The 933992-nt window shown below is 47.3% G+C and overlaps 327 protein-coding genes across 327 annotated transcripts; 162 read left to right on the plus strand and 165 right to left on the minus strand.

Annotated features, from left to right (window-relative positions):
* Window positions 1-16420: 16420 nt before the first annotated feature.
* Window positions 16421-16918, minus strand: N7520_000016 (uncharacterized protein; the record flags this gene model as incomplete). Its single annotated transcript, XM_057133951.1, has 1 exon — window positions 16421-16918. The coding sequence occupies one exon, from the start codon at window positions 16916-16918 to the stop codon at window positions 16421-16423; it is 498 nt and encodes a 165-aa protein (XP_056999887.1).
* Window positions 16919-17218: 300 nt separating this feature from the next.
* N7520_000017 (uncharacterized protein) lies at window positions 17219-17868 on the minus strand (the record flags this gene model as incomplete). The annotated part of the gene is made up of 4 exons (XM_057133952.1): window positions 17219-17318; window positions 17345-17424; window positions 17484-17588; window positions 17677-17868. The coding sequence occupies 4 exons, from the start codon at window positions 17866-17868 to the stop codon at window positions 17219-17221; spliced, it is 477 nt and encodes a 158-aa protein (XP_056999888.1).
* An 864-nt stretch (window positions 17869-18732) lies between these two features.
* Window positions 18733-19774, minus strand: N7520_000018 (arylamine N-acetyltransferase family protein; the record flags this gene model as incomplete). Its single annotated transcript, XM_057133953.1, has 2 exons — window positions 18733-19282; window positions 19338-19774. The coding sequence occupies 2 exons, from the start codon at window positions 19772-19774 to the stop codon at window positions 18733-18735; spliced, it is 987 nt and encodes a 328-aa protein (XP_056999889.1).
* An 887-nt stretch (window positions 19775-20661) lies between these two features.
* N7520_000019 (Amino acid/polyamine transporter I) lies at window positions 20662-22525 on the plus strand (the record flags this gene model as incomplete). The annotated part of the gene is made up of 7 exons (XM_057133954.1): window positions 20662-20769; window positions 20823-20893; window positions 20951-21064; window positions 21114-21574; window positions 21628-21651; window positions 21704-22029; window positions 22091-22525. The coding sequence occupies 7 exons, from the start codon at window positions 20662-20664 to the stop codon at window positions 22523-22525; spliced, it is 1539 nt and encodes a 512-aa protein (XP_056999890.1).
* A 3753-nt stretch (window positions 22526-26278) lies between these two features.
* On the minus strand, window positions 26279-26857 carry N7520_000020 (Zn(II)2Cys6 transcription factor domain-containing protein; the record flags this gene model as incomplete). The annotated part of the gene is made up of 2 exons (XM_057133955.1): window positions 26279-26592; window positions 26665-26857. 2 exons carry the CDS (start codon window positions 26855-26857, stop codon window positions 26279-26281), a joined length of 507 nt encoding a protein of 168 aa, XP_056999891.1.
* Window positions 26858-27996: 1139 nt separating this feature from the next.
* N7520_000021 (uncharacterized protein) lies at window positions 27997-29506 on the plus strand (the record flags this gene model as incomplete). The annotated part of the gene is made up of 5 exons (XM_057133956.1): window positions 27997-28065; window positions 28124-28229; window positions 28293-28745; window positions 28871-29091; window positions 29234-29506. Coding segments are annotated over 5 exons (1122 nt in total), but the record flags the coding sequence as incomplete, so codon positions are not given.
* Window positions 29507-32488: 2982 nt separating this feature from the next.
* N7520_000022 (uncharacterized protein) lies at window positions 32489-33813 on the minus strand (the record flags this gene model as incomplete). The annotated part of the gene is made up of 3 exons (XM_057133957.1): window positions 32489-33120; window positions 33170-33448; window positions 33519-33813. 3 exons carry the CDS (start codon window positions 33811-33813, stop codon window positions 32489-32491), a joined length of 1206 nt encoding a protein of 401 aa, XP_056999893.1.
* A 1278-nt stretch (window positions 33814-35091) lies between these two features.
* N7520_000023 (alpha/beta fold hydrolase) lies at window positions 35092-35922 on the plus strand (the record flags this gene model as incomplete). The annotated part of the gene is made up of 1 exon (XM_057133958.1): window positions 35092-35922. The coding sequence occupies one exon, from the start codon at window positions 35092-35094 to the stop codon at window positions 35920-35922; it is 831 nt and encodes a 276-aa protein (XP_056999894.1).
* Window positions 35923-37186: 1264 nt separating this feature from the next.
* On the minus strand, window positions 37187-37441 carry N7520_000024 (phenylacetyl-CoA ligase; the record flags this gene model as incomplete). The annotated part of the gene is made up of 1 exon (XM_057133959.1): window positions 37187-37441. One exon carries the CDS (start codon window positions 37439-37441, stop codon window positions 37187-37189), a length of 255 nt encoding a protein of 84 aa, XP_056999895.1.
* A 406-nt stretch (window positions 37442-37847) lies between these two features.
* N7520_000025 (phenylacetyl-CoA ligase) lies at window positions 37848-39005 on the minus strand (the record flags this gene model as incomplete). The annotated part of the gene is made up of 4 exons (XM_057133960.1): window positions 37848-37991; window positions 38149-38542; window positions 38593-38936; window positions 38967-39005. The coding sequence occupies 4 exons, from the start codon at window positions 39003-39005 to the stop codon at window positions 37848-37850; spliced, it is 921 nt and encodes a 306-aa protein (XP_056999896.1).
* Window positions 39006-39598: 593 nt separating this feature from the next.
* N7520_000026 (Acetoacetate decarboxylase) lies at window positions 39599-40619 on the plus strand (the record flags this gene model as incomplete). The annotated part of the gene is made up of 2 exons (XM_057133961.1): window positions 39599-39633; window positions 39698-40619. 2 exons carry the CDS (start codon window positions 39599-39601, stop codon window positions 40617-40619), a joined length of 957 nt encoding a protein of 318 aa, XP_056999897.1.
* A 525-nt stretch (window positions 40620-41144) lies between these two features.
* Window positions 41145-41837, minus strand: N7520_000027 (type 1 glutamine amidotransferase domain-containing protein; the record flags this gene model as incomplete). Its single annotated transcript, XM_057133962.1, has 1 exon — window positions 41145-41837. One exon carries the CDS (start codon window positions 41835-41837, stop codon window positions 41145-41147), a length of 693 nt encoding a protein of 230 aa, XP_056999898.1.
* Window positions 41838-42589: 752 nt separating this feature from the next.
* Window positions 42590-44334, plus strand: N7520_000028 (aldehyde dehydrogenase family protein; the record flags this gene model as incomplete). The annotated part of the gene is made up of 3 exons (XM_057133963.1): window positions 42590-42732; window positions 42811-43041; window positions 43107-44334. 3 exons carry the CDS (start codon window positions 42590-42592, stop codon window positions 44332-44334), a joined length of 1602 nt encoding a protein of 533 aa, XP_056999899.1.
* Window positions 44335-45119: 785 nt separating this feature from the next.
* On the minus strand, window positions 45120-45422 carry N7520_000029 (uncharacterized protein; the record flags this gene model as incomplete). The annotated part of the gene is made up of 1 exon (XM_057133964.1): window positions 45120-45422. One exon carries the CDS (start codon window positions 45420-45422, stop codon window positions 45120-45122), a length of 303 nt encoding a protein of 100 aa, XP_056999900.1.
* Window positions 45423-46721: 1299 nt separating this feature from the next.
* On the plus strand, window positions 46722-47120 carry N7520_000030 (uncharacterized protein; the record flags this gene model as incomplete). Its single annotated transcript, XM_057133965.1, has 1 exon — window positions 46722-47120. The coding sequence occupies one exon, from the start codon at window positions 46722-46724 to the stop codon at window positions 47118-47120; it is 399 nt and encodes a 132-aa protein (XP_056999901.1).
* Window positions 47121-49429: 2309 nt separating this feature from the next.
* On the minus strand, window positions 49430-49864 carry N7520_000031 (MARVEL domain-containing protein; the record flags this gene model as incomplete). Its single annotated transcript, XM_057133966.1, has 2 exons — window positions 49430-49716; window positions 49780-49864. 2 exons carry the CDS (start codon window positions 49862-49864, stop codon window positions 49430-49432), a joined length of 372 nt encoding a protein of 123 aa, XP_056999902.1.
* Window positions 49865-50815: 951 nt separating this feature from the next.
* N7520_000032 (uncharacterized protein) lies at window positions 50816-51280 on the plus strand (the record flags this gene model as incomplete). The annotated part of the gene is made up of 2 exons (XM_057133967.1): window positions 50816-51022; window positions 51113-51280. The coding sequence occupies 2 exons, from the start codon at window positions 50816-50818 to the stop codon at window positions 51278-51280; spliced, it is 375 nt and encodes a 124-aa protein (XP_056999903.1).
* Window positions 51281-52383: 1103 nt separating this feature from the next.
* N7520_000033 (glycosyltransferase) lies at window positions 52384-55680 on the minus strand (the record flags this gene model as incomplete). Its single annotated transcript, XM_057133968.1, has 1 exon — window positions 52384-55680. The coding sequence occupies one exon, from the start codon at window positions 55678-55680 to the stop codon at window positions 52384-52386; it is 3297 nt and encodes a 1098-aa protein (XP_056999904.1).
* A 5423-nt stretch (window positions 55681-61103) lies between these two features.
* On the plus strand, window positions 61104-63847 carry N7520_000034 (uncharacterized protein; the record flags this gene model as incomplete). The annotated part of the gene is made up of 3 exons (XM_057133969.1): window positions 61104-61637; window positions 61702-62421; window positions 62474-63847. 3 exons carry the CDS (start codon window positions 61104-61106, stop codon window positions 63845-63847), a joined length of 2628 nt encoding a protein of 875 aa, XP_056999905.1.
* A 5790-nt stretch (window positions 63848-69637) lies between these two features.
* On the plus strand, window positions 69638-70686 carry N7520_000035 (intradiol ring-cleavage dioxygenase; the record flags this gene model as incomplete). The annotated part of the gene is made up of 4 exons (XM_057133970.1): window positions 69638-69885; window positions 69951-70315; window positions 70371-70438; window positions 70489-70686. 4 exons carry the CDS (start codon window positions 69638-69640, stop codon window positions 70684-70686), a joined length of 879 nt encoding a protein of 292 aa, XP_056999906.1.
* A 4302-nt stretch (window positions 70687-74988) lies between these two features.
* Window positions 74989-76053, minus strand: N7520_000036 (amidohydrolase family protein; the record flags this gene model as incomplete). Its single annotated transcript, XM_057133971.1, has 1 exon — window positions 74989-76053. One exon carries the CDS (start codon window positions 76051-76053, stop codon window positions 74989-74991), a length of 1065 nt encoding a protein of 354 aa, XP_056999907.1.
* A 4845-nt stretch (window positions 76054-80898) lies between these two features.
* N7520_000037 (amidohydrolase family protein) lies at window positions 80899-81960 on the minus strand (the record flags this gene model as incomplete). The annotated part of the gene is made up of 1 exon (XM_057133972.1): window positions 80899-81960. One exon carries the CDS (start codon window positions 81958-81960, stop codon window positions 80899-80901), a length of 1062 nt encoding a protein of 353 aa, XP_056999908.1.
* A 5715-nt stretch (window positions 81961-87675) lies between these two features.
* Window positions 87676-87888, minus strand: N7520_000038 (uncharacterized protein; the record flags this gene model as incomplete). The annotated part of the gene is made up of 1 exon (XM_057133973.1): window positions 87676-87888. One exon carries the CDS (start codon window positions 87886-87888, stop codon window positions 87676-87678), a length of 213 nt encoding a protein of 70 aa, XP_056999909.1.
* Window positions 87889-89594: 1706 nt separating this feature from the next.
* On the minus strand, window positions 89595-90240 carry N7520_000039 (uncharacterized protein; the record flags this gene model as incomplete). Its single annotated transcript, XM_057133974.1, has 2 exons — window positions 89595-90146; window positions 90205-90240. The coding sequence occupies 2 exons, from the start codon at window positions 90238-90240 to the stop codon at window positions 89595-89597; spliced, it is 588 nt and encodes a 195-aa protein (XP_056999910.1).
* A 3766-nt stretch (window positions 90241-94006) lies between these two features.
* Window positions 94007-96452, minus strand: N7520_000040 (Zn(II)2Cys6 transcription factor; the record flags this gene model as incomplete). The annotated part of the gene is given in 8 exon segments (XM_057133975.1): window positions 94007-94552; window positions 94610-94827; window positions 94876-95128; window positions 95175-95685; window positions 95705-96067; window positions 96109-96206; window positions 96230-96305; window positions 96355-96452. The coding sequence occupies 8 exon segments, from the start codon at window positions 96450-96452 to the stop codon at window positions 94007-94009; spliced, it is 2163 nt and encodes a 720-aa protein (XP_056999911.1).
* Window positions 96453-97028: 576 nt separating this feature from the next.
* N7520_000041 (amidohydrolase family protein) lies at window positions 97029-98093 on the plus strand (the record flags this gene model as incomplete). The annotated part of the gene is made up of 1 exon (XM_057133976.1): window positions 97029-98093. One exon carries the CDS (start codon window positions 97029-97031, stop codon window positions 98091-98093), a length of 1065 nt encoding a protein of 354 aa, XP_056999912.1.
* A 1870-nt stretch (window positions 98094-99963) lies between these two features.
* On the plus strand, window positions 99964-100203 carry N7520_000042 (uncharacterized protein; the record flags this gene model as incomplete). The annotated part of the gene is made up of 2 exons (XM_057133977.1): window positions 99964-99988; window positions 100010-100203. The coding sequence occupies 2 exons, from the start codon at window positions 99964-99966 to the stop codon at window positions 100201-100203; spliced, it is 219 nt and encodes a 72-aa protein (XP_056999913.1).
* Window positions 100204-100259: 56 nt separating this feature from the next.
* Window positions 100260-101580, minus strand: N7520_000043 (M20 family metallopeptidase; the record flags this gene model as incomplete). The annotated part of the gene is made up of 2 exons (XM_057133978.1): window positions 100260-101518; window positions 101568-101580. 2 exons carry the CDS (start codon window positions 101578-101580, stop codon window positions 100260-100262), a joined length of 1272 nt encoding a protein of 423 aa, XP_056999914.1.
* A 509-nt stretch (window positions 101581-102089) lies between these two features.
* On the plus strand, window positions 102090-103652 carry N7520_000044 (threonine/serine exporter family protein; the record flags this gene model as incomplete). Its single annotated transcript, XM_057133979.1, has 1 exon — window positions 102090-103652. One exon carries the CDS (start codon window positions 102090-102092, stop codon window positions 103650-103652), a length of 1563 nt encoding a protein of 520 aa, XP_056999915.1.
* Window positions 103653-105408: 1756 nt separating this feature from the next.
* On the minus strand, window positions 105409-106026 carry N7520_000045 (uncharacterized protein; the record flags this gene model as incomplete). The annotated part of the gene is made up of 1 exon (XM_057133980.1): window positions 105409-106026. The coding sequence occupies one exon, from the start codon at window positions 106024-106026 to the stop codon at window positions 105409-105411; it is 618 nt and encodes a 205-aa protein (XP_056999916.1).
* Window positions 106027-109009: 2983 nt separating this feature from the next.
* Window positions 109010-110428, plus strand: N7520_000046 (AAR2 splicing factor family protein; the record flags this gene model as incomplete). Its single annotated transcript, XM_057133981.1, has 1 exon — window positions 109010-110428. The coding sequence occupies one exon, from the start codon at window positions 109010-109012 to the stop codon at window positions 110426-110428; it is 1419 nt and encodes a 472-aa protein (XP_056999917.1).
* Window positions 110429-110950: 522 nt separating this feature from the next.
* On the minus strand, window positions 110951-112078 carry N7520_000047 (arginase; the record flags this gene model as incomplete). The annotated part of the gene is made up of 3 exons (XM_057133982.1): window positions 110951-111254; window positions 111328-111911; window positions 111992-112078. 3 exons carry the CDS (start codon window positions 112076-112078, stop codon window positions 110951-110953), a joined length of 975 nt encoding a protein of 324 aa, XP_056999918.1.
* Window positions 112079-112605: 527 nt separating this feature from the next.
* Window positions 112606-113133, plus strand: N7520_000048 (uncharacterized protein; the record flags this gene model as incomplete). The annotated part of the gene is made up of 1 exon (XM_057133983.1): window positions 112606-113133. One exon carries the CDS (start codon window positions 112606-112608, stop codon window positions 113131-113133), a length of 528 nt encoding a protein of 175 aa, XP_056999919.1.
* Window positions 113134-113642: 509 nt separating this feature from the next.
* N7520_000049 (uncharacterized protein) lies at window positions 113643-114216 on the plus strand (the record flags this gene model as incomplete). The annotated part of the gene is made up of 2 exons (XM_057133984.1): window positions 113643-113921; window positions 113992-114216. 2 exons carry the CDS (start codon window positions 113643-113645, stop codon window positions 114214-114216), a joined length of 504 nt encoding a protein of 167 aa, XP_056999920.1.
* Window positions 114217-115924: 1708 nt separating this feature from the next.
* N7520_000050 (uncharacterized protein) lies at window positions 115925-117811 on the minus strand (the record flags this gene model as incomplete). Its single annotated transcript, XM_057133985.1, has 1 exon — window positions 115925-117811. One exon carries the CDS (start codon window positions 117809-117811, stop codon window positions 115925-115927), a length of 1887 nt encoding a protein of 628 aa, XP_056999921.1.
* A 3607-nt stretch (window positions 117812-121418) lies between these two features.
* N7520_000051 (beta-glucosidase) lies at window positions 121419-123782 on the plus strand (the record flags this gene model as incomplete). The annotated part of the gene is made up of 4 exons (XM_057133986.1): window positions 121419-121937; window positions 121988-122704; window positions 122757-122911; window positions 122969-123782. 4 exons carry the CDS (start codon window positions 121419-121421, stop codon window positions 123780-123782), a joined length of 2205 nt encoding a protein of 734 aa, XP_056999922.1.
* Window positions 123783-124800: 1018 nt separating this feature from the next.
* Window positions 124801-125035, minus strand: N7520_000052 (exo-1-3-beta-D-glucanase; the record flags this gene model as incomplete). Its single annotated transcript, XM_057133987.1, has 2 exons — window positions 124801-124854; window positions 124880-125035. The coding sequence occupies 2 exons, from the start codon at window positions 125033-125035 to the stop codon at window positions 124801-124803; spliced, it is 210 nt and encodes a 69-aa protein (XP_056999923.1).
* A 470-nt stretch (window positions 125036-125505) lies between these two features.
* Window positions 125506-125896, minus strand: N7520_000053 (uncharacterized protein; the record flags this gene model as incomplete). The annotated part of the gene is made up of 2 exons (XM_057133988.1): window positions 125506-125817; window positions 125840-125896. 2 exons carry the CDS (start codon window positions 125894-125896, stop codon window positions 125506-125508), a joined length of 369 nt encoding a protein of 122 aa, XP_056999924.1.
* A 1703-nt stretch (window positions 125897-127599) lies between these two features.
* N7520_000054 (uncharacterized protein) lies at window positions 127600-128715 on the minus strand (the record flags this gene model as incomplete). Its single annotated transcript, XM_057133989.1, has 2 exons — window positions 127600-128598; window positions 128656-128715. The coding sequence occupies 2 exons, from the start codon at window positions 128713-128715 to the stop codon at window positions 127600-127602; spliced, it is 1059 nt and encodes a 352-aa protein (XP_056999925.1).
* A 1388-nt stretch (window positions 128716-130103) lies between these two features.
* Window positions 130104-132433, plus strand: N7520_000055 (M3 family metallopeptidase; the record flags this gene model as incomplete). Its single annotated transcript, XM_057133990.1, has 5 exons — window positions 130104-131378; window positions 131431-131569; window positions 131620-131920; window positions 131980-132180; window positions 132226-132433. 5 exons carry the CDS (start codon window positions 130104-130106, stop codon window positions 132431-132433), a joined length of 2124 nt encoding a protein of 707 aa, XP_056999926.1.
* A 2733-nt stretch (window positions 132434-135166) lies between these two features.
* N7520_000056 (GNAT family N-acetyltransferase) lies at window positions 135167-135920 on the plus strand (the record flags this gene model as incomplete). Its single annotated transcript, XM_057133991.1, has 2 exons — window positions 135167-135596; window positions 135664-135920. The coding sequence occupies 2 exons, from the start codon at window positions 135167-135169 to the stop codon at window positions 135918-135920; spliced, it is 687 nt and encodes a 228-aa protein (XP_056999927.1).
* Window positions 135921-136053: 133 nt separating this feature from the next.
* Window positions 136054-136524, minus strand: N7520_000057 (uncharacterized protein; the record flags this gene model as incomplete). Its single annotated transcript, XM_057133992.1, has 3 exons — window positions 136054-136169; window positions 136238-136414; window positions 136482-136524. 3 exons carry the CDS (start codon window positions 136522-136524, stop codon window positions 136054-136056), a joined length of 336 nt encoding a protein of 111 aa, XP_056999928.1.
* Window positions 136525-136526: 2 nt separating this feature from the next.
* N7520_000058 (amidase) lies at window positions 136527-137916 on the minus strand (the record flags this gene model as incomplete). The annotated part of the gene is made up of 5 exons (XM_057133993.1): window positions 136527-136838; window positions 136936-137087; window positions 137165-137239; window positions 137276-137576; window positions 137644-137916. 5 exons carry the CDS (start codon window positions 137914-137916, stop codon window positions 136527-136529), a joined length of 1113 nt encoding a protein of 370 aa, XP_056999929.1.
* A 2474-nt stretch (window positions 137917-140390) lies between these two features.
* Window positions 140391-140576, plus strand: N7520_000059 (uncharacterized protein; the record flags this gene model as incomplete). The annotated part of the gene is made up of 1 exon (XM_057133994.1): window positions 140391-140576. One exon carries the CDS (start codon window positions 140391-140393, stop codon window positions 140574-140576), a length of 186 nt encoding a protein of 61 aa, XP_056999930.1.
* Window positions 140577-140633: 57 nt separating this feature from the next.
* Window positions 140634-141099, plus strand: N7520_000060 (allantoate permease; the record flags this gene model as incomplete). Its single annotated transcript, XM_057133995.1, has 2 exons — window positions 140634-140963; window positions 141019-141099. The coding sequence occupies 2 exons, from the start codon at window positions 140634-140636 to the stop codon at window positions 141097-141099; spliced, it is 411 nt and encodes a 136-aa protein (XP_056999931.1).
* Window positions 141100-141240: 141 nt separating this feature from the next.
* On the plus strand, window positions 141241-141606 carry N7520_000061 (MFS general substrate transporter; the record flags this gene model as incomplete). The annotated part of the gene is made up of 2 exons (XM_057133996.1): window positions 141241-141426; window positions 141478-141606. 2 exons carry the CDS (start codon window positions 141241-141243, stop codon window positions 141604-141606), a joined length of 315 nt encoding a protein of 104 aa, XP_056999932.1.
* An 807-nt stretch (window positions 141607-142413) lies between these two features.
* N7520_000062 (uncharacterized protein) lies at window positions 142414-144057 on the minus strand (the record flags this gene model as incomplete). Its single annotated transcript, XM_057133997.1, has 1 exon — window positions 142414-144057. The coding sequence occupies one exon, from the start codon at window positions 144055-144057 to the stop codon at window positions 142414-142416; it is 1644 nt and encodes a 547-aa protein (XP_056999933.1).
* Window positions 144058-146301: 2244 nt separating this feature from the next.
* N7520_000063 (DSD1 family PLP-dependent enzyme) lies at window positions 146302-147405 on the plus strand (the record flags this gene model as incomplete). The annotated part of the gene is made up of 1 exon (XM_057133998.1): window positions 146302-147405. The coding sequence occupies one exon, from the start codon at window positions 146302-146304 to the stop codon at window positions 147403-147405; it is 1104 nt and encodes a 367-aa protein (XP_056999934.1).
* A 576-nt stretch (window positions 147406-147981) lies between these two features.
* Window positions 147982-149466, plus strand: N7520_000064 (C2HC5-type zinc finger protein; the record flags this gene model as incomplete). The annotated part of the gene is made up of 1 exon (XM_057133999.1): window positions 147982-149466. One exon carries the CDS (start codon window positions 147982-147984, stop codon window positions 149464-149466), a length of 1485 nt encoding a protein of 494 aa, XP_056999935.1.
* Window positions 149467-149814: 348 nt separating this feature from the next.
* On the plus strand, window positions 149815-152151 carry N7520_000065 (pentatricopeptide repeat-containing protein; the record flags this gene model as incomplete). The annotated part of the gene is made up of 2 exons (XM_057134000.1): window positions 149815-150366; window positions 150439-152151. The coding sequence occupies 2 exons, from the start codon at window positions 149815-149817 to the stop codon at window positions 152149-152151; spliced, it is 2265 nt and encodes a 754-aa protein (XP_056999936.1).
* Window positions 152152-153354: 1203 nt separating this feature from the next.
* Window positions 153355-153868, plus strand: N7520_000066 (uncharacterized protein; the record flags this gene model as incomplete). Its single annotated transcript, XM_057134001.1, has 2 exons — window positions 153355-153418; window positions 153534-153868. 2 exons carry the CDS (start codon window positions 153355-153357, stop codon window positions 153866-153868), a joined length of 399 nt encoding a protein of 132 aa, XP_056999937.1.
* Window positions 153869-155041: 1173 nt separating this feature from the next.
* Window positions 155042-156667, plus strand: N7520_000067 (xenobiotic compound monooxygenase, DszA family; the record flags this gene model as incomplete). The annotated part of the gene is made up of 4 exons (XM_057134002.1): window positions 155042-155140; window positions 155186-155374; window positions 155429-155676; window positions 155752-156667. The coding sequence occupies 4 exons, from the start codon at window positions 155042-155044 to the stop codon at window positions 156665-156667; spliced, it is 1452 nt and encodes a 483-aa protein (XP_056999938.1).
* Window positions 156668-157108: 441 nt separating this feature from the next.
* N7520_000068 (uncharacterized protein) lies at window positions 157109-158494 on the minus strand (the record flags this gene model as incomplete). The annotated part of the gene is made up of 1 exon (XM_057134003.1): window positions 157109-158494. One exon carries the CDS (start codon window positions 158492-158494, stop codon window positions 157109-157111), a length of 1386 nt encoding a protein of 461 aa, XP_056999939.1.
* Window positions 158495-159149: 655 nt separating this feature from the next.
* On the plus strand, window positions 159150-160254 carry N7520_000069 (Yip1 domain protein; the record flags this gene model as incomplete). Its single annotated transcript, XM_057134004.1, has 4 exons — window positions 159150-159234; window positions 159307-159718; window positions 159787-159936; window positions 160005-160254. The coding sequence occupies 4 exons, from the start codon at window positions 159150-159152 to the stop codon at window positions 160252-160254; spliced, it is 897 nt and encodes a 298-aa protein (XP_056999940.1).
* An 840-nt stretch (window positions 160255-161094) lies between these two features.
* Window positions 161095-163713, plus strand: N7520_000070 (uncharacterized protein; the record flags this gene model as incomplete). Its single annotated transcript, XM_057134005.1, has 3 exons — window positions 161095-162651; window positions 162710-163235; window positions 163289-163713. Coding segments are annotated over 3 exons (2508 nt in total), but the record flags the coding sequence as incomplete, so codon positions are not given.
* A 445-nt stretch (window positions 163714-164158) lies between these two features.
* On the minus strand, window positions 164159-164950 carry N7520_000071 (Trans-aconitate 2-methyltransferase; the record flags this gene model as incomplete). The annotated part of the gene is made up of 1 exon (XM_057134006.1): window positions 164159-164950. One exon carries the CDS (start codon window positions 164948-164950, stop codon window positions 164159-164161), a length of 792 nt encoding a protein of 263 aa, XP_056999942.1.
* Window positions 164951-165980: 1030 nt separating this feature from the next.
* Window positions 165981-169493, plus strand: N7520_000072 (ATP-dependent 3'-5' DNA helicase; the record flags this gene model as incomplete). Its single annotated transcript, XM_057134007.1, has 1 exon — window positions 165981-169493. One exon carries the CDS (start codon window positions 165981-165983, stop codon window positions 169491-169493), a length of 3513 nt encoding a protein of 1170 aa, XP_056999943.1.
* An 817-nt stretch (window positions 169494-170310) lies between these two features.
* Window positions 170311-172555, minus strand: N7520_000073 (Zn(II)2Cys6 transcription factor; the record flags this gene model as incomplete). Its single annotated transcript, XM_057134008.1, has 3 exons — window positions 170311-170584; window positions 170649-171445; window positions 171518-172555. 3 exons carry the CDS (start codon window positions 172553-172555, stop codon window positions 170311-170313), a joined length of 2109 nt encoding a protein of 702 aa, XP_056999944.1.
* Window positions 172556-176303: 3748 nt separating this feature from the next.
* On the minus strand, window positions 176304-177027 carry N7520_000074 (phosphoribosylglycinamide formyltransferase; the record flags this gene model as incomplete). The annotated part of the gene is made up of 2 exons (XM_057134009.1): window positions 176304-176552; window positions 176617-177027. 2 exons carry the CDS (start codon window positions 177025-177027, stop codon window positions 176304-176306), a joined length of 660 nt encoding a protein of 219 aa, XP_056999945.1.
* A 752-nt stretch (window positions 177028-177779) lies between these two features.
* Window positions 177780-180426, minus strand: N7520_000075 (RING-H2 finger protein; the record flags this gene model as incomplete). Its single annotated transcript, XM_057134010.1, has 3 exons — window positions 177780-177902; window positions 177952-178233; window positions 178294-180426. 3 exons carry the CDS (start codon window positions 180424-180426, stop codon window positions 177780-177782), a joined length of 2538 nt encoding a protein of 845 aa, XP_056999946.1.
* An 813-nt stretch (window positions 180427-181239) lies between these two features.
* Window positions 181240-182499, plus strand: N7520_000076 (uncharacterized protein; the record flags this gene model as incomplete). The annotated part of the gene is made up of 1 exon (XM_057134011.1): window positions 181240-182499. The coding sequence occupies one exon, from the start codon at window positions 181240-181242 to the stop codon at window positions 182497-182499; it is 1260 nt and encodes a 419-aa protein (XP_056999947.1).
* Window positions 182500-182840: 341 nt separating this feature from the next.
* N7520_000077 (uncharacterized protein) lies at window positions 182841-184439 on the plus strand (the record flags this gene model as incomplete). The annotated part of the gene is made up of 1 exon (XM_057134012.1): window positions 182841-184439. The coding sequence occupies one exon, from the start codon at window positions 182841-182843 to the stop codon at window positions 184437-184439; it is 1599 nt and encodes a 532-aa protein (XP_056999948.1).
* A 617-nt stretch (window positions 184440-185056) lies between these two features.
* On the minus strand, window positions 185057-187275 carry N7520_000078 (VPS9 domain-containing protein; the record flags this gene model as incomplete). The annotated part of the gene is made up of 2 exons (XM_057134013.1): window positions 185057-186917; window positions 186977-187275. The coding sequence occupies 2 exons, from the start codon at window positions 187273-187275 to the stop codon at window positions 185057-185059; spliced, it is 2160 nt and encodes a 719-aa protein (XP_056999949.1).
* Window positions 187276-187521: 246 nt separating this feature from the next.
* Window positions 187522-189191, minus strand: fgaCat (catalase easC; the record flags this gene model as incomplete). The annotated part of the gene is made up of 4 exons (XM_057134014.1): window positions 187522-188766; window positions 188824-189003; window positions 189065-189117; window positions 189170-189191. 4 exons carry the CDS (start codon window positions 189189-189191, stop codon window positions 187522-187524), a joined length of 1500 nt encoding a protein of 499 aa, XP_056999950.1.
* Window positions 189192-191251: 2060 nt separating this feature from the next.
* Window positions 191252-192708, plus strand: N7520_000080 (uncharacterized protein; the record flags this gene model as incomplete). The annotated part of the gene is made up of 2 exons (XM_057134015.1): window positions 191252-191799; window positions 192009-192708. 2 exons carry the CDS (start codon window positions 191252-191254, stop codon window positions 192706-192708), a joined length of 1248 nt encoding a protein of 415 aa, XP_056999951.1.
* Window positions 192709-193023: 315 nt separating this feature from the next.
* N7520_000081 (uncharacterized protein) lies at window positions 193024-193293 on the plus strand (the record flags this gene model as incomplete). The annotated part of the gene is made up of 2 exons (XM_057134016.1): window positions 193024-193166; window positions 193218-193293. 2 exons carry the CDS (start codon window positions 193024-193026, stop codon window positions 193291-193293), a joined length of 219 nt encoding a protein of 72 aa, XP_056999952.1.
* A 66-nt stretch (window positions 193294-193359) lies between these two features.
* Window positions 193360-194213, plus strand: N7520_000082 (uncharacterized protein; the record flags this gene model as incomplete). Its single annotated transcript, XM_057134017.1, has 3 exons — window positions 193360-193567; window positions 193622-193795; window positions 193849-194213. 3 exons carry the CDS (start codon window positions 193360-193362, stop codon window positions 194211-194213), a joined length of 747 nt encoding a protein of 248 aa, XP_056999953.1.
* Window positions 194214-198358: 4145 nt separating this feature from the next.
* Window positions 198359-200109, plus strand: N7520_000083 (uncharacterized protein; the record flags this gene model as incomplete). The annotated part of the gene is made up of 5 exons (XM_057134018.1): window positions 198359-198472; window positions 198538-199105; window positions 199168-199865; window positions 199917-200030; window positions 200083-200109. The coding sequence occupies 5 exons, from the start codon at window positions 198359-198361 to the stop codon at window positions 200107-200109; spliced, it is 1521 nt and encodes a 506-aa protein (XP_056999954.1).
* Window positions 200110-200158: 49 nt separating this feature from the next.
* On the minus strand, window positions 200159-201436 carry N7520_000084 (RCC1 domain-containing protein; the record flags this gene model as incomplete). The annotated part of the gene is made up of 1 exon (XM_057134019.1): window positions 200159-201436. One exon carries the CDS (start codon window positions 201434-201436, stop codon window positions 200159-200161), a length of 1278 nt encoding a protein of 425 aa, XP_056999955.1.
* Window positions 201437-201928: 492 nt separating this feature from the next.
* On the minus strand, window positions 201929-204162 carry N7520_000085 (putative MFS phosphate transporter; the record flags this gene model as incomplete). Its single annotated transcript, XM_057134020.1, has 3 exons — window positions 201929-203421; window positions 203477-203619; window positions 203678-204162. The coding sequence occupies 3 exons, from the start codon at window positions 204160-204162 to the stop codon at window positions 201929-201931; spliced, it is 2121 nt and encodes a 706-aa protein (XP_056999956.1).
* Window positions 204163-209879: 5717 nt separating this feature from the next.
* N7520_000086 (SUR7/PalI family protein) lies at window positions 209880-210773 on the plus strand (the record flags this gene model as incomplete). The annotated part of the gene is made up of 3 exons (XM_057134021.1): window positions 209880-210005; window positions 210059-210439; window positions 210525-210773. 3 exons carry the CDS (start codon window positions 209880-209882, stop codon window positions 210771-210773), a joined length of 756 nt encoding a protein of 251 aa, XP_056999957.1.
* Window positions 210774-212073: 1300 nt separating this feature from the next.
* N7520_000087 (mannitol-1-phosphate 5-dehydrogenase) lies at window positions 212074-213320 on the plus strand (the record flags this gene model as incomplete). Its single annotated transcript, XM_057134022.1, has 2 exons — window positions 212074-213236; window positions 213296-213320. 2 exons carry the CDS (start codon window positions 212074-212076, stop codon window positions 213318-213320), a joined length of 1188 nt encoding a protein of 395 aa, XP_056999958.1.
* Window positions 213321-214230: 910 nt separating this feature from the next.
* Window positions 214231-214918, minus strand: N7520_000088 (glyoxalase family protein; the record flags this gene model as incomplete). Its single annotated transcript, XM_057134023.1, has 3 exons — window positions 214231-214298; window positions 214349-214397; window positions 214484-214918. 3 exons carry the CDS (start codon window positions 214916-214918, stop codon window positions 214231-214233), a joined length of 552 nt encoding a protein of 183 aa, XP_056999959.1.
* A 1506-nt stretch (window positions 214919-216424) lies between these two features.
* On the minus strand, window positions 216425-217053 carry N7520_000089 (GNAT family N-acetyltransferase; the record flags this gene model as incomplete). The annotated part of the gene is made up of 3 exons (XM_057134024.1): window positions 216425-216559; window positions 216606-216989; window positions 217048-217053. 3 exons carry the CDS (start codon window positions 217051-217053, stop codon window positions 216425-216427), a joined length of 525 nt encoding a protein of 174 aa, XP_056999960.1.
* Window positions 217054-217427: 374 nt separating this feature from the next.
* N7520_000090 (enoyl-CoA hydratase/isomerase family protein) lies at window positions 217428-218324 on the minus strand (the record flags this gene model as incomplete). Its single annotated transcript, XM_057134025.1, has 2 exons — window positions 217428-218047; window positions 218093-218324. The coding sequence occupies 2 exons, from the start codon at window positions 218322-218324 to the stop codon at window positions 217428-217430; spliced, it is 852 nt and encodes a 283-aa protein (XP_056999961.1).
* A 415-nt stretch (window positions 218325-218739) lies between these two features.
* On the minus strand, window positions 218740-220396 carry adaB (chromatin-binding transcription regulator ADA2; the record flags this gene model as incomplete). Its single annotated transcript, XM_057134026.1, has 3 exons — window positions 218740-218808; window positions 218858-220243; window positions 220304-220396. 3 exons carry the CDS (start codon window positions 220394-220396, stop codon window positions 218740-218742), a joined length of 1548 nt encoding a protein of 515 aa, XP_056999962.1.
* Window positions 220397-221184: 788 nt separating this feature from the next.
* Window positions 221185-223483, plus strand: N7520_000092 (serine/threonine-protein kinase; the record flags this gene model as incomplete). Its single annotated transcript, XM_057134027.1, has 6 exons — window positions 221185-221206; window positions 221335-221490; window positions 221557-222334; window positions 222397-222812; window positions 222865-223229; window positions 223286-223483. The coding sequence occupies 6 exons, from the start codon at window positions 221185-221187 to the stop codon at window positions 223481-223483; spliced, it is 1935 nt and encodes a 644-aa protein (XP_056999963.1).
* A 937-nt stretch (window positions 223484-224420) lies between these two features.
* N7520_000093 (coatomer subunit beta') lies at window positions 224421-227462 on the minus strand (the record flags this gene model as incomplete). Its single annotated transcript, XM_057134028.1, has 7 exons — window positions 224421-225665; window positions 225723-226665; window positions 226721-227046; window positions 227105-227136; window positions 227197-227218; window positions 227273-227335; window positions 227445-227462. 7 exons carry the CDS (start codon window positions 227460-227462, stop codon window positions 224421-224423), a joined length of 2649 nt encoding a protein of 882 aa, XP_056999964.1.
* Window positions 227463-228391: 929 nt separating this feature from the next.
* N7520_000094 (complex I NDUFA5 subunit family protein) lies at window positions 228392-229222 on the minus strand (the record flags this gene model as incomplete). The annotated part of the gene is made up of 3 exons (XM_057134029.1): window positions 228392-228455; window positions 228509-228613; window positions 228675-229222. The coding sequence occupies 3 exons, from the start codon at window positions 229220-229222 to the stop codon at window positions 228392-228394; spliced, it is 717 nt and encodes a 238-aa protein (XP_056999965.1).
* A 431-nt stretch (window positions 229223-229653) lies between these two features.
* Window positions 229654-232010, plus strand: N7520_000095 (putative disulfide isomerase; the record flags this gene model as incomplete). The annotated part of the gene is made up of 4 exons (XM_057134030.1): window positions 229654-229874; window positions 229924-230005; window positions 230062-231585; window positions 231639-232010. The coding sequence occupies 4 exons, from the start codon at window positions 229654-229656 to the stop codon at window positions 232008-232010; spliced, it is 2199 nt and encodes a 732-aa protein (XP_056999966.1).
* A 416-nt stretch (window positions 232011-232426) lies between these two features.
* On the plus strand, window positions 232427-233288 carry N7520_000096 (cytochrome b-c1 complex subunit 10; the record flags this gene model as incomplete). The annotated part of the gene is made up of 5 exons (XM_057134031.1): window positions 232427-232429; window positions 232623-232684; window positions 232953-233006; window positions 233067-233214; window positions 233280-233288. 5 exons carry the CDS (start codon window positions 232427-232429, stop codon window positions 233286-233288), a joined length of 276 nt encoding a protein of 91 aa, XP_056999967.1.
* A 915-nt stretch (window positions 233289-234203) lies between these two features.
* N7520_000097 (amino acid permease) lies at window positions 234204-236024 on the plus strand (the record flags this gene model as incomplete). Its single annotated transcript, XM_057134032.1, has 3 exons — window positions 234204-234462; window positions 234513-234624; window positions 234683-236024. 3 exons carry the CDS (start codon window positions 234204-234206, stop codon window positions 236022-236024), a joined length of 1713 nt encoding a protein of 570 aa, XP_056999968.1.
* A 6264-nt stretch (window positions 236025-242288) lies between these two features.
* On the plus strand, window positions 242289-243976 carry N7520_000098 (C2H2-type zinc finger protein; the record flags this gene model as incomplete). Its single annotated transcript, XM_057134033.1, has 3 exons — window positions 242289-243057; window positions 243120-243890; window positions 243951-243976. The coding sequence occupies 3 exons, from the start codon at window positions 242289-242291 to the stop codon at window positions 243974-243976; spliced, it is 1566 nt and encodes a 521-aa protein (XP_056999969.1).
* A 1294-nt stretch (window positions 243977-245270) lies between these two features.
* N7520_000099 (uncharacterized protein) lies at window positions 245271-245858 on the plus strand (the record flags this gene model as incomplete). The annotated part of the gene is made up of 1 exon (XM_057134034.1): window positions 245271-245858. The coding sequence occupies one exon, from the start codon at window positions 245271-245273 to the stop codon at window positions 245856-245858; it is 588 nt and encodes a 195-aa protein (XP_056999970.1).
* A 295-nt stretch (window positions 245859-246153) lies between these two features.
* N7520_000100 (agmatine deiminase family protein) lies at window positions 246154-247338 on the minus strand (the record flags this gene model as incomplete). The annotated part of the gene is made up of 1 exon (XM_057134035.1): window positions 246154-247338. The coding sequence occupies one exon, from the start codon at window positions 247336-247338 to the stop codon at window positions 246154-246156; it is 1185 nt and encodes a 394-aa protein (XP_056999971.1).
* Window positions 247339-249399: 2061 nt separating this feature from the next.
* Window positions 249400-250424, plus strand: N7520_000101 (urate oxidase; the record flags this gene model as incomplete). The annotated part of the gene is made up of 3 exons (XM_057134036.1): window positions 249400-249536; window positions 249601-250247; window positions 250300-250424. 3 exons carry the CDS (start codon window positions 249400-249402, stop codon window positions 250422-250424), a joined length of 909 nt encoding a protein of 302 aa, XP_056999972.1.
* A 326-nt stretch (window positions 250425-250750) lies between these two features.
* On the minus strand, window positions 250751-251407 carry N7520_000102 (mitochondrial 54S ribosomal protein uL13m; the record flags this gene model as incomplete). Its single annotated transcript, XM_057134037.1, has 3 exons — window positions 250751-250878; window positions 250936-251296; window positions 251387-251407. 3 exons carry the CDS (start codon window positions 251405-251407, stop codon window positions 250751-250753), a joined length of 510 nt encoding a protein of 169 aa, XP_056999973.1.
* Window positions 251408-251725: 318 nt separating this feature from the next.
* Window positions 251726-252547, plus strand: N7520_000103 (40S ribosomal protein uS9; the record flags this gene model as incomplete). The annotated part of the gene is made up of 4 exons (XM_057134038.1): window positions 251726-251771; window positions 251838-251860; window positions 252072-252143; window positions 252257-252547. 4 exons carry the CDS (start codon window positions 251726-251728, stop codon window positions 252545-252547), a joined length of 432 nt encoding a protein of 143 aa, XP_056999974.1.
* A 675-nt stretch (window positions 252548-253222) lies between these two features.
* On the minus strand, window positions 253223-253648 carry N7520_000104 (uncharacterized protein; the record flags this gene model as incomplete). Its single annotated transcript, XM_057134039.1, has 1 exon — window positions 253223-253648. One exon carries the CDS (start codon window positions 253646-253648, stop codon window positions 253223-253225), a length of 426 nt encoding a protein of 141 aa, XP_056999975.1.
* Window positions 253649-254371: 723 nt separating this feature from the next.
* Window positions 254372-258975, plus strand: N7520_000105 (DNA-directed DNA polymerase alpha catalytic subunit POL1; the record flags this gene model as incomplete). Its single annotated transcript, XM_057134040.1, has 5 exons — window positions 254372-254761; window positions 254813-256537; window positions 256591-257145; window positions 257196-257936; window positions 257995-258975. The coding sequence occupies 5 exons, from the start codon at window positions 254372-254374 to the stop codon at window positions 258973-258975; spliced, it is 4392 nt and encodes a 1463-aa protein (XP_056999976.1).
* A 250-nt stretch (window positions 258976-259225) lies between these two features.
* N7520_000106 (uncharacterized protein) lies at window positions 259226-261257 on the plus strand (the record flags this gene model as incomplete). The annotated part of the gene is made up of 8 exons (XM_057134041.1): window positions 259226-259278; window positions 259429-259610; window positions 259663-260296; window positions 260353-260503; window positions 260559-260624; window positions 260681-260789; window positions 260845-261060; window positions 261130-261257. The coding sequence occupies 8 exons, from the start codon at window positions 259226-259228 to the stop codon at window positions 261255-261257; spliced, it is 1539 nt and encodes a 512-aa protein (XP_056999977.1).
* A 395-nt stretch (window positions 261258-261652) lies between these two features.
* On the plus strand, window positions 261653-264298 carry N7520_000107 (DEAD-box ATP-dependent RNA helicase DBP2; the record flags this gene model as incomplete). Its single annotated transcript, XM_057134042.1, has 6 exons — window positions 261653-261714; window positions 261957-262147; window positions 262216-263184; window positions 263240-263347; window positions 263892-264020; window positions 264078-264298. The coding sequence occupies 6 exons, from the start codon at window positions 261653-261655 to the stop codon at window positions 264296-264298; spliced, it is 1680 nt and encodes a 559-aa protein (XP_056999978.1).
* A 361-nt stretch (window positions 264299-264659) lies between these two features.
* N7520_000108 (SGNH/GDSL hydrolase family protein) lies at window positions 264660-265790 on the minus strand (the record flags this gene model as incomplete). The annotated part of the gene is made up of 4 exons (XM_057134043.1): window positions 264660-265293; window positions 265339-265478; window positions 265530-265673; window positions 265725-265790. The coding sequence occupies 4 exons, from the start codon at window positions 265788-265790 to the stop codon at window positions 264660-264662; spliced, it is 984 nt and encodes a 327-aa protein (XP_056999979.1).
* A 5013-nt stretch (window positions 265791-270803) lies between these two features.
* On the plus strand, window positions 270804-272517 carry N7520_000109 (putative C2H2 transcription factor (Con7); the record flags this gene model as incomplete). The annotated part of the gene is made up of 4 exons (XM_057134044.1): window positions 270804-270840; window positions 270931-271490; window positions 271711-271891; window positions 272174-272517. The coding sequence occupies 4 exons, from the start codon at window positions 270804-270806 to the stop codon at window positions 272515-272517; spliced, it is 1122 nt and encodes a 373-aa protein (XP_056999980.1).
* Window positions 272518-276644: 4127 nt separating this feature from the next.
* N7520_000110 (ankyrin repeat domain-containing protein) lies at window positions 276645-277571 on the plus strand (the record flags this gene model as incomplete). The annotated part of the gene is made up of 1 exon (XM_057134045.1): window positions 276645-277571. One exon carries the CDS (start codon window positions 276645-276647, stop codon window positions 277569-277571), a length of 927 nt encoding a protein of 308 aa, XP_056999981.1.
* Window positions 277572-278047: 476 nt separating this feature from the next.
* Window positions 278048-279874, minus strand: N7520_000111 (multicopper oxidase; the record flags this gene model as incomplete). The annotated part of the gene is made up of 1 exon (XM_057134046.1): window positions 278048-279874. One exon carries the CDS (start codon window positions 279872-279874, stop codon window positions 278048-278050), a length of 1827 nt encoding a protein of 608 aa, XP_056999982.1.
* A 558-nt stretch (window positions 279875-280432) lies between these two features.
* N7520_000112 (FTR1 family protein) lies at window positions 280433-281695 on the minus strand (the record flags this gene model as incomplete). Its single annotated transcript, XM_057134047.1, has 4 exons — window positions 280433-280943; window positions 280993-281438; window positions 281486-281607; window positions 281665-281695. 4 exons carry the CDS (start codon window positions 281693-281695, stop codon window positions 280433-280435), a joined length of 1110 nt encoding a protein of 369 aa, XP_056999983.1.
* Window positions 281696-282872: 1177 nt separating this feature from the next.
* Window positions 282873-284873, plus strand: N7520_000113 (ferric reductase family protein; the record flags this gene model as incomplete). Its single annotated transcript, XM_057134048.1, has 7 exons — window positions 282873-283090; window positions 283144-283273; window positions 283339-283358; window positions 283416-283708; window positions 283758-284336; window positions 284390-284808; window positions 284859-284873. The coding sequence occupies 7 exons, from the start codon at window positions 282873-282875 to the stop codon at window positions 284871-284873; spliced, it is 1674 nt and encodes a 557-aa protein (XP_056999984.1).
* Window positions 284874-285311: 438 nt separating this feature from the next.
* N7520_000114 (hybrid sensor histidine kinase/response regulator) lies at window positions 285312-288347 on the minus strand (the record flags this gene model as incomplete). The annotated part of the gene is made up of 2 exons (XM_057134049.1): window positions 285312-287786; window positions 287841-288347. 2 exons carry the CDS (start codon window positions 288345-288347, stop codon window positions 285312-285314), a joined length of 2982 nt encoding a protein of 993 aa, XP_056999985.1.
* A 2603-nt stretch (window positions 288348-290950) lies between these two features.
* Window positions 290951-292218, plus strand: N7520_000115 (NACHT nucleoside triphosphatase; the record flags this gene model as incomplete). The annotated part of the gene is made up of 4 exons (XM_057134050.1): window positions 290951-291028; window positions 291168-291614; window positions 291676-291862; window positions 291887-292218. The coding sequence occupies 4 exons, from the start codon at window positions 290951-290953 to the stop codon at window positions 292216-292218; spliced, it is 1044 nt and encodes a 347-aa protein (XP_056999986.1).
* Window positions 292219-292584: 366 nt separating this feature from the next.
* Window positions 292585-293495, plus strand: N7520_000116 (WD40 repeat domain-containing protein; the record flags this gene model as incomplete). Its single annotated transcript, XM_057134051.1, is given in 3 exon segments — window positions 292585-292611; window positions 292665-292764; window positions 292777-293495. 3 exon segments carry the CDS (start codon window positions 292585-292587, stop codon window positions 293493-293495), a joined length of 846 nt encoding a protein of 281 aa, XP_056999987.1.
* Window positions 293496-295118: 1623 nt separating this feature from the next.
* Window positions 295119-297126, plus strand: N7520_000117 (cytochrome P450; the record flags this gene model as incomplete). Its single annotated transcript, XM_057134052.1, has 9 exons — window positions 295119-295387; window positions 295458-295495; window positions 295566-295820; window positions 295880-296502; window positions 296566-296680; window positions 296733-296783; window positions 296843-296868; window positions 296934-297007; window positions 297063-297126. 9 exons carry the CDS (start codon window positions 295119-295121, stop codon window positions 297124-297126), a joined length of 1515 nt encoding a protein of 504 aa, XP_056999988.1.
* Window positions 297127-300427: 3301 nt separating this feature from the next.
* Window positions 300428-302280, minus strand: N7520_000118 (pyridoxal phosphate-dependent aminotransferase; the record flags this gene model as incomplete). Its single annotated transcript, XM_057134053.1, has 3 exons — window positions 300428-300763; window positions 301063-301446; window positions 301609-302280. The coding sequence occupies 3 exons, from the start codon at window positions 302278-302280 to the stop codon at window positions 300428-300430; spliced, it is 1392 nt and encodes a 463-aa protein (XP_056999989.1).
* A 604-nt stretch (window positions 302281-302884) lies between these two features.
* On the plus strand, window positions 302885-303699 carry N7520_000119 (SDR family NAD(P)-dependent oxidoreductase; the record flags this gene model as incomplete). Its single annotated transcript, XM_057134054.1, has 2 exons — window positions 302885-303456; window positions 303510-303699. 2 exons carry the CDS (start codon window positions 302885-302887, stop codon window positions 303697-303699), a joined length of 762 nt encoding a protein of 253 aa, XP_056999990.1.
* Window positions 303700-303947: 248 nt separating this feature from the next.
* Window positions 303948-305120, minus strand: N7520_000120 (N-acyl homoserine lactonase family protein; the record flags this gene model as incomplete). Its single annotated transcript, XM_057134055.1, has 4 exons — window positions 303948-304384; window positions 304449-304796; window positions 304872-304997; window positions 305048-305120. The coding sequence occupies 4 exons, from the start codon at window positions 305118-305120 to the stop codon at window positions 303948-303950; spliced, it is 984 nt and encodes a 327-aa protein (XP_056999991.1).
* Window positions 305121-305318: 198 nt separating this feature from the next.
* On the plus strand, window positions 305319-306275 carry N7520_000121 (bZIP transcription factor; the record flags this gene model as incomplete). The annotated part of the gene is made up of 2 exons (XM_057134056.1): window positions 305319-305460; window positions 305542-306275. 2 exons carry the CDS (start codon window positions 305319-305321, stop codon window positions 306273-306275), a joined length of 876 nt encoding a protein of 291 aa, XP_056999992.1.
* A 266-nt stretch (window positions 306276-306541) lies between these two features.
* N7520_000122 (uncharacterized protein) lies at window positions 306542-306842 on the plus strand (the record flags this gene model as incomplete). The annotated part of the gene is made up of 2 exons (XM_057134057.1): window positions 306542-306576; window positions 306674-306842. 2 exons carry the CDS (start codon window positions 306542-306544, stop codon window positions 306840-306842), a joined length of 204 nt encoding a protein of 67 aa, XP_056999993.1.
* A 519-nt stretch (window positions 306843-307361) lies between these two features.
* On the minus strand, window positions 307362-308248 carry N7520_000123 (uncharacterized protein; the record flags this gene model as incomplete). The annotated part of the gene is made up of 2 exons (XM_057134058.1): window positions 307362-307592; window positions 307640-308248. The coding sequence occupies 2 exons, from the start codon at window positions 308246-308248 to the stop codon at window positions 307362-307364; spliced, it is 840 nt and encodes a 279-aa protein (XP_056999994.1).
* Window positions 308249-309112: 864 nt separating this feature from the next.
* On the minus strand, window positions 309113-310876 carry N7520_000124 (FAD-binding oxidoreductase; the record flags this gene model as incomplete). The annotated part of the gene is made up of 1 exon (XM_057134059.1): window positions 309113-310876. One exon carries the CDS (start codon window positions 310874-310876, stop codon window positions 309113-309115), a length of 1764 nt encoding a protein of 587 aa, XP_056999995.1.
* Window positions 310877-311609: 733 nt separating this feature from the next.
* Window positions 311610-312706, plus strand: N7520_000125 (uncharacterized protein; the record flags this gene model as incomplete). The annotated part of the gene is made up of 3 exons (XM_057134060.1): window positions 311610-311887; window positions 311952-312047; window positions 312097-312706. The coding sequence occupies 3 exons, from the start codon at window positions 311610-311612 to the stop codon at window positions 312704-312706; spliced, it is 984 nt and encodes a 327-aa protein (XP_056999996.1).
* A 511-nt stretch (window positions 312707-313217) lies between these two features.
* N7520_000126 (uncharacterized protein) lies at window positions 313218-314381 on the minus strand (the record flags this gene model as incomplete). The annotated part of the gene is made up of 3 exons (XM_057134061.1): window positions 313218-314078; window positions 314134-314204; window positions 314297-314381. 3 exons carry the CDS (start codon window positions 314379-314381, stop codon window positions 313218-313220), a joined length of 1017 nt encoding a protein of 338 aa, XP_056999997.1.
* Window positions 314382-316432: 2051 nt separating this feature from the next.
* Window positions 316433-318601, minus strand: N7520_000127 (uncharacterized protein; the record flags this gene model as incomplete). Its single annotated transcript, XM_057134062.1, has 2 exons — window positions 316433-316737; window positions 316966-318601. The coding sequence occupies 2 exons, from the start codon at window positions 318599-318601 to the stop codon at window positions 316433-316435; spliced, it is 1941 nt and encodes a 646-aa protein (XP_056999998.1).
* A 549-nt stretch (window positions 318602-319150) lies between these two features.
* On the minus strand, window positions 319151-323231 carry N7520_000128 (putative cytosolic regulator Pianissimo; the record flags this gene model as incomplete). Its single annotated transcript, XM_057134063.1, has 4 exons — window positions 319151-319337; window positions 319392-319552; window positions 319601-321439; window positions 321492-323231. 4 exons carry the CDS (start codon window positions 323229-323231, stop codon window positions 319151-319153), a joined length of 3927 nt encoding a protein of 1308 aa, XP_056999999.1.
* Window positions 323232-324137: 906 nt separating this feature from the next.
* On the minus strand, window positions 324138-326144 carry N7520_000129 (prephenate dehydrogenase (NADP(+)); the record flags this gene model as incomplete). The annotated part of the gene is made up of 7 exons (XM_057134064.1): window positions 324138-324293; window positions 324355-324486; window positions 324541-325140; window positions 325204-325352; window positions 325419-325530; window positions 325579-325639; window positions 326050-326144. 7 exons carry the CDS (start codon window positions 326142-326144, stop codon window positions 324138-324140), a joined length of 1305 nt encoding a protein of 434 aa, XP_057000000.1.
* Window positions 326145-326569: 425 nt separating this feature from the next.
* Window positions 326570-327200, plus strand: N7520_000130 (40S ribosomal protein uS11; the record flags this gene model as incomplete). Its single annotated transcript, XM_057134065.1, has 3 exons — window positions 326570-326639; window positions 326696-326768; window positions 326888-327200. The coding sequence occupies 3 exons, from the start codon at window positions 326570-326572 to the stop codon at window positions 327198-327200; spliced, it is 456 nt and encodes a 151-aa protein (XP_057000001.1).
* A 442-nt stretch (window positions 327201-327642) lies between these two features.
* On the minus strand, window positions 327643-328959 carry N7520_000131 (branched-chain amino acid aminotransferase, cytosolic; the record flags this gene model as incomplete). The annotated part of the gene is made up of 3 exons (XM_057134066.1): window positions 327643-327828; window positions 327883-328493; window positions 328545-328959. The coding sequence occupies 3 exons, from the start codon at window positions 328957-328959 to the stop codon at window positions 327643-327645; spliced, it is 1212 nt and encodes a 403-aa protein (XP_057000002.1).
* A 1063-nt stretch (window positions 328960-330022) lies between these two features.
* On the minus strand, window positions 330023-331024 carry N7520_000132 (BTB/POZ domain-containing protein; the record flags this gene model as incomplete). Its single annotated transcript, XM_057134067.1, has 3 exons — window positions 330023-330694; window positions 330744-330870; window positions 330927-331024. The coding sequence occupies 3 exons, from the start codon at window positions 331022-331024 to the stop codon at window positions 330023-330025; spliced, it is 897 nt and encodes a 298-aa protein (XP_057000003.1).
* A 4224-nt stretch (window positions 331025-335248) lies between these two features.
* Window positions 335249-337507, plus strand: N7520_000133 (putative C6 transcription factor; the record flags this gene model as incomplete). The annotated part of the gene is made up of 6 exons (XM_057134068.1): window positions 335249-335392; window positions 335469-336146; window positions 336214-336365; window positions 336431-336607; window positions 336660-337013; window positions 337069-337507. The coding sequence occupies 6 exons, from the start codon at window positions 335249-335251 to the stop codon at window positions 337505-337507; spliced, it is 1944 nt and encodes a 647-aa protein (XP_057000004.1).
* A 951-nt stretch (window positions 337508-338458) lies between these two features.
* Window positions 338459-339991, plus strand: N7520_000134 (putative eukaryotic translation initiation factor 3 subunit EifCl; the record flags this gene model as incomplete). The annotated part of the gene is made up of 2 exons (XM_057134069.1): window positions 338459-338764; window positions 338870-339991. 2 exons carry the CDS (start codon window positions 338459-338461, stop codon window positions 339989-339991), a joined length of 1428 nt encoding a protein of 475 aa, XP_057000005.1.
* Window positions 339992-340627: 636 nt separating this feature from the next.
* N7520_000135 (HesB/IscA family protein) lies at window positions 340628-341644 on the minus strand (the record flags this gene model as incomplete). Its single annotated transcript, XM_057134070.1, has 2 exons — window positions 340628-340993; window positions 341321-341644. 2 exons carry the CDS (start codon window positions 341642-341644, stop codon window positions 340628-340630), a joined length of 690 nt encoding a protein of 229 aa, XP_057000006.1.
* Window positions 341645-343154: 1510 nt separating this feature from the next.
* On the plus strand, window positions 343155-346707 carry bna5-1 (kynureninase; the record flags this gene model as incomplete). The annotated part of the gene is made up of 6 exons (XM_057134071.1): window positions 343155-343344; window positions 343399-343745; window positions 343811-344291; window positions 344345-344769; window positions 345107-345346; window positions 345415-346707. The coding sequence occupies 6 exons, from the start codon at window positions 343155-343157 to the stop codon at window positions 346705-346707; spliced, it is 2976 nt and encodes a 991-aa protein (XP_057000007.1).
* Window positions 346708-346906: 199 nt separating this feature from the next.
* Window positions 346907-347581, minus strand: N7520_000137 (ER membrane protein complex subunit 4; the record flags this gene model as incomplete). The annotated part of the gene is made up of 3 exons (XM_057134072.1): window positions 346907-346982; window positions 347033-347379; window positions 347447-347581. The coding sequence occupies 3 exons, from the start codon at window positions 347579-347581 to the stop codon at window positions 346907-346909; spliced, it is 558 nt and encodes a 185-aa protein (XP_057000008.1).
* Window positions 347582-348299: 718 nt separating this feature from the next.
* Window positions 348300-350751, plus strand: N7520_000138 (putative AP-2 adaptor complex subunit beta; the record flags this gene model as incomplete). The annotated part of the gene is made up of 5 exons (XM_057134073.1): window positions 348300-348547; window positions 348605-348680; window positions 348734-349098; window positions 349152-349580; window positions 349635-350751. The coding sequence occupies 5 exons, from the start codon at window positions 348300-348302 to the stop codon at window positions 350749-350751; spliced, it is 2235 nt and encodes a 744-aa protein (XP_057000009.1).
* Window positions 350752-351088: 337 nt separating this feature from the next.
* Window positions 351089-352619, minus strand: cwc25 (U2-type spliceosomal complex subunit CWC25; the record flags this gene model as incomplete). Its single annotated transcript, XM_057134074.1, has 2 exons — window positions 351089-352508; window positions 352594-352619. The coding sequence occupies 2 exons, from the start codon at window positions 352617-352619 to the stop codon at window positions 351089-351091; spliced, it is 1446 nt and encodes a 481-aa protein (XP_057000010.1).
* An 856-nt stretch (window positions 352620-353475) lies between these two features.
* Window positions 353476-357236, minus strand: N7520_000140 (SH3 domain protein; the record flags this gene model as incomplete). The annotated part of the gene is made up of 3 exons (XM_057134075.1): window positions 353476-355298; window positions 355362-355454; window positions 355508-357236. 3 exons carry the CDS (start codon window positions 357234-357236, stop codon window positions 353476-353478), a joined length of 3645 nt encoding a protein of 1214 aa, XP_057000011.1.
* Window positions 357237-358163: 927 nt separating this feature from the next.
* N7520_000141 (Rtr1/RPAP2 family protein phosphatase) lies at window positions 358164-359147 on the plus strand (the record flags this gene model as incomplete). Its single annotated transcript, XM_057134076.1, has 1 exon — window positions 358164-359147. One exon carries the CDS (start codon window positions 358164-358166, stop codon window positions 359145-359147), a length of 984 nt encoding a protein of 327 aa, XP_057000012.1.
* A 404-nt stretch (window positions 359148-359551) lies between these two features.
* Window positions 359552-360164, minus strand: N7520_000142 (40S ribosomal protein eS17). The gene is made up of 3 exons (XM_057134077.1): window positions 360031-360164; window positions 359749-359978; window positions 359552-359694 (listed from the first exon to the last, which is right to left on the minus strand). Exons 1-3 carry the CDS (start codon window positions 360143-360145, stop codon window positions 359614-359616), a joined length of 426 nt encoding a protein of 141 aa, XP_057000013.1. The 5' UTR covers window positions 360146-360164; the 3' UTR covers window positions 359552-359613.
* Window positions 360165-360999: 835 nt separating this feature from the next.
* N7520_000143 (tetratricopeptide repeat protein) lies at window positions 361000-362736 on the minus strand (the record flags this gene model as incomplete). The annotated part of the gene is made up of 1 exon (XM_057134078.1): window positions 361000-362736. One exon carries the CDS (start codon window positions 362734-362736, stop codon window positions 361000-361002), a length of 1737 nt encoding a protein of 578 aa, XP_057000014.1.
* A 487-nt stretch (window positions 362737-363223) lies between these two features.
* Window positions 363224-364642, minus strand: N7520_000144 (mitochondrial 37S ribosomal protein bS1m; the record flags this gene model as incomplete). The annotated part of the gene is made up of 1 exon (XM_057134079.1): window positions 363224-364642. One exon carries the CDS (start codon window positions 364640-364642, stop codon window positions 363224-363226), a length of 1419 nt encoding a protein of 472 aa, XP_057000015.1.
* Window positions 364643-364882: 240 nt separating this feature from the next.
* Window positions 364883-366124, minus strand: N7520_000145 (SDR family oxidoreductase; the record flags this gene model as incomplete). The annotated part of the gene is made up of 5 exons (XM_057134080.1): window positions 364883-365410; window positions 365453-365743; window positions 365802-365934; window positions 365990-366041; window positions 366103-366124. 5 exons carry the CDS (start codon window positions 366122-366124, stop codon window positions 364883-364885), a joined length of 1026 nt encoding a protein of 341 aa, XP_057000016.1.
* Window positions 366125-367247: 1123 nt separating this feature from the next.
* tor (putative TOR pathway phosphatidylinositol 3-kinase TorA) lies at window positions 367248-374519 on the plus strand (the record flags this gene model as incomplete). Its single annotated transcript, XM_057134081.1, has 3 exons — window positions 367248-367374; window positions 367440-374074; window positions 374130-374519. 3 exons carry the CDS (start codon window positions 367248-367250, stop codon window positions 374517-374519), a joined length of 7152 nt encoding a protein of 2383 aa, XP_057000017.1.
* Window positions 374520-374978: 459 nt separating this feature from the next.
* On the plus strand, window positions 374979-376734 carry N7520_000147 (uncharacterized protein; the record flags this gene model as incomplete). The annotated part of the gene is made up of 3 exons (XM_057134082.1): window positions 374979-375295; window positions 375353-375779; window positions 375862-376734. The coding sequence occupies 3 exons, from the start codon at window positions 374979-374981 to the stop codon at window positions 376732-376734; spliced, it is 1617 nt and encodes a 538-aa protein (XP_057000018.1).
* A 607-nt stretch (window positions 376735-377341) lies between these two features.
* On the plus strand, window positions 377342-378031 carry N7520_000148 (putative NAD binding Rossmann fold oxidoreductase; the record flags this gene model as incomplete). The annotated part of the gene is made up of 1 exon (XM_057134083.1): window positions 377342-378031. One exon carries the CDS (start codon window positions 377342-377344, stop codon window positions 378029-378031), a length of 690 nt encoding a protein of 229 aa, XP_057000019.1.
* An 857-nt stretch (window positions 378032-378888) lies between these two features.
* N7520_000149 (inositol oxygenase) lies at window positions 378889-379839 on the minus strand (the record flags this gene model as incomplete). Its single annotated transcript, XM_057134084.1, has 1 exon — window positions 378889-379839. The coding sequence occupies one exon, from the start codon at window positions 379837-379839 to the stop codon at window positions 378889-378891; it is 951 nt and encodes a 316-aa protein (XP_057000020.1).
* A 746-nt stretch (window positions 379840-380585) lies between these two features.
* Window positions 380586-381631, plus strand: N7520_000150 (putative glycerol dehydrogenase; the record flags this gene model as incomplete). The annotated part of the gene is made up of 3 exons (XM_057134085.1): window positions 380586-380946; window positions 380996-381376; window positions 381432-381631. The coding sequence occupies 3 exons, from the start codon at window positions 380586-380588 to the stop codon at window positions 381629-381631; spliced, it is 942 nt and encodes a 313-aa protein (XP_057000021.1).
* Window positions 381632-381788: 157 nt separating this feature from the next.
* Window positions 381789-382355, minus strand: N7520_000151 (uncharacterized protein; the record flags this gene model as incomplete). The annotated part of the gene is made up of 3 exons (XM_057134086.1): window positions 381789-381973; window positions 382022-382166; window positions 382227-382355. 3 exons carry the CDS (start codon window positions 382353-382355, stop codon window positions 381789-381791), a joined length of 459 nt encoding a protein of 152 aa, XP_057000022.1.
* Window positions 382356-384179: 1824 nt separating this feature from the next.
* N7520_000152 (hydrophobin family protein) lies at window positions 384180-384634 on the plus strand (the record flags this gene model as incomplete). Its single annotated transcript, XM_057134087.1, has 3 exons — window positions 384180-384378; window positions 384445-384521; window positions 384557-384634. The coding sequence occupies 3 exons, from the start codon at window positions 384180-384182 to the stop codon at window positions 384632-384634; spliced, it is 354 nt and encodes a 117-aa protein (XP_057000023.1).
* Window positions 384635-385410: 776 nt separating this feature from the next.
* N7520_000153 (uncharacterized protein) lies at window positions 385411-387512 on the minus strand (the record flags this gene model as incomplete). Its single annotated transcript, XM_057134088.1, has 5 exons — window positions 385411-386409; window positions 386469-386570; window positions 386629-386736; window positions 386794-387441; window positions 387495-387512. The coding sequence occupies 5 exons, from the start codon at window positions 387510-387512 to the stop codon at window positions 385411-385413; spliced, it is 1875 nt and encodes a 624-aa protein (XP_057000024.1).
* Window positions 387513-388635: 1123 nt separating this feature from the next.
* N7520_000154 (uncharacterized protein) lies at window positions 388636-392112 on the minus strand (the record flags this gene model as incomplete). The annotated part of the gene is made up of 1 exon (XM_057134089.1): window positions 388636-392112. One exon carries the CDS (start codon window positions 392110-392112, stop codon window positions 388636-388638), a length of 3477 nt encoding a protein of 1158 aa, XP_057000025.1.
* Window positions 392113-395872: 3760 nt separating this feature from the next.
* On the plus strand, window positions 395873-397869 carry N7520_000155 (DUF4246 domain-containing protein; the record flags this gene model as incomplete). The annotated part of the gene is made up of 5 exons (XM_057134090.1): window positions 395873-396010; window positions 396064-396140; window positions 396193-396271; window positions 396320-397282; window positions 397330-397869. The coding sequence occupies 5 exons, from the start codon at window positions 395873-395875 to the stop codon at window positions 397867-397869; spliced, it is 1797 nt and encodes a 598-aa protein (XP_057000026.1).
* Window positions 397870-398432: 563 nt separating this feature from the next.
* Window positions 398433-399366, plus strand: N7520_000156 (uncharacterized protein; the record flags this gene model as incomplete). The annotated part of the gene is made up of 2 exons (XM_057134091.1): window positions 398433-398682; window positions 398807-399366. 2 exons carry the CDS (start codon window positions 398433-398435, stop codon window positions 399364-399366), a joined length of 810 nt encoding a protein of 269 aa, XP_057000027.1.
* Window positions 399367-399514: 148 nt separating this feature from the next.
* On the minus strand, window positions 399515-401324 carry N7520_000157 (acyl--CoA ligase; the record flags this gene model as incomplete). Its single annotated transcript, XM_057134092.1, has 3 exons — window positions 399515-400467; window positions 400528-401163; window positions 401225-401324. The coding sequence occupies 3 exons, from the start codon at window positions 401322-401324 to the stop codon at window positions 399515-399517; spliced, it is 1689 nt and encodes a 562-aa protein (XP_057000028.1).
* Window positions 401325-402432: 1108 nt separating this feature from the next.
* On the minus strand, window positions 402433-403390 carry N7520_000158 (40S ribosomal protein uS19; the record flags this gene model as incomplete). Its single annotated transcript, XM_057134093.1, has 5 exons — window positions 402433-402502; window positions 402562-402858; window positions 403039-403096; window positions 403294-403312; window positions 403373-403390. 5 exons carry the CDS (start codon window positions 403388-403390, stop codon window positions 402433-402435), a joined length of 462 nt encoding a protein of 153 aa, XP_057000029.1.
* Window positions 403391-404161: 771 nt separating this feature from the next.
* On the minus strand, window positions 404162-404550 carry aspf8 (ribosomal protein P2; the record flags this gene model as incomplete). Its single annotated transcript, XM_057134094.1, has 2 exons — window positions 404162-404332; window positions 404392-404550. The coding sequence occupies 2 exons, from the start codon at window positions 404548-404550 to the stop codon at window positions 404162-404164; spliced, it is 330 nt and encodes a 109-aa protein (XP_057000030.1).
* Window positions 404551-405414: 864 nt separating this feature from the next.
* Window positions 405415-406290, plus strand: N7520_000160 (uncharacterized protein; the record flags this gene model as incomplete). Its single annotated transcript, XM_057134095.1, has 1 exon — window positions 405415-406290. One exon carries the CDS (start codon window positions 405415-405417, stop codon window positions 406288-406290), a length of 876 nt encoding a protein of 291 aa, XP_057000031.1.
* A 397-nt stretch (window positions 406291-406687) lies between these two features.
* Window positions 406688-408047, plus strand: N7520_000161 (ATP-dependent (S)-NAD(P)H-hydrate dehydratase; the record flags this gene model as incomplete). The annotated part of the gene is made up of 3 exons (XM_057134096.1): window positions 406688-406878; window positions 407093-407123; window positions 407172-408047. 3 exons carry the CDS (start codon window positions 406688-406690, stop codon window positions 408045-408047), a joined length of 1098 nt encoding a protein of 365 aa, XP_057000032.1.
* A 424-nt stretch (window positions 408048-408471) lies between these two features.
* On the minus strand, window positions 408472-410744 carry N7520_000162 (Zn(II)2Cys6 transcription factor; the record flags this gene model as incomplete). Its single annotated transcript, XM_057134097.1, has 2 exons — window positions 408472-410518; window positions 410572-410744. The coding sequence occupies 2 exons, from the start codon at window positions 410742-410744 to the stop codon at window positions 408472-408474; spliced, it is 2220 nt and encodes a 739-aa protein (XP_057000033.1).
* Window positions 410745-411133: 389 nt separating this feature from the next.
* N7520_000163 (alkene reductase) lies at window positions 411134-412309 on the minus strand (the record flags this gene model as incomplete). The annotated part of the gene is made up of 1 exon (XM_057134098.1): window positions 411134-412309. One exon carries the CDS (start codon window positions 412307-412309, stop codon window positions 411134-411136), a length of 1176 nt encoding a protein of 391 aa, XP_057000034.1.
* A 539-nt stretch (window positions 412310-412848) lies between these two features.
* N7520_000164 (ThiJ/PfpI) lies at window positions 412849-413607 on the plus strand (the record flags this gene model as incomplete). Its single annotated transcript, XM_057134099.1, has 2 exons — window positions 412849-413437; window positions 413483-413607. The coding sequence occupies 2 exons, from the start codon at window positions 412849-412851 to the stop codon at window positions 413605-413607; spliced, it is 714 nt and encodes a 237-aa protein (XP_057000035.1).
* A 730-nt stretch (window positions 413608-414337) lies between these two features.
* N7520_000165 (putative adhesin) lies at window positions 414338-414685 on the plus strand (the record flags this gene model as incomplete). The annotated part of the gene is made up of 1 exon (XM_057134100.1): window positions 414338-414685. The coding sequence occupies one exon, from the start codon at window positions 414338-414340 to the stop codon at window positions 414683-414685; it is 348 nt and encodes a 115-aa protein (XP_057000036.1).
* A 302-nt stretch (window positions 414686-414987) lies between these two features.
* On the minus strand, window positions 414988-417569 carry N7520_000166 (DNA replication licensing factor MCM7; the record flags this gene model as incomplete). The annotated part of the gene is made up of 4 exons (XM_057134101.1): window positions 414988-415056; window positions 415109-417020; window positions 417073-417206; window positions 417258-417569. The coding sequence occupies 4 exons, from the start codon at window positions 417567-417569 to the stop codon at window positions 414988-414990; spliced, it is 2427 nt and encodes an 808-aa protein (XP_057000037.1).
* A 728-nt stretch (window positions 417570-418297) lies between these two features.
* Window positions 418298-419587, plus strand: N7520_000167 (uncharacterized protein; the record flags this gene model as incomplete). The annotated part of the gene is made up of 1 exon (XM_057134102.1): window positions 418298-419587. The coding sequence occupies one exon, from the start codon at window positions 418298-418300 to the stop codon at window positions 419585-419587; it is 1290 nt and encodes a 429-aa protein (XP_057000038.1).
* Window positions 419588-419705: 118 nt separating this feature from the next.
* Window positions 419706-422116, minus strand: N7520_000168 (vWA domain-containing protein; the record flags this gene model as incomplete). The annotated part of the gene is made up of 2 exons (XM_057134103.1): window positions 419706-420574; window positions 420628-422116. The coding sequence occupies 2 exons, from the start codon at window positions 422114-422116 to the stop codon at window positions 419706-419708; spliced, it is 2358 nt and encodes a 785-aa protein (XP_057000039.1).
* Window positions 422117-423279: 1163 nt separating this feature from the next.
* On the plus strand, window positions 423280-427089 carry pex1 (AAA family ATPase peroxin 1; the record flags this gene model as incomplete). The annotated part of the gene is made up of 4 exons (XM_057134104.1): window positions 423280-423390; window positions 423445-423684; window positions 423731-423809; window positions 423866-427089. 4 exons carry the CDS (start codon window positions 423280-423282, stop codon window positions 427087-427089), a joined length of 3654 nt encoding a protein of 1217 aa, XP_057000040.1.
* A 1299-nt stretch (window positions 427090-428388) lies between these two features.
* N7520_000170 (TolB family protein) lies at window positions 428389-430552 on the plus strand (the record flags this gene model as incomplete). The annotated part of the gene is made up of 3 exons (XM_057134105.1): window positions 428389-428596; window positions 428646-430299; window positions 430348-430552. The coding sequence occupies 3 exons, from the start codon at window positions 428389-428391 to the stop codon at window positions 430550-430552; spliced, it is 2067 nt and encodes a 688-aa protein (XP_057000041.1).
* Window positions 430553-430760: 208 nt separating this feature from the next.
* On the minus strand, window positions 430761-432390 carry N7520_000171 (S-adenosylmethionine-dependent methyltransferase; the record flags this gene model as incomplete). The annotated part of the gene is made up of 3 exons (XM_057134106.1): window positions 430761-431684; window positions 431730-432026; window positions 432127-432390. 3 exons carry the CDS (start codon window positions 432388-432390, stop codon window positions 430761-430763), a joined length of 1485 nt encoding a protein of 494 aa, XP_057000042.1.
* Window positions 432391-432880: 490 nt separating this feature from the next.
* Window positions 432881-436624, minus strand: N7520_000172 (carbamoyl-phosphate synthase (glutamine-hydrolyzing) CPA2; the record flags this gene model as incomplete). The annotated part of the gene is made up of 3 exons (XM_057134107.1): window positions 432881-432988; window positions 433045-436097; window positions 436282-436624. 3 exons carry the CDS (start codon window positions 436622-436624, stop codon window positions 432881-432883), a joined length of 3504 nt encoding a protein of 1167 aa, XP_057000043.1.
* An 873-nt stretch (window positions 436625-437497) lies between these two features.
* On the minus strand, window positions 437498-439063 carry N7520_000173 (uncharacterized protein; the record flags this gene model as incomplete). Its single annotated transcript, XM_057134108.1, has 1 exon — window positions 437498-439063. The coding sequence occupies one exon, from the start codon at window positions 439061-439063 to the stop codon at window positions 437498-437500; it is 1566 nt and encodes a 521-aa protein (XP_057000044.1).
* Window positions 439064-439874: 811 nt separating this feature from the next.
* Window positions 439875-440843, plus strand: N7520_000174 (uncharacterized protein; the record flags this gene model as incomplete). The annotated part of the gene is made up of 3 exons (XM_057134109.1): window positions 439875-440100; window positions 440158-440231; window positions 440277-440843. 3 exons carry the CDS (start codon window positions 439875-439877, stop codon window positions 440841-440843), a joined length of 867 nt encoding a protein of 288 aa, XP_057000045.1.
* A 560-nt stretch (window positions 440844-441403) lies between these two features.
* Window positions 441404-442304, plus strand: vip1 (putative actin cytoskeleton protein (VIP1); the record flags this gene model as incomplete). Its single annotated transcript, XM_057134110.1, has 3 exons — window positions 441404-441483; window positions 441565-441651; window positions 441713-442304. The coding sequence occupies 3 exons, from the start codon at window positions 441404-441406 to the stop codon at window positions 442302-442304; spliced, it is 759 nt and encodes a 252-aa protein (XP_057000046.1).
* Window positions 442305-442673: 369 nt separating this feature from the next.
* Window positions 442674-442910, minus strand: N7520_000176 (uncharacterized protein; the record flags this gene model as incomplete). The annotated part of the gene is made up of 1 exon (XM_057134111.1): window positions 442674-442910. One exon carries the CDS (start codon window positions 442908-442910, stop codon window positions 442674-442676), a length of 237 nt encoding a protein of 78 aa, XP_057000047.1.
* Window positions 442911-443725: 815 nt separating this feature from the next.
* Window positions 443726-447264, minus strand: N7520_000177 (putative nonsense-mediated mRNA decay protein (Nmd5); the record flags this gene model as incomplete). The annotated part of the gene is made up of 7 exons (XM_057134112.1): window positions 443726-443904; window positions 443958-444251; window positions 444304-446177; window positions 446237-446421; window positions 446478-446938; window positions 447019-447097; window positions 447175-447264. 7 exons carry the CDS (start codon window positions 447262-447264, stop codon window positions 443726-443728), a joined length of 3162 nt encoding a protein of 1053 aa, XP_057000048.1.
* Window positions 447265-447813: 549 nt separating this feature from the next.
* Window positions 447814-451953, minus strand: N7520_000178 (SKI complex RNA helicase subunit SKI2; the record flags this gene model as incomplete). The annotated part of the gene is made up of 5 exons (XM_057134113.1): window positions 447814-448494; window positions 448552-448768; window positions 448822-449081; window positions 449130-451650; window positions 451724-451953. 5 exons carry the CDS (start codon window positions 451951-451953, stop codon window positions 447814-447816), a joined length of 3909 nt encoding a protein of 1302 aa, XP_057000049.1.
* A 2548-nt stretch (window positions 451954-454501) lies between these two features.
* N7520_000179 (elongation of very long chain fatty acids protein) lies at window positions 454502-455614 on the plus strand (the record flags this gene model as incomplete). The annotated part of the gene is made up of 3 exons (XM_057134114.1): window positions 454502-454909; window positions 454968-455250; window positions 455310-455614. The coding sequence occupies 3 exons, from the start codon at window positions 454502-454504 to the stop codon at window positions 455612-455614; spliced, it is 996 nt and encodes a 331-aa protein (XP_057000050.1).
* Window positions 455615-459109: 3495 nt separating this feature from the next.
* Window positions 459110-460597, plus strand: N7520_000180 (uncharacterized protein; the record flags this gene model as incomplete). Its single annotated transcript, XM_057134115.1, has 1 exon — window positions 459110-460597. The coding sequence occupies one exon, from the start codon at window positions 459110-459112 to the stop codon at window positions 460595-460597; it is 1488 nt and encodes a 495-aa protein (XP_057000051.1).
* Window positions 460598-461234: 637 nt separating this feature from the next.
* On the minus strand, window positions 461235-464724 carry N7520_000181 (putative nicotinamide nucleotide transhydrogenase; the record flags this gene model as incomplete). The annotated part of the gene is made up of 5 exons (XM_057134116.1): window positions 461235-461266; window positions 461317-461391; window positions 461441-461629; window positions 461677-464562; window positions 464628-464724. The coding sequence occupies 5 exons, from the start codon at window positions 464722-464724 to the stop codon at window positions 461235-461237; spliced, it is 3279 nt and encodes a 1092-aa protein (XP_057000052.1).
* A 971-nt stretch (window positions 464725-465695) lies between these two features.
* On the minus strand, window positions 465696-466604 carry N7520_000182 (HpcH/HpaI aldolase family protein; the record flags this gene model as incomplete). Its single annotated transcript, XM_057134117.1, has 3 exons — window positions 465696-466258; window positions 466309-466401; window positions 466448-466604. The coding sequence occupies 3 exons, from the start codon at window positions 466602-466604 to the stop codon at window positions 465696-465698; spliced, it is 813 nt and encodes a 270-aa protein (XP_057000053.1).
* A 246-nt stretch (window positions 466605-466850) lies between these two features.
* On the minus strand, window positions 466851-468906 carry N7520_000183 (putative general amidase; the record flags this gene model as incomplete). Its single annotated transcript, XM_057134118.1, has 6 exons — window positions 466851-467002; window positions 467060-467150; window positions 467199-467935; window positions 467988-468129; window positions 468180-468449; window positions 468499-468906. 6 exons carry the CDS (start codon window positions 468904-468906, stop codon window positions 466851-466853), a joined length of 1800 nt encoding a protein of 599 aa, XP_057000054.1.
* Window positions 468907-469515: 609 nt separating this feature from the next.
* N7520_000184 (uncharacterized protein) lies at window positions 469516-469947 on the minus strand (the record flags this gene model as incomplete). Its single annotated transcript, XM_057134119.1, has 1 exon — window positions 469516-469947. One exon carries the CDS (start codon window positions 469945-469947, stop codon window positions 469516-469518), a length of 432 nt encoding a protein of 143 aa, XP_057000055.1.
* A 1171-nt stretch (window positions 469948-471118) lies between these two features.
* Window positions 471119-472886, plus strand: N7520_000185 (Zn(II)2Cys6 transcription factor; the record flags this gene model as incomplete). The annotated part of the gene is made up of 2 exons (XM_057134120.1): window positions 471119-471913; window positions 471963-472886. 2 exons carry the CDS (start codon window positions 471119-471121, stop codon window positions 472884-472886), a joined length of 1719 nt encoding a protein of 572 aa, XP_057000056.1.
* Window positions 472887-473801: 915 nt separating this feature from the next.
* On the plus strand, window positions 473802-475876 carry N7520_000186 (putative amino acid permease; the record flags this gene model as incomplete). The annotated part of the gene is made up of 9 exons (XM_057134121.1): window positions 473802-473903; window positions 473972-473992; window positions 474059-474107; window positions 474155-474456; window positions 474504-474624; window positions 474675-475018; window positions 475071-475193; window positions 475243-475645; window positions 475695-475876. 9 exons carry the CDS (start codon window positions 473802-473804, stop codon window positions 475874-475876), a joined length of 1647 nt encoding a protein of 548 aa, XP_057000057.1.
* A 554-nt stretch (window positions 475877-476430) lies between these two features.
* N7520_000187 (SDR family oxidoreductase) lies at window positions 476431-477498 on the plus strand (the record flags this gene model as incomplete). The annotated part of the gene is made up of 4 exons (XM_057134122.1): window positions 476431-476602; window positions 476671-476918; window positions 476978-477181; window positions 477232-477498. The coding sequence occupies 4 exons, from the start codon at window positions 476431-476433 to the stop codon at window positions 477496-477498; spliced, it is 891 nt and encodes a 296-aa protein (XP_057000058.1).
* Window positions 477499-477898: 400 nt separating this feature from the next.
* On the plus strand, window positions 477899-481811 carry N7520_000188 (Pfs NACHT and WD domain protein; the record flags this gene model as incomplete). Its single annotated transcript, XM_057134123.1, has 3 exons — window positions 477899-477947; window positions 478871-480573; window positions 480846-481811. The coding sequence occupies 3 exons, from the start codon at window positions 477899-477901 to the stop codon at window positions 481809-481811; spliced, it is 2718 nt and encodes a 905-aa protein (XP_057000059.1).
* A 452-nt stretch (window positions 481812-482263) lies between these two features.
* Window positions 482264-483412, minus strand: N7520_000189 (uncharacterized protein; the record flags this gene model as incomplete). The annotated part of the gene is made up of 3 exons (XM_057134124.1): window positions 482264-483046; window positions 483103-483257; window positions 483304-483412. The coding sequence occupies 3 exons, from the start codon at window positions 483410-483412 to the stop codon at window positions 482264-482266; spliced, it is 1047 nt and encodes a 348-aa protein (XP_057000060.1).
* Window positions 483413-484144: 732 nt separating this feature from the next.
* On the minus strand, window positions 484145-484985 carry N7520_000190 (uncharacterized protein; the record flags this gene model as incomplete). Its single annotated transcript, XM_057134125.1, has 2 exons — window positions 484145-484410; window positions 484475-484985. 2 exons carry the CDS (start codon window positions 484983-484985, stop codon window positions 484145-484147), a joined length of 777 nt encoding a protein of 258 aa, XP_057000061.1.
* A 1043-nt stretch (window positions 484986-486028) lies between these two features.
* N7520_000191 (DUF1996 domain-containing protein) lies at window positions 486029-487690 on the minus strand (the record flags this gene model as incomplete). The annotated part of the gene is made up of 3 exons (XM_057134126.1): window positions 486029-487259; window positions 487313-487469; window positions 487516-487690. 3 exons carry the CDS (start codon window positions 487688-487690, stop codon window positions 486029-486031), a joined length of 1563 nt encoding a protein of 520 aa, XP_057000062.1.
* A 1512-nt stretch (window positions 487691-489202) lies between these two features.
* On the minus strand, window positions 489203-491177 carry N7520_000192 (uncharacterized protein; the record flags this gene model as incomplete). The annotated part of the gene is made up of 3 exons (XM_057134127.1): window positions 489203-490571; window positions 490627-490762; window positions 490832-491177. The coding sequence occupies 3 exons, from the start codon at window positions 491175-491177 to the stop codon at window positions 489203-489205; spliced, it is 1851 nt and encodes a 616-aa protein (XP_057000063.1).
* A 454-nt stretch (window positions 491178-491631) lies between these two features.
* On the minus strand, window positions 491632-493563 carry N7520_000193 (serine/threonine-protein phosphatase 2B catalytic subunit; the record flags this gene model as incomplete). The annotated part of the gene is made up of 5 exons (XM_057134128.1): window positions 491632-491692; window positions 491756-492681; window positions 492732-492989; window positions 493045-493376; window positions 493446-493563. The coding sequence occupies 5 exons, from the start codon at window positions 493561-493563 to the stop codon at window positions 491632-491634; spliced, it is 1695 nt and encodes a 564-aa protein (XP_057000064.1).
* Window positions 493564-496091: 2528 nt separating this feature from the next.
* On the minus strand, window positions 496092-496472 carry N7520_000194 (uncharacterized protein; the record flags this gene model as incomplete). Its single annotated transcript, XM_057134129.1, has 2 exons — window positions 496092-496350; window positions 496399-496472. The coding sequence occupies 2 exons, from the start codon at window positions 496470-496472 to the stop codon at window positions 496092-496094; spliced, it is 333 nt and encodes a 110-aa protein (XP_057000065.1).
* Window positions 496473-497299: 827 nt separating this feature from the next.
* Window positions 497300-498764, minus strand: N7520_000195 (class I SAM-dependent methyltransferase; the record flags this gene model as incomplete). The annotated part of the gene is made up of 10 exons (XM_057134130.1): window positions 497300-497732; window positions 497787-497973; window positions 498029-498054; window positions 498108-498148; window positions 498208-498280; window positions 498337-498378; window positions 498432-498461; window positions 498518-498574; window positions 498632-498684; window positions 498741-498764. 10 exons carry the CDS (start codon window positions 498762-498764, stop codon window positions 497300-497302), a joined length of 966 nt encoding a protein of 321 aa, XP_057000066.1.
* Window positions 498765-499508: 744 nt separating this feature from the next.
* N7520_000196 (uncharacterized protein) lies at window positions 499509-500100 on the plus strand (the record flags this gene model as incomplete). The annotated part of the gene is made up of 2 exons (XM_057134131.1): window positions 499509-499524; window positions 499571-500100. 2 exons carry the CDS (start codon window positions 499509-499511, stop codon window positions 500098-500100), a joined length of 546 nt encoding a protein of 181 aa, XP_057000067.1.
* A 968-nt stretch (window positions 500101-501068) lies between these two features.
* On the plus strand, window positions 501069-502133 carry N7520_000197 (Voldacs domain-containing protein; the record flags this gene model as incomplete). Its single annotated transcript, XM_057134132.1, has 2 exons — window positions 501069-501340; window positions 501491-502133. The coding sequence occupies 2 exons, from the start codon at window positions 501069-501071 to the stop codon at window positions 502131-502133; spliced, it is 915 nt and encodes a 304-aa protein (XP_057000068.1).
* Window positions 502134-502420: 287 nt separating this feature from the next.
* N7520_000198 (uncharacterized protein) lies at window positions 502421-505048 on the minus strand (the record flags this gene model as incomplete). Its single annotated transcript, XM_057134133.1, has 1 exon — window positions 502421-505048. The coding sequence occupies one exon, from the start codon at window positions 505046-505048 to the stop codon at window positions 502421-502423; it is 2628 nt and encodes an 875-aa protein (XP_057000069.1).
* A 1958-nt stretch (window positions 505049-507006) lies between these two features.
* Window positions 507007-507609, minus strand: N7520_000199 (uncharacterized protein; the record flags this gene model as incomplete). The annotated part of the gene is made up of 1 exon (XM_057134134.1): window positions 507007-507609. The coding sequence occupies one exon, from the start codon at window positions 507607-507609 to the stop codon at window positions 507007-507009; it is 603 nt and encodes a 200-aa protein (XP_057000070.1).
* A 1193-nt stretch (window positions 507610-508802) lies between these two features.
* Window positions 508803-509703, plus strand: N7520_000200 (uncharacterized protein; the record flags this gene model as incomplete). The annotated part of the gene is made up of 2 exons (XM_057134135.1): window positions 508803-508889; window positions 508945-509703. 2 exons carry the CDS (start codon window positions 508803-508805, stop codon window positions 509701-509703), a joined length of 846 nt encoding a protein of 281 aa, XP_057000071.1.
* A 2756-nt stretch (window positions 509704-512459) lies between these two features.
* N7520_000201 (aromatic alcohol reductase) lies at window positions 512460-513728 on the plus strand (the record flags this gene model as incomplete). Its single annotated transcript, XM_057134136.1, has 4 exons — window positions 512460-512546; window positions 512603-512887; window positions 512953-513279; window positions 513351-513728. The coding sequence occupies 4 exons, from the start codon at window positions 512460-512462 to the stop codon at window positions 513726-513728; spliced, it is 1077 nt and encodes a 358-aa protein (XP_057000072.1).
* A 453-nt stretch (window positions 513729-514181) lies between these two features.
* N7520_000202 (putative amino acid permease) lies at window positions 514182-516021 on the plus strand (the record flags this gene model as incomplete). The annotated part of the gene is made up of 4 exons (XM_057134137.1): window positions 514182-514383; window positions 514430-514487; window positions 514536-514542; window positions 514738-516021. The coding sequence occupies 4 exons, from the start codon at window positions 514182-514184 to the stop codon at window positions 516019-516021; spliced, it is 1551 nt and encodes a 516-aa protein (XP_057000073.1).
* Window positions 516022-516647: 626 nt separating this feature from the next.
* N7520_000203 (uncharacterized protein) lies at window positions 516648-519391 on the minus strand (the record flags this gene model as incomplete). Its single annotated transcript, XM_057134138.1, has 3 exons — window positions 516648-518021; window positions 518074-518793; window positions 518858-519391. The coding sequence occupies 3 exons, from the start codon at window positions 519389-519391 to the stop codon at window positions 516648-516650; spliced, it is 2628 nt and encodes an 875-aa protein (XP_057000074.1).
* Window positions 519392-520513: 1122 nt separating this feature from the next.
* N7520_000204 (RNA dependent RNA polymerase) lies at window positions 520514-524302 on the plus strand (the record flags this gene model as incomplete). Its single annotated transcript, XM_057134139.1, has 1 exon — window positions 520514-524302. One exon carries the CDS (start codon window positions 520514-520516, stop codon window positions 524300-524302), a length of 3789 nt encoding a protein of 1262 aa, XP_057000075.1.
* Window positions 524303-525075: 773 nt separating this feature from the next.
* N7520_000205 (putative clock controled protein (Ccg-8)) lies at window positions 525076-526491 on the plus strand (the record flags this gene model as incomplete). The annotated part of the gene is made up of 2 exons (XM_057134140.1): window positions 525076-525172; window positions 525281-526491. 2 exons carry the CDS (start codon window positions 525076-525078, stop codon window positions 526489-526491), a joined length of 1308 nt encoding a protein of 435 aa, XP_057000076.1.
* Window positions 526492-526911: 420 nt separating this feature from the next.
* On the minus strand, window positions 526912-527814 carry N7520_000206 (alpha/beta fold hydrolase; the record flags this gene model as incomplete). The annotated part of the gene is made up of 1 exon (XM_057134141.1): window positions 526912-527814. One exon carries the CDS (start codon window positions 527812-527814, stop codon window positions 526912-526914), a length of 903 nt encoding a protein of 300 aa, XP_057000077.1.
* A 384-nt stretch (window positions 527815-528198) lies between these two features.
* On the minus strand, window positions 528199-529711 carry N7520_000207 (uncharacterized protein; the record flags this gene model as incomplete). Its single annotated transcript, XM_057134142.1, has 4 exons — window positions 528199-528662; window positions 528715-528817; window positions 528874-529532; window positions 529582-529711. The coding sequence occupies 4 exons, from the start codon at window positions 529709-529711 to the stop codon at window positions 528199-528201; spliced, it is 1356 nt and encodes a 451-aa protein (XP_057000078.1).
* Window positions 529712-530577: 866 nt separating this feature from the next.
* N7520_000208 (uncharacterized protein) lies at window positions 530578-532113 on the plus strand (the record flags this gene model as incomplete). Its single annotated transcript, XM_057134143.1, has 2 exons — window positions 530578-531313; window positions 531371-532113. 2 exons carry the CDS (start codon window positions 530578-530580, stop codon window positions 532111-532113), a joined length of 1479 nt encoding a protein of 492 aa, XP_057000079.1.
* A 964-nt stretch (window positions 532114-533077) lies between these two features.
* N7520_000209 (serine/threonine protein kinase) lies at window positions 533078-534087 on the minus strand (the record flags this gene model as incomplete). The annotated part of the gene is given in 6 exon segments (XM_057134144.1): window positions 533078-533236; window positions 533308-533472; window positions 533527-533793; window positions 533808-533826; window positions 533890-534021; window positions 534038-534087. The coding sequence occupies 6 exon segments, from the start codon at window positions 534085-534087 to the stop codon at window positions 533078-533080; spliced, it is 792 nt and encodes a 263-aa protein (XP_057000080.1).
* A 1589-nt stretch (window positions 534088-535676) lies between these two features.
* Window positions 535677-536198, minus strand: N7520_000210 (uncharacterized protein; the record flags this gene model as incomplete). The annotated part of the gene is made up of 1 exon (XM_057134145.1): window positions 535677-536198. The coding sequence occupies one exon, from the start codon at window positions 536196-536198 to the stop codon at window positions 535677-535679; it is 522 nt and encodes a 173-aa protein (XP_057000081.1).
* A 2282-nt stretch (window positions 536199-538480) lies between these two features.
* On the plus strand, window positions 538481-539608 carry N7520_000211 (uncharacterized protein; the record flags this gene model as incomplete). The annotated part of the gene is made up of 4 exons (XM_057134146.1): window positions 538481-538588; window positions 538666-538898; window positions 538952-539298; window positions 539358-539608. The coding sequence occupies 4 exons, from the start codon at window positions 538481-538483 to the stop codon at window positions 539606-539608; spliced, it is 939 nt and encodes a 312-aa protein (XP_057000082.1).
* An 897-nt stretch (window positions 539609-540505) lies between these two features.
* N7520_000212 (GIY-YIG nuclease family protein) lies at window positions 540506-542008 on the minus strand (the record flags this gene model as incomplete). The annotated part of the gene is made up of 1 exon (XM_057134147.1): window positions 540506-542008. One exon carries the CDS (start codon window positions 542006-542008, stop codon window positions 540506-540508), a length of 1503 nt encoding a protein of 500 aa, XP_057000083.1.
* A 1424-nt stretch (window positions 542009-543432) lies between these two features.
* Window positions 543433-545352, plus strand: N7520_000213 (putative flavin-containing amine oxidase; the record flags this gene model as incomplete). Its single annotated transcript, XM_057134148.1, has 2 exons — window positions 543433-544188; window positions 544288-545352. 2 exons carry the CDS (start codon window positions 543433-543435, stop codon window positions 545350-545352), a joined length of 1821 nt encoding a protein of 606 aa, XP_057000084.1.
* Window positions 545353-546377: 1025 nt separating this feature from the next.
* On the plus strand, window positions 546378-550996 carry N7520_000214 (putative ABC transporter; the record flags this gene model as incomplete). Its single annotated transcript, XM_057134149.1, has 4 exons — window positions 546378-546759; window positions 546812-548767; window positions 548839-550910; window positions 550967-550996. Coding segments are annotated over 4 exons (4440 nt in total), but the record flags the coding sequence as incomplete, so codon positions are not given.
* Window positions 550997-551751: 755 nt separating this feature from the next.
* Window positions 551752-553821, plus strand: N7520_000215 (putative MFS allantoate transporter; the record flags this gene model as incomplete). The annotated part of the gene is made up of 10 exons (XM_057134150.1): window positions 551752-552021; window positions 552068-552215; window positions 552265-552295; window positions 552344-552610; window positions 552663-552880; window positions 552933-553021; window positions 553077-553317; window positions 553389-553482; window positions 553535-553732; window positions 553803-553821. The coding sequence occupies 10 exons, from the start codon at window positions 551752-551754 to the stop codon at window positions 553819-553821; spliced, it is 1575 nt and encodes a 524-aa protein (XP_057000086.1).
* A 2441-nt stretch (window positions 553822-556262) lies between these two features.
* Window positions 556263-557470, plus strand: N7520_000216 (Zn(II)2Cys6 transcription factor domain-containing protein; the record flags this gene model as incomplete). Its single annotated transcript, XM_057134151.1, has 2 exons — window positions 556263-556331; window positions 556388-557470. 2 exons carry the CDS (start codon window positions 556263-556265, stop codon window positions 557468-557470), a joined length of 1152 nt encoding a protein of 383 aa, XP_057000087.1.
* A 3039-nt stretch (window positions 557471-560509) lies between these two features.
* On the plus strand, window positions 560510-560832 carry N7520_000217 (uncharacterized protein; the record flags this gene model as incomplete). Its single annotated transcript, XM_057134152.1, has 2 exons — window positions 560510-560526; window positions 560577-560832. 2 exons carry the CDS (start codon window positions 560510-560512, stop codon window positions 560830-560832), a joined length of 273 nt encoding a protein of 90 aa, XP_057000088.1.
* Window positions 560833-560965: 133 nt separating this feature from the next.
* N7520_000218 (uncharacterized protein) lies at window positions 560966-562306 on the minus strand (the record flags this gene model as incomplete). Its single annotated transcript, XM_057134153.1, has 1 exon — window positions 560966-562306. One exon carries the CDS (start codon window positions 562304-562306, stop codon window positions 560966-560968), a length of 1341 nt encoding a protein of 446 aa, XP_057000089.1.
* A 1386-nt stretch (window positions 562307-563692) lies between these two features.
* Window positions 563693-568017, minus strand: N7520_000219 (Nuclear pore complex component; the record flags this gene model as incomplete). Its single annotated transcript, XM_057134154.1, has 10 exons — window positions 563693-564208; window positions 564259-564767; window positions 564817-565060; window positions 565110-565463; window positions 565514-565756; window positions 565807-565904; window positions 565959-566580; window positions 566654-566770; window positions 567205-567745; window positions 567803-568017. The coding sequence occupies 10 exons, from the start codon at window positions 568015-568017 to the stop codon at window positions 563693-563695; spliced, it is 3459 nt and encodes a 1152-aa protein (XP_057000090.1).
* A 460-nt stretch (window positions 568018-568477) lies between these two features.
* On the plus strand, window positions 568478-570335 carry N7520_000220 (uncharacterized protein; the record flags this gene model as incomplete). Its single annotated transcript, XM_057134155.1, has 4 exons — window positions 568478-569012; window positions 569068-569456; window positions 569512-570186; window positions 570240-570335. The coding sequence occupies 4 exons, from the start codon at window positions 568478-568480 to the stop codon at window positions 570333-570335; spliced, it is 1695 nt and encodes a 564-aa protein (XP_057000091.1).
* A 407-nt stretch (window positions 570336-570742) lies between these two features.
* N7520_000221 (uncharacterized protein) lies at window positions 570743-571887 on the minus strand (the record flags this gene model as incomplete). Its single annotated transcript, XM_057134156.1, has 2 exons — window positions 570743-571725; window positions 571794-571887. 2 exons carry the CDS (start codon window positions 571885-571887, stop codon window positions 570743-570745), a joined length of 1077 nt encoding a protein of 358 aa, XP_057000092.1.
* Window positions 571888-572116: 229 nt separating this feature from the next.
* On the plus strand, window positions 572117-572921 carry N7520_000222 (mitochondrial 54S ribosomal protein bL19m; the record flags this gene model as incomplete). The annotated part of the gene is made up of 3 exons (XM_057134157.1): window positions 572117-572312; window positions 572381-572762; window positions 572828-572921. 3 exons carry the CDS (start codon window positions 572117-572119, stop codon window positions 572919-572921), a joined length of 672 nt encoding a protein of 223 aa, XP_057000093.1.
* Window positions 572922-575282: 2361 nt separating this feature from the next.
* Window positions 575283-576556, plus strand: N7520_000223 (uncharacterized protein; the record flags this gene model as incomplete). The annotated part of the gene is made up of 6 exons (XM_057134158.1): window positions 575283-575447; window positions 575542-575561; window positions 575635-575666; window positions 575718-575779; window positions 575833-575957; window positions 576010-576556. The coding sequence occupies 6 exons, from the start codon at window positions 575283-575285 to the stop codon at window positions 576554-576556; spliced, it is 951 nt and encodes a 316-aa protein (XP_057000094.1).
* Window positions 576557-577581: 1025 nt separating this feature from the next.
* N7520_000224 (H3 histone acetyltransferase RTT109) lies at window positions 577582-579222 on the plus strand (the record flags this gene model as incomplete). Its single annotated transcript, XM_057134159.1, has 1 exon — window positions 577582-579222. The coding sequence occupies one exon, from the start codon at window positions 577582-577584 to the stop codon at window positions 579220-579222; it is 1641 nt and encodes a 546-aa protein (XP_057000095.1).
* Window positions 579223-581014: 1792 nt separating this feature from the next.
* On the plus strand, window positions 581015-582839 carry N7520_000225 (putative ceramide glucosyltransferase; the record flags this gene model as incomplete). Its single annotated transcript, XM_057134160.1, has 2 exons — window positions 581015-581151; window positions 581264-582839. The coding sequence occupies 2 exons, from the start codon at window positions 581015-581017 to the stop codon at window positions 582837-582839; spliced, it is 1713 nt and encodes a 570-aa protein (XP_057000096.1).
* A 210-nt stretch (window positions 582840-583049) lies between these two features.
* Window positions 583050-583767, minus strand: N7520_000226 (ankyrin repeat domain-containing protein; the record flags this gene model as incomplete). Its single annotated transcript, XM_057134161.1, has 2 exons — window positions 583050-583477; window positions 583530-583767. 2 exons carry the CDS (start codon window positions 583765-583767, stop codon window positions 583050-583052), a joined length of 666 nt encoding a protein of 221 aa, XP_057000097.1.
* A 775-nt stretch (window positions 583768-584542) lies between these two features.
* N7520_000227 (WW domain-containing protein) lies at window positions 584543-585337 on the minus strand (the record flags this gene model as incomplete). Its single annotated transcript, XM_057134162.1, has 1 exon — window positions 584543-585337. One exon carries the CDS (start codon window positions 585335-585337, stop codon window positions 584543-584545), a length of 795 nt encoding a protein of 264 aa, XP_057000098.1.
* A 1668-nt stretch (window positions 585338-587005) lies between these two features.
* On the plus strand, window positions 587006-588225 carry N7520_000228 (class I SAM-dependent methyltransferase; the record flags this gene model as incomplete). The annotated part of the gene is made up of 2 exons (XM_057134163.1): window positions 587006-587781; window positions 587847-588225. The coding sequence occupies 2 exons, from the start codon at window positions 587006-587008 to the stop codon at window positions 588223-588225; spliced, it is 1155 nt and encodes a 384-aa protein (XP_057000099.1).
* A 3006-nt stretch (window positions 588226-591231) lies between these two features.
* N7520_000229 (hydrophobin family protein) lies at window positions 591232-591775 on the plus strand (the record flags this gene model as incomplete). The annotated part of the gene is made up of 2 exons (XM_057134164.1): window positions 591232-591669; window positions 591719-591775. The coding sequence occupies 2 exons, from the start codon at window positions 591232-591234 to the stop codon at window positions 591773-591775; spliced, it is 495 nt and encodes a 164-aa protein (XP_057000100.1).
* A 2352-nt stretch (window positions 591776-594127) lies between these two features.
* N7520_000230 (ankyrin repeat domain-containing protein) lies at window positions 594128-594615 on the minus strand (the record flags this gene model as incomplete). The annotated part of the gene is given in 2 exon segments (XM_057134165.1): window positions 594128-594396; window positions 594408-594615. Coding segments are annotated over 2 exon segments (477 nt in total), but the record flags the coding sequence as incomplete, so codon positions are not given.
* A 540-nt stretch (window positions 594616-595155) lies between these two features.
* Window positions 595156-596329, minus strand: N7520_000231 (NAD(P)H-dependent flavin oxidoreductase; the record flags this gene model as incomplete). The annotated part of the gene is made up of 4 exons (XM_057134166.1): window positions 595156-595299; window positions 595352-596080; window positions 596152-596234; window positions 596287-596329. 4 exons carry the CDS (start codon window positions 596327-596329, stop codon window positions 595156-595158), a joined length of 999 nt encoding a protein of 332 aa, XP_057000102.1.
* A 1107-nt stretch (window positions 596330-597436) lies between these two features.
* N7520_000232 (uncharacterized protein) lies at window positions 597437-598199 on the plus strand (the record flags this gene model as incomplete). The annotated part of the gene is made up of 3 exons (XM_057134167.1): window positions 597437-597476; window positions 597550-597634; window positions 597770-598199. The coding sequence occupies 3 exons, from the start codon at window positions 597437-597439 to the stop codon at window positions 598197-598199; spliced, it is 555 nt and encodes a 184-aa protein (XP_057000103.1).
* Window positions 598200-602635: 4436 nt separating this feature from the next.
* Window positions 602636-603527, plus strand: N7520_000233 (mitochondrial 54S ribosomal protein mL57; the record flags this gene model as incomplete). Its single annotated transcript, XM_057134168.1, has 3 exons — window positions 602636-603017; window positions 603086-603315; window positions 603372-603527. The coding sequence occupies 3 exons, from the start codon at window positions 602636-602638 to the stop codon at window positions 603525-603527; spliced, it is 768 nt and encodes a 255-aa protein (XP_057000104.1).
* Window positions 603528-604214: 687 nt separating this feature from the next.
* On the plus strand, window positions 604215-605874 carry N7520_000234 (AP-1 complex subunit mu; the record flags this gene model as incomplete). The annotated part of the gene is made up of 5 exons (XM_057134169.1): window positions 604215-604253; window positions 604355-604483; window positions 604590-604819; window positions 604877-605366; window positions 605419-605874. The coding sequence occupies 5 exons, from the start codon at window positions 604215-604217 to the stop codon at window positions 605872-605874; spliced, it is 1344 nt and encodes a 447-aa protein (XP_057000105.1).
* A 1008-nt stretch (window positions 605875-606882) lies between these two features.
* N7520_000235 (Rag GTPase GTR1) lies at window positions 606883-607948 on the minus strand (the record flags this gene model as incomplete). Its single annotated transcript, XM_057134170.1, has 2 exons — window positions 606883-607693; window positions 607755-607948. The coding sequence occupies 2 exons, from the start codon at window positions 607946-607948 to the stop codon at window positions 606883-606885; spliced, it is 1005 nt and encodes a 334-aa protein (XP_057000106.1).
* Window positions 607949-608874: 926 nt separating this feature from the next.
* Window positions 608875-610573, minus strand: N7520_000236 (URC4/urg3 family protein; the record flags this gene model as incomplete). Its single annotated transcript, XM_057134171.1, has 3 exons — window positions 608875-608958; window positions 609006-609601; window positions 609691-610573. 3 exons carry the CDS (start codon window positions 610571-610573, stop codon window positions 608875-608877), a joined length of 1563 nt encoding a protein of 520 aa, XP_057000107.1.
* A 2140-nt stretch (window positions 610574-612713) lies between these two features.
* N7520_000237 (short-chain dehydrogenase) lies at window positions 612714-612985 on the minus strand (the record flags this gene model as incomplete). Its single annotated transcript, XM_057134172.1, has 2 exons — window positions 612714-612899; window positions 612968-612985. 2 exons carry the CDS (start codon window positions 612983-612985, stop codon window positions 612714-612716), a joined length of 204 nt encoding a protein of 67 aa, XP_057000108.1.
* A 589-nt stretch (window positions 612986-613574) lies between these two features.
* On the plus strand, window positions 613575-614027 carry N7520_000238 (single-stranded DNA-binding protein; the record flags this gene model as incomplete). The annotated part of the gene is made up of 2 exons (XM_057134173.1): window positions 613575-613849; window positions 613919-614027. 2 exons carry the CDS (start codon window positions 613575-613577, stop codon window positions 614025-614027), a joined length of 384 nt encoding a protein of 127 aa, XP_057000109.1.
* A 510-nt stretch (window positions 614028-614537) lies between these two features.
* On the minus strand, window positions 614538-615956 carry N7520_000239 (pheromone receptor; the record flags this gene model as incomplete). The annotated part of the gene is made up of 2 exons (XM_057134174.1): window positions 614538-615352; window positions 615401-615956. 2 exons carry the CDS (start codon window positions 615954-615956, stop codon window positions 614538-614540), a joined length of 1371 nt encoding a protein of 456 aa, XP_057000110.1.
* Window positions 615957-616807: 851 nt separating this feature from the next.
* On the plus strand, window positions 616808-618258 carry N7520_000240 (uncharacterized protein; the record flags this gene model as incomplete). The annotated part of the gene is made up of 2 exons (XM_057134175.1): window positions 616808-617181; window positions 617232-618258. The coding sequence occupies 2 exons, from the start codon at window positions 616808-616810 to the stop codon at window positions 618256-618258; spliced, it is 1401 nt and encodes a 466-aa protein (XP_057000111.1).
* Window positions 618259-618563: 305 nt separating this feature from the next.
* On the minus strand, window positions 618564-621806 carry N7520_000241 (phosphatase family protein; the record flags this gene model as incomplete). The annotated part of the gene is made up of 1 exon (XM_057134176.1): window positions 618564-621806. The coding sequence occupies one exon, from the start codon at window positions 621804-621806 to the stop codon at window positions 618564-618566; it is 3243 nt and encodes a 1080-aa protein (XP_057000112.1).
* A 584-nt stretch (window positions 621807-622390) lies between these two features.
* N7520_000242 (Dcp1 family protein) lies at window positions 622391-623353 on the plus strand (the record flags this gene model as incomplete). The annotated part of the gene is made up of 1 exon (XM_057134177.1): window positions 622391-623353. One exon carries the CDS (start codon window positions 622391-622393, stop codon window positions 623351-623353), a length of 963 nt encoding a protein of 320 aa, XP_057000113.1.
* A 460-nt stretch (window positions 623354-623813) lies between these two features.
* On the minus strand, window positions 623814-625143 carry N7520_000243 (bifunctional triacylglycerol lipase/ester hydrolase; the record flags this gene model as incomplete). Its single annotated transcript, XM_057134178.1, has 4 exons — window positions 623814-623875; window positions 623932-624167; window positions 624227-624411; window positions 624472-625143. Coding segments are annotated over 4 exons (1155 nt in total), but the record flags the coding sequence as incomplete, so codon positions are not given.
* Window positions 625144-625851: 708 nt separating this feature from the next.
* N7520_000244 (SMEK family protein) lies at window positions 625852-629020 on the minus strand (the record flags this gene model as incomplete). Its single annotated transcript, XM_057134179.1, has 8 exons — window positions 625852-626421; window positions 626474-626907; window positions 626973-627140; window positions 627191-628318; window positions 628375-628421; window positions 628472-628553; window positions 628598-628712; window positions 628907-629020. The coding sequence occupies 8 exons, from the start codon at window positions 629018-629020 to the stop codon at window positions 625852-625854; spliced, it is 2658 nt and encodes an 885-aa protein (XP_057000115.1).
* Window positions 629021-630098: 1078 nt separating this feature from the next.
* On the plus strand, window positions 630099-631507 carry N7520_000245 (DUF914 domain membrane protein; the record flags this gene model as incomplete). Its single annotated transcript, XM_057134180.1, has 3 exons — window positions 630099-630304; window positions 630394-630584; window positions 630636-631507. The coding sequence occupies 3 exons, from the start codon at window positions 630099-630101 to the stop codon at window positions 631505-631507; spliced, it is 1269 nt and encodes a 422-aa protein (XP_057000116.1).
* An 800-nt stretch (window positions 631508-632307) lies between these two features.
* On the minus strand, window positions 632308-634171 carry N7520_000246 (DUF3176 domain-containing protein; the record flags this gene model as incomplete). Its single annotated transcript, XM_057134181.1, has 2 exons — window positions 632308-632761; window positions 632808-634171. 2 exons carry the CDS (start codon window positions 634169-634171, stop codon window positions 632308-632310), a joined length of 1818 nt encoding a protein of 605 aa, XP_057000117.1.
* Window positions 634172-635503: 1332 nt separating this feature from the next.
* On the minus strand, window positions 635504-637276 carry N7520_000247 (uncharacterized protein; the record flags this gene model as incomplete). Its single annotated transcript, XM_057134182.1, has 5 exons — window positions 635504-636192; window positions 636371-636595; window positions 636653-636781; window positions 636977-637033; window positions 637102-637276. Coding segments are annotated over 5 exons (1275 nt in total), but the record flags the coding sequence as incomplete, so codon positions are not given.
* A 3033-nt stretch (window positions 637277-640309) lies between these two features.
* N7520_000248 (uncharacterized protein) lies at window positions 640310-643763 on the plus strand (the record flags this gene model as incomplete). Its single annotated transcript, XM_057134183.1, has 3 exons — window positions 640310-640907; window positions 640970-641041; window positions 641095-643763. The coding sequence occupies 3 exons, from the start codon at window positions 640310-640312 to the stop codon at window positions 643761-643763; spliced, it is 3339 nt and encodes a 1112-aa protein (XP_057000119.1).
* Window positions 643764-645034: 1271 nt separating this feature from the next.
* erg1 (squalene monooxygenase erg1) lies at window positions 645035-646459 on the minus strand (the record flags this gene model as incomplete). Its single annotated transcript, XM_057134184.1, has 1 exon — window positions 645035-646459. The coding sequence occupies one exon, from the start codon at window positions 646457-646459 to the stop codon at window positions 645035-645037; it is 1425 nt and encodes a 474-aa protein (XP_057000120.1).
* Window positions 646460-646807: 348 nt separating this feature from the next.
* N7520_000250 (SDR family oxidoreductase) lies at window positions 646808-648203 on the minus strand (the record flags this gene model as incomplete). The annotated part of the gene is made up of 4 exons (XM_057134185.1): window positions 646808-647449; window positions 647501-647677; window positions 647733-647860; window positions 647912-648203. 4 exons carry the CDS (start codon window positions 648201-648203, stop codon window positions 646808-646810), a joined length of 1239 nt encoding a protein of 412 aa, XP_057000121.1.
* Window positions 648204-648626: 423 nt separating this feature from the next.
* N7520_000251 (pentatricopeptide repeat protein) lies at window positions 648627-651434 on the minus strand (the record flags this gene model as incomplete). Its single annotated transcript, XM_057134186.1, has 1 exon — window positions 648627-651434. The coding sequence occupies one exon, from the start codon at window positions 651432-651434 to the stop codon at window positions 648627-648629; it is 2808 nt and encodes a 935-aa protein (XP_057000122.1).
* A 380-nt stretch (window positions 651435-651814) lies between these two features.
* On the minus strand, window positions 651815-653689 carry N7520_000252 (putative tetracycline-efflux transporter; the record flags this gene model as incomplete). The annotated part of the gene is made up of 3 exons (XM_057134187.1): window positions 651815-651900; window positions 651948-653397; window positions 653477-653689. The coding sequence occupies 3 exons, from the start codon at window positions 653687-653689 to the stop codon at window positions 651815-651817; spliced, it is 1749 nt and encodes a 582-aa protein (XP_057000123.1).
* A 484-nt stretch (window positions 653690-654173) lies between these two features.
* Window positions 654174-655576, minus strand: N7520_000253 (ferrochelatase HEM15; the record flags this gene model as incomplete). Its single annotated transcript, XM_057134188.1, has 3 exons — window positions 654174-654631; window positions 654693-655275; window positions 655337-655576. 3 exons carry the CDS (start codon window positions 655574-655576, stop codon window positions 654174-654176), a joined length of 1281 nt encoding a protein of 426 aa, XP_057000124.1.
* Window positions 655577-655940: 364 nt separating this feature from the next.
* akuA (uncharacterized protein) lies at window positions 655941-660750 on the plus strand (the record flags this gene model as incomplete). Its single annotated transcript, XM_057134189.1, has 7 exons — window positions 655941-656003; window positions 656059-656670; window positions 656720-657566; window positions 657620-657723; window positions 657773-657994; window positions 658051-658139; window positions 658707-660750. The coding sequence occupies 7 exons, from the start codon at window positions 655941-655943 to the stop codon at window positions 660748-660750; spliced, it is 3981 nt and encodes a 1326-aa protein (XP_057000125.1).
* Window positions 660751-661754: 1004 nt separating this feature from the next.
* Window positions 661755-663928, plus strand: N7520_000255 (Phenol hydroxylase C-terminal dimerization; the record flags this gene model as incomplete). Its single annotated transcript, XM_057134190.1, has 5 exons — window positions 661755-661889; window positions 661951-662896; window positions 662951-662973; window positions 663026-663470; window positions 663543-663928. 5 exons carry the CDS (start codon window positions 661755-661757, stop codon window positions 663926-663928), a joined length of 1935 nt encoding a protein of 644 aa, XP_057000126.1.
* Window positions 663929-664279: 351 nt separating this feature from the next.
* Window positions 664280-665263, minus strand: N7520_000256 (DUF3431 domain-containing protein; the record flags this gene model as incomplete). Its single annotated transcript, XM_057134191.1, has 2 exons — window positions 664280-664949; window positions 665019-665263. The coding sequence occupies 2 exons, from the start codon at window positions 665261-665263 to the stop codon at window positions 664280-664282; spliced, it is 915 nt and encodes a 304-aa protein (XP_057000127.1).
* A 1793-nt stretch (window positions 665264-667056) lies between these two features.
* N7520_000257 (U2-type spliceosomal complex subunit CWC24) lies at window positions 667057-668040 on the minus strand (the record flags this gene model as incomplete). Its single annotated transcript, XM_057134192.1, has 1 exon — window positions 667057-668040. The coding sequence occupies one exon, from the start codon at window positions 668038-668040 to the stop codon at window positions 667057-667059; it is 984 nt and encodes a 327-aa protein (XP_057000128.1).
* A 1135-nt stretch (window positions 668041-669175) lies between these two features.
* Window positions 669176-674376, plus strand: N7520_000258 (putative nuclear migration protein (ApsA); the record flags this gene model as incomplete). The annotated part of the gene is made up of 2 exons (XM_057134193.1): window positions 669176-669631; window positions 669685-674376. The coding sequence occupies 2 exons, from the start codon at window positions 669176-669178 to the stop codon at window positions 674374-674376; spliced, it is 5148 nt and encodes a 1715-aa protein (XP_057000129.1).
* An 868-nt stretch (window positions 674377-675244) lies between these two features.
* N7520_000259 (class I SAM-dependent methyltransferase) lies at window positions 675245-676476 on the plus strand (the record flags this gene model as incomplete). Its single annotated transcript, XM_057134194.1, has 3 exons — window positions 675245-675329; window positions 675613-675729; window positions 675794-676476. 3 exons carry the CDS (start codon window positions 675245-675247, stop codon window positions 676474-676476), a joined length of 885 nt encoding a protein of 294 aa, XP_057000130.1.
* A 166-nt stretch (window positions 676477-676642) lies between these two features.
* On the minus strand, window positions 676643-678148 carry N7520_000260 (DNA helicase ZGRF1-like domain-containing protein; the record flags this gene model as incomplete). Its single annotated transcript, XM_057134195.1, has 1 exon — window positions 676643-678148. The coding sequence occupies one exon, from the start codon at window positions 678146-678148 to the stop codon at window positions 676643-676645; it is 1506 nt and encodes a 501-aa protein (XP_057000131.1).
* Window positions 678149-679382: 1234 nt separating this feature from the next.
* N7520_000261 (BAR and SH3 domain-containing protein) lies at window positions 679383-681045 on the plus strand (the record flags this gene model as incomplete). Its single annotated transcript, XM_057134196.1, has 4 exons — window positions 679383-679496; window positions 679558-679875; window positions 679933-680049; window positions 680098-681045. 4 exons carry the CDS (start codon window positions 679383-679385, stop codon window positions 681043-681045), a joined length of 1497 nt encoding a protein of 498 aa, XP_057000132.1.
* A 241-nt stretch (window positions 681046-681286) lies between these two features.
* On the minus strand, window positions 681287-681578 carry N7520_000262 (uncharacterized protein; the record flags this gene model as incomplete). The annotated part of the gene is made up of 2 exons (XM_057134197.1): window positions 681287-681428; window positions 681484-681578. 2 exons carry the CDS (start codon window positions 681576-681578, stop codon window positions 681287-681289), a joined length of 237 nt encoding a protein of 78 aa, XP_057000133.1.
* Window positions 681579-681777: 199 nt separating this feature from the next.
* N7520_000263 (uncharacterized protein) lies at window positions 681778-684471 on the minus strand (the record flags this gene model as incomplete). Its single annotated transcript, XM_057134198.1, has 1 exon — window positions 681778-684471. One exon carries the CDS (start codon window positions 684469-684471, stop codon window positions 681778-681780), a length of 2694 nt encoding a protein of 897 aa, XP_057000134.1.
* Window positions 684472-684793: 322 nt separating this feature from the next.
* Window positions 684794-686185, plus strand: N7520_000264 (putative RNA 3'-terminal phosphate cyclase; the record flags this gene model as incomplete). The annotated part of the gene is made up of 1 exon (XM_057134199.1): window positions 684794-686185. The coding sequence occupies one exon, from the start codon at window positions 684794-684796 to the stop codon at window positions 686183-686185; it is 1392 nt and encodes a 463-aa protein (XP_057000135.1).
* Window positions 686186-688886: 2701 nt separating this feature from the next.
* Window positions 688887-689185, minus strand: N7520_000265 (uncharacterized protein; the record flags this gene model as incomplete). Its single annotated transcript, XM_057134200.1, has 2 exons — window positions 688887-689015; window positions 689108-689185. 2 exons carry the CDS (start codon window positions 689183-689185, stop codon window positions 688887-688889), a joined length of 207 nt encoding a protein of 68 aa, XP_057000136.1.
* Window positions 689186-692212: 3027 nt separating this feature from the next.
* On the minus strand, window positions 692213-693559 carry N7520_000266 (putative inositol 5-phosphatase; the record flags this gene model as incomplete). The annotated part of the gene is made up of 1 exon (XM_057134201.1): window positions 692213-693559. The coding sequence occupies one exon, from the start codon at window positions 693557-693559 to the stop codon at window positions 692213-692215; it is 1347 nt and encodes a 448-aa protein (XP_057000137.1).
* Window positions 693560-693993: 434 nt separating this feature from the next.
* On the minus strand, window positions 693994-696067 carry N7520_000267 (putative pyruvate carboxylase; the record flags this gene model as incomplete). The annotated part of the gene is made up of 2 exons (XM_057134202.1): window positions 693994-695932; window positions 695979-696067. Coding segments are annotated over 2 exons (2028 nt in total), but the record flags the coding sequence as incomplete, so codon positions are not given.
* Window positions 696068-696273: 206 nt separating this feature from the next.
* N7520_000268 (acyl-CoA carboxylase subunit beta) lies at window positions 696274-698096 on the plus strand (the record flags this gene model as incomplete). Its single annotated transcript, XM_057134203.1, has 3 exons — window positions 696274-696936; window positions 696985-697567; window positions 697618-698096. 3 exons carry the CDS (start codon window positions 696274-696276, stop codon window positions 698094-698096), a joined length of 1725 nt encoding a protein of 574 aa, XP_057000139.1.
* A 289-nt stretch (window positions 698097-698385) lies between these two features.
* Window positions 698386-699468, plus strand: N7520_000269 (homocysteine S-methyltransferase family protein; the record flags this gene model as incomplete). Its single annotated transcript, XM_057134204.1, has 2 exons — window positions 698386-699282; window positions 699337-699468. 2 exons carry the CDS (start codon window positions 698386-698388, stop codon window positions 699466-699468), a joined length of 1029 nt encoding a protein of 342 aa, XP_057000140.1.
* Window positions 699469-699585: 117 nt separating this feature from the next.
* N7520_000270 (putative amino acid permease) lies at window positions 699586-701272 on the minus strand (the record flags this gene model as incomplete). Its single annotated transcript, XM_057134205.1, has 2 exons — window positions 699586-700043; window positions 700096-701272. The coding sequence occupies 2 exons, from the start codon at window positions 701270-701272 to the stop codon at window positions 699586-699588; spliced, it is 1635 nt and encodes a 544-aa protein (XP_057000141.1).
* A 3119-nt stretch (window positions 701273-704391) lies between these two features.
* N7520_000271 (uncharacterized protein) lies at window positions 704392-708570 on the plus strand (the record flags this gene model as incomplete). The annotated part of the gene is made up of 7 exons (XM_057134206.1): window positions 704392-704630; window positions 704678-704990; window positions 705049-706733; window positions 706791-707526; window positions 707874-707967; window positions 707996-708039; window positions 708091-708570. The coding sequence occupies 7 exons, from the start codon at window positions 704392-704394 to the stop codon at window positions 708568-708570; spliced, it is 3591 nt and encodes a 1196-aa protein (XP_057000142.1).
* Window positions 708571-708807: 237 nt separating this feature from the next.
* N7520_000272 (uncharacterized protein) lies at window positions 708808-710055 on the minus strand (the record flags this gene model as incomplete). Its single annotated transcript, XM_057134207.1, has 1 exon — window positions 708808-710055. One exon carries the CDS (start codon window positions 710053-710055, stop codon window positions 708808-708810), a length of 1248 nt encoding a protein of 415 aa, XP_057000143.1.
* Window positions 710056-710786: 731 nt separating this feature from the next.
* Window positions 710787-713152, minus strand: N7520_000273 (glycosyltransferase family 69 protein; the record flags this gene model as incomplete). The annotated part of the gene is made up of 4 exons (XM_057134208.1): window positions 710787-711202; window positions 711251-711476; window positions 711528-712060; window positions 712705-713152. 4 exons carry the CDS (start codon window positions 713150-713152, stop codon window positions 710787-710789), a joined length of 1623 nt encoding a protein of 540 aa, XP_057000144.1.
* Window positions 713153-713605: 453 nt separating this feature from the next.
* Window positions 713606-715713, plus strand: N7520_000274 (transcription factor domain-containing protein; the record flags this gene model as incomplete). Its single annotated transcript, XM_057134209.1, has 5 exons — window positions 713606-713620; window positions 713726-714811; window positions 714858-714964; window positions 715024-715319; window positions 715367-715713. 5 exons carry the CDS (start codon window positions 713606-713608, stop codon window positions 715711-715713), a joined length of 1851 nt encoding a protein of 616 aa, XP_057000145.1.
* Window positions 715714-716106: 393 nt separating this feature from the next.
* On the plus strand, window positions 716107-716993 carry N7520_000275 (glutathione S-transferase family protein; the record flags this gene model as incomplete). The annotated part of the gene is made up of 3 exons (XM_057134210.1): window positions 716107-716451; window positions 716517-716839; window positions 716891-716993. The coding sequence occupies 3 exons, from the start codon at window positions 716107-716109 to the stop codon at window positions 716991-716993; spliced, it is 771 nt and encodes a 256-aa protein (XP_057000146.1).
* Window positions 716994-717803: 810 nt separating this feature from the next.
* Window positions 717804-719885, plus strand: N7520_000276 (uncharacterized protein; the record flags this gene model as incomplete). Its single annotated transcript, XM_057134211.1, has 1 exon — window positions 717804-719885. The coding sequence occupies one exon, from the start codon at window positions 717804-717806 to the stop codon at window positions 719883-719885; it is 2082 nt and encodes a 693-aa protein (XP_057000147.1).
* A 363-nt stretch (window positions 719886-720248) lies between these two features.
* On the plus strand, window positions 720249-721705 carry N7520_000277 (uncharacterized protein; the record flags this gene model as incomplete). The annotated part of the gene is made up of 2 exons (XM_057134212.1): window positions 720249-720500; window positions 720551-721705. The coding sequence occupies 2 exons, from the start codon at window positions 720249-720251 to the stop codon at window positions 721703-721705; spliced, it is 1407 nt and encodes a 468-aa protein (XP_057000148.1).
* Window positions 721706-722377: 672 nt separating this feature from the next.
* On the plus strand, window positions 722378-725837 carry N7520_000278 (GTPase-activating protein; the record flags this gene model as incomplete). The annotated part of the gene is made up of 3 exons (XM_057134213.1): window positions 722378-723179; window positions 723229-723580; window positions 723629-725837. The coding sequence occupies 3 exons, from the start codon at window positions 722378-722380 to the stop codon at window positions 725835-725837; spliced, it is 3363 nt and encodes a 1120-aa protein (XP_057000149.1).
* Window positions 725838-726518: 681 nt separating this feature from the next.
* N7520_000279 (putative Rho guanyl nucleotide exchange factor) lies at window positions 726519-731907 on the minus strand (the record flags this gene model as incomplete). Its single annotated transcript, XM_057134214.1, has 2 exons — window positions 726519-727508; window positions 727561-731907. The coding sequence occupies 2 exons, from the start codon at window positions 731905-731907 to the stop codon at window positions 726519-726521; spliced, it is 5337 nt and encodes a 1778-aa protein (XP_057000150.1).
* Window positions 731908-735207: 3300 nt separating this feature from the next.
* On the plus strand, window positions 735208-735712 carry N7520_000280 (EthD domain-containing protein; the record flags this gene model as incomplete). The annotated part of the gene is made up of 2 exons (XM_057134215.1): window positions 735208-735366; window positions 735428-735712. 2 exons carry the CDS (start codon window positions 735208-735210, stop codon window positions 735710-735712), a joined length of 444 nt encoding a protein of 147 aa, XP_057000151.1.
* Window positions 735713-737170: 1458 nt separating this feature from the next.
* N7520_000281 (uncharacterized protein) lies at window positions 737171-737478 on the plus strand (the record flags this gene model as incomplete). Its single annotated transcript, XM_057134216.1, has 2 exons — window positions 737171-737176; window positions 737209-737478. The coding sequence occupies 2 exons, from the start codon at window positions 737171-737173 to the stop codon at window positions 737476-737478; spliced, it is 276 nt and encodes a 91-aa protein (XP_057000152.1).
* An 85-nt stretch (window positions 737479-737563) lies between these two features.
* On the plus strand, window positions 737564-738333 carry N7520_000282 (uncharacterized protein; the record flags this gene model as incomplete). The annotated part of the gene is made up of 4 exons (XM_057134217.1): window positions 737564-737759; window positions 737889-737976; window positions 738043-738138; window positions 738255-738333. 4 exons carry the CDS (start codon window positions 737564-737566, stop codon window positions 738331-738333), a joined length of 459 nt encoding a protein of 152 aa, XP_057000153.1.
* Window positions 738334-739231: 898 nt separating this feature from the next.
* N7520_000283 (uncharacterized protein) lies at window positions 739232-740804 on the plus strand (the record flags this gene model as incomplete). The annotated part of the gene is made up of 3 exons (XM_057134218.1): window positions 739232-739359; window positions 739417-740322; window positions 740372-740804. 3 exons carry the CDS (start codon window positions 739232-739234, stop codon window positions 740802-740804), a joined length of 1467 nt encoding a protein of 488 aa, XP_057000154.1.
* Window positions 740805-744291: 3487 nt separating this feature from the next.
* Window positions 744292-746556, minus strand: N7520_000284 (HET domain-containing protein; the record flags this gene model as incomplete). The annotated part of the gene is made up of 1 exon (XM_057134219.1): window positions 744292-746556. One exon carries the CDS (start codon window positions 746554-746556, stop codon window positions 744292-744294), a length of 2265 nt encoding a protein of 754 aa, XP_057000155.1.
* A 467-nt stretch (window positions 746557-747023) lies between these two features.
* N7520_000285 (uncharacterized protein) lies at window positions 747024-747482 on the plus strand (the record flags this gene model as incomplete). Its single annotated transcript, XM_057134220.1, has 1 exon — window positions 747024-747482. One exon carries the CDS (start codon window positions 747024-747026, stop codon window positions 747480-747482), a length of 459 nt encoding a protein of 152 aa, XP_057000156.1.
* Window positions 747483-747513: 31 nt separating this feature from the next.
* On the plus strand, window positions 747514-748071 carry N7520_000286 (uncharacterized protein; the record flags this gene model as incomplete). The annotated part of the gene is made up of 1 exon (XM_057134221.1): window positions 747514-748071. The coding sequence occupies one exon, from the start codon at window positions 747514-747516 to the stop codon at window positions 748069-748071; it is 558 nt and encodes a 185-aa protein (XP_057000157.1).
* Window positions 748072-749171: 1100 nt separating this feature from the next.
* N7520_000287 (uncharacterized protein) lies at window positions 749172-749492 on the plus strand (the record flags this gene model as incomplete). Its single annotated transcript, XM_057134222.1, has 1 exon — window positions 749172-749492. One exon carries the CDS (start codon window positions 749172-749174, stop codon window positions 749490-749492), a length of 321 nt encoding a protein of 106 aa, XP_057000158.1.
* Window positions 749493-750878: 1386 nt separating this feature from the next.
* On the minus strand, window positions 750879-752684 carry N7520_000288 (MFS sugar transporter-like protein; the record flags this gene model as incomplete). The annotated part of the gene is made up of 6 exons (XM_057134223.1): window positions 750879-751149; window positions 751204-751606; window positions 751665-752039; window positions 752104-752459; window positions 752517-752587; window positions 752634-752684. 6 exons carry the CDS (start codon window positions 752682-752684, stop codon window positions 750879-750881), a joined length of 1527 nt encoding a protein of 508 aa, XP_057000159.1.
* A 548-nt stretch (window positions 752685-753232) lies between these two features.
* On the plus strand, window positions 753233-754643 carry N7520_000289 (uncharacterized protein; the record flags this gene model as incomplete). The annotated part of the gene is made up of 3 exons (XM_057134224.1): window positions 753233-753602; window positions 753659-754341; window positions 754401-754643. 3 exons carry the CDS (start codon window positions 753233-753235, stop codon window positions 754641-754643), a joined length of 1296 nt encoding a protein of 431 aa, XP_057000160.1.
* An 808-nt stretch (window positions 754644-755451) lies between these two features.
* N7520_000290 (ankyrin repeat domain-containing protein) lies at window positions 755452-755997 on the minus strand (the record flags this gene model as incomplete). The annotated part of the gene is made up of 1 exon (XM_057134225.1): window positions 755452-755997. The coding sequence occupies one exon, from the start codon at window positions 755995-755997 to the stop codon at window positions 755452-755454; it is 546 nt and encodes a 181-aa protein (XP_057000161.1).
* A 533-nt stretch (window positions 755998-756530) lies between these two features.
* On the minus strand, window positions 756531-758495 carry N7520_000291 (T6SS phospholipase effector Tle1-like catalytic domain-containing protein; the record flags this gene model as incomplete). The annotated part of the gene is made up of 2 exons (XM_057134226.1): window positions 756531-757621; window positions 757694-758495. 2 exons carry the CDS (start codon window positions 758493-758495, stop codon window positions 756531-756533), a joined length of 1893 nt encoding a protein of 630 aa, XP_057000162.1.
* Window positions 758496-760652: 2157 nt separating this feature from the next.
* Window positions 760653-761312, minus strand: N7520_000292 (uncharacterized protein; the record flags this gene model as incomplete). Its single annotated transcript, XM_057134227.1, has 1 exon — window positions 760653-761312. One exon carries the CDS (start codon window positions 761310-761312, stop codon window positions 760653-760655), a length of 660 nt encoding a protein of 219 aa, XP_057000163.1.
* A 324-nt stretch (window positions 761313-761636) lies between these two features.
* On the plus strand, window positions 761637-764074 carry N7520_000293 (ankyrin repeat domain-containing protein; the record flags this gene model as incomplete). Its single annotated transcript, XM_057134228.1, has 4 exons — window positions 761637-761995; window positions 762052-762931; window positions 762988-763064; window positions 763126-764074. Coding segments are annotated over 4 exons (2265 nt in total), but the record flags the coding sequence as incomplete, so codon positions are not given.
* Window positions 764075-765195: 1121 nt separating this feature from the next.
* Window positions 765196-767251, plus strand: N7520_000294 (uncharacterized protein; the record flags this gene model as incomplete). Its single annotated transcript, XM_057134229.1, has 2 exons — window positions 765196-766673; window positions 766726-767251. 2 exons carry the CDS (start codon window positions 765196-765198, stop codon window positions 767249-767251), a joined length of 2004 nt encoding a protein of 667 aa, XP_057000165.1.
* A 592-nt stretch (window positions 767252-767843) lies between these two features.
* On the minus strand, window positions 767844-768828 carry N7520_000295 (Tim17/Tim22/Tim23/Pmp24 family protein; the record flags this gene model as incomplete). The annotated part of the gene is made up of 6 exons (XM_057134230.1): window positions 767844-767901; window positions 767972-768195; window positions 768256-768469; window positions 768537-768563; window positions 768639-768754; window positions 768814-768828. 6 exons carry the CDS (start codon window positions 768826-768828, stop codon window positions 767844-767846), a joined length of 654 nt encoding a protein of 217 aa, XP_057000166.1.
* Window positions 768829-769277: 449 nt separating this feature from the next.
* On the minus strand, window positions 769278-770329 carry N7520_000296 (rRNA-binding ribosome biosynthesis protein RPF2; the record flags this gene model as incomplete). The annotated part of the gene is made up of 2 exons (XM_057134231.1): window positions 769278-770259; window positions 770316-770329. The coding sequence occupies 2 exons, from the start codon at window positions 770327-770329 to the stop codon at window positions 769278-769280; spliced, it is 996 nt and encodes a 331-aa protein (XP_057000167.1).
* Window positions 770330-771028: 699 nt separating this feature from the next.
* On the minus strand, window positions 771029-774569 carry N7520_000297 (valine--tRNA ligase; the record flags this gene model as incomplete). Its single annotated transcript, XM_057134232.1, has 4 exons — window positions 774352-774569; window positions 774201-774293; window positions 772089-774098; window positions 771029-772035 (listed from the first exon to the last, which is right to left on the minus strand). The coding sequence occupies exons 1-4, from the start codon at window positions 774377-774379 to the stop codon at window positions 771029-771031; spliced, it is 3138 nt and encodes a 1045-aa protein (XP_057000168.1). The 5' UTR covers window positions 774380-774569.
* An 890-nt stretch (window positions 774570-775459) lies between these two features.
* On the minus strand, window positions 775460-776678 carry N7520_000298 (casein kinase II subunit alpha/alpha'; the record flags this gene model as incomplete). The annotated part of the gene is made up of 4 exons (XM_057134233.1): window positions 775460-775546; window positions 775600-776019; window positions 776075-776448; window positions 776564-776678. 4 exons carry the CDS (start codon window positions 776676-776678, stop codon window positions 775460-775462), a joined length of 996 nt encoding a protein of 331 aa, XP_057000169.1.
* A 437-nt stretch (window positions 776679-777115) lies between these two features.
* On the plus strand, window positions 777116-778096 carry N7520_000299 (ribonuclease P subunit p30 family protein; the record flags this gene model as incomplete). The annotated part of the gene is made up of 2 exons (XM_057134234.1): window positions 777116-777191; window positions 777267-778096. 2 exons carry the CDS (start codon window positions 777116-777118, stop codon window positions 778094-778096), a joined length of 906 nt encoding a protein of 301 aa, XP_057000170.1.
* Window positions 778097-779494: 1398 nt separating this feature from the next.
* On the minus strand, window positions 779495-782595 carry N7520_000300 (mismatch repair ATPase MSH1; the record flags this gene model as incomplete). Its single annotated transcript, XM_057134235.1, has 3 exons — window positions 779495-781203; window positions 781256-782177; window positions 782230-782595. The coding sequence occupies 3 exons, from the start codon at window positions 782593-782595 to the stop codon at window positions 779495-779497; spliced, it is 2997 nt and encodes a 998-aa protein (XP_057000171.1).
* A 350-nt stretch (window positions 782596-782945) lies between these two features.
* On the plus strand, window positions 782946-789635 carry N7520_000301 (ATP-dependent RNA helicase BRR2; the record flags this gene model as incomplete). Its single annotated transcript, XM_057134236.1, has 1 exon — window positions 782946-789635. One exon carries the CDS (start codon window positions 782946-782948, stop codon window positions 789633-789635), a length of 6690 nt encoding a protein of 2229 aa, XP_057000172.1.
* Window positions 789636-790106: 471 nt separating this feature from the next.
* On the plus strand, window positions 790107-792331 carry N7520_000302 (oligopeptidase family protein; the record flags this gene model as incomplete). The annotated part of the gene is made up of 2 exons (XM_057134237.1): window positions 790107-790138; window positions 790210-792331. The coding sequence occupies 2 exons, from the start codon at window positions 790107-790109 to the stop codon at window positions 792329-792331; spliced, it is 2154 nt and encodes a 717-aa protein (XP_057000173.1).
* A 371-nt stretch (window positions 792332-792702) lies between these two features.
* Window positions 792703-793272, plus strand: N7520_000303 (uncharacterized protein; the record flags this gene model as incomplete). Its single annotated transcript, XM_057134238.1, has 1 exon — window positions 792703-793272. One exon carries the CDS (start codon window positions 792703-792705, stop codon window positions 793270-793272), a length of 570 nt encoding a protein of 189 aa, XP_057000174.1.
* A 354-nt stretch (window positions 793273-793626) lies between these two features.
* On the plus strand, window positions 793627-794601 carry N7520_000304 (glycoside hydrolase family 43 protein; the record flags this gene model as incomplete). The annotated part of the gene is made up of 1 exon (XM_057134239.1): window positions 793627-794601. One exon carries the CDS (start codon window positions 793627-793629, stop codon window positions 794599-794601), a length of 975 nt encoding a protein of 324 aa, XP_057000175.1.
* Window positions 794602-794630: 29 nt separating this feature from the next.
* On the minus strand, window positions 794631-796676 carry N7520_000305 (putative MFS transporter; the record flags this gene model as incomplete). Its single annotated transcript, XM_057134240.1, has 9 exons — window positions 794631-794814; window positions 794865-795194; window positions 795244-795297; window positions 795351-795437; window positions 795497-795948; window positions 795999-796101; window positions 796154-796170; window positions 796220-796427; window positions 796483-796676. The coding sequence occupies 9 exons, from the start codon at window positions 796674-796676 to the stop codon at window positions 794631-794633; spliced, it is 1629 nt and encodes a 542-aa protein (XP_057000176.1).
* Window positions 796677-797330: 654 nt separating this feature from the next.
* N7520_000306 (putative serine/threonine protein kinase ENV7) lies at window positions 797331-798737 on the minus strand (the record flags this gene model as incomplete). The annotated part of the gene is made up of 3 exons (XM_057134241.1): window positions 797331-797878; window positions 797929-798547; window positions 798618-798737. The coding sequence occupies 3 exons, from the start codon at window positions 798735-798737 to the stop codon at window positions 797331-797333; spliced, it is 1287 nt and encodes a 428-aa protein (XP_057000177.1).
* Window positions 798738-799209: 472 nt separating this feature from the next.
* N7520_000307 (CAP-Gly domain containing linker protein BIK1) lies at window positions 799210-801189 on the plus strand (the record flags this gene model as incomplete). The annotated part of the gene is made up of 1 exon (XM_057134242.1): window positions 799210-801189. One exon carries the CDS (start codon window positions 799210-799212, stop codon window positions 801187-801189), a length of 1980 nt encoding a protein of 659 aa, XP_057000178.1.
* A 620-nt stretch (window positions 801190-801809) lies between these two features.
* On the minus strand, window positions 801810-802515 carry N7520_000308 (3-hydroxyanthranilate 3,4-dioxygenase; the record flags this gene model as incomplete). The annotated part of the gene is made up of 2 exons (XM_057134243.1): window positions 801810-802356; window positions 802484-802515. The coding sequence occupies 2 exons, from the start codon at window positions 802513-802515 to the stop codon at window positions 801810-801812; spliced, it is 579 nt and encodes a 192-aa protein (XP_057000179.1).
* Window positions 802516-802767: 252 nt separating this feature from the next.
* N7520_000309 (RNA 3'-terminal phosphate cyclase-like protein) lies at window positions 802768-803976 on the plus strand (the record flags this gene model as incomplete). The annotated part of the gene is made up of 1 exon (XM_057134244.1): window positions 802768-803976. The coding sequence occupies one exon, from the start codon at window positions 802768-802770 to the stop codon at window positions 803974-803976; it is 1209 nt and encodes a 402-aa protein (XP_057000180.1).
* Window positions 803977-805829: 1853 nt separating this feature from the next.
* N7520_000310 (tellurite-resistance/dicarboxylate transporter family protein) lies at window positions 805830-807035 on the minus strand (the record flags this gene model as incomplete). The annotated part of the gene is made up of 1 exon (XM_057134245.1): window positions 805830-807035. One exon carries the CDS (start codon window positions 807033-807035, stop codon window positions 805830-805832), a length of 1206 nt encoding a protein of 401 aa, XP_057000181.1.
* A 1437-nt stretch (window positions 807036-808472) lies between these two features.
* Window positions 808473-810232, minus strand: N7520_000311 (uncharacterized protein; the record flags this gene model as incomplete). The annotated part of the gene is made up of 3 exons (XM_057134246.1): window positions 808473-809735; window positions 809764-810148; window positions 810210-810232. The coding sequence occupies 3 exons, from the start codon at window positions 810230-810232 to the stop codon at window positions 808473-808475; spliced, it is 1671 nt and encodes a 556-aa protein (XP_057000182.1).
* A 1415-nt stretch (window positions 810233-811647) lies between these two features.
* Window positions 811648-812672, plus strand: N7520_000312 (sulfotransferase family protein; the record flags this gene model as incomplete). The annotated part of the gene is made up of 4 exons (XM_057134247.1): window positions 811648-811724; window positions 811783-811978; window positions 812025-812326; window positions 812375-812672. 4 exons carry the CDS (start codon window positions 811648-811650, stop codon window positions 812670-812672), a joined length of 873 nt encoding a protein of 290 aa, XP_057000183.1.
* A 144-nt stretch (window positions 812673-812816) lies between these two features.
* On the minus strand, window positions 812817-813647 carry N7520_000313 (J-type chaperone JAC1; the record flags this gene model as incomplete). The annotated part of the gene is made up of 1 exon (XM_057134248.1): window positions 812817-813647. The coding sequence occupies one exon, from the start codon at window positions 813645-813647 to the stop codon at window positions 812817-812819; it is 831 nt and encodes a 276-aa protein (XP_057000184.1).
* Window positions 813648-813809: 162 nt separating this feature from the next.
* N7520_000314 (putative pre-mRNA splicing factor) lies at window positions 813810-815569 on the minus strand (the record flags this gene model as incomplete). Its single annotated transcript, XM_057134249.1, has 3 exons — window positions 813810-815302; window positions 815355-815388; window positions 815528-815569. 3 exons carry the CDS (start codon window positions 815567-815569, stop codon window positions 813810-813812), a joined length of 1569 nt encoding a protein of 522 aa, XP_057000185.1.
* Window positions 815570-816177: 608 nt separating this feature from the next.
* On the plus strand, window positions 816178-817518 carry ppmA (type 2C protein phosphatase PTC7; the record flags this gene model as incomplete). The annotated part of the gene is made up of 1 exon (XM_057134250.1): window positions 816178-817518. The coding sequence occupies one exon, from the start codon at window positions 816178-816180 to the stop codon at window positions 817516-817518; it is 1341 nt and encodes a 446-aa protein (XP_057000186.1).
* A 1249-nt stretch (window positions 817519-818767) lies between these two features.
* Window positions 818768-820679, minus strand: N7520_000316 (uncharacterized protein; the record flags this gene model as incomplete). The annotated part of the gene is made up of 5 exons (XM_057134251.1): window positions 818768-819225; window positions 819291-819498; window positions 819556-819907; window positions 819987-820440; window positions 820571-820679. The coding sequence occupies 5 exons, from the start codon at window positions 820677-820679 to the stop codon at window positions 818768-818770; spliced, it is 1581 nt and encodes a 526-aa protein (XP_057000187.1).
* Window positions 820680-822159: 1480 nt separating this feature from the next.
* On the minus strand, window positions 822160-823595 carry N7520_000317 (phosphatase PAP2 family protein; the record flags this gene model as incomplete). The annotated part of the gene is made up of 3 exons (XM_057134252.1): window positions 822160-822578; window positions 822629-823163; window positions 823212-823595. The coding sequence occupies 3 exons, from the start codon at window positions 823593-823595 to the stop codon at window positions 822160-822162; spliced, it is 1338 nt and encodes a 445-aa protein (XP_057000188.1).
* Window positions 823596-825056: 1461 nt separating this feature from the next.
* On the plus strand, window positions 825057-827285 carry N7520_000318 (putative C6 transcription factor; the record flags this gene model as incomplete). The annotated part of the gene is made up of 1 exon (XM_057134253.1): window positions 825057-827285. The coding sequence occupies one exon, from the start codon at window positions 825057-825059 to the stop codon at window positions 827283-827285; it is 2229 nt and encodes a 742-aa protein (XP_057000189.1).
* Window positions 827286-828145: 860 nt separating this feature from the next.
* Window positions 828146-831645, minus strand: N7520_000319 (cytoskeletal protein-binding protein SLA1; the record flags this gene model as incomplete). Its single annotated transcript, XM_057134254.1, has 3 exons — window positions 828146-828171; window positions 828236-831323; window positions 831448-831645. The coding sequence occupies 3 exons, from the start codon at window positions 831643-831645 to the stop codon at window positions 828146-828148; spliced, it is 3312 nt and encodes a 1103-aa protein (XP_057000190.1).
* A 711-nt stretch (window positions 831646-832356) lies between these two features.
* N7520_000320 (uncharacterized protein) lies at window positions 832357-833966 on the minus strand (the record flags this gene model as incomplete). The annotated part of the gene is made up of 2 exons (XM_057134255.1): window positions 832357-833790; window positions 833850-833966. The coding sequence occupies 2 exons, from the start codon at window positions 833964-833966 to the stop codon at window positions 832357-832359; spliced, it is 1551 nt and encodes a 516-aa protein (XP_057000191.1).
* A 911-nt stretch (window positions 833967-834877) lies between these two features.
* N7520_000321 (pirin family protein) lies at window positions 834878-835996 on the plus strand (the record flags this gene model as incomplete). Its single annotated transcript, XM_057134256.1, has 1 exon — window positions 834878-835996. The coding sequence occupies one exon, from the start codon at window positions 834878-834880 to the stop codon at window positions 835994-835996; it is 1119 nt and encodes a 372-aa protein (XP_057000192.1).
* A 276-nt stretch (window positions 835997-836272) lies between these two features.
* On the minus strand, window positions 836273-838363 carry rad7 (uncharacterized protein; the record flags this gene model as incomplete). The annotated part of the gene is made up of 5 exons (XM_057134257.1): window positions 836273-837294; window positions 837370-837535; window positions 837595-838134; window positions 838197-838224; window positions 838314-838363. 5 exons carry the CDS (start codon window positions 838361-838363, stop codon window positions 836273-836275), a joined length of 1806 nt encoding a protein of 601 aa, XP_057000193.1.
* Window positions 838364-839067: 704 nt separating this feature from the next.
* On the plus strand, window positions 839068-842430 carry N7520_000323 (DNA repair protein RAD16; the record flags this gene model as incomplete). Its single annotated transcript, XM_057134258.1, has 11 exons — window positions 839068-839594; window positions 839655-839943; window positions 839999-840328; window positions 840384-840492; window positions 840547-840621; window positions 840696-840754; window positions 840814-841034; window positions 841083-841129; window positions 841189-841315; window positions 841375-842127; window positions 842199-842430. 11 exons carry the CDS (start codon window positions 839068-839070, stop codon window positions 842428-842430), a joined length of 2769 nt encoding a protein of 922 aa, XP_057000194.1.
* Window positions 842431-843006: 576 nt separating this feature from the next.
* On the plus strand, window positions 843007-844806 carry N7520_000324 (C2 domain protein; the record flags this gene model as incomplete). Its single annotated transcript, XM_057134259.1, has 2 exons — window positions 843007-843752; window positions 843813-844806. The coding sequence occupies 2 exons, from the start codon at window positions 843007-843009 to the stop codon at window positions 844804-844806; spliced, it is 1740 nt and encodes a 579-aa protein (XP_057000195.1).
* A 958-nt stretch (window positions 844807-845764) lies between these two features.
* Window positions 845765-849415, plus strand: N7520_000325 (putative ARF GTPase activator (Csx2); the record flags this gene model as incomplete). The annotated part of the gene is made up of 4 exons (XM_057134260.1): window positions 845765-845828; window positions 845900-846030; window positions 846097-847967; window positions 848032-849415. The coding sequence occupies 4 exons, from the start codon at window positions 845765-845767 to the stop codon at window positions 849413-849415; spliced, it is 3450 nt and encodes a 1149-aa protein (XP_057000196.1).
* A 5368-nt stretch (window positions 849416-854783) lies between these two features.
* N7520_000326 (putative YT521-B-like splicing factor) lies at window positions 854784-856744 on the plus strand (the record flags this gene model as incomplete). Its single annotated transcript, XM_057134261.1, has 4 exons — window positions 854784-854883; window positions 854956-855561; window positions 855631-856178; window positions 856244-856744. The coding sequence occupies 4 exons, from the start codon at window positions 854784-854786 to the stop codon at window positions 856742-856744; spliced, it is 1755 nt and encodes a 584-aa protein (XP_057000197.1).
* A 1149-nt stretch (window positions 856745-857893) lies between these two features.
* Window positions 857894-858603, plus strand: N7520_000327 (uncharacterized protein; the record flags this gene model as incomplete). The annotated part of the gene is made up of 2 exons (XM_057134262.1): window positions 857894-858469; window positions 858517-858603. The coding sequence occupies 2 exons, from the start codon at window positions 857894-857896 to the stop codon at window positions 858601-858603; spliced, it is 663 nt and encodes a 220-aa protein (XP_057000198.1).
* A 532-nt stretch (window positions 858604-859135) lies between these two features.
* On the minus strand, window positions 859136-861028 carry N7520_000328 (sugar porter family MFS transporter; the record flags this gene model as incomplete). Its single annotated transcript, XM_057134263.1, has 4 exons — window positions 859136-859879; window positions 859933-860356; window positions 860414-860670; window positions 860726-861028. The coding sequence occupies 4 exons, from the start codon at window positions 861026-861028 to the stop codon at window positions 859136-859138; spliced, it is 1728 nt and encodes a 575-aa protein (XP_057000199.1).
* A 674-nt stretch (window positions 861029-861702) lies between these two features.
* On the minus strand, window positions 861703-867876 carry stt4 (1-phosphatidylinositol 4-kinase STT4; the record flags this gene model as incomplete). The annotated part of the gene is made up of 6 exons (XM_057134264.1): window positions 861703-862983; window positions 863048-863335; window positions 863386-863589; window positions 863641-867582; window positions 867637-867817; window positions 867869-867876. The coding sequence occupies 6 exons, from the start codon at window positions 867874-867876 to the stop codon at window positions 861703-861705; spliced, it is 5904 nt and encodes a 1967-aa protein (XP_057000200.1).
* A 615-nt stretch (window positions 867877-868491) lies between these two features.
* N7520_000330 (uncharacterized protein) lies at window positions 868492-870732 on the plus strand (the record flags this gene model as incomplete). The annotated part of the gene is made up of 6 exons (XM_057134265.1): window positions 868492-868530; window positions 868595-869045; window positions 869161-869753; window positions 869817-869947; window positions 870011-870027; window positions 870107-870732. The coding sequence occupies 6 exons, from the start codon at window positions 868492-868494 to the stop codon at window positions 870730-870732; spliced, it is 1857 nt and encodes a 618-aa protein (XP_057000201.1).
* Window positions 870733-871348: 616 nt separating this feature from the next.
* On the plus strand, window positions 871349-873117 carry N7520_000331 (cytochrome P450; the record flags this gene model as incomplete). Its single annotated transcript, XM_057134266.1, has 4 exons — window positions 871349-871594; window positions 871668-871865; window positions 871937-872995; window positions 873052-873117. 4 exons carry the CDS (start codon window positions 871349-871351, stop codon window positions 873115-873117), a joined length of 1569 nt encoding a protein of 522 aa, XP_057000202.1.
* Window positions 873118-873646: 529 nt separating this feature from the next.
* On the minus strand, window positions 873647-874381 carry N7520_000332 (mitochondrial 37S ribosomal protein mS41; the record flags this gene model as incomplete). The annotated part of the gene is made up of 1 exon (XM_057134267.1): window positions 873647-874381. The coding sequence occupies one exon, from the start codon at window positions 874379-874381 to the stop codon at window positions 873647-873649; it is 735 nt and encodes a 244-aa protein (XP_057000203.1).
* A 399-nt stretch (window positions 874382-874780) lies between these two features.
* Window positions 874781-876050, plus strand: kin28 (TFIIH complex serine/threonine-protein kinase subunit KIN28; the record flags this gene model as incomplete). The annotated part of the gene is made up of 2 exons (XM_057134268.1): window positions 874781-874967; window positions 875041-876050. 2 exons carry the CDS (start codon window positions 874781-874783, stop codon window positions 876048-876050), a joined length of 1197 nt encoding a protein of 398 aa, XP_057000204.1.
* Window positions 876051-877132: 1082 nt separating this feature from the next.
* N7520_000334 (putative kinesin family protein (KipA)) lies at window positions 877133-880061 on the plus strand (the record flags this gene model as incomplete). Its single annotated transcript, XM_057134269.1, has 2 exons — window positions 877133-877907; window positions 877963-880061. 2 exons carry the CDS (start codon window positions 877133-877135, stop codon window positions 880059-880061), a joined length of 2874 nt encoding a protein of 957 aa, XP_057000205.1.
* A 403-nt stretch (window positions 880062-880464) lies between these two features.
* N7520_000335 (uncharacterized protein) lies at window positions 880465-881611 on the minus strand (the record flags this gene model as incomplete). Its single annotated transcript, XM_057134270.1, has 2 exons — window positions 880465-881494; window positions 881541-881611. 2 exons carry the CDS (start codon window positions 881609-881611, stop codon window positions 880465-880467), a joined length of 1101 nt encoding a protein of 366 aa, XP_057000206.1.
* A 351-nt stretch (window positions 881612-881962) lies between these two features.
* On the minus strand, window positions 881963-882955 carry pxr1 (telomerase inhibitor/ribosome biogenesis protein PXR1; the record flags this gene model as incomplete). The annotated part of the gene is made up of 3 exons (XM_057134271.1): window positions 881963-881989; window positions 882041-882878; window positions 882933-882955. The coding sequence occupies 3 exons, from the start codon at window positions 882953-882955 to the stop codon at window positions 881963-881965; spliced, it is 888 nt and encodes a 295-aa protein (XP_057000207.1).
* A 509-nt stretch (window positions 882956-883464) lies between these two features.
* N7520_000337 (SacI domain and endonuclease/exonuclease/phosphatase family protein) lies at window positions 883465-887113 on the plus strand (the record flags this gene model as incomplete). Its single annotated transcript, XM_057134272.1, has 7 exons — window positions 883465-883777; window positions 883830-884025; window positions 884079-885708; window positions 885788-886087; window positions 886148-886257; window positions 886311-886636; window positions 886701-887113. 7 exons carry the CDS (start codon window positions 883465-883467, stop codon window positions 887111-887113), a joined length of 3288 nt encoding a protein of 1095 aa, XP_057000208.1.
* Window positions 887114-888339: 1226 nt separating this feature from the next.
* Window positions 888340-890577, minus strand: N7520_000338 (uncharacterized protein; the record flags this gene model as incomplete). The annotated part of the gene is made up of 4 exons (XM_057134273.1): window positions 888340-888470; window positions 888559-888817; window positions 888894-890358; window positions 890573-890577. The coding sequence occupies 4 exons, from the start codon at window positions 890575-890577 to the stop codon at window positions 888340-888342; spliced, it is 1860 nt and encodes a 619-aa protein (XP_057000209.1).
* Window positions 890578-891495: 918 nt separating this feature from the next.
* Window positions 891496-892582, minus strand: N7520_000339 (uncharacterized protein; the record flags this gene model as incomplete). Its single annotated transcript, XM_057134274.1, has 4 exons — window positions 891496-891696; window positions 891756-891893; window positions 891954-892160; window positions 892217-892582. The coding sequence occupies 4 exons, from the start codon at window positions 892580-892582 to the stop codon at window positions 891496-891498; spliced, it is 912 nt and encodes a 303-aa protein (XP_057000210.1).
* A 389-nt stretch (window positions 892583-892971) lies between these two features.
* On the plus strand, window positions 892972-896113 carry N7520_000340 (putative AP-3 complex subunit delta; the record flags this gene model as incomplete). Its single annotated transcript, XM_057134275.1, has 5 exons — window positions 892972-893089; window positions 893152-893348; window positions 893430-893813; window positions 893863-894091; window positions 894153-896113. Coding segments are annotated over 5 exons (2889 nt in total), but the record flags the coding sequence as incomplete, so codon positions are not given.
* A 267-nt stretch (window positions 896114-896380) lies between these two features.
* N7520_000341 (RAMP4 family protein) lies at window positions 896381-896743 on the minus strand (the record flags this gene model as incomplete). Its single annotated transcript, XM_057134276.1, has 3 exons — window positions 896381-896487; window positions 896543-896672; window positions 896741-896743. 3 exons carry the CDS (start codon window positions 896741-896743, stop codon window positions 896381-896383), a joined length of 240 nt encoding a protein of 79 aa, XP_057000212.1.
* Window positions 896744-923664: 26921 nt separating this feature from the next.
* Window positions 923665-926409, plus strand: N7520_000342 (uncharacterized protein; the record flags this gene model as incomplete). Its single annotated transcript, XM_057134277.1, has 3 exons — window positions 923665-924054; window positions 924264-924983; window positions 925036-926409. The coding sequence occupies 3 exons, from the start codon at window positions 923665-923667 to the stop codon at window positions 926407-926409; spliced, it is 2484 nt and encodes an 827-aa protein (XP_057000213.1).
* Window positions 926410-933992: the final 7583 nt, after the last annotated feature.

Raw genomic sequence — 933992 nt, forward strand, 5'->3', positions numbered from 1 at the left:
AGGGGGGCATCGTACCTGATTGTGGGGGATTTCAACCTACACCACCCGGTGTGGGGAGGTGACGACGCAGAGGAGGATGCTAAGGCGGAGGAAGTGTTAGAACTAATGGACACAGCAAACCTTGAACTATGGACGGAACCAGGGGTTCCAACGAGGATGAACGCAGTGAGCCAGACCACAATCGACTTGGTACTAGCGTCACAAAAGCTTCATGAACGTCTGATAGCGTGCGAGGTAAGCGAGGACACACATGCGGACTCAGACCATCTTCCAATTGCCACACTGGTTGATCTGGGTACGCAAAGTGTGGGGGAAGCTCGCCGGCACTGCTGGAAGGCTATGGACATAGAGAAATTCCTGGAATTTGTGTCAGCAAATCTGCTGGGCAAAAGGGGGATACCAGAAGGTGTCACGACACCACGACAGATCGATGAAGCTACTGAGTCTCTACTCAGCGTCATACAGCAAGGTGTGCAGGTTTCAACGCCTTGGGCCCGTCCGTCAGCCTGGGCACACCCCGGCTGGACCCCCGAGTGCACAGAGGCAATCAGCACCACCCGAAGGTTATTCCGACGCTGGAGAGACTCCAAAAACGACCAAGATCACCAGGAATACCGAACCGCACGCAATAAGAAGGGGAAAGCGATCGGTAAGGCGCTCCGACAGGGTTTTCGCACCTGGATCAAAGACACCATCAAGGACGGCCCGCGCGGCCTCTGGCGGGTATCAAAATGGGCTAGGAATCGCGGAGAAAGCTCTGGCGGCGTTATACCAGCACTGAAGAAAATGGATGGCCAGCTGGCGGAGTCGAACGAGGATAAAGCACAGGTGTTACGGGAGGTTTTCTTCCCACAGCCCCCAGATGCCGATCTCGACGACATAGCCAGGGCCAAAGCAAGACAACAATTACGATTCCCACCGATTTCTGAACAAGAGATAATAGACGTGATCCGCCGAGCACCTCCTGATAAGGCCCCCGGGCCAGACGAACTGCCAAACAGGGTATGGAAGCTACTACTCGCATGCAAGGATTTCACCCGAATCCTCACCTTAATCTTCGACGCATGTGTACGTACCGGCTACAATCCACGCCATTTCCAACAATCAATCACAGTAGCCCTTCGCAAAGGGGGTCCCCGGGACTTCCGCAAGCCCAAATCCTACCGACCAATCGCCCTTATGAATACCCTCGGAAAGCTGCTAGAAGCCGTGATAGCCAGCCGAATCTCGTGGGCGGTCGAAGAGCACCACCTATTGCCAGATACACATCTCGGGGGCCGGAAAGGTATCTCTGTCGACCACGCAATCCAGTTGATCCTTGACCGTGTCCACCGGGCCTGGGGTGACGGCAAAAAGGTAAGTATGCTACTGCTGGACGTCTCTGGAGCATACGACAACGTCTCCCATCAGCGACTTTTACACAATATGCGAATGCTAGGACTTGGGCACTTCGTGCCATGGGTCCAATCATTCCTCACAGGCAGATCAACTCGGATCAAGCTCCCGGGCTTCACCAGCGACCTCTTCGCCACAGAAACGGGCATTCCCCAGGGTTCCCCGATCTCACCAATCCTCTTCTTACTATTCAACACCCCCCTCGTCCGTGGATGCTATATTCGAGGGCCGGATGGAGCTGAGTGCCGTGGATACGGATGGGTCGACGACGTGGCCATGATTGTGGAGTCTAGGACATACGCAAGGAACGTGGAGCTTCTTCAACAAGCCCTCACCAAAGCAGACACCTGGGCACGACGACATGCTGCGAAATTCGCACCAGACAAGTTCGAACTTATTCATTTCACCAACCCCCGACAGATACCAGAAACGACAGCTACACCACTACCGGACCGCCAGCACGCCCCGGACATTTACGATATCCTTGTGGAAGACCCCGGCAACGACCAGCTACCAGTGAAAATCGCAAACCAAACAATCCAACCCACAGAATCTGCCAAATATCTTGGTATCTGGCTTGATAAACGACTACAATTCAATACCCACCGTGCGAAGCTCTCTGCAAAAGCAAACGGCAGTCTAGAGGCCCTCCGAGGCATGACAGGCTCCACATGGGGAGCCCCACTCATGGCCATGCGCATGGTATACCAGGCAGTGGTGGTACCACAGATGCTCTACGGCGTGGCTGCGTGGCACTCCCCAGCTACTGTCCCTAAAACGGAAACGAATCGAATCACCAGTATCTTTGCACAAATTCAACGCCGTGCGGCCATTCTCATCGCGGGTGCCTTCAAAAGCATGTCTGCTGCTGCATTGAATGTGGAACTTTATCTACTGCCAATCCAGCTACAAATGCGACAAATCATCGAGGAAACAGCCATCAGAATCCAAACAGGGGCCAAATGGGCCCAGCCGGAGTGCCTCACAGCGCGCCAGCCACGTAAGTCCCAAGAAGTGAAACTGGGAGGCCTCTCACCTCTGGAAGCCCTCCCGAAGAAAGGTCAGGTTCTCGAACGTACAAAGACTATGTGGGAATCAAGGACGGCCTTTGTCCTCGCGCCGTGGGAGCCAAGAGTGCGATGCATCATTGAAGGTGCAGAAGCTGCGATAAAATCACACAACGAGATCTTGACCAACGCTCTCTATGCGACAGTCGACGCTGTTATCGCGGAAGCGGAGCCTAGCGTAGACCCTGTTCTAAATCCTCCTCCTACTATATTCTTCACAGACGGGAGTGGATACGAAGGCATGATTGGGGCGTCCGCGGTAGCCCCACAGGCGGAGCCGCTGGTAGCAGAACGCCAGCACCTAGGCAGCTCTGACCAGTCGACAGTGTATATTGCCGAGCTCTCCGGAATAGAGATGGCTGTCTGTCACTTTCGTAAGTCATACCCACACCCACAGCCCCCTCGCGAACTGGTGATCTTCGCAGACTCGCAGGCCGCGATTCAAGCCGTGCAGAACCCCAAACGCCCATCCGGCCAATATGTCCTCCATGCAATTTATACCCACATCCGTGCCCTCACGCCCGGTCTTTCGGTTACGATTCGATGGATCCCCGCACATGTGGGCGTGAGTGGCAACGAGCTGGCGGATGCTGCGGCGAAGGAGGCAGCGAAAGGGGGTGCGGGTGTGAGTGCGGGGTCGGAAATAGGTTCTTCCGGGTCTGGAATAAGCCCTAAGCTGCGACTTGCAACCACCGCCAAACGGCAGGTGCGAGCCCGGATCCGTGCAGAGTGGGCAAAACAGTGGGCGAAGGAGAAAACGGGCAGACCGAACCATAGACTGGTCGAGGTGCCGCACAAGAAGGTTCTAAAGCTATTCGAGGGCTTATCGAAGCCGTACACTTCGATTCTGGTGCAGATGCGGTCGATGAGGATCGGCCTGCGTCACTTCCTGTATAAGATCAACGAGGCGGAATCGGACAGGTGCAGCTGCGAGGAGGGCTCTCAGACGCCAAGGCATGTCCTCCTGCAGTGTCCGTTGTACGTGGATCTACGGAAGACATTCATAGAAAAGGTTAAGAGGACGGACCTGGACAGTGGGAAATGGACGGATTATGAGGCCATCATGTCTCACCCGCAGGCGATTCGCTACGTCGCCGAATTCATGTTATCAACTGGCCTTCTCGGACAATTTCGCCAATGCGACGTTGAACCCGAGGAAGACACTGAACCAACACACCGGGAATGACCGGAATGGGCAAGGGGTGAAGACGCTGTGTATCCAACAACGAAGTGAGCGACAACTGAGATGTCGACCACGACGACAGCGAAAATACAACACAACACAATCGATCGAAGCGGGGTGTGCTGTTGCCAGCAGGGCAGGAGGGAGTTGACAAATGCAGAGGGGGATGTACAGGAGGATATCGGGGATATCAAAGCATATTGCATAGCGATTGCGACGTTCTTTTAGCGGGTTTTTACTTTATTTGGCATTTCGGCTTCATTTCGGCTTCATTTCGGCTTCATTTACACCTGTGTGGTAGCGCGATACCTATTTCCTTTGTGCATAGTCACTCTTTACTGCGTGGGTTACGGCGTTGGGCATATTCTTGCTTCGGACGGACGAAGCGCCTGCATTGCCACTGCGATTCTAGCTAGGCAGCATCAGGTTAATAGAATATCATCATCATCATCATCATCATCATCATCAGTGAGGTGCGAGTCTTCAATGTATATAACGACCAGATCACAGGGGACGGTTTAAACCTCCTCAGATGTTTAGTGAAGCCAACAAAGGAGCAGAGGGGGATATCGTACCTGATTGTGGGGGATTTCAACCTACACCACCCGGTGTGGGGAGGTGACGACGCAGAGGAGGATGCTAAGGCGGAGGAGGTGTTAGGACTAATGGACACAGCAAACCTTGAACTATGGACGGAACCAGGAATTCCGACGAGAATGAATGCAGTGAGCCAGACCACCATCGACCTAGTCCTGGCCTCACAGAAGCTCCGTGAACGCCTAATAGCGTGTGCGGTGAGTGAGGACACACACGCGGACTCAGATCATCTGCCGATTGCCACATCGATTGATCTGGAAACGCAATATGTGGAAGAAGCTCGCCGGCGGTGCTGGAAGGCTATGGATACGGAGAAATTCCTGGAATTTGTGTCAGCAAATCTGCTGGGCAAGAGGGGATAAGAGAAGGTGCCACGATACCGCGACAGATCGATGAAGCTACCGAGTCTCTTCTCAGCGTCATACAGCAAGGTGTGCAGGTCTCAACGCCATGGGCCCGTCCGTCAGTCTGGGCACACCCCGGCTGGACCCCCGAGTGCACAGAGGCAATCAACACCACCCGAAGGTTATTCCGACGCTGGAGAGACTCCAAAGACGACCAAGATCACCAGGAATACAGAACAGCACGCAACAAGAAGGGCAAAGTGATCGGCAGGGCGCTCCGACAGGGTTTTCGCACCTGGATCAAAGATACCATCAAGGACGGCCCACGCGGTCTTTGGAGAGTGTCAAAATGGGCCAGGAACCGTGAAGCCTCGGGTGGAGTCATACCAGCACTTAAGAAGATGGATGACCAGCTGGCAGAATCGAACGAAGAGAAAGCGCAGGTTCTGCGAGAGGCTTTCTTCCCACGACCCCCGCAAGCTGACCTCGACGATATTGCCAGGGCCAAAGTGAAGCAGCAGTTACAATTCCCACCAATATCTGAACAAGAAGTGACCGACGTGATTCGTCGAGCGCCACCTGATAAAGCCCCCGGGCCTGATGAGATCCCAAACAGAGTGTGGAAGCTGGCACTCGCCTCCTCAGACTTCATTCGAATTCTCACCTCAATCTTTGACGCCTGTGTACGCACCGGCTACAACCCGCGCCACTTCCAGCAATCGATTACGGTAGCCCTTCGCAAAGGGGGTCCCCGGGACTTCCGCAAGCCGAAATCCTACCGACCAATCGCCCTCATGAATACCCTCGGAAAGCTGCTAGAAGCCGTGATAGCCAGCCGAATCTCGTGGGCGGTCGAAGAGTACCACCTATTGCCAAATACACATCTCGGGGGCCGGAAGGGTATCTCTGTCGACCACGCAATCCAGTTGATCCTTGACCGCGTTCACCGGGCCTGGGGTGACGGTAAAAAGGTAAGTATGCTGCTGCTGGACGTCTCCGGAGCGTACGACAACGTCTCCCAACAGCGACTATTACACAATATGCGGATGATGGGACTCGGGCACTTCGTGCCATGGGTTCAATCATTCCTCACGGGCAGATCCACGCGGATTAAGCTTCCAGGCTTCACCAGCGACCTCTTCGCCACAGAAACGGGCATTCCCCAGGGTTCCCCGATCTCCCCAATCCTCTTCTTACTATTCAACACCCCCCTCGTCCGAGGATGCTACGTCCGCGGGCCAGATGGTGCTGAGTGCCGTGGATACGGATGGGTCGACGACGTGGCCATGATTGTGGAGTCTAGGACATACGCAAGGGAGTCTAGGACATACGCAAGGAACGTGGAGCTTCTTCAACAAGCCCTCACGAAAGCAGACACCTGGGCACGACGACATGCAGCGAAATTCGCACCGGACAAATTCGAACTCATCCATTTCACCAACCCTCGACAAACACCAGACGCACTACCTATGCCTACGGCAGCAACAGACCGACAGCATACACCGGACATCTACGATATCATCGTGGAAGACCCCGGCGATGACCAGATGCCAGTTCAGACCTCCAATCAAACAATCCAACCATCAAATTGCGCGAAATACCTTGGTATCTGGCTCGACAAGACCCTACAGTTCAACACACACCGTACAAAGCTCACCGCTAAGGCGAATGGTAGCCTAGAAGCCCTCCGGGGTATAACGGGCTCCACGTGGGGTGCCCCGCTCACAGCTATGCGTATGGTCTACCAAGCGGTGGTAGTACCGCAGATGCTCTATGGCGTAGCGGCGTGGTATTCTCCAGCTGCACGGACGACTACAAAACCTGACGACAACCGAATCATCAATATCTTCACCAACATCCAACGGAGGGCGGCTATCGTCATCGCCGGCGCCTTTAAAAGCATGTCTGCAGCTGCTCTAAACGTGGAGCTCTACCTAGTGCCAATCCGGCTACAAATGCAACAAATCATCGAGGAAACAGCCATACGAATCCAAACAGGGGCCAAATGGGCTCAACCCGAATGCCTTACGCTCACACGCAGACCTCAAGATGCCAAGCTTGGAGGTCTCTCGCCAATGGAAGCCTTCCAAAAGAAGGGTCAGGTCCTCGAACGTAAACCGGGGACGTTGTGGGAATCAAGGACAGCCTTTGTCCTCGCGCCGTGGGAGCCAAGGGTACGGTGCATTATTGAAGATGCAGAAGTAGCGATAAAGTCGCACGATGAAATCCTGACCGACGCTCTTTATGCGAAAATCGACGCGGTTATCGCGGAGGCGGAACCTCGCTTGGATTCTATTTCAAACCCTCCTACTGTGTTCTTCACGGACGGGAGTGGATATGAAGGCATGATTGGGGCTTCCGCGGTAGCCCCACAAGCGGAGCCGCTGGTTGCTGAACGCCAGCACCTTGGTAATTCGAATCAATCAACAGTATACATTGCCGAGCTCTCTGGGATAGAGATGGCCATCCGTCATTTCAGTAAGTCAAACCCGCAACCCCCTCGCGAACTGGTGATCTTCGCAGACTCGCAGGCCGCGATTCAAGCCGTGCAGAACCCCAAACGCCCATCCGGCCAATATGTCCTCCATGCAATTTATACCCACATCCGTGCCCTCACGCCCGGTCTTTCGGTTACGATTCGATGGATCCCCGCACATGTGGGCGTGAGTGGCAACGAGCTGGCGGATGCTGCGGCGAAGGAGGCAGCGAAAGGGGGTGCGGGTGTGAGTGCGGGGTCGGAAATAGGTTCTTCCGGGTCTGGAATAAGCCCTAAGCTGCGACTTGCAACCACCGCCAAACGGCAGGTGCGAGCCCGGATCCGTGCAGAGTGGGCAAAACAGTGGGCGAAGGAGAAAACGGGCAGACCGAACCATAGACTGGTCGAGGTGCCGCACAAGAAGGTTCTAAAGCTATTCGAGGGCTTATCGAAGCCGTACACTTCGATTCTGGTGCAGATGCGGTCGATGAGGATCGGCCTGCGTCACTTCCTGTATAAGATCAACGAGGCGGAATCGGACAGGTGCAGCTGCGAGGAGGGCTCTCAGACGCCAAGGCATGTCCTCCTGCAGTGTCCGTTGTACGTGGATCTAAGGAAGACATTCGTGGAAAAGGTCAAGAGGACGGATCTACAGAACCCGATGGATTATGAGGCTATCATGTCTCACCCGCAGGCGACTCGCTACGTCGCCGAATTCATGCTATCAACTGGTCTCCTCGGGCAGTTTCGCCAATGCGACACTGAGCCGGAAGACACTGAACCAACACACCGGGAATGACCGGAACGGGCAGGGGGTGAAGACGCTGTGTATCCAACAATGAAGTGAACGGCAACTGAGATGTCGACCACGACGACAGCGAAAATACAACACAACACAATCGATCGAAGCGGGGTGTGCTACTGCCAGCGGGGCAGAAGGGAGTTGACAACTGCAGAAGGAGATTTACAGGAGGATATCGGGGATATCAGGATATATATTGCATATTGCATGGCGACAGCGACGTTCTTTTAGCGGGTTTTTACTTTGTTTGGCATTATTTCGGCATTATTTCGGCTTCATTTACACCTGTTTGGGTAGCGCGATACCTATTTCCTTTGTGCATAGTCATTCTCTACTGCGTGTGGGATTTACCGGCGTTAGGCATATTCTGGCTTCGGACGGACGAAGCGCCTGCATTGCCACTGCGGTCCTAGCTAGGCAGCATCAGGTTAATAGAATATCATCATCATCATCATCATCATCACCTGGGGTGTGGTGATTCACGACGTCAACGTCCGGTCGCTGGGGGTGAACTCCCCGAAGAGCGAGGAGTTGCGGGATGCGCAACCCGGGATTATCGAGAAGGTATTAGCTAACAACATAGGGGATTGGGGAGAAAAGGCCAACATTACCCGCCTAGTGTGGCTTCGTCCACCTGTCGGAAAATCTGGTTCCTTGATCGCCGAATTCACGTCGCCGGTGCCGGCGAACATCGCTATCGACAAGGGCGTCTTCTGGGATGGAAACTGTCTGACAGCGGTCCTTTACGACCGTGCCACACGTGTACGTCAGTGTCATAACTGTCAAAAATGGGGGCACATAGGAACCACCTGTCCGAAGAAACCGCAATGCGTCCACTGCGCCGGCGAGCATCTGTCTCGGGAATGCTCTGCCAAGGCAGACGGCACGCTGAAGGAAAACAAATGCGCTAACTGCGGGAGCGCTCACGCTGCGTGGGCGACAGAGTGTACGGAGCGGGAAAAGGAAGTGGCACGCACGCAGGAACTAGCGAAATATCGTCCAAGGTACCACCCAGTCCCAGCATACTACAGCATCCACGAGCCCGCCCCGTCACTCCATCCGTCAACTGCTAGCTCATGGGGAACACCGCAAGAATCAAGCAGTACCGGAGGTAGCGACTCCGCGCCTGCTACTACCGCACAATCCAGCTCCGGGGAGCGAGTAACCCGGAGCACCACAGGCGTACAATCCAGCCAGTGGAGCACCAGTAAACCAAAGCAAAGAGGGAAGAAAGGAAAAGCTCAGTCAAAGACAACAGTATCCGTGAGCTCGCGAGGCACACGGCAGTCGCAGCCTACTGCCGAGTCCATGGACATAAGTGAAGACGTCTCGAACCGGCAAGGAGAATCGAGCACGCAGTCAAACATCCAGCATACAGTCACATCCACCATAGAAGACCAACAACAGGCAACAGGGGCCCTTTCCAACGAAGGTATTACCTTCCAACCACACAATCAAACTATTCACACACCAACCAGGACCAAGGAACCAACCAAAGCCAAAGAATCACGTCAAAGCAGGAGCTCTGCCAGCTCTGGCTCCAGGAAGTCCGCAAGGATCACGAAACTAATCGAGAAAGCTAACCAGGCAGTGAATATAGAAGATCTTGAGCGCCAGCTCACCGAAGACCAGCATACCGAAAACCAAGATAGCGAATTCCAGCCCTCTACAGCAGGCAGCTCAGCCCTCACAGAGGTCACGAATACACGGAGCAGCGCATTATCCGACAAGCCAAGCCGTAAAGGGAAGGAAAACCAACCACCAAATCCAAGAAAGAGACGCCTCACAGAGTCAGATGCCACCGGCGTACCGACAAGAAAACACTTCGGCATGCGAGTACCCACGCCACGCCAGCAACGATATTCAAAGAACACCCCTCGCCTGATGCGATAATGCGTCAGTTCACCATCTACCAATATAACGTGAACCGGTCGAAGAACGTGGTGATGGCGCAGTTCATGAGGGACCCAGAAGTCCTTATGGCAGACGTGATTGCGATCCAAGAGCCGTGGAAGAACCCGTTCAAGGACGACACCCATCACCCCGCGAAGGATACCCATGAACTACTATGGCCAGGAGGGGGAGACGGTGAGGAAAGCAGATCGAGGGTCTGTATGTTCGTCTCAAAGAGACTGGGAGGATGGACACACTTTGCACACTCTCGCGACGTGCAGGAGCTGCGGCTGAGAACAAAGTCAGCAGGAGAGATACGGATCTTTAATATTTATAACGAGGAAGGCGAATGGGCAGGTTTAAACCTCCTAAAATGTATGATCCCTCCCACACGGGAACAACACGGCAAATCATACCTTATCTTAGGCGATTTCAATCTACACCATCCCGTGTGGGGCGGAGATAACGTGAAAGAGGACGGGAAAGCGGAGGATATCCTCGAACTGATGGACGCGGCCGATCTAGACCTCTGGCTAGAACCAGGCACCATCACACGACTAGGGAAGGATAGTAGGACTTCGATCGACCTAGTACTGGCGTCGAGGGCGCTGGAGGGGAGGCTGATCGCCTGCGAAGTCAACCAGCAGGTACATGCCGACTCGGATCATCTTCCTATCCGGACAGAGCTCGACATCGACACAGAAGCAACGGAGGAAGCGCCAAAGCGCCGCCAATGGAAGGACATGGACTGCGAAAAGTTCCATAAATTTGTATCAGCAAATTTGCTGGGTAAGAGGTGGATGGTCCTTCCTGGGGGAGAAGCCGCCGTCAGTCCTCAAAAGATTGATGAAACAGTGCAACATCTTCTCGATATTATTCAATGCGGAGTGCAGGAAACAACACCGTGGGCTCGCCCCTCCCGATGGGCCAAAAGCGGCTGGACAAGAGAATGCACAGACGCTATCAAAACATCACGCAGACTGTTTAGACAGTGGAAGCGTACGAATGACGAGGAAACCCACAACGAATATAAAGCTGCCCGCAACAAGAAAGGCAAAGTGATCGCCAACGCGCTTCGCCAGGGCTTCCGCACCTGGGTAAAGGATACAGTAAGTGAGGGCCCCCGGGGCTTATGGAAGGTAGGGAAATGGGCCAGGAACCGTGATCAGACATCATCTGGAGGGGTAATTCCTGCGTTGAGGAAGATGGATGGTCAGCTGGCGGAATCGAACCGGGAGAAAGTAGACGTCCTGCGTGAAGTCTTCTTCCCCCGCCCGCCAACCGCCGACCTGAGCGATATCTCCAACCAACAAACCATCCCGCAGCAGCTCCTCTTTCCTTCAATCACCGAGCAAGAGATACAAGACCAAATCCGCCGGTCACCCCCGGACAAAGCACCCGGCCCAGACACCATCCCTAACCGCGTCTGGAAGGTGCTTTTGGCATGCCCGGACTTTATAACCATTATCACATCCATCTTCGACGCCTGTGTACGAACAGGCTATAACCCCCGCCACTTCCAGGAATCAATAACGGTCACACTACGAAAAGGGGGCCCACGGGACTTCCGCCAACCCAAATCGTACCGTCCAATCGCTCTCATGAACACGCTAGGGAAGATCCTAGAAGCGATTATCGCTGCCCGGATCTCGTGGGCCGTCGAAGAGTACCAGCTACTCCCGAAGACACACCTAGGCGGCCGAAAGGGTGTCTCAGTAGACCATGCAATCCAGCTCATCCTAGACCGAGTACACCGAGCGTGGGGGGACAGGAGAAAGGTAAGTATGTTACTCCTGGACGTCTCAGGGGCATATGACAATGTCTCCCACCAACGGTTACTACATAATATGAGGAAACTGGGACTAGGGCACTTTGTGCCATGGGTGCAATCCTTTCTCACTGGCCGATCAACGCGGATTAAGCTCCCGGGCTTTATCAGCGAGCTCTTCGCCACCGAGACCGGTATCCCACAGGGGTCCCCTATCTCCCCAATCCTATTTCTGCTATTCAATACCCCGCTAGTCAGAGGATGCTATATCCGCGGGCCTGACGGGGCGGAATGCCATGGATATGGATGGGTGGACGACGTGGCAATGATCGTGGAATCAGCATCATACGCTAGGAACGTGGAAGTGCTACAGATAGCACTGGATAAGGCCGATCTCTGGGCGAAGCGGCATGCAGCTAAATTCGCCCCAGATAAGTTCGAACTAATCCACTTCACCAACCCAAGAGAACCAACAGCAACGCTAAACCCAAGGCCAACTCCCATACCGGAAGAGCACCAGACACCAGATATCTATAACATTACTATTGAAGATCCTGGCCACGACCGCCTACCAGTATACACGGCCGACCGAACGATCCAACCGTCCAACGCAGCCAAATATCTCGGAATATGGCTTGACAAAAGCCTTACTTTCGAACTGCACCGATCAAAGCTAGCCACTAAGGCAAACGGCAGCTTAGAAGCCCTTCGGGGCATGACTGGGTCTACGTGGGGGGCATCTCTGATGGCTATGCGCCTTATCTACCAGGCGGTGGTAATCCCACAAATGCTCTACGGTGTAGCAGCCTGGTTCTGCCCGGCCGCCCGCGCGGTCCCGAAGAAAGAAGAGAACAGAATGATTCATATTTTCATGGCGATCCAACGACGCGCGAGTATCCTGATCGCAGGGGCTTTCAAAAGCATGTCCGCGGCAGCCTTAAATGTGGAGCTCTATCTTTTGCCAATCCGGCTTCAAATGCAACAAATCATTGAGCACACGGCAATCCGAATCCAAACAGGCGCTAAGTGGGCACAGCCGGAGTGCCTAAACCCCCTTTGGGGAAAACGAAAGCCCGTGGAAACCCGACTTGGAGGGTTCTCACCACTCGAGGCCCTCCGCTGGAAGAAGGGTGAAATCCTGTATGGCGATGAAGTGTGGGAAACAAGGAAAGCATTCGTGCTTGCACCCTGGGAACGACGGATCAACTGCATTATTGAAGATAACGCGGATACTGCAAAACTAAGTTGTGCTAAGATCTACGCGACGTCCGCCGCAAGGGAGCTAGATCGACGGATCGAGGATCCTGAAGCCCCCTGTCACCAGCGGATCTTCTTCACAGACGGTAGTGGGTATGAAGGGGCGATTGGGGCATCCGCTGTGGCCCCGCAGGAAACCACTGATCTCCGACGGCATCTCGGAACATCTAACCAGTCCACAGTCTATATCGCGGAGCTCACAGGCATCGAAATGGCCCTTTCAAATTTCAAGATCAAACCAGCGCCCGAACTGGTGATCTTCGCGGATAGCCAAGCTGCGATCCAAGCAGTGCAAAACCCCAAGCGACCATCTGGCCAGTTTGTCCTCTCATCAATCTATGCCCACGTCCGTACCATCACGCCTACCCCACAGTCAATCACGATTCGGTGGGTCCCCGCACATGTAGGTGTTGATGGTAATGAGCTGGCGGACGCCGCAGCAAAGGAGGCGGCGCGCGGGAATGTGGATGTGGAAAGGGACGAGGACGAGGATGCGGGGTCGGAGAATCATTCCTCCGGAGCCGGGATAAGCCCTAACTTCCGGCTCGCAACCACTGCCAAGCAGCGCGTACGGGCGCGGATTCGCGCAGAATGGGCAAGACAATGGGCGAGAGAAAAGACGGGCAAACCAAATCAGAGGCTTGTTGAAACGCCGCATAAGAAGGTTCTGAAATTGTTCGAGGGCTTGTCGAAGCCGTACACTTCGATTCTGGTGCAGATGCGGTCGATGCGAATCGGGCTGCGTCACTTCCTATATAAGATCAACGAGACGGAATCGGACCGGTGCAGCTGTGAGGAGGGCTCCCAGACTCCCAGGCATATCCTCCTACAGTGTCCGTTGTACGTTGATTTAAGAAAGGCATTTATGGAAAAGGTTAAAAGGACAGACCTTCACAGTGGGAAATTGACAGATTACGAGGCAATCATGTCTCACCCGCAGGCGATTCGCTACGTCGCCGAATTCATGCTATCAACTGGTCTTCTAGGGCAGTTCCGTCACTGCGACGTTGAACCAGAGCCGGATGAAGAAACTGAACCAACAAACCACGAATAGCGTGGCACGGACAGGGAGGCGAAGACGCTGTGTATTACCGACCGCCAAACCAGAGCCACCCGAGCGGCCGAGGTGTGGACAACAAGAGCACATACACAACATGACAATCGAGACGGAGTGAGAAAGGATGCTGATGCCGGTGAGCAGTCAGGATACAAGAAGAGGACGCTGCGGGGTGCAGGATCATTCTTTTGGGTTTCTATCGTTATGGCGGGCGTTTACTTGGCTTCATTTTCCTGTTTGAGCGACGCATAGCTTCATTTCCTTTGTATTCCGGGTTTACGGCGTTGGATTATTCTTGCTTTGGTCGGACAGAGCGCCTGCATTACCATTGCGATACTAGCTGGGTAGCATCAGGATAATAGAATATCATCATCATCATCATCATCATCGACCTAGACCCTTCGACCTGCCACCACTGCGAGCGTGGTAAGATGGACACGAAGCACGTGCTGCTGACCTGTCCCCGCTTTGCTACGCTCCGCGCCGAAATCCTCGGTATCAACCGACCACCTGAAAGCACGTGGACGTCCTGGCTTACCAGGCCAGAGCGTGCACCCAAAGCAGCTTCCTTCATGCTGGCCACTCGCCTACTCGGCCAATTCCGCCACCTACCGGAAACGTATCACACCACAGCCGCTGCAGCCGCGTAAGCGACACACACATTCCTTGGAGTGCCCACGGGCCTCCAGAAACCATTGAATCCACCCTTCCAGACGCTTCGGCGTACGGGAGCAACCGCGACATTCGAAGACGGAGGGATAACGCGATCGATCACCATGGGAGATGCTTGCGGGGACGGCTCGGACCTGCGCTGCGGTTAATTCTCTACTCTCTCGCTTCTGCCAGCGTTAGCGGTACGTAAGTAGGGTAAGTTATGAGCGTGGTCAGCGAATTGGGCGCGTTGAAGAGGTGTAAGTGAAGGAGAGAGGTTGAGCGTACGCGGAGAAGGGGCGTGCCGAGGTTTTGGTGTTTGCACTGTTTGGCTGTTTTGGTCTTGGCGGACCTGTTTGTACTATTTGTCTCCCCCTTCTGTCTTCCCCCACTCCCCTATAACCTTGTTTAATCCCCCCCCCTACCCTATCCGCCTACCAAAATAGCCTACTTTGCATGAATAGCGTTATTTCCACCTGTGATATAGTTGATCCGGCTATCTTATAGTGCCCTACTGGCAAATCGGGCCAAAAGCCTGACAGATCCATGAATGAATACAAAAAAAAAAAAAAAAAAAAAAAAACCTATACGAGAGGGGCCAGAGCCCAAGAGTATAGGCAGAGGAGTATACTTCTACATGCGAAGGGCCCTAACGGAGTTGGGCCGGAGAAGGGTTAACCCGGTATGCCGGTGATCCGCTTAGCTAAGCCGCACAACAGAAGCAGCACGGCGGGAGAGCTGCATAACAGCTCTCCAGTGATTATATTACCATCAATCCAGACAGCAGCAGTACAGGGGTACGCCGTGCCGTGTTATCACTCCCATCCATCCAACTCCCTAAGACCCTGGTCTTAACAATGAGAAGTACTATGAAAACAGATAATTTTACTAGTAAACCTACCTCCTCTTCAATCTTAGGTAGGTAGAGCTTAGCTTAATTCCGGAAAGAAGAAGCATACCATTTATACGTAGGCTATTGAAAACCAAAAAGTCAAAAAAATGGCTCATTATCATCGCTTTACGCGTCTGATTACTCGGATTCATCACTGGATTAATAGCGGGTACTTACATGCTGCTTTACACGTGGCATAGTGGTGGTTGGTTGAAAATTCGGTGGGTCCGGGTAAGAAAAGAGGGATCAGATGGTAAGAAGATGGTAAGTTCAATTCGAGGGGAGCGATCGACTATGTAAGGTATGGTCAGACAAAGAAACCGGTAACAAAGAAATATCTGCCTGAGGCCATCAACCCCCCCGCGGAGGACTCAGCCGGACCCCCTTGAGTTGAATCCTCCAGAAGAGCCGACAGATATCAGTTGGAGCCTTACGCTCCAGGCATCCAGGATGCAGTGTTTGCTTGTTTGTTTGTTATTGTCGTCCAAATCGGGACTAGCTTCGTGTAACTACAGCTTCACTCTCATCGTATCTTCTCATCCGCTCCTTTTAATTGAAACATCATCCCTTTCGCTCTACACATCCCCAGGGTCTCTTCTAGGTTCTCCATAGTATGTCCTCAACAAAATCCCTGGTCCCGACTCACCTGACCCACTCTCCGACCCGTGACAAGCAATCTAGTTCCCACAGTGGGAGTCCCACTGTGGGACCAAGTCTAATCTCACATCACGTCTCAACTTTTTGTCTGGTTTCTCCCCCACTCCTTGGCCATAATGTTTGCTGAAATTATCATTGAATTATTTACAGTAATTCCTTTGCGCTCTTTGAGACCCAAATTCCCCGCTCCGCCCAGTCTCAGAAATTACCTTCTTTTTAACAACATTCTTCTTGTCATGATTCTTTCGGATTTTCTGTCTAGGGAATTGACCATACTTTTTCGTGGTATTGAGAATTGTGTATGTCTAGAATTTTATAATTAAGGAATCCTGAATCAACAAGAAAGTGCAAAGTCCATCAATAACCAAACATAAATGGCCATCACAGTGAATGCTCAACTCGGCTACCGCTTGTCTCCGACTCCTCCAAACCCTCCCCAAACGACTCAGGCTTCGTATCGACATACTCACACCTCACGCTCCACTGATCTGTTCTTTGAATTCCCATCGAAGAACCTATTTTCTCTAGGTTCTGTGGTTTACCAGGAGAGGTAACTGCAAAAGCTGCAGCGGACGTTCCGAGACCCTCGACCTCATCGCCCAAGTATCGAGAGCGCGTTCTGGCCTCCTTCGCCCCACGGCTCATACTCCCCAACGCGTATGAGTTGCCATACGAGTCAAGCTGGCTCCCGTCGTTGCGCTTCCGCAGGCCGACGCCGAGCATCCCGCTATCGAAGGCATCGAGGAAGGGTTTCAAACAGGGAATGCATGCCGTAATGAGAGTGACGCATAGGACGCATTGGGTGGTGATCCTAGTTTCGAAGGCAGATTGTGTCATATCCGTGGAGTTAGGGGCATGTCGCATAAAGACAAGGCGCATGATGGTCGCTATAATTACGCTGAGCACTCAATTAGTTGAAAATCCGTGAATTCAGAGACAGGAAGATCTTGCGTACACTAAGCGGTACGCGAATGCGGCCACGACGGTAACTTTCTTTCCAAAGCTAACCTGGACGGGCATGACAATATAGATCGGAAGGAGGCAAATGATTAACTCTGTAAGCATATCGATGGAGGATATGGCTGTCCAAAAGCAGAACTGTGGAAACCAGGTTGTCAGTCAGTGTGAATGGATTACTGTGGTCAAAGGTCAATGCTCACAGTATCAATACATTTGACATTATCCATTTCCCATGGCCTTGGTACTCCGCATTTGAAAGCCAAAGTAAAGAAGACTGGAAATATCCAGATCGTCACGGCGATCGATGACCAAAAGCATACTTTTTTGTGTGATTTATTGACACACAGTTTGTTCAGAAATTCCAAGACGGAGACTTTTGTGAGGCCAATGGCAAGAACGTAAAGGAGATCAGATGCGTATAGGCACTACAAATTAATTTAGCATTAGTAACTATTATCGCATTGGCCCTAGAAGAGCAGTTTACCTTTTCCACATCGATCACTTGCTGCGTACTCAAGGCGGATTGACGCTTTCCCATACCATCTTTTGTCCCTTGAAAGATAACAGCAGATTGCGCGATGCCGAAGACCTATCCTTTGTAAATGTTGTTGGCATTAGCAAATTAACGACATTGACATATTTAAGGGGTGTCGCATAGCACAGGTGGGAATGCATACCAGTGCAAGAGAAATTATGCCATCATCTCGTTGGAATGACCGAAGCATAGAGAATCGAAAGGCAAGACGGATCAGCACAGCCATGATCATCATTACCAACAGATACAAGGCCGCAATGGCGATCTCATCTCCATGATCGGAAGTAGGCGAGTCTGTGCGTCTTTTGATCAGAAAGTAATTTGCGATGTCCATCATGAGAACCGTACAGGCAACAACATCGATGACTCGTGCATTTATTCAAAGAATTTGTGATGCAGGGCTTTTTGTTGAACAACTAGCAATCTTTAGGGCCAGCCTGCATTTGGATTGATAGTAATTTTCTAAATAGATACATCATAGCACGTATAGCATTACGAGCTGTTTTGCTTATTTGGTAAAGTTTCAGCATTGTAATTAATCTCTAATATTTCTCTCGGGGTAATCGGCCTATTGGAATCCGTACTAAGATCTTAGCGAGGATTAAGGGGTAGAATGGACAAGGGTGTATCCCTCGTGGGCGCAGCCGAAGGAATCGCGTCGCTTGGGGCCAGAATCCTTCCCAGTAATTAATCGCCTTTTTAGCCTGCAAGAATTGATTGTCCTATATTGATTACTGCAAAAGTCATACAATATTTACTGCGTGAACTTAATGCTGGCAGTTTAGGGGTATAGTTTTCGAATTTGAGGGATGGAATTGAGTACAAATCATCACTTAAAATAAGCCTCGATGGAAATGTAACGCATTCAAAGCAAGCTCTCTACCACGAGCAGGGGCTTTGTAGGAGTCTTGACTAAGAGAAAATAGTGAAAGAAATTAGTGCGCGTTCGGCTTGCGTGCCGTCCTTTTCGCCGTCGGGATGAGAAAGTTGGTCCGTGCACCCGTGCATTAGATCCATTCATATATCCTCCAATGAGCTGGTCATATTACGGAACTGTAGGCAATGATTGGTATAGTCTGACAATTGACGCGCAATCTTTTGATCAAATACCGTGTCTAGTGAAAAGAAGGACAACCGATCAGAATTTAGTCGTAATATTGATGGGTTGCAAACTTGACTACTTCATAGAGAGAAGAGACTATAGAATTGCCGAGGTTGTTTGGCGGATACTTTCCCGCTCTGCCTTTGAAATTGGAATGTGAAAATATTTCTCAAGAGCAGCCACACGCTCCTCCTCGGAGGCGAAGAATTGTAGGACCTCCGATGTGGCCCCCATGCGGCGCTTCAGTGTATCATCGAATAGCGTTAGATCACCGATGACCTTTTCACCTTCATCGTCCAGAATCATCCTTACACACAGCACGTTGTGAACAAACCAGCTGTCAGGACTGGTGCTCATATAGTAGTTGATGATCGTAAAGTCCTCCGGCAGGAATTCCGTTTCAGTGAAGCAATAGGCAGGAATCCACGCCCCGCCCGCATTGCAGATCTCGTACTGCCAGAGGAACTGGCCATTGCTCGTATGCTGGGTGATCGGACCATAGATCAGCCGTATAGACTGGTCACCCACATTGTGGGTCTCGAACTCGTGGATCAATGGAACGGGCTGATGTGGCCCATTCGAGCCGAACCCCACATCTATCAGGTACTTTTGTTCCCCGATAACAACGATATTGACCAGGTGATTCCTGCGTTTGAATTTTCAGTATTTTCGGATGTATGATTAAAAGAAAATGACCATACCATCCATCGTATTTTGGGCCTTTCCAGCCCTTCGAAGCTGATATAGGCTGGACTGCCTCATTTACCCGACCTCCGACCGAGGTAACATTGTATCCAATTGACCTGAGAACAGTGCCAAAAAGAGTACTATTCTCCATACAGTATCCCCCCCGGTTGGATTTGGAGTTTACTATTTTCTCAAATAGTTTATGGACATCAATGGAAATAGAGCGGTGAATTGCATAATGCAAATTGAGATTTTCAAAAGGCACCGCCGCCACCTGGTATCGTTGCAGAACTTTCAAAAAGGCCAGGGCGGTATCATTGTCGAGACTTGCACAAGACTTGACCACAGGTGACTCTCGATACTTTTGAGGTAGATTGATCCGGTCAAAGTACTGGTTCAATTGCTCTGGCGAGTAGAGTGGACGTAGGGACCAGTCAATGACAGAACCCATTTTGAATAAATAAAAGGATGCAAAAGCGTTGCAGAAGTATATGAATGCTGGAAACAAGGCGTTGGAAAAATAGGTAGATGTCAAGCGGGGAGGATATTATCGGCGGGCCAGGTTACGCATAACCTAGACAAAAGCACGAAAATACATGTACTGTTATGGAAGAAGAAAGAATCAGGGAGAAAGAAGAAAGAAATGGGGATGAGTCGCACTGCCCAGCGCTGAAAGTCCTTCAGAGCACGCACCACGCTCCGATCGATCTATTGTTCACAATTTTCTACACAAGTATTATAAGAGAACATGAACAATACTCATAGGCATGATACCGAGATAACTACCGGATCATTTTACCAATTGCACTCTAGAACGGTTCCACACAGCCCCACAGCGGGATAATGGTCTGTAACTAAGCCATTATGCGTTGAATGAATGAATACAACGGGAGCGACCCTGGACAGCAGAGGCGGGTCGTTAGCTCCAAAAAAACCATGATAAATCCCCGTGGCGTACATAGACGGAGCCGAATTAGTTTATATTGTACACGTGGCCTAGGGGTGTCAACGAATAACTCTGCGAGATTGAAATTAATCGTTGATTCTACATGTTGGCTTTCATCTGAAGCGAACGTTGCTTGCGCCCGATCTGGGAGGGGTCCGAATTCCGGAAATGCCCCCTTATTCACAGACCAAGCTTGATAAATGCGCCGATTGCTAAGCGAAATTTCGAAGTATCTATCTAGATGTCGTACAGCCAGATAGGTGCTAGGCATGGTCGGTTATCTTTCAATGGTTCTCTCTTAATTTCTTCTTCTTCCCCTTCTTTCGTCTCATCATAGGTTTGCCCTTTTTTTTCTGGTCTATTCTCACCGTAATCTGCAACATAACCTCAAAATGCCGTTCAAGAATGGGGAGATGGCGATCCAGGAGTTGGGCTCCGGCAAATACAAGAGTCGCGACGCAGAAGATTTGGCAAAGCAAGGCAAGAAACAGCAGTTTCAGGTATGGCCTCTTTCAAGAAGAGGTTTTGGGGTGGGTTTAGTTAACGCAAGCAGCGAAACTTTGGATTCTTGTCCATGTTGGGCTTCACGACAACTATGATGTGCACTTGGGAGGCAGTACTTTTGTAAGTTTAGATTTTAGCTGTCCTACTCCATATGACTCAGACTGACCATTCCCCCAGTGCTAATTTAACTGCTATGATTGATGGTGGCCCAGTGACCCTCGTCTATGGGTTCCTTTTTTGCTGGTTTGGCGCTTTGGTAACTGCAGCCTCGCTGGCCGAGATGGCCTCAATGTATGAACTCCACCCAAAATATCCAAGACTCAAGACTGAAAAACACCAGGGCTCCTACCTCCTCCGGACAATACCATTGGGTGGCAATTTTAGCTCCGAAGGGTCAGGCAAAATTTTTGAGCTGGGTGACTGGATGGATGGCCATGATTGGATGGTGGGCCAACACCGCAGCTGGTGTATATTTTGCGGCGACAGTCACTCAGGGTCTTGTCGTCTTGAACTACCCGAGTTACACTGCGGAAGGCTGGCAGGGAACGTTGATGATGTTCGCTGCATTGATCATTTGCGTGATCGTTAACTCTATCGGCGCAAAGCTACTCCCCCAGGTTGAGGGTTTGATTCTCATTCTCCATATCGCCGGATTCTTCGCCGTCCTCATTCCTCTCGTTTATCTTGCACCCCACAAAGATGCCTCATACGTTTTTGCCACTTTTGAAAATAGTTCGGGATGGAGCAACGCAGGTCTGACCTGGTTGATTGGTTTGATGGGCACGAACCTCCCATTCATTGGTGCGATACCTATCCTTCCTTCGGATAGTACTTTTTCTAACCAATTTCTTCAGGTTACGATGGTCCCTGCCATATGGGTAAGATTCGAGTTATAAATTGAAAGTATCATAGACTGACAGATTCCCACAGCCGAAGAAGTCATCAATGCCTCTGTTATCGTTCCTTGGTGCATGATCGGCACAATCCTGCTAAATGGCACCCTTGGGTTTGCCATTGTCATCGCTTTCTTATTCTGTATCGGAAATGTCGACGACGCCCTGAGCAGCGCCACCGGCTACGATTTCATTGAAGTCTTCTACGCAGCCACCAAGTCCCACGCGGGAACATCCGTAATGACCGCCATTCCCACAGCGTTGGTTATTTGCGCGTCGTTTGGGTTCCTGGCTTCCGCATCGCGTCTCACCTGGGCCTTCGCCAGAGACAAGGGACTACCGTTCTCGAAATTCTTGGCTCACGTATGAACATCACCTCCTTTCATTCTATAGAGCAGTGATTAACTGTGTTACCCTCCTTTAGGTCAGCTCCGAATCCGCTCTGCCTCTCCGTGCTGTGGGTCTCTGTGCAATCATCACAGGCTGTATCTGCATCATTAATGTTGGATCAACGGCAGCATTCAACGCCATCATCTCGCTGACCACGGCGGGTTTGTTCGGTTCGTATGAAATCGCCATCGTCCTCATGCTCATGAAGAAGATCAGAGGAGATCCGATTTCTTATGGCCCCTGGACACTCGGAAAATTCGGCATTGCTATGAATATTGCCTCAATCTGTTTCTTAACGATTGCCATCTTCTTTTCCTTCTTCCCTTCTGAGATGCCCGTCACTCTGGAGAGCATGAACTGGTCAATTGTGGTTTTTACTGGCGAGTTCCTTATCGGTTTGGTATGGTATATGATCAGCGGGAGGAAAGCTTATAATGGCCCTGTCGTTGAGTCTGGTGTCAACCTTTGATATCGGATTTAGGAGAGTAAATGTTGATAAAAACATTTCCAGGGTGCTTCCCAGGTGGGTACCTGGGTGCACCGCAAATGTATTAATAGGCAGTTGTATAAAGAAGCAAAAAATAATACAACAGATATTGTATGTCCGTGATCACCTAGCGCCCACGGTTCGGGCGTGGGCGGCTCGCCGCTCTATTAAGCCATCTTCAGGGCATTTCGGGCGGACCTTCACCCTCCTGAATATTCTTCACTTAACTATATACACTAAGCAGAAAATGTGCTTTTTGACAATTTTGGCGAAGCCGCCATAGGTAAGATCGCCTACATGGTGTGATATCTCTACTTTTCACACACTCACGATCCAGAGTAGCGAGAAGGCAAAATGCATGTCGGCTCACGTAAACGGACGTATTTTATCGACCAATAGGGTCCGTACTCGATCGTGTAATTGTCTGAATTATTACCCGCCCTCGAACCACGGTTCTTATGTGCGGATCCTGACTAACGTGATCCACGGTCGCCCGAGCGACACGGCCGCGCGAGCGACCCCATCGAAAATCCACTTCAATAATAATACATACTTTTTAACCACAACAAAAATGCCACCCCAACGCTCTGAGAAAAAAACAAAATTGATAGAGCAAGAAGGTCGCCTTTTATTAGCTATAAAAGCTATAAAAGATGGTAAATATCCCTCTGCTGCAGCTGCTGCACGATCTTTTGAGATACCTGTCTCAACTTTGAAGGCCCGGATCAATGGGCGCGAATCTGCTGCTGAAAAGAGGGCATCTGGTCACATATTCACCCAAATTGAGGAGCAATCGATAGAGAATTGGCTACTTGATATGGACTCAAGAGGTGCAGCTCTTACTTTGCCTATGTTGCGAGATATGGCCAATCTTTTACTTAGTGCAAAGAAAAACACACCATCTACCACTGGTATCAATTGGCCTTCTCAATTCATCAAACGACACCCGAATCTCTCTACTCGACTCTCTCGTAAATACGACTATCAGAGAGCACTCTCAGAAGACCCCCGGATCATTAAGCCATGGTTTGATTTAGTTCAAAAGACCATTGAAAAGTGGGGTATTGTTTCAGACGATATCTTCAACTTTGATGAGAGTGGTTTTGCTATGGGTATCGGCGCAACACAAAAGATTATCACTTCTGCAGAATACCACGGGAAAAGAGCTCTTTTGCAGGCTGGAAATCGTGAATGGGTAACCACAATTGAGTGTATTCGAGCTTCTGGAAGTGTTATGCCTCCACTCTTCATTTTCAAGGGAAAAATGTTTCCAGAGCATCTACGCCCCTTTCTCCTTTTGAATCAAAAAGGAGCACGTCTCACTATGAGTGAAAATGGCTGGACTACCAATACAATTGGTTTATGGTGGTTGAAACACCTTTTTATTCCAAATATTGGGACAAGAGTGGGAAAATATTGCCTACTGGTCCTCGATGGCCATGGGAGTCATTTGACCCCCGAATTTGACCAACTTTGCGAAGAAAACCAAATTATCGCAATCTGCATGCCTCCTCATGCCTCTCACCTTTTACAACCTTTGGATGTGGGCTGTTTTTCGGTTTTGAAGAGGCTTTATGGAGGAGCGGTTTCAACCTTGATGCGGAATGGAGTGAACTCTATTGATAAGGAGGATTTCCTTGAAATAATCGCAGATGCGAGAATTGGTGCTTTTAAGACCTCTACTATACAAAATAGCTTTTCAGCTACTGGATTAGCACCATTCGATGCTAATAAAGTCTTGGAAAAGCTAAATGTGCGCCTGGATTCTCTTCCTCCTTTCGAGATCATCTCTCAAAGACCACTCTCTTCCGGTAGTGATAGTGATCCAAATACTCTTTGGACTCTCTCAAAATTCACAAAATCGCAATCTCGGATCAAAAAAGGTCTAGAATCTTCTTCTTCAATCCTTTCTTCACCAACAAAAAGGGAGATTGAGAAGACCTACAACATGACTATCAAAGTGGTCCACCACCATATTTTTCTCCAGAATCGCTGCGCCCAGCTAGAGGCTACCAATAAGAAACAGACCAAAAAAAGAGAGACAATACCAAAATTTACTACCCAGAAAGGCATCTTTGGGGGTCTAGAGGGTGGTGAAGATGATGTGGTCTACAAGGATGAAGATGTAAGTAAAGATATATATTTACCAGAGGTATCTACAAATGCGGTTGTTGAGCCTACCTTACCTTCTATGCCTATAATTCGGCGGCAAATGACATGTTCTGGGTGCGGGATAAAAGGGCATACATATACTTACTGCCCTACTCGCTTTAGATAACAAAATTTATGTCGTTTTTGTGGTTTTAATAGTCATTGAAAATTGGTGATTTTTGAAAAGTTGGTGGGGTCGCTCGCGCGGCCGTGTCGCTCGGGCGACCGTGGATCACGTTAAGGCTAGCATGACAAAGCAGATTACCTAATTTTATGATTCTCCATAGCGACAGGCTAACATATATCTCTTTAATAATTTCCTGGAAATCTCTTATATTGATATCGAGTTTTAGAAGAAATAAGATAAAAATGACTAGTTCTAATCGAAAATATATTAAAAATCACTATTTTAGCTAATTTTAGGGAAAAAAAGTAGAGATTCATAAGGCTAGGAAAATATAAGTAGTCCCTGGGTGTAGATATATATCTTTATGATATCCCTGACTGTAACTAGTAAAACAAATATAAAACAGCCAAAATTACCTTCGTAATTTACATTAATTTATCCATTTCCTCTTTAGGCAATTATGCAGGAAATAAGGGATATGGGATCTAGCTGGGATTCCCATGGGATCCCATGGGAATCCCATAGGAGTCCCATTGCGCTTAGTAAATCCCATGGGATCTTGGCAAATGGGACTTGGACAAGAATATTTTTTTTCCGGTCCCATATTGATAGGTCTAGTAGTCATAATCTGCATTTGATTAGTCAGCGCCGTTTGGAAGAAGTAATAATGGCAATCGTTATCGCATAATACTGTTAGGGTTTATGGATGAGATAGAGGGAGAATAGATGGGTTGTAAAAAAGCAGTAATCAGATTTGTATCAAAACTGATTCTTGAAGGAATCGTAGGTACTAAGAGAGAGATGGGCTTTATACCCCGCACTCTCTCGGTAAGGTCAGCTGAGGTCACATGAGAGAACTTCCAGATACTCCTTGTCAGTTTCGTGACAAATACACACCGATGTCTCGTCAATAGCCATAGGCCGTCCAGTTCCAATACTTGCGTACAAATCCATGCAAAACGCCATCCAAAACACTCTTCGGCGTTCTTCTCTTTCAACCCAATCTTTTGGAGGAGGAATACACATCTTGACACCTTGAGTTGGCCCATCCAATTGATTGAGACCAGTATTCAAGGAGAGACTGGAGGCTTTACCTACACTGACCCATGCTCGTGAGGGGGATACCATTCGCAACTCGTAGATAGATAATAGTATCCACGCTTGGCAGTGCGACAAGTTGACGATCCCCTGCCCAAAGCTTTCAAGTTCAGCATACTTGCGAGCGCGTTGATAATATTCACCGTGGAATGAGTAGTATCGATCAGAGGATAATGATGCATGGCACCAAATCATAAATCGCAAGGAAAGCGATGGGCGTGAAGGAACTGAGAGAATTGAGTTGACAAAAAAGCGGCGCGGGTGAATGATGGGTATAGACGGGTAAACCTTTTCAAAGAATATACTGTCCCTTGAAAATTGTGAGAATTTTGCTTAAGATTTTCTTCCGACAGATTCCCTTACAGGGCACGAATGGTGTCCTGGGAGGGAAGTTGCTCCCCTAAGGCCAGGCCAACAGAGTTCGATTCAGAATTGCTTGTATTGCCAGGAACCACCGTAAAGTGTGTATGGCTGGCCCGACGAGCTTCCTTCCCGTTTGCAAAATGTTGCGTGGGACCAAACAGAGAATTTTCAAGCCGCGGTGAGTGTGATGAAGGGAAGCCGAAGTGTCCAGATAGAGGCATATTACGCTGATTCACAAATAAAGATGACGAAGAGGGCAATTGCACCACATGGTAAGAATCTTTCTCTTTAAGAAGCTCTTCAATTTTGGCTAGTAGAAGAATAATCATTAGCCGTATGATAAACTTCTGGAAGCGGCGAGTTAGCTGCAGTTTTAACATACTCAGGCGTATGTCTAGCTCTTGTAAGAGCTTTCGTTTCGGACCGCTCCTCTTGCGTATTGCGACATAGGTACAGCTTTTTCCTAGACGTGAGCAAAGGCCACAATGAGGTTGATTCCTATCACATTTCAATTTCCTGCGCCGGCACATGGCACATGCGTTGTAATTGAGCTGGAGTCGGTCCCGATCTTCCATGATTCAGTGTCCGAATCACACGTGATCACAGCACTACTCTTTAGGGACTTTCGATCGGTTATTGTTCTCAACAGTGAGACTAAATTTCAATTGCAGTTTGGACCGCTTCTAGCTTTTTCAGTCTGGTCTCACTGGGATGATAGCCGACTTTAGATAATAACCGATTGGATCACATTTCCATGTCGGGAAATGTGAAATCGGGTCAATTGCTGACCCGACCCCGAGAGGTGTCATTAGTCCCCACTTGCACGGAAGTGATAATTCATCATATCTTACCGCGGGGTAATATCAATTGAACGTGAATTTGACTTTCTTGCTTTTGCTATAATGAATCTGACATGGAAATGTGAAATCGGGTCAATTGCTGACCCGACCCCGAGAGGTGTTATCAGTCCCCACTTGCACAGAAGTGATGGTAAATCATATCTTACCGCGGGATACTATCAATTGGCGATCTACACTTTCCTTGGGCCGGAAAACATTGTCCGTCGTAGATCAATGCAAAAGCTGTCATGGGTCACAGCGAAGTCGAGTCATTGACAACTTCATCATACGCTGAGGAGTAATCGAAAAGCAAAGATCACAACCTGTCAGGATGGAATTGATGTAATGGCTAGTACTGAAGATGTCTAATAGGATCAGTTGCTTGATTGATTGAACACTCTTTAGACTAGGTAACATCCAGCTGTGGTTTGTTACGGCACTATACTTCGAGTCTAACCCGAATACCATACGAATAATATGGAAACTGAGTGGACGCTGGATATCCTAGCCCAAAGAGTCTTAGAAATATTTGACTAATCCTGCATTTCGACACAACCTCTCAACTAAAGGTGCTCTTAGGCTGTGCCGTAACCCGCAGAAACTCGCACCCGAACCCGCCCCATCCTCCCTATGGGTCGGGTTTTAAGTCAGTCTATCAAACCCGCATGCGGGTTGCGGGTTCTGATGGGAAACCCGCGCGGGTTTATGGGTTACCCAATAGGTGCGCTCATGACCCAGCTCTCTCTGACGGTGATCTCGGCAGCCGTCCCCTACTGGAATACCTTTTCCTATATAACAAAACACCTCGTCTCTCAATCCCAATTCAACGGTTTATACATTCAATTTTTCTCTAACTGACTGATCATTCATTGAAGATGGGATCAGATATCAAAGACCCACTGGAACTACCATGTGGATTAGTTCTGCCCAATCGTTTAGTGAAAGTAAGGCCAAGTGTAACACCTCTACTTTCGCGACATTAACTGATAACCTTCTTCCCAGGCTGCTATGGCCGAAGGGCTGGCAGAAAGTGGGCGATTACCAGGGACGCGGATTTTTCGTGTTTACGAAAAATGGGCGAAGGGAGGATGGGGGGCTCTTCTCACAGGTAGGAGGATGTTGAATGACTTCGTGAGGCATATTAAAGCAATGGATCTGATTAAGTGAGAAGGAAATGTACAAATTGATGTTCGTCACTTGGGGGGCTTCGGCGATGTGGCTACACGTGAGTATCAAAAAGATGAGCAGGACTCACTGAATGCTTGGAGAACTTACGCGAATACATGCCAACAAAATGGTACTCCTGCAATTGCTCAAATATGTCATCCGGGCCGTCAGTCCCCGAGAGGTGCAGATGACCGTGGAATTTTGGACAAAGCCATTGCACCGAGTGAGATTGCCCTCCATATCGGTAATGGGTTAGTTGCGACTCTTGCACGGAACATCGTTTTCGGGGTACCACAAGCTATGTGTTATTTCGATATCAATCGTGTTATCACTCAGTTTGTCAGTTGTGCCCGAATGATGGCCCAGTCTGGCTTTTCTGGTATCGAGATACATGCAGCACACGGTTATCTTTTATGTGAGTCTCTGTCCTTCACTCAAGCGAAACGCATCAGCTCACGTTACTTATCCAATCTTATGAGATAGCGCAATTTCTCTCTGAGCAAGTGAGCCACGCAATCCTTCCCACAAGATGAAATTGCATGTCTAATAATAGCTCCTAACTTAAAAGTAATACTTGTGAAGATCAATATGGCGGTGACGCTGAACGGCGAGCCCGCATTGTTCTCGAAATTATCCACCAGATTCGAGAGGCCGTGCCTAAGACTTTCTGCATTGGGATCAAATTAAATTCCGCCGACCACAGCAGATCAGCTTTCGAAGACACGATGACTCAAATTGGTCTCTTTTCTGAGGCTGGTATAGATTTTCTTGAAATATCTGGCGGATCTTATGAAGACCCAACGGTATGGTTCCTAAGATTCCTATCATTATACCTTAAGGACCAAGTCCAATGACCCAGTGACCATTCATGTCACTCCTTTACTTATGTACCAATAGAGACTTATGACAATAACTTACATACTTGTGCTGACCATAAAATATCAGATGATGGGCCGTGGGTTGCGAGACGAAACTACCAATTCTAAAAACCCAGAATCTCGAGAAGCCTTCTTTTTGGACTTTGCGACACAAACAAGGAAGCGGTTCCCAAACTTGAGACTTATGGTCACCGGAGGATTTCGAACCCGAAAGGGAATTGAGACTGCATTGAAGGGTGATGTTTGCGATCTTGTCGGTATCGGCCGGCCAGCAGTTCTAAACCCAGATTTCCCACAGCTCATGATGGATTACACATACTCCGATAAACAAGCCCAGGTGGTCTTTTCCAAAGTTCAAATTCCATTATTGGCGAGGCTTCTCAAAATCAGAATGTTGGGGGGAGGCGCAGAAACAGTACGCACCTAGTCTGTGCCATAACCCGCAAATGGGTAGGTAAAGTCAACCCGCAACCCGAACCCGCAAAACCCATGGGTTGGTCAAATCAACCCGCAACCCGCATGGGGCGGGTTGCGGGTTCGGGTGCGGGTTACCCACGCTAGCCCATCTTTGCATAATTTTTTGACACTATACCTAAAAAGGATGGATAAATCCAATTTTTTATGTAATAAACCACTTTTATGTACAGTTTTATACATAAATTTCTATGTTTGTCCTGTTTGACGACCCATTGGGTAACCCATAAACCCGCGCGGGTTTCCCATCAGAACCCGCAACCCGCATGCGGGTTAGACAGACCGACCCAAAACCCGACCCATAGGGAGGATGGGGCGGGTTCGGGTGCGGGTTTCTGCGGGTTACGGCACAGCCTATACGCACCTGTGAACATGTCCCGCACTCCACACGATTCTGACATATCTAGCAATACTTCCGGGCTCAAATCCATCGCATAGCTGCTGGAAATACCCCACAATTGCCATGATATTTGGCCTTGGCCTACAGGTTTATAAATTATGCCAGTCAATGCGAATATCATGGGTTAACCCTATTAGTCCAAAAATTTGTCAGATTGTTCGTGGAGAGATTGAAGTGTTCATTTTACGTCTTGGTTGTCGTGATAGAACAGATAATTGATCTCCTCTTCTGGACAGGAAGGCTTGGGACTATTTGTGTGGATAAATAAGTTGGGTTGATAAGTGTTCTCGCGTGATGTAACTATCACTCACATTCCCTCCTCAGTTAGATATTGTTTCTCTATTTCCTCATCCTTGTTGCCTTGGTCTGAATTTGTTGAAACTATGGGATAGGAACTGGGGGGAGCTATAGCATATGCCAGAAAATGAATTGATATTGAAGATGTCTAACTAAGATAACCCCTGAGTGGAAGCGTGTTTTACACGCTTACCAACTGTCCACTATACCATATAAGGCTGAGTGCGTCTCAGGGAGGATGACAAGATAGCCATCATAGCCCCAACGGTATTGCAGATTGCTGAAGCTCAACAGAATTCACGAAATTTTCAATATTTCCTTCTGCTTCGTAGCACTGGTCTTATAATCGGGATCGCCTTTATATAGGATGAAATATACCTGATAGAGTCGCACTTGTTCTTTGTCCCTATGCTTTCTATATACCGTCCGACATCTTACCATCCAGCATTGATGTCACGAAACTGACAAGGAGTATCTGGAAGTTCTCTCATGTGACCTCAGCTGACCTTACCGAGAGAGTGCGGGGTATAAAGCCCATCTCTCTCTTAGTACCTACGATTCCTTCAAGAATCAGTTTTGATACAAATCTGATTACTGCTTTTTTACAACCCATCTATTCTCCCTCTATCTTATCCATAAACCCTAACAATTGAGGACAACCTTACAATCATTCGAAACATTTCTGTCGCGGGATATATATCCTCCTATCAGAACAAACCAGTGTTACCGCCAGCGACTGATGGATAACATCCCTTGCTTGGCGCACACACTTTTGCGTGCGGCTCAGTGTTGTGACCGCCGAGGGCCGATGTTCGGGATCCAGGGGTGTTTGCCAACTAGACTGAGAACCTACATCTGTCTACATGAATCAATTGACTTTCGCTTTTCGAGCATACATGCTGTCCACTTAATAGTGTAAGCAGTACCTAGCTGGTGATACCAACAATTTCAGAACGACCAAATAAAAAAGCTAAGCACGCCAATCTCCTTACACAGAGTTTCAGGGGTTGTAACTCGTCACACTGCAACAACCTCTCTTGAGATCACCGAATAATGGAAATGAACAAGCGTGTCATGCAGGCCCTGAATAGCAGTCAGAAACACCAAGTGAGTCTGCTTTTCAGTTTCGGTCATCCACGCATGTCGACTTTTTCTATTATTGTTGTCCTCCGTGTCCAATTACATTCAGGACACTTACGAATAACGCATTCAACAGTGCATTTATTAGACCAAAATGCCATCTCAGTCTTCCCGCGTATGAATAGACAAAGTTCATGACTATTCAAGTCGTGCGGCAACATGTCTAAATGTAAGCCTGGGAGTATCAAAAGCTAACCAATTTTCACGGCCTTTGTGTTTTACATGCCGGACAGATCTGTGAAGAATGTTGATATATGGAGCAAAATTGACCGAATATTGTTCTTTAACAGCTTGAGGACTAAGCTGATTGGAAATACGTTCGTTCTTTCATATAAAAAATTTAGGAATGTAAGAGGATGTTGTTGGATGGGAATGTTCTTAATATACCCAAATCTTAACTCGGAGATTACTTGCATACACAAATATATCTTAGTTCGCTTCAACTGCCCTGATACTTCGGAATGGCATCGTCAGGGCGACAATATAAGGCGGCCTACTAGGAATCCAGTGTCGCATTCTTCAAGTTTGGCTATCCCAAGGCAGGGAGAAAGGGTACCAACGTCGATCTAGGCGACACTGCGTACTTTAGATAATATCAAGTTCCATCAGTTCCGGGGTTACTCTCCGAGAGTATGATCATCTCTGCTAGAGTTGATTAGGAAGACTTCTATGGCGATTGGCTATCTGAACCGCGAGAAGGGAAAATCGAGTGCTTGTGATCGAGGCACCTGACCCATTTCTATATCCAAAGTTAGTATAGAGTAGACAAGCCATATCAGTAAAAGAGTCGTGACTTCGTCAGAACCTGTCACCTTTTAGCGCATCTCCTATGGTAAGAAGGTTGTCCCAGCGTCGGTTGCCAACCCAGGTTCTTATTCGAATTACCATGCTGATGCACTTGGAATGTTATCGCCACTGATGAATAAAAAAAATGACGGTGGTAAGAAGACCATCATCGTTTCGATGCCATCGTATTTTAATTCGCGATGATGTCACTCATTTCTTGCCGAACTAGGTATCATAGTGATTTAAAGCTCCCCTAAATATCTTCTCGGTGTGCTTCCACACTGTGTCACCGACACCATTTACAAGATAGTCCTCAAGGAGTCCTTCATTGCCCACCTCAGAGCCGTCCCAGTTCAGCAAATAGGCACCCTTTGAGATTTCTCTGACTGGAGCCTCTGCTTTTGGGGGAAATTTTCTGCTTGTCGCTGCAAAGAGGTGCCTTTCCCCGCTCTCTTTCTCCGGGACCATCCATAGCCGACCGAGACACATTGCTGCCTTGATAATGTGGCTCACAACAGGACCAGCTTCCCGAGCAATTCCCGACTTCACAATCCCGGGATATGTATGAACAAAGGCTATTGAGGGATATCGTGACGCAAACTCTTTCAACATCAATGAGGTCATAGTTGTGGTATGGGTGTCGCAAGTCTGGACACTATAATGTTCCCAGAGGTCGAGATCATCCAGGTGAAGCTTTGTTTCGTGGCCTGCACCTAGGACGGATACAACACGGGCAAGGGTATTGCTGCTATTTCCAATATGACTAGCATTGGCTAATTGAGGAATTAGGTTGTAAATGAAGCGCATACGAGCGTAATAGTGAAGAGTTAGTTTTCTGTCGAGGCCTTCGACAGTTTCTAGATAGTGGTCAGATTCATGGAGTCCGGGGTAGGGCTTCAGACATACCTTCTCTTCGATTTAGAGTGAAGATGCCACAGCTCAGGAACAAGACGTTGACATGTGTGACCTGGTGCTGAATGAAATCACATGCCAAATCAACCTCTCTCAAGAGTGATACATCAGCTTTGATAAAATGGATCTGGGCCTCCTCATTCAGCGACTTCAAATCTTTAATAATTTGGGCCGCACAGGTGTTGTTGCGACCAACAAGGTAAATGATTGGAGAGGTGGTGTGGCGAACGAACTCCTTCGCAGTGTAAAGACCAATTCCACTTGTACCACCGACTTTGAAGTTCAAATTACTTGTTAGTAGATGCTGGGAAGATTGAGAACGTATGTCGGAGGTTGAACAGACCAAATATAGCAACAAGCCTAGCGCCTAGATACTCTAAAGACTTTGTGTGAGTCCGCACAATCTGGAGCGATACCATTTCCTTTTCCAGTGACCAGTATTGACTATATTTCTTCATGTAACTGGTGGTAGTCAATACGGCGCAATTATTGGGTATGTAGTAGTCTTTAATGATGTTGCCAATGGACTGATTGTTAACTTGCAGATCGTCCATCTTATAGAATGTATTGCTGTCAATATTAGCGGAAAACCCGGGCCGACTGTCAGGTGTCCACCACATGCCTGGTTTGATCCACATCTCGGAACAATAGGTGAAGGGGAGGCCTGGCACTGCGCTTGCGGGTGTTAGGTCCACGTAAACCCTATCAAGATAGTCGGGCCAACAATCTCTCCGCTTGCCCAATCAAGATACAGATGTGTATCCAGCTACTCTTGTGCCAGAGCCGAAGGCAGCGTAATTTATCGCATCCATCACTGTTGCGGGTAGCGACTCGCAACGTTGAGGCTCGGTCTAATGAACCAGTCGGCCCTATTTTTTGGTAAGCCATCCGTACACCATCCGATCACGCCACCTTGGCAGTCACATTAAGCATTGGACGGAATCAGAATGGCCGACCGTTCTGCGTTGTCGCGGCTAAGTGCAACGGTGTTGTACTGTGACTTTTCTCCCAATCCAGAGTCGTTAATTTCATGGAAAAGAGGAATATACCTGCGACGTAATATCATTTTGCGATCAAACAGCGCTACGGGGAAATTGATTAGCCAATGTGTTGCGGGTTACGTTAGCCGCTCAACCACGGTTCAATACTCTATAGACAGTGAGCCTGGCAAAGTCACGGACAGTTTGCATTGCCGTCCCGTTCTGTTTTTTGCCTTGTATTAAGAAGTTCGCAAAGTATTCTTGTCATTAATGGTTTTCGCTGCTGAATTTACGATTATCTCATCAGACGACCCTTCGTGCGTTTTCCGATCCACTTTTAGACTGCCTAGGCCCATGCTACTGGAGGCTGAGTGGTTTTACAACCGATGTAACATAAATATTTGAGTGAGCCTATGATAAATCATGACCTGAGAGTCGCATCTATATATTCAGGAGACTCGGCTAAGCGACCATTTGCACTCATTGGCCTTCAAGTGCTAAGTGCAAACATGTCAAACATATCGAACCAGAGCCCACCGTGCCTTCTGCCCGCCCCAACCGCTACCCGGTTTGGAAGCGCTTTGGGTGGGCGGTAGCCACGGATACGAGAAACAAAAGATGGCAAATTCAAATTCTCACAACCAGCAACATTTGATAAGGCAGGCGGTGAATCAGGATACGATACCTTAGGGCTAATTTCGATGGTTGCCTAGACCACTGCCACGGAGCAATAATCAGCCCGGTGCGCAGTTAATCTACATGGTCTTGGGCCAATCAATGTCACTGTAGAACAACCCCGCTTCTTCTCGACAACTGACTAACCTTATTGAATGACGTCATGACTTGCTTGAGCTGGTTATATTACGGCTGTATTCAACCAACTCACATCATCCTTCGAACTATCCTTTGCGACACCGTTCGGAGATACTCATAAATATGCCTTACCTGAAGCTTCGAGATGGAGCCGAGCTTTACTACAAGGACTGGGGCAACCCGGGAGGGGTCATTGTCACATTCTCCCACGGGTGGCCCTTGAGCAGTGACAATTGGGAAAATCAAATGATGTTCCTTGCTGATCACGGATACCGTGTTATTGCGCACGACCGACGTGGTCATGGTCGATCTACTCAGACCTGGGACGGGAACAACATGGATACCTTTGTTGATGACCTCGAGGAGCTTTTTGCCTACCTGAAAGTCAAAGATGCAGTGATGGTTGGCCACTCGCACGGTGGAGGAGAGGTTACCCATTATCTTGGAAAGCATGGCACAGGCCGTTTCAAGAAGGCCGTTCTGGTTGGTGCCGTGCCCCCCCTGATGGTTAAGACCAGTGTCAACACCGAGGGGACTGATAAGTCTGTTTTCGATTCGTTCCGAGAAGCAATGCGCAAAGACCGGGCGCAGTTTTTCTTGGATGTCCCCAGCGGACCGTTCTTTGGATTCAACCGACCTGGTGTACAGAAGAGCGAAGGGCAAATTCGTAGCTGGTGGCAGCAGGGGATGAACACCAGCTTCAAGTCAGCGTACGACTCCATCAAGGATTTTTCAGAAACTGATTTCACGGAAGATCTCAAGAAGATCGATATTCCGGTGCTGGTTCTGCATGGGGATGATGACCAAGTTGTTCCTATCGAGGCATCTGGATTAAAGTCAGCAAAACTGCTGCCACAGGGGACGTTGAAAGTTTACAAAGGAGGTTCTCACGCCATTCACAACATTAATGTTGACGAGGTTAACAAGGATCTTATTGGTTTTATCAGATCCTGAATAGCTTTTCTAGTCTTGACACTGAGGGTAGCTCAAAAATAGACTACCGTGAACTCAAGAGGAATACGGACAATGATTCCCATTGTATCTAATTCGCCAAATATGAAATGCTAAACATGACGTCCAGCAAAAAGATGCCACCGGTTGTAATGATCTGTCGATATTTCTGACGATGCAGTTTCTTTGGGCTTTAATTCGCCATGGATTAAGGTCCAAAATGAATAAAGGTAAGGGTATACTCATGACCTGTTCCCTAGGACTGGATGATGTTTGGCCCTTTGCACCAGTATCTTAGAATTGCGATTGTATTGCCGAATTCAAAACCGACTCATGAGTTGACTCTAGTCACTATCGTCACAACAATAGTTGACCTGATGACTATGCTGCATATCCGATCCAGCCATAAACAATCACCAGGTAACACTTCCGGACATAGGGTGGAAGGGGAATGCTCTCGCTTTGCGGCTAAAGGCATTGACCGAGTGCATCTGCTCCGCACCAAGTATCAAGTGTCAGACCGTCATTTATTGGGTGTGTCTGCTGCAAAAGACCAAATCCATATTTGTTGTTACATAAAGTTCTGAATATCGGAAACATATTGTCACAAATTTCATTGGTGGCGGGTTAATCATCAGTGGAGGGAATAGAATCACTTATCAGAGGGATGCCCACGGAGTTCCAGCATAACGTAACATCAGGCGCACAATCAAACAGTCACAGGGATTTGATGGCAACGAATTCTCTAGATGCGTGCACATGTTCAGGGAGCCTCTCCGAATATGCGCCGTTTTCTTCTTTTCGGCATTGCTAGTTTCAAGCTCATCAATCATGGAATTCAAAGAAGTGTGAGTCATATTCCTATCCTTCTTGGAGAGCACTGTCTGTCACTCATGATTGTGCGAACCCACTCGTCTCTTCCAGGAAGTATCGAAGGTGATATGGTCTTTCTGACTGCATTCGCCGTAATAGGTAGGTAGTCCATTCGCTGGCTTAGCTACTAGGCTTCATCTTCAAATATTCATTTGTCATCATCTGTCGAAGGGTTTTCTCGGTCACTATAGCTTAGGGGCCACCGTGTACCTGGTATATTCTCTAGCCCCGATTCGACGTACGAGGTCAACTGTACCCGATCACGAAGCACTCGCTTTAGGATTTTTCCCGATTAGCTTTGAGGAATCTCCTCAGTGAAAATGATACCACCACGGAGGTGTTTGTATGATACCGTCCGGTCGCTGACATGATTGAGGACCGCTCGCGCCGTAGTTTAATTCTCGGGGTAGCCGGAATTGACTATGACATTGGCTAACGGAACCTCATTTGCAAGTCTGTGGTTCATAATGCCAAGAACAGCCGCGTCTTTTACAGCCTCGTGTCGCAGGATCAGATCCTCGAGCTCGGCTGGTGCTACCTGGTAACCCTTGAACTTGGTCAGATCCTTTGAGCGGTCAGTGATAAACATATTGCCCTTGTCGTCTTCACGTCCAATATCGCCTGTAAAAAACTGTAAGATATAGTGCATAGACAATAGTCGGTACAATGATAGGCCAGAGATAACCTAAGAAAATGAAAAAGGGAGGACCAACCCGTTTTGAAACATCCATCAGGCGTGATACAGGCCGCGGTGAGACCGGGCTCGTCAAGATAACTATTGAAAACTGTTGGGCCACGCGCATATAGCTCACCTTCCTGACCCACTGTCACTCGGCGACCAACAGTATCGACAAACTTGATTGCGACTCCAGGAATGGGAGGTCATACGAGCCTATAGTACCTCTCCACTTATTCCAGTGCTGGAACTGCATTTAGTGAGACTTGCGATCAAATTCACGTATGAGAAATAGATGAGGAAATGCCTGGTTCTGAGATACAGATGTTGTTTCAGATAATCTATACGCCTGGCGGAGAGGGGCTCGCCGACGCTGATATCACTCGGCAACGAGGCTTGCGGCAAGAGATGCGCCACCAGAAGTGATCATGCGGAGCGAACGCAAGTCATAATTGTTCACTAGACTGTTCTTTGCCAGATGAAGCACTATGGTTGGAGCAGCATAAACGTGGGAAATACAATACTCTTAGATCAAGCTACAGAGATTGGAAATCTCGAACTTGTCCATGTACATTGTTGTCGTGCCTATTTAGATAGGGAGATAGACGAGGTAGATGAGACCTATTCCTTCAGCTTACTTCTTCCAGCGAAAGCACGTTAACCATTAAAAAAATTTCGACCCTCTTACCGAAAATGTGATGTATAGGAAGTGCCGCCAAGGCGCGATCCCGATGCCAGTCTACGTGGCCACTATCACCTGCGCTTTGGAGCGCGACAGCGGCTACGACGTTACGATGGGAGATCATCACTGCTTTGGGTCTACCCGTAGTTCCTGATGAGTTTATCAGAAAGGCAGTATCCTTCTCTGTTTCAATCTCCACGCAACTGCTGTTCACGTTTGTGGCCTCGTGGGCTGCATTGATGAAATGTTCAACAGAGGAGAGGCCGCTGTATGCCCGGGTCGGTTTGTCGAACCGTAAGATAAGGAACCGATCAGAGGGTAGATTGGTAAGGCGAGCGGCCTCGACAGCAACGCCCGCGCATTGTGGATGGATCACGAGGGCTCTTGCACGGCTTCATTCTAAATGTTGGAGAAGCTCACGTGCCGACAACGCGGGATTCACTGGGGCCACGATTCCACTGGGAAAATGACATCCCCAGATAACAGATGGGGTATCGATGTCATTGGGGCCATAACCATAAGAACATCACCCCTACGCCAGCCCCACTGGGACTGCAAGGCTCTTCCAAACTGCTCCGCCCGCTGCTGGACTTGTTCATATGTATATTGGGCACCGGTGGCGGCAGAGTGAAAGATAACTGTACACACTAAGCGTAGCGGAGCAAAGATAACACAATGACCGTCGCGAAGTAGGAAGAAATAGAGCAAAATTTGGCTTACCGTGACCTTATAGAAATGGAAGGGAAGGGTGTTCGAAAAGGAACCTCCAGATGCTAGCCAAAGGCACTGCTGCGGTTGCAGGGGTGGATGTCATACTGCTCCAGTTGTTATGTTGCGAGATAGGGCTACCAGCATTGGTTCTAACTTACGCCTCGTGTATATTTGGCGATACTGCTTCTCGCTAAAATTCCGAAGGCTTCAATTGTCCTTGACCCCCGAGGTGAATGCAATGCAGAGCCAATGTATTATGAGCTCAAATTTCAAGCCGTGTCTTCTTGTCTGCCATATCATTAAGGGGACAGTTGTTGCCTTAGGGCGATGGACAGGCGGTAGACTATGTGGGTCTTGCCACGGATCGCGCCTGTGAAAAGACGCGGGTCGCACTAGCGACGCATGACGGAGCAACTAACTGTCCGGCCCGGGCTATCGTTCGGCCCACACCGAACTCAAAATCCTCTGCATACGACATACAATGTAGATCTTGGCTTTCCTTGCGGAGGTTTCCAGTGGCTGATTGCCTCGGTAAGGAAACTCGCCATCATTATCTACTTTTATTCAGCATTTGAATTTAGCTTTACCATCTCCCTTATATCGCAAGTTCATCTACAGAAAGGTCCCAGTAGTTGCCTCTTGCGAGCCCGTGAAGAGGCACAACCACTTTCATCGCTCACTGCACATATCTGATCAGCGATCCAACCCTGGCTTTGCGCGATAATACTGCCAGCATCATGGCTTCTACCGCTCTATCCAATACCTCTGCTTCGTATGTGACAATCGGGTTTACTTTTTACCTAGACATCCCACTGACCCTCTGGATAACCGAGTAGACGCCCTCAGTGCCCGACAGTACAGGTCGAATTTGGAGGCCAGAAGGTCGATGTACCCAAAGGCGGATACTACGATCGTTATCGTATGAACCCGGACCTGGACGAGGTAGCCCGTGATCCGGCAGTTGGAACCGACATTGACTTTTTCCGACAAATCCCGAAGAAGCTGGTCGATTCGAGAGTTGGCCAGGTATACGCACCTAACTTCTACTACCGCACGAAGAGTGTACAGCTTCTCTTTCTCGCACCCCTTGACAACTTGAAGTCGAAGCTCCCAGCACCTTTGGAGCCCATCACTGCATTGCCTGGATATGGATTGGTGGCGTTGACGTTTTACTCGTATCTCGTCTGCGATAACGATCCTTATAACGAGGTCTCTATCGCCGTTATCGTCCGCCAGCCTGGTAAAGGAAGTTACAGTACGACCCAATTGTTCAGCTCTATTTGGAATCGAACCTTCTATGGATACGTTTTGGCTCTACCTGTCGATACCGAAATCGCTCGAGTACGTGGTGTCTACGGATACCAACTACCTAAATGGCTCGCCAATATCAATTTGGAGATGGAGGATAACAATATCAAAGCTGACATCACTGCGACCGATGGAACACTCGATCTGGCACTGGATGTTCCCCTTCCGGCGTTGAAAACAATACCGCCGCAATCTTGGATTATCAATAACAACGCAATCAACAAGATCGACGAAAAATGGTACCAGGTGACAGTTCAGACGAACCCACTCCTTGGGGCACAGCGAGTCTTCCCTCGGAACGTCAACGTCTATCGGGGCAGAGGTCCACTGAGCGAACTTCTTAATGAATTAGGCGCCTGGACCGTCCTGCGGATAGACGTACTGAAGGATGCACAGATGATCTTGAACATGCCAACACTCTTAAAAGCTTTTGATAACATCAAGCTTTGAAGACAATCATTTGATGATTCTTCGAGGGGGTAACAGCGACGCGAATAGTACTGTTTAATTCAGCACGGATGAGGTTATTGACAATGAGTTAAGGCCAGTGCAAATAGCAATCCTCTGCAGGTGCTGTTTTAGATTTTGTACAAGATTGTTCACAAATACATTTTGCGCTTTTTCGGGGTAGAAGGCCTCTGTGCATTGGCTATTCCCCGATGTTCATTAAACATGTAGGTCTTGTATTCATTCCCGTTGTATAGATGCAGAACATAAGAACATATACATAGAAACATAGACAATATCACGTTCCTTCATTCTCCTATTCATTTCCACCCAGTAAGCTCTGCTGAGTGTTCAATGCTGATGATGATGATAATGATATTCTATTAACCTGACGCTGCCTAGCTAAAGTCGCAATGTCAATGCAGGCGAGTGTTCAATGCTATCCTACTGCCAAGATCCTACTGCCAAGACAAGCCCAATGGAATTTCAGAGAGAGGGAATATCCCTATGCGGCAACTGGTGACGTCATCATGACTGGCCGAGGGCGGTGACTACCTTCCTCGCGGTCTCTTTTGCCGACCCAGGGTTCTGTCCAGTCACTAGATTGGCGTCCACCACTGTGTAAGACACAAAAGGCAGCTTGGCTTTTTTATAGCGCGCGCCACGCTTCTTCACCTCTTCTTCGGCGTTGTAGGGCACAAGTTTGTTCACACGAGCAAGCACTTCCTCCTTCCAGGTGAACCCGGTCATATTACGACCGGCGACCAGGTATGACCCATCTGAGAGCCTTGTGTTCAGGAGGCCACAGTAGCCATGGCAAACAGAGGATACGACACCACCCCGTTCGAAAATCTCCCGGGTAATTCGCTGCAGGCCCTCGTTATCGGGGAAGTCGTACATTACGCCATGCCCACCAGTAAAGTAGATAGCGTCAAAATTGGCCGAATTAATTTGGTCAGGTCGGACAGTGTTCTCCAGCAGGGACATTCGAGCTGGACTGGCCCTCCAGGCTTTGGCTGTCTTGTCGTAATTGGGGAATTTCAGCGACCGCGGCTCTAATGGAGACAGACCCCCCGTCGGACTAACGATGGTCTGTTGAAATCCATGCTCCTCGAAGACGTGCCAAGCGTGGGTGAGTTCAGATAGCCATAAGCCGGTAGGGTGGGTCGGGTCGTCATAATGTGCGGCGTTGGTAACAACATGTAGGATGCGCTTAGCCATGCTTGGCATGCCTCGAATCGTAGTGATGTGCGAGTGGAGGAGGGCAGGACGTACGGCGCGATAGTAGTACAGTATCGTCCGCGCAAGTTCGGCGTTTGTCTTAACTTGACGCAGCTGAGGGGAATAAGAGCTTATGAATTAGAATGGAGAAGGAGCATGTCACGAGACTGCTTTCCTCGGATTGACCAGGCCTATCAGAAATCCGCAACTTCAATATATCCTAATTAGATAAACCTAATTAGATAAACCTAAGGAAGCTCTATGACTAAGGAGCGTGAGCGGGAGAACAAACGATCCGACTTGTCCAGATGCGGCCGCCCCTAGTGCGCCACACCCTAATTAGTCTACTTGTCTGCCAGATGTCGGGTATTTGCCTCGGTGGAAGATCACTACTTTCATCGTGTTCCTTTCGGTGCAACAATCAAGCCGAAAGTATACATACTAGCATTTGTCATAAAACTGCCACAAATTTACAAGCACACCACAATCGAGCGTTTCTACGCGGAAACAGCCCCACAACGTAAACGTTCTTACGATGCCACTGACAGCCTAGACTTTGAATGCTAACTTACTTTCATAAGCCAATCTCGACACAATTAAACTTCCTCGGCTCATGGTATTATCTATAAGAAGCCGAGCGATGCAAGCGAATGCGGTGAGGACGCCCTTAGATAGTCCCTAGGAAGACTTTTCTTCACGTTCTTACCAGTGCGTCTCTATCTCCTCTGTTCGTGTTATCTTCTGCCACTGTGATGGACAACCACATTCCAGATCTTAAATTCAGCTCGCTGGAAGCAATTTCCACCTGCATCTCTACCACTCGCAAGTCATTCCTGGAACATAGGACCCGCGATGTCGACTTCCGTCTCGTCCAGCTCCGGAAACTCTACTGGGCGTGCGTGCTATATTCTTTGCAAAATGAGCGAAATACCACTCCATGCAGGAAGGCTAACCGCTGTGCTGTTTTCTGTAGCATTAAAGACCACGAGGAGGATATTGTTCGGGCTTGCGCTCTGGACTTAAAGAAACCGCGTTTTGAGACTGAAGTCGCCGAAAGTGGCTGGCTGCTCAACGACATCATCTTTACTACCCGTAACCTGCATAAGTGGGTGAAAGATGAGAAAGCCCACGATATTGACCTCCCTTTCAAAATCATGGGGCCCAAAATTCGGAAGGATCCCCTAGGCTGCGTATTGGTGATCGGGTATGTCTTGCTTTTCTGTGCCAGGTGAGGCGAGAGAATCTAATTTATTTGGCTATCGTATTTAGCACCTTCAACTTCCCCTTCCAGCTGACCTTGGGCCCTGTTATTGGCGCTATCGCTGCCGGTAATACCGTTGTTGTTAAGCCCTCCGAAAATGCCCCCAACAGCGCCTTTATCATACAAAAGATCTGCGAGGCAGCCCTTGACCCTCTATGTTATTCCGTTGTTCAGGGAGGTGTATCTGAGACGCAGGCTCTCCTGGCTGAGCGCTGGGATAAGATCTTCTTCACAGGCGGTGCTAATGTTGGCCGTATTATTGCTAAGGCGGCAGCCCCTTACTTGACCCCAGTGGTCCTTGAGCTAGGCGGTATCAACCCGGCGATTATCAGTAAGACGGCTGACCCGCGCCTGGTTGCGCGCCGTATGCTCTGGGGCAAGACGGTGAACGCAGGTCAGCTTTGCACTTCACAAAATTACCTGCTCATCGATAAGTGCCTTGTTCCTCAAGTGATTGCAGAATTCAAGAAAGCATACGCGGAGTTCTACCCCCAGGGTGCTAAGAACTCGCCGGACTACTCACGAATTATTAATAAAACCCATTTCCAGCGCCTCACGTCTATGCTTGATAAAAGCAAGGGCAAGATCCTGGTTGGCGGCACTGTTGATGAGGATGATCTCTTTATCGAGCCTACGGTTGTCCAGGTAGACTCTGTCGAGGACTCACTGTGCACACAAGAGAGCTTCGGTCCTTTCATCCCGATTGTACCTGTTGAGGACCTAGACGAGGCCATCAACCTCGCCAATAGTGTACAAAGCACTCCTCTTGGCCTCTACCCCTTCGGCTCGAAGGCCGATGTTGCTAAAAGTACTTTCAATCTTATGTTCCCTGACCTCTCTATATGGCTTTTGTCTAACGAATACCCTCTAGTTATTTCCTCCACTCGCTCTGGCGGTGTCTCTTGTAATGACGCTGCCCTACATATTCCCACATTACCCTTCGGTGGCGTCGGCGAAAGCGGCTACGGTGCGTATCGTGGTCGCTCCAGCTTCGACGTCTTCGTGCACCGCCGGCCTATTACAAGCAGCCCCAGCTGGCTAGAGTCTATCCTTGCTTTCCGCTACCCTCCATACGCAGGTAAGCTGAACAGGTTGAAGACCATCAGCGACTTAGTGCCTGACTTTGATCGGAAGGGTCAAAAGCTGACTTTTGGCTGGCTGCGCTTTATCCTGACGCTGGGGAGCGGAGGCGCGAAAGCCGGCGCTGGGGGTGCCCTTATCATTGCTCGTAAGTAGGCTTCCTTTCTCTTGGGTTCTCGTTCTAGTCAGTCATTTTGCCTCTTCCCTTCACATTTCATACATTCGTGTGCTACTTATGACGCCTCATATCTCCTTGCCACGTTTTCTATCAGACGACAAGTTGAGTATTGCTCCAGCACAGTTAACTGAGGTTTTTCATATCCTCATGCTATACCTTATAAATTGTTGTTTGACTTGCTCTGTCTATTATCTACATATTGGATCGGAGCCCTGACACTTCTTGCCCCTCATACCCTGTCTTTTCTAACTTTTCACTTCATTTTCGTCCCCCCTTTCTCTTGTTTCTAGCCTTTCCTTACTCCTTCTCTCATCCCCCGAAAGGATTCTTCATACCCGTGGGAGGGCTCGGATTCATTTGAAGTACCTGATTCTGATTGAACTTGCCTCTCTTTGTCTGTATCCACGTGCTCGTACTACACCCAACTCTCTCAAGGGTTTGTCTCTAACGTGCTGTATAGTTGCCTACATTGTGCTGCAAGTGGTCGGGAAATGATTATCAAACTTTTAAGCAAGGGGTAGAGGTTAGGCCAATTATAGACTATTTTGCTTATAAGTGAGGTTTAAGCTTCAATGTATAACTCGCTTTGGAATGCAGATAAAAAAGCTAAGGATATACTTCAATGACATCGAAGGAATTATCAAAGTCAACTTCATAGGATCACTGATCTTTATATTTAATATTATGATTAATCGTCATGTATACAGTCCAATATAAACTCTGCGCCTAAAATTGAAGCTAATCAAGTGACTATCAGCTAATTTTAACGCATCTCAGTAGACATGTCCTCTACATCAAACTCCACTGTCCGCATGATGCCATCCACCCCCTTTAGCGCGTCAATTTTCGGAAACAATGTTTGCTCATCGCTATCATTATCGGGTGCGTTTCGCGATGTTGTGAGTGCGGTAGAATAGTGAAGATCGCGGTTCGAGAAGTCGGGTTGCTCGCCTCGGGGGAGGGAGCTCAAGGGATGTGCTTGTTTTCGAGAACCCGACCCATAGTATCCGCCGGCGGAGCATAGACCAAGGAGATAGGGGAAGTATCGTCGGATAAAGGGTCGCATGGCTGTGGCAGAGCCACCGATTCCAAGGTTGAGTTCGATTGTTCACCACATAAACGCCTTGGTAGTCGTCCCTAAACACTAGTATTAGGCTAGGTTTAAATCAGTTATTGATAGGAAGCCTTACAAGTAAGATGAGTACTCGTTAAAGAAAGTAGATAGTAGCAAGGCGGATACTGCTCACAATTCCGACACTATGCCATTATTAGAATTAGCAGATTTCCACTTAGAACAGACCTACAAGCATCCAATTACAAGAATCCCGCAAACAGCCATATTCTGCCGCATAGGCATTTACAAGAGACGAATCCATGGGTTGGAAGACAACCAACACAGCTGCAGACGTTGTACTGTTACAAATTCCCTCTCCTATTACCACCAGGGCTTAGTGAAGTTATCTGATGCAGCGAATTTAAATTTCACTTACAGAAAGACCAGTCACACATCCTAGTCCAGGCTTTCAGGTCATAGACGTAAAGTGTGTTATTGGAAGATTCACCGCAAAGAGTCGCCGAGCAGTTCGTGATATTTGTCTGAGTGGAAATTCCAGCGATCTGATTATTGCAAAGGCACTCAACAATCTGAATTCTTCGTGTTATTCAACTCGATACCATAGTCACCGCACGCAGTGCTGTTGAAGAAAATATCGTAATATGTCTCATCATGACATAGTTGCAAACAGCTTTGAAGATTCTCGATCCAGGCGTCCAAAGAACATGGGTCCCAGTTGTATGCAGCGGTGCGCAGAGCGAAACAAAGCACGGGCAAGTAAGAGACTATCCACGATGGAGACATAATAGCAGACCTCTGAGAAAGGAAGGCAAGGAAAGATGGGGCAAGAGGACGGCGGACGAGAGAAGACGCTAAGAGGTGGGACGTGAAAGGGAATTAGAGGGTAGTCATTTTGATTTCTTTATCTTCTTCTATGGGCATTATCGCTGCTGGCGTTAGACTGGTTTCGACTAGTAAGTATACCGGGAGCAAGCCAAGGACACGGTTAACCCGATTGGCACGAATCTACATTCAGCGCCTCTTAGCAAAGGTATCGATCTAATTTAGTCAATGACTTCGAAATCCAGCCGATAAGCCAAGCCCAAATGTCTCCAAGTAGCTACCGCAATGATGGATCTTGTCACTCTGACTTGTAAGCGAAAAAAGCTTAAGTAAACAAGTGAGAAAGCTTGGTCATGTGAATTTAAATAGATTCAGTTCTGTCAACCTAACTTAATTTAGGAAGCGAGGTGGATCGGGCTTGGCCCCCACAAGTGTCTGCAGTTGACCCTGAGCTGGCTATGGTTGATTATGACGCAAAAGGGTACTAGGGCTCAGGGTTCAGGAGATACAGCCACACCCATCACTACGCCACTGCTCCTTACAGCAGCCAAAGCCACCTTACGTGAGCAAACGATAGAGGCGTGTACACGCGAGTGGACAACCTCTACGCACGGCGAATACGTCCGAGACCTCTTTCCGGGGCCCACAAAAGCAGTATTTCGGCTCCATGAGCCCCTCCGCAGACCCACCAGCGCAGCCCTTATCCAGATGCAAGCCGGTAAGCTGGCCCTGCCAGCATACCTAGCGACCATCGCTACATGGCCTGAGGTAGCCAGGACTTTGCTCTGTTTGCGGGTGCAGAGCTGGACGGCGGCAGCGGCAGCGGCTCAGACCATATCAATAAAATCGGGCGCGCCAAGACTGTAGAAGAGGCCGTCGAGGCCGTCGGAGCCGCGGTGCTGGACGAGCGAGCAAGTTGATTGTCACGCTATCCTGCCCCACCGGACGCTTGACTCGTACGGTGTCGACTCATTGGTGGCGGTCGAACTTCGCAACTGGATCGTGGCAATGCTGGCTGCTGAAATCTCGCTTCTCCTCATTGGCGAGTCCAAGCGGCCACAGGAAACGAACATGTATCTGTCCCCTAAATTGCCTTGGAAGTAATTGCAACTATCGTGCAATACAAGAAAAAAGTACTTATCTATAGTTATGGCGCTCTTCTACCCAGTTTCGATATGGCTTCTTGAAGCTTGACCGAGACCAATCTCGAAGTAATCACGACCAAGTGGGTGAGGTCCCAAATGCTTCTTTCAGCAAATATCGGGCGAACCATACATATGGGAAAAAGTTGTTTTGATATGACGTTCATACACAATGAACTAAGTCCCTTTGCTTTTCTGTATTCATCCTGTTCCTGTGGATCCGCGATCGCGTCAGGTTCTGTCCGGAGTAATAGAAGCTCAGAATGAGATCATTTATTTAGCAGTATATCAACTTGGGATCATGAAACATCCTTTATCACAATAGCATTTCTAAGCATCTTACCTACGCGCACCACTGTTCTTTGCCTGCGCAAAGCTTTGTACAGTACTAAACATACCAGCCTCATAGGGCATAATTGCAAACGCGGATGGGTTTTCTATCCGTCGACGCTATTTACATGCCTTGAACCCTGTCAATACACGGTACATATATTGATGGACCCTGTAATTATGAAGGAAGAGATAGAAAAGGTAACGGGCAAATTTTTGGCAGGGCTGTAAGCCAGTCAAAGTATACTGGTCCACGATACTGAATCTCCAATTCTGTCCGCGACGATTGCATTTTGATCGACCTCCGCATTGTTTACACAAATTGTAATATAGATAACCATAGTATGTACTGTGTCAGATAGCCTAGCAAAAAATACCCTTGTAGATACGCAAGATAGATGTCAACGACGTTGGTCGGACCGGAACAGTGTCATACACGTAGGCAGAATTGTTGAATATATTGAATTGCTTGGACAAGCCGGAGATTCAGCTTTTCGACCACTACAGTACTCAGATAGCCTTGGGTAGACAGACCGACGGTAGACGAATGGTCAGTGAGGATTTCACCATATGTCGTGATTTGCAGAGGGACCAGACAGGACATGACACGGTTATATATATGAACATATTTCTTTTATTCTAGCGTGATGGAAGACATCTGGGCCATCAGATACCCCTCTGACTTTAATCAATCCATGTCCTTGGATAGCTCCTAGCTGTATAGTAGCGTCGGTGCGGAGACGGCCAAGCAATAAGCCTCCACGTGGTATATATGTTTTTCATCTTCATGCAGGCATTTGCAAATTCCTCAATCGCTTAGCATAGTCGCCAGTTAGCTCGTTTCATTAACAAATTCTGATTCAAATACCAGGCACCCACTAGTTGCGGAACTCCCGAAGGTAGCGCGGGCGTGGGCGGCGAGATTCATAGTATGCTTCTGGTCGTTGATGAGTACAAGAGGCCAGCGGTGTTTATTTCGAAAAGGAAGCATTGAACAGCGCTAATAGTAAGTAACCTTGTCATATCTCATCGCAAAGGATGCAAAAACAGAAAAGAATAACGTCTTTAGATGATAGCAAACATGATAAATTCAGTCAAAAGTTTCAAACCTCCCCACCGTGCTCCAGAGATCACTTGGTACCGCAAAAGCCACCACTTAGCTATGTTAGATTATTATGGATATACCAATCGTGCCTTATTCTTCACCCACGGTATAACTCATCCTCTTGACCAGAAAACCCCACATAGACCCAATCCGACAGACCTGAGGTAATACGGCCCTCCTGAAAAAACTCGAAATATTTGTAGAAATTGTCAGAGCAGACACCTGTTGGTATTTCGGCGCGGGACCCAGGAAACTGAATATCGTGACTCTGCTCTGATGACGGCTGGGCCAGCCGAATATGACATATCCTATCTTCGTCCAGAGCGCACCAACGTCGGGCTCTCTTGCTAGCCCTGTGGTAGTCTGATAACACATGAATCACGCATTACCAACTGCAAACAGGTCTTCTCAACAGACAACAACGACACCGCATCCCCTTACAACTCACTCGGTTGCGTATCCGCTGGTTCTGATATTCATGAGGATCCGCCCTGTTTCCGGTGATTGAAAGACATGACAGCCGGGGTTGCGGTAAACATAAAGAGCAGCCATTCAAACGCACCCAAGGCCGTCGCCGCCTTGAGCTCCGCGCACGAGTTTTAATCCGATAAGCAGGCATTGCTCGTCGAAACGTTGACAGCCACGGCAATAAAGCTGGCGAGCCACGAGAGGACAGCCACAGCCTCGGCGATAATATAAATGTAGCCAATCATCGGGCGGCTTGCGAGACTGGGCTTGACGAAGTGGAAGACGACGATCAGGACCGTCCAGACCGCACAGATCATCAGGAAGCCCCATGCCGAAGGGACACTGACGTGAAGGGTAGCTTCGCCACCAAACACGGGTGAGTCAACTTCATAATTGTGGCCATGAAACACGTGAATAGCTAGTCGACGAGATTAGTACTGCCAGGTGGGCTGATGGGAGAGGGCGTATTAGCAGTGCGTACCGTAGCCATCTGTCCCCATGACGATGATGGCGAAGAGCAGCTGGAGCCCTCGCACGAGGGAGGCGCCGGGTTGGTTCTCGGCCATGTCTGAAGTCGTGATGTGTAGAGATCTAGTGATGGTGTTTGGGAGGTGGTGGGCAGACCCACGAAGTGTTGAGCGATTAAAAAGTGGAGAACCCGCAGTGGAGAGTAGGCAACAGTGATATTGGGAGGCAAAAAATGCTAGAGCAAGCTGATAAAGTATGGCGTTGTATGCATGAATGGGGCTGATCTACCAATGGAAACCACTCCCGGAAAGAGAGGACTTGACAAGGGTACAAAATACGAGACAAAGAGAAAGTGAGACGTGTCGGCCGATTACATTATTAATATCCTTTCGTACTATTCTCTAGTTTTAGATTTTTACTCCCATGTTGAGAGGGGACAACGTACAGCACGCATGCAGTCCTTTGTCAAGCTACGGGTATCGTAATGTTAGAAGGCCGCGCCTTTGTCTCTCTTGGAAGAGGCAGGGCGCAGAATACGGGGGCGATTAGATCTCGTAATTTACCCTACTAAGTTAGTATAATGACGATTTTGTTAATTAGACCAGGGCTTATTATCCAGCGCCCCCGGGCTTGGTCCTGCGCACGTGGATTACCATGTAAATAATGATATGCGCTAGACCAGGGATGAACACCCACAGTCCAGTCGTCGATGAACTTCAAAGGCTTCAATGTTGTCAATTTCAATCAATGGCGCCCACTGCGGAAGCTCCTGGGCGTCCTATTAAAATCTCGCGCGTCCTGCAGGTGCGCTTTCTGACCATGTGGTAAATTACGCAGTACCTATCTTGACAACAATTGCCTTAGAGAAGGAAAGCAAGCCCATGCGACTCTATGTAAGCGCCGATATTAGCTACGGTGAAAACCTTCCTGCCCGTATATAGCGATGTCAAGTTTCAGTGACATCTTCCCAGGTTCGAGTGGAGTCTTGCTTCCGGACGTCCGCATCCGACTGAGACGATAATGGCCGTGAAATCGAAACCCTGGAGGAAATGGGCGAGATCGGCATTGCCTCTCCCAGCCTTATGCGGGGGTACGTTGACTCTGCTAGCGATGCCTTTCTCCCGCCTACAGACAAGGCGGACTGTGTGGTGGCCAACAGGCGATCAACAGGCGATATCGGCCTCTTCCGCACCGCCCCTAGTGGCGAGAATCATGTTTTCATTGTGGATCGCATCTGCGACATGATAAAGGTCAAGGTGAGTGGGCATACTAATGCGAGGCGTGAATCCGCGCACCCTGGCCAACCATTAACTTCTGTAGGGTAACCAAGTCGCCCTGGCCAAAAGAGACACCTGATCCAACACGCCGCCGTCGCAGAGACCGCCATAATCGGTATCCCTGACGAAGTAGCTGGTGAGCGAGCTCTGGCCTTCGTGGTCCGGCAGCCGTCGTATGCACCCGATATGAGCGAGGCTGATGTGCGAAAAGTAATCCGGGATTACAACGATCTGTAACTGCCTGAGGTTTGCCGTCTGCAGGACCGAATTGTCATCATTGATCAGTTACCGAAAAGTGCGTGCGGCAAAAGACTTAAGCAAGAATTGAGGAAGCAGGTGCCTTCGGCTGGTTCCCCAGTCCCCTCCCTTCAACTTGACGGATACGTTAGAGCTTCTACGGGGACGTAGACATACGAGTTAGAGTTGTAAAGCCGCAAACAACAGCTGTGCCTCTATAATGACTTCAATCATACGTTAATCTTTGTTCAAGCATCAACCCATAGTACTTTGTATTAAACGTTTCTCGTGCAGTGGTTGGTACCTTCGCCTCCACAGCCATTGCTCACATCATCACCATAATAATTCAGCTCCCGTACATCCCTATTGATAGTCAAAATACGTCGCAGGTTGAACAGCTTGTAACCCATTGTCGCCCAGCAACGGTTAACGGCGAGAACACCTATTTTTATGAATTCTTCACAAGCAGTGATTGTCGCATTTCTTATTAATTGGCTATTAAAATGTTGATATTGTGCAGCTTCTAGAAGTAGCAGCAACTTTATTGAGAACGAGCACGCCTGCTTAGCTAGTGATGCCTCATAGTAATCACTCCCTTTTGGCAGACCGGTATTCGAACTATTTAATGGCAGTGCTGTTAGCGCCAAGGCTCTCAGGCTGAGAGGTAGCATCTTCATACTTTAAGATTTACCGTCTTTGTTGTCGTAAAGGTCGTAGCTACAGTAGTAGGTAGTCATTCAATTTTCTGTAAACGTCAACACAAGGAGAAGTCGAAATGTTTTGCAGTCGTCAGCCGCAGATGCCGGGTAGTTCTACAGCTTGGATAGCTCACCTACAGAGTTTCCAAACGCCCTCACGATTGCTGGAATCTGCCGGCAATGCTAGACAAGTTCGGGATCTTAGATGTCGCCCACTCCCGACTTCCCTACCGAGGCGTCCACGACTGGTTACGTAATTTCACAATATAGTTATTCCCTAGCTCTTTGATGACTGCATACAACCAGTAGCGCAAACGAGAGGCCAGGTCACGTCAAGCTTGAGTCAATCTAGGTCATTTGTGTATATAAAAGCAATTATTATTCATGTCCCAAGACCTATCTGTACTAATGTTTGTATTCTTGCATACTCAACTTCAACGCTTTCTGCAAGTCCTCATCGTCCGCATCGTCCTCATACTCTATTGCTCTTTCACGATTTCTTCCTTCTCTTTGGTGTCGCACTTCTGATAGACTCTGCTTCTTGATGTACCCCATTACAACCTCTTCTTCCGTCTTCTCTTGTGGCGTTATCTCGTCACGCAGACCCCGATCTATCTGGTGAGCATGTTGTTGGGGTTCGAGTCTAGATACGAGTTCCATATGGTGATCATCTGCTGCGTCTCCGCTTGACGTGCTTTCGGCTGCTCCCCAAAACTTTTCGGGCCACGTGTTTGCAGCATGCAGAGGTGACTCTGAACCATCCGTGTCGAGCGTGGTGCTGGTGAAATCTTCGGTCCAAGCACTTGCACTGCTGTCTGAATTCATCCTTTGCTGCCTTTGCGGTACTTCTTGGGGTTCTCGCGTTGTCTCCTGGGGGAACTCCTTTTTCTTCAGATCCTTCTGGATCAGCTTCCACTGATTGATAACGTCTTGCTTCTCTGCTTCAGAGCCCCGCAGCCACTCCTCATACCCTTGAGCTGCCCTAGACGCGATGATATAGCTATGCACGTCACTGCCGAACAACTTCTGTACCTCTTTGTTGACCCCCTGCATCGTATGGCCTAGGATACCAAAAAGAGCTGCGCTCGGCTTGGCGATGAAACCCCCTATGCCTTTGCCAATTCCTTTGGCAAAGCCGCTGGCACCCCCTTTTCGGGCGCCTTTCCAGGGCTGAGTGACCAGGCCTGTGATACCATCGTACCAGCCATAGCCAAACTCTCTTCCTACTGCCCTGACACCTGACTTAAAATCGCTTACCCTTTCCTGAGGGCGTACAGTGTCGTCTCCCCAAAGCCTAGGCATGTTGTGGAAGCCTCTCGCAAAGTTCACTGACATATCCACAGGCCCTTGCACAACCGCCTTGACAAAACGCCCGGCGCCTTTGCTCACATGCACGCCAGTCGGACGGAGCATGTCGGGCTGTTTGCCGGCGTCAGATTCATTCCGACTGCGGAATGAACCTCGGCCAGGATCACCTTGTCTTAGATCCGACTGGCCTTGTGTGTTCATGTTCGAAGTCTGAGTTGACCCAACGGAGAGGTTGGAAGGGTTCCGAGCAAGAGTAGGAGAGACCTCTCCAACGAAGCTTTGCCTACTCCGTCTGGATGAAATTGACGAATTCGATCTTTCCACCACATGCGAGACATCACTCCTGCTTGCGGTCGCCGACTCCGATGCCTGGGACTGCTGTCGGCTCCGCTCAGAGGGTTTCTGGAAAGCTCTATATGTCTCCGAAGGAACATCAGCCAGCCCCATCGTCATACCGCTGAAAGCCCTGACAAATGCTGTAAACCCTCCGGAGATCGGATCCCAGGGACCCTCGTCGGTGTAATGTTCTTGCAGTCTGAAGAGCTTCAAGTCTGTTAAATCCAACAGCCCTGCGTTCATCAAAGTACAGGCAGCAAAAGCACTCAGCCTGACTTTGGTGCGCCTAATGCGCCACGCAGCGGGTCGGGATGGTACGAGAATGCAGCGGAGCCGGTCAGGGTCGAGAAATTGATGGAACGACTGGGCACCTGTGTCACTGCCTCGCTCTGCCGCGACCTTGCTTGCGAGCTCTTTAGCGCGCTCCAGGCATCTGGGGTCCAGACAAAAGTTGATGGCCTCGGCTAGTTTGTCTGCCGTGAGTTGTTTGTAGGGGATCGGATTGGGACCTGTGCCTACTCGCGCGATCATGGCACCCCAGAAAGGCTGGTCTCCAAAGAAAGGAACTACCACAGTCGGCCGGCCTGCGACGATGCCTGCCGCCGTGGTTCCCGCGCCGCCATGGTGTACGACGCACGAGACATGCTTAAAGAGCCAGTCATGCGGCACGTTATCTAGTATAAAGACGTTCTTGGGGATGCGAAGCTCATCTGCACCCATACCTCCCCAGCCTTTTGAAAGGAGCACACGTTGGCCAGTCTTTCTCGCGGCAGCGAAAATGAGTTCTGTTAGCGTGTCGGGGTCGTCCAAAACGATGCTCCCGAATCCTACGTACACGGGGGGTAGACCGGCGTTGAGGAATGTTTGTAAGTCACGGACAGGTGTGTAATCAGAAGCCATATTAAGAAAAAAGAATCCAGAGATGGATATGTGAGAGCCCCAGTCGGTCGGTTTGGGCATCAGGGCCGGAGACCAGCAGTAGGTGTGGGGGATTTTAAGACGCTGAAGCATCCCGGGGGCCCAGATAGTACTTATGGGATCCAAACCGAGACACTTTACTCGAAATCGATTGATAATATCGCCGAGGCCCTGCCATGCAAGTAGTTCGATCAGAGCATAGCTGATGTAATTGGTAACTTGAGGGTCGGTATTCGAAGCTTGAATGTTGGCCAGGGGATGAGGGAAGGCCTGGGTGGGGGAGTATGGCATAGTAAACATGATATGGAGGGGGATACCGAGCTTTTCTGCGCAATGAATGTGGGCAAAACTCGGGGGGTTGGCGATGATACAATCGGCAACAAAGTGTTTTGCTTCAAGCGTAGAGCCAGAATCGCTTTCCGAGGACTCGGAAACTTCATCCTCAGTTCTATCGTCGGCTCTGTAACAAGACCGCCAGCAGCCCTGAACGAATTCGGCAACATGTCTTCTTTGCTGGCCGACATCTCCGCTCATCACGCTACGAAAGCCCGGTCTCAGGCCGGGATTCTTGACCATAAAGGCCATTAATCGGGTAGGATCGCCGCCAATGCTGAAGAATTCCAGTCCGTGCTGCTGAACCAAGTTCTTGAAGGTGGAGTGGGTTGCCAGACGAACACGATGGCCGTAGACGTCTTTCAAGACCTTTCCCAAGGCAACGAAGGGTTGTACATCTCCGCGAGAGCCCACGACCTGGATGACTATGTTCAAGGGCGGGGGTGGACGAACTGATGGGTCCCCTCCCAAGGAGGGGGGAATGTATGGGGGAGGGAGCGGGTGACTGTCTTCGACATCCTGGACATGTTGGTGCAGAGCAGGAACAATAATCTGGGACAATTGGCGATCAAAGTGATTGATGCGGATGGCAACCCGTCCATCGTCGGTGAGCCGGGCACTGGTGTCTATGCCATTCTGTTGGTCGTGAATCTCGCCATATTGATCGCCGTAGGCAGGAGGTGGCACGTAGTTACCGGCCAGCTCTAGATCCTCGAGTCCGAGCTGATCCAGGAGGGTGCTGTGTGTTGAGGGTGTGGATGCTTCCGTCGCGCTTGCTGAAACACGTCGGCCCTTTGAGGCTACCATGATGTGAATGAGACCAGGCTTCCAGGCTGCCAAGAAAAATTCTACTTAGTGAGATGGCACGGCAACTGCATGTCAATGCTAGGTTTGTATGGAATGAACAGTGCGATGGGAAACAAAAGTGGAGCAATATCGCGATGGGAGCGAATAGGGCTGAGATTAACTGAGATTGATATTGGGATTGGAGTATTCTCGTCTATATAGCATTGGTCAAAGCCGAATGGAGCCCTAAGAGGGGAATATTGGAGGTCCAGGCAGCAACAGCTTTGAATGCGGGTGGTAGTGAGGGGTGCGTCATCTTGAAACACTGAACGTTTTCTTTTTCTTTTCTTCCTTTCAGGCATGTGTAAATAACATCCCCCTTTTTTTCTTTTTCTTTGTTTCTTTTTTTTTCTTTGTCTACTGTATACTGAAAATTGAGTTTGTAAAGGGTTATGTGTCCACATTGGCCAGACAGTGTACTAACCCTGAATAGCATGCTCGATGTATTTCCTAATTGCGAAGTACCAAGGGTGTCTAGCGGGCAGAGGACCCGACCTTTGTCATTCCTTCTGAAATCAGGATACATGCGATGGATCACGGTAGATGAATACTGCTGCACGATTGCCAGTGAAGCGGGGGTGCCGGGCAGACAGAGGCAAACCAGCGACCGTAAACCAACACCGTGTCGCTTCGGCTCGCTGCTCCAGCAAGTTGAAATTGGCAACTTAATAGGCCGACTCGACTCTGTTGGAGGATCTGATGGATCTGAGCTAGGAGTTCCAAGGTCAGTGTTTGTCACATCTCAACTAGCCTTTCACATTTGCCTAGTCAGCATTTTCGTTTTCCCCTCCTTGTTTACATTTTCTGGCCACGCCTCCGCCCTTTTTAAATGACACGTCGTCAGCTGCATGCGTAATTGCAGGGTCAACATGCGGCGCTGTCATCCGGTTCTATTGATCCTCCACTATGGTAACATATAAAACAAAACAAAAATCAAAATATATATAATTAACAATATCTATTTAGTGCTGATTGCGGAGCACCTATTTTTGATTATAAAGCATATAGTGCTGAGCCTTATGAGAACCTTGCTGAAGATAGCAAGGAATAGATTGCGGATTGGTCCAAAGGGTAGCGTGACAGCGTTGCATCCATCGGCTCACTCCCCTTTACAAATATAGTCTTTACTAGAAACAAAGAAAAAAGGGGGGAAAAGAAAACAGAAAAAAGAAAAGGGGGAAATTATTTACAATCATATCTGAGAGGAGAAAACCCCCTCCCCACTGCCTCCCGCATTTAAAGCTATCTTTTTGACTGGGGTCCTAGTAGGGTTGGAATGAAAAGAGTGATGACACGAACAATAGGCTAAGCCCATTGGGCAGGCCCATTGGACAGCCCATTGGGCCAGCCCATTGGGCTTCAGTGGGCCGGCCCAAGCCCATTGGGCTTTGGTAAGCCCATTGGGCTTTGGTAAGCCCATTACGGCCCATTAGAGTGGAGATACTATTTTTACATAATTTATGAAAGATATGCTGTATTTTTAGTATTCTAGCTGTAAATACCATAAATAAAATACATACTTTTACTACTAAGAGATAGGGTTTTGTGCACAAAACCCCTTCTACCTGAAATTTCAGGAGTCATTCATTTGCGCTGAAATCAGTAACCCTTATTGATCTGATAAATTTGATTGATAAATAATTACAAATAATGACTAAAAACACCTAATTAATTACATGAAATCCAATTGGCTGATCAGGGCGCTTCCGTACGCGACCAGAGGTGCGAGATGCGGGCAAATTCCCATCATCCGCACTTTCATCCGAACTTTCTTCGGATAAATCCCCTCTTTTTCTCTTCAACCTCACACTCTCTCTCACATATACTCTCATACTCTCTCTCCCACTCTCACTCTCATCCTCACTCTCTTCAATATCACTAATATCACCAATATCACCCTTTTCTACCTGAACTTCATCCTTTTCCCCCTCATCAAAGATATCCAAAGATCGAATGAAAGCAAGCTCTGTCTCTTCCATCTCAAATTGGGTAACACGACTATAGAGCATAAGGTCTTTAATCGTATCCGCCTTGAGACGACCACGTCGATAGTGGCAAATATCACGTGCTGAGTTAAAAAGCCTTTCTACCCCAGCACCTGTCGCTGGGATAGAGAAGATATCACGCGCAATTTGCGCAAGAATTGGGTATTTAGTCTCATTTTCTCTCCAAAATTGTCGAGTATTTAGTAGGGTTTTGCCTAAAGATAGGGTTAGTAAGCTTTATTAGCTAAAAGAGAGTATAAAAGGGTATAAAAAGGTAGTAAAAAGTGCCAAAAAGTGTAAATTACCTGATTGAAGATAGTGAGATAACTCATCTTGGACAAAAGAGCTCTCCACTTCTGGGGTTAGTAAGCTTTCAAGCTCACTCTGCTCACTCTGCTGAAGGGTAATCGAGGGTAGATCTGATAGACCAGTATATTTGCTTTGATATTCTTTTATCCGATCTTTTAAGCTTATCTCATATTGAGTAGCATAATCTTGATCTGACCAATCAGCAGTTTGGAAAAAGCGGAGCTTATGCTGAGGGGCAAGAATTGTCCCATGTGCATACAGATTACCAAGGTTAGGGCTATCAGTTTGAGCATAATACTCAGATAGCTTAACCTTAGCTGCTTCTAGGGCCTGAAGCATATGCTGCTTCCATGGAATCTAAAGAGAAGATATCAGCTTTTTGACAAAAAAAGATCGGGTGAATGGAAAAAAGATCGGATGAATGGAAAAAAGATCGGATGAAACTTACCTTTTTCCGCCGCAGCTTCCGGATTGAAGCTTCCAGATGGACAAATAGCTTATTATAGATCAGGAAGACAGTATGGATAGTAATATCCTTTGTTTTGCACAGAACTGTGGTAAACTGGTAAAAAGGCTCTGTAATATACAGCAGATAGTCGATTTGCTGCCATTCGTCTGCAGAAAGCTTCATTTCTGTAAGCTTAGACATTAAGCAATACTTTGTAAGCTGATCTCGAAGACGCTTAGCCCGCTGTAGCATCAAAAAGGTTGAATTCCACCGAGTCCGGACGTCTTGAAGTGGTAATAAGCGTAATTTCATCTGATCTTGAAGCCCTAAGAAGATATCTCGTCGTTGTGGGCTTGCGTTGATATAGATAGCTAAATTCCGAGCTTTTTGGAGGGTTTTAGCTATACCCTCTATACCCCTTTTGCTGTGGCAGAGATCTTCAGACCAAATAAGGTCAATTGTATCATTCTCAGGGCCTGCTTTCATCTGTCCAAGCAGCTGCTTTAGGCTTAGCTGAATCACGTGGGCCATACAAGGATTTCTGATAAATGAGCATGTAGGGTATGCAGCTTGGAGAGAATCCACCATAGTATGGTTATTTGACGCATTATCAGCTGTAATGGCCATAATTCGGTCTGATAAATCATATGCTTCGATAGTGGTTTGCACTATTTTTGCAAGATTTTCACCAGAATGGGGCCCTGATAGGGGCTCAAACCCTAAGAGCACTTCTCTATACTCCCATGATTCGTTAAGAAAATAGCCTGTTATAGCCATGAATGCTTGCTGAAAAGGGGATGTCCAACAATCGAGGCTAAGCGAGAGCTTAGAAGTAAGGGGTAGGGTATCGAGAATAGCCCTTTGTCGAGTTTTGGTCTCTTTTATCAACCTGCGTTGAATTGTTGAACCACAGGGGAAAGATAGCATAGAAGGTGCTGATTGTGCAAGCTGTAGAAGATTCCGGAAGTGTGGGCTTTCGACTAGGTGAAAAGGGAGCCGTAGACTAGTAATAGTAGTCAAAAGCTGTTTTTCCCATAAATCGTTAGAGAAGGGTAGGGTAGGATTGGTAGGATTGGTAGTTGTGGTCTATTATGAAAGAGCTTATTAGCTTTTATAGCAAAAAAAGATGGGATGAAAAGAGCTATATTACCACTTTCTGCATAAGTTGTTGAATATTAGGGTATTTTACCCTATTCTGACAACTTTGAAGGTGTCGACGGATTGCATTAGTGCCATTTGCTGCTGATTTACCATGCCAATTCGGATGAACAAAGATATTTCTGCAGTATAAGCACCGAACCTGAGGTTTTCCGGTCCGAAGGCTAGCTAATTGCTGTAAACTTTGCCAAATTGGAGAAATATGCTTTCCATCCCATCTCATTTCAGACCTCGATGGGATTAATCCATACTGGGTTTCTGACCACCATTTTTTGAAGTCTTCACTTATAGGTTTAGCCCAAAGTGCATACTCTTCACCATTAACCCTAACTCGCTCAATTGATCCTGGTAGGGTAGGGGATAGGGTAGGTGGTAAAAAGGATGATATAGAATCAGATGGATCAATACTATCAATACTATCACTATAAAGTGATAATTGAGACATATCAATGTAAGGGGTAAGTGAGAGAAGAATCAGAGAAGAGAGAAGAATCAGAGAAGAATCAGAGAAGAAAAAGTGAAGAAAAAGTAAAGATAAAAGGGGTAAATTATAGTAAGTGGGGCTAGTATTTGCTGAGAAAAATTGTCTAAGTCTAATAATTCGAACTAGACTGCGGCATATCCTCTCCGCTGGATATCAGGTTCAATACCATATCCGCAAATTGAGGATAATGGATATTACTTCCATACCATATCCTCAATGAGGATATCCATGGATATCCGCGAGGATATGAGGATATTTTGCGGATATCCGCACTAGCATAACTCTCGCCTGATTATCTACTTAGGGGTAGTCATGTGCCTCTTATCCAGCTGATTAATTTATTTTTCAGAACAAAAGATACACAGGTTTGGTCCTGACCATACTACTAGCCTTATTTATCCTAATTCCTCATGAAATATTAAGAAATATATTTGTATTAAGCAATTTATATTCATTTTATTATTACTTATAGCAGCAATTTGATTTTGAAGTAGATTGGGGGATATACATGATTTTTTGTAATTCCACTTTACTTTACCATGGAAATATATATTTACTCAAGGCAGTAGTGTAGGATCTTTTAGCTAAACGATGTACATATGACTAAACTCACCATTTCTTGGTCAAATTTAACTAGCCTAGCTTTAAATTAGTTTCCTAAGCCTATCTTTTAAGTATATTAAGTTTTTAAATATATCCTTCTAAGAAATACCGGTCGGAAGCTCTAATGTTGTGGACAGCGGACTTAGTGAGTATGATAGTAAGGTCGAGGATATCCAAGGATATCCATGCGGATATCCGCGATATATCCTCAATTATCCTCAATTATCCTCACTGGTGATTAGTAATAGCCAATCATCGTCATTAAAAGTTAGAGATATGTCGAAAACGCACCCCGCAACTTACGAGTTGCAGCTTATTGCCATAACCCTGATATTTTCAGCTCGTCCTATATGTACGTTTCTCCCTTTCTTTCTCTTGTATAGTGATCAAGTACAATATGTCTTACTCACAGGCATCTCAGTCCCAATTTTCCTTCTGCGCCGATTCAGATCTAGGTCTGAATACCGACCTCCTTTATTCAGATGATATCTCTGAGCTCATTGGCAGTCAGGCTTCATTGACATCCACGTCCCGAATTTCATTTCCGATTGCGCCCCTCTCGCTTACGCGTGTTGGCCTCCCTCTTCAACAGTACTGGGTCCTCTATTCCTCCGAGCCTGGTAGCGAGATGGATGGATCTCGTAAGCGCTTTATAACGTGGTGGCTAAATACAGAGTCTGGATCAGCGCCCGAAATACAAGACTCGATCCGTTGGGATGGGAAAAAGACATCAAGTGTCTGGGATAATTTCAATCAGGTTGCACATGAGAAGACTGGCAAGCCAAAGGTTATGTGTACATCATGTCTCTGTACCCTTGTTCATCCAAGCTATCGCCGTGCTGGGTCATCGCCAATGAATGCACATATTAAGGCAGGCACTTGTACTCGGAAGCCAGTTACCCAGAGGATCGATCAGCTACTCAAACATATGGTATATTTTTCTTTCATCAAGACCCCTAATATCTCTCTTGCTAATCTTAATAACTATCCCAAAGCCAACTATCCCTAGACACCAACCCTTCTCCCAGGAGCGTCTGGTGAAAGCGATACTAGACTTCATTTCTACAGCTCACCTACCCTTCCGAATCGTTGAACACACCCAATTCAAAGATCTAGTAGAGATTATTCAACAAGCCCACAGCAAGATCGATATACCATCCGCGCGAAGCATACGACGTTATCTTGATTCTGCAGTCAGAAGTGACCAGAAGGGGGTTCTGAAAAGGCTTCCAGATGGGAGTCGCCTCTCACTAGCGCTTGATTGCTGGACATCGCCATTTCAGCAAGCTTTCATGGCCATCACAGGTTACTTCCTTGATCAGGACTGGAATTACTGTGAAGTTCTTCTTGGGTTTGAGCATCTTCATGGATCTCATACTGGTGAAAATCTGAGCAAGACCGTAATCCAGCTTCTAACTGATCATGGAATCACTGATCGTGTGTTATCTGTGACAACAGATAATGCAACGAATAACAATACCTTGATGATGAACATCCAAGAGACTATCCAGTCGCAAAGCCAATCAGATACCTTGATTTTCCGAGTTCCATGTATTGCGCATGTGATTCAATTAAGCTTGAATGAGCTTCTTGGGAAGCTAAAGGTGACACCACCTAACAAAGAGATTGAACTAGAGTGGTCTGATGAGCGGACCCATTCATTTCAGACCAAAAGATCTAGCTCAACTCGGCAAATTGCAGATACCTCAAAGAAGGCAAGTTCTATCTCCCTAAGGCTTGTAGTTTATTCTGATAAAAGAGTTTTAGATCCGAGGTCTTGCGGTCTTCATCAATGCAAGCCCACAACGCCGGGAGGCATTTATGGCTCTACAAACTAAGGAGCCTCGTTTAGTTCCTGTTCAAGATGTCCAAACCCGATGGAACTCGACCTTTATCATGCTGAATCGGGCCAAAAGGCTACAACCATTCTATGATCAGTATTGTATAGACCATCAGTATCTTCACTTCAAACTTGATCAAGAAGAGTGGCGACAGATTGAATACCTTCTTCTTCTCACAAAGCCTTTCTTCGACTTCACAAATATGTTGTCTAAGACTAAGGATGTTACTACACATAACATCTATAGTATTTACAACAAGCTTTTCTCTCATCTTGATGAAGCTGAGAGTAAGTTGAAGAATAAAGGTGTTGTCTGGAAGAAGCACATGCTCGAAGCTCTTCAGACTGCTAAACGGAAGCTCTCAAAGTACTACACTGCGACCGATTATGAATCATATGGTGATGTCTATGCACTCGCGACAATCCTTTGCCCATCAAAAAAACTTCGATATTTTGCATCATCAGACTGGCAAGGTGAAATTAACTATGTTGATCACTATCATGGAGTTCTTAAGCGAGAGTTTGATCGATATAAAGAGACACTTCACCATGATTCAAACAATACAGTCTTACAAGATACCACTAAAGAGGCCCTGGATGATGATTATGGTGATCTTGATGCTGCTTGTGCTTCTCAGAGCCAGCCACAGCATAGGCTCTTAAAGCCCGAAGATGATGAGATTGCGAGGTATCTTGCCCGCGGGATCGAGGGTCAGAAGCCTAGAGCATTCTGGAAAGACCATGAGCATGAGTTTCCTATTCTTGCGAGGATAGCACGGGATAATCTCTCAATCCCAGCTAGTGGCGCAGGCGTTGAGCGATTATTTAATTGCGCTCGCGATATGTGCCACTATCGTCGCGGGCAATTGAAACCAAGTACCATCCGAGGACTGATGCTTCATCAATTCGCCACTAACTTTGACGTTGAGCAGAAGGAGATAGAGGTTATCAAGGAGTATCTATCCATTGGAGAAGCTGCGTTGTTAGATCAAGCTTGGAAACCAATGCCCCAGCTTGAAACACTTGAGCCAATTAGTGATAACGAAGAGGAGGATCAAGAGCCTAGCATAGAGGATACACAACAGATAGAGAGCTGCGATGATGATTTGGGTAGTGGGAAGAATAATGATCAAAGTAAGCAACTGCAGCGCAAACGATCAAAGAAACGATCATCCGAATGTTTTGATAACGATGACGATGACCTTCCAGAAATGCCAATAGATGAGGGCATGCAGGGACGGTCGGGGCGAATTCGGAAGCAACCTAGGTTACCTGATGGATTTCAGATTGATTTAAGGTAGTTAGTATTAAGTATTGATTAGAAATGACAGAATCATGTTTACCAGATTGAAATCTTTAAAATGATGATTACACGAAGATTACTTTAAAAATACACAAGAAACCGCATAATTTATACACGCTCAAAAAAGTCACGAGGCTAGGCGTGTTTGGCTGGTTTGATATCCATTGGATATCCTCAAATATCCAGAGGATATTAGGTGGTATACCATATCCGCAAAATTGAGGATTGCGGATATTACGTGACATACCATATCCGCAATTTGCGGAGAGGATATGCGGATGTCCGTGGATATTGAGGATGTTGCCGCAGTCTAATTCGAACCTTTCATCCGAACTTTTATACTATTTCTAGCTATTTTTTATCAATTGAATAAAGAATATAGATATTAGAGGGTCTAATTCATTGGATTCTACTTCAAAATAGTTCAAAAACGCACTTTTGGGGTAAATTTAGTACTAAAGATGGTATAACCAGAAACATGGTGAGGGTAATGCATGTACGAAATATATATCTTCATACATTAGTAGGGTTATTAACCACTACTCTATAATATACGCTATACCCTACCCTTATCTATTGAAAATAGCTATTATACTAATAAAGATATATATTATCTATCCATAAACAGGGGTATTTCATAAAAATACAATAGAGAAGATAGATAATAGGGTAGGTGGTATGTGTTTTAACGAAAACAGGGGTAAATAACAGAATTAATTTCAGGTGACTCAGCAGTTTATATCCAAAAATCAGGCAAAATCAGGCAGCAATGGGCCGTGGGCAGGGGGTCTGCCCATTGGGCTGGGCTTGGGCAGGGGTCCGGCCCAATGGGCCGGCCCATGCTAAAGTCTAGATACTATATTCGTATTTCCTAAAAGAATTCAGGCACGATATCCATCTTAGTATTATAGGTATTAGAGGAAAGTTTCATTATTACTTATAGCAGTTAGTGTAACTGCCGCCCGTACCTGGAGAGACAAAATGATCTCTACATTAAAGCGGGTAACCAGACCGAAGTTGGTGCTACTTTTGTTTAGGGCCTAGAATAAGTACGAGTCACTAGTGGTGTTGACCTGGACGAGAGAGCCCCCGGCTAGGATAATTTATAGTTGACGACGGTGGTCCAAGCAAAGCCAACCTGGACACCGTAGGAGTTGAAACTTCTAGCGATGAGCAGACTGGGCAGACTAATAGGGCCAAGATGACCACCTTCATCGGTCAACATATTAATATAAATCTTTCCTCTAATATTGTCATTCTCTTGTTCAAAAGGGCGTGAAGCAAAGAAAGGCTTACCGGTAAGTAGGGCCGACTGACAGAAGCTACTTACCGTGACTCACCTGCAAATCAGTTGAGTTTCATATACCAACTAAAACACCGCCTTCGATGTTTTTAGAGCCCCATAAAGTGCCGAGTTTTTCCCATTCGTACTTTGCTTAGCGCAAAGCTTACCCGATTGCTCATATGGCCGCCACCACTACCAGCAAACTCAGCATAAGCACTAGTAGGTGCCCTCAGACCCTGAGACAGCTCCCGAATGAACAGGAAGAAAACAAATTCCCAGAGCTATGATCTCAGACTTCGACCAGAAGCTCCGGGCCTTATACTTACAAATAGGGTTCTAGCGAAGGAATTCTGCAGAGCCCTATAGCCAGCCGCGATAGCTATTGTGCTTCTAGTCATCTAAGAATCGGCTATGATCGTAGCCGTATACCCGACTAGGGGCAACAGAAAAGATGAAATACCTATGATGTAAATATGGTTGAATATGAGTTAAGGAAAATAGCAGGCACCATAGGGAGGAAATATTAAAGCTGAGATTCGAAGAGTTCTGTTTAAGGTACTCTTGGAGTCGGGCATATGCTACCATAGGTATCCTCGTCTGCCGAAAGTGTTAGCTTAGCGTCTAGGCTGACTTAGTCCAGCGTTTGGAAAAATCAAGCCCCTGGGGCATTATCGTTTTAGCAGGATATAGCGGGGAGTAGATCCGCAGGCAAGTAGACTTCTCCAGGACCCAATTAAGTCTAAAGTCTAGACCCAACACCCAATGATATTGAGTCTAGGATCCAACTTCTTAAATAAAAATACATCAAAATGCTAAGAATTTCCTAGATAGGGCACTTTATAATAAAAATTAAGTCCAGATTGGGTTCTTTGGTCCTTAGCATTACCAAGATTAGGTTTAAAGTTAGGTCCTGATGAAGCCTACAGGCATGCAGAACCTTAACCGGCTATTATATGACTTAACAGGTATTGGAAACGAGAGAGAGATGTATAGTTATATCGCTCGCTTTGGAATGCGGATAAAAAAAGCTAAGATTATACTTCGATTACATCCTGCTATTGCGAGCGCCACCCGCCACCTGCCAATGATCAAGAAATAAAGTCAGGGGCTCTTTTTCACATTCTAATATAAACTATGCGCTTAAAATATAAGCTAATTCAGTGACTGACAGCTTATTTACCGCATCTTAGTAGATGTGTCCTCTATATCGAATTCTACCGTCCGTATAATACTATCTACCCCCTTTAGCGCAGCATTCTTCGGAAATAATATATACTCCTCGCTGTCATTATCAAGTGCGATTCGCGATGCTGTGAGTGCGGTAGAGTAGTGATGATCGCTGTGCCAGAAGTCGATTTGCTCGCCTCGGGGGAGAGAGCTTAAGGGGAGTGATTGTTTTCGAGAATCCGATTTATAGTATCCGCCGGCGGAGGATAAACTAAGGAGATAGGGGAAGTATCTTCGAATAAAGGGTCGCATGGCTATGACAGAGCCACCGAAGATTCCAAGGTTAAGTTCGATTGTGCACCATATAAGCGCCTTAGTAGTCGTCCCTATAGACTATTCTTAGACTCTCTTTAAATCAGTCATTGATAAGAAGCCTCACAAGTAAGATCAGTATTCTTGAAAAGGAAGTAGATAGTAGCAAGGCGGATACTACTCACAATTCCGATACTATACCATTATTAGAACTAGCAGATTTTTCGATTAGATCAGACTCACAAGCATCCAATTATAAGGATTCCGCAAATACCCAAGCCAGCATTGGCAAAGTAAAAGACAGGTCGGTTCATATAGGATCCTGTAGTCATTATAGAGTCCCAGGACTTGGTAATCGGAGCGCAGCTGAAAATATTCGTAAGTACACTGGCGAAGCTATATCCGGCTATAATGAAAACGAGGGACTAGACGGCGGTGTGAAATTTGCGACCTAGGAAGATTTGGAGGTAGAAGATTAGGACGGAACATTTAGTGAACCTAGTGGCTGCATAATAGACAATGGCGGCGATGAGATTCAGCTATTTTTCATTATATATCAATAAGGGTAGCAGCTTCACTAACCTTGTTAAACATTAGTGAGTATTCAAATAAAGGAACATCCTATATGTGCTTTACCAGGCCCTAATTCAGCACTAATAAGGTCAGTTGCGTACTTAGAGCTGCATCAGCTTTACTTACTATCTAAAACCACTCTGGTAAGGACATATGATAATACCTGTTGTTATAGCCTATATCCGTAGAAAACTTTGGGAACTGAAATTAAAAAATCGTCATCAAGCATACAAAAGCCATAACCATTAAAACTAGAAAGAATATTGTTAATTAGGCTCCTTGAGAATCAATATCGACACTCACAATCATTAGCGCGAAAGATTCGTGCGACAAGAATCATGTCCATATTCGCACTGCAAGGGCAATGACAGCCAACGGAAGAAACACGCAATTCACCACCAGGAGCTTGGTACCACTATAATCCAGGTTGATAAAGTTCGACGTTTGACCTGCAGGTGGAGGTCCGGCGGGAGTAATACTATTTGCCATGGCCCTGGCTCAGTCACGATGTTGTCCATCCGGAACTGAGGAGCAAAAAGTTGCTGGTAGAGAGGCCGATGATATGTAGTAGATTAAGGGATATCAGAAAATAATTCTCGGAACCATCCTGTGGAACCCGAAATGTCAAGTCAAGAAAGTTTTGAACTAAGGAATGTGCCGTTTAAGACCATTGAACTTTCCAACGCGCCAGACTCAAATTCTCGATTCAATATAATTGAGTGTCACGGGTGGGGCCTGGTCAATCTCTAAAGCTCCACTGTTAAACCATGATTTCACCATCCAGGAAAGGGTCCGCCCGCATCAATCCTCTGTGGTCAGATTGCCCGGATATTTTTTCCCTACGCCCTAGAGACACTACAGCAATCATGGAATTCAAAAATATGCACATCCAGAGGGCAAGACGGATGAACACCGCCCTTAGAACATTTCTAATGAGAATTCTGTAGAAGAGATGCGAAAGCCCAAAATCATAAGCGACTCTATATATTTCTGAGGGACATGGTCGTTTGATGGGACCGAAAGGCCTGATCTTAGCCCTCAATAAGGAAGGGATTGACGCGCCACGAACTCTGGAGCGATTTGGTTCGACCGATGAGAGTCCGACGTTCTCGGTTAAAGGCTAATCTCCACTACGCTAGGTACTAAGGATACACGTCGAGCCCCTATGCATAAGTAGTGCATATAAGGGTGACAGGAAACACCATGAATACAGGTTCTTCAGCAACAAAGTGACTATGCAGCTGGATACGCTAGTAAGAATAGCCAGTTATTTTCGAGCCAATTAGCAAGCTCTCGGTCCGTCCGCTCGTTTATTGGGTAAAGCTTAAGGTTTCCGCAGTGGGGCTCCAGAGGAAGGGCTTTCGTTTGTCGATGGAGTTTTCGATTTGGAAGTTTCAAGTCCCGAACTTTTCTCGCGTTGCTCATCATACGATTGGCCAATGAGTACATCATTAACAGATCGTCAGTGGCGCTTCTATAACTAGGCCTTTATTCAACGTAGCCACTAGCACGCTTCCAGATCTGCATCCTCTCAGGGGTGTCGGCATCTTCAGTCCGAGCATGCTGTTCGCGCAGTGCGGATGGCAAGTTTACAAACCCCCTTTTGCCATTAAACAGAATTTCCGAAAATTCCGAGTCACGGTCACGTCGCCTCGAGAAAAGCAGAAAATGCATCTAAGCCGTGAAACACCAGGTTGGTTGTCCCTTCCAAACAAGATGGCCACGACATGCCCTTAATGCTCCGAAAAAAGGTTTAACGATGGAAAATAAAACTAGACTTGTTAAGAATGATGAATGGCGTGCCGATGCTATAAGCTAATTACCGAAAGTGCACTGGACTTTTACCGTTAAACCGTATATTCTCAGGCAGTCATGACAGCCGCTGACCGAAAAATAATTGCCAAACTCCGAGATAAGTTTGATATTTCCAAATGGAGAAAATATGTGGAGAAAATATGAAGATGGAATCCTTTTGTTTGAACCTACTTCAAACCCAAGCCTTACTTCTTGTGCTGTATGATGGTACGAAGACCAGGAAAATTGCCTCGAAGCGTCTCGCAGGAGAAGGGATTTTTGCCTTTGGATCCAAGCGTCAAAGCAGCATCCGACGCCCCCGACTCCAGAATCCGATTTCGTTCCGACCCAATCATGTCACCGTGCTGCCATTTTGCGGGGTCACCCTCGAATGAGCATCGACTAGTTAGTCAAATCCGTTTGTGGGTCCCGGAACCAACAAGTCCATGATCCGTGCTGCCGTACATTCCCGCTCCAAGTCGAAGGCAAATTCACCCTCGGACATTGAAACAATAAATACTCAAGCTCCGCGGCAGCGTGTCGCATGACTATTCTCTAGATTAGACCGCTGCGAACTCCAACCAGACCTTCAAAAATTCCAATTTTACTTTGACTTTATCCTTCTCGACACGCCACCAGCTACACCGAACCTTAACAATGGCGACACATCGATTTGACCCCGATTTCACCGACAATGTCATCAACTCTATGGGGTCTAAGACCTCGCCGCGTATGCGCCAGCTCATGACCGGTTTAATCAGACACGTGCACGATTTCGCGCGCGAGAACGAGCTCACCGTCGATGAGTGGATGGCTGGCGTGGAGATGCTCAATTGGGCGGGACAGATGAGCGATGATAAACGCAATGAGGGGCAACTAGTCTGCGACGTGATCGGACTTGAATCGTAAGATACGAAACACGCGCGTAGGCGCGAGGGAAATAAGTCCTTTACTAAATTCATCCCGTCAGGCTCGTTGACGAGATCACTTTTACTTTAGCTGAGGAGGCTAAGGACGCACCTACTGCCACTGCTATTCTTGGACCGTTCTTCCGTGCGGATACCCCGTATCGTTCTAACGGCGATGACATCGTCATCAATAAGCCCAAGGATGGCCAGATGGCGTTTATGCACGGCCAGATTATGGATTTCGCTACCCAGAGGCCGCTCGTTGGTGTCACTGTAGAGGTGTGGGAGGCTTCGACGAATGGGTTGTACGAGCAGCAGGACCCTGATCAGGATGAGTATAACCTGCGCGGCAAGTTCCAGACTGATGCTGATGGGCGGTACTACTTCTACTGCTTGCGGCCGACACCGTACCCTGTTCCAGGTGATGGTTAGTGATGTTTTCCTTCTTCTTGGATTAGGTCAAGCTGATATGTTTTTTTAAGGTCCCGCGGGAAAGCTGCTGGCGCTTATGGATCGCCACCCTTTCCGCCCTGCTCACATTCATATCATGGTATGGTTGATACGCCAGATAACATATATTTGTACTGACCGCTCTGCTAGGCTACTCATAAGGGCTACCGTCCTCTTGTTACCCAGATCTTTGACCGCAAGGGCAAGTACCTGGAGAATGACTCCGTGTTTGCAGTCAAGGATTCACTTGTCGTAGACTTTATTCCGCGCGATGGTGACCCTCACGCTGCGCTTGAGCTTAAGTACGACGTGAAACTTGTGGCAGACACGCAATCCGACAGTGTGTGAGCAAGAGTTCAAATGTGTATATCGTTGCTTCTTAGGGTTATTGGTACATATTTGAAGATAGCGTTCTTATCATACATATTAAGTCGGTTGATTTGCAATATTGAAAATTCGTCAATTCGACTACTATACCACGCTTCAATTTATGTTGACCTTCTCAGCAGATTCCAAGCACAAGGATGGAGATTAGAGTTCATAACATGTCAAGTTTAGTGCTAATTATAAAAGTAAACGACGATACCGTCTGGAAATTGCGCAATAAGCAAGCCAACCTTATCAGGCGCTTCAATGAATCGCCAGTCCCACTCCCTCTAGCACCTCAAGCAATTCTCTGTTGCTCGAGAGATGCTGGAAGATATGCTGGCATCCCTTCGTGTATATCGAATTATCCTCCTCACCAGCCATAAGCAGGAATGGCACTTGCACAGTAGCATAGAGGATATGTTGGCCGGATGGGCATTTTGGGTTTTACACGGCTTGAATCGCGGCCTACGAGTCTGCGAAGATCACCAGTACATGAGGGGGCTGCGGGTGTGACTTACTAAAGTGACAGATGGCCATCTCGATGCCTGTGAGCTCAGCAATATATACTGTCGACTGGCCAGAGCTTCCTAAGTGCTGACGTTCTGCTACCAGCGGCTCCACCTATAGGGCTACCGTGGAGGCCCCAATCATGCCTTCGTATCCGCTCCCGTCTGTAAAGAACACAGTAGGAGGGTTTGGGATGGGGTATAAGCTAGGTTCTGCCTCCGCGATAACAGCGTCAACTTTCGCATAAAGAGCGTTGGCCAGGATCTCGTCGTGTGACTTTATCACTACTTCTGCGTCTTCGATGATTCGTTATACTCTTAGTTCCTATGGTGTAAGGACAAAGGCCGTCCTTGGTTCCTATACAGTCCCCAGTTTGCGTTCAAGGATCTGACCCTTCTTTTACAGGGCTTCCATAGGCGAAAGACCCCCAAGTTTGGCATCTTGAGATCTGCGTGTGAACGTAAAGCATTCAGGTTGAGCCCGTTTGGCCCCTGTTTGAATTCGTATGGCTGTTTCCTCGATGATTTGTTGCATTTGTAGCCGGATTGGTAGTAGGTAGAGCTCCACGTTCAGTGCAGCTGCAGATATGCTTTAAAAAGCGCCGGCGATGAGGATAGCCGCCCTCTGTTGGATGTAGTAAAGATATTGATAGTTCGGTTTTCGTCGGGTTTTACAATCGTCCGTGCAGCTGGAGAATACCACGCCGCCACGCTATAGAGCATCTGCGGTACTACCACCGCTTGGTAGACCATGCGCATAGCTGTGAGCGGGGCACCCCACGTGGAGCCCGTCATACCCCGGAGGGCTTCCAGACTACCATTCGCCTTGGCGAGGAGCTTTGTACGATGTACATTGAATTGTAGGGTCTTGTCGAGCCAGATACCAAGGTATTTCGCGTAATTTGATGGTTGGATTGTTTGGTTGGAGGTCTGGACTGGTATCTGGTCATCGCCGGGGTCTTTCACGATGATATCGTAGATATCGGGTGCGTGCTGTCGGTCTGGTGCTGCTATAGGTATGGTTAGTACGTCTGGTGATTGTTGAGGGTTGGTGAAATGGATAAGGTCCGGTGCGAATTTCGCTGCATGTCGTCATGCCCAGGTGTCCGCTTTAGTAAGGGCTTGTTGAAGAAGCTCCACGTTCCTTGCGTATTCCCAGACTCCACAATCATGGCCACGTCGTCTACCCATCCATATCCACTGTACTCAGCTCCATCCGGCCCTCGCATATAGCATCCTCGGACGAAGGGGGTGTTGAATAGTGAGATCGGGGAACCCTGGGGAATGCCCGTCTCGGTGGCGAAGAGTTCGCTGATGAAGCCCGGAAGCTTGATCCGTGTAGATCTATCCGTGAGAAATGATTCAACCTATAGCACGAAGTGCCCGAGTCCCATCATTCGCATATTATGTAAAAGTCGCTGATGGGAGATGTTATCGTACGCTCCGGAGACGTCCAGTAGTAGCATATTTACTTTATTACCGACACCCTAGGCTCGGTGAACACGTTTAATGATTAACTGGATTGCGTGGTCGACAGAGATACCCTTTCGGCCCCCGAGATATGTATTTGGCAATAGGTGGTACTCTTGGACCGCCCACGAGATTCGGCTAGCTATCACGGCTTCTGGGAGCTTTCCGAGGGTATTTATGAGGGCGATTGGTCGGTAGGATTTCGGCTTACGGAAGTCCTGGGGACCCCCTCTACGTAGGGCTACCGTAATCGATTGCTAGAATTGGCGTGTGTTATAGCCAATGCGTATACAGGCGTTAAAGATTGAAGTGAGAATTCGGGTGAAGTCTGAGGAGGCGAGTGCCAGCTTCTATACTCTGTCTGGGATCTCATCTGGCCCAGGGGCTTTATCAGGTAGCGCTCGACGAATCACGTCGATCACTTCTTTTTCAAATATCGGTGGGAATCGTAACTGTTGCTTCACTTTGGCCCTAGCGATGTCGTTAAGGTTAGCTTGCGGGGGTCGCGTAAAGAAAACCTCTCGCAGCACCTATGCTTTCTCTTCGTTCGATTCTGCTAGCTGGTCATTCATCTTCTTAAGTGCTGGTATGACTCCACCCGAGGCTTCACGGTTCCTGGCCTATTTTGACACTCTCCAAAGACCGCGTGGGCCGTCCTTGATGGTATCTGTGATCTAGATGCGGAATCCTTTCCTGAGCGCTCTGCCGATCACTTTTCCCTTCTTATTACATGCTGTTCTGTATTCCTGGTGATCTTAGTCGTCTTTAGAGTCTCTCCAGCGTCGGAATAACCTTCGAGTGGAGCTGATTGCCTCCGTGCACTCGGGGGTCCAGCCGGGGGATGCCCAGGCTGACGGACGGGCCCAGGGGGTTAAGATCTGCACACCTTGCTGTATGGCGCTGAGTAGGGACTCGGTAGCTTCATCGATTTGTCTTGGTGTCGTGATAACTTCTGGTATCCCCCTCTTGCCCGCTAGATTTGCTGACACAAATTCTAGAAATTTCTCCATGCCCATTGCCTTCCAACAGGACCGGCGAGCTTCCTCCACGCTTTGCGTACCCAGATCAACCAGTGTGGCAATTGGGAGATGGTCTGAGTCCGCATGTATGTCCTCGCACGCTATTAGGCGTTTATGAAGCTTTTGTGACGCTAGTACCAAGTCGATTGTGGTCTGGCTCACAGCGTTCATCCTTATTAAAACCCCTGGTTCCGTCCAAAGATCAAGCTTTGCTATATCCATTAGTTCTAACACCTCTTCCGTCTTAGCGTCCACCGCAGCATCATCCCCTCCCTAAACTGGGTGGTAGAGGTTAGAATCTCCCATAATCAGGTATAAGAAGCCCCCCTACTGCCGCTACCAACGATACTAAGCCATAAGAGGACAGGTGGTGTGCTAGGCCTAGGGCCCCTCGCACCACGTCTGCCCAGCTACTAGTACTTATACGGGTAGGCAGGTGCCTCTCTGCCACGGCCCGTACTGCAGTAAGGTCCTGCCGCATCTCCAGCGTCTCCTAGCGCAGCTGTGAAAACTCTGCACGCCAGTCGGCGCCCTTGGGGTTCTTCAGGAGGTCCCCAGTGAGTTCCTCGAGCAGTTTGAGGTGCTGCAGCACTTAGGTAAGCACACGCTGCCCTGCTTGCTTGTCAATATATGATAACAACTGCTTAGTGTCGTGATTAGCGTTCAGAAGTCGGCAGTGGTGTCAGCAGGTGCCGTGCGGCCCGTCCCTAAAACCAAGGTTGGCCACGCGGACGCCGGCCCTGGCATGCTGACACGCTCGAAAATGGTATCAAAATGCAGCGCCGGAAGTAATTAAAAACTTCCCGTTTACGGTTAATCGCCAACTGGCGTGGTTGTGGAGATATTTTAAGAATTCGATTTGCCAAGAGATATGTGTTCTTCCCCTTACTAGACCTACATAGTTCATATTTGCCAACTTAGCTTATGTGGAAAAACCTTCCCTTAGATTTTAAATAGAGCGACTCAGATAATGGTTTATATCTCCACTTCCCGCTCATAATTGATGAAGGTAGCCAAGACTATGTTCTTTATCTTCACGCTATCAGTGATATCCATGGCGAAGAATACTCTCCCCATAATTGGGTGTTAAGAAAGTGTTATTACGAATACATGTTTGAAATTATAAGGCATACTTATTCCCAGTCACATCAACTGCTAGACTTAATGTAAGGCCTACGGCACGTTCTAACAGATTTCCAAGAATAATATATTCTAAAAGGTTCAAGTCCACATACATTCTTATATACAGGCATTGAAAGTCTTCCTCTTCCCACTCTTATCATGGTCTATAGAGAGACAGGCGCCTCAGAGTCGTGGAACTTGCCAAGCTTGAGCAGCTTCTTAGCATTATCACGACCAATGCGGCGGTAGTTGTCAACACCACCGACAGCCTCAGCAATGGCCTTGGCATCATTGTCCCACCAGCCACAGGCATCCTCGATAGTCTCGTAAGGGTAGTCGACACTGAAGAGGAGACGGTCGGCACCGATCTCACTGACAACGTACTTCAGGGTAGCAGTGGAGAAGTGACCACTAGTGGTGATCCAGATGTTGTTCTTGAAGTAGTCGTAGATGGTCTTCTCGCACATAACACCGTTCTCTTCCTTAGAAATAGGCTTCTTAACATCCTCAAACCAGTGGTTGATACGCCAGAAGTCGTAAGGAATATGTTCACCCTGGTGACCAATAATAACCTTAGCCTTAGGGAAACGGTCGAAGACACCGTTACTGATCAATCCCAGGATGTGAAGGGACACATCGTTGGCGAAGGAGAGAGGGGGTCCAAGAAGGTAAGGACGCTGGGCGTAGAGCTTCTCGTAGATCACACCAGTAGGAGCGGCAGGGTGAATATAGAGAGGGACATCTAACTCGCAAAGGACCTTCCAGAAGGCATCGTACTCAGGCTGATCGTAGAATAGGTAGGTCTCGCCATCTAGGCCAGCGTGCTGGAAGTTGCAGAGAAGGGCGCCGTGGAAGCCGAGCTCCTTAACACAGCGGCGGAGTTCTTGACCGGCCTGAGCGGGGTTATGCATGGAGAGACAGGCGAAGGCACCCATACGGTCACGCTTTTCCTTGATCTGATCGGCAACCCAGTTGTTGGTCTCAGTAGCGATGCGCTCAGCCTCCGCCGGGTCGGCAATGCCCTGGATACCAGGGACGGTCAGAGAGACGACGGTGTAACCGATGCCGTGGGCATTAGAAAGGGTAACACGCTCGCCGTTGATATCACTAATCTGGCGCATGTAGCGCTCACGGTCAGTGGGAGCGATGTAGAGCTTAGCCTCACGGATGGACTTCTCCTCTAAGCCGGTGCGCTCATAGGCCTCCTCAAGTGCGATCTTTCCGAGCATTTTGAATCGAGATGGTATTTGATAGAGGAGAAAAGTTGAAGTCTTGGAAGTCTTCTTGTTTCAAGAAGAGTAGAAGATTGGAGTACTGTGTTGATGGAAAGAAGGCTAATCAATCTGGACGTATATGGCGTCTTAAATAGCTTTTCTTCTTTTCCTAAGGCAATATGACTCGGAAGATACGGCATTTCTAGAATAAGACATCAGGTGGTTTATATTCGCTATCCGCGCCGTGCGGACCGTATGTTCGGGCTAAAGATGCCGATGCACCTAGGAGGATACAGACCTAGAAGGGTGTCAGTGGCCAAATTAGGTAGACGCGGAGGGTTACAGGCGCTAAGGAAGATCTGCCGGGGTGGGGTACTGATAAACCAATCGGACGAGGAGCAACGCGAGGAAAGCATAGGTGAACTTGATCCACTTCGGAAACTCTAATCGGTAATCGGAAAGGCTACCTATGCAGCCCCACTGCGGAGCTGATGATTTGACCAATCAGTAAATGGTCGCACCGGGAGCTTACTGATTGGTTCAGTGAGCCCTGACCATTGAAAGGAGAGTATATAGTCATATACTTAAAACGTAACGCATTGGAGATCGCCGTACCATATTCACCCGCAGGCGATTTGCTATGTCGCTGAACTCATGCTACCCACTGATATTCCCGGGCTGTTTCGCCAATGTGACATTGAACCGGAAGACACTGAGTCAAAAAATCGGGAGGTGACCGAAACGGGTAAAGGGTGAAGACGATGCGTATCCATTAACGAAGTGAGCGACAAGTGAGATGTCGCCCATAACAACAGAGAAGCGTACGGAAGCATAATCGATTGAAGCGGAGTATGCTACTGCCAGCGGGGCAGAAGGGAATTGATAAACGTAGGAGGAGGCCCACAGGAAGGTATCGGGGATATCAAGGCATTTTGAAGGGCGACAGCGACGTTCTGTTTAGCGGGATTTTACTCTGTTTGGCTTTTTCGGCTCTATTTGGGCTCCATTTTTACCTGTTTGGGTGGCGCGATACCTATTTCCTTTGTGCAAAATTGTTTCTTACTGTATGTGGGACTTACCAGCGTTAGGCATATTATTGTTTCGGACGAACGAAGCGCCTGCATTGCTACTGTGACTCTAGCTAGGCAGCATCAGGCTAATAGAATTCATCATCATCATTATCAATTGTCGTCTCTGTCTCTGTATCAATCACTTCGAGAACCACCAAGACCCATGCTGTGAGTACTAAATTGGCTTGTGAAGCATAGACTTGCATATGGCCAAAATTAAAATATAGGGCTTGTGAAAGGTTGCAACAAGTCTTCTTGCGTTATTTTTGAGGCGCTTGAACAAACAACTCTCCGCTCAACCTGGGAACTTGGGTAGTATGTTTATGCTTAGGCAAGTTGGCAACCATATTGAGTGACGTGGCCTATGAATCATCATTAAACAGGAAGTGATGGAGATCCCATTGCCCATCTGTCCGCGGTCCTTTATTTCCCTATCCGAAAACCTCCTCTTGTGGCCATCCTGTTTTAGGTCAAGAATTCTGTGCTTACAATCCGTTATATATCGGACCGCAAGTTGGTATCATATTCAGTATCCATTTTTGATTCTAATTAGCGAATAGATGGCAGCGAAGAAGATAAATTACATTGAAGTAACTTGTAAAGACCTTTGAAGTCTCTAATTTACATACGAGAAGAATTATTTTAACAAGAATGAAGGTAAAGATCTGGAGTTTAGCATCGCTCGCTGCTCTGTTCTCAGTGCTCAATTTGATAACTGACTCAAAATGTACGTACTTGCTGAAGTGAGCAGATCATTTATTGATCGGGTAATACGAATTTAAGGGCCGTCGTAAATATCCGCTATGTACACTGTTATATCTCCCTCTGTTAGTTAATGTTATTGTATCTGTGCTTCTAATTCTGGGCGGTAAGCGTTGATGGCCACGGTACTAGGTAAGGACAATTTTTCGGCGGCCCTCAATTTAGCGCGGCACATTCAATGGAGGAATCAGCGCTGAGGCCTTGTCAGTGGGGCCTGAGAGAAGAATAGCAGTCGTTGGGTAGGAAGCATATGTCGCTAATGACTGTACAAAGAGCGTTTTGCCTACAACCTCACAAACAAAGGACGCCGGTAAAATAAGTTTATAACAAAAATCCCTCATGTACCGTTTTTTATCTGGGGTATTGTTTATTTGGCGTGTAATTAGTTCGACTACGCGGAAGACGCTGATCAGAGGCTGGGTAGCGGTTTACTCATCAGCCAGCGAAGTATTGACAGGACCGGGCGCTGTAAAATCGAGAGAAACAAATGTTTCCGTTGCCAAGTACTATTGGACAGTTGGCGTGATCCTGTGACCAAATACCGTTGTCGCTAGACCTGCCAATATGGGACATGGACCTGTGGGTCCACGTAGGACTCCCACGCTAAGCCATGGGAAATCCCACTTACGTAAGTCCTATGGGATTCTGCTTCTGGGATTTGGACAAGAAGGGTGGTCCCATGGGATCCCATGGGACTCGATCTAGCCAGATTAGGAATAATCACATGACTGCATAACTTTGTTGAAATTTTCCGCTGTATTGACTATGTATAGAGGATTTAAGATACAGAGGAAAATTACTACTAATAACCCTCTCCCTGTGAAGGGCTGAAGCAGAATTTATGTTCAATTGAGCTAGGCCACGAACTGTGTACAAAAAGCTTAAAGAGAGAATTATTAAGTAGGTGTTCTGTGTGTTAGGTTGTTATGGTCACGTGGTGCACGTGACCTTATACCGGGCACTGGCCCGTGACACTCCCCCCTCTTCTACCTTTGAATTGGATTAATTAAGTTGAACCCCTATTTTAGGGGTTTAACCTTTAGTGAAGTTAATCACGTGATAAGTAGGCTAACATATATTTCTTTAATAATTTCCTGGAAATCTCTTATATTGATATCGAGTTTTAGAAGAAATAAGATAAAAATGACTAGTTCTAATCGAAAATATATTAAAAATCACTATTTTAGCTAATTTTAGGGAAAAAAAGTAGAGATTCATAAGGCTAGGAAAATATAAGTAGTCCCTGGGTGTAGATATATATCTTTATGATATCCCTGACTGTAACTAGTAAAACAAATATAAAACAGCCAAAATTACCTTCGTAATTTACATTAATTTATCCATTTCCTCTTTAGGCAATTATGCAGGAAATAAGGGATATGGGATCTAGCTGGGATTCCCATGGGATCCCATGGGAATCCCATAGGAGTCCCATTGCGCTTAGTAAATCCCATGGGATCTTGGCAAATGGGACTTGGACAAGAATTTTTTTTTTCCGGTCCCATATTGGCAGGTCTAGTTGTCGTAGGCTTCGGCAGTGTTAAGACCAGGGTCTTAGGGGGTTGGATGGATGGGAGTGATAACACGGCACAGCGTACTCCTGTACTGCTGCTGTCTGGATTGATGGTAATATAATCACTGGAGAGCTGTTATGCAGCTCTCCCGCCGTGCTACTTCTGTTGTGCGGCTTAGCTAAGCGGATCACCGGCATACCGGGTCAACCTTTCTCCGGCCCAACTCCGTTAGGGCCCTTCGCATGTAGAAGTATACTCCTCTGCCTATACTCTTGGGTTCTGGCCCCTCTCGTATAGGTCTTCCTAGACGTGTCGTAACAGGCAGGACCCAATTTTGGACCCAATCTTGGCAATGCCAAGGACCCAAGGACCCAATTAGGACCCAACTTTTTGCATAAATATGTATAAATCATCCAAAATAGGAAATTCTTGGCGTTTTTATGTATTTTATGTAAAAAGTTGGGTCCTAGATTTAAAATCATTGGGTATTGGGTCCTAACCTTGGACCCAAATTGGGTAATGCCGAAGACTAAGTTGTCGCTATGGAGAATCATAAAATTAGGTAATCTGCTTTGTCATGCTAGTCTTAGTCAGAAAATCCGCACATAAGAACCATGGTTCGAGGGCGGGTAATAATTCAGACAATTACACGATCGAGTACGCACCCCATTGGTCGATAGAATACGTCCGTTTACGTGAGCCGACAACCGTGATACAGCCACTGCGTTGGCCAGTCTGAACGTCAACAATGCCCTCAACCATATAACTACCACGCCTAGACTGCAGCAGGGAAACTTCAAGATTCACCAGTGCCTAGGCCAGCAATCTTAACCCCTGCAGCGAAGCGATGAGCTCCTTTGTTTCAAGTATAATCAGCCTCAAAAACTACCTGCTCAGAGGAAATGCATTCATTGATCGACACCAAATCCGTCCGCCATTATTTCGGATTCCCCCATGCTGCTCATATCCACCAATCCTGGCCGTCTTCGAGGCGCCGATCAGGTGTCTGACAGATTTGGTTGCGCTTTGGTATGTAGCGCCATCGAGAGTGCGCAAAGTCATCATGAAGCAGCATATGAAACTGTCGAAACGAGAAAGTATGCGAGTGAACCGCTCGACTCAAAACGCATAAATCGTGCTACTTGAAATGTTTGAATGATTTATCATGATGAGACAGACTTTATCATTTATCTCGGCGAAGAGCGAACTCAAGAACACTCTAGTCATGTAAAGGGACAACGTGATGTCATTGTGGTTATGGTGGTGGAGATGCTTACCTTCCGCACGGACTTAGATATCGAGGATAATGGTAGTTTTCTCCCGAGTATGCAGTTTGTAAGATTGGCAACATGTGGACCACGATTTGAAAGGAGAAATATAAAGACTATCTCAAGTATCCGGGTGACTAGCAGAACCCACGTTATGGCATTTTAAACTAAATTTAGTTGGGAAAGTGCGAACAAATTGTTCCCCAGTCTTCCCGATCCCGTATTCTTCCCGATTCATGAGGTTCTTCACGAGACTGGTGCCTCCGAATCATGGTACTTGCCCAACTTGAAAAGCTTCTTAGCATTTTCGCGTCCAACTTTTGCATAATTTTCTGTGCCGCCCAAGGCTTTCTTGATGTTTTCAGAATCTTTATCCCACCATCCGCAGCCGTTTTCGATGGTTTCGTAGGGGTAATCCACACTGAAAAGGATCCGGTCTGGTCCTAAGTATTCCGCAACATACTTGAGAGTGGGTGTCGAGAAGTGGCCACTGGTAGTAAGATAGATATTGTTCTTGAAGTAATAATAAATATCCTTCTTACTCATCACATCGCCAGCCTTCTTAGCGAGAGGTCGCTCAACATCCTCTAACCAATGATTGATACGCCAGAAGTCGAATGGAATATGTTCGCCAAGATGGCCAACGATGACGTTCAGATTTGGGAAGCGATCAAAGACACCATTAGTGATCAGGCCCAACAGGTGAAGTGAGACACCATTGGCAAAGCTCAACGGAGGTCCAACGAGGTACTTCCGCTGGGCATATTGCTGCTGGTAGTACTTCCCCATGGGCGCAGCAGGGTGAATGTAGATGGGAACATCCAATTCACAAACCACCTTCCAAAATGCGTCATAAGCCGGTTGATCATAAAAAAGATAGGTTTCACCATCAGGTCCGGCATGCTGGACATCATTGAGCAAGGCTCCGTGAAAACCAAGATCTTTCACGCAGCGCGTAAGCTCCTTGCCTGCCTGAACCGGATCATGCATGGACAAGGCTGCGAAGGCTCCGAGACGGTCGCGGTGATCCTTGGTTTCCTTGTGGATATAATCGTTGACGGCTGTGGCATGTTTTTCGGCAGTCTTTGGGTCTGTAATACCTTGAATACCGGGAACGGTCAAGGAGCAGATTGTGTAGCCGATTCCATGGGCGTCGGAAATCTTCAGACGCTCCCCGGAGATGGACTTGATCTGGCGCATGTACCGTTCGAGATCAGATGGAGCGATGTACAAAGCCGCCTGATCACGACTCTGGTCTGCCAACTCCGGAATCTCATAGGCTTCCTCCAAGGAAATTTTGCCGAACATATTGATTGTATGGACACAAAATGATTTGTAGATAGAATGAAATCGAAAATAATGATTTAAACCACAATGAGAAAGTGGTAGGTTTGAGATTAGGGATCTTTTTATATCTACAAAATAGCCATTTCATGATGTCATTTTCAAAACACAGCTTATGTAGTGATAACGCATAACCTGGCCCAATTTGTGACATAGCGCATGGTGGTTTGAATCTGGTTTTTTCAAGCTCTTCAAAGTTTAATAAGAAAAGCAAAAATAAAAAATGTTAAATCAGAGGATTCGATTGAGTTTGATTGAATTTGGTAGGGATGTAAGCTCTGGATCCGGCCTGATATCTTGGCAATGGCTCTATGATGCGTATACCCTTCCGACATTTCCTTACCTCCCAAACCTGATTGCTTCTAATGCCAGCTGATAAGCTTCCGATCGAGTGAAGTATAGTCCGTCCCTTGGATAATATCAAAATTGGATATGACAGCTTGAGATAGTCGAACACATCATCTTACGGGCAAATGCGTGTCATGCGTTATTTTTTGCCACTACCATAATACTTTTATCATTCCTGGATCAAGTGTTTCATAATACAGTATGCTGATAGTCAGTGATTCCCAATTCAAATTGACGTTTACAAAGACAAGTCGTTTGGGCGCGTGCATCGCGCGCGCCTTTACTCGAAGTACAAATTACTAATACAATTGCCCAGTTGGTAATCATTTTAGTCTGATTCATCAGAAATTCCCTTAACCTAGGTTTTTCACTATGTCTTTTTTTGCTTTCTTACTACCCTTATGCCCATCCCCTGGCCCTTCTCTCTCCTGAACAGCGTGTAGGGGTCGTTTTGTGCCTAAGATCCAAAGGTCAGCTCCATATGAACATAAAAAAGAAGGCCTTATGCCGAAGTCCCCCTAAAATACAAAAATGACCATCAAAAAAAAGGACACCACTATCAAATCTAAGCTAATGCTAGCTCAGTCAAACATAGCTAGTCTAAGCAAATCAATTAAATACATTTAATTACCGCGGGCACGCTTGCTTCCCCTTGGGCTTCGGCAGGACCCAAGTTTACCCGGACGCAACCCAATCCTTGGGGCCCCAATTGGGTCACAAACATAGCAAACATGCCAAGCTCTTTAATACAGCATGTTTGTAGCATGTTTTAGGTAGACTTCGGCATGGGCCGGGAAAAGGCCCATGGGTGCCTGATTATGCCTGATTTTTCGACATAAACTGCTGAGTCACCCGAAATTAATTCTGTTATTTACCCCTGTTCTCGTTAAAACACATACCACTTACCCTATTATCTATCTTCTACATTGTATTTTTATAAAATATTCTTGTATATAGATAGATAACTACTATCTTTATACGTCTAATAGCTCTCTTTAAGGATAAAGGTAGGGTATGGGTTATATCAGAGAATAGTAGTTGGTAACGCTGCTAAAGCATGAAGATATATATTTCATACATGCATACCCTCACCATCTTTCTAGTCATCCTATCTTTAGTACTAAACTTACCCAAAAAGTGCGTTTTTGAACTATTTTACAGTAGAATCTAATAAATTAGACCGTCTATTATCTATATTCTATATTTGATTTATGAAAAGTAGCTATAAATAGTATAAAAGTTCGGATGAAAGGTTAGAAATGTTGGACTTCGGTGGGTTTTTCGGCAGAAAATCCCACAATAATTAGGGTTAGAGATAGGGTTATAAGCCAGTTAAAGGATTATTTTCCTATTATTTTGGCATATTAGTATACTTAGTATATACTATTCTAGTTATGAATAACTAGGGTTCGATTCCAATGCAGACTGGTTTATATTTCTTTAATTTCTGAGTTTTTTAATATATTTATTATGTGTGCGTATTATTTAGCTGTGTTTAACAGCTAGTATACCAAAAATGCTGCACATTTTTCATAAATTATGTAAAAAAGGTGTCTCCACTCTCATGGGCCGTAATGGGCTTTTTATGGGCCCATGGGCTTGGACAGGCCTACCAAAAGCCCATCATGGGCCGGCCCATGGGCTTGCCGCAGTCTAGTTTTAGGGCCCTATAACGTGAAGTCCGGTTGAGCGAGCGACCCCACCCAAAATCCACTTCCATATTAATACATCTTCTTCAACCATAACAATAATGCCGCCTGAGCGCTCCGATAAGAGAAAAAAAAGCTAATAGAGCAGGAGGGTCGTCTTTTATTAGCTATAAAAGCTATAAAAGATGGTAAATATCCCTCTGCTGCGGCTGCTGCATATTCCTTTGATATCCCTGTCTCAACTTTGAAGGCACGGATTAATGCGCGTGAGTCTGCTACTGAAAAGCGACACAATCGCTTTATTTTCACCGAAATTGAGGAATGATCGATTGGGAAATGGCTACTGGATATGGATTCTAGAGGGGCAGCTCTTACTTCGCCTATGTTGCGAGATATGGCTAATCTGCTACTTTATGCCCGAAAACTTACGCCCTCTACTGTAGGTAATCATTGGCCTGCTGAATTTATCAAATGACGCCTAAATCTCTCTACTCGATTCTCTCGCAAATACACCTATCAGAGAGCCCTTTCAGAAGACCCTAGAATCATTAAATCATGGTTTGATTTGGTTCAAAAATTAATTGAAAAGTGGGGTATTATCTCGGACGATATCTTTAACTTTGATGAGAGTGGTTTTACTATAGATATCGGCGCAACACAAAAGATTATCACTTCTGCAGAATACCATGGGAAAAGAGCTCTTTTACAAGCCGGAAATCGCGAGTAGGTAACCACAATTAAGTATATTCGAGCTTCTAGAAGTATTATGCCTCCACTCTTCATTTTCAAGGGGAAAAAGTTTCCAGAGCATCTACGCCCTTATCTTCTTTTAAATCAAAAAGGAGCACGTCTCACTATAAGTGAAAATGGCTGGACTACTAATACAATTAGTTTATGGTGGTTGAAACATCTTTTTATCCTGAATCATGGGCTAAGAGTGGGAAAATATTGCCTACTGGTCCTCGATGGTCATGGGAGTCATTTGGCCCCCGAATTTGTCCAACTTTGAGAAGAAAACCAAATAATCGTAATCTGTATGCCTCCTTATGCTTCCTCTCTTTTACAGTCTTTGGATGTGGGCTGTTTTCGGTTTTGAAGAGGCTTTATGGAGGAGCGGTTTCAACCTTGATGCGGAATGGAGTGAACTCTGTTAATAAGAAATATTTCCTTGAACTTATTGCTGATGCGAGAATTAGTGCTTTTAAGACTTCTACTATGCAAAATAGCTTTTCAGCTACTGGATTAGTACCATTTGATGCTAATAAAGTCTTGGAAAAGCTAAATGTGCGCCTGGATTCCCTTCCTCCTCTCGATATTATCTCACAGCGACTACTCTCTTCAGGCAGTGATAGTGATCCAAATACTCTCTGGACTCTCTCAAAATTCACAAAATCGCAATCTCGGATCAAAAAAGGTCTAGAATCTTCTTCTTCAATCCTCTCTTCACCAACAAAAGAGAGCTTCAGAAGACCTATGATATGACTATCAAAGTGGTCCACCACCATATTTTTCTCCAGAATCGCTGTACCCAATTAGAGGCTACCAATAAGAAACAGATAAAAAATTGAGAGACCATACATGAGTTTACTACCCAGAAAGGTATCTTTGGGGGTGTAGAGAGTGGTAAAGATGATGTGATTTATGAGCATGAAGATAACGGTAAAGATATATATTTGCCAGAGGTATCTACAAGAGCGGTTGTTGAGCCTACTTTACCTTCTATGCCTTCGGTTCGGCGGCATGTGACATGTTCTGGCTGTGGGATAAATGGTCATACATATCCTGGATGCCCTTCACATGTTTAGTAGCGAAATTTTGAGTTATTTGATGGTTTTAGTGATAGTTCAAAATCAATGATTTTTCGAAGTTTGGTGGGGCCGCTCGCTCAACCGGATCGCCCGCGCAACCGGACTTCACGTTATATATATATGAAATTTTATAATTTTACTTATTTTTCTCTTTCGTCTACTATTAAATATATATATTACCTATAAAATATCTGATTATCATTGGTTTTAAAATTTACAAGATATTCTCGAAAAATGGTAGAACTACCGCCCATTTCAAATATATATCGTGAACTTCAAAATTTTTCGAATGCATAGAAATCAACCCTTGAATCATATTTATTCCGAGCCTAGTTAATCTCAATTGCAGATACCAATAAGATGACGCGTCCAAAATTCTTCAGCTCAGCTATCATATCCCGTTTCTTGACATCATCTAAGCTTCAGACTCTGGAGAGAACTTTTCTTAATCATTCCTGAGATACATTAAGTTACTATAACGGTTCTTCTAGCCAGTCGCCCGCGTCGCTACTTCGCTGTCACTAAAGCACGCAAAGCCTCAGTCTAGGGATGACTGGGTGTGTCTACAGAAGTGAATAGTTAAATCACAGCCATCTTTCTAAAACGTAGACCGTAGATGCGGCTACATTCCAAGTCAATGTTGATGAGCGCAGGTCAGCTCACAAACCGACATCTGCCGCAAGGATGATGTCACAACATTTCACTAGACAAGCCATTTAAGAAATTGTGAGAGTTTGCGGTGCCGCTCGTCATGAAGAAGCACCGGTAGCTAGACTGTTAGTACTCAGGCCTTTGTTCTCCAGATCAGGGACGGAGAAGAACACGGTGAGTCATAGAGAAACATTGCCTATGAAAATGAGCCATGACTTCAGCTGCATGACTTGCCTCTAGTTCCAAATACTCGCTGACAGGCGCGAACCGGCCGCTCAAATGACTTAATGAAAACCAAGATTTCCGCACACCATGCTGTCACATTGACGTTGTACTCTCGCTCTTACAAGGTTCAATGAACTTTGCAGAGCCAGGCTGATCTTCTGTAATGCTTTGCTGATCAGAAATTCACTTTTATTTCGGTTTTGATATTCTTGTTGAGATTCAAGTTTTTGTCTGACCATTCACGGTCCAACATTAAGTCAACGACTGCACTTTTAAATCGGGGCACTGTAGCGTAATTATCGATTCAATAGTAGCCAGGCAGATGGTTGGGTGATTGCGATTCAACGTATAGCTAAAATTAGACTGTCCATGTGCGTTTCATTTTTGCATTGAAGTAGCGCTTCATGAAGGTACACGTAGAATCAGTAGACGCGCGCAGAGTATTTATGTACATTGTACATTGTGCCAGTACATGATCTGCTGCACTATATCCCTTTACCCCTTTCTTGTTGTCCCGAACAGTCCAACCTAGCGGATAAAATGGCATGAGTTTATAACACTGGTACCACGCACTTCACAAAGCCATTAAGATTCCTTCAATTTTCTCTAAGCCAATCTTTCCTGCCATTTCACATGCGTCCGCAATCTTCTCTGGCGTACTTAAGAATGGAGAATGCGAGCTGTTGCATCGATATTGGCTGTAATCGCCTAATAGACCCGCCATGGACTCTTGGACGGAAATGGGAATTGCCCGATCCTCCTCGCAAAATATATATATACACGGAAGATTATGCCAAGGCTCATGAGAGACTCGATCTTCGAAAGCGGCACGCGAGGTGTGCACGAGCCTAAGGGTCTAATTTTCCTGGTCTTGTTCGGAAAGGTCGTGATAGCAGATTTCTGATGCTATTGATGCCTTGCAGTAGTTGCCCTAAATACTTTTAATGCTCCAATGAACTTTCATAAAGTAGAAAGAAGAAAACATCACTTACGTCAAGTTACATCCATGGTAACCACTTTTCCCCGAGCATGTCTTGCAGGCTAGTGCCTGATTTGGCAACAAACGCAGCCAGGTATACCAAAATGACTACAGCACCGTTACTGCCGTCCTTCTTCCTTTTTGCGTATTCCATGCCTTTCACGGCACCAGCTCCAACCATTCCACCATAGGAATGGGCAACAACCACAATTTTCTTGCCTTTTGATTTCATGATCCTTTTGATTTCATGATGCACGAAGATGACATCATCCATAAGTCCCTAAGATGGTGGCTGTGCACCAATAGATGGGAGTGCAACAGCCACGCTGGGGAAGCCACGAAGTGCTAGAGAGGCGCGGACATCATAAAAACGTCGGGAAGATGCCAGGCTCCAGGAATAAGGAGGATGGTGGGTTTTTCCAAGGACATTGTATATCGGAGTAGGGTAGTGCTTGATATACTGAAGGAAATGTTTTTGAATGATCTCTTGAGATGCATACGAGTACTTATGGATGCTCTTAGCCGAATCGAAAATCCAGGACCGGACATCGGCTATATCAGGGGGCACGGACCAAGAGCCCAGAGGCAAAGCTTCCGATAGCGAGACCTCCTAATGAAGTCAATCAGCTGTGTTTTCATGCTTTTGGGCTTCATCGTCTCAAATGAGTTAGTTATTCATGCATCTATGACGATCGCATTATTGCTTCGGAAATTGGACGTTCCTTAAGGCCACTCAAATCCCTTTCCGAAGTGGGTAGTTTTCCCCAAGCCCAACGATTAAGGTTTGTCTAACCGATAGCTCATTCGTGAATATGATAATGCGGGGTATCGGGTAATCTAAATGGAGTGTTCGGGCCGGACATTCGAGTAGTTGCCTGCGGGGGAACTAGGACGTTATGCAATGTTGATTCTATAATAAATACGATTTTTTTGCATAGACTTCATACATTTGGCCAGTACAGTAGCAATATTGCTAGGAATTAATTGCGTACTTGAGCAGGTTTCATATACTTATCAATAGGATTCGGACGAGCATAGAGACGATTGAAGGAACCGAGCTCGGGAGTCAGGCGCCAGCCTGCCAAACCCTCTTGGTATATGGCTCGAGACTCAATCCTTGAGTCGCAACACTTAACACTTCTCAAGGCTCGCGTCATCGCATTCGCTTGGTAAGATCTTCCCTCGAGATGGGAAGTTGCTCGCCACATAACGCCTATATGTTCTTAGAGCTACAGTGTCAGCCATGCTCCGCAAGTATTACTCAAATTGATTCAACGCCACGAAGAAATATCAAGACCGGATCACGAAGTATACGTCCAACAGAGAATCTAGTAGACAAACAAAATGATCAGACTTAACGCCTCAGTTAGTCTAGATTTATTTTTCCTAATTGGGGTAGCTGAAAACGCTTCTAGTCGAGTACAATATACTCCACCATCAGATCAAAGGAAATCACGGCCGGCGATAGCATAAATGTCCTACCTAAGATCTGGCTCTGAAGTACGTGAATGGCTTTTCCATCATTGTATATCGTATTGAAATGTCACTAAAAATGCATTTGAACTCTAACAGAGACTGTCACCCCCGCTGTGGGAAAATAGAAATTGCCTCCTTCAGGTCATACATCAGAAATAACTCGGTCGCATTGTTCAGAATGTTTTATTTGTCGAGGAAACGACATTTTTGGTACTCCTCTCGAATCCAGATGCTCTTTATCCGCGCTATCACCCAGCTCCGCATTCGGGGAAGCCAGTCGCGCAAGACGATTTAGTTCAACTTGGAGCCCTGTGTTTTGATGACCGCAAACAGAGGTTTTGAGCGTCATCTGTTTCCATCCCCGTCTAGGTAACACATCTGACCGGCGAGAGGAATATTTTTGCGTGCTGCGGGTCAAAAAGATATGTACAGCTGGGACACAGGAGCAAATGAGCCCAAATCCTATTTCAGCGTTTCTATCAAGTCGAAGTCAACAATTGGAATTATTGATATTTTGTTTTTCTTGAGGCCCACTGACCCAGAAAGTAGAACTCTCATGAAAACTGACGGCGAGGAGATAATTTCCTTCTCATGAATAACCAAGATAAGTCGATAGATACTGAACCCAATTGCGAGACCTCCACAACCCAGCATCAGAGCTGCTTTCAACTTCTTGGGTCTCGGCAGATTCAATGGCATTGTAAGCGCAAGGGGCAGAAGCAGGATCACCATATCACTCGTAACGCTCATAACTGCATCAGCAATGATCACCGCTCCTTTATTCAAGCAATGAATATTGTTGTTGAACTCGGTCCAGAAACACGAAATCGGACTGCAAATAAAGACTTTGATGAAAAATATGATCGTGTAGTAGATGACAAAAATAGCGAATATTGAGTACACACCAACGACTTGCGTCTGATAAAGTGTGAAAATTCTCGCGAGGATCGAAAGTAAGGTTGTCTTGACGCAAAGAACCAGCGGGGGATAAATCACAGTCAAGACGTAATACAGCTGCGTGCATGTTAGTCAGATGCCAGGACCAGATAATTAGATCAGTATTCTACTCGACCTTATATAATCGCGTGTTCTGATTTTCGGTTGGCATTGATGGTAATTGGCTTTCACCATAGGCCCTGTCTGAGGAACACATGAACATCAGTCAGGGTGCTCCTCTGTATGTGAATAATTGAGCAATGGGCCCCACATAAAATTACACACGCGCAATACGCCAATAAAAGAATCTTGAGCCGATGTCAATAAGGGATTCTTAGGAATATTAGACATGTGCATGTACCCAGGATAGAAAGCAGAAATCTGGAGAACTGGTCAGCTTTAAGGTCATAATCTTGGCAAGGAAGCATATATAACCTACAATCTTCAATATCGACGTGTCGCTTCCATTTTACTGCCACGAACAACCGGAGCCCAACAAACAGGGATACGATCGTCATGCACAGGATCTGCGTCACCAGGGTGATTGTTCGAAGATCTTCGTCAAATTCTTGTGGCATGTTAAACAGTCTTATCGATTCAGACCGAGGCTGTGTTGGCTTTGAAGAATAATCAGCATTTTAGTAAGATTGATTAAGCTTCCAAAGGCAATTGCGTGAGATCGAAACCTCGTGGAGGAGAAGGAGGGGAGTATTGGTTGGTAAGCTCGAGTCTGGTTATTGACGTCATCGAGGCCACTTTGGTTTAGGGATTTGGGACCACCAATAATTACGTGGCGTTTCATAACATGAAGGTACTGTATTGCTACACGAACGCGAAGTTAAGATGGCGGAAATTTGAGTAGCCACATGTTCACATTTCGGCTAACAGATGGAGAGAAGACATATGCACAGAAGGCTACCCCAATACTCCAGAGTTAAATGACATGCTAGGCTGAAGGGGCAAAAGTGGCGGCCTTTCATTTCATCCTCTGCGACATTTGTAAGCGCATTTTGATTTTTTAGGGTCACAGGTTCGGTGTTTTTATGCAGGTCTCATCCTGATGCTGTTGTGGTTCAAAAGAATGATGAAAATATATTGTTTCGGAGAGAATACGTGAATCTATTTATACAATGAGAAGATCAAGCTAATTTCCGATCAACGAGAAGGCACTTTAGTGTTTCTCATCAAAGATGGTTTCGCGTTAATGTATTGATATAAGGCTGGTGCAGATCAGGAACCAAACCGCAACATCCGGATCATTTGAAGTTTTTAGATGGTTAATCTTCTTGTTGTATATATAGCCTCACGAATTTCTACTGAAACAAGAATTTCAATATTCCTTTTGAACTACAAGAATATTTCATAAGCCAATGAATACCAAGCCAACCCTTGTGTCGCGAGAACAAGACAACCCTGCAGGGAGTGTTGCAAGAACAAGCTCCCTTTAGAAGCTCCCTTTAGCAATGTACGGGAATCTGTCCCCGATACTAGGGATTAGTATTCGGATTTTCAGAGGCTACTCAAAGAGACCAAATCCTGGAATTTCACTCCTATAAGAAGTTGACAATCGTGCTCATCGGAACATCGATGTGAACTAGTATTCTACCGTGAAGCTCTTTTGGTTGGTATGCCGCGAACTTCCCGTTAAAAGAAGCCCCCAATCTAGTGAGTCACGATCCAACTATAATCCCTGGTACGCTTGCCGAAAGGAGAACAGCAAGGTGATGCAAAAGAAGAATCCTGATGAATGGTAGACTGTCCCGATTACGCTACTCAGTATTAACAACACAGCTTGTTGTGCTTGGAAAAATGGAATGATTGGCTTTCGTGTGATGCGATTGGCGAATTGAGGTCTTCGCGGTGAATGAAGAACACATCGCCTGTGTACTAATTTCCGGGCTTGCATTTAGACTTACCAGTGTCGGTGATACGAATTAGTCTCATATTCAGTTGTGCTGAAGATTCCGTGTTGTCCAGATCTACGGGAGATCCTCATATAGAAAGGGGAATGCCTGACAATTCTGTTACGGACCAGACCTTTCTTAGCCTCTTCGGCCTTTACGCTTTGGTGAAGAAGTTTGAATGCCGAATGCTCTAGGCGAATGAGAAAAACATATGTAAGACCATCGATTATTCTTTAGGTGCGCCACCAAAGCTTCCCAGATATCATGTTGGTGGTTTGACGGAAACAATGACAGGAATATTTCTGACAACAGTCTAAATTAGGTGGTGGAATCATATTCGCGAAATGTTCTATTCACAGCGGGTATTTTCTCACCATTCGGCCCCCCAACATCCACAATACTTTGGTCAAATTGAGCCTTACAATTTATTTTCCGACGATCGGGGGGCGTCGGTATGCGAGTTTAGGCAAATTTGTCCGTCTCGCAAGCTTGATAAGCCATGATATAATCCCATAACAAAGCCATTGCTCGTTATGACGGTATAATGAAGAATTGCGACGTTTTCTGAATTACTCCCGCTTCATGTAATTCAAAATTGATTCAATTCCTGAATGGCTGTTTGCAGGTAAAACAGCCAGCTTACCAGAAACGAGGGAATAATATATGTATTTGGCTCTAGCTCTAGTTGCCAAGCGATATGGAGAGAATGGTGGCGCACAAAAGTACATTAAGCGATGAGCATCGAATTTTCAAGTTGCACTAATGACAATAACATACGACCGCCACAATTATAGGTCGATCGTATGCAAAGGCCTAACACAATCTTGGGGTGAATATGGAGCCACGCAAAACTTCTGAGGCATGGCCACATTTTGTAGAACCAAATTATCTCTGTAGATTCCAAATACTTTTTGCTTTATCGCTTTCCGAGAAGCTAGTAGAGCTTGTATTTGGGATGAGTATATAAGGAAATTGCGAAAGTATCCACATAGGATATTGAAAGAAATTAACCATCATCTGCGAGTGTTCGTTGGCGAAATTCTGTATGTAAGTATCCACAAACTTCATCGCCCAAAGTTGCTCCTTGGAACAAAACATGATGTCTCTTGTCCAAAAATGCACAAACCTCTGTTCATCAATCTCTCTTCTACGTTGTTCAAAATCCTTGAGGTGACCTATTGTCTAATAATAGTCTATTGCAAGGCATCCTCATTGGCATGTGATTCCTCGCGCTTTCCATCATTACTGAAATTAAGGTGGTAGGTTTGACACGCTCCGATATGGTCGACTAGAGCGGTATGGCCCCTTTTTGGCTCTTCATATTGACTTCAATGCACGTGAAAGGTCATTCAAGCGAGAAAGATCACAACCCCACATATGTCTTGGTCACCACATAGTTCAAAAATAACATTTAAGTTACCATTGAGCTATTTTTATTCCTAAGTAGAAAGGCAAGTAGTCAGATGGGTTCGGACGATCAAAACCGAAAAGGGTGCCTCTAAGCCGGTGGTGAGAACGATGTTGAGCACAGTCGGACAGAGGTCGGATTGAAAAAAGCGCCTGAAGTTTGTCGACGAGGGGCCAAAAAGCATCAAGACACTCGATGAGGGGCGATAATCCGTGGAGTTGCGCCTCTGCGTTTGCAACAATCAGATATATATCCACCGATCGATGGTTCTTAAAGGCTCAGAACAGACGAAGTGTCACTTACCCTGTGAGACACTCAATTAGCATTGTTGTTTTCCAATTATTGAGTGACGTCACTGTAGCACCTATACAGCCATGGTCTAATTTTGCTTTCTTTCTCGCTAGCTGCCTAAATGCTGAGACACTAGCTAGTCAGTTTTCTGAGCAATACTCGTAAAAGATTTGAGAAACTAGTATAATAAATAATGCTGCTTATGAAGCGTGCTCATAAAGATGCTATTTTACATCACTAAAGACGCTGGCGTATCTCAAAAATGTCAGATTGTTTCTAGTGTAGCCATTTGCTTCCAATAATACCTTTAAACACCTTAGAAATTTAAAATATAGTCAAAAAATCGAGACATCTGTCGACTGATACTTTGAAAAAAATGCCTCAAACTCCGTGATCAATGAGTCGAAATTCCAGCCCATATCTGTCTGCGTGACATCAAGCAGATTTTCCGCTGAGCCGCCCAACTCGCTAGTGGTCGGCCCTTCCAGATGTGGCGATTTCCATTGTGATCTCGATAGACCCGAGAGTTTCCTGAATTGACTTGGACTTGAAGATAATGGAATGTTACCGCCCATGAGCTGCTGGCTATTAATGGTTGCGGGGGTTTTGGGTACGGTCAATCTGCCTTCTGGGACAACGCTGTACTTGGTGCCTATTTTGGGGCCTGGGGCCCATTCGTATAATGGGTTAATATTTCGTAACACGGCTTGTATGGCGGAGATTGTGCTGTTGATCGGTTCGCCTACTCGCATGCTTGACAAATTTTGTAGGGCTGCGTGGACCCATGGTAGTTGGGAAGGCGCAGAATCGGCATCGTGGAGGAAGTCGTAGATCAATGTGAAGGTGGAACTTCCTAAAATATATCCATAATACCTCGTTTGCTTTGATGGTTAGCAGACTAGCTAGAGGCTGAGTTGATTCCGGGAAGGTAGGATTACTTTGACTAGGTCATTGAAGCGGGATGCATGACATAGATGGTGAATTATCTTTTGGGAAGCATTCAGTGCATAGTCACAAGCTTCGTTGAGCCACGATGGAACTTCCTCCCGGCGGTTAGATTTGCGGCCTACGTGAAGAGACAACTTCATGTCATTTCGCCAAAGATTTCGGATTATGAGAAATGGGCGGAACGTAAGTAGTAGCGTGTCGTAGTATACTGTTATGTCTTAATCAATGCTCGCAAGGGTTCCTTGGGGCCACTCACGTGTGGTAACCATGGTCTGCTGAACTCCTCGAGCTCCACTCAAGATAGCCGAGTCTATCTCAAAACCCATGGTCCTTTTGAGATCAGCCCTATGCCGTCGAAGGTCCTCGAAAATTGAGCAAGCAACTCTCCACATATGAAGAAGCGATGGGTGTCGTTGCCCATATATCTTATTGACTGATCGAGACATTGTTTTGCAGAGCGTTGCCAGAACACAGACTAGTGGGTCTTTTGGATATTCAATGGCAATATACTTCAGGGCTAAGGAGCTTGGTCGACCCTGATGAGAACAGATCCACCTGTAGATCGAAGTCAGCGCCCAGAGATGGATAAAAGTATATGGTAGCCGTACGTTTCGTATAAAAAAAGCGACCAGAATGTGACTCGGCGCTCTTCAATAATCTCCGGGTTTTGTGTGTCATCGTCAGGCAAATCCTTGTGGAGCCCGGCCGCGAGGGCCTTCCGAGCAGCAGACCCAAGATGCAAGAATGTGCTGTTTGGTCGCCCTTGCTCATTTTGAAAGTTGGCGTATTCAAGAGAGCAGTGTCAGCATTTGAAGGGCAGGAGATATTGGTGTGACTTATCATGAGTGTTAATATTTGGATGATCTGGAGATTAAAAGTATCATCGAATGCGATTAGTGAAGTTTTCACACGTTCGAGCAGCACATCGCCCCAGGCAAAGTATTCCGTGCCGAGGGACCCGATCGCTAGAGCAATTAAGAGAATTGATTGATCGAGTAGTTTCGAATGGATTGAAGGAGATGGGCTATAGAGCTGCTTTAAACACTGCTCAAAAAATGCCTTAGGCCTGTGGGGAATGAGGAGACAATAGAGGGTCGACAGAAAGCGCGACAAAAACCTGCCGCCCAGTCAAAAATGGCCCATTAGATTGGAGATTATAATCAGCATACATGTTGGCCAATTCGTATGGCAAGGATATTGACGATAGATCTCCCAAGCCGGATGTCTTGCTAGCCTCATGGGTATCTGGGGTGCCGAAAAGGTTCCGATGAATGCTGATCGAGTCCAGCCTGGCGCTAGGCTCCTGACTTTCATCCGAAAGCCCATGATGGATCGTTGAGTTGGAGACAACATCTCTATAGACAAGTTGCATTAATGCAAAATGAGATGTTGGCCCAAAATAAAGCTGCGTCTGACTCGATGGTGACACCGTGTCGGTCGCCGACATACTGTTGGGGAAATCGGATATGGCAGAAGAAATTCGCTGCACAGAAGCTGGGGCTGGGACAGCAGAGACCTGGCGAAGGGAATGGACTGTGTTCGACGTGTTCGTGGGTTCCGCCACTCCAGGGGTGGGAGGTTGGCGATCTTCCCGGCCAGGTTTTTGATACCCCCTTTTTTTTTTTCACATGGCGAGGCTTATCCCTGTACACACAAAGAGTGTTCCGATGCTGACATGATGGGCAACTGATGAAAAATTAGCATCATTTGATGAATGGTAATGGAAGGATCTCACGGGGCAAGGCCGTTGCATCGAATCTTGCGTTTGCGACACTCTTGACACGCCTTAGGGATTCGCGAGCCGGTGAGGGTTGGTTTGGAGACCTTAGCCATATCTGAGAAATCGCACTAGAGAATCCAGCTAGGGGAGATCTCTTGTTTTCTTCTTTCGTGCACTGCGTCAATCTACAAGAGCCGATATCCGAGGTAACAGGACTCATCATCCAGTCCGCTATAGGAGGCCTTTCCGATTGCCGATTAGAGTTTCCGAAGTGGATCAAGTTCACCTATGCTTTCCTCGCGTTGCTCCTCGTCCGATTGGTTTATCAGTACCCCACCCCGGCAGATCTTCCTTAGCGCCTGTAACCCTCCGCGTCTACCTAATTTGGCCACTGACACCCTTCTAGGTCTGTATCCTCCTAGGTGCATCGGCATCTTTAGCCCGAACATACGGTCCGCACGGCGCGGATAGCGAATATAAACCACCTGATGTCTTATTCTAGAAATGCCGTATCTTCCGAGTCATATTGCCTTAGGAAAAGAAGAAAAGCTATTTAAGACGCCATATACGTCCAGATTGATTAGCCTTCTTTCCATCAACACAGTACTCCAATCTTCTACTCTTCTTGAAACAAGAAGACTTCCAAGACTTCAACTTTTCTCCTCTATCAAATACCATCTCGATTCAAAATGCTCGGAAAGATCGCACTTGAGGAGGCCTATGAGCGCACCGGCTTAGAGGAGAAGTCCATCCGTGAGGCTAAGCTCTACATCGCTCCCACTGACCGTGAGCGCTACATGCGCCAGATTAGTGATATCAACGGCGAGCGTGTTACCCTTTCTAATGCCCACGGCATCGGTTACACCGTCGTCTCTCTGACCGTCCCTGGTATCCAGGGCATTGCCGACCCGGCGGAGGCTGAGCGCATCGCTACTGAGACCAACAACTGGGTTGCCGATCAGATCAAGGAAAAGCGTGACCGTATGGGTGCCTTCGCCTGTCTCTCCATGCATAACCCCGCTCAGGCCGGTCAAGAACTCCGCCGCTGTGTTAAGGAGCTCGGCTTCCACGGCGCCCTTCTCTGCAACTTCCAGCACGCTGGCCTAGATGGCGAGACCTACCTATTCTACGATCAGCCTGAGTACGATGCCTTCTGGAAGGTCCTTTGCGAGTTAGATGTCCCTCTCTATATTCACCCTGCCGCTCCTACTGGTGTGATCTACGAGAAGCTCTACGCCCAGCGTCCTTACCTTCTTGGACCCCCTCTCTCCTTCGCCAACGATGTGTCCCTTCACATCCTGGGATTGATCAGTAACGGTGTCTTCGACCGTTTCCCTAAGGCTAAGGTTATTATTGGTCACCAGGGTGAACATATTCCTTACGACTTCTGGCGTATCAACCACTGGTTTGAGGATGTTAAGAAGCCTATTTCTAAGGAAGAGAACGGTGTTATGTGCGAGAAGACCATCTACGACTACTTCAAGAACAACATCTGGATCACCACTAGTGGTCACTTCTCCACTGCTACCCTGAAGTACGTTGTCAGTGAGATCGGTGCCGACCGTCTCCTCTTCAGTGTCGACTACCCTTACGAGACTATCGAGGATGCCTGTGGCTGGTGGGACAATGATGCCAAGGCCATTGCTGAGGCTGTCGGTGGTGTTGACAACTACCGCCGCATTGGTCGTGATAATGCTAAGAAGCTGCTCAAGCTTGGCAAGTTCCACGACTCTGAGGCGCCTGTCTCTCTATAGACCATGATAAGAGTGGGAAGAGGAAGACTCTCCTGATATCTATATAAGACAATTTATAGACTTTAAGTTCCTGATAATGCATAATTCATTTAGATCTATAGTAATGTCCTGTAAGCCTGACATGTGTCAGGTTAGATTGAGTCCAGTAAACCATCTGATAAAAAATATTGTATGCTATAGTGGTTCCACCTTCTGCTTACTTGATATTCTAGAAAGACGTTATCCTAATATCATACTATATATACGCGATTCTTTACGATGAATAATGCCTGGTTAGGGTAAACAAAGGTTTTAGTCATGTTTATGTAATTAATCCATGAGCCGGACGTGGCTGGATGAAGCAGTATATGACTTACTTTATGAAAGTTGAAGCAAAGGTCTTCCGAAACATAACTTTTTGGCAAAATCGCCATGAATAATTCAGATCTATGAAAGGCATACAGTCTTTGCAAACTATGAAAAAGGTCACGATGAGTTACAATGTCGAGACAGAGTTTTTAAAGATCGGATCTCTTGCACTTTCCGTCACTTTCCTTCACGGTTAGTGGGCTATAATCTCTAAATATAATTCTTAGGTGCTTTTGCTTCGCAGAAAGATTGGCCTTTTCTTGAAGTTACTGTTTATGTGGACAGTTTAGTAATCTTCCTGTTGATCTGCTTTAGGAGAACCCATTTTGTCATGCCACTGTAGGACGTCATCTATAAGCCGTTGAATCCATTCATGGTACCGGGAATCCAGAGAACTGTTCACGGCTTTCCCAATTTTCTTTCCAATTGGCTCATTCCGCCATAATCGCGGTGCATCATGTAGCAAGAGCGCAAAATGGGCGACTATGGCCAAGGAGACAGACAGGTCTTTGCTTTTCCAAGAAGTTGAAAAATCCTTGTCTTAGACCCCAGCCAACAATAAAGTAAGGCCAGACGGTCTTGTTCTTGTGTTGTCAGCCAGCTTGGATTTCCTGACATTCAAGTATTCGCAGGCGATCTCAACATTGTGCAACGCAGTTCTTGCTTTCTTGGAGTTCAGTGCGTGCTGCGTCGTAATTTGTTACTCAGACTCCAAAGCTTCCAAGTACTACTCATATATACGGTGCATTAAAGCAATATCAATGGATTCATAGATAAGCTGCCGCATTTTCTTGGCGTCATGTCACCCGGTAGCAGCGTCTTTTCTTGACAACGACAAACAGTGATTTGCAGATGCGCTATCAACGCTGTGGACACATGTTCGGACTAGAAATATGAACTCCTCCAGACATATGATCATATAGAAGGGTGCTGGCAAATATTGGGTGAAAATTTGAGAAGTTTTGGCGCCACTGACGATCTGCGTAGGGTTACTCTGATTGACCAATCCTAATTGTATGATGAGCAACGTGAGGAATAGATGGAGAAAATACCTAAAATTGGTCTGCTTCGGAAACTCTAATCGGCAATCGGAAAGCCCTCCCTTAGGAGCTCCGCAGAGCGGTAATTTCCTCCAACCAAGAAGTGGACGTGCCAAGAGCTTGATGTATGGCTCGACGAGAACACTTTCTCAAAGCTGCGGTATGGTATCTTGTTGCTGCACAACTTAGTGAATTTATCAGCAATATAGGAAGTGTGTACTATACTACTGCCTATGTCAGTGAAGGACCCTTAGAATTTATTCCCGTGGTGTCTATACGAAGGAACGAGTTGATTGAAAACAAAGTTGATCTTCTCGCTGTCTTTGTTTGATCTCATAATCTCTCTGGAGATAAGAACAATCAATCTTCGCTTGAAGCACAATATTCCCCCCCTCCTCCCCCCTTTCGAAATAAGCTGCGCCAGAAATGCAATCCCTTCAATAGGGAGCGCTAATGGTAACTATCATAAGCTGTGCCCCAAAATGAGAACTCGATTGGAAATACGACGTGTTTAGATCCTATATTCAGGCTTGACCAAGGCTGTGATGATCGAGGCACCCACAGGCATGATTGCTCTCAAGCTCCTTGAGATCTCTCTAATGAGCAACATAGGCAGCACTGGCTGGCATCTCGAGAACATGGAGACACTCAAGGAAGCAAGCAAGGCCCTGAACCACATTCACTCGGTACCTAGGTCTGCTATATTAGCAGATGCTGGATAGCTAGAATCGTGTGAAATATTCAGCCGTTCAATTGTTGGACTAAGTCCTATTTGCATTCACTTCTTCTGCAAAAAAGTCAAGGCCGCAAGTGCATAAGCATCAACACCAGTCTTCAAAGTAGGCTGCAAAACTGGCGCAAAGAAAGGCGAGTGATTACTAGGTAGCGTATCCTGAGTTCCCTTCTCAACAGCCTCATCCCAGGTCTCAGGATCAATGCCACCAAACATCCACATGACATAAGGCGCACCAACAGCAGTAGCGAGCAAAGAAAAGTCCTCACTAGCAGTCGGAAGCTCCATCTCAACCAGATTTTTCTCAAAGTACAGCTGAAAAGTCTCTTTCAGCGCAACGATGGTTTTCCCGTCATTAATCGTCGCCGGTGACGAGAAAGTTAATTTGATTTCAGGCTTCTGCTCCACACCAGCAGCCTGACACTCGGCCTCAATGATGCGATGAATAGCAGCGCGCACACGCTCACGCACAGTAGTATCAAAAGTTCGCACATTCAACTGTAGATCTAAGTGTGACGGGATGATATTGTGCGATTGGCCCGCGTGAACACTACCCACAGTCACGATAGCCAATTTCCCTGGTTCAACCTCACGCGACACGATAGACTGTAGCCTAGTCACGATCGAAGACCCAAGAACAATAGGATCGATTGTCGTCTGAGGCTGTGCACCGTGTCCACCGCGGCCGAAAACCCGCACATCGTACGCATCACTAGCCGTAAGCAGCGGGCCTGCGCGGAGATTGACCGTACCAGCACGCATTCGCATGACGTGCTGCGCAAGGATAAGATCTGGCTTAGGGATCTTATCGTAGAGGCCGTCATTAAGCATAGCTTGTGCGCCGTTGAGATGTTCCTCGGCCGGCTGAAAGATACAGATCAAGGTTCCGCTCCACTTGTCGCGGGCGGCGTGTAGCAGGGTCGATGCAGCCATAAGGGTCGTGACGTGGGTGTCGTGGCCGCAAGCGTGCATCACTGGCTGTGCTTTACCATTGGTGTCTGTAGCGATTACCTTGCTAGCGTACTTTAGGCCGGTTTTCTCTTCAACAGGTAGTGCGTCCATGTCGGCCCGCAGTAGGATTGTTGGGCCGGGGCCGTTACGAAGGACGCCAGCAACGCCGTGGCCGCCGATTTTAGTGTGGACTTCATATCCGAGGGATTTTAGGTGCTCGGATGCTTTTTTAGCTGTTTGTTCTTCTTCGCCTGATAGTTCTGGGTGAGCGTGTATGTGTTGGTAAATGTCTTCGAATGGCTTTAGCTCTGGGCGGTAGCAATTGATGATGTCGCCCAGCGCATTCTTGGTTTCTATTGTGGGGGTTTAGTTGAAAGACACGACCAACAGGAACTTACATACCTCCTGATTGCATTTTGGCGATATGTGAGTGATTACAAAGGGGAAATATAGTTTATATGCGGAATTGGCAAACCCCTTCGAATCGATTTCCGTTTCCCGTTTCCCGTCCGCCACTCCGCGGCCAGCCTGTTCCTTGTCGCGAATCAATTGCCGACGAAGTAATGCAAATGGATCTTCTCACTTGTCCTTCACCAATCGGATCGGAACGCGCTTGTATTCGGCAAGCCTATGGCTTCCGAGCAAAATCGGATGATCTAATTGTATACCCGTACGCGCTAGTTACTTTGGCAGTTGAATTTGTTGGTGACGTAAAGCAAACTCTATGACAGTGAGGGTGACGTTCACCCCCCCCCCCCCCCCAAAAAAAAAGGAAAAAGGGAAAAAAGAGAAAAAAAGCGAAAAATAAAAATTAAAATAGAAAACCAAGGAAAAGAAAAAGGAATAAAAGAAAGAAGTGGAAAAATTCCAAAATGCATGTTTCTCCTGCATATTGTTTGAACTTCGGTTCACCTAAGCGGTAAAATGGCACCAAGCAATCCCCATGAAACACTACCTGCAGCGAGTGGCACCCGCAACACCTGTACAACTGGCACTGCTGCAACATGTCAAGGTCCCCCGGGGATTTTCAACTCCGTCAATCTGAAAAAGAATATGGACGCGGAGACTGGCCTTAACACCACGATTGGGTTGCAAGATAAAGATGCATCCGCAAAAGAACAGGCGACAGTCAGTCCGCAAGATTGTGGTAACTCGCTTTCGGAACGCCAGTGGACAAGAGCACAAGCAATTGAGACATATATTACAAAAGTTTGCCACGCCCTGATGATATACGGTGCCCCAACGCACCGTCTGGAACGGTATGCCCACCACACGGCACAAGCTTTAGGGCTACAGCTGCAATCATTTTATATGCCTGGCTGCATGATGATCTCATTTAGCCACCCAAAGCTCCAGCAGGGAGGGGTTCAGATCATCCGGTGTGTACAGCAGCTGAACTTGTCGAAGCTCTATGATGTGCGCTGCGTCTACAAGAACGTCATTCATGAAAAGACCACTGTTGAAGATGCGTCCATCCTTATCGACGAAATTGCGAACAGGCCAGAACAATTTCCAACTTGGATTCGAGTTTTCTCGTATGGACTTGCATCTGCATTTGTTGGACCTGTTTCATACAATGCTCAACCGATCGACCTGCCAATCATCTTTGTCCTGGGCACCTTGATTGGCTTCTCAGAACTAGTGCTCGTACCCCGTTCTGAACTCTATGGTTATGTGTTTGAAATATTTGCTGCCATATTAGCCTCTTTCCTCGGTCGCGTCTTTGGGTCCCTCCAATGGGGCCAAGGCCAAGGCTTCTGCTTTTCCGCTATTTCTCAAGCATCTATTGTGATGATTCTACCAGGGTTCACCATTACCAGCAGTGCGCTTGAGTTGCAGTCTAGAAACATGGTTTCTGGAGCTGTTCGAATGGTCTATGGAATTGTCTATACCCTGTTTCTTTCTTTGGGCTTCTTGATTGGCATATCTATCTATGGTGCCATCGATGAGACGGCCTCATCAGCCACGACTTGCTCTACGACATACGGGGTATGGTGGCCAATCATATTCGTCATTCCTTTCACATTCTGCTACATCATAGTCCAAAACGGCAAATGGAACACAATGCCGCCAATGTTAGGCTTTTCCTTGGCAGGCTGGGCAGTCAATCATTTCTCTAGTGAAAATTTTGGGGATGCCCAGCCCCTTTCCCAGGCTCTGGGGGCGCTGACAGTTGGTGTTCTAGCTAATTTGTATGCGAGAATAGAGCACGGTCTTGCGGCTACGCTCATGCACCCTGCTATCTATGTTCAAGTTCCTGGAAGCCTGGCTGCCTCGGGCAGCCTCATCAGTGGCCTGGCGATTGCAGACCAGATCACCAGGAATGGAACCAATAAGCTCACTCCTCATGAGGCACTAGTGGCACAGCTTGATGCTGGGTACACAATGGTTTCAATTGGCGTTGCTATAACGGTTGGACTCTCCGTTAGTGTTCTGCTTGTCTACCCACTGCGTCAGAAGGGAAGGAGCGGCATTTTCAGTTATTAATGCTTGAAGTAGAATTTATATTCATAATGTTGCTGGATCTTTGTCCGATGTAGCTCGCTTTTATTATGTGCTGCAATGCAGGAGTGTTGCATGTCGCCTGCACGTTTACATACCGGATTTTTTGCTCAAGCAATCATCCCAGGATCTGCAAACTACCTCGACTGATCTTTTCACGTCACACGGTAGATTGATATCTCTCTCATGTTCACCGGGCCCATTTGAATTTCTTGGATACAGGTGCACTCGAAATCAGTTACAGCGCACTTCGGAAAACGTTGATATTCGCGTCATTTGGGTGTCGTCAGCGGTTCGTACTTCAAAAGCGTCGATGGTATGTCTTTGCGGAACAGCACCGACCACCACGCTAAGAGCACTTATGAGCTGCTATGGCCGGCAGAGGCAGGGACAGGCCATGGGGCCAGGGTGTGGATGTAAATATCGAAGAATTTGGCAGGGTGGACGCACTATGCGCACTCTAGAAATTTGCAGGAAGTGAACATTCGCACCAAAATTAGCGAGGTGCGAGTCTTCAATGTATATAACGACCAGACACATCAGTTGGGAAGGTTTCAACCTCCTCAACTGTCTGGAAAGAGGAGTCTCGTACTTGATTGTGGGGAATTTCAACCTACACCACCCGGTTTATGGAGGCGACGACGCGGTGGAGGATGCTAAGGCGGAGAAAGTGTGAGAGCTGATGAATACGGCAAACATAGAGCTCTGGACAGAGCTTGGAGTGCAGACAAGAATCAACGCAGTGAGTTAGACCGCCATCAACCTGGTCCTGGCGTCATAGAAGCCCCATGAACGTCTGATAGCGTGCGAGGTGAGCGAGGGCACAGCTGCGGGTTTAGACCCTGTCCCAGTTGCCACGGCGGTTGATCTGGAAACGCAAAGTGTGGAGGAAGCTCACCGGCGCTGCTGGAAGGCGATAGACGTGGAGAGATTTCTAAAATTTGTGTCTGCGAGCCTGCTAGGCAAAGGGGGATCCAAAAGGAGATTCCGAATGATGTTGATACGGCTATTTTACAGCTGCTCAGCATCATATTTCAAGAAGGGCAATTCAAGAGTTCAGCTATTTTGAAAAATTAGTTGGTCAACACTGTTGAGCTATGTCGTCTTCGGGCGTGGTAAATTGACGATGCCCTCGAACATACTGATCATTCTCTATGGTTAAATTGGTGGAACTGAGACACTTCAGTCTCATTCATTACCGAGGTCATCATTGGAGGCATTTAATGGTGAATATTGGGCGCGCTGCAGGATGTGTACACACCCTCCCCGAACAAGCCGCCAGAGTTTGACCGGCACTGCAGATTTAGAACAAAGTCAACTGGCTTTGCATCAAGCATTACCTCAATGATGTTCTTCTCCAGGAATACACGCTGGCTTCCAACTGCTAAGCAGAATCTCTTTGCCGATGAATACATTTCCACGGCCGTTCGTATAGCCAGTCGCTTGTTTGCTACTTCTCTATCACCAAAGCGGCTTCGAGCATCTCGGACCAGGGAGGACTGGATGTGTTGTAATGGAAGTGAAGAATTCACAGCCGTACTTCGAAATCCACTGTAGAGGCGGCTACTTTCCATCTTAAATGTAAGCGCAGTAGAACCATGTTCACCACATATGCCACCTGCCATCAAACGATTTATTTCTTGTTCAATATTCGTTCTACATGTATCTCAGATGTCCAAACAGCTCCAACAATTGTTATAATCCGACATTTGAATCTTTCCACATCCATCAAATCAATCAATCACAGCAAAGCAGCAAGTGCAGCAGCGGCAACGACCGGAGCAGCAGTAATCATAGCCCCAGCAGCCCCCACAGCACCACCAGTCTCAGTAGCCGCAGGCATAGTAAGAGAGCTCAGGCCCGCAGTAACAGTCAACTGGTAGTAAGACCCATCAATTGGCGCAGTAGTATAAGTAGCCGCGGAGGAACTCGAAGACGTGTATTTCGCACCATCAGCCGAACCAGTCATCCCCACACTCATAGTGCAGCTGGCAGACTCAGTCGAAGACTTGAGCGAGCACTCATACGACTGTGTAACAGTGATGTCGTAGCTAGTACCGTCGCTTGAGGCGGTGGCGATGTACTCGCCCGAGAAGCTCACCGTCTCGGCACCCTGGATGATAGTCCATGAGGTGGGATAGTCACAGTCTGTCTTGGGGGCATTCTTCTCACAGCCTACGTGGTATGTCGCAGCATTGGCGTTGATGTCGGCCAGGCTGGCGGCGGTGCTGGTCCAGCCGCCGTGTTGGAGGAGGGTCGCGTCCCAGCCTGGGGCAAAGTAGCCAATTATAGTGCTAGACTCGGCGGCATTTATGCCAAGGATTGTGAGGGCGGTAGCAAGAAGGAAGGACGTGTGCATTTTAATGGTATTGTAGATTTTCTAGTAGAAAAAGAGGATTGTAAACAGGTGTTTGGTGAGCAGAAGGGATTTTCTTTAGACGTCCCGAGTACTCCGTAGAATGGAACAGTAGCCAAAGGGACTAAGCCCGACTGGCTTCGTTTAATCGATGCCCGGAGAATAGCCATATTTAGACCCTAGTCGACTCGTCTGGTCACATTGTCCGGAAGACCCTTATTTTCCCAATGTTTTGTCTCTTTTGGAACTTGACTCATTTTGATACGGGCTCTCATTGGATCGTGGAACGCCATAGCTTGAGCGAGGAAATGCTAGCGTTCGGCTAGCGTATGAAAAGGGGTTCATGGGTAGAAATCCAGGCTAAGCTAACCCTTCGTTTGCCCTGGATCGATGCATTTGGCCGGTGGGCGCAAGACCTGTGAATAGAGGCATTTGGATTCGAATTGTTAATGAGATACAACGACGTTTGAGGCATGGGGAATCGCATTTCAAGTTCAAGAAAATCTCATTGTGCGCCGTATCTAGTTAGATTATGCCCGATGGGCCTTAGCGTGGAGCTCGATCCCCACAGCCCGGAAACTGGAGCCTTGGAAAGCCACCGTCGGATCACGAAGATGGGTGTCACTTATTGACCAATAGTGTTCGTTCTCGAATATTCGATGCGGATATCGCTTAAAACCGATGTCTCCGCCGTCCAGCTCGACACACACTGTGCCAAGATAGCTGAATTTGTCCGTCTTGACTTTACTTCAACAAAGGCAATAATATTGTGACTTTCGTCCACAAATTTCAGACATCTGGAAGACAGCCAACGATTTTAGCGTTACCTAAGGCGCTAAGAAAAACGTCGTCTTTCATCAGTTTATTCAGGTGATCAGTATTCATCCTGATACGCCGTTTACCATGAATTGGAAGATCACTTCGATATCTATCTCATAGACTGACATAGAGACCATCTGTCAACAATTCTTAACCCATGATAACACATAGTCGCTCCATAGCCCAGTCCAACACGGCTCGTTCGAACCAGTCCTTCGACACAACAAACAGCAACTCGAAGCCAACAAAGGAAAATCGAAGGAGAAAATAAACCCTCAGGTTCGACTACGTCAGCCGATAGATCAACTCCCCAATCTAGCCAATCGACTGACGCCGATCGGAACATCATCTGGTGTCATTTTCACAGTAAACAAGGCAATCATTATCCATCAAACTGCCCTTTTCCAGAACGTCATCGGAAAAACTTCCCATGCCCGGAAGACGAGAATCCTTCGAGAACAGCAAATAGAACTAGCAAAAAGAGGGATAAGACTCCTTAAACGTCAAACGCCACATCAGAGTACACCAACTATGACGACTACACCATACTTTCTAGTCCCGACGCTCTCGAGGAAGCTACGGGTCTGATTTTTGAAGCACTTGATCAAGCTGGGAATTTATCCTTGGACCTCGCGGATAAAGAGGGCACCTAGATTGGGACCTTTTGTTAAAGGATGTGCTCCGTGCCTTGCTTTCGCGGGTAACCTGACATCCATCTCGGATATGGTGACATTCAACGATGGATGCGGCTACGAGGATGCGAGTCGCGCGGGGGCAGCTGTAGATCTGGAACTAGATGAAGTTAAGATACCCCGGATGGGCACGGAAAATATGGCGACGGTGGACGCAGCGGAGCTAAATGCCATCGAGACGAGGCTGGGCGGCTGAGATGTGATGAAAGGCAAGGAATCCAGGATATCCCGCACCGTTGGCCGAGCCAAGAAACCCTGTACGATCGACGCACAGCGTCCATTTGTTGCAGAGACCACTAACAGCCTTCAGGAATGTATACTGCAATAGAGTCATTCAGCTCATTCGTCGACTCGCCTGCTCATCACGGCACCATGAACCCCGCCGGATTCCCTTTGATCGAGTGCTGGTAGCGAAGTCTCCGATACTCGCGAGAAGAAAAACACTCAACAACCATCTGCAGCAGTCACCTTGACTGCCTTGTCTTTGTAAGAAAGAAGTTTACATATCGCAGAAGCTCACGTGGGGGATAGGCGGGCGATTTTGTGGAATAAACGCCAAAACGTACCAAGTTGAGCAAATCAACGTAGTTTCCCTACATCAAGTCCGTCGAAATGAAAGTGCACGTCCCTGCTCGGCCAATGCCACGGATGGAACCGGGAGCGATGGAATTGGAGCCGAACGAGGAGAAGGAGCGAGGAAAATAACCGAAGAGGAACAGGAGCAGGAGGCGTGATAATATGGGGGAAGTGCTAGCCAAGTCACAAGTGCAGGGGCGGGATCTTGTACTCCGATTGCGCAACTGTGAAGGGAGATGCGATTGCCTTAGCCGATGGTTGAACAAGTTAAATGAGTGGCGGTGAGGTTTTCTTGGTGATGGTGGTCTGGTGAGATATAAGGAACTGAATGTAGTATATAGTTACGGCCCAACCGAGGACCGTGGCGTGACGGATTCAACTCCAGGGCAAGCGTGGGTGCGGGTGTGGAGCCTAGTTTCAGTGAGCTTGCGGATCTAAAGGTTATCTGTCAGACAACGAAGGGAACTACTAAGGACATGCTGGAATGATTTTGGTTAGGTATCATACTACTTTTTCTGGAGGAAGCTGTACGGAGTCTTCGGAAGATGCTCCCCGAAGGCGGTCTGGACTCTGGATGACGTTGACCTCACATAACTATATATCCATATTGCACTTGTGTTCATCTTTACATGAGCTGCAGTTCAAATCCCAGTCTTTTTTTTCTTTCTCCATATGGAAATATTCTCATAGAGGCTGATCTCACGAGAGGAACTTATCGTTGGGCCTTATCGCGGAGCAGATACTCCCCTCCCCTCCCCTACGCACTGATTCCTCTCGTCTCTTCTCATCTCCCTCATTCTGCCGATCTCACTTCATTTATCTTCCAACGTTGTTCGTAATCATCCACTGTGAGAGCAGTTGATAAAAATTCAAACGCCCATCAACATTTCATATTCAGGATGTCCTTACCAATTCAACCATCCCCGACCATCCTCCTCCCAGACCTCCCTCCGAAGACTCTTGTCGGCATCGATCTCATAACCTTTACCTCTACTGCCAATTTCCACGGAATCAGAGACCTTCCCGGTGGATGGCACTTCCTATACACCGGCACAACAGAGAGTCTATCCCTCCGCTCTGGAGCATGGTTCTACATTGGCGACGTCACCGCAGTTGGATACGAAAAAATTGACTCTGCACTCGTACCGCATACGAAAAAATCAACACAGAACAACGGGCCGGAGATCTACATCTGGAAATGGAGTGCTGACACCGAATCCCTCATTTCATTAAAAGGCGACAACGGCACCCATTGTCAAGAAGCCATGCGCCACAAAGCTAATCTAGGCGCGGTATGGCAGAGTGGGGGCCTATTCCGGTACCGAAGTCGCGTGTCCAAGTCCATGGTCACCAACGCCGAAGGAACAAAAGACGGAGAAGCAGCAAAGCTGGAGGATGACGAGGAAAGTGAGGAAAGCGGCCGCAAAGATTGGCGACGTCTTACCGATCGGATCTCTCCGGGTATTCTGACGCGCATGATTGGAAACCCGAATTACGACGTTGATGCGCATCCGCGATGGATGGTCACCTCTGCCAGTACGGCAAACCGCGATGCTGATCACATTCCTGGACTTGAACCGCGGAAGGTGGGAGAGGATGGTGTTCCACAGACCACTGGTGAACAAGAACGGGAGTTTGGGTTTCTTCCCATTGACCTGAAGCATACGTGGCGTGAAGGTGCCATTGGCCGCGAAAGGACCGAGGCGGCTCAGGATCGTTCTTGGGCATTGGGGGATTTGATGGATCGATTCTCCAGCTATAAGAATCCGGCTACCGGTGAAATGGTATTCAATGGGCAGCTGGGAGAGGCGCAAATTCTGGGAGAGTTGCAATTCACTTTCATGATGGTGTTGACCATGATGAACTACTCTTGCCTGCAGCAGTGGAAGCGATTACTCGAGCTTGTCTTGACATCTTTCAGGGCTATTGTAGATCAAGAAGGGTTCATGAGTGAGTTTGTGGCCTTGCTGCTCAGGCAACTGAAACGATGCGACGACGTTGAAGGTGGGTTGTTTGAAATGGATGGAGATGATGGCGGTGCGTTCCTTCGCGATCTGCTGAAGAAATTTCGCCGGTCAGTATATCAAGCTGTCGAAGAAGGCAAGGGATCCTTGGTCAAGAAAGAACTTGCAAGGCTGGAGAATTGGGTGAAGGAGGAGTATGACTGGGAGCTGACACACGAGACTCTTGTCAAGCGTGGCATGATTCAACTGGAAGACGGCGAAGAGGTCGAAATAGACATGGACGACAATGACGAAGATGAGGAGACTGGCGAGTACGCACCCATGATCGTTGATTCGGAGCAAGCTACTCTCTAGGGCCGTTGTCAAGTTTGCCAAAGGTTTCAAGTCGCGACTTTTTCAGGGAGTTGTCCTTGGCATACTTGTAGAAAATATGTCAGTCTTCAAGCAGGGAAGGTCGCTCGCACCTGCAGAGTGTATATGTCGCCTGTCCGCCGGTGACCTCGCTGTATATCTCATACACGTTGCAGGTGCAACTTTCCACTGACATCATGGAGGTTTGGAGAAGTCGCAACGAAGCCCCAGATCTAGCGTCCAATGTGGGTAGTAGTAACCAACAGCGTTCTGGTCAGAGACCTAAACATGAAGCCAGAGATGGCTGACTAGGGCCGCCAACATGCTGGATCGTGAAGGGCAAACGCGAAGATTGTCCACGTTAGCTGGGTTGCCTGTTAGTTGGCAAGATGTTGGACTTCACTAGTCTTCTCAAGCATGAGGATTACTGGAAACAGGAAAAATCATAATATCATAATTCTTCACTCTAGTTTCTCATCTTCTAAATCTCATAAGCTTCTAATAAAGGCGGACAGGTAAATCAAATCATAGTAGTGTATCGCCCAAAGCACTCCGGACCAGCGAGCATCCCGCGCGGATAGTCTCCGCCGCTCCAACTGACTCCAGACTGGGGTTCACCTCGACCAGATCCATGGCTATAAGATTGCCAGTCTCGTGTACAGCTTCGCAAATGAAGTCACCTTCACGCAAAGTTAGACCACCACGAACAGGGGTGCCGGTGCTAGGCGCCCACTGGGGATCCAATGCATCAACGTCAAAGGACAGATGGATGGGGGTATCGTTGCCAATATGAGCCAGTGCCATCTCAACAACCCGGCCAATTCCATGACTACATCGCAAAGGGTAAACGGTTAGCTAAGAGATAAAGCCAGGTGGAAACGACTGTCAGGGAAGAAACTTACCGATCAATATCGTGCATACTGAAAGCCTTGATCCCGTGTTCCCGAAGGAGCTTTTTCTCCCCACGGTCCACATCACGCAAGCCAATATAAACCAACTTGCGGGTGCTCACAATATGCTCATCCTGCAACCAGCCAAAAATGTCGCGTCTGTCCTCCCGAGCCAGTCGGGTCAAGAACGCCATGGGCATGCCGTGAATGTTGCCGCTGGGGCTCATTTCGGGAATGTTGATGTCGGCATGGGCATCGACCCAGATCACGCCAATTTCACGACCCAGTCGCTCCCGAATAGCCTTCGAAGTGCCGGAGATGGTGCCAATCGCAATGGAGTGGTCGCCGCCCAAGGTGAGCACGAACTTGCCATCCTTAGCGTAGTTGTAGACTTGAGTGCTCAGACGCTCAGTGACGGCGCTGACGGCTCGGGGCTTCTTCATGTTCCGGTGATCAGGGTCTTCTGCTGGGATGTCTTTTTCGTAGTAGTGGACGATGTTATCGTGGTGAATGGTATATTCGAGGTCCTCGCGGAGCTGGGTGAGGAGTCCAGCTTCGATCAAGGCCATTGGAGCGGCCTCAACACCCTTTTTCATCTATTGCAAACATGCGGATTAGTATTTGTCTCTGACGCGCTCGCTTTTCTTTCTCATCTTCTGGGCTGGATCTTGCTTACCTGGCCGCCATTGAATCCGACCGCAACCACGCCTAGTTGGTCAGGTTGTGTGAGGAAACGCGAGGTAATAGTAGATGGTTGCGTCATTGTGTGTATGAGATAAAGACTGGAGCTTGAGCTTTGAGAAAAGAAAGCACCAAAAAAAAGGTAGAGATTCCCAAGGGAGAGAGCGATCCGTTGGCTGGATGACGGATGATCTGCGATAAGATGGAGTGGATCGGAGGGGCACAATATGGTGGATAGGGAAAGGGATATTTGATTGAATTGAAGAAATTGATTTCACAAAAGGAAATGAAGACAACTTTATACCTTTTTCTCTTTTTCTCTTGTCAATCTCTTTCTAATATTTTCCCCCTCCTTTTCCCCCCCAATATATGGAGAATTCCACTTTGCCGTGTTCGCATCGGTAAAACCTGCACTTAGGGATCATTTGCACTCCGCCGAGTTCTCCATACTTCCGTTAAGTACAGGTTGAGGAGAGTTGCCCCATTTAAGGTCCCGAAATGTTCCACTACGTTACAATTGGATCTTGGCATTTTTCTCTTTATTTGCCTTTTTCTTTTTCTTTTTAAACAAATACAAGATACTTCCAGAGCACTCAACAGCATCACAACATGATGCAAACAGAACAAACCGCGGTGAAGTATGGCAGAAAATGGACCATCCAGAGACCTTCAGTACACAACCCCACGATCATTGCGCCTGTTGTGTCTCCTTCTGTCTTCTCGCCAAGTCATGAATCTTTAACATCCCGGGTTTGGCTACACATCTGCACCACATTCAGTTCCTTGCTTCACCGAGATTGCTGTACTCCCGGGAGTTTCATTCCGCCATGTCTTCCGCAGTCCGCCTATCTGATCCTCGCTTCGCAAGCAGATACCAGAGCGCTCTGTGATCCCGCCCCCTGCGCTTCTGACGTTGCTCACCTTCCTTTCAGAGTTCTTCCCCATGAATTCACTCCGGATCCATCTCGTCGAATTTGCTCGGCACTTTGCTTCGATGAACTTGCTAATGGTGGGGACTTCTCCGCTCTGGATCAACTTGTCGAAGTGCAGTGGCTGTGCAAGGCCTTTCTCACTTTCGGAAAGGCGCAGCTGACGACCTTCAAAGACGACGGTTGTCCATTCGCCCGGTATATCTAAAACATGGTGCTATTAATTCTTCCTGACGGTAAAATGCTGCGCAGTATTCGGAAGGCATGCAACCAAAGCTGCCGATGTAGGAGTAAATGCAAAGATGACGAGCGATTTAGTTTCAAAGCGGCAGATGTAAGGTAAAATGAAGATTTAAAGAAAGACATATTTCAGGCAGTTTATTTGAGATACCAACATCCTGCCGAATTTCTTCAGCGCATCCAGTAGGCTACTCACATCTTCAACCTCAAAAGTCTGACACATACTGCATGGCTGAATACATGTTGAAACTTTGCAGACGCTCGGGCTTCAATGGAGACCAAGACTCCGATAACAAGGGCAGAGTACAAATAACCACCGGGGTTAAGATAGTAAATCCGTCTTCTCTTTACCCCGTCAAGCCCATCCCGACTGGGATTCGCTTCATAGCATCACCACCCTCTTTTAGAACTCATCCCGCTTTTTTTCCTTCCAATGGAGGGCTTTGATCTGTGTTATCTACCTTCGACATCATCCCCATGGCCAAAATCGTCTTCATTACCAGTGCCAACACGGGCATCGGCTTCGAAATCGTCAAAGCACTAGCTGCCTCTGATCAATCCTACATCATTCTTCTGGGGGCCCGGTCGCTGGATAAGGCGCAAGGTGCTATTGATACCGCTCAGGAGGACTTCCCCGATTCAAATAGCCAGTTCTTTCCCATCCAGGTGGATATTGAGTACGATGATTTAATCAATCGCGCGTTTCTCGAGGTACAATCGAAGTACGGCAGGGTGGATGTCTCATCAACAATGCAGGTGAATAATGCATCTTCTCAATCAAAACTCCAGAAGATTTCTAACGGCGAAAGGGGCCCAATTCGACCAGCAATTCGCATCAGGACAGCTAGGGGCACGTGAGATGTGGAACCATACCTGGAGTGTCAACACCACAGGCACACAGATTCTGACTTACACATATGCTCCTCTATTGCTAGAAAGCGCGGACCCACTTTTGCTCTTCATCACGTCGCGCACTTCGACGTTGGCAGGCACCGAGAACCAGACGCTGCCGGTCAATCGAGTGGCGGCTAAAGGCTGGCATAAGACGTGATTCAGTGTGCCAGCATACAGCAGTGCAGAGACAGGCCTGAACCGGGTCGGGATTTTGGTCCCCGAGTAGTTGATTTCCGGTTCAAATATCCTAATCCAGCCTTCTGACAGGTCCCCACGAATATCGTGAGGGACCCGACATTCACGATCACATACCCCCGTCTACACTAATACACAGGATCTAAGCTTCAAACGTTTTATATCCGGAGGTCCAGTCTCTAGGGACTTCAGAGCGATGCCAAATGCCATCGAGGTTAATGCTAGACTTCCTATAAGGACTCCAGCAGGTCACCACGGGTACTCTGATCTTATCTGAAGAGACTGGTCGGTAGATATCGGCGTATACGTGAAGCCCATCTCGTAAAGGGATTGATGTGTCACGGTCCACAACGGAGTGAATTAACGTTTGCTCCCGTCCCTCCTCTTTAACATGGCCCTTTGGCAGGACGAAGCATTTAGGGTCGGATTGATCATTGAACGGTTTATATTTCGGGTGTGCCCCGACTGGCCAAGGCTTGACAAAATTAAGGTCAGGGGACCGAGACATGATCCTTTAGGTGGTGGTCATTGCGCAGTATGGGCGGACCCTGAGATTTGACCCTTTCGGTAGCTATATCGTTCTCCTCTAGGGTAAGATGCGAGCTAGGGCCATCGAACACAAGATAGCGCTTTTCGTCCTTCTTCGTACAATATATAGTAATTTCGATAAAAGAATCTAGCCACATAAGGGCTAATTCATCGCTGATCCAGCCAGATAGTGAGGTTTCCACTATCGTATTGTGTAGTAAGATCTTACTACCGTGAAACCAGCTCTCTATAAAAAAACCCGCCGCTTTCAAAGAGAAACAGCGCGACCATAGGCTAGCCAACGCCAGTGATACATTCAACAGCAGTAATATTTTTACCTCGCTCTGTCTCAGCAAGCTTAGGGTAATAAATCTGATCTAATCACATTACGTGATTTACCCTCACGAGGGCAAAAACCACGCTCATCAAAGTTGTATACTAGCCGCGCGGGGATACTTCTCAAGAGATTACCTAAGAAGATCATACCAGTGAGCTAGTAGGCCTGTATCTCCTGCTTGGATATGCTTCGATTCCTTCGTTCACTGCTTCACAGGGCCTAGTTTTAGAGCTTTTGGAAGACGTTGCGTAAGTGATTCGCCCACATCCTGCTGACCTTCTGATCAGGCTTACCAGCGCTTGCTAGCGCCCGATTCGCCTAAGCCTCTAGTAGTCCTGAAGGCGCTGACATATTACAATCACGCAGTCGACCTAGCCAGCATATCAGAGCTTCCTACTGGTAGGTTCTAAGTCCTTATTAACCGGCTTCCTAGTAGTACTAGGCTGGTGACGGTTTTGCACTTGATATAGAGGATTTGCCGGAGAACGCGAAATTGACGCGCAAATTTACAGATATTCGGTTTTATTTGCATCGGGGGGCTTCGCAAGCCTCAATCATGCGATCCTCAGCATATTTAGTGGCTTTAGACATGTGAATGGGAGATATCGCTTCAGAAAGAGTAGTAATGGGTGTCTTGAGAAGAATGGCAAACCTTATGTTTTTGGAAAATGCGGTGTGGGTGGGCCAAAAGGCACAGATAAAGACTATGGGCATAGAAAAGACTAGTTCCACAACTCCAATTCTTTCCGGCCTCTGCTATCACGACGTATGGTACATATCACACATTTGTGACGTAAGTAGCATGCTACTCCCCCGGAGGAGCATCAGGATCAGGGTTGTTGAACCAAGAGCGCCAAGTTACACCACTGACGGTACCCTCCTGTCCGGTCGGTTCCAAATTGAGAATCTGAATGACGTTATCTCTCTCTTGCATCCAGACACCTGGCAGATAATAAGATTGCTGTGGCCCAATCGTCCAGTAACGACCCAGATTGTTGCCATTGACCCAGATCACACCCTTGGTCCATCCTGGAAGTTCCAGCCAGGTATCGCTGATGGTGTGGAGGTCAAAAGTTCCAGTGTAGAATATGGGGCTCGATGAGGACGAGATGTTGGTCGGTGTACTAGCGCGAGATGGTTCGGCCATTCCCCTATCCAAGGGAAGCGTGTATACATCCCAGCCAGTCAAGGTATTACCTCCCACAGTCACATCACCGAAGATGCCCTTTGTTTGATATGGAATGTCCGAGCCAAAATTCACACGGCCCATGTTCTCGTTTAGGACATCCAAGACATCGCCAGAATTTAAGGTGACAGATAAATTTTGTTGTGCGTTGTTAGGGTACCGACTGTCAAACACGCCTTGCCGCACACCATTGACGTAGACGATAATTCGGTCCTTAGCCGCGACACCTGGTTGAAGCAATCCACTATAGGACTCGTTTACATTGGTCCGGTACAACGTGAATCCATACCATTGACCAAGTGCCTCCATGTTTGTTGGTGAATTCATATGTTGGGGAGTAGGGAGTCCATCAAATAGGTAGAAAGACGGCTCGACATCAATCTGTGGAATTGAGATCATTGGCTCAATGTGTGGAGCATCAGGCAAATGGCGTGAGAAAGGGCCAAGCGTCTGACGAAGGGCATAGTAGATATCATTGGGTCGGCCTGATTCGTCGAGAGGAGCGCCATAGTCGTAACTGGTAGTAACAGGTTCAGTTCCATTGCCAAAATCCGAGCCACTTTGAAACCCGAAGTTTGTACCCCCATTGAACATATAGATACTAAAAGAATCACCACTAGTCACAGTGCTCTTGAGTATTGATTGGGCATTCTCAATAGCTTGGGTATTGTTGACGTCTGATTCATGCGCTGCGTATGGGTCCCACTTATCAATCCAGGTAATATAGTACTCGCCATCCAAGTTGGGACCCTGGCTGCTGACGTTAAGATAAGAAGATCGGCTTTGGAAACTGGGTAATGGAGTTGTTCCATCGATCTCCGCAAGAACACCAGGGATTGAACCGGCCTGTAAGGAGCTCTGTGAACTTCCGTCATTCGTATAAACGACAACACCACTACCAGCAAAGCTGGCCTTGAACTGTGCTGCAAGAGCATCTGTATATGAGTGATCGTCGCTATAGAATCCGTATTCGTTCTCAATCTGCACCATGATGATGGGGCCGCCATTGCTAATCATCATGGGGCGCAGCCAGTCGGCCAACCAGTTGAGCCAGGACTGGGTCCGATCCAAGAATTGTGGGTTTTTAGAGCGCACCGTCATGTTGTCAATGTTGTTTAGCCAGGCTGGGAAGCCTCCCCACTCGTGCTCGCCGCAAATATAAGGCCCAACACGGAGCACAACCTGCAAGCCGGCTTCATGTGCCTCCTGCGCATAGGCATAGATATCGTTGTTTCCGTTGGTATGGTATACGCCCGGTTGATCCTCGATATTGTTCCAGTAAACGTAGCCAAATATGGTGTTCAGGCCCATTGCACATGCCATTGCAAGACGTTGCTTCCAATATTGCCATGGAACACGCTGGGGATCCATTTGGCCACCGATAATTTGAAAAGGTTCGCCATTGAGGAGGAAACTGGTTGTATTGTACGTGAATGAATGTGCCAGAGCTGAGCTTGCATGGGCGAAAGCCGCCAGACCAAGAGAGAGTGTGGTAAAAACCCGCATCGCTAGTGTATGTTCTAAAGCGAATTGAGAAGAAGCATGTGTCGGTTTTTTCTCACATTGCCTTCAAATGGGGTGGATGACATGCACTTATATTTCCTGTCCTTTTTTGGGTTCATAGCAGGTTTCGATTCTAAACTCCCCGCTTTAATCTGAGAGGCGCCGGAATTAATCTGAGATCGACGCCCCTCAAGAGAATGACACCTCAGATGCGGAGAAATATTGAGAATCCTCCAGACCGAGTTTGAAATGTCCGATGGTAGCTTCTGATGACGTTCACAGCGATGGTGGCAAAGGCCAATGAATCGTCCGACCCAATATAATAAATATGCATTGACTTTGCAATGCTGTTGTCGTGGGGGAAATATGGATAAATATGCCCGGTTTTGATCGAAGAAAATTACATCGATCTCAAGAGATGGGCTTAGTTATGACTCCATATTCATGTCCCTGGTCAGCTTTAGTTTCTGGATAGTCTGATGCCTATCTCGTTGCACGAACCTCCCAGATCAAATTTTCGGGGGGGGGGGGGGGGTGTGGGAGCTTTTGCTCACGAATCGTATGTCTTTCATAGCCCCCGGGCTCATTATAGATAATAAACTTCATTAATAACAATAACAATAACAATAACAATAAAAATCAGAAAAATAATAATAATAATAATAATAATAATAATTCGAATTCAACAACCAGTTCGTATTACGGTTCAGCGATACGGCGGAAGAAACGGGCCCGCCAGGAATGTGGACACGCTTGAGTCCGCATTTCCGATAATTCTCCGCAGATTTAGCAGGTCTCGAGTCACCGGGAAGGTATTTAATGGGAGATGCACGGTATAACAGGGGTATTAAACCCTAATTTACACTAGGGCAATTCAGAGGTTGCAAAGCTCCCGAGTAGTCTTCTTCATTACCCAAGTCTGGATATCCGGACCCAACCCGGCCCAGTACCCAATTGGGTCGGGTATTAGGGCCAAACTTTGGACCCAAATTGAGTCCTGAAGAAGCCTACTCCCGGGCACCTACCCCGATATCGAGTGACTTACGGACAAGCATCGTCGAGCGTTCGGCCCTGGTAATCTCTGATGTAGACGAAACAGGTAGCTGATAATGGGTGTAGACTTTTTCAATTACTAGATCTTCTCCTTCATTCTTACTCTTCTCTATCAGACAAATTATCCAATATAACCCATAGTATGGGCTGATTAACGATCAGACCTTCAAGTGAGGGGGTTATTCCTGCTTTAATACCCGCTTCCGGGGTAGCTAAAAGTATATATATATCCTGCGCCTCTGATATTATTCTGCTTTATTAGCTTCTTCCCATAGATAGTCTATACGTGGGCTTCTAAGATATCGTTCTCTAATTAGGATAGTATGACCATATACGCTCAGATGTCGGATAACCAGCCCGATAATAATGGAGGAAAGGAATCTTCTATAGGAATTGATCATTATTTAGGAACTACAGTAATTCAGACTAGGTTTAATTCTAGATAATGGAACTCGATCAAACAAATAAATATAATATATAATGAGAGATTATGCGAGATATCCTTTATATAGATAACATTCGAATGAACATATCACGCCGAGTTTACTAGGTGTACTGTATTCACCACTATATAGATACCTTAGTGACCGTTGAAAATTAGAAATACGACTTTTTAGAAATTAGCGGGTATAGCCCATCTACCCCCTCTCTCTACAACGTTACATCGAAAGAAGGAGATAGGGCTCACCGGAGATATAAGGCTTGGCGTTCTAGCTGAGATAAGAAGGTTATTAGTTCCAACTTCCGTAATAAATAAAGCATTAAGGCCGTCCAAACGAACCGACTTTAAATCCCCCCAAGATGACGTCCACGTACTCCGCAAATTTTAATTTAAGAATCCTATACAACAAGCTAGAAATCAGACTAATAGTCCTATGGCGTACCCACACCGCTTGGGTATTGCGGTATGGGTACGCTATAGGACTATTAGAGTAAGTTTCAGACACCGTGCGCATAACATGAATCGAGCGGAAGACCACAAAGTATGGAAATGGTCAATAGCTCCAACTTCCATATTGCACCTCGTACCAGTTCCCATCTGTCACCACGGATCCAGGCTCCAAACTTTGGAACCTGACTCGCGCGATTTGGACTAGGTGATGAAGTCTACGCGGTCGTAGATTTTACAATGGACAGGCCTCACTCCGCTGATGCATAAACTTATGTGCCGTGCAAGAACTTGGAGCGGGAGAGGGGCCTTCTTGTCAAGCGCAACGCCGTCTTGCTAAGATGTCGACGTACAGTATTCCAACGCCCTAATGACAGCCAGAGGCCGGCTGCCGGTTCTCGTCTATTAGGCCGATGCTTGGTCCTCCATGGTGGAAAGTTAGTTTTGCTTTAGAGACTTTTGTTAACAAATAAGTGAGGATAGCACCTTGAACAAAATAGGCAGCTGTCCGGAGTAGTGCCGACGCGATGCAACCATGTGGCTTGCAAGGTGAGATGTAAATTGTTTGTAGTCGAGAATCGACAACCCCTTTTCTTTTCTCCTTCTCCCGGCGGCGTATCGACAAGAGCACGGCGCAGCCAACACCAAACACCGAGATGCACGTCTCGATCTGCGTTCCCCGATGCGGCAAGGATGCGCGCGCCAGGAAATGCTCCAGGCGCTGTATCGACCACTTCCGCGTTCTCCGCCAGGCAGTGTTCTGTTCTAGACCGCTCATTTGAAAAGCCCACATTGCCGGGGCCCATGCGTTTAATGCCATCAGGAAAGTCGGCTCTAACGCGGAAGACGGGTCAGATTAGTCAGATAAGCGCCGCGTGTGCTGTGTATACTAGACACAAAGGCGTTATTTAGTCATTCTCACAATCAGTGATGGTCGTCTCTCAAAAATGGATACTGTCGCACGCCTTGACACTGTGGGACTTAGGGTTACTTCGTTGACCCACCATCGGGCCAAGATTGTAGCATCTTGATTGCCTTCTTCCAGGACGAGGTTCTCCGGGGCAAATCTCCGTGGAGGACAGTGATTTGCGGGACACAAACAATGATAGGTTTGCTAGGGGGGCCACTGTGGCTAATTACGGAACATGAATAGGCGAGCCGGTAAGTTTAACGTGGTCGTTTGAGCACTTCAAGGGAATTATAGAGTATTGGTAGCGATTATGTGGGGAAATTATGGCCTGAAATCCGAGTCCGAAAGTTTTGCTCCGACTTTTCCCCACAATGTAGCACCTTCGAAACTCCGCCGTCCAACCATTGGTACACAGCGGCACGGCTCGATTGCATCCATGTTACTAGCTTATGTTTTAATTGCCGTGTCGCATGCTTGGCTCGGCACTACTTTCACAGTTATGTCACCCTGAATTTTGTAGAAAGGGCCCTGGGTACCATTTGGCGCCTTCTGCCGAGCACAGGGGCCCTCGCCAATCTCGGGTCATGGGGTTTTGCATTTACCTAGAAGTCCGAGCGGATACTGGGGCTAATATGAGGGGCCTCGAGACAAAGCAAATTTGTCTCGGTTCCTTCGTGAAAGAGAGACTATAAAAAGGGGACAGGGGTCCCGTATTCGATTCAAGGTCTCGATACATCAGAGCTTCCAGCTCCTTTCCAATGCACCTTTTTTTCTCTGTTTTGGCAACCACCACGGCCGTCCAAGCTTATAGCTTGGGGAGTGCTGGGTGGGATGCAGCTTATTCGAAAGCCCAGAGAGCATTATACAGGCTCAATCAGACTGAAAAGATCGGTATCGTGACTGGTGTGACTTGGGAAGGTGGACCCTGTGTCGGCAACACATACTCTGCCGAGTCAATTGGCTACCCATCCTTGTGTTTGCAGGATTCACCACTTGGTATTCGAGACGTGAGCCCCGTCACGGCTTTCCCAGCTGGTATTAATGCCGGTGCAACATGGGATCGCAGTCTGATGTACGCCCGCGGCGCTGCAATGGGAGCCGAAGCCAAGGGGCTAGGTGTCAATGTACAACTGGGACCAGTGGCAGGACCCCTCGGAAAGAACCCTGATGGAGGCAGAATCTGGGAGGGCTTCTCTGTTGACCCTTATCTGAGTGGTGTTGCGATGGAGGAGACGATTCAAGGCATGCAGACCTCTGGCGTTCAAGCGTGCGCCAAAGTATGTGACACCATCTAGTACGTGTTGAAACTTTCTAATCAGATTAACAGCACTGGCTTGGAAACGAGCAAGAACACAACCGAGATACTATCAGCTCTAACATTGGCGATCGTGCGGCGCATGAGCTGTATGTATGGCCATTCATGAACGCCGTGAAAGCAAATGTCGCTTCTGTCATGTGCTCGTACAATCAAGTCAACGGAACATGGGCCTGCGAGAGTGATGCCATTTTGAACAAGCTTATGAAGGACGAGCTCGGTTTCCGGGGCTATGTCATGAGTGACTGGAACGCACAGCATACTACTGTTAACAGCGCTTTGGCTGGACTTGACATGACCATGCCTGGAAGTGACTTCAATTCCCCACCCGGTAGCATCTTCTGGGGAGCGAATCTGCAGAAAGCTGTTGCCGCTGGCTCGGTGTCTCAGGCGCGTCTGGACAATATGGTCACTCGAATTCTGGCGGCCTGGTATCTCGTTGGTCAAGATGAAGACTACCCTGAGGTAGCCTTCAGCTCTTGGAATGGTGTCAATGCCAGCGTGGATGTGACTGATGACCACGGCTCTGTTGCCCGCGTTGTGGCCCGTGATTCGATAATTCTGTTGAGGAATCATGACAAGGTCTTGCCCATTACCAGACTGAAGAGCCTGGCTATTATTGGCTCGGATGCCATCGTCAATCCAGAGGGACCCAATGCGTGCAGTGACCGCAGTTGCGACAATGGCACGTTGGCCATGGGTTGGGGTAGTGGTACCGCTCAGTTCCCTGTAAATGATGATCGATTTTGCGCGTAAACACCAAAGCTAACTTGCCAAACAGTATCTCGTCGGTCCCCTCGATGCAATTCTGGCACAATCCGAGAAGACCGCCACCAAGGTCATTCAAAGCACCACCGATGACACTACTGCGGCAGCCAAAGCTGCAGCGGCAGCCGAGACCGCAGTGGTTTTCATCAACTCCGACTCTGGCGAAGGGTAAACAAGACCTCTAATATGAACCAGGTGTAGCATGCTAATATTGTGATTTTCCAGATACATCACTGTGGAAGGCAATGCAGGCGACAGAAACAACCTTGACCCCTGGCACAATGGCAACGCACTCGTCGAGGCCGTCGCCGCCGTGAACAAGAATGTTATTGTTGTTGTGCACAGCGTTGGACCCGTGATTCTTGAAACAATTCTCGCCCAGCCGAACGTCAAGGCAATCGTTTGGGCCGGAATTCCTGGTCAGGAAAGTGGAAATGCTTTGGTCGACGTGATGTACGGTTCCGTTTCTCCCAGTGGAAAATTGCCCTACACGATCGCCAAGCAGCGCAGCGACTACGGCACCGGCTGGACAAATGCCGAGGTTGATAATTTCACCGAAGGTCTTTTCATTGACTACCGCCACTTCGACGAGAGCGGTCTCGTCCCTCGCTACGAGTTCGGCTATGGACTTTCGTATACGACCTTCGCTTATAGCGCCATCGGTATCCATGTCTTTGCCACTTCTGGACCATCAAACGGACCCGTCGTTCCAGGTGGTTCGGCTGAGCTTTTTGAACCAGTTGGCACTGTCACGGCACTCATTCGGAACAGTGGTTCAGTCACTGGCTCCGAGGTTGCGCAGCTTTACATTGGTCTTCCGGATTCTGCTCCTTGGACCCCACCGAAGCAGTTGCGCGGGTTCCAGAAGCTGAAGCTCGCAGCTAAGCAATCGACTTTGGCTTCCTTTGAGCTTACCAGACGTGATCTGAGTTACTGGGATGTTGCGACACAGGCATGGCTCGTGCCTAGCGGTACATTCAAGGTGTATGTTGGTAGCTCAAGTCGGGATATTCGCCTGCAGGGTACTTTCACTGTTTAAGGGTGAGCCCGGAGATAACCGGAGCACATATTCTATGATTGATAAATATTAAAACTACAAGTACCTGAAGCAAAATCTACCGGAGATGCTATCTGTATCAAGAAGTGAGTAAATTCGGGGTAGCCAGCCCATCGTCATGGGTCGGGGTAGACCCTTTTTCCAACGCGCTATTTGTGCCTCGTATTAGCGCCCCCCACCTAGCGGTGAGAGTGCGCCTGAGTGGTAGCCTAATCCTAAGCGATAGCCTAAATTTGATACGATGCATATGTTGAAGCGGGGGCGGCTCGGTGGCTGTCTGACTATGCAAACTGGGCGATACCAGCAAGAGAACACCACCACTCCCATGACCACAGCGACGTAGGCCAGAGGGTTGCCATGATAGATGCACCGCGATTGATCCTTAGTGCCTTATCATGAATGAAAGAAAGGGTGGAAACCGGGGTGAAATTGAGTAATTGTCTGATCTATCTCTAATTCCATGATGGGAATACAGGTCACTTTTCCAACTGCTGGATCCAACTCTTCCCGGGAATTATTGCTCAATCAAGATTTATCTGCTTGACCCACACTACCGCATCTGCTCATTCAGAAATGCGCCGCCGCAGTAGCATCACTGGTGGATCAGGAAGCGAGCTAGGTCCTCGCTATAGCGGGGCTGCCTCACTGACTGGTGGATGAGATCTTCCGTGGCACGGATGACTGGCAAATGGAAATGGAGGAGGGTACATAGCATCATCAGAATATCATCAGAGAGCATATCTAGAAAGAGGTTTCTAGGCTGGCGCGTATGTCTGCTCCGGGATTTTCATACCAACCGGCGACATGTTCATGGCGCTAATGTGGAATGAACTTGCACGCTAGAGAATTTTTCACATTCTATACCCCATCCTAGCGATACTTTAACACTATTCCCACAACCGGGCCCCGCGATATTCGCCCTTTGCAATGCACTTGAAAGAAGGGTCGGGGGTTTTACAGATGATTGGTCATCATCTACATAGAAAGCATATCTCCTATATCAGTCGGTTAGCGAGGTATAACCTCGTAAACATTCCCTCCCTTCCCACTCTCCCTGCAAGAGGGTGATAGTTTCCTACATTAATCTCACAGATAATCTTGGTCATATCCTCAAACTTATCATATTCAGCTTTGTTCGGGTCATTCTCTGTGAGCGCGCGACGCGCGGTAGCCGCTTTCGCGAAGTCCTCGTCATCTATCAGTCCACCGCCGGCGACCAAGTCTAAGAGAACCATGGGGGCGGAGAGCTTCTAAAACGTTTTTCGATTCTGCCGCTAATCCCAGATTTTCATAGCTTACCTACGCTGTATCTGCCTTGCTAAGAGCATGTGCAATCGCTCGCGAAACCACATCTCCAAGGGGGTCATTTTCTTATCGCCCAGCTCACCAATGCAGTTACTCAATTGTCTAAAATTGATGCTAAGGGCTGAGAGGGGACAGTCGGTATTGATCAAACATGGATGGTCATACAAAATCAACACCCATTCTCGATGACAACAAGCATGATGGGATTATGTCACGGGCCTGCTCCAAATTCTTCCAGAATGTGCTTAAGCCGTTCATCTTGTTTGTGTTTTCCCAGCATTTCCATCTTCCAAGTTCTCCATTCTGTGTCCTTTTCGACGCCAAATGCAGCTTAGATGCCCCGGACTAGTAGCCGTGTTTCTTCCCAAGGGATATCCACGTCAAAACCAAAGAACAATCTTCATAATCTTTCTTTCGTGATATCATCCATACCAGCTGCCCCCTTAGCTTTCAGGAAACGAGCTGATGTCAGATCATGAACAGTCAAGGACGACATGCCATTATAAATGCTGGCCATTTGTGCTGTCGCCAAAGACGGCCCAAATGCTTCATCAACTGGGACGACTCGAGTCATTTGCCAATCTATGATTCCAGTAATATTCAACTCATCGTCCACCATCAAGTGATCTCCCTTATCGTCCACGTGCTTGAGGTAGAATTGCTCCGTAACTTCCACTGAATTGTGTCCCGGCTTCGCTGCCAGAGTCTGGAGCTGAGAGCAAGTATGCAAATACTAAATTGGCATTTGCAGTAAAAAGTGCGAAAAGCTGGCCGTCGGAAATGAGGGCCATTTTTTGCTCCACGAATGAAGTGTAGTAGTCCATGAATGTGCTAAAAGGCCCCGAAGGACTCAGAGAAAAAAAACTCTCACTAGCAATAGCAGAGACTATTGGCTCGGAAGGCGAAAGGCCCGGGAGGAGAGACCCAGCCTCGGAGAATGGATTACTCGAGCTCAATCAGAATATCTGGGAGCTAACTCCGGACCGATGGCGGATCCACCCGCGGGAGGGCCCGAGCCCCCTCCCACAAACACCCAAGAAACCCAAGCCAGCTTCTCAGTTGAGATTTCCAGCCTCGAGTATCGATCGACGCAGGCCAGATCATAGGGGAAAGATCGAGAAATGGTGAAGCTCATACACCCACCGAGGGCACAGGCTGGATTACCACCAGAGAAGTATTGTCTTCATTCTTTCCCAGCATCAACATTTACAATTTTCACCGAATGCTCGCCTTTTCTTCTGATCTAGTTTACCTTATCATGGTACTTAGCTCAAAGTCTTCTGGGCAATGCGATCCACTCTCTTACCCAGGATCATGAAGGATAGCAAAGACTGCCACCGGGGAATCCAGAGAAACCATGAGGAGCTCCGGAACCAGAGCCGAGAGATTGAGAATTGCGACCAAGTCGAAGATGAGAGGGCTTAAGCTCCACTGCAAGGTTGAAGTTGGCCTGTCACTGACGAAAGAGAACGCGTCTACTTTCGAGAATCCAAGAAGCCAGACCACGACGAAATGCGATGCGAATGCTGACCACTCTACCACGCTTTCGGTTTATGCATACACCTAACTCAGGAGCACAGAGTTTCCCACATGCGTCCCAAGTCCATGATCTCTTGTGGGGACATAGACTGCATGAGCTCAGCACCTCTCTGCTGGTTACAATTCACCTTTTCCCAGATTGCAAGGTGGCCAAGGCAAGTTGAAGTTGATTATAGCACGACCAAGCCTTACATAGCCGATATGTTGTGACACACAGGTATCAAACTTCCTTCAAGTTCTGACCCACCATATACATCATTTCGTTCCCTTGGACTTCCTTGGTTCTTGCTTCGTTTGCCTCCAGCTAGTAGACCCTATAAGCCGATCCATCGCGAGTTCCGTCTTTCACGATCTCGATTATCTCTCTGGCACCGGAGTCGTCTTCAACAAGGAGTCCCATACTTGTTTAGTCGAATAGCAAATGAATCCTATGAAGCTCGCTGCAAATTACGAAACAACAAGGCAGGAAAAAGTTGATAAAATGGTGACATCAACAATCAAATTCCCTCGCCATGATGCCGCCAGTCCTGTGTAATTGCACCCAAATTGTTAGCAAGGGAACGATTTCTCGCGGGCCTCCCTTTGGATGATATCATTTGAACAAAACAACCTAGGCAATGTGAGTGTCTTCTTCTCAATGTTTGTCCAGAGATCTCCTCTCTCCACTATATACCTGACTAGTCCAGTAGGCTGCCGCCATATCCATTCCATGTATCCGATAGCTCTACGGTATGACTATAGGAACTCAGAAACATACTATAGTCAATTCTAAATCGTAGCTTTGAATGATTCAAATGATTTGTGGTCGGATGCGCTTGTAATAGGGTTGAAACCAGACTGATTTCATAAGACTATTCTTGCGAGGTTGGAGTCAAAGCTACTTAAGCAGGACCATATGATATGGATCCAATAGGAAATACTAACTTGCTATTGGAGTATAGATTGCTTTTATGAATCAACCTCTTTGGATATCATTCAAAAACCCGGTTACCCTCTGCACTAAAATGCGCCTTGGTTCTGCTTGGTCCGGGTCACTTAACTGATGGGAGGCATTTGGAATAACCAAACTGCGCGAATCCCAAAACTCCTGGTCACCGGCATTGATAGCTTTCTCCCACCGCTGGAGAAGTGCACCCTTGTTGACCCATGGAGGAACGGACTGGTCTCGGCCCGAATATAATACTAAGAGCTTCTGATTGAGAAGTGCTCTGGCACCAACCATTCCAAAGGTCTCCGCAAGCCGTTCGTCGCTCAGGTCTGAACTGAACAGATCATCTTCATCTGGCTTCTCTGGACTGTCGGGGCTGGTCAAGCTCAAAAATCGGCGGCTGCTCACCGGTGTTGAGTTGCCATATCCAATTCTGCCAGTCACTGACAATGGAACAAGAGTATCCACGGAATCACCGTCCTCGTATGTCTTGTTTCGTGCTTCTTCGACCGCCTTGTTGTAAATCTCACGCATCTCTGCAGGGCTGTTTCGCTCGGTCCCGTCCTCCAAAACCTGAAGAATGCCTTCACGATCGGATACAGGGGATTGCATAATAGCTCCATCGATGGGGCCACGAATGATAGGCTTCCAATCGCGGTCGAGGATGGGATGTGCCGGTCGGGGGTTCGGGCAATTAATGTAGTGCATTACATCTTGGCAGCCCGTGGAAGAACCCATAACAACCACTTTTCCAGTCCCGTAGTGTGGTTCCTTGTATCCCCGAATATATTTCACACATTGCGCAATCTCGTCGATATCTTGGCCTAGTCGGCCCATGCCCCAGCCTCCGTAGGAACAGCTCAGGGCGAGGTTGAAAATTGTCCATTCAGTTCCCTCCAGTGCCGATGCCAGATCAGCAAGATATTCCACGGTGCCAAGGCCATCGCCCAATCCACCGACAAAAACAAGGGTATGTGGTTTGCGGGGGGAACCACGGGTGTGTTCGAAGGCGACAAGACGGGGGGTCTGCACATGGCCAAATATTAGTATGTCAAGTGCATTTTGTAGACAGTGGTGACTCACAATATGGTGCAGAACACCCGGCTGGCCACGGGCCAAGGAGCTAAGAGGCTTGATTTGCATAGTGTGGGCGGTTCCAAGGTTGTAAGGATGAAGCCGCGGAGTAGGATCAGATAAGGCGGTTAATCAGATCAATCACCGATAACCGGACGGGATCGGAGGAAATTCGGGGAAGAACGGGATTATTTCATGCCTTAATTACCAGGTGTCGATGAGTTGATGGTACATGTTAACTCGCTAAAATCGTTCCAACGACCATAGCTAATGACAACATCAATTTATATCCCAAACAATACTACCGGAACTTACTCAATGTTTGAAATAACATGGAAGTGGTTCGATCCCATATCAAAAACAGGTGCCACAGGCAGCACTGTAGCAGTGATTCTTGGAATTGACAACCGGCTGGCTGTATTTTCCTGTCCTCGAATCCCTTGATCATGAGGACGTGGATCCCATTAGGATCAGGCCAACTGTTTGTAGGGGTCGCTAAGGTATCTCCGTGGCATTTCTCATAACAAGGATCCGGGAATCGTGACGAGGGGTACGTGATTCGAAGATATACATGAGGGAGTGAGATCTGACAATACTCGTGCAAAGGATGAAGCATGCACTACTGGAACTGGACACTAACCAACGTGTCATAAGATGATCATTCGTTGATTTAACAACGAGAACTTGCTGAGTACTAAGCACTATTGGTAAATGTGACCGTGTGACTACCTCTACTGACCTGACTCATGTTGGACTGTGCACTCAAAAAATGATGGCAAGTCATCATCTTGATGAATTGATTGGACTGACTCGGAGATTCAACCTCAATATTTACGTGCGCAACAGGTCAGCCTGATAGTTTTGATATTCTGAAACACTGCTTTCCGGGATTTGGTTGCAAAGGAACCTCATCCGCAAGGACAAGAAGAAAGACCTCGAATTCAATCATCTCGAAAGTATCGTTTGCCAAGAATAACTCATCCTCAATGACATCGGAACTACCATTAGCGGGCAAATTGCAGCAACTGATCTTGCTCGGAAATGTGAAGGGTTGGGTGAACATAGAGTGAGAGAAAGATTCCCATCAACATAAATGCTCGTCTTCGTATGATAATTCAAAAAGATTGCTAGTTTGCATATTTTTAGCAAGAAAATTGTATAACCGATTAGCCTTGACAAGATCTGATTCAATGTTGGCCAGGTAGAGAACTGCGAGATAGGGAGAGGAGCATGACTTGCGTCCATTCCATTTGCACTGTTCGGCAATGCGATCTTTCTTTTCGTAAGAAGGAGGGAAACCTTGGGCATTTGCCTGCAAGTGTGATCAGATTAGTAATAAATCAAAAGGAAGAAAGACAGAGAAACAGGTCACGACAGGGGTCCTTACCCCGCTTCCTTCCTAAGAGTGCTCTCAGCCCAATGTTTCTTCTCATCTTCAACCCACCAAGTAGAGGAACATGTCACTGCCACAGCCCCTTCCACGTGTTCCAAGCACGGACGAAATTGTTCCAATCATGCAACGTATAATAGAAAAGCAAAATTCCATCCGGAACCTTATCCTCCAAACTACCACCCCAGATACTGCAACATTCAGCAACGTTATGCTTCCTTTGGCTCAAGTGGAGAATGAAGTTCAAGGCGAGCACGGCATGATTGAAATGCTCCAGTATGGATCTCCATCTCTCACAACTCAAGGCGCATTCGACGAGGCCCGGAAGATGTACCTGGAAGCATCGGGACTGTGGACTGCCGATGTATCTTTCTTTAAACTTCTCCAGGCGGCGAAGGAAGAGCCAGGATTTGATTCATTGGACAAAGAGTCGCAACACTTGCTGGAAAAAGAGCTGTTGTGCTATAAGCATGCTGGACACGGTATCTTGAGTGATACGCAGTTAGAGGGGTACCGAACAGTGAGAGTGGAAATTGAGGGTCTAAAAAGGGCATTTCAGCAAAACCTGGCTCGAGAGGCTGGAGGCGTTAATTTCACCGTCGAGGAGCTAGATGGGGTGCCACGTGAGGAGTTAGCAAAATGGAAAGAGGAGATTCCAGGGGCAGGAGTTTTCTTTATTCCATTTGTCAACGGAGGAACTCGAGCTGTGCTGACATATGCTCGTTGTCCGGAGACTCGAAGGAGAATGTTTCTCGCAAACAATCGGAAGCTGAAGGAGAACCAACCGCTATTTGAAGAAATAATCAAGCTTCGTTCTCAACAAGCGCGATTACTGAACTATTCGACGCATGCGGACTTCAGGATCGAGACACGGATGGCAAAGTCTGTGGAATGGGTGAAGGAATTCCTGAATGACTTACAGATGTCACTTGTTCGTTATGGTCGCGAGGAGATTGCAGTGTTGCAAGATCGACGAATGAAGGATTTGCGAACGAGTGAGCACTATATACACAGACTGGAAAAGGGATTTCCTCCATGGGACGAACAGTACTACAAGCGTCTCGTGCAAGAAGAGTTTGAAGTTGACCAGCACAAGGTCTCCGAGTTTTTTCCCTTGGAGCAAACTGCAATTGGCATGCTGGGGATTTTCACCTCTTTGCTTGGACTTCGATTTGATCCTATCCCGACAGATATCTTGACTGGGGATCTCATCTGGCATGATACCGTGCAAGGCTTCTCTGTGTGGGATATGAGCGATAATGGGTTCATCGGATACCTCTACTTTGACTTGTTGTGGAGGGAGAATAAGTATCGTGGCAATCAATGCGTCAATATCCAATGTGTATTTTTTCCTTCAATCCTTCATCTCCTTCACTTCTAATTAAAGGATACAGGGCTATCAGCGGCCGGATGGAACACGGCAATTCCCGTCGACTATTCTCATGTGCTCATTTCCAACTCAAACCGCGACTAGTTGTGCATTGCTCAAACATCATCAAGTTGTCACTCTTTTTCACGGCAAGTCAATAGTCCGTTCAATCGACTTATTTTCATGCAAAACATCTAACAAGGCATCAACATAGAGTTGGGTCATGGGATCCATGATCTCCTAGCAAGGACCAATTACACACATTTCCATGGATACAGATTACCCCCGGACTTTGGTGAGATGCCAAGCACCCTACTTGAGAATTGGTGTTGGATGGAAGATGTTCTCCACCAACTCAGCTGCCATTACACCACCCTTGATGCAAACTATCTCAAGGGATGGCGAGAGCAACACCCTGGCGAGCCGGACCCACCAAAGAAACCCCCGCATGGCTTGATCGAGAATCTCGTGAAACATCGATATTCTCACAAGGGGCTTTACTATTTACACCAACTGTATGTGCACCTTTATCACCATATCAACCATGCGCTCGAGGACTGATGATGCGGCTTAGGTCAGTTTCGATATTTGATTTACAGATTCACTCTGTAAAGACCGATGAGGATATTGCCAACCTCAATATCCAGACTCTGTGGTATGATCTCCGTGAGGAGATAGAAGGGATGGATTTTTCGGATTGCAGAGATGGGTTTGAGTTTGCGTCATTCAGTCATCTCACAGCTGGTTATGATGTGTGCTACTATGCTTACTCATGGTATGTCAGTCCCCTGATGGCACCAAGCACTACTGACAGAACAAGTTGCAACGCCATGGCCCAGGATGTGTTTCTCTCTAAATTTGCGGATGACCCACATAATAAAGCCAACTGGGAAAAGTATCGACGTGGTATTTTGGAGTATGGTGGAAGCCAGAAGGATCTATTGGGGATGTTAGAGGCTTTCCTCGGGCGTCCGGTAAACATGAATGCGCTTGGCGAAAGGTTATCACGGGCGAAGAATCAGATTTAGAGCAAGCCCCTGACAAACGAAATCCGACTAAAGACAGGAAAAAAGGGAGATTGTGAGGACATCTGTGGTTCCTTAAATTGCAGCCGACTGCCTACCCAATTAGATATTTCCAGTACTGCTACTTGAGATGCCGTAGGTAGACTTTTCTAATCCTCAAGATTATCTTCCGTCGGTATCCTGCAAAGGATCTCCTTGAATGTTCGCATGAGTCATATGAAGTTGTATAGAGGCTCGATGTATGTAATCTTCAAATATGATCCAGCTCAGTCTGTATCTTTTCTGGCTCGCGGTCGCCCAAAGAGAATTATCGAGGATAAACAGCTTTGATACTGCTCAAAAGTTCATCGATTGCTTTCCAGAATGCTGAAAAAATCTCAGAAGAATCAATTGCACGTTTAGGAAGTGATCTCCTAAAGTTTGCACATTTACTAGCGCGAAAAATTCGTTGTCTGTTACAATGTATGACAAATATTGCAATAGAACGAATTATAACAGAGTCCGAGCCATTTTCATAACAGTAAGTTATAGTACCGATACCAGTGTAAGATAAAAAGAGTAAATTCCAAAATCTAGTACTACTATCAGTGTACATTATAAGTCATTAGAGTTATTAGTAATAATTAACAAAAAAATTCAGAGCTCAAATCATACATAAGTGTATTTAAATTCAAAAAGAGGAATTGCAATTTGCAAGTTGAAAGAATTGATTTCACGATGATATATATCATGTTCATCATAGGGATCAAGGTAGAGACGATACGTATTCAAGATCAAGGCTTGGTCATTATGCCACAGAGAATCATGATAGATTGCTGGCGCTTGTGACTTAAAGGCTCGTGGTAGAGATTGAGATTCAAATCTGAGAAGTATTCTCATCATTCAAGATGGATATTGAAAAGGCTTGGATTCTTCTTGAGACCGAGAGTAGAGACCGAGGTTGATGTTCACCGTTGAAAATCAAAATTGCATAATTTTGGATTGAGGACTGAAATTCAGGATCTCGGCATATAATGGCTTTGGTTCTGAGATTTATGATTTTCATTGGAGTTGATACTGATCTGAAGGTTGGTATGTGAGATTGATGATGAATTTGACAGTTCCGATTGAAATTGGGGAGTGCGATTGAGCCTGATGTTTGTGATTTTTCATCTGGGAGTTGGAGATCAATAGAAGCATCGATGAAAGTCAAAAGCCACAGTTGCAATCCTAGTCAAAGCTGGTTGAGGCAATTCTAAGCCTTGTCCTGACCGCATGATCTTCTTCAAAAAAGCGCCATCTGTTCAAAATATGGTGTGGGCTGGAAGTCGGAGCCGGTCATTTTGGCAGCACGAACCCGGATTTTTCCTGACCGAGTACTTGAGCTAAGTGAGGAACTCGCAGACCCGCTCAGTGTATATGTCCAAAAATCAATCAACAACGAGGCCAAAGGTTGGAGAGAGACGCGCAAAGGTTGATTTGAGGGGGATGTCGATTGCAATGACCACGATGAAGGTGTGAGCGATGGTAAGGATTTTAGATTTTAAACTATATTGAATGATCAGTATGAAAGACATCCGGAATAATGATGTACAGTAGAGATTGTTTGTTTTCGAAAGGGAATTGTTGAGAGACCCGAAGTGGATAAAAGATCCATGTAAGAGATGCAAAAGCCGATCCCAATGATGGAAGACGGAATTGAGAATTTATAAAATTGAAAATAGAAGAAACTTGAAACTTGGAGAGATGGAATATAGGATGGAGAGCAAATGTTGTAACCGGGAGAATCCGGGAAACATTAAAGTCAAAGTCAAATTTGATGTTGCTATCCTGACCCCATTCTAACTGAACTTTGTCTTGACCTGCAAATCATTTTCGGCGGCATGATACCTGTTCAGAGAGTTGATTTAAACAAACTTGATTTCAATGATGAGTTTTGTGGCTGTTTTGTCCAATGCAAAGAGAAATGGATTGCACGTGTGAGGAAGATAGAGTGGCTTATCAAGCGACGTGAAGTGAATTGGGCAGATCATCTGACACAATTGGCAAATTCAGGACAGCTATTGAGAGCTCATAAGGGATGGAACTTGTGGAAAAAATATCTTGAAGCTCATCGGACAAAGGTAACAAGGTGGTTGATCAGCGTGATGAGCAATTAATTAGTCAAGGAGGCTAATATTGATGGAATGAGAGAACAAGTGTTTGCATTGATGAAAGTGAAGCTCAAGGTTAGAGCTGATGTTCAATGAGCTAAAGGATGTATCCTGAAGTTGGAACTTGAATGGGTGATGATGAAGGGAAAAGAATGGGAGGAGAATGTTCACCACCTACCACATGAACAACCAATCACGAAGCTCACGAGGTCGCCTTCAAGACCCTTGAATATTTACTGGTGCTTTTTTTTGATCTGCGTGTTTGTGTTTCTTGGAATTACGGTATCATCTCGTCACAGTTGATGTCCGAGAGTAGTCTCGCTCAAGGCCGGGGGTTGTCATCCTCAACTCCGTTCACCCCCAAACTTTCCCCAAATGCATCACTTCTATTCTTGAATCAAATCCTCCTACTACTTGAGAGTTTCTGAGGGAGACAAAGAAAATTGGGATGCTCTGATCTACATATTCAAGTTTCACTGCTCCGTGAGTCATCGTTATGATACCGCCTTGCGTCACAGAATCGACGAATGACTCATTCAGTATACAAATTCAAATCATGTTTTGCTGAACTAGATTTTCATCTTCACGGCACTTACAATCGAAAATGGCACCAGGTCCATCTGTGCCTTTCGAAATAAAGTACGCTGATGCATCTGAAATGAGTGCACTTGTGAATATTCATATTCGCTCTTTTTCCTGTTCTAATTATATGCGCAGCACATATAAGGGATGCGATCCGTTGTCAGTTCACAAATTCAAAACAGTCTCTTCCCTCAAATATTTCGCCAAATCCGAGTGCCATACTCTAGCGGGTATCAACTCTGAAGCCGATGATATCATCGCATATAGCCGCTGGAATATACCAGCTACTTATGGGTTCGACAGAGCTGTGAATACAAGTCTGAGCGACTATGAGCAAGCCCAAATACAGAATATGTGGGCATATGCCCCAAAGTTGAACAAGGGCACCTACACACTTTACGAGGAAACGATAAAGCATTGTAGGAACTTGCATCTTAGGGAAACGGATATTGGTTCGTGAGCCACTTTGACACTCTACTTGGAAAATTCGACGATATTGACTGCTAAAAATACTGCTAGTCCTTGAAATGCTGTGCGTCCTACCAGAGTACCAAGGAACTGGAATAGGAAGTGCATTTCTCAAATGGGGTATTGAGAAAGCAGACGTCAGTAACGCCCGGATATATCTTGAAGCTACGATGGAAGGAGTGCCAGCGTATTTGAAACACGGGTGGGAGATCGTCGAAGAGATTGAGCTGGATTACACGGAACGTGGTGGCGAGGGACGTCAGAAGTTCGCATTGATGATTAGAGAACCCCAGGAAACCGGGTTTTGAAATAAGCCTCCCTTCTCCTTGTGTATGTAACGGTCCAAACAACAAATACATCTCCAAGATTGGCCCCCAGCAGAACAAATTTCGAAACATGCACATGTGGCAATTGAGGATTTCTGCCCACATAGAATGAGGCTTAGCCTCTAAGAGCGCGAGAGACAACGTCGGTCATCATCAGTACCTTCTCCTCTTCGAAACGGCGGCCAATTATCTGGAAGCTCACGGGAGCACCGTGGGCCAGCTCTGGGTTGTCTAGGTTCAAAGGTTAGTCAATCAGCCAATTGTGATGAATGAGCACTCATGTCACGCGATGCACTTACATTGACCCTGCACCATCTTATCATTGGGATCCAGAAGCTCGAAGTCGACATACGGCTTGTCAAAGTTCTTGTCGACATAATAGAATGAAGTGGCAGGATAGTCAAGGACATTGGCGAGTAGAGTGCAGGAGTATTTGATACCACCATACTCAGGAATGCTGTATGGCGTGGTAGGAACTGTTGTGATGAGAATTAGTATTTGTATCCCTGAACGGAGGAGCGACAGAAATCTCACTTAAAATACCATCCTGGCCTTCAATTAAGTTCAACTGCTGGAACCACTTCATTCTCAAGTTATCCCGCAACACATGAAGCTTGTGAAGTTCAAAGATGGTTTTGGAGGTGCCCTCCAGAGGAATGTGAGATCAGGTGGTACAGGCTGTCCGGTATTCCCTAGGGCTGTTTTAACCCAGTTGCCAGCATCTGCAAGAAACAGGCCAAATGAAAAATCGACCGCCTCCTTCATCTCTTCCGTGGTCATTGGAAATTCGACGATGTCATGACCCGCAGCCTTCAGTGTTGCCACTGCCCCCTCCAAAGCCCTTGCACGGGTGGCTGAGGGGTCGCGATCCCATCCTTTGAGATCACCGCCAGTTTGAGACTAGCCTTTGGCTCAATGTGGCGCCACTCGATCGGGACGCAGTCAAGATGATACTTCCATGGAGCCCGGTCGGCAAAAATTTGCTGAACAGGATTACATCCTCTAGCGTCTTCGCCATAGGCCCTGGAACTGCTCTAATACTGTCCTGGCCGGGTGTGACAGTGCTGGTCGCAGAGATGGACCACCGTGTGGTGGATGGACGAAGAGTATAGATACCACCGCATGCAGCAGGAACACGGCAAGGGCCACCTGTAGGACATAGAAGACTGATCAGAGGATTTTTAATTGTTTGGTAAATATAGTTCTAGTGTCTGACGGGAACATACCCATGTCGGTTCCAACTACTAGGCAACTACCACCAAAGGAGATAAGTGCTCCTTCACCACCAGACGAACCACCAGCTGATCAAAGTCGATTCATAGGGTTGAGGGTTTCACCAAACACAGCATTGTATGTCTCTGGTCGTTTCATGCCGGGTGGGACGTTGGTCTTCACATACAAGACTTCTCCAGCGTCAACCAGGAGTTGAATATTCGGGCTGTGAGATTCAGCAGACTGGTTGGCCCGAGAAGTGAAGCCCTGAGTGGAATCCTTTTCTTTGATGTTGAAGTTATCTTTGATGGAAATTGGCAGTCCATGCAGAGGTCCTTTAGGCTTTCCGGTTGCCTTCAAGTGTTCGTCCAAGGCTTTGGCCATTACCAATGCCTCGCCAAACAGCACCTCGGTCAATGGATTGATCTATCGTTTCTATAGTCATTAGTAATGCACATGAAAGGATGCATCTTCTTGGGTGAAATAAGCCTACCAATTGATGAGCTGCAGCTGCGCTTTTGCAAAAGGCTTTAGTAACTCCCTTCGAGGAGAGGGATCCTTGAGCTAAACGGGGGAGAAGTTCAGAGGCCGTAGATTTGAGGATCTCAATTTGCGAATCGGAGAACCATCCTGATTCGGCGATGAAGTTTGACACATCAAGTTGTTCGGCGGAAGGAAGAAGCGTCGGAAGAACCCACTCGGCAGGAATGGCAGCAGTAATGCTGGCTCGCTTGGAAGCAACGATATCTTCCCATGTTGTCGCCATCTTTGCGTTGAGCTCTCGGATCGCACTGCGGGTGTTTGATGAAATGAAAGATTTTTACTGATGTCTGACATATGTCGAAAAAGAGGAGCTTTTATAGAATTATCAAAAAGAGATCCACAGTTCATGAATGGCCGAGAGGGTCTATTGCAAAGCATAATCCGGCATACTAGACTTCCGCTAATCCCGGAGACATTTATGCTATCTATGACCATCCTTATGAATCCCTTGGTGATAAATGGCAAATATTGGTACTATTAGGGGCATAATGCCCAACCATCCAATTACTTCAGAGAGGAGGCCGGTCCCATGAGGTTCAACCCCGCATAACTCCACCTGCATCCCAATTATGCATAGGAAAGCTACAGAGGCAATAAAATTATCCACCTTTACTGAACATTTAGATTCGACAAGTCCCGTGGAGACCTCAGTGAGAAAATCAATAGAGCAATTGGTATGATCCTTTCAAAGAGCACAAGGTACCCTTCCATCTTCCGAGGATAGTGGCGCGGTGAAAATCTTGAATTGATCTATGTGTTATGATATGCAACACAATCAAAGATGATAGATTTCCGCGGAAAGCTCTCCTATCTGGGCCTTTGATGTGATGGTTGGTTCATATACATACAATTGGGTCTCAAAAGCATTACGCTAATGTGCAGATGTGGAGATGAGACGCATATGCCTACTCTAACCTTGTCATTCTTGAATGTAGATGGTACAAGGGATTCACTTCGCTGCAATCTACTCGAATGCAAGGGCAAAACTAGAAATGAAGGCTGAAGTAGTTGTTATTCGTGAGTGTCATCCACGCTACTGGCACTTGGGATGAAAGTACCAATCATCTTCTCGGCGCTATTGTTAAGAAAGACATAAGAAAACCAGCGTTAATTCAGCATCTCACGGCCATTGGTTCAATAACCAATTAGAAGTGGGTAGCAGAAAGTCATTGAACGCGGTGAATCATCAAAATTTCAACCCTGCAAAGTGGCGCCATGATAGAAAGGAATCCGAGTGAGGAGAAAGATTTTGGAAAATAAATTTTCTTCCCCGGTAAAAGATAACGAACAGACTCGAAAGCCCACCTCAATGCCGATGGGTATTTTTGTCCAAGGCGGCTGAAATTTCAACGGATGAGGATTTGGCGGACGGAACTCGTTAGGGGCCAGGTAAATGCATCAAGACTCCACGAGCAGTCTGTCGCCACCCAACCAGAAGTGATCAATGAGGAGTTTTGAAATGCGCTGAATCGTCCAAATAATAATCTCGCAAAAGGTGTACAAAATGGCTCCGGTAAGAAATGCAAATAGACGACAAATGGGAAATGTGGCATCCTTATCTTTTCTTGTGTCATCTTTTTCCCGCAAAGGATAACGAAGTATGGTGATGCACCAATACAAGGACTGCGATTAAGCTTCCAATCCCTGAATTCAAACCACAAGCAAATGGAAGCGAGAGCTCGCCTCAATGCCAATGCACTTTCGAACTTTCAACGGCGAATCTAGAATTTTCCGCGGGAAATAAAAGGTTTAATCGGTAGGGAAATCAAGTTTACAGATGGCTAGAGCCTAGAGGATTTCTTATCAGGTGGTTTATGATACACTCTTTAGACTACCTCGCGTAAATTACCAGGATGTGTGTGTGTGTGTGTGTTGATAGGAACATCCAAACATGTTCGATGACTCGGTGGGATTAAGCTCTGCAATCTGACACGACAGTCTACTCCAGTTGCCAAGACAAGACTGATGGATGCATATGTAGGATGAATAGGGCTGCATGGTATAAATTGTCCCTGTAACCTGTATAACAAGATAATTCAATCTTCAAAAAGGCCATATAATCTTGGTTCCAGAAACTGAGCTTTTACTGGTTCTTTATCACAAGTTGTTCATTCAGTATATTCGTTATGGGGAACACCACACAAGACAAACCTTGTTACGATGAGAAGATACCATATACCACAGATGAGAGATCTCCATCTGCCAGCGATGGAGAGTTCACAGAGTTTCGACCGTCTCCTGAAGCCTAACGCCGACTGTTGAGAAAATATGATCTTTTGTGAGTATAGATTGACTTCATTCTAGGAAAGTCGCCAAAGGAGGAGGACTTGGTCTTTTACGTAGCATGGTTCCAAATATGGGGTCTGTTACATGTTGCAGTATATGGATAAATTGGCGCTCAGCCAAGCCATTTTTTTGAATCTCCGAGCAGATCTTGTCAGTATCTTTCTATGTTCCTGAGACTTTATTTACCTACCCAGCTAGTTCTTCCTAGGGCTTAGTGGGTCAACAATACACTTGGTGTTCTGCGATCTTCTACTTTGGACATCTGGCCTGGAGTTGGCCCTCGTCTTACCTGATCGTACGCCTCCTCCTTGGAAATTATCTTGCTGTATCAGTGTATGTTCCTTGAACCTTGATGATATGTGATCTTCGTTGATCAAACCCATATGAAGATTCTTGTGGGGTGTAATTGTGATGTGCCATGCAGCCTGCCACAACTTTGGAGGACTCATAGCCGTCCGTTTCTTTTTGGGAGTTGGCGAGGCAGCTGTCGCGCCTGGCTTTGGACTCATTGTCGGCATGTTCTATAAGAAAGAGGAGCAACCCTACCGGTCAGTGATGCAAGCAACGGCGGATATTAGTCCCAAAGCCATGGACTAACAATCCTTCCTCTATATAGCCCAAGGCGCATGGTTCATCGGTAATTGTATCGCCAATATGATAGGGGGTCTGGTTGCGTCTGGAATTGGACATTCGTCCTCTTCCCTAGAATCATGGTGTTTACTCTTCCTTGTTTTGGGCGCAGTCACCTCTGGCTATGCTATTTTCCTTTTCTTTTTACTACCTCATTCACCTGCAACAGCCTCTTTCCTCACGCCAGAGGAGCGAATAATCGCCGCCCAACGAATAAACATCCGCAACAATGCCGATACCGAGTCAGCTCAATTCCAATGGAGTCGGATCTGGGATGCAGCAGGAGACTTGCAAGCATGGCTTTTGGCGTTCTATACATTCTATGTGAACCTCTACAATGGTGGCATTAGTAGTGTGAGTGGACAACTGGCTGTTTCAACGTTTGAAAGTTCAGGCTAACAAGGAACAGTTTGGGGCAATCATTATTGCAGGCTTCGGCTACTCGAATCTGAAGTCCCTGCTGATTCAAATGCCAATGGGCGCTGGGTAATTATTCTTCCTAGCAGTTACAGCGACCATCTCAACATACGTCTCATCCGCTTGGATTCCCGCTATGATGCTAAACGTCATCATATCTATCATCAGTACAGTCATGATTTATATACTTCATGACAGCCAAAGAATCGCCAAGATGGTTGGATTGTGCTTTGTCTCAGCCATTTCAGTTAACACTCCCTTGATCTTGGCTGTTGTTAACTCAAATTTTGCTGGTTTCACCAAGATAAGTACCATTTCTGTCGCAGTGTTTGCCGCGTACTGCGTGGGTAATATTGCTGGACCTCAATTCTTTCTGGCATCACAGGAGCCTACTTATGATGTAAGCTTAATTTTGCACATATTGTCCGTCTGTCTACTAAAATCAAATCAGACCAGTATTCGAGCATCATTTTGTGGATTGGCATTAGGCATTCTCTTCCTAGCTTTACTAGCTGCGCATTACATGTGGCAGAACAAACGACGGGACACTGAACAGGGCCAGGCTACCGAGGGTAATTAAGCACAAGATCAGGCGGCGAACTCAGAAGTTCCCCTGACAGATTGACAGATCCCCGGTTTTCGTTACCTCTTGTGAGTTGGTTAACCGGGTTCTTTTTAAGGGCTTTAGGTGACTCTTATCCGGAGACTTCTTGCCTTTCACGTCTAGAGAACCTTAGAACATATCTCTCGATCGCTCTTCCCTGGTCATTTAACAGTTTGATTCATAATATGAAAGAGATGTCTCTCGAAACCCAGCAGCAAGATTATATGTAGTAAATGGAGTTCTCTCACTTTCCTCCATTCAGAGTTCTTGGCTACTTCATCGCTTTTCCGCATATAAATTGGTGAAGATGCTGGGGCTGCACCCAACTTCAAAGGGTATGTCTTTTTAGGAGTAATGGCTGACTTCCAATTTCAGAAGATTAACGTATAAAAGATCCTCGTATACTGCGTAGACAGTGCTTTGTTTCTTTCTACGTCTTTGATTTTTTTATTCGTGTTTTGAAATTACCAAATGAACCTTTGTATCTTGCTTCGAATATTCATTTTATTGAATCAATCGAATAACATTTCGAGTTATTATAAAGAGATTATTCAAGAAATGAATGGGTATATGACAAAGGAAATGGGAACAGATCAGATAGGAAGGACTGGAACAGCCAGAAGGTCAACAAAATAATGTACAATACCCCAGTGAATAGAAAATCAGTGGATAAAAAATGAAAAACAAATCTGAAAGAAGGAATATGGAAAAAGATGAAAATGAAAATGAAAAGGGAAAATGAAGGTTCTTGCACCAGATGGAATGTCAATGAATCCTGCGGGATCACGCAGTGCGAGAACGATAGTTTTTCTTGGGTGTCTCCTTGGGCTTTTTGGTCTTCTCGATATTCTTGCTCTTCTTAGTCGTTTCGGTCTCTTTGGTTTTTTCGGACTTCTCAGCCATCTCGTCCAACCGGGCTGTCAGCATCTCTATCTCGTCTCTTAGCACATCCATCTCGTTCTTTTTCTTTTTGGGAGCGGTGTCCGCCAACTCCGGGTCTACAAGCTCCCTTTGGCGCTTGTTGGTGCTTCTGGAGTGATCGACAGCGGCAGTGGCAGCGGAGTCACCATCAGAATCACTATCATTATCGGAATCAGCATCGCCATCAGAATCCACCTCCTTGTTATCTTTGCTTGCATCGCGCTCTTCCTCGGCGCAGAATTCGTCAGATGAGTCACTCGAGTCGGAGTCGTTCGCGTCTTTCTCTTCAGAAGATTCAATATTGATGATCTCGAACGGTGATGCTGTCCGGGAGCGCCGAAGAGAGATGGGTATTCGAATGGGTGGCGTTGGAGGTGGGGATAAAAAAACTCCTGCCTGGGTCGTTCTTTGATCCGAATCTTCTGCCGTGGAGTCAATGGTCGCCAGCCACTTCTTGACGTGCCCACGATAAAGTTTCTGATTCAACGGAATGAGGCCGAGCTTCTCCCAAGCCTTTTTCTCATCAGAAACATGCTCGCCAGAGCTGGCTTTTTCCGAAATGAACTTCGCATAAGTCGGGTCCTCCAGATGAACAGTCCCATTTGGCCTTCCTCTCAAAGAGTTGTCCACATGTCTGCTATACTCCTGGTCAATGGAGGAAAGAAGTCCATGGCTGAGATCGTTGAATATTCCGCGGCTGCCACGAGGTAGTCCGTAACAGAAGATGTTGGACATCCTGCACATAATGAAGAACTCTGCGTTGACGGGCACCTCATCTGCATCGAAGAGCAGGAGCCTCGGGGGACCCAGCGCCTTCCTGGGTTTTCTGCCTTTCGGGGGCTGGATGTCTACTTCAAAGGCCATTTTGACCCAGTCGAACATGTCGGAATAAGTGATCCATCCATCCTCGTTGGTGGCAAATTTGGATTTCCCCTGATCATGACCGCTCTTCTCCGTGAACGTCAAAAACGGGGCTAAGGGCTTTTCACCATAACGAAAACAATAGAGAGCCGAGGACACCTGTTTGTTGCTGTTCTGCATTTGCTTTTTTGATAAACGGGGCGTGGCCAATGTCTTCGATTGTGCATCGACGATTGTAAAATGACCGTAATTGCGCAAAAGATACACATTCTCTGGCTTGACATTGATTCTCCTCATGAAATTGCGCAGTCTCCACCACCACTTCATGAAATATACCCGTTCATCTTTGATAGCTGTTGGAGCTCGGTTTTTGGCTCTGCGAACCTTGGTTTCCTTTATCGCGGCGTCAAGTTCTTTGAGGAATTTGGGATGTCTTCTCGCCATGCGATCGCCCCACTGGGGATGTAGCGAGATGGGCTTCTTCCCATAAACCCTCGAGTTCACTGCATGCGCAACATCGGTCACGAAGTTCCTGGTCGTGATCGCGACCCCTTGCCTCACGCAAACTGTCGCCCAATTAACTGTCTCTATTTCTTGCACCTCGCCAAGTTTGAGCTTTGATGAATTCCTTGCAGCTTGGGGCATGGTGCTCTTGATTGGCTTTTCCAGACCGTGTGAGGAGTTTGACCAGGCGAAGGTTCAGGCAAGCGTATATCGACGTGGGAACGAATAAGATGCAGACAAGGATCTATCAATAGACAGTTAGCATTGATAAACATTGAGAATCGTGAATAATATCATGCATACCTTCTCTCAATAAGTTCAATTTCACAGAGCAATGTATGAGCGAAAATTATTGGTAATGAACTGGATGAAAATCGTGCATGTAGGATATTTCTAGCAAAAGAACGTCATGGCCGGGGTAACGATGAATCAAAGTGTGAATAAATGAGGTCCAGGGAGGGATGATAACGACAGAGCAAGGAGGAAGCAAAGATGAGATGAATATCCAAGTAGCGGAGGGTGCTTGGGGAAAAAGATAGAAGCAGACTGGGAGAATTGTCGCCCTATTTAATTTCGGGTTTGACCCCTTTTCGCACCCTAGCTCGCGATGGAGCCATTGCATCCATATACGATACCTCTTGGTTCTTTTCGGAGAATACCTTGTGGGGCCGTACATAGAATGTCTTGCAGATACGCGACGCGACGCGACGTGAACTCGTTCGCCACCAGACCCACCATTCTTGCAACACGGCCTCGGAGGTACAGTATGACTTTGGAAGCTACATATGTGTTAGACATTTATGTATATCCGTCGGCTCAGGTCATGGCTGGCAGACCGCGAGTTTAGGTGTTGTCAGATTCTGGACGAGTTGGGGATGCTATAGCTTTTGTGTAACAAGAGGGGGGGAAATTCCATGGTGGGGACTGAAAACACTAGCTCTGCTTCAGTTTTCTTTGCAAATACCCGTCGTTACAACTTCAGGTGTGTAATAGTTCCTGGTATCATTGGATGACTATCTACGTCTTGCAAAACTACATCTCATTGTCTTCTGCCCAGATTCTCATGATTTGGAACCTTGGACTGTCTCATTACTTCAGATATTCTTTCAAGTAAGCGTCGATCACTGAAAGTTTTGGAAAATTGCATGTCTAGGCCCCACTGTAGGTCCGGAGTAGCTTGCAATTTGTGAGACGGCACAGACTCGCACGTTTATTGGTTACAGCTGTGACCTGTCTAGCTCTAGATCGAAAACTACTCAATAGCATATTTTTCATGGATCTGTACTTGGTAGCGCTTCCGGTCTTCCGCAAGTTCACCTTAAGTCTGAAGTATCTTTTCAATCTTGAAGATATAGAAAGCTGTTTCAGTATTTGTAATACCCAAATCTTCAGCTACCTGTACTTTAAAGGCAGAAGTATCTACGAAACAAGTCACTGTCCCATCAGTTGAACATGGAGAATGGAAAAAGGTTAAAAGGTAAAAAGTTCCCCCAAGTAGCCAGATTCTTCCCCACTTTCTCGGTAGGTGCAATATGATTGGCTCATTTGGATGTCAGCGGGATGTTCCGTATGACAACGTGGTTCATCCACACGTGACACACCTCTGCATTGGACATCTTGCAGTAAATCATGGCTCTTTTCACGGCAAAGTCCTTTGAACTTCCAATCAGGAGACTATCTGCAGGTGAAGAAGGAAAATAAAGAGCGCTCAACGCATTTTCCTTTCACTGAAAAATTGGAATTCACGCTTAGGGTTTCATTATCTCCAAGGTTTCGATAATCATTAGAGCGGTAAAGGACGGCAAATTTAGATTCCTCTTCCAGTTCCACTGACTTCCACTAAGGTGTAATAGGTAACTCCAGCTTTCACCACCCACAGCAGTTTCGACCTCAAATTCAGCATACTCAGAAAACGAAATCACGAACTTTTCAGTCTGATAGAGAGGCCCATGCTAACATTTGAACCCAACACTATTACGATTTGTAACCCCCACGCTGCGTCCGCCCCTTCAAACTCCCCGCACTTCCCTCTCGCACTGCTCTTTGAACCCCCAGCGCGTTTCACCGACCCTAAAACAAGCCTGACCTTCGTTCCCTTTTCTTTCCTCCGCCATGCCGGTTTCAATTTCAACATTCAACGGGAGTGTTCTTATGGAGTGAGCAGAATGGGCGCGTCTTGGTATTCCCTGTCGGCCTGATCGATCTCTTCAAGCGCTCAGGCCCCCATACCCCGCCCAGCCCTGATGATCCCACGCAGCAAGGGATGAAAGGGATAAAAAGGGGATTATATAGTAGCAGCAAATTCTTTCCCTCTAGTCTGGACGAATTCTATCCCTATTCTTTTGTGCTCATTCTTCTCTACCTCGCCAACCGCATTGGACGACCATGTATTCTCCCAAAGTCGGCGATCACATCGATAGCCTTGATACGCCTTCAATGGTCGTTGACCTTGATCTCTGTGAGGCTAATATCAAGAAGCTGATGGACAAGCTCCTGCCAACAGGATTGGACATTCGCCCACATCTCAAGACGACAAAAAGCGCCATTCTGGCGAGCAAATTGGCCAAGGCCGGAGCAAAGGGGGGTTGTGTCGCAAAAGTGAGCGAGGCGGAGGTTATAGCGGCGGCTGGATTCGATGACCTCCTCATTACTTGCGAGATCATCGGTCCCGCGAAGGTGAAAAGGCTGGTGGAGCTGTATCGCAAGCACCGGGGTATTCGAATCGTGGTGGATAGTGAAGTTGGCGCAACCGCCATCAATGAGGCTCTTGCAGCCTCGGGCATTGACGACCCAATTACCGTTCTGATTGACCTTGATGTTGGCCTCCATCGCACGGGTGTCAAACCGGGAGATTCAGCCATGGCTCTCGCACAACACATTGCCGGGCTGAAGTACCTGAATTTGATTGGGGTCCAAGGCTACGAGGGACATCTGCAGCATTTGCATGACAGGGAGGACCGCAGGAGTCAGTGTCTACAATCCATGGAAATCCTTACCGGTACGGCGAATTCGTTACGCGAGGCAGGTTTCAATATGATGGTTGTTACCACCGGAGGAACAGGCACGGCAGAATTTTGCGCAACGGTTCCTGGCGTCACAGAGCTTCAGCCTGGATCTTTCATCTTCATGGATACTGATTATCGAAATGCTGTGGGCACATTCTACTCCAACAGCCTCACTCTTTTGTCTACCGTTTTGAGCAAGCAAGGCCCCCAGACTGTCACGATTGACACGGGACTGAAGTCCCTAACGACCGATAGTGGTCTAGCCGAGTGCAAGGACTCAAGATACAAATATGGTGTTCTGGGTGATGAGCATGGTTCACTTAGCTGGGATGATACTGCGCCGGCCCTGGCTGTTGGTGATCGGGTGGAAATGATCCCCAGTCACATTGATCCTACAGTCAACCTGCATGACTTCTATTATGCCCACCGCAGAGGTGTCATTGAGGAAATCTGGCCCGTGGACTCACGAGGAAAGGTTCAATGATGGACAATAGCGCTCACTTTTTTACCTACTTTACTAAAGATGACGCAGCTCCCTCTTCACCAAGCCTTTTCGCGTTGCGCTCTAAACGACTGCTGCCTTTCAGCCTCAATGTACCGATAGTCGATTGTTATCATTATCTTGCTTCTTCATAGAATTGATATAGAAAGTAGATTACATGAATGGAGTAACATCTAAAGTCGTACACCAGAAGATTTGAGTGATAGTAGCGATTGTATCTATTTGCCTCGGTGGGTCAAGCAAGCTTCTGTGGAAGCCTGAGGCCAAGAGGAACTACCAAACAGAGCAAACAAAGCGGTGGGAAGCAGCAAGATAACAGCTTCCAGTCGACCTTTCAACAATTCCAGCTCGCAAACAATTCGAAGAGAGACCAAGTTCGGTGGGCTTAATTGGGAGGCTTTATCACATTTATCCCTCCCAAAGAGACCTCGAGATTCATGCGCGCACTGTACCTGCACCTGTTCCTCCGCGCCTCTGAACTCCGCACAATTCCACACGGTCCCACTTGCTAAGTGGTCTCCCCGCATCCGCCTTGCCAACATTTTTTCTTTAACAACCATGGCGAATCTCGCAGCTTGGGCTCTCCCTCGGCTTAGCCAGCTCCTCCCACTGGATGAGGAGTCTTTAAAACAGATCCTTGACTACTCAGCTGGTCTTCCCAAAGATGCCTGCGCCGATCATCTCAAGAATCTTCTCGGCGATTCCCCCGCAGCTCTAGAATTCATCACCTCATTCAATGCACGCCGCGATACACCAACGGCGACCTCTACCCACGACATGCCGTCCGCAAATAACACTCGTTCCAGGGGAAGAAGCAAGAAGGAAAAGAAGCCGCTGCACAGCGCTGGTCCGCCACGCCGCCCAGACAACTACGGCAATGTGGGAGGAGCCTACATGAAGGCGGAGAAGGTGGAAGACTACATGTCTGCCAGAAAACCCCCCTTGCCGGTATCGACATCTGATTTCTCTGCGTCTGGTCCATCTGCATCATCGCGCAATCAGTCACCGAAGCCTATCTCCTCCAAACCTCCCCCGTCAGCCTCGGGCCCGATGCTGTCAGATATGCTGCCGAACGTGCGCGCAAAAACAAGCAAACCAACACGACAATCTGGCAACATCAGACCTACCAAGGGCGATTCTCTCACAACCAACAATATATCTGATCTGACGGCCGCTATCGCTGCCCTAGAGGTATCAACCAACCCCAATTTGAGCACCGAGAGACGAAAATGTACCTGCTACGCGTCAATCCATCCATTATTTGATCCGGCTCCTAACTGTCTGAATTGTGGCAAAATCATTTGTGCACTGGAGGGTTTACAACCATGCTCCTTTTGCGGCACCCCGCTTCTATCCGCAGAAGAAGTACAAAGCATGATCCGAGAACTTCGGAATGAGCGCGGCCAGGAGAAGATGCGTGCTCACAATGAAGGTGTTCATCACGAAGGGGGGCCACGACCAGTCTCTGGGTCAGGATCGGCATCTCCTAGCAAACTCGACGCTGCCAGGGCACACCGCGACAAGCTGCTGAACTTTCAAGCACAGAATGCCCAGCGGACCAAAGTTGTTGATGAGGCAGCCGACTTTGAAACCCCTAACACCGCTGCGACGTTGTGGATGAGCCCGGCACAGCGAGCTCTCGCGCTGAAAAAGCAGCAGCGCATCCAGCGTGAGCTGGAAGAAAAAGCCAGGCCGGAGTGGGAGAAGAAAAAGACCGTGATGAGCCTTGATATTACGGGCGGAAAGGTTCGACGAGTATATCAATCTGCGGCCGTGGAGTTGACGCCAGAGCCCAATGAGCAGGACATGATAGATCCTGATGCAGAAGAACCATCCGAACCTTCTTCTCGGCATGCATTCAGTAAGAACCCGCTTCTTGCTGCTGGCGGGTTAATGCGGCCTGTTTGGCGCGCTCCGGATGGCAAGCCAACTGAGAAAATGGAAAGAACAGAGCTGAAACAAACATGGCGACGTGTGCAGGATGACAACGATGACAATGAATCATGGATATTGGACGGGGGGCTCCATGGACATGGTACATGATCATATTGGAACAAGACTACGCATATACTCAATCAATAAATTTTATACAATATGTCACCCAGCAACGGATGGGAAGGCTTCTGAATGCAACCATAGTAGAACAAGTAAAGGGATTCCATGTCTTTCGTGCCCGATTATCGAGGCATCAATCTGTTTCCGCCTCACAGATAAGGAAGTTGGTCTAACCTAATTTGGACTAGTGGGATTCATATCGGAAATAATTGTTCACGCCTACAGACCGCCCCGTTGTCTTCGTTTCCTGTTACGACAGGCCAAAAGATTGGCAATAGTCCAGTCAACCCTCAGGGCCTCATCTAATAAGTACCAATTTCACGCTTTCATCCGGCGATGGCGATGACAGGGACGGTGTGGAGCAGAGCTCTGCGCAGCCGACTGCTCCAGCAAAGACTCACGCGCCGCAGTGCTGGCCAACAATTTGAATGGTGGACTGCATCCGGAATCCTGCGATCCTATACGACACAAACCGACCCTCAAAACGAGCCACATGTCAACGCTGACCAGAGTCCTACTCTCGAATCCCTAGCTACGCCGCGATTGCACAATTCCTACGACCGGAACGCACCTCGCCGCAAGGTGCCTTCCTCTAAATTTGGAAGCAGAGAATATGAGGATTTGCTGATGGATATTGCACGACAATCCTCGCCAGGCGTGAAGCGCAAGCATGTTACTATGGAAATGGAGTGGGTGGATGACCCGCTTCTACTGGCACAGCGAGTCTCGTCAGCCCTGAAAGGCAACGACCCTGCCATGGCGGTGGCACTCGCCCGAGAAGCAACAAAGAAGATTCCAGGGACAAAGTTTGTTGTGGCATGGAATCGGATCTTTGCGTATTGTTTTGATAAGGGGCACCCGAAGCCGGCCCTGAAATTTTTCAACGATGTGAGTCTACGTGGTAACCATCTAACAGTTTCATTTGAACCCCACTTTCTGACCTCAGTCTCAATCTGATAGATGAAAAAGCGCGCCGGAAAACCAAACCCCCAAACATTCACAATCTTGCTAATGGGTCTTCGGAAATCCACTGGTGTCCCCGGCTTTGACCCAGTACGGACTGCGGAATCCCTTTATAACTCAATCTCAGCCGAGAACTCCGGTGTTGACCTGGACATAATTCATACCAATGCGATGTTATCTGTTTGTCAGTACCACGGTGATGTGGACTCGCTTTGGCGCATTGCTGGCAGTCTCCCGGAACAGGGACCGGGAGCACCGAACATGACAACGTACACGACCATCCTGGGAACCCTTTTATTTGCCCATCGCAAAAAAATCACGACCATGGATGCCAGTCAAATTGATCGCATCTTTGCTCTCAAGGCTCAACTAATCAACGATGGTAAAAGGATATGGGCCGATATTCTATACCGATGGAAGAATGATGATCTTCCCCCTGACGCCGCTGTCGTGCAGTCCATGGCTTCACTGCTGCTGGATGGCGGCAGTGATCATGATTACTACGATGTCTTCGCTCTCTATCATCAAACCATGGGGATTCCTATTTTGGCAACACAGCCACCAGAAAGCGCAAAAAATACGCCCACCCCGACATGGAAGATGAAACAAACCAGAAACTCCGAGCCTGCTGTGGAAGAGGACGTCCCCTTCGTGGATGAGAACAACCGGACGTTGAAGTTCAACCAGGACGGACAAAAAGAGGAAGAGCCTTCGTTGGAGGAAGAGGAGGAGAACTTTGACACCCTCTTTGATTCTCTTCCTACGGGACCTGTTCCAGAACTCCAACCTGGAAACAAAGACCTTACTCTGATACAGGAGGCGTGCCTCAACATCACCCAGGGGAGTAAATCTGGTTATGAATACTGGAATCATTTGACATTAGGGCCAACATCACGCATTGAGCCTGATGAAATCTCTGCCATGCAGTTTCTGCGCCTCCTCCGCATATCCCGAGCAAGCAAAAAGGCCGTGCAAGTCATCCGGGACCAGGTGGTCCCTTCTGGACACGTAAGTGGAAAGATCTTCCATATTGCTTTATCCGTCTGTCGTCGCGACAAGCACAATCAAATGTGCCTTGTTCATGCCAATGAACTCTTGGATCTGATGGGTGAATCTTTAATTCTCCCTGATCCCCGAGCGCTGCAGGGATATCTTGAATTGGTCCAAGCATTATCACAGAAACCAGATCTCCTAATGTACCTCAAAGGCTTGGAAGTCGAAGAAGGGCGCGAGGCCCGTACCTTGCAGGCCCTAGGAAAGAAGTTGCAAGTGAAGCTCAACCTGTTTGCGCTTGCTACTCTCCGACCTCATTTTGCTCAGCTTCATCAAGCCATGGAGCAAGGACGGAAGCCTACGCTAGGCCGTTGGGCCTCGGTTCGCAATGCGGAGTCTGTCTCGGGGGCTCTGGCTGTTAAGGTCATGGCCCGTATCCGTCTGATGATTGATGAGGTCTTGAAGTCCGAATACTCATCTTTTGTCTCCAAGACCGACCGCAAGGTTCTTCAATCAGAGTCCATCATGCTGAAGGTGTACTCGGACATGGCCATCATTAAGAAGTTTAGCACGGACTCTGTCTTTCCTACGCAAGAACAACGCAGCGCATACCGCGCCAAAAGGTCGAATGCCGAGGCGCTGGGCACATCTGAGATGAATGAACAGAAACCAAAGGAAAATTTGGAATCTTCGTCTCGCCAGACAGAATCCGAGTAATATTTCGGTCTGCCATTGAGTGACTTTGCCACATCGCAAAGTCTACCCCCTGTACAATACCTGTATATCAATACTTTGCTTGCTGGCGTTTTGGTTTGCATCTGTACAGAAGACCCATGGATCATTCTCTGCTTAGCATATATAGAGTATTTGATCAAATACCATTGCATGTTTTTTGACTTTGATTCAAAGTTCCGAGAGCAAATCCGAAGGCTCAAGTGCTTTCAGGAACCGGTTGAAATATACAGCACGTCTTAGCTTCACTTTTTGACATTTATACACTCCAGGGCTCCTGACCACTGAAAATCTATCTGAAAGGTAACATCAATACTCTTATCGCAGAATGCGTGGTGTGGTGTCTCTACATTGGGATGCTTCGGTATTCATCTGATGCCATTGCAGTCACGCCACTGACAACTTGCATATTGCATCGACTTCCTAGCTGGCCAAGCTACTTGAACTCTTCCCTCTCATCTTGATACACAAAACTCTGTTTCAATGGCACTCATCGGCATTTCTCTCCATATGATTTTTGCTTGAAACAGACTACCAGCCATAAGATGGCCATCCCCCAGCAAAGACACGAATGGTGGCACCTACAATTGTCTGCCAACCCCGACACGAATTAAGATAGATGGTTGATTCTCAAGCTGGATTTAATAATTGTTCCCTGTGCCTTTTTCATCTTTTGGACCAAACACTTTGATCAGACCAATCTCAGTGGGCGCGGTTGATACTGACCACAAACCCAGATAGTGCCTATGTTTCCGGTATGAAGGAGGACTTAAATATCGGGGGCAATGATCTGGTTCAGCTACGGAAAATTTACACGTTTAATGCGATGGTAGGCCAGTTGCCATTTATATTTTTGTTTGCCAAGGTATCAATGTACTGGCTCATCCCGAATCCTGGTCATAGATATCGCCTAGGGTGTCTTCACACTACTTAAGTACCGGGTCCATTCATATTCTAAAATGGCGGCGTACCGGCTATTGGCCGGATGGTTTGAGATGAGTGGTCATGTCGTGACTGTTAAGGACGAACCATATACTGACTGGTCATATGCGGCCTACTATCCCGCTGTGCACTAAATGCTCGGTAATACCAGAGCTTTCTTGATCTTGCGGAACCTTTTTGACATAAAGTAGGACCCTGGTATCATGGTGACGACATATAATGTCGAGGTGGCTGTTTCTAGGCTCCATGACTGCAAGTCTCATCCAAGCAGGCGCATCGGCTCGACTTGAAGGATTAAACGGTCTTGCAGGTTAGAAATGGATGTCCATATCTTATTTGCGCCATCATCACAATTCCTATCGCCATCATTGGGTTCTTCGTTCTCCCCTGTAACCAAGACAAGCCCTAAATGCTCATTTTGAAAGGAGAAGATGTCCAGCGAGCCAAGTCACGACTTGAACAGGCCTTGCATGAGATGACAGAAGAGCAATTTAACTGGGCTATGCTCCTCAGTATGAGTCGCAAAAGAAACTTCTGGGCCCTCCTCGGGTTGAAGATACTCTTCTGGAACTCTGGCACGAATACCACCGCCGGTGGCTATCCGTTGTGGCTGAAAGGTCTTTATTGGTACTCGATTAGCAAACCAAATGATCTCGCCACAACTGTGTCAGTTCTTGGAATCTTGGATACACTTTTTATCTGTTTCACGTCTGAGTTGTTCTATGGTCCTGCATGGGCTATATCAGTCCACAACGTTTGAAATGCGATTTATTCTATCATTCTCACAGCTCGTGAATGTCCCGAAGCCTGCTATATGGTTTTCATCCTTCACGGTATATGTCTTGCTTGGGCAGTCCAGTATTTTTATGGCTGGATTAATACTAATCTTCGAACATCGCCTGTCGAACGCGCTACTACTCTAATTATCACGAATATGATTGCTCAGTCGACAAATTTCTGGACTTATGTCTCCTCTTCAAGATGGTTGACAAGCCACGATTTCTCAAAAGCTATTCTGATTTCAACGCTTATGGTAGACTTCTTTATCGGCGGGGACGAGTAAGTCGCATTTCCTACAGATTTTGTTGAATTGAGTCATATGAGTTTACTAATGAGATGAATTTCTAAGGGGAAAAGGAGCAAGGAATGACAGCGTCATCATGTCTATTTGGATTTGACACGGACAATTTCGAAAAATGGAGCCCAAGGAGAAATTGCGCAGGGAAGAAAAGGATGAATTAGAGGCGCCAATGTAGTTTTTACATGCAATGTACTTGTATACATACATGATGCATCTGGGCGTTAGCACCAACATCTGGAGAGTACCTAGGCATGTACAGTATTAATGGGAGCTGGTCATCATGTTTCCTTCAATGCTCAAAAGGGATGACTCTTCCCCATATCTTCTATTTACAACATTTCTAATCAATTTTCGTTCTTCATCATTAGAATTTTGAATATTTAGTACGGTTTAATCATATGGGTGTGATCAAATTGCATTGCGACGGGGGCAAGGTCACGCCATAATATCCTAGATGATGAAATGACACCTGCGGAGGTTAACGAAGCCCCTCTTCTCAAAGGATGGTATCTTGATCTCGGAAGAAAACTACCAATCGGAGTAATATCAAGTATTTCAGGAGTTATATCCCCATTCGTTGGGGTTTTTGTGATGTCCTGTCGGAAATGCACTGCAACTCATTACCTTCAGACCTGTTTAGCCAGTCTTTCGGTAATCCTCCGATTGATTGCGTAAGATGCGTGCATGATAAGCCAATAATGATAAATCTTTCAGTGCGGGGGCTGAGGGGATGTTTTCGGATCGTTGTGGAATACATTATCCCCATCGATCAGTTCACGCATTTGGGCCTTAACACAACCTGAACTAAAGGTGTTCACAGTATACTGATCACGAAATAAGCTTTGAACAGTCATGGGTGATGTCAAAGTATTCAATGGCAAGAAGAAACAAATCTTGTTGAATGCATTCGATATGTCAACAGTAGGACATTTGTCCCCTGGGCAATGGAAGGTGTGTTTGATCTCGAAGCTGGATAAATCTTTCTAATCAGTGTAGAATCCGAAAGACAAATCGGCCACGAAGCGGAATCTCAATTACTGGATCGACTTGGCGAAGTTGCTGGAACGTGGCGGTATCAACGCCTTGTTCCTGGCGGATACTACCGGAGCACACGATACCTACCAGGGCAGTGCAGATGAATGTATTCGGCGTGCTGCTCAATGGCCAATGACAGATCCAACTATTGTGAGCAAGATTAGATTTGGAATCGCAGATACAACGAAGCTGATCATCCTGTAGCCAATCTCTGCCATGGCCGCAGTGACCAAGAACCTTGCCTTTGGTATAACAGCCTCCACGTCATTCGAGCAGCCGTTCTTGCTTGCCAAAAGATTTTCTACCTTGGACCACTTGACCAATGGGAGAATTGGCTGGAACGTTGTCACGTCATATAAGAAAGCCGCTTTCAAAGCCATTGGTCTTGACAGTCCGATCGAACACGAGGAGCGGTATCGCCAAGCTGACGAGTATTTGAGAGTCCTCTATAAGTAAGTGAGATCAGATCAGGTCATAGGAGTTTGAAAACTCAGAAATTGCATACTGACCAGCGCTTTGAATGCCAGGCTCTGGGAAAGCTCATGGGCACCAGATGCACTCTCGCCCAATCCAGAAACCGACTCATACATCGATCCTGAGAAGGTCCGCACAATCAAACACAAGGGAAAGTACTTCTCTTTGAATACCAGACACATTGTCGACCCGTCTCCTCAGCGCACACCGTTTCTCTTCCAAGCAGGCACCTCACCCGCTGGGGCAACCTTTGCCTCAACCCACGCAGAAGCTATATTTGTTTCCTCCCACTCACCCGAGATTCTTCGGCCCAAGATTGAGAAAATACGCAAACAAGCAGCGGAGCTAGGTCGTGACCCCCAATCAATCAAATTCTTTGGCACATTCACACCCATCGTGGGACGAACCGACGAAGAAGCACAGGAGAAATACGAAGAACTCAAGAAATACGCTTCAGTAATCGGTGGACTAGTTCTCTTCAGTGGCTGGACAGGCATCGATATTTCCAAGATTCCCTTGGATCAAGAAATTACGACAGCTGACTCGCTGGAGGCTGGAAGGATAACCAGTCTCCTTGACTCTCTACTCAAGACAAGCCAGGATGTTCCACGTTGGACGCCTCGCATCGTCGCGGAGAAAGCAGCCATTGGTGGCCTTGGACCACTGGCCATTGGGAGCCCGCAAACTGTTGCGGATGAGATGGAACGTTGGGTTCGCGAGGCAGACCTGGATGGTTTCAATATTGGCTATGTGACCACACCGGGTACTTTTGAGGACCTGGTTGATTTGGTTATTCCGGAATTGCGGAAACGTGGTCTCTACCCTGAGGCTCTGGCTGAATCTGACGAGCCTCTAACTGCTCGCGAGAAGATCTATGGTCAGGGCCAGAAGGAGTTGCGTGATGATCACCCGGGGACTCGGTACAAATACGATGTGTACCAGGAAGATCCCCCGTATGTCGAAGAATAGTTGCAAGTTCGATATTTCAATAACAGAAATTAGATCCTATAGAACCACCTTTACCAATTGGCTCGCTCTTGTAAGCATTTTACACAGAGACCATTTTCCTTTCCGAGATTATAATTTTAGGCTCATGAAAGTTACTTGCATCTGGTATTACATTTACAAATGACTAGGAAATCGGCAATCAAGTAGCAGTCTATGGACACCGTCGACTGAAGGCCAGCTACAAGGATCCTGACGTTTATCAGTGTATGTTTGACTATTTACGCTTGCACGGTAACTATCCCAGTGCTCTGGGTCAGGTGGACGTCCTATATCTATCCACACATGAATTTTGTGAAAGCTGCCGGAAGAGAGAACAGATTTGATTGATATTATTTGTAACATTCACGACTATTTTATTCAAATGCTGCCGGGCATCTAGAGGAGCGAATAATATTCCACGCGTTATGTCTCCCCATTCACACGACAGGCGAACTCACATTCGGTACTTTCGTGGCTTTTCAAGCAGAAGTAACATGTTCCGTTGGCCTCTTCCTCCAAGAACTTGATCACGGTTTTTCCAAATTCCAGCTCCAGCACACGAAGGTTCGGGGGCTTCTCAAACAATATTCTTTTCTTGGGGCCGGTGGTTTTACCATACTTCATTTCATCCATAACAAACACCTTGGTTGGAAGGATCCTTGATAACTCCATCACGATCTGTCGGGCGGTGATACCCTCGGTTCTGTTTGTAACAAAACCGATGGCGTTTGAAATGGGAAAGGATGAGAAACTAAAAATGTTTTCGCTCCCATCGGGATTCTTGAAGCAAACTTCTGTTCCAATCAACCGCTGAGCGGCGGTAACGGAGTGGAGGGCAACCATCCAGGACTGCGCACTATTTTCGACATGCCGGGCGCCGTTCATATCGGGAGGTTCCATTTTTTCCAACGCAGCAGAGACAGCCTTCGCGATGAGTTTAAAAGACAAAGAGTCTTCTGATGGGGGAAAAGGGGCTGTAACAACAACCCAGGTACCATCGATATACTGCTCCGGCATATCATCCTGGTTGTACAAGTTCGGCTCCAAAGGTGGCATTCTCATGTTTATAGAAACTATGGGCTCGACTGATCCGATTCGAGACGCAGAGTCTGCAGAATCATGGGCTAGAGACACTTCTGAAGGTACTTCTGAAACGATGGAAAGCTCCCTCTCCACGAATACCGAGGTGGCAGAAGCCCGGGCTCTTTCCGCCGATTCTTCCCGAGCGACGATACGGTACTCCCTCATCACTAAGTCTGTACAGTCAAAGGGTCCAGGCAAGAGTTCAGGCAATTTAAATCCGTGTTCACGCTCTTCTAAGTCACGCTCTATAGAAGAGTCACGGGAAGAGCTTGATCCTGCTGAGTCATCCTCTGAATAAGGGCCACGATAAGCCGAGTCTGACTCTTTTATGTCATCCTCTACCGAGTGTGACTCTTCTTCAGAGGATGAATCAGAAGAGTGATACCCTTCGGGCCATTGCCCCTGAAGTGAAACCTCCTCCATGTGGCTTCTCGTCGGAATCTCAACCTGTGGCGTTTTTTGGGTTGTCGAGCTTACTCGGCCTTTCTTGGATGGAGGTTTGGGAGTCTCGGTCTCTGTCGCAGCATCCAATTGTCTCTTTCCAGAATTAAGAGCGTTGGGACATGGATCAGATAGGGGTGGTTCCCTTGCTCCATTCCTTTGACGGTCCTTTTTATTCCTCCTCCGGGCTGAACGACTGGCCTTATGACGGGCGTCCGCAGATAGGACGCGTTGAGCAGAGTTCCCAGCCGCACGGGGGGCTTGGGGTGCTTGGGAGATTGACATTTCAGTTTTCGCAGCCCGCGGAAAGGTGATATCCGTGTCTTCGGCGTTTCTAAAGTATTTTCAGACTCATTAAGCTGGTTATACCACATGACATAGTCAGGGAGAGGATGCTATGACATACGTAGCAGGAGAGTAACAGAAGGCAAGTCGTGCTCTCAGTGGTGTGGATATATACAAAAGACGAAGAGAAGAAGAGAGAAGTTAATCTCAATCGACGGAGTAAACATGCACTTGACCTATTAGTGACTAGTATGAGAATGGATCTTTGCGTTCGGCAACTGGTCGACTCCACGTGTACTGTACCATACGGACTTTCAACATGATAATGACGGATTCAATTGTAGTTGAAGTATATTATTCTATATAAGTCAAAGATAAGTTGGTAAAGTCGAAAATGTTAAATTCTTCTCAGGGAAGAAGCTGATACATACCAAACATGGGTAAATGCGGAGTATTTGGTAATGTTACCACGTTATGACCAGCACGGGAGTAATGCCACTCTAGCCTTTCCGGGAGAGCTTCCATGCCATCAACAACTTAAGTACTTCCTGCTTGCTACTTCAGCCATTTGGTCTAATCCTCCAGTTCCTCAGATGCTTCAATAGTTTCCCTTTCCCCTTTCCAATCTTCCAATTAACAGTTTGCGCGAATAATCATGGCGAGCATGCACCATGGGCAGTCGCACGACCTGCATGACGACGATTCTCTTCTAGACGACGACCTGATCGAAGCCGATGACGGTGAGCTTCTCCCCATCCTTTAATTCGATTCACTTCAATCACTCTCCTGATATTAATTTTCTGGCCCTTCAGCTATCGAAGCCGATGACCCCCTGCACGAGACCTCCGACACAGCCCCTCTCCGAGGCAACATTGAATCCGACTCCGGTTCGCGAGGTGGTCGATCAGGCTATGGAAACTATCTCACATCCTCAATCCCTGGAGAAGATCGTCGTGCGACCCAAAATACCATCGATGAGACCGTCTGGGCCACTTTGTCGCGCGACCTGGTTGCCGTCGGGGAGAAGATGCGCCAGGTGCTGTGGCCGAAGTACCTCCTGGGAGGCATGATGCAACGCGGTGGCGGTGGTATCGGTGGTGCTGCAGAGAGAGGCGAGGCCTCTGGATTCGGGAATAACCTGCGTGGGCTCGTTGGACGCTGGCCGGATGCCGATGTGGTCTTGCAGGGTGGAATGAGCGATGGGCTGCGCGACTGGGACCTGTGGTATGTTGTTGCGGGTATTCTCTTGGGCGTGGCGATGGACTTGTAGGCTAATCATGTCTTTCTTACAGGGGCCCGCTGGTCTTTTGCTTGGTACTGAGCTTGTTTTTGTCGATCGCCAAGGGCGACCAATCATCACTGGTCTTCTCGGGTGTTTTTTGCATTGTTTGGATTGGAGAGGCAGCCGTGACTCTTCAGATCAAGCTTCTGGGTGGTAAAATGTATGTTATGCCTCCTCTTTCCGTCTTCATGTCGATGCACTATACTAACACTATGACTTGCGTTCCAGCTCTTTCTTCCAGTCGATCTGCATTATCGGTTACACACTCTTTCCACTTGTTATCGCTGCCCTTCTCAGTGCACTTGGTTTACCCACTATCGCCAGAATACCTGTTTATCTCGTTCTCGTGGCCTGGTCGCTAGCGGCAGGAGTGAGTATCTTGGGCGGCTCAGGTGTTGTTCGGAACCGAGTAGGCATTGCCGTATACCCACTCTTTGTGTTCTATATTGCGATTGGATGTCTCTGTTTCATTAGTTAAGGGACAGTTGAAGAGTTCTGACTACGGATAGGCTCGCAGCCAAGTGACACACTGGAGGAAATCCCGAATGAATTTGCAGTGCAAGCGTTTATACATGTCTTATGTTTTAAAGAATTTCCCCTCCTACCATACCAGATTCCCGATATGTATATTTCGATTTATTCGATTTGGTAGCTCAGGGTATCTACAACTTGAATGGAAATTGGACGTATGCTACTCAATGTATATAGACTGTCAAACCATTCAAGTACATTACTGTCAAATGGTGTTAAACGGGAAAGTGAAGCCCAAATTCACTGCGGGGGCCTGAAGCGGTGACCGGAACACAAGTCAACATCTTCGCCGCTTTCTATCTTCTGCTTCTCCAAACCTTTTCCACTTCCATTTTACTCGTCCGAGTCACTATTGATCCTTCATTTTCAACCTACTCTATTCCGATATCCTTGCATCCTAACCTTCAACTGATTAACATCTACAACCCTTGTACCATTCGCCATCTTCGTTACTTGAGAGCCTGCCATTGTTATGGCTCCAGTGACGGAACCGATGCCCACCGTGGGTGAGTACTTTGTCTTCATTGTTTTCTCTTTGCGCATTGTCTCAAGTATACTGCGTTCTTTGGCGTCGTAGAATCTGGTCGGGAAATCGTGACAGCGGTTGAGCAGCCGACAATTGGGTCCTTTAGGGGAGGGACAACTTCCTAAGTCTTCCGCACCGGCTGCGCATTCATCCCATGTCTTCCCGTCGCAGCTGGTCTCTTCGCTGTGCGACTTGAAAAATTTCCTGCTTTGCATTCATGGGACTTGCAGAAGCTGACATTGTTTTTGTTTTGTACCAGTAACCGGCGGAGAATCCCCACCTTCCGACAATGATGGCGACGAGCGCCCTGTTCGCAAGCAACTTAAAGAAACCTCCATCGACTCTACCCACACGACCGTGAACGAGAACTCCAGCAGCCGCAAGCGCTCTTTCGAAGAATCTCGTGACCACCATGATGACCCCTGCGAGAATGGCGAAAGCCGACGAAAGCGATCGCGAGAAGGCACACCGCAGTCTGGAAATGTGAGTACCAACAACATGCAAAACACCCTTTGGGCCTCCCTGGATATCGCCCAAGGCAACCTATCACCCTCGCCCCTACCCTCTACAACCCCCGGAACCCCGTATCATGCGCCTGGGCTCGATGATCTCCTCGATTATGAGGAGTATGAGCAAAACGAGGACGCAATTATGCCTCAAAGACGTGATGAGCCTACGGACTGGTGCCTCCTTCATGATCGTCTCAACGATCTGAATGGCTATCAAGCCTGGCTTTCAAAGCAGCACGAGCTTTATGAGCGACAAGAGGAGCTTTTCGCGAAGGAACGAAAGCGTCTTCAGGACAAGGCGAAATTTGGGGCGGAGCAGCGGAAACGCCTTGAGGAAGAGCAGAAAGATGCCGAGGAGGCACGAAATGAGCTTCATGCGACACAAGACCTCCTTGACGAGTCAAAGAGGCGTCTGGACAAGACGCAGGACCGCCTTCGGCGCAAACAAGACCGCCTCTATGAGGATCATGACCGTCTTGTCCGGATCCAAGCGCATTTCGATGAAGAATACGAGATTTTGCACGAGCTGATCGACGAAATCCAACGGGAACAACCGCGAGTGGAGAGACGGAAATCCAAGGTTCTCTTGGAAAAGTCATTTCTTCAAGAGAAGCCGAAGTTCCTGAAAGAAGATCAAAAGTCGCCCAGCCCATCTCCCGAACCCCCCGGGACTCCTAAGACTCACAAGGCCTGGCCCGAAACTTCGTTCCCAAGGGCCAATCGTTCATCTCGTGACTGTCCAGGAAGCCCCGAGCCCTGGGTAGCATCTCTGCTTCCTCAAAATTCCTACCTCTACGTTCCTTACTCCGTTCCTTACTCCGGAAGCCCCAAATTCCAGCCGACTGTCCAACTTGAACTATCAGCTGAGTCTGTCCTGGAGATCCTTCTCCGGAAATCTCCAGTCGATGGCGATTTGTTGAACGTGAAAGTTGAAGATGATACTTCAACTAGCTCGTATAACTCAACATCTGTGTCCTCTTCTGGAAAGGAATATTCCAGCCCTAATCCCCAAACCCCGCCGGATACACACAAAGAAATTTATGAGACAAGTACCAACCCAATGTTACAGGACCCGATATCATCGACGATCGAACCCACGCCCGGAAACATGGACGACGAATCGGCAAAGTATCCGAAAAAGAAGAGAAGTCACGAACAGCTTGAGGACGCTTCAAAGAAATCGGATACAACGAATGACTTAGCGCCAACCCCTGCTGGTCCTACCGATGCGAATTCCACTATTGATGGAGAGCCCGAGAAGAAGAAACATCGTGATAACTCACAGGAACGGGATATCAAGACTGACCATGTTCGTTCATATTCCTTTTTTAAAAGTCCGTCTACATACTGATGCCCTTTAACTACAGGCATTCGCTTCCAGCGCCTTTGGGAAGGCAGCCGCATCTCCATTCGCTTCGCTAAACAAGATTCAGGATTCAACTAAAGATTCTCAAAAGCCCGCTTCTGCCTCTGCATTCGCCTCGTCGAGTTTGGCCGCATTTGCAGGCTCTGAAAGTTCTCCCTTCGGTGCACTAGGAGGCTCAACTCCCTCCGTCTTCACCCCCGCCTCCGGGACAAGCAGCTTTGCAACTCCCTCACTCTTCAGCTCCGCCGCCTCTGGCACAAACAGCTTTGCAGCCCCCTCTGGGACCTCTGGGTTCGGTGCCCTGGGAAGTGGGTTCACAGGTGTTGGTGGTGGATTCGGTGCTGCTACTAAAGCTGGCGGCCTGACCAGTTTTGCGTCGAGCAATGCTCCAGCCACACTGGGCGAATCCAAGGCCAAGTCCTTTGGTGCTAATGATTCCGATGCCGATGAAAGCGACGCCAATGATGATGAAAACACACACACATTCGAGGCGTCCAAGACTGATGAACGTTTCTACGCTCAGGACAGTAGGTTCCCGCAGGTTCCCTTCTCTTGAATTGTACTCACCGTGCCCACTTAGTTCAAACCGGCGAAGAAGACGAAGAAACCGTTTTCTCCTGCAAGGCAAAGCTGTTCCATTTCTCGAACAAGGAGTGGAAGGAGCGTGGCATCGGCACTTTTAAAGTCAATATCCGCCAGAATGCCGATGGCAAGCCAACAGGCCGTATGATTATGCGTGCTGATGGCGCCATGCGCGTGATGTTGAATAGCCCGATTTTCAAGGGCATGAACTATGGGGATGCGAAGAATGAAGCCCCCATTAATAAGCAAATCCTCCTGGCCAGCCTGGAAGAAGGCCGTACCATTCCTCTGTTGTTGCGTGTAAGGTCACTCTCTCCTCTTTCCAATGAATATACTGACCTGACTCTCCAGACTGGAAACGAGTCATATGCAAGAGAACTTTACGATACCATTGATGATCTACTGAAGGACGCAGATGTATGAAGCCCAAATGTGACAATTGAAGTTTGAGGAACTCGGAGAGAGTACAATCAGGTGGAGAACATGATCATTAGTTTTAGTAGTGAGAGAGTTCACCTCTCTTCTTCTTGACTGAAATGTAGTTAGTTATTCTACACTTCTATAACCGTTCCTGTAACAACAATCACCTACTCAACCTCACTATCGCCACCAACCGATGTATCGAATGTTGGCTTCATCCTTCCGGAACTCTTACAACCATGTTCCAATGCTGCGATGATGCAGTTTGTGTTCCAGCTTGCTTTGTGATAGCATCTCTTTGTTTCACGATGATCTCGCCTTGAGACCACGTTCTCCCAACCATATGTATTTGTAGACAGAAATGAAGTCTCGACGGAGATGAAACAATTTGATTATAATAATCGCTGAATTTCTGAACTGGGCCAAACAAATATTTGAATGAATAGCATCAGCTCTTCACAGCGACCACAAACAGCCGTGGGTACCGGAGCAAGACTCGACCATCAACAGACGAGGGATATGCGTCCTCCAAGCGCCTCAAATACTCTTTCAAGAACGCATCTTTCTCCTCTGGCTGCAAGGGATCCACATAGGGTCTCAGTCCAGTCCCTTTTACCCATTCAATGATAGCTTCATGGTTCTCAAGCGAATGATAATAACTGGTATGGAAAAGGTTAACCTCGGAGCAAAGCGGCTTGAGCTGATCATAAATCTCCTGCGGTGACTGGAACGTATCTCGACCGACAGATTGCAACTTCGCCGCCCAGGGTCCAACTTTGGCAGTCTCCCTCATCAGGACATGAGAGGGTTCGTTGAGGTTGTCAGGAACTTGAAAAGCAAAGACTCCGCCAGGTGGTTGGCTTTCAATTAATCTCTTGATGACCTCAATGCGCTTTTCTCTGCCAATCCATTGGAAGACAGCATTGGAATAGTAGAGATCGACCGGGGTGTCTGGTTTATAGGTGTTCAAATCTGCGATACTAAACTCCAAGTGGGGGAGAGTGTATTTGGCTTGGCGGATCATGTCCGGGGACGAATCCATCCCCACAAGAAGAGCATCGGGGTAGCGGGACTCCAGGACAGCCGTTGAGTTGCCAGGACCACATCCAAGATCGACTACACTCTTCGGGGTCTGTAGAGGAACCCGAGCAAGAAGATCGCGTGCTGGTTGGGTACGTTCATCTTTGAATTTGAGGTACTGCGCCGCGCTCCAATCATGCGCGGGGTTGGCGGTGGACATTGAGAGGCGCAATGTGGGGACGGCTCGGGGAAGAAGCAGTCTTCTTGATGATTGAAGAAGGGACATATCAAGACCAGCTGTAATTTTTGAATGCACTGAGTGGTGAAGATGAGGTTGTCCACATGCAGGCGAAAGATTCAATGTTAAAAGCAAATGCTGGCTTGAAGTGGCTGAAAGGGAAGTCGGAAATGTCGATTACTGTTTCGACTGATGTACACCAACTTACACCCAATGTTTATCAATAGAAAATCTAATCTTCTTCCGATCGGAGTATTTGGAATGTTTTGAAATTGGTTCAAATCCTTCACCGATTACATCATGAGTGCATTGGGAATCATTCGAAACTGCCGATGATCGGGAATAACAGTAACATCGGACATCCATGAACATTAAAGCTCGCTTACTCCGATATGTACACGTTACCTGACATTTCGCATGAGATGGGCCATATCTATTACTACAGTATGTGTAGAACCACAATTCCAGTATATGTCCCTACTCAAGTGCTGTACTGGGGACATCCGATTCGCTTACCAGTAGTAGGATTCGCTCGAGTCTGACTATAATTGGCTTTTCTTTACATCATTTTTATTGATTCAGCCCTCTACGGATTTTGTTCATGCGTGGCGGAGAGAGTCATGTAAAACGTACAACATCATTGATATACCAGGAAAATAGCGCTATAAGGCCTGCTGACGGCGGAATGGTGCACAGCACCAGGCGAGCACGCTTCTGGGACCTTCAGCGGGGTCATTAAAGCGCATCACCAATGAAAATGGTAGCAAATGGGCGTGGAAGTTTGTTACCCCCACAAATCACAGTCAAATGGCACAGAAGCTTGCAAAAATAAAGCAAAGGGAAATGTCAATAAGTATCTCTGGAGTCTTGACTGGATAGCACGAAGCCAGGCGGTGTGAATGCACATTCCCCTTTGGGTTATATTGATACACGTGACATCGCGTTTCGCCTCCAGGGCTTGAACACATTTGAAAGTTCCCATGTTCGACAGTTATCGCGATGAGGCTTCAGAATGCCAGATTCTACACTCTCATCAAACCCTTTGAAACGGAAGCAGGCTCATGACGGCCCCGAGCAGGCCGCTGACCCTCCCTCATCCCTTGACGCGTCTCTACATTCAGCCGAATCCTCAGCTGATTCTCACGCCAATACGCCCGAAACAACGACATTGGAAAGCGGACCATCCAAAAGAAAGAGCAAACCGGGTCCAGGAGAAAAGGCCTCCACGAGTGGAAAACCCAAGGGCCCGAAAAAGAGAACTCCAGCCGCGCCATGGCCAGATGCATTGAAGCGCTTATCTCAGACACAACGTGCCTTGAACTTGGTGTATACATTTTGCTGTACGCGAAAGCACTTTGCGACCACATTTGACAATATCAAAAAAGCAGTGCAGGCACAGCTTGGTCAAGATCGAGAACTTACCGTTGAAGACATTGCGCGAGTAAAGGTGCTGGTCCCAGGCGCTGTGCGCTTCGAGTATGTCGATGAAGCAAAGTTGGAGGTGACAGCTGGAGAGAAAGATGTTACTGACTATGGGTTGAAACGTCAACGTGGTCTTTGGACAGCCGACGATCTGAACAAGGATAATGCAGAGAATGAATCAAGCCAGGGAATTACCAGGAATGTCTTACTTTTCGAGTTCCTGGATGGAGATCTCAAGCGGGAGGTCGTTCATCCGAAAACAGGGGAACCTGCCAAACCTGTGCGTCGAATGAGAGATGAGGATCTAAAAATGCCGGTCTACAGCCAGAAGCAAATGCTGAAGCTGATTGAGAAACGCAACGCTAAATTTTCCGATGCCATTGACGCGTTTCTAGTTCGCTGTGAAGATGAACTTATCGATCCAGAGCTCCTGTTGGAACAGGAGAAGGATCTATACATCCCCACACATCCTAGCAGTGGAGCTGTCACTCCCGCCGCGGCCAAAATTCCCGCCACCATTCCGAAAGAGCGTCTCTCTATCGCAGAGATCATCGCGGAGATCCGAGAGATGGAGTGGTATCATGCTCAGATCGTCCCAGAAGGACATCGGGTATTTGACGCCCAGTCTCCTGTTTACGGTGATTTGAATTTCCGACTTTCCCAGGATCTTGTGAACACCTTGTACAATACAAAGGGCATCACCCAGCTATATTCCCACCAAGCGGAAGCAATTAATCACCTCTATGAAGGCCAAAATGTTATAGTCTCTACCTCGACAAGCTCGGGCAAATCACTCATCTATCAAATCCCCATGCTGCACGAGTTGGAAAAAGACCCCGATAGCAGGGGAATGTATATTTTCCCTACCAAGGCTTTGGCTCAAGACCAACGACGCAGTATGATGGATCTTCTGCAATACATGAATGGACTGCAACATATCATGGTCGAAACTTTTGATGGTGACACGCCAATGGACAGCCGCAATCTTATTCGCGATGAAGCACGAATCATATTTACCAACCCTGATATGCTGCACATCACAATTCTACCGCAGGAAAGCGCCTGGCGCACTTTTCTAAAGAATTTAAAATTCGTGGTCGTCGACGAGCTCCATGTCTACAATGGTCTATTCGGATCTCATGTCGCGTTTATCATGAGGCGACTTCGCAGAATCTGTGCTGCGGTGGGCAATCGGCATGTCAGATTTATATCTTGCTCTGCCACAGTTGCAAATCCGGAGGCGCACATGAAGTCTGTCTTTGGTGTGCAAGATGTGAAGCTGATCGATTTTGACGGGTCTCCCTCGGGTCGGAAAGAGTTTGTCTGCTGGAACACTCCATTCAAAGACCCGACAGATCCAGGCTCAGGACGCGGTGACACTGTTGCTGAGACTGCCCGTTTGTTTTGCCAGCTGGTCTTGAGGGGCGTCAGGGTCATCGCTTTCTGTCGGATCAGAAAGATGTGTGAGATCCTCCTGCAAGCCGTCAGGAATGAGTTTCAAGGTCTCGAACGTCCAGAAGTAGGCAAAATGGTGATGGGGTATCGAGGCGGCTACAGCCCTCAGGATCGACGTCGCATTGAGAAAGAGATGTTTGAAGGAAAGTTGATGGGAATCGTGGCGACAAATGCCCTAGAATTGGGTGTTGACATTGGTTCCCTGGACGCAGTAATCACTCTGGGATTCCCCTACTCGATCTCCAATTTACGTCAACAGAGTGGCCGTGCTGGACGACGTAACAAGGACTCTCTATCGGTGTTGGTTGGGGACAGGTACCCGACGGATCAGCACTACATGCAGAATCCAGAAGAAATTTTCACTCGGCCCAACTGTGAACTCCAGATCGACCTTTCCAATGAGCTCATTTTGGAGGGACATATCCAGTGCGCTGCATTCGAAGCGCCCATCTCCCCAGATCAAGATCACATCTATTTCGGTGAGCAACTCTACACCGTCGTAGCCACGCGCCTCATCAAGGACAGTATGGGCTTCTTTCACTGCCACGAACGCTTTCGACCCCAGCCCTCGAGATGTGTCTCCATACGGGACACGGAAGACCAGCACTTTGCCGTAATTGACACCACAAACAACCGCAATGTTGTCCTCGAAGAAGTAGAAGCCTCCCGCGCCTTCTTCACCATTTACGAGGGCGGTATCTTCCTACACCAAGGCGAAACCTACCTCGTCCAAGAGCTGAACACGGAACGCCATTTAGCTCGTGTAACCCGCGTTCATGTAGACTGGAGCACCATGCAGCGCGACTTCACCGACATCGACCCCATCGAGACAGAAACCATGCGGCCCGTTACTGCAGATCCATCCGGCTGTCGCGCATTCTTCGGAGCCATCCAGATTCACGCCGTTGTTTACGGGTTCTTCAAAATCGACAAGCGCGGCCGAGTGCTAGATGCCGTAGAGGTTGATAACCCGCCCATCGACATCCTGACCAAGGGAATGTGGCTCGATGTTCCATCGCGCGCAATCACGATCCTCGAGTCCCACAGACTAAACATCGCCGCCGCCATCCACGCCGCCGAACACGCGGTCCTCTCTCTGCTCCCTTCCTTTGTCATTTCCTCACCTGGCGACGTCCGTACAGAATGCAAAGTCGCCAAAAAAGAACTCGGTCGTCCCCTCCGTCGCGCAAACGAGACTTCCGTGTCTGATAGAAAAGAGCTTCAGAAACTCCTCCAGCCGCCTTCCCGGCAACGGCCTGCTCGACTCACGTTTTATGATGCGAAGGGTGGGTCGTGTGGCTCGGGTATCGCCAGCAAGGCATTCGAGTTCATCGGATTACTCCTCCGACGTGCAGTTGCACGTATCGAAGCATGCGCCTGTCTGTCGCCACAGGGTTGTGTAGAATGCGTATGTGACGAGCGTTGTAAGGAGATGAACTTAGTCATGAGCAAGGCTGGCGCGGGTGTGATCCTGCGATGCTTGCTTGGTTTGGAGGTGGATGTGGATGCTTTGCCATGGGGTGAAGATGTTGATGGTCATGATTTTGGCGTTGGGGGAGGCGAGTTGGCGGGTGGATACGAGACTGTTGTGAAGGCCAACGAGATTCCATGGAAGGCTGGATGTAGCCCTGGCGAAAGGCAGAGCTGATGTTGTTTGCATGTACAGAGTATGCAGTTTACAAACAGTCCCCACTGGGCAGCCCTGGGGCTTGTACTTGATAAGGTTCCAAGTGGATGGACAAGACAATCTGCAGCTGGTTGATGCTCTCTGAACCTGTACATCCAATCAATTGCATATCTCGAAACTGCTCTCGGGCTTTTTACACAATCCTGAGTTCCAAGGCTTTACTTCAGAAAGAAAATTTAAGAAAATAAGAAAGTGAGCAACAGCACACATGCGGTATAGATCGGCAAATAAGCCCAGGAAAATGCGATTCATATGGTTGTCTTTGATAATGTACTGTCTAGGCAGTCGGGTATATAATAATGTACACATGAAGTCATGCCCGAGGGAATCCCGGGGTATAGAAATGGAAATCGGTGCAATGAGAGGTAGAAGAACAGGTCAGGGAGTGAAAAGACAGGTTGGTATCAAGGATCGGGTATACAAGACAGATGACAGAAGAGGATGTCAAGGAGTGGATATGGTGGAAGTGCATGTTGACTGTCTCAATGCACGGTAAATATTGTGTCTGTCGGATGGGACCTCACGTCCACTGAGACGGTAAAGCCAAGGTAAGCCAAGAAGATTGGCATCATGCGCTTCGGAACGTTTGCTCAAAAGCGTGGCTGATAAATAAGACTTGGCAGCGGCCACAAGGAAGCTTTCTGCAGTTTGCCGAGGACGAAGACGGGATAGGCCATGTCGAGGTTCAGTCCAGGCTAGATCATGCATCATGACGTGGCGGTCTGAGCGGCCAGCAAACGCCACCACAGGGATCAACGGTCGAAAATGAAGATCCCCGTCAGGAGAACCCACCGTGGCTGCTACCGTGGCTGCTCCCGGGGCTCAACTCGTCGCCCTCGTCATTGACATTCAGTTTCCAAAACATGGATTTCATGTCACGAACGTCGGAACGGAAGTCGTCACGGGGCTGCTTGAGTCGATCATCAGTCATGGCACGAACTTCGCGGATCAGATCTGGGTAGCCTTCATTGTTGGGAAGCCACCATTCCATGAGTTCGGGGAGTTGCCAAAGAGCAGCGAGGACTTCACGGAATTTGGGTTGGATGATATATCTGGTTAAAAGATAGGTTAGCTTCTAGATCTATTGCAAGAGAATATGGTGAAAAGTGAACTTACCCGGTTTGTTCCATCCGGGCAATCCTGTGCCGACACCACGTCTGATTCTTGTCGTCTCTGGGAAGAAACATGCTCGTGAGTCCGATACTGTTTTTAAACCCAATGCACGCCCCGTTGCCTTTGTCTGGCCATCGATCGATAGTTTCCATGATCTGGGCCTGTTCCCAGGCCAAGCTTGTCAGTTCCGGCAAAAGAGGTTGTCTCAACGCGAGCATGGTTTGATATTTGTACATCAATTCGGTCGAGAGAAGGTCGATCCAGATATAGTTCGCATCCCACAGAGGACCCTGGTGAATCCGACCTGGAACGTAGGGATCCACGATGTCATCTTCGGTCAAAGGCTGCTTGTTTGGGTACGAGCGAACGCTGTATTCACTGTCGTCGAAAGTTCGCATGATATCCTTGGCCCGTTCAAGCGTTTGCCCAAGTAGCTCGTTCTGCACAGCAAAATCTTCGAATGGAATCATGCCACGAGATAGTTTGGCATACAGGGAAGCCAGATCCAGACCGAACCGGCGGTTAATCGATGCGACCAACGAGAACTGTTTGGATGCATCGTCAGGGTCGAGGGCAGCTTGCTCCGCGTCAAACTGCTCTTTTGCAAGATACCAATCTCGACTGAGGATTGCTTCTGTACCGGCCAAAATTCCTGCCACTACATCGAACCGCGCATACCAGAGGAAGATGTTTTTATGTAATTCGATGAGGTTGGACGAGTCCGGCGTCAGCAATTCCTGCATTAACGCGTGCGCAGCTTGGTGATGATCAATCAGGTTGACCCAATCCCCGGTGTATTCCTGGTGAGAACATCGGCGTCAGCGTGATTCACAAAAACAAAAACGAAAGAGAAAGGGAGGAAGGCAGTCTACCTCAAATGTGGTCAAGACCAGCACTGTACACAAGGTTGCCTCGTTATGTTCCTCGCCAGATTCAAGAGATTTGCGCAGGAGGACCAGGGCTTTATTATAATATTTGAGGAATGTATACATTTTTCCTCCCGGACTTTGCAGGGTGTGATGGTATGCGGCAAAGCCCACCAGAGCATAGAGCAAAGGCTCATATTGCAGAGCAAGCTCAATGAGGCTGTGTTGAACGAAAGCCCGACTCGGCTCTCTTAAAAAGAAATGGCCGGGAGTGATGAATTCCTCATGAAAATTCAGATAAAATCGCAAGCGCTCCGGTAGTCGGGCCGCGTTGAGCATGTCCGTTGTGGACTGTGTGACACTGGCCGACCGCACACTCACGGACTCGAAGCGTGACGAAGACTCCGTAGAGGGTGAGCTGCCTGGTTCCATGACCGACCCAGACTCGGGCACTTGTTTTAAACTCGGTTTCCGCAGGGACTGACCACTCTGCGTCCTGTGTAGATCTGGCCGAGATGTGCTGGTCGTGCTGGAGGGCGATGGGCGAGATGCTGGGGCGGCGCTGTCGGGTTCTTCCTCATCGATGATCGGCTCCAAAGGACTTATCTCATCAAATTCTAGCCGACCCGACGAATCGCTCCCTTGCGAGGGAGGGCGCGCACCCCGCGATTTGACGGACGGGCGGGCGCCTCCCTTAGAAGAGGATGCGGGGGATGGGTAGACACAATCCCGAGTTCCCTTGCGACATCGCTCGCAGACGGGACGACCCTCATCACATTTGATGCGACGAGAGCGGCAGGTGAAGCACCCACTCCGTGTTCGTTTGTGTTTCTTTGAGTCCGGTAGAGGTTGGAGTATGGTCGATTGCTTCGGGTATGACGGCGCAGGTATGGCCGGGGAAGCGGATGGATCGTGCCATAAGGCAAGATTATCGGGATACTGAGCTGCTCCAAACATCGAGTAGGCGGACATACTCGAATCCTGTTGCATTGGATCAAAGAAGCTGGCCATGGCGGCCTGGGACTGGTAATATGATTGCTCCATAGTAATGGAGCGTCCCTGTCGTTGAGCTCCGCAGATCTCCCCCGCAAATTAGTGTGAAGCTCCTGATTACTGCATTATCCAGGGCCAGGGAAGGGGAGATATAGTGGAAGTGGAAGTGAAAGTGAAAGTGGTGGTGGTAGTGACAGTAACAGAATAAAGTATGTACAAAGGTGGATGTGTAGGGGGTGGGGTGAGGTTGACCCAGAGTCCCAGACTATTGGGATCCAAGTTTATGTGCGGAGATGATGAGATTATGGGAAGATGAGATTATGAGATTACAGAGTCGAAATTAATTACTTTCTCATTCGAGAGGATATATCATATTCAGTTCAACGCCGTAAATGTCTTTGAATTCTCGATACTATTTTGGTCCTGGCTTGAATCCCTGATCGTGATCGACAGAGAATAAGATAAAAGCGACAAAAACAGAATTAAATTGAAATAATAATAAAATAAAAGGTAATAAGATAATAAAAAACCGGAAAATCCCCACTCTAATAGATTTAACTTATTCAAACCCTCAATCGGCGGAGTTGGGCGGGAGCCGAGCCACAGAACATTCCAACGGGAAGAATTCCAGTAACAGTAACTGACTTGGACCTTTGAACTTCTCCACAACATCAGCCACTTTGGGCTTATTTTTATCCTTAATTCCTTTTTAAGGGAACCACGACGGAATGACAAATTGATTGAAAAGGGGCTGATCTCTCCAGCCACAGATGAATCATGATGGCTCGAGCCCTTGAACCCTCCATAGTTCGAAAAGGGGATTCTGTGTGATCAAAGCGTCCACTAACTTGAGTACTATAGAACTATACAGAGTACTCCGAATCACGAATAGACTAAGAGCGGTTTAGTTCTTAAATTCTTTTTTTTTTTTTCATCTTTAAATCCCTTCGGACAGGTATGGTTTTTTGATTTTTTTTAATTGTCGGACCGGCCCCCGGCCGAAATCCGACTCGACGGGGGCAGCTAGTTACTCCTCAACCATGATTGTTCAAGTGGAACCAGGACAAATTCATATGGGGCTCTGTGGTTTTGTATCGCAAGTACTGTACTCCGTATACACGTACACCGACAGATCGTCAGTTTGAGTAAAATTATACTCGGCAAATCTGAAACTTTGCCAGTCACATCGCTGTATCGCAACAAAAATGCCGGAAACGTTCTTGTGATGATCAGAGAAAGTGGAGCCTGACTAAGGGACTCACGGATTCCGGTGGAAACTAAGCTTCATTTAGGGAGGTTATGATTCATGATTGGAACATACAACCTGGGGGACCCACGACACAGAACACGGGGAATCCGGCAAAGATCCCAATGGGAGGCTTGGCGGCACCTGGGATATTGCTCGACCAGTTTTATCCCTGCAGTATAATGTTAGGTGGTCTCCTCCCACTGTATGTTTCCTCTCACTGTATGGAGTAGAATCAAATCAATCTCGTACCTGATCGACGATTTGACAAGAGGTGGGCCATGATCGCACAGGGCCAAGAATGGAAAAAAGACTTTGGGTTTGGAGTCTTCGACTCCACAGGGGGAAAATCCATAACAGGCAACCGCAATAATAAAATAAAATTACAGGAACAGCACAGATTAGTAGTAGATCCGGCGGGTGCGGATTGTCCGCCATGTGGGTGGAAAATGAGCCGACTTTTGTAAGGACCATGACATACAGTGGAGTTTTTCTTTCTGTTCCATGTGGCCTGAATTCGAAAAGAACCGGGCGATCCTGCTTTCTGGGCGTTTTGGTCAGGCTAGTCTCTCACACTGGGCCAAGATGGGTAATATCTCCGTTTAGATCTTATTCGCACCCCATGCTGGTCCGGGACTTGGGGAAGGTCTTGGGTCTCCACTTGCAATAAATCCATGCTTCGTAGCCTCATCAGCTCGATCTCGGCCCGGTAAAAAGGAGGTGCGTGGTCCGAAGCTCGTATAGAATCCGTATTGTCCGTTCTCAGCCCTATAATGGAAATGGAATTTTGGAGATGGCAGAGACTTTCAGGTACGGAGTAAATATGCCGATTTGGTATACAAAGCTGGTGTACTTCATTTGAAATTTGAACTGCTCAGGTGTTAAGAGTCTCATGAGCATTCTTCCATATCATCACCCTTTGAGAGCAGCCCTCTCTGGACCCTGGTAGACTTTTTTTTGGCTTCGGATAATATCCATGAAGCCTTAGAGTGCATATTACGGAGACATCCGAGGTCTGACGTACTTTGACATGCTGATCCTGTATTATTTGCGCAATGAGAACCTTGGAAGTAACATCCAATATGTAGGGCCCAAGCGCTGCTTATTATAGTGAAAGCACCCCCTGTACCTTCTCCGAGCTCACTCTACTCTGTATACTCCCTTCACATCCCATTTATTCTGTACTCTGGATAGGTTCGGTTAATCATCGGATCCTGAACAACCTTGGAAAGCTTGATGGCCTAAGTATCCACTGATACATCTGAACAGATTCCGTGTATTGTAGCATATGGATACCCGTATAACCAAAGTTAAAACGCCACGCACCTGGGGCTTCGTCCTCCCAAAGAGGCGTAAAGATCGGCCGATCCCAGACCTGTCGGATACAAATGCCCTCAATTGAGTTGGCGCCGGCCGTTTGAGCTGTGGCCCCCATGTCTAGCGCCATGAAAGATTGGAAACCAATCCTGGGTCAACCCACCCAGGTACATGCCATCCCCACCTGGAATATCCACCACGACCGTGGGCTAGGGACGCACTACTTACTGACCTTTGCCTTTTCTAGGGGACCTAGACACTTGACTAGTCCATCATGACTAGTCTGGGACCAAAGGGGACAAAATGGACAAAAGTACTCCCTAACTCCGTGACCCGTCCTGCCTAGGTTGGTGGAGACAACTACGTAGCCAGCTCTGCACTGCTGTATCCAGAAAGATCATTGATATCATTGATGATCATCAGATCACTTCCATTTAGCGCCGAGAGCCACATCGATCATGATTCACCGTTGGCTGCAGCTCCAGGGGTGTTTGGTTTGTTGATCCTCAAGGTTGCACTGCAGCAACATCCGCTCTAGAAGTGCAACTTGGCCTCGGACTTGGATTCGTGCAGCCATGCAACATGTGACGAACACTTGGCTGGTGAGATGGATGCAATTTTATTATCCCTGCCAGTCATGCAAGCCGCCGTCATTTGACTTTGGGGCGTTGGTGGATATGGTATGTACAAGTTAACTTTCATTTTCTTGTAGTGGAATTGTTCCAATTCCTCTTTCCACGGCAATCTTAGCCGTTTCTCTTTTTTCGCTCCTTTTTCCCCTTTTTTTGCTTGGCTTTTCGGGGTTTCTTTTTCGATCTCGGAGATGTAATATTTGATTGCCGAGGTTTCTGAATACTCAATTTCAACTGGCCCTAGTTCTGGACTCCTTTTGCATTTCCTCGTATCGGGTACGGAGTACACTTGGTCGAATTCGTCCGTATAGGTGGTTTGCAATTGCATCATCTGCAAGGTGTCGCCATTTTTATTGGCTCATTTCCTGTCGGCACTGCACGCCAGCTCTTATCTGGGCGGGGGAGAAGACCAGGTCCGGGACAGGAGGCGAATTTCCACGTTCTAACATTCGTACATGATATTTTTTGGATAGAGTCATAAAATCGTCAACAGCCCAATGATCTACATCGACCAAGGGGGCCTCTAGTGGCAGGCATGTTGCTGAATAGTGCGGGCGGCGCTAGACAGATAAAACATCCTTGGGGAGTATATAATAGCCCGCTTTTAGGCTGATTTGCGGGCCGCCAGCTCCTTCAGCACCATGCCCACTCCCTCAATGACGGTCACCCATTCCGTTTCGTGGACGCGCTTCCCAAATGCCTCCAGGTCCTCATCCTGGCCCTTTCGGAAGGGGATCTCCTGAACTAGAATGGGCTGGCCCATGTCCACCTCGGAAATGACGTCGTGAATCATGACACCTGTCTTGTCGATCTTACCTTCCATCCATGCAGCATGAGCACGTTCAATAGCATTCTACACCATCCCCCAAATCAGTACAAGGATCCGTCGTCTCTTCCACTGCTCCAGTTGAACTTACCACACCATTAAAAGCGCCCGGGAGCGCTGGATGCAAATTGATGATGCGGACATTGGCCACCTCAAGCGGCCTCAAGAACTGCGGCGAAAGAATGTGCATGAACCCAAGACATACAACCAGCTCAGGCTGATCAGCGAGGATCAAACGTGCCAGCTCGGCATCGTACTCCTCGCGAGCGGCCTGGACACCCTCGGGAGTGGCAGCGTGGTGCTTCTTGTACTTGACAAGATTGTGGTACTCAGTAGGAATGCCCGCTTTCCGGGCACGCTCGAGACCGAAGGCATCTTTGCGGTTGGAGAGGACGCGGATGATATTTGCATTAAGTGTACCGGCTGCGACTTGATCGATTACTGCTTGCAGGTTGGAACCATTGCCGGAGATAAGAACTGTAGTGCGAATAGGGGTAGCCATTTCGGTGATATGAAAGGTTCCAATGAGAACCTAGGCTGCTCGTCGACTTTTTTTTTTGCGTGATCGGAGGGGTCGCGGGGTTTGAAGGTTCTCGGGACTGGATCGTTTTCTCGTCAGAAATGTACTGCATCAACCCTAGTGTACCAATTTGAAGCTTTCAAGTGGTTCAATTGAACAAGACAATGTTTTGAATGCAATATTTACATACCTGTGCAATCGAGGTGACAAAACCACATATGATACGAAGCTTCCATGCCGCACTGGGAAGGTTTTACGGCACGTGACACCGCGGGGCTGGTGGGGCATTCACATACAATTACGACGAACTCGACTGATCGGAAAAATTACGTATAGGGAGGATTCAAATTGATAAATTTACTCGTACGCAAATGGAAAAGGACCTTGCCTTGCGTAAAGCTGTACGCTATTATGAACTGCCTCTAAAAAATCAATTCGCTGGCAATTCAACGGGATACAGCATAAAGAACCCTAGAAACAGGAGAGTAAAGCAACCGAGACTAGATGTTTGGCGGTTCGAGAAACTTTACAGCCTTGAGACCTTCACTCGTATAATCACAAATATATAATGAAAGGCGCCACAAATGAGCGCAACGAAGACTGAATGCCGAGGGTATATCAAAAAAAAAGAAAAGTCGTTAAAGCTCTAAGCAGAAACTGTATGCTAATGTTCAATGAGAAGGGGGGGTTAAGGACCAATGGTCAAAGAGGAAGGGTTGGTAATGCAGAGTGCATCAAATGGCTGTACTGTCGGGAAATGAAGCTGGGGCGGCGGCGTCGGCAGGGCCACTCTTGGGTGTTTCATCAACACCCTCGCCTCGACATAGAGGACACGAGTTTCGCCCAGTAGTCAACCACTATGTTAGTCAGTAAAACAGCATGTAAGATACGAGAGAAGATACGGACCTGATCAATACAATCCCGGTGGAAAACATGCTTGCATTTGACAAGCTCCCGGACTTCTTCGGCCACCTCGTAGTCACTCAGGCAGATCAAACACCGCTCTCCATCCTGGATTCGAATGACGCCAGCGCCATCATTATTGATAGACTCTGCGACCAACGAGCCATCGTACTCAACAAGCCGGAATAATCCGCCGGCGGAATTGATGTCGGCTTGGGTGGCAACGGGAGGCTTGGCTGGGCCCAGAAGTGACGAGAGAAGGATCATGTCCTCATATGTGGGGTTCTAGGTTCATGTTAGTACAGTGATAAATCAGTGAACGGATAAGTTTTGAAGAGATCATACATCAGTGAAGAGACTGGGAGTTGTGAGAGCCGGGTGGTTCTCTGATAAATTGGTTCCAACAACGTAGATCAACCAGCTTCGACCTCCGCTTGGGGCAGGCTGGTCGGGTTCAACCACACCGTTGCGACGAACCGACCCGGAGCCAAGAGCACGATTGGGAGCATATTCGGAATCACTCCGGCGACGCTGTCGTGCAGCACTTGGCGCTGGGACTGATTCATCGGTAGGCTCCCCAGTGAGCTGTGTAGGGTGATTCTCGTGCAGCCGAGGCAACATACTTGGTGGCATGGCTGATGCAGATGACGGCCTGCGGCTCGGCGTCGAGCTACTAGACGAGACAGCCGACAAGCCCTGATCAGCGGGAGTCGATGGAGGGGGATGCGGCCCTTGGGGGCTTTCAGACAAGGCAGAGAGCGGGAAAGCTGGCAGACCGGTACGAGGCCCGGCGTCGGATAACCTCCTGGGGGCATTTGCGCCCGAATTTCGTAAGAGCTCGGGTAAGCTGGGAACCTGAAATCCCGAAGAGCCTGTAGGGCGTGGGATATGCAGTCTTGGGCGTCCATCCGCTCGCTGCCCAGGATCACCAGTGCCCTCGTGTGTTCGTGGAATGGGTTGTTGTGGAAGAAAAGGTAGCCCAAGCAGAGCATCCAGCCCCGCACCTCCTGGAACCGGTGGTCCTTGTTCACTTCTGCTCCCAGTGCTAGCTGAAACCGATCTGACACCGACAACCACCAGGGTCACTGTTCGTCCCTCGGTTGTTTCCGGGGGCTCGTCAACAGACATTTCATCTGGCGAGGGCTCGGGGTTCATAGAGCCGCTGGTGCTACGGTCAAGTGGATTGGCATCAGCAGGAGACTCGGCGTTGGCAAATCGGAATACTCGTAGAAAATTGACTGGAGGCGAAGGTCCTTCCGTTTCAGCGTTACTTGGCCCCTCAGCTGGTCCCGATGGCTGAGCCTGAGCAGAAGTAGCGCTCTGTAAGCTCCGAATGAAATTCTCAAGTGACCCATCCAGCCCATCGTTACCTAGTGCTTGAATGTTTGGCAAGGGAGGCCCATTGGCGCCAGACAATTGAGCTGCAATGGCGGCCGCGGCAAGCTGGAGCACCCGAGAAAGAGGTGTTTGGTCTTCTCGTCGCAAGGACCGAGCGGACCGTGCTCTCAGAAGACCAGGCAATCGACGCATCAGTTGGGGATTGTCCGAAGGTGCAGCTCCGTTCGCGTGCACGCTTGGCTCAACCGAATCTAACTCATGCAGAGGCTCACCGAAATCCAAGCGAGTGTCCATGGCGCTAGGTAAACTATCACTCAGAGATCGTCTGTGTGAGAGGCCTGAGTTATCATGCGGTGAGGAAGCCCCAGACGGAGGTTGACCAAACATATGTGATATCGGAGTTGATAAAGAATGACGCACTCGATGTAGGCGAGCGCTCCGACGCCAAGAGCCTCGACTGGGCACAGCTAAAGGATCAGTCTCATTATCGAGAAATGATGTGCCTGTTGCCGTGTCCGCCATGACCGACGATTCTGCACGTGGGGGGATGATGTATGGCCCCCGAGTGGAACGTCGACGATTGATTCCCCGGGACCCAAGCGAACTGAATGGGCTGAAACGGCCGATGCTGTGTGTCGATTCAGACCTTGGCGGGGTCCTCGATACCAATCCATGTCTGTGCGCATGGCCTTCTGCAAGTGTTTCTTCCTGACTGCTGAGAAGACCCCGGATGACCGAATTTGGTAGAATTCTAGAACCCAGCCTTGACATGGCAGATTGCCTTCTCGCCGCCATACGTGTAATAGCCGCGGAGCGATAATCCCTTTCATGTGCCTCCAATTCCGGAACATCTTCCTCTTCGATGCTTCGCATTGGATGCGAAACCCCGCCAGAGTGTCTTGTGGGTTGCTGCCCTGTTTCCAGTGGCTCGTTTGTTTGGGTCGAAAATGAATATCCTTGACTATTCAAGTTCATTTCCGCCGTGGACGAGGTGCCAGCCTCTCCATTTTGCTCGGGTAGTTGTCCGTGGTTCATGTCTTCATCCCGCGTCCCGGGGTGATGCACAATCGAGTCCGGGGTCAGATAATCCGGATAGCCAATATCGGATGAATTTCGAGCCGTAGAAGAAGACTGTCCCATAGTAGCAAATTCCGGGAATGGTGATTGGGTATAGAGGATGTTAGAGTCCTTCCACTGCCATGAGAATCCTCGGAATTGTTCAAAGCGACCGGTAAAGTCCGTTCAACGACAAGGCGCGGTGCTGGACAGAGAACCGAGACGGCGCTTTCAGTGTAAGATTAATTATCCTCAAGGCAATAACATGCAGTGGTTTTCTATTGTTCGACGGATGGAGTGATGCTGTGGAGATGCGTACCCAGCACCAGATGGAGATCGTCTCGGAGTTTCGGGAATGGTGAGGGGAAGAACAAAGGGAACGGCAACCGGTAGTACGCTGGTGGGCGGGAAGTCAATGGAAATCGAATATGAGATGAGATACGTATTGTCTAACGCACGCGAGGCGCAGCAGCGGCAGTCTCGAACAGTCTGACAAGGTTCACGATCAAGGCCACAGATACCCACCGAGCCTTGGGAGAGGATGTACGGGAGTACGGAGTAGCGATCAGGGGATCCGCTGGTGACGACGCCCAGGGGCGGCGGTAGACTGTGGGAAAACGACAGGAAACAGTCGAAATCGAGAAATGAATCAAGGAGAAAAGGGGTAGAGGGGGGGAAATAGAGAAAGAGCGATTGGAGTTGATTGAATGACGATAAAGCTAATGTTTGCTTACTTTGCCTCTACAATTAGTCAACGGGAACCAACGGGAACTTAACTTTACTTTCTTTTCAATTCTTTTTACGCTTTTACTCCACTATTGTTTCTCTACTAATCAGGAATTCGATTTGTATTTCTAATACAGCTCTGAATCACATTTGGGACTTGGGACCGGACATATGGATACCTCGTTAGTTCCATGCTTTGAGTTGCCACTCCCTGCCTGGCTTCAGCAACCAGATACTATTATCGCCCCAGATCGAAAACGCAAGAAGAAAGATGCATTGACCGACACAGAAGGGGAAACCACCGATTCTGCGAGACCACGCTCGACGCATGGCAAAAGATCTCTGACCCTAACACCCAATGAAACCCATCAATATCGAATTGCCGGTCTTCCTCTTGATCAGAAGGTACCAGGTGGTCGTTTTCCCCACGCACCCGAGAAAGTCCCCAAAAAGAGGGCCAGCCCAGCCAATTCTCAAGTTTTGGAATCCTATAGCTTGCGTGTGCAACACATCACAGCGTTGACGACTGTGCTTCATCGATGTCTATACGAAGGTGACTTTCGCCGCGCAGGAAGAGCATTCGGCCTCCTTTTGCGAGAAAACTTCAGAGGGACACCAGTAGATGTACGTCACGGTGATAAATGGAATTTCGGCGCGGATATCTTGTTACGTCGAGGAGCTAAGCGCCACTCCGATACCAATGAGGATGGGGACATTCCTGCGACATTCACCATTAGGGGATTTGCGGAAGCGAAGGCATATTATGAAAAGCTGATCCTCCTTCATCCCTATGCGAGAAACGTCCCGCATGTCACCTCCGCTCTCCAGTTTTATCCTGCCATGTTCGGTCTATGGATCTATGTTACCCAGGAGGAGAGTAGCCTGGAGAGAAAGAAGATAGAACATGGTGATACTTCCAACGACGATATGTCCGACGACGAACTGTTCGACGACGAAGTGTATGACGATGAAGACTTGGACTATACAGGTCGGGCATTATACAAGAATCAAACACGCATTTCAGCTATTCGCTCCCGGGAACTCGAACAGGCTCAACAAATCGCAAGGCGCATTGACACTCTTCTTGGATCTCCACCATATTCAGACTCCGTGGAATTGCTGGAATTGCGAGGCATGGTGTGTCTTTGGATCGGCGATCTGCTCATTTCCTCCCTACCACCCTCAGCTCGGAAAGAAAAGCAGAGCCCCGAGACCATATCCACGGATGGTGGGAATGACCCGTATAAAACACAGCTCGCAGAAAGGTTGGCAATGGACAATAGGTGGCGAGCAGTGGAGCAGAGACGGTTGGAGGTTGATAAGGCACGGGAATTCCTGGAGGAAGCTGAGAAACGGGGAATACGAGTCCTATACGATCTGAAGAATTTGGATGATCTTAGGGGTTCTCCAGGTGTAGACAGTTATAAATGAGGCTCCCAAGATTCCTAGATCATTGATTGTAAATACACATTTACATGAGTATCTGAACAAAACTGCTCCAGACGCCTTGAAGCCCGACCGCGCTCAACGTTCAAATACATGTGTACTTCACACATGTAATAGCCTGTGGGTTCATAAAACACTTTGAAAACATCTGACTGTCAAGCTGCAATTCATTATTTGGTGACCACGTGACCACGCGGTGATCTCGCGTTGAGTCAGGTCGGTCCATTCTTCATCCCCTGGACAACTTTTTTTTCTTACATGCTCTCTCTGCTAGGCTTCAATTTTCACTAAAGTAGAAGTCACCCGTCTACTCCTGTTATTTCATCATGGGAGTGGGCGACTATGTCCACTCCAAGGAAGCTGGGCAGCCCCGTGCATCCGACCTGGGACCGTCGCAACGCCAATTGCGGGCCGCACAAGCCAAAGTCGAGGTACCCATCACGCAGCTGGGGGATTTCAGTGCGCATAGGAGAGCTGCTACACCCCAGTTTCTGGAGACAAGAGCCTTTCCACACCAACCATTCCCTACACATGCCGAAAATGGAGTGCACCGGGATACCTTTGACACCGATGTGGAGGGGGTTGATGATTCCACAATCGCAGGAACTAGTGTTTTAGGATATGACGAAGGTCAATCCCTTGTCCCATCCAATCCAAATGGTCGCTATGGAGATACCTCGCCACGTCTTTCTTACTTGCCCCGTCCTTCTCGGCATTCGCGGGCATCTTGGCTTGACGGCATTGGTGACAAAGCTCTGAAGAAAGCGGGCTTTGACTCTGATGATGCCGATGATACTTCCAGTCAAGTTACTTCGACGGCACCTGCAGATGATGAGAAGAACGAAGGACAACAGCAGGAACAACAGGAGCAGCAACAAGAGCAGCAACAAGAGCAACAGACAAGTAGCTGGTACCTAGCTCACAAGTACCGTTCAACAGAAGAGCCACTAAGCAAGCGCTTGGAGAATTTCTGGTCTGCAAGTAAGAGGGCGCCGAGATCAACAGACCAGCAACATGCGGATACTTGGCAAATGCCTTCCGTGGAGCCTGTCAATGAGCGTAGCCCGCCACGAAAACTCGGGCATATGTTGCCCCCTGCAGCTGCCAGGAAGATAATCCTTCCCCACAGCATGTCAACAACTCCCAGAACACGTTTTAGTCCACCCAAACCTTCCTTACTGGACCAGTTAGACATATCTCCAACTCGCCACGGATCTGAACCTCCACCACAGGCCGGACGAACTCTAGCATTTGAGGATCCCAACCACAGTGAAGATGAGGCTGACATCGATGAAACTATTCGTTTGGGCAGCCGACGGAGTAGCGAGCACTCCTCGAACGTCTTCGGTATCGCGAACATGTCCGACCTGGACCGCGATGGATCGGTGATCGAAGCCGGACAAGACCCATTCTTTGGCCAGTCAACCTCTAAGCGCGGCCGCCGCAACACGGTCATTCGCAGCAACAAGAGGCACCTGGAGTCTGATTATCCACCGCACCAGCTGTACCAAAAATCATTCGCCGAGCTGCAGGCTGAACCTTTCGAAAAAGCGCCAACGCCCACTCCTCCCCCCATCAAGTCACCCTCATTGCCCCCTGATCCTGTCTTCACGCCAAATGGCGGGTCACCAGATGAGGCGGCTTTTCACCTTTTGAACCTCACAGACGAAGATCGCCACATGTACCTGTCTCGCATGACGGTTGATGAGTGGGAAGACTGCGGAGACCAACTTCTCGACCAGTTCAGCCAACTTCTCACGCAAATGAAGAAGTTGCGTCGCGCCCGTCGCCAGACAGCCCAGATCTTCGAAAATGAAATCAAGCGTCGCCATGAACAAGTCGAGGCACAGAACCAAGAACTCTCTGCCAAGCTGGATGAAATGAGAACCGGGGGTGCGGAGGTACTTCGTGGACGGAATCAATGAGTTTATGATTTTACAAAGCCTATTCTGCTTTGCCTGACATATTTATGACAAGCTTGGTATCTTTTGTGTTTTTCTTTTTACATTTTCATTTATGGATCGAGACGACATGTCTGTACATGCCCAATACCCCCTTCTGCACCAATTAACCCCTTTCAAGGTTGACCTGCTTCAATGTTGATTTGAGATGGAGAAATGCCGATTTGTCTTCAACGTTCTTATCAAGATAATCATTTCACACAGAATGTATAATATGGATAGCAACGGCTTGACGTTATCATGAACACTTATGTACTCGCACGTATGAAACTGCTTCGTATTGGTAACATGAATAGAACATTTGAAGCAACACATCGGACTGCATAAGAGAATTGTACCTGGGCTACCAGCAGATATGTAAATTAGATTGAAATTTTAAGGAAATGTATTGGATGAAAGGCTACCTTCGTGGTTACACGAAATACAAAAGAATGCTTGTAACGCCATGACTAGCCCGCAATGCAATAACCGTTTCGGAATATGCGTCCAGCCACCTGGGCAGAGGTATGAAACAGACTTGACAAATAAAATGTAAATGTAGGAAAGGGATGCAAAAGCAGAGTTCTATATATAGCATAAAATTATCGAGATCCTGCTCCGGACTTCTGGATGGCAGCCGCCAATCGCTTGTAATCTTCGAGCAGAGCGGCCACATCTCCAACGCGCAGATCTCGAGCATCTTGCGTGTCTATAAATCTTTGGATGGGAGGGTCGATCTTCAGTGCAGGTCGTGGACTCGCAGTCGCACTCGCAGTCTCTGACGCAGGTGAGATTCTGAGACGATCCATCGCTGCAGGGGATAGTGGTCTTAAATTCGGTGTGTCCAGGCCACGAGCCTCGGGGCCGGGGGCATTGCGACCAAAGTTCTTGATCATGCCTGGAATGTGATTGAGAGGGTTTAGCGAGTTTCCAAAGTTCCGCATTGACTCGAGTGGATTTTGAGTGGTGGCTGAAGATGGACTTGGAGTAGATTCGTCTCGCAAAGATGGGGCGATTGATCTTTTGCTGGCTTGTGTTCTCGCGCTGTCGGTGCTTCGGTCACGGGGTGTGCGACCGCCGCTAGTTAGACCCGTGGCTCTTGAGTTGTGCCCACCATCATCGGACGGCATGGAGTTTATGGACGCAAGATCGTCTTGAAGCACGCTGTGCTTGTTGACTAGAGGTTGGGCAACTAGACGACGAGCTTCGGCCAGCGTCTTTGGCAGTACAGGTTCATTTGAATTGGGTCCTTGAGTCTGTAATTCCTTGAGGCGACCAAAAAGAAAGTTGAACGAATTGTCTAATGTAGCGCCAATGTTCTTGAGACTTTGATCTGCGGTGGTACGCACAGCATCGTTTGCTGCTTCGAGTACCTTGGCAGGCGGTTGGAACAAGTTGCTCAGGCGTCGCTGCTGGGGCGCTGGAGAAAGACGGGGCCGAGGTAATGTGGAAGACGGTTCTTTGGTTTCGGGTTTTGATATCTCGGGCGAAGCAGATACAGCTGTAACCGATGATGTGGTAGTCTCTTTGGTTGGCTTTAAAGGATCGAGTCGCTCCACAGATGGGGTTACTGTTTCGCTTGGAGTCCGGGGAGGTCCCTCTTGTAGTTCATCTGCGCGCAAACTAGATAACTCGACATTCTCTAGAAAGCTTACAGCAGCCTCAAGATTGGTCAAGCAGTATGCGGTCTCACCATCAATCTTATTCGATGATCTGAACCGCTGAATGAAGAGAAGGTTGCTGATAATGTTAATACCATCAGCCGGACAAGTGATGAGTGTGTAGATCAACGTGGGCAGGATCTCATCCGCTGATGACGACGAAGGCAAGAGTTTGGTTAATGCGTCCACGATAGCTTTATGGGCTGCCGCTAATTGTTGAAGCTTGCCCAAGGGGTACTTGTAATCGTTCATTTTTTCCAAGAAGTCTCTGGCCTGAGCCAAATAATCGTTGGCCTCCTGCTGTTTCCGCTCTTCAACCGCTGATAAGTCGATGTCGATACCCAGGTCTTTCAGATTGATGCCCACCAGCAGCAAGGCGGCTGTCTTCGACCGAAGTTTTTCATCCCGCACGTCATCCAGCGTGGTTTTATGTCTCCAGATCTTGTCGTAAACCGTTTCACAGACTCTTCGTTCCGCCGCCTCTTCCATCACAGCACGTTTGTATTCGAGAGCCTTTCGCGCTCTCCGTCTGTCGGCAACTTCAGCCGCCGTCAACATTTGCCGACCAGCAGCACTTTGTCGAACGTCATCCTGGGACTTCTTGCTGCCTAGCTTCGAAAACGCACTTCCACGGGATGTTGACGCCTGCGGAGCTGGATCCCTATTGATACGGGATGCAAGCGCGGATATGTGTGTGGCGATGTGGGATTCGGCGCGATCATAGAAGACCTGGAAGAGGGAGGATATTTTGTCGATCGTAGGGGGAGAGTTGTGTACTTTTGCGCTCAGTGAGTTGATGAACCTGATGACAAGTCTTATCAGTTCTGGTGTACGCTATGATGCTCAATAATCACAACCTACCGATCTGTCAAGCTAATCAGCTCGATAGGGAGCTCTTCCGAGGGGTCTTGCACGCTTCGTGACAGCACAAAGCCCTCGTCAGCCTGGCCATCTGCACCGGAATCGGCGGAGCCTCGTCTTTCAAACACATCGGATACATTTTGCTGCCCCTCAGTATCAACGGATAATGGCAAGGGTCGGGTGGTGTCCTGATCGGCTGCCTCCGTGGTAGAAGGGTGGGCGTCCGAGCTTTCCATTCTGGTGAAAGAGTGAGTGGAATGCAAGAATTGGCCCACGCCATCGTCGGAGGGGCCAGACATGCTCTATTACAAGGGGGGGCGACCTGGCCCTATGGCGCTAAGTCGTAAGTGACTCCGCCAGGCCCAGCTGATAGGCTCATGCGGATTGATGTCCGGTCCGAGCTTTGTGCGGCTAACAGTTCACCTCCGGAACGGCGGACATGCCAGAAGTGCAAGATACGGATCAAACTCACCAGACTGATCATGATTCATGAATTCAAGTTGGCCAGAAACTAAAAAATACCAACCATAAGGGTCACAATTATTTTACAGACGCGCCACAGAGGTGACGTTGGCCTCGGTAGCAGCTTCAATTCGAGCACCAAGATCCTTGTTCACACGACTAAACATCTGGTAAGTCTGCTTACGGACACGCTCATGCGCACCACACAGATGTCCTGAGATGTTCTTGATCAAATTCTCCTGTTGGCCAGACTGGCGGCCAAGGACCTGCCAGAGACCATTCGCCTGAACGTAGTCCTCGTCAGTAATGGGGATCTGCTCAGCCACGACAGCACCAGTCCACTTCTCATGCTCCTGGCTAGCCTTGACAGGCTTGTAGGCCAGTGGGCGGAAAGTGGAGGGATAGCTGGGGTTGGCACCATAGTTGCCGTTGACGTTCATGGGGCCATCACGGTGCCACGGGCTGAAACCGCGGATGGGACAGTTAACGGGAATCTGGTCGTAGTTTCCACCCAGGCGGTGGCGCTGGGTATCTGGGTAGGAGAAAAGACGAGCCTGGAGGACCGGATCGGCGGAGGGCTCAACGCCAGGAATCATGTGTGATGGGGAGAACGCAGCCTGCTCGATCTCGGCGAAGTAGTTCTGTGGGTTCTTGTTGAGGGTGAAGCGGCCGAAACGGCGCAGGGGCACCTCACTTTGCGGCCAAACCTTGGTCAGGTCGAAAACGCTCCAGCGGAACTTCTCAGCCTGCTCGGGGCTGAGGACCTGGACGTAGCAGGTCCACGAGGGGTTCTCGCCACGTTCGATGGCGTTGAACAGATCCTGTGTGTGCCAATCGGGGTTCTCAGCGGACAGCTTAGTGGCTTCTTCGTTGGTGAAGGTCTTGTTGCCCTGGTCGGTCTTGCAGTGGATCTGCACGTAGTTGAAAGTGCCATCCGGTTTGATCCACTTGTAAGTGTGACCTGAGTAGGCGTTCATGTGACGGTATGAGTACGGGGTGCCGCGGTCGCTGAACAGGTGCATCACCTGGTGGACTGCCTCCTGGTGGGTAGAAAGGTAATCCCAGAACATGGTGGCATCCTTGAGGTTGGTTTGTGGGTTGCGCTTCTGGGTGTGGATGAAAACGGGGAACTTGGCAGGGTCACGCAGGAAGAATACGGGGGTGTTGTTGAATACCCAATCCCAGTTACCCTCCTCGGTATAAAACTTGATGGCAAAACCACGCGGGTCACGAGCACTGTCTGCGGAACCCTTTTCACCACCCACGGTGGAGAAGCGAGTGAGCATCTTGGTCTTCTTGCCGACGCCCTTGAGCATGTCGACAATGGTCTGGGGATGGTGTTAGTCGAACAACTCGGCGATGCCCTGCGAATGACAAATACTAACGATATCGCTGATGTCGTCGGTGACTTCGAATTCTCCGAAGGCGCCAGCGCCCTTGGCGTGAACCACACGCTCGGGAATACGTTCACGATCGAAGTGTGCCAGCAGGTCGATCAGGTGGAAGTCTTGCAGCAGCAGTGGGCCGTTAGGGCCTACGCGCTGAGAAGCTTGGGGATTCATGACCTAGAAGACATTCATATTAGACTGAAATTACATAACCAAACCAGAGAGAGCCATAACCTACTGGGCAGCCATTCGAAGCTGTGTAGACTGGGGTCTCATTGTAACGGTAGGTCTCTATAAGACGGTCAACAACATTCAAAGGCCCAAGGTGAATCCTCAAACATACTAGGCTCTTCGTCTTTACCCATGATCGCGAGTAATTTTTCGGGATTGATGATAGTTAGCAACAAGCTGTGGGTGTCATATATAACCCAAACAAAGAGAAAGGCCTAGTGGGGAGCCATGGGAAAAATTACCATGAAGCCCCCACCCGTTGCTCCTGTGATATCGGAATCATCCACAGCTCATTGGCCCACAAATTAACGGCTAGGATGAGGCTGTGGCCCGTTTATCGCATGGCAACTAAAGCCAATCTCCTTATCCGTGTTGCTCGGTCGGTACCTGATTATTTTCGGCAACGGGAAGCCGGTAGCCGGCAGGCCGATCTGAGTTCCATTGCTGTTAGGTCAATAGATAAATAACATTTGTAACCAATTCCCAGTCAAGTTCTTCAATATCACACGAAATCAATTACATATCCTTAAAATCAATTGGTATTTCAAGCTCGAAATCTTGCAATCAATTCACTGGTTCCACGGCAGCCGACGACGATCAGGCGGAGGCCGGAGGTTTCCGCCTCGGCTTGCGGAATCACTGCCGGGACGAGACTCTCTAGTAGTCATGGAGTATGGGAAGAAGACAACTAGAAAGAAAGAAAAAAAATTCCAACACAGAGATTCGAACGGGGAATCTTTGATATAAGCCATTCAATGTTGATCGCGGTATCAATTACTTCTAACATCCTCGAACTGAGCACTTGACGCTCCTTTCACCAGCCCTGAATTTAGTCTGTCGATAACTTTGGAATAATTGATGATTATCTTTAATAGTGTATAATATGGGTTTCTCTTAAGAGTCTGACGTCGTGTTTGTTCCAAATGACAATCAATACTGTACATGTGCATTGTACATGGTCTGGCACACATCCACATGTGCAGATGTCTTTGTCATATATATATTTATATATGTCCACGGGTATTATAGAACCTGATTCACCTTCAAAAGCATATGTTCTCGGAGCTAACAGTTGGAGTAGAAATCAATTTGGCAAATTGATAAACAGAAGCTTCGAATATTTATTAATACTAGTTGAAGCAAAAATGAAAAAGTTTCTTACGCCCTTACCTATGGGTTATGGAATGCCCGTCTAGAATAGTAAGAGGAAAAAACAAAAAAGGATGCATCAGCGGGGAATCGAACCCCGATCTGCCGCTTGGAAGCGGTAAGTATTACAAAACCAAGGCCAAGTCATAGTTAACTATGTTAACTAACGTAAGTTAAATTTTTTAGTCACAGCAGCCCTAACACTACTAGCGCGTTACTTTTCATCTAACACCATTACGAGACTAGGGCTCATCCCTTCGCAAGTAACAAAAGTATTGCCACTGTGCCGACGATACGCTCTTCAAGTTCAAGCCTACGTAGAATTGGAAATGAAGTCTAGATATGATGTGAAGCATTTGGCATATACACCAAAGATTAGCGACACGGTTCCAATGTTCATATCGAACTGCACAAAGGCCACGCGGTTATCTCTAAGGTTCACCATACTGTGACTTCATTCTCGAGCTCCCTGGACTAAGTGATGACACAGACCCTGCATAAGTGACCTTCGAGAAGAACTTTGCTTTCCGAACTTCTGCAAAAGATCAGCGAAAATCACGAGAATTCACACCTCTTGCGACGGCAAGGAATCGGCCTTGCGTGGGACGAGCAGAGAATAGCTAACAGACTAGACCTCATCGGCTATTTCAACGAAGCTAGGCAATAAGGCAACTTTTGTTTTTGCTTTATTCACTTCTAATATTCAATATCACAGGTAGTGGGCTTCTTTTGTAAACGCGTCCTTGATATTGTACCCCACCACTAATTCGTTTCGTCTTCCTCCTTTCTACCGTATTTTAATCCTCAACCTCAGTTCGTTTCTTCTTCTTCCTTTCTTCCACACCTTCCACCCTTATTTGAAACGTCAACCTCAGTTCGCTTGAGCTTCTCTTGTGTCCACAACCCTGCCTTCGCCTGAATTTTGAACTCCAGTTCGGTTCAGCTGCTCTCATCTCTAAAACCCTGCCTTCGCCTGAATTCTGAACTCCAGTTCGTTTTCCAGAACCCAGCTTTCGTGATATCTCTTTTCCAATACAACGTCGCCATGTCATCATCAAAACCACTCAAGTTTCCGTGGAAAGCAAACAAAGAAACGATCATCACCGAGTACAACTCTGCGAACGCAAAATGCAGGAAGCACCGCGAGAAAGCACCTCACCAAAGCATGGTTTTCACAAAAACCACTGCCACTGACTGGAAAACATTCACTGCAATCGTTGACGCCCCTCATGACGACAACGTTACACCAGATGACGCTCAGATTCTGCACCTGAGAATGGTCGTCACCAGCACAGAGCTCCGGAAGAGTAGAAACGCATACGACGCCATGGCAGCGATGAAAATATCGCGCGTCCCACATGGGAAGCCCCCAGTTGCCTATGCCCACGGCGTCTTGTGGCTTTACATGATCGGAAGCTATGTTCTACTTGGAGATGGAATCTCCAAACACGTCCCTTGGATGTTGGGTGATAACCGGGCATCTGATTATAAAGTCATCAAGATTGGGCACGTCACTGTGCCAGCGGGGCTCAAGAGGTCCGATTTTGATATCGTTGAGGATGTGACCCGTCATGACGGGAAAACCGCTGACAAGTGGAAACCAAGTTTTCAAATCACTCATACTCAGATGAATACAAACTGGTCTAGCAAAGTCATCGTGCCCCCCGCTGACGCCACCGGTAACATTATCGTGGTCAACATGGTGGATATCCCGGCTTTTCGCTTGCAATGTTCACCAAATTCCCCTTGCGATAGTGTCGACCGCGGTGATATCGAGGACTCGTTATGCGATGCCCTCGTAGATCTGCCATTTCAGGCCACAAACATGGAGCCTCGCCCGCCAAAGCCACCCCCAGCGTGCCCAAGGGACAGAAATCGACCAAAGACACCATTGCGGTGCCCGGCAGCTCCAAGGCACAGAAGGCAGGGAAATCTTCATCCCGAGACTCCTCTCGCGAGAGGAAGAAGCCCAAAATCCTAACTGACGATGAGATGCTTGATCTCCTGCGGAAGGTCGCCCTTGAAGGCATAAAGTGCAAGATGAACCCACTGTTCAATCTCGACCAAGCGATGGTGAACGAATACCACGCACGGACTGCCACAAAAGAAGACCAACCTATGGTCCGAGCACTGTACAAAGCCTCCGCAGTGCAAGCTATCATTATGGAAAAAGTGAACGATTCTCCTGCAAGGGGCCGCAAATTGATTGCGGAGCTGGAGTCCGGTAGCCTGGCAAAAGAATTCACTCTTTTTGTTGGGCACTCCCGAAATCTGTGGTCAGAAATTCGCAACAGAGCATTTGAAAACCTTCGTGCGGCTGTCATTGCTCATCACCTCCTGGTATCGCTTCAGATACCGAGTCTCCCCGCCATGGAAGTGCTGAAACAGACATGCATCCCCGACATCACACTCTTTGTATGTATTCCCAGGCATACACCATGGATTGACTACGGTGTCTCAACTGAAATGAAGGGATTTGACAGCACGGACCCCGAAACATGACGAAACACTCGAAATGGCCGATCATGATGCGAGTACAGGGGAGCATAATGCCACAGATGATTCTACCGGTCTTTTTGGTTGGCGGTTGGGCGACTCTCATTACCTGCATCTCTCATTATTGTCACAACCGTAGGGTTTCCCGTACTAAGAACCTGGATGGGGTTTGACTAAAGTGTACTCCATGGCGCTAGTCGGTATCAACAATATCCTGCTTACTGTTCTTGGCTTTGTGGTGGGCTTGTCGCTGTCATTCCGCGGTTCAACGGCATACGAAAGGTTGGGGCCCCGCCAGTCTACTCGGTAGCTCAAATTGACATGGGTCAGATGGGCGGATGGGCGGATGGGCGCAAGTATTGGGCCTCGCTGATTCAGACGTCGCGCAACTTGGCTCGGATAATCTGGGTGCATTTCGGTGAGCGAGATGGAGAAGAGGGAAAAGTGGATCTTCTGAGGAAGCGGTATGTTAAGCCTAATTGGAGTATCAATGGATGAATAACTCCGATGTATAGCTCCGCCATGAATCTTATTCTCGCGTTTGCCGTCGCCTTGAAACACAGGCTTCGCTTCGAGCCTGATGTTGCATAAGAAGACTTGGCAGCTCTGATCAGTCATTTGGATACATTTGCCTTCCAAGCCCATGACCGCAATGGCATGCATCTCCCGTCCAAAACACCGTGGAAGTCTGTCGGGGAGTATCTAGGCTTTTCATTTGCCAAGTCCAACCCACGAAAACTGGTCAAGCGATCAAAGAAATCATTAGGACAACTCCCCATTGAGATACTTATCCATCTGTCTGCCTATATCGAATCGTGCGTGAGGAATGGTACGCTCTCTGTGGCACAATACCAGGGCCAAGCAAGTGGGTGCAAGAGATTAAAAGTCTCCAGATAGAGAGTTCCTGACGAGACCGCAGTGACAATGATGTCCACGCTTAATGAAATTCTGACTGGAACAGAGCGTGTGCTAGACACTCCTCTACCCGCCGCGTATAGTATTTCCATCTCCCAGATCTCCTGGATCTATGTTATGCTTCTTCCCTTTCAGCTTTATAAATTCTTGCACTGGACCACCATCCCTGCTTCCATGGGTAAGATCACCGAGCTGTAGTCATAAAGCCGTGTCACTAACTTAATTTTGTAGTCGCAGCATACATAATTATCGGACTACTCACCATCGGCAGCGAGATCGAGAATCCATTTGGAGAGGATGTCAATGACCTCCCACTTACCACATACTGTCGCCAGATTACCAAAGAGCTTGACATGATCACGGCCACGCCTCTTCCAAATGTGGAGGACTTCATGAGCCGTCCTGAAAATCTTGTCTTATTTCCACTGAGCCAAGAGGGATACCCCTCCTGGAAGGTGCTTAGCAAAGCCGACATTCGTACTGCGCTTCAGGCTATGGCTCTTGTGAGTCCTAACCGAGAACCCACCTTGGATGGAACGAGTATCTCATCCAGTCGAAGGGCGACTTATGCCAGGGACACCGTCGAGCCTGTTTGACTTGGAACCCTGTGAGAGAGATATCTCTCCATGACGGAAATTTCACATCCGTCATCAATAATTGATACAATTCCAACACTATCCCACGAGAGATCTGAGGTTTTAAACGGGCTGATTTTCTCTTTTGGCACATCCTACTGGTTTCACTCTGCGCATAGAGATGCTCCTCCGTAGAGAAAAGTTTAAGGTGCTCAGCACACTCCCAGTCTTTCAAAATTTCAAGAAGGCAGGAGAGATGGTAGGAGTCCATCAAAAAATCAATGCACATGTTGTCAAACCACTCCGCCCCGCCAGGACGAGAACAGCAGAGCAATTGAGAGCCTTGGTCTCTTCCACCGTGCTTTTAATTTATCGAGCATGTTGTGTAAAGCTGCCCCACGGCTCGTTTTCACCGTGAACTAATGTGAAGAAGTGGATGATTGGCTTGCTAGTATTGTCGAGATCATCAGCAGTATAAGCTGCACCAAAATCCGAGAAACATCAATGTTGGGATTTGAGAAAATACCGGGAGTTAATAATTTGAAAACACAATTCGACTTTTATAGAAGCGCCGATAGTGTAGGGGTTATCATTGCCGCCTTCCAAGCGGCAGACCGGGGTTCGAGTCCCCGTCGGCGCATTCTTTTTTGATTTCCTTTTGTATTTAATATTTTCCATCACATGGCACTTCTATAAGAATCTCTTCATGAAAAGCGCCGATAGTGTAGGGGTTATCATTGCCGCCTTCCAAGCGGCAGACCGGGGTTCGAGTCCCCGTCGGCGCATTCTTTTTTGATTTCCTTTTGTATTTAATATTTTCCATCACATGGCACTTCTATAAGAATCTCTTCATGAAAAGCGCCGATAGTGTAGGGGTTATCATTGCCGCCTTCCAAGCGGCAGACCGGGGTTCGAGTCCCCGTCGGCGCATTTTTTTGGTCAACTTTTTACCAAGTTCTCATTTTTCCCTCGATAATCGCAAGGGAACGGAGTGTTGACTGAATAACGTATTTCACAAGCGGGTGGGCCACCTCCAGAAAACCATAGTAAATGCGATAAATTATAACTCATTATCTCAACAGGAGTGGTCTGCAGGGGTTTCTCCTTGGAAGTCTAGTTCTTTCTAATTTATATCGGTCTCTTTAGAGAATTTTGAGAATTTTCATGGTTAGATGACTAGAACATATATATATCTTATCGATTTGAAGATGTAGTTTTCGGTACTGTGATGTTACAAACGTTCGATATATTCGAAATTGATATATTCTTCTAAAGATCCTTATCAAAATCTATCGGCATATAATGCAAGACTGTAAGAATGTGATTGCTGGGAGATTAGAGTATTGGATATATTGCATTTACAATGGTGTTTGGAGGTGGCCCACCCGTTTGTGTGGCCCGTCCGCTTGTGAAATACGTTAACTGTTACCCTACGGCCGTGGTTGATATCATAACCGCCTGGTATAGATACTTGTTGCACAGGGTATCTTCGTGTACAGAAAGATGGAGCATGTCATATGCTATAGTCATAAGGAGCGTAAATTCCGCTACAGGACTCTAGCTACATTATGGGGGAAGCCACGCCGCGTGGCTTCCCTTCAGCTAGAGTCCTGCTTCAATGAAGAAGCTGTCTACCACGACTGCAGCAGATCTAAGTCTCGGTCACTGGCCTTATCCAAAAAAAAACCACACCAGTTATATTTAGTGGACTGAGATAGCATGCAATATTAGGATTAATTGATTAAAGGAAATGTTTGAGGTCCAAAGCAATTGACTTTGCTTCCTGGGAATGCTCCACTTAGCACGTGTTCTGCCTGAGACTAAGCCAAAGCCAGGCAGCAGCCCCATTTGTGCCGCACCTATCAGGCCACAATTCAACAGTGTGATCATCAGCTTTGTATAAAAAGATTCTCTCACTTCATGACATCGTTATTGATTAAGCTTCTCTCTTTACTTTCTTCATTCCTCTTTTCCATTCATCGAACTACATCCCTTCATCTCCTGCCGCAACCTGACCCATCCCACTATTGATTGTATTCATATATTTCTTCGAGTGCTGGACTCAACTCACTTCTTTCCTCCATTTATCCTCGTCTTTTAATTTACCTCAATCTCATCAATATGCTGGCACGATCTTCAAATCCCTGTTCATTGCAGTCAGTGGGACCAATCCTGGGCACAAGCATGGTAGGTTCCCTAACCCCCGACTATAGGCCACACACTAACCTGCCGAGTCACAGCCAACATTGAGACAATATTTGAGACGCAAGGCTCTACGTTCATGACTGTATTGGATAAAACATGCACCTTTTTGATCACCACCCAGAAGAAAGTCGAGAAAAAGGGGGTATTTATGGGCAGGATCTGATCTTTCCGATGACGTCAGATTCACAAAGCGTACTCAACTCACTTCTTTCCTCCGTGTCCTCGTCTTTTTTTTTTTTAATTCAATCTCATCAAGATGCCAGCACGAACTTTCAAATTCCTGTTCGTTGCAATCAAAGGAGCCATTCCTGGGCACAAGCAGGTCAGGACCCCTGACCCCAGACAATTAACCCTATACTAACGTGCCAAGTCACAGCCAACATTAAGACGCTAGTCAAGGCGCAAGGATCTACGTTCATGACTGTATTGGATAACACGTGCGCCTATTTGATCACCAACCAGAAGGAAGTCGAGATAAAGGGGGTATTCATGGACAGGATCTGATCTTTCCGACGTATTGATTCACAAAGCGTACTCAACCCACTTCTTTCCTCCGTGTCCTCGTCTTTTTATTTAATTCAGTCTCATCAAGATGCCAGCACGAACTTTCAAATCCCTGTTCGTTGCAGTCAGTGGGACCATTCCTGGGCACAAGCAGGGTAGGACCCCTGACCCCAGACAATTGACCCCATACTGACGTGCCGAGTCACAGCCGACATCAAGACGCTTTTTGTTCTACTCGTGACTTCTAAGCCAGAAATCGCGTGTACGCCGGAGATCCTCGCCGCTTCCATGAATTCAACATTCTTCAAGCGTGCCAACTCTTTCATAGAGAGCTGGATCTGGAGACAGATGAAGATACTCTAGGTTTTCAACTGGCTTGTTCGTCAAGAACTTTATTACTATCGTTGGGGCAAAGTCTGGTATCTATGCAGGAGCTCGTTGCGGTCATCCGCCATGACGGCAAAACAACCGATCAGTGTTCCCCAAGTCGTCAGATTGGTTACACTCAGATGAACACCAAAGGTCCAGCAAATTTATTGTGCCCCCCTGCTAAAGCGACCGGTAACATCTTCGTGCTTGATATGGTCGATATTATAGCCTTTCGCTTGCCCTGTTCTCCTGATTCACCTTGTGATATTGTTGAACGCGGCGACATTGAAGAATTGATCTACGACGCCCTGGTTGATCTCCCGTTCCAGCTTTCGAACAGAGACTCGCCCCACGAAAGCCACCATTCAAGTGCCTAGCGGGTCTAAGGAAAAGAAGTCACGCAAAGATCTATCCTGCGATACTTCGCCTTAGAGGAAAAAAGCGGAGGTCTTAACCGATGATCAGATACCTCCTTACCTTAGGAAGATCGCTCCCGACGGCATCCCGACGGCACGAGGTATAAATAGAACCCGTTATTTAACCTTGAGTAAGCGATTGTAAACGAATATCACGCCCATACTACTAAGTAGACTAACCTATGGTTCGAGCACTTCACAGAGTCTGCGCGATGTAAGCTAGAATCATGGATAAAGTCAATGCTTTCCCTGCGAGAGGCTACAAATTGATTTTAGAACTGGAGTAAATCCTCGAGAATATCGGTTTACTCGCCACACTGTTGATTTTGATGATCTAAGGGTCTGTCTGGTTTGGTTTGTGTGATGAGCGTGCTATTGATATCAATACTTTAAGGGTCTACTCAATACTCTATTTAGTTTGATAAACGTGCTGAGCGTGCTTGAGTATGCTATTTAAACTAAGAGTCTACTTAAGTCTCCGTCAGGTTCACTCCGTATAATGGGGTCAATTTGGTTAAGTCATTTATCTAGTTAGAATTTCGTGAATAGTCCACGACCTGATTACGTAACCCGCGTTTGCCGCAATCTTGTAGACGCGACTCTTGATAGACAACCTTGAATGTTAAATCTTCGGGATATTTATATCCAATACACAACCCCATAACATCAAAAATGACGTCTCTGACTTTCACGCTGGACCCGGATGCAATGGTGCGTATGCACGATGCTTTCGTATGCCTGGCCAAATTCAGCGACACCGTCGCCCTTGAAGCCGAGCAAGGCCTTGTAAGCCCCCACCTCACCTCGGCGTGCTATCGAGAAGATTACGGTTGATTCTGACCTGTCATCAGCTCCGAATGAGTGCCCTTAATTCAACCAAGACGGCATTTGCATCTTTTGTGCTTGACAAAGAGGAATTTTTCCAGGAGTACGATTTCAGCGTCAGCAAAACCAGTGGCTTTTCGTTCCACAGTGAAGACGGTGATCGGTTTTATTGTCAAATAATGATTAAGGTATTCTTGATCTTCGGCATAGCGTGTCTGTTTGCTAACCTTGAAATCCAGGCACTACTTTCCGTTTTTCATGGGAGAGTCGATAAAGGAAAAGAGACAGCGATAGAAGTCTGCTATGCAGAGCTTCATGAGGACCCTGACGAGACAGAATGTCGACTGAACTTTAGGATGATCTGCGACATGGGTGTGATTAAATCATACAGGCTTACCTATGAGCCGGCTTCCATTCAGCATGCCATGTTTGATCACACAAATGCAACGAATACGTGGTCTGCGAGTCCTTTACACCTGAAGCAGATTCTCGAACATTTCACTGCATCTGCGGAACAGCTAGATCTGTGCGGCGATATGGACCAGGCTAACTTTACGAGCATCACGAAGAGAATTACAATCTCAGAGGGAGAAGGTACGCCATATACCAGACTGGTTAGTAACCACCTGTGTTAGAGTTTCTAATATTGTATGCAGAACTTCTCAAAACTCCGGTAAACACAATTGTCGCTGCTACGAAGATAGATTTTGAAGAATGGTCCGTTGAAGACAACATGCATGTGGCCATAAATTTGAAAGACTTCAAAGCACTGGTTGCTCATGCCGAAACGGGAATGGCCACAGTAAAGGCGCAGTATACCAGACCTTGCAAGCCAATGCAGCTGTCGTACGAAATACCCGGCATCAAAGCAAAATTCACCCTTATGACTCGCGGCGAAGCAGACGACGATACGCCAGAATCACAAAAGGCGCCAAGGCCGCACGTCGTCAATCGAGCGCCCCGTGGTCATGTACCTACAAATGCCAGAGATTCAATGGCCCCATTTATTCCGTATCGTCCTTCGGTGCATGACAGGCCGGAGTATATAGCGAAGATGGCGGCATGGAACGCGGCACAGAATGCAACACAGAATACGGCACAGAATGCTGCACAGAATACGACACAGAATACACCGATGCCGCCCCCGTCGGCGCGGAATAGGCCTCTACGTCCGCTTCAAGGGTCCTCGACACAGGATCACCTTTCTCGCAATTCCACCTGGGAAAAACCCTCAGCATCTGCATCAGAACCAGAGTTTGATAGCCTCTTTGTGACACAAGACGATAATCAATGGGATGATATAACTCCCAAGGAAGAGCCGCAAGATATTCTTGGGTGGGATGCAACAGGTCAGGTATGTTGAACGTCTATTTGATTGCAGAACTGTATAGCTGATGCAACTCAGGTACCAATCCAAGGAATCCTCCGTGACGCAGAGCCAGATTTCCCGATGCCCGTACGACGAAAGCGGGCTGCACAGGATGATATGGGGATTCCGCCAACGCAACGCATGTCGCAGGTAAGTCTTCCATTCCGTCTTTCCAGTGGATACTTTCTCTAACAACGCACAGGTTCGCCGCATGGGTCTCTTCGAATAGACGTTTTTCAACGTTGTTCATATCAAGTCCGCCCAAGTGTAAGCTGTGATCAATCCACAATCACCCAACTTGTCGCACATCCAGCCCCAACCCCAACAACTCTCCCAGCAACATGCATAACATCCGGTAGGGAAATTATCTTATACATGCCGGCCACATTGCCGCGGAGATCCGTATCTGGTCCACAATTCCCATGCTCGCCCCACCCAAACGTCGCCACGGACCCATCCTGCAGAAGCGCAACAACATGCTCACTACCAACAGCAAGCTTATCCAAAGCAGGAAGATCAGACGGAGGAAGTTGGCCTCGGTCATTGCGACCCCAAGCGATCAACGGACTCTCCACCGCAACAGGGGAAGACCTATCATCAGGCGCAACATGAGCATAAATGCCATGCCAACTAGCCCCGATATCCTTCAACCTCCACAATTCAGACCCACCCATAGCACTAGCAGAAGCACCGGAAGAATCCACACTAGCTCCCACACCCTTACCTCGTATCCGTACTCGTAAAGCCTCAGAATCATTCACATCCAACACTCCCCACCGATTCCCCTTATCACCAAGAACCACAAACTCCCCTTCCTCCCGCTTCCCAATCAGAACCGTAAACTCGCGCCCACAAACGGCATCCGTCGCTGCAAATGGGGCCTCAATCCTTGTCGGCGACCATACAATCTTCTTGCCCTTCAGTCCCTCACCCAGCTGGCCCTTTCGAGACCCGCCCCATCCGTAAACCTGGCCATTAGAGAGGATAGCAACCGTATGCCCCATCCCGCTTGCCAGCGCCGAGACTGTCGTGCCCCGTGGCGGGAAGTCAGGTATCGATGTACCGGGCGTCACAGCCGCGGCTTTAGTCTTTTCTCCAATACCAAGCTCCCCTTTCACAGCCGAGCCTTGGACAAAGACTTTATTGAATTGACCAGACATATCCGCGACAAGGATAGATGCCTCCCACGTCGCGGAAATAGATTTAAAAGTGTCAACGGTGCCGGTCGAATCTGTGAGGATCACGCGCTGGAATTGTAAAATGTTCTCTTCAGCTTGTTCTGAACTGGCTTTTACTTCGTTTGAGTTGATGTGTGTCGGACCGCAACGTCCATCGGAATTGTACCCGGCCGCATAGACATGGCCTTTTTGCGTTAGCAGCAGCGTATGGTTGCCTCCAGCGACGATCTGAACGATTTTGTCTTTTTGAGCCACTGAATTGTGTTGATTTTCAGTGGATGCAGGTGTGAAGAGGCATTGTGTTGGGGTAGACACGTCTTCTGTGTGACCGATGCCTAGTTGACCGGATCCGTTGGAGCCAAATGCAAAGAGATTCATTTTCACTCTTCCTCTTCTCTATGCAGAATATTGGCGTATAGTTGGGAATCGGACTCTTGCTTGCTCCATACCGGATTTTACGGTTCGATGGCTTTCCCTTTAGGTGCGCATCCTTGCCGCCTTTACTTTACATAATCAACTTGCCAAAGCGGCACCCTAGAACCAAATACTCATCAATTGATGCGTGTCCAATCTACACATCATGGTGATTGACTGTTTTCTCATACTGTGGTTGTGAAAAATGAAAATTCGAGACTAGACTCCAATCAATGGAATCCATGATCATTCAAGCCGAAGCTGGGGTATGTGAAGGTATCAACATCTAAATCTAATTATAAACAGGCGCCAAATCAATGCAATTCATGCAATGTCCAAGCAAGCGGTGATACGCTCGATCCAATATAAACAAAGAACACTTTTCCCAACGTCCAAAAAAAATATAACCCTGTCAAAAATGTATATAATATGTACGGGAAGATCTAGGATCATCCTCTATGAGTGTTTCTCACTTGACGAGAATGTATGTGACTCGCTCGAGAGTGTGCGTTGCCCGCTGGTATATGTATTTTGCGCATCAGCAGCTGGCACATTCGCGGGGTTGTCGTGTCGCTCAGCATTGAAGTAGGAATCTTCGTCCACCTCGGCGGCGGGTGGCAGGGTGAAGTCATCCTTTCTATTTGAGGATCCAGGCTTCTCCATGGGGCTCATACCCTTGAACATAGGACTGGTGCGATGGAAGTAAGTGTGGACGTGGCCCTCAAGCAGCGAGTCATCGGTGTCCTCGACACTATCGTCACCGCTCTCCTTCTCAGCGTACTTCGAGGCCATGGCAGCCTCCCACTCAGCGCGGTACTCCTCAACCTTGTGCTGGTAATCCTGTTCGGCATCGTAGTTGCGGTCGAGGTGCAAGACGAAGCGCTCATACCAAGAAAGGTGCTTGGGGTGGACTGCAGGACCATGGTATTCTTGATCCCGACCTTCACGGATGTACTGCCAGCGACGCTCCTGTTCCTTCAAATCCAGACCAGTGGTATCGGGCAGGAAGGCCAAAGTCAGAACAACACCAGCCAATCCGAACCAGGGAACCACCAGGAATTTTGTTTGGTCATCAATGTAGTTGTACAGAACGGCTGCCAGGAGAGCACCAGATTTACCAGCTGCAGCGGACAGGCCGTGGGCAGTGGCACGGATGGGCGTGGGGTACACCTCAGCGGCCACCAGGAAAGTCACACTGTTCGGACCAAACTGGTTGAAGAAGGAGCTGAGGAAGTACATGGCCTGGAACTCCTTGATGTGTTCGGCCGAGGTATAGTACTCGTAGTGGAAGGCGGGGACCACGAACAAGACGAAGCACATCAAGAAGCCGAGTGTCTGCATCCACTTGCGACCGTAGAGTTTGTTGTCGATAACAAAGGAAGCACAGTAGTAGCCAACCAATGAAACACCCACATTAACCAAGCTCCACAACCAGGTGGGCATGATCGAGTCGGAGGACGGACTGATCACGGAGATGAATTCACTCTGGAACAGCTTGTTGCCGTAGAAGAACACATCGTTGCAGAACCAACCGCCGGCAGTGGCAATCAGACGAGGACCGAAGTACTTGAATGTGAGGCGCAAAGAGTCGAAGTCGTAGCCAGTCACCGAAGACTTCTTCTTTGCTGCAGTCAATTGCTTGCTCGCCGCCTTCATATGATAGGCACGGTAGTAGACCAGCCACAGAGTTCCAGCGGCGGGAATGGCAAAGGAGATACGGTATGTCCATTGGGTGGAAACGGCGGAGTAAGGGTTGTTACCGCTGCCATGGTGGAAAATCAACAGCAGGATAATCAGCAGAGCCTGGTTGAAGAATTGACCCCAACCCTGCATCAGGAAAGCACTGGTAACCTTGCGGCCTCGGTGGAGGCGGTCTTCCTTGGTCGAGATCTTGCCGGAGCCCACTGCGTTCTCCATACCACTGGTCGCAGTCATCGGGTATTCACCACCTATCAATGTGTTAGTGATCATCTTTCAAGGGTCAAATTCTGGGAGCCGACTTACCAACTCCAACACTGTAGAAGAACAGCGACCAGGCGTAGCAAATTACCCAGCCATTCATGGTCAAACCCCACGCGGCCGTGAGCATAATCAAACCGAGAAACATGATCGTAGCATCTTGAATCAAACCCCACCGGCGTCCCAGCCTATATCTCTGTTAGTACTTTCTTTTTTTTCTCGGTCCTCATTTGCCTCCAAACATACCAGTCACCAATAATTCCCACCAGAATCTGACCACAGATGATACCAATGATTTCCAAGTAATCAACCGCGTTGATCCACTGCTGATTGCAAGTAGTGGCGTTGTCCCAACAATCCGGCCATGTCTTTTCAAACAGCGGCTTGATGTTGCCAATGGAGAACAGCACATAACCCTCCAAACCAAGACCCGCACCAGGCAGGACCATATTGCGGAAGTAATATGAAACTGGCGAAAGAGGATCCACCTTGATCATTTCCCAAATGTTTCCAAGTTCGCGTCTGGTCTCCGCGGCGTCGTAGGAGCTGACGAACTTGATCTTCTGCCCGAGCGGCAAATCAGCCCAGTATGTTCCATCCTTTGTGTAGCTGTCATCCGGACGAATCAATTCGTCAAAGGCACCCTTCTCATGTATATCCATGTCCTCTAAAGGGTTGTGAGTGCCGGACATGTCAGGCCCATGAGGGGCCCGCAATCCAAAGTCGGCCATGGCGAATTGTCGAGCTTGATGGGCGCAATCAAGCAAGGATTGGCGGTGGACGGTGAGAGTCCGAAGCCGGGGAGGATGGGAAGGGGAGGAGGAGTAGAGAGGTGAAGAGGATGTGTAAGAGAAAAAGATTCAAAGTGGTGGTTGACCACAAAAAAAATTGAGGTGGACCGAACCCAATCCGGCGTGGACTTTCAAGATCTTATATTTTAGAAAAAAGGAACGGGACTTACGGAAGTAAAGGCGACTGGGCTCGGCCTCCAAAGTGGCAAGCTCCGCAGTTTCCCTCCAATGCCATAGACCGAAAATACCAAGAGAATCCCAAAATCCGCCATCAGAGAATTTCATTAAACTTGTTGGTTCGTGAACGAAAACAGAAGGCACAAAAGTGGAGTTCGGATGGAGAAAATTCGAAGTTTTCTAGCCAATCATCATCGCACGTGGTGGCAAAATTTCCCTGTCTGGTTCCACCGCCTGCTGGGTTAGGAACCGGAGATCTGCGAAGTGGAGAATCGACTCAGACTAGTTACCCTCCGAATGTACCGATAGCATAAGGTCCCCTCCCCCCCCCCCAGACCGACAAAAATGCTCGTGTGAGGGGTTACAAAGATCAATAAATTCAATATAATTCATTTTTGAGAGAAAAAAAAGTATTCATTCGAAAGATCAACAGTCGGGGCATCTGCAGATCCCCATGACGCACCCACCCCCTTTCAACAAGTCCGGGGAACCATCCCACCACTTTATTATAGCTCACTTGCACACACGTGCACACTTTCCTTTCTCTCTCTAGCGGATCACCGAGTTGCATCATTCTGGTAAGCTTGCATATTAGACTGCCTGTGTTGCATGATACCAGGCCTAGTTTGGACCCTCAAAAGATCTAACGTTGCTGATTGGCTTTTTTTTAACTCCACGCTAACATCTGTGGCCAAATGTGCCCCATCGGCCAGTCATATCCCCGGATATGCGCACATGGTACCCTTAGCGCCGGTTGACTTCCTCTGGTTCCTGTCCTTATCTAATGTGCACATAATTCCAAAATTATCCTGGAATCTCGTGCCCTTGGCCCTCTTTTGTGCGTCGCATGGGCCGGCTTAGCTCTTGATGTGGATACACATTCGTCCCGCACGAATTACTGTTACTCTTCTGCCTGTCCTGGCCTCTTCTTCCGGCTCCACCAAACCGTTGGCTTTTCTTGAAGGCTGTAGGACTTGACAGAGAGTCCTCTCTTGACGTTTTCTGTCGCTGCTCCCATTTTCAGGGACAATGAAAACCATTGAGCTGGTTCCCGGAGATTTACAATTAATGTATTTTATTGCTGATGGTCAGTCTCAGCCTGGTAGCTGTGGCTAATAGAGCACTACATAGACAACTAGCTAACCTTGTATTGCGCCCGACAAAGTGCTCAGTATCCACCAAAAGCTGACGCAGGTCTCCTGTATATCAAACCTTGTTTACATGAACGTCAGGGGCTCACACCGGGAGCTAGGCGATCGTTGAACAGCAGCTACAAACAGCCAATGAGGGTAGACAGGAATGACATGTGCCTTCTCAGGGGATACCGATCCAGCCGAGCCTAAGCAACAGCCACCCGCATGCTGGCGTCTGACTGTTCTAGAAGGTTGCCGTGCTAGGAAGCTCGTCTTGCCTTGGATTGAAAGTTACCGAATGAACCCCGAGAGGTCAATCATAGCTGATGGCTTCGGGAAAGCGGCACATTCCCACGTCTCCTTCGTTTTCTCTTTCTTTTTACTCTTGGTTCTGCCATTTATAACCCATTACTTGGGTACACTAGGAAGAGAAATGAAAAAAAATACAATAATATCATAAAAATACAATAATATCCTGGACCATATTGTTTAAGCATACGGAGGCCAAAATAAATAAACATAAATATTATTCTACATACATGCAGAATTCTCCTCCCTATGTCCTACTACTGAAACTACCCGTGGATGCTACCAGGCCAGATCGCCGTTACATTCCAGCTTTCTCCGCCCCCACACCTTATCATCCAACTATATGAGTCCAGCCACATGTTAGGTTTCGTCTATTACATCATGAGTCTTCGATTTACATGACATGCTAAAAACGGCTCAAATGCATAAATATGGCAGGACACTGGACAAAGCACAACCGAATAAACCCAAATTGGTGCCTGAGAAATAAGTCAACTAATCATCACGCCACCATATTCACTCTCCGCCAATATGTGATACATTTCCGAGCTTGATGAATCAAATTAAAAATGAGATGGTACAAATACTAGATTTGAGAATGGTGTAGTATTATCAAAGCTTTATTGAAGGTCAAAGTCGAAAAGTTTCGATGATCTTGAATTAGGATCATATGAAGGATGGAGATTGAGAATCACAATTGCAGATCACGGAAGACTTTGGAGGATTGAGATGATTGAGAATAATAAGTGCCCAGTGTTGATTGAAGTTGAGTTCCGAATTGAAATTTGAAAATCGAACTCATTCTGGACATTGTGAGAAAAGCGCTGCTCGTTCTGAGTCAGGTATTGAATATGAAGGTGACTTCACCCACTACAAATGTCCTTCTCCCACCTTCCTCCTTCATTCTTCACCACAGTTCCATTTTTCTCTAAGTATAATCTTCAAATCAAAACTCCCATCTTCCAAGCCCCTCTCTGTCCACCAGTCCAGCCACTTTTGGCGTCCATCATGTCTGCCTCTCATCTGCTTCATTTGTGCTTATGTTTGTCTATATTGTCTGTCTTCTCTCCGCTGATTATTTTGATAGGTTGTTGAATATCCGTCACATTTCACTACCAGACCACCCTGATCAACATACCTTCCCTACCACCGCACTTCTCCAAATTTTTTCTCACTCACACTCTGATCGAACGCCGCTGATTACTCATGCAGATACACGGTCAGGACGATCTTCATAATGGGTTCGAATTCGACTTTTACTGCGATCTCTACTTTGACTTCACATTTTCATGTCAAACATCAATCTACGCCTCAAGCCTCAATCTTCAAGTCTTGAGCAACATTTCAAACATCAATCTCGAATTCGCACACAATAACTCAACCCAAATCCAATATTCAATCAAACATCTTTTAAATGTCAATCATAATCCGCCATTCATCATGATCCTCAATCATAATTCCCACTTTCGATCATCAGTTCCGATCCTCGGTGGTTTGCAATCAACTGGTTCCTCACTTACAACTTCCTGGCATTAGGTCTTTGTCCTTCCATGCTTTGCTTTAACAAGATATTTCCATTCAAAAGTCTGCTTGTGTTATCGTCTATCAAAATTTTATAGCTTGGTATCATAATCGAATGGTACCGACAAGCCAATCATCCACTTGTTTACCTTTGTCCACGGTGCAAATGAGCTGTGAGGCAACTTTACACAACGCTAACCCGGGTTGCATTCAAACAATCAAATTCTTACCCGGAGTAGTAAAATACCACCAGGATTCAAGATCCGGTATGTGTGCCCACTCTGCGATACCTGGAATGTGTGGCCAACGACGTCATCTTAGTATGGCAAGCTCTCGAAGAGGTATCATGGTAGAGTAGCCACGCAGAGGTCGAATAGATCTGCAATTGGAGAGCTGGACCGACTAGTGACCAATGTTTGCTGTCAGAATTGTGGGCAATTGAGAATCATTGCAACAAAAAAGCGCCAAATTCGATGCTGTAGATATAGCGACCAGCGCGTTGGGCAGTTTGTTATAGTTTTGATGAATGATTCAGTTGATCCGTCAAGATCATTGATATCGAGACAGAAATTTCTGGTTAACACTTCACGAACCTGGTGCAGATTAGCCTCGTAGAATTGAAGAGACTCACCCGCGTATACGCGAACTAGAGGCTTTCCGCCGCGCAAAAAGCGCGGCGCCTACTTGGGTGTTAGACCACACCTCCTACTATATCTCCTACTCAGTCTCCTACTTAGCCTCTTGTTCAGTATTCTACCTTCTTTCGTACCGCATTGATCAAGTGGTCAAATGTCTCTCCAATTCATAAATAGCGGAGTAAAGAAAGAGAGACAGAGAGAAGAGAAGAAAAGTGACGTGGAAGACGAAGGGGGAAAAGGAAAAGTCTGGTAGAGATTTCAAACGCATGTCCAAAAGTCCGCAGTGTACCCAAGTAATAGAGAGGTAGATATGCACTGTAACCTCGGCATGTTTGGGTTGAAAGACGATTCGATCGAGAACCAACGCGCATGTTGTTAATCCACTCCACCCAGCTAGGACGAAAACAACAGAGCAATTGAGAGCCTTAGCCTCTGCCAGCGTGCTTATATTATACTATGCTGATACAAAATCGGTGCGCTTCACAGTAGCTAGCAAGTCGGGCAACCATTGCAGTGCGATGGGCATCTCAATTCGGGCTTGATATACTGAAACTGGTCGTAACACAGATCTTGCCGAGCCCCAGTATAAATGGATGTGCTGGCATAGAGACAGCAATTTGCAGTGAATCCTGGATTAACGATCTCTTCCTGCAAAAGCTCATCAATAATGCCGATTAGTCGCAGTAGTGTCCAAAGCCAAAGCCCTTGGGAAAGCGCTGCAATTTTGTTGAAGGTCATCGAAGATTGAGCTAGAGAGTGAGTAGGAGAGTGAGCTGGGGACGAAGTAAGAGGCCAACAAGGAGACAGAGTTAGGAGAGCGAGTAGAACACCAAGCTAGGGCTGGAGACTGGACTGGAGATTGGGTTTGGGCACGACCCCAGTAACCCTTCAGGAGAGTCCACAATGGGGTATGATCGGATCGTAAGATTGTTCCGCTGAACAGATTTGGGACGACCATTGTATGCAGTGAATACGGACGGAAGAAGTTTCGCGGTAGAATGGTATGTGTCATCAATATCCTAAATTTATCTGATTTTGAATGCCACAGTAAAACAGTGTGTGGAGTCATCCCTGGACCCTGGCACTTGTACAATTGTACTCCGTAAGAAGAAAATGAGAATTTTGAATCTCGGTGACTTGATCTTTTTTGTGGCCTTGGAAAGAGTAGCTCCTGAAGTGCTACTTAACATACCTAAGTTTATACTAAACTACAGGCTGGTAGTGGCAGCGCGGGTTACGGAGAGTCATACCAAATACCGACGAGAGAGCTTGAATCGTGAAGATCACAACTCAAGAACAATTCAAGAATAATTCAAAAATCATGATCGTGACCTCACAATCCATCCCCGAATTGCCGGTCTGCAAGATCCGCAGTGGCTGGCAACATTCCTTGATCAACCCACCCGTTACCCCTTCCAACCCAACCACACACAATTTATCGATTCCCATCATTACTTACGATCATTCTCATCCCCGGTAAATGCTTCGGAGTTTTGATTAATCCTCGTGATGACAGCCACTCGACATGTGAGGTCGCTCCTGGCCTCGCCCTCTCCTGCCTGCTAGCCCACACTGAGAATGATGGCGCGCATTCGTAGGGACGTCTGGGTTGGGATCATGGTGTTATAAAGGGCACGAGGATTGGAGAATCACAGATTCCGTGAAGTGTGAATTAGGTAGGTTTTTAATCATCATCTTGAGGTAGGCAATGCTTGATCAAGGATCATCCGGTTTGCAGCTGCTAATGTACTTCGGTTCATCTGGCAGTTTTCGGGTCTCCGTTCAGGGTCTATCTATCTATTTGCAGTCTGTTGGTAAGTACACATCGAAGCACAGTCTCCAGGAGGCCCTCACTGACAATCCTAGCCTCGCTCAGGAAATGGCTCCGCCTGATTTCAAAGCTCTATTCCCCGCGGGGGCAGCGTTCATCGCATTCATCCTCACTCTCCTCTGCCTGTTCGCGGGAACCCAAAGGAACCTGCTCGACAACGCCGACCTTCTCACCGTATGTCGCAGATGCAGCCCAAGTCAGATCCAAGCTAACCCCCTGCTTCACAGCTCTACACCCCCGAAGGCGGATCCACCAATGTCCTCGAGTTCTATTCCATTCATGTCATGTCATACTGCCAAGGAACATTAGGGACGGTCGAGCCAGGTACACCAGGCAGCGCGCGCAACGTGACGCAGTGTTCGGACCGCCAGATTCTTTTCTCATTTGATCCGACCGACGCCTGGTCGGAAGCCACTACACATGAGTCAACACTAGAATGGCCACGGGTGATCAGCGACGACTTCCACGCCTTTCGACTGACCACTCAGTCGATGACAGTGCTGTACTGTATCGGGGTGAGCGCGATGGGCGCAGCTCTCCTCGTGCGGGTGTCGTCATTCATCGCGAAGAGGGTGCAGCAGGGAGTATTTGAGTTTGGATTTTTAGTGGTAAGTCACAATTCAGCGAATTCTTGGTGCTCGCACCTCTGTGAGACATGTCGGGCTAACATATTTCTGATTGGGGAAATGTCAGCTGGGATGCCTAAGTATAAACATAGCGTCTATTATTGCGACGGTGGTAGCGTTTGAATTTGTGGCTTTGATCAATGCCCACGGGGATGGATCCAACGTGTCGGCTAGCTACGGGTCAAAGTTCCTCGGCATGACTTGGGCGGCTGCTGGGTTATTGTTGGCGGGATGCATCGCCAGTTTCGTTAATGTTTTTGTCCGGGGATCGCACGTGGAGGTAGCTCCGGCCCCGAAAGACGAGGAGGAGGGGTAAACACTTGGAGGGGAACAGTGCGCTCATGCACAAACATCCCAATGGGAATGAGTTGCAGGGTTCGGGGAAACTCGTGCGCTGATTTAAATAGTTTGAATATTGGAATAATTGCAAATGATATGACGATGCTACCTGAATGAAACCAAATCCTCGCTTTCGGCCAATCAAATACGAACCAGCAACTGGGGACGGAAATGAGCCAAGCCTTGGACCTTGTATAGAGAGTCCTGAATGGTAACTCACGATGGAGTCATCCTCGAATTCTACGCTAAGGTAATGGGTGACCAATAGAAGAGACCAAGTTCGGGAACTTTGTCGGCAAATATGGAGTCGAATCAACTAGAACCAACTCGGCCATGCATGTAACCCGCATCAAAGGAATGAGTCTTGACGACAAAGTAGACTCGAATAAACCTTCGACTAAAAGAAAACTGGGGCTACTAGCTAGGCGTTTTCTAGTAAAGAAAGTGGGGAATGGGGAAGATGATCAGGTTCAAATTGTTCAAATTGACTTAGGTTAAGGACGATTTGCATATCAGATTCGAATTGCCACCCAAGCCTGCAAGCCCAGGAACACAGTGCTCCGGAGTGGCTTGCTATAAGCCGGGGTCTTGGGTCACCTAAGCTAAGCCTCCTTCAGCCCGACCGGTGAAAAGGTAAAGTTCACTTTATCGGAAATGCGGAGTTGAGATACGGGATTTCCCGCGATTAAAACGAATAGATGTAATGGGGGTCCGAACAAATCAGAATGGAATGAGAGAGCATGAGGGATAAATGGAAGGAAACCCAAATAGGTAAAGCGTCAGTTTTTAGTGCCCGACGTAATTCTCATTATAGAGTATAGAGGGGAGAAGTTAGATAGTAGAGAGCATAGATGATAGTAGTAGAGACTCTAGAGGGTTGTACATTCTCAAGGGTTACATTACACTATAGGATTGTGATATTGTTTGGATTGTTTTATTGTTCTTGAGAATCAGGATTCAAGTAACCAAAAGAAAGCATAATGATGTTCTCATGGGTGGCGGATGGTTGTTCCGTGCGCCCCCAGTCGATGAAGTCATTCATCGTGAAGTAGGAAACCACAGCCGCGTTTCCTTGGAAAACTCACGAGAATTCCGTTCTTTCTCTTTTAAGTAAAACGACAATCAGAAAAAAACCCCTCATTCTTCCCCCTTACTGTCTTACTTAAATACTTCTTGTTTCCCCTCCCCTTAAGTCTCCAACATTCACACTTCTCAGATCTCCAGATCTCGGTCTATACTACCCACTTGTTGAATACCTTCATCTTCACTGTCCAATCATGGGTAAGAAGGCCATCCATTTCGGCGGCGGCAACATCGGCCGTGGCTTTGTGGCGGAGTTTCTTCACACTGCCGGCTATGAAGTTGTCTTCATCGATGTGATGGACAACATCATCTCAGCCCTACAGTCCACCAAGTCCTACCAAGTTACTGAGGTCAGCGAAGAGGGTGAAACCACCAAGACCATTACCAATTACCGTGCCATCAACTCCAAGACCCACGAACAAGATGTCGTTCAGGAAATCTCCACCGCTGACATTGTCACTTGCGCCGTGGGCCCCAACATCCTCAAGTTCATCGCTCCTGTGATTGCCAAGGGAATTGACATTCGATCCACACCCAAGCCACTGGCTGTTATTGCCTGTGAGAACATGATCGGCGGGACCGACGCCTTGCACGGCTACATCAAGGACAATACTGACCCGGCCCGGATCGACACTCTCGGCGAGCGAGCTCTGTTTGCCAACTCGGCCATTGACCGCATTGTGCCCGCACAACCCGCCGACGCTGGACTTAATGTGCGCATCGAGAAGTTTTACGAATGGGTCGTCGAAAAGACTCCCTTCGCCAAAGTGGGACATCCCGAGATTGACGCCATCCACTGGGTTGACCATCTCGAGCCCTACATTGAACGCAAATTGTTCACCGTCAACACCAGTCATGCGACCGCTGCCTACTACGGGAAATATGCCGGCAAGAAGACCATCGCTGAGGCGATGCGTGATTCGTACATTAAGGGTGTTGTTCGGGATGTCCTGAATGAGACTGCGTCGCTCATCGTTGACAAGCACGAGATCTCCGCCTCGGAACAGCAACGCTACGTGGAAACTATCATCAGCCGCATCTCCAACCCCTACCTGGAAGACAGCGTTGAGCGTGTTGGTCGAGCTCCGATGCGCAAGCTGGGTCGCAAGGAACGATTCATTGGTCCAGCCGCGCAGCTGGCGGACCGCCACGCACGATACGAGGCCTTGTTGGGATCGGTGGAGATGGCACTGCGCTTCCAGAACATCGAAGGCGATGAAGAGAGTGTGGAGCTGGCCAAGATTCTCAAGGAGAACTCCCCCGGTGATGCTGCTGTTCAACTGACGGGCCTGGAGCGGGAGCACCCTCTGTTCCAATCGGTGGTGCAGGTGATCGGCCGGGTGCAGTCTGAGGCAAAGTATGTTTAAACCCATGCCTCCTGCATCTTCGGGCTTGAGACTAACTGTTCTACTCTAGGGCCCCAGGTCAGCCGCGCATCTAAGAGGCTTTCTCTGTGTATTCTTCCTGTCGCATGGAATACGGGCATACCCGGCGTCACGGTGAACTGAATTGCTTTTACTTTATTTTCTGATGACTTTACGATTATGCATCTATGAATTAGCAACCCAATTGATTAAAGAATTGAATCAAAATTTTGAATCAAAAACTATCCCTTATCGTAAAGATGAATTCTGACCTGTAAGCGTTAACCTTGGTTTTGCGCTACCATTGATGCAATACCTACGCAATATTTGAGGTACTAGTCTCCACCCCGCATGATCTATAGAACCGAGTCGAAACCCCGACTTTGCCGGAAGTTTCGAGATCACATATCGAAAATGACGAAATTGAATTTGATTGTGAAAATGACCAGGGATCCGAAGCAGTCGTGCAATTGTGATCCACTTCAAACTGTACTGTACGCGTACTATTCAAACTTTAACTATTCTCTTTCTCTTTCTATTTGACATGATCGCTGCCCAATGGGTAACGGGGTGAAGTTCGGAAAAGTTATTTTCCCACCAAAGATGGTCGAGTCCGTGCACCCGTGCACTCCAGGTCACTTCCAATCGATGACTTGGGCATGAACCAATAATGGCAAATGCAAATTGAGACAATTGAATTATGATGACACCTATACTTACTTGACTTGCCGACAGAACTGATTTGTGAGCATTTTCCTGGGCCAATCAGCGAATTGCGGGGAATCTTGAGAACATGTCGACATTCGGCTTGGTCTGGGCCTGGGCCCTGGATTAGTCAAAAATCAGTATTTCATTTCAATTGTCAAAACCTAACTCGATCTCATCGCTGCATAAAAGGACCAAACTAGTATGAGATTCTCGCGTCCACTGCTGGAGGAACAAACGATATCATGACTATCCAGATAGAGAATGATAAATCCTGCTGATTCATTTCTCAGCAATTCCTGCGAGATGTTGCTGGGCAATAGTTCCCCGACGCAGAAGCTCTTCATAGGCTGTAACGACATTCTGTCAGCAAGAATCAAGTCTGCAAGTCATTTCATACCTTCTTTAGGTGGCGCAGCAACAGGCTCATCCCTCGGCACATCAAGATACTTGATAGCAGTTTCGGGAATCGAGATCCGTGAAACACTTAGCAAAAGTCCTCTGAAAATACCAAGATAATAAGAAAGTTACATACATTATGGGCCTTCAAATCTGCATAAACCAAAGCTGCCGTGCGTTCGATATTCTTCATCAGTGCTTGAAGCTCCACCGTCGGCGCCGAGCTCCAAAATGGTGGAATCCGGTTCTGGTCGAGGATTTGCTTCCAGCTATACCATTTCACAGAAGTGGAATTGATATTGTAGTTCTTTTTATCCAGCCAGGATACCAGCTCCATGTGATTGAATGCAAGGAATAGACCCCGGTTGGCACAGTGAGGTTCTTGTCTGGCGGCGTTCATCAATCGGCCATCTGACTCGGCGCGATTGGAATAGTCGCTGAGTAATTTTTGGAATCCTTTCCTATTGAGTCTGTTGTGAAGGAGATTTGTCCTGATTGTGTCGATTATGCTCGCGGTAGTTGCTAGAAAATCGACTGCTGTGGTTTCGGATATTCCGGATGGTTCGGTCATTGCTTTTTCCTGTCAGTTCAAGTTGGTTTCTGGTGTGTGGAGAAATGAAGGGAATATTGAGTCTAGATGTAGCTCGTCATTGGGGCAGCTGATCAGACACAAATGGGCAAGGAACCGAGGGACGTGATAGCCGAACCAAGGAATCTCCATCGAATGTAAGAACCCTTAAGTGTTAGATGCAATAGGGTAAGCCGTTAGAGTTTCTCATGACATGGTTGACAGGTCTAATTGATTTACAGGCTAGAACAAATGATTAATGAGTTTGTGATTGAACGGCTCAAGCTATAGGCTCAGTAATACATTCAACAGATTTATACATGCAACTTGTTGCATCTCTTCTTTCCTTGTCTTCCACCACTCGCCGCTCTTTTGACAGCAGACAAGATAGGCTTGGGTTCTTGTATAGTCTTTGTGTTTTGTTCCACCATCCCAGATATCCCAATGTACGCCAAAAGTGGCACATCCCCTTGTTTTGGCCGGTGCTTCTTCACCGCATGCCGTTGATGGAACCGTGGCTGAGGCTGTATCCTCCTTGCCACAATAGGTGCTTCTTCACCACAAGCTCACCCAGTGGGTTGTCCCTTCACACCACTTGTTGATATCAATGACGACTTCGAGGCCCACAGTGTTATCCTGACTTAGTCCTCAATGAAACTGTCCTAGTGACGCCTGTTCAGAGAGGAGCATAAGCTAAACATCTTTGTTGCCGGTGACGAGCTCGAAGATTGTGTTCGCAGGTGTAGGATGGAAACTTCAGGTGGGAAGAGTGGAAGCAAGATATTGAAGATCATCTGGAAGGAAGGTTGGCAGCCTAAAAGGTTAGTGGGGAGCCAGAGGAGGTAATTTTTGCAAACAAACCCGAGAGCTCGTCAGAGCAAGCTGGTAGTAGTGCTGTTGATCATAGTGAATGGCCACTGCATCAAGAGGAATTGGCAGAATGGATAGAGGTGAAAAATGGTTGTTTTGATGAAAACATGGTGAAAGGACGTTCCAATGTTCGAACTTGTGTGTTGTTTGAGGTTTGAAGTTGGAAGCTAAATCTTGGAAGAGATGGAAGATGAAGCTTGGAGATGAAAGTTTGACGTTTGTAGTCAAAGGATACCATGAAGGCAGAAGAAAGGATGGAGGTGAGAAGGAGGTATTTATAGTAGCGGGTGGAGTCACTGAAGTGAAGTGAATAAGTCGCAAGATCACCCCCCAGGATCACCACCTCTAGGATCGACCAATCACAACATTTCACAAATCACCCTCCACCAGGATCGACCTATCATGAGGAGGGTCAGTTACCTGATGTTTGCTTGATTTGGTGACTTGTATTGACCATGTCGGATCGTAGATCTCAGACATTCATTTGACTCATATACTATAGGTTCTCCGTGCATCCACTTCTTAATACATCACTCCCAAAGATATTCATCACGCAGGCTATTGAAAAGCCTAGATGCTAAGTCTGTAAAAATACTTGAAGTTGAAGACAGGAAACTCATAAGCTGCTCGATCTCAAGCTCATTGAATATCCTTTCGCATGAAAACGATCTCGATATCCCACCGATCTCCATTCGCATCCCACACGTCATAATAATTGGGTACAATCTTGATCGGCATGTATCCCCGTCGGCTATACCACTCTTGATTCGTGATCTGCAACAATTAGTATTTGTCCGGGTTAGAATGTTTTGATGCTCACCTTGGGAACGGCACCGTAAGTTGACACTGCAAAGTCTTCTCTTCGCTGGTGCTTACTCGTGACTGTATCCAGCATGAGTGTTTGTGCTCGGAGTGGCTCTCGAGTCGCCATGTCCTCGACTGCATCCATAGCTGCACGCCCAATGCCCTGTCCTTGGATGGTCTGCAAGATGAAGAAGCTCTTAATCCAGAAGACTCCCTCCGATGGAATGTCAAGACCAATTCTATCCGCATCTTTATTTTTTGAATCCAAGGAGATGTGGCCAATGGGAACAAAGGCTTTCTGTGATGCTACTCGTGTGCTTCCGTTTACGGAGTCGGCAGTATCATATAGCACTTCACTCTCATTTTGAGGCTTTGTGTCCACATCATCGGACTGACGGACCTATGACATGTTAATCCAATGACAATAACTGGAACAGACAGAACTCACAATCCAGTACATGCATTTTGTTCCCTTAATTTGCTCCTCACGCCATTGTTTCTCTACTTTTTCATGGTCCCAGTTACATTCCACTCGCTGTCTATACAGCCAAGCTCTATGAGTTTCACACTTGGCATCCCAAGGAAATAGTGAGATCTTCGTCATGATGGAACTTGTAGAATTTTTGTAAGGAGAAAAAAGATTGTACAGTACTCGGTATGTTCTATTCAGAATTCTCACTTGTCGGTATCTTCCGCCATCTGATTTCAAACGCCGGTACACTAGTCCAAATTAGGAAAGTGACAAACCCCGGAATGTATACATTGATTCAATTCTTGAGTGATTTTATTCGGGTACAGTATAGCACTTGCATATTTAATCGGCTAGAATAGTGTCAAATCACAGCTTACTATCCTTCCAAACAGGCGCCCTCTTCTCCACGAAGGCCTGCAATCCCTCCTTAATATTCTCTCCCTCATACAGCCTCTGTACCCATGTATCATTCAACATGCTCGTCGCCTCATCTGCCCCAATACCTTCCCAACCAAGCTTAATACCCTCCCGACTAACCAGAACCGCATCAGGACTATTCCCTGTAATAACAGTAGCAACAGCCAGCACCCGCTCCACAAGAATCCGATTCCCTTCTTCCAGCGAAACCTCCTTGCCCCCAACATCCACAACCTCATTCACAAGACCCCATTTCTCCGCCTCATTGGGAAGAACATTCCTTCCCGTAAGCGCCATCTCCATTGCACGCTGCTTCCCGACAGTGCGGACGAGGCGAGGCAACGCGCCCGCAAGAGCGACAACACCCCGCTTAACCTCCGGCAACCCAAAGACACTTCGCGATGAAGCAATGACGAGATCACAGTTGATTATCATCTCCGAGCCGCCACCGAAACAGAGCCCATTGACTGCGGCGATTACGGGCTTTTTGCCTTTCCGGCGTGCTAGACCGCCAAAGCCGCTGGCGGGCATTGGGCTGCGACTATTGGAGCTGGAGCGGTCGTTCCATTCTAGATAGTGTTAGTTGGATTATAGTCGTCTAGAGTGTGACATACCTTTCAAATCGGCCCCTGCACAGAAGGCCCTTCCTGTCCCGGTAATAACACCCACTCTCAAGCTCGGCTCCTCGTCCATCCACTCCCATACTTCGTGGAGATCAGCATGACCTTGAGAATTGAGGCAGTTGAGTGCGCTGGGTCGGTTGAGAGTTACTAGTAGCACATTCGGAGCTGGGAAGGAGAGGAGAGCGTGTTGGGGAGCTGGGGGCTGCTTGATAAAATTGGACATTTTGGTGATTTTTTGCCTCTGAAAATAATTGGAGTTGTAGAAACTAAGATTTGTTTCGAAGACCGAGACAGATGCGTGCTGTTGAATCCAATGCAAGGAATTGCGGGTCTGATTCTTGACAAATGCGGAGAAAAAGACAATAAATGCCGAGGCCCGATGCTCCGCATCAGCGACCCAACTATACTCCGTAATTGCTTTTACGGAGTATGCTTACTATTTACTAAGAGAACATCTACGATATTTACTAGCAAATCATAAAAGATCCAAACTGGGTTCATTACCCGGGTGCCTCGGTAGATCAACACCCCCGTCTTCCGCATTGTACGGAGTAAACGCCAAAATAACAACGCTCCCACAAATATCACAGCTAGATAGCAGACAAAAGCACAGTCTCGGGTAGGGTCAAAAATGAAAATTAGCCCTTGTTGATCCATCCACTGTGCACCATAAAATCGTAAATGCGGCTGGTTTTGGTGCTCTCGATCTGGGGAAATGTTAGCAACACTCAAAATGCTGAACGTAAGTCTACTGACCTTGCAGATCGCGCGTGCATCCTTCCTCTTCAAACTACCACCCTGCTTCATTGCCTCCTTCAGCAGAGTCTCTTTAACAACCAGGTATGGCTTCGGCATCAGGCGTAGCATGTTGCACACTTCGACCTCTTCCTTGGTCAAGAGATGTAAATCGGCTGCTCCCTCGCTGTCTAGCTTCCAAGGTGATACCCCACTCAACGGCTGCACGACATATTTCGTCTTGGCTGGCGGGGGCGGGGCGGCATCACCAAGGAGGAACTGATCAAAGTCATTCGGAGCGACGTCAGCCAGATCAGGCAGCTTGTGGGGGTTTGCTGCGCTTTGTAGCCGGAGAGGAAGTTCTGGGGTAGTGAGCTGAATCGCGGCAGTCGGTGTCTCGGAAATTTGATTTTGTTTGGGACGCGTGGTGGCATAGCGGTCAAAGGAGCCTTGTGGTAGTAGACGCTGCACACGTTGCTGCTTGTCCTGCTCGTACTTCTCGCCCGCTTTCAGATCCCCAATACCCATCTGGCGCCATTCCTGGAGCTGGGCGATGGCCAGGCGTAGATTGTGTTCGTACTCCAGCCCCTTGTTGAGATCGTCAAAGTCCTTCTCGTTCATCATCCGAGCTAGCGGTTTCGCTTTGTTCAGCAGCTCCCGCTCTTCCTTGGATCGTTTTTTCTCCAACGCAGTGTTCTTCCGATACTCGAGGAGATTGTGTTCAAATAGAATCTTCTTGCGCTCAGTACGCGCTGTAAGTCGCGAATTATAAATATCAACAACGGTCATCTTGAGTTCGGTCTCCGCGTCCACCTCGCCGTTAGGGCCGATACCCGCGCCGGGCTCGAACGTCATGTGTTGAACGGCCTCCTCCGCATCGTTAAGGAACTCCGTCTCAAACTCCAATCGACCGGGCATGTAGCCCTGTACCTCGTGACATGCCGGGACACTGGCCGTGGGTTTCTGTTTGGGGGTTGTGGGGGGCGCCGCCTTGGCTGCCTCCTTGCGCTCCTCGATACGTCGTTTCTTGCGCGTTTGGAATTCTTCCTTCGGAATGGCATCCTGGAGGCTGTGGTCATCCGGATCGGCACGTTCAGGAAGAGGGAAATTGGAGCTATTAATATAGGTATCGATGTAATGGTCGCGCACTTCATCCTTGCTGCGGTAGCCCCCGATGTGGTCGGCGATATCGGCCCAGGAGCCGAGTCCATAGATCTCAGCTCCCTCGAGTAGCAAAAGCTCTTCATCGGCGCCCCAGTCTTCTTGGAAGATGGGAACGGAGTTCTGCTCGATGACTTGGAAGGGATGGGAGGATGGATCGTGGTTCTTGGATTTCTCGCCCGCTGCGAAGCAGGGGACGCAGAGATCATATTCATGACAATTGGGATGAGCGCAGGAGATACGGACCTTTGAAATTCCTAGTTAATTTTCAAATCGCAATAATAAAAGCAGGGAAATGGGGCTTACCGTTGATGTCACGTCGGCCGAACAGACATCACAGTGGAACTTAGTACCAGCCTCGGTGCCGCGCGAGGCGGTCTTCTTGCGTATTACACCCATCGATCCTTGGTCCTTGTCATCCTCCAATGAATCCGAAGCCGTTGCGAAATCCCAAATTCGCCCTCCCGAGATATGAGAGGGCAATGAGTGGGAGAGGTAGGGTGAGGTGAGGTGAGAGCTGGGGTAGGATCTCCACGCAGATCGAGACTAGTCCGGAATCAAGGCAACGACACAACGTATAAGAGAAGTCAATAATGGGAGAGATATTGATCTGATCTTTTGTTCAGCCTGTATAGAATTGGTTATTGGATCTCAATTAACTCGTCAACGGCTTAACATTACGGGTTTTCTATGAGTAAAATGGATCCTCTGTGGCTGATCAGTAGCACTGCCTCACTGTGGCTGATTTAATTTACACAGACAATACCATTACAATACTCAATCTTTCCCATTTCCCAATACAATTTATAATTGGGGATGAGTAACCTTGGTAATTAACATACACCACTTTCCCCTCTTTCTGTTAATGGATTTCCTCGATTTCTCCCCTGGAACTTCTTCCCTGATTCTCTCCTTTTATATCTTCCTATTCATTCGTGATTTTCCCTGCAAAAGCGATTAGTGGCTATTTTTCAGCCATATCAAATCAGCGAGAGAAGAGACTGCGAAGGTAGGATCGTCTCTTTTGCGCTGATCCTGTCCCGTTGGTGGGTTTCAAAGGGAACTTTCGATGTTGACTTTGTTTGGTGACGCCAGTCTACACAACCGCGGTCAACTTTGGTCTTCGATCTTGTTGAACAGCCTTCTAGACAAGACTCAAAGAACATAAGTCAACAAAGTCCGCCATCATGTCCTGGAAGCTCACCAAAAGTATGTTCAGTTGGTCTCCCTCCCTTTTCCCACCCCTCAAAATTCATTGACACCCCTCCTTGAACAGTGGAGGCGGTGCATATGCAACACCCTCAGGGGGAAATGAGGCTAACCAACCCACTTTTTAGAACTGAAGGAGACGCACCTAGCACCTTTGACACAGGGCTTTGGTCGGTCGTCGTCTACCTCAACGATCAAGGGCGACTCAAATGGCGGTGGTGATGAGACCCCGGTGGCCACTCAGGCCCCCAGCATCCCCCCGACTCCCTCAACAAATGGCATCGGTAAGGCCGACCCCGGAGTCAAATCAAATGAGATCAATGCTAATTTTTATGGTTCTTGACTTCCAGTGGCCTCAGAGTCTCTCGTGTCCCCCCCTGTGGCTCAAGTGAACCCAGGTATCCTCATTGTCACCCTCCACGAAGGCCAGGGATTGGCCTTATCCCCTCAACTCCAGCAGATTTTTAACTCGCATTTCCAAAACAATTCCTACGCTCCCTCGTCAATGCGTCCTAACACCTCCTCTTCGTCACATTCGTCGCATGGTCAAGCCGGTTCCTACGTGCACAATGCCCGACCGCAGTCCACCAGCGGGGGTATCAATGCCGCACCCACCATCCACGGTCGCTACTCCACCAAATATCTCCCCTACGCCCTGCTTGATTTTGAAAAGAACCAGGTCTTTGTCGATGCCGTCTCGGGTAACCCAGAGGCTCCTCTGTGGGCAGGAGACAGCACCGCCTTCAAGTTCGATGTTTCCCGAAAGACCGAGTTGAACGTGCAGCTGTACCTGCGCAACCCTGCGGCCCGCGCTGGTGTCGGTCGCAGTGAGGACATCTTCTTAGGCGCTGTGAAGGTCCACCCTCGCTTCGAGGAGGCAGGCCAACCCTATGTGGAAGATCCCAAGTTGAGCAAAAAGGACAACCAGAAGGCGGCTGCCGCTCATGCCGAGCAGGAGCGCTCGCGGGGTCAGTGTGGTGCTGAGTGGCTGGACCTTCAGTTTGGAAGCGGCTCCATCAAGATTGGTGTTTCATTTGTCGAGAACCGGCAGCGTAGTTTGAAGATGGAGGACTTCGACTTGTTGAAGGTCGTGGGTAAGGGAAGTTTCGGCAAAGTCATGCAGGTCGTGTAAGATGGCACCCCCTCCCTTTTTCACTGTTCCGCTACTGATCACTTTCCTCTTGGATCAGGAAGAGAGATACCGGCCGAATCTACGCCCTGAAGACAATCCGCAAGGCCCATATCATCTCGAGATCTGAAGTCACTCATACCCTTGCTGAACGCTCAGTGCTTGCGCAGATCAACAATCCTTTCATTGTGCCCTTGAAGTTCTCGTTCCAATCACCGGAAAAACTGTACCTGGTGCTGGCATTTGTGAACGGCGGAGAATTGTTCCATCACCTGCAAAGAGAACAGCGATTTGATATCAACCGTGCCCGTTTTTACACCGCGGAACTGCTTTGTGCTCTTGAGTGTCTCCACGGTTTCAAGGTCATTTACCGTGATCTCAAGCCTGAGAACATTCTGATCGATTATACTGGCCACATTGCTCTTTGCGACTTTGGCCTGTGCAAGTTGGATATGAAGGACGAAGACCGAACAAACAGTGAGTTCTATCGGCATTTTTATTTACAGTGTCAATTGCTAATCTATCTCAGCGTTCTGTGGCACTCCCGAATATCTTGCGCCTGAACTCCTGCTCGGTAACGGCTATACCAAGACTGTGGATTGGTGGACCCTGGGTGTCTTGCTTTATGAGATGTTGACTGGCTTACCACCATTCTACGATGAGAACACCAATGAAATGTACCGTAAGATCTTGCAGGAGCCCTTGACCTTCCCCAGCAACGACATTGTCCCGCCTGCTGCTCGGGATCTTCTCACTCGACTACTGGATCGCGATCCCCAGCGCCGTCTGGGTGCCAATGGTGCAGTAGAGATCAAGTCTCACCACTTCTTTGCCAACATTGATTGGCGCAAGCTGCTCCAGCGCAAATATGAGCCCAGCTTCCGTCCAAACGTGGTATGTATTCTTTCTCCCGGAATCAATTTGTAATTTGTTCTAACCTTTTTGTTCAGTCGGATGCCCGTGATACAGAAAACTTCGACGAGGAATTTACATCGGAGAAGCCGCAAGATTCCTATGTCGATGGACCTGCCCTGTCATCGACCGTGCAGGAGCAGTTCCTTGGATGGTCCTATAACCGTCCCATCGCCGGTCTCGGTGATGGCGGTGGTAGTGTCAAAGACCCGTCGTTTGGCAGCATTCCTGAGTAAATTCATAAAGCATGCTCTTACTACCATTTCGACTAGATCGAGATTGATCAATGTGCAAGAAGCTCATAGACGATTCTCCTTTGTACTCTGTTTTCCTCCCTGGTCCACATATCACCAATCTTGATCATGTTTTTTCTGTCTTGTCTTTTGTTACCTTCCATCCCAAGGAGTCTGTGGCATCCTCGTCTCGGAGTCTCAACATCCAAGACTTTTTTGTTTTTCAATTTGTTCCCTATGTTTCTTTTCCTCATCTCGCCTCCCCCATTGAGCGCTCTTGGTTTTTTCCTGGTGAATCCATCTCAGCGTCATCGAAAACCCCTTAGGCAGGTTCCTTCTCAACCCTTGTTTTTTCGTTCGACATTCTCAAGCGGTCAGTACCTATGTCTTGACTTTCTGTTGGTTTCGGGCGTGAGAGTGCTTTTTCTGTATCCTTGACGGTTTACAATGGACAATGCCAAACATATTTCCTCCGAATGAACATTCCATACGTATCGATGCTGTAAGCCGGACATAATGATATATTAAGACTAGCCAAACTGACGCTTTCATGGCTGTCTTTTCAATCACTTCGAGCTTGAGATCTGTTTTCAGCATTGGAAATAACCCCTAGTTCCAAGGTTGGCTTAGCTAGATCTCAATTTGTATATAATATTCTACTAAAGCAACTACGGTGTGATGACTTTAAGGGATCGTAGATGAGACCATATCATTGTTCTATTCATTCGATCTTGACATCCAACCAAGATCGAGATAGGTCAGGAATTACAACAGTAACGCAAAGGAAATAGTGGGATAAGAGAAAAGAGATAACAGAAAGTCGGACACACGTTAAGACGCCGCTCGCAATTCAGAAGTAACAAACTTCCACAACTGAAAAGAATAAAATGCTCTTCTATCAACGCTTCGCCCGAGCACGTACGAATACAACCTGATCGTTTTACTCCTCAGCCTCGGCCTCCTCTTCAGCCTCTTCGGCTTCTTCGGCTTCTTCGGCCTCTTCGACATCTTCTTCAGCTTCAGGCTCGGCTTCTGCTTCCACCTCGGGACCTCCGTTTGTCGCGCTTGCGGGCTCATCGTCGTAGTTGATATCAATCAGGGACTCGGATGACGGGGGTTCGGGAACGCCTTCCTTCTCGAGACGAATGTATTCGTCCCACTCTGGGAACAGGTCATCGTCTGTCGAAGCAACATCGGGAGCTCCTGGTGGAACTCCGATCAGACGGGCGACCTTCGACTTGCCCGCTGCGTCAAGGGACTCCTTCCACTGGACGACAAGAGCGGGTGCACGGCTGGGCTTGTAGGTCTGGGCAAAGAAGACAGCCTCGGCAATACGGTTGGTTTGGACGAGCAGATCAATACCACCATCGATATCACCAAGAGACCAGAGGGCAGAGAAAGCGACGTTGTGTAGGCCTGACTCGGAGGCTTGGGCAACTAGGGCACGGAGGCCTGCCCGGTTGTTGCTGGCGGTGTGTAGCAGTAGAAGAGAGCCCAGGTCTTTCGAGTTGACAAAGCACTCCTCAGCAAGGGCAAGGTTCCAAGACTCCATGGATTTGTCGCCAAGGAGCTTCCACCGGTGGCTATTCTCGACCTTTGCGTCGCGGGTAATCTGGAGGGCAGTTTCAAGATCGTTGAGTGACAGGGCCAGGTCGAAACGGTGCTCGGGGTCTGTGGCAACTTCAAGAGCCATCTCCTTATACCCTTGGCCCTCGAGGAAGCGGGCAACCTTGTTCATTTGATCTTGGGGCACATCTTCGAGTAGTTCGGCAGCTGTTTCCATATCGCCGCGCAGAACGACGGTCTGGTAGCTAACCATGCTGAGGGAAAGGCCGAATGAAACAACATTAACGTCCTTGTCACACATGTAAATCCGCCCATCACGAGGAAGATATCCTAGGACGTAGGCGGGCTGATCCATGTGGCTGATCGAAATGACTTGATCACCCACAAGGTAGTTCAAGCGGTTTGTAGAGCTAGAGAATATGAGAACGTCTCCTACCCAGCAGGCACTTGTGATCGTTTCGTTAATAGAAGCGACAAGCTCGACGGCCGCCTCAACACCATCTTCATCAGCATCTCCGTTGTTGACACCTTCGATGAAGGCCTCCTTCGAGTATCTCAAGACGTAGAAAGCGTCCTCGCACGCGAGTGTAACAAGTTCGCCGGACTCGGACCAGTAAACCTGTGTGAAAGTGTCAGTTCATCGCATCTTTGAAGATACAATAGATCTTAAGCTCACATTCTTGGGGTCGACTTCAATTCGTCGAACCAAGCTGCCGGACTCCCAGTCAAAAAGACCAATACCACCTTGGCCCTTAACACCCAATAGCACACCACCAGTCAGTCCTTCCGCTTGGAATCCGACATCAAGACCACCGCTTTGCTCCTTGAAGTTCTTGAAAATTTTGACACTTGTTGCGGATTCACGGATGGCGTAATCATTGCTGTTATCCTTGGATCCCCACGCGAAGTCCAGGGCTTGACCGAAGGCTTTGTTGCGCCAAGCTAAGGCTGTGTAAATTATGTATTCGCCATCGCCACATACGGAGACGAAGCGTCCATTTGGAGAATGGGTCAGAGTTTGTGGGTATACCTCGCAGGTGCCCAGATCCTTTGCCGGCAATGAAAGTGGTTCACCGTCCTTCACACTCGCGTCGCTACCCTTGATGACTGACGAGACCACCTCACTGTGTCTGGCCCAGATGAGCTTTCCAGATCCATCCATAGACACTGCAGGCTCCTCGCGACCCATCTTCACAACAACTGCACCATCGTCGAAACCCATTGCGACTCCCTGTCGGCCCCGCTGGTAAGCGACACACCATGCGCGCTCCAGACCATAGCTTAATGACTGCTCAAGGCGGTAGGTGTTTGCATGCCAGATCTTAATTGTACCATCTTCCGAACCCGAGATAATGACGGGCAATTCAGGGTGGTAGCACGCAAAGGAGACATTGCTAGTGTGGCCTTCCAATGTTGCAACCAGCGCTTTGGTAGTGTAATCCCAGACCTTGATTGTCTTATCGTCACTGGTGGTCAAAAGATAGGGTTTGTCGGCTCCAGGATAGTAATCAACGTGGTTGACACCTTTGGTTTCGTGAGCCTCGAGGGTCGAGTTGGCATGGGGCGAGCCAAGGCTCCAAATTTTGACAGTTCGATCCAGACAAGAACTCGCGAAGGTACTGTTTTGCGTCTTAGTAAATGCAAAGCAATGGGTATACTGAACATGTCACTCACTTCGTGTCCTTGGGGTTAATCGCCATTCCCATCACATAATGGCCGTGGCCTTCGAAGACCTGAATACACTTCCAACCCTTCTCCCAATCCCACAACTTAATGGTCATGTCATCACTGGCGGTCAGGATGTAGGGTAAAGTCGGGTGGACAACAATTGAACGAATATAGTCCGGATGCGCTTCGAAAGAGGTGATCTTCTCGGAGGTATTGTAGTTGTAGACACGGAGCTGGAAGTCATCCGAACCGCAAACGATCCAGTTCTTACGCGCAATGAATCGACCAGCACGAACGGGAACATCGGTGAGCTCGAAGGTTTTGATAATAGACTAGGTGAAGAGGGAAAGTTTAGCTTATGCCTGCATACTTGACTGCGTCAGAACATACCTGCGTCTCGTATGACCAAATGTAAACGTGACCTGCCACGGTGAACGGTTAGTTAATGGAAGCACTCGCGGACTGCGTCTTCGTGAACATACCGCTGTACAAGGTGGTCAGGATCTAATCAGATATTAGTATCAACCACTGCTTTCGGGGACGATCAATTAAACTTACCCATGGCTCTGTAGGGTGGAAATCAATACCCTTCACCCGCTCTGAGCGGGCAAAGAGTTGCCTCTGCATTGAAACATTCTGGTCAGCAATCCTGCCAATCCGAATTACCCCGATCCCGGCAATATATCGCTTTGCTACCAAGGGTAGCTATTGCCAAATAGACTCTGCGTACCTTGATATCGAGCCGCATGTTGTGTGGGGGGTGGATGAAGTTGTGTGATGCGACGGTTGGGCGTAAAGACGCGAGAAATCCACGAGCCACTCAGACAGCCCGAGGAGACAAATGAGAAATGAAGCTCAGGGTCAGCAGGATACTTCTTCAAGATAAACACACAGCTTTTCCCAGGCTGGAAGAGAGCTTAGCTGGAGGGGACTCAGGGACAATCAATGTGTCCACAAGGGGATTCCCGCCCTCACCGCTTTCACATCATTTGAGATCTGATGGACCCGCATATAAATAGTGGCACTTCAGCCTGTAGTCAAACTTAGCTACAAGAATAGATAGGAATTAATGAACTCAGGTTTATGAGCGTCTATGACAGAGTCTCTCAAAGTCCCTTGTGAACATTTGCTTCATAACCAATTCAATTGATCCATGGATGGTGTATCCAAAATTCTCCAGGTTATAATATATATGTAAACCACAGATGCATCACCCTGATTGTTGTACATTCTAGGTATGTAACAGCCACATATATGTTCAATTTGCTCAAGTTACTCGAGCCTCTAGGTATGCACTCAACTAAAGGAACGATCCACTTTCCAATAGGTAACTGGCCAGCTAGAGTTAAAAAAGAACATACAGGCTAAGTATCAGAAGTACTAGTATTTGCCCGTGTAGAGTATGAAAAGGGTGGATATGCAGTGCACTTCCAAGGTTATTCCAGTAACAACACCTGGCACTTATAATGAGATCCCTTAATGGAAATCTAAAGCCGCGGATGCATAACCTTGATATTGAATTTCATCCATCGATATCAGACAAAAAAAGATTTTGTGATATTGGTATTGTTGACGTCAAGTGAATTGATCGCAAAAAACGTAAAGAAAATTTATTCGAACATCCCATCCTCTAATAGTTACAGAAACTGGCATCCTAAGCCTTTTTCCGGTATCGTCTTAATTACCGCGCTCAAAGTAGGTCCATTGACCGGGAGCAGGCTTCTCCTCAAGCTCTTCCCAACTGTAGAAACGAGTCAGTAATCCGATCAGATGAAGACGTCATGTATTACTCACACTTTCGCCTTGTGCAGCTCATCCACAAGCTTGGACTCGGCCTCGGCAACCTGAATAATCTCCTCGATTAGGCCTGCACCAATCTTCTGCTCAATTTCGGCAATCCTGTTTGAATCGTCAGCCTCCGGACCAATTGACATAGTAGGTTGGCAATGGAACCACATACTGAGCAGCCTCCAGGGCGGGCTCGCTCTCCCACTTCATGGACACCTCGTGGAAGTCAGTCTCGTTGTTGGCCGACTCGCTACCCTCCTGGATGATCTTAATCCACTCGGCCTCTTCCTCCGGGGTACGGGTAGGACCCTCAGTGGTAGCGGACAGACTCTCGCCATCCCACTCCTTGCCACGGGCTTCATCACTGAAGTCCCGCTCTTGCGAAGCAGCGTAGGCGAATGCGCCGTTCTTAAGCTGGAGCTGAGCGAAACGCTCGGGCTCGGCACCGATAGTCTTCTTCGCGCGCTCCAACCAAGCATCGAAACCGGGGGGCTTCTGTGACTCAACAATCTGGAGACGGTGGCGGGTCAATGCCTCGACAGACTGGCGGTAGGCGGATGTTTCGGGGAAGGACTGCAGCTTCTGAAGGGTGTTGGTGTAAAGGAAGATCAGAGTCGGGCGGGGGCTCGGGTGGGTGAAGAGACCAGTCAATCCGGTCGGAGTAAAAGGCTCCAAGTACCGGGGCTTGACATTGGCCAACAGTCGAAGTGTAGACTTCATTGTGGTGGTGTGAATGATGGTTGCTGATTGCGGAGAGCCCAATTGGTCAGGGAGAGACGGCGGGCAAGTTCGATGGCCGGGACACGGATTAATAGATATTCCGGTACATTGAGGAAGCAGGGGCAACATCGTTTTGTTCAACTGTATTCCTCGCGCCCGCTTCAGGTACTTCGCCGGGTGTTATCTGATTCTGTTATTTCTACGGCTCGGGGCTTGGTCAATCCTCCCTGTTGCTTTCACAGCTTTCTACCCAGGACTGTTACTTGTTAAGTACCTAGGAACTTACTAAGTCGTCCAATGTGCCACCTGTGACTTTCGCAATTTCCACCCTTCGATCTTCGTCCTTCGTTTAAACAGCCTCGAAGGGCTTCTCCCGCAATTTTCTTTCAATTATTTGTTTGTGGTTTAACTCTTCATCACAATCCGCCAGAATGAGAGCCTCCTGGTTGGGGTGGTCCCTCATCTCTCTTTTAGCCGTCCCGACACTGTCCGCACCTTCGGACGTGGAACCGAGCAATGTCAACCGACTGCAAAAGAGATCTAGCAAAGGACTTGATCCCGAGGAGCCGTCTGTATTCAATGGCCTCGATGTTCCCCCGTTGTTCCAGCTGACGGAGGAGAATTTCGCTGAGGCTACCAAAGATGGCATCTGGTCAGTACCCACCATACTGGGGAGAATATGATGATTCTGACTGTCGCAGGATGGTAAAACACTACTCACCAGCCTGTGCCCACTGCCGAAAGGCTGCGCCATACTATCAAACAACCTACGAGTACTATTATGTGCGTGATCTCACCCAGGATCGACACCCCTCCCTCATACTAACAGTCGGGCCTAGACCTCGAACCCCATTACGCCTTCATCTGGAAAGACCCCAGATCCTAAATCCGTCAATTCCTTTACTCAATACTACAACTTCCATTTCGCATCTATGAACTGTCTCGCCAACGGAGACCTGTGCGCGAAACTCGGTATCGAAGCCTACCCGACCTTTGCTTTTTACGAAAATGGTGTGCAGAAGGACACCATCGTCGGCGCGAAGAAAATTGAGGACTTGAGCAAGCTCATTGAGGAGAGGCTCGAGGCGAGCAAGCCTGGCTCTCGCCCTCCACAAGGCATCAAGTTGCCCGAGGTTGGCGCACCTGGCGTGGACTCAACTGCCGAGCCTGATTCGCCGGTTGCCAAGGACAAGGACCCGGAGGCAGGCGTGAAAGCTGGCGAAAAGCAGAATGAGCTGGCTTCAGGGTCATCTGTGAATACCAAGCCAAGCGATACTGCCGTTGTCAAGACCAAGCCGAAGAGCGCACCTCCCAACCCTCAGGGTGTTTCCGTTCCCCTCACCGCTGAAAGCTTCCAAAAACTTGTGACTACTACTCAAGACTCCTGGTTCATCAAATTTTATGCTCCTTGGTGCCACCACTGCCAGGCCATGGCCCCGAACTGGCAGGAGATGGCCAAGGAAATGAAGGATACACTGAATGTGGGTGAAGTGAACTGTGATGTTGAATCCCGCCTCTGCGAGGATGCGCGAGTCAGCGCTTTCCCGACGATTTACTTCTTCCGTGGTGGTCAGCGTGTAGAGTACACTGGTCTTCGTGGTCTGGGCGATTTGCTCTCCTTCACTAGAAAGGCCATTGGCCCTTACTCTGAGATCGAGGACGTGGATGCAGCCACCTTCAAGGAGCTGGAGGAGACCGAGGAGGTCTTGTTCTTGTACTTTTACGACCTCGCCACGACCTCGGAGGACTTCGCGGCTATGGATCGTCTGACTCTCAGTCTTGTGGGTCATGCTCGCATTGTTAAGACTAGCAGCGCTGCTTTGGCCGAACGATTCAAGATCTCGACCTGGCCACGTCTCCTGGTGGTCCGTGATGGTCGCCCCAACTATTACAATGCCCTCGCACCCAAGGATATGAGAGACTTCCGGCAAGTTCTCTCCTGGATGCAGACTGTATGGCTCCCGATTGTCCCGGAACTTACGGCTTCCAATGCCCGAGAAATCATGGACGGTAAATTCGTGGTCCTGGGAATCCTCAGCCGCCGCCGCTCCGACGACTTCAAGCAGTCCAGGCGGGAGTTGAAGGAGGCTGCCTCCGAGTGGATGGATAAGCAGATCCAGTTGTTCCGGCTAGAGCGATCCGAACTTCGTGATGCCAAGCAATTGCGCATCGAGGAGGCGGATGACCGTAATGATCAGCGCGCACTGCGGGCCGCCAAGAATATGCGCATTACCATCCGTGAGGATGACAAGAAGCCGGTCCATTTCGCTTGGATTGATGGTGATTTCTGGGAGCGTTGGCTCCGCACTACCTACGGTATCGATGTGGAGAATGGTGACCGTGTGATCATTAACGATGAAGATGTAAGCTCACATTTTACACCCACTCTACACAAATTGTTACTGACATCTCACAGAACCGTCGTTACTGGGACACTGCCTCCAGTGGAGCACCAATTATGGCCTCGCGTACCTCGATTCTCGAGACTATCCCTCTTGTCATTGCCTCTCCGCCCAAGCTGTCCCCTAAGTCTACTATTGGTACTTTGGAGACTTTCTTCTTCTATACACGATCCTTCCTCAGCAGCCACCCGATTCTCTTCTTTATTCTTTTGGGCTTGACAGTGGCCGTCGCCACAATTTTCGGCCGTGGACGCCTCCTGCGCCGCACTGGCCTTGGCCGTGGCGGCATTCTGGGCAATTCTAATGGCGGCACTGCTGGTGGCTTCTTCCACCTGGATGGGAAGGAGGGATTCCTGAACGGAGGCTCGACCGGAAAGGTTGACTAATGAGAGCATGTACAGTTCAGGTGTTTGGCTGCACGGTTTCTTATAATTTTTGTTCATTTTAGACTGTATCTGATGGTTTCAGGCTGTCTTCCTGCTGCACAGTCTTCTTGGTCTTTGCATGTTCGACCTGGGGTGTTGAAGCACATACTTTTTTTATTAGTTTCATTCTATCGTCATTCTAGCAATTCATAACCTATTTTTTCAATTCCCTCCGATCCTGAATCGTGAACTTGACCTTCCCCGGGTATTTGAATCAATTGTAAAACCTTTGATTGGTGGATGAGATGTTAGTCACGTGCTTTATTCCAGTGTGAACGATGATTGGCTGCGAACTCGGGCGCTCCCGGTTTTCGTCGAACAAGTGCCAGCTCCTATCCCTCCAGCAATTGTCCCACGACCTGCTCTCGCTGACCACAATGGTATGTCCTTGCCTATGCGAGTGATCTTCATCTATTCCCAACCCTGTCACAGGCTCGATTGTATTGAGTCACCGCAACTGAGTTCCGGTTGGACACATCGCGTCACTGATGACCTCCCGGGATAGACCCGGAACATAAGATTTCTCTACTTTGAATTAATCGCTAATATTGTTTTTTTTCCTTCAATTTGCAGGCTTTCGTTCCTACCCTCCGCCGTGCCGCGGCCGCGGCCTCTAGCTCTACCTTCGCGCCCAAGTGAGACACCCCGAACCCAACCCTCTGGCCATGCCGGAACCCCATGAACGATGCACCGGGCCAAATAGTCCCCAGTTTGAATACCGATTGAAATCCTGCAATATTTGAAGGGCAGTCCGCTTTATTGCTCATTGTCAAATGTAGTGCGATATTCTTGGCGGACTGTGCGGCCGGTGCAAAACTCCATTGGGATAACCGTGCTCGCAGCGTTACACGGCTACCCTTTCGGATGACTCGAGCAAGCGGAGCGCTAACATGATGTGTGTAGGATCGACATCACCCGTCGTGTTGCTGGCTTTGACATGGCCAGTGCCATTCGGGCGTAAGTTTATCCAAAGTTCCTTAGGACCGCATTGAACTGTTCTGCTCACACTTATAATAGTGGTACTCTTGCCGCTTCTTTCGGTGTCTTCGCCGGTACCGCCGCTCTCTTCATGTTCGGCGAGGTTCCCCGTGTGCGCCGTGATATCCTCCAGAAGGTTCCCTTCCTGGACACCTACTTTGACCGCACCGTTGCCCCCGAGGACAACGTAAGTTCTTTGTCTCTTGTATCCTGTTCTCAGTCTTGTGTTGTGAGTACTAACGCCTGTGATAGCCCTTCTAAATTATTTCGCTTTGGTGGACGGCATTGCCCCGGTACTGGAGATCAGGGGAAGTTGTGTAGATTGGTGATGAAATTCTATGTTTTAATTAGCACATAGAGACAGCCTTTTAAAACCAAATCCATGGTTTCATCTTTGTGGATGTAGAACTGTTACCGAGGTCAGTACAATGTCTTCTATCTCTGCTCGTATGTACATCTATAGCAGAGGTTATATCAACAAATGGAAGAGGTATGAAAAAGCCACTTCTCCTATCTTGGCAAGTCCACCCAGTATTACCTTGATAAGCATAGATGTATGCGAGTACAGCTTATCTCTGACCCCTGATATCACAAGATAAGGCACTTTCGCCTCCTTCGACGCCTCGAATTGCCCTCCTGGGTTTGGTGGCCGTCTTGCCAAGCTTACTGGGGTAGCACGGATCTCATTCTTCTAATTCTAATGAGCCCTTTGAGTTCCATGTCTACGAATCACAAGCCCCGTGGTGCGGAGAAGTCAATGCGCTGACCGAATTGAAGGATTCCTTGTCCTCCCGAGAAAACCATGTACTCGCTGATTGGTGTATCTTAGAGTTATCCATCTATTACGGCATATATTATGTGGTATCTAGCTGTTATCATTTCGGCAAATACTCAAATGTCCTTCTAGAGGCCTTCCGCACTCCCCGTGGATGTAGTTCCCATTACCCGATTGGTCCAATCGCATTACAACAATCTTAGCGCGGGGATAAGGCAATGTGCCGTCAAAGGTAGATAAGCATGGAGGAATAATGCTCTCCCCAGCTTGAAACCCTGGCCGCGCCAAGGCTCCCCCATGGTCATGTCGGTAGGTCCGATAGCAGACCTATAACTACCTTGTACTGCCTCTCATGGTTCCTTATCAATCTCCATATCCCTGAATGACCGCGATTCTCTAAGATGGAATCCAAGTTATCTGAATCGGGCGCATATAAACGGCCCTCAATATACAGTGATACCCAGCATGCCCCTGTGACATCTATCCTTCCGGATGGCGATGTGCCATATACGGACCATGAAATGGACGCGGATGAGCGGGTGATCATGGCCCTGGGCTATAAGCAGGAGTTCAAGCGAGAGTTCTCCTTGTGGACGACCTTTTGTGTCAGTTTTGCGGTACTCGGACTACTTCCATCATTCGCAAGTACTTTGTATTATGGTTTGTCTTGTGGAATATGTCTATATTTCAAGTCACTAACACCTGAACAGGTATGGGATATGCAGGGACGGCAGGTATGGTCTGGGGTTGGATCATCGCGATGATTTTCATTCAATGTATTGCTATGTCCATGGCGGAGCTATGCTCAGCCATGCCTACAAGGTATGTCATCTTTACTTGCTATCAATCTGGCCGTGGATTGACTTGGAATTCGCTCCAGTGGTGGACTCTATTATGCTGCAGCTGTTCTCGCACCTCCTGGCTGGGGTCCCTTGGCTGCCTGGATCACAGGATGGTCTAACTGGATTGGACAAATTACCGCAGCTCCGTCAGTCAACTATGCGCTGTCCGCAATGATCTTGGCTGCTGCATCGATCACCAACCCAGATTACGTCCCAACAAATTGGCAGATCTATCTTCTGACCGTCCTTATCATGATTATTCACACCGTGATCAGCAGTCTGCCCACAAAACGAGTGGCACAGTTCAACTCCTGGGGCTCGACATTCAACATCCTTGCACTCATCGCCACGCTAATCGTCATTCCCGCAACTACCAAGAACAGCCCAAAATTTACGCCTTCTCACGAAGTCTGGAGCACTATCACAAACCAAACCGATTTCCCTGACGGTATCGCTGTCCTCATGACTTTCGTCGGTGTAATCTGGACCATGTCCGGCTATGACTCGCCCTTCCATCTGAGCGAGGAGTGTTCCAACGCCAATATCGCCTCGCCACGCGCCATCGTCATGACATCTGGTGTCGGTGGTGTGATGGGCTGGTTCCTACAACTAGTGGTTGCATACACTGTGACGGATATTGACGCCGTCATCAGCTCAGATCTGGGCCAGCCGTGGGCTTCATATCTGCTCCAGGTTTTACCCCAACGGGCAGCATTGGGTATTCTCGGTCTGACGATAGTTTGTGGATTTTCTATGGGCCAAGGATGCATGGTCGCCGCTTCGCGGGTGACATATGCCTACGCTCGTGATGATTGTTTCCCGTTGTCGAAGTACTGGAAGATGGTGAACAAAACCACTCAGACTCCAGTCAACGCTGTAGTCCTTAACACGGTGCTGGGGTGTCTAATGTGTCTCTTGGTTCTTGCTGGAACTACCGCTATCGGTGCCCTTTTCTCCATTGGTGCCATCGCCCAATTTGTCGCCTTCATCATTCCTATCTTCATCCGTGTGTTCTTTGTGGGAAACCGCTTTCGCAAGGGACCATGGAACCTCGGCCGCTGGGGGCCTCTGATCGGTGGGATTGGGTGTTCATTTGTTGCTTTGATGGTTCCCATCTTGTGTTTGCCCAGCGTCACAAAAGCAGATCTAACCCCGGATCTCATGAACTGGACCTGTCTTGTCTATGGTGGGCCCATGCTGGCCGTTATGATCTGGTGGTTTGTTGATGCCCACCGCTGGTTCACGGGTCCCAAGGTCAATGTGGAGCATGCTATCCATGATGTACATGGTGAGCCTGAGGTCAGTGAAGGTGTGGAGCCTGAATACGAAGAAACCCAGGCGACGAAGACGACCAAGTCTGATGAAACTTTGCCGAAGTAGAGCTCTGGCTCTTTGAGTTATTTATGTTCATACGGCAACCAGTGCCATAGTTTAATGTCTTCTGTATACGCTAATCATACTTGCCTTCAAATCTTCTCTTGTCTCTTTGCGCTACCTGGACGGGCTAGGATCCTTTCCCAAGAACTCGCCGCCGAAGGATCCCTAGACACTACTGACAATGTACAACCCACAATCTCGGAGCGGAAGGATTCTTCTCGCAAACCGCCACAAACAAAACTCACATTACCTAAATAAGAAGCCACGTCCACCTCGACATCATCCCCTTTGTAGGTATCGACGAAGCCTTCCGCGAATTCAACATCAGCGCCCTCCTCCATGACGAAAATAAGCTCTTCATTGGCCGTTCAACGTTTCCCTCAACACAAGCGACATCACAAATACACTCACCATCCTTATATATCTGTGATCTAGAAACATCGAATTCCGAGACGCAAACGAGTCAAATCCTCGAAGCTGAAGGTACTGGGAATTACATTCGAGTCGAACGTCGTCCAGAAAATCGCTGAGGGACTGGTTGTGGTTGAAAATTTGGGGAAGGCACTGGGGCGCTGCCAATTCATCAGCGTAGAGGGTAGTTTTCCCCAGTGCGCATGTTTCTAGTGCGGGATGGGTTTGGCTAGTGAAGGGGCGACGATGATGGGCAATCTACTGATTAATATTCGGGGTGACACTGCTTAGTATCTTGGTATTTTGCTGAGAGACAGCGTGCTGTGTTTTCTTGACAATTAAAATTCCGAGATTGTGTGTCCCTGATTCAGACCGGCTGGGCATTTTCTCCATATTATATCCACTTTGACAGCTAGATCTGGGACACTCCAGCGCCCCATCAGAGCTCATTTTTGGGTTTTCCGGTGCGATTCCCGTCATGGTGTGGATTGCTCCACCAGCCCCAGATGTTTCTCTAGATGCCAAGCAAAATGAAAGTAGTTACAATCTGGTATTATATTGATCGATGCAATTTTATCATTCGACTAGTATGATTCAATGTTGGAAATGCTTCGACTCGAGTAATAAAATGCGTGCTTAGATATGGGTGACAGTCTTGGAATCACCCATATATTTCATGTGCTACTACATACTTCACCTTATGTAGGTAGTATGTACGCATGATGTCTGCAACGCTCAGATCTCTCAGTAGCGGCATATCAATTCTCCGACTCAGCCAGTGAAATAGACCATAGCTCGAGCCCACTCGATGCAAGTGCTAAAAGCGGGCGATCATTCAGTCTCTTTAGTGTTGAAGTACCAGGTACACAGGGCTTCGCAACGAGGCACATCCTCGAACATTTTTGAAAGCAGCAAGACAGCCAATCAAATGTCCAGACACAGTAAATAGCCATCAGAGATACTGGTATCAAAATACCCCGCTTGTGTTTCATGAAAAGCCAGAAGCACACCAAAGCATTTCTCACCCGCACGTACCGTGTACTCGCGAACGCTGGGATCGGGGAGAATCCTGCGAATAGATCCACAGGTTCCCCCCCCGGCCATTCCCCACGCGGTGGGCACTGAGCATGGATGTAACGGAGAGATAAGTCGAGACACGCAGATATGCTTAATCTGACTCCAAATGAGGGGCCACACCCCCTCTTTCATTTTCATTTGTTTTCCCAGACTCGAGACGAGCTCCACGTGAACTCTAACTCCAATAACGCTTCAATTAACTAAGATCTTATGCATGATTGATTAGATTGGGGTAACTAGACGAAGATGCCACGACTGCTGGGCGCTAAAAAATTCAAATGAAGGAACAATGAAAAATTCAATTTCCGACTCAAAGAACCGGTGAGATAATACTAATCTCGGCACTGTAAGTTTAATCGGAATCAATTTTTTTTTTTCGGCCACATCACCTAATTCAGGCAATGTATTAACTTCCAAGACACGGCTCATAATATTCGGACCCGATCGACACCTGTCAGGGGTGCGACTGGCGTGTGCCGATGTAGGCGGTTCCTGGACCCAACATTCGGATCCTTGTCTGGTGGAGTAGACGACTTTGTTCCTGAGGGAGACCCATTTCCCGAAGGTTTCCAGTGTTTATCGCGGTAAGCGAAGGCGAAGAGTATGAAAAATGGCTGAAGAGTTGGTACGGAGTATTGATCGTGTATTCGACCAACAAACCATTTACCGTTTTCCCCAGTCCGCCACTCAACAAAAAATCGGAAAACAAAAACTGAAATTTGAAAAAGAAAAAGAAAAGAAAAAAAACTCCCCTACAGCCCAATCATGAGACAACATGCATGTACATTTCAGGCAGCCATGGTTATGAGAATTTGGAGAATTTAGAAATTTCACATTCCAGGGCACATACCAGCTGCAAACATATAAAATACACCTCTTCCATGGCTCCAAATATCTCATTTGCCTTCCAAAACCCAGATCCTGGTAACGAGCATAGACTGAAGAAAGATTTATTCTGGTACCATTGAAAGTCTATCCGAAAGGAAATCCCATGACGCGGCCAGGGGAAATACAATATTACGGGAATATTGGATTTTGGATGTTTTTGGAAATTTTCGTTTTACCTTTATGGGAATCCCAAGTCCACGGTACGGAGTACGACGATGAATGAATACTTCCGCGGCGCTCCCTAACCCCCCGATTTAAATGCTTACTGATCCACATTTCACACTTGCTTTGATTAAGGAAGCCAAATGAATGTTATGTAATTACCTACGTTCAATGAAATGAAGATTTATATACAATTCTATACATCCTGTACCATGTGATGTCCCAAATTCGGACTTTTGACTAATGCTATGAGGTGAGTGGCGTCTGCGATCCTCTCATCCGCTCGAGGCGGTGTGGCCATGTGATTGGTTGTCACAAATCCTGAAACTCGACGATCCGAACTTGGCCTTGCACCTTTCCGGCCTCTGCCGGCTCGTCGTACTCTGAGTACTCCGTACCTGAATATCTTGGGAAGAATTTCTTGGTACTCCGTATACCTACTTGATATCCTTCTACCTAGGTAGTTATCCGAGGCCGGCAATGATGCGGGCCGACCGTTCTGTAGCTCGGCCGAGATTGGGGACGGAGAAGACGGGGATCTCTACATGGTCTTAAAATCGCGCTATTGTACAATGATTTGGACTAGATGAAACCCCATAGCCTTATGTACGGGGAGTGATTGCCGCAAGAACCTTTTAACAAAAACGAAAAATACCATGACGATCAAGTGGGTTGGATCCTCTATGAATTCTGCAAGGTAAAATTTGGCTTAGGAAAAGAGAGGAGCCGGAAAACCGCCTCACCGTAGTTTGAGAGGATCAGCCACCTTTCTTCTTTCCGAGTGCCCCCTCCATCTACCTACTTAGTCTGTAGATAGACTGGACCGAACCGTCTCGGGAGCCCCTGGGAGTGGAGCCTCGCCAATTCCCGGTTAAGCTGCCGAGTCTACATTTACAGTTACATGTACGGAGTATTTTATGTATGTTTTACTCATAGTTATGTTTATATTTATATTTCCACTTTAATATGAAGCTCTGCCAGCACTTAAGATTCGACATATCAGTAAAACCAATACAGATTCCCAGAAACCGGAACGGAGCAACATGCCGATGAAACAAGAAGGTTAGGCGAGGGGAAATGTCATTCTGTTTGTCCTGCCTTTTTGGTCACTAGCTTGGTAAATTAGAAGAAATGAAAAATTAAAAAATATAGAAAATAAAAAACAAAATAAGTCAGAATTAGTCCACACAGATCAGGACTGTCTTCGCCAAAGGATCTGATAGTTTCATGGAAGTCACGAGGTAATGTTCAGACCCGATCATTGATTTCTGCAGAACCCTGGTCGAAGCCTTTTTGCAGGTCCACAATCGAAGCGGGAGAAGCTCTTGCGAATTTCTGCTGGTGGAGAACAGAGGGGCCAGGGTCGTACCTGGACGAGTATACGGATTACCTCTGAACATTTAATCTTTATGCTCACTTCTCTAGAATTCTCCTTAGAAAATAAATATCCAAATCAGAATGCCATGGGATGAGGATTCGGCTGAGACATGGTACCATTCCCCCTCCTACCCCCCCTGAAAGGGTGGCATTGCTGGAAATTAGGTAATAAGGGCCAGTCGAGATCGGGCGGAAGTTTGCGAAAGCCGGAGCTTGGACGGATATAGATGATCCAATGGGAACCCCTGGCAGTTCTATAATTACTTAGTTCAAAACGTTGAGCTTGAAAAGATTTAGCCATTAGACTCATGTAGTGCGTACTACCGCGGTCCATGGCTACAAGGAAATAAATAAAAAAAACACCGGAGAAAAAGAACAAAAGTTCACAGTTAGGTAGAGGTACAGTAGTGTCGTTAGCTCGAGGACTCAATAAGGAGAAAGTAGGCGGTTACGGCGCATCCACTAAAGGCAACTGCATGACCGTTACTAGTGACACGTACCATAGATAAAATGGAGTACGTACCAGCATTAGTCAATGAATTACGGAAGCCCAAGTTTCTCAAATGAAGGACAAAAAATTTGTATACACAAGATCAGCATACACAAAATCAGCATACACAAAATCAGCATACACAAAATCAGCATACAGTTGCATGAGGCCATAGTTGGTGCAGAACTGGTATCATGTGTATCTTGCTAGATGACGTGTGGTTTTCCCGTTAGAAGAGATCAGTGCGAGTGATTTCGACCGTTCCCTCACTAGCGCCTGGGTCGTTGGCAAACCCGGTCGTGAGCTCAAACGTAGACTTCTGATTGAATGATCGGGAGGAGAATGTGCAATGACATTGCATCTCCCTGCAGGGAGCTGTGTGATCTGTTAACCTGCGGGGCGTGTCAAGCCACTGCGGAGCCAGGGTCAGGATGTCAGAACCACCACTATAACTCCAAACATAGAATGGAGTTTAATATACGGAGCCGTCTGGGGAGTAGTCTGGGGCGCATGGGGATTACATGGGTAGATATAGTCTTCCAATAGCATTCTCTTTCGATATGATAATATTCCAGGAACGGATGAGCATTAATCTCCAATGCTCAACATGTATGGATTACATCGGACAGCGCCGCGATCGGGTAAACAATGGGAGTCCCGAACGCATGTGGCAGGACTTTGTGTCAGTGCCCAGCAAGACAGTTGAGCAATTCGAAATAATTCAAATTAATTAAAAAACATACCATTCCAAGGTTTTCCTAGACCAGAACTTAAGTTTATAATAACTCCAAGCGCAAGTTTATTCATGTTTATACAGATATATACGGATCTGTACACGTACTCCGCTTGCGAGCAGGTGCGATCGGCCATTCCTCTCCGGGCCGTCTTCGGAAGACGCCCGGCATATCGTCATCGTTCCCTGTTCTGTACCAGAATTCCGCGCCATTCGGATCGTATTGTAATGATATTACAGTTTTCATTTTATTTTATTTTTTACATTCTGATCGTGGTAATTGAGTTCATTGGTTTTATTCCTTAACAGTTCTTTCGCCTCTATCCCAAATTGACTGTTCTAAAGCCATCTTTTGGTTCGGGAATTTTTGGGTTGGGCTACTAACTAGTTCCTAAATAATTTTTTTTTACAATTTTCCATTTTCCATTTTTTCATTTTTTACATTTCCGTCTGAAACTTTCCATGGTATTGTAAATGAAGTAATGGTAATTTTGCTTTGCCCGCCCCCCATTTCTTTCCTTTTCCCTCTTTTTTCCCCCCCAATTCTCCCCCCGTTCACGATCGAGTCTTTTCTTCTGAGAGAAAAATTTTCTTCCTATCTTCCATCCCCCACCCCAAAATCAATTCTTTCAAATTGATTTTATTTTCTCAATTTTGGGTTCGACTTTGGACGTATCCTTTGACGCGAAGCAGATCTGACTAGTTGTTGTCCTGCGAGTTGCAGACCCACTTGTACGCCCGCTTCCTTGGTGGATACAGAACCCATCGACGGTGACAAACGTGCGGATAACACCAAAAAAAGTTCCCACACGACTTTCTTCGGTGGGTGACCGTGGGGAAATCTCCTCAAACCTTCCTTCTTGATCTTTTCTTCATTCCTCTCCTGCTCTTGCAAGTGACTTACCTTCGTGTGGAGTCAGACCCGTCCTCAATTGATCTGCCTCGTGACCTGGCACCTTTCCGCCTCGGGAAAAATTTCTAAAGAAACAAGGAGCAGTCTCTGATTCAACGACACGAAAAAAGAAGTGGGAAAAAATACAATAAGGATCGCTGTTCGATGATTGCTTGGTGATCATTATCCGACTATCCTAAATTCTCTCCCCTTGACGCGCTTCCTCCTTGCCACAAGATGGATCCTCGATCGCACCCTTCGCGGCCTCCGTCCACCCTGTCTCAGGGCTCCGCACCCCTCTCTCAGACCCCCATCTCGAGTATGCCTATGCCGCAATACTCGATGCAGCCGCAGTACCCGGTGTCGCAGCCGCACACTCTGCCGCCGCTCCAGCCTCATCACACTCAGTCTCCTGCGCCGCATCCCTACATGAGCCAGCAATACCGGCCAGAGCTCTCGCGGTTCCCCGCGTCGACTCACGATGTGTACGGGGCGTCAACTGCCCCCATCATGCCCGGCATGCACTCGACCGTCGGTAGCCAACCACCGTCATTTTTGTCGCATCCTAACCACCAGACACAGGCCCACCCCTCTCAGTCGTACCCACCGCCTCCGAGTGTGTTGCCTCCCGCGTCAAGCGCGCAGAGCTACCCGCAGCCCATTGCCCCGGCCCCGCCGCGTGACCGTCGCGACTTCAACGGTATTCCCTCTGGGGCTTTCAGCTACTCCGATGGCAAGGCCTGGGGTATGAGCCCAGATGTCAACGGCGCGAACGGCTCGCCCTACGGGGCCAAGGAACCGCCACGGACGCAGGTCGTGGGCTCTCAGGGCCGCCGTGGTATTCTCCCGAGTGTCCCGGGCCGTGCTACTCCGGTCACCAACGGCATCAACGGTGCCGCGAAGAGCACTACCATTCCGGCCAAGGATGCGGATGGCAAGTTCCCTTGCCCGCACTGTAACAAGACCTACTTGCACGCCAAGCACCTGAAGCGTCATCTGCTGCGACGTGAGTTTTCTCTCTCTCTATTCCGTCTTTCAAATTGCTAATAACGCGTCGTCGCAAACTAGACACCGGAGATCGGCCTTACATGTGTGTCCTCTGCAAGGACACCTTCTCCCGCAGTGATATCTTGAAACGCCACTTCCAGAAGTGTTCAATTCGTCGGGGCAACCCCACGGGTGCTACCCACTTGTCGCACCCTCAGGCCCATCTGAAACGGTCACAGCAGCAGGCGGCCGCAGCGGCAGCGGCGAACCCCGCTAAGCCTTTGGATGAAGTTAGTAATCCCACCCCATCTTCCAATGGTGTTATGGGTGCGCAATTCAGCGACGGGCACGTGAATGGAAATGGAATGTCCGTTGGTCGTCCCACTTTCCATGAGCAGCAGCAGCATCATATGGGGTTCGCTATGTCGCCGGCCAACGGTATGAGCCGTGGCCCGAGTGACAACGCGTATGCCGATCAGGCATCCGCACGAGCTTCCTGGATGGCTGCGCCCAAGCAGAATCCGTACCTCATGCAGTCCGGCACCGATGCCCATGGCCAGCAACTGAGTGTTGATCGTCCTCTTGAACAGGTAAAGCCCCTGGTCGTCCCTGACCCTAAACATCCGGCTATGTCCGGCCCCCATGCGACTCAGCCTGATTGGTCGATGTTCCAGCACGGTCCTTCCGACGGTTACATGAACCCCGTTTTCCCCCACTCCATGGCTGCCGGCCAGGAGTCGATCCACGCCCCCGTCGATGCCGAGCGCAAGTTCTACCCTGCCACGACCGCCGGCGGCCCCGAGAGTGGTATGAACGGATTGTACCTAGCTTCGACTACCTTGAGCGGTGATGGTGAGTAAATTCCTTTTCAAACATGGAACAGAAATGGAATATTAATCAAAGTGTTTACAGGTACCGTTCAGCCTGCACGACAGTAAACAGCCTCGGATCATACGTGCGATGCGACAGTCGCGGGAGAGAAGTTAAAACAAAAAAGTGAAGGCCTATTCTGACCATCGTGAGGAACCCCCACACGCGATGGATGCGATTTTTCTCGTTTGCTGTCTTGATTGATATCTTGTTCGAGGCAGCTCCAGCCATGGCTCTTCTCTTTTCTTCCCCTTCCCCCTCCTCCTTTAGACTTGTTTGTCTTTTGTCTTTCCCTGTCAACCAAAATGATTGTTTTTCTACGGTTTCCCTGCCGCTTCCTCCCATCTGATCCGTTCGACTCCGCTCGCGCAGCGGCATTTATCTGATTCTGGCGTCCTGTCCTGGTTTTCCTGACATTTTGATTGTATTCGTCTTGATGACTTATTTTCCCTTATTTGATTCAGATCCCATCCGGTGTGGGAGCGCATTCTTCCCTCTACGGCGAGTACAACTTTACGGTGGTTGATTGCGAGTCTGGTTGAATTTTTCTGCCCTCTTTGATGAGATGGGTATGGCGGGTGGTTTCGTTCGGCGTCCACAACTATAGACATGGGCATGTGTTTTGCGCGAATGCTTCAGCAGAAAGAGAAAAGCTTTGTGGGAAGGCTCTTGTTGAATTTCTTGCAAGTTTCTTTTTTTCATTTTTCATCTTTCTCTTTTCATTTTTCTTTTATCTTGTCCCCGGTGCATCTGCATAACCTGTAAGTAGATTCGGCATGGCACGAACATACATGCGCGTCGGGTTGGGTGTGATTTAGGGTGTTGTGTTTTCCATCTGTTTCATCATTGTTAGGGAGTTTGTTCTACTCGAAAAGCATCTAGAAATAGAGATGATCGTTTCAAAATTGTCTGAAGTAAATTATTCATACTTTACCTTTGGTCAAATTAAACTGTATTGGAAGTTTTTGATCAGCAAAATATGGTGTAGTACCATATATGCGCGGAGCCGCGAGACCTGAAGATCATGGTCAATATAACTCAGTTATAGGAGAACATATTTCCTAAAATCAAACCAATCAAGACATTCCAATCCTACCCGTCGACTAACCTGTTCCCAGCGCTTCTCTCCGGGATCTTCCTTCGCGACGTCATGCCCATAATCCCCCGCATTTGATTGGAGCGTCACCGCTCGGAACAAGTTGGATTCGGGATCTCTGACTTCCCCCGCCGTTCAGACCCTTCATATACTCCGCTTTCCTTGAATTCTAGCCCGGATCAAAGGACGACGTGGACAAGCCCACATATCTACTGATCCAAATCCCCTTAACATTGCCGATCCGGCACTCACCATACACTTACACCATGTCCACCAACAGACCATTCCTCTCCAACTTCCTGGCTGCGTTCCGCGCCCAGTCCACCTTTAAAGCCTCCCACCAACAAGCAACAGGCACCGCCTCCCTCTCCCCCTCAAATCTCACACAGAGCGCTCGCGCAATAGCCTCCAAAGCAGGCGCCGGCTCGAATCCATCTGGTTCGACCTCTGCGAATCCATCTACTCATCACTCCAGCGGGAACCCCGTCCCACAGGGACCTGCATCTGCATCCACTGCATCTTCATCAGCCACAGTCTCTCAGCCTCAGCCTCAGCACCATTCTCACCACTACCACACCTCTGCCTCCTACTCAGCGGAGACATCCCCACCCCCGACACCATCTTCTGCCACACCGATTCCCATCACTCGTGGAGCGGATCGCCAGCGTCGCGGGAGTGATAGTTCCAGCGGATCAGGTGGGTTCCGTGATGCGTTAGGGCCGGAGAAGTGGTATATCGGGGGGAAGACACCTGCGGGTGAAGAACGGTTTTATCGGCTGGGGATGGTGACGAACGGTGGGGGCCGGCTTGGGGGTGGGGGCAGAGTGGGGAGTATTGATCAGTTGAGTCTGTGATCAACCAAAAAAGTCCTTTATTTATGAAGGGTCAATGTGCAATGATTATGATATTCATGTCTGTCTACTTGGGCGTTTTCATGGCGTTTAATGGGTTTGGAGGCTGGAGGCTTTTCTTGGGTTCATGATACAAGAAAAGGAAAAGATAAACATTATTACAGTTGCCGCTTGTCTTTATACGTTTCGGCATGTCTGGTGAAAAGACTGGTTCGACATGATTGGACTCGTTTACATTGAGCCTTCTATGCTTTCTATTCCAAAGAATACAGTATCTTGCCATACATAGGTCCATATTTCACAGCACCTGCTGTGTTGTACAATGCAACACACCCCCAGTCCTCGGCAACGCATTAACAGCCACTTGCCTCACTTCCCGCTCAGGAACAAGGCTCTGTATGATCTCCAATGCCTTTTGATCCGCCTCGACATCACCAAAAGCAGGCATCACCAAGCCCCCATTCACAAAGTAGAAATTCACATAAGACGCCGCCGGACCATCTTCCTCCCCATCAACATCACCCTTGACAAGCTCCGGATCCGGCTCTTCAATATCATAAACCTTAAGTCTTCGTCCCCGCGCATCAGTAACAGTATCCAGAATCTCTCTCGCCTCGCGATAGATATCCCAATACACAGGCTCACATTTCGCATGGGGCTTACAAACAACCACCACACCAGGCCTGACAAACCGCGCCTCGGCATCAATATGACAATCCGTAATATCCAGCCCCTCCCGTCCAGGGATCCAAATAAACTTCTCAATGCCCAATAATCGAGTTAACTCGGTCTCGACATCTTCTTGCGAGAGACCCTCATTGCGCGACGGAACTAACACACTACTCGCAGCCGCCATGAAAGTCCCCTCACCATCCATCTCAATCCCACCACCTTCCAAGCGAACGGAAGATACAACCCTGGTAACAGGATGACATCCGTGGTTCAGGTTCTGATTTTCAAGTTCCAAAACCCTCCGCGCAAACAACGTATTCTCCTCCCGTCGACTCTCATCCATAATCGGCCATCCCTCTGCAGCTGCATCTTTATCCGCAGAGCCAATGTAAAGTAGTTCCTCGATCTTATTTCCCCATTCGCAGAACTGGAAATCAATTGCGTATCGCCGTTGGGGATCTTCGAGACCGCGCACGTAGACGGGACCTGTATCGCGCACCCAGCAGTGATTTGTCGCGACGGGGATAAGAGTGATATTCTGTTTGTCACTTGTCTCTAGGCGCTTGGAGATGAGGTCCTGGGCCTTTGAAAGGTCCTCTAGGCGTACGTGGAGGCGTACGGGCTCGAAGGCTGCGATTGTGCATGCTAGATCGATGATCTCGGTGCAGGTACTCTTGTAAAGAGCTGGGAAGGTGGAGCAGCGGGAGGGGAAGCCTAGGATTGTTGCGAGGTGTGGGGTTGTTTCCGCGAGGAAGGTGTATTTTTTGGTTTTGTCTGTTTCTGTGTGGAGATTATCTTTGGTGGATGCCATGGTTGAGGATGTGGTGAAGTATCGGCTCAATTGTGAAGAGCGGTTACTTTCATAAGGTTGTATTTGTCTGATTAGACTTGAAGCTTTCAGGTAACTCCGAGTCTATACGAAGTACATGTCAGTGAATGCGGAGCATAGCGTGGGAAGAACGCACATTAATGGTACAAGTAGACGCGTAACGGTTATAAAGACCAAAGCGAGTCAAAAGCTTCGACATTGTGATCACTTAGAGCGACGAACATGGAACTATATATGCGGAGATCGCTAAATAGATTAAAGTTGACGTTGTTAGGATGTTCATTATTACCCGAAAAGGGCAAGATGACGCGACGATCGTTAAACTCAATTTGGTTGCCTATTTCGTACATTCAGCAGAGTACTATCCTCTTAAGTAGGACTTTGATTCTTATTTCCCCATCCTGATCCACTTCCTCAAGTTCAATTTGATATCACTGAGCAAGCCATCCCAAATGACAGTCATTGTACCCCACCCAAATCGATACTCCGCAAATCCACAAAGTCCTTAAATACCCCGTGAATTGCCTCGAATTAAACATTAAACATCCCCACTGCAAATGTCGCTCAGTAAGAGAAGGGCAATCAAGAGAGCGATATATGGTGTTTCATCTTGCTCCACAGACATTAAAGCTCTTTGAGGTGCTCAGGTGAAAGACGATGGACAACAGGCACAGCTGACGAAACGGGAAGATAGCGGTCTTTGATAATACAGTGGACATCAGAGTATTGAGAAAGGCTTCGCAGTTACACTTGTTTGGGAGCATGAAATTGTTACGATAGAAGAAATACGAGCTACGAGATAATGGCTAAGAAAAGCCCGATTATGGTACACATATTTGTAGAATTTCTAGCGAGTGTGCTATGCGGAGAATCAGTTGATCCATTGAAGGTATTTACAGGAGTTTGTTCTTAGGGAAGCTGGGATGACTGTAAAAATCCATTGAAATTAGCTGTAAATCCTGTCTATCGGTGTTATGTATTTTAAACGTGAAATCCAGCCATTGAGGACCAGTTATGATAGCAATAGGTCTCATTTGATATCCTCTTCGAGTTTTCCAATTTTAACTACCGAAGTCAGGTAAGCGTTAGCCTAGGCTAGGAAGTGTGAGGGAAGACAGGTTTCCATGAACCCTGTGTGTAGTAGATCTATGTACACTTGCCTCCCAAACGATCTCCATGAATGTAAAATGGAAGTATATTAGCCACGGGATATAGCCTGAGACCGCAAAAGAAAGCCCTACCTAGACTCCGCTTTTGTTGCTTCTGTCTCCAAGTCTGCAAGGCAGAGGGCAGATGGTCTAATGTCTTGCCATTCATCGAGAATAGTTGAAGTTAAACAACCCGATAATTGGGTGGTTTGCTGTCATGAGTAGGGATTTCAGGGTATTAGAGGCCATTATCTGTTGGCTTGGGATTGGAGTGTACGATGCTGCATGTGAGTAGATGCTGGGACAAGTGATGAATTCGAACATTCGTACTTAGTAGCTCCTGTACTCCGTACCCTCGCATTTCCCCGATGGAGATCGCCGATTGAAGTACGGGGTTTGCTTCGTATAGAAGCAAGGGATCTGAAGAAAGACCATCGGCCGCCGGATTTTCGGGATTCGGGGAGTGGAAGAGACTAATTACGTCAAGCGGATTGTGTAATAAGCTCTAGGCGGCTCGAATCCGAAATCTGGGGAAATCTTGATCGCCAATCAAACATCTCATTTGACGATAATTCACGAATACTGATAATACTGGCTTACTACTGGTGAATTCTGTTTCTACTTGCTGTGACTTGGTCGTCCGAGGAAAATCCCGGTTCAAACGGTTGCGATAAGATCAGAAGTGGGGATCGGCCACTCGCGGGCTTCGGAGGTGCCCGATACTTGTCACGGACGAGCACATCAGCCCATTTTTGATTTTTGTTCAAATAAATAAGAATCTCCTTCCTGGAAATACCTCCTTTCAAGAATCTATCCAAAACTTACTTCATTCCAGACCCATCTCTCGTCTCTCATCTCCAACTCATTTCCGCTTATCCCTTATCTCCAATTCACCATGAGTGCTCTCGCTGCTGCCCGTTACGGAAAGGACAATGTCCGTGTGTTGAAGGTGATGCGCGATGAGAAGGCTGGTACCCAGACCGTCGTGGAGATGACTGTCTGCGTCCTGCTTGAGGGCGACATTGAGACCTCGTGAGTGCACCATACGCCCTTATCAGTGCGCATGAGACTGAAGCTAATACTGCCTTTCCCTCAGCTACACCAAGGCCGATAACAGCGTCATCGTCGCCACCGACTCCATTAAGAACACTATCTATATTACTGCTAAGCAGCAGCCCGTGACTACCCCCGAGGTCTTCGGTTCCATCCTCGGCTCCCACTTCGTCGAGAAGTACAGCCACATCCACGCCGCTCACGTCAACATTGTCACCCACCGCTGGGTGCGCATGAACATCGATGGAAAGCCTCACCCGCACTCGTTCCTCAAGGACAGCCCCGAGACCCGCAATGTCCAGGTTGACGTTATTGAGGGCAAGGGAATCGATATCAACTCCTCCATCAAGGGCCTGACTGTCCTCAAGAGCACCGGCTCGCAATTCTGGGGCTTCCTTCGTGACGAGTTCACCACCCTCAAGGAGACCTGGGACCGCATTCTCAGCACCGATGTTGCGGCCAACTGGCAATGGCGCCGCTTCGGCGGTTTGTCCGAGGTGAAGGCCAATGTTGCTAAGTTCGACGCAACCTGGGAAGCGGCCCGCGCTATCACCCTCAAGACCTTTGCTGAGGACGTCAGCGCCAGTGTCCAGGCGACTATGTACAAGATGGGCGAGCAGATTCTTGCTGTCGCCCCTCTGCTTGACACCGTGGAGTACGAGCTGCCCAACAACCACTTCTTCGAGATTGGTACGTTTCATTCCTGTTCCTTTTGCGTAACCCATTTTCTAATTCCATATAGATCTGAGCTGGCACAAGGGAACCAAGAACACCGGCAAGGACGCCGAGGTGTACGCTCCCCAGTCCAACCCCAATGGTCTCATCAAGTGCACCGTTGGCCGTGCTGCCCCCAAGGCCAAGCTGTAATGGCCTGTAAAATCGAACTCTGGAGTTCGCTGCATGATCTGTTGACTTTGCTTCTCTTGTACATAATGTCTCTATATACCTCTGGGAGTAAATCCCCCAATTTCAGCTTGACAACACGTTTTTATTTTCAAATAATTGGTTATATAAGTACAGATCGGTGTAGAGAATGACCCATAGGTCGTATTTGAAAAAGACTAGTCAACAGAAAGGAGAATCAAAGAAAAATTCCCAAAGATAGACTCCACACCCATGCGCTTGCGGTTTTGGATCATAACGCAGAAATAAATTACATCGCAGTCGAGGTCAAGAATTATAATCGAACATGTTTAGGCGGGAGTCTGAGCCTCCTTGGCCTCCTTGAAAGCTTCTTGGACTTCCCGACTGGCGCCGATAACGGATTGGTTGCCGAACTTGACAATGTTCTGCTTGTAAGGATGGGCAAGACCCTCGAAAGCTGGAAAGTAACGTTAGCTATTTGGAAAAGTAAGGATTCCACCTCAGTCAAACCCACTCTTCAGTCGTGCCAACCGCGGCTCCTGCAGCCGGTTCTTAGGCAACATGCCCTTGACAGCGCGGCGCAGAACCTCACCACCACCCCATTTCTGAAACATCTGATCCATAGTCATGCTCTTCAAGCTACCTGGGCGCGTGTTGTGCGAGTAGTACATCTTCTGGAAACGCTTCTTGCCAGTGGTCCGCAGGTCGTGACAGCCGGCAACGACAACGTAGTCTCCGCAGTCCGTCGAGGGGTCGTAGATCGGCTTGTTCTTTCCCATTAGGACAAGGGCGATGGATGAGGCAAGGCGGCCCAGGGAACGGGGGTCAGAGCCGGCGTCGACATAGTGCCATGCGCGGGAGTATGCAAGACGGGTCTGGAGGGCATCATGTTAGCATCAAGAGGGCTGTATTCTGCAATTGGCCGAGAGATTTCTGTCCATGCAGCTCAATGAGTTCTTATTTACCTTGCCGACTGTTTGCGACATTGTGTCGGATGAGTATGAAAGAGTGAACGGGAAGGGCAGCAACAGCAATCGCAACACAGCAAATCCCCGAAGTTCTGCGCATGCCAAACTCGGACTCCGCCTGGCCCCGACCCACGTGACCGTACATGACTAATCTCATATCATGTGATCAAGCCCTAAGACAGGGAACCCAATTAATCCATTTCGGGACTAGTGCAACCTAAGCGAAACCCGCACTAACAACCAGCAATTCAGGCGAATCACTGCAGTGTGGGAATTCGCGGTCGACTTCTTTTCCATCTCCCTCGACAACACACTCCTCCCCCAACGACAACCACCATGGCTTCCGTCCCGAGTGTGCAATGCTTCGGCAAGAAGAAGACGGGTGAGTCTTGCGATTTCGATATCTCCATCCCTTGTTGAATTATTGCTAATCGAACTTTTTCAATAGCCACCGCTGTCGCCCACTGCAAGGTATGAAGACGATGCCTTCCCCCACCCGTACATCCTATTGCGTCAATCAAATCTCGATGGAACTGCCCTGGCAAGATATTCGACTGGAGAAAAGAGAATAGCTGTGGAAATGGAAATTCGATGTCGGAACGTTTGATCGGGCAACAATGAATCGATGGCGCATGGGATACCACACGATGAGAACAACATACTGAGACTTTTCGATTTACAGCAAGGCAAGGGCCTCATCAAGGTTAACGGCCAGCCCCTCTCCCTGGTCCAGCCCGAGATCCTCCGCTTCAAGGTACGCACTCGAACTTTTCCCGCCAACCCCCAACACCAACAGCCGCTGCAAAGAATGCTTTCTTTCGACCACGCAACCTCTTCCAAGGAACGCCAATTCTAACAACCAAACAGGTCTACGAGCCCCTCCTGATCGTTGGCACTGACAAGTTCGCTGGTGTCGACATCCGCGTTCGCGTCTCCGGTGGTGGTCACACTTCCCAGATCTACGCCATCCGTCAGGCCATCGCCAAGTCCATCGTCGCCTACTACCAGAAGTACGTCGATGAGCACTCCAAGATCCAGCTCAAGCAGGCTTTCGCTCAGTACGACCGCACCCTGCTCGTCGCCGATAACCGCCGTGCGGAGCCCAAGAAGTTCGGTGGTCGCGGTGCCCGCGCGCGTTACCAGAAGTCCTACCGTTAAATTCCCACTTTTGTCTTCTTTGTTTACAAGAAATACTGCGGCGAAGGGAATTTACAAAATCGAAGGAAAAATTATGGGGTTTTATGGAAATTCATGTCTTCATTTCATTATTTCACGACTTGTTTTCCATTGAATCTTGTTGGACTGGGTAACTAGGGAGGATGGTTATGTTGTTGCTGTGAGTGGTTTCGGTTTATCTCTGGAATCACTTGCGGATTGGTGAGAACAGGATCGGTGTCGCGAGGTGTCTGCGGTCTACGGACCCTCGTCCCCGGTGCCGATGCTGGATGTGTGGAGAGAATGGATATTTTTTTCACTGGCGCGGTCATGAACGGCTGGAAAATATACCTAGCATAGGCCAGGAAAAATCTGCTCAAATACACCGGGTTTTCATTGTTCATCTCGCTGTTTAGTCTGGTCGTAGACTATCGTACCTAACATGGTGTTCCCAAGGTCGTGTCAAATCCGCTACGTTCATTGCACTTTACTGATGGGCTGGACCCAAGTTCTGAGAACTCGGTGAGATTTGAAGTCATAGCTGACTATGAAGCAGCACAAAGCTCCTCCCATCGCATCATCCGCATGTCAACTGCTTGCCTGCATCCTTCACTGCAATATCACAGCGTTCATGTTTCGCGCCGAGTGTTCATACTAACTTGCAAGGTGGTATGAGACTCAGTTCTCCACGGACTCTGTTTGTGCCAAAACCTCTCCCTCTTTGTCTGTCAATGGTGAAGGACCAAGGTTCGTCGAGATGGTGTTCTCTTTTTCCTTGATGCAAGCCTGGCAAAGATCTTCGAGGCAAGGCCGTGGAAGTCCCTCTGCCGATTCTGAAAACAGGCTGTGCTTGATCTTCGCATCCATCCATCCACCGGCAGTGAACGCATTGGGGACTGCGGCAAGGTGTGGCCATATATATTTGATCGAGTCATCCATGACAATAGGCCACTGTGACGGTCCTTCGGTTTTCTTCTTGCAAAACTGCATCACGGATTTCTGGAAACCCACCACTTCAAACTTGCCGGGCGAGAACGAAAGTTGGACAAGAAATTTGAATCTCCTTCCCTTCGGCATTTTGAGAGAAGCACTACCACGGTACATCTAAAGGATGACCTGGTCGAAAACTTGACACATTATCTGGCAAACAAATCGCCTCTGACATGGCCTCAGGACGAGTACGAATAGGCTTTCAAAGTAGGGTGAACTGGAACATTAAAGGAAAGAGAATGAAAGGTGATGTCCAGGAGTGTAATAGAAGAAAGGATTGAAGAGGGGGAACTGAGGATAAGCCTTCACTGCTCAGCGCTGGTCTCCGGAGTATGCTACAAAATCTCGATCATTTCGATGAACCACTCCTTGTGTCATGAGCAGAAGAGGATCCAAACAAGTAACCTTATGTCATGAAACTCAAAACAACGTCATTCAGTGATGAGCTAACAATGAGCGTCGAGTCATTACAAGTACTGACAGGTTCTCAATAATGAGCTCCTGAGTTGATTCTTGTCTGGCGACTCCGAAGTACAAAGCAAAAGGGCGGACCAAGTGTCCGTCCTACTCCCAAACAAGTAAGAGTAGACTAATCCCTGCGCTATAAATAACAGTCAAAGTCATTGGCACAAGGTCAACGTCTGGATGTTTGTTCTTTCTGCCGTGTTGCCTTGTTGCCTGACTGCCTGGGAACTTACCACTTTAACGCGTCCACGCGAGACCCACAGCGCGTCGCGCCCTGGATTCAGATCGCGATCCGTCTTTTCTCCTTCCCCGCAACCCATTGTCATTTCTTCCCACTGGTGAATGGACAATTGTCCATAACAATCAAAAATCATGCCTTCTGCTCGTGACAGACTCGCCGAGCTAAGGGCCCTTCGTGCCTCCGGAAAAAAGCGCCTCTCCACATATGAAATTGAGGAACAGGGTGATATTTACGAAGAGGTCGATGATGACGGTTATAAGAAAATCATTCGCGGTCGACTTGACGAGGACGACTTTGTCGTAGACGATAACGGCGCCGGTTATGCAGACGACGGTCGGGAAGTGTGGAACGAACGAGCACCTGAATACGATAGCGACGACAGTGATGAATTACCTGCGCGCGGCAAGGCTGCCAAACGGAAACGTGAGGAAGAGAAACAGCGCCAAGAGAAGATGAACAACGGTATCTCCAAATATTTTAACAGTGGCAATGCCGCGACAGCTACTGCGGCCAAACCGAAGGTGAGTTTCCTCCCAAGTCCCCCTGCAACGGAATGCTGACCTGTCACCTAGCCGGTTGCGACTGCTGAAGACGATGCCTTCATGTCAGACCTTCTCGGAGAAGTGGATACGAATATTGTTTCCAATCATCCACCTACACGAAACATTGTCAAATCAGAGGCCCGACGAAAAGTTCGCGTTCTCTCCCCACCCACGTCTCAGAAGCGGAATCGAGAGAGAATTCAAGCACGAGACGAGAACGATGTTCCAAGCTCCCCACCAAAGAAGCAACAAGCTTTTCAATCCGACGACGATCTCGACGATGGTCCTCTTCCTGCCGTGGAAGACGATGACATTTCAATGGGTGACCCGATGCCCTCCTCTCCCATAACCAAGGCTGTGGAACGCAAGACTGTCATGCCAGTCAAGAAAGAAGAATCGGACGAAGAAGATATCGACATGATGGACATCGCGGAAGCCACAGTATCGGCTAGCATCAAGACCGAAAACGTCAATATAACTGGAAGTCGTCCTCCTCCAAAGATCAAGAAGGAGGAGCCTACAACGCCTGCGGCCTCTTCGCCTACCAAACCCATGCCGGAGCTATTGGATGCCTCCTGGAATGATCTGAGAAACAAACTGAACGTTCTCAGCAGTCCAGCACCGGAGATGCGTTCTTTTGGAAAGCTGCGTGCCCAAGATGTCATCGAAGAGGATGGCAGTCTGCGGTTCTTCTGGTTAGACTACACCGAGGTAAACGGGAGTCTGTGCTTGTTTGGAAAAGTAAAAAACAAGCAGAATGACTCGTACGCCAGTGCCTTTGTCAAAATTGACAACATTCTTCGAAAGCTCTACTTCCTTCCTCGTGAACAACGATTCAAGCAGGGCAGAGAAACAGAGGACGAAGTTGGATTGGAGGAGGTCTACGAAGAAGTGGACCAGATGATGTCTCGCCTGAAAGTTGGCATGCACAAGATGAAACCTTGCACTCGAAAGTACGCATTTGAGATGCGCGGGGTCCCCAAAGAAGCGGACTATTTGAAGCTACTCTACCCGTACGACAAACCAGCGCTCCCTATGGAAGTCAAGGGTGAAACTTTCTCCCATGTGTTCGGCACGAACACCTCTCTTTTTGAGCAGTTCGTCCTGTGGAAGAACATCATGGGCCCTTGCTGGCTCAAGATTGACGACGCCGACTTTTCTGCTGTCAACAACGCATCCTGGTGCAAATTTGAATGCCAATCAGCTAAGCCAGCACTTATCACGCCCGTCTCAGAATCGGAGAACATGGAGACCCCGCCCTTGACTCTTATGTCTCTCGCCTTCCGAACACAACTCAATGTGAAGGAGAACAAGCAGGAGATTCTGGTGGCAAGTGCCCGTGTATACGAGAACGTCTCCCTCTCGGATACCACACCGCCAGAGAAGCTTCCTTGCAAAACATTCACCGTGATGCGCCCCGCTGGTCCATCCTATCCCCTGCACTTTGAGGCCGAATGTCGAAAGCAGCGAGGCACAATCATGCTTGAAAAGAGTGAACAGTTCCTTCTCAGCAAATTTTTGGCCATGTTTGAGAAAATGGATCCGGATGTGATCATGGGCCACCAGTTGCAGGATGTTGACCTAGGCATCCTCCTCAGCCGCCTACGAGAAAAGAAAACCCCTGGGTGGCATAGGGTTGGTCGTCTCAAGCGTGGAGATTGGCCAAAGAACTACAATAAGAATAGTGGTTTCTTTGCTGAGAGGCAGCTAATTGCTGGTCGATTGATGTGCGATCTTGGCAATGATATGGGCAAGGTGAGTTTGCTGATGCTTGATGTCTTTGATACGAAAACTGATTTGGTCTTTAGTCCTTGATGATGAAATGTCAGTCCTGGAGTTTAACAGAAATGTGCCAGCTTTATCTTGGTGAGGGAAATTCTCGGCAAGACTTGGATGTCGAAGAAGCTTTGAAGTCCTGGGCCTCGACCAAGGATGGTTTGATGAATTTTGTGAACCACTGCGATACCGATACCTATTTCATGGCTGCTCTGGTTATGCGCCTGCAGATGCTACCTCTTACCAAGGTTTTGACAAACATTGCCGGTAACTCGTGGGCACGTACCCTCAGTGGTACTCGCGCGGAGCGAAACGAGTACATTCTGCTTCACGAGTTCCACCGCAACAAGTATATTTGCCCAGACAAGTATTCCTCCCGCCTGCAGAAGGCAGAAGAAAAGTTAGGTGATGATGAAGACAATGTGGGTGACAAGAAAAAGAAAGACAAGTACAAGGGTGGTTTAGTTTTCGAGCCTGAGAAAGGTCTCTATGACCGATTCATTCTGGTCATGGATTTCAACAGTCTTTACCCTTCCATCATCCAGGAGTACAATATCTGTTTCACCACGGTTGATCGGACTGCTTCAGTATGTATCCTTGAGCCCGATGCTATGATATACTTTCTAATCTTGTACAGGCGGAAAATGAAAACGAGGAGAATGTCCCTGAGATTCCCTCCTCAGATCAAGAGCAGGGAATTCTGCCAAAGCTCATTTCAACATTGGTCGGTCGTCGACGTGAGGTGAAGAAGTTGATGAAGGACAAGCGTGCCACTCCCGAGCAGCTCGCTCTGTGGGACACAAAACAACTTGCCTTTAAGCTGACTGCCAACTCCATGTACGGCTGTCTGGGATACACACAAAGTCGATTCTATGCTCGTCCCCTTGCAATGCTCACTACCTTCAAGGGTCGTGAAATTCTGCGAAGCACCAAGGAACTGGCCGAAAGCAGCCAGCTCCGTGTCATCTATGGTGATACCGACTCCGTCATGATTAATACCAACATGGACACTATTAGCGAGGCACTCAAGGTAGGCGAGGAGTTCAAGAGAATGGTCAACGAACGATACAAGTTACTAGAGATCGATATTGACAATGTATTCCGCCGACTACTGTTGCATGCGAAGAAGAAGTACGCGGCTGTGAATCTGACGGAAGTGGATGGCAAGTATGTTGAGAAGCTTGAGGTCAAGGGTCTGGACATGAAGAGACGTGAATATTGTGCGCTCTCCAAAGAGGTTTCATCCAAACTTCTGAACGAGATTCTTTCTGGGGAGGACCAGGAAGTGGTTCTCAACAATGTTCACGAATACCTGCGCGAGCTCGCAGAGAAGATGAAGAACTTTGAGATTCCAAACCAGAAATACGTTATCTACACGGTATGTGAAAGTCGTGGTGGCACCTCCAGTCTTGCAGTACTAATCTTCGACATTACAGAAACTTTCCAAGAGGCCCGATGAGTACCCGAACAAGGAGACAATGCCTCCGGCGCAAGTCGCTCTCCGGGAGATTGCACGAGGCAAGACTGTTCGGCCGAATGATGTTATTTCGTACATTGTGACAAGTGGCGATGCGGAGACTTCCTCTCTCGCTCCGGCCAAGCGATCGTACAGCCCTCAGGATGTCTTGAATCCCAAATCAGAACTGAAGCCCGATATTGAGTTTTATATTCTCAAGCAAATATTCCCTCCCATCGAGCGTCTGTGTGCCCCGATCCCGGGTACTGACGCTGTCCGCCTTGCTGAATGTCTGGGACTTGACACCCGCAAGTATCAGATTAACACCTCCAGCTCCAGCAATCAACAGAATGCCGAGATCTTCCCACTGGAGTCGCAGATTCCAGACTCTGTCCGCTTTGCCAATTCCGAGCGGCTGATTTTGACATGCCGATCCTGCAAAGAAAAGTCGGTGTTTGAGGGTCTGGCTGGTTCTCCAGATATGTGCACTGCAGATGGTGTTATTTGCTCCAATCAAGTCTGCCAAAAACCATTTGCGGTCATCACTATCGTCGCACAGATGGAGCACCAGATTCGTGAGCAAATCAATCGATACTACGAGGCTTGGTTGGTCTGCGATGATTCGGCCTGCGGCAACCGAACACGGCAAATCAGTGTGTACGGACATCGCTGCCTGGGCCCAAGGGGCCATGCTGAAGGTTGTTCAGGGCGCATGGCGTACGAGTACACAGAGAAAGACATGTACAACCAGCTGTTGTATTTTGCCGGTCTGTGGGATGTGGACAAGGTCAATAACGCCAATAGCAAGGAGGCTGCTGAAACCAAGGACAGCAAATCTGCTATGGCCGAATTCAACCGAATCCGATTTGAAACTATCGGGGAGGTGGTAGACGGCTACTTGAAGAAGTGTGGTCGGCAATGGGTTGAGATGGATACCCTGTTCCAGTTCATGATGCAATAAATGCCCCGGTGGCGTTGATTTGGGATTTTCGATTTTTGTAAATAGCTACTACTTTCTTTGGGAAGTTCTCTTAACGATGGAATTAAGTTGAAATAATGTTATATTCGATTGATATGAAGCAAGTTTCCAATTAGAGAAAAAACCACTTTCTCTTATCTTATCAATTATCCCACCCATCGGATCGGTGACCCCCGCTCATCAACGGCTTTTCATCGAACCCTGCAATCTCACCCAATTGACTCCTGGAATCATGTCGGTCAAGCGGGTCCTGGTTATCGCAGGATCCGACAGCTCTGGTGGCGCGTAAGTCTCTTGTTCTCTGATACCTTGGGTACCACTAGCTGGAAAAAACATATGAAACATTGCCGGGTCCATTCGGCCGTGTCATCTTATCATTGTCCAATGCAATGGATCTGGCATGTAAAGAAGATACATTTATTAATTCGGTCACAGCGGCATAGAAGCTGATCAAAGAGTACTTGCCGCCCATGGCTGCTATGCCCTCACAGCCACGACGGGATTGACCGCACAAAACACACTCGGTGTCCAGGACATTTTTGTGGTCCCATCGGAATTTGTGAGAAAACAGATCAATGCAGGCCTAGAGGATGTGGGTGCCGACGTAGTGAAACTTGGTGTGTTATCTTGTGAATATTTGCGTCTCGGTCCTCTGCTTACATTCAACAGGCATGCTTTCGTCCGCGGAAACAATCGATGTTATTGCCGAGACACTGCAAGCGCATCGAGTTCCCGCCATAGTCCTCGATCCAGTTATGGTGTCAACTAGTGGAGCGCAGCTTCTTCCGGAGAAGGCTGTAAAAGAGCTTCGAGAAAAGCTGCTCCCGATCACTACCATCCTCACACCCAATATCCCAGAAGCCCAGCTTCTATTGAAGGATGCTGGGCTAGAAGTTCCTGAGCCTGCTGACCTTTCTGAATTGACTGAACTTGCCAAGAAGATCTGCGCCCTGGGTCCAAAGGCTGTTCTGCTGAAGGGAGGGCATCTTCCACTCACTAAGGATCTCAAGACAACTCAGGACCCCAAAGATGCAACCACTGTTATCGATATTCTTTATGATGGCGTAACTGGGGAAACAGCTCTCTTCGATACAGAGTACTTGATAACCAAGAACACCCACGGTACTGGCTGTTCTCTTGCCTCGGCGATCGCCGCCAATCTCGCCATGGGCAAGGATATGTCCCGAGCGGTGCGCAGTGCTGTGCGATTCGTTGAGGCGGGCATCAGAACTAGTGTTGATCTGGGCAAGGGAAGTGGACCAATTAATCACTTCCACTCCATTTATACTATGCCCTTTGCACCGTTAGTGGCTCCTGTCTTTACACTCACGCACAGAATACATCATTAACCCAAATTAGTGGTCGATTCGTTGAATATGTCCTGGATCGCCCGGATGTTCAGCGGGTTTGGAAAAGATTCACTCATCACGAGTTTGTTGAGGGTATGGGCCAGGGCACGCTACCCACGGAGCGATTCAAGGAATACCTCGTGCAAGACTACCTGTATTTGGTAAGTGCTTGACTCAACGTTGTATGTTTGCAACGAGCTAATGAGGCCTTCCTAGGTCCAATTCGCCCGGAGTAACGCACTGGCATCATACAAATCGCAAAGCATGAATTCAATAGCAGCAGTACGTATCTCAATAATATTTCATGTGGTTGTGTCTAGCTAACTCCACTCATCCAGTCTGCCCAAATTGTCCTTCATATTCAGCGGGAAATGGCTCTGCATCTAGACTACTGTGCTTCTTTCGGTCTCTCCAAGGAAGAGATGGAAATCCATCCTGAAACTATCGGTAAGGGGTATCCGTTCAATAGTTATGGCCTTTACAGCGTCTAACGACATCCCAGCTTGCACTGCGTACAGCCGGTATATTCTTGATGTGGGCCAGTCCGAAGACTGGCTTGCACTCCAGATGGCTTTGGCCCCCTGCCTGATAGGATATGGAGCCATTGCTCAGCGACTCCATGCTGACAAAGGGACCCTCCGTGAAGGAAACCTATTCTGGAAATGGATCGAGAACTATGTTGCTGCTGACTACACCGAAGCCGTGCGACTCGGATCAGGTAAGATATATCTGATCATGGACCTCATGTCTTATTAAAGTTGAACTAATTTTTTTTCTTCGGTATTAGCGTTACTGGAGGAGCACATGCATCAGGTATCGCCCAGTCGTGTGGAGGCCTTGATTAAGATCTTTATCCGGGCGACTGAATTGGAGATCAGCTTCTGGGACATGGGATTAAGTGATAAGAAGATGTGATTGAAACAAAAGAAAATATATAGACCAATATCATTCCGTCTGAAAGTTGGAATACAAAGCAACATACAGTACTACTACCATACATCCAATGTTCTACTTATTGTATAAGGCTAAAAAGCCTAAATGTGATTTTCTCTTCCCGAAACATTCTAGACTAATCACGTGTAGACTAGACCCAATTAGGTACATTTTTCACAATTTTTTTTTTACTGTCGCCTCCTTCCGCCTTCCCCTGGCGCAACGACTTTTTTTCTGCTCCTTCTGTTCTCCAGGGCTTTATCTTCACACTTCACAACTTCCCCTTCTCTCCTTTCCTCCATCCCCTCGGTTTCATTGAATTCCTTTCCCCAAGGTCAATCCTAAAAAGTTCTCGAAACCTTCTTCTCATATCCATCATGTCTTACGGCGGTGGTGGTTACTCGCGCGGTGGCGGCGGTGGTGGTGGTGATTCCTACCGGTATGTTTTCTGTCCTCAGAGAAACAAAACTCTCCTTTGTTATTATTCATTTCTGTACTGCATCCAACTTGCAGGGATTGATTCCATCTGTTTTGCGTTGGACGCGTCTTACAATGACTGCCTAGCATCAGGCGCCATTAGGCTGGTTGCTAGGGTGCCTTTGTTATGACAATCCACTTTTTCCAAATTTTCCCATCTTCAACTCCAAAGCAAGAACTTCAGCTGACATGAATTCATTCTAGCTCCCGTGGCGGCGGTGGTGGCGGCTATGACAACGGCTACTCCAACGGAAATGGTTACTCTGGCGGCGGCGGTGGCGGCTACGGCGGTGGTGGCCGTGGTGGTGGTTACGGTGGTGGTGGTGGTGGTTTCGGCGGTCAAGGTGGTGACCGCATGGGTAACCTCGGAGATAACCTCAAGAAGCAGGACTGGGGTAAGTTCCAAGTTTATGTCGCCTACACGGTGATTCCCGACCGCATAAAGCTAACAAACATTGATTAGACATGGACACTCTCCCCAAGTTCGAGAAGTCTTTCTACAAGGAGCACCCCGACGTTACTGCTCGCTCCGATGCTGAGGTTGAAGAGTACCGCAAGAAGCTGGACATGGCTGTTCAGGGCCGCAACGTGCCTCGCCCCGTCGAGACTTTCGACGAGGCCAACTTCCCTGCCTACGTTTTGAGCGAGGTCAAGGCCCAGGGCTTCGAGCGCCCTACTGCTATTCAGTCTCAGGGTTGGCCCATGGCCCTCTCCGGTCGTGATGTCGTCGGTATTGCCGAGACCGGTTCCGGAAAGACCCTGTCCTACTGTCTTCCCGCTATTGTCCACATCAACGCCCAGCCCCTCCTTGCCCCCGGTGATGGTCCCATCGTCCTTGTTCTGGCTCCTACTCGTGAGCTTGCTGTCCAGATTCAGGCTGAGATCACCAAGTTCGGCAAGTCTTCCCGCATTCGCAACACCTGTGTTTACGGTGGTGTCCCCAAGGGTCCCCAAATCCGTGACCTGTCTCGTGGTGTTGAGGTCTGCATTGCCACTCCTGGTCGTCTTATTGACATGCTCGAGGCTGGCCGGACCAACCTCCGCCGTGTCACCTACCTTGTTCTCGACGAGGCTGACCGCATGCTGGACATGGGTTTCGAGCCTCAAATTCGCAAGATCATTGGCCAGATCCGCCCTGACCGTCAGACTTGCATGTGGTCTGCCACCTGGCCCAAGGATGTCCGCCAGCTGGCATCCGACTTCCTGACCGATTACATTCAGGTCAACGTCGGTTCAACCGACCTGTCTGCCAACCACCGTATCAACCAGATTGTTGAGGTGGTTTCCGACTTCGAGAAGCGTGACCGCATGATCAAGCACATGGAGAAGATCATGGAGGACCGCACCAACAAGATTATTATTTTCACTGGCACCAAGCGTGTTGCTGATGAGATTACCCGCTTCCTCCGCCAAGACGGATGGCCCGCACTTTGTATGTCTTCCGAGTTTTTCGAGTCCTTGATAACATGATTCTAACCTTTCTCTAGCCATCCACGGTGACAAGCAGCAGAACGAGCGTGACTGGGTCTTGAACGAGTTCAAGCAGGGCAAGAGCCCCATCATGGTGGCCACTGATGTGGCTTCCCGTGGTATCGGTATGATCAAACTTCAATCCCCCTTCCCCTCCCTTCCCCATCTTATTCCCCCCTGATGGGGCCCTTGAGAAAACTCACCCGTGTTGAATGTTTTATTATACATGTGGCGTGGTGCTCAGCCTCTCTTGAAGCGTGTTGGTGTATAACACGACTTGTCCAGGTGGAACGTCAGGTCATCTCAAATGGTTACCATGCCAGGAGGACCTTGGACTCTCGGTGCAGCGTAACAGAAAAGCAGATCTGACAGGATTTTTCTCCGACTCCTTTGTTGCAGAAACTCGTAAGCGAGTTGGAGTCTTTACATCCCGACGTTGTTCCTGAACTGTTTTTCCAAGGCTGCATTCATCCAAGGTTACTCTAGGACCCGCGGTCTCTACCGCCACTTCCCATGGACTCGCTTCCCCGGGATTCTCTTGAAAGAAATTCCTCTCTGAGAGCAGTGATGCATCCAGTCCTGCACGACTGAGAATAGGGCCCTCTTATGGCTCATGCTATTATTACCCCCAACTAATGATCCGTTCGCTAACGAATATTTTGTAAAAAGATGTCAAGGACATTACTCACGTTCTTAACTACGATTACCCCAACAACTCGGAGGACTACGTCCACCGTATTGGTCGTACCGCTCGTGCCGGTGCCAAGGGTACCGCCATTACCTTCTTCACCACTGACAGTATGTTTTAATGCTCTCACTTGCGCCGTGTTCATTGCTAATACATATTTTCTGCAGACTCTAAGCAGGCTCGTGACTTGGTCACCATTCTCACTGAGGCTAAGCAGCAGATCGATCCCCGTCTCGCCGAGATGGTCCGTTACAGCGGTGGCGGCGGTGGTGGTCGCTGGGGTGGCCGCGGACGTGGCCGTGGTGGCTGGGGCGGCGGTCGCGGTGGCGGCGGCGGCGGCTTCACTCAGGGCAACTCTGCTCCCCTCGGCGGCAACCGTCGCTGGTAAACGTCTTTTTGCGTCTCCCTTCATGAGCTTGTCTTGTTTTGCGTCACCGGTAGACTTCCTTTGTTTTATTTTTTCCCGCGTAATTCGGTACGGACGGCGTTATTTTCGATGTCATAGACAGTCTTGCATGATTTCACCGGTTTATTGAGGATCCATTCCCGATACCTCTTTTACGACAATCCTAGACCTGGGATTCCACGGCCTCATACATGTCGATTCGCAAAAGTTTCTTGTTCCGTCTCGGTGGCTCACTACCTGTTTCTTATCCGGATGGGAGTACAGTTGTATGTCCATAATTCATTTATTTATTCTGTTCCATTCTTGTCAGTAAGCATCTTAACTGCATCTACACTGCGACTCCTTAAGTCTGCAACCACTTCTCCAACTCCGTCGCCAAAAGTCGATGCGTGTGGCTCGTCATATGCCCGGTGTTGTACCAGAAGTACTCATTCAGCGGTGTCGGACACCCATAAGCCTTGTAGTTCCATGCAATATCTGGCTGGTCATAACCAGCACAATAATCTGTCGTGTTCACAATTCCAAACTCCCACGGATGATCCAAAATCCAAGTCAACCTTGAATGCGCATCAAATACCCGAATTTCCACATCCCTCTTCTCACTTCCAAACTTCTCCGCCCTTTCCGTCAGGGCAGCATTATACCACCCTACCTGTGTTGCATTCGGCTTCGGAGAACTGCTTCCCACGTTACTCGGGTCCCGATCCAGGGGCGGGAGATTCATAATGAGATACGATCGATAACCAAGGTCGTATAACGTATCGACAGAGTTGAACAGTGTATTTGTCAGGTTGGCATAGAAAGTAGGGAAATCGACCGCATATTTTGCACTATCACCGACGTCGTTGATGCCGATCCAGACTGCTACTAGGGTTTCACTTGTAGTGAGGAACTTGGAAAGCGTCTGGTGGCCGTATGTTGCGTATTGCTTTATCTGGTCTACAAGAGGAACGGTGAAGTTGTGATGGAGAGGTGTACTTGTATAGTTAGTAAAAGAGAGTCTCATTTACCTAATCACTTACTATTCAGTTGAAATATCCGCACCTGCGAATGCAAAATCCCAAAGCTGTTTCTTGCATGTTCGGGGTGATGTCAGGCCTGGTTTTTCGCCGCATCCCGTGAGATATTCCACCCAGTTCGGACCTCCTTCGGCAGTTCCTGTCTATATGCAGGGATTAATCAGGTGTGATTAGTCCTGTATCTCACTACATACCTGATTTTGGACAATCATGTCTGAAAGAAGTGTTTCTTCATCATATGAGAAGTCAAAGCTGTCGCCTATGAAGCTGTAGTTCTGGTGTCCATGTGTTCCTTGAACGTATGTATACGAATCCCCAAATGCGAGACTTACAAGCACCTAAGTGTGAGTCAAGCTTTCAGATGACAGACTGTATGTCCATGAACTTACAGAGCCTTCTTGGAAGACCAGTTTAACTTCTCCGGTGACCTTGGTACTACAGATGCAGAGATCCATGGCACGAAGGAAATAGCGACTAATATAGACCTGGCCGAGAATGACATTTTTGAGGTAGCCTGGTAGGCAGATTGATCTGGGAATCGTTCGTTGTGTTCAGCTGTTGTCACAATATATAGATCTGACTCTGGCGACCCCGCAATTGACTGTAGATCCGGGGTAATTGTGCGAAATGGACGGAAAATCTATCTCCGTCGGAAGGTTTTATCCCAGCACCGAGATTTGACATTAAATGATCGAGTATTCAAGGCCAGGTCAGTGGGATCTTGTCTGGGTATCAAGGGCATGTTGGTTGAATATCTGAAAATGTGCCAAGAGACGACCGAACGCCCACTACTCTATTCCGTAGGCGTGAAATCACAGTGTGGCTTGAACCCCAGTATAACTGAAAAGCACCGGATCTATGCTACTGAAGGTAATTCTGCATATTCTAAGGTTCCAAGGGTGATGTCAATGAACTACTTTCATTTCTAAATAAATCACGTGATATATTAACATCTCTCTGAAGGTTTGGTGTTGTAACCATATTATGAGAATTGTTTAACCAATTAATGATCTGCGAAACTCAGGCTCATTTGGAAATTGTAAGTCTTCCAATAAATCCATCTTAAATTCCAAGTACAGTACCTTAGTCGGACCATGTACGCAGTACATGTAATGTGATGGTTGTGATGGCTTGCAGTCTATACGGCCCCCAAATATACATACATTTCCGATGTCAGCCCCAAGGATTTAGGCCGAGTCGCTCGAGCGCAGAAATACTGACATGTCACCTGCAGGACATCAATGACTTACTAGTCCAGTCAGAAATCTCCGATGCTAAATAATTAGTTCGTGGCCTAACGCTCAAGATTTATGCTTAAATGGCCCACAATGAGGCCGTGCGATGCTAGTCTCCCTAGTAGGTTCCACAACGTCGACTAGGTTTACATGGAAGAAAGAATAAAGAATACACTAAGCACGGCAGAGTTGGCCTCTAGTCAAGGTTAGATGTAAACGGTAGGAAGATTCGATGATTGAGTTGACTTGGAATGTGGGGTCCACCTGGCACGGATTGCAGGCCTTCAAGGTTTGGTAAGTGGAAATCATGAATCGAGAAAAATTACATCAGTGGAGTGTATACGAAGAGCATAATTATTTCATTCGCATAGATGCTCAAAATTGAGACATTCACAGAAAAGTGTTCATTGCCGACCGGCTGCATGTTTCATGCACGTCTCCTAAAGTTTTCCAGTCTGCATAAAGCCACTGTACTAGAATCCCAAGAGAGCAAGGTGCAATAACCAAAACCCCGTCTATGCGGCCAGTGCATAAGCGCCGTTGATGCATTATGACGGCAAGAGAGACTATGCGGAGTATTCGATCCCATCAATGTACGAATTTCCAAGATTTCAAGGCAAAAACAAGCGACAGAAAAATATAAAAAGTATAACAGAAACATTGGAATTGAAGAAAACATTGAAGGACGAGATGCTTCCCGCGTTTGGCCTGAGCGTTAAGCCGTCATTCCCGGCTAACGGCCCCATGTGTCCCGGACATGTGCGGATTGCATACAAAGCTGGCATAGAATATGCACAGAAAATGTAACGTCGGCTGGTTCCGATATAGAGAACATTTGAAGAGGGTTTTAATTTTATATTTTATTTTATTTTTCTTTCCCTGATTTGCGGAAGCTGGAAATAACCTTGGAAATGAGTCGCGTCCGGGTTGGTTTGCATTTAACTTTGGCATCGATGTGATTCATTATATCCGGGACTAACCCCTTGTCGGGATTCGGATCCTTGTTGCTCTCTAACCGAGGGGGATTATTCGACCAAAATAGTACTTTACTCCGTACACGAAATTATAGGGGTAAAGAGGTCACCCGGACATGAATCATGATTTGATCGGATCACCAGCTAGGATTGTTTTGCCCGGTGATTACGCTTGCTCCGAAGCGGCCTAATTAGATCTACCGAAAGACGGATGAGACTTACCATTTACGGTTAAGTGACCTGACACACGGGCCATGAAGTGGAACCCACAGGGATTTTTCCTAATTCCTAATTCCTGCTAACATGCGCACGGGGCATCAATGGAGACTCGGCAAGGAGGCAAAAAAGCTGAGGTACCCGAGTAGGTCCCCACTGACAGCTGTGCTTCATTTCGTTTCGCTATGATCATAGATGGGGCCTGGGGAACGATAGGATCGTCTCGAGGGCATAGCTTTCTCCGGAGTTGAGCCGTGGCTCGACCAGTCCATGGGAATGAACATGCAATGTCCACCCATACCATATTTATTCCTACCAATTTACTCCGTATACTTGGTACATCATGGTTGGTATAAAGCCACAGCCGCGAAAAGCGCCTCATCGTCAATGTGACGGGGAAACCAAAGGTCAATCCGTATAATCTGGGTATCTCATATTACTCAAGCTCTGGACGAAAGAAAACTGGGGACCACTGGAGTCCACTTTCGGTGGGATCGTCCGAGGTTACAGAGGTCCAGCATGACCTTTCCGTATCCCGCGTACTGGAGCCCTGCGGCTGCGGCGTCCAATGACTGACGCGCCATATGAATTTGATATCGATCATCCCGGTTCAAGTCCGGAAATCCCGTACCTTGGCCAGAGTTGGCCTTTTTTAGTCCTGCGGACCTCTCCGCGGACCCACTGGCGGAGACTGGATTGCCGAGGGCTTGTCTCTTATCGTATGTACTCGCCGAGTAGGGCAGAGGGAAAATAGGACGGAAGATTGGTGTGTGTGCACGATGTACCGACAATGTCTGAGAACTGAACAGATATTGACGTAATCGTATCGGCGCCTACAGAAATTCCCTGACTTTTGACTTTTGACTTTTATCCTCACCGGCAGTGAAACCAACAGGTTTCCACATGAAATCGTGCCCAATGATCGGACGACGAAAGATGAGTTGTCAATTGGCCGTTTTCTCCCTATCTGAATATAATTACAAAAAAGAAAACAAAGGCCCCACTTCCCTCCACCCACGAGGCCTTCCCTGATAGGCCATGAGAAGCTTCAAAGGCGCCCGGAGAGCCGCCGATACTCCGCTCGCACAAAGACGAGCTTGAATAGCAATCTGGAGTAAATAGGACCCGCTTCAGCTGGGTGACCAATTACTGACCAATTGCCCAAATGTGAACAAGATCGAGGGACTTGTACCGTGGTACTAAACCGCCCCCTTTTTACCCTTTGAGGATTTTGGGTTTATCACAGTCCTGGTTATGATTGACCTGATTTGATATCGTATAACCATTCCGGAGAACCATGGTCGCTTGATATCAGATACAGTGGGACCATGCGAGGAAAAGGGGGAATATGGGAATATTTGGAGTCGGGGTTCCCCGTGAGAATTAGTAAAAGCGAGGGAGTAAATGTTTATGAACAATCATTCTTTACGGAGTAGAGAGAAAATAGGCTCCGATCACGGACAGTGGGGATTTGCGGTCTTTTTCAGTTTCATTAGGATCCACCTACGTGGTCCTGATCTGTGATACTACGCGAGAGCCGGAAAAAGCAGCCCCCAATTACCAAGGATTTTATCAAGCAGATTATAAGCGTGATAAATTCTATTTTAATATAGGGAGTACTGAGTGCTACCGAGGTAAATCCAGGAGATTAATTCAAGTCGTATATTCTACCTACCACGGTAATGTGGATAATCCCAACCAAAGGTACCGGCTTCAACCGCTTCGGCTCTCAAACTTGCCAGCAAACTTTAGCCCTAAACCAATTCAGGATTAGTATCCACACTACCATTAGCCCTTGGTCTTCCCGAGTTCCATTTCTGTTTTCCCCGTACGCTAGGGCTAAGTTAGGTTTAGCACACAACAACTAAACTACATTTGGTCTCGTTTCCTTCTTTGCCCCGTTGAGGTTGTGAGGTTTAGAGGTTCACCTCGGGCACGCCATTCCTTAGTCCATGTTTCCCCCCTCTTTTTCTTTTTTTTTTCTTTTTTTTTTTTTTCCTTTTTTTTTCTTGGTACGTACTGTTATTTTGCTTTTCCCCCCTGTTCACCCCTCCGTGACGCGATCTTGGTTGGTACCCACGGGCAGAAGACGCTAGGTTCACCGTCCTAAGACGCACCCGAGTTGCGGGTAGACTAGTCTGATGGGAGGCTAACCTTTATCACCACTTCATATCCTACTGTTAAAATTCTCATGAAGTGAAGGTGCATTTTGTCGATGTTTATTATTTTTGGTTTGAAAAAAAAAGGAGAATAGATCAAATTTCGTCACATTTACGTCTTGGAAAGGATCCGCTTTTTTTCTTTTCAGAAAAAAAAAGCGTAAAGGAAAAGGGAAAAAAAAAGATATAAAAATCCATAATCAGTGGTAATTATCACACGGACGGTAAAATGGAACACTTAGCCGGGGAGGGGAAGGGCCCAGTCCATTGGTATTTTCGCGTATTATGCAGATATCAGGGGGGAAAAACTTGTACGTTGCATTTTAATGTACGGAGGAACTCCATAGAAAGAAGATAAAAAAAAAAGTCAGATATACGTATTGTTTTTATTCCCAAAATTACGGTCCACCTGGATCCACAAACATCTCCCAGAGTCCTTTTAGTTGCTTGTCCCCCTAAACAACTTTTACTTCCTCTCAATCCTTTGTCCGTGTCTATTTTTCCGTCCCGGTGCCTCGTGCTTACCGCCACCCTGCAAGGCATCCTAAAAAGCGAACTAAGATTTAAGCATCAGTCTTGCCAACGCGCTTTGACAAGAACGCGTCGATCGGCCCTTCTTTTTTTTATATTTTCCTTTAATCTCCACTCGATCTGCATTTCTTTCTTACTCCCCCGGAAATCATTCAAGTAAGTCATTTCCTCAGACCCGTGACTCGTCATATTTCTCCCCTTGCGTTGTACCCGAGTACCGATCAAGTCAATTTCCCCGAGATCGTTCCTTTTCCCGTCCAAACCCCTCGCTGACTCGTGGATGAATAGTTGGATCGCGGTTGACAGTTAATTCTACTTCCCAAGTCAATCCCATTCGGCTCACGCCAATCTTTATGGACAATCGGCCTGCCTCCGAGTACGCACAGTCAGGTTCGCACCTTCCAGCACTCCAGCAACCGGCCTAAACCACCGCGCGCAAATCCAAAGAAATACCCATTCTGAAACTTTTCCCACGCGCAGACCAGACTTCTGCTGCTGCCAGTACTCACTACTCCCACAATCACACCCCGCAACCCGAGCCTCGCCCAGCTCAGTACACGCCTCAGCCTGACGTGCGACCCCCAATCTCTTCATCCAACACACCTCAACCTGAATACGGATTGAACCCTCCACCGACCCGCTCGCCCGCCTACCAAGACTATCTGCCTCGCCCTCAGTCATACACCCCGAACTCTCAACCCGCCGGTGTCCCTAGTATGGCCCAAGCCTCAAGTTCGTTCCTACCTCTGCCTACAACGCGCAGCCCGAACCTGAAGTCTGACGCGGCCGTACCTATAGATCCTTCGCTTCCTGCCAATAGCCCCACCTATCCTCCTCCTTACTCTCCTTTCCAGCCCCAGGGACACGATATGCAGTACCAGGGTCACCCACCTCCGCCACACCAGATGTATGCGCGCCCGGAATGGCCGCACGGCTACGGTGGTCACTCACATGGCCTGCCCGGCCCATACGCTTCTCCTGCTACAACGGTTGGTTCCGCCTCCCCTGTCTCTGCGACCGCAAGATCACGTCCTGGCCAGGTATGTTTTTGATGATTCCTGGTCCCGAAAAGGCTTCTTTCACCGTTGTCTTGGACGACTCTGGGCTTTCGGCTTGGTCCTCTGGTCCCAGTCATCCTCCCAGGGATTGTCAAAAACAGCGCCTTCATGTTTATTTGGTCCCATTTGCATGGGCAATTTTTCCCCCCTCGATTGCGTTGGGTTGGCCCTTGATCAAATCGCTAATGTTGATTCTCTCTAGGTCTACTCTTTCGTTCCCATTCCCGGTGCTCAACAGCATAAGCGTCCGCGTCGTCGGTACGAGGAAATCGAGCGCATGTACAAGTGTGGCTACCAGGGTTGTGAAAAAGCATATGGTACTCTGAATCACTTGAACGCACACGTGACGATGCAATCGCACGGCTCAAAGCGTACGCCAGAAGGTGAGTTTCAATTGCTTTTATAAGAGTCCTTGCGCGTGAATATTCTTGAAATCCCCAGTGGTTGTCGCAAATGGCTGGATTGGGTTAGCGCCGGCAGGTCCGCGCTAGTGAGTTACACTAGATCTCGCGGGGCCGCAGTAGCGTGGTCGACGGCGGAGGTTAGCTTGCATCGCTATCCCTTTCCGCCCCGCCAAATTCTTGATACATTACACGGACCATCCCTTCCCTTGCACACTTTTTTTTCTCTTGCTGTTCATTTGACCTATGCTGACTTCATTCCAGAATTCAAGGAAATCCGCAAGGAATGGAAGGCCCGCAAGAAGGAGGAGGATACACAGCGCAAGGCTGCCGAGGAACGTGAGCGTGCTGCTGCCCAGGCCGCGCAGGCCAGCCATGTTGACGCTCCCGGTGGTCCTTCCGACCCCCAGGCTGCACCACCTTCAGCCTACGGTGGCGCCGTTCGTCCTCAGCTGCCTCCTATCGGCTACCAACCCGCAGACAGCCAGGTCCCTGGCCAGTATGGCCCTAGTGGCGGCCTGGTCTACCAGAGCAATGGACAGATGGGCTACCCTCCCAACTACCCACACTCCCCCTACCCCAACGGTCACTACCAGCCACGTGAGTAACAAACAAATATACCAACAACCTGTCGCCATCTTTGCCCGGATCAACCCTACCACTTCGATCTACCTTGGATCTCCAGGATCGGTCGGCTGATGACTTCCCTACGGTTCAGAGACTTCAACGACCAGCTACCCTCAATAATCCTCTAATCGACCACCCAACGTTGTGAAACGGAAACTGCATATGTTGTTTTTTGTTCTTTGTTTTTTTTTTCTGTTCTAATCACGATATCCCATTGCCTGTGATTCATGTCCCGGATTCGGTCCCCTCCTTTCCAAGTCTTTCCTCTCGATGATACCAACCTCTGCGGCCACAATCCACCCGGTCAAAGAGTGGCTTTCCGACTTTGATCTCTTATTGATCTCTCTTCCTGCTATTCTCCTCCTTGTACTAGAGCGCTTTTGGCTCCACAGGAAACATGACTCCACAAGGAAAGCGCTGGAACGCGTTCTCTTCTTGATGTTTCCTTCCGGTTGCTTGACGCCAAGGTTGTGGCCTCAAGGAATGATTGGGTGGCGGACTTTTTGCATCATTTTTACGTTCAATTACGTGTCGGCCGTCTCTTTTTCCCTCTCAAAAATGGATGGTTTCTTTTTGATCTTTGGGTGGTTTTCGTCTTTTACTGTGGCTTGTAACTTGTTGACTACGACCTTGCTCTCTACAAGAGTGCTCCATCTCCTTGCCTCTCCACTTTTAACGTATATTTCTGATCAGGCTTGCCTGGAATGTTACCTTGTGCATTATTCTGATTTGTGATTCTCCTTATTGAGGTGATTCTTCTTGTCCCCCTTGTAAATGTTTTGCTCCATTTCATTCGAGCTTTCGTTTTGTAGATATTGAGTTTTCCTATAAACAAGCGGGAATAGGGCAGCAGTGCAAGATTAAACAAGATCCATTAAATAAAAACCGAGTCCTAATTAAACCATCGGTCAAAATTCTGCCTCACATGAACCAAGAAATCCAAGACAAGCCCTACAGACGTCATTCATGTACTAGTCAGTTTAGTCTCAGCCACGTAGGGATCTGGTATTTTTTAATAAGGTTTTTTTAAAGTTGGCTACTGCTGCCTTGGTTGAGACTTTAATTTGAATTTTAAGTTTCTGATTTTGAATTTTTGAATTTTGAATTTTGAATTTTCGTAAATCACACTAACCGTCCAAGGTTTGGTTTGATTCGATCATGGTTTTGGTTTTGGCTCCTTGGCTTCGTTAGCGTATGTTAGCTGACATGCCAATCACGGGAATGGAACTAGTGCGTTCTCATGACTTCCCTTGGAAGCTTTTTCTGTGGGATTTTAGTACATCTTGACTCGCTACGGGTTTTTGGATTTGTATGCACACGAGGAGCTAGGAAAGAACTAAGAGCTAGATTATCATATCAATTCCATCAAAGGTCTAATATCTATTTTAACGTGGTAATCTGCGCGATCTTTCTATTGTTATCCTGAGACGAAAAACGAAAATTTGACTCGGTATCAATCAAGTGCTGTGACCGCCTGTGACTTATTGAGAGCTGTAGGATTCCGTCTCCACATGTACCTAACTGATGTACTATAAGGTTTAGCGCGAGTCAAATCCGTACATACATACAGAGTACATAGAACCATGCTAAAGTACGCGTGGCTGAATCCCTGCATGTATAGGCCATGTCTCGATTGGGATTAGTGCGCCACGTGGTGCAAACCCTGTCGATCACCAATGAGCCATATCAGATGTTGATTGTGGTCCGCAGGTGGTTGGCACACCTTACTAGATAACGTGCCTGACATCGCCTCTCTTAATCCTGCACTGCTCAGAATTGCCAGGCAAGGTTATTGTAATATACGCTATATTGACCCATACTGATTTCTCAAGTGCAATTCGAATTGCGGTACATGCTACAATCCCGTGGACACTGACACTGACTGCCGTACTGGATCTGTGACTAGTTCTGCCCAGCTGTATACCGCAATATAATTTGCAAGATTGCAGACTGGTACTATGACCGGGTCACCCGCAGCAAAGATTGTGACCAAGATATCCTTCAAAATCCTTTCAGGCTCTGGGTCCACCAAGATCAGACTTGTCACCAAAGAGGATAGTTCTTTTTCGACGCGAGCGATTCCAATTACTAAGATTGTTTGCTATACACCTATCATTACTGGGGATCCGCTTATAGAAACCAAAAAGATCCAGATGCAGGCCCCAAAGGCCACTGTATCCTCCAGATCGTTCTCCAGTGTGGTGTGTCCATTGCTTCAGCCTTGGATGCTTCGACTCCAACATTCGCTTCAACACCAACCAAAGAGACTTGGAATACGAGTAAGTCTGTCATTACACCCACCCTCTACTTCCTCCAGTGCGTCCATCTCTTCACTTTCGCATTCAACTTTGTCAACGACTAGAATAACGACTACCGAAAATGCCATAACCAGCCACTCAGGCTCTACCTTTTCAACTTCAAATACCAGCAAGTCTTCAACCTCTACTAAGTGCTCACCAAGTCATCCTCCACGAAGTCTATCTCTTCAGCCTCAAGTACCTCACTTCCCCGAAGCATCCAATTTCAAACTCTACTTCAACTTCAACCATGAAAACCCAATAAACAGCCAAAACCACAAAACCAGCCCCAGCCACAGGATATTCGAGGTTGAAACTGAATCATATTACTTGACTAGAATCTGAAACTCTATTCCCTAACAGACAAGCTGCTTCTAAGGTTGATTCTAGCTACATAATAAAGACTAAATGAGCCATCAAGGTGGCTTTTCAGGAAACCCGAATGCTGCGAAGCAGTATTATAGATAGCTAGGGCGCTCAAAACTTGCGGAATAAAAGGATATCGAATGAAATAGGTGCAAAAGCCAGCTGAAATGCAAATTACAAAGGGAAGGATGCCAGGGGAGTTGAAAATAAAGTAGTATTGATGCAATTACTAATTACAGGAATGATTTTATCAAGTAGTAAGTGCAGATCATGTACTATCGACCGACTAAATAGATGCGAGAATGCAAGTTCGAGGATTGAAGATCGAAGTTTGACATTGAGCTGAATTTTGAAAATGCTTGTGGAAGTTGAGAGGTTCCAAGTTGGAAGCTTTATGTGGTTATCCTGACCCAGTCTCCTCAATGAAGTTTGACCCCACACCTATTGTTTTTGAAAGTGATGCCCATTTGAGGAGAAATGAAAGTTGAACCACAACCATTAAGTGTGGTTGGAAGGGGGATTATTGAGTCAAAGTTGGAAGTTGGAAGTTCAAAGAAAAAGTATGAGGGTAGTGAAGGGCTTGTTGATTGTGTTCCCAGATGGAAGGAATTGATTGGAAAGGCTTCAGAGGAGTCGATAATTTGGAAATTGCGACTTTGGGAAGTTCGTCAGTTGCACTAAATGATCATTGTAAACATACCTGGAGCTCGTTGATGGAAACTGGGGAAATCAGCTCATCAGAGTGAATAATCATTGTGTCAAGGAGAATGGACATAGTGGGAGGTCAAAAAGGTAGAGATTAATAGATGCATGAATCAATGAATCTTAGAAGAGATGCAGGGTGTAAAGTTTGAAGTATAAACTAAATTGTGGTGACGATCGCCTGCATATTCAGGGACTCAGTCTAACAATGAAAATCGGCCTCGAAATTCCAGTCATAGAAGGCAAACTTCATGGCTCGGTTTCATGTAGGGTTTTTCTCTTATTCTTAGGCCTCTACATTGTTCGATTTGCGTTTCAACCTGAAGGATTACGCTGTATCCAACTGGGCGGAGAACCGAATCTTGTGCATATTGAGCTTAGCATAACTTTCATTTTCAAGTGGCCACTAAAGTACAGAAAAGGCTGGATTAGAAATTAGCAGAGGCTGAAATGACGAAATGACGAAATCATTGGGAAAACAATGAATCCAATGCTTTAATATAGGATACATGACAGGAAGGTCCGAGCGACCGAGCGACCAATAGTGGCGGATTAGTAGTCGCCAATGCCAAAAGTCCATTGCTTACATTCGGACCTCCGTCGGAAGTCACTAGTGTCTTATTCAAGGTCGGCAATTAATCCATCTGCTGATTGGCTCACTATTTTTCCTGCTCATAAATTCCGTTTTTACTGGGTAAGCATCTTCCCCATAATTCAAAGACACGCTCACCAAGTCACACATAATGGCCACAAAAACATTCTCTGTCAATATGCAAGAAAGTCTGTTCCCATCTGAGCGATCTCAACTGGATGAACCGGATGATGAGAACACGTGGTCTCCTATTCAAGCTGCCGCCGCGCAGGGGGACCTGTGCCGGGTAAAGCGGCTCTTGGCTGAACCTTCAGTGGATCCGAACGAACCCGCCAAAGGATACTATGGACAGACAGCTCTTCAGGCCGCTTCTCAAAATGGTCACCTTGCCGTGGTTGAGACACTGTTAGCGGCAGGGGCAGACGTCAACGCCCCCGGAGGAAACAACGGCGGTAGAACAGCAGTAGTCTTGGCCTCTGGAGCAGGCCATCTGGATATTGTCCGCCACCTGGTCTCTGCAGGTGCAGACATCAATACGCCACCCCACAGGTATCACGGCCGAACTACCTTGCAGGCAGCCGCCGAGGGGGGTCACATCCAAACATTTCGATGGCTGCTTGAGCAAGGTGTGGATATCAATGCTCTTCCCTGTAAGACTGGTGGCTGTACCGCACTCCAAGCCGCTGCATCAGAAGGTCACGCCGATATCGTGGAACTCCTCCTCCAACAAAATGCCCACGTAAACACTCCGGGTGCAAGGCATAAAGGCTTCACGGCTCTCCAAGGCGCGGCTTTTGGGGGCCACCATCGGATCCTTCGTCGACTTTTAGAAGCGGGAGCCGATGTGAATGCGCCAGGCTCGTATTATTTGGGGTATACGGCGCTTGCGGCAGCGGCGGAGTGCGGTCACTATGAAATCGTCCGGACGTTGCTTCATGCTGGTGCGGATGTCTCTGTCACATCGGGAAATAAATCATGGACGGCAGCTCAAATTGCCATTTTTCGAGGGCAAATTGAAATCGCACACCTTCTTCAACAGGCTCAGCGGTCGGAACTTGGCATTCCGCAAAGGTTGTGATTTGCTTGAAGAGACGACGAATTTCCACTGCAGAAAGTGGTTAGATAGATCATATAGACTCTCAAATCTACATATGCCCCTCTAGCACGGGCGTATACCTCAATGACCAGATAGATACAATCAACAGTAGCAGGAATCAAATACCCATCCCAAGTGTAAATAGACGATATTATCTCGGTTTTAAGTTTCCCCGGCGCTAGGAACCCTTTTATTTTGGCCTGAATGTTAAGGGTTTGTAGCGGAGGGGGGGGGGGGGGGACTTAACCTCTCTGCAAAGTCAAAATTTTATTCTTGACGGTACAATAAAAAGAAATCTCCAACACCATGGAAAAGTTCGAAAACGCGGCAAATAGGCTAGATTGATCCAATCGCCTGGATTGTATACATGGCCTCGAGATTTAACTCTGACCGAGCATTAGATCAAGAGAAATTATATTCGTAAGCGTTCAGGAAACATTCTCATAAGCTATCTTATTTTACAACTCGGGCTGTGAAAGCACAGCAGTCTCCTTCTTTTTCGATTCAATACCTGACAAGCCGTAGACGGTGATAAAGGCCATTCCCAGGAAAGCAGACACACAGGAGAAGACCATGGCAACGATACCCCTCGCCGTAAAGCCGGCAGGAAGCCACGGAAGCTGTTTGTTTTGACCGGTCAGATCGAGCAGGTCTTCCGTGTTGGCGGCGGCGTTGCCCTCGTAGGAGATATCGGCAGCCTTGCAAACGCTGATCTCGGCATCTGTCAGTGACATTTGCTCTTGAAGTTGCTTCGGGGCTTCGATGAACGACATAGCCAGGCCCTGTTGCAGATGCCAGTCGATGTGGCAGTGGAAGAGCCAGACACCAGGATTATTGGCGACGAAACGCACGACAAAGTTGCCCTGAGGCGGTGCCACGAAAGTGTCACGACGAGCAGGGTAGGCTGGGAAGCTGCTTGATGGGTTCTCGGTCGCGTTATAAGCGACTGGGTCGCCATCGGCAAAGTCGTAGAAACTAGCACCGTACGAGGGAGTGCGGCTCACTACTTGGAAGTTGTGGCCGTGCAAATGGAAGGGATGGGAGCCGGTGTCTTGGTTGTTGAGGATGACCTCGATAACCTGGTTGTGCTCGAGAATGAACGGGTGGGTGTACTCGCCGTAAACCTCCGCATTTGTTGCGTACTCGCCAGATGTGAGAACCGAGTATAAGGTAGGCACTTTGGGTCTGGTATAAGAGATGTTGTTGAAAAAGGCATAGCCCGCACCATTATTCAAATTAGCCATGATCACGTCGACTTCAATTGTCATATCGGGATCTGGGAGGAGTGGCATTCGATCGTGGGGAACGAGCTTGAAGTCATCGTATGGGATGAGATCGGACGCAACATCCACCGTCATCACAGCCTGTGGGTGTGCTGCGCTGCTGTTGTACTCGAGCCAATTGGTCTGGTTGAGCTTAAGGGAAGGCGAAATCGTATCGAGCAAGACCGAATCGGCAACAGTGACGATGGGATAGTTTTTGGCAGTGGAGTTTTTCATCGTGACCAAGATAGAGTAACGCTGGGCAACGGCAATATACAGAGTGTCGGCCTCCTGCTCATCGACGTATACTCCGTCAATTTCCACAATGCGGAAAGTGTGATCTTCAATATAGAAATACTGCGCGACAAAGGCACCGATATTGATCAGATGCATCAAATAGGTCTTTCCAGCTTCGACAGGGATGTTTGTGTTCAAAGTATCATTGAACAAGAAGGAATCCGGGACAGGCTCAGCGCCGGTCGGGTTCTCGACACGGATAAAAGGGATATCCTCGACGAGCTCGTGATACCAATCACTCATGGTCACAGTGATCTCGTCATCGTATAGATCATTAAAATAGGCCTGATCGTCGTGTACGATCAAAGCTTGCCGATAGCCATCTGGGTAGCAAGCATCGGTATGGCAATGGTACCAATAAGTACCATTTTGAGGAATAGTAAAGTTGTAGACCATAGAGGATCCAGGGGGGATAGGACACTGGGTAACCATCGAGGGACCATCCATATTATTGGTTCCATTTTGGAACATGCCATGCCAATGGATCGAAGTGTCCTTGTCTCCTAGGCCGTTGAACATGTTGACAATTAGTCTATCACCTTTGTCCACTTCGATAACAGGCAGGGGCCACTGATTGTTGACACCCACCACCTTGCGCTCATAAAGACCATCAGGGTTCACATTGACCCAGGTGACGTTAAAATCCAGGGTTACGGTCTTCGCCTGGCAGCACTGCACAGATAGCAGCACAGCCGTGAGGCGGAGTAGGCCCTGTAAGATGGCCATGGTTTGGTGTGTCGCCAGGAAGGAAGGGGGAGGCGGTTTCTAGGGATGGACGAAGAGAAGTATGAGCTTGAAAACGGGGCAGTGAAAGTCCTAAATCATAAATTTAAAAAGTTCTCCATTGGCAATCAGTTGCGAGGTGATCATCTGTACCGCCACCGTATGATGGATAAGATTTATCAATCAGTAATATACTAGTACCAAAGAATACGGAATACCGGTGGGGAAGCTACAGTTCCGACTAGGGGTTCAGGCCGGTCCCTGTGGATCTGCGGGATTTTGAACCTATGAGCTTATGCTTTGAACTCTATTAAACCTGGTATTCGAGACAATCTGATCATTCCGCTGTCTGCACAAGGCCGGACAAACGAAGAAGTCTTGGCAACCAAGGCTTAATGAATCCCGTCGGTCTTGGCGAGTGGAGACAATTTCAGTGGAAAATTCAAATTACCAAGATGATTTACCCAAATACATTGCATTAAAATCTCTACCCGTTTATACCCGGTTCTCAAGCCGCTCTGGCCTCCTTCCCCTCCCCAGAGAACAGACCCTTTCCCCAAATTAAATCATATCAGCCCGCTTCTCTGTGTGAATAATTGTTGTCGGTTCAGGTGCCACGGGATCTTCATAAGGTCGACGCAGAATAAAGGCTCTAGCCTTAGCCTTGGTCCTCGCGACGTGATTCATAGCCGGATCAATGACGGGAATAGCTCCACGCTTCTCACGGTAGAACATCAGTCCATAACCAATCATCACACATATCCAGTACAGATTGTATGAGATCACGGACCCGTAGTCAGCAGAGTTAGTCCAACCAAGAAGTGCGTTGAAGATACCCCAACCACCACCACCTCCTAGCTCCGGATTACAACAGTTCACGTGCCAGACACTCTTACGAATATCGTATGATCCAGCACCAGATCCAGTCTCCGAGGCGTCACCTCCGATAATCTTATTCCAGGCGTTGTTCTCGAAGTACCAGACTCCACGTGAAAACAAACCGCCGGCAACGAGATAGAGGAAGCAGGTAGAGATAATCAAGAAGATTTGCATCGAAGTCTCTCGTCCACCGCTATGGGAATGTTAGCACTGCATGATTCTAGAGAAAAAGATTGACTCACCGGTAGATAATATAACCAACAAGGACACCAGCCAAAAGACCACAAACGACGGCCAAGGGGAAGGAAGTCGCAGGAAGTCCCAATCCGACACCACCGACGTACACAACGGCCTCGAGACCCTCACGGAGTACGGTGATGAATGGCAAGATAAACATCACGTATTTTTCCAACCATCTCTTGACGCGACCCTTCTTAGACTCATCGGGGTTGCTCTCGTGCTCCAAAGCCTTGGCTAGCTTAACGCGCCATTTTTCTTGAAGCTTAGACACGCGCAGGAGAGCGGCTCCCATAATGGTGATGATGATCGAGGCGATAATTCCCAATACACCTTCCCAAATATCCTCAGTGCTGGAGAAAGTGTCGGTTCCCAAACCATAGAATGCACCGATCATGCCTCCGCCGACAGCGAGACAAATAAAGAGACCCAAGCCACATCCCCACCAGACCTGTTGACATTAGCCTATGAGTTTGAAAAGAAGAGATAGTCACATACTTGTTTCACCAGCCGTTTATATGTCGGACGATCCTGTTCGTAGAGTGATTGCTTCAAGAAGGCCAGAAGAACTGACACAACCACTGTTGTCTCGAGACATTCTCGAAAACAAATGAAGAATACTGAGTCGAATCGTGTCAGTTAAGGATTCGAGCAACTGGTACATCGTGAGTTCATACCTGTAACAGCGAAGACCTTGTTATTTCCCATGATTGATCGAAGTATGGACTTCAATGTTCCAAGGAGAAAAACCCAGTGACGGATATGCGGCTAACAAAGATGTAAAGAAGAGATTGATTGTCAGGCTATTCAGTCGTTTTGTAGCGAGCTCGTATGCATCTTAGACCGGATTTACCATACAGAACAAGTGCAAGGGTCCGGTATCCGCTCAGCTGCCCAACTTTCGGTAATTTATTATGATTAGCGTAGATCAGCCCATAATCTGATTGATAAGGCCTTGTTTTCCGTGTCTTAGCTCCATTTTGTCCCGTGGATCCATTGCGAAAATTACTAGTTTCCAGCAAGCTTTGACGAACCCACTGGTATTTTAACATTGCATCTTGGCATGCCTTAGCTTTTCTGAACTTACCGCGGTAACCTTCTCCTCGTTGAATCAAGAAAACTCCGAGAAAGAAAATCACCGGTGAAGCCGAACCAATGGAGATTTTCAAATTCCCCACATGTAGACTTTGGCTACTGTTTTTGAAACATGATCGGCGATACTTCGATTTCTGTCAAGATCCTTGGAAGCTCCGAAGTGAAACCGGTGCGGGAGATTTGAATTAAACCTCCGACGGCTCTTTATCTGATTGATTGATTGATTAGATTTGATCTTTGAGTTCTCATACCAAACAGGCGTCATGTCACGCGATCATAGAAATGAACCACTTCCAAGGTTCCTCAAAATACGTAATAGAATTCGCAGCTTTTTGCTATCTTTGCATTTCCAACTCATTGCTACTTACTGGGATCACAATAAGCGGGAGATTTAGGAGATAAGCATTAAGTGCCAAGGGGACTGGATCTCTGCAATGCTTGGCTACTAACCCAGACCCATTCCCATTCCCAATCAGAATGTTTGAAAGTCATAAGATGACTTCATTCCATTTTTTTCGTTTTCCCTCCCTTCTTCAACCCGAGTAAATGGATCCCGTATATTACCACAGGAAAGCTCCCTCCACTGCCAAGCAAACTGTACCGAGTAGTATATGGGTCTCTATACCGGATGCAGTCCGATACAGTGGAGTTGCCCTAGATACAAATTTCAACTCTTGGCGCAGACATTGCTTCGAATGGAGGGCAGAATTAATAATGTCATCTCCCAGTTTGATCATGTCGATCATATAGATTTTCCCTTTCAACTTGGATGTTAAGCCTATATACAACGATGATGGATACCAGCTCACAAGCCTCTGCAAAGACTGCCAAGGCTGCTAAGGCTGCTTCCAAGGCACTGCGTCTGTCCAACAATGTATGGAGCAACAAATATTTTGCCATCGCTATCGGGGCCATCATGTTTTTATTTGCTGTTTACCACTGGGCAAGTGTGATTCATTTCAAATATGGCTCTAGCAAGAGTCATCCTGCATTGACTCGGAAGTATAGGTATGTTTATTCTCATATGGTTCAGAATGATCACTGAGGATCTCAACAAACAGGGAGGCCCGACGGTTTCTGTCAAGTTCCATAATGGGACTGAGGACAGACCGGTCTCTTCTTTACATTGTCTACTGGGCTATCAATTTGATTCTCACATTAACAAATGTTGACCTTACCCAACCCACTTATGTGAGTTTCATGACCTTCAGCCTTGGATCTTCGATTCGTTGACATCTGTACTGACCGACACCTAGGTTGCTAAACGACTCGGCTGGTTCGTGAAATTTTCTGATATTTCATTCTACATGAGATACTAACAAGACTCAAATAGGATTTCCATCGCGAACCTCGTGCTTTTGGTCTTTCTGGCCCTCAAAAACACTCCCTTAGCACCCTTGACGGCCAAGTCCTACGAAAAACTCCGCCCACTCCACAAAGTCGCTGGATACACATGTATCGTCACAAGCTTGTTGCATGCTATTGTTTACCTGGCTGAATGGTCAGTGACGGGCGATCTCGCGAACATGCAAGAGAGAAAGAACTTCAGCGGTGCCATTGCAGGCACAGCCATGGTGATAATCGGGTTTTCCACCTTTACCTACTTCATGCGAGGTTACTATGAGCGTGAGTCACTTGTCAGGCGTTACTGAGTTGATAAATGCTAATGATCCAGTCTTCTACCTGCTACACATCATCATGTTTATCTTGATTATGATTACCGTCGGAATGCACCGTCCCGATTTCTCGTCGAGTACCGTGATTATTGTGATTTTCACTGCCTGCCTCTGGACAATCGATCGTCTGATCCGTGGAGCAAAGATAATTTGGAATTTCTTCGGAAATTCCGCTACCCTCACCGCACTACCCGATAAAGCTCTTCGGGTGAAACTCAGTCGTCGCATGTATTCCACTCCGGGATCTCATGCTTTCTTGTGGGTTCCTGCCATTCGGTGGGTTGAAAGCCATCCATTCACTCTCTTGTCTTCAAGTCCGTCCGAATTCGTGATTCGAGTGTACGATGGTTTCACCAACGATTTGTACAAAGCTGCCCAGGAGGCTCCAGGGAAGTCCTTGCGTTGTTCAGTCGACGGTGCATACGGCCAGGTCCCTAACTTCAAGAGTTTCGACCGTGTTGTGCTTGTTGCTGGTGGAAGTGGTGCGAGTTTTACTTTTGCTATTGCACTGGATCTGATCGAATCATCTATCAAAACAGTCAAGTCCATTGACTTTATTTGGATAGTGAGGGAAAAGGGTAAGCTCAACCTTTACGTGAGGATATCCACAACACCTAACCTTGCCCAATAGAATGCCTTCAATGGTTTGCCCAAGAGCTCAAGCAGCTTGAGAGCAACCCGGATGTTAATATAATACTTCACGTCACCCGCTCCACGGATCTTTCTGGCACTCCATCAACCGCAACTCTACCAGAGAAGGTGTCTGTAGACAACGTCGTCGCGACAGCGCCTTCTTTGAGGCACTCTCAAATCCACGACCCTGAGAAGGGCGCTTTGGAAAAATCCACTGTCCCCAAGTCCTCTGTAAATGAGATCCGACCAGGACGTCCAAATGTCAGCCAACTTCTTGGGGATGTTTTTGCTTTGAGCAACTCAGATGACCGCATCATTATTGGCGCTTGCGGTCCTAGTGATCTTATGGCGACGACGCGGCAGGCCGTTCACAGTGATATCCACAATGATGGACCTTCGCTCACCCTATACACTGAGGTATGATTCTGAGATGACATCTCAAGGACCTTGACTAAACTCCCATATAGGAATTTGAGTGGTGAAGCGTGCTGCATGATATGTTGGACATACTCAACTGGCTCGGAACTCACGCCAATATTTTTTTCATGTAAAGATGATAAACCATCAAGTGAGGATTTGGCGACTATGCCGACCTTGAACGGACGATAAAATCAAATACCCTATTTCCTGGCAATTTGGAAATACAACGTCCTCAAGTGAAAAGTCGGAGAGACCAGACTTCTCCGAAAGTAGCCGGCGGCGCGATGACTAGTTAACCTGATTTCGTGTTCAAACCAGAATACTTGAGCCTGCATGTAGCTAAGCGGTGAATCCGATCCATCATTTATAATATTTCTTTACATTCAAAACTTCGTTTTCGTCCGGAGAAATATCGTGTATGATTCTCAGCTAACGTCGAACGCGGGGATTCGTTTACATTAAATATTCATTTTCGTCCTGAGAAATATCGTGTACGATTCTCAGCTAATCTCGAACGCGGGGAAATATTGCTTCACAACACGATCCAGCTGCTTGATAACAACAGGCTTCACAAGGTACTCATCAGTACCGGCATGTGCCGCAGCCGCCCTATCCGATGGACTGTCCTGGCCAGTCATCATAAATATTGTGCTCTTTGCCCAATGGTTTTTTTGCTCCAAAAGTCGTATTTGCTTGGTTGCTTCGATACCATCACACACCGGCATTTGTAGATCCATGAAAATCAGCTGGATCGCAGTACCCTTGCTAGCAGTCAAGGATGATTGACACCTAGAGAAGATCTCGACAGCTTGTTGACCATCGACTGCTGAATGGTATGGCAATTCTCTTTTTTTCAAATACATTTCTATAATGCGGAGGTTGATGGCATTGTCGTCAACAATCAGAGTTAGGGGCTTAGGAGTGTCCGTGTTAGCAGGGAATATTGTTGTCGCTACTGTCAAGTCTACAGACGTTGCTGTATCTGGGGAAGATGTCGGTGGCACACTGGAATCTGAGTCGAAATCAATTGAATCAGATGTGGATGGATGAGATGAGGGCCCATCTGTATCTGGGTCTTGGCATAGTCCCGAGATTCTGGAGTGAGAGATATTGGGCTGCGAAGGACGCAGCTGGAGGACTTCGGTTCCTACCAGAATATCATGTGCTTTTTCAAGCGCCGAGAACATGTCTGAAGTTGAGAGCGGCGCGTGGACATAAACCACATTATTCGCGCTGCGTTCCAGACAGGGATCTCCTTCTGAATCAGGAACAAGACATATGGCAACTTGTCCCATTGGAATTTGGGCTAGATGCATACGATGCAGTTCTAGATCAGAGACAACATTGAGTATGACAAGGCAGTTTTCAATGCTGTCTGAGGGTTTAAATGCATTTTGAGTAAGGAACTTCGTAAAGTCATCACGCAGTTGTACGCATTCAGAGCCGGTAGTCATGTGGAAGAATCTTGGGGGCAGATTATTGAGGTTTAAAGTCAGTTGTTCCTGTTGGGGTGCGCAAAAAAGCTCAACTTCACGAAATGTAGCTCTGAAATGGGAACCACAGCCAACAACCGATGAAATTAGATTGACGGAGCCGTGGAGGAGTGTTGCAAATTTAGATGCGAGAGTGAGGCCCAGCCCGGCACCCGCAGAGTGCAAATCGACCTTTTCATAGGGTTCAAATATACATTGGTGGTGATCGATGGGAATACCTCGACCGGTGTCTTTGATGTCGAAAACAAGGTCCTTGCAGCCTAAGCGTATTGACACCGTTATCGACACGGTGCCTCCTGCCGTGTTTTGGATCGAGTTGAGAATGAGGGGGATGAGGGTGTCCCGAAGAACGCCGAGATCAGTCCGGAGACCCTCAAACCCTGGCGGTACATCGTGAGTGAAACAAATAGAAGGTCTGCAGCGCGTGTCTTCTGATATTAGCTTGGCTATCTCTTTTTGAATCTCCGACTCGAGCTCATCAACAGTATGTAGGGCATATTGGCGGTCTGCAATGGCGATGTCGGCCCATCTGTTCAAAGTAATCATGTTGTTGACAATGGAACTCAAATCTTGACCCGCCATCTTAATTATGTTTAGGTACGTAGAGGGCTCACGCGAATCCGTCGTCGAAGGTTCTTTTTCCGATACCGACGCCGGGAGGACGGACTCGCTCACACTCCCTGACTGTAGTTCCTCGGCTAGGAGTTCCACAGAACCAAGGATGCCATGGATCGGCGTGCGAAGTTGATGGGAAAATCCCTGCAGGAACCTCTCCTTCGCTTTCATTGCTTCTATAAGAAGACTTTTGCGCCACATCTGGGATAACAAACCCGCGCAAGTTTGAACGAACCATGAATCTATATCGTCAAACACCAGGTGTATGTCTTTTGATGCCACGACAAGCAATGATGACCCCGAAACACTTTCGCATGGTGCGGTAATGATGCGAACTACCCTATTAGACGAGGGAGCGAGATGGTTTGAATGTGCAATGAGCTCGTCAAAGTAGTCGTTGTCTTCCCATATGCCATCTTCTAAGTCATGAATCGGTATCGAACCGTGTCCTTCAATCTCAATATAGGTTGTCTGGGGCGGTTGCAGGCTGATAATTGCATTCTGGTATGTGTTGCGCAATATCTTGAGGATCGGCTCTTCAGAGACTGTATGGTCTGTTTCTTTCTGTGCCCTAGAAAGGAGATCAGACATTTGACGCCGCTCCCGCTGGCGTCTTGCCCTTGTACATTGAACGAGATCGGAAACGACCCAGTCGGCGAGGCGAACCAGTGCCTGCTGCTGAGAGCTAGTCAAAGGATTCTCGCTTGTACTAGAGGCCACACAGAGTGATCCAAGGCCGACACAATGGCCGCTCTCGTCCTGCAAGCGAAGTGGTACGCCAGCGTATGCATAAAGGCCTCCAAGTTCGAGGTATGGTGACTCTTGGAATCTCCAATCCTCCATCAGACTCGGTAAAAGGAAGACGCTCTATACATAAAACTTAGCGCATTGTGAGAGAATGGGCCAGGACCCGCAACATACCCCAGGGGGTTGGGTGACCGTGTGGGCGCAGATAGTCTCCCCACGTGGAAGAATGCCTAGTTCAAGCCCCACTGTGGCCAATCGGATATAGACGTTGACATCCAGAATGCCGATCACAGCAAATTCCCATCCGGTGGATTCCTGAGCAAGACAGGCTTTCTCTTGAAGACCGGAGAGAAACTCATCTTCTTTGGAAATATCACGTGTATAATACCACAGCATGGATAATCGGAGTCTTTCATTCTCGGCAAGGAAGGCCCGCAGGTATCGATCAGTGAACCAAGAAGGTCTTTTGGGGATAGCTGCGGGCGCACAAGGATCTGATTTGGGATAGAAGTTCTTTTCGACGTCTGAAGACCAGGGCTCTATCGGTCGATCGACATTTTCTCGATCGTAGATGGGTCCCACTGTCTGCGGACGAGTCGGCGGGGGCGCATACTTTGACTTCAGAATAGCTGCGTCCGCCTTTGGAAAAAACGGAAGCCGTCGCCCACTATCAGAGACCATATTCGCAGCGCCAGAAACCGTATTCTTATGAAATGAGTGGAGTGTTGCGAAATGGTCGTGGCCCTGACACGTGACCTACGAGCGGAGTAAGCGGCCTGGCGCGTGTCGGCTTCCAATGGACAACCACCATGCACGAGCCTGTTCTAGACACGTCTGAAGACTTCTCTAGCCCCCACCAAGTGCAGTCTAGGCGCACTATGTTGAAGACTGAAAATATTAACATTCACTAATTCCGCTATGGATGCTAAATTGTCTTGAGAAAGATTAAATCTGATTTTGAGTTCGCCTTTAGCGTCTAATGTTTAAAAAACCGCTAGACTATCAGCCAAAGAAGCCGCCCCACCTTCCAAGTCTAATGGGCAGACTGTTAGGAAAAGGTCCAACGCTTGTTCTTCTCTGCGATAACTGACAGCTTCTCTAAATCCAAAAGCTCAACAATAGGCATACCCCATCCTGCTAAGTAGGTCTCATGCAGTGGTAAACTGTGAAACATTATTAGTATATCGGATCGTTCGGTCATCATTATTTGCATACCACGACCATCCGAAGCAGGGATTGATTCTAAGGCGACGGCGTCACCAGCCACGGCGGCAAAGATCTGGTTCCAGATCCATTCGAATAATTCGGGAGTTGGATCCACTCCAATGTAGAATCGTTCGTCTTTATCGAAGTTCCCCTTTGTTGTACGAGTCGATTCCCGGATACACTTACTCAAACCAGAACGAACGAGGAGAATGTCCCGTGGTGAATTTCGAGCTTTTCCTCGATTATCTCTTGTATCTGGGACAGCGATATGGCGTAGTGGGTAAGAGGGTCATAGTATAATCCCCTTTCGCTTGGTAAAGCGCAACGAAATCTAGTCGTATGCCTCGTCCAACAATACCACCTCGTTCGGATATAGCTGGAAGAGTAGAACTTGAGATCAATTACTTCAACGGAATAAGAGAAGAGGAAACAGGGAAAACAGACATTGGATCCCGAGAGTCAAGTCCGATCTTCTTTCCGCGGCATCTGCGTATTTAACACCATTGTAGTACTCTTGTTGGTCCTGGTAGGCGTAATGCACCACTCAATGCATTAGATAATTGGACATCAGATATTTGTTAGATATTCCCACTGAAGCCGTCCCATTGGCTGGAGCTCTGGGTGTTCAATACCAGTTCGTCGTCACAACAATATGTCCCACAAATGCTCCAGAGACGGATTTGTGCTGCATCTGTGTGCACCCGCCACATGGAGTATAAGGTAGGTGGAGGGGAAGGCTACACGCCATATCTTAGTAAGGAAAAATATGGCGATGGCGTTGTAACTGAATACTTGTATATACTTTAGAGTTACAGACTCTCCCGTTTGAATTTCCTCCTTGGCTTTCACTACTGCTTCGCCGGTTATAAATTTCAATGTACCGAGAGCATCCCGTTCGCCATTCATATCAAAGACGCCCCAAGCTGAGTTTGGTGGAGCATCTGGCTTAATTGGAAGATCTCGGATCTTGGGTACGATAAGAGGCATGTTAATGCTGATATTGAATCCTTTCAGCAACAATCTAGAAGGATAAAAATAAGTTTATTCTTAGCTGAGGCAAAATGGGACTAATCCTGAATCCCGGTATTTACGCCTTCCGGTACTATCTGTCACGCAAGCAGACCAAGAATTAATGAATAATTTTCAAATTCTGATTCAAATGATTTCTTCTGGATTCGCTTTCTGAAGAGGTTTATTCAAGGGGTGCTCTTGCAGTTCTATGAAGAATACCGATCCAAATGTTTCCTCTACCCTCTTCGTCCCTTTCTCCCCTTTCGGCAATCTTTCGATTATTCTTTTGGTTTGTTAGTAAGTACATGATAGAAAGACTATTTTAGTTCTGTATGTATCATGTCTTCTGAGATTTATTTTTCCTTTCTTTTATACTTTTCCAATCTGCCCAAACAATTCTAAGTTGTACGTGCTGTCACTTCCGCGTTATTACTGACCCCCTAAACAATCAAGTGGAAGTAGAACAAAACATTGTGATAACTTGTAGGGGCTAATCAGTGGCTACTTTAAGTTCAAATTCAATTTTAAGGACATCATTCTCATTCGACGCTATAATGAATAAATCCTTATACGGAGCTTCTCCGGAAGGGCCCCCTATTTTGCGCTCCGTTCAATTCCCATCCCTTCTCCCCCGTTTCAAGTAAAGGGATGGAATACGCGAGATCCTGTTCTGCTGCTGCTACAGGCGCGCTCGAAATCTTGTTCACTTTTTTAATCTCTTCTCTTCGTTCTGACACTTTGATTCAGAAACGCGCTAGTGGTGGGGCTGTAACTTAAGAAACAAAAATACGATCGTGACTACAGTACGGTTGACTGTTGACCTTGGGGGGTTCATCATTTGGATAGAAACTATTCTTTCTACAGAGCTGACGAGATATAGAATTGAGATACGTTTGCGGATCTACTTTTGGCTAAGCTAAGTGGAAATAACAAATCTCCGGGCGAATGTAGATTAAACAAATAAGTCCTTTGATTGCTGCGACATTTAGATTGATCACCTGATAGCGGGGTACCCTGAAGATCTGATCGTGAACTTATGGTCCTACTCAATCTACAATCCCGCAGTCATGACTACTAGCACTTCTTACGAGGGAGTGAATTCCGGAATTCAAGTCGCACAAAACATTGCTCCGATCAATGCAAACGTTGATGAGTGAGGAAACACAACTTCAACGACATGTGACTAAATAATACACGGCTTTAATACAACCGGAAACGCTGAATCAAGCATGTCTTCGGGATTTGCGTACAACCAACCCACTTGACGATAAAGAATGGATCAAGAATACCAACGGAGGGCTACTCAAGGATTCATATCGCTGGATTCTCGACAACGAAGGATTCAAAAAATGGCAAGGCAGTGGGGGAGATCGTCTCCTCTGGATCAGAGGTGACCCTGGTAAAGGCAAGACGATGCTGTTGTGCGGTATCATCGAAGAGTTGACAAGACTGAATGGGAGCGCTGCGAATCTCTCTTATTTTTTTTGCCAAGCTACCGACATTCGCATCAACAATGCCACAGCCGTCCTCCGTGGTTTGATCTATTTACTTGTCGAGAAGAATCAATGTCTTCTCTCCTATGTGCGGGCTCGATACGACAAAGCAGGCAAGGCCCTATTTGAAGATATCAATGCTTGGAGTGCACTGTCGACTATCTTCACGGATATTCTAAAAGACCCATCTTTGAACTATGCCTATTTTATCGTTGATGCCTTATTGAGTGCACGAATGGTCTTCGTTCCCTGCTGGACTTCATCGTTTAAGATCATCAGCTCACCCACATATTAAGTAGATTGTCTCTAGCCGCAATTGGCCTGAAATTATTGAGCGTCTTGATCTTGCAAACCAGTTGGCTCTAATCTTGCTAGAGCTAAACAACAAATCTGTGTCCGAAGCTGTGAAAAATTTCATCGAGCATAAGGTTAATACTTTAGCCAAGGTTAAGAAGTATAAAGAGGAGGTTCGGAAAACGATCTACCGTTACTTATTGTCAAATTCATGAGGCACTTTTCTTTGGGTAGCCTTAGTCTGTCAAAACCTTGATCGAACACTATCAAGGCATGCTATTAAGAAACTAGAAGCATTCCCTCCTGAGCTAAATCATCTATATGGCCGAATGATTGATCAGGATCGCCAGTCGGAAGACGCCGAATTTTGCAAAGAGATACTGGCTATTATGTTAACAGTCTATCGACCTATCACGCTTAGCGAACTAACTTCACTTATTAAAATGCCAGATAACGACCACGATGACTATGAAGCCCTCTCGGAGGTTATCGCAGTTTGTGGCTTATTCCTCACGATACGAGACTATACTATTATATTCGTCTATTGATCCGTAAAGGATTTTTTACTTCAGGAAGCTCTTAATGAGATACTTCCTAGAGGTATAGGAGCCGGGCACTATATGATTTTCTCATAATCTCTTAACGTGATGTTTAAGATACTTCGACGTGATATCTTTGACATCAAGTTACTAATCTTTATGGAGGATATGAGATAGCCCAGCCTAGATTCACTCGCAGCGGTGGAATACGCGTGTGTCTATTGGGTAGACTACCTGTAAAATAGCGAGCGTACTACATCCTATGATCTTAGCCTTAAAGACAGAGGTCCTATAGATGAATTTCCATAGCAGAAATACCTTTACTGGCTTGAGGCTCTTAGTATATTTGGGGGCGTTTCACATGGCATTTAAGCGATGCAAAAGCTTGAGATATTAATTCAGGTTTGTGGTTATCTATAAATAGAGACGATGCTCTCTTCTGGATTCTAACAAAGAAACCACTCCAATGGGAAAATCCAAACTCAACAGCCATATTTCTTCGGGCTCAAGACGCTTCCAGGTTTATTCGATATTTCAGGACAGCAATCGAAAGCAGTCTTCTACAAGTATATTATTCACCTGCTATTTTCACTCCAAGAAAAAGCCTCACAAGAAGTTGTTTTTATAAGGAGAGACCAGACTGGCTTTTAAATGATCCACTGGTAGAAAAAAGTTGGAGTCTATGTATACACACTCTGGAGGGGCATATTTGTGTGGTCTGTTCAGTTGTCTGGTCACCAAATGGAAGCCGACTCGCATCCGGATCCTCTGATAAAACAGTCAGAATCTGGGATTTGGCTACTGGCCAGACCGTTTTCACTATCGAGGGACATACTGATGACGTTTGCTCGGTTGCCTGGTCGGCAGATGGAAGCCGACTCGCATCAGGTTCCTATGATCACACAGTCAAAATCTGGGATCTATCCACTTACCAAAGTGTGTTAATACTCCAGACCGACCTCGTCAGCTATCTTCAATTCGACAAATTCAATATCAATTGTCTGCACACAAGTCTTGGGTCATTCGACATAGGTTCACTGGGCTCTGTCACATCTAACCCTCATGGCTCGATCTCATCGCCCGAGCAATATGGATACGGCTTGAGTTCTGACTCTTCCTGGATCACTTTTAACGGAGTGAACCTCTTATGGTTGCCTGCTGAGTACAGACCCGGGTATTTCCATAAATTTGCTATATCAGCAACGAATTTGGCGATCGGCTGTTCATCAGGCCACGTCATAATTCTCGCGCTCACAGAAGAAGTCCCATCATTAGCCCTTGATTAGCATTCATATTTTCTCATATTTTTACCATATTTTAAGTCTGATTTAAAATGAACCCACACGTTTCCATGTGCTTCGTAATTCTCAAATTTAGGCGTATGAAATATCCATTGCCGAGGAGATGCAGATAAGCTTTAGATTTTGGGAGCTTATATGAAGATTAGCATATTATTGATACGCGTAGCTTTCAGACGTCACTCAGCTACTAGCCGTCCAGTTCTGTTTAGTAGCATACCTAGTAGATGCGGAACAGCCTATGATCGCAAATTCGCCATATATTGGAGATGACGGGATAGCATATTCTCCACATCTCTTCTAAGGTGAAACTCTAATCCCCAAAAAGTACTTGCGCCGAATATGGAAACTCAGCAACGAGCTGATAACTCTTGTGAAGACAGAGCCTAGCGATATTACCCTCGTGGATAAGTATCAGGTCATGCATGGTCGAGCACCATAGACTACAGGAGGACGCAAATTCTTGTCAGCATGTGGGACACCGACAAGAAGATGAAAGAACTCAAAGATTACTAAGTGATTACTTTCCGTGTGCCTAATTGCACATTTAGATTCCGAGCTTGATGTCATACACGCTCTAGATAGGGTGAACTGCTTTGATGCATATTAATCGAGTCAGATACGCCGTTGCCGTGATGACGTATTGAGATTACATAGTTCAGCTAGGGAGAAGGTGATACTATTCTCTCTGATGAGGTTACTTGTTTTTGTTCTGTTTCCTTTTGGGGGGGGGTTTAGATTCAGAGATTTGATTGTTTTCTATTCTATGTGAACTTTGAAGTGCAACCTAAGTCACTTGAAGCTGACTAAAATGAGTTCCTTGGGATGGTTTTCTTTTAAGCTACGATGGATCGTTGCCGCTGCCGTTCCCGTGGTTCCATTACTGAACCATGTGGGTCCTTGCCGTTGTTGCGGATGACTTTAGTAAGCACCAGGAGGAAACTTTGTGTTCAAATGAGATATTTACCTTATGTACACTTTTCTTACTTCGAACACACACAGGAATGGACTCCAAAGGTGGGCCAGTGGTACTGTCGGTCAAAATGTCCGCCTTTTAGAGTGAATGTACGGATTAAAATGGGTACTACTAAGCCTAAACGGGACAAGAGCGCTGCACAGGGTCACATGCCCTCGGAGCTCACTCCAACGTGGACGTTTGAAAGAAGCGCTAGCTCAATTGGGAATCATAACCGCCAAAACTCGGGTGTCGGCACTGCTGCATAACTTACTATTAACGACCGGACCAGAATAAAATTTTGATGACGGACCAGGACTAGGAAGGTGAGCCGGGTTATCCGAAGCATAACTCGATCTGTTGAAGATCATTGCCAAAGGAAGAGGCGTTCAATGAATAACTCGGTGGAATCCGCTAATAATGCACAACATATACTTTTGTTCATTGTGTAATTGCCGCTTTGAGGAAGCTTAATCTGTTTGGTGACAATCCCAGCGAAGTACAAACAATATTCCCCGCATTTGTAATCCCAATTGTGAAACATGGCACACAATCGATTAATTATAGTGACCTAGGGAGAAATTGATATAAAAGGAACACACTCATGACACAAAGCAAGCCCTTGGTCTACAGCAAATCTGTTTGTCAACCTTACCATGACATCAACTTTGATAACATCAGGACTAGTAGGGACCGTCCTGCAACACCCTTGGAGTTGGTTGATCAGTGCCCTCCTAGGCGGGTTTATCATCTGCATTTTTAAACGCCGATATTTAAGCCCTTTGAGTGGTATTCCTGGTCCTCTCCTGGCCTCGGTATCTCAATTATGGATGGCAAAAGAATCTTACGGGGACTCATTCCACCGCACCAATATTGCACTCCACGAGAAATATGGCAAATTGGTGCGAATTGGACCCAATGAAGTGTAAGAAACCCCTCCGTATGAGCTCTGAATTATCGTGCAGCATAAGAGCGAGGCATTGAAGATTTATCAGGAGCGTTGCCGATCTCGGTCTAGTCAGGAAGATGTTTGGTACGTGCCTCAATGATGGAAACATAAGATATTTGGTCCTTTGTAACAGAATAGAGCTAATATCGTATAGCTGCTGGAAACAAATACGCCAAATCGTCATACTATGACTCGTGGAAAGGAAAACGCAAGTTTGATCTCTTCGGCGAGCGAGATGAAAAGGCACATAGCTCTATGAGACGTCTTGTTAGCCGAGTCTACTCAATGGACTCCATGCGGGACCTCGAGGTCTATGCGGAAAGAACAGTGAACAAGTTCGTGACTCGTCTGGATGAAATGCAAGGCCAAACACTCGATATGAGTGTGTGGTTTCAATTGTTTGCATTCGGTAATCCTTTCGTTTTTCCAAGCCCTCTGTTTACCGGGTTTCTAACATCCAGTGTCTAGATACAATTGGTGAACTCACTTTCTCTCACCCATATGGATTTTTGGATACGGGTAAAGATGATGGCACACTGGCTTCGGTTTGCCAGGCTCTTTGGTCGTTGTCGTGGACATCCTTTGCACAATGGATCATCCCACTAGATGATTTCGTTACGCCCATCTTTGGCCCTCAACTTTCCATGCATATGAGAAATGGAAAATTTGCCCAGTTTGCCATGCGAGAGTTGCGTGAACGTGAGAAGAGACCGGATAACCACAAAGACATGCTGACAAAGCTCTTCGAGGCTCGCAAGGACAAACCAGATCTCAACGATGCAGCTATCCAAGGCATCATGAACTCAAATGTCTTTGCAGGCTCTGATACAACGGCTATTGCGCTCCGTGGAGTGTTCTACAACATTCTCAAACACCCACAGGTTAAAGAGAAATTTTTGAACGAGCTGTGGCAGCGCCGGAGCAGTGGGGAGCTTAGCGAACCCATTAAGTTCCATGAGACTGAAAAATGGCCTTATCTTCAGGCACTTATATATGAGGCCCTTCGTTTGCATCCTGTGACAGGAATGGGGTTTTCACGAATTGTACCACAGCCTGGTGTGGAAGTCGATGGTCATTTCTTGCCAGCAGGGGTGTGTATTTTTTTCCAGGATTGCTCCCGAGTGAGCTTATTTTGGACTAACATGTGAGATCAGACAGCTGTGGCCCCGAATGCTTGGGTGATTCACCGGAATAAAGAAGTTTATGGTGATGACGTTGAGGTGTATCGACCAGAACGCTGGCTTGATGAATCTAAGAAGAGTGACATGCGTATGTTACTTGTCACGAATGTTTGATTGATGTGTACTGACATATCATCTAGAGAGATTCTTCCTGGCCTTTGGTGGAGGCACTCGGACATGCATCGGTAGAAGTAAGTGAGCCTGGTCTTAGCACTTAGTAACTCCATAACTAACTTGTCTACCCAACAAGACATCAGCTGGATGGAAATTTCTAAAGTAAGCAGTTGTTATGCTGGATCCTTGAGAACCGGCGAGTCTAATTATACTAATTGTCTTTTTAGATCATCCCAACCTTGTTCTTGAATTTTGATTTTGCACTTGTGCGTCCTGATCGCCCTTTGAAGGAAGTTTGCGCGTAAGTAGCAAGGACGAGAATTTTGACTGTGATACGGTTCTGACAATATAAACAGTGGTCTTGTTGTACAAGAGGGTCTTTTAGTCACCTATAAGAGACAAACGCGGGCGTTTGAATGAACTATGACCGTTAAGCTCGTCATGCGGTCTTCTCCGAAGTTTTACGTGGTAACTTTCATCGGACAAAAGCAAGAGCTGGGCTCCCTGAAATGAAGAGAAACAAACAAAAGACGACTCGCCACATAAGGCATAGAAGCATTATTTGACTGCAATGATTGTTTTGAGACTGCATTATCGAAGTGCAGTGCTACCTATATGATTCATTCTCGAAGCCGTGATATAAAGTAAGAAAAAAAAATTTAGACAATTACTCGAGTGGGCTTCCAAAACATCTTTGATCATGTCTAGAGGAAAGTGACAAAGATCGAGAAGTTGAGACTGGGATAAACAAGCTGAAATACATAGCTTGGGCTGAACATAAACAAAATGATAATGCCACGTAAACAGATTATGTAGATTGAGTGCTGCAAAATTCTGAGCAACATGACTAGACGTGGGCATGTTCGCCCTCCTCAGGAGAAGGGTTAGTTATGCTCATGGAAGCCGAGGCAGACAAGCCCGCATATAGATGATTTGTTTGCTCCAACCCCTTCCCCACGTTTCAGGAAGCCATTTAATATACCATCCACCGTAGATTGTTTGGTTTGATATATACAATCGAAGATTATTCACCATTTACCCATTTTTCACTTCCCAGTCTCGGTAGCAGTGACCTACCTCTTACTTTAAAAGCTTTATAGCTTCACGGTCACTACCTTAAAAGTCCCTTTAGTATTATGGTACCGAATAACATGGCGCCCGATTTTGGATATAGCTTACGGCTTATACAATCACTAGCAGCATAAGCTCTAACCTCTCTACCAAATCTCGACTCTCTCAGTTCTCCCCTACTTATTAAAGCTTTCTTTAGAGGAGTTCTAGCGCCTCAGAGCTTTCCATTGATCTTATTTCAATAAGATCCTCATAGTCGACTATTCTCAATACAACTTCTCATATCCGACTCGTGATCAAAATAGATCCATTTGGCCTCTTAGAATATACTCGAATAGCGGTTTTATCAGGGCATTTTTTAGGCCGCTCATTAAACCTACTTTTCTTATCACTCACAACGAGCAGAGAAGCTTATCATCGTCGACATTATCAAGGGTATAAACCCATTTTCCTTTTCTCTTATCCCGGAGCCGGTTCTCGACCAGTCGGAATATATTAACTTTAGGATATTGAAAACCGGGGATTTTCATCTGGTCCGCAATGCCCCGGAAACTCTGCTCGAAGCGGGCTTCGTTACTCACTAACGGGATACTGCAATCCAGTACCATCCTCATTTTCAGTCTTGTGATCCCCGAGTGGAAGTTTAGCATCGGTTAATTGCAGTCGGAGCTATTCAGACTTTAGTCCGGAATGCCGTAAGTCCGAATCCCAACCTATTTTCATCGATCAGAAATCTTTAAAAGGGAAATTATTTCTATTCTTCGCATCGGTCAGTCGATCCATTGCTTCACACTCAAAATAAACGATCTTCATACCACCATCTTGCGTCCGTTAATTTCGTATATGTGAGTGGCCTGATGACCAGTATACCACCCTGTGTTTTCACAGACACGAGTCATACCGTCGCAGTACTTCGCGCACTGGAAGATGGCGTGGAATGTATTTTTCCAATGTAAATGAACGATGGATCTCCCTTCACACAATCTGTGTCAGCAGACTTCCCTCCAATGAATCCAGAAGAGAAACCCTTTTTTCCATCGGAAAGTATGAAGCCGAAAAGGCAGAAGTAACGAATAAAAGATAGGCACAAACAGACTCGCGTATGTGTGCCTAAAACTCTCATCGACTTCTGATACCACAATTTAATATGAGTCCTCCCAAAATTGTCAAAAGGCATTTCTACAGCGCAGAGAACAACGCGTAAAGCAAATACAACAGATCATTATTCAACTCGAACAAAATTTGGCGCAGCTTCATGAAGAGAAAGTTGGCCTCGAAGCAGTACTTCAGAATTTAGTAATGGAAAAGGATATTTTGTCTCATCAGCTCTTTGTTATGATATGATGCTGATGCGAATCACAAAGCCGCTCACTAGAAGGAAGTGATACTTGTGCTATCTATATGAAGAATAGAGTTGATATACGCTCAATCTAGGCTTCTCATCGTATACATAACCTCTTGTATCCCGTCATAAAGAACAATCGCCCATGGTTCCTCCGAAATAGAAAACCTTTGAAACGTTCCTATTTAGCGCATGGACAAAATTATTGAGTTTGTGATTCTGTCCACTCACACTGGTTTGGACATAACACAAATAGATTTTTTGGAGTAGCATGGGGCTACTCACTGCAACTTGTGGCATGAATAGCTTCGTTTTCTATACGGTCGAAAATGACAATTCATATTCATCTGCTTCATTCATTCATATAAGCTAACGATATGCAGATGAGGAATCTGTTATCGTCTCACGTGCCCCAAAATACTACCAAAAGGTGTGCAAGATGGCCGGCGATGTTTCTTAGATATTCTTGTTAAGATCAGGAACGAAACCGCAACATCGGATATGATCCTGAAGTATCTATACAAAGGACCGAGTCGATTTCCAATCGACTTGGTCCTCTTGTTGTATATATAGCCTCAATTTTTCCCTCTTGTACAAAGATTGTAAAGTCTTTCTTTTGAATTACAACAGATATAATTGAGAGCGACCCGACCAGACCCTACTTGTTCCGGTGTCTTTCCAAAAGTTGGCTCATGAGCCACCAGAGAGGGGCAACACGAAAAACACTATCTCCCTTCGTTCCTCAAGTTTCGTGCATTATCTCTTACTGTATCATATCATGGATCATCTCGAGCATTGACAGTGGGAGCCTCGGCGCCATTTTGCGAAATGACAACGCAAGGTCCAGGTCGGTGGTGGAAGCCCCTGAGAAAGTACCGGACACCTCGGGAAAGATTACTTCATTCTTACTTCACCTCAGCTCATCCTTCTGCTCAGTGCCCGGACGACATGTATTTCCATAGTACCGCTTCGCACGAATGTTCGAACCGTTCGATGTTCGCGATTTTCGACGAATCGAATCGAATTCGAACCGTTCCTTAGAAATACAATATATACTAGGTATTTGGCTGGCCGCAACAGACTCCTAGGTATTAGAGAATTATTTACGTATAGAAATCAAAAGCCTATTGCTATTACTATACATAATTCCTGAAAATAGCCTCTAACCGCACTATAAGAGCTCGCCTTTTTGACCTGCCGCACAATGACGATTCCCAAAAAAGTGCTGATAGTGACTGCAGATTTTGGTCCAATGATGACTAGAGATCATTGTAGAAAACGGCTAGCATCCTCTCCGTTGCTATTCGACTAGGTTGGTCTTCTACGAGCACTTCGTATCGTGACAAAATATTCAAGTAGCTTCACTGTCTCCTCAGTCTCTTCATTTACGTTATATGTGATGCCGGGTTCATATTGCGATGACAATCGATCGGGATAGTCTTCTGTGAGCACTTCCATCCTAATTGCGACAAGATACTGTTTTCGTTTCTCCTCCTCCTCCTCCTCCTCCTCCTCAGTCTGTCCATTTGCTAGATATGCCAAAATGAGCTGATGCTGCGATGTCAGTCGACCAGGACGGTCTTCCCGGGGCATTTCCGCTTTTATTATGGTGACATACTCGAGAGCTTCCGCAATTCCCATATTCTAGTCATTCGTCGGACTGACGATATACGAAATGAAGTTGATTCAATAATAGCACCTGCCCGAGACGCAGAGCCTGACAATAGTGATAGTGAGTTGGCAGTCTGTATACGTGCTCTTTCATGTTCGAAGTCATGTCATTCACTCTTTTAAATGGTGAAGAAGATAATCCTTATCTTTGGCTTTCACGAGAAACCATGTCCGAGGCTTCGTTCTAAATTTGAGTTTGTGACTGGTACTTAACATAAATAAGATCAATATAGAGCAGTAATGATCCAATCTAATCCCTCACCAAGGCATACACTATCTTGCCCAAATAAAATCCGGAACCAATCATTGTTCTCAGCTGCAAAATCCTTTCCCGAAGCCACAAAGATTCGCCGTTCAAGAAGTCTCTGTTCAACAACGCCCGCAAGATCCGCTGTCTTGGCCAGCAAATGATGACGCCGGTAAAATTGGCCAAGGTTCACCCACACAAAAAATGCTGCATTAATTCCATGTGCGTACTCAATATCATGCCCCCTCGCCCATTCGACCACAATTCTATACATCTTTGACAGCCGCTTCCGGTTGGTCTCGACCCGGGCGCAGTATTGAAGCATGTTGATAGTTAAATGCTCCGAAAGGGAAGACACCTGGCTATACACACCTACAGGAACGAGCGCATCGTGGAGAATTGGGTTTGACTGCGATAGCACAGCTCCAACTCGGATGTCATTGGCGCCAAAATCCTTAGCAATACCCCTCACAACGTGGACACGGGATGGATCGATGAGACCGGCGGTGTCGATAGAGAGAACCGAGTTGAAGGGGGCTGGTGCAGGATGGTCGATTGAGTTCTCTCATACAGATAGGGCGTAGATTTCGTCGCTGATTAAATGTAACTTGTACTTTCCGCATAGTTTCATGAGCCCAACGAGAACTTGGTGAGGGTAGCAGCGTCCTAGAGGGCTGTGAGGGTGGCTAATGATGATCCCCGAGACCTTTTGGCCATTCGCTTGGCTGTCTATAACGTATCTCTCGTAGGCATCTATAGCACCATCAGATAAAGGATCGATATCGTGAAATGAGATGGTGACGATTTTATTGCCAAAGCGAAGCGTGAGATCCGGATAAAGCATCCCATAATAAGGTCGTCGTAGGAAAAAAGCCTCTCCCTCGTTGACCAAGGCCCAGGAAAGATGCTCAATTGCAGAACTGCATTTGTTGGTGACAGAAACATGACGGTGCTCAAGAGGCCGGACGGGCTTGAGGTATCGATTCAAAAAGTCGGAGATAGCCTTCTTGAGCTGCTTAGAACCAGACGGACTGTCGCTATATGCGAATTCCTTGTGGGAGAGATTAATGTTGTCATGGATGTGCTTGGAAAGCTCGTCATGCATGAGCCTGTTTTCAGCGACTCCAAAGCTAATATATCCATCTGGATTGTCCTCTGGGCCCCAGAGATTGGACATAAATCTCCAGATTACTGCATCTTCAGAGGTATTTGCAACTCGCTGAGCACGGATTGAGAGATGCATGGCCAAAGCTTGTAATTGTAGACTATACTTAAATACTGGCTGTTTCACTCCCCTGGTGCTCTTTCATTTATACCTGCCCAGAATTGCCAATGTGGCCTAAAGAAATTATTAGGTACTAGGTTCATAGCGCCTAGTGTGCATCTCTTGAGAGTGGGATGCGATGCTGGCCAACTTGACTAGGGAAGGACAGAGGAATCAAGCAGCTTAGAAATTGCTTGATAAGCAGCCGACCTAGGCTAACGCAAGCTGCTTACGCCAAGCCGGCTGATGGATCCAAAGTCCATTCAAGCGGTTGCCATTTAAGTATGTGGGTCGAATAAGCAATGTGCATGAGCTTCTAGCGAATGACGGCAAGAATCTGGCCGAAGGGCTTCGAAAGCGGTTAGTGCTTATGGCCCTATTTGGTTTAGTGCAGTGCGCGGTTGCGATAAAGTAAATGCCGAACACAGCCAATGACGACAAGTCAAACCTTCCGGCGCCCCTACGAGTCCGATCTTTAAGCCACACGAAATTTAATTTCAGTTGGCAGCTCCGAATATATAACGGCCAGAAGGAAAATACTTTCTCTCATGATATAATGGCTCCTTTACCTCGTATTTCAACTATGGCGTCGTCTATCGCTGGCAAAGTTTTTGTTATTACAGGAAGTGCGTCTGGAATGGGGTTAGCAACAGCAAGAACACTGATAGACCGTGGCGCACTCTTGGGTCTGTGTGATATAAACCAAGATGGTCTGTCGAAGCTTGTCCATGAGCTGGATGAAGAACAAAAGGCCAGATTGATTACGCATGTTGTCGATATCACAAATCGTTCAGCTGTTGCATCATTTCTGCATTTGACGAAAGAGAAATTTGGTAAAATTGATGGGATTGCGAACCTCGCTGGAACTGCGGGTCACAAGCTTGGACATCACGAAATTTGGGAGATTGATGAGGCAGAATACGACTTCATCATGGCCGTCAATGTTAAAGGTGTCTTCAACGTTCTCAGCGAGGCACTCAAGCCAGGATTTCTGCAAGAGCCCGGAAGCATTGTTCATGCAGCGAGCATGTTCGCCGACCGGGGGTTTTCCAAAGGATCGGTATATAGTGCCAGCAAACATGCGGGGGTAGGTATGGTCAAGAGCGCTGCGCTCGAGGCAGCGAAAAGGGGGATCCGAGTCAACGTTGTTATGCCGTAAGTGCAAACTGATTTGAATCTGTGCTTCTGAAACTGATGTATGTATATAGTGGCCCTATCGATACTCCCATGCTTCGTGCAAACGAAGAAAGTGGTGCCGAGGGAACCGCGCCAGTCGTACCGCTGGGGCGACTTGGAGAGGCGTTAGAAGTTGCGAATGTCGTCTCTTTTCTTTTGAGTGACGAGGCTAGTTATGTTACTGGGGTGACCTGGGCTGTTGATGGAGGAGCGAATGCTTGAAAGGCCTTTTTTTTAAAATAAAAAAATTGAGAAGAGGCTAAGTTTTCTGAGCATTTCAACCACATGCAGACCATTGACTCTAGCTTATGAGCACCTCAATCGGAGCAATTTGTCCAAAAAAGGGCCTTTCAAAATGACGACCATTCACGGAGAATCTAATATACCAATGAACTGCATTGTTATTCAGCTTCAAATCAATTATACTAGAGCTCCCTGCTTCTGTGCCCCTTGCATATCTCTATATGCTATTAGTCCGTATACCCTGGGCTAGCTCTGAAAGCGTTGAAATATGACAGCTCGTGTCCCAATACCACCTTCGCTTGTTTTCTTTGGACCAAATTGCAAAGATAATTTCGACTTCGGTGCCATTCATTGAAGTCTCTCGTTAGCGTTCCAGGATGTATCCCCTGCTCGTAATTCTCCTTGACATGAAACAAATCCCCTGTAAGCACCACAGAACCTGTCTTTTCGAAGTCAAGCTCCATCGCAATTGAGCCAGCGGTGTGTCCGGGACAGTGATGCAAAGTAACTCCTTGATAAATCTCGAAGATCTGCCCAGAGAAGGTCTTCCACTTCAAGCGATCAATAACGAGGTAGTCCTTCAGGTAGGTACCCTGCTCCAATCCTGTGGCGCAAGTCCAAAAAGCATTTTTAAGTTCCTCCTCGTGACACCAGATTTCGACCTCTGCATTAAGAACCAAATTTAGTACTACTCCTTTCTTGGCTGAGAAATGAATAATTTAACGAACCTGTACCAAAGAAATGCTCCAAACCTCCAGCGTGATCACAATGTAGATGGCTTAATACGACTGCTTTGATGTCTGTTATCTCCCCAGCGCCAGTGGCTTTGATGGCCTCGGGCAGACCGTGGACTGATTTATCCCAAATTCTCGGGCCACATTCCAGCGTCTTTCCGCCCCAGCTTTTGATTACATCCTCACAGGAGCCCGTGTCGAAGAGAACGAGGCCCACGTCAGGATGGTAGACCAAAGCCGCAATCATGATCAAAACCCGTCGCTCATGCGGCTGCGGAGGAAGACCGACTGGGAATTGGTTCGCACCCGCAAGCACATTTGCCGCATCGACGTCGAGGATTCCTAGATTCAAGAGCTGAGGGAAAAGTTAATCTTTTTTCTTTTATTTTGCTGTCTGCTTCTGTGTCTGGTATGTACCCATAGCTTTGCGCCTCTCGGTAGTGGAGAGTGCCAAGGAGACATTGGAAAATGTAGGAGTACTTCTGAAGGGGCGGTTTTCCGGCTCTATAATCCTCTCCAAAATGATCGAATGTCGAAGCAGTCCTATGTATAAGAGCAGTCGACAGCAAGAATATGCGCCAGTGGTTACCCACTCGTATATCGAAAGTCTAAAACCTTTGCCGCTATTGTCTCTAACTCGGCTCGCTTGCGGTAAGCAACTTGCATAACGCAGTAGCGAGTGGGTCTAGCTCTGAAAACCACCAATGATATCTAGCCTGTCCCGGTGGCGGGATTTGAACTATTGTATCGGCCTCGTTTGTCATCCTGAAATTTGTAAGCAAAAGTTCGGCCCAATCTTCAGTATGTTCGGACAATAGTTGGTTGGCGTAAGCAGCTTGCAGCAGACCCGTGATTGCCCAGCCAATGTCATCAAACAGACACTTGATTCAACTGGCGCAGATGCCACAGCAGGCAGGCGTTTGTGCTCCTGAAGATGACTGGACGGGCGTCACTGATCCGGCGGAACGGAGGAAGTTACAGAACCGCCTAAATCAGCGGACCTATCGTAAGCCAACCCAGAGGGATGTTTGAATAGAAAATATGTGTTATATATCTATCATCTATACTAAATATTCGTCAACAATAGGGCTACGACGACAGCTCGATCGCAATAAAGTTGACCAGTCGCAGGAAGAACGCGGTGGCCCTTCTACGTCTGTCTCATCACATCGAAATATTCGCGCAATCCAAAGTGACAAGTCTGACAATGAGTTCGTGTGCACGCTCGCCCCACCAAACACTGGTTCCTTGATGCGCGATCTGGAGCGCTTGACCCTTGGAAGCTATCTACAAAGCTCCCCCAACATAGATCATCTCCTGGCTCTTTCCAAACTCAACATTCAGCGCGCGATCATCGATAACACACGCCTAATGGGCATGACCATGGACTGGATGAAGGCGGATGATGCTCTCTCCATATTCAACATGCAGATCCCTGGCTTTTCAGAACTCCATATCCCACCTAGTCTGCGCCCGACAGAAGTCCAACGGCGGATACCTCATCATCCATGGCTGGATTTTTTTCCTTTTCCAAACCTGAGGGATAATCTTATCGCTGTTCAAGATGAGATTGACGATGACGAGCTTTGCCATGATCTCATGGCGTTCTGGGATACGCGTAATACAGAGGCGACATTACTCGTATGGGGATTGTCTCATGAGCCGCGGAACTGGGAAGTAACAGAAGCGTTCGCGAGGAAATGGGGCTTTCTCCTCGTGGGCTGCCAGGAGCTGCTAAGAAGCAGTAACTATTGGAGGGTGAAGAGAGGAGAGCGGCCGTTGATTTGGAAGCAATATGTCAGCCACCAAATAAATATTTGAGCCTGTTTCGCGGATTAAGATCTACTGGACAGATATCCAGACTAGGTAGAGAAGGGAGATAGCGAGTAATTTGGTGGATGGACAGCCACAGTAGGTCCGGGTTTATTCGGAGTGAACATTAGAGGGCTTCAGTTCTCTCTCCGTTAGGCTTTAAATTCAGGACTCGACGCCGCTTCTGGCGTATTACCGCTCGCGGGCCATACTCAATTCTTATTGGTACAATTCAAATTACCATAGAATTCTATGCAACTCGAGCCCTGTTTACAATGGCCGAACCGACGAACGCCAACACTTACATGGCGTAATCCGTAAAAGGAGGAACCGGATTTATACTTGGACGAAATGGCAGACTTCTTATATTAATAAATTGAACTGCTTGTATCCACATTCGTGATCAGTCGAGCTCTTCAATCGCAGGGCTGGACCAAAAAGGTGACTCAACGAATTTTACAAGAACAAAATGCTGATTTGAGATATCATTATTTGCATCAGCTATTAGATCTCCGCACTTATCACTTGATTTCCATAGACGAATCAGGCTGTGGTGAACGGGCTGGCGCCAAGTAATATAGAAGATTAGATGGCTAAGATCCATTTACGATACCTTTTGATAGAGGATTTAGAGGACGTTCAAGGCTAACCGAGCTTTAATATTCGAGACCTCTTAAAATACTTAGCAATACTCAGGGCTTATTATATCTGATCAAATCTTTGATAGTATATTAGGAAGTCCCGAATCGACTATATTAAGTATATATTATATACGAAAAACGGGTTTCCCTATAGTTTCCTCTCTTTTAGCAAGTAGTAGTACTATGTATAAATATACTATCAATGCATACGCTCAATCTGGCAGCGTTAAGTGGCCATAAGTGGGAGGTTCAATTCTTACTTACTATCTAGTAACACGATATTATGGCTCGCCTTCTTCAATTCCAAACGTGTAGATCTATCTCCACTTCCTCCTATTGGCACGTCCACGGGTGGCGCCGGGACTCCCCTCTTTCCATAAAGCTTATATTGCCAATCAACCTTTCTTCCAACTCTACTCTAGCAAGTTTATCATATCATCTTTGAGCCCAAACATTAGTCCAATCGAAGAGATCCATGCTCCTCGGCCTTGTCCAATGCATCAGCAATAGGCGATCCGTCTCCCTCGAACAGCATCACGTCGTAAGTTCCCGCGCCTACGATACAGCCGAGAATGGGGGCGAAGAGGGGCACAAGGAAATAGTACCCATCGGCCGTGAACACTTCAGAGCCGTATATAATAGCAGAGAACAATCTGGGACCAAAATCTCTAGCGGGGTTAAGAGCCTAGTATCATTAGTACAGCTTAAGAACGTATAACTGGGCGAACATACATAGCCGGTCTGCCATCCCAAAGCAGCTCCGATCATAAGCAGGAGCAGGAAGAGGGAGAGATGCGGAGCAGTGAAACGCTGGGCATTTCCCGGATCGGAGATGCTCAGACAACCAAACATCAACACAGCTGAGCCCAGGACCTCGGAAAACACCGCCTCCAAGTTCGATACTAAGAAGGAAGAGGGATAGGTCGAGAAGATGCCGGCTGAATGGTGGCCGAGCGGACTCAAGATCGATCCTCCGGGAATGGTATACTCGGGATCCCAAGCCTTGATGGCCGATCGGTAGTTGATGTACACGAGGGCAGCGCCGACGAACCCGCCCAGGAACTGCGCGGCCAGTTTAAGAGGGAGCGTTTTCCACTGGCCGGCAGATGGGCGGACAAGAGCCGTGCAAATAGTTACGGCGGGGTTGATGGTCGGGCTGGGATCGGATAGGAAGCTGGAGAGGCAGACGGCGGAAGCCCACGCAATGTTGATGGACAACCAGGTGCCGTACTGGTAGTCTGACAGCAGACACTGGGCGACAACTCCATCGCCAATGACGATTAGCAGGGCCGTTCCGAGGAACTCAGCCAGGTATGGCTTCAATGCCCGGCGAGACAACATCTATGGCAATGATATTTGATTCTAATGTATTTCGTTCCACAGGAGACAACAGTTACTAAAATATTTTGTTTTGTTTTGCTTCGTATGTGGATCTCTACGTCATCAGTCCTCGGACCTGCCTAATTCGGGTTGCCGATCATCTATAGCCGATCCGTCTGTATGCACGTCGCTTCCTGTGTTGGTTCAACTTGGTTGGTTGCATAGTCTACCAGATCAGCTTCATTAGTTCAAGGATGTCAGAAATCTGGGAATCTAACCCACCTTAATGCATGATGATATCCATTGAGAACCGATATCCTACCCATTATCTATGTCCGTGATCGCCGATTGGAGATAAGCCTGTCACGGTCGCGCGGGGTTTATCTGCTGAGCAGCAGAGCAAGCTGGATCGCCTTGCTGATCTGCTGATCTGTTGATCTATTGCATTAATTGTGGCCAAAATCCCGTCACTACAGGTCTTCCCTAGCCGCCAATCTGTAAACATTCATCGAATCGCGAATCAATACTCCCAAGAAACTCGCTCTTGTGAAATCTTGAACTTATTCAGCAGGCTACGCAGGCCCACTTGTCCGTCATCTCCAGAGATCAGTAAATTCTTTATACCATATATTGAGGGGCTTCATTTAGAGAATAGCATTTTGCAATATACATAAAAGGGCATCACTAGCCATCGGAAATTTGCATAAATGAGTGGCTCTGTGGAGCCTGAGCTATTCTCAAATTCTAAGCCCAACGGCCTCACGAAGACTGCGCTCGAGAAATGCCCTGGTGTTCCTGGCTAGACTCATGTATAGCAAGAGTAAAAGGGACTAATGGCAATTAGCATTCTTTCAATGTTTGCCCGATAAGGAAGATAGGGAAAACTCACTCGGTCTCTCCTCTCCATCCGACACATCTCCAACAATCGAATATATGCGTAGGATCGTAGTGATTCTTCACATCCAAAAGCCTTCCGTAAAAAGAACCAAAATAAGTTTCTTCCCAATCAGGCTCCAAGTAGTGCGCTTCATTCAGATAAGCTCCACCTCCGGGACTCAACTCTTTCAAAGGATCCAACAACTCAAGAAATCCATTAGCGGTGGATTTCAATACATGATCTTCCAGTGGTTCAAGCCACTCGCCAACATGGATAACATGCCATAGAGCGTCCCTCCAAGCTGGGTTAACGGCCGATGATTCATCGGCATTTGAATTGCTAACAGGAGTCTCGGAGACGATCTGTGTCCCGGTGAGATTGAGAAGACTTCGGGATGTTGCAATCCCCTGCAAAACTCCTTCGACTAGCTGATCAATGGCATTGGAATCAGCGAATACCTTGGTAGGTATTAATCGCGATCCTAGAATAGAGAAGATGCCAGATGGCTCTGTGACTTTGGCATCAGCCGACGTCACCGACAGGTAGGCGGCGTAATTGGAGTATGAATTATATCCGTTTTCTGACACCGAAAGATCTGTGCGATTGCTCAGGAACCGCGCAAAGTTCGCGGTGGCGGACTTCAACTTCGATCCATTGTCACCGTAAGGGAGTACCAGGCTAATAGCGAGCTTCTCGGGAAAGTACTCAATTTGGCCGGTGACGAGCTGAGCAGACCATTCTATCTGGCTCTTTGCATGAGCAGTGAGAATCTCACGGAGAGCAACATTCTCCGTGGCATTTGTGTGAGCTCCAGCATTGGTGAAGTTTGCTGTAAAGGTGTATGTGTGGATCGGGAGTGATGGAAAAAGCTGAACGCGATATTTGGTAAGAACAGCGTACGTACCACCTCCACCACCACGCATGGCCCAGAAAAGGTCAGGGTCATTGCACTGGTTTATCACACGTAGCTCCCCGTCAGCAGTCACCACTTCAAACTCAACAGCATTATCAGCCATGAGACCATAAGTCGTGGTGAATGAACCGACACCGCCCCCTTGAGCAAACCCGCCAGCAATACCGACGGACTCCTCATATCCTCCCATTATGTCCATCCCATGGTCATTAAAGAAGCGGTAGGCATCCCCTGCGACAACTCCAGCGCCAAGCTCTCCAACATTCTGGCTGTTAGACGCAGGACAGTCTTGAGCTGTGAAATTGGAGTAGAATGTGAGATTGTCGAGATTCTTTGTCCAAATAGCAAGGGTGTTTGGAACGGAGGACCTTCCGTAGTAGTCATGGCCAGTATTCTTCACGCTGATGCGGATGTTGTGGACTGCTGCAAACTTGATGGCAGCAGAGATGTGCGATGCCTGTCGAACGTCGACGTAGTATGAAGCTAAGCGTCCCAGAGAGCAACTACCATACGTGGTCTGGTTCGTATCTGACTCCAAAAGTGCACATCCAGAGTCATGACAGGTCTCCCAATTTAACCAATAGGTTTGTCCAAAGTGCTCTCCGCGAAGGATACTATCCCCGTAATACTCCTCAACAGACTTGCATTCTTCCAGATTATAGTGCCCGGAGTTTTCGTAGCAGGAAGCGGCGATCGGAATGGTTTCAAATAGTTGGCCATCGACACTGACGTTGAGTTGCTTCCATTCGCTGAGGGATGGCCAGCATTTCTGACCTGGTCGGCAATCGTAACTGGCTGCAGCAGCAGATTCAATCAAGGCAGAAGAGATGAGAGAGCAAAAAAAGACGATTCTAGTCATTTTGAACCAGCCGTTTGGCTCTATTCGGAGGATTGTAGATTCAAGTTGGTGATTGTGATAGAGCACTTTCTCCTGGAAGCCAGGGCCTTATATAGGACTTCTTATTGTCGGTGAGTGCCTTTCAAAATTGATATTCCCAACCATATCCACCTAAACATCATCATCATCATCATCATCATCATCCTGAGAAGATCAGCATTCCACAAAGGGAAACAGATGTATCCGCAAAATCGAAGACGTTGATCCTTCAGCCACACTCTTCAATAATAAAAAACGGACTCATCAGCTGGGTAGCGTTAATTTACCAAAACAGATGTTGGTCATAGAATGACGATGTCGTATATGCTGGGGATCGAAACGACTTCCATTTACAGAAAAGTGGGGCCGTTGCTTATTCTTGTCAGCAGCCTCATAACCCTGTATAGTGGGGTTTTCAATTAGCACAAGCTTTTTATTGGTATTAGCTTGACCCTTATGGTGGAGATCACATCCACAGTAGAATATTTTGTTACCAATGTCTACTTTGGGAATGCTTCGCATCTTGCGCCGTTTCGTGTCCTAGATGAAGGAACTCAGCCTTCTCTTTTTTAGGCTTTTACTGGGCTTAGCTTCAGTCTCCTGCATGAAGAGCTACCTAAATATCGAATATAAATTGTCTTTCTTGCACTACTTTTCCTTTCTACATTTCATTTCATTGCTTACCTAAATCATCCCTTGGGCATCAACAGCGGCAATGGCTATCACGGCTGAGCATATCGCCATTGCAGAACTCGTTATATACATACCCGTCACTCTACTTTCAATATTCGTTGTTTTTCGTCATGGATTCCACAAGCAGCTAGGATGGATTTATCTCTGCATATTTGGTGGAATCCGCATTGCCGGTGCCATCATGGAAATCCTAAGCAACAAACATCCCGATAACGCAAACGACAAAGAATGGGCATTGATTCTACAATCCGTCGGCCTTTCGCCTCTTCTCCTTTCAACATTGGGACTTCTGAAAAGGCTGTGAGTGCGATATTCGATCTTCACGGCTTCAAGTCTGGGTTACTCATCTCTAACCTCCTGGCAGCTTCGACGAGACCACTCTCCATATCCCATCCGATCCCGACTCCAACAAAAACCTCATACTCAAAGGACTGAGTCTCTTTCCGGTAGTCGGTAAACTGTAAGTGCCCACATGCCTTCTTATAACTTCACTCTAATTCCCATCTCAGGGTATCCATATTCTCCAAAAGAGCGACCGCCATCTCCCGCCGCAGCAAAATCGTTCAAATCCTCCACCTTCCCGCATTGATCGCCCTGATCTTGGCAATTAGCGGCGGAACCGACCAGGCCTCATCCAACCCATCCGACCAATCATCAGGGAAGTCTGAATCCCGTGCAGCGATCATCTTATACCTCTTGGTCTACGTCGCAACCTGCATCCTGTGTGTCATCACTGTACGTGATCTGCGGGATATGGTGCCAAGTCAACAACGGATATACATTTGCATCTTCTTTGCCTTGCCATTCATTGCCTGTCGGCTTCTCTACAGCTTGATCAGTAACTTTGGTCATGATCCCAAGTTTTCATTGGTCAATGGAGATCCAAGGGTCCAACTTGGTATGGCGACAATTGAGGAGTTTATTGTTGTTTTGATGTATACCATTCTGGGACTGGTTACTCCCCGGTCATTCATTGATCCTGCTGTCGGTGGTGGTATTGTTCCGCCAGAAATGTTTGACTTGACAGTCACTCCACCTGCCGGTAATGGTTATGATAATGTTCCTTATGCTGAGGCTGGAGCTCAACATGCATATGCACGACGAGATCAGCCCAGATAATAGGTAAAGGGAACATCGGACAGTCTACTTTGGACAAGCTTAAGTGGTTGATTTCGATATGTCTGGGACTGTAACATTCATGGGTACTGGATTCAATCATGTGGAGGCGGCTACCGTTGATTTGTTTTTTTCATTCTTGATTTTCCTTTTCTTTTGTTTGACGCCAACGGAGTTATGGTTGTAAATAGACAAGGCTATCTAGAAATTATATTCAGGTCGAATATTGGCTCTTTGTATCTCATGTACTTATGTGAAGGCCAGGACAGGGAGATGTAAGTGTTCCAATCATCTGGAAAGCCTACGAGTTTCCCTCATAAACCGTAATAGGTGCATGTGGAATACATTTCAAGGTTAAAAATTGGAAGGCTATCTGCCACGTTGTTATCAACGTCTTGATTAACAAGCCTAGCAATGCCTCAAACAATATGTAGAAAAGATAAAACAGTCTTTTTCGAGTCTTGTTCTAATTTCAATCAACTCTAAGTTCCAAAGCATTTCATTCGCATTTCATTCAATCATCTTCTAATAAGTCCAGTCCGTCATAACTCGTAAATCCAATGTAGTGATCACTTTGGTCCGTGTCATCTTCCAGCCATGCCCGGGAAGGCATTCCTCGCCGTAGGAGATGTGCCATTGCCAATGCTTGATTAATACCCATAGAATGACCGATCTTATCCAAGCAGTTGGTAATCCACTGACGAAGCTCCTGAGAAGCAAGTCCACAGTTTCCAGCAATCAGCAGCGGCCACATTAGACTAAATCCTCCTGCCGCTGTGACTTGGAACGGAGCGCAAACTTCAATGTCGTCGTTTTCGTAGGCTTCTGTCCCTATACCAAGATTGAAAGGGACACTGGAGCATATATCCTCCATTAGTTGATGCGCAATAAGCCGGCTCTGACTAGCCAATGCTTCTTGTTGCCGACGATCAGTCTCTTCCAAGGTGGACACATCAAGTGCCTTCACAGTATCAATGATGAGTTCGTGAATGAGAATTCGTGCCGAACGGTAATTGTTCCACATGCTGCTTGCAGCAAGACTTCCATAGACATGATAGGTCTTTCCCCAGACAGCTGAAGTGATGGCTTCCCCATTGAAGAGTGGAACATTGACTATTCTGTAGCCCCATGAGGTGGGAACGCTAATGAACAGCGATGTGAGGTGTGCATCGATAGTCAAGGCAGTACGGATGATCTCTCCGGAATCTGTCATGCTTCCATCCTTCAATGAAGCACAGAAATTACTCAAACGCATCACTGCAACGCCGAGTTTGTCAACGATGTGATCGTTCGAATCTCGGTAAATCATTGCATCCTCTACCAGTTGAATAAGAAGTGGTGAGCTGTATTTTTCCTGGTAGATCTTGGCGATACTCTAAAAAATCTCTTGTTAGGAAAGGCAAACAGAGTTGTCGAGAAATAAGACTCACTATTTGCGCACGCAACTGGGTGAACAAGTCTAGGCCCTCCCGTCGTGTCAATTGATCCGCACCTCGAAACTCTATCAATTGTGTTGCGCCTTCCATATGTTTCATCCAACGATCGATGAAAGAGCCATCAGAACAAGTTAGAACCTGGTTTCAGTCAGATTACTGCTAGTTCCGCCACAAAGTATAACACTCGCCTCGAACATGCCTAGTAGAACAACTGCTGCCAGAGTGTCATCCCTCTTGGACATTTCAACATCAGCCAATGCCTGATTGGTCTCAGAAAGTGCCTTCGTATATTCATGTCTCGCTTTTAGCATCATCCGAGGCGATAGTCGGATATTGGATAAGGCAGCCAGCCCAACAGCATTGAGGGCCGAATTCACCGCCACATTGCAGGGATCGGTTATCAAAGGCAACAAAAACGACATATGCCCCCCTGTGAGACCTCCAGTGATATAGTGAGAATAGAAGAAGCCTTTGGCTAAATCTTGTGCCGGATACTCCAGATTACCACGTGGCGAAATGCTTGGCACAGATGGTTCCGTGCTGGCAGGCGTTATCGCCGCAGGTCCCTTCTTCCGCGCAGAGCGTTGCGCGCGGCTGATAACCTCCTCATTCTGGTCCCGAAAGCCCAGATCCAGGCGATTTCGATATCCAGGACAATCGACTTTTGCTCTGATGCATGCACAACAGGACGGTATGCTTTTATCGCACTAGTGGGCTCGGTCAGTTGCTTGGCTTTCCGGTGTTTTATTTTCGTGGGGGTGGATCCCATCTACCTTCAGTCGTCTCGACCTACAACGCTCGCAAGCAGCACTTGGTTTGCCTCGATACACCATTTAAGCAGATATCAGAACCAGATCTTGAACGCCTTTTCCAGAAAAGGCTACCAGTGAGTCGCACCACAATAGTGGGAGCTTAGCATATGACCAATTAGAACCTTTGGGAGGTTTGAAAGGGCTTAGGAAGGGAGGAAAGAGGATATCGGTTCGGGTAAGTAGTTCGACACATGTGGGGGCCAAACGGTGTGAGACCCTGAGAGCTTCAAGGGCATTTTCCCGATTAGGCAAGTGTTTCGATCTGACTCATCATTCTCCACTGATCTCCCTTCTATCCACCAATCAACTCTCATGTACTTTAAACTAGATTTTGTGCTCATCATACATCTGCAGAACAATCAGACATGCTATCCGAGGGAACCAACCACCTTAAAGGCAGGCTCCTTTCTCATCTCCTGTTATCCAGAATTCAGCAACATTTTCCAGGTTCTTCTCTAGCTCGAAAATCTAGTATGCAACTTGCTACAGCGCTACCAATAATCACCATTATGCCTATTTTCACTAGTATCACAAATATAGTCTCTATCAAATCCTCCCATTCGTCATCCGTTTCATCTTCATTTTGTGTCTCATCCTCTTCCTGGTTATCCTGTCGCATAGAAGCAGCTTCGCATTTGACACACAAAGCGCGAGGCTCGTGGAAGCTGCCCGGGTGGATTGTACATTCGATAGCGTGGCCTTGGTTGATGCATCTATCTGTAATTCGGTGGGTGGGAGGATGGATTGGACAAAACCCCATTTCTTACTTCGAGGGATTGATTGAGAGGTATTTGGATCAACTTAGTTAGTGACGGCAGGTAGTGGTTCTGTCTCTCTTTATAGAGTGCTGAAACTGAGCCTCTTAGACACAATCTGATTCTCTTTGTTAGTGCCGAACTCTCTGTTGCTATGACAAAGTGTCAGCATTTCGATAATTGAATCCAGTATTTATCGGTATGGGTTAGCGCATTGGCCTATTCTTGTATGAGCTGGCAACAATGAAAGTTTCAAACAAAGGTTATGCACATGCGGTAGTCCAGGGGTCTTTCTCACAAACCCAGGATGTAAAGATCATGCGTCGAAGCAGTGACTTTCTCTTACTAGACCTGTTTGGCTTTTAGGCATTCTAAGTCAAGACACCTGATTCTAAGTGAGACTTGAGGTGAGGCGTTCTCAGATGGAGCGGCATAGGTACTAAGCCCGGGATGATGCTGGTAGTCCTTGTACATCAGAAAAATGCACGCGCTTTACTCTGTCGAGCCATGTAGGCATTTGTGGAGTGGAGTTGATTTGTAGACAATCTCAATATATGCGATCTGGTATGTGAAAACTCTTTTGTTCGTAACATTTGAACCCATATTGCCAGCATCGGGGACAAAACAAAGTAATATAAACAAAGACGCTGATGGGGAATAGATTTTTTGCGGGGTCGTGACAAAATTAGAATGAGTGTATCTCTTGAAACGGCAGTGCTAAATGCACTATCCAGCATGATCTACTAGATCTGCCGAAAGTCCCTCTCCAACAATCCTCTCCCGCTCTCGAGTTTGCGGTCGGGTTTGTGGAGGGATAGGTTGTGGGAACTGGAGTTCCATTGCCTGCCTTCTTCGGCGTCTTCCTGTTCGTAGAACCTGTAGAAAATTGACACCCACTTGACCAAGGAATATGGCTAAGAAGGCGCCCACGACGAGTGTTTTGGGTATATACGTCTCGGTTGATTTTTCTCTATTCGTGTTTCGTTGTTCTTCGCGGTCGTGCAGTTGTCGCATTGTGTTTTGGAAAGGCGCTGAGCCGAATGATACTGAGATCGAGAATGTGAAAGGAGTGGATGATGTAAACACATTGGGAGTCAATGAATTCACCAATGTCGAAATTGGATTCAACGCTAGTGGAATGAGGCAAAGAACGAGGAGAGGGACGGCTAGTCATAAGACAGAATTTAGGGACGAGCGAGATGACCTGGAAGGAGGTTAAAAGGAGCACCTGGAACAGCTAACCGATACTTACCAATCACGGGCCTCCAGCTCTCTCGCCCATCGCGCGCAGATTTTCAGTCGCTCTCTTACGCTCACCGCTGACAAGATAGGGTACTTTTCTTCTTCAGCTATGGGTAGAATGCTGGAGAACCACCATGGAAACCGGGCCGCATCCGTGGGTACGGGTCCATAAGCCAACATAACCCGTGGATGAAGCCACGGCGCACCTATTTGGCGCTGTTTGACAATAAACTCCCGTGTCAATAGCATCAGATCTTGGGTTGACATCGAGTCTAATGGAACTTCAACATTGCTTTCCTCTGAAGTTGGATCTGGGATCGCATTGGCTGCAGTTTCCATTGCCTCTATTCTCTCCTCCTCTGCTAAAGAAATATCATCCACACGCTCTGTTCTGGCAACGTGATAGCCATCGAGCATACCCGCCTCGAGTACTTTGAATCGTGATACTCCAGTGGCAATGACAAGACTGCGCCCATCTGGGAGCAGTTCATAGCGTTCGACCATTAACAATGTCCCATATTGCACAAATGGGACACTGCCTATTTCATCTGCCAGTGGCCGGCCCCGACGGTTATACATGACCATGCCAAACTTACCATCGCCACTCTCAACGACTCGCCGAACCATGAGCCGATATCGGGGCTCAAAGATGTGCAAAAATGTAGGCATCGTTGGAAAGGAAAGTGTGCAAACGAATAACGGCAACTTCTTGTCATGATCAACGCCTAGTTCGTCCTGTGCGACTGCCTCTCTTCTAGCTGCGACCTGATCTGGGAATAATTGATCAATAAGTCTTGAGAGTGTCCGGTTCCTAGGCTCAGCCTGCATAGATGCGGGCATTCCGAGTTTGCGGCGACATATCGGACAAAGATCTGAGTGATCCAGCACCCGAGTAATACATGTCCGACAGAAGGTGTGGCCACAAGGCAAGGTCAAAGGCTCCAGTATAAGAGCGTAACAGACCTGACAATCCAGTTCACCCCGAACCCTGTCTCTGAGCTTTTGGAAGCCAATCTGATCTTCTTCTGCAGTCTGCGGGACCGAAACTCCAGCAGCACCGGCTTCTTCATAGATGGCCTCGAGGGCATCACAAGGGAAGTCGCCCTCACAAGCCGCCTGGTATAATCCATGAAGCCACCCACGCTGACCTAACTGAAGGCGCTGTATCTCTGAAACCGAACCTTCACCCTTTGATCCTTTCCTCCAACAGACAACGCGGCCATCCGCATTGCGCGCATTCGCCACCTCGGCATCCTGCATCAATTCCTCTTGAAAAATATCGGCCACGAAGGAAAGAACCACATCAGTTCCGCAATCCCCAACGCAATGTTCACCCACACAATCATCCTGATCCTTCCAGTAGCATGTAAAGCCCTCTTCTCTGCCCTGCGCCACGGGATACGTAATCCCCGTTCGCGGTCGGACGGGCGGTAAACATTCCCGACATACAGTGTTACCACACGGCAAACGGCATGGAGTGTGTAGGGGTTTCGAGCATTTATAGCACAAGATCAGTTGCACAATGATATCAGGCGCGACGTCTTCGGAGGGATCATGTTCTTCGGAGCTGGACACATCCGAGCTCTCCACGGTCGGGAAGGGTTCGGCTTCAGCGGATTGCGGGGTCAGGGAAGGTTCTGCAGCATTCTCCATGGCTTCTTGCCGGTGGGTATGATGACAACTCAGGAGGAATCAGTATTTGTCCGGGATCCTTGAGGTTTGGGAGAGAAATCATGGGAAAGATGGAAGCTCTGGGGTTGATGGTGGAGATATCCAATCAAAGTGGGTCGGTCATCATCTTAGATCAAGCGGCAGATACGATACGGTGAACCTAAATCGCATCAAAGAAAGAATCGATTCACGACGTAAGAGTTGGATGTTTGAATATCCCTATATACTCGGAATAGGATCTTTCGGCTTCAGGCTACAGTTTGTTAGAAATCGTAGAGTTACGCAGATCATGCAATTGATATCAATTCGTGTCTCATTGCCAAAGCCATTCCGCCGCCATATACAAATGCAGAGCAAAACGAAGATATGAAATCAGACCATGATTCAATCCTTTGAGACTGTCGTTTATAGATTGGAAATGTGTATAAATCATTGCAGACGCCACGCCCCTTGTGAGAAAAGTGAAAGCAATGAGTAGGGCCAAACACTGTAAATATGAAAAGCCAGTTTATTATTTGGATATCGTGAACACTATGTGGAAGAGTCCGAATCCGACTCGGAATCTTCTTCGAGGACTATGCGCCTCATGACGCTCTTATCGAAAAGATCGAGGGCAAACCGCCGCGCTGGTAGTCGGAAGTGATGGCTTTCGAGGATGCAGAGTGTTTTTCGGAAAAGGTGGACTTGGTGGAATCTTTCAGGCTGCTTGGATTTCATACTAAATAAACCTTGGTCAGAATGTGCTCTCAGACAAAGAAAAATGATGAATTACCCGTGTAAGTCCGACGCGGATCGTTTGGATAAAACGGTATTTCCCATGTCGACAACGAGCTTCAAGATCTTTTGGTTGGTGGGGTCTGAATCGGTGGTAGCTTCCTTGAGTCTATCTTGCGGAGTACGTTTCGCCTCAGAGTTGTAACCAGGGAAGGAAATCTATGCTTGTCAGCGGTGGAACGTGGTGCGGTTGGAGTGGTAACTTACCAAAAACAGCTTGCGGAAGTCTGTGGGAAGACAAAGACCTAGCGAATCACCTTCTTGGTCAATAGCCGAATCCCATCCCATACCGCGAAGTACCTTGAGCCCATGCCGACTGCGAGATATCAAGCCGAGGACGAAAAAGGCGGTGCCTCGCATGGTCAGAACCCCAGCGCTTTCAGCAATGGCAACAATGCATTGTACGATTTCCTTTTCAAGGAAAGGTGCACCAAGCTCCATTGAACCAACATTGCCTACGGCCCAGAGACATCCCTTCACCTTAAGAAGCGCCTCATGATCTTCCTCGTCCAGGCGGAAATCGCGAATTGTCCACGCAAATTCATTGAAGTGACCAGACTGCTCTAGTAGCCTACAGCCTTCGGCCGTTCGAGCGAGTTCTCGGTAGAAATGAGGCGGGACGACTCCGATATCCTGCATGTCGACCAAATCCTCCGGTACAAAACTATTGCGGCGCGGTTGATCAACATAGGCCCGAGATAAAGCTGCCTCCACAAGGCCAACGTAAGAGTCGTTTCGGCCGAGGAACCAGTCGTCCATCTCCTGTGTGATATAATCTAGGCCATCCAGATAATGGTAGCCAACAGACGTTGACAAAAAGCGCAGAAGGAGCGGTGCGCCAATCTCACCCAGATGGTCAAGAGAGGGTCGACATTTGACCACGAACTCAAGATAGTCTCGTTGGTTGCACGCCTCTTCAAGGATCTTCACGGCTACCTGGCAGACTGTGACATCAGGGTCGTATAATTGAGTCACAAGAAGCTTCACCACCCATTCCGCATTGCCAATAGCCACGTGGGGGGACACTGCAACATCGCCGACCGCATATTTTCGGAGAAGTCTGGTTGCAAATATACGAATCTCCTTTGAACCGATGGTGAGCGCTTTGGAAAGCATAACTCTGAGATGACTCTCTCGACTATAATCCATGTTGCCCAATAGGGTTTGGATCAGGTCATTGCGATCTTGCAATTCGATGATGTGATAGAACATGTTCAACATATGCCACCTTTCCATCATGAGTAGTCCGTTCGCATCAGCGCTCAATGTCCCTAGCATTGCGAAGTATCCTCCACTTAAGGTACTGCCCATTTGCTCTCGTGAGAACAATGGATTGGCAGAGGTCAACCCACTCATGCGATCCAATTGTGCCAGACATTCGGCGACTTGCCGCAGAAACTTGTTCTCGGCGAGGTACTTGGTCCCCTCTGGGGTTTGAACAAGAGTGCGCATCAAGGCACAGCCAGTCCGGACATAGCGCTGGTTTGGCTTGGTGTTCGGGACCATGGAAAAGCGATATTTAAAAGGCCGATAAAACCCAACAAGCCGCTTCATGAACTTGGAACCCTTAATGGCCTCATCCATTCGCTTGGGATTGGTAAGGGGACCCTCCACAAGACGATGGATGAGATCCCATTTCCACTTGATATAATTGACGGTATTTAAGACGTGAGTCTCCAAAATGGCATTACGGAACTGAGTCTCATCCATGGAGTAGGTCAGTTTATCTTTGCCCTGCTCACTCGGTAGTAGAGAAGTCGATATGTCCGTGTCCACATTGTATCGTCCGACTCCATTGGGAACAGCTCCGGAGCGTGCCAATGTTCGGTTGATGCTTTCGATTTGGAAGATTGTTGAAGTCGAAACATCATGGTTCTCGGTCTCAAATTTTATCGCAGCTGGGAGTAGATGTGGAAGAACTTGCAAATTTGCACTGACAGTGGCTGGTAATGAGTGATGTGCCAGCTTAAGAACTTCCGTCAAGAGGAGCGTGGCTTTGCGTCTGAGTGAAGGATCTGTTTCATCCTCAATGAGATCCGAGAGTGCCTATGATGGATTAGCTCCGCGCAAACATTCTAGGCCCCGGGTGGTTTCCTACCTTTGGTAAGCCTGCAGCAACCAAGGCTGCCAGGATAAGGGTGGAGAAGTGTGCCGTCAGGTCAAACTTGTTGGAAGTGCTATCCCCAAAGCTGCGTGGGTGTTTAGAGTCGGTATCGGAGCGTAGGTTCGATACTCGACCATAGGTCGTGAGTCTTCTACCCGCAAGAAAAGAAGATGACCAGGATGGAGGCTTTATTCGTAGAGCATCGAATAGTAACTCCATGATGAGGTCACGAGCTTGGGAGTCGGGATACTGGAGTGACTCAAGGAGAGAACGCAATGGTTTTGCCTGGTGTCTTGCAAGGATCACTAGACCGGGCCAGGTTTTGAGCATCGCGGAGATTGCTCGGGCGGCAGATTTTAGGCGGCCATTGCGCAAAGAATCAGCTAAAGAGTCGGTGAAAGGTGCCAGGACGGCTTCTAGCTCGCAGCCTTGTAAGTACTTTCGGCTGTGTGGAGTATCGAGAACATGCAAAAAACTGGAAATCAAACTCTCCGAGGCACCGAATGTACCTTCGGACAGAGCATCATGCAGAGCTGCGAATCCGCCCGCGGAAGCCACAAGCTCGGGGTCTTTGACCAACATCTCCGCCAAGGTCATGATTGATATGTTCCGTAAGCGGTCATCATGATGCTCTGCAATGGAGACAATTGTTCGCACGATGGCACGAGATATCTCCTTGACTCCGTCTTTCACATCGAGGAAGGCTCTCACGAACTTCAAAGCTTGTTCCCTTTCGATGCTGGCTTTGCTCTCCTTGACGAGTGATAGTATCACAAGTTCATCGGTGTGCAATGCTCGAATAGTCTGGAGTGATTTTCGATCCGCAATGGCGTAACGAGTTAACCGATAGCCAGCAGCCACCACTTCTTTACTGTCGCCAAGAAGCATGACTTGAACCCGTAGTCCAAATACAGACCACGCGAGATCATACTTCAGTGTGGGGTATCGTTTGAACAGCTCAACCAAGCTGTTTGCGCGTTCGACGTAGAAATCAGGCGACATTCCTTCAATTTCAAGGGCCTGGAGGGTTTCTGTAAGGACGAACGTCGGGGACTCTATTTCTCCTTCATCATCCTCATCTCGCTCCTCATCGAAGGGGCCAGCAGTATTGAGGTTGTGATTGCGGGACGGTGAACGCATTGGACTCCCTCTGAAAAGGCTCGAAAGACGGCTGCGTGGGGGAGTGGTTGACGGCGCCTGCGCACGTAACAGCTCTTCTTCCAGTTCGTGTTGTAACTCGGCCAGTTTGCGGTTGGATGAGCTCAATTCCGACTCCACCCGTAGGCGCTGTTCCTTGGTCTGTTTAGGAGGTTTTGCGTATAGCGCCTCCAGCATGTTCTCGGTCCCGGTCTTAATTTTCATTTCCTTCGCGATCTTGTCTCGAATAATAGCCTGTCGCTCCTCGGTTGTGGGTAAATCGTCTTCGCCGATCGATTTGCTCGCTCGTCTCGCATACGTGCCATCGGGGCGGGGGGTCGAGGTGCGGGAATTCATGCTCTTGAGCTCCGCACTGAAACTACCTGGCCCGCCAAAGGAGGGGGCCAGTGACGCTCCACGAGGAGCTGTTGAGATGCTGCCTCCGGACCCTGAACGTCCATTGCGCACTGATCGGGGAGCTCCATCGATATAACTTCCGTCAGCCGAACCGCCGTCGTGGCTGAATGACGAGCGACCATCACCCAGGGCACGGTGCTGGGTGGACGCGGAGAACGCTGAAGTGTGTCCGGAAGCCATAGAGCTCCATCTAGCCACCGAGGCAGTCTATCACCTGTGGCAAATATCCCGTGTGTCGAGGGGCTGCATTGGAGTTCGGTTGGAAGGTAGAGTCGCGGCGCAAGGGTTTGGGGTTATGGGGAAGCGAAATCGTAAGGGAGGGGGAGAGCCTCCACACAATCACGGGTCGTAGTCCTAATGATCACAGAGCACCTGCATCTGCCATAAACACAAAATGTGTAGTGAAAGTAAGAGTTCACGTCTCAAAAGGACGATCACTTCTAGGACTCTTTATTGTCCCACACGGATCGGTTCAACCTGATCCATGAAACATGGATGACTAAGGCTTATCGGCTCTAATCAACCAACGTAGTATTCGAGACACAACAGGAGATGAGTGTTTTAAAAAAAGGTAAAATTAGTTGTTAAATTGAATCATTTTTATTTGTTTTCTCTTGTAATCATTTTTTTCTGTATTTATGAGCATGGGCTCCCAATAGTACGCTTCGAGATCTAGCATGTGTAATTTTGCACATGTGGATGATGTACAACATATCGTAACGAATGAACATCGCGTGACTAGAAAAAGACCTTCTCACCTTGAACTTCCTGTTATTAGTTGACCATTTCATTGATCTATCGAAATGTAGTCAAACGTATCGAGGGGCTCAATGCACATGGCTCTTATGAGATTATATCGCATCTTTTGGTACTGAGCCTCGGTCATATTACATGTGCACACGCATTCCAACTCATTTATGACCCAAAAAATAGTTTGATTACCTACTTATGTAGGCTCCTAAGTAGAGGATTATTGGGCCCCGGAAAATAGGTCACTTTCACCAAGTTTGCACTATCATACACCGACGTCTAGACGTAAATATCTGGCTCAGCTGTTCCTAGTCATAAAGCTCCTAATATCACGTTTCAAGGGTTGTTTGTGGTCTTCTCCAGGATCGTCTTCATCATTTCGTTTCCAAGGGTGGCCGCCTCAGGGAAACGGGGAGCAAAGTAATCGGCGATGCGTTCAAAGCGATCGCGGTAGACCTCGAAGTCTCCGAAGGTGACACAGTCAGACCAAGCCTGGTGAAAATTCAATCCATCAGTACAGTCTCCACATATCTCAAAGATGCTTATGACTTACGCGTGCCGCAAATGTAAACTCCAGGTCATCCGACCGGAAAGTGGTATCATCAATGGCGGTATCCAAAGCTTCCTCGAGAAGTTCGGCGTTGCGGAACAAATATTCAGTCACACCCAACCAGAGACGGAAAAGCTATGACCTCGTTAACACTGACTCAAACCAACCCATGGGCCGTTCGTCACATACCGGGGTGGAGCAGATCATATGATCATAGGGCACGATGCCAAGTTTGGACCAGCAGTCCACAATAGCAAGCAGACTCAGGTGGCTGTTCGGTGGTGACTTCTCCCGGGATCGGTTGGACAGAGAGAATCGATCTAGCACTTCATCCTTCAACAGGAGATCTTGTCCTTCTGTGCCCTCTCGGAACACGTATGCACCCGCAGCCTTGACCCGACGCTTGAGCTCTTCCCGGTGTCCCCCAATCATCAACTTATACAAATCAGTCACCGACTCAGCATACTGTCGAATCTGCTGCTTGGCAGCCGGGTTGAGGATGGCGAGGCCGGCGTAGACATGCCATTTGTTCGAATAGATGCGCAAGGTGATGTTGATCTTGACATTCTCAATACCGCCAACCCACCGTGACATCTCCCAGGGGAACTGTTCGTTGGCCTGCCATGCGGTGCCCATGCTCAGGAAGGCGGCATGCGTAACGGCCTGGGTGTCGGCTGTGATTCGATCATGCATCTCTCCAGTAAGGTGGACATGTTTGGATCCGAAAGAGGAGAGGACTTCTTCAACGAATTGGACGCTTTCATCAGAAGCACGGTGTTGAATGATAACCTAGTTTATGCCCTGTCAGTGTCGGGCTAGTCTGGTTTGCCTGAAGGGCATGAAACCCCTTACCAGAGGCTGTCCTTTCGGATTGACTTTGGGTCCGTGCAGCGAGTGGCAGGATACGATCTCTACATCGGCTGGGAGGTGCTTTTCGAATGCGGCAAGTTCCGGGGCCTTGCACGACGTTTGGCCACCGACGATGGCACCTTGCTTGGTAGCTTTATTATTCCAAGTGTCAGACATATACTGGTCTTGAAGCTTGGGTCAAATGGGTCCGAACATACATGGCCCGTACTGTGCGACAACTCGGTCGATCACACCGGCTTCTACACTGTAAAGAATGAAATCGCTAATTCTGGAAACCAGATGACCATTGGGAAAGATCGTGACCATTTGCTATATACGATGAGTGTCTGGGCGGGATGACCCCAGCGGGAGACGTACTTTAGAGGCAAATTCTTTTTGTAATGATTCATAATTCTCAGTTCTGTCACAAGCGTTTATCCTTATGAAATGAAAGCAAAGATGTTAGTAACTGATAACCTCCAGGGTTGTGGCTGAGTCGTATCAAAACATAAATCATAAGGATCGTATGTCAAGTATGGGGACCTATCAGATTCACTGATTAGCGCATGTTCTCAATAGCAACAGTAGTAACCAATAACAAGGACAATTTCGATAAGTTCAAAGAACTTTCAGACAAGAAAAATTTAAGGTAGCGAGATATTTACATCATCGACAGCCTGGCGTACACCACCGACCAGAATGGCTAGGCAGTAACCACCAGACCATACTCGAGCCAAATGCACTCAAGTCATCATTCGAAAGGGGGAGAGGGAAATTAATAGCAAAGGAGCAAAGCTTACCTGATTGAGATGTGTGTTGTGAGGAACACAAAAACAAGGTGGTATTTACCTCCATCCTGCATCACTCAGGCGTTGGGCATACATCTTGCCCATGTCACCCATTCCGATGATGCCGATTGAGGCATCTTGCTTGGTGCGTCCCATCCTGGTAATGTCTCACGCCAGCAACCTCAACAGGGTGTACTGCGTCTCACTGTCGATCCCGTCGTAATATGTTAGTAAATTGGCTCAATGTATCTTTGCCGTCCAAGATGCCGATGTTCCACGGTATCTCCAGACGTCTGAAGATGATTTGCAATGACAAGAAAGTGTAAGATGAAAACGTCTGGAAGAAAATTTAAATAGATGTGCAGAGCTAAGAACTCACCGCCCTTCGGCCCGACTGCAACCCGTGGAAACATTTACTACCTTATGTCAGCATCTCGCTTGCCCACTACCAGACTAGTAGCCAATCAGCATCCACTTGAAGCCGAGGGCACACATCCACTTTTTTTTCATCCATTTCGATTTCCTTTTCTTCTTCTTTCAGTTCCGTATTCCATCCACGCCAACTCCATCCAACAGTCGCAATGGCCCCCACTAAGAAGGCTCCCGCCGCCGCTAAGGAGAACGTCTCCCTCGGCCCCCTCGCCGGTGATGGTACGTTGAATTCCACGATTTTTTGATTATGAGCATGTTCTGACTAGCGCATACAGGCAAGCTCGTTTTCGGTGTTGCCCGCATCTTCGCCTCCTTCAACGACACCTTCGTTCACGTTACCGATCTTTCGTACGTTTTCCACCTACAAAGTCCAAGAAAGCTCTGCGCCTGATATATTCAAATTGTGGAATGGCGCATGGCGGGGCAATCCGGACTTGAAGATCAATTGGCTAACAAGTTCTCTACAGCGGCCGTGAAACCATCGTCCGTGTTACCGGTGGTATGAAGGTCAAGGCTGACCGTGACGAGTCCTCCCCCTACGCTGCCATGCTGGCTGCTCAGGACGTCGCTGTCCGCTGCAAGGAGCTCGGCATCAACGCCCTCCACATCAAGATCCGTGCCACTGGTGGTAACGGCACCAAGACCCCCGGTCCCGGTGCCCAGTCCGCTCTCCGTGCTCTTGCCCGTGCCGGTATGCGCATTGGTCGCATTGAGGACGTCACCCCCACTCCCTCCGACTCTACTCGTCGCAAGGGTGGTCGCCGTGGTCGTCGTCTGTAGATGTGTGCGGGTACGTCTTATCCTTCCTACTACGTCTATGCGTGGTTGGCTTGGTGGCTACCGGCGGGGTCTACTCGCAACTGTGGATGGAATAAACGGGAAGAACGGCCCTCATTGCCTGGTCTTCAATTTTTTTCATACCCTGAAAAGAAAACTTTGTCCTCAGTTTTAGCTCTTGTGTTGGGGTATCTTTACATCAATTGACTACTTCTGAGTAATCTACCTCTTCATTGTAGCTCTATCGTAACACAATTGGCTTAATCACGGTTATTTGGAAACGGTGGTTGAAACGATGATTGTGCAGTTGAACTGTTGTGCAGTGCATAATCATTCATATTGATGGAAGTACCCAAAGTCTATTTTCATCTATGCTCCAGCCAATGAATCCGATTGAGTCAAAGCTCAAAGCCGAAACAATGCATGCAGGTCTCTACCCTTTACTTTAGAGAGACACCTGCTTTTCCTCGCCCTCTATCACATAAGCCCATTCATGCTCCTCCTTGCCATACATGATAGCCTCCAACCACGACTTAATCTGCGCAGCATAGCCCGCGGACTGACCATCAGGACCCAAGGTGCTGATATCAGTATCGATATTGCGGATCATAGCAACTGGAGTGATAAAATACTATGAATGTCGTCAGCACACAACCCAATCACATCTGACCCAAAGAAAACTCACAGCAGTGCCGGAGACAAACGACTCAACAATTCGACCCTCAGCCGCAGCCTTCTCAATCTCCCCAATAGTCAAAGTCCGCTCCACAACCTGCAGCGGCTCCAGCGAACCAACAGCATTCTTAGAAAGCTTCTCAGAAACCAACTCCAAAACACTGCGGCGGGTGATACCAGGCAAAATCAGCTGGTTCTCCAAAGGAGCGGTTACAAGCTCCAATTTGCCCGTATCGGCATTGTGCATGATAATGAAGAAGTTACTCGCACCCGCCTCAGTCACCTGCCGATCCTCACCGAATAGCCATAGAATCTGGTCAAATCCCAATGCCTGTGCCTGTCCATGCGCTTGCAACGAAGGGCCATAGTTGGCACCGAGCTTAGCATACCCGAAACCGCCAGGCCAGGCGCGGATGGTATCAGGGTTCGAGCCGTACAGTCTCAGACCCTTCGAAGGCTCGGTCTGGCCTTCCTTCTTCATCTTTGTGAAATCGGGCCAGGGGACGGCAATAATGTATAGGAGGGCTTCCTTGGGGACCTGGACGCCGAGGTGGGGACCATTGCCAATCATTGTAGGACGGATATAGAGGAATGAACCGGGGCGTTCCTTCGGTAGCCAGCCTAGATATAGTAGATTAGCATTTGATGTGAGTCAGTATTGATGAGACATACGTGAGCCGTCAATTTGCATCAATTTGGCGATCAGCTTCTTTAGTTCGTCGAACTTGAAGCTGGGGAGAGAAGATCTTTGCGCGCTGCCGCTCAGACGCTGGCCGTTGAGGTCTGGTCGGAAAAGGCGCAGCTTGCCGTCGTAGCCACGGTAAACCTTCAGGCCCTCGAAACACTCGGTGGCGTAGTGAAGGCATGTAGCTGTCGGTGGGATACTCAGGTTCTGGTACGGCTTGACCTCAGGTGTCTCCCAGCCATTGGTGTTAGTCCATCGCACAGTGACCATATGGTCAGTACAGTGCGAGTGGCTTAGTTCCTCAGGAGAACCGGGTAGTGGGACATCGCGCAATTGAGTGGATCGGGTGATGTTGAAGTTGGAGCCGTCAAGCTCGGCCAAGTTTGGAGAGATGGAACCCATGATGAGGAAATGAATGAGACGAGGTATGTAGGGTCAATTGGAATAGAACAGTGTGATTCCTGAGGGAGAGTACAAGTTTGGTTGAGGATGAGTCACTCGTGGTGGATTTGTTTTGGGAACGGATTGAACAAAGTGGGGGGAGGTAATAGTGCAACGACACACAATTGAACAATGACCTTTTATTCAGATGTTTATAGGATTGCAGATAATAGAAAACAGTGGAATTGACAGTGGAAACCACTCTCTTATTATATCTCCGATCTGCGGTTTGCCCCGGACTTTGTCTAATCGGATTGCGGGCCGAAGAAATTTCTTCGCCGAGAATAAAGAAATTTGCCATCGATGACACCAATTCGCCCTCCAACAGAATCCATCTTGAATTATCAAACGTAGCCTCGTGCATGTTACACAAATCACAGAATCCCAAATGTAGAAAATTGATGACAATGTGTGTGCAAGTGGGATGTTACGCCCTGCTAATGACATCGATAGTCCACCCTTATCTATCAAAGGGCCCACTTAGTTGCCATATTACCGATGATAGCCGTGGAGAGAATGATAAAGGGAGATAAATGCCTTGGGAGAGTATGTATACCGTCGGTGAAAGAAGTGGAAAAATGATGCAATTGAAGTTTTATGCAGTCGCTGACTTTTGCATACGTATGCCTGCGTACGTCATGGCTTCCTGGAGAGTCAACTCGAACTCGGATCTGTGAAATATCAACATCTTCATGATTCAACATAGTTATACAGAAAATCTATCGGCGTAGATTACTACTAGATCGGAATTGCGGATCCTCCATAGACTTCCCTCTTTTGGAAAACCAGCATGCATATCACCAAAAAGGGGTAACATGGGGTAGAATTCTTGATCACCAAAACAATCACTTGATAGAAGGATCGAAACTGCATGACATTTGGGGGTTTCAACGATTGATAGAATGAATATTGCTCTGTTGCTAACTCTTCTGGGTGCTTTTCGCAGTACAGACTTAATTTAATGCTCCATTGATCTTCATACATTAAATCACCTTTGCTCACGATGATGAAACATTCCAGTCATTCATTCCTTTCTTGTATCTTTCGAATTTTCACGCTGCCACTCAATGTAGTCCCAGGCAAAGTCTGCCGTAAATCGAGGGACGGCCTCGAGGAACTTGCGGTCTAGCTGGATGAAGACTTTGTGCATAGTTCCCATCTGCATCGTAACAAATTTCATGAGAATAGACCGCAGCTCTCCATAGTCGGCTCGCTGGGACCACAATTCTAGAATGAGAAGTTCCAATCGCCAGGTTGTATCACAGGCATAGAGCGATTTGTTAAATTTGCTCTTTGCGGCTTGTTTTAGTTCCTCGATCATGAAGTAGTCAGCTTCTGCAAAAACTCTGGCATGGAAATAGCTTGCGGGACACTTAGACAAAGGGGGCCAGTTGGTCGACCACGGTTCCGCGTCCAGATTAACGTCCTTGGTCATCTCTGGGGTCTTGTCCTCCTCTGGGACGTAAAAGTTCATGGCTGCCGGCTTCTGACGCTTTGATGGGGACTCCTTTGCATTAAATTTTGGTTTTCTCTTCTTAGTTCCGAATTGGTTTGTAAGTGGAGAATTCTCGTCGGCTGGAGTGCATGTATCCTGGGCCATTCCATCCACAGTGTATTCATTCTTGTAAAGAAATTCCAGCACAACCTCGATTAGGATCGCATCTTTGTCTGGTAGTTTGATCTTTCCAGAAGCTTCCTGATATCAAATCTTGTTAGCGGTGGTCTCCTTCGGTGGTAAGATGTACCTTGAATTCACTGCCGCAGGCCTTCTTGAACCAGTCTGACCGGGAACACACTATGACCCGGTGAGCTTGGAAGGTTCTGCTACCGCAGATAATCTCCATGTCACTGTACTCGGGGTTCAGGAATAGGCTAATTGGGCTTTGTGGTTAGATAGGAACAATCTAGCAGTATCGCATGGATCTTACCTATCAACGAGACGGTCCGCGGCTTTCAGATTGCGTTGAGATGAAGAGCCAGCCGGGTTCGCCTCTCCAGCTGATGGTGTAGATGTGGATGATGCCATCATAGAGGTATTGAGCCAGTCAATGGTTAGATTGGTATCAATGGAAACAAGATGGAGGAACTGTGGGAGACGGTGATGGAAATACCATTACAGATTAGCAGTCTGCTTTGTTAATCAGAAGGAGTTTTTCAAAGGCGGAAATTTGCCATGGAAAGCGAACAGAGAATCAAAGTGAGCCTGAGAAATTCGGCTACCTGTGCGTTCAAATGTTGGAATGGTTTTACCAATTCAGCGTATATGGAGTACAGTGGTGCTCTATTAGTATATGTAGCGTCTACTTCTACATCGCCCACTCATTGCCGCCTTTCATATTTGACTCACCGTCTTAACCTTCTCATTGATTGTGAAATTATTGTTGTTGTTTTAGCGTTCTTTTACCCCGGCCTTACTTGGATAGAATAAATACTGCCATTTGATTGGAAATTATCGGTTTTTATTAGCTATTCAAAATAATTAATATGAATGAAAGTTCTGCTACGTCAGAAAAAGGGTGCAGAAAGCTACTATATAATCCAAGGAGTAAACGCAGACTCATGGGATACCACTGTATGTTCTTCTTTATTTCTCTCCACAAATTCCCATACTTATACTGTATCCTCACAAGATTGTTTGCACATACCCTATTGTATCCATAGTACCATTCATTTTTTTTATCAAAGTTAGCTGCGATTATCTTCAAGTTTCCAATATATGTATTATATATTACACTAGATCGAAACAAGAGCATGGTTTGTAGAGATATCGATCATCAAGGCTCCAATGTTGATACATATGTAGAAATTGATTAAGCATAATCTTATGATTCTCATAAAATGCAGAGGAGAGCAGATATAACATCCGGTATCAAGTATTGATCACTACCGAATCCACAGTACTTCATTCCAGGGTTATTGAACATTTGGACTAGGATAGATAGGATCCCAGTATTTGCGCAATTCCCTTAATCATCTGTGAATGCTGGAGAAGGCTGTTCACAACCTACTATGGCAAATTACAAGCAAACATTGATTTAACAGCTCTTGGAGCAATGGCTGCCACGCGTCAGGAAAACTACGGCTCGGATCGTTATACTCCAGATTACGCCCAGAGCACAGGGGCCCTTGATATGGTAGTCAAACCGGATCTCAAAAATGGTCTATCTAAAAAGTGGAAAGAAAACGTAATCGTAGGTAATGAATCGCGCAAACATAATAGCCCCTCACTTATGACAAAAGTACGACTGGAATCTCAAGAAGAAACCGACGGTGAGAGTGATTAGACAAAAAGCCGAGAAAACCGAGCTGTCAAACAAAAGGGTCATGCATGAATAGCTCAGCCCCCATTTCCATCTCCCTTCACAAAGAATTCCACCCCTATTTCCACCAACCAACGGAAGGGAAACCGCATGACACTAACGGAAAAAGGTTTCATCTTTATTGAACAAGGCTAAGAGAGTACTTCAATGAAGGTTACGATTACAGCGGTTTTACCCAATTAAATGAGTGTGCAGCTTCCTAGGAAACTTGTTCCCGAATCAATGGTCATACCAGTATAAACCCTGCCGACAAGCGGAGATGATACTACAAACGTACGTATTCAATCTAGGGTGATCAATATTTCGAGTGCGTTGGGCAGGAGCTGAGGTTTTTCCAGGCAGGATGGTTCGGAAGGTAATATGTGGTCCGAACCTGACAAGGTGCAGTGTCGATCTTCTGTCGTCGGGATTAAGTATCCTGCTAAGAAAATTCTCCCTTTTTTCATTTTGGCTAGTCAGCGTAATCATGAGATGGAAAGCGAAAGAGAGGGAAGAAAAAGTGCGGGGAAGAGAGACATTCTATGGCCTTAAACCGATAGCCATGTTGATGTCAGTAAGTTCCAACATTTGGAAGAATGACCATTTGCACCAAAGTGGAACTTCGGTGTGATAATCACTCAAGTTTACGCAGGATGGACGGACAGTCCAATTGGGCACTGGAGGAAGCACGGATATAGATCCCGTCAGATGTACAATATTCCCTCTATTCTGGTCGTGATCCCAGTCCACCTTACGGCCGCATGCACATTTGGATCTGCGAGGCGACCTGAAAAAAGGGCTGATTGCAAGGTTTCCATCTTGACCAGCCTCTCAAATTAGAGTTTATGCAGCCATGTATTCATTTGGAACTGATAGCAAACATTTGATGTATTTCCGGTATATTTGCTTGGGGTCTTTCAAAAACGGCAATGATGTGCGATGCACATAACTAGTGGCCCGTGTTGGGTGGAGATTGAGGGGAAATTGTGAGATGTGCGGCTAATCGCATCTATGTATAGACAAAAAAGTACGGAGTACTGTAGAGAGTACAAAGTACATGATGGTTTAAGGTATGTTTAACCGAAAGTCGTGGATGAAGAAAGAATTAGAGTTGAATATAGAAGTAGAAGTTTGCAGAGCTATGACTTCAAAGGGACATGGATTCCTCCGATGTGAACATGATCCTCCCTTGCGTTTCATACTTCAACGTCATAGCCAGTACTTACCCTGCAAGGCTGCAAGGCTGCAACTGCGTGGGCAAAAAAAAGAATTCCAGGGGCACAGGAAACAAGAAACCGGAAAAGAAAAAAGGAAAAGACAAACGAAAAAGAAAAAAAGAAATGGAAACATAAACGAGGCATTCTCTAGCAATTCATTTGCAAAGTATGGTTAGTCAAGGAGGCGGCTACACCTAACCCGATTGGACGGCTATCGCCCGGCCAATCAAGTGCCTCGGAAAAAGGATTGTGATTTGCATCTGGAGGCTGTAACTGGAAAGTATATTATGACTTTTTGAGTCATTCGTCACCGAGATCGTCCCGATCACTTTCAATTATTAATTTATCTCCAGACCAGTCGCTTGATTCCAAGCCATTGGTTGCAGGCAAACATCATAAACAGGGTCATGTTTGCTTCTGATTACAAGGATGTGCGATTCATATGTGGCAGTTCATCGCTAAATTAGTACTCAAGATTTGATCCACCCACCGGCCGAAAGACTTTTGACCTAACAGCTGTGGTGGCAACATCCCCAAGCAGATAAAGATATCAAACTTGTTCCTGCTTGCCACATCATACAAATCCGGGACCAGCCTGAATGACAATCCAGCCCTGAAAGTAAGAGCGCGAAACTTGTTGCGCATGTATCGTCACAGTTCGTAATTTTTCCCGACTCTTGAGCTTCGGTGGGGCCATGTGGAGCAATATCACTCGATACTTTGGATGGTTTTTCCTTGGGTTCAAATCCACGTGGTGCCGGGATAAACGCATTGGGAAATTCTTACAAAAGACAATGGAGGCAAAAAGTTCCGGGGAAATGAACCGATTAAAACTCAAAGAATATGATGAATCTCTCAGGGTGCAGCCATATCTGACCCCAAGTTCATGTCGTAGAGAGTCCAGGATGATTGGATAGGGACTCAAATGATCATCAGTTGGGCTCTGCCGACGTAATTTCCCTTTCGACCTCGTGGTAATCTAATAATGAATGGGTCTTGGTCCCTCGAATCCTTGCGGTTTGGTTGGCTGTTAAGTTTCTTCTGTTTTCTTTGTCACTTTCCAACGGCACGCCCTTGTTTCGACCCGGTATTTTGACTGTTTCCTAGTTGGGCGATGGCGCTCACGATCCCGCATCGGCTCCTTCACAAATCTCCCAGTGAACAAGATTCCGGTCTAGTCTCCTTTTGATTTTAATGGAGACATTGAACCCCCCTTGTCTGGTACGTCAACGCAAATTTGACATGCTAGATGTTCTCTCCAATCACCTGTGTTCAATATTGGGCAACCGAGCCACCATCCGGGCTGTGTGACTGACCCTATGTTTGTACCAGAGATGCCCCTCTGATTTGTGCTTTGTCATCTGCAGGTCGAATCTTTCTTAAAAGCTTTCGTTCTCCCACTTTTTAGTTTTTGAGGCTATAAAGAAGCAAAAAGATCGCGACATCTCAGCAGGCCAGCTTGTACCCCTGAACTCCGGGAGGCATATACATGATTTCATGAATCAGTTGAATCAATTTTGCGCCATATACGAACAAGCTGGTGATATAATGAGTCTATAATGGTCAGTGATACCTCTTTCTTTTGTAAGGTGCGAGGCGAGCGGCTAACCCCTCGTTTGTAGCTTTCATCGTCAAAACAGACTGGTTGGCGGTAGATTTCTAAAAAGCTTGCCAGTACAAGATGATACACAAATACACGCACACCTACACGTTAGAACATATTAGTCGCAAAAAATGAGCTCCCACGACACTTCCAAGCCTTTCGTTCCACTGGCGCCAGGCCCACGACGCATAGTCAAATCACAATCATCGATGGCCGTCGGTAGGCCTAAAAAGAACTCTACCGCATGTTTGACATGTAAAGCAGCGAAAAGGAAGGTAAGTTTTTTTGTTCCCAGGGATCCGAAGATGGATTGCGGATCAAAACTTAAGCTGACAGGTATCACATTTTTAGTGCTCTGGAGAGCCTGGCCCGTGCAAAGCTTGTATCATTGCAGGCGCCGGGGACAAATGTCATTTCGACCGAAGCAAGGATCTGAGGCGCAAAGTCGGCATCAAACGAACAATCGAGGAGTTAATGTATTGGAAAATTTTGCTTGGTTCAGTAATAACGAAAATACGCCTCGCAGATAACAAAGAGTTGAATGAATTGGCGAAGGTGCTGAGGAGGAGTGATGTGCCTATGAGTGAGATCGCCCTTGCATTTGAGTGTCCTGAAATGAAGTCCTCGGATCCAAACGCTTCATTGGCTGCGATTTTGAGTTTGCCATTATCAGAATATATGGATATGGACTTGGATGTCATAGCACAGCCCCAGCCGAGGAGGAATTCCATCGGTCATCCCAAGCAGGATAAGCAGACCTCACCAAAGGCTTCATTTCACCCATATGCACGAGTATCCTTGGAGAGTCTTTGCGATGTGCCCTTCTTGGAAGTCCCAGCCAAACCGTGGACAGTAGTCACTGACGACAATGACCTTGTGTCGCATCTTGTTTCGCTGTACTTCATATGGGATCATCCATGTGTCCAGTTCCTGGATCAAAGCATATTCCTTGAACACATGAGACGCGGGGAGGCTGAGTCGGAGTTTTGTTCTCCAGTGCTGGTCAACAGCCTCTTGGCCATGGCTAGTGTATGAAACATCCCCCCACAATGTTTGCTGTCGCAAACATTATATTCTGTATTTCTGACTCAAATAGATTTATTCGGATCGTCCGAGTGTCTTCTCAGACCCCGACGACAAGTTCTCGCGTGGTCAAAAATTCCTTGAGGAGGCAGAGAGGTTACTGCGGGCCGAAGAAGGAGAACCGCGTTTGTCAAATGTCCAGGCTCTTCTCTTTATGTGTCATGTGTATGTGGTTCTCCAGAGTTTTGCAATTGAATCGGCTTGAAGCAAAGGCTGATAGAGCTCAATAGGTTATCATGCCAGGGAAAGACCAACTTAGCTTGGCAGATGCTAGGACTTGCGATCCAGATGGCACGGGGCTTGGGATTATTTGCGCATCGAAATACCAAGAAGCGTGGAAGTAACTTATCGCCTGAAATGGTGAAAGTCCGCACCATCACAGCATGGAGTATAGCTAGCTTGAATCTGTGAGTAACTTCTGTGACGATTAAAGACGAAATCCCGCTGACCGTTAACTAGACAGATGTCCACGACGCTCCAGAGAGATGGAGATACCACCTCAGTGCGGCCTATATATGAGATCGAAGTTGGTGGGGACCATGATTGTGATTGGACTCCATATCCGCTGTTAAATCAGATCACTTCCTTGACCCAGCCAGCACGTCTCCCTCAAATCCGAATTGGGGTCGCCAGATTAACAGAGAGCCTGGCTCGCATTCATGACCTCTTAAATGAGGAGGACTTTTGTGGAGATTGCCCTAGTCTCTTAAGTAAGGCAAAGGACCGGTATGAAGAATTACAGCACTGGCTGTCAGCATGGCCTGATGCCTTACAAACCGGAAAAGAGCCGATGCCACAGCTTCTCATCCCCCGGTATGTCCCCCAATGCCTCGTGATATCTTTCTTGACCTCTCTGACATTCTCACAGTCTTCAATGCCTCCAAGCGGTTACGAACCTCCTTAAAGTGCTCATTGAACGTGATTCACAAGTATCCAAAGTTCAAGAATTACGGCAGAACTGGCGCGTTCATATGGAGGAAATGAAGCAGTGTCTTCGTCTCTACCGCACTTCATATGGACTCAGGTATATCCCAAGTCAGTTGATTACTATAGTCAAATCAGGCCTTCAAGCTCTTCTTTATCAGATACACGAGGTTGTCGAAGCGAGGGATGTATTTCTCGAGCTCTCTCGCCTTGGATTTGGTCTCAGCCAGAGGTTCAAAACGATTGCAGACTCCATCAACACAATTATTACGTTGTCCCAGCGCGGGACTGCGAACCTTTCTCCTGAGATCATTGCGATTCTAGATGGCTCCGAATCCCAAGGGCAAGAGATGGGAAATCACGGTATGCAAATGACAATATAATATGCCCACGGTGTCATGGGGTCATTGGTATTGACAAAGTCGGCACGTATCCTTGCAATGGATGCAAACTAAAGAGTGAAACGCAAAATTTTTTCCTAAAAAGATCTGGCTGGAGACGAAGAGATCAGTTGAGCTATCAAAGCGGGATTTTGAGCTGGGATTCAAAGGGTCGTTACTCGTCGGGCCTCGCACGTGTGGGTTCTGGTCAGAAGCACCTGAGCGGAATGTGTTCAAATGAATGTTGATGATAACAGAAGGGTGAAATCGATTGATATGGGTTCTTTCAGAGATGGAAGGCATGCCACAAGCTTGTCATCCTCACCTCCACACCGAAAGACTATTCCGGTTCAACAACTATCCCTGGGGACGCGGAAGCCCTTCGGCAACTGGAGACTTACTAGCTCACGGACCAGTATTAATGAATTTTGCCATTTTGGTAATTTTACTGCTTTATGTAACGTGGAATTATTATGTTGATTGATATTCCGTACGATATAATCTGATTTTTTTGACATACTTGGCCATATTGAACTTCTGTATAAGCCCTTCTTTGAGAAGCTTTTCATGAGAGGATTTCCACGTTGGATGGTCACATTTCAAGGGTGCATGAAATATTGAATAAAACTAAAAAAGCCTTCCAATTTATAAAACGAGCTTGATAGATACATTTTGATGTCATCGCTATAACACGTAACCAACTAGGAGCATAACACAAAGCTGAGTCATCCACCATTTTATGCGCAGATAAGATAAGCACAAACACCGAAGCGAAAACCCTCAAAATTCAACTTCTAGCGGTAAATCCCACACGCCGACGACGGACGTGCACCCCCACCACTCAACCCTTCCTTCCGCCCTTTGCCGTCATCTCGGCATCTCGAAACAGAGAAATCCTTCTCTTCTCTCCACTTACCTCCTACACGCAATCCCTTGCCTCCCACTACTCCCACAATGTCGTACGAAGACCGCGCCAATGCGCGCCCCAGCCTGAATGATGAGTCTGATGTCGAGGAGGAGACTATGGCCAACGACTACCGTGAGCAGGTCAACTTTGATGACAGCATGAGCGAGCTGGACCGGACAACTTCCCTTGGTGGTTCACAAACCCAGGACATTCAGGCACAGCTGGCCGCCGCCGCTACCCCGCTGGAATACCAGGCGACTCTGGAGACCAAGTTCGCTAGCTACGATAACTACTGCAGTCTCTTCCACTACATCCTGAACTCGGAAGGTCCCGTGGACCTGGAGGTTCCCTCGGTAGGTGCTTTGGGTGATTCTTCAACCCGGTCTTCAAACAAAGAAAATGAAGCTTGGCAAAGGAGAATTGTGGATACCAGGCTAACCATGTCCCCAATATTATAGTACTACTGGGCCTGGGATGTTATTGACGAGTTCATCTACCAATTCGAATCCTTCTGCCGCTACCGTACCCGGATCGCTCGCACTGGATCCAACGAGGAGGAGGCCCAGGTGCTTCGTGAGAACCCCAACACATGGGGCTGCTACTCCGTTCTTAACGTCCTCTACTCGCTCATCCAGCGCTCTCAGATCAATGAGCAGCTGGCCGCCATCAAGCGGGGCGATGACCCCCTCGCTGTTGCCGGCGAGTACGGATCCCGCCCACTCTACAAGATGCTGGGTTACTTCTCCATTGTCGGTCTGTTGCGCGTGCACTGCCTGCTTGGTGACTTCAGTCTCGCCCTGAAGACTCTCGACGATATCGAGATGAACAAGAAGGCCATGTTTGCCCGCGTGATGGCCGCTCACTTCACCACGTACTACTACGTCGGTTTCTCCTACATGATGATGCGCCGTTACGCCGACGCCATCCGCATGTTCAGCCACATCCTGGTCTACGTCTCCCGGACCAAGAACTTCCAGAAGGGCGGTAACAACTACGACGCCATCGCCAAGAAGAACGACCAGATGCTCGCTCTGATTGCCATCTGCGTGGCTCTGCACCCCACTCGCCTGGATGACACCATCCACACTGCCGTCCGTGAGAAGTACGGTGAGCAGTTCCACCGCATGCAGCGTGGAGGCCCCGAGGCCCTGCCCGTCTTCGAGGAGCTGTTCCGCTCCTCCTGCCCCAAGTTCATCAGCCCCACTCCTCCTGACTTCGAGAACCCTGCCTACAACGTCGACCCCGTCGACCACCACACCGCCATCTTCATGGATGAGGTCAAGAACACCCTGTTCAACCCTACCATCCGCTCATACCTGAAGCTCTACACCACCATGGACCTGAAGAAGTTGGCTGGCTTCCTTGAGGTGCAGCCCGAGCAGCTCCGCTCCTGGTTGCTGGTGAACAAGCAGCGCAGCCGCCAGATCCGCTGGGTCGAGGGCAGCTTGCTTGAGGGTGACTCCACCATCTCTAACGACCTCGACTACGCTCTCGAGGATGACCTGATCCACGTCAGCGAGACCAAGACCGGTCGCCGCCTGGTGGACTGGTACCTGCGCAACCTTGCCCGAGTCTACTAAGCGCCCCGTCCCTAGACAAATCATGTTCCATTCCCGATGTGTCTATCTGACAGGTTGTCAAAAAAAGTGAAGAATGGACTTTTACATGCAAGAAAGAACGGACATGACTCGAGATGATTTTTCTTACATATTATTATCCCGCTCCCCCTTGTTTTCTCCCCATTTCCCATCTTGTCCTCATCGCAATGCTTCTATACTCTTTTTCCATTTTTTTCGTTTTCTATTTTTGTGAATCTTTTTGTGTTTCCCTGGTCCTTTGGTTTCATGGAGTCCCTATGGATTCAAAATCAGGCCAGGCTTCTGCGATGGCTTGGGAGGGCGTACGATTTCTCAGATTTGCCCCGGTCTGTTGTTCTTCTTTTGCCCCGGGCGATTTAATTCCCGAGGCGAGTGTCAGGTGTGAGCTAGAAGAAAAAAAAAGACTTGATGAAATGCATAGATGCAATGATTCTACTTCGTTCTCAACTATGTAGTCGTACGCCCATTTACACTTAGATAATGAAGGTTGATAGTGTTGAGAGAGGGGTATAACATGCAAATTAGTCTATCTAACCGCCCACAAATGCTATATCTGTACACGCAAAAGCGAGAAAGTGAAAATTTAATACAAAGATGGGAATTTTCCAATGCTCATGTCTAATCCATCACATCAAAGCTCGTCCCACAGCCACAGTTACTAGTTGCTCGCGGGTTGTCCACTATCGTGAACTGGCTTCCAATCAACTCAGTCGTGTAGTCGACGGTACTACCAGACAAAAGCTCCAACGATGGCTCGTCCATAACGACCTTAGCTCCTCCGGTAGCCTCTGAAGCTGTCTCGGCCTCTTCACCTTCGAAGATAGTGTCCTCCTCGGGGTCGATTTTGGACGCTGACTCTAGCGACATCATGTACTGGAACCCATGGCACCCACCACTGGTGACGGTGATACGGAGGTGGTGGTAAGGATTCTCTTCTTGTGTTGCAGAGGGAGAGGAGGATGGGTCGGTAATATCGCGAAGACGCTAGTACATAGTCAGTTTATGAAAGGCGAAATAAATCAACACGACGCCAAAAAAAAAAAAAAAAAAAAAAAAGCAAAAACATACAACAGTCAGGATTCGCATGTGGTCACCCACCATACTACTAACTAACCGGCGTGTGGCTTAAGTACGGCTGAGCGGACGGGAAGCCCTGTTCTCCACACCCTATGGTCGTATGTACAAGGATGAGCGTCAAACTGGCTTAAGCCGAGGTTCAACTTTCCTTGTCCTCACAGCCAACAGGAACAAAGCAGCTTCCCATCCTCTCAAACAAGAAGGAAGAACTGGATAACATAATCATCAACTTACCTCCGCAGCACGAGGCGAGATGTTAATCATAAGAGTCTCTCCATCTTCCCCGGATCTCGGGTTTTGAGTGATCTTGGTGGCGGATCGAACGGACGAAGACGAAAAAGAGGCAATGGGTGCATGCAAGCGAGAGCAGGAGATCAATGATCGCGGAACGGAAGGTCTGTATAGCGGCGCAGAGGCGACAAATGTTTTCCGGCGAGGAGTGATTTCGCCGACGGAGAATGCGGAGAGTGTTGCGGGACGAGAGGTTGAAAGGAATCGACGGCACGGTTGCTGGGATAACCGGCGGGCGGTTGTGGATGACCACAGAGATCGGGTCATATTGCAGACGTGTAATATGAGTCGTTCAGGGGTGGAAGGTCAAAAGGTGTAGGTTTAGTTACGATTCAACCGTATCGTTTCATCTAATTATCTCGGGTTTGTCAGATCGGCAGTGGCGCGATTGGTCAGCGTAAGCGGAGAAAGATGGCAGAATCGTTGAGTTGTAAAATGAATCGCGGGGTGCATGCGTTCTTATATTAAGTAGAAAAATGAAATTATCAACATTAACTGTTGAAACTTATAAGTAAACTATCATTGCTTACAAGCTTTAAACGACTTATCCCAACGCTGTACTCCGTAGACCATTCGGATCTTCGACCATGCAGTCACAGACTCGCAGTATACACTGATAGGTAAAACCGATCAATTATACATATCCACGGGTACAATCTCCAATTACAAGAAGAACTTATCACCCAAGAAAACATGATATTGACTATAGATATGTTTGAACTATGGGTGCCCAAATAGGTAAGCCCGAGATTGCCTCACTTCAATATTAACAAATGAAAGGAGCACCCAAATAATACACGTTAATGACAGTATTAGAATCGTGAAGTTTGACGTGAAGAAAAGTCTCCGAAATGAACGGAAGCGTGAAGAAATTGGCAAGTAAATAGAGAGCTTGTCTAATCGAAGTTCTCAGGGCAAGAGAGTGAATTAGCGCTTTTACAACGTTTGTTCAGTATCGGGTAAGCCAGCGAGACTTTTCTGCGAATTTAGCACGAGCCTCCTACCGAGACCTTTATACGGACATTTGAAGTCCTCAAATTCATAAATTCACTCATTGTAACATACTGAGGTAGGTCCATCGGTGCCTTCCTAGGGGTGGCCTTGGAAGCATTCGAAAAATCGACGACATATTCCAACTTCTCTTCCAAATTCGGTGCCCAGTTCGAGGGTTGTTCAAGTAAGATCATGTTGCTCCCATTTCTTGTCCAGTCCTCAAGGCTCATGGATGCAGTTGTGCTGTATGAGTTCCAACATCTGAAGTTTCTAATGTTTAGAAGTTTGGAGGTTGTTATTAGAGAAACATAGACTTGTATCATCTGCGCATAGATTGGTTCAAATATCGAATTACTTACAAGGCTCAAATATTTAAAATGTGTGGATTTTCAAGGTTGTGATGTGGTAGACTGAGCACTAATCTATACTATGCAATTCTATATTTTAGTGTCGAAAGAGGAGAAGTGCTGTGGAAAAAATTTCATCCACCTGGATTGCCTTCTTTTACAACGCATGCAATTGCCCCAATACCGAGGCCTTATTCTGTTCCCAAACCGGGGCTTTTCTATGATAAGCTGTTGGAATTTAGCAAGCCATTGCATTGATATCGTATAGTCTAAATCGGGAAGGTGGTGTAAAGCGGGAGTTGGCGGCAGAATATTGAATCAGCCAAATGAATCGCGGGGTGCTCAAGTGATATCCTTGTTCTTTGATACTTTGTGTTCATTTCATCAGCAAATCGGACTAAAGAAGACTCCCGCTGGGCCACACGACCATCATCACCATGGGCTCGAGACAACATCTTCGTGCGATGACATCGGGTCCTCCACTCCCATATCAAGATGATATCAGAGCCTACAAGAAGGACTATGCCGAGGCGCTCGATGCACAGGATCCTCTTCGTGACTTTCGGAAAGAATTTATCATTCCCTCAAAAAAGGATCTGAAGCGAACAACTCTTGCAGCAGATGGAGGTATGTACCGCGACAAAATCGGCAAACATTTGATGGCAGTTGACCTTTGATAAGATACGGATGAAGCTTTAGACCCGAAATGTATCTATTTCTGTGGAAACTCTCTTGGTGTCCAGCCTCACAACACCCGGAGATACATTGAACGGTATTTGCGCACCTGGGCGACAAAGGGCGTGACGGGGCACTTTGTTCCACACGATGACGAACTACTCCCTCCATTTGTCGATGTCGACACTGCGGCGGCAAAGTTGATGGCCCCGTTGGTAGGAGCTTTGCAGAGTGAGGTGGCAGTCATGGGCACCTTGACTGCCAATCTTCACCTTCTCATGGCCAGCTTCTACCGTCCCACCCAGGAAAAGTATAAAATCATTTTGGAGGGCAAAGCATTTCCCAGTGACCATGTATGTTGCTCAATTTCCACAACGCCTTGTGGTTGTTTAGCTATTAATTCTAACATATACCTCAGTACGCAGTCGAGTCGCAAATCCGGCACCACAATCTCGATCCAAAGGATGCAATGGTCCTGATCGAACCACAGGACCCTGATCACCCAATCTTGACAACAGAGCAGATCCTTCAGGTAATTGATGACAATGCCTCCAGTACGGCACTGGTCATGCTTTCAGCAGTTCAATTCTACACGGGCCAGTACTTTGATATCGAACGTATCACAGCACATGCTCAATCGAAAGGCATTTTGATCGGCTGGGATTGTGCCCATGCTGCTGGAAATGTAGATCTCAAGCTGCATGACTGGAATGTGGATTTTGCAGCCTGGTGTACATACAAGTACATCAACAGTGGACCAGGCGGAATGGCTGGCCTATTTGTTCACGAACGCCACGGCCACGTGGATGAAGAACAGAAAGATGGCCAGGATGCATTTCGCCCCCGCTTCTCAGGTTGGTGGGGCCACGATAGCAAAACCCGCTTCCAAATGGTGAACGGTATGTTCCATTGAAGTATGCGATATGAGCGATCCGGATACTGATCATTCTAGAATTCGTTCCCCAACCCGGTGCTGCCGGCTTTCAACTTTCAAATCCCTCGGTCTTGGATATTAATGCCGTCATTGCATCCCTCGAAATCTTCAACCGGACGACAATGAAGGAGATTCGACAAAAGTCTTTAAATTTGACGGGTTATCTCGAGCATCTGCTACTCAAGTACCCTCTAGATTCCCCACCCGAAGACAAGCCGTTCACGCTCATTACACCGTCCAACCCAGCAGAAAGAGGAGCTCAACTGAGCTTGCGGCTCCAGCCTGGGCTGTTGGACCATGTCCTTCACCACCTGGAAGAGAACGGGGTTGTTGTCGACGAGAGAAAACCCGACGTGGTTCGAGTGGCGCCTGCGCCATTGTATAATACCTATGCAGAAGTGTGGGAGTTTTGCCAAATCTTTTTGCAGGCGTGCCGAGAGGCTGTCAAGGCACGGCAATGACATAGAAATCTATGAGTCTGTATTTGATGAATATTTAGTTGGCGTGAGCATAAACTTGTAGTCTGTAGAATATCTTTTCAAATGTTTATCTCTACGGGACCGGACGTAAGGATCCGGAGCTAAGCCATGATAAGGTCAGATACTTCGGGTAAACGGCAAATTTAAAGCTCCACATTCCAAGGTGGACGAAGTGATTTTTTGAAAGTCAGAATGTACTTCTCCTGCAGGTTAGTCATGGCAGCATAAACAGGGTTTTGCTCGTCGATCTGTTATTTTTCCGGGACATATCATTCCCTCCTAACATCCCACGGACATGGAGAAATCTACTGAGATTGATCCAGAAACACCTCAAGACCATGCAGGAGACAGTAGAGAGGTCGACAATGTCGACTATTCAGTCTTCACACCTCATCAAAAGCAAATTATTGTGTTTATAGCCTCTTGGGCGGGGTTTTTCTCCCCGGTCTCTTCACAGATCTACTTCCCAGCGTTGAACACTCTTGCGGAAGATCTTCATGTGTCTAATTCACTAATTAATCTTACTTTGACAAGTTATATGGTTTGTTCATCTAAAAACTGCAGTACGAAAAACCTGTCTCGGCGATGAAGCTAACACGCCGAGCACAGATTTTCCAAGGCCTATCGCCGATGTTCATCGGAGATTTCGCCGATAAGGCCGGCAGACGACCAGCTTACATGGTATGCTTTACGCTCTACATTGCTGCCAACATTGGATTGGCCTTACAAAATAATTATGCCGCACTGTTCGTCCTTCGGTGTTTACAAAGTGCAGGAAGTAGCACCACCATTGCTTTGTCCTCTGGCGTCGTCTCCGATGTTGCTACTGTCGCCGAGCGAGGCTCATACATGGGCTTCGTCACAGCAGGTTCACTCTTAGGTCCCTCAGTTGGCCCCGTCATTGGAGGTCTATTGGCCCAATATCTCGGATGGAGAGCGATCTTCTGGTTCCTCGCCATTTTTGCGGGTGCTTTCCTTGTCCCATTTCTGATCTTCTTTCCGGAGACTGCTCGTGGTGTTGTAGGCGATGGGTCTTTGCCGCCGCAGAAATGGAATATGTCTCTGATAAGTTACCTCAAGTCCCGCAAAGCCAGGGCAGAAGGAATCGACTCTCCAGTGGCTTCGGAAAAGCAGAAGCTGAGCTTTCCAAATCCTTTTAAGACACTCAGCATCGTGTTCCAGAAAGATACCAGCATCATTCTTTTCTGCAATGCAATTCTATTTGCAGGTTTCTACGATGTCAGTGCCACTATTCCCTCGATCTACAGCGAATTGTACGGGCTGGACGATCTTCAGATTGGCCTGTGCTATATTCCATTTGGTCTTGGCGCTACCATCGCATCTATTCTGAACGGCAAATTTCTGGACTTCAACTATCGCCGACTGGCAAAGCAAATGAACTTCCCACTGGTCAAGAATCGCTTTGTAGACCTGCGACATTTTCCCATCGAAAAAGCTCGTCTTCAAATTGCATTTCCTCTACTGACGATTGGAAGCCTGAGTATTGTGGCCTTTGGATGGTGTTTGAACTACGGTGTCCATCTCGCTGCGCCGACCACCATCCTATTCGTCATGGGACTCTCGCTGACGGGATCTTTCAATACTGTTGGTACACTACTGGTTGATCTATATCCAACTCAAGCTGCTAAGGCGACTGCCGCCAATAACTTTGTCCGGTGTTTGCTTGGAGCTGGTGCCACAGCCGTGGTTGACCTCATGTTGTCATCCATGGGCCGTGGCTGGTGCTTTACATTCGTTGCTCTTGTGATGCTCTGTACGTCGCCATTGCTCCTAGTCGTGATCTTGAAAGGACCGAAATGGCGTGAAGAGCGTCGTCTGAGGGAAGAGTGCAAGCTTGATCCGCCTTGTGAGACGCGGCCAGAGAATGTCAAGACCGGCTGAGCCTTGGGGTCACAAGATTGCATACTATCACACGATTTTCAATGCCGCTACGATCAAATAATTTGCATGAAGTCATATCAATACCCCATTTGCAGTTTCAGTCCATAATGTACACGCTTTTTTGAGGGCCTGAATCATAATGAAATCAAACATCTGATGTCAATTTGCCATATCCTGTAAGCGCTCTATAATGCGAGTATCACCTAAAAGCAAAATAAGCCTGCTCCAAAGGTTGTCTTTCCGATTCCCATGCAAGCCAATCCGATCTTGTTGTTCTAGAGAACTGTCAGTATTAAGCGCCTCAGAGTTTCCTGTAAAAACGTACGGCAAAAGTCCCATCGCATTGACCTTCCAGATTCCCAACGCCAATAGACCCAATTGCACCAGCACATAAACAGCCTTCGCCCCGAGCAGGCGACTCTTAGTTGTTGGGGTCTCAAACTTGGCAAACATGACATTGGTATTGATCAGACCCTGAATAGGACCCTTGAACAGCATGAAAACCATCATAATACTGAAAATCTGAAGGCTGTTGCCGGACATATACATCATGATTGCGTTCATGGGGATCTGCTTGGACGGGGCGATGGCGATCTCCCACGCCTTCTTGATCTTCAGGGCGTCGGTCTCTTCGGGTCTCTTCTCGGAGGGTTGCTTCTGCTGCTGCTTTTGCTGGTAATAATTAGAATCTTGATGTGAGCCCCATAGAGTTCAAAGCTGGGGTTGGGTGGGTTCTTACCTGTTTACCTCCCCGAGTGCTGGAGAAGCCTGGTGGATCCGGGATGGTGCTGGCAGCCTTGGTGGGACGTGGCATAGGGGAGTCCAGCGCGACAACCCATTCCGGCGGGGGTGGGGGGGGAAGAGGAGATGACATTTATGCGATATGAGATGCGATGGGTGTAGCAGATGAAATGTGGTGGAGGTCGAAAAGTGGGAAAGGACGGGGTTGTGAAGGGTTCCCTCCGCAAGCTCCCACTCCACTCCGCCTTGAATTCCAGATTCTCCTTTCTCTCCTGAACTCGTCACCCTCTTACCCTCCAACTTCAATTTTACGATTTGAAGTTTCTGTCTGGATTTTTACGCTTGATAATGTCCAATCGATGATTTCCGCTGTGTCCGAATACCCTGAACCCCTCGTGGCGCAGTAAAAAAGCCGCGCCCTTTTTCTGACGCTTACTTCCTACGACCACGAACTACACCTTCATCTCGATCTACTCCTTCCAGATTTCACCGAAGTCGATTTTCGAGCTGTATTTACCTTCCGAATCTAATATCTCTCACTCGACTATTGTCAACGCAATCGCATGTGATTGACAGGACGGACGCTAGACTAAACCTACAAAGAAGGAACGCCGAATCCCCTGCGATTCGTCCACGCCGCAGCCATGAGTTCTGGGGGAGATGCGAAACTATTTGCTAGGGTACGTACCGTCTCTTACCGTCTGATCCTTTACCCAAAGTCCTAAATGGCTTTCCCCTCTTCCCCGCACATACACCTTGCGCCTTGAACGCGATGACCCTTGCGGTTTAGGCTACTTGGCTGCTGCTATCTGCTTTCCCAAATTGATACTCCATCCCCTTGCGAGCCCAACATGTTTATCGGATTCGCCCCCTATCCTCCAGGATATAGCTCACGCTTTTCGCGCACTCCACAGGGCAAGGTCGCCGAGCTGCGAGCCGAGCTTCAAAGCGGCGGCAAGAAGGACAAGAACTATTCCGCCAAAAAAATCGCCCTCAAGAAGATCGTCGCAAACATGACTATGAGCAATAACGATATGGTTGCACTGTTCCCCGACGTTATTGAGTGCATGAACCTACCGAGTTTGGAGATCAAGAAGATGTATGTTGGAATGGAAATTGGTAGCCATCCTGGAGCTCATGGCTAACCTACTTTCAGGTGCTTTTTGTTCTTGGTCAACTATTCCAGATTGAAACCGGAGGCCGCACTGAAAGCGCTGCCTACATTGGTGGATGTATGTCTACAAATAAAGAAGGAATCTGGAGGGATGGCTGATCGGATCCATAGGACATGGGAGACAACAACCCATTGGTGCGAGCGCTTGCTCTGCGCACTATTTCATATGTTCATGTGCGCGAATTTGTCGAAGCGACCTTCCAACCCCTCAAGCGCCTCATGCAGGATAACGACCCTTATGTTCGCAAGACAGCCGCTTTCTGCGTCGCCAAGCTGTATGAGCATGACAAGAAGATGGTTGAGAACTCTGATTTGATTGATCGCTTGAACCGTATGCTCAAAGACGAGAACCCGACCGTTGTCTCCAGTGTGTTGGCGTCTTTGGTGGATATCTGGGGTCGCAGTGAATCGATCTCTCTCACTATCGACTACACCAGCGCTTCAAAGCTAGTTTCGATTCTAGCGGACTGCTCTGAGTACGGCTTATATCTTACTACCGAATTTCGTGCACACGCTAACAATCTTCTAGATGGGGCCAAACCTATATCCTCGAAGCTTTGATGTCTTATGTGCCCCAGGACACTGCCGAAGCACTACTGTTAGCAGAGCGTATTGCTCCACGACTATCCCACTCAAACTCTGCAGTTGTCCTTACGTCTTGCCGAGTACTTCTTTATCTCATGAACTATATCTCAGACGAAAAGCACATTACCTCATTAAGCAAGAAAATGTCACCGCCACTCGTGACTCTCCTCGCCAAGCCTCCAGAGGTTCAATACTTGGCCCTGCGCAACGCCATTCTGATTCTTCAGAAGAGGCCAGAAGTTCTCCGCAACGACATTCGCGTTTTCTTCTGCAACTATAATGACCCAATCTACGTCAAGGTGACCAAGTTGGAGTTGATGTTCATGTTGACTACGAAAGATAACATTTCTGTGGTTTTGGCAGAGCTTCGGGAGTAAGTCATGCCTTCTCTGGTTTGGCTCTTCCATTTTTGCTAATCGTTGCCCAGGTATGCCACTGAAATCGACGTACATTTCGTGCGCAAGGCAGTTCGCGCCATTGGAAAGCTTGCAATCAAAATTGAGTCAGCCGCACGGCAATGTATTGAGACATTACTGGAGCTGGTTGACGCCAAAATCCCGTACATTGTCCAGGAAGCCACTGTTGTGATTCGCAATATCTTCAGAAAATATCCCAATCAGTACGAAGGCATTATCGGCCACGTGATTAGCAACATCGACGACCTTGACGAGCCCGAGGCAAAAGCAGCCGTTATCTGGATCATCGGTCAGTATGCAGACCGAATTGATAACTCCGATGGCCTTCTCCAGGACTACCTGGCTACCTTCCACGATGAAACGGTCGAAGTGCAGCTGGCTCTGCTCACGGCCACCGTCAAGCTCTTCATCCAACGGCCGACCAAGGGCCAAAAACTCGTTCCCCAAGTACTGAAATGGTGTACTGAAGAGACCGACGACCCAGACCTAAGAGACCGTGGCTATATGTACTGGCGCCTGCTATCCACCGATCCAGCAACCGCCAAGCAAGTAGTCATGGGCCAAAAGCCACCCATCACAGCCGAGAGCGAGAAACTCGATCCGCGCACACTGGAAGAACTTTGTCTGAACGTCGGCACCCTAGCCACCGTCTACCTCAAGCCCATCCACCAGGTCTTCCGCGCCGCGCGGCCCCGCCGCCTGCAACCTAGCCCAGCTCTCCAACGGCCCCGCATTGAAGACGGCACCGCCAACATGCTCGAATACAACCCCCCAACCGCCAACCTCGCCCCCACCACAACTAGCAACAGCGGCCTCGCCACAATTATTACAACGGGTAACCCTATCAGCCCTGTCAATGCTGCTCCTCCTCCCACATTCCCTGTCGGCATGAACCCTCCTGTTGCAGGCGGCCTGAGTCCCAACTCTGCTGCTATCAGCGCTGCAGACTCCTACTTTAACAATATTGGTTCTCAACAGATGGCCTCTATGAATCTAGGTGGTCGTGACAATGGCGATGTGGGCGGTGGCGGTTTCCAGACACAATATGTTGTGACTCAGAACTCGCAGCAGGGCTATCAGCCTCAGTTGGCTGGTGGTGCCGCTACGGGTGAGTTGCTGTTGTTATAGTCTCTCACACTCTGAGTGTGAGTAGGTTGTAATTGTAGATAGAGCCATGGCATGCCCGCCAGGTTGATAAGCATAGGGATTGGATCGTTACTTAATCTTTATTATTCTTGTTTATTGAATTCATTGGCCTTGGGCTCCTTCGGGCGAGACAGTACAATTGTGTGTAGATCTAGATAAGGTTCAATTTGACATTACTGATGTTCAAATTTGGATATCATCGCTAAGATAAAATCGACTAAGTAATACATGAGTAAACCCCATTTCCATATGGAGATGTGCAATGACTCCACGGCATAGAGAAAGGTATAAGAATACGAGCATCTTAATGTTGATTTCCTCACTCATCATCCATCTTCGACAATCCACCACGGCTGCGTCGGATGCGCTCATCAAGACTATCCTCTTGTACACGCTTGTGTACCTGGGACATGAACGCACCCCGGTCTGATCGCTGCCGGTCATCAGCTTCCCTCTGTGTTTCCTCTTTCTTGTCGATCTCGGCAATCCGCTGGTGTCGAATAGTTTCCAGTTCAGTGGCGTTGGACTGCATCTCTGCTAGCTTGCGGGCGCGCTCTTCTTCCAGAGCCTTGGGATCAGGTCTAGGCTGCGCAGGACGAGGCGGCCGGCCGAAGTTCTCGCGTCGGTTGTTGAAGTTGTTGTCGTTGCGTCGGGGGTAGTCACGACGAGTGTCTTGGTCCTGGGCGCGGCCATTGCGGACGTGAGTTGGGCGTGGCGAGGGACTGCGCCGACGGGGAGAAGGACGTCTAGGAGAAGAGCGTCGAGGAGACCGAGCGCGGTCGTTATCGTTGTCAGGCTTAGGATCGCGATCCCGTCGGTCGTCATGGGGGGAGGAACGTCGAGGAGACCGAGTGCGGTCGTTATCGCGATCCCGTCTGTCGTCGCGGTCCGGACGACTGCTGGTGTATGAATCTTTTCTCTCTCGGTAGTCACGGCGCCCTTGATCGCGGTCACGATCATCACGACGAGATCGTCCCTCATCGCTACGGTGGTCCCGATCCTCTCCACGAGTTCGGGCACGATCTCTTCCATCTCTCCGATCCCGACCATCGCGGTCCCTGTCACTGCGATGCCTGCGCGAAGACCTCTCCGCTTCAGTAGGCGATCTGGATCGACGGCGTTGTGACGAACGATGAGAGTGGTGTCTCGATCCATCATCCGCATCATCACTGTACCGTCTGCGCTTCGAATCATGATCCCGATGTCTCCGCTCTCTCTCATGGTCGCGCTTCCGATCCCCACCCCGCCTCTCCTCTCTCTCCTTCCGCTTTATGGTCTCCTTAACCATAGCCTCGTAGGCCGCCTGCTCCCTCTTCCTAACCTCGAAGAGAGGATCCGCCATAACCTTCGCCATGGTATCACGCGCTGAGCCAATAGATGGCCCAGCGGCGGCAGCGGCGGCAGCATTCGCACCAACAAGATCCGCGCCTTTCTCCAGCTTCTGGTTGTCGGTATCCTTTTTCAAAAGAATACCATCGATTCGCCGCTTCCCGAGCAAATATCCCTCCATCTCCTCGGTGTATTGGCCTGTTGCGCTCGAGGGCGCCTGATACATCCAGTCGACGCGGTTATGCGTTTTCTGTTTGCCGGATGCTTCCTGAAGGCGCTGAAGCTCTTGAATCTGTCGCTCTTCCTCGCGCTCTCGGCGAAGTTGTTCGATGCGTTTGCGCTCTTCTAGCGCTTTCTGTTCCTCCGACCATACGCGCTCTTGGTTGCGCAGCAGCGATGGGTGCCATGACCTGGTGTTGTGTTAGTGACTTGTTTTGAATCACTGGAAATAAACTATTTTCATCGGAAAAGAATGCGCAGATCCAAGTAACTTACTTCTTAAGGTTCAGATCACCACCCATATTGGCGATGGTTGGAAAAAGTGTTGGGCAAAGGGAAGGTGGAAGTTGAAAGTCGAGAGATGCTGCCCGATACGGAAGTTGCATTTATCGCCTGAGGCATGATGCATATTACGTAACCGACTGGAGGACCAAGTGAGATGACTAGTTCACTCGACTTTACTTACTATCCCACGACTTCTTAACGCAAACACGTCCCAATAATGTTAGAATTGTAGCAGGAGGACCGTATATTATTCTTCCAGTTTGCCAGACAGTTATTGACAACGAAAACAAGTGTTCTTGCTGATACAGCATGTCGGCTATTTATGCCCCAAGCCACGCCGTCTTACCATAGAGAGCTAAATAGAGAGATCCCTCAAGTAGTGAGTATTGATTATAGGGCTATGTAAATAGTGAAATGCTCAGGAGGGTGCAATCTTGGGAATTGGCAAGTCTGCTATATACTGAACTGTCGAGGCTGCCCATGCCGAAGTCTAGATAGGGTGCAGTCGGTGAAATACGTTCAGCATCATCTTTGCCTTACATTTTACACCTAAAATAGGAATGGATACATTGCAAATAGATACAGTCAAAGGAGAATAAGGGGAAAGGGCATACAGAGCAGAAACAACATTCATCTGCCTGGACGAGAAAAAGAGGGTGCACGCTCGCTCAATTCTCCAAACAAGAAAAAGACAACCATCCCGCCTCTTCCTCATTAACACATAAGCGGGATGGTCGAGAAAAATCAAAGAACAAGATAGAAACCAAGTAAGAAAGGAAGGAAGCGTCAACCTTAACTCATACACGAACCCACCTAATCTAGAAAGAAAAGACACGTTCAATGGGGATGCATGGGACAGTGCGTATTCCTTGCTTATTTGTTGTTCTCCCAGCCGATCCAGCTGCGTGGCATCACTCGCCAGACCTTGCACTCGCCACTACGCATGTCATTGAGCTTGAAGCTCTCCATCTTGACCTTCTTGCTTTCGCGTCCTTGCTCCCAGGCCCGGATCTTCTTCTTAGTACCATCCCAATCCACAACAATACCAACATGGTCAGGCTTGCCCACCTCGGAACTGTACTTCTGGTGCATAGTGCCACGGTGGCCTTGGAAACGAGCATTGCGGAAGCTCACAATATCACCCGCGCGGATCTCATCATTCTGTGTAACAGACGCATTGGCCAAATTTGAGTATACCAAAGCACCGTATGCCCGTGTACCGACGGGAAGCAATGCATCAGCAAGGGGATTCAGGAGATGCTGAACCAGACCAAAGGGAGTACCGTCTCCCACGGTGGTGTTTTGGTACGAGTTAACAGAATCGGATATCCGGGTACCAATTTGGTTGTGTGCCTGTTCCAACTGGTCCTGGCGGGGCTGAAGCGGAGGTGGTTCATGGCGTTGCTCCAGGGCAACATCTGCAGGGTTCCTGGGATCGAACTGAGCTGCTATAACAGTCTGGGAGTAGTCCATGAAAAGGATATAAATATCCTTTGACACCGTTGTCTTGCCCCCGCGCTTCGAGGAGGAGGATTCCTCAACCTCGAAGAGTACATCCTTTCGATTTTGAATAGATGGAGGCGGGGTGTTAGGCTGAGTCCACCAGAGGGTGCTCTCAGCGTAATCTATGTCGGTAGCAATGTAGCCTTGATCAATGGAAGGACGAGAAACGTCCATGGAGCGCCGAATATTGGACGGGCCCCTTGTCATATCAATAGAAGGGCGCGAGCTGCGACCCGCAGAAGGCGAGGGCATAGCTGGGAGGACCTGGCTTGGGTTAGGCAGTGGTGCCAGAGATAGACGTTTCTGAGAAATCGGAATACGCGGCGCCTCGGTCGTTGGACTTTGTACTGGAGATTCGTCATATAACTCATCGAAGCTCTCTCTCACTGGCGGCTGCGGAGGGAGAGGAGGGGGTGCCTCTGGGCGACCACTGGGAGGGGCTGGAGGAGTAGGCAGGCCATGTCTAGGCTCAACATAATTGAAGGGGTCATACTCGTCATCTCCGCCGTACGATGGCTCTCGGCCCGGTGGGGGTGGAGGCGGTCCTCGAGGTGTATCAATAGAAGCTCGAGAACTGCGAGGAGGCTGACTCGGAGGCAGAGGCGGGACTCCTCTTGGCGCAGCAGTCGGAGGAAGAGGTGGAGGAGGACGAGATTCCGGAGGACTGCGAGGGGATTGAAGGGAATAATCATCGGTCATCATGCCCTCATCAAAGCTGGAGTCCCGCTCATGTGCCCTCAGTGCATCCTTGTGCTTAACACCGGACGCGATATCAGTGTCGTAGTCGCCGTCATACTCTGTCACTTCTCCTTCAACTTCGTCTCCAGCCTGACGGGGAGCGGAGATAGCACTACCGCGACTATCCGCGGTGGAGCGCCGGCGTGGCTGATTTGGAGGTGGTGGAGGCGGGGCACGACTCTGCGCCGGTGGCATAGGTGGGTTTGATGGAACTGGAGGAGGTGCGCGACTAGCTCTCTTTTCGGTAGTTGATGTCGGAGGTAAAGGAGGTGGAGTGTCATATGTTGAGGAACGACGAGAGTCAATGGTGTCAGGAATTGCGGGAGCAGACATAGCCGGGGCATTGTCCGTAACAGAATCCAAAGACAGGTTCCCTGCATGCACAGATAACTCATCATCAGATTCATTACCTGGGTCCATGCCAGATGCCCTGGGTGGAGGGGGGACAGGTCGGCCTAAAGGTATTTTATTAAAATTCTGTTTCACGTCAAAAGGGGTGATATTCGCTAGGAACTTACCTCCTGGAACCGGGGGAGGAGAGGCTAGTTGCTCCGTGGGCAGGGCAGGTGGGATAGGTCGAACTTCCAAGGGCGGAGGAGGAGCAGCCCGTTCTAGCAAGGCATTAGACATGTCTTCTTTAGACTATTGAAGAGAGATCACTCACCACGGGTAGGAGGAATAGGAGGACGATCAATAGAGGAACGTGGAGGAGCACCTTCGTGAACAACATCTTCGACATCCGCTACCTCCTGTGGGGCATGTTGTTCAGTGATAGGAGTTGCCAAAGACTCCTCTTCTTCCTTTTCAACTTCGACAGGCTGACCCGGTCTGACACCAATGCTCATCCCAGGAAGGGGAATCATTGGAACTGGAGGAGCATGGCCTGGGGATGTCGGCTCAGGCTCAGCAAGCCTTTTTTCTGACTCGCCAGGAGTCTTAGGCTTGCGAGCGGCAGGGGCGCTGCCACCCATGCCCGGCAAGCCACCTGGGGGACCGAAAAGTCCCATCATACCCATGCCACCACTCATCTTGGCCATTCGATTGCGAAGTTCCATTCTGCGTTTGGTTTCAGGGTCCATTTCTTCCTCTTCCTCCTCCTCCTCTTCTTCGTCGGCATCCTCCGATTCATCCTTCTGTTCAGCGTGAGCCGGCGGGGCTGGAGCCTGACGAGGATGCTCCTCCTCGTCATCTCTGCTGGTGGAAGTCTCCCCGGCATCCTCGGAGTCTGCCGCGGCAGAATAGTCGGCGTCATTCGATTCGCTGGCGATCTCTTCTTGAGGTGAGAACGGAGTGGGCAGAGCGTGGTGAGCTTTAGCTCTCAAAGTATCAACACTGGGGTCTCGAGGAGCTGTCGGAGGCTCAATAGGAGGAGACGCCTGTTCTTCCTCCTCGTCTTCTTCAGCTGCGGCAGTTTCCACAGGCTGCTCAACGGGCTGCTCGACGGTCTTTTTTGGGGGCTTCGGCTTTTCCTTTTTCTGAGCAGCCTCGGCGTGGCGCTGCGCTTGTTCAAGCTGCTGCTTTTGAAGAAGAGCTATCCGATCCTTCAGGCTTGTAGGCTTTGGCTGATCCTCCGCGCCCTCCCCAGACTCCTGTGCTGGCGGGGGCGGGGGTCGGAATTCAGAGATAGGAGCTTCCCGGGCGAGTTGTTCCTTAACCTCTGGATCCTCCTCTCTCTTGTAAACTTTCGCAGCAGGCTCCCGCGGTGGAGCCACGAATGAGTCCTTGCTTGGAGGTGGAGCAACGAACTGCTTCTTAACAAAAGAGGACGGCTGTTGACCACCAGGCTTGATAGGGGCAATTGGCGCGGCAGCAGACCTGTTGAATGCAGCAATGCGGTCTTTAAATGAGTTCCCTGCGGGCTTCTCCGGTGGTGGTGGCTTTGCAGATGCCTTCGCTGGGGGTGAGGTGGGGGCCACAGCAGCAACGGGAGCGGGGGCCGGAGCAGACTGACGGGGAGATGATGGAACCTCCGCAACTGGAGCGGGAGCAGGCGGGTTAGGAGGTAGAACCGGCGACTGGGGAGCAGGGACTTGTTGGGGAGCTGCTTCGGGTTCCTCCTGTTCCTCGGGCTGCGCCGTTACCTCGGGTTCTGGTTGGATTGGGCTCTCGGGAACAGCCACGGGAGATACCACCGGTGCAGGCTCGGCTTCCTTCTTCGGTCTGGTTGGGCGTGCCGGCCGCGGGGGCGCTGGAGGTTCATATCGCTCGACGAAGTTCTTGGGGAAGATACCCTCTTGCTTGACTCCCGAACTGTCTGTGTATTCGCCATTGTACCACTCGGTATCCTCCTCGGAGGTGACGGTTACGATCTGACCGATTGGGAAGCTAAGGTCGTCATCGTGGCCTGAAGCATACTCGAAGATGGCTCGAACCGTGAAAGGCGGGTTGGACATCTGGAAAATCGACCACGTTCACGGGACGGGAGCGGAGGTAAAGAGAACGCTAAACAACGTGTAACGGCAATCCGGCGAGAACTATACAGGGCCGAGCACCAGCTCAAGTACGTGCAGCATGCAGCGTTTGTTTAAGTTCTTGGGGGAGGGGAAACAATTTTTTGGCCTGTAGCCCGAAGAGTCGGTCAGCGTGGAACACAACTGGTGCCTAGTAGTCGGAGATGAGGGGGTTGGAGGAGAGGAGGAGGGGGCCGGTTGGAAAGGGACTCACGCAGGGGAAATACTATCGATCATCCGAAAGTAGTAAGGATTGAGAATCGATGCACAAGGATGATCGGAAGCAAAAAAAAAGACACGAATGGGGGATAGGGAGGGGAAGTGGAAAGAAGGAAGGTAAGGTGGTCGTCACTTGGCGGGATGAGGGAACAGAGGCTCCACTGACGATCGGCGGCTAACAAGCAAGCAACTGAACCAAGGTACACGAATTACGGGAAATATAATTATTTGGCCTATATGAGGGGATTCTGATCTGTCCTTGGGCAACTATCGATATTATTTCATTTGTATAGATGGGGAAATGTACTAGCTCACGTAACTTCTATGTAAAATGTAATCAACTCGCTGAACTTATACAAGTGCATGCGAATTCAAACATCGTAGAACAAATCACTTGATAGGCGAGTCCTTTGTCAAATATCAAATTTAATCTGTACCCAAGCTATACCCCGCTTCAGCCCAATACATTGAGTGAAGTGTCATGGCTCTTATTGGCGAACATGATGTAAACCCCGGGGTTTTATTGCTGGTTCCCGTCATTCCGTTTTTTGGGGGGGTTAAGACCCGCGAACCATAATTTCCTACTTTTCCCTTCCCCCAACTCTCGACAAAACAATATTACTGAACAGTGAATCTACTTTCTCAAACATTATGGCACCCTCACAAGGCCCCTCAAAATCCATACTTAAAACATCCCTGCCCTCTACATTCGCCGCCATCTCCGCCGAACAACTAACGCCACACCGTCCGTCCTTGTCACAGGAAGAGCAAGATAAATACCTCCAGGGCAGACCCGGTGCAAGTTCACGCCATCTGGATATTGCACTGCAGCATGCGCAGCAAATTCAGGCGCAGAAGGATGCCGAGGAAATGATCCTAGATCGCACGATCGAGCTCCTCGCCATCCCCGCCTCATCCAGTGCAGACCCAGCTTTGCCCTCAGCAGACGAGGCACAGGCTTTCAAGTCTGCAGTGGCCTCATTTCGCCCGAGCGATTACGATAATTATATTATGGAGCGGAACTACGAGGATTTTTGTGGCTATGGGCTTTGCCCCCGCAAGAATCGCAAGGAGACAACCAACGCCAAAGGCCAGACATTCCACTTTAAATACGGCGCCAAGGGAAGCGGACCTGGTGGTCGTGGTCGCAGCATGGATATTGTGCCTCGGGAAAAGCTGGAGAAGTGGTGCTCGGACGAGTGTGCCGAGCGAGCGCTCTTCATTCGTGTGCAACTGGCCGAGGAGCCTGTTTGGGAGCGACGTGCCGGTGACATTCAGGGCATGAGAATTCTTTTGTTGGAAGAGGCTCGTGCAAAGCGCCAGAAGCAGCCCAAAGCTGAAAGCTCATCCGCCGCGGAAGTCACTGCTGAAATGGAGAACTTGAAAATCCAAGACCCCGATCGCTCACGCGAGCTCGCTATGGAGCGTGGCGACAAATCCACCTCGGTCTTTCGTGATGGGCGAGTGGATATCCAGATCAAGGAAAAAGAACATGGGTCTGGAACCTCCGCTACCACACCGCAACGACGGCCAGAGGACGCTTCGGGTGGATCCATTGAAGGATATGTTCCCCAAAATGTAGGAAACAAGCGCTCGACACAGGAAGACGAGGGTGATCTGCTTGATCAAATCTAAGATGGTCGAGGCCATGGCATCATACGGCGTTTTCGAGCGGTTTACAGATAATACCCTGGAGGCATATCGAAGCATACGGAAGTCAAAAGTCTACGAAATGACCATAAATTGATCTTGGGCTGCACCATAACCAGCATAGAACCAGTATCTGAGCATACCCTCGACCAATGGTCTGGGTCTTCCGGAACAAAGATCCAGGAACCCCTACGTAGTTATGACCTGGGGACAGATGTCCACATAGGTACAAACACGGGGAAAATTTTGGCAATCAAGCGTCATCCCCAGAGGGGAATCAGCGACACCTTTGTCATAGGGAATCATTTTTTCATTCCTCATCCATAGATAGCCTCCATTATCATGCTAAACCCATGATATCCGGGGAAAAGCCAGCCAGAACAGGTATCGGGAAACGCCGTGGGTGTCGACCGAAGACAAGCACTTTTGGATATTATCGAGGGTGCTGAATTTAGCGGGGACCGAAGCGGCGGGGGCGCTCAGCCTGCTGCTGCTGGGAGACGGTAACGACGTTGACCTTGAGGTTGTCGAACTGTACCAAGTTAGAAGAAATTCTCGGAAATATGAGTAGTCGTCGTCAACTTACGCCGAGGCTCTTGAGCAGGTCCTTGGTCTCAGCATCGACATCAAGCTGGCCAGACTCGGTCTGGGAGACGTCAAGGGCGGAGACCTCAGGGACGTACTGGTCCTTGCGCTCACGCTCCTCCTCCTGAAGCTTGAAGGAGATACCGCGGACGGGGCCACGCTGGATACGCTTCATCAAGTGGGTGGTGTAACCAGCAATCTTGTTGCGGAGACGCTTGGAGGCAATGATGGCTGCGAAGAAATTAGTTTGCTGACCCATGAACATTCGCGAGGAATAACTAACCGATCTCATCGCAAATGCGCTTGTTGGTCTCGAAGTCGAGGGTCAACTTGGGGTAGTAGCGCTCGATGATGACCTTGGCGGACCGCTTAACGGTCTTAGTACGGACGCGACCCATTTTGGCGAATTGTTGGCTGGAAGGATGTTCAGGGAGTAAATTCGAAGTATCACCAGTTTGGATAAGGGTCGGCGGTTGCTCTCGCTTAGTCTTTGTGGATCCCAGCCCTAGCCCAGCCCTAGGTCACGTGCTGGAACACATGTCTATTATGTCATGACTTCTATATCTTGATGCCTCAGGCATCATTACAAACAACATCCATTTATTTAATCATGTTATTTCGGTAACAAGAGAACCGTTAAGTGGCCTAAATCTTGTTTCAATCTCATGTTCCTGCCAACGAGGTCGGAATGCACATCGCCAGGCCTCTACGATGACTGCCTCAGATCACGACAGTGAGGACTTGGAATACACTTTTCCTCAGCTGGAATTTCCACAATCAACCTTGGAAGTACAAGCTCTCGTCACAGGATTAATATTTTTTAGGAGCAGGCTCTAATAACCATACTTTTATTTTTGAATGCATTGGATTCTCCCCGCAAAAACAATTTAGGCAGACGAATACGGTAAGAATCGCCACATATGCGATCAAGCACTTGAAACTGTGGGCCTATGGCATGTGGATCATGCCCACGCTCGAGTGTCGGGATCATTTTGAAGCTTTCGGGCTTTATAATGTACTCTGGTCACGGAAGCCTGGAGAAACATGAAGTTTTAGCTACATTCAAGGAAGCTGATACAACAAATTTATAAAAAGTAACGTCATGTAGAATGAATATGCCATGTAACTTGCAGAGGTCGCTATGACAGAAACTAACGCGACAATATTGCACACTTGCGACGTGTGTGTTTCAACAAAAAAAAGTAAGGACATAGATACTCAGTAATTTCGTGGCAAGCCGTGGCTCCGTGCCTTAATGGCAGCCTTTACTGTCAAAACACGTACCAAGGACTTGGGGCGCCTGAGAGGTGTCCAAGCGACAGAAGCACGATGCCCTAATCGGGACATCCGCTACCGCAAGTGCCAACTTAACCGGCTGTTCGATCACAGCTGCCTCCTCCATCCTTCCCAATCGAGTCAGACACTCATGATATCCCTTCAGTGACCAAACGTTGTTAGGGTGCCGACGCGGTCGAATGATAGAGCTATCCAGACCCAAATCCGCGCGATACGTCTTTGCCGCTTCTTCCAAATGACCCTGCTCCATTAACAAAGCAGCATATGCGTGTCTGACAGGTTGCATCCAAGACCAAGGCTCACTGTAAGGCAATGCGTCTTCGAGATCGATTGCACGGCGCATGGCCGCGAATGCATCGTCATAGCTAGCGCATCGGTATTGGATCTCTCCTTCAAGCATGGCTGCGGCTACCTTGAGTACGTCGACCATTTTGCCATTGTATGCTCTGCGGCTCCTAGGTACTCGAGCCCAGGCTTCATGGAAGAGATCTTGTTCTTGTTGAGCCGAGGCCACTTCTCCCGTGGCGGCGAATGCTACGCCTCGTGCATAGTGGATGACGGCAGTGGTGCTTGCATATAGGACTGGATCTACAGGTAGTTCTTTGTGCTTGAGCTCTTCCCACATGCCGAAGCGTACCATTACATGGATACCAACTGACATAAATTGTTCTAACCAGTCAGCCATTGGCGGAGACTGGATTCGAAGGACTTCCTCGGGTACTGTGGATTCCATGCGAGTGACCGCATCGAGAGCAGTTTTGGATTTGCCGGCAAACATAGCCGCATAGACCAAAGAATGATAGTTGTGCATGCGGTAGAAAGTATAGAAGTTCTTCGCCCCTGCTTTTCGGAAATATTTGTCGTCCACGACGGTTGCTTTGGAGTTTGAAGCAATAGAGCGCCGCCAATCACCGATCAGAATATCCAAGTGCGTAGGCATGTGGTGAATGTGTCCGGCATCGGGGACAAGATCGCGTAGATAGTCGGCAACATTGATGCCTAACTCTGGAGTCGGTGACATTTCAATGAAGTGAATGTACAAATGAAGAAGTCCAGGATTGAAATTCGCACCGTCTTGTTCCTGTGCTAGCGCTCGGTCTAGCACGGCTTTTACTTCTATAGTCGGGGCTATTGGGTTTGGTTTGCCTGTGAAGAGATTCCACAAGGCCCATGGGGCCATATTCATCAATGAATCAGCATATAGCGTAGCAACATTCAGATCATGGCCGAATTCATCGTAGACTGGTTTCATGGCGCTGGCGTATTTCTTATTGACGGCGTGGTAATCTGTGGCAGGTTGATCAGTTGGGAAGCGTGATTGTATAGCCTCGATTACACCCTTCTCGAATGTAGTCACATTCCCCGCTAGTTTTTTTGCAGTTCGAGATGCTTCATAGCCTCGCTTGACAGAGGCATGGAGATCATCGTGGTCGAACTTATTCCACGCTTTGTTATAGTTCGGTCCAACAGCATATGCGATGCCCCAGTACGCCATCGCACAGAGAGGATCATGTGCAGCGGCCTGTTGAAAGCAATAGGCACCTTCTGCATGATTAAAGGAGTATACCCAAATGAGACCTCGATTGAACCAGGTCTGGGCGTCGACACTAGTGGTGGTAATAGCACAGCAAAACGAGCCTACATTATAGTACTCGTCGCTGGCTGAGACAGGTGAGACGGTTTCTCGAGCCATGGTGATGTTCGCTCATAGAGAGAATTAAATAGCACCCAAAATTTGAATGACAATTGAATGCTAGAAAGCGAGAATGAAGGAAATTTTTCAAGGTCAATTTATACTTCAAAGTTCTACGGAGATCACGTCACATAACGATCTAATCCGCCACTTATCGAGTCACTTGATCAAACGCCGTAACATTAACAAATCAAACACCGGTAGAAACAAAAAGTTCGGACTTAAACTTGGATCAGTGCATATAGGTTACTTAGAATTCTGGAACCTTGGTTGTCTACAGGAACACAGTATGTAGGTAGGTACATCCACATTGAGGTGGTTTGGGATGATGTTAAAAAACAAAATTCCATATTTACTATTGAAATAACTCAGGATTGATGCATCGGATTTATATCACAAGTTAAAAAAGGATGAGAGTAGCTTTACACAAGCACCAGGTCTAATCGTACAATTCGCAGCAAATTTCGCTCATCTCCCGCTCTTCCATTCATTGCTTCGAGTTCAAGTTCTGCATGAGACTGCGGGCAACATCCTCAGTGGCTTGCTTCGGCTGCCGTGTTTTATACTCCCGAGAAGGTCTGAAACGCGCCTGGTTGAGATCTCTGTCCAACCGTGGGACAAAGCGAGCATCGCGGCGGGCAGCCGATGTAATGCTGGTGGCGGTCTCCTTCTTGAGGTCTTCCATTCCGTATGGTGCCTTAGCGGTCGTGCTTGCACGGTAGGAAGACAGACCGATGCGACCCTTGGAGTCGACGGAGGCTCGGATCGGAGTGACCCAGTATTTAGCGCCTCCCGGGATTGTTGCGTCGAAGGAAGTCAAACCAGAGGGTGTTCCTTGCTCAACGAAAGTCATAGCGTTCAAGTCCTCCACGGCAATACCACCAACACCAGCGATGGCCTTAGATGTCTGGCCCTTGAATCGGCCCTTGGGACGCAGGATACGGGCCTGGACCGGACGCTGGAAGGCCTGGGGGCCATGTAGCGGATGGTTGTATGTGAAAGCGTGAGATCGGGTGTATGAAAGACCGGCAGAGGGGTGTGTCTGGGGGGGACCGCTCACGGCGTATTCGGCGGCAGACAGCTGGGTTCCGGGGGATTGGTAGTACTTGTCTCCAATTCGGTCGCTGGGCACAGCCGGGGGTGACGGAAGGTCAAGCAATTCAAAGACGGCCGGACCGAGGGCAAACGGATCCTCACGCAGAGACTTGATGTGTGTTTGGAACTCCTCATCGGTGACCTTGACGGGCTCAAGCTCTTCCAAATCCCCTCCGTTGTCCTGTGCTTGTTTCCGAGCCTCCGCAAAGAGCTTGGCCTCCAACCGCTCACGCAATTTCTGCAGCAAGACGGGCTTCTGGGCCCGTACTTCCTTCAGGTAGGCTTGGAACTCAGCCTCTGTCTGTCCAACCAACCAAGGTCCAGCGTGTCTAAATTGTTTGGAACCGGGTACATCGCGCCCCTGGCTAGTCTCTGTGTTGTCGACATGTTTCTCGAACGGACTCTGGTGACGAGGGACAATGCTGGTGGCATAATTGACCTTGGAGGGAAGAGACATTGGCATGTGCAACTCTTGGAACTTCTCCAGGGTCATGGTGTGATCGGCGGCGGATTCGAAATCGGTGACATGTTCGTAGGTATCCAGGGCCTGGATTCTAACAACTGGTCTTTGAGACTTCTCAGAAGTTGCCTTAGCCGGAAGTGGACGTTTCAGGCCCCAATGGCCTCGGGCGAGTGATTTCGGCGGCGTGACAATGGAGGCTCGGATGGGATATGGGAGGGTTGCGGTGTTCGACTCGAAGACAGCCTTCGAAGATGCCGGGTCTTGTGGGGTTTGCAATGCCTGTGGGAGTGCAAACAAACGTGACTTCCGAAGAAGATGCGCCGTTGGCGAAATCCGAGCGGTCGCCATATTTGCTCAATGCCACGATATAATAGAGCTGAACGGAGATCGCGCAAGAAAAGTTGGCCGGCACACGGGCCACGCACGGCTAACCACAGCGACCTGACACGCAATTTTCTACATCTCCACCAACAACTACTCTACATAATCGGATTCCGGTTACAGTTCATGAGTGTTTAAAGTTTGTAACATATTCTTTATTTTGTCAATTTTCTTCAAGAAATGTGAGACATCAGTTCCTGGTTTATATCAAGCACCAACTTCTAGCAGAGAGTCGGCTGTATCCAAGATTGTCTGCTTGAATGACCGATAATTCAATCCCAGCACTTCCCGGGACTTGCTGTTATCGAACTCGTAAATGTTGCTGGGCAAGTCATCCACTGCATCTGCAGAAGGAAGCTTCGACTCTAGCTTGGCGTGTGTCTCACGAAGGGTATCGGCGGCTTGCTTATTAGAAAAATAACCGGCCACGACGAAGAACCTCTGACCACCAGCCTCAGCAACCTCAATGGCCTTGACATGTGCCAATGCAACATCACGGACATCCACCCAGAGGAAGGTTCCTGTCGGGGGGATCTTCTCCTTGAATTTGCCTTGGATCAGATCCCGTACCCGCTGATTAGAAGTGTTGATAGCCTCCAGAGAGTTCAGGTAATGAACGATGGGACCGAAAACCAAGGGTGGGTTGATGGTAGCAAGATCAAAGTTAGGCTTCTCTTTTTCAACAAAGTCCCACGCTGCTTTCTCAGCGAAGGTCTTGAAAAGAGTACATGTTAGCTACGACGTCATCATTTTATGGTACGTTTAAGAATTCCTCACCTTACTAGCCCGATAGACTTGTGAATGATCCAGCGCCTCGTCCCATGTTACAGGGTTCCAGCTCTTTTCACTATAGACCTTTGGGTGTTGCTTGCTGTTGACAATGGCCGCAAAAGATGAAGTGACCACAACCCGCTTTACGGAGGGAGCGTAGGCCTTAATGGCTTTGAGAACACCAGTAGTTCCCTTGATTGCAGGATCTAAGAAATCCTTCACGGGATCACTGACGTTAAAGTGGAATGGCGATGCCGTGTGGAGAACATAATCAAAAGGCGGGTTTGACTTGACAGCCTATATTGAGTGGATTAGCCTTCAAGGTCTTCAAATGAACGTAATCAAAATCAATTACCTCATCAAATGCTCCATCCTGAGCAACATCCTTGACAATGACATAGGAAAGCTTTTCTTTGGGGGTGTCCGGGTGAGCGTCAAGAATGCGCTTACCCTTTTCCTCCGACCGAACGGTCACCACGGTATCATAACTAAGGAGATACAATCAGAAATTGGAAGCTGGAGCTTTTGACATTCATTTCATACCCACGTTGTAAAAGAATATCAACGATATGAGCCGCGATAAAGCCACTACCACCTGTTCGATAAATGATTAGATCCATGTTGGGAAAAGAGAAATGGATTTGAGGATGTCCTACCAGTGAGGAGAACCTTGACCATTGTGTCGATTTGAATAAACGGATTATTGAACTTGTATCGATTGAGGATGAGGAGCTTTGAAGTACCGGGGGAATTGCTCTTGTTTTATGGTTCCCCCATGCCCCTCGATCCCGTCATCGATCCCCACCTATTGGTCCACAGTCCACCTATAGTTAAACATCGAACTCGTCGATTACAAATGAGAATGGCCATAACTTTCAAGTTTACTTTCCAGTCTCTCCACCTCCGAACGGAATTTAAAAAATAAACCCGAGTAACTCCGTTTTCTGCTTAGATATGTCTTTTCTTTGAACAAACCCCGGGGACGATCGGTTACCGCTACATTATACCGTACTGCGGCCAAAGACTGAACGTGCGTCTTATCGGAGAACAGTACACGAAACAGGTTTATATTCCTGCAAGTCTACTAGTATCAGTAGGCTTTCACTCTAACGACAGCTATGTCAGTACCGCACAACCTGTTTGCGGACACGTCAACCCACAAGTGCCGATTGGTCACGTTTCTGGAGATATTCAAGTCTAAAATTTGTTCGGCGCTAATTGTACTGGTAGAAGCAAGTCTGAGAAAATTGAACTCCGTACTCATCAGAAATATCCCCGCATCCTTACCTGTGAAGGTGCTGCGTCTAACCGTTAACATAGTCCCCGCAGTTGGATTGCCTACTATCAATAATAATATGGACCGCATAGCGACCTCGGAAAGGACATAGCAGCCTTGTGTAAGTCAATGCATGAACAGTAATTAGTGACTAGTAACATACTTTGAGAACGTTTTCTCGCAATTTGGTGGGGAATTGAGATAGGTTTACCCCGTATGGTTGTGTACATAATTGTACATCCATGTAAGTAGGTGAGATGCTTCCAATATTTTTTCAATGGCTACCAAATAATTCCTCAAGAATGCCTAGTTATACAATGGTCTAACCAATCCTCAAAATAGATGTTGAACTACCTAACTTCTCTCCTGAGTTGAACGTCAGGTGGTTCACCGAGGTGGTCTGTGCACCCGCGGTCTTCAACCTGGAGCCTCACACATGACCTTCCCTCATCACCTTATGCGTCTTGCGCTTCTGCTTTTCCTAGGTAGGCTTCCAATGTCCACCTTGGGGTGCAGCTTGCAAATATGGCGCAAGCAGGCCCTATCACCGACGTGACCCAGAGGCTATTTGTGGAATTGAAGTCGAAGAACGAGGACACCCGACACCGAGCTGCCTATGAGCTCTATGACAACGTCTTATCAGTCTCACGAGGTACGAGTCTGACTTGTCCTCCGGAAAATCCTCCCTGAGCACAGCTGACCAATTTCCTCTCACAGACTGGCCTTCCGAGAAATTTGTGGAGTTTTACAATGCTGTTAGCCAAAGGATTGCCCAGCTGGTGGTAACGGGTAGCGATGCAAATGAGAGAATCGGCGGACTCCTTGCCCTTGACCGACTCATCGATTTCGACGGTGTAGATGCTGCTCAAAAGACCACCCGTTTTGCCAGTTACCTCCGGAGTGCCCTTCGAAGCAATGATAGTGCGGTGTTGATTTGCGCTGCCCACTCGCTGGGCCGACTGGCGAAGCCGGGCGGGGCACTGACCGCAGAGCTGGTGGAAAGTGAGATTCAGTCCGCGCTGGAATGGCTACAATCAGAACGTCAAGAAAGTCGACGGTTTGCCGCGGTGCTTGTCATTGGGGAGCTGGCAAAGGGCTCCCCCACTCTCCTGTACGGCTTCGTGCCCCAGATCTTCGAACTCATCTGGGTTGCACTGCGCGACCCGAAAGTCCTTATCCGAGAGACTGCAGCTGAGGCCGTAGGCGAGTGTTTTGAAATCATTGTGGCTCGAGATGCACAAGTTCGCCAATCATGGTTCGCTCGAATCTACGAAGAAGCCTTGCTAGGCTTGAAATCTCACAACGTCGACTGGATCCACGGATCTCTTTTGGTCATGAAAGCACTAATTTTGAAAGGCACCATGTTCATGAATGAGCACTACCGAAATGCCTGTGAGATTGTCCTACGCCTCAAAGACCACCGAGACACCAAGATCCGCACCCAAGTCGTTCTTACCATCCCCATCCTCGCAACCTACGCCCCGACCGACTTCATCGAGATTTATTTACACCGCTTCATGATCTACCTCCAAGCACAATTGAAGCGAAAAGAAGAACGTGATTCCGCTTTTATCGCTATCGGAAAGATTGCCAATGCGGTAGGACCGGCCATCGCCCAGTATCTGGACGGGATCATCATCTATATCCGAGAAGGACTCGCAATGAAAGCCCGGAACCGATCTGGTACCAATGAGGCCCCCATGTTTAAGTGTATCAGCATGCTTTCTCTGGCAGTGGGACAGGCCCTCAGCAAGTACATGGAGGCTTTATTGGACCCTATTTTCGCCTGCGGTCTAAGCAAGTCGTTGACCCAAGCTTTGGTTGATATGGCTCACTATATCCCTCCGATTAAACCCACCATCCAAGAGAAATTGCTAGATATGCTTAGCATCATTCTTTGTGGAACACCATTCCGCCCTCTGGGCTGCCCAGAGAACCGCCTTCCCCCCATGCCATCATTTGCAAAGGATTTTGCACCCCAAGACCTGCAGTCTGATGCTGATATTGCATTAGCCCTTCACACCCTCGGCAGCTTCGACTTCTCAGGTCACATCTTGAACGAGTTCGTTCGCGATGTTGCCATCAACTATGTGGAAAATGACAACGCTGAGATCCGAAAGGCCTCAGCCCTCACATGCTGTCAACTGTTTGTTCACGATCCGATTATCAATCAGACTAGTGGCCATTCTATCCAAGTCGTCAGTGAAGTCATCGATAAGCTATTGACTGTTGGTGTTGGTGATTCGGACCCTGAGATTCGACGTACAGTCTTATGGTCACTGGATGCGAAATTTGATCGACATCTGGCACGACCGGAGAACATTCGGTGCCTGTTCCTCGCTGTCAACGATGAAGTATTTGAAGTCAAAGAAGCTGCGATCTGTATTATTGGGCGTCTTTCTAGTGTGAACCCGGCCTATGTCTTCCCGCCGTTGCGAAAGTTGCTGGTCAATCTCCTGACTGGACTGGGTTTTGCAAACACCGCTCGCCAGAAGGAAGAAACCGCCCAACTCATTAGTTTGTTTGTCTCGAACGCGACTAAACTGATTCGATCGTATGTGGATCCAATGGTGACAGCCCTGCTGCCCAAAGCCACAGATGCCAACCCCGGTGTCGCTGCAGTCACATTGAAGGCTGTTGGGGAGCTTGCTAATGTCGGCGGAAGTGAGATGAGACGTTATCTACCTCAGATTATGCCTATCATTCTGGATTCTCTTCAAGATCTCTCCTCACATACCAAGCGTGAAGCTGCGCTGCGGACCCTGGGACAGCTCGCCAGTAACTCCGGTTATGTGATTGAGCCATACATGGAGTACCCACATCTTCTCGATGTGCTGATTAACATCACAAAGACCGAGCAGACCGGGACTCTTAGAAAGGAGACTATCAAGCTCATCGGTGTTCTCGGCGCACTTGACCCCTACAAATACCAACAAATCAGTGATGTTGAGCCCGATGTTCACCATATCAATGAAATCCAGAGTGTCTCGGATGTCGCGTTGATCATGCAGGGCCTCACACCGTCAAATGAGGAGTATTACCCAACTGTGGTCATTCATACCTTACTACAAAATATCCTGCGCGAGAACTCTTTGGTCCAGTATCACTCGGCCGTGATCGACGCCCTTGTCACCATTTTCAAGACACTAGGCTTAAAATGCGTACCGTTCCTCGGACAAATCATCCCCGGCTTCATTGGCGTCATTCGCAGCTCTCCTGCGAGCCGCCTCGAGTCTTATTTCAATCAAATGGCCATTCTGGTCAACATTGTGCGACAGCATATCCGAGCCTTCTTGCCAGAAATTATTGAGGTTATTCGTGATTTCTGGGACTCATCATACCAGGTGCAAGGTACCATTTTGTCTCTAGTCGAGGCTATCGCCAGATCGTTGGAAGGAGAATTCCGAAAGTACCTGGCTGGTCTGGTTCCACCAATGCTGGACACCCTTGAGAAGGACACAACATCCCGTCGTCAGCCATCAGAGAAGATTCTCCATGCTTTCCTGATCTTTGGATCTAGTGGTGAGGAGTACATGCATCTTATAATTCCTGCCATTGTGCGTCTTTTTGATGGAGCCCAGAATCCTCAAAGCATTCGCAAGTCTGCTATCGACAGCCTGACTAAACTGTCGCGACAAGTCAACGTGTCAGATTTTGCATCCCTCATGGTGCATTCTCTGTCCCGTGTTGTGGCTGGCACTGACCGCGTGTTGCGTCAAGCTGCTCTGGATTGTATATGTGCTTTGATATTCCAGCTTGGCCAGGATTTCACACATTACATCCATCTTCTGAACAAGGTCCTCAAGCAGCATCAGATCAGCCATGTCAATTACCAGATTTTGGTCTCAAAGCTCCAGAAAGGAGACCCACTTCCGCAAGATCTCAATCCCGAGGAGAACTATGCGTTCCCGGTTGATGATACCAACTATGCAGAAATCGGGCAAAAGAAGATGGTTGTGAACCAGCAGCATTTGAAGAATGCATGGGATGCCTCGCAGAAGTCTACCCGTGAAGATTGGCAGGAGTGGATCCGCCGGTTCAGTGTAGAGCTCTTGAAGGAGTCACCGTCTCCTGCACTGCGGGCATGTGCCAGCTTAGCTGGAATCTATCAGCCGCTGGCCCGAGATCTGTTCAATGCCGCCTTCGTGTCATGCTGGACTGAATTGTATGACCAATATCAAGAGGAGCTTGTTCGATCGATTGAAAAGGCCCTCACCTCGCCGAATATCTCACCTGAGATTCTGCAGATTCTGCTCAATCTGGCCGAGTTTATGGAACACGATGACAAAGCTCTTCCCATCGACATCCGCACTCTTGGCAAGTATGCGGCCAAGTGCCACGCCTTCGCCAAGGCCCTTCACTACAAGGAACTCGAATTCGAACAGGATCAAAACTCGGGTGCTGTCGAGGCCTTAATCACCATCAACAACCAACTTCAGCAATCTGATGCCGCCATTGGTATCCTCCGCAAGGCCCAAGCGTATCGTGATGTGGAGCTGAAAGAAACATGGTTTGAAAAGCTTCAGCGATGGGATGAGGCGCTCGCGGCCTATAAGAGGCGTGAAAGAACGGATCCGGACTCCTTTGGTATCACCATGGGTAAGATGCGCTGTCTTCATGCTTTGGGCGAGTGGAAAGTTCTCTCGGACCTGGCGCAAGAGAAATGGAACCAAGCATCCCTGGAGCATCGCAGGGCTATTGCTCCGCTTGCTGCGGCTGCCGCATGGGGTCGTCGACAGTGGGAACTGATGGATTCCTACCTTGGTGTTATGAAAGAGCAGTCGCCCGATAGATCTTTCTTTGGTGCTATTCTTGCGATTCATCGCAATCAATTCGAGGAGGCCAACATGTACATCGAGAAGGCACGCAACGGCCTGGACACTGAACTTTCTGCCCTTCTTGGAGAGTCATACAACCGGGCTTACAATGTTGTCGTTCGCGTCCAAATGCTTGCCGAGCTTGAGGAGATAATCACCTACAAGCAGAACGTGGGTGACCCTGAGAAGCAGGAAGCGATGCGTCAGACTTGGAACCAGCGACTGCTTGGCTGTCAGCAGAATGTGGAAGTGTGGCAGCGGATGCTCAAGGTCCGCGCACTTGTGACTGCGCCTCGCGAGAATCTTGAAATGTCCATCAAATTTGCCAACCTTTGTCGAAAGTCTAACCGTATGGGTCTTGCTGAACGGTCGCTCGCTGATCTAGAGACAGTGGTCACTGATGCCACTGGAACTCACACTATTGCTCCTCCCGAGGTCACCTACGCCCGACTGAAGTTTAGCTGGGCAAGCGGCCAGCAACAAGAGTCCCTGGATATGCTAAAGGAATTCACCGCTGGTTTGAGCGATGATCTGTCCAAGTTTAACACGCTCATGGTGTCCCACTCGGAACACCACGCAATCAATGGTGTCAATGGTATCTCAGATCCGAGCCACCCTGATGCCATCAGCCTGCGTGAACGTATTGGAGATGTTGTCAAATTCCGAAAGCTTCTTTCCAAGAGTTACCTTCGACAGGGTGAATGGCAGACTGCTCTTCAAAAGGGTGACTGGAGACCAGAATATATTCGTGAAATCCTCAATGCCTACTCAGCAGCCACACAGTACAATCGTGATTCATACAAGGCTTGGCATTCCTGGGCCCTTGCCAACTTTGAAGTGGTCACAGCGATTGCCAACCAGGCAAGCCGTGATGGCAAGCCCACGCCGGTTCCAGCTCATATTGTCACTGAACATGTTATTCCTGCCCTCCGCGGTTTCTTAAGATCCATCGCCTTGTCCTCAACTTCATCGCTGCAAGACACCCTGAGACTACTCACACTGTGGTTCACCCATGGAGGCGACCATGAAGTCAACACTGTCGTCACAGAAGGGTTCACCACCGTGAACATTGATACCTGGCTCTCTGTGACGCCCCAACTCATTGCACGGATTAACCAACCCAACATTAGAGTTCGCGGCTCCGTTCACCGCTTGCTTGCGGAGGTCGGCAAGACGCACCCACAAGCCCTGGTGTACCCTTTGACGGTGGCCATGAAGTCAAATGTGACTCGCCGCTCACAGTCAGCCAGTAGCATCATGGAAAGCATGCGTCAGCACAGTGCCAAGCTAGTTGAACAGGCAGACCTCGTGAGTCATGAACTGATCAGAGTTGCTGTCCTGTGGCACGAACTCTGGCACGAAGGTCTGGAGGAGGCGTCGCGTCTCTACTTCGGTGATCACAACGTGGAGGGCATGTTCGCAACCCTAGCTCCTCTTCATGATATGCTAGACAAGGGAGCCGAGACACTTCGTGAAGTTTCTTTCGCACAAGCCTTTGGCCGTGATCTCGCAGAAGCCAAACATTACTGTGTTCTCTACCGCCAGACTGACGAGATCGGAGATCTAAACCAAGCCTGGGACCTCTACTACACTGTGTTCCGCAAGATCAGCAGGCAACTCCCACAACTATCTATTCTTGACCTTAAATATGTCTCTCCTCGCCTCAAGGACTGCAATGGTTTGGACTTGGCTGTGCCGGGAACATACCAGAGTGGTCGCCCGATTATTTGCATTGTGAGCTTCGATCCGATTTTGCATGTTCTTCAGACCAAGAAGAGGCCACGACGAATGACACTTAAGGGCAACAACGGCTGCTCTTACATGTACGCACTCAAGGGTCACGAAGATATTCGACAGGATGAGAGAGTTATGCAGCTCTTTGGCCTGGTCAATACTCTTCTTGACAACGATGGCGAGAGTTTCAAGCGTCACCTCTCCGTCCAGCGATTCCCAGCTATTCCCCTATCTCAGAGCTCTGGTCTGCTGGGTTGGGTGTGCAACAGTGACACATTGCACGCTCTCATTAAGGAGTACCGGGAAAGTCGTCGTATTCTTCTCAACATTGAGCACCGAATCATGCTTCAGATGGCTCCCGACTACGACAGCCTTACCCTCATGCAAAAGGTCGAGGTCTTCGGATATGCCATGGACAATACTACTGGTAAGGATCTGTACCGGGTCTTGTGGCTCAAGAGTAAGAGCTCCGAAGCCTGGCTCGAGCGTCGCACGAATTACACCAGATCTCTTGGTGTCATGTCGATGGTTGGTTACATTCTTGGTCTTGGCGACCGACATCCGTCAAACTTGTTGCTTGATCGGGTCACTGGTCGGGTGGTTCACATCGATTTCGGTGACTGCTTTGAGGTCGCCATGCACCGCGAGAAATACCCCGAGCGAGTTCCGTTCCGACTCACTCGCATGTTAACCTTCGCGATGGAGGTCAGCAACATTGAGGGAAGCTACCGTATCACTTGCGAGGCTGTCATGCGTGTTCTCCGTGAGAACAAGGACTCCCTGATGGCGGTTTTGGAAGCTGTAAGTTTCTTTGTCTTCATTGCTAGATTAACCAAAATTCTAACTCATGCTCTAGTTCATTCACGATCCCCTGATCAATTGGCGTCTCGGGGCTCAAGAATCCCCCGACCGCACTTCCCTCACTGCCGAACGTCGACAGTCGATCATCGAAGGTATCAACTTCGCAGATGGTGTGCAGCCAAGCAACTTCTCCCGTCACCGCCGGGCCTCGATCTTGGACGGTGGCATCCTCGACAGCCAAGAAAATGTCCCAGCCGAGGCTCGTGAGGCCCAGAATGCCCGCGCTGTCCAGGTCCTTGCCCGCGTGAAGGAGAAGCTGACTGGTCGTGATTTCAAGCACTATGAGGAGCTCAATATCAGCGATCAAGTCGATAAGCTTCTTGCGCAGGCCACTAATGTGGAGAATATCTGTCAGCACTGGATTGGATGGTGCAGCTTCTGGTGATCGCGGGCTTCTAGCCGGAGTTTGGTGTGTGACGCGATATGATTTATCTTATCTTCTTTGTGCTTTTTCTGCTTGTATCTACAGTGATCGTGCTGTTTTGTTCCCATAACTTTTTCGTTTCCCGCAGGCTGTTCTGTTAAATTTGTTGCGGTTTGAGTCCATAATGTTCTCTGGACTGGTCGCGTCTCTGCTTGTCGTACACAATAAACCGAGATATCCATTGTATTGAGATTAGTTCATTGATTATGGATTGGATCCAGATTTATGTTCATTTGCTATATTTGATTATCAGTTACCAATGACTCAGCGTATCGAGCGTATACTTTTAAACTCTTAGTCTTGCGCCCAGCCGAGGTCGGTCCAAGGTCCACATGGTCCGTGTGTTCGAGCGGAGAACCTCACCCCGGATCTCACTTTCCAACCTTCAGGGACTGACTTGGGTTTGGGCCAAACTTCATCATGCCAGTCCCAGATACCTCCCCAGTGGTACCGTCCAGCCCTGGCGATACGAAAGATGTCAACCCAGCCGTGCGCAACGCCGTCCGCCTCTGTCTCAGCGCGAAAGAGTATCGAGTACTGTATGACATTGCCGTCAAACGCGCCCCAGTTCTGAAGAACAAACTACCTTCGTCTCTACGTGATGACCCGGCTGCATTATCACGGAACCGCCATAGCCTGACGGCTGTCCGCGCATCGCTGCGAGTCCTTGTTGGCTCGAGCGTCGCGTTAAAGCTGGCGGAGATGATCATGAGTCGGATACGAGGTGATGGATCAAAGTATGTTATTACATCGGAGCTTTGAACCGTATGAATCTGACAAAGTCCATTATCTAGGAAGACTCGCACCCCCCTTCTCCGCTCTCCAAACTTCCGCCTCTCCTTCTCTCTATCTCTCTTACTTCTCCTCCACCGTCTTTTATATCGATTTCTCGTGAGACTGCGCGCGAATCTCGGCACCGATGACGCCCATTCATTCCGCGAGCGAAACCCGCGTATCTCGCGTGCTTTGACGTCGCAATATGCCCCCGCCATCGGGGCCAGTCTGGCGGGCTTTGCGCTGGGCATTGCCCCGCAGGATCAGCTCCGACTGACTGCTGCCATTTGGACTTCTACTCGCAGTTTGGAGTATCTCTTTAATGCGATGGATTCGAAGGGGTGGCTTGACGGGCGCCCGTGGTGGTTCGGCAGCTGGCTGCTGATGCCGGTTTCGTGTGCACAGCTCTTCCATGCGTTTGTTTTTGATCGCGAGACGACACCAGGTGTATGTTTACCTGTCTTATTTATGGTAATGATGCTGATATTGTATAGTGGTTTGGGAAGGTGATTCTGAGACTATCTCCGAGTTATATCCCCAGCCGACCGGAGTCGCTCCCCGTCAACATCTCCTGGCCGGAGAAGGAGGAGATTGTGGACTCGCTCGCATCTATTGCGGATCTGCGCTGGCCGTAAGCTCTATTATGCAGCTTGCCATGGTATATACTGACGTGGTTTCTAGGGCATTTGTGTCTCCGATCCTTCACCCGACCGACCCAAACACCTTACCGGCAGTTGTCAAGTCTCTTTCCCCCATTACTGGGCCTGCCCATCCCTTGATCACGAGTCTATCTTGCGCAGTTCTCCACCCGAGTCTGCCCAACTGCAGCACAGCGTTCTTGCATCACATCCTACTCTCGGTGCCTCTGCTCGCCCGGTTCCTCACAACCGTTACGCTGGCACTCAGCATCCCCAAATTCAAGAGCATTCTCGCACAGCCTATTACATCTATCAACACCATCTCTAAGAAGATTATCATGCTGACAGCTGTTCTCTCCGCTGCTATTGGTTCCGCCTGGGGCAGCGTCTGCTTGCTGAACAGCACGCTTCCCCGATCAACGCTCCCCACCAAGCGCTTCTTCCTGAGTGGTGCATTGGGCGGTCTACCATTCTTAGTCCTGGGTAACAGCCGCAGCTTGTTCACGTACTTCTTCCGTGCAGCTCTTGACTCGGCCTGGAAGACAGGAGTCAAGCGCGGAATGTGGAAGGGTGGACGTAGCGGTGAGTTGGCACTCTTTGTCTTATCTTGGGCGCTGATAGGTTCAATCCTGGAAGGAAACCCAGATGCGGTTCAGGGTGGCGGTCTGCGAAAGGGATTGACCTGGCTGCGGGGCGATGGATTCGTCGATCCTGTAGAGGTTGAGAAGCGCAAAGCTCGACGAGCGAAGAAGGTAGATAACTGATCATATGTCAATCGAATTAATTCATGTCTATAGCGGGTTATGATCTCCGACTTTGAGTACTTTGAATTCGAATTCCGGGGTTAAGATCCACTTTCTCCGCTTTTCGGGGTTTGACCTCCGCATTCAGCTTTAAATAGTACATAGCTCTGTACTTGATTTTTTGTACGGAATACATCTATCTCAACGATGAGTCAAAGACTTAAAATTGGTTGTGCCGGTCTCGGTCGCACGGGCAAGCGTGGTGCTCTCAACTTCCTCGAACGAACTCTCGAGCCGAACTAGTCGCCGCCAGTTCCCCCGACCCCGTCGAGCTAGAATGGGGCAAGACACACCTCGAGCCATTCGGTGTCCGTTTATATCAAGACTACGACGAGATGCTCAAGCATGAAGGTCTCCAAGCAGTAGTAGTTGCATCAGCAACAGCCGTCCACGCCGAACAAGCAATCAAAGCCATCAACGCAGAGAAGCACGTTCTCTGCGAGAAACCACTATCAACCATTGAGTGTAGAAGAGGTGAGTACAACCACCCACTCACATCAGATCCAACTAATATATACAGTCTCAGTCTGTCGTCGATGCTGCGTCCAAAAAACCCCATCTGAAAGTTATGTGTGGGTTCTCTCGCCGGTTCGACCTTGCCTACCGAGACGCACACCACAAGATGATAACCGGCCAAATCGGCACCCCCTCTGTCCTACGAAGCCAAACCTGCGACAAGCTCGGTCCTTCCGGCTTCTTCGCATACGCCCAATACAGCAGCGAGATCTTCGTCGACTGCTCCATCCACGACATCGACCTGGCGCTCTGGTTCTTCGGCACAAACAGTAAAGTCAAATCCGCCTCAGCAGTAGGCATCACGGCTGTGGAACCCGATTTCCGAAAACACAACGACCGAGACAACGCAGTGGGACTGGTAGAGTTCTTCGATGGCAAGATTGCTTATTTCTACGCTAGTCGCATGATGGCTGCTGGACAGGAGGATACAACCGAGGTGATCGGGACAAAGGGCAAGGTTGCTGTAAATGCGATTCCGCAGATGAATCTTGTACATCTTTCTGATGAGCATGGAGTGCGGAGGGAGATTCCGCAGACTTATTGGGATCGATTCGAATTTGCTTTTGTGACGGAGGCCAATGAGTTTACTGCTGCTGTTTTGGAGGATAGGAAGTTGCCTTTGGAGTTGGAGGGTGCGGTGCAGGCTCTTAGGATTGGGGCTGCGTTGCAGGAGGCTATGATTTCGGGGAAGAAGATCTTTTTTGATGAGAGTAGGAATCGGGTTGAGAGTGCTCGTCTGTGATTATATGATCACCAAGTTTTGGCGTTTGTATCTTCTATCTAGATATCCAACATGTTATGGGCCTCTTCTTATTCATTCTGTAGAAACCCAATAGCAGCACACCTCTCCCTAAGCAAAAGACGCTTTGAAGGTCATCTAGTTTTTTTAGCCCTAATCTCAAAACCATGGTTTTTATCGTCCCAAACATGACAGCAGGCCGGTACTCGTCTCCCACCATCTACAAGATGTCAGATTCCATTGCCCTCGTGATTAATTTTACGGACGAAGGCGCGTCTTTTAGACATAACCAGGATGATCGTTGAGATTCGGAGAAACCTCTGTTGCTAATGGCTCCCTTTGTATTATCAAGAAGTACATTCATTAGAACCATCATGGCCTCTCCGGGTCTTCGATTCAACCCTCCTACTGTACCTCCTACTGTATCTACTCAGTCTCCTACCCGGTATACTACTCTTTTTTTCCCACCGATTCTGAAAGCCAAGGGCTCTCTAAATTCATATGTAGCGGAATAAAAAGGAAAGAGAAGTGGAAGAATCGGGCCCTTTTCGAGCGCATGTCCAAAAAGCCCGCAGTGTATCCAAGTTATATCCAAGTGATAGAGGGGTATAGAGGGTAGACTTCAACATTATTCCGTCCTTCCAAAGTTGGGAAAGTACGCAGTTGGAAGTCGAGTCATTGCTGGGTCTATGACAGCTACTAGGATTTGTTACTAATTTTGGGAAAGTCATTCCAGTCATATGCTCATTTGCTAGAGCTGATCATTCATATCGCATGTATTTAGATAAACGCTTCAGGACAAGTAAAGAAATGGGAATCTCATATAAGGGGAACGCAATGAGCAGTCTATCCAAGCTGGTTTACCAGCGGACCACCTTGTTGGGGAAGTACTCATCAATGAGCTCCATATAGTAAGGCTTCAACTCCTCCGCACTGGGGATACCGTCACTCTTGCTGTACAGATCGTAGGGGTTGAAGGCCTTGACAGCACGCAGCATCTCCTTGTCATGATCATCCATCAGCTCGTGGTAGGCACCAGCGTTGTGCCAGGGGTAGAAAGAGTGGTAGCGGATCATAGCGAGTGCCTCGTCAGGGAGAGTAGATTGCTCCTTGGCGATGTGATAGAGGTACTCATCGTGACCCCATGAGAGCATAACCTTATCAAGACCACATCCGGGGCTGTAGATGCCGAACTTGGTGTCGTAGATATGGTGTCCGAAGTCCTCGTTATCCTTGAAAGAGTCACGGCCGTAGACGATACGCTCGTCAAAGGCACAGCCGACGGGGAAGGTATCGCCGACCACATCCCACTGGCCCTGTGCGTTGTAGAAGAAGAGAAGTTTGCCGAGATCGTGGATCAAGCCGGTCAGCTGCATCCAACGGGGCTTGCCGTCGCGACGGATGGCCTCAGCGGACTGGAGGAGGTGCTCGATCTGTGACAGGCTGGTGTCTGGGTCGGACTCGTCAATTAGAGTGTTGAGCTTCTCCATCGCCTCCCAGATGGTCATCTCGGCGCGGGTCTGGGTGTGGAACTCGTGGCGGGCCTTCAGATTGTAGGCGATTGTCTGCTTGGTGTGCTGCTCCTTGTAGAAGTTCTTGACGCGGTCGCAGGCGTCCTCGTACTGGCGGAATCCAGTCTTGTCCTTCTCTTTGTCGAATTCAGACTCCTCGTAGAGGCCCTTCTCTTGGGCCTTTTTCATGTTGACCTTGAGAACATTGACCTCATCGATAGCATCCGATATCTCCTCTAGCGCCTGGCCATCCCGCTTAACCACAGGAGGTGGGCTGTTCTCGATTGCGACTGGTGCCATTTTTATAAACAGAAGATGCAAAAGTCTATTGCAAGCGCTCGATACTTTGAAAATAGAAAATGTGAATGAGGAATGCGAGCGTTCTTATTGATGAGCATGAACCTGGGGAATTCAGATCCATATATAGAATCGCCACGGCGACCCAGAAGGTCGCGTCTAGATTACCGAGCCTATCACGGAGAACATTTCTCTTTGAAGAAAAATTTCCCCAGAGATCGTCCATGATTTGCAGACATGGCTTGTGCGGGTAGACCTCGTGGAGCATAGATCACGGATTCCAGAATCCGTGCCGACAAAGCCCTATGTAGGACATGGCAGTCTCCACTGTAGAGTAACGCGAATGCAAATCATGATTGGCCTGAGTCAGAATCGTGGGGAAAATGATGTCAGGCGGACCCAAGCTGAACTTGCCCAGGATTTTGGTTTCCGGGACTTGCTACGTGCGTCGCATTAGGCAGTCAGCGCCGGCTCCTGCCCGAATTATCGACGGTACCTGTAACTTTATAAATGATATTCAGCAGGAAACTTCATAGTTTTGAACTTCAAAACCAGTCGAATCGTGTCGACTTTGATTGATGGGATAACGCGGGGGCGAAGATGGAAGAATAGCGGGGCAAAGTCACGACTCACGACAATTGGGAACCCCGCGTGGGGGTGCAATTCGGCCTATCTTTACCACGAGAGATTTACTTCTTTCCCTTCTTCTTCTCCTTCTTCTCCATTCTTCCTTGTAAAATATCAACAAAATGGCTGCTGCGGACGTTCACTTCAAGCTCAACACCGGCGCTGAGATCCCGGCCCTTGGTTTGGGAACATGGCAATCCGCTCCTGGAGAAGTCGCCCGCGCCGTGAGCCATGCCATCAAAGTGGGATACCGCCACATTGATACCGCTCTATGCTACGGCAACGAGCACGAGGTTGGTCAGGGTATTAAGGAGGCCATTGACGCAGGAATCGTCAAGCGCGAGGATCTGTTCATCACTACCAAGCTTTGGTGCTCCTACCACGCTCGTGTCGAGGAGGGTCTGGAAGAGAGTTTGAAGAACCTGGGTCTGGAATACCTGGACCTGTACCTGATGCACTGGCCGCTGGCAATGAACCCCAAGGGTATGATCAAATAATGTATTCTTGAATAAACCAAGCTAACAAATCAAAGGCAACCACCCCATCTTCCCCAAGCTTGCCGATGGCTCGCGGGACATTGACCACAGTCACTCCCACGTTACCACCTGGAAGAGCATGGAGAAGCTGGTTGGCACCGGCAAGGTTAGAGCCATTGGTGTCTCTAACTACAGCGTCCAGTACCTTGAGGAGCTCCTGCCCCAGGCAACCATCATCCCGGCCGCCAACCAAATCGAAAACCACCCATCTCTGCCCCAGCAGGAGATTGTCGACTTCTGCAACCAGAAGGGTATCCACATCACCGCCTACAGCCCTCTGGGTAGCACTGGTAGCCCACTGTTCACTGCGGCACCGATTGTGGCCGTTGCGGAAAAGCGAGGTGTTACCCCTGCTACTGTTCTTCTGAGCTGGCACAGTGAGATCTCCCTTCTCCCTTCTTCCTGGATTGCATGCTTACAATACTCATTTAGTTGCGCGCGGCTCTTCCGTCCTTGCCAAGTCGGTCACTCCTTCCCGTATCGAGGCCAACCGCACCGACCTGATCAAGTTGGATGCCGAGGATCTCGCCACTATCAAGGAGTACTCCGATTCCCTAGCAGCCAGCAAGTCTTTCCAGCGTTTCGTCTTCCCTCCTTTCGGCAAGGACTTTGGTTTCCCCGATAAGCAGTAAATTATATAGACGAGGAGAAGACTGTACATAGAAATGACTGATGATACCTTGGGCGGCAATGATGTACGTCTATAAATCCGAATATAAATAGCGTCAATGCCATACTTCATTGAATTCTCTTCAGAATCAGATCACATAACCCAAGTCCCAGGGAACATTACATTCTAGACTTGACCCAAGCAAAGCCTGCGCTGCCCGCCGTCACCGCAGCTGCTCCCAACTGTGTAGCTCCGTTGACAACAGCAAGGCCACTCCCACCCGCCCCGGCGCTCTGCGCAATCGCCATGTAACTTCCAGCCGCAATATTCCCAACACTGCTTTGAACGACGGCCGCAGCGGAACCTATATCTTCAGTAAAGGATCATACCCGATTGACATGAATCAACATACCCGCCTGAATACCACCAGGTGTAAATCCCGCAGCCGACAGGACTGGCGCTGTTATGAGGGTGGGGGCCGCGATGACAGTAGCACCGACAACTGCACCGACAACGGCGCCGGCTAGTACTGGGTTTTCAACGGTCCACTGAGCCGCCTGTTTTGTATGAGCGAGGAATCAGAATCGTATGTTGGTAGGTGGAAGTTGGGTACGAACCTGGGCAGTCATGTTTGCGGACTTCTCAATGACCGGAATGCTGTATTTCGCGGCGGCAAATCTGCCATCTTGCAGGATTTTGGTACCGCCAGCGATAACACTACTCGTAGAGAGGTTTTTGAGAGACATGGATGAACTTGGTTGATCAGTGGGCTTGACTGGGTGATGATGTTATGTGTAGGAGGTCATCATAAAGGTGTGATTATGCAAGTACAGTACATCTGGAACTTGGGGTCACCAACTGCTACCACACTCTTTGATTGGTTCCCGAAACCTAACGCCCAAGATGCACAAAATCATCTCTGGCATAATAAAGTGATCCACCGGGATCTTGCTTTGTAACATGGTATATCGGATAATTGTATAAGCTGGGCCTGTGTTTTCTACTTTTTATAGCTGCACAGCTGCTACCTTGGTGCCTCGCGTCCAGTCACCCCAATACCTTTTCGTTTACAACTAAGCACACAGCCGGATACCTAGGTATGTCTAATCACAAACCCAGCTACATTGAAACCGTCCCCGTGGCCCCACGAATGTCTGAAGGAGAGTGTCTATACCACGTCACTAGAAATATGCTTCAAGGTAAGAAATATGACCTGAGAAGTTCCTTTGACCCTGAGTTCTCGACGTCTTATTTCCCAGGCACGAAGAGAAGGATTAGAACCAATGTACGGGCAAATTTTCTAAAATTCGAGACATAGCGCTGCCGAGCAGTTGATGCACCGCGAGCCCAGTTGACGCTCGGCAGCAAATAGTTGTGTTGCGATGCACCACTTTGTCGTTATAGAGATTGGCACCGACACTTGATGAGAGGGCACGTTGGCGGGCATAGTCTTTGAATCGCCGTCGATAAGAAGTCGCTTGTCATTTATTATAATGATATTGAAACGATCCCGCATGAAATCTCATACAAGGCAACTTTGAATTGTATCTTTTGCATCCAGACCAACTGCTTCAGGTACATTATGGCCACGGATCTGCAACGCATCCAAGATTGACAATTCCACTCTGTGAAAGTTGGTCAGCTCAGGTAGATTTCTAGAAATAGGCTGGAACCATACAAAATGGCTTTCCTGGCAGCAGGCAGGTTGCGTTTCACAGCCTGACGCGAAATGAAGATCAAGGATAGGAGTGCCTGTGACAACGAAAGTTGTTATTTTAGCTGCGAAGTGGGGACATAAACATGACAGCCAACCTACATTGTATGCCGGTAAGATGCTTATCAGATGCTTTGAGGCCAAGTGAGTGCAAAAGGTTTGCTACCTCAGGTGACTTGTTGCTTTTTAAAGACTCGCAGCAAAACTGCTGCCCGGCGTCACATTTTGATGGTTTTGGCGTGCCAGCTAAAGGAAAGGGTTGGGTCGACGCAGTAACCGAAGAAGCCGCTATCAGGGTGAAAACAATCAAGACAGAGAACATTTTGGAAAAGTTTGATGTTCTCAGGATCTATGCGCATAGGAAACTTATAGGTCAGTCTTTGTGCTGTTTAAACCTTAGACCGGAATGGATCGACAGGGGACTGAATCTGATGATCTCAATTCGTTAAATGTGAGACCTCACAAGCTTGTACTCGGAATTTGTGATACATTGCTAGATAGCCTCTCAGAAATAGGATTTTCAGCCGTGATGACTCGTCATTTATTATCTGGTGGTATTCAAGATAACCATTTTCTTGCATAATATTTATTGAATATCATTTCTCTGCATAATATTTATAGGAATGGACGTGACACCCAACGACAATGTGTCAGAAGCGACATCTTAACTCAAATCAAATGGAAATAAACTTATCATTATTGTAGAGACCCCAACGTACCTTGCAATATAAAAGGCAGCAGGTACCATTCCGTATTCCCTTATTTCTTGTCACCAGTGAAATCTAATCCATTCGTTTCAACTTTTACACCGTATTCTGCGAAGATGGTTAATTTCCACCTCCTTTTCATCACAACAATGTTTTGTGCCGCCGCGTACTGCTCACCAGCCAGTCCAACTCCTGAGCGAGCGTCCTCTGCCTCGCCAGCGTCAGAGTGCAACGTCGGGAAACAGGTTTGCTGTATCTCGTTGCAAAAATCCAATGCTCCTGGGGTTCCTTCTCTTGTTCAGTCTCTTGGATTGAGCCTTGTCGATAAGGCTATGATCGGGTTTGACTGTACGTTCCCACTTTCTATCCTAACATGACCCGTATGAAGACTCAAACGAGCCAAACATTCTCTAGGTTCTCCTCTCGCGGCTGCCGTTGCTGGAGGGTCAAGCTGTAGCCAGCAACCCGTGTGCTGTGACCACACTCAATTCGTGAGTTCATGAAGTTCGTTCCTTTGGCTTGTCAGCGGAAATGGCTAACCTCGATGGAAATGAAGAACGGGCTTGTGAATGTTGGATGTGTTCCGTTGAATGTAGCCGTATAAAATTGAACCACACGTCTAGCTTTGGGTGTGACAATCGCGTCTTGAAACAAGATTTTCCAAGTAATCAACATTCTCAAAACTGATGACCGCGACTTACTGGTAAAAACAATTGCTTCCATGGCTGATCGAGTAATATTTAACTGGCGTGGCTCGTAAAACACGTATTTCTCAAACACTAAGTCTCAACCTTGGAGCCGGTGGAGTGACGTGAGGGCACGAATAGCTAAATTTAATTTGTACAACACTGTATTGTGGGACTCTCAGGAATATTTATAGTCCAGGTTCTTTCTACATAGAGTCTAGTGGACGTTGGCATTAGGGGTGGAGAAACAATCGAAACAGTGTAGGTAGTGACACCGATTTCCTAAAGTACTGTACTACCCTGGTCGTATCACGGTCAGCGGGACTATAGAAATCCCGGAGTACATCGGCACATCTGCAAACAAATAATTCACTATCAGGTTTGCTTACGACTACCGAGCTGTATCGTTTACTCCACGAAGAACAACTGATTCTAAGGTTCTATTAAGGTTGTCTAGCACCCGCACAGACCCACATACTTCTTCTCCTATGTAGGTCGTCTACGCAGATACAGCCTACAAAAGCTGGAACATGTTAGAGGGAAACAATCTTTCATTCCAGGCACTAGGCCTGTTCGCGCACACGGGGATCAAATCCGTGGCGTCACTCAACTCTGTACATGCTGTCATCCCCTATACATGCATCAAACTCCCTCATCCCTCCTGCCTCCTCGACCACCACCCCAACTCAACATCTCATACATAGGATTTATCGATGTTGAGCTGGGTCAGCGGCCAGGACACACGGCGGATATGGCTCGCAGCCCGTCGGGTTGAAACAAATGGGCAGAGAGAAGGAAGAGGAACGAAGTCGGGTGGCTCGCTGAAGCACCCAGGGGCACCACTTACGGGTCGGCGCGTCTTCTCACACTCGAAAGTGGGCAGCGCCGCCACAGTGGGCATGGGCTCCTCAGATACCGAAGTCTTCATTTTGGAGGAGAGGGGCGTGGTAGGTCTCCGAGGAGTGGGGGGGAGGGGCGTGGTAGGTGAAGACTTCTTGCCCAGCTTCTGCTTGCTCTTTCTCTTCTTCCGCGCGATTTGTACCGACGTTTTCGGCCTCGGGGCGGTTTTCTCCGCTGCCTCGCTCTCGGTTACCGGGCTGGGCTGCTCGTCAGCGCCAGGGGGCTCCGAGACGGGCTCCACCATCACCGTGGCTGGGGCGGTCGGCTCAGCGGCCTTCTTCTCAGGCTCCAGTACCCGTGCCTCAGCCCCAGTGTACTGGTCCTCAATCTGGGCCTGGTGCTCATAGAACCACTGCTCTGCCCACCACGGCTCGTTGGGAAGAACAGGCGCTGGTGGGGAGGTGTAGTTGCAGTACCGGGGGTAATGGAAGCAACAACAGAATCGAAGATTGCCCACGCATTCAGGGCACCAGCACGATTTGTGCTTGTGGTGTTGAGTGCAAGGTGGGTAGAAGAGACAGACTTGGACGGTGTCGTCTCGCTCCAGGGTGGTCACGTCGACAGGCTCCATATGCCCATCCTCATGGCACCACTGGTAGTAGGTACTACCGTGTTGGTGGATGTGCCAGTATGGTGGGTACTCTGGGCACATCGTGAGGTCGAAGTCGGGGTATGTAGCTGCTTCGGTGGACCCTATGGTGAGTGGTGGGATAGAGGGAGATGTCGTAATCTCCATGTTGGCGAGCACATCACCAGTGACCGCGATCTCAGCAGGAGGGTCTGCTGTGATGGTCTGTGAATATTATATTAGCAAATTGGATGAGTGAGGTAGACAAGAGAGTTACAACATACCTCGAAGGTGAGAGGTGTTCTAGCCAAGAGAAGCTGCGATATCTCCGCCACGACTGCCTCACCAGTGACCTCGATCTCGACAGCGTGAGCTGACAAGGTGGTCTATAAGAGTGATTTTAGTTAATTTTTGAATATTGAGAGCAAAGTGAGCAGAGCTTACCTCGAAGGTGAGGGGTCGCGAGGCCGGAAGAGACACCAAGGTCTCTCTTTCGACGTCCACCGCTACCTCACCAGTGACCTCGACCTCAGCAGGAGCTGCTGGGGTGGCCTGTAAGAAGAACAGTTGGTCAAAGGACATGAGAGATGAAACATTATCAAAACATACCTCGAAGGTGGGAGTTGGTGTGCTCCCGGTCAAGAGAGAGTCTGGCATCTCTTCGCTGGTTTGGGTTTCGATCTTTGGCGAAACCTCGGAGGAGGGTGATGATGGCTGATCCGGGCTCTCTTCGGTGGAGGGCGGGACGGGGGCGGTACTGACCTTGCCTTGCTTTCCCTTCCCCTTGTTCTTCTTGCGCTTCTTCCCCTCCTTGCCCTTGAGCTTCGAAAGGAAGGGCGAAGAAGAACGGGGCATGGCAGGAAGAGAGAGAGGCTCGGTGGAAGACCCAGCCACATAGGCAGAGGTTGAGGTGATGCATTGAGGCTTTTGTGGGCAACCCGTCACTTGAAAGGCAAGTTCTTTGCCGGAGGAAGATTGAAAGGCACCCTTCATAATAGGGTTTGGGCGGAAGAGAAGAGCCGAAGTCAAGGGGAGAGGTGTGAGAGACATTTGAAGTGTCGAGGGAGGAAGTTCCAGCATGTATTGTCGCAGGAGAGCGTATAACTGACGGACATTGGCACCTTTCTTTAAAAACTGACGTCCAACAGCCGCAGCGTTGTCCAAATAAGATTGCGCCCTAACGTCTCTCGGCACTAATTTCATGCCCCATTCGTTGCCGTCATGACAGAATATCCAGAGTCTATCCTCATCTTCAGGCTATTAACATTGACTTGCACTTTAGGAATATGCTAGTCTGGTAGGCAACATACCGTATTCAGGTGTTCCATCGGGCATTCGATTCACGCCAGGCTCGGCCACATCGGTAATACCAACAAGACGATGGATAGGTTGAAATCCCCTTTTCTGATGATACTTCCAGCGTGTAACTTGCCTCCCTGTTCCTCTTTCTGCTTTGAGAATGTCGTCCATCAAAAAATTGGATTGACTGGGAACATGTCTGATGGCCCATTCCTGAAGACGGGCTAGTGGCAATCTGTTTATCCAGAAGAACCGGCCGGAGGAGTTGAAAAAGAAGTCATCGCAACTAACAGGCTGAATTATAGAAGGTACGGGAGCCATTATTTGGAATAAAATGAGAAATATGCTTGATGGAGTTGATGATTCGAAGAGGAGGGATTGGATGTTAGTGCGTGTCCATAACAAGGTAAGTTCGTGTGTCTAATTGTCTATTATGTCGATCATCTAATATAGAAGGCGGTCTGGAGGATTGTGCAGGACTTTGAAGTCGAATGTAGAAGGCGGTGCTGAGTATTGTCGGAATTCCAAAAATCCACGGGATTTTCAACGATCGAACACGCACTACAAGGCAATATCAATCTAGAAATAATCGTATCTTATTCATTTCTTGTCTTTGCCAATTTGAAATATTATTGTACTATCAAAATACATGAATTAGCTTTAACCCATTTTTTCTGCTCCAATATATAAGTAGTATCAATTCTTCTTGTAATAATATGGCTATCATCTTTACGACCGTTCAATGCTTAAGGGCAAAAAATTCACGTGATGTTGGCCGCTTTGCTGAAATTTGAACCTTCAATTGAGTCTTCATAGCAATCTGTCTATATCCAGATGAGCGAATTATGGATTTAATATTAAAGCACATACGATGGTTTAGTAAGAACTTGTCCACAAGGAAATAATAATCATTTGCACTGGAATACACCTGGTCACACCTCTGCTCTGGATATAAGAACAAAAAGAAAACAAAAAGAAGGAAGATGGTAGAGGGAAGACGCTCAGAAATGCACCAGGTGGTATATAGGTCGTGAAAATCAAGTCAAAGAAATAGACGAAGGTCTGAGTGTAGGAGGGTGAAGGATAGGATATGTGCTTTGAGCCCAAGACAAAGGTAGGAAGAAAATGAGTACAAAGAATGGCTTCTATGAATTAGAACATACCGCCATCGACAGGGACGGCAGGGGGTGGATAATGTGGAATATCAGGGATAGGGCCTGCGAATGAGTCTTGACGTGCTCGATCACCTCCCTCGATCGACTTCTTGCGAAGGCGACTGCGGGATCGAGGACGCTTCTCGTCATCTGGGAAGACGCTGTGCTCGTCGCTGATGCTAGGGGCAGGAGATGAGACACGTGATTCGGTTTTGAAAGCAGACAGAATGGTTTGTGTGCCACGGCGGCGGCGAGGGTTCATCGGTGGGAGTGGTGGAGTCGCAGTCGGGGCCGAACCTCCTGGGAGACCAACTGTGGGAACGTTGGAGGTGCTTGAAACAAAGGTGGGCTCAGAAATGAGCTTCTTATTTACTGGGCGCTTCTGCAGCATGTTATTACCCAGGCCACGTTGAGGCGGGTTTTGAGAGTTGGCCGCACTGGTTGGGGATTGGTCTGAGGGGACCTCATTCAGCGGAGGAGTTGCGTTGGCTGAGTATGCGGGGGTAGCAGGGCATGCACGCGGTGGAGCACCAATGATTGAAGGAGGGTGGGATGCCTGATTGAACTGGTGTCGCTCGTACTGGAAGCTCGGGGTGCCCGATCGGCTAGCACTGCGATATCTTCCCGACGCGGCAGACGTAGACCGGTCGAAAGGAGCGGGCTCTGGAGCAGACTCCATGGATGGACGGGTTGAGCTCGACACTGAAGCAGGTACTGGCGGCTCAAAACCTTCGGGGACAACAAAGTTCTCATGGGCGATGACAGTGCCTTCGTCCACGGTTTCAAGATCATCCCGCTCACGGTATCTGGTGCGACTCTTGGATCGGCCGGAGGCATCAGAGCTGGAGCGATCCCTCGGGGCCCGGTTACTAGACTGCGGCGACGTGCCACGGCTACGGCTTGACTCGCGAGATGCGCTGCGGCTGAGTGTAGGCATGCGGGATCGGAAGGACCGCTCTGAGACCTGGGGGGCGCTGGCATTGGAGTGACGGCTGAAGAGAGATGGTCGGTCCTCACGGGACGAGTCTTCCGGAACAAGAGAAGGAGTGGAAGAGCTGTATCCATATAGATCGTTCTTTGAGACCATTTGCTTGCTCGACTTGTGCTTCAAAATGGAGAAAGCATTGCCAGCCTTGATCAGAGGATCGGGGGTCTGTCGACCAGAAGTAGGGCTGCTACAGCGGCTTTCACTTTCTGCGACACTTCGGAGCTTCTCTTGGATCTTCCGGCGTCGCTCAGCAATTTCCATGGCGAACTCCTCGCGCTCTCTTTGAGTCTCGGAGCTTCCATCTCGGCGGTGGTGGTATGACAGCTCTTCCTTCCAAGAAGGAATAGCATCGGAGTCTTCGCTGCCACGGCTTGCGACCTCTGCAGACTCCCTGGATGAATCCAGTGTGCTTGAGGTTTCCGCCTCAGTCGACTCGGCAATAGTCTCCACATGGGGTTGATCTTCCATCACAGGACTAGGCTGGACCTCGACAACAGACACTTGGGGCTCGAGCTTCTTGGAATTCGCCTCATCCATTGGCAATATTGGGGAAGCGGGACGGAAGATCAAAGATTTGTCACTCGCACAGCGCAAGTGAGACCTAATACCATCCATGCCGAATCCAGATGGTTGGATTGTTGGGGAGTCTGGGCGTTCAGGAGTCACAGAACCAGCGATGTCGGAAGGCTGGGTTTCCAGGAATTCGTTCTCGTCAATTGGTTTCAGATCACCAAGATCCGAGTACCGCACTTCAGGCAAAGTCTCAAGATGCTCTCCGGAAAGACCGTAATCTGTGGTTACAGATGCCACCGAAGACATTTCGTATGAGCGGCGATCATCGCCTTCATCTCCCGAATCACTCGTGGTCGAAGCGGCATAAAAAGTTCTGCCCCCCGGCATACGGGGAGAGGCTTCTACACTCTCCATGCCATGAGCATCACTGCTGTAGTGTGAAGAGGCGGACTCGGCTCTAGAGCGATAGCTCGACTTGGAAAGCCCACGAAGACGACCTGGCTGGTCGACGCGAGGGGGCGAAGAGGGTCTCCTGGGAGGCGGTGTGTCTCGTCCCTGGTGCAGCTGGAGCTGGCGGCGGACGAACTGCTGTTCATCATAACCAGTAGCCGGTCTGTTGAACAGACCCATCGCTGTTGCTTTTCCGTGATCTTCTGGGTTGAGTGCTGCGGCTAGCAATGACTGACTATCTTCTGTTTCGCTAGAAGGTGGGCTCAATGGCGGTGTGCCGAAAGAGCCTGCTGTGGGCGAAATGCGCTCTCTGGGTTGCATCTCCAGGGAGTGGTTTTGCTTTGGCGAAGTTGCAGACGAGGGAGGGCTAGAGGGTCGAGGACCAGAAGGTTCAGCAATAGCAAGCTTCTGTAGTCGGTCACGAAGGTTTGAGGCACTCTTGGAGTAATTGCGGTTCAAAGGCAGAAGATCCGGGGTACCAGATCGCTGGCGACTGAGGCTTTCCAACCGATGCAGGGTTGAATTTTGCTGGTTTTGCACGTTCTGTGTCAAGCCCTGGCCATATAAACGGCGAGATCGAACCGACCCAGTTTTCGGGTTCGACATGCCGGACTGCGGCCGGCCATCCATTTGGAATTCTGGGACCGGGGCGGTGTGCGATGGACCCTGTGGCTGCAGGTGAGATCCGATGAATTGAGACTCATCGATCGAAGTTGCTGCAGTTGAGCAGCGTGCATTTGCTGTGGGGTCGGATGCCGTTGATGAAAGAGTGGTCCGGTTCGTAGATGAAATAGAAGGCGTATCTTCAGAGTCCGGCGAAGCGATCTCTTGGGCAGCTGCAGCTGCAGCTGCCGCCTCCCTTTCCTGCTTCTCTTGCAGCCTCAGCCGTTGGAAAGCAGACAAATTCAATTCGTGATCTAAGACTGCTTTGCCCATTCCTAGCGGGCTCTCGGTATTGGGGGAAGATCCCCCTGGAGACCGGTTTGGGATGCGGAAAACCTTCTGACGGCCACCAAACAAATTGTTTCCTTCAGCTCGACGGGCTCGGCTCATAATGCTCCCATTGTGTGATCGGTCATCGTCGGTCCCATAGCCCCCATCCCCTCCAGATGCATAAGAGTCGGTGCGCCCCAAGGCGATCGAAGGCCGGCTGCCATCATTCGAGGAAACTTCATCAATATCTGTAAGCATTGCCGGGCTGTGTCCAAAAAGGTTCAATCGAGAAGCTCGCTTGGGAAACAGGACGCTGTCATCACTAGCCTTGCCAATCTTCGAGGTCGGGTCGTCCTGTTCTCTCAACATGCTAAATCGAGCAGAGAGCTTTGGCATAAGCAAACTGGTGCGGAAATCATCTGATGACGGGAGGGCGTCTGCTATGAGGTCAAGGTGTTGTAGTTCCTCTACAGAATCCTTCTTCTTCGACAGCTTCAAGCTGAATGGGGATTGGGAAGATCCATTTTCCAGCTCATCCAAGGTCTCCTTGACCTCCTTGGCCTTCTTATTCTTCCGGAATCGGTTCATCATCGCATCGATTGGTAACGTTTTTATAGGGAAAGGTCGAGTATTGTTCACAGTATTGGTTCAACGACGGGGGGAAACGAGTGACTGGCTAGAACACGGCGCATATTAGTCTCTAGAATCTAAATAGCCTTCTAGAGATACTCACGAGGCAAGGCTTATCCACGGAGTAAAAAGAACGGCATGACCATTAAGCGCCAGGTCAAGATGGTTGGAGTAAAGAGCTGACTCCTGGGGGAAATGCGTTTGTAAAAGAGTAGGCCCCGCGTTTGATTTTATTCGTTCCGTGGATCGATGGTAGCTGGACTAGGGGAAGCACCAATCAAATAGTGGGGAGAAGTGGAAGTTGGTTTGATTGATCACACATGAATGAGCGGAATAGGGAGTCGAATTGCAGGAAATGATCGGAGCCCAGTTGGAAGTGCAATTGTCGGGGATAGATTTAAAGAGTGTGAAAGATGGAATCAAAAGATTAAAGAGATCAAGGAAAATGAAAAGTCAAAATGTGACAGGGACAAACCTCGTCGAGGAATGCGATGATTGGAGGTTGAGAATGGGGGGAAGAGCCCGTACGGTCTGATTACGGAGTATTGTATGACACTAAGAAAATCGTTTTTTTTTTCCAATTCAAAAGTCAAAATTAAACAGGGATCTGGATCCGGATCGTCCCCGGTAGAAAAGTGTCCACATGTTCTACCGATCTATAACAGTTTGTAGTATTGAATTTGTTTATTTATTTATTAGATTTTTTGGTGTTCAGGTAAAAGGGGCTACCCGAAGGTGCATCCATGGATTGCATCATGAGACATGGAGAAAAGGGGAATATGGTAAAGTAACTGGGGGAAACTTCCACTTCAAAATTACATACTCCGTACTCGGCTCTACTTACAAGCCTTATAGCATAGTATAACTTAGCCACTAAGAAAAAGGTCCCTTGCAGGGAATCCAATAATACGGTAAACAACATGTATCCCTCGTGCGGCATGTGGAACCTGGGGCTGAACGCCACAGCATCCCAGTCACGTCCAATAATTACCATGTTTTATCTTCATAATTAAGGATGGAGAGGATATCCATACCGGCGCGGGGCTTGTTTACTCTTCAAAGTTAAATTGGTCTCCAACACTCGTCCCAGATTTTGAACGATTCATTCGGTACGACATGAAAGAGGAAGGTCTACGGAAAACCCACTAGTCATTTCCGAGGATTTGGGACACGGGAAACCTTCAAGTTTCCACTACGAACTGGATTGACCGATCTATACGGAGTAGGATGGAAAACAGATGATCAGAAAAAAAAACTGATAAATACGGTACAATCGGTGGGGACTTCACCTCATACTCTGCCGCGCTATTCATGGAAGCACATGATGCGTGAAGTATATCTCATTCCCTTGCATGGCGGCAAACTTGAACAATGCAATTAATCCTAGCCATTCGTCTGTCAGATGGCTTGCAGGGATCATATTCTCAGCCACATGCAGGCCAGACCATACAGATATTAATAATTAAGACTAGTCACTGTAATCTGCAGGTTATTTCTCCGATGTCTCCTGCGTCGTGCAGCGCGGTTGATTCCGTCGCGCATACGGGGGATTAGACATGATCATGCAGAGATTGTGCCACGCTGGCAGACGCCCACGCCGTGGATCCTATCATTGAGTCGCAGCCTCCAGAAGAAAGTCCTTCGTTAATTGCTTTTGATTTCGACAGACCCATTGTTGCATCATCGACTGATTCCGAGTCCCGAATCCGGATCTCTTCCCAGTGGTGGAACTATGAGATCATGAGCACAGACAAGACTGTAGTGAGTGGATGGTCTCAACAGGGGAAGTCCAAAAGGAGCAAACTTCGTCTAGCGCGTTTCTGGCCTTGCGTTGTTTTGGAGCCAAGATTGACAGCCGTTGATGGGACCCAGCCCGCAAGCTTTGCCTAGCCATTCTGGATCCTACGGAGAACCTTCTCCTCTCGTAATTAGTGGACCGAGTAGAGAGAAAAAGGGCAAAAAAGGGCAAAAAAGGGCAAAAAAGGGCAAAAAAGAGAAAAAAGGGCAATAGTGGAGAAGATGAGCTCGCTTGGGTACTAGTGCGTCGATATTCGATCCACACGGTCAGCTTCACTCTACAATCTCTGTGTTTGGTTAAATCCACGCACTTTGTCCAAATACATGATCATTTTTGGCTAAGAAACTGCCTTTCACTTCCCTGGTGCCGCGGATTGGCTGAACGCCAAGTGGTACCCCTGACTAGTCCCAAGAAGGAATTATTTGGTGAATTTGATTACCTGCACAATGCACGATTCTTAGTCCAGTTGGGTGGAAAATAGATGAAGGCCAGTAAACTTTTCCAATTCATTCAAATATTGCATATGATTCGTAAGGTGAAGCATTTCAGGAATTGAATTTACAAGCTGAAAAGGTACGGAGTAGCGAGTACGAAGTACCTTGTGCCTGGTACATGGTGGAGAATAGCCGGTATTCGACTCCACCGGTGTGTACAAAAGTACCTTTCAATTCCCGGTCGCACTCAATGGCCAAAGTCGAGGCTTTCAATATTATATTAATTTCCGATCTATCACTTCTCGGATTATTGATTAAAAAAATTGATGTAGCTCGATTCCCACATCCCAGCCATCAGCCTTCCACGTCATAATGATTATATGCGAAATGAAATGGAGAAGTAGAGATGCATATTGATCCTCACAATCCGGGTACGAGTCCAGATCCAGCGATTTCTCAAAAGTTTAAGGAGATTTTGAGGGTGAACGTTGGGGCCGGAAGTGTGATCTCACGTTGGTGGGAACCAGACCACCAATCCCAATTTCGGGCTCCGCACTATGCGAAGGTTGTAATAGAAGCCCCGCGCGCCGTTGTTTCATCTGTGCGATCGTTTTTATTCCCCGGCTAATCAATTGTGGGTGGCCTTGTGTTCTAATTGGTTTCTAGACAATCGGATTGAACGGTCACTGTGGATGTCACACAAACAACTGTCAGGGTGTTCTGATAGTTGAGTCTTGTTCCAATTCGGTATCTATTAACGAAACAAGATTTGAACAGTGGAGTTTATGTATGTAATCCAAGGGTGTTCAATTCAAATGCCGCCTAGGATGCTTTAGGACCATACAATTTATTTCAAACCGGGCGCAAACTTTAGCAGATCTAGAACTTTTCACCCATGGTATCACAGAGTAAGATCAAATGGATACTATCTGGACATTCAGATCGAAGGAAAGATTATCCGATATAATTTAGGAACATGGAACTGCATGTGTGCACATGTTTTTCCACAGGCATGGAAGATTGGCCCGATATATATCGAGCTGGTGGAGTACTCAAAGATGTAAATCTTCAACACTTCGAAAACTCCAAGGCTGCAGCACTGACACCTTTTTTAATTATTCCCACTTCAACTGAAAATTGAGAATAACTCCGATTTTGTAGCTAGATTTTGGGCTGAGAGGCCTACGGGCACTCCGTATACCAAATGAATACTTTTTGAAAGCAAGTGCATGCTAAACACGTGACATTGGACGTGACAAAATATACCGCGAAATCATCCCCACAGAGTAAATATCAGTCCTTGATCGTTCTCAGGTTACACCAGTTGACTTTCCCCTATTTCGGCATGGAGGGTACATTCAGGTTCTTAGAGTATTATTTTCTCAATTCAACCACGACATCCGCATAAATGTATTTGTACCTTGGAATCTAATTTTTTCCAAGTAAATTAATCCTCGCTCAGGCTGGCGCTGGTCTATTCAATGAAAACATGCAGCGCCTGCGTTCTATGACCAGGTTCTATCATGCGGCTCCTGCTTACTGGCCTCAGGGCTTCAAAACTCTCCCGTTTGAGAACCCGCATCTCGAGATGCCGGGTTTCAACGTCCCATTGAATCTTTATCCCACGGTCAGTCCTTCCCTTTGGTTGAGAATTCTATAACCTTTACTGATGATCACCAGCGAGATGGGATGAAGGACTGGACACGCGGATTTGCAAATGCCTTAGATCCGAGCCATTGCGATGAGGGCTATATGGAGTAGGTGCTCATGCGATCATGTCAGACTCCGGGACTGACGGGTTGCTTGCAGTCAACTTGTTACCCGCAGAGAAATCCTGATGATGCGAGTGATGAACACTATTACTGATAAACCCTCGTGGGATCGAAAGGTTTGTTCTGCTCGTGTACATTGCTGTCTCTGGTCTGAATCTCTCCAGGTTTTCGACGAGCAGATAACTGCCAAATGGCGTGCAGAGATCTCTCAAAGCGGTCAGGATGTGTCCTCCAAGATGATGGATTGGATTATCAAAGAGCTACAATGGAAAGCAGGAATTTATCAAGAACGAGGAACCATCCAAGTCTTCGATTCCGGCGTGGTCAAGTCTGATGCTGTGATCTCTCAACAAGTCCAACAGTCTTTGAAGGACGCTGTCAGCCCTCTGGAGAACATACCCGAAAAGGATTACCACCCGGGCTCTGATCAGAAAGTCGTTAACCTGGTGCACCCTTCGCTTTTCCCGGTTATTAGCGGTCGAACCCGTGTCTTGCCAGACCGTGTCATTGGCCTGAATGACTGCCTAAACAACATGGGAGAAGGCAGCCTGATACCGACCCCATCAGAGGAGCACTCAAAAATTCCATTCGAGAATAGTGAGGGGGTGGAAGTACTGAGCCGGAAATTCCAATGGCTCCCCTGCGACGTTGAACTCACAAAGAATAACGGTGCTCAAATCCTATCGTACATCAACAACGCTCATCCTATCAAACACCGAGCACTATACGAAGTCATTGAAAAGATTATTGCGCAAACTATCCCCCTGTGGGATATGAGTCTGACAGATAGACACGATCACATACGCGAACAGAGAATCGAGTTCAAGGGGGTGGAGTACGGTGAAGCTCCCGGGCCGTCTCCAAAGGAGCCGATGGGAGACAGCCACGAGGAATGGGATAAACATTTGGAAGACGATTGGGCTTATTTGCGTTCCAGACCAATCAAGCAGCCCGAACCGGGCGAGTTCAATACTCAGTACATACTGAAATATAACGAGAATCCTGTCAACCTGCGAGAGGATTTCAAGAACCAGAGACTTCAGGTGATTGTAAAGCTGGCGAATATCGAGCTCACACCGGAAAAGCCTGACTACGAGGGTGGCACCTGGCATATAGAGGGTCAATTGGTGAGTGCAAATGCACATTTCCACAGCTCCATGCTAAAATTGATCAGAATGAACGAATCTGCGCATCAGCAATATACTACTACGATAGCGCCAACATCACAGAGAGCACATTATCTTTTCGCCACCGAGGCATGGATGATTTCTCTATCAGCTACGACCAAGAACTCCACGAATTCCTGCAAGTCATTTATGGTTTCTTACCCGAAGTCAAGAGTGGATACCCTAGAAGCAACATAACCCAGCTCGATGGAAGCGTGATCTGCAAAGAAGGTCGCTTGATCACGTTTCCAAATACCTTGCAGCACCGCGTCTCTCCGTTTTCACTGGCTGACCGGACTAAACCCGGACATAGGAAGATCCTTGCACTGTTTCTCGTGGATCCCCATCGGCGGATCATCTCGTCAGCGAACGTTCCACCACAAAGAAAAGATTGGAGGGATGATGAAGGCGATTCAGAGACGGATGGGTTGATGTCGATGAATGAGGCGAGGCAATATAGGCTTTCGCTTATGGAAGAGCGAAGTATTCAGAAAGAGAAGGATAACAGTCATTTTGAGGAAGGGGAATTCAACCTTTGTGAACATTAGTGTACAACAGTGATAGTCAGTTAACCAAGCCTACAAAGCTAATAAGTCTCCGACGAGAGACTGTAGTATTTTGGGACATTAAGACCAGTGTGACGTTAGTATCACCGGTGGATCGAGCAGCGAGAATTGCGAGAATGAACCTGCTGGTACATCTTGCTAAATTTCATGGCCTAGCGTAGGGTTTGGTATAGTAGTTGTTGGGTCAGTAGGTTGATCTACGGTCTAGTGGGCCCGGACTCAGACCCAAATTTCCAAGATTTGGACTATCGCGAAAAACTCAACCTTATTAAACAAGGTCATTGATTCCAGGTTAAGTATAAATGAATTCTCATTATCAAAAGGCTTTTGCTTCAACGATGCTCGAAGTCCCCTTGCTCGAGTTTTGATTATAAATCCAATCCAATCAGATCTTTGTGCTCCATAACGTCATAGTGAATACTGTACGAAAGCTCCCCGCAGATGCTCCTGCAACACAAGCCATTGGCCCACCCCTCCCACTTCTTTTCTTTTCTTTTCTTTTCACGAACTTCCAGCTGAAATAATACAATCCCAATACCTTCAAAATGCAAGTCCTTCTTCTCGGTGGCCACGGTAAAGTCGCCCTATACCTTACCCCACTTCTCCTCAACCGCGCGTGGAACGTCACCAGCGTCGTACGCAACCCCGACCACGAGAGCGAGATCCTAGAGCTCGGTAAAGGCCGGAAAGGCAAGCTCAATGTATTGATCTCTAGTCTGGATGACATCAAAAGCGACAATGATGCCCAGAAAATCCTCGAAGCGACCAAACCCGACTACGTAGTCTGGTCAGCCGGTACGTGCCCCTCACCCCACTCCCCTCCCATAACCAGGTTTCAGACAGAACATCAAGATAGTGTATAGAACTCAATTGCTACCAAACACCAGTCCATAAGTATTATGAAACTAATAACCCACAGGAGCCGGCGGTAAAGGCGGTCCAGCGCGCACAATAGCCATCGATCAAGAAGCCGCAAAACACTTCATTGGCGCCGCTTTCGCCTCAACAAGCATCTCCAAATTCCTAATGGTTTCCTGGATAGGTAGTCGTCACAAACAACCAACTTGGATGTCTGACGATGCCTGGGAAAGTATCATGGTCACCAAGACTGAGACGCTACCCACTTACGCAGCTGCCAAGCTTGAAGCCGACGAGTACATGACCGCTCTAGCGGCGAAGCGTAAGAAGGAGTCTCGCCCATTCCAGGCTATTAACCTGCGACCTGGTATGTTGAAGGATGCACCTGCGACGAGGAAGGTCGAGCTGGGTATCACTGGCCAGGCGAGGGGCAGTGTGACGAGGGAGGATGTAGCTATTGTTGCAGATCAGTTGCTTGCGCGGGCTGATGTTGAGGGATGGATTGATCTTGTTAATGGAGATGTGGATGTTGAGGAGGCTGTTGAGAGGGTTGCGAATGAGAAGATTGATGCTGTTCAGGGTGAGGATGTTGATGGAATGGTGAAGAGGTTTTTCCCTTGAAGTTATGATAGGTTGAAGCTTAAGCTCAGGCAGAATGGAATTGAATGGGCTTGTCAAGAAACTGGTATATATCATTTGTCTTCCTGGTTCTATTGTCTTTGTATGTAGTGCAAGATTGAAATTGTTGTCACATGTACGCCACCGAATCCTATAGCTTGGCCTTGGGGCCCTTCAAGTCATCCTTGAATTGCTGCTTCAGTACACGGCGAAGGATCTTCCCACTGGGATTCTTGGGGATCTCATCCACAAACCGCACGCCACCACGCAGACGCTTGTGGTGAGCAACCTTGCTATCCAACCACCGTACAATCTTGGCTGCCTCATCCTTCTCGCTAGAACCTGAGGACTTGCTCTTCGCACTGCGAACCACACAAGCCATGGGCACCTCGGAGCCATGCGCCTCGCTCTCAAGACCAATCACAGCCACATCGTCAATCGCCTCGTTATCCACGAGAAGTCCTTCTAGCTCGGCAGGAGGCACCTGGAAACCCTTATACTTGATAAGCTCCTTAACCCGATCCGTAATGAAGAAGTTGCCCTTAGCGTCCTGGTAGCCAACATCGCCAGTACGGAACCAGCCGTCCACCGACAGACACTCGCGTGTCGCAGCCGGGTTCTGGTGGTAGCCCATGAAGACATTCGGGCCACGCAGATAAAGCTCGCCGACCTTTCCGACCTCGACTTCGGTTGGTTCAGACCCATCCTCGGGCATGGTCATGTACTTCGCTTCCATGCTTGGCATCAAACGGCCAACAGAACCGATGTGTTCACGCCAGTCCTCCCATCGCTGCGTGTGTGTGGTAGGACTAGTCTCACTGAGCCCGTAACCCTGCTTGATGCCAACCTTGATGCGCGAGTATACACTCTCCACCAACTCCTGGGTAAGTGGGGCTGCACCGGAGTTCATCATGCGCAGGCTGGAAAGATCATACTTGTCGACTACCGGGTGCTTGCCCAGCAACAGCACCACAGGGGGCACGACGTAGCTGAATGTAACGCGGTAATTCTGAACATGTGCGCACCATTTCTCAATTTCGAATTTCGCCATGACAATGAGGTGGTAGCCCTTGTACAAAGCCTGGGTAATCAGACAGGTCAATCCTGAACGACAAAATCAGTTAGTCGAAGAATTCCCATCCTAGACAATGCAAACAACCATACCATAGATGTGATAAAATGGCAAAAAGGCCAGAACCCGATCCCCCTTTCCATCTGGTCCACCATTCCAACTCAAATGACCTCCTTCACCCATGACCCCCTGCAAAATATTGGCAACGATATTCCGATGCGACAGCATCACACCTTTAGGCACACCAGTAGTACCAGAAGAGTAAACCAAAAACGCCACATCAGACTCAGGATTAATCTTGTGTCTACGATAGCGAGTTGCGCGAGAGATATTCAGCACAGAAGTAAAATGCTTAAACCGAGCTTCTGGGTCGCGCTGGTCTCCGAGGAGAATGATGTGGTCTTCACGGATACCGACCTTCTTCGCGGCTTCCCTGGCAACCGACAGAACAGAAGACTGAGTTGCAAGGAGTCTTGCGCCAGAGTTCTTCAGTTGGAAGGCTAGTTCATCGGCCGTGTAGGCTGGGTTAGCAGGGGAGACGATTCCGCCAGCCCAGAGGGTTCCCCACATCAACACGGGGGTGTCGATGGTGTTGGGTGTGAAGAGGGCGAGGACATCGCCTTTTTTCCAGTCGTAATTGGCTTTGAGACCCTTGCCGAATTCTAGGGCGGCATCTTTGAGGGTCTTGTAGGTGTAATGACGTTGGGTGTCAGCGTCCTGGTAGAGAACTGGTGGTCACGCAATATGAGTATGGAGACTTCGTATAAAGTACAATGAAAAGAATCTTACTCTTATCATCGGGAAAAGGCCGGTCCTTCCGCTCGAACAGAAAAGACCAAAGGTCGACGTTGGGGATGTCAATCGGAGGATAATTTGACGAAACGGGCATTTTGCGGGGAACTTGGCAGGTATGTAAGGTAGCGCCGATCCGGGGTGAAGGGGTCAGATTATAGAATCGACACAGGTGTATCACGAGAAGTTCAGAAAGTAACGAGCATCTGGGCAGTAGGAAGAAATACAGAGAGTCCTCCAAGGTTACTCCGCATTTCTCGGTTCTTTGGTGAAGGTTTGCCTCGGCCCCGTTGCTGGTTGGGTTCGCCATACCCGAAACGGCTTCATTTGGCATAGCGGGGTCAGTGGGTAAAGTTGATAAGGGCTGGGGCGTGGGGGCGTTGAGACTAATATTAAATAGAGGCCTTAGAATATCTCTCTGGTAGGGCTTATACTTTTGCTTGAATAGTTCTTGCTTTAAATATCCTTTTCTATAATTTGTATGCGTTACTCTCGGATCCAAAAGTGATGGGCCTCGTATTATTTGCATGCATATATATATTTGTGCCGAACGCCGAAACTTTTCGACCGAATGCCGAACAGTCGGATTTTATGGAAATTGCAGGATTGCACTTCTTTTCAATGTTGTTAAGCTAGAGATAATATGGGCAGACCGGACTATCTGCAGTACATAGCCACCCATGTCTTGCTTCATGTATCTAAATGTTCTCTCATTTATGATGAATATACATTCAGATGTTTGAACTATTTTACATGCGTTGTTTCAAACATCTGTTAAGTTTCAAGGGTTGAAACTGGCTCTTGTATGTTAAATGACAGGCCCCCATTATCTAGTTAAAGTATCCTCAAGCTGCTGAAGGTGACGTGATGGGCGCAGTTATTGGAAGCACTAGTGCAGCGTTACAAGCATGTACTACTGTTACAATGCAGAAGTGAAAGTTATCATATCGTGAATTTCGCTCTCCTCAGCAACATGGTAGCCAAGGAGAGCATTGTTTTGCTTCGTCAGACTCGACGGAAGCCGGAAGGAGATAGAACTCCACTTTTTTATGCCGACAAGATCTTAAATTGAGCTGGAAACAGCTGTCCCGCACTGGAAATACAAGCTGAATAAAGCAACCCAGGTCAGGGTGCTGGTTTCCATTTTTGCTATCCAAGCACCATCTCCACCACACGCCACTCCAAGGGGAATCGTTCGAAATCGTTTACTTGAGGGGAATGAAACGGGAAGAGTGGGTGGCACCGATACCGGGACGACCGTGCTTGACGGGCTTGCTAGAGGGTTGTTAGTACTGCACCGATCCAAATACAGAGAAATGTGAAGAGAAACGTACTAAGAGATAGAGAACTCAGCCAGGTAGTGGCCAACCATCTCAGGCTTGATCTCGACCTGGTTGAACTCCTTTCCGGAGTAGATACCGATGACGCTGCCGATCATCTCGGGGACAACGATCATGTCACGGAGGTGGGTCTTGACGAGATCGGGCTTCTCGTTGGGCTTGGCCTCCTGCTTAGCCTTGCGGAGCTTCTTGATCAGGCCCATGGGCTTGCGCTTAAGACCACGGTTGAAACGTCTGCGGGCACGGGCGTGGACAACATCGCGGAGCTGCTCGGACGAGAGGTCGAGGAGCCTAAGAAATTTGATTAGACACTGCCGAACAAAAATTTATCGCCAATTTCCCTTCCCACAGAAAGCACCCGGTGAAAGAGCATTGCAAAGGAGTGGTATCGTTGATGGTATCCTCCTTCGATGACACTGGGTGCATGCTGCGAGTGGGGTGGCGAGTGGATGGAGTTGAAGGCAAACGTACTGGTCGAGGTCAATACCGCGGTAAGAGAACTTGCGGAACTGTCTTCTCTTCTTGATCTCTGTTGGCGAAATTCCTGTCAGCGGTCTGGGTTCTCGATGGTGGTGTGTCGTCCAATCCCTTCGTCCAAGCGATATCGAAAATCCGAGCCCTCGTTTTCATCGTCCATTGTCGTCGTTCCATAACACTCGATCCATTTCCTTCATCGCTTGACACTCTTCGGGGTATGGGTAGGGATAATGTTGATTCAAAACGTACCGGCAGCCTCCTCGGCGTTCTAGAAAGATTTGGTTAGCATTACTGATGAACAAGGCTTGAGACATGAGACTCGACTCACGTATTCGATGTCAGCCATTTTTGCGGTTGTTTCCTGGAGGTCGCTTTCCGAACGGGATCTCGAAAAGCGCAAAGATGGGTTGTCGGGTCGTCGTGTCGCGGGAACGATCTCGCTAGTACACCTGAGACTGGTGAGGTGGGCAGGGGCTCGCCTAAGCGACTGGGTAGGTTAAGCCCTAACCCACTAGACCGCTTTAGGTAATCCGTATTACAATGGTAATTTACGGTTTCTAATCCAATGAAAGATCATGAATTACACCGTTTCTGCCCGAATTCTGCGGGATTGATCTTAAAAATACTGTCTTCTGTATATTGATTACAAAATATCCCCATGGTCATGTACTCTATCTGTATCGACTCTTTGATGTCAGGTCATTGATCATAGCAGAAAGCATTTATAATAATAGATGAGCGATTAGTGATCTCATTAGAGTCAGGGCCCCATGGTAATAGCATATAGTCATCCACAGTCACCAGCACAGGGAAAATCAGTATTGCCTGTATCTGTGCCTGTGATTGCGAATGTCTATGCGCTATTATGTGAGAACACCTAGACGACTTTGACCATATGCTACAATGTACTACGTAGAATGATTGCGGAGGACAGATGATCTGTATTGGCTATGAACTGTTTCCAGCTCATATATGAAAAACTCGTAACTGCGTTAGAACAGCCTGAACCATGCACACTTGAGAAACCAGTTGGTGGAATTCCTTCCCGAACTGACTAGACCACTCAGATATCTGTTCCCCCAAGGAGTTCTTTTTGAGGCCGTGATGAAGGGTGCATTTAGTCGAAGAGACCGAATCCCATGTCATCATCGGACTCCTCCTTCTCCTCCTCCTTGGCGGCAGCGGGGGCGGCCTCAGCGGCGGCACCACCAGCGGCGGGGGCAGCAGCAGCGGCACCGGCACCACCGGAGGGAACGGAAGCGAGCTTGGAGGAACCCTCAGCGATCAACTGCCAATGCATATTAGTAAAGTTTCCGGTGGTTTCCAAGTTTTCGAGTGATAACTAACCTCCTGGAGGTTCTTGCCCTGGAGCTCAGCGAGGAGCTTCTCAACACGCTCGTTGTCAGCGTCAATGCCGACGGAGGAGAGGACCTCCTTGATGTCGGCAGCGGAGGGAGACTCGTTGCCAGCAAGGGCAAGGAGCATGTAAGCAGCGATGTACTTCATTTTGACGGTACTGTTCGCGAATTCGATGTCAGTAAATTTGGTCCACCATGAAGTGAAGCGTGTGCTGTGCGATAGGGGGAAAACTGCTATCGCATAGATCGGATCGAAAGTTTGAAGACACTCACAGTTTCTTAGAACAGGAGAAACAATCGATTTAACCGCAAATTGGGGCGGAGACTGCAACGTCGAGTTCGGGAGGAGTTGGCTGAGGATCAAGATCGAACACTGAAATCGTGGGAAAAAGTGCGTTGCGGCTCCATGTGGCGGTGCTACCGCCCGGCAGAAAAAGACTAAGCGAGTGTGGCGCAAAAATCACGTGGGTATGTCCCTTTCGGGAATTGAAGTGAATCATGGAACCGGCGTGGCCAATCTTCTCCCCGCTATATTCACTGCGATTCCTCGTCCATAGAAGCCCTCGGAATTTCCGCGAGTGGCTCGACTTCTCCCCTCCCTACTGTCCCTTCATTCTCCCTTATTTCCTTCTTTTCATCAAGTTGCGCACTTTCTCGCTTCCTCCGAACGGAGCTCCATTTACATGGTCTCGCGTTCGGAGTCGTGAAGCTTCATACTTCGTCGATCTAAACATACATCAGTCGCAACTTCTTTGCTCCCAACTCTCCACCACAAACCGCTTGTTTCGCTTTCAAACCTGGCAAGATGAGTGTATGTTCATACTTTGCTTGTTCTCTGCTTGTTCTTTGCCTGTTCCTATCTGACATGACATAGTTCCTCGACTCGGTTCTCACATCGCTGCAAACCGGCAAGCCAACTCAGCTCCCGGTATCCCAACCCCCATCTCCTCCCAAAATATCCTCCCCAAAGCGAAATGGGCCCACGCCGGGTTCGGTCCCACACATCTCGACCATGAATGGAGGAACCAAGCGCAAGGCCGAAGACCAACTACCTCGTTCTACCCGTCCCGGCGGCCCGGTTTCTACACGGCCTGCAAACCAGCCTGTAGCTACATCTGGGGTATCCAAGACTGCTCCCAAGCCGACCCCTGCTCCCAATCGCAAAGTAACCGAGGCCAAACCCGTCTCCAAAAACGGCACCGCCGGAGTCAAGAAAGCAGCTCCTGCCAAGTCTGCCTCGACCAAACCTGATTCAGCTGCTCCTCCGTCCAAGGCCCCACCAAAAGGTTCCTATGCCGACCTCATGGCGCAAGCCAAAGCTCGACAGGAACAAGCCCCCACCTTAGTGGGTGTGATCCGAAATCAGGTCGCCCCTCGTGAGAAACAACCCCTCAGACATCGCCTCCAAGAAGCCAAGGCTCGAGCGAAAATGGAGAAAAAGGGAAAGAGATTTGAGCCATCCGGCCCTGAGCGCAAATACGGGCACAAACGATCTCCGGAACACCCCCACAAGCGATCGCCCGAAGTTCCTTCTTACAAAGGTACTGCGAAGCCAACTCAGACCCCCGAGCCACCTGCCTACCGTGGAACTGCAGGCCTCCCCGGAAAGAATGGCTCAAACGACCGTCGCCAGCACGGCAAGCGTCGCATGGATGAGTACTTGGGGACCGACGAAGAAGACGAAGGCCACTACGGTGGCTACGATGATTACTCTGATGCCTCTTCTGACATGGAGGCTGGCTTTGACGATGTTGAGGAGGAGGAAGATACCGCATTGAAGAATGCTCGCAAGGAGGATGAGGAGGAACTGCGCAGGGAGATGGCAGCTAAGAAGGAGAAGATGGAGCGTCAGAAGCGCCTGGCCGCCCTTGCATCTCGTAAGCGCTGAAATGACTACGGGCTTTGAACTCTTGATCACAGATTCGTTCTCTTTGATCAGTTTTTTGCCTTTGATCACAATTGTTTCCATTGATCACACATTTGTTTCCTTTGTCTGGGCGGTTTATTTTTTCGCAGCATTCTGAGCGTTCGAGGTGTTATTAGATGGATATTTCCTAGTCTTCTGAGCACTATCCATAGCGGGCGTACCAGTAATACCACTTTGATTTTATCTTTCGGTTATCATTCCAAGTATTCAAGTTCTTTGAAATGATAACATGTTTCTCGGTTGTACACTCCGCAAGCCCCACTTGGCAGTGACATCACCCGCAAGCTTATCCTTCCGACCACTTTTGTCTCTATACCATATCTTCTTATTCCTAATTCCTCCCAAGGCTGTATCTAACATGGAGCCAGTCCACCATGTCACCACCTCATCGAAGGTCCTCTTCAGCAAGGTCCGCAGGATTGTCCCACCAATGCTGGAGAAATTCCACAAAGGTCTGTACCACCAGGTTCTAGCCGTAATCTTGATCAATCATGCTAATGATCAATTAGGACAACTGGGCCGTGTAGCAGTCATTGGCGGCTGTGCCGAGTAGGTCGTCTGATAGTGCAGATACCTATCTAAGCTAACCCGGGACAGCTACACTGGTGCTCCATATTTCTCGGCCATCGCATCGGCAAAACTAGGTATGTGACCCGGCCTTTTTAAAACATAAAGAACTCAATTAGCTAACTCAGTTCAGGCTGTGACATGGTATGGATGCCCAGTGACGAATGAACCATGACCCGGCTAACAACATCCAGAGCCATGTTCTCTGTGAACGCTCCGCAGCTCCGGTATGACCCTCAGCCAACACAGAAATCCAATTACTGACCCTAATCCAGGTCATCAAGAGCTATTCGCCAAACTTAATGGTACACCCAATACTGCCAAGCACAGAAACAGTCAAAGATCCCAAGTCAATCGACGCACCAACCCTTGCAGGCCCGATTATCAGCATGCTCTCCCGCCTACACGCCCTCGTGATCGGCCCCGGACTCGGTCGCGACGGCGTCACGCTAAAGATAGTCGCCGAGGTAATCAAAGAAGCACGCTCACGATCCATCCCCTTTGTGCTCGACGCAGACGGGCTACTAATTGTAACCGAGGACCCCAGCCTCGTCAAGGGATACAAGGAATGCATCCTGACGCCGAATGTGGTCGAGTTCGGACGCCTTGCAAAAGCACTAGGGATCAAGGTACCCAGCCAGGCTGATATCGCAAATGAAGGAGGCGATAAAACAAGCAAAGAGTCCGATGCTTGCGAGCAGTTATCCAATGCGCTGGGCGGAGTGACGATTCTGCAAAAGGGTCCTCATGATGTGATTTCTAACGGAGTTACCAGTCTCATCAATGATACTAAGGGTGGACTGAAGCGCAGTGGTGGTCAGGGAGATACACTTACTGGATCTTTGGGTACGATGCTTGCCTGGCGGGCGGCGTATCATGACCGGCTGTGGGATTCGGGAGAGAATGAGAATGACAAGGAGGCGCGGAGTAGGGAGGAGGTTCAGGCTGAGTTGGAGTCTGATAGACGGATGTCGCCTGGTACGACTTTGCTTCTGGCTGCGTGGGCTGGGAGCAGTATTACCAGGGAATCATCGAGGCGGGCTTTCGAGGCTAAAGGCCGGAGCATGCAGGCTAGTGATCTTACCGATGAGGTACATGGGAGTTTCTTGCGGTTGATCGGTGAGCCCGAGGATTCTCAGGCTCATCTATAGACATCTATAGACTGTTGTCAGAAGTGACTGGCTAGGGTAGCACTGTCTCGAAATGTTAAATGATTCAAGTTTGAGCTGAACATCCAAAAAGAGGTCCATAAGGCGCACCATTACCGAGAGCCGATCATTTGAAGTAAGCATGACATGTCACGAAAAGTCCACTTGAACCAGAAATCGTATTTACAGTAGGCCCTAGTATTCGACAGCTCATGTGGATTTAGAACAGAACCAACCATGTGGCAAGCTGATTCAGGGGAATCCATGTGAACTTTACACCTCATATACTGTGCATGCGCATCTCATGTACAAGGAACCGTTTATTACAGTAATGTACTGGACTGTTCCTCAGGAATTCTTAGTTGAAGTGCATTGTTCTGTTGTAACTTTAGCAATCCGCCATAATTCACTCTAGTCAAGACTCGGCTCAAAAGACCCCTAAACTCTGAGAATTCCAATTCCAATTATCCCCTATATCCGGTAACAGGTTATCCAAAGCACTCCACTGCTCAATCGAAAAAGCCATCTGAAACATGTCTTGCATAGGCATAACAAGAGAAGGATCAGAGCTAGAAGTCTCAGCCATAAGACTATCCAGCCACTCCGTACTATTAGTCGGCTTGAGAATACCTTGGTCAACACCATTATTCGGCCCTTGCATCTCAGAGTGAGACTGTAATAAAATATTAATCTTGGGGCCAAGATTCCGTAAGATGGTGGCTGCGCTGTTCGCGACAGAAAACAGTTCTCCGAATTTTTCGCAGACTGTAATAGCCAGGTCAACTGCTTTAATGGCTTCGGGTGTTAGGATATTTCGTGGGTGGGCTAAGATGAATCCGACGAGGGTCATTGATGCGTTCCACTGCCATTGAAATGCTTCGTGCCAGCCGGTTAGGATAGTCGTTGAGGATAGTGTTTGGTGTGTGATTTTGGTGATTTCCATCGCATGGAGAGCGCATTTTGTGGCAAACTTCTCCGTTAAACTTGATTGTAGTCCTGGGACGAAGGAGATAAAGGGTCGATGGATGTTGATGCAGAGATTGTGATAGATCAACTCCAGGATTAGACGTTGGCGTTGAAGCCATATCGGTGCAAATGGCTCGATGTCCAGTTTTGTTCCATCTGTGGAAAAGGGGGTACCATTTTCTTGTCGACTAGTCTTGAGCGTATTGGGAAGCTCGACAACCCATTGATCTAGAGGCTTTGCACAAATATGCAAAAACTCGGCATGGGACTCCAATGCCTGGGGATCATCCCAGATGGACTGGCCTTGGAGAAAATTTACATCTCTTGCGTAAAATGACTCATGAATCTCACGTGTGATGATGAAAAGTTTTGAATTTTCGAGATGAAAGCTGAGCCATGTTTTGTTTTCGCCTGGATTGGCCAGGCGAGACCCGGATTGCTTCGCGGTTTCGGGTTGGTCATCTGGTAGGTCGGGCTCGGTAGGAGAGCGATGGAGAAGAAAAGGCCGACCCAGTTTCATGCCAATTTTTGCATCTAGCTCATAGAGACCCCACCACAGACGCTTCCTCAGTTCACGTTCCGGTTCTTCTAGATCGTGCGAAGGGGCTATATGCAGCCCGGCAACATAAGCCGCTGTCGCAGCCATACCCGCCCATGTCGCAGACATGTTTTGGAAAGACCCGTTGCATAGGTATATGGAGCATAGCATTAAAGATTGTACTGTCGATACCGTGGGGCTTTCAAGCTGGTACGTGACTAGCTGCTGACAACGTCGAAAGTACCAGCGGCCGGCGACGCTGGGGTCTCCACCAATGATGGACTTTTGTTGATCGAGGCTTAGATGAGAGACACCATGTTGCATGCACAGAGCAATCACGATGTCCACAAGCGCATCAGGTCTTCTTTTGTCTCCAGACTCCGCCCATAGTGATCGATAGTGGTCCATAAACTCGGCCTCATTGATGATCGGGAAAAGACAAGTGTGGTAAGATTTCCAAAAGAAATCGAGGAAGTATTCTTCTTGAATTGGACTCAAAAACTGTCCTGCTGTAAATAGGTCCTCTGAGGAAAGCGCGTGCTCCTGAGAGTCATCTTCCGGACTGTGCTCGGTTGTACCGTTTAATAGTGTACTTGCGGATCCATGAAGAACCATCTGGTTGCTCGTTTGGGTCTGCTGGAGGATTGCGCCCAAGTAGCTATTCATGCGCCCGATAAAATGAAAGAGTGATGATGAGCCGTACCATGATGAGTTTGGTGAGCGAGCAGTGCCGATCTGGATTCCTTCCCAGGGACTATATCGATCCGACTTCTGCGCTGGCGTTGAAACCGTGGTGCGACTGGACCATTCCAAACCGGGCAAAGAAGTCTGCCCAGGCGAACTGTTCGACTGCAACGGACTTGCTAGGGGGTACTGAGACCTATACCAGAGCAATTCATCTTCGATTTCCTTATGATTCCTAAGCTTGGCTTCTGCTTCCTTGATATTCTTCTTCAGTCTGTCTATCTCTCTAACAGATCGTTAGATAACTACCAACTCTGCTTTATTACTAAGAGCTCTTACCTCATAGCTTGTGGTAAATTCCGAGGCTCATCTGATCCGATCTGCACGCATGGCTCATTTCTTCGTCGACAGGCTCCACATGGGCGTTCATTGTCACATTTGGCCCTTCTTGCGCGACACCCGTCGCAGGCGCGTCCGACTTGCCTTCGCAGAGGTTTGATAGTGCCCTCCATTGCGTCCCTTCTTCGGGCCGAGTCATGCATGGTCAAGACATAAGTTTCACGGTGTATAATTAATAAGTTGAATCATCCGATTCATCCCTAGCGTGGACTCCGTGGAGAGAGGAGGGGAGGGGGAGTTCCGGAGTTGTAAGATTTCGGGCCGACCGCTTACCAACCAATGCCAAGTGGCCCAAGTCATGAAACTGTAAGCCTTTCATCAGAATTTGGCGATTTAGTCACGATGAATTATAGAACTGCGTCGAAAATGCGTGAAGATATGTTGAATAAAGCATTTATTGATGTCGATATATCAGCATGGTATTCAACTGCCCAGGTGGAAGCCCCGCATATATGAAAATGTGTACATCTAGCAATTCTCTCCCATATCTATAAAGTCCTGATTATTCAGTCATTGGATGCACAGCATGAGGGTGTGTCTTTAAAAATTCCGGGCTAAATGGATAGTCATTGTAGCCTTTCCATGCCTTGTTCGTGTAGAAAGTCGGCCTGTTGTACTTGGCCAGGGGAATGCCCTCCTTAACCCGGTAAACCAGGTCAGGGTTGGCGATAAAATGGCGCCCGAAAGCGACCATAACATCCCACTTCTTGTACTTCTCCTCCACTGCCGAGACGGCTGTATCTGGCTCATAGCCACCAGCAACAACGACAGGCGAAAGGTTGTCCCAAGCCTCGAGGATAAAGTCCAATGATTTTTCCTGGTGAATGGCTTTGTCATTCCAAATCAAAGTCCCAGGGTCACCAGTCGCTTCAACAAGAGAGAGGTAGGCAAACTTGACATCCATCTTCTTGAGCTCTGTGATAAGATATGTGTATAGCTCCCGGTAATCGGCCTTCTCGGACCCCTGGAAACCGGCGTAAGGCGAGAACCGAATAGCCACCTTCTCAGCACCGATAGCCTGCACAACGGCACGGACAACCTCAAGTGTAAGCCGAGATCTATTCTCAATAGATCCACCCCACTTATCGGTACGTTGGTTGACACTCGATGTAAGAAACTGATCGAGCAAATAACCATGCGCAGAGTGAATCTCCACACCATCAGCACCAGCCAGCACTGCACGCTTCGCAGTATCAGCAAAGTCTTGAATCGTCTCCAAGATCTCAGCTTCCGTCATGGCACGAGGTACAGTTTCGGAGTTTTTCAAAGGCACAGCACTGCTGGATCTATAAGGAAACCCTCGAGTTGCCAGCACATCGGGATGGGACGCTCTCCCCATAGCCCAGATCTGCTGGAAAAAAACCGACTTGTTGGCGTGGACTGCATCGATGATTTTACGCCATCCCTCGACTTGTTGATCGCTGACCAGGCCGGGGTTATTCCAGTTGCCTTCTTCGCCGTGTGAAATGGCTGTGGCCTCTGCAACGACTAGCGTTCCGGGCGTGGAGCCGCGATCGGCATAGTATTTTTCCATGAGGGGCAAAGGTACATGGTCATCGTCGTTGCGAAGACGGGTCAACGGTGGGAAAACAATGCGATGTTGTAGCAAGGAATTGCCAACTTGTAATGGTTTGAAGAGTTTCGACTCTGAGGGGACATATTGTGCGATTGAACCCATTTTGACTTGGAGATAAGTGTTAAAATAATGTATTGTGGTGCATGAGAGGGAATGGATATTTATAACTGTCAAGTCTCCTATACTCCGTACAATTCTCTTAGTATCGGCAGTCAACGGCGTGATAGGCTACAACTCCGTAACTCCGTAGAAGTGAAATCCACCGGAGATTGCCAAGAAATTGATAACTAATGAAAACATTCGAGTGCTGAACCCTTTCTGCCATTTTGACTACCAGATAATAAGGCGGTCAAAAAGATACGCTGCATCCGGGTGGGTCATCTTCAATCAACACTCCGAAACTCCGAGTTAGAGGAGGATACGAAACAGCCACCGAGACTCCGAGACTCGAGTCCAGGAGTTCCGGTACCTACTCTAGACGCCGTCGACGGCATCATGGCATAGTCCAGGTCTAGACCGGAAAGCACCAGATATAAAACGGTGGTTATCCCTCGGACAAAATGTAGAATATCAGCAAAGCAATATATCAGAACACAAGTTTTCATCACTTTCCATCAGAACCAACAAACAAAACCAACAAAATGCCTGCCCGCAAAGCCCTCATCGCTATAACCTCCGCCAGTGCACGCCTATTCAACGGCAAAGAGACAACAGGCCTCTTCATCAGCGAAGCACTCCACCCTTACAAAGTCCTCACAGCCGCCGGATTCGAAGTTGACCTCTCCTCCGAAACAGGAAGCTACACACCAGACTGGCTCTCTCAACAACCCGACTTCCTCAACGGCGAAGATCTCAAAACCTGGAACGACAAGAATAGCGAATTCCGGAAGAAACTCGACAATATGACCAAAGCCGCTGACCTTGATGGATCGGCCTATGGTCTATTCTTCGCTTCTGCGGGCCATGCCGCGCTGATCGATTACCCCACTGCTAGGGGATTGCAGAAGATCGCTGAAAAAGTGTGGGCCAGTGGAGGCGTTGTGGCGTCTGTGTGCCATGGTCCTGCTATTTTTGCTAATATCACGGATGCGGCCGGGGAACCGATTATTAAGGGGAAACGGATTACTGGGTTTACTACTGAGGCCGAGAATACTATGGGTATCATGCAGGACTTGCGGAGTTGGGGTTCGGAGATGGTGGAAGAGATTTCGGCGCGATTGGGTGCTACTTGTGAGTTACACTTTGCTTGGTGATTTCTTATACTGACTGGGTTAGATGAACGATCTGCTGGTATCTGGGATGACTTTCATATTGTTGATGGTCGCCTGGTCACTGGTCAGAACCCCGGAAGTTCTACTTCCACTGCAAAGGCAGCTGTTGAGGTTTTTGATAAGCTGTAGGAGAGTTGGGAAAGGGGATCTCTTTTGAATATAATGAATAATGTAATTTAGTCATCACTATCTCTAACTCTATAGGTAGTACTTAATCTACTTTATCTACATGTACCAATTTCTACCTCACAACGATTCTACCTCATCAAACTTCAAACAATACTGTCACCAACTTGAATTACAATTCAAAATACAGCTACTCTGTATAAAGCGGTGTAACCATCCCCGCATTCCAGCCTTACCCATGGACCCTGACTATGAACTGAGACATACACCCCGCCTTCACAGTTCGCCACGAATACGATCACGATCCACATTTTAGTCAAAAATTTCTATATTTACAAATGAACAAGCCATTCACCGATCACGGTTGGTGATGTCTCTACCTTGTTCCAGATCTCGTATTCTGCATCCAACCCCGGATTTGGGCTCCCTCTTCCCCACCTATCCGATCACGACTTTGGGATATGATTTCTCGCCTGTATGCAGACAAGGTTCCTGTATTGAGGATGATCGTCTGAATTTCTGACTTTTTCTTCTCTGAATGACGGTGAGATGCTTGGCTGGAGGCCTCGTGATGCTCAATGTACATGTAGAAGCCTGAGATCGATCGTGAACCTAGTGAGATTGCTAGGGAGAAAAGGTATAAAAGATGATCAATTCCCTCAATATCAAGCTCAGTCTATCCCAAGCAGAACAAACAATTTGGAATTCAATCCTCACACTATATTTATTTACAATGCATCTCACTACCATCACAATCCTCCTCACTGCAACAATTGCCCTTGCAAACCCCGCCCCTCCAACATGCGGAACTTGCAACCCTCTCTCCGGCCAGAATAGCTGCGATATCACGACCTCGTGCATCAACACAGGCTCGGCTTTCCACTGTGCCTGTCGCGCGGGTTATAAGGCGTCGGAGCAGAACAACAATATCAAAGATCAATTCAGACTCGACATGCCTAATTATGAGTTCTTGGTCTTCGTGCCGCAGAATACGGTCTGTGATACGCTTTGTGATGATCCCTACGGTGCTCCGTCTACTATTTGTAATGAGGTACCGATTTACAAACAGTGCAAGGTTTAGAGAATTTGGATAAGAAGGGACAAGTTGACTAAAGTTGACGTTTGTGGGAATTGATAGTCTGGATTGATTACCTATTCGGGTATACATGCCATGCCGCTCCTTGAATCATGTTTCTTATATGTCAGTCTGAATCATAGCATTTCAGTCGAATCATAAGTAGATTGGGAATAGGATTTTGATTGCAAATCATAAGAACAGCCTCCGGTCCGTACACCTAAACACCTATCGCCTAAATTTATCGATTTCACAAATGCAACTCGACGCAAATAATTAGAGTAAGATTCGTCAACAAATCAACACGATTAACCCATCATGTCGTCATCCGCGTTGACAAACATCAGGCGCGCGCCGTTGTCGGAAGTTTGCCAGACCTGGTATAGAATTAGTATCAAACACAATGTAGAATACAGGGAAATAACTTACGTTCATCTCTGCGTATTCATGGATGGCAGTGGTAAGCTGGTCATCAGTGAAGCCCTTGGCCAGGACTCGCTCGCGAATACGGCGAATGCTCATGGCGTTCTCATCATCATCTCCCACGAGGGCGGCACCACTCTCCCACAGGTTGCGGATCAGGGTGTAGATCTTACTAGTGGGGGTGTGATCGGCGCCAGCCTCCCGATCGTTGTAGAGAGAAGACTTGCTGACTTCGATGATGCGCAGGGCCTCATCGACATCCTCACGAACAACCTCTTCGCTGAAGCGGAGGCGGGCCAACGCTTGTGAGAGACGGACAATACCGAGCAGAGTACGAGGAGTCACGTGTGAGAATTGCTGTCTCTTGGCCTCGTCCTTCTTCTGTCTCTTACGCATGGCCACGTAGGCGCCGACCATGTAGTCGGAGACGTTGGAGGGAACAATGGGACGGTAGGTGCGAGCCTTGGCAATGTATTGGCGGACCTCGTGGGGGGTGAACATAACACCCGAATCCTCAGTCTCGGGGTGCTTGTTGTGCATGTGGACATAGGTAACGTGGTTGGCAAGTTCCTCGTCAGAGTCCCGAGAGGGCGTATCCAGGAGCAGGAACATGACATCGAAACGGGACAGCAGAGCAGCAGGGAGGTTGATGTTCTCAACGGGAGAGATGCGAGGGTTGTATCGGCCATACAGCGGGTTGGCGGCAGCCAAGATCGAGGTACGGGCATTGAGGGTGGTGTTGATACCAGCCTTGGAAATGGAAATGGTCTGCTGCTCCATCACTTCGTGGATGGCAGTTCGGTCGGAGTCCTCCATCTTGTCAAACTCATCAATACAGCAGATACCGTTATCAGCGAGAACCAGGGCACCTCCCTCCAACATCATCTCATCGGTCACCGGGTCTCTCATGACAGCGGCAGTCAAACCAACACCACTGCTACCACGACCAGTAGTGTACACACCACGCGGAGCAACCTTAGTGATGTAGCGAAGCAATTGCGATTTGGCCACACCGGGGTCACCCATCAAGCAGATGTTGATATCACCACGAATGTGCATGCCGTCACCCATCTCCTTGGTGACACCACCAATCAAAAGCAAGAGCAGTGCCTTCTTCACATCAAGATGGCCGTAAATCTCGGGGGCGATAGAGCGCGAAAGGAACTCGTACATGTTGCCGGAGTTCTGGTGCTGCTCAATCTTGCGCAGAGTGCGTGCATCCATACCCATGTCTTGGTAGGACTGCTTGTGCTGGGTGATGTGTTGAGCCTCAAGGTAGGTGTCGGTCAAGAGACCAGCGCGAATAGCCTTGAAACCGGTGTAGGGTGTGGGCAGGAAAATACCAGCGACATCAATGATATCACCCGGGTTAACGGTGCGGGTGAGAGCTCCATGGCAGTGGATAGTGAGGGTCCGGGGGATGTGACCGACGGGGACTTGGTCTGCCATTTCCTGGATCTTGACCTCCTGGAAAGGAACGAACTTCGAAGCGCGGGTAGAAAGGAACAACTGACCCTTGCTGTTGTTCTTTTTGCAGTCCTCGGACAGACACTCAGTGAGGGGGAGGAACTGCTTAGTGACAATGGGTTGGAAAACCTCGGATCCACATCGGTCGCAAGTGTAGGCATTAATCTGGACAGCCGGCTTCACATCCGAGACTCGAGTTGTAATACCGCGAACAGTGATCAGGCTACCCAGGTGCTCTCCGCGCACATTGCGAACCGCAAGTGCCTTTCCACCGTCACTGCTGGAGCCGGAGGGGGTGAGAGGCTTGAAGTTAAGGGTGTATCGGCGGGTGAGTTCCGGGGGAAAGAGGTCCGCGGCCTCGTTGTCCATGTTAGCCTCAGCGACCATCTCTAACGTTTCGTTGCGCCTGTCACGCTGCGACATGATCACATCCAACACATCGTCCTTGAAACTAGGTGAGATCAGTCAAGAAATCCCTCAATATTGGCAAATTTCCGACATACGTGACATCCTTGGTCTCCTTGGGCATGACCGCATCCACCGCCTGTGAAAAAACATCTATATAGCGCTTGGTGTTCTTTTGAATGGACTCGACCAGCTTCAAGGTTTGCGCCTCTTCGGGGAAAGCTTTTTCGAACTTTAAAAAGGTTAGTTATTATTACAAGGGTCAAAAGTTGCGGTAACGCACAATCTCAACATCATCCAGCTCAATCAGGATATGCGAAGTATCTCGGTTTGCAACGTCCTGAAGAATCTGCATATACTTGAGTTTTGTCTGTCGGCTCTTCCTTGAGCTTCTAGTCTGAGCTCCACCCTCGGCATCATCCATGAAGTCGTACTCATCGCTAGTGCGGTGGCCATCGATGTTCAAATCTTCCAGGGCCTCGGTCGCAGCAGCTTCGGAAGTAGACTGCATAGACTTGAACTGCTTCAAAAAATCCTTGAAAGCGTCCAATTGGGCGGCATAATCAACTGGGGCATGATATTGTTGTAAAGCCATCTTGTGTGGTGGGGGGTTCCGAGGTTGATGGTTGAGAAGGAGCAAAAGTGGTGGGGAGTGTTTTTTGCGGCGAAGCGGATCTCGCAGCTGGCCCCTAGGGAAACGCGAAAACACGAAACACGGAAAACGCGTCGACGCGCCAAGGAATCCAAGATTAATGGATTTGATTGGTCAATCATGGATCCACTAATATTTGAGTTGTTGATCGAGTTATGCGACATTTTACAGTACATGGTCAACCTGATTGTATTGTTTGCTTATATCTCTTATAACAATCATACTAGTATAGGCCGGAGAAAGATGCAGCTTAACGGCTGTCAAGCTTAAATGGTAGAACTAGAAGTAAGGGAGTAGAACATGACCCCTGGACCCTGGTCATTCGCTAAAGCAGGGAATAGTTCAATTTAGTCACTTTGGCCCGATCTCCATGAACTAACCCTGAACACCTGCATATATTTCATCAGATATTGCCACAATGAAGAGCAAGAGAAGCAGACGAAGCACTCGGAGATCACGATCAGGTTGCATCACATGCAAGTAGGTGCCCCCCGCTCCATATAGGTTCACTGCTAAGGAAAGATAGAATTCGACGCATCAAGTGTGGAGAGGAAAAACCATATTGTCAAAAATGTACCTCCACAGGACGCAAATGCGACGGCTACAATGAAAACCAGGAGAATCAACTTGAGCTTTCCCGAGGTCATTCCACACTCAGCGGGGACAACGTCATGATCTTAGCCCCTGGCAACAAAGAGGAGCGTCATTATGTCTATACATTCTTTACGCAAGCGTCAGCATCACTAGCTGGATCCATTCCTTCCGATCTATGGGCTCGTTTAATCCCACAACTCAGTCATCATAAACCCATGGTCCGTCATGCCGTGGCTGCCGTGAGCGCGGCCTACGTGCAACAAACCCAACCATCCGCAATCTCTCGCAATAGCCGATTTATAATCCAGCAGTATAATAAAGCCATTCAAGACTTTATCCACCTTGCATCCAGGCAGGGTGAAGATCTGGAACTGCTCTTGACTACCTGCATTTTATTCATCTGTCTAGAAATGATCAGGGGAAACCAAGGCCAGGCAGTCAGTCATACAGAGAGTGCATTACGGATCTTTAAGAGCTATCTAGAAAGGACAAGTTCCACTTCAGGCTTAGACCGCGAGTTATCTCAATTACTCGTCCGGATGAATATCCAGCTTCCCTACATGGGTCGACCGCTCATACTCCAGGATGAACCCATGAAGCCGGTGTATGACAAAAAGCTCCCATTTGAAAGTTTTCATCAGGCCCGACAGATGATTGCGAAGCTCAATCGAAGGACCTTGAAATTCAACGAGTCGATGCGTCTGGACGAGAATGGTGAACTGATAGATGAGGATCAACGACAGGAATACAAAGCGCTCCTGCAAGAGTCGAAAGACTGGCGTGTGGCTTTCCAGAAAATGATTGCTGATTCAAAGACTCGCATCCCCGACCCTCGCGCGCCTCTCGTCCTTGAAATTGGATGGCATGCTTCTGTGGCTTGGGTGAAATGTTGTACAAGAAAAGAAGAGTGCGCTTATGATGATCTAAACGATCATTGGGAAGGCATGGTGCATTCAGCAGAAGAAATACTACGACTAACAGACTCGGAGCATGACTCGGCTCTCTCGGGGCTATTTTCTATCGATTCGGAGATAGTTCCCATGATGTACTGGACTGCGACCAAGTGCCGTGATCCGTGGATTCGGCGCAGGGCTATATCTGTATTGTCACGACATCCTAGGAGAGAGGGTTTTTATAATGTAAGGATGTATCGTAAAGTCGCGGAAAGGGTTTTGGAACTAGAGGAAGCTCCTCTTGCTTCTCTTTCTATCGGTCAAAGAGTTCCGCTGGAGGAACATCGTTTCAGCTTGGTGCATATATCTCCTACAGATGGTGTGTACAAGAATCCAGTGCCTGTATTCTACATGATGCGCTCACTTGGTCTCGGTCATGCCCCTGTTACTTGGTGGGAAGACGTCGATTGGTAAAGCTGCGCTTTGTATAGCATAGCCCCATATTTACAATTAATACATGATGTATTTCACAAATATAAAGTCCACCTCCCTAAAACTCGAATACTTTAATTCCAAGGGTCCGTATGGATGATTATTCATGATTCAAGGGCCGCAGACGTGGTAGGCTACCTGTTCCCAAAGGTGGCCGAGGAGGAAATGGAGTATATCGAGGCGAGGATGGTTTAGTCGTAGGTAGTTCAATCGGATCCCGATCCGCTCGTAGCTCAACCAATGGTGTGGATGGTATATTTGATGGACCATGCTGCTGCATCTGCCAGTGCCATGTCTCTTCCAGCGATGGCAGCTCGACAGGTACCTGTTCAAGTTGGGCTACGGCTGACTGGCGCCTATCATACCGAATTTGCTCGGGCGAGGGTAACTCTGCCGTGGAATGCTGTAGATCTCTAAACTCGGCCATTGACAGATCGCGGCCCAAGTGTCGTTTGAGCAGTTCGTGCAAAACGAATCGCTCTGCGATATTCCCTTGGGCTTCAACAAATGATACTCGAGGATTTATCTCACTGATCCTTTGTAACTTGTTTGCATGACGGTGGTGATTTAGACTTCCTTCGACGCCAATCAGGAATATGGTAGTATACGCCCAGGAGAGGCCCAAAAGCTCGAGTTCAAATTCATCCATGTCGCTTGCTTCGCCGTCCAGTATCAGAAGGAGTCGCAGGTTGGGTGTTTCTGGACCTGGCTGCCACCCATAGATCGGATGGTAGTTTGCTGTCGCGGAGTGTTTTAGGAAATGTAACTCCTTTGTCTTCTCCCACCCTGTCATAACTCGAGTGCGTCCACCGAATTCGATATTGTCCCACATTTTGTTTATATTCCATCCATTGACAGCTCCCAAGTAGTTTGCTTGACAGGAGAAAGTTATCAATGGGTAGCCCTGCAATCCATGATCATAATTTCCCAAGGCGTCGATAAAGCGATGAATCATCGCTTTTGCGAGATCTGTCACAGCAATGTTAGGTTGATATGCAGAGACAAGATATGCCCATATTTACCTTTGTTCTTTGGTTGACTTGTCTTGACATAACCGGTAATGAGAGACTTGTTGTAGCTCGGGCGCGCCGGGTTGAAATCCATCGACCCCGAAACATCCAATAGAATCATTGTCTCATCAGTGGACGATATCGGGGTACTCCATCTGAAAATGGACTTGACCTGTTTTGAGTAGCCATGAGAGGTATTCTGAACATGACATGTATCATCAGGATCATGATATGCCGGCGGTATCTCCACTGCTGAATCCAATCGTATGCGAGCCATGTCTAGCGCCGAGATGATGTCTGGCTTTATAACAACACTTCCTCCATCTCGATGGCTCAGAGTCCAGTACAGTCGTTCTTCGGCAGTATTGTCGTAGCCCCTCCATGCAGGCGTTATTCCTCTCCACCCCACAGCAGAATTGATAGAGAATTGCAGAGGATTGCAGACCTGTGTGTCTCCGCGCCAGGATATAGGAATGGGCTCGAAATATCCTGCACGTAGAAGGTGAAGATATTGAAGAGGGCGATGTGTTCGAAGCTCTCGGACTTTTGAGCTTATTCCAACAGTTTGCTGGTAGATCGCAACAACATGTCTGTCGTAGTCGTCCTGCCATCGACCATTCTCCTCTGCGAGGATTGCTTCACGGCGCTCAAATCCTCCAGAAAACTTCTTTTTCAGGTTACCCGCGGCTCTTTCGTCAGAAGTCCTAACCGACAGAGCCTTTTTAAACGTTGCACGTTTTGACGGCTTGTCATTTGGGCTGGGGCTATTCGTTAAGGTGCGTGAAATGGCCATATTCGTTACCAAAGACTCTAGTTGTTCAAGATCCCAGATATTAAATGATGGCTCCTGGGCCTGGACAGCGATTTGTGCCTTCGAGTTCAGACTCGAATCTAGTGCTATTGTCTGTTGTAGAAATGTGGAGTGGTTCTGTGGATCGGGCCTGACCTTTCCGGATAAAGTTGCACCTGGAAGACCGTAAGGCGAGATGATCTCGGTCGAATATGGGTTGTTATTGAACAGACGCAGGTGATTGCAGTCGTGATATGGCTTTTCTCCGGGATATAATACGGCTTTTGACCACATTTCCTGAGTTTGAAGGCGATCGATCTTCCGTTTCAAGTATTTGTGGACTGCACAGTCGCAGAGATCATTTGTCTCATGTTCGGGTTCGATCTCGGCATTCCAGATTTGGCAGGATAGTTGAACACTGTGAAGTAAATTTTGCATCTCCTGCTCATCCTGAGCCCTGACCTTTGCAGCTTCAATAATATCATTACTATGAGGCTGACGTGAGTAACTCGCAGCCACTGTCACACCGTGGGACCCTGGGCCTGTATTTGTCGCACCGGTTGATGCGCGCTTGCTCGGTGGGCCAAGTGGACACGGTGGATGTGCTGGAGGAGAAGCGGGTGGCGTGACAGTATTCACAGAATGACTGAGACCAGAGTTGATCGAGCTGCACATAGAGGAAGGTGGTCGATGGTTATTGTATCGGTCCATATTGTCGTCAACTGGAGCTGACCCTCGAGAGATTCCATGTCAAAATGTTGCAGAGAGTCAGCAGGCAGTATTTACACAGAGCACCCCCTCACTGTAGAACACGCCAACAGATACTAAATTTATACGAGCACGTGGTTGAAGTCTCGATGTTGAGTGGGTCGTTAAGGTGGGGATTCAGTTGAGGCTCAGCGGTTTAGACTAATTACATAATCCATATATAGTCAGTAATATCTGCAAGGTGATGTTAGCTAAACTTGCCTATACTACCGGTCTAGATCTGGAGAAGTTCAATATTGAATGCATTGTTTACATCAAGGCTCTTCAGTGGGGCGGGGTGGAGCGTGCACAGATGGGGTAATATAGTAGCCTCATGATGCACACACTACACTTGGAAGAGCTTCAATTACCCCGGAACTACCCTTTTCAATGTTTGATTGGCATGACCTCTCGCTTAACTAGCGTTTTCCTTTGGGTATAAATACGCTTCTGCAGTCCCAGGTTTCCTCTTCGACACATTTCAACTTGTTTGGGTGGCCGTGATTCATGAAAACGGTCCACCACAGATTGGTCCCTGCATTGCACATCGTGGGAGACTGATTTGTTAAAGGCCTTTGGGTCTTTACAGGCATAATTTTTGGCCTTTCCACTTTGTGGATTTCTTTTCATCAATACTTTGGTCAGTGACCGGAGTTTGGAGAAGAAGACGCGCTTGTTTTATCCTTTGGATGTAAATGTGAACGACAAAATTTTTTTCACGTCACACGTGATGGTATGTACGGCTTTCATATCTCCGGATAGAGTGAAAAAACACAAGTATTATAGTACTAGGTCTTTACTAGCTCTCTATCCAACTCATTTTATATGTATGATGTAGGTTTAATCCTCATTTGTATAGCACCCATCTCCAGAGTAAAAGAAAGATCATCCCCATATAGAAGTCCCAAGCCTTACTTTCGAGGTTTCTGAGTAAGACAACGCATTCAAGTCAAATTCAACTTTAAATATATGTATTCGATATCCCGATTCAACTTTCGAGGCAAAAGATGCCGAAGGTGCAGCCGAGGTCCGATTCCTAGGCGGTGAAAACATTGGAATGCCCCGTACCCCAGAATGCCTGTCGGAGTTCCCCACCTCCGTCTTGACTCTTGTGAACAGCTCTGAACATGGCCCCCAAGAAGCCCTCAACGACGGCAGAAGTCGCCCTTATTCCCTTGAAGAACTGCCTCGTCAATCTACCACCATCACTTGTCTCCTTGCTGGTCAATGCAAACACAGTCAGTTCTTGAGACACACCCGCCCGCTTTCCCGGCTAATTCATGTGATTGCAGACTGCCCAGAATGTCATAATTGAATTACAATTCAAGTCCATAACTGGCAATACCAATGCAGTCTCGCCACAGCGATCATGTTTCTTGGGCTGGACGGGCATGCCGAGCAAGCGCAGGCTTGCGCCGGTTGTGAGCCGCGACGGTATCAGCACCGGGTACAACAGAGAGCAGCAGGAGGTATCCACCGTGGAGCTGGACACGACATTCGGGAGACTCCTTGGTCTGGTTGAAGGGCAGAAGGTGGTTCCATCATATCTGAGCTCGTATGCACTGCTAACCCTTGTAGGTCGGGCTACTCGTGCATCTCGATCCGCCTGTCGCGCATACTATCAATATTGAGCCATTGACACCAGAGGACTGGGAAAGTAGGTCTACATGAATCACCAAACATTATACTCTTGTCTGACCTGGTCTATCATAGTCATCGAACTCCATGCTACCTTCCTGGAACTCAATCTGTTGTCACAGATCCGCGCACTCCCAAACCCTTCCTACACTGCGGCGCAGTCGGAGCATATGCATCCACTTGCACTGCATCTTTCACCCACATCCACCGCGAATATCGTTGTAACCTCCCTCGACCCCACACCGTCAGCAACTTCTCCGTTCGCAAAGATTGCGCCCGATGCCGAGGTCATTGTTGCCCCGAAAGTCCGATCCAAGACTGGTAAATCGTCTCGAGGGGACAGTCGAAGCAATGCTGGAAGCAGCAGAAAGAGCACTGGCGGCCGGAGTGCTTCTAGCACAGTCCGCCCGAAGGGCAGTCGGTCTGACCCCAACAGCCGAGGTGCTCTGTACCTCAGAGGCGTGGACCGTCGGGCGGCCGAGGAGCTGTTCGATGCTGAAATGGACGAGGATGAGAATGATGGTCTTCGCGTCTGGGTAGATCCAGATCTGTTGGCATCTCATGAACTCCGAGGCGCAAGCTGGGCGTGTGTCTCGATTGTGCAGCCTGCAGGGCTCAAGCCCCCAGTTGATCCTCAACAACAACTAGCCCAACAGGAACAGAAATCTCAGGAAGCCGGATCACCCACCAATAAGCTGGTAGCAAAGCTTCTTCCTTGGGAAGATGCTCCGGACAATCGGCACGTGGCGATGTCTACGTTACTTTGTACGGCCCTTGGCGCAGAGAACATGGTGGGAGGGATTGTGCGCGTGGAGGCCGCTCCGCCACAACTACATCGCTCAGCAGTCAAAACGCTCAAGGTGTATCCGTTCATGTTTGATGCCTCCAAGAAAAAGGACGGCCTCAAGTTCGGGTCGGACACCGCGGCGTCTCGGGACGCCTTGGCCGAACGTCTGAAGGTGATTTACGGCAGTACTGGGTCCGATGTTGGATTGTTCTCAGGTCCATTAACCGACGGCATGATCTTACCCCAAGTCGAAAACCACCCTGCTGTTTCTTCCTTTGATGGAGCCATCCTGCGATTTGATCCCCCCTTGAAGGGAGGACCGGATGAGACTAAGTCGATGTTTGGGTGGTTCTTAGGCTCTGAAGCTATCCTCAATCTTGAGGTGCAAGCCGAGATACCCAAACCGTCGGACTCGGCCTCATCGGCTCTACCTTCGGATGATCCCATTCCAGATATTGCTCCCCAACTGGTAGGAATCGATTCTATTATCTCCCAGTCTCTGGGTAATCTGACAAAGTCTTCATCTATCCTACTGACTGGTGGGCTTGGGGCTGGAAAGACAGCGCTTGCGCACCTTCTGGCACATCGCTTGCGTAAGGATCACCTCTTCAATGTCAAGTACTTTTCCTGTCGTAAGCTTGTGACCGACGAGACACGCATCTCGAACATCAAAGAGGTCTTGAATCGCCTTTTTATGTCTGCTTCTTGGTGTGCCCGTCTTGGTGGACAATCTGTTGTGATTCTGGATGATCTTGACAAATTGTGTCCTATGGAGACGGAATTGCAGGTCGGTGGAGACAACGGGCGCAGCCGTCAGAACAGCGAGGTCATCTGCTCCATGGTTCGCGAATACTGTTCCATGAACTCCTCTGTTGTCTTGCTAGCTACGGCGCAGGCCAAGGAGTCGTTGAACAATGTGATTATTGGTGGCCATGTCGTTCGGGAGATTATCAACATGAGAGCTCCTGACAAGGACGGCCGTCGGAAGGTGTTGGAGAAACTTACCAGCCAAGATCGAACTACCGAGGCTCTCAATGGTCATGTACGGACGACCAGTACTTCGACGAGTGCTTCAACGCAAGATTCATGGCTCGATCCTTCAAATCCTGGAAGCCGGCCCAGCTCTTCCGGTGGAGATGGCTTTGTTCTCAGTAGGGATGTGGATTTCCTTGAACTTGCTGGAAAGACTGATGGTTATATGCCCGGCGATCTGGTGCTCTTGGTTGCTCGTACTCGTAACGAGGCACTGATTCGCTCCGTTCAGGATTTCTCTTCTGGTTCCAAGATGATCACTCTTGGGCTTGAAGATTTTGAAAGCGCATTGAAGGGGTTTACTCCGGCATCTCTTCGTAATGTCACCCTTACTTCATCTACGACTACCTTCTCGGCGATTGGTGGCTTGTTTGAGACCCGCAAAATGTTATTGGAAACTCTTCAGTATCCTACAAAGTATGCGCCCATTTTTGCGCAATGCCCTTTGCGGCTGCGATCCGGTCTTCTTCTGTACGGATTTCCCGGTTGTGGTAAGACAATGTTGGCCAGTGCTGTGGCAGGTGAATGTGGCCTGAATTTCATCAGTGTCAAGGGTCCTGAGATCTTGAATAAGTACATCGGTGCCAGTGAAAAGAGCGTTCGTGACCTGTTTGAAAGAGCACAGGCTGCACGACCTTGCGTCCTCTTCTTCGATGAATTCGACAGTATTGCTCCCAAGCGTGGCCATGACTCCACTGGTGTCACTGACCGTGTGGTCAACCAGCTTCTTACCCAAATGGACGGAGCGGAGGGTCTCTCTGGCGTGTATGTCCTGGCTGCGACCTCTCGACCAGATCTGATCGATCCGGCTCTTCTTCGCCCCGGTCGTCTGGACAAATCTCTGCTCTGCGATATGCCATCACATGCAGACCGGGTCGACATCATTCAAGCCGTCAGTGAAAAGCTGAAGATGAGTGACGAGGTTGCAGCTCGCTTTGATGAAATCGCGGCCCAGACCGAAGGATTCTCCGGTGCCGATATCCAAGCCGTGGTGTACAATGCGCACCTGGAAGCCGTGCATGACGCACTGGGTGACCGCACCTCTGACCCCAAAGCTAATTCGAAGCCCGTCTCAAAGTCTTCCACCAATACCTCCAGCAGGTCATTCATCCAATTCCTATACTCCCCCTCCGAAGAGGCGTCCGGGAAAGTCTCCATGCCCGCTCCAGCCGTGGTTGCAGCGAAGCTAGATGCAATCAAGAACTCGCGACGCCGTCAGCGCCAGCTCGAGAGTGGCGCTCCTTCCGGACCGGCGACTACAGCTCAGGCTAACGGAGAGTCCGCGGATGAGCTCCGCGACGAAATTATTGTCCAGTGGGAGCATGTTGAGCGTGCTCTCAATACTACCCGTCCCTCGATTAGCTCTACAGAGCGTCGCCGTTTACAGGGTATTTACCGAGAGTTTGTGGTCGGGCGTAACGGCGAGATGCCCAATGGTGAAGCAGGCAATGAGATTGGAGGTCGCACAAGTCTGATGTGATGGTCTCATTTAAATTTCGTGGCTTACCTAGATCATTACCCTGAGGTGTATATTTGAGTTTGTATATATAGCATTTGCATGCTTTGGACTAGTTGACCGTCTTACTTTCTTGTACCTATTGATCCTTGCATGAATATATTACCAAGAGCCTTGCGTTTTCTTTCTGGTGATTAGCCAGACTTGCCTAGGTATCAGTCAAAGATAGTGTCAGAGGCTTTTTAAAGAATTGATCAGGGTGACTGAGCTTCCAATTTACTAATTCACTTAAAGTAGGGTCATACATCATACATTCTAGGCAACGAAGATAAGGGTACGCCACAGTCTCCGCAAGTCCAAGAAAGGCAATGCCTAATAGAATCAGGGTATTATCAGGAGTTCTGTACTATTTTTTGGCAGATGCAGGTACTAGGAAAGTAGAAATTGACGCCACGGACCCTCGCGGGTTCGGACGGACGTCCGCACGGTTGACCCACGCTGTGGAGATGCCAAGGGTACATGCTAACATTCATATTCAGGCTTCGGCTACTTAGCTACATAGATCTTGAGTAAGCCAAGAGAAAACATCATTGGGGATAATAAAAGGTCTTCGAAATGGTGTCGTTATTAAGATTGACGATATCGACATGGTTACTGTAGATGGAGCACATAAACCAGGGATAGTCAGTCCTATAAGTCTAAACCGACCATGCATGCTTCGTAGTTGAAGAGGATATAGTTCGGAGACAATTTAGAAAACATTCTATTTTACCAATTTTACTGCTTTTAAGATCGGTCTTGCTTCCTTGATGAGGATGTGATTTGCCTAAGCTTGTTTCGTAAGCTGCGTGTTAGTCCCTTAGGGAAAGATCGACAAGACTGCGGCCAAAACTCATCTTCTGCAAAGTTCATTGGTTAACTATGTCTTGGCCATTAAGTCCACATCCGACTTATCAAGTAAACTGTGGAGCACAGGCCATGATTTCCGGAAGGTGATGATTACTATACTCCAAATTCCATTGCTCGAAACCATGACCCAATAAAAGATTCCGCGTGCAGAATTGCTGGACAGCCAGCATAGCCGACATCTGGAAGCGCCGTCGCGTGCCAAGTGCAGATCCCAATATACGCCTTCCCAATGCTTCTTGGTTTGCAGAATTGGATAGCCCCTTCTACGGAAAAGCCGAGGAGGATCCCGAGTACCTTAAGTGGCATAGTCCATGCTAACATCTGGACGTTTTTCATACTTATATCTGGGTCAATCCTCTCCATAATTGGGAAGACAACGGCATTGTTTACTTTATTTCCCCCCAACTCGGCAATATGCGATTCTGTGCAGCTATTACAGTTGCAGCCATTGCAGCCGTCTCTAGTGCTGCAAGCTGCCCCTATGCAGAGCGTGCCGCTGCCGCTGCCGCCGCCCCAGGTTGTCCGTATGTAAAGCGTGCTGCTGAAGCTGCTGCGCAAGATGCCCATGGTCTCAAGCTATCCAAGCGCGGAGCGATTAAGGGCAAGAAAGGTATATTTTATAGTAAGTGAATACCTCCGGGTCTAATGGATATCTATACTAATCTTTCAAGTGAACCGTATTGGACCATCGGGATCACAGTTGTGGATTGCAAATGCCGATGGCACCAACAAGACTCAATTGATGGGCAACCAGACCAATGCCTTTGACTACCACCCCTCATGGTCACAAGACGGCGAGTGGATTGTCTTCACGAGCGAGCGTCGTGGAGCTGGTCAGTCCGATTTGTATCGCGTGCGGCCGGATGGAACAGGGCTAGAGATCCTTGCTGATACAAACTCTGTCGAAGACGCTGGTGTCCTGTCGCCAGATGGAAGTCAAGTTGCCTATGTGTCGACACAGGGTAACTATACAACCAATATCTGGGTCAAAGATCTGAAAACTGGTCTGGCGCACAACTTGACTGATACTGCTGCCACCCGTAGCAGCAAGATCTGGCCCTCTGGTCACTTTCGTCCCTCTTGGTCTCCTGACGGAGAATGGATTGCCTTCAGCTCTGACCGTGACACTGACTGGACTGGTCACAGTAACGGTACTGGATGGGAGCACACACAGAACCTGGGTCTGTATGTGGTCAAAAAGGATGGCCGTGGTTTCCGCAAGCTGGCTTTCCAGGACGGTTATGCACTTGGCACTCCACAGTTCTCCGGCGACGGAAAGCGTGTCATCTATAATAACATCACTCGGGAAAACACCTACTATGCTCATGGTGTCTCCGCACAGCAGGAGTTCATTGAATCCCAAATCTACAGTGTCGACTTTGCTACTGGCAAGACCATCGTCGCCCACACTTCCGGCAGCTACCCTAAATTTGGTCAGCACTACATTGGAAACTCTAGCAACATTGGCTACTTCATCAAGGCTGGAAGCTACGAGGGAATCCACTACACAAAGCCCGACTCTACCCACAAAACCTTTAACCTGACCAACCTCCGTGACCCCTGGTGGTCTCCTGACGGATCGAAGGTGGTATACAGTATCCCCAACTGGACCCAACAAGCCGCCGACCTAGAGCTATTCAGCTACGACAACGACTGGGCCTACCGCTACATGGACGTATTTCCCACACACAACACAGTCGTCAACCGCATCGCAAGTACCCAAAAAGTCCTCGGCAGTGCCAACGGCTCCCTAGTCACCTCGGACACGCTCTACAACGACGTAACCACGGCCCTCAACTCCTACTCCATCTACTCCAACAGCAACACCACCGAAGTCGAATACCTCACAGAAGGAGAAGCAGGCGCCTTCCAACCCACCTGGAACCCAGATGGAACCGAGCTTCTGGTCGGTTTCGGCGGCTGGTTCGCTGACCGTACCATTCTTCCCGCCGCTATTATTCACGCTTACGCAAATGGTACCTCCTTCAGTACCCTAACGCACAATACATCCATCAACTCAGGATTCCCCTCCTGGTCCCCTGATGGATCGGCTTACGTATATCGTGAGTGGAACATGGATACAGGCGCTCCGGAGGGTTTGAAAATTCACAATTTCACGACGGGCGAAACTCACAGTCTGACGAAAGGCTGGGATAACACTCCCGGCTGGTCACCTGATGGTGAGAGGATCGTTTTCACCCGTAACAACAACTGGACTATCTCGTATGGATCCCGCTGGTATGAGGATCGTTTCGATATCTACACCATCCGTCCTGATGGGTCGGAGTTGACTCGTGTTACGGATAGTTTGTCCAACGATGCACAGTACGTTTATTCCTTTCCCACGCTAGAATGTATATTGACTTTCCTTAGCGCTGTCTGGTCCCACGATGGTCGTATCATGTGGAGTACGGGTATGTACGGCTTTAAGGATGAAAGCTCCTTGTTCGACAACACTTTCCAGCCTTATGGACAGATTATGGTCATGAATTATGATGGTACGAACAAGACTCTACTTACTGATACTATCTGGGAAGATTCGATGCCGCTTTACATTCCCAATGAGTATCTTGAGTAGGTTCTGAATTTGATTTCAAAGTCTGTATATAATTTCTGATTTCATAAAATTGTGGCCTCGGAATTTAAATGGCATGATCTTCGATGAAAGATTGTGTTTCGAGAGAAAGATGGTGAGAGAGAATTTCTGGTGAGACATGGGATTAGAGTGACGAAGTCATAAGAGCAAGCAACTCCAATGACTTATGAATCAATAAACATTCTAACCCCTACTCCCTTTCCAAAGCAAGCTCCACAACCTTCTCAAGATTCCCCCAAGCACTAGCAAGCAAGCCCTTAGCCTGTGAATTTCTCAAATCTATCCCCTGTGCCATAAACTGCTCATTAACCTGACCAAAATTCGCCGCAACAAGCCTCCTAAACCCAGGAACGGTACAACTCTCCAACTGCCGACTCGCCAAATCCGCAAGAATATACCAAAGCACAAAGTGGAAATTAATCCCAAAGTCCTCCAACCTCACCGGGTCAAGCTCACTAGTCTCAAAGCTCTGCGAGAGATAGATAGCCAATTTCGCCAAGATCCACGCGTGGAGATGTCGAATAGGATGCGCGGGACTGTAGAGCACGGGATCAACGCGTAGATAGCGAATCGCGGCGTGGATGAAAGCTGCGCTATAATTGTTTGTGGCGAGGTACGAGAGGATGAGCTGGTCTCTGAGCTCGGGGTATGGTTGACGGGTTAGGGGCCAATTTGGGTGGTTGGCTAGGAGGCTTAGGGCGGAAGTGAGAGATTTGATTGCTGATTCTGGGGATTCTGTAGAGGCTGCTTGGAGGAGTTGAAGGGCTTCTCGCTCAGCTACGTCGACTAGGGCTGTTGGGTCGTCTTTTTGGGTTGTTGAGAGGGTTTCGGTTTCCGGGGCGTTGGTGCATTTCGTGCACTCGCAGGTGAAGAAGTAGCGTTCTAAGAGCTCGCCGCGTCGGACATGACAGGGGGTCGTGGTGTCGATGTAGGAGATGAAGATTTGATCGCCCTTTTTGATGGGCTTGAGTGCTTTGATGTAGAGTTCTTCACCGTCGAAGCCGACTGTTGCGTTGTAGTCGCAGCTGTGGTTGATTAAAGCTGCATATGGGTGGAAATAGAGACCGATGCGGTCATATAGAGTTGTTGTAAGGTTGAAGGAATTTAAATCCAGCTGTTAGTTGTTAGTAAGTATCGACTGACCGCGAGAGATACATACCCTGGCAGCATAAGCGGATATGGCTTCCTCAGTCATATCGGTTTCCGAATATTTTTTGACAGCTTTAGACGTGAGCATGACACGGTCCATCTGCTGTTGATTCTGCTGAATCTCGGTAATATGTGTTTCCAAATTGGAGAAAACACCCATTTCCTGAGCCGAGCACTTTCCTTTCCCAGTCCGCAAGACCATGCGCAGTAAAGCACGGGCATTATTCGGCAAGATCTGAGGCTGGAGCTTTTGAAAGATTTTACATTCCATAGAATGGGCAAATTTCCAATCTTTTGATTGGCAGGTCTGCGTGAAAAGTCAGCTGTGAACAGACATTTGAAAGATAGAAACGCTTCAGACTTGGAGGATACATCGAATTTGGAAACAACACAGCTGTAGAACTCACCCGATCACAGTACCTAACCACCCGACATCCAGTACAAGCCTTCAAATCCGCGTTACCCTCTTGCATCTGCCGTTTTCCGAAACAGCCGGAACAGGTATCATCCAGACGCGAGGAATCCAAAACTGCGACAAAAGGTGTCTGGGCATGCACGACATCCCCACCGACCTTGATATCCTCGGTCGCGAACAGACCATTTCCCATGCCATTAGGGGCAGGACCTGGCACCGTCTTGGTGGTAACTGACGGAAGAGAATTCGAGGACATTTTGAGGTTGAATTGATAGATTGATAAATTGACTTCTATGCTCGAGGTTGTTGATGGGCTTAGTCATCCTCGCTTGAACAAAAAGTGATGTAGACGTCCTGGACGATCTTAGATTTAAAAATATATTTAATTTAAAGTTGTAAAGTGGAGATTGATGAATACATCCAAACTCAGATATAAAAGATAAAGAAAATTCTTTTGTCGCTGAAACACAATAAACCCAACTACAACGAACAAACCCCAAACCTTGGAACATAAAAATTAACAAGGCCTAATTCCAGGCAAATAGGGAAACCACCAGGGCTGGATCAGCACAGGTTGCTGTCCTAGGATTTGCCAGAGGTAAAGAACCAGAACCAGACCGGAAAATATATCAAAGAAATGCACGCCATCTATCAACAATGCCCTCCCTACTCACTTATACCGTACGGAAACAAGTGTTTCAATCATTGGGGATAGGCGTTCTGGCTTCTGTGCAGGAGGTCATGATTTACAGGAGCTTTCCGCCAACGAAGTTGGACCAGGTGCGGACCTCGGAGGGGATACCCTCAGCACGGGGCATCTTCTCGTTCATGCACTGAGCGAAGAGCTGAGCAGTCTGTAGGAAATAGATTAGCAATGAGAAATATCGTGTTAGGAGCAGATCAATCATACCTTGGGCTCCATGAACAGAGGAACACTGAAGTCGACAGCGTTGCGGCGCATGACGTAGTCCTCATCGAGCTGGGTCTTGCCACGGGTCTTGGCCAGGTTGAAGACACCACGAATGTCGTACTTCTGGAAAACTTCACGGAGAGCACGCTTGTCCTTCTTGGGGAACTCGATCACCTGCACAGAGGCGTTGTCCTTGCAGGTGGCCTCAATGTGGGCCTTGACCTCGGGGTTGGCAGCGTAGAACTTGAAGCCCAGAGGGTTCAGGTAGTCGACGATGGTGGCCAGGTAAGGCTGGGTAACGTCACCACCGAGGAGGATACCCTCGCCGGACTCGGGCATACGGAAGTTCATGGTGGACTGGAGAGAGGTCCAGTAGGCCTCAACAAGATCCTTACCGAAGCAAGCAATCTCACCAGTGGAGGACATCTCAACACCCAGGAAGGGGTCGGCACCAGCCAGACGGGTCCAGGAGAACTGGGGAACCTTGGTGGCGAGGTAATCGCGCTTCTCCTTCATCAGGTCAACGGGCTCAGGGACGTCACGGCCGACAAGGGCCTTAGTGGCAACGTCAATGAAGTTGGTACCCAGGACCTTGCTGACGAAGGGGAACGAACGAGAGGCACGCAGGTTGCACTCAATGACCTTGAGCTGAGACTCACCATCCTGATCAGCCTTGATGATCTGCATGTTGAAGGGACCGGTGATGTTCCAGGCCTTGGCGACCTTCTCAGCGATATCCTTGACACGGCTCATGATGGACTCGTCAAGGTTGACAGGAGGAAGAACCAGAGTGGCGTCACCGGAGTGGACACCGGCGGGCTCAACGTGCTCACTGACGGCGTGGAGCAGGAGCTTACCGTTGGAAGCGACGGCGTCAACATCAATCTCCTCGGCACCCTCGATGAACTTGGTGATAACAACGGGGTGGTCGGGAGAGACGGCACTGGCGTTCAGAAGCTTCTCCTTGAGCTCATCAACACTGTAGATGACGTTCATGGCGGCACCAGACAGAACGTAAGAGGGGCGGACCAGGACGGGGTATCCAACGGACTCGGCGAAGCGCTCAGCCTCGGCGACGGAGGTCAGCTCCTTCCAGGCGGGCTGGTCAACACCAATGCTGTCAAGGATCTGGGAGAACTTGTGACGGTCCTCGGCCTTGTCAATGTCCACGGGGTTAGTTCCGAGAATGTGAGCACCGCCGGTCTCCTGCAGACGCAGTGCAATGTTCTGCGGCAGCTGGCCACCGACAGAGACAACAACACCGCTGGCGGCCTCGAGCTCGTAGATATCCATCACACGCTCGTAGCTCAGCTCCTCGAAGTACAGCTTGTCAGCAGTATCGAAGTCAGTGGAGTAGGTCTCGGGGTTGTAGTTGATCATGACAGTCTTCTTGCCCATGCTGCGCAAGGAGAGAGTGGCGTTGACAGCACACCAATCGAACTCGACGGAGCTACCAATGCGGTAGACACCGCTACCCAGAATGAGAGTACCGTGGTCGTCGAAAGTCACATCGTGCGAGGAAGCGTTGTAGGTGGTGTACAAGTAGTTGGTGTCGGCAGGGAACTCGGCAGCCAGGGTATCAATCTTCTTAACCCAGGGGGTAATGCCGAAGGACTTACGGCGAGCACGGACCTCATCCTCGGTGGAACCGACCAGGAGGGAGATCTGCTTGTCAGAGAAGCCGAGCTTCTTGGCCTTCAACATAATCTCCTGCTTGACGCCGAAAAGGCTGCCAATCGCCTTGAGCTCGTTGTGGCAGTCGACAATGTTCTGGATCTTGTACAAGAACCACTTATCGATCTTGGAGAGCTCGTGGACCTTCTCCACGGAGTAACCCTCGTGGAGCATAGCCTGACCAACAGCCAACCAACGACGGTCGGTAGGGTTGGCGAGAACGTCATCCAGGTTCTCAAACTTGTCACCCTGGAGACCGACGTACCGGGGGTCAACCTGACGGATGGCCTTCTGCAGAGACTCCTCGAAGGTACGACCAATAGCCATAACCTCACCGACAGACTTCATGGCACTGCCAATGTCGCGGTTAACGTGCTGGAACTTGCTCAAGTCCCAACGAGGGATCTTGGTGACAATGTAGTCCAGACTGGGCTCGAAGTTGGCAGTGGTAGTCTTGGTGACAGCGTTGGGGAGCTCGGGCAGGGTGTGTCCGAGACCGATCTTGGCGGCAGTGTAGGCAAGAGGGTAGCCGGTAGCCTTAGAAGCCAGAGCAGAGGAACGCGACAGACGAGCGTTCACCTCAATCACACGGTAGTCAAGACCATCGGGCTGCAGAGCGTACTGGACGTTGCACTCTCCGACGACACCAAGGTGACGAACGATCTTGATGGCAGCAGTACGCAGCATGTGGTACTCCTCGTCGGACAGAGTCTGACTAGGGGCAACAACGATACTGTCACCGGTGTGTACACCGAGAGGATCGAAGTTCTCCATGTTGCAGACGGTGATACAGTTGTTGGAGGCATCACGGACGACCTCGTACTCGACCTCCTTCCAGCCCTTGAGAGACTTCTCAACAAGAATCTGGGGAGAGAGAGACAGAGAGCGAGAGGACAGATCACGCAGCTCATCCTCGTTGGCGGCAAAGCCAGAGCCCAGACCACCAAGAGCGTAGGCGGACCGAACAATGATGGGGTAGCCAACAGTCTTGGCGGCCTCCAGGGCGTCGTCAACAGTGTTGACTGCGATCGACTCGGCAATGGGGATGTTAATCTCCTTCAGAGCCTGGGCGAAGAGATCACGGTCCTCACTGGTCTCCAGGGTCTTGATGCTGGTTCCGAGAACCTTAACACCGTAGCGCTCGAAGATACCCATGCGGTTCATCTGGACACCCAAGTTGAGACCAGTCTGACCACCGAAGGTCAGCATGATACCGTCGGGACGCTCGCGCTCAATGACGTGAGTGACATATTCGGGAGTGACGGGGAGGTAGTAGACCTCATCGGCCAGCTTGTGGTCAGTCTGGATGGTCGCGATGTTGGGGTTGATCAGGACCGACTGGACACCAGCCTCCTTCAGGGCCTTCAAAGCCTGGGAGCCTAATTGACAATCCCATGTCAGTGACCAAACAAGACAACTTCCTGGGGAATTTGGTGGGGACGGGCGAGGCCAATGCCATTCCCCCATGGGGAGACAAAAGGGAAAGCTCTCGTGTGCCAGGGGATTGAATTGAACACAGGGCATTGAGAGATGTAAGCGAGTAACCTATTTCTCCACACGTACCAGAATAATCGAACTCTCCAGCCTGTCCAATGCTCAGACCACCACTACCAATGACCAGCACCTTCTTCACATCGACAAGCTTGCTGGGCTTGATGGCACCGCTGGCCAGGTAAGCGTCGGCGGAGGGACCCTTCTGCTCAGCCAGACGGAGCAGCGAGCTGGAGAAGGAGCGCAGCTGCTGAGAACGAGCCGGGGAGGGGAGCTTCTGCAGGCGCAGAGCAGCGGCCGTAGATCGGACAGATGACTGGGAAGAAAAGGCTCGGAGAGAAAGAGGACGAGACTCAGCGAGACATCGCGATCGCAGCAGGGACGCCGCCTGCCCACAACGAGCTGCAAGAACCATCGCGCCGCAGTTCTAGACGTTATCTAGAGAGGTTCAATGGCCCGAGGATGGGATGATGGGGTGTAGAAGATGAGTCGCCGACGGAAGGTCTTTTTTTCCCCCCACCGGACTCGCTAATTGGTTCGTTCCCTTCACCGTATCGGGTCCACTTTTTTTTTTCTCTAAAAGACTAAAAGAATTGAAGGTAAAAAAGATAATGATATAATTTTTATAGCTCAATTGATTATATTGTATATTTAGAGAATAATTGGGATTCTGATATGATTCCGATGGCGAGATGGGAGGATGGTATACATTGTTTTATCACTATTCAGTTCATTTTTCTCTCCTACTAGTTAGTTACGGAGTAGGTATGACTCAACTCGAGTGGATTTTAGTGGAGAAGGAACATTTCCCGACTCAATCGGTATATAGTTACATAGCTCAATTTCAATTGAGCCATTTGTAAATATGTGAATATGTAAAAGAATAAATCATAAGATAGATAAATACAAATTGAATCCCAGCTCCTTACCTGCACGTGTACGTAGTATACGTACTAGTACAGAGGGAAATTCTAGTCTCGAACGTACTTTGTACTCCGATGCCGGAACGATGCCGGTCGCACAAAACCGCTATCTGGTTCTTATCCGTAGGGATCGACGTTAAAGAGCCTTGGAAATGTGTTCGAGTTACGAGAGATTTTTATACCTTGCCTACTAGTTCTGGTGCTAGCTCAATTGCACCTGATCTGCTGTTTCAGAAAAATGCATCTATTCCTGAGGTCCTAGTTCGCATTTCTACCCTCAAGTGCTGTGTAAGGAGTATAAGTATCTATCAGTAACATGGCCTGAGTCTAATTGAAACCTTGAATGGAAAACAGACTTTTCAAGGCTATTCTAGTCCAACACGCCCGTGCAGTCTCGACCAGGGTCCTTGTGGTCGTTTCTCCCGGGACCCACTGTGGCCGACTCGCGTTTGTTCCGCCCAAATATCTGACGGCTCAGGATCCGCCTGCGTAACACCTGCTTGATTTAAAGCACCGTAAACCTCGTCCAATGTCTGTCGTGCATCCTGGGCAACCTCAGTTCCCAATGCCACTTTTTGTTGTACAAATTCACTTTCGTTCGCGGCGGCTGCCTCAGAGGCAAATGCCCAAGCTTCTGCTAGACTGACCACTTCATCAGACTGTCTTTGAGGGGATTGAGATTGATGTGAATTAAGGGCTGCAACCGCGTGTTTAAAGCGGGGCTGGCGGGCCAGAATAGGGTACTCGGGGAGGAGGTGGCTCTCATCACGTATACGGTGCAGTGCACGTAGAGCGGTGGATTTTTCCTTGGCGAGAAGCCCAGAAAGATAGGACCTTTGCAGGGCTAGTGACTTCTGGGCTTTGGAAAGAGGGACCAGGGTTTCGGTCGCGTAAGAGAGGACATCCAATGAACTCGGAGCGGGGATTTCCTCGAGTATATCGGCTCTGTAGGTGGTCCGGGATGGAGGCTTGGGGGTCACAGTCACAGGTTGGCAGGCCTTGGAAGCGGCATCAAGAAGCTCTCGTCGTGCCTGTAGATAGGCAGCATATTGCTCCTTGATTTGCATTTTATGCTGCTCTAGTAGACGCTGGGCCTCTTCAATGTCTTCCGGCTGAAGATCGACCATACTCTCATCCGGATCTACTTCACTGACCAACCGTTCTTCAACCCATTGGACCAGTTCATCGCGTGTGCGCTGCAATGCCTGGGCCTTGACTGCGGATGGCACAGAGTCTGAAGCTTTTCCTCTGGCGTCATGCTGTGTCTTGATTTTCTCGAACAACCGCTTCTCTCGATCCAACTGTGTTTGGGCACGCACCACTGCCCGTTCTAGTTTGTGTACCAATCCCTCTAGATCTGTATCAGGATCTTTTCGTTCCGGCACGTCTGTTTCCAGCCCTTCGGGCAACGAGACCTGGGCTGAATCTTCACTTGAATCCAGGCCAGTAGGCTCCTTCGCCTTGAAATCCTCTAAGTAATGCTGGAAGACTTGTAGCTTCGCATAACGACGCTGATCCCGCAGAAGTGAAACGTAATCTCGCAGGTCTGCGCCGGGTTCTTGCGGATCGGGATCAATGGGTCGAATGCAAGATGCCCTCTGACGCCTGAGTAAAGCCACTTCCTCCGACACGGCGCGAAGATCTTTCCGGGCAGCTACATTTGCCTGCAGTGCCTTCAGATAATCCTTTCTCAGTCCGGAGAGATCGACAGGGGCGCGCTTCACGTCAACGACGGCATCGGTGGGCGCGCAAAGAGCGAGGTGGGAGGTGTGGGATGTGTCATCTTTGAAGACAATCAGCGAGCGTAGGTACGACGTCAAGGCCTGGCGAATTCGGAGAGCTTCCTGCTGGGTCTTGATGTAAGGAGCGAGCGGTTTCACGAAGGGTGGAATGTGGGTAAGGGGATCGTAGGAATCGTATGGTTGCGCCATGTCATTTGGGAGGGGGTTCGCCACGGGCGTTGGTTCATAGATCAGTGGGGTAAGTTTCATCAAGTCTCATGACTCTTCTTATTCGTAAATACCTAAATCATTTAAGTGATTCAAATGTTTGGTTCCAAATATCAAATGTTTAGGGATTGGCGGAGGCTTATGTAACACGCAGATCAATGAGCTTATTTGGTTTTGTTTACCATAAACATCAACATTGATAGAATTACCATAATATTACCATAAAATTAGATTGTTCAATCTATCGATAATCTGAGTTTGTAAGTTTTTTTTTATTTTCCTGCTGCTAGGAGAACCTTGAAAACTCATATATATTCTACCGATCGTCTTGTCTGCGAACTGAAGTTGAGACATCTCATTGAGGTCCGAGCACAATGTATCTTCTACCTTTGCTCCGTACTGTGTCTCATTGTTGATTCTGCCGATCGGATGATCAGTAGAAAGCTCTCAATTTCCCCTGGTATGCAGAACTAAACTATATCAGATGTGCAAAGTAAAGCTTGTGAGATATATAGATGATAGATTAGGTACTACTTATCAGCAAGTGAGGTAACTAGGCTAAGATGCACGGCCCAATAAAAGCCCGAACAAAGCGGTTACAGATTGTCACTTTCTGTATCTTTCCTGCACCTTCCGGCATCGAATGAGCTCATCTGCATCCATACCTCGCTACCCCGGGAATGTTTCCTGACATTCTGATCAAGGGGTGTTTTGCCTTCCACACATAGCTGCCCGACACTGAAACATCCGCGGACCTTTATAGTTCCCCGCAGAACCCCCAGCCAGGACAGACATGCCTTCTGCTGGCTCAGAGGAGCTTGATACCCGTTTGGACATCCCCGTCGCTATGACCCCCGATCTTACGCTCTCCACTCAACGGCCAAGAGCCGCGACTGCAACGCTCCCAGCCATGCCTCAATCACCCACCCTTCGACAGTCTTTACAAGGTCCTAGTTCTCTGCATGGGGGAAGTCCAACACTGGGGTCCAGTGAGCATGAGATCACCCGATCGGCTCAGGGTAAGACCAGCATTCCAGATATTGGAATATTTCATCTAACCAGGATATACTTGGCAGGTCCACTTCGACACCCAAAGCCTCTGACACCGTCAGATCTCCATCTCGTGCTGGAGAAAGAGCAAGAGGCGATGGTGAGTTTTACCACATTTATCTGTGATCGCCTGCTAACAGATCAGGTAAATCGATTGACGCGCGAACTCTCTTTCCTCCGCCAACAGACTACATCCGTGGCATCCACAGCGTCCTCTACCTCCACCATGAACGAGTCCGCTGATGGTACACACGGCTCCCCGTCTTTAGGCGGCGCCACTCACTCTCATTCATACCGTCGACAGCGCTCCTCATCCAGTCTGGGCTCCCACTCAACCTCGGTTCACGGTAGCCAAGCAAGCGTCACAGGAATTGCCCCTTCTCGAACAGTTGAACATAACCGATCGGCACGAAGCCGTGAACCGTCACTATCTCACCGTCGCCCATCGATCGGATCCCTCAGCTCACACGCTCAGCATCCCCATCCAGAGCACGTCTCCCACTATGGAAGCCCTTCTATCTACCCCCATCGAAGCTCAATCTCCCAGACTCACCTGGGTCTGTCGAGTAGCTCCCTCGCTCGATGCGAGGAAGTTGCACTTCACAGGGCCGAACTAGAAACCGTAAGACGGGAGAATGAGCAGCTGCGACGGCGGGTACGAGAGCTGGAACAAGTTTTAAAGAAGCAGAAAGAGGAGCCTGTCGACTCATGACAGCAACGGCCTTCGGATCATGGTTTTTTTGGTATCTTCTTTTCTTTGTATCTGCCAGGAGCAGTACCTGATTTTGTTCTATCCTTATCTTGGTTTGCAGGCAGACATTCCACTCCAGACCTGAAATTGATATTAGCTCGCTTGGTCTTAAAATTGAAGAGATACCAATAGAACAGTAGACTAGTAAACCAATCTGAGCCCACTTGAGATCGAAATCCTCCCCTCTAAAACTGGGGTACGCTCGGCATCGTGGACTTTTTTTTAAATACGTCACCCCTAGACTCTAGCCTCGCCTTTTTTTATTTTTTATTTTTGTTCTCATTCCAGCTCGCTACTTGTAATTTTTTGGAAAGCCCACTTTACAGAAGCAGGCGGTAGGAAAGAAGATGCTAGAGGGACCGGGCAGGTAATATAGAAACATTCTATAGTAACACGAGGCTGTGCGGCCCCACTCTACGTCACCTGTGGCGCAGCTACTTAAATACTGACCTCATGCTCTTCCCCTTTCCCTGCTTCAAACAATTTCCTCTTTCCTACATATTCCCCTTTACATATCCATAATGTCTGGTACTACTGTTCACGTTTCGGGCATCGCCCCTACCACCACTGAGAAGGACGTTCGTGACTTCTTCAGCTTCTGGTGAGTATACCCCTCCAAAACAAACAAACCGCAATAAGCAACGCCAGTGGACAAGGAATTCAAGCTAATAAATCCATACAGTGGCAAGATCACTTCTCTTTCCATCACCCCCACCAGCTCTGAGGCCGGTTCTTCCCAATCCGCCAGCGTCACCTTCGAGAAGGATGCGTAAGATAGCTACCCCGCACCGCGCGTCAGCGCCAACAACACTCATTCTAACCTAAAACAGCGCCGCGAAGACTGCTCTCCTCCTCGACCAGACCCAATTAGGCTCCTCCTCAGTGCACGTGGAAGCCGCCCAGAACATCGACGACCTCGCTGGCGCCCAATCCACCGCCTCCGCTGAGAAGGCAGATGAGCACGATATCGCTCAGGAAGACAAGCCCCGCTCCCGCATCATCGCCGAGTACCTTGCCCATGGCTACGTGGTCGGTGATGGCGCTATTCAAAAGGCCATCGATCTGGACCAGAAGCACGGATTCTCCGCCAAGTTCACCTCCGCTCTGACCAACTTCGACAAGAAGTTCAATGCCACTGAGCGCGCTAAGGACCTGGATGAGAACTACCAGATCTCCAACAAGGCTGCTAGTGGCTGGTCCTCCCTGAACCACTACTTCGAAAAGGCCCTCGAGCACCCTCACGGTCAGAAGCTGCGTAGTTTCTACATGGAGACCGATAAGCAGGTGCGCGATATCCACAATGAGGCTCGCCGCCTGGCCGATCTGAAGCTGGGTCGCAGCTCTGAGGGCGAGAGTGCTACTACCGCCCCTGCTGATGCGTCCTCCGAGGCTGCTGCGCCCCAGGCTGAGCCTAAGGCGTAAGCTTGTTCTGTCTGAACTAAAGCTTGGGAGGTGGTGAACTGATACTGAGGGCTTGCGCTGGCGTGCTTTTGTGTCTAGTTATTTCTGCTTTCATGTCCCATTCCCCGTGTAGCACGAGCTTATGATTCCTGATGACTCCGACTAAGGCAACTCTCCACTTGATTTCTCATGGTACTTTATTGCAAGCGAATGAACAGAAGGTTACTTTCCCAATATTCCAGTATTTCAGTACATAAAATAGAAGGCAGTGGAAGCGTAAATTGTAGACTGATCGTGATCACTTGAATTTGAACTAGTCTTATTATCCCATTTCCTCAATTATATCCAAATCAATTGATCCTAACACGTAATCCTTCCTGAAAAATCCACCTATGAGAAGTTGCCCGTTCCCTTCCTGTACTTGTCCGCCTCAATTTTCTCCAACGGATGCACAGGGTTACTAGTCAAAACATCACCCTTCGACTGATCAGATTGCTGCTGCGCGAACTCCGGTGCGGGCCGGGAAGATGAATCGCCGATCTTTCCACTGGACGGGGGGTCGCGCTGCTGAGCACCGGATTGGCTTTCCGGTGGGGGAGATTGACGGCCTGCGTTCTTGGAGGACATTTTAATAGATGGATTGTTGGAGTGTAGCTGTAGCTGTGCAATATCGAGTTAGATCGAATCGAGTATTCCAAAAATGAGGTATGGGTATGCACCTTGGAGCTTCTGGATGATGCAGGTATAGTTTTGAGTGAATTCTTGAAGATGAGTGAGTTAGGTAAAGGGAATATTATCTGGGCAGGATACGATTTAAGTAATTGAGTAATTGATGTTTATGGTTAAACCGGTTGGGTGATTCATCATGATGACGTGAATCTACACCGGTGACTGGTCTATCCACTTTGGGCTTTCCATGGGGCAAGTATTCTACACTTCTGGCTTACTCAGGCTTATCTGGAATGGGGCGAATGAGGATCAATTGGTATGTTAGAGGATGATATCATGGACATTGTCACGTGTTCTGTGGGTTCAACAAACTTGCGTGTAGATCAATAAATGTTGCAGTTGAGGGGTATGTTATGTGCCACTGCCGAGGAACATCTTCGCTCAAACTAATTCGATATTACCAGAAACAGAATGCATCCAATATATAATGTGACTGATGTGCTAGCTATACCATACGATAAAAGTATCTTTGGGAGGGGAATCTGTGCAAAGGCGGATTATGAAGGAAATGGGAAGGGTAGGGACTTTTTGTGTAAGCACATCAGCGAGGACATGAACAGTGAAAATGGAAATGGAAAGTAGCCAAAACAGCAGATATAAAAGGGGAACAGGCATGATCTAAACAATGGGAGGAAAGACATGAAAAGGGCATATGTCTCGTGAGCAGGGAAAGACCCGGCATGTTGATCATCCAAATCAATGGATAAGACGGTCTATTGGTTGCCGTTCGCTTGCATGCCTGCAGCGGCGGCGGCGGCAGCTTCCGCATTCTGCTGGGCCAGAAGAGCCTTCTGGTCGGCCTCGTGGAAAACTCCCTGGATGATCTGCTGTTCTTCGGGACCAAGCACCTTGATCAGACTGTCGTAGAGCTGGGGCTGCTCGGACTGGAGGTCTAGAGGGAGAAAAGTAAGCTTGGTTTGAAGTGTGGGTTGTCAGTTGACTTACTCAAGAAGACTTGCTTGAACATGCCGTACGGCTCAACCTTGTCCAGGGGTGTCTCGAGGAGACTCTCCTCATCCATATCCTCATCATCATCATCGCCATAAGAGCCAAACTTCTGGGCTTCCTGGTTGAGGAACTCAAGATAGGCGGCGCTCTCATCGGCAACGTCATCGTCAAGTGCCTCCTCAACCTCCTCCTCATTCCACTCAACTTCCCCATCCCAGTCGTTCTCCTCGTCATCATCATCAAGATCGTCATCAAGGGTGAAGTCAGACTCCTTGGTAGCCTCCTCACGCACTGTCAGAAAGTTAGCAAAACTTCATTTACCCCCAAAATCTAGAATACATACACTTGAGCGCAGCAGGCAGGGTCTGGAAGAGTCTTGTCACACCCTGCAACAATCTCGGCCAGCCCTGCTGGACGCTGACGGGAACATCACCTGCCGGCATGGTGAGCAGGGAGCTGATCGCAGCAATAGACAGCTTCTTGTCGTGGACGCGACGGAAGTTGTCGATATTAGAGAACCAGGTGCTGAAGAACTTGTTGGTCCAGCCCTTGGCCTCAAGAACCTGGAGACTGAGAACAGGGTTGTAGTAGATGGCGTTAATAACCATCTCCATCAAGTGAATGCGGTAGGACTTGGTGCGAGCTTCACCAGCATCAATGACACTCATAGCCAGCTCAATGAAGAGTGGGATGTACTGGTCAATGTGCCCGCGGAGGTTAAGCATAAGGGTCTCGGCAAGCTTGCAGCCGCAGATGCGGTCAACACCACCGACCTTGTCATCGCGGAAGATGTCCTCAACCATACCAACAATAGCACCTAGGTAAGCCGGGTTCTGCACAAGCATGTCAGATCCGTAAGAAACGTAGTTGTCCAGAGCAGGCAGCATGTCCTCCAAGTACAGCTCGGCGCCAGCCTTGAAGGTCTTGTGGATGAGCTCAAAGGCTTGCCACATGGTGCCCGAAATGTTCTTCGAGGCGAAGGTGCAGCTGTCAATGATCTCGAAGATCTCATTGTAAAGATCATACAGCTTGTTCTCCAAAGTGATGCTAATAATAGGCATCAGAATGGTCTCCAGGTGGAGCAGCACATCGGGGGTGCTCTCCAAGGTAAGGATGAGAGTTCCAATGGTCTGCAAAACACCCAGTGCGGTAATGCTCTTGTCGTCCAGGAAGTCGCCGAATCCATCATCATCTCCGCCCTTGGCAGCATTGCGCTCCAAAAGCTCACCGATGATTCGCATGTAGGTATCACGGAGCTGCTCGCTCAGTGCCACAGCGAATGGAGTAAGCTCTGCAGAGAAAACCTCAACGAAATCTTCCATCACGTTCGCCAGGGCATCAACATCGACCTCGTTGGCCAACTTCAGAAGTTGCTGCATAATCTGAGGAATGTTCTGCTGCATAGAAGTGCGAATGATATCGTGACGGATCAAAGGCTGAAGAGCCAGAGCGGCCTCGACACGGACCGGAAGCTCAGAATCGGCCATGGACTCCAAAATGTTGCGGTAAATGACCATCAGGTTGCTCGGGTCCTTGAAATCCAGCTGCTCGAATTTCTCCAGGGTGTCGCAAGCACGGGCACGGAGGAAGCCGTGGGGGCTGCGGAACTCAGGGAAAACATGACGAACGAAGAAGTATTCCACCTGATCAGCAATGGGGCTCTTCTTGCCCAGAATGACGGAGGCAAGCGATCCAATCATGCGGAGTGCACCCTCCTTCTCGCGGGGCAGCTTCTGGTCCTCGGGAGCAGCCTCGTACTTGCTGACAATGCTGTTGACAAAGGTCAAGATTGAGAATGTCTGCTTCTTACGGTTCTTCGTGAGTGAAACCAGGAAGTTTGTGGCGGAAACATCGGGAGCGGAGACTTCCTCGTAGAAGTTCAGCTTGCGGTGCAAGTACTCTGATGGGTCATCCTCGAACAGCTCAATATCCTCATCCGACTGGCACAAGATGGGGAAAACGAAGTGGGCAATCAGATTCTCCATGTGCGGCTTGAGGTGCTCCCACATCGCCTTGGGCTTGACACACTCCTCCATGAAAATCAAGGTGTAAGAGATGGCGGAGTTGCTCATCCATTGGGACTTGGAAACCCACTTCTCAATCTCCTGCAGGTATCCATTGAGGATTGTTGGGGCAAAGGTGCTGATGAAAGTTTTCGCGTACGCGGTGTAGTCGGGAGTAGAAGAAGGCTTCGACATGGTGGTAGGGTTGCCGTAGCTAGAGAGTAATCAATATAACAGCCCTATACTGTAATATGGGGATTGGATATATCATACCGGATGAAAAGACGGTTCAAGTTAGCATATGACCACTTCTTACACTTCCACCAGTGGTTCATCTCCCTGTCTTCCTTTGACTCATTCATGGCGCTAGCCGGGGGTGTCTTGGAAATGATGCGCAGGAACAAAGTGCACCAGTCCACTGTGGCCTGGTGGGTCTGAAGAGAAGGCGAAAGCTCGAACTAAAGCATCGCGGGTCAGTATTTTTCGTCCAAAATCTCAGACTTGGTCCACCCACGTAAATGGCATGCTTGTAGGCCTTCACGACAATCCGAAGCATCTCCGCCGCCTCCAAGCTCTCCTCATCAACCAGCCTTTGTCCAATGCTGAGCAGTTGCGGGAACGAATGTTCCACGATTTTGTCGAACTCCTCCCGCTTCTCTCCGGCCTTGAATCTGTACACACGGCAAATGGCGAGCAGGCACTGGAGACCCGCGTAGACGGTGTTCGCATCGTTGGTAGCAAGTAGCTGAAGGTTGAGATCAATGAATCCTGGCCACTGTTCAGGGAAGTCGTTCTGCAGGATCTTCTGGAGGAGGGGAACGAGTTGGGCGCGGACATTGGGCGGCGTAGAGGCCAAGGCAGGGATAAGTCGCTCTCGGAAAGCAGGCTTCTCGGATTCAGGAATAGGAGTTCTCTGCGGGCTGTCTTCGATAGGGGCCCATCCTCGGCTGATACGGTTCTTCAGGTAGACACCAGCTTAGGGTGGGGTTAGCGACTCTGTGGTCCCATGTAGCTATACCAATAGCCACCAGTTGGAATGGATATGCTCGACATACCAGACAACTGGACAGCGTTGTTCTGCTCCCCCTGGAGGATATCTAGCAGCGCATTGATGAAACCCGGCTGCGTCTCGGCCTGAAAAATAGAGGGGGCAATTAGCCCCCCGCGAGGTCAGTCTCACTCAACCCCACCAACCAGGATGTATAGCATACATATTTAAGATCCAACTCAGCTTGTCGGCGATTGTCCGCATTCGCGTCTAAAGTAGACTGGATGCGGTCTCGAAGGGCCGTGACATCCATATTCGCACCACCCCAGCGCCAGAAAAAAAATCACTAGATAACTCCGCGTAGGAAATCCCGAGGAACCACGCAACAGGGACGTAGGTAAAGATGTTGGGTAGTGTAATAAGATAATAAAAGGGAATGAAGTCCCTAGAACGGATCAAATGAAGGTGATTCAAAGATCAAAAAAAAGTTGTCGAGGGGGGGAGTGGGAAACAGTATCTGGGATTTTCTAGGGCGGTCGCCCCGCAGACTAATCAGCGGCCGCACAACATGGATTTTCTCGACTCCACCCTCCTTTCATAGACAAGGAAGATATATCCGATATGTATAGGATTTATGTTCTGGGGATGTTGAGAATTTTGAGAGCCTTTGTATTTTTTTCAGTTTCATTTTTGTTCTTTGTTTTGTTTGTTGTTTTACTGGACATTTCTAAATACCCCTGAAAAATTAGGCATAAGCAGTAAGAAATACAAATACATGCTCATTTGGTCTCTCTTAGCAATACTTCATGGAATTGGAAGAGATCTTTGAGCGAACAAATCCATGAATGCGATCATAACGTCCTCACATGTACAAGGACGCGGCAAAAATCACATCTCGCTTGATCAGCTCCTGCGCCTGCTGCATCTTGGTGTAAAGGGTTGGGTCACCGACAAGCTTGGCTGCGTTTTTGACCTCTCGACAAGTCTCATCCAGTCGAGTGATGCAGCGGACAATGGTACCTTCCATGACATCGGTGAGGTCGGTGATACGGTTGAAAGACATTCCTTTGGCCCATTCATAAACCACCTCCGCGAGCCCAAATCGGGGCTTACTTTCAAAGTCATTGGAGTCTTCTGTGGATTGGATCACCTGGTGCAAGATCTGGAAGTCGTTCACCTTCTCGGCGATGGCGATGATAGTCTTCTGACCAGCCTGCAGGCGAGGGGTCAGGGTAGGGACAGTCTCGGTCTTCTCCTGGAACACAAAGGCGGAGAGGAGCGCGACAATCTCTTCAGGCTCAAATTCGGCAAGAACGTTCTCCAGAATCAATTCGGTCAAGACCAACTCGTCAGCGGAGTGGATTTCACAGGCCACCTTTCCTTTCAATTGCACTCTGGATTGCTCGTCAACGAATCCGAGCTCTTTGAGAACGTGAATACGCTGCTCGTAGTCGGGAAGCAGTTGAAGATTTTGATCGGACATCAGCTGCTTCAGGTGTGAAATGTTCTCTTTGATTTGCCACTCGTCATGTTGCATTTCAAACTGTGAAAAGGCATAAGCAATTGATCTGGTGATCAGCAAAGGGTAAAATTCACTTACATGTTTCATGAAGTTGGGGCACGAAAGACAGTGGCACGACTGCATGATGTCTACCTGGGCTTGCCGCTGAGCAAGAGTATCACGCACTTGCAACTCCTTGACCCGAGACCAGTCTACCTCATCCCATGCCGTGTTGAGCCACGAGTCAGTGTATCTAGTTAATTCTTTATCCGCGAACTTGTTAGATTCTGGTCGGGGGTTTTTTCTCAGCGCGGTCCTTGTAATTTGGAGGGGGATGCGTGTTAAATACCTTTTTTAATGTTCAAGTACCAGACGGGTCCGCCGACTTTGACCTGTGTGTTTGTAACACATTCGAGGTCTTCCAGGGGGACCCTGATAGTCTTGAGGTGCATCGAAGCAGAATTCGGGGGCAGTGCCTGGAAATATGGCCGGAAGATAGGCAAGAATGGTAGGATGTCGCTGGGATGCCGTTTGCTGCTGATCGTACCGATCTCATAAATCTGTAGATAGGGCACAGGGCCACCGGAGACGCCCTCTTTCATGAGGAGACCAGCAGTTCGTAATCCATCCTAAGATAGGTTAGTGTGCAATTGGATGGAACCTTCTTTGCAACTTACCTTTCTGTACACGACCAGGCTCTTGATGGAGAATAATCGTTTACCGACAGGTGACGCGATCAATCCCATGTGCAGCTCTTTCGTAAGTTTTTCGTATTCCATTGCAGCGGCATGGCACGCTAGAAGGTCCACGTCACAGATTTCACATGGCTCCCGCTTGATTTTGGCCAGACTAGCTTCGGAGAGCTGGACTTGTTTTTCCTGCTCAGGTAGCAGAGCTTGAGTCGCATTTTCACTAAAACTGCGCTTTATCATCTCTTCAATTCTGAGCGCCTCGACGCGAAGGAGATTCAGAATCATGTTGTAAGTAAGTCGGAATTGAGACCTGAGCTTTGTGGGGTCTCCAAGAATCATTGTCTTCAAAGAACCAGCGGGTGGAGCTTCGTCTCTGCCGGTGGAGACAAGGATCACATATCCTACCGTGTCAAGACCACGACGTCCTGCACGTCCCGCCATTTGGGTGTACTCGCCAGGCAGAAGATCTCGGAAAGACTTGCCGTCATGCTTGCGGAATCCAGAGAAAACAACTGTTCTGGTTGGCAGATTCAACCCCATCGCAAAGGTCTCTGTCGCGAAGAGAACCTTAACCAAGCCTCTAGCAAACAGGATCTCGACAACCTCCTTCATGATGGGCAGAAGACCACCATGGTGCACAGCAACGCCTCTGCCCAAAAGCTCTCGAAGGCGAAGGATTTGGGGGAGCGTTCGGTCCTCGGGCTTGAGTCGAGTGAGTGACTTTTCGATCATCATATGGATCTGACTCTTATCGTTGGCGGTGCTAAAGTCTTGGTTGGACAGCGAGTCTGCATTCTCTTCGCACCGTTTCTTCGAGAAGACGAAGATACATGCTGGGAGTAGGTCTTCCCTACGAAGATGCGAGACAAGATTAACCCAGATGGTTTTATCCTGGGCAGCAGACGTGCGGAACCCTCCGCGCCCGGTGCGAGCAATGTTTCCTGTCCCACGGCTGGAGGGCCCTCCTCGACCACCCTGTCCTCGGCCCCTCTGCTGCGGGCCTCCACGCTGCCCGTTACCCCGTGCGCCGCCTCTACCGGCAGGCTGACCACGTCCTCCTCCTCGGCCACCTCCTCGTTGGGCCTGACCTTGTGCCTGAGCCTGGAGCTCTGCCTCCTTTTGGGTCTTTTCTTTGTCCTTGCCAGACAAGGCGTCATTAGCCTTCTTCCAGCCAGCCTCAAGGAACCTCTTGTTGGAATCAACAATCTTGAATTTGTCCTTTCCACCCCACAGATAGTGCTCCAACGGCACAGGTCGCTTGGGGGTTGAAATCACGTAAATGTCCTTTTTCTTGGTACGACCGACCCAGGATGCAAACTCGTGGGTGTTGGGGACGGTAGCGGACAGGAGGATCAGGGTGACATGCTCAGGAAGCATGATGATGACCTCTTCCCACACCACACCTCTCTCAAGATCGTTTACATAATGGACCTCGTCGAAGATAACGAACTCAACGTCGCGGATAAGGTCTGCACCACGGTAAAGCATACTCCGCAGAATCTCCGTCGTCATGATCAGACAGCTAGCTTCGGGATTAATTTGCACATCACCCGTCAAAATACCGACATCATCAAACTCGGTGCGGAAATCTCGGTACTTCTGATTGCTGAGTGCTTTGATGGGTGATGTGTAGATGGCCTTCGTCATGTGCTTCGCAGCCAGTGCGATTCCATACTCAGCGACAACTGTTTTTCCTGCTGATGTGTGTGCTGCAACAAAGACCGAATCACCATTTTCCAGGTGATAGACTGCTTCCTTTTGGAAAACATCCAGCTCGAATGGCCATTCTCTAGCCATATCTGGGACCAAGTCGTGGAAGTTGGGGATTTCCTTGTTAATGTCCACGACGTGTGCCCACTCCCGGCCCTTGTTTTTCTGGAGACCCGCAAGTAGCGGGTTGTGCGGCTCAAGTGCAGGGAACTCGACTGGCAGCAGAGCATCAATATCTTCTTCGTCACTGAGCTCCTCATCTGCAGCGTCGACCTCGACAGCACCATCCTTATCTTGGGCCTCATCGAGGTTGTCAGCCTTGGTATCGCTTTCCTCCTGGTTGAGTGCATGTTCAACCTCCTCTTCTCCCTCTACGACCTCTTTGGACTTTTCTTCTGCGAATCTGAGTCCACGGTCAAACCCAGGAGCTGTTGTCAAGAGTCCGCCCTCTGAACCGAAGTTGATAATGCGGTCCAGACCGCCTGGCTTTCCAGAGCGCGACTGTTCTGTGAACTCGGCATCTGCCTCGATTTCAGCAATTGCCTCAACACCTTCCAAGCCACCTGGCGCAAAGGGGAAGAACCCCGCTGCGCCTCGAACAAATTCTGCACGACCAGCCGGTCGCCGAAGAAATGAGGTTGAGTTCTTTGCGTTGATGCTTGTGGCCGGAACGGTGATCTCCTGATAGCCGGTGACCCGTCCTTCCAGTCCTTCGCGTGTGAATCTCGTGACAGTGCGTGTTTGCGTCGGGGCAATTTCGAAGAGATCGGTCGAGTCCGCCGGGACATCCCATCGCCTTTTGATATCGTTAGCTGTGCTCAATTGACCTGATCTTTGTGCGAGCCGCAAGCATTCACAGGGGTACTTACTTTTGCAGCTGATTCAACCATTTCGAGTTGAATGTAGCGGAGGGCTTCAGAAAATCGTCTTCCAGATCTCGCAAAAGATCCTCCCTACTCTGGCTAATTTGTTTGCGAGGTTGTTGTCTTTCGAATGTACCGGCCTGCTCCTCGGCAAGTCGCGTTTCAAGTGATGCTGAATCCAAATCCTTGCTATTCAGGCTTAGCTGGCCCAAGGCGGATGCTAGTGAATCACTCATTTTCGAGATCGGTTGTGCAATGCGGTTAGGAATGTTTGGCGGAGACCGAAATCCAAGCCGATGCGAGACAGTCAAACGAAATATCGGACACAATCGAGGCTAAAATCGATGCAGGGCGAATCAAGACCTCAGAGGAGTACGGAGGAAAACGAGGCTGAAAGGAATGGAAAGACAAAACAGGTCTCAACTGCATTCACTCAGCTCAGGATAACGATAACCACCCCACCTTTTGGACTGTTGGAGCTTTTGGCGGTGTCGATCGGCAATATACTTCAATATTATTGACGTAAGTTGTGTCGAGACTAAATGTATAGGCGGTATATCCCGGCAATATAATCTCATCTAACACTGAAGGTTTTAATGGAATTCATCCGGTACCAACATTTGAACGTCCAGAAATCGGGCGCTTCCGTCGGTTTGATACACGGGTATATATCAACCTACTGTAGTCTAAGAAAGGAAAATAAGAGCTGCACATGCCCCTACCAAGATTGAATATCCATCGCTTTCTAGGTGTAGATTCCCCTCACACTACCTGCCTAGGTACCTATATATATATACGTGCTTAGGTACCCTACAATCGGATCGAGGACATTAGGTACGTAGACTTCAAGTAAAGCATGTTTGATATACATTTATTCAAACCACATTTCCAAGGCTGACGTGAATGCTATATGCATATGCTTTTCTAATTCGATTGAGAGAAACCTCGAACCTCCGACGCATATGATGTATAATGACTTCGAGTTCAGGATACATGACACCGTTTTTTTCAAAATACTGTATACATACATATGGTAACTATAAAGGGCTATTTGCGTAGAAAGAGACCCGGGAAGATATATATATACACAGTACTAGACAATTATGCTGTACATGTATAATGTGGAGGAAGGAAGTGGCTGTGTGTACATGATTAGAAAGTGGCGTGAGGAGAGAAAGGCTGAAGTCTGTGTGCAACACTGAACTACTATAGTTACTTCATATATATTTCTGCCTAGGGCATATAGCAACTCTCACAATGAGGTCACCATAACCACCTACATGTAGCATTTTTCAAGTTTTATTAGGCTTCTAGGCTATAGAGTTTTATTTTACTATATGGAAACCAAATCAGATAGGTTTATTGACTTCTAGGCAAAAATCTGGTTACATCGATATAAGACTTATTTTAATCTTTTACTATGGTGTTTTCAAGATTACTCAGCGTTTCAAATAGCACTTTTTTGTTTCACGATATAGAATATAGATAAGATGGAATTGTTGGATTCTAGGGACAATTCCGATCATTTCTCTGTACGACACCTATTTGTGAAGGTTAATGCCTCAGGCCACAATTTTTTATCCACACCCCGGAACAGGAGTTATGGGGATAAGCCCGAATGGTGCCTGGCACCTTGGGCTTCCAGCGAACAAACGGGTTCGTAATTTTATGAATTAGAATTTCTGACTAATCCAATCAGCCAAGGAACAACTTAGTTTTAATAACTAGTCAAGTAGAATCTACTATGGCAAAGTGGAATTCAAATGTGTTCCTCAGCAGAATTGCAGGTCCAAACATTGTCCAATGAGAGAAAAGGGATTAGATCATTCTTGGAAAAACCAAAAAAATCCAAAAATTTATTGCAACTTTTGTATCTCCTATTTGATACTGACATTTGACGTAGGGAATTTTGCACAAATCTGAATTAGTCTTCAAACCTCCAGGAATTGAAGTTGAAGTAATGAAATGTAAACAATTTCATGCAAATGTAAAAATATGCTGTGTAGCTAGCTGATCGCGGTACCTGGAAGTTTAATCCAGGGTCTATGGATCGGATCCATTGAATATTCCCACCGATAGTGCCAAATGCGGAGATTGCGTCGGGTTCTACGATCAATACGGAGTAATAAAAGCCTTACCCGCATTGATTGGGGTATTTGAGTATGAAAAGGGGTAGTACAGCCTCGGCTGGGGGAATATAGGACCCCATTGTGAATGGCGCACACTTTGACGGTGAATTGTAACATGGGGATCCTGAGAATTGACCGAGAGATGTTTCTAGACATATTATGAAGAGATGTTGCATCCTACAGTATAAGATTAATCTCAAAGAGAAAGAATTGGGGTGGATCCCCGCAAACAGTTCAGCATGTGACGCTCCCGAATTCATTCACTTCCACAATAACAGATTAATGGATATTGAACAGTGAGTAGTCACATGAAATGAAATTGTTCAAGTCAGAGAGAATAGAGTAAAAAGTCGAATTGAAATGACTTCAGGCAGAGAAATTGACTCGGAACAGTACGGCTGCTGATTTTCCCCCTTTTACGGCGACGCTAGACCGTATTGGGAAGACAACGGACGCGCCGGACGCAAAAAGTAACTTGTTCTCCTGATCGTCTTTTCTTTCTTCAACGTCGGTCCTTTCCTTTCCTTCTTTGGTGATTTGCGAGAAAAGGATCAATTTCCCTTCAATCGGTCTCTTCAATTAATTACTTTTAATTAATTTTTTTTTCCTTTTCTTTTCGGGCTTCTACGTCCATCGGACCCCTCCCCCCTTCACCATGGCGTCGTTCCTCCAGAATGTGCCCCTCCCATCCATTGATCGGCCCTTTGGCGTGCACCTGTGGCCTATCTTCGATAAGGCCTTCGAGCTGGTGAAGGGATACCCTGCCAGCGAGTTCAAGTTCCAGGAGGGTGTGACCGCCATGTCCACCCTGAAGGAGACCGCGGCTCTTATGGTTACCTACTACGTGGTTATCTTCGGTGGCCGTGAGGTTATGAAGAACTTTCCCGCCTTCAAGCTCAACACTCTCTTCATGATCCACAACTTCATCTTGACTGTTATCAGTGGTGTCCTGTTGGTTCTGTTCTTGGAGCAACTGATCCCCACTCTCTGGAACCACGGTGTTTTCTACACTATCTGTGACCACCGCGGTGGATGGACTCAGCCTCTCATTGTTCTTTACTACGTGAGTATTAAATTGCGCCTCAATGTCAACAACATAACTAACCTCGGTTCTTAAACAGCTGAACTACCTTAACAAGTACTGGGAGTTCCTCGACACTGTTTTCCTGGTCCTTAAGAAGAAGCCCTTGACCTTCCTCCACACCTACCACCACGGTGCTACTGCCCTTCTGTGCTACACTCAACTTATCGGTCTGACTGCCGTGCAATGGGTTCCGATCACTATCAACTTGCTGGTTCACGTTGTGATGTACTGGTACTACTTCCAGAGTGCCCGTGGTGTCCGCATCTGGTGGAAGAAGTACATCACCATGCTGCAGATCCTCCAGTTCGTCATTGACGTTGGTAAGTTGACCTGACTCGTCCCTCTATTCCATCCCACTCAGAAACTAATTTTCGCGCAGGCTTCATCTACTTCGCCTCGTACAGCTACTTCTCTTCTGTCTACTTCCCCTGGGCTCCCACCATGGGCAAGTGTGCCGGTGAGGAGTTCGCTGCATTTGCTGGTATTGCCATCATCACCTCTTACCTTTTCCTGTTCATCGGATTCTACATTGCCACCTACAAGAAGGAGGTCAAGGTCGGCCGCCCCCGTAGCAACACCGGCAAAAAGTCCCTGATCGACATGAAGAACTTCGAGATCCCCTCCCCGGCTGCCACCGCTACCGGTCGCTCCAACGGCCCGGTCACTCGCTCCCGCAAGGCGTAAGTGACTTGCGGAAAAAAATCCTACTTATGCGCTTCAGTCGCACGGGGGAAACGAGCAATGTCCCCAGTATTGGGAATGTCGCAAATCATCCTTAAGATAAGGAAGAAACTTACTTGTGTACCTCGAGCATGGATGCAGAAGCTGAATGACGCAGCACCTGCCTCATGATGACTCACTTAACTGTTTTTAATGAACGACCTTCACGATGCCAGGCTTGACAGTCTGGCGGTCTATGTGGCAAGGGCTCTGTGGAGCTCTGGAATGGCATGTCGAAAGGATTGATGGCTGACAGGTAATCAGTCCCTACGACTGCGCATTCTCTTTCTTTGTTTTCCTTTTTTCTTTCATTCGGGCGGACTGTCGGACGGTCTCGACTCGGCTGTATTCTATAATGTCATCTTCTGTTCATGTTTGTCGTTGTTACCCTTAGCCTGCTGGCGGCAGGCCCCTTTGACTGCATCTGTTCACCCTTGTTGTCAGTATTATAGATTATAACCCACATATCATGCTAAATGTAATCATTCATGCGAAATTTGCCTACTAGGTCATTGTTAGTGGAAGTAATTCGGTGGTTGGGGTTTGTAGCCAAAGCAAGGAATACCAGCATGTCATTTGCATGGCTCTAGTCCACATTGCAATGGACTCGTGCAGGCGTGCAGTTGCATATATCTCGCATAAAGATCCGAAGATAGATCCATATGATAGAACAAAGAATGCTCTCAATGTGCTTCAAAGCAAAATCGCATTGCTTCACAAAAGCAAAACAAATACCACGTTGATGGGGAAACCAACATTCGAAGCTCGAAGCTCAATGTGCGGCATCACATTGGCTAGTCCCATAGCCATGCAGGAACTGACCTGGGGTGTAGATCCATGCATAGATAGGAGGCGTGTGCAACGGGGGACAAACAACGCCACGAAGTGACAGATCCAAACCAGCATGGCATAGCATGGCATCCGAAGAAAAAGAGGAAATAAAGATCATCGTTATACCGGAAGTCAATTCTATTCCAAACTAAGCCCTCCTCCAAGGCATAGGAAAGTTTCGGGATCGGAGGCCGATCAGATCTAAGCCTGGCGCACGGCATGATCAATCATTGAGATATTTTCTTGAACCTTCTTCCAGCCATTCGATGTTTATATTGTCGCCAGCCATCAAGTCTGGGAGGCAGGACAGGCTGAACATGTGGAGTGCAGTGCAGTGCAGTGACAGGTCGTTCGACCAGCCATCCACGTACATAGCGTGTTCGGGAGCCCTATTTTCAATAGTCTGTAGATCGAAGGTTAATATCTGAAAGTGATACGTATGCCCAGGTGAAAGATGATCGCCCGTCATTCAAAAGATGCGGACAGACAATTCAATAAAAAAGTGCCTTGCTTGTGTACCCAGTTTCAAGCCAATAATCAAGTTGAAGTGACAAGGTAGGCCTGAGGCCGAATGAATATATGCAGAGCCCAACTGGGCATAGCCATGACATGGAGCACAGACAAAGAAAAAGTAGAATCAGAGTTGCCATGTCGACGGGAGACGGCGAGTCGCCGGAGCCATGGATGATTGTTATCAAGACCAGACGTGATCAAAAGTTTATCAAGGGGGGGTCAATGTCAGTAGATATTAGAGCTTGGACTGCGTTAAGACGAAACAGTGGGCTTGCGGAGGGCGGTTACATTATGTAAAGACTAGGGAATACTCGGTGTACTTTGTAGCGGAGGATCAACACTTCATGTGGGAAGCACGCCGCTGTCAGATTGAAGCTTGGATCATGTTCCTGTAAGTTCATTATTTCCCAGTCATACTGTACTATTAGTCTAGGAGGTCCCTTACAGAATTTCATCCTCCTATTGGTGATGTCAGATGTAGATTGGGGCTATAAATAATCGAAACAATAGCGGAGAATTACTCCACGCAAGGAGCGACTCGCTTCCAGCAAGTCATCCAAGTTTGCTTTTTTGAATTTCGTTGTATTTAATGAATTTAATACTTTATTAATGCACTAGAGGAATACCTGCAGCTTTGCATGGATGTACTCCGTACTATTCCCATTGCTATTCCAATATGGCGTCGACGGTCGGCCCCCTTTTGGCCCTTGGCCCTTGGCCCTTCATAGCTGAAGAATGGAAGGCTCAATCCTTGAGAATTCTCCTGTGCAGAAGATCAAGATCCTTAATGTACAAGGAAATCTGTACTCATTGGCGCATCCAGGCCTTGAGTCCCTTTAACATAGCAAAGCCCTGAGACCCTTTAGGGTTGAAGGGCGGGGCTCCTGTATCTGTACCTGGACTTGGAAAGAAGCGTACGTAGTACCCCCTAGCATGAGTTAAAGAAGAAAAAGTCCTCGGTAGAAAATGACCAAAGTTTGCTAAGGAGTTCGTGCTAGCGTGTTTGAGTTATACATTGACCCACTTAGATAACCTGGTGCGGCGGCTAAACTTGGCAATTGTTTAGATGTTCCATCTTAATCATCTCTCCACCATGGGCGTTTTCTGTTGGAATCTGTTCATCCAGGCCTGATTTGAAGGGTGATCATCACTTGATTTGGATTGTCTACTCTGTTCTATTCTGTTGCGTAAAAATTTTCCGCCGCCATCTTTCTGCTAGTGATGTCGAAAGCCAATGATACCGCATTGTCCTGACTTGCGGCAGCCCCAGCGTTTGGGCGCAGGGACCAACTGACCAACGACCGCTCACGTTGATCTATCAGATTTTTCTCCGGCGTTAGGGCTCCAAAGTCTGGTCCCAGCCTCGCCACGATGCGGATGGTGCGCGTCGAATGGTGAAACGGCCCAATCCTTAGCATCTTTAGGGGTAGCGCCCCCTCTCCCTCCCAGTCTCAGCTGCAAGGGTGATGCGTTTGCCCACCCTGCACCCCCTAATCACCAATCACATCCTGCGTGGCTATTCTCCGCCAATGGGCAGATTCGGGCAGATTCACTAGCTGGGGACATATCTGACCAATCCAGGACCTGTTCTCCTTCGTCCTGCAGGAGATAGTAAAAGCCAAAAAAACAAAAAAAAAGCCACTGTCAGCCAGGGACACCTTTTTGGGTTGCCCAATACAGGATTCTGCCTTCGACTACACGTGGACAGGGATCGAAAATGATTGTCCCCTCTTTCCTGCAGATGGCGCTTCCTGGTCTAAAAAAGCCCATCCACCCCTCCTGTGGATCAATTCTTGACGGGTGGGACTCTTTTCTTCATACTTGAACCTTGGATGGTACTGAGGGCGGCTTAGTCCTGGTTTCGCTGGCTTTAAATATCTTCTTTCCCTTGGCCCCATTCTGCAGGAGCAGATCGCCTTCACAGATCAGTCTGTGCTAGATTCTTAAGCGGGGAAGCTGCCAACATCTCAGGGTTTCTGGTTTACGTTCTTGAGGGAATCTATTCCATCTTATCGTCCCTAACTGATACAACGGGCTGGTCTCTTATCCTATCCTGTCTGGAACAGTTTTCGTTTTGGATGAACCATACGTCCTGGATTACCATTGACTGCGAAGATGTACGAGTCCACCTCGCTGGATCTTCACCGGCTGAGCCGACAACGCCTCCACAAACGATACGAGTCAGACGAGGAAGATGTATCGGAGTCGGATGCCGGTCCGGACTTGGTTCCCTCACTGGTAGGCTCAAACCGAGCTGGAACCATCGATTCAGACCTCAGTGCCGATGAAAACTCGCACACGGATCCAGATTCTGACCGGGAGGAGCACCTACTGGCTCCATTCCCGGTGGCTAAACGGCCCCGACCTGTCTCGATGGATACCGTGAAGCGAAGCAGTGATGCAACCTTTGCGGAGAATACCCGCGTATTTGATCCCGAAGAGCAGATGGTACTTGAGATTCCGCTGCCGGAGAGTCCTCCTGAACTAGATTCGAACCTCTACCTACAGCCAGCTATCTATGTCTCACCAAATACACCACCGACCAACAGAAGGTCTCGCTCTTCGTCACCGTCGTCTATCTTTTCCGTGGAGAATGCCGAGATCCAGGTTGCCAGAAAGATCATTATGATGGAGCCACCGACTCGTCCGACACTGGTCTTCATTAACTCCTTAGGATCACGGTCCAAGGGTTCTCGAGCACGCCCCAGCCATTCTAGAACACGGGGCAACACTCGAAACAGGGAGTCCCGTATTTTCGACGGCAAGCTTGAAGGCAGTCTCCAGGTCCCACGTCTGACAGACGTGAAACCTACGTCATCACCGCGGATTTCTGAACATTCGACAGACCGTGATGGATCCACCCACACAACCCCAGATCTATCAACACTGCATGAGGACACCCTCGCTGTGCTCCAGAGCACAAGTGCCACCATAAGTAGCGTCTCGGACATCCCAGTCCTCCCCTACTTCCCACCATCCCCTCGCCAACAACCACAATCATGTCTCCGCCAGCGACCACGCACATCCGGCTCCGAGAAACCATTCACCACTCTGACCGCACGCTCATCTCGCCGGCCCACAGAATCAGGTCTCCGGCCACCCGCCCTCCGTAGCAACAGCAACTGCAGCACGCCATCACCATCATTCTCGCCACGCCCCACGTCCCCATTCCCAGATGATCAACGATATTTCCCCGACCACAGCGAGCCGCTGTCCAGAGCATGCAGTCCCGCATCAACATGTTCCTTCCCACCCCAACAATACATCCACAATTCCAAGCGTGGACCCATCGCCCCCTTAACACCCAGCAACCAAAACATATTCTCACATCGCTCCCCAATGATGCGCCGCATGACGAGGAAACACTCCGCAGCCTCAAGCATTTCTATCAGTAGCTTACGATCGGATATGGATACGAGCGCCATGTACGCAACAACCAGCCATTCGGCCGTGAATCTGAACACGATTACCTATGATTCTCGTCCCGTGCGGAAATCGAGTCAGAGGCGTCATGCTCGACATGCTAGCTCGGCGACTAGCGGTGGAAGTGGACGTGGGTTTATGGGATTGAAGTTGGGAAAGAGAGCGTTTAATAAAGTTTAATTAATTTAGTAATTCGGTTTGGATTTGCGGAGGGGATTATACAGGCGTTTGACTTCGGTTTTTTCTTTTGGTTTTGTTTGGTTTACTGGATCTTGACTTTTCTTGTTCGGTTCTTTTCGTGGTTTATCAGGTTCTTCTCGACGGCGCAGGCGTTCGGTTTTTATCCCAATTGAAACTGCTGGGATCAATTGGAATTTATGCTGGATTTCTGGTTTGATAATGTCTAACAATTTTGGGACGTTGACCGTCTGGTGGTATTTTTTTTGTTTCTCGTTTTACTTGCGTTGCAAAGCTGATGAGATTGAAATTGACACTGTGTTGGAAGCGGTCGTGATTGAGATTTTGATACGCTAGTTCAATTACTAGGACGCTTTTCGTTGGTCCCTTTTAGAGAATCTAATCGAGAATACATATTGAATGATGTTTGTCTGAGAGTAGTCCTTTTGTGGATCTTAATAACAGATAAGATGACTGAGAGCTACGCAATAGGAATGGTATATTGAAGCGCATCACGAGCAACAACAGGACGAGTAGCTTGGAAAGAAAGGTAAAAGCAGGTAAACCATGTAAATTTCGTTATGAACATGATTGGTAAAGAGAAGATAAGCAATGACGTAGCACGTTGTGTGGTAGATGTCTATTTGCGTGCCTCCAGGGCAGCTTTAATGGCTATAATAAAATTTTAGTACTTCATCTGTGTTAAGAGAGGAAGAACCTACCATCACACGAAGTCTTGGCATCTCCGAAGAGCATTCTCGTTCCGGGCATGAAGAACATTGGGTTCGGCACATCAGCTATGCACCAGTTAGCCGCATACGACAAGAAAAGAGACGCAAAACTCACCATATCCACTCGCCATTCCACGCTTCATCACAATTACTTCCTTACTCTTCCATGCGTGCAGGACTGGCATCCCAGAGATAGCAGAGTCCGGCTCCATAGCAATAGGGTTAACCGTGTCATTGGCACCAATGACGAGAGTAACGTCAGTATCCTTGAAATCTTCATTGATCTCATCCATTTCCAGAACAACTAGAAGGAGTTAGCATCTATCCATTTGAAAGTGGCGGACAACTTACTATCATATGGTACGGACGCTTCAGCAAGAAGCACATTGCACTGGCCCGGCATACGACCCGCAACAGGGTGAATAGCAAAGCGGACAGTAATGCCCCGAGACCGGAGAATACGGACGATTTCAGCCAGGGCGTATTGCGCCTTTGCAACGGCCATACCGTAGCCGACGATGATGATGACGCTCTCAGCACCGGAAAGTGCTTCGACAGTGTCATCGATACTTGTCTGTGTGACTTCGCCCTCGATCTTCTTTTGGCTTTGTACCTGGTTACCAAGACCGCCAAAAAGGACGTTTGTAAGAGATCGGTTCATAGCGACGCACATGATGTACGATAGGATCGAACCGCTGACTCCGATGAGCGAGCCTACGCTTGTGAGAAGGGGGTTGTTGAGCATGAGACCCTCTGCGACGAGTGCGAACCCGGAGTAGGCGTTAAGCACGGTGATAACGACAGGCATATCTGCACCGCCAATGGCTGCTGTTGTGGTATATCCTTTCAGGAAGCTGAGCAAGGTACTCGTGCCTAAGCAAGCCGCTGCGATCCCAGGGTTTGCCGGCGCCATTGTTAAAAATGCTCCCATTGTGGCGATGTTACCGCCAAGGAGTGTAGAGTTGATCACATGCCGACCAGGGAGAATCATTGGTTTAGAAGACATTCTGCCTGCCAGTTTGAGGAAAGCAACGATTGAGCCGGTAAAGGTAACGCCTCCGATGAGCACGCCCATGTAGGCAGTGACCATATGCAGAGTTGTGATCTCGCCAATGTCGACCAGCACGCTACCAATACTGGTTAAGACAGCAGCCAGACCTACAACCGAATGCAGCGCTGCGACCGTCTGAGGAAGTCCGGTCGGAGTGATACGACGGCCAATCAATCCACCGACCAAGGCACCAGTTCCAGCAACAGCGGCGAATTGGGTAAGTGTCTCAGTAGAGAACCCTACTGCAACCAATGAAGCGAGGATACCGGAAACAACACCTAGAATTCCTAAGATATTTCCACGGCGCGCAGTCTGTTGCGAAGCAAGGCTGGAAATAGAGCTCATACAGAGAATCGTACTGACGAGATATCCGGCCTGCACTACACCAGACATGCCAGTACTGGCAGCAGCCACCAGGCCACCGCCAAAGACGACTGCTGGGATGGCATACAGCCACGGGTACTCCGGAGGATCGGTTGGACGTTTGAACATGTCGAGCATGCGTTTCGTCACGACAAAGCCACCAGACACATTCACAAAGGCAAGAAGCACAGATACTGCACCAAGGTATTCGGGAACAGTAGTCGGCACAAAGCCACCGCCCATGACGAACAAGCCACCAATACCAACCATTCCTGAGATCGCATTGGTGACACTCATCAGTGGCGAGTGAAGAGCCGGAGCTACTCCCCACACTGCACGGTAACCGACCAGACCTGCAAGTCCAAAGGTCATCATATTGCCCATGAAAATGGGACCTGTGGCTTTTCCAAGAGCAAGGGTAGCGCCGATTGCCCCAGTAACGGCAGTGACATCTCGAGTGGCAGTTTGCCATGGCGTAAGAGCAAGCGCTGCTTCTTTATTTGTGGCGATAGCTTGGGTATCAGACTTAGGCACGGGGGGAGGAGTAGACGGTGCGGCAGGAGGGATGATTTCGCCGTTAAGAGTGACAATAGACCCACGAACAACCTCATCATTGAAATCAATTCCGAAAGACTTGTCCTTGGGGGTCATGGAGAGCAGATACTTTGTGATGTTGTTGGAATACAGCGTTGAGGATTGGGTTGGTAGGCGAGACGGAAGATCCGTATAGCCAATTATCGTAACACCCTTGTAGCTTGACAGTTCACCAGGAACGGTTGCTTCGCAGTTTCCACCTGCCTCTGATGCGAGATCTACGATGACAGAGCCAGGCTTCATAGCAGCGACCATTTCCTTGGTGATCAGCTTTGGGGCTGGCTTTCCGGGAATCAGAGCAGTTGTGATGATAATATCGACCTCGCGAGCTTGTTCCATAAACAGCTTCATCTCAGCCTCGATGAACTCCTTGGACATCTCTTTCGCGTAACCGCCTTGTCCAGAGCCATCTTCCTGAAAGTCCACTTCGATGAATTCCGCGCCCAACGACTGGACCTGTTCCCTGACCGCAGGGCGGGTATCGAAGCCTCGAACAATAGCACCCATGCGGCGGGCCGAGGCGATTGCACTCAGACCAGCTACACCTGCACCAATCACCAGTACTTTACCGGGGGGAATCTTTCCGGCAGCCGTGACCTGACCAGTCAAGAAGCGGCCGAAGTGATTTGAAGCCTCTAAAACCGCTTTGTATCCTGCAATATTGGCCATGGAGCTGAGGGCATCAAAGGTTTGCGCACGAGAGATACGCGGAATACGGTCCATGGCAAACGCAGTCACGCCGCGGGCAGCCAGCGCATCCACAATGGGCTTGTTTTGAAAGGGATACAGAAAAGAGATAATAGTCGAGCCTTTACGAAGAGCTTGAATCTCATTGAAGGGTCCTTCTGCCTGTGGGTTTCGGACTTTCAGAACAATATCACTCTCCGACCATATAGCATCACGGTCCACCACTGTGGCACCGGCTTTTTGGTAGGCATCATCTAGAAGTTGTGCTTCTGTTCCCGCGCCGCGCTCAACCAGCACGCGCGAGAAGCCTTTCTTGAGAAGTAAGGCCACATTTTGTGGGGTGATCGCTACACGGCGCTCATTTTGGTGTGTTTCGCGGGGAACTCCAACGGTTAACTCGGTGTAAGGGGTGGTGGACACAGGGTCTTCGCTTGGAGTGGTAGTCGCTGCGGTTCGCTTAGATGCGGTAGGCCATTGAGATACTCGCAGAGAGGGTTTCTTCTGCGAAAAGGTGAGAGCAGTGATTTGACGAGCCTGGGATACTGATCGTACATGTTAAAGCATTGTCCTCAATCTATGTGTCATTTGACCAGACCGTGAAGCTTACCAACTTGCGTCACTGACAGCAGCGATTTCCCCGCGCGAGTACTGGGGGCCACGCGACATGGCCTCAGCGCGGACCACAAGGAGAGCGGCGTACTCATTGCTGAAAGCGCAAAAGAACACAGATCATAAACGGCCAAGACACATCCGAGAAAGGGTCCAAGAGAACAAGGGAGTGAAGGAAGAAAGAAGGGAGGACAGGGAAGAAAGGACGGAGAAAGAGGAAACAGGGAAGAAGACCCCCCGACTCCGACCTTGCAATGGAACGGTACGCGCCCTCTTTTGACACGGTTTCCCCGGCTCAATAAGCCACAGCCTTAATTGTATGACTCCCCGCGGGGTTGGTGGAGTCGTGGGGACGGTTCGGGTACTTTTCTCCACACCTTGAAAGCCATGCCAGGACTTGTATTGTATGTGATTTGTGGCATTTTCAGGTCCACTCAAATATTCCAAGGATGATTCGCGCAATGCAACAGTATTTTAGTATCACAGACCTCCCTCCCCGCAAGAACAAAGGATCCAGCGAAGATGCCGATAGCCGGAGCGTGTCATAGGCCATGGTTGTGCGGAGTATATTAGTTCCGGCTTTCGGCACTATTCTCTATCATGTCAGGCTATCCAGATGTCATCTATGTATTTGCATATTTAGACTTACGTGCTGTGACATGGTTTTGCCGGTAAACTCGCTTTGATTGCCTGAAAATGCCACACTATAGGCCATTGAAGAAACCTTGAAACTGAGCCCTACTGCTGTGAAAGCAGCAAGTGCTAATCAAGATTACTACGGAGTACTGGCTCTTGAGTACCTCCAAATAAAGAACTAGAGTAAATCGAGGTGTCATTCTATTGCCCAGATGGAATTCAAATCCAATCGGATTGTCCGAATCCGAAGCAACAGCTAATGACGTAGTCAAGTCTCCACAATGATATGCATGCCACCCACTCACTATACAGAGGATATGAAGACTACTAAGTACATTCTTTGATGCCTGCGTAGTATGTACATAAATTGACAGCAGCACTTCGAATATAAGAAATTTGAAAAACCCGGTTGATTTTCAGCCGCACCATTCTAACTGCCATAAGGCCCAGAAACAGTTTTCCCAGCTTTCTGAGTAATTATCTCCATCTCGCTCGACAAAGAAGAAGAAAGTGCTCCAACATCAGTAACGACATTAACAAAATCATACCCAATATCCACGTAACGCTTCGCCTGGGCACCACTGCTACAGAAAATACCCGCCCTTTTGCCAGCCGCATGAGCAGAATCGAGGATCTTCCGAATAGCCTGTTCAAGTTCCAGTGCAAAAGCCCCTTCCACCGGGTACCCAATATTATTGCCAAGATCAAAAGGACCAACAAACAACAAATCGAGTCCATCAACAGCTGCGATCTCATCAACTGCCTCTAGAGCCTCTCGGGTCTCGATCTGGACAGAAAGAAGAATGTTGTCATTTGCTTCCTTTAGATATTGAGTAGCTGTGACGTTCGTGCCAAAGCGGTCCATTGGAAATGGGGAGCCGAATCCTCGACGTCCTTGCGGTGGGAATCGGGATGCCTCGATGAAGGATTTGACGTCTTCAACTGTTCGCACGAGGGGAGCGAGGACCCCGTGAGCACCGGCATCAAGCGCCCCTGTTTCGTAGTTAGAATGTGCTCAGCATATGGATGGACGGGATAACTACGTTTTATCATCCAGGACTGGAAATCAGGTACCCGAACAATGGGACTAATTCCGTATGACGTTATAGCCGGGATGGCCTCATGCATTGCGGCATCTGGAGATGTCAGTATCTAGTATGGAACGAATTTGTAGCTTCTGACCATCAATATTGCCATGTTCACAATCCACTAACACCCAGTCATATCCAGCTCGAGCCAGAGTGCGAGACAGGTTGCTACCGGGTAACAGCTGCCAGACGCCCAAAGCAGGTCGTTCGCCCTCATTGAGTACTGTTTTGACTCGATTTGTTCCTTGCATGGTGGTTTGGTATAAAAAGGAAAGAGAAGAATGTGTAATTCAGTGAAGAAAGAAAGGACTTGAAGAGTTTGATACAATGTTATTCACAGAAAATGATTGAAGCAGAGCCCCGCTCCTTTTATATTCGGGACTGGTGGGTCTATCCACACCCGAGTTCGGATCGTCATGTTCCGGGCGATGGGCTCTGACGTCTATGTAATATTTGTTCTCGAAATTGGGAGGCATCTGTATCATAGAATCTCATATCTAGATATTGGAAGCTCTCTTCCCTTGGTTCTGTGCTGGACCCTTCAGGCACTGATCGATTTGCTTCGCCATTTGCAAGCATTCCTCATCCCGCATGGTGGTGGTGAAAAGCTGAATGGAACACGGCGCGCCTTTGAGCTGATCAAAGTTATCTATAAATTGACGAATTAAAATGGTTCATTCATCTGGTCTGAGAAAGATGGACTCACATTCAGGCGCCAATTGATCTTCTTTAAGTTCAAAGGTCTTTCCGGCATCCTCGTCGCCCACTTCCCCAAATGGCAGGATACATGATGGATACTAGAATTGTGTTAGTAATATCCCACATCACAGCTAAAAGAAACCTACATCCAAACAGTTCAAGAATGTGGTATAAACAGCAAGCCCAAACATATCATGCGATACTGCAGTGTGTTGGGCCGGAGGTGCAATGCATATGTCAAGATTGTGGTGCACCCACAGCTTCCGGTAAGCCTCTCGCAGCTCTGCCCGTCGTACATTCAAGAGAGCCAACTTCTCCATCCTGTCAAGGGTGCTCATTTCGGGTAGAGAAGGTATGATAATTTGCCCCAGTCTCCCAAATTGCCTCGTAATATGTTCAATAGCCGGGACAACTGGCTCACCCGCTGATTCAATCAGTTTCCTGGAATTCTGGTCCAGATTGAATATGTTCCAGGCTATCTCATTTGCCTCAACAACCCGGCAATCTTTCTCATCTAAGTAAATAAGTCGATGCCCCTCGGCTTCTAACAAGCGAACTGCTTCGGTTAAAACTCTCCGAATAGGTGGGTGGAGAGGAAACATAGAAGATTCCGGAACAATCCCAATCCTGAGAACTGGTTTGATGTCAACTTGTCTCCATGGAACGTCGAGAATGCTGGAATCATAGTTGGCAGGGCGTGCGTTGAAAAGTGCCGTGAAAACAGTCTCGATTCCGTCCAGATCCAGTGAAAGGGGACCAATGCAAGATAGAACAAACTTCATTCCAGGCGTGGTGCAGATGCGCATGCCACCGTTGGGAACTCTTGAAGCGCTTGGTTTGAAACCGTAGGTTCCACAGCAGTGAGCTGGAATACGGACGGACCCTGTGATTGTTACAAAGAAGAAAATTACCAACGTTTGCAGTGATCGACGTACCACCAATATCTGTTCCAAAACCAATAGGTGACCCCCGAAGAGCAATCAGAGCCCCTTCTCCACCACTAGACCCACCGGGTCCAAGGGTGGTATTCCAAGGGTTCAGAGTGCGTCCAAAGACATTATTGTGAGAATCGGCTGTCTGGGGAAGATTTAGTCATTAAATCATACAGAAAAGGATTGGGCAAATACCATCATTGTTTGGGGCACATTTGTCTTCACATAAAGCACAGCGCCGAGCTGTAGAAGAATATTCACAAGAGCCGAGTTCTCGGTCGAGACGTCACCCAGAAAGGATACCATTCCGATAGTTGCTTCTCTACCCTTGAAATGGAAGTTATCCTTGATACTAACAGGAAGACCATGGAGTGGACCCGCTAGTCTTCCCTGAGCTCGTAAATCATCCAGATATTGAGCTCGCTCCTGGGCTTCCGCAAACATAGTTTCGGCGAGACATGCGACCTTTAGGTTGTCAGATACCTAGAACATGAAATAACACATAGCCACATACCAGTTGTTGAGCCACAGCGGCACGTTTGCAATAAGCCAAAGTCACCTCAACAGAGGTGAGGCTACCATTTGCCAACGCAGAGATCAGGTCAGTAACTGAATACTCTTCGGTAATCTTAAGCTCATGATCTGTCAGAATTCCAGATTCACGAACAGCTCCAGCTCGAATGAGGTCGTTTTTATGATCGGACAATGGTGCATCGAATTTGGCCATGAATTGGTCCGATACTCTCCATTCAGACGGTATTCTGTTTGCATTTTCCTCTCGTTTTCTGGCTGCTTTTTCCTGCCAAGAATTTGACTGGTTGATGCTCATTATGACCTGTGGGGTGCCTAATTGAATAATCCTGTTGTTGATTCTTGGTGCTGGGTGGGTGAAATCGGTGCTTGCTGGGGCGACGAGTGCCATATGTAGCGTCGGGTCAGAAATCGATTAGGAAACAGGCGACATATTACCACAGAAAGGCGTGCGGTATCCTCCGAACAATATTACTAAATTGCGAGAAAGGCACGCGAGCCGATAGGATACCTCGGCTGGAAGTGGGGTGGTGATGCGGGGGTCGTCGTATCGAAGAAAAGATTGATATCTGAAGCACTTGAGCACGGACGGCCTAAAGATTATGTATATGTCGTCAGCGCGCTTTTGAATCTCATTAGCTCGCCTAAGTCGGTAATCAAAGTCTCCTCACCATCTCGGCTATACTTAGAAAGTATCCGAAGCTGGGCGTACATAATCAATTGATTCTAAAAGGCGTGTCTCGCCCGATTAATATGCAATTATGACTTTCATTTGGGTATAGTGGATTGATTATATTACTCTAGCGTATCTCAACAGCGTTTTATTCATCAGATCAGGTGCCCTTTGAACTATAGTCTACTCTAAAGTAGCGTTCCAAGTGGATAGAAAAGCACCGACTATTGAAAGCTGGGAAAAAGATGTAAAAAATATATATATATATATTCAACTAGCCAGATATGCAAGGACAACGGAAATTGAGCCTGCAAGAATGGATGTTAGCTAATAAAAGCATGAACAACCACCCGGCCCCAGGTCTAGACGACGGGAAGTCATATGGTAATCACGCCAGTGCTCATAAGTTCCATCAGGAACCAAGCCCAGTCGCTGCAGTCGAAAAATCAGGTATGATGACCAGCACTGACAGCTCTGTGCCGGGACAGCAAGGGCTTCCCGCTGAACAGTAGCAAATTCAGAAGCGGGAATTCGGGCTAGAAAATCCATGGTTTCTATACCCCAGCTGTCAAATCGTTTGTCAGGCTCTTGTAAATAGCGATATCCACCATCTTCAGTGGCAGAGTGAAAATAAGTGCATCGCTCACTGCCGGGGTTGTGCAGTAGGATTATCCAGTGGACGGGCCATTCGGGATAATCTATATCTGGATAGCAGACTGCAAGGTAAACATCATAGTGGGACCGGTCAACGTATGCCATTTTTAGAGAGTAGTGCTGATTGTGATTAGCAGGAATGTAAATGGAATAGTTTGGATAAATGGAATAAATAGACTTAGGTCATATGTTAGTTGATGGTTGTGTGATGATGAGATTGGACTTGAGGAAGGATTTGCGCCTTCTTATAGAAATTCTCGAAGACTCGAAAGAAACTCTCGAAGACTTGAACTTGCAGTCTCTAAGCCTGGTTGAAACATGTCCTTTGTTAGTTGAACAATAGGCCTCAGACGGACCATTGAACTATTGACGGTTTTATCTTTGTCTGTAATCTATGTATATCATAGACAATGCCCGAGGATGTCAAAGTAAAGAGTGAAGCAAAGAACAAAATCCACTGGTATATTGAGAAACAAAGCATTCAATCCATTCCATTGAGCTCTTCGGTACATCATTGGACTCGAATTGTAGGATTTAGCGCTTTATAAAGAAGAAGGCGAAGATGAAATTGCGACACCTGATGAAAGAACCGAAGAAACCCGTTCTCCACATATTTACTAGGGTGTCTATATTATTTTTGTGACATCTGACCTATAGTATGTCTTGAAGTACCTAGGGTGCCTGTTTACTGGAAGCTGCAGTGCTTTATTCATGTACATCAAAAAGCTTATCTTCGTGGAATGAGAGTATTGGTGCGCAAGTACTGGGCTCCTATTGGGCAGCAATCGTCCATATTAGAATATGATATCGCATAGACAGATACGGAGAGATATGCTAAGAGTGAGATTTATATCGTAGAACAACATTTTTTCATTCTCGAGTACGCCTACTTTGCTACTGTATAACTGTTGCATTTGCAATGGAGGTCCGATCATGTAGCGGATTTGGGGTCAAAGTGCGGCGCGAAACACCTGCAAGAGATTTGCCCGATAAACTTGCCAAATCCCAGGAAAATAGATTCATTAGAACTGTGTCAGTTATTTGATTTGATTTGATGGCAGGGCAAAAGGGCACTAAGCTAGCGACGTGTCCAAGTGGGGAATGATCAGCCACTGATCAACTAGAGATGATCGACCCCAACACGGGATCAACTGATTTTCCCCATCTTCCGCCCTTAGCGTTTGGAGTCACAGCCTTGTGTTTTTTTACTGAAATCTTCCAACCATGCCTTGAAGGTTTATGTCTTTACCTCACGCGCGCTCCCGAGTCGTCCCTGATGGAGATTCGCCCCGTGAGCGCGCCGACGTCCGGATCGTCCGAGTCGCCTGAGTCCCACCCCCCACCACCGCCCGCCCCGCCCCGTAAACGAGTACGTCGTTGGCACCATCGAGGGTTCACAGGATGCTCGACCTGTCGCCGTCGTCATGTTCGCTGTGATGAGACCTCCCCATCTTGCAAAAATTGTACGAGGCTGGGACACGAGTGTGATGGGACACAGGGGACAATGACCTTTAAGGTCTATGGCCCCACACATAACCCAGAACAACCGCTATCGAAAACCAAGAAGCGGAAGAAGAGGGACTCAAATGCGGAGTTGATACCGGGAACAGGAACACTTGTTATGAGGAAGAAAGTGGAGGAGCCTTGGGAAGCTGTGGTGGTTTCCCCAACTACTCTACCCCAGCAGCCGATCAAGTTCTGCTTCCACGAACCAAAGCCCACGAATGTGCCTGCTTGTGTACAAACCACCGATGATCGCTATTTTACCCATTTCATCGATCAAGTCTCGACCCTCCTTATTATTTACGATAATTCAATCAATACAAATCCGTATCGCAAGCACTTTCCCGATTTCGCACGCTCGTCCCCTTCCATGGTGGGTGCTATGGAGGCATTGGGCGCGTTGCATTTGGCCAATACCTCTGTTGGGCCACAGCGCATTTCACATTTCCAGCAGGCGATGAGTAAATACGGTGAAGTGGTACAACTGTTTCGAGGGCGATACGCTCGCCCAAGTCAACAATTGGGAATGACCGATTTCGCAACATGTTTACTACTTTGTCTTTTCGAGGTTTGTCGACTACCCAGGAAACTGTAGGCTATTTATTAACAGAGCATAGATGATGGACTCCCAGAATCACAACTGGGCTGTGCATCTTAAGGGTGCCCGTGAGATCTACAACCTTCTTTTCTATCCCCACACTGGCGGTACCTCCACTCGCGAAGTACAGAGAGTCGCCGAGTGCAATCATCCTCTCCGATCATTCCTTGTGTCTTTACTTTCCTACCTAGATGTGGCTGGTGCATGTGCTACCCCCGGTGGCACAGTCGTCGAAGGGAATTATTGGAAGACCCTCGGAGGCGGGTGGGAGTACAACCTAGGGACACCTAGCTTATCTTCACCCGACATGCCCGACAACCCGCGCTTAATCGAATTGCGGAACGCATGGTCAGGAATGATGGAAGTTCAGACAGCGATTAGTACTTTTGCCCGTGATAAATTATGGATGCCCCCGGACCAGCAAGACCTGGTTTACAAAGATATCTTCAACCGCTTGGTGGTATGGCGGGCCAGCACGCCGATCAGCCTCCAGCTCCTAGGCGACATGGGACTTGACGACGAAAGTCTTGACCAGTTTCCTTTCCCTGATATGCTGGAGTACGTCGGATGCGTCGAGGCTTACGAGAAAGCGACCTTTGTGCATCTACATCAGGTTGCCGGTGCGGGCCGAGTGCGCTGGATCACCGACCGAACATACCTGGATATGCTCATCACTCGGATTCTGACCCTGATTCGCAAACTATCTAAGGGTGTCGGCCAATTAGCCGTTCTATGGCCTCTCTTCATCGCTGGACAGGAAACTCGCAATGAATCTGAACAGCAGTACGTTCGCCAGACAATGGAGGAGCTGAAGCGCTTTGGCTTTAAGAATGTCGATAAGGGCCTTGAACTCCTCGAAGGAGTTTGGTTCAAACGACGGACTTTCCCTGACGGCTGGGTTGAGACCTTGGATGAAATCCAGTCGAATATTCTCTTACCTTGACATGAGCTCCTTTCACAGCTCAAACATACACTTTGCATTAACCATAGAACATGGAGAGGAACACATGCATGTTCGGTCATTCCCAACTACGATAGCTTCTGCATATATACCAATTTACGAATGTGATGATTTGATAATTTTTTCCTTCTCTCTTCTCTCTTTTCATCAGTCTATCTCAATCTCATATAATTATTGCACGGTCCCCTCAAAGCTCACGCGGTTCTTCAGTGGGGCCAGTAATAACCGGTTTTTGGTGAGCTTCACATCTGCACGAATCAACGCGTTCTGACTTGCTTTCCCTAAGAAAATATTTTACTTAATCATGGAACCTTTCTCAGGCCAACCAAAAGTTGGCATTTGGATCCTTCGATCTCCTCTTATCCACTTTCGGTTTGCACCAGGCTTAACGCGGTTGGAGCTTTCAAATTTTCAAGAAAAAGCATCGCTTCATCTCAACTTTTGTACGGACTAGAAAGCTCCGGATTGTTAAGAAAATACGAATTTTGTTTTGCTCTCATCTCTTCGTTCGCGACTCTTTTTGTTCCCAACATTGACCATTTTTTAGCTTACGTGAAGTCAATTCTCATTTCAAAATCACCTTTACTTTGATAAACAAGCTCAGACGCAGTAAGAAAGAGCTGCGAGTGATATCTCCTACCTGAGCTTTTCCAAGATAGGCTACTGCAGTGGACTCCCTAATCTTCCCGCGGTGGGGTTGGCGGTTCCTGACCGGGGAAGCGAAACGGAGCTACCATACGGGTATTCGGGGCCGAAGTTCATTGGGGAAAATTTCCTCTTCTACCTTTGTTGATCTGCAACACAGGGATAACCTTGCAACCAGCATTGTCCCGAATTTCAGCCTTGCGAGTTGTTCCTTTCTAAGTTGCGTCATCGGAAAACTCATCAATTGCGGATATGGCGCAAGAGGACCTCCTGGTTGACGGTCGCGAAGACCTGCATGACGGTGGTGAGGTCGATCTGAATCAAAATGGAGCCAAGGATGATGCCGCTTTGCTGGTATGTTACTATTATATATGATTCTGCATTTATCTTATATTGGGGCAGCAAACTAACTCACGTGGCAGCAAACCATGGGATATAAGCCGGTAGGGATCAAGTCTATCTGATATATGGTAGTATGATCGGCAACTAATAAAGCTGTTTCAAATCAGGTGCTTCACCGGACTTACACGCTTTTCGAGAACTTTTCGACCAGCTTCGGTGGGTACTAGGCGGATCTCTAAGCAGAGTTTTACTGATTTTGATAGCTGCGCTTTACTTCGTCGGTGGTGTGCGCGTCACCTATAGTACTGGTATAGCGGCAGGTGGAAACCTAGCCTATTGGACCAGTTACTTGGTCACTATGGTATTCACTTATATCACGGCGGCTGTCATCGCCGAAGTTTGCTCCGCTTCTCCCTCCGCGGGCTCTATCTATCTATGGGCCGCTGAAGCTGGTGGTCCTCGGTATGGTCGTTTCCTGGGATTCATTGTCGCATGGTGGAGTACCACCGCATGGACTACCTTCTGCGCCAGTAATACGCAAGCTGCGGCGAATTATATGCTTTCTGTACGTCCATGCGATGACCATTCAGATGCCGGTATTGACAAGTTTAGGAACTCACCGTGTTTAACGTCGACTTCCCCAAGGATACTGACAGTGTCAAATTCCGCGCCGTTCAGTGGATTTGTACCGAAGTTCTGCTTGCATTGGCTGCCCTCTTGAATTTCTTGCCTCGTAAGCTCGGCTCATTTCGGTATTATCTATATTGTACTGACGCGCATCAGCTCGCTATTTCAAGTATGTGTTTTGGGTGTCCTCTGGGTTTGTGATGCTGGACTTCTTCCTCAATCTCATCTGGTTGCCCATTGGCGCTGCCAACACTTGGGGCTTCCGCTCGACACACGAGGCTTTCATGACAACCTACAACGGAACCGGTGCTCCGGCTGGTTGGAACTGGTGTCTTTCGTACCTGGCTACGGCCGGTATCTTGATTGGCTTCGATGCTTCTGGTCACGTCGCGGAAGAGACAAAGAATGCCTCAGTCACTGCAGCTCGTGGTATCTTCTGGAGCACCGTCGTTAGTGGTATTGGTGGCTTGGCTACCATTATTCTGTTCTTGTTCTGTGCTGTGAGTACTAACGCCGTGTAACATATAACACGAGCTTTGCTAATCCTTCTAGCCTACCGCCGATGTCCTTATGGACTTTGGTTCCCCACAGCCTTTTGTGCCACTGTACGCAGTTGTCTTAGGCCAAGGTGGTCACGTTTTCATGAACGTTGTCTGCATTATTGCGCTTTGGCTGGTAAGATCTCAGAGCCCACGGTTGTCTTTTAACTCTGACAAAATTTCAGAACACCGCTATTGCTATCATTGCCGCCTCTCGCCTCGTCTTCGCCGTTGCCCGCGATGGTGTCCTCCCATTCTCGGGCTGGGTTTCCAAAATCCATGACGGTCAACCGCGTAACGCTGTTATCGTAGTCTGGGGCGTCGGAGCTCTTATCAGCTGCACAATCCTGCCCTCCAACGTGGCTTTCACCTCTCTTGTATCCGCAGCCGGTGTTCCCAGTGCCGCCGCCTACGGTCTCATCTGCCTAGGCCGACTCCTCTGCACCCCTAAGCGCTTCCCCAAGCCGCAGTGGAGTCTCGGTCGCTGGAGCAAGCCCTTCCAGTTTATCGGCGTCTTCTGGAACGGATGGGTTGTGGCTATCTTGTTCTCGCCATATGAGTGGCCCGTCACCGGGGCCACCTTGAACTGTTCGTATCCCCCAAACTCGCGATTACATGTGACTAAATTATTCTCTAGACGCGCCCATAATCATGGCAGCTGTCACCATCTTCGCCTTGATCTGCTACTTCGTCATGCCAGAAAGCGCCTGGCTCCCGAACGAACGGATCACGCACTTCATCGACTCGAAAGGTGCCACCGAAACAGTCGAGGAGGTCAGCTCCTCGACCCAGGATGAAAGAAATACCGACCGGACGTGATAATCAATATCACCCGGTCCACCCTTCGTCTATGCCTTCAAAGCTTTCGGCGCGTGTTTTAGTTTCCTCGCCACGCCGTGACAAATTTCTTGGCTTATCGTCTTAATTGACAACATCGTTGCAGTTTGCCATTTTTTGATCATCGATCATTCTTCAGAGGTGGGGAACCCCATTCTCTGAGGGCATTGCAGCACGATTGACGGGTGTTCGGGGCTTTTTTTGAAGCCTCGTTCTGAGACCTTACCGTTAGAACTTGATCTGGATAATACCAGCGAAAGGACATTATCTTAGCTAGAATCAGACTGTGATCCCTGCTTTTACTAGTTTCTCAATACAAATTGGACTCTTTTGTTGGACTGGTTTTACATTCACATCGTCATTGAAGCGTAATGACTACGGCGTATCATCGTACGACTAGCCAGCCCTCTACTATAAGGGTACTACATTTTGACCGGCTGGCCAATCCTTAGAAAGTCGGAATTTCCCTTTAGTCTAGTGTAGTACCTATCTCAATAGGTAAGAGGCTGGGATTCTTTAACAAATTGCAACCAGGAATGCGGGCAATGCGGGGAAACCACGGAATTGACGCCGACTCTATTGACTTACCGAACCCCCTCACCTTTAAAACCTTTAAAACCACCTCAAACTTCCAAATCATCTACTCATATCAAACAATCATGTCTGCCCAAAGCTCAAGACTCCAAGGGAAAGTCGCCATCGTCACTGGTAAGCAATCTACACCTTTCCCCCTGTTAATCTATAATTAACATGCTAATATCCCATCTACTGTATAGGAGCAGGATCCGGATTCGGTGCCGCAATCGCCCGCCGCTTCGGCGAAGAAGGAGCAAAGGTCATCGTCGCCGATATCAACACAGAAGGAGGCGAGAAAGTCGCCGCGCTGAATCCCTCCGACCTCCTCTTTCAACACGTCGACGTTACACAAGCGGATAGCTGGAAGGCGGTTGTTGAGCTTGCGTTCTCCAAATTCGGACGATTGGATATCCTGGTGAATAACGCGGGGACTACCTACCGGAATAAGGTACGATCGGGATATGTATACTTGGATGCGTAACCGTTCAAGCTAATAACCTTTCGCAGCCCACGACCGAAGTAACCGAAGACGAATGGGAACGTGTTTTCAAGGTTAATGTGAAGAGCATCTACTTGGCTGGAGTGATTGTTCTTCCTCGTTTGATCGAACAGGGACAGGGAGGTTCGATGATTAATATCTCTTCTACGGGGGCGAGTCGTCCGCGGCCTGGGTTGGTTTGGTACAATGCTTCAAAGGGAGCTGTTACAAATGTGAGTTACAGTCAAGCTGACTAGATGTTATCATACGCTGATCTTTAAAGGCTACGAAGGGTCTTGCGGCGGAATATGGTCCGCATAATATCCGGGTGAATAGTGTTGCGCCTTTACTTTCTGGGACTGGACTTTTCTCTATGTTTACTGGTATGGAGGATACTCCTGAGAATAGGGAGAAGTTTATTGGAAATGTACCACTTGGTCGACTTACCGAGGCGGATGATATTGCCAATATGTGTTTGTATTTGGCTAGTGATGAGGGGAGCTTCATCAATGGTACTGAGATGGTTGTTGATGGTGGAAAATGTATTTGAATATTCGAATGCATCTCCTTGCTTTATATCATTCCTGTATACTGGAATGCCGCTGTCACACCTATTTAGGCAGAGTAAGCTAGTTCCGAATCCTGCAATGGTTGAGTGGGGAAATGATGAGCCCCCACTATAAGAGCCCTTGTTTAGCTTCAATGGTCCATTTAACACCTCTGTCATAGAGTCTTTCAAATCGTGATAAGCCACATGACCTTGAGTGCTGTAGCGGCTCGGTCAATGGGGAAACCTCTACTAGTGCGGCAAATGATACACAAGCAGCGTCAATAACGGAGACTCAAGTGCCATAACGATGCCCTGGTCTCATACGAGCCTGATATCGACGAAATCTTGAGCGAAAGCTTCATTTGCCATACTACACGCACCGCACCAAGTGTCATCATCAATGATCCACGATTCTCTTGGTGGTATTCTCAGACAGCGGTGGATAAATGGTTCGTTCGGGATATGGATGGAGTTTGAAAGGGGAAGAACGACTTCTGGAAATCCTAGGAGATCATCCAAAATGGTAGAGTTCCATTAGACCCTTACTTTTTATTATCAAGATTGAGTTCACTTCAAGGGTGTTTTAGAGAAGCCATTAGGATTCTTATTTGTCGAAGTAAGCCATAGAAATCTACAGAAACACATTGATTAGCACCATGCTTCAGCCGTCCTCGAAATCGGCTTGACCAAAGTACACATGATCACTCCTTTTTGGCCCCACTGCGAAGGCCTTAGCGCAAATTAGTCACTGAGCGAGCTGAATTCAGTTGAGGGGCGCTGTAATATGCACGTTGTCTGATACCGTAATTTACTTCGTTGGAAGTTATTATTAGCGAAATAATTCCATAGTATTCCATGGAAACAGTTAGCATGCGGATTTCAGCCCATCGTATTCAACGAAGGATATATTTGACTGCTGCCCAACGATGTCCAGGATATATCCAATACCCGAAGGGGCGTAGTTCATTGTGACTATAGCTCAATGGGACCCCACTTAGCTGAGCTCTGTAGATCAAGTCACCTTCCATTCAATACTCTTCTCACAAGCTAGCTCTGGTGACGCTAGGAGTGGACCGCTCCGGCCTGAGTATTACTCACTTTTACTTGGTTATTACAGCACTTAGAGTGATCACTAATACTTTAGAATTTATTCTGCAACCAAGTCCACTTATTAAGATATTGTCTGATCCCTCCGCTGTACGTTGACAAGGGCGATGAGTGGTAAATCACCCGGGAAGTCTTGGTTTAAACAGGTGAAACGGGCCTTGAAGAAGGATTTGACGAAAGGAAATGAGCCGAACAACAATGTTTCTGTGAACAAATCTGGTATGAGAAAAAAAACACCTAGTCTTGTCACTATTGACGTTTATAGGACATGTCACCCTTCACTCTGACATCGTCTCGGAGTCGATTTCTGCGGCTCCAATCACCAAACAGTCGAATAGTACCACAAAATTCTCGGGAGACAACAATGGGGGGTTTCAGCTGGGGGCCAATAATGGGACGATTAGGGATATCGTCTTCAGCAACAAGGCAGACGACAACTGTTTGAAGGACCTGCGCTTGACTGATCCCCGCGATGACAGAAAACGAATCACGGTCACGAAGGGCGGCCTGCTGGAGGGCTCCTCCAAATGGATCCTCGACCACCCTGACTTCCGACGCTGGCGCGATGACGATCAGAGCCGACTGCTTTGGATAAAGGGTGACCCGGGCAAGGGAAAGACGATGTTGCTGATTGGCATCATCGACGAATTGGAGCGACAGGCCGTCCAACCCAGGCTGGCGGGACAATCGACTTTTCACGCCACTGTCCTCACATACTTCTTCTGTCAGGGCACCGATTCGAACCTTAATAACGCGACCGCAGTGCTGAGAGGTCTGATATTCCTCCTCGCAATCCAACAGCCGTTGCTCGCCTCGCATCTGCGTAAAGAATACGAACACTCTGGCAATAAGCTTTTTGAGGGTGGCAATACGTTCTTCGCCCTGTCAAGGGTCCTTAGTGGAATGCTACAAGACCCTACCCTAGAGAGGACATATATCATTATCGACGCACTCGACGAGTGCGAGACTGGCCTGCAGCAGCTTTTGAACCTTTTTGTCGAAAATACGTCTGCTTCCCGGGTCAAGTGGATTGTCTCTAGCCGCAATAGTCCCGAAGTCGAGCTGGAGCTTCATGACTCGCACATAAAGCTGAGCCTCGAGTTTAAAGCTAACGCAGAGCATGTATCACGTGCTGTTGGCGTTTATATTGACGAAAAGGTGTTACAACTGAAGTCAATACGGGATAACGATGTACGTCAGCAAGTAAAAAACATCCTACGTCAGAAAGCCGGTGGCACATTCCTCTGGGCGGCCCTCGTGATCAAAGAGCTTGAACAAGCTAAGCCTTGGGATGTGCTGCCTGTGCTCGAGGAGGTACCAACGGGATTAGAAGAGCTGTATGCCCGAATGGTGGAGAAGATCCAACAGCTAAAGCGGGATAACCCGGTATACTGTCGACTCATGCTTTCGGCGGCTATACTAGCAAATCGTCCACTCCATTTACTTGAACTGGCTGTCCTATCCAGGCTACCGAAAGACATTTCAAGCAACTCCGAGACTGTTCGAGAATTTTTGATCATGTGCGGCTCATTCCTCATTATACAAGATGACCGAGTCTACATTATTCACCAGTCGGCCAAGAACTACTTGAGCGATAAGGCAACCGCCATAATCTTTCCCTCCGGTCGACCAGAGGCCCACCACAATATGTTTCTCCGCTCAATGCAAGCTATGTCAGTGACACTCAAGCGGGACGTGTACGGCCTGCGCCATCCCGGGTTCTTGATCGACGATCTCAGGATACCCGTTCTAGATCCGTTAGCGTCTATACGGTACTCTTGCATCCACTGGGTTGACCACCTGATTAAGTACTGTCATGGCAACAACGCAATAGAAGAGCTCCAGGAAAGTGGCCTTATCGCCCGTTTTTTCTGTCAGGACTACCTGCATTGGCTCGAGGCTCTGAGTCTGTCAAGGAGCTTATTCGAGGGGATAGCGTCGTTGTTGAAACTGGAAAGCTTTCTGAAGGTATTATTTCATATCCTGAATGACGAAATTATTCTAACAATCTCCTTTAGACAAGAATAGAGAATTCATGTTTAGTTAGTAGAGTCAACGACGCATACCGATTCATTCTTCAATTTAGAACAGGGATTGAGAATTACCCACTTCAATCATATAATTCTGCACTGGTTTTCAGCCCCACCAGTAGCATGATCAGGATTGAATTTGAAAAAGAAATGCCGCTTTGGTTAGCTCGAAAACCAATCATGGAAGAGAATTGGAATGCATGCCTGCAGACCCTCGAGGGTCATACCAGAAATGTCAACTCGGTTCTTTTCTCCCATGATTCTCAGCTTCTTGCCTCAGCTTCAGACGATAAAACCGTCAAGGTATGGGATGCTAGCAGCGGGCAATGCTTACAGACCCTCGAGGGTCATACCAGCAATGTCAACTCGATTACCTTCTCCCATGATTCTCAGCTTCTTGCTTCAGCTTCATACGATAAAACCGTCAAGGTGTGGGATGCTAGCAGCGGGCAATGCTTACAGACCCTCGAGGGTCATACCAGCAGTGTCAACTCGGTTACCTTCTCCCATGACTCTCAGCTTCTTGCTTCAGCTTCATACGATAAAACCGTCAAGGTGTGGGATGCTAGCAGCGGGCAATGCTTACAGACCCTCGAGGGTCATACCAGCAATGTCAACTCGGTTACCTTCTCCCATGACTCTCAGCTTCTTGCCTCAGCTTCAGACGATGAAACCGTCAAGGTATGGGATGCTAGCAGCGGGCAATGCTTACGGACCCTCGAGGGTCATACCGACAATGTCAACTCGGTTACCTTCTCTCATGACTCTCAGCTTCTTGCCTCAGCTTCAGGGGACGAAACCGTCAAGGTGTGGGATGCTAGCAGCGGACAATGCCTACAGACTATTGTTTTTAACCAAGTCGCCACAATAAAATCATTCGATACTCACACTGGATCTATTGAACTTGATATTGGTACCACTCGCCTTTCCTCTGATTCAAATAGCACGCCTACCATCCCCAATCCTCAATACCCGCAATTCCAAGGATTGGGCATCAATTCCGATAGAACCTGGATCACTTGGAACTCGGAAAATCTACTGTGGTTGCCACCCGAATACCGACCAGTGGCTTATACCGTGTCACTTTCAAAAGTGACTTTTGGCTGTAGTTCGGGACGGGTGTTTTTTTTCAACTTCAATGCCAACATTCCATCATATTTCTGTGCCGGGTCTTAACCTTAGATAGATGAATCTCACGCGATATCATGTTTTGCTCTTTGAAGTCTCAGTGTAATTTATACATATTGCAAATAGAGGGCCAGAAGAACCACCAAACAAACACGATAATATCTGGCGGTGCTATCCACATGTTTCCTATTTGAATAGGTTTCCACTATAACAGTCGTGCCACTCCAGGCAGGCACCCTCGTCACAAAAATGGATAAAGCAAAATATGTTGGCAAAATAGAGAACTATTATTTGCGATACGCCGATACACTCTTGATTTACAGAAATTTTTATGGTAGGTAATATTACGCAGCAAGTCACAGTACCATACGGGTTGCATCTTACAGTGTTCTTCAATTAAATGCTGCCACTCAAAGTTTGATCTACGCTAAGACCTTGGCGGTGGGGGCCAGAAGACAGTTCTTAAGTATGTAGTAAGTTTTTGTATAACCCAGCTTTAACTAGAACCTCCGTGTCTCCTCAGCTGGCTGGTTCTCAACTGCCTTCTCAATCTTCTCCAACACCTCCGGAGTCAACTTATCCGCAACCGCCAAAGCACGAATATTATCAAGCACTTGCTCCGGTCGCGAAGCACCAGTAATCATAGAAGAGATATTAGGGTTCTTCAAAATCCACGCCAAAGAAAGCTGAGCAGTTGTAATACCCAACTCCTCGGCGATAGGCTTCAAAGCAGCCGTCTGTTCCAACTGCCTAGTCCACGCATCATTCCCAACAGTCTTGCGCCAACCCTTCACATATCCATCCTCAGACTCCGCCATTCTTGATCCCGCCGGTGGTTCTGCAGCCCCATTGTACTTGCCCGTCAAAACACCACCCTTCAGCGGCGAGAAGATTGTCAGACCGAGTCCATGTGCCTCGTACAACCAGCGGTACTCCTTCTCCACGCGCTCGCGAACAAGCAGGTTATACTGTGGCTGCTCGACGACAGGCCCCACGAGACCCAGTCTATCGGCGATGCGCCAGGCATCCGAGATCTCGCTGGCGGACCACTCCGACGTACCCCAGTAGAAGGCCTTGCCGTTATCAATGAGGTAGTTGAAGCCCCGGACCACTTCTTCCATTGGTGTGTCACGGTCTGGGCGGTGGGCGTAGACAATATCCACATATGGAAGGTCCAGTCGCTTGAGAGACTGGTTCATACCCTCGATAATGTGCTTTCTTGAGAGGCCGTTGTTATTGAGTGGTTTGTCGGGATTGGCGCTATTAGCTTTACCCCAGTAGATCTAATAAGAGTTAGAATCGAGCCGAGTTGAGTCAAGTTAATCTTTATGATACGGACCTTGGTAGAGATCACCAGGTCATTCTGCTTCCATCCAAATTTCTTAATTGCTTCTCCGAGCACAATCTCCGATTGTCCACCTGAGTAGACCTCGGCAGTATCGAAGAAGTTGATGCCGGCATCATATGCAGTCTTCATGCACTCAAACGCGGTTTCTGTTGGCTTAGCAGTGTAAAGATGTAATTGGATAGTATTACTCACCATTTCCAACATGACCACCGTAGGTGAGCCAGCTACCAAGTGAGATGACAGAAACCTTCAGCCCTGTCCGGCCGAGATGACGATACTGCATTTCAGGAAGAGAAGACATTTTGAGCAATGGAGACAAAGACTTAACCTTGCAAGTTGCGGGGTTTCGGTCTCTTAAGTCCATATCCGCACGGACCTCAGCGGTTAATGCCGTTTCCCCCATTGGGACGCCGACGACGACATCGCGATTCTCCACAACGATGAATCAATTTCCGGTATTGATTCAACTGTCGTCATCGTTAGAAATTGAACTTATAGTCATCTGTATTCTAAGATGTAAATCTACGGACTATACAGAAGACGTTAATTGAGGATATGCTTAGCTAGAAACTTCTTGCTTCCTCTGTCATCAATTTGGATTTGTAGTTGGCTTCACCGGTATCCCGTGGGGACCCCGTAGGGTGGGTCAGGGGAGGTATCCACGGTTGCCTCCTCCGGCCAGGACCTTCCTAGACAAATCACCTTTGATCATTTTATTGTCTCTTTCTAAATGTCTACGGTGTGATTACCAATCACGCCACAGCTAATGGAGAGGGAGAGATAAGAAGACAAGCGCTGAAGCAAATGGAAGGGATTACCTGAGCATACCTAAACACTTAGACTACCATGATACGGAAAGGCCAAAACTTGCAACTTAAATCAGCACTGGATTTCATCGAAATAAAAGGAATGAAATTGATGAAGTACACCAACGTAATCCAGCGTGAAATACAATACCAGACTTATTAAACATTATACTCTTCAGAAATCCCATGACACTTCCATAAGCTCCAAAAGCCACCCTGCCCTCTACCTATGCACATCCAATAGCCGTCCCACCAGGCTGCCCCGGATAAACAGGAACCTCAGTCGGATCAGCACAGCGACAGTACGAAGTCTCAGTAGGAACATCACGACAAACATCCGCCGTAGCCGTAGCGCAGTACTCATTAATACTAATAGAAGTAGTCATACCAGGTGGACAAGACTGATAAGGCATACAGAAAGTATCGAGCTCCGAACCCCCATCCAACATGGTCATACTATACCATTGATCAGTTGCGCAGGAACAAGAAACCGCTGTACGGGATCAGTAAACATGACGAAAACCTTAGCCATCCACCCTTGAGAACGATACACTTACCACTAACAACAGTCGACGTCCCAGCAAGCATTCCATCATAAAGCGTCGTTGTCGTGTACGGAATAGCTCCGTTCGAACACTCCGTCGTTATCCAGACAGCGTCAAGCGGGAAACAGGTTGATTGCTCCAAACAGTGATCTGGATGCCAGACGGAAGGGAAATAGCCATCTTCGCACGAGATAGGCGGATCCGGCTTGAAGCAATAGGAAACCGATGTACCCATCGTGCAATCGGTTGTGTGCAGGATTGTCGAGCCATCGGTGCAGTAAAGACGTGGAGCTACGGTTATGGCTGGAGGTGCTGTTACTGCGGGGAGGTGGGGATCTTCATCTTCACAGGGGAGAACGGCCATTATGCCGACGCAGAAGAAGCCGCAAGTGCATGCTGGGGGAATTATGCCTGTGTGGGCTGTAATTGCGGGTGCAGTGGCTGTAGCTGTTGGGCGGGTCATTAGAGCCATTGCAGTTGCGCAGAAGAAGAGAGTGATGAACTTTGAAGTTTGATGAGACATTTTTCGACGTATTGTTCGTTGCACACGGTGAAGATAGAGATTGAGATAAGATTGGAAGGTTGTGGAGAGCTTGAAATCTCGGTTTCTTTCGAGATTATCCTCCTTTTAAATAGCAGCTGGATCAATGATGCAGAGATAGATTGTCCGCTCACACGGATCGCGCATCAATCAGAAACATCGTAGCTGTAGCTCTGCATGACGTGTATCAGAAACTGAAGCTAAACATAGATATCATGTAACCCATCAAGCTGGGGAGAAAAGTTCAAGATGTCTGGATGTGATAGACCATCACCGGAAATAGCAAGGCAATAAAGATAGTATTCACCTCTTTAAGTTGAGCTTCACATAATCAGGACTCGAAGTTCTCACATTATCACTTTCTAACGTTATGATTGATAATAGCCTCAGCTACATAATTGGTGCAAGATAAGTTCATTGTAACCCATGCCATTACATGTACGACCCACTCGCACACTCGGTGCAGATAAAGAAGCACGTTGCGACGTTGAACATTCTAGTTCGTTGATGGATGATATCAGCACATGGTTCGAGCTGATCCAGTTACCCTTCAAATGTTGTACAATGGGTTGTACAAAGAAAAAGATGCAGGCCTGGCTTCATTTATACAGCATCGGCTGAGACACCAACTGGGATGGCCTGTGTTTACCTAAGTAGCATAAAACGTGGTAATACTTATTTACGGTGCTCTGCAATGGATCCTAGACATGTATCAGGTCTATTCAAGATAAATTTGGAATCTGGTGTCGTCCGACATTGCCCTGTGTGCCGGGATGAGATAACTGATGTTTGGAATTAAGGGAGATTACAGAATCAGGAGATCATTGCACAGCACCAGGACATATTGGAATTGTAAATGGCAAGAACTTCAATATATCACCGATAAATATCCGTTTCTTGAATATAATATAGTAGAAGAAAGCATGTACACGAATGAAAGTCCTCACAGTCCAGTAAGCCAGCAAGATCGAGGTGGAGTTTCGTCGGTCAGAAACCCACGCCCAGCGTAGACTCGATTTGCCATGCTAGTAACTGTCTCGTCTGTGCAGGTGACCATGGTGGTGTACATGTCTTCGCGCATGTCCTAGCGTGTAATCACTCCCTGAAAGTACAGGAATATTGTCTCTTTCCACATACGAAACAATAGTAGACGTCTCAGTGGCCTCGGTGAAAGCTGTTGAAACGGTGTGTGCAGTGCCTGTGCTGGTGGAATATGGTAATCCGTTCTCATCCATCATAACAATAACCTCCTTTCGCAAATAGATAATCTCCTCGGTGATAGTATCAGTTTCAATCGAAGTAGTGGGGGTCGGGGTCGGACTCGATGTGAAAGTGGAAGTAGTCGCAGCAACCGTGGCAGTGTTCACGGCGCCAACCTTAACATTAGCCCCGAACGAAATTCCAAGCGGTAAAGACGGGATGACGAGACTCTCAACAATATCGGGCAGCCCTGATGCCGTCTTATGAGCTGCCGTCTTATGAGCTGCAGAACTCGTGGGAGTTGTAGAACTCGTCGTCGCAGAAGGAAAAGCATATGCAGGTCCCCACTGAATAGGAACATCACCAGGCAGTCCGTCAGCATGAAGATGAGTATTTTCATGCTGAAGCTGAGCAGGCTCCTCGAAAAAGCATTGTCGCTGATCATCCTCGCTCTGCAAATCGAAGATTTCACAATCGCTCACATATCCTGTTGCACTTGTGCAAGTGTCAACGGCCTGCTGCAGGACACCATCTTCCCAGCCGTACATGAAATCCCCATGATACCCAAACCCAGTGGGATCCCCGTTCGCCAGCGCAAAATATCCATCCACGCCTTTGAACGCGTACGTGTTCCAGATTGTCTCGTAGAATAGTGAGACTAGTTGCGTCTCGTACCCCTCTGGGCACGTTCCCGTCATCACAAGGTCAGGATACGCAACGTGGGATTTGTGGTCTTCCGAGTCGACATCCTTGCCATTCCAGCACGAAGGGAACATGAGTTCCAAGCGGAGACCGTCGATACAATTCTCATCGAGGAAGGTCTTGTTCGGCATGAAATGGCGCGTAAGGGATCCTTCGGGTGTAGTGTCGTAGTTGAGGCAGTTAAATCCCAGAGCCTTTTGACGAAGTGCCTTTTGAGACACCTGATCACCGGACCATGATGACTTGGGCGGGTCGGGAATTGGCCAGGTGAAGTTTCGCTGGAACGGGTCCCCTGCAAGCATCCGGAAATTATCCGGGAAAGCTGTGATATTCTCCCCATATAGAAGGTAGTAACTGGATAGAACTGTCAGCATGGTACCAATGGCTAGACGCTATAACAGACTCACGCCAGCATGCCTCCAACCTCTGGAACCACTTCGGCAGTACCATTCGTATGCATAAAGTATAGTGCAGGAGTCCAGTATGCCGAGAAATCCTGCAGCACACCACAGGACGTGCAGTTCGACTCTAGCAGAGAGTCCATATCCGAACTCATGCCGAAATCTGAGGTTATCAGCAAGCGTACTCAACATTAGAAAGGTGAACTCACTTCCTCCGCCATGAATAGAATGCACATGAGGCGATATTCTCCCCGGGTCGACAATGGGATCCAGCCGAGACAGACCAGTTCTGCCACGGCAGGGGAGACGCCAGAATGCATTTGCAAAGGCTGGAAAGATAGCAAGACAGGCCACCAAGGCGGCCTTGAACTGAATGTCCTGCATCGCGAAAGTTGAGCCGCGTCAAGCGCTCAATAGTTCAAAGGAGTGACTTCTTCAAAGAAGAGAAAAGTTAATGGCTCGCCAGGAGGGAGCACCGAATCAATCGGTATGAGCTGTGATAGTGGAGTAGGTGTCGAAGGTGCAGCTGTCATTGCATAAGTTAGTATCGAAAAGAAAAAGATTCCCTGGGCCCCACGGGCCATTTTGAAGACGCGATACGCTGGGAGGGGTCCGAAGAATGGTATTCCATCTGTCCAGCAATCAAAGGATTCTATTCGAGATGGGGTATCAAAGTGGAGGCTCCCTTCAGCGGGGTGATCCCTTGCTTCCGGCTGACGCCCTTGCTAAGGGTGGGTATATAGGGATAGAATAGAGTAGTTCCGGGCAAAATCCAGCGGCATGTGGCTTACACTGTTTGTTTAAACGCGTTCTCAATGACGTAGACAAACAACACGGTCTTGATCTACATCTCGTTAGTTATAATGATCATCACAGTCAGTGAAGAACCTACTGAAGTGATATATTCAAAGTATCTCCAACGACTCCTTCCAAGGACGAAAAGGATTGATCAAACGAAGGACAAAAGCCGCAGTGACAAGGAGTGAAAAGATATCCTTCAAGGATATCAAGGGAAACGAAAGGACAGAATAAACGACCTGAAAAAGGGACAAGCCACAGTATAAAGGAAATCAAAGTACAGTCCTAGATAACGGATATTGAATGCCTCCTCAAACCCTTCCACAGGGCTTAAATTAGTGGATTCTTAGGCGATTGGGCTCATGTTCAATTGAAATTAAATTTCACGGGTGCGGATCTCGCGCTATACTGCAAATGACTATCATTAGATTTAGTACTTAGAGGTCTGGGTCCGTTGGCTAATTTGGTCAGAGCGAATGAATGACTTCCATTATAAGTTCTGCATGTTCCTGATATTTACTTTTGTTCCGTCTCGGGTTTGGTTTCCCCACGTTGTGAACTCGGATTGGGTACTCGGGCACATGATGAAACGCCCAGGTTAAGTTGCTGGAGTTCGGTTTTTAATTCTAATGATATTATCCCGTCCTCGCTTGAGGTATTTAGGAAATTAAATTAGGTGGGCATTTCGGTGATTGTAGTCTGTAGCATTTAGAGTATAGCCGCCTTTGCATCGGGACTGGATGCATAGTAAAATCTCCAACTGAAAAATGACACTAAGAATAGCCCGGTGGGTTGGAAGGATCACACAACCATCGTTTGATATTCTCGGGATATCGAACTCAAAAATCTGGGTTTCACTCCGATCTAAGAATTGGACTTCTCCGAGCATGACTGAGACTGAAACAATGGTGGAGCCGTAAAGCTTGTTCCCCATTACTGCGCTCGAAGCTATTCAATTTAGGCGTTCTTCTTAGTAATGTTATTTAAATGTTCATGATGTGTGGCTATATATCCGATGTCAGCAGGTAGATAGTAGATTGTACATTTAGATAATTTCTATTTCAAAGTCATAGTACATGTATAGATTCGAAGCAAGGATCAAGCCTTAATCTCAGCCAGAGCCTTCTTCGCTCGGTCAACAGCCTCCCGTGCTCGGTAATCTGTCAGATCTTCAACATCCTTGCCACCGTTACGGACAATGTTCCGCATGAGATCCTCTGTCTCGCGTAGAGATGCGCGTCCCTCTTCGCGGACTTCATCTTCCCAGAATCCTTGGGCGGCAACCCATTTCTTCTGCTGGCGACGCAGAGAGTAGATAAGACCGACTGCACCAAGGGTACATGATTCGTACACAGAGGCGGATGGAATAGAGAGATAAGTAAGAGCAGAGAGGGCGGAGGTGAGGGTCGTAGTGGAGATGCTAAAGAGCACCAGGCTCTGAGCAAGGGCTTGAAGAGAGGGGACGGTAGTAGTGAGGAGCTTGGTGCGCATATCAGGGATCTGAGTTGGCCATGGTGGGGTAGATTGCGCCGAGTCTGAGGTTGAGTCAGGGGAAGGAGTAGAGGCAGGTTTGGTTTCGTCTAGCAGGCCAGCCTGCTGGTACTGGCCCGACGACCAGACTGCCTCCCGCTCTGCGCGGTGTAGAAAGCGCTTCTCGAGAATCTCGGAGGTAATCATGCTCACGTCGTCGACGCGCCAGAAAAGCTTCCACCATGCCAGACCACGCCATCTGGGGCTAGCGAATCCCGCTTCGAGAGAGCTGCGTAGCTCTGAATGGGCCCGCTCAGCCCAAGTAACGACCCCGCGCTCAAGCTCGAACCGGACATTCGCATCAGGGACTCCGATTGCCTGTCCCTCAAGAGCCTTGGCATCCCGGGCGAGCCCGCCCTCATCCGCAGCATCCAATACAGACTCGATTAGAGGAACCAGGGCAGGATTCAATGTACCCTCCTTGGTGACCTGGGAGGTGGATGCAAGCCAATCAATCACGGGCTGCACACCACTGCCAGTCCACCCACGCTCATACTCGATAGCGTTTTTCACAGACTCCCGAATGCGATCCAGAGCTGCTGAGGCGCGCTCAATATCCACAAATGACAGCCGGCTATCACCGGGCCTCTTATTCTCCACGGAGAGTTCGATGGCACCACGCACAGATTCCACCTCCTTCTTTAGGTCTGACTGACCCATAAGAGAGCTGAATGCTAGCAATCCATCCACGCCACTTCCACACACGATACTTCGGTGTACGGGATATCGCACAACGTCATTCCGACCCGGGTGTGATGTTTCAATAGTAACAGTGGGCACGAGGAAAGTGTCGGCATCGAGGGTCGTCCGAGTAGGATTTGACTCCGAGTCAATGGAACTGACAAGTATTTCTAGGTTGCCCTTCTTCAGGATTGATGATCGGACAGCAATTGTAGGAAACAAGTCATTAGGGAGAGACTCCGAAATCTCGCCATATCTGTTGTCCAGCCCATCAGTATACACTCCTAGATTGGTTGATAGGGTATTCTTACCGAATCAACAGTCCTTGAGAAGGATCAGAGTCGTAGGTCTCTAGGGTATCCTCCCAATCCTCGCGTGGACCCAGAGGATCAGCAAGAAGTAATCGAACGAGTTTCCGAGCAGAATCCGCATTGTCGAGACCAAGGACTAGAGCGTAAGGGATCAGCCATTTCCCTTAGCAAAATAGGTAACAACAACTCAATCAAGATCACTCACCCGCAACTCGAATTAAAGGTGCTTCCGATTCCAATCCCCGCAAGGCAAGCTGTAGCCGACTCAGGCTAACCTGCTCAATGGACGCATCCTTCACTCCACTCAGAGCATCATGTAGCTCCTTGAATTGCGGCGGAATGGTGGATATGGCGGTGGAGGTTGTGATAGAACGAGAAGAGGTGGTAATCGAGAGGCGATCATTTTGGCGCGCGGGCGCAATCTTGACAATGCTGGCACGCGTTGAGAGGGTTCGTCGCCATGTTGAACAGGATTGGCAGTAAAAGACACCGGCGCTGTCCAGGGGGCCCGCAATGCTTCTCTGTAGCGAGCTGCGCAATCTGGCAGGCATTTCGGTGTGTGGACAAGGAATGGTCCTCGGCGTGGATGAACGAAGGACTTGGTTTGGAAGTGAGGGCGGGCAATCGGGCTTGGCAGATCCACAGGCATTCCACGGGTCAAAATCTACTCTACTCAATCTACATTGCGATATATTTCGAATTACATGATGGAAATGAATTGGGATAAAATTAGGCCATCATTGCATGATATTCTTTTTCTCGCCTTGAACCCCCCTATGCAGGCATCTAGTCTGGCTATAGACCATTGAGCATGGTGAACTGGAGCCATCCTGCTGACTTTCATCCTTAGATTCACATGTCAAGTCGAGCAATGGGTAGGATCAAGCAGATAGGTAGGGTATCGTGTCGATCATGTCGTGGCAGAAGGGTGTGTGCGCTGGAGGGCAGGAAGAGGAAATGCATAGATCGTGTCATAATATCAATTCAGCCGAATTCACGGCCGTCCTAGGCCTCCCGAGACTGCGTTTCACGCTGACGTTGACGGTTGCGTCCCGCTCCAGCAGACCTAGAAATATGTTAGTACTATCCACACCATCATGGGTCAAAAAACCACCACGGGTTAACTTACATGCTGATTCGTCGAGCGACAGTCGCCAACCCCGTGTCGTTGGCAGCTTCCTGTTCCGCCCGCTCCATAGCTGCGCGGCGGTTTTCCTCGGTGGTCTTGATGACCTCCTCCTGGCTCGGAGGCAGATGCTCGTTTTGCAGATCGACCTTCCGGGCATCCTCGAAGTTATGAATGGCCTGCTTGATACCCTCCGCACCCAGCATAAGCGTACCGGCCGGAAGACGGCCGCCAGCCGCTGTCTTCAATTCGGAAACACTCTCGGACTGTTCACGAAGCACCTGGAAGACACGAGAGATACGACCAATGGCAAGAATCTTGTTCTTGATGGCTCGTCGCTTGAACTCGGTGGACTCGGTATCGATTGGCATAGGAGGCGAAACGACTCCTTCGGCTTCGGGAATGGTTTCGGAGACAGGAGTTTCCTCTTCCTCCTCCTCCAACTCTTCTTTTGAGCAGGTGTTGAGAATTGCGATCAACATATCGGTAATCTTCTCACCAACGAATGGCAAAGACCAGGTGAAAACATCCATAAAGTTGGGCAACCAGTAAGGGTGAGGGGTGCAATTGAACTGGCGGATGTTCATGACGTTGTTCTCGTACTTGAGGACAGCCGCCTTGTTGTTGTAAACATCGAGGTAGTTGGGAGCGCTGAAAATGGTCATCACACTGGGGAACCCGGTTGTTCGTGTCTTTCTGTACATGCGATATCCGGCGTCCTGAGCCTCGTGAGCTCGAATAATGGAAAGCAGGTTGTTCTTCTCCAAGAAAGCGCACGCGGCGGGGTAGGAGAAGAAATAAGAGCAACCGCGAACGCTGTTGTGTATGAAAAAATCGCCTGTCTTTTCTTGACCGAATTCCTCCAGAGGATCGGCCCAAAGGATATCGCACATCAGACCGTGAGTAGGAGGCTCCCGGAAACGATCAATCTGTTGGAGATTAGTGATCGCGATTCCAAAATATGATTCAAGGGACTTACGGCCTTGATATCCTCAAGAGTGTGCAGCTCCGGGCTGAGACCACCGTGGATACAGAGGAACTGCTTGTTCATAACCGCCGCCAGCGGCAGAGAGCAGAACGACTCGATACATGCCTCGTAGATCCGTTCGCTATACTTGTGTTTGCACTCCAGCTTGAAGGTAAAGTAATCCGTTAGATGGCGACATTCGTGGTTTCCGCGCAACAACCAGAGCGAATCCGGATACCAGATCTTCAACGCCCAGAGATACAGCACACACTGTGAACGTTTAGCGTCGCACAACCAAAACCGCTCGCGCAGAAGAAAAACCCACCTCAATACTGAAGTAACCGCGGTCGACATAGTCACCCAAAAACAAATATCTCGTCTCCGAAGGGTCACCGCCAACCTCAAACAGCTTCATCAAATCGTAGTATTGTCCGTGAACGTCACCGCAGACAGTAATCGGAGCATCCATTTCCAACAGGTTAGGCTCCGCGCGCAGGACCTCTGTACCGGCGTGGATAATCCATAGCGCTTGCTCCTCGGTCAAACGACCTTCGCGATAAAAGTGCTGCTTCAGGTAGGCAAGGTTGGGCTTGGATGGATCCTCGGGAGACCAGAACATATCATCGGGAGGCGTGCTCAGGGCTGGCGCTTGGACCTCTATTTCCCATACCAGAGGTCAGTTATCAGATTGCAGGCAGAAGCGACCGCGAAGGTTTGTCAACATACCCTTGACCACCCGTTCGAATGTGGAGACCTGGGAGCCATCCTCCATCTGGTGCAGAGAGAAGTCGATTTCGGGGACCGGTTGCTTCTCCCTCACGGCACGGGCGATATTCCGATCCATTTTGTCTGATTGGGGGGTTTGTGGGAATTCGAAAGATCAGAGTAAGGGGCGGGAGAGGGGGAGGGGAGAGGACCGCGCGGAGATGGTGGCGGGGTGTAGGATTTCGGCGGTCGGGATGGAAGTCCCACAGAGCGCGAGGGAGGTGAAATAGGAAGAGTCTCCCGTATAAGAGAAGGAATCAATGATTATTTGAACAAAGAATCCAATCTGTGGGAAGAGGAAAGGGTCGCGTGTGGGGAAGAAGTGCAGTTGGGAAAAAGAGAAACAAATTGGATAAGCGGGCTGGGCCTAACTAGTCGTCTACTTCAACCCACCCAATATGTATAAGGAAAATACATCAAAATTTTATAGTATAAGTAAGATATAGCTGGATGAACTTGATAATTTGCTTGTCACACGTTCAAATCACTAGCCATAGCAGTAAAGACATCAGCCTCAACCCATTACATATGTATCAACACCTGAGGCAGCGAACTTACCCTGATTCCCGCTACTTATAACCTTGGAACCGGTATCTGCCCCGGATTTAGCAAATAGCAAAACAGGAATGTTTTACTAAGAATATCTAGGTTTATGTACATCAATATTATCAGTATTTCTGTCCAATGTGCAATGCAATGATCCATTTCGCATGGCGTATGTCTGAAGCTAACCCAATCTAGTGCGGTGGATGATAGGGCGCATGTGGCGAATGCAGGTCAGTTTCAACAATTTATGGTTACCGCCCTTGCTAATTCTGTGTTGTATTGTACTCAGATATCCACAAATACGACCTGTACATACTATTCTAGCTGATAGTCTTCCTAGAATAGGGTTTATCATAAATTTGTAATATACTGTTATCAATATCTTGGTATTTTTGATTTTCTGCCAATTTGTGTACTGTATTTCGACCTGCATTGGCCACACACCCTATCATCCACCGTACCCAATCAGTTTTAGGGGCAAATTCCACGATCTGCAGATCAGAATATAGGGGTAGAATTTCACTAAACTCGGAAATCCCTTATACTCGTGATAGCCAAAAAAAAAAAAAAAAAAAACTGGGGAATTGCCGGTAGATGGTCTGTTCAATGGATGGGACAATACTTCCCCCTGCTTCTTCCAGGGTTCGGAGAGAGATAGCATGGAACCTGGAGAAACAGGAAAATCTCGTTTTATCTAGCTACATCCATGAATATGCAGGTACAAGTATCATACGGGCGTAACCAACCTCGGAATCTACCGATGTCCAGGGTTACAATGGTGCCATCATGGTCGAATCAAGGCTCGGGGGTTGCATCTACCTAAGACACCGAGATCTAGGCAACGTCTTCTATACCAGAAATATATTCTTCCATGTCAAAATAAATCGCCCCGATGGTTGCGATTGACTATATACTGGCCTGATCAAGGTTGTTGCATCAAATACGTCAGCTCAGAGGTTTCTTCAACTCAGGCCTAAAATGGTTCCACCCCATCTATACGCATTCTTCCTATCTATGGTCCTCGGAGCCCATGCATTTCTCAGACCATGCATCTACCAAAGCGACAAATGTGGCATTACCTTGATCTCTACCTACGGTACGAGTAACTCTTAAGCTACAAGTGAAAGACTAATAGCACTCAGGATATACCTTGAGCGAACTTATTCTCGCGGTCAACCAAACGCCTTCCATTCCGCCGCTCACCGCAGACCAAATTGCTGAAGTCCTGTTCCACTGTGATGATATCTATGGAAACACCACTGGCAATTCTTTCTGTGTTAATAATTGCCTGGCTTCTGCAAGCCTGACTCGGGATGATGAGTGCCAACTAGCACCAGGAGAATCATGTCCTCCAGGAAACGGCACTACCACGGTTACTGTCACTGTTCCTTCGGCTCCTACTCCTTCGTGTTTTAAAGAATGCAAGTGTCACACCTGGTGCTTTGGGGACACATTCTCGGGGATGAACACGCTTTTCCACCCTGTTCCTACACCGGCATGGATTTGAAGGAGTTGAAGATTGTGATTGATTGATGCACATTTGGGGTTGTGAAAAAAGTATTACGAACTATGAAAATAATGACTCTGTTGCCACAATGCATTTCAGCGTTGGAGCGTTTTTGACCCGCATTTTAGTGTAAGATGCATCCAAAATTTACATTATACATGGATGATCAAACTTAGTCATATGTTGCTCTTCAGACTTATAAGCATCAGGAACAGGAGTCGTACAATCACTCGTTGACTGGACACGATCATCTTAAACGATGAAATGAACCACACTATCAAAATCAGCGACTGGATAACCTTGGTGTCCTTGCCTACTCCAGATCTGCAAGTATGTCGTAAAACATGACTACTGAAAGCAATGAATGAATTCCTCTTTCCCGCGATAAGATTCACGGCATGTCTGCTAAGCGCTACATAAAGAGGGGGTGCCTACTTGATCCAAAATGAAGAAAACCAAATCCAAGTCTGCTCCTTAAACAATGCCCATGACTTATAGAAAAGCCCCAGGTCCATGTTAAAGGTTCCATGCGAAGACTTGTAGGATCCGATACCCTACATGATACATTGGTCGTTGCGGACAGAGGGCTTGGTATCACAGCCAGCGAAGCAGAAGGCGTTTCCGGTAATTCCACCGAGGATATCTGTGCAGTGGAACAGGGTCTGGGAGAGCTGAGTGACTGAGAGTTGGGGGATGGAGACGGTGTCGTTGACGGCGGCGATGAGCTGGGCCGGGGTGTAGGCTAGTATAGTATTCAAGGTCAAAATGGATTGCTTTAACATGACATCTGAAACGTATGCAGAGGTCTTCTTACTGTAAGGAGCAGCAAGCAGGGCGTAACCGCATTTCAATGACTAGTACAGGCAGTTGCCGGCCTGCTGAGCCTGGACTCCAGCAAGGAGCACACCGACAGAGAGGACTAGTTTGCCGAACATTTTGATGGAGCTGATCTCTGAGATTCTTGATCTGACTTTGGTGAGCTTGATCGAAGGATCGAGTATTCGAAGGGTAGACTCGTATTTATATTGTTGATACTGACTATAACTTACGAAGTTTCTCATGTCTAGAATATGTTATTTGGTTTATGAACATACTATCCGTGCCCCCGTGAGGATCTGGGGGATGCTCAGTAAGTGAAACAGCTGTAAACTATGGTTAGTGGCGGGGATCAGGTTTACACGATGCTACCATTAAGATCTAACAGGACCAGCGTAACCCTCTTAGCTTCAGCCCTTTGAATTGTCGCATCCATGGTACGGGGGCAAACAACTGGGGAAGCTTCTCCATGTTCGTCAGATTTCTGCATTCTAAGCTTCAGCCCCTGAATCTACTAGCTCTAGACCAGTCAAAAGGCGATGGAGGGTTTCACAAAACTCGAAGAGAGCTTTGTTGAAGAGAACGGTACGTGCAACAGAGAAGTCCTACATAGTAATTATCCCCCGATAGATCGTAGGTTGTCAAAGTAGTATTACCTATTCCTAATCCGATCGTAAGTTAAGTGTACAACCTGTCTCAAGGCATATGCTTCGAAGTATTCAATTCGGGGTATGGCTGCAAGCACAGATCATCTCATGACCACTCCCTCCAATTCAAGCAAAATAAACAAAAAACGCTTGCTAAATAAATTTTCACCAAATCTTCACAAAATCAAGTAGAGGGTTCAGGTTTTATGTATCTCTCGGTCGAATGATACGGTTTCCTAGCCCAAATCCTCCTTCTATAAACCTCGTCAGCTCAAACTCAACTATCCATCAGATGCAACTTACGCCCTATGGTAGCAATGATTCCGTGGGTTGATGATTTCTTTCCGGAGTTCGGCCAAATAAACAAGAACCTCTTCCTTCGACCAAGGCTTCGGATGCCCATACCTTGTCAAAAGCCACATGCAATAGCCCTCCATTCCTTCTATCCAGTGGTGGAAATTGACTGACCCAGCTTCCTTGAGCTGTTTGTCTCGTGGCCATGGTCCGATCGGCAATTTGTAATCCTTGACATGGAAATCTGTATACCCAGCCTTCTCCATTGATCCCTGCATCGTGTGCATGATTTCAAATCTTCGGCCTGCTGTCTCAGAAGCCATGGTTTGGTTCGGGCCCCAGCTTCGAAGGATACTATCCTCGGCCATGCTGTTATCGTCGCATTCCACGAAGGCGCTCAGTTCGACTTGCTCGATCCATCCACCCGGCGATGAATGACTTAGAGGATATTAGTGGGGATACTTAGCGAAGTGTTAAGCTTGGTAAACTGACTTATAGCATAATTCATATACACGATCTGTCTCTTCGGAAGTGAATGCACAATCAAGTATTCGGAGGTGAATTAAATCAAAGGGTTCGCGCCAAGTCCAATCCTGAAGAATGTCGTCGACTTCCAGAATGCAGTTGGGTGGTATCCAGGTTTCTGGAGGCGGGAAGAGGTCGACGCCACGGACCGTTGCTAGAAAAATTAGAACCTTGTAGTTCATAACAGCTTAAGTGCATTGGATTCTCACTATCTGGAAACATATCGGCCACATCGCTGATGGGGTTAGACGAGGACATCATGGAATTCTTGGAAGGGGGCGAACATACATGGCCCAATTACCTTTCCCGGTTCCAATATCAAGTATATTCTATTTAGGTCAGAATAATGATCATTTCTGGCCTCAAGGTAGATATGTAGGAAACATACCCTCGGGTTCTGAACTGGTGCCTGGAATAAAGGGTTCTTAAGGTGGGAATCAAGGGTCACGAGTACCAAGTGGCTGATATGCAGAGGTTAGAAAATTCAGTTGATAATATCTCTCAACGAAGACATTACCATATTTCATAAGTCTGAAACATTTTGTCATCGGCAGGAACGCTGAAGGGATCAACATCATCTTCTTCAATATATCAAGGTTGACTGTGACTTACTGAACGCCGCTCTCGCGGAGGGTTTGGTATCTGTTTGATTGGTGAGCATACATTCAAGTGTTCAAGTGGTCGTAGATGAGAGTTACCTTCGGCCATTTTCTATTAATCCCTGATAAAAGTTGGATGCAATAGATGTCGTTTCACTATAGTCAAGAAGTTAGCTTTCAAATGTTCCGTCAAGAAGATTCAAGTCCACATACGAATGCCAATCATCTGGGGCATCTGTGTCTTTAGCCAAATATATATTTTCGTCCTATCAGAATAGAGATTATTACTTCGTTGCGACAAAGCTATAGAAAATCGACAAACCGGCGTAATTGTAACGTCCCTCATGTCTCAATGCCGGTGGATGTCGAATCCTGGAAGATCGACAACAAATCAAATAGACTGTGATTCGAATGAAAACCAGTCTAGCCTGTTGGATCCTGCTGGTAAGACAAAAGAGAAAAAAAATTGCTTCATTTGCAGTGGAGTTGCAGAGTCAAACACATGGTCAAGCGGGGCCATGGATATTCCCCACCTGTTGGCTCTGGACAAATGAGAAATGTCACTTGACGGATTTCAAGGTATTAGGAATTATGGGAATTTCAGCCGGATGTGGATTTGAATATTGGCCGGCGTTAGCGATCGAACCAGACTCAAATGATTATTAAGGTAATTGGTTGGGGAAAGTTCTTTGTTTTAGGGTCATGACATAACCGAGACGGCTGATGTACGCACTAAACATGGTTTTGTTGTTTCAGTGGATATTGTCCTTGGAAACGGGTCCGATACTAGAATGAACTCATCTGCACCTGATCTATTCAGGTAAAACAGATCCACCAGACGAGAGAACTAGACCTGAAAAAGGAAGGTTAGACCGTTGAGATCACTTAAAAGCTTCATTGGCTGCAGCAACATCAGCACGGTTTAATAAGATCCGATTTGTGGATAGACAATTAGCGCTCTCTGAGTTGTACAGTACTGTACTGATCTGACATATCAGATAAGCCGGGGGAATCCTTACGATCATCCGGTGCGGTTGTCACTTCTCCGCACCGCTTTCCCCCCCCCCCCCCACCGCTTCCCCTCAACACCATGTATGACTCCTACCGTAAGTTCTCTCCCCTTGACTCGTTTTTGCGTCTCTAACATTACAGGTCCCCACCTGCTTCTCGCACAGGTGCCCCTCACCGTCTCACCGTTCATCAACCTCCCTACCTCGGTTACACTACCCTACACCTACAAGTCTATCACCTCGACACTCCCCCCATCAGTGACAGTCGATCCAAGTAATCTAGATGCCAAAGCCCGCTACGTCGTCTCCCCTAGTGGTGAACATGCTGCACATCCGGACGAGATCCTCGCCTCATGTCAATCCTTGGGACAACATCTGAAGAAGACACAAAGCGACGCCGAAAGTGTGATCAAAGCATGGGAGGAATCCATTAGAGACCGCGATCTTGCTGAGAAGCGCCGCGTCGCGCCAGGCTGGCTGGACCGTGACGAGAAGTTGTTACAGCCTAGACAGGCGACCGGGTCCGGGTCTGAATCTGACTCCAAAGGAAATCCTGAGAGCTTGCTTGATAGCGCTTCGCCTGATGAGGGGTCTTCAAACATACCTTCGATTGTGCCTCGGGATCAGGGGGAGGAGCTTGATAGGGCATTTGGGGGACTGGGTATGAAATGATCTGCATACTTCAGAATCTCCACCCCCTTGCAGCTTGCAGGGCTTCATTTTAAGTTTGCCCAATTCTTCACTTTGTATGAAGTGATTGCGGCCTTGCCTTCCGCCCGGGTCTGAGGTCATTTTTACTGGTGTCATCCGATTCATGGCTTGCTCGCTGGCTTCAAAGATATGTCCTGGATCACTGGTCAGGCTTGGGCCAACCGCAGAGGGTGCTTCAAGGATACCCTTTCTGGATATCAATTAAAGCTATGGACTGTCCCTTGTATAGACAGTTCCAAGCTCAGTATCCTAGATTGCGACGCTCACAACAGCTCTGTCGCTTATAATATAATGATACAACCACGTCAGGATAACAACTTTAGAAATTTGCGTCAAGGGGCATTACAGGTAGCTGCAGAACAAGCTTGCATAAAGAAATTTCAAGGTTCCAATGGTGTCAGGCATCAGTGATACATATTGATTTAGTCCAATGTTTAGCCACAAAGTTGATTTACGATACCTGCAGTCATACTTATTTAGAATTGATTCTATAGCACTGAGCATTAGTGCTGAGCCTGCACTTGAGTAAAAAGAAGCATTGCTGGATTTGCGTTCTTGGCGCAATTGTAGCAAGGTCGTTTGGGAAGCCCCGATATATATAACGTACGTGCACCGTCGATGTCCTGAGAACAGACTCTAATTATATCGAAGATATTGGAGGACATGGATCATCATATATATAGAGGATTGAGCAAAATAAGATAATATTCAAGTGTTTTGTTCAAATGAGCAACTGAATTTCAATTGTTCCATCAGACCAAAACTTGGAAAATGGTAGCTCCATTGAAGCAGCTGTGAACCGCGGAACAAAGCCCCTCCGCCCCAAGCTTCCGCAACTTTTCTTCACCCTCAAAACCACACGCAGCGTTTCTCTACCTTGACCCCTAAGAAACCCTCAAATCCGAAGGAAAGCACTCCAAAATCTCAAAATGGAGCCCCTTGGCACTGCCCCCCAGGCATCATCTTACGTCCCTATCGCAGAGCACCAGTCGCGCACGCCGAGCTCCTTCCATTCTGGACCACCGGTACTGCACTACCACAGCCAGCGATGCAAAGTCGTGATCCTTGAAAGCGACCTTCTCGCCAACCCCGTTCTGAACGCTCTCCGCGGCGAGGATGCGACAGCGAACGGAGATGCACAAGCCGAAGAAGAAAGCAAAGAGGTTACCATTGAGGCCGTGGACACATGGGTGGGATCTGAGTGAGTCTACACAAAATCTCCCAATCGATTTTCCGTGCCCAGCAGCTAGAGCACCTGCATGCAGAGCAGCGCAACTCTCGAGGCTGTTTACTTGGGCAATCGTTAAAAAAGCCACATTTGAAACTTGAAGCTAACGCAACCCAACTCTAGTAAATTCATCCTCTACTCCCCAAGCGCCTCAGCAGGAGTCTCAATTCCCTACCCATCTATCTCCCTACACGCCATCCAGCGTCTGCGCGTCCCAGGCTCCGACTCCCCCGAAGTCCAAGGACTATACATGCAAATCGCAATCCCCACCGCTCCCTCCCAAGACGATGAAGAACAATGCGTCATTCTAACCGTCGTACCATCCAACGATGAGACGCCAGCCGAACACACAGATACACCGCCAGAACTCGATACCTCTGACGAAACAGAATCGCCCACACAACAGCTCTACGATGCTGTCTCCGCCTGCTCGAACCTTCACCCCGACCCTGTGGAACCGGGTGATGAAGATGAGGAGGATGAGGGGAAGTTCCTTACTGCTGAGGAGCACGGACACGCGCTTTACCAGCTTGGGAGGGATGCGATTGACTCTGGTAATGGGGATCTGCCACCTCCTGTGGCTGGGAGTTCGGGATGGATTACGGCGGAGAATATGAATGAGTTCTTTGATGAAGAGGGCAATTGGATTGCGGAGGGTGAGCCTCCTGCTTTCCCGTTGGGTCCTGGGGCTGGGACTGTTCGGGAGCGGGAGAATGGGGTGGAGAATGAAGAGGACGATGAGACGAAGTGGCGACGGACTGATTGAGTTATTGGTTTAGATTGGTTTAGTATTGTGCATCAAACCAGTTTATGGGATTCAACTTATGAGATATCTGAAGCATGAGTGATAGAGATTTCTTTAATTACGACTACCTAGACCGATGGATATCAAAACACGATGCACTGACACATCAAAAATGAAAAAAAAAACAGAAATGCTCCAGGCGAGAAAAAAGGTATAAGGCTTTTGAGCATAAACAACACCGCCAATGATTCCCTAAGTAGGGAAAAAGACAAGAAAAGAAAAGAAAATAAGAGATATAAGTTAAGTAATTACTCCTTCAGAAATCCATCACCATCATACAAGCTTCCTGGTGTACCAATCCCCAGACCCAGCGCCTTCCTAGTCGGAGTTGTCAACCCACGTCTCGCAGAAGAATGACTGGCCATGCGGATAGGAGAATGTCCACTCTTCGAAAGAGATCTGGGAATACTATTATGCAACCGAGTGGGCGAAGTGCTAGTATCCGAAAACACATAACCCGCCATATGAGCCGCAGTAGGTTTAGGAGGTGAACCACTTCGATTAGCATCTTCCCAAATAGTAACACGGTCCTTAACAGTCCCGCTCCGTGCTCGGGAGGTATTAGGTAGTATTGATGGGCCAATAAGACCCAGTGATTGAGAGCCATTGGAATCGCGATTCCGTCGGGGACTTGAATCGGTGTTCGTTCGATATAATGAGTCGGTGGATTTCCGCCAGTCGCTTCCTTGTGTGCCTGTTATGAGCGGGAGACCGGTTGATGGACCGATTCCCATTAGCGGGAGTGGATCCATTGGTTTGGGGGTTGAATTGCTGCGGGCGTTTCGGCCTGGTTGGCTGCGTGGGCCTTTGAGGGGGGTTCGGCGGGGACTGCCATTAAAGTGGTTCTCGTAGGAGTGAGAGGGGCCTTCTTCGGGGATTGCCCAGAAGTTTAGTTTATGCTCAGGAGAGGGGGTGTGTGTGAGGACACCTTCGTCTTCGTCGGGAGGCAAATAAGTGAAACGTTCATGTAGGTCACGATCTTTGCCGAACAGGTCGTTGGATGGTGTTACATCTTGTTTTTTATTTGGGGTGCTCTTGTTGCTTGATGCTGTAGGCTCTTCTGCCAGGGGTCCCAGTGTGCTATGCGCAGACTTGCTTCGTCGGCTGCTTCGCTTGGAAAGAGGGGATGGGGAGGCCGTGGGAGGAGGCAGAGTAGGTAGTGATTTGAAGTTGCCGTTGATTGCACTTTCACGCAGATCCAGTTCCTCCATTGCGTCAAGATCTTCTGGCTCTTCTTCTACCGTGGGGGAGAATGTAGGGCCACCGAATGTCATGGGCGGGTGAATTGAGATCCTTACGCAATTCTGGCGTCTGTGCCCCTTTCGCTGCGAGTTTGAGCCCTTTAGAGCAGATGGTAAAGGCTGACCTCGGAGGGATAGACTAGATCGTTGCATTGGGCTCGGTGGCATTGAGCCAACAGTCTGTCCTGGTGATCCAATGGAGAACAATGTGCCATTAGATCGAGGTGAGCTTCCGTAGAACGGATCAGCCTCATACTCGCCTCCCCAGTAAGCTGGTTGTTGGAATTGGCCGAGGTACGGAACAAAGGACAAGGAAGAGTTGGAATGTCGCCAGTTGATCGTCGGGCCACCTTGATAACTGTTAATCGAGACAGGCGTCCCACTTCGCAAAGATGCATGTCTTTGCGGTCCATTGGATGCTATCGAATCACGCCGTCGCGGGATTGGCACAAAGCTGAATCGATTTTCACTAGAAGAGCTTGGATTTCGAGAGTTGGTCGTCATACTGCGACGGGGAGAAGCAATGGGATCTATAGATGATCGTCTGCGTCCTTCAACGGTAGAGGAGGAGCGGACGGGGAAGTTATGCAGAGGAGGCATGGATGTATTGGCTGCAATGAAGCTCCTGCGGCCGTTTTTCACACCAACATCGTTTGCACTGAAGGGTACAGATGTACCGCCGGATGGGAAGTTTGGCGAAGTGATGTTTGTATCAAGGGATCCTGGACCCTGTCGGCTATCCTCCAGAATTGAGCTATTTGTGGTGTCGAGACTCATGGAAGACAAACGCATAATTGAGTCGTTCCTCAAGTAGCTGAGCCTATCTAGTGGCATGACAGTTGCTGGCGGCGGCGGGATAGGTTTATCAGGTGCCATTCCTGGTGATTGACTGGCGACGCTCACTCCTCGACCCCGTGGCGGCGATTCTTCAAAGATCCTCGGCGGAGGATCGAACATTTCTTGCGAGTTTCGACTCTCCAAGACTGGAAACTGACTCGATCGGTCCTTCTGAGAGGGCAGTGGCCAGGCTGATGATGGTGATACTGGCCGCATTCCCAAATGAAATCCAGGCTCCTCATGAGTCAAATCTGGGGTTTGCCGAGGCGTATGTTCAGCTGGCAATTCAAGAATCCCTTCAACAGCAGAGAGAGGAATATCCTCTCTAGACTGAGAGGTCCTGGGAGGAGTATGATGGATGACCGTCTCAGCCACGGTAGCCATCGAACTCATGCGGCTATGTCTTTGCGAAGACCTTGATAGTCGTTTTGATCGAGACCGCGAAAGTGAATGGCGAAGTGACCGTGCTTTCTCCATCAGTGGAAATGATGAGTCCGATCCGTTCTTCGGTCGCAAGAGTTGTTCTCGTGAGTTTGCCAGACCCCATTCGTTTGGCTTTCCATAAGGGAGGTTGCCATGGGCTCTGAGAGCAAGGTCTTCTTCCCGGGATAGTTCAGTCAACGTGTCCCGGGTATAGCCTATACTGTGAGTCAATCTTCCATGTCTGAGACTCAGCACCCTCAGTGCAAGTCGCTCCTTGCGGACCCTAACCCAGACGACGATAGCAATAGCAGAGCAGACGACGAAGACGGCCGCGCCCGAGGCGGCGATTGCAACCTCCGTACCCAGGCTCAGCATGGCCGCCTCGCTGGCGTATTACCTGGCGATATGATTGAAGCCAGCGCACAGTTTGCTAGGTTCTCTTGATATCGTTCCGTCGCTCATTCGTCGATTGCTCTTGTCTTGATTCGTCCGATTTTTCGTATTTTGATGTTTGGATAACTTGTCAAATGTGATATGGCCAACAGAGCCGTGCAACAACGCGCCTGAGGAGAAACAAAGGGCAATGCCTGGGAGAAAGCGCCATAACTGACATTCCCGCCGGTGCGGTTTGTTATGGCAGCATTGATCATAGCCCAAGAATGTAACGCATCACCAATGGCACCCATTAGGAATGTTGGCGGCCACACTATCGCACCCCTTTTTGCGGGCAGTTATGATGTCCTTTCGCAAATCATATTGCGCCTATAATTTGTCGGAACGTCTGTGCGGCAGGTTTTGAGCTGATTGGAACGAATCTCATAGTAATATTCTCCATACGTGTTCAAGATCAGCATGATGAGGTACCCGGAATGACCAGTCACTAGGCCAATGTCCACTCTTTAGAACATAGACAGCATCTGATCAACTCCAGTGAAAACGTCTCTGGGATCTCTTCGCTGCCTGCGATTATCTACCTCCGTACTTGTCGGTAGTCGATTCAATAGTCAAGGAAGCCGCAAGCCAAACGGATGTTTGAGATATTTCCATAGCTGGATGGTAAGCTCAAAGTGAATAAAATAGCAATGCTTAGTGAACTGTACCTCACTCTGAAAAATCTATTTACTTGCCCAAACTGGTGCTGAAGATGGGATGCGCTGCTGACATCTGGAGGGTAGGCGGTTCCTTGCTTCCCACAACAGGCCGGTGGGTCCGTGTCCACCTAAAGCAATCGGTATCGACTACACTGTACAGTCAATTTCTCTCTGGAATTTTTCGTGGAGGTTTTTTTAAAGCTTGTTTGAAGCTTCTCTAGGCTTTCTTAACTATGAGCCTCTTTGCCGGCTAGGTGCATGGGGTCCATTTCCCACCACCCATCCACGCATACAACTAACTATAGCGACTCGGCAAAGCAGTATATGCTAGGACATATTTGCACATACGAAATCATTGTAGGTAGCCCATATGATCTTTTTCTCCTATATCGGACAGAGCTTATCGTTTTGGACCCTGACCAAGGGGAACAGTCCTTTCAGTGTGACGGAGAAAGGTACCTGTTGGATGCAGCTGAAGAATCCGGCTTTGACTGGCCCTACTCGGACCGTGCTGGAACATCGAGTACTTCAGCTGCAAGGCTAGTCTCTGACGAAGTTGATCAGTCCGACCAGTCATTTCTAAATGATGATCAGCTGACAGCCGAATTTGTCCAAACCGATACTGCTTATCCGTTGAGCGTTCGCGTTCGCGTTCGCGTTCGCGTTCTTCTCATCCGACAAGAAGCGCTCTATGAAGGGAGTTAGAGTGATTTGGAAAACATATTTAAAAAAAGTAACCGATGAGAAAAGCGATATCAGGCTAAATGGAGAGTTGAAGAGAATCCCGAAGAGATCGAATTTCGACTCGATTCCAGCAGCTAAATTACACCAATATTGTTGTCATATAACGCGCCCTTGGAGTGCACAGGCTTGTCAACTTAATACTCCTGACATCTATCTGCCTTGACGAAGCTAGTGTAATGGATAATGTAGAGCTTTCTTGAAGCGTGACTTGGGTGTCAAAATTAACAAATATGATCTCAGTCCTGTAGATCACTGATGCTGGTTTGTCCTATAAGTATCTTGAGCAGAAAATCACCGAAGGATGTTCACAGCGTATCAGCTATCCAAAGATTTTAACATTATTAAACATCAGACAATTGTTGCGCCATTGAGCTCATGGCTGCGCACGCCCCCCCGTGGCGCATCCGCCCTGCGTCCACATGATACCCCTCCACTGCGGTCAGCACCAGTCTAGAGAGTTCCTCCGACATTGACTTGATGGATAGTAAAGCCAATGCCTCACTCTGCAGGGCTGGAAATAGCGTTCTCATCAAAGAGACCGATGAGATAGTCGGCGGCGATGTCAACACTGTCACCAAGCTGCAACATGACGATGCTCTCATCGGAGGAAGTCACACTTTCCTGAGGATCAGCGGAGAAGAGAACGGGAGAACTCGGAACCAGGGCCTTGGTTTGTGGGAGGTAGTGACCGGAGTAGGAGGCTGAGGCTGAGGTGACGTTCTCGGCCACAGCCTCCCGAGAAACGTGTTCAGTTGGGAGTATACCGATGTCAGTGTTGGCTCTAGTCTGGAACTCGACGATATAGGCGTCCTGGTCGCACATTAACTGGTTTCCGTCACCGTCTTCGGAATTTGGAACGTCTTCAACGGGGAAGATTTCGATGTAGGGAATGGCACATGTTCGTTTATAAATGGCATCGCAGGCGCGACGAGGGTGGCGGGTGTAGCGCGAGCAGCTATTTATGAAACGGGGTAGGCACTCGTGCTCTGGGAGGGAGTTTGAGCAGGGGAACTTCTCCCACAGTCGCCAGTACAGTATTGTGAAGCTGCAGGAAAACAGGATGGCCACAAGGAGAATGAAGTTGACATACTCGGGATCCATGATAAATGGGTTGAGTTCAAGTTGAGACTTGGAATTTCGGTTTCGATTGTTATGGTCTCTCATGATTATTTCCGATGTTTGATTTGGTGTTCCTAGATGAAATGCGCCGACGTTCTGCGTTGGACTGCATGTTTCGTGATTGTGAAATTTCGGTTATAGCCTCCAGGTCGTTGCGCGGATCATGTTCCCGCTCTTCGCCTTGCATTCTCTACAGTACGAGTTTCAATAGATAAACTACTCATTTTATCAAAAGTGAGAAGAAGATTGCCGCTTCTGTAGTCACAAGTCATATACTAATCAGGCACAACGCCAAAACATTTGGAGCCAAAGTGATGTATCAAGTGTATCTATAAATATTTTTAAGCTTCCAGTAAGCCTAATATCTTAGATTGAGTCGTTCCAAGATCACCTAAATTATCTTTCATTAGTTTGATTATGTAGGAGGCTTTCAGCCAAGCGTCAGGCTTTGGCTTAGGAGTAGACCATAGACCTTATTTATAATATATGAGAAGCGCCATAACACACTACGTGGGCAGCCAAGTCAATCAATTGAGCAAGATTATTCCAGATTATTTCGGGCCGAACAGGGAAGCGAATTTGGAGGATTAACGTTTATAACAGAATATGACGTCTAGGTGCAGAAGCCACATCCATGTGGCATAACCCTGAAACTAATAAGATTTACGATCCTACAAGCAAGTAAGTATAGCGGTAAGGTCGAATGGGGTTTGGTACCTAGTGATCGGATCACGGGCCTCGCGACTCCGATGACCGATTCACGCTCGGATCTAACTAATGTCAGTTGATCTAAAAGGCCCGAACAAAGCCCAAAGTTGTTTAAAGAGAAAATACTAAGCCTATCTGATCACTTTAATTTTATGTTTCCCCTTTCCTTCCCTATTTTATTGCAAAGGCCCAAGAGAAGTCGAAGTCGGTCTTTGTTTGGGTACGCCGCCGATATTTTAAGATTTACGTTCAAAGGGTACCACTGGTTAATGTTTGGAACAAACCAACATCTCTTTGACAAGACACAATCAATGGATTCTATTGTTTCCCACACATTACATTCAAGAAGATTCAATACCGATCTTTATTCGACTTCGTGCATTATAAAATACTATTCCGCACGACCTCAACCATTTCGTTATTCATACCATCCACCACCTTAAACACCACGTGAAATACCTGCCAACATGAACTATAAGAAGAGCTCCCTCATTAATCCACAAAACTATCACACTCATGAGAAAGTATGGGAAGAGGAAGAGAAACAAGTGATGGTATGTAGTTACTAGTAATATCATCCAACCAATATACAGCTAACAAACCCAACAGGCTCAAGCCCTAGAAGAAGCACTGAACTGCAAAAAGTGCCCTCTCAATATCACAGAAGCCACAATGAATACAGATATTGAACAAGGGAACTACATCACAGCCAACTATCCCCCATTTTTCCCAAATACAAACACAAGAGATGAAAATATCTCCCCCCTCGACACAACCACTCCAAACAAAAGCCTATCCCACTGGAAAGTCATCTCCGAGCTCCAACGCCAACGCTACTACCATATCGTTGAGCATGGCCTCGACGCTCTCAATAGCGAAACCACAGACCCCAATCTCGCACTCCTCTTCGCCCATTACCAGGTAGACTATCACATCCGCCAACACTACCTCGCCTGCAGAGGTGTCTTAACACTCTGCCGCGATGCAACGGACATGCAGAGTCTCCGAAAGTGGCAATGGCGTATGGACAGGATAGATACTATGCCCGACGAAAACCAAGCCCGACCGAAAGGTCCTCGACCACTTGGTTGGCCGAACGATGAGAATCTAGAAATGGCTCATCAAGTGCAGTTGTGGAAAAAATCATGGAGAGCGAGACAGAAGCATCTTGAAGAAGTTCGGGCGAGGTGGGCGGTTATTATGGAGGAGAGGCGGAGGCAGAGAGAGCTGTTACTTGCGAAGCAGGCTTCGACGTTTATGGTGCGGTTGTATTTCGGTGGGGAGTTGTGTGAGTTGAGGGAGTTGGAGAGGAAGGTTTATCCTGAGACTGTTAGGTTGGGAAGGAGTACGCAGAGTTTGGGATTTTGAGTTTGGTTTGAGCATAGCGTGTTGGATGCTGAGCTGGTCTTGATGCATTCTGAGACTCTTTACATGCAAATTATATGCAAATAATTTCATCAATTTCAAATACGGATTTGAATTCTTCTTCATTTCACAAACTACGTAGAAGGTTAAGGGTTTGAAGTGGGATAGCATTCTGGGTGGCATCTGACATGACTACCCCGTTCTTTGATATTACGCACATGGTCTTTGATTTAGTCCTGTTCTTTGTTTCGTGAGATGCGGGGGAGTTGTACAAGAGGAACTCCGGAAGGTTGGATATCCCTCGGAGTCCTGTAATGTTCTGAGACATTTATTATAGTCTATTTAGTTATGATTCGGGGGATATAAGTACACTGACAGAAACAAAAATACTAAGCTCCAGATTTGCGGAATCGAGTCTCGAGTCTTCTTTGTCGTAATTTGATTCGAGTGTGAGATGGTTGGAAAGTACCAGCAATAACCTTTGTACTGTACCAATCAAACCTTCAGACCTCAACTATTCAATCAAGATTGAAAACACAAAATTCAATATGTTTCGGTTCTTCACCATGCCCAGGATAAGCTGCAAAGTTGGGTTACTGTGGCTTTGCAGGTTAGAAGTCCGAATCTCGTGAAACACCAAAGGTGAGATCTACCAGGCCTCTAGGGATGTCAGCATCGTGAGACAGAACGGCACAGTCTGCTACCACCTCGTAGTCGGAACAAGTGACAAGAACATTTCGAAGCCCATGAGAACGTAGGTATATATAAGATCCACGATGCCTTCAATGTTCAATGTTCATACAGTACAGAAAGCCAACATCTACTCAACCGCCAATACCCATTCGCGATCCTTCAATATGCGTCTCACAGCGATCATCGCCTGCTGCTTCACCACCTTGGCTATTGCTGCTCCGGTCGAGGAAAGTTCCAGTAATAGAGCTTCCACAGACGCAAAGGAAGACATGAGTGGATGCCGGCCACATTTTGATGAATGCATCGAGGTAAGGCCCTTGAAACCTGAGCCCATTCATCACCGGATTAATAATTTCCAATAGAGCTGCCGTCGCCACCAAGAGGGTGAACATTGCAGAAATGTGCGTCTATTAGATCACATCGACTAATTTTTTGCTAATGATGTGATAGCGATGCTACTATTGGTATTGCAGTTGATTGGCCACAAACACCTGCGGGTTTCAACAACCCGTAGACTGATGAAAAGCCTGGCATCCGGGATTTGATGTTAGAGAAACTAGCGAATGAATATGATATCAGGAGCCAAAAAGATTGGCGGAATCAATGGAGAACGGTCATAGCTTAGCAAAGCCAGAAGCCATGACACCGAGCTCCTGGAAAATGCATCCATCGTCCATTCAGAACAGTTCTTTAGCAGTTAAGTCAGTCATGATCAGCAATGGGGTGCTGAACCCCACCAAACCTGATTAACAGCATCGGCTGATATGCGGGGGAGGACCGTACCGAAACAATACTCTAGCATTGATTCAACTGCTGCATTCCCGCGTGATTTCCAAGGTGGAGTCAAGATCATCACGTATGCCTACTGAATTGAGAAGAAATTGTTCGCCAAGAGCATAACCCCACCTGCACACCCCTCAATGCTGCCTCAATGCTGAGGAAATTGAGACCCGAGGAAATGCTGGATGAGAAAAGCAAATGAGAAGCCCAAATGTCTCATTTGCTCCGTATTTTCTCAGTAATGGTTAGGAGGTTCATGCCCAGGCACCGATCTCCCGTGCCCAGGACGGATGTGGCTGGGATCTTTTATGCCTCTGCGGTGATTAATATTTAAATTTCCCCGATTTGCAGCCATCTCTTGGTACCCAAGTTGATGCCAGCCCCAGCCCAAGCCCCAATCCCAGCCCCAACCCCAGCATTAGCCTCCCAAGCCCAAGTCCAAGCCCAAATCTAAGCCTAAGCCTAAGTTCGCATGTCCCATGGTGCAGCCGCATTACCCACATTTTCCTGATTGGGCTTTGAAGTGATCATGGCACGGGATTCATGACTAATCAGAAGTCCGCATTTCGTCACAGCCAATCAGTACCAGGTAACGAAGAACAAGTATCCTAGTACCAAAGCCACGCAGATCTGACGATCTCTGACGTTGGGGTCAAAGAAGGGGAAAAATAATGCAACATCTATTTCCCCGGATGATACAACTAAAACATTTAAGAGGACCGAGGACGAATCTTGTGTGAAATGTTGAAACTAGTCATATGCACCCGTTTTTATACCCTGTAATTTCCTTTCCCCTTGGCTCTCAGACTCTCAGTCGGAGGACTGCGCACCGCAAACATCATAATTATTCAACCGGGAAGCCGTATAGAGGTTATGACGTAAGGGCCAAAACCGATCATATTCCCGAGCCACCGGCCCGTGAGAGGCAAATGATTTTACAAGATTTAAAGGGTTCAATGAAGTACGGAGTGGGAGGGAAAACCCCATTTTATATGTAATGATATGAATAAAACAGAGATTTAAAGAACACAAAACAAGGAAATGACGTCCTGAAATGAAAAAAAACTCGTCCCCCTCAAACGAGGGGAACTAACATCCACAATGACCCACGTCCACTCCGGATAGGAATGAAAGTGGGTTGGTAACTTGGTACACATTGGGTGACTCCCTTTATTAATGGCTCCTAATTCCTTCTTTCTTTCTTTCAATTCTTCCTTTTCATCCCCACCACCCTTTACTTTTATCAATCTTCGCCAAATTATTAATTTTACTCAAAATCCGCCATCATGTCGAAGACCAAGGTTCTTCTGGTCGGAGCTGCGGGCGAGACCGGAGGCTCCATCGCAAATGGCTTGTTGGAGGATGGTTCCTTTGTACGCTTTCATTAACTCCATCTATATGACCAAACTAACCGCCCTTGATTATGTAGGAGGTGATCGCTCTCGTTCGCCCAATCTCAGTTCACAAGCCCGCCATCGTAAGATTGCAGGACCGTGGTATTGCCATCCGGAAATGCGACCTGAAGGCACCCGAGGAGCAACTGGTCGAGGCGCTGGCCGAGATTGATGTCGTCATCAGCTGTGTCGGCCCAGCTGAGCAGCAAGACCAGATCCCTTTGGCCAAGGCCGCAAAGAAAGTCGGCGTCAAGCGATTCATCCCCTGTGGTTTCATCACAGTCGCACCTCCCGGTGGTGTGATGTGGCTGCGTGACGAGGTAAGAAATCGCGCACGTGTGGTCTAGTACCATAAACTGACCATTGATGTTTTCTGCGCCCGCAGAAAGAGATTGTCTACAACCAGATTCGCCAGCTCTGGCTCCCCTACACTCTCGTCGATGTCGGCTGGTGGTACCAGCTGTCCTACCCTCGTCTCCCCTCGGGCCGTGTCGACTATGCTATGACATCAGGCAACGATGAAATTATCGGCGATGGAAATGTCAAGACTGCCCTGACGGACTTGCGGGATATCGGTCGCTACATGGCTCTGATCATCAAGGACCCGCGCACGTTGAACAAGAAGGTCTTGGCCTACAACCTGGTCTCCTCACAGAATGAGATCTACAACCTCATGGAGGAAATCGCTGAAGAAAAGATCGATCGAAACTATGTATGTCTTTTCACTTGGTTTATAACTTGGTAAGATTTTCAGCTAATCATTATTGTTTTCCCGGAACACAGGTCCCCGAAGAAACCATTTGCAGCAGAGTCCTGGCGGCCCGACAAGCCAGTGAAACTTACCCGTTCGATCCCATCAAATTCATCCCCCGTTATCTCGCCGAATACCAATACTCTTGGGGAATTCGGGGAGACAATAACCCCGATTACGCTCGGTACCTGGGTTACCACCTGACTCCCGAGCTCTACCCCGACTTCAAGCCGACCGACTTCCGCGAGTACCTAGAGTCCGTGATCCGCGGCACCGCCAAGGGTGTCTACACCGACCGAGTCATCTCCCGGAAGCACCAGCGCCACTTCCCCCGCACGGAATCTAGTGACTCGTTGTACACCCGTATCTTCCCTCGGACCGAGTCGAGCGACTCCCTCATGTCGAGATGAAATGATCGGACCGATTTTTCACACCGCACTGGGAGCGACCGTGCTCCAGGTTGACGCCGACCGTTCCCACCGCTTGTTCCGAAATTCACAATATCTCCCCTCTGCCCCATAGATTGGGGCCTTGATTTGTTTGGGGCGTCTTGATAACTTTAGGCGTTTTATGATGTTTACGGCTTTGATGGGGAACATAGAGAAGCCCCTTGACTCCATGGTCTTGCCGTGACGATAGAGAGTTGCTGGTAAACGATGTTTTGCTATATTTTCGCCTTTTTTCATACTTTTGAGTTTGACCGTGCTCTACGGAGACGGTTCTCGTTGCATATAGAAATTCATACATCATATCCTGGTGATTCTTGATCGTTCCTTCCTTGCTCCTTCCTGGTGCCACTTCAAATCTCAAACGCAAAACCCGAACCTGTAACCTCCGATCGTTTGCTTTTCCCCAATGCTGGGATGGAGTTGCCCGAACATCCACGCCGGAGATATCGGTCTTCGTACTATGAATTCGCACAGAGTGCATTCCCGCCTTCTAATACATCGGCAACGACTATCCCGGAACATTTCGATGGCTCCATACATGGTCCTCATGCGGACGTTGCGTCGGGGTTTGTCGACATCTACCAGACATTAACACCTCGACAAGTTGGAGTCATTGGTTTGTTGCATCTCCAACTGTGATCCTTGCACTAACCCCTCTACAGCGGTTGGTTCAGCTATCGGCACGGGGTTGATGATTGGGACTGCAAGGGCTCTTACACTGTAAGTGGCCACCCCAAGTTGACTTGATTAACACTGACCGGGCAGCAGGAGCGGCGTGAGTGATCTCCATCATACACATGAACACGAGCTAATATTCCCAGCCGGCCGCCATGATGATATCATATACCTTCGTCGGCTTTTCAGTATACTTGGTCTTGTTGGCTCTGGGGGAAGTCGCTGCTTGGTTACCAAGACCATATACTGTGGCAGACCAGGCTTTGAGATTCGTTGACCCAACACTTGGCTTTAGTTGTGGCTTGGATGTGAGTCTTACACCACCCACCTTTGGCATCATCTCACCGGAAATAGATACTGGCTGAAATATGCCATCGTCACCCCGAATCAATTGACGGCCGCCGCTCTGATCATTTCGTATTGGGTTGACGCAGACTGGATCAACCCTGGGGTGTGGATATCCATCTTGCTCTTTGTGATAGTTCTGGTCAACTTCGTTCACCATGGATTACCCAGTCGAGTGGAGTTTTACGTCTCGTCCTTGAAATTAATCATCATGAGCGCTCTGATAGTCTTGTCGATGGTGATTGCTTTGGGAGGAGGACCAGACCATGATGCTCGAGGCTTTCGATATTGGAATACTTCTGGCGTGTTTGGTATCTTCGGGGCGCGGGTGAATCGTGGGCTACTGGAGAAGTTCTTGGACATCTGCGCGACCATGTCTTCGGCGACATTTGCCTTTATTGGGAGTGAACGGTCAGGCATTATGGTGAGGCAGCCTAATATCCGTAAGGCTATTTCTCGTGCCATCAAGCATACTTTCTACAGAGTATTGGTGTTTCATCTTTTGGGAATCACGCTTTTAGGCATGCTCGTTCCTCGAGATTCGACCAGGCTGTCTTTCGCCCGTGGGTCTGCCAAGGGGGCTGCTGCTTCTCCATTTGTTGCGGCCATTTATCTGTCTGGCATCGCAGTAGTGCCGGACATTTTAAACGGGTGTATTCTATTATTCGTGCTGTCAATCGCCAACTACGATCTTTACCTGACCACCAAGGCGATGTGTGATCTCTCCCTCAAGGGACGGGCGCCTTCTTTTCTTCATCGCACAAACCGTCGAGGAGTTCCAATCTACGCTCTGGGTGTATCTGCATCCGTTGCAACACTAGCTTATGCCAACGTTGCCAGTGACTCCCAGCTCGTATTCGGATATTTTGTGAACACGGTGACCATGCTTGGTCTCCTGGTCTGGATATCGATCCTCATCACTCACATCGCATTCGTGCGGGCGCGCAAAGCTCAGGGTATACCTGATGACGCCCTGACCTTTCGTGCTCGCTTCGGTCTTGTCGGTACCTGGCTAGGCCTAATCCTCTGTCTGTTCATCTCCATGACCATGATCCTTGGCACGTTTACATTTGACAACAACGGCAAGTTGAAGTTCCACTATCAGTCTGCGGCAGCATCGTTCGTGGGTCTACCAATATTTCTTATCCTGATAGTGGGGTACAAAATAGTGGTGCGGAGCAAACGTGTCAATTCCAGGAATGCCGACATGTGGACGGGAAAGCTAGACAGTTGACATGCTTAAATTAGTGTTCATCGATATGACTCGTCGTATACGCGCCCCTCCTGTTTCAACTGTCTTCATACTCCTTATGTTTCTCGTGATAATGCATGAACTTCACATAAGCCATGTTTTCCCATTAGCTGAATGGGGCCAAGTCAACGCCCATCAGCGAAATCAATTTCCCTTCTTTGTCACTCTCCTGCATCCAACCAACAAAGGATATCGAAGTGGAATGGCTTGAATGTTTGCTTTTTCTTCTTTCAAAACGAGTTAGTCCTGTTTTAGCCCGGCTAGGTACAGCGGCTCGAAGGGATACCTACCACTAGACTGCGGCAACATCCTCAATATCCACGGACATCCGCATATCCTCTCCGCAAATTGCGGATATGGTATGTCACGTAATATCCGCAATCCTCAATTTTGCGGATATGGTATACCACCTAATATCCTCTGGATATTTGAGGATATCCAATGGATATCAAACCAGCCAAACACGCCTAGCCTCGTGACTTTTTTGAGCGTGTATAAATTATGCGGTTTCTTGTGTATTTTTGAAGTAATCTTCGTGTAATCATCATTTTAAAGATTTCAATCTGGTAAACATGATTCTGTCATTTCTAATCAATACTTAATACTAACTACCTTAAATCAATCTGAAATCCATCAGGTAACCTAGGTTGCTTCCGAATTCGCCCCGACCGTCCCTGCATGCCCTCATCTATTGGCATTTCTGGAAGGTCATCGTCATCGTCATCAAAACATTCGGATGATCGTTTCTTTGATCGTTTGCGCTGCAGTTGCTTACTTTGATCATTATTCTTCCCACTACCCAAATCATCATCGCAGCTCTCTATCTGTTGTGTATCCTCTATGCTAGGCTCTTGATCCTCCTCTTCGTTATCACTAATTAGCTCAAGTGTTTCAAGCTGGGGCATTGGTTTCCAAGCTTGATCTAACAACGCAGCTTCTCCAATGGATAGATACTCCTTGATAACCTCTATCTCCTTCTGCTCAACGTCAAAGTTAGTGGCGAATTGATGAAGCATCAGTCCTCGGATGGTACTTGGTTTCAATTGCCCGCGACGATAGTGGCACATATCGCGAGCGCAATTAAATAATCGCTCAACGCCTGCGCCACTAGCTGGGATTGAGAGATTATCCCGTGCTATCCTCGCAAGAATAGGAAACTCATGCTCATGGTCTTTCCAGAATGCTCTAGGCTTCTGACCCTCGATCCCGCGGGCAAGATACCTCGCAATCTCATCATCTTCGGGCTTTGAGAGCCTATGCTGTGGCTGGCTCTGAGAAGCACAAGCAGCATCAAGATCACCATAATCATCATCCAGGGCCTCTTTAGTGGTATCTTGTAAGACTGTATTGTTTGAATCATGGTGAAGTGTCTCTTTATATCGATCAAACTCTCGCTTAAGAACTCCATGATAGTGATCAACATAGTTAATTTCACCTTGCCAGTCTGATGATGCAAAATATCGAAGTTTTTTTGATGGGCAAAGGATTGTCGCGAGTGCATAGACATCACCATATGATTCATAATCGGTCGCAGTGTAGTACTTTGAGAGCTTCCGTTTAGCAGTCTGAAGAGCTTCGAGCATGTGCTTCTTCCAGACAACACCTTTATTCTTCAACTTACTCTCAGCTTCATCAAGATGAGAGAAAAGCTTGTTGTAAATACTATAGATGTTATGTGTAGTAACATCCTTAGTCTTAGACAACATATTTGTGAAGTCGAAGAAAGGCTTTGTGAGAAGAAGAAGGTATTCAATCTGTCGCCACTCTTCTTGATCAAGTTTGAAGTGAAGATACTGATGGTCTATACAATACTGATCATAGAATGGTTGTAGCCTTTTGGCCCGATTCAGCATGATAAAGGTCGAGTTCCATCGGGTTTGGACATCTTGAACAGGAACTAAACGAGGCTCCTTAGTTTGTAGAGCCATAAATGCCTCCCGGCGTTGTGGGCTTGCATTGATGAAGACCGCAAGACCTCGGATCTAAAACTCTTTTATCAGAATAAACTACAAGCCTTAGGGAGATAGAACTTGCCTTCTTTAAGGTATCTGCAATTTGCCGAGTTGAGCTAGATCTTTTGGTCTGAAATGAATGGGTCCGCTCATCAGACCACTCTAGTTCAATCTCTTTGTTAGGTGGTGTCACCTTTAGCTTCCCAAGAAGCTCATTCAAGCTTAATTGAATCACATGCGCAATACATGGAACTCGGAAAATCAAGGTATCTGATTGGCTTTGCGACTGGATAGTCTCTTGGATGTTCATCATCAAGGTATTGTTATTCGTTGCATTATCTGTTGTCACAGATAACACACGATCAGTGATTCCATGATCAGTTAGAAGCTGGATTACGGTCTTGCTCAGATTTTCACCAGTATGAGATCCATGAAGATGCTCAAACCCAAGAAGAACTTCACAGTAATTCCAGTCCTGATCAAGGAAGTAACCTGTGATGGCCATGAAAGCTTGCTGAAATGGCGATGTCCAGCAATCAAGCGCTAGTGAGAGGCGACTCCCATCTGGAAGCCTTTTCAGAACCCCCTTCTGGTCACTTCTGACTGCAGAATCAAGATAACGTCGTATGCTTCGCGCGGATGGTATATCGATCTTGCTGTGGGCTTGTTGAATAATCTCTACTAGATCTTTGAATTGGGTGTGTTCAACGATTCGGAAGGGTAGGTGAGCTGTAGAAATGAAGTCTAGTATCGCTTTCACCAGACGCTCCTGGGAGAAGGGTTGGTGTCTAGGGATAGTTGGCTTTGGGATAGTTATTAAGATTAGCAAGAGAGATATTAGGGGTCTTGATGAAAGAGAAATATACCATATGTTTGAGTAGCTGATCGATCCTCTGGGTAACTGGCTTCCGAGTACAAGTGCCTGCCTTAATATGTGCATTCATTGGCGATGACCCAGCACGGCGATAGCTTGGATGAACAAGGGTACAGAGACATGATGTACACATAACCTTTGGCTTGCCAGTCTTCTCATGTGCAACCTGATTGAAATTATCCCAGACACTTGATGTCTTTTTCCCATCCCAACGGATCGAGTCTTGTATTTCGGGCGCTGATCCAGACTCTGTATTTAGCCACCACGTTATAAAGCGCTTACGAGATCCATCCATCTCGCTACCAGGCTCGGAGGAATAGAGGACCCAGTACTGTTGAAGAGGGAGGCCAACACGCGTAAGCGAGAGGGGCGCAATCGGAAATGAAATTCGGGACGTGGATGTCAATGAAGCCTGACTGCCAATGAGCTCAGAGATATCATCTGAATAAAGGAGGTCGGTATTCAGACCTAGATCTGAATCGGCGCAGAAGGAAAATTGGGACTGAGATGCCTGTGAGTAAGACATACTGTACTTGATCACTATACAAGAGAAAGAAAGGGAGAAACGTACATATAGGACGAGCTGAAAATATCAGGGTTATGGCAATAAGCTGCAACTCGTAAGTTGCGGGGTGCGTTTTCGATATATCTCTTACTTTTAATGACGATGATTGGCTATTACTAATCACCAGTGAGGATAATTGAGGATAATTAAGGATATATCGCGGATATCCGCATGGATATCCTTGGATATCCGCATGGATATCCTTGGATATCCTCGACCTTACTATCATACTCACTAAGTCCGCTGTCCACAACATTAGAGCTTCCGACCGGTATTTCTTAGAAGGATATATTTAAAAACTTAATATACTTAAAAGATAGGCTTAGGAAACTAATTTAAAGCTAGGCTAGTTAAATTTGACCAAGAAATGGTGAGTTTAGTCATATGTACATCGTTTAGCTAAAAGATCCTACACTACTGCCTTGAGTAAATATATATTTCCATGGTAAAGTAAAGTGGAATTACAAAAAATCATGTATATCCCCCAATCTACTTCAAAACTCAAATTGCTGCTATAAGTAATAATAAAATGAATATAAATTGCTTAATACAAATATATTTCTTAATATTTCATGAGGAATTAGGATAAATAAGGCTAGTAGTATGGTCAGGACCAAACCTGTGTATCTTTTGTTCTGAAAAATAAATTAATCAGCTGGATAAGAGGCACATGACTACCCCTAAGTAGATAATCAGGCGAGAGTTATGCTAGTGCGGATATCCGCAAAATATCCTCATATCCTCGCGGATATCCATGGATATCCTCATTGAGGATATGGTATGGAAGTAATATCCATTATCCTCAATTTGCGGATATGGTATTGAACCTGATATCCAGCGGAGAGGATATGCCGCAGTCTACCTACCACCCATCCGGTCCTGTTGAGATTTCTGTTTGTGATTTTGAATCCTCCTAGGTTAGATATGTGAACATTCCTTTGTAGGAGTATTGCACAAGACTGTTTGTTTCGACTTAGCATTGGTACAGGCACTTGGGATATTGAACATAGTCTGGTAAGTGTGGATATTACAAACAATTCACCACAAATTTTGACAACAAAAAGCTTGCTCAACAATCGACGCATGAAAGGAAAGGTGGAATTCGAAATGATCAAGTCTACTACTCCACAGAAAGGGAATGACACATTCCGCCTCATCATCCAATACTTAAATTCAAGCTTTGGTGTCGATTTCCCCATACACTACCGGTCGCCTGAGAAGTCGGAAGGGAGAAATCTCCAATTAGAAGGCCTCAAAGTTATTCGCCAACTCTTTTGCCGTGACCAAGACAGACTCAACGGAGTGATAATCGATTTCGAGGAATGGGTTGCTGGACGAACATCACCTATCGCTGTCGCTTTCGCAACCACGGTACGAAGCGGGTCGGCCAGGGGAACTCGGGGTCGGCAGCGGAGCGAAGAGCCCCAATTTTTGAGCGATGACGAGAAAGATGCCCGAATGAGGTACCTCATTGATTTGATCAATGACCAGTTGTACTTCCTCAATGACGGGGTCAAACAGGGACCGCAAGTGGAGGTGGAGGAGAGGGACGTGTCTCCAAAGAGAAGGAGACTGACCGAGGATGAGGAATTTCACACAGCGCCTACTTCACCGACGACATTGAATGATGAGAACGCAATGCCGCTGCCGAAACTTGATCTTGATCGCGTGAACGTGTCGCTTCGGCCGAATGAACAGTCTGACCCTAGCAAAGGGATGAGTTTTCTCGAGAAACTCAAACTCGCACAACAGAATCAGACTCGATCGGTTTATTCTATCCACGATAATGTGGCGACTAGCTTTTCGACTGTTGGGAACTCGGTATTTTCTTCTCATGTTGGGCGGTCTTTCGATACTGAAATCACCGACGTAACGGATACCCAATCAACCTTTGCTGACTCGGTGGTCGAAAGCTTCCTACTGGAAGCGGGGAATTCATGCGTCGATCCAAGTCCAAGTGCCCGAGACATGATCGTTAACATACTGCGACAGCTTGGACCGTTCTCGTGGGAGCAGACATTCCCTGAGACCATTCCCCTGCGATATCGCTATGAACTGGAGCGAGTAGCACGAGCATGGGACGTCCCTTTTGCAAAGATTTTCCCAAGGCATGTGCTTTTCAAATGTCCCGCTGAACTATGGTCATTCTTCGCACAGCACAGCGAGCGACAAGGGAAACCCATGCCTGAAAAAGCATCACCAAGAGCATGGGATGCAGCAATTGGGGACTTTAAAACAGACCGCAATTCAGAAGTGGTGGTCATGACAGGTGAACTGGGCTGGATCCCTTTAAAAGAGGGGATTTTCAAATTAAAACTAAACCCTCTCAAAGTGGACAGAACATGTCGTTTCCATCGCCGGTTTGGTTCAGATCGATTCTTGTCTCTTACTGTTCCTGCCCCGGCTCGTCCTCCGCGTGATATTGGATCACCTTCTCAGCCTAATCTTCTACATGACAGTATGGCCGAGTGGCTTACACGTACGGATCACCAATGTCTAGGACGAACATGGCGGGCATTTTTCGTCGAAGAGATTAAAAGTAAAAGTAAAAAGAAACCCGAGCCGCGTTTGCGCGTGGAATTCTTTGCTGTTGATGGGATCGACTTTCGTTTTGCTTCGTCTATGTCTCTTGCGCCACCTGAAGAATCCAGCGATGCACATACCCCGATGAGTGTACAGGATCTCCTGGAATGGCATATGCCGACCGCTTACAATGGTGACCAAAATAATTGTAAGTTCTTCCAACGCATTTCTCTTGGGCTGTCTAAGACATTTGCTTCGGTGATGTTAAAGCCTACACAAGTTTTACACCTGAGAAATGATCCCAAATGGGAACGTGTGATGAACGATGGTTGCGCGCTTATGTCCCGAGCATTGGCGATCAGAATATGTAAGGTACTGGGTATTGCTGGATATACACCCAGTGCGTTCCAGGGGCGAGTTGCTGGTGCAAAGGGTCTGTGGATGGTGGATCAACCGCAATCGAAACATCAAAGTTTCTCTGAAAACGATGGAGATGATGTTTGGATCGAGATATCAGACTCGCAGTTAAAGATCCGCCCCCATCCCCAACATTGGAGAGAGTACGATGAGGAGAAGTTGACTTTTGAAGTGGTGAATTGGTCCAAGTCTTTACGTCCCGTTGGACTGAATACCCAGATCCTGACTATCCTGGATTACGGCGCGCATGTGAAGGAATACATCGCCGACCTTACGCGGAAGGGCTTCGAAGATCTGGCCAAACGTCTCGAGGAAGTTCTCGACTCCGACAGCCCTGTCCTCTGTCGCGCATTCGTACAGAAGATGAAACCAACAGGCGAGGGGGCGAAAAGCTTCCGACAACCTGATCAGTGGATAGTGGATGATGCTGAGCATATCATCCGTCTTGTAGAAGCAGGCTTTGGCCCTCAAAGCTTCTTTCCGCTTCGAAAGGCCCTGCACAGACTATTCAGGCACACCTTGGAGTCCCAAGTCGAGCGACTTCATATCGAGGTACCGTTATCGACATATGCATACTGCATAGCTGATCCTTTAGGCGTTTTGGAGCCAGGAGAAGTGCATTTTGCTTTTTCGACCAATTGGCGCGATGCGGATGGGAACTTCCAGCGAACGCATCTGATGGATATGGACGTCTTGGTCGGACGTTTACCCGCGCATGTCCCGTCTGATATCCAGCGACGCCGAGCTGTGTATAAGCATGAGCTGGCGCATTTTCAAGATATCATTGTCTTCTCATCGAAAGGGGATGTGCCACTAGCTCACATGCTATCTGGCGGAGATTACGATGGTGATACACCATGGATCTGTTGGGATCCTATGATCGTGGATTCTTTCCAGAACTCCGATATGTCGGATATGGAACTCCCGGCAAAACACTTTGGGCTGACGGAATACAATAAGTCTATGGCTGATATGCATTCCACGGAGGATTTTCTACAAGGCGCGTTCGAGTTCAATCTGCACATATCACTTCTTGGTCGATGTACTATTGAGCATGAGAAAATTGCCTATGATGAGTCGATTGATGGTTCGAAAGCGAAGGAGCTCGCCTGTCTACTGAGTCACCTTGTCGATGGACGCAAAAGCGGCGTGTTGTTATCTGAAGAGGCATGGAAAACCTATCGGAACTCGATCCGCCCCCGGCCGCGCTTATGGCCAGCATACCGAGAAAAGAGTCGAAGGCCAAAGCGAACTAATATTGTGGATTATCTCAAGTTCTTCGTTGCCGAAAACCTGTGTAAAAAGATCCTCACAAACATGGAGGCCAAGTATCCCATGGGACAAGGCTTCGAACACACCGACCAAGATCTCGCCCGCCCATGGCACGAAGCCCAAATCCGCGCGGGAAACGAGCGCAACGGCGATCTGCAACAAGTTCTCAAAGAGATCTCCTCGTCAATCGAAGCAAAAAAAACTGCTTGGCTTGACATGAGGACGGAAAACGACAAATATGCCTTCCGTGCTCAGCAGGCCGTAGACCTCATCAGCACTCTCAAGCCACCACAATCCTCCCACCCGCTCGTCCACACATGGCAAAACAGTCCCCGGGAATGGCGCCGTCTGCTTGCCTCGTGTACTTACGACCGATACCGGGACAAAAATGTCTTCCCCTGGTTTGCGTTCGGGGATACACTTTGCGAGCTCAAAGCTGAGACCTTACCGTCGCGCAGCATGACTACTACCATTTACTCCTGCTATAAGCTGAATCAGAAAATGGTCGCTAGTTTGACGGCCAGCGAACTCGCTGCGAGTACAGTGGAGAGCGGCTTCGGTGGTGATGAGTATGAAGGTGAAGATGCTATCGAGGCACTACTGATGGGCGATGATGTGGGGTACTTTGATGGATTGGAGGATGGATTGTCCATCCAATAGGCTGTACAGATATGATGATTGATGAACGACGTGTATACCCCATTTGAATAACCAGCGTACTTTGCATATGAAGTTCCGAATTTCAAGATCAATCTACGTGTATCTTGATTAGTACTTACTTGGGTAATCATTAGCATCGTTCCCAATTTCAATCCCATCCACAATCCATAATTCAGCTAGCTATTAAACAGACAAAAATACTGTTTATAACCTGACCAGCCCCAAACAATACTACCAGCACTCACCTGGCCTTAGGAAATTAAACAACGAAATCTCAAGAGTTACAAAGTTAGTAACCTTGGACCCCCACTTCAAGTTCGCTAGCGTAAAGGCAACTCCCATTTGAACTGCCGATATCATTTCAACCTTCCTATTTGGGGGGTTTTTTCATTCGTCAACCGGGTCCATGTTGGTTTCTTGGGTGCATGTGATGTGACGGGGTAGAGTTCTCCGGTTGGGATTTTAATGTACTTTCGGCTTAGTACTTGGGGGAAGTTTGACTGTTGTAGGGTATATGGGTTGGGTTACAAGAAATTAAGAATACTATAGAAAGAGACGTGAGAATATATGGAGTTTTGATATATTAATTATATAAATGTAAATGACAAGTACATGCAAATGTAAATGTGGTAAGTACAGTAAAGTGCAATAAGCAAAACTGAAGTAAAACTCGGCACTTCCATTAAGCATGTGAAGGTCACTCAAGTTTCACGTGCACTTCCGCCAGAACGCGAATCTTGCCACTCTCTTATCCACCACTTCTTCAACTCAAGATGGACGACTCTCTTGACGATCGGACTCGTCGAGCCGCCAGTGTATTATCTATGGATGACCTTGAGGCTGCCCAAGCTTTGGAGGGCCTTCGCACCGGTACGATTCCCGACCTACCCTACGCTCCCCACGCAAATAAACGATACTGGCGCTATTCTACCTGGACTGTCGAGTAGGAAGAGAAGAACCTGGCTAATTATTTGCTAGAATACGGACAGTCACCACGGGCATCGAGGCAAACCATCTCGGGGACCTCACCGAATCCTTCACAGGCGGAACCGCTACTCTCGCTTCTCACGTCATCGCACCCGCTCATCTCCTCCGCAATCAACGGCTCTGTATCCGCATATACCACCTCGAAATCGTACTCTGCGCGCTTCAAGTCCGGCGCTGAGTTCATCGAGCGCAATATTGGCTCACCGGTCGCGAATACCGTGGGCTCTGTTGGTCGCAAGACTGGTGTTGAAAGCGGGCTGCGCTGGGCGCTGCAGCGGAGGGATTCTTCGCGGGACTCGAACCATACTAGTAAACGTCGCAAGGTGAACAGCGAAACTCCTATGGATGTGGAGCAGGGACCGGAGCCGATGCTCCAAGGCCAGAGTGAAGGCCAGACCCAGAGCCAACCACGGACGCGCAGTTCTTCGGATCTGTCAATGGCTGAGACTCTTCCACCGTATGATGATACACGGTCGCCTCGGTATGAGGAGAAACCCGGACGACAGACCCCGACGTGGCAGAGCCGACTGGTCATTTCAACCTCCGGGTTAGGTGTTGCTATGAGCGAGGAATCACTGCGTAGCTTGACATACTGTTTAACCTGGTTGCGCTGGGCAAACGGTCGACTCGGACGCGCTATTGTGGCACTTCAGAATGCCTTAACAGAGTGGGACCAAAAGAAGAGCCAGTCCCAACAAAGCGATCTCGAAGGCGGAGAGAGCGCGTCGCTCTTGACACAGCGGATTCAAGCCGTGAAAGCAGATGTCCTTTCAACATTGAAGCAGGTTGTCGACGTTGTCTCGAAGTATGCTGGAGGGGCGTTACCGGAAAACGCCCGTCATCTCGTCCGACGACACCTGACATCTCTGCCTCAGCGATTCCAAATGGCCAGCACATCCCAACCACCACCCGGCTCCGTCGAGGCTTCTTCGGACGCGACGGTTGGTGCGCATCGAATTCTCGTTCTGGCCAACGAAAGCTTGGATATTCTAGGCCAGGTTAGCGGTGTCGTCAACGACACCCTCGTTAGTGCAGAGCACTGGTGCGAACGGCTGGGACGCAAGCGCCCCGATAACAAACCCGCACAGGATGCGGAAAAACAGAATCCATCTGCGACGAATGCTCAATATGGAATGGATATCAAGCAGCCTCTCCCTGAGGCTGCTCGGGATGTGCAGATGTCTGGAATTGAGAAAGTCTGATTGATACCCTGGTCATCTGACCGCCTTTTCTTACTGTTTGCTTTTTGTTTCATTTCTGTCTGGGACGGTTTCTTATGATTGATATCCAATGGTTGTTATTATGCATTCTTTTTTACGTGCAACTGGGATTGCACTCAATTGGATTTAAGGTGGTTTCAAGGTTGGATTTGGGCGGGATCTATCGATTCAAATTTCATGAAAAAACTTTTCTTTCATTTCGGCTTCAACTTGAACCAAAGCAATTTTTAGCTGCATTATTTCGGTTTTGATAAAAGAATTTCTACATGATCTATACATGCTGACATCGACGATGTTACACGGCCATCCTTTGCGGCAATTCACTTCGAATAGATCCTGAATATTCACAAATGATAAACTTGAACAAAAATGGTGGACATTAAATATGGGTAGATTTATTGACTAACATCCCACCTTACTCAACCACCATCCTAGTTCCACACCGAGTTGTCCTTCCTGATCATACATCACCAGGTGGCCAGCTCCATCAATCAACACCACATCGGCATTCAGCTTTTCTCCCAGTCGAAACGCAGTCTCAACCGGAATCCACTGATCCTCTTTCCCCCAGATAATCCGAACAGGCATAGCCTTGCCCACTTCCGAGTACCTACCCTCAACATCTTCAGTGCTACGACTATTAGCCTGCACCATCTGCCTCACGAAACCCCGCCTCCCGGCCTCAGAAAGCCACGGACCCTTCAACATATCCATGATCTCCCTCTTCAGATCAGAATACGCCGCATCGCGAATATAAGATTCAACAACGCCCTCAAAAACAGGCCCCGTCAATGCAAGAAACACCTCCTCATTCTCAGCAACCAACTTGAACAATGGCTGTCCAAACGGTCCTAGTGCAACAACGTTGATCAAGCACAAACTCGCAAACTGACAACCATAAACTATATGCACCCGCAGGCTCATCAGTCCGCCATGGTCATGCGCAATAATATGTGCTTTCCCAGATTCCCAACTCTGTGCCCAGAATCTGTACAGCGCGGCGAACACTTCTGACTGCTCGGAGAGATCGGCATCGAGTGCTTCTTTGGTGCTTTCCTTCCCGGGTAGGGGTTGGCCTAGTGGACTGCAGCCGAAACCGGGGTTGTCGGAGAGGTAGACGTGGAAATACCGGGCGAGTGAATGAGCGTGGATGTGCCAGACTTGTGAGGACCAGGGTGTGCCGTGGATGAATACTAGTGGTGGGGAGGTTTTGTCGCCAAGCGATGTCCAGCAGATTTGGTAATTGTGGGTGGCGCTGGAGTATTCGAAGGTTTGTGTGAGTTTGATTGCTTGGGACGGATTCATGTTGGCTAGAGACTTCAATATTCCAAGGTTGTATTGCTGTTTTATTCATCCCCTGAGGGTTGGATGTTTAAATATCACTCCTTTTGAATTGATGAGTGGCGTTGCTCTATAAGTGACCAATCAGGACCGGTTTTCCCTGTCAACTTTAGTTGATCATGGCTAATTCTTTCCAACCTTTTCTTAACGCAAACATTGAATTTGTGATCTTAAGTAAATGGGACGAATTGATCGTCATGAACTTACAGATCATCAGACCTGCCAAATTATCAGATTGAATATCTCATCCGAAGCATAATATAATCTAGGAATCGCGAATAAAGCCACCATAGTCATAGTAATCGTGAATTCGTAATCAATAAGTCATAAAATCACGAAGAGAAAGAATTATACAGAAAGTAATGGCCGTCTCTCTGCATCTCCATCACTACCCCGTTCCCCACTTAGCCAGAGCATGGACACAGCCGTGAGTAGAGATAATACACCCAAACTGAGAGTCATGACATCGCATCCATAGTAGATTGAAATAAAGCCACCTTGGATGGGCCCAAGCACAAATCCTCCAAACCGAGCCATAATTTGGAGACTAAATGCCTGAGAAACGGCACTGTTATCGCCAAAGACTGACGAATTCTCCGTCTCCATGTCATTAAGGACGCGTTGAATCTCGATGAGTAGAGCTGGCTCGGCGAGATTGATACACAGTCCGATCCCGAGCAGAAACACGCAGAGAATGGAGCTGTCAAATGAGGTGTCTTGCTCGATAAAGCGAAGGCAGATGAGCGTCGGTGATAGGGCAGCGAAAGCAACAAAAGCAATGATTCGACAGCCAAAGCGCTTGGAGATGTACGCTGGAGAGGATTTTTAGTGCTAAACCGGTCACCCCAGTGCTCGTGGACATACCGGCGAAGGGCTGCAGGAGTGCTGCAAATGTTATCGGGATGAATATCAAACCCGCCCCCAGGGCACTCGAATGAAACGTATCTTGGACAAAAACGGCGAGTGTCTAGAAAGTCAGCAGCGCATTCAGAACAAAGTTAACAATATTATGTATGTACTCACTGCATCAAATGCAGAAATTACCAGCGCGCTGACAATCACAGCCCACAGGCTAATAAGAATGCGCGATTGTCGCAAGAGCTTCACTAGATCGAAAGAGCCCCCAGTCCCGGAACTAGAAGAGCTCCGTTGATTGAAAACCGTTTCACAAGAGAAATAGCCCGATATATAAGTATGACCTCTATAAGGACAATACTCAGGCAGGGTAAGCCAACGCAATGCAAATCTCTTCTCAATCATACAAAGTCGCAAAGCCATGTCCAGCGCAAGGATCCCAAACCCCATCGAAAGAATAGAGTAGTACCCTCCAAACTCAAAGACTATACCTCCTATCGGGGATCCAGACATCACGCCCAGAATCATAGCAGTGCTCACATACCCAACCATCTCTCCAACCTGATGCTTGTCCACTGCATCGGTCAAAATTTCGAGGACGGACACGGTCATCATAGCTGTTGAAGCACCCTGCAGCACTTTCGCATACATAAACCCCGTCACTGAGCTCGCGGTTATGAAAAACGCCATTGAGCCGGACAGGATAACGAGGCTGAAGAGGTACATTTCCTGGCGATTGGAGGCGTCCAGAGAGAAGAAAAACATGGGCATGCAGAGAAGAGCCGAAACTGCTTCCGATAATAATAGCGCACTATTCCAGTATTCGCCTGAGCGGTATAAGTAAATCAGACAAGCAAGTTGGTGATTTGTACATACGATCTTCGAACGATACTCCAGCTCGAGAGACGAGCGCCGTAGGTAATATAGGTACCATCTGAACAAAGTAAGATAAAATATTGCGGATTGAATTTGAAGATATACCATACCATCGCATGTAGAAAGACATCCTATTGACTTCACGTTAGCCTCGTAACTCCAAGTGTTTTTCGCAGGCGAACACCCACAGTGAACAGAGACAACGCTACAACCCCCACAATAAACGCCTGCGACGATCGCAGTCGCAACAAAACCGGCCTGTCATCCTCATAGAATAGCGACTCATTCCCAACAACAAACCTCGGATGATACATGATTGGAAATTCCATCGAGGCCGGATGGTCCCATTTTAATACGACTCATGCAGTCGCGGACCATGGTGGAGCTACATGCAGTACTTACCATGCTCTACCGCATGCAAGCAAAAGCTCACATGGCTAGGAACAATCATTCGACCAGTCAACTCGGACATTACTCTTTTAGGTTCTCGCCGTGATTCAGCCCGCATGTCAGGCAAGATCATCGCCTGACCGACACTGGATGGATAATTTCCCTCGACAGATCTTGATCCTCATCTGGCGGTGTAATATGTGGGAAATGTATCTAGCTGCGCCACGACAATCTTGCAGCTTGCATGCATAAGTGCTCAACGTACCGGGACTGATTTTTGATTGGTGGTTGGTTGGTGGATGCTGCATCTTAGCGCCAAGAAACGGTTTCACCACGTTTCACACGTTTCTTCTCGGAAATCTCGATTGCTGATCGAAAAACGGTTGAGCTTGGCGATGGTGAGTTCGGCCCATGCCGGTCTAGTACAGACCCTATTGTTGATAAATTACACCGTTCATATGAGCCGACAGTCTCGGTTTTTCTCTCTATTGCTGCTGTTGCCCCACTTCAGGGTCTCAGGGATAAGCTGCCCCGCTCTAACGCTTATCTCTCTGAATTTCCCAGATCTCCCCACATAACCGCAGGGAACAAGATCACTGCACCAGTATGGCCCTTCCCCCCGAGCTGATTGGCCTTATGGTGTCATATATCACTGCTCCGCCTTTAAGCCCCCACGAACAGCAACATGGTCAATCTCACCTTTCACAATATGCCACGGTGGACCGTGTCTGGCAAGAGATCATTGAGGAGCGTACCTTCTCCACAATTTGCCTTGGTACCGCTAAGCGGCTAGATGAATTCAGGCGATTAAAATTAAACTCGCGGAGGAAGTCTTGTATTCGGAGAATCGATCTAATCGTGGAACTAGAGCCCTATGACGTGGATGCGCGTGCTAGGTTCGAGACGGATGAAGAGCATCAGAGGAATAACAAGCTCTTCACTCAAGCCATCCATTCTTTACTCCAAGTCCTAGCATCATGGCCAAACAACCCCCAGGGTATTGAATTGTCCATCACAGCGCAGTCACCTAGCGATATGAGCGCTATCCCAGATCTTCGCGAACGTCGAAAGCGAAGAAAAGCGGCCCGTTTTGATCGCGTAACGGACCTCCTGCATCGAAGATACGAAAAATCTTATCTCCAGTTGGATAAGATTTTCAAATGTTTCAGCGTCCCTATCATCAGTTCTCTTCATGTCAGGGAATTCATTCTTCACGGCCGTCTTATACAACCGGCCTCGTGTGCTCGTCTTGCATCAAATTTGACTTGTTTGCGATCAGTCACTCTTGATCTGAACGATGAATGCAAACGAGATAAAACTTTACGGAAACGCAACCGTAATGGTATGTCTTATTATCCTCCCCCGGTTCCGTAAATCAAATTTTAATCATGATTAATAGGCTTTGCAGCTCTTTTTCACCTGTGGCCACCCACAGTACAAGAATTCTATTTAAACTTCAACCATTGCCCGCCTCATAACGACAGATTCTCCCCTGAAATTGTTACGGAAAACGACTCGGATCTTCTTTCTTCGCGTATACGCGAATTCTCTCAACAGCTAACGCATATCACTATCCAAGCTGTTATAGGGAGAGAAGTGTTCTGGCCCTTATATCCGGAGGGCAAAGATGTTAAGCTCCCGTTCTGGCCAAATCTAGTCTCCTTTTCTGTGAATTTCGTGCCAATCACACCGTCCGGAGACTGGCTTTTTGAACGGGACCCTAACGAGCTAGATAATAAAATCGATTCGGAAGACTCTGATCCAGAAGGAGAGTACCCGGACTACGTGAGAACAGTCCCCGAGGACCGTTCGGGTGGCTATATACGGTCCAAGATTATACCAGCATTCTTCAACGAACTTTATAGTTCTGCTGGTCAGGCGGCACTAAGAATGCCCCAACTAAAGTACATGAGTCTGGAGATCACCCAGGGTTCTGGAAGGCACTCGTTCCGATATGAAATCAAACATGGGGCCGCGAAGGTTATTTGGGCCGATATGGCGGGGTTCATTGGGGCCGATACGCATTTCTTCCACCCGGAGGATAGTGTCTTGCAAATCTGGAAGGATGTCGCTTCTCAACATACTGGAAGTGGTCTTGAGGTTAAGATCGCAGACGATCGTGATATCTATTTGGTATCTTAGTTTGGTTTATGCTAGATAGCATCTAACAGGCTACGATAGTCAATTGCCACTCACAGCTTCGAAATCATAAGAGCAATCAGAATAATCATTACCGTGTTATTAGCAGTATAATAGTATATGATACATTCTCTCCGCTTACATAGGTGGTCACAAGAATCTCGATCTTATCAAGGTGGCACTGCATATCGCTATAGACATGCGCTAAATGACCATTAGTCGCAGCAAAAGGATTGAGCAATAGAAATGTCAGGCAAGATCATCGCTTAACCAACACTAGATAGATAATTTCCCTCGACAGATCTTGATCCTTATCTGGCGGTGTAATATGCGGGAAATGTATAGTATCCAGCTGCGCCACGACAATCTTGCAGGTTGCATTCTCCACTTATCCGGACTGATTCTTGATTAGTTGGATGGGTTGGTGGATACTGCAACTTTGAAGCGCCCAGAAACCGTTTTACGTTTCACATTTCCCACGTTTCTTCTCGAAAATCTCGATTGCCGATTGAAAAATGGTTGGGCTTGGCGATGGTGGGGGACTTCTGCACCACTTTACTAACCTCTATTTTCTCGCGGACATGGGCTTCGCTTGAGTATATCGACTGTACCTAGTGAGCCCCTGTTTCATATTTCCCATATCTATGGGTTTCACCACGATATTACTCATGTAGAATGACGTACGGTGTAGACGGGACTCAAATTATAATTGTAAACATGAATGAGGAGTCATTTGTCTTCAGAGAGTTCGTGAGCGGGGCTCCTTGGATAAGTATCGACCCTTCTCCTGTCGTTACATGATTCCAATTTCCCCCTTCCCCCTACTACCTAAGAGCCTCTTCCCAACTTCAGTATAATGATCGAGATATCTGCGATAATCAATGGGATTAACATTCTGTCAAGAATGCATCCCTTGGTGTGAAATCGCAGAAGAAAGCATGGGACACGACTCCATACTACGGTGACTTCAAACACAAATCTGAAAGTAACTCCTTTGCGGAGGCGCGATCTTCAGGTCGCCATTGAAGCATTTTGCGAATAAAGCAGAGAAAGAGGTCTTGCTGTGGACCTTGTAGATTATCCTCCAGTTTTCCAAGGATATGGAGGGGATTTCAATGGCACCCCTCTAATTACATATACCTTCATTGTTAGCTGCAATAGCTTCAAATATCCTAAACGAATATATAGGAGACGCACCGTCAATGTCAAAAAAAATCCATCCCCATACTGGCTTTTTTGAAGCACGCCTTTTGGCGGTGGCCCAAGAATTGCAATCATCTCTGCAAGGTGATGGGTGTCAGAGCTTTTCTTTTCAGGATCCCGGGCATAGAAAAGATGCCTCTGCTCGACAAGGTCCCAAGCCTATAGAAGACATCAGTACCAAGAGGTTCAATCCGGGATTTGCGGTCTGCTGACGAGAACTCCGAAATTCCAGATATCAAGCTTATGATTCCATGGTATCCGCAATAAAACTTCCGGGGCTCGATATATCAGTGGTTGTACATCCTCCCACTGAGTACCGGTTCGCGAAGACAATCGTGCTTCCCCAAAATCCGCTAATATGGGACGACCATGTACCTTGGTAATTCCAAGTTTTCGCGAGGAATAGATCATCCGGTTCTCGACTAATTTGTAGGGGCCGGAATTGCGATTCTCGGTCTCCTCGAAATCGAGCAGAATTGACTGGTCTTCTTAACTAAGCATGATGTTTTTTCCCTGTATATCTACCCATAGTCAACATCAGATAGTGTGAGATGAAGGAAACCGAGACTAATTTACCGGTATGAATGATTCCAGCTTCTGTTTAAAGGAAGTCGAGAGCAAGAAGAATATGAATCAAGGTTGGTTTCAGCAAGTCCTCCGGCAGAACTTTCGCTACCGCTCGACTGCGCAGTTCGAATAGACTCATGGCTAAAGGTGCATTCACAAGACACTGATAAGTGCAAGAGTTATCAGCAGATTTGAGTTGAAAGTCATCTAGCGCGTTCCGGACAGGAAATGATCCGTGCGAGTTGAATTAAGCGTTGCAAGATGCTCTGGTAAACTGCCTCACTGTAAATCCCCCCACAGCCATACAGTTGAGTAGCCCCCGGGACCAAACTTTCCAATCACCTGGTATCGTGAATGAAAGACGTCTCCTAATTTCACTGGGTAAAGAGATCTGGCGAAAACCACCACAAGGTTTCCTCTTCTAATTTATCGCCCGAGTCGAGCAGAGGACCCAATGGAGGGGGTGGTCGAGCTGGGAATGGCTGGCGCTGGTAAACATATTGCCTAAACTGACGAACTAAACATATTATTATCTTTGAAAGGCGCAACAAGATTCGCATCAACAAAGGAATGAGGAGGAAGGGGTGAGGTACTGCACGCTGGGGCCCATTATTATGACCATTCAATGTCAGTGGGTCAATTACCAAGTAAATCACCCGGACTATCTACAGGACAGGTACATGCTTACTGGAGAGGGAGCTTGCGCAGCGTTTAATAACCATGCATAAATATTGCATTCAAATTACAAGTCATAAAGCCATTATGAAGAGTAACAAAAGAATTCAGAGATATGCTCGTTCGCAATAGTCATCCACGAAAAATAGATACAGGAGAGGCACAAATTCAAAGGGCTGTGGGATTTGCCTGTGTTTTACTCGTGAAAATGGTTTGAATCACCATGATCGCATGGCGAAAATTCCAGCGCGCCAAGATTCCAATCTATATCGTCGGGGGCTTTATCACCGGCCTTGAAAAGTCCTCGACGGCAGACTGATTCTCAGAATTAACTTTGTCATAGATGTCGAGCAAAAGATCCATAATTACCATCGTCTTTGGTGTTGTCAGAAGCAACTTCGACAGTTGGCTGGAATATGGAAACCGGTTTTTCACACCGATAATAACCTCAATTCGGTGTATGAGGTTCATATTACAGTCTTAATTGGAATGTCCTCATTGCCAGACGAGGTATTCTCAGTCTTCAAGTGTCAATAGCTCTGAAATTTATAATACGTAACATGGACTGTCTCGATTTGCTGGGCTAGCAAAGTATAGTCTTTGACCAAAATACACTGAGAAACTCTTTGCTGGCCCCACCGCCAAGACCTTAGTGCAGCTCATTCCTTGAGCGGGCCACATTTTAAATGAGGGAATCAATAAAATGCGCCATGTACGGAGTATGGTACTATAAATTAACGGTACTTTTGTGTATTAAGGTGGAAGTAAATCTCCAGACCTGTACATATGTAGATTACATATGCCGGATTGACGGATACTGGTATATGCTAGTATTATGATGTTCATTGAAATGCATTGATATATGTTCTTGCTGGATTTTGCTATTGAAGCATTATCGGATTCTTGCATATTATGACGCTAGTACCCCTTTACCATACTGAAACAAAAAGAGAAAGGGGACTAAACATTAACGCTATCTTAAGTGGTAAAATACAATTCCTCATTTCGAAAAATCAGCTTAAATCCCGAAAACGAGAGGCACTCTGAATAAATTCTTGATGAAAAAGTGGCAAAGCATGTTGAATACTGGCAAATCCTTCAGTTGTCACAGTATTACCCGGCTACACGTTTTTGTAAGTAACCGTAAAGTCCCAATAAGAAAGACCATGGTACACAACTTTACTCTGAATGCTCGCCCCAGTTTCCTTATGTTTGAATGTTATCGTGCACGGAACATCAATTGTAGAGCTTTTCATAGTGGCCGTGGCTTTGATAGAGGAATGTGGGGGTGTAGTGACAGGAACAACCTGTCCAACAGTGGTGCTGATCGAGCTTGTTTGGCCCATAGTGAATTCATGTTTGACGGTCATTTCGGTTTTGACTTCTCCCTCTGCTACTAAAGGCACACCGACCTTGAAAGTAGCCCCGACGGTGATTGAAAACCCCGAAGTTTGAGAGAATGACTCAGTTACGGTCACCGATTTAGTCAGATTGACAGAGGGTGACTGAGTGGCTTCGGAATGGTTTGTGACTGTTTGGTCTGCAATATAGCTGGGAACTGTATTGACGATCTTGCCTGAGCTTGAATCGTAGTCGGCAGTGACTTCATATTTCCCGGCCCTCAATTCCAAAATGAAAATCATTCTGTCAAGAGAGTTTTTCATCGCGTCACCAAGATCAAAAGAAGAATACAGGTTAAAAGAGCCACTTGATTTTCCAGTGCCCTCCACTAAGCCGAATACCTGTCCAGAGTGCCCTGATTGGGGTTCGGCAATGCGGAGGCCCTTGGAGCCCTCGTCAAAATGAAGGACATCCCCGGCTCTAGGCTTTTGATGATAAGACTACCAGCCTTTGCGTCATTCGAAGGCTTCTCAAAAATGAAAAGCTGATCATCCGACTCAATAGAGGCGTCCACAAATGTCAAGCCATCTTTCACGGCATAAAATTGGTTTCTTTCGACCGAAAAAATTCGAAAAGGAAAGCCGGGGGGAGGAAGGTATTGGAATGACATCTTTGAGAGATAGCGGAGGAAAATGGTCCGTAAAAAACCAGAGCTCAAAAAAGCTCCAGAGGTGTTGTTATTGTTAGTAGTCTTAGAAGACCTTAAGTTTTTATATATTTATTTCGACTCTCAAGTCCAAACTCACCAAGGCCATGTCCATGGGGCTTTAAATAGCGGTGATTCTCTACGTGCACCACTTGCATAGGTTTTTCTTGTGTAACCCGCATCCTGGCAACTCATCATGAATGCATAATAATGCATACGGTTAATGTTTCTTATAACTTATGACGAGAAATGTTGATGGGAAGTCGATGAAGCCCGTAGTAGATATCAGCCAATCAGATGACGAGCATGGTCCAGGAATGTCGAAGAAACAACAATCAAAGGAAACAAGTGGGGCTTAACAAAAGTGCCACATCAAAGGGCCGAGTTGATGACATATGAGGTGAAACCCATCCTGATGGCCTACAAAAAAAAGGAATGCATTCATGTTGTATGACTCTATTTCAGATCGCAGCGTCTTAGCACTGACCGCATGTGATAGGACTCGCATGGCGTGGAGACCGCTATAGCAGAAGTCCCTTCGACACCCTTCCCCGCTCCCTAATTGGCTTGACGCCCCTGCAGGCATCCAATTCATTAGTTGCAGAGCAGGCGCCCGGGTCGTGGATCTACGAAGCTCGGGCTTCTACCGTTACGTTGTAGCCGCCGATCTAAGCTGGCCCCCTAATCGCTCATTTTGTTCCCACGTCATACGTCAAAATACCATGAAGAACTGGTTCTGCGGGTTGTACAACCGGTACATGCTACTGCATATCAACCTGCTTTTGAAGGTGTGATTCCCCCTAATCGAAAGGAAAATGATGTCAAGATCGCCGATGAGAGAGCCAGAATGAGGAAACCCATCCCTATACCCACTTGCACACCAAGAACAATTGATCGATCGCCTCTCGATATGATTTTTCAGTGATGTGCATACTCCATTCGAAGCATGCCTCATCACTCGTTTGTTCTTCCGCTTACAGTAGGCAAACCAGGAAGCCGATCATACAGTCATTCTCGAAATTGCCTTGACTGGATTATTTGTCGGAACTCAGAAATCACATGATTTTGCCAATTTACCAAAAGGGTGCACACCCTACTTAGTAAGGCATATTTTAGTGTATTTTTCCTATTGACATTATTTAAGACCACGTGATTATTTACACCGAGGACTAAGTAGTAACAAGGCACCCGAGATAACTGTTCCCCACCCTCTTTATTCTTGTTCTTTTGAGTATTTGAGCCATAATCCGTAAGCATTCCAATTGATTACTTCAAGCTCAAGTTGATTCTACTTTGTGACATATTTCCATATTTCCATATATCCGGTGATGAACGACTTGAGGAGAGTTCTTTTTTTCGGGGTGTTTGTTCGTTGTCGTGTCAACACATATGCAGCTCCATCATTTGCTTCATAAAACATTGGAACTATCAATTGATCAATCCCTGTACGTCAATCATGGAAAAGGTGACTGGTATTGTCGGTATTCCGGGTCATGTGATCTAGGCCGCGTTGGCAACCCCTTTTAGGACTAGCTTGGTTTTGGGTTTGGGGGCATAACCTCCAGACCTTCTGCTCTTTTCTCTTTTCTCCTCATCCCCAATATCTCATACTGCTCTGTGTGAAGCTGTTATCTTCATTGCTGTAGGCATCTTCCCCGCTTGGCGGCCCATAGGCGCCAAGAGTTATATATTACGAGCAATCGACCTTTTACTGTGTTTAGACAGAGGTGGGTCTGCCGGCTATTCTAAGGTTTCGGTTGCCGCTCTTACGAGCTCACTTCGTATTAGTAGCTTGCAGTCTGGGCACACACTGAGCCGCTCGGTCTTCTCCACCCGTGGACCTCAAGTTCCCAGGTTTCTGTCTTCAGTATCCCCATCATGACCCCGACAGTTGCAGTAGCCGGTGCTACGGGCTCCGTAGGCAAAACTCTCGTGGAACAGATCCTGAAGGAGGGAAAATTCTCTGTGATTGCTCTTACACGAAGCGTATGCCCACACAATCCCCTCCCCCTCATCCCCCTAGCCCCCTACCAGAGAGCAGACGATTGAGAGCTTTGAAATAGGAAAATTTCGAGTCGCCAATCGGCGACGCCAAGTACGTGCAGGTAGACTATGATGACCAGGAAGCACTTGTACAAACGCTAGAGCGCCATGAAGTACAAACGGTGATCTGTGCCATTGGCATGTTGGCAGACGATTGCTCCGAAGCTCAACTCAATTTGATCAAAGCTGCCGACCTTGCCAGCACAGTAACAAGGTTCATAACAAGCGAATTCGGCTACTTTACAAGTGAAGAGTAGGGCCAACTTTGACTGATTTTTCTTCGACACGCTGCTGACACGCCGGCAGGAGAAAGGAGGTAGATCCAGGCGTCAACTGGTTCCTGGATGCCGCAGACCTCCTCAAGACCACCGGGCTGATTTGGACTCGTCCAATCTGTGGCGCATTCATGGATTTCATAGGACTTCCAATCGCGCGGTCGAACATGCCCCGAATGCAAATCGTCATTGATGTCCTCCATCGAGAAGCCTGTCTTCCGGGAGATGGCAATATCCCCATATCCATGATCTACAGCTTTGATGCAATGACCTTGGTTGCAAAGCTCTTAGAGCTCGAAGAATGGTCGGAGATCACCATTTGCAACGGGGATGATACCACATTGGCGGAGGTCGTGAGGATAGCGGAGGATATCTGCGGTAAATTTCATGTCCTTTTCACACGACTTGCAATTCTTGCCAATAATAATCTTTCGCAGGTCAAAAGTTTGATATCAAGTACTTGAAGGAGGAGGACATTGCCAGTGGCAATATTCCTATACTGAAGTATCCCGAAGAAACCGGTATTCAGCCAGAAGAGCTTCTGCACTACAGTGTTTTCTCATATCAGCTTTACCTCTCAAGAGGATTTGAGATACCAGTCGAGGGGCGAATTGGAGATCGTTTCCCAGGTTTCAAACCCAGGACTGCTCGGCAATTTTTGGAAGAAACTTGGAGACCTTATGTATAGTCTGATGTATACTACTCGAGCCACTGGGTACCTTCCATTCTGTCTTTCTATGGGCCATGTGGGTCATAATACTGTCCTCGCCTTATGTACCTGAGTCAAATACCCAGCGTTGTGAAATTCGTCGGCAATGACATCATGACCTTGGGTGTCGTGTTGGTTTCCGTTTCCGGATTCGTTTCACTGCTCACCTAAGTGCTCACCTCTTTCTTTACTTTTGCTCACTAAGAAACCTCTAAATCAGCCCACCCTAACCACCCTAACCTTCTAGGCTCTATACTTGTGGTCATTCAGTATATTCTTTGCTTGGCTGGTCCCCCCCAACTTTTACGAACTCAAAACATAACATTTGGTGAAATCAATCAGTGTGGCAGGAAAAAGTACTTCAAGTTCCAATACCCAATTGCTCCATAAGTTTTGGTATCTCCCTGGGGCTGTAGTAGAATCAGACCGCTTAGAGCCCTGGAGGTAATGCTCCCTGAGCAGACTAGAGCTTGCCGCTTTATGCTACTAAAAAGCGGCAAGGTCATGAGCACCGATTTGGAAGTACCCAGATGGTCAACCTTCCCAGGCTGGAAGGAGTCCATGAGTGGCAGAGAAAATCCGGTACGGCATGTATATACATATATTAATTTATCAAATGTTAAGGCGGATCTTACAGAATGACGTATAGGGGCGCTAGAATAGAAGAAGCAAAACTAACTGCATACAAATTCACAGGTCCGCCGTTTACATCCTATATCAAAAGTTCCTCAAAATAAATTGAAATTGACATTGAAAATCGTAATGAAAATTTGAATGTTTTTTTTTGCGTTTCGTTTGTTTTATTCGAACTCGATATCTAACTATTCATCTCACATAAAACGCATCAACATTGGAAGTATGGCATACAAACTAAATCTATTTCACTGGCGTCTTCAGTCTCGCACTGGTCCTTCGTTGACTGGAGTTAATCGTCAGGGAGTCCACGCCCGAGATCAAAGGAGTGTCTAACGCTGAGTCCACGCTCTTCTTGACATCGCCTCTTATTTTGCGAGACGAGATAGGGCGCTCATCCAGCGGAGTTGGCGAGGTTGATGGCGAAGGTGACAATGAACGACGATGGTTCTTGGTAGGGTTGGAATCGGGAAGCTTGAGCGAATTCTTGCTAGTCTTCTCAACATCCCCAGTCAATTTGGAAGGAACAGGACTGTCATTCAACGGGGTTGACGAGCGTAATGAGGAGCGACGACTATTCTTGGTAGGGGTGGACTCGGGGATCCCCAGCGAATTGCTGTTGACTTTTTTATGGTTTCGATCTGATCCAAATTCGGAAAACGGATCAGGGCTGTCATTCAACGGAGTCGGCTCGCGTGAGAGGCGGTCATTGCTCTTCGTAGGGGTGGAATCGGGGTTCTCAGGCATTTCCCAACTGGGCTCCTTGTCCCCAACTAATTTGGAAATTGGACTAGGTCTTTCATTCGGCGGAGTTGTTGAGCCCGATAAAAATAGGGCACCCTTTTTGATGGGAGTGATTTTCGTGGGCCCCTCAGGTGAATCCCGAAGAGGACTACACTCCAGTGCCTTAGCATTGAAGCGTCCCTTCTTGTCATACACTGGGAAGACAGGACCCCGAATAAAAAAATCGACCCATTCATCAATCCAGTCAAATAGAGTCTCTTCATCGATATTTAGCCATTCCTCATGTCTTTCACCGCATACCCAGCACTGGTCTTTAAGCTTGAAACGGTTCCCTTGGAACTGGGCCAGAAGAATTTGCTCCACACGATAGGCACGTTTAGGAATTCCGTATTGATTGAGCATTTTGGAGTCGGGATAACACTTTAGGTGCTCTTTGAATCGATCTGTTCTCGGGTGTTCTGCCGAAACCCCGATCTTCAACTTGCCCACTGCCCATGGGGACCGTAAGACATATAGATAATCTTTGTCGATTCCATTGATATCTTTGGCTAGTACTTTATCGACTCTCTTGATTGTGTCGAGAAGGGGGAAGTCAGACTTGAAAGGATTGAATTCAAGTACCCTGACAGGCGGCGGCCATTTCTTATTGGTCTTCAGCAGTGAAATGAACTTCTCTTTCATGACTTCGTTCTTCAAATCTTTCTCCCATTTACTATTGGCGTAGCCGCCAAACCTATGATCACTGCACAAGCAATAATGGCATAGTTGTGACATGTAACCCGGAAGTGGGGAGTGTTGATTGCGAATTGAATACAAAGATTGAGACACAAATGTAACCCAGTACATGGCATCCTCAATCTTCGTAAATTTCGGAGTGTATTGACAGTGACTGCCATTGTCATTGAGGAAAGCACAGCAGATCTTTGGCTCGCTGGCAAATGCTTTTGCTAGCACATCATGAAGGGGCTGAAACTGGGGCTCGGGCACAATTGGGGGGGGCATATTGATGGTCGGTGAAAGGTGCCAGGCAGGAAATCCTGTGAAATGACTTTCCGGGTTCCCTGGGACATTCCTGATATTTAAGCTCATGAGCAGACCGATTCAGCCCTTCTTCCACCGGCAAAGCCCCACTGCAATGAACCAGTTCACTGGATCGGTCTAATTGTGCACGCGAGAGGGCTAAGGCAGCCCCAAGGTCTTATCTGGCATAGTTCACAGTTTCGGGTCATGGGGCTGATCATGCTGCGCCATAGACAAATGTGAGGCCGATGAGCAGGACTGCGTGGTTATGGAGACAATTTCCTGTTGGAAGATCGTGATTGATTGACTGTATGCATTAGTCGGACGCGTTAGCAGGGGTTCGCAGCCGTAGCGACGAAAATAGAATAGTCTCCGGTATCCAAATGATCTAAGCCACGTCGAGCCACAGCAGTCGGAGGAAGTCGTAGACTCATGACAAGGCTTAAGGCAGTCGCCCGGGATGACTGGAGCTCTGCGTAGAAGCCTTGGTATCGAAGAATTAGTGCGAAAAAGACATATTTACGGGGCAGTTATTCCAAAAAGCTTGTTTGATTTACCCGCTGTGCTTCAGACTTTTTTTGCGGACAGAGATTGATTCCTTGGTGAATTGAGAGGGGTTGCTGTGGATCTTGGTTCGGAAATAGCGCCTCTTAGTCGAAAAAGCAATTATGAAGCCCGGGCAAAGATTTATACAGACTTGTAATGCTTGGAAAGGTCAAAGCTGAGTCTGAGTGGGAATCGCGCTAGACGAGGGCAATGCTCCGAGTAGAACGTACATACCAGCCCCCGGCCCCCAACCCCTTTCTGAGGAATAATTTCCTATGGGCATCGGAGATGCCGATTGCGGCGTAGCACTGAATCGGGATCGATAGGTACATGGTTTAATCCCCGCGATGCTATTTTAGTGAGGGCTGAGGGGAGGAAAAGGAAGAGGAAGGGGAAGGGGAGACTGAAGCAAACAACCGGAGCAGAGAAACAAACAATTGCAAACAGCTTTAATGGGGGTTGCCAATCTTCAAGTCTCCCATCTTGATATGTTCACCAGTCTGTATGAAAATCTTCACTCGCCTGAAGCTCGCTTCTTATATCACGCGACGGACTATGGCCGTAGATAGAATTCCGCCATCAAGGTAAACTGCGGATGCGGGGTTTCGATAGAATGCGTCGTTATCTCCCGCGGAGACTGAGTGATAACGATCTCGCTTGGTCCTGATTTCCCTCCAATTTGGATACTGCTCAGATTCATAAAGAATCGGTGGAGATGAGCATTCTCGAATGAAGTTCTGCTCGAGTCAAGCATTTTTATTTAGAGGCTTATTGATCGCCTTATACAAATGCCCGATAATTGGCCCTCTTTCATCTCAATAACTCACTTGCTGCTTCTCTTGAGGTCCTTCCGGTTGAGAATGAGCTCCCGTGAAATACTCGATAGTTCCAACAAATCCAAGATACAACACGCCTCAGCTAATAGTACAGCCCTGAATACCAGGCTCCTACATGTATCAGGTCAAGCCGGTATCGCTAAGTCAGGCCATGTCCCGGCCGACTACGAATCCCAAATTCATCTCGCACTCCTTAATCTCCGCCGCGTGATTATTGCATGTGGAGCTACGTTTAAGGACATCACCAAACTCAACTTATACATCGTGGATTATGACCCCGCGACCCGGAAGCATGCAAGCCCAATTCAGCACTTTTTAGGCTCACACAGACCGAACGTGACCATCGTCCCAGTCCCTCAGCTGGCTGTGCCTACATGGCTCTTCGAAGTCGATGCGTTCATTGCTTGTCCATCCCCGGCACAGTCTATTCCGCGGACATTGGCCGGTGAACCTCGGGCGGATAATTATGATGTTGTGATTATTGGTGCCGGATTGGCCGGATTGACGGCCGCCAGGGAACTTGAGGGAGCAGGTTTGTCCTGCATCGTTCTAGAGGCCCGCGACCGGGTTGGAGGCAAGACTTGGAGTCAACCTATGGCTAGTGGCCGTGGAATTCTCGAGTTCGGTGCGGGTTGGATAAACGACGTGAACCAGACGCGCATGATTGGTCTTGTGAGACAATTTGGTTTGGATGTGATTGAACAGAACACAACTGGAAACTGCGCGCTGCAAGATCTGGATGGTAGTATCTTGGCGTTTGCATATGGCGAAAGTCCCAAGGTTGGTTGAGAATGTGACCGCGGATGGCTTATCATGATCTGCTGGGGAACTCGATGATTTTATACAGAGTTGGCTGACTTGGGACTTTCCTTTGGTTAGTTCGACCTCGCCTCCATCGAGGATGTTATCCGAATTCGTGATATGACCGAGGCAGACTGCCAAGCTGTGGATGTCTTCAGCCCCCACGATACACGGCTCGACAGCATGACATTCGAGGCGTATTTACGCTCCAAAAATGCTTCCGAGAAGGCGATGTTGACCGCGACAGTCTGGACTCGGGCGATGCTCGGTATTGACCCCTGCGATGTCTCGGCCCTTTTCTTCCTCAACTACTGCAAATCCGGTGGTGGCCTGTTGCAGATGCGATCAGACCGCAAAGGAGGAGGTCAGCATTTACGTATCCGCCAGGGAACGCAATCGTTCTCCACGAAGCTGGCTGAGACACTTGCCCGGCACACCGTCCGACTCAATAACGCCGTCAAAACGGTTCGCCAAGAGGGCACTAACATTGTTCAAATTGTCACTGGAAATAATAGTATCTATCGTGCGCGAAAGGTCATCACTACTGTGCCGAGTCCTGTGCTAAAGACAATTTGGTTCGAACCCCCTCTTCATCCGCTCAAGCTCGCATGGTCCGAGTCTTCAAACTATGGTTACTACAGTGAAGCTCTGATGGTATTCAAAACTCCCTTCTGGATACCAAAAGGGTTTTGTGGCCTTGCGCAATCCTTCACTGGCCCCGCGGCTGTTGTCCGCGACTCATGTAGTCCAGCTGATGGTGGATATGCCCTTACATGTTCCATGTGCGGTCCTCCAGCTCAAGAATGGGCTGCTCTCCCTCAGTCAGAACGCCTGGAGAAACTCCTCGCTCAGCTGGGGGCACTGTTCAGAGCCGAGGAGACAGTTAAGCAGGACTTTGTGGAGATGGTCATGTACGAGTGGAGCAAGGATGAGCTGGCTGGTTATGATTGTCCATGTGCCCATTTGACACCCGGTGTTCTGGACTCATTGGGACCTAACGCACTGCGCGAGCCCATGGGAAATTTGCACTTTGCTGGAACAGAGACGGCTGGTGAATGGAAAGGTTATATGGAGGGTGCTGTGCGTAGCGGCGAAAGGGCTGCCCAGGAAATTATCGATAACTTGAATTCGGCGCGACTGTAAACAGATTGATAATAGTCAATGGTGTATTGATTCACCTCTTCACCTGAAAAGCTGATATTTCAAGGTTAGTAACGCCAGCCATGTCTAGCATGTCGGCAATTGCTGGGTTTCATATTGCCGACACGTGATCTTCAGAGCTTGAACCTCATAGGCGGTGATCAAGGCGGTAAGTCAAATCCAAAATACGTGTCGCCAACACTTGCATATCTCCGCGCCTTGGCGTACTTGGCCAACACATTTATGCATACTCCATTACGCAACGGTTTGTCTTATCAGGTTCAAATACAATTTACTATCGCAGTGGGGAGGATAGACTGTCTTCTGGAGTCTTCTGGCGTCGATATTTAGTTGCTCCACACGGACCCCACAGAATGCTTTATAAGGGAAATTCCATTAGAAACAAGCTCTGTGCCTGTGCTTGTGCTTGGGTAGAGTTGCATTGAACCATGTTGCAACTACGTATATCTCGCTTTACCCCAAACCCAATTGGGATCCCGCATGCCCACATCTCCGACACAGGCATCTGCCAACGGAAGTTGCCGCCATGAGAGACCTTCTAGGCACATCCCCACCTCGGTACTTTAGTCCGGGGTTTAACCGGGGTCTCCAATGGACTCCTTTTTCCGGCACTATGAGTCAAAGGTCTGTGGTTAATCCCGCCCTTGACTCATCACCGCTACTTCATGTACACAGTGCTCCATGTACACAGTGCGTTCCTTGTTATCGGAGATCGCTAGGTTAAGGCTTTCGATTTTGGGTCAAGGTGGAGCCGAGTGGACAAACAAGTGGGCTCCCTACCAGTTTTAACGAATTTAGGCGTTACTCGATCTTGGCGATTAATTTAATTTTCGAATTGACTCTTCACTTTTCTCTCAGATTTTCTTTCCTCGCGGATTCTTTTGGTCCACGAGACTCCCCGAGTTTCGCTGTGGGAAACCGAGTACGGAACCGAGTACTCTTGAAAGAAATCCCTGCTTTTCAGGGGCAGTAGCAACGACCTAAGCTTGGCTTTGGTGACAATGCAGGCATCTTCGGAGACCGATACTGCGGACGAGAAGTTCCTCACGCCAGAGGGAAGCAACCATTCCGATGTGGACACTCTGAGCTATGAGCAGCGTCTCGAGGAGATTCGTATCGCTAACCCGCAAGGTGTAACATCGGTACAGGGTGGCGTCGATGTTGAACAGGCCGAGGAGGACTTTTCAGATCTGAATAGACAATTTTCAAGCATTTCGCACCAAGCTCGTCGATTGTCAAGACATGCTTCTCGGGCATCTAAACCGACGGCCACTGTTGATGAAGAAAAGGCGAGAAGCTCGAATGACTCCGAGGAGTGGGATTTAGAGACGGCTCTTAGGGGGAATCGCGCTGCGGAGGATGAAGCTGGGATCAAGGATAAGCGTATCGGTAAGTTTTTTCTCCGAGATGCTGGAATATATCAACGCTAATTGTATTGCAGGCGTGATTTGGGACGATCTCTCAGTGCGTGGAATCGGTGGCGTTAAAACATACATCAAAACGTTTCCCGATGCCATTATTGACTTCTTTAACGTCCCACAAACACTCATGAACATTTTCGGCTTGGGGAAAAGTGGCAAAGAATACAATATACTGGAGGGCTTTCGCGGTTTGACTCGACCGGGGGAAATGGTTTTGGTCTTAGGCCGGCCAGGCTCGGGATGTACAACATTTCTTAAGGTTATTGCCAACCAGCGTGCTGGATACACCGGCGTCGGTGGCGAAGTCTTGTATGGTCCTTTCGAATCAGACACATTTTCCAAAAGATTCCGGGGCGAAGCCGTATACAACCAAGAGGATGATATCCACCACCCGACCCTAACTGTCTCACAGACATTAGGTTTCGCTCTGGACACCAAAACTCCAGGGAAACGTCCATATGGCGTGGGAAAAGCCGAGTTCAAGGAAAAAGTGACCCGAATGCTACTTCGTATGTTCAATATTGAGCACACGGCCAACACCGTGATCGGTAATCAGTTCATTCGTGGCGTGAGTGGTGGTGAGCGCAGGCGGGTGAGTATTGCAGAGATGATGATCACTAGTGCGACTGTGCTGGCCTGGGATAACAGCACACGTGGTCTGGATGCATCTACTGCGTTGGACTTTGCCAAGTCTCTCCGAATCCTGACAAACATTTACAAAACAACCACGTTTGTCTCTCTGTATCAAGCTTCAGAGTCTATTTACAATCAGTTCGACAAGGTTCTAGTCATAGATAGTGGACGATCTGTTTTCTTCGGACCAACCAATGAAGCACGTGCCTACTTCGAGGGCCTTGGTTTCCGCAAGAAGCCCCGACAGACCACACCAGACTACCTCACAGGATGTACCGACCCTTTTGAGAGAGAGTTCCAGGATGGAAGAAGTGCTGCCGACGTTCCATCGACACCTCAGACTCTTGCTGATGCCTTTGAGAAATCAGTTCATAGCAAGCGACTCGATGAAGAGATGCTGGCTTATCGTGCTCAGATCCAACACGACAAGCAAGTCTTTGAGGATTTTGAACTCGCAAACCAACAAGCAAAGCGGAAGTTCACGGCCAAATCATCTGTGTACTCCATCCCTTTCCACCTACAGATTTGGGCCTTGATGCAACGGCAATTCTTGATCAAGTGGCAAGACAAGTTTGGTCTGACAGTCTCATGGGCCACTTCAACTGGCATCGCAATCATCCTTGGTACTGTCTGGCTGAAGCAACCAGAGACCAGTGCTGGTGCATTTACTCGAGGAGGTCTCCTGTTTACCAGTATGCTGTTTAATGGATTTCAGGCTTTTGCAGAACTCGCATCCACGATGATGGGACGTTCTATCGTGAACAAGCATCGCTCATTCACATTTTATCGCCCAAGTGCTCTATTCCTGGCTCAAATCTTTGTGGACACCACATTCGCTACTTTCAGAGTTTTCATCTTCAGCATAATTGTCTATTTCATGTGTGGCCTAGCTCTAGACGCTGGTGCCTTTTTCACCTTTGTCCTGTTCGTGCTAAGTGGATATGTTTGCATGACAGTGTTCTTCCGAACGATTGGGTGTCTGAGTCCTGACTTTGACTATGCGATGAAGTTCGCGGCTGTAATGATCACACTTCTCGTGTTGACTTCGGGTTACATGATCCAATGGTCCAATGGTCAGGTGTGGCTACGATGGATTTATTATATTAATCCGTTTGGCCTTGGATTTTCGTCATTGATGATCAATGAATTCAGTCGCTTAACGATGACATGTGTATCAACATCTTTGGTGCCCCATGGTGCCGGCTATGACGATATTGCCCATCAGGCGTGCACTCTCGCAGGTGGTGATTCGGGCTCCGACATCATTCCCGGATCCAATTACCTTGCAAAAACATTCAGCTATTACAGGTCAGATCTGTGGCGGAACTTTGGCATCATGCTTGGTATGTTAAGCTCACATACCCTTTGATTACTTCTTTCCCAGGTTCTTTGTCTCAACTAATATTAAATTTAGCATTGATTATCGGCTTTCTTGCTAGTAATCTGTACTTCGGAGAGGCCATTCAGTTCGATGCGGGTGGAAAGACAATTACCTTTTATCAAAAGGAGAACAAGGAACGGAAGGAATTGAACGACGCCTTGGCTACGAAGAAAGCCAACCGCCAAACAAAGACCGTGGATGCAGGAGCTAATGTGGAGATCACATCGAAATCAGTGTTTACCTGGGAAGATGTTTGCTATGAAGTGCCTGTGCCATCGGGAACCCGACAACTTCTTAACTCCGTTTACGGATATGTTCAGCCAGGCAAACTGACAGCTCTGATGGGTGCATCAGGTGCAGGCAAGACCACCCTATTGGATGTACTGGCGGCGCGGAAAAATATCGGTGTGGTTACAGGAGATATCCTTGTCGACGGAAAGGCTCCAGGTACCGCGTTCCAGCGAGGCACATCTTACGCTGAACAGGCGGATACGCACGAGGCAATGCAGACCGTGAGAGAGGCTTTGCGCTTCTCTGCCGATCTTCGCCAGCCATTCGAAACCCCACAATCTGAAAAATACGCCTACGTTGAGGAAATTATCGGCTTGCTTGAGCTGGAGAACCTGGCAGATGCAATCATCGGAACTCCGGAAACTGGTCTTTCAGTTGAAGAGAGAAAGAGAGTCACTATCGGTGTCGAACTCGCTGCAAAGCCTGAACTACTCCTCTTCTTAGATGAGCCTACCTCTGGTCTTGACGGCCAATCGGCTTTTAATATCGTTCGCTTCTTGAAGAAACTGGCAACAGCCGGTCAAGCTATTCTCTGCACGATCCATCAGCCTAATTCGGCATTGTTCGAAAATTTCGATCGGCTCTTGCTTCTCCAGCGGGGTGGCCAGTGCGTGTACTTTGGTGAAATTGGCTACGACTCCCAGATCCTGCGGGACTACTTCTCTAAAAATGGTGCCGATTGTCCCGAAGATGCTAACCCTGCTGAATGGATGCTCGATGCCATTGGCGCAGGACAAACTCGCCGGATCGGTGATCGCGATTGGGCTGATATTTGGCGAACTTCCCCTGAATTGGTCCAAGTGAAAAAAGACATCATTCAAATCAAAGCAGAGCGAGCTCAGATGAACCAAGACCACACAGAACAGGCTGGCTCAGTAATCGAAAAAGAGTACGCATCGCCCCTTTGGCATCAGATCAAAGTGGTTGGCCGTCGAACCTTCCTTTCCTTCTGGAGATCCAAGAATTACGGATTCACTCGACTGTTCACCCATGTTGCTCTATCTCTGATCACCGGACTTGGCTACATGAATCTAGATGACTCTCGCTCTTCACTGCAGTATCGTGTCTTTGTCATCTTCAACGTCACTGTGCTCCCAGCAATTATTCTCCAGCAGGTTGAGCCACGTTTCCACATGGCCCAAATGATCTTCTACCGAGAATCTGCGTCCAAAACATATAGTCAATTTGCCTTTGCACTTTCCATGGTCCTCGCCGAAATTCCCTACAGTGTCATCTGTGCTGTGTGTTTCTTTTTGCCACTCTACTACATCCCCGGATTCCAAACCGAATCCAGTCGAGCAGGTTACCAATTCTTCATGGTTCTCATTACTGAGTTCTTCGCCGTGACACTGGGACAAATGATCGCAGCCCTGACACCCAACAGTTTTATCGCCTCACAGCTCAACCCTCCAATCTCTATCATCTTCTCCTTGTTCTGTGGAGTCACAATTCCTCGCCCACAGATGCCCAAATTCTGGCGCGCCTGGCTCTACCAGCTGGATCCTTTTACTCGGCTTATCAGTGGTATGGTCGTGACAGAGCTTCATGGACGCAATGTTGAATGCAAAACATCCGAGTACAACCAGTTCACTGCTCCAGCTAATCAGACCTGTGGTGAATACATGTCCGACTTTTTCGAGCGTGGAGGAGCTGGTTATTTGCTGGATAATGCCACGCAAGTGTGCGAATACTGCGCATATAAAGTTGGAGATCAATTCTACGAAACATATGAGATGAGCTTCACCCACCGATGGCGAGATCTGGGGATCTTCATCGCGTTTGTCTGTTCTAACTTGATCATTTTGTTCCTAGCGGTAAGCTCCTCAAATACTAAACCCGGTATTCTCATTTGCTAACGTTTCATTCACAGTCTCGATTCCTTAATTTTAACCGGAGATAGTCGCATTGCAGGTGTTGGGGTAAATGCGAGCGAAGAACCCTTTCATGAGAATGGCGGGAAATGGAAGAAAAAGTATATTTAAAAGTTAAAATTACTATCAATAAGCCAAGTAAAAATACAATTCAAACCTAGGCAATTCAACGTCTCTTCTTGTATTCCCGAGCCCCTCAGCATGACCACTTCCCCGCATAAACTCCACGGACCCCAGATTCCCCACGCCCCCACGCCGCTTATCCATTCTGGGCATGCTCACGGCTATATGCCTGTTCATCGTCAAGTCATGTATCCCTCTTGTTCAAAGAAAATATCACCAATAACCGGTCTTTCAACACGCCCAGGCCAAGTCTAAATCGTATCATGATTCCGAGAAACTTCCTGAGTTGTCGGACGAAATCCGATTTCACCTCGTGATAAACATGTCATGAGTATGCCTTCTAAGTACTTTGTAGCATGCTAAGAATGATATTCTACGAAGCACATCGCGGACTTGATCCGAAAACTTGACTCGTCGGCCAAGACCTTCCACGTTGACATAGACATCAGGTGGAGACAAGTTCTTCCCCGCTTCTTCAAGCTTTCGATTATGCGGAGAATTACGACATGTTCCAGACTCCGTATGGAGAAAGAAGAGACCGTAACTCTGTCTATCAGCGCAGTTCCAAATCTTCTATTAAATACCCATACCGCCACGGCAATCTACAGGTCACCATATCCATCCCTTACCTCTATCCTCCCTTGAACAGAATCCAACAACAATGGCGGACGACCGCCCCGAAAAGCCAAACCCCGGCTCTGAAGATATTATGGACGAGCACACAATCACACATGCCGAATCCAGCATAAGTCGCACAAAATGGAAATCCGCCAAATCCACGGACGGCGATACAGCCATGGCTCTATTCGACAATCCAGACGAACTGCATGAAGAGATCGACCCAGCTGAAGCCCGGAAAATACTGTGGAAGATTGATTTTATGATCCTGCCCTATCTAGCAGTGTGCTATGCATTCTTTTACATTGACAAAGTGGGTTTGGAATCGTGTTCGCCCGAAGATCTCACTAATTGATTAGACAACCTTGAGTTATGCAGCGATATTCAATATTCGGGAGGACCTCCATCTCCATGGAACGCAGTATAACTGGCTGAGTAGTATATTCTACTTTGGGTTTTTGGTTTGGGCTTTCCCAACCAATTTTCTCCTGCAGAAGCTTCCAATCGGTATCTTCAATCGAAACTTGACTTGGATATTTGTCTGACTGTTTCGCAGGAAAATATCTCGGTGTGAATATTTTCATGTGGTATGTCCAATACTCCAAAGCTGAACAAAGAAACTGAATTCAGTCTAGGGGAGTGTTCCTCATGATCCAAGCAGCATGCAACAGCTTCGAAACTCTCGCCGTACTTCGAGCTCTGGGTGGAGCCGCAGAAGCATGTTCAGATCCAGCCTTCATGCTCATTACGAGCATGTGGTATACACGCCGTGAGCAACCCGTCCGGATCGGATTATGGTATACGGCCAATGGCATCGGTATTGCACTAGGCGGGTTATTGGGTTATGGCATTGGGCATATCCGGGGAGCGTTGCCTTCCTGGAAATATGAGTTTCTGATAATGTATGTCCATTTCTTCCAGCAGGTCATTATATGCTAATTTATTTCTCTTCAGTGGTGCACTGTGTGCTACTTGGGGTATCGTTATGTTTATCTTTCTTCCAGACTCTCCTGTCACAGCTCATGGGCTCACCAAACGGGAACGGAGAATCGCGGTTGAGCGCATCCGAGAGAACCAGACTGGCGTGGAGAATAAGCATCTGAAGCCATATCAGATTCTTGAAGCATTCATGGATTACAAGCTCTATCTGTTCTTCATTCTGGGTGTTGTTTGTATGTCTAGAGAAAATTATTCTTTTGAGCTGGCCATTGACGATTTAAGTAGGCAATATTCCCAACGGCGGAATCTCAAATTTCGGCACAATCATTATCAAAGGCTTTGGTTACTCGACATTGATTACGACCATTCTGCAGGTATTCTTTCTATTACTCTACTAGCCATCTTCATTGCTAACATGCGTGTTCCCAGGTTCCCTACGGAATATTCATCGCCCTTTCCATCTTGACATGTGTCTACCTTAATGACCGTTTCGAAAATCGACGATGCGTTTTCGTTCTGATCTTCTTGATTCCCAATCTGGCCGGCGCGTTTGGCTTACGCTTCGTGCCAACGGACCACCATGTCGGCCGCCTCATTTGTTACTATCTGACTGGGCCTTATAATGCCGCATTCGTACTCGTCCTGAGTATGCAGGTTGCGAACACAGCGGGTATGTTTCTGCCTTCTATTACTGCATGGAAATCTTGTACATAAGCTAACGCATGCTACGATGATTATTAGGCCACACGAAGAAAGTCGTCACCAATGCTGTCCTTTTCCTTGGATACTGCACTGGCAATATTGCAGGTCCTTTCTTCTACAAGACTGATCAATCGTGAGTTCATATGGAAATACATATGTGCGAAGCAAAGCTGACGAAGTCTTAGACCAACATACACACTCGGCATTTGTTCTATGATTGTTTCTCACCTGATTGAGGCTTGCCTTATCACTATCCTTGGTCTTCTTCTTCGGTGGGAAAATAAGAAGCGTGATCGTATCCAGTCCCAGATGGAGGGAGGTCTTGAAGGCAGGGATTTGGACTCTACTGCCTTTTTGGATTTGACGGATCGAGAAAATTTGAAGTGAGTCTTCACCGAATCATTCTTTCTACCTACAGGCAATAGCTGCTAATACTTACTTGCACTTGCACAGTTTCCGGTATATCTACTAACTTGGTTTTCCGTCTCCTTCAATCATCAAATCCCTCTCAACTATACTATTCACCTCAATCTCCTACTTTGTCCCCCTACCTAGTCTTCTATAGTACCTCGAACCATATCTCCTACTTGCCTGTATGGCATATTCACTGTCCTTTTGTATTGGCTGAAAAGCTTAGTATGCGCGCAGTGAATGGAAATATTTATCCTTCAAACTACCATTGCTACCAGGGTGATTTTAATCACGAACTGGACGCCGCGCGTACTTTCGCAGCGTGAAAACCATTGGTCCGTCTTCGAAAGAGGGCATCTTTTGACCGACGTAATATTCTCGTCATTTCCTGGTTTCAGATATATTTGCATATCTTCGCCATTTTTGACCGTTGCGAGCTTGCCATTGTCCACGAGCACATCTTCATATTCGTCGAGGATTTCAAGAATCATCTTGTTGAATGAGGAACACATAGCATCTTCTTCTAGCTTTTGCTTTCATGTTATACCTAGCCTGATTGTTTGCCTGGATCAACAAAAATCCCTGCTACCAGAGCATGCCACGGTGGGGAAGAAACTTCCTTGTGTCAAGCGCATGAGCTTGTTCACGCGGAGGATGGGGATCTTGACCCGTTGCCGAAAATGGGTTAGGTATTACTCTCGTTGATTAGATGTTGGAGGTGGAGGGTGGGTAGGGGTGATGCGACTCTGTTTGGGCAATTTGCATGAATCTGAATAGGTACAGGCGCGCTCGAAATCAACTGAGTTTCACTATTTACACTATTCTCTTGTATTTTGAACTCCAATCTGAAACACGTTAGTCTTTATTTGATTTGAATTATCACGTACGTTATAAATGTTCTGTAAAACAAATTACAATATCGGTGGATCTTGGATATTGAGTAATTCAAACAATGGCAAAACAACTTTGTTTATTGAACTCCCATGAAAACTCGAGAGTGGTGATATGTGCTCCGGTATTCCATGTCTGGTGCAGGATACCTGTCGCCGTGTCCCAGTGTAGCACGCTGTTATTGTGGAAGGCAGATGCCAGCAGCTGGCCATCGGGTGAGAAGGCCGCCGAGTAAATATTGTTTGAATGGCCCTCCAGAGTCTCCAGCTCTGAGTTCCAACTTTCGTTAACTAATGGTGACTAGAGTGGTCTTTACGAATACTCTCTAGATATATTCAAGAATAATTCAATGATCTTATTATGACTATTTGATCATGTTCCAATTCTCCAGAGCAGTCAACCAAGTAACATGCAGTATAAGTTGTGCACCACATTCCTAGGCAAAAGATGGTATTATTGAATCCCAATACAGTGTATAACGGTACTTGTATGAAAGCCTCTTCATCCCATCTGTGTTATGACTGCTTCAATGCGTGAAGAGCTCCGGAAGCGAGTAGACCCGCTCTAGTAGAGCGCAATCCTATAAATCACGATTCGTATCAGCCCATGCACTTCGAAACTCGGCCTTTCGCGCTGAATGATGAACATACATCTTTGTGGTATTAAACAGGACTATTTCCTTTCCCCGGCCTTATACCAATATACCTCTCCAAGCTCATTATATTTCGATACCGGAGGTCTTGCATGTACTGAGCTTGTTCAACAGAAGGCCGAAATTCGTATATTCGATCGCCATTGCTGGCGTAGTGGCCGAAGATAGCCGCAGCCATGGAGACGCTGCCAAGGCATGCAGCGAGGACAATGATAATGATAACAATGTTGGAAACCATTGGGAATGATTGTAGTAGAGAGTTTCACAGGTGAGGTAAGATATCGGTTTTGCGCAATTAGGCTCTGGTGATATCTGCGAGGGCTGCTAAGCAAGGGCAGCGTTGATGATTGGCAAGTATAATCGGAAATTCTGGAAGACTTCAAGGAATGAAACGGACACAAAGAAATTGAAAGTAATGGAAAATCATCCAGGCGTAAAGAAATTGGTGGAGAAGACCATATTTAAAAATAATTGCAGCTTTACGACCCACATTAATTCCCCCGGTTTGCTCGTTCATTGGATTTACAGCTGGGTACACCTTCCAAGAATCGAAAATAGAAGCATAGCCGGTTTGAACTATACGATGCAAATCTTGAAGCTGTTCTGGGAACCATCGGAGCTTCGATACTAGTCCCTAGGCAGCTCCTTTAGTTTTATTGGATGTGTAGCTTAAGTCCGAGCCGACTACGCAATGAAACCCACCACGAATTGAATTGGCCATACTAGCCACGCGGAAGTACCAAGAAGATCCGTAAAAATAGCTGGGAGTGCAATATCTTGCCCCTTCGAAGTCAAGATATGCCCTTCCACAACGTACACCGTCGGGTATATCTGACCAATGAGAATCGTGTACCTGGACAGTCATGCCTATTTGGGGTTAGCGCTAATGACCAATACGCGATAATGCGTATTCTCTTTGCTCTGATTGCCCGTTCCTTTCATCCATTCATCGATCTACAATGCGCTCACGTCAGTCTCATAAAAAATCAAAGAATGGTTGTACTGGTTGCAAACAAAGACATATTAAGGTGAGTGGGACGCACTAGTCGATTTCATTCCTCGCTAATTCGATGTTTCAAAACAGTGTAGCGAAAGCCTACCCAAGTGCCACCGCTGCCAGAATCGTAACCTCGACTGCCGTTATCCTCGGCTCAACCCCGGGAATCTGAAAGCCGAAAGCGATCACAATGAAGCAGAGTCATCCAGTCGAGAAGCAAGCCAATTTTCTCCGAATCCCCGCTATATTGAGGCGAGGCTATTACACCAATACTATACCAGCACATCTCACACCATCTCCAAAACTAGCACCGAGCAACAAAAATGGCAAGTCCACTATCCTGGCATAGCAGTAGCGAATGGATTCGTTCTTGATAGTATGCTCGCATTTTCTGCCCTCCACCTCGCATTCCTGGAAAAAGACCGAAGACAGTCTTGGGCTGAAATCGCCCTACGCTATAGTCACAATGCTTGCTCGGAGTTTTTAAAGGTCGTGGGCAATATCTCACCTACAACGATTGAGCCTGCCTTGACCTGTTCTATTTTCATAGTGCTAGTTACAATCGCCCAGCCTGGCATTTCTGGCCTCCTAAACTCTTCAAGCCATTTGGCCGAGATCTTACGCGTGATGAATCTCCTTAAGGGCTGCAGGCTTCTAATCGACAAAGCAGCAGCTTTCCGTGCGAAGGGTTTCTTGACAAGTGAATCCATTTTCATCGAAGATACATCCCGGGATCTCGTCAGAGACTTCAACAGTGTTCAAAACACAAATGACAATGTAGGTCACATACTGTGTCGACTTGGCTCCATGGTCCTTGCGCAACTGAGCACACAAGCTAGCAGCTCCCCAGACACCAGCTACCAGATTTGTATCCAGGCATGTGCTGATCTGATGGATCGGGCAAACCAGATCAAGGAAAATCATGATGAAGCACAGATATTTCTATGGCCTTTCTCGACCAGAGTAGAATTCATTAGTTTGCTCGAGGCGAAAGATCTTAACGCGCGCTTGGTCTTTCTTCTTTACGCCGTGGGATTGCATCACATGAGGGAATATTGGTTCATCAATGATACTGGTCAGAATCTGGCTCGGGAACTCCTGGAACCATATAATTCTCTCCCACTGTCTTGGACAGAGTTTGTCTCATGCATACGAGCTGAATTTGAATGACACGAAGTAGTATGTGAAATAAAGAGGTCGAGGAATTGTGGATTCGTTCACTCGGAATGAACCCTCTTCGCTTGCCTACTGTATAATGGATTTGGCGAAGATGACCGAAGTGGATGAGGAGTGGCCAGACAATCGGCCAAAGAGTAAAGATTTGAAACTAATTTCGAGAACGTCTGTACATTGATATTTTCTCTATTCCTTTCCCTCTACCCCTCCCGTCCGATTATCTTATATTCTTATCCTTTCACATCTCTCGTTCTGTTTCCACCGCGGAATTCATCTCTGTTTGCATATTGTCTGCGTCTCTATCTCTGTCTACTTGTTATACTACTATCGGATATCTTCGTCTCCACTAGCTTGTGGTACATCACTGTAAAATGGGTATAGGTTGTTGTGCATGCAGTAAGTACAGAATGGGAAGGTACAACCACGTGTATAAATATCGAACTTTATCCCGCTTGGATATTCTGTATGCCCTGGGATCTTTGTGTACTCAATCGTTTTTCATCTTCTGATGCCCATCCCTCGCTGCATGCTGCGTCATAACCAACACCGAGGCGACAGAAGCGATAGAACTAAAAAAGACACCATGGAGCTCCAACCGGTATTAGTAAGGGGGTAGATGACAACTGAGATAATTGCAAAAAGCAACCCCAAGGTGAAAAACATCCACATCGTGCCATAAGCTGGTGAAAAGAAAGACTTCTTCAACAGGGGGATAACCATGACCAGATTGCCGAGCACGGACATGAGACTGCTTTGAACGAGGTACATGAAGTCTGCATCATAGACTGAACCTGGTGCGCTAGATTTCATGGATATTGAGAACGCTTTGTATCCTGGCACGACGACTGCGATCAGGAATATAAGGATCAAGGCTATGAGCCCAACGTTTTCCTAAATCGGTATCATTTAGTCACACTGCTTTTATTATTGAATCTGCATTCATATGCTTACTTTCTCTTTTATCAGTATCACGGAAGTTCCAGCAACCAAAGGCTCTCCAGGGCATGTGGGCGGGGAATCATGCGGCTGGGAGACTGGGAGGTTCACCAGTCTCTGCATTTCTAATAGAGAGTAATCATTCAGATCGCTCACAGAACCCAGGATTTTGATTCTTCTATCGATTCCCTCCAAGGTCGGAGCAAATCTTCAAGTGTATCCTCTGACTGAGCTTCGATGTCGCTAAGAAGCTTAGTTTTACGGATTTTGATTTCTCTTTCCAGGCTTTCTGGCACTTTGAAGACGATTTCCCCGCTAAGAGACTTTGAGCTCGCATGCCCCAAATTCAGGAATATGTCCAGCATAAGCTCCCAGTAATCTGTCTCAAATGCATCTTGTAGGTATTCAATAATTTCCTGATCTCGCCGATGAGTAGAATTGAACACTGGGCGGGGTTCGAACCAATTATGACTGGAATTCCATTTCTTGGACACGGCTTCACAAAATTCGCCCAAATCTCCAAGATAGACTGTTTCCGGGTTCTCCATATTGGCTGGATTAGAATTTTGTATTTTTGTGATGTCTTCTCGAATATCTTTGAGGCGTTGCTGGACATAGCCTTGGTTAAAGGACGGTACGACCGACTGAAAGTATTCCGCAAAGCCGTAATCTAGGAAATTGAAGCGGCCAGCAAGGTATATCAGACGGTTCTTGTTGACTCGGTTTGTGACCTTTGCATACGGCTTATAGTAGCTGCGGTTGTCGCTTGTTTTTTGATGCTAATCATCCGTTAACGATGGTGGGTGAAGGTGCAAGGAGACCTACGCTACTCACTCTTCTACTTGCTTGCAAGCGAGCCTTCTTCGAGAGCGTATCGCACAACGAACTTATTATTTCTTTTTGATTGTCTTTGATCATCAGAGTCTCAAAAATTGTCTGTGAATCAAAATAGACGTTGACAGTGCCACGAACTTCGCCAATATTGAGAAGTTGCGCGTGGTCACTCAGCGAAAATTTGGAGTTCTTGAAGTCTGGCAGCTCTTTGCTGTGTCTTGCATGTGCATTGAACTCTTCATCAGCGATTTCGTCGGTATCCTCCCTGATAGCTCCGCGCCTATGTCTGTTGCCTGCCGTCGAATGTATGTTTGGGTGTAGCTGGATGCGAAAGCTGCGATTTGAAAGTTTCAGAGGACCTGTTTAGACTTGGGCTTGTGGGCTATATTTCAATAGTGCCCGGGACACACTCAAAGGTACCTAGCTAAGATGGCTTGCTGAAGTGGCTGTGTATTTACGAATCTTGAATTGATTGGGCACGAAGCTTCTAGACTACGCGCCCGACGCACGTATGCTGCACTTAGCGATGTAGGAAAATCTGCAAGCACTCAGCCACCTTGACATTGACCAGGCTGGGAAAAAGATGGCGGTGCTTGATTCTGTTCATTGAGTCCCCTCCGTCCGTCCCGGGTCCATCTGCCAAGTCACCTCTAGTCATTCTGTTTCTGCCACTCTTATTGGTTACCTTTGTTTCCCTTGAAATCTACTCGAAACTCACCCATTCGACTCGGTTCCTCACCTCTCATTTCCTTACTCTCCCTTTCATAGTTTCAGGGCCGCAGCGCGACACGCGCGTCTGCCAGTACAATACAACCCGACAAGGACACTAGGAGGTGACTCAAAAGTAGACTAGCGTGTTTCAAGCTAGGGCTCGGGAATGAAAGTCTTAGAGTGTAGAGGTAAATCTATACGGGCTTTTCTTGGTGGGCCTGCACATGAACAAATCACTTTTTGTCCACCTGGACATGTCCGCGGGCCGTCCACACGGACAGGCCCACGGGCCTGCCGAAGTCTACTTAGGATTCTCAAACAGGGGACCTATTCGGACTGGGGAAATGTGTATAATCTATATGGCTTGGCAAGCCAATATTGAGGGGGTGTAATGGATCGAAGGCTTTGATGAAGTACCTTAATAAGTACATCAGTGACAGTGACGGTGATGGTCCACAGGGTGGTGTGGCGCAGCCGAATAGGACTTCCTTTCAAGAGTACGCTGGCCGAGTAAATGATCCCAACTCGTTTAAATTGACTTCCTACGCCATTATGACTTCAGGGGATTAGTATCTCGGCCATGGATTCATATACGTGTACTAAAATACATCAATCCCAGCACAGACATACTGGCGGAAGGCGAAGGCGAGGATGAGGAGGCACAAATTGTCCAGGACAGAGGCTCTGCGCAGAGAATGACGACAGGAGTAGGGAATATCGGTGGTCTGACCAACAAAACTAGATCAGATCTTGCGTACGCTGTCAGCTTGCGTCAAAGAGCAGCTGCACATACCTTTGGGACAGCGTGGAAGACTGCTCTTGGACTTTGGTATACTCGACAACATTTGAATGTCCAAAGTCTCCTCATAGATTGAGTAAGTATTTATACAGTTCCATTAAGTTCTTCATTCGAAATCGATTATACTTCATACACTCATCATCGATTAATGCCTGCAACCTCTAGCTTCGTAAACATAAGCCTAATCTACCTCATGGGGTATATTCCCTTCAACAAGGCTGAATCAACCTGAGCCTGCCTTCCCCGCCCTCATGCCCAATGAGCCAATTCTTAATCTCTCGGCCTTCCACAGTTGCATGATTTCCCGGATCCGGTTCGCTATTATCGCGGTGCTCCTGAGCAGCTTTGACTGCCCATCCAATGACCCCATCAGGCAGGGCTTCCAGCGCCTCCTTTAGTCCGCCACGTGTGAAACGTATTCTCAAAGCATATATGATTGACAACAAAACTAATCCGACGAACAAGCCTCCAACAAGCAACACAAGCGCCTCTATGACAAGGGGTACATCAGTCCCAGCGATAATGCACCCTTGTGTCTGATCTGCATCCGGCGCCGGCACGGAAAGAAGGATGTTATCACCTCCCTGCACCATTGTCATTGTGTTGAGGAGTATCGCTAACTCAGTCGTTGGGTCGGAGATGGATGTCGTGCCGGTGCCGTAGTACATCAAACCTTGGAAGGTAGCTGCCCAGGTTTCAAGGGAAGCTGTAGCATTCATCTCTGCGAGGATTGTCTCTGCAGAAGGAGCATTCATGCTGCAGGACAGGGGGAGCATGGTGACATTGTCATCATATGGGGAGGCGTTGGTCTGTATAGCTGCGCGCACATCCCAGGTATCCGTACTGTCAGTGGCGTCACCAGTAGAACTACTCCAAATCACAAAATGATTGTAGTAGCCGTCCCCGAAGCCAGAGTACTCGCCCGCTCTGTTGGAGTACAGTAATCCCTGCTCGATGAGGTCGTCGGTTACCAATCCCCTGTCGTAAGAGGCACTATATGTGCGAGTGCCTTCAGTGGAGCAGGTCCAGCTCCCAAAAATGTCTTCTGTGTCAGGGCAGAAATCCACGTCCTGGTTGACCTTCGCATATATTCCAATAGAACAGTTGTTATTGACACTGAAGTACTGTGAATTGTGGGCGACGATATACGGCATCCCATTTGACGGGGGTGCGACCGCAAGAAAAGGTCCAGTGGTGTTGAGAACCAATCCCTCCCCAAACAGACACCGAGATCTCACTGGAACTTGGACCACAAAATTCGCAGTCAGAAGATCAGTGATATTTGACAACGCAAACAAGATCACCATCACACTGTATCCCAGTACGCCGCCAGGAAACTGGCGAAGAACCCACACGAATTTCACCAGATCAAAACCCTGCAACCAGCCCATGACCGTATGGGCGCGCACGCTGCCATGTTTAATGATGTTAAGCTTGGCTCTTGACTGCAGAACACCATCCGCTAGCCAGGCAATTAGGCTGACAAATATCAAAAAGTAAATTCTCAAGACTAGGCGCGCGTGCCCGGACGATATATCAGTTAAAATCATTGGTGATAGGGTTTAGAAATGTATAGCAAAGTACAACTCGATCTGACAACATGAAATCAAGACGCTTCCGTGGTCATTTTATATCCGATTCATAGCGGAATCTACAGAGGCTGATGGACAAAGTGTTTTACGAGAAAGAAGCAAGTTCAGCAGTAAAAACAGCCGAGCTCGATATCTCATAATGTGGCGTCGTAGGTGAAAAAGAAAACATGAAGTGGAACGAGGTCATTCACAGCCCAGCAAGCCACTTGCGGGTGATAGCCAAGCATTTGGGTGAACAGGGGCGATAGGTCGGGACTCAGGAACGCCTTGCGTGCAGAATACGAGATTTACTTCCACTACTTTCAGGGTTCTACTAGAGCATATGAGGCGCTTCCGATGAGAATGATAAGCCTTGTCGGATGAATCATCCTCCTAGCAGTAGCAGTATAGACTATAGCCTCAATGAGATGCCGAGAAAATCGACTTTTTTCAAATTTTGAGATTGATGATCAAACTATGAATAAGGTATTGAATTGATTGCAATCTTAGAACAGCTAAAATGCCAAAGACGATCTTGTGCTCGACCTAACCAGAATTCAGTATTGAAGGTCAAACCTCGAATATTTGGAATTCCATCTGAAAAGGCTGATTTCGCTAGACAAAATAACATATCGGCAAATAATACCGGGGGAAACTTTGAGTTCAGCCACAGGGTCTGTGAAGGTCCACGAACCGCCACGCCGTATTAAGCAGTGGAAATCAGTGAAAGCTGCCGAATACGATCGAGGCACAAGCCAATCCCTCAATTTTAGATTTCCGGTCATCAGCCTCACAGGCGAAGCGAAAGTCTTCATTCTGTCTATAAGGTTTGCCACCCAAGTAATTAGGAATTTCCATAGGGTTTTATGTCCCACTAGTCTCACTCCCATAGGACCAAATCTTTGTCTTACAGACAGTTCTGTGGGCAAGGGCTAAGCCTACTCTTCTTCTAAACATAAATAACACTCCTGGCCCGTAATCCTAAATTTACGTCATCCCATGTACAGGAAAGGGGAAGGGAGTGGGCAATGAACCAATCATACTCATCAATCACTCAGTGATCTTTGGATGACTCAATCTTATGTCTATGTAATCAAGTTTACATTCGACTTATCGTCTCTTGGAAAAACATCTTGAATGAAGTTGGAACGGCCAGTGCTACTCATCATGCATAATTGATATGTATTCTTCCAGCATTTTATAACTCAATTCTCCTAGATTGCCGTACATCGACCACTCAGGCACCATTAACACACATACATAAGGGAATATTGCGAAAGAAATGAAGTAATCATCTTACATTGAAAGAAATTGATATCATGGAAAGTTCTATGTACATCATTGATGGCTGCATTTCGCATTGCCTTAGACTTCCCTCACACTCGGGGATTGGCCGCTATTGGGCTCCTGGGATATTGAGTTACGACCGCGCAGACTGAGATTGCCAATTCGCTGGACCAAGTTACTACCAACTGCATCAACGGCACCCTTCGGAGCCAAAAGAGTCGGTCCTTGCGCAGCAGCTTCTTGAACCCTGAATAGCCGGATTCCGGTGCTATTCCAAACACCGACGGTACCCGGGGTAGCACCAGCGGCAGAGCCAACGACCATCTCGCTAGAAAAGATGAAGCCCCAGAGGAGTGACTCGTACCAGCCCATAGAGAGGGCGGACCATTCAAATGACTGGGCACGGACCGGTGTTGGCTCTGAGATGATACTCTTCACCTGCGGCTCCTCAGCAAAGGACGGAAGATTACTGATCAAGGTACGGGCCTCCGGGCTTGAAGTAGTCTGTAGAGCGGCCTCTGGGATATGAGGTGCAATGGCAGAAATGACGGTGAGAATTGTATGCAGTGGCAACTCCGGAAGCCAAGATTCGAGCTGTAGAGAATTAGCAATGCCCGGTAGATGTCACGCAAGTAGATGCTTACCCAGGGAACAGTTGGTGTAAAGCCGGTCAATGAGGCAGTGAAAAGAGCGGACATGCTTGTTTGACTGGTCATGCTGTTCTGGCGAGAGAAAGATGGCCGGCCGGCGGGCATCTTGCCACGTGCCTTTTCGGACATGCCTCGCAACTGTGAGCTATTCTCGTCAGTAATCGAGGCAAAAGAAGGCCTACGAGAGGTTTGAGCGGAAGGCGAGGACTGAGATGGAGTGCTCTCCCCTTCATCGTCCGAATCTTCATCATCATCGCCAATCGCAAATGCGCTGTTCTCTTCAGGAATCCTAGTCAAAGGTGACCGAGCTCCAGAAGGGGTGTGCAGGTCCTCTTCGGACTGAGAAAGCAATGGGCTAGTGATAACATCGGCCGGGGTTTCCCTGGCCTTTCGCTTCTCTCTCTGTCTCTCAATTTCTTGTTGACCGCTTTCCAGCGTGAACGCTCGAATGGCTTCGAATCTTTGCTTGTACTTCAAAATTGCGTAGACGAGATACCGGTTTTCTGCATAACTGTTAGGAAAATCAAACGAGGAATGGACAATGCACGATACCGGTGAAGTTATGCTCGAGGATAGCATTGATGAAATCAAGCATTGATGCAAGAAGAGTGTGATTTGTCTCGTTCGCCAGCAAAAAGCTGGGTGCAGACATGGAAGAAAATAGTTGAATGATTTTGGGACAAGTCACGGCGGAGATCTGCTGGATATAAGGGGCAACGTTATTTAGGATAATCATGAAGGCGGGATAAACAGTGTCAAGGTTTCCTTTGCTGGTCGTCATCAAAGTATGTATCGACTGCGAGAATTAGCAAATGCATATATACTTTTTTAGGGTATAAACAGACCATAATGAGATAATCAGCATAAGAGCCTCGGAATTTCGGTTGTCGAATAGACAGTGGCAGGGTTTCTTGTGCCTCAAAGTGGATATTGAGACTCTTGCCGAAAGTCGGTTCTGCACTCATGGTCTGAAGAATGAAGACGCACATCCGAACGACTCCTTGTTTAGACGCATCCGCTCGGTATTCCATGGCATAGAATATGCAAAGAATTAAGAAATCATGTGACCGATTGGAATCGATGATGAATGACCTGAAACGTTTGTTGCACTGCAAGGTCTCCCAAAACAGAATCAACATTTCTGGTGCCCATTTCACTGATCTTTGGCTTCCCGGGAGATAAGAGTTTGTCGCCTGCATCTATTTTCTGATATTAGCATCGAATACGAGGAACGAGATGGCTTACTCACCGGCTGGTTCAAAATTCTGGTCATACCATCCACGAGGAACTGGAAATCCTGGGGCCTATGCAGCCTGCCAAAATAGTGTCGGTAATAATTCTTTGGAGGGGTCCCACGGCCATCCTCCGGAATAGGATAGAGGAGAAGAACAAGAAGAAGCTGTAAGCAGTAGATGACCAGTATCTGCTTAGGGTCTTTCCAAACAACATGGTCATATGGAACCCTCCATGATGCAGGGTTATATTTCATGGCCTGTCAAAGTTAGTACAACAGTTTTCTCTTGGGGTTTCGTTCAGCTGTACCGTGTTCAAAAGAGAGCAAAGTGTGGTCAAAACGGCCTGCTTGTCCTGGCAAGTCGTGATGTAGGTGATGGCCCTCACACCTTGTACGGGTAGCGTGTCTAGAGAAACACATCAATATGAATATATTATCGGGACCTGTGAGAGAAACTTACTCGCTGGCATATACATTGCCTTTCCGGTCATCGTTAGCAGTAGGCGCAGAATTTCGCATCGATTGCTTTCAAGGGTTTTGTTAGATCCCATAGATGTGTTGCAACCCACACCACTTTGCCATATCGAATACGAAATCTTGCTCTTGGCAGTTGGAAGCAGCGGAATAGTAAATTCGGTAAAGAAGAGCAAGTCCAGTAACGTGTCGATCAACTCTTCTGCAAGAGGCTTCACATCTTCGTATTCTCCTCCGCGGGGCGAGGACGGATCTTGCTGATCCTCCAGCTGCGCATCGTCGAAAAGCACCTCACCTGCAATCTGAGACTGTCTGGTCCTTCTCTTGCGACGCGACCAAAAGAATTTCTCTTCCCAGTCCTCCAGATGTTCCGCTTCGTAGACAAACGGCAGGAGCCGGGTGAGGATCCGAATGCAATTAAGCAGGTCACGATCAGGAGCAAGATCTGGATCGGGGAATGAAGGGTGGTTTTTGAGGACAATAAGCCGCGAAGACACCGAAAGTATTAACGTCTCGAAGTTCGATAAGGCATGGTCGCGCGTTCGTCGAATGTCAGCAGGTGTGAACAAGCTGAAGACGTCTTCTGTAGACTCAGGGAGTTCCCAAAACTAAAGTGGATCGATCAGCATCTCTATTCTCTTAGTTTCCATATCCAGATGGGTCCTCTCTTTGGTAGCATACTCTCGTCCAGTAAGGGTCGTCTGCGGGGATCTCCTTCTCCTCCGAGAGGCGGAAGATGCCCTGCTTGAACACAAGCTTTGACTCCGAGGCCCCCATTGCTGGTAAAAGAAACCAGTCCTTTACAGGAAAAGCTTCATGTATCAGCTAATAAGAGAGTCTCAAAGTAGAGCACGGGTGCTGAAGTCTTGCGCGGACGTAGTTGGTGTTGCGTTCGTTCCTATTGCGGAGTCGGCCGCGTATTGGCTGCCGAGCCCGCCTAAACAGCCTATGACATATGTGCCTCCAACCCATGTACTTCTTATCTCTTTATGACACCAACAAGGTTTAGTTGCTCTTTAATTGCGCTATCGGGAAACGAAGAACTTGAAAATAGGATTCGAAGAATAAGTGATAATATTTATGCATTAAAAAGAGCCCGCTATGAGTACCATGAACTACAAACTCCGATTCCACGCAACCCATGTTAAAACCCTAACCCAAAATAAACATCACATGCTTCCATTGCTCGCAGACAAGCGTCGACTTCTCTCGTAAAGCCACTTATTGCTCACTCCCAAGCTGGTCCGCTTTCCCATTAGAGGAGAAGGTGTGCTAGGACCGAGACTAGAACTGAAGCTAGCCCCGAGGCTGGCTCCAAGACTGGATTCGCCAAACGAGTTGCTACGGCCAAGAGATGAGGATGATCCGAAGCTTGGTCGCCGGCCCGTATCTCTGCCACCGTTGGCAACGGCTTTGTGAAACAATGGGCTGGATGCAGGCGAGAAAGGAGTACCAGAGGAAACGCGTCGCTCTGAAAAGCTGGTCGTAGACAGGGGAGAACCACTCTGGCTTGCAGGACTACCCTTGCGCGAAGTCGACATGCGGTACCTTGGCGGGGTAACATAGGTTGTTCCAGGGGTGAGGGGAGGTGTAGCAGTTGGATCCAGACCCAAAAGGGCTCGTTGTGTAGGAGTCAGGGGAATGTCGGAGAGATCGTCCACCGGTCGGAAGAGAGGGTATAAGGCCATAAGAATGTTGATGACGAAGAAGAGCTGAACGAGCAGCAGGGAAACCTCTGGATAGACGGAGTTGTGACCAAAAATGAAACGTGACCTTGAAAGAATGGGATCAGTACACTGCGCGCAAAGATTTGTCGTTCACGGAACTGACTTGGACTTGAGGCTGTTTCCGAAAACCCAGGTCATAACCATGGCACCCCCATTCCAAATGACCCTTCGCAGGTTCTTGTCACCAAAAGTAGCTGCATTTTGACGACGGACGATCTCATTCAGCTGGGGGTGGCGCCATTTGCCGGGAGTGCCAGACCCCGCGGAGGGGGGAGCTGCCGTCGGCGTGGCCTTGGGAGTCGAAGGGAGAGCAGACATTTGTCGCGGGTCAAATGCAAGGCGATACCGATAACTGAGAGGTGGTATTGATCAAGCTTGCAATAGCTGAAGAGGACAATATGACTGGCTGGAGCTTCAAGGTCAGGGATATAATTATCTGAGCACGGAAGCAGGAGAACTCACATTTGGACGAAAAACCGCGTAAAACTTACCAACTTACCTTGAAAAGCGACGGGAGGGGGTTTAGAAATAAAGAATCAATTCACCATCAGCATTGACATCGCCGAGGCGTTGAAGTTTCCCAGGGTGAAAGGGGGATTGTTTTGGTGTTGCTGGTTCGTGGCTGGGATTTGCAGAGTCGCCGCTAAGCGCGTGATATTATACGCCGGTGGAAGGTTGGCCCGGCCCCGCCTTTCCAATCAATAGATGCTTACTCTTGTTGCTCCCCACGTCATATTGTTCAGGTTCTCCGCACTTGCTCTCGTGTCATCAACTTGCAATGGCTGAACCAATCCTTCAGAGATTGGATACTCTGGTCGCAGATATCCTGGCCGACTGGAATATCTTTACTACCATCGTTGCCGGTATTGTTGCTGCTTTTGCCATCTATTCCGCCGTGTCAGCTAAGGACCCGGATGTCCATCCATTCTTACTTGCTCGTCAATCCACACCTTCACCCATCCGACAATCCGGCGAGTCCGCAACATATCGCAGCTTAGAAACTCCTTATGGCTTTCCTCTACGAGCAGGATTGAATGTCAAAGACCCTGGCGCCCCGAAATGGACCGCTGGTAGAAAGGGTGATTTGCGGGATATCTGGAGGGCTGCAGTGCGGGGAGCTTTGAATGAAGACGGTACTCCATCTAAGACTCAAGGCAAAATCTACACGGTGCTGGGTAAACAGGCCATTGAGCACACGCTGTCTCAGGTGACCCAGGAAATCAACGTGATAGGTCGCCATTTCCAGAAAGCCGAGGTCAAAACCGTTGCTATCTGTCTGACTGACTCGGTTGAACTGTTGGCTGCTCTCTTCGGTATTTACCTCTTTTTTTCAGCGCACTATTTATGTGTACTAATCTATTGGTCTAGCCGGTGCTTTCTATGGATACAAGACCATCCTTATCCCCCACAACCTTCCAGCCGATACTCTGTCAGCACACCTACAGACATCTCAGGTGGATGCCCTGATTGCTGAGGCGGGAGCACTTGATCTGTCCATCGCTGCGCGGGGAAACAAACAGCTGTCACACGTGGTATGGGTTGCTAAGTATGGTAATCGTCACATGGACTGGCATGGAGTTCCCGAGGGCGTGGACAGCTCTCTGAAGGTAGATGTTTGGCATGAGTTAGTGGAACAGCAGAAAGACTTGGCTGGCTTGGACATCCCTGAATACGATCCCAAAGAGCCGGCCCCTGCAGTTAGCACTGTTTGGCCTTCTTCTGCACAATCTGGCAAGTTCATTGATTTCCAATCGGAGGTATGGAATAATGTTTCTTTTAAACTTGCCACTATGATATTGACTACTCTTGCAGAATCTGATTGCTGCGATCGGCGCCTTGGGATCTGCTCTTCCTCGAAACCAGCGTTTCTCTCCTTCGGATCTTGTTCTCTCCATAGACTCCCTCTCGCGTTCCTACCCTCTTTGCCTCATTATGAATGCACTGTTCTCTAACGCCTCTATTGCATTGAACTCGGTTGCAGGAGAGCAAGTTGACTTTGCTTTGGCTACTGTGGGCGTGTCTCCAACCGTTATCATTGCTTCTTCGCAGACAATGTCGGACTACCACGACAGCGTCATGCAACCGCAGGCGGGTTTTGTTTCTTCCATTGGTCGTTGGGTCCAGGCACGCACTTTGGATGCCGGGAACATGCCTTCGAAGAACATCTTCAGTCAGCTGGCTCGGGTTGGACCAACTGCGGAGCTGTCTTTAGACAAGCTGCGCTTGCTTTGTATCTCGCATCGTATTGATGCACCTGCCTCGGCCCGTCTCACATCGGAACAACTGACAGACCTACGGATCTTCACTGATGCTCGTATTGTATACGCTCTGACTGGATCTGGTATTGCGGGTGCTATCTCGCAAACAAATGTCTTTGATTATCGTCGCCACGATGGCCACAGTCACTTTGGCTCTCCTCTCAGCAGCACGGAAATCACACTGACCGGAGTTAATGAAGCTACCGTTACCGACACTCCTGAAGGCCAGGTAAGATAATACCATTTTCTCCAGTCTAGATACTTTCCTAACCTGCGCTTTAGATCAAAGTATCCGGCCCTGCCGTTGTCGGTGAAGAGACAACACTTGCATCGCGAGTCCGTATTAGCAAGGACAACACTGTGGAGCTGTGCTCTTGAATTGGTTCTTTACTAGTGACCTCGACTCAACTATCATGATCCCAAGCGTTTATCACATTTCGGCCTTTTCAATGGTTATCATAAGATTATCTAGCATTTTGAAGTCACCTGCAAATATTTTGATATGTCCCTCAGGGGCAAGAGTTAAGTAATCATGTGATGCAATTATCTGCTCCGTACTATAGAGTCCCTAGCTTTATCGATACAAAGTTGGACCTGCATGGAAATTACCCGAAGGAACTACCAACTTGGTGATAAAGTTGTTGTGGAAAGGCATGGAGTGAAGCACTACAGTAATGTCCGATTGAATACAAAATCAGCTCCAAAGATGCTGGAATAAGAGTAATATACATATGCCGGTATGCTTCTCCAAACAACTGACAGTCAAACACAACGTTGAAACTCCCTTATTTCTGCTTGAGCGCAGCCTTGGCAAACTCAGCACTGAGTACCTTGTGAACAGAACCCTGGGGGATCTGCTTGAGCTGCGCCGTAATCGCATTCTTCACCTCAGAGAGGCGAGATTTAACAGTACTGTGCAAAGCCTTGTCGACAGCAAGGCCGTGAATCGACAAACTGAGCTGTAATCCGGTACAAACTGCAACGGACTCGATAAACCGTTGGTTCACCAGCTCCGCATCGAACTGGGCCATGGGAATAGGCGCGAAGTCACCCAAGTGCCAACAAGCAATAAGCTTCCGTACGTAGTTCAGCACCTCATTGTTCTTGTCCTTGCCACCAGCCTCCTCCAGAGCACGCGCAGCACTAAGCTCCAGCAGCGTTCCAATAACATATGGCTGGTATTTTGGGTTGGTGGCTGGGCTCGGTGCGTACGTGTCCATGATATCCACGGCCTGCTTGGCCATTCTAAGGGCCTTGTTCACCTGCTCTCCCTTGAACCCAGCATCATGGGCCATACGGTGAAATTCGAAGAATAGGCGTTCGGCGATATCGTTGTCTTGTAGCGACAGGCCAGTGTGCTTTTCTTGACGAGCGCATTCGATGATAAGAGAAAGTCTGCCGGCGCTGCCGGTCTTGCGGATAAGGTACTGCCACCGGGCCGGGGAAATGGTCATTTGGGCGTTCCATAGCCCATTCAGGAATGGCACTAGGTTCTTGTAGTCGTTGGCGGCTTCCATTAGGCGGAAGACATTGATAGCCTCCTTGCTCTTAGGCAATTCAGAGAGTTTCAAAGGTCGCAAGGTGTACTCTTCCGTCTCGCTAATCTTCACTGTGATAGGCTCATCTTCCAATCTGCGAGCATGCTTCTCCTTGAACATGCTCATGCGCTGTCGCTTGGGGAGGCCGAATGGGATGAAGAGGTCTTGTCGCCAGTGCTCAAGAGCTTGGTTCAATTCGGTGGAGGCAGTGGGGGAGAATGTAGGAATTGCTATATATCAAATATCATGGGTTAGAAGGCCGATCCACAAGATTTGAAGCCATTGAACCATATCATACCGGATTTCGAGGCAAAGTTGCGAATTTGCGAAAAGGTAACCGACTGGCGCGAGGCACCCTGCTGAAAGAGCCTACCCATAGCAAACTGCGCCATGATGAATTGAGACCGATGTCCGGTCAATATATTCCTTGCAAGAGCTGTATACCGGAGACCCCTGTGTGTTTTATTGCGTAGAACAATTCGAGCTTGGGAAGAAGCGCGAGAAGTGAGTCCGGGCGGCGAAGAGAATATCGAGTCTTGGCAAGAAATTCTGCCGGGCCGACTCAATTCCAAAACTCGATGCCGACTTTCTTTCTTCGATCCTCATCAAACCACCGAAACAATGGCTGCACTACCGACAATGCGGCCGCTGGGCTCTCTGAGGTCCTTGCTCTCAACTCAGAATGTCTTTCAGCCACAGATGACCCAGCGCTTCATCTCAACATCCTACTCCAAGAGACCCGAACGTATCCCTCTTCCTCCGAATCTCCCCAAGCAATTCCTCTCACAAGTACCGCTTCGTATGCAACCGCAAAATGGTATGTGTATTTGGAACCATTCATTCGATTTCTTGCAAATATAGTACTGACTAGACCCGTTCTTTCAGCTTCCAAGCCCGTCAAGGTCTACCCTGCTCCTCCCTCCGCTCGCAAAGCATGCAAAGACCCCATCGCAAAGATCACCGAGACCCAATTGGCTGTCCTTGACCCCAAGGGTGAGCGCAAGGCCCTGTTTGACTACCGCCGGAATACCCGCAGCGTCAAAGTCGGCGATATCGTGCGCGTTACTTTCAAGAACGGCGACCCCTTCAACGGTGTGGTGCTGAGCATCAAGCTCCGCGGCATTGATACTTCTTTCTTGGTGCGCAATGAGCTCACTCGTGTGGGTGTCGAGATGTCGATCAAGGCGTTCAGTCCGAATGTGCAGAGTGTGGAGATTGTCCAGCGCGCCGAGCGCAAGCCCCGCCGCGCGAGACTCTACTACATGCGGTTCGTCCTTTCCATACCACGCATAACAGTCGATCAAAATTTACTGACAATTCTTTTACCAACAGGTCCCGCAAGCACGACCGTCGCAGCGTGGAGAACGTTGTGGCCGCCTACGTTCGCCAGAAGCGGGCTTTCCTGGGCGGAGGCCGCCAGAAGTGATTGCGCAATGGCGCAGTGTAGTTCATTTAGCATATATCAGCATGTATTATTATCTGTCAATAGTGAATGTTTTTCTATTCCAAGGCATGGTTCCTTCAATCGCCCAAACCCAGACCTCCGAATAGTGTATCCGTGGATTCAATGCGTAATAGGGTATGCGAGATGTATAAAAGATTCCATCAATTTGGAAAAATGAAACGAAGGCTAGTTACTTGGCCTCGGGCTGTGATTATCAGATGGAACGAGGTCCGTCCGATAAGTCACTTTCTTCTAAACCATTTACACTGCTCTAAAACCTGAGCGCTTTGAAAAGTCTACAGTATCTGTTATACAATGCTACATGGCTCATGGAAATCATCCCAGGAAATTTCCCCCTGCTCGGCTTCGTCCGTTAAACATTGGCTTGGCAACAGTATCTCAATCGCTGTTCAACGTCGCCGTGGCCAAAGCTACGCCAAGTATGCTTGCAACCCTCGGATGGAAAATTTTTGGTACATTCTTTTTATACGGAAACTTCCGCTTTTTTATAGCCGGCTATGCGTAGGATTTGTTCTGGAAACCAAAGATTGGTCCCTATGCCTCAATCAAACACCGCTGTACCCGCGCTAATCTGATACTATAGGCTAGAACTATGTCTTCAACGCGTCTACTGAGGTGTCCAGGTGCGCTCTTGATTGTGCCTTTCTTAGGTCTTTCAGTTCTTCAATATCTCTTCAATGGCCCCTTTGCTTGCTCTTCTTCCCTCTCACGATGTTTCATTGCAAGATATTTGCGGTTGCGCGATGAAGTAACGGTCCAAATGGTCCATCGCATCATGTGCAGCCCAAACATAAATGTGGCTACCATTGAAAAGTAATCCGTCCAATGAGAAGCAGGGGTTGTAGCACATGGATGAGCGTATGAGTTCAAGACTAAAGTTGCAATATTGGTGAAATTCTTCAGTGATACATACTTCACTCATATCATACTGTATAATTTATAGCATACCTTAGATGAGTGCTTCAGAAAGTCCATCCACGCCAAGTATCTTTGAGCCAAAACTCCCACACAGTGAACTTGTCGATAGAGTAACAACCGGAAGGAAGGGTGACGGTAATGCTAATTACTCCAAGGACAAAACAATCCACCAAAATCCAGTAGGCCATTCGAGGGTAGAGAAAGCCAAACTCATCATGAGAGGGTTTAGAAGAGTGCAGAGGATTTGGAAAAAAATTTCTTGTGTTCGTATGAGGTTGGGATTTCAATCTAAGGAAATCAAGATGGTTGGAGGTCTACGGGGAGATGTACAGTTGAAGAAGTCTTGAGGTGGAATTATGTTTAGTACCCAGGCAAGAGCTTAAAGTTGGCAAGAGCCGATGTACATCCGTGCCAGGCAGCTCGTTCGTTTCAGTACCTCAGGCCTGCCTATTCTCGCATTCTGTCCTCAATGTCAAATAATTCCCGGCACTGACTTACGTGGACTAAAGGTGCTGATCCAAGCTCTTGGGCTACTCTTGATTCATGTTGGCCGTATTGTAATTTGTTTACTAGTGGTTCTTTTGATATATGGTAAAGCCTTTTACCATATTTGGAATTGATATACATGTATTCATATGGATGTCAGTCGCGCAAAATTCTCAATGGGAACCTTTCTGCCTTCTAGACAGATGCCTCTGCGAACAGCAACCACATCCCCGGCTATGAATAGTCTGCTTTTGGAATAACCAGCACAGTTCGATTCAGGAATTGCTATATGTACTCCTGGAACCACTCTTGTACACCCTGGGGCCTGTCTAATCCGATCAGGAACATACCCATGGCTTCGAGTCAACTAAATAAATCATGTTTTCAACAGCCTTTCCAGCCAGCCTTCAGCATATGTATCTACCCTTTTAGCTACGTGGCAATATACAAGTATATCAAACGTACATGTGGATTAAAAGTTACGTAGCGAGCAACGAAAATTTGAAAGATTGATATTGTAGGCAGGTACTGAATTCGTAGCCATGGGTATGTTCCTGCATCTCTCCTAACTTGGGGGAACAAATAGCAACTGCCATCCATTATCATTGCTCTACTTTTGGAATTGGAAACATAACTTATGAGATATTTCATTAGAGCAGAGTCAGATCAATAACAGCTGTAGCATTCAAATGGCAAATAATATAGTCAACTTAGTAGTTCTGGAGGGGCAGCACGACTAGCGTGTTGCGATTTATTGGGGTTATGCCGGATGCAGTTACTATGGAGCCAAAACACGTGGGTCAAGCCCGCCTTCCGCGTCAATTGCCCAAGCAAAACCCCCCTTCCAACTCTCAATTTCTCATCCACTTTTGATTTTTGGCCAAGTATATATTCCCCGGAATCTCTTTGTCATTAACAATGGTCTATTCCTCGGTGTTGGTCACGGCCGCGGCCCTGGCTTTGGCTGCCGGTCCGGATCCGGTTACCGGGACCATTACCTCCAGCCTCCAAAACATATTGGAGAACACCCATGGTGGCAACGAATATCATTATCCAACAGATATTACCCGAGATATTCTACCAGTAAGTTATCTGACATGCCCATTTTCCCCTCACATGTCCTTTGTCTTCCCCTATCGATCACCATCGCAGGATTTGGCTAACGTCATACGTACAGATTCCCGTTCATTCCCACAAGTAGGTTGCGGATTAAAAACAGTCATCAATTGACATCTTTATTTGATTAGTATTCTGATCTCTTGTTGTACAGTGACTATTGGCGCCAAGAGCCATTCTGGACGGGTATGTCGTACTGAGCTCGTTCGCCACATCTTTTTAACCAATTTCTTTTAGGCTTGTCAAAAGGCTGTACTTCAACTGAAGCAGATGTTTGGCTGTACAATGGTACGCTATATGTTCGTATTCCCCTTCACAATGGTCATTGAATGATGCAGCTGACATGCCACAGGTTGGTCATGATCAATCTGCCCTGACAAAGGACCGCACACTTGAAAGCCTCTATATCAATCCAATCCTCGATGTCTTAAATCGCCAAAACCCAGGAAGTCCATTTGTGACTGAACCCACAAAAAAGTCAGTGCCCCTGAGATTCAATGTCGTACTATTGCTGACTGGTTCAAAATAGTGGTGTTTGGGATACCACTCCAGATCAAACACTTTACTTCTTCATTGATGTGAAGACCTCTGGACCTGAGACCTTTAAGGCCGTTATTGAAGCTTTGCAACCGTTCAGAGAAAAAGGCTATCTTTCTAAAGTCGAGGGCAAAAACGTGACTTATGGACCGGTCACCATTATTGGGACTGGTGAAACTCCCCTTGAAATGGTGACTTCTGCATCCGAACGCGACTACTTCTTCGATGCTCCTCTTGCAAATCTCAATGACTCTAAATATGACAGTATTGATGGCACAATTTCACCTATCGCGTCCACGGACTTTGCTGCCGCAGTTGGCAAGCTGACTGCTGATACGGACCCGGTCCTTAATGATACGCAACTCAAGGCTCTTCGAGATCAAATTTCGGAAGCAAAGGAGCGTGGCATTGGGGCAAGATATTGGAACACTCCAGCCTTTCCTATCCGGACGCGAAACTTGGTCTGGAGGACGCTGCTACGTGAGGGAGTCACTCTTCTCAATGCCGATGATCTTGATGCTGTGACCTCTTACTTTTGAGTCATATCAATTAGTGGGAAGAGTCTTTCAAAGATTATCTCGGCATAGTTGTAACTAGCAGCATAGGCAGTAAAACTTGGTCTAAATGATCTCCCAGTATAATAAATGTACACACATGTTTCACGGCTCCTTCCCACCATAACCACGTTTTGCCATAATCGTCATTTTTGCAACAGGAGCCCTCGCCATTTGAATGATGGAGATACTTCCAGACTGTCAGAATGTTGACGAAGCCTGATCATCTTCACGTCATTGGATAATCAAGAGATCTAACCTTATACCAATGCTAAGTCACCGTTGGTTCGAGTCTCTACCGTTAAATTTCCATGACAAACTCCGCGGCTCTGCTACCCCCTACCAAATTTTCTGCTACACACATGACAAACTGTTATGAGGTTTTGAGCCTTGATATAATTTCATACACATGATTTGCCGGAGATCGCTCTTGACCCAATAGCCACATTGACCTAAGAAAGACGGAACAATGCATGTCTCATAAACTGGTGGGCTTTTCGTGAGATATTGTTCCATGCAAACCTACCTCGCGCGACCCAAGCACTTGAGGACCAGGAGTGATCTCCGGCACAAAATGTGCCTCAGGTAGAGGGGGCTCTGGCACGGCCATACTCAAGTGCTGTTTAATAGTATGTAATGAACTATAGATTGTAATGAATTGAATATTATAGTATGGAGGGAAATGAATTTTTATTGAATGTGGGGAATTCCGTGTCTACATCGGTATACATCTCCACTTTTATAGAGACGAAATTTAATAATTCGGGGACCTTGGGCATCCAGCGGTTCGCTTCCATCCAGTATCATGAGATGCTATGTTTTTGTGGTTGCGGGAAGAAATTAATATGTGATCATATCATCGCTCTGTGGTTTGAACTTCCACTCGCAAGAATTCATCGGTATCTGGCACGTGATCAGCGACGACAGGGCAAAATCGTTGCATATTTGAGCTCCACTACTTCTCAGTCCAACCTCGCTCAACGCCCAATCTCATTGGTCCAATCTGAAAAATGGCAGATGGCGATCTGGGAGATCTCTTGGCCAAGGTGCTCCCCACCGGGGCCGAGCTCACTGTCCGCCATATCTCTTCAACACCCGCCCCAAGTGCCGCCCTTTTCGCCGCGGCGCCTGGCCAAGAGCCCGAGTCCACCTTTTGCGAAAATCACTTCCTTTCAGTCTCTATTGACTCACCCAAAGATAATGGCGCCGAGATCATTGTTTTCGGAATGGAGGTATTGGTCTACAATTCTGCCCACCTGACCACTATATTCGTGTCTAAGGCCGATTCTACTGGCTTTCTGCATCTACTTAAATTACCACATAAAGTGTCGGTACTCAGATTAATCAGCCACACGTTTTTGTCTCACCTAGCTCGCACTCATCAGCGGCCGGGGGTGCGTTTGGTCGTTTCTTTGTTCGCCCGTGCTCAGAGTCAATACCTCTTTCCTGGTAGCATTGAGAATCCCGAAAAGCATGTCCTTGATGACCGGGGTCTTATCAAGTGGTGGTGTCGAGCCGTGGACCCGATTCTTAGCGAGCATGAGCCTGAATCTGTCTCACAGGACACCAAGCCCCTCGACCAGACAGTCGAAGCCGCCACGGCTTCCGCAACTGCATACCTCATTGTTCCGGGATGCGATCGTCTGGAAACGCGTAGCTTCTTCCCAGCCACTGCCAAATCCGATGTTCAGGGTCGTCCTCGGTGGCTCGCAAGTTACCCGCTGAAGCAAATCGTTCATGATCCCTCGGCTCCACCGCGATGCTTAATTCCTCGACTTCCAGATGATCCCAAGACACGTTTCTTGATTGATCTGGATGATGAACTTCCAGAGCCTGTCGAGGGTGAAACCCTATCCCCTCGTACTGGTCAATGGCGAAGTGTCAAGTCTGTGGATCAGTTCTGGGAGATGATGTCGTTTCGACAGGAGTGCTCTGCCGGTCGGCTAGTTGGATTTCTCTGGCTTGTCATCAACCCTCCTGGTCTGATGAACTCAACAACAATGGCTAGCCAGACCCGTGGTCCTAATACCCCTGCTAAAACGACGGCAGATTCCGACGTGGCAGGATCATCCAAGCCGACAGGGGATGAGCCACCAGAGAATTCCAGCGTACAGCTTGAACCTTTAGAGGAATCAACCGCACCAGCTACAGTTACACCAAAAGAGTCTCCTAGACTCACAGCAGTCTCTTTTGACCACCCATCCAGAGGCCCTACTGACACAACTCCCACGGACGCAAATCCGTTCTTCTGGCCCGAAGCCGGTCGAGGACACGTGGTCCTCAGCGAATCTGATTATAAGAAGATGATGGACGGGGTCCTGGATCATTTCTACGATGAGAATGAAATCGTCGCCAGCACCAAGACCTATGTTGATCAGGTAGCTTCACTGGCTGACCAACTTACATGGGGTAAACGGGTAATTGGCACCCATGTGCCCGAGGAAACAACAGCTCAAGTTGGAGCTATCAATAATATCCTGGATAACAATTTGGTTCGCAAGAGGAAGAAGCCGGAGGGCAATGGAAACCCTACTAGTGATGCAGATGCAGGCCCAGTACAGAGCGGTTCAGATGCCATACCATCGGCAGAGCAACCAGCAGCTGTTAATGTGCTTAGTGCTGGTCTTTTGCGGAAAAAGAAAAAGACATGATTATTTTGGGTCTCTGCTTGGATCAGGAGTTTTAGGATGGCTTTGATGCTCTGGCTATTGGGTCGAATCTGGGTTTTGGTTGCTGGATGCCATTTGGATATTTATGACCATCGTGCTTCCAACATTTAATTAAATTATTTCAGTTGACGTGGCAATTTTTCATTCAATATTGAACAACATACATGTACCTTCCTTGTAGGTCTGCTAGACTTCTGAGTATTTCCCTCCCATAGAGCGGTGCTATTGAACCATGCCCCCCTCTGCCATAGTTAGAGTGATACTATGGATGATTGCCTAGAAAGGAACCTTGAAAGAAGCCTAGTAGCTGCATTTGTTGGGAGTCTTGGAGATAACAACCATACTAGCCTTAATCGGGGTATGTTTACCTCCGCCGCTCAGTTATACCTAGTTCAGACTTCAGACTTTGAGTACTTGATCACCTCCACCATGCCCACCACTACTCCCTATACCAACTCCCCTTCCTCCACTAGGCTTAGTGCAAACGTTCAGAATATCAATACGCTAGCAGTGCATCAATTCAACTTCACTAGTGGCCGTTCAGTTTAAGTAAAGCTCTCAAGGTAAGCTTTCCCATCCTCATATTGTCCTCTATATCGTTTCCTCCGCCATACCACCACACAACAGTAGTATATATCGAGTTTCTCTCATCTGCTTTTCGAATGACCCTCTACACCAAATACTGGCCCAAACCAAAGACATTGACAACTGGGCGAAGGAATTTTGAGAAGCTAGTTTCGGTGAAGACAGAGACTAGCAAGGACTCCAAGCAGGAAGCGCTGTCACCTACCTTACAGTGATGCACATTGACTACAAGCTATGGCGCTTATTATGTGCTCCAATTTTAAGGTAAGCAATCCCCGTTCCTTGTAGTCGTTTCGAATGGGGATCTGCTCGCCAGCAATGGGGATTTCTTACTTTTGAGTTAGGCCACAAATATCGCCTACCTACTATGCACGGACACTCAATGCCGGTAATTTCTTGCTCTGTCAAGCAATCGCATCAATGCTGGCCTTTAAAACCTCACACCAAAAGACCTTCAAGGAGCGCCTGTGTAAAAGAATAGCGCTGCCAGGCCTACCACCATCAAGATCAAGATGGGTTTATCTGGATGTGCCAAACTTCACATTTAAAGGCAAGGATATCCGTCTTACACATTATGTGATCAACCTGCTATACCAGCTCAATTCATCTTTCGTGAATGGTTTCAAATGTCGGTTTTCTTAATATGGTGCAACATGTGTATACTGTATTAGGGTCGAACCATCTTGTGCATGCATCTGATAATCACAGTCGCAGGCCACGTAATTGAATTTCTTTTATACCATTTTTCCATGTTTCTTTAGTCGGATAGATCCTTTTGTACATCTCGCATAGCCTCTTATGCATTGGATCCACGGATACACCATTCGGAGGCCACGGAATACTCCAGGCACCAACGGAGCCGCAAAACAAGCCATACAAATAAAGACATCACATACACAAATACAGTAATTGAGAGATCTATGCATCTACTTTTCGAGGGCTCTAAGTATATAGGTAGCTGCTCTAAACACCCTCATTTAACCCCAACAACCTTGGAAATGGTACGCGTAACTTGAAAGGCGGTGCGACAGGCAAAATGCCGCAGTATCCGATCCGCGATGCACTCAGCTCCACACCGGCCCGACTAACGCACATTTACCCATTTACCCTTCACCTTTCATCCTCCTGCACTCGGAGCTGGATCTTTCTGTCCTAGAATGTCCTCCCCGTCACCCTTCCTTCAGGTCCCATGCTAGAGCCGCCCTCGCATTCCCTCCGGCTACCCATCGGTGATGGCGATATGCCCGTGTCCGTTGCGGCGGGCTGGATCGCACTGATCTGGTATATCGTCGTGGTTTCTGTGTGTACGTTAGGGTATTTCCAAATGTAAGTTCCCTGCACATAAGAAGCTTCGTGTTTTTTTGTTTCCCCGGACGCGCGGGGGAAGTAAACTAGCGCTGCCCGATTACGACTGTGGCTAATCACAAAGTCAATTCAGTTGGAGACACTTTCTACAACAACCACGCCGGTCTCGCCTTGCTACGGCCTCCGACGCGCCTCATGTCACTGCCATTCGCCCCGTTAAGGGTCTGGAACCTCATCTTTACGATTGCCTGGCCGCCACCTTTCGACAAGATTACCCGCGTGACAAGCTGACCATCTGTCTATGCGTCTCGACCCGCGATGACCCTGCCTACCCGGTTCTCTGCAAATTGGTCGAAGACTTCCCCGACGCCGATGCACGTGTCTTTGTCGAGGAGGAGGATCCTTTACTGCGTCGCGACGGATCAAATGTCTATACGCTTGGGCCGAATCCAAAGATCCGAAACATGAGCCGTGCCTACCGTGAGGCCAAGGGTGATATCATCTGGATTATCGATTGCAATGTGTGGGTTGGAAAAGGTGTATGCGGTCGCATGGTGGATAAGCTTTGTGGAACAGGAGCGAAGCCAGGCAAGAAGTATAAATTTGTTCACCACTTGCCTCTGGCTGTGGATGTTACGGGGGTAAACAACCTCAACGAAGAACGACAGGCTCTGTTGGATGCTTCTCGCGACCCCACGGCCGCAACCGATGCGATGTCATCTGAACGTCCGGAAGACGGGTTCGGCAGTATGATTGCTACCGGAGGTGGCCGTCTAGAAGAGTTGTTCCTTTCCTCGGCGCATGCGAAGATGTACACAGCTATCAACACGGTGCTCGTCGCACCATGCATTGTGGGCAAATCTAACATGTTCCGCCGCTCGCATCTAGACTACCTCACAGATCCATCGTCAACAGGTTCCAATCTCCGTCACCCCGGTATTGACTTCTTTTCGGACAATATTTGCGAGGACCACCTGATCGGTGACTTACTCTGGCGAAAGAAGGTGCGAGAGGAGAAGGAAACTCGAGAGAAGTGGGGAAAACACGCCATGGTTTTTGGAGACCTGGCCTTCCAGCCCGTGGCAAACATGCAAGTTCGGGGCTATATTGCCCGACGAGTGCGATGGCTGCGGGTTCGGAAATTCACTGTCCTCCTCGCAACCCTTGTAGAGCCCGGTACTGAGTCATTCGTATGCTCACTTTATGGCGCTTGGGGCATAACAACGGCATTGGCACCGTACCTCGAACGGAAGGGTCTCGAATTTGCATCTATTCTTGGAACATGGGCGTCTTTTTATGCCATCTTTGCCCTCAGTATCGCGTCTTGGATATTAGTGGATTGGAGCCTCTATATCAAGCTTTTTTCTGCAAAGACCGTCGAATTGGACGAGGATACTCCGTCTTTTGCGCGACCTCTGCACCGTAATTCCTCTCAAGCAACCCACCGTCCATTTTCACAGTGGTTCGCTGCGTGGCTCGGCCGCGAACTTCTCGCTCTACCTATCTGGCTCTCGGCTGTCTACGGTGGTGTGACTGTTGTCTGGCGGGACCGACGCTTCAAGGTCGGATTCGATGCCAAAGTCCGCGAAATAGACGCCGACTTGACAAGGCCATCGGAGGGCTCTTATTCCACTGGTTCTGTGGTTGATTGGTTTCCAGTCTCACCACAGAGCAATCGTGAGAGGGACGGCAAAATCCGCCGTGATTGATGACCACATCATGTACACTATACAAAAACTTCATAGATACCCCGGTTTGACATGGAATCTCGGGTCAACTTCGAGATATTCTCCATGTTCGCCATCAAAATGATCCCTTCTACATAGTTTTACATATCAAAAAGAAGCAAATGGCTTTTGTCTATATCCTTATCTTTTATTCATGGATCCATAACCACATCAGTTACTCCCACATCTCACTCACGCCGAGCTTTGTCCCTCATTAGCACCACTCTCCAACGCAGCCGCTTTCTCCGAGCTAAGCAGCCACTCAACAACCTGTCTGCCCGCAGACATCTCTCCATTGGACTGGCCCTCACCACCCTCAGCCTCCTCACTCTCACCAATAGTCATCTCAATCTCCTGGTTCCCATCCTCATCCTCCTTGACCTCCTCAGCAGAAGCAGACCACGCAGCCCGCTCGGCAAGGAAAACAGCATCGTGACCCGCATCATTCTTAATAGCAAGATCCGAGCCAGCCTCAACAAGAGCCTTAACACACTCCAGATGCGTGTTCAGAGCAGCCCAGTGCAGCGGCGTGTTACCATTGTGGTTACGGTGATTCACGAAAGCTGCAATCTGCGCCGCATCCGCACCAACAAGTTTTTGAAGAAGAGCATTGAGGATTTCTAGAAGAATCAGTAAACGAAGAATCAAATCAAAGATAATGTTTTGCCTTACCGGAGTTTCCATTTGCGGCAGGGAAATGCAACACGCAAGAGCCGGTGCCGCCTTCGCTTTCTTCTTCCATGTCGATGGCAGATGCTACGATTTGCCACTCTGGGCAGCTGTGCTGCGAGGCCAGGGCGGCGATGTCGGCGTTCAAGGCCTCGAGATCACCAGCTCGGGCATCATAGATGAGGTCGTCAATTGCCTCGGCGGAGAGTGCGATAGGCACAGTGGGCTTTGTGGAAGACATGATGTGGATGTCTAGATAATAGTTTGAAAACCTAAGTACAGAACGCTGCTTTGAAGTTGGGCCGCAAACTTTCCAGTAGAATAGCGGGTCACTTTTTTTTTCTGCGGAGAATTTGATATGTTCTGTGGTGGGGTGTTAGCATTGATCTGGAGATATTTGTATTCGTGCCGAGTCGAATGTGAAAGAGAATTAATTTAAAGGATCAAGATCAAAATGAGCAGATTAGTCTTTTGTTCTGCATATTAATTGGATCTTAGCATCAAGATTTGCGGCGTTGATAAGCGCATTGATCAGCGATGCAATTCGATCCACCAGAACATGGGGTAGGTCTTGGAATTTGGTGCGGGCAACCAGATAAACTCATGGGCTAGATTAAAAGGGATTGATATGTCTTACCTCTGCGTTTGTTTCCTTTGAGTAGATCTTGCTGAACCGATGTTCGCCACGATCGAAGAAACTTTGATATGTCAGTCACATGACCCCGCGGTGGGGTCAACCATGTCTATACATACGAACAGGAATAAGATGAGGAATAGAAGGAAGAAAACAATCTTGCATGTTGATTGATTGGAAGTTGATGATGATACATATGCTGTTTGGGTAGAAATTACGAGTCGGTCAGAAAAAACAACTGCCTCTATACACAAGTCCCCAGGCAGAAAAAAAAAGGTGGAAAAAACAACCACAAACGCCCCAAATCCATCACCCAGTTTGGGCGGGTATATCACACAAGCCTGGTGATGATGCGAATGAAAGAGTCCCAAAGTAGCACTCCTTAGTCCCGTAACCATGCCCTCCGCTTCTCTTCTTTCTTCTCCCTTCGCTTTTCCTTGAACTCCTTCAGCTCCTTCTTGCTCAGCTTCTTAGCGCTCCGCTCAGCACGCAGACTCCGACCATCGTGAGAATTAGCCGCAGCATCAACATCAAAGTACGCATTCATCTGACGATGAGACTTGTTCTCATCATTGTGATTCTCCGGGTTGATAGATGATGCCTGCCATCGACCTGTAAACCGATTGAAGGCTCCAGCAGCAGCATAAGCCGCAGCCTGATCGACAACCGCTACTTCCGGCTCTTGTATTTTTTTTTCATAATGCTGCGCATATGAGGCTGTCGGGTCATAATCTCCGTGGATAGCGGGGTTATAACCACCTAGCACGGGCGATTTTGGTCTCGGTTCTTCTGTCTTTGCGCTGGGTTCTGTGCCAGGAGCTGGTGGTTGGTCGGGTACGCGAGGGTTCTCCCATTGTGAGAGGCCTGTGATTCGGTTGTAGAAATAGTATGCTTGGGAGGTCGCATCCCATACGGGCTCCCATCCGTCGTCACTGGGCTGGCCAGGTGGTGCTTCGGAGGGGAGTGGCGGCGGGATCTCATCGGGTAATGGGGGGGCAGCAGCTGTGTCTTCGGGCTCGGTTTGATGTTGTGATTCTTCCTCCTTTTTCTGATCTGCCGTGTCCTCTGGCTCGTGTTGTTCCTTTTCTGTCGCGGTGTCGACTTTCTCTTGCGAGCCGGTCGGACTGCCCGCGCGTTCCTCTTGGGGATTCGCAGAAACACGCGACTGGTCAGACATCCTGGCGGTTAGCACTGCTTTCCTGTTCTAGGAAGGAGTAAACGCAGAGAAGTAACGCGCTGGAACATTGGCGTTTCGGGGTTGGGGCGCAAGAGTCGCAGATTGGACTCACCGCCTAGCTTAAAACGGAAGAAGTATAAGAGCTAAGCTACGTACAGAATCTACAGATGATATAATTTGTGAATCTTCAATTTTTAAAGTTGTTTCCTGCTTTTTTTTTGGTATATCCTCAGATATAGTCTGAATTCGATATTTCATTTCTTCCATATGAGTTATAACAGTGACATCTTATAGTAAGAGCCTGGCCTCGGAGGAACGAATAGAGGCTTTTGCTGCACTAAACTGAGAGCAGTGTGCCATAATTTAAATAGAAAATCAATGAATTAATGGATTCTCATAGACTACTAGCAACTTCGTCTTGATTCTCCACCTCCCCGAGAAGTTCCAAGTACATCCCTAAAAACCACCGTCCTGCCATAAAAGCTATGGCGATGATAATGCTGATTCACCTGATCCCAAAAGATACCTACTGCAGCATGATTCCACTTCCCAGGAGCTTTCAACAGTTCCCGACGATCAAATGGAAGTCCAAGGCCCCTTTCTAGATCCAAAGTCCACATATTCAACATCTCATTGCAAATGAGAAGCCGATCGACAAAACTACTGTGAGGGAAGGGGCCAGGCACTTCTATAGATAGAATGGGGTCACTAATAATTTTAAGCATGCATTCCATTTCAACTTCATGAGTCGAGGATTCCCAAGCTGTTCCATGGAGGACTTCGTCGCGGGCGTGGTCTAGAAGCTCTCTGTCCGTTTTGTCTTTATTGTGAGAATAGTTGAATCGCATATGAACCCACATGTGGGGAGCCCCCGGGTCTTCTTGGGTGGCCATTATAGGGACTCGTCACGAGGCTAGGATATACTGTGTCTTGGGTGAGTGGGTTTATTTCAAAAATGTGGATTATATCTGTGTTCTGCGTGGGATTTGTTGATCTTTTATAGATATCTCTTGGCTCAATTGAGGGACTGTAACTTGTTAGTATTCTGACAAAGACTCGGACTTTATACAGTTTCAAAGTTCTGATGTCATTGATATAAGATCCTTACATAATGCCTGAATAGTTTCAAAGAGACTGTATCCTTGCACATGTGGCGTTTTGAAGGCTTTCTTTTATCAATTTGCTTTGTTTGCATTTTTCTTATTGTTCTAGATGTCCTGTCACAAACACATTTTCCGATTTACTACAGCTGATGACAAATTCACTTTTTGCAGGCCAATTATACTTTGTCGTGCGTTAGTCTAGTGAGCCTCGGTCGTTCTCCTCAAGTTGGTAACTTACCCCCTTGTATTTGTATACATTAAATACCGTATAGGTATGTTTTGTCCATGTTGAAGTTCGAGAAGCTTCTCTGCAACCCAGTTCAGAGATATGTGGTCTTTCCCTTGCAGAAAAAGATAACTGATAGATAGGAGCGCTGTTTATAAACCATATGGATCCAGAGTGTCGTGTATTCGAAGCGGGTCAGAATCCCAATTAGTCTGTATGCACCGTTACCCGTTACTAGTTCATAAGCCACGTGTACTCCGTAATACTCTGTTATTAACAGGACGTTGTTATTGGCTCTTGGCGCAAAAGTACCGTGCGTGAAGAAGCGCTATAATACCCATGGCCCACATCCTTGTAACGGCGATTTCTTTTAAATCCATCACAACCCTGACGATCCGCAATCCGTCACACTTGCCATCTGGCTCCACCCCAACGGTCGTCACAATCACCGGTCTACCACGGTTCAGTCTCATCATGGAGAAAAAGATTACTGTCGATGTGGATCCGGATTTGCATTTAATGACAGATGAATACAATGCTGATGATTGGACTTCCGAGACCACTTCTATTGGCTCCTCTCTATATAGAGGCCTGATGTCGAATGGCCGCAGATACCAGTCCCTGAAGTCTGACGAATATTGCTTCCCTGCCGATGAAAAGCAATTTGAAACCTACGATGCTGCGCATCTCGCAGCTCTACTCGTGGATTCCGAAGAGGACAATCTCCTATTTCAGTCCCCGATAATCCCTAGAAACGTCCTTGATATCGGAACTGGAAAGGGTTCCTGGGCAATTGACGTTGCCGACATGTTTCCCAATGCACAGGTCCGTGGTGTGGACCTTTTTCCACCGCCAGTTAGCTGGGTGCCCCCTAACTGTGTTCTCGAGGTGGACGACGTTTTACAAGAGTGGACCTGGCGTGATAAATTTGATTTAATTCATCTCCGCATTATGGCCAGTGCTTTTACTCCTGAAGAGATGGAGAAGTTGATGGCGCAAATCTACGACCACCTAGAGCCCGGTGGATGGATTGAGCAGATGGAAATCCATCCAACAATCTATTGTGATGATAATAGCGTTGCGCCTGATAATGTCTTGTTTGATATTGGTCCGAGGTGCGACAAAGCCACTTTTAAGGGATTAACAGGATATCGCTGACAGTATTTGATTCGTTTTCTAGGTGCGACGCTGCCGCTAATAACTCCGGGAAGCCTATGGACCTTATCAGAACAATGCGATCCACGATTGAGAAGGCCGGCTTTGTCGACATTCACGACAAACAAGTCAAGTGGCCTATTGGGCCATGGCCTAAGGACAAAACAATGAAAGAGCTTGGATCAGTCAACCTCCACCACTGGCTGACTGGTATGGAGGGATATACGATGTATCTAATGACTAAGTTTGGGAGCCCGACCCCGTGGCGTCCAGAGGAGGTGCAAGTCTACAACGCAAGGATAAGAAAGGAATTGCTGAATCCTCGTCACCACACCTATCAGCGTGCGAGAAGAGTCTGGGCTAGAAAACCATTGGTGGAACCGAAGATTGAGCAGCATGACTAGTGACCAGGGCAGTCGCCGATGCTCAGTGGCAGGTTTGAAGTCTCGCCGTGGCTGTTCCTCTCCTGGGCTGCAAGGACTCGAGGTTCGCCAGAAATAATAAGGATAGTGAGGCGCCTTTGATCAAGCAATGTCTTTATTCATCTTGTTATTCATTTTATATATTTTACATGCCTCCTGACCCAAAAGACGGTCGCCCATGTGCTGGGCTTAACTTGAGGACCTCCTTGCATGATGGAGTTAAAGCAGCACTGGTTTTCGTTCCCTGTCGTAAATCATAAAAATGGGCATGCACGAGTGTTTTTGGCAAAAGCTAGAACGGATAGCTGAACTTCATCATCATTGGACGAGAATTCCGAGCTGAGGTCTGCCCAGCTGTAGGTCGCAGTTGGTCGGCCAAGCTGAAAGATCAATATCAGAGAGAGGGGAACAGACAATGATTCAGACCCATCTCCCCTTTCTCATCAATTTCAATAATAAATTATATCTCTCCATCTTCTGGCGTACAGAACAAATCTTCTCCACATTAGATTACTTCCTATATTCCACCCATCCACGATGACGGACACCCCCCTTTGACACCTTCAAATTATATACCAAACGAACACCCATGGACTCGAATTTATAAACAAACAATCCGCTGCTGCACTCAAGAGCAACCCAACTCCCGCAAAAATCTTGATTCGGAGGACGGAAAGTCTCGAAAAAGCTAAAATCTAGAAAGGAAGTCAAAGTGAAACATCCGGTCTTTTGACACCTGGACCCCGCATTTGAACTTGTCCGACCGCTAAGTAATACCAGAAAGGTCTAGCTATGTATGGCTGCACTGCTAGATTGCAATATAGGAAGTGATGATTCCATCATCCAGGATTCAGCATTGTCTGCGTTGCCACATAGTCTGGATTTTTGTTAACTCATATAACTAGGTCAATTAGCATTGACTCTCTTCATCATTTGTGGAAGTAAACAAGTATCGTAGGTATTCAATGAGTATTTGCTTTCGGTGGCGATGTGCATGACATATATAAAATGACGTCTGGACTGACATGTCATATACATGGCTGGAGATGCAGGATAAGCCTCCTTAGGCACACAGACGAGCCTCAGGCTTTTTCTAACCCACATTTGAAGTTTGACATCCAGGTTCATATTTTGTTGGAACTGTGTAGTTAAAACGTTTTCGAATCCGTCATAACCTTCAAAATCGATTTTTGGGTGGTGGTCTGGTGCAACCTACAACGATGAGGAGCAGAGCGGGTGTATACATGTATCACCACAATATATATCATTCTTACCCTACCAGCATCTTGAACATTACAGTACACACTTCCAGAGTCAAGCACCTCAATCTTAAAAACAATCAATATAAATGCTTTCGCGCAACGTTGGCGCAATTCAAGCTCTAGCACTTGAGTAAGTAGCTGCTCAACACCAGTGCTGTTCTATGTGGTAAATTCTGGTAAAATCTACAAAGACCTGCAGTTCGCAGATGGATCCAAGATGTCAACTATTTGACATCGGTAACAGGGAAGAGAAACGAAGACTGGAATTATACTACGATGAAGTCACAACAAAACTACATCAAAAGGCAGTAAATGATAAGTAACTTGAAGTGCTCAATTTAGTATGGTATATGTCCCAGTTGACAGCGAAAGTGCCCAACAACATCTACAAAGACTTTATGAACCCAGAAATGAACCAAGTCTTAATCTTAATCTCACTACTACAGTTGATTCAACTTCCTCAATCTGAAGGAACCAAAGAGGTCTGGTCACATAACTCCAATAACTCACGCAACTTAGCTAAATTACGATAGACATTGAAAGAATTGCATCTGATATTGATCATTCCAAGACGAGTTGGCTCACTATGTTTATCTTGATTTGATGTTAGCATCTCGTAAATTGACCAGGGAACCGTTAGTCAAACGCAAAGTAGGGGTAGCCAGGATTTGAAACAAGGGACCTAAGAACACTTTCGCTGGCATAGTAATCACTGACTCAAACATCAAAACACTGCAACAGTCTAGCTAGAGTGTGTATGTCCAAACCAGTCTAACTGCATCCCACCTACGCCATTGTTTTCTGAATCGACCTCACATGTTTCGATCGGAGAGTTCTCGAGAATTACAGAGTTGTTATTTGCAATTCTTGCTCGTAGCTCAAGGGCGTGAAACAATGCAGGGAGAGTTGGGGTGAGCCCTGTGATTCGCCAAGCTAAGAGGCCGGTATCCCTTGCAGGATGATTTACCGTGCGTCGAGCACTCCACAAACCCAGAGTTTGGCCCGAGCCCAATCTAAGCCTATTGCTTACCGACTATCCCTATAATATCTACTAGATTTGGTAGGGCCGTATGCATACCTTGTCGGAAGTGCTGCAGGGACAAGAGGCTTGAAGCTTTGTTTTGCCCCCCTATAAAATTGGTGGCTGGGATGGGATAATATATCCGAAAACCCACTTCGGAGTAGATACATTGTTGGGATTTCCGGTGCTCAAGGGTATTGAGAGATATTACAATGCACCTCATAGCGAGAATAAACTACGTCACAATAAATGTGACCGATGCCCAGGTTGAAGTGTTGGTAATTTTTATAGTATGTGTAGTAATTGTCATAGCATGTGCCTAAATCAGCAGATGCATAATGGGAAACCTGTGGATCCCAGGAACAGGGCGAGAAGATCGGTCAAGAATGCGAGGACTCGGTCTCGCGTGAAGGCCATACCCTAGACCAGTAGATCCATACCAGGAGACAGAGAAGCTTGGCAAGTGGAGTCATCTACCCTCACAGGGTGCATTCCGGGGGGAGGGAGGGGAGATCTTAATAGTAAGAAACAAGAATGGAAGGGGCTCACAGACCTCCACTGAATTGTATAAAGGATGCCCATTCATCGCCGCAATCTACTCTTTTCCATCAAGCATCACACTCTTTAGTCTTCTTTTCTTTCGAGTTCCAGTCTTTTCAATCTTTCTCTCCGAGACCTTCGTTCAATCCCGAACCCACAGACACAATGCAGTTCACTATCTCTACCGTTCTCGCCCTCGCTGGCCTCGTTGCCGCTCTTCCCCCTGCTGCTCCTCCCATGGCTGGTGGCATCGGCAACGCCAACGGCGTCGGCAACAAGGGCAACACCCAAGTCCGCTTCCCTGTCCCCGACAACATGACTGTCAAGCAGGCCCAGGCCAAGTGTGGTGACCAGGCTCAGCTCTCTTGCTGCAACAAGGCCGTCTACGCCGGTGACACCACTGATGTCAACTCCGGCATGCTCGGTGGCGCCCTCGGCAACCTGGTCGGTGGTGGCTCCGCCTCCGAGGGTCTTGGTCTCTTCAACCAGTGCTCCAAGCTGGATCTCCAGATCCCCCTCATTATTGCCATCCCCGTCCAGGACTTGGTCAACCAGAAGTGCAAGCAGAACATTGCCTGCTGCCAGAACTCCCCCTCCAGCGCCGTAAGTCCATCCGAACTCTTCGATTTGACTTTATCTAACATGTGCATAGAACTCCGACCTCATTGGTCTCGGCCTGCCCTGCATTGCCCTTGGCTCCATCCTGTAAGCGCCTCTCGCTTTCTGGCACTTTGCGAGCAGCATTTGAAGCCATGGCGGGGCTTTGGGCCTTTGGCTCAGTTGGCTTCAACATGAAGTTGGACGGTTATCGATCACCAGGGATGGAATGTGGTTCGCTTAGTACTTGATTTGGATATTCGGGCTACCTGTTGCCTTTGCAGACTGTGTATCATTAACTGTGTCATGTGGCACCTCCTCGGAGAAAGAAGACTGTTTTGTTTACCTTGTTTCTCATGGTGCTTTTGCTTCTTGTCTTGTGCATTGGATCCGTTCTTAGCTGCAGTCTAGCTCGGTTTTCTTCGCATATATAGATTAATAATTAGAATTGTGCTTTCCTCAGCCTTCTGTAGACATTGGCCAGTTATCATACGTTCATGTAAACGAAACCCTTATGGTTCTTTTTTCGTACACATGATATACAGTAGACATCAACGGTCCTAGCAATATCATGTCAATTCCCCTCAAACCATCCACCTATTTTTAATCAGTTTGTAACTCTCTCAGTCAACGTTAACCCATCATCAATCAGCTATATAAGTCCATCCATGTACCTATTCCCATACTGTGAAGCTCTCTGCGTTACCAATTAGATGATCCATAAACCCGTTCTATTGATTTGTAAAACAACTTTCCATTCACGCTGCTATTTTTGTCGATGGTCATTCATAAAATCACCAAGGTCTCCCATATCCATTCCTATTCCACATCCCAAACTCCGTATCCCGACTACTCAACCCATTAAGTTCAAGCCACTTTAACTCCGCCTTCTCATCAATCAAAAAATCGTCTCTAAAACTCGAAGAACCCAACCACTTCGAATTAGCCGAGACTCGCCCCCTCGACGAAGGCCTAATCTTCAACGAAGTACTCTTTAACAAACCCGTCACCGACCTTTTGATTTTCGAGCCTGAGTTTCTGTTCCCATTCCCATCCTGGACAGTCCCAATCCGCACACTCCGAGTTCGACGAATATTCTTCCTACTCCACTTCTCATCTGTATCGATGGGATCCTGTAACTTCTTCACCGGTGCATCAAATGGTGATTGTACCGTATCCATTTTCAAAACTGGATACTCGGGCATAGACAATGCTCTCACGGTACGTCTGGTCGCTGGATCCAAAGCCTCGGCGTTGTCCAATAAACTTTGCAGATTCAGATCTGCAGGTGTGAGGCGTTTTCGGTGTGTTGGGGACTCGGTTGGTATGATAGGTTCTTGGTTTGAATGACGGATTGTCGAGGCGATGCTATCTACCCTTGTGAGGGAGGCTGCATTGGATGGGATCTTGATTAAGTTTGAGTCTTCGTAGTGGGGTCTGCTTGGTTTGCAGGTGGATAGTTTGCGGGAGAGTTTATTGTTGCGTATTGAGTGGGTTATTGTGGAGATGAAGCCCATGGTGGATGTCTTTGTCTGTTATAGAATGAATGGTATAGGGGGAATATCGTAGATGGTGGCTTGTAGATTGCGGGGAGCGCAGATGATAAAGCAAATGAATCTATGGGGCAAGGGGGATTTGAAAAATACTGCTGTATCTTCACTTGAGGTGTACGAATTATACCTGTTATCCTGTAGAGTCTCGATCTACCGAGCTACTTAATCCTGTGAAACCGCCGATCGCTTCAGGTAGCTGATATCGTTTATCGTCTCTACAAATCCTCGGAGTCGATCCTCAAGACTCAAAATTATCGAAAATAACGATGCTACGAGAAAACTAATGGGACTTATTTTGGCAATTGCATGCAGTCCTGAAGGTAAAGGATCGTACACAGCGGTGACAAGACCGATAAGACGAGTCCCGCACAGCAACCAATGCGCCAAGCAATGATCAGAGCTTGCAGAGCGCCTCTGCAAGTCTGCACGGCTAGCCAGAACAGATCCAATCGCAGGTGCTGCAGCTTGCATTCCCCAGGTGATGCCCAAGGGCGCAACGCAAGGTTGCCCCCACAACCCCTTACCAACACGAGCTTTAGGTTTACGTCATTGAGTGATTTAATATCGCAAGTATGTATGGACTTTTGTTCTTCCAAATGTTCTTGCACGGCTGGAGATGAGTAGAATGTGGGATCTACAACATCGATCTCGACGGAATTTGGGAATATGCAGTATGCCGCATTGACCTCTTCCCGCCAAGTGCTTTGGCTTTGAGACAACGGTGGATGGTTCGAGATTCTCCGTACATGGCCAATGGTTCAAGAAGTGAATGATGTTCAAACGTGCACTAGTATCACATAGAAGACCTGAGCGCGACTCTCAAAAATCAAGCTGAGTATGCGGGAGGAGGTGCAGAAACAAGTCCACTTCGCATGGCCGCCTTCCACGGCATACTCAATCGGCGTATATTGTCACACATTCTTCATATGAGTCTCAGGCGTAATGCCGAGCATACGCTCAATCATACTGTGCTTTATTCCTCGATCATGTTCTATAAGAAGCTCACAGATCTCATGGTGACCTTTCTTCGCTGCCTCTTGAAGCGCAGTATCATTCAGGCGGTCAGCAGTGGAAGTGAGTACCCCTCTCCCATTTAGAATGAATGAGCCATGGCTTTGTCCCCGCGGATTGCTGCAAGTTGTAGCGGTGCATGTCCGCTTTGGTTGCTGCAGTTCCTTGTCTTTAGATCACTTTCGATCAGTAATCGGGCAAACTCTAGGTGTCCGTTGTCTGCAGCTAGATGTAGCGGAATGGACTTGGTTTCGTTTGATCTCAATGGCGAAGCGATTCGTTCCAAGAGGAGCCTGGCGATATCCCAGTTTCCTTGTTCTGCTGCTATATGGAGTAGTGTCTTGTCGAATTCATCTATTAGGTCTGCATCTTCTCCAGTATCCAGGAGGGCTTTAACAGCATCAATATGTCAATTACTGGTTGCAGTGAGGAGGGCCGTGAGAAATCTTCGATTTTTTTCTTATCGGACATGTTGAGGTTGGGGGAACTGTAGTAGGATCGTAATATGGTAATTCCATGCTTAGTTAGTACTTGTTTCTTGGTAGCTGTCAGTCAAGGTGCCTTTGTGCCGTGCCAAGCCCACTAGGCTCTTATGTACAGGTCTAAGCCCGCCAGAGTAAACCTTAGCCAGGATATTCTGGCTTCGTCTTACTGAATGGGATCCATGAAGTTCGTTTAGTACGTCTTCGTTGAGCCAATAATTGTCAATCTGTCAATATCATGAGGCATTCCTCAATGAAGAGAACCCGTACTACTATGTAGAGTAAATAGTTCACACCTAGTGAGGTTGTACTTGGGGTCTAGAACATTTATCAGATCAGAAAACCTATGAGACACGAATCTTCATTGAATACAAGCTAGCCCCGACTCGAAATGATATTTAAATAATCGTTCTATTACGTCTTCGAACGAAATCACGCTAAAAGGCTCACAGTTTACTAGCAGGAGCATCGTTAAACAAAGATCGAGTTCGGTTCATAGCCTCCAGGGCCTCCTTCTCAATCCGCTCGAGCAGAACCTTGCAAGTTGGGATATCGTGAATCAATCCAATAACCTGACCAGCAGTCCACACCTAGGCCACACGTTAGCATAAACCTGGGAAGCGTAGGTAAATCACAACTTACTCCATAGTCCTTGTCACCGTTGATGAAGACCTCGCGGCCACGCTTGCCACTTACATACGGCGCGATCTCACTGAACTCGCCAGTAGTGCTCTCCTTCTCAACCTTCAACGCATCCTTAGTTACCTGGTTGGCAAACAGACGCGAAGTGTTCTTCCAGCGACGCAGCACAAGAGCAGTATCCGTCTCGTCGGCATTAACGATCGCCTCCTTAATCTTCTGATGAATAGGAGCTTCAACGGTACTCATAAACCGAGTACCCATGTTGATACCCTCGGCACCAAGAGCAAGAGCAGCAGCCAGACCCTGTCCATCGGCGAAACCACCCGAAGCGATGAATGGCACGCCTAACTCCTGGCGCGCACGGCTAAGAAGAATAAAGTTCGTAATATCGTGTTCGCCAACATGGCCAGCACACTCGAAACCATCGATAGACAGAAAGTCCACGCCCAGCTTGACGGCGGACTTGGCATGTCGGATGGTGGTGCACTTGTGCAGAACGATGATGCCGGCCTTCTTGAGCTGCTTGATCACTGGGCCGGGGTTGTTACCCGCGGTTTCGACAATCTTGATTCCCTCATCGATGATCACCTGGGCATATGCGGCGTAGTCTGGGGGGATCATGGCGGGGAGGAGAGTCAAGTTGACACCGAAGGGGTACTTGGTCATGGTGCGGCATCGTCGGATTTCTTTGCGCAGGTCTTCGGGGGTGGGTTGGGTGAGGGCAGTGAGCTGGTCGAAGAGTTCAAAGTCAGTATTGGACAAGACAAGAATGAGGTATCACTACACTGAAGGAGACCTACAATACCCAATCCACCTGCGTTGCTGACAGCTGAGGCCAGCTCGGCATATCCCACCCACTGCATGCCACCCTGCACAACGGGCACTGTGGACGGTCAGTATATTGTATAAAAGAGGTGTGACCGCTTCATGCATACCGCGGATGCCCAGCTTGCGCGTCAGGGCGGTATTGAAAGGCATGTTGGAGAGCGAGTCGCTGAGTATCTAATCAGATGAGCGCTGATGCGAGATTTATGGCTTTGAAGCAAGTGAGTCTAATGTATGATGAACAGAGTAAAGACAAATGGAGAAGATGTAAAACCCAGAGATGTAGAATAAAAAGAACCCCAGGATAAGGGCTACCCGCGGACCTATGCTGTGGGGGAGGCGCAAGTTGCCGAGGTTCGCGGCCCCATATATGGATTAGTCGTCTTACCCCGAGTGAGGAGAACAATACGGAGTACATTTGGCAGGAATTTAGTTTAGTACACCAGTGGGGATTGATGAAAATCTTGGAAGGTCAACTCATAGATATTTATTTTTCAATGCATGTGAGCAAGCAAAGCATAGGAGACTATTTCATCAATCCAGTATACTTACAATGTTGAGGTGGAAGTAGCATGTGATAAAGCCTTAATGCTGGAAACTCATTCGAAAGAGTATGAACCCCGATATATATTTGGTCTGACCTACATCTGGTCTGACTCAGATCATAAAGATCCCGGGGCTATGCATAGATGTGAACAAGACAACCGTCGGGATGGCGCCAATGGATGCCGAGATTGACATAAAATCAACCCCCCTAGATTTACGTGCAAACAAGCCATGTCAACATAAGTGACAATAAAGCGCTTTTCCTGATTCAAGCCATGAATTACGATAATTTAGATGTAACCCTGAATATGAAACCCCTCGGACTCATGGAAAGAGCCAAATGGGCGATTAACGACGGGAGATATCCTTCTACGAATCTCAATAATCCCTCAAGGTCGCGACAGAATGTCGAAACCAGAGGGTGCTGACATCAACTTCATCCCAAGAAGTGGTACATCAATGTGAGCGGAGACTCGTGAGGAAGGAAAAGACCAAGGGGAAAAAGTTGAGAACAAAAGTGGGCGACAAGCGAGATATATCACGTGATCTGGATGTCCCCGGGAAGAAGGATCTTCCGGATGTAATTGCCTGCATTTCCATTGGTTCCCGGTTCGCAATCCCGTGACGGGCCAAACCCGAGGTTACCGTTCCGATCATTCGCGATAGTCGTTCTTCTCTTCACAAAGTGAAGGAACATCGCCAACAGACAGCATCATGTTCTCTCAGAAAGTTGCTCAGCAGTCTCTGCGACGGCGTATGTCCTACCCGCGTCTACAGAATCCCAGAAATGACCCCATTTGACTGACAATTTCCCCCCGGAATCGCAGTTGCCGTCCAGCAGCCGAACCTCATGCAGTCAATGGTGATGCGCGCTTCGCCCGCTTCCATTGCGCTCGGCAACGTCCAGAAGAGGTCAGTTCTCTCGCATCTAGACAGCCTACTACATTTCTCCAGACGAATCTCGACATTCTCGAATTGACATCCCCTCGAGATCCATACGTCATTCGCAAGCCCGATCATTAAAACTAACCCGACCATCCTAACTAGATCCGTCTCTTCCAACAACGAGGAAGCTACTCAGATCCTGATCAAGCAGCGCCTTAACCGCCCTGTCGCCCCTCACCTGTCTATCTACAAGCCCCAGATCGGCTGGATCGGTTCCTCCCTCCACCGTATCTCTGGTGTCGCCCTCTCCGGCACTCTCTACCTGTGGGCCGCCGCCTACCTCGCCTCCCCCACCTTCGGCTGGCACCTGGAGTCTGCCTCCATGGTTGCTGCTATGGGCGCTCTTCCCGTCGCCGCCAAGGTCCTGCTCAAGACCACCTTGGCCCTCCCCTTCACCTACCACGCCATGAACGGTATCCGTCACTTGACCTGGGATCTGGGCCGTGCCCTGACCAACCCTGCCATCATTCGCTCTGGCTGGGCCGTCATGGGCCTGAGCGTTACCAGTGCGGTTGCTCTTGCTTTGCTGTGATTCATCTCTCATACCTCTGAGTTTCCTTGTGTTATTAAAATGATTTTGTCGAATTATTATACATGAAATCTGGTCCAGTGGCGCGGCTTTCAGAAGGCGCTATTTCTTTTATTCAACTATGTGATTTCTTTGATTTAATCCTGCTCAAGTCTCGGATCTATTTGTAGTTCGAGTGCTTTGGCACCAATTTATGCATTACTTATCTATCCGTATTCCGCTTCTACTAAACTTTTGGAAGGCGATTGATTAAACTCCAGCTGGTAATTTAGACACTCATTCAAGGTCCAGTTCACATTCAGTCTTCAATATTTCGACAAGGATAACACTAGACGACAATCCCATATGGTAGCCCATTCCATCATTCATATAAAACCAAAAATTGCAAAAGACGATCAAAATGCTTTGAAAAATGGTCTAACTTGGAATTAGGTCCGCTTTATAGTTTCCCCAATCAGTCAAGAGCAACTTACCTATTGGTCTGCTTTTCATCAACGCCAAAAAAGGAAATCCAATGGTAGTCATTCAAGCCGGACTTGGAGGAGGGTTAGGAGGGAAGGGCCGCGGTGAAGGCGGATCTTGTACGGAATGATCGCAACATAACATTCCTTCTTTAGAAATATAGAAGCCTGGAACTGAGACGAATAGGGTGTTGCAAGGCATTGTGATTTATATGTTTCGAGAGGATAGTAATGCAGAAACAGCGGATATCTGGAGGTCGAACAAGCTTGACAGGTACCAGAAATATAGAAGAATTGATGAATAACAAAAAACAAATCCATTCGGCTGATCCCCTCATTTAATAGTCCACAGACCCCTACAATCTTGGAACAATCGGGGCCTTCTAGACTCCAAACCTCGTCGTACACCGCCATCCGAACCCAATCCATCCAGGAAGCCCGTTTGAAATGAATAATTCATCTTAAGTCGAGATCGGGAATCTCTCGGTAACCACTGCAAGGTCCCGACGAAAGGGATTTGATGTATAAACCGTAAACCGTTGGACGGAGCTGTCACACCCGTCTCGATCGTTTTTGCCTAGGTGTGATCCATGAATACTATATCTCCGATCCGTCAAAGCTACCAAGGTACTATTTTACGTTGTCACAAGTTCTACTGTTTGAATCATTCATGTGGGAGATTTTAGTCTGAGGCAACTAGAGTACTCCGTATTCCGCAGGGAAGAGATGGAACAAATCATTGGATTCCATCCGTCCAGACTTTGCTTTACCTGTGATGATCATTTTCTTGAGCTTCCCGGTGCTGCAGGTTTCTGTGGAGTGACACCAGCGGTCTGAGCCAATCCTCGGCTTCTTGCAGGGATAATCTGCTTTCTGGAAGATTGTTTTTGTTTGGGCTTTGTTTGTGGTAGATGATTCCACGCTGTTACTGACCAGTATTTAGTGGGGAAATGGGTACATCTACTGGTATCGATGTGCTGTTTTATCAGATATGGAAGGCGAATTGCGAGGGTGGATTAGTGATCTTTTAATTAATTTCGATTTGGGCGTGGCAATCAACCTCTGAAGAAGAGGCTGATCGAGGAACTATCTTTGTGTTGTAACTTGGTACATCGCCACTGATACATGTCTGTGCCTATACAATAAGATTGTACATGTACACATACCTTGAGAATTGCAAAATAACTGTAACCTATAAGTATCCAGCAAAGCCAAACATTAGGAAACACTGCATAGACACGTGGATCAAGCGGTGTGTTCCGCAGGACAAAACGTCTGCCTTAGTCATGGATTACAGCTTGACCTGATAACACAACAGATCATTTCTGAGGATCATCCAGTACGGGAAAAAAGTGATTATTCGAACCAACCACAGTGTCTCGGCCGGCTCCACGGCTGCTGAAACCCGCTAGCGACATCAAGTAGTCTCAAAATCGGTCGTGCTTCGATCTTGTTCAACCCTACCTTTTGTTCGGCCGGGGGAGCTGCTTACATGGAAGCCCACCGAATATTCTCCGTGAACTTGTGCCGTCTGTGTGATCTAGAACCCTACTTCTTCGAGATCGGTGCTACCGTAGGCGGCTGCCGGCTGCCAGCTATGGGCCTGTGGTGGTTAGGTCGCGCTTAGATTCTTGCGATACGTGCTTGTATCGCCTGGCGTCCAATCGTAGAGCTAGATGGGGTTACCTAGCAGTTTTTCCGGAGGTGATGGGATTTGTGGGCTCATACTAAGCTCTGTTATCCAGAGAAGGTTGTTGCTGGGTAGAGCTTATTACCGGTAGCTAACCATCTGTTGGAGTTTGTTTCAACGGGAATATGCAGCGGGAATTTGATGTGGTATGGAGACTTTTCAGGTAAATCACACAGGACCACTGCATTAGGGAATATTGAATCTTCCAGGTCCATTAATTCAGAAACAGTTGACCGCTAGAACCGATTCTGCGAACTGTGCCAGATAAGGTAAGTCATGACGGGATTAGACGATCATTGAAGCATGGCGGCAGCGGGTGTTTAGCAGCTGAATTCCGTGGCCAATGGGAATCGGAAGATTCTCATCACAATCTGATGTATCATCCGCTGTTCCAGGTCTAATGAAAATCCAATCATACTGAGGGAAATGGGAAGCAATAATCAATCCACTTGCCAGCGGTGAAGAAGAAAATCCCGGTCCTTCTCCACGTTCATTTTGACATGCAAACTGAGCAATCACATCTGCATGGGATTTTGGTCCTTGTAACATATGCATGCTCATCTTAATAGCTTTCACTAAAGGGCGAGCCCCTGTATATGCAATGCAACTATGTGTTTTTACCCCATATGATTTCTAGGCTTCTGTTTCTTTGAGGGCAATGACACTATATCGAAAACATAAGGACGCACTAGGAAGAGAGTCTCAATGGTGACCTTAGCTGGTAGATTAGTTTCAATTTTTGCCTTGCCATTTCAAATAGGCAGAGGGCATTGAAGTCGATCCACAGATATTCACATAGAGCTAATCTTGTCTCTGGTGTCTAGATGCTTCTAGTCCTGGCGAGACGCAGATTCACTTGATAGATAGCTCTGTAAATTACGATGGTAATAGTCTTGAAATCCCTGGAAGGGAAGTGCAGTAAGTGTCTTTGTTAACCCTACATTTAGTCCGTGTGGCCTCAACAACGAGGCATTTCGTTAGCAGTCTGAAATCCCAAAACTAAACAGATCTTCCAAGGTTACTATGTTTCCCATGGATATTTCATCTTATTCTTCCAACGCAATCTTTCTCCCAGGAATCGTGGGTTTCTTCGCCATTTTGATTTCAATCCAATCATTACGGTACCAATTGAGTCCAACCACAACAGACATTTATTTCTTCATTTCCCCTATCTTGGTAGACGGCTTTTACCATCTTGGTTGAAATAACAGTTTCCAGCTTGCATTGCCTCTGTCCTTGATTACTGTGGCAAGTACTGTTTTATTTGGGTTTGGTTGTAGCGTATGTCCAGCGAAAAATGATTCTATGGTTTGAAGAAGATCCAAGAGAGAAACTCCTGCTAGGAAGGCCTCTGCTCTTTCCATATCGGACTACACACGCGAGGATGTTCCAGGAGAAGTATCATTACTGGATCAATTATTTTCTCGTTGGAATTCCGGTTGGTCTTTGTGGTCGTGTTGGAGCATTGATGTCCATTGATAGTGATGGATCAAATCCACCTTCAGGCTCGAAATATTGCCACTCTGTCAAAAGGTTTTTACGGACTTTGATCTGATTCAAGCTTGATCCGAGCATATATCTTCATCGTGGAGATGGTCATCTGAGTTTGACTGTTAAATTAGAGCGTGTTCTAAATATTCAGGTATGTACCTCTGATCATAGAGCCTTGTCATCTCACGCTGATGTTTGCAGGGCGAGACTCCAAGTCAATATCCATACGTATATCATCACGTGAGCACACTCTTTCTGAGTCTTATAGACGCATATGATAATTTCTTTGTGGTTGGCTATTGGCTAGTCTCCCTGGCCCTGTGCCCTTCATGACATTGATGAATCAAATAGTTGTAGGCTTTAATCCCCACCATATCCAACCCAGATGCATACTGTGTAATGGATTACGTTACATGCTCGAAAAGAGTTCTACAGGTGATTCAAGAGCCGCCTAATCAAAGGGTACTATGGCCTTGATCACCGCGATGTTTCTGCTCCGTGCGACTGCATAAGGTGAGCTGGCTGCTGGTAGACAACATTGACCAGAAATGACTAGTACCAATCCTGAGGGGTTGGGTAGAAATTGAGAGGATTTAGGAGAGATTAAAGAAACAAAAGGTTCATATCGAAGCAACAGAAGAGTTAGCAGAACTAAGTATGGGTCGCTAGACTAACCTGATGCAGTAATTCACAGGTCCATTGACTATCAACATAGGGAGCGGCAGTATCCACACCGCCAAGGCCGAATTCTTTCCATCTTCACGGCCAAATCCAACTTCCGCAGTCCAACCGCCCCCATGGCTTCGAATCTTTCTACACGAGCGGTCAGGTCCGCCTGCATCGCGTCTAAGGCTGCTCCCCGCCCCCTGACCACACTTATTCCCCGTCGCTCCCTCAACACCACCCCCGAGGCCACCCCGGAGTCAACCAACCTAGCCGACCAACCCCGATGGTCGTACACTCCTCCGAAGGCGAAAGCGCCATTCAGCATGCGCATGCACTCAAAGCGCCCTGCCTTCCACAACAACTCCGACCCTGAAATCCTCGACCAGTTTTACATTCGCATGCTGGGCAATGGCGGCGAGAAGCTTCTCTCCGACGAAGTCAAGTGGTTGGCCGTGACACACAAGAGTTTCGATCAAGGACGCCGTGGATTCAACGATCGATTGGCTTTCCTAGGTATGCAATTGGAGATGAACAGGATAAGCGGGCTTTTGGGAATAGTCACTTACGCGCTTTTTGCTTAGGAAAACGCATCGTGCAATTGCAGACTTCGCTCGCGCTCGCGCAGGGTGCTAACACCGGCAACGCACCTGCGGCAGACCAGTTCGGCCGTGTGCCATTTACTCACCCTGCCCTGGAAGGCCTGAGCAGTCTCTCCCCTAGCACCAAGAGCTTCCTGACCGACCGGACGAAGATGGCCGAGCTGGCTCGCAAGTACGCCATGCAGAAAGTGATTCGATGGGAACCCCGCAAGGTAAGCGGAATGGTCTTTAGTATTTTTTTTGGCTACTGTTACTAACTTTGCGATAGCCCGAAAACCTCGTGGCATCTGGAATTGACCTGGTTCTGGCGCACAGCATGTACGCGGTTATTGGAGCGGTCTCTTTGGAGAAGGGAGGACAGGTTGCCAACAAGCTGGCGCAGGAGCGGATACTCGAGCCTTTGGGTATCAAGTCGGTCTCATGAGATGTGACCGCAGCATAGTCCCGGCGTTTTGATTTGTGTAGTGATATTGGAGGCAGGAGGGCCCACCCTGCAAATTGTAAATGTACTTTTATTTCCTATTACTTTGGCCATATTGCAAATACCATTGATCTGATTAAAAATGAAAATAATGAAAATGAAAATAAAAATGTCATATTTTCCTATATCTTCCTAGCAATATCAAAGTACTTGGTATGGTATGTCCGGCTCCTCTGACACCGCCCGCGCAACAGTGAACAATGCACGGCCAGCTCTTATGGATCCCTCGTTACACGATAGTTAGTCTTCGCTCCGCTGCATCGCAAGTGTAGTAATTAAGCATGAAGGTATCGAACAGAATGTCCAATTCCTCTTTGTACTGCCTTGAACTGTCTAATGGGAGCGTTGAGAAAGGAAAGAAAATTGAATCGCGGAAAGAGATTTTATAGTGCCTGTACTAACCGCTTTAGGGGGCGATCCACTCTGGCGGGCATCTGGCTCGACTTGTTTCCACTTTCCCTCCAGCTCCTATCCAGTTGTTGAGTTATCAATACACTTGACAAGGAATACAATGCAGTAGAGTGCAGCATGCAGTTTGGTCTTTCTCTTTCATATTAACTCACCTATTCTCGCCAATTCCACCGAATTGCTATCCACTAAAATCACCGACCACCGACCATCTGACACGTCATGGCGTCGGCACTCTTCTTCCTCGACTTGAAGGGCAAGGTGGGTAACTGAACTTCTGAATATCCTAGCAAAGATGCCATATTGCGCAAATACCGGCCAATTCGCGATGTGTATGCTAACATGGAATTTCACCAAATTAGACCCTTCTGGCCCGCAACTACCGCGGGGACATCCCCATGTCCGCGGTCGAGAAATTCCCCATCCTCCTCAGTGAAGCCGAAGAAGAAAGCTCTGCAGTACCTCCCTGTTTCTCACACGAGGGCATCAACGTACGTTTATCGGTTTTGTCACTACCCACACACGCCACTCGGACCCTCCCTACTCCTTTTGTGTGCGCACCACCGCAATATTCTGACGCGGGTTGGGATCTTATAGTACCTTTATATTCGCCACAGCAACCTTTACATCCTCGCATTGACTAAGAGAAACACAAATGCCACCGAGATCCTCCTCTTCCTCCACAAGCTTGTAGAGGTTTTCACCGAATACTTCAAAGTGCTGGAGGAGGAGAGTATCCGCGACAACTTCGTGGTCATCTATGAATTGCTGGACGAGATGATGGACTTTGGATACCCTCAGACAACAGAGACCAAGATTTTGCAAGAGTAAGAAATGCCCGAGATGGTCAATCGGAATGCGGGACTGACGCGATATCACAACAGATATATCACCCAAGAATCACACAAGCTCGAAGTTCAAGCACGGCCACCCATTGCCGTCACGAATGCCGTCTCCTGGCGTAGCGAAGGTATCCGCTACCGCAAGAATGAAGTCTTCCTAGATGTGGTGGAGTCTCTGAACCTGCTCGTGTCGGCGAACGGCAACGTCCTGCGGTCCGAGATTTTGGGCGCCGTTAAGATGAAGTGTTACCTGAGTGGAATGCCCGAGCTTCGACTAGGACTGAACGATAAGGCGATGTTCGAGACGACGGGACGTGCTACTCGAGGCAAATCTGTCGAAATGGAGGATGTCAAATTCCACCAGTGTGTGCGGCTGTCACGATTTGAAAACGACCGGACAATCAGTTTCATTCCTCCAGATGGCGAGTTCGAATTGATGAGCTACCGGCTGAACACGCAAGTCAAGCCTTTGATCTGGGTGGAATGTTTGGTTGAATCGCACTCGGGATCACGGATTGAGTACATGCTCAAGGTAGGATTGACCCCACCGGCGTTAATGTCATAAAAGCTAATGCACCGCACAGGCCAAAGCACAGTTCAAGCGCCGAAGCACAGCTAATAACGTCGAGATTCTCGTCCCCGTTCCCGAAGACGCAGACTCTCCCCGATTCCGCACCAACATCGGCACCGTGCACTATGCGCCCGAGAAATCAGCGATTATCTGGAAAATCAAGCAATTCGGCGGTGGCAAGGAGTTCCTCATGCGGGCGGAGCTGGGTCTACCATCCGTAAAGGGAGACGACGAGCACGGCGGTGGCATGACAGGTGGATTTGGAGGTAGCATGGGCGGTGCCGGCGCCATGGGCAAGGCAAAGCGACCTATCAACGTCAAGTTTGAAATCCCCTACTTCACTACGAGTGGTATCCAAGTGCGGTACTTGAAGATCACCGAGCCCAAGTTGCAATATCCCTCCCTTCCCTGGGTGCGCTACATCACACAATCAGGCGATATCGCTGTCCGCATGCCAGATGTGCAATAGAGATATTTCTTTGATTCGCTGTCCTGGTTCCTTGCATGAGTGATTTGTACAGCCTTGATTCTTGTTCCTTGTCTTCATTCTCATGTCCTTCGTCTACCTACCTTATCCTATATTCCATCTACGCTCGTGTTGAGACCGGCCGGTCCGATAGATAATTCAATCCCGATGTGTTCTCATCTCCATGGTTTTTGTAAAGTTTCAGGTCAAATGTATATACAAATGTTGATGCCCGTTTCTCGCAGTCTACCGGTCGGAAAATATGCGATTCAAACGTGGATATAGATAGCTCAATCTTGCACATGTGCAAATAAACCCCATCACTACATATGTAAGGGGGAAAATCAATATTCAGTAGATGCTAATCCCTCATCAATTTCCTGGGAATGAAAGATTAGGCTGTTGAAGTCAGGTTTTTGCAGGTCTTTCGTTTTTCGATTTTGAATTTTGTTTATAGTTGATATACAGCGGTGAATATGTGTCGATATATGTGATTGGTACTGCATTCATATGTAGATACCAGATATGAAATCCGTAAGGAACACTACCAGAAAACTTATGAAATTACAAAACGCCCATGAATACGTACTCAAAAGTCATTTTACATGGATGATTAGGATAAGATCTCAAGCTAGAAGCTGGTTTTAGTAGATAGTGTAAGCTTAGATCAGAGACAGCACGCAAGTCACACAAAGGCTCTGAGAACAACAGAACGAGAGCCAAAAGGGTATCTCGATTCAAAACCACCTGGGCAGCAGATCAGACACATAATCAAAGACCAAACCAAAGACAAAAAAGGGATGAAATGCATTATTCTTCATACCGCAACGCCGTATCAGCGCCCGTAAAAACTGAACTGAACTGCAACTGACTGAAATTAAAGTGAAACTTTTAAGCCAATATAAACCCCCCAAATGCCAGCTGTACATGATACCACGCTAGGAACGAAGAACTGCAAGGATAAACAAGGGAGACAGATCACATATCCGGGCCGAAAACAAAATCGAAAAGTCACGTAGCGTGACCATTCGCTCCATCCTCGGTTTCTGGTGGAGGAAGCGGGAAGCCATCTGTTCGACCTGCAGCGGCGGATTTGGAGAATCCCTCTCGGGCGAGCATGGTGTTCAATACTGCACAGTTGTATGCTGCCTCGCCAGGCGGAACAACAAGGAAGATATAAGTATTATCCGTGAAGCGGCCGAGGAAAGTATTGAATTGTGGGGTTTTGGTATGCATGACGACGAAGCCTGCAGAAGCAGGCGTTGTAAGTGTATTTCGAGCCGCGCAGTGCTTGAACGCTTTCATGATGTTGGAGAGACGTTCATGGCGATCGTAGATTGGGTTCAGTTCGCCTACTTCCGATGTCACGGAAGTAACGGTAAGGAAGGTGGAGCGCTCGAAGAGGATTACTTCTTCAGCGTCGATTTTCTTCGCAAATGCTGAGAGGAATCGTTCGATGACTGAGAGGTTTGGGATGAGTTTGTGGACAATCCCGGCCCAGGCTTTGTAAAGCGATTGATCCCAGATACTGCTGCCGAATGTGTCGATGCGGAAATGCTCTGAGCGGCTGCGGATTAGGGCGGAGCGCTCTTCGTAGATACGCTGGCGGTGCTCGGCTTGGATGAGGTCCATTTTGTGGACGAGGCAGAAGACGTAGGCATTGGGGCTGTATTCGCGGAGGGCTTGGATGATTGCATTATATGTGTCTAGGTCGCGGTCGACTTCACGGGATTCAATATCGAAGACGTAGATTAGTACCGCGACGTCGGAGAAGATGTTCTCGCGTTGAGAGGCGAGGTATGTTTCCATAAATGCGTCTTGTCTAAGAGCTATTGATCAGCTTGATAGCGTTGAATAAGCAGAAAATTGGCTGAATGACTCACCCTCCACAATCCCAGAGGTTCAATGTGAGGTTGCCCATGAACTTGACATGACTATGCTCCACATCAATGGTAGCGCCTAGGCGGCGCACATCTTTGGCAACGTAATTACTGAAAATAATTGAGCGCATGGATGATTTGCCTGAGCCACTTTTGCCCATGAGAAGGACCTTTCTCTTCTTCTTGCGGGCGTCCATGTTGGCGACTTGCTACTAAGCTTGCCCCGCAAGAGCGGGGACGTCTCGAATGGTTCTGGGGGTGACTATGTCAATTGACGGGCCACAGGGTGACGTAGAGTGTTATTCTTGACGATGAAAAGGGAGAAAGGCTTATCGGGACAAGTGAAGAGGAATTGGGAAGGTCGAGATAAGGCGAAGAGAGGAACAGCTCCAGATGATGGATGCGGAGAGACGGATCAACCTTACCCGGTGGATGGTCACGTGATGGTACAGCTTAGCTGTAGTCTATAGGGTTAGATGTTAGATGTTAGATGTTAGAGTCATACCTATGTACCTAGGTAATTAGTACATATTTATTATCATTAATCCAAGATACTTTTCTACATGCCTTCGAGACCGAAATATGCCTATCATTGTAGGCGGATAGCCGAGGTCGCGGGATGACGACATTGTTTAGGAATGGCGTAACTGGAACCAGTCACTCTTTGTATACAAAGCCACAATCACGGCACTGCACTTGACTACATTAGCTAGGCAGGTGGCGATGCTTATATGAACATGCTTATATGAACATGAATCAATAAACCACTCTCAGATGTCATTAAATTTTTCACGTTCTGGAACGCTGGATGCTATAAAGTAGCTATAAATCAGTGACCTAGATAAAACAGGAATCAAGCTCAAAATGTAAAGTGGTATCCGAAAAAGAAACGCAGACAGGCCAGTACGACACAAAGCAAAAGGCCTCAGTCGGAGAAAAGTCGAAACCGAAGAGAAATTAGGAGCACCAAGAAATCACACGCAACGAAGAGGCCAGTTAGAAGTGAATCAATAAAGGTCGTCATCAATAGTTCATAAATCCCAGCACCCAAGCCAACAGTAATAGAATAGTAGTAATAAAAATAGTGGCATCCCGTTCATCCATTAAACTCGCGTATAGGGCATTAGAAGACCGTGCCATCGGAACGGATCATAATCGGAGGTTCCTTGGTGTTTGGTCTGGAGACTTCGGCGATTTCACGACCACCCTGGGAGAGTTAGTGAGGAAACAGAAGTAAGCAAGGGGACAACAAACCTTCCAAGAACCAGCCTCTAGCATCTGGGCTAGCGATAATTGGTCTTCCGAACCAGCTAATCCCAGTTGTATATTCACCTCATCGAGCAGCTCATCCAAAAAGCCAACTGTCACTGCCCGCCACTCCACGATCACATCGTCGTCTGTAGAGAAGAGTGGCACCACCTCCATATTAGGTTGTCCCTTGATTTGGGCATTCTCTTTGAAAGCCTGGACTCCACGCTCCATGTCATCGGCCTTGAGGCTCAAAAGTCCCATGTCGATCAACAGACCACCATTTCGGTACTCCGGTAGGCCTGTCAATAGATCACTACCGGCGAAGTGAATATGCATCAACTTCGACATGGGGACCATGATGGAGTAGCAGAGCCACTGGGTCAGCTTGTGGAAGGGAATAATGCGTTCCCACGGCTGTGCGGGCGGAGAATCGGGGAGATCCGAACAATCCCATGCATCTCCAATGGAGACACCGTCGATCTGAGTTCGAGAAGGGGGCCAGATGGAAGAGAAGCCATCCATGAGAACGGTCCACAAGGTGGTGATAGGGACTATGGGTACGGAAGAAGCGAGAGTAGAAGGATGTCCCAGAAGGAAGTCTGCACCGAAATCGTCAGCGTTTCAATCCAAAAGCGTACCAATTTCAATAATCGGTGCTTCAACGTGTTGTGCAGTTCCGAATCCTCACCTAACATATTGCCCGGACGGGCATCTACACCAAAGAAATCCTGATTATTCAAAGCTTCAGAAAGTCGCACCAACAAGCCCGCGCGACCTTCAATACCGGCGAGCGAGTTCTGATCCGTGTGCTGCATCCCCTTGGCCAACTTGTCGACTGTGATATTCTTCAACGCGGCTCCATCCACCTGGCACGGTTCTGTCGGGTCGCTGCTGAATAACCCGGACTTGAACATCTCCAGACTTGCAACGGCGAGACCCTCGCTGCGCGAGTAAACCTTTCCAGACTCCTTAGAGCGATAGGACCATTTAGTACCGGCGCCAGCGTCAAGCAGAACCGAAACGACGAATAAATCGATCAAGCGACGGGTCCGTTCTTGGGCATCAATGCTGCTAGGCCATGACTGCAGAAGCTGATTGATTCGGGGACGGCCGCCCACATCAAAATGTTGCCAGCGTCCATGTGGCGGGATATTCTCATAGTTTCGCTCATAATCTCTCTTGTATGTATTAGTCTTCATCAGTTCGGATTTATGTTTCTGAAATTTGAATACCTTTATTATGGATACGACATAGGAAGCGGTGGCCTTGAGTTTGGACAAATCGACATCGAAATGGTTGAGTTGGTTGCGCTTGGCTCGGGCGAGGACGATGTTGGCGCGTTCGCGAACCGCGTGGATGCTTCGGAGATAGGCGGCGGGGTCCAATGCCGGGTCTGGCGGGCTCGCGATGGGCATCTCGGGGATGGAGGCCGGAAGGCCACTGCCTTTGTAGCCGGGGGATTTGAGCGATACATTGGAAGTGCGAGCACTGTTAACGGACACGAAGGATTCCTGTTCATCTCGCTCACTCTGGACCGAATTCCTCGAGTCCTTGCGTTTGAAGAGACCCATTGTTGTTAGGGGGTTTGTTTTTTTTTTTAATTCTCCTTTTGATTCCCCCGGGCGGAAATTCCAAGTGGAGAAAGCAAGTGAGGAGGGAGGAATGAGTTGGATCGACTCCCACTTCAAAAATCAATTTGGCTTTGTAAGGATCCTCAAGAATTGGAAATAATTGATTTTTTTTTTCTCCTTAAAGCTTTCGTAATAATTGAGGCGGGGCGGTCGGTGGCCGGACTCTTTTCAATCTCCACGGTTTAGGGGAGAATCTAGGTCGTTAGTCTATTAAAGTGGGGGGGGGGGGGGAGGAGGAATGGATTTTGAATGACGTTCTAAGGTTCAAAGACTGTTTAGAAGGTTAATAAGTCTCCAAGTTTTCCTACTTAAAACTACATTAATTACTTCCCGAATGTGCTCCGCACTACGACGGAATTCCGGAGCAGATTAAGTAGGGGGAAGTAACTAATCCAGGCCGACACAGGCTACGGTTTCTAAATCATAGGAAAAAAGAACATTATCAGTATAGATCTGGACCAAATCAAGAAGCACGGGCTTGCCCTGTGCGGAGAAGTCCCTGCCAAGTACCCAGTAAATGGGATTGTTCAAATGTTGGTACCTTCCAATTTAGTTTTGTTCGGTACCTAATGGGTTTTAGGGAGATCTAGCGTCCCTTGAACCAAGGTACAATCTTCAATAGCTTTATTTTATATCTTTTTGTTTTGTTTTTGTTTTTGTTTTTTTCACCGTGGTAATGGGAATCAGGGATAGTCACAGTATAATATTGATATGAAAATAGGATCCTAATTAATTCTTAAGGACTGGTCAATGGTCCGTTCATGCATTAAAAGGTGTCACGGCGGAATAGCCCAAGTCAGCACTAGTAACGGAATTCTACAAAAGTACCATAGTTCCTGAGTTCTGAAATCGAAAATAAATCGAGATATCTATATCCACATGTCAGTCGACGGGGGCGTTCGTACGGAATTCCGATCTGGCCTGATTCTAAGAACCTGTTTGTCTCTACCTATTACTAGTAGTCAATGGTATGGATTCGGATTCTCCGATATTCTTAAGCGTGGAACTGCTCGGTACTTCATTTAACTCCGGATATTCGGAAGGATCAAAATTATAATTACAATTAACCTAGGTCTTAATCTCCGTTCCCATATGGAAAGATCCTAATGCGGGAAGCACGGACCCAAAGCCACAGTGCTGGGAGTTTCACTTAAAGCCCCACGTCTACCAACTTGGGGAGTAATTAACCTGTTGACAACGTTCGTGCATTAGAACGCCTTGGCCCACCACATACTTAACTAGCATTATTTACCGCGCGGCTCCTCTATCCGATAACTCCGTTCAGCCAAAGCGGAGACTTGAGTTTTGCCTTTCCTGTCTGGGTTTTATTCGGTTTTTTGTTTATTTTTGTTTTGAATTTTGAATTTTGAATTTTCGCTTGTTTTGTTTTGTTTTGTTATGTTTTCCCGCTTTACCAGAGATTGACTAGTTCTTTTGCAGATCAGGTACTCAGAACCTATTTAATCTAACTTCATTTCCGTGCCGGTTCTTCTTCGGGACAATTCCCTAAATCCGGAAATCTAGAACACCCTTTACCTTCTTAGGTAGTTGGCAGCGACGTTCTTCATAGTATGATAACGGGATTTATTTTTATGCAAAGCGATAGGAACTACGGAGTACAGAGTACATCTTTCTCCCGATAAGCGATAATCCCGTTCCAGTAACGTGGACCTGGATCGATTCCGAATGTGCTAAGGCCCCTAACTCTATTGCCGGCCGCGTCACGGAACCTGTGCGAGACATCACCCGAAAAGGCGCTTCTCCGTTGAATGTCGCTTATCGTCCCAATGTCCCAATCAAGTCAATGGACTGGACCGGCCAGTACCGTGTTTTAAGCTTCGGTTGTTGTGGCTTTTTTTTCTCCCGAAACACCCGCGGGGTACATGCTAGCCGTGTTCATACATCCGATTGGCACCATGGACTTCTACCTTTTATTCACCGAAGTTACTTTCGTATTCGTTCGAACAAGGTTGGTCTAGTCCACATCCCGAGATCAGTTAAACTCTGGTGATAAATCGTACTAGCTTGCAGAGCTCCTCGATCCACCCGATGTATTTCCGTCAAGAGTTTTGATCTCGGGTTAACGCGCAGTATATCCTCCATCCACAAGCCAAGATACCCCAGTCACCCAGCTGGCATCATCACTCGCTAAGACAACCGCAATCTTAGCGATATCACTTGGTTTACCTGGCCCATTGAAAGGATGCTTTCGCTGCAGATCTTCCAAGTTGGCACCTGCTGCTGCCGTGTCCGAGTAAATGGCCGTCTGGGTATCTATTAAAAAAAGTTAATCGATTCAATGTTTACTCAACCAAGATAGATCGATCAACTCACATCCCGGACAAATAGCATTCACATGGATTTTATCCGCAGCATAGTCGAGGGCAATTTGACGAGTCAAGCTACTGACCGCTCCCTTCGAAGCACAGTATGATGCTTGAAACCACAGTTAGTATACAGTAGTACTTGAAGTATACCAGGGAGTAAACTTACGAATTCTCACCGAGGTACAGGTTTATTAGGGTCTAGCTGAATCAATGATGGTCGAGAAAAGAATAGGATATAAGCTAAAAATGGAAAAAAATGTTCTCTAGATACACCGAGGGTTTGAACTTCTATAGCCAACTTGAACAGATAGAAGCTTCAAAGTCAGACGTAGTAGACACTAATAAAACAATCTCTCATTCAGTATCAACATGACTAATGAATCCAAAGACCCCTACATCATTCCCCCTCACCTTGAACCCCAATAAAAATCCAATAATATCATCTATTTAGTGGTCCTGTAAATCCATGCATCACATCCGGATAACGCGATCACATGACTTGACCACCACGCGAATCGCGTCAAACTGAACCGACCTCCGACCCCCTATCAAAATAGACCCAATCCAACCCACACCGCACCAACTCCACATTCCTTCAAATCAACAGACCCAAAATGTCCGCCTTCACCTCCCTCCGCCCAACCCTCCGCCTGGCAAACACAGCCCGCACCTTCAGCTCCTCAGCCGTGCGCCCTGTCGCCCGCATGACCATTACCGGCCGCTTAGCCGCCGACCCCGAGCTCCAAGCTACCTCTAGCGGACAGGATATTATCAAGTACGCCGTTGGTACTTCGTACGGACCCAGCGACAACAGACAGACGAGCTGGTTCAAGATTGCTAGCTTTGCGGAGGGTTCACAGCGGGATTATTTGATGGGATTGCAGAAGGGGTGAGTTATTGGACAATCATTGAGCTTGCTTGGCTTCTTCTGCTGGTATTGGTGCTAATACATTGATAGTACCCTTGTCTATGTGGAGGGTGATGCTAGAATGAAGACCTACGAGGATGCTGAGGGTCGGAAACAGTCTAGCTTGAGCATTGTGCAGCGTATGTTTGATCTGTTTTGATTCCTTTGCGTTGTCTTGATGGTGGTTGGATGTTGGATCGCAACTAACTTGGTTTTATGTAGGCTCTATTGAGGTCCTTAGCCGTCCCCACAACGCTTCGCAGTAAGCAATATATCAGGATTGATTAAGTTGAATGTGCATCGACATCGACGCTTGTTTTCGGTATTGGCGTTCTATTGGGGTCGACAGGTTTAGATGGCTGGATGGTTTGTGAGAGGAGTGGTTGATATTTGTGCTTTTACCGTGGTTCGTTTCGATGCTAGGTGATTCTTGCCGATCTCCTGTGATTATTGTATTGTACTAGTATACCCTGAATACACTCCGTTCTGTTATGGTGTACGTTGAAATTGCTGCTAGTAATGAGGATGAAGCTTGGAAGAAACGGTGAAATGGAATGCATTTGATAACTTGCAAGACTGGAAAGAGATGCAATGGTAGCCAGCTAAGATGCATACAGCCGGTAACTGGCTGCAATGCAGTGAGAAGGAAGAAAGATATGGGAGGACATGTTTAGACGGAATTGAAATGGATCTCACTGCTCTGGGAAATGACATGCTTGATATGAATGGAATCCGCCGGCACCGGGGTAGACGGAACACGGTCTGACATTTCGCTGCTAGGACGACTCTCACTGACAGCCGCCCAGGCAGTCGTACACATAGTCTGTCCGGGCACAGTTATATCATTCAACAGAACGACCTGGTCACGACTGCGGGCAAAACGGCGATTGAAGAATGACAACGGATTCCGGTACCACGGCACGACCTTGTCTCGACTGACACGTGAAGATAGCCGAAGACCCTTCTCAATATCATTGTATGTGTTCTTGCGCCAGTTGAAAAGAGATTTCTTGTGACGAGGTGTTTCAACCAGAGTAGTCGAGTTGGAGACGTGGGCAGGACGGATGGAAGCCTGTGAGTTCGTCGGACGAGACACGCTGGGGAAGCAGTGTCCGAAACCGAGTCGCCAGAGGATTGTACGATAGACGCGGATGGCGTCACGACCGAAACCGCAGAAGATAAAGATGAGAACGCCTATTGCGACGGGGGTCCAGCGATCGAAGAAGACTCTGCCTTGTGTGGGGACCTTAATGATTTTGTCCCATCCGTCATGGTGGACTTGGGAGAAGGAGTAGCTGTGCCAGGGAAGGGAGGATTTGAGGTCGCGGTAGACAACGTAGCCTTGAAGGGGGAGGATAGCTATGAGCATGGTGAAAGCGACGAGAAAGAGGCGGAGGAAACGGGATTTGCTCATATTGCTATTAGATGAGCGGATGACAACTTCAAAGTCACTCCGGTACCTGTGCAGGCGGATAAGGACAAGGCCTGTATGGTCAGTATCAGGATCTCATAGAGGAGTATCAGATGACTTACAACAATAGTAAGCGGAAATCAAGCAAAGAATGGGTGGCCACATCCATGCCAGCACGAAACTTGGCCAGCTTTCGTCGTAATTGTTGACGCAACCTGAGATGGCATAGAGAAGATAGCGGTCTTTTTGATAGACAAAGTGGGTGACCATAGCCATAATTGGAACAAACACACAGAGCAGAAGTTCGACCATCCGATTGCGCCAGCGCTGAGACTTGCTCGGGACTAGGACTGCTCGGCTAGTGTCCAGCACTCTTGACAGTCCGCGGAAGATACATGTTAGAGCAGCTGGTACAGCGACGTAGCTTGCAACCATAAACTTGACTTCGATATCACAAAGACCGGTACCGTTCCACCACACGGAAGTGTCATCTGTAGGCCAGAGAAGGGCATTGATGATATTGAACACGCTCAGCAGAATTGCCCAGCAAATCAGAGCTGTAGCTGGGTAATTGCGATTTTTTGCATGAAGTAACAGTGGTGAAAGAGACAACAGAATAGAAATGAAAGAAAAGATCGGAATGAGAATGGCCAGCGGGTATGGCTTCATGGATGACATTTTAGTAGTCATAAGCTTGACTATTGAGATTAAAGACCTTAAAGATCATCAAGGATTCGAAAGTAGAAGGTAGAAGACTGAAGATTGGAAGAAAAGAAAAGCAGAAAGAGCTGCATCCTTCTATAGCTGATATCCAGGGCAAGTGAATAAGGGATCTCGAACCAGATTGATTCAGAATAGATTCACTATGAGATAAGCAGGTTCGAATGAGCCATCTTGTCAGGAGGTCTGGATCTTATTCTGACCTGGATTCGACGGAAAGGTGGACCAAAATAGATCTGTATAGACTCATCGACCATGGAAAACGTAAAAGGTATCACTGAAGAAGGAACCTGCCCATTCATGATGTATAGAACAGGCGGCATGAAAGACTTGAATGAAAGATGAAAGAAAGAAAGTTTAAGAAGTTGAGAAGTTACCGAATTTGGGTTTCTATAGAAGTTGAATGACTTGACTTCTATAGGGTTCCAAATCTGGTTAGACTGAACCCTAGTGTAAGGCAACTAAGGCATCAACTTTGAACCAGGGATCATGTAAGGCATCAGTAGTCATCTACTCATTCACTGAGTAGACAGGATGATCAAAGGGACAAAGTAGGTAGAATTTGGATGAATCAGATCTACATAAAAACCATTTTTATTCCTATATAATTCTAGTATCCAAATCTTGGAAGCTACTACGGAATACGGAGTATCCCTAGTTGAGATGGATGATGACGAAATACCCTTGCATCATACTACATCAATCAAAACCTCGGCTTACGCCACGAACTCCTCCACCCATCGGGTGAACCCTTTAGCTTCTCGGCTTTGCATACTTTCCAGGTGCATTGTCTTTGCTTTTAATAGGGTATGGCTGACCCCCCTTCACCCTCGGGGATCTCACCCCGCAATACATCCATCCGTCGCCGTCTCCCCGCGCGTACCCCATTAGAGACCATCCCTGACTGGCCACAACGCCGCAACTCAACGCTATCAGATACTATCTCAGAGGCTCGCAACTCTATCCGATCCTCCACAGATGAAATATTCCTGCCACGGGTTGCCAGACACAATGGAGACCCGATCGCATTGGAAGAGTCTCATTGGCACTCCGCACCACTGGCCTTGGCACTGCTGCCGGCTATCGCGGGGGTCATGTTCAAAGAGGGAAGTTCGTTTGTCACTGATGTGACATTGTTGGTACTGGCGGCTGTCTTCCTCAATTGGTCTGTTCGATTACCATGGTATGTCATAAGGTCATATACATCTGGGGTATAAGCTTACATGACTAAAGGGACTGGTATCGTTCAGCTCAGGCAGTCCAGCGTGACGGATCCAGATATTCCCCCGTTGCCGAAGACATCGTGGAAGGCGACGACGCCGTGGAGTCGGGCGAAGAAGCCCAGTCCCGTCCCCAGCCCCAGCCCCAGCCCCCACGGGTATCAAACGAAGCGGCCATCAAAGAGCTCCAGTTCCATGAGCTCGTCGCATTAGCTTCATGTTTTATCTTCCCTCTAATCGGCGCCTGGCTCCTCCACGGAATAAGGAACAGTCTCTCAAGACCATCAGAAGGTCTCGTGTCAAACTACAACCTAACAATCTTCCTCCTCGCATCAGAAATCCGTCCATTCGCACATCTCCTCAAACTATTCCAAGCAAGAACCCTCCACCTACAACGTATCATTGCAAAGGAAGACCGAATCGATCCACCCAACCTCCAAGACCTCACAAAACGTCTCGAGGAACTAGAAGCTTACGTCGCAGAAGCTGCAACCCTATCCCCCAAAGACTCCAAAGACACAAACCCACAACAAGACAAACTCATCACCCAAGCCGTAGCCGAATCCCGTCTCGCATTGCAGCCCGACATTGAGGCTCTCAATCGCGCAGTCCGTCGCTACGAGAAACGCACCGCTTTGATATCCCTCCAATCAGATACACGCTTCCAACTCCTCGAAGCCCAAACTCGTGACGCATTAGCATTGGCAGCGGCGGCCCAACGATCAAATCTATCCCGTCGCTCGAGCTATGCGTTTATATTACTTGACTGGGCCTGCGCGTGTATTGTTGTTCCCGCTCAACTCGCAGTATCTATTCTCAATTTACCCGGTCGTGCGGTGAATTGTTGTTTGAAGACTGCGAAGAGTATGCTAGCTTCGAAGTCGCAGTCGCAGTCGCAGGCACTGTCACGTTCGAAGTCGAGTAAAGGGAAATCTGCTCAGGGTCATAAAGGTCAATCACGAGCGCCTGCGAAAGGACCGGCTTCTGTTTCGCTTGCGTCGCAGTCTTTGAAGTTAAATTCGAAGAATTCTTCTCGCTAGGCTGGTCCCGCTTGAAGATTATTAGGATGGGTTTCTTTTGACTTCAATTTCTTTTGTACGAGTACTTTCGGGGTTTTATATACATGAAATACACGACATCTTATTTTACTCCAACTCCAACCACTTAAATTGAAGGATTGAAGCTAGTGTCTAGTGTCTCAACAAGGATTCAAGTACATACTGAGCTTACCGGATCTAAATCACCATTGCCGTAACACAGCAAAACAATAAGAAGCCTTCAACTGAACATCATAAGAAACTCATTTATTCAAATGTTCGCACCAAATCAGTAAATACTATATACATTAAGACCGCCCCCCTGATGGCCCCTTCTCATCAACTCCAATCATCTTCAAGAAAGGCTCAATAATCCCCTTCTTCCGCTCATCTGAAGCACGGCGCTCTTTATCCTTGGAAGGTACAGGAACAGCCTGCGAAATGAGTACACGGGCAAATATCAACGTAAGTGCAGTCTCTACAGCCTGACGACGCGCTACAGCCTTCTCACGAGAATTCTTCGCCGCGGGCTCAGAGATACTCGGCTCACGTTTGCGACGGAAGCTACCTGCTGAGATGAATGCTGCTGCAGAAGCAGGAGTAGGTGGGTTCGGAAGGCTGGATGTGACATTTGCCTGCTCTTGGCTTTCTTCTTGCTCTTGCTCTTGCTCTTTGTACTTCTTGCTGTCATTCGATTTGGCGAGATCCGTCAGATTGGATAGTCGTTTTTTGGTCTTGGATAGTGCGGGTTTGTTGGGCTGAGGTGCGGTGGATGGGACGGGGGCTACTTCGTTGGCGATGCGGGCTAACATGAAAGTGACGAATGTGAAAGAGACGCTGTGGGCGGGTGAATAAGCGAGACTTTCTAGAACCCATGCTTGGGTCTCTTCCCAGGATCGAGGGGGGGATTTGGATTTTTCTCGTGAAATAAGTTGCTGTTCCATTTCTTGCCAGACGGATGCGGTGACGATGCCATCGCTTAAGGAATTGAGAAATGTGAGGAGGGTTTCGGAGAGAACTTCTAGTCGTTGAATGGATGGGATTTCTGGCGCAAAGATTGACGTCAAGGATTGATTCGTGTCGAGAGATTCACGAACAGACGCGGAAAGAACCGAACGCTGGTATGGATCCTGGAGTGTCCATGTCTCGGGTTGGAAAGGCCATCCGGTCCCTGATGGATCTGAAGTCCAAGGTGCTTCTTCCCCGGATTCGCCGTTTGTCATGCTCCATTCTGCTACAGCCCGCTCGGTCAAGTCGGAGATCGCCTCGGTCAAGCGAAAGAGTTCACGAGGAGCAGATAGCCGAACTTCGCTGTCTGTTTGAGACAATTGTGATGCTTCATCCTTATCAAGGCTACGGGCACCTTCCTCGGGCATACGGGTTAATTCATCCACACTACAGCCAAAGCATGTTGGCAGCCAGTGCCCCGTAACTGAGATGAAGTGATCACGGCCACTGTCCACATGGAGTACTAGGATCTCCTCCAGTTTGACCTTCTTCAGATTGAGGAGACGGACGTGTTCGATAATTCGAACGTGGGCAGTGATATCAATATTGGCCACTTCGCCTGGTAGTAGAGTGTAGGGCTTCTCAGAGGTCGTAATAGCCGGCTGTTTGGTATGGTCTTCTGGGCGCTCAATTTGAATATTGATCCAAGAGGGGTCTTCTAAGTTGTGCTTCTTCCCAGAACTAGGCCGTTCCCCAAAATGAAAGGTAGCTGATACACTACTTGTATTGGCAATGGTGATGGACCGACGAACTGGCACGTCAAAGGTGACATCGCCAAATTCGACTGCGTTCGGATCTCGATCTTTTCCTTGCTCGCCGTGAGGAACGTCAACCACGACTGTAAGGCCAGGGCGAGCTTCATTCTCAGCCTTGTCGAGCTCACGGACTACCTCTTGGTGGACCTTGGCCTTGAGGCTGGGATTGACCGCATCAAACGACAATGTGAACATTGCATCCAAGGGCTTATGGTCTGAAGTTAGAATTCCCTGATGTGACACATAATGATCCAGACGAACGGGCTCATCTAAAGACAAGTCTTCGGATGCAACAGAGGAGACATTTGCTCGGTCATCATCTGAACTATACTCCTCCACGCTGCCTTCCCCATCCGCACCGTCGACCTCAGGGTCGTAGTCAAATAGAACATTGTCGTCGGCAACGGCCTGGTCCAGACCCTGATCCTGCATTTCTTTATCTCGCTGTCGGGCCTCCTCGGCTTCTCGGTCAAGTTGCTCATGCTTGAGTTTATCTCGCCGAGTGCGGTAGAGGATTCGATCACACCAGCTGGGCCCACGATGTTTCTCGCTGGAGTCAAACATAGCCACACTACCAATGTCGTATTTGTACGTAGGCAGAAAAGTTATTTGACCCTCGCGCCATCCATTATGAAATGCAGTACCTAATTTCTGCTGAATGTGCAACTGGTCATGCTTAAATAGGGACGAAATGGTCGTCTGTAAAGATGCAGGGTCGTTATGGGGATCAATCTCATCGTCAGTCACTGGCTCGGGTGGCGCATCGTCGTCTGACAGGGACAATGGCGGCTGGTTTTCACTATCGGTGGTAGAATCTCGACGACTACCCGATTCCTTCTTTTTCAGGAGTTCAGTGTCATACGCATTAAGTGTGTGGCGTGCTAGCACCTGTCGCACGTCATTTCCAGGAATATCATCCAGCCGATAGTTGAGATCGCCAAACCAGAATGTAAAATCCTCGTCACCGATACTGTCAAAGGCATCATCCTCTCTCCCCTTCTCTCCATCAACTGGATCGAACTTTGCCCGCGACGCAATTTGAGCAGCGTCCCAATTGCGCCTTTCAAGGCTGCTTTTGTCGGATCCTGCAGCAAGGTGACTGTTCACAAAAACCAGACGAGTAGTTTCACCCAGGACCAAACGAGTCGCCACGGCACCCTTGTTCCCCATGTATCCCATGAGTCCTGTTCCGACGTAGGTACTGCTGACCGAAGAGACGCTCTCGCAAACCGAAGGAGAGGCGTAGATTAAAAGCAAAAGTCCAATCAACTGGACCTCGGAAACGAGCTGATATCCAGCAGGGAGCGATTTCTGAACCGACTCCTTCCATCGATTTGATGGGCCCGAATCGGTATATGGACGTAGAGCTTCAGCCGGAGACGAAACATCGACCACCTCCTGTAGACCCAGAACATAAAGATCAATCTCCTCCGGGCTCGTTTGGAATGGTTTCTTCTTCTCATCTTCGTTTTCGGCTTGGGAACTTCCACCCTTTACTCCAGCATGCTCAAGGTGCTCACCCTTGGCACCGGAAAACCTCTCGCACACTCCTTGACCCTGCACAAACCATTTTCCGACATCTTTTTCTGTGCCGGAGATGGCGGCGACATTCCACGTTCCAATCTTAACGCGGACGGTTCGTCGGCGAGTATACTCTGCTTTTCTTGCCTTCACAGCTCGCGAAAGAGACAGCAAATCCAGCGCAGGGTGCTCAGTGTCCTCGGCTTCTTCAGATTGGCCCTTCGGGTCTGATGCGGGTGACTCCGCGCTCTGGTCTTTGGCGTTCATATTTGATCAAACTGCGTCAGGTTTTCAAGGTCGACGATGATCAAGCTTTTCAAGCGGTTCTTGATTGTATGCGACTATCAGTGGGCGGTATATAGATCTTGCGCTTATCCGAGCGGCTTCTAACTCCGGCGGGGAACCAGATGCTATTTCAGTGGTTATTGAAGCACCACAATGTAAGGGCAATGATAGATATTGGTCTAGTTAACCAATTCCGGGATGCGATCCACAAAATGAATTGTAGAGTCTAGCACAAGCAGGTTCGTAGAAGCACATGCATGATGCGGTATGCTGAAGAGTCGATCTAGGGCAGTAGCAGAGCGCAAATTATCGCACTAAATGAGCAAAGTGTACAGGAAGAAAGAACGAATGGACTGAAAGCCTGACTGAGAAAGATAATTGAAGGTAGAAGGAAGGTAAGAAGGCGTGGATGGAGGCGGAAGGCTAACCGATGACGATGTCTTATCGTCTTATCGGTAACGCAATTCAGCTCTCACAGCTTTTCCCCTACGACCCAACGTTTACGTGACTTAGTGAACGACTAAGCGATCTCCATCCCATTTCAATTCCCATTGTTTTACGCAATAATGGTTCCAACTTTACATGCTCGTCGTCGCCGTCCTGGTCAGCAATACGAACACTTTCAGAATCAACAAATCAACACCTCCACCGACTACGAATCTGACACCGCATACAATTCCGACATGGCGCGTGCCCCTCTTCCTCAGCGCTCAAACGAGGAGGTGAACCTCAAAGTCCTCAAGCGATACAACCCCGATCTCGTTGATATCATCTCCCTTGCCAATTATGCTGTCATCTACACGTTCAACCCCACTACTGCTGGCTGGGAGAAGATCAACATCGAAGGGGCTACGTTCGTCTGCTCGATGACACCAGGTCCACTCGGCGAAGAACGCTACGAGGTCTTCACCATGAATCGCCGCTGCTTGGATAACTTCCACATTCGTCTGACTGCCGCCGAGAACGTCGAAGTAACGGATGAATTCATCATTCTGAAGGAAGACCAGGACAACGCCGATGGCAACTCCAGTGCCGACAAGTACCGCGTCTATGGTATCTGGATCTATTCCGAGGATCAAACCTCAACCGCCGCAATGCGCGCTGTGAACGCCAAGGTAATCATGGAGTGTTCTTCTCGTGCAGGCCAGTCCTTAAAGAATGCCAAGGAACGCATCCAAGCTATGCGCCAGAATGAGCTCCACGTTGCCGCCGCCATGGCTGGGACTCAGTCTGGACCTACCGAGGAAGCCGGCGGTGCTGTTCCGATGGGACGTGCAATGTCGCTGAGGGAGATCTTTGGGCAGCAACGCGCCCAGGATGACGAGTGGAGTGTTCGCGCACACCACGAACAGCCTCAATACAATGTTCCCCCTCAGGCTGATCCTTACGCCCAGCTCCGTCCTGGCATTTCCTTTCAAGCTCAAGCTCCCATGGCCCAGCCTCCTGCCCGCGCGCCTCGTCCCCCGGCCCCGGGCCAGCCCGACATCCTGGGTGATCTCTTCCGTCGCGCCGGACTTCACCCAGAGTAGTGGCACACCATGTTCTCTTCAGCGTTTCATGTCTTTTTTCTTTTGTCTGGCCTCAATCTAAGGCCATTTCATGGCGCATGATTTGTTTTGAATGATATGTTTTGATCGTTCTACGGCATGGTGGCGTCGCGTCGCTTGAGATACCCGTTGCAAGTATGCATTGCTTAATGACGAGTTTGATTTGTATTAATAGACTCAATCAAACCCATTCAAAATATCGCCTCGCAATAATGTAAACATCCCTTGCCTCTATCATAATTCTGCCGCCGCGGGGAAAAGATGGAGGGGGCGGTGAAGGTGGGATAATATGTTTTGCCTGATAAATGAGGACACAAAACAGGCTAAAGTGATTGCGAGAGTGATTTCCTCTCATCCATAACATACTAAGATAACGTTACTTGTAACTTCAGATCTTTAAACATCTAATCCCTTTCAGCCCTATGTCTGATTATATACTTGCTTAAACCTGCACAATCTCCTGTATCATACTCGCAACCTTTTGAGCCATAATATCACTATGCTCTGAAGAGACTAGTAAGCACAATCCGACTACAATAATAGGCAAGAGCAAAACTTACTCAAACAGAATGCGTGTGGCAGACCCTCCTCACAAACAAACATCTTTGGTCCCAATCCCTTCTCCTGTCCCCTCAACGCAATAACTTCATCACGGGTCTTCTCCGCAACCCAATGATCATTCCTTCCAAAGTAGAAGAATAACCGCGAGATAGGCTCGGATGCACATCCAACACCCCAAACATCATCTGTCCATTTATCAGATGTGATAGTGCGCATTTCGTCCGCTGCCATATGTCTGTTGAACCATTAGTACAACTAAATCATTTGAGAATGCAATCAATAGGATACACATACAACGCCTGCCGCACACCCCCAGCACTCCTCAAAAATTCAACCGTCGTCTCAAGACCATGAACTGGTGGATCATTCATCACAGACCTCACAACAGATTTCAAAGTCGAGACTGGAAGAACCGAGGTAAGTAGACGGGCGAAGAAGGCCACAAGAACAGCAAGCTGCGGAATAAAAGATAGCAGAGTCTAAAGGTACACTAAATCAGTAAAGAAGAACTGCAACTCAAAACTGAAGGTCCAACTTACCGTCAATTTCTGACCGGAGGGCGAGTGCGCAATATCTTTTACTGTTGGGAAAAGCATCACGCCACCGATTATATCGAAGGAATTTCCACTCGAACTCGACGAAGAAAAAGCTTCAGGAATAGAGCTTTCTATATCTGGTATACCTTCCCTATGTCTTCTTAAGACTTCCATGGCGATATATGCACCGACGGAGTGTCCAATGAGAATGACTTTTTGTTTCGGTTTAGAGATCGAAGAGTGATATGGAGATGCAGAATCAAATCCCTCACCCGCAGGATCATTCGTTGAAAGGATTGTATTTCCGTGGATCAAATCCAGAAGTTTCCGGTGCACAAACCGAATCTGGTCTTCGAGACTGTATACATGGTTTTTGAAATGTGCTCTGTCTTTAGGATTGCTCCCACTTTCATCCTTGGTTGGAGGTGGAATTTCGAAGCCACCGAGACTGCATCCGTATATCTGAAAGGAGGTCTGCTTTGGTGGTGTTTCATCTGTGGATTCAACTTGGGATCCGTTGACCAGGTTCTGCGCTAGCAGGGATAGGAAGGGGTGATAGTACCCGATTAATCCTGGATTTCCGGATATGAAGAAGATGGTTGTGTCGGACTTGGTCTTTGTGTCTGTGTAGGTGCAGAAGGTGTTCTGTGTGACTTGGGGTTCCATTTTGACAAGGACTGGATAAGTCAGTTATTTAACAGATGACTACCTTGTAAGGTCTCAGCGACCTTTGTAGAGTTAAAGACTATGTTTAGAATGTGGGAATTTCAAGGTTGTGGTGCGTAGGCTCAAATGCTTGATATGTCATGGAGAATTGTCGTTGATACCTGAGGCTGCTTCAAGCTGCGGAGAGTGGGTCCCATGTGACGATGAGCAAGTTCCGCTCAAACTACGATTAAATAGCAAAGCAAAATGACCATGGAATGCAAATTTATTGCAAAAGAGCCTGACTCCGAACCATAGCTCCCCCCTTAAGCTGCCCCTGGTTTCTGAACCCCGATTACCAAGAAAGTGGTTAAAAAGAACAATAGGGTCCGAGGCTGGATCAAATGCATTATTGCGATTGCCCAAACGCCGGAGCGCAATGTACAGCATTTCATTCCATGCCCCGCCACTAAAGAAAACAACTGCAGGTGTGAGACCGCAAGGTTCATTGGAAGGGCAAAGGAAGAAACGAAAGCGCAGATAGAATATAAAACGAAGATCGCCAAATAGCAGCATGTAAATGATAACAGAGTAGAAGGCTCAAGAAACGCGGGCATCGAAGCTGCGCTGAATGGTATCTAACTCATCGAAATGAGTAAATGAGGTGGCGGGCATTATCGCTGCTGAAATGGGTGAATCGGTTTTGTTGCCTGACTGCACAGGTGGGGCGAGGAGTTATCATCCATCTCCCTCACCTTGTCTGTCGTCTCGGTTCTCCTTTTCGTTGGTTTTAGCGGAAATATCTGGTGGGCATGATGGGTCGGCATCCAATGTGGCGGGCTTGCTGGGCCCTAGATTGATGGCAATTCTCTTGGGTGCTGCACTTCCCAAAACGCCTGATCCGGTTTTTTCTGCTGCTCCAATTGGCGCAATCGACAAACTCTTCTTCCGACTGAGGATCCCGGCGCTCGAATTGCTACTTGTAGAGCTTCTACGCTTAGGTCCTGCGGAGAGCTTCATCAGCTCATCGTCATCTTCCTCTTCACGGCGACGCTTCTCGGATAGTCGTTCTGGGGGTGTCTGAGCAGGCGAGGAAGGTGTGGAGACGGCAGCATCGGGACTAGTTTCGCTAGCCTCCGTCGCACTTGGTACTTCGGCCCGTTGTGTTTGCTCCGCGAGAGCTTCGGGTTTGGTGTCCATCGCATCCTCGTCGTCATCATCAGGGTAGTCAACCAGCGGTTTGACCATCATAGTAACAGAGCCATTTGATGTACCAGCAGCAACGGCTCCACGGTTATCCTGTGGCCACTGTGACCCAATTAGTACAATAATACAAAAATAATACAGCAAGGGGTCTTACATCATCCTCATCATCGGATGTGCCAAAGTAGTCCTCTTCGGCAGCATCCATTTCCTTCACGCCCTGCCAACGCTGGCCATTCAGCGGCATCCTCCGTGGTGTACTATCGTCCTCGTGGCCAAACAACGGATCCGCTTCGGCACCATATCCTTGCATCTGATCATATCGAAGGATCAAGTTCAGGAATGTATCGACGTATGTGATACTCGCGAGCTTCTCCCGGTACTTCTCTACCACGTGGATGATGAACGGCTTGATGTTTTCCCGTTTGATAAATTCGAAGAGCTCAAGGCAGGCGGAGTTGAGGAGGTTGTCGCGAGGCATTGTTTCGTAAACAATATCGAGGATTAAACCGAAGGTATTGTTGTGCGTCATTAGAGCTTGGTAAAAGGTATCTTGGAGGCTGATCAAGGTGCGGAAGAATTTGAGGGCCACTATAGAACACCAATATTAGCCTCACCATGGATAAAGAGTATTTTCAAGGGGATTGAGCTCTTACCCAGCTTCAAGTGTTTTTGAGGAGCCGTCAAAAGCTGGGCGACTCGAGGCGCAAGAGATTCACTGTGGATCGCATTGCGTGTGCGGAAGAGATGTTGACGGACGAAAAATGTAAGTATATCAGCAAGATGCGAATAGAGTGTGACTTCTTGGAACGTCAAATCATTAACTGAATCATATTAGTGCACAATTCAAGATAGAAATGGATAGGGGACTCACGCGTGGCGCGGTTGGCAAGTTGTTTAAGCGGTTGAAATAGCCGCTTGGAAGAATCATCGAAATGCTGTTGAACAAATGCATCGTTGAGCATGTTGGAAGGTCGGACTTTGAAATAATCGGGACCAGCCCGGGCGAGCGGGTCCTGCAGGGGTATCTGGGGGTCAAGCAGGATCTTAATGGCATCGGCTAGTTGAGTTTTAACTCCAAGGTCCGTCTCGGCATGGAGCAAGTCAATCAGGGTATCTGTGAGGGGTGTCTTCTTCTCGTTGACAGCCTTGAGCATGTATCCTCGCATCATCACCGGGTCGTGGTCCAGCAATGCAACCAGAATGTCGATCCCTGTTGTGCGCATAGCTGGGTTCGGATGTTTAACTGCGAAGGCAATCACTGCGAACAAACCGTGGCTAATGAAATTGGCAAATAGCTGGGCTCGTGATGGGCCCTGGAGGTTCTTCGCAATTCCCGCGCACTGGTGCAAGAACTGCACAGCATCGTCCTTGCGCTTGTTGTTGGTGTTTCTCGGGTCGAAGACGGAAAAGAGCTCTCGGAGGAAAGGTGCGTTGGTTTGGATGTGGTTTACAATTTCCATCTGGTTGAAGAAGATCAGGGAGTTGAGTACGGAGAATGTCGGGTCGTCCAGAATCCGGGCCAGAACCACGTCCTTCAGGTATTGCAGGCGCCAAGTGCTCCGAATCTTTCTGCGGATGATCGGGTCATTGATGGGGACAACTTCTTTGTAGCGGGACTGGTCTGCGAGGTATTGCCGGTGGTTGGCCTTGTGGGTTGGAAATTCGGGATCATATTCCAGAGCCCCTACCACTCCCAGGATAATCTGATCGGCAACGACAGTTTCGATGATGGTGTTATCATTCAATAGGATAAGAGATTTCATGATGTTGCAGAGATGGTGCAGATCACTCAAACTCTCCAAGTCCTCCGCAGTTTCCACTAAAGGAACCAGCTTGGCGATATACTCATCGCGAATGATGAATTTAGACAGCGCATCGCGACCTGCTTGTGTCATACTCGCCGCTCGAACAATCTGCTCCATTTCGCCCAAGTTTCGAAGTTCGGGCGCCGGTAGTGCGATGGTCTGGTAGTTATCGAGGTCGTCGGAAAGAGCGTCATCTGCCAAAACCAAGTTAGACGTAGCAGGAATAATAAGTGCTAGGAAGTCAACTTACCAGCCGCAGTCAAACTAAGATGTTGTTGAACGGCATTCACAAAATCCCTTGGATGGTCAGTTTTCGAGCACGCGCACACGACACCTGGCTTCCTCACCAAATCACCGCGCATCCTTCTGCCTCTTGAAAACTAAGCGCCATATCCGTCCCACTGGTTTCCGTCCAGACGATCAACGTCTCTGATTGCGCGAGTCAGTAAAGCAGATCTTTCGGTGATACAGACGCGATGGTGGGACAGAACCTTGCTGTTTTTGATAGCCATCGTCCTTGGAGATCCGTGTTTCCAGTAGAACGCGATTAGGCTCGTCTTCAGATTCGACAAATATTCGGGGCTCCTCCTACAGACAAGAAAACGAAAACACGAGTTAGCCACGCGGTTCAAGCTGTGCCGAAATGATGCGGTGCGGATGCAGGATTGTCGTAATGCGCGGGTGGAGGAACATCCAGATCAACCAGACGCGCGCGATTGAAGCGCACTCTTTGCCAGCGCGCTCTAGTTGACTGGAGCTGCCACGTAAGAGGAAAAGCTTACCTCAAGTATCTGACCGGTGCAGAAGCCGGTACCGCGATCAAACCAGTCATTATCCCTCAGTTCGTAGACCTTGACCCGTTTGCGACCGTCGGGCGGCTGTAGGTCCAGCGCCATGATCTGGCGAGAAAAGGGTGGACACTTCACTCCGGGGCCTCCAGTATGAGCACGCGCCAGTTGCGAGGCCCTAGGAGATACCGAAGATGAGAATCGTTGGGTAGGGGTCGGGGTGGAGATGATGAAAGAGTCTGCGGAGGGGATGACGATCGAAGGGAAAGGTTGGGTTTGGTGAAGGGGGAGAAGGGATCCACCTGACGGGAAGGGCCTCGGCCAGTTTCTTTCTTTTGTTATTTACTTCACTTTCACTTCTATATAGACTTGCTATTTTGATTACTGAGAAGATCATTCAAATTATCCGAATATTTGAGAACTTAAAAAAAGGTACCTGACCCACGATGGGAAGAAAAGAGGGGGAAAGCCGCAATTCACACGCGACCGGAAGAAGTGGACACTTTCCGGATCTTCCAGAATCCTAGAATCTTCCTTGATATGAACAAGGGAGTGGAATGTTATACATAGAAAATTTATCTAATGAAGGAGTAATAAGGACCCTCATGGATAAAGACATGAATAAGGTAGATCTCCCTGCAGTTTACGGGGAACGGGAACCAGCAAAGAGATTAACCTCCGGCATAGAAGCTTCGACCCATATTCTGCATTTGTCCAACTGGCAGAACCAAAATAGCATCACGTAAGGGATTCCAAATTACACAGATTACATATATTACTGTAATATATGTATTATACGTAATATGGAATATGAGTCCAGATCGGACTGTGCCGCCCAAATGCACGGACCTTAACACCGCCCCCCACTCCGCCTTATCTGATTGGCTATTTACTCCACGGCAGATTCTTATCGATGCCTTCCCAATGAGGAAAGGTTCAAGCTGGCGTCTTGGTAGTTTTTTTTTTCTAGCTGGCGCGGCCTTGTTTTTTTCTTTTTCTCCTCATCACATCTTGTGAGAGATATCGACGAGCGACTTTTGGGAGTTTTGCGCTCGTACCAATTATACAAAGCTCCTCATCTGTCCCTAGATCTATAACCGCAAGCGGCTTGATCAGTGCGTGGTGCATTTATTTTCCGCAAACCCCGCTTTTCTGATCAACGCCTTGAACCTTCAACCTTGGAATCATGTCAAGCTCCAAGGATGAAGTTGCCGTCCAGGCGACGGCTACTAGCATTTCTACCTCGTCGCTTCCCAAGGATACGGCTGTAGTGGTGCAGGACTCAGTGGGCGATGAAGAGGCGCAGGCGCCGGCGGATCTAGTTGATACCCGGAAGAAGGGCTTTTTCGCCTACTTCAAGACTAAGGAGTTTTACATTGTGTTGCTTCTAGGGTGAGTACTGGCCTTCCTTATACATTTCTAGATACTCGCTTGAAGTCTCCGAGTACTCGGTTGAGGATAACATACTAATTGGATCCCAGACAAGCTCTCGCTATTATGAACACTGCGACGAGTACCTTTACAACCCTTCTTACCGATCAGAACTGGTCTATTCCTACTTTCCAGACTATCCTCAACTACATCGTTCTTACCTGCATTTTTACTCCTTATACCATCTACCGTTACGGATTCAAGGGCTGGCTCCGCCTAATCTGGCGTGACGGATGGAAGTGTACGTCTACCTCATCATTTTCACTCGCGCCTTCCTAATCATTACATACAGATATCATCCTCGCTTTCTGCGATGTAGAAGGAAACTACTTTATTGTGCTCGCATACGATTACACAACCATGCTGAGCGCCCAACTAATCAACTTCTGGGCCATCGTCGTGGTAGTTATCATCTCCTTCCTCTTCCTCAAAGTCCGATACCACATCACCCAGATCGCCGGTATTATTGTTTGTATCGGCGGCATGGGCGTTCTCATTGCATCGGACCATATCACCGGTACCAACGGCGGCGATGTGACTTCCGGCAACCAACTCAAAGGCGATCTCTTCGCGCTTCTCGGCGCCTCGTTCTACGGTCTCACTAATACTGCTGAGGAGTACTTTGTCAGCACGAGACCCGTTTACGAGGTTCTGGGCCAGCTCTCGCTCTACGGTATTATCATTGACGGTGTGCAATCTGCCATCTTTGAGCGCGACAAGTACAACACCAGCCACTGGGATGGAAAGGTCGCGGGCTACCTGATTGGATTTACGATCTGTCTGAGCATGTTCTACTGCCTTGCCCCAACGATGTTCCGGCTGTCATCGGCAGCATTCTTTAACATCTCGATGCTGACTATGAATTTCTGGGGCGTATGTATTGGTATCAAGGTCTTCCATTACCATATTCACTGGATGTACCCCATTGCCTTTGTGCTCATCATTGTTGGCCAGTTGATTTATTATCTGGGACGCAGGGCATTGGCCGAGGCGAGAAAGCCTTGGCTGGGAGAGAACCAGGAGCGGGGCATTAAGGGCTGGTTCACTGCGAAGAAGCGCATTGAAGAGGAAGTTCCTGGTGCTGTGCTTCAGACGGAGCGGGATCAGGATCATGTCTCTGGTCACAGCACTGCGCATGCAGTCGAGACTCATATCAGTGCTTAGGGTCTTACCTAGGCGACCTGCTGAGGTGGGTATGACCTATTTGATTCTAGATTCTCATCTCGCGTGTCTACGGCGATTGTGGAACCTTGGAAGTATATATCAGCATCTAAAGCCTGATCACTGGATCTATTCGGATTTCTGAATGGGATGGAATTTGGAGGCTACTTTGCTATGGCATAATGTCTTAATTGCTTAATTAGATCACGACTATACTTATATACGACCTCTATTACGAGAATGAACTTCTGTCAAGTCTACGATTCCCGAGTAATTTCAAGTTACAAGATATTTGTACATAGTACAAGCAGTACACGTTCAAGTCATCCTGAGGTTCACAGCTACACATCTGAGCAAGATCACACCGTAGGGCCATCTATAGAAATGACGTAACAGATCCCTGTGTCTAATTATCACTACATGCATAACCCCTCCATTAATTGGGTACATCGCAGACTTTTGGACACTGTTCGTCCCCCCGAGATGGTCGTCCCATTGGCTCCTTCTGCTCAGATGAAACAGCCACTAGTTGAGAGAACGCGGTATCCATTGTAGCTCCCTCACCCTGCTCATCACTCTAGTTGGCTCTGAAATAAAAGGGAATTGTGATTCAATTAAATACAAAAATGGCATGGTAAACTTAGACGGCCACGGAGCTAGGCTAATACAATTAACACGGGCAGTTGAAGATAATGCTTTGCCAAGGTTCTCCTAAATTGGCGATTGTTGACGCCAAGCGGCAAGCGGTCATTATATCCGACTCGAATAGAAATCACTGGCCACGACACTTGGGCCACTAGCGTTCATCTCAAAGTCCGGATCAAAGATTCCGGCTCATGGTGATTGACTGATTCATCTTTCTCCATATTACGATCGCCCTTAACCTCCACGAATGAAAGGGTGTCGTCGTGATCACAGACAATTACTTTAATCTTCTTGGCTTCCGACTGTAGCTCGTCTAGACGGCGTAGCTGTGTGATATGGTTGCTTTCCACTTCCAATCGGCCAAGCAAAAGTGGAAAGATGGATGACTTCCATAGCACGCGTTGATCACGATTAAGCAGCGCCGCGATTATCAGCAGCATGATTGAGAGAAGTACAAGGATGATAGGGAAACTTATCCATAGCCAGCGAACATGGATATAAGTTTCAATGTGATAGGCCGCTCCTTGGAGATTGCTGGCTTGGCCGCTTGTTCGAATACTGTCAGTCATACTTGTGGCCATGGAGTCGAAAACTTTGGGCACATTTGTATGACTAGTGTTGGATAAGATCAACACCGCAGTTGACACAATCCTGATACGTTGTCGCACTTTCGGGAAAGAAATCGGTTGCGTTGAAGACACCTTGGAGGTACTCAACTATCAGATTCCGTGTATTGGCATCCATAGAGTAGTTCGACCCCGAAAACGTTCGAGCACCATCCAATGGTAGTAACAGTAATGGTTGGTCCAAGATCTCCCAAGCGTGATATCCAGCTGCGGGAATAAGAGGCTGACTTCTTGAGGGGCTGGGCGCCTGAGCGCTGGATGGAAGATAGACAACATTGGTGAACTGCTTCTCACAAAAATGTATAGAGCATTCAAACAAGACAGGCTTTGTCTCGGTGAAGTTTACACTTGTAGTAGCGTACTTTATCTTACCGGAATACTGCGCTGACAAGATCGTCACAAGCTCTCGAGGTATAGCGGAACTTTCTCTGAAGTCCCATACGCTGGTAACCGAGTTCCAGGGGTAACGCGTAGCGTAAGTCCAATTGCCTACAATTGACGCGTCAAGAATCCCTGGGGAGACCTGCAGCCCACTAGGGCTAGTATATGAGCAACCTATTTTACCCTTTTTCGATATACAGCTTTGAGTTGATGAATTGGTGACATCCACACACTTTGAGCAAAATCCCAGTGTCGTAAAATCAGGGAATGTGCAGTTGGATGTAGAACATGTAGGTAGCAGGGGGTTGTTAATTTGTGCTAGCCCCTGAGCAAGCGCAATTTGGAGCATAGGGTCAGGTTGATTCAGCCTAAAGTCGGAGTTGAGGTCGCTTGTCGAATTGACCCACCAAGGCACATATTCTTGGGCCCTTTGAATGAACGCAGTTTCATTCGGGGCGATCACTTGACGTGAAGGAAAGGCAAGGATTTGCTGGGAGAACGGATCAAGCGCTAGCGATAGAATCGTCAATAACGCTCCTGCCATCGGTAAAGACCACGGCATGCGCCAAAGTACCTCCAAAGACCCCCAGGGACCTCGACTGGCGTTGTCAAGCATCTGGAAGCTGTAAAGCCGAGTAGGTGTCTGATATGGGACCTTCGTCCAATTCCGCTTCCACTTGAATTGACCGAGACATGTGGATATTGGTACGAGGGTTGCAGTCTTCGCGAATCCCGCTAGGATGGAGATCACGGTATTTGGTGAAATCGAATATTGCCAGCGGGCATAAGTCATCTCGTTTACGTAGACGAGGAAGCCTATCAGTAAGCTGATACAGACTACACTGAAGAAGGCGCAGGCAAACTCCCAGGTCCAGGAACCTCCAGCGTCTTGGTGTTGAAATGACGATGTCTCTTTGGTCTTGGGGGTCGAATCTTGCTCATTGTGTGAGTTTGGAATATCGACGAGCTCGATCGGAGTTCCTGGTGTACTATTGTCTGCATTGAAATGGGCCATCACACAGTTTTTTTGGTGTCAGTGACGGTCAACTTTTAGGTGTGGAACTTGAACAGTTCGAACAATTCTATGGTCTTGAATGCTGCGCAGAGGAGAGCCGGGGGGTGAAAGCTTAAGAGACCCTGAATCCGTCAGCCGCTAGCTTTAAATGCTGGATGGGTGACATCTGGACAATAACGCTATGCAATATTAGGCAAGAGACTATGCACTGGTTGATGATCTGTGCGAGGGCGATACGAGTCACCTTTCTAGCGCTTCGGACTTATGGCCTCTTAAAGATTGCGAGTGGGAGGTTCATGAAGTCTATAGTCGATTAGGAAATGATAGTGATACCCTTACTATAAGTAAATTCTATGAAGCGTATAGGTAGGTAAAGCCTCACCATTAGAGTTAAGCTACTAAGCCTGCCTTATTTCCTTGTTACCAGATGAGAAAGAAGTGGGTCAGGGCGTTCGGACCCACCACTTTTGGACACAAGGAAGCCAACCAGTTCCTAGAAGCGGAGTGCGTAGGGACGGACACTCACCACTCGCGCCATTTATGGCCCCCGACTTGCCGTCATAACCTATACTTGAATCAAGTAGAAATGAAAAGAAGTGACAATCCAATTCCAATGTGCAACCTGAGCCCCCTACCAGAAAATACAATAAATAATAGACATAGACATCCATAAAGACGTTCGCAGTAGAAGAAGAAAAAGATCAAGAACACCGAGAAATGAAAAAAAGTCCATGAGACACTTTCACCGAAGAATAAGCGCCAATTCCGACCAGTTAACGGGCACCAGAATGAATAGACAAAAGAACCCCCCTCTGACGACCCCAAAGACCTAGACCAAGAAAAAGGGAAAGACAAAAAAACCAGGACACCGAAAACAAGCTTCAAAAGGATATAAGCTCAGAGAAGATTTTTGTTATGATCCACCGGTCCGTGGACACCAATGTTGACTCCAGGAATCCAGTATGGTATAGTCCCGCCCAAGCCAACGGTGACACCGAAACGAAAAGAAACGAAAGACATCAGATATAAGACCAAAACGAAAACATGGGTCAACAAATGCAGAGAAAGAGGAAGAAATGATAATGATCCTACTCCAACCCCGCTGTCATGTGTATACCGTTGTGTTCAGAACCCGTCACCCACGCAATAGAAGCAGAAGCCATTTTGCTCACACAACGCCGCAGGAAAGAAAATTATCAAGAATGAGGCCGAAAGGCCGTAAAAACGAAAAGCCCCACGTCGAATGCATACCACATATAAAGCGCCGGAAAATCCCTCAATGCGGAATCAATTAGAGTCATGGGTATGAATGATTATTTTCTCGTTGATCTTTCATCCCCACACGGAGGCCTGGACGCCGAGCCCGCTCTTCGAGCCCCAGACGCCGCTGCCGTTGGACCAGCCGAGGCCCACTCCTCCGGCGGAGTCCTTGGGACTGGTGGTAGCGGTTACGGAAGGGTTGGGAGCTGCGGAGGTGGTACGCTCGTTTAAGTTGGCCTCGCCGGGGGTGTAGCCGTAGCCCAAAGACGAGGACATGGGGGTTGACGCACGCTTGTTTGGGTTGGCGGGAGCGGAGGTCTGTGGTCCTACTGGTCGAGATCCGATGGGGCCGGCGTTCAGTTTAGTCGGGGCTTGGCTGGTACTGCCGGGCGAGGAGGTCGGCACGGGCTGCTCGGGGAAGCCGGCGTTGATAGCGGAGCTAGGCGACGAGGTGCTGTTGGCTCGGGACGTGGACTGCAAGCCTGGTGCGCCATCGGCAGCAGCAAGGACCTGGTTAATACCGAATGGGTCCACTCCGCGTGGAGACGCTCCACGGGCGGCCGACGAGGGAGTGCCAGCGGCTTGGCTTTCCGGACGGGAGTTGTCGTCTGGCAGGGGGCCTGGAGGGAAGAAGGCCGGGCTCTCGTTGCCGTACAGGGCCCGGTGCTGGCGCGCCAGGAGGTCTCGGCGACTGTCTTCGCTCACGGCAGCCGGGCTGAGGGATCGATCGGATTTGTTTGCAGACATCTCGGCGAGGAGGCCTTTGGAGAAAGAAGATCACGTATTAAAAACCGCGCATTCAAAAAGAACATGCCAAACCAATATATTATACAAGCCGACGGATACATATGCAGAGATGAAGGAAGAAAAAATGACGGGGGAATATAAACGTCAAGGAGAGAGAGAGAAAAAAAAAAAAGCAAACACGCTACCACGTACTTCGGTTGTACTGCTGCTCCTGGTGATAGTTGCGGAGTTCCCGTTCACGCTGAGCTGCCATCCGACGCTTCGCCTGCATCATCTGTTCTACTTCATTCGGGCGTCCCTGGTACCGCTGCGAGGCATAGAAGCCCTGTGCATTGCCGGAGGGGGGCATTCGGGAGCCTTCAAATTCGCTCACCGAGTGGTGTCGCTGGGGGCCGCCGTTGCCACCCATGCGAGGATCTGCCAGGAATTTCAAGTCAGATCAACGCCGCATCGACCGAGGGTACGTCCACATACCGTAGTCGGGATAGGGACGACCCATCATCATGGGCATCGAGTCCCGGCGAGGAGCATTCCACAACTTCCCGCTCTTGACGAGATTGTCGATCGCACGATCAACCTCTTCACCAAATATCAGGGTCAGCACTGTTTATTCCAATCATGAGACCAACCCCCGCAATTCCTCGGTTTTCGCTTGCCGGCATTATCGAAAGACGGGAGTCTTCAGTCCTCAATGGTGACCATTCAGGAATATGTTCTTTTCTCTCTCGAGGCGAAGCGAAACGAAACGGAACGGAATTGTGGGTTCGACCATCTAAAAAAGCGAGGATTTGAGCATACCGTCAAACTGGGAAGAAAAGGCCGGGCTATCCTCGCGCTGGGAGACCGAGCTCGAGCCTATAGACCAAAAAGCATGAGTTTGTGTGTTCCGGAGAATTTTGCAGGATCCAGTGCATTGTGCATACCTGATCGAGACGGCGGCACGGGCTGCTCCCAAGAGACCTGGCGCGCGGCAGGAGCCTGCCAGCCCTGCGGTTCGTAGTACGAAGACATGATCGTTTGAAAGGGAATCTTCGTTGGCCGAACAAGCGGTTCAGGGGGGTGGAAGCGGCGAAGCAGATGATCCGTCCGGTAAGGCGATCTGTTTGATCCCAAAAAAGTAAGTATAAATTTTCAAGGTCACAATCCAAATATGATAGATCTTCAATTATAGAAATGAGTCCTTAACGGTTCTCCCTAAATTGCCAGTTCTTAATTTTGGGAGAAAAGAAAAAAAAAAAGGCCGTGGGTCCGGTGTCGGTGGACTCGGGGCCGGGATATTTTTTTTTTCTTAATTGGCACAAATAAGGAAAGCATCCAAGAGATCACAACTTACAGGAAAACAAGCCTCGTGGGGGAGGAAAAGAAAAAGGATTAAGGATAGGGAGAGAAAGAGGGGAAAGAAACGAAGAAAATCGGGAAAAGGAGATGAGGGTCCAGCTTATTTTGGGGGCACAAGTGGATTAACCGGAGTTTGATGGGATTTTTAATTGAGAAAAAGAGGGGGGGAGAAGCAAAATGTTGTACAATTCTATTTCGCTTCTAATTATCTTTTTTACTTTTTTCTAGCCCAATAATTAGTTCAAATCCCTCGTGCATTCAGTACTTGATCGTGACAAGCGCGGCAATTCCCGGCAACAGTCTCATTCGTGATGGAGGACTGGGTACACACTGGGTCACCGGAGATTGGACCGCACGGGGCGTGTGTACGTACTTGTTTATGGAAATAAGATAACTTGTAGGCTTTTCCCCGCGTATACAATTGCCTTGTCCCCACCACATTCAAAAGTTCTTATGATTTCAATTGTTTTTTTCTATATATCTTTTATAGATCCCGCTTACTGAAATTTGGCTGACAAACCCAACCGAATACATACAATACAGGTATGTACAACTTACCTCAAGTGCTGCAGCCAAGTACTAGTATCCCTGTGAATGCGAGAGAACACGAGACTTCTCCCACTGTAGCCTTCAAATGGCATACTCAAAACAGTATAGACCAGCACCTCCCATGCGTCATAATCTGGGATCCCCCATGCACATGTGCAATCAAGTATGAAAACTCCCTACTCGCAGAGCCCCTCATTTCAAGGGAGGGGTTAATGCCTGCATGTACATTTGAAGTACTCCATCCACTACATCATCTCAGTAAGCAAAAAGAAACGGCACGGTTGGAACTTCATGGCCCGTGCCAATCTCGGTCAATTCAGGAGAGACTAAGTGGGGCCTGGAGACCAGCATTTCATATTCTTCCGCGAGATTCGTTCGGATTGGACTATTTCTGTTACCGGGTTGGACGGGCCGGGTTGATTCTGCATATCCAGACATCTCTATAGTGGGGCAGTCCTAGACTCGGAGTGAATCAGCACTGAGTATACTCAAGTGCTAGGATTATATTCTAAGCCTTGATCAAACTGACCAGATTTGATGGATCTAATACTCAATTGATTCAATGTTCAATACGGTCTAGATTTCCCCAGAAACTTTAAAACTCGGTATGAACTGTAGGAATTGGAACTACCTTCAAACCCTCCGTGTATCACCCAAATGGTCATTCCTGCACTGTCATGCTCGCGTCACCCTGGAGGCCTCGATCCTGATCAGGTCCGTTTGTACTACCTACATGTGTAGAGTGAATCAAGTTGAAGCTCATCTGGCACTGGGCGGGACACCTACTCATAGGATAGGATACTTTTTTTTCCCCCTCGCTTTGCACTCTACATTGAATCACGAGCTCAACTATGAAGGTATATCTCCGTCATCCATGGATTAGACAAAGAGTGCCAGATGATAAGGATAGGCTAAAGGGCTGGCTGAAGCCTCAAGGTACGAACAGTCCACAAGGTTCTTTCATCTAGGTCCGAGGGTCCAATAGTAGCTTGATCCATGCAAACAAGACAAAGAGTGGTCAGCACGGGGGGACAAGCGACAGCTAAATATAATTACGAAGGGAAGGTGGAAATCAAAGCCGAATTAGTACTTGATGGAATAAGATATTTCCTGGATTAGGTTATAGTGTTTTCCCGCACGTGTTGGGACGCGCAGAATCGCGGGGAGTGCAGAATGACGATCAATAAGGGGAGAGCAAGTTGATATCGATATCGACATCTCCGTTACCGTACCTGCATGTCAGAGCTCACACTGCGCCAAACCTATCTAAAAGGGGGAAGGAAACTTGCCTAGGGAAATGATACTAACCAATGATCCAATAGGGGGGAAAAGAATGACCTTTAGGAAACAAAGGAGTTAAGTGGCTTTCATAGTCATTAAATATAAGATCTCATATATAGTACTCATGAAATAGGATAGGGGTGGCAATGAAAGGAAGGGTTCTAGCTCAGGAGTGAACAAGACTGAAACGTAAGATGATATTGAACAAAACTGAAACAATCTGATTCTCTGTGGAGTCAAAAGTTGAAGTGAAAGTTGAAAGTGGAAGTGCGGTCGGCACGTCTTTACCGCCGACAGGGGCTGATCTTCGATTCATCTTCATCTCTCGGACCTCGACTTTCGCGTCTTAAATCTCTCCCTTTTTATTATACCAATCGGGGCCCAGGTCGGTTCCTACCTTTTCCCTCAGTAAGTCTCCTCCTTTACCATCCCAACGTTCTCTCCCCTAATCTCGCCTGTAGAGTCGTTTCGCCGCACCCGAGGACCACTTCGAACAGTGATCTCCCCTGTATTATTTTGTTACTTTTTTGTTATTAAAAAACCACTTGCTGCTGGTTGAAGCAATTTTCTTCTGTTTACTTGTCTTTTTATTCTCTGGCCTTTCTGACTACGGACCAAGACGCGGTGCTCGCCAATCCACAATTCCGTGAACCGTTGTTTGACGAAACATCGAATCCTCTCCCGCACCTCCCAAAGCCAAAACCAACTGTCACCCCCAAATTCTTCCCGAAACCAAGAAAGCGAAGTGATTTGATCGCCCTCGCCCGCACCAGCGAAACCTCATTTGAGAAGAATTGTGGACCGTTTTCATTGGGGAGACTTCATTGAGTGGAACCCGGAGGGGCTGTCCTAAGTGTGGTGGGTGTGGAAATCTAAATCTCAGCCGAGTCACTCGCCGATTCAGACCAAAAAAAACCCTCTCTCCCCAAATACCCCCCCAAACCCGGTGTTGAAAATTGCTTTATGGTCTCAAATATCGATGGGAATACCAAGTGTTCCCACCAGTCTGGTGACCTCCCACCGATAGCGCCGGATCAGCCTTCCACCATGGCATGGGTGCCGCAGAGCGACGCGCCTGACGTTCCAGAACGGCCACCATTGAATTCTCAGCAATCGAATTCCCTCCCCTCAACTCCTTATCAACATGCGCGCACTCTCTCCTTCCACTCCCGGTCACCGTCCCCCGTCCGCGGAAGCACCTCGCCTCGATCGACCCACTCCGAATCGACCCATCTGCCTCGAAAACCCCTCGGGGCCTGTAAATATGAAACCGCAATGTCCTTTTTCCGCAGACGAATACCCTATAATCTGGGTGCCGATTTATTGCCGGAGGAAAAGGAAGGGTTGAAGGAGAAGTTGGAGCCGGAGGAGGAGCAGAAATTGACAGCTGACATCATGGACCTATATGATCGATTATTACCGTCGGCTGAAAGTGATGATCGCCGAAGGCAGCTGGTACAGAAACTGGAGAAGCTTTTCAATGACCAGTGGCCCGGCCATGAGATCAAGGCCAATGTGTTCGGTTCGTCGGGGAATAAATTATGTTCAAGTGACTCGGATGGTATGTTGGTGATTAAGAAGGTTGGAAAGGGAGAATTGGACAGCCAGACTGACTTGCAACAGTGGATATCTGTATCACAACCGATTTTAAGGACCTGGAACATGTGTGTCTATTAGCGGAGGTTTTGGCAAAGCGTAAGATTTCCCTTCGGGGTTGTTTCTTGGGCTGGACTGACTGGATTGAACAGATGGGATGCAGCGAGTTGTCTGCGTTTCGCATGCGAAAGTGCCGATTGTGAAAATCTGGGATCCCGAGTTAAAATTGGCGTGCGACATGAACGTCAATAACACCCTCGCTTTGGAAAATACTCGCATGATTCGGACTTATGTTGACGTCGATGAGCGGGTACGGCCATTGGCCATGGGCGTCAAGCATTGGACAAAACGTCGGACTCTCAATGATGCTGCCTTAGGAGGCACATTAAGCTCCTATACCTGGATCTGCCTAATTATCAACTTTTTGCAGACCAGAGACCCTCCCATTCTACCTAGTCTTCAAGCGCGCCCTCACAAGAAGAGAGTGACACCTGATGGTTTGGTCTGTTCTTTTGATGATGATATGAAAGCATTGAGTGGCTTTGGACGGAACAATAAGCAATCAGTGGGAGAGTTGTTTTTCGAATTCTTTCGTTACTATGGGCATATGATCAATTATGAGGAGAACGTCATTTCCGTGCGTGAAGGTACCTTGATTTCAAAAGATGGCAAGGGTTGGCACCTACTCATGAACAATCGCCTTTGTGTGGAAGAACCGTTCAGTACCACCAGGAACCTGGGAAACACGGCTGACGATACATCGTTCCGCGGTCTGCATTTGGAACTAAGACGGGCGTTCAAGTACATTTCAAAGGGCGATTTGGAAGGATGCTGCGAGCAGTTTGAGTTTCCCAAAGAAGAAGAGCGGACTTGGGAGCGACCCCCGCCTCAACCACGACCGATCATCACTGCTGCAATGCCCTCCCGTGGGGGCCGAGGTGGTCGAGGCGGCCGGTACGCCAATCAGACCTACCGCGGAGGGTTTTCTGGTGTTCGTCGGACATCCAACACAGGGAACAAGGGCAACACCTTCAGCAGGCAGCCGAGCGCAACGAACGCAAATGACTTGTCTTTGCAAGCCCAGCAGCAGGCCCAGTACCTATTGCATGACCAACTGTATCAGCAGATCCAGCTTCTGCAGGCACAAGAGCAAGAACTGAGGATGCAGCTGCACAACCAGGCACTGATCACTGGGCGCCCTCCGCCCGTGTTCCTGCGACAGCCATTTATCCAATTCCCGGTACCTCAGCAACAGGAATACTCCGGGGAGGAGGACTCCCGGTCTAGATCTGGAACGGTCAATCATCCGCCGCTTACTCCCTCACACCGGCCACAGCAACCCTTCTTTGCCCCAACCTACGCCTCCGTCAGTGCCTCTGGCACCCAGGGAAGTTCTACGAACCCTTCGTCACCTTCTGCTTCTACCGTTCTTCCTGATATTCGCCGAAGCGATCGAAGGTCATCTGCTACAAGCACATCACCCAAGGGATCGGGGTCGCTTCGAACGCAATCGCAGCCGGCCCGGCCTCAAGAATCTCCCTCTCAGACTTTCCCGCCTCTTTATGTAATTCCACAGCTCTTGGACACTTCCCTGGGCTCCAAGCAATGCCCCGCTCCCGAGTCAGAAGGAGGAGAAGGTAGTGGTGATGAGAATACGATGCCCCCGAATAGCCTCCCCAGCAACGGGTCTCGCTCAGGGTCAGTGGATGAAAATCGGCCGCAAGATCTTATGGGGTATCTTGTCTCTCCCCAACAAATGCAGCTGTATCAGCAGAACTCGATGTTACCGCCTTTGACCACTTCCATGGGCTTACCGCTGCCAAATGGCTACACGTCTTTCCTGCCCGTCCAAGACTATAAGTCCGGAGTATTCTCATCTGATGGATCGGTTCGGTCGGACCAAACCCCTGCGGCAACATCCAGGTCTTCAGTTTCTCAGCCACCGCCAAGATCGACTTCGCGTCCCACGGCACCGGCCGACCGGGGTCCTCTGATTGTTGATGGCTCGGTACCTCCCAGTGAACCTCGTACGTCGCCATATACGAATGACATGATAGACCCGTATAGTGCGGTGACTCACTATACCTCAACATCGGATGATCATAACATGAACACACCCGCCAGCTTTTCGGATTCCTTATCGCAGGATTTTCAAGATCCAGGTCCCTTCGAGTTAGATCAGTCATCCAACTTCAATCGCCCGTCACAGTGGGATACCCCAAAGATAGTCAACGGAAATGGTGATTCACAATCAGACAAAATGAACAATCAGCCGGAGCTTCTTGCTAGTCGACTGCAAAGCTACCATCTGTCAAACGCAGAAAAGCTTTCTCAGTCACATGCCTCCAACAAGACGACAGCCAGCAAATCCAGTCCGGTGCACCAGGCAGCCAAGGAATCGTCTCAGACCAAGAACGCAGGATCATTGAGTGAAAAAGCCCCAAATGGATCACATGGAAACGAGCCACGGCAGCAGACATCGAATTTGAAGCGGCGACCGAACGGGGAGACTTCGGAAAAGACTAATGGTGTGAACCACAATCACCATCATACTCATAAGCCTAAGTCTAAAGGGCGACACGACACATCCCACAACCACTCGTCTAATTCCCAACCCGAGGGTAAAGACCGGCATTCCGACCACCCTCCGAAGAAATCAGGCGGAGGCAGCACAAATGGTACAGCCGAGAACAACCACGGCGGATGGCAGATGACCAAGAAGAAGCACCGCAGGCCCCAAAAATCGACCACTGAAACTCGAAACGGTGCCCACAATGCTTCGGAGGGTCTTCCTGAAGAGTCTATGCGAAAAGGTGGATGAGTGATCAAGCTCTGCGCTTGAACACGCTCACAGGCCTCTGTGAGTGTTTCTCGTTGAGGCGACATTGGATATTGAATCATATCTTTTGCCAAAATCGAATCAAAACCGGGATCTGAACGAATCTCAATTAGCAAGAGACGCCGCAGGCATCTGGCTTATATTTTCCACCGGAGCATATCAACCGTCTCTTCCCATGTTATTATTAAACGCCAACATTACGCCAAATAAATAAAAAAACCAGAAACCGAAACCGAAACCCAAATCCATCCTCCGAAGCAGTCGATCGTCAATTACTCTGAACGACGTCCAAGTCCTGACCGAAGCCATGTTTCATGCTCCATTCTATGTTCCTTTTTTTCTCCCAATTTTCATTCCATCCATTTTCCGGTGTCAAGGCGGGCCAGGGCTTGGGGAGGCATATGCGAATTGCATCATATCATTATCATTCATGCCATGTCATTACCTATCATTGCCATTGCCATTGCTATTGGAAACCATTGGCTTCTTTTGTTTTCTCCGGTGCTTTGCTCATTTCCATCTCATTCTAGCAAAACCCATGCACTGCACGAAATTTGTTTTTTTCCCGAAGTTGGAGTTTGTTAATGGCTAGACCCGGTTCTTTCATGCTGTCTTGTCTCTGACTGTGACTGTGTCAGATTTTTATGGTGCCATCCTTTCGGCTTTGTATAAAAGAGAATAACGTCAATGAATAAATACAAAAACATTCGAAAAGGGATTATTTTCGTACCTAGCTTTTTTCTGGACTTGACATGTTACCTAGGTAAAGTATGTATCATCTTCAAAGCGTAGTAGCGAAGGTAACTTTTCATGTGAAAAGGTTTGTTAGATGTATCTCAAGTTCTCGAAGTTAGGCGTGCAAAGAATGGCAAAGCAACCTTGGATGTCTTTAATAGTGGATAAATCACCTATTATGTACCTCGTTTCCTTATATTGCGCCATGCATATCACGGTTGTCGTCATGTTTCTGGGGTTGTACATGCCATGCCGCCTTAAAGAATGTAAATGATCAAGTTCTAGGGTACCTTACGATTAGGAATTGTGAAACAAAAATCTAAGACAGTTTATTTTTCTTTCAAGTCCGAGAAAGGAGGAAAGATGTATTAGTAAATCACATAAAAGTTGCTGTATCTAATAAGCAAGACTGATAGTAAGACAATATAGCCCGAGCAATCTGTTGAAAGGGCAATAGAAGGTAATATGTTCATGAGGGTATGATATAGGCTGAGGCATCTTTTCACGTTTAGGCAAGGTCAAGAACAGAGCTCGGCGAGAATATATGGGACAATCACGACACAAGCTGTCCAGAAGACCATGATGGATTTGAAGGGGAACAGGATGAGTTGGGTCACTGGTGTTTCCCGGAATAGGACCCAGATGGAGAGAAATGCGACGGTGAAGAAATGGGTGACGAGGACAATGGGTTGTTTAAGTAAACCGGCGAGCATCAATACGGGCTGATCCACGTTGGCGATCTGGAAATAACGGAAACAGCCACGTTGGAGGGCTCGCAGGTTCTCATCATCGGCGGCGAATAACATGTAGAGAGCTTGCGCGAGAATATTAATAACGGTTGAGGACTTCTTCCGCAACCAGTGGAAACGGGAGAGCTGTTTCAGAACAAGGTCTGTATCTTCGAAACTTGGCACGTTTTCCGGGCTGAGCAGGTCACGGACAAAGCATACGTCGTTCAATGCCACAGTCATTCCACCACCTGTGAGAGGGTGTCGCATGTTTAGCGCATCGCCTAGAATGATCAACCCGGGGGTCTTATTCGTGGACGCTGGCAGGAACGAGTTCGGCATGGACCGTAGCTGGCCCTTCTCCAATGCAGCCAAAAACGAGGGCTGCACATCCTTCGGAAGAGATGGTAAGATTGTATTACGCATATAGCCTTTCACACCACCATTCTTTAATGACGCTCCGGGGAAGTTATCCGGGATGTCGATCAAAATCCGGGTCTCGTGTGTGCCGATCTGGTACATGAGGACCGGAGGGTTTTCGCTAAGGAGGACATGGCCATAGCAGGGAGCAGGGAGGGGAGCATCAATCATTTCCAGACCCCAGAACTTCGAGCGGCGCTTTGGGGTGTGTTGGTGGTGACCCTTGCGGAATTTCGAGTCGTACCCGTCAGCTATCACGGTTTGCTGAGCAAAGTAGCAATCCTTCAAATCCTTAGTCACACATTCGACACCAAGGACCTGTGCCGATTCCGTCGAAGTCACCAGTCCTGTTGCCTTTGTTTCGATCACCGTTACGTTTGGGCACGCCAGCGCAGCCTGGCGCAATTTCATCACGAAGCGGCCATGGTGGAAGGCCCGACCCCGGGGTTCGGGCTCGGAGGGGCTCTCCCTAGGGTAATTGAGGTGAACAGGCTCTCCATAATATGAGACATAGTATCCCTTCACCTGGATCGCATCAATATCGTCAAGACATTCCAGCAGGCCCAATTTTTCAAGTGCCTGCACGCCACCGGGTTGGAGTAGTTCACCGACGATGCGATCGGGTTCTTTCATAGACGCCTCCAGTAGGATCACACTTCGCCCTTGTCTTCCCAGTGCGACTGCGAGGGCACAGCCCAGAATTCCGGCTCCGATGATCACGACGTCAGCCTCGTGGTGTTCGATGCGGCGGCGGGCAGCCTGGGATTGTACGGCATGGCCGTTGACTTTGGACATAGTGATAGGAAAGAAAAAGAAGAAAAAAATTAGAAAGGCGGCCGTGACCGTAAGGGCATAATTGAATTAACAACTCAAGTAGAGAAGAAGACAAGGGTAGAAAGTAGAGAGTAAAGAGTAGAGAGTAGAAGAGTAGAGAGTATGGGCTGATTTTCATTGAAAAGATGGGAAAGGGGTGGCATGACATGTGAATGGCCCAAGCTTCTCCGCCTTGAAGTACAACGTACATTTGAGTCCAGGGATTTACGAGATTCACGGGTTCATACTCGCTTGATAAACTACTTGATTTGACATTATTTCTATGCTATGTATGCATATGTCAATACTTATTGTCTATCGATAGGCAAATCATAATATCAACCCGGCCCTTCGAAACATCTCAAAACTTTCCAGCCAGCCCTGAACAGGATCTTTATCCCCTTCGAATCCAGTTCTCCTCAGCTTCTTTAAATTGAGTTGCCGGTCAAAAGTCAACCAGTAGCCTACACTATCAAGCTGCCGCCTACCAGCACCAACACCTCCACTGATAGCATTCGCACGCCCAAGCTCAACAAACTTGCCCATATGCTCAGCAAAATACTCCCCAGGCGTCAAGATCGGGGTGGTCTGTGGAAGCTCGCCTGCCTTTAAATTATCATTCGAAGAGTCCTCAATAGGCCCCACACCCACCAGACCAAACCAACTTGCTAGTCGGGGCCAGATATCACCGTACTTGCATGGCGTCTCATTATCCGCAACATTGAACAACTGACCTCCGCCGCAGATCTCAGGACGTAACGAGGCATATATCATGAAGCGTGCAAGCGTGCCGCTGGATACTGGAGAGAAAAGCGAGTTGGCACCAGCCACATTGCCAGGGAAGGGTATCTGCACTGTAGTGCTGATTCCTGACGTTTCCGGTCCGATGCCATGATTATAGGCCCACAGAGATAGGTACTGGGCCCAATGCAGGGCCAGACTGAACTGGGACCCGTTGGGAGTAAATCCAATCTTGATGATATCAGTTCTAGCTTATGCCCGAATTGATGGATCTTGACTCACAATTGCGTCTGGGCAGACTTCACACCATGTCCAGTTCTTCCCTTTGCTCGCTGCATCAAGCAGTTTGCGATATGCTGGGTATACGACTGTATTTGCGCTTTTAACTGGGAGCTCGTTCACCATGTCCTCGGTCAAGGGAGGGGTGAATACACCCCCGGGAGTGTATATGCCATACCCCTGATATAATTAGTATTTCAAAGTGCCACGCTCGCTTGAATTAAGTTTCACTCACCCTTGTCCCACCGGCAAAAGCCACGAAGCTCAAATTGGGACTGATCAAGCCATGAGCCTGGATGACGTTCTTGAACATTCGCAGATTAGTAGAAACTTCCTCGATATCGTCCTCAACTGCGGTGAACACTGTTCATGATAAGCTTCAAATTCCTGCATTATATACTGCATGCGACATACCCAGGTAAAAGATATGGGTGACTTTTTCAACGTCTTTCACGCGTTTCAGTGCCTCTGCCAACGCAGATCCATCACCACGACGAAGATCGATGCCTGAGACAAGCTGTAGGTCTGGTCGGTGTGAGGCAGATTCAGGCCATTGCGACTCAGATAGATTTATCGGGCGATTTGTAATGGCGGTGACTTTGGAGAAAAGGCCGATACTTGGGTATGGACTTAGGAGTTCGTTGACCACAGCCCAGCCAATTATACCGGATGCCCCGAAGACAATAGCGTGATTTGATTCCCCCATTTTCAATAACTTTCAATATCTACTCCTAACTGCGAATAATTTGATTTCAAATGTTGTATTAAAGAGAAAGTATTTATAGTCGAATGGTCTACGTGATAGTTCATATCCGTAAGGCTGGGTCTGTAGATCACCATGAGTCATCTCGAGTCATTCCACGTGCACATGGCTATCCAATTAAGTACGGCAGTATTGATCTCCATACTTACTGTATAATCTATCCTTCCAGACCGGATAATACATGCCAAGAAGGACGTTGTGATGTAGGTACTGGTCTTGACTATAGATACATGGATAGAGGATCAATCACGCGCTGAACAAGATCTATAGATACCTGGTGGAGTACAAGAGGCATGGCAATGCGAGGATTTAAATCATCTTAGATTGAATGTACAGTGGGTGTGATATTATAATACAAAAAAATATTTACAGCGACACGGCCACCGGCTTCGCTTTGACATCCGGTTTGCCATGGGGGTTGAGGTGAGGCTGTACAGGGTATTGTGGATGCTCCGGTTGCCTGCGATTGGATTGTACCACCAATCCCTCACTCCACCAATAGTCCAACTCCCTATTGGTGAACTGCTTTCGGTCAATGACATATTCAAACTCCATCTCTTCATCGAACTCGACAATTGCTTCTTCGATCGTCGTAGATATGGGCAGCTCCAGGGCTTTGCCCGGCGGCTTGTAAAGCTGAGCTCGCGCTTGCTTCTTCCGCTCGGGATCGGCATTGATTTCCATCCAGTATTGGCTTCCGTCGTGTTTCTGTTTCAGAACGGAAATAAGCCCTCGCAGTGTCTCCATGGTAGTCGGGGAAAATCTCGATTCCCATACAGAGGTTAGGCGTTCAACTTCGACGAGAAAGTCGCGGTGAATTGGTTCTGCACGAGCGAGATGGGTCATCATGCACCACCATACGCCACGAGGGTTGTTGACATATGTGAAGGCACGAATAAACATCTTGAGCTGGACGTGGTCGAAGCCGTAATTCTTACGCCATTTAGACATGTAGACAGCTGTGAGGAGGTTCACGGCGACGAGGGGACGATGAAGCGCGATCATTCGGCGAGCAACAGCGGCTGAGCAATGATGTTTTACAGTGAATCTTTCGGTTCGAGCGCATACTTCATAGAATTCGAAGAGGGCCAATTTGATCAAGGTGCTTTCGCTCACGAGACGGCGGTCAAGCTGCATAACCTGCTGGAAGAAAATTGGGACGAAACGGGGGGTGCGCTCGGTGTATCGGTACGATGGGCGTTTGGTGAATTCTGTCCAATGCTTCTTGATTATGTGCTTGGCATCCGAAAGACCGCCCATGCCTTTGTGAAGGAGGGTTGCAATGATGACAAGCTGGATGTGAAGCGGCTTGGGGCTGAAACCTCTGTCGAGACCTTGTTGGAAGAGGTCTTGTACCTCGGTGAATTTGCCAACATGGATATAATGCTCCATTCGCTTGGTGATTGGAACATATAAGTTGACAGAACTCTTGGAAAGAGTCTTGACAATTTGACCCTCTGTTCGCTTGGCTTGATCACCAATCGGGGTCAATTTATCTTTTTCGATGTTATAGTATTCTGCCCCAACGCCCATGATTCGCCGGGACATAGAGACCATTCCATATTGCTTCTTGGCTGACTGGAGCATTTTCCAAAATCCCACTGGGCTTTTTTGCATGGCCAGACGACGTGCTTCGAGGATTCTCATGGTTGCATCGTGGTCAATTCCAGTATTCCATTTGTGCTTTTCCGCCATTCTACTAAACTCTGCCAAGGTCTCGGGGTCGCATCGTTCGACCAGTCCTTCGATGCAGTGACGATGGAGAACTTTATCAGGTTTGATGTTGAACTCGGTGATGCAGGTCTCGAGGAAACTCCAAATCTCAGAGCCAGAGTGAGAAGGCCAAAATTCCAGCCAGAGTCGATCGAAGACCTGGCAGAAGTTCTGCTTCTGGTTTGTGAATCCAAGCTCATGCATTTCACGCATTCCGCTGAGAACACCAATCCAATCGCACTGTAAGGCTTTGCCATACAATAACAGACCAAGAGTACGGCAGCCGGGTTTGGCACCGTATTTCGTTTCCATGTCATGAATAATGGCCTCCGCATCCTCGTATTGTCCCGCATCCACATATGCTTTGACCAATGCGTTAAACACCTTTTCAGTAGGATTTCTCTCGAGTTCACTAAGACTGGCCACAATCTTTCGGAATTCCTTGCTGACCAATTCAACACTGTGGGTCTTTCTCCAGAGGCCATCAAGATATGCTCCGCATAGACCGCCGTTTTCATCATGTTTGATATTGGAGTAGAAGAGCCACTTGGCAGCACTCAACCGGTTCGATTCAATAAGACATCGGAGAGTCACTTCCAGCAAATAGACCGGAATAGTGTACTTAAAGCGATACTTTTCATATATCACGGCCGCAGATTCGACGTGTCCTGCCTTCGCAAGCATATGTATCATGGTGGCCCACAAGTTTGTGTCAATTATCGACACCTTCTCAAGACGATGGAACATAGAACGAGCAATAAAAACATTGCCTTGCAAGCAGTTTGCCGAGTAGATCTCATAGCCAAGAGCTCGTCTGCTCCAGGAGATCGCTTCATCTCCATTTGAAGGAACCACCTTAAGAAACAGATTGGCAGCATCTACCGCCCGTCGTTCCACCAACATATTTTGTATTGATTCGTCCAATGTAGGCTTACCCTCTGCGCGTCGGGTCTCGTCCTCTTCACGCTCTCTAGCCAATGCAATTTGATTTTGGTGATCGTTCGCTGGGTCTTGGTATTCTCTTGCGAGGTTCTTCAGCGAAGTGGGGCGGATTGCCAGCGTGGGTCGAAGATTTCGGGAGGGGAGGGTCGTAGGGAGAGGGTCGTCAATATTTTGTTCAAGGGCACCGTGATCCACGTCAAGCGCAGACCTCTTCTGGTTTCGTGACGACTTGTGCTTCAGAGAATCCAAGCCCAGAAACTCACCAGCTTCTGCCGCCTCCATCATGAGCGCAAGACGATTGGCAGAAGCTGTGGCATCGTAGTTCGGTGCGGAGGTCCGGATCGTACGTTTATTCTCAATGATCTGCTCAGCCACGCGAATCCGTCGGTGGACATCGTAGCTGATGGCACCAACGGTGCAGAAGGTTCCCACGGACCCAGCGAAGGCCAATTGGCGGAGAACACGGAGGGCATTGCGAGAAGGGACGGCCGGCGTCGAATTGGCGGCTTTGGAGAACATGGTGTGCGCTGGCCAGTGCGCGCTGGATTTACCAGCGTTGCATCAGTGACTCCAGCGGTAGAGGATGAACAGGAGGAATCTGTTCACGTAATCCTCTATGTAGATTACCGTAGTCAACGTGAAGCCTGAATGGTGCAAGGCAATTGTTGGGGAAGGTTAAAGGGTAAACCCGGGCGACTTTTTTCGGAACTCGAAAAAGCTGCGCGATTGGGCCGTATCGCCCACCGGACTTTACTGATCGGCTCGATGCTGTTTAATCATACGATTAAGACCAATTAGACTAAGATTGAATGAATACTAAAAACAACTATGTACAGCTGAGCCATAATCATGTCTATTGGCTGTAAAAAGCATAAAAGGGCACCCGAGATGCAAATAACTCATCTAAGCAACCGATCGTCTTCGTCCTCGCCATCTTCATTCGCCTCAACCGCTATGTCAAGCGCAGGCTCATCATCAATGGTAACTGTAGATAGGTTAGCATAAATCCTGTAAGCAGAAACTGAAACATACCGTTCGGTCGAACAAAGACGCTCATTATAGCTGCTGCTCCAAAGACAGATGTAAGAACAACAAAAATGGCCTGAGGATATGACCCCACTGTCAAAGTATAGATCAAATTGAAAACTGTAGGTGCAACCACCCGAGCAAGTGCATGCAAAAGACCTGCTGCCCCAAGCAGCTGTCCAACTCGGTCATTCGGAACATGCTTGGTGAGGGCAGATTGCATTGTTGGAGACCCCATTCCACCAAGACAAGAAATGATACCCGAAGTAAGCCAAGCAGTGCCTGTCTTCGACACAGTATAACCAATGCAACCGGCAACATCGAAGAGAACAGATACCCGGATTATCCAGACATCGAGGGTATCGCACCCGCGAATTGTGCCATCGTTCTTGGTCGGCGTGCGGAAAAACCAGGAGATGAGGGGCAAAAGCAGGAATAGGTTAGCAGTACGCACGCCATTGACTATGGCAACGAATAGACTCATCTCCACATTTCCCCAGTTGAACATGTACTCAGCGTAAATAACGATGACCTGCACCGTACCCATGGCGACACCGAATAAAGCCGTGTCCATCATGGCCAGCATGACGATATTGCGGCGCAGAGCTGGGCTGGCACCCTTCCGATTAGGGAATAGAACACTCGGCTTTCCAACAGGGGGCCAAAGAATCTTCAGAGGAGCGACAAGGTTCATCGGGTTGAGAGCTTTCCACGAATACCACTTTGGTTCATCATCCATGGGCTTCGCGCGGTGCTTAGCACGAGCCACAAGCTGGAGATCCTTGGATAAGGACTCGGGAACAATAAAGAATAAAGCAAAGACAAAGAACACATGGAACAAAAAGCCCGTGTAAAACACGATCAACTCGTTCCCGGTCTTTTGAATGATATACGCTGCACCGCTCGGGCCAGCTGCCACACCCAAGAACAGTGCACCGTGGAATAAGCCAAATGCCACACTTCGTCTATCGGGAGGTGTACAATCAGTTGCGTACGAGTGAAGCAATACCTGGGCACCGGTGATCGAGCCGCCCAGCCCGTCCACCAGAGCTCCAAGCAGGAACATGTTGGTGGAAAGAGCATCGGGCCAGGTTCCCAGGAAGCAAGTAATCAGTTCATTGCAGGCAGCACATAATCCTAACAGAGCCATCATTTTGGTTCTGCCATAGGCATCCGATAAACGGCCTAGTCGGGGACTAACCAGGGCTGCGACGAGGCCAGTAATCAAGTTGATGTATAACTGGAGCTGTGCAACTTTGGACTGTACTTCAGGGATGCGGCATTGAGGATTGTCCTCGGATAGAACTACCGGAAGGTATGTGAAACTAGGGTCTTTCAGACTCCTTTCGTAGAGATAATCGCGGCATACTAGATCCCTCATGAGAGTAATCTTAGGCACGACCATGCCGCCAAAGCCCATAGTGAAGACCAGTGCAAATGGAAGTAACCAATAAATCTGCAAGACGAAGATTAAACTTAAAACGTCAAAGAGGATCTAGTCCATGATCGCTGTCGATGGCAAATCAGTCACTCACACTTGGTCTTCTCCATCGCGGTCGGGTATCTGTGTCGCGAAGTTGCTGTACATCCTCTGGCCACTCATCATCATCGTCAATGTTGGCCAGCAGGGGCTCATGGTGCACGCGCAAGATTGTACCATCTGCAGTGCGACGTGTCTGAATGAAATCCTCGGCGGTTTGTTGTACATCCAGGGCCGATTCACCCACGAATAGTTCCTCGTTCTCCATTATCGCGGTAGATCCTCAGGATACAAGAATTTCTAACGGTACATGCTAATGAAAGGGAGAATTGAGATGATGAACAATAATGGCATAAGTCGGTATAACGATGAACCGGGAATGAGGGGATAAGTTAGGCGTTTCTTGCGTCAGCGGTTTTTGGCTTTTGGTCTTATCAAGCTTGGAAATCAAGTTCATTTCGACCATCGGACTCCGATAGGAGATTAGATCCACATCCGAGGCATAGATAAAGCTGCATAAACAACCCGAAAGCTTGGGTTTTCTAGAATTTCAACATCTGCAAATATTAATAATGATGAACAGGTTTCAAATTCCAAATTCCACAATTTTAGTTTATACATAGACATATAACGTGGTCAAATGAACTCCTAAACACCCTGCCCAATACTATGTTTACATGCATAAATCCGCGTGCATAAATAAGACACAACAGAAAGAGAAGATAAGAAACAGAAAGTGAGGTAAGATGATCTCACATCACAAGAGAGGAGAGCTCCTTGCCGGCAAAGAATTTCTTCTGCTCCAGGCATCGGTCACTCCGACAGCCCTGGCAACGGAGGGTCATCTGGGGAGAACAGGGCTCGTTCTTCTGCAGGTGCGCATGCGCAATATCTGCCAGGCCTTGGATGAAGGTCGGGTTGCCATTCAGGCTCTCTGCACGCTTAACGCCAGGGCTGTTGGCTTCCTCCATAACCTCCAGATCCAACTCGTATAGGGTCTCAATGTGGTCGCTAGTGAAAGCGATGGGCACCAGAATCAAGTCGGACTGCCCACGCTTAACATAGTTCATCACAGTGTCTGCGGTCTGCGCGCCAAGCCAGGCAGAGGGGCCCACTTGGGACTGCCAGCACAGACGGTAGGGGTTGCTGAACTTGAGTCGCTGCATCACAGCATGAACTGTCGCGGCAACTTCGGCGGGGTAAGGATCACCTAAAGAGAAAGAAAGGTACGGTTAGAAACGGTTGCTTGTTCGCAGAAGAGCAGGTTTTACCTCGGTTGACCACGCTCATGGGCAAACTGTGCGCAGAGAACAACAGCACCACCTTATCCCGCTTATCTTCCGAGTAGGTCGCCAGCTGAGTTTCGATGTTCTGTGCAAACGCCTCAACGAGACCAGGGTGAGTGGGCCATCGGTCGATGACACTCCAATTGATCGCACCGGTGGCGTCCACATCTCCATTGGCACGCTTCCCTTCCAGGCGATTCTGCCACTTCCACAACTCGTTTAGGGAGCTACCAGTAGTAGAGCAAGAATATTGCGGGTATTGCGTGAAAGCGACCGCACGGCCCCCCTTGCCATTACCGAATCCATCCTCGAACAATTGGTTATACATCTCCTCTGTCAGGGGAGCAGCGTAGCGAAAGGCGACGTAGGGCTTATGAGGCGCGGTCTCTGGCGAAATCTTATCCAATATCTTGCACATCTCCGCACACTGATATTCCGACCATTTGCGAATCGGCGAGCCGCCGCCAATATCCGCGTATTGTTTCTGGATCTTGGGGGTTCGACGACGGGCGAGAAGAGGTCCGATATATGATTGCAGGCGTCCCAGGGGAATCAAATCGCCATCAGACTGTAGCGAGAAGAAGGAACGGGGTCAGAACAGTTGCAATGCTAGAAGCAAGGGAACATACGAATAGCCTGCTCAAAAAGTCCTCCACCTGGTCGGTTGTTGACGGTCCACCCATGTTCATGAACACCATCGCAGTAGGTCCCTTGGCACCAGTAGAATCCTGGGTGACTGGTGGCACCGCTGTTGCAAGGCCGCATCGCTGGTCTCTGCTATATCCCACGAAGCTGCGGGTGGCTGAGCGGAAGGCCGGGGTAGCAGCATTGCTCCATAACCGACATGGGGCGATGCTTCGGAAAGCCATGGTAAGAATCTCGAATTGTAAATGAAACTTTAAGGAATATGAAAGAAAAGGCCAAACCACAATGCAAAGGAGTGAGCAAGGAAAAGATCGATCACAAATCACAGGATTCCAGATCGGAAAGCTTGCGATCCGCGATCGATTAGTTAGCAAATGGGCTGGACCTGGAAGTGACCAATCAAGGTCCCCTGGGAGTCAGCAGCAATAGTCACATGATCTTCGCGTCTCCCCGCGTCAAACAAGTCAAACATATCGGCGCGTCTCAAGGCAACAATGACGCCACTGCCTGGAGCTGGCTGTTCTATTAAGTTCTGATATTTTTTATCTGCTTCTCATACCCATTTTACCTAGAAATTGATCGCTAGAAATGGCGGAAGATAGTCACGCTCGTGAGGAAGAACCTCTTGAGGAGGAAGAGGTCGATGAGACTGTAAGTAGCAATGACAAGTATATTCCAATGGATCCAGATCTAATCAGTCACTTAGAGCTTTCGAGCAGTCAAAGATGCGGTCCTCTTTGCCATCAATATCAGCAGCTCAATGCTAACCCCTCGTGCCTCATCTAACCCAAAGAAATCTGGCGATGAATCCCCGGCATCTGCGGCCCTCAAGTGTGCATACCATCTGATGCAGCAGCGCATCATATCGGACCCTGGCGACATGATTGGTATTCTTTTCTATGGAACACAGTCATCTAAATTTTATGATGAAGATGGAGATGGGACTGGCGACCTCTCATACCCTCACTGCTATCTCTTTACCGATCTCGACGTTCCTTCCGCCCAGGAAGTAAAGGAGCTTCGATCTCTTGCAGAGGACGAGGAGGAGGCCAAGGAAATACTAAAACCCTCGAATGAACCAGTTTCCATGGCCAATGTGTTATTCTGTGCCAATCAGATTTTCACCTCCAAAGCTCCAAACTTCCTTTCCCGGCGACTGTTCATTGTTACCGACGATGATAACCCTCATGCAGAGAACAAAGCGCTTCGATCGGCATCGACAGTTCGTGCAAGGGATCTGTATGACCTGGGTGTCACAATTGAACTTTTTCCCATTTCCCGAGTTGATCATCAATTCGATACCTCGAAATTCTATGATGTGGGTTTCGTCTGGCATCCAGTGAATCCTGCGAGACTGACAAGCACAGGATATCATTTACAAAGCATCTCCCAGTGATGGCGAGGCCCCGGCCTATCTTAAGCCAGATACAAGCTTATCGACCGTGCAAGGAGACGGAATCACATTGCTCAACTCTCTCCTTTCAAGTATCAACTCTCGATCCGTGCCCAAGCGGTCGATTTTCTCTAATATCCCTTTGGAGATTGGACCTAATCTCAAGATTTCCGTCAATGGGTATCTATTGCTGAGAAAGCAGCAGCCGGCACGGAGCTGCTATGTCTGGTTGGGTGGAGAGAAACCCCAGATTGCCAAGGGTGTTACTACACTCCTAGCAGATGATACAGCGCACACAGTTGAGAAGTCGGAAATCCGGAAAGCATACAAATTTGGTGGTGAACAAGTTTCCTTCTCATCCGAGGAACAGTTAGCATTGAGGGACTTTGGGGAGCCGGTGATTCGAATAATTGGCTTCAAGCCACTGGACACCCTGCCAATCTGGGCCAATACTAAGCATCCTACATTCATCTACCCTTCAGAAGAAGATTACATTGGATCAACGCGCGTTTTCTCTGCCCTGCAGCAGAAACTTCTCAAGGACCGCAAACTTGCATTGGTCTGGTTCATTCCCCGGAAGAAAGCCTCGCCAGTGCTGGGTGCCATGATCGCTGGTGCTGAGAAGATCGATGAGAATGGCGTACAGAAAATACCACCAGGGATGTGGATCATTCCACTACCCTTCGCTGATGATGTGCGAAAAAATCCGGAGTGCGGCTTTATGCCGGCCCCAGAACCCCTAATTGATGCAATGAAGCAGGTGGTGGGACAACTGCAGCTTCCGAAGGGTGTATATGACCCTCAAAAATACCCTAATCCTTGTAAGCTTCTGTTTTGCAGTGCGAAACGCCCAAAAATACTGACAATATGGCAGCACTTCAATGGCATTATCGTATCCTGCAAGCCCTCGCTCTTGACGAGGATCATCCGGGAACTCCTGAGGATAAATCCCTCCCCAAGTACCGACAAATCGACAAGGTAAACATGATCAACTCTCCGCAGATGAATAACGCTGATTGAATTATAGCGTGCCGGTGAATACGTTTTACAATGGGCCGAGGAGCTCGATGCTCAAAACGAGAAGATTTTTGGTGGGACTGCTGCCACAAAGACCCTAGTCAAGAGAGGCCCGAAACACGAGGGCGAATATCCAGGTGGCCCACCCCCGAAAAAGACGAAGGTTGAGGTCGGGGCTTCTGATGCCGATGCTGCGATCAAGATGAACATGGAGAAGGGAACCTTGTCCAAGGTAAGTCGCATGAACTATTGATCTATCTTCAATGGCTAATTAAAGCAATTTTATAGCTCACGGTGGCCACCTTGAAAGAATTTCTTAATGCTCATGGTCGTTCCGCGGCTGGAAAAAAGGCCGACCTTGTGGAACGGGTAGAGCAGTATTTTGAGGAAAAATTTTGATTTGCTTTAGGATTACCCATGTAACGAGTGATGACTACATACCCAAATCCCTAGTTAGTTATTTGTACGGGTTCAGTCAGGGCTGACCAATTTACCGAGTGGCAATTATGTGGGGTGTGGGGGATGCCCAACTTGCTTTTCCTCTCAGTTTAAATTCAAAATAAGAACAGTTTAAACCGATGAGCATTTTAAAATTATATCAAGGCTTATCTGCATAAAATTTCCGACTCTTATTTATACCACCAGGTCAAGATTACCAGGTCAAGATTACCAGGTCTCCGCGTTCCTAGTGCAAAGTGACAATTCACCCCGCCGCTTCCCCGCCAGTTCCCAACAAATGGAAGCAAGATGAATGGTGTACGCTCGCGCAATGACCGGAAATGTCATTCTTGTAATAAGACATTTTCCAAGAAAGAGCACCTTACAAGGCACATCCGGGGTCACACAAAAGAAAAGCCCTTCGCATGTTCAATCTGTGGGAAGTTATACTCTCGAAGGTACAAGTAGATGTTGCTCTAACGGAAATCCGCACTAACTTAGCATAGTGATGTTGTTCGTCGTCATGAAAAAAGCCACCATGAACAGGCCGAGAAACAGGCCGAGCAGGAGGTCGAGCAGTATCTTGAGGGATCCTCAACCAATCTCATAGATGGCTCAGCCCTGCTTACGCCAGCCTCGGCGGCTGAATCGCTGAGACGGTCTTCAGGGATTACTATGCCAGAAAGCCTGTCTCCGCAATATGCCAGCACAAACATTGCGAGTTTTGTGTCACCAAACACAAGCTACCCATCTGGGATGGATTCATCTACGCATAATGATGCAACGCTTGGAACAAGCTCCAACTCGGGGTCTGGAGCATGGTTTCTAGAGGACGATTTCGATGTCAGCGCTCTAGATTTTTCACTCACCTCCACCATATCCGAATGGGCACAGTTCCCAAATGTCTTTTCGGTTCCTCTCCTGCCGGCCGAGCCACAGGAAATGCTCACGCCAATACAAAGTTCCGTGACTGACTTCGAGTCAGCGAATCCAGCAGATACTGTGAAACGTGAATGGTTCTCCCATATGGAGCACCGGCCAAGTCGAGGATTCGAAATGACGGACTTGAGCTATCCGGAACATACCAAGGCGAACGAGTCGTACCGAGTCGGTCTATCTCAGAAGCTTCAGCCACGCATGAAGGATGAAGCACTTCCAAGTTCGGAGCAGCTCAATCTTTTTGCAAAGCTCTACTTCCACCGATTTCATCCGCTGCTTCCTGTTATTCATACCCCTTCCTTCCGACCAACTGCAGAGAATTCCCTCTTATTCTTGTCGCTATGTTCCATTGGCAGCCTCTTTGTGGGATCATCGCGTGCCGTCATGCAGGGATCAAGAATATTTGAACGACTGAACAAGGCAATCCTGGCATCGTGGGAATCCTTCCTATCGCAGAGCCGACCAGATGCATTGTCTATGGTTCAAGCTGCTATTCTTGGTCAAACTTACGCTCTTCTGGCCGGTGAGCCAAAGTGCCTTGTTCTAGCAGATGTTCTCCACGGCACAGTCGCAGCCTGGGCGCGTGAAGCAAACAGACTTGGATCAATTTGTACCCGAGCCCCCGATTTATCTGATGACAGTAATCTAAAGACGAGCTGGCATCGGTGGATCGATCAGGAGCAACGGGCCCGAGTCCAAGTAGCGCTCCATATCCACGACGCTGAACTTGCAACTCTACTACACCACCAACCAATCCGCAGTCATCGATTCCGCCAATTCCCCAAACTCGCATCTGACGCCTTATTCTCAGCCTCCACAGCTCCAAAATGGGCTACATTATACCGCCAATCCTTTGAATCTCAAGATACCGCAATACACACTCAACTCCCTCGCTCCATGGATCTACTCCCAATCACCGGCGTCCCATCCCGTTTCGCAGCATACGGTCTCCTGGAGAGTATAAACGCCCGCCTAATCGACTCCAAACAATCTGATAGCTTCGATCACCACATCTGCGCGGAGATATCAAGCCTCTTAATCGCTTGGTGGAAAGCTTACTACTACACACCACCTCAGACCCACGAAGGAGATCCATTCTGTCTCCCCGTCCTCTGGCACTCGATCTACATATCCCTATACGCAGACCTTGATCTCCTCGAACAATCAATAGGTCGAGATGGCCACCACGCTACCGTTCGAGCTACAGCTCCCGTCCAAGAATGGTCTACATCCCTAAACGCCAGTCGCTGTCTCATTCATGCGTCATTAATCGCGCAGTATATAGAAAAAATGAGTATGTCCTCTGAGCCGGCGATTCATGTCCCGCGTGCGCTTTTTTCTGCCGCGCTCACGTATCTTGTTGTTGCGCAATCTGCGCCGAAACATGTTATTCGTGCTGAGGCGTTTTCGTCACCGGAGTTCAAGATTTCGAGCGATGATGGTACGTCTATGGAGGCTTGTTTTCCAGATCACATGAGGAGTGGGTCTGTGGTTGCGGATATGGATCATTTGTATCGATTGGTGGATTTGTTGCGGCGTGGTGGACGTTGGGGAATTTCGCAGGCTTTTGCAGGGGTCATTTCTGCGGCTTTGGAGAGCATTGGATCTTAAATGATCTAAATTGATTGTGTGTTTCTAACTTCTTATCTATTGATATCACACTGCACTTTCATATCCTTATTATTTGGCTATACTGCTTTGGATTCTCCTAAATGTTCTTGTAACTCCTGTCTAGCCTGATCAGGAATACTCATGGATTCGAGTCGGTACCCAACCTAATCTTGTTGCTTATCGCCTGTCCAGATAACATATAGTATTTGCATCATACATACCTGTTCAAGCTGCCATGTAGCGTCTAGTCTACCCAGTACCTACTGAGGTACCTACCTTTTTAGCCGAGGTATATTATAATACTAAGGTGTATACCAAAAGTACAAATGCAAGCGAAAAACGATTAATCTATCGGAATGGATCTGTTTTGCGCTACATTTATATGAGATATTTCAAAGTTATTCTTAATGAGGTCTAATGGATACACGTGAATGATTCTCAATCAATAGTAAGTGTAATTGATCCTTATTTAGCTGAGTCTTCTATCCGGAACCTTGAAATTGAGTCACCCCGCAACCTTGGGAATATCATGGCGAGGCCTGCGGGGTGGTGATCCACCTTTGCGGGGTGCCCGTCGCTCCCGCCAATATGAGGACTAGGTTACAGTTCAAAGATTTGCTCCGCTGTTTTCTTGGGTCAGAATATCCTTTTGATGATGACTCTGGGGTTGAGAAAGGATTGGGCTTGTTTTGTTATAGAATGCTACTCCAGCCTATAGTTACTTGTTTTCGGCTGAAATGATAAATGACTTCATAATATACCTGAAAATAATAGCTCATGTGTACCTTGTATAGCATCATGACCTCGGGAACTTATGATTAAATACAAGTATCATACTCCTCTGCAAATTCCGGGGATCAACAGCTTCCCCACAGAACACACTTGTGGGGTATATGACCTTACCCCATAAACCAAGTATAAGTATCAGGCATCATCAACAATCTTCATTTCTTGTTAATATCACCATATCAATTCTCTCTCTGGATACTATATCTCATTCTAAGATGCCCGTCTTCACCCAACACGCATCTTCCTCACGAGACCTCCGAGTCTTACCATCTTTTGCACCTCCATTACCCCGTCTCCTCCCACCATTCGAACCAGGAACAGAAGAAAAATATGAAGTCCTCGTCGTCGGCGTATGTTCAACCTAATCCAATCCACCCAAACTAACCTCTAACATCTATTGAAAAAATTCAGGCAGGCCCATCTGGCCTGATGCTGACCCTCCTCCTATCCCGCTACGGTCTAACCGATACCTCCCTCCTATGCATCGACTCCAAACCAAGCACGCTTAAATCCGGCCAAGCAGACGGCATCCAGCCCCGCACTCTAGAAGTTTTCAAAACCCTCGGTATATCAGACGAGATCGAAAACGAAGCATGTCAGATGTGGCAATTCGCGTTCTGGAATCCATCCAAAGAGAAAGGGAAGATAATTGAGCGCACGGCTGTTGTTCCCGATATTATTCCCGCTGCGAGATTTAAGTATGAAGCTACAATTCACCAGGGAAGAGTTGAGCGTATCATGGAGACGGATCTCTTGCGCTATTCTGATCGAGGTGTGCTAAGGAGTGCAAGCTTGATTGATGTTTCTATCGATGATGATGTGGAGTTTCCTGTTCTTGCGCGGATCGAGGTGGATGGTGTTGAGAGGAGTGTTCGGACGAAGTATCTTGTTGGTGCTGATGGGGCGCATTCTATTGTCAGGAGGTGTATGGGGTTGAGGTTGGAAGGGGAGTCGTTGGATCATATCTGGGGTGTGGTTGATTTGGTTGCTGAGACTGATTTTCCTGATATTCGACGCAGGTGTGCGATTCATTCGCCTGCTGGGTCTGTTATGGTTATTCCGCGAGAGAGGATTGCGACTGGGGAGTATCTCACGAGGCTTTACGTGCATGTTCCCGAGACTGTGAATCATGTGGATGGCGATGAGAGTGGTGAAGGTGAGGATGCGAGATCGCGGAGAAGCAAGATTACTTTGGAAGGGATTCTGAAGCAGGCTTCGGATGCTATGAAGCCGTACTATATCCGGCCCAAGGGTGTTGTGGATTGGTGGGCGGCTTATCAGATTGGGCAGCGGGTTGCGCCTGAGTTTATTGTGAAGGATCAGAAGGGCGTTGCAAGAGTGTTTATTACTGGTGATGGTATGTGATTCCCCTGAACCATCAAGTAAGATGCTAACATTTCTTGGATAAAAGCTTGTCACACACACAGCCCTAAGGTATATTACATTCACCAAGCCCAACAATATGATTACAGCTGACCATTTAAAGGCCGGACAAGGCATGAACGTCTCAATGATGGACTCGTACAATCTAGCCTGGAAATTGATTTATCACATCAACGGACTCACTCCATCGTCCATCGACTCCCCAACCCCAATCCTGGATACATACCAAACAGAACGCCACGAAATCGCACAGCAACTCATCGATTTCGATCGCAAGTTCTCGACCATGTTCTCGGGCCAAATGGGCGCAGCAGAGGGCCTCACTGAAGAAGAATTCCAGCAAGCTTTCAAGCTGGGAAATGGTTTTACCACTGGCTGTGGTGTGGAGTATCCCGAGGACCAGAACCCGCTCGTTATCCGTGATGACCCAGACAGCAACCCCATCCAAGGAACGGATTATCTATCTGGAATACTTCGGGCAGGCCGCCGTTTGCTGAATGTGAAGTTGCTGAGACATGCGGACGGGTGGCAGCGGGATATTCATGATGGTGAGATATCCCAACTCTAGCTTCAAGCAAAGCGAGAGAATTTGGAAAGTATATGTTGCTAATACTACGCAGACATTCCATCCACGGCGCGGTTCCGCATTCTTGTTCTTGCATCGACGGACCTTCTAGATCGGAACAGTGGTTCTGCACGCGCACTGACCAGAGTCAGTGAGTTTGTGACCCGATTTCCGGCCTCTGTTATTGAGCAGATTGTGCTTCACCCTGCACTTCATCGCGCGTTTGAGTGGGATGATCTTCCCGTGTGTGTGAAGCGGGATGCGGAGATGCGTTTCTATGATGGATCTGTGTTGGAGGATGCGTATAGTATCTATGGTGTTGATCCTGCCAGAGGTGCAGTGGCTGTTATCAGGCCGGATGGGTATGTGGGGATGGTGGTGAGGCTTGATGAGGTAGGTAGAGTGGAGGAGTATTTGAAAAGGTGTATTCGAACTTTGTAAGCGCTGTTTTGGTACTACTTTCTACTCGGATTCGGAAGTATAGCAAATTGTATAGATGAATGTACTCTAAATCTATTCAATAATAGAAAATGTGTTTTTGGAAAGAAACTGGTCTTATCTAGACTGTATCAGTGGCAAAGCACTCTTCCTCACGCCGGAGGTAATAAGTCCCAATAAACTCCAAACGCTCTGCTTGAACAATGCAGGCAATGCTGGGCAAAAGAGGGCAAGAAAATGGGTATCGAAAAAGTCGACAGGTATGTGCAGGACACGAATGTAAGATATGAAAGCGAGGTAAGCTAGACAGCTTATTGTTGAAAAGCAGGCTGCAAAAGGATAGATCGGACTTGATCAGCACTGTCCATAAACCTGGCAGTAACAAAGCTCCTCATCGGGACAGTAGACCGAGTCCATGCCAAAGATGAAATGCCAGAGAAATTCCATCACACGGCCCGATTTCGCATCAGTCAGATCCGTGCCGACGAGCCACTGCCGCATCCTCACGTAGTCCTCGCGCGGGCGCCGGCGCACCTGGTCCTTGGAGACGGCAAACTGCGCACAACAAGCCGCTGCAATCTGCTCAGGCTTGCGAATATATTTCTGACCGACTTGCTCAACCTCGTACGGCGAGGACATGTTGAGCGGCGGGGTGCTGGTGCCCTGGAAAATATCCCACCAGATCTCGTCGGTGACATGGGTGTTGAAGCGGTGACTGGCCTTGCAGCCAGGGTTCCAATTGCAGCGGAGATTGGCGTAGCCGTTGTGTTCAATGAAAGAGGTTTGGAGGTTGCGCATAGCGATGACGTTATCGTGGAGGGGGGCGTCAACGTGCCAGGCCATGAAGAAACCGGAGCGATGGGCGTGGAGGAAGGCAATTGTGGAGGGAAGCACGTAGTAGTGATCGATCACGTAGGTGAGGTAGGCCATGGCCTCGTGGCCTTTGTTGTAAGGAGTTGTGAGGATGTTTTCGTTCATTCGAGTTTCCTCGGATGGGTTGACGATGTAAATGGCGCGTTGCCAGCTAGGACTGCCATTAGTATTTCCAGGTGAAAGCGCAACCTCTCATCGCGCGAATTGGCGGGGTACGTACTCGGGAAGCTCCTCCTGTACCCAATCGGCATCCTCCTCTTCAAGCTTCGCCATAACAATGACTTTGTCGCCTGGAGTGCTATTGTGTACCGGTACATTGGAACCGGATTTGTGATACCACCATTCTGTCAAGTATGCGCCAGCGCGGTATTGGTTACAGATGTCCTGGATATGAGCCTCCAGTAGGTATAGGGAAAAGAAGACAAGCGAGACAACGCATAATGCGATGCGATATCCACTTTTCATGGTGAATTCGAGATCAGAGATGTTCAAGGGAAACCCTTGAGCGGAGCTCTGTATGTAACCAAGTTCAGCCGAAGGGCCAGTGAGCCATTGATAAGGAGTCTCAAGGGGTTTTGAAAGGAGCAAAGATAAAAATAAAGAGTTTGGGGCCGAGGAATAAATCGAATTCGACCCAATGATCGGGGGGCGGCTTGACTTTAAAAAGGGGAGCAGATAATTAGCGCGCCTTTAGCGTTGTAGTGGGGGGAAGGAAGGTTTTAATAGAAGTGGGAAAGGAATGGAAAAGGGGCCCATAAAAAAAGAACCATGAAATCGAGAGAACGGCAACGTGGGATGACAGGAATGTTATTCTGTTCTCACGTCATTGGCCACTTTCACTGGAGTAAGTGGTTCAGGTTCAGGTTCAGATTCCAGGAAGGGGAACAGGGGGACAAAAGCTTGGCCCGTAAAAGAAAGGTTAATATGTAAGACTAAGACTGAGACATTGAACTTTGGGCAATTTAACCTTCTGTTGCACTGAACACAGAAAAAAGACTGCTCTACCATGGATCACACGTGGCGGTTGAAAGTCTATTGAACTTGACTCTCCAGTACTCCGCAGAAGTTGCAATACACCGTCGGCCATATTTAGGAGTACTCCGCAGAATGGTTGATGGGCAAAGAAATGATGCAACAACCTTGGGACTCCAGGCGTACGTACGTTAACTTTCATTGGTCAGTTACTTCGTATCTATGTGGGTCCAAATTAAACGTCCTATATATCTGCCTATTTAATGTATGTGCTCCGTACTCTATACCCCATATGTGCGGAGCAGGGTATTCCATACTTCAAAAGCACTGCCCTGTGATGGAGGGTGGTCGGCCCTCCCCAACCTGGGAGAAAGCCTACTAGATTTGAGTGTCGACTTGAAGAGATGTGGCAATGACAGAATTTGACCCACTTCGGATCCGATCGCAATAAATACGGTACTCAGTACACCGCGGCTCTTTTCCGTTGAGATTGCCAAGCCTCTAAGACCTTCCTTGTTCGAGAAGGAGTTCGGTGGTTCGTTCGACGGGGCCCCGTTTCCATTTTCTGGGGATAGTTTTGCGCCCATGGCGTTGCAGATCCTCACTCCTTATATGTCGCGGATGTGCAATGTCATTTGTCATATTTTGATATATATACCTACAGGTACAGATGGGTACCTCGCATATGTTCCGTTCTCGCCAGCAACATGCACTAGATAATTTCTGCAGTTGGTGGTGGGCTTTCATCTGCAGGGGTAGATTTCTGATTGGTCAGAGACAGACTCGCCGCGTGGCCACCACTTCAAGATCAGATTACACCGGAGCTTTGCCGTGAACCAGGGATTTTCTTCGATAAGGCACTAGATGAGCGGGGGCTCGGTTGGCAGCGTCGGACTGCCGAACTCGCGTCATTTTCCACATACAGATATTTACCCTTTGGCCCGGTACTCCACATGTGTTTTCCAGGACGAGTCAGTAGGTATGCAAGGGTGACTTTCGTATATACTCAAATCCCAACATTTGAAACATTTGGCATTATCACACATGCAGATCTACCGCTTTCGCCGAGTCAGATTTCGTGGCAGAAAATGGAGGTGCATAGATATATATTTACCAGAAGTGTATTATGCATGATGAGATGCGTTCAAAGTGATACATAAAGTACACACCCTTGGAAGGTTCTAAGGTTGTTGCACGTCAATATTATTTACATTTTCGGAGGTGATCCAAGCCCTGGAGGATAGATACGTAGTCATTATGCAGGCCTGCTGCTAGTTCGTAACGACTCAGCTTTTGTTTTTGTCTTCTTCATCAACCTCTTCCCCATCTTCAATCGCCTTCTCCCGTAACTTCCGCGCCCGCTCTCGCTTTTTCTCAAGCAACGCATTGAGCTTCTTGGCAACGTTGAACACACCACCAGTACCTGCCCCACATGCTGCACAGGATGGGTTCTTTCGGTATCGTTGCAGCGCACAGGACTCGCAGAAATAATGCCCACATTTTGTAACGATGGGGTGCTGGTAGGGCTTTTCACAGATGATGCAGGCGAATGGGATTTTCTCCAGCATCTCATCTTCATCCTCATCGTCTTCCTTCTCTCCCTCTCCCCGCTGCGACACAACCTTGCCCTTCAGAGTTTTGCCTTTCGTCCCAATTTCCCAATCCCGGTCCAACTCCCATCCTTGCGCATATACTTCGCGCGAATGTAAGAACTTGCAGGAGTCTCCGAAACCACAGTATCCGGTTTGCTTCCAGTCCTTGCAGACATCTGGGGCGTAATCCATAACGGTCACAGTTCGGACATTTGAAGGAGGGGCCTTGATGGGGCCGAACTTTTTGGATGGCCCATCGGGATTCTTTTGGATGAATGAGGTGTAGTTGGCGGTTCCCTTGTATGTTCCATCAGGTGCCGAGTCGGTAGAAGGTTGCGGGCGTAATCTAGTTGACCCTAGAAGGTTACTTGCGCTGAGATCCTCATCGTACCAGTCTGAAGATTTTGTTGCGTCATTGCTGGATGTTATGGGAGCTGGGCCCACGCTGGAAGGCTGTTCGGCCACATTCCGCTTGGTGGTATTGGAGGAGGCGGTTACTGCAACATTCTTGCGTCGTCTCTTGATGCGCTGCCCTTCTTCATCGTCGGAGGAAGTAAAGCCAGAGTCAGAATCGGAGGCCGGTGGGGGTGTTGCGGGCTTCTTGCGGAAATTCGCCTTTCCCTTGGAACGCTTCTTGAAGCCAAATTGGGGGACAGGTTCGGCTGCCTCGTCCGCCATCGTAGGATATCACAGATGTGGATGGGATGGCCAGATATTTCAGGTTCCCGCGATCAAGAATCCAGAAAGAAGACCAAGCGTGAGTGTTTGAAAAAGATGGAATTGTGGCGATGATCAAGATGATCAATCAACAAGTCGAAGAGTCTCGAATCCGTAAAGATCCCTGACTAAGCTCGATATGCAAACATTTGCAAACAGGTGCAAACAGAGCTACATTGGGAAACCGACAACAACAAAAAAAATAGGTTTTGCTTACCTGTACTCCGTACCTACGTACAGTACACTTGAGTCCTGCATAAAGGCGATCAATTTAAGTTTTACCGCAGATTATCTGTATAATAATATAACGATAACGGCTATCATTGTTGAGAGATCAGATCTGTAGAACATGACAGATAATCACCTTACATAAGGCCACAATAGCTAACTAAAAGGTCAGTAGTTAGATGTCAGTGTGAGGATCAATTCATCTCAAACACCGGTGCCAATTGGCAATAATAGTCACCTTGCGGCCTTATTCCTCCTTCTCCCTCTCCCCACCAACTTCACCCTCGTTTCTCCTTCATCCCACACGTTCCCTATTCAGTCTTTCCTTGTTTAATTTTTGTCGACTTTCTCCTTTATTAATTGTTCTTTTTTTTGCTCTCTTTTTTTCTTTTCTTGACTTGCTAAAATTGTACTAAAGAGCCGCGTGTTAATAACTGCAGATCGTGTTGTGGTTGGTTGCATCACCCACGCGCGCCGACTCATCTCGCCCAACCAGACTTCGCACTGATCCCGCTCCGGTGTTTGTTGTCTCTCGCTACCCCCTCTCCCTTTCCTACCTTCGCTTGTCGCGACGGTATCTACCGTGAACCTCTCTCTTTTTTTTTCTTATATTTCTAACCCGTCGCATCTCGTTTTTGCTTGTGCGAGAGTGACGATTCGTGGTCGCTGGCCGGCTCGTCGTTGAATCAGCACTCCGGGGACGCCCCTCCAACTTCTAGACGCGCACGATTCCCAAAAGGATGCACGCGAACCTCAATATCTATTCTATTTGAAGAACGCGCGATTCCCGAAAATCTCTCGACGGCCGCTGTATCCTCTAACTATAAGGGGATTCAGAAGTCGTGGAGACTGACACAACCTTGGGCGAATGACCACACCCGACGCGGGGGCTAACAGCTCCTTCACCTCAATGATGGAGGACCCATTCGTTTCGAATAACACAAGCGAGTTCATTTCTACAAGCGAATCCCAACAATTTTCGTCATTCGATTCCCAATTATTCAATATCAATGCCTCTTCACCAGCCCAGGCCAAACGGGCCCTTGCCGCTCGGCTGGCAGAGACTGAACGCCAGCTTGAGGAGACATCCAAGGTGGGAACGGCGCTCATCGAGCAACAGCGACAACTAGAGGACTACCTCAAAACTCTAGAGCAGCAGAAGGATGAAAGTGAGATGTCCCCAGAATTGTGCCAAAAGCTTGCCGACTTGGAGCGAGATTATGCGGAGATTGAGCGCGATACGACGCGCGCAATTCTGGCCCCAAAGAGACTGGCAGGAGGTTCGGAGGAGAGTCACCTGGGCACCCCAGGGTTTGAAGTAAAGGTAGCATTATCGCGTCTCCGTCCTTGATCTGCCTCATTTAACTTCTCAATCAGTCTCCCATCAGTCCCGCCCTATTCGCCGGCCAGGCGACCAACTCGCCCAGCAAAGTCGGTGTTCCGTCCCGCAAGCAACGAAATCAGCCATCCGGTCGTGTCCACGATATCGAATTTGCGACAGAAATCTCCACTTCCTTGTTAGGGCAAGTGCGCCAGTTGCAGGGGCTTCTTGCCGAGCGAGATGAATCAATCAAGACGATCAACTTGGAGAAATCGCGTTTAGAACTTGAAGCAGAAGGATACTCGCAGCGCATCCGAGCCTTGGATGACAGCGAACAGCGTTACAAGGATGAGAACTGGGCCCTGGAGACGCAGACGCATGAACTTATGACATCTGTGAAAGAATCGGCGGAACGTGAAAAGAGACTCATCAGCAGCCTGAGCGCTTCAAATGCGGAGAAGACTGCAGTCGAGCGAGAATTGGAGGAGTTGCGACAGACGAATTCAAAGCTTTTAGAGGAACAAGACATTATGCAAAAAGCAAATGACTCGGAAATCCACCTATTGCGACGCAACCTGAATGCAGGCGATTTGGAGAAATCTGCTCTCCAGAAGAAGTTGGAGGAGTTGAACTCGCAAAATCAAGAGTTGGCGAAAATTGTCGCTATGCGAATTCGACAGCATGAGGCCCAAGGTAGCCGAGATCTTCATGATGACAACGAAGGTGATGAGCCTGAACAAAACACCCCGGAGAATTCTCCACCTCCATCTCCCAACAAATTCACTCCCCGGCATGGGCATCTCGAGTCTGAAACCCTGAAGAGTTCGTTGGGCCATGCCCACCGTATGATTCAGAATCTCAAGAGCACAATCCATCGAGAGAAGACAGAGAAAATCGAGCTCAAACGTATGTTGCAAGAGGCCCGAGATGAGGTTGAGCAGCGTCGTCGCGAGACTGTAGCCCCCAATGGAGGACCTAGCAAACGTTTGAAGAAGAAGGAAGACTCCTTCCGCAAGCCAGCTCGTCCAGATCTTTTGGGTGCTGGCCGCAAGGAGAAGTCACACGTTGAGGTCCACGAGCTCCACGATACTGACTGGGAAGACAATGCTAGTCAAGTCAGCCCAACTCGCTCCGCAATGGGCGCACCGGTTAGCGGCCGCCTTGGCCGTGAATCTCCCGATGGACCCAGCGATGTGTATCAGACTGCCACAGAAGCCGAGGATGGCTTCGAAACGGCTAATGAGCGAGCAACTGCAACGGAAAGCGAAGCATTCCAGACGGGCTTGGAGAGCATGGCGGATGATAGCAGCGATTCGGCAGACCTTACCGAGACTGAAAACAATGTTCAGACTACTCCACGCCAGCGTGGTTCTTCATCTTTGGTGATGACCAAGTCTCGTGACCGCAATTCCTACCACAGCTCGGCTTCCACATCGGATGATGATGACGAGCAAGACGGAGGATACCCTTCTCCCAGCCAGATCCATATTTCGCGTCCCCGAGTGAAGTCGAAGCGGAGTGTTGTTAGACGGATTCGCCCCTCTGGAGAGGCACCCATGGCGTCTAACAGTCGTCCATCCACTGCACGCAACTCTGCTGCAACAAGCTTTGAGCAGGAGCCTGTTCCTCAAGGAGGCCAGAGTCTTTTCGCCGAGCTTGCTGAACTTGAAGGTGATGAAGAAGATGAAGATGAGGAGACCGCAACTTCCCCGGCCTCAACGCCGCGTATGATGCCTACATCAGACTCTCGCCGTCCTTCCGATGCGATGCTCGAGTCGACTCCTAGACCTGCCATGGTTGATTCGGGAGTGATGACCGATCCTTGGGAGCCTACAGCTCCAGTCGGCGTGGCGGCTATTGGCGGGGCTGTGGTTGGAGCTACTGTTGGAGCTGCCATTTCTGACGTTCCAACCACTCCAAAGAGAAATGCTATTGGAGACCGGGAGCTTACTACTGAGCAACCGGAAACCCCCAAACTGGCTAGCTCAGGAACACAATGGACGCCCGTCAAACCAGTGGTGGATGGCGACCACTTGTCGAGTGTTCCAACACCACCAAGGACGGTTTGGGATGAACGCTCTGCTGGAACTCAGCAAGTTGAGGCAGGTACCCAAGCCGAGCCTGAACTACTGGAGTTGAGTATGGCAACGATTTCATCCCAAGAGACTGTTCCCTCGTTGCCCAAGTGGCCAGAACTGGGTGTTGCATACTTCGCTGCAGGTGCTACTGAGCCCGTGAAGCACACCCTTCCTGTGCCAGACCTTCCAGAGTTGAATATCTCTTCCATTTCTTCTCAATTCACCCAGCCCTTGGCGCACACTCCCCCTGTGCCAGAGCTGCCAAATTTCAACATCTCTTCCATCTCTTCTCAATTCACCGAGCCATTGGTGCATACCCCTCCTGTGCCAGAACTTCCCGAGTTGAATGTCTCTTCCATCTCTTCACAGTCTACTGAGCCTGTACTGGCAACGGTTCCTGAACCCGAGCCTATCCCAGTTGAGCCTGTGCGAGAACTGCCCAAATTCTCCTTATCTTCTCTCTTCACCTACTCCACCGAGCCTATCCAGGCACAACTTCCGGCGCCCGAACCCGTACCTGAGCCTATGCCTGTACCTATTGTCGAGAAAGTACCTATTCCTGAAGTTGGAATATCCTCAATCTCTTCGCAGCACACTGAGCCTATCTTGCCGCAACTCCCAGAGCCTGAGCCAGTTGTTATCCCAGAGCCGGAGCCGGTTGTCAAGGAAATGTCCTTCCCCGAGCTGGGAATGTCATTGATCACTTCCCTGCACACTGAGCCCGTCGTGCCGCAGCTTCCGGAACCTGTTCCAGAACCCGAGCCTTTGCAACTGGGAATTTCCTGGCTGGATCCCTCATTCACAGAACCAGTTACACCTAAGCCGGTTGAAGTACCCCCTCACCCACTTCCCTCTTTTGCTACCCTTCGCTCTGTGGAAACAGAGCCTGTCAAATTCGTGCCATTTGAAGCTCCCCCTCCACCACTTTCCTCTTTTGCCTCCCTGCTTTCTGTTCAAACAGAACCAGCCAAATCACTCCCACGTGTGATTCCTTCGATGGTCGAATTTGGTATTCAGACTGAGCCGACAGAAGAGCCCCTGGCTGCTGGTGCCGCTGTCGCTGTGTATGAAGATGAACCTCGTGAGGTAGCTCTTAGCCGTGCCAGTACCAGCACTACCGACCGACGCGCCAGTGTTGGTTTGGCTCTTAACGATATCACTGGCAACTCTTTGCAGAGACAGCCAACCGGCTCGGTCAACACGGATCAAGGATCGCAAACTATCCTCTCCTCGAAACAGATTGACCAGATTCTTATGGATCGTGAATCTGTCCGTCCGGTCTCTTCTCCTGATAGCATGGCAGCACTTGCCGTCACGGGTGCGTCACTATTCGCTACCCCCAAACTTCGACCCCGTCCTCAGCAGCAGTCATCAGCCAAATCATCCGCGTCCATCCGGCGACCGGACACTGCCACTAGCCAGATGTCTTCTTCCAGCTCTTACCCCCCATTGCCTTCGGATCACCGCGAGGCAATTCTGGCTGCTGAAAAGAAATCAATTGACATACCACCGGCATCACCCGGCGTTATGGGACCTCCCCTTGCGCCTGCCTCTGCCTATCGCATGAATGCGCAGTCGGCCCCGCGAACACCTAATGAGCAAGGCACGCGCGCTGGATCATCGCGAACTGTCTCTACTCAGCCACGCATGCGGAGAGAAAGCCAGAGCCAGATGTCAAGGCGATCATCCGTATCATCATTTGCATCGGAGCTGGAGGAGCGGTTCAACATGAACCCTCATGCTGGCCCTATGCCCAATGGGTATGGTCCCAACACTGATCCTCGCATGATTCAGGCAATCACTCAAACCATGATTGGTGAGTTCCTCTGGAAATACACGCGAAAGACTGGATCATCCGATATGTCAAACACTCGGCACCGTCGGTACTTTTGGGTTCACCCGTATACGCGCACCCTATACTGGAGTGAAAAAGACCCCCAAACCGCTGGAAAGAGTGAGCTTCGAACCAAGAGTATTCCTATCGAGGCTGTCCGAGTGGTTGCAGATGACAACCCGTATCCTCCGGGTCTTCATTGTAGGAGCTTGGAGGTTGTTAGCCCTGGTCGTCGACTTCGTTTCACTGCTAGCACAAGCCAAAGACATGAGACCTGGTACAATGCTTTGACCTATCTCTTAACGAGGGAGGAAAATAGCCATTGTGCAGATCACGATAGCGTGGCTCTGGATGACATTGACGAGTTTAACCCGGGTTTCCGATCTGGGTCTCGTCAGACAGCCCGGATGTCTCTGTCATCATACAACAGCCGTACACTCCGTCCGCCTCCCAAGCGAGCAACTTCAGCCATGTCCATGCGATCCACTGGAACTCCGGGGCGTGCCTCACCTGCTCTCAGCTCCCCGGTCCCCAACTCGTCCTTGCAGGTCCCCGAGGAGCGTCAGCGCTCATCATCTCGACTCAGCACCATCCTCACTAGCTCAATCCGTGGATCTATTGCTAGCATGAAGGGACGCAATGGCCAGGCTTCGAGTGCGCATGATGGAAGTGTCCATGCCCAAGACAGCATTGAAGACTTGGCACGTGCAGCGGAAGAAGAAGACCGACTTGAAAACGTCCGTGCCTGCTGTGATGGCAAACACGACGTCGGCTCGCTCTCTCGCACCAGTCGGTACAGCCCTCGGGTTGATCGCAGTCACTCTCACCACCATTGAAATTCCGTTGGTAATGGTTTGATCGAGTTTGTGGGCAGGTCCTCAAACAAAGCACGACCTGCGGCATTCATATAATGGCCACGAGTCTCTTATATTTCTCTTGTCCCTGCATTTGTTTGTATTCGTTCCGACTCCGTCAAACTTGTGTGGATCATCATGTCAAACCTTAGACAGCAAACCTTGAGACTTCTCGCCCTTGGGGGATTCGAGATCCGGATCCCACCAAACTCACTGATACACACTCTCTCCTCACATTGGTGTTATTTCCTTTTTGTTCAACCTGGTCTACAGACCCTATCACCATCTCTTGTCCTTTCTTTCCATTTTCTCGGTGCTGCATTACAGCTACGTTCATGTCTGATCAGACTACATTGCATACCTTTCCTTTCCCTCTGTTGATAATTACAGTGACCATCTATCGTGATTCACGCTTACTCTCTTTGTGATATCGTTTCCATTGTGCGCTATGCACCAGTCATACTAAAATTTAGTCCACTTTTACCTTGATGGCTTTCTCAAGAAAACAGATCCTTCTCGTAGTATCGAAATTTATAGATGTTGAGCTGGCTTCCCACCTATGCTTATGATAACCTTTGTCCCAACTCAGAGCCAATTATAATTTGCAGGCGTTAGGATGATCCCCATTCGTGCCCAGTTACTAGATAGGGAAATAAGCAACTCGGTAGTCGATATCTCACAATCCTCTATCTATACAATGTTCCAAGTAGTTAATCTGTCGTGTCGGTTCATTCACCGAGTCAGGTGACCAGACCCACCTTGGCTCCGTAATCGCGCGCCCTAAGTCGGCTACTTGGTATGAGTCTTTTCCTTTACTTTTTTCTACACCAATTTCAATCAACCCATTAAAATGTCTAATCAAGCTCCTCCTCCACTGAAAGATCAGGTTGCGGGCCTGTTTGAGCCTGCCATGCTTATGGCTTGGGCAATGTCTCGTAAGTAAAGCGAAGTTCTCGGCGTTTGAACTAGATGATCTCATTCTCTCCCTACTACACGGTTCCCTTACAAATTGCTTCTTTTTTTCTTTTATTTTTTTTTGGCCGGTGTACATGGGACTGGATCATCCCTTGTCACTTTTTTATTTTCTTATTATATCCTGTTCCCCGATATGAAAAGGCACTGATTCAGTTCCCCATCCTCGGCGTTTGATCTATACCCACGAATATCACCAACAACAAAAGATCACCAAGACCAAATTAAACTAACAATTCCACTCAGATTATCTCCGCGTCTGCAAAGAAGCAGTCTTCACCAAAGGACAGGTCTTCGCGCCCATCTTCCAATCCACCAAACTCAGAGATGAGGCATTTGGGAAGTTCTGGGTCGAGTTTACCAGTGAGTCATATCCATACATATATTACGATAACAAGATAAATGCTAAAGCTGTTCAAACATGAAGAACCCCGTGATGACCCAAACGCCGAACCAGTCGGCAGCTCAGCTCTAATCCCACCAATTCTCAAAACAGCCCAAGGCATCGTCCTTGACATCGGTCCAGGCACGGGAACACAGATGCCCCTCCTGCGCTCAAAGAGCATAACAGCTCTTTATGGTGCAGAGCCTTGTATCGGTCTTCATGGTGAGCTGCGCGCGAAAGCGGTCGCGGAGGGTGTATCTGAGCGATACCATATTTTGCACTGCGGTGTTTCTGAAAAGGAACTTCTTCCTGCTCTTAGGGCTGCGGGGACTGGTGTGACGGACGGGTATGATTCGGATGCTGCGAATGGGATCTTTGACACTATTCTCTGTGTGAGGGTTTTGTGTTCGGTTCCGGAGATGGAGAGGACGACTAGGGAATTGTTCGGATTGTTGAAACCTGGGGGAAGGTTGTTGGTTACGGAGCATGTTGTTAATAAGTGGGGATCTGCGAAGGGGTCTGTGCTTGGGAGGTTGGCGCAGGCGGTTTACATGTTTCTGGGTTGGAGGTTTTATGTTGGGGATTGTTGTTTGGATAGGGATATCGAGGGAGCGTTGAGGAAGGCAGCGGGTGTGGATGGTTGGGAGTCTGTTGAGTTGGAGAGGTCGTTTGAGTGGTCTGCTATGCCCTATCTTTCGGGGATTTTAACTAAGAAGAGTACCTAGGTGTTTAGGAGGGATTTAGTTTGGGAGTTCGTGTGGTAAAAATCAGGTATCATGAACGACTTTATATTCTTTTCATTGTCATGGGGACTGGGGGTATCATGGTAGACATAAAATCAAACCTGAGAATGTACAGGGATGGGTATAACGATAAAAAATACAAAAATAATCAGACTGGCTTCGGTCGCCCAGGAGGCCAGTAGTCAAATAGATCCATTGCCTCCGCAGTCCAGGGACCTTCTTCGCGGACTTCAGGCTCCTCCGGAGCCACACTCATGGCATTCCGCATAGAAGTTGGTCTTGTCTGAAGACTAGGCTTGTTAGTCAAAGCGCTTGGGTCAGAAAGCGACTTTCGAAGAGGTGCATCGAAAGACCGTTTCGCTGGTAAATTTCGCGGTTCCTTGGTCGGCCTTTGATTTCGGCTCGGTCCGTTTTCAAATCCTGGGGCAGAAATATCTTCGAGGGCAAATTGGGTGGCATCCGAAGGCAGGAACTCTGTGTTGATTGACTCTACTTTGCTTGTTTGGGGTTGGGTTGGTTGTTTACTGGATACTATCAGCAAGATGATCTTTTGCTGTCGCTGGGGACGTACTAACTGGGACGCGGAGTTTGAAATTGGTTGGCGTCTTAGGTTCTCTGCGGATGTTGATGGCACTGAAGACGATTGTTGAATGGCGCTGTACATGAACTTATTTCGGGGTTTCTGCATCGATATGCGGTGAACAGCGGGTTTCTCGTGATGGATATCTTCTGGGACAGCTGGTGTTGTGTCTTTATGTTGGTTTCGCGCTGCAGGCCGCTCGGTATGTTTATCCTCAGCACGACCTGTAATAGGAGTATGATGCGCCGGCCTTGCGGGAGCTGATTGAATGGGGATTGGTGCTGGAGGATCAGGTCTTGGCTTTGCTGCAGCTGCAGGTTTTGTTATCCCCGGTGGTGGCATCGGCATGGCATCCTTTAAGGGTGGCGTGTCCCGGACAGGCGTACATTGAAGCAGTCCATTTTCAGGCTCTGTCAAATCCACCACGTCAGGTTCAACACCAGTTGTAGTCCCCGTTGATGTCCTTGCCCGCTTAGTTGGCCGTTCCCGTTCTGGCGTCGGCGCCGTCGCCGGAAGCCCGTGCCGTTCCTCATATGGCGACGCGCGATATCCAATGGGTGTTTTCCTGATCCCAAGCAAGTCGTTCAAGGAGCGAAACGGATTCAACGAGGACCGAACGGACGTGGGTGTGTGCGATGTGTGTGTAGGCGTATGCTTGGAAATGGAGGTGGAGGTGGAGGAACGCGGCGGTCGAGAGTCTAAGCCGCGGTGATTATCTCTGGATTTGGGTGATGTCTGGCTAGATCTCCTCTTTTCATAAAGATTGGACAGATCTGTCTGTTTGGTGCTCATGCGCTCGCCCACCTCAACCAGCACGCCTTTATCAAGCTCAAACTCATCGCCTTCCTGCACCTCCTCGGCTGAGCGCCAGTGGTAATCGCCGATGTAGTTTCCCTGTTCATCGTACACCATGCCTCGCTTATTGAACATGTGATATTGGAGGAATCCATCTTGCCATCGTTTTGATTTGCGGCGTAGGTCATGGGTGAACATGCACCGAAACTTGACCACTGTCGCGGTGATCTGGGAGCCCAGGTCTGGACCCGGGCCGCGGGAGGATGACGGGGTGGACATGAAGCGTCATGTATGGTTTGAGGGAAGGTCACACATCCCGTGTATTTGCAGGAAATTGATGGTGTCAGTGCAGTGGATAAGAGCTCTGGAAGTGGAACATGATTTACTCCATTTCAGCGGGGACTGTTGCCTGTTCCGTAAGGCAGGACTACATCGATTTAACTTACGTAAGCCCGTATAAAGCTTAAACCCAAGCCTACGTTGATATCTACCTAGTTACCTACTACACAGCATACACCCTTTCACATTATAACGTCTCGCATGCTGTGAGGTGCCTCTTCAGTCAGTAGTCAGTCTTGCAGGCATGTCCTCTTCGCCCATGTTATTCAGGCAGTGACCCCCCACTTTTCAGAATAGAGAGATGAATCTGGGTTGACATCAGCCATATCATCAAGGGACTGTCTATCGTAAGCGATCGTGGCATAACCTGGGGCGTGCTGCGATATCGGGTAAGGCCTTCAATCAAGGCCAAGAAGCACAGAAATTATAGAAGGGACTTGAAGATAGATTGCATCGTTATCAAATCAAATAGCTCTTTAGCTATCCTTGGTACACTAAAGGCTGTTCCCGTCTGTATCTAAAGTGTGAAACCTGCCACGCGACTCCTACCGAGAGTTAATTGATCCTCAATCTCCTCATGACGTTGGTCACATTGATAATAACATACGATTTTATCTATGATAGGGAATAACTAAGTATGTTAGTCAAGTTACTCAGCCTCGAACATTACGTAAGTCAGAAGCAAACAAAATCGTAATCAAGAACAGAAATTTGTGTTTTTTTTCTCTCATTATTAACCTGGTTATGCTGATTCTATGAGTCAATCGGTTATCGAGTTCTCCGTAGGATTCATTTCATTTCAACTTCCACGTCTGTCAGACTTCATCCTCATTCGCTAGGATAAAACCCTTTCCCCACACGGGAATGGATCTGATTTGTCTAATTCTTCCAATTGGACCGCTTGGGGCAGGCACGGATCATTCCAACAAAAATAGATGCTAGACTGGATGGAGCGAGGGGCCTGGAGCCGCAGCTAGGCTGAGACACTGAGGGGAAAGAGAATCTTTTCCCCTTTTAACCTGATTTCAAGCCGGTTCCTTTACTTTCCTCTACTGTGCTGATTTTATTACTGTCACTTCTGACTTCTTCTTCACTTGATTTTTATTCTGACTTTTACGTTTACTTTTACTTTACATTCAATTTGCAAGGTCTATCAAGCTCTGGTCAAACCATCATGTTGACCATGCAAAGGAAATTCGGTCGAATGACCACCAAGCGCACGGCCGATGATAGTCAGGTCGCCGTGCTCTTGAAGGATTTTGAAGATGCCGATACTCTCTTGTCCAAGGTAGGCAGCCACTTTGATTTTAACTTGCTGATGTGGCGCACGTGGCTGACTTTTGGAACAGATCATTGACTCCACCAACGCCTGGCGAGATGCTTGGGTTTCCATTGCGACCTTTCAGAGTCGCATGGTCGATGAATTTGATGGTCTCTATGCGCCTATCGCGAACTCCTCGGAGACCCCGACCCAGAGACAAGCGTTCAACACACCTCCCGCCATCCTGGCCCGCACCAATAGATTGCGCCGCGAATATGACGAGCTGCGCACCGACATGATGCAGGAGCTTACTGAAGTCGACTCGCGGATGATACGTCCCGCTGCATCGGCGAAGGACTTTTTGGCCCCAGTGAAGAAGACTATCAAAAAGCGGAATGATAAAAAGGTTTGTCAGCGAAGCGTGTTACTGAGCTTCATATGACTAACATCAATGCTCAAATAGACCGACTTTGAACGGTATTCGAGCAAGGTTGATGGACTCATCCATAAAACGAAGCGCTCCGAACGCGATAATGCCGCCCTCGCCAAGGCAGAGGCCGATCTTGTTACAGCTAAAGAGGTGAGCCAAACATTATGAACATACCAGACATTGACTGATCATTTCTAGATCTATCGCGCCGCAGATGAAGATCTGTGCCAGCGTCTCCCCACGCTCGTCTCCCTCCTCTTCTCTTTAGTCCCATTCATCCTGGACGCCCAGATCCAGATCCAACACCGCATGCTAGCACTCTACTACACCGTGCTAAATGCCTACTGCGAAGAGGAAGGCTTCCCCTCCCCACCCCCACCCATGGACCACGTAATCCAAGACTGGGAACTCGCCCAAAAGCCCTCCCAAAGCGACGTCGAAACCCTCGGCATCCTCGCACATGCCAAATCCATCCGCCAATCCAACGAAGCCCAAGAAGGCCAGGGTCAATCCAAACGCCCCTCCCTGGGCGGGCGCAGTATCACAAACCTCTCCATAACCTCAAGAGGCAGCAATATCCGCAGCCGCAGCAAATCACCCGCTCCACCTACGCTAAGACCAAAACCAAGCTTCACCCGCCCCGTCTCCCGCTCTTCATCAATAAACACTTTCACCCCCAGTATCTCCGCTGCAAGTTCCTCCGGGACAGCACTCACTTCAAGAAGCGACTACTTCACTGCCCCCGTCCCCGAAGAACCAATCCCAACCAACTACTACAAACGCTCCCCCAGCCCTCCCATGCCCGTGCTTAAAACCAAACCATCAATCCAATTCTCTCCCGCGGGTCCGAAAATCGATCATCATCAGACATTCATCTCGCCTGGAACGACAGATCCCCTGGCCAGTTTGGCAGGAAAGAAGAAGCGTCCCCCGCCTCCTCCACCTGCTAAGCCTGCGAAACCGCCCCGTCCCACTACGACATTCATGACAGCCATGTATGATTTTGGTGGACAGGGGCCTGATGACTTGGCTTTCCGTGAAGGAGATCGCATTAAGCTTGTAAGGAGGACGGATAGTACGGATGATTGGTGGGAGGGGGATTTGAATGGTGTTCAGGGATTCTTCCCGGCGAATTATGTGAAGTGAGCTGGACCGGACCGGACTGGAATGGACTGGACTGGACTGGATATATGTAGATGTCGGCGGTGGTGCATTTTTCTGCTCTATGCAGATGATACATTCACCACTCCGTAGAGTGGTGGGATTTTGGTGGATTACATATTTGGAGATATTTCTCTCTTTACTTGATTTCTTTTGTTTCGAGGCTTGTTATGCCTTATTTATATTCCCCTTACGTTCATTCAGTTTCAAATCAAGATATTTCTTTTCATTCCTTGCATTTCAAGATGGGATTGTAAAGATTTGGGGGTTGGTTGGTTGTTGTGTACGGTGTTAGTAGTCTAGAATAGGAATATATAGCCATAGTTGGTGTCCCAGTCATCAACCAGTACCAAGTGGTCGAGTGGCAACTCGACTAACACATCTTCCTTGGTCTAGGGGTCATGATTTCCGCTTGTCACTAACACTGATACGCGCGGGAGACCGGGGTTCGATTCCCCGAGGGAGAGTTTCTTTTTGGTATTTTTGCTTTTTCCCACCAACATAGACTTTTTGCTCATTTTCTGTGTTTCCCTTACAGTGAAGCGTTAATAAACAGTCGCATATGGCATTTGATTGATACTAATTAAGAATGCTTGCTTCGTGATTCATCGCCTCTCAACTTGCAACTGGAGCATGAAATGATACATTGACAAATCTCATTCAGTCAATGGGGAAGAATATATACTCTATGCGGGACGACTCCACCAGTAACCCATGTCAGATAAATGCTTCCTCAGTCGCAGTGTTCTCATTGACTGGCAGCTCCATTCCCATCTGGAGACGACGACTATCCAAGAACATATCTACCATGCGCTTGCTGGACATGGTGGAATGAATGTCTTGAAGCTTGTGATACTCGTCCATCATATCGTCATGCTCCTCTCCCTGTCGGGTATTCTCGTCGTTCAACCCTTGGACATCTCTCTGTGATCGCATGGAGCGGAATGAATTTGGCTTCACATTCACCATTGGCCGCCGAGCAGAGTATCGTCGGTACTGGTCTTGAGTCCTTGCTCGTTTCATCACCCCAGCGCCGTTTCTCTGAGGCGGGGTGGGTGACTCGGGAATCTTTATCATGTTGCTAGTTCGGATCCGCATCGGAGACACGGGTGAATCGGCACCTTGAGACCAGGATGGCGCAGTTTGAGCCTGATATGTTGTCAGATCAACCTCGGGATTGTTGGTGGACATCGTAAATGGCTGGTCGGGCTCAATCTTTTGAGCAGAGATAATAGTTCGCACACTAGAAGAGCGACTGAATGGACGTGAGTAATTGCTCTGAGGCAAAATGGGACCATCAGCGGGTTGTGACTTGTTGTTCTGTCTACCCATAATAGATGAGGGACTGGTTAACACGTGGCCCGGGAGAGTTGTTAGTAGAAGCATTTCAGTGAAGATCCCGTCTTCATCCTGGAATTGGGCATTTTCCCGGATATGTTCTCTTATGGGACTCGTATTTTCAATTCTTTCAATCTGTGAGCTCATCCACTGCAGCCAATCTGCGCTTGGCTGCACCGTAGGCACTGAGGCCCGAGTTCGACTGGCATGACTTGGTGAGCTCCAGGCCGTCCGCTCAGAAGTGAAGATTGTCGCTGTTCCAGGCTCCAGCGGGGCCAACATGTCGGCGTTCTTTGTCGGTGTATTACCACCTGTCGTTCGCGAATAGACGCTTGTCGGAGACACTCGTTCCAGTCGTGACTCAGAGCAGGCGATTTCCACACTGCCTGTCTCACCGTCCGAGTCCAAACCCATAATATGTGCAGCGTGTGGCGATTTGTCTTTTAAATACGAACTTCGAGTGTTTTTTTGTTCAGGGACAGCTCGGGAGCTCACCCGGAGTGGTCGAATATAACCCGCTGATCGTTGATATTTCTGTGGCGACATTGAGCTCCCTTGTGCGGTCGCAAAAGATTCAGGGGAAGTTGATGATTCTTCACTGGAAACACGGCGAACCGTACGCTGGCTGTGTCGAGAGTAAGTGGAGGACACACGTTCTGGAATCACCCGATGTTCTGGTACAATACCCAACACAATCTCCTCTTGGTCTTGAGCAGCATTCCGTCCAATTTGCTGCATCAAGGCTGTGTACAAGTCTTGAGTGTTGAACCATCCGTTCATGTTACGAGTGCTCGATCTCTTACGCGATGGAGACTGGTTGTTTTCAGTGTCATAAGGCGCCTCCGAGAGTTGCTCGTTCAGGTCGCCATGCTCCTCGATCAAAGACAGCGATTGTCGATGGCCTGTTCTTCGTGCTTTCACTGCATTCCCCACAGTAGAGGTGGTCCGACTGGTACTGCGTGAACCCGTGGTGCAAATGCTAGCGCGACTCGGAGAGATCTGTTTGACTCGCAATGGGCTTGATACCACTTCATCATGAACTTCTTCAGTTTCAGTATAACTGACCAAGCTGACATTGTCGTCATTGGCCACATTGGCCACATTTGCCGCCAAATTCTGGGGTCGGAGTTCGTCTAGAGGCTCAGTGGGCTGCTCAGTAGGCTGCTCAGTAGATCGCTCAACTTGTTTTGACAAGCCAAAGACACGCTTTAGGCCATGCTTGATGGACGCAGAAAAGGTGCGAGACCTGGCATGAGAGAACTTTGAGCTGAAGCTGCCAGGGGACGGATTTGGGCCACTACCCTCACTCGTAGCTCGGAAAGACTTTCGGAATGGCTTCACTTCTCCCTTGCGACGGGACAACAAAAATGACGAGCGCCGGGTCTGCACTTCTAGACTTTCATTCTCCTTCAGATATTGACTGGGAGTAAGTTGAACGGCCACATTCTGGCTTTTTGCACGTCGAATAGCATGTGGTTGTTGACGATTGCGAATGAAAGATCTCGAATTCCTCAAGGTTCGAGGCATTGCAAAATCCGGACTGAAGTCAGGACCGGGAGAGCTGCCATGGGGAATGGGCGGTGTTCCATGTGCCAATTGCGACAACCTTTGTCTGGTAGAGAACATGGACTTGGCTCTTCGTAGACGGCGATATGATGATGGGACTGAGCTGTCACGACCATCCAACCCTTTGAACTCCGTGATGGGTGGCAGCGCAGCCGAGTTTTCGTAAGAAGGCTGAGCTATATAGTCCCGGTCCGTCCGCTGGGGAGTCAGTGGAGGGGGTATCGATGGGATAGCGGGGTGACTGTCATCTGTGGACTGCAAGCTGGTATTTTGACGTCTTCTTGGAATGGCCACATTGCCAGGCCCACCTAGCTTATCATAGGAGCTTTTGGTCTCGAGGGATGATCTTTCATTCAAGCGCATTGCCCGTGTAGCAGCCGTAGCGGCATGTGATTTGGCAACATCTACATCAACGGATTCCGATTCTGTCTGTGGACGGGCTCGGCGCATCGATCGAGTGGACATGGACCGTCGGAGCCGGTCTCGGGTAGTGAATGAGGAAAACATACTAAGAAAGTCTGCACAATATTCGGTATGGAACGGAAGAAAATGCTTGAAGAAGAAGAAGAAGCCCACATTGCGAACATGTTTACATTTTCCTTCCCTGGCGAGGAAAGAGTGTGTTTATCCATGGTAGGCGCGATGTTGTTGACCTGAAAATAGAAAGAGACAAAACTCAGAGAGAGAAATTAGTAGGTGAGTCACCGCCAAGGCACAATTCATAGACTCAAACGATGACTCTTCATCGAATCTCTCATCTTCATATTGACTGACATGCCAAAACGAAAAATTGTAAGCTATACAAACCTCCATCAAATTTTCCATACAAATGGCAAACTTTCAGAGCCCAGTCCCCAGTGGAGACTCCCAGCCCCCACCAGGATTCCCCCGCCACATAGAGCTCGACGGGCGAACCCTTGAGGGCGGTGGACAGCTGGTCCGTAATGCACTGGCGCTGTCAGCCCTTACAAGCCGAACGGTGACGATCAATCACGTTCGCGGGAACAGAGGAAAGCCGGGACTAAAGGCTTCACATGCAGCGGCGGTCAAATTGCTGGCTGAGATCAGTCGCAGCAAAGTCAACGGTGGAGAAGTAGGATCACAATGCGTGACCTTTGAACCCAAAGCACCAGCGAGCGATGAGTCTACCTCATCAAACTTCCACAAATCACCTTTAGTTTCTTTATTGGAGTTGTCTGTGCAGCCTGAATATACCATCCAGCTACCGACACCAGGCTCAGTTTTCTTGATTTTCCAGGCCTTATATCCCTACCTTCTTCATGTTGGATCTCGAGCAGAAACAGATTGCGTGAAAGTGACCATCACAGGTGGGACGAATGGGAGCAGCTCGCCATCTTACGACTATGCTTCGCAAGTCATGGCGCCCAACTTTGCTCAACTTGGTCTCCCTCCTCTTTCGATTGATCTCCATAAACGCGGTTGGACTATAGGTCCGATCGAGATGGGGACCGTCACTTTTCATGTTCATCCCCTGGGCTCAATCGTGAATGATGAGGGTGCCCCCGACACTCGTTTTCCACAGATCAACATCATGGACTATGAGCACGGGAAGATTACGCAGATTGATATCACTGTTCTTGCGCCAGACAGCAAGCTATCAGGCGAATCCAAAACTGTTCGCAAGTACATTGAGAAGCAGACCCGTCGACGTCTACGTCAGGTCGTGCAGATTATGGATTCATCGAATTTTGATATTCCAACGGATCCAGATTCCGATCGTGCGGATATTGTGCCCATCACGATCCACACGTCAGAACCCACAACGCACAGGAGTCGAGTGTATCTTCTTCTCGTGGCTCATACATCAACCGGTTTTAGGATCGGAGTTGACGGTTTCATGGGTAATGAAAAGGCCTCAGGGCCTCCAAACAAGAAACACAAGAACGGCAAGAAAGCGAAGCATCATGAGACACGTGATCATCAGATTCAAGCCCATGAAAGTGTTACGAGCTGCATTGATGCCTTAATTGAAGTCTTTGTTGAAGAGATTTCCAAACAGGGCCGCGATCCAGCCAAAGATGCAAAGCGATCAGTCTTGGATTTGCACATGAGAGATCAGATTGTTGTGTTTGAGGCTCTGGGCGAAGCCCACGGAGGAACTGACAAAACCAAGTCTCGACAACAGGAGGGCGAGCAATATTGGTCATTGCATACTCAGACTTCAAAATGGGTGTGTCAGAAGATGTTAGAGACGGAGTAGAGCTAGAATTGGAATGCTTCGGATAGAAATCAACCACCATATCTCTTGGTAGTTCCTCGGGTATAGTTCCAGGTTATTTCCAAGGATGTTTCAGACTTCGGCTTTCACCCCGAGAACTGACCTCCGCTCTACAGTCTGATTAAAGGGCTGCAAACCAGGGACCGCAAACCACATGCATAGAACTAGCATCACCGGGTCCATGGCTATGGCGAACCAGTTAGGGAGCGGACAAGCGATCTTCCCAGTGACAGGCCATCTGTCTGACACGCTCCACCGGCATCCACTCCAATAATCCGACTAAAAACCCGAATGATTTCCCGTCTCAATCTTAGCCAAGAAAGATCAAACCGGGTCACAGGTTAAGTACATCATATTCTGAAACGTGTTCAGAGTATAGAAATGTAACCTAGCTAACTCAGACAGGAAACAGTCTCGAAAATTCCTCCCCACTAACACTAAAGTAAAAAAAGCCCGCTAAAGGCTTGGAAACCAATAAATTCAATACCCGCAAATTTCAACCGAGCCGTTTCGTAAATACGAAAACAAAAACCAAAAAAGTTCCACTCAAAGAAACGAACTAGTTATACGGAGTACGAGCGTACAAGCCCTACAAGCCACACCGACAAGACCACAGTCCAATGATCATCCCCCCTATACCGGACACGGTCCCCTGAAGAAGTGGGGATGCAACCCCCACAGTCCACTCTGAAACAGCGAACTGATCTGACTGTGGCTGAGCCGAGGACTGAAAAGGGGTAACTCATGGAAGCGTAGAAGCCTGATGGAAAAATACAAAAACGCCTTCCAGGGCGGGGATCCACTGTTCTGAGTTGAGGTCTGAGGTGAGGTCTAAGACATATGTTTTACGAAGAACCTTGAAAAGTTCAGATGAAACAATTCCAAAGCGTAATCGAGTTCAACTTAAACTGTCTAACAATTCGTCTGGAGTGGAATTTCTAAGTTTAATTCAATTGAAACGAACCTTGCCGAGTATGCGCTCAGTCCAGACTTTTGAACCTACTAGTATCTGTGATTGAAATTACGATTTACCACACATACGTAACTCCCTACTAGTTATCTGGACGCAAGGAGATTCCCATTCCAGTCGAATTTGAATTTGGATTTCGATCAAATTTAAATCAAATTTCCCGAGGTAATCCACCCCTATATCCGCGGAGATGAATTCTCATGATCACGATCAATAATGCCTGTGCCCGTGTGGTGCTGCAAGTGGGGACCCTCCTCGGGTTTCGTTTGGCGACGGGATTTTCCCCGGGAAGGATTCCGGCTCACTGAATCCCCATAACTATGGATTCAAATATATGAGTATTTGGTACTTTGGTGGTTTCAAGGAACTTCAATTATGGGTCAGAGTACATTAATGTTGTGGAAAGATCTGGGGAATTTGAGTTTGGGGCAGTGACTATTAGACGCGTTTGGTTTGGGCTTCAAGGTGGACACCCAATTGGGCTGGTTTGGGCTCACTGTTCAACTTTGTTTGTCGATTTAAATTACTGTAGTCGGGAAAATCGATTTCTCCAGTTGTCTGGATTTGTCTTTGATCGCTTCGGAGGGTTTTCTGACTGAATTCGGAGCTACGGCGGATTATTTTTCCGCTTGTAGATTTTAACGAATCTTGTGAGTAGAAAAGGTTATTTTTACTTGTTATTGAGACTATGTTTACTATGACCCTGTTTGGTTGGAATATTCATGCAAAGAGAATCACTCGAACGTGATGCACGTGTATGTTTATATGCATGTCGATCAAAAGGGAAAGAGAGTTCATCGGGCACAGCTTATGAGGGCCTTAGGTCAGATGCATGTGAGATCTACTGCGTCTCACCATATCCTTGCGGCTGAGAATATAGTTTCGATCAATGGGGCTAGGCGGACGGCTCCATTGATAGATAGACAGGTCTAGGCACGGGTTGTGCCACGCTACGGACAATCAATCTGAGGCCTAGAATCTGGCCAGGTTTTCAAGTCTCCGGGTTATAGGTTACAGTTTACAGGTTACAGATTATACTTTACAGAGATTCTGTAGCACTCGAGAGCAAGTTACATGCAATTGGAAATGAAACATGGTCACCAGATCATAGTGGGAGCATTAAATGCGATGGTATCTAACAAAACAGGAATATCCTTGAAGGACATGGGAATAAAACCATGAAACATTAAAAACAAAGATGGGGGTATGGCATCATGTCACGAAGGACCTAAAAGCAGAAAAATGGAAAAAGAAGGAAAAACATCAAGGAAACAGATATGCGAAAGGAAAACAAAGAAACGAAGGTTTGATCGCCGATCGACAGATCAAAGAATCCATGCGCCACTGCCTAGTGGCAGATCCTATATGCCCGTAATCCATGCAAGGTGTTCTATCCGCCACGCTTGCGCCAGCGAAAGTATCCGGGCAAGTAACACAAAGAACGAGAGAGATGGCAGCCATCGTGAGAAGAGAAAAACGCCTGGCGATGCAGAGAAAACGAGATCAAAAAAAAGCATTCAGGAAATGGCCTCAACATCCTAGGAAATCAGTCCCAGCCTGTAACCTCGAGGATGTATCCCCATCCCAGTATCATGTCATGGCCTCTTGGCTTTGATTTTGTGGTGGTGATGGGTAGTTTTTTTTTTCGCTTTTCAGGTTGGTATTGTGTCGGGTTTTGGCGGAGGTTTGGATTGGGATTTGCATGAGGTTGCATTAGATGTTCAGCTCGGACATTGAAATGTTGATCGCAAAATCAGCGCGCAGCTCTGAGGGAAGTTGGCGCTTGAAATTGCGTGGTTGCGCAAATGGAGAAGCGGATCCGGGGCGTCGCAGGTTCAGTTGCTATCCGTGATATTAGCTTTGTTTCTTTCCTTTGCTCAAAAGAATTCGCCGCAAGCTTCACTTTGCAAAGATAAAAATAGAGGCAAACATACTCTGCAGTCGGAACACTTAGTGCCTTCCTTGTTGACGCGCCCTCGGCATCCGCGAGGGTAGTTGGCGCAAGAGAACATTTGGATGATTTCGCGGGGATCGCGGGGGTAGGTTTGAGTTGACGGATAGAACCAGATCGCGAGGCGAGTGGTTAAGGTGGTAGTTGGGATTGGAGTTGAAGCTGAAGCTGGAGCTGGAGCAGTATGGTTGTGGTTCACGGCGTTTTCCCGGAAGTGAAGGAGGAAAAGGTTGGAAGTCGTGATCTCCTTTAAGAAACCAAAAGGGGAGGGAAAGTCGAGCTAGGCACTTTTGAACTTTAAAGGATCCAGAGATCAAACTAGTTAAAGAGAAAAAAAATGAAACCCAAATGTGATGACGTCGGAGGTTCAAAGTTAAGTATTCAGGCAAATTAACGTAATATTTTTTCGCTCTTTAGATACGGGGGAAAGGGCTTTATAGGAATAATTGTTGAAACACAAAATAAAAAAGGAAATTAGAAAAAATCCAAAAATCTATTCGATACGGGTAGAAGGTGGATTTGATGCTGGGGAACTTTATGGTTAGACTTAGTTGAAGTTCCCCATTTATTTGGTCATTTCGGTCATTTTGGTCATTTTGGTTTGGTAATTTTACAACAATTCATGTAATTTACACAATTACCAATACTAAGCCATCACCAGGTCGGGAATCGTCGCTTCGTTTGACTATCTCCTTGGCATTTTAATATTTTTTCTCTCCTTTAGTGGATTAGAATGGACCCATTGTTCCTGTCAGGAGACATAAGAAGAAAAAAAGCTCCGTCCAGGGCAGATCGGGCGATCCCAGCCATGCGGGTGTCTGATCGGCTTAGATGCTGGCCATCGATGCATGATGGCCCTTCGAGGGGCCAATGACAATAGCAGCTAGGGAGAAAAAGAATGCACAGTCTGCGGTACAGTGCATGATCCCGCTATGTAGAATATGACTCGCAGTCTCAACCTTGGATTACAGGGCTCCCTGGTGGAGCTGTCAACGGTAGAAGCTGTGTACAGTAATTTTTTTTACTCAAACCTCAAGCTAATAGGATAACATGATGCGTCAGATTGAGTGTTCGGATCTCTTGAAATGAAAAAAAAAACATTGTTAAAATACCATGAAATGCCGACATGTCCGATCCCGGTGGAAAGGGACGGACCTCTCTCGTTTTCTCCCTTCTAACCCCTTTTTTGGGCCCTATCATGTCACCTTCATCTTCATCTTCCCCCTTGGTCATTCTTTTGTTTCGTATTGATGCCCAAGAAGTTAAAGGGCATTCTAAGATTTTTTGTTTTTTATTTTTATTTTTATTTTTTTGTTCAAAATTCAAAAGATCCGAGATGTTCCAGACTCCGATCCAATAATGCTCCTATGCGGTAGTGTTCTGGAATTCTGGAAATTCCCCACCGATCAATGATTTACTGGATTAACCCGTTCGGGCCTGTAAGTTTGGAGCTGATCTGGGGGTCTTTATTGCTTGGTTCTTACTAGTTAATCTCCTTAAACCAATAATGTCCTTTCTGCAAATTGCACCATTTTAAGTGGGTATATAACTTGGGAGAATAAAACATATTCCATACCTCTTATACCTCTCTATCCTATATGATCTTAGTCCGGCACGACCGTTTCTGCCTAAAACCTCTGGGTCAGCGGCAACTTGCTCAGTGCCCAGGTGGAGCCTAATTTATATCCGTGGTTCCGCTTAGAAAGAAACAAATGGGATGAATAATGAATAATGGATAATCGGCGTTGACCGAGACGTCAGATCTAGATGTTTTCCCTTACTTTCGGGGCTTGAAAGATTTATGAGCCCCCAAAGCTTATTCTAGATATTAGTCTCATGATTCAAGGGATTTTTCGTCTATCAACTTTATGTGCGTTTGATTTGCTACTTTCCCAGTTATCATTTTTCATTTTCAGTTTTCCGTTAAACCCTGAAGCCAAGCTTTAAGCAAATTACGCTTTCGTCATCTCCGCGTGTCGCACGGTTCTCTAAACCGTCCAAGATCTAGGAGGTGAGGCAATCAAGTCCAGAATCCAGAGTCCAGACTGATCATTTGACTGGCTTTTGTTATCGGATTTTCGGATCGGATGTTACGGCACACTAAGCAAATTCCCAGTTGTACTCCACCAACATGCAAAAACAGTGAAGAAAAGTACCGTAGATCTTAGCTTCCCAAAGTATGGATTTGTCAGGTCAGGTTCATCGGCTCTCAAGGACAACCACAGCAAGAGGGACTGGCCCGCAAAGAACATGTGGACCATGGGCTGGGTGGTGGGGTATTGATTGGTTCAGGTACCAAACCCGGGATGTTTCATTTTTACCCGTTAATTATTTTCCACAGCGGGAACCCGTGCGAAAGGTCTAGATGATCACTTAAAGCTGTACATGCTGGGCCGTGGAACATGCTGGGCCGTGGAACACGAGGCTTGGGATTCTGCCCACAGCATCCAGAACCACGGTCAAAAATTAGGACCAGGACAGCTGGTTACTGTGTTACCGTGTGGACATAGCAGTCAGCAATCTGCACAGCTTACCGCTAGAAAAGAGTGAGTAGACCGCTCTGATGTAAGTCAATGACCTAGATTCGGAGGTGAGCTTTCTACTTGGCCTGAATGTGGAAAACGCCAGTGACCTCATCGGCTGAGTGGTGCTTTACTCTCCATTAGGTCCAGCCACAAAAGTTTATGGTGGGGACTTGCTGCATCCAGACCGTTTTGGAGCGCCGTAGGTCAAGTGATCAACGGCAATTTTAATGCTCAGACCAGGATCTTGGAAATAAACTCGGATAAGGAGGAAAAGCTATTTTGAATCTCGTAAACCCTGTTTTTTCCCTTTCTTTTCTCTTTTGCTTTGTACCGCGGCAACCCGATGATGTTATCTGATTGACATTAGGAAATTAAATTGTGGCGGTGGCTGATTAGCGCCATTTTATCATGCCAAAAGTACCAATTATTGAAGTGCCAAGGTGAGACATTCAAACATCATTCGTAATATCATAGGGTATAACCCTGATTGGAAGATACTAGCCCGAAAATGATGCCCATACAAACACGTATACTTCGTACCGACCAAGGTAAGATGGCAAACACTAGAGAGACCGAAGAAGAACCCATGCACCGATTAACCCAAGTGTCGATGCAAGTAGCATCCCATTTCCTTCCCAGGTCAAACCCAGATATGCGAGAAATCCGACCACTATCTCCTTCTGTCGAGCAGCATCTCTCCGAGACCGCCAGCTGGGGTCAATTGTAAATGGAGCTACTGAGTGGGCTCCAGACCCCTCGTGATCTGTCTCCGATAGATCTGAAGCCTTCAGAGGGACGGTCACCGCCAATGCAACAGGCCGGTGGTCTGAGTGAGGGAAGAGAGGAAGTGCATTGTATGCATGCGGTTTGACTTGTCCTCCTTCTCTGGCCCAGGAAGGACTATCCAGGTAGAGGATCCGGTCACACCAGCTCGGCCAGCGGTGGGTTGACCATTTCCACTCTGTCTCTGACTCTCCGTTGATTAGACTGAGACGCGCAGCCTGCTGCGCCGCGCCAGAGTATTTGTAAGTCGGGGGGAAGTCAATGGGTGCTTCGGACAACCCGTGAAAGCAGCGCCCTTCACGCATCTCCCGTATCAGCTGATCCTCCTTAAGGAGATGCGAGTAATGCGCAGGATCCTCACGAGGGACACCTTGTCGAGGAAAGTGGACAATGTCTGCTTTTGACGGGCTAACATCTGACGTTCGGTAATTTAGATCCCCCGCCAGGAAGACGTAGGAGTTGGGCGCAAAGAGATCCCGACGACTGGTCTCCGCTTCATGCGATGACTCGTGATCAGCCAGAAGAGCAGTGTTCTCATCGGAACTTTCTTGCCCCACGGCCATCGGTGAAGTGTTTTGGTGAGAGAACACCAGCCGTTCGACAATACTTTGCCAGTCCGTATTTCTCTGCTTCAAGGCATTCTCCATAGGTGCCAGGTGGGCCGCGACAAAAGTCAATTCCACAGTCTTAGATGGATTACTTCCCGCCACATACCCCAGACGTGCCCCGACAGCACCCTTATTCCCCATTTCCTGAATTCCAAATCCAACATGCGCAGTATCGACCCAAGGAATTTTGTCAATGATGTCTGCCCGCGCAAAGACCATCAATCCGGTCATGCCCGTATGGTCCTTGACCAGATTCACATAGGCCTCATTCCATGATTTGGCAGTTGCCTTCTTGACTGTTCGCACAAAAGCATCAAAGTATGGTGTTAGATATGCCCCACCCAAGAATGAATATGCGATTGGAGCGATCTCCTGGAGCGAGAGCACGATCAGCTCGGGGGCTCCTAAGCCCCGTGCATCTGCAGATAGCGCATCGAAGAAATGGTCGGCAAATAAGTCAACATCAATAAGAGTCCGTGCACAGTTTGATGTGAGGATGTAGATGTTAAGATCCTCCATGTTGATGTGTGTGAGGAGGTTGAGGAATGAAATAGCGGTGACGTCGTTAACCATTCAACCACGTGAACGCGTATCAGTGGAGTCGAACTTTGTTAATTTCCGATAAGTGATAAGAAACCCACATCAACCATCAAAGCAAAAAGATGGAAAAATAAAAAAAGATAACTGCATCATCCGTGAATCGAACACGGGCCTCGTCGATGGCAACGACGAATTCTACCACTAGACCAATGATGCTAGTTCATGTAGGTGTGAAGAATAATGTGCAATATCAACCACTGATGAGTATCCTACCAACAGCACGGCGTCTAGTCTACGTGTAATAAGACAGAAATGATCCTAATGGCATGAAATATCAATGAAAACCCAATAAAATCAGATGATAGGCAATTCTTCAAAACTCCTTATCCTACTCACGTAAAGTGGTGAATACTTTATAGCTTCCCTCGGAGCTGCTCCTGTGATTCTGTCAATTCCACCAATAACATCCCCTCCGCGACATCTTCTTCATCTTCTTCCATTTCATACACCCATTGTACTCTTCCAGCTCGAGGGCTGCGTACTTCCAGTTCCATCTTCATTTGCTTGACAAAGGCTAGCACTTGATTCTCAGCAACATCTTCCCCTTCCGTAACCAACATCTCGACCAGTTTTCCAGAAAGGGGTAGAATGATATGACGCGGGTTACTTGGATCCCCACGGCGATGAGAGGAAACAAGTGCTGATGCAGCGGTGGTCGTGGTATCAAGCTGCATTCTGTAGGGAATCGCGGTCTGTGAGTTTGGTGTCGTGTATTCAATCTCGGCTGCAAGTGACGTGGGAAACTCGTTGCGGAGTACCCGGGATAGTTTCATATGATGCGCAACGCTGGGCCCCTGTGTGATGCTCTTGTGAAGCGGCTCCAATCGGATAGACCATGCGTCTCCCTTGCGGAATAGGAGATTTGAAGTTGGTAGTCCACCTTGTGTAAGCGACTGAGAGGAGCTAGAAGGTCCTTTTGTATGACGGTGTGATTTTGAAATATCTTCGCCCAGCTGGTATGCTTCTTCAAGTTTGGCGCTTAGCCACTGGGTATCGATGTTGCCGGACAGGAAATCAGCGTGCGCCACAATCCCGCGGAGAAGGTTGATGTTTGTTTTGACACCCGCTATTCTGGTATCACTTAGTACCCTTTGGGCCTTTCTGACAGTTGCCTCCCAGCTCGATCCTGTGATGATGATCTTGGCTAGTAAATTATCAAAATTTGACCCAATGACCAATGGAGACATCCTAGAGACATGGGTGTCGACTCGAATACCGTGCCCACTGGGGACATTGAACTCGGTAAGCTTGCCAATACTGAGCGAAAAACCATTGCCTGGGTCTTCAGAACACAGTCGAAGCTGTATGGAGTTTGTTGGTGGCAGGGCCCTCAGATCAACATTAGATCCGAGACCAAGGTCATTGAATGTTCGTCCCTGGGCCAGCAGGAGCTGGGTCTGTACCAGATCTACACCACTGATAGACTCTGTAATTGTGTGCTCAACTTGAAGTCGGGGATTGACTTCCAGAAAATAGAATTCTCCCTTTTGCTCACTAACCAGGAACTCAAATGTTCCCAGAGAAAGATAGCGAATATGACTCGCCATCTTCAAGGCACAGTCAATCACCTGAGAAATCAAGCTTCGATCACACATCAACGCAGGAGCAAACTCCACAACTTTCTGAAACCGCCTCTGTACACTGCAGTCTCTCTCCCATAAATGTCGCACTTGACCCGTTCCATCACCAATAACCTGAATCTCAACATGATGGAACCCATCCACAGCAGCCTTTTCGACAAACACCGTATGAGAAGGTGACTCGCTGATGGCCCGCTGAATACTATTTTCAAGTTCGTGTTCCTCGCGTACAAGACGAATCCCACGACCACCTCCTCCATCCACAGCTTTAATCATCACGGGAAAGCCAACTTGCCTAGCAAAGGCCCGAGCTTCAACGACGTCAGCAGTCGGTTGATTCATAGCTTCCAATACCGGAACTGCACATTCGCGCGCTAGTTGCTTGGCTTGAAGCTTGTCACCTGTGCGTTCAAGGTTCTCTGGGCCTGGTCCTATGACGATGGCACCTGTTTCGTCGAATACGCGCTGCGCGAACTCCGCGCTTTCGCTAAGGAACCCATATCCCGGGTGCACTGAATCGATGGAGTGCTTTCGGATAATATCAATAAGACATGATACGTCTAGATATGAAGCAGGTGAGGGAATTTCAATTGCTTGATCTGGGTAGCTTAGATCACAGTGTGAACGGTCATCTGACGTGTAGAGAGCAATGGTCTCTACAGTATCAGGAAGTTCCCGTGCAGCATTGAGAATACGAACGGCAATCTCACCCCTGAAGCTTGGTTAATTTTGTCATTTTGGGTTGTGTGGAGGCATACCTGTTCGCAACCAGCAGTCGTTTGATGGGTGAGTGCGGGGATGACATCGGGGCAAAGTCCGAGGTCCACGAACGATAGGATTGACGTGGTCTTCAGATGAATATCTAGATATATTCAAGATATTTATTTATGCAAGTTTCTTGATAAATGTCTTAAGCGATTCACTTTTTCATTGAATTACGAACTTCCTCGGTCCTCGGTGTTTTGATCATCACCCCTCATCTGGATCAGCCGCAAAACAAAACCAGTTATTATCCCTTGAACAAGATATTCGAACAACACCAGCATAATTACCATGACGAAAAACAGTCATGATCAGTCCGAAGGCCAAAGTCAAGCTACAAAACGACTGAATCAAGTTTCCTCACACATCTCCCCAGATAAAAGCAAATCAAAGTCCACAGAATCCCGTCTGCCAGCAGACCACTCCGATGTTCTCAATCAAATATCCACACTACGCAAGATAGCCGCTACACCAGACCCCAATTCCCGCGGCTATATTCGACAAAAACAAGCCGGCAAGCTTTGGGTCCGCGAGCGCATCGACCAACTCCTTGATCCAGGTTCATTCCAGGAAATTGGCTCTGTATCCGGTACCGTGACATGGAAGAAAATCGCTCCAATGCGGGAAACTCCCGTCGCGTTCATTCCTAGCAATAATGTTCAAGGCGCAGGGACGCTCCGGGGTAGAAAGATCCTGCTTACAGCGGACGACTTTAGCATTCGATCCGGCCATGCGGATGGATCGAGCTCCGAGAAGACGGTTTACGTGGAGAAATTGGCTCTAGCTTTGAGGGTGCCTGTTGTGAAATTGGTAGATGGGAGTTCTGGAGGTGGAAGTGTGACGACCATTAAGAAGGAGGGGTGGAGTTATCTTCCTTATGTGAGGCCTTTCAGGCCTGCGATTCAGCAGCTGAATATGGGGATTCCGAATTTAGGTGCCGTTGTCGGTCCTGCGGTATGTCTTGCTCTGAAAATCTTGATATGCGTGCTTACATTATGCTAGATTGGCCTCGGTGCAGCAAGAGTAGTTTCTTGCCATTTCTCGGTTATGGCGGCAGATATTGGAGCGCTATTTAATGCTGGTCCTAAGGTTGTGGAAGGTGCGACTTTTGAGGAGGATCTTGGATTCCAGGATCTCGGTGGTCCACTTGTTCATTGTACGAATGGAACAATTGATAATCTGGCTGCAAATGAAGCCGAATGCTTCGAACAGCTTCGTACGGTCTTGGGTTATCTACCTAACTCGGGAGCTGAAGCCCCGCCAGTTATTTCGTGCGATGATCCTGAAGATCGAGAAGATTTGGCGCTCCGCAGCATCATCCCCCGTCGCCAGGCACGCATGTATAATCCGAGAGTGATCATTACTTCCGTTGTTGATCGGGATTCATGGTTCGAGATTGGAGCTCTCTGGGGCCGAACAGCCATTGGTGGATTGGCACGCTTATCTGGCCATCCTATTGGAATCATTTCATTAAACTGTGAGGTGAATGGCGGCGCACTCGATGCAGCTGGTAGCCAGAAACTCACGCGACTACTGAAGATGTGTGATGTGATGAATATCCCTATTGTGCAATTTATTGACGTCCGTGAGTTTGAAACAGACCCTGATGAACGAATGATTGTTAACATATTCAAGCTGGTTATGCAATCGGCACCGTCGCCGAACGCAACGCCACCATGCGCTGGGGCGTCGAGCTGGCAAAAACGTATTTCACCACCACAACTCCGATCTTCAACGTGGTTACCCGACGCGCCTTTGGGGTGGCAGGAGGTGTTATGCTCGGCTCCAGGGATCCAGTCATGCAAGTGGCATGGCCGTCTGGACAGTGGGGCTCGTTGCCTCTGGATGGAGGGATCGAGGTGGGCCACCGGCATGAATTGCGAGAAGCGGAGAAGGATGGTAAGAAAGAGGAGCGATACAAAGAATTGGAAGAGGAGTACCAGCGGTTGATGAATCCTGTTCGAACAGCAAATGCCTTTGGCGTTGAAGAGATCATTGATCCTAAGGACACAAGGCAGATTTGTTGCTCCTGGGTGACACATGTTTATGATGTGCTTATGAAGGAAAGATTGACAGATCGTGCCTGCGGGAAAATTCATGCTTCATTTGCTTGATTGATCTGCAGTAGATCTAGTTGGATATTTAATCACGATCTGTGGTTTGATAGATCTACATATTTCGCTATGCTTTTGACCATCATACACATGACCCATCACTTATGCTTGAACCATCGAATTAACCTTGAACAAAACTCAATTGAACTAAAATACAATCTATACTAATCTACCGACATTTTACCGAAGAGCCTTGGTTGATACGCGGATTATGTAAACGCCAATAAACCCGCAAGCTAACTTATCACCCCACCATCGCATCGCAAAGCTCAACCCAACAACCCTTACAATGGCAATTGTCAAAATTCTAGACGGAGGCCTCGGTACCTCCCTCCAAGACCAGTATAGTGTGCAGTTCGATAGCACAAGCACACCCCTCTGGTCCTCACACCTCTTAGTCTCAGACCCAACCACCCTGGAAGCGTGCCAAAAGGACTTCTGCGACGCAGGCGCCGACGTCCTCCTCACAGCAACATACCAAGTCTCACCCGAAGGCTTCCTCCGCACAAAGACCACCGAATATCCCAACGGCATCCCCAGCACAGCGATAGGTCGGTACCTCCAAACGGCCGTGGATGTCGCCGAGCGCGCAAATGTCCGCCAAGGCGCTCAAGTTGCGCTTAGTCTGGGTCCGTATGGGGCGTGTATGATTCCCGGACAGGAGTACAGTGGAGCGTATGATGTGGAACATGATGGGGAAGAGGAACTTTACCAGTGGCATCTGGAGCGGTTGAGGCTTGTTTTGGGTGCGGATGGGAATTTGATTTCGCGGTTGCAGTTTGTGGCTTTTGAGACGTTGCCGAGGCTTGATGAGGTGAGAGCTGTTAGGAGGGCGATTCGGGATGCGGGAATTACGGTGCCTTATTGGATTGCATGTGTTTTCCCGGGGGATGAGGGGTTGTTGCCGGATGGGAGCTCAATTAAGCAGGTTGTTGATGCTGCCGTTGGGCCTTTGGAGGGTGGTGCTTCGCCGTGGGGTATTGGGATTAATTGTACGAAGATTCACAAGCTGCCTGGTCTGGTTAACCAATTTGGAGCTTGTATTGCTGGGGCAATTTCTGCTGGACAGATCTCAACTGCTCCTAGTTTTGTGTTGTATCCTGATGGTACCAATGGAGAGGTCTACAATACGACGACACAGACCTGGGAGAAGCCGGATGATCTCAGTGATGGTCAGAGAGATACTGTGAGTGAAACAAACCCCGGTCTCAGTCTAAGTGTTTGTGCTAACTAAATAAAGCGCCCTTGGGAAACCCAAATCGCGCAGGTTGTCAATGATGCCTATGAAAATGGCCCTTTCAGATCATTCCTTGTTGGTGGTTGTTGCAAAGCGTCACATCATGATATCAAAAAGCTTCGAGACCAATTCTGAACATTAATTAATCAGACCAAAATCGGCTACAGATATCGTTGGAGATGACTCTCTATGAATTAAATGATATTCTAACATGGTATCACGCTATATACATATGTACAAACAAATATAAATTTACACAAGCCAGTCAATGAAACGCCCCCACCAAGTGTTTCGGGGGTTCTTTTGTGGCAGAATTTCTCCATCTTGGAGACGCCCTGACCAGAGGTCGATTTCATGGGCGCGTTGAAATTTGGTGCGGTGCCACAACTTCCAGATGATAATCGGCACAATAAAAATAGGGATGCCGATGTATGAGGCCACGAAACTGGAGGTGTTCCAGTGACCCTTTAGGAAGACCTCAAATCCACATACCAAAGTGATAATGGTGGAGCCAGCAAATCCGAACCAAGCAGCATATGGCTGCAATGGTGCTTTCCACGGCAAAGAGTCACGGGAGACACCTTGCTTCTTCATGGCAGCGTAGAATCGGACATAGCAGAAGCACAGAGTGGCCCATGCAATCAGGCCAGCGACTGTGCTCAAGTTAAGGAGCCACGTGAAGGCTTGCGATGCGCCGCCAGTTCCAAGACCTATTGCTGATTAGTACCTTGGTATACCGAACACGAAGAGAAGAAGACTTACTCAGATAAGCTAATGGGCCAAATAACCAGGCGGTGATGACAGCAACGTACGGCACACCAGACTTGTTCACACGGCCAAAGATCTGAGGCAGCTGGTGGTCTGTGGTCATAGCGACGATCATACGCGATCCGACCCAGCAGTATGAATTTCCGGCAGACCACGCAGCAACAAGGATACAGGCATTGACAATAGATGGCAGAGCAGTGATACCCGCTTCCTTGATCGCAATGACGAATGGCGAGCTCTGTGCGTTGTCATTACCCTCTGTCAGGGCGCTGTTCAAAGGGCTCACGATAAGGCCAATCAGGAACGCGCCGAGGATATAGAAAAAGGCGATACGGTAGGTGACACGGCGGGCAGCCTTGGGAATAGCACGATGCGGATCGACCGACTCGGCAGCGGTGATGACCACACATTCGACACCAATGAAACTGAACGAGGCATTGACAAACGAGGACACAAATCCAAGGAAATGTCCAGTAGGCCCAGTGATGCCGTCGTAGTCAACCCAAGGACCAGGATTGTGCCAGAAGCGGAATCCAATGGCCTCATGATTCGGACCACCTCCAGCTGTGATGACGATGGAAACAATCACCAGACCCAAGAAGCAGAGCACCTTGACTGCACCGCCAATGACCTCTGTTTCACCATAGAACCGTACACTCATCAAATTGATTGCCAGTATAAGAACCAAGCTGACCGTGATTACCACGGCTGGCGTGATATCCGACCAATATGAAACGATAACGGCGGCAGCGGAGGTTTCGGAGGCGATCGCGATCGTATAACAGTATCCGTATGAAATGGCGAGCGAGAATCCGACAGCGGGGTCAATAAAGCGAGTAGCCCAATGAGGGAACGAGCCAGCGGTAGGAAAGACAGTTGCCAGCTCAGCAATACTTTGCATCACACACCACAACACAGCTCCGACAAGAATATATGCGAGCAGCAAACCAGCAGGACCAGCCTTAGCGTATGCTGATCCTGTTCCAACGAACAGACCAGTTCCGATACCACTGCAGAAACCGATCATAGAGACCTGGTAATTGCGCAGCCGGCGCTGAGTCGCACCCCGCCCACCAACATTGAGCTCAAGCTCACCCTTCCCATGAGATTCATATTGATCAAGTGGTGCAGAATCCTGGATAGCGTCCGTGGTGTATGTGGACTTCTCCATCTTGCCCTGATAACAATGAAGATCAAATGCCAAATTGGCAAACCCCCGTATATATATTGCCTTTAGTACCTTGGAATTAAGGAAAGTTTTACATGTGCGGGATCTATGATTTTTTTCTCCGAACCTTCCATCCCGATCATTAAGCGCGTCAATCACGACATCGGGGTTTCCGTCGTACCACGGAAAACAAACCCCACTATCGCCGGATTCATTGGATAAACGCTTTCGGAACTCCACTTCTCTCAGGTGGCGACTTGTCAGGTTTTTTTCCTTCCAGCGTATCCTGGGGGCGAATTAGTCCATATTCGCCCACATTTTGTCATATCGCGTTATTTGGGGTAGGTAGTACCCGGCTTGTCACGGATATTTCTAGTAAATGTGATTGTCTGCGGGCTAGTCTTGCAACTATTGACTTCGGCAGGGATCCGATCTTTAGACTTAATTTGAGATTCTAGCTTAGGCGGGCTTAGGCCCAGCCTTAAGCCCTGGCCCTTAAGCTTTGTTTGAACGGAGTTCGAAGTTATTGCGACATTTTAACTTCCTTACGAACTTCTGTATCCTGTGGCTTAATTACTCAACCTTATCATTTGCCCGAAGTCCCTCAATTTGCCTCCCAATCCCTGCATCGGACCTTTCTAGATAACTGATCTCTCCGGTCCCGGAGACGATTTAATAAGTCTATGTATGTCACGTGATAAATGCTGCTTTGTAGATCTGCCCATGAATTTGGAACCCGGAAGACTATCTCTCGGTATGAACCTACTCTGCTGGAGATAAGAACCGATAAGCATCACTATTCCTCTTATCTTGACCAATAAAGTTGGAGCATATCTCAAAATCATTCATACCTACTAGCCCTCGCGGGCACCATTTTGGTCCCAAAATGACGGATCTAATAGTCCGAGGAGCGTATCTCTTTCTCTTGGTTAAACATTATGCCAGCACTTTTTAGTGCCCGCACGATTCTAATAGAATATTAGGAGCGATGGCAAGAAGACTCGTCCCTATCTACAGAGGCCTCACGTGAATAACTTTTCTCTGAATATATCAACCTCAAGAGTTCGTGGCCGTGAGGTATATCATTTAGGTCCCCCCAATTCTATAGTAAAGCGCTTGTATTTGATAATATTCTTATACTAACCAAAAGAGAGAACATCGGAACCTCTTTACCTCCTAATAAGAGATTTGGGATCGTATACATCCACCAAGTATTGAACGTGAAGAGGGTGGCGAGCCTCCTCTTTAGCTCCGGACCTACTATAAGCCATTATCCAAGGATACTTGGTCAACTATTAAGATCCAATCACAACAACAGTATACCTTGATGGAGGTGAATTAGGAATATCCTTTATCATTCAGTGATTCGACGTTATATAACTTTGGTAGGTGATATATATCGTGGGGCGGAAGTGATACCTCGAGATGGAGAAGCATATACATATCTGCACATGTGAGCAGATGTGAGTAAATAATAAATTTTTTTTTTTTCGCATGCAACAACTACTAGAAGAATCCGCAAAGAGTATGACCGAGTAAAAAGAAGAGACAGGCCAATCGTATCAATAGGCCAGTCGTTCGGCCCACCTTATGGCGAGAATCGGTGAGCTTCTACCCACTAGGTGGAGTGGAATTCAGAGTGGAATTCAGATAGCGGTCTATGAGATATACAATATAACTATTGATCCTACTTACACCTTGAACAGAGCATCAACCAGCACCAAGTGGTCGAGTGGTAACTCGACTAACATCTTCCTTGGTCTAGGGGTCATGATTTCCGCTTGTCATTAACACTGATACGCGCGGGAGACCGGGGTTCGATTCCCCGAGGGAGAGATATATTTTTGCTGATGACATAATGCAGATCCTAGTTGGACGAGATAGTCATGTGAGGCACATGCCCTCAGGAGTAGCCCTGTGCCGCCATCTCCAATTTTTTCAATATATAGCAAGCACTGACCTTGAATCAACGGGCAGTGCTTTCGAAGTTTCATTGATCATATGACCCTTGAAGCCTCCCCTGTTGTGACGACCTTAAAACAAGAAGATTCATCATTTTGGCGTTGTTCAAGTTATGAGTTCAATTTCAACTCTCCTGCAAATGTTCTTGAATTCTAAATGTTCAATACTTTGTAGTCTAATCCTTTAAAGTCTCTTAAATACATTATGATTCAACGTTTGAAGTTTTTGAAAATTCATAAGATGTAAACGGTTTCCACGGTTGATTTTTCTGTTTAAAGTTATAAATCTGATTTGACCCAAGCTTCAGGGAATCAGGGGGCTATCTAACTTTACTGGCCTCGCACCGCCAATTGCAATTTTATTCTTATTAATATCATAATATTGACCCACTCAGTGCTAGACCAATACTGTTTAAAAATTCAATGTTTATAAAAAGTACATGCATGGAGTAAGTGATCAGTACCTTAATTGTGTTCATAATATAGTTAGTTAACGGGGTTGGCATAATTAGGTAAAAGTCTCGCCGAGACCGGGACCGATGAACTCTCGTTTCCACTGTTTACTCTATACGGAGTACGAATTGCCCGAGAGGCGATGGTTCAGCGCTCCACTCTAGGATTTATACAATTATCTCCATATTTAGCGACGCTTCATTTCAAAATACTTTCTCTTAACATCGCAGACATTTGAAGAGCTGAGAAAAGGAAAAGTAAGTGGAAGGTTAACCTTTGCATAGTAGTTATGCACGATCCTTTATACAGGCTTCCTCAAAATAAAATGTGAAAAAGTGGAGAAACCCCCTTTTATGTATTAGATCATTCCGCATATTTAGTTTGTGGGCCTTTACTTTCCGAGCGATCGATAATCACCAACATGGCCCGCCAAGTGTTGATCCTATATACTCTGGGTTGTGAGTGGTGGTACGGTCCCTGTCAGAGCCAAGGTTACGTACCTGTAGAGCCATATAGCTCGTTCGATAGCGCCGATCCGAGTCAATCAGGAAAAAACCCAAATATTACCTCAGCGAACGTTTTTGTTTCACCCCCTCACTCCAGCATTCTTTTCCATTAAAGAATGCTACAACCCCTTTTTGGTTTTTGCATCAAGCCACTGGCTGTAAATTACCATCGCACCTTGGGCCTCGATCCTGAGGAGTAACGATGTCCACTCCCCAACATGATGTCCCCGCCTCTTCGCCAGAAAGTAGTGCGGAGATCACATCACCTAAGGCATCACCAACTACTAAAACGGGTCGCAAACTACCCGCCTGGTTGGATCATTTCAATGCGCGCGACTTGAAAGTTTTGTTTCGCTGCAGTGTGGCAGCATGGATCGCGTCGCTGTTAATAGTCATCAGCCCGTCTTTGGAGACGATTGGGACCGCAACTTTCTTCGCAACGTAAGAAAGCTCCACCGATTCTAGTTGAGCCAAACTGATCATTTTAGACTGGTGCTTTTCATGGTACCTCCAGCCGGCATTGTCTTCATCTTCATCCTGGGAGCGCTGACCCTCATAGTCGGTATGGCTATCGGATGGGCATGGGGCGTTATCGCCATGAAGGCTGCCCTGGCAGCGCGACCTGCAGCTGAGACGCAAGCTAAACTACAAGCACTGGGGAAACTGGCGTATAGTGAAGCCAACTCAACTGGCCAGAGCGTTGCAGTTGTCGAAGAGCTACTCATTTTCAATGGCTTTATGTTAGATGCGCGCGTCAGTGCAGTCTACATTTGTCTTATCTGCGTCATGGTCTACTTCCTGGTAAGTTTGAGCCATTGGAATGGGAGAAAGATAACGGAAATGCTAAAGGATAATGTAGGCCCGTCTGCGTGCGAAGAATCCCAAGTTCACCTTGACCGCGATCTTTGGTATGATTATTATGGACATTCCCTTAACGATCGGTCCTCTACTTTCTTCTTTTGATGGAACCCTTGCAAAGACATTAGTTGAGCCTGCTGCTATTGGCATTGGTATCGGACTGGCTTGTCAAGTGCTCTTATTCCCCAAATCCACTTCCTCCACCGTTCTTGACGGCTTCGAGGGACTTACTCGACTGCTGAAAGGCCCATTGAATGTGGCAGTGGCCGGTTTGATCGAGAAAGAACCACTTGCATTGGCGGATTTGCTAAGCCTTAAAATGAAGGCCATCGATACGTACAAGAAAATCATGCCTGCGCTTGGGTTCCTCCCGTTGGACTTTTCCGTCGGTCGGTGGGGCGCTGATGATATCAAGAGTTTGAAGGATCCCCTCCGACAAGCCTCACTTACTTCCTTGTCACTACTGGAGTTCTTCATTGCACGTATAGGAGGTGAGGAGAAAGTTGAGAAGCTCCGCTCAATCTCGACAGACAAGGATGATTTCTCAAACGATGCAATTGATGAAAAACGGCCGCGCTCAGCTGGCATGCGGCAGCTGATGGAAAGCGTTCGTCTTGTGCGGGCATTTCAAAGCCCCGAACACGAATCTCTTCGATTGGAAATGATCGAGGCCATGCGAATCACCAGCGAGAAGATTCTACCGGCATGCCAAGAGGCAGTTAGTGTGGTTGCTGACGCTCTGCACGCGGTCAATTCTGGCCGCTGGTTTGGACGAGCGACAAAACAAAGCATGGACGAGCTCACTGAACGCGTCAGATCAGCTCTAGAGATACTCAAGGCTGAGCGTCTTGCATTTGCGTCCGAATTCACCGAAAAACTCATACAGACCAATGCGGATATATTTGATCAAAGTGGTAAACTGAAGGATCTGGAAGATTCATCCATCAGTCGAGTGCGAGCACTCACAGTTGCCATGGTCTTCCAAGAACATCTTCTTGGTGTTGCTGGAGCCTGGGAACAGGTACTGGACCAACTAGTACCTCTCATGACAGAACGACAGAAGACCAGGCTATGGCTTCCAAATGGACTGCGATATGCCGTGGATTGGGTTCTCCGACAAAATAGCGTTGCACCTGTCAATGTTGCACAGTCATCCGATGCTGATCCCGAAGCCGTTGAAGCACACTCTAAAGCAGCCCACCAGAGTCTCCGCATGAGTCGAGGATACCGAGTCAAACAACGCAGCGGTCTTGGACGCGCGATAATTGGCACCCACCACTGGCTCGGCAATGCAGAGGGTATGTTCGCTCTGCGCATGGTAGTTGTGACAGTTGCCCTCACTATCCCAGCGGTCATTCCATCCTCTGCAGGCTTTTATTACCGTGAAAAGGGCCTTTGGGCACTGATCATGGCACAAACCTCGCTTGTCGTGTATATGCCCGATTTCATACTCGCACTCGTCTCTCGTACCATTGGGACTGTCCTGGGCGGCGTGGCCGGGTTGGTGGCTTGGTATATCGGCTCCGGCAATGGCAATGGCAACCCGTACGGCCTCGCAGCAGTTTTGGCAGTTACCCTCCCAATGTTTATGTGGGGACGCATCTTTTTCCCTCCAATCCTTCTGCAAGCTGCGATAATGGGCTGTGCAACCTTTATCCTGGTTGTTGGATATAGCTACGACGATACGTAAGATCACCTACCCTTGACGGATTGAAACTAGCTGACTGACAATACACAATCTAGGCACATTGCGGCATATGGCAACCCTGGCCATGGATATACTGTTTTCTGGCGACGACTTGTTCTTGTTCTTATCGGGTCCGCTGCCGCGCTGATCGTCCAGATCCTCCCTAGTCCACCATCCGCGTCACGACACATCTGCAAATCGCTCTCCAACACCATACGATCCCTATCCGACCACTACGCCTTACTACTCTCATGCTGGGGCCAGCCCGACCGCGAAGAAGGTCTAGTTGCTCAAGAACTCGCATTCAATGTGGCCGGTACTCTTAGCACCCTCGACGGACCAATCGCACTTCTACGACTCGAATTTTCTGGCTCTCCGTTCGACAGTGAGCGCCTTGCCCAAGTCAAAAACCTCTGCCAAGATCTGAATCAGAACCTCGCCCGTCTGCTGTTCCTATCCGCCTCCTTACCCGAGCATTTCCAAAACCGCCTGGCCACCCATTCAGGCCTCCTTGATCATCGTAACATAGGTGAAATCATGGCGGTTCTGGGAGTGGTGGAACAAGCTCTCAAGACCGGTGACGCTCTACCCGAAGTGCTTCCTACGCCTTTACTTAAGCGCAGCTTTGAGTTTTGGCAGAAACACCAGGGGGAGCTTACTTTGACTACGGATCTCATTCGTGACGATGATTACCGCAAGTTCTGTGTGGCCATTAGCTCTTACCTCAAATTTTTGGCTGCGGTGGATGATCTTGTGCTTGTGATGAAGGGCACGCTCGGTGAATCTCACATTGTGAGTCGAGAATTGATGCACGATTTGGCCGAGCATGTATAGTATTATTTCCTATCTTCTATCTTCTCTTCAGTATATACCTTTTTAATTGCAGGAGACAATAGGGGGAAATGATGGATTTCCATTACAAATCGCCCCACACAGTCTCCGCACGCCTTTCCCCTCACAACCTTGGAAAGTTGGAGGTTTTTCTCCTCATCCTAAAAGGCTTTAGCGCAAGTCTTCTAATGATTCATTTTCTCCATTTCTATTTGTGTTTTTAATTTCCATTTATGTTCACCAATTTATCCTAGAATTGGTGGCCGCCCAATGCCCTCTCGCCTTTCTCGCCTCCCGCGGTGGCTTAGCCACTGGCTAGGCTACCGGCCCGAAACTCCGAAGCCATTACCAACATACCAAATAGCAGCATGGTCTTTTATCACAGCTTTCTGCGGCCTCTCGGTAATTCAAGCAATCTTTAATTACTCAGATTACTTCACCTCCCGCAATGTCCCAGGAATCATCGCTTCCTATGTAAGAAAACCCAAACATTACCCCAACCAACGTAGTACTAACCTAGAGCAGGGAGCATCAGCAGTCCTCGTCTTCGGCGCCATGGAAAGTCCCCTAGCCCAACCAAGAGCCTTGATATTCGGCCACTTCTTCAGCGCTCTGATTGGTATCTGCGTTACCAAGCTTTTCAGCCTCATGCCAGACCAAGCCCGATTCGAATCACTACGATGGCTCGCCGCTTCCTTGTCTACTTCCATCGCTATTGTCGTTATGCAACTTACTGGAACGACTCATCCACCTGCTGGTGCAACTGCGCTGCTTCCGGCTACTGATGATGCGGTTTGGGACCTCTCTTGGTATTTCTTGCCTGTTGTTCTGCTGTCGTCTACTATGCTCATGTGTTGTGCATTGCTGTTGAATAACCTGCAACGCCGATATCCTGTGTTTTGGATTGCGCCATCTCCGCCACCTAAGCCTACGGAGCCGAAGTCTGCTCCGAGGCCGTCGGATGCTTCGTCACTGCAGGGTGATGTGCCTAAAAACTCTGTTTGAGCTTGCTTGAGAATACGTTTGCTGTTTATGTAAATAACTCTACTGTACATAGCTTCTGCTATCAATAATTGTAAATAAGGAGGGGGTTGCACACCATGAATATATATATGTGGGTGATCTTGAAAATAATGGACCAGGGAAGGCATAAAGAATAAAAATGCTATGCGATGTCATTGACTCATAGAAACCCGACTGAAATAAAGAATCTCGCTCATAAGTGAACATTTGAACCTTGGACTAAACCTCCTTAGAAACCACATCCATCGAACTCCCATATTCATGCATACTATGCTGCGAGTTGCAAGAAACATCCTTCTCCGACTTCCCTGGCCGACAACACAATTTAACCCAACAAAGCGGCAAATGCTTCTTCTTAGCAATAGCCATTCCCATCTCCCGAATTCGATGCCGTCGGATCTTAAAATCATAAGGCCGATTTTCATCCAGCTCATCCGCAAACAATTTCAAATGAAGTTTCTCATGCGGATTAAGCTTACCAAGAAGCTTCGTCGCCTGATTATCTTCAAACTCAAAAGAAGTCCCAAGCGTAACATGCAATCTAGCGATTGGATGTAATTTCGGAGAATGCCAATCCAAAGATGTCCATTCTGGCTTTACAAGCCAGAGACGACGCTCTTTCATAACTGCCACCCACCAATCCGCAAATGATAACCGTGCCCTCTTACCCGCAACAGCATGTACACATCCATACGTGCCCTTGGCAGCATGTGCGAGAAGTCGATCGACAACAACATCAACAGGTATTTCGTCCATTGTTACTTCGTTTTCAGGGTCCGCGCTTCGAGTAGGAATTTTTATGTGTTTCCCCGCGTATAACAAAATAGCAGCCGCCAATTCCGTTGATGTAGTAGATGTCGAACTCGAGTACCCTGGATAAGGTTGACTGATCGCCGGCCCGAGTAACGAGGGACGTACGATAAGAAGCTTCTCGCTAGTTTCATTCTGCATGAAAGCATTTATGAGAAGGCGTTCAGTAAGATGTTTGGCGTAAGCGTATGGCCATGGAAAATCGTTGTAGTCGAATTCGATACTGGTGCCTGTTTCTAGGACGCTGCGCCATTCGTTCTCAGTTTGGGGTCCAAATCCGGCCCACGAGGATAGGCTCTGGGAATCGTAGACTGAGCCGTGTGGGCCTAGGGAGTAGATGCTTTCTTTGACGGGGACGTTGGATAGGTTGCTTGTTTTCCATAGGTGGGCGTTTGCGTAGGCGCTGGATATGTAGATGAAGTTTTGTAGGTCTTCAAATTCCATGGCCGTTTCTGCTAGTGATATGCTTGGGGCGATGATTGATGTTGCCAGGTTTTGGAGTGAGCTTGTGAGGCTAATTGGTGATGCAGCGTGGATGATGACCTGAACGGATTTCTTGAGTTGGCGCCAGTCTGTCTCGTGTAGACCCATTTTTTTAAGCGTGATGTCGCCGCTTAGAAAGGTGATGCAGGAACTTTGGAAGAGGGCTGCAGCCATGGATTCTGGGAGAAGTTTTTGCCATTTTGCATATGCGGTTCTGAGGACAGTCAGAACTGTACTTGCATATTTCAATCCCAGTTAAACTCACTCTGGACCTCCGCGACACAGTACATAGACTCGTTTGGGAGCAGCTTGGCTGAGTAGTCTGCAGAGAATTGCAGTCCCCAAGGCGCCTGTACCCCCAGTCAGAAAGATTGATTTACCACGATAATATCCCCACATGGTTGAATTTTTGTAGACGATCTGCAAACCCAATTCGAGATTGCGTCGAGGATTCTCGGGGCATCTATCATATATAAATTGATATCTGCAAGGGGTAAACGTCAAGTATGTTCATAGGCCCTAGGCTGATCATTCCTCAATTCCTTGAAGGCCCACATTGTTTCTATGGAACCTTAGGACTGTGTGGACAGGTTTGTTTTTATTTCGTGATGGCAAATTGAAGCGACGCAATCTTGGATGTTTCAAATGGTACACGATAAGCGAGAGGATGTGCCCAGCTCTGGAGGTGGTCGGCCCTGGACCTGTACAGAAGAGAACTATAGACCAGGGCGATTTCGACGAGGAATGTTCTTGAGGTCAACACATCCTGCGTATCCCACGAGGGAGAACTTAATGATCGACGTGTAAAGTAAATATAGTACCCACAGTTAGATCCATGTAGCTGTTCATGCCTGCAGTCGCGATGAAGCGTATCTTGGAATGATAAAGCAGAAACATATCATATTTCACAAGTGACCCCATCCCTGAGGATGCAAAACCTGCATTTCATTTATGATACAAAATTCCCCTGGCTCCCGGTTCTCGTGACCCAAAGACGCCCAGCGATCGATACGATGTCGCACCACCTTATCTTTCAACCAAGTAGTTGTAGTCCACCTGCGCAGCCTATTTACCCAAAGTCCCTGGAAAATCCTCCATGTCGAGAGCCATTCCCCAATGGGGTTCACAGCTACATAAGCTGGTCCACTGTATCCAACCCTGACGAGGGGGTTCATAAAAACACCATCTGGTATAGATAGCGGGTTATCGGCGTGAATAAGGCAGCATTCGGAGCCTTCTAGATGTGAGGAAGCGAGAGAGTCTGGGATTCCGCGGAAGCGTAGAGGAGGGTTGGCAGTGAAGGGAGCGGCGGGCATTGCGACTGTTAGGTGTTAGTTTATGAAGTATAGGGAGCACTTGAGACACTGACCCATGCCATTCCAGCAGCTTTGAACAGGAACTGGAGATAGGTTTTTCATGGCATTTCGAGATGCAGCATTGCGGAAGAATGGCCATGTCGTCATCATGGCTTCGTGACCGCTGGCGTCGCGGAGCGCAAATGTATCGTAATAGTTGGGAGGTTTGGCAAAGTCCATTGAGCAAGCTGCGGCGTAGCTGCCATCGTTGGTATCTAGTAATTCGAACACATCGTTTGGCTGTCATGAGTTAATAAACGTTGAAGTGATTACGGAGTGAAATGATCTCACAGTAAACACCACATCATTGAGAAACAAGATTTTATCAAATGTGATACCTTGTTTTGCCAACTCTTCCAATGGTTGAAGACTCATGTTCCTCGTGCGCGACAAATAAGGAATGCGCCGCAATTCCATCTCCCCTCGTGGTGACCGAATCCAACCCTCCCCCGGCGTCCCGGCCATCTCATCCTCATGGGTAATATGCGATAAAGTGATTGAGCGCGGTACACCGAGGCGTTCCAATTCGAGATCCAGCTCCATCAACGCTCCCTTGGTATTGTCATAGCTGCCACTCTCATAGATGCTAATAAATATATTTTCCGGACCAAGTTTCAAGGCGAGCTCCAGTAGAGCCTGGCTCCAATGATTGCGCAAAATGATTTCATTGTTCCAATTGACGCTGGCAATGTAGATCCGTTCTCTCCTGCGCGGCTGGTCGCGATGGACATCGACTTCGGATACGCGTCGGAGGATTAGGTGGAGTTCGATGATATTCCAGACGAAGAATATGAGTAGGAATAGGCGGAGAATTCGACTCCGGACTATTTTTCGACGGATGGGACGATAGTAGGAATAAAAGAAGGACATAAGGAGTGTGAGTTGCGAAGATCGAGGTAATTAGGGAGACATTATGTGGTATGACGTGTCTATCCGAGTCCAAGTGCCTGAAGAAAAAAATTATATTAATATGGGTATTGGCCACGAATCAAGGGGTCAAGAGGCCCTTCATACTTTCAAAAAGATGCGCGGCGATCAATTGTCAAATCTGACTAACGCCTGAGTCCTAGCACCTAAAACCTGCTAGTCTATACTGAACTTCAAGATATTTGGCAGTAAATCCGTTCCAAAGAAAGCCGAAAGAAGTGAAATAGGAGTTCCAGTGAAAGTGGACCATACCCACTAAGCGTTATCGTTTACCCGATTAACCAAAACAAAGCCAAAACCGATCCGACAATTGCCAATTTTCCTCTCTTAACACTCGCCATGCTTTGAACAGATACAGTCGAGCCTGATGAGTTTGACGAGTTCGTACTCCCAGTCAGCCATGGCTGACCTGAAAGTGAATCAGAACTTTCTCCTTCCTTCACCAAGTTCTCCAACAATCCACAACCCACTCTATCAGAGCTCTCCGGGATACTGTTGGTAAGGGAAATAGGCCAATTAAACACAGTATAGTAGTCGGTACCATTCCACCGAAAAGACTGATGCATCGAAATGTTGTATATCCCGTCATTCGTGCCCACCAAACATTCAGGCCAAATCCAGTTCACATGTTTGACAGTCGATGATGGTTCCAGATCTAAGACTGGACCAACAAAGCCTGTTGTGTTGGTAGCTGGGACGGTACCATTTGAGATGGTGAAATTTTGAGATTTCGACTCGGATGTTAGGAATAGTGTGATGTTATGGAAGAGTGTGGGTGAGTTTGCAGATTGAGTGGAGGGTGGCCAAGGAAGAGCACCATTTCCAGACACGTCGATCGCGACTTGAAGGTTGGCTGGTTCTGTCAGTGGAAGTTTTGGAAGGTTGAAGGTTGACTTGCCTCCTCCTAGGGGGGTGGATGGTTGTGGTGCATCCACAATGGCCAGACCTGGTGTATACAGTTGCCCGTTGACAATGGTGAAGTTTCCCATGATGTAGACTCTGATTCAATTGATGTAAACCAGAGGAGCTATCTGTTCAGTATTTGAACCCTTCCTCTTGCCAAGGGTCTCATCTCCGGTGCCTCCGTGTACCTCCTTAGCGCTTCTGGGTTAATTTACTTAATATTAATTTCGTTCCACTAGCGCAGGGTCTTTGTGGGACTTAATCTATTTTCAAGCCACACAAAGCCACATGGATTTAACGGCACGAAAACATGATACCGTAAGGAATCAGGATCAAAATCAGAAGCCCGTCCGCATGGAAGATCAACTGGCGAACCGAAGAACCGAATCATTCTTTCCCCGCATCCCCGCATCCCCGCATGGCAATAACCGATATTATATCGTCTGCAACCATTTGATGGAATCAAGTAAAGATGGCTTCCAAATGGTATTGTCAAATATGTCTTTCAGAGTTCAGTCGTCCTGAGCATCTGAAGCGACATGCTGCCGCATCCCGTATGTTTGCGCTCGGCCCGATATCCACATGTATGGTTCCTAAGTTTCAACAGATACCAATCGTCGATCCCATGAGTGCCCATGCTGTGGGGCTGGTTTTAATAGAAAGTATTGATTTCTGCAAGCCTTGCCACCAGCTCCAGTTCTAACCTCTATAGAGATGTTCTTCGGCGACATGAACGTACTTGCAAATCACGAGGCCTGGGCGACACGACTCGAGTAGAGCCAGATTGGAATTTATCAGCCAAACATTCTTCTTCGAGCTCAAATGAGATCGAGAGTCTTGCATCTCTGCTACAGAGAACCGATAACTCAGATCTTGAGACATTTGGCGAGTCATCTAGCAAGAGGCTTTGCAAAGAAAATGATGCCCCGCGTCAAGCTGGAGACATGGGTTCCTTTTTCGATCCAAGTGTACCAATGTGCGACATGTTAAACGAAAGTCTGGGCATGACCTACCAGCTGGAATTCTCTGAGCTGGACTCTCTTCTATTTCCCAGCGTTACTGCCGACATATTGATTGCAGAAAGGCTGGAGCATATGGTCTTTTTCACTAGCTCACGAGGGATGGCCAGCTTCACAGACCGTGATACTTTTCAGTGGAAGCAAAAATTAACCTGCGAAGCTTACGATCAAAAGACAAAAAGAATCGGGCTGGATATTCCCGCTCAGACGTTCGATTCACTGTCATCAAAGTCCCAGGAAGTCATTGACAGTTTAAAGGCAGTCATCTGCAAGAAGAGAAATGATGACATTATCAAATTGGACTGGACTCATGCGACACTCGAGATTTGTCTTCACTTATTTTCTCCACCCAATATTCATCGCTTCTTGGAGTACTTTTGGTCTCTGTGGTATCCACATTGTCCTATTGTACACAGACCACTCTTTGATGCAACGTCGGCATTATCGCCGTTGTTATGCGTGATGGTGATCATCGGGGCATGCTTGTCTCCTGACACTCATGACGGGCAAGCTGCCAAAAAATGCCTTGATAGTGTCGAAGAGCTTATCTTTGGTCATGAGATATTCCGGTGCGATGCTGAGCCCCCTAACAATAGGGAGCATTCAAAGAAAGAAAAGACGCAATACATCCAAGCCGCGTATCTTGTAAGCACTTTGCAAAAACGAGAAGGATCTGTCGAGGCGCAAGCAAGGATCCGGCGCTATAGACATGCCTCAATGGTGGCGGTATGCTGCAAGGACTCTTTAATGTTTCTCGAGCTAACTTTCGAAGCTTGCAAGACATATCGGACCAAGTGAAGCGTCACATCGAAATCTCCATCTTGAAGAAGCAACTCAATCTTGGTGGCAGACATTCGCTGAAGAGGAAGAGTTAATCCGGTAGGTTTATCAATACACCAGGACTCCCAGGGCAAGACTGATCTACTGATCTACATCAGAACTTTAATCTTCGTCTTCCTGATCGATGTAGCGCTTATAGTTCTTCACAACTCACCCCCAAGAATGCTTATTTCCGAATTACGAATGGACGTCGCCTGCCCCGAAGCATGCTTCCAAGCCGAATCAGCCGCCGAATGTCTTGGATCTCTTCGCGTATGGGCAGGAACCCGCTTCTGGAAGAAAAAATTATCAATCGTCTCTGTCGTCCGACGAATATGCCAGAGCCCAATAAAAGACGGACTAGTTCAAGAGTTTTCCCAACTGGGTACACTCAATTTGTTTACTGTCGTGCAAGGTTAGTCATCCAACCCAAGTTATTGCCTATATTAAAATTTCATATAGCCATCCACTCGCTCATGTTCCACTTACACAACTCTCTGGTCTTTGAATCTACTCTGACCCCGGTCCAAATTGGCCTAGAGAACTGGAGACAAGTTTGGATTGAAAGGGTACCCGAGGACGAAGGAATGCCAGGCACCGCTCAAAATCTATGGAAGCAAGTAGGATTCCTTCGGCGCGCATCTGAATTCTGGCACTTAGCTCGTATCATGGCAGACAAGATTATGTCTACCAGCCAGGATGATGATTTCGAGGTCAATACTAAGCTTTCAAAATATGATCAGACTGATATGGGCGATGTGAATGGGATGATCAAGGAGTATCGGATGTTGAATTTGGGAGTGCAATAATAATATTATTTATTGTGACCATTGAACCTCATTCTGTTGTTCTGGTTGAAACATCGCGACTAAAGCCGCAGCGACCGGGCTCTATCGGGGTCGGCCGTTCGCCAACAGCCGGACATTTTCACTACTTACTATGCATCGAATAAACCAATGGAATGCCAAGAAATCCTCGTATTTGCCTTAAAACTTATCTGACCACTTGAAGCAGATTTCGCTTTTTGCGAAAATAGCAAGGTTTGCTCTGTCAGCTCAAGCTACGAAAGTACATTTATAAGGCTGGAGCCTTCCAACTTCCAAGGTTTATCATCCCAGGTGTCAGCAGCTTCAACCAATCTACCGTATTTCATAACAAATCTCAACATTGAACATTGGACCACTTGAACACCAAAATAAACCATGGATTTACCCAGGACTAACAATCTCACACTCTACCGAGGCCAACCAGACATCGGATGCTACGTTTGGTCTCCCTTCGTCACGAAACTCGAAGCTCGTCTCCGATTCGGAAAGATCCCCTACCGAACTGAAGCAGGCTCTGTAACCAAAGCCCCAAAGGGCAAGGTACCATACATTTCAATCGATGATGAAAAAAAAACACTACTTTCCGACTCAACCCTCATAATCAAGTCGTTCATCGAGTCCGGCAAACTAGAGGATCTCAATCGCGATCTTTCCGGCCCCCAAAAACTTCAAGATATTGCTCTTCAGGCTTTACTTGAGGATAAATTATATTTTTACGGCGTAAGTCGGGATCAAGTTTCATATGCTACTCATCGGTTCGGGGCTCACTAATTTGCTCAATTTAGATACACGAGAAATGGATCCAGAACTACTACGCTATGCGTGACAATATCCTCGCCCCACTCCCTTGGCTTGTAAGGGTAGTCGTGGGTTACATGATTTACAACAAGAATGTCCGTAATATGATGGGCCAGGGTACGGGGAAGTTCAGTGATGAGGAAATCGCCGCATTCCGGGTGGAAGTGTGGGATGCGCTGGATGCTGCTATTGGGAAGTCATGTGCGCAGCATCTTGGAGAGGGGCCGTTTTGGGTGTGGGGTGGTGATTCGCCGACTGAGGTTGATGCGGTGGTTTATGGGTTCATTGTATCGGGGTTGATGTGTGGACCGTAGGTTTTGTGTTCTGAGCTCCTGTTTGCCGTTTACTAACTTGGTTTTAGGGCTGCTCCTATAACGAAAGGGATTATTCAGGGTCGTTCTGCTTTGGTGGAATATGTGCGGCGGATTCATGAGGTTTATTTTCCAGACTATGATTTGGAGTAGGATGTGGTACATGGGCTCTGGTGCTATGATTTGATTTGATATATATCTAGGTGGTTGGATTCGATCTGTTCAAGGTGCAGCGGGCTGTTTTTTGGAAATTGCTCCACATACCTTTACAGCCCGATCAGAAACATACTAATTGCTTTAAGTCAAGTACTCGACTAAGTCGTGTTTCCTATACCTACCTAAGTATCTACTTTTCGAAATCACTTCATACTATAAACATTTATTGAGCGTGTCTATAGAGACAGGAATACGTAGTGGAAAATGAAAGTTTTTATTGTAGGGAGGCACTTACTTCGGAGCTATAGGTATGTCTTTCCGTATAAGTTAGTGTGTGAAAGAGTAATTGCCCGTTTTTGGGATTGTAATATCGCAGGCTCTGTATACTAGTATTGATCTAAATATCCAGGAATTCCTTACATGTTCGTTGCGGTCTTGATGAAGATATGATGTGTTAAACACATGTGAAAGACTAATGATGCGTATTAGGGTAAGTTCATCTTCACTTCTTATGTCATTACCATATTAGATATCAAAGGCTTTATTAAAAAAGATTAGAATTGCGTTGTCAATGCTTGAATAGAGATAAAGGTCAAAGAAAGACATTCATAAAATGATTTGTGAGCAAAGGGCTAACTGAATGAGAATATCACTGTCTAGCCTATCCAATAGTACTCAAAGAATTCTTTCATCTCTTTCATCTAGACAAGCATTGTCTGTGAAAGTGACTCTGATCGAAGGTCAACTATAAGAAGACTCATATTCTTTTGAGCAGTCTAGCTTTGGATAATCCTATAAAAGCTTAGGATGATGCGAACAGAACATGACTTGAAGCGCAAGACACCAAACTATTTACAAAAACTAGAGCTCGAGCTCGAGCTTCAGAATGAGAGAGCGCGTCGCCAGCAAGCGGAACAAGAAGCTAGAGAGCATGCCCGTGATTACGACGAGATCTACAAACTTACCGCCGAGTATGAGACGAAGATCGAAGAGGCAGAGGTCCAGGCCAGGACGCTAGTGACCGAAGCTGGACGCTTGCGACGAATGCTGAATACAGAAACCAAAAGGGCAAACTTGAACGACTGGCATATCCAACAGGCCGAGGAGAAAATCTCAAATCTCGAATTGACTGCTTTTGCGCAACGACAAAGGGCTGCTGAGCTTGTGAAACAATTTAAACTCAGAATTCACCATGGAGAGGCTAAGACCAAACGTCTGGGCGACCTCGTCGATAAGATCTCGGCAGATTTGAGCCGATACAAGGAACAAGCTGCCGAAAGCAACAAAGAATGGAGTACTCTCTACGAAAGGTTGCAGGTCTACGCGGGGTTATTTGTGCAAGGGAGAGAAGAAATTATCCAGAGAACTCAGAGACTGCAAGGTATTATAGAACTTTCCGAGGAAGCAATGCAAAACCGGGCTCGCTTATTGCAAATGCATGAAAGGGAACTGGATTCTCGACGGGTAGCAGTGAATGCGCAGCTCATGAAGACGAATACAATGAATGATATAAGGTTAGTGGTAGACCGGGTGACCAAGAACCGGACGAGCAAGCCGTTAGCAGTGAAGGAGAGAGAAAAGCGATTGAATATGGAAAGGGCCAAAGTGAATCTTTGGCAAGAGACAAGAAATACCCGCACCTTTTGGACTGACTATGACAGTTCCGCTTCAGAATCCACCACAGTCGAATCCGTCTACGATTTCCAATTCCCACACCCAGCCAAGCAAATGCCGGACAGAATGACTCACCCTTTCGATGTCCCATGGGCGTCACATCGCATAGATGGTGTTTTCGATCCTCCGTGGCCGCAATTCTCCCCACCCGTCACTAGAATGGCGTCCCTCAACCTGTCCGACAGCGACATGGAAATGCTGAGCCCCCTTGCCAGCGATACGGACATGTTGAGTGTGTCCGAAGCGGTCCAATTCCCGCGCTTCATCATCCACTCCCCAGCACAGTCGATTCAACGGAAGCGCGTGCGGTTCACGGTTCCGGAAATGACTGGCCTTGGTGGTAGGAATGAGGTTGAACGGCCTTCGCTGCCCAAGCGAAGAAGATCCGACACCGACATCCACCCTCTTTCGAATCCGCCAAGACGCATTTTCAGACATCCGCCACTCAATCGAGTCCCGGGGAAGACGGCGATCCGTAAATTTCCTTCTCGCGCGGCAATTAGGGTCGAGTTCCAGTACCACTCCTCGATCCAGAGTGGAGGGACACGACAGGTGCCACTCTCGCCAGCGTCCGCGGCAATCGAGCCCTCCGAGCCTCCCCCGTCACAGGAGGCCACACTACCGATGCCCACCCGGAAAGGATCACCATCGCCGCCGCAACAGTTGATCGGTCATCAGTATTTTGAAGATCCTTCCCAACCAGTCAGGTCACAGACTGAGCGGGTTACGACTACCTCTCCTCGTAGTACCAGTCCTGTCTTACAGCCTCGAGGGGTGCGGAAGGTGAAGAAAAAGCATAGGAGGAAGGATTCTTCATCCTTGCGCCGAGAGCGCAAGACCAAAGTGAGGAAGAAGATGGCCCCGCCAACCTTGCCAATGCCGATGCCCGGGATGTGGCCCGAAAGTCCGTTCGACGAATACGATGCAACTAAGCTTCGTCCGCTTGGGCACGTGTCTGAATCGCTCGGGGGAAGACTTAGCCGTTTCATCCAGAGACGGGGGTATCAATTGGTTGGCGGACTGGTTATCTTTGGCACGTTGCTTTATGCATGTGTCGGCCACCAGTCGCATCACAAGTGGATGGTGTACAATGACGTTCCCTCTGTTGTCCTCAGCAAGCTGCGCAATTCACCAACGTCAGTTATCGGTGGATCAACAGCTCTTGACTTTAACATCATGAGTATGTTCAGTCAAGACCGAGCAAAGCTCGGCTGAGTGCCTCGGGGAAGATCTCTATTTGCGGGTTAGGGGCATGGCTATGGCGGTATGGGAAGAAATTGGTTACGAAGATACGAAAAATACTGATAAGGCAGACACTTCTGCTGGCGGGATGACTGTTATTGTATTGTAAATATGTTTTCATTTTGTTACGATTAAGCCTGATTGAAAACGAACAAATTCAACCAATCATTGATTGTGCCACGCATCAAGCTGGCGTCACCTACTCCACTTAGTCGCCCCAGGCGGACTAAGACGGATCAGCTCCACTCCCTTTCCTTTCCCCTCCTGTAAAGATATCTTCTCTTTCAATCCCATAACAACCATCAAATCTGTCTTCGACGTCCGCTCTTTTTAATCATGTTTGTTCGTTCCATCCTGCTGGGTGGCGCGGCTGCTCTAGGCGCCAGCGCGATGCTGGTCGTCCCTGAGATGGAAGCCCAGATGGATAACAAGCAAGTGGAGAGTATCGAAGATGACTTTGTGGACATCATGCAACCCGTTTACGAAGGTGTTACTTTTGCTGTTATGCTCAAGTGCGATGACTGCCCCTTCCGTGAAGTCAACGAAGAGGGCGTCGTCAGCTGGACTGATGACAAGCCAAATTCTCTGGTATGTCCTCATAGTTCCATACCAAAAGTTCGGCGCTAACGAAAACGCAGTTTGTCGAATTTCACGTCGAAGACAACCGCTTGCTGGCCAACGACCACCAGATCTTCCCTCCCGTCCCTCCTAGCCCCATCACCGTTACCCAGCTTGTCCGTGATAGCCATGAAGAGTCTAGCTCCATGCCCGTTGGCTACGCGCTCGAGGTCATGACACGCCCCCGGCCCGCCGATGCGCAGGAAGCTGATATGCTCGATGTGCGCTTCACTATCCTCGACCTCGAGACACGCCCCGTTCCCGTTGACACCGTTGCCCTCACTCTGATCCTCACCCCGACTGGCGACCTGTTCCTTGCCGATGGTGACATCGAGAAGACCACCCCTCACCACGAGAAGCTTTCCTGGAAGAAATGCCACGGAAAGCCCAAGTGCCTACAGGAACTCCTGTTCTCCCGCATTGGTGGTCTTCTTTCGGCTGCCAAGGACCGTGTCATGGGCATGGGCAAACATGGCTGCAAGGGTATGAAGGGCATGGGTGGCCACCACAAGCACCACGACGAGTTCCGCCCTGAGGGAATGCCCCCATTCCCTCCCCCTCCATTTGAAGACTTCGAGGAATTTGACTTTGAAGGCAAGGGCCCCCACCACGGTCACCATGAGGACTTCGACTTCGAGGGTGAGAAGGGCCCCCACCACGGCCACCCTGAGGACTTCGGTCTTGAGGGCGGCAAGGATGGCCACCACAAGCATCACGAGGAGTTCCGTCCCGAGGGAATGCCTCCATTCCCTCCCCCGCCTTTCGAGGACTTTGAGGAGGACTCTGACTCCAAGGTTCACCACCCTTGGGGCAAGCACCATGGCTTCAAGTCCGAAGAAGTTGAGGGTCGTCCTCCTCACCCTCACCACATGCACGGCCCTCCCCACGGCCCATTTGCTCACACTTTCTCCCGCGTTGTACGTTTCATTGTCATCCCTGCTATCTTGGGCGTTCTGGCCGGTCTTACCGCCAGCGCTGTTGGTATGCTCGTGGGCCAGGCTGTGATCTTCCTCTGGCAGCGCTACCGCGGCACTAAGAAGCAGGAGCACAAGGCCGCTTGGGAAGAGGGTAACGTCTGTGAGAAACAGGGCCTAATGACTGAGTCATCCGAGGAGTACCTCCCTGAGTATATCGAGGAGTCTTCCCAGACCCGTGGATCCATGGACAAGAACTAAGGTTTAAGTTAAACCTGCCATATTCATGATGAATGTGTCAAATATTTCCTTGGGAAAATCAGACTGTTAGCTCTTGAAGACTTTGTTTCATCTATGGCCTCATGTCGATTGCTTCTCCTTTTATTATTATATTTTTTACATATCGTTTTAAACGTTCAGCTTGTACAGCAAGATTTCCTACAATACAATTATACAGTTATTCCTGATATATTAGTTGCTAGCTTCAACGTGCCACTTTCAATTCAATACTACCCACCTTAGCTCCTGAGATATTGATCCAAAATAACCATCTAATATATATGCATCATATGCATGACATCTTTCATTTTATGCATTATTTATCCAGTTCAAGTTCGTTGCGGCTGTAAGGCTGATTCTCACGTGACAGGTACTCCTCAACCCGTGCGGCCCCCCTCTTACATGTGTCTGTATCAAGCCGGCAACAACAGCGTTGTTTCTATGTCTCTCAAGTTGTAGATCCAGTGTTTGACCAAAGAATGATCGAGGCTGTACAATGACCTTGAAGCTCTCACCTGAACCTCACACGGGCTACTCTGCAAACACCTAGCCCGGATCACCTTTCCCAGGTCGCAGCTATAGCTCCGCCCCCGACATCATCGGCATTTCGTACCCTCCAGACAGCTGGTCTAATCGACCCACCAGCTGCCCAAAATGATGCAATGGTCGTCATTTATGCAAAAGGCTCAGTCACTGATTGATCCTGCCAACTTCAACATCCCATCCCTCTCCTCATCCGACGACAATCCCTCAAAAGCCTCTCTTTTCCGCCAACAGTTCCGCCTCCCCGACTCCCAAAATCCCCTGCAAGAGATCACTGCCGAACTCATCCTTCCGCTCCCAAGTTCATCGTCCGGATCTGGAGAAACCTCCCGTCGGGCTGAGAAGGCGGGTAACCGATACACAGGCCGTCTACATCTGAGTGAGCGGTTCATCTGCTTCTCCACACAACCGACGAGTTTCTTGCCTTCGTCCACATTGAGTGCTTCCACTAGCTGGACTGGTCAGACGCACGGAACAGGCCCTTCTGGAAATGGCTTCACTATACCCCTTTCATGCATTCGTAGGGTGGAACGACTGCACAGCGAGACGAACATCTTCACCCTGGCTTTGACAACATGGAACGGTCTATTGAATAGGAAAAAGGACGAGAATCCTTCGCACCAGCGCCTCATTCTGCAGCTTGTCGGCAGCAGGCAGGCCAGCGAACGGTTTTGCGATTGTTTGAAGAAGGGTTTACGGGAGGGCATGAAGGAGGTTGACGGTCTCCGGGCAGTTGTGACAGATTGCTACTCAGAATACTTACTATCAGGGGCAAAGGAAGCTGCGAAAGAGGGTAACCCCGATGCACGTCAACCTCCAGATGCCGGATTGGGTATGCTCTTCCGGTATCCTGGTGATGCACGCAAGCTTCGAGACCGTAGTAAGATGAGACTTTGGGCCGAATATTTCCGAGGTAGGTTACAATTTACCCACTCGCATAAGAAAGTATTGACAGTGATTAGAAAATGGGCGCAATGTGACTCTTGTTCGTCAACCGACATTCCACAAACTGATCCGCGTCGGTTTGCCTAATCGTTTACGTGGAGAAGTTTGGGAACTTTCGTCTGGTTCTCTCTTTCTGCGGGTTCGCTCGCCCAAACTCTATCAAGAGACATTGGACAAGTTCGAAGGCCAAGATTCCCTCGCAATTGATGAAATCGAGAAGGACTTGAATCGAAGTTTACCGGAGTATCCTGCATATCAGAGTGAAGAGGGTATCGGTCGCCTAAGACGAGTCCTCACGGCATATAGTTGGACCAACGCAGAGATTGGCTACTGTCAAGCCATGAATATCGTTGTTGCCGCATTGTTAATGTTTGTCTCCAAATCCTCATATTTGTTATCGTTACTAACATGGATCAGATATATGTCTGAGCAGCAGGCCTTTTTCCTTCTTTCCGTGCTTTGCGATCGCCTTCTGCCTGGATATTACTCCACCACCATGTACGGCACACTCCTCGACCAAAAGGTGTTCGAGTCTTTGGTAGAGAAGACGATGCCTGTCCTCTGGGAACATCTGGCCAAGTTCGATGTACAACTCTCCGTTGTATCTCTGCCGTGGTTCCTTTCTCTTTACATCAATTCTATGCCCCTCGTCTTCGCCTTCCGGGTATTGGACGTCTTCTTCCTTGAGGGACCCAAAGTTCTTTTCCAAGTGGGTCTCGCTATCCTGCGAATCAATGGTGAGGAACTCCTCGAAGTTCAGGATGATGGGGCATTCATCTCCGTGCTCAAGTCATATTTCTCGCGTTTGGACGAATCTGCGCACCCAAAGTCGGAGAACCCCAAGCTTCGAGCCATCACCAGATTCCAGGAATTGATGGTTGTCGCTTTCAAGGAGTTTTCTGGTATTACACACAGCACGATCATAGAGCAGCGCGATAAGCACAAAGATGCCGTGTTGGAGAATATCGAAAATTTTGCCAAACGCACTTCGATTCGCAACCTGGGACCTGAGAGTAAGCGCCTCAGTGTGGATGATCTTGGTACCATCTATGACCGGTTCTACGAGACCTTGTATCACTGGCAACAACACCAAAAAGCGTTGGAAGAGGAGCGCAAACGACAAGAAAAGAAGAAATCGGAACGCTTCTCCATTCTTGGTCCTCCCGTGGATAGGGAGGTGGGTCGTGTTGGTCTCGGACCCAGCCCTACTCATATGGACTATGATGCATTCCGCGAGTTTTTGGCAGCGACTTCAAAATGGGCTGTTTCTGACACACCGGTATCGGCAAAAAAGGATTTTGCCAATGGCTACAACAGTTTCAAGGGCAACAAGTCGTTATTATGGGCGAATCGACGCCAGCCAGCCGATCATGAATTCATGCAACGTCTTTACCGAAAATGGTCTACCGACCCGGAAGAAGGACTTAGTCTTCAGGACGCTGTGACCGGTCTGGCACGCCTCAAGGGATCGCCCGACATTATGAACAATATTAACTACTTTTTCAATCTTTATGATGATAGCGGCAACGGTCAAGTCGATCGCGAAGGGATTCTTAAAATCTCTGAAGCTTTACTGTTTTTGTCGCGCCGTGGTTTCGAGGGTACAATCACTGCTACAGAATCTCAAGAAGATCTGAGTCACCGTGACCATGCCGAAAGGAACAGCCTCACCACAGATGAGAAATTCCTCGGAAGTGTGAGCGCATTTATCCGTCGCTGCTTTGAATACGCCGACCCTAGTCACCCTGAGAATCAGAAGGCTGCCCAAGACGATGCTACGGAAGTCATAGAGGGGCTGGATTCCTTTAGCATCGGCGACGACGAGGAAGAGGATTTGATCGACATAGATGGAGACTCCAACACCAAAAAGACCACAAAGACTCAGACAAAAAGCAGTGAACAGAGTCGGCCGCGATCTGAATCTGCAAATCCCGCTTTGGACCCAAACAACCCTCTTCACATCACCCTCCCAACCTTCCGCATGGTCATTCTCGCCGATGAACTTCTCGAACAATTCTTTGAATCCTACTTCCCCCAGTCCTTCCACCTTTCCGACCACCCTCACCCTGCTGCTCTTGCCGCATCATCATCCCTTTCGTCTAACCTAACAACATTCTCCAACATCGGCAGTACCCGTCCCTCTCAGCTCACTGCCACCTCAGGTGCTTCCGTGGCCGGGGCATCGGGAGGAATCGTACCCCCAGGCAAAGGTCTTCGTGGTGTCCTCGACAACATTGTCACAGACGGCATTCGTATGGCGGCCGAAGTCAAGAAGAGAATGGACGATGCACAGCGTGATCTCGAGCGCAGTGCTCTCGGCCGTGACGAGGAAGATGACGACGACGATGATGACGACTACACACACCGTGGAGGTCCGTCCGCTGCCGTTATGGCTGGTGGTATCTCCAGCTGGGGTGCCGGTGCATACGGCGCTGATCCGGAGCGTCGTGGCGTCCGCGACGCAGATCGTGATCTCCTGGAAGGAGCGGAGGTTGAAGCATCCTCCCTTCTTGATGGGAAAGTGGATATCGAAGCGGGAAGCAAGACTAGCCATACTGGTGCGCCCACAGCGACCCTGGACCATGATCCTGAGGTCGTTAGCAAGATTGTTGAGTTTGAATCATGATGATATCCCGTCTGTTCTCCCTTTTTGTATTGCCGACGAGGTCTTGTCTTGTTACATGCCCTTCGCCTTTATTTGGTTCTTCAGCTATCCCATGTGCAATTATACACCCTGTCAGATGTATTATCTTGCTGATACGTGTAGATAGTCATCTAATTTATTTGATCTTTACATCTATCACATTCATTTCTGAGCAAAATTTCTGAGCAAAATTTCTGAGCAGACGTAGTTAATGTACACTAGTTTTGGATGTACATGTATGAGGGAAAATTTCCTGAAAGTTTCAAGTATGTCCTGTCCGTAAATAGGTTCAATTTAAATATCCATGGATCAAGTTGAAAAGTGAAACTGTCCAAGCTGAATTAAGTCGTTAATAGTCGTGAGATGCAACACGAACATTTCTATGTACAACATGTCATCAAAATAGCGCTTGGCAGACCAATCATCAGAAATAGAGATGATGAATTCAACAAAAATGGCTCCTTAATGCCGACCCAATCTGGGGAGACAGTATATGGAGAACGAATAAAAATGGTGATAAAAAAGGGTATAAATTAACGAAGAATCGAACAAAAAATGGGGTTTCATAAAAGACAAGAGGAGAAGAGGGAAGGAAAAAAAAAGAAAAGCCAATATGCCAGGATTAAGCTGGAAGAAATTCCGAACAGGAACCAATGAATGCAATTAATCCTTTTGTCCTTCATTTTCAACCAGCTCCAGAACAATCTGGCTGCGTTCATATTCAGGATGTTGCATGCAGATCTTGACAGTATGCTGATTTGTCGAGATTCCATTCGCACCATTGAATGTATTCTGAGCACTGATACCACTTGCATTGGCTTGACCAAATGAACCAGGCAACTTGCTACCATCATCAAGACAGACAACATTGTGACCGGGAATGACCTGCCTCAGTCGACCATTCATTGCATTGCGGACCTCGACAAAGTCGTCGTTGAAAAGAATGAGGAATTTTCCGTGGAGACAGGCTGTGTGTGCACTGCCCACAAATTCCATTACCACGCTGCGGGAAACGTCGCCGTGCTTGTTGACGTATACGGCGCATTCCTGGTACGCAACCAGGAACTCGCTTTCACTGAGTCGGTACATGCCGAGGGGCCGGAGGTCTTTGATGCGATGGGCGATGCCGTGTAGGGTATCGATGGCGTCGGGTGTGGTTTCGGCGCGGAAATCGGGGACGGACCAGGATTGCTTCTTATCCAGGGTAAGGACTTCAATGCCACGCTGGGTCGAGATGGCGAGGGAGGAGTGGAACATGTTGATGCCGTAGCTTTCGGCGGGGATGTAGAATTCATCATATTCACGGAAGAACTCGGTTTGGGAGCGTCGGGATTGGAATAGTCGACTCTTGCTAGATGATGACTTCTGGATGACGGGCTCGAGAACCTTGAAGGTGGATGACAGTCCGTCGCGCTTCTTATAGAGAACCAAGTATCGATCCTTCATGCGCCCTGCCACGAAGAATCCTACTTCACGATTACCAGATAGTTTCTGAGGAGCCCGCCGGGCGGAATCTTGCGACTGGCTGGCATTTCCATTTGCAGGACAAACCACGTCAAGATGATAGGCGATAAGAGAGCGATCCGCAATAAGCAGAAACAAGTTGAACTCTTCAAAGACAGCGATTTGAGTAACACGCAGAATTGGAATTGCCTGTCTTTGGTTAATATTGAAATGGTTGACAAATGTCAAAGTCTGTACTTACCCGGTACCAGCCACGAGGATCATTGACATCAGACATGTAAACTCCATAGTCAGTTCCAATTGCACACATCATCCGGCCGGGAGGTTGTTGAAAGACCGTAGAGCAATGGACCGCAGTTCTGCAGATTGGAGGAGGCCGAGGTCCAGAATCCTTATATTGCTTCTCAACTCCCCTGATTGCACGATGGAGAGGAGTGCCCTTGATGGTGACACTCCTCGATCCAACGCTCTGATCGCTATAAGCGAACGCAGTGTCTGCGAGAACCCTGAGTCGGAATGGCTCGGCATTTTGGGAGAACAAAGCCGCGGCATGTTTGGTTTTCGCCTCGATGATTTTCTCGCACCAGTCCGCACGGTTTTGGGAAGAGAAAGCATACAGAGTATAGGTGCCAGCCTTTCCAAGATGCTTGATCCTGAATGGGTAAAGAATCTTGTCATCCTTCAAATCAAGACTTGCGGTGGGTCCATTCATAGCAGGTCCAGGTCCTCCATGGTTGAAGCCCACAGCAGCCTGGGCAGGGGCAACATTTGCAACTCCACGCATGGATGATTTGACCACTGGGTCATCGTTGGTACTCTCCAGCACCAACAAATCCATCGGAATGGGAAGTTTCGACACATCGTAACGCTCGTACTTTATTGTTCGAGATGGGTCTCGTGTAGTGAATGACTTAGCAAGAACAAGATAGTGATCGAAGAGAATGGCATGGGTATCAACAAGGAACCGGGTCCGAGTTCCAGGGCGTTGAAGATCACCGCGGAAAACAATCTCGCGACCCAGGTGTTCGAGGTTGAGTTCGACCTCCTTCTTCATTTCCGGCCTCAATTGCAGCTTGGCCGAGAGTTCAATGAGGTCGGCCTTCTTGTTCATCTCACCAACCTTATTGTCACACTCCAACGCCACAATCTTGATTTCCTCGATAGCCTGTGCAACATTGGACTTTTCCTCGGAATCCTTAACCATATTTTTGTGCACGGTAGCAAGCAAAAGGGTATATCGCTGGATTCGCGTAATCGGGGCCTTGAGGAAAGTGTCCCAGCTCAATCGGTTGGACTGCTTCTGATCCCGAACCTGGTTGAGGAACTGTTTGAAGTGAATGTTCCGCTCAGCTTCCTTGCGCACATAGTAATTTGCCGTCGGGAATGTAGCAGCGTAGTCGATGTAGACGTGCTTGGCTTTGCGGATCCATTCACGGAAGATGTCGCTGAATCCTGCAATAAAAGGACCCTGCTCCTTTTGTCGATACTTCAACTGCGCTAGCAAAAAGTCTTCGTTGACCTTTTTGACTGCGTCAACCTTGCCAAACACATCAGACAAGAACTTAGCGAGGCGTTTGGGGGCGATTATAGGAGGATTCATGTTGGCTAATTGGTCACGATAGAGCTCCCGTAGAACGTCCAGCTGACCAATGTAGGCATCCTCTGTCGTGACAATCTCGTGCAGGTTGTTTTGGCGATCGATCTCCTTTCTCGGGTATGACTCCCAGGTTTCCTTGGGAACCTTATAGAAAGTCACCCAATCCTCAATCTTCTTTTGAGGTGCCATCATCTGTGCTTTCAAATTGACCTTCTTTAAAGTCCTCATGCAGTGGTGAGAATAGCACCTCCCAAAGGAATCGGTATCCTGTATATGCAAGTCCTGCTCATGAAGCTTGGGCGAGTAGCAGCCAGTGCCGGTAATTTGGAACAGCACGCCAGAAAGTGATCCCCTGCTGAACTTGACCCATTCCTCCTCTTTCACCAGGGCTCCCTCCCCAAGCATGCTATTGACTACACGAGCAGCGAGTGTCTCTGCATCTGCGATATTCATGGTGGGGACCTTGTGAGTAAACAAGGCCACAATAGCATCAACAATAGCCTGCTCTCGAAGATCGGTTTCGTCCTCGCTCAGGTCGCGAATCCAAGAAAGGATGGAACTAAGAGCCCATGGCTCGGTGCATTTCTTGAACTGTTCAGATGACAATTTCGCAGGACTGAACTTCTTGCGACGGCCAGCGGGGATATTTGGCAGATCAAGCGCCATAGAAGCAGCTGCCGCCGCCGGATCAACATCAGGGAGATCTTTATTGTGAAGCTGCCAAAGAAAGTCTTGCTGCTGCTTGTACTTTTCTCGGTCAGCGTCGGTCTTTGACCTCATAGGAGCATCAGTACGAGGTCCAATCGGGTGGGACAAGGATGAGGACCGCGGGACTTGAGATGGACTGAGCAAAGTCTCTCCATATGAGTCCGCAGACGCCGGCATGGGGGGATTTCTATACAGTGAGTGAGCCTCATCCTGCTCCGATGGCAGGTACGTGCCAGCAGGCATCAGATGCGAATGAAGTGCAGAGTTCTCAGCTGGCTCGACAGGAGCCGGGGGCAGTGGACGCATGCCTGGGTGAAAGAAAAGATCTTCGTTCAATGGCCGATGAGGACTATCTTCACCAGATTGACCGTCTTCTTGCTCATACCCATCTCCTTCCTCGCCATAATCCCAACTCATTCGACGACCATATTCTCCCGGGGTGGCCAGTCCACCTGTGCCTCCAGCATCGACACGAGCATCAGGGGAAAGATGGTGCATCCGAGCGGCATATTGATAAGCAATCTGTGGATGGTCATACTCGTCGTAATCGCCTCGTTCGTCTGTAGACATGTTGGAGCTCCGGAAAGAGCTTGAACGACCTGTATAACCGCCACCACCACTAAGCGGATCCAGGTATTCTTCGGAACCGTATATGGGTTCTTCGCCGTAATGTATATTACCTTGATACCCGCCCTCATAAGCTGCTAAATCCTGGCCCATGAATTCGTTCTCTTGCATCTCTGTATGGGGAGAAGGGCCGCTAGTGGATGCATAAGACCCGTGCGAGCGAGAGCTCAGAATAGATGCATTTGTCTCGCGCCGAGTTCGTCCCTCCAGACGTACTCGCTGGTGCTCTTCCCGTGCCCTCTCTTGCTCCTCCGCCTCCTGCATCATAGCAAGACCAGCCTCGGCTTCTGCATCGCTATCGTGGCCAAATGTTTCCTCATAGCCATTGGTGTGAGTGTGGGTGTGCTGCTCATCTGGTGATAAGCGTAGGTGGGAGGAAGAGGTGCTATGACGTGATGCTTGCGAGCTGTGACGGGCGAAGCTGTTCTGTGTACTCATCACCGCAGTTTCAAGTTCCTTTAACATGTCGGCACTGCTGCGAGTGTCTGGTTCACATTCAACCGGTGGTCCTGGAAGTGGCCTGGCCTGCGGGTGCCTTGTCAAAGTATCCGTTCGCCTTGGAGGTAGAATGGGCAAGACTTGCTGAATAGGAGGGAAAGGGAGAGAGCGCCCGGTATGGGATGCACTGGGTCGCCTGTTATAAATTCCATTGGCTTGTGTCTGATGCACCGGAGGTGTAGGAGGGTGGTCATCAGAGTGGCTGCTGATGGGCGGTATGGTGTGGGATGGGTATGGAGAGTCGGTTCCGAAGCCATGGGATGCGGGGAAGTAGGTAGAAGCAGATTGGGGTAGATAAGCACCCGCGGGAGAGTTCGGGGTTGCGTATGATGTTGGTATTGGCGATGCAACTGTCTGGTAGGCGGGTGAGGTGGCCGCTGTGGACTGGCTTGACGGTCCAGGTGATGACGCATATGGAGAGCGACCACCATAGGGATGATCAGGCGCGCGAGGTGGAGGCATTGGCGGGGGCTGGGAGGGAAATCCATATGATTGCGGGGTCGGAGGTGCTTGTCCATACGGTGAAGCCTCACTCGGCCGGCGTGTGATCGTGGGAGAGGACAGACTTGCAACTGCGGCTGGTTGATAGGCTGCTGGATTGTATGGTTGATGACCGGGGACAGAATTGGCGTAGGATGCATTGTTGGAAGCAGTGTAGGACAGGGGTTGATAACTCAGGTTCGGTTGTGTTTGAGATTGCGGAAGAGCATATTGTTGGGGATTATAGGCAGGCTGATTTACGGATTGGTATTGGTACTGATAGCTCGACATGGCGGCGGACTGCGATGCTGCGCGGTTCGGCGACATACGCGACATGTCGGGCGATGGTTGCGAATATCCAGTATACGCAGTGTTCACGTCATCCTCATATCCCCCATAAGCTGGGTTGTAGCTTCCTTGTCCACTACCACCTCCTTGTCCACTACCCACGGAGTATTGGGCGTTGGCATCGGTCGCTCTCGTATTGTGGGTCCGGGCGGCATTGAAGAGGTGGGAATCGTCGCCGCTGTTGAAGCTGGGCATTCGTCTGGGCTCTTGCTGGCTCTGCGTAGGAAAGGGCTGAGGTGCGTAGTTGTCATAGCGACCTGACGATGGTCGAGAGACTGGGGGATTGCCAGGTTGGCCGTAATAGGCCTGTTGTCCATTGGGATGCGCCATCGTTCCAGCAGCGTGAAAGTCGGCAAATACGAGACAAGCAATCAGTCGCGATTGTTCAGCCTATATTCTTCCACTCTCCCCGGACAAGCGAATGAATAGGAAGGCCCCACGTTAGGACTCTAATGGAGAGACACAGCTGAAGCGAAGGAGCTGCCGAGACGTCTCTCGTCCAAATGAGGGGAGGGGCCGATGAAAGTCTGCCAAACAGCTGACCCTAGGCATTCCCCGGAGATTAAGTTGAGTGGAGAAAGGGGAGGGGAACAACAGAAGGGGGGTTTAAAAAGAATAAAGGTAAAAAAGGTGTAAAGGAAATAAGGTCATCTAGGATTGTATCGCGTGGTCGAGCCCAAGCGGAGCGAGACCGGGGATTTGGGTCATGAACTGGTCCCTCCCCCCACCGCCCCTGTTGACTACATCGAGTCTCCTATAAGGCTGAATATTTCACATTTTACGTTTCACATTTCCCATTTCTCACATAAGAGGAATGTTCCTTTCATAATAAAACATGAATAAATGAGAATTATTCAGGCTTTATATCTAGCTGTAATACTGATCTGTGGGGATTATGTTTCATATTTTGAGCCTCAAAATCCCAGCCGCACTACTCCGTACCAAGAACCTTTAAATATCAACAGTCACAGTTTGACTGAGACCATTTTATTTTTGGGGTGATTGGTGTGGCAGTAAACTTGCTTGATAATGACTGTGGGGGCCGATGAACACGTTGTCTCTCGAGATTTGCCATCTTAATTTAATCCGTAAGTTACATAGATTAAGTCTGGGCTTCCACTATTCCTAGTCGGGATTAGCGCTATAATATGAGCTATGAGCGTATCATACTTCCTTGGATCTCAGTGTTCACTGATTAGGAAACTATCATTTGTAGTCCATATTGAGCGGAGATTTAGATTACCCAGACCTCTCGGTCAAGTTGATGTACTCGCTGGCCTTGTCAGCGTAACCTCAGCTAGCTAAATTCCACATTTATGGACCACGCTGTCCTGAACAATTTTGTATTGTATTGTACTCCAAATTCACTAATCTACTAACCACTTGGGTACTTCTGCTGTTGTTGCGCCCATGGACTGGCCAGTTCTTGGAAATTGTACGTGCTGAAGTGGATAGTTTTTTCGTTCTACGACGTTATTTTTACGGTAGAAGGGCTTCGTTTCGTATTTAACTAAAACCCCTTACCCCTATATTATCGCGTTTGTCAGCTTTTTCTTACTAATTTATTTACAATTACAGCGTCTTAACTAGATTCTGGTCCTAGCTAAGCCGTTCAAAGAGGAGAGGAAGTATCTTTCTAAGCTCTTAATTATTTCAACAATCCGTCCCATATTAGTGTATCTTAATTTATTCCAAATTATGGAGGACTTTAAAACGCTTCACCGCCACAATCCTATCAAATAACATAGGTACAGTCTCTAAACACATGACCAAGGTCGAAATCACATTCTAATGGTATTGGTCACATATATATACCCATCTGGTTTTCTCTAGTGTTCCCTATCGGTGCTAGGGTTTCGAGGTATTTCCCGGCTCAAGGAAAGCAAGATTACTCCCTCTCCTTCAAATTTGTTCGACTGAATTATATCACTGAACTTCACATCAATAATACGCTGGGGTCTCCGTATGGCTTTGCTTAACGATTATCCTCTACAGAGACCGGACTCTTCTCGGCTGATAATGTTGAATCCCGGTGGTAGGGATGCAAAAATTGAATTGAGCATGACCACAGCGGCTCTGTCAGCTAAACCAGAATATGTTGCTCTTTCTGATACTTGGGGTAACCCAGTGGAGGAAAGATACCCTTCATTTCAAGAGCATGAAATTACCACACGTTATATTCAATGCTCCGTAAAAAACCTTCAGATTTACCGAAATCTCTATTACGCGTTATGGCAGCTACGAGAGAAGCAGAAATACACACCGCTGCGTATAGATGTTGTTTGCATGCATTAAGAGAACAATGAAAAAGGAATATCCAGCTTTCACCAATGCTATCCATTCACTGTGAACTTTATCGGTTACTATTTGGCTTGGCGAGGACGATGATACCACTGAGATATCCGCTTATACACTTGGTGGATTAAGACATAACGAGCTCTTTAAAGTTCAGTCTATGCGATTTTCCAATCATATTGCGGGCCTTTGTATCTCCTTTAGTTGCCCAAAAAGACAGGCACTCGGGAGTCCATTGCGATGAAGGCGGTTCAATCGGGTTTGGACTCTACAAGAAGTTAAATTGGTAAGTGATATGCTATATCTTTGTGGATCCTATGAGCTAGATATCCAAGCCGTCGGTATGCTCGCAGCTGACTTGCTCAATTAAGTCTTTAATTATCTTGGCACAAAGGTTTCCATAGATCACAGTGGTCTTTCATATGGTCAAATGGGGACTTGGTAGGTCTGAATTGGCCAGCATCAGGCTTTGGGTCGAGGGTAATTTTGAAATACCCGAAGATCGATTATAGAAAAGAGATATCACTAAACTTTGAGTAGTTGGTCTCGTTATCTTTTGGTCCATGAAGCTCGTCACAGGAATCGTGGCAACCCGGAGCACAAAAGTACTTGCCCTCCTAGCCTACTTTTTACATGGAGAATTTACGCCCCAGGACCCGAAACTTTCTCACTTAGAAACAGAAGCCTGTGACTTACCTCATCATGGAGTTCTCGTAGCAAAATAATATCCCAAATTTACGGTGTTCACGATTGAGTCTATGGAGAGCCTTGATATTCTCTCACATTTACAAAGTGATAATGGTTATATTGGATCGGAGGAGGAGCCCAAATTGCCCTCTTGAATGCCGCCATTTCAATAGGCAGGAGCTCCCTCACTCATCGATGATCTGCTTTTGGCTCAGTATGATGCTGCAAGATATTTAGATCCATATAAGAGATTTGAATGTAAGGTACTCTGCGCCTAGTCACCACCATCTATTGACCAACAATCTTACAGATGGTTCGACCAGATTTTCGGAGCCACCGGTGCGAGCAATTTTTCTTGGAAGAACTCTTGGATTGTCCAGCCACGTTGCGCCACTCGGTACTTTAGGTTAGGTCCACCCTAGAGAAGTTCAACCAGACCTAGGCTATGAGAGCTTCAGGCCAAGAATTTCGACCATAGTCGGACTTTGCGGAGTTTTAATCTGACGTCAGCTTAGGTCACGTTTGTCACTTTAGTCTATAAATCAACGAGGGGCTAGGGTTTAAATATCAATTTTCACCTATCATCCCTGTTGCAATAAGAATTCGATTATCCTTAGGTTGTATCAAATTCAAAAATATCATTTCATGATGTCCGAAGTCCCTGAGAGCCAGCCCGTGAAATTCACCATCACTCACTATCGCCAACAACAACACACGCACGAGGCATTTATCAACTGGATCGTCCAAGAGCACCTACCTCTCGCTCTACCTGTCTTTAAAAAACATGGGATCATAGAATACAGCCTAGTGAGTACTTATCGCTTTTGCCTTCGCCTGTCCACACGACTGCTTCTAACAGGTGATCTAGTTCGTTACGCCGCCTTCTCTCAACAATGCACTCAAGCAAGATATTGAAGGGTTCCGGCCCACCTGGGACTTTGCTCAGTTCGACTGCTTTATCGAATACACGCTTCCGAATGTGGAGACCATCATGAAGGTTATGACAGATCCGGATTGGCAGGTAGCAGTGCAGGACCAGGATAAGTGGGTAGATATTCCCAAGGCGCTGGTTTCGGTAGGTTACAGCACTGGGAATCTACTGAATAAGAATCGTGAGATTTCATTATCCGATTACATGAAAAGGCGAGAGTGAAGCGCAGAATCATATTTTGGTTTGCAGCAAAGGACACGGCGTGTCCGGTTGCCCCGCACCACAGACCTGTTGATGATGATTAGGCGGCCAACATACCGTTTCCCCATCAAACACCATGTATCTCCCAGTATGAAGACCAGTGTATAAGTTTGGCTGCATTCCTTTTCTAAATTGATCAAGCACTTAATTTAATTTGCATGGCGGAGGCTGCATTATAAAAGGCAATTAGTCAGTCAGCAAGTTGATTAAAGTATGTCACAAGCGAGCGGGACACCCAAAAGTACATAGTAAAGGCGATTCTATATTTCAGCAGCCACGGTTAGAAACTGTATCAATTTTTGATACTATTTCTTTGGAATAGCTACATTCTAATTTGAGATCCACAATCGATGTTAAAATACCAATAATTTTCAAATACAATAGAGAAAGATCAAATGAGGAAAGATGACATGAAACGGCAATATTAAATACTCTACAATGACAGGAATGAGGTTATTTTCCTAGTATTTTGTATGTTCTCACTATCCCTGAGCGCAGGCACAGGACTATGTGAGAAACCTAGTGTCCCAAGGATCTTGATGTCACGGCCGAATAAGACGCTAGCGCAGGCGGCGAAGTAGCTGGAGGACTTAGAGAGAGGTTTACGCTTGTGGTAGTCAAAGGCTCAGGCTTAGACCCATCTACTAGAAATATGTCGGTCATGCATATGGGTAAGACGGAGGATTTTTGCTTGGTTTTGGACCCTTGTATCAGGACGAAAATATGGCGGATGTGGTTATATTTGGATCAGTAATGATGCAGTGCATTACACTACTCACAATTTTGGATATTTACAACTCATGGTGGATTATAACTTATAGTATGGACTGATCTTATCAGGCTCTTTCACTACAGAGAAGTGTAAAACTGGGCAATCCACTTAATGAGCCCCTGCCTAGCTAGGCGTTAGTTAGCTCTTTATATAAGTACCCTAGTTCAAGGGCGAGCGATAGATCAGATAGTAATATATTTGAGAACGTACCCTATCGGATGATAAATTATACATAGTATTATATAAGCCGATAGTTATAAGCCCAGAATCCGTATAGATACTAATTTAAAGCTATGTTTAAGCGAACTAAGATATGATTAACCTCATTTAATTAGATCCCTATTAAAATACTAGGGTGACCCCACCCCATTGTGATCTTGGCAAATCCACATGTGAACATGATTTGTCCCTTGCTTACCCATCAACCTCTCACAACTTCCTCAGGCGCACTCAAGGCTGTCTCGCTAACTCCAGAATGGGAACATATCTTTCCCAGGGAATATTGCATTTGATCGCGATCAATCTGCAGAACTCAGAAGCCTCTTTCGTCCCTTGCACTTGAGTATGCCGTGAATGGCAGGTCGCTTTTGAGCCGTTCATTTACTCCCAAACAATCCACGTGATATGTGCCGATAATGTCAGCAAAGATGACTGTGAGAGGTCAATGTCGTTAAGTCACTTTCAGAATGTGACCCCTGGGACAGGGCTGGCCCGGCGAGCACTGATCCGACATTTGAGCTACCACATTGTGGTTCATCTTGACCTCCCGGATTGGCAAACTCGTAAGGAGAAAGAATACGACCTCAAGAACGATATTCGTCATGATAATGACCTTGCATTTCAGTCCGGTATATTGGATCTCTTCAATACTTTCAAACATTGGGATTCCAATTTGCGCCTCTCGGTTGAGTTAGCGCTGCTGGGTCGCGAAGCCGGAAAGGAGCCTCTCACATGATTAAGAATCGCAGGCGAATACCGCTATGATTATAAGAAGGGAAAAACGAATTCAGTTCCAGTATATCGTGCATAATTCCTAGACAATGGGGCTTCCCTTCTCCCGGATGTCGCGTGCATCGGCCGTCTCTACTTTGATAATGATCCCCTTTTTCATTGAATTTGGGCCGGATCGGCCATGGAAAATTCCCCAGCGCTGTATTGTTATTACTATGATGATACTAGATCTTGATGAGTATATCCGCCCAGATCACATTGAATACATTCGAGCAAGGTGTCAAGGTAAGAGGATACCTTCATGATATAGGACAGTAATACATTTGAGATCCGAAAAGCTGATATTCCGATAGCTGTGAACGACGGACTTTTGATGATGCCACGTAGCATAAGGGCATTCAATCTCTCAATCAGAGGGAGCGCCCTTAGAAAGGAATGATGACCGGGTTGAATGTTCTGCTTTAGGATACCGATTTTCTTTCGCAGAACATTCTGAATCTGAGTCTATCACTCAGACAATTAAAAATTGACCATTTATCGCTCACGCCAGATTTCTTGTTTCCTCTAGATACGGAAAGCCATCCCTTGCGGACTTCTCGATCTCTATACTGGCCTTCATTGGAAGTGGTGGAGCTGACTGGGGTATCTCCAACACTTCCCTCAGGTGCGTTCAATCATTCCACAGTATAATGTTCAGTCATGCCCCTTTGTTTGCAATTCAATTAGCATTCAAGCAAGAGACATAATCTGATCTATCTTACTGATAATTCCATTATATAGGTCAGTTGATTGTACATCCAACACCCGAGGACCAAAGCGAAATCGACGAAATCGAAGACTGGGAGAGGAACATCTGTGACTATGAAGAAGGCACTTTTTCCCGGCCGATTTTTGATCACGAGCATTCTCACCCGAACCCTTATATGATGCTTCAGGGAGATTCCATATCATCAATCCTAAATCTGAATGGATCAGGTTGTGTCTGTGATTTGTATTAAGAAAGCTATCAACCGAGCCTCTTCGAAGATTGTGAATCACTCAGGCTAATATACCTCTACCTATTTGATAAGAATATTAGGCTTATAAACTCCTACTCCAATACAGACTCAAGGGTCACATGGCTGGAAAGATTCTCTTTTGAAGAATGACTGCGCTATTATAGTATACGCGTCTTAATGAAGGATCCCTGAAGGCAATAGTGGAGCGTTGGTGCACAGATAGAATACACAATTTTAAGATCGTAATTCTTGACAAGACTACGATAACGAGGCAGGATTGAGCTATATATGATCTAAGAGACATTATACTACTCAACTATAATTGACCTTTAAAAACAGCAAAAAAGAGGTAGAGCCGGAGTGTGTTCAAACAGAAGTTTGGAATTTGACTTTCGGATAAACCGAGATTTGTAAAATCTAGAGTAAATAAGCGAGAAACTCGAGGCCAAGAGCCAAGAAGAATAGTACGAAAGAAACCCGGGGAGAAAATATTAAGGGAAAATGGAATCGGAAACGTCGTTGAGAGCTTTTAGCGGGGATTGCGCCATACCTGCCGTTTGTGGTGACAGAATATTGCATATTGGCTTTAGCCTGAGATAGCCTCAGTAGTACGCAAGCTATGGTAGCCGAGATATTCTTTGGTATTTTTTCCCTTCTTCCTATAAGAATGTCCCATCCGCAAAGATTCTATAGAGTAGGCATTAATTTATATCATCCTTGAATCTCCGATTCTTACTCATGACCCATCTCGATCACAATATGTCCAAAAAGGATATCACAGATGAAAAGAACATAACGACTCTCGAGGTATCTGGCTCACCAACCAGCGATACTGATCATGGTATTATCAAAGATTGGGATGAAGAGGAAGTCTCTGTCCGCCGCAAGTAGGTGGTTTGCCCCCAATTTATATCATGTCGTTACTAAACTTCGCTTTACAATAGAATCGACTTTACCCTCATCCCTATCATCGCTCTTGCATTCTTCGCTCTCCAAATGGACCGCGGCAACATTAGCGCTGTTCTGACATCTTCTATCACCACGGACCTCAAGATCACAACAAACCAAATTAATATTGGCACCCAGCTGCTGTCCGCTGGTATAGTAGTCTCGGAGATCCCATCGAATATTATTATGCAGCGCATTGGGCCACGCGTTTGGTTGAGCGGTCAATTGTTTGCCTGGGGACTCATCGCGACCTTCCAGGCATTTGTCCAGTCATATCCCGCGTACTTGGTCACTCGGTTCTTGCTGGGACTCTGTGAAGGTGGCTTTATCCCTGGTGCGCTGTACTACTTGTCTACTTGGTATAAGAGGGATGAGAGTAGTATGCGGATTAGTTTGATATTCTACGGGCAGATGTTCGCATCCGCGACCTCTAGTTTGATCTCAGCGGGTCTGCTCAAGCTAGATGGTGTCCATGGAATGGAGGGATGGAGATGGATTTTTCTTGTAGAGGGTCTGATCACACTTTTCATTGGAATTGTTTTCACGCTCCTCGTTTCCCCCTCGGCCGGTGATGGTCGCCCCCTAATTGCCATGGGACGGTGGAGCTACTTCACCGAGCGCGAGTCGCACATTATCCGCAACCGTGTTCTTCTTGATGATCCACGCAAGGCAAAGGGCCATATCCAGATTACCAAGTCGGATATTTTGAAGACCATAAAGCAACCGAGAATTCTCCAGCATGCGCTTCTAACTCTGGTGGCCATGTCTGGCGTTCAAGGCTTGGGTCAGTATACGCCCAGCCTGATCAAGTCTCTCGGATTTGATGCTATAAAGGCCAATGCCTTGACGTCAGTTCCAGTGTACTGTGGTATCGTCTGGTTGACAATATTGTCGTTCGCAGCGTATGTGCCTCTCCTTGAACAAATTTCGCATAATACTGATACTATATAGAGACAAGACCAGCCACCGCGGGCCCTCTGTGCTCTTGTCTGTAACCTGGAACGTTATCTCTTACGTCTGTCTACGCACCCGCAATGCCCATGCGTCAAAATGGCACCGGTACGGAGTCATTGCCGTAGCCAACGTATCAGCTGCTAGCGTTCACATCCTCAACATCGGCTGGCTCTCAGTCTACTGCCGCACGCCCCAAGAGCGTAGTGTTGCCATGGCTTTGATTGTGATGGCCGCTAACTGCGCTGGTATCTCCGGTTCGCAGATCTTCCGCACATCCGATGCGCCCAAGTACCTGCACGGCCTGACTGCGATCTGTTCTTTGGCTGGTGCTTCATGGGTTCTGGCACTGGTCCTCTGTGCTCAGTACTACATTCACCGACAAAGGGCGGTGGCTTCAGATGCAGATCTGGAAAGAAAGGTCCCTACTTGAGCTCTATGCTGTTATTGCATATATATACTATTCATAAGGCATGAGCGACATTAGCGGTATTGAAACTCCGCGGTCTCGGAGAAAAGTTTTGTAGATAGATCACGGATCACCTGAATATTATTCACCTAAAAGTTCAACCCGTGCATGATAAGGCGCCTCTGCAAATTTTAGGGAGAACAGACTTTAAGCACTTGAGGGGTATCCCTATAGAAATTCTTTTTTTTTTCTCTCTTTCACCAACGCTTAGTCTTTACTATAAATGCAAAATGCGTACATAGCATAATTCCACCGGACGCATCCATCGAATATGGCCTCACCTACTCGGTAGTGAGTACATGCTTTGCTAACCTCGGGAAGAACGCCGGTTGACTGTGCCAAAAAAAAGCCTCGCCATTTGCCTTTCGAGATCCGATAAAGAGATGGAATTTCGGACCTGTCCACGACCATTTGGCCTTGCCTCAGCTGACCGGGTATTTCACCATCGGGTCACGTAGTAGCGGCAATTATTTCAAGGAGTTAAGTGCTGTCCTCATCTTTTCGCTTTGGTGCCTGCAGCGATCCCATGGGCAGTCCTTGGCTTGGTTTGCCCAAACGCCGGGCGGTACACCGGTTCATTTAATTACGGGGTCAGGATGTTGAGGCTACTCATCACTGAATATGTATTAGCATCATCAAAAAGCTTTCCTTCTCATAAGCATGCATGACTTACTTTCTGGGGTTCTTTGCGGTCTGTGGCTTATGCTTGTGAAAGGTAGGAGAGGGGAGGGGGGAATGGCGTGAGGGGTGCGAGGTTTCAAATAGGGATTGAGACCCTGAGAATCTTAGCAAGAAAAGCAACGTCCATATTTTAAACACTGGGGATAACACCTACTCCCGCTGGTGGTAGTAATGAGAAAAGGTAATCAAAGTCAAACCGACAGCTCAATCATAACCTCTCCTCCGAGTTTTAGACGCATTGACTCGCGCATATCTGCCTTGCTTGTAACTACTCCTGCTAAATAATAGTAAGCTAGGTACCCTGGCTTTCTAGCAGTAATAGTCTGAGCCTATGCGGTGGCGGGGTAGTCGTGGACGAGGACGGGTTTGTTATGTGTTTGGCGCAGAATATGATTAATATTAGTTGAGCGCTAGGAATGCTAGTTTGGATGGCTGACGGTAAGCGGATCTATAGCTAAAGGATAGTCGTACGGTGAGTAGGATGCTAAGTAGAGATGGCTGGCGAGATTAGCGGTAGCGGATATAATGGCATAGGAGATAGACAGAATATAGTAGTAGAAGCGAAACTATAGAAGGAGCTTTAGTAGAATGGGCCAGTAAAGGTCTTGAATCAGAAAATTTTGCTACACTATTAAGCATTAGAAAGCTTCCCGGCATCCACCTCTCGATCCTGCTGGTCCATCTCATACCAGTCATCGCCATTGGGCTTCAGACTAACTGTATAATTCCCAATTTTTATCTCCTCCTCCGCGTCAGAAGGCACGCTGCCGAGTACTAGAGCTGTATTGTCTTCTTATTCCAAGTCTTCTATGCTTATGTTAGCCTATTGTCAATCAGGATGTAGCTATCAGTGGAATACTCACCGCAGCAGCAATTTTTGCTTCTCCGTAGCCATCGTGAGACAGGAAAGGTTGATTATGGCAAAGAGAGAGGGGAAAGAACCAGAAGGGAAATTCCGGTGAAGGTGGTGGTTGCGTGAGAAGGAAAGTAAGTGTCCAGAAGGGAGAATAATTTCAAAATTATACCGAACCCCCTACTCAGTCTCCTACTGGTCTTCTACTCAGTCTCCTACTCAATCTCCTGCCCAGTCTCCTACTTAATCTCCTACTTAGTCCCCTACTCGGTATCCTATCCAGTATTTTACCTTCTTTCGTACCGGATAAGTCAAATAGTCAAAGGGCTCTCAAAATCCATACATAGCGGAATAGAAAAGAAAGAGAGCAAGAGTGAAGTATAAGAAGGTGAAAAAAGGAAAATCTGGTGGGGTTTCGGACGTACGTCCAAAAAATACGGTTGGTTCACGATTATAGTCTATCAGTGGAAGGGGCTAGGCAGGAAAAAAGTTCACCAAGCTAAAAAATAAGAACAATGAAGAATTAACATAACGTTGTCCTCGCCATTGTGCCTGGAACATCCGGGAAGTGACCTGTCATGGTTGTGTCAGCCCCGAGGCTGCATATTGAAATCCTTCCATACCCTCAGGAGACTTCAACAGCTTATCCTTGCCAATGGTTGAAATTCCTTAGTTATTGACTCTGCTTCTGGGGCAGTACTCCAATCACTTATCAGATCGAATTAATATTCTTCTGGATCAACCATTATACCAGGGGCTCGATCTGAGAACTTTCATTTCTTGTCATGATTGCCATATCTTATCGCTAGCGAAGGAGAATGAGGAGACGAAGCAAAATAGGAATATACTCAGCGCGTGTGGCGGAAGTCATAATGTCCCAGAGGCAATATCATAGACCTGGTCATGGAGGATTACGGGCATAAAAGTAGGTGGGGTTAGTAGTGACAGCAACAGCAGCAACAACATAACTACAAGGGAAAGGTCAACACAGGAGGGGAAGGCCAAGTCCACGCTATGGCACGTTTAGGATATGCAGGTGCAAAATAGTAAATTAGTTTGGGGCATTTAGGTGAGTAGGCTGAACTAGCGGACGGGCAGGGCGGCAATGGCAATTTCCCGAACAAATCAAGATAAAGAACAAAAAAGACGATATTAATTTTTAAAAGAACAAAAACATACAACAGTCAGGATTCGCATGTGGTCACCCACCATACTACTAACTAACCGGCGTGTGGCTCAAGTACGGCTGAGCGGACGGGAAGCCCTGTTCTCCACACCCTATGGTCGTATGTAACAGGTGAACAAGAAAGACAAATTATAGAAAGCAGAAAGTAGGGGAGAGAAGGTTATAAATAGGGGGAGAAGCTGGGTGACCATCGCTTGCCCTGACTTACTGTCTCCTGCGCCCAGATATAGCGTATTGGCTCACATCAATCTGGCTGAAACTGTGGTCCTTTGGCACTTTCATTTACCATCGAATTTCACCCCAGGATTGACCAAGTCAACGATGGGGTTAATCTCAATGTCGTTTTGATTAAGACATTGCTGACCTTTCAAGATCAAGTGGCTCTTCACCACCTGGAATAAACAAATACGCCTTACACCTATCTGGATCTCTTACGCCTCCCATGGCAGAACGTAACTTGCAAAACAGAGTTCTTCATTTCTGCCTTGATAAACTCGGAATATACTGCAGGCAAAACGAAAGGATAATATGACATTAGTTGTTACCAGATTGAGAAAGTGCCAATCGTTACAATCTCGACCATAACAACAATTCAGCCTTTTAAAATGAAGTGACTAATCGTGAAAAGCTTCTCCATGCTGCATTTTCCAATAGTCTTTAAGTAAAGAAGGGAACAATACAAAAAGAAGAAATAGAAGAAGAAAAGGAAAAGGATTAAAAAAAAAACGCATTTACAATAAAGTAAACTCGGTAGGAGTAATATTTGACTCTCTCGCTATCTTGACCAGCTTCCCAAACATAGCATGTGGCACAATACATGGTCCAACAATAGATGCGCGGAGTGAGGCGTTAGATGCCTCACTGTCCAGAGTCTCTGATTCAATCGGACGAATAACAAAGGGATGTTTGGCGCCCAGAAATACAGCAATATAGTCCCTTGGTCTAGCATTTATAGATGCAAGGCATACTTCTCCTTTCGCAGTTCTACCGCATTTTGCCTTATGCTTCTGCGGATCGAAAGGTTCAGAGAACATTGCAAACTCACCTCTTTGCCTGGCCTGATTTATGGGGCCGTCTTCATCGTCATCAAACTCGGCCAGTGTGCATAAAACATTGTGTACTGTGGCCGAGAAGTCGTCCAGCTGTTGGATGGCATCGAAGACGTAGCCCTGCACGCGCAGAATCCCTTTCTCGTCAAATGACTGTGGTTGTGTCTCGGTTCTAAAGCCGCCTGCTGCAACTTTCATCGAGATGAAATCCCAGTGCGCCGTGAATCGAATCTCTGAGATTGATACGCGCCAGTCTGGGACCCAGGATGGAAGATCTCGATTTGAGGCGGAGTTGCGGTGAGTTAGGAGGATGGATAGGATATCCAAATTTCGATCACGGTTGATGAAAAACTTGACGACGTCTTGATAGACCTCGGAGACCGACTTGTGGTAGTCTACTGGGAATGCAGGCGCTCGCGTGTCCGGTGCGGGTATCGCATTGCCTGCAGTCATCGGGACCCGAGCAAGGCCAAGCACAGAGTATACTTTGTCTTTCGCGTCACTTGCTTCATATTCTCTGCCTGTCATCAACAGATCAAGCAGTCCACCGGTATGGTTGTACCAGACACTTCGGATGCAGCCAATAAATTTGGCGACCGGCTGACCGTATATCCAATCTCTGCTCAGGCAGGCAATTGCTTCGCTTTGATCATTGTGGAATTCAGTTAGATCGCTGACGTCCTCTTCTATCATCTTGCTGTAGATACGCCGGACTCGTGCTGCTGAGCGTTTCATGCAGTACCAGGGCACTGTATCCCTTCCACAAACTACAACAATCTCCTTTGCAGCCATAACCTCCTGTCGAATCCAGCTTCTGCGGAACCAAGGGCTCTCGAATATTCTGCATTGTGCTTTGTAGATACGCTTCAATTGTTTGTAACAGATGTCATCATGACTGCGCAAGGTGATCTCTTCTCGTTGCCCCTTTTCGTCGAGATATTTCATGCTCGTGATCGCTAGGCGCGAATCTTCAAACTCTTCGCCCAACCACACGATCACTCTGGAAGCCTGGTTGTAAATATGATTCATCAGAATCACCTGCTCGCTGCGTTCAGCCCTGTCATACTGGTTGATACATATGGTATCGATCCACAAGGTACGACTGTCTGTCTCGTGCCGAAGGTGCTGCAAAGCGGTAAAAGCACTTTTGGAAACCAGCAGCACCTTTCCATCGAGCTCAATAGGGTAGGTTGGAGTTGGATCGCCCCAGGTGTATGATAGTGCCTCATATTCCAGCTGTGTATCCCCACATATGGACTGTGGGCTGCAAACAGTCAAGACAGTCACCTTGCAGATTATAGGATCTCCATAATGGCCTGGAAGAAGGTATACAAGTCGCTTTTGGTTATTTTCGAGCTTTTTGTAGGGAGTGGGCTGAGAGCCATTGAATGGCTCTTTTGGATGGCGCACGCAGGATGTGCTAAGCGCAGGCACTGGAGAGTGGTCTGCATTTTGCAAAGTCTTAAGCCAGCAGTCGATGGAACAATGTTTGTATCTTGCAGGGTCTAGGTCATGCAAAGCTGAGATCACCGAGACCGAATGTACATCATTGTCTGCTTCAAGAGCATTGATCTCTTCCATCAACCCATCTCCAAAACTTTCACGGGGCAAAAGTGAGAGCGTCCTGTACCGCTCCTGCTTTCCAGTCTTACTAATTTCCTCAGAATTGACTGCTGCTAATACTCCAGTACTAGTCATCTGCTGTAACATGTTGATTTCAGGTCCTCGGTTCCCGTAGTCAACGTCGAGCCGGCCTGTTGCGTCTACAGGGACGATCTCGGAACTGAAGTACCCGTGTCGCAAGGATGCCATCAGATATTGCCTGCGAATGTCATTTTCTCTTTCCGAATGGTTAAGATTTGCATCTCGACCGTGGAAAGACCCTACCGACCCCGGCATATTCTGCATCAAATCGTCTACCAGCCTATTAAGAGTCGCATCATCCATCTCAGTGGTGGACTGGCCGGGGGAAAAGCTGATTTAAAATTGTCAACACTCAAGTCCGATTATCAGTTTCATACAGATAATGACCCACACAAGCGGGTTCGGTCCATCCATTGGGTCGCTGGGACGCTTGGACTGAATGCAGCCCTTGGTGAAAAACTGGCAAAGCAAGGCTATTTAGTACCCAATTCTTTGCTATATCCCCATTAATTTCCAGTTGTTCGAGGCATATAGAGTTCTTTTCTTGTTCTCGCTCATCCTGATATTCAAGGATGACGCCACGTGACGCAGCACGTGCAATCTGTTCAATTTTTCTCTAGGCGCATTGGCCTCTAATGGACTTGGCATGATTGCTTTTTGCCGGTTTACAATTCTTCTCGGATTTGCCCCGCCCGGTGGACCCCGTTTCATGTAATCTCCCACTGTAAATATGAGGTTCTTTTCATAACAGGAGCCAGAGTTTCAAAACTATGGCCAATGGGCCATGTCAGGGGCTCGGCAAGGATGCCGTCACCGTGGGATGGATCTGTGCTCTTCCAATCGAGCTGACCACGTCCGAGGGGATGCTTGATGATGTTTACCCGGCGCTTGAACAGGTGCAAGGTGATGAGAATATCTATACACTAGGTCGTATTGGGCAACACAACATCGTCATCGCTTGGCTCTCCGCTGGCAGTACAGGAATTGCGCCTGCTGCGAAAGTCGCAAAAGACATGCTTCGTAGCTTTCCTCAAATCCGATTCAGGCTGATGGTCGGTATCGGAGGTGGGGCTCCCAGCGTGAACCCAGACATTAGACTTGGCGATATTGTTGATGGTGTCCCAGATAGAGAACTTGGCGAGGAGTCACGAACATTTGCTGCGAGACAAGCTACTCACACGACGCGCAGGTGGCGTGGTGAAATTCGATCGCGGAAAGACCGTGCATAGTGGGAATATTGAACATACAGGGGTGCTCAATATGCCCCCTGCTCAGGTCAGGAACGGTGTGAACAAATTGCGTGCAAAACATGAAGCGCAAAAAAGTCTGGTTGCCCGATATGGATCGGAGATGATTCAAAAGAGTTTGCAGTCGGACGAAGGAAACCCGCAGTTCGAAGATCTGTATTGCTACCAAGGAGCGCAGTATGATCAGCTCTACGACGCATCCTATGAGCACGAAGAATCTAGAAAACAGTTTACCCATTTAATGAACGACTTGGTCAGTATCTCCATGGCCATCTGTGTCACCGTCGTTGAAAGCATCGTGATCACCTGGTGTGGCTCCCTTGCGTTATCCGTGGTCATTTTTGTTGCAATTTCCCTGTCTGTCCTCAAGATCTATGCAAAAAGACAACAGGGGGTCCGGAGCATTGAGTTTCAGGATGCAAAGCAGCCTTGTCGAGGTTGCCATCAGTCGCGTTTGATTCCAAGACAGCCCCGAGCGACGACAGATCCAGTCATCCATTACGGAACCATCGGCTCTGCAGATCAGGTTATGAGGCACGGCATCACGCGTGATGCCATGAGGGAAAAATAACAAATTCTATGCTTTGAGATGGAAGCAGCAGGTCTCATGAACGACTTTCCTTGCCTGGTCATTCGAGGCATCTGCGATTATTCTGATACCCATAAACACAAACTTTGGCAGCGCTATGCGGCAGCAAAGGCTGCTGCATATGCCGAGGAGCTTCTTGGGGTCATTCCTCCAGCCGAGGTTACGAAAATGAAGGCTGCGGTCGAGATTTTCGACACATGTAAGTCCATGTTTCCGCTTTCGAATGTTAGAATAATCTTACAATAATTGCAAAGTACGAAATGAGATCGCTGGAATGAATGCCAAGCTTAGCTCTTTGCTATTTGGTAAGATTTATGACACCTGCTATTCGATAATCAATATAAATCAAGTGCTTATCTAAGACTGTGACAGGACACGAGCTAAAGAGGCGCCGTGATATTTTTCATGGCTTTCTTCCTCTACACATGAGGCCGAACAAGCGGGCGTGCTCAACAAACACCAATCCGGCACTTACCAAGGTTTTTTGGCTTCAAGACGTTCCTGGGCTGGATCAATGAAGAAAGTCCAACCCTGTTTTGCCCCGGGATTCCAGGTGCCGGGAAGACTGTTCTATCCTCCGTAGTAATCGATTATCTACAGCGTGAGCAAGGTGAAGGATCACATATCGCCTATCTCTACTGCACGTATGGGAAGCGAAAAGAACAAACAGCTTACAATCTTCTGAGAATTCTATTGAGGCAGTTTTCGGAGCAATCGACTCCAATCCCTAAATCTGTCGATATTCTATATGCGTTTCACACTAGCAGACAATCCACGCCTACTTATGACGAGATATCTGCCACACTGCTAACGGTTTGCCGCGGGCTGAACAAGTCCTTTCTTGTGGTCGATGCGCTGGATCAATGCTCCGACGAGACCTCGCAGGACTTGCTCAAAGAAGTTCAAATCTTACAAGTGCGGACCAAACTGAGCTTTTCGAGTTCTGAAGTGTGCATAGGTTTCTCCTCGCGACTCTCCATTTAGATTCACTGAATGACAAGAAACCAAAGAATGAGTTTCGAGATGCCTTGAAGAATCTTCCGAGGGGATCACATGCCCTACACATGGCATATGATAGTGCCATGGAGAGAATAAATCAACAAAGAAACAATGATCGCCGCTGGGCTCACCGCGTTCTCTCGTGGGTTGTACAAGCAGTGCGACCTTTGCGGCCAGAGAAGCTCCTACACGCCCTCGCCGTTATAGAGGGCAACAACCAACTCGAGAGCGACAATATCCCGGTTTTAGGCGAGGTCATTTCTCTATGTGCGGGTCTTGTTTTGGTATACCAAGACAGCAATACCATCCAGCTGGTCCATTTCACAACTTACGAATACTTCAGTGGCTATGACATCAACTGGAGACAGGCGGCGCGAGATCTTGTAGCTACCGTGATCCAGTAGAAACTTTGTGGAGATCTGGGATACTGGGCCATGACGTGCAAGGCTGTGTTCCCCGTAGTAGCATTCTACCTGGCCGAGATTCCTGGAAGTTTCTTGGAAATGAGTTCTCAATTGGAGATGAACAAAAACAAATCAAAACAAAAACATACAACAGTTAGGATTCGCATGTGGTCACCCACCATACTACTAACTAACCGGCGTGTGGCTTAAGTACGGCTGAGCGGACGGGAAGCCCTGTTCTCCACACCCTATGGTCGTATGTGGATGAAATTGCCTTGATATGGATTATACATTGCAATTACATAGAATTACGAGAGTGAGAAGGGCGAAGAGCAAAGGCCTATACGGGGATGACCGTCAAAGAAGACAGAAGAATGGTGAAGGAAAGAGATAAAGGAGCTACTGGGAAACCTTAGGGCTGCGGATGAACAACGGTGAGTCATCACAGGTCAAATCAGCGGTGCACAATATGTAGGTGAGTTTGAATAGGACAAGCCACATTATTTTGTCCAATCACGACTTGCCCGCAGGAGAATGAGATTGAGAGCGGGGGTCAAGGTTTTGTACAATATCGCGAAGAGCATCGCCTGGAGTCACTTCAATTTTAAGTTTGGCTGACTGTTCTCAGGGCTCATATTCTACTCCCTCAGGTGTTGATCTTGCACAGGCGGTTAAGAATGTCAACAGTGCGATGCTGGAAGTGATCAAGTCCGACAGATTTCTTCGGGATTTCCAGAACGGTTGGAAGGGACCGCGGCCAATTTATCAAGGCACCTACAAGGAAGCGTATCTTGTACAGGCCTGGTCCACTGGCGCGAACTATTCGACATTGGATGTAAACCAGGCTCTATACCTTCCAGTGGAGTTGTGGTTTCGTTCGCTCGTGAGTGAACCATTTCCTACTTTATACGTTGCAAGCCTGATACTGATCATTCTAGTTGGATTTTATGGACCTGGAGATAGACTGGAAGATGAATCGTGGTCATACCCTATAGTCTAAAAGGTTGGTGCTACCACTGGATGAGTACTGACTCTCTGAGCAAGCCGATATGATGACTAATGTGTGTTGATACTGACTCTTTCCAGATCGTCTCTGTCGTCTCCCATCGCTAGCGGTCAGCAGGTCTGGATCACTCTCGTGTATTGGAGCTCTAGGTAAGGTAAGTATCAAGCCCGATCTTATATACTAGGGAGGACCTCGGTCATGATTGGCATTCAATGAATGGATTCTGGACCAACATTTTATGTATTATAATCATCCAGGGATTGGCAGGTGGTATTGAGCAGACTTGCACATTCAAACATCTCGATTCACTTATATTCGCGAAGTACGAATATTCAAATGACCTGTATTCACATTCCATTATATCTTTCGAAGCTTTATTGCTAATATCTTTCCTTTTTCGGCAACTCAGTCTGGGCCTCAACTACCTCTTGCCCGATAATGACTTCACCGGCGTTTTTCTCAAGAGTGGCCAAGTCATTATGCTTGGTAGGATCAAACAGACTATCAATCTCTTCAAGCGTTTTGCCCTTAGTTTCTACCCAGAAGAAAATTACAAAGAGTAGCTCCAATACATCCCAAACACCATTAATCATATAAATCTTCCATCCGATCCTTTCGAGCCCGATGGGAAAAGCAAATGTGGCTAACAGCCTAATTATAGAGTTAGAAAATCTTAAGTCAAGCGAGAGAGGATTGCTAACTCACCCAAATGCAGAAGACAAAGTTGTATACAAACCCATGCCATTAGCCCGGATTGAAAAATGCAGCACCTCAGGAGGGTACATGACTGACAATGGAGTCCAACCAAAACTGTAACTTCCCTGGAAAAGGAAGATAGATGCTACGGTTGCGTAAATACCGGGCATATTAGTAGAAGTGCCATATAGCTTCGTCAATGCACCAAGGATAAAAATGAAAATGGTAAGAAGCGCAGTGCTGCTTATTGCCAGGAATCGTCGACCCAGACGGTCAGCGAAGGTTGATCCAACGAGGCTGACAACTAGACAAAAGCAATTCAGGATGATGTTGATCTCCAATTGAGTCGTAGTGTCGGTTACTCCAGCGTTGTCTAGCATGTCACCGAGATAGTATGAAATAATGTTGTTCCCTAATTTTGTCAGCAATGCCGATCTGAAAGTGTCAAGTCTGAGCTGAGGACTATTTACCGGATATCATTGAAAAGACAGCAACCGACATAGCAAGCATCATTCGCTTTCGATTCGAAGGTGTTCTCATGGTATCCAACAAAGTCAACTTTTCACCTTGGTTCTGCTCGAATTGTATCGTCGCTTTAATTTCATCAAACTGCTCTAAAACCATGGGATCGTTGATATCTCCATTGGAATGTGTCGCCGCCAATGCCTTGATACTTTCCTCGTTGCGACCTTTGAAAACAAGCCATCGTGGGGACTCTGGGACAAATGGTAAAATGACGATACAAATGATAGTGAATAGGCCTTGCAGAATGGATGGTATCCTCCAAGCCCAGGTTGAATCTATCGTAGCAGTCCCGTAGGTTACCCCAGCAGCAATCAGGGCCCCTAGAGATATTAGAGTTAGGCGACGAAGAGACTGGGGCTGGAGGATGGTTCATTTACTACTCACCAACATACCAGATATCATAGAAAAGCCCAAGGGTAAATGCGCGCCACTTAGCAGGCACTGTCTCAGATAGATAGGTTGGAGAGGCCGTGGAGGAAATTCCAACGCCAAACCCAATGATAAAACGTCCAGCGAGAAACATTCCAATATTCTGTGCAGCAGACTGGATGGCAATGCCTACCAGAGTGATGCAAGACGCGTAGAATAGGGTCAAACGTCGACCAAAACAATCACACATAAGGCCATTGAAGAAACCGGCCACAGCCCCGCCAATACCAACAGCTGACGTATTCAATGCTGTGGTCACCGAGTTCAGGCTAAAATATTCTGTGTAGGAGGGTAATATATTGAGTCCATTCCTGAGAGTCATTATTATCAATGTTCCGGAAAAACAGGATGAATACCTAACGGCCTACATCATGGAGCCATCATAGCCATATGTCTTTCGGTTGATTAGCCCTTGGACCGGCCCTTTGAAGTACGAGAACTAAACATGGAATTTGAAAACATACTGCTGATTGAACCATGCATACCAGTATAAGCAGCAGGGTTATAAATTCAGACGATCGAAATATGCCTGGCATTTGAGAATTTGAAGAACAAGATCGACACATCAGTGCTCGGTTGAATTTGGGGTTTAAATGGTTCTTAATCTGACATATACTTCGCCCCAACTCAAGCTCTCAGATGATAAGATTGCTTTTCAGAAAAACCATATCTCGAGGGAGATACCCACCCCAACTATGGATGATATGGGGTATAGACTATTGACGATGCGGAGTCGGCATGGCCGACTAAAAACGTTATCTTGACAATCAACAAGATAAGACAACTTTACTACCAATGGGATTGTGAAGCACGAAAGATAAGTCTACGTTTTATCCGCGTACTTCGGATGAACCGACGTTCTTTGTCCTTTTGTCTTATCGTGCTTGCGATGCGGCCGACTTTGAACTTGGCAAAGTTGCTAGCAGGTACTATTTAAGCTCTTGTACGAGAGCAACCATAATGATGCCCTCTTATAGTTCACGCGTTAAGCATTTGACAAATTTCTTCAATTTCAACCAATACCGGCCAAACGTATTAGGAAACTTATACTGAAACTTTCCCCCCTCTCAAGTCAAGGAAAGACATGCCTTTTCTGGATAAATGGCCCCAATGGCCTGATTTCGTGGAGTCTGATGTGCCAGCCGAGGCAGAGGAACGAATTCGAGGGTATAAAAAACAGATTCTCGCTGAGTATGGCGAGAAAAACCTCCGAAAGGCGTGGGTAAAAACCTGTGAACGACTCGAGGAAGTAACAAGAGAGATTCTTGCCCAAGGATCGTCCATTATTCCAGTCCTTGATTTTGAAGAATTAAAATCCCTTGGGGAACAGAAAAAGCAACGGATGAAAGAGTTGGGATGTTTCGTGATCAGAGAAGTGATTCCCAAAGACGAAATCACCTCTCTTTTCAAAGATCTGAAGGATTATATTGCTGTAAACAAAGAATCCATATCCGGTATATTTGAAATTTCTCATCTTATTGTGAATGTGGTTTTTCTGACCGATTCAAAGCGTGGCCTGAAGCAAACCCAGCCGTTTATCGGCTCTCTTGGACACCAACACAGCAGGCTATTCGTGGCCATCCGCGTCATCTTCAAGTCCAGAAATATTTGAACGGATGCTGGCATGATGAGATGCATGCGACCTCACCAGAGCCTCTGACATATGCAGACTCACTCAGGATTCGGCCACCAGGGCAAGAATTCTATGGTCTCGGTCCTCATATTGATGCTGGTAGCCTCTGTCGGTGGGCTGACCCATCCTACCGCAAAGTCTACCAGAAGATATTCTCTGGCTATCCCGAGGACCATGACTGTTATGACCTTGGCATCAGAAAAGACGCCAACCAAGCTGCCTTCAAAGGCAGCGCGCATTCGACCGTCTTCCGTGCATTCCAGGGTTGGACAGCTATGACAGGCGCAAAACCACGCGAGGGAAGTCTACTGTTGTACCCGTATGTTGGTGTAGCCATGTCTTATCTACTACTCCGGCCTTTCTTCACTCCTCCGACTGAAGGGGACATTATGGATGCCTCCAGATGGACTTTCAGTGCGGATAATGGGTGGTTCCCCGGTACCGACCAGAAGACCAGCCAATATCTTGGCCGAGAGTCACACCCTCATCTGCGACTAGAGGAATGCCTTGTTTACATTCCAGATATGGAGCCTGGTGATACAATTTGGTGGCATTGTGATGTAAGCAATTGAACCTTTTTATATTGCTGGTATTGGACTAACATATCATCTAATTGAAGATGATCCACGCTGTTGAAATTGAACATTCCGGATTGCATGACGCCAGTGTTGTCTACATTGCGGCTACACCAACCACGGAAACGAATATCCAATACATCAAGTCACAGCTGGAAGACTTTTTGAAGGGAAACCCCCCTGAAGATTTTCCCGACGGAACGGATGAATCAAAACTTGTAGGATACCTCGGAGAAAAAGGCCTTTTAAGCGACGAGGCACGCAAAGCAATGGGTTATGGGCTATGAACCCCCCCGTTGATCCTCGGTCTGCACGTATATACTTCTCGTTTCTGAAGGAACATAGAACTTTGAATTCGCCGCTATATGTCATCTTACAGTAAGATTTGAAACTTTTTTTTCATGTTTAACACAGAGAAACTCTCCCAGACCCTAAAATCAAGGCAATGTTAGAACTTCATTGGCCCAATTTAGCCAGATTGTGGATTTGCCCACTCCTCAGAACGTAAATATAGGATATATAACAAATAAAAGGGGCTCTTAAATTTCGCCTCTCGCTGATATATGCTTTACTCTCATACCGTTTTTCTCATCCGCATGCTTGCAGTTTAAGAATTGATACTCGTCCGAATGAATCAGTATTAGTGACTAGCATCTCATCTTCTTATCAACCGCAGATGAGGGCGGGGTTTCTTCACGTCTTTGTTGACGCGTCCCGTAGCTAGCAGTTGCTCAATCACCGCTTTATGCTCATATTCTGTCGCCCACGACAGCGGCGTTATTACCTCTAGGTCCTTAGAGTCAGGGTCACCCCTTTCACCGCGAGTAGCAACTTGGTAACTATTTCAAACCCATTCCCTGCCGCTAAAGACAAGGGCGTTCGTCCGTCGTAATCCTTAGATTCTGGGTCCACCCCAGTCATAAGTAATAGCTTGGCCACCGCCTCGTGTCCATTGCCTGCCACCCAGCATAGTGGAGCCTCCCCCCGAAAGTTCTTAACATCTGGATCAATGCCTTCGACTCCGAGCAATAGCCTGACCACATTCTTCTGGCCATTCCCTGCCGCAAGTGATAGTGGTGTCTCTCCCTTGAAATTCTAAGCGCATGGGTCGACGCCGCCAGTCGCAAGTAGCATCTTGACTACCTCTTTATGTCCTCTGTATGCCGCTAAAGATAGCGGGGTCTCTTCCGTTGAGATTTTGGAGTCTAATTGAACGCTCTGTGTTGCAAGAAGTAGCTTTACTACCTCCCCATGACTGTTCCACGCCGCCATCGATAGCGGAGTCTGTTTTTTGAAAATTCTAGAATCTGGATCGACGCTATCCGTTACGAGAAGTAACTTAACGACCGTCTCGTTCCCATAAAAGGCCGCCCATGAAAGCGGCGTCCAATCGGCTTCAGAAACAAGTCGAATATTGGCTCCTTCTGCTATGGATGTCTTGGCTGTGTCCTCCTGTCCGTTCTTTGCAGCCCACAGAAGAGCGGAGCTTTGATTTTGCTCCACATTGTATCCATAGAGATATGCGTTGAGAAGATTGTAGAGACGGACATTAGCTCGAGCGAAAGAATTCGTGTCCTTCTGCAGTGTTAAGTATTTCATGACAGATAGGAGCAACTCATTTGGCAAACGATGAAAGGTCATATTGGAATTTTATATTGCTTAGAAGGTAGCCTAGATAGACAATGCTAAGCCGATAACAACTAGCCGTGATGACGATGATGACTTGAGAATGAATGATGGAAGGAGTAGCTCAACGCCTATTTGCGGAGACTTTGTTCTAGACCCATTACCATGTAACCCATACAAATCATAAAGTCTCGATATAAGAGCTACATGTTTGTTACTCCCCAGTCCTGTTTAAGCAGTGACTGTGTGTAACAATATTAACTTTACAAGCCTATATAGTACGGTTGAGGTAGACCACGTATTTAAAGTACTAATTATCAATAATTATTCACATTCTGCTAATTAGAAGTTTGAAGTCAATTTACCTGTTGTAGCATCCGAGTCAAATCTAAGGGCAAAGTAAACTCGAATTAGAACTGTGGATAAAAAATGAAGAAGGCAGCAATCGAGAGACACAGAAACGCAGGGTCAGATGATTGAGAGTAGCCAGCTTTAGAAATGACAGTAGCTCAATAGTTCTGCGCTCCCAAACGGAAATTTACGGTGACTCAAGCTCGCTTGAAATCACCATTCAACTCGTTGTCCATCTTGTTCACCCATTCTTTTGCTCTTTCGCTAACAATGGCTTTTCGCTCATAGCAGCCCGGTCCACCAATGGGCCACTCTTTTAAGGTGACAACCTTTTTGTCCAAAGGATATTCCAGCTTCCAAACATAGTGAGCCTTAATATCTCCATTCTGAGGCACAAATTGGCGGTCAAACTTGGGTCCGCCTTTTGACCATTGGTATTTTTGCCTCTCCTCCTCTTTCTTATCATCCACTGGGTGTTCAAATCTGTATTTGACGACCGGGTGGATAAATTCGCAGGTTTCAAGAAGCTGACCCTTTTCCGACACGTCGTATCGACCTGGAGTGCGATGATGCTCTCCATTTGCATAGTACATTTTGGTAAAGCTGTCCTTCATTTCACCAGTGCCCCAGTCATAGGAACGTTTTTCTTTGAAGCCAGGCTCTGGGCCAGCAGTGAGAGGATGTACAATAGTCGAGGCGGCCTTTGATGAATAGCGCCAGGCCGTTGCTCCCCATGATTCTTTGCTGATCTTGTCATTCCAATCCTCGCACTTTTTGTTCTCGATTTTAAAATTCCTCTTGCGGTCAACATACTCATCTTCAATGTGCTGCTCGTTCAAAGACAAGTGTTTTTTCACTTGATCTAACATCCAGGCATAAGCGATATTGGACATCTCCTCCATGTTGTCCTTCGCCTCCAAAGTTTCAGATGAGCCTCCTCCAATATGGATGTGGTAGCCTGGAAACCAAACCTGTGCCAACTTAGTCGGATCTTTCAAACTGTCTTCGTAGTTGACAAGATTTCGGAGAGCATTGTTCCAAGCAAGGGCGGCTTTATTGAAACTTTCAGCGATTTTAATTTTGTCGGCATCAGTTGAGTTTTTCTGTGCTTTCAGCTTCTCGGCGCTTTGGCGTTCGGTCTCAAAAATTTTTTTGGTGTCACGGACCAGCCGTTCCAACTCGTCCTTTTCTTCTTCATCATTCGGCTTGGAGGGTATATAAAACAGAGTGGGCTCAAATGCCTTGCGCCTTTCGTCTAGAGCCAGGGCTTGAAAGGCATGCTTCACATCTAAGAAAGTAAGATTTTTTTAGTAATGAAATCCGCATGAGATAAAATGAAAATTCGAAGACTTTGACTTACGCGTTGAGAGTCCCACATTATGCCACTCGGCGCTATCCTTCCAGAAAAGCATCCATTGAGGAATTTTGAGCCCACCCACCTCTGGCATTCCAATGGCACCAACGGTGTCATAAACACCAACCACGTCCACTGTCCTCGAACCTTCTTGGGCCCAGTCATCATCCTGTGTGGCCCAGGTCTTACCATTGCCCGGCGCTCCACGACTGCTCTCTTCGATGAAGAAGTGTCCGTCTTTGACTTTCGCCTCTCCCCACAACCATTTGCACCAAGTCTCGCTGCGGAAAAACCGTTTCCCTGCGTTTTTCTTGTCGTTTTTGAAGGCCTTGTAGTGCGTCCAAAGCTCGGGGAAATTGTTGAGGTCTTCCTGGTGGCAGAGTCCAATGTCGGTGATAACACCAGCAATCGTGCGAGCAGTAAATGCGCCACGTGAGAAACCAAAAACCATGATTTGATCACCGGGATTATAGTTGAGAACGCAGAAGTTGTATGCCTCGACGACATTGCCTTCCAAGCCTTGGCCCGTGGCACCCTCGATAGCGGTTCCCATTGTTAAGGAAGTCGTGCCAACTCCAGAATCGTACCAGACAATCTGCGGCCATTGATTTCCGTGGGCATCGCTTCCGAAAGGGTTGATGGCGCGACAAAGGCGGGTGACATTGGAGGGAACGTTTTTCTCTCCCGAGACCGCCGACTGCCAGGTACCATCACAGCAGATGATGATGCGCTTCGGCTGACGAGGGAGTTTCCTGTCTGATTTATGTCGCGCCTGGATATCAGAGTCGCTTTCTGTGCTGGGAGGCATTGCGGAAGCCTGAAGAAGATGAAGATTCTGTACCAATGAACCTGATAAAGAGAAACGAGACTGAATGTAAGAAAGACTTATAATAATTCAACGTCAAGATTGAGTCTATTTATGTATTGTGAACTAGAAACACATTGACCACCCCTTCCACGCTCTCAAAAACACAATCTCGCTTTGAATCCCCAATTCTATTGACATCGGACGCTAAACCACATTGACCACCCCTTTTTACGATCTTCAAGTACGAACTCTCGCTTTGAATCCCCATTTTTGTATATAACACTCAATACACTTCAAGCTGTCCAGGCCTGGACTTTTCTTTGGGTCGGTAAAGCGGCAGGCCCGTAGGCAATATCCGGTGCTAAGCCTTTTTGGACTTAACGCGGTCCTGTTCAGCTCCCCACAGAGCCTTGTTCAAGCCTATAGAAGCACGTACTTCGTCGGCACAAAAAAATAGTTTCTTCAAGCGGATGTTTCCCACGTGCATGTTCGGGTTCCCCGCTCTGCTGAACTAATTAACGAGGATGCTGCTGGCAGAATCCCGACAAAATAAGCGACTAGGAAAGCGTAACGAGCTAGATGTAAGATTTGCCCAACCGCTTGATTAGGCAATTTCCTATGAATCTGAAAAAATAACCAAAAACATACAACAGCATGTTCCACGTGATGGTCACCTAGCGCCTTCGGTTTGGGCGTGGGCTCGCCGCTTTAATCAGCTCTCTTCAGGAATAATCTGGGACCTCTTAACGTTGTTGCCGCCCCGTATTTCTTTCTTGGAAGCCATGGGGATTGGAGAACGAGATTAAGGGTAGGTTCACATGAAACCCCTTTACTTGGTGCCAGGGTGCCTTGTTTCACGAAACTTAGTTATCTGAACAAACAAGACCAATGTTGAAAATTTTCGTTACTGCCATACAAACATTTATTCAACTGCATATGTTCGGCGATTATGTTTATTAATAATTTGGCTATTTAGTGACACTGCTATGCTATCATCCAGATTTTACCTAAACATACCCAGTTTGTTTATTTTGAGCGGGTAGTGGTAATCATCGGCCATATGATCGTCCATGTCTGCATGAAACTCTGGAAAATTATCAGTATAGATCTACCCGTGGAAGTCACGGTAGGTGATTACAACAGTGTCCACGTTTGCATCGTCATAGTTTGTTCTATTTGATCCATCACATTTGAATAACTCCCCTCTGCTTGGATCATATTACATTGTTGGCTTGAAGTGAATGATTTTGCAAATGGAGTTCGCATACAACCACAAAATGGAATGGAAGGATATTGCGGTTATTCAGCTCTCGGCGAAATCGCCAGGGCCTGCTCCCTTGTCCAAGTCTCCTGTCGTAAGATCCTCCAAATATCAATTTGAAGTACCTGAAACAAGTAACTAGCTAAAGTGCTTACTAGCCTACGCGATTCAAGGGCAAAAATCGGCTACTTTTCACACTCCCAACCGCTTTGACGATCCGAGCTCGAAATTGGATAGCCTGTACTTCTCTTCATCGCTATCCTCACAGAGCTCTCTTAAAAGATTTACATGAGCCCATACTAAAGAGTTGTCGTTGCAACAATGCGCGGCCTGGCGTGTATTCGGTAAAATTGACTGTGTCTCTGGCAAATACAAGAGTACCAACAAAAAAGACCTCTAACCAAGAAAAAAAAAAAGAACAGCTTTTGTATGACCGTGATCACCTAGCGCCCACTCGCCGCTGCATTTGGCCTACTTCGGAGCATTCCGGGTACATGTTCACTCGCCTGAATATTCAGCCCCTGAAGACAAAAGTTCCTCCTCGTATTTAGAGCAAGAACCACTACATGTAACTTTATCCATCTTCTCTAACCTACCCCTACCCTCAAAATCTAGTACAGGGAGAGTGAATGCGATCCCAGTCAGATCCAACGTCGGACTATACCAGAAACGTTGTGGACTTCTCGGCGAGTCAACATACCCTGCTTTCAAATATAAGGAGAATTGCAATGACTTCAATAGTAATTGCGATAAGAAGTGCATAGATACAAAGCACCTGAAATTTCCATCTAGCACAACGACAATGCTATTTGTTGTTGCCTTCGCTAGGTTTGCACGGGTTTAATCGTTATAGCCATCGGGTCCCAGGTGAGCGCACATCCAGGTGTGAGGTCCTCTTAGCCCAGTGCCGGGGAAGCCTCTGTTGAATGTTCCTCCTGGTGAATCTCTTGCTGGATTCTTCTGTCAATCTCTTCCTGTGCCAATCTCTTGGAATGATAATGCATTTCACCAACCAACAGTACAAACTGATAATCAGCCACTGAGATTCCTATCTCCTGCAATAATGTCTCGATATTTTCACCATTTCCTTGACTCTTTTCTTTGATAATCTCAAATAGTCGCAGCGCTTCTTCCTCCGAACTGACCCCCGAGAAGGTGTTCATATATTGGGTATTTCCTTCCTCAGTCTGGGGACACTCAGCTTGCAGATGACTTGGAGTAATAACTGATTCAGAGCATGTAGTTGGAGTCTGGTGCTTGGAAGTAGTCATCTTTTCTGCGGATCCGGAGTGAAAGGAGTCCTGAGGAGGGGGACTCGCGTGCCTCACAGGAAAAGCTCGTACAGGAAATATGATTTGACAAGCGAAAGAGTCAGGGTATGTCATCCGCTGAAGGTTGGACACGGCGTTGGGCATCTGGTCAGGCTGGCTAAACTTCGGACGAGACAAGTATTTTGTAGAGGCCAGCTGAAAATCGTTGATATAACGTGAATGAAGCTCTTGTCCCTCATCACTGAGCTCATTCATATTTCCTTGCTCTACGGTAGGATATGGCATGTTTTTTGACGCCTGTAAGGATTTAATCAAGCGTTAGAACTAAAGACAGTATGTTCATGACAAGTCTTCTCCTGCGTGACTTTAAACCCCGCTCGCCAAGCAGCTGACGACGGGGTTCCCCCCCAAAATCGACGCATTAGAAGCACAGCCCCATCGACCGAGGTCCAGATATAAATTCACGCGTTCTCGTGATCACGAACCTCTGTTTCCAAGGACCTTAAGATGGATCCGTTGTCTCTGACTGCCAACATTGCGGCTGTGATTGGCCTATTAGATGGACTATTTCGTCTCGGGAAACATACACATCAATTGATTTTGACAGTCAAAAAAACATCACACGATATTGAAAAGTTGAGATCAGAGCTGGAGGAAGTTGAATTTCTGCTTCTTAGCATTCAAGGTTACTGCGAGAGATATAGAAAGCAACACCCGTTGACGATTGCTCCTGCAAGTGCTACGTTCAGCCATATCCGCTTGACGCTTCAGAAATTAAAGCTGGAATATGAGTCTATTGAAGAGATTGTTGCTTCCAACTTTATGGGACCTGATATCAGCAAAAGGCAGCGAATTCGATTGTTCTACGATAGGGTACAACTGGCTTTTGGTGGGCAGCTGGCAGCCTCCTTTAAATCACTGGAAAACTACAAGTCGCAGCTGAGCATCAATCTCCAGGTTCTCACAGGGTTGGCAGCCATTTAGAAAACATGTTCTCTACTTTTATAGCTAACAAACATTGAAGGTTCAATGATCTTGCTGTGCATGACACGATGGACCACGTGAGCCGAGCTCTGTCATCCATCTACAGTGTTCAAGATACTCCAAGCGAAATTACCCGGAAAACGGAGAGCTCCTTCAGACCAGTTAAGAGACTGTCAAATCACATCAACAAGCTGTACGTCAGGAAATCAATTAAATCCACCATTTTCGCTGATGCAGGAGGAAGCTCTGTGTCCAACTGGATCGAATTTAACCTTGAGAGTGCGACCTTGCCTTTGATGCTTCTGAGACCAAATATTAACGAAGCACTGAGACTCTTGACGATAAAACAGATAATCCAAGCGAGTCTCCCTGTCAAGGACGTCATTTGGATTCGAGACGAGCTGGACGACTTACTTGCAGCTTGCCACACAACGGCTGCCGCTACACTGAAGAAGCCAACGGATTCTATCAATTGTAAATTCCCATATATGAAGCGGTCCGGTGACAAAATGACGCGCTTGCCTTCCCAAAACACCAGCCACCTTTCTAATCCATCAAGAATGAGGGAATCTATTGAAAATAGGTTTCTATCTCAGGAATCAGTCGCTGGTAATGTTTCAGTTCGAATAACGCTTCTCCGCAGCCTGAATAACAAGTACACTAAAATATCTGACGTCCTTTTCCTTATTACTCCTGAGAGGAAGGTTCATACAGATGGCCTTCTAATCTCACTGTCTCGCCTCGACGCGTTGCATACACCTAATATTCACCGCTCCATCTCTACATATCCAGTGGTAGACATCAAATCACCAGTCTTCGAGTGTGTCAGGTCCAATAATATTCAACATTTGCGGGAGCTCCTTGGGAATGAACAAGCATCCCCAAATGCTCGAAATCTCAAAAACGAGAGTCTGTTGTCGGTTAGTTCATATACTGAAAGCATTCAAGTCATTTTCAAACCGCTGAAAAACTACAGGTCGCAGCTAGGCAATTAAACTTTGATATATGCGAGCTTTTGATCAACGAAGGAGCGGATCCCAACAATTGTCGCTTGTAAATTGACGATATATTCTCTTTGAATTTGGTTTCAAGTCTGACTGACACTGCTATTTAGTGATGGCGCAACTGCAATTTATGACGTGCGAAATGCCTTTTGGTACCGACGAACCGATTACGATGTCCCGAGGTCTACGCTGAATAAAATCCTGCGTCTATTCATTAGATCGGGCTGCGATATAAATTCGGCTGCACTTGGTGGAAATCCCCTTCACTTCACCATTAGCCAGGCCTTGCCTGGATCGAAAGTTATACCCGCTACTGAGGTGTCCTTTTTACTCAACATGTTTATTTGTTTAGGTTGCGACACTGAACATCGCAACGGTGATGGTTTCACTCCACTGCTTTTCAACGTCTGCAATCCTGGACAGCAAAGTCTTGTGATAGTAAAAGAACTTCTAGATTTAGGAGCAGACTTCAGAGCAAAGACAAACTTTGGTGAGAACGCTTTGCACCTCGCCATCGCATATTCTATCCCAGGCTCGGTTCATGGCGAAAGGGGGTTTCACACATTGAAAGAACGTCTCCTGCTTTTGCTTAATGCTGGATGCGATCCATACGACAAAGATCAACATGGCTGGAGTGTTTCCGATTTTGCAATGAGCAGTCCAATTACTTGGTTTCAATGGTGCCTGGCCATCCAAAAAGTTCAGGGTTTGGGTATCGAGCGTCTCATCTACGATGAAATAAGCATTGATAAGTTTGATACCGTCATCAAAGAGTCAGAAGAACAGAAAAATCAAAGATTGGATGTTGAAGGCACTGGATCTGAATGGGAATCGTGTGGTGACAACAAAGAAGACAAAGTTTTGTCTTTCAGTCACTCATCGAATTATTGCTTGGCTTCAAATCACACCTTCCTCTCCTGGGGAGGGGCTTTCCCCTGGAGTATTCCTCCAATTTGCTATGAGTGTGGCCTGCTATTCGACTTGAATGACCTCAACCGAAGAAAGCAACAAGCGTTGCGTGTTTTTCAAAGTCTCGAAGCCCATGTATTAGTTCCTTAATAGCATCGAAATCATATCAACCAATCTTGCTTTCACTTAGCTTTTTGCTCTGTCTACTTCACACCTTCCCAATTACCCTAGTCAAGAGCTAAAGCGCACTTTACCACCTCCTATATATTGATACGACTTGATAAGTAGCAAGGATAATGTCAATCCATACATAGACATAGTACATACGATCATATGATGTGAGAAAAAAGGGCTTTCCATCTGCTCAGCGGTACGTATAATGTTTCTCAAATTTTATTCGGAAGTAGTCCGAACCTGGATTCATAATAATCGGAGAACATTATGCAGTCGACAGATAAAGCTGGGTTCTGATTTGAATAATGACAAACCCCTGGAATCAATTGATTGGTAATTCTTGCTGCGAACTTGCTTGTGGTCACAGGCCGGAAATCATTAAGTTGTTTGAATCTGTCTATGGGTAGAGCATACTCGGCTTTATGGCTTAGATGCATAATATGAGACCTATTGACATCATATCCTATCAATATACTACATGGACAGCGATCTAAGGATGTAATTCTTGACCATCGGGCTGACAATACGTGCAATAATGAACATTATTCCGTACATCCATAGATGACATGATTCACCACTTTTACTAATCAAGTACCTCTTCTTCTCTCCGGTCATTCAGGGCATAGATTGGTCTAATTGATAGTGGGGCTCTTAGTAATCCTTATGGGTCTAGTTACATAATCATCGTAAACCCACCGCAGGGTTTGCACTGTCTGTCGTTCCTTCAAACCACGCAAACACCTTTATCGTCAGTTTATCAGGTCAAGCTTCAGAACTCCGAATTGAATTATTGCAGGCAACATTGCCTCGAGCAATCTACCCACTTATTCTTCACCCTTGTCTGGGTGCAGCGCTTGTCAGGAATACCCCTGACTCCAAGTTGCTGGACCCACGAACTCGTGAACTCGCGACCGAGCTTTTGTCCGATAGAGCTCTTGTTGACGGCTTCACTTTATTGAACTTGCTCTGGCGATTGAGCGCACTGAGCAGAAAACAACCATTCCAGCTGGACCCTAATCAGAAAATACAAAGGCACACTTGTTCTCGAGCTCAACACAGCATTTACGCTTCACCTATCACGTTTGCGACAGTCGACCATGGCCTCAAACTCGACCCAACATCCTCCTCCTTCGCTCGGTGACCACAACTCTCAATCAACCTCGAATGTCCAGCTTGACCCGAACAACACTTATTCGGCAAGCGATAATCAGCTTGCAGGCTTGGTGGAAGCTGCGACCGCCGCGGCAGACCAAGATCAGGACCTATCGCATTGGGCTGCCGCTGCTGCCACCGCAGTTAGCCATCAACAATTAGACGGATATGGCGGAGACATTCATCTTGGTGAGGATGGGTTTGGCGACGCGAATTTTGGTGCGGGTATGGGAAGCGGGAGACATCTGAGGGTCCCAAACGAGCATTCCCAGAGCCCGGGGCTTTCTCGCACCGTGTCAAAAAAACGAAAGCGAAATGATGACAACCTCGACCCTGCTTTGACAGGAACAGACATCTCTGGGTCTCAGCAAAATGCGCAAGCATCACTGCCACCTTCACATGGGTACTCCGGCGATGGTATGGATATCCGTTCTGTGCCGCAGAGCTCTATGAATGAAGCTCGTATGGCTGGCGTACACTCTGCCGCTGCGCTTTTCCGTCAACCTTCCAGCAATAAGAAGTATACTCGTCCTCCAATGTCGAAGCTTTTCGCGTCCCTTGAATTATCGCCGGAAAACTTCCTTCATCTTCAAGCTGCAGCGAAGGCATATATGCTTAATGATGAGCATCCAGACCGACGAGATTGTGTTGGGCAGCGAGGCAAAGGAGATACAGAAATGGTCAAGCTGCGTTTGTGGAACTGTGTTCGACACTTTCTCGAGGCTGAGGGTAATGGTGCTCGGTTCTTTGGAGAGAATGTAGTCAACGAGGGCATGGGTCCAAGAACTCACACATGGCCTCGTGATCAGCAGAGAATCATTTCGCTTGTGATCCCCTTGTTGCGAAGAATGGTGACAAACGAGAGACAGAGACAATATGCTATTGAAAGCCGTAAAGGTGGTGGTACAGATGATCGTCGGCGACGTCAAACCAATGACGGTTTCGAGCGTATGACTGATCGTATGAATGGTCCCGTTGTGCCCCTTTCGCCGGACAACGTAATTCGATATCACAATCAGGATCATCGACCCGGCGATATGGAACAAACAATGCCACCTGCCCCGTCGGTTCAGACCCACCCCCATCAAGGCCCCGTTGACTCTACTCATGTTGTGGATCTTGGTCTCACTGACCTTTTCTTGGACGGATACACTCTTAACTACGACATTGCCAAGTCCTACGAATTATACAACCAAAACTTTGAGTTGGATAGCTTGTGGTCCTTGTCCGGTCTTCAGCAACCAGACTGGCGTGGCCTTGTGGCAGCTGTTGATAGTCACTACCGGATTATTCACGACGGTGAAGCATCATGCCCGAGTCCTTGCGAGGATGCGAACATCAATCGCATAATTCATGCAGACTCCACAGCAGGTCTTCACTGGCGCATTGGAGGAGAAGGACACTCCCCGGCACGTGATGAATTGTACGTTTACACTCTGCACACAAGCAAAGAAAGTCACTAACCCTCTCAACAGTGCTAGCAGCATCACCCGTGACGTGTCGAGAATTATCCGTGAGAACATCGTTCGACGAAGCCATGAAACCGGTCACGACGGTGGCCCGATTTCGAACCACCAATTTCACCAGCAGCCATTTGCTCCGCTCCCATCAACCCATGTGCACCCACCTACGTCTACAGACCAGATCTACATGCGTATCAACGTGATCCAGGATGGCAAACGAATCCTCCCCCAATTCGATCTACCAGCTGACCAGGTGCCCGGCCCCGAGGCAGCCAAGCAGGCTATCCTGCGCCGCTACTCTGGGCAAATCCCCAGTCTGCCCTTCCTGCAAGGCTCGGACAGTGATGATTCTGTTGCTCAGCAGGCACGAGAGGCCGCAATGGCAACCTGGAAGGTCAAGGTCTGGCTTCCAGATGGTCTCGAAGTATTCTCGAGCGATAATGACTGGAACTTTGCCCTCCTTACTGCGAACACTGTGGACTGGATGGATCGAAACTTGAAGGTTCTAGTGGAAATTGATGGGACCAATGCCCACTAAGTGACTGCGTCTATTCAAGCACAGTCTTGCCTTTGTTGAGGTAATTATCCATGTCCTCCATTCATGGTCATTGTTGTCTCTCCGGTTGACTGGTGGCTTAGAGCTATGTTATGACTTTATTTGAGCGAGTTTCTGTCACGTTTGCTTTCTCATACCCTTTTACGTTACGATATTATTACTTCTTTCTTGTGTTATTACTTTATCTTTCGTGCCGAATGTCGGCCAAATGAAACCGATTCTTTACTACGGAATGACCTTGAAAAACTTACACAAAGTGTGAACATTCCTGATGTCTTAAATGTCTGCTTGTTCATTATTCAAAGAATACCCATTCTACTGCTTGCCCTCGGTCAGATATTGAGTCTTCATAATATGTACTTCAAATCTCATTGCTAGCCTATTCAATTCGAGATTCTCACAAAAACGTATTTCGTCTTGTATTCAAAATTAAACAAAACTCCATTCTATGCGCCGTTCTATATCCAAAACCAGTTGGATAAGAATGAAAATAATGATGTTCAGAAAGAAAGGCAGGGTTTTGAATCAGCCCCGCTGTCATTCAGTGGCCAATCACCCTGCCATCACCAAGGGTTTATTTGTTGTGGATGAACAACGTTCGCAATGAATCCCAATGATCTGAGTCCGAGTAGCTGTATCATACATATTAGCACCATATACAAATGAGATTGGCGTAGAGGGAATAGGCGGAGGGCGACATACATATAAACCATGCTACTCCGCAAGCTGGACGCCAGGGTTTCAGGATACCATCGGAAAATATACATGACAAATGCCCAGGTAAAACTGGCGAAAGCGGGCCAGGCATGATCGTAGATCTTGGTGCGGGATTCTGGAGTGAGAAGGGGGGAGAGAGGGTGCATGTTGGGTTCGACGGCGAGTTTGGCGAGGGACAGCATCACGCGAGCGAAGACGTAAATGACAATCTTGAATGGTGTTAGCTTCCGACAGCTTATATTTTGAACTAGATAGATGTCATGTCATACCTGTTGGCTGATACTTCCTCGCTGTCGTCCGAAGACAGCATATCCTCCCAACAAGCCCGAAAAGAAGCTATCGTATCGGCCTTCCTTTGCTAGGCCCGAAGTGTTGATGTTCCGGAGGACAATCATCGACAGTTTATATATGATCGCAAAGGTGGCAAGGTTTCGCGCATGTAGGCGTGTTGCGCTGAGGACAAGCTTGACTTTTTCCCGGAATCTATAGGTTTATCCATTAGCCGACGGAAAACTTGACTTGCCTGAAAGAGCGAAGAAGTAGCACTCACGATCCTGATCGGAACAGAAAAATCATTCTAAGTGGAGATTTAAGGTCAGTTTGGCTTGTTCTTCCATACTATATCTCGGTCTGAGAGCTCCGGGGCACATACACCAGCGCATGCGGAAACCGCACTTTCGATCCATAGACGATACCATTGCGGGCACCTTTGACTAGAGATAATAACGGTTGAAGTTCGGGCTTGAGAATGAGGGCGTCCAGTTGAGTCTTGCATCATTATCCGTTAGTATTGTAGATCTGCATGTGCTTCCGGGACCGGTACTCACTAAGAGCGTATCCATGGCGTCGCAGGACCTCAGGAGGTCAAACAGAGACGAAGGAGACTACTCGGTGATTTCACCACGGCGACAAGTCTGAAGGTTGTTGAAGGTCATTAGGGGAAGAATAAAAGAGAATATGGAGGGGAAGAGGAGTACGGCACTTGAGTCGGACCAGCGCGAGGGAAAACGCCTCGGCATGTGAGATGATGCCGAGAGGGCCGACGTCATGGTCACGTGGATATGTCGAATTCATTGAAGATGAACATTTGAGATAGATTTTATAGAATCGAATTCTAGGAACATACATGAACAAAATGGATGGCTGTATTTTTTTGGTCACAGTCAAATATAGATACTTTTCCATGCCGGTACATGATATTCTGCAGTTTTGCAGTCGAAAAAGCACAAACCCTAAACCGGCCCAAAGAGAACGCCTTGACAAGAAGTTACAACATGCAAGTAGATCAGGTCTAGTCTGTACGAGCCCGCTTGTGGCCTTCCTCTTCCAAAATCTCATCCACATCCATCATCTCCATCTCCTCGTCATCGTCCGACTCGACCTCGGCTCGGCGCTTCAGACCCTTCATCTTGCGAGTCTGGAGACCGCCCAGATCTTGCTTAGCCAAGTGAACACGACCCATCTTGTCACCAACAGCGTCTGTGGTGATGTTCTTCTTGGTTCTGGCCTCCTCGTTCGGTCGCTTGCCTTGCTTCATGGCCTCCTTCATGGCATCCGGTGCCGCAGGACGGAAACGTCCAATCTTGAAATCGAACTTGGGACCAATCTCCTCTAGTTCCACACGGGGAAGCTTGTGACCACTCCGCTTGGTAAGGACCTTATACCATCGCAGGTGCACAACGGGGGACAGATCCTCGCGCGGCTCCTCGGCGGCAACCATCAGCACGTACTGCAGACCCTCAACGTCGATACGGTCGGTCTCCTCGCCCTTGAACATATCCAGGAAGAAGCTCTTGAGCATGACATGCGATTGGGAGGTCGGGTCGTCCCAGGGGCTTCCTGCGAACAGCATCATTGGGCGCAGTCCTTGGCCGACGTGCATGACCAGCTCATTGATCGGAGGAATATCACCTGCCTCGGCGGCAGGCAGAAGGATCAGCTCACACAGATCCAATAGTTGTGAGCTGAAAATTCGGGCAAGTGTGAGACAGTTGGGTCGCTTCTTGTTGCTGCTTCCGTAGACTACCAGGCCGCACTCGTTCTTGTTGGCCATGAACTCCAGGCTCTCGGTGTTCTCAAAGGGGTGAACATTGGCATTCTTCTTGTGGAAAAGCACGGAATTGGGCTTAGTCAGGGAGTTAAATGTCTTGAGGACGGTGTCAAGTGCCTGAGGACATTTTGTGCCGTGCAGCAGTAGTGTCTTTTTCGGGTTCTCGATGAGTTGAGGCTCGCGCGCCTTCAGGATACGCGCAGTGCGCGGGTTCTTAGCTTTACTATAAGAGATGAGTTAGCGGTGGAATGCTTATTTGAATGACTTGCGCAAACGTACACTTCACGCAACATGATGGGTGGGCTGTGGTTTTCTTGAAGACTCGGCGTAAAAAACGCAACAGAAAAGTTTTGGGGGAAAGGCTTGGCATCCTTATCGATAAGGATCCACCTTGGACTTCAATACTAAATGAAACAACTAGAACTAGAACATACAGCTAGTATATGTACGAATGAATAGCTGACTAACCCCTGATGCTAAGCTGAGCAACCTTGATAACTTATGTATCTCTAATGCTCTGGTGCATATTGTTTGAATATAATATAATATATGCATAACCAGCTCTAGTCCTGATTAGGATTTGCTGTCGAAGTTGTGGCCTAAGGCAGAAACATCTGTAATAAGCGTTGTGCACAGAAATGATAGGAATTCTCCCTAAAATTCAATAGTTTTATCGACTCTTATTTCTATATAGTGAAATAAAACAGATGTATATGGCTTTCATGTTGGCGATCTCACAGTTCCTGTGAGGTTTGTAGCCCATCTCAAAGCAATTAGGAAGCTGCAAGTAAGGACACACTCTGGAGTCAGGACCCTCACTGTAAGCCAGTGATCGTCCAGTCGTGCTTCTATCTATGGTCGCCCTCATGTTGTGGGTTTGCAACTCGATGACTTATGCAAAAGATTTATCAGAGCAAAGTGAGACTCGAAAAAGAAATCGGTAATGATTCATTCCTGGGTAATACTTTTCATCTATAGACCAAGTACGTGGCTTACTCCAGACGAAGCTTCTCAAACTCCTTGATTTGCTCCTCCAAGTGAGCAGCCTCGCTCTCCGCATCACGGAGGCGCTTCTCTTCAGCCTCGCGGACCTCAAGCTTGACCTTGTCCTTCCAAGTAGGGGCGCTCATGATGGTCTGGGATCGGCGCACGGTCTCACGGGCCCTCTCAAGGGCAGCCTTGGCCTTCTCCTCCTGCTCCAGAGCAACCTCCTTGGACACACGCAAGTAGACAGCAGCCTCAGCGCCAACAGCAGCCACGACACACCCAGCCGGTGGGGTCTTGTTCTCGGGGCCTAGGTGGGACAGCTCACCAAGGGTCTTGCCACCCAGTGACTTGATGGTGGTGATCTGCTCAGAGACGGTCTGCTGGCTGGTGGCGTCGTAGGTCTGGATGATGATATCTCCCTTGGTCTTGACATCATACTGGGCCAGAATGGAGCGGATGGCCTTTGAGCTGTTCAAGATGAGCTCGTAGGCAGCCTCGGCAGCCGGGTCTTCAAACTCGGCCTGGTACTCGGGGTACTTGGCCCGCATGATGGAGATGGTCTTGTCTTCGGGGCGGCGGGGCAGACGCTGCCACAAGTGCTCAGTCACGAAGGGCATGATCGGGTGGATCAAAGTCAGGGCTCCCTCCAGTGCGGTGTAAAGGGTCTGCTTAGCGGACTCCTGAGTCTCGGGGGAAGCATCGTCGGCCAACAGGTACTTGGAGTTCTCAATGAACACATCGCAGAGCTGGCTGTACCAGTACTGGTAGATGATGTTGGCAGCGCTGGAGAACTCACGGTTCTCCAAGACCTCGTTCACCTCCTTGGCGGCCAAGTTGAACTTGTGCAGAATCCAGCGCTCGGACAAAGACTCGTGGCCAGTCTTGGTGACCTTGGCCTGAGGCTTGAAGTCGTCTCCTAGCTTACCGAGGACGAACTTAGTAGCCTGGTAAATCTTGTTACAGAAGCGACGGTATCCGTGAATGACCTGAACATCGAAAGCAATGTCACCACCTGGAGAAAAGTTAGTAAAGAAACATTGGAGTAACGAGGAAAGTATTACATACCACCGGTAGTGTAAGAAACAAGGGCAAAGCGCAGAGCGTCAGCACCGCACTCAGGGATACCCTTGGGGAAAGCCTTCTTCTGATACTTGGTAGCAGTGGCAATCTCCTTTTCGGGCATGTTACCAAGCAACAGCTTATCGTGGAGAGTCTGCAACTGAATACCCTCCATAACGTCCAGAGGATCGATGACGTTACCCAGAGACTTGGACATCTTGCGGCCCTCAGAGTCACGGATCAAAGAGTGGCAGTATACCTCCCTGAAGGGAATCTGGCCAGTCATCTTGATACCAAGCATGATCATACGTGCAACCCAGAAGAACAGAATATCCCAGCCGGTTTCCAGAACCGAGGTGGGGTACAAGTTCTCAAAGTCATGGGTCTTGCGAGGCCATCCCAAAGTCGAGAAGGGCCACAGACCAGAGGAGAACCAGGTGTCCAGGACATCCGGATCACGAACCAGTTCGAACTTCTTGTCAGGGAACTTGGCCTCAGCCTTCTTGCGAGCATCCTCCTCGGTACGTCCAGTCACCCAGAGGTTGCCATCACTGTCATCACCCTGCTCGCCCTCAATCTTGACGAAGTAGGCAGGGGCCTGGTGACCCCACCAAAGCTGACGGGACAGACACCAGTCGTTCAGGTTACGCATCCAGCGGAAGTAGCTCTTCTCTGCACTCTCGGGTCGAATGATAATGTCACCCTTCTCCACGGCCTCAATAGCAGGCCCGACAAGGCTGTCCATCTTCATCCACCATTGCGGCTTAAGGATAGGCTCGATCACATCGTTCGACTTGGCGCAACGAGGCACCTTCATGGGGTTGTGCTCCCACTTCACATACAGGCCCTTCTCCTTCAGCGCGTTGATCACAGCGTAACGAGCATCGAAGCGCTTCATACCAGCGAAAGGTCCACCGTTCTGGTTGAAGGTACCGTCATCATTCATAACAGAGATGAATTCAAGGTTGTGCTGCTTACCACGGGTGAAATCGTTGAAGTCGTGAGCAGGAGTGATCTTCACGGCACCAGTACCGAATTCGGGGTCGACGCCTTCATCGGCGACGATAGGCATCAAGCGGTCAATGAAAGGGTGACGGGCATTCTTGCCAATCAAGTGTCCGTAACGCTTGTCAGTAGGGTGGACGGCGATACCGGTATCACCGACCATGGTCTCTGGACGAGTAGTAGCAATCTCGATACGCTCTGTGCTGCCATCAATCTCATAGCAGAAGTGGGTCAGGACACCAAACTCGACCTTCTTATCATAACCAGGCACATCCAGGAGAGTTCGGCCCTCAAGATCCTTGTTCTCCACCTCAAGGTTAGAAAGCGAGGTGTTCAAGGCCACACACCAGTTGACCAGGCGATTGGCTCGGTAAATAATACCCTCTTCGTGGAGACGAACGAAGGTCTCGGTCACAGCGGCGGACAGGTTTTCATCCATGGTGAAGGCCTCACGAGACCAATCAAATGAACCACCAACTCTTCGCAACGCGTTTTTAATGTTGGCGTGGTATACATCCTTCCAGTCCCAAATCTTGTTGACCATAGCCTCACGTCCCAAGTCATGACGAGTCTTCTTCTCGTTCTTCCAGAGCATCTTCTCGACAACGCTCTGAGTCGAAATACCGGCGTGGTCCATTCCAGGAAGCCAGAGGGTAGTCTTACCCTTCATACGCTGCCAGCGAATCATGGTATCTTGCAGGGCGTTGGTCAAAGCGTGACCCATGTGCAGAGAGCCGGTAACGTTGGGAGGAGGAATGGGAATGACGAAGGAGCCCTCGGGCTTGACCTTGCCATCGGGACCCCATTCGGGCTTGAAGAGATCTCGCTCTTCCCACCACTCGAGGCGGCCGGCCTCGATGACTTTGGGATCGTAGGCGTCTGTAGTCTTCTCCTTCTCAACCTTGGCGGCCTTCTTGTCAGCCTTGGGAGCGGCGGCAGGTTTGCTCGCAGCCTTGGCCTGCTTCTCTGCAAACTTCTTCGCCTTCTCAGCCTTCTTGCGCTCGCGCTCGACTAAAGAACAATCACAATGTCAGCCGCTCGTCCTGTATCGTCATAGTATGCAGGAGTATCGGAGGGCAGTGGAAATCGATCGGGTCCGTGGGGTTGACATACGCTCCTTCTCTGTCTTCACCTTAGGAGCAGCTGAGGCATCCTGTGCGCCCTCAGCCTGAGGTTGCTGAGCGGCGGGGGCATTGGACTCCCCAGCTATCGAGTGTTAGTGATGCAACTGGGATGAGTCACGTCTTTTGAGTGCAGGACGTACTGGGGATTTGGGCAGAGTTCTGAGCCATCCTAGAAAATGATCGATATTGCGGAGGGAATCTCCAAGGCGCCGATCGCGCCACGAATCGCCGGATAAGTATCTTGAGGGAGTTGACAAGGAGGAGGGGTGGTTGTGCGAAATGCGGGCAAATTAAATTTCCCACGCAGAGGCAACGAATGAGAAGGCGGGGCTGAACTGAGGATCGGTGGAGACCCCGATGCAGGACTATGACTCAATGCGTATGAAGAAACAACAGGAATCCAACATTGAATCAATTAGTTGATGGATATTTCTCTTGTTGCGACCCTTTTACTGCGCGTTCTTGTCTTCTAATTTGAAATTAGGAGCGCGTTCTCACGTGATGGCGCTGGTGCCAACGGGCGATCTGATCTATATCAACTAGAAGGTCATTTCCAGTACATTAGTAGATATAGACATTCCGTTGTATTACTTCTTACGAAACTCAATGTTCCAAGGTTTGCTGGATATTAGCAAAACACTTCAAAATACTTCATTTCCCTTGAACAAGGTCTTCATCGCTCTAGAAATTGTGCATGAAGACAAATCAATTGCAAGAAATCAAAGGAGAAGTACGATATATAGATCAATAAAGGCAAGACCATAACACCGGACCAACGGCGAGGGAAAGAAGAGAAATGGTGACAAGGAAAGGCAGCGCTATACAATTAGACAGTATGGAAGAAAAGCCATTCCCGCTCTAAGACGTCAACTGATTTATTGCGCTCACTAATACGTCTGTAGAACCGAGGCTATGTAGGCTTGATGGGCCCAAGAAGATTAGGTCATGTCTTGTCATCAATGTCGTCTCCAGTCGGGAGTCAGATCACCCATTGCAACCACTCTTCACTTGGGAGGGGGAGGAAGGCCTAGTGAAGATATAGCCAGGTGACTGCGTCGAATCTTTCTCCTTCCGTTTTCTCGATCGTGCACCGACATAGCGGTATGGTTAAAACTCAGATAAAAGGAGAGGGTCCATAAGGTCAGGGTGCTTATTCTGATGGCGTAAGGGCGACATGGAGGAAAATAGGAAAACAGGAGGAAGTGCAGAGAGGAGACAGGTAAGCCATCATCATCGCACCAAAGAAGTTCAGGATTGGGTTGCGTTGTTGCGGGCAGCAGCGCGGACGGGCTCGAAGTACGGGTGTGCCATAGCCTCTTGGGCAGTCAGGCGTTCCTGGTATCGAGGGTCAGCTGATGGAATTCAGATTGAGATATAGTATAACTTACGTTGTGATCATAACGCAGGAGTTTATCGAGGAAGTCGATTGCCTCATCACTGACAAAGCGCTGGTTTTCAGCAGTGACAAACGAATGCCAGGGCTTCCGGGGGAAACGCGAGAGGATCTCGTCGTACTGCGGGTCAAGCTCGATATCGTACTTGTCCAGGTACTCAAAGAGTTCCTCGGTTCCGAGGACCTTGGCGATCTTCACCAATTGATCCGAATTGCTGTTGCCGTGGAAGAAAGGCTCCTTGCGGAAGATCATTGACGCGAACATGGCACCGAGTGACCACATGTCCAGAGAGTAGTCATACTCTTGGAAGTCGACCAGCAGCTCAGGACCCTTGAAATAGCGTGAGGCAACACGGACATTGTATTCAGTACCCTTGTGGTAGAACTCCGCCAGACCCCAGTCAATCAAACGCAGCTGAAAAAGAGTTAGAATGTAGAGTCATTACCCAATATCATATCAAATAACGAACCTTGCGCTTCTCGTGATCAATCATGACGTTGTGGGGCTTCACATCTCGGTGCATGATACCCTTGCTGTGGCAGAAATCAAGGGCCTTCAGCAGCTCATTAACGTAGAAGCGCACATCATAATCCGTAAAGCGGGGGTAAAGTGTCCGGAAATCGGTATTGTTGACAGCTTCAAACACAAGGCTAGGAGTCTTGCTCTGGTTGTCGCGCACTACATCCAGCAACGCGACAACGTTGGGTCCTCCAGCGAGATTCTGAAGAATCTTGATCTCTCGCTTAATCTTCTTCTTCTTGACGGGCTTAAGAACCTTGATGACACATTTCTGATAGTTGACGACATTGATGCCCTCGAATACCTCGGAGTACTTTCCTCGGCCTAAAATAGATGGGTCAGCAGGAGGTCGATCAGAGGGACCCCACACTCCCGGCTTGGGCGCAGGTGATGCCGCCATTCTCCGGGGTTGGGATGGCTCCAATCAGATTCACCGTACCTATCTTGCGAACAATCTCGTAATTTTCCAACACACCCCAGGAAATGTTGACACTGTCGTAGTCCCAGTAGGACCGAGGCATATGCTCGTTGACATCGGCGTAAACACGCGCCATGATAATCGCAGATGGCTTCCGAATCCGCCCACAATCGAAATCAGATACGGCGGGGCTTTTAAGCGGGGGTCGCGACCGGGCGACGAGGAAAAAAGGTCGAAATCTGAGGAAGTCGAAGGGTATACAGAAATAGAAGGCCCAGCAACTGACCAGCCCGAACGTAGCCGTTCGATCGATCGGTCCTGAAAGCAATGGAAAATGGAGGGGGAGATATTAATATGAGAGCGAGATCTCCTGTTCCGCCTTGTCACGGGATTGCTGTGTGGAGAGCAGTCCGAAAACAGTTAGACTGTGTGTCTCGGGCTAAGGTTCCTCCGGAGTGATTTTCAAGTTGCCTGTTTCGGACTATTTCGTGACCTGAGATTCTTTGCTAAAGATCTCCGGAGCTTTGAACTTGGCTATCGCTGCCATTTTATTGCTCAAAGGCCACCGACATCATGTTCTATGATCTCAATGTCCCATATAGCCCGGATGACCCTGAGGTGCCCCACACTCTGAATTTCCTGGCTGAACGTAAGTCATTTTGCCAGCCCTAATTACCCACCTGGATACTCCTAGGCCACATGAGGTACTGACCTGACTCTCAAGTTGGTTACACTACCATCGCTCTGTCTCAAACAATCACTGGGAAGCTTCCTGCGAGCCTCACACCGCCACCTCTTCCCCCCAACCCACCAAAAACCCTCCATTTATTAACCCGCCTGAATTTGACCCTCTCCGACCCCGCCCAGAATCAGCGGCTGAACAATTTGACTCAGGCATACGACCTGGTCGCACTTCGCCCTACAAACGAAAAAGCTCTTCTTAATGCCTGCACCAACCTGGAATGCGATGTGATCTCACTTGATCTTTCGGTGCGCCTACCATACCACTTCAAATTCAAAATGCTGTCCGCTGCAGTATCACGTGGTGTTCGTCTGGAGATCTGCTATGGTCCAGGAGTCACGGGCAGCGGTGTGGATGCTCGCCGAAATCTTATTGGGAATGCTATGGCCTTGGTTCGGGCGACACGCGGCCGCGGTATTATCGTGTCAAGTGAGGCTATGAGAGCTTTGAATTTGCGAGCTCCGTGGGATGTGATCAATTTAACATGTGTATGGGGTCTGTCACAAGAGCGCGGCAAGGAGGCGATCTGCGAAGAGGCGCGGAAGGTCATTGCGCTTGCCAGGCTGAAGCGAAACAGCTGGCGCGGTATTGTTGACATTGTTCACGGTGGGGAGAAAGCCAATCCAGAAGACAACGCATACAAACAAAAAGGCGCAGAGAAGTCGGATAAAGGTGCTGATAACTTGAAGAGGAAAGCTTCTATCGGCTCCGAGGCTGTTGCCGAAGAAGCTGAAAAGCAGCTGTCGAAACGAGAAATGAAACGACGAGCGAAGAAAGTTCGCCTGGAATCGCGAGGAGCCGATGCAAGCTGATTGGTTTGAGTCGTTTGTTTCCTATCCACACAGATCATAATGGCAGATGGCATGCAGATTGGCGTCTTCCCAAGCATCGACAGGCATTACTCTCCTTGCGACGAGCCTAGCACTACCAGCACCACGAAAATATGCTGGTTGACTCGTCACGAGTTTACTCATACATCATCCTTGACCGATGTCAGATATCGAGGCTAGATGGCCGTCGGCTACATTCACGAGGCTCTATGCCCTTCCAAAGTGATTATACTTTGCCACTCGCCCGCTAGCCTTGGATGGGGCCGATGGATTAGAGTGTTCTCCTGATCTGGCCATTTGTGGCAGCAACCTCACAAACCTTCTGGGCAAAATCTTAGCCAGTATTCCTGGGTAAATTCCATCAACAGCAATGCCGTTGTACATTATCTATTTGCTTTATATCCATGTGTCTTGAGCGAATTACATACCCTTTATTTCACTTTCTAGTCTCTCTTGAGAACTGTAAGTCATCTTCCCATATTGTAATGTGCGGTCCGGTGAAGTTTAAACAGCCTTCCTGCTTAGCCAGTATATAGTCATTTGTTACTATTTTCGACTCTATATGGTTTTCTCCATTCGCCTGGCCTAAAAGAAATTGTACATACTGTACATATAACTCCTGGCATTGAAGACCAACCCTCGGCCTACACATACTATATCATCTACCCCTATACTATATGCTTAGGTAGGATATTGAGTGGGATACTGTGCAGGAGACTAGGTAGCAGATGCTTGGAAGATGGAAGGACACTATTCTCCACAGAAAAATCCATAGATTGACCAACGGCCAAAGTGTAGTTGAGCCATATCTAGGCTCACGAATTTACGAGTCGTTCGTAGCTTTAAGCCATTGCATTGAAGAAAGATATTCAGATCGATCTCGTCATTCTCAGGATTGATTTGGAAGTCGATTCTGACTCGTCTATTACAAGCCCCCAGCAAGCTTACAAGGGAATATGATGGGACCTCGGAAGTAGGAGAGATAGGAGATGCAACGGACCGGGAACTTTCTAGGTATGGTTGTCTGAATGGCCCGGGGGCTAGCGTACTTTACATATGTATGTGAAAAGTCGAAAGACCTTAGATTCCCATGTTTTGAACTTAGGATCAGCACTTGCTCTTGATCAAGATGCCTGAAAACATTCTTTATCTTCAATTTTACTTCTTAATCTTCCTTCGGGACCGCTACCAAAGTAGATTGATAGTAAAGGGGGTGAACAATTAATTTACATATTTGCATGAAGCCCTCCCTGCCACTTCAGTATGTAGTACTACTTACATATCCAAGATAGATAAAGCAGCACATCCTGGGGGAAGGAAGTGCGCTATCAAGGTACACTGGAATTTGTTTGAACTCCATCTCCATTCATGAGATTGGTCTCAAACAGACCGCGATGGAAGAGCCCCGTTCCTCAGTTCCTCTCGCACACTTGTCGCCAACTCAATCGTCTCACGAGGGAGACCGGCCAATTGAGCAACTTTCAATGCGTGCGACTCTCGGTTTACACCTTTTCGAAGACGGTGGACAAAGGAGAAGGAGCCAGACTTTGTCTCTTTGACATCTGTGCAGTATCTCTCCAGGTGTTCAAACTTTTTTGTCATATCCGCTAAGCTGTGGAAATGTGTAGCAAAGAGCGTACGAGACTGATTGTGATAGTGTAAGTGGTGAAGACAAGCAAAGCTCACAGCTGTCCCGTCTTCAGGAGTTGTGCCTCGACCCACTTCATCCATAATCACAAAAGATCGGGGGGTAGCCTGTTTCAATATGGAAGCAGCCTCGAGCATTTCCACCATGAATGTCGACTGATCGCGGAAGAGATCGTCCGCTGCCCCAATGCGACTGAAAATCTGGTCCACAATTCCTATCTCGGCGTATGCTGCAGGAACGTATGAGCCCACCTGCGCGAGTATTGTGATCAAAGCATTCTGGCGCAGGAAGGTACTTTTACCTGCCATGTTTGGGCCAGTGATAAGCCAGACCCTTTCCTCTTCGCCAAGGAAGCAGTCGTTGCTCACAAAGGATCTTCCCTTCTCCTCGAGGCCGAGTTTGACTGTTGGATGTCTTCCTCCAACGATCTTGTGGGTGGTTCCTTCATTGAGAATGGGTCGAACCATCTGCTGTTCTTGAGCAAGAATGGCAAAAGAACAGGCAACATCCAACTCATCCATGACAGCTGCATTGCGGCGAATTTTGACAAGATTCAGAATCACTTCACGGCGTAGGCGCTCAAAGATTGCCTGCTCTTCTTGGCGAATCCGTACCGTCACGCGGTCCATTTTATTTCCTAGTTCCGTCCATGCAGGGAGATAAAACGAGCGGGTGGATTTGGTGGATGACACAGTTCGAGTGACTCCTAACTCTTCAAGAGATGCTTGTGAGATTTTGGCTCCTTTAACGTGGCAGATATGGCCCAGACCAGGAGTCCACTTCAAATTCAGGGCTGAAGACCCAACATAGTCGCGGAGTCGCTTAATTAATGCGACTTTAGCATCTTGCAAACCCTCTAACTCCGTATGCAGGGCATTTAAGACCTTACTCGCATCGCGCCTCATTATCCATGTCTCGATCGACCCGGCTTCAGGCTCAGCTGTTGTCTTGTCGCTTTTTCTGGCTCTAACTTTCTTGGGCAATGACTCAAGATCACTTGGAGTACCTTCATTTATGGTAACTTCTTGTGCCAAACTGGCTGCTTCAGCTGCAGTGCTATCCTCGATACGCTGCTTTTGAAGAAGGCCCTCTTCGTCAATGGCGGCGAGAATTTTATCTGCGAGTGCAGTAGGCCCCTCAAGATAAAGGCGTGAAATCATCGATGTTAGACTGTTTTTAGCATCCGAGGCACTTTCGGGAGCCAACCGTTCATAGTCGGAAAGAACCTGTTTTACACCTTTGGATGCTTCAACGGCCCGTGAAAGGCAGATCAAATCATCTGGGTCTCCTTTGCCCATGGCAAATTTCTGGACTAACCGCTGGGAGTCGTAGCTGCGCTTCAGCAGTTGAATTACGCTGTCACGAAGATCTTCGCTTTCGATAAAAACCGAAACAAGATCGAGTCGCTCGTTGATGACCGGAAGTGACGTAGACGGAGAAGCTTCGAAGGATGATTAGCAATACAAATGATAAGTGAATATTCAACAACCTACTGAGTCGATCACGTAAAAGACGGGCACCACTCTTGGTAGAAGTCCTGCGCACTGCGTGAAGCAAACTGCCCTTCCCGAAACCGTCCCGTGCGGTTTCGAGCATTTCAAGCCCTCTCAGGCTATTGCGATCAATGCTCATTGACTCATCCAGATGTCTCCGACGTGGAGGTTGGAGTTTGAGATTCGATCCCTGCAGCTGCACTCGAATATATTCGAGTAGGCTGTACCCTGCGGCTACTTCTTCAGGGGAAAAAGCTGCATGCATATCCTCCGGGACTGGAGACTCTAGCATATGGCCCCATTCTGACATTGGCGCAAATGTTTCCGGAAATTGAAAGAACGTCACAAGTCGATGCTCATGTCCAACAAGCTGCTGCAACTCTTGCCCGATAAGATCTTGAACATTCTGATCAACGAGTATTTCACGAGCTCCGATTCTGGCAATGGCAGATGGAAGCGTTTGAGTCGTTGTCAGCTGAGTGAAGAAGTCTCCCGTTGAAAGGTCCAACCACGATAACCCTACACGTTGAGGGACGGAGGACAATACATGTTGTGAGGAGTCAGGGTCAACGTGTTGGTTTGATTGGGCTTCCAAAGCAGAATTATCTAGATATATGGCCAACAGGAAATTGTTTTCGGAAGGATCGATGAACTTTTCATCAATCAAGGTGCCTGGGGTAACGATCCTGGCCACTTTCCGATCAAACAACAAGCCTCCAGACCGAGCTTTGTCTTCCATCTCGTGGGCAAATTCTTCACTGATAGCGACATATTTGTTAAGGTCCTGGACGAGAATTTTGAGAAATCGGTCTAATTGGAAAAAGGGGAAACCAGCCATGGGAACTGGCCCGGCGCTGGTTTTCTTGGATGCTAGCTTCAAACTAAGCAATGGCGCAAATTCTTCGGCTTGCTCAAAGTAAAGCTATCCAACGTTGTTAGCACTTTTGAGTTTCTGTATTTCGAGTGATACATACCTCATAGAAGCCCCCTACTCTGGTCAGGATCACACAGTTTTTGAATTGCTGCATATTGTTGCGGTGTCCTTGAACCACAGTAGGGTACCGGGGAGCATCATCAACTCCATCATCATATGTGTCCAATTTGATAACGCCCTGTGGAAGATCTTGCAATTTGACTGTGGCCTGGGTTTTGGCGCCTCTTCGGATATCAGCTGTCGCGCTGATAGAGACGCGTGGATGTACTATAGTGCGACGCGCATGGTGGCATATGGTCCGATGAGTATGACATTTGTAAATTGGTGTAAGACGAATATGTACAGCTGGGCGCGAGGAAGACAACAATCGACTCAACCGTAAGATTGAAGGCCCATTTATGCGCATTGTTACGGCGCATGCAGAGAGTTGACCGTCTGGTGAGCGGCAGAACCAGGAGCTCCCCTCTCTTCCGCCTTCGCCACCGAAATCTTCCCGAGCTTCTTCTCCTTTGCTGTGAACCTAACACTAAAACCCTGGCCTCCATTTCTCCCACCTAATCAAGTCTTATTACTTGCGGCCGGAGGATGAGCCAGGTCTGTGAGACCGTTTGAATTCACTGAATCCCTCAATTTTGACGTGCGGCGTGGACGCCTTTTAGATCGGCGCAATCGAGCCGACTCAAGTCGCGCGACTTACCTACCCATTTCTCTTTTCTTCTCTAATCCGCTACACGACACACTTCCACCATCACAAAAATGGCGGACCAAAATATCTCTCAGTATAAGTACTCGGCGATGTCCAACCTGGTTCTCCAGGCGGACCGTCGTTTCATCAGCAAGACCAACGATGAGGCTAGCGGAGACCCCGAGTCTCTTGCAGGCCGTATCGGGATCCGAGAGATGGGCTCACGAGTAGCACGCGATGATGCGCCCAAGTCGAAAAAGAAGGCCGGTCCGACCGAAATCGAACGGGGTGCGATTCACGAAGGCGAAGACGTGTTATCCCGGGAGCAGAAAAAACGCGGACGTGGCCAGCCAGCACAATTACGAGGCCAAGGCATCCTCTCTGCCGCCGATGCCCTCATCGAAGGCTTGAAATATCGCCCTCGAACACCTGCGACTCGAGCAACCTACGATCTTATTCTCACAATTACCGGAAGCCACCTTGGCGACGTTCCCCACGAAGTCGTTCGAAGTGCCGCCGACGCCGTTTTGGAATACCTCAAGGATGAAGATCTCAAGGATTTCGACAAGAAGAAGGAAATTGACGATCTTATGGGCACTTCCATGAACCCGAAAGAGTTCAACGAACTTGTTAACCTCGGCAAGAAAATTACGGATTATGAGGCACAAGATGAGGACGAGGATATGGATGGCGGCTTCGATGATGCGGACGCAGAGCTCGATGAACGCCAAGGTGTTGCAGTTGTCTTCGACGAAGAAGACGAAGACGATGAACGCACAGGCACCGTTAACGAAATCCGAGACGAAGATAGCGACGAGGACGAAGACGAAGACGACCAAGAACAACCCGATATCGATCAATTAGCTACCCAAGAGGCCGGCGATGACGACGAAATGGTCATTGATGGTGGTCTCGACCGTGATGATAAGGCTGGAGATAAAACTGGGCTGAATGTTTCTGCTCGCGAGATCGACGCCTACTGGCTGCAACGCCAAATCGGAGCGGTATATTCAGATGCACACATTCAACAAGAAAAGACTCAGCAAGCGTTGGAAATTCTTGGCGACAAAGCGGAAGATGGATCCGAAAGACCCCTTCGCGATGTTGAAAATGACTTGATGGAGCTTTTCGATTACGAGCATGCCGAAGTTGTCGCAAGGTTGGTGACAAATCGTGACAAAGTCGTCTGGGCTACTCGCTGGAGACAGGTTGCCGAAGATGCCGATGCACGCAATCTTGTTGAAAGTCAAATGGTCGAGGCTGGGCACCGATCTATTTTGGATGAAATCCGCGGAAAGGCTACTCGTGATGATCTCGCTGATCGTCCGGAGAAAAAGATAAAGCTGGATCTGATGGACGTTGATATTCCCTCAGCACCAACACAAGAGGAGAAGCCAGCTACTGAAGGTGGTTTAGTTGGTGGTCTACAGCCCAAGAAGCTTATCAACCTTGAGAACTTGGTTTTCCACCAGGGCAACCACCTTATGACTAACCCTAATGTTAAGCTTCCTCAGGGCTCCACAAAGCGCACTTTCAAAGGCTACGAGGAGATCCATGTCCCACCGCCTAAAGCTAAGCGGGACCCCGGGGAGAAGAATATCCCAACCACTGAGCTGCCCGACTGGGCTCGCGTTGGATTCGGAAGTTCCAAGGAACTTAACCGGATCCAAACCAAGTGTTACCCTTCGGCCTTCCACGACGACGGCAATCTTCTCATCTGTGCCCCAACGGGTTCTGGAAAGACCAACGTTGCTATGCTGGCTATCCTGCGGGAAATTGGCAAGCATCGCAACCCCGAAACTGGGGAGATTATGCTGGACGACTTCAAGATCGTGTTTATCTCCCCCCTCAAAGCTTTGGTTCAGGAGCAAGTTGGAAACCTGGGCAAGCGTCTTGAGCCATATGGCATTCGAGTATCCGAGCTCACTGGTGATCGTCAGCTCACCAAACAGCAAATTGCCGACACTCAAATTATTGTCACCACTCCCGAAAAGTACGACGTTATTACCAGAAAGGCCTCCGAAACCAGCTACACTAACCTGGTCCGTCTTATCTGCATTGACGAAATTCACCTTCTCCATGATGACCGTGGCCCTGTTCTTGAAAGCATCGTCAGTCGCACGATTCGACGTGTTGAGCAGACTGGTGACCCTGTGCGAATTGTTGGTCTCAGTGCCACCCTCCCTAACTACCGTGACGTTGGAAACTTCCTGCGCGCCGATCCTGAAAAGGGAGTGTTTCATTTCGATGGCTCATACCGTCCTTGCCCTCTGAAGCAGGAATTCATCGGTGTCACCGAAAAGAAAGCCATCAAGCAGCTCAAGACGATGAATGACATCTGCTACAACAAGGTTCTAGAGCAGGTTGGTCAACGCCGAAACCAGATGCTCATCTTCGTCCATTCCAGAAAGGAAACCGCCAAGACAGCCAAGTATATCAGGGATAAGGCCATTGAGATGGAAACAATTGGACAAATCCTTCGCAGTGATGCCGCTAGTCGTGCCATCCTGTCCGAGGAGGCTGAGTCTGTTGATGATGCTTCTCTCAAAGATCTTCTGCCTTACGGTTTGGGTATTCACCACGCTGGTCTGAGTCTTGCGGACCGTGACTCTGTCCAGGCACTTTTCGCCGATGGTAGCATTCAGGTTCTTGTGTGTACTGCCACCCTGGCTTGGGGTGTCAATCTCCCTGCGCACACTGTCATCATCAAGGGAACCCAGGTCTACTCCCCCGAGAAGGGTAGCTGGGTTGAGCTGAGCCCCCAGGATGTTCTACAGATGCTCGGACGGGCTGGTCGACCTCAATATGACACGTTTGGAGAGGGTATCATCATCACTTCGCAGGCTGAGATGCAATACTACCTTTCCCTTTTGAATATGCAATTGCCAATTGAATCTCAACTTGTGAGCAAGCTTGCCGACAATTTGAACGCTGAGATTGTTCTAGGCAATGTTCGCACTCGCGATGAAGGTGTGGAATGGTTAGGCTACACCTATCTTTACGTTCGGATGCTTCGTTCGCCGGGTTTGTACAGTGTCGGTGCTGATTACGAGAACGATGATGCTTTAGAACAGAAGCGGGTTGATCTTATTCATTCTGCTGCTGCCATTCTCGAGAAAGCTGGACTAGTCAAGTATGAGAAGAAGACCGGAAAACTCCAGGCAACTGAGCTTGGTCGGATCTCTTCACACTACTACATTGGTCACAACTCCATGCTCACCTACGCTCAGCATCTTCAGCCGTCTATCACTACTATTGAGTTGTTCCGCATCTTTGCTCTGAGTGACGAGTTCAAGTACATCCCTGTTCGTCAAGATGAGAAATTGGAGTTGGGCAAGCTTCTGGGTCGAGTCCCGATTCCTGTTAAAGAGACAATTGATGAGCCCCATGCCAAGATCAACGTCCTTTTACAAGCTTATATCTCTCGCCTGAAGCTGGACGGGTTGGCCCTGATGGCCGACATGGTTTACGTGACACAGTCGGCTGGTCGTATTATTCGGGCCATTTTCGAAATTTGCTTGAAGAAGGGATGGACATCTGTGGCGAAGACTGCGCTTGACCTCTGTAAAATGGCGGAGAAGCGCATGTGGCCCACAATGTCCCCTCTGCGTCAATTCCCTACCTGCCCTAGGGATATCCTGCAGAAGGCTGAGCGAATCGACGTGCCATGGTCTAGTTACTTTGACTTGGATCCGCCACGCATGGGTGAGCTCCTTGGCATGCCCAAGGCCGGACGTATTGTTTGTGATCTAGTCTCCAAGTTCCCCCGACTTGAAGTTCAGGCTCAGGTTCAGCCAATTACTCGTTCGTTGCTTCGTGTTGAGTTGACCCTCACCCCCAATTTTGTTTGGGATGATGCCATCCATGGCAATGCTCAAGATTTCTGGATCTTGGTGGAAGATTGCGATGGTGAAGAGATCTTGTTCCACGATCGCTTTCTGCTGCGTCGTGAGTTCGCTCAATCTGAGATGAACGAGCACCTGGTTGAATTCACCGTTCCTATCACGGAGCCGATGCCCCCCAACTACTTCATCTCGTTGATCTCGGATCGCTGGATGCACTCTGAGACGAAGATCGCCGTATCTTTCCAAAAGTTGGTTCTGCCCGAGCGCTTCCCTCCTCACACCCCCTTGCTGGACATGCAGCGTGCACCTGTCAAGGCTTTGAAGCGAGAGGAGTACCAGAAGCTCTATCCCGACTGGGAACATTTCAATAAGATTCAAACCCAGGTCTTCAAATCTGTTTTTGATTCGGATGACAACGTCTTTATTGGTGCACCGACAGGCAGTGGTAAGACAGTCTGTGCCGAACTGTCACTACTTCGCCACTGGTCAACTGAAAAGACCGGCCGCGCAGTCTACATTGCTCCTTTCCAAGAGCTTGTCGATCTCCGTCTCGCTGACTGGCAGAAGCGACTGGGTGGCATTGGCGGCGGTAAGACCATTGTTAAGCTGACTGGGGAGACCACCGCCGACCTGAAGCTTCTTGAGAAGGCTGATCTTGTTCTTGCCACCCCCGTTCAATGGGATGTGCTTTCCCGCCAATGGCAGAGACGCAAGAATGTCCAAACTGTACAGTTGTTCATTGCTGATGAGCTGCACATGCTTGGTGGATATGGTGGCTACGTCTACGAAGTTGTTGTTTCCCGTATGCACTATGTCGCTCTCCAGACAGAGAACGCTATGCGCATTGTGGGATTGAGTGTGCCGCTTGCCAATGCTAGGGACATTGGAGAGTGGATTGGCGCCAACAAGCACACCATCTACAACTTCAGTCCGAATGCTCGGCCAATTCCCCTAGAACTTCACATCCAATCATTTACCATTCCTCATTTCCCCTCCCTGATGCTGGCGATGTCCCGGCCAGCTTATCAATCTATTCTGCAGCTGTCGCCTGACAAGCCCGCTTTGATTTTCGTGCCCAGTCGAAAGCAGACCCGCTCTACGGCCGTGGATCTTTTGGCGGCATGCGGCATGGATGAAAATGAAGACCGATTCCTGAACGCGGATGTTGAGGAGCTAGCACCCCTTCTCAGCCGTGTTCAAGAGCAGACACTTGCTACCTCATTGTCTCACGGAATTGGATATTACCACGAGGCACTGAGCCCCACTGATAAGCGTATTGTCATCCACCTTTTCAGCATCGGTGCCATTCAGGTCCTTCTGGCCTCGCGCGATTGTTGTTGGGAGCTGGACGTCACTGCTCATCTAGTGATCGTCATGAACACTCAGTTCTTCGATGGCCGCGAACATCGTTACATTGATTACCCCATCAGTGAGATCCTTCAGATGTTTGGCAAGGCTTCCCGGCCGGGTCAAGACAAGATCGGTCGCGGTGTTTTGATGGTGCCTGCTGTTAAGCGTGAGTACTACAAGAAGTTCCTTAGTGAGGCCCTGCCGGTGGAAAGCCATCTGCAAGTTTATTTGCACGATGCCTTTGTCACCGAGGCCAGCACCAAGACCATCGCTTCCACTCAAGATGCAGTGGATTGGATGACTTACACGTACTTCTATCGTCGTCTGCTGGCCAATCCCAGTTTCTACGGTCTCGCTGATGTGAGTCACGAGGGGCTCAGCACGTTCCTGTCTGAGCTTGTGGAGAACACCTTGAAGGAATTGTCTGAGGCCAAGATCATTGACCTGGACGAGGACGATGACAGCGTCTCTCCTCTCAACGCCGCCATGATCAGCGCGTACTACAACATCTCCTTCATTACCATGCAAACCTTCTTGTTGTCCCTTTCGGCTCGCACCAAGTTGAAGGGTATTCTGGAGATTGTTACTTCGGCCACCGAATTCGAGTCCATTCAAATGCGTCGTCATGAGGAGCATATTCTCCGCCGAGTCTATGACCGTTGTCCAGTTAAGATGTCGGAGACTGCATTTGACTCGCCTCACTTCAAGGCGTTTGTCCTTCTCCAGGCTCACTTCTCTCGTATGCAACTGCCAATTGATCTCGCCAAGGACCAGGAGGATATCATTCGCAAGGTTCTAAACTTGCTCAGTGCCTGTGTGGACGTGCTTTCTTCTGAGGGCCATCTCAACGCCATGAACGCTATGGAGTTATCCCAGATGCTAGTCCAAGCCATGTGGGACCGCGATAGCCCCCTTAAGCAGATTCCCCACTTCTCGCCCGAAGTTATTGAGGCTGCCAAGGAATTCAAGTATGTCCATCTTTCCCCAATATCTGAATCACGAACAGCTACTAATTTCGATTTTTCTCACAGCATCAATGATATCTTTGAGTTTATGGATGCCATGGACCCCTCAGAGAACAAAGACTACGGAGCTCTGGTCAAGCGTTTGGGCTTGAACAATAAGCAACTGGCGCAAGCGGCAGCTTTCACTAACGAGAAGTACCCCAACATCGAACTGGACTTTGAGGTTGAAGATCCCGAGAACATCACATCGGGTGACCCTGCCTACCTCAAGGTCAAGATTGAACGGGAGGTGGAAGACGATGAGGAGCCCGATACCGTCGTCCACGCCCCATTCTACCCCAACCAGAAGATGGAGAACTGGTGGCTTGTGGTCGGTGATGAGAAGACCAAGAACTTGCTGGCAATCAAGCGTGTCACTATTGGTCGCAAGCTAGAGCTGCGTCTAGAATATGTTGTACCTACACCTGGTGAGCATGAGCTCACTCTCTACCTCATGAGCGACAGCTACGTCGGTGTGGATCAGGCCCCCACATTCACTGTCACCGCTGCTGAAGGAATGGATGAGGATGAGGATGAGGATGAGAGTGAAGAGGAAGAGTAAACGATCTATGTTGTTTTGGGATGATTTTGTAATAATAGTTTTTCTACACTATTTGTTGGGAGCTTATACAGGATGAAAAAAGGCGTATGTTTATTTCCATTATATTCCATCTTATCCACAAGTGTGACCAAGTAAATAGATCAATCAATCAATGATCAACGATGTGGAATCCGCCAATCCCGTAGATCAGTGGCGTGTGACCCCGCAAATAGTCACGTTGCAATTGCCCCCTTCACTCACCTTTCCCTTTTATCTCACCGTAAACCCCAAATCTCCCCCTTACACATTTCCTCTGTATCAGTTAGACTCTTTTCATAATTGATTTGATCCTTTGTTTCTAATCAATCCGATCTACCTTTGAAAAGCTTCCTTGAAATCAAGTTTGAAAGCTTCTGAAAGCTCCACTTCATTGGAAGCTAGCCTACTATCCACCTATCTTATCACATCTCGTCATATCTCGTCATACCGGAAATGGCTATCCGCTCAATGAAGTTCACACCTGAGTGAGTTGTTCTTTGTAAAGCAATCGCTTTCAAGCGTTTTTAATATCTGGAGTTTTAATTGACATCCTCAGGGTCCTTCTCGGCGCCCCTAGGCGTTCCTCGGCTGTTCCCAATGCGGCAGGCACCCTTGCAGTCTATACCCAGACATCTTATTCCTTCGAGTCACATTCCAAGACCAATGAGATCCGAATCATCGAGATTCAAAGTGGTCGATCTGCCTTGATTACAAATGACCCCGGTGCAAGTAATCCCCAGTGGCTTGGAGCTGATGATCAGCTGGTTTGGCTGAAGACTAAGACCAATGGCAACACCAGCTTTATCGTTGGCGATGCGCGCGAAGCTGATAAGACATACACTGCGGGAACTGTACCGGGTCCAGTCTCGGACTTGAAAGTCACTCTCATTGAACCGGGCAAGATTGGTTTTGCTGTCACCGGAAAGGCCAATCTCGATGGTTCCCTCTATAATCCCCAAGATGCGAAGAAACCCCACACAACTGGTCGCTTGTATACTTCGCTTTTCGTCCGACATTGGGATGCCTATGTCGATCCTCAGAAAAACTCGATTTTTTATGGACTTCTTGAGCAAGCCCCCTTATCACCTGCCCGCAGGCAGGCTGGGAAATACTCGGTTTCCGGCCTTACGAACCTGATCTCGGTGTCGGGCCTGACGGGTGTCGAGTCTCCGATCCCACCGTTTGGTGGCACAAGTGACTTTGACATTAGTCCCACGGCTATCGCATTCGTTGCCAAGGACCCTGGCTTGAACCCTGCGACACACACTGCCTGTTCCTGCTACTATACGCCCATGTTTTCTTGGACCAGCATGAGTACTTCTGAGATCAAGACTTGCAAAGTAGCTGGTCTACAGGGAGCTATGTCGTCACCTGTTCTGTCTTCGGACGGCAGTTCCATTGCTTTACTGGCCATGAAGGAAGATGGATACGAGTCTGATAAGAATCGGATTTTGTACGTTCCGAACCCATGGAACGGAGAAATGATTGAAGTGTTCGGGTCTTCTGATGGCAAGGGACTCTGGGACCTGAGTCCCTCTGCCCTCTCGTTTGCGCATGATGACAAGTCGCTCCTCATTCAGACCGAGGAAAGGGGACGCGGTGTCGTCTACCAGCTTCCTTTAGAAAACATTCGGAAGGCCACAACTGGTTCATTGAAGAGACTCACCCGGTCGGGATACGTAAATGACGTGGTCTCCGCGGCTGCGGGCTCCTCCAAATTATTCATCTCCAGCAGCAGTTTAGTGGACAACAGTGTATGGTCAATCATCGACCCGTCAAGCCCTGATCAAGTCCAGATTGTTTCGTCGAGTGCTCGTGGAGGGTCAGCATTTGGCCTTTCAGCAGCCCAGGTAGATGAGATCTGGTTCCAAGGAGCTGGAAATTACCAAGTCCATGCTTGGGTCGTGAAGCCTTCCGATTTCAAGCCGGGTCAGAAGTACCCTCTGGCCTATCTGATCCACGGTGGCCCCCAGGGAGCATGGAACGATCAATGGAGTACCCGCTGGAATCCTGCCGTCTTCGCGGAGCAAGGTTATGTTGTCATTACACCCAATCCAACCGGTAGCACTGGGTACGGACAGACTTTTACGGATGGAATTAAGGGCCAATGGGGAGGCCGACCTTATGAGGACTTGGTCAAGGGCTTTGAGTATATTCAACAGAATCTCGCATACGTTGACACCACGCGAGCTGTCGCCCTGGGTGCCTCATACGGTGGATATATGATGAACTGGATCCAAGGACACCCTCTTGGCCGCAAGTTCAAGGCACTGGTCACTCATGATGGCGTTTTCAGCATGACGGGACAATTGGCTAGCGAAGAGCAATATTTCCCCCTCCATGACCTTGAAGCGCCGATCTGGAAAAAGCCTGAGAACTGGGCTAAATGGGACCCATCGCGCTTTACGGCAAACTGGCAAACACCTCACCTCATTATCCACAATGAACTCGATTATCGGTTGACAATCGCCGAGGGCCTGGCAGCTTTCAACGTGTTGCAGATGCGCGGCATTGACAGCGCCTTCTTGACGTTCCCTGATGAGAACCACTGGGTCCTGAATCCTGAGAATTCTCTTATGTGGCATAAGACTGTGTTCAACTTTATCAACAAGTACACCGGTCTGCCTCAGGTCTCTGATGAACCTGATTTGTCAGACATTGGGGCCTTGGTCCTCTAATATGTGACTGCACACATGTATGACATAGTGTCGTGGCTCCTGTTCTATGACTGATTTTTCCTGATTTAACAAAGGATGGGAAAATTGTTTTGGAGGCAATTCACCTTAAAGAGCCACCCACAAAGAGCGCGTCTCGTTTTGTGATGGTTTAAGACTAAAGCGCTATTCCGGGGTGTTTCATCTCATTATCTATATCATTGCCATTATCAAGAAGCTCGAAGTCGCAAACTATAAGAGCGCTTCGTTGACTTGATTGTTCGGGTTTCCCTTTTTATTAGCCTTGCTTCTGTTTATCTAGCGGATACTCTATACTCTACTCCAATTCTATCAACAAACTTACGTTTACTTCCCTTCAACTCTTCAACTCTACCATGCCTGCAACTCCAATTTCTCCATCTCGCCCAAACAGCTGGTCTGTTCCTGACCCCAAGCTTACCGAACAGACGCAGACTTTCATTCCTCTACCTATCGCTCATCCTGACTTCGCTCCTGTTCTCGGGTATCTCAGGCAAAGATTACATCCTCTTGTCAGCTGCACCACAGGGCAAATTCCTCCAGATTTCCCGGAGACTATGCTCTCATACCACCTACTCACCAACAGCCAATTGGATAAACTTGCGCAATTCTTCCATCAAACCTCCCAGACCAGACCAGAAACCTGGATGTATCCAACCAAAATTCAAAAGCCATGGGTTGGCACCAATGCTGAGGTGGATGTCAATCTTGAAACCAAGCGTCGTCGCTTTGGACGCTTTATCGGGCTGAGAGGATGTGATTCGCCCGTGGAGGACCGCTCATTTTTCCACCAGGGAACTGCTGATGTGTCTAACATTACTACGCCGGATATGGAGGATGCGGCTTTATGGGAGATGGTGTTGTGTGTGGAAAAGGAGTGGCAAGCGGCTCTGGCAAAAGCGCAGGACCATTTTGGGTGGAAATGAGTATTTACTTTGATCAAATTTGGGTCTTTGTTTAGACGTGTTTTTTATAGAATTGGATTGTTTTCTATTTTTGTGACAATGATGAAACATTATCGGCGGTTCTAATTTTGGTGTAGGCCATAGAACATTAATAAGTCAATGAGAGAGTCAATATTATACTTTATCTCACAGCCAAGTCAAGAAAGCTCTAGCAAATCTCTCGTCAATTCAGGCTTAACTCGTATAAAATGACTTTCCCCGCGAATGTGGTTTAGCCGCGACGGCTAAAGAGACTTGGATAGAATCACCTTAAATAGTCTAACTTCCTGAACCCTGAACTTCTCAGTTACTTCCTCATTTGTACTTATCGTCAAAATGTCCCCCAAACCCCTCATTACACATCTCTACACCGCAGACCCATCCGCTCACGTCTTCAACAACAAACTCTACATCTATCCCTCCCACGACCGGGAAACAGATATCCAATTCAACGACAATGGCGACCAATATGACATGCAAGACTACCACGTCTTCTCCATGGACTCCCCAACCAGCCCAGTAACAGACCACGGGATCGTCCTCTCAGCAACCGATGTCCCATGGGTATCGAAACAGATGTGGGCGCCAGACGCAGCAACCAAGAACGGGAAATATTACTTGTATTTCCCTGCTCGCGATAAGGAAGGCATTTTTCGCATTGGTGTTGCTGTTTCCTCTACGCCAGAGGGCCCTTTCTTACCGCAGAATGAATATATCCGCGGTAGTTACAGTATTGATCCCGCTTCTTTTGTTGATGAAGATGGGAAGGCTTATTTGTATTTTGGTGGATTGTGGGGTGGACAATTGCAATGTTGGAAGAGTGAAGATGGTGAGATGGTTTTTGATGCTTCGAAGTCTGGACCTCAGGAACCGACTGGTGTTGGTGTTAAGGCGCTTTGTCCGCGTGTTGCTCAGTTGTCGGATGATATGCTTTCGTTTGTGGAACCGGCGAGGGAGGTGCAGATCTTGTTGGATGGGAAGTTGATTGAAGCGGATGATCATGAGAGACGATTCTTTGAGGCGGCGTGGATTCATCGGTATAATGGGACTTATTATTTTTCCTATTCGACTGGAGATTCGCATTATTTGGTTTATGCGACGGGGACTTCACCTTTTGGACCATTTACCTATCAGGGACGGATTTTGGAACCGGTGCTTGGCTGGACGACGCATCATTCTATTGTTGAGTTTCAGGGGAAGTGGTATTTGTTTTATCATGATTGTGAATTATCTGGTGGTGTTGATCATTTAAGATCTGTTAAGATGCGAGAGATTGTTTATGATGATGACGGAAAGATTCATCTGGCTTAACATCCTATAGGTCATTATTCTATACCTATTTAGTGTCCCATTCCTTTCTCCCAGTTCTCTTGTACAATCTTCCAGTATCTCTCTCGACTGCGGATACGGCAAGCCTTTCCATACTTGATCATCACTAAGAAGACAGCTGAGCAGGCCATACCAACAAAGGCAACGGATATAAAGCAGTTCTGGTACCCGAGGTTGTCAACCCAGGGTGTGATACTATGATATGTTAGCTATTTGTCTTTGCTAGAATACCGGATTTTACTTACCCATAACTAATAGCAAAGGACATAGTGTTTCGCACCAAGATACAGGTAGCCATCGCCACCCCGCTCAGTTCTCGGTAACTGTCAACCAAGTAATTGACACTGAGAGTGATACCACAGGTGTTGGTGAATGCAAGGATGCACATGGCCACAATCAGGCCAAACCAGTGTACTTCATGCGCGGCACCGACACCCCAGAGCAGAAGAGATCCCGGAACGAGGAACAGACACGCGATGAAAGGCCACAGACGATGTTCTGCCTCCATGACTCCATTGTTGCGACGGGCAAGTTTGATTGTCAGCCAGTCGCTGAATCGTCCAGTAAAAATTGATCTAGGTGGGTTAGTAATCTAGCATGAAGACTGTTCCGCATGGAACTCACCCAATTGCAACACCAAGACAGCATGCCAAGTAGCTAAGACCGACCATGGAGGACCTATTTCTTGTGAGCTAACCATTTTCTTTAATTTTGTTAATCACAGGACGTACCCAAAGCCATAGGGAGCGCCACCCAAGATAATTGATGCAGTTCCATTAAGAATATTGAACAGTACCAGATAGGATCCATAGGAGAATCTAGTCAAAAATTAGCATCCTATCCATTCAGAATTCACGGATATGGGTATAATACATACCCAGCATAGAAAATGACCGGCCATGATAGGAAGTACAAACTTTGCCAGAGTCGCCGAAACATGGTATTCTGCTTCTGTTTAGGGCCCAGGAGTGATAATGTCTGCCAATATGTTTTCTTGGTGTAGATCTCACCAGGCTCTGTTTCTGTAGGTACAGGCTCAGAGACTGGAGACTTTTCAGGGTCCGAGCTGTGCGAACTATGGGAGGAGCTCAGCCGCACATTGGCGATGGTGGCAGCTTGTACGTCATCTTCGCGGACATAGTTTGTTTCCTCCATGAAGAAAAATAGGAAGATCATGGCGCATCCACAGAAGATACTAGGCCAGTAAAATACCCATCGCCAGCCCTGATACTGTGCAATGAAACCGCAGATCACGGGGGCAAAGTAGTTACTACCAGCCAGGAAGAAGGCATATAATCCCATGTAGGTTCCACGCTCGTGGGTAAAGTACTAAAACATCATCAGTTGCAGTTTACTTGACACAGTCGTAGGTAACTTACCACATCGGTGACTGTAATTTCTGGAAGTGCCTCAATGGGGGCAGTGAAAAAACCCTGAAGCACACATCGAGCAATCCACTGACCGTATGTTGTGGCGTAAGGTCTAGATCATAAAATTAGTGTCAGACATAGATAGTAGGTGGAGATATCCTAACCCCCACATGGTTGTACCCTGGAGCTTATCAGTACATCATCTTTGGTATCCACCGGATGGGACTTACCAGGATTCCCGCCAATGACAGAATATATGTCAATCGCTTTCCGTATTGCATTGCGAAAGGCTGCCAGAAGAGCAACCCCCATCCCGCCAATAGGAACATGTACCCAGTTCCTTCATTGAGTGTACTAACTGATAGACCCGTCTCTTCAGACAGCTGCGTGAGAACCGAGTAAACTACCGAGCAAGCGATACCGGAGAATAATGTGTAGCTGCGTGAAAATCGATCAGCGATGCGCTAGGTCCGTGATTCGTCCTTCTACTCACACGCTAACGGAGACTGTCGACATCAGCTTCCTCCGAGGGCTCCAGTTCAGTGGATCATCTGGATGACCAGAGGGAGTGGGGATCAGAACAATGTCCCGATCTCCGCTTTCTAAATGTTGGGTATGTAAAACATGCTGCAAGTCAACTAGGGTGACAGTGCCTGGGATGGCGGAGCTGTCAATGACCGGTGCCATTGTTTATATTTGAGCAAGGGGTACAGTTGGGGAAGAGGAGATCGAAGCTCTATTTGAATGAGCTTCACAGCGTTGATAAGCGGCACCTTAGGTCGCCGATTTTGCCGATAGCGAGGGGAATCGGCAAAGCAGATAGAAGAAAGTTCGAAGTAAACATTAAAGATGTAACAGATGTAGACCGGAAGGGTTCCGCTGAGATAGGACTTTTGTGGCGTTGAATTGGCGATAAGCCGTTACATCGGAATCGGAGGCCAATTGAACTCTTTCCCCGCACTTTTGTACACCTAAGTAGCGAATCTTTGCCGTTTTGGCTAAGATAACCTTGTCAGCATTAGGTTACCTTCTGTAAAAGGAAACTTGACTGGTTCATCCCATGTAGTTGACGGAGTAGAGTCCGCTGCCTTTATCTCAGATAAGGTGGATAGTAAATCAAAGTGGGCAATCAAGGAATGAACTATCTATTGATAGTTGATCATATTAAAACTGCGAATATGCGTAAACAATCAACTATATGTTAGATTCAACCAACCTTCCTACTATACAAATCGCCAAAACAAAACAAAATACAGATGCACAGGATGTCCAGCGGTGCCTGCCGAGTACCCAGAGAAGGGGGAATGGAATGGAATGAACAGTGAAAAACCCAAGTATCATCTAATGGGATGCACCAGCTGCATCATCATCCGGCAATTCATTGATGACATCCTTGATGAGATCAATCAATTCGTCAATGTCAGGACGCTCGGAGGGTTCCACTTCAAGACATTTGCGAACAATGTCCTTGACTGGGGCGCTGATCGTGCTACTTCCGCTGCTCTTGGATACATCATCACTGTCACCAGCCTTTCCCTTGCCCTTGGTGGCATTGGACTTTTCGTCGGGGAATCGCCAGTCACCACCGAGCACACACATACTCAGACTACCACCGGTTTCCTCACTACGAGCCTCGAAGGGACTCTTTCCGACCAAGCATGCATACAAAGTGCAGCCTAGGGACCAGATGTCGACCTTTGTGTCAATGATCGACCCTGTTTTGACGTCAAACAGCTCAGGGGCACGATATGGCATAGTGCTATGCTCCGCGGCTGTATCTTGCACCGCCAAGGCCAGGGATCGGGATGTAATAGCGATCGGGCTGGGTGCCAAAGAACCGAGATCCATGAGGATAGGTGACTGACCATCATCGTCGATCATAATGTTACCTAAAGAAGAATTAGCAGAGATATTACGAATGCTGAATTAAGAGACTCACCGGGCTTAATATCGCGATGCGCATATGGACGCAAGTCGCCATCCTGGACGCCTTCCTGACTGCGCGTCACCTCGTCCTCCATCAATGGCTCATTCTCGTCATCGTCCTGCTCTTGTTGCACACGTTGGCTCGCTCGTCGCTGTGGCTTCATTTTCATTGTCCGTTCCGCATCCGCCTCCTCGCCTTCTCGCCGAACACCCTTTGCTTTGCGCGTAGATTTCGCGCCACTCTGGACACGATACTGGTGCATGGATCGCAAAGCATTGGCGACTCCAAGCATCAGCACCATCAGCCGCTTCTCTGGGAAGCGAGTGTGGTTGACCAGGTTGGCGTTGATGGCATCCTGGAGGTTGCCACGTTGGTAGTATGGTAGTAGGATGTAGACGGTTTTGGAGCCCGCATCACCACCATCCGATCTGAATTTGGAACCGGATTCTGTTGAGACGGAGTGATCGATGGAGTGGATGATGTTGTTGTCCGAGGTGAAGAGGTTGTAGGCTTCGACTTCTTTCAGAGCTTGTGACACGGATTCTTGACCAAAGGGACAGCGGATTTTTTTGAGAGCGAATAATTCGGAGGTAGCTTTATCTTGGACAAGATACACATAGGAGAAACCGCCCTATTCAAGTTTGGTGAATCGGTTAGCTTTCAGGCCTTGTCTTCTTCGCGTCGCCAAGCTTATATCATACCTCGCCTAGGAGTCGTAAGAGCTTGAAATTGCGATTATTTATCTTCAGTTGCGGTGAGCTGGGGAAACAGCACATGCAATCTGTGAAGGTGTAGAGGAGGTCGAAGAAGTACTGCGCCATGATGCTACCTCCGCAATGATCGGGACGGACTGGGGATGATGGGGATTTAACGCTGGAGAATAGATGATCACGAGTATTTTCTGGAATCTACCGAGATGAAAAATACTAATCAAATGAGAGACGCAGCTGTGGAGGTGGGGGGCTGAATGTAAGGGGAAAGTTGAAGGTAAGAGGTTGAGGTTGGAGATTCGGGGAAATGGATTGGATCGAGTGGAGCCAATGCGATCCATGGGTTTTATTTGTTGTCACTTTCTTTCCCCCCTTTATTATCATATGTATATGAAATCTTTCTGTACATAAGACGAAGCTTTTTCTTGTTTCTTTTTGTTCTAATTACAGAACTTCATCTGGTTGACGTCTCAACTATGATCCAGATTGGGCTTTAAAGCTTTACTTTCTCCTGACAAAAACAACTTCTTTTGCCTAACTCAACAACTTTCGACATACCCCCCTCCTTGACATAACGACCACCATGGCGATCCATGACGATGTACAGATCGGTGACATCGTCAATGTGCCCGGTGGCATGTTTGGTACGGTAAAATATTTGGGGTCAGTGGCGGGCAAACCGGGTCGATTTGCGGGCATCGAGTTGAGCAATGAACATGCGCCTCGGGGGAAGAACAGTGGAGATGTGGAAGGACGGAAATACTTTGCAACTTCCGTTCCTGGCTCGGGGATTTTTGTGCCGATGAATAACAGCAAGTACGTCACTCGAAGGATCACGTCAAACAACTTCGCCGTGCCTACAACTCCTGCTCGTGCCCCGCCGGTCAACTTCAGCAAGTCAGTCGGTCCGAGTCTTTCTACGCCTCGTCCTCGGATCCGTCGGCCCTCCCTCCCTCGACCTGAATCTCCACGTGTTCCCCCTCCAAAGCTAAGCTTGAGTGGCTTACGAACCCCCTCCGCCGCTTCGAGAACATCGGCCTCTAATGGATATCAACGAAGCCCTACCAAGGCCCCGTCACGACTGTCGGATCGACCACCATCACGTCTCAGCGTTGATGATGACGCTTCATCGTATGGAAGACCATCCGACTATACGCGTCCCTCTTCGATAGAGAACCAGGAATTGAAAAGCCAGGTTCAATATCTAGAAAAACAACTACATGATCGGGACAAGCAACTGGATGAGCAAGCGAAGACCCTCGGCGATTTCCAACGAACTATAGAGGAACTGGAGGGATCGGATGCTCTTTCGGTTCGTGCTCAGCTTCGGGAGAGGAACGAGCGAATCAACCAGCTGACCGCGGAATTCGATGGCCACCGAGCTGACTTCCGCAGCACGCTCGATACATTGGAGATTGCCGCATCTGAGACTGAGCGTGTCTACGAGCAGCGTCTGGATGAACTCCTGCAACAGAACAAGGAGCTCCAGGATCGTGGGGAAGATGTGGAGATCGTCGCTCAGCAACTAAAGCAGTTGGAAGAGCTAGTATCCGAGCTGGAAGAGGGTCTGGAAGACGCAAGGCGGGGTGAAGCGGAAGCAAGAGCCGAGGTCGAGTTCCTCCGTGGTGAGGTTGAGAGGACCAAGTTGGAATTAAAGAAAGAGCGTGATCACTCAGCCGCCGCGCTAAAGGACGCCCATACTGCGTCCGACGGACCCCGTCACTCTAGTGAAATCGAGCAGAAAGACGACGAAATCCGAGGTCTCAAGGCTATTATCCACTCTCTGAGCCGTGGAAACCCCAACGCCAATCACAATGAAAATGGCGTGGATGACCAAAACGAGCAGAATGAGCGTATTGCCCAGCTGGAGCAACGGCTTCACGAAACAGAGGGCAACTTTGAACGCAAAGACACCCGCATCGAAGAGCTAGAGCGGGAACTGCAGGAGCTCCGGTTGAGTTCCAACGAAGGAGGTCGCAATCGCAGTTCCACCGTGACCCTCTCTCCACCCAAACAGCACAAACCATCTGGTTCCCAGAGCAATATTGCCGTGAACATAAACCACGATCACCGTCTTTCTGATCGTACGGTGGTCCCGACCGACTGGCATGATGCCCCATTGGAGCCTCGCCAGCACAACCGCGGCATTTCCAGTTCTTCACAACAACGCCTCGAGCCCATGCCCGAGTCAGAACGCTCTTCTGATGATGATACTCAGTGGTGCGAGATTTGTGAGACAGGTGGCCATGATATCCTGAACTGCACTAGCATGTTTGGGCCCGGCAACGACAAGGCTCAGGCCCGGGAGGTGTCAAACAATCACTCAGGAAAGCCTGCTGACCACACTGATTCGCACGAAATCGATGACGATATTCACGAACATACTCCCTCTCCCAAGACTGGTCGGGACGTTGTCCTTGAGGGATTGAAGGGCATTGGTGGTATGGGTAGTTCCATGGCCCCCATTGCTGGCAAGTCCTCCGGCGTCATTGATGAGTCCAAGTGGTGTGCTCTCTGTGAGCGCGATGGCCATGAGAGCATCGACTGTCCTTTTGATGAATAATGTTCCATGGTGATACAAAAGTATGAGTTGTTGTGTTGGAGGGTCTTTGGTACGCCGATACTCGGTTGCCTCTTCTTCTCGTACATGTTTCTCTTCTATAACTGCCCCCCTTTACATGTTCTTTCTGTTTTGCATCATAAGATCTGATCGGCTTTTTTTATGGCTGTGATGCTCTTTCTTTCATTTCGGGCTATGTATTATTCCCCTTTGATACTTGACCACCTTTTCTGTGGTACCTGTTGATATACCTTTGTCTGATCTCTTGTCAGTCTTTCCTTGTCAACTCACTCATTCTTTTCACATGGCTATTCACCTGTCCGCAGCTATCAATTGGTGATGTACGAGGACCAGAGTTTGGGTCTTTTCTCGTACCATTCTCGCTCTTTCCAGACTCAAGCTGGAAGCTAATACAAAATCTAATACAGCATACAAACACTTTCTCTTGCAATTGTAGTCTGGTCCGTGGTTAATCTAAGCAAGGATGTATCTTGCATATGCACCTATTAGAAAACATCATTTTAACAAAATCATGGTCATAAAAAATGTTGTATTCGTCACTCATAATACAGTTTTATCTCGACTTCTATATTGAGTCTCCTTGCTCCATAGGAATTCTCCCCTTATTCAGGGTTCGTCGGGGGTTGCACTACCTCTCCTTCCTGATATCTCACCGCCGCAATCTCACCACAGCCCTTGCACCGTCTCTTCTCTTCATCTGCCCCAAATTCCTCCACCACAGCCTTGACCTGCGTCCCTAGATCCGTGCACACAAACTTTTTTTCCCATACCACCCCACTGCATCCCCGACAATACCACCGCATAATATCCTCAGCCCCATCTGGTCGTGGTTGCTCCATCACTACACCGACCGAGTCCTTGAAGCGGACCGGACTGTGCGGCGTATTAGCCGGTAACAGGAAGATTGATCCCTCGTGAATCGGGATATCCTGAAACGTGGGCGGATTGGTTGACGGATCGACTACCTTTAAGAGCATTGAACCTCGGTATTGATAGAAGAATTCGGGGGTTGTGTTGATGTGGTAGTCTGTTCGAGCGTTGGGTCCGCCGACAATCATCACGGTATAGCCGGCCGTTGCCGGGGATGAGGGGTGGTAGACACAGTAATTATTGACTGGTGGTTGTAGGAGATGAGAATTGGCTTCGAGCCTGGTTTGAAATTGTTAGTTCTTCAGTAGACTTGTTGGTTGAAGCTGAGGTGCAGCTTGTGGATATTCATCACCCCGCTATGATTCATTGGGATTGAGGAGGGGGAAAGAAGGGGTTGATCTCCTACCATTTGGGGATGTTTAGAGCTGGAGGTAACATTATGAGATTATTTCTGATGTGAACAAAGCGATGATGATGAAAGCTGTGCGAAATCAATGATCAAATCTAGGAAAGGGGAGTCGCGTGTTCAGTGTCTCGAATCTTGATAGATTCATTATCTGATCCGGTGATAACAGCTCGGACATAAGCCGATGCGCCGGACCCGGACTAACCTTAGCTCCGCTCAATTTTTCTTTTTTCCGTTTGAAGCTTCAATGGTCTCGACGCTTAATCAGGTTAAGACAGCACATCATGGCGACCCAACAACCTCCTTTGAAGTTTACTTCACACCATAACCTCATCTATCGCCTGGTTCTCTCCACCCTCACCGGCCGCACAGTGCACATCTCGCAAATTCGTTCCAAGTCGCCGACCAACCCCGGTCTCGCTCCTCATGAGATTTCTTTCCTGCGCCTCTTGGAGGCCGTTACCAATGGCTCCCAAATGGAAATCTCCTACACGGGTACAATTGTTGTGTACAAGCCCGGTCTGATTACCGGTAGCGCGTCTGGCAGCGGTGCCAGTGGAGGCATGATCAAGCATGAGTTGCCTTCAAACTGCAACCGCGGTCTCAGCTACTACCTGATCCCTCTCTGCCTTTTGGCTCCCTTCTCCAAAGCGCCCATGAAGATCCTTTTCAGCGGTCCGGGTGTCATTACTTCCTCCACTCCCACAGGTGACATGTCTGTCGACAGTGTCCGCACAGCCATCCTTCCGCTTTACAACCAGTTCGGCATGTTCAACAACGTGGAACTCCGCATCCTAAAACGCTCGAACCCAGGTCCTAATGGTCGCGGTGGTGGTGGTGAAGTGCAGTTTGTGTTCGGTCATCAGATTCGTCTCCCGAAGACACTACACCTAATGAACCCGGGTCGCATTAAGCGCATCCGTGGTGTGGTATACTCAGTTGGCGTGTCGGGTTCCAACAACGCTCGTATGATCGAAACTGCCCGTGGAATTCTCAACCCTCTCAGCCCCGATACCTACATCTTCTCCGACGTCTCGTCTGCGCCTCTCATCCCCGCTCCGGACAGGAACAACCCAAACGCAAAGAAGAAGATTGGTCTTGGATTCGGTTTGTCGCTGGTAGCAGAGTCTTCCACTGGCTGTCTCTACTCGGCTGATGTAGCTTCTCCACCTTCCGGTGGTCAGCCTCCAGAGGATATCGGTAAGCAGTGCGCATACCAGCTGCTGGAGACCATCTCCAAGGGCGGTTGCGTTGCCCCGGCTGCGGCGCCGACCATGTTGACTCTGATGACCATGGGTTCCGAGGATGTGGGCCGGTTGCAGGTGGGTCGAGAGGTCATCGCCGACCCTAACATAATCCAGCTCGCACGGGATATGACCAAGTTCGGTGCGCCAGGCTGGGGTATCCGTGATGCTTCGGATGAGAATAGCACAGATGTGATTGTCAGTGTGGTCGGTCGCGGTATCGGCAATGTCGGCAGAAAGGTTGCTTAGACGATAGGCAATTTTTCCTGATCCCCGTTTGTCCTGGCTGCACTCGCACCAAAGACTTTCTCGCCAGTCCCTGCCGGAAGGACACATCTGCAGATGACTGCTCACTCCGAATGATCTTGGGGTCATCCATGTCATGGCCCCGACATGGACTAAGAACGCGCCGTTTGGTGCTCGCACGGATCTGATGATTCAGTGAACAGGCCCCAGAAAGGGTACAATCTGCCACCGTCATGTCCAAAGCCACCCCACTGTCCACCATTCTTTTGAACCGGAATATCATGATACCCGATGTCTGTTATAGTCACCAAAAGTCAACGTTCCTATTTTGTTTTGCATCGCATATTGGCGCTCCCTGTTGGATTGGAGTTTGTGTATATACTGTACTAAAAAAAAGAAGATACCTATCAATATCCTCCGGCGCTTTGCCATGTATGAATTCAAGTTGAAAATACATAACTGTAGATATCTATAAATAACACCTATAATAGGAATCTACTATATTCATGATTTCTAAATATATACACAACCAAGACGCCACCATGACTACTGCTGTCGCTTAGCCGCCTTTGCCTCCAGGATTGTAAAGGCCTCGTCTTTACCAATGTGCCTCAAATAGCCATCGACATGTGTGGTCATATCGACTTTACCGAATGACACAGTAAGGAATGGGTTTCGGTGAGCAGCCCATTCACAGTAAATATCAGGATTGAAACTCCGCGTAAAAGCATTCAAGAGGTTAAGCAGAAAGTAGTTCACCCCCTCTTCTGCCTCGGTTCTGGGGAAGCTCTTTCTTGTGCTGGCGTAATTCTCGTAATCGCACTTGCCGGAGTATTTGGCGCACGCTGGACGTGCTCAGAGCTACCTTCTCCCTGAATAGCTTCTGAATGAGGGCGCAGCCGAGCCGATTGAAAAGGCGGCTCGGCCGACTCGCGCTCCGTCACTATTAGCTGAGCAAGTTTCACCAATGCAAACATTCCCAGTAAGTTCTTGTCGGGGCGAGTCTCGTTCTCAACTTGAGGAAACAATTCCTCGAAGGTAATGTCAGCCTGGATGCCTTTTGTCCCTTTGCGAGTTCAGCGCCGCGCTTCCCCTTGATCATTAGCTGCTGTGCTTTCACCTACAGCTCCTTTTTATCGACGATTCTGATTAGCTCAGAGATACGGTAAACACGACCGCGTTTTTTTTTTACCGATGCCCGAACGGTCGCAGAGGAAATAAAACGCGTTGCGAGGTCGGCTGAGCGCCATATTCCATCTGTTCAGAACGGACATGAATCCGAGCTTATCTGTGAACTGATGATTACATTGAGGATCACGACTGAACTTTCCTGACCCTGGAAAGAACCGACTTTGCGCACATCGACTTTATTGAATCCAAGCTGTGTGAGCCTGGACCAGCACCCGCTGATAAAGGCGGTATTGGGCTTCATATGGCGTCAGGATCACAATGTCTTTCGGATTGAGGATTCTTCTGCGAAGCAATGCTCGACAGAGTGCGATACCCTGTTCCACGAACGTGCTATTGAAGATAGAAAACCCCGTGTCATTGACAAATTTCCTTTGGGATTCTGAAACAACTTCAAGGTCCTTCGACGCGCAATGGTGTTGAATAAGGAGAGAGGGGGGATGTGGAAAGTAAAGGTAGGAGGGAAGTTGAGAAATGGTAAAAGTGAATAAAAGTGCCAATTGAAATACTGTATAATGTTTCAACATCTGAATGATACTCTGATTTGGTGCACAATGGTAGAGATATAATAATAATGTTCAATGTTGATTCTATCAAGTAATTTAGTATGCGCTTTCCCCATAAATGCACCCAACGCCAAAATGCAGCAAAAGCCAGTCAATAGATATCTATTCCGAAACATCTTCATCCTTCCCAGGATACATAATATCCTGTCGAATCACCGCTAGAACATGGTTGACAAGAACAAATAACCACATGCAAATAACACAAATAGACAATGCAGACCCAAAGCCCTTAATACCAGCACTCTCGAACGAGTTTCCTAGGGTGATAGTAGCGATGGTAAATCCAGTATTAGGAAAGACCATAGCCCACCAACTAAGATGGAATGCAGTGGGTGGGGACCGAATCACTGCAATCAACGCAATGCAGAAGAACCAGAGACTGAGAGCCCACAAGAAAGCACCAGCTGCAAGAGCGAGGATCTCAATCATCCGTCCATCTGCCGCGGTATCTTCGCTGCCCATGACACTAAACGTCTCCGGAAGGCCGCGGGCCATGCCGATGAGCGCCAGCGCTGTGAAGGATGGTGGACCGACACAGATAAACATACCCGGTCTGTGCTCGCGATTCGGGAGACCGGACTCCATCAGCCGGCCAATGTAGTGCGAGTACATCATGAAGCTGATGCAGAATCCGAGACCTTGAAAGGTCATTCCTGCTGTGACCACTGGGATGGCGGAGCGGTCGGGCTGTCTCTCTGCAATCACGGAGGCAATGGTGCCGCTAAGCATGATGGGGAAGGCTGGCAGGATCCACGACGGCATCATGGTTTGCAGACGATATGTGACGGAGGTGAAGAGGTAGGAGTATTGAAAGATCGCCACGGCAAAGGTGCAAACACAGTACACCCAGAACAGAACCTCGAGGGTGGTGGAGAAGGCTTGTTCGGGATCATCTCCAAAGTATCGCTCCAGGCCAGTGATTATTGTTGCAACGGAGAGCCAGAATGTGGGGAAAAAGAGTCCCTCTCTGTCGTGGGTGAGGGATTGGACTAGTCCGCCGTGGATAATAAATCGTGCTGCCATTAATGAGCAGACAAAGGCGAACATGATCAGGTTGATTATATAGACTGCTAGGCCGATCTCATCAAGACCTTTGAACCGGTTGGGTTGGCTAGCTAGCAGAAGTGCTAAGCCACCGGTGCTCATGGTTAATGTGTACCATGCCCATGTGAAATGACGGAGTCGTTGGCGAAAGGTCAATTGAATTGGTTTGTTGGACTTTTCTTCCTCGAGGATGGGTTTGTCGGAGTGGGAGGAATGCGGAGGGAGTTCGTGGCACTCGGCCCCTAAGAGCCCAGGGTGGGACATGTTGGAGACAGCTAGTCTAAGATATAAAGAATAAAGAACAAATAGAATGTCTGAAGAAAGATCAAATGATATAATAATCAATGCTCGCTGTGTGATTGAGATTTCATAAATGCATAGAAAGAGCGAGGAAGTCGGTGGATTTAAAGCTCTGAAGTCTGGGGGCAAAGCCCATGGGGAAGAAGTATCAATTCAATTCATGCCCAAAGCTTGTAACGATATTCGCAAGCCAAGAAAACACCAAGAATCTTGCACAGCCCAAGGTGTATAGAGCAGGGGTTCCATCACGAAGGTTGACCTACCAGCATCAACATAGTTATCAAGGCCCATCAAGGCCGTGAGAGATCCAGTCCAGAATAGATCAAACCAGTCCATTTGGTCTTGGCATCACGGGCAGGTGTATAGCGGAAAAGGGGGATGAACTATCCACCGGGCTAGTGCATAAAGAAATTGCGATGCCTATGGAAAAGTGTTCTCCAGCGGCAGCCAAGACTTCCCTTGATGATCTCAAAGTTTGTTCCCCTGAGTGCGCCACGTCCTGACGCAAATGCAAACTTACACCGATGACGTGAACTCAGTTCTCAGGCCGGTACAAGAGAATTCTCTGCCCGAGATCAAAATGCACCACATGTAGGCCATACGCCGTGCAGTGGTCTTCTCCGAAACTTTCAACTTTCAAGGTGTGTGTAACCCAGGCCAAGAGCCAAGGGCCAAGACAACCATGATCGACGGTGCATCATTAGACGGTCCGCTGCCAAGCTTTACTGTGGCAGTGAAGATTCACTCCGTACTCTGTACTCTGTGCGAATACCAAAATCGAAGGTGAAGGGGCTCGAGCGGAGAGATTTTATACAACTAATCATGTCACAAGGTTTCCCCCTGAACATCCTTATCTTCGCCAAGCTCCAACATTGAAGCATTGAACAATTGCACTATTGAAATACTGAACTATTGATTCCCATGCTTTTGCCAAGACTTCTATTTACGTGGCGACAATGATATCTTTCATGCCTGCTTTTGGGCGCTTAAGACTACATCATTTTGCCAAGAATGCCTAGAGTCGCATATGTCCCCGTACATGTTACGGAGATTTGACCAGCCACCATGACATCTTTACCACATTGCTTTATGAAACAGAATCCGATTTTCAACGAGTACAAGTCTACTGCTCATCTGTATTTATACATTCTTATAATTCATTTGTGCAATTCTCAGGCTTACAAATTTCAAAGATTGAAACAAACTCTAAACAGCCAAGATAACTCCCAAACGGATGCGCGTAACTGACAATTAACAATCATGGATCAAAACATGCAGATCTGACAAAGGGAACAGTACCAATGCAGAAAATCAAAAACAAAACCAAAAAAAGAGGAAGCCAAGGCCCAAGACTTCGTGATCGGCATCGACAGCCACAGTCTAGAAGAATCTCATCTCCAATCACATCATCCGGAAGACCACATCAGAGGCCAGCTCCGGCGTCTTATCCAACAACACCCGAAGATTTCTCGGCGGTCCATTATCGGCCCGCTCCACCTTAGCATCCATCGGACGCACAGCCGGTGTACCGGCCTCACTATCTCCAGGCGAATGATACCTCGCCAACGCCTTCAACCTGCAGGACGCATAATGAACCACCAATCGTCGAAGCTCATTCTCTCGAATCTGCGTCGCAACAGTCTCGGAGATCGGTTCCAGCCGCTCTGTGTGCGTATATGCGTACCGCAGCAGATCGAGGACCATGGGGGCTTGCAGCTCGGCCAAGTCGCCAAGAGGTTGTGAATCAGGGATGGGGGTTGCATCTGTGTCTTCGAGGGCTAGACTGAGGAGATCTCGGTGGAGTTTTCGGAGACAGAGTTGGGCGAGAGAGGGGATGAGGAAGCGGGTGGCGAAGACGTATACCTTGGCATGGAAGGTGAGGTATGGGACTTTGTGGGTGGTTTCGCTGGGGGTTGAGGTTGGAGTATGCTCGTCGTTGTACTGGAGGGCGGCGAACTCGTCCCACAGACTTAGGCCTGGTGTGCGGGGTGAGGAGTCGGCTTGGGATTGTTTGGCAAAGGACATGTCGATTGATGGCTTAGATGGGACTTGGGCTTCTTCTTCGACCTCTTCTTCCCATTGTTCTTGTGGAGTACCCTGAGCATACTCTTCTTGCTCCCACTCTGTTGGCTGCTCTGTCTCTGCCACTTGTTCGGGCTCCGGTGCGGGCTCAGCTGGAGCAGGGATGTCATATGTTGGCTCCGATTCAGGGGCTGTGGACTCGTTCCAGTCTGGGTTGGCGAAGGACTGCTCAGGCACATCCAGCGTTGCATCTGCATCTGCCTGGGTTTCAGGAGGTGGCGTTGATGGCGGCGTAAAGTTGACAGGTGCCTCCTCGGTAAACTCAGACGCTTGGTTCTTACCCTTCTTCTTTTTACCCTTCTTGGCTTTTTTATTCGTCTCAGCCTTTGGCGAATCCCAAGCGTCGTTATCCATCACCGGTGTCGGGTCCATCTCAACCTCAGCCTCGGGTTCAAGCTGAGCTTCAGCTTCCACCGGTACGACATTCTCATTGTATGAGCCATTATCTTCCGGTGTCGCAGGTGTATTCTCCGCTGATCTTTCGTCTGCTGCAGCCTCCGTCAATGTCTCTTGCTCGGCCGGCTGTTGTTCGGGCTGGGGTTCAGGCTCGGGTTGGAACTGAATCTGAGGCTGAGGCTCAACCTGACGTCTTACAGATCGGCTGACTGACGCGACGGATTCCGGAGGTGGTGATGGAGCAGGTGGTGGCACTCCCGAGGACATAGATTCCGAGCGATAAAACCCTCGCCATGTCCTTGTAGGACTGAGAGTATCCATAGTGCCTCTTCTTGTCTTTTTCTCCCCGAGGGACTGGTGGTTTGGGGACCTTGTAGTCCCCTCGGTACGTATACGCCCAGAATGCAGCGAAGGTTTCCGCATCGAATTCCTCCAATGTCACGACGGAGCCTGAGCCGACCTTAGAATCCTTCACAACGGACTTTTCCTTGACGAACTTAGCCAACTCCGGGGAGACATGTCGGGCTAGCTCCGAATGAATGGTCTGCTTGTTGCGCTCTGGACCAAGGAAAAAGGTCCAGACGGAAGACTCGCTGGTACTATATCATTACTCGTGTCAGTAAGGATTCATCTTTTTGTTTGGATGTTTCTGTGACTCACATTTGGTCATCCGGGGAGTCCATTATGAAGTTAATTAAAGAAAAGTATCCCTGGTGAAGGGTCTTCTAGCTTGGGGATGAAATCCTTAAATATCCATTCTGAGCTTTGGGCCAAACCACCGGGCAGCTCACGCGCCCCAGCCGACCCAGATAGCTCCCTTAGTCTGCTACGTGTACGACCCTGATGGGTGTGGAGAGGACGCCAGCATGCCAGCAGACCGACTTTGATCCCAAACTATGAAGCTAATGGAGCTAAGAGTGGATTAGTTGTGACCTCGTGGAGGTCGCAATACTACTGAACTTGGCATAGTATTTTCCCAATTCATGCAGGAAACTACATATAGCTTTTTTTTATGCATGATGCAGCCAGCTTGCATTTCCTTTTACTATCTCGACGAAAATTCCCGTGAATTGGAAAGATTTGATTTGTTGCTGGGAATGGGCGACGTTGGATGTTAGTGCCCAATCCCAGCCTTCAGAGAAACCCAACTGTGGGCCTGTCATGTTGATTTGTTCACCGTTCACAGCTTCACTTTTATTATCATTCTCTTTGCTGATTTGTCCAATTTTGTGGCGGTCTGACTCGATAGCTAGACAATGCCTTGATATGGGTTGTGAGTCCGACTCGGTCAAATGGCTCGAATTCCGTACTTTTGTCAATTTTCATCTGAGATGAGAAATTCAATTTTCCATTCACTTGTCTGGAATTCTTGCATATGAATTCTAACTCAGGATTGGTAGAGCTGTCATAAGTTGATTAGCTAAGATGCCTGCATTTGCGATCGACTTCTACTAAGCTTAACCTTTGATATATGTATCCACTTCTAGTGACTCTGTAACACGATGCCAAATGCCGACCTTCATCCACCAAATTTCATCCTGGGAGTTGCTCAAGTACCTAAGTCAATCTCATGCACTCTGATATACCCCGGGGCCAATGGCTTCGAGCCAGGTACCTGAGATCACCCTTGGATGTTTCCTATAGCCTATCCAGATAGCCTTCAGCACCTCCACTTTTGAATATGTATACTATATATCCATAGATTGAAAAATGAAAGTTCTGTGTCGTATTCGAAAGGCACTTGGTTTTATTCCTTTAGATCAGCTTTACTCGAAACAGCATCCCCTGATAAATTTAACTGGCTCTATTTGACTTTACGTGTCTAATCCGACTTCACATGCATCTGGGACTCTCTGAACTTTGTAACACGTTCGGCATAGACTGGATTGACCTCCATCATAGCTTATCAATTGTCTCAGAAAGATACGAGACTCCTTTAGCGTTTAGTTTCGTATTGTCCCGAGTTCAAATCCATTTCAGGGAAATGCCTCTGCGGCTGATTCGGACCCCAACGTCCGTGCGGTATACCAACAATGTATAAATACGCCTGAACACGCACCTTATACTTACCTCCGATTCATTTCAAATGCGAATCACGATGTCTCGCGAAATCGATCAATTAACGGTGCCTGCGGAGAAGCGAAAAGTCAAAGTCATAGTTGCTAGTCCAAGTCGGTAAGAGGGAAATACTGTTCTATCCCGTCCCTGATTCATCACTTAATTGGTTTCACAGATCAGGTACACTGGGTCTTTATCGGGCAATGCAGATTCTGGGCTTTAATACTTACCACATATATGAATGTGTGGTCGCCAATGAACTGTCTCATCTCAAGATCTTCATCGAAGCCATCACCGCTCATTATAATCAGCTCTCCGGAATCAAACGATATGACCTAGCCGACTGTGAGAAGTGGCTGGCAAACTATGATGTATGTTCGCTTCAGTTTTCATTTGCGTTCTAGCTGACAGTCCCAGTGTCTCATTGAGATCCCGAGTTATGTTGGGATGGATGTCATTGAGGCATATGCAGACGATCCCGATGTGAAATTTATTCTTACGGAGAGAAATCCAGAGAAATGGGCTAGATCGGTCAATAGCTCTACAGGGCAAGTGGCTGCTATGGCACACACTTTTCCATTCAATATCCTCAAGTACTTCCACTCGACGTTATACCATTTTCTCAAGATGAATGCCATCGTTTATCAGGCACTTGCTGCTGGTACGAAGATTGGAGATGTGGAGAATGAAAAGATGCTATGCAGATACTATCAGGATTAGTAAGTCCAGCTGATGAAGATGTGTCTGTCATACTAATTCGTGTACAGTATCAAAAGGGCAAAGGCGACGATTCCAGCTGATCGGTTGTGTCTGATTAACATCGACAAGCACAATCTGGACTGGGATGCGATTTGTCCTTTTCTTGGATTGCCGGTTCCCAAGGAGGAATATCCTGATCGTAATGAGCCGGAGAAGTTTCAAGCTATGGTCAAGGGGTTTTTGGAACCTATTGTGAAAACAGCTGCAATCAGATTCGGGGTGACGGCCTTGACGACGTTGGGTGTTCTAGGCTGGGCATCCATGAAGTATGGACCATCTATCCTGGTAGCCTTGACCGTTAGGTGAACTTTCAATTGATGCTGAACCAAAGATCATTCGGAAGTTGGTTTATCCCAGTTGAATCTGCCAATGTAACATTTGAATGCGATGTCATGAATGGGGAGTTGGTATCTCATCTATAAATATATATCCTCTATAAGACATCTCTCATCAGCTGCTGTGCACCAGTCTAATCTCCGTGCTACCTGGCTCCCACTCCCGCAGCCCCTCGCCCACACTGTACCAGAAACGCAACCGAACGCATTCTTTTCGCGCGGTCTCAATATCGCCCTGATCGACTGCATCACCCAGAGACTTGACACAAGCCTCAATACGCTGGTCATTTTCTTTCTTTAACGCGTTGATCTCGGCCTCGGCCTCTGGTGACGCGCCGACTTCCTCAATCGTCTCTTGTACCTCCATAACCTCCATCAAGGTCTGCGGGTCAAGCGCGTGTTTCGAAGCCCCATCTTCGGCAGTGACATCGATTCCGTGCCACTCGCGAAGAAGATATTGTGCCCGCTGGAGTGGGTCCAGAAGAGTGCGATAGGCCTCGTTGATGCGGGCCGATATTGCCTCGGCGTGTTGTTTCGCATCGCCAGAGGGGTATTTGTCGGGATGGACTAGATTTTGTAGTTGCAGGAACTCGCGACGAAGATCGCCAATTGAAATATCGAAGGATGAGGCTGGCGGTGGGCCGGCGGGAATTGTGCGAGGGAAGATGGTGTAGTAATCGGTGATATCGGGTGCGCCCGTGATACCTGTGTCGCCAGTACCAAAGGATTGTGTGGAAGACTTGGTAGTGGCATATCGACGGTTTAGTACAGGTAATCCGGTCACCGAACGTGTTGGAGCGAAAGCCGGAGCTTGAGCGGGCTGGATGTGGCCTGTACACGCATCGCGTAGGTTCCTACTTTTCAGCCCGGTATGTGTTGAGGCTGTGAGAGACCAGACCGTTGGGCGGCATATTTGCCTAGTCAGACTGGTCGATCGCATCGCCATTTTGGAGTTTGTATTGTAGAAAAGATGATCTGGAGTCAAAAGTTCGGAGATCAGAAAACTTCTTACGTCATCTCCGAATTCCACGTGATATTATACATTGGATTTAAACATTGTGATAGCTTGAAATTATGAGAGAAATAGATATCACATGATTAAGTCAAGTTATTCGATACCCCAGAGCTTCACTGTCCGGTCATGACCACAGCTAGCAATCCATTTAGCATCGTCGCTGATATCTGTGCTGAGGACGTTGCCTGCATGTCCACTCAATGTCTTGACAAGTGACCAGTCATCGGCGCTGAAGACATTCACGTTCTTATCGAATCCGCTGGACACGAAGAATGTGCCGGATTTCTTAGGTTCGATCGAATTGGTCTCATTCGGTTTTGGTGAAGCTCCGTCGACATCCATTTGGCCATTTGAATTGTCCGTGGACGGCAGATAGGATGCCGATTCGGACCCCTTATACCATCGGAGATCCGATACAACATTCTTGTGTGCACCAATCCCGCCCGTACTGCGCACTTGCCGCAGGTCCCAGCATTTGACCCATCCATCTGCTGATCCGGAGAGCACCCGGTAACCATCCACACCCCAATCCAACCCGTAGATCTCGCGGATATGACCTTCAAGAATCATGACCGTCTGTCCTACCCGGATGTCCCAAATCCGGCCAATGCTGTCCAATCCACCGCTAGCCAGCAAAGAACCATCGTTGTTAAAAGATACAGCATAGACTTCCCGCGAATGGCCCTCTTGCAACAGAAGTTCTGTTGTTGTCTCCACGTCCCAGAGGCGCCAGGTGGTATCAAAGGATGCTGATGCTGCATATCGCCCTGACGGGTGGAATTCTGTTCGGCAAACACGGCCAGAGTGACCAGACAGTGTTGCCAGGGGCTTTTCCTGGTCGAGTGCCCACAGGTTAATGTCTCCCTCACCTCCTCCAGAGATCAGATTTACTGAAGAGGGTGAGACGTTGGATTGGGGCAGGGTAGCACCCGGGAACCATGCCAATCCACCAATTCTGTCTGTATGTCCCTTGAAGCTTGCCTTCTCCTCCAGGTTGGGGACTGTGAGCAGCTTGATACCTCCGCTCCAGTTTCCAGCCGCAATAGTCTGACCATCTGGCGCAAAGCGACAAATACTGATCGGCCGATCACCCGCGATTTGAGATCCGTATAGGTCAAATCCTTGCAGCTTTTCTTTGATCGCTTTGCGGTGCTTCACGTGGGTTCGAAGAGGGATTGTTGATTCCTCCTTCAGTCGTGCTATGCGAGCCTTTGCTCTCGGTAAAGAAAAGCGTGCGATATCCTTGCGGGCTTCCTTTAGTTCGTTTGAGCCTTCTGTATAAAACTCTTCTAATTGTTCGGCTTCCTGCTCGGGTTCCTCCATATCAATATCACCCTCCCCGCCCTGTTGTTCCGACAAGTCGGTTAACAATTCGCGTAGTCGGTCTCTCCGGTCCGCGGGTCCTTCGCCGAACAGTGTAATAGGTTCACGGAGCTCTCGTAACCGTGCGCGCACCCGGGTGTCGTCCGTCGGTACAGTCATCGCGGCTGCTCTTCGTTTGCGCTCGAATTGGGAGTATATGGCGGACGCCCGTTCGGCGGGAATGCCCGCTCCAGTAGCAGGGATCTCATAATCTTGATCGGTAGCTGTTTGCGCGATTAGCAGAGGCCGAGAAGCAATTTGTTGATCATCACGTACGGATGTTCGCAAGGTCGATTCCCATATCCGTGTCCTAAAGGTTTTCATCACGGGTCAGCCTTATTTCCAATGCAGGTACGAGGGATGCGCCGTAGGAAGTTCTTCAGTGTTTGGAAGACTGGATGGCCCAGGAGCTTGAACAGTAGGAATACCCATGCGGGAAGCTTGCTTACCTCTGCCTCCTCAACATATGCTTGCCGAGATGGGTGTATCATCTTAGCGATACAGAAGCCTATGCTTCTGAGAAAGAGTACAGAAAGAGACGCGCTGGGGGGTAAAGGGCTGGAGAGTGGAAGTTGCGGGTGGCAGAACTGATAAGCCGCGATAGAGATTTATTCGTGTTTCGTCTCCACATAACTACAACTACAGCATTTGATAGAATTCTCTTGGCCTCATGTATTGTTTAAGGACGTTGGATTTTAGAGCCATCTCTCGGATACTGTATATTTCCTTTCTAATAGTTCCAGTAAGGTACAGTACATCTATTATAGTTCTTTTCATACACATGACTTCGCAGTACATACTACCAATTGGAATACATGTATAGCACAATTAACAAGAAAATATTAACATGTCATTAAGCAATATACAAAGATTGATCAAAACTGCAGCTAACGCTTTGAATAGACAGAATCAATTGAATGTATGGCGTTCTCAGGTGCTGCACCGATGCATAGATCTGATCTCTAGGCGGTCACGATAAGATCAAAGCGGGTTCGGTCCAGGCTTATCCATGATTTTTAACCTCCTTTACACCTTCGCTCCTGTCAAGTTTATTCAATGTCCCTGTGACTGATTCTGTGGGAGTGTCGAGATCTTCCTGATGGTCTTGCCAAGTCTTTCATGTCGAGTCTGCAGTTCCACCTGCAGCCTCCAAACCCTTAGCTCCATTTCCGCTCCCCAGTCCGCCTTTTCCTTTTTACGAAGACCTATATGGTCCTTCGCCTCTCAAAATGCCTTAAATCGAGAATTCCGAAAATCCTATCATTCGTCTCCGAACCGCCGTTCCGATCCTCCGCCCCGTATATCCTATCGGGTTGCCGTATCTTCGTCCGGGAAAGGACGCCGTTTCCACCCCCTCAAAAATGCATATAATTTCGACCCCAGTGTGTCAGATGCGATAGGAGTGTCTATAGACAAGAACCCGGAGATCCGGCGACGAAGCCGTCCGGACAGTGGTGAGGATGCTTTCTTTGTGAGCCGCATCGGCACTCTCACTCACCGACAAGGCCAAAATGCGGATGTGCCGGAGGCTGTAGCTTTTGCAGTCGCAGATGGTGTCGGTGGCTGGACCGAATCTCGAGTTGACCCGGCGGATTTCTCGCACGGGATATGTGGTTACATGGCCGATACAGCCCTGGCTTGGGACCAAACAGCGGATAAACTACGACCAAAGCAGCTTCTGCAGTCGGGATATGACCAAGTCGTCGCTGACCCAATGATTAAAGCCGGAGGTAGTACCGCCTCCGTAGGTGTTGCGCTACCCGATGGCCGTGTCGAGCTGGCAAATTTGGGTGATTCGGGCTCGGTTTTGCTTCGCCTCGCTGCCGTGCACCACTATACCACGCCTCAGACGCATGGCTTCAATACCCCCTACCAACTCAGCCTCATTCCACCAAGAATGCGTGCACAGGCAGAGGTATTTGGCGGAGCTTACCTTGAAGATTTCCCTCGCGATGCGTCTGTCACCAATGTCCAAGTACAGCATGGTGATGTGCTGATTCTCGCTACCGATGGTGTCTTCGACAATCTCAACAATCAGGATATTCTCAAGATTGTATCGAGCCGCATGATCTTGACGGGGGCTTGGATGACGACCGAAGATTATGGGATTAGTGTCTCGGATAATCTTCGTGAGCTCACAGTACCAGGTGGCCTGGCCTCCGCATTCCCTCCATCAGAGCCGTCGAAGCCTCACCACGGCTCGAAGGAAATAGAGAAGGAAGCATCACACCCTGAATCCACCCTTACACTCCAATCACTCCTGGCAGCTTCCATCGCCGGTGAAGCCAAGATTGCCAGTGTTGATTTCCGCCGTGATGGTCCTTTCGCCAAAGAGGCCCAACGCTATTATCCTGGTGACTATTACCGTGGCGGTAAAGTTGATGATATCTGCGCCCTTGTTCTTCTGGCCATTGACGAGAGCATCGGCAATGGCTCTTAATAAGATCCACTGTTGGCTGTCTCTAGAGGCTTGAACAATGGATCAAATTCCGGAGTGAAGTTCATGTACATACTTCATCTCTGCATTCGGGGCGCCTTGGGGTTATTTTTATTAGGGGGCTATGATACACACCAATTCATCTGGTTGGCTCCATTATCTGTTAATTATTAGACTTGGTCGCAGCAAATGCATTTCAGATATGGAAACGGCAATTATATTTCGAGAATTGCTCATATACTACATCTGTATACCGTAGCTAAAAGAATATATACATAGAGCAACTATAAGTAGTTCCACTTCCCCTTACCCGCGGACCGCATCTGCTTCCCTTAAAACCCTCTTCATCTCCTCACTCCCCTCAACAGCACTGCCAAATGCCCCCTTAAGTCTCACATCTGCCTCATTTTTCAAGAGCCGTTTAATCCGTTCCACAGCTCCTGCCATAATCGCATAAACAAGAGGATAGCCCGGATTCATACGACGGGACTCAAGTTTTTGATTTACATCTGCACATACTTCACCAGTAACTCCATCCCCAGGACCCTGCTTTCATCGAATACAGTACTGGGATTCACAGTCCCCATGTGCGGATTTGCTCCTGGTGAACACGCCCAGCCGAGATCACTTGGCTCTACAATAGGAAGGAAATCATAGGATGTGGCCATTGCTTGACCCATTAATTTGGGTTGAGGCTGCTGCTGTCGCCTAGTCGCCATTATCTGCATTTGTTGCTGGCGTGCTTTTAGCACGATCTACTTTCTCTCCTCTAGAGAAGTCATGGCTCCGGCTCATGAAAATGTAACGTTCATATGCTGCATGTGTCAAGAGGATTGTCTTATCTTTAGAATGGGCCAATATGCTAGTGCTTATGTCACTATTCAACGAGAAAGCAAACTCCTTTCATTCCGCACTAAAGAACATCGTCAGGTTGAAACCTTGACACAAATCACAAAACAAGGATCCTCATGTCTCAAGCATGAGTTGCAACTCCGTGACTGAATCTGCATGTACAGAAGGTAGAATGAAAAGAAAACTCAAAAACCACATTTTTGGTTGCTTGAATTGAGGCAAAAAGCAAAATGAAGAAACACGTTCTTAGACCAGCCACCCCCAGATTCTGAATGCTACATGGCGAACACAGGGTTATCAAGAACACAGAACAGACCGTTAGAAAAACAGAGAACCCAAACCTGTTCATGGAGAAATGACAAAACAAAGAAATCAAAAGACATGGTCGCCTGGAGCACGTTTATTCGGCCTTCTCCTCGGACTTCTCCGATTCCTCCTTGGAGGCTTCCGGCTTGTCGGACTCTGCATCAGGCATTGGGGTATCATCGGCCTTGCTCTCCTCTTTCTCCTCCTCGGCGGGGGTCTCGAGAGCCTCGTCGTCCTTGGCACCGTTCGAAGCGGGCTTGTCCTCCTTGTCGGTCGAGGCAGGGATATCGCCATCCAACACGGTCTTCCATTGGGACAGAAGGCTCATGGCACGCGAGCGGAAGTTGAACTCCTCATCGCGGGGAATGGTGTTGAGCTTGACAATCATCTTAAGGACCTTGTTGATTTTAGTCGAGCGGATAATTGCAACCTCCAGATCGGCGTGCTTTTCCAGCTTATCATAGTAAGTGGCCAGGGCATCCATCTCATTCTCCTGAGGGGGGTTTTCACGCGAGATGAAGCCCTTCTGAAGCTTGTGGCGCAAAAACAGGACTAGAGTGATAGACAAATCAGCATCAGATCTTGAAATTAGTGTTAGGAATGGGGACAAAGCACACCCTCCTTCTCCTTCTTCCGCTGAAGCTCCTCGGGGTCAATCTGCTTCTCTGGCTCCTTTGCCTCGACGGGCACCTCGTCGCTAGCAGCCTTGCCCTTCTTAGGGGCAGCCTTCTTAGTCTTAGGGGCGGGAGTCTTCTTCTTCTCCTCAGCGGGAGCTTTGGGAGTGCTGAGCTTGAGCTTGGTCGAGGTCTTCGGGGTCTTGGCCGGCTGTAGATATTAGGCATTAGCGAACAGCGGATAAAAGTGCGTCGTGAAGAAATTCACCTTATCCTCCTCGACGTCAGTCTCATCCTTCTTGCGCTTCTTGGTGGACTTGGAAGGCTTGGCTTCGTCCGCATCTTCCATCTCGACATCAGTCTCGGTGCCCTTACTCTTACGACGGTTTTTTTTGTCGGCCTTAGCCTTGGCCTTTTCTGCCTCCTCGCGCTCTTCCTCTTCGATTTCCTGCTGGATGGCAGCCTGGTGATCCGCAAGGAGAGTCTTGAAGTACTTCAGATCGTGGCCTTCTGCGGCAACCTTGTAGGCGGCAATCAGGCCCTTGGCCTTGTTCTTCTCAGAAATTTCCTTGCATTCGGCTGGGTCAAGCGGAGTCATTCTGTTGTTAGGCATCCAAGCACTATCAAACAATAGTCAGTATTCATTCTCGGCGCAGAAAGGGGAGCCTGGTAAACCAGGCCCCCGATGCGAGAGCCTACAATTCATTGGAACCGAAGAACATGATGGGGTAGGTGCGCTCATGGGCGCGTCGACCATCGTCGGCATAATCGGCGCGGAACTTTCCATCGGGCTGCATGGCAGTAACGGGGCGGCTGTCCAGGAGGGTCTGGGGGATCATCTCCTCGTCACAGACGATGGAGGGCCACGGCGCGAAGCTGCGGAGGGTCGAGAGGTAGTACTGGCCAGGCTTCACATCCTTGTTGAAGATGCGGTTCATGGACTTCTTGCGGTTCAGCTTCTTTTCGCCGGCACCGCTAGAGCGACGCCGGTCCTTGGACTTCTTCGATGCAGGCGTTCCGTTAGTCTTGGGGGCCGCAGGCTCCTCGTCTTCCGAGGCTGGCTTGACCTCTTCCTGGGGCTTGGTCGCATCGTCAGAGGCATCGACCTTGTCGGTTTGGACTTCAGGTTCCTTCTGGTCGGCGTTCGCATTCTCTGGGAGTAAAACGGATCAGCGGGCCTTGGTCGCACAAGCATCAAACACAACAAATCAAACCGATCGTCACCAGCTTCTGGAAGGAGCTCTGTAGGTAATTGGGAAAGGAGAAACGCGATTCAGACTTACCGGTAGGCTTGGCATTCAAGGTAGTATTGTCCGACTCCTTGTCGGCGGACTTGTCGGTGGGAGAGAGCTTGGGCTGCTCAGCAACCTCGGAAGGATTCTCGTCGGCCATGATTGCGAGAGGCAAGTGGCTCAAGTATCCAAGAATTAGGAAAAGATGGGGGAAGGAGGGGGAGGGGGAATTGCTCGAAGAGTAGGAGATGTGGAGAAGGAAATCGCGCAGCGCAGGCGCGGGAAGGACGCGTTGGGGTCGAACGGGAGACAAGCACCAATGACGCCACAACTCCCAATTTCAGCCAACACACACCACCTGGGCACCTGAGGATGGATTCAGGTCTGTGAGATGACCAGGGGGGTTTTGGTTCTTGATGGAAGCACCTATAATGGATTTTAGAAAAATCCAGTCGATTTTGATATGGTGCAGGCCATTCACGTCGATATCTGTGTGACGAAGACTTATTGCACTGAAGATGGAGGAAATGATTCAAATTTCATTGACTCATCATCTTAAGCCTCATGTTCACAATAAGGCTATAGAGTATGCTGGCAAAGCCAGTCTTTCACTTATGCCAGTATCACGCTTTGTTGTCATTGTTGTTTCCAAGTATAGTATGCTTGTAATTCATCCTGCAATATAAGCTATAAGATAAAATGAACATGCGTAAGGTTAGTCACTTACTGTCGAACGTGTCGAGATACCTAGGTAAGCTTGGAAGGTATTATATCGAGTTCAATGGATCAGAATCAAGGCACTTGCACCGTCTCGGTCAATGAAGAGTAGGCGTTCAACTACAAAATATTATGAACGTCAAGCTTTGAACAGGATAGCGCAAAGAATAGACATCTCTATGAAGTTGAGGGAATTGTTCTATATACCCCCAAATTACTCTTATACTGTCTAACCCAATCGGAAACACACCCATGGCTTCGGGGCAACTAAATCATATTTCCCCACAGCCTACCAAGGTAGCTTCCAGTATACCTAGGTACCCTTTGAAAGTACTTTATAGCGTCAAGTCTATCTACTCCAGTACCTTCTTCAGTACTTACCCTTACTTTTTCAAGTACGGGGTACTATACGAGTATTTCGAACGTATAGGTAGATGTAAAAATGCGTAGCGAAAAATGAACATTTGAAAGGTTGATATTGTGAGGCACTGAATTCGGAGCCATGGGTATGCTCCTGCATATGGGTTAGGGTATACAAGTGTAGTTTGGGGATGGGGGGAGGGGGGAGGGGTGGGAGAATTCGCCAAGATTGGTAGAAGTATGACAGTCCTATACATGCATGTCATTAGCTAGATGTAACTAGAGAATGATATCTTTTGACAATTTGACCAAAGAAAACCCAGACTTTGCAATCATGTTTACTGCTACTATAAAATTTTTTACAGTGGATAACCTAGGTAAATATTGGGTTGAGAAATTAATCACCTTGGTCAGAACTAGGAATATGATAACAATAGCGTCCATGTCATATACACATCAAATCCATAATCACAAACCCTGAGATCCTGTAGCTTCAGGGGTATTAGGGGAAAGGGGGTGTCATATCCAATCTAAAGGGTATAATTACGCCGGATACCGTCCCGTCACGCAGACACTGCATGTCTTGATTCAATCTCACTTGACGAATCACTCGAATAATCAACCATAGTTGACTCTGAAGGCTCGGGCTTATGGATGCGTACAAGCCAGAGGAAATAGTCCTCCATAGGCAGTAGGTTCAACAACCCTCCGTTGAATCGCCATCCTAGAGTGCAGACCAGAGCACCTGCCACAGCATCCAGAATGAAATGATTGGCAGTGGCTACGATGGCCACTAGAATGATGAATGGATATAGGAAGCCAAGTACAAGGCAGACCAGACGGCGCCAGGAGGGAAACTGGAGCCCAGTGCCGCGGGAGAAACGAAGGGGAAGGGTTCGTTGATGATGCGAGGGAAGAGGAATGGTCATAATAGTAAGTCCAATCATTAGGGAATATCCAAAGTGCAAGGATGGCATGGCCGCTGAAGTTTTAAGTCAGATTGAACTCATCCAGGGATTCAGCTCGACTCACCATATTGGTTGCAAAAGCGGTTCTCGGTCCATACACTTCCCGCTCCATTAACACCATGAACGGTATCGATGAAGCCCAAGCTGCGACCCATATCTGCGTCGCTGCCTTCCGCAGCCGGGTCACTGAGCAAACGCGGTGGCATACATGGCCATAGGGTAAAGATTACAAACGCCAACAAGTTACACACCGCTAGTGTTCGTCGTCGGGCTTGGTAGAGAAGTGGACCAGCGGGTGATCCACTGACTGTACCTCGAGGCTTGCCGGACTGGGGCTCATGGACGCGGTTCCGAGTGATGGTGTAGTAATAGAGCCAAACCAGGAAGGCAATGGTGCCGGGAATGTGAATGAATGAGTATATCCAATTGATCCAGGTCATGGCCATGGGATGACGAAGGAAATATTGCTGGATTTCGAGTTCCCAGAATATCCCTAGCTTCTTCTCCAATCGAACCAGCTGCAATGCGTGATGGCGGGCAACATCGACGGTGCCTTCTTGGAGAGTAACGGCGGTGAATGCTCGACCGAGTTGGTATGTCTACTGGTGTCAGTGTACGAGAAGCTGAAGCAGAGCAGGTCCACTTACCCAATATACCAATGCCCAGTACCAGCACTCTGCCAGAAAGGGTAGCTTCTGAAGTAGTCGACTCAGCAGTCGATCAAGGAAGACTGCAGTATTGGGCGATGTCACACGACAGGATAGACGGAATATGCCGATCTGTCGTGTCCGCCATCGCTCGTCGGGAAGTTGTAGGGACGGGGAATCGAAACGCGGGCTCAAGAGCCCATCTTTGGGTGTTGGGCTGCGATAACCAGACTCGAGGGGATCGGGAGAGTCAGATCGTACATAATCGAATGACTTGCGTCGGGTATGACTTGAGACGGAAAGATGTGTGCGTCTATTGATCCAGGTGCCTCCAAAGAGTAGGACGATGACTACCAGGGGCTCTAAGACCGCGCCGGCACCCATGATGTGTTTCTGTTGGGTAGCGACTCCGCGGGAATGGGGTTCTCAGGGCATAAAATACTATAGAATAGGGTCTGGGAAGGAGGAATATACAATAGGATTCAGAGAGAGAAAAGATACAAGATACAGGAAAATCCCAAGAATGAGTGTGGAGAGGGACTGTTCCCAGATTTTTTAGACTACAATGTTGATACAAACCTGTCGCATAATAAAAATTGTATAAAAAGCAAGAACGGGTACTCGGAGGAAGCGGGGGCCGAGACAAACCGAAATTCCGCTGCGCATAATGAAGTCAACTTGTTTTGAACTAATTAGTCTGTTTCCAAGGTTTTGATTCGAGAAGTTGGTCGCGTGCTACTCAAGCTTGCATACAATAGCCCATCGTGATATAGAGGTGTGCGAAAGTACCAAGTTTGTATCTTTCCATACTTACGCCTGTGAGAATTCTTATTGTCAGTGTTTTTTCTCTCTTAAATAATCTCCTGTAGGCCACGCCATCATTGAGGAGAAGGAACCCAACGATTCAGCCCTGTCCCAAGACCCGCCGATCTAGCCCTTAGTGGGATTTAGCGGGAAAGCTAGTGGCGCCTTACGCCAAGCTTGCCCAGTTTCCAAGCTCATCCGACGCATCCGAATCCCGCTCGTTTATTTTACTGATCTCGGATACCTGATCCCCGATCATACAATGTTTGTTTAAAGCGGGGCCATCCCTAGACCAGGGCGAAATTGCGGATGCCGACGTTATAAGACAACTAAGACCTGAAGAGCATACTGTAGATTTGTATAACCAAAAATGGTAATTCGTTCTTGGCTAAGTGGAGCTACCAAATCCTTGGCATTTCACGGTTGCGAGCCTGAACTGCTAAAAATCGGAGATAAAAAAGAATTCAATTTTAAGCCTACTGTACATGGTTGAACCAAGGACATGGATTGGTATGTTGGTGAATTGATGCATACTTTACCAATCACCAAAAATATAGAGCATAGCAGCAACTATGTACTCAGCATATATCGACAAGACCTAAGTTACTATAACTGAGACTCGCAATTCAAGAAAAATAGTACTCTACTGTACTCTGGCTGATATGAACCACTATAATTTTGAGTAATTATAAGATTGACTAAATCTCTCCAATAATACTCGATGCATCGACGTTGACTGATATCTGTTTGCTTAGGTAAGGGCAGAGATCGTCAGTGGACATACTGCCCATATTCACCGCTGGGACATACTTCCAATGACGGGGCTTAGTCATATCAAGAGTCCGGGGAAAGCGAATCAAACCCGCAACTTTGAACGAGTTGCGATAGATCATCCACTATGCCGTGAAAATATTATCTTCTTATCTCAATCATTACATCTTCACCTCGAACGTATTCCCACGCTTCGATGACCCCGAACAATCTTTACCGTCGAACCACCCACTAGCCGGAAAAGCCGCGAAGGCGTGAGTTGTGGCAGAAATGCCTCGCGCGAGCACAATACCAGGGGCCCGGCTACGGTGTCGCCGGGCATGCGACAGCTGTAAACGACGAAAGCAGAAATGTAATGGCGAGCAACCCTGCACAATCTGTGTGCAACGACAGAAACAGTCGGAATGCCACTTTTCAGATCGCCCCGCACGTCTCCTCAAGCCTGACCCCAAAGATTCGACTATGTTACTCAGTGAACGCATAATCCCCTCCCCGCAGCGGGATACGGCGATGGATCGCCTGTTGAATTCCTTGGAGGATAGGGACATGAGTTTAGAACAACAGACCCGAGATGAAAAAGAGGGGACCGCTCCCGTTCCCAAGGTGGCGCGTCTTCTCCGCGACGGGCAGGGCAAGTTCATGTACATTGGAGACTCGGCGAGTCTGTCATTTTTGCAAAGTGTTCGACGTGTGGTATCCTCATCTATTGGCCGGTGTGAATTCACCGAAGATAATTCACGACACTCTATGCTGGAAGCTTTTCAGAATAACCCAAGTACCCAACAGGGTCCTCTCATTCCTCCACCAAGCAATGAGGAGGCGCACAGACTTACCCGACAGTACGTTCTTGCGACAAGTCCGTTGCTCGATTTGGTTGATCTCGAGGAGTTTCACCCCCGGCTGGCTAGCTGGGTAGACAATCCTTCGGGCGATGAAGACACTGTCAGCTCCATCTTCTACCTTATCCTTGCCATTGGGGCCCAGGTCTCCGATAGCAACCAGACCTTAGCAGAGCAATATTTTAGCAGTGGTCGCCAATTAGCTTTTTCAGCTTTCCAGGAGACGCCTAGTATTCATACCATCCAGTCCTACATTCTAGTGTCGATGTACATGCTGGGTGCGTGTCGGCGCAATGGAGCATTCATGAACCTGGGGATCGCTTTACGAGCCGCCTATGCGGTTGGTATTCACCGCAAGGATGCAAATGCGCTCTTTTGTGGACGCGAGCGAAGGGCCAGAGAGCGCGTGTGGAAGAGTCTCCGCATGATGGATTTGTTCCTCAGTGCCTCGTTAGGGCGCCCTCCTGCAACATCAGATTACGATTTCGATATCCGTGAAGATTTCCTTGCATCTGGAGAGCCACAAGGCAATCTGACCCAGGATAAGCAGCTTTCACTTGCAGTGACCTCGCTATGTCGAATTTTTGAACGAATCCTCACCGACGTTTATATGAAACAAGTCATCTCGATCAATGTTGCGGAATCCATCTCGAACCAGCACCGTGCTTGGGTCCGAACGCTACCAAAATTTCTAAAGGATCAAACAGAACGACTCGACAATAAAACCATGCAGGACAGTCTTGCGGCGGCTCATGTTTTTGGGTCATATTATTGGTCGATCATCCTCCTCACACGACCATTTCTCGTCTATCGCGTGGCTCAGTATGTGAAGAAAAAAGCTGATCCGTCTGCATCAGATGGTCCAAACGGTAGCTCTCGTATTGCTCTGTTTGCGGATGCATGTGTTTACTCCGCGCTTCGAGGCTTGGATGTGGTGGATGATTTGGGCCGGTTCGCATCACTGCCCCGCCGTCTCCCATTTTTAATCAATTCTGTTTTCAACTCTGCCGTTGTTCTCGGGGCTGCATTCTTTGCCGACTACGATAATCTGCTGCCTCTCGAAGAGGGAATGATCAAAGCAGAACGTTTCCTTGAATTATTTGTTCCGCACGACCCCCATGCGTGCCGCTTCAGCCACATTATCAAGTATCTCCGCGCTGCTGTGAGTGAGTACATCCAGCGACGCAACCGTCAATGGATGGATCACCGAAGCAGGCAAGTTGATCAACTTTTCGGCCAGGTCGGCGGTGCCAATAACTCCCCCCTCACAACGGGGTCTGCTCATGATGTTCCGCTGAACCACCTTGAGAGTCAGCCGTCTCCAGCTGTGCCTTCTCCAATTTCACCCAGCAAACTGGATGGTAGGACGCCATCCTCCTTTCTACCATCAGGGCCTAATCCCCAGCAGCTCAGTGGGGACGTTTGGGATTCACTTTACAATGCACCAGATGGGGCTGCTGCACTTTCTTATGATGCTGCTATATCTGCTCTGACCACCTCGGGCATCCCTGTCGGTTGCTCTCCGGGTGGTACTATTCCAACCGAACAGCCCCCGGTCTCCGGTGGCCCATCTCCGTTATCCGATGTGATATTCCCTGAGAACGGTCTGTTGTATATGGCTGAAGATCTCCCAGTTTTTGGTCTGTGGGGAGAGTCTTGATTACTTTGGATTTTTTATAACTTTCGTCTGTCAACCCTATTGGCAGCAGATTGTTTTTCTTGAGCGATGACATATGATCCCATGACTTTCTTTTTATTGTCTTTCTGGACATCTCTGGACGAACATCGATCAATCTATCAGACCGGTTGATTTTCTATTATTATACCCAAACTCGATTATATCTGAAGGCGTCTTGCCCATACAATATCTTTATACTTGATACCATTGAATCGTAATGGTTCTCTACGCTTCAATTTGAAGATTTAAATGGACTCACTTCTATATGACAACTATTCGACATAAGATCTACATGGCCGTACATCGTGCAGTGGCAATTGAAGTTACGAGAAAAGGAACATGAGAGCAAACACATTTATTCTTGCACGAAACGCAAGTCATAGAGAAGAAAAGAAAACCGCAAAGGCCGTTCGAGCAACACAGGAAAAGGGAATGAGGGCGTTCAAAACAATAAGCATTACCATCAATCGGCGAATTATATGACGAGGGGAAGGAGGGAAGTGTGAGATATGACAATGCAGGTGCTTGAGTAAGGGGAACAATCAACAGTGGCTCGCTAAGTGGGTAATTTTGCAATGCAACCATGCTTCATAGCATTTCGATAAGCGCTGCAGTACTGGACCGAATTGGCGGAAAGCCATGATATGTACGCTATGTCACTGTCAAAAATACGGTTTCGAAACCGACATGCTGAGGTATGTAAAGCTCCGGGTCCAGCAGTTCCAGCAGATATGAATATTCCTGCAGGAGAAGAAAAAGAAGAAGAAGAAGAAGAAGCGCCGATTGCCATAAAAGACGGGTGTTATATATGCCAGCCAAAGTGCTCAGATACGAGGACAATATTAGAAACCAAAAGGGTTGTGGGGAGCTGGTTGGTTATGTAAGTTAGTTATTCGCTTCTTGTGACCCAAAATAAGATGCAGAGCACTTACTAGCTTGAGATAGATTCGCCCTGAGTCCCGTTGGCTGCGGCGCAAGTTTCTTAGCGGCATCCGGTTTCACGCCAAACCTGACAGGAGGCGCGGGGCCAGTCTTTTGAGGTGACAATGGGGTGGCTGTTGGTTGCTGAGGAATTGGCGGCACTGGAGGAAGGGGCTGGATGTAAGATGTGTTGCCGTAGCCGTTCATACCAGTTTGCTGGGGCTGCAATGCTGGGGGAAGCATAGAGTTGATGCCAGTCTGCATTGGCTGCTGGGGCTGCGCATATCCAAAACCCGTCTGCTGGGGGACCATTCCCTGAAATCCTGGTTGGATTGGTACTGACTGGCCGTTAATCTGTTGCTGTTGCTGGATACCAAATTGCGACTGTGGAGTGAAGCCGGTTGGTTGGGGCATCATGACGCCATTCTGGTACTGGTTCTCACCCATGAATCCGGTCGCTTGCGGCAGCATCTGGGGATGGAAGCGCTGCTGGTTCAACTCTGCCAGGCTCTGTCCAGGAGGTGCGACTGGAGGGCCTGCTAGGGGAATCCCAGTCAATTGGGGCTGCAATGGGGGAGGCCCAAACGAGCCTTGCTGCTGCGAGAAGTTCTGTGGCGCAGAGAGTGGGCGTTGCGGAGGAGGTGGAAGAAGTGAGCTTTGGTTCAAGTTCTGTGGAGGCTGGGGGCGCTGCTGCCTGGCTTGCTGTCCCATCTGCGCTATTTGGTTAAAAAACCCAGGCGTGGCGCCTGTATTCTGAGGTTGCTGCACAGGGGTTGACTGCACAGCAGTTTGCTGCGGTTGTAAAGCAGGAATACTTGATATTGGCGCAGGGGCAGGCTGTGCTGGAGTAGGCTGTAGAGGAGTCTGGAGCAAGGTCAAGTCGGCCATAGCTCCTGTGACCTGCTTCTGAACAGGAGGCTGAGCTACAGGCGACGTGCTAGGGGGTGGGCTTGAAGTAGCAGCGGAGCCAGTACGCTTCGGCTGCTTGACCTCCCAAGCATCATCATCGAATCCACGCGCAGCAGGCTTATCTTCCGCGGGCGCCGGAGGAGTCGCAGCTCGCTCTTCCTTGGGCTTTGAACCATCCGATTGCTCGAATGCTTTGGGATCCACCACGTCACCAGCCTGAACAGCTGGCGCAGGTCTTCCCTTGCGGGTGTTGTTACGCAACGTGCCACCGGGCCCAGCAAAAAGTCCACCCTGGCCATCTTCGCCGTTGCCAATCACTTCCTCGCCACCAAAACTGACATTTCGGGACTTGGATATGCTACCGGTACGACCGAGTGTGGTGTCCAGATGACGCATGACTCGTAGGATATCACCTTCTTTAAGCCCTAGAGAGCGAAGAGTCTCAGGTGTAATGTCGGGGAGGATAGACTCGTCCATCGAGTCCTTGAGGAAATTCTGCGCATATCGTTCACATTGGTGATGCCCAACGCCAGACTTTAAGAAAAAGTCGAACCAATCGTACTCAGGGCGTTGCACAGACGCACCCGCCTTACCGGTTTTCTGGGCGTCGGAAGAAGCACGATTTCGAATACTTGAAAGTGGCTTGTCTTCATCCAGAGAGACATTGGCTGCCGCTTCCACGTACTCTAAATCCTCAACGGACATTTTAGCAACGGGCACAGCAATCTTGATACCGTTGACCTTGTGAAGATGAATCTTGCCATCTTGTAGTCCGATAAACTGCGCATCGACTGTGAAGGCCTTTGTGCGATCCGTCCACCTCCTCACCTTGCTGGGATCAGGCTTGGACTTGACTTTGCTGTCCCGCTTGGAGGAATCCATCGAATCTTTCCTAGACTTTCCGACTGAGGCTTTGGCCAACCTAGCTTCCTCCCTTCGATTCTTTTCCACGGTTGTCAGGCCCGGCTCGTCTCCTCCGTGTGTAATGGCAGGCACAAAGCCGGTGATTTCAACATAGCTGCTAGGAACCACTCCCTCCTTGCCATTTTTGATCCGCCTCACCACCCACCACTCCTCAGATTTGGTGTCATCGACGACGATAACTTCATCGTCCACTTCTACCGTCACTTCGTCGGTGCCTTGAGCCTTGAAATCATACAAGATCAGTCCGGTCTTCTGACCACCACCGCCCTTTCCAGCAGCGATCACCTCTCGCAAGCCTTCAGCACGATACGCCCCGGCGATCTCACCAAGTGCTGCAACAATCTCCTGAGCTGTATCTTTGGCCCCGGCGTGGAAATCGACGCTCTTGCTAGGCCGGACAAGGTCGACAAATACATGCTTGCCTTCGATCGAATAGTGCGTGAGCTTTTCAGCCGTCCACTCCTGCTGCCGGTCATCCCCCTCGGGAGAGATAAAGATGATTCCCGTGACCATGTTGATACCTAACGTCGTTGGCATCTTCTTCCGCTTTCCCATAACCTCCACCATCTCGTTGATATTGTAGATGTGGTAGCCAGAAGGTGATCTCGGCGTCAGCTCACCAGCCCGGTTATAGGGAGGTGATTCTCTAACATGGCTTTTCTCACGACCCATTGAGGGAATTGCGGCCTTGGGGCGCGGGGGGGCTGGAGACGGTTCAGGTGAATATGACTTCAGTGGAGGAGTGATCTGTTCGGATGGAGGTCGCCGGGGCAAAATAGGTGGAGGTGGCTCATCTTCGCGCACATCCAGGTCGTGCGAAGGCCGAGTTGGGAGTTGAGGGGGCGGGGGTGAGGGCTCTCGCGAAGGCTCGGGTTGTGCGCTGACAGGGGCATGCTGTTTATGTATAATGTCTGCAATTGCTGCGGCAGCCGGGTTCTGTACTGTGTCAATCGGGGAAGGAGAAGGCGACGCTTCTTCATATTCTTCTGGCGCAGGCTGAGTCGGCCGTCGAGGCAGGGATGGCGCCTCGGGCTCGGCTTGAGGCGGAGAGGGAGGGGCGACAGCAGCAGTGGTGGGAGCGATATCTTCGATGATCTGAATGTAGTTTGCCGGCGCAAATCCAAAATCTCCGTTGACTCCGACCAAAGTCCAATCGGGATCCGAAATGTCATACACCATTAGTTCTGCATCTTCCGAGAAAGAGACCTCTTCGTCTGTTTGCCGGGTGTAGTCAAAGAGACCCTTGGCATAGTGTACCGGTTGCGCCTATTCATTGCATCAATGTAAGCATTACCGATCAATTGCTTTCCTCTCCAAAACGGGAGCGCGTCCAACGGCACTGGCCCCTTCATGAGGTTCGCTGCCACTTGCGATTGACCCGGGTGCTTACCTCTTCTACATAATTGTTTGGGACTAGACCCTCTGGCTCCTCCTCGTCTTCTTGCTCGGCCTTCTTCTTTGCCCTCCACCAATCATCAGCTGCATTCTTTTCCAGAATGTAGAGCAGGTCGCCCTCTTGAATCTGGAGTTCACCCTCTCCCTGAGGGTGGTAATCATACACAGCCGAGTAGACGCCGAGGAAACCCATGCTGGTGAGAGGTTTGCAACTCGGCCAGACAAGAACTTAGCAGCGACGAAACGTCCAGGTGCCACGAGCGGCAGTATGTAAGGAGTGATGCCGGCTCGGATTGTGGCTTCGGGGGTGGTGTCGGGGGGTTCGGGGAGGTCGGGGGCGATGACGCTGGCCGTTTCTATGTCAGCCTTGGCAATAGACCTGCGCACGGACAAGGAAGTCAATTCGACTTCGACCAGGAACAGATATCAGACCCTGGTAAAATAATGGACCGAACCCGAGGGAAGTGTGGAAGTGAGAGATTAGACCAGGGAGGGAGGGAAAGGTGGGCCTAGACGGATCGCTAGGAGATTCAGTCACGTTCCTTACGTAGGTTTTAACGTTCCTTCAACCTAGAATCATTGCCCCTCTCTATGCCCTAAGTCCATATATATATATTTCAATGTTTTAATATTACTTATATCTATTTTTTATTCTAATCTTATAGTCATCATATCTTGTCCCTTACCTTGGTTAGCCAAACTCCTTAATGTTGAACCCCCCACTCGGGACCCGGCATATGGGGCATTCTGACGTCTTTGGGCATGAAACTAACCCGGTTGTTCCTGACTTCAATGTTTTTGATCTTTAATAATGATGAAATTTGTATGAACTGGATATTGACCTGATATTCTTGCATATGTTTGAAAAAACCCCCCAATTCAGAACACTATACATTAAACTCCTTCATAGCTCATCCTTGAAAGTCTCCTCGCTTCCTTTTGAATTATCGGACTCCGAGTCAGAGTTGAGTGGATTTTCCTGGTCGGTTTGATCTCCAGATGCCGACTCTTGTTCTTGCATTGTAGGCTCCTTAGTTTCGGAATCTTTACCCAGAGGCTTTTGGTCTTTCTCTTTCCTCTGTTGTTCAGCGGAGCCTGAGTCGACTTCTTCATCTTTCCCTTCCAGTCGACCCGTGAAATGGATAGCGCCGTTGACATCCACAGCCTCGAGGATCCAGTCTTTACCTTCGGAGAGTTCCTCAAGTTGTTGTTTTATCTCTTCGAGTTTTTCTAGGTCCAGGTCGTATTTTTTCAATGCTTGTTTGGACATTTGTTTCACCTCGCCATTCTCTCGCTTCGCCAATACCTCAATGTGTTCCTCGCCAGCTGACGCCACGCGGCCTTTTTCAATCCGCTTGCCATCCATCCCAACAAGTTGACGACCGCCAACTATAATTCCACCCACGATCTGAATGTCTGACTGGGTTGTGGCTTCTTCTACCAATCGCTGAGCCAAATACCATTCTTTCGCATCCTCCCATTCAGGGACATCCTCAGGCATAAGGATCTCACGGCATTCAATATTGTGGACTTCGTCCTGTTGAGGAGACATAAAGGCAACATCATCGCACAGGCGGGGAGTGTAGATAACCATCAGGTAGGAACAAGTAGTGAGTTCCTTAATCCAGCCAATTTGATCCGTTGACTGCGGGTGACAGTGAAATTGCACCTCCACCTGGCGCTCACGGCCCGTAAGATCGCACTTAGTGCCACCTTGTAGATGTTGTACGAGGTACCGTGAGCCACCTTTGGTGTGTAGCTCTGCAATATCAGTTCTGAGCGCCGGCTCATGGTTCGACTTTTGCTGTTTCTTATCACCATTGTCGGAGGGGAATCGCCCCAGAATAAAGGAAGTTGAGTGAGGATCCTCCGCAGGTGGGTAAGAGGGACTCCCACGACCGGCAGGCAGTGCATGGAACTGTTTAATCTGCTGTTTGTAACAAAAAGAGTATGACCACCAGCCTGAGAAATAGTACATGCATTTGCCTTCCATCTCCCGTAGAAGTTCAAGGCCCCGGTCTGTTGCGCGTGCCAGTTCCTTTTGCTCGTCTGCTTCGCTTGGCTTGTGGCCGGCCGTTGAGTTAACTTGATCTTTTTCCACTTGTGGTATTTGGCAGAGGAGCCTTCGGTCATCCAAAATCATTTCTTCATAGGTAAAGGTTGGTGCTTTCGGCTTTTCGTCGTCCCGCACAGCTTCATCAGCATGATCCTTGCCTGTGTAGATCTGAGTATCTTTTTGGACATGCTCCGATCTACCGTTCTCTGATTCGAGTTGTATCCGAAGTAGCTCTTCAGCTTGGGCATGGAGAATGTACTCCTCTGGGTATTGCACTTGGAACTATAGAGAAGCATCGGATTAGCTTTGAACAGAATGGATGGCGAGATTTGGCCTCTTACCTGTGGATAGGCCAATATATCATCGTATATGTTGAATGATTGCTTGCGCGCCCATGCTCCGGATGCAGCACATGCTAGCACAAGGCACGGGGCCAGGCTCAATCTTGAATGTCGCATGTTCTTCTGAATCTGGGGCGTTGCGGGAAAGAACAAGTTGGCTCTGTCACCCCAGCCAGGATAAATTAGGCGTTTCGGTTAATGAAGGTGATGACCAATGGCCATGAGAGATTGAGAAAGTATGGGTTTTTTTCAAGATCACTGGCATTAAATGTGGGATAGGCGCCCATGCAGTTGGCGTTCCAGCGCGTTGAGTGAGTATGAGCGGAGAGCGGGAGATGCTCCGTGGCCTTATCTGATAGCGATGGTCCGTTCCACCAAATCAATGTCAACCTTGAAGCTTCCAATAGTACAAGTTTACAAATGATATATACCAAGCACAAATATCAACTGCGTACTGCGAAACTTTCTTAATGATGCTAATGTACTATCTCTACACGAAAATACTTCATCCTTGAAATACGTCACCAATACACACACTGGTATTTTGGATGTTTGAACTTGGATTTACTAACTTGACATTCCTAACTTTGGATTAGATGAACTCTCAAATTTGAATTGTGAAATATCCTAGAGTTTCATCATCGGAATTGCATATAAAAATACTCATTCATGTACATTTCCACATTAATAAGTATGTACGGAGTACTTATGACTTGAAATCCATGACTGGACCAAATATCCACGTGCTTGCTGATGTAATTCTTGATAATATTTGATGCCTTAAATCTCTGGATCTAAGGCTAATCCCAATCAGGTTTAGCTTATGCTGACAGGTGTCTTGGTAATGCGTATGGGCGGGACAGGATTCGTTCACGTCAAATCGCTGACTGATGTCTTGCAAAGCATCCGTTAAGCCGCATTTAAGATCCATTGACTAACGCTGACTTTAGCATTTATAGTTCCAACCTGCGCTCTGCTCGAAACTTCGATCTCTACAACACAAATTACATATAAAAGGTCTCATACTCATGAGGTTCATTCTTTCTCTTCTAATTTGCATCACAGCAGCCTTCTTTGCATATCGTCCAATTCAAGACTCAGTTACTGTATACCTCAAGCACAAGACACCAGCAAGCCTCTCGCACTTCTTCGCAAAGACCAGCAGCAATATAGTTGCTCCTGCAACTTCTCCTTTCGATCTAGAATCCCCTCCTATCGTCGCACCCATCAGCAAGATGTCTGCCCCTCGTGCAATCCGTCAAGTTTTCCTGGCCATTGAGCAATCAGAGGGCGCAGGTGCCCGCGTTCGCCGCTCCATCGGCACCCCTAAGCTGCGAAACTTTAGCCCCTTCCTCATGCTTGATCATTTCACCATCGGCAAGGGCGCCGGTTTCCCGGACCACCCCCACCGCGGCCAAGAAACCATCACCTACCTACTCTCCGGTGGGGTCGACCATGAGGACTTCGCTGGAAACAAGGGCACCATTGGACCCGGAGATCTACAGTTCATGACCGCCGGCCGCGGCATTATGCACGCTGAAATGCCCCACGAGAATCCCGACGGAAGTCCCAACGTCGGCATGCAGCTGTGGGTTGACTTGCCACAGAAGCTTAAAATGTGCGAGCCTCGCTACCGTGACCTACGCTCCACTGAGATTCCAATCGCGAAAGCCGATGACGGCCGGGTCACGATCAAGGTCATCTCGGGCCAGTCTCATGGTGTTGACTCTGTCCGTGATCTGGCCTATACCCCGGTCTGGATCTTGGATGTTACTATCCGCCCCGGTGGCCGTCTCTCTCAGACTCTGCCCCAAGGGTGGAATACCTTTGTCTACACTTTGTCTGGTAGCACCGTCTTTGGCTCTAATGATTCCACGAAGGCTGTGAAGGAGTTCCACAATGTGGTATTTGAGCAAGCCGGTGACTTCATTGAGGCCTCTGTCCCTGATAATGCTGACGATGAATCCCGCTTCCTGATTGTTTCTGGTCAGCCACTGGATCAGAAGGTGGTTCAGTATGGTCCGTTCGTTCTCAACAGCCAAGAAGAGGTTCGCCAGGCTATGATTGATTATCAAACTGCGTCAAACGGATTTGAAAAGTCGCGTGGCTGGGAAAGTGAGATTGGCAAGCGCATGGGGGCTTATTAGAGTTATGGCAATGCCTTTGATGGTTTTATAATGCATTATGAATGAGATCTGGCGTTTTATGTAGGACGTGTTTAGGTATATGTTTCAATGAATACTGTTTCAATTAAGTTCATACCACTGTAAACAATGTAAGGGAATATGATATCTCGGTCTGTTGTTAATCCCGCGTATGTACACGCAGTCCACCTCGAGTTAATCTGCCACCGACCTAGAACTGGCTATTTGGATGGTGGAAATTTCATCTAAAATGCTGGGATGAATCGACCATTCGGACCATTAGATAATCTCTTTCTGAGCAATCCCCTCCACAGTCAGCTTTGCACCTAACGTGCCGATAACTGCAACGCCCCTAGGTATCCGTATATCACGGATTTTAAGACAGCCGAAGACGACTATTTTCGTAAGAGCCGGGCAGCATCGAAAAATGGACTGCATGATATAGTCATCCACAGGCGCATTAAAAGCTATGTCAAGGGACTTGAGCGCGGGGTATCGCTTGTTTTCGGCGAAAACCTCCTCGTATGCGGCGTGGGATATATGACGACACGAGGTGACTTTCAATCGTTCAAGCTTTGGACCTGAATGCTCCATCAAAGCGATGAAGCCATCGGATGCAAGACCTACGGCCTCGGGAGGGCCAGCAGGGTTGGACATATCCACGTCTCGGAGACCGCTGAAGTCAGCAAACCTTAAGGCTGGATTGGACCAGCCACGGAAAAGGTCAGCTATAGCCTTATCGGTGATTGACGCATTGTCGGTGATTCGGAGCTTGAAGAGGTCTCGGCAGGTCTCACGAATATGTTGGACCAGCCTGTCATCTGCAAAATGAAAGCTTTCCAGGGACAGAGAGCGCAAATTGGGCCCTATTTGGGCGATCACCTGAAGTAGAGGTTCGGGGTTTATTTCCTTTGTAAGGTGTAGTGACAGGTGCTGCAATGTCTTCATGGTCGAAATGGCGTTTAACGCCTGGTCACCGATATTATCGAGATACTTCAATTTCAAACGTCGAAGAAGGGCACAGTTCTTGCTCATAACTTCAGCTGTTTCATCATCAAAAGCAGAATCGAGGTTCCACAGCTTGAGACTTTGCAGCTGGGGGCCCAGTTTAGTGAATAATTGCCGCCAGCAATTGTCGGTTACGAGATTGGGCGAGTTCAAATGCAGATCTTGAATCTGCATGTCGCGGGCTATCATGTATTCAAAAACTGGATCTTTCATGGCGGTAACAAATCGAAGATTCAGTCGGGTTAACGCTGGCATTGTGGCTAGAATCTTATGGAAGTCATCGGTTTGTAACTCTGTTCCACGTTAGATCATCATCCAGGAGATGAAAACAGATATTCCGCAAAATTATTCAAATGGGAAAAACTTACTAGCGCAGTCATAGATATTCAGTTCTTTATGCTCAGGCCGCAAGAAAAGATCCAATGTCTTTCGCGTCACGGCACGATTCCGGGATAAAATCTGGCTAAGTCGATGCTGAACCACTGGAGGGAGATCTCCAAATTCTTCCACGTCATCAATATTATCAGCAACTTTCTGAAGAACTGTGTCAGCAATCTGAAGCCCTATTATCAAAACTGCTGCTCGGAACCCACTTTGATACACGTCTCCAGCAAGCTTGGAGCACCAGGCAGAGCAATTCCATCCAAAATCTTGCTTTGATTCTGACGGCGGGCCGGTCCTGAGCTCCGCTTCTTGGCTGGACCTTTCTTATCCCCGTCGGTGTGCTTTTTAGAGCAATCGGCGCATAAAAGGCCACCATCGAAGCCTGTTTTGCTATAAGGCGTGACCGTGAAACGCTTCCCACAGACCTCACAATTCGCCAGCTGTCCTGGTTTTGGTCGTTCCTTCTCATCCATCATCTCCCCTGCCAAAATGTCATCGTCGTCGAGGTCTCCTGTTCGTCGAGCTTTGCGACGGGCGAATTCCTTGCTTCTTTTGATCTTTTCGATGGCTTGCAGCCGCTTGCGCTTTCGGGATTTCTCTTCGGGGGAGTCTGGCTGTGGTTCTGGAGAGACTTCATCCTGGAAATCTGCGTCTACGGCTTGTTCTTCTTCTGTGGCAGCCTGACGCGCAGCCTCTGCAGCCCTGCGGTCATAATCATCCCGGATCTGCGCAGCGGAAATGTTGTTTGACTATAATGAATTCGTTCGTTAGTGGACATTCTGAATAAGAAAAGGAACAACGGAACACATACGGCAAGGAAGTCCGTAAGAGCGGATTGTCTATAGAAGTGTCAGCGATACAACACGCCAGATTTGAAGAATGAGGTCATACGGGCCCCGGATACTAGCATTGCCCCTTGGTCGTCTACCGGTCCTGCTCTAATGTCAGCAATACAGAATGTTTGGAATTCCAACTCATGAACGTACATTTTGAGGATGAGTGAATCCAAACAACGAGGTGGCAAAAAGGAGAGGATCGTATATGCAAGTCACAAGGGTTCGCGGAACTTTCGCGTCGCACTTAACGCGCTCTTATCGAGATACGATAAGTATAATCGATCTCGATCACGATGACGGCAGAATCAGAGAACAAGTTGATGAATTCAAGAATGAAATGTAATTCACTTTCAAATCCAGTGGGGGGTCAGAAGTTTGGAAATGGCAAAAAAAGTTCAAATGACCGAATGAAAAGTTTTCCTGGTTCAGGCACGATCGATCAACTCCGATCTCTCCCTCTCTCTTCCTCTTCCTCTTCCTCTTCCTCTTCCTTAATCTTCCCCCCTTTTATCCAAGTCTTCCGTTTCCCTTCCATTTTGTTAGAATAAGTGATTTCTTTGATTTCTTCTCTTACTCGGAGTTCTCTTAGCCGTCTTCATTCGGTGCTTAGTTAACACCTATCACTCGCGGCACCCGCGAAGGCTGATTTGGTGATACGATCTAGGCCCCTAACTTCATGTCAGTTCAAAATTCTCCTTGCTATATTTCAACCCGTCCACCCAGTTATGCCTTTACTAATGGTTCGCTTTTCAGTTGACATAGATCAATCAAGAAACCTCCCGATATCGTTGATTCCCCGCAAACTTCACGATCAACTCTACGTTCGCCAGTACGTTCGCCAGCGACATGAGAACCCGGAGAAGCATCGTCCCGGACTCTGAGGATGGATTCCTCAGTGCTACGTCATTGAAGAATTCCTCGCCGGTTCGCCAAGTGCCAGTGACCGGATCCTCTCATTCCACATCACTGATCACTCGCGTCATCAAGGATTCCGAAGATGAAGGCTCCGATACCCTTGATCTACCCAATCCAGCGGCAAATAATCAGGTCACAGGAATCGTAAAAGTGGTGGTTCCTGCTAAGAAATATGAATCCCCAACTGATTCCTCCCGGAGCTCTCTGGGGGTCACATCGGCCGACAGTGTGACCGGCTATAATACTCCCGCCACCAGTGTGGGCACTGTCACAGAATCAGAGTCCAGAAAGCCTCGGGCCCGTGTCAACGCATCAGCTCGCGCACAGCAACTGCGCGAGAGTAAAGTGTCCCGAGCAACACAGAGAGGAACCAAAAGATCGGCCGAGGAGATAACACCCGAGGCCATGGACCGCTCAAAGCTGGACGCAGCTCTGGCTCTTGCCCTTCAAATGGGGGAGTATGATAAACCGCAGCCAAAAAGACAAAAGACCGCCACAAGAACTACACGTGCAAATAGGCAAATCAACAACAAGGCCACACCCCTGTTTGAGATTTCAGATTCGGAAGATCTGTCAGATCTGACCGAATCTCCTCTGCTTGATGGCTTAAGCTCGGACCCGGAGGATTCCGACAATTGGAGTGGTCATTCAGAAGCGATTGAAAGTGATGTGGACGAAGACTTTGATAGTTCCATGCCAAGACGCCCTCCAAACATTAACCCACCCGCTCGTCTTTCCTACTCAGATGACGACCAGGAAGATGAGGAGCTCCCACCGTCTTGGGAGGAGGCACGGAAAGACCGTCGCGTAAGTAACAACATTCATGCTCTATTAGAATCTACTTTGATTGACTTTCATTTAGAAACAAGCAGATCGGAAGAAGTTGGAAAAGCAGCATCCCGCGATCAGTACTATGTGGGATGACCTGAAGGCCCAATCCACGATTGCCCCGAAACAAGCAAAGCAGCCAGAGTCTATCAATCGCAAATTGAAACCGTTTCAGCTTGAAGGTTTGAACTGGATGATGGAACAGGAAAAGTCTTCGTATCGAGGAGGCCTCTTGGGTGATGAGATGGGAATGGGGAAAACAATCCAGGCAGTTTCTCTGATCATGTCGGATTTCCCTCAGCCCAACCCAACCCTCGTCCTAGTGCCCCCAGTCGCTTTGATGCAGTGGGTATCTGAAATCAAGGTTTGAATGGATGTTCATAATTTTTCCTGTTTCTTCAGCTCACCACGTTTGCTAGGACTACACCGACGGCAAATTGAAAGTCCTTGTTCACCATGGCTCAGACTCCAAGGTCAAGAAGCTCACTCCAACGGATCTTCAAAAATACGACGTGATCATGATATCTTGTATGTTCATATATTTTTCTCTGGCGCTGGTGCTTTGGCTAATAAACTCTGTAGACTCCAGTCTGGAATCCATGTATCGAAAACAAGAGAAGGGTTGGGCACGTGCCGGTGGATTTGTGAAAGAAGACAGTGAGTTTTTTTTTTTTTTTTTTTTTTTTTTTTTGGCATCAAAGTCCCGAGTGCGCACCTGCTCACAGTACCAGGCGTCATCCACTCTATACATTACCATCGGCTTGTTCTTGATGAAGCGCATAGCATCAAGGTAAGGTTTCCTTCTCAATCTTCCTTGCATTTCATGTTCATCCTAACACTGGCGTGTAGCAACGAACGACTGGAGTTGCCAAGGCCTGTTTTGCTCTGCAAGCCACCTACAAATGGTGTCTGTCTGGTACGCCGGTGCAGAATCGGATCGGCGAGTTTTTCTCCCTGCTTCGCTTCCTGCAAGTTCGCCCGTTTGCCTGCTATTTCTGTAAGCAATGTAATTGCGAACAACTTCAGTGGACTGCGAACAAGCAAGGTCGTTGTACGGAATGCAACCACACGTATGTACTTGAGCGAGCCAACTATTTACCGCGTCTAACGACTTTTAGGGGATTCAATCACATCTCGATTTTCAACAAGGAGATCCTCAATCCAAGTAAGTTCCCATCGCCCTCTCGCCCAACCTCTACCGTCAAAGTCTAATATAGATTCCAGTCACGGAGGGAAGGACACAGGAAGAGCGAAAGGAGGGGTTGAAAAAGCTTCGTCTCATCACGGACCACATTATGCTCCGTCGGATGAAACAAGAGCACACATCGTCGATGGAGCTGCCGCCGAAGCGGTAAGTCGTAATTTGCCCTCAGGTCTCTGGTTCAAAAAAATTAAACAAAGTCCATATAGCATCATCATCCGCAATGAATTCTTTGGCGAGGTCGAGCATGATTTCTCACGCAGCATTATGAGCAACTCAACTCGCAAGTTCGATACTTACGTCAGTCAAGGTGTCATGTTGAACAATTATGCCAATATCTTTGGTTTGATTATGCAGATGCGCCAGGTGGCAAACCACCCAGATCTCATTCTCAAGAAGCATGTCCAGCCTGGTTTCAACATCCTTGTGTGCCGAGTGTGTGATGAGCCCGCCGAAGATGCTATTCGATCTCGCTGTCGACATGAGTTCTGTCGTAAGTGCGTCAAGGATTACATTCACTCCTTTGACGAGGAATCGACGGTGGATTGTCCGCAATGTCATATTCCGCTTGCAATCGATCTTGAGCAACCGACGATCGAGCAGGCTGAAGAGTCTGTGAAAAAAAATTCGATTATCAATCGTATCCTCATGGACAACTGGACCTCCTCAACCAAGATTGAAACTCTTGTATATGAACTTTATCAACAGCGGAACAAGAGTCATACCCCCAAGTCGATCATCTTTTCGCAGTTTACTTCAATGCTGCAGCTTGTGGAGTGGCGTCTACGTCATGCAGGATTCAACACGGTCATGTTGGATGGCACGATGACACCTGCGCAGAGACAGAAGTCTATCGAGCACTTCATGAACAAACCTGACGTGGAAGTGTTTCTGGTTTCGCTGAAAGCCGGCGGTGTGGCTCTTAATCTGACTGAAGCCTCCCGAGTATTCATTGTTGATCCGTAAGTTTGCCTGGTTCACGTCCTTTTTAGTGGGGAGTCTTATGTAGATCTATCGCTAACATTGTCCACAGATGGTGGAACCCTGCAGCAGAATGGCAAAGCGCCGATCGTAGCCATCGCATTGGTCAGCAGCGGCCCTGTGTGATCACTAGGCTCTGCATCGAGGACTCAGTCGAATCACGAATTGTTCAGTTGCAAGAGAAAAAGGCCAACCTGATCAGAGGCACTATTAACAAAGATCAAGATCAAGCCCTTGAGAAACTTACGCCTGAAGATATGCAGTTCCTCTTTAGGGGCTCGTAGGTGGCTCTGACGCCACTTTCCCGGAGATTGGACCGACGTCACCAAAGGGAGTAGTCGCATGGTTACCCCCACCTTTCAACAATATGACCTCACGAGAACCTTCAATTGCTTCTTTTTTTTTTTTTTCGAAATTCCCCGTTTGCACAGTTCTACATGTACTACTATCTTTTTTTTTGTATCGCTTTTTTAGCCTTGATGTTTTTATCTTCTAGCACATTGTACTAAACAGAATATGAATACAAAAAGACTAGACCATAACCTTCAAATGTTGGAAACCCCTCAATCAAATTAGGATCCCGATCTTAAAAAATGAATAGATATTTACTCCAACTATGAGATCATCCACACATGTGGATCTATATATCTTGGCTGTTGCCTGGTAAGGCTGAATCTTGGCTCTTGGCTTTTGGCTCTCGGCTTTTAGTACTTGACTGTTTTCTCCACCGAACTTCCTTGGAAATCCCCCACTTCCCCCCGTTTCTATTCTTATTCTTTTATCATTATAATCGGATGATGACCTTCCCTCAGCGCTTCACTCTGACTAAAAAATAATTTTACCTTTCCTGCCCCGCAGCCATGGCCTCACATCCGGTCGACAAACTCGCACCCAGGTTGGTCGAAAAAACCGATAAACTACAGTCTCGGCTTACTACGAACGATTCTCACTCCAAGCCTGCTGGAGGATTCGATGCGACCCCAATCCCTCATGCGCCCCCGGGATATACCGTCAGGTTTATCTTCCACCGTGGTGATGACCTCCCCGTCGCGGATTTTGGCAGCTTCTCCTCCGACCCGTACGTTTATGCGCAACTGAACGTGGATTTACCGCGACGTCATAAGCAGGACTCGATAATGAGCTTCCGGACTCCGACTGTGCGCAAGAATACGAATCCCGTATGGAATAGTGAATGGGTCGTCGCAAATGTGCCTGCATCGGGCTTTTCGCTCAAGGCCTACCTGATGGACGAGGATCCGGCGGACCATGATGATAAACTGGGAATCGCATTTATTGAGGTGCCTGCGCTGGAAGGCTGGAAAGGCTTCAAGGAACAGTCATTCAAGGTCAAAAAGCGCTTCGGCAGCAAGCGCGTCTATGTCTTTACCAATGTCTCAGCGTTTGCAACTGGTCAACACAAGGAGTCTTTCTTGATCCTGAGCATTGAGTGTCTGGGCCGAACACCGGGGACCGATGGTGGCCAAATGTATACCCTCGGCCCGAATTACTGGTTCAAGCACTTCTCCCCACTCATTGGAAGACTGACGGGAACGAAGGATCAAGACAAAGCTCTTGATGGGAACGGGAAGCCCATCAATCGATACAAGTATGTCGCTTGCCATTGAAGCTTTAAAAATTTCAGCCCTTACTGATCATTTCTCAACAGCTTCCAAGCCATTCAAATGCAACTTCGTGGTCCTGTCCCCGCTGAATTGTATCATCGTTATGTTGAATTCCGGCCATTTGTAGCAGGCATGTTCCAAGCGCAAAGTTTACGGGGCCGGATCCTGCATAAGGCTCTTCACCATCAGCATCAGCGCATCTATAATTTCGACCGCAGCACTCTGAACGGAACGTTTGCCGAACCGTGTCGCGAGTTTGCGCAGAAGTTCTTGGAATTCACCAGCTGGGGTCAGAGCGGGCGGATCTTCACCTACGTGATTACCCTGGATGGCAAATTCCGATTCACGGAGACGGGCAAAGAATTTGGAATCGATCTACTAAGCAAGCATACGATGCATAGTGATGTATCGATATACATTGCTTACTCGGGGGAATTCTTTGTGCGCCGGATCGTTCGTCGTCATCGACGCCAAGGCTCATCGTCTCGCACAGAGGTTCCCGGCGATGACTTTCCAGTGGAAGAAGATGAGATGCCGCAGGAGTTACGGCAGAGTTCAACAGACCCATCGGACTATGAACTCTTCATTGATAATGACAGTGGAACCTATCGCCCTAATTCCGAGAAGTTGCCCCTTCTGAAGGAGTTCATCGCGTCCAACTTTCCGGGTCTGAATGTTAGCACTCTTGACTGCCAGGCGGACGCTGAGCGGATGGGTCAGATGAAGAACGAGCAACGTGAAGTCAAAAAATCTCAGGGTCAACTTGTCACATATCTCCAGCAGAGCAGTGCCTCGGACCTTTCCATCTCTAGCTCAGATGAGGATGAGCTGAATGAACGCAGCGGCGCTTCTCGACGAGGGGGCATGTCTCGAAAGGTGCATGAGATGCGTGATGTAAAAGGTCAAATGATGAAGTGGGTTGAAGCGGATGGACACGCTGATCCTCCCAAGCATCGTTCCTCCAACCGTGAGCGGGCTGCCTCGGCTGGTGAGATGCGCTCCACCATCAACCCATCCAGCACCAATGCGGTTGCCTAAGATGGGTTTACATGTCCAACCTTGCTATTCTATCTTCAGGTTGGCTATTGATCGCCCTTGATTCTATTATTCTTTCTTCTTTCATCTTTTGCTCCATTTTTACTTGCCTCGGGCTGGAACCGAGCATAATGATTTTTATGATTGGAAGAACGTACTCGGCTTGTACATTAATTCGCGATTATTTCATGCTCGCAGTTCAGTCTTCAATTTCAAGTTGATTTCTAATGATCAATGATGAATATGTTTTACGTTTATTTTGTAAAATGTGGAGATAGTCAGGTGCTCAGGGTTTACGGGTTTTACCTAAATACAATCCCATGATCTACAGTGGCATTGGTCATTCGAACATAATAGAATGATAATTACATATATTTACGATGTATATATCTGGATACTATGCATATAACATCCATGGGTTTACCCCGTTTAAGTCAATTAATGCTTTAAATAGCTTTTTTTTCCTTTATGTTTTCTGCCTCCGGAGTACATTGGGGCTGAAACCCAGTTGTGGCCCCTTGTTCATTCTCTAACATGTCAGGGGCGAAGAATCTCCAGATGAAAGAGGCCCAAAAAAAACCAACTGATCATTAGAGTTACATATAGTCATATCTGAATTTTAATTCATATTACATAGAAATAGGCCAAAGAGGGGGGGGGGGACATGTGGAAGAGAAAGTGACCAAATAATTCCGAGATGTTTCATTTGGTTGTTTGGTTCGATCTCAAAGAGTACAATATCCACTACACCCCCTCCATCGCGATCAACCCCCCGATCAAACTTTCGGACTCCACCAGTCCCCTCTTCTTTCTCAAAACCACAACTGAATGACGGATCTCTCGCTTCACCTGCTTCCTTTCTTCTACGGGCCATCTGACTACGCACATCGATGGCCGATTGGCTTGGTGCTTGCCCAGATCCCTTCTCGTGCTGTGACTTGATTTCTGTGCCTGCGCCATCATGGGCAATGTCGCCAGCCGTCTCGACGAGGCGGGGAATTTGTTCTTCAAGGATCAGAATCGATGTACATGAAGTCCTTCCCCGAGTCGCGAAACGTCTTTTGGGATCGTCGTGCTAATGAAACCCGTATTCTAGTCTCGATCGCTTCCATCACCATAAGCAACTCCAGTCGCCGCTTGCTGACCCTGTCCCCCAACGCATTCCCGGCAGTGAGATATGTAGCCAAGCGGGATACAGGCGACGATACTCCGATCGAATATATTCAGGTATCATTACATGAATTCCGGCTAGATATGCGCTGCACAAGTAAACTGACGTTTGCCAAAATACAGGATCCCGACGTTCCCTCAACTGCCACCACTCCGATTTTCTTGTTGCGCCTGACAAACGACGATGAGCTCATCTTCAATTTTACCTTTATCCTCCGTCAAACACAAACTGGCAACGCCACGGGATCCACCGTCAATGGTGTCTCGACCTCGCTCCCCGAGGTGAGCGACACTGTCCTCAACGGGCTTACTTTTGCACATGCGTCAAACTCCAAGGAGCTGGACAACCTGATCACACGAGAGTTTCACGCGAATCCAAACCTACAAAACAACTCCAACGTGCAGCTCATCGGCGACTTTTCGACGGAAGGCACCCCATCGGTGTCATTTGAGTGGTCGTGGAAATGGAAGCCTCCCAAGGGAACAGAAGACAAAGGCGGCGGCTGGCGAAACAGCTGCAGCCTGCTGGATTACGATCAGAGGACTAACCGCTTGAATACCCTTGCTCACTTTTCCTTCTGGGTGCACAACTCGGTACGACTGCTCCCGAGCCCTCGGATATCGTCACCCAACCTTGAGCTACCGGTTCCTCCTCGCAGCCGCATCCCCTCCATTCAGTCCGCAGTGTCCCATTTCAGTGATTCAGATACCTTTCATCAAAATCCTCCATCATCGATCACTCCACCCGAAACTGCAGATGGGCCACCCCCTGCTCCCACACAGCCCCCACCACCGCCTCCTGTGAAGGTCGATCTGCCACATTCCCGACCCGCAGATGATATGAGTGTAGTGGAAGATGGACCACTGTTCCGAGCCACTATGAAAGCGCTGGAGCAGAAAACGGGGAACATGCGTATAAAAACAAAGAAGGTGCTCAAAAAAGCCGAGGCTGCTCAGCAGGCCCAGCAATTATGCAATGATGCCATGGAGGCTTTCTTGGGCTCATTGGGCGACGCATCAACTTCAAACGGCAATGCTATTCAGCCTGCGCTAGATCACTACTTCGAGAGGATTGCCCGCCAGATTCTGACCTACGAACAGCTGAATACACTTCAGCTACAGAAACTTGTCATTGAACCACTTATAAAGGTCTATCATAACGATATCAAACAAGCTGAGGCGAAGAAAAAGGACTTTGATGAGGAGAGTCGTGACTATTACGCCTATGTCAGCCGATATCTTGGCCAGCGGCAGGACTCACTCAAGGAGAAGAAGCGTGCCGAGAGTGACTCGAAGTACCAGGCCAAGCGGCGAAACTTCGAATTGAAACGCTTTGATTATTCTTCTTTTATGCAAGATCTTCATGGGGGTCGCAAAGATCAGGAAGTTCTTTCGCACCTTACCAAATACGCGGACTTCCAAGCCAAGAATTTCTTGGCAGCGGCCAAGAGGATCGAAGAAATGGTTCCTCAGCTGGACGCGCTTATCTACGAAGTGAATCAGGCCGATAAGGAGTTCCAGTTCAAACGAACCGAGCGTGAGGAGAAGCGCAGAGCCCTGGAAAAGAATAGTAACCCGTATCTTGAACCTGATATCGTGGCCGGTGGCACCAGTGTTTCAAATCTATCCTCTGGGACTGCCAACGGGACTGGTTCTGTGGAAATCGAACTGGGTCGAGCCGATAGCACGAGCTCCCAGCTCCGTGGTGTCATCAGCAACAGCTCGTCGGTCTCATCCCAAGCTAATCCAGGGTCAGTCGTCTCAAACGCTGGTGGTGGTGCTGCTGCTGGTGGCTCTGCACCTACAACTAGCGCTGGTCCCAGCGGCACGCCGGGGCAGAATCGGTTTAAAGGCATTCGGGACCTTGAAGAGCGGGATTCCCTCGGATCTGATCGTGCTGCTGGTCAGCAACGGAAAGAAGGATTGTTATGGGCTCTTTCCCGTCCTGGGTCACATATTGACCCAAAGGGCATCAACAAGCAGGCTTGGCATAAGTAAGCGACACTCCCCCTTGAACGTATAAATGTCCGCCTCGTGCTAAAAATTCACTCAACCTAGATTCTGGATCGTGCTAGACCAGGGGAAACTTTCAGAGTATAGCAATTGGAAGCAAAAGTTGGACCTCCACATGGAGCCCATTGATCTTCGAATGGCATCGGTTCGCGAAGCTCGAAATGCTGAGCGAAGATTCTGCTTTGAGGTCATAACACCACAATTCAAGCGAGTCTATCAAGCTACTTCAGAAGATGACATGGCGAATTGGATTCGCTCTATCAATAATGCGCTGCAGAGTGCAGTAGAGGGTGGAGGAATGCCGTCGGCACCTCCTGTCTCGTCTAAGAACGAGTCAAGTGGTCGTGATATCGGATCCGTGTTAACGGGTAAAAGCTCGTCTGTATCTGGCCATCACTCCTATTCGAGCAGCTCGGCTGGCGCTGGTGTGACGCGTCGTACAACCGTCGGAGCACGACCCAGCTACGTTCGCAATGACAGCAACAACTACGAGGAGAATCCATCACGACTACTCCAAGCTGTGCGCGACGCAGACGAGGGTAACAATTGGTGCGCCGATTGTGGATCTTCCGCCAAAGTTGAATGGGTGTCAATCAACCTCGGAATTGTGCTGTGCATTGAGTGTAGCGGCATTCACCGGTCTCTAGGGACCCACATTTCCAAGATCCGATCATTGACTCTTGATGTGCATTCATTCTCAAACGATATTGTGGAGATTCTCCTGCAAGTCGGCAACCGTGTTAGCAACATGATCTGGGAGGCGATGCTGGACCAGTCGCTCAAGCCAACCGCGGGCTCCACACGGGAGCAGCGTCTCAAGTTCATCACCGCTAAATATGTTGATCGAGCCTATATTGAGCAACTGCCATCAACGCGATCCCGATTTGCAACCCCCAACGAAACCCTTCTTGCCTCCATTAAGAAGAATGACATTCAAGGTGTACTGTATGGGTTGGCACTGCGTGCCAATGTGAATGTCCCAGATCGCTCTCGCAACACCCACGCTGTCTTCTTAGCCCTTGCTGCTGCTGACCCTGCTTCGCCTGGGTCCACACCCACCAGCCTCTCCGCTCGGTCCAACGCCAAGGCGATCCCATTCCCCGTTGCCGAACTGCTGGTCCAGAACGGCGCGGAGATTCCTCCACAACCCCCCTCCATCCCCCTTTCTCCCGCTGCCCAGCTATATCTCAGTCAGCGGACTGCACGGAACTCTGCATTCAGCACCCCCAGTCCTGCCGCAAGGGCAGCCGCTAGTGACACGCTCGGGTCTCTGCCCACGATCCGTGGCTCAAGCAGGGACAGCTCTGCTTCTTCCGGGTCCCAAGTGCCTAACTCCGTCGACCCGAAGGAGAAAGACAAACTGTCCAAGCGAGGAAGCGCCGGCGCTCGATTCGCAGGGAAGGTGGCATCTCTTGGAATTGACCGATAATGTCCTCGGCATCCCGGGGTGTCGCTTCCAATAATTCCTAATTATATCCATCGTAATGAGACTCACATGAACATTTCCCCTCTGATGACTTTTTGTGTATGACTTGGGTATTTTTCTTTTGTCTCTTTTCAAATGTCCGGCGACCACCTTACTATTCTTTTCTGCTCTGGGCAGGCCAGGTGGTTTCTCTTATTCTTTTTTGACTCGGTTGCTGTCAGTCTTCACTATCACTGGTTTGAGCTTTTTGGCACTCCTCCCTCTTGAAAGGGCTTTGGTCTCTTGCATGGATGCGTGCTTTGTGGCACTATCCTCTTCCTCTACTTCTTTGACGCAAGGACTCAATCATGAGGAGGCTCTTCGTTTTATACCAATACCCCGGCGATGTCTTTCCTCCTCACCCTCAATTTTACAGTCGTCTTGGTGCCAAATATAGTGTAAACTGAAGACCGACTTGGTGGCTTCGTTCCACTTTGCTTTGTTTTCCGATTGTACATACATGACACATTGCGAGCATCCCCCATTCACTGAGAAAAAATGATAATCCTTGGCTCCTCCATCATATACAATGGTTGAGATAGTATGAGATAGTATTTAAAGTATAGCTGGGGCCTACACTCTACTTTCATAAACTTGTGTATGTTGTTTCCTTCCGAGGTTCTTTTAGACGTGGATTTCGATCTAGAATTCCTGGTCTGGATGTGTCATGTAACATTTTGAAGCTTAATTTGGCATTGGCGTTGTGTAAACTGCATGCTGTTCACATCCGTTTGGTTCAACAAAAGTACTGTAAGAATCATACCATTCAGGTCTCATAAAGGCCCAATTAATTACATATCGCCCCATCGTGGTTACTACACCATACGAGATCAATCAGCCTGAAGGCCAATGACTCTTTGCCCATGTTAGGAACAACATAGCCCAGTCGGTCTCATTGCGTCCACAGCTACAGTATGGCTAATATTTGGTTGCCTGGAAGTGGCGATTAATCTGCTCTTGACTCATTTCATCGCCACTATCAGCCGACAATTAGCCTTCCTCATTGAGTATCGCCATGGGTCTGTGGCGATTTGAAGACGACCAAGGGCATGTATCGAGGTGTAAATCAACAGTCCCAAAACAGGATTCCAAGGAATTTATGGGCCAGGTGAAATTAAGTCGGAGTGCCTTCTCGCTAGTAAGCCGGCTATATCTTGATAGCCCTTGCAGATCTCACCAAGCAAGCAGTTCATTCCTTCTTTGGGAAAGAAGCTAGCCCACCTGGCGTTCACTGCCACAATGCCACGGCGCTACAGTACAGATGAGTTGTGACAGATCAGCAGATCAGCCGTAGAGTCCGTGCCAGAAACCGGGACCAAGTGGAGAGTCATATGTGCTGCTGTGGAAAGGACATGCCTGTGATGAGGCGTCGGATGCAAACTTAAACCTTCCGATTGTCGATGTAGCTTTTTGATCCACCGCCTCCGAGGAGCCTCTGGTACGATGGTACGATTTGCGCTCTGATGGGATGTCACCGATCCTGGATATTTGAATACATCAGCGGCGCTCAATGAGTCAGTACTGTAGGCGACCGACCCACTGGGGAATCCTCATTTGAAGATCATATTCAAGTGTAATTGCAATTTTTGACCAGTCAGGAATCAGAGAACGATGATTGGATGATTAACTTAGGAACGTGGAGAAAATGGAAAAAATAGAGAAAATAGAGAAAATAGAGAAATCAGAATCGATGCACATAAACCTGTGACGTCATAGACTACCCCATGAGGCGCTTGAGGTGCGTACAGGAACGATGATCGCAGTTGCTTCCAAGGTTGAAGCACTGTGGTGGTTCTTGAAAGAACAGGGCAACCACTCACATAGTTCCCCTATTATCCACGATTCACTCTGGAGAGGGACCACTTCTCCAAAGATATCCACTGTTACTACTTATATGTAGGTGGAGGTTTCAATGAGGGTCCCCCTTTCTTCTTTTCAGAGCGTGGCATTCGTGCGATATATTTAACTGGAAGACCGGAAGGAACCTCTTGTCATTGACAGTGGCGAGTGCAAGAATTGATCACTAGTACGCTTCAGACATGGTTCGGTGTGGATTGTTGTCGTGTCGTTTAGCGCAAATTCCAGGTCACCTGATTGCCGGAAAAGGATTCCGGGGTTGTACCTGTTGGTAGTGAATTGTAGCCATCAATTAATGAATATTGTTAATGGTGCTATTTAATATGCTTAGATGTGAGATCGATCTCTGGTATAAGCAAAGGACAATAAATATCAAAATGCTTTTTGCTCGTACAGTACTAGATATTTATGGGGGTATTTTATACTATAAATACAGTACACACGGACTCTAAATGTCGAGAAGAAAGTAGCAAAAAAGGGCTGTATATGTAATATTCCAGATACTTATGATTACCATACTGAGAGTAATAAAAGTAGAGTCCTTGATACTCGAGTTATGAGTAATGTAAGTGATTAACAGTACGCACGAACCTTGGATGTGGTGCGGTCAGTAATAATTGATTGTGATTGGCTGGCATCTCATGCCGATCGATGTCGAATAAGTGGGGCCTTCAGCAACTCCCAACTTCCTCACTCTCAGACTCAACCATTGGCACTGGCCATGGATTTTTCAAAGCGAATTAATCTCAATCTATGAGGATGTCATCCACTTCTACCAGTCCCTTGGTACACTTCTTTCCCCAAAAGGATATGGGGGAATGTTTGATTGTTTGACCCACTCTGACCCTCTCACAGTGCCATCGAATTTCCAGAAGTCAAGATACAGTCCGTTGCAGCGGATTTCCCGTTACCGACAGTGTGGTCTGATCGACCTGGTGCCCTGGGTCACCTCCGGGAACCCGAAAACGTTTTCACTAATGCATGGGCATAAAAAGTCTTGCAAAACTCATGCACAGAAGACATCCGTCACAAAACCTAGTGTGTCTCGCCTAGGCCTATTGCATGGAGTATTGCACGCGTCTTCTGCTACCCAAACCGGTATTGTCCGTTCCAGCGCCACATTTCCAGACCTTTCCCGGGCTGTGAATGGATCCATTCCTTGACCATCATTGGTGGGATGATGATCGGGCCTAGTGGGAGTGTTACTGTACTTGCCCAGTTCACTTCCATCCCACGCTTTCTCCTTACGGTTTCGGCGCCGCCCGTCGGGATGCACAGTGCGTTAGTGCATGATACACTGCGTACTCGGTCCAGTGTAATATTTCCAAGAGGCTGGAATTGCTGATCTTTTGCCGAACTCGCGATTCTTTCCAGGTAATTCTTATGTATTTGTCCTTTTTCTTGATTTTCTTCCTTTCCTTTCGCTCTCGCTTTTCTTTACTTCTCCCCACCATTTGTTCTTCCCCCCTCTAACCCACATGAACCCACACCCCTGACAGTGTAGTGGCAAATCAAGCCTGAGTCATTTGTAGTGCATACAGTACTTCGTAACTTATGCGGCCAACTCTTGTAGACCCGTTGATGACATGCATCCAAATTAGGCTCAGCACAATATCCAATAATATGCAGTTCCGAAAATCTGGCCCTAATGGTGTCGTAAAATACTTCCGTCTCGTCCGGTTCACGGTCTGTTCTGGAAAGCCACTAACAAATTCTTGTGCGCCATGTGGGCATGATTAGCCGGTGACATTACTAGTGTCTCGAACTGATCCATCCCACCATTTAGCCTTGAGGGTTTGAGACCTACCCTTTTCTGGGTCTGGGTCTGGCTCCACGGGATGACAAGCATTTGTCACTGCAGGGGCATTTAAGACGCAAAAGATCGTCGTCTGAGCGTATGCCCCATCCTGGAAATTATCCCAGCCCAATCCAAAGATCCGACTTGGTATGCTTAACGGGGGCACGCCACAAAAACCATCAAGGACCCACCGGGCCAGGTATACCCCTCGACCCGCTTCGTCCCTGCTCCGATCATTCCCAATCGGTCGAATCCTGGGTTGAAGAAATACCTTGTACTGTAAGTTGGGCAAATGTCCTGATCTCTCATCAGCCACAGCCAAGTGTGTTTGGGTGTCCAAGCCTCTTTCACTCCATCCGCCACTGTTTTGATTCCAGAGCCACTGCGAATTCGTCAGCAAGACTTTATTTCTTTTCTTTTTATCTTTTTTATTTGAAAAAAAAGAAAAGAAAAAGAGGAGAAAAACGTCTCTGCCTTTTTGCCGTTGTACCCACAAGATATCTGGGTATATCCGAGTTTGCCCCCGTGCGCGTCTTCTGTCAGTGTGCGAGTCTACATCTATTAAGCCACACTTCACCCCTCCCCTCGTCTCGGCTTTCCTGCATTGGGCATCCTAATTCGCTTCGCGGATCATCGGTGAAAACTCCTGCTCCCATGGTCTTTGGGTTCAGAGTTTGAGTAAGTCCTTTCCTGTTGAAATCGAAACCTTCTGTGGGTTTGGATATATTTTTTTCCTGGGGAAAAACAATCTTCAGATTAAATTCAAGGTAAGTTCTTTCATGTTAAGCCCCTAAGCCTCAATTCTGTTGGAATGTTTCCCTATTTCCCCAGCCCTACAAGTACGGAAACCATTCCATTGGCGGATCTAGTTCCCAAAGTCTTTGATTGTCCATGTTGGTCTAGCCCTATGTGATCCCCTTTAACACCTCTTTCTTCTCTACCATTGGTATAAGCGCTTGTCTGCCTTAAAACTTGAGAACAGAGAAGGGGTATGGACTATCATTGGAACTTGTCCCCACTCCAGTCATTCTCTTCGGCCCCCTTTGCCCCCAATCTGAGTTCATATGTTGTTTTTTACTTCATATCCTTCTTCCCAACCGTTTCTCCCCAGTTGATGCCCTATGAGCCAAAACATGGCTTTCCTCGGAAGTCGGTATTGTCTAGCCCTGCCTAAGCGCGTGCAATGCACTTAACCTGCACTATGTCTCCCCCCCCCCCCCCCCCTCCCCTCTTCACCCTAATCCATCATACCCAAATATTCATTTTTCTTGCTTTCTGACCCTGAGGTCTTTTCCCTTCTCTTCTCTTCTCTTTTCTTTTCTCGTCTCTTTTGATGTTTCCGTTTCTGCCTTGAGAGTTGTCTTCGCATCATTGCTGGCTTTTCTCATAACTCCCCCTTTTGTCATAGTGGTTGTTAATGTTGACACACATTGAGCAGAAATATCTACGGCTACTTGGATTCCTGTTCGGTGCCGGATACTTCACATATTATAATATTATACCCGGTCTCTGTGTGGGGGACTTAGATCCAAGCGGTCTCGCATTCTAGGGAATTCTGAGCATCTGACAGGTGAGCTGGATACAATATTGGTCATGTATACCAAGCTGAATGTAATCTTTTTCTAGGGAGTATTCCGTTTTTTCCTTTCCGTTCGACCTAGTCTACCACCGGGCCCCATGGGCGATGCTCCTTCAGACAAGGTCAACGCATCCGGGGGGACAGAAGGGACCACCTTGGCACCAGAGTCGAATGCCTCGAAGGCAATCTCAGTAACTGGTAAATTCGCCCTCAATCAGCCCTTTGGAGATTTATGTGGGATAGGCTGGCTGACCTTTTGCGACTCTATAGGTACCGATAATGACGGTCAATCCAGACCGGCACAGGGCACAGGTTATATAAGACATGGGCGATATGAGCCCCCATCGCCCTTGATCATGAACCATATGGCCTATTCACTGCCAAATCCTCAGTCACAACCGTCGCCGTTTGAACCGCATCTTGCAAACCAATACCCGCCCGCTGCCACCCAAGGCATGATCTATTCAATGCCATCAATGGGTCCTTATCATGGACAGAATGCAGGACTACCGTATGGCGTTCCCTTTAATCAGGCGTACCCGCCATATGGCCTACCGCAACATCCAGGGACAGCACCACATGGCGGGGGCCACTACCCATCATATGTCGGAACCCCACCTCTACAGGCCATGGGCGCCGGACAGGCCCCAATGTATGGGGGTGGTTATTATGCTCACCCTTACGCAGCGCCATATGCACATGGAACGCCTCTTTTGACCGACCCAATACAGCCACGTCCAGCTCGCCAGGATTTTCGAGGACCTTCCGCCAACGCCCCGAAGGAAGACCGACGGCCCTCTGGATTGAATTATGATGTTTCAAAGACTATTGTGGATGGCTCGAATTCTCGGAGAGCACAGGCTCCCTTAGTCGCCGGTATGTTCACCCGTTGAACTTTGGCAAGGCAATGGACCTTCGATCGCTGATGCGTTATGTGGCTCACAGACCCGAGTTTCCTTGCCCGTCCCATGTCAACTTCCAATACCCCACGAGGACCGCCACGCAAGCCCAAACAGTCTGGCAACGCCCTTTGGGTGGGTAATCTCCCGCCGGGGGCCAATGTAATTGATCTTAAGGACCACTTCTCGCAAGATGCGACCATCGACATCGAGAGTGTGTTCCTTATTTCCAAGAGCAACTGCGCATTCGTGAACTACAAGTCAGCCTTAGCCTGTGCTGCCGCACTGGAGAGATTCCATGACTCCCGGTTTCAAGGGATTCGTCTTGTCTGTCGACTTCGTAAAGGTTTTACGGTTCCCGGATCGGGTTCTACGGGTCAGGCTTCTCGGCGTTCTGAGAATAACGAGCCAGATGAGGAGCCTTTTGTGCCCACTGCGTTTCGAGCTATCCCACCTCTAGATGATGGGACCCGTTCCTCGGATCGGTATTTTATTGTGAAGAGTTTAACCGTGGAAGATCTTGAATTGAGCAAACAGAGTGGCATCTGGGCCACCCAGAGTCACAATGAAACCACTCTGAATCAGGCTTTCAAGGTGAGTTCCGTCTGTTCCAGCAACCTACTGGCCTATATCTGATCCCGGGTTCATGATTTATCCAGACCACTGAGCATGTATATCTAATTTTCTCGGCCAACAAATCTGGTGAGTACTTTGGATATGCTCGCATGCTCTCCACGATCGACGACGATGATGAGCTGTCATTGGAGATGCCCGCCCGCCCGGAGCCTCTCCCGGGAAATATGGAGGATTTGGAGGTGACCCCGACCTCGGCCACTTCGACGGCACCGAAGGGTCGGATCATTGATGACTCGGCCCGGGGGACGATTTTCTGGGAGGTCGAATCATCTGAGGGAGAACATGATGATGATGCACGCAGCGAGAAGAGCGAGGCCCCAATGGAGGAGCCTGAGCCAGATGGACAAACATTTGGCAAGCCCTTTCGCATCCAATGGCTCTCTACCGGTCGAGTCCCATTTCATCGCACTCGTGGATTGCGTAATCCGTGGAATGCCAACCGCGAGGTGAAGATTGCACGGGATGGGACCGAAATCGAGCCGACGGTCGGCCGAAAACTGCTTCAACTGTTCCACCAAAGCTGAGAACCACCATGTATCGCCGCTTATGGAATTGCATGATTGCGTGATCTATTTGGCCACCTGAGTGGGGAGAAGGGCCAAAAAGGGGGGGGGGGATGAGAGGGCTTAGGAGAGGCTTAGGCTGCTTTCACTCTGTACCCTGTACTGGGAATGCTGATGCTTGCCTTATGTCCTCTCATCCTCCTCCCCTTAGCATACATCTCCTCATCAATCTCTATGATATATGTGAAAATGAGGGATTATGTACTTAAAAATCTATGGGAAACGAGTAATACATAATGTACTTTTTTTTTTATCTTTTTGTCTTCATTAATCTTTTCTCTTTTACTTCTCTTGCCGTCTTCATTATCCTTTTCTCTTTCACTTCTCTTATCGGGTTGAAACATTCCCTAAGTGCAAGTCCATTCTTTGAAAAGCCTGAGATAAAGCAATTATTTTCCCTGAATTATTTTTCTTCTTTTTCTTCTTCTTCCTTATTCCTATTCTTGTTCTTGTTCTTGTTTCTATTCTTATTCTTTCTTCTCTTCTTTTATTAGTTGATTTCTATTTCATTGCATGACTAAGTTGAAGCTGAAGATGTATGATGATGTAATCAAGGAGGGTACATAAAGACCAAAAGTGGAGAATGTATGATTCTCAACCAATTAGAATCTGGTGCTTGGACTAAGCTTAACCTAAAGCGGCTCACGGTCAAATGGCTGACCAATCACAGACTCAATAACGAAATGTTCGACATCATCGAATTTCTTACTCCACTCGGAGTGCGACCATAGGTGGCGCTACCCCAGATATTACAGTGTGATGAGTCTAAGCTTAGCTTGATTAGCTGATTATCTTTCCCCCCCTCTTTGTGTTCTTGAATTATCGTCGTGCCACACACACACAAACATACACATATCCCCTCTTTTTTGTAATCCTCATCTTTTCCACATTCTCTCATCTATCTCTCCTATCATCCCATTATTCCTAACACTGATATCCCCCCTCCCCCACCCAATCTTTCTTTCACAACTCTTTCTCTTCAACGCTGCTTGGGTATAATTTCCCTTCTAGCAGTTTCAACTTTCTTCATCCAGCACACTTTAATGAGAAGGGCGGCCAGTCCGTCCAGTTTTCTACCTTTCTCATTCCTGAACGCTTTTTGATTTCGTCATGTCCAACGACCGTTCCACCTCTCCCATTAACGTCCCCGAGTCTCACTCTCGCCCCAGGCGAGGGTCCGTCGCATCCGGCCTTCCCTTCACCGATCTCTTCTCGAGGCAGAATAACCAACCTACCAAGGAAGCTGTCAACCCCCAGGCAAACCGGCGACGGTTGTCAATCACCACGCTAGGACTGTCTGGCTCGCCAACCCAAACGTCCGCTTTCGGGTCCTTTCGTCGGGGCAGCCTGTCCAGCTCATGGGGCTCCAGTGCCCCTAATGAGGATGCCGTCGCTGAGGATGCAGAGGGAGGCTCTCCCAACTCCCCGTTCGCACGGCGGGTTTCCTTTGGAGCTCAGGCTCTAAGGGATGCCCGGTCCGGCAGTATAAGCAATGGTAGAATACCCCCTGGTTCATTACCGGCTGCGCGGCCCAGTGCCCGCTCTCCTGCAAGTACCGTCACTTCTCCCCAGGATGAGAGATCTAACCCATCTCGACGATTAGGCGAAGGCTTTAACTGGTCCGAGGCCCTCCGCTCCCGTGCCGAGCGTGCCCCTTCCCTCGGTGGCGTCTCCCCCAGTCGGCCCGTCAGTCGAATCACCAACGTGCCGCCTCAATTGCATCCATGGAGCAGCCCATTCGGGAAATCCCCAAGCAGGCTAAGCAAAAGAAACCCGATTTCTTCCAGGAGAAGATCCTACGTGGTGACTTTATGGACTAGGCTGCTTTCCGTTTACACGATGCTCTTTTGTTCTTTCGCATTTTCTTTTGGTCAATCCTCTTGGCTCTACCTTCACAATTGTCCTTTTTAGTGTTGTTGCATGGAGTTGAGATCAAAACTCGGCATGTTTCTCTTGGGCCACTGGTTAGCGGAAAGGCAAAGAATGTGATTTTTTTTCGTTGGCCACTTCAATCCGAACTTTTTCTTTCTTCATTTCATATGTTTGGGGCGTGAGGGTGCGTGCTTTTCTTAATTTTTTTTTTTTTTTTTTTTGCTTTTATTGTCATGACCTCAAGCCGGTACTGAGGATGCAGATATGTTAGGCCCAAATTGATATGATACGAGGATCGAATGCAGATTTAAGTCTCAATCTACATAAATTTACCATTCTTTCTTAAATCTGAATGTACTTGATCGCTATATATACAAATTGGTACGTATGTACATATATACCCTTGCCCTTGGAAGCTATCAATCATTTCCCATCTCTCCGTCCCAGAGCTTTGCAACTCAACGTCATTCACAAATCTATTCAAGCCGCGGAGGGGCCTGTTCCCACGGCATCCTCTGCATGCATATGGCCTGGGGTTTCAGCTTGCTTTTTGTTGGCCTCCTCGTCTTCCTCCTCATCATACTTCTCAGCCACTCGTCGATCCATGAGCTGGCTCGTTGTGACTTGATTCTCTGGCGCCGGTGGGGTCCACTTGCTGCTCTTCCATGGCGGCACTCGCATCACATACATCATGTCCATCTCCTCCAGCGTCTTATCTTTGCCCTCGATGACAAAAAAGTACACAACTAACACCGCAACAAGGAGACATCCAGCAAACACATATCCATAGGCAAAGTCAATATCTCCAGTGATAAATGGGGTGAAGAACCCAATTAAGAAATTCCACATCCAGTTCGACGCTGTGGCCAATGCCATCGCCTTGGCTCGATACCGCGATGGGTACAGCTCCGCCACAATGGCCCACACCATCGGACCCCAGGTCATGGCAAACCCGGTGATGAACAGACACGCAAACACCACCATTGCCTTACCAGCGCCTGGAGTGTTGGCTGGGTTCTTGACATCAAGAGAGAAATGTCCCACAGAGGCAAATACCATGAAACAGACGAACATCCAGATACCACCAGTGATCAACGACTTGCGACGACCAAAGTGCTCGATGATATATAAACCTCCAATGGTTGTACCGAAATTGACACCCCCGAGGATCATTTGGGTGACATAGGTGTTGCTAATCCCAGCTCCATTGAAGATGGTGGTTCCCTAGGCTCAAATGGTAAGTCTCAGGACTTGATCTTGGCAAAGGACTCACTCACATAGTAGAAGAAGTAGTTGGCACCGGTCAGTTGCTGCAAGGCTTGAAGTACCATACCGAGAACAATGCGATATGGCATCCGGGGTGCCTGCACCATCTCAACCCAAGTATACAATCCGCCTCTGGTCCCCTTTTCGGCCTCGAGCTGACCCTGAATCTCCAGCATTTCGTGGACAATGACACGGTGGTTCTCAGGAACGCCGTAAAGCTTGGACATGGTGGTCTTCGCAACGGCCACACGCCCGTGCCGATAATCATATCTCGGGCTCTCGGGGAACAAGAGGATTCCAAGTCCTAAAATGAGACCCCAGAGGAAGGTAATACCCAAGGGAATCCGCCAAGAGGCCGTGCTGTCTATGGTCTCTGTTCCATAATTGATGCAGTATGCAACGAAAATACCTAATGTGACGAACAATTGGTACGAGCTAGAAGGCTGTTGGTTTGCAATGACCACAGAATCCGGATAGAGGATTTGTACTTACCAGACCATAGCACCTCGAATATGTCTCGGTGCAATCTCACCTTGATACATGGGGACTAACAACGATAAGGACCCTACACCGAAGCCAGTGACGAAGCGTCCCATCATCATCTGATACCATTTCCCATAAGGCGAGGATATCTGGATGATAAGACCGACATGCAAGATGATGCACCATGAAAAGATCGACCATTTCCGACCAATCCGATCAGCCAGAGGACCGGCCAAGAGAGCTCCGATGAGAGTTCCAATTGACAGCTATTCAATTGCGGTTAGATGTATGGCCGACTTAACAAGAACACTCTTCACTTGCCAGAGACACAATCAATCCAGACCGAACGTTACTGAAATAAAAGTTCCCGTCACTTTTTTGCTGACCATAGCGATGTTTATAGTTCTTCATCTCCAAAAACCCCGAGATCTGACCGGTGTCATATCCAAAAATGATACCACCAATGGAGACGAATGCTCCCAAAACCAAGGATCTCCATGTCACCCATGGAACCTTGGACTCACTGAACGAACTACTTCGTCGTTTCTCAGGGTCAGAATCCCCAGATATCTCCGTCGAGGGCGGAGAATCGCTCCCCTGTTGATTGAAGAAAGGAAGCCTCATTCGGAAGGGCGGTCTTGTTAAAATTGAATTGTAGGTAGGTTAATGTCAAGCCGCAGTAATAGTATTCAAGGTTCGTGGATGCACGACGTAGATCCAGATGTATTCGTGCAAGGTGGCATTGATGGACTATTTAAAGCACACTATTTACTGGGCGAGTGGCTCTGGTGTATGACTCCAAGTTGCCACGTCCGATCCAAGCGAAGAACCGAAGAACCCGTCATCGACAGTTCCTACAATGAATTGATACTGCCCAGTGAGGTTCAATATTGTCATGTATACCTCGAGAAACTGATCCTGATACTACTTCCTAAATAAACATAAGCTATATACAACTATAACCTTTCGAGATCTTACATTCCCACCAGTAGTTTGCGAATCCCCATATTAGCTCGTGTGCCACCCGAAGCCCATTTCGTCATATGGAATCCCTCAAACGCGGTTAGGGGAAGATGGTGGCGGGCACGAAGTCGTGACGTCAATCCATTGATCAAAACTGTGAATATCAGTCGTGTTTCCATGAGCACATAAATTCTGGATGTGGCGTAGGATTTTCGTTTAGGAACCATAAGTCAAATGAAAAGAAGAGAAAAGAATAAAAGATTTATTAGTTGGATTATGTGATCAGAAAGAAATGTTGAATAGCTTCAGTTATAGAAGGGGAAAACTCAATGTCATCAGTAGGGAATACCATTGGTCATCAGTTGGAATTGATCATAACCCTTGGTAGACCGACTCATGTATGACTTCCGCACCAAGTCGCGCATGTATTCAGCTGCGTCCCTCTCGCTCTTGTCCAACACAAATCGATCGCGGAAGTTCTTGAGGGTCTCGGGCTTGAAGCACGGTAGGCCGCTATCCAACATCAAGGACACAATATGCGAAAGCTTGGTACAATATGGGCGCGAGGCTAGGAAGGCCTTGACAACCATCGACTCAAACCAGCGGTAAGGCTGAGTGGCCGTCGGATTGAACGAATGGGTTCCGGGCAGACCAAGACCGGGAGTGCCGCTGGGGTGATGAGCTGGGTCGTGTGTCCCACTCATCACAGCTACCATTTCAGAGGTCAACTTGAATGGTGCTCGCTCGAAACGCACACCACCGGGGGCAATATCAAAGCAGAAACCAAAGTCGATGTGGATGATATGTCCAGCGTCATCGATCATGATGTTGCCGTTGTGTCGGTCCTTGAACTGGAGCAAGTAAGAGATGACGGAATAAGCAGCCATACTCTTGACAAAGTTGGTGCGCGCCTCCTGGAATCGGATGGAGTCTTCGCCTCCATATTTGGAAACAAAGTAGTCATACAATCCATTCACAGCCTCACGTCCAAGCATATCTCGGGAAATCGAATTGGGTAACACATCAATGACACCACAGCCAGGAGCTGTGGAGGTGACCCGATATGGGAAGACCCAGACATCGAGTCCGACACTGGAAAAGATGCTCCGGAAGGCCGCAATCATCTGCAAAGCGAGCATGTCTTGACGACAGTCATCGCCAACTTTGAAAATCGCCGACTGCCAAACCTCATAAGTCTCCTGTTCGACGTAGGAGGCCCGTTTGGCCACTTGACGGAACTCGGTGCCATGGGCACGAGCTCCCTTATTAGCTTCTAGCCGCGGCCGGGTCTTTTGAATCCGGAAGGTTGCCATATAGGGCGCCTTGGCGTGACTCTGCAAGGGCTTGCCAGATTTCCGATCAATGCCCACCACCACACCATCAGGATTACTTGGGAGATACACTCCGACTTCCACCTTGATCTTACGGAGTTCCTCCTCGATCTTCTCTTTCTTCTCGGGTTTGCTCTTCTTGATATAAGGTCGAAGTTTACCAGAAATACCGGTGATCTCGTTGAAGAAGGAGAACTCTCGTTCATAGAAGATGCGCTCTTCCTCGGAGAAGCTTGAGATCAAAGACTCAATGAACCTATCCAGTGTTGGCTTCAAAGGATCCGGCTGTGGAATCACAGAGTCAGTGAACAAGGATCAAAAAATGGTTTGCAATGGGGTTTGCACTTACTATCTGGGAGTCCTCATCCTTGTATGAGTTGGCTTTCATGTTCCAAATAACCTGATGAGCAAAAAGCTGCGACAATTTGGCTGTCTCGAGGATATAACGCTCGACATAGCCCAGGGCGTCGTATCGTAGAGCCTGGATTAGCTGCGGCACAAAGTAAAAGCGAACATCCATCGAATGACTTTCCAGGGCACGCATTGCGTACTGCAGGATGAAGGGATGGTTGCCGTAAGCGGGCAAGAAGTATGTCAATGCCTCTGTGGGATTGACTGGCGCCCAGAATAGTAGGTACTGTATTGCGATTAGCCTTGTCCATGGACAGCGTGATTAGAAACACTTACCTTCAGCTGAAAACTGACATCGGATGGCAGAGAAGACTCAAACATGATCTCTAAAGCACTTGCCTCCGGGATGGCTTTCTCGGGGAAGTTTAAGATCAACCACCGGACGTCGCTTTGCATTTTCGGCGATGGGAACCGGGTAGCAAGCTGAATGGCCAGGCCTGGACTCTCTGTCCAGGCAAGTCGAAGGAAAGAGGTGATAGCCTATGATACAGGAGTTAGCTTCGGGTCAGAGCGATATGCTGCACAACTTACATCCGTGGTGTGCTTGCCTCCAAGCGATGGCATGTGGTGTTTCCGCTCGGGCTCCAAGGGGAACAGCCAAACCCGAAGACGCGATCTTTCATTCTCGATGAGAATTTGAGTCAATTCTTGCTTAGCCTGAAGAGACTTGTATACACCGTGGGACAGATCAGCTATATCTGCAACGCTCCGGAGAGCAGAGAGAACATCGCCAAGAATTTTATCTTCGGCTTTGATCTGTAGTCGATTACCGCCAAAGGACCATCTGGGTGGGTATCTGAACCAGCTCAGCGCAGCGGACAGAATCTGATCTTTAAGCTTCCACGATGCAGCTGGGTTCCGCGGGCTGAAGTGTTTCAGAACGCTCAGGCCAAACAGAACAATACGGAAATGAATCTCTCGAGCCAAAGGATGGCATTTGGTCTTCGAGAGACCAACAACAGTACTGCTGATCAAGCGGCCAAACAACTGCTGGTCCTGCAAATTCCCGAGGCGAATAGCACTGAAATGGCTTTCAAAGAACTGTAGAACACGCAAATGGGGCGAAAGTGTGTTTTGCGCGGCTTCTTGTTTTTGAAGCATCAAGGCTTTGTCTGTTGGCAGCAATTCGATCTGGGTGTGTAGCGGATCGGAGTAGTCAAAAGATGGATCAAACAATCCTTTTCGGCGATGAATACTTCTTTCCCAGGCTTCCACCACCTCGGCTAGGATACGTGGTTCAATATGAGGATTTTCGTGGATGACCCCAAGCCACAGAGAAACACCAAGTTTGATCGTTTCCTTGGTGAAGATTTGGAAAGGCAAGGCGACCAGGTAGTGGACAACTGATAGGTGAGGCTTGCTGCTGCTGCAAATGAGGCCCGCTGCTTGCCGCAGAACATCTCGAACCTCAATCAATGGAATGTCCTCTCCATCCATGCTGCGTTCATAGAGGGCAGATAGGGAGTCGTCGATATCACTGGAAGACTCAGATTCAGTTGCGGCTTCAACCTTCGGGCTATCACCAAGATGGAATCCATTGTCTGGAAAAATCGACGAAGATACCTCAGGGCGACGGTACTTCTGACGAGTCGTGTAAAGAGCCATGAAGTCTGAAGCGATGTTGACTTCACCTCCACTGTAGCCCTCGATGGATCCAAGTCGCGGGTCACTCTGTGGGATCAAGGATCCCATCTCGAGGGCAAAGGAACGACCTAGTGCAATGTGTCCATAGCCGCCATCATCATCGTACTCCGAAAGGTAAGTCTGAAGTAGACCCTTAATATCCAGCGGCGCAATATTCAAGACCGTAGTCACCCATGTTCGCGCTCGGACGAGGAATCGATCCAATGTCGCCTTTCTAAGCGCATAGTTATCCGGCAGATCAACTTTGACGATCCCCATAGGTGAGACCAGGGCTGGCTTCCACTCGAACTCATCTAGTTCTCCTTGCAGACAAGATGTCCACATCACAGTCAGAATCTCAAGCAATGCGAAAAGAGAATGCTTCTCGCAGAGCGCAGAAGGACACTGGCTGATGATTTTATCAGTGCATATCGTAGCAATGCTTTGGACGCGTTCTATGCGATGACAGCAGGCTACCAGGTAGGCGGCTAACTGCTTTGATAGGTATGGCGCGGAAAAGTCGTCATATTTTTCGGACAAAGTACGCGAAAGATAACAGGTCACGGTTTTCTCAGCGACAGCATTCATACAGACAACCATCTCGGGTGTGTCTAAAGAAGGATCACGGAAGTATTGTAGGATCTTGGTGCAGTCTCCCGCCGATGCACGCAGACTTTCAACCAATAAGACCGCATTGAGGAACACGGCTCGTGGATAATCCAGCCGTTTGACGTCGGCCTCGCGACCAGCCAACTCCGAAATCAGAGTTCGTTTTTGCTCCAAGACTCGCTGAGGTCCTGTGCCTCTCCTGAGCACGGTATTGAGCTCGACGTCACTCTCAAGTAACTCCATACGATCTTCCGCCACAAGAGGTGGAGAGTGACTGGCCAGTAAACGAAGCTCCCTGGAATATTCTTGGAAGACACTTGAGTTGAGCGTAATACCGTGAATGGCAATGTTGAACCAGGCATCACGGAACAAAGACAAGGTGGCATCATCATACTCTAACACAGCATCAGGAGTTTCTGGTGAGCGCTTTACAGACGAAACCAGAAGAGCCAGAGGTTTCAGTAGAGGTGTGATATCACTGGAAGCGAAAACAACCTCCGCGTGACGTTCCGCGTCGAGATCGGGAACGTCTCCTTTGTTAACAATACTCTCCAATAAATGAGTCAGATAAATTGCATGAAGTGCAGAGTGCTGGTCCAAAGACACAGAGAGGTATGCCATCGCGCACTGAACCGCATCGCAGATCATTGATAACCCTTTATGGGCCCCATCAAGGTAGATACGGGAGTAGAATTTCAGCAAGAGCTGGAACTCAGCCTTGCCACTACTCAAAGCGAGAACGGCGGTCTCTTGAATGATATATGCGTCTACTGCAACATTTATTTTGCCAACTTTCTGTAGAAGCATCGATTGCGCCAGAGCACTGATTTTGTCATCATCGCAACTGGTGGCAATGATCACAATGGCATGAACAACATTTCGGTACACCAAGGCTTCATCCTCGCCAACAGTTGGTATCGATGCTTGACTCCCGTTGCTTGGCTGGGCATATGATGCCAGGTTGGTTGCAGTACCTGTGGCATCTCCTGTGAATTGCTCCTGTGCCGACTGGTCGGCGTTAGAGCTTGGGCTTAGGGCATTTCCTAATGAATAGAGGGTAGTGATGACAGCATCTTCAGAGAGAATGCTGAGAACTTGAGCGAGGCAACGAGCAGCAACGGCGACCACGGAGCCAATGGAAGCCCCTCCCTGGGTTAAAAACCTCAACAAACACCGTCTTGCAATTGAGGCGCCATTCGGTGACATTCTAGCTAGAATCGCCATGCATTTCAAGGCTGTCATGGCCAGCTCCACGCATGCCATTTGCTGGGCGTCGACCAGGGTTTGCTCAAGCCAGGATAACAGGACGTCATTATTGGCAGCGTCCTCACCAAGCACAACACAGTTTAAAAAGCCAACCAGGGCATCCCCTTTGACAGAAAAGGCTAGCTTCTGCTGAGAAGGTGAGCCGACTTGAAGGTAATCTGAGCCATCCTCCAGAAGGTGGATTTCTTCACTGATGAGGTCCGTAATGCGCTCAATCAACGCAATATCAGACTCATCATAGCTTTTGGCAATCCCAACTCCAGCCATATAGTCATCCAAGAGTTGGTTATCAGACAAATTTTGCGATCCGATCAGGGACGCCGCACAGGATTTCACAAAGCACATGAAACCCTCCTGAAGTAACATTGCGCCCATAGGCCGCCCGTGTGCTGCATATCGTCTGGTATATTTTCTCCAATCCTTGTAGACGCCATCAGTGCCTGTGGCATTGCGAATAGTGGAAGAGGCCGTCTCGACTGCAATATAAAACGGCTCAGAGAGCATAGCTCGCAGATGATCGATGATCTGTAGCTTCTCCCTCGCTGTCCAAAATACGGTGTGTTTTGCCGAGGCTTCCAGGAATCCTACTAGCGACACCGCGATAGACAAAATCGTGATCGATTCATGCACAACACCTCGTCCTCCGGCTTCGGATGTAGAGTAATGAAACGGCGTCACCGAACTGATGGCTTCCGCACAATTGTTCAAATACCCTGTCAGACCAGCCACTGCTTCCTTCCGCAAAGTCGGAAACTTCAACCCCAGGGACAATAGCGCCGACGCCAGGCTGTGCGAGAGAGTCTCCCATGGTGACGGTTTGATGCTCTGGAGAAATGGCGATGGACGAAATAGCTGGCTAGGGGACTCAGGCAGGTATTGAGATAGTTGGGTGACCAAGCGCTGCGCGTGGTCGAGCTCATTGACGGATAAGGCAGCTTTGCATAAAGCTAGCAGAACATCGAGTTCACGGATCCCCTACCGAGGTCAGTTTACGTCACCAATGAGGGTTTCGAGAGTCAAGCCTATTACCATCGGGACTCGAGACGTGGGAGCCTGGTTCTTAAGTATTCCATTACTGGTTCCATCAATCGGACGAGCCGATCGTGACTGCTGGGCGAGACGATCAAGGCCCGATCCATCCTGAGCTGGCGACTTCACAGCCAAAGCCGCAAGCTTCTCGAACGCCGAGCGTCTGACGCCGACCGAGAGGCTAAGGGTAGGTTAGCAGTGGGTCACTGAAAGAAATTCGGACCTAGCTTACCCATCCATATTTGGGTTGGGTTGGTTATGGAAACCCTGTTTAAAATCTGTGGGGTAAAACAGGTGTTAAGTAGGTTGTTGATTTGGGGAATTGATGGGGAGACAAGATGGGGGCACGTGTTGGAACGCGAACCTAGGTTGGACATGAACTTGACATTCTTCATAGATTTTACAACCAAAACAAAATAGAACTTAACAAATACTTATATAATCCGTACATTAATGACTTTCTCAACATAATTGTTTATTTTGATTTCTCAAGTCTTTACATTTTTCCAATCATTATGATATTTAACTAAGTTGTATTTTTGATGAGGGCGGAGAGTGGAGAGGCTCTTTGAGCCTCGAAACTCCCCCGACTTAAAAGCTAATTTGGGACCAAAAAGCTCTCCTTTCTCAACCGCCCTACAAGCTTCAATCTTCCTCCCATTAAGTTGTATCGTCATTTGGTTCTGTGAACAGCGATAGTGGAGAAGAGGACAGTCAAGGAAAAAAAGAAGTGGAAAAAAAAACCGGAGGCTTGGCGACGGTCTTCCTTTCATGTCGCAGTAAGCCTGTCCAACAACAACGTATCATTGGTCTGTGGATAGAGCGTGGGAATTGTGTGGCATCATACCTAGAACTATGCCACCTCAAGAGAAAAGCGCTCACAAGCGGGGCAGGGTGAGTGGTGGTCTTACCTATTCGGGGTATGTTGACTCGCTGACGGTACTGGGGGCATTGCTAGCTTAGTGTGGATGCCGATTCACAAGACCTGAAAAAACCGCGTCGGTCTCAACGACTCTCAAGCCAGCATCAATCACAGGAGACACCGGTAGACCATGATTATCTACCAACTCCGTTGACTCATGGCTATTCGACCGCTACAGACATCCGCAACGAAGTGACCGCAACTCCACCGGAAAGCCCAAGTCGAACCCGACCACCATCGTCGCCCGATCAAGACTTCTCTCAGGCGGTCTCATCGCCACCGGGGGATACACAGGCCCTGTCGCAGTTTGTTTATCCCCCAAGAGCATATGCCGATGAAGTGGAGGATGAAGATGCCGAGGGAGTCTGGGGGTACTTGATCCCATTGGATGACAAAGTGAGCCATTCCTTTGTCTTGAAGAAGCGGGATAGTTGCGAAAATCAAGATGAGGCGGCCAAGGACAAGTCAGGGAAGAAACCCCAGGCCTGTAAGCGAGGCAATGGTCAGGCACCTGGTGGCTACCTAATTGGCCGTCATCCTGAGTGTGGTTGGTTAATCCTGGTTCCATGAGGTATCATGTCATCAGCTAACTCCGTTCACAGACCTGATGATTGATAGCCCTACGATATCAAATCGACATTTCCTCCTCTTTGAGGAGAAGAGAAAAGGCGATGTAGTCGCGGTTTTAGAGGATCTTTCTAGTAATGGAACATTTGTCAATGATGCCATAGTCGGACGAAACAAGCATCGCGAGCTTGAGGATGGGGATGAGATTTCCATTTTGAACGAGGCCCGGTTTTCCTTCCGCTACCCGCGCACCAGAGACGCCAATCGCTTCCGTCAACAGTACCAGATTCACCGACAGCTTGGTAAAGGTCACTTTGCGACTGTCTATTTGTGTGTGGAAGGCTCCACAGGAAAACAGTTTGCCGCCAAAGTCTTCGAAAAGCGTCTGGGTGATTCACAGAAATCACAGGCAGATACCCTGCAGCAGGAGATCGCGCTCCTGAAGAGCGTCAACCATCCCAATCTCCTCTGCCTGAAGGACACCTTTGATGAGAGTGACGCAGCTTATCTAGTTATGGAGTTGGCCCCAGAGGGTGAACTGTTTAACCTGATCGTGAGCAAGCAGAAGCTCAGCGAGTCAGAAACCCGCCATCTCTTTCGTCAGCTGTTTGAGGGACTCAAGTACCTGGTAATCCAACCCCACTATGGACGGTAGACCTAGAAATAGCTAACTCTGTGGTCTCTTGTTCAGCACGAACGAGGAATTGTACATCGAGATATCAAGCCAGAGAATATTCTGTTGGCCGATAAGAAGATGACAGTGAAACTGGGTGATTTTGGGCTTGCAAAGATTATCGGAGAAGACTCATTTACCACGACTTTGTAAGTACTGGACTAGCACTAACCTTGTCTTACGTGCATCTGCTAACCCTCTGTTTCCAACAGGTGTGGTACCCCCAGTTGTAAGTCAAATCCAATCCTAGCATGGACTAGAAGAGCATGGCACTGATGTTTTCTTTCTCTTTGTTTTTTTTTTTGCAGATGTTGCGCCGGAGATTTTGCAGGATACTCGCCGACGACGGTATACGAAAGCCGTGGACGTCTGGTCCCTGGGAGTGGTTCTTTACATTTGCCTTTGCGGGTTTCCCCCCTTCTCCGATGAATTGTACACCCGGGACAATCCCCTTACGCTGGCCCAGCAGATTAAATTGGGCAAGTTTGACTACCCTTCGCCTTACTGGGACTCCGTGGGCGATCCTGCCTTGGATCTGATTGACCGGATGCTTACCGTAGACGTGGAGAAACGGATTACGGTGGACGAGTGTCTGGAGCACCCCTGGATGACTGAAAAATATCCTAGCGTCACTGACAGCACTGATGGACTGACTGGTGCCTTGGGCAACTTGGATTTCTCCAAGCGCAAGATCGAGCGAGAGCGAACTCTGCTAAGCAGTATCAACGACGTCCATTTCAGCGAGCATGTGAAAGGCAGTGAAGCACCAATTAAAGTCTTTCACAAGAACAATGTTGGTCAACGTGTTCACAATCGACCGGCCAAGGTCAATCCCCGTGAGCCATCTCCAAGCAACCAAGGTAACCCCAAGGGGTTTGTGAATCACGGCGATCGTGGTGATCCCACATTATACGACGAACCAAGATCGACATGAGTGAAACTGGTTCATGACTTTAATTTTTAAAATGGGATTACTGGATGTCTGTGGTTATATGGTGTGGTACCTTCCAAATGTTTTTATTCAACGGAAAATCCAAGAGCGGTTCTTAGGTTGAGAGAAACACAAATTGGATGTATATTTCATACAGTAAAATCCAACCTGATGTTCACACTACCACGGCTAGATGTAAGGCTATCAAATAGGGACATATATCATCCAATCATCAGGAAATGTTTACTTCCGGGGTTACGGATGCCGCCTATCGTGTGTGGCGTGATGAAAACTGTCGCGTTAGAGATTCAAGAGTCCCTCCATTATAGGAGTTTATACTTCTCCCTTCACTATTAATATATATACATTTAAATATATACATATATATAACTTCCAAAAATACATTGTCATTTTCACAAACCAAAGAGAAAAAGATTGGATAATTAAACATAAAACCTTGGAAATAGTGTAAAAACAGGGGCAAAGCGGGTCCAGGCGTGGCCTCATCAAATGATAGCGGAGATTATTATTTTCACACCCTTTCCCCTTCTCATCCCAAACCCTCCCACTTTCTCCTTGATTTGGAAGGGTGCAACTTTGGTCACCTTCCTCTGTCATCATGGGTATCTTCTCTACTTTCCTTGATACGTTCTGCGAGCATTGCTCCAGCCAGTCCATCTACACCTTGGCTGCAGTCGGTAGTCTGTCCTTTATCGCGCTGTCCGTCGTTGTCAATGTCTTGCGCCAGTTGCTCTTCAAGAACCCCCATGAACCCCCCGTTGTTTTCCACTGGTTTCCTTTCATCGGAAGCACCGTCACTTATGGAATTGAGCCCTACAAGTTCTTCGATACTTGCCGCGCAAAGGTGCGTTCTTTACCCTTTGATTGAGACTCGGAGTTGTTTCTAACAAAGAGCCATTGGGCCTGCGTCATAACAGTATGGTGACATTTTCACCTTTGTACTCCTCGGCAAGAAGACCACTGTTTACTTAGGCACCAAGGGAAATGAATTCATTATGAATGGCAAGCTCCGCGATGTTTGCGCCGAAGAGGTTTATTCGCCACTGACGACTCCTGTCTTTGGCCGCAATGTGGTCTATGACTGCCCTAACTCCAAACTCATGGAGCAGAAGAAGGTGAGAAACAATCATAGTCTGATCACGCCAATTGTCAGATATTATGGAAACTGACCATGTCCATAAAAAAGTTTGTGAAGTTCGGCTTAACCTCCGAAGCTCTTCGATCCTACGTTCACCTGATCACCGAAGAAGTCGATGCTTTCGTCAAGAAATCACCGGCATTCCAGGATTCTAAGGGCAGCTTTGACGTTTCCAAGATCATCTCCGAAATCACCATCTACACCGCTTCGCGGTCTCTCCAGGGCAAGGAAGTGCGTGACCGCTTTGACTCTACCTTTGCCGACATGTATCACGATCTCGACATGGGTTTCGCTCCGATCAACTTTATGCTGCCTTGGGCCCCGCTTCCCCATAACCGCAAACGTGATGCTGCACAGAAGAAGATGACCGAGACATACATGCAAATCATCCGTGAGCGCCGTGAGGCTGGTGGTAAGAAGACCGAGGAGGACATGGTCTGGAACCTCATGTCTTGTGTTTACAAGAACGGTACCCCGGTTCCCGACGAGGAAGTGGCACACATGATGATCGCACTGCTAATGGCTGGACAACACTCCTCATCTTCTACCGCCGCCTGGATTGTTCTGCGTCTGGCAACTTGCCCTGAACTCATGGATGAGCTTTACCAAGAACAGATTCGAGTCCTTGGCGAGGATATGCCTGCTATCACCTACGAGACTCTCCAGAAGTTGGACCTTCACTCCAAGGTTATCAAGGAAACCCTGCGCATTCATGCCCCTATTCACTCTATCATTCGTGCTGTCAAGAATCCCATGCCTGTGGAAGGAACACCCTATGTGATTCCCACTACCCACAACGTTCTCTCTTCTCCTGGTGTCACCGCGAGATCGGAAGAGTTCTTCCCCGAGCCTTTGAAATGGAACCCCCACCGCTGGGATGAGGACACCACGCCTAAAGACGACGATGAGGAGCAGATCGACTACGGGTACGGTATGGTCAGTAAGGGTACTAACAGCCCCTACCTTCCATTCGGCGCCGGTCGTCACCGTTGCATCGGTGAACAGTTTGCCTACGTGCAATTGGGTGCCATTCTGGCAGCCCTGGTGCGTCATTTCAAGTTCTCCAATCCTGCCGATCGTGTCGGCATCCCGGGTACTGATTACTCGGTAAGTAACTTTGTCATATTCTTATTCATCTACATCTGCGCTAACTCGGTCCCTAGTCCCTGTTCTCGAAACCCTTGGGCAAGTCATATGTGCAATATGAGAAGCGTGGAACCAAAGAATAGATGGGAGCTGTGGGCCAGCAACTCCTTCTCAAATTAGAAAGAGCAAACAACAAGCCCAAGCAAAACATGGAGCCTGATTACATTCTTACATCTAATGACCTATCTTGATATCGCAGAGGTCTGGACAAGCAGAAAGTCGACATATTACAAGTGCACGGCTTTTCCGCTTTTCTTGACGCCTTTCAATGACTCATGGCATTGTACATTATTCCTTTTCTTACCCATTTTCTTGCTGGTGCTTGAGTTACCCCCGCTTTTTTGTGTTTATACTGTTACTATATCTATTTAATCAAACATAAATTCAAGAAGAATTCCGCTCGCAGTGTTCACGTTTGATATAATTTGTGGGGTATAAAAATACTCCTTGCTCGGCCAAGGTCAAGCATAGCATGAGGCAAATGGTGGAATCAAGGACCCTTCGGGGGATGGAACATGATATAGAACTATAGTACAGTACGGATAGAAACACTAGAAGAACAGGACCGTCAGGGCTCAAGAGAAATGCAAGGAACGCCATTCTACCACCAATTTACGCTTTCCGCCTTTCCTCGAGTCGCCTCTTTGCCCGAACCTCAACGCGGCGTCGCTCACCACCATCCACCTTCTGTCCTCGCTTGTCTTCCCACATACCCTCCTGCACTGTGATCGTTGCGGCGCTTCCGTGACTCCCCTTGACCGGCTGAAGGAAAGGCCCCATGATCTTAGAGCCTCTGTGGATTTTCATGTGGGCGAATTTTTTGAGTTGGGCGGCGGGGCTGTGCTTGTATTCGGTGACACCGGGGAGCATGTTCACAATAGTCTTTTTCATGCCAGGTGTCAGAGTAGCAGAGGACGAAACCTGCTGGGCATCGTTTGTGTTTGCTGAGGGCTGCTTGGTCTCATCCGGGATTTCCACTACTCGCAACTGGGCGACGCCATCCACAACTTGTTCCAGGTCGCCTCCTGGTCCATACACCCCATTGCGGAACTTTTCGCGCTTCCGGATCAAGTACCGTCGCTGGCGGGCAGGCTCAATGCCAAGTTCTCGGAGTTGGTTGGAGTTGAAGGTGAAAAGTTGGTCCCAGGAGGGAATCTTGCTCGAATGCTTCGACATTTCCCGGCCGATCAACGTGAGGAAAGTCTGGACATCAGGGACAAAGGGGGTCGGTGAAGGCACTGAACGTGCGGTCTTTCCGTGGAATGGTCGAAAAGATTGCTTTGAGAGGCTAACTGTTTGGAATAGCCCCGAGGGAAAATTGCGGAGTTGCTGCGTGCGCATTGCCATGGTCCTCGAAGGGCCAGATCTTGTGGCCACGACGCTGAGTATTAGGTCTTTTCTAAGGTCAAGAGAAAAAGGCCAGGCCCGAGGGTTGCAATGGCAGAGAAGAGGACCGAGTGCACCAATTGTATTGCGGATGCCAGAGGTAACCAAACGGTTTGTTCCTGGAAAGCTGGGAAATTTCGGGCGGTCACGGGATCAATAATACTCCGGGCATGCGCATCCTTTACCTGACAAACAAGCTTCTCACCCTTATAACTCCCGCTTTGTCTTGGATAGAACTGGAATATCCACTGCTAAAAATGAGTGTCTAGCTTCTGTTTGATACAGCTTAATCGCTGTCAAAGCCTGCTCTAGTTTTGCTCATATCTACCCCTCTTTTACCGCTTTCCCTTCATCTCAATCATGGAGGCCTCACCATTCGCCTCTCGATCTCCCTCTGTGGCTGTCGCATCTCCCAATACTCTCAGATTGAGAGCAGCTGCAGCCAAAAGCTCATCAGGGGGAGTCATTGCCTCCAGAGCTTTGTCCAATACAGATCAAGAACTCACCGAACAGCTCAATGACGATGTCCGACAGAAATACATCAAAGGTAGATTGAGCAATTGTGTCATGCCTGAAGGCTCTTGGGGCCAGTTGATACTAACAAACAAAAAACAACATAGACAAGAAGCTTGGAGAAGGCACATACGCTGTGGTATACCTGGGGCACCTTCGGGACGACCCATCATCTCTTGTGGCTATCAAAAAGATCAAGGTCAATGCCGAATATAAAGATGGGTTGACCATGGATGCGATTCGAGAGGTCAAATACCTGCAGGAGCTATCGCACCCTAATATCATCGCCCTCCATGATGTGTTCTCTTCCAAAGACCAAAACCTGAGCCTGGTATTGGAGTTCCTTCCCCGGGGAGACTTGGAGATGCTTATCAAGGATGGAGACATCCACTACGGAGCGGCCGACGTCAAGGCTTGGATGGGCATGTTGGCTCGGGGTGTGTGGTTCTGCCATGAAAACTTCGTGCTCCATCGAGACATCAAGCCTAATAACCTGTTGATCGCCTCGGACGGTGAGGTCAAGCTGGCCGATTTTGGTCTGGCCCGATCTTTCGCCGATCCTTATCTCAACATGACTCACCAAGTTATCACTCGCTGGTATCGGCCACCGGAATTGCTCTATGGAGCCCGACAGTACTCGGGTGCGGTGGATGTGTGGTCCATGGGCATGGTGTTTGCGGAATTATTGCTGCGGGTTCCTTTCGTGGCCGGTAATACCGACTTAGACCAGATCTCCAAGATCTGTGACGCGTTTGGAACCCCCAGCGAAGAGAATTGGCCCGGGGTCACACAATTGCCTAATTATATCCCGACGGAACAGCAGGTACCTGTGCAGGGGCGGGAATTCTTCCTTCGACAGTTCCCTACGGCTGGACCAATGGGGGCCGATCTGTTGATGTCGATGTGTGCTCTGGATCCTCGCAAACGCCATACAGCCCTTCAGGTGCTACGCCACAACTGGTGGTTTATTGATCCTCAACCAACGCGGAATGAAGATCTCCCACGAAAATCCGGGGCGAAGAAGATGGGGGAAGATTTAGGACGGCGCGGCGGTGAGGTTGATGATGGACCCTTTAAGAATGCTGCACGGCAATTAGATTTTGGGGCGATGAAATGATGCATGACAAACGTCCTACAATGATCTCCGTATACTGTGTACTAGTATTTGTGTATTTGTAAAAAACTAAAATGTAGGGGGAAGCATCGTGCATGAAGCTAATCTGTACTAAGTATCATAAAGCCCAACCTCCTATATCCCATACATATATATGTATCCCTTATTCTCTACCTAGAAAAGGCAAGTGGGTCCTTGATGAACAAGGGTTCATGAAGTAATAACATATGTACGGAGTAACAATCCGAGCTTTCAGCTGATTTGCCCCCCCTTTTTCCCTTATAAACAGTCCGTAATCTCTTTTTTCTATTGGGTTTGTTTTACCTCTCCACTATCTGATCCATCATTGGTCTAAGCTTCCACAAGTGCCCGCCTTTTCGACTCCTTAATGTGATTCTCGCCCCCTTTTTTTTCTCTCTCCCTAATCCTTCCACATTGACTGGATGGGGATAGAAGGGAAGTTACGGGGTACTCCGTACAGAGTACTTGTAAAAAGTATATATTGTGTATCCATACCTCCTTCTAGGGTGAAAATCATATAGAAAGGAGACCTTAAAACTAAGTCAATTGATCCATAGAAAGGGTTAAGCATAAATTGTTCGATTCATAGAAAAAACAATGCCCTTTTTGTATTTCTGCGGGGGATGAATATTACCATGCTAAAACCCGCGTCGTTTCTCTAATCTTCCAGCCTTCTTTCCCTTTCCCTCTCCACTTCCTTTCCATCTTCTCATACACCTTAAACCGCGGTAGTGGCGCTGGGCTTCATGCGTCCGTCGCGATCGCAACCCATGGTTGTTTGAATCTGTAAGTATCCGAGACTCAAGCCCACTCCCCCTCACCCCATCTCTCTATCTGTCTCTCTCTCCTTGGTATGCACATCACTGGGGCTTTCACCTTGTTTAATCCTATTCACCTTCATCATGGCATGTTACTTGAATACTGATTGAATCGTCAGACGCGACAGTCAATCCCCCCACCCAGTGGATTTCAATATTTACGTCGACAGAGCAATCCTTCACTCCGCATGGCCGTAAAATCCTCGTTGACCCCCGCACGAAATTGATTATAAAGGGAAGAGAAAGATGGCTTCAACATCAACTTTACCCCAACCGTCACGGCCAGCAGCCAACCCCCCGACCGTGGCATTACCCCCTCTTCCTAATCATAAACCAAGAATAAGCATGCCAGCTGGGGATACACCACGATCGGCCTCACCATATCAACAGCTCTCCAAATTGCGCACTCCGTCGAGCCCCAACCCATCTGCAGCGCGGTCCCCGCTATCCAGTTCAAATTCCACATCGAATCTCAGCGCTATTCGATCAGCATCCAACGGGCGCGCTCCAGGTAGCCCGGAAAAAACCTTGCGCCGGACAATCAGCATCGCGTCGTTTCCACAACCACCCAAGGCGGGAGGGAGTCGCCCCTCAACAGCCTCATCCGTGTCGGGAATTCCCGCAAACCCGGCGAGCGTCAAGCCCAAACGAAGCTCGCGACTCAGCACAGGAACCACTAGCAGCTATCGGAGCTCCAAAACCCCGTCACTTTTGAATGGAAGCGGAGATGGAAAATCCATCCTGGCAGACCCAGACGGGTCCCCGGGCCATAGCAGAAGCTCATCCGCGCAAGGTTCATCCTGTTCAACAAGCGCAACGACATTTGAAGATGGGGATGATGCTACTGGTAGCAAGTTGTCTAAATCCAAGGAGATCAAGGGAAACGTCATTGTCAGCGTGCGTGTTCGGCCGGATATCAATCAGGGGGGCGAAACCCCAAGAAACCATGGCGAGTGGGTGGTGGATGGACGATCAAGTTTAATCTCCCACCGAGGGAAAGACGGAGGGGATTATTACTTTGGTGAGTACTACGAAGTTTCTCTATATGTTCATTTCGCACATGGCTGACAAGGCAGATAATGTTTTTTCGGCGCATGAAAACAATGCCAAAGTGTACGACTCAGGGGCAAAACGCCTCGTCCGACGGGTCATGGAAGGGTACCATGGAACTGTCTTTGCCTATGGTATGACTGGAACGGGTAAAACCTTCTCAATGCAAGGCACTGCCACATCTCCCGGTGTGATTCCCCTCGCAATCACAGATATATTCTCTTTCATTCGAGAAACCCCCCATAGAGAATTTCTCCTTCGAGTTAGCTATCTAGAGATCTACAATGAGAAGATCCACGATCTTCTCTCCGCTTCGACTACCAATGGTCCGGCCACGCAACAGGAAGAAATCAAACTCCGCGAGGACAGCAAACGCGGAGTCTATGCGACTCCACTAAAAGAAGAGATCGTACAGAGTCCGACCCAGCTTCTTCGGGTAATTGCAAGGGGAGATCATGCCAGAAGAACAAGCAGTACCCAATTCAACGCCCGGAGCTCTCGAAGTCATGCAGTCGTACAGATCGTGGTCGAAAGTCGCGAGCGAGTGCCAACAGGTAATTCACAGGACAAACGCTCTGGAATTGCTCCTGGTGGTGTCCGGGTGTCGACCCTGAGCTTGATTGATCTTGCTGGCTCTGAGCGCGCCGCCGATGACAAGGAACGCCGAACTGAGGGTGCGCATATCAACAAAAGCTTGCTCACGCTCGGTAATATCATCTCCAAGCTCTCCGACGCCAAGGACAAGCAAGGAAATCCAATGGACAAGGAAGGTCGGCATCTGCCCTACCGGGACAGCAAGTTAACACGGCTGCTTCAACCCGCTTTATCCGGCAATTCCCTGGTGAGTATTCTATGTACAATTCAACTGGTCTCCGGCGTGAATGCGCATTCTGGCGAAACTCTCAACACCTTGAAATTTGCCGCACGAGCGAAGAATAACATCGTGAGTCACGCACAAAAGGCGGAGGAGGCTTATGGTACCGGTGGGGCCGACTCTGGCAGTCGGGTCCTACTAGAGCGGTATCGTGTGGAAATCCAAGCTCTCCGTGGCCAGCTCGATAGCCAGGCCAAAGCCCAAGCGGAGAAAGAGATGAAGTGGGATGAACAGCAGTTTGAAAAGGAGGCCCAGGCTCGCCACGAGGAGCAGGTCTTGGAGATGCAGTTGGCCCGAACAGCTCTGAAGGAGCGGATTGAACATCTTAACCGGTTGATCCTCAGTTCCAAGTCCACTGGAGTCAACAACCACAGCAGCCTATCTTCTGCGTTTGGCCGTCTATCACGTATGTCCGCTACGGACTGTGGAACCCGTTCACTGCGGTCGTCAGCCAGTCAATCTACCCTGGGGGCCGGTTACTCATCCATCAGACCGATGTCTTTCATGTCAGTCAACAGCAGCGACCCTTCAGGGGCCATGCCATTTCCAGGTGCTTCATTTGGACACGAAGACGAAGATGACATGGGCGAATTTGGTGACGGGAAAGCTAGTATGCAACGGCAAATCACTGCCTTGCAGGCTGACCTAGGTGATAAGAATCGATATATCTCCACGCTAGAGCGCCGGCTGCTGCAAGCACGACGCTCTAGTCATTCGAGGATGTCAGTTGGAGTAAAATCCACTAACTCGACTATTGCGGAGCATCCAGACCTGATGGCCTTGCTTCGCGAGAGGGATATGGAGATCAATGAGCTGCGCATTCAGCTTGACGATAAGGATCGAATGCTGGCAGCCCTTCGCTCTGCCGCAAGACACCGGGACCTGGCTGCTGTGACGAACGACGCACAGTCGCCGGATCTCAAAGGCAAAGAAGAGTTCAGCTCGGGTGGCGACAGCACATCGGTTAACAACAGCACGATTGATAAGCTTGCCAGTCCACCAGGTCCCGTTCTTCCTAATAGGAATGAAAAGAATGATGACCGGAGAAAAAATATGGATGAAGTATCCCGAATGCTGGACGAGATGATCCAGGGCCGAGTTGAAAGTGGCCATTATGAGAAAGGTCCCTTGGGACACGTCAAAAGAACTTCTAACGATAGTCGCCGAGTATCGATGTCGGCTGAAGTGCCAGGCTTGAACCCTAGTGGTCCTCCTCCCACAGATGCAATCCCCGGTTTCTCCCCAAGTTAAAAATCACCAAGCGATGATATGCCTTATTCTTGTACTTTTTTATCGATGTTTGTTGATCTGATACCCCCTTCATCTGTACATTTTATTATGTTCTTTTAATGTGATTTTGTTTTACTTTGTGTTCTAGATTTGGAAAAGGGCGTCTCTTGTATGTAGCGCCACAACATTTATACATATTGGACCCCCTTCCTCTTGTCTTCTTCTTGTATTCTGTTTGCGTATGTTCGAGGTGATCAATATAATACATTGTCATCTGCCGATACCGCTAAGTGAGTTTTGAATGCGACACTAGTAGAATAAGATAGAATGACGGGGATCATGATTGAAGCACACAAAAAAGGCGTCATATGGACATACTTCTCCCACCCCCCCCGTCCAGAGTCACATCTACTTCCAGCCGCAATCACGCAGTGACTTCAAGTTCTCCGGTTCTGTCTTTAGCATAGACATCTTTCCACTCGTCCCAAAGTCGCTGCAGCTCTTGCACATATTTGGCATGAAGTTCATCAATATATGTGTCGTCAATCTTATCCCGATTTTGCTGCTGCATCACCGGGATCGGCCGTCCCACTACAATGTTTAGCGGACGGCGGTAGGGCATCAAGCCAACGTCGTAATTGAACACTCCACGCGCATGGAAAAGGGGAATTGTGAACCCCATGGTACGCTTGACAAGCATTTGAAGTTTGTGAATGAGTGGATGATGATCTGAGTGCACTTGTTCATACAGATCGTTTTCCCCGAATGCTAAAACAGGGACCAGATCGGCCCCAGTGCGGATGGCGAGCTTGACAAACCCTTTGCGACGTTTCAAGACCAGGCGTAGACTATGAGGCTGCGCATTGAGAGATTCCCGAGCCCCACCGATGACAATGGTGATCGCCCGGCCCATTCCCTCATTATTCGCACCGCCTTTGGTCAGCAGATTCTCACAGGATTCGCGAGACACGCTAGCCAGTCCCATTGCGAGTGCATATTCTCGATAGAAAGGAATCCGGAAATTCGAGTCCAAAGTCAATAAGGTGTTGGTAATACCGGGGAAAAGTTTGGAGAACCCTAAGGCCTCGGTCCCGAATGCGGCGAAGGCACCATGCGAAATGATCCCGTGGGGATGATAGCCAAAGATATACTTCTTGTGCGGGGGCAGAGGTTCCTCACGGTGAAGACGGGCAGGGAAATAAGACGCATAAATTGACCAGATGGGAAGTGACCGTAAGAACGAACTTCGACCTTTCAGTTCCCCGGACGTGGGTGCGGTAGAGAACAAAGAGATGTAAACCAGATAGGGTAGGAGAAGGGGCCAGAATAGCGGAATTGCACAGGTAAAGAAGAAGCTTGTCACAAAGATGGCAATTGTGAGAGTATGGCATAAGACGACAAAGGTCTGTAAGCGTCGTTCGAGGCCGATATTCAATGGTGCCCAATGGATTTTACTGGGTCGTCAGTGGAGTTCATTGGGAAGATTGAGTCAAGGCATACCGTTTTCTCTCCCGATTCGCAGTTCGCCCGGGAGGATGCGATCTGCGACCAGATTGAGCGTCCCCATCCATTTTGGAAACTGATGTTGTAGGAGGAACAAAAAGCTCCCCGCGTTTGGACTGGAATCAGGACCAGGATCAGATGACGTTGATGTCTTGATTAGGTAATCCATGTTGATCGGGTGGATCGAGTCATTCCATGGGCTCAACAGAAGTATAAGTATTTATAGCTAAAAGAGTACACATATATATATATGTGTGTGTGTGTGTGTGTGTGTGTGTGGGTGTGGGTGCGTAGATATTGGAAAGTGAGAGTAAATTGAATATTAATTCCCAAGTGTGTTCTTCTTTCTCACTCCTGAAACGCCAGTCCCTATGTGTCTCTATAAATTATGCAGATCGCTCTCTCGCTTCAAAAAGGCTTTATGCTTTCGCCTTCACCATGAAAATCTAATTTGAATGAGCACGAGAACGATTGGTTCATAATCTGGGTAAACTTACCTCGTTGAGGGATTTATCGTCCATAAGCGCTCTTTTCTTCTGTGCAATATGTCGGCTTCGGAATGCCTGTCGAGCCATTGGCCGCCGCTCTCGTATAACTGTGGTCTTTTCCAAGCTGAATATAGCAGCTTGAGACTCCTGTTGAGGTGCATCCGTCTCTTTGGTTGAGGTGATTTCATCCGCATCTGCCTTTCTCTTCTTGGACTTCTTCTTCTTCTTCTTCGAATCGGGGATCGAGGAAGAGTCCTCATCGTCATCGGTACTTGAGCGAGACTTCTTCGAAGATTTCGATTTAGACTTGGACTTGGACTTGGACTTGGATTTCGACTTTCGGACTTCGGTTGACGAGTCGCTGGACGAAGTGTCCTCTTCACGATCGCTTCTGTTCGATTCGGAATTCTTCTGACTCTCCTGAGGCTTCGGGGTAGGCAGGGATTCAACTTTCTCCTGAGCCAAAAGTCCACCACGAACAAAGCGAACCTCGGGGAATTTCAGGGCGACATATCGGGCCAATTTCACATCGTCTCTCTTGCGCTGTTCCTGCTTCAACTCTCCATCGGACTTGCCGTTCAATCGACCAAGTAGTCCTTTGAAAGCGTCTAAGCCGGTCGGCTCGGACTCACGCCCGACACGCGCGCCCAATCCCAGTGTATCATCCTTAATCGTCACTTTGATATGGGAGTGGCTAGCGGCGGTCAACAGATCAGCATGCGCAGCATCCCGAGCCCCTAAGCGACCACCTGGGGTCCAGCCCTGAGAGCTCATAATTCGATGGCCGAAGCCCGTCGTAGATCGGGACCATTGCGTATTATTGGGATCATGAGAGATCTTGGTTTTCCTGCAAATGAGTTAGACTGGCTGCGCAGACAGTGAATAAAGATGACACGCATACTTTCGGGGAGCAGCTAAACCCATGGTGGCCAATGGGAGTCAGAGACAATATTTTAAATGGATTTTTTTGAACGTAGCTACGAAAAAGCAGAAAGTCCGTAAGAGAAGAAAAAGACCGAAGAAAAAGTTTTGAATTTCAAAAGATAACGCTGAGTCAGCACCGATAAGATCCCCCGCGAACATCTTTCAGTTCCGCAACAATAAATACTTCCTCATTCCCAGTTTGTCATTTTCCTTTGCTTTCTTCTCTATCACATCTACGAAATATAGAGAAAGGGAGTAAGTATCAATCATTAGGTTTTGTTGCCAACTTCCACCAAAGCCCCAAACCATCCAAACAAGAGGAAGGTTGAGAATTATCCCCCCCCATCGATTTGGGTACCCACCCACACCCGCTTTGAGGTAATTCCTCTTCTCCACGCATGGAAAATTCCCAGGAAATGCAACAATTTCCTTACTTGGAATAAAAAACCTGGGGCTTGATCTTCTTTAAAGAAGTAGTGTGGATTTGATTCTCATTCATCTTCCGGACTATGTTCAATCTCCGAGTTCTCTGCCGAGATCAGCCTCAACGAACGATCGCACTGGTGACGTCGGATCATGTCTTGATATTTCACTATAGTGCGATTGATGCCGGATCTGCGTCCACACCGCGTTGCCAGGTGGAATTTTTGGATGTTACATCCGCCGATCTTGGGGCCTATCGGTCTTTGGGTGCTGGCCATGGCACTCTGGGGTTGGTTACGCTAAATGAAGACCTGTTTGTCTGCGTGGTCACCACATCATCCCAAGCTGCTACTGTAAGACCTGGGGAATCTGTGTCGAGGATCGATTCTGTAGATTTCTGTGTGTATTATCAAAGTCTTGATCTTATCTTCCCCACATCTGACACTCACAGACTGCCTCAACCGTTCGGAATATGAATACGGTCTCGATTATGACTCCGGGGCTCAGTTTGCTGCTGAGGAACGGACCGGCCAAGACAGCCGGGACGTGGTGACTGAACACCCTTTCTTGGCCCTGAAGAAGCTTCTTGGGGATGGAAGCTTTTACTACAGTCTCGACTTCAACCTCACGGATCGTTTACAAAATCGGTAATTTTATTCTCAAATTGAAAAGATGATTATTATTCTAAATCAATAATCAGGTCAGATAAGTCGGCAGCATTTGACATCGATTCCCTGGATGAGGATATGCTTTGGAATTCCTATATGATCAATCCGCTTCTCCTCTTTCGGAGCCACTTGCCACCCGCAGATAAAGCCAAGTTGGATGCTTCTCAGCTGCTAACCTGTGTCATTCGTGGATACGCCAGCACTTTGAAAATCCCTGCCACGGTTTCGATTCTTCCCCAGGTCCGGACGAATTTTCCATCCCTCCTGACCATTGTTTCGCGACAGTCCTCTCGGCGTGCGGGCACAAGATTCAACTCGCGAGGAATAGATGATGATGGAAATGTGGCCAATTTTGTTGAGACAGAGTTGATTCTCTGGGTATCACCGGGCATCACCTTCTCGTACGTCCAAGTTCGAGGCTCGGTCCCGATCTTCTGGGAGCAAACACCGGGTTTGATTCCGGGACAGCAAAAAATCGAGATAACACGATCAAGTGAGGCAACGCAACATGCATTTAATCGACATTTTGAAAGTCTCGAGCTGGAGTATGGAGCCACTCATGTGGTTAATCTCCTAAGCGAGCTCAGATCTGGAGAAGCAGAGCTGTCCGCCAAGTATCGACAACACATTGACCGTAGTTCCTTAAGAATGAAGGAAGATCCTGGACACCATAGCCTCCTACGACTGACAGAGTACGACTTTCTTGCCGAGACTCGTGGTCCAGCTGGGTATGAGGCGAGTAACCAAATCAAGTATGAGTTGGCCGAGTCCCTGGACGGGTTTGCCTATTTTTTGTCCGAGGATTCTACACCCCCTGCTACGACTCTTTCCGAAAGAGATGATGTTTCCAGTGCCTCCTCGGTTATCTTACAACAGGAAGGTGTTTTCCGGACCAACTGCCTGGACTGCCTAGATCGCACAAATCTTGTCCAGACAATCATCAGTTCGATGGCGCTGGAGTCATTCCTCGCGCATCAGGGTGGGAGATTCGGCTCGGATATGTCAATGCGTCATTCAACACTCTGGGCTGACAATGGTGATGCACTCTCCAAGATTTATGCCGGCACTGGGGCGCTAAAGTCGTCTTTCACCCGACATGGCAAAATGTCTCTTGCCGGAGCCCTGGCTGATGCCCGAAAAAGTGCCACCCGGCTTTATGTCAACAACTTTACTGACAAGGCCCGACAGAGGACTATTGACCTTTTGTTGGGGCGATTGGCCAATCAAATGCCCGTTCATCTTTACGATCCGATGAATGATTTGGTTACTGAAGAACTCAATCGTCGTGCTTCTGAATATTCTTCCACCAGACACATCCGCCTTTGGGTGGGTACATTCAACGTGAATGGTCGTGATGAGGGGCCAGGAACAGATCTCACCCCTTGGCTTTTTCCCGAAGTAGACCAATCAAATGAGGATCCGGTTATCTTTGCCGTGGCGTTCCAAGAAATCGTTTCCTTGAGCCCCCAGCAAATCATGTCAACTGATCCGAGTACCCGCAAGGTTTGGCAGAGAGCCGTGCAGGATTGCTTAAACAGCCACACAAAAGCAAATGGTACGGGCAAATATGTGCTGCTAAGGACCGGGCAGCTCGTGGGTGCCGCGTTGATGATCTTCGTCAAATCGGACGCGCTAAAAGAGATCAAGAATGTTGAAGGTGCCGTTAAAAAGGCGAGTGATGGTTTTCCTAGTTACTGATCTTGCCATCATCAATTGCAGGATTGAACTAACAATGAAGCAGACGGGACTTTCTGGGATTGCCGGCAATAAAGGTGGTTGTGCGATTCGGTTCGAATTCGCCAATACCAGTATATGTTTGGTAACCGCACATTTGGCGGCCGGGTTTGCAAACTACGACGAGCGAAACCGAGATTATGAAACAATTGATAGAGGCTTACGGTTCCAGAAGAACCGTACGATCGCAGATCATGATGCGGTGATTTGGCTGGGAGATTTCAACTACCGTATTGGGTTAGGGAATCAGATCGTGAGGGATCTTCTGTCTAAGCGTGATTACCAGAAACTTTATGAAAATGATCAGGTGCCGTTCATGTCCCTTTGGAAAGGCTTCGTGGGCTCCGTCCGCTGACAGAAACAATAGTTAAATCTACAAATGACCGCCGGAAGAGCTTTCCAATTCTATTCCGAAGGCCCCATTAGGTTTGCCCCGACATACAAATATGATATCGGGACCGAGAACTATGACACCTCGTAAGGACTCGTCAAGCTCATCTCTGAATGGCCTCACTAACCCCCTCCTACAGTGACAAGGCCCGTATTCCTGCCTGGTGTGACCGAGTGTTATGGAGAGGATCCAACCTGCGTCAAACTCAGTATCAAGTGGCCAATCTACTCGTGTCGGATCATCGCCCTGTATGGGCCACCTTCGATGGCATAATTGATGTTGTCGATCATGGACTCAAGGATAATTTACGGCGTACGCTCTACAAAGAAAAGCAGCACGATGCTCTCTCGGATTCCATTCAACTCCTGGATCTGGACGATGATGATGATGGTCTAACACAGGGATCCATCGCACCTGGTTTACCGCCTGCCAGCTCTGATCGAAGCAGGTGGTGGTTAGATAACGGTAACGTGGCCCCGTGATGTTCCAGCCATGCACAGACCACAGATCAACTAATGCGGAGAAACAGGTGCACCGGGCAAGGCAATAATCCAACCACCTAGGGAAGGACTTGTTCCAAACATCCAGCGCAAATCCAATCCTTTCTCCTTAGACTCCGAACCTGACTGGGTGCCAACTTCAGAGCTTACGAGAAAGAGCACCGCTGACCGGAAGCCTATACCACCTCCACGACGTGGAAGAACCTTGAACGGGCAGGACTTCACAACGCCCATAGATGCAACACCACCGCTTAAGGACAAAGCGCCTCCAGTGGTTCCTCGGAAGCCCGTATCACTAAGCTCACAATCATCTCCACACACGCCAAATTCTGAAGATCAACCCCAACCCAACTTGCGCCCATCTCAGGGTACTAGTACCCATGATCTCCTTGGCGATCCTATGGATCAACAAATCGCGTGGAAACCCCTTCTTCCTCAATGATTTATGTGTATAACTTAGCCAGCTAGATCTACCCTTGTGTTTTCTTCTAGTCCCCCTACTGTGCATCCTGGGGAATCAAGATGGTCATTGAAAAATATCTATCTCGATGGAAAGTTCAAAGTTCAAGATAAGGGAGCTTCAGCCTATTTGGCAGGGTAGAATCTAGGGGTTTCTAGAAGAGGTCAAATGACGAGAAAATGAGGCTCTACCAAGTGCGGGAGGCTCTTTTTAAAATCTGTTGCCTAGATTTCCGTTATTCTTACTGCATATGGTCCAATCAAATTGGGTTAAACAATCCACTTGACTTTGATCTTGGGCCGCGTGAACATGGTCTAGGCTTGACGATCCCTTTGATTGATTGGGATCCTCTTGGTGGAATACGATTTCGTGTTGCCACGACAGTTTCCAGTATATATATAGACCCAGTAATAATTGAATGCCGTATGAGTCGACTTAATATGTGACCAACTTGTGCGCCCGATATCTAGGCTACATCAGAGACGGATCGATATATGTATCGACCTATCTATTTGTCAAATTACAATACACTGAAAATCTTCAAGTCCTTTGTTTTGTTTTATTTAAATCTCCATGTAAATGACAACTATATGAAACACCAATTGGAGGAGAAATTGAAATTCCTTATGAAGACCAGTTAATTTCTAATGTGTTCCGTCGGAATCTCCAACAACAATCAGACTAACAAAGCGCACTAAGCTGAAATATATGACTTAACACATCACGCTAGGCGATTGCCCCAAGTAGCTTCAGGATATGTTTTGCTTGCCAAGACAAAACATATTCATAGATGTGTTATTAAATCTTAATAACTTGTCTTGGGACTACTCAACAAGAGATCCTGCCTTAAGGGCCAAGAAGGGAGAATTGGCTGCGTGATTGGGACTGAAGACGCTGCGCTAGCCAAAGACGGAAAATGCCCTGTGGCCCCCTGAAGGCTCGTAGCAGGCATACCCTTGTATGATGTGGGAAACGGAGGGTAAAGATGCCGGGTTACCAGAGTGTGTTTAGACCATGGCATTGTGCTTAACCTCAACAATCCTCTGCTTTCGATCTATGCGTTGAAGGATCTCCGGGGAGCGCTAGAAGCAGGGGAGGGGGTTCAAACCCCCTCACGGTGAATAGGTTTGTAGGGTATCAGAGGGGGGAGAGGAGGGGGTTGGCGATGATTCGAGACCGTTCCTCATCCTTTGTCGACTTTTTTCTGATCACTGGGGCGCCAGCTCTTCCTTCTTTTCTACCTTGGGGCCCTTCTTGACCCGGGGAGGAGGACGCCGGCCTATCATCCATGTCGCAAAGGCAGGGGGGTCACCGGGCTTACGTGGGGCCTTCTTGGTTCCTACAAATCGGGTCAATACGATTCCATGGCGCAAATGAATGTAAGTGGGGAGAAGAGGAAGCTTGAAGGAGGATTTTCAATACCATACCTTCTTTCTTTTTCGGCTCCGCAGGCTTAGGAGCTTCAGCCGGCGGTGCATCGGCGGCTGGGGGATCAGGCTCCTTGGGCTTTTCAGGAATTGGCCACATATGCATCGTAATTGTCCAATCTGGCTCAACAACTGTTTCCCAAACTTGCGGAAGAATAATGTCGCCATTAGGTCCCACTAGATCGTAATGTCCCTCGGCCACATGAGGCCCAATGACTTCGATATGGAGAAATGCCTGCTTGATCAGGTCCTCCATTCCCTGTAAAGATAGATGAATGTCAAGGTTAGAGATGCTGATACGGCAAAGCAATGAGTCCACGAAAGATTTATCTTACCCGCCAGGTGCTGCATAGCTCAAAGGGGAAGCTGAATTTTCTCCCAACGGCATCCTTAAATTTAATGGGTTTTTTCTTCTCTGGTGGGGGAACTTTGTTCTTGTTTTCCTCTTCCTCTTTGGCTTTGGCAGCTGCCGCGGCGGCAGCTGCTTTCGCTGCTTCCACTGCTTCCAATGCTTTGGTAGCTGCATCTTGCGCTGCTTGTGCCGAGTCCTCCTTGGCTTGAGCAGCGGCTTCAGCAAATCTTTTCTCTGCCTCCTCCTTCGCCTTGGCCGCATCAGTCGCTGCTCGTGCCTCAGCGTCCGCGCGTGCCAGCGTCGCCGCTTCTAACGCCGCCTCTGCTGCAATGGCGCGATCATGAGCGGCCTGTTTCTCTCGTGCGGCCTTCTCCGCCTCCTCGGCCGCAATAGCTGCTTTGCGGGCCGCTTCCCTGTTTTCACGCTCCGTGCGATCTTCCATAATCAACTTCTCTAGTCGCGCGATTGCCTCATCCTTTGCTGCTGCTTCCTTGGCTGCTTCCTGGGCCGCTTCTTTGGCTGCATCATCCGCGGGAGGAGCAGGAGGAGGCGATTTGGACTCCGGCGGGATTGGGGATGGCACTTGTGGGTAGTTGAAATAAGACGGGGGCATCATCCCTTGGAACATGGCCGCATATGGATCCCGGAAATTGTTGAAGTAGCCATTAGAGGCGTACGGCATAATCTCGTGATGGAATGGAGGCCCCGCAGCAAAAGGTGCCGGTATACCATGGGGACCCATGTGAGGGGGCAATGGTTGGTGGGTGTGAGGATCAATGCGGGACTGGTGGGGTTGTTGAGGATGTCTCGCAGGTCCTTGCTCCTGAAAGTAGGGGTGCATGGGATGAGCCCCATGGGGTGGACCGTATGGATAGGCTGCCGGGTTGTAGGGCTGGCCATTCGGGTTACCGTGGCCGAGTCGGATGAGCTGGTCAGACAACGGCGGAGGATTCTGGTGGGGGAATGGCGCATGGCCTTGGCCCTGGGGAAATTGATGATTATAGGTGGGACCTGAGGAAACACTCTGTGTATAGCCTGGGCCCGGTGGGCCGGCCCATCGCCGTTCATGAGTATTGCGAGAAGAGTAGTGGGCGAATTCCTCAGAATCAGCGCTATCCGGCGACTCTGGGGAGGGCTGGCGACGGGACCGTGGGGCATAATCGTGGTCGCGATCGGGGATCATTTGGCGGCGCGGTGGTTGGCGACGGGCCGAAGCCGAGCGCGAACCGTGGAGCGAGCGGTTGCGATTCGAAGTCCTTGGTCGAGAGGCTGAATCAGACGGTTTCAACAATTCATCCGGATATGACAGGTGCGCCCACTCATCATCATAATCTGCATATTCATGACTCCCGTCGGAGGGGATGGAGACTTGCACACCCGAGGAGTCCTCGTCCTCCGACAGAGAATCCAAGTCGTGCGGATCAGCGGGGTCAATCGAGATGCTGACCCTGGATTGAGTTTTATGGTCAGTTTCGGGAAGTAATTTAAATATTAAATGTAATAGAAATTGAGGGAAAGGGAAGATCTCTACTATTCTTTTACAAGAAAAGAAAGGATTAGAGAATAAAGGTGGGATGAGAAGGGGTGGGGGAAGAAGGGAGAGATTGGGGGGGGGGGGAAGAAGGTTAAAGCAATAAAGGGGGAAGGGAAAACAAAACATACGTCATAGAGTGAGCCTCTGAAATGGGAGAAACAGTATTTATATAAGAAAAAGGTTCTAAAAAGGGGGAAAGGGATTTTGCAGTTTCCGAGTGTTTTGAGGTTTGAGGAGGTGAGAAAGGGAAGAAATGAAGAAGAAGTTGTTATAATTGTGGGAAGAAAAAGGTGAAGTTTAAAAAACCAAAACAAGAAAAGCAAAAACAACCAAAAAAACATGCTAGAAATCGAAAAAAGACAACAAATAAAAACATGGAAAAATATAAGAAAATATGGAAAACATTCAAGTATCAAGATTCCACGTATTTTTGGGTTTTGTTTTCGGTTTTCGAAGGTTTTGGGCCTAAAAACTGAACAAAATCCCTTGCGCCAGACAGAGCAATCAAAAAGTCTATATAATCTAAACAACAACCCTAGAAATATTCCCTCCCCCCCCCCCGGTATAAATCATGATTGGGGGATTTGAAGATTTGAAGGCCTAAGGACATCTTATTGGGCTGGCAATGGTTGGGCATGTCTCAGTAACTTATTTTCATTAAAAAGAGTATAATTTGACTCAATGTCATGCAAAGCGCTGCCCGAAAATGCCCAATCATGACCCACAAGGGAAAATTTCGTGTATCGAACGCTCCAGAAATGCATGGGGAGACGAGTCATACCTAAAGCTGCAGATGTGGATCAAGATCAGCAGGGGGATGAGAGAGGTGATGATGATGAATGTAGAAAGTCTAGGAGAAATTAGGATCATTTCATCTAAGTGAATTACTGACAATTATCATTCAATACACGTATGGAGAGAACCTTCCCGTGACCATCACAATCACAATCACAATCATAATCACAACAATGGAAAATAAAATAAACCAAGAAGACAAGCAGGGGTATATCCAAATCAGGCGCTCCGGGAGAGCATTGTACCCAAGGGAGAATTATTGAGCTGACTGAAAGCGATTCAATAAGGCCTTGGCGGCAATCAGTTCACTGCGACTAGATGCCCAATGTTGATCATCTACCGACCGGGACTGGACAAGTTCCCGGAGTCGTTGAAATGCAAACCGTTGTAGTCGCTCAACGGTCTTCTTCGGAACCACTGAATTCTCAAAGTTGGTTCCCAGCATACGAGAGGAGGCCTGGGCGGAACTCGGTCAGATGGGGAGGTTATCAACTAATAACACGGGAATGAATTTACCAAAGCCAATCCGTAAAACCCGCGCAGGTAATCATCACAGAGCTCAATGCTTCGGCAGAAATGTTGGATCGACTTGCTCGCAAGCTGCCCATCGGAGGGCGTATTGACATAGAGAACCTCGCCGAGTCGGGCGTGGATCTACATGAGAGAGTTAGTCACGTATATTGGATAAAGAACTGATGAGGACTATGGCCATACATTCCAGGCGTTGGGAGCGATGAGAAGAGCCTCCTCGAGGCTGAAGATGGCTTGTGCGCCGAGACCCTGGGATTGGTACAGGTCGGCGAGTTCACACCAAGCTTCCGCGTCGGTTGGAATTGCATCGAGAAGCTGGATGAGAGCGGTGATCGCATCAGCAGGTCGGTGAAGCGAACGTAGCAAAGCTACCCGACGCTTCAGTATGGGCTGGAACAATTAATACAAATATTGATCTTTAGCAACCGAGGGGTAGCAGAACAAACCATATTGACTGGGTTCTCCCCCAGAATGTTTTCATATTCCTGCAGGCATTTCTCCATGTCTGAGTTGTCTTTAGCAGTCGCCTCCTGGTAGAGGCCACGGAGCCCCATTACCCTCTCATTGGAGGCACCAAACCGGCGGCTTAATCGATCGAGACAGGCCTTGGCAGACAGGTCATCACCCGTGCGCAGACATGCAAGGAATAGCTTTTCAATCTGCCCATATTCCTCTGCAGTATCCGAGGAGGAAGAATCAGTGATGGATTTGGATGAATCATGGCCGAGTATCGCAGGCGCTTGCTGAGAGAGGTGGAGAGCAGAGATCAGATCGGATCCATTGATCTGTCGGGAATCAACAAGAGCCCCCATGTTGTTTCAATTCTGAGATAGACCGCTTTGACAGAAAAGATTGAATGGTTTCTGGTTCCTGGAGTGAAACAGGTAGAGGGTAGTCGTCTGGAGAAGTGTGGGGACCTGGCGGCGCGTGGAGTCTGGAACATGGTCCCGTGATGCTTATCCCCCCACGTCAATTCATCAGCTAACGATAGCTTCTTTACCCAAGCTTAAACCTTCGTCCATAGCTCCCAGGGGCCTATACAAAGGCCATGCTACAGGAGAAGAGAGGATTGTACCTTTTCATCTCTTCCATATCTTGATTTATCTCCCTCTCCCTCTGTGAGAGCGAGAGGGTCAACGCGATGTCTGTGTTGCCCATGACGAAACCGGCCAGACGGCGGAACTGACCCGCGCATGCTAGGTTTGAAAAATCGCTCTATGACCTGATCAAGGGTCTTCGGAACCATAAAGGAGGGGAGGATGAGTACGTTCAAGCCTGTCTGCGCGAATGCAAGGCGGAGATCAAGTTGCAGGACATAGGTAGGTGTCATCATCGACATTGCATCTTCGCTTACAAGAAACAAGATGCTAAAATCATGCAGACAAAAAGGCAACGGCACTCCTGAAGCTTATCTATCTAGAGATGTTTGGATATGATATGTCATGGGCATCGTTTCATGTCCTCGAAGTCATGTCATCCGCGAAGTACCTACAGAAACGAGTAGGATATCTTGGAGCCGTTCAAAGTTTCCGACCCGATACTGAAGTCCTGATGCTTGCAACGAACATGCTGAAAAAGGTTTGTTACTTAGCTAAGACAGCTCACATCATTCTCCTCACTCTGTCTGTGGTCCTCAGCATTCTAACCTCCTGGTACTAGGACATCGTGTCTCCTAATATCCTCACTCTATCACTCCCATTGGCCACTCTGCCGCACATCATTACACCCTCGCTTGCCATTTCCTTGCTTCCTGATATTATGTCTCGTCTCTCTCATTCAAGCGCGGTTGTCCGGAAGAAGTCTGTTGTGTGTCTCTACCGGCTCGCCCTGGTTTACCCGGATGCGCTGAAGCTAGCGTGGCCGAAGATCAAGGATCATCTCATGGATGAACAGGAAGATAGTAGCGTGACCACTGCGGCTATCAATGTCGTATGCGAGCTTGGCTGGAGGCGGCCTCACGACTTTCTTCCTTTGGCTCCCAGATTCTTTGAACTCCTCGTGGACAGTGGCAATAATTGGATGGCCATCAAGATTATCAAGTTGGTTCGTGAAATTAATCTGGCCCAGAACTTTCCCCTACTAATAAGGACAGTTTGCTACCCTAACTCCGCTGGAGCCACGACTAACACGGAAGCTTCTTCGGCCGTTGACAAATATAATTCAAACTACGACGGCAATGTCCTTGCTTTACGAGTGCATCAATGGTATTATTCAAGGAGGCATTCTAGATGGCGAGGAAAATGTCCAAGAGCGAGATGAAGTTGCCGCTCTCTGTATCGGGAAGCTGCGAGGAATGATTGTCATGGACTCGGATCCTAATCGTGCGTGGGTCCCCAGTCTTCCCTTGAGGATTTAGTGAGTCTTCTAATTGCTTGAATATAGTGAAATATGTGGCACTCCTGGCGTTGAATCGCATCGTGACAACCCATTCCATGTTGGTGTCGATGCAACAAGATGTTATTATGGACTGTCTGGACGATCTAGATGTTTCTATCCGGCTTCAGGCCCTAGAACTTGCCGCTGGGATGATTACCAGTGATACTCTTCAGGCAGTTGTTAACCGTCTTGTTGGTCAGCTTCAACTGACCTCTTCACAAGACGGAATGGATCCCACGGCAGAGTCTGATCCCCACGAAGAGGGCTCTGACGGTTGGAAAGGCCCAAATAGAGTCACGGATGCACTCAACATGCCCAACGACTATCGATCAGAGATTGTTCACCGCATTTTGGATATGTGCTCCCAGAACAATTATTCAGACATCGTGGATTTCGAGTGGTATGTCGGCATTCTGGTTCAGCTGGTTAGACTTCTCCCTCCATCGGACGTGCACGACAACTGGCCTGATCCCATGACAGGAGGTCAGGGGGGCTCAATTGGTTGGAGAGCGACTGTTGCTTCTCGAATTGGATCTGAAATACGCAATATTGCAGTTCGTGTGAAGGGGGTGCGTCCGGAGGCTACCCGGGCGGCAGAATCTCTGCTGCTTATTGATAATAGATCGTTACTATTTCCCGCCTCGTCAAATGTCGGGGATGATGTCTTGGGTCCCATTGCATGGGTCGCTGGGGAATATGCGGATCATCTTCAGTCACCGAGCCGAACTCTTCAGTCTTTGATTGACCCTTCCACCCTCCCTTTGCCCCCAAATACAGTTCAGCTGTTTTTACAGGCCATTCCCAAAGTTTTGATTCAAGTGAATCAGTCCTACGAGTCAAAAGATACGTGGAGGAGTGAAATCTCCCTTCTCCTAGCGCGGGTTGTTGATTTTCTCGAAACATTAGCCGCCCATCCGGACTTGGACGTCCAAGAGCGAGCGATTGAGTTTCTGGAAGTTCTTCGTTTAGGGGCCGAGTCACTGCACTCTGAAACCGAGGGTATTCCATTTCTTCTAGCTTCTGTCATCCCAAACCTATTCACAGGATTGGAACTCAACCCAGTCGCAGCTAGCGCTCAAAAAAGGGTGGTGTTACCCCCTAATCTTCATCTGGATGAAGCATTTAACGATGATCTACCAGGTCTCTTCCAGAGATCTGGGGGCTCTCTTGTTGAAACCACCCAGCAACGTGTTTCCCAGCAATTTTACTATATCGCTGATATCAGCCCGCCTTTCCACAAGCAGCCTCACGGGCAGCTAGGAGCCGCTGAAATCCAACTTGACAATTCCTATCAGAATCTCACCGGGTTGGCAGATCAGCCAGTTACAACAGATAAGAGAAAGGTCTACCGCCGGGAGCGGTATCGGGATGATCCCTTCTACATTGCCCCGTTGGATCCATCATCCGGCACACCCACCCCGCACCACGATGTTCCTTATGCTTCCAAAAGTGATGCATTAGACATCGATTCAATCCCCATCGTTGATTTGAAATTAGATGATGAACCGTTGAGGCGAGGGTACCGCGATCCCTTAGGGAACCGGCGGGTACCTTCTACCATAAAAATGGAAGTTGCTGCAGACGAAACATTTGGGCCCGAAAGCCCAGCGCCTCTTGATCACTCCTCGAGAGCGGTAGGAGGGGTAAGTCTGAAACGTTCAGTACTACAAGTCGACTCCAGCGGGCTCGGACATCTTGCATCTGAAACAAATGGTGGTCAAAGCCCCATCCTCGCCCCAGGTGATGAGGATATCGAGATGAAGAGAGCAATGCAGGATGTGGAGCAGGTGCGCCTGCGTATGCAACGGGCATCAGAGCGAATCGAGTTAGAGGGAACACCTGCGGAAGGTACCCTTGTGAAGAGGAAGAAGAAGAAGAAGGAAAAGACGGGCCAGGCTGCTGATCAGTCTGGGGAAACAAGGAAGAAGAAGAAGAAGAAGAAGGAGGAGGAGGAAGCGCATGAATGAAGAACATCTCATTCACATTCGCATGATTACTTTTGATAGAAATGCGAGATGATTCAGATAATTGTGATATAATACAGGAACCTAACATTCCGGGGTGGGGTAATGGCATCCATCTATCTGGTGCGTAGCCTAGTAGATGATGACGGGTATCATTGTGCACTTGGCCTTCTTCTGCGGGAAGAGCATTGGCATCAGAGCTACGAGACAATGTAGACTCGATGCCGTTCTCAACTCTCGGGGTATTTAATGCGTCGGAGCTAAAGCGGCTTAACCGGTGACACGGGAGATGGTTGAGGCCACAGTCGACCAGAGCTCGGGCACAACCTTGAGAAGCTCTAGGATGAGTCCACCGCAGACAACAAAGGCCAGAATGACTAAGCTTCTTAGCTTTGAAAGACCAAGGGAAGAAAGTAGGGAAAGGTCACATACTGAGCCAACTAGACGAAATTGGGGTCTTCGTAATTTGTTTGGGTTTGTTGATGACAGGCCCTTTCCCTCGCTTGGCGGCCTCGTGCTTTGCGAACCGCTCATTCGCACGTCGTTGTTGGGGTGTCTGTGCCTATTAGTGATGATGTGGATTAGTATATACTCTTTAGTGAGGACAAATTTGAAAATATCGCCACTAACCATGGTTTCCAATAGGGTGAATTTTCGAGAGATGATGTGAAGGAGTTAAGGGGAAGTTCAAGGTTATCGCCGCCCCGGCCAAACAAACTTCCCCGGATTTAAAAAGGCCACGTTGTATTTGGCAGTGTGGCACAATGTTTTAGGGAATAAAATACGACCCTAAATTATCTATCCGCTCCCTACTAACCTAATTAGTAAAATAAGAAATGAATAAACAGATATCTACTTCAGTCTACCGATACTTATACTCCTAAATCTGTCTATAGTTTTGATGTTGAACTATAAAGCTTCTCTAATAGAGTAAGCTAGATGAGTTCTCTCTTTTATAGTATACTAAGTGATTGAGGATCTATCTTTATATTTCTGTAGGTTCTATTAGTAAATATTCAAAGATCTATTATTTCTTTATATGTAAGGCAATCGGATTTATACCTATACTTATGATCTTTTAACAGAACGAAAAGGTCTTCGAAGTATCATGCGTTACTGTATATTCCACTTATATAACGGATTATTTAGAACGCTAGATAGCGTAGTGATATTATATATGGTAAGAAAATACTATATTATACTATCATTATCTCTAGTATACTTATTAGGTTATAAGCTATCTTAGCCTATCTAAAGCTTATAGGGATATAGATAGAGTTAGGGATTTTTATTATAGAATAAATTTTAGGGTATTTTTAGAAGTGCTTCAGGAGTCAATTAATTATTTTATATAGTAAGTAATTATCTTATTATCTGATTATTATTTTTTTGTATCTTCTATAGTTTAATATAATATATTAGTACTTCTTCTTATTACTATCCAATAATATAGTTAATAATACTTATCTAGATATAAGCTAATAAGCTAGCCCTACTAGTATATCTAGTGACTATTATTAGGCTTTAGTAAGCCTATTAAAGCCTATTAGTGTACAGATACTATTTTGATATAATTTATAAATGATATACTATATTTTTAGTATTCTAGCTATTAAATACTATAAATAAAATATATACTTTTACTACTAAGAGATAGGGTTTTATATATAAAATCCCTATTACCTAAAACTTTAGGAGTTATCTATTTATACTAAAATTAGTAACCCTTATTTATCTAATAAAATTCAATTAATGAATAATAATAAATAATAACTAAAAATACCTAATTAATTATATAAAGTCAAATTAGCTAATTAGAGCGCTTCTATATGTAACTAGAGATATAAAATATAGATAAATTCCTATTATCTATACTTTTATCTAAACTTTCTTTAGATAAATTTTCTTATTTTCTCTTTAATCTTATACTCTCTTTCATATATTCTCTTATACTCTCTCTTATATTCTTACTCTTATTTTTACTCTTTTGAATATTACTAATTTTACTAATATTATCTTTTTTTCTATCTAAATTTTAATTTTTTCTCTTTTATTAAAGATATCTAAAGATTAGATAAAAGTAAACTCTATCTCTTCTATTTTAAATTAGATAATATAATTATAGAGTATAAGATCTTTAATTTTATCTATCTTAAGATAACTATAATAATAGTAATAAATATTATACACTAAATTAAAAAGCCTTTCTACTTTAGTATCTATAGCTAGAATAAAAAATATATTATATATAATTTATACAAGAATTAGATATTTAGTCTTATTTTCTCTCTAAAATTATTAAGTATTTAGTAGAGTTTTATCTAAAGATAGAGTTTATAAGCTTTATTAGCCAAAAGAGAGTATAAAAGGTTATAAAAAGATAATTAAAGTACTAAAAAGTACTGTAATATAAATTATCTTATTAAAGAAAATAAGATAACTTATCTTAGATAAAAGAGCCCTCTCTCTATTTCTAGGGTTAATAATCTTTTAAGCTTATCTTATATTCAATAGTATAATCTTAATCTAACTAATTAGTAGTTTAGAAAAAATAGAGCTTATACTAAAGAGTAAGAATTATCCTATATATACATACAGATTACTAAGATTAGGGCTATTAGTTTAAGTATAATATTTAGATAGCTTAATATTAGCTACTTCTAAGGCCTAAAGTATATAGTATTTCTATAGAACCTAAAGAGAAGATATTAGCTTAATCATAAAAAAAGATTAGATAAAATTTATCTTTTTCTACTGTAGTTTCTAGATTAAAACCTTTAGATAGATAAATAGCTTATTATAGATTAGAAAGATAGTATAGATAGTTATATCTTCTATTTTATATAGAATTATAGTAGATTAGTAAAAAGACTTTATAATATATAGTAGATAGTTAAAATGTTACTATTTAAAAGCTTTATTTCTATAAGCTTAGATATTAAGTAATACTTTATAAGCTAATCTTAAAGAAATTTAATATATTATAGTATTAAAAAGATTAACTTCTATTGAGTCTAGATATCTTAAAGAAGTAATAAATATATTTTTATCTAATCTTAAAGCCCTAAAAAGATGTCTTATTGTTATTATATTATATTAATATAAATAGCTAAACTTTAAGCCTTTTAAAGAGTTTTAGCTATACTCTCTATATCTCTTTTATTATGAAAGAGATCTTTAGACTAAATAAGATTAATTATATTATCCTTAAGATCTACTTTTATCTATCTAAGTAGCTATTTTAGGCTTAGCTAAATTATATAGACTATTTAGTGATTTCTAAAAAATCTTATAAAAATAGTATAAACTATTATTAAAATATAGTTATTTAATATATTATTAGCTATAATAGCTATAATTTAGTCTAAAAAAGAATATATTTTAATAATAGTTTATACTATTTTTATAAGATTTTTATTAAAATAGGGCCTTAATAAAGACTTAAATCTTAAAACATTTCTCTATACTCCTATAATTTATTGAGAAAATAGCCCATTATAGCTATATATATTTACTAAAAAAAGATATCTAATGATTAAGACTGAATAAAAAGTAAGAAAGAAGAGATAAGATATTAAGAATAGTCTTTTATTAAGTTTTAGTCTTTGTTATTAATCTATATTAAATTGTTAAACTATAGAGAAAAGATAGGATAGAAGATACTAATTAGATAAACTATAGAAGATTATAGAAATATAGGCTTTTAATTAGATAAAAAAAGAAACTATATACTAATAATATTAGTTAAAAGCTATTTTTCCTATAAATTATTGAAGAAGAGTAGAGTAAAATTAGTAAGATTAGTAGTTATAGTCCATTATAAAAGAGCTTATTAGCTTTTTTAGTAAAAAGAATAGGATAGAAAGTAAAGAAATAGAATAAAAAAAACTAAATTACTATTTTCTATATAAATTATCAAATATTAGAGTATTTTATACTGTTCTAACAATTTTAGAGATATTAATAGATTATATTGATATTATTTATCACTAATTTATTATACTAATCTAGTTAAATAAATGTATTTCTATAATATAAATATTAAATTTAAGGTTTTCTAGTGTAAAGTCTAGCTAATTACTATAAACTTTATTAAATAAAGAGATATACTTTCGATCTTATTTTATTTTAGACTTTAATCGGATTAATCTTTATGATATTTCTTATTACTATTTTTTGAAATCTATACTAATAGATTTAGCCTAAAATATATACTCTTTACTATTAACCCTAACTTATTTAAGTAATTCTGAGATAAAGAATAAAATAGGGAGTAAGAATAATATAGAATTAGATAGATTAATACTATTCATACTATTACTATAAAATAATAATTAAGATATATTAATATAAAGAATAAACAAAAGAAGAATTAGAGAAAGTTTAAAGAAGAAATAGTAAAGAAAAAATAAAGATAAAAAGATAAATTATACTAAGGCTAGTGTTTACTAAGAAAAATTATCCTAGTCGAATAATTTAAATCTTTGATCTAAACTTTTATACTATTTCTAGCTATTTTCTACTAATTAAATAAAGAATATAGTTAATAGAGGGTCTAATTTATTCGATTTTACTTTATAATAGTTTGAAAATATGCTTTTAGGATAAATTTAGTACTAGAGATAGTATAACTAGAAATATAGTAAGAGTATATATATATAAAATATATATCTTTATATCTTGGTAGGGTTATTAATTACTACTCTATAATATACTCTATACCCTACTTTTATCTATTAAAAATAGCTATTATACTAATGAAGAAATATATTATCTATTATAAATAGGGATATTTTATAAAAATATAATAGAGATAATAGATAATAGTATAGGTAATAAATATTTAAATAAAAATAGGGGTAAATAATAAAATTAATTTTAGATAACTAAGTAGTTTATATTGAAAAATAAGATAGAATCAGATAATAATAGGCTGAAAAAGCCTATTAGGCTAGCCTATAATAGGCTATAGATAGGAGGTCCGCCTATTAGGCTAGGCTTAGATAGGGCCCCTACTTAATAGACCGGCCTATACTAAAGTCTAATTACTACTATATAGTTTAAGGATAGGGTAGATTAGGTACTTGAGGATCCATGGAGTACTAGACCTAGACTCTTCTATATACTACTACTATAAATATAGCAAGATAGATATAAAGTGTATATTACTAACCTACTCCTACTTTACTATACTCTACGCCGAAATCCTTAGTATTAATTATCTACTAGATATATGGATATCCTAGCTTACTAGGCCGGAATATATACTAAAAGTAGCTATCTTTATACTAGCTACTCGCCTACTTAGCTAGTTCTATTATCTACTAGATATAAATTATACTATTGTCGCTATAGCCGCGTAAGCGATATATAGATTCCTTGCAGTACCTATAGGCCTCTAGAAACTACTAATCTACTAACCGCCTAGGCGTCCTTAGACGCTGAAGAGTATATATATTATTCGATGACGGAGGGATAACGCGATCGATCACTATAGGAGATACTTATAGAGATAGCTCGGACCTACGTATAGTTAGATGCTTACTTTCCTTCTACTAGCGTTAGTAATATATAATTAGGGTAAGTAATAAACGCGGAAGAGTATAAAGGATACGTAAAAGGGGTATAAATAAAGGAGAAAGGTTAAGTATATATAGCGAAGGGGCGTACCAAAGTTTTAGTAGTTATACTATGTCGCTATTTAGTCTTAGTAGACCAATTTATCTGATTTATCTTCCCCTTCTATTTTCACCTACTCCCTATAACCTTATTTCCCCCCCCCCCCCCTCTAATCCGCCTACTAAATAGCCTACTTTATATAATTAGCGTTATTACCACTTTATAATATAGTTATTCTGGCTATCTTGAAGTGCCCTACTCAAAAATCGGGCCAAAAGCCTAACAGGTCTATAACTAAGTACTAAAAAAAGAAAAGAAAGAACTAAAAGAGAAAATTAAAATAATCTCTTTTATAGAGCTTAATAAAGAAAGTCTAAGATTAGATATTACTTTTCAAAAGAGCTATTATTAATAATTATTAGAAACTATATAAAGAATATTAAGTTTAAATTTACTAATTTAAGAGAATATAATATAGTATTAGGAAAATTATAGTTAAAGTGATATAATCTAGCTATCTATTAGATTATCTAAATTATTAAGTTTATTAGCTATAAGTATAATAGAATATAATATTAATAGAGTAGATCAAAAATATATTAAGAAGACACTAGAATAAGAGCAATAATCTATGAAAAGTATTAGAATAAGATATTTAGATTAATCTTTTAGTCTATAAATAGGGCCTAGAAGACTAATGATATAAGCCTTATAGAAGAAATAGAATAATAACTAAATATAATAGATAAAGAATTCAAATAATATATATTAGTATAGTATATAAGAATACTCTCTATACTATAAAGGAAATAGTATTAGAAGTATCTAATAAATATAAAGATTTCTAGGATATATTTATATTACTATTAATTAGGTAGTTACTAAAATATAGATTATATAGTTATTAGATCCCTATTTAATAAAAAGGAAAGGAAAAATATATATCTATCTATTAGCTATCTAAAGAAAAGTCTTAGATATTATGAGAATATATTAATAGGAATCTAATAGAAGACTATATTATTAGATATCTAATATCCTTAGGAGAATATCCTATTATCTTTATATTAAAAAAAGAGAGAAAACTATAGCTCTATATAGATTTAATTACTATTAAAGATTAGTATCTATTATGAATACTATAAGAGAGCTAGGATTAAATTTAAAGTATTAAAATATGATATTATAAATATATATCATTAACTATATTACTGAAAAAGATAAATTAAAAATAGCCTCTAAGACTAAGTTTAGATATTTTAAATATGTAGTTATATCTTTAAGATTAACTAACCATTAGCTTTATTCTAATATTTTCTCTTTAGTATATTTAAAGAGTATCTTGATGTATTTATATTAGTCTATCTAGATAATTTTCTAATCTTCTCTAAGATAGAGAAAGAATATCAAGAATATAATAGGAAAATACTTCAAACGCTATAAAAGACTAAGGTAACTCTTAAACTTTTATAATATAAATTCATATTTGAAAAATAGGGTCTTTAGCTATATTATTAATAATAATAAATTTAGTATAGAGAGGAAAAATTAGAAATGTACTAAAATAGTCTTAATTAAAGACTATTGAAAAATCAAAATAATTTTTAAAACTATATTACTACTAAAAAGCTATAGATAGCCTTAAGAAACTTATGATAGGATTTAATTATCTTATAAAGAAAGAATAAAGATAGGAAGAAGATAATAAAATAAAATAATGATTTAATTAACTAAAATAGAGATTTAAAATATAACTAATTATTTATATCTCTAATCTAAAACTATCTATTATATTTAAAACTAATATATTAGACTACATGTATTTAAAATATAATTTATATAATATATAATAATTAATAAGATTAAAGAACTAAAGCTAATTACTTTTTAGTTATAGAAGTTAATTGTAGCTTAGCTTAACTATAATATTTGTAAAAGAGAACTACTAGCTATATATAGTATGAGTATTTAAAGTCTAGGAATTATGTCTAAAAAAAGTAAAATATTAGATCTTAATTGAATTAGACTATAAGAAACTTATATTTTGAACTATAATAAAAGAATTTATATAATAATAAATATAATAGATAGAAACATTAATGAAATAGAATTATAATATGAAATATTATGATAGAAAAGCTAATAGTTAAGTAGATATATTTGATAGATAATCTAATTACTAGATTAGAGTTAAAGATATAGTATAAATAATACTAAGTATAGATAAGAAAAGAATTCTTATAAATATTAAGGTCCAGCTATAATAGTAGAGTTATAAAATAAAATGTAGCTAGAAAGAATTAAAAAAGCTATAGCTAATAATAACTAGTTATAGAATATTCTAATTACTATCCAAATAAAGAAACCTATTATAGATAAAGGATAAATATCGATCTATAGATGAATGAATATTTCTCTATTTATATAAAAGGAGATTATTAAGAAATATTATAATATCTTAGCTAAGGAATATAGAGAAAAGAAGATAACAAAGTAGAGTATTAAATATTTCTATATACTAAATATATATTATAGAATTAGGATATATATCTAGAATTATAATATTTATTAATATAATAAGATATTTCAATATCTACTATATAGATAAACAAAGAATTTAGAGATATTATTGAACTAAACGAATAGATTACTATAGATTTTATTACTAAACTACTAGAGCTAGATAAGAATGATATTATTATAGATATTATTAAAAAACTTACTAAATATGTATATATATTTACTATAATAAAAAAGATTAATATAGAATAAATAATAGATATCTTATCTAAATATATCTTTACTAATTACAGAGTACTTAGGAAGATTATATCTAATAGAGATAAGTTATTTATCTTATAAATATAGTATCTATTTATAGTTTAGATTAGAATTAAATATAGACTTTTTACTATCTATTATCTATAAACTAATATCTAATCAGAATATATTAACTTAATTTTAAAACAATATCTAGAATATTATATTAATTATCAATAAAATAATTAAATAGGATTATTTTAATAATATAATTTATATATAACAATATAATATATATAATAATAAAAAAATTACTTATCATAAATTATAGATATAACCCTAATATTTTTAGAGAATCTATCAGTAAATATATAATAGTAAAATTATTAAGGCCTCTAGTTATTAGTATTAAATAAATATATCTTTTAATAATATAGAATATTAAATTCTTTAATTTAAAGATAAAAATATACTTTAATAAGAAATACTAAAAAAGATCTAATCTTAAAAGGAGGAGTAAAGGATATCTATTATATAGAAATATTAATAAAAGTAACTAAGTAATAAACTTAACTCTGGGAAACTAAGAGTATTTAGAATTAAAGAACAAATAGGATTTATTAACTAGTACTATAATTATCTAATAGTAAAAAAGATTTATTTAAAATTCTAAATTTTATTATTTCAAGAAAATACTAGAAAATGTACTAATTATTACCAATATTAAAATTATAGGGAATATAGAAAAAAAAATAAAGTTAAGAAAATCTTATACTATAAAAACTTTAATAATAAATCTTACTATCTCATAAAACAATAAGAATATAATATCTTAGATAATATATAGGAGTCTATTAAAAATGTGATAGACTACCCTTTATTAGTTTAATGATACTATTATTAGATATAAAATAAGAATCAAAATCTACTATCACTAACATATTAATTCTATCCTAAAAGAAAGAGAATAAGAGATTAGTAGATATAATTATCTATATTAGAGTAAGACTCCCTAATATAACTATAAGGATTTAAGTTTCCTTAGTTTTAGTAAGGTAAGAATACTTTTTAATAACTAAAATTGTTTTAGTCATATTTTTCTTAATTAGACTTAATATATTCTCTTCTAAGATAATCTAACTCTTCTTTTTTATAATACTTAAGTTTCTTTAAGTTATTAATCTCTGTGAAATCATAGATAATAAAATCATCTATATATTTCTTAAGAAAGATCTCTGAAGTCTTAAGATATAATCTTAACTAATATAATATAATATATTATAGTAAAATCTTTATAGAGCTTAACTAATTACTACTATTTACTATGAAAGTAACATAGAGAATATATTATATATTTAGTCTTATCTCTAATATAGATATAAATACTATAATATATATATATTTTTTTTAAAAAATAGATAAAATATAAATTAATACAGGAACTATAGAGAGTAATAGATTAGAACCCTTTATTTTAATATAGTATTATAGATTATTCTATTATAATGATATTAGAAGATCTTTTATATTATGAGATAATCTTTATAGAAGAATAGATATATATAACGTAACTACTATTAGAGGAATTATAGGAGATAAATTCTTATAATACTAGATAAGTATTATCTAATAATAATAAATATAAGCTATTGAAAGTAGTAAAATAAGCCTAGATATAATATATAAAGTATTAACTAAAAGCATTTATAATCTAATTATAGGATTAGAGTTAAATAAAGAATATTCTAAAGATAAGTAAAAAGAAATTAAGAGCTAGGGATATATCTAATATAGCCACTAGAATACTATAACTCTATAAGATATATTCAAAGAGATATTGATATAGATTAGTAGATCTTAGAAAACTACTAATATACATTAAGAAACTAATAGGGTCCTAGGATAGGAAATCTCTAATTCTCCAAAGATATAGATAATAGAGTTAGGAACTTGTCTATTGAATCTAGGATCTTGGACTAGATTAGATATATATTAGATATTATAGGGCTTACTAGAATCTATACTATAGATCCTAAAGCTTAGACTATTAATCCTAGGATAAGATACTAATATAGATATATCTAAAAATATATATTCTAAGAATAATAATAGATCTAGGATCTAAGAGTAGGATCTTAAATGCCATAGTATTTCTAGCTATAGATCTATTAATCCTTAGAATATTAATAATAATCCTAGGAATATCTACTAAATCTTCTTTCAAAAACAGAATAAGTATGAATGAAGGAAATTAGAGAAACTATCTAATAAACTAATTAATTAGTTGGAAATAAGACTAATTAGATTGAATATAGAATCTAATAATTTCTTAAAGCGCTAAGAGAACTAATATATCTATATTATAATGATAAGTATACATATTTAGAATATACTTAATATCTAGAGTATAGTATCTAGATAATTACTATCTACTATAACAAAATATATATAATATATTATGAAGTAGAACTAGACTATAGATTAAACTAAAATTAGAGTAATAGATAGAAAAACCCTAATAGAGACTAAAATACTAAAATATCGAATATAATAAAGAATAAATCTAACTATATACTATAATAGCTTATAGTAATAAAGTAAGAAGTATATCTTAAGATTAAAGCTAATATTCTTTTATAACTAATTAGAACAATAGTTACTTCAAAAATATATAGGTGAAATATTATAGTCTAATAATCTTTTAAGATACTAAAATAATTAACTTTATAAACTATGGTTATCTAATAGCTAATTACTAATAGAATGGAAATATATTATATAAAGAAAATACTAGAATAGGAGTAAGAGTCTATAAAAAGGTATTATATAGGAAGCTATATATAACTTTTTAATTTAAAGATAGAGTTAGTAAAACTAATAATATAAATAACTTTAAAATACTAGAATAATAATCTAATATATAAATAAAGAACTTAAAAAAATATATTATAATTACTATAAAGATACTCTTAATATAATAAAGAAAGAAGTATTAGAATTTTTTAAAAAGTATAAAGAGTTTAAGAATATATTTATACTACTACTAATTAGCTAGCTATTAAATTATAGGCTATATAATCATAAGATTCCTATTATTAAGAGAGAAGAACTAAAATATATATTAAGTTATTAGCTATCTAAGAAAAAGTCGTAGATACTACTTGGAGAATAAATTAATAAGAATCTAATAAAAGATTATATTAGATACTCTATATTATTAGTAGATTACGCTATTATCTTTATATTAAAGAGAAAAAAAGAAAACTATAACTTTATATAGACTATAGATAACTTAACTTTATTACTATTACAGATTAATATCTATTATTACTAATCTAAGAGATTTAGAATTAAATCTATAATACTAAATAGTTTTGAGATATAATATCATAGATATATATAATTATTTATATATTAAAGAAGAAGATAAATAAAAGATAGCTTTTAGAACTAAATTTAAATATTTTAAATATATAGTTATACTCTTTAGATTAACTCTCTTATATAAAATATATCTTATAGCTATAGTAGCCTAGATATCTATTAGTAGATAGTAAATTAAGTATCTTATTTCTATACTATAATTAAACCTACTTTTAACTTATATATCTTATTAGATAGCTACTATATATTAAAAAAGTATAGTTTTATACCCTTTAATAGCGAAAAAGTTAAAAAGATACTAATTACTTATCTGATATCTCAAAATATAGCTATAGATTAGCTAGAAGCGCTAATTATCAAAAATAGCTATAATGTATATACTATAGTAGTAAAAATATTAAAGGTAGCTATACCATAGAAGTCTACTATAGACAGTAATTATAATCTCTTACTACTAGCTAAGTATTATATAATACTAACTAGTTATATTAAGTATCATATATTATAGATCTACTTACTAAGATAATGCTTAATGCTAAAGTCTTAATCTTATAATTATACTATTACTACTTAATATGAGGCCTTATATAGACTTAGGTCTATAGAATAGACTTAATAGTATATACTAGATAGGTTTATTTAGTTAAGCTATACTTAGGATCTATAATAAGTACTCTAGAGGCTAAGAATATCTCTTCTAATAAGGGTTTATCTTATATAAAACTAATAGATAAGCAAACTATTATATTCTAAATAATAATACATAATTAAATATATTGACTAAATATATATATATATATATAGTAATAGCTATTCTTGTATACCTAATCTTCTATATATCATAGTACCCTATTGGATATGTTATATAGTATTATTAGATATACTATATTATCTTAGTAGATAATTAGTATTTGTTTCTCAATAGCTATTTCTAGCCTATTAAGTACTATTATATTATAATAATAAATGTATATTATAAGAGTAAGTGAGAGACCATAAATAGTATAGATAATAAGCCTACTTAAAATAATCGTTCTAGTCTCTTACTCTAGTAAGTATTATAGCTATAGAATTCTATTATATTTTTTAAGTAAATATAGTAGTCTATTTATTTAATATTTTTCTTTTCTTAATTTTCTTATATATTATTATATCTAAATCTATTTAAAAATCCGAATATAATATATACTAATAACTACTATTTAGCTAATAGAATTAAATACTCTAATATACTTTTTCTCTTCATAATTATTACTTAATTTAAGATAAATACTATATTATAAGTCCTTTTACTAATTTAAAGAAATATTCTATTTATATCTATTAAGATTAACTTTATAAATATTTATTCTATTCTAATAAGAAATATAATCAATTTTAATATAGTAAAGAGAAAGCTATTATAGGTTTATTAAAAGCTTAAAAGCTATTTCTTTAATATTCTTAAGAAATAAATAAGGTAATATCTAAAATACTCTGTTTATAATAATATTAAAAATTCCTTAAAGATTATAATAGCTCGATATTAGATTATAACTAGATAGTAATAGATTATTAAAATACTAATAATCTTCCTATAATAGCTAATCTTTTTAAATTTAACTATCTTACTATTTAGTATAGGATATAATAGATAATAATAACTACTGAAGATATTAGTCTAATAAGAATAATCTAATTATTAGATTAGTAATCTCTATTCTTTTAGATTAGTATTAATATTTCTTTAGATAACTTTTCTTCTTATATTAGTAATATTATTAAACTAGCTAAAGATAGCTTTTCAAATTCTTGAGACATTTTTCTATATATTATCTAAGGTATTATACTCTTACTATCTTATTATGATATGATTTATTTTTAATCTTTTAAAAGTTTAAGGTCTTCTTAATTTTATCTTTCTATTGTATATTATCTATAATTTTGATATTAAATAGTCATAAGTATTTCTTCTAATACTAATTTAAATAGTAAAATATAAAATATTAAGAAAATATATTTTATTATTTTAGATAGTTTTAAATAGTAGTGTACTAGTCCTATTTATTTTTTAATTATAAATAGTCTTAAATTCTGATAGTCTAGTTTATTATTTTGTTACTTTATCTTCATATTTCTTTATAAGAGATATATCTTATCTCTCTTCTTTAGATTAGACTCTTTTTAGTATTTTTTATTACATCATATCTTTATTTTAAGATTAAAGAATTTAATATCTCTAAATAGTTAGAGATACAACTATTCAATACCTATAGCTATAAGTCTTAATATTTCTACTATTATATAGTTATTAATAGTTATCTAAGTATATTAGGGTTAAATCTGTAATTTATAAAGAGTCGTAATTCTTTTATTATTCTATATAAACTATATAATTATTATTAATTTTATCTAATTATTCAATCAATAGTTTAAGTAATATCTTAGATATTATTTTATATTTTAGTTTATATATTCTATTTAGCTATCATTTATAGATAATAAATAGTTGAGAGTCTATATATTTTATCCTGATTTACTCTATAAGAGAATATTACATTGTAGAAATAAAAAGTTTTTCTTATTTACAGATAATTATTCTTGATAATCTCACTATTTCTTATTTATTAATTATTTCTATTATTATAATTATAATATATTCTTCTAATATCAGTAGCTTTATAATAAAATCTATAGTAATATATTTTTAAGATTTCTTAAATATTTCTAATTTTATATTATACTTCATAGAAGATATTATAAAAGTTTATTTTATATTAATATATTTCTTATTTTTAAATATATTATCTAACTTTCTAATATATATTTAGAATATAGAATATTTTATAATTTATTCTATTATTATTTCTTTATTTAAATACTCTTTAGCGAATATATAATGGTATTTTCTAATAATTTCTTTCTATATTAATATAGAGATATATATTGGTCTATAGAATAATAGTAATCTTTTATCTATAATAGATTCTTTAATCTTATTTACTAATAGGATATTTTATAGTTATTTATTACTAGCTATAGCTTTCTTAATTCTTGTAAGCTATGTTTTATCTTACAATTTACTAATAGCTATAAATATCAAATAATTATCGATAAAACTTTATTGTTTATCTTTATATAATATTACTAATATTATCTTTCTAACTCTAGTTAATCCAATAATTACATTATCTAATAAATATATCTATTAGCTATTAGTTTTTCTAGTATAGTATTTAATCCTATAATTATAATATAATAAAGTTTTAGTCTATTACATCTATTATTATATAAGTTCTTTTATAATAGTAAAAAATGTAAGATTCCTATAGTCCAACTTAATTATAATCTAATATTTAGCTTTTTGAATATATAGTCTCTAAATCTTAACTACTAATACTATAGCTAATAATTCTTTATTACGGATATTATGATTAAGCTCTATTATTATTATTTTTCTAACGAAAATAAAATTAGTTTTAGTTCTCGAATTTTATCAATCTCTATTTCTTAAATACGTGATACTCTAAATATATAGTTAGATATAGCTATTTTAACTATAATCTAAAATTCTAGATTAAATATATAAAAAATTAGTTAGGCCCTAAATATATCTCTTAGTTCTTCAAATGATTTCTCTATTTCATTATTTTAATCCTACTTTTCTAATCTTTCTTTAGAAGTTTATAAAGCCCTATATTGATTTTTCTAAAACTATCTATACTTTTTTAGTAATAATTATATAGTCTTAAAAGCTATTATTCTTTTTTTAATATTCTAAGATTATAGCTATTCTAATTTATTTTCAATTTTCTCTTTTTCTATACTAAACTAATTACTACTAATACTATATCTAGGAAATCCTATTTCTTATATATAGAATTTATATTTTAAAGACTTAAGAGTTACTTTAGCTTCTTATAGCGTTAAAAGTATCTTCCTATTATTATTTTAGTACTCCTTTTTAGTCTTAGAGAAGACTAGGATATTATCTAAATAGACTATAATAAATATATTAAAATATTCCTCTAGTAAACTAATAAAATATTAAAAGAATCCTAATATATTAATTAATCTAAAAGATATAACTATATATTTAAAATATCTAAACTTTGTTCTAAAGACTATATCTTCTATTTATCTTTTTTGTTAATATATAGATAATTATATAATATAATTTATTACTAAATAGGATATACTACTTAGTAGGCTATCTATCTATATCTTTTATTTGGAAAAATATATACTACTACTAAAATACCTATATATTAAAAGATAATCTATTTATATCTAGCTAGATAAGATAAAGATATATCCTATAATCTTATATTTAGAATACTTTGGTAATATCTTAGTTGACTATACTAAAGAAACTATAGGCGCTTCTTTTAGAGATAGTATATCTAGCCTATACATTAAGCTAACTCTTTTATATAAGACGCGCTCTATAGCTATCGTAGCCTAGATACCTATTAGTAGGTAGTAAATCAAGTGTCTTATTTCTTTAGGTTAATTAAACCTAATTTTACCCTAATATTAACTTATATATCTTAATAGACAGCTACTATATACTAAAAAAGCGTAATTTTACGCCCCGCGATAGCGAAAAAGTTTAGAAAAGGGCCTAAATACCTATATAATATCTTATGACATAGTAGCTATAAGCTAGCTAGAAGCGCTAGTAATTAATAGTAGCTATAAAATATATACTATAGTAGTAAAAATATTAAAAATAGCTATGCTATAGAAGTCTACTATAGATAAGAACTATAATTCCTTACTACTAGCTTAGCTATAGGGAGTTTTTGGTACTATAATCTCTCTAGGTAAGAGAATAAGTAATAGTAAGCTATTAGTAGAGCTATAGCGCCTATATACTATCTTTAATAAATAGACTAGTAAATAAGCCAATCTTTATTATAAATTATAGATATTAATTAATATCTAGGCTATTATAGCTATTATTACTATAATATCTATTAGCCCTTATTAGCTAATAGATTACTAAGCTATATTTTATAGTAATACTAAATCCTCTCTTATCTCTAGTTAGCTAAATAGAGTCTAAACTAATAGTATACTATCTACTATAGCCTTAATACTAATAGCGCCCCTATACTATAGTAGATACTATAAGAGGATCTATAGCTAATTATCTATAGTATAGAATACTCTTTAGTTAATCTACCATACTAATAAGTATAGAAAGTAGTCTATTAGGCTAATTAAATAATCTAAGATATCTATGATAAAGCTTAAATTACCCTACTTATAGTATCTATTAGCTTTATATTATCTAGTAATCTATCTCATTTATTTCATATATCTGGTGCTTGTATCGGTTACAGCCTTCAAACTTTCTGGCTGTGATGAATTGGCCCTATCTCAGTGCTGCACACATATCCTCTTTAGCCTAGAGCATAAACTATCATGCGGGCATGGTATATAAAGCACGGAGCTCAGTTTTGAGCTTTATATTATCTAGTAATAATATACTTCTTTACGATACTAGTATATATAAAATCTATTATTTAAGTAATCTCTATACCCTATAAGATAATAGTTAGTATACTATCTTTAGACTAAAAGTATATCTAAAGTAAAAAACCTTCTTGATAGTTATATTTAGTATACTAATTGATAGTTTTAATCTCTTAGTAATCCATCTATATATCTAAAATATCTACTATATACCCTTAACTATTAATATTATATATATTACCTAACTTATATTAGTTTAAAAGATATAAGAAATTTAGAAGTAGGCTACTACTATTAGTAATACTAATATAACTATTACTAAGCTAGTGATTAAATTTAATAATCTAGATATAGTAAATTAGATAATTCTATTTAGCCTAGCGCTATAGGGGTAGGATTATAACTATTAGTTCTTTAATAGTAGCTATTAGCTATAGTAGTATTTCTAATACTAGATATATAGTTATATTATCTATGAATATAGAAGAGAGATCTACTATAAATATTATACTGGATCTTATAACTCTAAGGAATATATATATGCTTATAACTACATATCTGCTAGATATACTATATATATTAGGTATAATAAAACTATAGCTAAAAAGGTTAAAATTAACTACTTTATCTTTAAGTAAGAGTACCCTTATAATACTAAGTAGCTTAATATAACCTATATTAACTATTTCTAGAGCTCTTAGGTCTATTAGATAACTATAGCCCCTACCCTATTAGTATTCTCTACTAGACTTTAGTATAGGCTAGCCTATTAGGCTAATCCCCTACCTAAGCCTAGCCTAATAGATAGACCCCCTATCTATAGCCTATTACTACCTAATTCTATCTAATATTTAGATATAAACTGCTAAGTTATCTAAAACTAATTCTATTATTTACCCCTATTTTCGTTAAAGTATATACTACCTACCCTATTATCTATCTTCTATATAGTATTTATATAAAATATCCCTATTTTTATATATATACTCTTACTATACTTCTAGTCATATTATCTTTAGTACTAAATTTATTCTAAAAGTGTATCTTTAAACTATTTTAAAGTAAAATCTAATAAATTAGACCCTCTATTATCTATAATCTCTATTTTATTAATAAAAAATAGCTAGAAATAGTATAAAACTTTAGATAAAAGATTTGAATTATTAGACAGATAATCTTTCTTAGTAAATACTAGCCCTACTTAGTATAATTCATTTTTTATATCTTTATTTTTTCTCTACTATTTCTTCTCTAATTCTTCTTTTATTTATCTTTTATATTATTATATCTTAATTACTTTTTTATAGTAATAGTATTAATAGTATTAATCTATCTATTTCTATATTATCTTTTTTACTCCCTATATTATTCTTTATCTTCCTAGAATTAATTAAATAAGTTAGGATTAATACTAAAGAGTATATATTTTAGGCTAAATCTATCAGTAAAGACTTTTAAAAATAGTAATTAGAAATCTAATATAGATTAATTCTATCTAGATCTAAAATAAAATAAGATAGAAAAGATATTTCTCTAATTTAGAAACTTTATAGTAACTAATTCATCTTTAAATTAGAAAATCTTAGATTTTATATTTATACTATAGAAATATCTTTATTTATTTAAATTAATATAGTAAACTAGTAATAAGTAGTATTAATGTAATCTATTAATATCTTTAAAATTATTGGAATAGTGTAACATAATACTAATATTAATAATTTATATAGAAAAAAATAATTAGCTCTTTTTATCCTATTTTTTATTTTATTCTATCTTTTTTTACTAAAAAGATAATAAGCTCTTTTATAATAGACTATAAATACTAATCCTATTAATCCGATCTTACTCTTCTTTAATATTTATAGGAAAACTAGATTTTAATTATTATTACTAGTCTATATCTCTCTTTTTATCTAATTAAAAGCCTATATTTTTAGAATCTTCTATAGCTTATCTAATTAGTATCTTCTATCCTATCTATTTTCTATAGTTCAAAAATTCAATATAGATTAATAAAAGAGACTAAAACTTAATAAAGAGCTATTCTTAATACTTTATCTTTTATTTCTAAGCTCTTATTTAGTCTTAATTATTAGATATCCTTTTTTAGTAAGTATGTATAGCTATAATAGGCTATTTTCTTAATAAATTAAAGGAGTTTAGAGAAATATCTTTTAAGATTTAATTCTCTATGAAGATCTTATTTTAGTAAAAATCTTATAAAGATAGTATAAACTATTATTAAAAATATATAGTTTATTAGACTAAATTATAGCTATTTTAGCTAATAATATATTAGAAAATTATATCTTAGTAGATTATCTCTAAGCTATATACCCTATATACTTATTTATTAGAAATCCTTATATAGTCTATATAATTTAGTTAAGCCTAAAATAGCTACTTAAATAGATAAAAGTAGATCTTAAGAATAATATAATTAATCTTATTTAGTCTAAAGATCTCTTTTATAATAAAAGAGATATAGAGAGTATAGCTAAAACTCTTTAAAAGGCCTAAAATTTAGCTATTTATATTAATATAATATAATAATAATAAGATATCTTTTTAGGGCTTTAAGATTAGATAAAAGTATATTTATTACTACTTTAAGATATCTACACTTAATAGAATTTAATCTTTTTAATACTATAGTATATTAAATATCTTTAAGATAAGCTTATAAAGTATTATTTAATATTTAAGCTTATAGAGCTAAAGCTTTTAAATAGTAATAAATTAACTATCTACTATATATTATAAAGCTTTTTTGCTTGTTTACTATAGTTCTATATAAAATAAAGAATATAATTATTTATACGATCTTCTTAATCTATAATAAGCTATTTAACTATCTAGAAGCTTTAATCTAGAAGTTATAGTAGAAAAAAGTAAGTTTTATCTAATCTTTTTTTATTAAAAAGCTAATCTTTTCTCTTTAGATTCTATAGAAATAGTATATACTTTAGATCTTAGAAGTAGCTAAGATTAAGCTATCTAAGTATTGTATTTAAACTAATACTCTTAATCTTACCAATCTCTATATATATAGGATAATTCTTATCTCTTAGTATAAGCTCTACTTTTTCTAAACTCTTAATTAGTTAGATTAAGATTATATTACTTAATATAAGATAAGCTTAAAAAGTAGATTAAAGAATATTCAAGTAAATATATTAATCTATTAGATCTACTCTCTATTATTCTTTAATAGAATAAATAGAGTAAGCTTAAAAGCTTACTAACCCTAGAAATAAAGAGCTCTTTTATCTAAGATAAACTATCTTACTATCTTTAATTAGATAATTTATACTTTTTAGTACTTTTTTATACCCTTTTATACTCTCTTTTAGCTAATAAAGCTTATTAACCCTATCTTGAGATATAACCCTATTAAATACTTAATAATTTTAGAGAGAAAATAAGACGAAATATCTAATTCTTTAATATATTATATATAATACATTTTTTATTCTAGCTATAGATACTAAGATAAAAAGACTTTTTAACTTAATATATAATATTTACTATTATTAATATAGTTATCTTACTATAGATATAATTGAAGATCTTTTACTCTATAGTTATATTATCTATTTTAAAATAGAAGAGATAGAGCTTACCTTTATCTAATCTTTAGTTATTTTTAAGAAAGAGGAAAAGAATAATATTTATATAGTAAAAATTAATATCAATAAAATTAGTAATATTTAAAAAATTAGTAAAAGAGTAAGAATATAAAAAAGAGTATAAAAGAATATATATAAAAGAGTATAAGACTAAAGAGAAAAAGAAAGAATTTGTCTAAAGAAAATTTAGATTAAAATATAGATGATAGGAATTTACTTATATCTTATATCTCTAGTTAACGTATCTCACGGTCGGTCCGGTCACCCCCAAACACCATAGTAAATGCGATAAAGTACGACTCATCATCACAACAACAGTGGCCTATGGGAGCCTTTCCTTATATGCTGAGCTCTCTCAATGCGATATCTAGACCCTTCAAGGAGTTTCGAGAATTTTGATTTCATGACTGGAATACATATATCTCGTCAGTTTAACGATGTAATTTTCGGAATCGTGGTAAAAGAAAGAGTTTGATTTATTTCAAATTTATATATGCTTCTTAGAATCTTTATCAATATCTATCGGCAAGTTATGGAACAGAGTATTGATTATGGTTGTTGAAATATTAGGGTAGTAAATATCGCATTTACTATGGTGTTTGGGGTCGACCGGACCGACCGTGTGACCGGACTGACCGTGAGAAACGTTATATATAGAAGTATCTTAATTAGCTAATATCTAATTACTTAGTTATTTCTACTTATTATTTATTATTATCTATTAATTAAATTTTATTAGATTAATAAAGATTACTAATTTCAGTATAAATAGATAATTTCAGGAAATTTAGATAATAGAGGTTTTATATATAAAGTTTTATCTCTTAATAGTAAAAGTATGTATTTTATTTATAGTATTTAATAAGTAGAATACTAAAAATATAATATATCTTTTATAAATTATAAAAAAATAGTGTCTCTACTCTAATAGACTATAAAAAGCTTACTAAAGCCTAATAGCTAACGTGATCCACGGTCGCCCGAGCGACACGGCCGCGCGAGCGACCCCATCGAAAATCCACTTCAATAATAATACATACTTTTTAACCACAACAAAAATGCCACCCCAACGCTCTGAGAAAAAAACAAAATTGATAGAGCAAGAAGTTCGCCTTTTATTAGCTATAAAAGCTATAAAAGATGGTAAATATCCCTCTGCTGCAGCTGCTGCACGATCTTTTGAGATACCTGTCTCAACTTTGAAGGCCCGGATCAATGGGCGCGAATCTGCTGCTGAAAAGAGGGCATCTGGTCACATATTCACCCAAATTGAGAAGCAATCGATAGAGAATTGGCTACTTGATATGGACTCAAGAGGTGCAGCTCTTACTTTGCCTATGTTGCGAGATATGGCCAATCTTTTACTTAGTGCAAAGAAAAACACACCATCTACCACTGGTATCAATTGGCCTTCTCAATTCATCAAACGACACCCGAATCTCTCTACTCGACTCTCTCGTAAATACGACTATCAGAGAGCACTCTCAGAAGACCCCCGGATCATTAAGCCATGGTTTGATTTAGTTCAAAAGACCATTGAAAAGTGGGGTATTGTTTCAGACGATATCTTCAACTTTGATGAGAGTGGTTTTGCTATGGGTATCGGCGCAACACAAAAAATTATCACTTCTGCAGAATACCACGGGAAAAGAGCTCTTTTGCAGGCTGGAAATCGTGAATGGGTAACCACAATTGAGTGTATTCGAGCTTCTGGAAGTGTTATGCCTCCACTCTTCATTTTCAAGGGAAAAATGTTTCCAGAGCATCTACGCCCCTTTCTCCTTTTGAATCAAAAAGGAGCACGTCTCACTATGAGTGTAAATGGCTGGACTACCAATACAATTGGTTTATGGTGGTTGAAACACCTTTTTATTCCAAATATTGGGACAAGAGTGGGAAAATATTGCCTACTGGTCCTCGATGGCCATGGGAGTCATTTGACCCCCGAATTTGACCAACTTTGCGAAGAAAACCAAATTATCGCAATCTGCATGCCTCCTCATGCCTCTCACCTTTTACAACCTTTGGATGTGGGCTGTTTTTCGGTTTTGAAGAGGCTTTATGGAGGAGCGGTTTCAACCTTGATGCGGAATGGAGTGAACTCTATTGATAAGGAGGATTTCCTTGAAATAATCGCAGATGCGAGAATTGGTGCTTTTAAGACCTCTACTATACAAAATAGCTTTTCAGCTACTGGATTAGCACCATTCGATGCTAATAAAGTCTTGGAAAAGCTAAATGTGCGCCTGGATTCTCTTCCTCCTTTCGAGATCATCTCTCAAAGACCACTCTCTTCCGGTAGTGATAGTGATCCAAATACTCTTTGGACTCTCTCAAAATTCACAAAATCGCAATCTCGGATCAAAAAAGGTCTAGAATCTTCTTCTTCAATCCTTTCTTCACCAACAAAAAGGGAGATTGAGAAGACCTACAACATGACTATCAAAGTGGTCCACCACCATATTTTTCTCCAGAATCGCTGCGCCCAGCTAGAGGCTACCAATAAGAAACAGACCAAAAAAAGAGAGACAATACCAAAATTTACTACCCAGAAAGGCATCTTTGGGGGTCTAGAGGGTGGTGAAGATGATGTGGTCTACAAGGATGAAGATGTAAGTAAAGATATATATTTACCAGAGGTATCTACAAATGCGGTTGTTGAGCCTACCTTACCTTCTATGCCTATAATTCGGCGGCAAATGACATGTTCTGGGTGCGGGATAAAAGGGCATACATATACTTACTGCCCTACTCGCTTTAGATAACAAAATTTATGTCGTTTTTGTGGTTTTAATAGTCATTGAAAATTGGTGATTTTTGAAAAGTTGGTGGGGTCGCTCGCGCGGCCGTGTCGCTCGGGCGACCGTGGATCACGTTAGCCTAATAGATTATCTAATAGGCCTATCTCATAGGGGGTCGTGATCTATATACTATAGATTTTATCTACTATACTATATTATATAAGCTACCCTCTTATATAATTTAGAGATATTGGAAATCCTTAGAAGAAAATCATATACTATCTAATATCTAATATTAAATTTTTATTACCATAGTAACTAGATTTAGATAGATCAATAATAATTTATACTATTATACCCTTTTTTTTACTGCCTATCTTAGCCTAATCACTCTATCTACTATAATCTACCCTACTCTACCCTAAAATACCATAAAAATAGCTTCTAATTCTACTATCTCTACTTACAGAAGTAGATTATATCCTTTTCTCTAATCTTTTATAACTAATAATAACTTAATTTAGAGCTTCTTCTACCCTCTAACGCTTTATATATTACTCGAGATAATTAATCGAATCCGTCTAGAAGTATACTCTCTCTTAGGGCTATTATACTACTATAAAAAGTAGTAATTCTAGTAAGGGTTAATATACTTACGCAAACCTTTTAATCTAATATATTAAATTAAGTATATCTTTTCGGCCAATTAATGGGCTAATTATAGGCCGAAATCCTTAGGAAATAACCTTAAACCGTCAAATTTACCTCTTTAGGCTATATATAGGTAATAAAATAGGTAAATAGGAGCTCTAGATATATAATTCATTATATAATCACCCTACTAATAATCTAATAGTATTCTACTGAGCTTAGAAGCTTAATTCTACTTAGATTAATAAGATTAAAGACCTAAATTAGATTATTTCTACCCCTAGAGATATAATCAAATTACTCTATTTATCAATAGATTAACCGATAATCTTATAATATATATATAACTAAAAAGTAAAATTACTCTAAGATAAGCATAGATATTAGGGAGAAATAGAGTATTTTCTCAAAAGTTTATATATTAAAAGATATACATATAGATTATCTTTATTATCTAATAATAAAATCGAGTCTTTAGCCCTTACTAACCCTAAATCTATTAATCTTACTAATAAATATTACAGGGTTTTCGTTCTTAATTATACTTATAAGACTAATAAGTATAGTATACCTCTTTTAGAGATTATTAGTATAATTCTCAATAACTAGACCTTCTTATTTACTACTTAGTTTATATGAAATTAGAGTAAAGAAGGCTATAAGTAGGCCCTATAAATCTTATTTTTAGATTTTATCTATTTATCTAATGTTTTAGTATTAATTACTAATAGAGCTTTAGTACTTATTTAGACCTCGCCATGACCCTCAAACGGGTCCAAGGTCAAGACCCTCCACCCGACCCGCGTGAGGGTCGGGTCCAACCTTAGGGACCCTCACCCGACCCTTACCCGCAGAGGGTTACTTATGGCTCACCCGCACTCACCCTCACCCACCCGTTTCTGCATAACTTTTCTTAACATTTCCTAATTAGGATAGATAAAATTGATGAGTCATATACATAAATTACAATTACATACAAAAAAAAGTGCATAAGATATTGTTTGACTTGTTTGCTCACCCGCGGGTAACCCGAGGGTGACCCTTTACGGGTGAGTATAATACTAGAACCGACCCGCGGGTAGGAGGTCAGGACCCGTCACCCGCAAATTGGAGGGTCGCGGGTCACCCGTTGCGGGTCACCCACGGGTCATGGCGAGGTCTATACTTATTAGGGTAATTAAAGACCTTTTTCCTAATATTAGCTATTTATTATATATTTAGTATGTTAAAAAAGCTATTTTTACTAAAGTATATAAATTTATATACTAAAAATTAGTAGATTAACCCTAAGATAACCTAAAAAATATAGAATTTAAAGATAAAGAGAGACCTTTATTTATCTAATATATTAGAAGAATATAAGTTAAGACTATATGACCTTAAAACTAAGTTTAACTACCCTAATCTAATCCTTTATCTTAAAAGAATATAGCTAATCTATAAATAGAAATTTATCCGCTATTATACTCTGAATATTATCTATTTTAGTAATTCTATAAGCTCTTAGTCTAAGGGTATTTATATAAGGCTTAAGTCCTATATTTATAGCTTAAATAATAATTTTCTTACTATTTTTAGTACTATTAATATTATTATTAATAGCTAATTAGATAAAATCTGTAAAGAAATAGCCGAAATTTAATATAATTCCGCTTTTTAGCTACCTTCGGTCCTATCTCTCCCTATATACTTTATAGAAAATTAATAATTAAAAGTAGTAAGCCCTAAGAAAGAGACTAATAGGTGTTTATACCTATTAATTTACTAATTTAATAGGTCTACTCTATAAGTATATAATCTATCAGTTATTTAAGGTTAATTAGCTAATAGGACTTAATAAAATTAATCCTTTTTTTAGGTTACTCAACTATCTATAGCTAAATATCTCTTTAGTTCTACTATCTTAGATCTCTTTATAGCTAAAAAAAAGAGGAAAATTAGAGAAAAAGATCAAAGGAAATTATAGAAATATTAGAGAGAAAGGGGCCTAAGGCCCCTAGTAAGTACTTAGGGTATAGAGAAATAGGGTATACTATTAGAAGTTACCCTTTATAGAAAATTTGATTTATTCCTATATTTATAATTTAATATCGGACGTTAAATAGTATATGATTTTCTTCTAAGGATTTCTAATATCTCTAAATTATATAAGAGGGTAGCTTATATAATATAGTATAGTAGGTAAAATCCGTAGTATATAGATCAAAACCCTCTAATAGGCTTACTAAAGCCTAGTTAAAAGCCACTAGGACTAATAGACTATAGACTAGGAGATATAGTATATAGTCTTTAAAGCCTATATAGAGAAGTGGGATATATCAAGTCCTAGCTAGATGCTTAATATAGCTAAGAAAGTAGATAAAACTATAAAATAGATAATAGATATAGTAGTAGTAATATCTATAGATACTATCCCTATATAGAGAATCTACCCCAGATACTTATATCCTATATATATACCTACGCTTAGACTGCGGCATATCCTCTCCGCTGGATATCAGGTTCAATACCATATCCGCAAATTGAGGATATCCATGGATATCCGCGAGGATATGAGGATATTTTGCGGATATCCGCACTAGCATAACTCTCGCCTGATTATCTACTTAGGGGTAGTCATGTGCCTCTTATCCAGCTGATTAATTTATTTTTCAGAACAAAAGATACACAGGTTTGGTCCTGACCATACTACTAGCCTTATTTATCCTAATTCCTCATGAAATATTAAGAAATACATTTGTATTAAGCAACTTATATTCATTTTATTATTACTTATAGCAGCAATTTGATTTTTGAAGTAGATTGGGGGATATACATGATTTTTTGTAATTCCACTTTACTTTACCATGGAAATATATATTTACTCAAGGCAGTAGTGTAGGATCTTTTAGCTAAACGATGTACATATGACTAAACTCACCATTTCTTGGTCAAATTTAACTAGCCTAGCTTTAAATTAGTTTCCTAAGCCTATCTTTTAAGTATATTAAGTTTTTAAATATATCCTTCTAAGAAATACCGGTCGGAAGCTCTAATGTTGTGGACAGCGGACTTAGTGAGTATGATAGTAAGGTCGAGGATATCCAAGGATATCCATGCGGATATCCGCGATATATCCTCAATTATCCTCAATTATCCTCACTGGTGATTAGTAATAGCCAATCATCGTCATTAAAAGTAAGAGATATGTCGAAAACGCACCCCGCAACTTACGAGTTGCAGCTTATTGCCATAACCCTGATATTTTCAGCTCGTCCTATATGTACGTTTCTCCCTTTCTTTCTCTTGTATAGTGATCAAGTACAATATGTCTTACTCACAGGCATCTCAGTCCCAATTTTCCTTCTGCGCCGATTCAGATCTAGGTCTGAATACCGACCTCCTTAATTCAGATGATATCTCTGAGCTCATTGGCAGTCAGGCTTCATTGACATCCACGTCCCGAATTTCATTTCCGATTGCGCCCCTCTCGCTTACGCGTGTTGGCCTCCCTCTTCAACAGTACTGGGTCCTCTATTCCTCCGAGCCTGGTAGCGAGATGGATGGATCTCGTAAGCGCTTTATAACGTGGTGGCTAAATACAGAGTCTGGATCAGCGCCCGAAATACAAGACTCGATCCGTTGGGATGGGAAAAAGACATCAAGTGTCTGGGATAATTTCAATCAGGTTGCACATGAGAAGACTGGCAAGCCAAAGGTTATGTGTACATCATGTCTCTGTACCCTTTGTTCATCCAAGCTATCGCCGTGCTGGGTCATCGCCAATGAATGCACATATTAAGGCAGGCACTTGTACTCGGAAGCCAGTTACCCAGAGGATCGATCAGCTACTCAAACATATGGTATATTTCTCTTTCATCAAGACCCCTAATATCTCTCTTGCTAATCTTAATAACTATCCCAAAGCCAACTATCCCTAGACACCAACCCTTCTCCCAGGAGCGTCTGGTGAAAGCGATACTAGACTTCATTTCTACAGCTCACCTACCCTTCCGAATCGTTGAACACACCCAATTCAAAGATCTAGTAGAGATTATTCAACAAGCCCACAGCAAGATCGATATACCATCCGCGCGAAGCATACGACGTTATCTTGATTCTGCAGTCAGAAGTGACCAGAAGGGGGTTCTGAAAAGGCTTCCAGATGGGAGTCGCCTCTCACTAGCGCTTGATTGCTGGACATCGCCATTTCAGCAAGCTTTCATGGCCATCACAGGTTACTTCCTTGATCAGGACTGGAATTACTGTGAAGTTCTTCTTGGGTTTGAGCATCTTCATGGATCTCATACTGGTGAAAATCCGAGCAAGACCGTAATCCAGCTTCTAACTGATCATGGAATCACTGATCGTGTGTTATCTGTGACAACAGATAATGCAACGAATAACAATACCTTGATGATGAACATCCAAGAGACTATCCAGTCGCAAAGCCAATCAGATACCTTGATTTTCCGAGTTCCATGTATTGCGCATGTGATTCAATTAAGCTTGAATGAGCTTCTTGGGAAGCTAAAGGTGACACCACCTAACAAAGAGATTGAACTAGAGTGGTCTGATGAGCGGACCCATTCATTTCAGACCAAAAGATCTAGCTCAACTCGGCAAATTGCAGATACCTTAAAGAAGGCAAGTTCTATCTCCCTAAGGCTTGTAGTTTATTCTGATAAAAGAGTTTTAGATCCGAGGTCTTGCGGTCTTCATCAATGCAAGCCCACAACGCCGGGAGGCATTTATGGCTCTACAAACTAAGGAGCCTCGTTTAGTTCCTGTTCAAGATGTCCAAACCCGATGGAACTCGACCTTTATCATGCTGAATCGGGCCAAAAGGCTACAACCATTCTATGATCAGTATTGTATAGACCATCAGTATCTTCACTTCAAACTTGATCAAGAAGAGTGGCGACAGATTGAATACCTTCTTCTTCTCACAAAGCCTTTCTTCGACTTCACAAATATGTTGTCTAAGACTAAGGATGTTACTACACATAACATCTATAGTATTTACAACAAGCTTTTCTCTCATCTTGATGAAGCTGAGAGTAAGTTGAAGAATAAAGGTGTTGTCTGGAAGAAGCACATGCTCGAAGCTCTTCAGACTGCTAAACGGAAGCTCTCAAAGTACTACACTGCGACCGATTATGAATCATATGGTGATGTCTATGCACTCGCGACAATCCTTTGCCCATCAAAAAAACTTCGATATTTTGCATCATCAGACTGGCAAGGTGAAATTAACTATGTTGATCACTATCATGGAGTTCTTAAGCGAGAGTTTGATCGATATAAAGAGACACTTCACCATGATTCAAACAATACAGTCTTACAAGATACCACTAAAGAGGCCCTGGATGATGATTATGGTGATCTTGATGCTGCTTGTGCTTCTCAGAGCCAGCCACAGCATAGGCTCTCAAAGCCCGAAGATGATGAGATTGCGAGGTATCTTGCCCGCGGGATCGAGGGTCAGAAGCCTAGAGCATTCTGGAAAGACCATGAGCATGAGTTTCCTATTCTTGCGAGGATAGCACGGGATAATCTCTCAATCCCAGCTAGTGGCGCAGGCGTTGAGCGATTATTTAATTGCGCTCGCGATATGTGCCACTATCGTCGCGGGCAATTGAAACCAAGTACCATCCGAGGACTGATGCTTCATCAATTCGCCACTAACTTTGACGTTGAGCAGAAGGAGATAGAGGTTATCAAGGAGTATCTATCCATTGGAGAAGCTGCGTTGTTAGATCAAGCTTGGAAACCAATGCCCCAGCTTGAAACACTTGAGCCAATTAGTGATAACGAAGAGGAGGATCAAGAGCCTAGCATAGAGGATACACAACAGATAGAGAGCTGCGATGATGATTTGGGTAGTGGGAAGAATAATGATCAAAGTAAGCAACTGCAGCGCAAACGATCAAAGAAACGATCATCCGAATGTTTTGATGACGATGACGATGACCTTCCAGAAATGCCAATAGATGAGGGCATGCAGGGACGGTCGGGGCGAATTCGGAAGCAACCTAGGTTACCTGATGGATTTCAGATTGATTTAAGGTAGTTAGTATTAAGTATTGATTAGAAATGACAGAATCATGTTTACCAGATTGAAATCTTTAAAATGATGATTACACGAAGATTACTTCAAAAATACACAAGAAACCGCATAATTTATACACGCTCAAAAAAGTCACGAGGCTAGGCGTGTTTGGCTGGTTTGATATCCATTGGATATCCTCAAATATCCAGAGGATATTAGGTGGTATACCATATCCGCAAAATTGAGGATTGCGGATATTACGTGACATACCATATCCGCAATTTGCGGAGAGGATATGCGGATGTCCGTGGATATTGAGGATGTTGCCGCAGTCTAAGTTTTTAGCTACTAATCAATGAAATTTCGACTTTCTATCTTTATCTAGATAGTATATTTAAAAGTTTGAAGTTTAATAGTCTAAATTACTAGTAGGAGGGGTAGTAGTAGTAGTAGGACTATAGGGAGTATAGTAGCTGAATAGATAATATAGAATCAGATAGATCAATACCATTATAACTATCACTATAAAGTAATAATTAAGATATATAGGGTATATATAAGGGGTAGGTAAAAGAGAAGAATAAGAGAATAATAAGAGAAGAGAGTAAAAGGGGTAGATTATACTAAGTGGGGCTAGTATTTACTAAGAAAATTTTCCTAAGTCGAATAATTCGAACCTTTCATCCGAACTTTTATACTATTTCTAGCTATTCTATTAATTGAATAAAGAATATAGATAATAGGGGGTCTAATTCATTAGATTCTACTTTAAAATAATTCAAAAACGCACTTTTAGGGTAAATTTAGTACTAAAGATGGTATGACTAGAAATATAGTAAGGGTATATATATATAAAATATATATCTTTATACCTAAGTAGGGTTATTAACTACTACTCTATAATATACCCTATACCCTACCTTTATCTATTAAAAATAGCTATTATACTAATAAAGATATATATTTTCTATCTATAAATAGGGATATTTCATAAAAATATAATAGAGAAGATAGATAATAGGGTAGGTAGTATGTATTTTGACGAAAACAGGGGTAATTAACATAATTAATTTCGGATAAGTCATTAGATTATGCAAGAAAAATCAGGCAGAAACTAGCAAAATCAGGCCCCTACGGACTTTTTTAGGCCCGTGGGTATGCCTATTATAGATATGGATAAGGGGTCTCTGTCTATGGATAGGCCTGTGATAAAGCCTACCTTAATAATCTATAAGCTAGAGTATACTTCGATAGAGATATGGATAATAGAGGATACTACTAATAGAGTAAGAGCTATAGCTATCTAGTAGAGCTAAGAGCCCTAGAGATAGTTAATATAGATTATCTTAAGCTATTTAGTATATTAAGGGTACTCTTATTTAAAGACAAAGTAGTTAATTTTAGCCTTAGCTTCTTTCACTATAGTTTTATTATATCTAATATATATAGTATACTTTATAGCTATATAGTTATAGATATATATATATATATTCCTTAGAGTTATAAAATCTAGTATAGTATATATAGTAGATCTCTCTTCTATAGTTATAGATAATATAACTATATAATTAGTACTAGAAATACTACTATAGCTAATAGCTATTACTAAGAAACTAGTAGTTATAATCCTACCTCTATAGCGCTTAATTAAGAAGAATAGCTTAATCTACTATATCTAGATTACTAAATTTGATTACTAGCTTAATAGTAATAATAGCGCTAGTAGTTATTAATCACTTCTAAAGATCTTATATATTTCTAGCTAATATATACAATACTAGTAGTTAAGAGGATATAATAGATATTATATATACTATTATAGTAGAGAAGTATATTACTACTAGATAGTATAAAGCTAGTAGATATCCTAATTAGGGTGATCTTAGCTTTATTATAGATGATATAGATAGCCTAAATAGCCTAATAGACTATTTTCTATACTTTCTAATATAGTAGATTAACTGGAGAGTATTCTATACCATAGATAATTAGCTATAGATCTTTATATAGTACTTACTACTATATAAGAGCGCTACTAGTACTAAGGCTAGTACTATTAGTTAAGAGTATACTATTAGTATAAGCTCTATTTGGCTAGCTAGAGATAAGAGAGGATTTAGTATTGCTATAAAATATAGCTTAATAATCTATTAGCTAATAGGGGCTAGTAGATACTATAGTAGTAATAGCTATAATAGCCTAAGTATTAATTAATACCTATAATTTATAATAAAGATTTAGCTTATTGACTAGTATATTTATTAAAGATAGTATATAGGCGCTATAGCTCTATTATAGTTTACTATTAATTATTCTCTTAGCTAGAGAGATTATAGTTCTTATCTATATTAGACTTCTATAGTATAGCCATCATTAGTATTTTTATTACTATAGTATATAGATTATAGCTACTTTTAATTATTAGGGCTTCCGGCTAGCTTATAGCTACTATATTATAAGGTATTAGCTAGGCGATCAGCCCCTTTTTTAACTTTTTCGCTATCGCGGGGTATGAAACTACGCCGTTAGTATATAGCGGGTAACTGACGATATATATGTCGAAATTAGTTTAATCGAACCATAGAAATAAGACGCTTAATTTACTGTCTACTAATAGGCATATAGGCTACTGTAGCTATAGGGCGCGTTTTATATAAAAGAGTTAAGGTTGAGTTATTTACTATTCTTAAGAAAATCTAGGAAAAATATTTAAATCATAATTGTCTATTAAAATATCTTTTTAGATCTATATTTAGATATTAAAGATATCTTCAATCTTTATATATAAGTATCCTATCTTAATAAATTATATTAATATATATTATAGTTATAGATCTTGAAGTATTACTATCCAAATAGTCTTTCTTTCTAGCTAAAGAGTCTATTAATAATATACTCTTTAAACTAAAAAGTTAATAAGAGTATAGTTATAGTTAGGATTAATAATAAAAACAGACCATTAAATTAAATTTAGTATCTCTTAAAGATTAATATACAAAAAGATAGTCTCTATTAATCTTTAACAATATATTTATAGTTGTCCAGATTAATATTTTACCAATTTAATCTTTTAATAAGAGCTTTATAGTAATATTTAAGATTTATATCTTTTTTATATTAAAGAATAGATATAGGATAACTATGGGGCTTAATATAGAAATTCAGTTAATTTTAGACTAATAGATATACCAATAGAAGAGAAAGATAGATTTTAGATTCTAGGGTAAGGATTTTAGGGTTAGCTTTGAGAATTGTGTAATCTATAGGAGTCTTATTAAGGAAATTATGACTACTTTTCTAATTGAGATTGGAGTTATATCTATAGACTAGAGCCTTAAAATATATAATTTTATCTTTATTAGCGCCTATAGAAGCTATCTTAAAGAATTAGATATATATATAGAAGGGGTTATATAGGTAGATAGACTTAGAAAATAAAAAAAAATAAAATAGTAATAAGATATATATAGTAATATATTTAAAAGATAAAAATTATTTCCTATTTTTTTAGGGGAGTAACTATATTAATCTAGGGAGTAACTATATAAATTCCTTTGCTTATATATTAAAGAACAGTGAAAGATTAAATATCTTAATATGAATTTATCCAACTAGATAAACTAGGACTAAATAGTTTCCTAATAAAGTATTAGAAGTAAAAATATTAAATATATTAATTAAGATATTTATACCATTCAAGAAGATTAATTAAGAATAACAAAATTTCTGAAGGAGTATAAAGAGGAATATTAATCCTTTATAAATGGGATATAGATCTATCTTAAGAATATATATTAAAACTTAAAACGATAGTATATAGCTTCTTACATTATACTTATTATTCTAAGAAAGATTATAATCTTAGATCTTTAGGGGATTTAAATATAAAGCTATACTAATAATAGATAGGGATAAATATAAGGCTAGAAGTAAATGAATGTGTTTTGCTTTTTAATTGAAGTAGAGAGATATCTAATATAGGTCTAAATAAAAATAGATACTCTCAAAATATCTTATAAAATACTATATTAACATTTAATATAGAATTGAGGTATTATAGATCCACTAGTTATTTTAATATTAGATAAACTACTATCAAGAATATCTAATTATTCTAACTTTGTAAAGTAGGAAGAGTTACTAGTAAATTGAATAAATAATTATAAAAGAATCTGGCTTATTCTAATAAGACTATGATCAAATCAGAAGAAGATAATATTAAATATACAACTAGGTTAATTAATTTACAATACTTATTATCTTAAGAAATAGGCTATACTATGATCTATTGGAAGTTAGGAACCTATACCTAGATCTACTCTAATCTTCTCATAGATAGGGAGATAGATTAGTCCATTTCATCTATATATAGATTATAAGTTCTTATAGGAAACCTATATAGGTTTATAGATTATCTAATAGATTATTTAATAGGATAAATATATGGAAAGCTTGCTCTTTGTAAATTTGATAGTATTTATTTTTATCTCAAATACTATTAGTATAGCTCTATAATCTTTGAAATAGAATTTTATATCTTACTAAAGTAGATAGTATATAAAGTAAACATATTCAATAAATAGCTAATTACATAGGAAAATCATGATGTTTGTATCTGATATATTCATATACTTTCTCTAATATGTAGTTTTAAATATTCATCTCATCTATAATAGAAAAATTAGATGAATTATATCTACTATAGCCTTTAAGTAACTTGGATCTTTAAGTCTTGTCTTATTCTTATATATTATTCTGCTTCTTATTAATAATTAGATTAAGATTGAATTAATTTAGTCAACTATCTCGCTTTTTTTTACTTTAATTCTTATGATAAACAAGAACTTTTTTTAAGAACTTAGACTTTTTTTTATGTATTAAATCGTGAAGCATAAAAGAATGTTATTGATTTTTAGATACTTAGAATATTTAATCTCTTTTTATAATAGTAGTAAGTGTTATGAATAATACTAAATAGTTTATAAATACTAATATTAAATATTAGAATTGAAAGAGTACCTTAAGTAAGACTTATAAGTTATAGTACTTAGTACTAATTCTTTTTTGAAAGGTTTGTAAAAAAAATGTAATAGTATATAAAGAGAATATCAATAATAATTAAAATTCAAAGAGATAAAACTGAATATATTTTTACACTATAACTTTATATTATAGTACTAATTATTAATTTTTCTTTTTAAGTATTATATCTATAATATAATCTTATTTTGATAAATAACCAAAAAGCAAACTATTAATGAGATAATTTTAATAAACGATGAGATAATTATTAAGACTTTATTAATATTATTTATACTACTCCTTAGATAAATTATTAATGATAAAGAGTTAGAGATTATTTATTTAATATAATAATACTACTAATTGTATAGATTTATCTTAGATATTATCTATATGAAAGTAATGATCTCAAAGCTTTTACTAATTTGCCTAAATTATTTTTAATATCTTCTTTTTGAGTTAAGGAATTTATAGCTTCAAATTTTTAGATAGTTTGTTATAAATGTTTAACATCAAGTAAAATAGGCTATAATATCTTTGATCTTCATCATTCTATTAATGAACTTAAATGATAGCTATATAATGTAAAAATAAAATTTAAACTAACATTAATTTTTATTATCTCATATTAAGTCTATCTAATTATATTACCTATGGAAAATATTAGAAATAGAATAGAGATTTTTTATTGTATAAAATATAAAGAATCTAGAGTTCTAATATATTTTAATCCCTCAAATAGATATAACTTTAATCTATTTAGATTAAGGCTTATAGAATACTTCTTAATGTTGAGGATTAAAACTAATAAAAATAATAAGATCATACATCTAATAAGGAAAATTGGTCAGTAATAAAGTATATTCTATGAAATAATTTAAACGTAAGAAGAATCTTACAATACTATCTTATCAATAAAATAGTTACTGATAGTGAGACATATCTATAAGAATAGAGATATGTAATAATTAAATGTCAATAATATCTATGATCCAATAGATAATCTTTATAATAAATTCTTTTATCTCTCTTATTATATTATATAGTCTATATTAAATATATTTTTATGAAATGATCTTAAGGTATATAAAGAAAGTTTAGACTATTTAATAGACTATAAGTCTTAAGATAAATATTCAGAATAGGAATTATATAATTATCAAAAATGAGAAGTTTCTATTACTGTATACTTTATGTAAATTTCTAATTAGTAAAGAAATATCTTTTTTTATAAAAATCAATATTCAAATAATTAGAAAAATAACTAGAAAAATAACTAGAAAAAAAGATAGATATTTATGTTTTTAGCTATTTATATAAATTAGATAATATTAGGTATTCATTTATCATTAAAGCTCTATAGTATATAGTTACTCTCATATGTAGATATTAAGAATATTCAAAGATTTTCCAATAATATTGATATGTTATTGTTATCACACTATTAATAATATTTACTATCTAATTAAATTAGCTTTAAATGTCAGAATAGTATTTTAAGTCCTATTATATTCTATTTCCTTTCTTAAAGTTAGTCTCAAGTTACTAATATATCTAAATACTAAACCTTATATTCTAGAAGAGAATATAGTCTTTTATAAATTAGACTAATATATAAAAGAGACAAAAAGATTATAAGATGAATATTTAAAAAAACTCTTAATTATACAAATTAATTATCTACTAGTTAATAGAGAAATTAGATAGATATATAATATATAGAAGTTCTTATAAAAAATAAGAAAGATAATCTTATGTTACTATTATATAGATAATAAGAACATATTAGTATTAAAGTATTAGAGCTAAGATATATAGAAGGTGAAGAGAGATTACAGATATTTTTAATGAAATAAGAACTATAGATATTTATAAGGAATTTTTAAGACTATAAATATATTACGGGCTAGTGCCTGGTATAAGATCACGTGTACTGTATAACCATAATAACCTAATACGCAGAATACCTACTTGATAATTCTCTCTTTAAGCCTTTTATATATAGTTCGTGGCCTAGCTTAAATAAATATAAATTCTACTTTAGCCCTTTATATATAAAAGGCTTCTAATTAGATATTATAAAAATCTAAAACCATAGACGAATCGTCCCTAAATCAAGAGTGATTTAGTAACGTGACCCCTAAGTAGAGATATAGGAGTCTACGAGCCTACTATTATAGGCGTAGACGTTACTATAGTAAATAGTATAGTCGTAGGCTATATGAAGCGAAGAGAATAAATAAATTAATATAGAACGCGTAGTATAGGAAGAATTAATATAATATTATAACTAAGAGTATATCGCCTCAGATAAATAAATCTCTTACCTAAAGACTATAATAGATTAATGAGCCCTTTAGCTAATAACAATAATAGGGGAACTAACTCTAGTATAAACTACTATTAGAGTAACCCTAGAACCCCTATAATTAGAACCTATATACTACCTAAAGGTATAATTACTAGACCTAATCCTATTTAGAGATTATATAGCTAACTAGCTAATATAGTATATAATAATAGAGAATGAACTATATGTAGATAGTATAGTAATTAGCTTACTCTAAGATTAGTTTATATAT

This window comes from Penicillium odoratum (assembly GCF_028828045.1).
Source record: "Penicillium odoratum strain IBT 22623 chromosome Unknown utg000001l_segment0_segment0, whole genome shotgun sequence".
Lineage (NCBI taxonomy): Eukaryota > Fungi > Ascomycota > Eurotiomycetes > Eurotiales > Aspergillaceae > Penicillium > Penicillium odoratum.

Bases quoted from the DNA above. Each gene is read 5' to 3' on its own strand.
- N7520_000142 (XM_057134077.1), bottom strand. From the start codon at position 360,145: ATGGGTCGCGTCCGTACTAAGACCGTTAAGCGGTCCGCCAAGGTCATC. The intron at 359,979-360,030 runs GTTAGTTATTCC...ATTTCTTCGCAG, and splicing joins GCGCATTTGCGATGAGATCG to CCATCATTGCCTCCAAGCGT. The intron at 359,695-359,748 runs GTAAGTTGACGA...AACTTGGTACAG, and splicing joins ACCTGCTCAAGAGCCTCGGC to TTCGACAACCTCAAGGTCAA.